Source organism: Penicillium argentinense (assembly GCF_028826775.1).
Source record: "Penicillium argentinense strain IBT 30761 chromosome Unknown utg000009l_segment0_segment0, whole genome shotgun sequence".
Lineage (NCBI taxonomy): Eukaryota > Fungi > Ascomycota > Eurotiomycetes > Eurotiales > Aspergillaceae > Penicillium > Penicillium argentinense.
In genome coordinates this window covers 2,563,428-3,588,518 of record NW_026622668.1, presented here as the reverse complement: position 1 = coordinate 3,588,518, position 1,025,091 = coordinate 2,563,428, and the positions used below count along the sequence as shown (strand labels likewise).

The following is a 1,025,091-nucleotide window of genomic DNA, read 5'->3' as shown; positions in this document are numbered from 1 at the left end:
AAACGTGCCAGCGGGAGCACCTGTGAGGGGGTGTTGCGCCATGCCTAGATGGGTTGAGGCTGTTATCGAGGGTGAATTCAGGCCTGGAATGTGCTTTCCCAAGGGTTATTGTTGTAAGGGAGTGTACAAATGTAGTCTGCATTTCTTATCTCCAGTTCTGCGGGCGGGTATCTCCGAGCCACTCACCCGCCCCTGACTAAATACACAGCATAAGAGAACATCTCCTTCAGCACCCTGTACATGGCTGGACTGGGCAACAGGATGCCCCAATCTGCATCCTGCCATGCCTGCGTCCATCGTGCAAAGTGGGGTTAATATCATATTATGCACCTAGCAGTGTGATCACTGTGGGTCAAGAAAGGAAGGAGGATAGGAGGCTCGGTCTGAGTCTGACATGTGCAATTCACTTCCCAGCAATAATAATGAGGGAACTAAGTAGGAACACGACTAGCACTTGGGTACTAGTGTCAGCCTAGTCGAGGCAGTTCGAAGCAATGCGACATTGTAACTTTCTTAAACCGGCTAACGCCGGTTCGCTAGCCGGTTGCTCACTAGTAGCGCATCCAACCCCGGCTAGCTTTATCCTTAGCGACGCAATCCTGGCCTTTCCTCCCAAGGGAATCTTCTGATTCACCTATGGTCGGAGGAAACAACCGCACGCAGGCCCGGGTGCTCGGAAATATCTGCGAAATTCATTAGGGGTTGGACTCAACACGAGTGCAGTGGACTATTGATGTTTGACTTAACACGAGTAAGGTTATCGATTGAGTTCGGCCAGTACGTAAATCTGGCTAAGTCTTAAAATCGCGAGTGTCTAGCAGAACCAATCTCCCCAAATTCCACGAGTTATCCGAGGCACAATTGGCCTCCACTCATGAATTGTCTCCACTCTTTTCGCAGGCAATATATTCGCCTGCAGCTAGCTTTAGTGCCTGCCTGTTTGGGCCATAGTGTCCTTTCAACTTGCCATCAACAATAAAGCGGTCAGGATCCAGCGCTGCGGGCAGAGCCGACTAAATACCTTCTGAGGCATTAGAGTCGGCGGTGGCTTATCTAGACAAATGGCTTGCTGAAGTCTGGGGTAATTCATAGCCCGAAGAAAGGCATCGCCACACACTGCCACGAAACCACTCACCACAAACTAGGTTCCGTCTCTAAGCTGAAATATCCCCAGTCTCAATCCACCCACCTACCTAAGTCAAGGCACCTACCCTGAACCTACTCGCAAAACACTGAATCTCTAACAACGGAATTGCGATCGACTAGGTCTTACATGCCAAGCCTAGAGGTGACGGCTTGAGTGATGTCAAGCAATGCCCTAGTGGTCTGATGTGACGCCCTAACATTCCTAGGGCATCCTATGGGCAAAAGCAGTACCTTAGGCGGACCCTTAGTAGCAACAGTACTCGTATCCGCAAGATTTGCACTACGCACCCTAAAATGGTGGACCAGACCCTGACCCCACACACTGTGGATATGCGCCAGACCGCTGTCAGTCCCTCGAAGCAGCTCACACCAGGATCATCCAGCTGGGATCGCGATCGTTGGCCCATTACAGGACGCCCACAGGGCGCCGAGCGCGCTTATGCAGGCCATCCTTTTAGAAACATCGTCAATGTAACAGCCAACCTTTTGAGCAGGCCAATCGGCCAATCCTCCACTCTAGACAAATCCCCGCTCCAATCACTCCGCTTTGAATGTGATACCTTCCGCCGGCCTAGCGTGGTTGGATGAGGTTATATGCAAGGCTAACCGATCATGGTTTTCCAGGGGTGTTCATTGGCGGATAAGATATCTCCTAGTCCCCTTTGTCTTCACATTATCACTTAGATGTGTCTCGATTCATCCCCGCGAGTCAGACTTATCCTATCCACCTGGTGGGTGTGTATGCAGTACCTCGTCCCCGCGAGGAGTAAATGCAGGGACTCGCCCCGCTCATGATGACACCAGACACTCTCGAACTTTAGATGATCTGACTCTCACGCCCGAGTAAGTCCGGTGATAGTTGCACGAACTGCGACCGTTATGCCTTCCCCAGATTACATCGAGATAAGAAATGCCGAGGACAAGCGGGCCAAGCCGTGTCTCAGAGATAAGGCCGGTATACCCTGATAGCGCTTTTGCTAAATTCATGTTCTCTGCTTGATATTTCTCCGGCGCACTCCGTCCATACAAGCCATAGCCACATTCTTCAAAAAAGAATTCTTCCGCTTTTCGGCGCTCTTTCCGAATCGAGCCGTTCGATCACGGCGATCTACAGGGCCACCATCCACGATCGACGCAGCCGAGGATGGGCATATCAACATCACGTACAGAAACTTTCTGCAAGCAACCATCCTCACGGATTTCCCGAACTGGCCATATCCACGTCGACACTTCCACTTCCCCTAATCCGACGGACTCGAACACCCTGAGCCAAGTCCTATGACGTGAAAAAGGCTCAGAAGACGCACGGGCGACGAATCATATAATGAAGTTACTGAACTGATCTGAAAACGACAATCTACATGATGCATACCCACACGACCTGCACACAATAGCATTCCTTGAAATACTGCGACTATGCTCTCGTGATCACTGGCATTCAACGGTTGTTTCAAGGGTGGAGGCTTCTAGAAACCTCGGTAGTCTAAATCAAACTTTATCCCGGACGTCGTGTAGATCGCCGTCAATCTATGCACTCGGAGAACGCGTGGCCTACAGGAAGCGATGTTCATTGCCTGCTACAGGTAGAGCTCGTGTACTTCAGATGATAATGAGTAGGAACGGGCCTAGCTTTCGTGGCGCTGCCCGGGCGTCTCGGGAACCCGAACGCCCGCGCCCGTGTTGCAGATTACGAGAAAATGGCTCATTGTGCTTTGCGCGGCTCATCTTGCTTGACAGTCGGTGGGGCAGATGACGGGCTCAGCACGAAGTTTTGCAATGGATTTCCGCATTCCTCGGTATGGGAGTACATTGCAGGAAAGAAGTTAAGGAAAAAGTGAAATGATGAAGTTCGAACCAAATGTAGTCTAATACTATTAGTATCCAGCTTCTAGCAGATCTATACATGCATCATGTTCTTCAGTCCAATCCATGCCATTCACATCTTAGCCTCCACATCCGCAGAAGATACCTTCGGCTTCGGCGGTTTTACACTCTTCCATCTCATACCCAAAGACAGAAAAAATGAGAGAGCCGCAACACTAGCAGCAACATAAAATGTCTTCGTCAGAGCATAGTTGAACGCATCCAAGACATCCGAAAGCTGGGCCTCCTGAACGACACTTCTCACCTCCGCAGAACCCGCACTAAGAATCTCCTCAATCTCCTTCTGCGAGAACATCGCAGCACTCAGCTGCGCAACAAGCTTATTTTCAAAAATCGATTCACCAGCCGCAAGCCAGACAGATGCTCCAAAGAACTGAAACGACTGCAACATAGCCGTGCCAACAGCAATATCCTCAGGTTTGAGCGCCGTCTGCGTCGCAACATATGGCATGGAGAGCGTCATGCCGACACCCAGACCCTGGAGAACCTGGAACGGGATCCATAGATTGTGATTCGTTGTCATGGTGAAGGTTGAGAATAGGCCGGTCGCGACACTCATTAGGACTGTTCCGAGGATCATGTACGGGTTCGGATAGCCGAGGTATTTCAGCGAGGCGCCCGTCAGTGTCGCGGAGAGGACGTCTGACAGTGCGAGTGGGAGGTACATCAGTCCTGACTTTGTGGGTGACGCTCCTTTAATTACCTGAAACCATTCGGGGAGGTAGTAGATCGAGATGAAGACGGCACCCATGGCGAAGAATTCGGTCGAGCAGGCGAAGAACATCGTCCGCTCGGTGACGAGGCGTGGTGGGATCATCGCACGATCACCACGGTAAACCTGCCAAAGCGCGAAGACAAGACCGAGTCCGATACCACCAACGAATAGCCCGATGACGGTCCCGCTTTTCCATGGGTAGGTGGTCCCTCCCCACTGCACGGCTAGCAGGATCATGATGATGGCAGGCGCGAAGAGGATGAGACCGAACATATCCAGTCCCTCCAGTCTTTCTAGGATTGGCGGACGACTTGTTGAGTCTTGAGTAGGCGGCTTGAAGAAGAAGACCAGGATGAAAATTGTCAGCGCGCCGATGGGGAGGTTAATCCAGAAACACCAGCGCCATGTCGCGTGCTCTGTAAAGACGCCGCCGAGAATGGGTCCGATGATGGCCGCGACGCCATAGGTCGACTGCAAGATGCCAATGTAGACGGGTCGTTTTTCGAGAGGCAGTGAGACGGCGACAATGCAAAATGCACCGGTAAGACAGCCCGCGGCGCCGGCGCCGGCAATCGCGCGCCCGATGATGAGCATGGGGCTGTTGATGGAGAGGGCGCAAAGTAGAGATCCGAGCTCAAAGACAGCGATGCAGGAAATGAATGTCCACTATGAGACATAATTAGAATGTCTGTCTAATCACAGAGGCGTGTTTATCTTCTCACCTTCAGATTAAAGCTCGCAAGCAACTTCCCCGAAGTAGGCTGCAAAGCACACATGGCAAATGAATAAGCACTTCCATACCACCCAATGTCACTTGTACTATTGAACTGCGACGTAATTCTCGGGATGGCGGTTGCGAGAATCGAAGAGTCGAGCGACATGTGGAAAATCGCGAGCGCAAGTCCGAAGATGACGATGAAAAGTTGCAGTCCGGTTAACTCAAAATCGGCCGCATTTTTGCCCGAGCTCTCGACCTCGCTTTCCGAGCTGTTCTTCTGCTCGAATATCTGCATTTCTTCAGTTGGCTTATTGTCAGCCATTGCTTTTGTCGTTTGAACTCGTGATTGCTGTGTTGAAAAACGAGGTATATATTCCAGAATATAAACAATGATGGGTCTGGTGGTGCTAGTCCCTTTCGGGACTAGCGTACGTGAATCAGCATGAGTCATTATTCTTCGAAAGCCATCATTATTTGTGGTTATTTGTGTTTATTACTGCTCAGTGTACTTCTGGCACAAAAATTAGTGTCCGCGATCTTAATCTAATCGGCTGCAGATGCTTCATTCCACGTCAGTTCTAGTCAACCGGGAGTAGGACCAGCTGCCTTCCAACTACAACCGTACCCAGACTGGTCTTGTAAATGAGGTCGTCAGTGTTGCTAGTAAATTGGCAACAAATCGCTGTCGGGGTGGGTAAAACGAACAACCAGATCGTTGACGGCAAGCGTAACTTTGATAGTAAGAGGTATCATTATGAACAAACGCTGGATAGTCTGCCTCGTACTCTTCGAAGAGCAAAGTGTAGCATATGAATCACCGCATAATGTACCAGTAGACACCACCCTTTTTCTCTTTCTCCGAGAAATTCTTCCACGTCCGCTTAGCCATTTTCGCTGGACTTATCTCCATCACCACATATTCAGCAAATCGAGGGATTTATGACACCCCTTCAGTATGAGGACCTGTCAAGCCCACATCAACAGGGCACACAACTTCAAATCGATCTTTTGCGCCAGGAAATCTGATACTATGGCCAGTAGTTGGGAATTCTTCGGAGGGCGTTTAGGGATGTTAACCTTTTGCGCTTGTCGGTTGGTTGATTGGGGTCAGGGAAGTTCCACGGGCCGGCTCGAACTGGCCAGTGGGCTTTTTGGGGGTTGGCATTGGGTGGCGTGGAGATAATAGTTCGGTCCATGTAGTGAAATTCCTTCGCCCGCCAGTGGAGTCACGGCACTGGTTCTCAGCAAAGCTAGTGATGATGGCCGCCTAGACAGCGACACGTGCAGAGCTCACACTTGTCAACAGCCATGCAGACCTAATACGTTCAAAATCGCTCTCGAAATCTGAACAAGAGTTCGGCCACCATAAACACTGGCAGGTTCTCTCGTGTCGATAGTTGCGGGAAAAAGATAGGTAAGGAACGTTGTCGAGGTACTATAGGCGCTGCACATATTCTCCCGGAACGGTTACCAGACTGCCTTTCTCTCCATTTCCGAAGAGCGGTCTTATTCCTATCCCGGTGCTATTGCTTTTTGGCCTCGGTGCGGTTTGCTCGGTGCGGTTTGCTCGATGCATCCTTTGTCTTCCCGGTTTAATGCGCCTATAGATTATCAGTATCACACTTTTCATCATGTTCAATGATCAGTCAGGGTAGAGTGCTACCCACATTTTCCAACCCTCCTATCTTCTATGGATTAATGCTTGAGAATTACTCTGACTCACTTTGGTCCTTTTCTGAGTGGTTCTCTGCCAACAAATCCTCCCGTTCTTTGAGCTTTTCTAACTCCTCGCGCACACTTTCGTGTCTGGTCAGCCATTGACAACAGCAATTGATGGTGAATGATCGCTCTCTTGACATAACAGGCTTTGACTGCTCTGCGTTAAAGTTCTTTGTCGACGGTGGAATGTCACTGCGTGGCAATCAACACGTGCCACACGACTATCCTGCTGGTGTGGCAGACCCAGTAATAGTTTACCCACCTCTTCTGCAGAATATGCACGTTCCCCGACAAGTCGATAGAATAGCTGATGAGGGAGGTTACGTACCCATCAATGTTTGCCGGCTGCGAGTAGCTACCAGAGGGAGACCAACTTGGAGAAGCTCCACAATCTTCCGCCATGGATGGTGAAGCATCACTTTCACATGAGCAATGTCCTCTGCTCGCTGTATTGGGTTATACAGCGTCCAATAGACTAGCACTCTACCTTACCCTCCGTGGAGCCTTGTCCACAGATAGTTAACTGACCCCAACCGACGCACATTGAGAAACCGTCGGAACTCGCGATGTTCTTTCCGAGCTCAGAAAAGTCGAAGCTCCGACTTTATCAAGACAAAGCAGAATCTTCTCGATACCTGTTTTGATGACAGGGATGACGAGCCTGAATAAGAAGCACAGGTATATTCATAGCAGATTATGTGCTCGGTCGTTGATAATATTTTCTTCTGCAGGGTGCCCAATATCCTGAGATGTGCTCCGTAAAGGTCGAATCCCCTGCGAATCGAGGGCAACATTATTGAAACCATCGAGTGTGCGCTGGCCGCATCGTCTGTATTCAAGCAGTTGACAGATGTTGATGCTCTCAACATCACGGTCATTCCGACATGCGAGCGGCGGTAGCTCAATGGCGATTTAAATTCCCGATAGAGCCGAGACGCTCAAACCTCTTCAATGAGCTCAAATCCATCACGTGGCTCTGAAGACTACCTTCTCTCGCACCAGCATAGCTTAGCAAAGCCTTTGTTTGAAAGAAATCAAGGACCAGGATATGGTTGCTCCTTTAGAATCGGTATGGTCTTTGATGCTTCTCGCCATTTCAGGCCCGCCTTCATGCCGCTTCCAATACCGCTTCCGTTTCGAGAATTTCCACATGAAGGCCCAATACGATCACAAACAGTGAAGGTATGGTATAAAGATTAAAATTTCTTCAGGAAAGTTCATCTGCGTTTCTTTTCGTGAACTGGAGTTGGGTCCGCTCCGGGAGCATAGTCACGACAGCTAGAAATGCTCGGAGCCAGGTATATTCCCGGAGAGAACCTTTCATGTGTTTATCTGACCGTAGAAGTCCTTTTCAGAGCGCTGAGGTCATCAGTTAGTGTACATACCCGACCTTTCCTCTATGCACCGAATAGCCGCCTCACGCAAGGGCACGCATTCCCCTGGTGAAGCTGCATTCATGATGTTCCCAATCCCGATTTTGAAACGCTATCCTGGCATTTCGCTGGACGAAGTCTAATATCGTCTCTCACCTGAGGCCGAGGCAGCACTGGCGGTCTGCTTCCGGGTATCCAAAATGTACTAGGAAGACTTCGCCGTAATCTCGAATGTGGCCGATGGTGACGGTGCTGGCGTGGCAGTCGAGGATGAGGGCTCCAGTTGGACTGGATTCCACTCATGTCCAATAAGCCCCATCGTATAATCAAAGGCTTGATCCTGAGCTCTTCCTAGTTGAGAGCTTCCTCAATAGCAAGGACAATGTCCTCGTGGCTTGGACGACCCTTATCGTCCTTTTCGCGGTCATAGTGTTCGTCGGTTTTGATATCGGTCGTTTTTGAGAGAACTGGGCATGAGCCTCACTGACCTTGGTATTGACCCATTGGCACATGGTTGTGACATGATCTTGAAGTCGCCCAATGATCGTGGGATAGTATAGGCTACCTCATCCACGATCTACCCAGACTCAGTCCATGCTAAACTGTGCAGCTCAATCTTTACCGCAAGTGTCAGAGCGTAGCCTTTCCTTTTTTTTTTTTTTTTTTGAAACATGTGTAGGACAATCTCAAGGTCATCCCAGTGATCGCGGGCGTTGCGTCCAGTCATGGCAGTCGACGATATTTGCTGGAATTCTTCTGGGCTTATACCCAAGAAGATGCCCACTCGTGACATGAAATGGCTTCGCTTGGTTCTGGAAGGTAGAAACGTCAGAGATGCGATTCAGTGGGAAGGTAGATGCAAAGCCGGGCTTTTAACGTGGAAGCGCTGCAGAGCTGCAGGTGAGACAAACTGGGCAAACAGCCCAGAGATATCCGCGGTGTATATACAAAGAAGCTCACAGCTCCCAGGGATGTGCAGGAAAATGGGAAAGGGGTGCCGGCGAGGGGAGGGCTGTGAAAAGTAGGTGCAATGTAGTTGGGAAACCCCACTGTATATACTCGCGGCAGTGGCTCATCACGGCTTTAGGCAGCGAAAGATGATATCGTGATGCGCCTGTGTTTACAAACGAAGAAACGGAATTATGCAGAAGCCACACCGGTGTTCCTTTATTTTGGCACATTTCACACATCCATCATTTTGATGTAATAAACAACCGGCGTTGTGATCCATGGACTAATGCCTAACCCGACACTATGCCTCCTGCCCAATCCTCCCCCGAATTTCATCCCTCTGATCTTTCCGCCAAACAAACCACCACGATGCGAGAATCCCCGAAATAGCCGCACAAAGGAAACAGAGACAAATGATGTAAGATACACGATATGTCGGCCCGAAAACAGTGCTGTAGACATGGGGTCCCGCAATCCCGCTGAACTGAGCCATTGCATTCGTCAATCCGATTCCAATACCCGCCGCGACGGTACCATCGAGGGCGCGAATTCGTTCCGGCCAGATGACGGGGTATGCGGATCCTGCGCAAGCTGTGGCGACGATCAGGGCGATGTATTTGACGGTGGAGTTAGGGACGGTAATTAAGATGATATAGCAGATGATGATTGTGCTTTCAACTGTTCAACCGTCAGTAACGAAAGGGATAATGAGAAAGGGGAATACTGACTGGCGACTGCGGTTGTCCAGGGTCGGATCCAGCCTTTGTGGAGGAGGTAGCCGAGAGCGTTGAGGAAGAAGAAGCAGGCGACATATGGAGGCTGAAGAAGTCTATCAGCAGATGCACCCTTTCTCGCTGGTAAGTAGTACTCACAATATTCATCAACTGTGACAGCGCCGTATCCGTAAACCCCAGCTCATAAATCACAGTAGGCAAAGCATAGTTGACTCCAAATCCGCCAATGCCATGCCCAATCCAATACACCGTAAACGTATAAAGTGTCGGACTGCGCAACAACATCGCAATATCCCCCCAATCCCAACTCTTATCCTCCCCCTTCGGCGCAGAAGCAGACAACCTCCCCTTCAGAAAAGTCCTCTCCTCCTCTGTCAGCATCTTCGCCGTCTCAGGATAATCCGGCAGCCCAAACAGCGCAACAACAGACAACAAAATAGCCGGCAAACCCTCAAGAATGAACAACCACCGCCACCCCGAGAGGCCACCCGCGCCATCCATGAAGCTGATCGCGTACGCTAGCAGTCCACTCAACGCCCCCGAAACCTGACCGAGAGAGTAAAATAGTGCTATGCGCCAGCGCAGCTCAGACGGCTTATACCAGAAGGCCATATGGTAGAGTACGGATGGGTAAAAGCCTGCTTCAGCGATGCCGATGGCAAAGCGCACACACATCATACCAGGGAAATCCTGCGCTGCACCGGCGGAGCAGGCGCAGACGCCCCAGGAGAGAATAAGAATGAACATCCATCGCGACGGCTTGATGCCTTTGAGTAGGATTGTGTTGGTTGGTTCGAAGAGGAGGTAGCTGTACGAAAAAATGGATTGGGTCCAGGCCCATTCGGAGGAGTTGAAGCCGAGTTCTTTTTTGATGCCGGTTCCGGCTTCGAGGTTGATGATCGCGGCGTTGGAGTAGTTATTTGAGTCAATGACGCGGAATATATATACGATAGAGTAGAAGGCGACGAGCCAGAAGTCGATTTTGCGCATTACCCTTTTTTCGAGCTCGGCATTGGTGCGGATTAATCCATTGGGGTTCTTGTTGTCGTCGACTGGTGATGGAGGTATGCTGGCCGTGGTGACCTCTTCGCCTTTGCCGGATCCCATCGTTGTTGACGAGTGAGTTAAGCGACCGAATTTTCGCAGACCTCAGGTCACGAATTAAAGAAGACCCTAATCTGTTCATTTTAAGTGTTGAACGCTGTGGCTTCGATGGGTCAGGGTTTGTTCCTGTCATGACAGTTTCGATCACGACATATTATCATCCGGCTACATATACCCAGCTGAGATCGATATTGACCAGCTCGCTCAGCATATTCGATATGTTGCTCATCCTCCCACGCTATTGCGGCATGCCCAGGAACCATAAATCCGGGGGTTATTAATCAATTGTACCTGAAGGCTAGAGGGAAGACGAGACTACTACGAAATTGGTATTGCGTATGCAGGATAGTGTTGGCAAGACCTGTATGAGTTCTGCAACACCCCGCAAAGTTGATTGGCATTCCATAGCAGCTAAACATGATAAATATATTGAATATATCTACTGACTACAATGTATACTCAACATCGGCATTGAAACCGAGCTGCATAACGCCATCCGGAGCAGAGATGATAACATCCGAGACCCCGCATCCCTCCAAGAAAACAGCAGATGAGGCAAAGATGATAGGCCCGGATAGTTTCTAACAGACCTTCTTTGCATCTGTCAGACAAGCTCAGTTGACTACCCTAAGGTACATTTAAAATATCGCCCTAGCCACTCATCGCCTAACCCGACCCGTACCAAAGTAAAGATGGCACCGTCCGCAATTGAAGAACCCCCGGCAACCGAAACAGTTTTGGTTAAGCCATGGAGCCGGCCAGAACCAACAAAAGAGGATTTAGACTGGGCGCCGCTAGTCGAGATCGATCTCTCTCAATTTGATCACCCGGGAGGAAAGGAGGAGCTTGCGAAGCAGCTGCACGATGCGGTGACGCGGGTGGGATTCTGGGTTGTCGTTGGACATGGGCTTGATGATAATCAGGTGCTGCGACAGTTCAGTCTGGGCAATGCATTTTTCAAAGAACCACTTGACGAAAAGCGGAGCTTCCCTTGCAATTTTGCGGAGGGGGAGTATTTCGGGTACCGCGAGAATGAACGGTGGATCGGTGACACCGGAGTCAAAGATAACGTCGAGATGGTATGCATCCCACCAGCATTTACCTTTACGGCTTGCCAGTGCGAGACTAACTCCCACAGCTAAACATCCCCAAAGCAATTCCCGAATGGTCCCACATCCCCAAACACCGCGTAATCCGCCAAAACTACGACGAAATCGCGACATTCCACCGCGACCTCTACGAAAAAGTCATTCGCAAGCTCTTCGTCCTAATGGCGATCATCCTCGAGCTCCCAGAAAATTATCTCGTCAACGCACACGCCTACGACCAGCTCTCCGACGACCACCTGCGCTACATGATCTACAACACGCGAACGCAAGAAGAATGGGACAAGGCGCAGGGCTACACGAAGGGCGGCCATACCGACTTTGGCAGCCTGACTCTGCTGTTTTCGCAGCATGTTGCTGGGTTGCAGATTCAGACGCCGGAGGCGGAGTGGAAGTATGTTAAGCCTGTTGAAGGGGGGATTACGTGTAATATTGCGGATACACTATCCTTCCTTACGAATGGTGTGTAGTTCTCCTCATTTTGGCCAGGTCTTTGCTAATATTGGTGTAGGATTCCTGAAATCCACCGTCCACCGCGTCGTGACGCCCCCGAAAGACCAGATCCATATTCCGCGCCTGGGGTTGCTGTATTTCTGTAGGCCGGGAGATCATACTATCATGCGGACTGTGCCGTCACCTTTACTAGAACGTCTGGGTTTGCTTAGCGAAGAAGATAAGGATACTAGCAAGCCTGCTGCGACAGGGACGGAGTACGTTCGCGCGCGAGTTAAAGATGTGCATCATCGGAAGGTGATTGATCGACGAGAGAATACTTCTTTTGAGTTCAAGGGGTTGAAGGTGCCGAATTATTATAAGTAGGAGCTTGTGGATCGCTTCAGACTGTATAAATTGAATTTTATTCATATCCTTCATTTGCGTCACATGTGCCTGCTACCCTGCTTGGAAGTCCCAGTCTCAGCGCCGTATTAATGTATATCTTCATGCTTTCGGCGAATATGTGAGAGTAAGTGGTTTTATGCTAAGTAGCTACAGCCACACTTGCAGTGTGCACTTTTACGAAGGCCGGCAACGGTCTTGCCAGAAAAAATCGTCAGCACACATAGCAAATTCTTCAAAATGACAGAGTCACGAGGAAGTCTCTCGTTGCAAAACCAGCATAAATACAAGAAACCCCGGATGTTGAACCACGAACAGCAATATGACAGCGTAAAATTCCACTCACTGACATCAAAGCCAAGCCAACAACCCCCACGAATTCACCATCCGCGGCGTCCTCGGAACCTGATATCATCTTTCATCTAATGTTCAGTTGTTTTTGTCCGACGCCACGTAGCCTCAACAAGCATAAGCAATTTGGTCTTTCATCGGCAACCACGATTATCAGCGCTCTTATTTCAAAGTTGGACGTCACATATCGGGGTCTCGACAGCTCGCCCGACCACTAGTCATGACAGCTTACATGCAGCCGGGGTTAAAAAATTCGCCTCGGGAATATGGCGGGACGAAGGTCTGAAATTAGAAATGCTTTTCTTTTTTCTTCATTTTCATTTTCTTCTGCTTGATTTTGGGGCTGATTCAACCCATGTGTTTATAGGTGTGACGGGGATGGACACATTGCTTTTTGGATTGCGACGTTTCATGCAGTCCATTTTGCTTTTGTCGTTGAAACATTGGACATGAGGGTGTGAGTTGTTGTTGCTCCACTATCTGCAGCGCTTTTTCGTCATTGTCCTTCAGGAGCATGCGACATGTCGCGGTCAATGTATATTAGCCGTGGATGAGTTGTCTGTCGCACAACAGACAAACAACCCAATTCTCGATCATTCGACAACCTCGATGCGAAGTTTGACGGACGTGGGGACATGGCGTATTGGGCCCAATGAGGTTGAGACTTGGACGAACTATATCGAGTGCTACTCTACAACAGTACAGGGCAGGGTACAGACCAGGATACACCGATTAGGCCGCCTCACATTAGGCGCAAAGCCACGGAGCAGCGATTGGTCACGAAGAGAAGTCGCAGTTCAAAAGTTGGTTGCTGTCCAGGTGCTCGGGACGAGACAAACATCGGCTGCAGCAGCCACGACCCAAATTTGAACTCTCATTAGGGCCGTCGAACCAAAAAAAAGAAGAGATCCCGAGCGCGATGCGGTCGCGACCACTCAATAATTGCTACTACCTTAGTGAAGGTAACCCAGTAAGAGGCTGGGCGATACGAGGGTGACTTCCGCGACAGCTCAGATCACGCCAAGCTGCGCGAGGAAAAGCATCTTCTACCCTGTTACAGTAGGAAGAAAAAGTGATTAGTACGCCCCTGACTCAGTTACCCCGGCACCCTCTGCACCCTCCAGGTGTGTACCGCCCCTACCTTAACTACCCTACCCTAAGGTACAGTAGTAGGTGTGACCCAAAACCAGGGGGCTGGGACAACTAACCGACTCTGACAGGCGACAGCCGACATCCTTGCATTTGACTGGATGCCCTGCGTGACGTCACATCCCTCACATTCCGTCGCGGCTGCAGTCAAGATGCGAATAAACCTTAGTGACCAAACTTCGAAGGGTCAAGCTTGGCAGGCGCACTGTTCGTGCACAAATTCGATCCAACCGTGCGAACTATCGATTGATCGAGCTGGTAGGGCCGCGACTAGCGAGAATAAGGTTGTACTCTGTTCATCTCACTGTACATCAGCACTTACAGTGTCAATCACAGTACTGCGGTGACGGTGCTCAGGCGCTAAAAACGATCGCCATCCCAAGAACCAGGAAAACTGGTTGCACGATGACAAATTTCTGCATGTGCCTGCTTCCCGCGGATTCGGAGTAATTCCTCCGGTGCATTCCCCGGGACTGAGCCGATCGTCTCCCCGTATGCTGTACTGTGCTGTGGTGACCTAGGGTAAGGTGACAAAGATCGATGATCTGCATCCCTGCTCCATGCACGATCTCGGATCTCGAGGTATGCGGACGGGTATGATCCGCGCGGATTCCAATTACGTGCCTGGCCATCCAGGGGTGTGTACCTCTGTACGGTAGGCAGGTAGAGTAGTCGGCAACCCCGAGTTTGTTGAGTCGAGTAATGTGATGCGAGATCACTCACGGGTTTCTCCACGAGGAGCGGGAATCAGGTCGCGACCAACCGAGGCCGACGAACTCGGCATGGTCACCAACAGTAGTTCGTCGAGCAAGGGGAACTATCCACCGATCGATCCCCTTGAATGACGGGCGAATCAGGGCAGATCCAGATCCAGCCTCGTGGGAATCCAGGAGCAGACTGAGCCACCTGTTATCTCAGCGTGTGGCGTCTGCCTAGACCTCCCTCAACTAAGATCCGGCTGGACTGCCCTGTTGAGCTGAGGCTTTGTGCTAGGCTTGGGTGACCAAAAATAAAGGCGTGCGGAGGGCGTCCGAACCCCGCCTTGTCTGTGTCACATTGACGGGCCTGCAGGGATCTTGTAACCGTGGCGAAACTCGTCGCATCTCATCGAGGCTGATACTCGACACTGTGACTCCCAACCCTGAGCACTGTTGTCAAGTCAAACCACGCCCTCTTCTATCGCCCACACTCACGCTCTCGCACCTCGCAATCGCGGCCTCAAGTGGGCGAGTGGAGAAGGCATTCGGCCGGGCGCATCTGAAAGGCGCCCCACCAGGAGGATCTCCGATGGCATTTTGGGGGAAGTCTGCGCTATTATTGCTGGTCCACTGCCCCGCCCGTCTGGATTTTGGCGTTGGCGAGGAAGGGCAAGCGACACAGCGAACAGCTGAGAGGGGAGTGTCGGGAGGAGGACGCGATACGCGAGCCGCAGACTAGTTTAGTGCGGATCGAGGCGGAAGAACTGCAGTGTCAGTGGCACCCTCTAAAGTGCTGTCACATCGACCAAATCCCGCGACTGGACTCGCCCCTCGCTGCAAAAGAAGATGAGATATCATATGCAATTGTCACCTGGCATGAAGTGCCGTACCACGATCTGGACGTCTACAGTATGTATGTATACCTACCCCTGTAAGTAGGATATGTAGGATAGACTCAATGTATGTACAAGTCAAAGTGCCAGACACCAAAAAATGGAAAAATCATGAAAATCCGAAATTGTCGAAAATCAAAAATAAAATCAAATCAAAGAAGGGGATTCTCCGTGATCTGACGTACGAGCATGGATCCGACGCCACACATCTCGAAGGAAGTGGGGATCACGAACCCCTAGGCGATCTGCCCAGCGCATCCCTGTCCATGGTCCCAGCCCCTCGCCTTCGTGTTCGTCGATCGATCGATCTGGTTCCTCTACTCTACCGATGGTTCATCCCCTACTCCATTTACCACGGGACATCTGAGGGTCGGGCCTAAGGAACTCTTCTTAAGGTAAATGCTTAACTATTTCTAGGGATTACAGGTAAAAAGAGTTTGGTAAAGGATAAGCTCGCACGAGTGACACCAGCTGTGCAGTGGAGCGGCGATCTTTCCTCTCGTCGGCCGATCCACCCGTCTGACTTTTACCATACTGTAACTGCGTCTGTACGTGACAGGATATTTGATTTTAATTAACATTGCCTGACTCGGGTATTGAGTACCGAGGGCGCTACAGTACTCTCTTACCAGGGTACTCTACATGTACACTCATACAGCATGTACTGGGTATGTACGCCCCTCGCTCCCGGCATGCGGCAAGGCCGAGGATTGTGACATTCTATATTCAAAGGAAATAAAATAGTTTAAAAAAAAATACAAAAATTTAACTCTGCTGTAGTAAGGAAGTTCCATTTCCTAACACAGAATGAAATTGGGCGTACCAGAAATTGGACGTACCAGACTTGCGATCGGATTTGGTTGCCGTCCTAATACCGAGACGCTGGTTCTGTACGGGAACTGCTCGGATTTGGGGTAGCCTACTCAGCCCGATGGGGCCATTTCTTTTTTCCCCATTTTACTCCCATTTTAGGAGGAACCTCTAGCCCGAGACGCAATTCAATTCCAAATTCAATCAATCCCCAAAAATGATCCAATAATGTGCTGGCTGCGGTGCCTGAGTTGCCAGCCTACAGTGCTAGTTGTCGTGTCTACTAGTGTCCACGACTAATCCTAATCCAAACCCACCACAACCGAGTCGTCTTTCAGCTCCTCCTGCGCACTGTAGTATTCTGTATTCCCTTCTAGTGGCATCTTGGCAATCTGTCAACCTAAACTCATGATGTGCACCCCTCTTCTCCGCTCTGCATGCCGTGAAGGACCATACCTGCTGGTAGTTTGTGGCTCCCCGGCTCCACCACGCCCACGATCGTCATTTTTCTGGGCCCCCCCCTGTTCTTGCTTTTCCATGGACATGTAACAGCTGGGTCTTGCGTCGGAACATGTCTCTTTTTTAAAATGTACAGGGCCCTGCATTATTTGGAGGCATTCCCCAACCTTGCATAATCTTGGCCATGTCAACCCGCTCCTTCCCGTGAGTCTTCCACCTACTCTCTTCTACTCTCTTCTATACCTCCTCCTGCTCTCTCTACACACTCGCTCCGACCCTTCATATCCGCATATCAACTACACTCCGGTCTCTCCCTAACCGACTCAGATCATCATAGATCATTTGCGACACCCAACTCCCATCTCTAATACGTCGATATACGTCTATACACCGTCTATGTCACATCCCCGTGAGGTAGACGAAGATTCCGACATGTCTCTATCCTACAGCAGAGCACCGGCCAGTCAGCAACAGCTCCCCTCATTCCGCGAGGTAAGTCTCCAGCATCTTCTACGCACTCCCAAAATCCACGCTCTAACGCCTGCCAGCTCCTCCCACCACACCTCCACGATGAAATCGACTCCTCGACATTCCGACAATCCCAGGACCGCCCCTCCTCTGGCCACGAAATGGCCGACCCACGCTCAATCCCCTACAACTCGCCATCCCAAATGCCCTACGCCGAGTACCCCCGCGAATACACAACCCGTGAACCACGACCGATGAGCGACCACCTCTCGGGCTCCCTGCGCGGGCCCAGCCCCATTCTCCCGCCCATCCGCGACCTAGGCTCCATGCCCGAACGCCAGGGTTACCCCGACAGCCGCATGGCGCCGCGATCCGACCCCTTCACAGAATATCGCGGCGCGCCCATGCCAGCGCCCATGCCAGAGCGGCGCGAGCACCACGCCCCTGTCATGGGCTACGGACAGGGTCCCCCAATGCCGTACCACGAGGAGCAGGTGATGATGAACCAATCCAGCGCGGCGAATTTTGGCATCATGGGCGATTCCGTGGATCCGCGGACGAGGCGTCGGAGGGGGAATTTACCCAAGCCGGTGACTGATATCTTGCGCGCGTGGTTCCATGAGCATTTGGATCATCCGTATCCGAGTGAAGAGGATAAGCAGATGTTTATGACGCGGACTGGGTTGTCCATCAGTCAAGTACGACCACCCCCGCACTGCGAGCCAGAGTTGAATATGCGACTAATTTCTTTATAGATCAGCAATTGGTTCATCAACGCACGCCGGCGCCAACTCCCCGCCCTCCGCAATCAAATGCGTAGCGGCGGCGACGAGAGACAGTCCCCTTTTAGCGACGTCGACGACCACCTCCCGTCTCCGCACCACTAGATTTATACGCATCGAGCAGCCTCTGATATTCAGGCGCTTCGCGATTCTTTTACGGCCTTTTCTGTCATGTTCCACGGCATCGACAACGTGAGCGTTTATTCGGATTACGACCGGGCTTCGACCCTTTTTTTTTTTTTGTCTTCATGAGTTACGGGGTTTTGGTACACGGATCAGGGGGATAGACTGGCATTCCTTTTTTTTCCTTCTATGCCTTATTGAGATTGTTTTTGGATTGTTATGAGTGCGTCAGTGCTGGGACTCTTTTGAGATATCATTTTGATACCCTTTTATTCATATTTGATTTGATTTACCCTGGGCTTGCAAGGGGTTGGCAACTCGCGTTATTTCTTTTTTTTTTCTTTTTTTCTTTTTTTCTTTTTTTGTTTATCTTTTTTTTTATCTTTTTTTCCCCTGATGTTGCACTGCATCACATCTGCTTCCAAACTGCATTTCCGGCGTTAGCTTCATCATTGCACGGATATACCGAACTTTCTGAATACACATCTTTCAATGTCACTTCTTAAATCTGCCCTACCATGGTTCCATTTCACTGAGCATTAGACGACGATCGCGTATTATTGCACACATGACAACGTGGATCATGAAGCGGCACGCGGTCCACCGCGTCGAGCCAATCCCGTCGATCACCCCTCAGCCGGTACCTCCCACCAACACCCTCACCCCAGCACCCAACACAAGTTTTCAGCTCCGATCCTGAATCGTATTGTCCGGCACCCTTAGGGGTTACTCCAGGGGGCGTCTAGTGTCTAGTGGTTACAGGGGCGGGGGCGGAAAATACTTGCATGCCGACGGCCACGCCGCAAAGAACCAGGATTGGCCTTGCCCCCTTCCGGAACAGAATCACGCAAGCCTGCCAATCCAAATCTACCCTAAGGAAGTGCTAGCCGTGGCAGCTGCCGGATCGACCTCAATATTGGGTCCGCAAAATTCAGCCCATGGGTCCGGCTCCCCAATCTCGTTTTCAATATTGGAGGGACCCACTGCTGTCTGCCATGAAATTCCTGTCAACGGATGACGTCGGCTGCCACTCACCCACTTACGCCCGAACAACCCTAGGAATGAATCCACCTAACCTTCTGGTGTGAGTGGGTGCGCTGAATGGAGTACTCTCGACGAGCCCCTTTTGACAGCGCTTAGGGAGGCTTAGGGATTCGTCGCGCTTAATGTGCCGATGGCGAGAGATCGGTGTCACCTCTCCGGTTTTTTCGTTTTCGTATTCTGTGAACACCGTCTACTTCGAACCATTCTATCCGAGGATACTTTGGCTGCAGTTGCTAGGAGTATCACCACTACTGGTGCGACACCCGGATTTCAGTGTCCAGGAGGGAAGTGGAGGGTATACTTTTTTTGACATCTGGAACTCCCAGAATTAAGTTCAGCCTGTCTTACCCTCCATCGGGTGTGACCTCCATTTTCCCATAGGGTACTGAATTAAATCTTTCACGATTTTTTTTAGGAAACTTGGACCCGCCCGAGACTGGTTTGACGGGATGGCCCAGGGATCGGTCCCAACCACGTGAATTCTCCGGATTGTAATCGGGAATCAGATGGAATCCGCTGTCGGGGAATCCTCGGTCGTTCCTTCCTTACAACTTGGTTGGCGTGTGGTGAGTTCGGGCAGCCAAACTCCTTCCAAACTCCCAGCCTCAGCACCTCACCTCAGTGGAGACGATCTAGAGCCTGATACGACGAACCGGAGTTTGTCGAGTCATTGACAGAGTTCTCCTGTTTTGTCCTGAGACTGAGACACCCCAGTACCCTGGGAGAAGGCAGGAGTCCCCGGTAGGAAGGCAAAGTGCCCTGCTAAAAAAAGAAAACAATACAAAACGAAAACGAAACGCCACGCCACGCAAAAACAAATAATCGTGCCCAGCTAAAGTAAGGCACTAACAGCCCTAATATGTCCGACGCATGACAGTCTCGCAGTCGGGAATAAGATGGTCATTCACACAGCACATGCGACAGTACAAAGCACAGCAGCACGCTCGAATCCCCGTCGGAGATTCGGTTGTCGTTTTAGGAAGGAGTCTCAAGCAGTTGTACGCATTCACCACCCGTAAGGACCTCCACGAAGGAAGGAAGGAAGAAAGAAAGGTAAAAGGGAGCACGACCTCCGCAAAGTACGATGCAGCAGACCCACAGTTGCCCGGCATCGGCCGCGGGTATGCAGCCTTTCCACTCTACAAGTACGAACTATTCGCGAGAACTACTGGGATGAACCAGGAACGCGCTCAGCCCCAACTACAGTAGCGCGATGCATCCCCGCCACAACCTATTAGGCACGCCGGAAATACTCCCCTGACACATCCGCACAATGACTGGAGGATGCAAGCTTCTGCATGCCCATATGCCCGACGCATCACATGGCGGTGAATTCGCACGACCTGACCTCACAGATGCTGGAGTCTAGGGCTGGGTGTGACAGCGCCACGGCATCGCGTGAATCTACCTCTGTCGTTGGGAGGGGACAAGGCGAGGCACATTGGAGCTGTCAGTTCTCCATGTGAGCTCTCTCATGTCAGACTGTGGCGCCGATGACGATCGTGCGGATCGATCAGGTGTTCGCGACGTGTCCAATACTCAAGTTTCTCAGGTGTGAGTGTGGCCAATGGGCATTGTCGAGCATGTCTTGCGTAATACGCTTCGCTTTTAGGAGGTACTAGCGCGTACATGAGTGCTTACTAACTTACAGAACGTGTCTGAATGGAATAGACAGCACATAAGGCCCACGAAATGACACGTCAAAATGCATACCAACATAGTACACTAAAGAGCAATCCGTCGATCTGGTAGATCCCCTCTTAATGTGTAAATGCCATCCCAAAACGAGGCACCCCCGGGATTGGCATACGCTAACGCGTGCAATCAACGGTTCTGTCAGAACTTTTAGACCAGACTATTGAAAGGAGTGGGACCACGTCTGCCCTTTTGTGATCGCCGCCCCACTGTTCGACATAGCGGTTCAATAGTGCCAAGTAGCCTTTCCAGAGTTGCATTCGCACGGAGATTTCCTCTAGTCTGCGCAGTTCACCGAAGGCAGGCCAGTGCTGTCATTCGAGAAGCTTTCATTAAGGTTTTGCTTGCTCCTCTTTTGTTTACGGACTAGTTGCGAGTTAATTTATATTCGGCTGTGACTATATTAGAGAGGGTTCGGTCGGAGGTTCCTGAATGTAGTTAGTCGATGGAGTAGCACTACCATGCTCCATATGTGTGTCTGGTGGTAAGGGTAAGTGGGTTAAAAGGTCGGTGGGACAGCGTGTAGCGCGACAACACAATGCACAATGTGTACGGAATATCCGAGGTGGGGCTCGGCAGGGTGTTTCTCTCATGTAACACTTCATCATTATGCAATGGTCTACGAAAGTTGTTTCTGTACACCGGGGATGCAGAGGTGAGGTGGTGAGGGTTGTCACCGGCTCTTTTTTTCCCAAGATTCATCAGGTTTGAAGCCGGTTTTTGTGTCAGTTTTCTGCAAGGAATGGTGGTAGACACTGCCAAGATTGAAGAATATCATATGCGCGGTGCTTGGCTATTGCTATTCATACTGCAGGGTGCTTGGCACGGTGGCAGGTGTGGCAGATGCCTTGGCAGGGCTGGGCGTACTTGACAGGAGGGACCACGACGTCGGTGGAGCACAGCTCAGACTTGCATCAACAGGTGCAGAGAGGTATGACACTGCGCCTTGCAGGTACTTCGATAGGCGTGGAATGGTAGCCGCAGTGACGTATGCTGTATGTTTTGTTGTTTTTCAACTTGAAAATGGGTTATCTTATTTTTTCTTTTCATCGGTATGAACACAGTCGCATTTGACCTGATCCCTTGGAAGTATGTGCATGTCTGAATATGATATCAATTCTAAGCCAACCTTGGAAGTCACATGTTGGTGTCACAGTAGAAGAACAGGAATAACAAGGCTGCCTGTGGGCGTCTGTGGCGGTTTCGTCTGTGGCGGTTTTGGTCTTGTCGAGGCTCTAGAAGGATTTTCGTATCAGCGCCAACTGCTGCAATGAGCCGATGTCTGGAGTCAAGCTTGTGTGGCGAGTATCCAACAGGAGGGACCACCACGTCTTCTACCTCACTTGAGCTTGGCTTCATAGTCAGCATAGCTTCGCTCTGAGCGAATCGCCGGTGGCTAAGGAACAGCGCTGGCTGAATTGCATTGGCTGGCGGCGGTTTTGAGATACTGTGGATGTACTGGGTTTCGACACCCGGTCCGCTGGTCTTAAAAAAATTGATTCAGGAATACCCGGCAGCGTGATATTTGACAATGACGGTTGATCCATTCTAGTGGATTCATCCACTTCACCTTTTATTCACCAGCTTTCTTGTCCAACGGCCTGTACGTCTTCTCGAAGGCCCCCATATTCTCCTTTTTGGTTTTCATTTTTTTTTTTTCTCTCTCTTTCGCAAAACCCGTAAAAAGCGCGCCAATTCTCTCTCAGTAGCTTGAATGGTCGCCATTTCTTGCAGCCATCTCGCACGATCGAGTGTGTTTCGGTGAACTCGGGCTTTGGAAATCTCATGAGTCTCCATAAATTGCACACGTTAGCTCCCAAAGATTGTTTGGGTCATAAAGGTCACCCAGTTACGAATAGGCCTGGGTTTGGATCGTTATTTCCTTGGCTTTGACCCTTTGATATTTGACCCACGGACATCAGGCGGAAATCGGCATGAGACTGGCGTATGTCCGAGCGATAACGTCCTGGCACGAGGATTAATGGAGAGATAGAACATTGCGACCAGGCTTTGGACCACGTTATTGTTCTTGAAAGCTGCTGTGCTGCCTCTAGGGGACGAAGCGCTGAACAGTTTCGGCAATAGTTTCACAAGCCCACGAACTGTTTGCGCATGCTCCGACCAGAGCATTAAGTCGGAGGAAATTATTTGGCTCGAAGTGAAGACAGCCTCGTAGCATCCGCTGAACGAGTTGCCATGGCCTCTGGTGCGGGATCGCTTCGGGCAGACGGGACATTTATTTGATTCACAATCCTTGACAATTCTTCAAATTCCTCATTTTGGCTTCCAGATATTATACCTGGAAACTTTGATGTGTGCACCGCCAGGTGCTATGCTGAGCGTCTGGTTTCCGCACAACCAGATACATTCATGGCACTTCTCCGTGTGCTCACATGAAACCGAAATATCAGGCACCTTGAGCAACCGCAATGTTTTCCCTGTTGTAGGTAGACCGGCGCAAGACCGTAGGAAATCTTAGTCGTTCTGGATGTACATGTTAACCTTCACACATGCGTTGGTCTTGGGCGGAGAGAGTCGAATCCTGTCATAACTTCATGAGCCGGTAACGCTCGAATTTTGGACACTTTTTTCCTAATGTGCAAGTTATGCTGAGAGCTTCTAGCACAGTGTAGAAGCCAGCGAGGCTCTGTGTCCTCGTTCCAGCAAACCTCAAGGCCATCAATGAGTAGCTGGTAGGGTAGAGATTGATTCTTCCTCGAACGTAGAAACATCGACCCACGTGCCGTGCATTTGCCTTGGGGTTGATATGGGCGGTGTGAGGTGCCTCTCATCCTTCAGTCTGGGTCCATTCACCATGGATTCACTGGCGTCCATGTTTGTGTCCTTCATTAGGTAACAAAGCATCCAACGCCCGGAAAGATGGGATCACACTATGTTTGGAGAGGTCACTGTCACGGAAGCATGGATGACCGGCCATGCGATCTGTATTCGTATCCATTTTAGGTACGATAAGCGTTATCGTATGGCACTGGCGAAGTCGGCTCTAGGTGCATTGGTGTTTGAATGTGGTGGGCATCGGGGGTGTTCGTTCACTGAACTACGCTTGCGATGAAGGCAATCATGCCGCATCATCAAAAGAAGGTGATTCTATGCAATTCTATGGGGCCATTACAGTATTATTACATTAGCCCAATAATCGTGGCATAGCTGTTACTGTACAGTTCTGCCGACATTATAAAGCAGTGATCAAAAAAAGATTAGTGCATTTCGGATCCTTTCTTCCGGGATTTAAGTCAAAAGAGTTCTTGGTAAAGCTGATTTCGAAAACTACTGTATGCGCGTATGCATTGTCTAATTCAACCTGGCGTTCTGGCTCATCCCCTCTAAAAGCCGTTGCCGCTACGCAGAAACGGAGCCGGGTCGTATGGGGAGGCAGTTTGGAGGACAAGGTTGTCCCTATACGTATTGTCGTGTTAACGAGGTGAGACTGAAAGATCTCGACGCTTCGAAGGAAGCAGGATTCGGAGCAATGGTCTTTCATGTCAACCCAACTCACGTACATGATGTATCAAAGCCGCCAGCTGCCAACGCCATTCAGCCAGTTGTGTTTCTCAGTCGGCGTCTTTCTGCAGCGGAACGAAACTATTGGCCTACAGAATTAGAATTCGCGTGCCTTGTATGGGTCCTACGCAAGATACGGCACATGGTGCAAGCCGCCCGGCCCACCTCCTAGTCGTGATCTACACCAACCATAGCAGCACAACAGCAATCGCACAAAGCGCTTCACTTCGTTCCGTCGCATCAGATCGGCTCAACTTACGATTAGTACGCGCAATTTTGTTTTGAAAAACAACTATTCGTGTTACATAAACATAGTTACTAAACGATCCAGGGTTAGTTATCCCAGTTTGCCAGCCAAGAGAATAACATCATCTTCTACCACGGGACTGATCCATTCAGTAACATATGGTAGCAGGTCCTTTTTCGATCACCAGGGTTTTCCGGGTCGAATTGTTACTGAATGGATCAGTCCCGTGGTAGAAGATGATGTTATTATCTTGGCTGGCGAACCGGGATAACGTAAACGGTAAGCGAGCGTCGCATGTAAACGAGCGCCGCACCCCAAAACACCATATTAAATGCGATAAAATTACCACTTGATATCCTGCCAACCACTCTTTATCGTATGGTGTTCCTATGATCTAATATTCTTTGTGATATATCTAGCCTGTTTTTTTAAGTCTCTAAGAATTTAGAAGGTGGTGGTTCAAAAATATATAACTGCAGTGTACATCGCTCCATATTCTTGTATTTTACTATATCAGGCTAAAATAATTATCTCATTTGCCCTATATTTTACCGTATGGTTTATTACATCCGTAATAATTAGTGAATCAAGAATAAAAGCGAGATCTCTTCTCGTTGTTGAGATATTCGACTTTAAAATATCGCATTCAATATGGCCCTTCTCGGCGTTTCACAAAGGTTGATACCCAATTAATTCCAACACAGTTGGTGGGGGTGTTTCCTTCGAAAGCAGTTTTACCACTACGCTTTCATATGCTTAATCCCAAACCCTAGTATCGGGTCATCTGATGCCCAGACAAGCTATAAACCCCTGGATCCCTGGTCTAGAACAAGCGTTAGGATTTTTGCAGTATGTACAGTTGTAATTGTACTGTAAACTCCCTGGAATACTTGCGAATCGCCTATGAAAACAGTCCAAACTAACAGGGTCCTGGCTGTCTCCCCTTTCCCGTGTGACAGTTGGATCTCCGATTACATCCTCTTCTTTTATTGTACAGCAGCCTGCACGTAATCTGCCTATATATCGGCTGGCATTCCACATGGTGGCGTGGTACTGAAAACACTGCCTTGGTAGGCAACGCTGCCATCCTTGTTCTGTGGCTTCCTTCCTTCTGCGATTTTTCATTCGTTACCAATGTTTAGCGGATGGGCGGGAGTACCAAGAAGCTGACATCTATTAGGGAATTTGCGTAGATATTAGTGAGGACATACATCACATTGATTACTTCTCCCAGCTCGATGAGTTCGAATTGCGGGAATACGACTCGCGTATGCTCCCACACGTGGGTGCTCTCGCAGCTCTAATGCCGCTCGGTCCACTTACAGCCCTTCCTCCTTGTGAGAGAATAGGTTTGAATCATCTGATCAGTCACAACCCCACGCCCTGCCATACCCTCAGGCGCCCGAGTGGGAAGAAGCAGGGTGTATAGTGTGGACCCGCCAGCATATATCCAGTACATCCACTACCTGATCGAGTGGCGCCGCCGATCACTATTAATCACCAAGTTGTAGCAAAAGACACTGAAGAGGACCTTGTTCTTGCCCAAAGCGCATTCTGGCAGCAGATGTTGGAGCAAAAAGCTAGAAAAAGTCATTCGTAGAAAACTTTCCCACAATCATCGGGCGTGTTGTTATTAATGACAGTGCGGTAATCTGGTAGATTCCTTGCCCATTCATGATCAAGAATAGATTTTCAGCTTCTATGTAGATCCGGGTGCCAGCTCCCCTGTGCTGGGTAGTGAACATTCACATCGCCATCAAGATTTGGTTGCCAAATGTAGCAGCCAAGGCGAGCATTATGATTTACTTAATTCCAGGACTCAGGCCACAGAGACATATGTGGCTGCACGATGGCCCTTACACTCGACAAATGACTTCCCCAAGGGCAGCTGGATGAGCACAGGCGCTGCGTAGGAGAATGCCCCATTTCGAGAAGTGTGATAGAGGTTGTGACAGATTGAGGTTCGTCCATTGCTAGCCGCAGTCGTCTCCGTTTGGCTTTCCCACAAGCTGGGTACGTGCAGCGGCTACACCGCTTTTCCAAGTTGGAAGACATCGGTCGTTCCTGCCATACAACATTTTCCGCCAGCTCATCTTACTTCTCCAACATCCTATCACCACCCACCCCCTTTGCAAAATGGCAACCCAAACCCAGCTCTGGTTACCAAGGGAGTTTTTTTTCAATCGAAATGACAAGACTGCACGCATAACGATAGTGTGTAAAGGCAAATACTTTTGCATACAACTAGCGCCAGCTAACTTACGTCGATCTCCGGCCTCTTTTGAAACGTACATGCGCTTGATGAATTCAATTTGCGACGACGAGGATTACGAGTTCGCGGATCAGGCTGAAGACGACCTCCATTGCTGGGCTCTGGGTCCCTTTAATCCGATTTTCGATCAAATTGAGCCAGCTTTTGTTAATCAGCAGCGCTATACACTTCAAGATTTTCTTTACCCAGAGACGTTTCACTACTCTGTCTACGCCATTGATGAAACACTACATCCATGCCTTAACTATGAGGTTCCAAGAAAACCACTACTCAACGGTGTGGGCCTAAATAATTTTTCTCTTTGTTCGACCTGGCGCATATTTCGGCCCACAGAGATAGAATCAGTCGTCTCTGAACAAAATGAAATGTTCTCAAAATCTCCGAGGAAGGTATTCGCTGATGGAAAATTGTGTTTCCTCAAATTCCTTGATCGCGACGACCAAAGAGCTGCCATTCGCGAAATGACTATCTACAAAAGTATTGAGATCTTGGGCTTGGATAAGAAAGTGAAATTGCCCCGCATGTATGGCGTCGTCGAAGATAAACTGAACGGTCGCATCGTTGGGCTTCTCTTATCCTGGATCAACTGTCGGAATAAGACGTTAGCGTGCGCTTTGGGCCCTGAGACGTCATCGACTTTACGTGCGAAATGGGACCTACAATTGACAACAACTTTGAACTGCTTGAACGAAGCTGGCATTGTCTGGGGAGATGTGAAGCCCGCGAATATCTTGATTGACGAGGATGAGGATGCGTGGATTATCGACTTTGGCGGTGGATACACTCAAGGATGGGTGGGAAAGGATCAGATGGAAACGACAGAAGGCGATAAAGCTGGTCTTTTGAAGATAAAGGAGCTCCTGAGACAGACTCCATATGAAGCCTAGCTCAGTGATGAGATCAAATATTGGAAAGGTCTGACGTTGAGTGGATTTACGAATGAGATAGTAGTTGTCAATCGATAGCACGATGACTTTAGATGTCGAAACTATATGTCATAGGAACCGCGGGTAGGTCTCAGGATATCCAAAGGGCACTTACTGGATTTTGCCACTGGAAGTCGTCATTTGATAGCTTCTCATCTGCAAGGTTTTAGGGATCCTGGAGAGTTCGAGGCTGAGCGAACGTCGCTACAAATGTTGTAGGCGGACATGGAGGGTGTGGGAGCAGTTTCGAAGGCACTCCGCGCTGAGCGTGGAAAGCGGGACCTCGGAAAATTCATTTGAAGACTTGATCAATAGCCCTTGAGGCTCTTCCTTTATGTACCGGACCCGTCTCTCGTAAACGAACACCTACGCATACATCTGCGTCACACATCTTGCTATATTCAGAAGTCTTTTTCATTAGACTTGTTTTGCGACAGAATTTCCTCTGTCTCTTTGGTTTTTTTTTTCGAACTAATCGAGGGGCTAGACTTAACAGCAGCCATTGTGAGCTGCAGCCTTGCTCTCTGGAGACAATTGAAATTGGAACGCAGCTGAGATAAAGGCCAAGGAGATGGGCGCTTTCTTATAAACTTATACAACAGATAGGGTTTATCGATAATGGAACACAAGGAAATATGAAATCCCGAATTACCTACCCAATATGGACTCCAAGTCGGCGGACTTATATCTTGGAATTGATCTGGGGACCACGACTGTAACGGCCGCCTGGAGGTGGTCCATCAACCAGCAAAAGCATCTCATAAAATTCAGCACCCCCTACTCGGAAAAAACCAACGACTAGCTCGACGCGACCATCGCGCGTTCGCACACAAGATGGTATTACGGGCTAGATGTTCGGTTCCTGTCCGAGGTCGTGGAGAGCTGAATACTACGGTAGAGCAAAGCTTTTATCGTCTGGGAATCGCGAATGGGTCACCGCAATTGAATGTATTGGCGCATCGGGATACGCTCTCCCACCATGCATTATCTTCAAAGCTAAAGGCTATACCGAAGGCTGGTTAGATAACTCTCTTCCAATCGGTTCGCGGATCGAAGTTAGCCAAAACGGCTGGACTACCGATGAAATAGGGCTTCGATGGCTTCAATCTCTATTCATCCCTGCGATAAATCACCGATCACAAGGTGCTTGGCGTCTTTTGATTCTTGACGGACATGGGAGTCATCTAACCCCGCAATTCGATCAGATCTGCGAGCAAAACAAGATTATACCTCTTTGTATGCCTGCTCATTCGTCACATCTTTTACAGCCTTTTGATATTGGTTGTTTTAGTGTCTTAAAGCGCGCATATAGTAAAGAGATTGAGACCGAGATCCGCGACGGGGTGAATTCAATATCTAAGCTTGGTTTCTTACAAGCTTACCCAATTGCGCGCGCTCAAAGCTATAAAGCAGAGACTATAAAAAAATAGCTTTGCACCAGCAGGTTTAGTGCCATTCAACGCCGAAACAGTGCTTCAAAACCTCAGTATCCAGCTCAAAACGCCAACGCCACCAGGGAGTAGGGGTAGTGATTTCTCACTAAAAACCCCCCAAAATCCAAGCCAATTGGATAAACAAGCTTCTTCGGTAAAAGTGCTACTACGTCAGCGCTCGCAGAGCCCTTCTAGCCCTACACAACGTGCGTTAGATCAGATTATTAAGGGGTGCGAAATTGCGATGCATAACAACACATTTCTAGCTGAGCAATGCAAGCTATTACGCGCCGCCAACGCAAAGCAGACGTCTAAACGCACCAAATCTACAAAGCGCCTAGCGTTTGAAAGCGGGGTTACTATTGGGGAGACGCCAGCGCCAATATCAACGCCAAACCAGGTGTCCAAAGGCCAATCGGACCAAGCGCATGAAGCTATTCAAAACGCTTCGGAGCCAATTCGACGCGCACCCCCGCGGTGCAGTGACTGTCGTGAATTAGGGCATAGAAGGTTACAGTGCCCTAAGCGCCCTCGTTAGATTTTTTTTGTATATAATTGGCGTTATGGTGTATATAAATTGGTTTAAATTTAATGGGGTTGGTAGGGTGTTCCGCTCGCTTACATGTTCCGCTCGCTTACCGATTACGTTAATATCAGTCTCTCCGATCGACACCTTCCTACCTACCTTCTTCAGCTACCAACCATGCCAACAAATCGCTCGCGATCCTCACAGGATTCGATACAGCAAGAGGGCAGAATCCTACTAGCCCTCCAGGATGTCAAAAATGGCCGACTCAAATCGATTCGCGCAGCTGCTAGGCTATGTTGTATCCTATGCAACCTTATCCCGGCGGGCGAAGGGGATAACCTCACGCGTCGACATACGCGCAAATTCGCATAAATTGACCCAATTAGAAGAAGATTCGCTTGGTGCTGGACTGAGGGTTGGCCTTTCTCACGCGCAATGACCGGTGACATCTATGTCATGGCATAACGATTTGCCCGTTCGGTAACTTTCATGTGCATCATCACGAGTGAGCTGCTCCGGGGTGGCAATTTTGACGGAGTTGAATATATGATTTGCATCGGTGCAAGACGGTCTTCCACGACAGAGGCAGCATACACATACATGTCAGCGTCAGTTCGCAACAATTGGAGATGCGTAGTCAGATATCATCGGTGTTCTGAAAGCACCTGTTCCCCGTGTCACTCTCCAGTTGACCAACTCATCGGGTGGCCGTGGAAAGCTTGGAGGACTTAAACTGCATTGTCCGCAGTGCCCGACGAGATGTATCGATCAACCTTCTCTTTCGCCAGCTGGGCCGGGGGAGTGGGTGGAAAGAATGAGATATTGGCCTTCACGGGAAATTTCATGAGCTGCGTCTCTGGTGATAAGCAAGAGCGGGTTCATCGCGACCGGGGTATCTGGATGCGTACTCACTCGAGTTCTGTGCTTCGTATTTGCGCTTGATATCGAGATGTAGATGATGTGGTCAATTGGAGTTCCTTGTGTTCCCGTCGATGCAAGAAAGTCTTTCTTCATTCGATACATCACTGGTCACCAAGAGCAGGCTGCCCGTTTGTCCTCTCTGGATTTCCCTGTAGTAGGGTGAGGAGCAGCATTGAAAGTTGAAAGTCCCCTCGCTGAGTATAAGTTCTCCGACTATTCCAGGGCCAGGGAATAACCATCCTCCTCTCGAGTTCCACTTCTTTCCAGACTTGATCGACATCTCTCAAGGGACCATCTGGCTTTCCCTGTGAGATGAAAGCAGCGGGAGAATCCCCAGACTTAAGGACAAGTTTGAACCTTTTCCTTTCGTAGTGGAAATGGCTTCTCGGATTTTCTCATATCCCAGTGCTAACCCACGTTTGCCCTTGACTTTCCATTTCTGGTCGATCAGTTCATTCTCAGGTTAATCTCAGCATCAAGCCAGACACGGGGCTGAAGACGATGTCTCATCGCGGCAGACGCAGCTCTTCGTATCGCCTTGATTGTGTAGACTTCGTTCGTGACACTCGCTGGTGTGATAACCGGCATCTCCGCATCGGATACAAATCTGATCATTATCCGAGCCATTTTGAGATAACTCTGAAAAGTGGGGATTGGGTTCCTGACTCGGATCCTGGCGTCCATCCTTGTTGGGTTTGGGAGAGTTCTTTGCACCGTCGCGGATCGTTCGTGATCTCCACGTTCTCGATTGGACTGTTGTCAAAGTTCTGAATCGCGACGGCTCTGGATCCGGAATTATCAACGATGTGTAGTATATTTGTTAGCGACGCATATGTCGGGAGGTCTACGTAGATTCGATTTGTGGACAGTGATCGTTGTGACGATGTCCTAACGCACCGCGGCATGACATTAGGTTGCAAGCACGCCTCGTTCGGCTCGCAACTCCGGGGTTTAGCCCCCATGGCTGGTTAGACGAGCTCTTGGGGGACTCGATGTGAGAAGGTTGAGTGGCCCGAGGTGAGAGTTCTGGCGCTGGGGAGGTGTAGGAGGGAAAATACAGAAAGGAAGGAGAGAGCTTTATAACAGTCAGACATCCAGCACCACGCCAGAGAGCTCTTAAAAATATCCAAGATGAGCAACAAAAATGCAAGAGGTATATTTTATCTAGCCACACCACCATCACCAACCTCTCATATCGAAACCACCTACTTAGCAAGCGTAGCCCCCAACTCCGCCGCCCGCTCAGTCGCAGCCTTAACAGCTTTATCAACAATCCCCTCAAAACCCTGCTGCTCAAAAGTCTGCAACGCAGCAAACGTAGTGCCGTTGGGACTAGTAACATTCTTCCTCAACTGACCCGGCTCCTCATCAGAAGTAGTCATCATCTTGCCGGCACCCAGGCAAGTCTGTGCCGCAAGACGCGTAGCCTGCTCCTTGCTCAGTCCCAATTTCGTAGCGCTCGCAACAAGATGTTCCACCATCGCAAAGAAATAAGCCGGTCCAGACCCTGCCCCCAAACAGTTCAAGTCAGATTATAGTTGTCCATGACGATATATTTCCTGGCATAAAAACCCGGTCCAAGGAAGCGGATAGGTCTAAAGGAACTCACCGGACAAGCCCGTAACAACATCCAGCAATTCCTCCTTGTCAACCCACTCGATACTTCGCGAGACGCTCGAGAGCAACTCATTCACAAGCTCCTTTTCAGCAGCTGTCACATCCGCCGAGGCAATAGCGCCACTCGCGCCCTCCGCAATGAGCGCAGGCGTATTCGGCATCACGCGGACGATATGCGGAGCGCGGCCATCGGGTGTCTCCAACCACTCCTGAAACGAGCCGAGTGTGATACCGGCCGCAATGGAAACGAGGACGGGCAGGTCTTTCCGGTCTCCCCAGCTCTTGCCCAGTTCCTCGCAGACGGTTTTAGCGACTTGCGGCTTGACGGCGATGATGATGAGGTCGGCGGCGGTCGCGGCGGCGACGTTGTCAGTTGTTGTGTTCACTCCAGTTGCGGCGAGCTTGTTGCGGTTTACGTCCCAGGGCTCGGAGACGGTGATGTTGGTCTTTGGGACGGAGTTTGAGAGCAGCCCGCCGATTATGGCGGAGGCCATGTTGCCGCCGCCGATGAAGGCGAGTTTGCTCTCTTGGATGGTGGGCATTTTGTTCGTTGGGATTCGGGTGGAGGGGGTGAGAGGCGTCGCGTTGAGGTCAAGGTGGGAGGTGGTGGTGGGAGGTTGATGCGAATCGATTCCCCCACTTTGCTTTCTTATCGGTGGGGCGGGTGATAGCTGCGCGATAATGCGGTTTCGCTGGTCGAGTCGCAGATGGGGGTTGATGGGATGGTTGAGAGCTGGAGAATGCTCAATCGATGGTTCTGGGTTATTTGTAAAGTATTGACTCTTGTGGTTGTCTTGAGGTCACCCTGTTTTGACTTGACTGACGCCTTTTACACAGCTCTACGTGACTCATGGCTAACATCGCACCGGGCCGGTCAACCGGTTGACCTCACTTTGCGGGGGACCAGGGAGAGCATCGAGGCGGATCTCTTGCTGGTGTGGGGTACAGATGGAGTAGCGAGGATTGAAATGCAGCTGCGCGTGATTGGACAGTCCAAAAATGCCGGGGTGACTCAACCTGTACCAGTAACCCCTACGACTCAGCTACACCAGTATGGTACCAAAGTCATGTAGTAGATGATTGCTATTGATCGGGCCTCTAAATCTATTTCAAGGAAATACCCAAGATCCTAATGAAAGAAAGAAACGCGTCACCAAAGACAGCAGTGAAACAATGAGCAACAAGACAAAAATGAAAAGACAAAAGCCGCCCCGCTAAAATACATCAAAAAAATTCAAAGATATCCAAGGATTTGTCAAGACCGTCTCAAATAAGTCTCTTTTCTGGACCGGCCACTGGCTCGGTTACCTTGAACAAGATCAATGCGAATGCAATGCGAATGGAAAATCAAATATGTACAGCTCAAGACGGCCACGGGCCGCAATTTCAGAAGGCATGTGAATGAAAGGATCGAGGCAGACTTTTGTAGACAAGGGACCATTTACCAAGTTTCCTATTTGCCGCGTTAGTAAATCTCTCTTGACTTCTGGCCAGAAAGTAACTTACAGCAATGTACTGTCCAGCCTCCTTCTTGCGCTGCCAGAAGAGGCTAGCTTCTTCCGAGTTGAGGTTACCCTTGGCCATGGCAACTTCGACCAGAGCAGCCTCCACACCCTCGCCCATGCCCTTGCCGCTTCCGCAGACAAAGACACGACCGTCGAGGGCATTGATGACATACCAGACCAGATCGGCCTGGTGACGCACCTCCTCCTGCACGTAACGGCTCTCGCCCTTGCGGCTCTGCACCACAGTACGAACCTTGTCTTCGTGTACGCCCCACTCGCCGCTGTACAGCTCGTCCAAGAGCGAGTCGCGCACACCCTGCAGCACCCAGACCTTGTTGGCACAGTTGGCAGACTGCAGACGTCGCTGCACGAAGCCGCGGAAGGGCGCGATACCGACACCGGCACCGATCAGGAGCATGGGTCCGTCCGAGGCAAATCGCTTGGCAAGCGGGTTAGCCATCAGACCGCGGAACATGGGGATGTGCACATCGAGCTTCTCGCCCCGGGCTTCGGCCTCAATGGCCCGGCGGGCCACTCGCTCCAGGTAGCCGGAACCAACACCGGTCCGCAAACCACCACGCCAGTCATCCGACTCGGCGACGGTGACAGCAACTTCGACCAGACGACGGCATTCGGTGCCCTTGAACTGGCAGGAGATCATGGGGTCTTGAGACAAAGAATAAAAGCGGGGCATCAACGTGTTCAGCACGGAGAGGAGGTGGTCAAGTGGGGGTTGGGCAGAGGGGAAAGCGTGGAGCAGTTGGGACAAACTGATGTGGGCGCTGGTGCGGAGTTCACAAAAGGCACCCTGGCCCTGGGCCGAGGAAAGATACTCCAGGATCTTCTTTTCGCTTTCTTCGTATGTGTACTCAGCCAGAGTCCGGAAGAGGGCCTTGGTGGGCGCATAACTCTGGATATCGGAGCACCAGCTCAGGACCTCGCGGCGGGAGGTGATGAGTTCGCGGGGCTTATCATCGCCCCAGATGGTGGGCCAGCGGCCGTTGGTGGTGCGCATGAGGACTTTCTTATCGCGCATGGACTTGGGCACGCCCAGCAGATTCAGGATGTCCTCGACTTCCTCTTCCTTGTTTTTCGGGCAGACGCCGATTGCCCCGCCCACGACGAAATCTACCATGCCGCTCTCGGCGGGGTAATCGGTGACATCAATGTCGAAGTGATAGGTGCGCTTCTCCGCGCCGTTCTTGGTCAGTTCCCGGGCATGGTGGAGAGGCGCCCGGTACACCTCATACGGCGGGTGCGGTTGCACAAAGCGCGGAGGGTGATCCGACGGGCCGAGGGGCACATTGGCCGTGTGTGCGGGGGGCGCGGAGAACGACACGGTCTTCTCTGGCAGCGGGGCGATATTGGAGAGATAGCTGTCGAGGGTCAGGAGGTCCACGTTGAGGCCCAACGACTCAAAGGCCTCGTTATCAGGTGCGGTGATGGAGTTGAAGCCGGAGATGGGACCGTCCAATGGCTGGAGGGGCCGGCCGCGGCAGCAACCCCCACCACAGCACATCGACTGGATTTTCTGGGTGCCTCCGGTGCCGACATTCTCCAGCACGCGGCGCATGTCCTCGGAGTTCTGCGAGATCAGGATGGTCGAGGCCCGACGGGGGCGACCGGTGGGCTTTGCGGCATCCTCGTCGGAATTTTGGGAGTCGGGCGGCGTGAGGGGGGTGGCGGGGGAGTTGGCGGCGCTCGACTGGGTCTCTTGGGAGGCGGGCGAGCCATTGAAGGTGAGGTCGGTGATGGAGAGGGCCTCGACACCGCGGGGCTCTTCGGGAATGGGGTTGTCGGGGTGGGAGGTGGACGAGACGGGGATGTCTTGAAAGGTGCCCTTCCGGGGACGGTTCCCGGTGGCGAGGGTAGCCGTGGGCATCGAGTCGACGGCGTGAACTAGAGAGTGTAAGAGCAATGCTCGTGGTAGAGGGGAATAATGTTCGGTCGAGAGAGGCGTAGAAGGCTGGAGTTTTCACGTACCCATGACGGTCGGGGGGAAAGAACCGAGGGCCGTCGGTGGAGTCGGGAATCGCCGCGTCAGTGCGAGCAGGCGAGGAAGCAATCGGATGGTCGAGGGCGATGCGATGGATTTGATGGTGACGGTGAGGATTGAGCTGGGGAGTATGGCGCAATGGTGAACTTGAGTGCAGAGGAAAGGGTTTTGAGTAGCGAAAAGAGCGGGCGTCGGCTGTGGGGAGCGGAAACGCACGCCAGATTTGGCCGAGAATTATCTGATTTTGCCACATTCCGGTTAACCTTACTCACTTTACCGCGCACGCCTGCTAAGAACACGCACGCCGTCCCTGCGCTCTCGGACTCTCACTAGTCTAGGAATCGGGAATCCGGAACTGAAATCGGGACTCACCTACTGGATGCGGTGGGGGTCTCCAGATCGACGGTGCATAACGCTGCTTACCCAGGCGAGGGAATCCGTTGGGTACCAGCAGAGTACCTTGTTGTCGTGATCGTAGTGAACAAATACATAGAAGGTATCTCCAAGTATTATTTGTTCTGCCGTGACTACTACATAGTATATCCTCTACCTCCTTGAAATGCATTACATAAATAAATTACAATACTCCTGGTATGTGACACTGCGATGTCTCAACCGACATCCGAGTGGGCCGACCGCTCCCGCGTTATCAATCGATCTGATAATGCCACAAAGGGAGTGCCGACCTCCACCTCGCCCACTTTCCGTCCTGCCGGTCTCTAGCCTCGTCCCTGTCGCTTGGCTCTCGGGACCCCCTGGCCCCATTGTCCTCAAGGGGCGGTGGGTCGGCTTTCGATCTAGAAAACAGCAAGACGCGAAAAAGGGGTACTTTTGCCGTGCCTGGATCTTCACGATCGTCGATGGACTGCAATGCAGGCGAGCTGAAGAGCTGACGAGCTCGGAGCACGGCGACAACTCCGTGGACGGCGTCCCAGGCTGAATACACTGGCAGTGCGGCTAGCTGAATACGACGCAAACGGGACGGGACATCCCTGGACTCGTCGAATCCCGAAGGGTTTGAGGGCCACCCTGTGAGACACCTTCCCGTCTCAGGAGGCCTCGGGGCATAACGGTTCCATCTGATAACTTAAATATTGTTGGGCGTTGGGCATGTGCCACCCGCTCCTCATTTCGTTTTCCCCTAGCCCCAGCCGGAAACATGCCCATACCCGAAGTCGTTCTATCGAATAATCTAGCGGCCGTGCTCTAGACGTCATGGCACAGGGATGGGAACACGCCAGGTCGGAAGATGGGAGCGTGCTCGGAAGTGCAAATCCGAGCTACCAGCTACTCTATCAAATCTTCTGTCTTCTCGGACACGCTCTATTATATACTCGACGTCACATCATCAACCTGACTAGGCCCGATACCCAATCCATACCCTTACAGCAGACTCGGTGTAATGGGTATTTGGTAATGGACGGGCCAGCCAAGCATCCAGGGATGGATAAAAATAAATACACACGGAAAAAAAAAAAAAAAAAAAAAGATCGTGTCACAGGCAACTCAAAGCATCCGAGCCGACCTCTGGATCACAGCAAATGTGAACGGTCACCCAGCCCATGCCAGACTATTGAGGACTTTCAAGTCGCCTCCTCTCGCTTGACTAACGCCACGGGCGGAATAAAATGACGCCGCCCCCTGGCCCAATAATACCCCGACGCCGATCCAATGACGCCAATGTACATGACGACACTCCAGTTCATCGTTTCACGAGTCACGGACGTCGACAGCGGGAAGAAGGCGAACACAAACAGCGGCAGCAGAAAGGCCAGCGCCCCCACGTTGACCGCCAGTCCGAACCGGCCCAGCGTCCAGCGGTGCTGCGGCAACGCCTCCCCCGAAGCCGCTTGAGGACTACACACCCGATCGAGATGATGTATGCTGACAGCAGCGAGGTGATAGTCAACGAAATGACCGCGTTCAGGGCGACCTGGGAGCCGATGTTGATGAGTGAGAGGAGGACCGTCACGGCCAGAGAGACCATCACGGAGTTGAGGGGGATGTTCCACCCTGGTGTAACCTGCGATAGGGGTCAGCGGGCTTATTCGAAAGTCGAAAGCGAGGTGTACTATGCCAGAGACAAGACTCACATAGGCGAAGAAAGAAGAGAAGGGGATTCCTTCGTCCCGGGCGAAAGACCACAGTTGACGCGAGGCCGTTGCCACTTCAGTGATTGTGCTGGCGGTTAGTGTGACGACCAGCACGGCTGTCATGGCGTTCGTCGCGGCCAGACTGCCCGTCGTGTTGTAGAAGATCTGGATAAATGGAAATCCGGTCGGGCTGTCGAGGACCGCGTTTACCTCTCCCAGCGTAAAGCAGAGCGTCACCAACATGATGAATCCCAGCACGCCATTGACCGCGACAGAGGACATCATTGCCTTGGGCAGCGTCTCCGATGCATCTTTGATTTCTTCCGCTGTTCCAGTATTGTTAGTCTGGTTTCCTTTTCGGGTACAGCTGTCAACCTACACATATGCACCGAGCAGTCGTAGCCCAACATGGACGTAATGGTCGTGGAGAGGCCGACCAGCGTCGCCGTCCCTGAATTATCCCAACCGCCCCCGTTATTGAAAGTCGTAAACACGGCATGGGCATTATTGCGGGGGGCAAGCACCCACAACGGAATGATAATAGCGAACAGCCCAATGACATGAATGATCAGAATGAGACCTTCTACAAAAGGCAAGTTTTTGGCAAGGAAGGTATTGAATAAAATGGAAAATGTCGAGATGGCAATGACCAGCATAGTCCCGTGCCATCGCTGGAAATAGTAGTCTGGTTGATTCAAGACGATCAACCCTTGGATGATCGTGCCGGCAAGGTATGCGATTGAGACGATGGCGCATTGCCATCCCATTGCCGAAAGCCATCCTAAACCACGATTAGAATTGATGCTTGTCATAGCTTTCTTCGTGACATACCTGTGATATAACTAAGGAATTTTTGTCCTCGTCTTGGTGCGAATTCAGATACCCAGTGGTATTGTCCGCCGGCAGTGGGGGCCCTTATCAATCAGCATCAGAAACAGATACCTCGCGGGTGTACTTACATCGAAGCCATCTCCGCAATGCTGGCATACACCAAGGTAAACCCGGCAGACACACCAACAAAACCCCAAATAAGGCCCGCCGTCCCGCCATCAGTCAACCCCGCGGAAAGTAATCTGTTTCGAATTAGCACTTAAGATCGCCACTCCAGCCAGCAGCCAGTGAAGGGGATGACGAACGTCAAGATAACCTCCCATGTACAGATGAGCGTACACCCGAACCCAACAATAGAAATGAATCGAAAATTTCTCTTCATCGCATCAGCCGCACATACTACCTGGGCAAGTTGCATCGAGTCACAATGACAATACTCACTCGAAGAACCTGCACTCGGCCCAGCGCACTCATATCCCGCTGATCAGCCAGCGTCCCCATATACCTGGGCGCAACGAGGCCTTTGGAGGGGTAATCCTCCAGATCTGTCAGGGTGTCTGTCATCTGCGACTCATTCCTTGATCTGTGAGTGGGAGGCATTGTGGAGACCCTCCAGTCTTGGAAAGGGAAGGGCAAGGATACGATCAAATGGACAAACAGCCAAGAATGAGAGACGACTAGCAGAAGAGAAGAGAGAAAAAGAGAAAGTCTGTCTCCCGACCTCTTGCAAGAGTAATAAACACGAAGGAAGAAAGAAATGGCTTCCAGCGCCGAACCCTTAGCTCTACCAACAGGTAGGATCGAAGTTCCCAGCAACCGTAACCAAAAACAGCAGGTCCCAGGAGAAGTCCTGAGCAGCGGTCATACCGGGTAAATCATGAAAGAATCGGAGCAGTCGATTCGATTCAGTAGAATGAAGCGTGGGAGCAAGGCGTGGCGAGGAAGAATTCTCGCGAGCCATGTGGGCATTGCCCCCAGCTTTTCGGCATTGGCACATCGGATGTTTGATTACATCAAAGAAAAAGGACGTTGCACTGAGCTTGGGCCGTGTGATTTGGCTTCCATTTCTTTCAGCCCCTTGAATGTCGGGGGTAGATTCAAGAATGGGCGAGAAGCTATCGGCGCCTTGCATGCCAAGGGGGGGGGGATTGCAGCTCCCTTCGCAGGCAACTAAACCCTCGAATTTGAGCGGGATAATGAACGATTTACAGTGTCTTTTTCTATCGACTCGAGTAATTGAGACTCTGCTAGATGCAACGGTGTGAAATCTCGGGCGTAAACACTTGAGCTGAAGTTGCTTCTGCTATACTCCGGGATTCTATAGTTAGTTGCCCTGCGCCCAACACCGCCTAACTCCTTCGAGCCGGGCGTCGGCACTGGCACCCGACTCCATCTGATGCATCACCCACGCTAATGTCGATCCCTGCGTCAATCCGATCCCACCCCTTGATGCTTAACCCTCACAACCCACCCAGCAAAGATGCGCCGGCTCAGTGCGCCCCTCGCATGTTTGTCCACGTCCGTCCTATCGGATACCTGCCTCCGTTCACCTCAGGGTATTCCGGAGATCCACGAGCCGAGCGCAGATTGACCGCTGCCTCATGCAAGAATGGCAGCGGGCCGCGAAAGACGATTGTTGGGTGGCACGCGATGTGAGGGGGTGGATCTAGTGGTTCCCACTGCTAATCGATCCCTTCGGCGCGGCCAAACTGGCAGGTGCACTTGATATCAGAGATGATGGAGGGGAGAGCGGCACAATTGATGGTTGGCGTGCATAATATTGGATATTTTGAGAGAAATCTAGGCAGCTGGTTCTTCTCATTCTCGTAGGCGAAGGGATGTCTTGATTATCCGCCACGCTGAGCTCGAGATGCACTGGTCACGTCCGTTTCCTTGATAGCTCGGTCCTGTCCTCACCATCTGATCGGGTCAGAAATCGGTTGATGTTGCCTATGCCAGCCGCAACTTGACTTCAAGTTGCTGCGCCGATTAGGATTGCCGCTGTATATACGTGGAGATTTCGACTCCGACTGCTCCGCGCCTGCACGCCCGCACATGGCCCTGTCTTCTCCACACCCACCCTCCTTTTCATAACCCAATCTACCCTAGGGTGCTCACACTCACCTCCTTCATGGTGCACAGCGAGCGCGCTCGACCGCGATTACAATTCCGTGATGGGCCCCTATGTGCCCCCGGGACAGTCGCCGCCTTTCGAGGTCATAGACGATTTCCACCACGGTGCGTACATAATCATCACAGCTGCGCTGGGACTGGTTGTTTCGCTCGTGTGCTTCTTGATCCGACTCTATGTTCGACTGATGCTCATTCCGCCCTTTGCGCGGGACGATTTCGTTCTACTCGGTGCTACAGTGAGTTGAACCAGAATACATTGAAGTTGGGAAGCACTGACAGCGTGTAGATTGTGGCTTGTCTACAGTCAGTACTGATGTTCTACGCCTGTTCGCGCGGATTCGGGACATCGATTAATCTGCTGGACGAAGGTCGATTGATTACCATCCAAGCAGTGAGTCTGCTCCAAATATGTGGATTTGACACCAACTGACCTGCCCGAGTTAATTGCAACAAGCGATATCTTCGCACTGCTTATTATTTATCTTTCGAAATGCTGTGTGCTGGCCATTTATCTCCGACTTACGCCTCAGAAGACGCACAACAGAGCAACCTGGGCCACATTGGCCATCTGCACTGCTTGGTTCATTCCAGCCGTTTTTATTCTCCTGGTAAACTGTGAACTAAACAAGCCATGGAGAATCCAAGGTGCACAATGTCGCAATTTAGTACGTCTCTCTACACCCGTTATCTAACCCTGCTAACAAACCTAGTACCAACGCTGGCAATTCATTGCCTCCGTTGACGTAATAACAGAACTCATAATCTTCCTCCTCGCCGTGACCCTCCTAAAAGGGCTCTTCATGAACCTAAAGCGCAAACTTTCCATCGGCTTCGCATTCATCTTTCGCTTCCCGTACGACTCGTTCTCCCCAACTGCTCAACAAAGCTAACCTCTACCTTCACAGTCTAATCGTCTTCACCCTCCTCCATATCTCAAAACTACGCTCCGCCCTCAACAACCCAGATGTAACCCTCTCAGCCATTGAACCCACCCTCTGGCTCCAAGTCGAAGTCCACTACGCCCTCGTCGCCTGCAGTGTCTTCTGCCTCCGTCCCTTCATGGCAGCCGTCAGCACAAACTACGGAACAGCGGGCGACTCGACGCTGGAAAGCAGTGCATCCCGATCGCGCGGAACAAAGGGGAGTTCGAAATCAGGTTCCAATTCCGGCTCTGGCTCGAGCTCGAATCCAACCTCTCGATCTCGATCTCTCTCGCGCGTCCAGAGAAAGCGGGCGGGTACAGCAGGTACAAATTCATGGCCGAAACTCACACCCGCGCCACGATCGCCTTCGACGGAGAAACTGTGTTGTCAAGACACTCCGCACGGCACAACCGACGGAGGAAAGAGAAAACCCTCACCTGGACGCCCAGCGTCCCGCGAACCCATCCGCCGCTCAATGTTCCCCCTCGGCGCACCGAGTATCCCGCCCGCACCAGCACCAAGGCTTAAAGGCAAAGAGGGCGGGAAGAAGAAACCGGGTCCATCACTTCTAGACGCCGACCCCAACGCGATCGAAATGATGCCGCCGCTACAGCGGCAATCTGCCCGACCGCAGAGCGAGCATTTCGATGCGGACCCGGAGAGAATGGTTATTCGGAAGGAGGTTGGGTACTCGATTCAGTATGAGTATGATGAGGCGCGGAGGAGGGGATTAGCGCCGTCGAAGAAAAATTCGAATGATGCGATGGCTTATGTGTAGTGTAGCTGGTATATTGCTGCTTGAACTTGGTATATATCTGATCTCTACATTAGTATAGAGAATATCTATCGTTCTTTATATATTGATTTGGTCATGGCTTAGACGTGGTTTTTTTGTGATGGTGGGTGAAACTGGATTGATGGGCGCGAGTAAGTTCTCATTGTGTGATTGGTCAAGCTGTGGACTGTGGCTACTCTGCCGTTCCAGTTCACCAAATCGTTCTTGCTGGTGTGTTAATATAGTGTGACACTGCCTAGGGATTGGTAGCTACTTGGATCGATACTTAAAATTTTAGCATCATCAATTTATAGACATTCGCTTTAGCGTTGCAATGAATCAATAGAAGGTAATTGAAGTTAAACATCGACGCATGCCGCAAGAATATATATTTTTTTCGGATCGAATTCAAACAATATTTCAGAATAATGAAAGAGAGCACGGCTTTCATCTCATCACATTTTCTAAATACTAGTTAAATCGTCCAAAAATACATTAGATAATTTCATCTCAAAACAAAATCTCAAGATGAAAAAACACCCCCACCCACATTCACCCACAGTAAACCCCCAAATCCGACAAACTCATATTTGAACCCAATCCACCCTATCTAAGAATTCGAAGGCTTTGCAGAGCGCAGCGAAACCGGAATAGCAGTATCATCATCACCAGCATCCCAAAGCAAAGAATAAACACCCTCACCGGCAGAGGAAGACCGAATATAGAAGCTCGAAGAGATATCACCCGCCTCATTCTTGACCATGACATATTGTCCGTAGAAAATGAAGCCGGTCGTCGTCTCATTGGCCTCCTCGCTGGGGATGAATCCCATTTCATCCGAAGAAGAGCATGAGCTGGGGATGTACAGCATCTCGTCGGACCAGCTGTCAGTTGTGGTTGTTGAATTTGGATTTGCGGTCCAGGGACTGGAGGAGGAGGCTGAATTGCGGGTGACTGGGCTTTATGTTAGAGAGGCTACAGAGTATTATTGAGGCTTTTATGTAGAGTGCTGGGAGGATTGCTCTTACAGGAGACGGGGAATGCGTCGGCGGATGTCGAGTTGGATGGGTCACCGACCATGGCTTTGCCTGGTCCTCGTCAGATAATATCTAAATCCAGGTAGAGGTAAATCTTCCGGACCTCCCGCATAAAAAAGTGAATGAACACCAACCGAGTCGCCGTCGGCATACAGACCGAAAGCCTCGTTGACTTGAGGTGCGTTGCGGGTAGCCAAAGCACCAGCCGAAGCAGAGCTTAGGAGGCCGAGGACGGCGCAGAATACAAAGCTGCGAAGCATTTTGATTAAAAACTGGTAAGAGTTTGTTCAATTCATTAATATCCAGTATATACTAGAAATCCCTCTATTCGGCAGAGTTGAGCGCATATTAAATATAGGCTGGACCAGTTGGCATATTCAGCAACAGCCCTACTATTGTAAATCCAGTTAAGACTTTTAGTCTGCGAACGGTCGCATTGGATGCGTTGGGGTGGTGTCTGCGGGCCGCGCGTTGGCTGACGTCTGTGCCGCCTCGTGGCGGGTACCTGAAGCCGTCCGGGTAGTCCGAGCAAAAAATGTGGGGTCGGGATAAGCTTAGCTTTATTTTCTCCTGGGCCTTTCTTCCTTTCTGGCTGGACGTCAGATTTTGGCTATTGTCTGATGTCTAAGCCTTCTCTCGTCTCGTCAAGTTACAGGTAGAACAACAGTAAGACTGAAACTATCGAGAGTTTATTCATTCCTGTCATGTCTAATTATACATCGCAGCTGTCAACGTTTCAAGACCTTCAAAGACTTACAGTACACTAATGCCGATGCCGCGCAATTGATCTCTTGTCTCGCTGGGGCGCGATGGAGACAATACTAGCCCACATCTACAGAAGATAGCCTGGATTGTAACCAAGATTCTGAGAGTTCCCATCCAAGTGAGCCGATGCAGCTTAAAATAGTATACCGATTGCAACTCTCCAATAAGGCTCGTCAATGCCAACGTCATGATGATTGCGCCCCAAAAATTTAGCTGGCGGTTCCTTTGCGTGTCGTAATCGATACAATCCAATAGGAGATGCACTATTCTGCATCCGATTGTGATCCTCATACCCTGATGCGATACGCAAGGACCTCGAGGCACTGCCCCCCACGATAGTCAGCCCTGTGGTTCGTTGCATACCCCGAGCTGCACGCGACAGGATAAATGTATGTCTTACTAGGAGGATGTATCACGTCTATTGCCAAATGCTAGATAAATTCTCAGTAAGACGTTGGAATACCACCTTACACCAGCCCTTCGCTTTTTTCTTTTCAACTCATTGGATTCAAATCACTCTTTAGTCCTATCCTTCAGGCTGCACCACTCGCTCGTGTGACTCGTGTCTGCCAAATAGGCAACCATGAAGAGCATTCATTTCTTTCTAACCCCCATTGGAGCAACCTCCGCCATTTCACTGGGTCATAAACAAAACAACCACCGCCACAAACCGTCTCTCCATCCCCAAAAACGCGATGTTTGCTCCGGAAACTCCGCCAGCGACAGACAGACCTGGTGCAACTACAGCCTAAGCACAAACTACTACGACGTCGTCCCAGACACAGGCGTGACGAAAGAATACTATTTCGACATCCAAGAAGTTACTGTCGCGCCAGACGGATACTCCCGAACAGCGATGGCAGTCAACGGCTCGATCCCAGGTCCCACGATCCAAGCCGACTGGGGCGACAATGTAGTTGTGCACGTCACCAACAGTCTTGCCTCCGCAAAGAATGGCTCTAGCGTCCACTTCCACGGTATTCGTCAAAACTACACGAACCCCAACGATGGCGTGATGTCCATTACGCAGTGTCCGACTGCACCGGGGAAGTCAACTACCTACAAGTGGCGGGCTACTCAGTACGGCTCGACTTGGTACCACTCACACATTGGACTGCAGGCTTGGGAGGGTGTTTTCGGCTGTATTGTGATTAATGGCCCAGCTTCTGAGAATTACGATGAGGGTAAGGGTCTTCTTTTCTTAAATGATTGAAGTCATCAGACTGTTGATAAGTTGTATAATTCTGCCCAGGCGAATAGTCCTCCGATGTTGGAGAATGGTCTTATTAATGGGACGAACGTTTATGGCAAGGATAAATCGACGAGTCAGACGGGGTACCGGTTCAATACGTCTTTTACGGCGGGTATATCTTACCGTTTCAGACTGGTGAATGCAGCAGTCGATACGCATTTCAAGTTCTCTATTGATAACCACACCCTCACTGTTATGGCTTGGACCTTGTTCCAATTGAGCCGTTCAACACCACTGTCCTGAGTATAGGAATGGGTACGTCACACCTCCAAAATCATTAATCAAATCATCAACTAATTACCAAGGCCAACGCTATGACATCGTCGTCAACGCAGACCAATCCACCACAAACGAAAGCTTCTGGCTCCGCGCGATCCCCCAATCCGCCTGTTCCGACAACGACAGCACAGACAACATCAAAGGAATAATCTACTACGGCAGCACGCCCACAACCCCAACAACAACAGGCTACACGTACACTGACAGCTGCGACGACATGGACACCTCCGACCTAGTTCCCTATCTCTCCCAAAGCGCCTCAGTTCCCTACTACAACTCCAGTGAGCCCATAACGCTCGGCTCGAACTTTGAGAGCCTCTTCCGCTGGAAGATGAACGGTACCTCTATGCAGGTCTACTGGGATAATCCCAGCCTGCTGCAAATTTGGAAGAACGATACAGCCTTCACCAATACCAGCGGCGTGGTCGAACTTACTCGTGCAAACGAGTGGTCGTACGTCGTTATCGAGACTAGCCTCACAGTGCCGCACCCGATTCACCTGCACGGCCATGATTTCTTTGTTCTGGCGCAGGGGATGGGTTCGTATAGCTCGTCCGATATTTCTACGTTGACGAATCTGCCTTGTCGGGATACGGCTATGTTGCCGAGCTCGGGGTATCTGGTTGTCGCTTTTAAGACTGATAATCCCGGGGCTTGGTTGATGCATTGTCATATTGGGTGGCATACGGAGGAGGGGTTTGCGATTCAGTTTTTGGAACGGTGGAAGGAGGCTCGGGAGCTGATTGATTATGAGACGCTTCATTCGACTTGTCAGGAGTGGGATGCGTATACGGAGAGCTCGGTTGAGCAGGAGGATGATGGGATTTGAAATGAGTGTTATTGTTCTTGAAAGGTGGTAGAAGGGAATATAGACAGATTAAAGATAGTGTCGCTCAATCGCTGGGTCTTAAAACGCCGTGTCTTGGTAATATGTACTGAAAGAATTCCGAGTATCGGTGTAATGCTTGTGGCCTTTAGTATTTGGTAGGTCTTTTGAAGGGGTGGGCCTCCGTGCTCCTGATTGTCCAGTTAGCTTTCGATTCAAGCTGATAAGCAGATTGAGACTTCACTTACAAAACATACTCATCCAAGCTGATGTGGTCTGGCTCGGAAAAGATGAGGTAGAGGTACTTGAGCGTCTCGGCAAGCCAGAAACTTTCCATCTTGTCACTCAGCTTGGGTTCAATGTCACGCACGTCGTCGATCGAAGAGTGGCCGAATTTAGTGCGTGTTGCCTTGTCGATGCGTTGAAACATGCGCCATGCGGCGTTCTGGAGAGACTTGTCGCCGGTAATTCTGTACATGATGAAGATAGACTCGAGCGCTTCGGGGCTACAATTTGGTTAGTGAGAATCATAATCAAATATCTTTGATGTTAAGCATACCGAAGTTTGTATGTCGAGTCCCGAACGACAGTCACGCCTGCAGGCAGACTTTCATGGTCGATGAGCTTTTCGACCTGCTGTTTTGCGCTGGCAGAGTTGACCGACTGGCCCAAAACTCCTTCATACCACTCATTCTGGTCGAACGGACAGTGAGTTTTACCCTTGCAGGCAACGACTTCCATCGACTCCGGCATAATACCCGTTGGCATCGTGTCATAAGCCCAGATACATCCATCTGTGAGCTGGCGTGCAACCGACATGTCCTCTGAGCGTTTGAAGATCTTCGCGGCGATCCCCACAGTGCCCCCGAGGAAGCATTTCAGGTGTTCCTGGACATATCTCTTGTGGTGGATTCTGCCACCTCGATTGACGACGAGGTTGGAAGTAAAGAGAATCTTCTGATGCTCATCCTTCAGCATAGGGCGGAACAGCATATGTTTCTTGATAGCCTCAATAGACTTCTCATACATGCTGCGGTATTGATCGGTCTGACCACCAAGAAGGATATGCTCCTTCGGCAGATATTCATACGCCGAGTCCGCACATCCTCCGAGACTGTATTCGGGTCCATCAAACGAGAGACGGTCGGCATCAATGACGTTCGGCCACAATCCGGGCAATCGAGTCTTGGTCTGGCTCTTTTCCAGCTCGTTTGTGATCCGCTGGACGGCGTCGAAGTATTTCGGATCGCCGGTCAATTGAGACAGACGGGTGAATTCAACAGTTAACGAACCCAGCTCTGCCAGGTTGGTGATATCCGACGGTATGATTTCCAAATTCTGCGCGGATCGAGACCATTCCCAGCGCATCTGGGGCATCCGGTTGTGCGTGTCAAACGCATTGTAGATCATCTCGCCTAGCTCCACTGCTTTCTTGAGTAGAATCGGGTGCTTGCCGTTGGTCAGGTCATGAGCTGCAATCATGCCTCCCATATAGCGGATGATAATTTCAAACACATTGACGCTGGAGCTGGGGGTTGTTGTGAAATCGACCTGTTCCAGAGCATCCAGAGCAACCTCAAGCTCATCATCAAGTCCCATGATGACCAGGGCGTCCAGGGAGTCGACTAAAGTAGCACCCCATCCACTGAACGAATCCTGATACCTGCCACTCGAAGGCGAGACTTCGTCCCGCATCCAGGCGTGATTTTTATATCCATTCCAAGCATGCAAAAAGGCTCGCTTGATGGTTTCCTGTTTCTTGAGTCTTGCCTTACGCTCACGCTTGGTTTCGGCGGGGAAGTCATATTGGATCCGGGGGAGTGGTCCCGGTGATGTTGGCAAAGGAAAATATGAGGTGACCGGGTACCTCTCTGTAGAGTTGTTCAAGTGAATGCTGTTCTGCGCATGTCCTGCGCCTTGGATGGGAGTCGGTCGGTGGTGTCCGTACAGTCGGTGCAGAGGTAACCAGACCAGAAAAAGGTATGCGACAAAAAGAAGAAAGACCGAGGTGGTGAGAGAGCGACCCTTGCGACTGGTGATCATAATGAAGGTGGGGTATTGCACGCGTGCAACAATAGATTTAAGATTTGAAGGAATGGCAATCACAGGTTGATTATAGAGAAAGTCGCAGAATATAAGGGCAAGCCATCAAACAGTTAGAAAAAAAAATTCACGCAGCACACCTAGAGACTGAATTATCGCATCGCACGGTGGAGCGAGAGGAAGACACAATATCTACCAACTCCAGAAATTCCCCAGATAAGGGATGGAGAAAGCAGAGGTGCAACCATGTGGTGAAATCACGTCAAGTGCCTGTCGAGGGGGATCGGAGGGAGCAAGACCTGCAATGCTCCATTGATCGACAGGGTTGTCTCTCCTTGCCTTTTGACACGCGTCCAGCGCCCCAGAGATTCAACGGGAGCCGTCATGATTGGCGAGATCGAGCATGCAAAGGGGCCGCAATGTGGCGCCCTTTCGAAGCAAGCAAGTGAGACACGATCGACCAGGCAAGGAGGACTTTTTTTTCAGCGTACAAGCTGCGGCGCGCAGTCTAGGCCGGCCTGTTCCTGTACCTGATACCTCGTCGGCGTGGGCGGTCTCCACCAAATTGCAGGTACACGCGACCTTGGTCCGTGGCCGGCTATCATCCGGCCCGCCAGACCCCTGGATTTGTACTCGATTGGGTTAAAAGTGGCCCTGATCGCTGATTGTCGGCGGATTTGTGGCGGAGTCAGCCCAGTGCGGGTCGGAGGTGACCTCGTCGATGCTGGCAGAAAGAAAGGCAGAGGCGGACATTTGATTCTTGCGATCCCGAGGTATACCAACTGTAAGGTGATTGCTGCACTATATTCATGTACAGAGCTCTACAGATGCAGCAACTTGACCAGAAATTCGACAAAACTGCCAGTGACTACATCATCTCTATCTTAGCGGGCCCACTTTGTGAGCTCACGGCCGTGTCTGATGTCGCAGATGATCGCCCATCTTCACCAAGCCCTAAAAAACATACATGTAGAGAAATGCGTTTTCAATCGATCAATCGTGCTTTCATTGTTGTGATCAAGGTGATCCAAGGCACATTATGCATTAGCGCTACCAGTCCAAGAATACTCCAACATCAAGGTGGACTGGTCACAATAATGGTCACAATAAACACACTTTCCAAACATGGTATCAGGGTATCTCCAGCCACTTCACCACATGACAGCACACAAACCCATAGCCAAAAAGACCCATTAGTACCGCTCAACCATAAAGGGAGAGGCTCCAGCAGTTCCTGGGGAGACCATAGGCAGCTATTAGACATTAGAATGAAGGGCAGTCCCAGAAAGAATTTGCACAGATCGGCTAAATGTTGTCAGAGCCAGCGCGATAGAGCGCGACGTTCAAAGCAGGGCGCGACCAGAGCGAGTACGTCTTTTGCACAGACCAATTGCGACACTCCTCGAGGAGGTCCAAGTCGAAGTGCCACAACAGCTTGGTCATGATCAAGCGCATCTCGGCATTGGCCAAGCTATTTGGTAAAAAGTTAGCGCATAACCTAAAGCGGTTCGGGGATGCGTTTATCAGGATACATACTGCTGTCCCAAGCAGTTCCGCGGACCATATGAGAATGGCTGGAATGCCTCCTTGTTGTCATCGATGAAGCGGGCAGACTCGGGCCCGGTCAGCCATCGCTCCGGAAAAAAGAGTCGGGCTCCAGGAAATTGGTCGAAGCTTTGAAGGCAGAGTATAGAGACACCGAAACGGACACCTAATGAGTCATTTTCAGTATCGGTCACATTTTTCATTTGTCTAGGTTAATTGCGTACTCCAGCGGGAACAAATTCGCCGTCAATGTAGGCACCGCCGTCGGGGACAATGCGCGGCAGCATCGACGGGATAGGAGGGTAGATGCGAAGAGTCTCGGTCAAGACAGCGTTGAGATACGGAAGTTCGGTGATAGCAGCCAGCTTGATATCGGAGGGTTTGTTAAAAGCGCCGCGGATCTCTTTCGCCAATCGGAGGTACTTATCACGGTATCGAAGGAGGTAATAGACGCAACCCGAAAGCAAAGCCGCGGTCGTCTCGCTGCCGGCCAAAACGAAAACCGCCGCGTTGGCATCGATCTCCTCGGGGGTAAGGCTGCGGCCGTCCTTGCTGTGCTTGATGATGTACGAGGTAAAGTCCGGGCGGGTCGTGCCACTCTTCAGTCGTCGGCGCATCTTCTCCACACTTAGTGCAAAACTGTCCTCGCGCTTCTGGAGGAGATGCTTCGGGACAAGCAGAGCAAGGAGCGGAAGGAGAATTGGGTAGAAAAAGAACACTTTCAGGTAAGCACTGGCTTTGACTGCATCCAAGATGATCATTACCCACCAGTGATACTGGTTGTTTGTGAGACAGTCGAAGGGCTCACCGAAAGCGAGGTCGCCAATCAAGTCGAAAGTGGTGAAGTTGAACCAACGGGTCATATCGACGACTGGAGCGCAGTGGTCGCCCATCAAGCCTGCCAATTTGTCAATGAGCATGTCAGCGTAGGCATGCAGGAGGCTTTCTTGCTCCAGAAGGGCCTTGTTCGAGAATGCGTGGGTCAGCAGTCGACGCATACGGGTATGGTCCTCTTCGTTGGCGGTAATAATGGCATTGACTCCATTGGGTGTGGGTGCGTACAGTGAAGGGTCCTTGAGGAAAACGGGCTGCCCTCGCTTGCGATGCCCGTAAATGTCTTTCCAGGCCGACGATGCGCGATAGCAGAGGGCATTCGGTGCGATGCGGACAACGTCGCCGTACTTGTCGTGAAGATCCTTCATAACTGCATGTTGCTTTCCTTGGATGTCCCACAGCAGGTGAACCAGAGGAGTGATTGCAGCGAGCTTGGGACCCGGGTAGACGCTGAGAGGGTGCAAGAACAATGTGTAGACAACCCAGCAAGGATAGTAGAGACATAGCTAGAAGACAGTTAGTGACTGGTTTCTGGGGGCATCTGGGTTCGGATTGGGGACTTACCGAGGCAAGGCAGGCAATGGCCATAGCCTGGAGGGTCGAAAAGATTGTGGACACCCATAAGGCTGAGTCGTCTTCGGCAGCCATTCTAGTCTGGCGCGATTACAAGAAATACGACAGGGATTGCAATACAAATCCAAGGCCGATCAAGGGAGCAACTCGAAGCAAAATGAGCGGACGTGAGAAGCGGAACTCACAAGGAGGAATGGAGAGGAGAGAGTTGGTGGAAAAAGAGAAGAAGTAGAATGGCGAGGAGAGCAAGAAGTAGGGGTTGGGGAAGAGAGAGCGAGCTTCTTTGGCCGCACTGTGCGGATTCGCACCTGACTTTGCTTAGATGGAGCAGGCGCTTTGCTTTATCGACTTGAAGTGAAAGACCGCTGGGCCCGGACCTGGTTCGGTCTCTCATTATGCCCTGGCGCACATCTTTCACTTGCGGCGGGTCAGAGAAAGACGCCGCCAACGTACCCACCGGCCTCACTGCGTTTCTAGGTACGCCTTGTGAGGATTTGATATGCTTGTTTGGATTGCGAATTCACTCAGATCGAAGATCAAGCAGAAATAAGTAAATGTATGATATGCCCGAAACAATATGCCTGAGGAAATAGTCGTAAATCATTACTTGTACCTGTATCAAACAGTCTATCTCGTGAGAATGCACCGCAGTGCGTCTAAGCCAAACATACCCATGCAATTAACTAGATACCACGAAGCTCAGTAAGCTACCGGCAGTCAAACCCCCAACAAGCATCATTCCCATAAACCCTCCGGCCGCATGGCGTTCGTCTGCCGAAACCCACTGGCTGGCACCCATCATACAACTGGAAGCCAAGTACCCGTTGGTTACACCAAACAGGAGCTGCACGAGGAACAGGTAAAAGAAATCACTGCTGACAGTCGCGCCCTGGCCGCTGACATTGCACAGCAGGTACAGCGGGATGAACGCAACCCGCGCGAAAGAGAAGACAAGCGCAAGCCACGGCCGGTGGGTGAGAGACAGACTCGGAATAGCCACCAGCATCCGTCCGCTAAGATCGCCGACATTCCAGAAGAGAAAGGCCAGCGGGATAAAGACCGTCGGGTCGTACATCCGCGACTTTTCGGGGTCGTTGACCGAGAGGATACGGGAGGTGTATACCGGGAATATCATCATGGTGATGGCGAAAACCATAAAGACCGCACACGCGAGGTATCGCAGCTTCAGGAACAAAGTCCACAAGCTCACGGTTTTGTCTTCGACGCCGTCGACCAGCGCTCTGTCCTCATCTTCATTCGAAGTTTTCGGTGGCGAGGTCGTTCGGTTCCTGAGGAGATAAAAGAAGACCAGGAGGGTGAAGATCGAGACGCCGGTCGCCGTAAGGAAATAGATGAACGCGGATTTCGGCGATGATCCCTGCGGCATGCCAGCGCCGCTCTGGTCATCATTGACCTTTCGTGGTACTGCCAAAACGGAGAAAATCTGGATAATGCAAGGCAAAACACCGGAAATTCCTTGGCCGCTCATAATTGCCTGCATATATTCTTCTCTCCCGAAGCCGGCGACATACGCAAAGACACCGTTCTGATTGAGCCCCGTGGCCAAGCTGGTGCCGAAGACCATGATCATGACAAAAACAAAATATCCGTGGACGGATACATCCGTCATAGCGACAGTCGAGAATGCTAGCAGCGTGAAAATGACACTATTGATAAGCAGTGAGAGGGTAATTCGCCACGGGTAGGAAACATTCTTCTGGATCCGTGCGAAAGTATACGAGGATGCGAGATTGGTGACAGTCGAGACGGAGAGGATCGACGACTGATAATGTGTTGCGGCCCATTCGTTCGACTCAAAGCGACTATGGAAGTATGGAGCGGCAGCTAAGAACATGTTCCTATAGCATCATCGGAGTTAGCACGCCGTTCAACAACCACGGGGTTCATGCTTGGGTACAACAAAATAGCCCAACACAAGCAAAAGCCACACTCACCATGCCCATAGCATCGCCACTCCCAGCAGGAAGAAGACGCTATACTCCAACCTTGAAAACCGAGCCCATGGCCGTACCGGTGTTTCTGCCGATCCGGCGCCATCTTCCTCGGGGGTCTCCTCCAGCGGCTCGTACGCCACAGGCTCGCTGAATAGTCTGCGCACCCGATCCATGGTGTGTATATAGTATGTGTTCCTGCCGTGCCGATAGGATCAATTTGTAGGCAGACCGTGACCCACGAGACCAGCACAGGTGTGCAGCTCAGGCCGCTTCGGAAGTCCGCAGCTTCGATGATTCAGCGGGGAATGCGGAGGTGATTACGTAATGCAGTTTGTTGCATGCAGGGCATGCTGGAACATCATAGACATTAAGGAGAGGATCAGGCTGAGTATCTTGGGTTTCAATGTATAAGAGTGTTTGTACACTGTTGCTGTTTGTTTGATATCTATCGCCGAAGTAAAGAAAATCCAAACCAATAAGGGGTGCATGAGAAGCGAGAGTATTCAAAAGAGCTGGGTGTCGACAGGAGAAGCCCTTTATTTATTATATATGAACATTAGGGCGGGGTGTGAAATCTATTCCTTTTTCTCAGACTTCAATTCTTCCACTTCATCATCTTCTTCGAAGTCTTGTTCCGGCTCCGTCTCCTTCTGGAGCTTGTACAACTCGTCCGGCTCAACGGACCGTGTTGGGGGGTTCTGCGCCTCGCCGCCGCTCATTTGCCACTCCATAAGCTTGGTGAAAGCTCCGTCGGGGCGAGAGCTGAGCTCTTCGTAGCTGCCTTGCTCGGCAACAGTGCCGTCGTTGCCCAAGACAATGATCGTGTCCGAGCGCTTGATCGTTGAGAGACGGTGGGCAATACTGATCGTCGTGTTGTTACCACGCAGAAGAGCCGCCAGCGCGCTGTTAACGAGGGTCTCAGATTCAGCATCGAGGGCGGAAGTGGCCTCGTCGAGAATCAAGATATCGGGTTCCTTGATGAGCGCACGCGCAATGGCGATTCGCTGCTTCTGTCCGCCAGACAGTTGAGCTCCACGAGCACCCACGTGGGTGTCAAGTCCATCGGGCTAAAATTGAATTAGTTACGTTTCAATGAGGTTCAGGAGGCAGACTTACGAAGTCACTTATGAACTGGCAGTTAGCCTTGCGAGCAGCAGCGATGATCTCAGAACGAGTGGCATGAGGCCGACCATAGGAGATGTTATCGGCAATGGTACCAGAAAAGAGAACGGGCTCCTGGGCAACGACACCGATCTTGCGACGAAGGGACTTGGCATTCATGCCACTGACATCCTTGCCGTTGATCAAGACACGGCCGGCAGTGGGGCTGTAGAAACGAAGCAGGATAGATGCGATGGTCGACTTGCCACCCCCAGAGGGACCAACAATAGCCACATTAGTTCCCTGAGGGATCTCAAAGTTCAAGTCTTTGAAGATTTTCACAGCGGGACGAGTCGGATAGCTGAAGGAAACATTCTCAAATCGGATCGGGCCGCGTGCGGACTCCACTTTGAGACCCTTTGTCGGGTGGATCGTGGGTTGGCGGTCTTGCAATTCGAAGAGGCGACTGGCGGCACCGACACCTTTCATTAGCTCAGAGTAGAAGCTGGAGAGACCAAACATGCTGGAGCCGGCATATGCGGTGTACATCAGGAAAGAGGTCAACTCTCCGATACTGATGGCACCAGATTGAACCATGCCACCTCCAACATAGAGCAGACTCAGGATCGTCATATTACCCATCAAACCGGTCTAAAAAAGCGATGAAAGTGTAAGCAAAGTGCGCTGGTACGAACGCTCCTGTCATAACATACCGAACTGAAGAATGTCGCACTAATCAAAGATTCCCGCTTGCCGAGGTTGAAGATCTTGCGGACTTGATTGTTGTACCGGTTGACTTCGAGAATTTCGCCCGCAAAAGACTGACTGGTCTTCACATTTCCCAGTCGTTCTTCGGCGATCTTTGTCAAGGAACCGAGGTTCTTCTGGATCTTGCGACTGAGGTTTCTGATCGCACGTCCATAGAACAGAGCACCCAATCCAATTGGGGGCAGCAAAAGTGCCAAGATACTGGACAGCTTCAAGCTCGTGTATGCCATCAAACCAAAGCCGGCAAAGCCGCTGACGCCGGCGCGAAGACCATCCGACAGGTTCTGAGTGATACTCTTACCCACGATGATCGTGTCCGAACTCAAGCGAGAAATCAAGTCACCGACTCGGTTGGCATCGAAGAACTCGGCATCTTGGATGAAAGTCTGGCGGAAAAGCTTGGAGCGCAGTCTAGCGACAATACGCTCACCAACGATTCGAAGAATGATGATACGACCGTAGTTGGCAGCAGCACCGACCATGAGAATTCCACCCAGAGCAGTGTAGAACATGGGCATGCTCAAGCCAAACAGTTGGCCACCACCCTCTTCAATGCTCTTGGTAGCTGTGTCCATGATTTTACCGATCGAGAAGGGAATTGACATCGTGATAGACGAGGAGACCAGCAGGAAGAAGAACGCAAAACTGAGAGCCTTAGTTTCCGGTCGAGCAATCTTGAACAATCGCCAGATTTCCGCAAAACCTGACTTCTTGCCCGAGGAGCCATCCTTCGCCAGCTTGGCCCGCAGGTTGACCTGCGCAGCTTGCGCGGCACGCTCCGAGAGTTCAAATCCTTCTTCTTCCTCCTTCTTCTCCGCTTCCGAGGTTACATTGTTGTTGGTCTTGGGCGTGTTCGAGGATTGAGACGGCGGTTGCGCTTGGAGAAGACGAGAGGCGGAGGATAGAAGTCTGGTTTGTGAAATTATACGAGACGCTGACGGGGTATATTGGAGGCCATTCCGGCGAAGCGAAAACGGAACCTCAGTTGACCGGAGAAAAGCACCGGGGGTGTCACGAATGATTCCGCAGGAATTTGAAAACAGTCGTTTGGCGCCATTGAAGTCGCTAGATTGGTTGACTGCTCGATTCGATTGTGGAAAGACCTGGCGCAGGACAGCGCTCTGTCGGACAGTCGGCCGAGGGCAGACACCCGGCGCCCAGGCCGGTAGCCGAACACCGCGCATCGTGAGAGGCGGGTCGGGTCGATGTGAGGGTATATGGCAGATAGAAAGTGTTCAGTTGAATCACCGAGAAACACGGGCGGCCATTATCTCAGAGGGGAGCTCTCGTAGTGTCATTCCAAGTTGCTCGTCCCCAGCATGTGGAGGTCCTAAGTCGGAGAACGGGGGTTCCGGCAAAACGAGCCACTAATCTGCCGCTGCTGACCGCCCATGGAAGCTGCCAGAGAGCTATCGATGCTCGCTGCTTAGCGCCGCTGTTGTTGCAGGCCAGCTTTTCCCTCGCGGCAATTTTCTGCTGATATTGTTCCCGCTCATTTGCCAAAGCTATCTTCTGTGAAATCCAGCAACTCAAGGAACACCCGTTCCCAACAACGCCTTTTTCTGACAGCCCGCCGCCGTACCCCGCTGCCCCTCATACTCCGAGCAAGATGGTGCTTGACTATAGCAAGTGGGATCAACTGGAGCTATCCGACGACTCGGACATCGAGGTTCACCCGAACGTCGACAAGCGCTCGTTCATCCGGGCCAAGCAGGCCCAGATTCACCAACAACGTGAGCAGCGCCGTCACGATATTAAGACCCTAAAGTACGAGCGCATTATCAACGATGGCCTTCTGTCGCGCATCGACAGGCTCCTTGAGTCCTTAAAGAAGCACGAGGATTCCTCTGCTTCGCCCGATGAGTTTATCTTCGGAACCATCATGGAATTCGCCAGCAACCCCTCCGAGGATCAAGCCCCGCCGCCGCCGGAAGGAGTCCATACACACGAGAAGGAACAACCAAAGTACTCGCAGATGATGGGATCGCTTGTAGACCAAGTGAAGAAGGAATTCGAAGACTCTAAGCCTGACAACCTCTTCAAGGCGTACATCCAAGGCGTGGAGGGACACAAGATCAAGGTGCAAGGACTGCAGAAGGAATTGTTGACCAAGCTTGCCCAGCTTGAGAAGGAAGAGGGCAGCAAGATTACCAGCGATGGGCTGCATGAGGGCTTTAACACCTCTCATGTTGCCAAGGTTGCCGAGCAGCAGAAGGCCTCCGGGTCAGGAAAACAAACGGATGTTGAGCTGCTGAACCCGAGCTCCTCAGGCCAGGCCTCCAGCAGCGCGGCCGAAAATGACGACGATGACGACCCTGCCAACGTGGAGATCAGCGCCCTGGCTAAGAAATTTGCGGCCCTGAAGCCGAACGATTACGGCTCTTATCTGCAGTTCATCTCCGAGAACCCTCAAATCGTTGCCGAGAAGGAGACAGACGGTCTTCTTGTTGAGGCATTCAATCGCCAGATGAAGGGCGATGAGGCTTATGCCCGCCAGTGTGTCCACCAGGGCCTGCTTTTGCAGTACTGCCGTTCTCTCGGTCCTGACGGCATCAAGCTCTTCTTCTCTCGGTATGTTAACCAAGTGCCCAATCGCAAAATTTCAACCTAACCATACCCCAACAGTATTACCACCAAAGATCACCGTGCAGCCACTCTGTTCACCAACGATGTCAATGAGACCTACGGTCGAATCAAGACCCGGTCAGCGGAACTCAGCAAAGAGTCCTCTAACGACCCCGCTGGCGTAGAGCAGATCCAACTGCACGCCACTGACCCGAACACCAAGATCACTATCAACACCCCAGCCGCCAACAGCCAGGATCCCGCAGAGATTGAGGCACGCAAGCTCTACGATGCTTTCCCTGCGGATCTCCAGAAGGCTTTGGCCAGTGAATCTCTGGACGAAGTAAACAAGGTTCTGGGCAGGATGTCTGTTGAGGAGGCAGAGGTTATTGTTGAGCAGCTGGGCAATGGTGGTATGTTGAGTTTGGAGGAAGGTATCATCGATGGTACTACCGAGGAAGGACAGAAGAGGCTGAAGGAGATTGAGGAGGAGAGTAAGCAAGAGATCGGTGAGCCTGGTGGTGATGTTACGGAGTTGGATTGAAAATAAAAGTGCTACAATTTTCCACCCTAGTAGTTTGTGATGAACAAATGCCATTGAATGTCTTCTCATGACCTCGTATATTTGTGAGACGTTTATTTAGGGTAAGTTAAGTATAGATATCAAATCTAAAATGAAAAAGGATAACGATTCGCAATATATTCTCTGAAAGCTTCACTACACTACATTAATCTGTAAACCGTATCTCAAATTTGTGGTTGTGACTTGAACAGTGATGCATACTGTAGCCCCTACGTCATTTAGCAGCCCGGCAGGTATAAATATAGAAGCAATATCCACATCTACAAGACAAGAATACACTAGCAACATCGAGTAGTGCATGCTCTGCCGCAAATCTAAATGGACTAGATATTGATTCGGCTATGCGATCATAAGACTTGGTATTAACGATGCCGCCAGTCTGAAATACTTAGATTACACATACCCCCGAAGACCTCGCTGCAAGGAGAGAAAGAGTTCAAATAAACAAACAAGACGGGGGAAAAGAAGAAATAAAGAAAGAACACCTCTAAATCCAGACTGACGCATACTGACAAGTTCGAAAAAGAGGCCGCAGGAGGCCACCAGACACATGGAAGAATTTCTCCAGGCCTAACTAACCTCTGCAAACCCCACGTCCCGCATTTCACGAACTCTCAGCCGTTTTGACGAAAAAGAAAGCATCTTAGATCCCAGTAGCACCGGGTGCCTCCTGGTCCTTCCGGAGGTCAAGAAGCAACTCCCGGAAGCGCTCCTTGCCAGAACCACTGCCGCCACCCACAGAACCCTTGCCAGATACATCGACCAACTTAGCAATGCGCTCCCAGCTGGTACCGCCGGCGGAGGTGTCCTCACGGTTGGCCAGGAATTGTTCAGCCTCGGTCTTCGTCTGGGCACGGTGCTTGTCGGCCTTGTTGTTGTAAGAAACGTAGAAATCATCAATGTCCTCCTGGGCTTTCTTCACGCTAGCCTCTTTCTTCTCATTTGAGATCTCTGCACGGCGGGCGATTTCGGCATCACGCTTCTCGCGCCATTGACTGTGCAAAATAATTGATTCATTAGTCGATCATGCATGGGGAAGGGGGGTCATGGAAGGCAGTAAACAAGTATGCGTCTTTCCACTGAGGAGGTGTATCGGACTTACCGGACTGCCTCGGGCTCCTCCTCAGGCTCTTGAAAGCTAGGGTATCCGGTGGGGGGGGAAAGGAGATCCGGTGCCAGTGATTGTACCGCCAGGGGCGACGCGCTGTACCAAATGACAGTCGTGTCAGCAAAGTCCGGACTTCCAGGGACGGTGTACTGAGTCCAAATCATACCTCATTCTGTGCCTGGGTTTCCATTGAGGGGAAGGAGGATTCAAACTGTCCGATTTCCTCAGCGGGGGTATCGTTGCTGCCGCCGCCGAGCAGATCGTCATCGCCGCCGGCAACGTTGTCTTGGGGGGTAGCGAATTGGTCGGCATCTTCTCCGAGAGCGGCGCGCTCGCGAGCCAAGAAGTCATCCTGGCCGACGCCAGTGTTGTCGATAACCTCAGTCTGACCTGAAGCAACAATGTGAGTTCATGACTTCTTAGATGGGGCGGGCCCTCGTGCAGGTGGGTAAATCGTACCCTCAGAGAAGTCCTCCAGGGAGGGGAAACGGTCGGCCATGTTGTAAGAGCTATGTGAATCTGGTCGTAACAAAATGGGTAGTAAGATCAAAAAGAAGATGGGTGTATGACGAGAGTTGGAGACTGAAGAGTGCTGAGAGCTGTTGGAGTTGACAGTTGTTTGCCGGCGAGACGCTCGGAGCCCCGTCGGCATCAAAGGCGGTGAGCAGCTTGGGTGTTAGCGATGAGCGACAGCTTCACCTTCTCAACTGAAAGCACCTGGCCTTTTCGGCAGTCGCTCGGCTCTGTGGTGCGTCCTCGCAATCAGCATCGGCAAAGCTGCATCTCCCCGGATTCTGCCTTTCGCGCTTGCCACCGGCAATTTGCCCTGTTGCCTTCCTCTTAAGCTGTCACCTGAGCCTCCTACCATTGTGCACCTTACACTCTCCGATCTCTCTTCCACCTTCTGTCACACTCTGGCTCCTTGATTCTCTCGGATCAAGATGGCGTACACGGACGATTCCGTCAAGGCAAAGCTGTCTGCTCTTAATGAAACGCAGGAAAGCATCGTCACTGTCGCGCAATGGGTGATGTTCCATCGGTACTACTCCCAACACGCCGAAGCTAGCTTCAGACGCGCTAACATGGATTGTTTTCCTACAGACGCCACGCCGAGCGCACTGCGCAAATCTGGCTACAGAAGGTCCGTGACTCGCCGGCTCCCAAGCGACTCAACCTGCTCTACCTCGCCAACGGTACGGACGATGACCGTTCTCCCCATCGAGTGCTATCCCGAAGACTAACCAGTGTATCCAGAGGTTGCCCAGCAGTCGAAGGCCCGCAACCGAGAGGAGTTCTTAATCGCATTCTCCCCCGTATGTTTCCCTGGTTGTTCTTGTGTAGCCAAGTGATGGCGTTGACAAGACTGTAGATCATTGCGGAGGCTACCGCTACCGCGTACAAAGGCGCGTCGGACGATATCCAGGGACGAATGCGCCGGGTGGTCGAAGTCTGGAGACAGCGTAATGTGTTCGAGGGCCCCATTCAGGAGGCCATCGAAGCTCGCGTGAACGGTTCGTTCTGTCTTGTCTATTTGGACCAACTTTTGATGAACCAACTTTTGACGAAATCGAATACAGAGATCGACAAGAATCGCTCTACGACCAAGAAACAGCCCCTCGGAGGCTCTTTCTTCAAGGATCATTCCACTGGATCTACTCCGTCCGAACTTCAACCGCTGGTTCCTCTCCAGGTCGCCGTCGCAAAGGCCGCAATCTCCTCCAAGACCACCACCACGACCTCCAACACCGAATACGACAAGCTGCAGGACCCCAAGGACCAGCCAGCTCCTCCCGTTCACGCCGCTCGCCTCAGCTCTCTGCTCAAGACCCTCGCTAATGCTGAGACTTCTGTCTCGGAGGTCATCAAATCGCGCCAGGCCCTTATCGCCGGATTGGAGAAGCTCCTTGAGACGAACCGAGCTGAACTTGCGAAGGAAGAATCTCTCGCTGCGCAGCTTGCCGACAGAAAGATTCAGACCGAGGGCAAGAGACGCGAGGTTGAAGACGCAATCGTCCGCGGTTTCAACGACAGCTCTGAGACTTTGATCGGAAGCGGCGATGGAGCCTCAGATATGCCCCGTCCTGCTGTCGAAGCCCTGACTCCTCCCCCAGTCGAAGCATTGACTCCAGTCGGATCGCCCAAGCCCGAGCCCGCGGAGAGTAGCCACGGCCCTTTCACGGAAGAGCCGTCCCAGCCTATCCCTGAAAGCCTCGTCATTTCCCAGCCTGACAACGGAATGTCACTCCCTGATTCGTCCAGCTTTTCTCCCGGGGGAGAAAATGACTTTGATTTCGGTTCGAACGGCGCTGCCAAAAGGCGCAAGGTCACGCATGATGAGGAGGATTATGCGAAGTTTGCCAAGGAGGATCTGGATGCGGATGTGGCAGAGCTCATTGCGCAGCAGGGCCAGCAGTGATTCAGTTGCTCCAACGCTTGTTTTCGACACCGGCTTGAATGGTTTTTCCCTCGTGGCCTGTACGCAGGCATTTTGCTTTTGATCTTCATGTATTTGTGCCGATGGGGCATGCTTCCAAGGTATTTTGTTTTTCGAAGGATACTAGAGTGTGTACTATTCTTCTCCGATGGCAATGGCCTCTGAGCGATGAATTGTGTATTCAAATACCAAATGAACCATCACGTCTGTTCACTGTTCTCTATTTCCTCGTAAGGCACTTTAGATTACAGTAATGTACAAACCACTGGGCCAAGGAAAGATACCGAGTAGAATAGTCTTCCGACTCATTTGTATTAACTAATTATAGTGTCATGATGCACCGACGACAAGGTCATCGGAATATATCCGGATCCATCCACCGATCTCTTGCAAATCGACTTGACGAAGGGTGCCGCCTCAACCGATCTACCGAAGCTACAACAGAGCGGATATTGTTCGAGCTTTCATCAGCCGGTGGTGGTGGCGGCGCACTGCTCTTCTTAGGCTTGATAACCAGGACGATAATCAGCCCCACAACGATGAGCGCCAGAAGTAGTATTGCTTTCCGCTTGGTCGTTCGCCGCTGATAATTCGTAGCCTAGGAACGAAAGTTAAGAATTTTGCAAGACATTCATGGGTCATTGGGCAAGACTCACCACTTTGAGTTCCGTATCTGCAGATTTGACGTCGGTGCCCATTCTCTCCACGTTGTAGTCGATGCGGTCGAGCATGGTTCCTTGGTCAATAATCATGGACTGGAGCTCGCGGAAAATGTCCGACAATTCGATGATACCCTTTGCGATGTCATTGATTTCCCGCTCCCGTTGTGCAATAGCGGCATCGTTTTGCCCTGTTAATCGTTGTTGGGTCTGCATCAACATCGTCTGCGAGAACGACTTGTCTGCATCCGATTCCATGAGGGAGGGGTCTGTATAGGGATTTTGAGCGGGTGTAGGCGTAGGCGCGCGGTCGAAGGGTGTTGAGATTCCATCCAGGTCTCGTAGTTCTATCAGTCGCGTGATGTGTTAACTGCCATTTTCCAATTCGACGTCGGGGGCAAAGGGACAATCATACTTCGCAAATATGTGCTTTGTTTCTTCCTGAACCTCGCACTGGATTCCTGAACCCTTTGCGCAAGCGAGATCTGGATATTCTTCGCCATAGTTTCCTCGCCACTACTGGCACTACCCTGTTCGCGGACTATCATCTCAATCCGCTGAATCGCCTTTTGGCAATCATGGAAACTGCGAGTTATCTCCTGCGTGAGCCGCTCGATCGCGCCTTCGTCCTTCCGACGGACGTCCTCGTCGCCGAAGCCCGGGAGTAGGTGTTTATGATGCAACTTGTCCAGTTCGGAGGATTTCTGCGCAATGTCGGCCAGGTACTCGGTGACTTCTTCTTGCACGTCGACCCAGCGCGGCGGGAGCAGGTCCATCTCAATGACCATGTCGCCATCTTCTTCGAAGCCGCCGGTCTCGGAGATCAGACGACGGCTTTCCTCCGGCTGGGATGATGTGTCGAAGCCATTGGAGGGGCCGCCAAAGCGTGGCTTCTTGGAGGGGTGGTGTGCGAAGGATTGACGGTAGGATATGTAGCTATTGAAAGGCAGAATCCATTAGTATCTCCTTTCTTTCAGGGATGCGAGTGTGGGCTGAGCTGTCGAGGGAATGCGTACAGGTTGGTGCGATCCCGCCACATCGTGGCTGATGGAGAGAGGGGGGGATGTGCGCGTGAGGTTTATTAAGGGGACGTTGTCGTATATGCGAAGCTCATGATCAGTCGGTGCAATGTTGGATGCGTTCCATGCGACGGTGGTGGTGGGTTGGAATGCGATGAGGTCGGTCTCGGCGGAGTTGAAGGTCCCGGGAAGCTGCCTCCTCTCCGCACCGCAACAGGGGCAGGCGCACGGCCGGTAATACGCCCGTCACGCCGCCCCGTCTCCACTTGTTTGGATGGTTTTGGGCCGTATGACGTTGGTATCCCCAACTCTCAGGAGATAGGCGTGGAACTAAATATTTAAGGGAATGGGCCGTGTTTGAGGGACTGTGTGGTAATGGCTCTATCTATTTCAGCCCCCAAGTTCAACCTGAAACGCTTACTAGGGATTTTCCTGAAGTCAACTGTCTCTCGTTCTGCTTAAGTCTCAGCTCAATAAGCATCAAATGATGTAATATATACAATCCTTGAGTGATAAATTCCGGCATTCTACCATATCGAATGGCTTCATGCGAAGTAACTAATGGCACTCTGATGGATGTTAAAAATGCAAAGGTAGCAAATAGCAAGAGATATGAAGTGGCTAGTACTATGTAAGAACCAAGTGATGCATACCACAACATAAGATAAGAAGCTCATACTAAGTCAAACACTTCTCTTTCCTGCCAAGTCCGAGCAGTGTATATGATCTCGCTGCTAAATAGTTTCGTGTCTGCCTCCGTGGACTCGTCTAGTATACGTGTATACACTCGCCCGCCAGTTATTCGCTTCCATGTTGTTGCACAGACTTGATGTTATACCGAGTACCCTGCTTCAGTATACCTAGGTAGGGTATACATCAAATCTTCACCATGCAAAATCCGTCCACTTCACACATAATATATGCAAATGCGGTCAATAAGAGAGCTAAGCAATCCTATTTGCCAGCCTACTTGCAAGTGAGTTAGCGGACGCGGGCTAATCTGCGTGAGGTCTATGTCACTACTCATGAAACGGGAGATGATGTGCGGATATCACGACTATGGCTGGCGTAGCTGAACCGCAACACTTAGACCTACAATCCTTGCACAATTACGCAAATAATTCGGCGTTGCCAGAGATTGAGCTGGTTTTCTCACCTATCTCCCAGAAGCTCTCGGTAGTTGACGTGAAGTGCGTATATCTGGGCCAGAGGGCGGAGGTCAGGAACTCTCAGCACCCAAACCCCCCTCTTCCAACACCCGTTGGCTTTGACCATCTATAATTGATATCCTACAGCATTGCATTGTACGGTCCCAGTCCTACTAGAAAATGTCCCTAATAGCAAACTTATCCCCTTTCCCGATCCTATAACCTATGGCGATGGAAAGAACCCGATATGCAGCGGTCGCTGAATAAAATAACAGACGAAAACTCTCGACCAGATGCCATGCTAATCTAGGAGGCACATAAAAATAACCCATGGAAACAAAAACTTCCATAGATTCGGCTGGAAGCGCCTGACAGTTGTACTCATCGTCGAAGCCATCGCACGGGTCTCTCAGCATTCCCGCCACATTTGCGACACTCAGCATGGTCGCAGGCGTGATATCTACAGCTTGAAGTGGCGTCATCGCAACCTACGCCAGCCATGTCGTCGGCGCGGTAAAGATCTTGAAGTATCCAGATGTTGAGCATTACGGAGATAACGGAAGGCTGATTCGAGGAGAATGTGGCTTCTGGATCATCACTGTGGCTCTTACCCTTAGTTTAATGCTGATCGTGGGATCACACTGTCTTACTGGGATCATAGCATTCGCTACCATTGCCAAGAGTGATATTTGCACTGTGATCTTTGGTCTGGTTTCTACGTTGATCCTTCTCGCCCTCGCAATCCCGCCCACCTTCGCCGATACCGCCATACTGGGCGACCGGTCGGCGTGGCCGAAAGGGGACACCGATTTCGCGAAGGCTATGGTCGCAATCAACAATGTTGACTTCGCATTTGCATTCGCGCCTTCTTTACCATCCTTCATGAACGAAATGCGGAATCCTAAAGACTACGTCAAGTCCATATACGTGCTGGGACTGATTGAAAATGTCATATACTACGCTGATCGGAGCCCTCATCTACTCTTTCGTCGGGCAAGACGTGCAATCGCCAGCTTTGCTCTCTGCTGGAACACTGATGTCGAGGATAGTATTCGGCATCGCTCTCCCCGTCATCTTTATTTCTTGGTTCATCAACACCAGTGTTTTCGCTCGGTACATCTACACAAACATCTGTGGCGGCTCCGTCATACGTTACTACTTGGATCGCGCTCGTCACTGTCTTGACATTTCTTTCCTGGGTTGTTGTCGAGGTCATCCCAGCGTTTCCTGACATCTTGTCCATATGCTCTTCGTTGTTCACGTCAGGACTTTGCTTTATATTCCACCCATTATGTGGCTGGTTCTTATCAAGAAGGGTGCTGGTTTTCGGCGCACAATATTAGAAGTGCGTTTTATAATGCGGTTGTTTTCCTCTTTGGAATGTTCGTTCTTGTTTGTGAGATATACGTCAACGTCGTCAACTTGATAAGCAGAATATTTGTTTGCGACCCACGGATTGTCTTTCTAACTATTGCCACTATCAGTTCCAAGAAAGCAGGGATGGCATTGTCGGAAGACCCTTTTCATGCACGACGACCTGATACACGCGATTGCTACAGATCTCGAGACAAATTTGGTCTAGGGGCACTATACCAACCCTTGTGAAGGGGCGTCATAGCGAATCTCTTTTGCGCGATAGTTCGTAATGTTTGTCTCAAAGGGATTCATCCCTACAGGTACGACAACGACACTGCCCCCTTTAGGCCCCTCTCCCTGGTGAGAACCGTCTGCAATCCGTCACGTTCAAGTTGGGTACGACGTTGGTATCATCGGGAGTGAGATCTCAAGTGTCATCCCGCCTGTCAACATGGGCGGAAGATCGTCCATCGCATCCAGCCCCAAAATGGCTGGTCGCGAACAAGATCAGGCGGAATGATTCTTATTATGTATCTTGAATGAAACCATTTGCGATAAAGCGTTGAATAGAATCCTGACTGCGAAAAAGATACATCCTATGATGACCCCAGATACAAGAACGGGTAAGACAAGATCCGGACAGGGACTCAAGGGCGTCAGAAAAAGGGCACCTGCCCGCGAAACGAAGCAGCTATGACCAGCAGTTCGTAACCCTTTCCGCGAAAAGAGGTCATTTGCCTTTCTGGCTCATGCCCAACAGAGATGAGGGAAGATAAGGTCGCGAGATAGTGATCTGGTGCCAGCACAGAAAATGACGTAGCCACCTGGACACTGGCCATTCCTGTGTAACACTGCCAATCTCAAACATGCACCCACGGGGCACTTGCCCAATCTAGGGAGAGATATTCGGCGAATTCTGCGGTGGAACTCAACGTCTTTGTTGCGTCGTGGGTTTACTAGCATCCAGGATTCATTTTTTCCCTCGTTGACGCTAGAACCCCACCTTGATATTGGAGTAAACAACTTGAACTAGCGCTCCAGAATAGGAAAATCCAGTTCAGTCCATAAATGACACCCACGTGTCGGCCCTCGCTCGGCCCCCCCCTAACGTGCAGAAGCAAAAATGCCCGTCATGCACAAGCCAGACCGCTATGTTAGTGGAACCTGGCATGCAGGGCTGCAGGTGAACACGTCGCGTGCATCTCAACGGCTGCCCTGAGCCCCAGATCTCGTTTCATCTTAGATCTTGCCTAAGCACCCCCGTCATTCCTTTATTAATAGATCTCCGATCGCAGATTTCCTTCTATGCACACTAACTTTTTTTCATTACACCGCACTATAGAATGGGTCTTGCCCGGTCGGACGAGGAGACTTGGCCTCTCCTCCAGAGCCGTTGTGGCCCGGAGTATGGCGACTCGGGCGGAACGGCCCATGAAACCAGGTCATTCTGGTCTCGATTTCGCCAACCATCGGTATTACTCTTTTATTCCTTCCTGAGACTCAGTTGTTGATTCCCAATGCCATATTAACCACAGCCAACATGGATTATCTCCATGTTCCTCATTTACATCCTCGTCTTCGGCGTCTTGACCGTCCCAGAGATGAATGCTATCTTCGCCCTGATCTGTCACCAACGATACTCCACGAGTCAACTAGACCATTCCAAATACAATGCTACGAATCTCTTCGAAGACCTAACCCAGTGCCTGGGTAACAAGCAAGCGCAATCTGATCTCTCGCGGTTCTTCATTTACGGCCAAACAACCGCCGGCCTTCTCGGTGCCGTTTCGACCCCCTTCCTCAGCTCACTGTCGGACCGCGTCGGTCGCAAACCTTTCCTGGCTTTAACCGCTATGGGACCATTGATTTATGAATCTCTCCTCCTCACCATCCTTCGATACCCGGATTATATCGATCTACATTGGCTCCTGGTGGGATACGCCATAGAGGGTCTCAGCGGCGCAGTCATTACAGCGACGGCCCTGTCCCAAGCATATGTTACCGACCTTGTGCCGCCGAACAAACGAGCACGACTCTTCAGTTATCTGCAGGCCGCCATCTCTTTTTCTTTGGCTCTGGGACCCATCATTTCTGGGGTCCTACTAGCGGCTTCGAATCCATTCCAGCTCATCTACAAGCTTGCCATCTGCACCCATATATGTCTCGCATTCGCTTTCCTCTTCCTCCTGCCAGAGTCACGCCGACCCAAGCCTGATGGTACAACCAGTCAAGATGACTTGACCCAGGAACTACCTCGGAAGGAAAACTGTGTCAGTCTCGTGTTCTCGTCACTAAAGGCAATACGTGCATCAAGCGCGGCGCGTCAGAAGAATATGGCTATCCTAGCAACTGTGGATTTCTGCATCTTCGGGATCCTTATGGGTATCTACTCTCTCCAGCTCGCATACACCGCATACTTGTTCCACTGGGAACCTAGCACCCAGAGCTTCGCCCTAGCTCTTTTCTCATCATGGAGCATCTTGATACTTGTCCTGCTATTCCCTGCAGCCATGATGCTAGTCCGCCGATGGGGCAGAAGAATGAGCCCCTCAAGCTTGTCTTCTGTGTTGAATTTCGGAGAGGTAGGCGCCATCAAAGTCTGTTTGGCGCTGCAATGCCTAGGCTATATCGGGATAGCCTTTTCTCGGTACCCGGGCTCTTTCATCATTTCTTCTCTACTTGTTGCATCGGCTGCGCCTGTGGCCCCTCTTCTAACATCCTGCCTGACATCTCATGTGCCCAGCGACCAATCCGGCCAACTTCTCGGGCTTTTGAGTTTCCTGCATTCTATCGCTCGAGTCGTCCTGCCCGCGATAATGAGTGCTACGTATAGCATGACGGTGGGATATTCCCCGGCGCCTTTATTTATACTACTAGCGTGCATTGCGTGCCTTTCACTTTTGGCGACCATGTGCATCAAGACAAACGTGTTATGAGTTATGATTTATGACTAGTTATAGAGATGGGCTGGTTTTATTCGCTCAATAGACGAGCATTGAATCATTACTTTGACTATACGGATGATTGGCAAACATTAAGACGTTCTATCTGAACTCAGATCACCTACAACTTGGCCGAGAATCGTACTCGCTTTCGTCTCGGCTTTTTCTCTATCGCTACCCTTTTCTGTGGGCTTCAAGGGTATCTGACAGGCAACATCTTATCAACAAGATCTGACTCGATATAGGTTGCTCACCCACGCAGGCGGGTTGCCACGTGGAGACTGCTACGAACGTCACGCGCCCTGAACCACATGCCCAATCCGGGCAATGCCGTACCCGCCCGAAAGTACTTGGAAAGGTCTACTGAACCTATCGATTAGAGCCGCACGAACTCCGTGATCAACACACTCGCTAATTTTATAGATTGCTCTTGCGCTATTGGGCTGGTCATACTGGCTTTTCCATATTCAGTTAGTTTCACCTCGGCGTACACTTCATCCCCCTCGTGGTCTTCCATCCCAGGGTATCCATGTTGCCTGCTTTTGGTTGAGTAGATCAACGTCATTCTGTGTCTTTTCCGTTTCACATAGAGTGCAGCTTTTCGTGGAGAAGGTGGATCTTGCTGTCCCGTGGGAACTGAGTATTTTTATCTGACTTCCTTATAGCAGGTGACTTCACTACCGTTTTCACCTGACGGAAGGTAAAAAGAAAGAAAATGGATATTCACATTCGACGTAACACTTTTTGAGATGATCATACCTCCTATAATTACATTTACTAGTAGTTCACTTTCGACGTCACACAAGTCGCCTAGGGAAGATGATGTCCGGTGGAGTGCGCGGGGTATATCTGGTGTAAGCGTCCAGCTCTACAGATCTCAAAGCCCTCGGTAAACAAGACAAAAACCTCGGGGCCCAACCGAGTACCCTACGTCTAGAGTGGCAGCATTATGCTTTCCGTGGGAAGTAGCCTGACGGAGTCAGCTGCGGGGTCGATAACACCACCGGCTCGAATACGCAGAAAGGTTGGCTGCAGTTATAGTCTTGGCCGATGCTAGCGGGACGGCTGAGGCCAAACACCAAGCTTTTGGTGATCCGCCTGGCGTCGTCAGCGCTGGATGTCACCTTATAGACACAGCATGGAGGGCAATAGAGCCACGGGGGATAGGTGCGATAACCGAGTCCGCCTGGGGGCCAAAAAAGACGCCCCTGTGCAGCTGTCAAGACCCGCCTTTCAGCTGAGTTGGGAAGATGCAGCAGGCGTGTCGCAGTCGGTAGTAAATCAACCCACGGCGAGTCCGTACAGGTCACGTTTTAGGTCTGACCGCCCGCGACCCTGGTGGCGGTGATTGGACGACAGCAGCCGCCCGGTGTTGTTCTGCCTGCCCGTAAGGCTGGTCTTCCCCTTAACTTCCTCCCCACCATAACTCCATTGACCCCTCTCCGTCCGTTTTTATCACCCTTTCACCACCTCCGACCACACCGATCACCATGGTATGTTCCAAGCTCAATCTGGAATCTGGATCTGGATGTATCGCCATCCATTCGACTGCTCTGAATCGAGTTGGTCGGACTCGGGCCTCCCCGCAACCCGGGACGCCCACTGTTGATCTGGACACTCGTGACTGACAGCGCCATCGTACCCGTCTAGGCCGATTCTCTTACCGAAGAGCAAGTTTCCGAGTACAAGGAGGCGTTCTCCCTGTTCGTGAGTGCTCCCATACGATGATTGGAGACGTGGATTTGGATCAATTTAGCTGACGGGTTATTTCGCGATCGCTAGGACAAAGATGGAGATGGTGAGTTTCACACCCTGGACGAAAACTCCGAGCACACGGAATGCCCTGTTGGCGAGGAAGTCCATGACGGGCAGAGTTCCTTGCTGGCAGGCAACTTCCGAAGATTAAAGCCCTCGATCGCAGTGAGAGCGTGGAGTCCTTGGATCTCCTGGACTACATCGATCTCCCTGACAATCAGGACGAACGTGTTCTTTGGAACGACTGCCACAATTTGCCTCATGACGAAGGAAACAGCTCGCTAAATCCTCCTTCTTATACAGGCCAAATCACCACCAAGGAGCTCGGCACCGTCATGCGCTCTCTTGGCCAGAACCCCTCCGAGTCCGAGCTGCAGGATATGATCAACGAGGTCGATGCTGACAACAACGGCACCATTGATTTCCCTGGTAAGAGCTCCACCGCCGCCGCTACGACTACGGTCGGGTGCGCACAAGCACGGACGGACACAACCACTGACACTGCGCGCAAAGAGTTCCTCACCATGATGGCCCGCAAGATGAAGGACACCGACTCCGAGGAGGAGATCCGCGAGGCGTTCAAGGTGTTTGACCGCGACAACAACGGTTTCATCTCTGCCGCTGAACTGCGCCACGTCATGACCTCCATCGGCGAAAAGCTGACCGACGACGAGGTGGACGAGATGATCCGCGAGGCCGACCAGGACGGCGACGGCCGTATCGACTGTACGACCCCCTCCCTCCCCACACCCCCACCTGAGCTCACTCAGATACTAATATTCCTGCAGACAACGAGTTCGTTCAGCTTATGATGCAAAAGTAAACCTCTCACGTCGCCATGTGTTTCCATCTTTAGCTGAAGTCGCGATTTTCCAAACGAGGTTATTTCTTCTTTCCTATTGTCTTCCATTTCAGTTCCCCGATACCGGTCTCTGTAGTCTATGCCTTTGAACGCGGCTCAACTGTGACTCTTCATGATCAAGCGTGCACTTTGGAAAGCAGGTAATGAGGAGATAAGGGTGAAAGAGTGGGATGCGGTTCATAGTACACCTATGAATGATATTCTACTGAAACGAGCAGTCCAAAACGCTGCACCGTACTTAAATTGCATCCGATCCCTTGCCAGTCGCTCCCTTTCTTTCTACCCTAGGGTAGTCGCAGAAAAATCACCGGTTAAACCGCAAAACCTCCATGTACTGCCTAGCAACGTCCACCCCAGCCTGCGGATCCGGATCTTGCTCGGTCGAATCGCTTAATCCCAGCTTCTTAAGGATAGCATCTCCCCTTTGAGCCCGTTTGTCAAAAACATGCTTCCCACTCTTGACCTTCGCCAACTGCTCCTTCACCTCACTCCCAACCCCAGGAACCAGAATAGCCTCCTTAGCCCCCTCAACCCCCAACCTCTGCCAAAACTCGCGAATAAGCAAAGCCGTAGCCGCATACTCCGCATCGACATCAGCATCCTCAAGCGCAGAGAAGGACACATCAACGCCAGAATCGGAATTCTCTCCATTACTCGCAACGGTCGCAGTAAAAGAATCAATCATCGACGGACCACGCCATTCAATCTCAACAAGCGTCCCACGTGCCCGAAGCGACGGAAAAGTCTGACGAACATCACCGACTCGCACGCGGAAGTCGCCCACATCGTAATAAACACCGTTCGGCACCGTGAGCGTCAACCGGTGAGCCCAGAAGGGCTGGCAAGCGTACGAAAAATGCTGGAACATGGTTTTGCAGGCTGAGTGCGACATCGTCGCCATGATCATGGGCAAAGTATCACCTGCGTTCGTCGCGGGCATTGCTGAAGGTACGGGCGAAGCTGCGTTAGGCGGGTGGAATGGTTTTTCCAGTGGCTCGGATGTGTAGATGAAACCGTGGTTTTTGTAGTGGCTTAATGAGAGGAATTGCATCCATCGTGGCTTTGGAGGTTTCTCATTGGGGTTTGTGTGTGGGAGCAGGCCCGGTGTGTCGCGCATGATCTTTTGTTCCATGACCCACCGGCCGATGGGGATGAGGTCTGCTTCTTTGAAAGTTGATTTTAGACGCTGTGTTATGTGCTCCATTGCACTTGGGGTGGTTGAAGTTGTAGCAGGGATGAAGTAGACTCTGTGCTAGTTAGTAATATGTTGGAAGACCATGGCGTGTCCATCTCACACTTACCCTGTGATCGGCATCTTGATGGTTGGCCTGCCTGTGGCAGAGCTTGATATGAAATTGAGTGCGAGTAGTCGTTGCAGTCTTTCGTAGTGCTCTGGAGCGCCTCTCCGCCCACTGGCTGGGCTGGGTGGCTTGGTGGTAAAGGCGCGATCTCAAATTCCGATTGAGCTAGATTTCAAGTGTAGCACTGCGTGCCTTCAATCATGCGCTTTGGTCAGGGACCGTCCTAGAATAGAGCACTGCTCTCTCAAAGACAGGCTGCTTTGATTTGACTGTTCGGGCTGATCACAAGTGGTGTGTACAGTCCGAGGCTTTGGGATCTATTGTGGACTTAGCATGGGGTACAGGAGGAGGAGAGCGGTAAATAATGCCTACCAGGCAGATTAGTGGAGTGCGTCTGTCGATGTTACTCACTTGAAGTGGTTGACCGAATCCAATCGGAGTGGTGAAGCCGCCGCGACTGATGCCGAGTGCAAACAGAGCAAACACATATGTCCTCGAAAGGCCGACAGTACAGCAGCAAGAGCAGAACTCAGCCCCAATTTTTGTCCCAAGGAAAAAGAAAATAGGATGTTTTCGCAAAGTGAGAAATATGTATCTTGGTTGAAAGTCATTCAGCGTGGATCAATGCTGTTCTACTATGCAAACTACTAGAGCTAAAGTGAACTTTCGTTGATGACACTCTTTCGGCCACTGCGAAGGAATTTGGAAGTGGGGTATTTTTATAACGAGTCTACACGAGGTCGACTTGTCCTAAGGAAAAGCTGTCCCACCATAAATTTGGGCCGTATTGCTGTACCCTGTTTCAAATGGTAATCAAGTATACGTCATGGAGGCAATAAGAAGTAAAAACATGTAAGAATTGATTTTTCAGTACATGATGCTCTGCATCAAACTTTCCTATCATTGACACTAACATCAGTAGTCACCTGAATTCCAGCATGTATAATATGCTCCTGTGACCCATTGGCACTGACTTGCACATCGCCATGGCCCTTGCCCATGATTGCTTTCAATTTATGGCTATTATTCGGCTCGATTGATAGAGTATTCCACGTCCGATGACTTGAAGTGCCATATGTATTCGACGGACCAGTGGTGTTGTCTTTGTTGCTAGGGAGACCCAGCATACGCTGCAGTCTCGGGAAGCGGTAGCTGATCAGGGTGTTGAATGAGGGAATGCATGCGATAAAAATGGCGACGGCAACTTCCACACAAGACCAATTCGTCGCATTGACCATCGACCCTAAAAAGAGGTTCCGCTAGTTAGACTCGACCCAAGTAGTGAAAGCATGTGGTTTGTCTTACAGGTATGGTCTACCTGGAAAGGATTCAGGTAACAGATTCGGATTATACTTGTCATGCATACACTAGTCGTCGGGTTAGTCAGATCCAATCATCTCATGAGGCAAAGCACTCACAGAAGACCCAGACTGAACATTATCACTAGTCCCACTCGCTTGCCCACCGGCATCCTTAACTGGACAAGCTTTGGAATCGGCATAGTGAACAAGGCCAGGTCACTGGCGAGTTTGACGGCGAAATTGGCGTAGTAGAATGTGTTCATGTCGACGCAGGTCCCTTTGACAAGACCTGTGGCATCCCAGGCCTTGTGAACAGGAGTGCATTGGAAAAGCACGACCAGGGCTTCGGCAATAGTCTGCGCCACGATAATGGCTAGAAGCCACCAGCAGGCGATCCGGAATTTTTTTCCTGGGAAGATGTGGAGATAAAGTAGGCAAAAGGACATTTTGATTGTCCCGAGAGCGAGGACGTAGGCGAGCATAGTCACGAAGTCAAGCTGTGTTGAATATGCTGAGTTAATGGGATGTAATATGGACTTAGTTCATTATCAGCTTCATCGTACCTTGAGGAACATGGCCCGGTCGCTGAAGCTTGATACTGTTCCGATGTGCTTGCCGAATCCATATTTGGTCACTTTGTAGGAGAGTCAGGCACCATCTGTGAGTATTTGCATCTGCAAGTAAACTTACTCAACATCACAGTGAAGCACAAAACAAAGGTGAAGACCTATAGAATGCATGAGTAGTCGATCAAGACGGAAAATGCAGATATAAGCGCACCCAACTAGCCATACAAATCACATCATCGATATTAATCCCGGTGAGATATCGCAGTCGAACAAAAAGCCGCACCAGCAACCCAACAGTCGCAAACACCAGCAACACAACATTGCAGGCAATAATTTCCGGAATCCGAGACTGCGCCAGATAAGCCTTGCGCTCCGCCGAAAGCTCTCTCGTCCAGATATTTTCCGCAGCTATCATGGCAAGAACCGACCAGCCGTCGAGGGTGCAAGCGAGATTCGAAAATGAAAAAGAAAAGCCGAGCCGGCAATCATGGTGTTTGTGAGGCACTGCCAGAGGGGGGTGGCCTCGGGATTTTTCTGTATGCAGTATCGACGCCGCTTGGGGCCTGTCAGCCGCGCGGGCTTGTTTCATCTCAGACCAGGGGAAGTTATTGGACAGATGAAATCGACGGCGCGAGGAACCTTGATCAGGCTGATACCTAGTCTCGGGAGTAGTTCGGGAGGTTAATCGCGAATGGTCCTTGAGTGGCTGGGGAGAACTGACACACCCCACATACGCACTCCACTCAGGGTCAGAGATAGATTGTTCTGCCTGTCGCATCCCGTGCCGCCAACCTTACCAGCACAGTGGGCTTTTTTTTACGCCTAAATAAGAATTGTTCAAGGTAGTGCCATTCTAAATTATTCTTCTAATATATTGTGGGAACTGTTAAAGAAAAGCGTTAATTTAACCTCATGGTCTTCACGTAAGCAGTGGAGATAGGAGACGGCGTGATGGTGGTGCTGATGTTGTAGGGTCTTCACGACCGGCTTGGGTGTGTAAAACCAAGTTGGAGCCTTGGAGACATTGTGATACTGTAGTACCCTGAAACAAGTCTATTCTCAGATCTAAACCTTAACACGACGGGCTCTGATGACAGTTGTAACAGCAAGTCAACACAACACCACAGTGCATTAGGAATGGAGATAACAGATTGAGCTTCAGTGTTCTCTCAGACTTCGAAATCTTTCTCGACCTACTGAATAGGTAGCATTGGTATCTTAAAATGCACGAAGAGACTGAAGGAATATCAAAATCGATACCGACGTTTTAATGCAAGCCAAATCTATGTTCAAAACTGCTATGCCATATCCAAACAATGCACCTGAAATGAATATCCCGAAATAAAAGAAATCATCACTCAAAAATCCAACCAGAACTCCATAGAAAATGCCCGTATAAAAATGCACAGTAAACACGAGATTCAACACCTACTCCTCATCAACAACCTCAAAGTCCTCAACAGTCAACCACTGCAAATGCATCGCATAAGCAACCAGGTCAGCAGCACAACACATGTCCTCGTCCCCATGTTCCATATCAAGAAGCTCCAGAACATTCAGCAATCTATCCTCAAGGGTCTGTTTAAGCTGAGCAATCTTAGAAGACAATCCCTTGTTCTGGCGCTCCTTCATCACGACGTCTGCATCACCGCTCGCCTTCGTCTTGGCACTGCCAAATTGATTGGTGGTCTTCCGGTTAGGCGAGCAGGGCGCAAGAGCCTGTCGTTGAGGCTGGGCTGGTTGCTTTGTAGGTTCTGGCTTGCGATTCTTGAGAAGGTTCTTCAGGAGGAAAAGGAGCCAGACGAGATTCGTGCGAGGCGCGTACTCGGCCCAGATACCCGGGATGTCGGGTGTTTTCTGGGTTTGTGAGGGTTCGCCTGTGTAGAGCGTGGCGCGCATACTGATTGGAAAGTTAGATCGATACATGCGACACAAGAGTACTGTAGGAGGGTACATACTATCTGTAGGTATCTCGAAGCAAAGCGTCATCCTCGTCCTGGCCAATCGCATCGAAGATCTTTTTCTTATCCAGATCTGATGAGGCGACCTCGCTCCAGCCCTCCGGATCACCGGGCAAATAGAGATCAGCGCGGGACAACGAGTAATCTATAATGGTAGTTTCGATGGAGCTAATACCGAATCCACTCGCGGAGGCCTGGCGGGCAATGACAAGCTCAGAAGGAGGCTCCATGGAGCCATCCGGTCTTGTAGAGCGGATGCAAACATTTCCCAGATGCAGATCGCGATGCTAGATTGTGTTAATCGGAGGCCCAGTTCACAATAGAACTTGGCAGGCTAACTCACCTCGAACATAGCATACTCCTCGGCACGAGTAAGCGCCATAGCCACACCCCAGAAAATATCATAAATCTGGAATATCGACGACCAGGTAAACTTCTCCAACTCACGCCCCGCATCGTCCATCTCCACAATCGCCCACAATTGTGAATCCGGATACGCCTTCTTACTGGCCGGGTTCGGATTCAAGCAATCATCCTTCGTCTTCTTATAGTAATCCCAGGCCTTTTGAAATGACTCCGGGAATCGACCCTGCACAACATGGATTTCTCGGAATCGAGCAAAGCCAGGAATCGGATCGAGGTACTTGAGCATCTTGGCCTCGGACACGATTTCCTCGATGGAAGTAAACTTCTTCGAGCCAGGTCCACTCTGCGCGCGCAGCGGAACGACCTTGAAGACGCCATCGCCGTAGGCCTTCAGCTTCGCCAGTTTGGATTTGGAGACCATTGGCCGGGCACCCTCTTCGTGCAGATGTAATTTGTAAACCTCTCCGTAGGAACCCTCCGCTAGCTTTACGACATGGAACATGTTTGCTGATCGAGAGGCCCATGTCTCGAATCGTTGAATGCTTTGCGACGCAATGGGGGATAGAGCTTCATCCAGTATAGGTCGCACGTAGTTGTTGGCTTTTGCGTCGTGGACGAATCCGGATGACCTGCGTCCGGTGGGTATCTTTTTTTGCGCGTGTCGTCCTTCTCGAGAAGAGGTTTCGCTTCGTGTCTGTTTCTTCATGTGTACTTTCCTTGGTGCCATAACCGGGACCCTAACTTCCACCATTTGCTCATAATATTTCGGTTTCGCGGGTTCTTCTTGTGAGGGCTCTTCGTCTGGGAGGTCTGTTGGCTGGGTCTCGGCGGTCGGCGCTGGCGATTCATCGAGGGATTCAGGCTCTGGTGTGCTGGCCTCTGGCTCCGACTCTGGCTCCTCCACGGCCTCTGTTTGTTCCGGCTCGGCCTCTGGTGTCGGAGTCGGCTCCTCGTTGATAGTCACGTCGGCCAACTTGGACTGAATAGCCTCGACGGCGGCATCGACTGAGCTGGATGCTTCGCGCGTCGGGCTCTTCTGGTCGAAAACAGCTTTGGCTGCATTGTTTCTTCGTTTCCCGTACACCTTCCGCTGGGCTACCGTCCTGGTGCTGGGTTTCTGGGACTGCATGGGTGTCGCGTGACCCACGCAGGGGGAGGGCGGCTTGGCCAGCATGGTCCCTGAGATTATGGGGAGGATTTGGATGCTGTATAGTGAGGCGGGACGGTTGATGAGTGGTGAAAGGATGAGGTTGAGCAAGGAGACTGAGACGGTCGTCGGTGCCAAAACGAGTAACGACCTTTATTGACTTTTGGCCTAAAGCGGTTTAGCGCTTTGTTGCCGCGGTGAGCTATTCCGCTCTCAGCCAATCACAGCCGTCTGTGCATAGTACTTTGCAGATCAGGATGTTTTTTGGAACAAAGTCAAGAAAGAAAGATACAGAGAGGATTAACAGCGACGACAAATCTGGGCAATTCATTTTATGTTCATGCGTGATGTTTTATTTCTTCTCGTCTTCAAGTCAGTGAACATTAATGTGGAGAGTTATACGATTATGATGGATCGGCAGGTGACACTTGCTTTGACATCGGCTTAATCTAATAGTGTGTGTCCGATGATCAAAAAATACTTTGGCCGGAGTCTCGAGGGCTGGAGGCTATTTCCAACATTGAACACTTTAATTTGGGATAGTCAAACTAAGTCTTTCAAGGCTGGATGCAGTGCGAGCACGTCATTATCTACTACACTATCGCCAAACACCCGTCAGCGAGATATATGCCTGGCCTGTCGACATGAGATGAACTCGACTCGGATGAAAACTGCTTCTTTCATCTAACCGGATCACTCATTAAAGATACAACGCAGCGGCCAACTTGTTGCTACGAGGCCCGCTGTTCAAAATCTGCGACGTCGCATTGTGATTGCCATTTTCGTCGATGGAGCTGAGATCATCCGTCTCCCGCGACGGCAAAACGAGAGCGTTTTTAAGACGTGCATTAGAGGACTCCACCTCCTCCAATAATCTGGAACAGTCCTCGACCGTCGCCTCTGCCACGATGAGACATGAATGAGGGCTGGACTCAGATGATCTGCAAGGACGCGGCCCTTTCTGGCCCGCGGTCGACCGCGTATCGTTTTAGTGCGTCGCAGGCCTCTCGATTTCGCGTCGAGCCCCTATCTTTTCCCCCGTAGACCTCGATCAGAGTGGACTGACCGTAGCGGACGCACTTATGCAGCAGCGCCGCCTCTGTAGGCAGAAGGTGGAACATGAATGGGCCGCGATCGCCCCAAGTGGGAATGTCCTCGGGGCTGGTCGGAAAGGGTGGAGTGTCGCCCTGCAAGAGCCGGAGGTGTGACGTACCAGCCCTTTCATACTGCAGCGCTGTCAGCGATGGGCAGAACAACGAAAAGAGAGTCAAAAGTAAAGTTAAACCGAGCAAAACAATGAAAGGAGATCAGTTGACGATGCGTTTGTTCGTAAATGCGTAGATTGCGCGAGAGGTTTGAAACGCAGAGTGTGGTCGGGGCACGCGAGGGCCTGTGACCTCGGGATTCCCTTTTTTTCACGTTCCTCTTTTCTCCTTTCGCCTTCGGCTTTGCCTCCCCCCCCCCCCTCGCTTCCATCCACGATCGCCTTTTTATTGTTGTTTTTTCCCTCGAGGCTTTCCGGTCGTGGTATTTCTCAATGCGCGGGCATGGCGTTCAACTTCAACTGGTCGCCGTTGATGGCGGACGCGAGTTTTTACTCGCGCGCCCAAGAACTGCTCACTGCCGCGCTTAATAAATCACCCAAACCACCCATCATCGTCGATGATATTATCGTCACCGAGCTCAACCTGGGCTCCATGCCCCCGAAACTCGAAATCTTGGAGATCGGCGATCTGGCCGAGGATCGCTTTCGCGGTATCTTCAAGATGTCCTATTCCGGCGACGCCTTCTTGACGCTCAAGACCCGAGTCCAAGCGAACCCGCTAAATACCTTCCTACTCACACGACCGGCTTTCGCATCACCACAACCATTAGCTGCTGCGTATGTATTTCCCCGGTTCGCGCACGATGGTGACACCAACCAACCGCGCAAGAATTTTCGTCGCCGGCGTGAACTGACCGTGTCGCATCTAGAACCCCACTCACCATTCCTCTCCAAATCACCCTCTCCGACTTCAAGCTCTCTGGTTTTGTGATCCTGGTCTTCTCGAAGCAAAAAGGAATTACAGTCGTATTCCGCAACGATCCGCTCGAATCCCTCAAGGTCTCCTCTACTTTCGATTCGATCCCCTTTGTGCGCGACTTCTTACAAAAAGAAATCGAAGCCCAACTACGAATTCTGTTTATGGACGAATTGCCAGCCATTATCCATCGCTTGTCGCTTCGGCTCTGGGTACCGGAATATCGCACGGGAGAAGAGAGCCAGAACCAAACAGACAATACAGAAGCTACATCAAGTGAGGGCCCTGGCCAAGACCCGTTGGCAAGCCCCCCGCAGGACCCCGTCGATTCACTTGGAAATGCGCTGAACGAATCTGAAATCGCGTCCCTATCACTGGACTCCTCTGTCGAGACACATTCCCTGTTTTCTCAAAAGAACCTTCTTCGCCTCGCCGCGCTTACCGACTCCCAACGGACCCTCTCGCTTTTCACCCCCTCCATCCAAGAGGTTGTATATCGAGCATGGACATCTCCCGCCGACCCCTGTGAATTTCCCGGCAGCGTCATTTCGCCTCTCAGCCCGGCACTTTCTCGAACTCATTCGCAGGTGGGCAGCCTGGCATCCTCCGTCCACGAGACCTCCAGCAATGTCTCCATCCAAAGCCGTCCTTCCCTGGGCAGCCACTCGCTCAGTAGCTATGGATTGAACGTAGGGGCTGGACGTCATTCAAAGGCCCATCAGCGAAAGCGCAAGAAGCGTGTTGTGGACCTGCGTCGTCCCAAGACGACCGATGATGCCATGAGCGTCAGCGATGACAGCTCGCTCAGAGAGTCAAGCAGCCCGCCATCCATCTACTCCGCGCCACTGCCCGTTGTCAACGAACAGAACGACGACCCAGTGACCCCCCCGCTTTCCCCCGAGACCGATTTGCACTTGCCATCGATTCCCGAGCGACACCGCATGAGCCTCTCGCGTCCGTCTCAACGCCGCACCGCCTCTGACCAGGGAGACCTCGGGTATTCCGTCGAAACAATTCGCCCCTCCAAGGGTGAGGATGTCGAAGCTACTCCCCGTGCTACCATGCGCGGTCACCAAGAGAAGGCCGAGGCCGGACCCTCGTCTGGCTCTGGCTCTGTCCAGCCACCACTTCCCGCCACCGTGCTTCCGCTCACCAAAGAAGAGACCGCGGCCGGCGACTCCGTCGATCCTTTGCTAGTCGAGCGACTGGCCGGCGAGATTGCTCGTCGCATGCGTGACGAGAAACTCATGGCGAACAACGCGTGCAGCAACTTTTGGAGTCGCGCGCACGACGATACACCACCACCGGCTTATGGCCACTAAGCGCAATGCGCATCTCCTGCCTTCCCTTCTCCTCTTCTCTACTCGAGCGAGCTCTCGAGACTTTCACGACCGTTACGACTTCTTTACTTATTTTTATATTCTTGGAAGCGGGCCTGTACAAAAATCGATTTTTGTGAAGTTTTTGGCGTCTCGTTTCATTGTGTTGAGGGTTTCATTTTCTTTTTTTCGTTGATACCACACTCATTCGAGTAATTTCGTGTATTATCTTGGGATCTGGGATGCATTGTGATATAGGAACGGATATGGACATTGATTTCGCTTTTTATTCTGTGCCTCTGTATTCTGTAATTGCAACTGTAGATGGTTCTAACTGTCAAAGTGGGATGGCAGTTCTGGCAAGTCGGGCCGATCGCAGGAAAACTGGAGAATTCGTGGGGGCGCTAGAGCCAAGCCCAGCTTAGCTCCGCACCTCGTTTCTCTCAACCTCCTTTCCTTTTCACCCATCATCGTGTCTTCATCCAACCATGGCGGGCGTGTTCAAGAACGTGTTCGGCTCCCAGAGCTCGGGAGCTGCCAGTGACGATGGTAAGTCGCCCATGTGCCAATGGCCCCGCGCTCCCATCTAACCATCCTCCTCCCAGACTTCGCCGATTTCGTCGAGGCCCCGAACCCGTCGCCTGCGTCTCTCGTCGCCGATACCACCACTGTCCCGGCCTACAGCACGTCCGGTGCCGTCCCCTACACAAAATGGTACCGGGTGTGGGAGCGCACCTCCCCCAAGGACTTCATGCAGGAGGCCATGATCATGCCCTTCATCCTGCTGATTGTGATTTTCCATGTCTGGGGTACGCGGAAGAACCGGCGCAAGGCGCGGGACTGGGCCAAAGCCCACATCCCCGCGCTGCAGAAGGAGTTTGCTGTCGTTGGCTTCGATGGCATTGCGCGCCCGGCGGAGGATGACTCCGTCTCCGTGGAGCTGGTCAACCCCGAGAGCCTGCTGAAGGAGCGGGCCGCGAACGAGTTCGCGGCGTACGCTACCGGACGCCAGAATGTCGCTTTCCTCGACATTGCGCTCAAGATGCCTAAGCGTTACAACCCGATCACCTACTTCATGGAATATATCTTCAGCTTCTTTTTTGAGAGCTGGGAGGCTCCTGCCCAGAAGTATGAGGCTCTGATGTACGCTTTCGATGGCAAGGAGAAGGATCTGATCCCCGTTCTGGGCAAGGATACCTCTACACTCAAGGTCAACCAGTCGACTTACGATGGCTTCATCTGGGCTGTTGTTCACAAGAGCCACATGCGCAAGTTCCGTACTGAGCGCTACGATGCGTCCATGACTTTCTCCAAGGACCACCCTAGGCTCCCGTCCTGGGTGACTGTGATGTCTGAAAGCGCCGAGATCACCGAGAACCTGCTCACCGCGGACCTGGCTCAAGCCATTGAGAAGGCTGGCCATGACTTTGAGTACCTCATTGTCACCGACCAGCCCATTGACAAGCCGACCAAGTAAGTAGTGTATGATGTCCAATGAATGGATAGCGACAACAAGCTCACAACTACTAGGATCGAGGAGACCACCCCGAAGAAGCGCATGCAGCTGTCGGTCAACCTTGCCTCCGATTACGCCTCGACCCTGCCCCTCTTCAACCAGTTCTTGCGCCTGACCGACCGACTCGTTCAAGTGGCCCACTGGCGCGGCGAGGTCATGCGCAAGGTCCGCAACACCCGCGAGGAGGAGATCAAGAAGCTGCGCCGGGTCGAGGAGGAAGAGAAGGCCGAGGAGCGCAAGCTGGCCGCCGAGAAGGTCAAGAAAGAGGAGCGTGAGCGTATCCTGCGCGGCATGACCGCCGAGGAGCAGCGCAAGTTCCTGGAGCGCGAGAGCCAGAAGGGCCAGCGCAAGTCGATGAAGAAGTACAGCCGCAAGGGCTAGATGACTTCATGCTGGAATGGTGCGTCGGGGGAAAATTTTCACCTTTCATTCCACTCTCATTACGTCTTGATCCGATTGACAATTAAAAGCCGGACTGGATGTGCCGAGAGGGGGGAAACTGTTTTACTGTATCCTTTTTTGATACCTTTGGTCCCCATATGTACTCATATCTGATTCCGTACCGCGATCTCGGAGGTGGCTTTTTGTCTTCCTGCTCAATGGATGCGATTATCTCTTCAATGTTAATTTTGGCCCCATCATACGTGCTTCCCGTTTCATGCTTCGTCGTGGCAGTCACGGCGCCGCTCCTTCCCTCGTATCCTTCTTTAGCCTTTCTCCGATGCTTGGCCTGCTCCTGCTTGCAAGTGTATAAAATCACTCCCTCTGATCAATTCGCCGACGACACAACATCGGGCTTATTTCTCTACCGACACCCATTCTGTCTCAAAACCACACTCACTCTTCACATATCGCCATGCATCCGCTCAGCATTCTGACCACAGTCCTTCCTTTCGCGGCCACCCTATCCACCGCCGCTCCAATGGACCCCCACGCAACCCGCGCAGAAGATGCACTGAAAACTCGCCAAGCAACAACCCAAGTCGCCGTCGGCAGTGTAATCGACCGCTGCACAGTGCCCGGCACAATCGCCCTAACCTTCGACGATGGACCATGGATCTACACGAGAAGCATGCTCAACACGCTCGCAGAGCACGGCGCCGTCGCCACATTCTTCCTGAACGGCGTCTACATCGACCAGTACCCAGAACTGGTCCAGCGAGCCGTGGCAGAGGGACATCAGATTGGCTCCCACACGTACGTATCTAGCCAAGCTAAGCCAAGCCAGCCAACAACATGCAGCCAGGATCTAACAAGTTCCAGATGGAGCCACCCATACCTCGAAACCCTGGACTACGCATCCATCGTCTCGCAAATGACTACCCTGGAAGAAGCCCTAACCCGAATCCTGGGGTACTTCCCGACCTACATGCGCATTCCTTACCTGATGTACAACGACCTCGTACTCTCCGCCATGTCTGAATTGCAGTACCACGTCGTCGGCACCAGCATCGATACGAAGGACTACGAGAACGATGACGCTGGATTGATCTGGCAGAGCTTTGAGAAGCTCCGGGCGGGGTTGGACGCTGGTGGCTCGATTGTCTTGGCGCATGATACCCATTATAATACTGTTGAGGTCTTGGCCGATAATATATTGAATGAGATTGCTGCGCGGGGATTGAGGAGTAAGTTTGCCTTCACCGTTTCTGGCTCGATCTGGACTCTGCTGATACTTTCTAGCTGTTACCGTTGGCGAGTGTCTTGGGGACCCGCAGGAGTTGTGGTATCGTACTTCGCGATGAGCGAGTTTACTGATGTCTTTGCATGAAGACGCAATTCTTACCTCCGGGCCAGCATAGTGCCTTTGGGTGACCTTAGGTTGTTGGAACCGTTGTGGTTCTCGTATATATGGTATCCTTAATGAACCAGTTTCTTTGAAAACTCGGTACCAGTTCCTCCAGAACGCCTTGTAGACACTCCCCTTTGCTACTTTTCCCTCTCAAAACATCCAGTGAAATTGACAAATGATGGATGAATTGACACTGGTGGTGTTTTCAATATGGTCGAGCAGCGTTACATGGAGCTTCATGAGCGCCAACAGAGTGTCGGGTCACTCCGAAGCTCAAGCCGATCTACTACCATACCTCAGCAAGAGCCTTGGTATGACGATGTGCTGTTGCCACTGGCGGGAAGAGATATTGCATGAAAGAGCCCGCGAGGATGGCTACACTACGGAAGAATGGCCTCCCATCGTCATGCGAACCATACCGCAAGTCCAACCTTGGTTGCGACCACCAACAGCCCATCTGCGGACGATGCACATGCACGAACAAACCAGAGAAATGCGTCTATAATCCTTCACCTTCACCAACAACAACAAGAAGAAGAAGAAGAAACGGAACTAGACCAGGAGTGGCATTGAACCCTGAAACACCGAACAACTCAGAATACAGACTGGAGCTGCCCGCACTATAATCGACCAAGGAGGAACATCCAGCCTCAGAACTAAGAAGACTTTCGCAATCTGAGTACCTCGGAATGACCGGCCACTTCTCCCTCTTCAAAGAATGCACCGACCACATCGACGTATCATCATCCATCCACGAAGAGCAAGAACCGAACGACAGCCAAATTTCCCTTCCAAATGTGATTCCCGTCGAACCGGCCGATATCCAACGCGGCGCACTTCCAATTCAGCTACTACAAGCCTTACCGGTCTACCGCCGAAGTGCAGATGTCTATCTGGCCGCTACGCAGGACTGCGAATTCCTGGGCCGACCCCTGGTCGAACGCACGTTCGAGTCTCTGCAGCAGTTAGCAAAACCACCGATGAGCGGTACACCGAACTTGGATTCGCGCTCGCGCGAGAAATTTCGACATTTTTCGAAGCCTGCACGGTTGCATTCTTCGTTGACTTTTACTGAGTTCATAACGGCTGTGTATATAGATGGGAGATTGTTGGCTTGGCTTTTTCATTTGTGGGGTATGGGACTGTTCTGCCTTGTAATTGGCACTCTATATTTCAAGTAGAGGGCAAGCCGGTTATTCCGAGGAAGGAGTTGGGATTTCTGGTATTGTCGGCAACGGAGACGTGTCTGAGGTTCTGTGACGAGGCTGGGGCACTGAATGATGCTGTTAGCTGGTTGGTATACCAGCAAACATTTCTCACCCCACTCATCCGTGGAGATCGAGGTAAATCCCAGCATCGAACTCGACCAAGTCAAGATACTGACAGATCTAGACTATCGATCCTGGAGAGCACTTGGCGACCTCTCGACGATTATGTTCACGCAGGGACTCAATCAACGTTCTTCCGAGGACAATATACCGCTCTGGCTCTCAAAAACATGCAACCGACTAATGAGCGGTGCATTCAGTGCCGACTAACAGCTGGCAACTTTCTGGGCAGACCGTCGCGGATAAGTTGGCGCTTTTTCAGTATTGCGTTGCCCCTTAATATCAGTTTTACCGAGGTCATCACCGAGCCAAGTTTACGGGACGCGGCTATTAGGAAACTAGACACCGATGGCTGGAACACAGTTAAAAATGACGTACAGGCCGTCTGGCTAAGATGCGTTTTACTTATGGGACCTGTCCGAGAGAGTATTTTGGAATTGTCCCTGAACAGGAAGGTGAAGGACCTCCCCCAGCGAATTGAGTGAGTTCTCCCAGTGCTGTATCTTTGCACTCGCTAATTTGATACGGTGAGCTATTGCAGCAATCAAGGGAGGTCTGGGAAAGTCTTCCTCCTTTCCTGCACCGGCGTCATGATCCCGATGAGTCGTCGGGAATTGCAAACGTCAAAGAAAGCGTCTACTTGCAGGCCCATCTCGATTACATCTACGATCAATTCCTTCTTTATCGGATTCTCTCAAAACGACTAAACATCTGGTCGCCAGACCTCATCAAGGCCTCCCATGACATCCTGAGCGAGATCCTTCTACTTGTCGACACTCGCATCCAGATGATGAGATTATCGCCCGAAATTACCTGGGTGGTAAGCACCCTAGCCCTCTCATTGCCTTGGACCTGTCCTTAACACCACGTGTGACATAAGAAGATGTGCGTCTTCGGCCTCCCAACAGCCGGCGTCCTATCCATCGAACTAGTCCACCGCTGGCCCTCCCTCTCAATGAACGCACCCATCTCCCCGCCTATCGCATCACCTCAATTCCCACGATCACTGGTAATTCAAAACCTCACTATCCTCGCATAATATCTCAGAACCATCATCCAGCCGCACGAAGGCAACTACGATATATGCCAACAAGCTCGAGCGACGATCCTCCGCGTTTTGGACTTGCTCTCTCGCCTGATCCTGTTCAGTCTAGTGCTATTGGAAGTACCACCGAGATGCAGTTCTCGACTGGCATCGATGCTGCAGCTGACATACTGGATTATAATTACTACATAACAAATCTGGATAACTGGCAGTTCGAACTGCAGAATGGATTGAATATGCTTTGAGTGAAGGATAATAGAGACATTGATAAATGAAAAATGAGAGAACCAAAATCAAGTCGTCATAAAACTCGTATTAATAATTCTTGGTTGTTTGGATTCGGAGTCGGGGTGAGGCTAGATAAAGTTCAGCTCGGACTCCTCGGCGAAGTGGGCTTGCTCAGCTACGCCTGATCGAGTCTCCGCCATCCCGAATTGATTACCACTTTCGGACCCCGTCCAGGCCGCAAGGCTATCGTAATATCGAGGCTAAGCTAATATTGGATGTACCAGGCAAATTCCTTGTCTGAGAGCTTACGACTGTAAGCTCGTAGCCTAAAAAGGCTTGACTCCACGCCACTATAGTCCAGACGGGCCCGTGAATCCTTCGGAGTCGGGGTAAGGCTGTGTAGGGGCTTTGCTTATGTCTCGGTGCGGTGATAGTAGGGGAAATGTTTTCTGTGACTCATGAGTGTATATAATCAGGCTTATGCCTTGCTGGGTTGGTATGTTGATCATCTCATCGAAGTGTCCGCAAATCATCATTGACGTCGCGTTTCTGCTACAGACGCGAAGAAAAACATCTAATCCCCAATCTTTACACTACTCTCAATCGTGCATCACATTCCTCAGACATGGTGTCTTCCTCCTCCCTCCAGCGCTCGCCAGAAGGAACACTACCTCGAACCGACGTGCAGCTCGCGAAGAACGCGTGGAAATACGTCAACCGCAAGATTAAGGAACATCGTCAGAATCGGGATAAGATGTCGGAGGGAGACTCGAATCTTCATAAGACGCAGTCGCAAGAGTCAGGGGCCAGTAAAGCGGATACGCTGGTTCCTACCGGGGATGCGACAGTGAAGAAAGGTCAAAAGTGATTTGATGGGTGACTATTGGCATCATGAGGGTATGTGGCTGTTCTGATGATTGGGACAGTCAGTTGTCTCATACACGAAGCTGAAGCTGACTTTCGTGATAGGAACAGGGAGCAGAAGAAGCGATCCAATACCATGGTGAAAACTTTTGCTGGAGTTTAGAGTTAGCGTCTTCAAGTTGTGTACTTGATATCATGGGAAAAGGACACTGCAAATTTAGGAAGTCAATGGATTGAAAATTCAAGAGCTTCGGACAGAGTCACCATCAGTAGCCCGTGAGCATCTAGAGAATCATATCAATCAGCATAGACTCCACAACCAAGAATATGGCCTGAGGATGAGTGATGCCATTGTTTTAAGCAGGTGGGTGAAGGGTGGGCTTTGAGACGTGGACTTGCAGGAGGCGAAGACTGGAACAGCTTGGTATGGACTGGAGGCGGGCTGATTTGTGGGAGTCAAGTGAGTTGGGGAGAGAAAAGGAAGGGAAAAAGGCGGCTGTGGAGAAGGTGGTGGTGATGGAAGAGATGGAAGAAGTAAGCAGTATTCTTTCACGTTTCTTATCAGACACAAATCACGCCCGAACTTGGTTCTATATTCCATGGGCACTTCCCCTTCGTACAACAGCTCATATTTCAAGACTGCTTCTGCTTAACCGATCGCCATTCAACCATGAGACTTCCTACAATCGTCATACAAGCCAGCGCGACGGTCAAATACCAGGTATGGGTCAAGCTCCGATCGATACCACCCAAAACTTCATCCCACCGCTGCCTAGGGACCACATTCTTTATATCACCAAGCCCGTGCTCTTCAATATACCGAGGCGTCAACCCTGGCACAATTTCTTCCAAGCTCGACGATAACTGATTCGTGAATATAACCTGCGCAATAGCGACAAAGATCGCCGGACCCATACTCTGCCCGAACAATACAACCCCGATCCCAAGGTTGACATCTGCAGCGTTCAAGGTTGTCTGTACAGCCACTTGGGATCCTTGAAAGCCGATTCCTGCACTAAAGCCCGCAAACCCGGAATATATAATTATTTTGGTGAGTGGAATGTGAAGGTCATATGTTGTCATCAAACCCGCGGCGATTGGCATGCATATGGAGGCGAAGATCATGAAGGGGGCGTAGTAGCCGAATGTCGTGGTGCCGATGCCTTGGAGGAAGAGCCCAAGCATCATTCCGACAAGGATGGGGATCATCATGTAGCCGCTCTCGCTCGGAGTCTAGCAAAGAATCTCGTTGTTGGCACAATTTCTCAAATACTGGATAAGTCAATGCATCTTACCTGGTCTCGAACGATTTGATAGTATGTTGGCAAGTACCATTCCAAGACGTTCGTCATCGAGTTGGTACACGAAGTGAAAATGAAGCCTGCAATTACATTTCGGTTCTTGGTGATGCGAAACGGAAGTACTGCTGATTCTCCGCGACGGTATTGATTGTAGACGAAAGCGGCAAGGAGCACAGCAAATACTATTAGCAGTCCAATGACCTTCCCATCCGACCAAGGATACTTCATTCCCGCCCAAGAGAGGGCGACGAAGAGAGCTGTCAGAGAGGGTATAAACAAGGAGTTGCTGACAAGGTCGAGCTCTTTGATCTTCTGAACCAGTGTCAAGTCATCTTCCTGGCGGCTTCTCGGGTCGGAAAAGAGGAAAAACATAGCCACCAGTGATAGAGCACCGATGGGAAGATTGATCCTATGTGAATTTTAGTATTATGAAGCCTCATCGGTGTTATTTAACGGTCAATGTATACCAAAAACACCACCTCCATCCTAAAGACTGAGTTAAGGCACCTCCTACCAAAGGCGCCGCAATGATAGCGAGCGATTCCACACAGGCCAACAAACCAGCAAACACCGGTCGTCTATTGAGAGGCACAATACAAACCAAGGCTGCAAAACATCCGGCTAACTGACCCGCAAAGCCCACTCCCGTCACTGCTCTCCCCACGATAAACATTGTTGATGTAGCGGCCGTGGCACAGAGTAAAGACCCGACAAGGAATATCGTATTGCTTATCAAAAAGATAGTCTTGATTGAGAAGAGCTTATACAGCTTCGCGAACCCGAATTGAAATGCACAGGTACAAAGTCGGAAGGCAGACGAATACCAGCCCACGTCGGCGACGGTGTGGAAGTGGTTGGTGATGCTGGGTACGGCTGTCGCGACGATGTTGGCATCCAATCCTCCCAGGATAAGAACCACGCACATTGCGGCTATCATGGACCAGAACTTCGTGCCCGTTGGATAGTTGTGCTCAGTGCTTGGTGATTCGATGTCGAGAGGCTCAATTGTTCGTCCCAAGGTTGCTGTGGTTGGTGGGTCATTTTGTCGTTGTTGCTGCAGGTCGGGCAAGACGGTCGAAGGTTGGTGGTCGAAAGGAACGATTTCTGTCGTGGCCGTGGCTGTGCTTGTCATTTTGGAAATGTCCGACAAAGTCGAGAATGAGAATGGAGGGAGAAGTACGAATTTTCAAACATAAAGAGACCATGCTGACTCGCGAAGTGCGGGGCCAATCACAAGCACCTGCGGGGAAGGGCGCGGGCATGTGACTGAGCTACAATTGCCATCTCATTTTGAAGGTAGTTTAGTAGTAGGCATGAAACCATGAAATACGGATCTTTTTAATCAATGCAGGAATAAAGTGCGTATATTCAAACAGCCTGGCTTGATGCCTTCAAGCGCGAACACGTACCAGTCAAATTGACTGGAGTGTTGGCTTCGGTGGATGCTGTCCGTGGAGCTCTTGGATGAGATCCACATAAGCTTCCTTTTAGTAGTTGAAGGCAATAGTTTGTTGATCACTGTTTTGATATGAGGCTAGCGCAGATCAGGAACAAACCCGCAATATCGGAAATAATCCCGGGTTGCCTATACGAAGAATCAAGTTGATTTGCAATCAACTTGGTCTTCTCGTATATATAGCCTCGTGTATCCCCCTCAAGAATAACACACACCAGTGAATTACAACAATCACGAATGGCCGATGACAGTCCGAGAGCAAGTACGACCCAGAAAACAAGCATTCCCTGTGCGATCTCCCAGCGCTTGCCAAGGTGCCAGACCACTAGCCACGTGCACTTCTCGTGATGCGGGAATTATGGTTGCGGCGGCCTAGTGCTTGACGGGCCGACTCCCAGGTTTTTGTCCAGCTCGGCTCTTCAATACCAAGCTTAGCATCCACGTCCACCAATTGAGAAAATTCAAAGACCTCCGGGTTCGCGGGCCTCAGGCGAGCCTATCAGTACATGCCTGAACGGCCAACGCTGGAGGGACCTTTCCACGATGAGATTCCCCTACAATCCTCAGCACCTCAGTTGCGGCAAAGTCAAACAGAGCAATTACCAGTGGAGGCACCGCCACCTTACTCGTCTTCTTTTCAATGAATTGAACAAATGTTATACCCACTCGGCCTGTCACTATACCATGATCTGATGTTTATTAATGAGTTCAGCTACCAGGCTGCTCTAGGTAGCTTTCAACTCTGACCGACGCTACTGTGACCAGCTTACTGATTTGGAGCCCGGCTGGGGATAGTCGGTCAGGATGCTATATCTACACCATTTTTATTACCATTTCTTATCATCAGTATGGACCAATTGGGAAATTCATGCGCGTTGTTCTCGAAGCTTGCAGGCAACACCTCAGCGAGGGATACTATTGTGACTATCTAATAGGGCTCCTGAAATCGACTGCCGAAACCCGAGGGGCCTATTTATGAGTCTCACCTCGAAGCGTGCACAGTCATTATGACTGTCTATTTGTTGCCTATGCAACGTGCTGGTCGCCTGCTTCAGCCAACAAGCACCGGCAATCCATCCTCCAGTGGACCATAAGCATTTCGAAGTGGTCGGCTTCGTAAGCTTGAGTGATCGCCTGATACATGCCATTGGTAATCTGCCAAAGCTAAGCCGAGCATCAGGACCTGGCACCGAATGATCTGGACCTTAAAATAGTCTCAGGAGATCGGTCACACCCGCAGGCCGATTAGGCGCACCAGGGGGCTTAGTGGCTTACGGCTTAGCCCCTCATCGCCCCACTGTCTTCAGAGATCGTGACCAGGGCATCCAGCACACCCCTGGTACACCCAACAGCACCTCCCAATGCCGTAAAATCAATCTCGATCCGGTCAACGGGCAACGAGGGTTGCGCCCAAAAAAAAAAAAAAAAAAAACCCTGCGTGGAGAAATCAATAATTTGGTACGAACTGTTCGACCCTTCATCCTAGATGCACTTGATTGGGCCACCCGCAGAAAGAAGGCCCACAAGGAGGTGCGAAACAGCGGCATTGGGCAGCTCACCGAGACATCCTGCCGATCATTTGAGACTTGGCGAATCACCCCAACTCGACCATGGTCAACGTGAAACTCAGAAACGTTGACTTGGGGGATATAAATACCCCGGAGTCTTCTGCAAATCTTCTCAGCCTTATCCAAATCATTCAATTGTACATTCGCATTCATACATATTTCATACATATTTCGCATCTTCATCTCTATTTCTTCACCGTTAATATGAAGTTCATCGCTTCTCTCGCTGCTCTCGCCAGTGTCGCTCTGGCTCAGAACGCCGGCATCGGATACCCCAAGGAGGCCCAGAAGCTGCACGCGGGTGACGATGTCGTTGTTCAGGTTCAGCGTCCTGTACGTCCGCAGCAGCCTCCAGATCTGTTTTTGACAAGTTCACTTACCCACGTCGCATTTAGAATTCTCTGACCGGATCGACCGAGCTTTCTGTTGCCATCGGAATCACCTCTTGCGTCTCCTCCCCCTGCCTCTCTCCCGAGGACACCATGGGCAACATTTTGTACCATGGCGACTTCAAGCCTTCGTACCACGAGTCCAGCGCGCCGCCCTATGAGAACTTCACCGTCAAGGTTCCCTCGTCCCTTAAGAACGGCAAGGCCCAAATTAATGTTGCCCACTTTGCTCTCGTTGGTGTGAGGATTCCCACTCCTTTCAATTTATATTGGACCAAACTAAGCCATGAGTCTAGGCAAGCAACTACCCATTCCTGGAGACGCTCAACCGTACCGTCACCATCGCTTAGATCGACCAGTCCATGCCCAAACCTGCCGGTCGCAGTGATGATATGAGTGATCGATGCCATTATAATTCTTGCACAGCTTTTGCATTTTCCATTCCGCATTGTATCTGTTTTGCGTGGGAAATAGTATCTTTATTACATAGCAATACACAAAGACGAAATTATACACTTCTTGTCATTATGCACCCTCGATATCAAGCCTTGGTTTTTTCCTAAAACTCCACTGCACCAGTATGGCGGCTTTATGCTGATTGGCTATTTTAGAAATCAAAATTCGAGAACAACTTCACAACTCAAGAATTCACTTTCAATCTGACGGGTTCACCAGAAATAGCGGACCATTGCCGCTAGACCTGTCAACTGCCGTAGATATACACACGAACGCCGGAGCAGTGGGGCGTTCTGGAATGTTTCAGTCCTCACGAGCCATCCACCACTTTTGATGATCTGCAGCGAACATGGAATTTCAACTGAGCTAAAGCCGGGCACAGCCACCCTTCTATTCATATAATGGAGTAAACAGTACTCTATGCCTGGAGTGGCAAGTCGACTGAGTCACTACCTGAGGGGGTGACCTAGTTAACGATTAACAATGTCCTGTTGAGACTCTATCCAGTCTCCCTGGGATCATATCAATCCAAATATCTATTTTGTCAAGTGTAGTCACTTGTTTTCCATCTGAAAAGCATGTAGATAATTAAGGTTGCCTGGCACGTGGAACCACCTCTATTTTCTCTGACCAGTCGACTACACATGGTACATGGACCACATGGTCACCAACAGATCGATGGGTTGACAAAAACTTGGGGTCATCTCAAAACAATGGAAAAAACTCTGAATCGTGACCGGGGCCGAACTTGGGGTCGTGGTCGATTATATCTGGTTAACTTGGGGCACCGGAACATTACTTCCCTTTTGGGAAGAATTGGCGCACGGTACCCTACCTCGGGATCAGATGTGTTGATCAAAAATCAACCCAAGATCCACCACGTCATAATATCCAGCACTGGAATGGGTAAATCGTATTTCCAGATGTGTCATTTCTCATGTGAAAATACAGCAGTCAGCGCAGGGGCGAAGACAGATAGTTCAAGAAGATGATATTATGTACTAGCACAGACCACGGGTGGCAGCAAGACGCCTCGAGAACCACCTAAAGGTCTGGAATTAGGCAGATGCTTCAGAACAAAGAAAAGAAGACCGATTGTGGGGTAAACAGGGGAACCGGTGATTTTCCCTTGAACCCCAACAATTATGCTGGGTACCCACACCTCGGCTTCAGGTGCTCAGATGTCTATAGATACAAGAGGTTGCCTGGACCCTCGTTGCCACTGTAGCTTTTTGTCCCGCAACTACACCATCTCTCAAAAATGGCTGTAGCAGTACGTAACCCTAAAGACTCAATGAAGTCCACCTGGCGAACCTGGGACCGTTCAGAGTGGTCATTCGGCCACTGGCTCCTGCACGTTCTGAACGTACACCACGTCGAACTCAACCAAGACGTCCCAGTCCACCAGAAGACAGAGAAAGTCCCCTATGCACCAGAAATGCAGTTCCACAGCTGGGTTTTAACCCACGCCGCGATACCACTCGCCCTCCACCAACTCTACATCAACTACATCGGCCAGCCCTCGACACTACTAGTCTTCGTCTTCTACAGCCTGGCTCTCGAATTAATTGCCGTCCACGAAGTCCAGGTCCTCCGACGTGTGGGGCACAAGATCGGCTTCTTCGATGGCGACAAGCATGCCCGTGACGGTGTGCCCGATGTGGGCGTCGGCAAGACCGTTCAGAGCCTCCTATCCGTCATTGCATTCCGGCCCATGTTCACAGTTTTCCTCGCCTACCGCGCCGACGAAGCACCCTCCTCCATCCGATGGGGCTGGCTCATCGTCGAAACGGGCATGTACGCTCTCGTCCTCGACTTCTGGTACTATACGTTCCACCGTTCCGCGCACGAGACGGATCATCTCTGGAAGTTCCACCGAACCCACCACTTGACCAAGCACCCCAATCCTCTCCTGACCGCATATGCGGACACGGTGCAAGAGTTCATCGACATCATCGGCACTCCTGTCCTCACTTACGGCACCATGAAGCTGATGGGTTTCCCAATGGGATTCTACGAGTGGTGGGTGTGTCAACAATACGTCGTCTTCACGGAGATCCTCGGTCACAGTGGACTGCGCATGATTGCGACAGCGGTCAACCCCTGGACTTGGCTCTTGAGACAGTGCGATATGGAGCTCGTGATTGAGGACCATGATTTGCACCATCGGAAGGGCTGGAAGAATAGTCATAACTATGGCAAGCAGACTCGGGTGTGGGATAGGCTGTTTAACACCGATATTCCTCGGATAGAGGGACACGTGGGGAATATTGACTACGTCAACACAGTTGAGATTCCCTTGTTATGATCTCCCAGTCATTTGTGGCGGCTATATGGTGACTTTTATGATCATGCTTTCATGTCCGGATAGACAATACCTTTGTTATGCTAAAGCACGGTGTTTAGCAGGAGGTAAATAGAAGAACGTCGATTCCATCAATTCCAGGACTCTTCCCTAGCTGAAAAGAAAAGAAATCCAAACTAAAAGCAACTCAAAGCAAACTTAAAAAGGCCGAGATTCTTAGTTCAATTCAATGCTTCCCGTGGTGAGGGTGCACTAGAAAGCACTAATAGTCCCGCACCCAGATAGCGCAGAAGAAGAAAGGAATGGTAGACGGTGACGAGACTGAGAGACGCATCATCGATCCCGGGAACGCAATCAAAACTCACTTGGCAAGGGGAGAGCGGGATTTTCTAGGGCCGCATTCTTTTTCCACACCTCGGCCTCAACGAGCACGTCCAGAGGGTTCGGCTCCATGTGCCAGTTTTCCTCACAAGGGGCAGCGCCCGCATGGCTGTCACAGCATCGGTAGTAGATGTCGACATGCGTATCTCGAGAGCTTGGGGGGACTACGAGCCCCGAAATCTTACGGCGTTCGCAGGAGAAACAAGCTAGGGTCGGGCCAGCTGCAAAAACGTTAGCTTGAATGCCCAAGTGCACAGGAAATAATGGAGAGTTGACTGCTCCTTGGCATACCGGGGTGGTACTTGCAGCTAGTGCTGGTGTTTCTAGTGACGTCAAAGTCTCGCTCGCAGTTCACACACAAGGCGAAGCGCGGACGAAGCTGGTCTCCATTGGTTTGTTTGGCGCTATCAGTTGTACCCACCTCTTTGTCGTTGTCTAGTCCACTCGCTTCGTCGCTGGCGGACACCAGTTCCCATGCGACATTGTTAATGGCAACTTCGCTCTCGGTCACCAGAAAATAAGACTTGATCAATGACCTGGCCGAAGGGTGGGTGACCCAGACCTTCTGGAGAGCTTGCTCCAGAATTTCTTTCGGCGCGCTGGGAAGGGCCTCGAAGACCAGAGCCCGAATGTTCGATTGGGGGGCTCAGGAGCGGTTCCGCGATCTGCCATCGGATCTCGAGTTGGGATTGGGTTTGATAGGGGTCCAGGATAATGTGGTGCTTACTGATGATCATATGCGAGCAAGTCGAATAGGTTCCTAGGAAGTAGGAAAGAGAAAAAGGGAGGGTCGGCGGTGCATACCTAAAACTAATTGATCTTCCAAGGCAACATTCTGCCCCAGGCGCCCTCAGGCGCCGCTAGGCAACGCGTCCCGACAGGGAGCAGTTGGCTATGCTCCCGACATCATTCAAACTCCCAGGAGAAATCGAATTACATTTTGATTCACCTAGGACTAGTGAAGCTACAGCTACATCTTGTATCAGGATTTTCATTGAAAGGGAATGCAACTCCTATTCAGCAATTACTGAAGTGAACGCCGAGTGCTGGCTTGGCGATAGCGACGGTGCTCGGGTTTCAGATACTTACCATACTTCAAATGCATACCTATGGATTATGTGACAGAGGCTATGACAGAACGTATCATTAAGTCAAAGGGGAAGCTAATCCAGCGAGGTTCGCAAGGTTCGCAAAAACAAAGAAAAAACAAAAAACAATACAGAGGTGACTTAGTAGTATGTAGCATGTACTAGTAAACTGAAGTTACCTCTATTGTTACCTGGCAGGTAGCCGTCATGTGTTCCCACGGCTGAAAGCAAACTTGAGGCCTCCGGTTAGTGTCCATCCTCAAAAAATGGTCCACTTGTATTGTGGATCACGAATTGGCGTGCCCCGGGGTGGGAAAGCTCGGCCACTTGATCGTCTCCTCCGGGTTAGGAGTGGGCTTCCCCTCACGGTGCCAGTCGTAGAAGCAAGGCTCCGGCTTGTCGCAGCATGGGTAGTCAAACCAGGTCGGGTGGAGGTCTTGGGAGCGGGGGTCATCTAGCTGAATGGCTCCACAATAGTGCAGCTCCAACTTGTATGACTCCCACATTTCTTCCCGCGGTCTAGGACGCTCTAGGAGTGTCGTTAGCTTTCATTTCCAGCCATAACGGGGACAGGCGGCAGGGTAAGCAGAGGCAACACATACTCTCGTGGCGGTGGCAGCTTTTGTCAGTGTTTGCAGTAACGTCGAACGCTTCCTCGCAGTTTTTGCAGATGGCGTATCGGTTTCGAAGTTTCTTGGGTCGGGCAGTATCACTCTATGATCCTGCAACCGCTTTACCCATTCCACTGGCTTCGCCAGTCGTGCTGTCTTCGAAACCCTCGCCGGGCTCACTTACCTTGTCGGCCTCATTGCCCTCGTCGACGTCGCTATCACTCATCTCACCAGGACTCTTGGGCCAGACTCCGGTCCTCTTGTATTCGATGTATTTGTTGTATTCTGGAGTGTCCTCCCAGTCAACCACTGTCTCATGGCCCTGAGAGTCGTGATCCTGAGACTCGGGGATAGGACTACAGTAGTCTCTAGAAGTGTCATCCGGATGAGGTGAGTAGCGAAGATAGTCGCGTCCGTCAGGCGGCTGAACAGCCTCATCATCGGGGACCAAAAGCTCCGCCTCGATGAGTCTTTGTCTGACTTCAGGAGGAACCCACCGGTAAATTTGGGAAATGATCTTTGACATTGCTTGCCGGGGTGCACTGGTAAGCGCATGCTTGAGGCGCTTCATTTCCTCAAGATCGGTCAGCGTGGGCTGCTCGAGGTACTCAGGGTTATCTGGAACATCACCCATCGTTGGTACTAGATTTATGAGATTTGAGATGCGGGTGAAATGTCGGGGACGATGAAGGTTGATGAGAGGAGGAGAGATGTGAGATGCAGGTGAGATGCAGGTGAGTGTTTTGATTACTACGTCTGTGTGGGGCTCCCGCGTATGTAGACGACCCAGGCAGCTCCGCTGCTGCCTCAGGCATAGTGAGTTTGGTAGTTAACTAGTTAGTTACTTGGCCTAATGTTTGATGTGTCTTCATTTGAAGGGAAGATTGGCTCCGCTTTGAAGCCGTTTCCGACCATAACCTTGAGTATTTGCGGTTTGCGCATTAATGTGAACTAGACTGAACGCCCTAATCAGAGAGAATTCAAAAGCCTGCCAATGTGAAGCGCAAATGCAAAGCTCTTCGAGACTGATTGCTTCCTGGCAATACGTATACCCCCTTTAAAGAGTTAAGTTCGACGGAACAGCCTTCCCAATCCCGCATCTTCGTCGCAGCTTCAACGCTAGCGACAGGAAGTCTCATTTGAATCTCTTCTCCAGGGGCCAGTTCAACATTCCTCACAGGTTGAGGAAATGGCAGATATTCTGACAAGATACTAAGCTGAACCAATACTGTGGCTTGGTACCATATGATGTGCTCATTATAGAGTCAATCCCCGCGTATATTGACGATGGCTGTGAATGGGATTTCGAGTTTGTGGCTGGTTGGAGGTACTCCAGGGGCACTTTGAAAGTCATTAGTGGTTATATCACAGGGGAATGGTGCAATGTGTAACTCACAGCGAGTCAATTTGTATACTGTGCGTCAATGTCAGATTGATTCATTCACGGCTCTCTATCAATGCCAACAATACGACTGACGAGATGCAACTGTGTGTGCGGTGGGTAGTTGAAGATAAAATAGCCCCCATAGAAATTGGAGAGATTATCGCAACCGATTCCCCCAGTCAGCTAATGCTGCGGGCTAGTCAATGTCTCAATAATGTATAGCGACTTATCTTATACTGTTGTAATGTGGCTGGCATATGGCTCTTGCACCATTGTGCTCATCGTATGCTCAACAGATCGAGTTCCAAACTTATGAACCGTGTGCTCATCCCAGATAGCCTTGGGAGCGAAGTACGGACCACTCATGCTTCTTCAAGAATGTTAGACTTCGAGTATGAGATATCACTTCCGTCGCGTAATCGAATGCGTCTGAGCCAGGCAGAACGAATGATGCATTTGACATGTTGGCCGTATACTTCTCCCGGCAAAAGCGAGTGGCCTCGATATTCATAGTAAGTTCTTCTGAGTTAGCAACGACACTTACCAACCAAACCAATGTTCTTTGGCGTGCAGGTCTTAAGTTTCTCGGGTTCCGCGACTGCTTTGGGTATGGGATCCCCACCAGAAATTGCAGATTCTCGAATTTCAAATGCAGTGCGTGCGAAAACTCTTATACTATGAACGAGTTGGAACTTGGAGAGACGCTGGTAAATTACTCGTTATTACCAATTAAATTTGTCTTCAGGGCTAAATAGAAACGATAATCCTCACATCTTGATTTTTATATGTCGGAATCGTGATAAGCCCAACCCTGCGTAAGATGTCACGAGATGCAAGCGAATCACAGCTGAGGCTATACTCATCAGGCGTCCTACACATCCTTGGTACCCGAAAATGTCTTGTCAGTGAGAAACTTACCTCAAAGGCCAAACGAAGCAAATGCAACGAAGTTGTGCTTACTGATTTACTTATCGCAAAGGAGGTGATTTCTTGAAGTAAAGTCTGATCCCAATTTGTGCTAAGAATGCAAAAAATAAACTATGCTATATCACAACAAATGCAAATGACAAGGTCATACAATGTGTACAGAAACATCCCCATAAGTTACACTTTTACAGCTCCTCCTCGACCTCTTCACCGTTCTGTCCGAGATCCAATTCCCAGGACTCGATCTCGGTGTTGAGGGTGTCCTCACTTCCCTGAGCCTTCCCGCCCCCAAACTTCTTCGGATCCCACTTGTCGACGCCCTCGACGCCCTCGACGCCCAGGAGGTCGGCACCGAACTCGAGGAAAACCTCATCGTTGAGGCGCTTGTACTCCTCGTAATCCTTGGGCCAGTCACCCAGACGCTGGACAGCCAACTTGAGCAGATTGAGGTGCTGGCGGACGTGCTCGCCCTCGGGGAGGGTGTTGCCGTTGGCCGAGTCGCTGATGTCGAGGTCGTATGCGGAGCCGTCCATGCTCAGGGAGCCGTCGAGACCAGCCTCGAACTCGGCGAATGAGGGATCAATCAGGATGCGGAGCAGGTTCTCGTGAACACCGGCGCTCTTCTTGTAGTACTTGTTGGCCATGTGCTGACCACCCTTCTCAGCCTGGTAGCGCTGGGCAATGCCAGTGTACAGCTGGGAAAGAAGAGTGGACATCTCCAGGGTGCTGGTGTGGCGAGCACCGTTAACACGGCGGCAGTTGTAGACGATATCCTCGGCGAGACGGGCAGCCTTGAGGGCATCGCCGACCAGGTAGCGAGCCAGGATGTAGCGGCGGGCAAGTCCCAGAGTGACGGTAGAAGACCAGTTCTGGACATTGCGGTTGGCCCAGAGGCCGGACAGCAGCCAGACAAGATTCTTGTATTCCTTCTGCTCGCCAAGCAGGCCGATCAGAATGTTGAGGTAGTCCAGGCTGATCTGGGCCAGGTTGATCTTCAGGTCGCTGATGACACGCAGGACCTCCTGGATGATGACAGCAGAGACACCGGCCAGCTTCTTCTGTGTGGCCTGGTCGGGTTGAGGGTGGCTGGTGCGACCAGTGATGAAGATACCCAGGGTGAAGACGAACTTGACGATGGCGGGAGTGCCGAAGCTCTTATCGGCCGAGATGTACTGGAAGGCAGCCAAAGCGAGGTTGGAGGCCTCGTCGTAGCGCTGAGCCTGTAGGAGCTCCAGAACGCGGGAGTTGCTGGCAATACCAACCGAGCGGACGAAGTTGGAGGAGGTGTAGGTGTGGAAGTGGTCCACAATGGTCAGCAGGAAAATCTTGACCTGGTTGGCATCGGTCAACTTTGTGCGCTTTCCCTCGGTGGAGATGAAGTAAGCGACGAAGTCATCGAAGACGCGGTTGGCAGCGGCAGAGCGGTTGCTGCGGATCAGGAACTGGTACAGACGCGAGGCCGAGATAGAGACAGAATGGAAAGAGCTGCTCTTGGAGGTGGTCAGGCTGCGGAACTCCTCGAAGTAGACGTACTCGGTGGTGAGTGAGGCCAGGATCTCCGTGATGGAGGAAGTGCTCTTACGCAGACTGTGCTCCAGCTGGGCCAGGAAGACGAGGCTCTGGCGACCCTGCTTGGAGACATCGAACTGCGAGCTCTTGGAGTTGGAGGTGTCCTTCATGACTACCTGGCGGTACAGCTCCTCAGACATCTCAGTAGCCTTGGAAACCTGGTTGGTCTCGATGTAGCTGGATGCGATGGCGATAGCAGCAGAGACCAGGCGAGTGGAAGACTTCTCCTGGGTCAGGATATTGACGGTAGATTCCTTCAGCTCCTTGCTGATGGCAGAGCTCTCGCTGTGCTTGGAGTGGAATGACACAATCTCCTTCAGCTTGGACAGAGACTCCTCGTGAGCCCAGCCGTGAGACTCACGGACGGTAGTGATACGCTTGCGCAGAATCTTGGAGGCACGCTCAACCTGGCTGGACGACACATTCTCCGACTTGTGGAGGAGAACGGCAGTCTGCTCCTCGTAGATGCCGTCAAGAGTGGCAGAGATATCCTCGCGGTCGATCTCGGTGGAGTTGATCTTGAGCAGCTCCTCATACAGGTTGATGGCATCAGTCTCATAGCGCTTGGACTCCTGGCAGACCTTGGCGAGGGTCAGGGTAGCTTGGATAGTGATGCTGGCAGTGGCACCGAAGACGGCCTTGACCTTGGTCTGGAAGTCCATGGTGACCTTGTGGATCACAGAGTACTCAGTGCGAACCGTACGCAGGACGTGAGTGTAGTGCTCGAAGATTTCCTGAACGAAGGTAGTGTCCTGGAAACGAGGAGACTTGGGCTGGTCCAGGAAGGTGGTGAACAGCAGAGTGAAGAAAGGCACAGCCTCGGAGTAGCGGCTCTGGATCCAGAGCTCGGAAGTCACGATAACAAGTGGCTCTAGAGCCTCGGGCTTGCAGACGGGGGCGTCCTTGTTGAGGGCCTTGATGATGCGCTGGTAGTACTCGACGAAGATGGGACGAGGACGAGTGAGCTCAGCAAGAGTCCGGAGGGTCTTGATGACAACGGGGTGCTCGGGACCGTAGTGCTTGACCTGGTCATCAAGGATCTCCTGGCGGATGTTGATCACGTTGTCAGGCTGCTTGGAGCGCTCGTAGAAGCGAATCAACTCAGTGGTGACACGCTCACGCAGCTTGTCATCAACAGGGCGGCCGCTGCGAACAGCACGGTAGACGCGGATGCGGATGTTCTCTTCACGAGGGAAGCGGCGGCGGAAGTGGTAGAACTGACTGAGGCGCTCAGCAAGGTCGACACACTTCTCAACATGCTTGGAAGGCAGTGTCACATCCTGGATAGAGGGAGCAAACAGAGAAGGCCACAGACCCTGGAGAACCTTCTTGGAAACGCGAGTAGCATCCTTCCAGCGGTGCTGGCTGACGAAGCGCTCAATCAGGGTGCTGGTGGCAGTGAAAGAGCTCTCGTCAATCTTAGAGATGGAAGAGGCTGCCTCGTAGACAATCTCCTCCAGAGTCTCCTCGGAGGTGACAGAAGAGGACGAGGAGCTAGCCTGCTTCATCACCTGGTGGGAGGTGGAGCTGATGCTCTGCTGAAGCTCAGAGTACGACGAGGACTGGGTGCTGTTGGTGCTCTGGTAGTAGTGGGAGCACTGCTTGAAGATAGACAGAGCAGCAGTGGTCAGGCCAACGGCAGACATCACCTTGGCAATCTGGTGGAAGTGCTTGGTGGTCGACTCGGACAGCGACAGGCTAGAGTGGCGGTACTCCTCCCAAACGCTGGACAGGATCGAGGAAGCCTCAGTCTCGCGCTTCTGAGTATGCAGGAACTGCGAGTACTCAGTGACGGCCTGCAGCTTGATCTCCTCCCATTGAGCAGAGTACTGTGCGCGGCACTCCTTGCTAGCACGCTGCCAGATCTCGACGTACACACGCTCAGCCTCGGCAACCTTGCCCTCGGCAGTGTACTTCTGGGCAAGCTGGATCAGGGCCTGGAAGTCGAAGGAGTCGGACTCGCGCTCGTCCTGCTCAGCATCCAGAACGAAGCGGATGCCGAAGTCGCTGTCCTGGCGCTTTTGGTGCTTCAGGTGAACGTGAAGATCACCGCGGGACTCGTTCTCGTAGCCAGTGTCAACAGTGGTGATGCCCTTGAGAGTGATAGTAAGCTCCTGAAGCTTCTTCTCTTCCTTGGTCAGGCGGTAGTGCTCGATCAGGGTGTTCATGGTGGTGACCACGCGCTCCGAAGTCTGACCGTAGTGGATCTTGTAGGTCTCAATCAGCAGCTGAAGGATCTCCTCGCGCCGGACCATGATATCAGTCTTGGAGGTGGTGACGCTCTCAGTGGTCAGCTCGATGAACAGGGAGGCGATCTTCATGGTGATCAGCGACTTGGTAGTCAGCAGAGTCTTGCTGACGGTGGTCAACTCATAGAACAAAGTGGTGGCCTCGGGGAAGCGGCCGATATCACGGTTGAAGAATGCCAGAGTAATGAGCGACTGCAGAGTCACCGGGCTGTTGGTGGTCAGAATGTGACGGCACAGGTTTGTGACAGTGGTGTAGTAGGTGAGCAGAGTCGGGGTCGAGATGTACTGCCACAGGGTGTTCTGGAGAAGAACAAGAGTGATGTTGGCAGGGAAGATCTTGCTGTACTCCTTGGCGGTGGGCGCATCACCACCGGTACTGTAGGTGGTGGTCTGGGTGAGATGGCGAGGCCAGTAGCGCACGGCAAAGTCCAAAAGAGGGTAGCGCTGCACCAAAAGGTGGGTGTCTTGGCGGTCCAGAGGAGTCAGAGTGGGCTCATGCTGCTCAGGGACAGTGCTCTTGATGTAAACCAGCAGACGGGTGACGAAATCAGCGTGACGGTCCTTGATGGTGGGGGTCAGCTTGCCCTTGGAGAAGACATCCAAGACAGCAGTGCGGATCAGACCGTGGCGCAGGTAGACCTGACCATCCTGAAGGAAGACCAGAGAGTTGAGGGGCTTCAAGGTTGGCAGGGGCTCAATCTTGCGGTCGGCCACGGTGAATTTCTCGGGCTGAACCTGGCTCAGAGCAGCAAGCTCGCGGACCTGCAGAGGACGGTCTGCAGTAGCGAGCCACAGCAGCATGTGCTTAGCATCCTCGCTGATATCCGGGTTGGACAGAGAGTGAAGGACGAAGTCACTGACGGAGATCTTGCTGCTGATGACGGTGTCCACGGCTTTGGTCAGGTTCTCCGGGGAAGACTCGTTGCGAGCACGCTTGGAGCAGAGCTTAGCCCAAAGGAAGGAGCCCTGGGAGGCCTCGGAGATCTTGTCAATGACGGTTTCCTGCTCCATCTCGGGCATCTGCTGGAAGACCTTGCTGTGCTCGAAGTTGGCACGGACGACAATGGAGATATCATCGGCAATGCGGTCCTCGGTGATGGGAACGTGGAGCAGGTTGTTGGTCCCGCTGGGCTTCTCGGAGCCAAGCGTGATCAGTTTGACCTTAGTGGCATTGGCAGTAGCGGTAGTCAGCTTCTTCAGCAGAGCAGACTCGCCGAACTGAGCCTCGTCAAGGCCATCGACAACGATGACCAGCTCCTTAGCATTGCGCAGAGCAGCACCAAGGGCGCGCTCGAGAGCAGTCCACAGTATGTTCTCGTAGTCCTCGTTGGTGGTGGCCTTGCGGCTACGCTCGTAAGCGTCACCCAGTATTTGCAGCAATCCAACGTTTCCAATGCGCTTCTCGAAGAGCTGGGAGAGGATAGTCTTCGCGATGGCGATCGGGTGAGTCTCAGCAGGGATGCGGGCGTCTAAAAGAGGAAATATGTTAGGATGACTAATTCCCGCACTGTACTTCTCGGAAAGCACTCACTGATGGGAACGAAGATAGTCTTGTAGGTAACACCACCAATGGGGTCCTGCAGACGGTCGACAATAACGGAAGCCAGGACGGTCTTACCAGATCCCGGCTTACCAGTGAACGACAGGGTAGACTTGTCGCTCTTCAGGAAGTGGGTCAGGTAGGGAGCCATCCACAGGCAGGTCATCTCCTCACGCTCATGGGCAAGATGGGAGGTGTTCTCAGCCAGGTGGCTCAGAACACGGTCCTCGGGGGCGAGCCAGGACTTGACGGACTTGACGACTAAGACTTTTGAGGTGCGCGTTAGCTTTTTGTTCTGGGGTATATAGAAGAGCGGGAACAATTTTACCCTTTTCAGCATCGACGCCCTCCTTGGTCAGCTGGTGGCGCCACATGGACTCGGCGATCTTCTCGCAGCGGTCCTTGAAAGAGTTGATCTGACCAGGGAAAGTGTTGTAGATGTCGACCGAGATCGAGCCGGAGGCCTGGTCGTTGATGACCTGGTGGAAGTGGGTGGAGACACTGGCAACCAGAGTAACCAGGTCAGACAGAGCCAGAATGAGCTGCTCCTTGATCTCCTGGGAGACATCGAAAAGCTCAGTGCGCTCCAGCAGGTTGACCAGGGTCAGGGAGGTGCTGTAGAAGAATCCGAAGGAAATCATCAGGGCGGCGGCGTTCTCCTTGCCAAGCTATGGAAATGAGGAGTTAGCGACATATCGACCTGGAGTTAATTGTGAGAAGAGCTTACCTGGAGAAGCATGTCGCAGTAGCCATAAGACAGCTGAGCAGCAAGGTAGCTGTCGCCAGCAAACTTCTGGATATTCACCTCGAAAGAGTGCAGGCGCTCAACGAAGAGCTGCGCCCAGCCGAGCACCTTGTCATAGCTGCTACCTTCGGGGGGAAGGTGGCTCATGCGCTGGTGACGGATCCATTCCAGGATCGACTGGTGGGTGCAGGTCAAGAGACGCGCAGAGGCACTGGTGCCGAGCTCATCACCGCTGCGGCGGTACAAAGACTGCACGACGCTGGTGATGTTGGAGTTGCCAAGCCCATTGAACTTGCGGGGCATGAAAAACTCGCGGCGCGAAGAGCGGCCGTTCTGCGAAATGCTGTCGCTCTCAAACATCACAGAGGCGCTGGAGACCTGGCGCGAACCGCCGAAGCCGTTGTAAAGCGGAGAGAGGGGAGTGCCCGGGACGGGAGAAATAATACCAGGGGCCATCTTGGTTGTGAAATCGGTGGCAGATGTAGCTTCTTCGGTAGAGATGTATAGTTTCTTTTTCCTTGTCAGAGCTTCGGGGATAGATGCTCTATCGGTGTATAGCTGGTGTTGGTTTCGTAACAGCGAGGATATTTCTCTTGGAGAGTGATTGGGATGGGAATTGGGATCAGACAATTCTCTGGTGCAGCAGCTCCGGAAACAACAAAGTAGCCGACACAAACCGGCGATCAGGCTCTTAAGCAATAAAAAAGGAAAAACTATGAAAGAAACAAGCACATGGGATGGGATCAGGGTAAAAAAAAGTTGGGACGAGGATCACACATCATAGGGATATGACGCGCCTTTTGTAGCAGCTCGGGGCGTGGACACCCTCAACACCTCCTATCCCTGTTCGAGCCCTGAAAATCCACACCTCTATTCTCAATTGCAAAACGGCTGGAGTGTGGAGGCGAAGCCACTAGGTTGGAAAGCTCCCAGCATCGGATTACGACTTTCGGTATCACTAGGTGGGTATGTAGAGAGCTTCAGCTGCATGGTGGGCGCAGGCTTTTTACCTCCACCTCACGAATAATGTCCGATCAGCAGCAAATCCCAAGCTCCCCGCTTTCTTTAACCGCGAGTGATCTAATGTGGCAACAGCTTCCCACCAAGCTGGTATCTCGCATGACTCTGGCTGTGTCTGGGACGGTCAAGGTTTCAACTTGCATGAGTTGGCGCCCGGCCCGAGGTGGTTCTGGGGCATGAGTAACTTAATGGCTAAAAATCCTCGTCCTGTGCATGACATTCCTACCATTCAATTGTGCCGTGTCCCCGCTCGGTGGGTAGGGACGTGGAGGCATGGTCATAGAGGACCTGCAGAATGATGTTAGTCCTGGGTGCCCTCCTCTCCACCAGGACCATAATTAGGGCATTTTCATTTAGCACCGTCGAGTCAGGGTCGCCACACTTGCCAGTCCACATGAGCTGTGCAGGAAAAAAAGTGAGATATAGACTAGGGGATCATAGATCTCAGCAATTTCGGAGACCAAATCTCGGAGTCACCGCTAGCCTCGACAAGAGCGGCTGTATGGAGTAATTGCCTTGCTAGTTTATGTACTTTTGCTGTCATGTCCGCGTGTAGCTCCCATAGTGTTCCCCGAGCACTTGTGATGCCTTGCTGGCAAAAACCGAAACAATTTTCCCTCCCTGACTGCATGGCGCAGAGACTCCAGTATGGGTCTGGCCCCCTGCAGTGGTAGCCAATTGAGCCTGGACGATGAACATAAAAGTGGATAGTTCAGAAAAACAGACGAACCGTCGATCGATTGGCATGGGAACAAGCCCGTGCAAATGGAAGACTCGGTCAAGTCGCCTTCTTCGCGCGGGGTTGAAGAGCCTGGGTCCTCTTCCTGTGTCCCGATCGGTGATGGGCCGCGAACCATGCAGGATCCGTGACGGAGGGATCCACCTTGACAGGGTGAACGTGCACCCGTGTACCCAAGAAAGACAGATCATCTTCCACGCTTTCTCCGGACACGAGCTGTCATGCAGCCAGCGGGAGGCCCGGCGGCATCGGGAAGACTATTGATAGATCATTGTCAGCCATGAGGGACGAGGATATTCCGCCCTTGTTCAGCTAGAAAGTATAGTCTCAATCGTATACTCCATCCGTCCTTGCACAGAATTCCAAATTCAAGTGTTTCATCCGGTCAAATCCGTGAAAGGGGGCTTGGCTGGGCCTCCGGGTTCTTGGGTATGCATGCTCTCGTTGAGGTGCATTAGCATGATGGGGCGTGTGGAGGGTAAAACGCGAGAGGCAGCAAGTCGAGGCGGAGATAGGGTGAGGCAGTGGCTCTGCTGGAGCTGAAGAGAGATCCGCATCGGCTGGATAATCAATCAGAGACGGCGATTGCGACCCGAAGCAATACGGAGCTGAATCGAGACCCACGCGGGCTCCACCAATTGCGCCGTCCCTGGGGGTTGGTTGCATCGTATCAGTCAAATACCAGATGTACCGTAATAATACCCCTCATCTCCAATACTAGCGCCGGCCTGCCGTAAATAAACCCTCGCCACCGGCTGTCAAAGCTCAGATCTCGGGAATTCCTGCAATCAGGGTTCCTTACTGCGATCCACTGTTCGTCCGGGCAACTTGGCCCTACCTGAGCCTAGCGCGATCGAACAAATCGGGGCCCGCGCGATGACGATGAGTTCTTGTTTTCGGTTTTGGTGTCACTTCACAAATTTGTGTTGTGGCATCTTCCGGTTAATGAAAATTCAATTCAGAGGCCCTAATTCATAGTTTCGGATCACACGTGGTATGTAGAAATCGCTATACTTCAGTCTGCGCTTCATATGCACGCGTGGAAAAATACCACGCCACCAAAAGACCAAAAAGCAATAAAAAGCAATAGGTGAAAAAAGCGGTAATCAGAAATAAAGTCGGAAGTGAAACACGGGTACAGAAGGGAAAAATTGAGGGGAAAAATGAAGTCCCCTGCCACCATACCAAATTGGTGGGTTTCTCCTCCCCGAGATCTCCACACGTCGTCAGCACCTTGTGGCAGGTGAGGAAAAATTATATGTACAAACTCCCAAAGAAAAGGAAAAGACTGCAATTTTACACGTCCCCACACTCATTGTTCCGCCATGACTCGCTTGAGTTGAATTTCCAGCCCTTGCGCCCCGGGCGGCAGATCGGCTCCATCGTCATTCTGGTCGAAATACAGCCGCCATACCTCTTCGCCGTCGACGATCCCCAGCTCGCGATCCGACTGATCCCGGGCATCGTCTTCCGACAATCGCACCGCCAACCACCCTTGCCACCCTTCTAGCGTCACGTATTGTTCATCTTTAGTCCAGTCGTACGGCCCACAGACGTGGCCCTGACTGTCGGGACGCCCGCCCCAGCGCATCTCGTGCGTCTCGGCATCGAGGAACACCCAGCGTAGCATGGGTGGCTCTTCTCCGCTGACGGTCACCAGGCCAGAGGTGTTGTCAGGGGGGGAAGTCAGGATGTTGAAAGAATCCGCCATTGTACGGGATCATGGAGGACCTAGGTTTCTTGGTAATATAGAGCTGGATATGTCGCAAACACGGGGTGGGAATTGTCAGCATCTTACAAATAGACGGCCGGGATGCCTCGTCTCCTCGCTCGTGCTTTCGAAACATTGAGCAACTGCATGACGGAAACTTACTTTGCCGTCCAGACCCACATAGACCTTTGCATTCTGGACCTGTTGTCGTAGTTCGGGAGTCCCCTGAGTATGAGAACAGGTGGCCACTAGATGACAGCGCTGTTTGCGCTCTGTGGTTCGTCGATTCTCCTCCTGATCGCGCGTCCCCTGAGTTGCCTCGTTCAGACCAATCATGGTTGGCAACATAGCCGCCATCATGACGACCCCCAACACCATGATGAAGCGAGCTGGTATGCGGGGTTGTGAGGGGTTTGGGAAGCTGCGGAATGCGGTCTTAGGGCTGTTTGGTGGTGGTGTGGTTCCCAACACCGGCCTGCAAAACAGCTAAATACGGGAAATAAATCTTTCAAAGCCCTCACAAGTGGAGTAGAAGGCAGATGGCATGAAGTGGGGTCGATCTAAGTGGGGACCTCATCCACTTCGCCTCCATAATTTACATCATCCTTTCTGCGGCTAAACAAGAGGAGCCAGATTCATGCCGGGCTAACTTTGATAGTCCTCAGATTGGGACCCAGCGCGATGTAGATCACCGAGGAACCTCGAGCTCAGCTTGGAACGCGGGCTGGACGAGGCACCAGAAGGAAAAACTTGAAATAGCTCATAGCGTAACTGCTGTCGATTAACCCTCGTCTCCTGCTGTTCCATTGGATTTATTTTCTCCTCTTCTCCCGTTCAATTCCAATTCCCTCCGAAGTCCCATATAGCCACCCACAATGGTCGACCCTACCAGGTAAATTACCCTTTCCCAGCTCCAATTCCTTCTTTCTTCCTACAACTCCCTCCAATCCCCCATCCACTCTGATGTCGAAGGGCAAAAAGCAAAAGATCAAGCCACGTCCGCCGCCTGCCCCGGGATCCAGACGTGCCATGCCGCTTGACGAGGAGCTAGACCTAGCTAACTTGCCTCCTCTACCACCCAGCCCCGCTCCTTCCACCGAAGTCCGTCCTCCGGGCAACCGCAAGGGCAACCAGGACCCGGCTAGCGGTGCCACCGAGCAGGCTGGCGATCTCCTCGACAACGCCGGTCTCCAGATTCCCGGCGTCACCAAGGGCGGCGAGGAGAAGGACGGCAGCCTGAAGATCAAGATTCACCTCAACCTGCACGCCAAGGTCCGTCTGGACCTCGATGCCAAGCTCTACGGTGATATCGTCATTGGCCTCTTGTAAGGACAGAATTGGTGCGTTGCCCCACGCCCACATCGACGGATTTCAATGGTCAGTATGCTAACATTTTGTCAAAGCTGAGCGCGTAGGTGTTATCGGTTTCTGGTTTGGGAGTCACGAATGTATATAAACGAGTTTTAAACATGTCCCAACTACAATAAACGTGGTCCGGTCCCTATCAGAGACCAGATCGATTGAAGATCAAACGATCCCTCTCGATTCCAATCTCTTACAAAAGTCCCTCCAAGGCCCATCCACTTCTGTCGTTTAACCCTCAACGCTCCTGCATACACAGCGGAGAATAACCTCTTCCCCGGGACGCACCAGAGCCAACAGCTTCTCGCCGATGAAACTGTTGAAATTGCTTCTTCTCCTGCACAGCGGCAATAGTCGAACCCACCCCATCGCCGTGTAATACTCAACGCTCTTGCATATACATATAGCTATATGCATAAAATGGGACGTTTCTCGGGGTTCTGTGTGGAGTTGCTTCTTCGCCACCTCCGGTAACATTTTGGTTCCGGGCCGGAGCTGAACCAAACTTTTATTTCGACCCCATCCCAACCCATGCTAATCCATTACGGAAACATATCTTGACGCCATATGACTCGCATTTATTTGGGTATACCAACCCAATGCCCTTATAGTGTAGGTACTGAAGCACAACCATGATTTGTTCGGATCTCGGCAGAAATTGCCCTTCTCTGCCACTCAGCCGTAACAGACACAACCCAGCGCCAGCCGGGGTTATCCCATACACATAAATACAGTCGCTGTCGTCCGTACCTAAAATCTAATACAATGCAAGCTGCATTGGTGTCATGCACGTAAGATGGAACGGTCCATGCATTGGGTACTCAGCAGACCGATGAGGCCGCGCAATCCAATCGGCTAGATCGCTTCATGGCGGCTTCGCCGTTGAGACTCATTTTTCGATTTTTTATTTTATTTTTATTTTATTTTATTTTATTTTGGATTCTGCGTTATTATACGTATTCGCATTCCTGCTTAATTTGGGTTGGTGTCGAGTCAGATTTCTTAATTAGGTGAGACATTTGATATCTCTCGTCGCTTCGCTGCAATGCTACACTACATAGTGCTCCCCCATCTGGGCATCTCAATGCCTAAATATATTATACACCTATCTCATTCTCAAGTTTATCATATTTAACTTACACTGTGATATCTTCAAGACACAAATTCAAGTCTGTATATTTGTGACTAGCAGTGCTATTGACACATTTATTCGAAATAGCAGTATCACATGACCTACTCCAGTTGTCACGTGTTCTAAAGTGCATTCATCTCGCGTACAGCATGAGCATGCACAGGTAGCTACTAGGAAAGGGTATCAGTACTTATACGAAATCGAACTACAACAATCGGCTTAAAAATCAAATAATAAAAAAGAATTAAATCAAACCAGCATGGTATACACTGCGATAAGCTATACACCTCAAAGGTAAAAAGACCAGACGACCACAGTCGGGGTATCACTAACAAACGCCTTTTAGCCCCTAGAGGGGACGATGAGGACGAGTCAAGGAAAGACGATAAGAAAGCCCGACCTCCATCCGAAACCGGAAGTCCAGGGGGAAATGATGAAAAGGTAAGGAAACGCTATGAGGGAACGACGCAGACCATGCAATCCAAATATTGAACACTCCAAACCACCCATATGCACATCATATACAATCGGGTCCAATAAAGATAAGTTTCAAGAAGGGTGAAAAGAAAAAAGGAAAAAAGGGACGAGAGAGGAATCACTTCAACTGTCCCTTCCGGATGGTTCCAAAGCCCTTGCTAAAGAGCTCGTGGATCTCGACCGAGCGGCGCGGTGCACAGGGACTTTCGGGGGCCGGTTGGTCGGGCGTTGAGCCTGTGACGTGTGCTGGCTGTGGCGGGGGGACAGTAGCAGAGGTATCGACTCCGATGGGATTAGCGGGATATTGAGGAGTATAGGCGACATCAACATGCCGGTCCGAAGACCCGTGCACGCTCCCGCTAAGTCGGGCACTACCCTCGGACCCAACCTCCAATTCCTGCGTCGCGGGTTTCTGCGACGGGGAATTCGTCATAACGCGTGGTCTAGCCAAGAGTTCACGAACATGACGCTCGCGCGCATCTATCTCCTCGTTCTCCCTCGCGATCTCGAAGGATGACTTCTTGCTTCCGCGGTCCCAGCCGAGCTGTAGCTCGCTGGCGGCGGCTTCTTCGAATCGTTTGCGAATATCTAAATCCTGCTCGTATTCTTGGAAGATGTCGACGTCTGTTGGGAAGAAGATAGCGCGGAGGGTGGAGACGGTGAGTTCGAAGAGGAGGACGGCTGTGACGGAAATGAGAAGGACGAGCCAGAAGAGGAGGTTGTTGCCGGCGTGGTGGAGGAAGTTGTCGGGGACGTCGTAGACGCCTTTTCCGGCGGAGAGCTGGTAGCGTTGGGAGAGAATTATGTTCCAGAGGAACCAGCCGCCGACGGAGATGATGACCACGATCAGGGAGAGGTAGGTTTTGTTGTGGACTTCCAGAAGTTGTAGTTTGAAGTTGATTACCACGACGCAGGCGGAGAAGGTTAGGAGGCCCAGGGCAAAGGTGTCTATATCTGCTGGGTTGACGTGGATCATGCCGTAGAGTCCGTACATGGTGAAGAAGACTATGATTGCCTCGCAGGTTGCCATGAAGGTCCACCCGAGCCAGAGACGGATATTAAAGCCGCCGTGTGTTTGGCCCTTGGTATAGAGTTCCGGTACAGCGAGAAGAGTTGAGGCCGCGAGATCTTTGGTGAAGATCCCCAGGAAGATGACGCAGAGAGAAGTGAAGAGAGTATTGAACATACTCAGACTCCAGGACTCATAGAGGCTGGTTCCCGTGTAGCCGTTCCAGCGTTGGTATAGAGCTTGCGTGAGGTAGAAGAGCATTTCTTTCCAGAATGTGCCGAGGGTATACTTGCATGCGCGCATGTAGTTCCAGCGACCGTGGACAAGAAGCAGCTTCAGAAGGAATCGGAATTGCGCGATCGAGTAGTCCGAGATACGTGCAGCTTGGAGTCCTTCTTTACCAGTGATTCCGATGCCAACATGTGCCTCCTGAATCATGGCAATGTCATTGGCACCGTCACCGATCGCGAGAGTAATGGAATCCTTGACCTGCAGACGAATAGACTTGACAAGGAACGCTTTCTGCTTGGGGCTCGCGCGGCAGCAGATAACCGAGTCGACTTTGATGGCAAGCTGGAAGAAGCGCTCACGCATATTCTCGTCCGCCTCGATAGTTGATAGAGTCTGTCCATCAACCACCACAACAGAGTGAGCAACCTTGCTGCGGGTGATGTCCTGGGTCAGACGAGAGATAGTCTCATCAACATCACCGTTCTCATGATCCAGGATGGTAAGAGTCGAGTAATCCTTGACCAGGCGGCAAGAATGTCCAACATTGATAGCAGTTTCACGCTTGTCACCCGTCAACATCCACATCTTGATATTGGCACGACGCAACTTTTCAATCGCCTCAGGGACGCCCTTCTGCAGCTTATCTTCGATGGCAGTAGCACCCGTCAGCTCCAGCTGTTGCTCAATCTGCTCGCCAACCTCTTCAATCTTCTGCTGACGATCCACAATGCTAGTACTAGCCTCGTGATAAGCAGTCTTCCAGGTTTTGTACGTCACCTCATCCAAGAATCGATGACCATAAAGCAACGTACGCAAACCATCAGTCGCGAAATCATTCAAATGCTGGAAGCATCGCTCGAAGATAACAGCCTCGTCAACAGCAAGAGCCTCTTCGACCAGATCCTCTTCTTCCTCGCCATTAGTCGAGCTTCCAGAGTCCGAAAACGCAGCCGAGTGTCTGCTCATCTGTGCCGAAGGACGGGGACTGTAATACTGAGCATCATCCCTATTGAGGATACCCCCCTCAGTCTCCCGATCCCGAAGCCAGACATCAATGCTCTGGCGCAGGGTAGAAGCATGATGACCCGAAACAGAGGAACGACGGCGCGCAAAGCTAGGTCGGCTAGCGAAACTGTTTCGCACCCCGCTATCCTTGCGACTCTGGTACTCGCTATTGCGGCGAATAACCTGATTGGCTTCCGCGGCCTTGCGCTTGCTCACCCGGCGCTCGATCTCAGCCGCCTTCTCCTGCGCCAAATCGGCTTTCTTGAACAGGCGCATGAGTGTGGTATCGGCTCCCTTACAGAAAACACAGATTCGTTGATCTGGCATGCGGACGACGACGGACATGCGCTTTCGTGCACTGGAAAATTCAATCACATCCATGATTTCGTAGACTTCGTCAACGGCAGGTTCATTGGAACCGTTGGGATGGATTCGAATCGTCAAGGTGCTTGTCTGGCGGTCCATAACCAGATATCCGAGCTCCTGCGCGGCAAGGACCAGCGCCAGTTCATCGGGTGAGGCAGCCTGGAAGGCGACGGAACCAGTGTCGTCTTCCTCGGGAATACAGGTGTGGCAAAGGGCGATAGACAGGAGGAACAACTTCGCCTTGCGAGCGAAGATGGTGTAGGGCTTGCGTTGGATGTACTCGAGCATCTCGACGGTGCGATAGTTGGCGGCCTGGCCATAGCGACGCAAGGCATCTGCACTAGCCGAGACATTGGAAGGTCGGGGCGCCATGCGAGCCTCAGAGACGTTTGACTTGCGATTGGCGGCCTTCTTACCCTTGAGATTGCGCTTCTTGTGAATGAGCTTGTGATGATCTCCTTCGCGGGCAGCTTCTTCTTGGAGGTCGAGGTCGTGCAACCAAGCGGTGCCAGCAACACTCATTTTACGGAAGCGCATGGAGTTGTTGGTCAAGGTACCAGTCTTGTCGGAGAAGATATAACTGACTTGGCCGAGCTCCTCGTTGATGGTGGACGTACGTGCTTCGAGAGGCGTGTCGGTTTCCGGGTCGTACATGTCGATGTCGTTCAGCAGTAGCATCTGCGCCACCTTGACAATCTCCATACTGACGTAGAGAGAGATGGGGATCATGGTGTTAAACATGATAAGGAAAGAAGTGAAGATGGGACCATAGTCGACCGAGGCATCACTGAGATACCAGGAGTTCTGCTCCACATCCTGGGACCAGTATTTATAGCAGACCGTACACACAACGGCAAGGATAACGACCAGAAGTACAATCAGCATGACAACACGGTTGACCTTGCCTTGCAGAGCAGGTTTCTTGATACGCGGGTTCTTGTTGGCATTCATGCGAATCTTGCACTCTTCACCTGTATAGATGACCATTCCGATGGCGCAATCAGTGTTCCGCAGAATGCTACCACGGTAGACAATCTCGTTGTTTGTCAGAGGCAGCTTTTCCTGGGCATTGACCGTGACGTGGCCGTCGAACTTGTAAAGATCAATATTCGGGTCCTCGACGACAAAGTGCAACGCATTACTAATGATATCGTCGACCGTGGAGCAGATCTTGGCCACCGGCTGGCAGGGGGATTTGTTCTTCAGGTTGGTTTCTCCATCCAGAGCCATCGTCTCGATATAGGCGACTCCGTTGGGACCGTTGGCGTGCAGGAGTGCGAAATCCGCAGGGACAGGCTGATCACGCTCAAGCTTGATCACATCACCAACTCGGATGTCCTTCCACTTAATCTCAACCCAGTCATGCGCACCACTAGCCATCGACGCGCCATCAGTGACAGGGGCCTGACCAGGTCGAAGAACCCAAGCATAGCGGTTATTCTCCTCTTTGTCAAGACGGTAACGTCGCCAATCATCAAATCCTTCTTTACCCATCGAGATACCAACGAAAATCAAAAGCGGAACAAGAGTCGTAAATGTTCCCGTCGTACTCAAACCAGGAATCATCTGCAGGATAGCCACAACCAAGAAGTAGAAGTTGGCCAACTTGGTAAACTGCGCAAACAGCTGGCGTGGGAAGAAGCTCCAGAAACTGTAGCGACTGGAGCGGATCCAATTGCCGATATACGGTTTGCCGGTACGCTCGTCGACCAAAGTATCGACCGTCGACGGGTTGAGATCGATCTGGCGACCATCCTTGGTAGGGGGAATGTCTTTGATGCGGAGGATGAACTTTTGCAGGACCGTCAGGAAGGCCTCGATGCGAGAAACGACCACGGCTCCGGCGGCCTTCTTCTTCTTCCATTTGCCCTGAGCGACGGACATGTACTCCTTCAACGGGCGCTCCGAAGGGTCTGACTCGATATAGGTGGCGACCTCTTCCTTCGTGGCGGGCTCAATTGGCACCGTGGGCGCACTCTGCAATTCATTCTTCTCTTCGATTGGGCTCGGTGCGTGCTGGACCGGGGGAATTTCCGTAATGTCAGCCGAAGCGCGAGGGCTCACTCCGGGGGAAACAGGCGAGTCCGTCGTGTCGGAGGGAGAAGTGATATTTTTATTGAAGATCGACCGACGCAAAGAGTATCCACGGTTCCGCGATCGTGACCGACCATTGGCATCCTGGCTCTGCGGTGAGGTCGGGGAGAGAGTCGCGGTAGGGGGAAGAGGATTGGTGTTCGGGGAAAGGGGAGAGGTAGGCGAGCGAACGGGTGAATGGACTGTAGGCGGCGCCTGCGCCGTGTCGATAGTCAGTCCGCGCGAACTGGGACGACGGTCGGTATTGGCGTCCGCGGCATTCGTCGCATTGGAATTTGAGGAGAAGTTGTCGACCGGGGGTCGTTCGAGATCGGTGGAAAAGCGCACATGGTGGTGTTGGGAGGCCCGCCGACCCAAGTCGGACATGGTGCGCGCGGAGACGAGCGAGGGTCGCCTCACAATTTCTGGCTGGTCCTCCGGACGATTTTCATCGTCGTGGTTGGTCATGGCGAAGATCGGGAATGCTGCGATCGTGCTGGCGCAGGACCGGGCCGATCAGTTTCACCGATCGTCTTGTCTCTTTCTCTCTGGGTTTCCGTCTCTTCTAGAATGAATCGAGGCGATCGATCTGATGCAGAGACAAGCGGAAATTCATCCTCTGCTTTACCACATGAGGGGTCGGGCGTTTCAAGTTGTTGAGGTTTCGCAGCTGGCTGGGTTCGCCGATGTGATCTCGCCTTTTTCGACTGTTGAGGGCGGCCGTAAACGAGGGGATAGCCAAGACAGGGGGATCGCAAAAAACGAGGGGCGACGTGCGATGGATATGAGGGTTCACAGAATTCGAAGTTGTGTTCCAAGACGAAAGGACAGGAAAGGAAAAAAGAAAAGAAAGGCGCTTTGGCGAGATACTTGGGAGGGGAGGCGAGGCAGGCCGGATGCGGGAAGACGCCCGAAGCGGTCGGCAGTTCACGTTTGATACAATCGTAATAACCTCCCGATAAACTCGCAACGGTCAAGCGAAAATACGCAACACGCAAAATTGTTTGGCTGGAGAAAACTGGAGATACGTGTTGGAATCCAGAGAGGCATCAGTGGTGGTTCGGTGGGAGTGGGGGCAACGCGCAAAATGGTTGCACTTGACAGCCACCGTCCACCGCAGCACCACCAAAGAGACCAGGCTTTAATTTTAGCAGCCACACATGGGCGCACTACTATCTGCGTGGTGCAGGGCTTCCTGGAACCAGGTCTTCTGCAACCATGGCGCGCGGCCTGTCCGACCCCAAGTCGCCCCCGGCCTCCACAATACGACGGCTGCGGATAGGCCCAACCAGCCCGCATTCCACCGCGGCGTGGCCAGCCTGCGTCCGGTGGAGCGAACAGCCTAAGAACGTTCGATCCTTCGATAGCCCCAAAATGCAGTGGTGGCAACCTAATTTGTCGTACCTGCAACACTGCAGCAGAAGGCTGTGCCCCGTACCAGCGCCCGGGTATCCATGTACATGCAGGGAATGATGTGGCTAGATGTTCAGAGTAAGGACGGAGGGTACCTCCTACCGTAGGCCATCCCTCGCTACACGTGGAACAGTCATTGGGGTCATCTGAGGCTCTTGGCGCCGATCGCTAATTACGCGATGCACAGACCGGTTCATACTACTAGTAGAGGGAATTGGCCTAGGTGCCTTAGGGCAAGGTTTACAGGAGGCTTCGACTAGATTGATCGTGGATATCCTACTCAAGTGACATTTGCATTTCCATTGCCGCAACTGCATCTCAAACTGTATCAAAAGTGTGGGGAAGGCAAAGACAAAAAGAACAAACAAACTTTGCACCGCGCCAAGGCTGCAAAAAGGCCCCTGACGTCACCCACATCTAGTAGCGACGCGGTGGCGGAGGGTAGCCGCCAGCAGGCGGATACCCTGCAGAGGGATGGGGCGACGACCCGCCATAGCCATACGGCTGTGGCTGTCCATATCCCGGTTCAGGGCCGCCGGTCGATGGCGGATAGGGCGATTGTGACGGCGGCTGTTGAGGGTAGCCAGGCTGCGGGCTCTGGCCTTGCGGAGGATAGCCAGGCGGAGGAGCACTGTATCCTCCAGGACCGGGGCCCGGTGGAGGCTGGTTATACCCACCGAAAGAGCCCTGCGGCGGTGGTGGTCCACCGGCGCGGCTTGACGCTTTCTCGTCCTTGGTATCGTAGGATGCGTCAATGGCGCCGAGCATGAGCTTAGCACACTGTAGAGAATATAATCAGTAAATGCTTCTAGAAGAGATAATAGAGAAGGGAGGAGTAACGCACCCAAAGTTCACGGGTCAAGTGCACAGGCGGGTTGGCGCGAGACATCTCGTCCTGCTCAACTTCAAAGTCTATGTTTGAAAAGTCGTTAGTCAACCATTTTGTTGTGCATCACAGCATATGTTTTTCCATCCCACTTACTCGAAGTGCAATCGATCAAGTGTCCAATCTGGGGATCCTCATCCAGGTCTCCCAGGAACTCGCGCGCTCGCTGGTCCGTACCAACCTGCGAGAACTGGAAGGACACCGCGCCACGGCCATAGCGAGTCCGCGAGGTCTCGTCAATCGCATGACGGATCGCATCACCCACGGCACCATGGGGTTCACCGGCCGGCTGTCCATCGGTAATGGTAATCACCAGCACAGGCTTGTCCAGACGGTTGGCGCGGGCCGGGCCCACGATCATTGGGTCGATGACCTTGCTTCGCAAGCTGGTGCCCAACGGCGTCAGTCCTGCGAAACGGACACGGCTCACGAGGTTGTTCACGTCGTCAGCGTTGCGGATACCATCGCCGGTCTCCATAGAATTCATGAACCGCACCGAGATGCCGTCCTGGTCAAAGGTCGAGGCGGCGGTGGCCACGAGGCCGAGGATTTGTCTCAACTGGTCCTTGCGAAGTCCCTTTTCTTCAAACTCAATTGAGCCACTGTCATCCACGTAGAGAATGACGTCGAAGAGAGAAAGCTTCATGACATCCGTTGCGACTTCCATCGGCACAGACCATTCGTGCGTCAGCTTGGCCAGTCGGGCTGGGGCGTCATTGGCAAGAGTCTGGACTAGTCGGTCCAGACGCTCAGGTGGGTAGAACGGCTGGAGGTTCTTCTCTTGGATGGTGCTTATCAGCAGCTGGCGATAAGCGCTGACCTGCTGCGGGGTGACTGGAGCAGCCTGGGGCGGAGGAGCGCCATACTGTCCTCCAGGAGGTCCCTGGGATGGTCCGGGACGGCCCTGACCACCGGGATAGCCTGCTGGGGCGCCCTGGGGCGGGTAGGAAGGAGGTCCCTGGCTCTGTGAAATTGGTCAGCATCTGCCACCTGTTCAGATTAACTTGACGCAAACTCCGTCGCTCAATCACGATGGCAAAGTACAACGCAGTGTCAGGATACAAGAGGGCTCAAATGTACATAAGGTGGCTGCTGTCCAGGATACGGGGATGGTGCTCCAGGATGCGGGGATTGCGGTCCAGTATGATATGGAGGTTGCTGTCCGGGATAGGGAGAATGCGGGCCTGGAGGGTATGGTGACTGCGGCGGCCCAGGGTATGGCGCTTGTTGGCCCGGATAGACAGGCTGCTGGCCAGGATACGGCGATCCCGATGATCCATAGGGCTGACCCTGGGGTGGCGGCGGTGGTGGACGTGCATAGCCCTGCTGAGCCTGCTGCGGTGCGGGGTAGGTGGGCTGTTGCGGAGGAGGTCTGTTGTAGGAACCGGCGGGGGGAGGGGCGTTGTAAGGCTGGTATGGTTGAGCAGGTGAGCCGCCGTACGGAGGATATCCCTGCTGGTTGTAGGGACCGGACATGGTGCCTGGTTGTTGAACCGGAGACAAAAGACCGAGGACAGTCGCGAAGTGGGGTGGATGCGAACCCGCGAACACAACAAACAAAAAAGCAGAGGAGAAAACACCACGGGGCCGATGAAGAAAAGTCAAGACGGGTGTTGCGAAAGGAAGCTTACCGATCCTGGGGCTGCACCTTGTGGCGGAGGAGTTCCGGGATAAGCCTGGTACTGCTGCGGCGGTTGCTGCTGCTGCTGCTGCTGTTGCTGCGTGTCAACACCTGTTTTCTGCCATGACGTCGAGTCTTGAACTGATCGACTTACGTATCCACCAGGCCGCAGTGCAGGCGGAGGACCGCCCGTGTACCCGGTAGGAGGAGCGCCTCCGTAGGTGTTGCCGCTCGACATGGTCTGGCTCGGCTGGTTTTGTTGGGCGGCGGCGATTTTCGAGGCGAACTGGGGCGGTGCTGCGATCAGTAAGGGTGTGGGATGGAGAAGGCAGATGTCAGGCAGATACATACACCCATATCTGTTAAGCCGAAGAGGACGAGAGAGGAAAAAGCGAGAAGAAGAAAAGATTTAGAAGATGATGACGCAGTCAGGCGCCACGCCCGATTTGGCAAGGCTGAAGTCGTAGGCTGTGCGGGTGGAGCACAAGAGCAGACTGAGACTGTACCACGAGGAGTCAGCACTAACAGGCAGGCAGCGAACTCGACTCGGCTATGGCTTAGTAACTCGTCACCAGCAAAGTGTATTGCTCTATGTAGTAATATCATATGATGTCTGCGCTAGTGTAGGAGGTCAATGTAAGTAGTTATCGTGACCTTAGTAGTAAGCAGTGCCATACATCGCTAGAGCCGATCGGCTGTGCAGCGTGCCTGGCCCACTGTGGATGCTCCACCGGCTTTTATTTTGGTTTAAGTATACTCCAAATGCCTCTGATAGGGTATTCATACTAGAAACACACCTAAGGTAAGTTAGAAAATCTTATCTAGATCTAAAGATTGAGGAATTGCATTCCCACGACCTTAAAGTGTGCTGCCCAGGTATACATCACATACTCGCATTATGTAGTAGTAACTCATAGGACAGCCTGTCACCCGCGCGACTAGTTGCACAGATCAAATCGACCGCCATTCGATCCACGGGAGCATTCCGGGGAAAGCTCTCACATCCAACCACGTCTGTCCCTGGCCCATCGTTGGGAAATGAGAGGCCGCTGATGTCACGGCAGCGCATGCCGTGCCTGGAATGACTTAGGAGTTGGCGGGCTCCGATTCACTTCCCCCTTCCCTTTCAGCATCCCTTTTTTCTTCGCCCATCCACGACTTGACCACGCTCGCACTTGCATCGTCTTTCACCGTCGCATCCTTCATCAAATCATCGTCTGCGGTCCCCTGACCGGTCTGAGATCAGATCAACGCCACTATGTCCCCGATCTTGCGGCTCGGTATTTTGGGCGCCACCGACACTGTGGAGTCCACCCACCTGCCAGCCCTACACGCCCTATCCACCCAGTTCGAGCTCACCATCCTCCACGATGCCTCAAGCGAGGCCCTGCAGCGCTGCCAGAAGCGCTTCAACATTAAAGAGACTACTACATCCGCCGCCGACGTCCTGAACCACCCGCAGGTCGACCTGGTCCTCAACCTGCTCCCGTTCGAATACCATGAACAACACACCATCGCAGCGCTGGAAGCTGGCAAACACGTCATGGTCGAGATCCCCCTTAGCCTGGGTATTGACGGACTCCGGCGCATCCGTGCAGCAACCAAAAAGGGAAGTGTTAATTCGACCGTCGAGGGGGGACCCAAGGTATTCGTCGGCTGTGCCCGCCGCTACGCTCCCTGCTTCACAGACATCTTCAAGAAGGAGGTTGCCTCTATCGACCGAATCTACTATGCCCGGTGTCGAAACATCGCCGGACCTCTCCAGCTCCCCGATCAGAAAGCCGCCAAAAAAGGAGACAGCAACGGTACGGGCTTCAATCTCAGCCTGAACGGAAATACCAACGGTAAGAACAATACCAATGGAAGTCTCACAGTCCCCAACACAATCATCAACACGACCAAATTCCACACTCTCCTCGCCGACATCTTCAACGTCGATGACCTCACAGCCGAACGCGTCGCCTTCTGCCGATTCCTCGGCACCCGCGGTGCCCACGACCTCTCCCTTATGCGCGAATTATTCGGCTTCCCTGACGCCGTCGCAAGCATCTCCATCACAGACCCCTTTTACAGCGGAATCTTCCACTACACCGACAACGCCGAGGACGGAAACACCTTCACAATGCTCTACGAAGCCGGCGTCGACGCCGTCCCGCGATGCGACTCCCATCTCACCGTCTACGGTTCCGGCAAGACAGTTAGTCTAGAATACAACTTCCCCTGCCCCGGGGCGACATGCGGCGAGGGCGTGATGTCGGTTGTGGTCGAAGAAGCGGAGAAGCCGGAAAATATCGAGGCCGCCGTCAATGGCAACACCAATGGACACAGTCTTGATGGCAATGTGAATGGTGATGGGGTCTGCAACAGTTTGTCCTGGCCCCGCGCGAAGCGAACAGTCTACACGAGTACCGCCGCAGATGCTTATGAGAAGCAATTCCGCGCGATGTATTCATACTTTGTCTCGGGCGATGCACCCGACGCAAAGACCACCACGGAGGATGCCCTGGACGATCTCAAACTCGTTCACATGATCTTTGAGCATTATGATCGGCAGTGTGGAACAATTCGAACGCCGCTGGGCTGATCACTTTCAAGCTCTTTTCTTTTCTTCATTGGGTCTTGAGTTTTATTCAAATGGGGTCATTTATCCAAATTGTGGTGCTGGGGCATGTGGGTCGAATTGAGGCTATTCATTCACAAGCAGGGCTCAAAATGGTTCTTCACTTCTTGTTTCTTCTTTCGCACAATAGGATTTTCTTCGGCGTCTCACGAGCAGAATTTGTCCCATCAGTATGGCGCAAAGCGAACGCATTTCTTTTTGAATTTGAATTATTCGGTGCAACTATGTTGTCATGGTATCCTGGCGCAAACCCCTTTAGCTAGGACTGAATGCGAGCTTTCTACACCGGTGAGTACATTCCTCAAATGTCCTTGTAGACTTTGAATGTAATGATATAACTAAATTAATTAAATTAATATGCTAAATCAGGCTTATCGCTGTTCGGAAAAGAGAAGAGGAAAAAGAGAAGGGGTGGCGGGTTCAGAGAGGAAGCACAAGGCAAAAAAGAACACAGAGGGGGGAAAAAAAGAAAGAGAAGAAGAAGAAAAGAAGAAAATGCTCGCGGTGCAATGAGCAGCGAGCCTGACTGACTGGACATAAGCAATAGCGAGTATTCCCCGCGAGTACCATTGGATACAGATGTATGTGGAAGCGTAGATGCGATGTCCAGCGACGTGCGAACCACTCGACCATAGTGCCGTACGTAGCACGAGATACCAGAACCGGGACTACTTACCATTCGACTATAGTCCCTTCGAACTTTTATTGGAATAAATATGAGGCTATCGTAGCCTCCTGTAAAAAGGAAGTTATCTTGACCACTTCTACATAATACTTTCTGCTATAAATTAGATCTACGATTATTTCAACTGTTCTCTATAGTATACATGACCTTTCAAAGGGTTCTAGGGGCTTTTGAGACTGTGGCACTGGCTTGAAGCTGGTATACAACAATGCAAATTGAGACTATCCTGGAGGCGGATGTATCTGCCACGACAAGGCAGCAATGTCGAGGTGCGCGTTATTTGCGGAAATACTTTTCTGCTCATGAGAATCCGCCGGTTTGATTCCGCCAGTATCTTCTACATTTTTTCTAATTACTTTTTCCTTGTTGAGGACAAGACTCCCTCCCCTTTCCCTCCCGTCCAACTACTTAAGACAATTAAATCTACTAGTGAGAGTAGCTTTTCAGTTCTGCAAACAGCTCTTAAAGCAGCTTTTATAGCGATTGCCAACTACGTTATTGTTGTTTCTGTGAGTGTTCACAGTTTCAACTCCGTGCTAAATGCCCGGAACCCAAGAACTGCTAATATAGTGATGTGACTCGGAGTTCCATTTCTACGACCAGTCACGACTAATATCAAATAAGCGTCGGCACTGTAACCATTCTATTGATCTTCACTGATTCAAATTTCATGTCAAAATCCTTCATATTGGTATTCATAGGCTCTAGAGCCTAGCATCATCTACCTCAGGGTATGCAATCATAACATCTAGTTCTCCATCCAACCCAGCAACAACAGCGCAGTCCATTACCGCTTGCCCTTCTTCTTCTTATTCTTGTTGCTAGATCCACCACCACCACCACCAGCAGCAGAAGCCTTCTGCTGAGAGCTATCCAGACTCTCATTGACAACACCACCCTGAGTCCGCTCCGCAGCACGTTGCTTGCCCTTCTTACCCTTGGGTCGGTAAGAGGAGCGGTCACGCAGAGGCAGCCATCGCTCAGGGTCAGGCTTCTTCGCCTCATCGTAGTTCTTCGGCATACGGGAATGACGCACGCGCTTGGTGGCGCCGCCTTCCTTGTCGGCTGCAGTGCGCTTGCGGGCCTTTGCAAAGGCAGCCGCGGCGAGTGAAGCCGAAGGCATGATACCGGCTGATTCCAGGACAGAGACGTCGACGTCGGCGGTAAGGTCACTGACCGATGGGAGGCGGTCGAGCTGCGATTCCACTTGCGAGTAGTCCAGCGTAGCTTGCGATGCAACGTAGCCTGCGATGGCGACCTGGTCTGCGGGGTCCTGTTGGTGAAGCGAGCGGAAGATGTCGCCTGCTTTGGCCAGGTCGGACTTGTCGTCGGAGTGAAGCAGGGAGGTTGCGGCGGCCTGCAGGAGAGAGGCCGGGGCCTCGGGCTTCTTCTGCCAGTATGAAGCGGCCGCTTTGAGGGTGGAACGGATCTGGAGCTTTCGACCCTCGAGCTGGTACAGCGAGATAAGAGCGCTGAGGAGGCCCGGGTTAAAGCGGGCATCCTGATCGGCTTCGGAAATGGACTCTTCCAGGCTGCGGAGCGAGCGCTCCATGACTGTGATGGCGGATGTTGTGTTGCCAGCGTTGACATGGAGCTGGACAACAGTCAAAAGAAGACCGATGTCCTTGGGTCGTCGCTCCAGCAAGGGAAGGATCTTCTTCAGTGCCTTTGCGCCATCTTGGCCCTGTGCGTGGCCAGCTGCGTTGTACACAGCTTGGAGATTTGTGCTGGCCTCGGTAGACGGGCAAGGGCTCTTGGAGAGAGCCTTCGCCGTTGACCGAATCATGCCATCATACTTCTGAACAAGAAGGTCTGCCGCGTGCGAGTTGCCCAGCAGAGCATTGGCCTGGAAATCGAACAAGCGGTCGTTGTTGGTGGGATCGGGTGTTGAGTTGAGAGACTTGTAGAGAATGAAGGGGTTGGTAGCAGTCTGACGGGCCAGTACGATATTGTTCTGTGCAATCTTCTTGGTAGAGAGTTCGGGAATGCTAAATTAAGGTCAGCATACAGGTCCCCCATAATAGGATGACGGTGAACTTACTTGTCCACGGAGATTTCCTTGAGAAGAGCCTCGGCCTCTTCGGTCTTGCCCAAACGAATCAAAACGTAGAGATTTTGTACCGTAATAGGAAGCAGCTCTGCAGCTCGTTCTTCGGGCGTGAGATCTTCCGACGTCTGGCAAATATCTAGACTTTTGTCAGCACAGGCTTTGAGCCTGTGATGGCGTTCAAATAACTTACTCTTCGCTCTGTTAAGCAGGACCTCGCCTTGCGGCAGGGCTCCCTTAGCAATGGTCAAACAAGCCGCGTTAAATGTAGTTTCGAACGATTCCAGATCCTCTCTCGAAGGCCGCTCGTGGCGCACATATTGCGACTCTCCTTTCCACTGGAGCTGGGCATCGGTGGCCCACGAGTTGATGCTCAGGTCATTTTCCTCGTGACGGTGCGCCTCCTTATCTTGGGACAGTTGTTCGTAAAGACCGGCGGCACGGCGGAACTGCTCAGCACGGTAGCTCTATACAAGAAACATTAGCGATTGCACAACATTCCACAGGCTCGGAAACTTATTATCATACCACTTGGGCTTCCAGGTGCTGCGCACCTCGGCCACCAGACGACTTCGTCAAAGTATCCAGTGCCTGGTCCAATTGTCCGACCTTGTACAGCGAATAAGCGTATTCCAAGCTGGCCCTCTTCTTCAGAGCGTCGCCACCATCCTCAATCACACGGAGAGCTTCCCCGTAGCGGTCAAGCTTCAGTAGCGCAATTGTCTTGATGTACTGGGCGTTCACGTCGGATCTGGAGTTGGCGAGGGCCGCTTCGCAGGAATGGAGCACCTCCTCATGATCGTCAATCGTCGACCGCTGCAAGAGCGAGCTCAGCGATTGCGCAACCATGGCTGGGTTGCGCAAAGAATGCGGGTATTGGGGTAATTCGGTGCGGGAAGGATCGTATTTCAGACGGTAGCTGTGGTGTTGATGTCGGGGAATGGGGGACAATTAAGAACCCCGGGTTGATATCCACCTCCGCAAGACCAGAGTGTGCGGAATCAATCCTTCCCCATCGGGCAATGCTGCGCACTAGGCCGAGTGCCCTGCCGTAGTATCACGTGTTTGATTATATAATCGTTTCCGTACATGTAGTTAACTAACTAGTTAACTAGTCGCCTGAGCATTCAGGGGTTGGTTTTAATTGAGATAATTAATAGCTTGCTTCTTTATTTTCTGTAGTATTGGGCGACATTCGCCTTCAATTCCGGAAAATCATCGCGCAAAAGGTAGAACGTGGGGGAAATGGAATTCGACTGATCGGTACTAACGTAACCCGTAAGCGAGTGGATCATGTAAGCGAGCGGATCACCCGCCCAATTTCCGACCGCGTTCTGCAACGCGTCCTATTCAACCACATACCATGCCACCAATTCGCACTCAATCTCAACAAAATTCGACTGAGCAGGAAGGCCGAATCCTACTTGCTATACAAGCTCTCAAAAATGACGAAATTACTTCTATTCGCGAAGCAGCGAAGCAATTCGACGTTCCATATACCACACTACAACGCCGTATGAAAGGAGGCGCGTTTCGCTCTACCACACGCGCCAACAACCACAAATTAACCCAATTGGAAGAGGAATCGCTTCAAAAATGGATAATTTCGCTGGATTCACGTGGTGTTGCGCCTAGGCAAGATATGGTGCGAGAAATGGCCAATATACTGCTCTTAAAACGTGGAGAACGCACGCCTCAGTCGGTTGGTAGTAAATGGGTATATAACTATATCCAACGCTGCCCTGAGCTCAAAACACGCTTTTCACGTCGATATGACTACAAACGCGCGTTATGTGAGGATCCGAAGATTATACAAGAGTGGTTTGATCGATTCCGACAGGTCATTATTCAATATGGTATTCATGAGAATGATATCTGGAATTTTGACGAAACTGGCTTCGCAATGGGCCTAGCAAGCACTTCACGTGTAGTCACACGTGCTGAATACTACGGCAAAAGGAAGCTTATGCAGCCAGGTAATCGAGAGTGGGTTACAGCGATCGAGTGTATTAACCGATCTAATGTTCTCCCGCCGACTATTATCTTTAAAGGCAAAAACTTCAACTCAGCGTGGTTTACTACTCCGCCAAGAGACTGGCGCTTTGAAGTTAGTGCAAATGGCTGGACTACGGATCAAATTGGTCTTGCTTGGCTTGAAAAACACTTTATTCCGCATACTACCAACTGTCGACATGGGGTATGGCGGCTATTAGTGATGGATGGCCACGGAAGCCATGTTACACCTCAATTCGACGATATTTGCCAGCAAAACCAGATTATTCCAATCTGTATGCCTCCGCACTCTTCTCATTTACTTCAACCTCTCGATATTGGCTGTTTTGCTGTTTTGAAACGGCTATACGGACAACACGTTCAGGCTAAGATGCGAAATGGCGTTAATCATATTGATAAGCTTGATTTTCTGGCCTCATATCCTCAGACGCGTACAGAGGTATATAAACCAGCTACGATATCAAATAGCTTCGCCGCTGCAGGACTTATACCATATCAGCCACAGCGAGTGCTTAATATTCTTGATATTCAGCTTCGAACACCAACCCCTCCAACCAGCCGTGGTAGTGATAGTAGCCGCGATTTCATACCTCACACGCCAATTCATCCAGTTGATATCCGACGGCAGGCTTCTTCAATCAAAACACTACTACGGCAACGCTCATATACGCCCCCAAGTCCTGCTAAGATTGCGTTACAGCAGCTAATCAAGGGCGCTGAACAAGCAATTCATCAGGTTGCTCTAGTAAGCAATGAGAATGAGCGGTTACGCGCTGAAAATGCCCACCAAAAGCGAAAAAGGGCATTACCAAATCGGCGAATAGCTAATAATGGTGGGATGACTGTTGGTGAGGCTCAGGAGCGTATTGAGAAGGAGGCAAATGGTGTTGAAGCAGAGATCATAGACAATACGGCGGCGGCTGCGGTAGCGAATTCGGCCAATCAGAGAGCGCCGCCGAGGTGTTCAAATTGTTGGAATATAGGGCATAAGAGAACTAGGTGCCCTAATTAGTGTGTGAACAGTGTTAATTGAATATATTGGTTGGTGGTTATTTTATATATATTTTCGTGGCTGGGTAGTTGGGTAAGTGATCCGCTGGCTTACATGATCCACTCGCTTACGGGTTACGTTACAATCGATATATATTTGGCCCGTGCTATGTAATGGTGCTTCTACGAGTTTTGGTTGAGTTTTACACAAATTTGCGGCCTATCTCCCCAGTTTAGTTTAAGTTCTGGTCCATCTCAATCAATTGATAGCAGAAATTGATATTTGGTTTGACTCATTTGAAGTATTCCTGCAAAATTTACCCCTAACGAATTACCCGCGACAGCCATGGCTTGTTCTAGACTCCCCTCAAAACAGACTATGCAACTCCGGCGTCGGCTAGTCCGACCTAGCGGGAACCCTTGAAAATGTGGCGCACACCGCGATCAAGATTTGCCAGGGTTTACGACCCGGTCTCTCTCTCTGAAACGGCACCGCGGGACCTGCAGCAGGGATCTGGTCTAAGAATAGCCGGACACCCAGATATACAGTTTAGTGTATATTACAGGATAATACTTGCCAGCTGGACCTTCTCTGTTTAAGCTGCCGCGGCGTCCATCATCTGCAAACACTTCCATAGTTAAAGGCAACCGAGTCTCGTAGATTAGTATCGGCAGGGGGCTTCGGATGAACGACCAGATGGACAGGTTATGTGATCCATGACTAATAGGCAATGATCAACTAACTAACTAACTAGTTACTTCTTGACTCTCTATCCTAGTGACCTGATGCACTGCGTCAGTTGAATTTGAATTTAGCTGTGACGGAATAACATACGGAAACAGAGCTGTAGAATCCACGAGCTGAATAACCTCGAAGAGAATGCAAGAAACTTCAACTTCCAGCCTACCATTCACGGCTATCCCCGCCGCAATAACAGCCAAGACACAGAGAGTGAAGAACTACGAGCCTATCAGCAAAGTGGACGATACTTTCAGACCCTAGAAACGTTCAAAAAAATTTGCTCAGAGCATGGAAGAACCAACATCATCAATCATCTGCAGTCACTGGACACAGACTCGCAATTCCGAGATTACGCTCAGTCTCTATACAGTGGCACTCTCGCACCGATGCAGTACAACCACCGCATCGCAACCCAGTCTCCAGAACCAAGCCACAAAACAAAAGACTCGCAAGTACTTGTCTAGAGCGGGACGGCGGCAGATGCGTCGCGGCTACTGGTACGGTCTACGATAGATACTTCTTCCCTGAAGGCTCCCAGGATCGATGAGATTACACCAGCTGCGTTCAGATAGTCCCTGCCTACCTTGCAAGCTAAAAAGACGAAGATGAAAACTACAGGAAAATTATCACGTGGACTCACCTGACCCACTGCTTCCCTTCCATCAATATTGACCAAGCCTCCATCAACGACCCTCGAAACGCTATGACCCTCTGTTCTATTCTCTACGATAGCTTTATCCAGTTCTGGTTTGCTCTTGAAGAGACTCAGACACCGAATACGTGCCTGGTTATTGATTATGAGCCTAGTATTCTCTATCACCCGGATCTACCCTCGCAAGTTACGTTTAGATGTCACAACAATTGTTCTGAACTCCCGAGCCCTGAACTGCTTAGGATACACGCCGCTATCGCTGATATTATCTGGAGTTTTAAAGACAACGTTTGCCCAAAGATCACAGTAGTGATGTTTCTGCTATGCTAGCATGTCAGCGACCACGCTCGGCGTGCTTGGTTCGCAACTTCGAAACGTTTCAAAGGATCAGCAAGAACGCTCGTGGGCTAGGCCGAGAGGTCAGAGCACTTCAAAGGATCGCAGTATGCCATAGTTGTAAGGCTTGGGGTTCCTGGAATCATAGCCTACGAAATGAATTGATTATTGCTCCTAGGTCGCTATTTGGCATTCCACTGTTATGTAAGTCGTCTCAGAGTAGTCAGTCAGCTCAGGCACGTGCCCACTTCTACCTAGCGATTGGAATGCAGCAAGCAGTGGGTGCTAGGTACGGACAGGGGAATCCAGGACCGCTCAGGCATTACTTCGAGGCAACCGACCGATGATAGTCGGTGAAGTTATTTTCAGGAAGCCTCGCAAGGCAATCTCAAATGCCCTGCTCTAGTGAATAGTTTGACCAAGGCGTCCGGCCCCAACTGTAATCCTCCAAACTACAAGATGGCCAAGCAGGCTTCCTCATTCTCCATGCTTCGTTCCTGTGGGGGCGGCCCCGGGGTGGTCACGAATAGATGTTTTGGGCCAAATTGATTCCCCCAGATCTCAAGAAATCTTGATCAAATCTGGAGTACGTACACTGTCCAAGTGTACTTCGTTCATGACGGTGGTGGTATGTTGGGATTGACTCCGGGAGCGGGTGCCGAGCCCCTCGGTTGGACCCTGAAAGTCTTGGACGATCAGCCCTGCGACTAAAACCAAGGGGGATTAGAATCTCTCGAGACCCAGTTGGGCTCGGTGAGCGGGCCATCGACAGGGGCAGATCTGCATTGGGATCGCCCGAATGAGATGGAACAAACGCCCAGAAATGCCAGATAGAATGAATGTCTTGCCGGGGAATCTGATCGCTGTATATCGCATGTTAAGCGGCAACTAGGATCTTGCGGGGATCTCAGCAGGGTACCAGCTTGGCTGGGCTCCGGTAGTATGGAGTGGATGCTCAGGGACTGCAACCGGGCAGGGCGACGCGCGGACGTGGAGCTGAGCGGCGGGCGGACGACGAGTGAGAAAAGCAAGCGTTGGCGGCCGGGCTTGGCATCGGCCGCGTTTGTGAGCAGCTTTCCTCAAGGTGCTGCATGAACAGCCACGCTGCGGCCGCTGGGCTGCGCTACCGGGCGTCGCAGGCTGCGTTACGAGCGACGGCGGAGCCAAACCAAGGCAAAAGAGCCCCGTCTCACCCACTCAACCAATGCCTCGGGGTCAAAACGGTGCCTTTCAGGGCCTCTCGTACAGGAGTAGCAATGCAACACGTGACCTCACGTCATGCCCCTGGACGCGGCCTTGCCTCTTTCGAGTCCCACGGAACCATGATCGGCCCTCGCTCTCCCGTCTCGCTTCTCCGTACAAATCTGCGTTTTTTCCTCCTCACCTTCCCCACGGTGTACATACCTTCCTCGCCGCGGTCCGTCCTCCCCACGTGGGCCTTTTGATTGTTCGAGTCCTACCGGCGCACGTCTGCGCAATGCGCATGCTCACCAGGTGACCTTGCGACGAGTACATAGGAACCGCCGGGCACGATAGACCTGCCCTCCCCCAAAAACCGAATATCTTTACTAGGAACTTGATAATGCTCTTCAATCGGGATGGGGCCATCCCGGCTTCATGGGCGTGGAAGAAGATGCTCCGCTTCGTTGTCGTCTTCATTGCCGTCGCTGGTTTCGCCGCCCTGCTCTGGCCGTCACCGAAGCACCACACGGCCCCGATGCGCGCCACCTCCAATATCACCATCTCGCCGCAAGTGCAATGTGACCCGGATGTCGACATGTTGCACCGCCTGAACATCAAGAAGTTGGCGGACTATACCCGCCGGGAAATTGTGGTGGACGTCAACCCGGAACCGCTCCCGCTGAAGCAGAAGGTCGAGGAGCCGCTGTGGGATGCAAAGTTGAAGGCCCCCGGGAACAGCGAGCAGGGAGCATTGCAGGATGGCTGCTCGGTCAGCAAGCCGCTCACGCTCCAGATTCCCCCGCGACCAAAGTCGACCGACGCATCGCATATCGACTTCGGCGTGGCGACGACGGTATCTCGGTTGAACGAGTCCCTGGATCAATTTGCACACTGGGCTGGGTACTCGCGGGCTCGTATCTTTGCGCTGATTGAGCCGGATGAGACCAAAGGAAAGTCGATCCAGCAGGTCAAGGTCAAGGCGGAGAATTTGGGGATCAACCTGTTCATCACGGAATCCGAGGACGACTACTTGCACCGGTACTTCGCTCTTATCCCGATCCTGGAGAGCAACATGCGCGAGCAGACCCGGTGGGGTTGCATCATCGACGACGACACCTTCTTCCTCTCCATGCCCGCGTTGGTCGACGCGTTGGGCCATTACGACGACACCAAACCCATGTATATCGGCGGTTTATCAGAGGGTATACCTCAGATCGCCGTATTCGGACTGATCGCGTTCGGAGGCGCTGGCGTCTTCATGTCGCGACCACTGTTATCCGATCTGGGCACCGTGTATGACGAGTGCGAGCAGATGACATTCACCGGTGACCGCCGAATCGCCAATTGCATCTACCAGTACACCACGACCCGCCTGACCGTGGACCACCGCCTCCACCAGCTGGATCTGATGAAGGACGCCTCGGGCTTCTTCGAGGCGGGCCGGGAACCGCCTCTGTCTGTGCACCACTGGAAGTCCTGGTTCACCGCCGACATGCCCAAACTGAGCGTGATATCCGAAGCCTTCGGCGAAGACGTCCTCCTGCGCCAGTGGCAGTTCAGCGATGAATGGATCCTGACCAACGGTTTCTCCGTCATCCAATATAGCCTACCCCTCGACCCGGGCGACATTACCATGGAAATGACCTGGGAACCGCACAACGGCGCAACCGACGAATCCTACCTCCACGAACTCGGGCCCCTCCGCCGCAAGGACGATGACAAGATTAGCTTCCAGCTAGAAGACGCCGTGATCGAGCCCAACGGCCGCGTTACACAGTGGTACATCCAGCGCGACAAAGCGGGTGACCAAGTCTTGGAACTGTCGTGGCGAAAGAGGTGATGATCTATTCTGCTGTCTTTCCTACTTTTTATATGGCTTTTTGCATTGGCTCCCCCGACTTCGGGGGTTCATATCGGGGTTTATATAAGAAGCAATGAGCTGCAATTGGTGCAGACTCTTTGACTATCGCCCTTCCCCCGCCTCATCCAATCCGGCGCTTGATCTTGGTACTTTGCATGGGATTCTTGTTTATAGATTGGTGATACACCTTTATAATGCCCTGGGGATGATGCACCCTAATGTGACATGGAATATACGCAGTTGCGTTGCAGTAGCTTCAGCATGTAATTTCCCGTTCTTCGTTTTCCTGTAGAGGATTGTGTTACCTGTTGTCACACGTTGATTCTGTCCGTGCGGATAGTCGGAGGTTGGGATAGCAGCGAGATCCTTGCTGATCCTGGAACATGACTGAACAATCCAAGACAGATGGCAAATTCAAACTCGAAAATCAGCCTCCTTCCCATCACGCGTTGGTCTTATTATCGGATGCAACGTTTAATGCAAGGCACACACTAACCACGCGAGAGACGTTCTTACACAGCGTTGGTAAACCGACTCTCACAGCCATGGGCGGTCAAACGTGGTCTAATATGCTTACCTGGGTTGGTAATGTGTGCGAGAAGCCCAGCCTCCAGCATAAAATGATTTGAGATTGGGATTATGATCAATGGCCATGAAGAATATAGTTTGGTACAAGCACGGGTGCTGGAATCGTGCAGTAGCCCAGGAAGTCATGATAGAACCTCAACGCTTCACATGTATTCTCCTATACTTAGCTACTGCACCGGTTTAATTTCACATTCTTCTGAACACATAGATACTGACTGCACTTTGAGGTGACGGGAGGCATTAGGTATGCACCAGGGAACTCCTAAGAGAACGAGCACGGTCACATAGTTTACTCGAGATCGAACTGGGACGCAACGGGCCAATTCAACCGAATGAAACGTTTTGCTGCGCACAGCATGTGATAATCTGTGGGTGTACATTGATGACACCCTCATTATATGATACATCAACACTTCGGCCACTGGATTGAACCTGCATCGGTATCAGTTTGTGCTTCGTAATTAGCCTAACAGCAGGATGTATGTTTGAGCACTTGGAGCACCCGTCATAGAGTCGGTATGGGGGTTAGGATGATGCCAGGTATTCCAACGTAGATCCCTCTGACGATCAAACTTGATCGATAAGACGTTAGTGTATGACATGATACCCAAAAGCCGGACGAATAGAAGCCCCCTCCTGATAGAATCGTTAGAAACGTCAAATCACCCCTGAAATAGTTGATTCCAAGATCTTCACTGGAATATACTTTGATCGGAAGATCATAATCGACGCGGAAACGACACCCAGGACACTTCGAACCAGTAACCTGAGACTATCAATTTGAGGACACCACGACCAAAAACGAGGCCATTCAAACTTCGCTTTCTACCTGTAGGTAGTGCAAGACAGAGACAAACTCAATCCCAAAACGGAGAAAGGCGCTCTATGCCGCTAGCGCTGGAAATCATCTAGATCTCGCACATTAAGCGATTTCGATCGAAAATTTAATTTCCGAACAATGGTCCCCGCAATGCGTGATCTCCCAAATCCGAGCATGCCCAAGCCCACTTGGTGCGATATGTGCCATTTGTCTCATTCCTCTTGATCCATACTCCCTATAGATTAGTGGTACGTACTGGCTGCGAGCAAGTGAATCATGATCCGATCCGCTCGATCCGCCAGGACATGCCGACTCCGATGATCGTCGGCAAAGAGCATCCCGACCCCCTGTCATAGTTCCCTGACCGGCAAGATGACACGGCAATTCCATGGTTGATAAGACAACGGTGCCGCATGTCCGTGTCACGGTGACAGCATGAAAAAAAGCAAGTATGATCAGATAAAACTCTGATTTTGTGATCAGACGCCACAGGCGACGGGAAATAGGTGGCTGAGATTATACGGTGGTATTTTGTCTCTGCGCAACGGCGCAACACTAAGAGTAGCCTTGTAGATTGCTTTTTTTCGTCTTGATGCAATCGCCTGATCCGCGCCGGACGCCGGACGCACTCCACGTACCTTTGCTCTGTCCCTGTTTTTCTGCGCGAGGACCTTGCATATTTTTTGCTTCTTATTTTATTTCTCCAAACTACCCGGACAAGCGAAATGAACAAGGGTTGATCGATGGGGGAATCGATTCGAACTATTAGATGCTGGATGGGTCCCATGATGAACCGCGTGGGCCAGTGCACGATTTCCCCAGTGACATCATGTTTTGGTCCAAGCGCGGCAACGGTCTGGCGGTCAGGGCGTAGCAACCAGGGCTGTATAGGATGAGGTTACGTCTTGCGAGCAGTCGACGCAATCACAAGCAACAGGACAAATCCCGAGCAGAGTGATTGCAGGGAATCGAACAAGGCCATTGTTGTGCCACGCATATCCAGGGGTAAATTTCCTGTTCTACTAATAGAAATATGGAGACTAGCGCGGAATTTGATGCACCAAGCCACGTCTCAGTCACAACCATGTGGGCATTGCCCCGTGCAGCATGGCCAATCGAGAGCCGCAGCGGGCAGACGAGTCACCTTAGGTCACCTTAGTGCCCGGCGAATTTCAGCGTCACTCAGTTGCTGGCTGGGCTTCTGGTGCTGCGCGACGCGGATTATATGCCATATTATTGTTTCGCCTGATTTTCGAGACCAGGTTTTTGTTCTTGTGTACGGAAGCTTTGATTCTGTGTCGGCAAGCGGGAGGCAACAAATCTCCGCATGCCTCCGCAAGACGGGGGAGAGGGAGGTCTGTAGCTGGCCAATCCCCTAGTGCCGGCGCAACGGTTGTCAGGGGGTGCATGGTGAGGGGGTGAAGTTGATCACGACAAAGAGTAGGAAGTGTCCAAGGAGGCTGGGCCAATAAACTGGAGTGGTTGTCCCGGTGCCCAACCAACGAGAACTTTCTCCTCCCCTCCTCCCCTTTTCCTTTACCCCCTTTTTGACGGCGCGTCAATCCGACCCGGATGGAGAGGTCGTGGAAGGCCCCGGATGTCCATGGTGATTCTGTATGGTCCGGAGGTCTCGACATATCCCGAGGGTGTCGGACTGGGATCCGCAACGATGTGCACCGTACTCCGTCGTAGGTAGGGCTCGGGCCCGCGCATCGCATCTGTGCAGGATGGGGCGACAAGCAAACGGCCTGCAAGGAGGGGCCTCCTTGCCCTTCCCTTCTCCTTCCATGGAGCTTCGAAATCCTTCTGGTGGCCTTCCAGAAGGTCAGTAAAAGGCTTGGCGGGACCAATCCAGAGTCATCCTTCAGCCCTCCGTCCCGTCTGTGTGGCAGTGAAGTGGATCTTTGGAGGCTGAACCGGCCGGCGCCCTCTAGCGTCGCTCCCCCGGAAAGGAAAAGGGGGATGGACGAGATGGGGTTTAATTACCGAGGGGGTTCCACTTGGGAAATGGATCGTCAGGAAATCTCACAGGGCTTGTTGGTCACGGACTGTCGCAAGACCAGAAGTCCATCTGGATGCACGTACGGTCTCGGAATGAGGAGAAGGGAAGGGGATGGGAGAGGGGGTTGCACGATGGTCCGGGAAGTTGAGAACGAGCATCACTGCGCCGTCCACCGCACATCCACGACGTTCGTTGCTTCCCGTTTCACGACGACGTGTCAGGAGCCACATTGTGTCCCGTGTAGATTTGCAGGGAAGACAAAGGGGGGCCCATCGAAACCTTCTAGAAGGAAATCATCTACTCCGTACGGAGTAGCACGTACGGGAAGGATGGATTTAGCCTTCCACCGTCGGTGTCGGCTAGCAATAGTGGGAGGGTGGGAAACAGACTATCGAGATGGTGAGGCAAATCTCTCTGTTCACAGGACTCCCGCATCTGAAGATCTGCCTGCTTCGCCGTCCAGTTGCATAATCGTTAGGGACGTCGTGTCGCACCATTAGCCAGGAGAGACATGCATGTCATCATGTCCACCGACTTGACCCGTTTTCGATCATCCCCCCTTTTCGCTCATTCGTGCGCACTGCCAAAAAGGAGGTTCCGGGGGTCCGGATACACGTTGCTTTTTGACAGAAGAGTCGGAGCCTGATACAGGCACTTTCCCCCTTTCATGCAGGTAGGTCTGCAGGCAGGCTTGGAGTGGTTGCTTTTTCCCATCGAGGGCTCCACCGCTGCCCGATCACCCATGCTCTGCAACTTGCGTCATTGCCTACTGGAGGGACGTGGTGCAGTGCCGTAGCCACTGGTAGTCGTTTCGCACTAGGGATCGAGGGACTGGAAGATGTGCTTGCTAGCCACCGTCGCCACGATTGGGGGAGAGCGGGGGGCGCAGGGCATCGGGGAGCATCTTCCGGAAAGCGTAACAGTAGAAAAGGACGAGAGAAAATGATTAAAATAAATTCTGATTCAGATCGGCGTCGCTATCTCGTATCCACATCTTTCGCGCGGCCGCAGGGACGGGGGAAAATGCACGTTGTGGAGCCGACTTGCTGACGGGGGGCTTCTGGCGCGGCCAGGTTTCCTTCTAGCGGCATTCGCTGGATCCGACTAGGGGAACTAGAACCAGTTGGACCTGCGCTGCAGGGATAGCAGCCTTGGGTGCTCGTAAAGGGGGAGAACAGGAGGTGGTGGATGGAGAATGCAGAGAGAGAGTCGAGAAGGTGAGATTGAGAGAGGCAGAAAAAGTACGGGGAGCAGCGCGTGTATATGACGCTGTTGAACAGCACCAAAAAAAGAAAAAAATAGATGCGCGCACATCTCAACCCCATAAAAAGAAGGGAAGCGATCGCAGAATTCAATTTCCAGAACAACTCCCTAAGTGGGGGCAGTAAATAATGATGTAGTCGAGCGAAAGTGGCACCTACCACACCTAAATAACCATCACTCCCTGCGGTTACTGCCGCGATTACTACACACCCTACTTTACTGCTAACATACACCATCACACTCCCACTTCGACCTTACACCGACCATCCCTCCCGACGCCTACTCCTACCCACTCCTGCTTCTACCTAACACCTGCCCTACCAACCTAACTACCTGACTCGGGCATCCACTCGGTTCCTACCGACTTTGTTTTCGCGATTTCCCTCCGACTCCGACTTCCGCCTCGACACAACTTTCGCGTCCTCTGAACCCAGCCAGGATTACTGCTGACATCTCTCGCTCGTCTGTGGCGCGTATAAGGTGCGTTTCTAACCCGTCCTCTGTGATCTACACCGCGCTTTTCCTCGTCACCGCGATGCCCTGCGTCCGACGTCTTTTTTTTTTTTGACGGGCCCCTTTCTTCCACCGAGCGCGCTTCGCTTGGATTCAGCATCAAGCCGGATGGACTGCGAGTCTCTCGACCTGCGCCTTTCGAGATTTTACTGTCCTCAGTGGTCATGCTGGAGCCTGGCGCGGCGGAAGCCCGGAAGGACTGCGCGGTCAAGAACCGAGACGAGCTAAGACAAGCGGCCTCGACATCCGGCGATAAACGCGCAAGCCTGATAAAACAAACGCATGCAGGATTCACAGCTGACACATCCCATTTCCAACAGAAACCCTACTGGTACTTCTCTCACTCGTCCTCTCCTCACGACAACCAAATCTCCAATCACACCCCTCTGCCCCTAGCCGGATCCTCCAGCTGCGAATTTCCTCGATCTGAGTTGCGCATCTCGAATCGAATTCGAGCGCAGACGTACGCAAATACGAGGCCTTCCCCCACGGTCTTTCATTCGGACCCCAACGTCAGCACGAGATTCCAGCCTTGAGGCGCCCCGAGCAGACTCAGACAAAGACAAAGGACACTGCGTAACCCGGCATTCCAGTGTATGGAATTGGACCACCGCCTCATTCTTCACCGCAACATCGAATAAGTAGGCGCAGCCCGTGTTGCCATCGTCAGAGGACAGGAAGCTTCCCGAGCTGTCCTCGGCCACGGTCTATACGCTGATCGCTGGATCGGGTCATGGACTTCACGACCATCTTGAACCGCAAGAACTCTGCCGCCGCAGCTGCCGCCGCAGAAGCACAATTACACCAACAATACCTGCAAAACTCACAGCTGAGCCAACCCGCCATGAAGACCGAGCCGGGTGCTGTGGACGACCCTGTCAACGCGTACCCACCTCACCCCCCACACGTCCAGATGGAACAGGGACTCGCTGAGCCCTTTTACTATGGCCAACCCCCCGGCACCACTCCTCGGAACATGGGCTATGTCCCTGGCGGATATGCCGGTGATCCGCAGATGCAGCAGGCACCGGTGCCTACAGGGAGATCAAGTGCGGATGCGCCGCCCAAGACCTTCCACTGCAAAACGTGCCAGAAAGGCTTCGCTCGCCGCAGTGACCTTGCGCGACACGGTACGTACATAGTAATGCTGCAGGATATCGATTAATTTTTCTAACGACCTCCGCTCACAGAGCGCATTCACACTGGAATTCGACCGCATGCCTGTGACTGGCCTGGCTGCGGGAAGCAATTCATTCAACGCTCAGCCTTGACGGTGCATTCGCGAGTTCACACGGGAGAGAAGCCTCACATGTGTGAGCGCTGCGGCAAGGTATGTTGTTGCGGAGTAAACCCTCTGCCTCAAAATTTCGTTGCTAATTTACCCATACAGCCCTTCAGTGACTCCTCATCACTCGCCAGACATCGTCGTATCCATTCCGGAAAGCGGCCTTACAAGTGTCCGTACGCCAACTGCCAAAAGACCTTCACACGCCGTACAACCTTGACTCGCCATCAAAACCACCACACTGGTACCATTGAGGAGGCCGCGGCAGAGACAGAGGCCAACTTGCGCCAGAATAAGGAACGGCGGGGGCCGGATGGCATGTTCCCTGATCAAGCTTCTATTCATTCGACTCCATCTCCTGCCCAACATGCTTCGATGTCGCCCGGCGGCGACCTCCCCCCGCTGACCATGCATCGCTCAGCTGGCGACTACTACATGGGTAGTGGGCCTATTCCCCCTCATGTCCGTGGAGACTTCTCCCAGGGTAGCCCTCGTGCTTCGCCGACTGCGACTTCCCCTTCGCTTTCGAGCTTTGGCAGCGCGCCCCACGGTCGTCCGCCAATGACCTCGCATCCTTATGCCCCTCCCCAGCCGCTCGAGCCGCCGGCCAACAATGACCATAGACCCAACAGTGTCAACGGTAGCCCGCACATGACCAGTCTGGGATGGGCTTCGCCTTCCCACGGCAGCATGCCCTCTCCGGGATCTGCCAATGACTTCACCTACCCGGAGCCGACTGGTCCAGCCTATCCGACCTCGATGCCGCCTCACATGTACTTCCCCAACTCGACCATCCGTCGACCTGGCAGCACCGAGCCGGACAACTACGAGACCAAGCCCCGAATGGGCGACCATGGCTGGTCTACACCGGTATGAAGCGAGTTCAAATCGAAGTTTCACGTCTCGGATAAGAAAATATCCAAACAACATCTCCTTTGTTTTTGAAATCGTTATCATTGCATCGTTTCCTGATTCCCATGGAAATAAAGCTATTTCCAAAGTTTTTCCACCGTTTCCCCCTTTGTGACGTTGCTCTATTTTATCATCGCATTTTCAATTTCCTTAACCTGTATCTATTAACGGAGTCGGGACTATCCGTGTTGCAAACTGGGAACCCTTTTTGAATTTTTTCCTTACATTTACTCATCACATCGGGAGTTGTCATCCTCCTTCCCCTCCAACCCCCAACTGCCTTCGCCCCTTTTCTTTTGTTGGACTGCTTGCGTGCGGATGACATGGCTTACCGAGACACGACCAGACGAGGAAACAGCATAGATAGAGCGCGGGACTGGGGATATTCATATGGGTCAACATTGTTATTGGATTTGGGAATAAGGGACTGGGATTTTTCTTCTTGGAGATCCTATGGTGCGGTGTCTGGTTGGTATCTGGGTTTGTTTCTGATCGTTTTCTGGATTTTCCTTGCTGTGCTTCTTTGTGCTTTGAGTTTCGCATACTGGCTCCTCCCCCTTTATTGTTTTATTTTTTTTCCTCATTTGTTACCCCTTTTTCTTTTTGTCTGTCTCATATATCTTACTCTAATATCTTGTTTGTATTGCTATCTGTCTTTTCAGACGTTTTTGATGTTATTGCTGAACCTCTTCGCATCGAATACCATTTTGTCTGAGGTCGATTTTTCGATCCTTTTCTGTACGATAAATGTGTTGATAGACGGTGCTGTCAATTGATCGGTCTATTTTACAATCATCTACCTATTTAAAGTCTTGAGCGCAAGCGAAGGAAAGATCATGAAAATTCTGTCCGAACGTGCTCGAGAATTGTATTTATTCTTGGGGGAGGCTATGTAGATCTGAAAAAGAACGGTTTCATGCCTAGCCAACTGGGCAAATTTGACGGCATCTCTAAGTCCAATAACACTATGAGAGGGATCCGAGTCTGTTGCTTCCTCTTGCCTTGGTAGATTTTCTCTCCCTCTGCTTTCTATGAAAGCATCTCTGGGCCCATCATCAACTTCTCGTCAATAATGAGATACTTGAAATTCTCATACTTTTCTTCAATGACTACCGTTTCGAAACAATGAGATAGTCACAGCATGCGGTCGACCATTCAACCAGATACTCGATGCCGTGCTTCTTTTAGTACGCAGGCATGTCCTGAAGGGTACAGGTAGAGCAAAGAGGCCATACAGGGTAGGCCTAGAAACACCTGAACAGCAAGTGCAGTAGCTGCATGATGGCGTATTGCTTACAGAGCAGGTTGCGTCACGCTAGCTCGCTGAATACACGAGACAACAACCGGGGACTTCTATTTCCTGGACCTGGTTTCATTGAACTCGAGGCTATGCCTCAAATGTCGACATGGTTTGCTTCTGGATAGAGTAAATAGACCGATTAGTTTGCATCGCGTGGGACGGTGAATCCAATTCCAACATAATCATCAATTCTCGGCACCGGCGGTTTCACACTGACCAGAAACTGTCAGGATCTGGCGTCCCTGTTTTGTGGGCCGTCTGGAAATGTGCGGCCAAGTTGCACTTTTGTAGTACATCCGCAACCTAGTATGTCCCATGGGCCCTACACTGACGGCTATCGTAATGCGCCCTCTGGTAGACGTCGTGGAGAACTGCCCTTTCAAGGGTCGATATCGTCATGTTCCAGATCATACCAGTATTGAATGCTCCGTGTCTTCTCTTTTGCATGTCTGTAATCAGGACTGACTAGTTCAAGCAAGCACGTCCTTGCCTGAGCTGGACATCATAGAAAAATGTCGCAAGAACCGGGAAAGATGCAAGGCTGTAAAAAGCCGGTAGTCCGTAAGGCATACGTAGGGGATGCCTAGGTACCATTCTGTCATACGACAGCTGTTTCCCGACATATCTGAGATTAATCCGGACTTGACTGTTTGCGAGGACACACCGTTGCATGTTGCCATTTTGTTGAAGTCGAGCGTTTTGCTTACAAGTCTTTCGGTTGTCCAGGGGTCGGCTTCTCAGGCCCGCATCGGCATCCCTATAAAGAATTTAAATGCTGTGTCAGGTTTTTCTGTCCGTGTCGCTTTGCGAGTTCCGTTTATACTCTGCGTGTACTCGAGGTGTGTGTTGTGAAGCAGGTTCCTGCTCCAGCGGCTTCATGATAACCTGGAGTAAGGGGTGGTCACTTTGTACTGGAGATAAGTTTCCACCAGAGCTGGTGTTCGGTGCTATTGGGAATACCGGGAGCGGAAGCGCTTGGATTTGGGCTCGCTTCGTTTGCATTATAATCAAATCCCGATGCTTGAAAGCGATCAAATCGGCTGATGCGCAACGGATCATGCCAGACTGAATAGTCTAGATGATCACAAAGCCAGACAGAACAAACCTCAGCAAGGCATGGAATTTCCCCTTTTCCGAGAAACTCTTGCATGATTGTTGGCCGGATGAACCCACCAAAGATCTGGTAGTTCCAGCGTACAATGGAATGTCCGATTTCATCATCCGCCACCCTGCTGGCGTACAACTGTATCCAGTTGAGTGGTGACTCTGGATACAATACATAAAGTTCGGAAAAAGAGCCACTCCAGCCCGGTCTGGGGAGTTTGTCGGTTGCATAGTGCCTTCTGACCCACAGGAAGTAGCTGGAAGGAAGAAGTCGCCAACAAGGACAATATTTTGGCCCCGAAAAGCTTTATGTACCAGCCGATGTCTGAAAATATCTCTCAACCATGGTAACCAGGCGCTGAATTCTTTGCCGGATTGTATGTGTGAATAGGGTCTGCTCAGGTGGTTTTCGCCCGCGATGTAAGGGCGACCTAGACTGGGCCTTTACTTTTGTAGGTGGTCTTGGTTGACTTGATTTCTGCGTATAAGCAGGTAGTAGGCGTCGCAACTGGCCTAGAACTCCGAGCCTTATGAATCTGACCGATGGAGTGAGAATGTTCTCCGATGCGAAGGCGAGGGTCGGTGCATAAGTGACCAGCTGCTGTTGTGACGGCGCGGTCGACGACTGAACCTCAAAATTTTCTGGATCCTTTATGAAATGAAAAATCTCTGGGCCCTCAAGTAAACTGATGATATCATCGAGGATATAGAGCTTGTGTGTCTGGAATGGAGAGCCTCAATGAGTCGGCTAGTTGTCCCAATTGACGACGTGCAGGTTCGGAGTCTGTTTTGGACGGCTCATGAGGGTTACCGCACTGGTTTTTAGTGACGGTTTTGATGTCAGCTTTCTCCTAAACTGCATCCGCTGCGTTGCCCTGATTTGGGTCGGTCAATACACGTTCATTAAACCCGGCAGGTAGCACCTGGAGGCAAGAGGGTTCGGAGCGGGTATCGTCTTTGAGCACTTGGGCGGAGTGCCCGTTGGCCGCGAGGTATGGGCCAGATAAGGAAAGATGTCGCCAGGGTGCCTCGAACATTCTTGATCTTCCAGGCTGAGCGAGTTCGGAAACATAACCGACGACCTTTCCGATAGCCGCCCCAGACTTTCAATGTCATACGCGATATTGCTTCAGGGCAAACTGCCTTCTGCGGAGCGGTCGAGATCGAAGCTGGTGTTTCTAGAATTATAAAGACTTAGGGACGAGGGATCCATGTATGCTGCCCTTGTCTCGACAGGAATTCGAGCCTTTTATATTTGTCTCCTGCTTGCAATCATATTTTTTATATCGTTGACAACCATGTATCAAGTGAATTTCGCATAAGGCTGTCCCACGGTAGTATGGAACCTTTTGCACTGTGTTCGAACCGTCCGGGTTCCGCTGATACAACAGGCCGTCCCGATAGTCATATGGTAGGACTGTCTTGATTGGATCCGTATCCTGCTGCACTTGTTGCACCGTTCGGATAACTGCGGACCATCTCCGATCTGAAGCATACTGGTCTCTTACTCGGTTTTTGAAGTCTTCAGAAAGGTGCATTGTACCGACAACGCTCGGTTTTGCTTCAGCACAAAACGAACGGCCAAAAGTGCATCGAGATCATCCGATTGCCCTGCTTCATGTTGCTTTGTCGGCAACCGAGACAGCGCATCTACTACTTGGTTCGTTGCGCCTGGTCTGTGAAACACTCTGAGTCGGTACTGCTGGATGTACTGAGAAGCGCGAACTAATCGTAAGTTGAGCCGATCTGATGCGACGGAACGAAGTGGAGAGCTTTGCGCGATTGGTGTTGTGCTGCTATGGTCGGTGTAGATCACGACTGGGAGGTGGGGCGGGGCGGCTTGCACCATGTGCCGTATCTTGCGTAGGACCCATACAAGGCACGCGACTTCTAATTCTGTGGGCCAATAGTTTCGTTCCGCTGCAGAAAGATCCCGACTGAGAAACAGAACTGGCTGAATGGCGTTGGCAGCTGGCGGCTTTGATATATCATGTACGTGAGTTGGGTTGACATGAAAGACCATTGCTCCGAATCCTGCTTCCTTCGAAGCGTCGAGATCTACATACAATTGTCGCTGCGAATCATGATGGGTCAACCAAGGGCTATCAGCAAATTCTGCCTGCAGCTCGTCGAAAGCGCGTCGTTCTGCAGCAGAGGGTTGTTCAGCCAGAGTGCGGACTGAGAAAGATCGGCGTGAATGACCTTTAACCGGGCTGTTCCGGAGCAACAATGTTTTAGGCTGTTGTAGCGGTTCGATTTTCGCGGCGTATCCCCGAATGTAATGGAGGACTGTGCCCGTCATGCCCAGGTACGTCTCTAAGTGCTTCAAAGTCTTCGGAAACTGAAGGTTTGTGATGGCTTTGATTCGCTCATCACGGGTGGTCATGCCGAATGCATCAACGCGCTGCCCCAGAAAATGGATAGAAGGAAAAGCGATGTAGGATTTGCGTGGCTCCAACTTGATTCCGAATTCTTCCAGCCTTGCCAGGAGCGTATGAAGATGGTTCAAATGATCGTCGCACGTGGGAGATGTGGTGAAAACACCATCGACGTAAGCTCGACACCATCCAGCGAAGTCGCGAAGAATCGAGACCATTTGCCTCTGGACGAATGCGACGCTATTACAATATCCCATGATCACGATTTGAAACACTTCCTGACGTCGAGGCGAGGTCACGGCCATATGTTGTCTATCGGCAAGATGAATCGGCCATTGGTAGAAACATTTAGCCGCATCCATTGTCGACATGTAACTATTTCCTCTGGAATTGTATGTCATCGTCGAATAAATGCACATGCTGGAAAGTTGGGATAGCCGAGCTCTGGTTGGGGTCGTGAAGCTGGGTTGAGCCTGATGTGGTACATCCGGTGATGGACTTCCGAAATCTTGCTGGAATTACAATCTCACTCTGTGAGTACCGTTGTTGAAGACGTGTAACTTGTGTAAGTTGCGGAAGAGGTTGATGATTAGGTTCGAAGTCGACTTCGTCTGTGTCGTAAAATCCCTCCAACCAGAACCAGAACCGTATCTTTGCAGAGTGTTCTGTTCAGAATTCGTCTTTGTTAAGGGAACTTGCCTTGCCACTTATGAGTGTGCTCAGCTGGCCTTCCGACAAATGTACATTTCTTTCGCGTTCCTGGACGAGAAGTTGAGTCATGAGATCGAATGGGAAGTTGATAAGTAAGATAATCCATATTCCACGGCAAGCTTTCAGGCGTAGAGTCTTCGGAGAATTCAAGTTATCGGTGGCTGATATTCGCGCCAAAAACGTGTGAGGACGTGATTGAACCTGGCCTAAATCAACGTCGCTTAGAAGAGCGCACATGCCTTCATGCTCACCTCGTGGACTTGAAGACCCCGAAGGCGCTTGTTGGGCGTTGGCTCGGCTCTCAAAGGTGCGATGTTACTCGCTAAGGTGAAAACATAATGCCGCGCAATTGGGTAAACGTCGCGCTATATTTTCCAGCAGCAATTGCACCGTTTATGGTGTATGCGTGCAAAAGCCAAGGTGACCATGGTTAAACCCATTTGGGACCCCACGTAATAAGCATTGTTGCAGTAGCCCATGATAGCAACTTAGCATCTTCCGTGAAAGACCCTGTCAAGCCATTCGACAAACCCCTTGAAGACGTTCCCTCCAACTCTCGAGTAGTTAACGTGGGGTCCTCGGAAAAAGAGTTCAGCTGCGCTGATTCGGTTTGCCGAAGATGCCTGTAATGCAAATCGCAATGGCCCCGGCTTTTGTAATCACATAGTGCTCTCATCCAGCTGCTCCCCAATATCAAACATCATGCTATAAATCTCTTTTTATAGCAGGTATCTTTCCACCAGAGCTTCCTCGTTAACAACCAATTGCATCTTTGTGACTGCAGCCCAGGGACCCATATTCAGTAGCCGGAAGGCCGCAGCAAGGTCGATTTCTTCCTTTTATTCTCTGTTGCGATGCCATATTACGCCTTCGGGGAGTTGGTGATGGGTATTGAGATGCCATCTTGATTCAAAAAATTAGTAGAGGGCAAGTGGTATCGCTGTAGAGGGGTGTTCTAGTTCGTGAACCCTCTGACATGACGTTTCCTTGGTCTCATCCGTAGCGAAAACAAACTTGTCGGCTAGGTCCCCGGCCGGTTCCGTATTCGCCGTGGCAATGTGCTTGTTATGTTCTCCGCACACGAGAGCAATGTTGCCGACGGCATAACAATGTCCGTGCTAGACTCACAAGTGGGCAAGTACTCTCGCCACAGAATTGGCGACAACGTGCGGTCCGTAGCATTTGGAGTGCCATGCCCTTTGTAAAGTCGACGCAAGTCAATTTTTAATGATAGTAGGCCTATGTGCTCGTCTCAAGGCTTTCAAAAGAGGAGGCCTTTGGGCCAGCAGGATTCCGCTTCGGTGGAACCATTTGTAGGGAAGAGAAGGCATGGGACTCTCTGGAAGATGCTGTCTCCCAAATCAAACTGACGTCCGTTGGAATTGACTTGGTACAGATGGGAGACATGGAGGAGTCAAAGTTTGACGAAGACTTGACGAGGAGGTGAGTGTCGGTTTTGTATTTATTTTCAAATATCTTCCAGGGTACCTAGGTAGGTCCTCTTGAGATTCTGCAGGACCACCGAAAGTCGATAAGTATGCAGCAGGCTCAGTCGCGCAATGGCAATGGCGTATGGACCTTTGTGGCCAGAGATAGTATATCTGTTCAAGCCTCTTCTTGCATAATCGGATTATCCGAGTTGTATTCCCTTGCCTAGCCCTTGAGATAGGCTCAGCTCAGCTATCTCAAGGTAGCCCCTGAACTTATTTTTGGTGTTGCAACCGCCGCAGAAGCGTTGCTATCCGTTGAGATTCCGTTCCAGGCTGTAGCTCAACGTTATCTCACATACCTCACTTGAGTAAAGAGAGGGTGATGAGAAGACTCATGAGATTTCCATGGAATTCGGCATCATTTCCTTCCTGGAGTCTCGTCTGGGTAGAAATTACCACACACGCCCACAATCGCCGAGTAACAGCCGGGTTGGAATTTCTTTAGGCAAGCTCCGGAGTTCTTCACGCCCATTCGTTAGACAAAGACCCAAAGACTGGTACTTCTTTCTCCCAGCCTTTTCATCAAAAAGTCTTCTCATTCATGAAGCTGGCGGCACGGTTAGAGTAAGTACCTCTTCCAGACAGGTTCTTTGCGATTCGGAATTGCTCCACCGTGTATATACAACATTTTAAGGCCCATGAGGCCTTGCACACAGGGCAACGATAGTATTATGCACCCAAAGAGCGACATGTCCTGTTGATCGGATATCTGGTCCTTCTGGTCCGGATCGAGCGTTGAAAGGTCGGTGGAGCGAGCTTGTTCCTGGTTGAATTGGAGTATCGGTCATGGTATCCAGAGAAGAGATTGTGGAATGATCATCGTATTAAATTGGTCCAGAGAAATGATGAAGCCGAACAAAATGGCTCTCTGGCCTGAACTCTTTGAAGTCACTTTGACCCGGACAGTGAGGAGCTTGAGAAGCTGATCTGGTCTCTGGGTCGGTGAGAGTTGAAGAGGAGAAGGTGAGAGTCGGGCTGGAGATCACATTTTATATGGGCGGTGAGGGAGTCTGGGTCTGAGGGGAGGGTTAATGACAAGTAGAGGATTGAACCAATGGGACAAGGAGAGGAATGGTGGTGAGGAGAGGGAGAGATCGCCTTACTTTATGTTGGTGGTCCTACAAAGAGGACAGATGGTCACGTGACGATGGACCTAATATGGCAGAGTCGGCTTGTCTTTGAGGGAGGAGGGAGAGCTTCTTCTGGATTCACTCTAGAGATGATCAGGGATAGAGGATGTATTTGCTGCTTTTGAGCAGTGGTAAACTGCGGAGTCAGACACGTGGGTTGTAACAAGGCAAGGTTAGATGTGCATTATGAGTTTGTTGTTTGCTGTCCCAGTGGGCAGTACCTTGAACTGTCACATCGTATTTGCACATGCACTATGATGTTAGGTTAAGCCTTGCAACTGCTACCACCCCATTACTAGTGGCTCGGCGCTGAGTATCGGCCTCATGCTAGCTTTAAATGCTGCGGGAGTCAGTTCCCGGAGACTTTCCCAATTTGGTCTCGATGTGGAATATTATTTTGTGCATCAGTGAAGAAAGAATTCCGTTTGAGAAATGGTTTCATTTTGGGCCAACAGGCCAAACAGGAGGTACAAAGTCGATACCAATCATATGCATGAAGAAAATAATTTTCCATACCCCAAAAGCACCATACACCAAACCAAAAGCATCCCGCCAACGACTAAAATTCGCGCAACATATACAAGTAATTTTCTGCAGGACAGAAGTCAAAGTCACATGATAAGGTATTAGTTAAAGACCCATAAGCCCACTGCTATAGTCATTCCCGCCCGTTGGCGCAATCGAGGGACATATACAACCAGGTGGAACATTAGCAGGGGGCCAGCCCGAAGAAGGCGACGGAAGAGAACGACCCATAGCGCGGGCGAAGATATTTGCAGAGGTAGCGCCTTGACGGGCATGAAGCAGACCGAAACGCAGGAAGACTTCGGAGAGCGTGACGAGGATAGAGATGACGATCAGGACGATGACGACCCATGTCTGGTAGGAGGTGCGGTTATCAGCGACGGAGTCTGAGAGGATCTCTGCGAGGTCCAGGAAGACGCGGCAGCGTTCATTGAGGACTTGAATGCGGGGTTTGATTTCGAGGTACTCGCGCACGGCGATGTAGAGTGGGTAGAGGGTTGGCTCGCTTTCCCAGAAAAAGTTGGGGACATCGAGCATATTTGAAGAGAGATTGACTTCGACGCGGGATTTGAAGAGGCGGCCGAGGATTCGGAAGACTTCTTCGCGTTTCATGCCTAACTGGCCTGTCATGGCGAGTCGGCGAGGGACGTCCTTTGCGTCCGCCATTTGGCGGGCCATGACTTCTTCGAAGAAGCAGAGTTTTGTGCTTTGGGAGATGCCGTGGCTAATAGCTAGTTTGATCATGTGGTCGCCGCTGCGGAGGGTGATCATGTCATTGTAGACGCGAGGTCGTGAGATTTCAGTCGAGTATTCGAAGTGGAATTCTTCTGTCTCGAAATCTTCTTCGTGAAGGGGCATTGTGGTTAGTGGGATGGGTGTTCCGGTTGCTGAAGAGGTAGCAAACGCCAGATCTGCCAGCAAATCCTTTTCTTGACGTTCGGTGAAGTTCCAGAAGACCACGACACCATAGCTGAAGACGAACATTTCGGCGACATTGTAGAGCGTTCGTGCGGGCCGTTCTGGCATTGCAGAAGATGATTTAGCCGGGGAAGCTGAACGGGCTTGTAGGAAGGCATGGCCATCGTCAGAACTGTATCGGCGACGACGGGGAGCAAGCTCAGGAGGCTGCTCGTCGCTAATCAGAGAGTGACCATTGTCCTCCGTAGCCATGGTTTGCTGCTCTTCGCGATGACGAGCATCCTCCTCGGACGAAGTCCGACTCAGGAGCTCCTCATGCTGTTCTCTAGAGCTATGATGATCATCCGAATCCTGTGGAGACGCTTCATGATGATGTTCCTCATCCGGCCGATTGTGTCCACCGACAGAATGTTCTTCAGCCTCGCCCATCCAATCATCATGATGATCACGAAGCTCATTCCGCTCAATCTCCTCATCCAAAAGCGACTTTCCACCAGGGAACTTCAGTACAGGACTGCTGCGCAATCGATACCCCTCATGACCAGGTAACAGCGGCAGATGATACGCCGTGTACAAGCAATCATCGTACAGCTTCGTCCGGGCCCCATGCCACTCCTTGACAAACGAAGCCACAGACCCCATCTTATACGCCTGCGCAGTACAATAAGCCGTAACACGAGCAAGCTTCTCCGTCCGCCTGGCCTTAGGCAACCGCTCCGCATAGCTCTTCGCGCGCTCCGGTGTAGTGCGTCTCTTGCGAAGAATTTCTTCCTCTGCCAAAAGCGGCGCAAGATCATTATCGACGCCAAAGTCACCTCCACCAAGTCGTTTCTGTGCAATCAAAGCCTCTCTCATGGCATCTGGATCAACATGCTTATCCCTCGCAAGACGAGCAACAAGCTCCTCATCCACCAGATCCGCGTCGTCGCGATTGTCTTCGTCCTCTCCCTCTTCACCTCCTTCTTCACCCACACCACCCGTATCCGGCAACAGCACCAATTTCTCGCTAACTTTCGTCGTCCGCGGCGGGAGGCGCGGCTGTGCTCGCAGTCGTCCATTCGCCACCGTAGACGAACTACCACCCGCACCAATCAACCCGCCCGTTGCGGAAGCCAGACGGCGGGATCGCGACATCTGCGGCGGACCTCGTTGCTGCATGGACGGAACATCAGAGGCATATTGCAAGACATTGTCGACGGTAATGAAGCGGGTAGCGGGTGATCTGCGACGTCGGGGCGTGGAAGCAGGCTGTTGATCTCGCGAGTCCGTAACCTAAAGCATTCCATCTTGCCGTTAGTAAGGGTTCCCTGCAAGCGCGGGATGATTGCTTCTGGGCGATCTTACCAGGACGGTCGGACTGCGTTGGCTGGTACCGCGTCCTCGAGCCGGGGGCGTCATTGTGTTTTTCCGATGCTCCTCATGCGGGTGGAAAGGAGATTCCCAATTGCGCGAGGGCGGGGGAAGGCGTCGTGACAACTTTGTGCAAGTTGGCTGGCACGCAAGCTGTTGTTTCCTGAGTGAGAATCGACTTTCCTGAGTTCAAGTTCCACTGGCGCTAGTCCTAGTCCGGCCTAGCTGGATCAACGGTGATGATGTAATTTAGATTACGACGTCGGTATTGGTGCAGTATTTTACGATGGATCCCGTGACCCAGCCACGTGTGCGCTGACCAACCACGGGTACAAACGCGCGCCACGGGCCCACTGGCAGCCCAGCGAACCAGCGATGCGCGAATCCGGGGTAGAATCCATGTGGATCATCGTTAGGAGCCAAGGACAAATACATCTACAAGGTAGATCGACAGAAGAGGCAGGAGAGAGTGAGATCCAATTGAATATTTTTTTTTTGGATGGCTATGTCTCTTAGAACTATGCTAAGGATACCAGATACACTGTCGATTTTGAGTCGCAGAATGCAATTCTATATGTCACAGATCATGGGAATGCGAAAAATGTGCTGATGGCAGATAATAATGAAGACATGCAAATATTGGAAGAGCATAGGATACCAGAGGGTAAAAATATAAAATCAAACCGTGAAAAGGCCGTTAAACCGTGAAACGCCGAGCTGTTCATCTGTCGAAATGGGTGTCTCGCCGTTTGGGTGACCATGTTGGTCGCCATGCAAAAAATGTAATCCTCAAAAATAAAGTGAAAATGAATAAAGAAATGATCGAAGATGGCAAAGAGAAATCAAGAGATGACGCCTTCCTCACGAAGACGTCGGTTCTCATCCCAGATCTCCTGCTTCATCTGCTGCAGCCGCTTGTGCTGCTTCTCCAACTTGTCCACGTCCTTGGCAGGAGGGTTGGCCTGACCGGCCAGAACCTGATGCAGAGCCGAGTATTTGGCGTAATACTCCTTGAACTTCTCCGACTTGTCCAGCAGTCGCTTGCGAAGAACCTCCTGAGTCATGGAAGGAGAAGCACTACCGGTACTACCGCTTGAGGTACTAACAGCACGACGTCGCTTGTGCTCCAGATTTCCAGTGATGATAGGGTGGCCATCGCGGTCAGACTCGGAGCCCACATCGGGCTCTGCCTTGCGCTTGCGGGGATTAGCGTTAGACAAGGCATTGTCGACGTTCTTGGCGGGCGTAGGGTCGGGCCGAGTGGGCTTGGGACGCGCAGCCGCAGAGGTTGAAGAAGTAGGTTTGGTGGAGGTAGGCTTGGCGGGGACGGGCTTGGAGGAAAGCTTCGCAGGTGCCGTTTTGACTGACGTCGTGGGCAGAGCTGAAGACTTGGTAGGAGCTGGCTTGCTGACGCCATTGGCCGGTGCAACGGGCTTTTGCGGGCGTGCGGCAGTACCGGTAGCCTTGTTGTTGCGAGCAAGTTGAGAGATCAGAGGCGAAGAAGAAGAGGAGCCGGATGACTGGTTCTGGCTGTCAGAGCGGCTGCGGCCCTGAGAACCACCGGAAGCAGCTGCGGGAGGAGAGTATCCGAGAGGAGAAGGCTTCTGGGGCGAGGTGGAGGTGCGAGAGGCCGGTCGCTTGGAAGCCGGAGTAGCATGAGAAGACTCGAGTTTGTGTGCGGGTGCCGGGGCCTTGGAGGCCTTGGAAGATGCAGGAGCCGTATTCTTTGCCGGTTGAGTTTTGGTCAGAGGTTGAGGTTTCTTGGTCGAAGCCAAAGTCGAAGTTGAAGCCGAAGCCGTAGCGGGCTTGTTTTCCTTGGGACGCGAGCTAGAGGTGGATTCGGGGAGAGGTGAAGGAGCATCGGGCATCTCATCATCATCCTCGTCTGAGGAGTGAACGAACTCGGCAGACTTGAACTTGGAATCGGTCTTGGGCGGGGCGGCCTTGCCGGTGGTCTTCTTGGTGATTCGGCCCGTCAGCGTGCTGTTGTCGGCACTCTTGCCCTTCACCTGCTTCTTCGTTCCATCCTTCTCGGTTCGCGGCTTCCGAGTCAGTCGAGAAGTCACACCCGATCCCTTGGCGCGATCGATTTCCTCCGCGCGATCCTCGGCCCCATCCACCTGGATGCGTGGGGTGGTACTCGTGCCGGTGGTCTTCTTGGTGGTAGGCATGGCGGGTGTGATGTGCAGGTTGAGGCGGGAGAGGCACTTTCCTTTTCCGCGTTCTTCCTTCGGGAGCAGTGACTGCCAGAGCTTGTCGGTGCGGGAGATTCGCATGCGGTCAAAGGCCGAGATGGCGTTCTGGATGGCGTTTTCCCGATCTTCCTCGGTCGGGTACGGGAACTTCCAGACGTCGAGGTCCTTGTAGGTCTTATCTTTTAGGTCGAACTTCTCTCGGTTGAGGCGGTTCTCCGTCCCGAACTTCTTGGCGAGGGTGTTGCACTCGTCTTGGGAGGTGTGCGTGAGACGGGCTAGATACTGGGAGGAGACGGCGCGGACGGCGAGCAAGTGAATGAACGGAGTTTTGAGGGCCTCGAGACGCCGGTCGGCTTTGGACTGGGAAGGCGCGGACGTTGGAGCGAGGGCGGGCGATTCGGGGGCACCTAGTTTGGGACTTGGGTGTAGGCTTCCATTTCCAATGTGAGTTACTCCGAGTCGGCGAGCTTTTAAATTTCGTTAGCATCCAGTGAATTTCGGTCAATGCAGTGAATGAAGTGAACCACAACTGAATACAATAGTGAATGGGAAGGGTTGTTACATTTGTCTCTCGGCCCTCCCGACCGAACTGACATTCGGTTGCCTTTGTTGACCTTGGCCAGCGCCTTCAGCTCGTCCGGGTTGGACACCAGGTACGATTGTTTGGCCTCCTTCTCCCGCTCATGGGCACTCAGTCCCGCCTGTAGCGTTTCCAAGGCCCGGTCGACATCTTCCGTATCCTCCTTGGCCTTTGCGATCTCCAAGCTGTGGCTGAGGACGCCTGCAAAATAAAGGGTCCGTTTATCGGACGAAGTCTCGTAGATCTCAGAGCGGTGTGTTTCGGGGTAGGCGTGGAAGGATTCGGTCTTGCCGTTGAACTGGAGCGAGGGATGTTTTCCCAGACGAACCTTGGCCGATTGGCCCTTCTGCATGCTACTGATGAGATCGTCCAGCGTGCTCTGGGCGAGGGCCAGCCGCATGAACTGGGCTCGCGTGGTCGCGGGCTCCCCCGGCTGGCCCTTGGACCGGAGAGCCAGCCCGTTGTCGGGGATGTCCAGCACAGTCATGATGAAGTCTGGAAGAACGGGGAGGGTTGGGAGGAGAGGATTCGAGACGGGCAGGGTCGGATGGCAGCGTGAGAGCTGCAGGTCAGGCGGCCAACTGCACGGGTCGAGGAAACACCATACGCCATAAGGGGGTGGACAGCAGGCAGGCCAAGAGAGGCAGAGAGTAATGCAACAGTAGAAATACACGGGGGATAATGGCCGGGCTGGTTCAGCGTGGGAGGTTCCTTGAGGAAGAGTGAAGAGGAAAGAGCGGAATGAGGAGAGGAGCAAGGCGAAGCGGAGAGTGGGGAGGAGCTGACGGGCGATTTCCCTGGCCAAAATTACAGGCGACGGTAATGGCTGACCCTACGGATCGGATAATTCTGTAATTTTAATCCTAAATCAATCTAACCCCCCCCCTCCTTCTCCGTGGCGACGATTACTCGTTATGATCTCCGTTCGGAAGCGCGATCCGTGTTTCACGATGCCCAGTGCCTTCGTTGCCAGTGCTTCGACCTGCGACCCGGTACGATCTATTCACAGATGAATGGAAGCCCAATGGATGATGCTATTCTTGATCTTCTTCTCTTGTTCTTCTTTGTCGGGGCTCGTTCCTGCAGTTTTCGCAGCTCTCCTAAGCGCAGCCGACCGGTGGAGCCTAGCACCAGTGCCATGCCCTCCAGATTAATATCTGAGAGTGTACCAGCCCTTCAGGTACCTGCCGTCCTGCTGTACTGGAGTACGGTATTACCGTACTGTACTCGTGAGGAGAACCTCCGAAAATGGGGCTTCCCGTCAGCGGAGAACGGGTGTGGCCGGCTGGTCTGGACTCGTTCGCTCGACACTGTGCCTACATGGACGAGAGAATGAACATGGCAAGCGTCCAAGGTCCAGGTGAGGAGGAGGCAAATGGCAACCAGTGCTGGACTGGCATGCTCACGGCCGATCACCCGAGGAATGCCCCTCGTTCATGCACGCAGGCACGGATCTCAGAGCACCCTGGAGTCGCTGGGAGGAAATTTCCCGAGCTTTCGGTCGTCGCAGCTTGTACGACGGAGATCCGTGGGTTGCGGGTTGCACTCGTACTACTACCTGGCATAACCCTCCTACTTTCCTTCTTTACTCTACTTTACTCCGCGATGTACGGAGTCTGGACTCGTCGCCCGGCACTGCGGGTACTTGAGTCACGATGCTCCGCTTCGCATTGCCTGGTCGAGTCACCGATTCCGCGGGGATGTAAGTTTCGTACGGAGTACTAGCAGAATGTACTACCTGCTGTAAAGCACTGAAGTAAGCAGGATGCCGTGGATCCCCTTGCTGCAGCGCACCCCGACTACCAACCATAGTGTGGCTATAGTCTGAGACAGGCACCGCGTCAAGCAAGTCCAGTACTTACATACATAAGCACATTAGGTAGTACCCTCCTAGAGTAAAGTCCTGCGTACTGGAGACCATATTCGTATGGAGCAACACTTGATTGGCAACTTCAACCGCAACAACCTCGTATTCGCCGACTCAAGATGCCCATTTACTCCATGGAGGGCGAGTCCTTTAAAGTCTCCATCGGGGAACACATTCACTCGACTACGCTCGACTACGCTCGACTACGCTCAACTACTAAACAACCAGAATGACAACCCTCAACGACCTCGCCAAAACCCTCCGCGCCCTCCACAATCCTTCCAACCCACTAGTCCTAACAAACGTCTACGACGCCCCAACCGCCAAAATCATCGCAGCCCTCCCCACCAGCCGGGCCGTCGCAACCGCCTCCTACGCGGTCGCTGCAACCCACAACACCCTAGACGACCACCTCACCAAGACCCAAAACCTCACCACCCTCGCCCTGGTCCTGTCCGCCGTGCACGACACCTGCGCCTCGCACGCGCAGCCCACCAAACCCGTCACGGTGGACCTGCAGGACGGCTACGGAGCCGATCTCCCCGAGCTAGCCGCCACAATCAAGGAGATCATCGCGCTCGGCGCCGTCGGTTGTAACCTCGAGGACTTGGATAATGCCTCAGGCAGACTCCGCCCGCTGCCCGAAGCTGTGGCGCGCGTCCGCACGGTCATGGCGGCCGCGGCGGAGGTTGGCGTGCCGGATTTTGTGCTGAATGCCCGGACGGATGTGCTAGGTGTGACGGGGCGGATTGAGGATGCGGTTGAGCGTGGGCGTGCGTTTCGTGAGGCGGGGGCTTGTACGGTGTTTGTTTGGGGTGGTGCTGGGGGGCGTGGGGTTTCGGATGAGGAGGTTAGGGTGTTGGTGAAGGAGTTGGAGGGCATGGTTAATGTTAAGATGAATTTGAGAGAAGGGTTTTTGGGGGTGCAGGAGATTAAGCGATTGGGGGTGGCGAGGATTAGTGTTGGGCCGGAATTGTGGAGGGTTGCCATGAAGGCGTATCAGGAGCAGGCGGAGTTGTTGCTGGCATGACCGACTACAGTACAGCTTACAGCAGTCGGGTGTAAATAGTTGCAATACTTCAAGTGTAGGCAGTATACTGGTCAATTGTACAAAATACAATTGCAGCTTCTCAATACACATATCACATCGACTATGTACGACTATTGCCTTGTAGATCCAACGACCATCATTTCTTCGGCCTCGTACAAAGCCCCTTCACACACTGATTCCCATAGCAACAATTGGCATCAACCAGACACGGCCCATTATCCTCCTTGCAGCCGGGCCAGTCCTGATCCGTGGATCGACACTTGCTGGCCGCGCAATAGCCCGAGCAGCAGTTGCCCAAGGTACCTCCGAAATCACATTGGGCTGGAAAGGTTAGATGGGAAGGCCATGACATCCATTCAGGCTCCGCAGCTCTTACCGTAGACGCCTAGGCAGGTGGCCGTGGGCACGCAGGTGGTCAGCACGGTGGAGGAGGGCGTGGTGAAGGTGGCCGTAGTGCAGAACTCCGTCCCCACACACGCATCGGCGTCGCCGCAGCCGCCAGTCGCCGGCGGGCAGGTATTCGCGCCTAGCCTCGTCACGAAGGCTTAGTGCTAGCTGTGACAGACGGGGCAATACCTACCAGTGAATCCGAGAAGGGAGACAAGAGCTAGAGATTGAGCGATGTGCATATTGTAATGTCAGAAGTAGAACACTTGAGATGGTTCAACCTTTGATGTTCGTATACAGCGGGTATACTGCCACCTTCTTCTCAAGCCAGCTTCCCCCTTTTTATATACACGTCCTGCCAAACCAAGCACATTCCTAGACAACAGGTGACCAAATACGAACCTCCGACATCACCATCGCCACTTCAGGACACTGCGTTAACAGAATCGCCGTTCGCAGTTTCGACACGCTCACCCGCGGTCGAAGCCACTCGCCACAGCGGACAATACGAGCCGCCAACACGAAAAGGCCAGAGGAGCACGATTCCAATTGGCATGTACGCGAACATCTAAGACATTCCGCAAGTTCCTCGTTCTCGGCGCCGTAATACATGACCTTCTACCTACAACTCCACCAAAGGCTGGCGGGTGGTCCCAGCACAGCACAACCAACTTGAGGGTCATTCGCATTGCACCTCACGAAACAGTGAAGCCGTTACTCGGTTAGCCAGTCCATAGATCATCGCCTCACAACAAGCGACGATCAAGCAGAAATAGTAACAAAACGCCTTTGTTCAGCGACGGGGGTCCGAATAGGGCTGGGGCTGAGTTTCGGGCGCCTGACATTGCTTGGGCAAGGCGTTTGTTTCTTCGAGAAGCAGGGTTCTTCACACGCTTACAAACACTTACAGAGTCCAGGTGTATTACACGCGGTAATGGTTTCACTCGTTCGCTGCCCTGCTCTCGCCTCGTGCTGCTTCTCGTGCCCCGACCGTGTGGCTTAGACCCGCCAGGATTCGCGCCTTACGGTACAGCCCCAGCAGACCTAACAACTAAAGCACACAGCCATAGCTATGGACAAGGTGTACGACGCTAGTCCCAGTGTCAGGGTATTTTCTGTACGTTTCAGCCCCATTGTTCATGCCATAAATAACTCTGCTCGGCGTTTCATGCCCGTCTTGGGCCCGCCAGGTCCCTCCCTCACAAAAGACAAGGTCCCCAGCCCCTTACACTACTAACGACTGGGCACTAAGCACCCTTACCCTCACCCGAATGCATTAACCAGGTGGTCCCAGGGTACTCGCGGTTATCGACGTCATGTATTGTCTAACGGGCTGCAGGGTAATATTACCACCACACAGGGGGTATGGCAAACATATCTTCTAGATTCTGCTGACCGTATATTCGCCAGGAGTTGGCGTGAGGAACTGGTTGTTTTGATCCGAGGCTAAGCTCTCCACTCTGAGCTCGGGTGGGCTGATGGTCCCACTCGGCCCGGTTGCCCCTGGCTGTCAGGTTTCCCGTTAGCTACGGGGATTCGGGCTCATTTGTTAACTACAAACTAATTGGAATCTACCTACAGTACGTATGTGTTCAGGTACATTAAACTATATTTGTGATAAGTTCTTGACCTATTATACCCGAAAATTATCTTAGGAACACTGCGTTCTATATTTTACACTGCTCAGGTGGGCACGGGGCCGAAGGGAGAATGGGTTGGAATAGCAAATTGTGATTGCACCGGGCCGGTACATTCAAGACGGGATCGGGGAGCTGAATCTTCGCGAAAAATGAAGCTAACGAGATCCTGGTCCAAAGACCTCGCTGTCGCCTTTCACAGCTCGTTCATCTAACTCGAAGTTTGATACCTTCGCATTCCTGTTCATGATCTTCAAGGACTCGGGGTTTGAAATTTAGGGGGCGAAGAGGACAGGATGATAGCGAGGGACTTTAGAAAAGCTCACATGTGACATCCTTAAATATGGTTGATAGGGTCTCAGCGGGCTCCGTCATGCGAAAGGTGCAGTTTCGTGTATTTTGACAGTATGCCCGTTTGCGAGCAGCGAACGCTTCGGGAGAGAGAACGCATACAGGAAATCAGGACCAAAATGTATATCGGAATTGAAAGATACACAGCGGTCTTCGAGACTGGCAATTATAAGAATTTTAGCATCATGGACGCAAGTTGCGGTGGTGTATAAACGGAGCCGTCGACAACGGGCGTGCCCATCTTAACCCGTAGTTACTTTGTAGATATTCGAGTTGAACGGCAGCTGCAGAAATTCGATTCTATTCCGAATGAACTCCGTTGGCCTCAGTCAGGTTTTGGGTGACCCAAGCATCGATTCTATCTTGAATGACAACCGGCATCAGAAGCAGCTCGAGTCTAAATTTTGGGATGGGATAAAAGACGGGGCCTACCAGCATTCGATTTATCCAGTGATCCGGTGACAACTGGTCGAAGAGAATATTAGAATCAAATGCAGTCGATTTCAAGGAACTCACACCGACAAGGGAAGTGGACTTTGCCTTCGATTTTGGGCACCATGCCCGCAATTTTGTTGATGTCCGTTTTCGAATCTGGCATTGTTGTGTTTTGATGTTAGAGGGAATCGGGGTATCTTTGTCAGGGCCAGTAATAGAGTGAAAGATAAAAAATAAAATGAGAAGTGAGCAAGACAATAAATGCACCGGAGGCAGCAAATTTTCATCGCTTGGCTCACCAAAAACCGTCGTGATTACCCAAAATTTTCCTAGTGCACCATAATATAAAAACCATATCATTCGTAGCCCCAATTGAGAGTCCGATACTCTCGATACACTGGGTGATATTCCCACTGCTCTTGCGGCACGTCTGGTCATTCTCTCATTTGGGTACCTGGCTTTGTTGTCCATACGCTTTCGTCATGGTGGTAGTAATCAGCTTGGTTCCCCATACTGCCAGTGTGTGATGAAGGGTTTAATGCCCCCGTCATAATCCTCATTTGAATCCACTTCATCAAGTAGCGGTATTCTGCGCTCTGCTCTTTGGGCCCGTAGTATGGAAGCAGCTCAGATCGACAAGGTCCCATACTTCCCCTAGACCAATTTTAGGCGTTCATCTCAGGGGTTAGGGTGACGTGGGCTGCCGAAATGACCATCACTCGATTTTCGATACAGATGAACTGCTCGATCCAATGATGGCCGGAATTCGACGGCGTTCTGGCGTTCAGCTGGAGTGGGTCGGGATGGAGTCGGGATGGAGCAGACATAGTTCTGCTACTGGATCTGGCTAGGCTCCGTGGATCTATAGCGCCGGTCACTCCACCAAACAGACCCTTCACGTCGTGCGAGCGAGAGCGTAAAGCCGATCGTTGCTGATCTATTCAAACTCAGAGTTTCGGTTCGTGCGGTCAGTTGCTAATCTTTCCGGCTCTTGAAGGCTTGTTCCCACTTTCAGCCCATCAATCCCACATGCAATTACCTTCTTCGTCACTTGTTGAGCGCCAGAGTCCATCGACTTCTGTGCTAGGGTCTACTCCGTTCTGCTAGTTTCACTAAACGCCGAGGCCGCTATTCATATATCAAAGAGACCCTTCTTCGCACTTCTCTGCAAACACTCGTTCTCAATAGCATACTATCCAAAATGCAGTTCACCTTCACCTCCGCCCTCCTCATGGCCGGCATGGCCACCGCTTCATCCTCCTCCTTCAAGCCCGAGACATCCTCCGTCTCCATCCCTCCCTCCTCGGCCCTCTCCAGCCGCCTGTCCGCCATCGAGTCCTCGTCGACCTTCACACCCCGAACCTCCTCGGTCTCCATCCCATCCATCTCCATTCCTCCTTCCGGCGTTCTCTCCAGCCGTCTGTCCGCCATCCCTACCGCTTCCTACTCCTCCATCTCGGTCGCCGCCTCCTCCGATGCTGCTAGCGTCGCCAACTCCGAGGACTACGACTGCGTTTACCACGGCTGGGGCTGCGACTGGGTTAAGTCCGAATACGGCTACGGTTCTGAGTTCTGCGGTTCTTCGCCATTCAAGTCTGGTCAGCAACTGTCTGACGGAAGCCAGATTATTGCTGTGTCTAAGGACGGCTCTGGTGACTGCAAGTCTAAGGCTGGTGCTCAGTGCTGCAAGGTCGTTGCTGAGGAGCCTTGCAAGCTTGGTGAGAAGTACCTTGAGTGCCACCGTCCTTAAATTGGACGTCAAAAATCCACGCCTTTTCACTTGAAAATTGAAGTTTTTGAGAGCTGATATACTCGACGAATTGTCGTCGGGAACCATTTTCGTTCGTACATAAACATTGTCGAAATATGCCTGTGTTTGGTATGAATAATCAGAGCAGAGATGCTAGTTATATACTCGAAAAGTTGATTTGATACTATATGTTATTTTCTCTATTGTGTAGCGCAACTATGTATCACACTGGTGCACTTGTAAGGTCCTGAATGCATCATTGAAAAGAGGTACCACACTAATCGCTATGGTATGAGACATGGAGTCTGGACTTGCTCGATCTGACCTTGGTTGTATGCGCTCAGTTCCGATCTCTCTACATACACGATCGAGACCATTGAGATAACAATATGCATACACGTGATAAGCTAGAAGCCTACAACTAAATTGTACACTGCTGTACTCTGAATATGAACCTCTACGAGTGCAAAAATGGGAACCAAATCCGAAATCTCCGTTGAGATGGACAAAGGCAACCAATGGGAAGCTATGCTAAACATAAAACACAGAGACATTAGATATCAGTACAAGGGCCGCAAAACCAAAAAGCCACCAAGACTCATGGTGCCCATTCCAATTCCTTTTAGGCTCTCTCTCGCAATCCATCCGTTATCCATTCAATTCAAGTTATATAACGTAACTTCTCGCGACTTTAACCAGTAACCTTGAAGATGGACTCAGCCAGGCGCTGGACATTGCCGGTGGTGATACCCGCAACGGAGATACGGCCGTCCTTGGTGGCATAGACGGAGTGCTCCTTGGCCAGAGCGTCCATCTGCTCGGGCTTCAGACCGGTGTAGGCGAACATGCCGATCTGGCTGGTGATGTGGGACCAGTCGTGCTTGCTGCCAAGCTTCTCGAGGTTGGTGCGGAGCAGGGAGCGCATCTCGATGATGCGGTCGGCCATGCCCTTGACCTCGCCGAGCCACTGCTGGTTCAGGGCGGGGTCGTTCATGATGGCGGAGGCGACGCGGGCACCGTGGATGGGGGGTTGGAGTAGAAGGGGCGGATGAGGATCTTGATTTGCGACTCGACGCGCTTCTTCTCCTCGGTGTTCTCGCAGACGAGGGAGAAGGCTCCGACACGCTCACCGTAGAGACCCTATTATAAATATATTAGTGGTTGCAATTTCTCCCGTCGTTAATCGAACGTACCATGTTCTTGGCGAAGCTCTGGCACAGAGCAATGTTGTGGCCTTCGGCGACAAAGTGGCGGGGCGCAAAGGCGTCCTTGTCAGCGTTACCGCTGGCAAAGCCCTGGTAAGCCATGTCGAAGAAAGCAAAGTGACCCTTCTGCTTCATGACATCGCTAATTTGGCGCCACTGGGCCTCAGTCGGGTCAACACCGGTGGGGTTGTGGGCACAGGCGTGGAGCAGGATGATGCTGCCCTCGGGAGCGGCCTTGATGTCCTCAATCAGACCCTCAAAGTCAAGACCAATGGTGTCTTTGTTGTAGTAGCGGTACTTCTCGACCTCCAGGCCGGAGTCCTTGAAGACGGCGTTATGGTTGGCCCAGCTGGGGTTGGGCAGGTAGACCTTCTTCGCGCCAGGGTAGAAGCGCTGGAGGAAAGCACCACCAATGCGGAGGGCACCGGTGCCGGAGATGGTCTGGGTGATGACGAGGCGGTCCTCCTTGATGGCGGAGGAGTCGGGGCCGTAGGCCAGCTCCGCGGCGGCGTTGGTGAAGGCAGGGATACCGGTGATGCCGGCGTACTCCTTGTCGCTACGCGAAGCGACGACCTTGTCCTCGGCGCTGCGGACAGAGGGCAGGACGTAGGGCTTGCCCTTGTCGTCACCTGGAAAAGGTTCATATTAGCGATGAACTCCTGGATCATTGGAGCTGCTCCATTCTGCGCGGACCAAAACATACGGTAAGCACCAACACCCAGGTTGATCTTCTCCTTGAAGGAGTCGGCCTTGAAGGCCTCGGTGATACCCAGGATGGCATCCTATTGAAGACAGCCCGTTAGCATTGACGATCGTAATGGCATTTTCGCTTCGTCGCAATTCCGAATGGAGGCTTACCGGAGGGCCCTGGGGCACCTTGGACCAGGCCGAGGCCTGTCTGGCACCGATCACCACGGTACGCATGTTAGCATCGCGGGCAGCAGCCGAGCGGCTGGCGACACGCAGAGTGGAGAGCATTGTGAAGGATGGGCAAGATGGAAAGGATGGAAGAGGAGCAATCCCAGGCAGGGGAAGGGGCAGGAGTCGGAGGTGAAAAGGTCGGAGATGCTGCGGTGCGAGCCGGGATTGACTCATGTGATGGCGGTACCGGGTACATTCTAGTTGTGTGTTCCCCACACGCGTCACCACGTACCGGGTACTTCTCTTCCACACATACACATGTACACACGCACAGCATTCCGGCATTGGCTGCGGCCTCCGCATGGGGGGATCGCTCCGAAGGAGCGTACACGCAGGGTGCTATGCTGATCATTGTGCTCTACCCTACTCATGTCCTATGCCATTGAGCTGCGCTGTTACAGGATTGCTCCCAATTATCGACTCATCTCAATTAACTCGACACCCACAACAAACAAATTCCCACCTTCGGTACCCCAAGATACTTCCTCAGGTATATTTTACCAAGCAATGTATCTCCTTCAGATCGCCATCAGCTCACCCGACATTGCGCGACATCGGGTCGTCCTGCCCCGGTGAGCTGATCTGGGCGACTGCTCCACCACCCCTTTCCCCTCACGCAGTTGGGGTAAGGGAAATCCCGGTGTGCGCTCATGCAACACTTTTTTACTGGCAAGTACAATTAGGGAAAACCGACCCTGCAATCCCAGCGGGATCCCTTTCCGACAGGAGCAAAGCCGAGCTCGGTTGAACTCTCGCGCAATAAGTCCGAAATATCTGTGTGCGAGGATTCGGTCGGAGCTACAAACGAAATTTACCCGCATCCCCACACGCGGAGACAACCTGGAGTGGCCTGGAGAAAGTATTACGTAGCAACGCGGAGATACCCTATGCTCGGGAGGACATGTCTGAAGCAGGCTAGCTCTCAATGGTATTTCTGGGGTTTGCATTGTCGTGAAGAAAACTGGTTTCCATTTGGGGGAATCTCGTAGCGCGAGAGCTAGTTGTGGTACTCTCGCGTCTCTATACAACTTGAAAACTTGAATGCAGGCGGGTCGGCATCGAACTTCTCTCACCCCAGGCGCACACCAGCCTGGCGCTTCTTGCGCGCCGTCTCCTCGCGCGCATTGTTCATGCCCGTGTGCTGACTGCTGTCCAGAGCCCCCATTGCCTCGCGCTTCTTCTCCTCTTCGATCTTCTTCAACCGCTTCTCCGTCTTCATCTTGCCGCTGCCCTTACCGTGGAACTGGTGACTCAGATGCTTGAATGCCTCCTTCTGGTTCATCGACCGTCCGTACTCGTCCGTATACTTGAGCTGCACATCCGGCTTGTACTCCTTGTTGAACACATCGGCCATACGGCGCGCTTCCTGCTGGTCACGCTGTCGGTTCTGCCACGACGCGTACTCTTCACGATCCCGCGCCGACATGCGGTCCAGCTTGCCGGAGTTACGGTCGCGCTCACGCTGCGCCCGAGCATGGCGTTCGGCCTCGGCTTCGCGGCGGTGCTTCTCTTGCAGGAAACGCTCCCGGTCACGCATCAATGCGTTCGCAGATCCGCCGTCGGTCTCCTTGACAAGACCACGCTGTCGTAACATAGACATTGTAGATCCCAGGCCTGAATCCAGTGTAGACTCTTCTTCCAATCCAGTTCCGGTGAGCTTCTGGGTTTGCTCGCCCTCGGCCTCTTTCTCGTTCTTAAGACGCTCTGCGAGATCTTCATCGTCTTCGATGTCGTTGTAAGAACGCTCCATATCGACGTCTCCGGTTTCGTCCTCTTCTTTCTTCACGGGCTCGGTAGCAGGCGCGGCAGGAGCAGCAGGGGTTGTGGCTCGTCGTTCCTCCTGCTCGGGCAAGACGGGTTTCTGGAGGTTGGAGACGAATTCGGTGGTCTCATCGAGGACAAGGCCAGGTTCCTCGGCGTCCTCTTCGCCATTTTCCACCTCCATGGGAGTTTGCGATTCTTCTTCACGAAGTTGTCGTGCGAGGTCTTCGGGGCGCATCTTCTTGCGCTTCTTGAACGCCGCACGCCGTGAGGCCGCCAGTGATGCCTGGAGGTCATCGTCATCGACAAAGGAAACATTCTGATCAATCGTCCTTCGCGGGGCCGGGGCAGCCGGTGTCCCATTTCCAGAGTCGATTTCCATAGATGAGGCCCCAGCTGGCGTACCTGTCGAGTCGGCTCCACCGAGCATATCCTCATCATCGATTACAGTTCGTTGTCTTGTAGCCTTGCTCTTCTTCTTTTTCGGCTTCTTGATCTTCACCTCACTGATGTCCATATAATCCGAGGTCGGGACTTCGGGCTCGATGTTCAGACTGATGGCGCCCCTCTTCAGTCCTTCAGAGACCTCCTGTCGCTTGGCGGCTCGTTCCTCCTCCGTCGAGCCCTTGGCATCTAGTGTGAATCGCTTCCGCTTTTTGCCTTCAATCTCCTCATCGTAATGTGAAAGGATGCCCTGGTTCTCGGCGGTAGGGTCGTAGATGGGCTTTTTCTTCTTCAGCTCCAGTCGCTCTTGGGTCTTTTCCTTGTCGACCAGGTTGGTATCCTGAAGTTCGTCGTCCTCGTCCTCGTCCACTGCAGTGTCCTTCAGGGTCAGGATGTGGTCCTCGCCATCTCCAAAATCGTTGATGGCGTGTCCGACCTTTACACCCGCAAGATCTGCAGCAGTGTACTGGGCGGCCGCCTCGCGCTCTCGCTCCGCAAGTTCCTCGGCGAGTTTGCGCGCACGTTCCTTTTCGATCTTCTTGGTGCGCTTCTTGGACTGCATCAGCCAGGCTTTGGTGTCGAGGCCGGCGCCATCTGCTTCTCCAAGGGTGGCGCCCTCCAGCTTCAGATTTCTCTGAGCCGCATCGCGTGCCTTTTTGATGGCAGAGTTCCTTTCCTCCCGTTTTTTCTTCGCTTCCGCCTCATCCTGGAGCTTCTTCCAGTTCTCGTATCCTTGCGCTTGGCGAGTTTCGACGGTGCTCGCGGGCTCTTCGTCGGATTCGGATCCAGATCCGCTGTCGTCTTCCTGGAAGGTCGGGCCGGCGGCGGCGCCAGTGACAGGCAGAGGCGGGAGCCCCAGGGATACTCGGATCTTGTTGTTCTGCTCGATCGAAACTGCGTCGGACATGGTGACTGTGGGCGAGATCAGAGCTGATCTGGCTGAGCTGGTTCGGGGAGAGCCTCGCGGGTCTGATAGCGCGCCCTATGTCATGTGACATTTACACTATTCCCGAACAGGACTAGTGGATCAAATTCTCAGCGGCGATAAATAGGACGATCCGCGCTCTCTTCTTCTTTCTTTTTCACCTCACGGATCTGTGTCCAGAGCTCCCGTTCACAGCTGTGTTTCGGTTGAGCGCTGGGCAGTTCGACGATCAATGGAGCCATACACTTCTTCTATGTATGGCACTTTACGGTGTCCTGTCGACAGGTCTCAGATTAATATTCTGCGCCGGGTACCACTCGGGTCTTGAGCTCCCTCTGGTGAGCTCGGCTTGAGAGCCTGGAACTGCGGATGGCGTCATATTCCTCCCCTCTTTGCCGATTGGCCGTTGGCTGGTGAGGCTAGGGACTAACCATGACTTGCCAACATTCCCATCATTATCGACAGTCTGTAGAATTTGTAGAGCGAGTTTCTGGAACTTGAGAAGGCTTCTACGCGAACCGGACAAGGTCTGCACGATATGCGACGCATGTGGAAAAGTTTTGAAAAGCTTTGCTATCAAGCGCAAATTTTCGCTCTGTTGATCGCGTTGCCAGGGCAAAATCCTTGCAGTACATGCTACGGTCTGATCCACTCAGCAGCATGCTGAGTTTAAGGTTGTCATCGACATCATGATCGTTATTGCCTATCCAAAAAGGGTATTTCGCAGGGTAGTTTACAGAAGCTTCAAGTGCCCAGTGACGCCGTCGACAACGCTCTTCGGACCCAGGACACCCAGCACCGTGCGACTGCCACTGGCAATCTGCGTACGGCCGGCGTCCTGAATAACGCGCGCGCAAAGCCCAAGGCTCATTGCCTGCGCCTGTAGCAGAAGCAGCTCGTCCTCCGATTTGATCTGCAGCGCGATCTTTGCCTGGCCGCCGCGCTCCCAGCGCGACAGGATCGGGGAGTCGGGTTGGTGGTTGACGAAATATTTGTAGCAAGCGAGGGTGGCATGAGAGGCTTGGGCAGCCATCTTGCCTAGGAAAAGAAGAAAATATTAGCTTCATGAAGTTCTTGCGACGAGATTTTCTGTAGCACAGTAAGGCGAGAGAGCATACCCTTCGTCATGCCCAGGTCCGTCCGAATGACCAACACCAGCTTCACCTCCTCGGCGTTATCCTGGAACTTGGCGAGCTCTTCGCCATTGCCTTCGTCCTCGCTCTCCTCGGATTCTTCGGCCTCCTCGTCAGAAGAGTCCCGGTGGACCTTGACGTCGTAGCTGTTGGGCCAGCTTTTCTTCTCGTGGAACAGGCCGAGCGATGCGCCTTGGCCGATGAAATATCCTGTGACGCCGGCGATGATGGCAGTCGCGATAACATAGGCGGTTGTGGTCGGAGGAATCCGATCCAGAGACATAGGGGCGGCCATGTTCTTCTGGTGTGAGGGGAGTTGGAGAGTTCAAAGTCGCCGCGGTGATGTTCGCCGAGTGTCGATAAATCGTAGGGCGGAGCTTCTCCGCCTGGCCGATTACACACCGCGCCTGCCAGCAAGCCGCTCCAGGTGGCAGCGGAGTCCCGAGTTCGGCTCCACATGCGATTGTTGTTCTCTTTTGACTTTGGGTCGTATCTCGTTCGATGTTTTGATTGTACGTCTTTGAGATTATCTAATGCTGCAAAATTCGATTATTATGACGTTAATGTTGAGGCGAAATATATTTCGGTTCCAACCTCAAGCATTCATTGGACGAATTCAATTGCTCCCGTCTAATATTTGCATCTATAGGATGATACATTGCATGACTACAGCTCCAAACTCTGGACTACACTTATTTGAATGTGAATTTGAGCTGCTCCAGTCATTTGAAAATTCCAACGTTTATTCAACATGACACTCCCAGCTTCATCACCCAGCCACAAATACCTCATCACCCTAAAAATATCAGGTCAAACTCTTAGCTGACGCAGAACCCGCCACAAAATCCAATTCTTCGTCTGCGTCTCTCGCTCCAATGCCTCGAGCTCCCCTTTGATAAGCTCAAAGAGCTCTTCCATGATCGCCAAAGTGTAATCAAAGCTTCCATTGGCCGTCAATCGCTCGAGAACCAACAGCTTCATTTCTTTTGTCAAGTGCCCAGAAATTTTACGCTGCTGAAGAATAGTCGGTATTATGTGATCGCCCTTCTGAAGCGAATGGATGAGGAGCAAAGAATATTTGCCTTCGTCAAGATCCTCGCAAAAGCCTTTGTTGTCGATGTACTGCAGACTTGATCTTAGTCTAAATTTTAGCAAAACGGATCGGCAAGCTCACCTCTAAAGATGTTAGGTTCTGGTAGTCGTCGCGGATTTGAAAGTATCTTCCGACCAATGTAAAGTGGCGTTCGAGTTCAAGATTTCTTTTGATCTGTTAACATCCTGGCTCCAAAGGGGGTGGGATTGGTGCTCACTTGTTCTTGGTTGCTTCGGCTCGACTCAGCCGGCTAGCAAGGCGAAATAAAGCCGAGGTTTCTGGTGGATAGCAATTTACCATGTCAGCCATATGTATGAGCAGTAGACGAATACATTTAGACTTACTAGCATCAATCATGCTTAGGTATTCTTTCTCTGTAGGACATATGCCATTATGCGTCCAGTAAAGATCATAGGCCTGTCCTCGATGCATTAAATCAAGCTCATCTAGGAAATTCAATTAGGAATGCAATGAAGACAGCGTTATAATACCGTGTCTCTTACCAAGGTATATTGTCGTTGCTGATGGCGAAAGTGTTTGGATTATCCTGAAAACATCAAGACACAAGAAAAAGCCCGAGCTAATGGTTTGGCCGACTCCGAATATTGCGTGAGCCGATGGCTTCCCACGACGGAGAGGGGAATTGTCCTGAACATCATCAAACCTGTACAGTAGGAGACCGTCGTATAAGCTACAGTTCAAGAATGCGGGTGACCCAAGGAGGGATAGACGTACATCAAAGAGGATGTGTGCACAAGTTTTACCACTTCTTTGATCTTGTCGAGAGAATCTCGTGGCACTTGATACCACAAATTCATAGCGTTCAAAACGGCCCAACGAACTCCCTTGCCTGGCATTGACAGGATGTAGTCGGATGGATATCTCAGGACCTATATGTTCGTTAGCACAGTTCAAAGCCAGGTAATGGGAGACCTAAAAACACACTTCATGACCAAGTGGTATCAACGAGAGATCTCTAAACACCGAAGGGGGTTGACTATCTAGAAGAAGGTCAATAAACCATTGTAAGCCATCCAGAATGAGAGAGTTACCATTTGACTCGGTCAAGCGAGCAACACCATTAGCCACTTCATGCTTGTGCGTACCATTGATCACCATCCGCTTCGTACCATTGGCAAGAGCATAAAGGTTTTCGCAGCTGAGCAACTCCTCCGAGACTGTACAGCTATCAAAAAATTGAAAGCCGTCTTTGGTCCGATTCTCGAGACATGTTTGGTAAATATTCTGGCTCGAACAATGATAGCGAGGACAAGTCATGCTCCACAGAAAAAGGCCTGCTGCAATGGCCTCAATCAAGTCGAATGCGCGATTGACGGTCTGCGAGGTGCCTCCACTTCCAATTTCCTGAAGGCATTTTGTCTTCCGAGTCAGATAATCTCCTTCGAGCTCAATTATCTTCGCCTTCACGGCTTCTTTAGCTTCAGATGCAGACAAAGAATCCCACTTCATGAAAAGAGCAACCGAGCTCACGACATGCGATTTCTGTTCTGACGACTCCTTTTCCCACGAGAAATAGTCATTTGTTAGGGCTATCGAGTCATACAATGGCTGAAGAATAGGCGATGTGATTGACTGCTCTGCAGCCGTGAGGGTCAGGTTCACACCGTAGTAGGATAGCGCAATCAAGTTCCTTTAAATAATGAGCTCAAAACATCAACACTTATGATGAGGTCTCTTACTTCAAGCCAAAATCTTCCCCCCGATGGGAGAGATACTGATCTAGGCTCTCGTACTCGACGTGTGCTGATTCAGCAGTTTGCGTGATACGCTTGAAAAGATTCCATTGGGACAAAAGTTTCTCTCCACGTTGGCCTTGGTTTGACAGCTGGACCATAATCTTTGCGACTGCCTGCTCCATTCGCTCACTGCTATTTTGCTCGAGGCTAGCAATTAGTTCGTGGGTCGATCGAGTCGCTTGTCCCTTCATGCTTTCTGCCAGGGTGTCCTATTTGGATACAAATTCAAGTCAGCAGTAATCACAGCATGAGGCGTATAGAAAATGGAGAAAATGGCCAAAAACAATAGACCACGAAAATGACCCGTACCGTAGACAAGTGAAGTTCTTCCAGATCTGCAATTCTTATTAAGGAAATTCTTTAACCTCGAGTATAATCAATTCAAACTGACCATCGTAAATAGCAGCAGCCTCGCTCATATATGCCGCGAGTGCAAGATCTTTCGGAGAGGTGAAGGGAAAAGTAAGAGCAGCACATCCTCCCGAAACTGGATTCAGACAACCTGCGAACGTGCCGATATGTTCCTTGCCCAAAAGGTCAATCTGACATTGGATAGAAGCGTCGTCTGCTATACGAGCATTTTTGTGAATCCTGGGCTTGAAATGCGAAAAGTATTCTGGGTTGTGAGCGTAAAGTCCAGGCGACACTGGCGCGGCGTAAGATAGGAAATCCTCCTTGTCTTCGAGATGCATCTTCGGCATCCGTTAGAGGAAGGCGCCGAGAATCAATCAAAGGTGCAATTTTAAGACTTGAATTTCAAAGTCATTATTGCTTTGCAGAGCTACCTAAATATGCGACCGAGCCTAACGGGCCTCTCAGTCCCCCCAAAAAATAATTTTTGACAGTTTGTTCAAGTCGTGGACGAATTGCTTATTATTTCCGCTAGTATAACGCTTCTATCACATGGTCGGATGCGGTGCAACCACGGAAGTCTGGCGGGAGCGAACCACGCCCTTGTCATAAACCTTGAGGAACGAGCTATCGACTATTTTGCTTTTTTGAACATCAGCTCGACAACAAAACAATCATCACCAAGCCAATATTCCTGCCAATCCCTGCGGAGAATTGTGTGGAGCCGCCGTCAGCCTACAGTGGACACGGCGATCCATAATCGCGAGCCGCTTATGCACGATCGTGACCAGCTCCACCCTGCATTTCCCGTGGTGGCGCCGGCGGCCGAAGCGCAATGAACGTGCCCCTGTTTGATTGGTTTGGAGTGCGCCCTGCGAGAGAGCACAAATTGCCAAGGTCGTCCATCCCCAGACGTTCCTGTTGAGCTTCGAAACCGGCCTGAGCCTATTCGTCAAGCAACATGTTTGACAGCTATCTTGGCAGCCTTCTCAACATATCCTCGGTCTCGATCATCAAAGCCATTGCGACGGCCTTGGTGGCTCATTTTGTGCTGATTTCGGCGTGGCGGTTATGGTTTCACCCCCTTGCGTCGGTTCCTGGGCCTCGCCTCGCGGCGGTTTCCAGCCTGTGGGAAGTATGGCAGGATGTTTTCCGGGATGGGAACATGGCGAGGGCTATCTCCAGGCTTCATGATGAGTACAGTATGTGAGAACAAGAAGTGTCTGGCGTGTCTTCGATTGCTAAGCGCGCAGATTCCGACGTTGTCCGTATATCGCCAAATCATGTCCACATCAACGATCCGGATTTTTATTTCCAGTGAGTCCGCGAAGATGTGCACTGGTGAAAAGCAACGACTAAGGCATGCTTAGAATGTTCAAAGTCACATCAGGCTTCGAAAAAGACCCGGCATTCTACAGCAAACTCGGGGTTCCTCATTCGATTCTGAGCGTGGACACAAAAACAGCTCGATTCATACGGACCAAAGCAAATGCAATCGTCGCGCCTCGAGATTGGGGTGTAATGGCGGAAAAAGCGTACAAAGTGACCAAGAGAGCGTCTGACCACCTTGCATCCCAATCTCGGAGAGGAGATGAAATTGACTTGTTCCAAATGCTGCGAAGCATATCGGTATGTGGCCTGCTCAGAAGCATTATGGCCGACGCGCGCTGATACATGATGTCGGAAAGACAGATATGATCTGTCATTTATGTTTCGGGTTCTCCGCGGGCTTTGTTGACAATCCGGAGGAGTCCTCCCAACTCTTCCGTGTTCTTGATATGTGTCTGGAAGGCCTCTGGTACAGTGAGTTTCGACCTGACTGCGATAACACCGCATCGAATCCGACTAAATCTCAATCTCCAGCGGTTCACATCCCATTCCTTGCAGAGTACATATTCGTACTGCCAAACTGGATTCTCAAGACATTGATCCCAGGATATATTTATTTCAGACGAGTAAGTTCAGCCGGGTCCTCAACAATGAACCGTCACTCAATCGAATTGTAGCAAGGTGGCCAATGGGTCGATCAAACATTGGAGCGAAGCAAGAATGCAAGCGAGGAAGAGAGAAAATTAACACTCATCGACGTCCTAAATCCCTCCTCCGGGCAAGATGCCAGTGAGAAGGACCGGTCCTGGCTCATTGACCAGGGCAACGTATTCGTGTTTGCCGGAGTCGATACGACCTCAACGATGTTAATGTATACTTTTCATAAAGTCTTGTCATCTCCTGATATCCTCAACCGCCTGCAGAAAGAGCTCCAAGACGCGAAGTTGTCGATCGATGAACAGTATGATTGGAAAAGGGTCCGGCAGTTGCCTTACCTGGTGAGCTTTTACCCTGTATTTGCTCATTAACTATCATAAAACTGACAATGAGACAGACTGCTGTAATCAAGGAAGGGTTGCGAATGAGTGTTGTTATCCCGGGACGACTCCCACGAGTTGTCCCTCCCGAAGGGGTGAAATACAAGGGCCTTTTTATTCCTGGAGGAGTTAGCCACCCCTTCGCGATTTTAGACACGCTTCAAAACTGACAATGACTGCAGACAAGCGTATCAAGTACGATATACTCGATGCACCACAATCCCGCAGTCTTTCCGGAGCCGTATTGGTTCAACCCAGATCGCTGGCTAGCAGAGGACAGCATCGAACTCGAGAAGTACAATGTCGCGTTCAGCAAAGGCACCAGATCGTGTATTGGAATGAAGTAAGTTGTCTTAAAACTGCCTAGACTGAATTGGTGGCTAATGCAGGCATTCTTTCAAAGCCTGGCGTATCTGGAGATCTATACAACACTGGCCCTGTTTTTCAGCAAATTCGAAATGCGGGTAGACTACCCAGGTGTTGGAGAGGAATTAGACTGGGGAGATAGTCTGGCTCGGAGATCCAAAGACTTTATCAAAGTGAGCATCCTTGCAGACAGATTTTCTGATGGGGTCTGAAGTGGAAGGTGCCATTTCTGTGGAAGACAGGCACCAGACACTTCGTCCGACTGCCATTCACTGGCTCATCTCGACCGTGCCTTTGCTTTATGCCTATCTCTGCCTGTGAATACAAGATAGCCTGCATTAAATTTATTCGTCAAATATCTCTTGCCTTCTCACCTGCAATCCCTCACCCAATCCTGCAGTTCGCCGACACCCCCTCGAAAACCACGATAAATGATCATAATTGCGGCCATAAAGGAGGCCGTCCTCTTGTCACTTCTCTTCTCCGTCCCCCCTACGGCCCTACGGACATCCTTCGACATATTCACCGCATCTTGCGGAGTGAGTGGGAAGGGTCGACGTGAGATAATGTGGAGGTGTGAGATGTGATATACTGACGCAAAAGGCGCGTAAATGACTAGTATTCTTATCTTTCTTTTTCAGACTAGTCATTTGCGTAGAATTTTCAAAAGAGGTAATATGCTAGGTGTTGTGATTTACCTTGCTCTCACATATCTCTTTGAAAAGTCCTCATTTGAAGCCAATAATGCAACGAGGGCATATTTATTTGGAGAATTGCTCACAGCCTGAACGTTAGAGTATGATCTGAGCATAAACAAGAGCTCCTGCTCACAAGCTCAAGTCGAATATTCCATCAATGGAGTCGTACTGTTGTTTGTCGCATCCACATTGTGATAGGTACTCTTCACTCAGATCAACATCTCCGCGGTAGCTATCAGAAATGTGTTCACGAACGGCAATAACAGCCTGTCTCATATGCACACTACATGGTAAGAACTCGTTCTGATTTCCACCATCTCCGTCTTCGGATCCAAAGATTCGATGAAATTTGGGTCCCCAAAAACGAGAAGCACCCCTTTCCCGCCAAGCCAGTGAATCCATATAAATGCAAGCCTTCGGAAATGCATCAGAGATAGCATAAGCACCATCTGGTAGCTTTTTCGGAAGGAAGACCCTCGGTGTGCGAGCAATGGCGTAAAGATCCGATTGAAGCTCCTGTATCCGCAGCCAAAACCTCTCATGGAAGTTTGATAGCCCTTCGACAGATCCTGTCGTTTCGAGATGGCCTATCTTTCCCAGCAAGCTTCTGAGATGGAACTAGCTGCTCCACGAGCGCCAGGTGTACCAGGCATGGTACATGTCGTTGAAAATAAGGCAAGAATCTGCGCCGGTCATGCCGGGCGGTGTGGAGAGCATGTATTCCTTTCGACAATAGGGGATAGAGTCTCTCGGCTCGAGGTTTTGCAAGCCAGTCACAGTCCGGTTCCTGCCAAATATGTTGAGTTCCAAGTGATCGTTTCTGAGTCTATCGATCTTGAAATTAGGGTGCCTGCTTGCGCCGAGCCCCTTGCGTATGTAGTGCATATCTTCATGCGCCGAATCGGGCAATTCGCCGCTGACCACCACCATGGGGTATGAAGAGCGTTGATCGGAGGGCATATCTCGTGAATGTTGTGCCCAATGGAGAGAAAGTTGAAGGTTTGCTGGGAATAGACGTATCGGGACGAGACATTGGGTTGCGAAACTTAAAACAGTTATTCTGATTATACGACTGATTTTGTGACTTCTGGATAAGAGTAGAAGTTAAGTAGTCCGCGAAAAGATCCAACAGAGGGGAGTCTTCGAGTCACTTTTGGCCCCAGACTCCGCTCGCCCGCCTGACGCAGGCTGCAGGATATCGCTTCCTGGACGGAGGAACGAATTGCATCATTGTAGTTAATTGCCGGTATCCTTGACAGACTCATTGTTAACTTCAAAGGTAATTCCATTGTTTGTATAACAGATTCCGTATACATGCCGGCCGCGGGTCTGCGTCGGTCGACATTCGCACATGCGGGGGAATATTCTCCGAGTGAGATCATGAACCTAGCGAATATTTACAGTACATAGATAAGAAGCCCGGTTGTCGTGTTGGGGTCAGGTAGTTTGAGCGGAAACTCCCCCATTTGACGCGCATCAACCGTGTCAACAGTGACATAGTCCTGTGATGATGTTGACATAGTTGACAAGTGGAGCCGATCCCCGCGTGCGAATTGGGCGACTGTGGTTGGCTCGGGCGCTCAGGCCAGCTGTCGCAGATGATTACAGGAAAGGCGGCCTGGCCACGACTTCCTCTCCTTATCCCTCGGGTGCCGCTGCATTATACTCCATCGTCCAAGGTATGTTCACCCCGTAGCACTCACATAGCGCTCATCACTGCTCTCCTCACTCTTCATTTCATCACTCGCGCTGGACGTGATTCTCTTTCTCCTTAGCTTCCCTCTGACACGCGTCCTAGCCATCAAGATGCGTTTCACTTCGCTTGTCGCCCTTCTTCCTGCCGTCGCTCTGGCTCAGGAGCAGGTTCCCCTGGCCGACCGTGTGCAAGGCTGGTTCAACAAGGCCAAGGCCTACGTGCCGACCGCCGTCCCGGCCGATCCTATCGAGAAGATGGCCGAGAAGGTCACCGAGAAGCGCGTCACCCCGGTGACCCTGCAGAACTGGGAGTCCATCCTGACCCCCGGTACCGTCGAGGAGGATTGGTTTATTTTCATCACCGGCGGAAACAAGACCTGCTTCGGCCGCTGTGACCGCGCTGAGAAGGCCTTCAATGTAAGCTCCCCTGCGACGCGCTGCTGCCTCCGATGATTATGCCATCATGCTGTTACTCCGTCTTGAGGACATCCGGAACGAAGCTCATACCTACCTAGGAATCCGTTCTCCTCTTCTCCGCCGACCCGACCTCCCCCAACCTCGGTCTGTTGGACTGCGAGTCCGAGCGCGTTCTCTGTTCCGCCTGGTCCTCCGGTGCTCCCTCTGTCTACTACTACCAAGTCCCCAAGGCCCAGCCCGCCGACCAGGAGCGCCTCCCCACTCCTCTCCATGTCGTCTACATGAACACCACCACCGTTACTCCCGAAGAGCTCTACCAGATCCACTCCAAGAAGAACTTCGAGAAGGTCCCCGCCTACGAGGGTGCTTTCCACCCTACCGACGGCTGGATCGCCAAGTACAACCTGACCCTCCCTCTGGGCTATGCCATCTACGGCATCGGTGCTATCCCTAGCTGGATGTTCATGATTGGTATATCCTTCTTCAGCCGTACCATCATGTGAGTTTTCCATTATACCCCACCGTCTTCAGTGAAGCGTTCTGCTAACATTCACTCCAGGGGCCGCCGTATGGGTAACGTGGGCACTGAACCCCGCCGTCCAGCTGCTGGTGCCGCCGGTGCCGCCGGAAGTGCAAACTAATACTTTCTTTCGAAACTTTTGGTTGTATATAGCGAGTGGCCGGGTTTTCTGATTGGGCGATTGCACCTGGGTTTGGCTTGCAGTGTCTTGGGGAAGAAAATACCTGGTGACACTGCAGGCTATATATCAATGGCGTTTTAAGCTCCTTTAGTTAATTTAATCGAACGGGTGAATTTTCATGGTCTGACCCTTCGGCCCTCCTGACAATCGTCCGACATCTTTGTGTAGTCTGTCGAGAATTAATTAAGACTGGTTTCAGGTATAGAGCGTTGGAGAGAGCAATTGGATCAGTCCTTGCTCTTTGCACTCAGCGAATCTACGCTTCGAGTTGCGACACCTGATCTATTACGCTATTGTTGACAAGGACTTTTGACAGCAATGCCACAAAGCCAATGGTGTACCGTACATTAATGTACTCAAGGTAAACAACGGGGTTCTCGTCTCACCACGACGGGAGCCTAACCTTAAAATCCGGACTAAGGCTGCATATCTTCCCCTTTATGCATATATTACCAATATCGATAAAAATTCCCACAGCCAAGATTCAATCGATTGATCGGCAGTCAAGCTAAACCATTTAGCGCATCAAAGTCTAGATTGGTTGCTTTGTCAGGTGGCAAATACGTGGGTTCAGCCGATTGCTTCGATGCAGTTTTCCATAGTCGCCCTCGAGGTCTAGCATGCAGATGCTTTCGAAATGTATGGCTTATGAAGACCTCAAAAATGGACCGTGGTGCCCCGCTCAAGATTTGTCGCAATTTTCGGACGTTTGCACAAGCTTCATGCGGTCGGTTATCAAGAGTATGACGTAAGTGATAATATACAGTAACGTAACCCACAAGCGAACCGCCCACATAAGCGAACCGCCCACCCATCTCAACCTATAATTTTGATTTGCATATAAAATAACCACAACGCCATTAAATTATTGATATCACTGCTTCGGACATCTATTTATCTTATGCCCTATCCCTCCACAACCACTGCATCTTGGTGGCGCCCGTTGTCGTGGTGTATTAGTCTCATTTGCGACCGGAGCTAGTTCTGGATGAACAGGATCCAGAGATTCAACGGCTTGGTTCGAACTGAATATTACGTCTCTTCCCTCCTGAATTGACATGCCTTCAGTACGGTCGATGCGTTTATTAGACCTCTTGCGTTTTTGTTTCCGAACCTCATTGGCAGCGCGCAAATCCCGGATTTCTTTCTCCAACATCGCTAGCCTTTGAAGCGTGACATGGAAGCCTTTAAGAGTCTGCTCTACCACATGCTTTGTAGGCGTTGGAGGGCTCACGGATCGATATTTGAGTAGAGCTTTGACTGAAGATTCTTGCCGATATAATTGTTTTGTGTTGAGTGGTGTTGTAGGGCTCCACTCACTTGATCGGCTTCCTGGTCGGCTTCCTGGGGGGTTGGTGTTCGAAGCTGAATATTAAGCTTCGATATAACCCGATCGGGATCAAAGGGTATTAAACCAGCAGATTCGAATGCGCTCTGAATTATATCCGAGTGATATGAGATCTCGCGAGCGTGCGGGTAGGCGGCAAGGAAATCAAGCTTGTCAATATGGTTGATATTGCATCGAGCTTTTCGCTCAACCAAGCCACCATATGCGCGCTTTAGGTTCGCAAAACACCCGACATCTAGTGGTTGTAGCAAATGAGATGAATGCGCTGGCATGCAAATTGGTATAATATCATGTTCAGCGCAAAGTCGGTCGAATTGAGGTGTCAAATGGCTACCATGACCATCAAGGACTAGAAGACGATATTTACCCTTTGTACGGCTCGCCGTACTCGGAATAAAGAGATCTTTCAGCCAGCGAAGGCCAATAGCATCAGTTGTCCATCCATTATCACTGATTTCGATCCTCCAGTCCGGTCCTACCCCTTTATCTTCGTACCAAGCCTGGTGATGTGTCTTGGATTTGAAGATAAGACAAGGTGGTAATTTGAAGCCCGACGCACCAATACACTCGATAGATGTGACCCATTCACGATTTCCAGGTTGTTTAAGAGATCTCCGACCGTAGTATTCAGCACGGGTGACGACTTTTGCAGTAGCAATAAGACCCATTGCGAAGCCAGTCTCATCAAAGTTATATATATCGTCAGGTTGGATGCCGTTCTCATTAATCGTGCGTTGAACCAAGTCGAACCACTCTCGTATGACCTTTGGATCCTCGCATTTTGCTCGTTGGTAGTTGTACTTTCGAGAGAACCGAGATTTAAGATCATCATGGCGATTAACAAAGTTGTAGACCCAGTTGACGCCAACAGTCTGCGTACAGCGTTCGGCTAATAGAAGATTGGCCATTTCTGCCACCATAGCAGGCCGAGGAGCTGATCCACGTGAATCCATAGAGAGCACCCATTGTAGAAGTGATCTCTCCTCGTCTTCTGTCAATTTATGGTTGTTGGCGCGTGTTTCTGAGCGACTTTGTTGACCGTTGACGCGATCGCGTAGAGTGGACCAGGGGACGTCGAATTGGCGTGCTGCTTTGCGAATAGAGGTAATTTGACCATTTTGAATGGCATGCAGGGCTAATGAGATTCTGCCCTGCCTATCCTGCGAAAATCGGGCAGAACTAGATCGATTTGGTGGCATGGTGGATGGTTATAAAAGAGAGGTTATAGTACTCAGATCAAAATTGATGGGGTGGGCGGTTCGCTTGTGTGGGCGGTTCGCTTGTGGGTTACGTTAACTATACTGTAGAAATACCTAGGCAGTGGTTGGACAGACCTAGTCCGCAATTCATACGGTTTGCCATGAACCCAAAACCTCCATGATCTTATCGCGGGAGCTTGGATGCACAGCATACTATGAAACTCTTAAGGCATGGCTATCGGCGTCCACCGGGAGCCAAATGATACTGCTGGAGGGCCTGACTCAGACCCCGCCAGGGCCGATGTCGGGTGCCCGCATCAGGGCATCCGGGCAGCAACAGCTTCAACTACCGAACCTACCCCAGGATCGTAGCCATACAGCACAGGAATGTACGCGTAGGAGAATTTCCGAGTAAGGCGGAGCGCGTTCCGCCAGCATTAGTTTGCAGGCGATCAATTGAGTCATTCCCTTCACAGGGGGAAGCCATGCACATGCCAGAGCCGTGAGCGAAGCCGGCGCCGGGCGGGCCCCCCACAGTGCGAGTTGTCCCAGGCGAAATTTTTCATTTTTGCCGCCGAGCGAGCGAGCGACGATTACTACGCACGCCAGCAAAACACACCGCCCGATGACTCTTCTTTCCTCCCCTCCTTGACTTCCTGAAACATAAATATCGTTGCGATTCGTGGTTCCTTGGATCCTCATAGTTCATTTTTGCCTCGCGCTGCTGCTGCCATCCTTCGTCCTTGAAAGCATATCTGCCACTTTCATACTTACCCTCCACACCCCACCATATCTACGCACAATGTGTCCCGGCGCCGACCATGAGTCAAATGGGCCTCCCGCCGTCGCGAACGGTGCCAATGGTACAGTACCTTTTGGAAGCACTCAGTTATGAGAATGCGGCGTCCTAATTGAGGTAGCTACAGGCGATCATCCCGGTTTCATTGGCATCGAGACCCGCCAGAACCCTCACCCCTCCGCCTCCCGCAACCCCTACGGCCACAACGTCGGCGTGACCGACTTCCTGAGCAATGTCTCCCGCTTCAAGATCATTGAGAGCACTCTCCGCGAGGGTGAGCAGTTCGCCAACGCCTTCTTCGACACCCAGAAGAAGATCGAGATCGCCAAGGCTCTCGATGAGTTCGGTGTTGACTACGTGAGTCATTGATCCTATAAAACATGGAATTATGGAGATCAGAAGGGAACAAGGAGACTGACTAGAATGCCTATCACAGATTGAGCTCACCTCTCCCTGCGCTTCCGAGCAGTCCCGTGCCGACTGCGAGGCTATCTGCAAGCTCGGTCTGAAGGCCAAGGTATGTTCTTACACTCCCCGCGGCAAAATGCGCCACGTTGGAGCTCAAGAAACGCAGTCTTTAACTCCGTATCTGTAGATTCTCACTCATATTCGCTGCCACATGGACGATGCCCGTGTTGCCGTTGAGACCGGTGTCGACGGAGTGTGAGTCATTGATTTTTCCCACAAAGAACAGTTTCAAAAGATAGTAATACTGACTCTATTCCAGAGATGTCGTCATTGGTACTTCCTCATACCTCCGTGAGCACTCCCACGGTAAGGATATGACCTACATCAAGAACGCCGCCATCGAAGTTATCGAATTCGTCAAGTCCAAGGGCATTGAGATCCGTTTCTCCTCCGAGGACTCCTTCCGCTCCGACCTCGTCGACTTGCTCTCCATCTACTCCGCCGTCGACAAGGTCGGTGTCCAGCGTGTCGGTATCGCCGATACCGTCGGCTGTGCTTCCCCCCGCCAGGTCTACGAGCTCGTCCGTGTGTTGCGCGGTGTTGTCGGCTGCGACATCGAGACCCACTTCCACAACGATACCGGCTGCGCCATCGCCAACGCCTATTGTGCCCTCGAGGCCGGTGCCACTCACATTGACACCTCCGTTTTGGGTATCGGTGAGCGCAACGGTATCACCCCTCTGGGTGGTCTGATGGCCCGCATGATGGTCGCCGATCCCGAGTACGTCAAGGGCAAGTACCGCCTGGACAAGCTCAAGGACATTGAAGACCTGGTTGCTGAGGCTGTCGAGGTCAACATTCCCTTCAACAACTACATCACCGGTTTCTGCGCCTTCACCCACAAGGCCGGTATCCACGCCAAGGCTATCCTCAACAACCCCAGCACCTACGAGATCATCAACCCCGCCGACTTCGGCATGACCCGCTACGTCCACTTCGCCTCGCGTCTGACCGGCTGGAACGCCATCAAGTCTCGTGCACAGCAGCTCAAGATCGAATTGACTGACGCCCAGTGCAAGGAATGCACTGCCAAGATCAAGGCTCTGGCCGATATCCGCCCAATTGCCGTCGACGATGCTGACAGCATTATCCGCGCTTACCACCGCAACCTCAAGTCCGGCGAGGACAAGCCCCTTCTGGACCTCTCGCCCGAAGAGCAGGCTCAGTTCGCCGTCAAGGAGAAGGAGCTGGCCCAGGCCCAGGCTGCCGGTCTTCCCGTAAATTAAAGACGAAGCCTGGTTGATCTGGCGTTCAATTTGCATTTTCTGTTTATCGGTTTTCTTTATATTTTGGGCATGCGAGACTGATATCCCCGGCAGTCGCGCGTGGGACTTGATGATTTGATGTGATTCATATGTTTGGGGCTTTTCTTTTTCCAGGTTTCTAAAAAAGTGTTCTTTTTGATTTTGGGACCCGAAAAAGAACCGTCTGGGGTGGTGTTCGGAGAGAGTCCTCTCTTATCTTGTATATAAGCGCAGCAGCCAATTCGGCAATTCATACGTTGATTCAAAACTATTTTCCCTGTCCTAAGTATGTTTCAATCCGTTAGTATAGTTGTTATGCTTATTTAGTGCTGCACATGTCAGTCTCGTTTCGGGTGATGATCACAAAGGCCCTCGCACGCTGGCCGTCATTACCCGTGAGTCAAGCCTTGTGTCGTCTCTAGTGCAGCTGGCAGTGACTAGGGCCCAGTCGTGTGGCTCTAGGTGTTTAAATATCCACCTAATATCCATCCATTCCACTAACAAAACACAGTTTCCCACTCTCAGCTGCCAACATGCATATCCCTGTAGAGGTCATCCGATTGATCCTTAACGAGATACTCAACAGCCTTCCAATCCAAGACATAGTAAAGCTGCGACTACTGAACGGTACATATGCCCCTGGGGCGTGATGTGAATAAAACAGTATCAGACAGAGTCACCATAGGGTCTAGCTGCTTGTTTGGGGGGTGAGCGGTTGGTGCATAGATTATTGAATGCCAGGTTAAAGCCTGCTTATCAGCATAAACGTAAGACCTTTAGTGTTTCTAGGGATGGCAGAGTTGTTGGAGATATTGGACGGTTGTTTGGAAAGTTGGGATGGGATGACGGTAAGAGAGGCGCAGATCGACTATTTCATTGAGGAGATACCATTGATTAGACAAAGCGCTTCAATTCTGTTCAATTCTGAGGTGTAAAATAGAGTTTCAATAAAGAGATACTAGTGTGTTTACCAAAATGTTCACTGGTCAAATTCGTCCAGTATATCCGTTAAGTCAGAAGACTGGACATATTGTGACAGAAAACCTTTTCTTGAGGTGGGAATGATTGTGAACGCACCACGAAGCATCCACAATCAATGTAACCTCGAGTACCATGTCAAAGATTACTCGACAGGTCTGTGGGACTAGTAACTAAGATAGAAGTACCCTGGCAGACGGTACTGTAATACAGTATTAGTGCTTCGGATAGACTGATGATATCATACCCGCCAACACGAAGAAAACAAAAAACCTAGCCTTTGAGATAATTTTTGCAAAGTATGTCATGAATTAATACAACTCCGACATACAAAATAAGTCTAGAGTAAATAAACCAGCGCGTCGAGCGAATGACGCCCTCCGGCAAGTGCATGTGGCGATAGAGCAGCCTCGGCAGGGCGCTAGACTCGACGCGGCCAGCGGCCCGCAGCACCGGACCTTACTTAACGTCCAGATCCGCTCCCACCTGCCCATCGTTATCCATATCCTTAGGGACCAAGGGACACAATGAGTTCCGCGCTTCCTGTCGCCTTGCAGAACAAGCTGCTGGGCTACGGCCGGGCCTCCAGCGCGCACTTGTCCGCCCTGAATCTGGACCTGTAAGTCACCGTTGCAGGCGCGCCTGCATTCTTCATTCCCCGCGGGACGATCGCCGCTGACCACGGCCACCGTGAAACCAACACAGGCTCCGCAATATCGTGTTCATCCTGTTCATCCTTCGGTATACGCGCAAGACCTTCTACTCGCTCCGTGGCTACGGTCTTTTCGGAAGTATCCGCAATGTCTACATCGCCGTCCGTCTGTTCTTCTACTCCGTCTTCCTCCGCACCCCCGGCGTGCGCGGCCAAGTCGACAAGCAGGTCTCTACTGCCATCGCAAACCTCGAATCGAAGCTCGTGCAGAGCGGACCTGATGTGAACCGTTACCTGACGATCCCATCAGAGGGGTGGTCGGCCGATAAGATCCGGGAAGAGCTCAACAAGCTTGCCGGGCTGGAGCATACCCGTTGGGAGGATGGCCGTGTCAGCGGTGCCGTGTATCATGGAGGCGAGGATCTGCTGAAGCTCCAAGCTGAGGCATTCGGCCAGTTTGGGGTTGCGAATCCGATCCATCCGGACGTCTTCCCTGGTGTTCGGAAGATGGAAGCCGAGGTCGTTGCGATGGTATGATATCTCCTCGGTGTTACCTCAGAGACGTGAGAAGGGCATGCTAATTACAACCATAGGTGCTAAACCTCTTCAATAGCCCTACAGATGGCGCTGGTGTCACTACTAGCGGTGGCACTGAGTCTATCATCATGGCCTGCTTGGGTGCTCGGCAAAAGGCATTCCTCGAGCGAGGGGTGACTGAGCCTGAGATGTAAGGATTCCTGCCATTCTTCTATAAACGGCTCAATCCACTAATTCTTTCCAGGATCATCCCCGATACTGCCCACGCGGCTTTCATCAAAGCTTGCAATTACTTCAAGATCAAGCTGCACCGTGTGCCCTGCCCCGAACCCGAGTTCAAGGTCAATGTCAACGCCGTCCGTCGTCTGATCAACCCCAACACTGTTCTTCTCGTGGGCTCGGCACCCAACTTCCCCCACGGCATTGTCGACGATATCCCCGCTCTGTCGCGTCTCGCTACCAAATACAAGATCCCCCTCCATGTCGACTGCTGCCTCGGATCTTTCGTCATTGCTCTTCTCAAGAAGGCCGGCTTCCCGTCTCCTTACGAGGAGGAGGGTGGCTTTGACTTCCGCCAGCCTGGTGTGACCAGCATCAGCGTCGACACTCACAAATACGGATTTGCGCCCAAGGGTAACTCTGTCCTCCTCTATCGCAGCAAGGCCTACCGCAGCTACCAGTACTTCATCTACCCTGACTGGTCCGGTGGTGTCTATGCCTCTCCTTCCATCGCTGGCTCCCGCCCCGGTGCTCTGATTGCTGGCTGCTGGGCCAGTCTGATGAACGTTGGTGAGACCGGTTATATCAACAGCTGCACCGAGATCGTCAACGCCGCTCGGAAGTTCGAGTCTGCTGTGCGTGGACACCCCGTGATCTCTCTTCATATGGAGGTCATTGGCAGCCCCATGGTCAGTGTCGTCGCATTCCGCAGCAAGAACGGTGCCATCGATACTTACGACATTGCCGATGACCTGTCCAGCAAGGGTTGGCACCTGAATGCCCTGCAATCTCCCGCCGCTCTGCACTGCGCTTTCACCATCCCCACCGCTAAGGCCGTGGATACCCTGATCACTGACCTTGTGGCCGTTATTGACAAGGAGCTGGAGAAGGCCGAGGATCGTCGCCAGCAAGGCAAGGCTTACATCCTCAAGCGCGGCGATACCTCCGCTTTGTACGGTGTGGCCGGCAGCATCCCCGACAAGAGTATTGTCAGCCGTCTGGCTGAGGGTTTCCTCGACACCTTGTACAAAGCTTAAGCGTCTCCAACTCTTGTCCAGTGTACAATCCCTAAATTGTGGTCTCGGCACTTTCTCTCTTTGACCCCCTAGGTTACTAGTCGCATTCTTCACTGCATTTGCCTCGTTGGGCACGATGGCGTTTGCGGTCTACTTAAGAGTGCTTTTACCGCGCATACGATAACGTCTGGCACTTTTATTACTTATCCATAATTCAAATTGCACATATTTTGTCTCTTCAGAGTATATTGAAATAGCGTCCGGTATAGTACAATCAGTGAGGTAGGTGGACGTAGAGTACATGACATGAAAGAAGCCCGCTCCATGCAAAAGTTCAAAAGTAAAAAAAGGATAGAAAAGAAAACACAGCGGTTTCTATAGCCCAAGTATTGAAACCATATCAACCAAGATAGACAATTTGCGATGAACCTCCAAAAGAAATCCTCGATCATGGACGTATTCTTTGTGGAAAGATTCGGTGCGAAAGGCCCTCTTACTGGGCATTAATCTCACTTCGTTCTTGCGCAGCACTCTTCTCAATGTAGTATCCGGGATCAGGCTTGCGCTCCAGACGCACCTCCTGCTTCGTCAGGCGGCGGTCGACTTCTTCGACAGAAACAAGCTCCTTCACTTTCATAATTTGACCGGCAACGGATGGGGTGACGGCGTGGAAGACAGTTCCCATACGCTTCTTCAGACCCAGGGCCTTGAGGACGTCTGTTGAGCGGCGCGGGAGACCGATTGCGGAGCGGAGGAGGGTGACGCGGAAGTAGCTCATTGTGAAGGCAATTGGGATTAAAAATCTGCCGTCGAAGTGATTGTTTCGTGAGGAGATCGAGTAGGAGTTTTGTTGAATATATGGATTGTCCGGAGGACTCTCGGAGATCGGTCGACTGATCGATCTCTTGTTTTCGGACAAGGCCGGGGTATTTTTCTGATGCCGGACAATCGAGGAGGGATAACTGACCGGTAGAGGAGTCGATTGCGCGGTACGAGGTCCCCGAAAGCAAAAGGCACTGCGAATGAGCTGGCCTAGACTGTCGCGCGAGCCGAAGATGCGCGGGCCGCAAAATCCAGGGCGGTGGGTCACGTGGGGTGTATTCTGCCATGCCGGGGTGGCAGCTCCGCAGCTTGCGAGACCGCGGGTGGGACGCAGTGCAGTACAGTGCATATTCGGGCCTGGCCATTTCCTACCATTGAACGCCGGCTTCCGGACGATACTCGTTCGAAATCGCAGTCTCATTTAAGTGCTGCGGTCCGACTGATTTGCAACGGCCCGAAGCCCCTTGAAAGACCAAATCGATCGTGAATACAACCACACCAGCCCGCCCTTTGCCGCTAAGGCCACCGTCGTCATGGCTCAAAACGCCAATGCCGATGGCACGGTCGCCATGCCCAAGCTCGAGGATCTCCTGCGTCACCCGGAGGATCTGGACAAAATCAACGGTCTCAAGGCCGAATATCAGCGCAAGAAGACCGCTGTGGATTCCCGGCTTCGTGAGGGCCTTCGCGACCAGCTTGAGGCCGTGCAGCGCAGTATTGGGATTTTGACCGAGGGCCAACGACAAGTATCCAAGACTAAGGATGAACTTCAAGGGATCGATAAACTATGTGCGGAATCACAGGATAGCGTGGAGGACTTTGCACAGATCGATAAGTTGGCGCGAATTCAACGGCATTTCGACGCTACATTGATGATGAAGAAGGGATTGGAGAACTTCAGCGCGGATATCCAGGAAGTAGAGGAGCTGCTGAGAGAAGACGACGATGATTTGGAGAACCAGCCAAATCTACTCAAGGCACACATGCATATCTCCCGTCTGCGAGACTTCCGCGATGAGGCCATGGATCAGATTCGCAAGGCGCAGGATGCCAGCAGTGAAGAGACATTGACCGAATACTTCCAAGGACTGGACTCGGTAATTGACTGGTTTGACGACCACCTGGGCACGGCTTGTATGAATCTCATTCCGCTAGTCCAGGAAGATAATAAGAGCATGGTTGTTCGTCTGGCTGTCGTCGTGCTTAATGAAGAGAAGAATGACGATACCGTGCGCGCCTTGCAAGAAGCTCAGAAGGACCACAAAGATCTGGCGAGCCGTTTCAAGTCGATGAACATCGGTCCTAAGACTGTCCGGGGCTACAAGGAGAAATTACTCCAGGCGGTTGAATTCTACGCACAAAACCAATTTGAAAACACGAAAGAGGAGTTCTTGGGTGATCCAGATCATTTGGAGAAGAGTTTCCGGTGGTACTTCAATGACCTCTTCACCGTCCGAGAAGGCATGCAAAGCCTGGTACCGAAGAAGTGGAAGATTTTCAAGACATACACCGATATCTATCACCGCATGATGCACGATTTCCTCGTGGGCATGATTGACGATCCCGAGTGCCCAGCGGACAATCTATTGAAGATGATTCACTGGAGTGATAAATACTACAAGAAGATGAAGAAGCTTGGCTGGGCCGCAACCGATCTCCAGCCCAACATCCTGGATGACCGCGAGCCAGAGCTGATCCGCCAATGGCAAAGTGTTATTATCAATGCCGTGGAAGAATGGATGGAACGCATCTTTGAGACCGAAAAGAGAGGTCTCATGGATCGCCAACCAGATGCGCTGGACACCAATGCGGATGGTTACTTCCGCACCAAGACCATCGGAGACATGTGGCGTATGCTGCATGAGCAAATTGTGGCGGCCAGTGCTTCTGAACGAGCCGACGTTGTTGAGGGTGTCATTGATGCCATGTTCCGGGCGCTCAAGGGCCGGCAGAGTGCATGGCAGGCACTGCTTGATGAAGAATGCACCAAGCACAAAGTACCTGGTGCGGACCAACCTGAAGGTATCCAACTGCTACAGGACTGGCTGGTTGGTGTTGCCAACGATCAGATCGCCTGTATCGACGACAATGAAGAGACGGGCCAAATGGGCTACTTGACAAGATTCAAGCGTGATTTCGAGCCGCTCGTGACACCAAAGTATCTGGCGACACGCGCCGCCCTCGAATTGGATGCTCTGCGCGATGGCTACGTCGACCTGAGCACACATTGCCTGACACAATTCGTGGACATTGTTTTCACTGTCGACCTTGTCACCGTTATCCCCGATCTGTTCACCGCGAAATGGTATGGCGAATATGCCATCAAGCGTATTACGTCCACATTCGAGGACTACATGGCCGACTATTCACCCGTCCTCCACCCCTCCCTCGTCGACATCTTGGTCGAAGAACTCTCAGACGAACTCCTGGTGCGGTACTTGTCATCAGTCCGCAACCGAGGCGTCAAGTTCCGCCGTTTCGTGGATCCGTTCACGGATAAATTCAAGGACGATGTCCTCACAGTCTTTGCATTCTTCCAGAAATACGAAGACTCTTTCGAGGCCACCATCAAGCAAAAGTGGCGTCTTGTGGACTGGCTGGTCCGTCTGCTCGAGAGCGAAAAGGGCCAGCCTGTTGTCAATGTCTACGAGTCTTTCAAGAACGAATATTGGGATCTGCAGCTGTCTTGGGTCGAGGCTGTGTTGCGTACTCGCGATGACTTTGAGCGCAGTATGCTCAGTGCTGTTAAGGCTAAGGCTGCTGAGTTGTCTGTTGAACGCGGGGTTGAGACTATCATGAGCCGTGTGAGGTGATCATGTCTCGCCTGTCCACGAATAGAACATCTGGTATGATACCTCACCCACCCCAACAACCTAGGGAGATTTTGCATGAGCTTCCATGCACCCTAAGGCATGTGGGCATTTGACTGGTCTTGAAGGGACGTGGCATCTCATATCTGCCAACAAGAAAGGCCCTTACGCTGAACTCGCCGGGAAACATAAAATACCCCTTCATCCATCCCAAGCTGGCTTGGGAAGGGACTCCCCATTATGTAGCAAGATATCTGCATGAATAATCGAAACGAATCAGCTTCAAAGAATGAAAGGGTATAATTTCTATGTAGAATCATCCACTTGTAGCTTAGTCAATGCAAACTGAAACCAGTATTCGGATCAAATAAGCTTGAAATCATTTGACCATCTGCTAAATCCGCCGCTCCGAAATGACTGTATACTTTTCACCCAAACGCGCATTCCAAGCCACGCTTGCAGGATCCGCCAACGCAGCATCGCCGAGATCAAGCTTCTTAGCACCCATCTCACATATACAGACCGAATCAATAGGGATATCTTTCGCCCATATGAAAGGGAATTGAACCTTGGAATTTTTAACTTCTTCACCCCCCTCAGAGGCTTGTTCGACAAGGTCGGAAGTTGTATGCTCGCGCGGCGTTGTTCGTGATTCGTCCTCATAATAATCACGGTACTTCGATAGTATACTCCGAGCGTCGAATTCGATACGTTTAGGCCCCTCAGGCTTTCGACCGCGGACGTAGATTGTGTTTACTAATGTTGCGTGTAGAACCAAAGGTCGAGGCTTGGGTTTGCGGGCCAGAGCCATGGCGTATGGGCTCATCTCTGATTGTTGAGATTGGTCTGCTGCTGCTGATGATGATGTGTTTTGAGTAGATGCTGCTTCTCGAGAGGACTTCCTAATAGCATTCTGGCCACTGGGAGGCTGGGTATCCCCCGGGTTTGTCGAGTCGGGTTTGCCTTCTTTGGCCTGCGACTTCTTGTCTTTGTCCTCAGCAAGAATAAATCCAGCTTCTATGAACTTATCCCGCAGCATCACGCAGAATGGGTGGAGACGACCAGTGGGATCAACGGGAGAGGCATGCAAAACGGTCGCTGACTTGGGACGTGGGAAGGCATGGAGAGATTCCAAAGATACATTGAGAATATCAGAATGCTCTGAGTCATGGGTAGAGTTGTCGAAAGATGCGGGGACTTTCGGCCTATGCTTTGAAGATGATTGCTTCTGGCGCAACTCAATAGCCACGCATCCAGCCTCACGCATCAGAGCACCCAGATCCAAAGACCGGAAGAACGCAAGAGCCTCATCCAATCGTTCTTTTGTTGAAAGGTTCATCACACCAATAGTTAGGTGCAAAGTTCCCAAGGGGCGAAAGGCGCCATCAGGAATGAGCGGGACCAGTGTCCCTGGAGGTGGCCTATCTGCCGATTTATCTCGGCTCTGCGGTATCCCCGCCACCGGGGTGGGCATGTGTGACTCATTGAATGAAGCAATTGACCTCTCTAGCTGCGGAAGAGATGTTGCATTGACCAAGGGCAGACAGAGAAAATGCGTTAGAGCAGGTCGTTTTTGGAGGGCTTTCTTCCCCGGTCGGGATTTCTGCGTCGGTCCGGGCGCATTGCGTTTAGCTCCAGTCATGGCCGGTACAGTAAGTGTTGAGTAAATTGCGCGTTTAGAATACAACAAGTTCGTAGCAGAGGATGGCCACAAGGGCCTGCCGGTACGCATTCGGAGAAATTCGAGAGATGGTTGAGCTGCAGCGGCGTGGTTCCAGCTAGTCTTGGTTGATAGACGCACGGACCCGCTAGCCCGTCATTGCCACTGTCAAATCGGCGGTCCATCCACTCGTGTCTAATGCAAGATGTAGACTTCGTGAAGGATTTTTTGTTCTATTGGTGCCTGTGGATTTGATCATCAAGTAATACAAAAACAACCTAATAAAAAATCGTAGTTGATGTGATCGGTGCTGTATGGCATGCTCTGGTCCTGCCTTATTAACCTGCTAACTCTATATTTTCCTCGCGCACTGAAATTATCATGTAGCTCGATGCTTACGTCTTCAAAAAGTTGGAGAAACCGCATATAACGATAAGTTAGAGTAGTGATCGAAAAATTATAGAAAATTACTTTGTTTCTGCTGCAAAAATTGGGCGATATTAAGTTGCTTTCTTTTGCAGTATTCTACCAAGCTGCGAGTAATGCTTGGAGTCATCACAGCGGCCGATAAGCCTGGCCACCCTTATCGCGCGCCAAGCCCGATCGGGCCTCTGCATCTCAAATTCAACGTCAACCAAACCAACGGTGCAGCATCACCAGCGAGCCGTGACAATGAACAACGAGCAGTTCCGCCGGCTGCTTGCCGACAACAAGACCTCATCGAAATCAGACGACAAGCCGGGCACCCCCTCACACAATGCGCCTGGCGGCGCAACCCCCGGCCCGCTCCTGGGTTCGCGAATGCGTTCCAGCATTCCTATGACTCCGTACGGTGGTCCACAGACCAGACTATCAGAAGAAAGAGCTAACTAAATGACCAGGCGCTCCGTAACCGGAGTCAACTTCGCCCGCCAACTCGCCGAGCAGCGACGCGAAAGCGAAGATCGACCAACGAAGCGATTCAAGTCATCCGCCGCGCCGAAAGGAAGCAAGCTACCGGAGGGATACCAAGATCGCGCGCAGCTGCGCAATGCCCAAGCGGAAGCTGAAGAGAAGAATAATCTAGAGAAGCGCGTCAAAGCGCTAGAGGAGATGAAGAAATTGGGCCAAATCGACCAGGAGGCGTTTGATAAGCTCTGCTCAGAGATAGGGGTGGGTGGTGATACCAGTAGCACGCACATGGTCAAGGGATTGGACTGGAAACTACTAAAGCGAGTGAAAGCTGGCGAAGACATTACAAAGACAGAGGAGCAGCCCGCCCCTGTACCCACAGAAGACGAGCCCCTCTCCGCAGAAATGGCGGAGGAGGAGTTCGAGCGCTTGATGGAGGAAAAGGCGCAGGAAGAGGTTACGGCTGCTCCGAAGGAACAGAGGGAGAAGAAGGGTACAATGGCACCGCCTCCACCTCCCAAGATGACTCGCGATGAGATTTTGAAGGAGCTTAGAGCCAGTCGAGCTGCCCCGCCTCCGCCACCCGAGTCAATCCTGGGCTCTGGATTCAAGAAATTGGGGGAGAAAAAGCCTGAAAAGAAGCGCTTTGTTGAGGTTGCGGAGAATGGTCGGCGGCGAGAGGTTCTTATCATTACCGACGCACAGGGCAACACGAAGCGCAAGGTGCGGTGGATCGACAAGCCGGGTGAGAAGACACCGGAATCTGAACTCCCTGGGCCTCTGAAAGATTCCAAGACCCTCGGCATGGAGGTCCCGGCCGAGATTGCTGCTAAGATTGCTGCTAAGGCGGCCGCGGAAGAGGAGGAGGAGGACGACAATATCTTCGCGGGCGTCGGAACAGACTATAACCCTCTTGCCGGTATTGAAGATGATGACGACTCCTCGTCCGACGAAGAAGGCGAAACAAAAGAAAAGAAAGAAAAGTATACTGCCGAGCAAGACAAGAAAGAGGGCAGGGAAGCGGAACAGAAACGCCCTGATGGCGAAGCACAGCCCGCGAGACCACGCAATTACTTTGGAACGAGCACTTCGTCCACCGCCGCAGAGCCAGAAGACCGATCCAACCCAATTGCGAAAGATCCCGCAATCCTCGCAGCCCTCAAGCGAGCCGCCGCGCTCCGACAAGCCTCGCCGTCAGCCGAAGACTCTGGCGAATCTGGCGAAGCTGCTCTTCGACACAAGAAGTTTTTGGAAGAAGCCCGGCGCCGAGATGCCATGGATGCCGCAGACATGGACATGGAATTCGGCGGAAGTCGGATTGAAGATGGCGATGAGGAGGATGATGGACCTCTGCTTGACTTCGATGATGATGGCGAGGGCCAGCAACGGGGTGGAGCGAAAAAGCGGAAGCGTGGACCCAAGAAGAAGAAGGGCGATAAGAATAGTGTTTCCGATGTGATGAATGTTCTTGAGGGACGGAAGAAGGATTAGGCGAGTCTGGAAACATGCGGCTCATGTTGGTTGAGCTGGATTCTTTTCAGATTGTCTTTTTGCGTTGAACACATAGCATCATTTTCATGGGCTCCATATACCCTTATTTCAACTCGCAATCAAAAAGCCCACCACGAAGGGAAACTGAAGCAACTACGGGCCTTGTGATGCTTCTTGATTATTTGCTTCAACTGCGTTGAAGACATCAAAATGTCTTCACTCACTGCCGCGCTTCACGCTTAGTCGGATAGTAGAACCTGCACATGCCAACACCACGAGTGTGTGGCACCTAGCTACATTATTTGACACAGTATCCATAACTCTCATACAAACCATCCAGCAACGTAACAATACTTAAGACGCGTAGTTTTCAAAAGGAGAGACCATGGTATTCATTATAGCGAAGCCGGACGATACAAATGCTGGCGAAAGCTTCAATATCACGAAAATACACCCAGACTGAAGAATTGTGCAGGTTCGAAAGAAAAGGGAAAAAAAGAAGCACGATACATATGTGACGGAAAAAACCCGGATTCGCCCAATAATATCAATTGAATTCTACCAAGGTCACGTTAAGAAAAAGGCCACAGTAAACCCGCTTTTATAGGAAAGGTCGTTAAATCGTTTCCCAACCACCGTTGTTGATCTCCGATTCCAGCTTCCGACTTATTGTAGCAGGAATACCATGGGACAGCCAAACGTCGCGAAGAAGCTTGTCGTATCGCTTTTGGTTGAGGATCAGTTGGCGGTTTCGGCGAAGACCGGGATCAACTTCACCGTGACGGTCCATGTAGGGGGCTGTGTGCCAGGAGCCGTTCTGGTTGTGGAGGTAGAGAACTGTACACTTGCGGATATTGATGAAAAGTCCGATGTTCTTGCCACACCTAGAATAGACAGGCTGTTAAATTTCATGAAGTATTAGATTTAGGGGTAAGAAAGACATACTTCTGGAGATGCTGGTTGCAGCCGCCCAGCTTATTGTGCATACAGCAAACTGCCTGTGAGCAAAATATGTCTCCGCAGAAAAGACAAATGCTTGGGTCGCTGAGTTCCTTCTTTGAGTTTGGACAGCGACGACGGTTCGCTTCCTCGATCAGGCTGTCGAAGTACTTTGGAAGACCGACCAGCTCGAAGATGGCCGGGTGTGGAAGGCTAGGCCAGAGGCGGTGGTCTTCGAAACGGATTCCAGAACGCGATGCGTTCCAGTGGAAGATCCAGCCCGAGATGATGGCATCGAACTCGTTGTTGCTGCTCCTCGCAGGGTTGACAGACATGAAGATCTCGTCCAGGGTAGGGAGGTGCAGGGCCTTCGTGAGTCGATCCAGCTCCGACGCACCCATATCACTGAAGCCGGTGTTGGGGAAGTCAACACCGTGCTGGACGTGGAGCAGGATGACAGACTTGCGCAAGAAAGTGAGTGCATAGCTAGAAACCAGGCGCCGCAGAGCGATGATAATGTTTGGAGGCGCGGGTTCCTCGCCAGCCTTCACGTAGCCACTCTCTGCCGGGAAAGATGATCCCTCGGCGCGTCCAACCGAGTTTGCCTTGAGCTCTGCCACGATGGAATCAAAGAAATGCCGTGTAGTAGCATAACATTCGTCCGAAATGTCAGAGCCAGGAGTTTCCTTGTCTCCTTGCTGTAGAACTTCTTCCTTCAACCCAAGAGGCCACAGGATAAAAGTGACTGCCACCTTGACGACCTCGGCCACATAGCACATCTGGATGAGATGGCGAACATCAATGCGGAGGACAGGAAGCAGAGAAAGCGAGCTTTCGGCCAGGAACACAAATGTATCCATGGCGAGCAGGGGTTCGATGTTCCTAACATCGTTCAAGAGAGGAGTACCGTTGAGAGACGGGTATCCAACAAGCAACTGGCAAATCTTCTGTCGGTGCATTTCCTGGAACTCATTGCTTGGGCGACTCTTTTGGGCATTGTTGGACGACACCCAGGCAACAGCAGCATATGTGACCGCGGTCTCGGCCAAAACACGCAAATGGGTCAACGTCAATGGGGGAATTTTCTCCAACAAGGTAGAACCGGGCTCTGATGGAACACCACGCTGGGCAATTTCAACCGCAGCAATGCTCAAACCGAAACTTCTGATCAGGGAATCTGTATGAGCCAACTCGTCTGTGTTGATGTTTTCGCTGGTGGTGTTGAATATTGAGTTGATTTGGTTCGTTTGTATGGTGCTCTTGAGACGCCGGAAGATTTTCATAAGCTCGAATATAGGACCATCGGCAGGACCTAAAGCCTGCTGGAGCGGGCTCGATGGCGCCATGTCTTCTGTACCAGGGAACAAGCCTGGCATAATGGCTCGGGTTGTCGAGGACAAGAAAGAGGGAACACCCCCGGGAAGAGACGAAGAAGCCACAAGCTGAGAGATCTTCGAGGAGAGAGGAGTGACCAGAGTTTTGGACAGGTAATCTTTAAAAAGTTCCGCATAAGGCTGTCGGTAAGCCTTGTCCTTCTCGATCATGATAACCGAGAGGTTCTCAGACTCATTCAAAGTTTGTTTCAGACCAGCCTTCATCCACTCTTCGAAGGATGTAGAAGAGTTGAGAGCACCTGGGTATGACTCTTCCTTGCCCTTCCAAACAATCGGCAGGAATGCGTTTCCGAGTGCCTTACACAACGGACAAACGAATTCCTTGAACTCAATCCTCTCAGGGTGCTGGCGGGCAATCTGCTGATTGTGCCGGCGCTGAGTGGCGCTGTTGTATGCATCGAAGCAAGAAAAGTGCATAATATGACCGCAACCGGTGGTTACAGGTCCGCGAAGCGTGCTCCGGGGGTTGAATCCCTTACTCAACCCGACCTTCTCGCTGATCACCTCCTTGCCAGCAGAATCCAGGCGCTTAATAGTAGTACGGTTTTCTCCAGCAACGCCAAATGGCCGAATTTCTTCGGCCGATCGGTCCAGACTTGATGGTGTCTTGAGGGCTTCACGGATCCGATCCGCATCCCGGATGTCGGTCTGTCGAAGAATAGTACTGTCTTGAATCATAGCGAAGGTACCGTAAAGACGCGAATCGGCAGTCTCCTCCTGACACCTTTCTTGACAGAGGATACATGTGCCGCTAGGGTACTTCCAGGTTTTGGTCTCGTGGGTAGCCTCATCCTCCTCGAGGTCGCTGAATTCATCCTCACCCCAGTCAATATCGCCCTGGCTGTTTAGGAAGTTCTGCTGCTGCTGCTGGAACTGTGCCATCACCTTGGCGTTTCTCTCCATAGCATTCTTCTTCTTCGCTTCTTTTTCGTTGTCAATGTCGATTGCGGGAGAGTTGGTGTCGATGCGATCGAATGGGAACTTGAGAGATGCAGTTGCGGCTGCGTAAGTACGTGGCCGCTTCTGCCAGAGCCGCTTGAGAATATGGCGAATTTTGGGGCCACAAGAGGAATACTCGCCTGTGACCGAGATCTTCTCTAGAAGACCAACAATGGTCAAGTTGCCAGCAGCGATCTCCCTGGCCTTGGAGAGAGCATGCAAGTTGAATGATTGGCCTTGCTCTATTTCTATGTTACTATCCTGGGAGTCATCCTCGAGCACAGAGGCTAGAATGAGATGCAGCAGGACTTGAAGGAAAGTTTCCACACGTGTTGGTGGGATCGAGGGCGTGCTTTGTTGAGAAATGAGAACGTATTCAAGACATTGGTGCACAATTTGCGCAAACAAGATAGTCCCAGTGAAGCGCGGAAGGTCGGAAAAGACACCAGAGGTGATGGGTCGGAGCTTGGGCTCAAATACAATGTCCGATGCATTCTTGCCTGTCTTCTTGGCCATCCACTCTCTGTAGATGGTCTCGGCTTCATCCCGCTGGTTCTTCGAGAAGTGTGTGCTGTAGGGATCCACAAGATCGAGATATTCCTCCTTGAGTTCAAACTTGCCGGAGTCGTTGAGACCCTCGGGCGGACGGAATTCAGTGACTTCCTCCAGAACGTCTTGAAACATGTCTGAGTCTTGCAACTTGTCGTTGAGGCGGGTGGAGAGGTCGGAGAAGGAAAGGGGTTTGAAGCACAATACATGCGCGATGTCACGACTGATCGTTTCCTTGGTCGTATGTGTACTATCGTCGATTGCCGACACTGACGTGCGATCAGTCAAAAGAATGACGAGCAAATGGACGAATTCCTCGGCGACATCAATGATCTGAGCATCTTCGTAGCCAGGTCGAGGCACGTAGTTACGCATCATCCAGTCAACCATGCCAAACCTATGGGCGATGGATGCGAGGACTCTGCTTGGATTGCAGGTAACCAGTGCGGTTTGCAACAGGAAGATATCTCGGTAATAGGCAAAGTTGCGGGAGGAAACGCCACGATACTGGGACATCTGGTGTCGAAGACTGAGACCATTACGAACCCACATACCGGCTTTCATCTGTGCAAGCCAGGCACAGACTCTGAGAGGGTAGTCAAACATTGTGAGGAGAAGGTCCTCAGTTCCGAGAGCCAAGATACTATCGTCAATATGCTCGCTGTTGGCAGCCTTGGCAGCGTGAAGCTGTTGTCTTGCAGTCTCGGCAGCTTCGAAGAGGGCGTTGCGCATAACCTCACTACTGATTCCGCGGCCGCACTCAATCAGCCACGACAGAGTGTAATGAAGCGCATGGTGGAAACTGATCGATCCCTTCTCAACGATGAACTCAACAACACGATGGCACGGGATCTGGCCAGAAGCACCAACTTCGAAATCGAAAGGCGGCAACGTCTTGAATCGAACCTCCTCTTTGATCTCTGCTTGGTCGAAGCGCTTGCGCTCCACACCTGCGGAATGAAGGACTGCAGTGACGGTGGTAGTCTTGATTGCACGCAGGAGATCCTGTCCATTGTCGGTTTCAGGGTTGCGGAAGGCTTCACAGAATTGTTGGCAGAGGCGGTTAATCTCCCGCATGAGAATAGAGGCGCTGATCCAGGCATCGGTCTCGTATTCGACATGCTCACCGACCGCACGCACATTGGGGCAGATGCCCTGTGAAAGTTTGACGAGATCAAGGAACTGTGGGAGATACTGCTCCTCAGTCCGAACTCGGTGCTGTACATATTCGGATTGGAGGAGATACCGGAGGTCGAGGAAGAAGTGATATAGACGCCTGTTCGTCACCGATCCAGCATCAAATGCCAAGGTTGCGTTGGGGTTGACGGCATGTGGCTCCTCAACCTGTCGGGTTGTCAAGAAAGTATAAAGAATGGACATAACCTTGGTGAGGAAATTTCCACGCATAACTATTTCCTCGGTAATAGATGGAGTGGTCAAAAGCTGGAGAGACAGATTGACAATAGAGTGATCAGGCTCCCGGTCTGCGATGAGGTACAATTGAGCAAGTGCTGTGTACAGTGCAGACAGGCGAAGACCCATGATGCGCTTGAATTGGGGAACATTGACGACAGTGCTGATATACAAGTCGCGAAGATCAGTACGAGTCTTCTTCCACAATCTCAGGTCATAGAGAACGAGCCAGTCAAGACGAGTACGCTGCCACAAGTCTTCATAAGGAGCAACCTTTTCGCCCGGCACCTGCATTGGAGGCCGGACTTGCCAGTGGCCCTGCGTGCCTCCAGGCTTGGGCCTGACCACATGTGCAGGGGTTCTTGGGATAGCGACATAGCTGTTGGGGTCGGTCTGCTGACTGCCTTGTTCACCAGAGGTTGCTTCATTTGATTGTTCCTGCTCGGCCGGGGCCGGTGTCGCTTCCCGTTCTTCCGAAACAGGTACAGGTGGTCGAGGGACTACACCAGTCATTTGGGCCAAAATTTGTTCGGCGAAGGCCAGGTCTGGATTGACGCCGTCCATATCCATATCTCCGTCCTCGTCCTCTGCATCTTGAAGGCGGGCAAGCTCCAGTTCCATATCGTCATCCTCGTCATCTGCATCATCATGAGCCTCGACATAGTCCTCGTCATCTTCGTCGGGGCCATTGTCATCATCGATATCCTCATCCACAGCCTCATTCACCTGGACCACAAATTGTCCGTGGTTTGGCAGGGAAAGAAGAACAGGCCGGCGTCGAGGATGTTCCGCAATCTCGTGGTCATCAATACCCTTCATACCAATATCTTCATTATAGCCACCACTTCCCTTCCTCCAGGGGCTAAGGAGCTCTTCACAGATAGCCTGGCGGAAGATTTCGTTGTCTTCGAGAATACTGCAGCCGGCAATATCCGCAAGCCACTCGACAATCGTGCCGCACATTTGCTCGCGGAATGTGTCGCGAGCGGAGCGCACAGTGACGGTGACCTTAATCTGTTCAATTACATTCGAAACACCCAGCAATTTTTGCAAGTCCTTTGAGTACTTGATGACACTGCGGCCGATATCGTTCGTTTCATGGGCTCGAGCTACGCCGAAGCTATCCCGCTCACGACACGCACGAGTGACCTGGTTCGAGACATCGCGGATGGTGTGTTTCTCGTCATTCCACAACAGAAGAGCGAACTCGGGTTCCTCCTCTTCCTGATCGCCAGCACCGTACCAAGAAGGACGGAGCCTCGATGCCTCTTCATCTGCCTTGATACCTTCGATAGTCTTTGGAAGACGCAATTGCTCGGGAGAGCACGAAATGACATCACAGAAATAATCCAGCACGCGAGAGATTGTTAGCCGAATCGTTGCCAGCAACTCAGATGGGAGTTCAATCTTTGCACGTTCTTTTTCCTTCTCATTGCCGCTGTCTGTATGGATCGCGCAGAAGAGCGGCAGGCGCCACGCCTCATCATCACCGCAGTCGCAGCAGCCGCAGTTACCAGACGAGAGCGAGATCTGATATTGGTGACCTGAGTGGTCGGACGAGTCGAAGCATCGGCTGCACAAAACGCACGTATCGTCGGAGGCGCACGTCAAGCAGCGGTAGGTGGCCTCGCCGGCTCGAAAGATGTGACCGCATCGCTTGCCCCGCGCTGCCTCGCTGTACTCTGCTCCTTCGCGGGCACCCTGCGACTCGGCCAGTTTCCATGCGCCCGTCGGTGCGCCGTCGGGGAACAAGTGGTGTATGAGCTCGTCGTTGTGTCCCACGAGCGACCGAAACAGAAGCTCTAGCAGGTCCCGCTCGGCCTGCGGTCCATATCGGTAGTTGTGCTGTTGTGGCAGTCGTAAAAGACCATCGCCGAGGATCCTCTCACATTCTGCGAGCATGTGCATGGCTTAAAGGCGAGCAGAGGTCGAGGAGGATGCGCCGCTCGGCTGACACAGGTGTAAAGGTCGGAGAGCCGTTGGCCCGGTAGACGGTAGTCTGAATCGAGCGTATTAAAATATCTGAGATGTGTGAAGTATCGTTCGCAAAGTATTTTCCACAGAACGGAGATCAGGAGAAAGTGATCGAACGGCTGCGCTGTGCTGCGCTGGAGTCGGTTTCGTCGGATGTTTCTTCGATCTTGCAGAGCGGACGATCGTAGTGGGGGAAGACAGGCGAGGTGTGGACCGATGAGGTCGACAGGCACGGGTCCAGCCTCTGAGCAATCACCTAGCTGGTTGCGAGAAACTGGAGGTGAATCTGGGCTTGGGGGAAAGTGGTTACAATTCGGGGGCGTGGAAGAGCGAGGAGATCGAACGAGCATTTTTGGCCATGACTATGACATCGACGGAGCGGTCTCCCCCAACGCCACAGCGGTCCACGCTACGGCCTAACAGCACACCCAACGCGGCTCGTCATGCAGAAAGCTACACAAGTAGTAATCAAATACAGATTTCCAATGTCTATCGCGTACAAGTCTGTAGCTGGAATAGGTAAAATCACAGGGTAGCAGCAAATCCCTTCCAAGTTTGCATTTCCGTCGCTTCCCCCTACGGTCTCTCGAGACCGCGGTAACCAGCACCATCGGTTTATATCACACTGAAAGTAGTTTACTCATCATCCTCCTCGGCGGCAGCAGCCAGGTACCGGGGCTTGATGTCCTTCCATTGGCGCTGTGTTGTGGGTTAGCCAGAGTTCTATGCGGAGTGGGCGATCTGCGTCGGGGCGATCAGGATGTGGGAGAAGGGCGAAAGTCACATACACCGGCGTTCCAGGAGTCCCAGACCTTGTTGGAGAAGGTGTCGAAGGAGCTGTTTGATTGTGATTCGGTCAGAATGTCGTTCTGCTTGAATGTGGAAGGGGGAAACCGAGGGTAACGCACATCTCAAAGGCGAAGGCACCGGCGAAGATGGTGGTCAGGAAGACCGCATTCTTGCGGATGATGGACCTGTAGATCGACAAATCGACGGTTAGAAGTGAACAAGGCAATTGCGACCATGCGGTCGGGGATGGTGGGAGACGTGCTGGTAGATAACGTTGGAGATCTGTCATGCGACGCCAGTTAGTTCCGAGTCAGAGCGTCGGGGGTCACTATCACAATTGGAGACGAGCGGGAGATCACTTACGCCGGCCATTGTGACGGAGAGGGCTGTGAGCACAGAAAAGTGGGAGAGCAACGGGGTGGTGAAGAGACGGAAGTTGCGAAGTTCGCGAGGACGAAAAGCTGCGGGAATTCCCGGCCCGCTGATTGGCCGCACCCTCCTCCGGGCATCCGTTTGCTCGAAGCCGCAATTGTTGTCTTTTCGCAATCTTCACCTTCGCCTGCGAAGCGACGAGTGACTGCCACCGCCCGGTACGACGCGCCAGTCGGACTCGACAATCGCACGGGGCCGCTCTCGTTCTGCGATATCCCTTCTACCTCGATAACTCCCATACCTTCTCGACTCTACTCCACTACACTGCCGACCGGAGTATACACCATGCCCACCAATTCCGGCATCACCACCGACGCCACAACCGGCCAGCGCTACATCCCCTCGTCAGTCCGCGCCGACGGCTCCACGCGCCGCGAGATCAAGGTCAAGCCTGGCTACAAACCCCCCGAGGACGTAGAGCTCTACAGGAACCGCGGTGCCGCTGCCTGGAAATCTCGTGGCCGTGGTGGGGTGCCGGGTGCGGAAACCGTGAGCAGCGGGGACGACAAGGAAAAGGCTGCTCAGAGTGCTACCAGCATCAAGAACGCCAAACGCCGTGAGGCCAAGCAGAAGGCCAAGGAGAACGAAGCGGCCGACAATGCCACTGAGAAGAAGGGCACCGACTCGGACAACTGGCGTGCGCAGGCGCCTGCCCCAACCCCGAAGAAGGATGAACAACCCGTCGAGGACCCCGTCGACGCCGAGGCCGAGAAAGAGAAGAAGGCTCGGAACTTGAAGAAGAAACTCCGCCAGGCACGCGACCTCAAAGAGAAGAAGACCCAGGGCGAGTCCCTGCTTCCCGAGCAGCTAGAGAAGGTCATCAAGATCCAGGAGCTTGTACGACAGCTCGATCTTCTCGGATTCGACTCCAATGGCGAGAAGAAAGAGAGTTCTGGTAAGGACATGGTCTGATCGGTCCGCTCTCACCATTTACGATGACCTCTGGGATCACGAACTACTCAGCATGCTACACTGGTGTTGCACATGACCAGCACCCCGGCAAACCTGCCACAGTGCGAGTGCCGCTTTCTGGCTAGCTTATGCTGCCGCTCTGCAGGTACCATTGGTATATGGGACACATGGCTCTCGACAAACTATCCCCGCTAACCTCGGACGATAGTTACAGTTTCGCAGCTTTTACTGTCTTTCGGTTTGTCCAGCACCTTGCTGCCGACCATGCCCCAACCCCATTTGCACGTGTCCAACCGTTGAAAGTGCAATTTCCCATGAGATGTTGCCTCAGTCTACCCGTGTACACAAACAAAGAAGCTTAGGAACCATCATGAAGCATGCTTGATTTCGTCGTCCCGACGAATGAAAGCCCGGGCGTTTTGAGGGTATTTTGCTTTTCTCTATCTCCAGCATTGAATGCGACTCTAGCCATTTCCGGGCCATAGGAATGCATATTCTTCTCACTATCTGTCTAATGTACACGCCCGTAGGGAAATTATCTGGCGAGAGATGGTTCGATTCATGATCTCATTTTCTGACCTGTGCTTCGAACATGCGCACCGGTGCCGTAGGAATACCACCTTGCAAGTCCCAGTCTTCCTGGTTAAAAGACGCCCATGGATTCGTCGGACTCTTCCAATTTTGTGGAGGGATCTTGTAGCCAATACCATATGTCGCGGCCATTATGCCCTGTCTCACACAGTCACCAACACCCACACCATTGTACCAATTACCGGCCAGAACAAGCCTCTGGTTGAAATCACGCTTGACGGCCTTGGAGAGCTCATACACGCGATCCAAGTGACCGACCTTGTATTGGGGAATGGCATTTTTCTGGAGGCGGCTTCGCGTAATAGCTGGAACATCAGTGATTCCAAGGTGTCGCTCGAGCATATTGCGTGCCATGCTGACAGCAGTGTCATGGTCGGGGTAGTCGCTTGGTTTAAAGTGGTCCCAGTAATGTCCGCCCATCATGACTGTCAGCTTGGTGCCGCGTACAGTATCCTGTGATACTTGCTTGGCCATTGTTGGGCAGGGCTTGTGCATAAAATCAGAAGCGTGTTCCATGGTTGCGTCTGCTTCGCCGAGTCCTTCGCTGGAATTGGAGGCGAAGATCACGCCGAGACCACATTCGGGATTCTGGTCGGCCGGGACTGATCGAGGGATGAGGTACCCGAAACCCTGCTCGGGAAGCAGGCTGGGATTCGAGTAGTAGAGATTGACTACCATGACAGTCGTTGCGTAGTCAAACGGCTTGAGCTGCTGGATGGTGTCGCTTGGGAGACGGTGGCTGGGGCTTTTTGCAGACACGGGGTGGTTAGTCGATGGAGGTGTCTCTTCAAGAACTTTTTTCAGAGCAGGGGCTGGAATCGCAGCAATGACATGATCATAAGATTTGCGATCGTTTGAAGTTGCGATCTGAGACTTGTGAGTTGGGATCAAGCAGATGAATGATCGCCGTGCATTAGCATAGGCGGGAAACTTACATCCATAGGTTTGTATTCATTCGGCTGGTATGATATTGTACGAATATCTACCCCCGTTCTGATTTCGACTTTATTTGATTTTTCCAAGGTGGAAGCGATTGCATCAGTGAGCTGCTGAGTTCCACATTTGAACGTGAAAGTGCTAGCTCCCCGAGTCAGAGGGACACTCCCCTTGAAGGGTCTCAGTCCCTCAACATCGTCGTTATCAACCATCTCCTGAATTCCCGCTGAGAAATTGGATGATTCCTGAGCCAGCATGTCGTCATGCAAAAGCGTGGCTCTGCGAGAGAATGCCTTCATGAACATTCCATACAGAACGCCGTTATACTCCAAGTCACGCATGGAGCCCAAGAGCATCTGTGCACTTAGTTGATCGATATCTCCCGCATAGATACCATGAAATACAGCTGAAACTAAATTATCTGCCACTTGGGAGTTAAAACGGCGCGAAATGAAGCTTGAAACGGACTCGTCTTTCTGCCACTCGTCTGGCACGCGCGTAGGTTTGGTGTGTTCAAAAAGCAGTGCTGGTAGTAACGGTTTCATTACTGGCTCTTTGAATGCTCGGAAGAAGTTGCGCAGGTTTTCCATGAGGCCAATGTCGGGTCGGGGTGAAGGTAGACGGACGAGGTGATCCGGATAGTAGATGTAACGGTTCAGCGCTGCGGGGCTGTTCTTTTGGGTAAAAATCATTTGATCGGCTATTCCTAGCAGCACGGCCTTGAAGTACAAGCGTTAGTTTCTAGCCATAGCATTCGCAGGTAAGGGACAGCTACCATTTCTAGCATGAAGCCTGATGTTGGAATTGACCATCGCAAAGTTCGCGGGCCATACTCGAATACCACATGGCCTCCATCCACTGGGATTTTCTCGGACTCCATCCAGCCACCAAGCCTTGTCGACTTTTCGTAGAGGGTAACTTGGGTGCATTTGGGGTCCCGCGCAAGCTTCCACGCAGCTGTCAAGCCGGTGATGCCACCTCCGACGACGGCGGCATGGTAAGCGCGTCGCTGACCACGAATGACGGTGGCCAGTGGTCTCTGCCCTAGTCGGAGCCCGTTAGGGATGCATGGCAATGGCATTTCGGCACTCAGGCCCAGCGGATCCCAGATTAGCCGGAATGGTGAAGTCTGGGGTAGATTCGGAGTCTCGAATATCGCAGGTCCGCATTCTTAATAAGCCGCGGCGGCGCCAGGTGGGTCCAACGCCGACAGGCAACTCCCCCAACTTCGGCAACTTCGGACTCCTGCATGGGCATGGACGATGGTCGCTTTTTGACATGACAGAGTCGTGTCCACTCAACTACTATACTGCACCCATCTGGAACAAAACCACCCAGCTTCAGGAGATGGGTCCTGGAAGTGGAACTGCATCTTTCGGACAGGTCCCAACAAGCAAATATAGCCAGCGCGAGCTATGATTGACTGAATACACTAGTCGTGTGGGGCCCTTGATAGGAAATATGTGATCCTGCAGCCGCACTCCGACCAATATCTCGAACCAATCTTGACACTCATTGAGCCCCCCTTGCTCCGGAATACGTGCAAACCCCAGTGTGTTTCTGGAGCAGATATGGGCGGCGTTCCCTTCAAGTCCAAGGGATGCAAAACATGTAAAAGACGCAAAATCAAGGTAAATCGGATCTGCGCCCCACGTCCGACATCCGTGCAGAATAGCTAAGCCCAGGGGGGGGGGTAGTGCGACCTCGGACGACCAGAATGTGGCCGGTGTATCAAGCGTGGTCTCGAGTGTGGGGGCTATGACAGAGAGAGAACTTTCATTCATTATGATACCGTTAACAACGTGGCGCCAGCTGAGCCGGAAAGCGCACATGTGCAATCCGATACCCGTGAACCAATTCAACATGTGGCTCTTCCAAAGCCTGTCGATACGCGTGCAGGCCATCGGACGCAATTATTCTCTTCATTCATGAGTGCCTATCTCCCTCTCAACACCGTGGGGTCTGAGGGCACGGATGTCTGGTACCATCTCATCACGAGGTTCGCTACTGTCCCCAGCAGAAGCGACACGACCTTGCTGGATAGAGCAATGTCTGCACTTACCTGTGTTGGCCTGGGACAAATAAAGCAAGACCAGCAGATGCTCTACCATGGAACTCAACTATACAACGCCGCAATACGACACATGTCGAGCCTGATACAACGCAATGTTCCCACTGAAGAACTCTTATATGCCACTGTGATTTTCCAAAGACTCGAGGTAATCTCCCTGCAACATCACTTGCATAGTAACGCTAACCATATAGCCATTTTTTTGCCATGCAGCCCTTATTTTCTCCCCTTGGTGTCGAGGCCTGGATTGCACATGCTGAAGGGACAAATGCTTTTTTGAGAAAATGCTACCGAGATGCACCAAACAACCCACTTGTTGCATCTATATACCAGCATCAACAAGTCCTTGGTGTGGTAAGTAACCCACTGCAGCATCTGTGAACAATATTTAACAATATCACCGCAGGCTGATCCTCTGGAATCCTCGCGAAGTCCCGGAAAGGGACCACAATCTCCCACATCAATCCGGGACAGACCCATCCGCGGAATCTTCGACATATTCACCGCATTCAAACCCATCCTTATCGCGTTCAAGCGGATCGACTCCTCTAGCTTCGAAGCATGTCAAACAATTCTCCAGGATTGCATCATCCACAAAGACAAGATCAACGCCTGGTGGACAACACAAAAACTCACCCTCGGCCCAGCACCAACCCCATACCCGAACTACAAATCAACATGTGCCAACATGCCCTCTACAGATAGCGTATTTGGTCCATCTTACGATTTCCCTTCACTCATGAGCGCACGCATACACGTGCTCTACTGGACCTCTCTATCTCTCATCTACCCGATGATCTACCAAGCCAAGAAACTCGCCATGGCACACACCCAACGCTCTATTTCGATCGACCCGCACACCGACCAAGACTACATGCTCTCATGGTTCTATGCAGACGAAGCCTGCCGGGGTATCCCCTACTGTCTCAATGACACGGAGAAAATATGGGGCGCGCAGAGTGTCATGTTTCCCATCGCTCAAGCGTCGCAGATCTATAGCAACATCCGATGGCGAGGGAAGTTCATGTGGTGTCAGGCTGCTTTCACTGCTATCGAGGGGCTTGGCTTTGGTCTCGCTGTTTGTCTCAGAGAGGCTGCTTTGAAACACTGGCTTCTCTCAAAAACTCCTGCCGGTGTCCCGGGTTGCACATTTCCTTTGTGCAATGAAATTCCTGTGCGAACAACACGCCCTGCGGGAACGACTGGCAGGGTAGTGCATTTAACTGGGCCCTGAAGTGGTCCTTCAGAGACCCCCATTGTTTTGATTATTTTGAGGTCATTGGGAACCCTGTACATTTACCCGATGATTTATAATGTATATAGTTAAGTTGAACGAATCCAAGCATCAGAGAACAGGTCACATACCGGTTAAAAGTATCAAGACGATCAAGCCTCTTGTGGTGGATACTTGGCTATCACGTAGAAGAATGATATCAACCCGGGTGAAAAAAAAAAAAAAAAAAAAAAAAAAAAAGGAAGGAAACCTGCCTTTCCCAAGACCAAAACTCGTGAGCTACCCACATCTCGGACTCTTTTTGGTTTCGGTGCTCAGTAGAATAGACGTGGTGCTGATGATAAAGTTTGACCACGAATAAATGTGTTCGGGGCTGTTCGACTTCTCGGGTTTCGGCATCGATCCGTTCGTAAAAAGAGGTTCTCACTGACGCTTGGCGTTCCTCCGATTCTTCCTCGTCTCACGCGCCTCTTCCAGTTGTTCCTTAGTAACCCAGTGGACTTGGCAAGTTTCCACCCTGTGTCCCTTCCCCCCGCAGTTCGTGCATGGCGGGAAACTGGCGCACTGGGTAGCAGAGTGACCGAACTGCTTGCAGTATCCGCAGGGACATTCGGGGCAGCTGCTCCCATTGAAGCCCACGATACCACAGGTGCCGCAGGTTCTCTTGTCTTCGTTAAAGACTGGCATGGCCTCGTATATGCTGGGCTGGGAGACGTCGAAGAGAGGAAAGAGTGATTCGGAGGTGAGATGAACCTTTGAGAGCGAGGATGTAGAAGGCCGATTTGAGTTGACTGGATGGCTTGCTTGTCGGTTGAAGATGAAGGGAGATTGGGATGTGAAGCGAAACTCGATAGCGGAGGCCTGAAAAAGAAGGCGGCAGCCATTGTAGGTTCTTGGAATCTTCGGGCTTTATCAGTCGGATTTCAGTCATCCACCATCTTTAGACAACACTAAACAATTCTACCAGGTGTGAATTTGGTGACTAACTTGACGCATGTTACTCTATTTCAAGTGTGTAAACATGATCGACATACTCTGGATGCAATCATGACTGCTGAGACTATTGTACGACTTTCTATTCTAAAAGGCCACATTGAAATCAATATAGCTATGAATTAATACTAGTTACTACCTAGGTAGAAGCCAGAGGCAAACTTCTAACAGATTCGTTATTATAAAATATACAATAATATCATGCTATTGCTCGGTATTTTTGTAGCGCCAACAGGGTCCTCGGGCATTACTGGATGTTGAGTACCTTGGTCAGCTACGAGTGGAACATTTTGATATAAATCTCATATTTAAATGAGATTGACGTGAAGGTCAAATTTCTCCTTTCGTCATCCAAAAAAAGGGCCCGTGGGATATCTATGTACAGGTGAAATCGGCGCAAGCAAATACATCAACGGGTAAACGCCCTTCCCCACCAGCCATTCATCATCACGATTTGAAATCTTTGAAATTGTGTACATGCATGATTCGGAGCGCTGTCTTGAGGTCTAGACAGGGCTCCTCAGTTCAGAAGTAGTCAAGCCGTCGTCTCCATGTTCTGAGTCTCAGTCGGAGCCTCGGTGGCGGGTTGGTCGGGCTTGATCAACTCCTCAGGAGCGCTCTCATCTTGAACAAACTTGCGCTCGCTGACGTGTGTGCCGGATTTCGGAGTCCACACCTTGTCGCCGATGTTACCGCGCTGGCCCTCTGCGTGCTTGTACGGGCAGATGCGGTTCATGCACGGGTTGAACTTGCAGGGGGTCTGAAGATGGGTGAATTTGCAGCCCTCGGTCTTGCAGTCGGCTCCGTTGTGGCAAAGTGGCATGCTGGGGTGCTTGAAGTGGCAGTGAGGGTTGGTGCAGTGAGGGAAGAATCGGCACATCTCTTCGGCTTGGTGGGCAGACTTGACTGCCGGTGACGGATGGCGCCCAGTGCACTTCCTGTTCTTACAGGCAGCGCCGAATGAGCAGTTATCAGTGATGTCAATGGAGGTGCCCGGCGGAGCGGCAGGTGACTGATGGGCTAGCTCACAGTCGGCGCGAGTGCATCGAAGGTTGAACCGGCAGACACCCTCATTTTCGCCTTGCTCACCACCACCCATTGTCGTATCCATGTCGACATCACCTCCCTCTCCGCCACGGTTGCGCTGGTTTTGTCCACGCTTACCACCACGACCACGCTGAGCACGGTCAAAGGGAGGGCGACCTTGCTGGCCGGGATTCTGGAAAGAGGGGTTGATGGCAGGTGGCGGAACGAAGCCAGGCATCATTTGAGACATCATCTGGGCATGGTCTGCCATCATCTGCATGAGCTGGTACTGGTTCTCGGGGGACATCATGTTGCCCTGCATGCCCATATGACCACTCATGTTGCGGCCACCGCGAGCCATATTGTTTCGATTACCCCTCATTCCGCCACGGCCATTGCCTCCAATGCGACCGGCGCCTTGCTGTCCCTGGACGCGGTGGAGAGCGGAATCGCCACGGTTCATGTGTTGGTTAATTTGGTTGAACATACGACCCCGGCCGCCGCGGCCGCCTCGGTCATTGCGCATAGCCTTTGGTCCAGATGGGGGGCTAAAAATGTAAGAGGGGATACTGTGAGTGGTTGGTTCCAAACTCCATCTTGGGGGTTCTACTAACATTGAATCGCCGGCATCGCCCATCTCGGCGTCGCCTCCAGCATCACCTCCAGGCATTTGGAAGCCTGTGGCCCCCGGGTTCAGAGCAGGTGCAGAAGCATTTTCTTGGCCTGTTTGGCCTCCGTTCGAGCCCGCAGAAGGTCCGTTGATCTGCTCATTGAGAATCTGGACCTGATCAAAGAGCCAATTTGAGAACTCGAGGGCTTGGGTGTCGCCTTCGTCAAGGCCAAGGAAATCGTTGGAAAGCTCGTTGGCGAGTTGCTCTCGTGACTTGCCGTTGATCAGCATGAGAACAATGTAATCGATCAAAGCAGACTCTTGGTTACCATCGACCTCCCAGCCCATCTCCACCACCTTGGGCTGGCAGGCATTCGCGATGGCAACCGCGAGGGGCGAGTGCTGAACGATCGTAGGAAGCATGTTGAAAGCGAGAAATGGGGGGTCGAGGAGGGGGTATTGGGTCGGAGGGTAGGTTAATGAACGACGATCGGTGCGATGCGCCACCAAGAGTCGAGGTGGGATTCCGACCGAGTCTGCGCGAGCGAAGAACGGGATTTGCGGGTGTTCTTGTCCAGTGCCTGTATTTTCTCGGAAGAATTGAAGCGAAAGTGGTGCTTGGTTCGGGGTGCGACTTAAAGCTTCGTCGTGCAAAGTGAATGCGATCAAGAAAGCTGCCGACATTTGGAGGACGAAAATGGTAAGGCGATCAGACGCGGTCACGTGAAACAGACAAACGGTGCAAACACAACACAGCTAAAAGCGGAATAGTAGCCTTGGCGGTCTGGCCTTGTCGCGGGCCCTTTCATCAACCTTGGAAATCCCTTTCATCGCGAAGGCCGCATTTGAAACAGTTTGGCGGTTAGAAATGAAAGGATTCTGATTCATTAAACAAGTATCTGGTCCGCATTGTTCGAGTGTATTTTTTGTGATTCTGACGAAAGTTCGCATTATATATCGTGCCATATTATATCAAATGATGCCATGCATTGAAGGACCACGAACATCATTATAGAAAGCTTCCAATACTACTATAATCGTATATTGTGAAATATAGGAGAAATAGTATCGAGAATAATTATGTAGATGCGAAGAACAAGTGCGAATTGGAAGGCAGCTCAAAGAGAATTATGTCCATTATCGTAGAGAATATTCAGATGCCGAAACATGGCTCTTCAACACAAAGCGAATGAAACTTGTGGCATCAACAGGCCATGGGCGCATTGAGACATCGAATTTTCCTTTCAGCCTACCTACATTGACCTTACAAACTTCCAGCTACTAGAAACTTGCTGTACACAAATCCGCTCTTTGCTTTACGGGAGAGAATTGAGGATCAATGCGAATGATCTGCGGCTGAACGTGGGCACTTGCTAGACCGCGGGATCACACTTAAGCTGGGGTGGGGGATTTGTGCTATGCATGATCGGTAGTTGCACACGAGCAACGACCCCCAGATATTCTGCAGACCGTAGAATCCTTGGCACCAAACTAAAATACCAACAGTATCTAGCTGAACTCCGCACGGGAGTCAGCACCATGTGAAACCGGGTAGCCGAGGTCACCCCCGGACACGGACATGGGCCCAGGCTCCAGGTTTCCCCGGATTCTCAACAGCCGTCTGGGGAAACCTTGAATATGCCTGTAGACAGAAAAGGGGGGCCTTACAGCCGGGAGAACCACTGCGCTGTGGAATTGATATGCGGTATGGTCCGGACGATCAAAATTATGCCGGAATGGATGTATCGAATGCGATGCGGCGGCCGACGGCGGCCGGGAATGAAGTCATTGGTGGGGCGAGGAAGCACCTCGCAAGGATGTCTCGAAGGAGCCACAAGGCTAGTACCGCCATAGGAGACCTGAGGCCGCTGTCATAGGGCCAGCCGGACTGGCAGAGCGTCCTAGCGTAGCTTTTCTGGGGAAATATCCCTGAAGTAAATGCGGACTCGGAGTCATTGTGCCCCGATTGATAAACGCGGCGCAACGAATGGGCCACTCCACCGTACCCACCCAACTTTACTTGACTTCACTCGGCCCTCGTGCATTTTAAATACTATCCACCCCCCCCGGTTCCCCTCCGCAGACTTGCCATGTGCAAGCCTTGTAGCGTGAAGCATCCTTGAAGACATCGTTCAATCGTTCAAAACGTGGCCCTTCCGACCCTGCCTCCCCTGACATCGTCGCGACTCGGGCCGAGTATTCGCAATGATTGAAGACCTCTTGGCGGGCATGACGCCGGCAAAGGCGTTACTGTGGACATTCGGCGTCTTTGTGGTCGTCTTGACTTTCCGCAAACTGCAAGCAGCAGCTCAGATCTCCCGTCTCGGAGCTCGTGCTCCCAAAATCTCCTTCCAGCTTCCCTACGGTACGTGTCATGTCAATGAACAATGGCAGCACCCAACCTGCTGCCCAAAAAGAGACAACAGGACTAACAACAGCCAACAGCTCTCGATTTCATCTACAAAGGTCACCAAGCCAACCTTGTGAACAAGGATGTTGAATTCTGGGCCCAATCCATCGCTACCGCCGGAGGAAGCCGCGATTGTAAGACGGCCGAGCTCGATGCCGGCATCTCCACTCGCATCGTTCTGACCAAGGACCCGGAGAATATCAAAGCCCTTCTGACCGGCCAATTCGCCGACTACGGCAAAGGTGAGCCCTTCCATAAGGAATGGAAGGAGTTCCTGGGCGACAGTATCTTCGCCACGGACGGGGAGCTGTGGTCTCGCTCCCGCCAGCTGATCCGGCCCATGTTCGCTCGCGAGCGAATTGTCGATACGGAGGTCTTTGAGAAGCACGTGCAGAAGCTCCTCCCGCTCCTCGGTGGTAGCAATTCGCCCAACGGTAGCCGTGTCGTCGATGTTGGCTCGCTCTTCTTTCGGTATACCCTCGATGCCGCGACGGACTACCTGCTGGGTCAAGGAACCGACAGTCTGGAGAATCCTGCGACACGATTTGCCGAAGCTTTCAGATATGTGCAACAGCGACAGGCCGAGCTTTTCCGTTTCGGGTAGGTGATCTCGATCTTGTGCGATGCTGCATAAATTCCGACCGGAGGATTCGCGGACTTGCAATTGGAGAAAGGAATTACTAACTCACACAATCAAAATAGGGTCTTCAGCGCCTTCATGTCCCGCACCGAATTCCGCCGCAATCTGAAAATTATGGACGAGTTCATCCAACCCTACATCGAAACCGTCCTCTCTCTATCCTCCGACGAGCTCGAACAAAAGCTCTCCAAGCGCGAAACCTTCCTCGACGCCCTCGCCCGATTCACCCGCGACAGACAAGTCCTCCGTGACCAACTAGTCGCCGTCCTCCTCGCAGGCCGAGACACAACCGCCGGAACGCTCTCCTTCTGCCTCTTCGAACTCTCCCGCCACCCCGAAGTCGTCGCGAAACTCCGCGAAGAAATCCGCTCCCGCCTCGGCGTCGGCGCCGACGGCCAAAAGCCCTCCTACCAAGACCTGAAAGAAATGAAATTCCTCAGCGCCGTAATCAACGAAACAATGCGAGTTTACCCCGTCGTCCCATTTAACGTCCGCTACTCCCTCCACGACACAACCCTCCCCCGAGGTGGCGGCCCAGACGGCCGCGAGCCCGTCGGTGTTCGCGCCAACTCACGGGTTATCTACTCGACGATGCTGATGCAGCGTGATCCTGACCTGTACGATGGACCGGATTCGAAGAACTATTTCGATCCCGGCAAGTGGATCCCCGAGCGCTGGGTTTCGGGCTGGCAGCCGCGCCCGTGGCAGTTCATTCCTTTCAATGGTGGCCCCCGCATCTGCATTGGACAACAATTCGCCACTATTGAGATGGGATACACTATCATTCGGATCCTGCAGGCGTATGAGCGCATTGTTGCGTTGCCGGTTAGTGGGAAGGAGAAGGTTGAGGACCCGATTTTGCGATTCGAGGTCACGCTGAGCCCTGGATCGGAGTTGAACTGCGTTTTCGTGAAGGAGGGTGAAGACTATGCGCGAAGTGCGTCGAGAGCGCAGGCTGCGTAATTCTTGGAATCGACTTGGATTGCGATATGAAACTTTTTTGACCATTTACGACCTTTGATTATGTCTTTTGCTACGTGTTTTGACTATGACTGAATATTTTGAAATTGAGACACTCATCTCTGGACATGGATATGGAAATCTATCAAGGAGAATATTACAATCGCTCGCCTCCCTGACCTCTCAGATATCTGCCAGTACTTCGGACTAAATTCCCCGACTGTTCGAGTCGAAAAGAGACTTCTTGCCTACACCTATCTATTTGCCTTGGGCCGTGGCGTATCAGTCCTCAGAAGTATGCCACTAGACAACTGATCACGTGGGTGACCAGGTAGATGACTGAGCAAGGAGCCTGTTTAAAGTGCTAAGTGTTAGATAGAATGCAGATTTCAGACCAGCAAGATCATGGCGAAGGCGGCATTTGCGTCAAAACTGACACTATGTTTGATCAAGGTTCCAATTTTGTATTTGAGCGAGTCATGATGGGGCGTGTTTACAGTTCTATCCTCCGGGAACATGACTTAGTGTTATGCAGATTGTGACCCGGTGGGTATCACATCTGAAAACAAAGAAATTCATCGGCAAATTCACACCCAACCCACGTGAGTAATACAACAACAATGCCGTTGACAACGGCTGTTTCAAGTAGGCGATCGCCGCAGTACACTTCCCGACTTCAGTATTTAGCGGGGTCTATATCCCATATAAACGAAATCTTAGGCACCGCAAGCCGCGCCATCGGCAGAAATGCCCTGAATCCAACAGCTGCGATCCAACAGACTGGACAAGCGGAGAACCACGCGGACATGACTGGGCGGCAACCCGTCCGTGTTATCAGCTCGCTGCAGGGCTATCAACGCCGTCAGCATGGTGGGACTGTACCTCGCTCTAGTGCGCGGACCTCGACTCGAATCGGGCTAGGGACTGAACGTGCGCCCCCTCCATCGCCTTCAATAGTTAACTTAATCGATCGGATTGACGCGGAGTCCGAGACTCCACTTTGGAGGAGTTCGAGTCTTCGCTTCGGTGTTTCCGGCCCCAATGCGCATTCTGAAACTTTCCCAGCTTCGCTACGAATCGCTATCATATCGACGGCGAATTTCCTGCGACCTCCGCTGCTAAGATGTTTCTTTCTGCTGGTGCAAAGTCTCATCGATGAACTCTGATATGCAGGCTTGAAGGTGCTCAGTTGTCAATTTTCTATCACAATATACGGAACGTCTCAAGGTCTTCGTGGATGATCGGGCCAAAGTCACGAGAGGCATCGGCGAAATGACGACAGCAATGCCTTTGGAAGGCCGCAGCTTGGCTATTCTCGTCGTGTCTGTCGCGATGATGAGTGGCTCTGTGGCGACTGTCGCCTTCAGAAGTTTTGTTCGAGTCTATGTTGTTCGGGCGTTTGGCTGGGACGACGCGCTTATGGTCACAGCAGTGGTAGGAAATCTTGGACAGAGGATCAATAACATCAATCTGACAATTTCTAGGCATTGTTCACCATGTTGACAGTATGCTGCGTTATCGGTTCGATAAATGGAATCGGTCACAAATATGAAGATTTTACCAGTCTGGTAACCTACAAAAAGGCACTGGTGGTATGTTGCCTTGTGGAAAGCCAGATCTCTTCAGAATCTTTTCCCTAACTATCTCAGTGGTGGTGGCTTGGTCAAATGCTGTACATCTGGGCTTCAGCGGTGGCAAAAGTATCCATCGCCGTCGCTCTCCTTCGTCTCGCAGTCAAAAAGGTCCACCGAGTGATACTCTGGGCAGTAATTGGGATTGTTATCGTGATCGGACTAATGTTCTGGCTCGTTCTACTCTTGGACTGTCATCCGATCTCTTATTTCTGGAATCGCGTGGATCCAACCATTAGCGGATCATGTCTGCCGTTGCACACCCTCCTCGAGATTGCATACCTGTACAGCACTATCACAATCCTGTGTGACCTGACTTTGGGCATTCTACCCCTCGCTCTAGTGTGGAAGCTACAGATGAATCAAAGGACGAAGATCGCAGTCGGAGGCATTCTCAGCTTGGGAGCAATGTGAGTTATACAATTTTACTGACGACCGGACAAATAAGGATATGATCAACTAACCAAATTCAGTGCCAGCGTCGCCGTCATCATCCGGATTCCATTTCTCCACTTCTACGCTGATGAAAATTTCCTTTGTGAGCCAATTGAACCTCAATCCCGTATAAAAGTTTCCGTGACTAACAGATCTACAGACTCCACTTACCAAATCGCCATCTGGTCAGTAGTCGAAACGGGACTCGGCATCATCGCTGGCAGCCTGATCACTCTTCGCCCTCTCTTCCGCTGGTTATTAGACGGCAGCACGGCCTACGGCCGATATGCACGCAGTCCCCCCAAGGGCTCTCGGAAATACCCCAATTCGGGCCCAAAGACCGAGAGATTGAATACCACGAGTGATCCAGGTTATTGGAGACCAGACATTGATCCCGACAAAGCGGTAGTGAATACAGTATCTTCGCCGAGATCAGCTACCTTTGAAGAGAGCAAAGGTAGCCAGAAGGCTTTGTATATTGAATTGAGCCCGGCCATATCTCGGAATCGGGTAACTATTCAGAAGACCTTTGTGCAAGTTGTTACTGAGAGGAAAACATGATCAATATTCGTTTGTCCTTTTTTCCACAGTTTAGAAAAATAGTTCGATTGATACACACTGTCACCTCTAGCAATGATCGGGTATTCGGGCTATCTAATTTCAACCAAGTATCCCCAGTCAGCGGGCCGAAAATAAGGATCAGCAAAGTAAACCAGCCTAGTAATAGCTCAACTTAAGCTTCCTCAACTTCTTCAGCTTCTGCAGAATCTCTACCTTCCTCAACTCCAGAAACAGATCCTCCTCATCTGCATCTTCAAGATCACCCGAGATACTGACCGTCGGGACCTTGGCAGGCTGGAAATCTAGGTCTCCGCTCGCTGTCCATGCCTTCACTTTGAATGTTGTGCCAGTATTGGACCCAGCAACAACATCCGAGATCAACGGCGATTGGCTTTGTTTGGGAAGTGGTTTTGGAGCGGACAAGTCTCGATTGTCTGCAGGATAGACAGAAGTCCCATTGGGCCATTTCTGAGCACCGTTTGGGACCGAGTCTTGGGCATTCTTCTCGGCCCCGATCCAGCCTCGACTCATTTGTACCGCCTTCTCCCATTCTCCGAACTTTTTTGCGGATTCCTCGCGTGTGATCCGCGGCTCAAAGACGACTCCGCCGACCCGGTTGATATCACGTAGCTCGGCGAAATTGCGCCACAAGCCCGCAGCAAGGCCAGCCGCGATTGCGGCGCCAAGGGCTGTTGTTTCGCGCATCTTGGGGCGGTAGACGGGGATGGATATGAGATCTGCTTGGGTCTATGCAGGAGTTAGCTCAATATTCAATTTTTGATTTCAGTTTGTACAAACCTGCATTGCCAAATCAGAGTTACTCATTCCTCCGTCAACGGCAAGCTCTGAGAGTGTCTTTCCGCTATCCTTCTCCATTGCATCTAAGATGGCCTTTGTCTGGAAACAGGTGGCTTCGAGAGTTGCACGTGCGATGTGACCTTTTTGGGTGTATTGAGTGATGCCAACTAAGAACGATATTTGTCAGTGTTTGTCCAGGGAGGGGAAGGGTTGCTAGACCCAGAAAAATTAACTCACAGATGGTTCCCTTAGCATCATCAATCCAGTACGGCGCAAACAGTCCACTGAAAGCAGTGACGAAGACACATCCACCGTTATCTTCTACCGATAACGCTAGGTCATTGACCTCCTTGGAGTCTTGGAAAAAGGCCAAATTGTTCTGCAAGAACTTGACCCCAGAGCCGGCGACTGCAATGCTTCCTTCCAGGGCATAGACAGCCTTTCCCCCAAAATTGTACGCGACTGTCGCCAGCAAACCATGTGTCGAAATGACAGGCTTCTCACCGACATTGTAGAGCAAGAAGCAGCCTGTCCCGTAAGTATTTTTGGCCATACCTGGTGAGAACCCCTTCTGCCCAACCAACGCAGAAGACTGATCGCCAAGACATCCCATGATAGGTACTCCCTCAAGCGCACCAGACACAATTGACCCATAAGCATGCGAATCAGACGATGGGACAATTCTAGGAAGATGGATCTTTCCCTTGATGCCGAAGAAATCCAACAGGGTATCATCGTATTGCAAAGAATGAAGACTCATGAACATGGTGCGGGACGCGTTTGTCGAATCCGAGACAAAAACGTTGGCGCGGACGCCGTTCAAACGGTATACGAGCCAGGAATCGACAGTACCAAACGCCAGAGTGCCGCGGTCGAACGCCTCTTTCACCTTGGGTACGTGCGCCAGCATCCAGAGCAACTTTGTGGATGATGAGTAGGTTGAGAGCGGGAGACCGCAGATGGCTTGTAATTTGGATGCGTCTGGTCTCTGCTTGAGCTCGGTGACGATGGCCTGGGACCGGGTATCTGTCCAGACAATCGCATTGTTTAGCGGCTCGCCGGACTCGTGGTCCCAGACAACAGTTGTTTCGCGCTGGTTGGTGATACCGACGCACTTGATATTGGAACGGGAGAAGCCCTTTTCTTCGAATTCGCGGACTGCGTGGTCGATGCAGGTTTCTACGGAATAGACAAGCTCGAGAGGGTCGTGTTCGTGCCAGCTGGAAGTATACCATTTAGTATGGACGCGCAAGATGAGATGGGATGGATACGGGATATGGGTTTCCCCCACTACTCTGTACTTACCCCGGGTTCGGATAGATCTGGCTGAATTCGACCTGGTGTGAGGCCACAGGCTCTCCATCTCGGTTGAAAATGAGGAATCTGGTGCTGGTCGTCCCCTGATCGATCGAGCCCACGAAGAATTCCGAGGGCTGCATTCTGGGCAGTCAAACTATCTGATCATCGATATCGTCCCAGAATAGGCGAATAGGTCTTCAAGTTCTCCGACGGGTCACTCCCACGGCGCAGCTCTCTCAGGGTAAATGACGAACGGGCATCTTAAATAACGGCCACGCCGGGTGCACAAATGGACTCGCGCGGAGTTGCTGGTGGGGGTCGGGACTTGCCTCAGAGATTGGTGGGAATAATCCGCTGGGTACGACCAGACCAGCAGGGAGTCAGCGTGCGGTTGAGCGTTCTGATAGGGTTTAATCCTAGGGGTTAGTGCGAATTTCGGTGCGACGCGAGGCGACGCAGACTCGAAAGCGGCCTGCATGGCTGTTCCTTCCTCGAGCCCGATACTGCCAGGGCCATCCGAACTAGCCTCGAGAACACTTCAACTTGTCTACTTTGCTTTATGTTGGACACAGCGATCACCATGTGCCTATTCCCGATAACCATACATGCCAACTCCACCGAGCGACAGCGACGATCCGGGGAAGAAGCCCACCGCGGGCCCCGAGCATCAATGGCCATTGTGCCACGGCGTCGCACTGGTCGCGATCGTCCCCACTAACAACACGCTCATTGCTCGAGGTCATGCGGGGCCCTGGCGACTCAGTTGCCTTGACGAGATTCCAGAATCGAGCACCTGCTGAAGTGGGGCCCGTGGCATCAGAATTGCTGCGTCTTTTACGTCGCCGCGCCTGTTGCCAGTCAAGTCGGCTACAGCAAAGCACGAGATGTGCCCAAGCCCATCTCTCTTAGCCAGCGCGGTCCGAATTCCAACACGCCAAGCTGGAATTCCAATCGACTCCCTGCACGCTGCACGCTGCACCACAACCGACAAGTCCCGTGGATCTGTCGGTGAGGATCTTTGGAGTCGTGGTCACTGCGGCAATATCCGGCCATGAAACCCTCACGGAGGACAAGCACCTTGTCCCCCTCTCACCATCGTTCCCTGCACGAACCGTCCACAAGCCTGGTCCACCCCAGCGCCGAGCGACACAGAGCATGGGTGAGCATGTCACACGGGCGTTGGACAGGGGTGGGTATCATCGACATCGCAACAACTTCCAGCCATCGAGCGCCAAATGCTACCGTCAGCAGCGCAGTAGGACTCTAAGCAGAGAAAGAAAGCGACAGACAGCGCGAGACAACGGACAGACCGCCAGATCGAGCAAAGAGCAGAGAGCGAACGCGGGCGGCATTGGCCCAAGAGCAGCTTTCCGGCGTGAAATTTGTTACCTCTTCTCCCGTCCCCTTTCCAACCGTCGCCATTGAGAACGCTTCTCGTTGGTGAAAGACTCATCCTTCTAGAAGTTGCAATTGGGCCCGCGTGGCCATTTCTTTCCTGAATCGGCGTCCGTGGGTAACAGAAGCAATAGAACCTTCTCTGTGCCTCCCTAATTTCCATGACATTGAACGATCCCCGGTAGCAAAAGACGCCAGGTACCCTTTCACTCATCCTAGCAGTGCGATGATGCTGCCAATTAGGCAGTGTTACCCAGGACCAGGCAACGCAAAAAATCAAAATTTATTTTTCGCGACCTGTAAAAAGTATAGACCACCGGAGTCGTCGAATATAGTCCCCGGAAACCAGAAACTGGCCGGCGTTTTCCGGCACCCAAACCAAACGGCAGCAGCTGCAAACGACGGACCCGTGGGCTTGGGCTTGGGCATTGGGTGAATATGTGCGCTGTCACAACGTGCTTCGTGTTGGAATATCGGTCTGGGGAAAATGAAAAGGCTCAAGATGGCCGGACTCAGTTGAGTGCCGTGGCTGGCGCAAACCATCTCATCGAAACACGGCTGCCCCGAGTCACCTTTCATTCTTTCTCTCCTAGACCAGCAAGCCCCCCTGCACGGCTCACACGGCCCTGAAATAGGCAAGACACGCCTGTCTTGTTTTCCTCGGACCCTGCATTATCCAATAGAGCCGATTTACGAGGTCTCCGGTCAAGATTTGAGTTGCAGACGTTACACGGCTATGTCTCCTCGGCGTTGGCTGATATATCGCTGGATGACCACGCCATTGTCGTGTCTCAGAGGGGGATCCATATACTCTGAGAACCATATTACATTACCCGAAACCTCTGAGTCCATGGGGCATTGGACGGAAACTTCCATTGATTCAATGTCGAATACACAAAAGGAAATTGGCGTGACGACAACTCAGGATAGCGGATCTACTTCTGTTTACCTGGGGAGTAAGCACGAGTCATCTATCCACGACCTCAGTCCAGACAATGGCACCTCTGCAGTAGAACCGCCATTGCTCTGGTCGAAATGGAGGACATACGGCCGTGAGGCTTTCTCTGAGTTCTTCGGCACTATGATTTTAATTCTCTTCGGAGACGGGGTAGTTGCCCAGGTTATGCTCAGTCATAACCAGAAGGGTGACTACCAGTCGATATCATGGGGATGGGGGTACGCATTCACTGCTGGATCTCTCTCCTTCCTCTCATCTAACCATCCACCAGTCTAGGTGTCATGCTAGGCGTATACGTTAGCGGAGCCTCAGGATCCCACATCAACCCAGCCGTGACACTTGCCAACTGTGTATTTCGGAAGTTCCCCTGGCGCAAGTTCCCTATCTATGCCATGGCACAACTTCTTGGTGCCATGTGCGGTGCAGCAATTGTCTACGGCAATTACAAATCCGCCATAGACGTCTTCGAAGGCGGCCGTGATATTAGGACGGTACCAGGATACTCGGACACCGCAACAGCGGGAATCTTCTGCACATATCCTGCAGACTTCATGACCAAGACAGGCCAATTCTTTTCTGAATTCCTCGCAAGTGCAATTCTGATGTTTATGATATTCGCGCTGAAAGACGATGGAAACCTGGGCGCAGGGCCACTGACTCCTCTCGCACTTTTCTTCGTCATATTCGGTATCGGAGCTTGCTTCGGCTGGGAAACTGGATATGCCGTCAATCTTGCCCGAGATTTTGGACCTCGACTAACGTCCTACATGCTGGGATACGGACATGAAGTATGGGCCGCTGGTAACTACTACTTCTGGGTATGTGATAGCAACTCCTCTCTGCCCCGCTGCATTTACTAACATAGTCCCAACAGGTCCCAATGGTCGCACCATTCCTCGGCTGTACCTTCGGAGGTTGGATCTACGATGTCTTCCTGTACACAGGACAAGATAGTCCGATCAACACACCGTGGATGGGACTCAAACGGCTCCTTGGACCCCTAAACAAAAAAGGCGTCATGTCTTCAAGTCCGGTCTAGCAATTTCGAACAACGGACAAGTGTTTGATCGGACAAGCCAATTTCAATACTGGCCACGCGCCAAAGAACGAGAAACGAACACGGAGGATATTAGATAAATCATGTCAAAACGATAGTGTACGCGTACAAGCATTCCGAAAAATTAAAATTCTTAACAAGCTACAGTGCAAGGTTCGTGGTTACCTGAATGACATCTGCAGAGGTACAAAAATTCAGACTGAGACTACACTGCATGTCTGCAGTGTGTTATCTCCCACGGTGACGGAATTCAGAGCCGACACCGACACCGACGCCAAGACCGAGACCGGATATCTCAGGCAAGGAGAGGAAGAGATCCTCCTTTAATTTGTCCGCAGAAAATGATATGAACCTGGCATTGTAGTATTTGGTTCTCGCATGCGTTGCACGTCATGCTGACTTTCTATTCGGGCTGCAGTTCTCGAGAACAGGTACGCGGCTGCAGATGGGCTATGTGGGCACATGACCGAAATCATGTTTGCTCAGATAGACAGTCTCTGCATTAGTGTAGAGACCGAAGCTTACGATATTGAGAAGAGTAGGAGTCAGGCTGATATAATTCGTATTCATTGTGCGCCAAGCCTTTTATAATTCGAGTTGTTCGTGATCATCTATGGACATAAGAATAAAAAAATAACGAGAATGGTTCCTCAAAAGGTTCCTAGTCAAAAGCGCCAATATGCTGTGGCCGGGTCATGATATCGACCGAATGTCGGGAAAAGAGTTATCAACGCCGTGTGGTGTGCATCGCATCGTGGGTAATAATACAGATGAAGAGTATCATCGTCAAAGGGGTTCACAGTACAAGGGGCATGACGGTACCACCGAAAAGGGCACCGCCGACAACAAAACCACCAAAAATCACACAAAAAGTGCCAAGGGCCGCTGGAGTATGGTACAGAGTGGCGCCAGAATTGGCCGACGGAGCATCATGAGAAGACATAGTTGTGGCGGGAGCTTGGTTCTCCGCAGTTGCTGTCGCAACATCGGTGGGTCGTCGGGTCCGATGCTTTTCTGTAGTCGTCTTGCTTGCATGCCGGGTCACATTCTTCGACGAGCTCCTAAGCCCAGAAGGGGAAAAGGCAACCGACGAAGAAACCGATGGCGCTGACGTAGAGAGGAAGGTAGACTGCGTGGATGAAAATTTCGTTTTAGTGATCGACTCCATGGACGAATTTCTGCGTGCGCGGGAGCGCTCACTCACTGATCCTCCACCAGGCGGCTGAATGTTGTTGGATCGGGATTCCCAGCCACTGGGAAGGCTGCCTGCGGCGGTGCCTGTGGGAGAGTCTGTTGCGACCCAAGGCCAGACATTGGGGGTCACCCAGCTCGAAGTTTCCTTGTGGGTTCCACTCCAGGGAATGGGAACACTGTCGACAGTAGCGGTGATGACCGGTGCGGATTCGGTGGAAGTAGGCTCGTCGCCGCTGTTGCCATTGACCTTGCCATTATTTGCGATGATGGACTCCCAAGAGCCGGACTTGTCACCATAGCTGTACGAGTTTCCGGTGGAATAGTCGGTCACGGTCATGGACTTCAGGTACATGCTGAACGGACCTTGATTATAGTCCGTCTCGCCGCCAGCCCAGTCTTCGCCAGAAGTTAGAATGTCGACCTTGAAAAACGTTGCTGGAAAGATGACTTACCAATAGTTCCCTGGGCGTTGCCCGGGTCACCACCTGCCCACACGCCAGCCTTGATCATCATCGGAGTTTGGGGATACTGATTGCTGTCGGCAGTATCTGGTGTAAGAACACGGACCGTTTTGCCATCAATCGCCCAAACGATTTGAGAGCTGGTCCAGTCAACAGAGTAAGTGTGAAAACTGTCATGGTTGCCGGAATTGTCATGATAAGCACCGCGGCTGTAGGTGCTGGTGTCGCCTTTGCCGAAGTAGTTGGTCTGTACCTGGGCATTGTTGCCTCCGAGCCATTCCCAATCAATCTCGTCCAGATCGTCGGACTGCAGGACAGCACTGCTGACAATTCCAGTTCCGGGAGCAGCCTTGATGGTGAACTCGACTCGACCAAACATGATGTACCAGTTGGACTGGATCAGTGGGCCGTCACCCTTCTGAGAAATCGTGAAGGTCGCGCCGTTGCTGTTATCGTACGAGACGCTGCCGGAGGCCGTGAACTCGGATGAAGAGCCTGATGTGAAGTCGAACTTTTGGTTGGACTTCCCCAAGGCCGGATCCGCGGGGCATGCTGGAACGATTTAGCAGACGATCTCGGTTGCTGTGGGGTCTTTCGACTTACATTTCTCGAGAGGGTTGCAGTTGGTGTATGTCTGGGCTGCAACCAGAGCAGAGGAATAGAGCACACTCAGTGCCACACCAAGAGCAAGCTTCATGGTGGGCAGATAGCTGCAGATTGTGCTAAACGATGTTCGTATGTATGGATGCCGCACTAACGGGTAAGCAGAAACGTGGCTGATGGAGAACAGAGCCTGCTGATGGGAGAGGACGAAGAGGAGGAAGAGAAGACGGGGAGGGAGGAGAGAAGAAGTGTCGCATCCACACAGCTGTGGCAGGCGCAACGTTGGGCACGAGGTCTTATATGGAAAGAGCTGGTGCCAGCCTCCTCTGTTTCGCAGCGTCCTGATTTGCAGATCCGTGGATCCCAGAGCCACCCATTGGTCGAACCACGGGATGTTGTGGAGCCTGCGCCACGTTGTGTGGGGATCTATACGGGATGGAAGACAGCAGAGATCTGGGCCGGGATGGCAGTCGAGAACTACAATCAGACATTGCTAACATCTTTTTTTCCAGCCATGCTGAATGCTACTCAGAAAACGCTCTTTTAGAGCAGATTCAGCAGTCCGATACGAAAGAAATTAAATTTGGTGGCCGGGGCACATATTGGGTGGAAGTGGGGCCCCAGCCTCCCATTTCTGTCACCGTCATCGCCACGGCGAATCGACATTGATCGATCAGATTTGCGAGCAGAAAACCTGACGCTGGCTGCCTCGCGCAAATGGGCTGTGTTGCAAATCAGGTAGATCATTTAATCTGGGCGAGACCAAGGCAGTGTAGGGCATCATGTCCGTCACTTTTTGTCAAGACTCTGAGTTTGCTGGGAGCTGGGAGCTGGGAGGTTCACAGCCTGATCAAGATCTTGCAGCCTGGACCGAAAACAATCCTCTGACTCGATCGTGTCACATTTAGGCTCGCTGCAACGTGGCCAGTCTAGTCTTTTAGTCGGGTTCCAAATGTCGATCTAACGCCAATGCAGTGGAGATCTGTGGCGCCACATGTCGACCGAGGACTACCAGTGAATCCCGGGAAACAATTGGAGAAAAATGCTTGTCGAAGTCTCTAGTGCCATCCAGTATATACTCATTAATTCTCATACAAATGCGCAGCGGCATGGTAACAGGTGGGCAATTCAAAATTGAACATTTTGTCGTATATTAGGAAGTTCAATCTGGGTGCTATAAACAAAAGTCGATATACTAAAGAAATTGTTGCTGGATAGAATATATCAATTTCACGCCCGAGAACATCAATTCCAAGCTTGGAAAACCTCCTCATGAGACATCTCCCGAAGATCGGAGTCAACAACAGCCGCATGACAATTGTCGTCTTTATGGCAGCTATCATCTACAGCCTTATCGGCCCGAGTGATGACAACAGAGCCACGAGGTTTCACCGGACTAGCAGGCCAGAAACCACCGCCGTCAAACCTGGCCGGAGCCAAAGGAGCCTCAACTGGCTTTTTCTTCAATATATTCGGCCTGGCGACGAACAGTCCGAACACCAGTTTTGAGCTGTGCATCCAGCTCATCGACATAGTCATAAGCTGCCTCGCTAGCAATAGCAAGACGCTCATAAGAGTCCAGTCCGCCCAGCTTCCATTCGGGCAAAGGTCGCTTCGAGGTGCCGATATTGTATTCATACCCCGGGTGTCCCTCGGAATCCACCACCTTGCGACGGAAGTACTGCATGGACTCGTCAATTGGCTTGTAGGTGGGATGAGAGCGGTCCTTCTCATTCATCTTCTGGAACTGCTCGACGCGAAAGTTGACGACGGGGTGAATGAACTCGAAACTGTTTCCGAGAGATTTTCCGTCTATTCCAAAAGAGTATTCACCTGGAGTTCGCTTTTTCGACCCATTCGCCCAGTACATTGGAGTGAAGCTGTCTTTCATATCGCCAACTCCCCACCCATAAACACGCAGCTTCTTATAGGCGGGCTCGTCGATGGGATTCAGTGGGTGCGTGATAACGGCCGCCGTAGCCTTAATCTGGCGCCAGGCCCAGTCGCTCCAGGATTCAGTCTTTTGAGCTTGGATCATAGCGTCCCATTTTGTGAAGGCTCGGTTAAGCGTGGCAAATACTTTTTCGCGCTCATTTTGTTCGTGAATAATGAATCGCTCGTCAATGGAGAGAAACTCGTCGATCTGGTCCAGCATCCAAGCGAAGACGATGTTGGACATTTCTTCCATGTCGCCCTCATTCTTGAGCGTGTCCTTGGAACCCCCACCGATGTTGACATGGTAACCTGGGAACCAGACCTGCTTCAATCTCGGGTGCAGCTCGAGCCGATTTTGGAACTCGACTCGTCTGCGTGAAGATTTATTCCAGGCCCGGGCGGCTTTGTTGACTTCGCGTGCGGCGTCGTTGACGTCCTGGTCCGTGGCTTTTCCTGAGAACTTGAGGTCCTTGGCTCGCTGCAAAGTCTGCCAGTATTTTCTTTCTGCCAGGGTCTCTTCCTGTCTTCTCGATTCGACCTCCTCTGGTGTGGCTGTCTTGTCCGATAGATACCACACAGCAGGAGAAAACGCATTGCGGTGTTCATCCAAAGCCAAGGCCTGGAAGGCATTTTTGATATCTGTGGATCAGGGTTAGCTGTGACATTAGTATAGGTGGCGTGCAGTCTTACTAGGCGAGAGCCCGACATTGTGCCAGCCGTTATTCGAAGAGATCAGCTTGAAACCCAGCACTTCTGGCATACCCAACGAGCCGACCGTATCATAGACGCCAACAACCTCCACCTCCCTCGAGCCCTCCTGCGCCCAATCACCCTGAGGCACCCTGTCATAAACAAACGGCCCCTTGGCTCCCTGGTGTTCGTCGGCCTTTCCCCAGAGCCACTCAAACCACTCGTCACTGCGGTGAAAACGTTTTCCGGGCTCGATCTTCTTATAGACAGCCCAGAGATCGGGGAACTTGTTCAAATCGCGTTTGTGACAGATTCCGATATCCGAGATCAAGCCGGAGATTGTGCGAGCGGTATACGCACCGCGCGAGAAGCCAAAGCAGTAAATCTTGTCGCCAGGGTTGTAATTGAGAACACAGAAATTGTACGCTTCAATAACGTTTCCTTCCAGTCCCTGTCCGACGGCACCTTCGATGGCATCTCCCAGGGGCAGCGCTGTTGTGCCGACCCCGGAGTCATACCAGACGACCTGTTGCCATTCATCGTCATTCTCATCTGTGCCGATGCTGTTCAGGGCGCGACACAGTCGAGTGACGTTGGAAGGAACATTCTTCTTGCCCGAGACAGCGGATTGCCATGTACCATCACAGCAAATGATGATGCGCTTTCGGATAGGAGCGCGCTTGGCATCCTCTCGCTGCCGGAGAATATAATCCTCCCCCAGGAGCTCACAAGAATGCGACGGATGAAGAGCCATGTGATGCTCTGATCAGCTGGTTAGAGTGAGGCAAAAAAGAATGGTGAGAGACAACGTGCGCGGCAAGACACACCTGGAGACAAACTCGTCCTAACTTATACGTTCGTATAGTCTGCGTCTCTTAGGCCCCTCAGGCCCCCATAATCGTGTAAGGATAAACCTGTCGCCTTGAGAAGACAGTTGGTGGTGTCTTGTGCATGAAGCTACTGAGGTCCAGCCCTCGATTTGCGGACGAACCGGAACGCCATCTCAGGCTATCTCCAAAGTTTAACCCCCTTCGGATGCTCAGCTCCCCGCCATTTTGGGTGTATTTCTTCAGCTGCGCAGATCGTGGCGGTGGTTTCTGGGGTCAGCTCGGCTCGAACATCCACCAAGCCAATCAGTGCCAATGACGCTTTCAATGTTGTAAGCTGTAAGACGCCCTGCAGGAATAACTAACCGATCGCGATCTATGACGTAAGCATTTCTATGAAGATGCCCAGATGCGGGTGGCAAATAGACTTTTCGATATATGGACATGAAAAGGGCAATTTTAACCTCCTCAATCAGTTCAAATTGGGTTCAATCGCCGAATTCTTGGTTTCGGAAATGCCATCGTCGATCTGACAGTCATATCATGATGTCCGGTCGGTCAACAAAGACAAACGAGTGCGGTAGCACCGGCGGTCACTCAGAACATGGACCTACCTTTTTTCGTAAAATGACATTTTGTGTATGAGCGGGTGGTGGCTAAAGGATGTCGCCCGTTGAGGCTGAGACACTGTCAAAGCAGAATAGTTGCTAGAACTATGATTAACCCAAAGAGTTCCATCAGTGTTGAAATAGCTTTAAGTACATCAGCTTGCTCAGATGGCAACCATGTTCAACCGAGCCCCGCGGAAATGACCGGCCACAATGCACTGTAAGCCGAAAACAAAACTGTTCAAAGGCTCGCGCACTTTCCGTTGGTACATATCAAGTCGCCCGAGCAGTCATCACCAGATGAGCAGGACGCACCTAGCGAAGCAGAATATCAGCCCTTGAATCATAGCTTCGATGTAATTGTTCTCTTACCTGCGCAATGGCCGACCCATGAGCATGATCCGCTGCTAGACCCAGAAGCACACTTTCCATTCGTGCAAACTAGATTGTCGGAGCAGTCATCGTTGGATGAACAGGACGCGCCTATGAGAACATGTTAGAAACCGAAAAAACACTAAATTAGACAAGGATCCCTCAATACCGGCACAGTGACCAACCCAGGAACACGACCCACTCGAACCACCTGATCCCCCTGAGACGAGGTTCAAATTCTTCGCAAGCGCTGTCATGAGCTTATCTCCCATTGAGCGCAAGGTACTGAAGTTGGTGATATAGTTCTTATTTAGAGCGGTGCTAGGGAGTACGGAATCACTGCCAGTGAACAGGATATCTTCCGGATATTAGTATAAGTTTCACTGTTGTTATGAAAAAGCCTCACAGGTAACATCAGCAGCGCCGTGGCCACTGTTCCCATTGAGATCATCGTTGGGGAAGCAAGTTCGAGCCATGAGCCATGAAGCCTCTCCAATGACCTCTGGGTCATCACCATCCGAGTCGCCGTAGATACCGTAGAACATGTTGCCGTTGCTATGCAAAGATGAGTATTCGACGTAGAGAAGAAAACGCATATTGCATACCAAATGACTGCTCCGACGTTGTTTCCTGGTAGGACACTCTGATAGGTCGTGCCGAAAGCATCTGGAATCACGATAAACGGAACTTCGTAAGCAGCAAGAGAACCAAAGTTAGTCTGTGATTGTCCATCTGGATTTCCCTGTCCCTCTCAGTCAGCGTAAGGCTCCAGTGACGGCGAGAAGATTCGCCGATGTTAGTCATGCTAACCTTGCACTTGTAGTCGATTCCATCACAGTCGACATCCATGTCGGCGATCCAGACAAATGCGGCACCCTGTCGTCCAATAAATTTAGTACTTATCCAGAAAGTCCGGAGGGAGAGGGACAACCGACTTCACTAAACTTAGACCAATCACTGTGAATCGTCACCCTCTTCGCACCGCTATCACTGTTGATGGGATAGGTTGCATCTTTTGCAGCTGTGCTTGCCTTAGCAGCAGCGCTTTGCAACGCGGCCACAGGGACAGTTGTTGCAGCAGCAAAGTAGCTCGCTGGGGGACCAGCTGTTGGATTATTGTATTGTGAGCCGTCCACGCTCTGGGCTAGAGCTGGACCGAGGAGCGACAAAGAGGCCACTAGAAAGATTTCTGATAACATCGTTAGCTTGATTGCAAAAGCACAGGACGAGTTGCTGATGTGCTGTTGATCAGTGTCTTTTATAATACTGCTCCGGTGTTCGGGGTCGAGTTACATCGCAAGACTACGAAATTGTTAGCTTCGAACGCCAGTTAGCATACGGAGCGATATGAGCCCACATGATCCTTCATATTTACACCAAAGGGTCTTCGGTTCTTTGCGGCTTGCAGGTCAAGGTGAGACTGGCTAGCCTGACACAGCAAGTCTTATAGTGCGATTTAAAGTGATATTTTGTTTTCAAGAAGTAAATCATGGTGGGTCTCGTTTCAGGTGCTGTGCCAGTTCCAATCTGGGAAAGGTTTATACCCGCTGCTCAAAATGGACATGAGTTGATCAACCATGGTCACACAATGACAGAATGAAGTTTTTGAGATATATATTAGCTCGATTTTGGAGAGTTCAAACTGTGCTGTTGATTTCAACGAGAGAAAGAGTTCACAGGGGAAGTTGAAAATAGAAGCCAGGGTCTGCCGTTACATCGTGCCGAAGACCCTGTTTCAGCCCCCGCAACACGCCCCCAAGTTTTATGTCAAGGGCGAAACGGCATCGTGATCCCGAGCAAAGAAGGGACATTGAAGTAGCGATGTGGAATGGAATCACCACTTAGCTAAGCGCTAGGGAGCTGGAGCTGCATCACATTGCATCGCCCTGCAGGGCACAACATGCTAAGCAATTAGCTGCCCAGTCGGAGGTACGTTTGCGACCGAGGGGCACGTCCGGCTCTCCAATTTGTCATTATCCGTGTTTTGCTGAGACTTCGCTGCAGCAAGATGTTGGTGATGGATATCAACAGTCTGGATCTTCTGTGATTCCGAAGCGTTTTGCAAGTCACATGGGGCGGCCAGTGTAATTGAGGACTGGTATGGTAGACTCAGTGCCTAAGATATGTAGGCATCGATCCGCAAACTCTAGCGCCCGGTACATGAAATGGTCGAGGTCAAATTGCTCAGCTAGGCTGTGATCCCGAAGCTTGCAAATGGTGGCTCTCGTCCAAGTAACGCTGTTCTCAGCAGGTAGAGCGTCCTTAATGGGAAGAGGAATCGCTTCTAAAAGACTGCAAACTTCGGCATGGGTGACCTTATTGGGTATTATTCCAATCATGACTCTTTCAACAAGATGACCGATTGATGCTGGGTCGATATTTTCTGCCTCTCGAAAGCGCCAGTTGCCCTTCGGGTCGACACTGACTCTGGTGTTTTTCATCAAAGTATATTGCATCGCTCACATCGAAGGCATAACAGTCAGGCCCTTTAAATTTTTGGGAGAGATGTGAATTCCCCAGTGGTAAGCCACATAACCTAGTCGCTCTCTGTTTTCGCCGAGAGATAGAGCTCAGCGATGGTGTAGCGAAACGAAGACACGGCGCTTGTTGCTCATGATTGGAGTTTCTGAGTTAGAAAGAACTTCAGTGGCAGGATGGATTGTATTATTTGGTTTCTCGGTAGGTGCGACGGTACAAAGTCACCAATGGGATCGAAAGGGGCCTCTCGCTCGGTATTTGATCTTGTACATTCGACCAAACCGTGGGCACTTAGACATGTGCTGTTGTCTGTCTTCCGCGCTAGATTCCGAAAAGTACGCCCCGTATATTGCGTGCGTTTCCCAGGTCCTGGACTTTTACTTTGGGTAAATGTTTCATTTTATGCATTTCATTCGCTTCGCTTGAGGAAGCTTCCCCTGCGTCGTCAGTCAAATGCACGGCGACTCTTCAGCCTGAGACATGCAACATGTGAGCGCGATAGATGAATGTCACGTGATATACGAGCGCCTTCACAATTGGGATGTGATGACTAGCCGCACGTGACCACCCACGATTTTGCCCGGCGCCGACCTCAAAGTCCCATCTCATCGAACAACAGCCCAAAGTCCTCCGGACGTCGACCACAATGGCCAAAAAAGGTACGTCTATCTCAAAATACCCCAGAGAACTCCCCAATTACCCCAATATCGGCGACAAGCTCGGCCTCCCGTGCCGCGGCGACGGCAGCGCAGTACTTCAAACCCCCCGGGTTCGATGATGACCACTAACACAATTCGTCTCTGCAGCGAAATCTCGCACCATTGCGGTCCGCCTGATCTCCATGGCCATGACCGGCTACTACCGCACAATGATCCGTCCGCGTGTGCACCGTCCCCTCTCCATGCTCAAGTACGACCCCGTCGTGAAGAAGAAGGTTCTCTTCTTGGAGGCGACCAAGGGCGGCAAAGCGAAATAAACTCGAATACTTTGCCTTTTTCCTTTCGATTCCCGATCCACCCGCTTTTCGTCGATGTCTCCGATGCTCTGCGTCAGTTTAGCGGCCTTGTCCTGACAGATGACGACGCAAGTCGACCTTCGAACCTGCACGATTATCGATACGAGCCTCGCATCATCTATCGGTCCCTCCGAATCGAGTGTTAGATTAAAATTTTTGAAGGAGCGAAGTCTTCGGCGAGACGGTGGTGGGGATGTGTAACCATTTTGTGTACATTATATCCTTGGAAGTTTGGTCAGGAGGATGATGGGGAGTTCTGTCCTGTCAGCTCCCGCTGCTCCACCTTGGCTTCCTTTGATGGAGCATTGTGTTTGGCGTTTCTGAGCATTACAGCTTTGGGTTTCAACTGAAGATAAAAAATCAATTCCACTACATACCCTCTCGATAAGTTGCATCGATAATTCCCTGAGAGAAACCGTACGACATGACCAAAAGACAAAATTTTCACGAGCGGGTACATACTTCGTCTTATAAATATTGACAATTAAGGTCTGCGTTCGAAGCCGGATATCGTCACCCGAAAAGTCGTGTGAATCAATCTCCTGCCAATGTTAATCAATAAGGCCCCGGGTCTGATCTGCTTCTTGTGATAAAGTTACTACTCCTGACTGAAGCGAGCATTGTAGCGCTCGCTTGCTAAGTTTCATGAGAACAAGGTTCGTTCAAATGGAACTTGGCTTCATTCTCGACCTACCTCGAGATCGCCGTTTTCCCCGGCCCCGACCAGCACCACGAGTAGGTGCTTTCTGGCCACTGTTAGCGGACACTAGTCCTTTCGGGCTCGTGCGTCGTTCGACAACAGACACATGAGAAGGCCCAGCGGACTGTTCGCGTTGAATATCAGGTCCTGTGCTGCGAATTCGGCTGTATGTCCACTTGTGGACATGCTTTGTCACTTTGCTAGGGCGGTCTTCAGGTTCATGTTCCACTTTCGTCAGGATTGACTTGGTACTCGATGTTTGCTCTGTGATGTCCGTCGGCAGTTTTTGAGACTTGAAGTTGACGGCTTTGCGCTTGGATCTGACAGGCGACTGATTCTTTGAAGAGGGTTCGACTATCTTCTCGGCAATATCAACTTGATGTTTTTGTGGTTCCTTGCCCTGCTGTGACGTCTTCTCCGGGCTGGCCACGGATTTCTTTGCACCCTCGACATTGTAAGGCGAGGAGGGACACATCTCGTCAGACATAAACAGCATTGCAAAATCAGCAGGCTCATAGCAAAGCGACGCGCCTCGCTGGGATGCGAGCTGGCGTTCAACCGCCGAAAAAGGGACGATATTTCCAACGAAAGGCTCCGTCATCGGAGGATCTGCTCTGACGGCTGTCGACTTTTGCTCCAATTCGTGAACTTTTTCATGAGCCAGTCTGAGTTGCTCTTGCAAATCATCCCTTTCTATGCACGATGCTGCTTCTGACTCTTGGAATCTTTTGATATCTTCCGTCTGAGCGCTCACTTGGGCCATGGACAAAGAATTTGAATCTGTCAACTGTCGAATTCGTTCCTCTGATTCGCGAACCTGAAAAATATCTTCAGCATCTGTCATGCCTTGCGCCGAGTGACCTACCAAAGAGACTCGCTCTCGCTTCTGGTCGTCGATCAATTTCTGGGCCTCAGCCTTCTTCTGTCAGCAGATGTCAAGGTGATGCTCTAAACTTCTACTTACCAACGATTTCTGTACGTCTTCAAGTTGACTCGCAAGCATTTCAGACGAAGTCTCGATCTTTCCTTTCTCTTGTCGAATGACCCGCAGTTGCTCTTCGTACTCATCCTGCATCCCAGTTCTGGATGAAGCAATCTCTTCATCAATCAATTTCCGTGCATCCTCCTTAGAAGACTCGACTTGGCGTTTCAGGCAAGTGTTTTCAGCCTCCACTTGCATTTTCTGGTGCTCAAGCGACTGGCATTTGGCACCTGATTCTGTGACCAACCTTTCCAATTTCTGATTCTCTGCCTCTCGCTCGTGCAATTTAACTCGTATGTTCTCAAGATCCGAACAGGTGTCGTGGAGTCGAATCTGAAGCTGGGTATTCTCGGAGAACTTGGCAGACAACTCCGTGGCAAGCTCCTGGTTGTTTGCATGCAATTGAATCTCGTCCAACCTCGTCCCAAAGTTTTTCAGCTCGTGTACGAGATGATTCCCGCCAGCGGCTAAAGTCTTCACCGACGTGTCAAGCTCGCTCAATGTTGGTGAGACTACCCCTAATGTGTTCATTAAGGCTTCGTGGGACTTGTTGCAAAGACCGAGCTGTTCGACGACCTTTGACGCAGGGCCGAGCTCGACTCCGATCAACCTCGTGTTCTCTTGGATACTGTGCGAAACATCAACATTCGCGTTGGTGACCGATTTCTCGTGATCAGACAGGCGAATCGCCATTGAGTCAAAACAAGATCGCATCTCGGACAGAACTGTATCTCTCGAGTTTTCAGAGCCTTCCGAAATACTGTCAAGGGCAGACATCAGTTTGTCCAACAGATGCGAGTGATCACTTCTGATCATCTTCAGCTGTCTCATATGGTTCCGAGAATAATTTTGAACGTATGACTCTAGCACGCCATTCCGCCTTTTTTCTTCAGCAAGGGCTGACTTTGCCTGGCCCTCCCGCTCCCGAGAGGCGAGTACCTCCCGCTGCAGGACAGCAATCTGTTTCTCACTGTCAGAAACTTTCGAGCGCTGTTCATCAGTCGACTCTTCTGCCCGAAGAATTTGGAGCTTGATGTTATTTATGGAATTGAGTATGTCGCTTCTGTCATTCTGGAGAGCAGTTGCCGTTGTCTTGAATCTTTCTGTATCGGCTCGGAGATTTTCATAATCTCTGCCCAGGTCGTTGACAATCTTTTTGAATCTGGACACTCTTTCTTTCCAGCCGTTGATCTGAGAACGGTAAGATCTGGATTCTGCATCCAGGATGCCAAGTCGCCCTTCGTATATTTCGTTTTTCTCTTGAAGCTCCCTGTTTTCCTCTTTCAAGCGAACGTTTTCGGTATGTAATCGCTGCTGCATGTCGGCAACTGCGGCCTCTCTTTCCTCCCGCGTTCTAATTTTTCCAATAAGGAGCTCAAACAGTTTCTCCTCGGTGAATTGATGCGGCTTGACCTCCCGGCGGCGTTTGGATATACCAGATCCCGACTCCGAGTGAGGGGCTGACCGGGATGGTACCCTCTTCCGAGCTACACGGCCATTTTCCTTGTCCTGCTTCGTGTTCTGAAGAATAGTCGTGAGCCTTGGCGCCTTTTCGATCGCAGGTAATACAACAACTGGAAGAGGTTCCACCGAATCGGAGGTGCGCTCTTCAGTTGGGTTGGTCTGGGGTTGGCATCGGCCTGCCTCGTGGCGTGGGCTGGTCGACCTGCAAGGTAGATTAGAGCATGTCATCAAGATGTTCCAGATCAGCCCAATTTACGCACCTGCCTTGAGGAGCCCCTGAGCTGCCGTCGTGACATGGAGACTGCCGAGCTTCAACCCTTGCGGTGCCGAACAGAGCTGAGGTGAGAGGTGCGTGCTTTGGCGGAGCTCGTAGCGAGAATGTCTTTTGATGGCAAGCCGGTTTAGCAAAGGAAAAAGTCGACAGGTCAATTCCAGAGCTTGGAGGGCGCTGCATGCGAATTGGTGGTCTTGTCTCGCTCATTTCGGTGGACGTCAGGTCGAATCTGGTTGGAGTCTGCGAGTCAGACGAAGGGCCATCGCTTGCCACTGGACCAGAAACCTCGTTCTGCATTTTGAATCGATCGATTTTTCCCAGAAGAAGTTGCGAGAGGTTAAACCTGGAATTTGTCGAGGGCGAAAGGAGGGGAGTGGTGAAGAGCAAGGGAAGTAAGAGACCGCCTTGGATGCTCCTGCCCTCTTGGACTTAACAGCGGGGGATGCCCCTCGGCTGTCCAGCATGCAGCAGGATTGCCTGAAAATTACTACCAGGTTCTAACGAAAATAGGTGTTCTATGATAGTACCCAAGCGGCTTCTGAATTTCAATTTGAACAATCCCCCGCTGGCTCTCCGTTCGACTCTGTCTTCAAGGCTTATTTCAAAAGTCGAGGATTCATGCTTCCTCGAGCCAAATGACATAGGCTTGCCACTTTCATTTTCTGTTCTGTTTGTTGACTCTATTCAACTGCATCCAAGAGACCGGGCTCGCCCAGGATCTTGATCGGAGTGAGCCCCAGCGATCCTGCTGCTCCCCCGAAGCCCGGTGCCGAAGGCGGACGTGATAACAAAGCTCAACTCGGCGCCATACTTGTCCCAGATTCGGACCATATATTCAAGAAAAGTAAGGGCCTCTGTCAGTGAAGCTCTCGAAGCCAGCTCAGCATCGCTCTGTAGTCAAACATTGATTTCCTGGGCGAGTCAGGATGACAGCTCTATCTTTGGGATGTTGCTCTGAATGTTGCACTTCTTTGAGGCCTCATGGTTGGTCCAGGATTCTGATCAATTTTTTTTTCTCTTTTTTTGATGTTCCTCAGCGGGTTATGATCTGATGTCCTTCTAGGCTTCTTTCTATTCATTTACTCTGACCTTAAACAAAGGGCCCGTCTTTCATTCTGCATGGCTTTTAGTGTCGTCTCTCATTTTAAAAGAGAGATCAAGTCCGCAAGGGACAACATTTCCACTTCTCTGGAAGTCAGGAAACATCGATTCAATCCTAAATTTTACTACCAACAAACCTATCCCGAATCAGGATGAACGAACAACATGAAGACTCGGTGAGCTTATCAGAAGGCGCTCAGGATGGAGACACGAGCTTTCTGGATGAAAGCGACAACTCAGAAGCGAGCTCGCCAGATTGCCCTAAGACCATGGGCCTGTGGAGGAAACTGGTTGTCCTGATTGGTACCACATAGAGAGATCGGATTATTTTAAGCAGGTTGATGAGGTGCACATTGAGCACGCTCGTTGTCTCCACCAGCTCTAAAATTCTCGAGCTGCTACCAGAAACGGAAGAAAACCGAACGATCACCCTTGATACCAGACTTGCAGCCAATGGGCTTTTCTTCTCCCGATTCATGCAAAGAGATATCCATGAAAAGGACAGTTCTAGACTTCTTCTTACATTCCAACCCAAGGTCCAGTATGATTTCGAGATGATGTTCAAGGATATGGTCTTTTGCGTCTGGCGGTGATTTTCGTGATTTTCCGGAGGCGTGTGCACAATTTTATTTAGTGATTTAGTAGATAGCAAAACAAGACTCGTCGCGTAAAAAGTCCTCTCTGCGTCGCAAGTACCTGCACCTAGTCCCCTTTAAGAGTGTACAAAAGCCCGAGCGTCAGCGCCGTCATGTAGTGGGGGCCGCAACGCCCCACCCATCAGAGTCCAGTTCGTATGGAGTTGTCTCGAGCAGCTAGGAAGGGACCATTTAGGCGAGAAGTCGCACATAACGGATATTGGGATCGACGGAGAGAGGTCCCCCTAGCTATAGTACGGAGTCAGATGCTGTCGCATTAGCATTCATCTAACCTCAATAGCCCTACGGGTGGAAGATCAGTGGGCCGGACGGGGGAGGAAAGAAGGGCCAGTGGCAAAGCCCTGGAGGACATGGGCTTCACACATTCATTTTTCTTGTCGTCTTTTGTTGCACAATGGATGCGAGTCTAGCCATCGGCTATGATGGCGTGCAGCCTGATGCCGGCCTCATCGATCTGAGCTGGATCTTGTGAGTTTTTTTCTCCATTCTATTTTATTTCATTTTCTTTGATCAGAATTAGGCTGAGAATTAGGCTGACTGGCTCAAGAGGCGCACCCAACACTGGCATCGGAAGCCCGGCCTCCTGAGTCGGAGGGTTCTCCAGGACCAAAAGGACCCGCTGAAGGTTGAAACGGCCAGGCATGCAGCGCGGGCCACCTTTTCTTTCTCAAGGCGCAGATGAAACGCCCCGTCGACCAGGATACTGCCTTTAGTCGTCCCTCGGTGGGCCAGACGTGGACGGCCTTATAACTTTAATGTGCATCTGCCAAGAGCCGGTTGATCGTCAGTATTTGCGCTGTTGCACAAGCGATTGACGCAGATTGAGCAGGTCATGTCGGGCGTCCGCGCGATCGATACAAGGAACCATCCCGTTGGAGGCCGCGTTGGAGCCCGCGTTGGAGAGGATCGACGCGGTGATGAGTGCGCCAGATGTACCTTGGACTTTCGGTGACATGCAGCAGCCATGATTGGCCGCGATGCACGCCCAAGACACGTCGAATGTTCTGCAGGGGTTCCACGACCGTTGCTGTACGACGAGAAACACTCCAGAAGGAGTGCATCCTTCTGTACAGAGAATAGGTGAGCATGTACTCTGACCTACAGGCAACACGTGGCGGCCACGAGAAATAGACTCGCGTGGCGAGGAACCGAAGGATCGATCATATGCGAGGCGCGGTGCAGTTGTCGATCTGGTTGGCTCGATCGCAGCAGGACGAGGGCGATTGCATCTCCGAGGCGCAGCGCTGAGTGACCAGCAAGGCCGGATGAGTACAAATGATCCACGGACCAGCCCGGGGCCCCCGCCGAGCAGAGCAACAAGACTGGCAGGCATCTGACAGGTCGAAATGGTACAAAGTTTCAGCGAGTTTCTGCAGTGCGGCCGCTTGGGGACAAAGGTCCGATCCGGCATTCTACATGAGTCGATATGCGCATCCTCCAGGAGGAGCAGGAGGTACGCATCTCGTATCGCTGACCACGGGCCAGGGTGATCGGATTCCGCATCGTTTGTTTCGTCTCCCAGTGCTTCCTCGGATGGTAGAGTCTAGGAATTCCCGTCAAAATATTATAGTTTACATTTTTCGCCTCCGTGGGTCTCCCAGTGGACTCCGATCGGGGCATGGTCATCGGGATAGAAGGAGTATCTCGAGAGTCAACCGCCAGCGCGCGCCGATTCGTAGTCCAAAAGTACCCAGGCAGCTGAAGACCCATTGGGCGTATTCGACGAGTATATTTTCGATTGCAGCAGCAAGGCACCGTTAGCCACCAGGGGTCGGCTAAGCTCGACGGGGGTGGAGGAGTGCCGATCCGCCGCTGCTCTAAACTCCCCCTTTCTCGTCCACCGCGTGATTGGCGTTCTGCCACGCTGACCGCTCGCCTCCCCTTTCTTTCACCTCAGGTTCGCAACATTCGAGCAGCCTTAACCACGCGAGTGCTTCCAATTCGACCCGTTTCACTCCTGCCTTGCTGGCTTCATTTGGTTGCGGCCTCCGATCTTCCCGTTAGCCCCAACGGCCGGCGCTCAGCCATTCGCTCTCGGACCTTCACCTTTTTCCTTGAGTATACTTATTCCGCCGTGCGCTCGCCAATCTCCTGCCTCGTATTTTCGCGGCCTGCTCGACATCATCCCGTCTCTACCTCTCTCAGGTTCTCGGCAGCGGTGACAGCTATCGCGTGGTCGTGCTCTGATCGAATTCGCATCTCCCGGCATTGAATCCCCCTCCCCCTCCCGCGCGGTGCGATCCTACCTCCGGAACACCATTTCCTCCCATGGAACTCGTGTCTCACGATCAATAGCCACCAACACTGTATATCGTGATTTCGTTGTCGTCTCAACGGAGCCCTTGTGAACCGAGTTATCCTTTCCCAAAGACTCTTGAGCGACTGTGATGTGGTCGGGAAGTTCCTGCTCCAAATAACCTCCGTCATTCCCCATCTGTCCCCGTCGCCATGGGAAATTCTCAGGGAAAGCCGGTGGCTTGCAACGATGCGGGTATGTCCAAGAGAAAATAACTCCCTAGACGCGTCGAGCATCAGCCACTCTCGTGAGAGATCGCACATGTACTGACTGCCATTATCAAGTCAACCTAAACCATTTCCGCCTCCTTCGTGTGGTCGGCAAAGGTGCATTCGGTAAAGTCCGCATTGTCGAGCGCAAAGATACCGGCCTCACGTTCGCGCTGAAGTATATTCGCAAGGAAGAGGGTACGTCAACTTCCCTGATAGTGCCCCGCGAATACCCGAGACATGGCTAATCGACCGTCCAGTCGTTCGTTCGGAGAGTGTACGGAATATAATTCGTGAACGAAGAATGCTTGAGCATCTGAATCACCCATTCCTTTGTAACTTGCGATACAGTTTCCAAGATATGGAGTACATGTGAGTTGCCGAGGTTATGAATTGCTGGGGGGGCGTGTCGCTGACTGCAAAATAGTTACATTGTGGTCGATCTGATGAATGGTGGTGATCTCCGCTTTCATATTTCACGGAAGTGCTTCACGGAGGAAGCAGTGCGGTTCTGGATGGCCGAACTGGGTTGCGCCCTGAAGTATATTCATTCGCAGGGTATTATTCATCGAGACCTTAAGCCCGACAATGTGCTGCTGGACTCGGAAGGCCATGTCCACTTGGCTGATTTTGTATGTCGCAACCCCCTTCCCTCCTCCATTCGCAGTGTCATACGCGGGAACGGCAACTTACTTCGTTCAACCTAGAATGTGGCATCCGATTTTCGACCGGGAAAGCCTCTCACGAGCAAGTCTGGAACGTTGGCGTACCTAGCTCCCGAAGTATACGAGGGCAGCGGTTACTATTTCGAGGTCGATTGGTGGTCGCTGGGTGTCACCTTCTACGAGTGCATCTACAACAAGGTATGTCGATTTTTGACGCAGCCAATTAGACCACATCCTCATTAAGCTAACTCGGTACAGCGACCATTCGAAGGCCGCAGTCAAGACACTCTGAGCGAAAACATCAAGAAAGCCCAACCGAAGTACTACGTCACAAACCCGGCCGTGTCAGTTCCTTGTCTGCGAGCCATGGGAGCATTGATGGAACGCGACCGAAGTCGCCGCATCGGTGCCATTGGATTCGAAAGCTTCACCTCGCACATCTTCTTCGCAGATCTGGACTTCGCTGCTCTCGAGCGCAAAGAGATTCCTCCTGTGTTCCGACCTTCCAGCGACAAGACGAACTTCGACGCGACGTACGATCTGGAGGAGCTGCTTCTGGAGGAAGCACCCTTAGAGGCTCGGGCCCGGCGACAGAAGCCTCGCGCCGAGCTGCGTGAGGATGCTACCGCCAAAGAAATTCGCGAGGATGAGCTGCACCGCTTGATAGAAACAATGTTCGAGCCTTTCGATTATACCACTGTCAGCTTTCAAGGCAATGCTGCGGAAGCCATTGCGGCTGCAACGTGAGTAAACCCCGACATCCATTTACCTCGGGGCACCTTAACTTACAATCTAGGCTCAGTAACCCCGAAGACATCCTTCCCATTGCGACTGCTACAACAACTAGTCACGCCCGCCACCCTTCCCACCCCGAATCCCACGCGCACGCCTCATCACCGCCGCGACATGAGGCTCCCCTGCCTCCAATTCCCCAACCGCAACATGAGAACAATCTGACTACGGTCAGTGAGAACCTCGATCCAAATGATCCGCATTCCCCTTACCCGCCTCCTTCTCCATCAACCCGCGCATCGGCGTCGCCTCCCCCTACCACCCCATCTTTCCATCGCCCACTGCCACCTACATCTCGCCCGCGTGGAGCTACACGGAAGATGAGCAAGGGAGGCGGCGTACAAATGGTTCTCGATGAAGCTGGAAGCTGGAGTGAACTCTCCAACCACAGCTCGACCCTCCCCGCTGAAGGCCTGGAGGGTTCCGAAGGCAAAGGTAAAGGTTCGAACAGCGGCATGCTCTCGTTCCTCAGTCGCAAAAAGGGCCGCGATCGCAGCCCCAAGCCTAGCGAGCCGGGTGTTCTCGGTAAGGAGGGCGCCAGACAGATCATCAGCAGCTGAGAGGTCTCACCGTGCAACCAACGTTGTTGCTGACCTCCGTGGATTATTATCGGTACATGGTTTTGATCAGCAAGCACTGGTCACAGCGGCTCAGTGTTGCTTCCAAAAGTCTTGATATAATCTCCACTCCGCCTGATCAGTGTGGCTGTGGCTCAAACTGCCATGCATCTTCTATTGCTGGCTAATACCAGCAGCGTCGTCTCGCTCGCGAGACCACTATTCGGTCAGGCTGGAAGCCCTGGGATGATTCGGGTTCTCCTTGCCACCAACTCTGGCTGGGCATTCCCGATTTCTGAAAAAAAAAATTATATGGGGTCTCCCCCATCTTACGTATTCTGCATTCGTGCAGCCAGGGTTGCCCGTGGCACCCATTTTCGTTCTTCTAGATTCCCCGGGCCCAGCGTCAATTTCATATTTATTTATTCGTGATGTTTCTTGTCTTCGTCTTTTCTGCGCCCAATTTGTACAGATGGACACCCTCTGTTGACCAGCCGGTAGGCCATCTGGCCGTCTGCATTGGCATATCTTCAACTGTTTTCATATTGTCTGGATTTCTGTTGGAGTTCTCATACCCAGGTTTATAATGAACACGGCAGTTTCCTTGTGTTGACTAGAGAGAGACTGGTGCTCGTTGCATTTGTGGGAGGTGCTTCTGTGTTTATATTGTCTGTTCAACGCGATCTCACCTATGAGATGCCTCATGTCCGTTTCATTGGGACGTATTATGTAGATAGAAATCAATATCCATCACAAATCCACTTTTCGTTCCTCGCAGTCTAATTCTCTTTGGTGGGTAGGAAACATGGTATTTTCTACCTAGATTATATACTATACACCATGACACTCTACCCAAGGCCTCCAGGACCCACCACGCTGATTCAGTTAGAACAGCAGTATATTTCACGGATCTTCTCTTCACGGCCCCTGTTCTGGCTAATCACTAACAACCGATGTGATAAAAATCAAACTTGTCCCATTTGATACCCCACGTGCTGGTACTATGGCAGTATCAGATATGCTTTTAGTTGCAAGTGGATGTACATCTCGCAATGAACATCAGGCTCTACTGTTTCGTTGCTCCGCAACAACGATGTGATGTCGCAGACTCCACCCCGATCAAAGACACCAAGGCACCAAGAATATAGTCACCTTGGCCTCACGATTTTTGGCCATTCAATGGTACCAAGTGCGCACAAGAGTCCTACGGATTGCGTGGCAAGCCTTAGGATCGAAGTGTCCCGCGGAGACTAAGGCGCATCGGGCAAAAGCAAAACAAAACTCCGAAGTTCACCCACAAGCGCATCACGTCGCACCGATCCAAAAACCAGTTCCCGACATCACCATTTCAGAAAGGAGAGCCAAGTTGCCACATCCCGTGAAATGGTCGCTCCTTTCTCCTGAATTCCAATTTCGACCGGATCGAATCTCCCTCCCACATTCCCCCGTCAGCTCCGTGCAGCCCAAGCCAAGAGCCAAGCTGTCGACGGCACGTTTCTCGGGGGAAACAAGAGACACGACATTCCCAGCGACATTCCTCGTTCCTTCGACACCCACACTCTCCTATCGATTCTGAACCAAGCACCAAAAACGGCAATCAATCATCGTCCCCCCTCCTCCGATCAGTCACATACCTCCCCCCCTCCCCCCCCCAGGGCGGATCGACATACCCGCAGAACATGCCTGGAGACTCCCGCAGCCGCGACCGCTACAACTCACGCGATCGCGCACGCGAGCACCGCCGCGACCGAGACCGGAACCACGAGTACATCCGCGATCGATACGAGGATGGGGGCGAGGTCTCCGGTCCCGGCGCGCGGGGCAAATACCGATTCCGCGGTGCGGAGTTCGGCTACGATTCTTACGATGCGGGATCTGGACGGGATGTGAGCGAGGATGAGGATGAGCGGAGAAGGGAGAAGAGGGAGCGGAGGGAGAGAAGGCGACAGCGTGAAGAAGAGCGGGCTTACAATGAGGCTGTTGAAGAGCGGAGGAGGGAGAGATCCAAGGCGAAAGAGTCGCCTGCTACGTCGCCTATTAAGAGGCGGGATCGAGAGCGAGATCGCGAGGGATACCGGAGGAGCCGTTATGAAGGGGATGATAGTCGGAGTCCCACTAAAGATGTGAGAGAGCGGAGGTATCGGGAGAGGAGTGAGGATGTGGAGCGAGATACTGAGGCTGAAGCTAGACGGCAGAGGAGAAAAGAGAGGCATCGAGAGCGAGAGCGAGAAAGAGAAAGAGAAAGAGAAAGAGAAAGGGCAAGGGAAAGGGAAAGAGAAAGAGAGAGAGAGAGGGGGGAGAGAGACGAGTATGGAAGCTGAGGTTGTTGCACCAGCTTCAAAGTCAAGGAAGCATCAGAGCTCAGAGTCGACGAGCAGCGCATCACATCTGCTGAGTGCAGATGCATTGGCGAAGTTGGCGTCTGAAAATAAACGTGCTGATCGAGCGGAACGATCTCGCGAGGAAGATGAGGCCAGGCGAGAGCGGCGAAGACAGAAGAAGAGAGCTGCATTGGCTGGAACTGCTGGTGCTGCCGGAGCAGCGGCCTTGGGCGACGAGATTGCCGAGGGCAGGTCGAGGCACAAGTCTGGTGCCCGAGTTGTGTCTGGTGCATACCTCGAGGAAGGACGCAGCCCCGAGATGAATATGCGTCGCCGAGGAGGTGGCGGTCCGGCCATGGACGATCAATGGAAGAAAGAGCAAAGCTATTATAGCTACGACGGAGATCAACCGTCTCGGTGGAAGTTCTGGGCCAACTGGTCAAGACAGAAGCGGATCATCCTTGGCTCTGTCGTGCTGGTGATCTTGTTGCTTGCCATTATCATCCCGGTTGCTGCGGTGGAGTCCCAGAACAAGAGCGACGACTCTAGCAGTGACAGTGGCTCCTCGGATGGTTCAAGCCCTTCAAATTCCAATCTAGACAGTATTAGCCGTGACAGCATTCCTGTCAGTCGACCTTCTGTTGACCCTTCATGAGAGATGAGTTACTAACAATCGTTTTAGTCTTATGCACAAGGAACTTTCCTTGACCCCTTCACCTGGTACGACACCGAAGGCTTCAATCTGACCTTCACTAACGCAACTGTCGGCGGCTTGCACCTTATGGGCCTGAACTCATCGTGGGATGATTCCACGAGAGCAAACGACAAGGTTCCTCCCCTCAACGAAAAGTTCCCTTATGGCTCTCAGCCCATCCGCGGTGTCAATATCGGTGGATGGCTCTCTCTCGAGCCTTTCATTGCGCCTTCTCTCTTCGAGGGCCACCGCGACCAAGTCATTGATGAATGGACACTGACTCAAAAGCTCGGTTCATCTGCATCGAACACTATTGAAAAGCACTACGCAGAGTTCATCACCGAGTCAGACATTTCCGAGATTCAACAGGCGGGACTGGACCACGTCCGCATCCCGTATTCCTACTGGGTCGTTACGACTTACGATGGCGATCCTTATGTTCCCAAGATTGGCTGGCGTTATCTCCTGCGAGCAATTGAATGGTGTCGCAAATATGGACTCCGCGTCAAACTCGATCTTCATGGATTGCCAGGGAGTCAGAATGGATGGAACCACAGTGGCCACCAGGGCAGCATTGGGTGGTTGAATGGCACTGATGGCGAGCTGAACCGACAGCGATCTCTGGATATCCATGATCAATTGTCTCAATTCTTTGCCCAGGATCGATACAAGAATATTGTGACTATCTACGGACTTGTCAATGAGCCCCTGCTCCTTTCGTTGTCCGTTGAAAAGGTCCTCGGCTGGACACAGGAGGCAACGGAACTTGTTCGCAAAAATGGTGTCGAAGCCACTGTTGTTCTGCATGACGGGTTCCTCAATCTCGACAAGTGGGACAATATGTTCAAGGACCGACCAAGCGATATGTACTTGGACACCCATCAATACACCACCTTCAACACTGGCGAGATCGTTCTCAACCACACTGCTAAAGTGGAAATTATCTGCAAAAACTGGTACGATATGATTCAAGAAATCAACAGCACAAGCAAAGGGTATGTCCACCATCCCATCCGCGAGAATACCGAATCGAGCTAACAAAGGATAAACAAACAGATGGGGCCCCACGATTTGCGGCGAGTGGTCTCAAGCAGACACCGACTGCGCCGAGTATGTCAACAATGTCGGCCGTGGCACGCGGTGGGAAGGAACATATGATATAAGTGACTCGACGGCATACTGTCCTACCGCCGATGACGGAAACTGCAGCTGCGACAAGGCAAATGCAGACCCATCCGAATACTCGGACGCCTACAAGAAGTGGCTTCAAACATACGCTGAGGCGCAGATGTCTGCTTTCGAAACTGCACAAGGCTGGTTCTACTGGACCTGGCGTACCGAATCTGCCGCGCAGTGGAGCTACCGCACCGCCTGGAAGAACGGCTATATGCCTGAGAAAGCATACTCACCATCCTTTAAATGCGGCGACGATATTCCCGATTTCTCGGGACTGGGCTTGCCGGAGTATTATTGATGTCAACGAATACGCCTTTTATCTGTATTATGTTTTACGTTTTCTTTCACATTTTGGCGCTTGGCATCTGCTGCCTTGCATTTTTGGACATGTTTTTGTATTTATTTTAGACCAACATACCCCCTGAAAGAACCTCATGTATTTACTAAGCTCTTTTACCAATCGATTTTCATGATCTGGCTTCTCATCTATCGCCACTCACTTCACTGGGTTCAAACCAGCCTCCCTGCTCCCACATCCCTGGCTGGTAGAGGCAGCCATTTCTAACGTCGGAACATGACACTCCACCCAGAAGTACATGCACACGGTGGAAGTCGATCGGCTTCATGATCCATCCATCAAAACCACTGTCAATGTAGGACTGCCGATCTCTCTCCACCAATGAGGCCGAGACAGCGAAAATAGGTATGCGATTCTGCTGGGTAGATAGTTCGGCCTCATGCTCGCGAATCATCTTTGTGGCGCTTGAGCCATCCACAATGGGCATCTTGTCTTTGATCAGCTCATGTACCAAAAAAAGCATTTTTCAAGGTACATCACTCACCTGAAGATCCATCAAAACCGCATTGAAGGAACCAAGATTCTCTCGAAAGACCCCAGCACACTCTTTGCCATTGCTTGTCATCCGTATGGAGTATCCGAACTTCTCAAGTCTTTTTCGCACGATAGTGCTATTTATCGGGTCATCCTCTGCGACGAGGATATTGAGCTCTGTATTTCTGTCTGCTTTGGACTCAGGATCGGGTCCTGACGTTGATTCTAGCGTAATTTGATCTGACGTCGACAGGGCGATACTTCGAGATTCTCCGCCCTCTAAAGAAACGTCAACATCAACGAAGGATCCATCTTGCCGCCCCAGTTCCTCGATATTTGAGGCGCCATCACCGCAGCGGTATGCTAGGGGATCTTTCGACTTAGCAGTCTCTTCCTGTTTTTGTTCAGATTTATCCTTTTCGCAGAAAGAAGGTTCTTTTTCTTGTCGTGTTTGACCATCTGGCATTGCTGGTGCACCATCCTGATTTGAAGGCAGAGGGAATCTGAGGCGAATTTTGAAACAGCTCCCACTACCTTCCTCCGACTTCAAGCTGAGCTGCCCATTCATGTTACTAACGATCCGCGCCACCAGTGCAAGCCCAAGGCCAAGTACGCTGTCCGTCTCCAAAGAAGCCGTATCGGAAGTCTTCCGGCACGATTTGAGATGCTGCATGTACCCCTTATTGGAAACCTGCTCAAGCTCACAGAAAAGCGTCTCCATAGTTTCCTGAGGCATGCCAGAACCGGTATCATGTATGGCGACTTCAATAGCAATGTGTCCAGGCTCACAAGATTCCGAAAGAATACAAGACTCAATCGTTACCGCACCAACAGACGTATGCTGAAGAGCGTTGCTGATCAAATTCGTAATAACCTGACGAACTCGGCGCTGGTCACCCAGAACCGGCGGCAATGCCGAATGCTGAACGACCTGCAAATCAACCTGTTTCTGTCTTGCCTCTTCCCAGAAAATGTTGGTTGCCTCGCAGAGTGTTTCAGAGAGACTGAAGACTTCATCTTTGATGAGTCTCTGTCCGTTTTCTGCATTTGTCAGATCGAGGAGATCGTTGATGATGTAAACGAGGGATTTGGATGCTGAGTGCGATCGGGAGATGTTCTCGCGCGTTTCTTGGTTGAGGTTTCCGTCTAGGGCAATTTCGAGATAATTAATAATCGCATTCAAGGGCGTGCGGAACTCGTGGGCTGAGTTGGCGAGTAGGAGTCGCAGTAGTTGATTGTTTTGCATTGCCGCCTCTTTCTCTTGCCAGATGTCGGTGAATGTTCGGTACATCAGAGATAGCATGGATGCTTTGCCAAGTTCTGATGCCGACCACTCATTAGATTGAGCCAAATCGATCGGAAGACATCCCATCTCGCTTTTGAAGAAGGTCATAAAGTCGTGGCCGTCTGTTGAAAGGGGTATGTAGAGTAGTCCGACCAGATGACGGAAGCCGGGTGCGTAGTCGAGATCGTCAAAATCAGAAAGAATGTCGGTTGACCAGAGAACAGTGTCGATATTCTTAGCCCGCAGATACTCGAGCAAGGCCAATACCTCTGATGAGTCCTGTGGTTTTCCCAGAATCTTGGTTTCGCCTAGGATTGATGCTGCGGCGTAATCTGCACCAAACAGACTAAGGATATCAGCGGAGAATTCATTCGGACTTCCTTGTGAACTATTGTCTGCCTCCGGGTAGATGTATTCCTGATTCTGGAATGGCAACGAGTAGGAGAGACGCTCAATGTTACTCGACAGTGTTTCGCTTATGAGCCATGATACTCTCTGGAGGAGTGGATGGAGCTTGAAGCTCTGGTCGTAAGACTGGCAGGACACCAAACCCCAGAGTTTTCCGAAAACATATATGCCAATAGACATGCAAGCAGTTATCTGAGAGCTCGAGATTTGCTGTGTGCTCGCTGGTGATGCTTGCAAATAGCAATGTGACAGATCGAGCCCAAGTTTGCTAATGGAAAATCTGTAAGTCAAGTCCGCGAGAGGAGCTTTCTTGCTGTAAGCTAATGAGACAGTGTTCCGAAGATATTCAGTTTTCAGTTGCTCGTTGAATGTAAACTCTGTGAAGTTCATGCCCCCCAGGGAGTCGATACCCAGGGCTGGATCAACAGAGTCAGCAACAACAGTTCCATTGCGATTGCCATCAAAATGGTACATAGTCACTCTATCAAACCGAGCAAGGCTTTGAAGACTTGAAATCGCATTCCAACCAAGCTCATCCATTGTCTGGGCACTCGATATTTGTTGAAAGATAGGAGGCAACATGTTCAGAATACCTGGCTCTAGGTCTTCCGTTTCTGGCTCCAGCTCGCAGATGAGATAATCCTTGTAAGCCTTGCTTGTATGCATGGTACACCAGAAGCGATTTGCATGACCATCTGAATTCTTCATGGAGAGACAGATCACTTCTGGTCCCGACAGCTCCACATCATGCCCATCGTCTAGAACCATCTCGGCATGGGAAATAAAGTCCTGTTGTTGAACCTTAGGCAAGATATCACAGATAGATGCCAGTTCAAAAAGCTCATCTGGCGAAATTCCGATAACCTCTTTTGAGTTGCTGCTAGCCGCTTGGACAATGTAGTTACCTTCAAGCCCAAACAGCACGATTAAGGCACCGAACCCTTGTATGGAAATATTCGAATCGTCGTCCTGCGAGTATAGCAATCCCTCTGGTGCTTTGCTGGTTGTCAGGATACCTCCGCACTCATGAACAAAATCATGCAGTTGAATGCTCTTGTCATGCGAGTCACCGCTGCTATGATGATTGATTTCGTTCGAAGAAAAAGACGTGTTTTCTGAAGGACGGTGCTTTCGTATCGGGAGAGTCGATAGCGGTGAAGGGTAGCCACTCAGCTCATGCTTTTGCTCTCGTAGCCGGGAAAGGTAGTTCGGTCTTCTCGATGCTCGCGTAGGCTCGTTGGGCTCTGCTGTTGGTGGCTGCGATGGCCGCGTTCTAGATTTCTCATCAAACAGTCCGTTCACACGAACTGCATCTGAAAACGGCGAGAGCGGACTTTCCAGCTTATCGAGCGGGGGTGTCTGGATGGCCGAGGAAGGAGTGGAATCAAAGGAAAGAACGGACCGTACTGGAAACACCTTCTCGATGCTGTCACTGCCGAGTTGGGGCAGCTTTAACTTTGGTGGATCCAGCTCCGTCACCGTGGGTATCTCGGGCTTCGTGTCGGACAGGATGCACATTGACTGTGGAATAGAAAGTGTGCGAGCGAGGGTTTGGCGGCTATCTGTGGCTCTGTCATCTTGCTCATCTTGGTCGTTGTTGACGGCTCTGCAATCGTCGTGGGTGCTAAGTTTCGGCGAGGAGGTCATTGCTGCCACGTGAAATTGTTTATCGGATTTTCTTCTGAGCGGTCGTCTAGCTCTGGCAAGAAAAATTGTCAATACTTGTACGACACATTCTGTCAAATATCTACAATAATTATGATCCGGAACAGCGGATGGGACTCACCTATAACCCTAGATGATATCCCACAGGGACAAAGTTCTAGCTGTGAGACACCATCGGTTAAAAGAATGAAGGTTTGGTGAATAAAAGGAAGGAGGAAAGAAGTTGCATGAAGAATAAGCTGAGAGACAAACCCACTCAATTAAAGAGAAAAGAATTCCCCAGTCCCCGGAAATATGCACTCAATTTTCGCCTCTGCGTACCGAACAATCCTCTCTCTTGCACTCTCCGTAGGCCGAGACCTATCGGCAAGCTACTTCATCAATGGAAACATCCAACAAAAGCCCATCTTTGGTTTCCTCGCCTGGTTTGCAGGGCATAATAAAGGATTATAATGATTCGCAATCCAGAATTCTTGAGCCATGGGCAAGCTTTAGTGGAGGTACCCGTTCGACAGCTCGTTGAATTGTCTCAGCACCAATCAAGGTCCACGTGCACCTCAGCCACTCTCCAAGCTCACGAGAGCTCTAGAAACAAAACTTTATGGGCTACATCGAGTGCCATTCCTTGTGCCAGCTTTTGTCAATCTCCCACTGCAATCCTGTGCAGGATGAATCGACTCTTTCTGGACAATATGTAGGGATCCCCACTTCCAAAATAGAGCAACGCCATTCTATTTTCGGTGATACCTAGCTGACCTTGGTTCCAGCAAGGTCTAGACAGCTATTTAGTTGCCTCAGCCCGTGGCGTTACATCCGAGTGTCCCTTTCGCGAGCTGAACTCCGTCTATACACTAGTTTAATTTAGTATTCTGTTCAAGGTACTACACTCTGCATACGTGAGCCTATAAGTTTCGATAGCTGCTTTTCAGTTCGTCGCTCAATTGCTCTCAATAATCATACACTTCAAATAATCACCTCAATGATAGCCCAACAATACTAGGAAGAAGCAAGCAAAACAAAACCCGCAGACAGCGAATCCCCAAGCGGCGACTCCGCAAAAGGCGAGGACCCAAAAATCCAGGGAAGTTAAACCCAGCTCCAGTGGCCCTCTCGGACCTCATGTCCGGGCTTGCGTGCAGATTGCCATGGCCATGGGTTGCCTCCTGGAATCTGACTCGCGGACATCTCCTCCGAATTCACGGGTCGCCCTGCGACGCCCATGCCACAGGCTTGGTTCAGCCGCGGTTCACATCTGGAATGGACAAAGTTGGCACTGATGCTGGTCGTAGTAGACCATTCTCCTAGGGAGTTCGAGTACGATAGTAATCGAAAGATGAAATGCAAGTGAAATAAAAAATCGTTACTCATGTACGCCCGTGGTCAGAATAATAACAAGAAGCCAAATCCCCGTTCACATACATCAAGGCAATAGACCAACTGTATCAATCCAGCTCTCCAAAAGTCCTTACATCACAACGCCTGGCAAATGATCGTCACACGTCCAATCCATCTATCACATCTCCAAAAATCTACCAACGCCGACCGTAAACCGAATCCTCAGGAGTTGACCGATTGGACTGCTGTTTTCGCACGCGATCGCGAGAATCCGATCGGCCAGCACTCTGTGAAGGAGGCGCGTATTCTTTGTCCTCGTCATTTCCACGGAGAACGCTGGGTTTCTTGAAATCCAGAGTACTCTGCTTATCTTCGAAACGGGACTCGGCATCCCGTCCGAAAAGGGCCATCATGTCGCGCATCGTCAACTTGCCGGCGGCAGACTTGCCTTCGATGGTCATGTTGGCAAGTTCGCGCTTACGGTCTTGGAGGTCGACGATTCGTTCTTCGACGGAGTTTTTGATGATGAGCTTGTAGATCTTGACGTCGATTGTCTGGTTGAGACGGTGGACTCGATCGATGGCTTGCTCTTCCACGAACTAGATATCTTTTTAGTAAGTTTTTATGAATGAAAGGTCGGGAGTGTGAACTTACAGGATTCCAGAATGGCTCCAAAATCACAACGCGGCTGGCAGCAGTCAAGTTGAGGCCCAGGGCACCAGCACGCAGACTGCAAAGCAGGACACGCGTGCCGCTGTGATTCCGAAGCTTGTTGAGACTAGCTTCACGGAGGTCATTTCTCATTCCACCATCATAGCGGGCAAAGCCGATATTGGCGCGCTTCAAGAAAGGCTCGATCTTGTCGAGCATGGAAGTGAAAACGGAGAAGACAATGAACTTGTATTCTGCAGACTCATTGTTGAGGATCTTCATCAAATGACGGATCTTGGTGGATGGTAGCTCTCCGTTGATTCCCTCGGGGTTTTCATAGATATCTTCGTCGGACTCAGACTCGGATTCAGATTCGTCTTCGGAATCACCCAGGTGGACAGGTCGACTCTTGTTGCCGGAGGGCGAGTCAATCTCATCCTCTGTGTCGGAGTCGTCAGAGCCGATCCAGTCTCCGCCGCCTTCGGCATCCTCATCATCGGATCCTCCAATCTTGCCAAGGTTTGGTATCTTGCGTTGGTCCTCTGGAACAATCCATTCAGCCTCCTCCTCTTCGTCATCACTGTCCATAATGACTCGTCGATTCTTGCGTGACCGGGCGGCCTGCGAGCTCAACTCAGCAGTAAGATCCTTGCGGTGCCGATGGGACTTCCTCTTTTTCTTCGATTTGTCCTTCGTGCCTTTCATGAAGTCGGTGTTGAGGTTAGCTTCGCACTCGTTGCAACGACTTGCGCCGCTCTTGGCTTCTGCGTGGCTGAGCTCAGTCTGGCAGACGTCGCATTTCTTAGCGACCACACTAAGGTCGCCGAAAAGATCAGCCACACTGTCCAAGTCGTCTTGCTTCTGGTCTTTCAACTGGCTACCACCGTTGCCATTTTGCAACAGAACGTCTTTATCGGCAGCCAAATCACTCTTGACCAGGTCAGGGTGGTTGCAAGATTGACGAAGACGCAACAGCAGAACTAAAGCACCGGCGTAATCGAGCTTGGTACCACCCATCATCTCATCCAGACTGTTTTCGGTACGCTTTTCGAGGCGTGTGTAGAAGTTCTGTTCTCCTTCCATGAAATCACCGTCCACCCTGATGACCTCACGCTTGACAATGTGGAATCCATTCGACTTCTTCTCTCCACCATCACCGCCAGACTTTTCACCTTGGTTGTTCTTCAGAACATCCTTGGTGCGGCGTTTCATGAAAGCCTTCAGGTAAATTTGCAGACGCTGAATAGCAAGAGCACCACGGCCGTTGTTCAGGGGTCGACTGATCTGGTCCCGCCAGGCAGCCAGTTCGTCATATGGCTTGATGCGAAGGAATCTAATCAGACTCTGAAGCTCATCGAGGTTGTTTTGCATTGGAGTTCCTGTCAAGCACCAGCGGAACTTTGCATCCAGTGCATAGGCAGCCTGAGTTGCCTTTGCGTTGCGGTTCTTGATGGTGTGAGCCTCATCGAGGATGATGCGGTACCAGTAGACTGAAAAAATGCCAGATTTCTTGGCTTTGTCGGCCGCAGCAGTTCCAGATTCCGAAGTAAGGGTTCCATATGTCGTGATGACGACGTCATATGTGTCGAGGAAAGTAGCAGTCTTCGCGCGGTTGGTGCCATGATACAGACAGACACTGAGTTTGTGTGTTTTCTCGACTTTGTCGAGAATCTCGGATTCCCATTGCTTGATCAGTGCCAGAGGCGCCACGACGAGGGTGCTCTTGCTCAGACGAGAGGCTGGGGGCTCATTCGAGTCCTTCTTTGCATCGGCTGATTCGAATTTATCGCTGTGTTCGTATTCGGATTTGTTGTTTCGGAGAAGAAGAGCAATCGCTTGCACGGTCTTTCCCAGACCCATGTCATCAGCAAGGATTCCGCCCTTGGGATAGATCCCCTTCGTTGTTTTTTGGCCAGTCTCCTTGTTGCACATCCACCTGACTCCATCGATTTGATGGGGAAGAAGAGAGACTTTCAAACCTTCAACGGTTCCATCATCGTCCTCGTCGTCCTCCTCTTCCTCTTCGTCCTCTTCTTCTTCAGCTTCTTCATCATCCGATGCCTCCGCATCCACATCTTTTTCATCCTCGTCGGTGACATGGCTCTTCTCAATTTCTTCTGCGTCTGAAACTGCCTCAGTTGTACCAGGTGCATTGACATGAAGTTCTTCGTCCTTTGATTTCTTGTCGTTGACTGTAACGCCCTCAAGCTGGGCAGCCAAATCATCAAGGTCGTCGCTGCTCTCCTTCTTCTCCGCTTTAGCTTCAGAAGCGTCCGCGGACTTGGCCTTTTCTGCAACCTTTGCCTTCTTCGACTGCTTCTTCTTACCCTTCTTCTTGGTCTTGGGCTTTGTAGGATTTTCCTCCTCTTCATCTTCAAAAGCACCCTCCAAAAGAGCCTTGATGTTCTCATTAGCCTTCTCAGAATCAACGTAGCCGCCCATATCCATGGCACCGAAGGTTGATCCAGTATTGACGCGCCGAGACTGAGACTGAGGCTGCGAACTAGCGTACGGGTCGTCCTTCGTCAAGTCGATAAAGGCCTGGAGGTGTTTGTTTGTATTCGCTGGCTTCGCGGGCCCGGCCTTGGACTGGAAGATCGGGCGAGGAGCACGAGGCGTCGTAAAGTTCACATTCTCAGGACGCTTGATTGGGGTGGCGCCTGTGTGATACGCGGATCGATGGTCATTGTATGCGGAAGGCCGAACTGGCATGAACGGATCGAAGGATTGCTTCGCAGATGGCGTTGCGGTCCTCGCCCCAGGTATGGAAGCAATGTGTGGTTGGTGACTTTGGTGCGCCCCATACGGGTGGTCAGGGTGCTGGGGCTGTGGCTGCGGACGAGGTGCGGGACGATGATGCTCGGGCCGTGCATGGTTCGACTTTGGGATATTGAACAAGTGGTTGGATGAAGCAGCAGGCCGCGGCTGGTGCTGAGGGTGAGGCTGGCGCTGAGGCTGGCCCATCGGCGAAGGTTTGCCAAACTCAGGAAGCTGAGGAACGGAGCCCTGGGGTCGCTCAATTGGCTTCCCCGGGGTCTTTGGCTCCACTGGAGCGGTGCTTTCTCTGGCCATGTTTACGAAGTGGCGACGAGTCTCCGAAGAAGCTTCGGAGGGGTAATGTTATCAAGTTTGTTGATGACTGCGCGGCAACGATCTCGGGAATGTGGCAATCCGGTCGAGGGAACCGGAGAGCGAGTGTCAAATTTGGTAGTTAGGCGTCGAGATATATAGTTAAAAGCTTCGACTGGTTAGCCTCTGAGCAATGTTTTGCTGAGTTATCGATGAGTCGATCTCAGCCCAGCATGGCGGGGTAGCTATTTCGCTCGGCGGTCCTCGTACACCACCGAGTTCTGAAGCCAAAATTCACGACTGATAGTCTTACCTGGAATCAAACATCTCTTCCGGGCCTTGTGAAGCCTTTGACGCGCGAGGTGGGGGAGGAATGGAAGCAGAATCGAAGTCGCGAAATGTCGACGTTATCGATAGGACTTTGTTTTCGGGACAGCCTTGGCGGATTCCCCAGCAACGGTTTGGGTGCCTGAGGCCACTTCGCCGATTTGCGTAAACAGCATACGGCGCAGCAAACAAAGATCCACTGGCAGCAGGCAACAAGCAGCAACTAACACCGGCTAAATGGATCGGCTAGGTACTTTCTAGTTAGTCTTGGTGGAAATGGCGGTTTTAATGAGACAACTGTTTCGCATGTCTGTTTATTTTTGAACCTATCAAGGCCGACCCACATCCTAGTTAACTATCGGAAGATATGCGGGACCGGGAAAATCATCTTGAGCAAACCCTTACCATAGGATGAATATGGTGGTCTTTACCTTACCAGCTTAGTGTCTGCTATTTACAGGGGTTTCGGGTGCATTTAAATCAGCAAGTGAGTTGTTGTCAGAGTAGATTGCGCCCAATTGAATTATGTGCAAGTTGCTTCACGCTATGAGTATAAAAGGGAAAAAACCAAAATATCAAGCCAATTTGAATCCTGATCTCATCATTCTGTATATCTCAAGACGTATCATATATCGCCAATGACGCTCTTCAAGATCTCTGGGACAACGACGCTCGCATCTCCTTGAAAGAACCAGTCGTTCTCGCCCAGCGTTTTGACGGATTGCTCCATATTAATCACAGCAATACGTGCACCGTGGGCACGAGCAATATCGGTGTAGCCTGCAGCCGGGTAGACGCTGGAGCTTGTGCCAATGACCAACATCAGATCAACAGGATCGGACTCGATCCACTCATCGACGGTTTTAAGGGTCTTTGAAGGCAGAGGTTCGCCAAACCAAACCACCCCCGGTCGAAGCAAACCGTTACATTCCGGGCATTGGGGTAGGTCTTTCACTGGGATGTCGGGAAGGTGGTGACCGATATCTGAGATGTCTATTTCTTCATCTGACTCCTCGATTTGCTTTGTTCCTGTTTCGCCTTGATCCTCATCGGTCTTGACGAGAGAGGACTTCTTAGGGATGGCTAAAGATGGAGCAATAGGATCGGTAAAATCGTCTTTGCGTGTGTATCTGCAGAAGAAAGAGGTGCATTTCACGTTGAAAAGAGAGCCATGGAGCAAGTGGAGTTGCTCGGAGGGGTGCAGCGCTCGCTGAGAAAGGCCTGAAAATCACGACGACACCATTAGGCCAAACTAATATCTATATAAAGAGATATTCATGTCATGTTAGAGTACTTACCATCCACATTCTGGGAAATGGTGATGAAGTCTTTGTTCCGTCGCGACAGCTCGGCGAGCGCATAGTGAGCCTTGTTCGGAGCCGCCTTTAAGGCCATGTGTCGCCGGAAACTGTAGAATTGCCAGACCAAAGCTGGATCGGCCTGGAAAGCTTCAGGGGTTGCCAGCTCGGTCGCATCGTGGGTACGCCACAATCCTCCAGCACCGCGGAAAGTTGGGAGGCCCGAGGATGCGGAGAGACCAGCTCCCAGAAGCGCCAAGATACGGCGGCATCCCTTGAGATATTCAGCAAAAGACTCAACATCGGCGGATGACACCCCTGCGTGGGCAGCTTTCTTCGCAGCTGATGCCATTTTTGGAAGTAGTGGGGAGGTGGAAGACGGACAGAGGGAGGATGGCAGTAGAAAGAGAGGAAGTATGAGGCTGGCCCCAATAATTTTGTTGGAGAAAGCTGGCGAATGACGTTGGGCGCCGATCTTCGCGGGGCGGCCTGCAACACTTTTGGCCCATTTGTCATTGCTGCATCTAACCCCCAAGCAAACACCATCAAAGAATGCATTACGTGCTTTTTCATATTTCTTTCGTTGTTATGCCGGTTTCCCCCAGATCCGGCATCATCAAGTATCTTACAGAGCTCCAGAGGTGAGCCCGTCGCCCGACCGAGAACATGAACTGGAAGTATACAGGAAGTCTACCAAGGAGGCGGAACTAGGAAACAAGCGACCTACTATGAGCACAGAATGCCGAAAATGCATATATGCCCTCTGGAGAAGGTAAACAGATCATATCCATCATATTGGTCATAACAACTATCTCAGTGCTGCTCTTCAGCAGGCAGGCTGACCTTCACAGCACTCTCAGCCAGAGCCCGATTCTGCTTATTCTTCTTCTCTATGTACGAAGTGATATGCTCCGGGACTTCGCCAAGCTTCCCATCGCCACTGGGAACAGGAGTTCCAAATGTCTGCCAAACAGGAACCACGCCCGTCCAGATACGGCCCGTAATGGCCTCGTCCGCATAGTCCTTGCGCTCATCCGACACGCCCCCATCCCGAATCTTCCCACTGCCATCCACAATCTTCACCTTCAAGATAACCGTCGACGACATCTCAGCCTTGTCAGGCGGAACGCGGGAGTTATCCCAGCGATCGGTGACAACGGAGTTGGTGATCATCTTCATGGCCCAGAGCTTCTCCTCTTCGTCTGTGACGAGATTGGCATAGCCGTGCAGAACAACCGAGCGATAATTATAGCTGTGTGAGTTGGGAGTCAGAGACAGAATAAGGCCATCGACCTGGCTGGTTGCCACGCAAATGGGCAGACCCTCGCCGCCGGAGCTGCGTGCGAGGTTCATGATGCGCGAACTGACGTAGCCGTGGAGGTAGCATTCCAGTGGCTCGTCGAGACTTGCGGAGGGGTACTCGAAGGAGCCCATTTGGCCGATCATGGGCAGGATTGTTGGGAAGGGGTCGTCTGGGCCCGGGTTGAAGGACACATGGAGCACTGGTGAAGCATTGACAATCTGGTGGATCGCACCCAGGTCGTACGTTGCTGGCGAAATCGTTAGTGAGTGATTTCTCAGTGTGTATTTCTTCTGGGGATGGCATACCCCGGTGCTTGTATCGGTTAACAGTGTTCGACGACCGTTTGGGGTAAGTGAGGGTTCTCCCCATGATGGATGTGTGAATAATAATAGATCCAGGCGTATACACAGTGTAATTATAAAATTGATCTAAACTTCAGAAGTTCAGAGTAAAGAAGTTGATACTTGGTGAACGCTCAACTTCAGAAGGGAACAAGCCCAGAAATATATATCTATCTGTGCCACACTATCGCCGTTCGTAGTATAAATTTGCAGCGAATACGACACGTTAGGACACCTAATTGAGTAGGTCCATCCGCGCCAGAAAAGGCACAGTGCAATTGGCTACGTGCCTAAACTGAACCAGGAAAGGGTTGCGCCAAAGCGTTCACCTTGAGATGAGCTCGGAATGAGGAATTCGCCCGATAGGTGGTCGCCCAGGAGTCGCTGGAGTCGGATGACGGAGATGACCAGAATTTCGAGGGGCTATGGATACCTTCGTAGATCTCCCTGAGTTTGCTAACTGTATTTCGTCGCATGTGCAGTTGTTGTTCAGCGGCTGAGATGCATGCGACTGCGTGAAGGGCCGAGTTGATTGCAACACTGCGACACTGATTGGCGCACACCGCCGACGGCCCCAGCTCGGAACCGCCAGCTGCCTTCAGCGATAACACCTACTGTTACTAGTCCAGGCTATACGACAGCCACAGATTCACAAGCATGGCCTGCAGGTCTCTCGCCCGACAATGCGCGCGCCTGCGCCCTTCGTCCCGTCCCTCAACCCTTCCGGTACAACGCCTAAGCTTGCTACGTGGTCCAGCTCCCCGCAGAAACTACGCGACCTCCGTCTTCGCCGCGGACCTCAAGTTCGGCCAACCATTGCACGAAACACATCCCCATCTTCTCGACCCCGGTGAACGTATGTATACAACATTGCACTCATTGATGACCTGTCGGCCGAATCGAACTGACGAGGTAAATCACCTTGCGCAGTCACCCCGGGAATAACTGCACTCGAATATGCCCAGCGTCGGTCACGCCTCGCCAACAAGCTCCCCAAAGGCGCTGTCGCTATTCTCGCCGCGAGTGAAGTGAAATACCGGGCCCCCGGAATCTTTCATGAATACCGACAAGAATCCAACTTCTTCTACCTGACAGGTGAATACACTCATTCTAGCGCAGGAGGACAATTCAGTTGACCATTGCTATTTTCCCGGGACGCAAAGGCTTCAACGAGCCGAACGCGCTTGCAGTTATTGCCAACGATGGATCTGGCGACAATCACATCTTCCACCTGTACGTTCGGGAAAAGGATGCGAGGGCAGAACTATGGGATGGTGCGCGGTCTGGCACCCAGGCCGCCGTCGATGTCTTCAATGCGGACGAGGTTGGTGAAAAGCGCAGATTGGAACGTGATGGCGATCAATGCGCTGACAGGAGACTTTCCAGACGGGAAACATCGAAAACATCGGAGACGTCTTGCCCAATATCGTGAGCGGCGCCACCGAAGTTTACTCCGACATCCCTGCATTCGACAGTTCCAGGTCATCTCTCCACCGGTATCTTTACGGACCTACAGTCGCATCAGAGAAGCTCAAGAAGACCGTTGATCACCGCAAGGTCAAGCCGCTGAAGCCTATTCTCAACGAGATGCGGGCGTTTAAGAGCGAGAACGAAGTGGTGCATATGCGCATGCTTGGTCAAGCCTCTGGTCGGTCCTTCACCGATTCGATGCGCGAGACTTTCGACCGGGAAAAAGCTTTGACATCCTTCCTCGAGTATCAATTCAAGGTCAACGGCTGCGACGGAAGCGCCTTCGTTCCTGTTGTAGCAGGCGGTCAGGTATGTAGTTCTAGATCTAAAAGCCCCCGACAGATATATGGTCTAATATTAACTGAAAAAGAATGCCTTGAGTATTCATTACACCAGAAACGACGATATCCTGCGGTATGTATAACATCAACAACTCATGGTGGATTCGTAGCTGATAGCGACCAGGGATGGAGAGTTGGTCCTCGTGGATGGTGGTGGTGTAAGTGACATTTGTATCCAGTTTCAAAGTCGCAATACTAACCCCTAGCGATCTAATAGGAGCTTGGAGGCTATATCTCCGACATCACAAGAACCTGGCCCGTAAACGGAAAGTTCACCGACCCCCAGCGGGAACTGTACAGTGCCGTGCTCAACGTGCACCGGACCTGTCTGGCTCTTTGCCGGGAGAGCGCGAACCTCTCTTTGGATCAGCTGCACAACATCGCCGAGAACGGTCTGAAGGAGCAGCTGAAGCAGCTCGGGTTTGACCTGCCTGGAAGCGTATGAAATAACCGTCGATTATCTTCGTGGAAACATAGCTAACGCAGACCAGGCCATCAACACTCTTTTCCCCCACCACCTGGGTCATTATGTCGGCCTTGATGTTCACGACTGCCCGGGGTACTCTAGAGGATATACCCTGAAGGCGGGCAACTGTATCACTATTGAACCGTTCGTCTCCACCCCTGACCAACTCCAGGGTAGTATAGAGCTAATTTCACGCAGTGGTATCTACGTGCCCCACGACGATCGATGGCCTGAGCATTTCCGTGGTATCGGCATTCGCATTGAAGATAGCGTTTGTGTGGGAGATGACCATCCTATCGTTCTGACCCCCGAGGCCGTCAAGGAGGTATGTTGTGATGACATCTCGAGCTGTTTGTTTCGTGCTAACTTCTAGTAGGTCGAGGATATTGAGGCCCTGCGTAGTTAAGAAGCATCAACCTTGTATACTAGTAGCCAGATACCCTCCCAAAACAATGTATAATACAAGATGCGTTCTCCAGCCCCCGCTCGACGTGGCGTGGGGGCTAATACGGTCCGTTCGTCAAAGTTTATGGTGGCTGGTCGGGGTGGTTGGCAATCGCCGTCGACTTCACAGTAGCAGCACGTTAGAAAAAGGCGAGACGAAAAAATAAAGGCAGAATGAATGTCGGAAATACTCGCAGAATAATTTAAAATTAAGTTAATCGAGCAGAAATGTCCGGCACGTCGCGCCCGTAGGAATGTAATGTTGATGTTCATGCTTCGCGCGACGCTGGTGGTTGTCCCGGCGCAGCCAAAACAAAGGGAGTGGGTCTCCACCACACGACTTTGCCCTTCGACCTTCTCTTCCCTCACCAATCTCTACTACACCCAACTTCTACTCTCACTTCTCCTCGACACTTCACTGGTGACCTCGACACACCATCAGCTCAATTCGAACTTCGGCTGTGCTACCATGTCCCTTCTCTAAACTCTGATTCGGGACCACCAAAAGACGTGTAGCACGTCGCGTGCTTGATCTCGAATACCCCTCCCAGACAGCTTGAACCCAGCTGGTCAATATTCAAGTTACCAACACGTTCAACCTCAGGACAGATACGGTGACCTCATGGCTGCTGTATTTGTGCCTCCCTCCCCCCGACCTAACCTCCAACCCACCCTCAACATGTCGACTCGCCGTCCTCTTGCCAACGTGCCGAATGCTACCAACTCTCCCCACAAGGCCGGGCTCCTGCCGGCCAAACGAGCTCGGTCCACCCAGATGGAAGTCCCATACGGCCAGCCTCCGCCCAAGAAGCAGGTGACGGACTCCTTCGAGCCAGAGTCCCGTTCGCCGTCCCGAGCCAAGTCTACCGTCCAGCAAAGTACCGAATCCCGACTTTTCGCGCGTCGTTCCAACAATGCCAACCCCAGCGCCTTCGAGAAGAAGCTTGTTGCAGCTAGAGATCGTGAACGCCACCCGGTAGTCAAGGGGGCAAAGGGCGAGAAGCCCTCGGCAGACACGTTGGATACCATTCGACAGTGGCAGAGACACTACCGTAAAGCGTTCCCTCAGTTTGTCTTCTACTTTGATAGTATCCCAGAGGATGTTCGACGAAAGTTTTCAAGTCAGGTTGTGGCACTTGGAGCTGTAAGTTTTCCCTTTCTACCTGAAAGCCCCAGCATGTTTCATCGTGCGGTGACGTTGCGTCCCATTGCAATCATGCAAGTGCGTCTCAATTAAGCAAGATCGTTCCTAACTTTCTTCTCTAGCGTGAGGAAAACTTTTTCTCTCGAACTGTCACTCACGTCGTCACTTCGCGTCCCATACCCGCCGAAACCGCGACCAGTCCCACCGACGAGTCTGCCCCTACCACGGAAGCCAACGGCGATGCGAATGTTCAAACCGTCAACCCTTCTTTGCTGGATAAGAATGCTGGCCGTCGGGATCAAGGAAACATGGACGTCCTTCAAAGAGCTCGCCAAATGGGCATGAAGATCTGGGCGCTGGAAAAGTTGCAACGAATGATCACGACAATCAACGACAATGATATCAGCGGCCACCATGATGCTGCATCACGGAGCAAGACTGCTGGGGGGCACACGGCCCATGGAAAGGGTGACAATGCTCTCTCACGCGTCCTTCGCCAAGAGCTCCTGAATGGTCCGTCTGATCGCGACCCCTTGTCGTCGATGGAGATGCAAGTGTTTAAGGGACCCTTCATCTATATTCACGACATGAATGAAAAAACCAAACCCGTTATGGTCCGAGAGTACCCACGCGTGGCTAAACGCCAGGACGGAGCTTGGCCCCAGTTCCGAAGCGCACCCCTGGGCAAGTGCCCGTTCATCGACGAACCTCCCAGCCGGAAGGAGATGGATCGTCAGCGTATGCGTCAAGCACAAAAGGAGAAGAAAGCAGCCCGGCAAAATGCAGAGGAGACCCGCTCACAGTCTAAATCTGTATCTGTCACCGCTAATGAAAAGAACGTTGATACCAAGTTGGTTACCGAGCTTTCGAAGCCGCAGAAGCCGTTTGAGGAGCAAACCAACACAGCTACCCACCCTGAAATCACCCGCAAGCCTTCCTTCGAGGAAGCCAAGGAACGGAAGAGTTCAGAAAGCTTTGCTCCTCCACCAATCCCTCGAACTGGTTCATTCTATACCGGTCGTGAACCAGCAGCATCTGGCGTACAGCCCTCCAACGTCACCTCCGCCATCCGATCACAAATGGTCTCATCTACTGCCGGTGTTCCTGGAGCCAAGGCAGGACTAAGCAAGGAAATGCACGGACTGAAGCGAAAGGTTCTTGAGAAGGAAACCGGAGGTATTGTGACTGGATCGATGGCCGCCCCTCAGCGTCCCATCAACGGTTCATCTCTGAATCCTTCTCGGGCTCAATCGGCCGAGTCCAACAACTCCGCAAAGCCTGAAAAGCGCCCCCGCGAAGACGATGGATACCAATCGGAGGGAGATCGCCCCAAGCGCCGACGGGAGGATGAGAAGAACCAGCACCAGCACAAGATTCCTCACAAGGTACAGCACAAGACACAGCACAGGGAACTGCCCAAGAAGCCCGAACAACGCCGACGAGACCCCAAGCCAGGTTACTGCGAGAACTGCCGGGAAAAGTTCGATGATTTCGAAGAACACACCCTCACACGAAAGCACCGCCGATTCGCCCAGAACTCTTCCAATTGGGCCGAGCTCGATAGTTTGCTCTTCGAGCTGCAACGGCCACTGAAGGAAGAAAGAATTTAATGAATAATTACGTCGATTGCGACTGCTCATGGTTCAAGATTGGAAATACGAACCCTACTTTCTCCCGACTCCTGGTGCACCTCGGTGCTGTCGGACCCTTTTTTCGCCTACTGTGGTTTCGACGACAGATTATCACTTATGGACATCCAGTCACCCACACCCAGTCAATGGAAAAGATACAGTTGGAGGAATCTTTTCATCATACCCGCGGCATGGACACATCTGCATCGCATAGTGTGGAGTTTTCATTTTCACCTCGCATCAGCATTACCACGACAGCACCCATACTTCTTTGATCAACTTGAGGTCGTCCGTTCGCTCGTTTCTTCCCCTTTGGTCATTTCACTTCTATACCATGTATTTTTTATTCACAACTTTTGCATGACTGCATCCTTTGGAGAATGCATTGACACAACAGCATTGCCGGATTATGATTCCCAATTTCTATTTTTCCCTTTGTCCGACGGTTGGAGGTGGATTTCCCGGGTCTGGCGACTTGGCTTTTGGCATCTAAGTGTTGACACGATTGTAAGGAGATATTGGACTCATTGCATTGCATCCGGTTGCATGATCTCACCTGTCGTTGGCGGCTGCGGGGTCTTAATGTTACTCCATATTATGTTCTCTTCTATGTTCTTCATTGGCGGAGTCTTGCTTTTGTGTCCTGCGGGTCTTATACCCGGCGCAAGTGGTGGTTTCAATTTCGTTTTTGCTCAATCGTAGTATGTACTAGTACCAATCCATTGAATCTACAATAACATCCTTTTGTCCGAGTATCATATGTAAAATTATCCTTGCCGAACACCTCGATCTCGTGTTGGCAAGCCAAGTCCCTCTTGTACACTGGCACATCTCAGCACTTCATACTCGCACGCCCCGCACTAACCCAAAACGGCAGTTACCTCGGCCACGAATCTGGGAGGCGGTGAGGGTTCGTCCATACATGCGATTACGCCGAGTACAGCCAGCTCTGATATTCTGAAGCTCGCAAATGATATAACGAACAAAAAACCATTATTGAAAGGCCTTGAAGAAAGGCGAATAAATTAAATACTATCCACGAAAGAATTCATTCTGCATAAGCATACCCCACTCCTATGCCCAGCCCCACAAGCAGATCACTGCCGACCGCAAGCAACCGAGCGGTAATTCGGTATCAACGGTACAAGTATACCGGCAGGTCGGCGAAGCTCACCTCAAGCCGCATCTTTTTTTAAGGAAATGCTCCCGTCTACGCCGCATAACCCAGCACTTCCCGGACAGAAGGAAGTACTCTTTTAATTTATAAAGAAAATACCCAGCCGACATTTCCACACGCAAAATACCCTCGCAAGCCTTCCTGCATCCTACATCGTGCTTGTGGCGCCGAAGTCGTCCCTCGGATCTTTGTGAGGTCATTGCCGCGACATTGGTGATTGACATCGATCACGCGAGCCCGGACCTGGCAAGCAAGTCCTACGCCCAACATAAATTCTATTGTGCAGAGGGGATTGCGAGACTGCCGTACGAGCTTCAGCTTGAGCTTGTATTAGGTTGTGCTACGTCCAGCGTTCCGCCGAGCTCCGTTTTGATCTCCGCGCCGCCATGGCCGTGTGCCAATCAGCCCTACGCCCGCTCTCGCGGGGCGTATTGGCCGGCTCCTCGCTGCTTAGCTCGAGCGGATTGCGCGCATCTACTACCCTCCTCCAAGAGAAAGTCATCGCCTCCCGACCGCCGTCTTCCCCCTTCGCTCCTACCTCGCCGCTTCGTTCTCAGACCCGATACAGCTCATATAACTCGCCCGACCCCACGCCTGGTGCTCCGACCCGGAAGAAGGTCACCATGCAGACGCTGAGCAATCTTTACAAGAAAGGCGAGCCGATCGCCATGTTGACGGCGCATGATTTTCCGTCGGCGCATGCGGCTGATGCGGCGGGTATCGACGTCGTTCTGGTTGGTGATAGCCTGGGGATGGTGGCGCTGGGATTGGACAACACGACGGAGGTGGTTATGGATGAGATGATATTGCATTGTCGGAGTGTATCTCGCGGAGCGAAGAGTGCGTTCATTGTAAGTTGTCCCGTATCGAAGCAATTCTTGATATGGTCTGATAATCCTAGGTTGGTGATTTGCCCATGGGCTCTTATGAGATTTGCCCAGAGCAAGCGGTGGAATCTTCTCTTCGCCTTGTGAAGGAGGGTCGAGTCCACGGAGTGAAAATCGAAGGTGGCGAGGAATTGGGCCCGACAATCAAGCGAATAACACAGGCTGGTATCCCAGTCGTTGGACATGTTGGACTCACTCCCCAACGACAGAATGCGCTGGGTGGGTTCCGTGTTCAGGGAAAGACTTGTACAAGTGCCATGAAGCTGCTACACGATGCAATGGTCATGCAAGAAGCCGGCGTATTCATGTTTGTTCTGGAGGCGATGCCGCCAGAAGTGGCCTCACTCATCACACAAAAGCTCAATGTCCCTACCATCGGCATTGGAGCCGGAAATGGCTGTTCGGGCCAGGTCTTGGTGCAAGTTGATATGACGGGCAACTTCCAACCGGGCCGATTCGTGCCGAAGTTCGTCAAGAAGTATGCGGATGTTTGGGGCGAGGCTACACGAGGAATCACTCAGTACCGCGATGAAGTCAAAAGTCGCGCGTTTCCCTCGCAAGAATTCACCTACCCTATTACGAAAGAAGAGCTGGAGAGGTTTGAGGAGACAGTGGACGAGCTTTATCGGAAGTAACGAATTCCTTGTGTCATGTACTTCTTTGGGAGGTATCATTTGCATGCTTTGGGTGTCAAGTTAGCATACTGTTGTACATAGTTCATTTCTTCATCGATTCGTGCTGGTGAGTGTCATCGTTTCTTGATGGCTCAGCCGAATGCCGGCGTCATTGAATAAGCGACAATTAATTGATCATCTGTCTTGAAACACTGCGGTACTTGAGTTAGCGATATGGGTAGGCAGAAGAGGGAGATGATCAACTTACTCGGAACAGGCCGCCGACACCCTCATCCAAGCCCGGTGCGAACACATGGTTGACGTAGCAAAAGACCGAGTCTGTGTCCTTGCAGTCCAACTTCTTGCGAAGGAACTTGACCACGGTCTCGAACTTCTGGGAAGCGCTAATCTTGAACACCTTGTTCTTTAGAATCGGCGCCGAGGGCAGCGGAATGAAGCGAATAGTGACTAGCTCGTGTGAGTCGAGCGAATCCTGGGGATCGAACGGAGGAATGTTTTCCTTACCTTTGCCAGTATCGATAGCTTCAACGTCGGCGAGTGCCTGATGAGCATCGGTGGGCAAACCAGTCAGTATCACCGAGGCCGTCATGTTCATCGGCAAATCGGCACCATGAGCATCATCCGGAATGGGGGTCTCCCGGCGTGGAGATCCCGGCTCAGACTGTCCAGGATGGACGGGGCTCGGACGATGGCTGAGGTTGGTGCTGCTGGGCGGGCTGGTGGGGGAGTCGCGAGCGGAGCGCTCCTCGCCAGCAGAGGACGGGTATGGATTCATGTTGACTATAAGTATGGCTGATTGAAAGCAAGAGCCCGCCGGAAACTGGAGCTGGAGCTGGAGCTTGAACTAGACGGAGTGGGGGAGTTGGAGAAGTTGGGCGGCGCGCGGACGCAGAACCGCGGGCGATCCCCGGTGAAGTCTAAATTCTAAGTAAGGCCGCCAGGTACGCGAATTTTTACCACGACTGCATGCAATATCCAATATCCATGTAAAATATTAACAGTATGTAACTACAAAGCAGAGCTATTAAATTCCGTTTATTTCCGCTGGTCCAGGAGGCAAAATGGATGGTCGAACCAGTAGCTGTCCGATCGCAAAAATGGTCAGATAGGGCCCCAAGGCTCCCAGGATGGGCCGTTAAATGCCAGGGGCCTGCATCGTATGGTACCAAGCAACGGTAAGGTATACAGGCCCAGTAACAAGGGCAGCCTCGCCCAACGCATTGAGCATCTTTTTCGGGCTAGTACAGTCACAGGACCGGATAAGGAACAGCGTCCCAAGTACAATGCAGACCTTGAAAGTTCATATACAGAGAATCCCAGCTGGCGAGGTCCGCCACTGTGTCGCCATGTCCTACTGGACTGCTCGGTAGATAAAGGATCCAAGGTCATCGCCAAAAACAGCACGAAACTCGCGATCCAATGCTAGCCAGGTAGAGTAGCGAAAGTCGACACCACGGCCCATCTTCCAGAGATCGGCGGCACGTTGGGCGAACTCGGCATCGGCGTCGTGCTGGTCCACGAGGAGCTGAGCCACGTAGGCGCGGACCTGCTCGGCGCTGAATTCGGGCAGCGGGAACAAAGCCATCACGAGCGATACGCTCTGTTTCGGCTGGAATCCAGGGAGGTGCCGGGCAGGTGAACTGAAATTGAGGGCAACTTCAGGTTGGTTGTAGTATAGGAGATACGGCCCGGCACCATTCGATTCGTACCATGGTTCCCGTGCTGACTCATCAGATCATCATGTAACGTAATCCACTAGCAAGTGAGACACACGGGCGCGTGAGACAGAAACCGCGGTCGCGCCCCAGCGCGTCAACCTCCTCATTTCAACTACCCACTATGCCCCCAATTCGCAGTCAAAATCCTCAAAATTCTATCAACCAAGAAGGTAGGATCCAGCTCGCAATACAAGCCTTTCGGAACAAAGAATTTCGATCAATTCGCGAAGCTGCGCGCCGATTTCAAGTACCTACCGCAACTCTCCATCGCCGATACAATGGCAAACTTCATCGATCGGAAACCCGCGCCAGCAATTATAAATTGACTCCAACTGAAGAGGAATCGCTCCTACGGTGGATACTCTCTATGGATACACGTGGATCAGCTCCCCGGCCTTGTATGGTAAGGGATATGGCCAATATTCTACTAGCAGAGCGTGGTAGTCAGACTGTTGGAGTCAATTGGGTTTACAGATATACAGAGCGCTATGATGAGCTCAAATCGCGGTATTCTCGTCGATATAATTATGAGAGGGCAAAATGCGAAGATCCGAGGGTTATTAAACCATGGTTCGACCTTGTACGACGCACGATCGATGAGAATGGTATCCAACCTGAGGATATCTACAATTTTGATGAAACTGGCTTCGCAATGGGGCTTATAGCCACTGCGAAAGTCATTACAAGAGCTGAATACTATGGTCGGAGGTCAGTTCTACAGCCAGGGAATCGCGAATGGGTCACATCGATTGAATGTGTGAATTCAACGGGCTTTATACTCCCACCATGCATTATCTTCAAATCGTCAAAGTACCAACAATATGCATGGTTTGATGACCTACCCGACAATTGGAGAATCGAAATCAGTGAGAATGGCTGGACTACAGACGAAATTGGGCTTCGATGGCTAGAAAAGCTATTTATCCCTGCGACTACTAGTCGTACTAGGGGTAAATATCGACTACTAGTTCTCGATGGCCATGGCAGTCATTTGACCCCCCGTTTTGATCGATTGTGCGAGCAAAATGATATTATTCCAATCTGCATGCCTCCGCATTCGTCTCATCTACTACAGCCTTTGGATATAGGCTGTTTTGCCCCCTAAGGCGCGCGTATGGGAGCTTGATTGAGCGCAAAGCACGGTTGGGGGTCAACCATATCGACAAGTGATTTCCTTGCAGCATTCCCACAAGCTCGCAAAGAGGCCTTTAAACCAGAGACTATTCAAAATGCATTCGTCGCAGCTGGTTTAGTACCATATGATCCCGATCAGGTCATTTCAAAGCTTGATGTTCAACTTCAGACACCTACCCCCTCAGGTAGTCGACCAGGGAGCCAATCGAGCGCGTGGAGCCCTAAAACGCCGGCAAATCTCAAACAATTGAATCGACAGGGCTCTTCAATCAAGGCACTGCTTAAGAAACGTTCGCAAAGCCCTCCGACGCCTACGAATAAAGCTATTGATCAGCTCCTCAAGGGCTATCAGCAATCGTTGCATTCTAATGCAATCCTTCTAAAGGAAGTCCGCGATTTACGGGCTGAAAACGAGACACAAAAGCGAAAACGCAACAGAACGACTAAGCGCGTAGCTCATACGGAGGGTTTTACGGGCCAAGAAGCCAGGGAGTCGATGAACCAGGCTCATGAAGCTCCTAATACTGCCCCGGCGGAACCAGCTGCGTCAGCTTCCCAGCCAATTACACGCGCACCCCCGCGATGCAGCGACTGTCATCAAATAGGGCATAAAAGAACGCAATGCCCTGATAGGTCTAATAGATAGAAATTTGAAATCAATGGCGTTGTTGGTTTAATAAATTGGTTTGAAATTATAGTAGCTGGTTTTCTGTCTCACGGGCCCGTGTGTCTCACTCGCTAGTGGATTACGTTAACTAACTAACGTTATCTGAGTTGGTTTCCGGTGCTTTCCCTCCTTCTCTTTCTCCCTCTTAAGTCGAATACTCTTCATTGTTCTGCCTACTACTCGCCTGACACACCCCCTTCTGTGACGTGACTCCTTGTGCGCTGTTCGTGCGCTGAGCCTCTGCCATCGTCACCCCGCCTTTCGCCTCCTCATCTCCGCTCTGCCGGGCTAACCTCTCGTCCGGTGACCTCATTCTCCCGCTATCACGCCGCCCACTGCCCGCAAACACGTCAACCCAGAGCCCCCAGAGCACCAGGCTCCCCGGAACCCCAACACAATCCTGTGGTCCTGCTTTCATTGCCACCATGAGCAGCCCAAAGAGAAGAATCGAGACGGATGTGAGTACAGACGAAAGCTACCACGGTCCCCGCATTTGCTAACCAACGTTACTTTTGGTGATCTAGGTCATGAAGTATGCTGCGAAAGCTGTTCCGAAAAATTTGAAGACCGCATGCTAACCGCTGACCTAGGATGTACGCCCATCGACCCCCTCCATACCCCACACCCGCTCCGCTGTTGATCGAACAAAACACCCTTCGGGCGAAAAAGTCATATCTAACTTTTGAGATAGGTTGATGAGTGACTATGAAGTTACTCTGGTGAATGACAACAGTATGGATTCCTCGCCCCGGATGATGTGCGTACTGAGCTAACCTGGGAACAGTGTATGTGCCCCCATGATCCATACCCTCGACCGTTCCGACCGACAGCGATTTACAAAAACCTAGGCAAGAGTTCTATGTTCGATTTAAGGGACCGGAAGAGAGTATGTCCATTAAAAAACCCCATTCTCGCTCATTGGATTATGCTAACTCGGATTAGCACCCTTTGCCGGTGGCCTCTGGAAGATCCATGTGGAATTGCCCGACCAATACCCATACAAGAGCCCCAGTATTGGGTTTGTCAACCGGATCTTCCACCCCAACATTGATGAGCTGTGAGATTCTACCTCGCCTTGTGTCTTGAATATTTTACTGATTCTCTACAAATGCAGTTCCGGGTCGGTCTGCCTGGACGTGATCAACCAGACCTGGTCGCCCATGTACGACATGATCAACATCTTCGAGGTCTTCCTTCCGCAGCTCCTCCGTTACCCCAACCCGTCAGACCCCCTGAATGGCGAGGCTGCTGCACTGATGATGCGTGAGCCGAAGGCCTACGAGGTGAAAGTGAAAGGTGGGCCTGAGGCAATATTTGATTCTCAAATAAAATGGCTAACGAATTGCAGAGTATGTTGCCAAGTATGCCAGCAAGGAAGCCGTCGATGAAGCAGGTGAAGACACCGAATCTGAAGACGAGCTCAGTTCAGCTGGCAGCTACGAGTCCGGCGGCGAAGAGCCTGCCGGCACTATGGACGACGTTTGATCGTCTCCCCAGCACTCTCCTCTCTCTCGCAGCACCTGTTCCGGCATGTTGTATTTCCTCGAACATATCGCATCTCAACCCTGATAACCCACTTCGTACTTCATCGGAAAAGACCAGCGGGCGTTTTGATTTTCCTGGAGTTCAGTCCTTTTTGTTTTCGTGAGTTTATGATTTATCTTTCGGGATTTGGTGCTGTTGAGTATTTCACCTATTTGTGGCTGTGGAGTCAGGGATGGTCTGATGCGGGATTTACCGCTGCCTCTGTTTCACAGCCAAGCTGAGGCTCACCCGATTTCCCGACTGCCACAACGTGTTTTTATGCACCTCGTGAGTGTTCTCTCTTCAATGTTAACCTTGTATGGTTTGAAACGGAATTTACTTGAAATGAAAATTTCAACCAAAGCTCGATGCATTCAGAGTAGAGAAAAGGGACGCGCTCATAAACCGAAACGACAAGCTATTGGATTCTGGAGCCAAATAGTGCTTGCAACGATCATATTTTCAGTAATACATCTTCTCAATAAATCTACCATCCTTCATATCACGAACACTTTTGAACTAGAGATTCATCCCGCAACCTGCAATACCAGCACAGAAACTTTTCCCTCTCCCCCGAGTTTGAGCCGCCACAGGCCCACTCAAACAAGCACCCTGCTCAATTCCAGCACCATACGTCCCACTAATACAGTCACCCACTGCCCCTGAAGTGGTAGACACACAAACTGGGTTGCAGGGATAACTCTCAGGGTGAATATTCGAGTCCCTCGTATAAGGCTTCCCAGTCATATCACCATCATTACCGGAATGACGTGACCTCTTCTGCGCCTTCTCCCAGTTTGATTTCAACTTTGCATTCTGAGCCTCGATCACCTTGGGATCGATCTGCGCTTGGATGCGAACTGCATTATGCGAAGAAATATGCGGCGTGTTGTTCCCGGCCTTCTCATGAAGAAGAGCCGCGTTGGCTTTTGCTTGACTTGCACTCGAAGACATCAGCCGAGAGAGTCCCTCGGTATGGGCCTCGCGTACTGCAGAACAGTACCAGCAGATGCATTCAGAGTAGACTTGGCCACCTGTAAGTTTCTGGTACTGTTTTGAGGTCCACGCGAATGCGTCGTTGAGTTTGTACTCGTCGACTTTGTCGTCGTGATTGATGAATATGCCTTCTGTTAGTGTCGTAGAGAATGAGTAGTAACGAGCCGGTGAAAGCTGATGTGTGTGCCATATCAGGTCGACGTCGAGGGTAGGGACAACTGCGTGTCCTTTGTTTTTGGATATGATTTGGAAAAAGACGCCATACTTCTTAATGAAGTGGTCCATAGTCGACCTCACGGTGGATAACCTGATCCAGCCGATCTGATCCATTTTCTCCAAAAATGTTCCCTGGCGAATCACGGCTCCAATCAGGTTGATAGCGAAGGGGGAAGGATTCTCCCAATATCGAGACAGCATGTTGCGAAGAGATATTCTTTCCGAATTATTCGAATTGCGCGGAACCAGCGTCGACTTGTTCACGCGGCGAATTAATGATCTATCCTTCAAATGGCCCTCAAGTCGGTCTCGGATGTTTTCGAGAATTGTACTTTCATGCTGAGTGAGATCCGTCGCCTGTAAAAGCTCGCTTCTGATTCCATCCTTGATCAGTCGATTCGGGAAGGAGACACCGTAATCTCTCTCGTCCTCATCACCGATTGCCGTCCCAGTTGCAGATAGAAGCGTGCCGGGCATAGGCGTATCATCCTTCAAGAGTTTCTGCAAGTCATTGCGGAACTTTTGGATGCAAAGGGTATCATGTGTCGTCCTGAATTTGCATGTTGGGCATGTATATCGCAGAGATTTGTCGGCGTATCCAGTGCAATGTGCGAATGCGACATCTGGATCACACCCTAATCCTCCTTCTGTCCAGATGATGGAGATTTCATGCTTGCAATTCGAGCACAGTAAAGATTTTGTCGGGCTGTCTGCAAGATTATTCCAGTGGAGACCGGTTTGAGTCTCGAAATTGATCTTTGATTCTTTGCCTGGGTAGAAGTCGAACGTCTCGTCATCGATGGAAGCATTTACAGCTTCCCAGGGCATCCCTGTGGCCCAGACGCTCATCTTTGACTGACGGAGACAATCTTCGAGAAAGGCTCGTGGGTTCAGCATGTACGCGTGCCAGACCATGAGGACATCTATCCTCTAGAATTAGCATTATTCCACACTGTTAGTGTTTTGGATTAGCTCACCAAGCGGAGGCATCATGCTTGCAGGCCATGCTATCTTAGCCTCCGACTTACTCAGCGACGAAATATTGCGAGTATCGAGATTCGGCAGACAAGTCTGCCACCAAACGGTAAATCGGTCGACGGCGCGAGCCACATAGACAGCCCATCGCTTTTCCTCGAGGCGAGTCACCGCTTGAGATTGTTTGCGGGGATCGGAAAAGTTCTTGGCTTCGCTGTCGTGTATTCCGAAGAGCCTGTCGGTTCCTTTGATGAACTTCCGGAGATTGGCAATCGTAGACAGAAGTTTTAGATGGATGATGCATTCATCCGCGGCAACTGTGTCCCCAGGTCGGATAGACCCATTGCGAGATGCACTGGTTGATATGTTTGCTTGATTGGCTGGTGTAGGGTCAGGCGGAGAGTACGGAGGTGGAATAGATTGCTTTTCTTCGGTTTGGCTGCTGGCGAGATTTGGATTCCCCATTTTGAAGAGCAGACACTATGAGTGTGGTTGAGTTGATGCGAGCAGTTGAAACTTTATGCAGACAGAAAGCTCTTCAAGAATCTGAAAGGTGCTGTATGAAAATCAACGGGACGCTTGGGTTTTCCGAGTATGCGATAAGAGTTTGAACGATCGTGTATGGGACTCGGGGTAAGGGTTTCTGCAGCGAAGATGTGCAGAAAGATTAAAAAAGCCATCAACCAGCCACAGCCTCATTCACGAACTGATCTGCACCGAGGATAATTGGTTCACGGCCCCCACCGACACAGCCTTGCAACGCTTCGGGCGTGCTAAAGATGGACTTGGAATGATGTAACCCCTCGGGGGCCTCTTCTTGGCGTTGTCTGTCGTTCATTACTTGATTAGGATGGATTTTCATAATTTTTGTATTGTTCTAGGTATTGCAGGTGCAAAGGAGCGTGATAGACAATGATACATGAATGTAAACCAATATCAAAACAAGGAGCCACGGAATATCTGGTCCAAGTGAGTGTTCGCGGAGGCAAAAAACTCTGTCAAGCGCAAATCAAAACGAAAAGAGAATCTGTTGACAAAGGGTTCTGCATCGTGGGTATTATCAGATGAAGGAAAAGACAAGTGAGTGGCTAAGTATGTGCGAAACAGTCGACCGGCGATTAATGCAACATCAAGCAGAAAAGTAAAACCCGAGACAAGCGGGCTTCGAACATACAGGCGCATACGCGGAGAACTTCCGCACAGGCTCTGAAAGGTCTCATTTAATGTAGAGGAGACCCACTGTTAATTTGAGCTTATGAGCCCATGACTTGTGGCCTTCCTTCGTATTCATCGTTGTTATCGTGTAATATGATGAAGTTCACTTCGAGAACGTATCGGAGCACCTCCGGTGGCCATTGCTGTAGGCTGAGTAGACAACTTAGTTAACCTTCAGCACACCGAAAACATCACGGTCCGCCTTGACATTGGCGTCGGTCTTGATATCCGAGCGGGACCGCTTGGGGTTCACGACGACTTCGCCCCAATGTTTCGGCACAGTACCGCGAGATGCGGGACGGCTTGATTGCGAAGCGTGGTCGGAAGTGACGGTGAGGTGCGACTCATTCGGGTTAGGCGAGGGCGATGCGGAGGCAGGCGCGTGGAGGGTTGCTTGGGGTTGGAGATGAGATTGTGGTTGGAGGGACCAGATGTCGATAACGGAGCTGGAGATAGAACGAGTTAGCAACAAACTTCCAAACAATTTAAGCAGAACCATGCGTTTGACAATTCAATTTCAAAATTGCAGGGCAGACTTACTCTGACGTTCGTTGACAGATAGCATCCAGCGCTTCCCTCTCGCGTCTCACGTATTCCGGATCCGGCTGGTTCGCCTGTTGGGTATAATTCAGGGCACCATAGCCATACCCCGCCTGGTAAGGGTCGTCGTCGAGCAGGCGCGAAGACTCTGGCTGGAATTCACTAATGTCAGTATGATGCTCTTTCAAAGCGTCTCAAGCATCGCGCAATAGACTGAGGCAACAAGAATTAAACATGTGCCCCGACATCCTGCGCTGCAGAGACCGAATACATTGTGACTTACCTCCGGAGAGTCATTGCGAGCCCCGCCAAGGCAGGAGGCGCAGACACCCATTTTGGTGACGCGGTTTCAAGATCGGATCGAAAAGGGCGCACGATACAATGCTGCACGAGACACTAAACAACCCCCAATTGTCGATGCAGCGGGCGGGTGGTTCTACCGTCCGCTCTCTTTCTGGGGGTTTGCCGATCGGGACGGCAGAGTAGGACGAGATTGGGTAAGGAGTGTAGACGACGCCCTGGGCAGTGTGAAAGAAAGGCAGGAAACGGCGTAGAGAGTAAAAAATACCTTAGTCGCGACAAATTGTGGACGAAGTTGCAGAGGGCAGAGTGAGGCTGGGAGTCCGTGCGATGTCATCGATAAGCGGTGCGTGGCCGCAGCGTGGCAGTTGCACCCCGAGCGCTTTCACCACCGCCGCCTTTTTTTTCCCTCCTTGACTGTTCGGATCGTTCAGCACTCCCCGCAACAATCACCATGTTTGACCTTCCCACAGCGAAGCGGTATGCATCAATTGCACTTTTCCCAATGTTGAAGCAATATCTAACTCATTCATAGGGTCCGCCGCGACGAGGTCCAATCGCCAGCCTCAAGTCGCTCCCCGTCACCCGCCGACGAGGCCGAGCTACAAGACGCCCACGACCGCCTAGGAAAGCTCCTCAACCTGGACAGTCTACTTGGAACAGGATATGCAGATACAGCGGGTCAAGAAACCGAACAACAACCGCAAGCTGGTGGCGACGAGGCGGACGAGCAGGAGTTCGAATTCCGCCTATTCAGTGCGCCTTCCAAACCCAAAGATACCGACTCAGCGCAACAGAAATCCAGCAAAAAGGAGAAAGGATCATCCGGAAACAAAAATACCGCCGATGAAGGGACACACAAACTGCGCATCCGAATGCGCTCTCCGACACCCATATCCACGAATCCCGAAGATGGAAGATTCGTGAAAGCTTTCCGAGGATGGCAGTATTATTTCACGAGTCCCTCACTATATGAATTGAATGATGAAAACTCGGACGAGGAAGCGCGGCAATTGGAAAAGAGGCGCCAATTTGAAGAAATCGCCGTGAGCAGTGAACAGTTGGCCTGGGCTAAGGCCATGCCATGGGTAGGTTTTCGTAAAGGGCATAGATCCCAAAGATTTTCTGCGAGCTAAGACTGACTGTCTATTCATAGCCTGGATGCGATCGACCTTGGCGCGTGATCCACCTCAAACGCCATCAGACGAAGTTACCCCGGACCGCAAAGGATGTCCCTGTCTACGTGGTTGAAGGAGCACAGACCAAATCGCCAAAGACAAAGAAGAAGCCCGGCAAGAAGAGACGCGTGCAGTTGCGCAAAAAGGTGAAAGCGGCAGAGGTGGCCAAGGAGAACGAGGCTGAAAAGCGCAATCGCAAGAACCGCGAGCGAAAGATCAAACGCCGGCAAAAGGCTCGTGAGGAGAAGGCTGCTAAAGCTGCTGCAGCTGGTGTTGCCATTGAAGATGTGACTATGGCAGATGGCGATGGATCGTCGGGAAGTGAGGAGTAGCTTGCTGCATTATCAGTGTATAGATCTACCCGGAGTCTAATGATACCCTACAATTAATGTTTCTGAACATCTGCTCATGGGAATTGACTGTGAAAATTTCATTGCAGAATGAGGTCAACGATGACCTCTACATTAAAGGGTATTGTGCGACTAATTAAACAACTTGAAAGCAGCGCATGATGGAATGTCCGAGAGCTTTTGTGTCACTGCCGGTATGTGCTGCAGGCCGCAAAAAAGGCGACCACGGCAGAAAATAGGAAAAGTAGGAAAGAAGAAACCGCAATCCATAACGGCACCGCTAGTCCGAAAACGATCAAATACGTACCGGAGCCTAGATACTATCCAGGTAGGGTCGGGGAGCGCGGTGCCGGGTTTACTTGGTTGTGTCTAGTGACAATCAGTACTTCGCTTTTCAAACCAGGATCCCGATGGTCTCCTGGACCTCGCTCACTGTTTTCGGGAATTGGATCCATTGTTCTGAAAGGGAGCATCATACCGGTGGTTGTAGCAGTGGTTGTAGCAGGGTTGTCGGCGGTGGGAGCAGCGGGGGCGGCTGAAGGGGATGGCGCGTCAGCGGGGAACCTCCGAGGGCCAGCTCAGGCGACGGTTCGTTTAATATAAAAGACCGTGGCGAGAAGGACCGTCTGTGGGTTTGAGAGATTCTTAACGTACCGGTAGAGCCATTGGTGCCGGTGGCCGTGGGCTGCTCGGTCTCCGCAGCAGGGGCAGAAGTAGTAGTCTCTGCAGGCTTGGCCTCGACAGCGGGAGCTTCGACGGGCTCAGCAGCACCAGTGGGGACAGCGGATTCAGCAGTGGAAGTAGCAGGCTGGGCAGCAGGCTGAGCAGGAGCAGGGGCGGCGTCGGGAGCATCGGTGGTGGAATCGTTGGCGGTGGCGCCGGTCGTGGCATCAGCAGGAGAGTTGGATTTATCTTCCTCTTGTTGGTTCTTCTTCGCCTTCTTGCGGCGGAAGAGGTTCTTGATGCCCTTCTTCATCTGGGCGAAGGCGTCGGGAGCTAATGTGGGGTTAGCTCGGGGAAATCGATCAACGAACACGACGCAGAGGATTGCAGTGATTATTCAGATCACTTACGAACGCCGGGCATGATGGTTATCGAGGAAAGAAATGAATCGAGATGCGTTGGAGTAGGATGGTTGCGGTGAGATGGTAGATATGGGGAACGCGTTGTGGTTGTGTTGGGGAGGAAGAAGAGTAAATGGAACTGGGTGGGAGCAGGCGAGGACGCACCTTCCCCTCGAAGGCATCAACGCGCAGAACCACGTGACATCATTCCGGACGGGAGTTGCGCTCTGCCGCGCTTGGCTTTTTTGACTCTACGCTATTGCCGGCGTAAACCTTTGCATGTCGAGGGTTCAGGGGCGTCGGGGAGCAGTCCAGTGCTGATAGTCCAGATGTCGCCCGCGCATAGAATGGCTACCATTGGCTGCGGTGGACCAAATCTGGGGCCCGACCCGCCCTGACAGCATACACTGGGTGGACTAGTGCTGTCTGCAGTGGCGGTGCTCCGGATATTCGAGGGTGAAACACCGCAATCTTGTATCAGATCCACCCCCCGGGCGCCTAGATTGCACGCCCATCTACGGCCTCGGGCTGATTGGAGTTTCATGAGACACTGATTTTACAATGTGGAGATTGCTTCACCCCGAAAATGACAGATGAAAGGACGCAACGTTAAAATAAGGAAAGGAGTATATCATATTGCTGAATCGAGGTAAGAACTCCGGTCATACATCAGGGGATGGTGTAAATGCAAATACAAGATAATCTAAAGAGTAAGAATGTAAGTCAGAAGTGAAGTGGGGGAAACCAAAAAGTGAAAGCCTATAGAAAGCAAAAACAGGAAAAACCCCTACAGGGGAAAAGAAAACCAAACCTTCACTGGCCGGAATGCCAGAAGAAACCGAAAAGCTGCAAAAAATTGGAAAAAGTCGCCTGGATGGTGTTACCTGTTGCCCAAATATTAGCCTGTGCTGTTTTTACTTGGTGGGATGATAGGGGCACATACCGAAGACCAGGGACAAAAGGAAAAGGCAAGCAATGATGGATACCATCGGGCTTTCGAACCATATCAAAATGGCGACGAGAACCCACAGGGTCCATACGGGGATACCCCCAGAATGTAATCCCTGGGCGTACTTGAGCCTCTCCGCCATATCGTTCATCGCCGTCTGCAAGTTCACAGCAGCGCTGGTCACCCGATCCATGGCGTCGGCTTGAGTCTGCTGCTTTTGTTGCAGCTCGTCGGCAAGAGCTACCGTGGTCTCTAGTTGCTACTGGAGTTAGCAAATGTCGTTCTTAGATCGATTACAGGTAAGAGTACGTACCTCGATCACCTGGACCTGGAGGGCGATGACACCCATGATTTGCCCACCAAGCCAGTCCTGGAAGGCCAGGATTAGCATAATTTTTTTTATCAAAAGCGGGCAAACGAACATACAACTCGTGACGCCTCCTCGCGGCCGGCCAAGGCATTCTCGTCGTGCATTTGACGCATTTCCGTCTTCTGAGAAACCGCCTCTGTTCGCAGTTCTCTCAGGGCCTTCCGAAGACCACTCAGCGAGTCGGAAGTACCCTGGATGCTCTGCATGGCTGTCAGATCTTCTCAAAAAAAATAAAAAAATTGGGGGTTGATATTAATTACCTTCTCCAGATTTCCGACTTCTCCACGAACCTGCACCATCGAAATGGTGAACTGGGTGCCGATCACTTTCAGCCCGTCTTGAACCTCGCGGAGCAGCTTTCCGAAGACGTTCTGGGTGTTTGCCACAGACTCTTGCAGCTTCGTGGCCAAGCTTTCTTGCATGACCTTCAACTCCTTGAGAAAGGCTTTGTGCTCGGATGAGCCCACAGCAGCATCGTGTAGAGCCTGTTTCTGTGCTTGGTACAGCTTCTGGTCGACTAGAGCCATCCGCCGATGAGCATGAAGTAGCTCCGCCTTTTCGATTTCGCCTCGGGAAGTCTGGCAGATGACCACTGCATTCTGTCTGTTGTTGCTGTATGAGGTCCAGCCTTGCGAGCCTGATTTTAGAGCCTTCAGGCACTTTTCCAGGTCGGTCTTTGAAACGACATCGAATGTATCGGTGGGTTCGGGAACAGGAGCCTTGTTCCAGAATGGCCAACGAGATCTTGCCGTCGGCGTTGCCGTAGTCACCGGAGTGCAGGCAGGAGGGACCGGTTCACCGGCGCCACCCAGCTCACAAATAGCCAGTCGAGCAGCATAAATTGATTTGGCGTGCTCTAATCTCTCGTATACATCGGAATTGACGACATCCCTTGCATCAATCTCGTTGCATGAGGTAATAAGATTGCTCGTGGCGATTCGAGTGCAAGACGGCAGTGTCTCAATCGAGTTGATTAGCTGCTGGGCCTCGGTGAAAACAGACAATGCGTCTTGTTGTTGATCTCTCGATCCAAATTTGGGTAGCAGACCCTTGTTGCCTCGACCCCGCGCTCTTTCAGAAAGGTCTTCCAGGTTTCCTAGCTCACTCATATTAGCATCGTGTTCTGAACAAAGTGCGCTCATTCTATGCGAGCATACCGAAGGTGTCCGCTGTATGTGTTGGGCCAGATGCGGCCAAGTTGAGTACGAAAGTGAGCAGCACGAGCAGGACTCGGCCGGGGTTGAGTCGTCTCATGGTGACCAGATCGCCGAGGCGTGAGCCGAGCTTGATTCTTACCTCTGCTGTAGATCTGCCTTTTGCAGTATGTTCGAAAGCATGGAAAGGTGGGCTCGGGAAGGATTCGGGAAAGATCAGGGGATAACGAGTAAATTGAGGAGTAATGATCACCGAGTCTGATATAGACGATAGGAGAGTTGACATGGGAAGGTTGGAGTTGGTGAGAAGCGGCAGATAAATTAAGTTCACATCCTGAGAAGACCCTCGAGATGTGGCATGTGATTGGGACTCGAAATCATTGATGAAGGTTTTGTACGCACGTGAAAAGTCTCGAGTGAAATTACTGGACATGGCCTCGAAATGAGGCAATAATGGGATTGATTCAATTCGCGGCAATGCATGCCGAACTATACAATTTGTCTCCAATGGTACGCCTATGAGACTTGTTAAGATGGCGATGATTGCCAGCATTGACATTAAGGGGATCAACGAAGCACCAAGAAGTGAAGGGTTGAAGATAATTTGCATATGATTTCACGGTTTTGATATCTTCACGATCGTGAAGGTTCGCGAAGATTGGATGTTGTTAATATGCCGGCGTGCCAGATGTTTTGAAGCACCACAATATTATTCCGAGAATCCCATGATGTAAAGAGAAAAGGAGCTGAATATCGCATGTGATGTAGTAAGAGACTTCGATTAGCATACTAGCAATAGAGGCTGGAGGGGGTCGGAGTTGCTTTCATACGTGCCTGGTACTGTTGGATGCAGTACTGTGAGGTGTCATGTGAAAGGAAAACAAACACGTAAAGTGATGTAAATGTATTCCCGGGTTCTGATGAACTTGAACTGCTTGGAATTAGTTGCTTAAGGGATTGCTGTCTAGAAGAGCTGCTGCACGGCTAATTAGTATGGCATTACCTCGAGCATGAAGTAGTACTATCACAGAACAGTAATCGGCATGCCAGACCCAATAAATCCGTGTTACTAGAGAAGAAATCCGGCCCATGGTATTCTACCTTTCTATAGATGAATAGTATTGTACAATGCGGCTAGTGCTCAGCCGTTGCTTCCACTACCACGGCCCACAGTCAAGCCCCCCCCCCCCCCCCCCCCAGCCGCCTGACTGGTCGATCTTCCTCTGCACAACTAATCACAAGGCGTAAGCTCCGTCCGGGTTGATTATGTCACTAAAATGGGCTGTGTGACACGCGGACAGGGTCCTGAGGCTGGAATGGCTCAAGGCACAGCAACCCCGGGAATAACAACCAATCGAAATTTTCAACCAGCCACAGCCATCGGCCAAAATATGATCCAAGAACGGAGGAGCGCCAGGTATTTCCAAAGTTCCAGGTCTCGACGTGTGCCCAGGAAACTACCTAGTAAGTTCGGATGTAAGGTAAACCCCGGATTTAAAAGTGGCTGATCGACACGGCTATCACTTACGTTGGATAGCGCAACGCTCGCTCTCCTCGCACACGTTAGCCTTCCACGAGGCCCCCAAATTTAGCCGCATTGGATTCCCTGGGCGAACCAAGTTGTATATCCATGGCCCTCGGGCCCAGGGAAATCGCACTCTCCTTCACAACCCTCTATGATGTCGCCCTCGGCCAGTTTAGGTAGTTCTGACGATTCACAAATTCGAACCGGCTACGCAATCCGTCGCTACGGCACCTGGTACGATAATGAGCATAAAAACGAGACATCTGACAACTACTTCGCGTGCTGTCCCATTCCCTTGAAGATGGATAAATGATGAGAGTGCAAATTGGCAATATGAGGACGAAAAACACAGAAACGTCCTGGTTTCAACTACTTGTGCCAACTCAAGTTAGACCTTGTGGCAGAACAATGGATACTTTTTTTGTGATTAGGGTCAAGTAGGCTACATCACAGAGAAGAGATCCCATGGAATCTATGGTTGTAATGATATGGGATGGATACGATCTCACAATTCCTCTTATGATGGAAGCCTGAGGCTTGCGACTCGTGTGACTTCCACCAGTAAGTGACAATACCGTTGATCCCTTTCTTGGCTCTTTTTTGGGTGTAGTGAAGCTCGATAAAGCTAACTGCCTTTCACCTGAAAGACAGCAAAGAATCCAACAAAGGCGCTATTACTGGCGTTGTGGTCGGAGGCGTTTGCGGTGTGCTCATCATCGCCGGGCTGATATGGTACTTTCTCCGTCTACGCCGTCGTTCGCAAATATCCTCAAATCCGGCCGAACTCGAAAGATCCATTGCTCCCACCTTGCCTACGCCGCATCATGAACTGGACGCCCAAGCACGAGAAGTCCGAATTAGAAAGAGAGACCAACGTGCGCTGCGAGCTAAGCGATGACTCTCCCGCTCGAGACGAACTCGAAGCCGATAATCGACTACGGCAAGAGCTTTCTGGCGAACTGCCCAGAAGAAGAAGTGAGAATTCGCCCTCCGAACTCCCTTGGCATTATGTTTCGGTTGATGGTGGATACATACCCTGACGAATGTGTCAGACGAATTAGGGTACAATATTGTGAAGTTGGTGCTATGGATTTTGTGTATATGATTATGGCCTTTACAAGGATTGTGCTTTTACTGGGGATGTGATTTCCAATCAATAATAATACCCCGTGGCTAGTTAATCCGACTTGTTCATCTAAATTTGAGAACTAAGGGAGATCGTATTTAGATGACAATTATGCAGACAGTGGCTCTCGTGCAAAAATGTTTTTCTGTGTAAAACGATGTTGAGCATCGAAATAATGATTAAAACTTGAAATCAAGAGTCTGCAGAATAACTTGAAAATCGAAGCAGTGTAACCAGGTAAAGCCGTCTCCGCCATCTCCGCCATACTTCTCAGGCAAAAATCGATCCCCAGATGGACATCACGTGCGAGCTAACCCAATCGAGTCGGGCCTATCCTCCGACAAAATCATCGAGTCCGCAGCGGAGCTCTGTCCAACACGCCAAACATCATGTCGTGTCTACCCCAGCGCTGCGCCCGGCAGCTCCTCAGAGAGCCTTTTCAGCACGGCTCATTACCCCTATTCCTCACCCCCGCATTTTCCCCGTCGCGCGCGCAATGCTTCTCGACCACCTCCCCAGCGCAATCCCGAGTCGGAGGCGCCGCCATCTCCGTTCCCCCCGAGGTGACCTTTTCCCTCGTTGATCTGCCCAAGGGTCTGAACCGGGGCCGTGGAAAGGATGTTCCTACGCATGCCGCTCATATCAAGGGTCCCAGGGGTATGTTGCCCGTACCAAAGACGATAATTGGAACCCGGGTTTGCTAACTGGCGCGAAATTGAAGGCGAGATGTCTCTCGATCTCCCATCTTTCCTGACTGTGAACCACGACACGGCTACCTCGAAGGCGACCTTGTCTATCCAGGATACTGAGATCCCGCACCAGCGTGCTATGTGGGGTACGTGTTTACTTTCTCTCCGCATTCTCTTGTCCAAAATCTCTAACAGATGGCTCAACTGCAGGAACAATCCGCGCGCTCCTCCAAAACCACGTTACCGGTGTCTCTGAAGGCCACATTTGTGTTCTGAGTCTTGTTGGTGTCGGATACAGGGCCACCATTGAGCCCAAGGCGACAACCGTTTCCCCAACTTACCCTGGACAACAATTCGTCTCGTTGAAGGTCGGCTTCTCCCACCCAATTGAGCTGGGCATTCCCGAAGGTGTCCAGGCCAGCACTCCGCAACCCACCCGTATTCTCCTAGAGAGCGTCGACAAGCGCAAGGTGACACAGTTTGCTGCTGAGATCCGCGAGTGGAGACGGCCGGAGCCGTACAAGGGCAAGGGTATCTTCGTCAACGGAGAGACCATCAAGCTCAAGGCAAAGAAGATCAAATAATCCGTGGGCTCGTGTGTTTTCTCTTTTGGAACATTGCATCTCTTTTTGGTTCCCTGTATTCTTATACTCTATCTCCATATATGTACTTTTTCATCCTCCACGTCTTTTTAGAACCCTTTCCTTCGATTGGTATCACAAATGTACTTTGTACGCATCAAGCGTGATCCTAGCCAATGGCCTCCAATCAGCTCAGTTCAATAGCTGGAAGGACACGGCAGCATAACAAGCTAGCAAATAGCAAATAATTACAGCTTCAGGACGACCTTGACGGCGTCAATGACTTGGCCCTGGAGAGCCTTGGGCGCGGCAACGACACCCTTGTTGGCAGCAAGAGTCCGCCCCTTGCTAAAGTCCAAACGGGCACCGTAGATATCGGTGACCTGGCCACCGGCCTCGCGGACGATGATGTCACCGGCAGCGTGATCCCAGATCTTCTCCTGGTAGTCCTTCTTCACGGGGAGACGAAGATAGATGTCACCGGAGCCACGGGCGATCGAGCAGTACTTGGCCTGCGAGTCCAGACGAACGCTAGGGGCAGTGATGCCGAGACGTTCAGCGACGGCAGCGTTGTCACCCTGGGCAGAGTGGGCAGCCTCAACACCCTCGCAGAAGACAGCCTGGGCGATGTCGGGGACGGGGCGCATAGAGATGGGCTTGCTGGGGGCAAGAGCGCCGTTGGACAGAGGGCGGCTGGTAGCACCCTCGCCCAGGATGGCGGAGAAGAGGACGCCATTATCATTGGTCTCACCCTGCTGGGCACCGGTGTTGGCGTCGATGGTGGCGGCATCAACGGGCAAGTTGGGGGTACCAATGGCACCGACCTTAACGTCGCCGTCAACGATCAGACCAAGGCAGACGGCGTACTGGCCGCCACGGAGGAAACCCTTGGTGCCGTCAATGGGGTCCAGAGCCCAGATACGGCCCTTGCCGCCACCAGCGCTCTTGCCCTCATCGATGATGTCCAGCATATTCTGCTCGCTGGCTAGGGGACCGCCGAGCAGGTTGTCGCTCTCCGCATCCTCGAGCTTGATGTCCTTGACCAGACGCCAGATCTCGGCGCTCAGGTCCTTGTCCTCGCGCAGGGAGCTAGCCTCCTCTTCGGCGACGATCTCGTCGTTGGGGAAGTTCTTGCGGATGGCCTGGATGATCAGGGCCTGGGCGCCGAAGTCGCCGATGGTGACGGGGGACTTGTCATCCTTGGAAACAGTACCCTTGGCCTTCTCGAAGAAGACCTTCTGGGTCAGCAGGGTGGCCCGCTGGACGGCGAGTTCGGCAATGTAGCGTTCTTGGGAGTAGGACATGGTGGCGGGGTGGTGGGATGAGAAGGAGGGGAAGAGGAGAGCGAAACGGGAGCGGGTCTTCAGGGCCACGCTGAGCGCCAGGATGAGGGTGGAGCAGACAACGAGGCGGGACAGCACACGTAGCAGGTTGGCTGAGGAACTCCTCATGTACGGGGCACTGCTGGAAACAGCTGCTGGGGGTCAATTGCGTTCGATTTCGTCCAATTGCTTCTGGCTCAGCTGTAGATGAGATGCCTCGTATCAATTACTGCATCCCACTTAGTGCGTCAGTTGTCTTAGTTTAGATAATGCTTAAGCTGCTACGCCCGCGTGGGTGACTGGAAATTGAGGCACCTCGCTCTAACTAACTAGTCCCGATCTGGCCGGAAGAGTCACGGGGATCTCTTCTGACTTTGGACGGCCGTCGTTTTGCGGCCAAACGGATTTTGAACACATTCTCATTGTGCGGGTTTTGTGGGCATCTCTGATCGTCTCGTCGTTTCCTCGTTTCACCTTCGCCCGGCCCGCTGGCGCCCCTCTTCGCACCGTTGATCGCCCAGCGGATCCTCCTGCGGCCTCCGACGTCACCGACACCACAATCACACCACTGCTCAACCCCGGGGACTTCCTGCAAATATCCCCGCAGATTCTCGACACTCCTCAGCAGAGCCAGCGACCAGGCGCGGTTGTCGCTATTGTCAAGGCAGCTCAATTCCCACGAGCCTCGTTTCATCCGAAAATCAGTTGCGACTGTGCGGGGTTTTGATACGGGGGGACGCCATTATCTTGACGCGGGGATCGTGGTTGACTGATCGAATTCGACCGCCTAAACAGCACCTTATTCCTCCGGCATACCGGTTGTTACATTTCTCACAACCTTCCCAGTCGCATTCCTGAGCTGCGCCATCATGTTTCAGTCATCGGTAAGCAGAGCCCGTCGCGCGATAAGCGATCCTGCGAGACCGTCTTTGATACTAACCCTTATCCTACGTCGGTCACAGAAACCCTACTCGGCGGTGACAGTGCAGATAGAAGTCCTGACAAGCGAACAATATGAAGTGGAAGACTCCAGCGGTATCGTCGACCTGGTGGAGGTCGTTCGCATCCAAGCCAGCGGTCCCACGGAAGCCAGTCGGGCACTGCGCAAGAAGCTGTATGTTCGCCTACCGATTTTCGAGTCGACTATACTGACAAGGTCAATAGGAAATATGGAAATCTCCACCGACAGCTGCGGGCGCTGACCATCCTCGATTTTCTCATCCAAAATGCCGGTGAACGTTTCCTTCGGGAATTCGCCGACGAGCCCCTCCTGGAACGCCTTCGCATCGCGGGAACAGACCCAGTCTCCGACCCCTTGGTCAAACAAAAATGCAAAGTGCTCTTCGGTCAGTGGGCCGTGACATACAAGGATACACCGGGGATGTCCAAGGTCACCGCGCTCTACAAGCAGCTACCGAAGCGGAAACAGCCCGCCACGCAGGCCAAAGCCAAGGTTCTTCGCGAAGGCGCTAACAACCCTAAAGAGGCACCAATGGGCCACACCGTCTCCGTCTCTGCGGGTAATGGACCGTCGACGACGCTCAGCAGCCCGAAGCAGAAGAAATCGAAGGACAAGAAAGAGAAGAAGCTGTCGATTGTCAGCAGAAGCTTCAACCTTGAGCGTGAACGGCCGGAGATTCTACAGACACTAGCTTCGGCATCCGTTGCAAGTACTAACCTGCTCAATGCGCTTAAGCTGGTAAACCGCGAGACGACCCGTGTAAGCGAGGATGCTGAATGCATTAGTCGATTCAATATCTGCAAGAAGCTCCGACACCAAATCTTGCGGTATATCCAGCACATCGAGAGCGAGGAGTTCCTGGGTGGTCTGATCCATGCCAATGAAGAACTGGTCACGGCATTAATGGCCTTTGAGGTGTTGGATAAGAGTGTCGATTATGACAGTGACAGTGACGACGATGTTCTCTCTGGTAACTGGAGGTCGAGAGCGGAAATCGAGGAGGAGATGGGACAAGGCTTTAACGGACTTAGCATCAATCCACCCAAGCCCCCACGGCCAAATCTCCCTCTCGCCTCGTCTTCTCAGCACACCCGACAGATATTCGACAGTGAGAGTGATGAGTCTTCGTCTGAGGAGGAAGACGACGAAGACAATCCATTTGGAAACCACAATGCCATCAAGACACCTGGTATTGAGAAGAGTGGTTACGCATGGTAAGTTCTACGCCCGGCTATATCTTTCCGTGTTCCCTCTGACCACATCACAGGAAGGAGGTATAATCCATGCTTCCGCATATAACCTCCGGGCTGTAGGCGTCATTTTAGCAGCTCACTATTTTGTATCTATTTATTCCTAGCACCATAACGCTATACCCAATGACACGACCGTGTTGGCGATGAGATAACAAACCTGAACTACCAAACCAGTAGCAAGACAAGATCAGATACGAGACCACCTGGAGGTGTTGTACCAGACGAATTTTGGAGATACCATACCTAAGAAGCTTCAATTATGATGCTCGCCGCTTCAGGAAAATGGAAACCAAAATGAAACAAGCAGCAAGGATCCACCGCCTCGTGAAGTTAAATCTCGGCCCCCGAAGTAGCGAAGAGCATTAATTGCGTAATTTCTAGATATAACATCACCCACTGTGCACCCTTATTTCACATCTGTCTCTGCTTACTGAAACAAAAAAAAAAAAAAAAAAAAAAAAAAAGGTCATACGAGAATCCAACAAGATGGGCGTCACCAAGCTCGCCTTTCTACACTTCAAAACCAAGACCCATCCACCAGTACAGAGACAACCTTAAAAGAGGTCCGAAATGCCCAATCAACATACTCAAGCTATCAAGTCCACTTCTTCCGCCAAGTGGAAGACCCAACCTACATCTACCTATTGAGCGGCTGGGACTCAAGTCGCAAAATACGACCAGTGGATCGCACCCGAACAAAACCAGAGCTATCTTGAACGACTCAAAAACTGATATCGATGTAGAGTGGATGGTTCATTTCGACCTGGAGGTACATTTTTACCCCTCGCCTAATGAACAATTCCTTACCATACATATGAATAAACTCTAGCCCTCAGAATCTACAATCCCCTCAACGCACCGGTCATCACATTAACGCGGTGCTTCATTGAGCCGAGCAAGAAGGACGAGCTCTACCAAGCCTTTGCTATAGGCCATCTAGGGCTGAAGTCGTATACGGCTCGCTTCGCGACTTCTGGCGCGTGGAGGGCTGATTTGGAGGATTGTGAAGACGGGGACTTCATGCTCTTCTCTGTATGGAATTCTGTGGAGGTCATTCTGGTTTTGCTAAGACTGAGGCGTGGGTGAATTTTAGTGATATTCGGGATGTGGTTAAGAGGGCGGATGTTAAGCATGTGGTTAAGGAGAGATTGGAGTGATTTGGGTCTAGAGCTTTGTATGGGCGGGTTACTTGCTACTTTACATGTATTTACGACTACTAGTAGTCAAAAGAAATTCAACTAGGCATTATGGGTCATCATCATAGTCATCAGCGTAAACAAGTATGGACAAGAAAGAAAGGCCAACTGTTGGAAGGCAATAAACACGGATATACATGCATAGTTATGTCCCATCACCCTCAACACCCCGGAATCCAAAAATGAAAATAAGAAGCTAGTGCATAATTCAGAGAACCTTAGGCTTCATCCACTCGCGTGTGCCGACGCCCAAGTTAAGACCATTGCATTCCCACCAGCTCCGAACACGACCATCAGCGCCAGAAACCGCATCCTCGAGCGCTTCCTCGATATCGCACGTCTTGAACTCAACGCGTAGACCACAATCTTTCCACCACTGCAAAACATGATCGTGGCCGTTCTTTGTTGGACCGACTAGTACTTGATTGTCGAAGATCATCTTGGGACCTTTCAGTCTGTACCAGAAGTCGAGAACGTGCACGTGGCCGTGGGTGCTCGCAATTCGAGCAACGTTTTCTGCGTGGCTGTATGGGATACCAGATGCGTCCCACCATGCTAGAGATGCGGTGCGGCCGGATTGTGCGGCGAGCAGGACGGATTTACCCACTTTTAGTGGGAGGGGTTTGTATGGGGATGCCTCTGCCGAGGCGGATTTCCACCAGTCGAGAACGGCGACGCGGCCTTCTGCACTGGCGGATTCCAGAGCGCGTTCGGTGTATCGTAATGGAAGACCAGAGTTGAGCCACCAGTCAAGGACATGGATGAAGCCGGCGCGGGAGGCCCCGTCCATCGCATCGGCCATGTATTCTTTGTTCGGAAGTGCAGGGGCATCACGCCACCAGGTCAAGACTGTCGGGTTACCGTAGATTGCGGATGCACGATAGGGGATGTTGGTGAGGCGAGAGGTGGTCCAGAGAAGGTCGAGGTGGTTTTCGGTAAGGTAGGAGAGAATATCGGTTCGGGAGAATTTGACGATAAGGTGGCAAGCGAGGTCGGAGAGAGGTTTCCATCTGGGTAACGCCTCGATGCGTTTCTTGATAGCGGCGGATGATCCGCGGAGGATGGTGTATTCGAGGGAAGCGGGTGTGGACATCTTCAGCAAGTGGCTCTGCCATTCTTGCGGGACGGGGATATTGGTTGGGATTCCGACTGCTTTGGCTATTTCCCAGTCGCCTAGTTGGTCCTCAAAGATATTGAGCCAGATCTCTAGAGGGAGTGATTGCACTTTTCCTTCAGGGTTGGGCCAGTGCGTTTGTAGATGGCGAAGAGCGGAGGCGGTTTTGAGACTGGTCACTTTGCTTGATGGGCCGATAGGTTTTGAGGTCGATGATGCTTGTGATTCATTTCCCGATGCTGCACTTCCTTTCGAGACGTCCCATGGTGACAAGCACAAGTATGTCTCCAGCGATCTGTGCAGATCGCTCAGCCCATCCCAAGCAAGTGGTGTGAGGTCTTCGGGTCCATTGGACTTCCATAGCACCGGCTTGACGATGCGAATCCACCGCCAGAATCGGTTGATCTCCTCCAGCTGCCGAGTACTCAAAGGATGGTCCCATTCTGATACCGTCATGCCTGGAATAAGGATCACCGGCTTCGAAGAAACCCAACCCCGCAGAAGCGCCAAGGTCAAAGTGTTGGTCAAACCCGCCAACATGGATCCCAGAGCGCCAGCGTCAATGGGAGCGACCAGGAGCATATCGGCCCACTCGCAGAGTTCAGCCGTCTTTGCCTTCAGCCATTTCCGTGCTCCTGTCTTCTTATCAAAGGTCTGGCTATCCACCGTGTCCATGTAATGCGGAATCTTGTTTGTGCCGGTCAAGAGAGCTGAAGGTTCGTCGGTAATCAGGCGAAGCTCGATGTATGGGTTTTGTATGAGCGATGGGAGCACGGCATCGGCGAACGCGCTGTCGGTCGACAGCAGGAGGCGCCGGCGTCTTTGGCGCAACGACGCTGCATCGCGATAGACTCGATAGCCTTCTTTGTTGCCGATCACCGTTTCTTCGCTATCGCCATCCACCTCCATGTCGCCAAGTGTCACAATCCTTGTGTACCCGATCTTCTATCCGGCTTTATCGTTGTCGTGACTGCCAGTGGTAAGGTACTCAGTCGCTGTTGCTGAATCGGACCGAAGGCTAGCTGCTATTCCGAAGCAACTACCTAGGCAACGATCGACGTAGGCGAAAGTGTAGATATGGTGAAAGTGGAGGCGTGATGGATGGAGATCCAGGGTCAAAGAATGAGGTCAGATCGGGGGGGAGAAGAGGAGCTCGAGAAAGTGAGTCGAGCGGATGTCAATTGGCGCGCCGAAAGTCAACGTTGGACAGGTGCAGCTTGGGGCGATGATCAGGCAATGGAAGCGGTGGGCGCAACTTTTATTTGGAGCATCCACAGGCCTTCACAGCACTTTACCTCGTGCAACCCGTACTTTTTCAGTCTTGCTTCCGAGCGGTGTAGATGTTCTGTGCTGGCTGCGGATGCGTCACCACGTCTCGCCACTCGGGGAGAAGCAGAGCTGCAGCTGGTTTGGGGCGAATCAGGAAACGCCGACCAATGCACCAGAAGCGGGCGACCTGCCAACCAGAAGAGACGCAAAGACAACCTGCACTAGCGTAGCGTAGAGTCGAGTAGTTGGCAACAAATGCAGGCGGTTAGCGGCGGGCAGACGTGCAGCGATGCACTCGCGGGATTGGGCAGCACCAGGCGGTCAACGGGTGACTAAGTCTATTTCGAGTAAGTAACTAACGTAATCCACTAGCAAGTGAGACACACGGGCGCGTGAGACAGAAACCGCGGTCGCGCCCCAGCGCGTCAACCTCCTCATTTCAACTACCCACTATGCCCCCAATTCGCAGTCAAATTCCTCAAAATTCTATCAACCAAGAAGGTAGGATCCAGCTCGCAATACAAGCCTTTCAGAACGAAGAATTTCGATCAATTCGCGAAGCTGCGCGCCGATTTCAAGTACCTACCGCAACTCTCCATCGCCGATACAATGGCAAACTTCATCGGTCGGAAACCCGCGCCAGCAATTATAAATTGACTCCAACTGAAGAGGAATCGCTCCTACGGTGGATACTCTCTATGGATACACGTGGATCAGCTCCCCGGCCTTGTATGGTAAGGGATATGGCCAATATTCTACTAGCAGAGCGTGGTAGTCAGACTGTTGGAGTCAATTGGGTTTACAGATATACAGAGCGCTATGATGAGCTCAAATCGCGGTATTCTCGTCGATATAATTATGAGAGGGCAAATGCGAAGATCCAAGGGTTATTAAACCATGGTTCGACCTTGTACGACGCACGATCGATGAGAATGGTATCCAACCTGAGGATATCTACAATTTTGATGAAACTGGCTTCGCAATGGGGCTTATAGCCACTGCGAAAGTCATTACAAGAGCTGAATACTATGGTCGGAGGTCAGTTCTACAGCCAGGGAATCGCGAATGGGTCACATCGATTGAATGTGTGAATTCAACGGGCTTTATACTCCCACCATGCATTATCTTCAAATCGTCAAAGTACCAACAATATGCATGGTTTGATGACCTACCCGACAATTGGAGAATCGAAATCAGTGAGAATGGCTGGACTACAGACGAAATTGGGCTTCGATGGCTAGAAAAGCTATTTATCCCTGCGACTACTAGTCGTACTAGGGGTAAATATCGACTACTAGTTCTCGATGGCCATGGCAGTCATTTGACCCCCCGTTTTGATCGATTGTGCGAGCAAAATGATATTATTCCAATCTGCATGCCTCCGCATTCGTCTCATCTACTACAGCCTTTGGATATAGGCTGTTTTGCCCCCCTAAGGCGCGCGTATGGGAGCTTGATTGAGCGCAAAGCACGGTTGGGGGTCAACCATATCGACAAGTGATTTCCTTGCAGCATTCCCACAAGCTCGCAAAGAGGCCTTTAAACCAGAGACTATTCAAAATGCATTCGTCGCAGCTGGTTTAGTACCATATGATCCCGATCAGGTCATTTCAAAGCTTGATGTTCAACTTCAGACACCTACCCCCTCAGGTAGTCGACCAGGGAGCCAATCGAGCGCGTGGAGCCCTAAAACGCCGGCAAATCTCAAACAATTGAATCGACAGGGCTCTTCAATCAAGGCACTGCTTAAGAAACGTTCGCAAAGCCCTCCGACGCCTACGAATAAAGCTATTGATCAGCTCCTCAAGGGCTATCAGCAATCGTTGCATTCTAATGCAATCCTTCTAAAGGAAGTCCGCGATTTACGGGCTGAAAACGAGACACAAAAGCGAAAACGCAACAGAACGACTAAGCGCGTAGCTCATACGGAGGGTTTTACGGGCCAAGAAGCCAGGGAGTCGATGAACCAGGCTCATGAAGCTCCTAATACTGCCCCGGCGGAACCAGCTGCGTCAGCTTCCCAGCCAATTACACGCGCACCCCCGCGATGCAGCGACTGTCATCAAATAGGGCATAAAAGAACGCAATGCCCTGATAGGTCTAATAGATAGAAATTTGAAATCAATGGCGTTGTTGGTTTAATAAATTGGGTTGAAATTATAGTAGCTGGTTTTCTGTCTCACGGGCCCGTGTGTCTCACTCGCTAGTGGATTACGTTAACTATAGAAGGGAGATCATTCAGTAGAACTAGTACTGGAACTGTATAGTACTATGAAATGCTAGGCTAAGCAGCGGTGTACTCTATATCTGCGAAGATTTTGATCCGAAAGGGGTATACACAGCTCATGTTATACTGGGGAATTGTTCAACGCCGGGACAGGTTGTTATGCAGCTTGTGCTCACGCATCGCGAGACTAGTCAATGCCCCCAACACCGTCACACCCAAGAGGGCCAGGAAAACCGCACGCAGAGAAATCATATATGCATCCAGGGTGCCAGGGATCCAATCCGGAGGGAGCTTGCGGATCTCGTCCAGGCTATCGCGGAGTCGGGCGATCAGCTCTGCAGCATGCTCCCGGCCGCCAAAGCGGGACCAGAGCCCAGTCTTGAGGGTGTTCTGGAACACCGCCGAGGCCACCGTGATGCCGATCGTACTTCCGGTGCTGCGGAAGGCGTACGAGGCGGAGGTCACCACCGCATGGTGCTCATGGTCCACGGCCGAGATCAGCGCCACCAGCGTGATGGTCAAGATGCTGCCATATGCTGCTCCCATGAGGAAGAAGTAGAGGAACGGGAGCCATGCAGGTGTGGTTAGTGTCAAGGTGCAGATCAACGCGCCCGCGGTCACCAGGAGGGTCATGGCGAGATGGCTCAGGATCATGTACCGTCCCTTGGCCCGCATGATAAACCCGCAGGCCAGCGATCCAATAGAAGTACCGATCGCCTGGGGGATCAAGCGCACCCCCGCCGCCGTAGCCGACATGCCTTGCACCTGGAAGTACAAGGGCAGGTAGAACAAAAGACCAAAGACCGTCATCGTCGTGAACCAATTCGTCAGGCAAGCCGATGCCACGGTCCGATCGAGCAGCAGCCTGACCGGGATGATGGGCTCGGTCGCGACCTTGGCCTCGATGTAGATGAACAGCCCGAGGAACGCTGCAGACAAGGGCAAGGAAGTGAGCACTATGGGGTGTGTCCAGGGCAGTTGATTACCACCAGTGTTCAGTCCCAGCAAAAGAGTCACCATCGTGACGACCAGGGTGATGGCACCGAGGAAGTCCACACGCTTAATCCGAGCCTTGTCCGTCTCCTTGACCGGGATGTTGACCTTCCACGCAACCAGGATGCCAGAAACGACTAGGAACGGGACCTGAATCAAAAAGGCCCAGCGCCAGCCCAGGGTATCATTGATCCAGCCGCCGAACACACCACCCAATCCACCACCGGCGCCATAGCAAATGTTTCCAACGCCCTGCCAGATTCCTCGCTTCCGAAGAGGAACCAGGTCGGACGTCACAAAGGTTGAGATCACCAAAAGGCCACCGCCCCCCATACCTGCGACGACACGGCCGAGAATGATGGCCCACTGGGTGTTTGCCAAACCGCAGATCAGGTTCCCGACCGCAAAGAAGACATTAGAGAGGACCAATCCCCAGCGACGCGAGTAGATATCGGTCAATCTTCCGCTTAGCGGCTGGCAGGCAGCGTTCGAGATGAGGTAAGAGGTAGCCAGCCACGAGAGCAGCGAAAAGGAATTGAAGGAGGAGGAGATGGGGCCCGACAGCGTCGCCACGATCGTGGTATCTGCAGGAGTTCGAGATTAGCAATCACTCAGGGGTTTTGTCGATAAATTGCATCTCGAGATGAGTCCATACCGAGTGCTGCGAGGAAGACACCCAGCCAGATACTGCACAGAATCACCAACAGTTCCTGCGTGCTGGGCTCCTCGGCCACCGGTTCCTGACCCTCGGGCGGGCCCGCATTGGCGGGGTCATCGCGCAGCAACGGAGTCTGCTCCGACGGGAGGATTCGCGACGTCTCGTCGGTTGACATGACCACAATTGGGAGTGATATATCCCTTTTGTCTTCACGTTGCAGGTGGTGGTGAATGGCGAGGGGAGTGCGAAGACGGAAGGGCCAGCCTTGTGCGGAGAAGCTGTGCGGAGACGGAGCTCCGACTCGGCGTTCGGAGCGATGCTTACCACTCGCACTCTATCACTCAGGTAGACCAAACAACACGAGCTTTTCGTCTAATGGGTTATCATATTAAAGCAACGGAAAGTTCAATCTCGAGTACAAATCAAAAATTGACAAGTCGGTTAGACCGGTGCAGCAAGCACCACGCAACATCACAACCATCACATGACCTCTCACTATATATATTTTTGAGACATTCATCCTATGCGCCGCAGCTTGAGATAGTGAGTGTTCCATCGAATGTAATGTCACAATGGTACAATTATTATCTTATGCTATTACCCTGTATCTGGATCATGTAATTTGATTAACTTATTAACTGTTTTCGATTATCCTAAATTGATTGATGAAAAAGGAATCACTATTCGTGACGTTGAAGGACGTGGCTGACTCGGTCGGACTATTTTTGTCAACGGCCGTCAGTATTTCTAATCATTAAACAAGCTCCGATAGGATTGCGCGGGGCGTAGAAACTGAAACCAAGCCTCTTCTTTCGTAATGTAAAGCTTTCTTTGAGTGATTTGGACAGGCTGTGGCGTTGCACTAGCAGGACGCATACCGGCTTGAACAATGGAAATGAAGAAACCCCGTTTCTGCCAAGCGGCGTCGGCGGGTCCCATCGAACTCTATCAGTCGATCACAAACATTGCCCTTGCACGAGCATTCCACCGAATCAACAACGTTCTGGTTAAAGAATCCGAGTCAGTGGGGAAGTAAGCCCCTGGACATGTGAAATTCTCTAGATAATCATCACCTCGCCGTGGAAATAAATCACGAACTCGAGAGACGCTAGCTGCATGACTTCGCAGGCAAGACTGCCTTGCTGATGTAGTAACGGAACTGCTAAAGTATATTACTAGTACCGTAACCTCGGGAAGGCGCTACCGAACCACCATCTAACAGAGAGTAGTATTCGTTCAGGATGCTGTCAGCCCACAGCCCTGTCGCTTTCGAGTTGCAAGGTCTGGTTTCGGGTCTGACGGATATCAGGGAATATGAGCAAACAAACGGTGGTGATGTGCTAGGTTGCTGACTGCTGAAAAAGGCCCCCATTGTTGCTCCTGAAAGCTGCCACCCCACCCCAGTCTCATTTTCACCCCTCCATCGCTCATTCCCATCACGATGGCCTCCCACGATCTCCCTGCAGAAACCGACTATATTATTGTCGGAGGCGGAACAGCAGGTCTAGTCGTCGCCTGCCGGCTCTCAGAAGACGCGAATGTCGCCGTCACAGTCCTGGAGGCTGGAGCGGACTGCACACAAGACCCCCGAGTCCGCGACCCGGGTGCCTGGCATGGCTTGTGTGGTTCAGAGTTGGACTGGAAGATGAAGATCACTCCTCAGGTTAGTTCTTTTGCTCCCAACAAGCATACATACTGCCGACTCCCGACATCGAGGACAGTGCTGACAAACATTATTCGCAGACCGGCCTGGGTGGACGCCCGCAAGATCACCCTGCAGGAAAATTACTGGGCGGCACCTCTGCGATCAACGGGTCGGGCTTTGTTCCTCCATCACCTGCGGGCATCGACGCCTGGGCGAAGCTCGGGAACGATAAATGGACCTGGGAGACCCTTCGCCCGTACCTGCAAAGATGCTACACGGTGACGGCACCAGAGGAGCTGCCTGATATCAACGAGAACCAGCGCGATCCAGCCCATGGGCCGATCCAAGTGAGCTATCCGGCTTTTGCAGACAAAGCGGGAATAGCACTTGTCAACGCCTGGAGCGATGCATTCAAAGCCAAAGGATACGGCTTCAATGACACAGATATTCTCGCAGAAGACAGTATCGTCGGCGCCCGTCCTTACTCTGCTGCCATTGATCCAAAGACTGGTCTCCGGAGTAGCGCCGACAGTCAGTACGGTGCGATCATAGCGTCGCGCTCGAATGTCAATATCGTTACGGAGACGACCGTCCACGAGATCTTGTTTAATTCGCAGTCGAATCTGGTAGCAACCGGTGTTCGCGTTGAGCAAGACGGAGGCGTGAAGATTGTCAAGGCACGAAAAGAAGTCATCTTGGCCGCGGGCGCGTTCCATACTCCCACTATCCTCGAATACTCCGGCATAGGCGATCCTGCAAGACTTGAGCGCTTGGGGGTTCCTGTTCGGATTGACCAACCGAACCTGGGCAATACCCTGCAGAACCACCTCATGAGCATTCTACCTGTCCACATCAAGTCTAACCCGAAGATTAAAGGAATGGCCCCTGGATTCAAGTGTCTGGGATTCACAAGGATCGATCCGAGCGAGCAAGAAGAGCTTCTCTCAGCCTACGCAGAATCCGACCGCCCATCCGAGAAAGTAATCCGGTCAATAATCCAGAGTCCAAAAGAGTCCTCAGCGACAGTTTTTCTCATCGCTAGATCCCCGGAGCTAGCTATCGCAGGAGTCATAAATAGTTTCCCTTTTTCCCGAGGAAGCTTACACGCCGCCGAAAAGGGCTTCAAAGTGACACCTGTTGCCGACGCAGGTTTCTTCAGCCATGAGCTCGACATTGAGATCCTGGCGCGAAACGTGCGCAACTTCTACCAGATGCTTTCCTCGTCGCCTTTGAACGAATTCCTGGAGTTGGGCGCTGTGCCGACCGATCTCGTTTCAATCAAGGCTGGTCTTAAGGCACATGCGCTATCCACGCATCATCTTTGCGGAACTGCTGCGATGCTGCCTCGCTCTGCTGATGGTGTGGTGAATCAGGATCTGAGAGTTTATGGGACGGAGAATTTGCGCGTCGTCGATGCCAGTATCATCCCGCTCATCTCGCATGCTAACCCTATGGCAACGGTGTATGCGGTCGCTGAGCGGGCGGCTGACTTAATTCGGGATGCTTAGAAGATTTTTCCGTGATTATGCGATGTCTCGAAATGCTGAAAGCATTTCTAATTCTCGTTAGGTAGTCACAAATTCAATGCTTGGTGAGAATGATGACCCAACAAACATTGCCTAATCAGGACAAACACGGCGACAGCCAGTGTTCGAGACCCAGCACGATCAAAATATCGCAGTCCTGCTTTATTGAATTCTTCCCTGTTGAAAAAAAATGAACCTAACCCATTTTGAGCAAAAGGAATGTGCAATTCACCCAGGCGCTGTTATGAAACTTGGCAGGTATGTAGGAGCAACCTGCAATAAAAAGACAGGAGAACCACGCGTCTCCAACACATAATTAAACTCACCGACAATCCCCCACAACACGGAGCCAGCGCCCGAGACGACATGGCACCGCTCAAAATGCTGCTCCTGGCGACGCTGGAGCTGGCTGCCTTGACACGCGCCGCGCATCTGAAATTCGAACTGGACCTTACCTGGAAGAAAGGCGCGCCCAATGGCGTGGAACGCGACATGATCTTTGTCAATGATGCCTTTCCTGGGCCGGCGTTGATCATGGATGAGGGTGATGAAGTCTCAGTGTGTATCGAGCGTTCTTCTATACGATGCTACTCCAAGGTACTAATTGGAGAAGATAGCCGTGACCAATCACCTCCCGTTCAACTCGTCAGTGCATTTCCATGGAATTGAGTAAGATAATCTCTTCCCTGTGATGGAAAACCGCGGCCTAACCTTTTCATCAAGACAAAAAGGAACGCCTTGGGCTGATGGCGTGTCTGGGTTATCACAATGGGCTATCCTGCCGGGCCAAACATACACTTACAAATGGACGGCGACGCAGCCGGGTACATATTGGTATCACTCACACGATAAGGATAGAATAATGGACGGGTTGTACGGTGCAATCCAAATCCGGTAAGTCTGCTCGAGGTTCACCCTCATCCGAGCATTCTCTAACACTAGCCAGACCGTCGAGTGATCGAGACTCACCATTCTCGATGATTTCTAACGATGAAGCCGATATTGAGGCCATGAAAGAGGCAGAGAAAAATGCCAATCTCGTCATGCTATCAGACTGGGACCATTTGACATCCGACGCATACATGCATGCCTTGATGGAGACGGGCTACGACATTTTGTGAGTTATCATGATGATCATGTCAAGAAAAAAATTAGCTAACATCGCCGTTATGGTAGTTGCTCCGATAGTATTCTGATCAACGGTGGAGGATCAGTCTATTGCAAAGACCCAGAAGAGCTTACAGCTCTACAGCCACCACAGATCAGGGCAGTCGTCACTGAACCGCTGACAGACAAAGGGTGGGTGAAGACTACCAATTCATTCAAAACTTGGCTAATAAGCATTTTTAGATGCGACCCTTTCATGGACGTATTGCAAGGCACCTGGCCACATCACCCCGAAAAGCTCCCGGGTGGCCTGAACTCGGGCTGCATCCCTAGCCAAGGCGCGAACGCCACTTTTCAAGTCAATCCCGACACAAAGTGGGCCAGTTTCAACTTCATCAGCGCAGCCAGCCTCAAGGCCCTCACAGTATCCATCGACGAGCATCCGATGTACGTATACGAAGTGGACGGCCACTACATCGAGCCACAGCTGGCCCACCAAGTTCCGATCTACAGCGGGGAACGATACTCGGTAATGGTCAAGCTCGACCGAGAGCCTGGTGTCTATACAATGCGGGTTGCCGGCAACGGAAACCAAGTTATTTCTGGCTTCGCCACGCTAAACTACGAAGGTGGCGAGAACAATCAACGCGAGTCAGTACCATACATTGACTACGGCGGTGTCAACACAACAGCATCCGTAATCCCGCTCAATACCACTCACCTCCCGCCTTATCCCGCAGTCTTGCCAGCAATGGAAGCCGACGACTTCCACCTCCTTCAGCTCGGACGCATCAATTCATCCTGGGAATGGACTCTGGACGGTACCGCTTTCCTGCCGGCAAACCTTGCTGCGATGGAGCCGGCATTGTTCGATCGGAAAGCACCTGGTCTCGAGTCGGCGCTGAAAATCGAGACAAAAAACAATACCTGGGTGGACATCGTTTTTCAGCTCGTCATCCCGGAGCCGACGAAGCTTCAGCCTCCACACCCGATACACAAGCATTCAAATAAGGCTTTCTTGATGGGCGCTGGCCAGGGCAAGTTCGCGTGGAATTCGCTGCAGGAGGCGGCGGCTGAGTCGCCAGAAAGCTTCCTTGAAACCCCTATCTATCGAGATACCTTTCTGACATCACCTGCTGGAGAGGCCTGGATTGCAATCCGGTACCATGTCGTGAATCCAGGTGCTTTCCTTCTGCACTGCCATATGGAGACGCATTTGTCTTCGGGGATGGGTCTTGTGCTGCTGGATGGTGTGGATGCTTGGCCGGAGGGTGCTGAGCATGTGGGAGAGTCCTTCTTTCACTCTTGAGACAACCGTGGATGAAGTCAAGTTATTGGTAATGATCGGATATAAGTAACTAGTTAATAGTGTGTTCTATATGTTGACACAATCTATGTAGCTGCTCAGGATCGGTATACGGTTCTAAATGTTGCAGTGTGAAATATCGAAAACGATATCCCTTGTTCTGTCCTAATCCTCAGATTTACACAAAATCCTACAATTGTATCAGCTACGAGGTCGTGCAGCGGTGGGAGTGTGAGGAGCGAGAGGAGCAACATAGTACTTACACCGGGACCCCTGGCCTCCGTAATGACAATTTGCACCCGCCACCACGTACTATTATTCCGACTGAGGCTACACCTATCCCAGAAAAACCCATATTTGTGAGCTCCTTCTATTTTACTACATATTAACCAAAACCCTCATACTAACAACAGAATTAGCAATCTACTACCCCAAAGCCATTCCACTTATGGCCAACTTGCAACTATTCCGATGGTTGGCCCTCAGCCAATTCGATCTCGTATGTGTAGGCTCTTGCTTTGTCTGGCCGAAATAGACTTTCTGATGAGGGATGAGGTCGATGCTGTAGAGAAGAGAGAAAAGTGTTGAAAAGGCGAAGGCGAAGTTTCTGATGAGATGTGGTCGATGCTGTACCGGAGTGAGAAAAAAGTCGAAAAGGTGAAGGCAAGGTAAAGGCGAAGGGAAGGCCAAGGATGAAGTGAAGGTAAAGTCAAAGAAACGTGAAAGTCAAGCTCGAACCTTGGGTTTGTAGTTGAAGATGAATGATGTGCAGAGAAGTGGTGATGTCTGGAGATGTTGGAAGAGTTGAAGATAAACCTTGGACTTGTATTTGGAGAAGAGCTTGGTTGCACTTGGATGAGGGGTAGGATCTGTAAAGAGGCGAGACGAAGTGAAGGTAAAGTGCAAATAAAGCTCAAACCTCGGATTCATAGTTATGATGAACGGATAAACACTCTATTTTTCCTGGCTCCTATTGCTCCTATGATTATCCACGAAAATCAAATTTGAGCTATCTAAAAAGCTTTAAAATGTCGCTGACGATGAAAACAACGCCAAGAATACCGCTATGGGTAAATTCTGAAAAGTGTTCGTTATAAATTTATTGCATCTTATAAGTCAAGCTAGTAGGGTCATTCAAACACATTGCCAGGCATTCTCATCAGTGTAGTTGCCCGGCCCCTTATAAACATTGCGCCGAGGGTAACGGCAGTGCTTGCGGTGATACTCGATCTTTGACCCAGGGCCGTTGGAGAACTTGGCGCCACGAACAGTATCAGGCGCCACACCCTTCTCAACCCACTGGACCATAGCCATGAGAACATTGTCCTGGGGGTCGCTACCGGCGTAAGTATCAGTGCCCTGACCAATACCATAGGCACCATCTCCACCGCCGCAGTGACCCATGCCACTGATAGCGAAGAAGCGGTAGAAGTCGTCGAGGTCGGAGGGTGCCATGTCCATCGTTTTCGAGACATGTGAGTAGTACCACTTTGAGTCGTCGGAGCTAATGAGCTGGTCCTGCATACCGTGGTAGTGAAGGACTTTTCCACCAGCCTTCTGGAAGGGGGAGATGTCGCCCTCGAATGTTTGGATGTTGTACGGGTTCTGGGCGAGGGCGGCGGCAGCATCCTTGATGGTCCAGCTCTTCCCATTCCATTTCGGATTGTTGTAGACGACGTACTTAAACCAGTCTGTGCTGTATGGGAATGGACTGCCGGAGTACATGATGGGAGCGGCGAGGTTCTCGGAGCCGGGTTGCATGCGCGGGTAGAGCATGGTGCCGTTGCTGCCGTACAGAGGGGAAAGAATTTGCTGGGCTGTATTCACCTGCTCCGGCGAGAGACAGCTTGACTTGTTCTTGGTACTCGAACTGCAGATCATAGTCTCGAGAATTGGGTGGCAGAGATCGGTATCTTCGATAATGCCATCCTTCGCGCCATCCATATCGTCGCATTGACGGATGATCTCGTCGTGAACGAGGGACCACTCCGCGGTGGTGAGGAATGTCTTTGATGAGGGTGAGCCCGTGATGGGGTAGAAATGCGCGCTCCATGAAAGAAGGCCGATGAAGTTGATTGCGGGAGCACCGGCCACCACGCCGTCGAAGTCATTGGGGTACTTCTGGACAGATTTCCATCCCTGGCGACCACCTGTGGAGCATCCAAGGTAGTAGCTCTTGTTGAATCCCTCGTCATAGAATTGCTTGGTGAGCTCTTTGCCAATGACGACACCGGTGTGAACGGAGCGATAGGCAAAGTCTTCGACGACTTCGGGGTGCTTGTAGAATGGCTTGCCCGAGGTGCCGTTGTGACCATTATTGGCACCGACAGTCGCGAAGCCCAGTTGCGAGGTATACGCCATATCGTAATATTGAATACCTGCCAGGAAGTTAGCACGGCCAGGCAAAGATATGTCGAACTGAATCACTCACATCCCGATAGGCCGCCGTTGCCGGTACTCAAGAACCGGCCCTTGTAGTCGCGAGGGAACCAAGCCTCCAATGTGATCTCGCTGCCATTGGAAGTCGCCACAGCCATCGCGATACGGCACACGTCCGCCGTCACAGATTGAGAAGACGCGCCACACGAAGGTGCATTGTCAGGCAGAGAAAGATTCGTGCCCCCTGACACATACTCGGCGAAGTTGACCTTCACATCGGGGATATCAATCTTGTCACCGAACTGCACACACTTGGTCCCAAAGGCATCCTGGTTAGCGAGAGCCAGCGAGCCCAGCGCCAAGAGTGAAAGAGCACTAAATCGAGTCATGTGGAAACAATTGACCGTCAGGCGCATAGGTATCAACAGGTACGCGAATCGATTATCGATGGGTGTGCCCGTACCTTAAGTACAGCTTGATCCACCTCGGTCCCCTCCCCCTGAGTGACCCCATCGTGGTGCGCGTTGTCCATCGGGAGGGCATCTTACCGAGAATCGGCAGTAACGGAGAGATCATCTCCCGCTGGTTTCAAGGGTCGATCGTCGCCCGAAACAGGGAATAGCCGAAGATATCCCGACGGGGGTGGAGCCTGGGAAGGGGCTCGACGAGGGCGAATTGGGCCTTGAGGGAGGCAGCGGGATGAATCGAGATGAAGAATTGGCCGGAGAATTACGCAGCATTTCTGATGGAGTCAAGTGGGGTGGAAGGAAGGCCCAAGGGGAAACCGCGATGGATCGCGGATATTGCGCGAGTAGTGCCCTTCAATGCGTTTGATGAATCCGGGGTCTCCACAAATGCGGGGGCGCTTTTTCAGCCACTCTTAAATGGCTGTTGAGCTCGGCATTTGGCTGTTATCACGGGCTGTCATTGGTTTCTGTCTACCTAGGTTAAATGAAAACAATCTGATACCTGTATTGACAGCAGTTCCCCTGCATGGGGGAGCCAGATTTGGTTTCACTGTTACCATCGGAGGTTGCGACACGTCATGGGGCGAGCACTTCCACGCACGATGCGGAGATTTTGATACTATTGGGTGCAGACAGCAGGCAACGGCTATCTGATTTGAGTTTTTACTTGAGGGATCTCATATAGTAGAAGCCGGAATATATGGAACTGATTAGGATTGCGTTGCCATTAATTACGTGGTGAGCTCGTCTTGACTATGTCCGTAATGGACTACTGAACCTCAGCACCACGGTAAGGTGCGAGCTCTTCGCTGGGGATAGATGGCAGTTAGATTGGAGATAGATTAGACCAAGGAAGAAAGGAAAGCTCAATTGACGATCCGCCGTATCCGTTAGTTTGTACCGCCGTTGTGTCGGATTCATGCACCAGGCGCTCCAAGTCCTCCATAGATTCCCTCTCGAGATCTGTCGGTCCTTTTGGAGACGGTGTAGCAGACCTGATTCCGGGCTACGGCAATTGCCTCCGGAGCATTCACTTCATCGATATCGACCTCATCATCGGCGAGGCGCTGAATGCACGCTCGTAAGCTCGCCTGGTGCCGAGCGTTCCTGGCGAACATGTTTTCGGCAGAGAGGCCTGATGCCAGATGACGACGCTGTTGGCAGAATGGCCGGTTAAGCGTGCGGCGATTCGAATGGCTTTGCAAACGTGGCCAGCATAGTCTTCGAGTCGTAGGAGTCGTACTTGTCGTGCTCTCTCCTCCAACCTGTCAAGAACGCCTTCAATCTCGACACCTCCGCGGCTATCAACCTTGGTCTGCAAGTCAGAACCGGGTTTTTTTTTTTTTTTTTTTTTTTAACGGCGCTGTCGAGCATGTCGAGAATTCGGTGAAGTCTATGAATCGGTGGCTCAACGGCTGCGGAACTAGATCCAGAGCTAGCAGCCCCGCGCCTCGATGGGATGAGGATTTCTCAGCTGATGACGAAACAGGACTAGTAGGAGAACAGGAATGGGAAGTGGTGCTGGTAGGGGTGGAGTCTGTTTCTGTTTCATGAATTTACGAGGGGTCGGAGTTATTCGCCATTGGGGGTGTGCTATCCCGGTCAACAAGCTGTACGGCTGCAATTGATTTGGTAAACTCACGGATTCATGTCGAATTTCAAATATCGGCGTCAAAAAATTGCGCAACAAGCGAGGAAGAAAAGGAAAAGGAAAACAGTCGCCTTGAGAAAGCGAAGAGTAAAAAACCCGGTGCTCGCTGAGGCAGGCGCGGATGCCATCTCCAATGAGCAACCGTCGACCGAGTACGGCGTTGTCAATACGGGTAAGTGCGAGGTTTCCATAATCGGTGAACGAGCGGCGGGCTGACCTCTATCTGGCAAGGACTGTTTTGGGAGACCGCAATTTGACATTTGGCCAGACAAGCCGCATAATACAAAAGTTCACGAAAAGTCGCTGACGGGGAGAAAGGTGTCTAGCTTTCAGAAGCCTAATAGATTATCAAGGAGATTGACGTTTCCATCCTTACCCTCCCCCTCCCGGGCGGTCGTGGCTTCGCTCAGAGACAATAGTGTGACAGAGCTAGAAACTTGATCAAACATGGTGCCAGACTTGACGGCGAATATCCCGTCGACTATGGTCTTGGTAACTGTCAGGTTTATTGCTCAGTCACCTATCTCTTGCCGGTCAGCTACCTAGTCATTTACCCGGTCACCTACATTAGTATACGTAATCAGCTGTGTAGATAACTATTCGAGAGTGTGATGCGCTATGTAAAATGAATGGGATCAGGATAGAATAATTCTCGCCCAGAGAGCAGAGGGTTCATTTGTAGACTCGAAGAGCTTGGACATTCAAGCCGAAGAGCTAGCAGATACTTGAACGGTCAGCGAGGGGTGGTGGTCTGATGACTTGACAGTTGACAATGTACCGAGTGGAAGTTGGAAAATAGAATTTTAAAAAATAACGGTGCTCGGATTCAATTTCGAAGTGCTGAAATGGGGAGTGGTCAAGTATCTACAAGCTCTTTGATGAAAATGTACTTCCAAGTACACTGCGTATAATTGGAAGAGAAAGTATTCACATTACACAAACTGAATGTATCGAGTGCCCACTGATAACAAGATCATGCAATGAGGTTTCTATTTCCCAAGCTCTGAAAGGGAATTCAAGTATCTGCAAACTCTCTGATACAAATGCATCGCGAATATAATGGGCATCACCAAAAAGACTAGACCTGACTCTTCGGATCAGACCTACTTCCACCCTCCCCCTCCCGAACAACAACTTCTCTCCTCATCTCAATTGCATTAGGCTGCATATTCCTGACAAGACCAACCGTATCCTCCCCTTCACTCTGCGACGAACTCACCCCCGTCTTCACATGCGCAGAGTAATAGCTCCTCCCCATCTCAATATCCGAATAGAGAGATTCTCCCGTCCTCTTGCGCGGCGGGTCACTCCCGATCGTATGTTCCGCTTCGTGCAATCGGCCCGCCCGCGGCTGTTTGTTGGCGTAAAGAGGCTCGATGTAGTGGCGGAAGAGTGGGGCGAGGGCCGGGAGACTGACGACGATCATGCTGAGCCAGAGTTCGAGGAGGCTGACGAGGCCGATTATGTAGAGGCCTTTTACGAAGTCGGCAGCTGTTGCCGGGTCGAGGGTTAGAATTAGGCGCCATACCATTACCGCGACGACGCTAGGTTCCATTATTAATAGGGGACAAATATGAAATAGTAGAGGAAGACAAGGAAGGGACTTACAAGAGGCCCATTCCGAACATAATTCCGATGGTGATTTTGTTCTGGATTGGCATGCGCAGTCGCCAGATTGCAGGGAGGGGTAGTAAGGCGATCATTGAATCCAAAACGATGTTCATAGAAATGGACGCAATTTCCTGAACCTCCAAATCTCGACAGGAGCCACCCGGCACCGGGTGCCACTGATACGAAATGGGATGGCACTGCGTAAGGAAGACCGGGACGAACGCGATAAAGTAGGCAGTCACCATTCCGCTCACCACCCAGACAAGAATGCGGATAGGGCGAAAAGTACGGAAGAGAGTCGTGTACAGGGCGAGAATGGACAGTTTACAGCACACCGTGCCGACTAGCCAGGTCATACTAACGCCGACGATCATCTGGGACGGATTATTATCAATCAGTGTCGACGTGGGGATGGATCGGCAGGTAGATTGACAATCATACCTTGAGTTGCACGTGGAGTTCACTTTCAGAGAGAGTCTTGGTATGCGCACCTAGCCCGTTGATAATCGCCCAGTAGTTGAGGCCGACCATGGCGACGGTGCTGATCTAGACTGGTTTAGTTCCGCAAGGGATAAGGGTCTGCTGGTTCTGGTTCAGGTACTGACATAGGCGACGATGACGAGGTAGTCGGCGAGATGGAGGCTCTTGCGTGTTAAATGGAGGGCCCAGACTCGCATGGCGATCACGCCGGTGGTAACGAGCGTAAACACGGCCATCCATATTGATAGCCGGACGCCTGCTGGACTGATGGCCATTTCCTCGAGTGCCCGTGGGATACCAGCATGGGAACAGGAGATGCTGGAGGTTCAAGTTGGATCTGGATCCAGGACGAGGGACATTCCGCATGCTTGAAATAAGCAGCAGGGCTGGCCGACTTGACCCTGGTCGCAGCGATCCGCGCTGACTAGTGTGACACCCTGCATTGCAGTTCGGGACATGCAACCGACCAGAACCCGGCGATTGGTACGTCGCTTGACAGGGAGTTCATGCTGGGAGGTTGACTGGCACGCCTGAGCTTCCAGTACTGGAGTGCGGTGCTTTTGGATAGGACGGAGGAGGAAACAAATGCGACGCGACGCGACTTTCTCCTCTTCCGCGGCTCTTCCCCACGCCCACTTTCCGTTGTTCCTTGAAGTCTATCCTCACCTTCACTTCTCCACTCCCGAGTACCTTCAACTACGGAATCACATCATGACTCGACCCCCGCTACCGTCGTTGACTCGCACCTGGCATAGCTCCTCGTACGCCTCGATCGATGTCTCGCGCCCAGAGCTGAGCTGTGCGGGCAAGAGAGTGGTCATTACTGGCGCCGTAAGTCGATCGTACCCATCCAACCCTAATTTCTTTCTTTGGTCCACGATATCGATCGATTCCTACTACACTGGTACTCCTAATCACCAACTAACTTCTCTCAGGGCAGTGGAATCGGCCGCGCCATCGCCCATGCCTTCGCACGGGCAGGCGCCAGCGAAATCATTTTGATCGGTCGCAACGAGGCTTCGCTACGAGAGACCCAAAGCCTGTTGAGCAGCCAGACGAGTACTTCTGTTCGCCCCGCCGATGTGACCGACGAGAAGGCCTTGGCAGAGATAGCGGCCGCAGTGGGGACGTGGGATGTGATGGTCCTCGCGGCTGGGTACATCGCAAAGCCCACTCCGGTGCGCGAGTCATCTGTTCAGGAGTGGTGGCAGTGTTTTGAGGTGAGTCTCGAATTTGGTTTATGTTTAGTGTTATCGCGAAAGCATAGGTTCATGTGCTAACGATGGGATAGACCAATGTCAAGGGCACCATGGTTTCCACCAATGTCTTCCTCCCTACTGCGAACCCGACTCACGCCGCCATCATCGGCATTACTGCTGCCGTGGTCCTCCCCGTGCAAACTACAAAGGGTATGTCGGCCTATATTAGCTCCAAACTATCACTGGTCAAGGTGATGGAATACATCGCGGCAGAGAATCCGAATGTCTTTGCCGCGGCCTTGCACCCGGGGATGGTCAATACGAAAATCCTCCGCGAGTCTGGGGCGGATCCGAACAAACTGCCTCTCGATTCGGGTAAGTGATCTACAACAGCTCTTCTTTATCAAGCTATGATCCGCAATTCCGTCGAGTATGTGAGCGGGCCGAACTAATTTTAGTGCATAGATGACCTCCCCGCCGACTTCACCGTTTGGCTCACCAGCCCCGAAGCCGCATTCTTGAACGGTCGCAATGTTTGGGCAAACTGGGATGTTGACGAGCTCAAAGCTAAGGCCAATGAGATTCAGTCGGGTCAACTCTTGCACGCGGGCGTGTATGGGTGGCCGTTTAGCCCCATCTAGAGTATTACCACAGTGGCCAATTTCGTATTCTTCGCTCCGATGGCAAGATTCCAGTGCCACGCGTATTCATCAAGTTTACTAGTCTGTAAGCAAACACTTTTGAATGGACATGTTTTTCCTCGACCGTGTTTTCTAAATCCTCACCCCCTTGCTCCCACTCGACAAAAGTCCACACCCTAGGCACATCCGACCCTCCACCTGAAGAATCATAAACAGGATAAGCTCCGACGTTGATCAACCCGCCACCATGCAGTCAGCTTTTGGTTCTGCTTTTCGCCCCATGCAGGCAAACTGGTGGAAGTGCAGGGTTACATCGCAGCGGTATCCCCTCATGAGGTCGTACAGAATCAGGTCTTTGCCTCATGCGAGTGTTGTGGTTTGCACGTTCGACTGCAATGTGGCTTTAGTGTATACGCTCGTGCCGAAAATAAACATCTTGAACCAACCTGAGCTATGTACTGAGTGAGTCACTCGACTCCAGAATATCTCGAGCTTATGCGGCCCCACAGCGCCCGTGGATCAGCCGAGTGTTATTTTTATTTTATTTCCATCTGGACTGACCGGCGTTTGCAGTGCTTCCCTGCCAACTTTCAAATTGGTCCGCAGCTCGGGTATTCTGCCGTTTGCCTGAGATGGCCAAGCTGCGACTGAATCATCTGAGATGAAGGGGTTTGAGAAGATGAAAGTGCTTATCCTGCACGCCCGCAGGACACAATAGCATTCCTATTCCTTGTACTAGCTACAAAGCCCATTGCTTGCTTACACTGTCACCACAGAGCAAACCAAACGAAGCCCTTCCCACCCCTGCACCTCGGACCCGTGAGGGGCAAGCCGGGTGGTACAATCCCGCACAGATTAATCTTACGCCTGTCGCCGTTCAAAAACCAACCGTAAACAACCGGGATTCGACGTAAACTGGTCCTTCAAGTCCTTCCAAACGGAATCGCCGTTCTCGCCGGCGGGAAAGGTGAAGGTGTATTTCTGGATTAGTCGGGCGGTGGTGAGCCGCATGTCGTTCATTGCTAGGGCTCGGCCGAGACAGCTGTGGTGGCCTGCAGACGTCATTGAGGACATTGTTTCCATTTTTTGCATGGCTAGGTGCTACGAGGGGGTTGCTATGCTTATGCTTACCTGTTCCGAAAGGGGCGAAGGCGGCCTTGTTCCACACCATCTCGGGGTGCTTGTACCATCGTTCCGGGATGAATTCGAGGGCTTTCTCGAAGCAGTCTTCGCCTGGAAACTCTTTAAGTATTTGTTCATGCCCCTATGTCGGTTGACTTACGACGGGAGATGCAGAATCTGGGAGCGACGATTGTCGTATCGGGTGGGATATATCTTCCGCCAATGACAACCCCGTTTTCCAGTGTTTTGCGGTTTCCTCCTGTGGGAAGGGCTGGGTATAGACGCAGGGCCTCGAGGATCACTGCTTCTAAGTGCGGGCATCTTTGCGCGAGGGCTCGAGAGTCGTGGATATCGATGCAGCTGATTTCGCGGAGAATCTCTTCTGCGTGTTCGGGGTGTTTGGCTAATTCATAGAATAAGCCGGTGAGAACGGCGGCTGTTGGTTCGCTTCCCGCAACAATTGCAAGGATGCCGTCGCCTGTGAGCCAAGGGAACTGTTGGTAGTCCTCCTTTACATCTTCAAGGAGGTAATGGGCGACATCTCGGGCTTTGCCGGTGTCCGCGTGCGTCTACGCGTGGTGGGTAAGTAAGGGGGTTGAAAGGTCTCAGAACGCAACACGAACCTTTAGTCGATTGACCATCTGCGATTCACACCAAGCTACCATCCGGAACCAGTCATTCAAAATCCATATTCGTGGAAGAAGCTTGAATGCAATGTGGATGAGCCAGGGCACAGGGCTCAGTGGGCCTAGTAGGGATAGAGCCCGTTGAAGGAGAAGAATAATGTGATGCCATTCCTGTCGAGAAAGCATATTAAAGGTTCGACTGAAGATAAAGTCGCCCATGCGATCAAATCCTAGCCAGAAGAAGAGGTTTCTTGCATTGCTTGGGCGACCAGCAGCAATGTCCGCCTCGATGCAGCCATCGAGCTCGTCGAGAAGAGGCAAGATGCGGTCTTGATATTGATCCAGCGCTAAAATATATGGCAAGGGTCAGCACTCCTCACCTGAGATATATGCGCGAGCGATGACTTACCTTGACTTGTGAATCCTCGATTCCATTGCCGACGACGTCCAGCATGAACCTCCTTTTTCCGCGCTGTCACGAGTGACTGTTTCGGATGCAGCAAATCATACCAGTCTGACTTGACACAATTCCCCTGGGGCCCATCAATAGCCATAAAAACATCAGGATGATAGACTGTGACCTCGCTCGGGCCTGAGACATATTAGAATTGATGTGAAATGGACAAGTTCCAGACTTACCGGTCCGGATGAAGTCTCCGTATGTTTCATGTAGCTTCCCCAATACGAGGTAGTTCTGCCGATGCCGGGCGTGCCAGGCGTGCCATAGCTTGGTGACACAAGCCAACTTTGGTCCTGGGAATTGCCTGAGGCGATGGAAGAAGACGCGGTAAACGATGATGCTGGAGAAGAGGGAGGCGATGTACCCCAGAATCATCGAGGGTGCAGACTCGAGCAGGGTTAGAAGAGATGCGAAGCACACAACGTGATATATGAGAAGATCAGGTGCCCGGATATGCCATTCTCCATGAATAAGCAATCCATGGTGAAGCGCCAGACCCAGGGCGACTCCCATCGCCGAGTAAGTAAAGGGGCCCATTGCTGCGTGCTGCATCCGAGTAGAAGTTTGAGAAGAGAGGGTGACGGCCCCTCTGCCTATACTTTGAGCCTCACGGGTGAAAGGAATAAATGGCTCCGAACCAGGTAGGGAGGGTGTACAAGCTACCTGATGGTACCTGAAGAAACCAAACCATTAGGTCAAGGTTATAACAGCAATATAAAAGGCCAGCTCCCGTTGTCGAGACATGTCTCTCGAACGTGCAAGCGCAAGCTCATTGCCTCCCCGTTTGGGTGTTGCTACCGCCCCAACACGCCTATTGACCGTACCTACCCGCGGATAGACTTACCACGCAGCCTCAGTGGAGATGGCGACCATTCCGGGAATCTGGCGGTGGATGAGAGTGCCGCGCCTCATTTGGCAGTTCACAGAGAGTAACGTGCCCACTTTTGTGCTTCCCAACTCGAGCTTCGGGATACTTGCAGCTCTCGCGGCCCCCCGTCTGACCGACCGTCCCGATGCGCTCAGCGTTGCAGAGCTACTTCTGCAGGCGCTGCCGCGGGTCATGCTGTTCAATTGGGCCAATGTGTTCGTGTTCGACCTCGCCAATCAACGGCTGCCTGAAGCTCGACGCGAGGATGAGACCAACAAACCTTGGCGGCCGCTGCCTTCGAAGCTCATCAGCGCGGAAGAAATGCGGCGTTGGATGCTGGTGGCCATCCCCGCAGCCGTGGCCATCAGCGCAGTCCTCGGCGTCGGTCATCAGAGTGCGCTGATCCTCCTCACTACCTGGGCCTACAACGATTTGCGCGGCGGCGACGAGATTATCCGTGACGTGATCATTGCCCTAGGATACTGGCTGTATCTCTCCAGCTCGCTGCTGATCGCCGTCGGACCTGGCCACCACCTCTCGGAACATGGATACCGCTGGCTGGGGATGATGAGCGGGATTATCCTGACGACGATGCAAGTGCAGGATCTCAAGGATCAGCCCGGTGACCGGACCCGTGGACGCCGGACGGTCCCACTGGTACTAGGGGAGACCTTTTCGCGATGGTGGATTGCGGGATGCGTGCTTGTCTGGAGCATCGCCTGTCCGCTGGTCTGGCGCTGCAGGCTGGCGGGGTATGTGCTGCCTATGGGCGGCGGGCTGTGGGTGGGCTTCCACGTGTTGCAGGGGACTAACGACGCCGCCGCGTGGAGATGGTGGTGCTTGTGGCAGGGGCTGGTCTATCTCACGCCGTGGATGGCTGGCCGGTGAAAAAGCGACGGGGGTATGCCGTTGTTCTTTGTTTCAGCGTCGCTCGGCGCTGCTGGCTGGCGGCCACGGGGCGAATCGCATCGTCTTCTAAGCGGACGTCGGATTCAGGAACAGCCCCGTTGCCAGTGCGATCGTATTGATGACTTTGTTCTTTCAGGAAGGCGAGGGGTGTGGAGGGACCCTCGACGGAGAGGGGTATATAGAGAGGCAAGAGCGCCCTGTACATAGCCGCTTCTCCTTCCGCCAACGTTCCGAGTCTTGCATTGCCTCCGCTGCATCGCTGCATTTTGCATCCTCCCTCCCTCTCTCTGCCATTATGCACCTCCAGGGTCTCCTTTTCCTCCCCCTGGCACTGCCAATCGTACACGCCGGCTTTAAGGCGACCCGCCCCTCCTGCCGATGCTTCCCCGGCGAGCCTTGCTGGCCCACCGTGCAGCAGTGGTCCGACTTCAACGCAACCCTCGGCGGCAAATTGATTTCCACAGTCCCAATTGGCAGCGTGTGTCATACCTCTGGTGCATTCGCGGCCTACGATGCGCAGGGCTGCGCCGACCTGCTCGACAACTGGGCGTATCCCACCACCCATTACGAGAGTAGCTCGTCGCCCATGGCCTCTTGGTTTGCCAATTTCTCCTGCGACCCGTTCCTTCCACATCGGTCCTGTGAAATTGGCTCGTTGCAGCCGTATGCTGTGAATGTGAGCGGTCCAGAAGATGTCCAAGCGACTCTGCGATTTACCCGCAAGCATAATATCCGCCTGGTCATCCGCAACACAGGCCATGATTATTTGGGCAAGTCGACGGCCCCCGGGGCTGTGGCGTTGTGGATGCATAACCTCAAAGATACACAGCATCTGCAGTACACGTCGCCTTCCTACAACGGCTCGGCTTTACGGTTAGGTGCGGGTATACAGGGATATGAGGCGATGGCTGCAGCGCATGCGCATAATAAAGTCGTTGTGTCTGGCAACTGCGAGAGCGTTGGAGTGGCCGGAGGCTACTCGCAGGCGGGGGGTCATGGCCAGCTAGCCTCGCAATTCGGCCTGGGAGCCGACCAGGTGCTGGAGTGGGAGGTGGTGACAGCAGATGGAAAGCTTCGCAGGGCATCGCCAACGGAGAATTCGGATTTGCACTGGGCAATCACGGGAGGTGGAGGTGGCACCTATGCTGTGGTCTTAAGCGCCACAGTCAAGGCTCATGCAGAACTGATCACCTCTTCGGCCAACTTGACCTTTAGCGGAACGGACGTGGACCCAGCGGTGTTCTGGGAGGTCGTGCAGACATTCATCGTTGACATTCAGCCGCTGGTGGATGCAGGTGCCGTTGCCATCTGGGCAGTCGCCGGGTCTAGTTTTATGCTTACCCCCATTGCCTTCCCCGGTGGCAGTCTGCAGCAGTTGCAGGCTGGGCTGGCCTCGACGTTGGCCCTTCTAGACCAGCACAATATCACGTATAGTACGTCGCTTCTGCACTTGCTATTTTCGTATAATGCATTTCGTCCTGCAGGGTTGCAAGCTAACTAACGCTCATGCAGCGTATCATATTGAACAATTTGATACGTTCTGGGATAGCTATGCAGCCATGAACCCACACAGCAACATTACCGAAGCCCAGATTGGTGGCCGATTGATGCCGCGCTCCGTCATCGACTCGAAAATTCCGGCTTTAATATCCGTTTTGCAGGGCATTGCAGATGAAGGAGTTGTCATATCGGGCGTATCGCTGAACGTCTCCCGCGCTGCGACGCCACGGAATGCAGTCAACCCTGTCTGGCGCGACGCTGCTATTTCATTCGTTCTGGGAACGTAGGTATCTCCGAGTTACTTGTCCCAGGTTTCCCGGAGTACGTTGATGCTAATTAAAGTAGAACATACAACTACACCAGCCGAGCAGTCGATATTCACGGGCAATCTCTCATGACCGACGTCCTCATCCCACAGTTAACTACGCTCAGTCCCGACAGCGGTGCGTATCTCAATGAAGCTGACTGGAAGCAGCCGAATTGGAAAAGTGCGTTTTACGGAGAAAATTATGCTGCGCTCGAGGCTGTGAAGAAGAAGTATGATCCGCATCACATCTTCTATGCTCGGACGGCGGTTGGGAGTGATAAGTGGACGGAAACGAATGATGGACATTTATGTATTTCGAGGTAAATATTCGCGACACGTGAGCATACGTTTATAATGTGATGCAGCTCAGTACATATTCCTCATCTATTTCTAGTCGCTGCTCCGCGACTGTCAAATGGGGGATTAGTGTGCGCCGGACCGTGACTCATCACCTGCAATCTCCAGGGTCGCATAAATAACCAGATAGGTAATTAATTTGATGACTGGATATATGACCAGGTAGATGACCAGATAGGTGAATGAAAAGAAAGCAGAGTTTTCAGTACCAGCCTAGTGGCAATTAGCGCAGGCCGTCACCCATCGTTGAGGGCCCCGCGCTATCACACAACGGGACCAGGATCCCCGGCCATCGAGGCATTTTGCGCACTCGGTTTCGGATATCGTCCTAATAACCTGTAGAGCAGCGAATTCGACAGTTTCGCGCTCACGGCCTAGCTGCTCATGCAGGTGAACGGGCGCATTACGACGGGATGCTCTTGGAAGCAGCTCCCGCATTGCGGATTGTGTCAGCAGGAACGAAAGAATATCTCACTTGATTCGGCGGTCTTGACGTGCCACGTGAATAGCAAACTAAGAACTTAGCTCGCCTATCGATCGGGGGCTCTCATCGTTTCCAGTGACAGCGACAGGGAAGGGGATCGTTATTGCTTCCCCGTGCTGTTGGTATTGCGGAAAGTTCAGGCGACTATTTCAGATATTATGTCTGGATCAGTTAAAAAGATCTTATTCTAGAACTCACAGGGCAGGATTGTTTAGCACTTCGCCGATCACTGCTGCCACGGGTCGCACAGGAGGTTTTTCGGGATTATCCGCCATGATGTTTGAGAAAATTGTGGGGAAAGTTGTCGACGCCCGTGGACTTGTGAGAGAGCAAGAGGTGAACCTGTAAGACAGAGAAGGCGTAAAGTTGTTGTGAAAGTGAAGAGGGGTGAGTGAAGAGTGAGCTCATGGAGGAGTGAAGAAGATGAAGTTAGATGGAAAGAAGATGAAATGACATGGAGATTGGAAGTATTTATAGGCAACATGCGTGGGTGGTAAAACGTGGCAGAATAAGTGAGCCTGCTAGGCACCATTATTTATCCCAAGAAAGTCTCTATCTGATAATTATTAGTATTTTTCGGTCGGTCCTATAAAAGCCAGCTATAATAAAACTGATCCGCAGTATAGGGACCATCCCAAGCGGGCCGAACTCCGCTCGCTCCACGATCATCTCTACTGGCACCCGTCTCCCATCTCAACCTCATTCCGATATCTTCCTATAAGGAGAGGCACTTCACAGCCCCTCAATGTTGTTACTATGATAATACTAGCCGCAGATCTCCTACATGCCCAGCCGGATAGTGCCATAACCCAGGGAGACGCCTTAATACGATGCTGCTGCTGTCACAGTATTTCTGGGATTAGGAAACAGGAATGATTTCGGGCCAGACGTTTCACTGCTTTCACTGCTATGGAGGCCAATTCATAATATCGAAAGCGCCTCAGGTTATTCGGGCTCCGTTTTTTTGTACTGATGTACCCGGTGGCCAAGGACGAGCTGCTCTTTTCCAAAATTTCGACACTGGCCTTCGGGTCTGGACTGATCGTCCGATGTTTGCTAATGCCAAGGGGGGATTTTTACTCCCTACTGAAATAAGCGACTCGGTCATCGTGGTCCGTGGCGCTCACCCGCAACCCTGATTCAACAGTGTGTTGGGATAGTTCAATTATAACATAATTTGTGCGACGAAAAATAGATTCAGAATAACGGAATTCTGTATGAACAAATCCGCAGATCCTTTATCGTCCATTATCTTTCCTCCGCTCGCTACCTTTGGGTAATCCCGCCCCTTCCTCGAGTCCTCCTCGGAGTTTGTGACAATAGGTGCATGAAGGCGGTAGGTCAAGCTGACTGACCTATCCAGTGGGCGTAAGTGTATTGCTTCTCACGATCAGTATAACTTTATAGCTACTTTGATGGGAAGGCGGTGTTGATCCATGGATGGCGGCAATTTACATCAACACTCATCCACCCTGTAGATTGTTGGTTAGTCGAGAATGTATGTGATTGGTGCTTATTTTTTAGTTTATGATCGCCCTCAAGAGCTGACGCATATGGTCCCACGGCATACAAAGCCACCCCCCCGGGCCGCAGGGCAGCCGGCGCTGTTTCTCTCTTTTCTTTCCACTCGCACCTATCAATAGCAAAGGAGGGCACTCGTCACGTGAAACAAACAAACTCAATGGATGAAGCACAACGAGACTCAGTCACTAAATCCAACAATCCTCGTCCGGAGCATCCAATCGAGTACTGGGAAGAGCGCTTGCTAGGGAAGAAGTTTTACTCCGATGATGTCGATATCCCACCGGAGGAACAAAATGTAATCGTTTTGCGCCTTTTTCCATAGCGCAATAATAATCGCAAAGGCTAATATTATTTTCATGTCAGACGGTCGTCAGGCAGATTGATATTCCCGTGCCTACACGAACGCTCCCGGGCGCTGTAACCCATAACCGTAGATACGCACGGTATTTTGTAATCTCGTCAGGAAAGTCATTTTGATACATTGTGTTAATTCGAATTCGATGCCTAGGCTGAATATATGCATAGATCTGGATCGGTTTATTCATACCCTGAATTACGACTAAAGGGAGTGGGGAATTATTTAGAAAGAAAATCGGATACGAAAGATTGCTTTAATTTGTATTTCCGTTCCATGCTAGTTCAGATAAAGTATTCACTCTGGGTTGAGGAGTAGGTACCGGTCGAGCCCAGTGTGACATCATTTTACTTCCATCTAGCAAGCGTAAAGAGTGGCTGGAAATCATTGTCGTTAGTCGAGATTTGGGAACAGAGAATGGATGTGAACATACAAGACCAAGTGATATACTTTCCGTAGGCCATAGCAACGTAGTATCCATTGGTTAGCTTTGCCCATCCACTAGATTCAAACTGGTCAGTATCTTGGCACGGTAATCGAGGGTAAATGATACATACGCGTCTCCGTTGACAGTGGTAGTATCCTTGCGAGTAAAGCACTTGATACTAATCTTTGTGCCCTTTGAATACTGGCCGACAGCAGAGCAAGAGGTCCTGGGGCAAGTCCGGTAGCGAAGACCATCAACGAGGACCTTTCCGGAGACAGCTCGCTTCTCCAGGTCGCGAGCCTCCACCGCAGGAACTTCGTAATCCACAACGGCGAAGTCGGGGTGGTCGGTGGCCTGCGGGTCGGCGGCTTCCAAAGGCTGGGCCAGGGCCGCGATGGGCAGAAGGGCAGCGACGGCGAGAGCGGAGAACTTCATTTTGAGGGATGATATTAATTATTGTTGAGAGTGAACTGGCAATTTCTGATTTCTGATTCCTTCCACCTGGGGATGCCCAGATATTTATACTTGCCGATTTTGATGTTTTGGTCTGATGTTTCTTTGCCTAGGCCTCATCTTCCCATGGTCTACGAGAAAGCCAGTCGCAGGTTGGACTTACGAGCAGGATCCGCAGGGCTGGATTTGTTTTCCTGTTGTCGAGTTGCTGCCAAGGGGACGCATACGAGATCTAATCTGATATTTTAGCGTATCTTGTCGCGGGGGAAGGTAGCCAAGAAGTAGACGTAGCATCAAGGCTGCTTTTTGAGGCTTTTGAGGATACGGGATCCTCCAGCAACGCCTATTTCAGGAACAACCCTATCCCTTCTTGGCTTCTCGCTTACGCATCCGTAGCCAATAAGATCTCGGATATCGTATTCTGGTGGGAGTTTCTCGTAAATAAGGTTGTTGACGAGGAGTTCGTATATGCTCGCTGACTACGACCCAAGCAATCAGCCACTGAATGGTGGAGGGTCTTGCGTGAATAATCGGTTCATCTTCGGCCATGTACCTGAATAGGGCTAAAAATGCAATGTCGGTTCGGTCACTCTTACCCGTGACCTAACATGTGCTAGATATCGGGACAAGGTGTTGTGGGGCTCGTGTCTCACAATCCTGGGGTGACTCCGTACTCAGCATCCACTCCGAGGCATCTATCGTACTGGAGCTGGAGTAAGATGTGAGCAGCGATGGGAATATGAAATAGACCACAGATCATCTCAAGTTTCTTGGGCGTCCGCGAGTATACCAACGCCAGCTCATAATTCCACCAGCCAGCCATTGGGCGGCGCTTGAAAGTTTTCAGTGTCGAGCCGGGGAACCTCTTGTTTACCATCATCTCCAGCAATTTGTCGTATTTCTGGCTAGTTGGTCCGATACGACTTGATGCGATGCAACTATTCTCTTGACTCGTATATGGATCTGGATGATTTGTGGAAATCGGCCCTAGCGTCAACTGCATCTTCTTCGTCCAACGACCAATCGCGTGTCTTGGCGATTGGTAGGACTTAGCAAGTAGCTTCTAGAATCCGATTTCTGGAAAGAGGCACCTTTTCAAGCAAACACCTTCCAAAAACGCATCCATGGTAGTTCAACGCGCAGCTTCATATTTAGCGCAAGAACTAGTCAAAATATGAATCGTCGCAACATGGTACCTGAGCCTCGGCAATTAGTGCGGGTATGTTTATCTGGCTGCGATGAACCCCGCATCGCCATCTCCTGCAACCCTCCGAGACCCTGACTTTAGCAATCTGTAAAAGGAACGATGACCGAACGAATTGGCCACCACCCAACCAACTTCTGGGCATACGATGCCGAGACAGGGCTTGTTGATTTGTCGCGGGGGGCGCAGGGCACTCAGCTCAGCATCCAAACAACAACGAATCCGATCCGACTCAACCCAGACACGAGTGTGATGGTCATTGTCGACATGCAGAATTTCTTCTTGTCGCCTGCTGTTCGGCCCAGGGCTTCAGAACAAAACCCGACACCTGCAGAGTCAGCTGCGCAAGCACTGCTTGGCGGTGGAATCCAAGCCGCGCGCAGGCATGGCATTCGTATTGTCTGGCTGAATTGGGGGCTAACGGAGGAGGACCTGAGGAATGCGCCGCCGGGAATGATGCGCACCTTTGGACCGTATGATTCGTCTCGGCATGATATGAGCCACGCAGTGCCTTCGCAGGATGGCATGATTCGTGTCAAGAATCGGGAGTTGTACAAAGGTCTCGGTGTGGAAATTGGGTCCGTGGATCTCGGAGGTGGTCAGAAAGTAGAAGGTGGCAGAGTGCTGATGCGATACTCGTGGAATACGGCGTTGTATGGGCCCCTGGAACAAGAATTTCGCGCGAATAACCCCGATCATTCGTCTTCAGCCTCCTCGAAGCCCGATATTCTCATCCACAAGAATCGCACGTCGGGCCTCTGTCTCCCAAATTCAGATTTGGAAAATTTTCTGAAGGGAAATGGAATCACAACTTTGCTCTTTGCGGGCGTGAATACTGACCAATGTGTGGGTAGTACTCTGATGGACGCTGCCAGCAAGGGATATGATTGCATCCTGCTTCGCGATGCATCTGCGACGACGACACCCTTCAGCGCAAGCGAGACTTGGGAATGGAATGTCGCGAATTGCTGGGGGTGGGTAACAACATGCGATGCTCTCAAGGATGGTAAATTCAACTAAGCAGACGTTGAGAGAAAGAACCCGATATACATAGCTGCAGAACAATGAACTCAAATATACACTGAGCACCATCAGCACAGCGCTCTAATTGAAATCCTTCACATTCTGCCAGTGCCATCCACCCCGTACCCTCTTCACATCCCAAATGTTCGCACTCAATCTCACTATCCTTCAGCGCAGTGGTCTCAACACAAAGACCAAGTTTGTCGGCCTTTATCGCTCTGTCAGGGTTATAAGCGTCCATGAACAGACTGCGCAACTCCACATGTCTCTTTTTAGTACGACCGATTTTCTCATGTGCCTCAAATCTTTGAAATAAAAGGGCTGGATCATCCCGTTGTAGTTCAGAGATTTCGGCGTGGAGTCCTTGAAGACACCAGCATTCAGGTACGCAGCACATTCGAGCGCTAAGAATGCCCGAATTGGGCCCAGCCGAGAAGATATCTTTCATCTACTGTGTGACATACGTATCGAAATTATTATGCCAGTGTGTATGTTTTTCCGTCGAGAGTGATAGCGGAGTGTTCATGACCTTCGTCGGCGAAACAGATGTTGTCAGGGAAGCAGCTCTTCAAGAGGTTGCTTCCGGAGAAGACAGATTGGGATTGTTGGGTAGATAATCTCGTTTGATAGGCGATGCAAGTCTGTCGCCTGGATGGGCTGCCATTCGATGATGATAGCATCCCCAATACCCCCATTTCTTTCCGACCGAGATTTCATCGCCAATATTGCCGAGACCCATGGGCCCCGATTTTGTTTGTAACATACTGCGTTCTTGTCAAGTTAGGAGTCATAACCTCTCTCCACATGGACTTCCGCAGAGCCCACGAAAGCCCACGGCCCAAAGTCTGCTAAACACTGCAAACAGCCCGGTGTCCCGTGACTGTATAATTTGTGCATTTTCCAGCTGTAATATTGAGTATTTCGCTTGTAACCATGCTAGACTCTTTTTCCTTAAAAATGGAGTTAACTTAGTTAGTTAATCCTAACGCACTAGTACAAGGATCTACATTCTCGAGGCAAGGATGCCTTCTCTCGGCAGAAATACAGTGTCACCCCATTTTCAATAGTGCAAAGTATATACTAACAGCTTTTTCTTATCAACTTCTGAGCAATTTCTTGAGTCAATGAGAGTATTTAAGCAGTGTGGATTTTTACCATACAAAGAATGAACCCTCACCGAAAGAAACGTGTAGCCAATTTGCTGAATAATAGAATTAGGCATTTGCAGGATTCGCTCCGTGGCCAAACCACAAAATCCACACGGGGGGCTTGGTGCCGCCTGACAGGCTTCATGCTTTTCAAGGATCGGTAATACTGTGCGCTCAAGAGTATCTACGTACTCAGAGTCCCTTAGGATGACTATAATCGACCGGAACAAGACTACGAGGGAGATCCCGAAGGTATGAGAGCTTGTCGCATGTATTTTCACAATTAAATTCAACCCGGACTGGACACACAGATATCGTTAGGCGGTAGATCTCTGGGTCAAATATTTGATCGCCCTTGACATTCCGAGATAGGTTTGGATGACAGAGATTGTTCCCCGCCTGACCATGGATGTCATCTTGTATATTAACTTTTGATTTACATTTCCTGCACGTCTGGGACTAATCGAATGACACTACAGACTTTGAGCGCCCGTCACCAGTCTCATTGCTCGTGGTACTGAGCAAGTCACATGCTCCATTCAGCACCTTTTTGTTTCTTCTCGGGTGGTTCTATTCCTCGTCGTTTCAGGGCATCAACATGCGAAGCGCGCGTCACGAGTGTTCTTGTCTGGGATGTCTGGGGGTCGCCCAGGTGTTAGGGTTTGCACGTGACACGGAGCTAATGTATAGCTCCTGGGAATGGTTGGCTCTCGGTGGCCGATCAGTAAGTTGCGGCAGTTGACTGTTGCACTGCAGGGTTCGTAACAATATACAAGTCAATTATTGAACTTAGTTCTCCACTGCCTACTACTCGAGGTAAGCAATTCGGAAAGGGCTCTAGGGAACTTATTAAGTAGTAGGTAGACTGTCTCTTATCGATTTTTCGATTACCATTTTATGCGCGAATATCGTGCAGTTGCCCAACTTTACTCCATACATGAAAAATTAAATTCTCTCATTGACTTCTCCCCCTCTATTTAAAGGGGTTAACAGCCCCTTCTTCTGCTCTCCTCATTGTCCATTTTACTCTCAACTTAAGAAATTCTGCCAAATTTGAACCTACAAGGTAAGTGGTATTTCTATTTCTATAACATGTTTCTTCTCCTAAACAAGCCTATCTGAATATAGTTCGTTAAGCACTTGCACGAATCATAAAAATGAAGATTCATTCACTGTGGCTTCCCATGGTTATCAATCTGGCCTTTGCGAGCCGGGTTTACGACAAAAAAACAGATTCCAGGAAATATATAGAGGCGCGTGGCGAGGCATATGACAAATGCATTACCGAATTTGCGAATTCAGCAACTGCAGACCTGAAGAGCCAATTACACGACAATCCTGAGAGGGAACAAGCGGAACAATGCCTTGATAAGTCTAGGGTCCATTTGTTGCAAGAATGCCTTCCCCAATACACCAACGAGGAACCAGCTTCACGCAGAGTGCACATGAAGGAATGTTATGAGAGCCTTGTAAGTATCTGTCGCCTGTCTGACCTTGGCAACAACGTGTCACTGATATATAAATCTACAGTTTCCAGAGTTGAACAAATGTTTGAGTGATGCCGGTATAGACGAAGTTGACAGAGGACTGATTAAATCCCGCTTAGACGCGGGTCGAAATCAGGCTCTATCTGACGATCCGGAAATCGGCTGCAGGGACGACAAATGAGGGGCCACATTCTCTTGGAAGTCAAGCCGGTTCAACCCCTAGCTTCCAAGGCTGTGATCAATATTACCTGATCAACTGGCCAGATCTCTCTAAAAAAAGGCTGTCAGATGAGTGCGTGTGCATCCGAGGGGCACTCCGCAGATGAATGAGATATATCAGAACTACTCGCTTTACACGGTTTGTTTGTTTACTGTTTACGTTACTTCTGTTTGTTGTGATTATATCCTTGTTTGTGTATTTATGACTGCTCCTGATCATAGCTAGATGGTCAGGCGAATTCTAGGTGAATATTACCTGCAGACTCGACCCCTCGAAGCAAAGCCTGTCCTCGAGCGATTAATTTATGATTCGTCTCAACCCACAACATCCTCGGTCCAGTACACGACTAATCCAGTCATAGACCCTCGATGCTGACACATTCTTATCATCTTGAAATAGTTTAGGCCTATAACTAACTAACTAGTGAAGAGGGGAGCGCTCGATGGCTGCACGCGCTGAGACGTGTGGGTCGATTCAGCAGAAAAACCACCACAAAACACACGCGTAGCAATCAGGAAACAGCGAGAAGCCCAGATGTAGGGGTCAGGTCGGGGAGGTGCAAGAAGGTGTATTCTAGAACTAGCTATCCGGCCACCGTATACTGCCGGCTATGTCACATATCATGGATGGCAACCATGTAGTAGGGGGAGGTCTCCCCACTACACTAGTTAGTGTGCGACAGGGTGAATTATTAGTCAGCCTTCGAGGGGTAACGTAATCCCTAAGCGAGTGAGTCACCCAAGCGAGTGAGTCAGAAATCGCGATCGTGCCCCACCGCGTCAACTTCCTCACTTCAACAACCTACCATGCCTCCAATTCGCAGTCAATATTCAAGAAATTCTGTTGAGCAAGAGGGTAGGATTCAGCTCGCGATAAAGGCTCATCAGAACAAAGAAATTCCATCGATTCGCGAAGCTGCGCGCCGATTTCAAGTACCTCATGCAACTCTTCAACGTCGATGCAATGGCCAACCCTTTCGCGTCGAAACGCGCGCCAACAATCATAAATTGACTGCAAATGAGGAGAAATCGCTCCTAGAGTGGATTCTCTCTATGGATGCGCGTGGATCAGCTCCCCGACCTAGCATGGTGAGGAATATGGCCAATATTCTCTTAGACCTGTTGCGCTTTGATGATCTCCACATTGTAGTCGAGTGCTACGACTGTGGCAACTAAGTGGTCCTGTCGACCAGACACTCCGAATAGAAGACAATGTCGGACGTTGAGCATACGATCTCGGCTGTTAAATCTGTGGCATCGGAATGGATAAATGATTGCTACGTGAGACTTCGTATAAAAATGACCACGCCGGTGAGGTTGTTATCACATAACTGAATACCGCCTGAATGTCACGGGCCAGTGCCCGATATTGGTCACGTGTGCCACGAGACCTTGGCATATTGACATAGCGAAAACGCGCGGGAAGATCTTCTTCTTCAAGCTTTTTGTACACAGTTCGTGGCCTAGCTAGATTGAATTTAAGTCTTGCTTCAGCCCTTCACATAGATGGCCCAAAGACATTAACATCATGCAACTATAGTTCCTGTTGACGCAAAAAGCTAGATTGGGCTATCAACTGCATAATGGTGATGTAATGAGAGCTTATCAGGCTCTCAGCTGCACAATAGTTGCCTAGGAGAAAGACGAGGCTATTGTTGTGGGACCTTCATACAAAGTCCTAAGTTGGTGCACGGTCTGAGGTCTCACAAACATTTCTGTAGAATTTCTCTATCGCCTCTCGTCCAAACTTTATCTTAAGCGTTCTATTTCGCCCGCTTCTGTGTGAAACCTGCCTCGCCTGTCCAAGGCGCCCAGCGGTTCTCCGAATCCGTACATCCATTCTGTGCAATTCCTGCCCAGGTATCTACGCCGCTGTCCAGATAGTAAGTTATATTAAATGCACGTGAATAATGACTCATCCTAGTCGAAATGATAAGTTGGGTCTTCGAACTTCAATTTGAACATGACCTCGGAGACGACCAATTTTCTCACGTTACACGATCCCTCAAGAAGTAATTGATTCCCAAAGATTTATTTTGAAAATCGACCTTGTTCGCAGGAATTATGGAGTGGCGCTGGAACGACCGAAGCCAAACCGAACTAGCCTTTGTCGCTCTAAGCTCTTCTGGGGGTTACTGTATTGTATTATTTTCCCTCGTTGCTAGCTACTACGCCTGAGCGTTGCCACAATCGCATCAACAAATTTACCGGCCGCTTGAATCGAATCTTACCTCCACCAAGTCTTGTTCGAATTTCCTCCCAAAATCGTAACAAGCGTCGTCGTCTCTTCAACATGCAATATCATTTTATTTTTCGCGCTGAAACCGTGTGCATTGGGGTCAGAGATGGTAACCCTTGCGGACGAGCAGCACAGGAGTATGGCCGCTCCCGAGCGCTTCTTGAACTTCTTGAACTTAAAAACCGCGGCGGGTTTCTGTCTGAGCGCTCGTACCAAACATTAACTAAATGCATAATGTGTGAAAGATGCAAGACCCAGACTGGCCGGGCCCGGCGGTGGCTGGATGAGCAAGCATCCCTAATGTTCAAAAGCGAAACGCTCTACAAATGTCATGCCCACGAAGAATGGGTTACCATGAGGTTCAATGAGGTTGTGCGAGGAAATGCAAGTTGAGCCTTCCCCAGGCATTGTGCTGTCAGGGATTATAATTGCTGAATAATCCAATTTATGCGAAGAAAGTTGATCATTATTTGATATTCGATTCATGCAAATTGGTTAATTTACCTCGGAGATCAGTAGAAAAATTACGTGCGGATTACCCAGGTTGAATGGTGCTCAGGATAGAACTAGAGGAATCGAGGAATGGCTTTGGGCTGAAGGGCAATGATTCATACTGTATACCTGCTACATTCACCTTTGTTGTCATATAAGGCTATTTCGGCTTGGGAACTAAGCGGCACCATCGGGGAGTATTCCCAAAGGGTTTAGGAAGCCAATTGTCTTCGCACTATACAGGAATTTTCATTGTGTTCATTTTGGAGAAACAATCCTATTAGTCCATCTGAGGTACAACAACCCCTAACGCAGAGAAATGAACAGTCACTCTATGGTAGTGCTGCTTGCTTATTAAGGGAGACGGATCCCAGTCAGACCACTCTAACCCAGTGAACTGATACCGTCTGGATGCCCAGCTCGGCCTTGTTTATCACTGTTACTGCTCGCTTCGCCATCAGGCCTAACTTCATGTGTTTCCACTTCTTTGAGAAGAATATTGAACATTGCTTCGAACGAGCTGCAGTCTGTGTCGTCCAAACGTTCCTGCTGTTTCAATAGGTAGTCGGTCACGGACCCCAGTTTCCGATTTAATTCGTAGAGAATTTCGGCCATCCTCACAGCTTCTTCCAGATCATTTTCCTTCTTCACTAGGGACTGCTGAACTCTAGCGAGCTCCTGCTCATACCTTGCGGCGGTACGTTCGGCTTGGATTGCTCGTGTGTTCAGCGACGCGATGGTTCGAAGGATCTCCTACCGTCAGTCAGCCGATGCTCTCAATGCAAGTCGAAGCCATACCGAGGTGTCCATAGTAACTTGTGTGTAGTAGTTGTGGGAATAGAAGTGATGTGCGAGCACCTGAAGAAGATCTCAACAAGATTGCTGTGCTCGATCGCGACCTCCAGAGGACCTCCTATATATATTTGATCCGACAGAGTCTCGATTCGGTGTTATTGATGAGCAGTTAGGCAAGTCGGGCGTTCGTCTATGTTAGGATAGTGAACAGCGCGGCCGTGCAGCTGTGCGGGGAAACCAACAGAAAGTACTGACTTGAGACAGGCTATGATAATTTGTGCAGAATTGTACCAATATGATAAGTGTTGTGATTGAGTTTTACCAAAGAGAGTAATTTACGAATGCACTCGAACCCCTCTTTGCGTGTATCAACAAGCCTAATGACTACAAATTGTTATCGAACAGGGCTCCTGATTTTAATGGATTGATATAACTTGGTCTTGACCGGGACGTGGGTATGGAGAAATCGCACATAACGATGATTATGCGGCAGTTTTAATTTTTATCTATGAGACTAAACGATCCACTCATTTTGTTACACATGTGACAGTTCCCTGTCCTAATGTTCGATAAATCCTTCTGCAAGCACCTAATAACCAAATATGAACCAGTAAGGCCTGGTTGCTGTATCTTTTGGTATTGGGAAAATGCTGTCTTATTCTCTCCCGTCTAATTGTATCTTTTTTACAATGGTAGCCACTGATTCCTCTGAAAAGTGAAATTACCGAATCTTTTACCCTGGCATGAATAGTTTGAGCGGGGCTAAATGCAAATTCGCTGAGCGCTTCTCTCTTCAATCTGATACGTCTTGTTCTTGTCTTTTTCCTCTGCGCATTGGGATTTGAATTGCCGAGCTTCGGTTGTTACAAGCTTAGAAACCTGGCAAGAGCGAGGCAAGAACTTGTACAGTAGAGATAAGCAAGAAACAGTTTCGTGCACGTTTTGCACAGGATTCAGTAATACTAGTTTAGGCAGTCTTCATTTCAATAAATCGCGCACGTCATTCGCATATGGTTGGGAATGTTTGATACATTCCATGATAAAGTGCTTTCTGAGGACGTAAAATTCTTGAACTAATCCAATCGTTCACTTTCCAGTGATACATTCGGACAGAGAAAGAAACAGAAACTCATATATCCAACCAACTGAGACATCAAAAATAAATAATTGATACGTTGGGGTGACCAGAAAAAAAGTCTTTATTCCGTTTATTTTTGTCTCATCACGCAACACTTTCTTCTGTAGGTATGCAAACCTCAGGCAAAGTCCCAGTTCCGGGCATCACTTGGATGGACCTAATTGTCCAAGTGAGGAGGGCTCACAGTTCTCCAAAATTGCCTTTCTGGCCTTTATTAGTTTGGTGATACAATTCCATTGGTCTATATAACCTGATATGTCCCTTCAATGGTCTCTATGATCTGATTTTATCCTCATGCCTCCATCATGGTGGCACTGAGTGACTATATGCCAGGCATATCACTGGCTGATATTTCTGCAGGAAGGCACCGAACACCAGATATCTGTCCAAGTGTGGCTTCATCGGAACTCAGGATTTCAAACCCGCGAAACATTATTAATGAGTACAATGGCATACCTGAACAAAATGACAAGCGACAACACGACGACACGTGCTGCGCAGTCATAAATGCTAAAGAAAACTGCTACGGCATGGAATCTCCATTCGGTGGCATAGCCCTACAAAATTTTAACACAAGTGTGTTTGCAATGCTTATCAATACCACCTTAAATGAGTGAGGCAATCTTACAGCCTTAATCCATTCGAAACTGATCGTTCTATAGTTTAGGCGCTCGTGCGAAGTAGGTTTTCATCGCGAGCCCAAGAATTACGAACCCTTCTTAATCAGCTTTTAGCGGCATAAGTGAACAGTTACTGAGGCAACAGGCTTGGAACAAAGAAATTGAACGGGGTATTGAAACTATTGTGGAAGGCTTGCCCAGGCTTCAGGTTTTAGGGGATACGGTCGCGGCGCTAGAAGCAAAGCTGGACGACCTGATCCAAAGTAGGGTCGCAGAAAAGTGGGACACAATGCATGGCAATGCAGAAATCTGAAAGAGTTACCTGGATCCGTAAAAAGCCTATAATGCAAGAATTCCCCCCTAGGTTAATTTAGAAGCGGAATCCCCTTTGACACAGTGCTGTAACCCATTCTGAGGTGCTAGATGTCCGAAAGAATTGAGAAGATGTACACCAGATTGACAGCAGTTGCTGAGTAGGAGGCTTATTCTCCTGTGCTTAATATCCTGTGGTCAGTGGCTTGGACATTCGTGGTGAAAAGGTACGCCACGATGGTGGTATTAGCCGGGTGAGATGATATTAGGATTATATATCGAATTGCTTTGACCCACTGCCCGAATCCTCATCTCAGCACCCGTGAAGATCTGCTGTGACTCGGGTAAGATTATGACAATTAAATGTAATTTTTCGGCATAATTTCTAATAGCATTGCGCTGGACAATTTCATGCCACTTTGAGTTTTTATAATCTTTGAAGTGAATGATTCACTGCTGTGAAGGAGGTCGAGGACCATGCCTGTCCTCGTAGACGACCCGTACCCTTCCCGGGAGCGTAGCCGATGCTAACCACTTTTGGAGGATTAGTCATGGGGCAGTTGTAACACATTTAACTACGGGAAAGCTTCTCAGTCTGTGTCACTGTATAATTACACTGTAATGAAGGTTGACTCATCTCCTCGATGAAGCCTTGTCTGAAACTTCACGTATAATTATTCAGCATACAATATTCATTCCAATTCTCATGAATAAATATGAGCGCGAGTCTATGGGTGTGTTAGAGCATGATAAGTGGTAAGATGATAAAGAGTTAGGGTAATATAGGTGCGGGTCAGTTTGATGTGTTCAGTTTGTTGGAGATGGGAGAGATAAGTAATGGCGACTGGTCGCAATATGCTGTAGGGTTCAAGCACTGAACAACATTCGCAGTGTTTTGTGTAGCATGTTCGACAAGTGGTATAGCCAGCGTTTTGAAGGGGTTGTAGCAGTCTTCCCGCAAACTCCATTTCATCGCTATTAGATCCATCCTAAATCTGATGGTTTTAATAAATGAGCGTCAAAAGGTTTCCATATTGGTCAATATTGCTACGTAATATAAATACCCCAGCCTAACCCCGCCAGCGCCATTTCAAAGTAATCAAGTGTTATTGAAAGGTGCTGATGGCTGTCTCCATCATCGAGCAAGATCAAACTGTTGGTGAAACCAGCCCTGGATCACCTAACCCAGCCGAATCCACTTCCAATGGTGTTGAGATCGAGAGATATGAATGCTTAGTAAGTGCTCTCAAAGCCTTTTCAGAGCACAAACTAAGTGATGAACGATAGGAATCTGAGAGAAGCACAGGTTTCGAGGCTCAATTGACTCCATCACAAACACAAGCGCGACAACTGCAATGCTCTCAGTACTTCAACCATGCATCATCCACTGAAATATTGGAACTATATTCGGTACTCTGGAACTGCTATACTATGGGCAAAACCGAGAATCACAATCTTCAGCAGGAGATCAAAATGCTCCGTTCTGTCAATTCTCGGCTATGCCTTAGGTTGCAGGTTGCGGAACAGGAAACGTGCAATCAAAAGGCTGTGCTAGCCTACTCCGAGCAACGATTCGCCAATCTTCAAGAAAATCTCAGAAACCTTCTCCACTTCGAGAATATTGATGGATCTGAGGTCAATTCCGAAACAGCCTTCCATCAAGGTGCTTTGTGAGGCTGAGACACTAGGCAGTAATGGCCTCGGTGATCTTTTCCTTGCCTTGACAACATGTATCTTGGATGACATACAACTCTTCCACTATTGTCCGATGCTAACTGTGATACGTACTTTATCTTTGAGACGGGAAGTAGTTTGTTTTAGGACAGACAGAAGTTTGTCAAAGCAGTATGAATATCAAGACGAAGGATTATTCAAGCAGCTACTATCGAGGCCTTATATCTGAGCTTCCTTTTTCTCATGCTGTCAAATCAAGAATGGTATTCAAAAATATTGCATCAACCCGGGAGTACATTTTGCACTAATGATTGAACTTCTCGATATGTACGAGACGCCTCTGTGGAATCACTGTTGCCTCTGTGGCAATTTTTGCAAAGTCTAGTATTTTCCAGCGACTATCATTGCTTGATATACGAGTATTGAATCTACTAGCAACGACAACTATGCTAATGTTATTTGTGTGTGTTGGTATCACCAGCTAGGTACTGTGTACACAGTTAAGTGGACAGTGTGTATGCTCCAAAGCAAAAGTCAATTGTGTTGATAGATGTAGATAGATGTTCAGTCTAGTTGGAAAAACACCCCTAGATCCCACACGCCGGCCTTCGGCGGTCACAACACCGAGGCCACAGCCCAGCGCAAGAATGTGTACACCAAGCAAGGGATGTTATCCATCGGTCGCTAGCAGTGGGTCACAGCCAGTTTGTTCCGACAGGAGAATATATCCCGACAGTGTGCATGGGTGTGGATTTAATTGTCAACGGGTCAAGTATATTAGTTATAAGTAGTACAATCGGCTGCGAAAGACCGCCAGTGAATCAGTTGAATCAGCGCGTTTATCTCCAAAATGCATTCGCACCCCTAAATCCTTCCCCATTATTCAACCACAATTCGCTCGTCTGGCCGGCGTACTGCTAGTAGATTTAGACTTGAACGCGGTGTATCACCTGTTGAACTAACAATAATTTCAACATTAACTGCAACGCCGTACCCTATACTAAACAGGGCTTCACCTTCGTCCTTTATATAGTATGTTCGGAGAGCTCAGCCTTACCGCTCGCCACTTACTTACCCATCTTTGCCGGCTGAATGCTGGGTAGAAAAACAGGATGAATCATGCACACAGGCATGGAAATTCGCACTGTTCCACTGCTGTACGAAACTCAAGAATATCAGACTTGAAAGTAGTCGTAGGAGGTGTGAAAAATACTGTACCCCTTCAATCAAAATTGACAAAACGAAGCCACAAAACAAAATTGAAAGATTTTATATGGATTCTCGATTGAAAGAACATTTTACCTTAGACAAAGAAGCGTATGGAAATTTTGTAGAAGAGGCTAAAGGGTACAGACTATCAGTTCCCAAGCCTCATGTGAATGGTAAATGCGCGGGAGGTGTGAGGTACATCCGTGGGCGTTCAGATCCGGTAGTTGTGGAAAGTGTACGTAATTTCTTTTTTTTTTTTTTTTTTTTTTTTTTTTTTTTGGGCCATATCTTAGTATCCGAAATTGGTTTTATACCAATAAATGATCATAAAATATCCGAGATGAGTTTCCATATCATAGGGTGGAGGTGATGGATTGGCCAGCGTCCTCACCTAACTTGGGCCTCATTTAACCAGTGCTGCGTACGCTTAATCGAAAACTGTCTGACATGCACCCTAAGCAATTAGACATAGGTCTCATTGAAGTGTCTGGCAGTAAACGTAAGACAGATCTAGGAGTGAAATTTTCATAAGTACATGATTATATACAATATTTTAGTGAATCTCTTGCAAATAAATCAAAGCTTACAGTAATATGTTTGTCGGGATATATTCTCCTGTCAGAACAAACTGGCTGTGACCCACTGCTAGCGACCGATGGATAACATCCCTTGCTTGGTGTACGCATTCTTGCGCTGGGCTGTGGCCCCGGTGTTGTGACCGCCGAAGGCCGGCGTGTGGGATCTAGGGGTGTTTTTCCAACTAGACTGAGCATCAACATCTATCTACATGAATCAATTGACTTTTGCTTTGGAAGCATACACACTGTCCACTTAACTGTGTACACAGTACCTAGCTGGTGATACCAACAATGTTCATATCGCACCGCGTACACAATGTTTCGGAGATTAATATTCTGCCATTTGTCGTATCAAGGCATGCGAGCACGCTTTTCTGATTATTGATTTTTCTCCAATCCTTCATTAAGTGCTTGCTAAATCAAGCTGAAGAAGCAACTGACCCTTCGATGAGCTAGATACAGCAGCAAAACAGCTCAATCAAGCAAGCCAACAAAGCCCCAAAGGTGAAAGAGACCCCAAGCCATGCTGCTGTAAATGTGCGCTCTCCGAAGCTTGCAACGATCCCGAGGTTTTGTAGAGTTGCTTTAATAGCGCCTGTCATAAGACCGTAAACAACTGTCGTGAGAATTGCCGCAGCAGTAACGAAAACAGTAGACAGCTACACTACAGTTAGAATTCCCAGTAATCTTCATGGAGGCATTAACGTACCAAATGGGTTATCACAAGAAATATCTTTCCACAGGACAGTGTTATGTTCGTGATTCCGAGGATTACCGATGCAAATGAGAATATAAGTCCGAGTATATTAGTGGAGATAGACCATCTAGCAAGAAACTTAGATCCGCTCAAGGCCTTGCTTCCAATGTCTGGGATGAGGCTAGAAATTTTAGGGGAAGCCTCTTGGAATATTCTTGTCATGTTAAAGAAGAATGAGGTACTGGGACGTGAGCAATAGGTGGCTTTATTACCATGTCCTTGACAATATCCCAGCAGACCTACGGAGTAGTATCCAGGAAGTTTAGATCTTAAATCGTCGGCTATCCCTTGTACAGTATCGCTGGCCTCACTCACTGCTGTGTGAGCGGCCGCAGAAGCTTGCGCAATCCCAGTCTCTGCAGAGCTCACAACGTTGCCCCCTGCACTCTGGAACTCCGATGTGACCGAGGCTGAGTCTAAGGTACCTGCTGAGATATCGCGGCGGAGATTGGTCGAATCTACAATCGAAAGGGAATGCAAGTTGACCTGCAATATTCTCAGTTACCTTGTCAAGTATGATGTGTGGTACATATGAACCTTCATGAAGTATAAGTCACCAGGAGAAGAGGTAGATGTGCATCCAGAAAACACAATCGCCAAACATATCAGAGACCCAATCGAAAAGGCCAAAGGAAGGAATTTGAAGATTTTCCCCAACATATTCAATTAACGAGACGTCAAGTTGGCTGCTTAGAGTTCCCGTGATTGAAATTCATCGAAAATTGGTCACCGGAAAGCTATGATTTGGGTTAAATAAGACAGATGGGATCATGGCACTCCAGCTTGACTTGACAAGGTCGCTTTCTAGTGGGCTCAACATATCCTACAGAGCATCTCAATTAGATGGGTTAATATCATTTCACCGGGGAAGGGAACGATGTCTCTAAGAGTAATATCACCAACCAAGCCACTTTGCCACGGTAAATTGGCAAAGCAGTTTTAGTCAAAAAGTGCAATTCTGTGATTTTTATTCGTGATTTGATCGCCTGAATAACTTGCTTCGGCCAATTTCGATGCAATTATCAGTCAAACCCGCTGTTTCACGAGTTGAATAAGTGATTTGGGCCATTGGGAATGTCGTTTTTAGTTCATAGATCCTGCTGGTACCTTTGCTGATACCGTTTTTAAATGATTGAATAACAAGACCAGTCTGTCTGGGACAGATGTGGTTAGTGCCCGGTTGCGGTGTTTGGTTTCTTGAATTACAGAAGCATCGAAATATTATACGTAATATCTACCCCTATCTCTCGAAAACACCGAGCGAAAAGTCAGCTGAGGTGGCAAACTTGAGGATACAGTGTTAGTCGATGGATAATGCAGTATGACCATATGCCTCGCAATGTAGAGGAAGATTATATGTGGAGATATATCCTACGTGTACTGTGTGCTTTCTGCCTGATCTAGCCAAAAGCTTTCCCTGCCCTTCAAAAACAAGCGTTCCTTCCTACCTGCTGTGAGAGATCTCATGGTAATAGAAATTGGAAACACAGCTAGCTGAACGAATATCTACTATTTTTAAATTTGCCAGGCTGAGCCAATGAATAACAACATGCATCGAGTAATCAGCTTGTTACAGTCGTAGTAGTAGTAGTAGTAGTATTCATTTACACTGACCCCTCGCCAAAGCGATATGCAGTATACAACAACTATATATCTGAGTGTGTATATTTAGAATGATCCACTTCCTGACATAAACTTAGAGCCTCGTCACGGCCTCCCGTGGCCCATTGCCGCTCTCATTGTTAGGCTGCCCTTATGGCGCACGACTGCGAAACCGCTGTGACGCCTCGGCGAAGTCCAGGACGGCCTGAACCATCTTGGACCTCGAGACGATGTCTGGTTTACCTTGCTCACCTTCGTTTGAGCCTCCCAGCAGGCTCGCTACGCTGTTCAGCGTATCCCCAGTTTTCCGCCTCAATTCTACCCTCAGCTCTCGAAGCCTCGGGCATTCCATCAGCACGTGGGCGACTGTCTCCTGCACACCACATTCACACAAATCATCCTCGCGAAAGCCGAATTTTTTCGCGTAGGTGGATAACCAGTTGTGACCCGTGCGTAGCTGCGTCAGCAGATAGGCGCGATTCCTAGGTAGATTCCCGTAGAGCGTTCTCGTATACCGCGCTGGTAGGCCGCCGTCTATCTTTCGTAGGTGAGCACCTTTGGTACTTGTCTTCCATTCTTGCTCCCATTGGGCATAAATTTTGCTGCGGACAAACGCGTTTTCCCTCGATAGTAGCGGTCGAAAGGGGTGGGTTTTACCCGGTTGTGCGGCCTCTTTGGCGAGTCGATCTGCAGTGTCGTTCCCTAGGTTTTCACAGTGCCCTGGCATCCATTGGAGGCGGAGTTCGACTTTCTCCCCCTGAACCTCGGCCGCAGCCTGGAGGATTGCATGGATTATGCGTTGTCCCGGTTTATTCGTCACGTTCTGGATCGCCTGCAGAGCCGATCTGCTGTCGCATAAGATTGTTGCTGTTACTGGAACTCCGTTTACTGTGTTTGAGCGTTGATGGACCAATTTGAACACCATATTGACCGCATAAAAGATGCCAATAAGTTCCGCTGCGTGAACCGACCAACGGTCCATCGGCCCCACTTGGACCTGTTTAGATTCAATCACTTCGTCGTTTTCGTTAAGCGTGACTATGGCAGCCCCGAGGTGGCCCTCACGCCCTGAAGCGTCTGAATAAACGACGAGGTCAGATGTGGCCCGTACGGCCTCGGCCCATTCTCTTGCTGTCTCCCGGTCCGACTTGACTTCAATCCCCGCGAACACCTCGGTGCGCCATGGTGGTAGAGGTCTCGGGTCGATGGTCTCTAGTGCTACCAGTCTGGATAGGTCCATGGTCTTGAGAGTTTCCGCGAGGGGAAACCGGTAGCGTGATCTCATATTGTCCCTGCGTCTCTGGGCTCGTGATAGTGCACTCCAAATAGGGTGGTCCCTAGGTAAAGTGTGCAGTCTTGCGATGGTGCGCTGCGCTCGGTGGCGGAGACGGAGGTGTGTGGGAAGTACGTAAGCTTCCACCTCTAGCGTTGTCGTCGCTACCGTCCTGAATGCCGATAGGATTCGGATCAGTGAGGTCCTCTGTATTGTGTTCAACTGTCGCAGGTGAGTCTTGTCCCGAAGTGGGTCATACCAGACTGTCGACGCATAGTCTACGATGGGCGTGACACATGCTTCGTAGAGCTGTCGCATTTGTTCTGGACGCAAATGTCGTAGCCCACTCAAGGCGATAGTCGTTTTGGTAGCGCGTTTGACGGTCTGTTGAACGTGTTCCTTCCAGCGGAGTTCCTGGTCAAACTTTACCCCCAGTAGTTTGGCTGTAGGTGATGGCGTGATGTCGGTTCCATTGAAGGTAACCTGTCCTTCTAGGTGTTCTCCCCTCTTCCTGGTGAGGTGGATAAGCTCAGTTTTCTCCGCTGCGAAGCTAGATCCGGTTCGCCGTGCCCATTTCTCGATACGAGGGATGTCTTCGGTCTGTATCGTGGCTAGGTTCTCCTCGGCTGAGCGGCCTACTCGCCATCGGAAGTAGTCGTCGATAAAGGCCGACGCGCCTCCGTGGGAGTCGACAGGTTGGTCAACCAGATCGGCGTTGAAGAATGCAAACAAGATAGGAGAGAGCGGAGACCCTGGCGCTAGCCCTGCATACGCAAGCGGCTCTGTCTCGGTACGGAAATCGTCGAATCCGATGTTGGCGTGGCGGTCACTCATAAAGCTTGCAATCCACTTCCTCGCTACCGTCGGAATCCCTCTCGCCTGCAATGAGGCGTCTAGGCTCACCCAGTTCACTCCGTTGAAGGCACCCTTGAGATCGAATGCAATCAAAGTCACCACCTTGTGTTTATACCACGCTTGGTCAATCGCATTGGACAGCACCAATAAGGCTTGCTCAGTGGTCCTGCCCGGGCGTCCGCCGAACTGGCTATTCGGCAGTAGGCCATGCTTTTCTGCCAGATAGGACAGCCGTCGTGCTATTACTGCCTCGAGGAGCTTGCCGAGCGTATTCAGCAGGGAGATTGGGCGGTAGGCTCCGGGGATTGAGTAGTCTGGCTTGCCTGGCTTCCGTAACACGATGATCTTCGCTCTACGCCATTGTTTTGGATGGTGTCCTAACTCCACACATGCCGTGAAAATGCTGACAATAATGGTCTTCAGATGGACCCATAGATTTTTCCAGACCAACATTGGTAGATTGTCCTCACCCGGCGCTGTCGTCCCGTTCGCTGTCTTTAGTGATCGCTCAATCTCAATTTCCGTGATTGGGTGCCATGAAAGCTCCGGGCGTGGTGACGCTGGTGGGCTGGGTTCGGGTGTGTTCATTGCGGGGAAGAACGCGTCGAGGAACGCTTTCGCTTTGTCTTCGTTCTGGACGAGCTCTTCTGGGCCAACTCGCAGTGCTGGAATACAGCCCCATGTTTCCCGAGGCTTCATGTAAGTCGCAGCTTTCCAGAGTTTCCCTTCGCCCGCCTCGTCTAAGAACTGTCTCCAGTGTGACGCTTTGGTCTTCTCGATAGTTCGGGTCCACGCTCGCCGCCTTTGTTGCATGGCCTGAAAGGCAGCCGTGGTGCTAGCATGGTCTCGTCCGAGCTCCGCGCAGTTCGCCTGCCACTTCCTGCGTAGTTGATTGACTTCCACTTGTTGCGCCTTGAGATCCGGGGTAAACCATCTCTTAGAGTATGGCGTTGGGCGCATGTCAGGCGTGAATCGGTCGACCGCCTGGGTTGTCGCTGATATGAGCTTCTCCACTACTCGGTCGAGTGTTGGCCGGGTCTTAATGTCCCTCCATGGAGACATCTGGCGAGCTACTTCCTCGCCGATTTTGGACCAGTCTGCCCGCTCGTACGCCTTCCTCGCTTTGGTTCTTGGCTTGTTCCGAGGCTGCAGATTCCATTCCGAGTAGGTAGCGCGGTGGTCAGATCCGTAGTTTTCGTGGTATAGATGGCATTTGATGAGTAGGTCCGGGCTGTCTGTCACTGTCTGGTCGATAGTTGAGTTTTGTCCTGGGTTGTTCAAGGCCCAGTAAGTTGCAGTGCCTCGGGGGAGGCAGCTGTGGAGGTTGTGAGTCTGGAAAAAGTCGATTAAGTCATTGGCGTCTTCGATAAACCTCGGCGCGATGTGATTGCCGCCCCACATCGGATGGTGTCGATTGAAGTCGCCGGAAGCAATGATACTGGTCGATCGCTGCTCGTTTTGTGTAGCAGCTGCGATGGAGCTTTGAATCGCAGTGAGGGCTGGCAACGCCGATGCATCATCGCCGCTGAAAAGTGGTACTGGCGGTATGTAGATAGAAAAGAGAAGTATTTGAGAGTTAGCTGTCCAGATCTTGATGGCTGCGATATCTGGGTGGTCACAGGGTATTTGACGGTGTGAGGAGGTAGAGATTCGTCTGTTGACGTAGATCAGGCTGCGAAACCGACCAGCATCGAGCTGTGCGGTAGGCCGATATAGTCTCCAGGCGCTGTGATTGACGTGTGTGCGGTACGTGGTGATGGAGGGCTCCTGGATCAGCAGAAGATCCAGATCTTGACTTTGAGGGTCATTGATCAGTGCCTCCATTCTTGGTCCAGATTTCATCATGTTCAACTGTAGGATGCGGAGGTTTCTCTCTAGCATCTGACTGGGTTGGAGGTCGCTGGTCCTGGACACTGTCGATCGCCAGTCGGGTGTTCGCCATTACAATCCAAGCACCGCGCTCTCACTCCCGGTGGGCATCGTTCACGCTTGTGCTGTCCTGCGCAGTGTCCGCATCGAGGCGTTTCCTTGCATGTCCATGCCAGGTGTCCGAACCGTTGGCACCGAAAACATCTCTTTTTCTTGATCTCACGTCGCTCAACGTGTGGAATAAAGTGCTTGCCGGCAAGGAAGCCGTTCCGTAACATATGTTCTGCTCCCTCTGCGGAGTCAAACCAGATTCCCAACGATGCGAACTTCCCCAAGGCCTTATCTTTCGCTTTCATCCAGGCCAGTTCATCGATGTGGAAACCGAGTTCCGCCAGGTCGTTATCGTTGATGATCTTTTCCGCTGCCTGGGTGGCCCCTGTTTCCAGGTCATATTCCTCAGTAGGGGTACGGTGGACTACAACTCCGAATCGTGGTTTGACCAGTTTCGTGTTGTTGCCTAATTTGTGTAGCCATCCAGTGTTATTGCGCGCTGCTTCAGCCGACTCCGTATTTCTGAATCGAATAAGATAACCGGTCTTGGTGGTGCCAACACCCGCTACTTGGGCGTCTTGCGTTGCATCGTCGCTCTGCAATGCAGTGCGAATGTGGGCGTTGACGGCGTCGGTGGGGAGATATCGTCCAAATGCGTTTCCATCATCGTTGTCTCTTGGGTCGACAAAGGTTCTCTGGGTGCTGATTCGGACGCAGTTTTGCTCTTTCTCGGGTTGTTGGTGGATCAGCGATGGCGTGGCATTGCCGCTATTGGCTGCAACTGCTGCCCAGGTCTTAGTCGCGGTCACTGCTGGAGCGCTTTCGAGCTGCACCCGTAGTGCTTTCACTTCCTCATGCAGTCTCTCGTTCTGTTCCTGGAGGACGTTCTGGTTGTGTTTAATCTCCTGGAGTTCGTTTTGGGTAGCTGCAATGGTCGTGGTCTGGTGGCGGATGACGTCCTTCAGCGTGCTGATCAATTTCCACACCTCCTTGGTGGTGATTCGGCCGGCTGGATCCGACGGGGCGAATATATCTCCACTTCGGGTTCGCTTCCGGTTTTCGACGGTAGTTCTGGCTTCGATGTCGTCCTCCGTGAAGCTGGTGATGGTTTCTTGCGTGTTTGCGGGTGGTGTCTCGGGCCCTCCCGCGGGTGGGTCCGCCATCGGTCAGGGGTTAGTTCCCGTTCGGCAACAACACAGCAGCTTTATATCGCAGTGATTCTCGAAATCGCCTATCTCTTGCCACCGGTCGAGGTTCTTCCTCCGTCCGTGATTACCGCGCACTGTACAGACACGCCCAGGTTCGCCTTCCATGTTGGAGACTACAGTGATGCTCTTTCCAACCCTAATTACATAATCCATGTTGCCAAATATGGTTACTCACGTACTTTGGATCATGTATCGGTTTTGAATGGTAAAATGTCAACTCTGAGAGAGGTAAAATACTGTGGATTCTCCACTGCTCTTGGTTATTCAGCATCCACCCACATTGCAATAGTAATTGTATGGTAATTCGGGTCATTCTCGGAAGAACTGTGATGTAATACGCAGTTTATAGCCCCTGGATCATTTTTCAACAGATCGGAACACACAGACACACTCTCGTTAATCCATCTCACGCATCAATTGGCCGTCCCTCGATACTAGATGATACACGTATCCGACATCCTGACATAAAATTCAAACGAACGAGAGCTGTAATGTTATGTATTAATACTGATCCAAAAATAACCACGCCAGCCATGTCATCCGGAAAGAAGCATCCCAACCTAAGCGACAATTAACCCCCCGAATCATTGCAAAATGGTGTGGAACCGCGATTCCTGGCAATTTATAAGGTGATTGTACAAAATGGTAAGCAGCAGGAACAGGCTCACTTTTATCGCAAATGGCCAAGCTGGCAAAGTTCAGTGAGCGTTTCGAGGGGACTATTACCAGTGGGGTTAAGAGGGATTGAGATGTCGTTTTAAACTGGAATGATTGTTGGTGGAGGGTATAGCTGGAATGGTCCACTGGTGGGTTTGATGAATCGGTTGGAGGCGAACCATCCCCCTACACATACATGCATCCTAAAAGCATTGTGCGACATCTAGATCATCAGGAAGCGGAATTTTCAGAAAATCTCTTATGAGTTTTTTGGTCTAACGTAAAGCGAGAGTAGATATTGTTGATGTACTAAGAAGTGTTGAGTGTTTTATTTCTAGTTGAACCCCCGGTCCTCCAACATCTGCACCACCTTTGGATTGCAACCTACTTGGGCGGCCATCATTGCATCTGGGAAAATCCTTCTGGGTGGTTGTCATGGGCACCTCGATCCAGCAGCATCCGCACCACCTTTTCATTGCCTATCACCGCTGCCGACCGGAGTGCGTTACCTTCTTTAGAATTTCCGGCATTAACATCGACACCTCGATCTAGCAGCATTTGCACCGCCCCTACGTGCCCGCAGGATGCCGCCCTTTGGAGCGCATTGCCAAGCACATTATGCACTTGACCTTCAGTGTTGAGCTCAGAAATTCGGTCCAGCAACATCTGCAACGCCTTTTCGTGCCCGCCAAATGACGCCGAGAGAAGCGCCCTGTTGATGAATTCACTTCGGGTGTTGTTATCGGTACCTTGGTCCACCAGCATTTGAACAAACTTCTCGCATATAGGCAGGGAACCCATCATGGCAGCTATCTCAAGAAGGTTATCATTGAAATCGTTCGTGCGGGAGATATCAATTGCCTCATTTTCCCACCAATCCCCCACAATAGTATCCAGCGAGAAACAACACATGGCGAAGATAGCGGCATCCGTGGGTTTGAGCGCATGGATTGCATTCCATGTCAAGTAATGCTTAGGGTAAGGGACACTGCATCTTTCATGGAGCTCAAGATCGTTGGGAGCCTTTGGATACCATCTCCGGTATTGCACGCTGCTCTGATTGGGTGATCCGAGGAATGTTTTCAGCAAAGAACCCAACTTGGCCATCTCGACGTCCTTTGCTCCGTTTACATGGTGAGGCCAACAGTGTCTCATATAGGCATGGAACGGGTGAAGAGTATGGAAGCCATCATCTGATTCCACTGGCTTCAGAGGACTATCAGTGTTACCTGGCGCCTTTGACTCGACCTTCAAGTCGGCCTCCAGCTTGGCGTCGAATCCCGAGTCATCATGCTCATACTTATTGGCCATGTAAGACAAACAAACACTGGCCGCGTGATAATGGGCGTGCGCAGTGGACCAGTCTTCTTTGCCCTCCAGGTATTCCCGAACCGACAGATGTGGGAACCGCCATACATCTAGCTGGGGGTCCACAACAAGGAAATTGTTACAGATAGAGAGCAATCCTTGCTCATCCACAGTATCAAGTTTCGGTAGCAGATCTCCCTCCGGCCCCACACGAAGCGCAGCTAGAAGTTCGACGCTACTCAGAGGTTTCGATGCAGACATTACCCAGCGAAGAGCACGCTTTATAAACAGTTGATCGTACTTTCCTTGGCTTTCAATCTGTCGCCAGACTTCATCATATGTCTTCTCAAGGCCTTCTGGGAGGTGTTCGAGGCGATCAAAGACGTCTGGGCGGGACTTGCACTTTGCAATCTGATGGATTTGCATATCAGCCCACTGGAACATCCCTTGGCAGCGTTCCAGCCACTTCGCAATGATGTCGGTTTTCAGGTCCTTCAATGATATGTTGATCTTTGCGAGCCTGTTCATTTTATCATGAAGGAACTTCTCGATATCGCCTTGATTATCGTCTGCTCGAATGCCAACATTGGGGCTGCTTTTCAGCAAATTTTCGATACTTGGATCAGGTCGGCTTGAGATGAATATTCTCACGACTCGCTTAGACTCCGCCATGAACAATTGTAATGCTTCAATGAGTTCATCGCGCGAGGCTGGATCACACTCGTCCAGAGCATCAATGACCAGCGTGGTTCTCTGATAGATATCTAGAGAGGCCAGGATCCGGTCTTTGCACTGCCCAAAGCGAAAGTTCGTGCCTTCCTCTCGGGCTTCCTTGCAAGACGCCTGGAGTTTGGCCTGCATGGACGCAGGATTGCTTCTAGTGGTCGAAAGCTGACGCACAAAGCTTTGGAGAATGGTCAGGGGCTGCGTATGCTTCTCGTCCCGGCCACAGTAGAAAAAGGCAAAGCCTTCGTCATTCCCTTTGCTGGGCTGGTCACGGACCCAGTCAATCACAGTGGATGTGAGATATGTCTTGCCAGTACCCGGGTTTCCTTGCAGCCAAAACAGAGTCGATGATCTCTTCGCTTTCCAATCACAAAAGTAATTATGTTTGAGTAGCCACTCACCCGTGCCAGGGGTTCTAGCCTCTTGCACAGTGTAGTGGTGCTTGCGGAACGGGACGGCTGAAATCCACTCCAACAGCTCGATGCGCTCTTTTTCATCCACATATTTGAGGAGACTGCTGACGCCCTCGTCCACCCGAGCGATTGGTGCCTCCAAAGTATGCAGTATTTCATGCGTGAGTTTGTCGGAATCCGAACTGCGCTCGCTCTCGCATGCATTGACGTCTTTGATAATTTCTTCTTCTTGTTCAATAAGAGCCGCAAGGCTACCCGTTGCCCTGCCCGGGTTCACAATCGCTTCAAGTATACGCCTGCCTGTGTTCGCAGCAAGAAGTTTCTGTGACTCGGCCAAAAGGTCTAGAGCACTTGCATACATTCCCACCAGAGCTGTGTCGAGGTTCGACTGTACAAGCGACAAGTTGGCATTTGGGTCCTTAGGTAAGTGAATCGTTTCATAGACTTGGCCACGGCTAATAATGCGAATAACTTTCTCTGCTGTAGCGAGCAAGGCGCCCATCTGATCACTCTCATTTACAGGAATCTACAACGTTCAATAAGCGTCCATCTCCAAACATTAATACTAATAAGAGTCAACTTGTCACCCACCTGCATCAAAGATTTGACAAGGTCCCATGGTAGACTCGCTTGGGGCGGCGCAAACTGCACAGCAATATCACCGGCCTTCGTCAACCAGCCAACAATGCTCGTGGTATATTCTCGGAGAACAATCTTCTCACCACCCACATTGACGTGCCAGAATTTTTCCTCGCACTCTTCCTGTTTCTTCTTTGCCTCACTGGCAAGACTATTGATGCTGGATTCCATGGATCCAGATTTTAAATTGTCAAATCCCATATCCTTCAGAATGGATTGCTTCTCAGAGGGAGAGGAAAAAGAAAAGAGAGAGGGGAAGGTGGCGAGGGGGTTTGTGTACTTGGACAGTCCTGACGAGGAAGGAACGACTCCGCCACATGACAAAGGTCAAATCAAACGGGAAGGCTCTAGTTCTCCATGTGAGAGGGAACAATGAAGTGGAGGAAGAAATTGATATGAAGGAATTCATCCAGTAAGTAAGCTCAGCGAGTCGCGACTCGGATCTCAGCAGAGCCCATGATGTCTACAATATACTTCTAACACAATACTTGATACTCTGGTTTGGAATCAGTTACTCTTGGTTGAATTGTCTTATTGTCGTGAAACAGAAGGGAATTTTATATGAGTAACGTGAGTTGAATGAGAAATGTGACCTTCCATACGAGGATGCTACGTGGCTCAATTCAATCAGATATAGCAAGTCTGGGTCATTAAACATGTTCATAGCAAGCGTGATAATGGTAGGGAATTCATTTAGAAACGCAAGTTTGGTCCTTGACCGAGTCCTTAAAAAGCAACAGAATGATAGAACAAACAAACCCCTTCCGACACAACAAAAGGTATTCTCCTCCGGGGGCCAATTTCCCCTAAGCTTAACCTTCTGATTGTCGCAGTACACAAGCGTCAAGAAACTTCTGCGGAAGCAATGCGAGTCGTGGGTCCTTCCCTGGCACTGACAGTACACTCGCTGCTGCGTCACGGTATGAGGAGCTGAGCGTGAACCAGAGGGACTTGCCAGGTTCAAGATCTTGTGATGGGCGAGGGTAATACGGGTCATTTTCAAAGAATGCTGCCACGAGATGAGCGATTAAGTCATCCGGCCTTTCAAGACCCATTTGTTCTTCCCATTTACTGCACAAATTGAAATCAAGGACCCAGACACGAGTGGTTCGGCGGCGAAAGTTGGTACGTATCCTTTTATCAAGGTCTGTGTGAGGAGGCATTGATGCAACCTGTTCCACGCTGAGCCCCGACGAACGACAGATTTCTTGGGTGTATGTTGTTTCGCCTTCACTACCAAGGACAAATTCAACGTCGTAACAATCCACGTTTGCTGACCAATGCATAATTGCCATAGCCTGGCCGATAGCTTTGGCATAATGTTGGATGGGTAGGTTGAGCTCGATCATCTGATCCAGACACAAGTTGAAATTCCTTAAAGTGAAGTTTGCAGGAGGCGGGTCATTCACACCTCGGCGACGGCCAAGATAGACTCGTGCCAAACAATCACGGTTAGTGTCGTGAGCCCTTACAGCAAGTTGCGATGGTGCAGGGCAGTAGGCATCTATTAGAGCTTGTCGAGCGAGTTTGGGTAGCGGAAGTATTCGTTTTGTGATCAACGCCATTGCCGGTAGAGGGAAGGACAGGTGGGATCCATGAAAAAGCTCAAAATGCGCGTCCCACCACTCATTGTTCGTCTTTGACACATATGAGCAGACTTTGGGAGTTCGTACTTCAACGGACTGCTGGTTTGTGAAGGCGTGGTACACTGACAAGTGGGCTTGAAGATCCGCCCAAAGGGCATCTTCGAATGATGGGCGGGCGATCTTGACCACATACGCGCGTCCTGGCCGCTCAAAGACAATCCCACATTGGCCAAACCCGACACTGCGAAACCCAACAGAACTCGCCTGCTGTGGCTTGTTGAAAAATGCGAAAGAGGAGGCTGTAGAAACAACGGAACTTGGCGATAGAACCCGGCTCAACACTTCATGGGGTTCTGCTGAGGGAAGGATTTGCAGTTCGGATGTCAGCTCTTCATTTCGTGCAGCATCAAGTAAGGCGGATAATCGGTTCGTAAGGTCAATATCTTTACGCAAGGTAGATGAGATGGCAGAACTGGGAGTGCCAGACTCGTCGCTGCTTTGATGGCGCCGCTGCATTATGGAGATGTGAGAGATGTAGTGGGGATAGGAGAGGATGAATACGTGAGAGACAAGTAACTGGGAACCTGAGAGTGGACTGGCTGAAAACCAAATCCATCTACGGAGCATGTCCAAGGTTCCTGCCTAACTCACCACTTTACTTTTAAAGATCCATGGATCCATGCGTCCAGCCATACGGCTAATCCTGTGCCTAAAATTGGACAAGGGTACCTACCTAGGTAGATATGAATGTGACAGGCAGATGAGTCCATCCAGGCAAGTCCTCAGTATTAGCCCTGGCCGCATAGCCAAGTCTCCCAATTCCCATTCAACTTGATTACAACGCGAAAGGTGAGAGATGCAGTGAGATGAATATCCATGCACTCAGGAAACTGGAAGAAGAGGGAGAGGTGTGATAAGCCGATAGTACCTACATCTAGGAGCTATCCAACCTAAACATAGCCATTATGGAATTTGGAATTTTGCTACGTTTCCAATGTTTATTGTTGCATTCAGTCACCAAATACATGAGCACTAGCAGACTTCAGGCCCTTTTGATGGAGTTCATCAACGATTCCCTCAAGGTAGGCAATGTCAGCCTGGTGCCCAGAGCCAGCTGACTTGTATACTTTGTAGGCTATCTGGAGTGGGAAGATGGTAGATGCCGGCCCAAAAAGTCTCATCTCCTCTTGTAGGAGGTAGACCATACTCAGAGATATACTTTTCGCAAATGCAATGAGCTGGGCTTGAATGTCATCGTAATTCATACGAAGCTGCCCGGTCCAGATCGGCTGCTCTTGGTCATGGCGCGAGAAATGCGTAATGAATCTCTTGAGTTCGTAGAGGCAGAGAATTCGGAAGGCCCATAGGTGGGTAAAAGCGTTGGCCATGGTGATGTTCGGGTACCAAAAAAGAGGTAGACTTGTATCGTCAGGGGTCCTTGACTCTACTGCTGGTGACACATAACCGCATCGCCAATAGCAAGGTTGGTCTCCTTTCTGCAACGCCGTTTCCCATTCGCCAAGGCGGATAAGTATGTTGGTGATTGAACCGGGTATTTTGTTGATATCGGACAAGTCGGCCTGGACCATGCTTCCTAGGACGCAGTCGCTTTGGTGGAGGAGGGCGGGAAGGATGACAACTTCGTTAAGGAGGTTTTGCATGAGTGATGGGCGGAAATGAGAGAACGGGGTGTCAATCCATGGTTGCGATGCTAAAAATGTAGGCTGGCGTCTTCGTAACGCCTGTATTATCTATATCCAAGCTCAACAGCCATACGGGCAGAAAGATCAGAGGGGCAGAGCACGAACCAGAAGAGGTCTAAAACCGACAAATAGCTTATGTAGTAATCCCAAACTACACATGTGCGGTCCGTGGGCATGTAGCAACATGCCTACAGCCTGGGTATGCGATGCTATAGCAGCGACGGAATCTGGATTCATAAGCTTTGACCAGTTAGCGAGCGCGTAGATAAATGTCGGACTGGGGAATAGTACCTCCACTAGCGTAAGACACATAATAGCTGGTATCTGTTCAGTGCTAAGGGAACGGGGATTCGAGCCAAAATTTTGTCGGAGTGTGTGGAGTGCCATGTCGTAGGTTTGGGAGCAGGTTATGTTGGATTCACTTTGCTGAGATAGTAGTGAAGCTCCCAATGCTGCGACTGCCCTCGGAAGAACCAGACCGGGGGTGTTCAGGGATGGAAGGCTCGACAGCACTTCAACCCAAGACCCGCAGATTCGAGGCTCCATATAGTCCGAGTCGCACGTTTGTATAATCCGTTCGTTTTGGGGAACATAACTTTTCGTTATTAACTCTGTGAAATTACATACGCTAAGGGGGTTCAGATAGACCTGAAGGGGTATAGGTCCGGTTGGCGAGTCTTGTTGATCGGCACGTAATAAGGTCTCTTGGCTCTCCTTTCGAACAAGCGCAGCTTGGTTGTGTTGCTGTGAAGTAGACGAGAGCATCGGAGTGTGTGATATAAATTTCCAATCTGTTCGATAGCCGTCGCACTTGTGACCCGAAAGAACACATTGGCTGCAGGCTGGAAGCTTCCCATCGCACTAAAATTATAAGAACGTCAGTGGTCCAATCCCAACGTGGCAAATGATGTGAGCACATACCCCTAGCTTCCGGGTTCTACAATTCTGACAAACAGATTTCTGCTTGACTTTCATTGTATTTGCGGAGATGAAATATTGAAAGTCCCCAAGCCGTGGAGGTCTAGAAGGACGCAGTGTTGTGACGTAAAAGTCTTGGCGGAATATGCAACCAAATCGGGGTTCGGCTCCACTTTTCCGTTTCGGACCTTTCCTTTTGGACCTATGGGTTTCAGGGTACAGTTGAAGAAATGACAACATTGGGATTTCTCAGTACTTTGAGTGCAGTACGTTAATTCTTTTAAATCTAACATTGACTGTCTAATAATAGAAAAATTCATGCGTGCTGATCTGCTTTCCGCTCTCGTCATATCTCCGAGGAATCACAAGTGAGACACCATCAACGCCCCGAGGCTCGTAATCCAGATTCCGAGCAGCATATGTAAGAATCTCTAGACCGAATTGCTCCTTGAGCCAACAGGCAACCATGTCCATTCCTGCAACAGCACCAGCTCCAGTCCAGATATTCCCGTCAACAACCCATTTCTTTTCCTTAGTCCAGTTGACGGCAGGATAATTCTCTTTCGCCCATTTATACCCAGCATGGTTGATAGTTGCGTTCTTTCCATCGAGAAGTCCTGTAGATGCAAGTACGGCTGAGCCAGTGCAAGTCGTGAAAAGCAACTTTCCTGCATTGATATGTTGACGGATGAGATCAACATATTTCGGGTGCAGCTTAAAGCCTTCGGGATTCGGACCCCCTAGCAAGATAATATCGAGCTCGGGACACTCATCCACCGTTGTAGTTGGGGTGAGGGTAATGGCACTGGTGAATAGGTGGAAGGGCTCTTTCGTGATGCCAACATGGTGAAAAACAGAGTCTGGCGCCTGAGAGATAGCATCGTCATTGATGGGGCCAAACATTTTGGACACTTCCAAGAACGCAGAATTGGCGGAGTGAAGGAGATCGATTGGGCCGACAACATCAATCGCCTGGTAGTCATAGACCAGAATACCAAGGTGAATAGGCGCCATTTCAAGCACAAACAGGATGCGAGTTCTAAGAGATCATAATATTCTTGCTCGTCTTCTATATATGTTAAAGCCATTGTTACACCCTTAATACTACGGAGTACTAGTAGTACACTTGGCAGGAAGCGTTGGATATCGAGGACGTTTAACGGCGTAGCGCAGATCTGGTTCAGTAAAAACGCTTGGCGGGGAATCTAGCCGTTCTAAGATAAAGTACCGCGCAAACAGCGCTAGAGCGGTTCCTCTTGTAAATCATTTCCCAAAAGAATCAGGGGTGCTAACGAAATGTCAACGGCATACCTTTAATCTTCAATCCTTTCAACTACACAAAATCATCTGCGTAGCTGAGTCGATACTAGATATATAGTGAGGACTGAGAGAGAGAGAGAGCTACTAGAACAGCGACCTTTCCAATTCTCTTTTCTGAGAGGGCTAGTATTGTAGTTTATTTGGAGATGAGAAGATGCCGTTAGTTTGACGATGACGGGACATCAATTAGTGCCTGATCGTTTTCCAGATTGCTGAAGCATAGAGCATAGGGGCTGAGCGGCACGTCTTGTCCAAAGATGAGTTTGAAGTGGGCTAGGCTCCATTCCCGATAATGCTCATCCTAGTAGTAGGTTCCATAAAGGACCTCGGGACCTCGGGAGCTTTCATTCTGTTTGGATGGAGTGAGCTAAACAGAGTGCAGCTTGCCGAACGTTGTATTCGTAGCTATCTGGCTAACTGAGGAAGAAGGAAAGGAAGAAGGTGTGTGTGACGGAGGTATGGTGTAGCCCGTCACCGCCCAGGTCTCGTGATTTCAAGTACATTCCTTGCCAGACTTTGTTCCCGAAATATCTCCATTTCGCCTATTTGTCTCCAGCGGTGGAAATGAATATTAGACTTGTAGTGGCCTTTGGTGGTGCTGTCATCGCAATGCTGGAGCAATAAGTCGCTGCCTATCGTATATTTGTCCGAACTTTCGCCAGCCTACGGAGTACGTGGGGCACATTTGTTGGAACGAGTGTAGATTAGAATAAAGGTAGTCTGCTTGAAACACCAGAATTGACTGAGTTCAAGACATAGCGAATGGTATCGAGTCATACGTGGGTAGTCGCCATCTTGCGGATTATTTATAGATAAAAGTTGTTACAGAAATTCTCCGTTTACGTCGTGATGGCCGGTGGGCATGCATATATAGAGACAGACAGTGTGCTCTGAAGATATAAGGACAATCTTGCATGGCTTGAACCTGTAAACAATGCCTAGCAATCCTCAATCCTTCTTTATATGTTTATTCTAAACATTACCTTCGAGATGAGCAAGCCAGTCGATGTGCACTTTGTTGATGGAATTGCCGATTTGGTAGTTTATTACCTCCATGTTTTGAGTGATATTACTCCATCTTTACTGTCTTTATTGTACCTGCTTTGCACAGGCTCTGTGTTTTTTGATGTTGTTCACCATATGCTCCACCGTTGCAACAAATCATCGCACCCTCTTTTTCGACGCCTAGCACGTGTCCACCACTACCACCACCTCTACTTCACACGGCATATGAATTTCGACGAAAGGTATCTTCAGCAGAATCGATTTCAAGCCTTGCCGCTTGAGCTAGCACTCCAAATCGTTGGAAGCACTCTAGGGTATCTCTTTGCCCGTTATATGACGCCTAACGGCCTCGTGTGGTGTACACGAAACCACCTTTTGTCTATAATTGGCTTTGAAACCCTAAGGTCTACTTTTGTCATCCTCACATGTGGCCGCGACTCAAACCATCTCATCTACAAAACCGCCCCGAAGGACACCAACTGGATACTTGTGGGCCCAGAGTTTCACGCACTACACCATGTTTACCCGGATCGTTATATGAGTTCGTTTATCAAAGTCTTCGACTGGATCTGCGGTACCGCCTACTCCTTCAGACGGAAGCGCTTTACGATCACTGAGGGAAGCGGAGCATTTACCCAAGGAATCATCAAAGATCTCGAGCGTGAAGAAGGGGTAGCCTGCATTCGCAAGTTGACGATTGGGACTGATTGGGATCATCATGACTTTGATAAAGTGATACCAACTCTTTCAAACACCGACGTTTTGATCCTAGCTCATGCCTACGACGGCGAGGACGCACTTGGCTCAAATTGCGATTCAGCTACCCGACTTATCAAATTATTCAAGCAGTGTAGAGCGACCAGGCCCGCCTGCCAGACGCTTCCAGAAGTATGGTACATTGGCATGGAGATTGATTTCCATCCATTCTGGAGAAATGCACGGCCGCAACGTGACTCTCAGTCCAAACGAAGGACATTCCTGTCGCACGCTCGTTCCTGTTTTGATGACCCTGATATAATTTACCGGCATATCGTCCTACCCTCCTTTCTCTCATCTGTGGGAAATGCTGTATTCTCTGCAGACTGGGCGGCCAGGAGTGCAATGTGGTGGATCCGACGAGGTGCTAGATATATTCCCGTCACATACACGGGAATTGCGTGGTTGGACTATTTCAAGTTTATGTATCGCATTCCTTATGCGACTGGTGCGGATCAAATGTAAATATAGCACGTGTATAGTTGGATGAAACCTGACAAACAAGGCAAACACTGGTAAACTGTCTCATTGTCTAAACTTTCTATTGAATATATACATGTATAGAACACCTACAAAACAGACACTGCCTCTCCTGGTTTCAGCCAACACACCTTATCCATAACGCCCTCACTCTCAAAATCTTCCGCCAGCTCCTTCCCGAACTGCGTGAAATGGCCCCACGACTCATAATGCATAGGGACCAGAACGTCTGCTTTGATTTCACGGAACAACCGGGCACCCGATTTGCCATCCATGGTAATCTGCATCAGTCCATCATTAGGGTCCTCAAGATTGGCAGGGGCATGTGCGTTGCCTAGGTTGAGGACGGCAGCGCAAATATGATACTCTTCCGCCATCTTCTTCAACTCGTCGATGTACACAGTGTCGCCTGAGAACCAGATTGCGTTGGGAAGACCGTCACGACCAGTTCCGAATCCTTCTCCTGTGATGATGAAGCCAGTGCATTCACCACCAGGCAAATGCTGTGTTGGAGTGCCAGTGATCTGGAGTTTCTGTCCGGCGATGACAGTGTCTTTTTTTTCCCAGGGCTTTAAGCCATGAACCGCGGGCCGGGGAGACAGGTTCTTGGCTCCATCAACGGTGGTGAAGACGCGGCGGCCATCCAGAAGGCGCCGGCCCAGCTCGTCCAGATTGTCGGGGTGATCTTCGTGGCTCAGAAGTACAGCATCAATGACAGGGAGTTGCTCTAGGCGGAGAGCAGGATCGTCTTCCACGGTAAGGGAAACTTTGTCGTTGATTGGCCACGTAGATCCAGCAGGTGAGAAGAATGGATCAGTGAGCATGTTGAATCCGTTGATTTCGAGAATGGCGGTGGCGGTGCCAATGTGGGTGATGTTCAATGTAGGAGACATTTTGAACTTGACTTCTGTTGTAAGATCAGAGCCGTGGGGTCTATTTTTTTGGTATGCTGTGATCTATTTCATTATACTTGATGGTTTATATAGGTTTAGAAAGGTAGTGAGAGCCAGGAATAATCATCCTGAAGAATCCATGGATTAATCATCCTGACAAATTAATCTGATGAATATGTATCTGATGAATAATTTATGATCCGCCACCAGTAACCGAAATTCCGTGGTTGACTTTCCTAATGGGGAAACATATCCCGCCAAGACATTTTCAACTTCTGCGTAGTTACCTACTGTGGGGGACTACAACATAGCCTTGACAAAGGGGGATTTCGAATGCTCTTCTAGATTCTGGAGAATTCACGACGAACGACCGCAGCTAACTCATCGTGGCGAATACTAATTTTCTTAGTAGATTGTCGCATCTGAAATATCATATTCTTTCGGTACGCTCCAAAATCCAAGATCTGCTTCTTGTTGTTTTAAACAGCTTTGGATTTTTATCTCAACATGTTACATACCGGTGCAGTGTGGACGGCGAGCCACCGACTGTTTCCATTTTTAACATAATACGACACGAATCAATGCCTTGCGGGCAAAGTTCAAGGCACTGATATATAAGCAAAGCGCTTGGCTATCGTTTCATGATGGCCTAATTCCTAGCATCATTCTAGGAAACAGGGTACAAGGAAATATGCATGGAGAAAATGTGCGCAGATATTGAATGTCCTATCAAATCGGATGAATGCAAGGTAAAATGTAGACACAGAGAGGCAGAGAGGCAGAGATATTTTGGTGGAAAGGCTACGCAAGGATGAGTTGAGGAAATGTAGTGATGCATTCCGAGAGAAGCCCTCACTGAGGGAGAGAAGAAGACAAAAAGGAATAGGGAGTGAGAGAAATAACTATCTGGTGCTGCCACCATGGTTGCCTGATCCCTCGAGCTAACTAACAACGTTAATCAAGAACAACATCCATCTTTTGATACAGCAGAAGTTCGACAGAAGCATGAAACCTTCACTGGAACGTCGGCGCATGCCAAAGCAATATCCAGTGCAGGTTGAATGAAAGCAGCTTCTTGGCTCTTTCCAAGGCGAGTGAAGCATTCGTATAAGCCATGCAACCCCCAAACATTATTGAGCTTTGCCTTACGCCGAGGATAGTCCAGAGCGAAACCAAGATCTTGCTTGAACAGCGTTTCTGCTTCTTCGACGCGCCCTTGTTCAAGGAGCAGACCACCGAGTGCATGGCGGACTGGCTGCATCCAGGCAGGCGGGTCAGTATACGCGAGTGCATCCTCACGTACAATGGCTTCCCGAAGGAAATGGAACGCCGTCTCGACATTTCCCTTCCGATATTCTAATTCACCGGCAAGCATAGCAGAGCCAACTGCGAGAACATCTTCCTCCGTGCATGGAATGCTGTTAAGTCGCGAGCTAGGAACTGCCTTGCGCGCCGTTTCGAACTCCTTTTGAGCGGCTTCGGCTTCTGCAATCCTTCCAAGTGCACTGAACGCAAGCCCGCGGGTGTAATGGATGGTGGCTGTAGTTACACAATATGTATCGCGATCGGTGGGAAGCTTGAGGTCAAGAATCTCTTCCCAGCGACCAAAGCGCACTAGCACGTGCGCCTTACTTCCTAGGAAGCTCTCGACGAAGTCTGCCATTGGGGGGCTTTTGACGGATAGCAGGTCCGCATCAATGATCTGTTCGAGCTTTTCAGCAGCGGACATTGCGTCCGTGAATCGGCCGGACATCATAGCAGAATACAATTTTGCACAAATGTAATGCACCCGGTAAGCCGCATACATAGTTGTACCCGTCTCTCGAGCAAAGTAGATGTCGTCGGCAAGTATCGCTTCATTGTTGGAGTCGATACCATGGCGATAGTCGCCAACGGCGGCATCAATATGCGTCGGCATGTGTAACATATGCGAAGCGTGCGGAACCATGCCACGTAGTCGATCCGCAGCCGGTAGAGCCAATTCTGGAAATGGCGACATCTCCATCATGTGTATGTGCAAGTGGCAGATTGCTGGATGACTGCGACCAGGATCTTGCTTCAGTCGCAGCTCAATCACTTCGCGAGCCTCGATTGTGTGATCCCCGGTCGGTTTACCGGTGTTCAGGTCCCATAGCCCGCGCGGAGTGATACACATCAGTGCTTCCGCGAATAGCGCAGCCACGTCCACATCATCGCTGAATTTATGATACACAGAGCGCATCGCGTCCGCATATGCGCGATCGAAAGGGCCCAGATCCTCGGGGATGTCATCAATTGGTGGGAAACGAGTGCCGATTGCCCCGATCAACGCTTGTTCGACTGGTGTAGCCTGGCTAGCTAGCTTGGACGCTCGGGCAAGGATATCGTTGACCTTCTTGATAGAAGCCTGACGATCTTCTGGGTCAAAATATCTCCACGCCTTGTTGTAGTTGGGCCCAGTCGCGTACGCAATTCCCCATAGCGCCATGGCGCAATTGGCGTCACTTTCGGCAGCCCGTTCAAAGCACCGAACCGCTTCGCCATGGTTGAAAGAATGAGCCCATATCAGTCCGCGATTGAACCACAATTGAGCTTCCGCCGACGAAGTGGTCACTGATCGACGATACGAACCAAGGTCGTAATACGCCTCTGCCACAGCTTTTGTGGAGGGACTGGATTCGTCTCTAATTGAGTGTTAGAGCACAGTTTGTATTACAAATCTCATGAAGAGACTCACCGCATATTGTAAATATCGAAGTTACCGGATTTAGTCGTAACTCTAGGGTCTTGAGATTAATGCAGTTATTCAGAAGATGGGGTGCATTTATTTATAAACCCAGCCTTGGAAGGATATTGGTCAATGATTTATCAGCCACATATGATACATCGACTGCAAAGAGGGAGAAGCCGGGGTACACGTGACTGCGCCACTTCGATCGGAGGACGGGCGGGATACCGACCAGTATCCATGGTTTCAATCGCCGATTGTCTGGGCTTTTCGACAGTTGCACAACCTTCAGGGACCCACCTGATGGGTTGCAGTGGCGCTTCCCGACCTCCACCCTGTCCCTGAATGGTTAGATTACCCGCCAAGATTCGATTGACGGACGCAACTAACCGTGGAACGTCCATGGATGATGCTTTGCTGCTTTGGTTTTGATTGACTCAATATCGATTTCAAAATTCTACATCGGAACAAAAATCATGTTTGTGTTTTACCGAAACGCCGGTAAAGTGAAGACGATTGCTAATTCTTTCTGTCGTTAGCTGGGCTCCCTTTTCTCTTCCAAATTTAGGACTGATAAGACCGCAGGGGCTCACCGCAACACTGGAATCCAGAATCAACTTTTCACCAGGATAATTTCCGGTCGATGATGCTTATCCATTGATTAATATGTATCTTCCGCAAGAGATAATTGACCTTGTATGATTTCTACCAGTTCAGCTCTGCGCCACTACTAAACAATCGTTTGGCAGATCACATTTTACGTCGAGATCGACACTTCGCAATATCTTTCAAGGACATCGACTGCTCGTGCATTCCGGATAACGAACGACAAGAACCGGAAGAATTTGGCTCAACTCCGGTTGGTCAACAAAAGCTTCTGTCACAGTGCCTCAACCCGTCTCTTTCGACACATTATAGCCATAGCCCATTCATCGTACGACACCACCCAGTTACCATCTTTAGGAAGGCTAGTGAACCTGTCCAAAATCCCATATGCCCAATATGTGCGTCAAGTCGACATTGGATACGGTTCCTTCCCATGTTCGATACGAGAGATTAGCTTATACACGGAAGACCTTGCCGCCTTGCTGTCTTCATGCTTGCGTCAATTTCACAATCTCAAAGCCCTCGACTTCCGTGGTCCGCCATTGGCACTCTTGCCCCATGATAAGATAAAAGCATCCATCGACTCGATACTCATGTCGTTATGCTACGTGCCTCTGCCCAACTTGACGGAACTTGAGATTCAGTTACCAATGACGAACGATTTTGCCCCCTTATTTGCCGAGAACATCAGCACATTGCGGATACCGATTGAGCAGACTCTTAGCTGCCTTCAGTATCTCGGATTGCACGTCTATGCGCAGACAAACCAGCAATCCTGTGCGGCTTACTTGTTAAGGATCGTGGAGCTTTCAACAAACCTGACTTCCCTCTCACTCAGTAGCACCAACTATCTGAGCATTGATAGTCTTGAACTCGGTTCAGAAGTTCACCTAAGGTTTTTGTCATTGCACAAAGTGAGAATTTCATCTCGAAATCTCGTCAATATTATTGAGCGATGTAACGAGTCGATGCGCTATATCCAGCTAAAGCATGTGAAGATCGAGTCTGGTACATGGGCAGAGATTCTATCTGCAATGGATAATTTACCCTATCTATATGACTTTGATATATCTGTTGGGGAAACCTTCATAGGAAGCGAGAGGCTTCATTCAGCTCCGACACTGGTCTTCACTGCAGAGAATGTACAAGACCGCGGGCCGTTTGGGCTGGACCATTTCGCATTTCAAAATCTCAAACGAAGGGTAAAATTGAAACGGGCCGTGGCTCGGCATTTCAAGTGTTGAATCAGGCCCTTGCTACTATGGCATTTCAAGATCGAACATGGAGAATGAAGGGAGATCTTGTCTCCTCGGTGAGAATTTTACTCTATCTATACGACTTTAACACATCTGTTGGTGGGTTTTTCACAAAAGGTGAAAGGTTCCATTCCGCACCAAAACCGTGGTTTTCAACTTGGAAACCCTGTCTAATACATAATTATTCTTCCTCATTAACGCTTGGCGGTCATTGAACCTTTGCTGCTGGTAAGGGCTGAAGCGCTTTTTCCATGGTTTTGCTTTCGTGCACTGTAGCCAATTTTTACACAAAGAACTGAACTCGGGGAGGCTGGGGCTACTCTATCGCCTGTGGCACTAATTCCGTCTGGCCTCCAGCCGCAAACTGTACGATTTGAGTGTACCAGGCTATTTTCGAGCGGGAGTCGATGTTCAATGGCAGTGATGGCCTGCGAGACCTCCAGCACTGTCTATTACCTAGGAGATCCGGCCATGACTCGATCAAGAAGTCTCCAAGACACCCAAACTTCCAAGCACTCTTTTAAATCCTATTTCTATAGAGTGGACTATTCTTCCATTTCACGGCGTGTCCCTTTTAACAAAATACAAATTGGACAAGTGAGTGTAAAATCCTGGCTTTTGAATTCACGAAGTTAATCTGAATCAACTATAGAATACAGAACAAAATAAAACATAAAGCACAAAGAGGAGGCCGTAGGGTCGCGATATCCAGAGATTCACAGTTAAAAAACAACCTTGGGAATGCCAGGAGCTGTCCAGCACACTTTGTCCAAAAATCCCTCCTGGGTGAAAACCTCCTCCAACTCCGCCCGGCCCTCCTTGAAATGTTCCCACGATTCAAAATGAATTGGGACCATGACATCGGCGCCGATATCGCGAGCAAGCTGAACGGCTTGTTTGCCGTCCATTGTAATCTGAACGGGGCCAGTCGGGAAATCAAAGGTGGCATTTCCCAAGTTGAAAATGGCTGCAGTAATATGCCATCTCTTTCCAATCTCTCGCAGCTCGTCAATATACACGGTATCCCCGGAGAAATAGATTGCATTAGGCTTGCCAGATGAATCAAGGCCGAACGAATCGGTCTCCAGGACGAAGCCCGTAACTTCTCCAATTGGGAAGTGTTTGCAAGGGGTACCAGTAATTCGGTACATTTTTCCTCCAATGCAAGAAGTCACAGTTTCCCAGGGTCGAAGGCCAACGACTCCCGGGCGTGGACGCAGGTTGGTGGCACCGTCGACGGTGGTAAACACCTTTCGACCATCTAGCAGCTTGCGGCCTTCTGGGTCCAAATTGTCAAGGTGATCCTCATGACTAAGAAGCACAGCATCGATAGGCGGCAGTTCGTTGAGCTGAAGCGCTGGACCTTGCTTGTTGATAAGGTGCGGTGGTGGCGGAATGCTTTCAAAACCGAACTGTTTCAGGTCCACTTGTTCCCAGACTGCGGTCGAATCATATTCTGTCCCTTCGATAGCTCCGAAGAAGGGATCTGTCAGGAAGTTAACTCCATCAATGTTGAGAATGGCAGTTGCAGTGGTGACGTGTGTGATTGTAAGGGTAGGTTTGGATGTTGCTGCCATGGCTGCGGTAAGAGTGAGAGTCAGGCAGAGAAATGTTTGACACAGTAGATCTGATTAATGGAATGGAATGTCAAGACACTCTGTTCGGGAGAAACTGAGGTTTAAATACATCGCCTTTCTGAAAACATTAGAAATTCTGTTTCATTCTACTGATGATGTAACTTCGGCTCATCCCACGTGGGCGTGGGCATGAAGTTTCATCTCGCCACAACATTCAGAAAAATTATATAATATCTCCCGGATATTTATCAGGCCAGTGATTATCAACCACACTGATTTCCAAGGTTATTTCTCCCTAACCAACTCATTAATCGATGAATTGCCACGCGCGCAAAAGGCTTGGCGGAGAAGCTAGCCTTTTCGGGTTAGCGCGATGGGATCTCGGGACAGTCCAAGATCACTAGGTGGGATGCCGAAAAATGTTCGCGAAGTGTGCATTTTGCAGCATTGAACTAGAAAGTTTGCTGTATATGTGATTTTCATATCTGCTATATGCCAATTTCTTAACCTTACTCCCACTGGATGTATCCTATTCTGAATACGAAAAGAAAAAGGTAACCTGCTCCAGACTATATACCAACTGTACCCCGGTCTTTAGTCAAGAAGACACCTTATCTTACAAGATTACCACGAGTCTAGGGGTTTAAGCGATAGATAAATATTGGATGTTGTTATAGAACGACTGACTCATCATAAGTATTAATTTTCGCTTTGCACAAAGGTAAAACACATATATATCTTGGCCGAAGGAGTTTTCTCAAGCTGCCTGCAATTTTTCGACCTCTTTGATAAAGGGACTCGCCTTCCGAATTCTATGTCCGTAAAAGTAGAAGACAACAGGTATCGAAATACATAATGCCTCCACAATTCCTAGAATTGTACTTGCCCAATTCAAGCCCAGAGCCTTATACATTGATGGACCTGCAAGCGGAAGGAATGCTCCCATGACACTCCGAGTGAACATATTTCCTGCAAGTGCAGAAGCGGCGTAAATGCCATAAGACCGAGCAATGTAATTTGAGGCATAAATGAAGACGCATGCGTTACCCACTCCAAAGGGAACACCAGATAGGATGGGGACGATCCAGTGAACGTTTGGAGTACACGTCCAGGAGAACCACAACTGGCCAATGGCTAAAAGAGTAGCACCAAAAAAGACGATGCTGACCATAGCCTCTGGTTGTACCATACCGGTTTCTGGGTCCTTGCGGTGAAGATTAATCACCCGACGAAACAGAGGTTCGCATGCAATGGCAATTAAGACACCAACACCTATACCGACGAACGAAAGTCCACCAATGCCTGGCGACCATCCGCGTTCTTGCTGGAAAGCGATTGGATATGCGACGAAGCATAGGTAAAGGACGCCATAAACAATCGCAACATAGCCGTCCCAAAACATACTGCGAGAATGTTAGTCTTGGCCTTCTAGAATGGCAGGGGAATAGCTTACCATATCGGCTCTTTTAGGAGCATCACAAAGGGTCTCTTGAGATTGATCCTCAGTGAAGATGCAAAACCGACACCATCATCATAGCGTGTCCACCACTTTGAGTTCTGTGTCTCTTTTCGTTTTCTCGCAGCGCGTCTTTTCAAGATCACAGGGGCGTATGTTTCCTTGACAGAAGCTATCAGGACCAATACCACACCCCCAATGATGAGAACAATCCAGTTTGTCCACCTCCAGCCAAGATATTGGAAAACAAAGCCTCCAATGATAGGCCCATATACAGGGCCGTTGGTGGGCCCAATAGACCAGAGGCCGAATGCTAAAGCCCGGTGCTTATCCGAGACGATGTCATTAACCGATGCGGGCGAGTTCGACATCAATGCACTTCCGAAGAATCCTCCGAAGAATCTGCTCACAAGGATGGATTCAATGTTTTGAGCTAAAGCACTCGGCAGCAATAGCAACAGAAATACTGTCATTGAGACAATATAGACTGGCCGCCGTCCCACAAGCTCGCTGAGTGGAGCAAAAATGATGCTGCCTATTCCCATTCCAAAAAGATAAGTCGTGACACCAAGGAGGGCCACAATCTTCGAAACGTGGAAATCCTCTTGTAGCCCTGGAATCCCTGATGTGTATAGTGTGCTGGAGAGACTGACAACTGTCGCGCCAAGACTCATTGCAGCGACAGTGAGGCCCTTGTACCAAAGTGGCCATAGGCGAGGATTCTCGGGATCTTCAGAGTCCCAGTAAACTTCGAATTCAGGAGGTGCATGTATGCTAGCCAATTTAGAGATTACTGGCTCAAGATGTGAACTGAAGTGGTCTTCGTGAGCTGCATCCAAGGTGCCGGCCAGGTCTGATTCGTTGCGCAAGGTTCCAGGATGATAGAGGTCGACCATCGTGGTGCACTCGAATTGATATTCACTGAACCGCCAAGAGATGAGGTAGTGAGATGAGGAGCTCCATTTCAGAACTTTCCTATTTATAGGGACGCGGCAGATATACTCATATGGATAAAGCGGCAAGTGGGATGTTCCGACTTGTCCCCAGACTTTATTCAGTTAGGGCTACTTATTCATCAAGTGGGATGCCCCGGTGGAATTGCATTGGTGGTCTTCCTCACTCGGGCCCCACCTGGAGCTTCCGTCATTACGATCTCTCCCCGAGGTCTCTATTTTCCCTTGTATTAACTTCGAACTCTTCACTCTGCAAACTCCTGAATTCATTAGTGTGGTTTGATGAAAAATTTGTGAAGTCCAAAGATTAGCAAAACGGTTCGCACAATGTCGCCACCTGCCGATATCGCCCCCTTGTGGTTCCAATGCGAGTATCCAGACTGCAACGCAAAATATCGGCGTAAAGAGCACCTTAATCGACACCGTAATCATCATAATGGGGAAATCAATCTTGCCTGTCCTTATTGTGAGAGTGTCCTGACTAGGAAGTGAGTGCTGGCTCAATCACATGGTAAAACTTACACTCACATAATGATCAGTGATCTATTGCGACGCCATATCCGGACTTATCACCCGCAGAGACATGCGCCGCCGTCTCGAAAATTTAGGGCATGCAGTGCATGTCATGCACGGAAAGTCCGCTGCGAAGGCGTACTACCATGCAATGCCTGTCAACATCGAGGCATCATCTGTGTACCTTCTGGAGGTGAAACCGCAGGTGAACAACAATTTTGCATTGATGATCTCCGCCCCTTGCCACCTGTTTCCACGATTAATGATTCCGTTTCCGAGGCTCCCCGGTGGATTGCTCATGACTATATCGATATTTATTTTAATTCTTTCCATCCAGAATGGCCTTTTCTCCATCGAGGTACATTTGACTTCGCCAAGGAGCCTTGTGTACTTGTTCAATCTGTTGTCGCAATTGGCCTGTGGGTGAAAGGGACCCCGGAAGCGCGAGACGCGTCAATACAGCTGCATGGTAGACTTTGTTCTGCATTTTACGCTCAAATGGTGAGAAGAAATGTTATCACGGTAACTACAATTAGACTTTGATGCTGATATTACATTTATGCCCTAGGACCAATGGTGCATCTCCAACTCGAGTCCACGACAACGCACAAGTACCCCGTGGCCTATAACAACATTCCAGAGTGTGCTCTTGAATATCATCCTTGCCCTTTTTATTGCAAGAGAAAATGTTAGTATGGATTTGAGCATGCGATGCCGATTGCGAGACGACAAATACGAGCTCTTGACTGCCCTTGTTCGAAGCTGTCGACAGTGCGGTATTTTCTCCTATCCTAACATGCTTCTGCAACACGAAGCCGATGCACCACTTGCGCTTGTATATGTGAGCGTTGAAGAGATCAAGAGATTTGGACTAGCACTCTATAAGGTGTGCCGATTGTCCACTTCCTTTCACTTAACCGGAGAAAGTGCCAATGGTGACAGAAACGCTCTGTTGACCCTGGCCGATTTGTCCTTTTGCATGCCAGACAGTGATGAGCTGTGGAATGCTCCATTGGGCGCGGAGTCCGAAGTGTTGAGCAAGGCTGATTCGTCAGCAGCTGGACGGGATAATGGAGATGCGAAAAACTGGATATCTCAAGCGTCTACTCTTGTACATGACGGAAGAGTTGGCTTCGACTGGATATAGCAGAAAGTATCATAGAAAATACAGATTATTAGCTACAGATCAAATAGAGTCTGTCGAAGCAGCCATGTCCGGTTGTGGTACTGGGCAGTGGTGGAGGGGAACAGAAAGGAAGAGAGAGCTGAGAGAGAGATATCCATGGATGCTACCTAGTTAACGTAATCGGTATGCGAGCCGCCACTGTAAGCGAGCCGCCACCCTACAACCATATGTAGTTTTTAAATGCATTTATCTCAACCAAAACGCCATTAAATTAAATAAACTAAATTCATCATCTATCTGGACATGTCTCTCTTCTATGTCCCGGCTTCCTACATATTCCACACCCTCGGGGGGCTTCGTACGCGGCTGTAAAGCCGATTCTCCAGGTATTCCGGGACCCAGGGGAGGTGCTTCAATTGCTTCCTCCGGCTGTATAACTAATGCAGATGCTTCTTAAACTAAGAGGCCTTCTTCGGCGGGGATATGCCTTTTAGATCTAGCTCGCTTTTGCTTCTGCTTCTCATTGGCAGCACGTAATTCCTTATTTTCTTCGGCGAGTAAGATAGCACCTTGCATTGTAAGACGGAAGCCTTTCACAAGCTGGTTTAATGCACGATCTGACGGGCTAGGCGGGCTCTGTGATCTTGTACGAAGTAAAGCTTTGATTGATGAAGCCTGTCGACGTAGTTCTTTCTCTGTAAAGGGGGTTTTTGGGGTGAAATTCCGGCTTGATTCACTACCCCGGCTGGCTGGGGGGTAGGGGTTCGAAGCCGAATATCAAGCTTCGAAATCACTCTCTCCGGTGAGAAAGGGAATAAGCCGGCTGCTCCGAAGCTATTTTTAATAGTCTCCGATTTGAAAGCTTTAATTCGTGCGAGGGGGTATACTTCGAGGAAATCAAGTTTATCAATATGATTTATCCCGACCCGCATTTTTGATTCAACCAGCCGACCATACGCACGTTTTAACACCGCAAAACAGCCTATATCCAGAGGCTGTAAAAGGTGAGAGGAGTGCGGAGGCATACAGATCGGTATAATCTTATTTTCCTCACAGATTTCATCGAACTTCGGGGTTAAATGACTTCCGTGGCCGTCGAGTATCAAAAGCCGATACCCCCCCTTCGTACGCGAAGAAGTAGTAGGAATAAAGAGCTTTTTAAGCCAGCGAAGTCCAATTTTATCAGAGGTCCATCTATTAGGACTAACCTTAAATCGCCAGTCCTCCGGGAGGCCGTTAAACTAGGATTCAATAAAGACTTTGCCTTTAAAAATCATACACGGCGGGAGGGCCTAGCCAGCAGCATTCGTACACTCAATAACAGTCACCTATTCTCGATTTCCAGGCTGTAAAAGTGCTCGCCGACCGTAGTATTCACTTCTCGTTATAACCTTCGCAGTTGCCGTTAAGCCTATAGTAAAACCGGTCTTATCAAAGTTATAAACGTCGTCCGGGTCGATCCCAAATTGTAGGATCATTTTTTGAACAAGATTAAACCACTCTATAATAATCTTCGGATCCTCTCATTTCGCACGCTCGTAGTTATACCGTTTCGAAAACTGGGAGGATAGAAGAGGATGCCGTTTAACATAGTTCGTCACCCAGTTTTCGCCGACCGAAAGAACCGGGGTAGTTCCGCGCTTTTCAAGAAGAAGGTTCGCCATTTCTCGTACAGTCGAGGGCCGGGGAGCTGATCCGCGAGAATCCATAGAGAGTATCCATTTTTGAAGAGATTCCTCCTCAGTTTCAGTCAATTTATGATTATTAGCGCGAGAAATCGCGCGGTTTTGAACACAACGGAGGCGGCGGCGGAGGGTGGCCTCAGGCGTATTAAAACGGCGCGCCGCTTCGCGAATTGAAGAGATTTCTTGGTTCTTAAAAGCCTGGATAGCTAATAAAATCCTACCCTCTTGTTCAGTTGAATTTCTAGAGGATTGAGAACGAATTGGTGGCATGGTGGGTGGTTAAAGAGAGAGGGTTTAAATTAATTGACGCGTTTTTGGTGGGGTGCGTCACTCGCTTGTGTGCGTCACTCGCTTGTGAAATACGTTATCAATTATAAAAGTTGTCAATTTTAGATAATAGAGTTATAGAAATATATGTTTATAACTATAGCTAGACCTAGAGTGTATACTTCTTATCTAAATACTAATTTTTAAGGGCGGGTTAAAGGTGGCCCGTATATTCCGAGGGCGGATTGAGGGCTAGATAAGGGCGGCCCTTAATTAGCCTAGTAAATCTAGCTAATTATAGAGATTATCTTAAGTTAAATGTAAAGGATAAAAGATCCTTTTAACTGTGAAACGGGGACAACTGATATAGGTATATCAGATATGCGGTGTGGCCGAAGCGAGCGGGGTTCGTTATATGATCGGCCCTATTTCGTGGCCCCACTATCTACTCTATAATCCTAGAGGCCCCTAGACCCCCCTAAATTCTGATAAGAATTAGTCTTAGTATATACTATATAGAGATAATATATTGATCCCCTCCTAGAGCTATTATATCTTACCCGGTTGATAGGCTATACACCTATAGACTATATATTCTTACAATTCTAATTCTTTATCTTTAACTGCCTAAGATATATTAGCTCCCCTAACTACACGTAGCAGCTCGCGAAACAATACCGAAGCGCCTAAATATCCTACCTAAATTAGTAGCGAATCGGAGACGCTCCTATAAATCGAAGAGTAAAGGGAGACCTAGACCTAAGGTGCTGGAGATCACGTGACTCCGGGTCCCAGGACTTCCAGTAGTCAGTCAGCTTAGCTTCCTCTCTCTCTCTTTTTCCCTCCAGAGTCAAATACATACAGTTTCTGTATCATCTTCATTCCTGCGTAGCCTTCTGTTTCGCTGACATAAGTAGACTTCGGCACAACCCATTCTAACCCGGACCCAACCCAACCCAACCCAACCCAAAGTGGGTTTTGGGTCCTGTTGATTTATAAGTGATGCTTCAGTGTTCATGTTGTTTAGGGGAGTTTATTGTGTAAGATACAGGTAGACTGGTGAACAGATATATAGGCATGCACGTGATCCCAGCCCAGCGTGCGATCATTGGACTGCAACATTTTACTTGAAACACTCAGTGTCTTGGCATCTGCACACAAGACGTAATCAACTTGGACTCTCTAGCAAACTGGACAGAGGGTTTATGGAAGACCACCATAACTAACCATCTCTACGTGATCATCACTAAGGAACCTGGACTAACCACCACAAAACACACGCGTAGCAATCAGGAAATAGCGAGGACCCCAAATGTAGGGGTCAGGTCGGGGAGGTGTAAGAAGGCGTATTGTAGAACTAGCTATCCGGCCACCGTATACTGCCGGCTATGTCACATAGCCGGCACCCATGTAGTAGAGGGGGAGGTTCTCCCCACTACACTATATAACGGGGTCCGAGACCCACAGATCCACATAAAATACAACCATCATATACACATGCTACAAGAATTCGTTATTGTCATGGATAACCTTAGTGTGAGTGTGCTACCTCACGTCGTCAATGCGCTTTTGATTACTTCTATCTTCTCAGCAGGCAACACATATGTTTATGCCTCCTCGCGAAGCCTGTATGGATTTACCGTTAACGGGAAAGCCTCAAGATTTCTCCGTAAATACACAAAAAGGGGGTACCGATATACTGCATCACCGTTCCTATAGCATTTTCGTTACTTTCATTTTTGCAGTTGTCTTACAGCTTTGGCTACCGTTCTGACCTGGCTTACGATGTGTTGAGCGGAGCCGCAGTTATCAACTTTGTCGTCATATCTGGCACCTATATTCGATTTTACAAAGCATGCTGACGATAGGGATTAGATCACTCCAGCCTCCCCTAAAAAGGCATGTTCCTATCTAGTCTGCGTACATCGCTTTTTTTTAGATGATCTGTATTGCGGTTTTCTATGGATACTCTAGTTTCACGCCATGGAGTATCACTGAATTCTTCACACATTGTTCTATGATCCTGCCGGACTGAATTTATTGCTCGAGAATCGAATTGTGATGAAGGTTTGGTAAGGCTAGTACAGTGTTTAGAAATAATTATCCGTATCCTACACCCTGTATTAATACACAAAATGAGTCCTTCCAGCAAGGATAAGGAATCAGCAAACGTAGCACAAAGTTCAGTGCCTCTGCGGTAGACTCAGTTCCGCTGGAGGCATGCAGTCTATCTTGGTCTTCATTTTGATTGAGCTGACAAGCTCGGTCATGTCCACCACCAAGCCTGAATAAGCGGACGCGCCGTCGATTGCCCAGATGCCGCCATAAAGAACCCCGCACACCTTTCCATCCACGTCAAGGACTAAAGACCCGGAGTCTCCCTCCAATACAAAGTCATCCTGTATAGCAGCCGATCCATCTGGGCGCACGCTTAAGATCACGAACTCTTGTGTATAGTTATCCGATAATGTGACCGGCGTGCTGTTGGGGTCATAACGGGTTTGAACTCCACTTGACCATCTGCAGCGAGCCAAAGCGCCGTTGCATTGGCCCATAGTCAGCCCAGTGGTACGGCCTAGCTTCAAATAGTATTTGCCCTTCTCCAATTTGCCGAACTCTCTCAATGGCTCCCCTTCAGGATATGGGAGAGCAAAATTGTGATCATCGAGATCGAGCGAAGACTGAGATTCACTGGGCAAAGCCGGCATTACGTTAGGACCGAAGAACTTATCTGCCGCTTCCTCTGTCAACTCCACAAATGCCCAGTCCATTATCCTTCGTCCGAGAACAGCTTTGCCAGAAGCTGCAACAACTTTCCCCATAACTTGAGGCATTCTCTCAAAGAGATCATGCTTGCTGTTAAGCTCGGAGATCAACTCTGCAGCCTGGCTCAACATCTGTTGCTGAGCTGGCAGGGGCTCTTTTCCAAGCATTTCGCGTTCAGCTAATCTATTGCTCAATGCTTCGACTCGCCCCTTCAGGGCCGCCACATGGCGCTCGATATTTTTCAGGCTTTCGTCTCGATCAATCCTTGCAACGCCGCTTACCTGGATATCTTCTGCCGGAGGGGTTTCGAAGGAACAGCCGGAACGATCCAAATCCGCGAGGAACGATGTATTCCCACCCGACGGTGAATCTGAAGGTCTGACAACATGGTAGGCAGTGAGGAAACCTTTGTGCACCTTGCCATTCTGCTCCAAGGTGAAATAGCCGCCCAGCGTACCCGCGTTTTGCTCAGTATGTATCCCGATAGAGTGGCCCATTGCCAGCCTTCCATTCGCATCAATCCTGTTAGCGAGAGAGACCCCTCTATTCTGGAGAAATGACAGGCGTCCAGGAAGAAACTCAACGTCAACGTCGTGATCCACCCCATATTGACTGATTGCAGATTTGATCTCTGAACCCAATCCCAGCCAGTTTGCTGAGGTGCAGGGGTCAACGTAGACAACGATTGTCGGACAAGCTTCTCGTCGAGAACGGCCAACATTGAAGGGGCAGAGTACTCTCCATTTCGACCGTAGGCCGCGATGTAGAATGGCGATGATCTGTTCCTCGGTGCTCACGAAGGCGGCGACGATCGGGTCATCTTCTGAGATAGTGAAGAGCGAGGGATTAAAGCATAAGTCAATATTGATGATCTCGACATGTACGTCGAAGATCTGCCTGTCGCGAAGTAATGTCCGAATAGCGTCCTTAGCAGGACCAAAGCTGATTGGTGTGTAGTCGTCTTGTGTTAGAATAACACGGAGCATATTGATAGGCACGTTGCCGCCTGGGTATTCTGGCTTACGGACAGTGCACACACGAAGCGGAAGATTCTCAGGGAAGCCGTGGGAGGAGAGAATTTGTTGGATCACATCACTCAAATCCAGGATTTGGTGTTCGATTTGCGGGGCGTGTTCCCCATCTAGCGGCAGTGGCCAAGGATTTGCTTGAGTGTTTGATCGATAAGGATCGGATCGAACAAGATACGCCTCTAGAGTCATCTCTCCCTCGTTATCCTCAGACTCTCGAAGAAGCCGACGCCTTTTGCGAGGAGAGTCCGGTGGTGAAGGAAGCACTGTGGGGAAGAGACCCGAAGACTGCATTTTCGCGGTTGGAAGCAGTAGTAGGGGAAGAAATGTGACGTAGAGCCACTCGTGAAGGCGTTCTGTAAGGCAAAGCAACCTTAAAATACAGGAAGGATGAAGACTTGACGAAACAACGATGAAATGTGATGAACCTGAGTCGGTGTTAACATGGTGTGTCGATGGAGATAGTAGGAATCCCGGGGCTACCTTCCCGGAGGCCAATACGGAAATACCTCAGATAGCGCTGGCCGCCTACCTTAGTCATCCACAATATGACCGTCATTTGCCGCGAAAGGACAACACTAACCCTAATGTAGACACAGCTAGCGCGGTCCGTCAAATACGCGAGCGGTTCTTCTCGACAAGGGATTGAGACGCCCCTCTATGCCGTTTCATTTCATCGCAACATGCGTACTATCATGACATCCCTGAGATATGGCGTCGATACCAATGCTTGCCCACCTTCTGCAGATGGTAATTCCCAAATGACAATGTATTAGACGATTAACCGTGTCGGGAACACGTAACCGCTTTCGCTATTACGTGTTCCAACCCCCAATGCAAATCCAGCCCCCAATGCAAATTCTTGATGCTATTCAGATATTTACTCAAAATCCTCAACGAAACTATTTACAAAAGTAGCATCATTCGAATCCTCAGCATCGCCTGTTTCTCCTGATACCCAGATATCTTGATTTCGCTGTTGGCTGGGCAGTGATTTCTCCATCTTTTTGGCCGCCCGGTCGGCCTTCCGGTCGGCAGCGAGCTTTTCTCGAGCCCTCCTATCCTGAATACTGCGTTTGGCTTCACGAGAACGTAGCATACCATTATCTGATAGCTGGCGTTTCGATCGAGGCTTTTCTCGATGCTTCTTGATAGCTGTAGCGAGAGCAAGGTCGTGTTGAAGTGCCTCCACAAGATTTGATGCTGTACTACATCGTTCGGCTAGCCGCTCAACCATACGCTGGAGATCTCCAGGAATTAGGTTTTCGGTAGCAAGGCGTTTTTTGAGCTTCTCTGTGCTTCGCTGAACTGTTCGAGGAGTTGTAGGTCCGTCAATTGGTGAGGAAATTGGTGGAGGAGTGGTCTTATCAAACCATCCGGTGTTGTCTCCAAGCACTTCAAGATCAGGGTATTGTGGCTCTTTAGCCTCGAGTTTATCGAGAATAACCCTTGGATTGAATGGCCAAATACCACAATTTCGAAATACCGATCGAATAATGCTTGGTGTAAAGGCTTCTTTGCGAGTTAATGCGATATTTCGAAAGAAATCGCGTTTATCCGAAGCATCACCACCATACCGCACAATGCTGTTGTTTAGCGCCTTATATTTTTGCTTATACGCAAGAAAAGGCTTGTTATCGAGCGGTTGCACTAAATGCGTTGAATGCGGTAGAAATGCGAATGGTATAATATGGTGATCCTCGCATCTCTGTAGAAATTCGAGGGTAAGATGCGCACCATGACCATCGAATATAAGATAGCGCTTTTCGCCACGCTTAAGACGATCTGCAGTAGCCGTGGCCTTGATAAAGCAGCTTAGCCAGGCTAGGGCTAGTTCATCAGAAATCCAGCCGTTTGGAGACATAGCCGTATTCGCAGGTAGGTCTTCGCTGCCGTAGTACCAGGCCTCCATGAAGTTTTTGCCGGAACCTTTGAATATAAAGAGCGGGTCCATAAGCCAACCATCAGCAGCAATACACTCGACCGCAGTGATATTTTCGCCTCTCTCTCCTTCTGGCAGGTCAGGGCAAGATGATTTAACCCCAATAACGTTTCGGGCGCGTCCTTGACCGGGTTGAAAACCACATTCATCGAAGTTGTATACTAGCCGGGCGGGGACGTCATGGAGCTGTTTTTCAAGCAGGTCGTACCAGTGCTGAAGAAGGCCTGCGTCCTCGGCTTGGATTCGCTTCAGTTCCTTGGTCTTCTGCTTCACTGGGGCTAGATTTAGGTGCTTTGGTAGACGTGCTTCGAAGCGATACGCCCACATCTTGCTAACCTGTCTATCGTGGCCCGCCCGCTGCAGTGCGCGATTTGCCCACGCTTGTATAAGCCCTGCAGTGGGAGGTAGGTTCCACGAATACATTTTTACTATCCAATTGGTCAAGGCCTTCTCCTGGTCTGGCTGTAAAGCATTCTTATGCGATTTGGTAGGGGTAATTGGCGATTTGGCCTTTTTGACGCGACTGGTAAGGGTGGTATAGGACACGCTGAATTCACGCGCAATCCTCGAGAGATTTGGTTTTTTTTCGGCCATGGCGGCTGCGAAGGCTTCGGCCATGCGGGATTCATCAAAATTAGGAGATTTAGGCATGTTGGGTGGCTTGGATAGGTGATTGAATAGGAGATTCGAAAATTTACGAAGAAACTGTTATTACGAAGAATGCGTGGCGCACCCAAAGCGGGTAGCGGTTTGGGTGGGCAGAAAGGCACGGATAATAGCGAAAATGCGGTTACGTGTTCCCGACACGGTTAGTGCTTATTTTTGTTGTGATTTGTCGTGTCGTAACGGAAATCAATTCCTAACCTCACGGAATTGCCAGATCCGTTTTAGCGTGCATTAGTGCAGGTTATTGTAATCTATGGTAATTAGTAACAGTGTTAAACAGCCAATTGTTCGTAGCAGCCGAGAATTTCCTTGGCAATTTGCATACCTGGGTATCTGCAATACAAAGCCACATTTGCGGTCTTAACCGCAGGGGATCCAATATACTGGCCAGACAGTGTACCACGATGCATCGTTTGGTCACATCAAAGGCTGCATTGCTGATCATGTCGTTTTCAAGCCTTCGCACCGTTTCAAAGGAAAGTCGCTGACGTGGCCCCCATTTCCCATTTTTTCGACGCAGCATCATAAAGTGGTTCTGCGAAATGCGCAAGGGATGGTATGTAATCTCGGAAACGTTTGACGTGTCCTAAAAACCTGCGCAGTTCCGTTTTGTTCCAAGGCTCGGGCCGTTCGGAGATCGTTTAGCGGGTGGCTCCATCCGTTTTCGTAGCGGTGACCACAATATTCAATCGCATCCTTCATAGAGACACATTTTCTTCGATTCGATTTCAAACCCGCATTGCGTCATAATTCCTCGATTCTTGTGGCTTTTTGTCGGTGCTCGTTGCAGTCTTCGTAAACAAGAGATATCGTTCAAGTGTACTGTTAATGTGTCTCCAAGTATGCCAAACAATACAGTTTCAATATACTCCGTACAGTGCCAAGAGGTAAGTTTCCTTAGCATTCCCCGCGACGCGACGCGACGCAGTTTTTGACTCTTTTCAACCACCGCGAGATCGAATTATTGCCCTGTATAGGGAAGTTTTCAAATTCGCGGAGATAGCGCGCAACTTCGAATTCCCGCGTCAACCGTTCAAATTACCGTCAAACAAGATCCCAACCGCCATAATGGGGAATGCAATAATTAGTAATTCATCCACTGCCCACCTCGCCGTCTAGGTGATCGCCTCGACTTTTTTATTTACAAGTGCGGTCGCGCTCGAAAGGGTGCTCATTAACAAGCTACGTAATACACTGCTTTTTGTATACAAAAAGTAAGCGGGCAATGACGACTAAGCACGTATGGATAATAGTTACCAAGTGCTACTTTTTTGTATACAAAAAGTAAGCATGTGATGGTCATCAAGCACTACTGAGCATTGCTTTTTTACAGACAAAAAGCGAGGGGATGGTGGTTACTGAGCAGTACCTTTTTGTGAACAAAAAGTGAGTAGGTAATAGTTACCGAGTACTACTTTTTTACATATAAAAAGTAAGTGGGTGATGGCTACTAACTTCTCAGTACTACCTTTTTGTATACAAAAAGTGAGTGGGTGATGGCCCTGGGGTTCCCTGCAGATCAGCATCTACCATTAGTCGAGATATCTAGTCTAGTACCAATCAGGTCTAATCTTGTTGCCTTCCGACCAATAATATGAAGTACCGGTCAAAAATTGAATTACAAAATTATTGCCAGCTGGCGGCTATGGACAGCCGTAGTACGGGTGGTTTATGTAAGGTAGTCGGGGAGCGGGACAACGGAGACTTTTGCCCAAGTACTGCAGACGGTGTTATTGCTCCAGAAATGGATTCTGACAAATCGACATCCAGACAGCATCAAAGGAGACCGCATTGCGCTTTTAGACAAAGAGCTTAGCGGCGCCCTCCTCTTTACCTCTTTAGTTCACTATCTTTATCTTCCATAAATTTAATTTTCTTTATTTTCTTCGCAAATCTCCTCTTCGCCGTCACTACAGTCAAGTAACATTCAATTCTATTCACAATGACCACCTCATCTCTAGAAGAGCAGGAAACTGCATTGCATGATTCCAAAATTCCACCATCGAGGCATGGTGATGGTAAGTAACTCTCAAAGTTTTCCTGCAAAAGCTGGAGGCCTTTTGAACGCATTGACTAACTCATACAGATCCAGGTATAGGTTCTACACAGACTGCGAAAGATGAATACGTCTACATTGCCGATGGCTACTCCTTAATTCGGCGGATCATCTTCATCATGACGGTGTGTTCATCCATGTTCACCAATCAGTTGGGCCTATGCAACAGCCTCACGACGCTCGAAATAATCGGAGATTCCTTTGGTGTCACCGACCCTGGTAAACTCTCGTGGACAATCTCTGGCTATGGCTTGACTCTAGGCACATTTGTCTTGATGGGAGGACGTTTGGGTGACGAGTTTGGCAATAAGGCAATCTTCATCATCGGTATGGGCTGGCTTGCTTTGACCAGCATGATGGCAGGAGTCTCTGTCTATTCCAGCTACCCAGTCTACATCCTTGCTCGTGTTCTGCAGGGCCTTGGTCCCGCCTTAACTGTGCCTAATGCTCTCGCCATCATGGGAAAATGCTTCTCCGGGGGCAATCGAAACATGGGGTTTGCATGGTTTGCTGCATCAGCCCCAGTCGGTGCGATGGCAGGTCTCCTCTTTGGGCCCCTCTTCGCCATGGCTTGGTGGCCATGGATCTACTGGAGTCAAGCTTTGGGGGTTGCCTTTCTCTTCGTTCTCTCTATCGTTGCAATTCCAAACATGCCTGTCGATGGTGAGCAAAAACAGCGACGAACGATTCGCGAAATTTTAGACCGCCTTGATCTTCTGGGAGGTGCAAACGGTGTGATAGCTCTGGTTCTATTCAACTTCGCCTGGAATCAGAGCCTGGTCACTACGTGGGACGAACCTTACGTCTACGTATGCCTGATCCTCAGTGTCTTGTTCCTAGCGGCGTTCTTTTACATCGAACTTCGCCTAGCTCGCTATCCAATCCTACCTGTCGCCGTCCTCACTTCCGACATCGCCTTCGTCTTTGGTTGTACAGCAGCGGGTTGGTCCACATTTGGCATCTGGGTACGTATTGATCTTTGCCCCAAAATTATGTCAAACTAACGATGTGTCTAGCTTTTCTACGTCATCCGAATAAGCCTCAATATCGGTGGCCAAACTCCCATTCAACTGGCTGCATGGCTTTCTCCTATCCTCATCACCGGCATAGGAACAGCATTGGTCGTTGGCAAAATAATCACTAAGGTTCCAGCCTCGTCCATCATGTTGTTTGCAATGCTTTGCTACTTCATCACTTCCCTTCTCATGGCCTTGCGACCCGTACACTCGACATACTGGACCTACTTCTTTTTCGCCACCATCATCGCCACCTTTGCAATGGATTCATCGTTGCCTGCTGCCACGATCATCTTCTCGAACGCAGTGCCTCGACAGTACCAGGGTATGGGATCCAGTGTGATCATGACGATTGTTGTCTACAGTATATCGCTAGGTCTTGGTTTCGCTGGTACCATTGAACTTAAGATCAACAATGGCGGACACACCGAGGCAGACTTGCTTCATGGTTACCGGAGTACTCTCTGGTTTTCTGTCGGGTTGACAGCCTTCGGCACTGTTCTCGCCCTTATCTTTCTACTCAAAGATCTTCGAAGACGAAAGTTGGCCAAGAAACACACGGAAGAGGAAAAGGATGGTTCAGCGGACGCTTGAATGGTTGAAGGGTTGATCACTCATCGATCATTTTTTGATGCCTGGCTCGCGAGAGGTTGGTGATTTTTGTTGCGAGATGTGTGCTTTAAATACCCAACATCATGCAGAATGGACATTCTATATCTTGTCATTTATGTGCCAATGATGGGGAAATGTAGATACGAGAGAAGTCTGCCTATGCCTGCACTTTTCTAGGGTGTTATTTTGGTATTCTAGAATTTCCCGCGTGCCATGGACGCAGGCGGCGAGTGGTCGAGCTCGCACCTTATGTCTTATGCGGTTGGCATACTGATGTCTTAGCCTGGGTCTCGTCATCGGTAGTGCAACATGCGGAATTTCAACTTCCGCGTTTACCACGCCCGGAATTTCAACTTCCGCGTCTACCACGCCCCATGACAAAACAATATCCATTCGAAAAAATGAGGATAGCTATCGTCGCCTGCCAACCCCGGATCGAGATACCCGGACGAGGTAATTGAATATCAGAATATCTCCACACAGGGGGATCGCTGCGGATGTGATAGTCCCACAGCTACCTCATGCTGACTCTATGCTAGAACACCAGGTATAGAGTTCGACCCCAGATGATGAGGTCTCTTCAGTATCGCCTCCTGCAGAAAGATAACATTCACTGATTAACCTCTCGGATGCGGACCAGTTCCGCGTGTTATCAATTTCGACTGCTGACAAAAGTACGCGGCGTTTCACGGGCGGGGTAAAAGTGGATAGTATAAAGAGACGACCATCATCATGCATGATAGGGTCATCATCGAAATTTTTCATCCGCAGTGCAGCGACTTAGTATTTCAAAGCTATGCCCGCTAGTAACGTCCGTGTCGCCGTCACCCAAGCTGAGCCGGCTTGGTTGGATCTTGAGACTGGCGTCACCAAGACATGCGAGTTGATTGAAGAGGCCGCGAAAAACAATGCAAAGCTGATAGCCTTCCCTGAGTGCTGGATTCCTGGGTATCCCTGCTGGATCTGGTGAGTTCTAGGCAGACGATAGAGGTACTAAGGTCAGGCCGGCGTTTTCTTTGCTAACACAAACTGGTATCTCGGACAGGACTCGGCACTTGGATGTTGAGCTGAACATTGCTTATGTAAAGAATTCTCTACGCTTAAACTCTCCGGAGATGAAGAAGATCCAGGCATGTGCCAAGGCGAATGCGATCGGAGTGTCTCTAGGATTCTCCGAGAATAGTAACGACTCCGTCTACATTGCTCAAATGGTGATTGGCACCGACGGAGAGATTAAGATTCATCGTCGCAAAATGAAACCGACTCACATGGAACGTACAATTTTCGGCGATGCATCGGGCGAATGTTTCTCGAGCGTTGCTGATCTGTCATTTGCGCGTGTTGGTTCTTTGTCTTGCTGGGAACATATCCAGCCCCTGCTTAAATACCACACTCTCTCACAACAAGAGGATATCCATGTCTCTGCCTGGCCTAATCTATTTCCTCACACCGGAGGACAGGATTTGTGGTCCATGTCGGCAGAAGGTTAGATGGGTCTCTCTGTCGGTACTTGTCAGCGGTGTTAACCTTCAATACAGGCTGCCAAGCGCTTTCTCAGACATATGCGATCGAGTCTCAGAGCTTTGTTCTGCACTGCACTGCAGTCCTTAGCCAGGACGGTGTCGATCTGATGAATACATCCGGCGGCGCACTCATGTCGTCGCCTGGTGGGGGCAACTCGACTGTCTTTGGCCCGGACGGAAGAAGATTGACCGACCCGGTAGAAAGCACAACGGAAAAGATCATCTATGCTGACCTGGATATGGATTTTATTGTGGCAACCAGGCTTTTTGCAGACGCAACCGGTCACTACAGTCGCCCAGACCTAATGTCTTTGAACGTCTGCAACCGTGTGAAGAAGATGATCCACGCGGAAGAGATAGTGGAGCCGGGAGAGACTGCTGTCGATAGAACTCTCTTGAATTCGGTATGAAGTATTGCTCGGAAATGTTCAGTGATACCTTTTCGTTCATGTATTATCAATAAACTGAGCCCATAAAGCCCCATGGTATTTCCACAGCATTTCGAAACTGTTTACTTGAAATCACGAGACCTGGGCGGTGACGGGCTACACCATACCTCCGTCACACACACCTTCTTCCTTTCCTTCTTCCTCAGTTAGCCAGATAGCTACGAATACAACGTTCAACAAGCTGCACTCTGTTTAGCTCACTCCATGCAAACACTGTTAAAAGCAGAAATTGTGATAGCCCAAACAAATCATCCTTGGGCCCAGGGATATTCACATCGTGATACCAAACTAGTGCATGTTGACTAGATCAAAGTGTTTAATATTGTAAACCCCGAAAGAGACACCGAACTGATCGTTTGGTTGCTGGTAGGTCGCGTTGGGTAATGACGGGCCTCTCATGACGGGCTCCAAGGTATGAGATTCCACATGTCTCGTCTCCTGAATCCTGAGCAACTTCAAAGCAAGTGACCTCTTGCAAAATGAATTCCACATTCTACCGACGAGCAAGAGCCTTGATCGTATCAATGCTCTTTACTGAGCGCGTGGACCAATATGTACCAGGCCCCTGCAACAAATTCAAGAAAGCTCTCACAGAATGAGTGCTTTTCCCGCGGAATGCCGAGGATGTGGTTGTCGTATAATCAAATGGATGATTGAGACACTCTGGATGCGGTGGATCAGAAGTGGGTTGGCATGCCTGAAGCCGTATAACCGCAATATTTCTGGACGAGCCGAATCATTGACGCGGCAGCCGATGTGATTGACTGCAAAACGAGTGACATAGCATCTGAAATTTTGTACCTTTCGATATCAACAGAGGTGAATAGCCTCCAGAATGGTTGCATAGTAATGAAAATGGTCATCTGCTAGGCCATGCGAAAGAGAAGAACTGGCTTCGGAGAAGTTTCGCGGGTGATCTCCACACTCTCGTCTCGCGATTTGAAGAAGTGGCTCATGACTTTATGTTTCGATATAAACATTGGGACCTGATCGGAGACACTATGCTTACCGAAGGTGGATGACAATCGGAATAAAGCAAAGTTAGCAAGAAATGCCTAATTGACATGGCGATCCGGGCTTACATTTGATTCATGTTCTGATCGTGCATGTACAACAGTTTACACTGCCATTCAAATGATAGGCCAGGTCCTCATTTCCATCGTTGAAGAAGGGTTTAATTGGCAGTACGTTGACCTGACGCCTGGGCAGGATGCACCTCCTCCCAAAATTGAAATCGCTGTGCGACCTGTCATGTAGAACGTCCAAAATGTTTGGACGGTTTCCGGTTACGGTCTGGCCGACTTCGCAAGTGGACCGACATCCCAGTCGCTATGGACAAAAAGGTCTACCCAAGATCGGCTCCAGCCGAAAAGATATCCTTCATCCACTGTGCGACATGCCTATCGAAATTATTATACCAGTGTATATGTTTTTGAGTCGGGAGTGATAGCAGAGTGAGCTTGACCTTCGACGGCGAAACAGACAGATGTTGTCAGGGAAGCAGTTCATCAACACTCGGCGTGGTCGAGGGGTTGCTGCCGGAGAAGATAGATTGGGTTTCTTGAGTAGATAATCTCGTTTGATAGGCGATGCAAATCTGTAACCCACTTTGGACTCGAAGGTTCTCCGAATGGACTATGTTCCATATAATGTTTCATTTTGGTCCTTGAGGGTTCCTCAAAACCAGTCTTGCCACAATTGGACTTGTTACGTTCTTGCTTACCCGGCTAACAGGACTTCTGCTCTGCAAGTAGATCTATCTTAACGTATAGTTTATAACATTCTCCTTCGACTGGCCTAGGAAGGTTATTACGTGCCGCTAGTAGTATAAGCTTGAAGATAGACCTATTAGCGCCGTCTAAGCTTACGGATACGTTTGAGCGTGATATTTGCTAATACCCGGAACTCCAAGAACTAAAACAAGAGAAGACAGAGCTTATAGCGGAGATACAATCTCTGGCCGGTGCAATGAAGACAGCCTAAATGCCCTTCATACACCTTTATTAAAGGCACGAACCTAATAGTTAAAAAATGACTAAACTTCGTAAAACTTTGGTACCCGATACTCGAGTGACGGCTAGAAAGGACTATCTCCGTAACGTAACTAATACTCAAAGTCTCGATAGACAAGATTAAATGGCTACTTAGAGAGCCTCATGTACAAATATACGGTGCTCTACCGATGAGGACTGGGAGTAACCTACCCCGAACTCGAATACGTTTTCCCTGAACGGCACACCATATCAAACAATTCAACCATAGTAGAAATGCTTCTAGTCTCTTCTATGGAGTTCTCTGTTTTCTTTTCCTGGCTTTCGGAGCAGAAATAATATCGCCATGATTAAAGAAGAGCTTCCATCCATTCTGGAACGAGCGCGAACATTCAAATTTATTGAGACTCTTTCTCTTTCCTAGCACGCCTAGGGGTGGGCATCTTGGAAGAGCAACTAAATCGTGCAATGTGATTGCTAGGTCCTGAATATCTAAGCAGATATGGGAGCAAAAATGTATGGACTAAGCGAGAGTTGACCGTCAACGCCAGCACACCAACGATCTATAGCCCAAACACTGTGTTCATATTACCCACAGACTAAACCTATACCAAAGCTTTGCTTTTATAAGCGTCCAAACAAGTTTCCTGTCAACCAGAACAACACAATCCAAATCAGTACTTAATTCTGGTACAGTACACAGCCAGCGACCGCTGTTCTCATATCATGGTATAGTCCAGGTGTATTCTCACATGATAGAATCCTGCCCCTCCTCAAACCTCGCCACATTCTTCAGCGTCCCCAGTCCCGAAATCTCAACCTCGATCTGGTCCCCATCTTTCAGTAGCTGCCGCGGCTTCTGAAATACCCCTACCCCCGCTGGGGTTCCTGTCATGACTACCGTATACGCCGGGATGGTCGTGCCTGGATGCGTGTCAGAGATATGTTACAGGATGCCAAAGGAAGAATGAGGAGAGTGAACATACTCTGACTCATCCAACTGAGAACCCTCTCCGGCGGAAAGATCATATCCTTTTCAATCACCGTGTCCTGCATCACTTTTCCATTGATCCGGGTAACAAGGCTAGCCGATGACCTCTCCTTGGCAAAAACACTAGGGCTCACAAGGACCGGCCCGATCGGGGCGAACTTGTCAAACGCCTTCGCGTAGAAAAACTGGCCGCCGGACTGCTCAGGGAGCTGGAAGAAGCGGCACGAAAGGTCATTTCCAATTGTGTAACCGAGGATATACTTGGAGGCTTCCTCGGGTGTGACGTTGCGACACTTGCGCGAGGTGACGAAGACGAGCTCGCCCTGGCCTCTGTTAACGACGGCTCCGTTAGGTGGTTGGTGCGGACAGGCTCACCTCCCAGTCTGGAAGATTCGAGGCGCAGAAGCGACTGATGGGAATGGTTTCGTTTGGCGACGCTAGAGCCGCTGGTGGCTTAGTCCATACGGGTGGGTTGGCGGGGACATTGAGCTGCTAGCCGTTAGACGTAATGTTTCTACCTACTCATCGCGGTAAGTTGCTCACATTTGCTTCTTTCGCGTGGCTCCTGTAATTGAGCCCGACGCAATAAATTGTGGTATTTGTTTGCGGTAGAGGTGAGAGAAGCTATGCATTGTTCAGTCAGCCGTGCAGTTTACACGTCATTGAACTGAAAGCCTACCTTGGCTATCGTGGCCGTGGTCGCATTTTGGCCCTGCTCCAAGTCCTCGTACGTTGGATATGCGTCCACCAACGCTCCGATGACAGGCATAGTCGAGGCGCACTTCGCGAAGAACTTATCGCCATTTTCCGTCTGGAAATGACAGAGGTATTGAAATGGACTCATTGTTCTGGGTGCGAATAAGGAATAGCGACTGGTGAAGTATCGTCTTCCGAAGAGGACAGCACTTACAAGCTGAGTATGATAGATTTTTTATTCAACTTGATCAGGTAATGAAGGCTCCATATCATGCAATGCCGTCGCTTTATGTGAACCAATTAGTGTTGTAGTTCTTCTGGCTCGTGGCTCAAAAGTTCCTCCGAGGAGTATCTTTGCTGATGTGGGTCCGAACAATCGCCACACCACCGCAGATTTGTATTCGAAGGGGCATGATTAGCGCTATCGGTCAACTTGTACCCGGTCTTGGGACGTTTATGCCACCAGAAGGTGGGCCATTATGTATCCCTCCGCGGCGGCACTTCAGATCCACCATAACCCTACAAGCCATGGAGCTACAGTCGTCGCAAGATGAAGCGGTTTTTTAGGATAACGCCCCGTATAAAAGATCATATGGAGAAGGGAGATGCTGTGCTGTCACCGCGTACTTTATTTCTCCTTATCCCATACAGACTGGTTTAGTCACTCGCACGCACACACTCATATCCCCCTGGGAAAAAGAAACGCAAGAGAATGTCACTCTGGCTCCTCGATGTAATCGCCCTCCTTCCCTCAAAATGGCAAACTTGGATCCTCCCACCCTCCAGTATCCCCATCGTCGAGAACTCCCCCGCAAAAGTTCAATTAAGCCGCATCGCCCACGTCTACTTCGAGCATTCCGATCTCGAAGCCTTCACCAAGTTCGCCACAGACTTCGGCTTCGTCGAGGCCGCGCGGAAGGGGAAGACAATTTACTATCGTGGGTATGGAAGGGACCCCTACGTCTACGTCGCGTCTCAAAGCGCAACGCGGAGATCCCAGTTCCTAGGCGCAGCCTTTATTGCGAAGGACGAGGAGAACTTCACCAAAGCTGCCGCGATGCCGGGGGCAGTTCACAAGACACTAGATGATGCACCGGGGGGCGGGGATATGGTTACGTTTGAACGGCCGAATGGGACGTCCTTCCATATTGTGTACGGGCAGACAGAGCAAGACGTCGAGGCGAAGACGGCCCCGACAGCGACACATGATTCCCAGGGTCCCTTTAATACACCGTTTGATAAACCGCGGAAAGGACAATTCCAGCGGTATCATGATGGACCGGCGCTGGTGCATAAGCTCGGCCATTACGGGTACGTGTGCAAGGAGTTTGAGGCGGAGCTGGAGTTCTACACCAGTAACTTCAACTTTGTGCACTCGGATATCCTGTATCTCCCGCAGTTCCCACAAATGGATGTCATGACCTTCATGCACCTTGATCTTGGCGAGGTGTATACAGACCACCACACCCTCTTCATACAGCGGGCTCCACCGACCGTGGGTAAGACATACGTCCACCATACCTCGTTTGAGGTAGCAGATTTCGATACGCAGTTGATGGGTCATCATTACTTGGCTAAGAAGGGATGGAAGAGCGTTTGGGGTGTTGGGAGACATATCCTAGGGAGTCAGATTTTCGATTACTGGTATGATAGTTCAAAGTTCAAGATCGAACACTACGCAGATGGAGATATGGTGAATCGCGATAATGTGACACGCAGGGGGCCTGTTGGACCGTTATCTGTTTGGGGTCCTGAGTTGCCCAGGGATTTTGGGGATAACAAGGCGAAGTAGTTTTGCTTAGTATATTGTGGTTAAAGAATCGGAAGATATAGTTACGTAAACACTATGTGAATTTATGAGCACTATGTAATTAAATCAACACTGAAACACTATCCAGGAGTATCACCGCATCTGGCCTCGCAAGAACTTCGGTGCCTCGTGAGTCAAAAAGGTCTTTCCCCTTGAAAAACCAAACAAGACATCCAAAGAGCGTCCATCCCCCCAGGTGTCCTGTCCCAGTTGATTGTCCCACCGGAACGACCATCATCTTCTTTTGTACTTCTACCGAATACGTAGCAACCCGGGCCCTTCGCTCAATGGCTGTCGCTATATTTGATGCCACGGTCTCTCCCTGAAGAGAGACTCTCGAGAGCAGTCGATATGGATGACAGGTAATGTCACCGACAGCATAAGTTTCCGTGCGGCTAACGCTGTCTTCCACGACTCTGAGCCGTTCATCGACGTTTACCCAACCCTGGGGATTCAGACAGCTCTTAGGGATAAACTGATTATTTGGAATGGTACCCGTGGTCGCGATATATGCATCAGCAGTGCATATCTGCCCAGTAGACAGCTTGACTTTCCAGGTTTGGTTTGGGCTTCGTACACCGCGTCTTCAACTGTTGTCTCTGTCAAGACGTTGACATCCTTCCGCCGTAGAGGCGATAGAGCTGTTCCCTGAACAGGCTCGGGGGCCCCCTCCAGCAGCACACTTGACCGAGACACCAACGTAATCTTCTTCGGTCCTGCAGCTTCCGCCAGTTCCCGGCAAGTTCGACTCCCAGAGGCCCTGCGCCACCAATAACGATCCTCTTAGCGGTCTTCAGCGTTTCATGCCCCCGGTATATTGCCTTCCTCGTATCTTCAAACGCAGTCGCCTTGAACGGGAGCCTCACACCTGCCTGTCCAAGCGTCGCAGGTGTCGTACTGCCAGACGCAATAACAAGGTAATCGAAAACAAACGAAGCAGCAATAGTGGAGATCGAGTCTGCAGACAAAAAAACTGAGACCGACTTAGTCAATTAATCAATCTTGGTCGCCAGTCCCTTGACAAAGGTGAAAGCGCCCGCTGGATATTCGCGGAACGCCTCTGGGATGGGGTAGAGATATTTGCTTGGTGGCAGGCTTTCGGGCTTGACGAGGAACCTGGGAGCGGCATTGTTGAAGTAGTATTCATCCGAAGGATTGATGAGGGTTATCGCCGCTCTGGGGGTCTGTCGGACCAGTTTTTGGCTTATTGCAGGGCCTGCGTGGGAGCCGCCGATGACTATAACAGAGACGCGTTCGGACATGGTGATATGGTTTGATTGTTCTTACTCGTTGGTTATGCAAGGAAGGGCCTTCGTTGGACTTATCAACCAAGGGTGAAATCTGTCCCTTTTGCGAGACAAGTAATAGGTGCATATTCTCGACATTCTTGGGGATCCTTCTGCGGAGTGATATGAAGGTGGGGCGCGAATCTCGGAACAACTTCTTCGGGGGATCTTCAATAGGTCCCCCTGAGAACCAGTACCTATTTGCCGCACTAGCGTCAAGATAAATCGCTAACCATATTGATTACCATCATTTCAATGGCAGTTTCGAAATGGCCTTGATTATCTCTCAGCTCGCGCACCCTGTGATCCCTCGGCCCAAGGACTATCATATGACTACCTCTTTGCAAATGCAAATTACTAAAGTACATCCTGCCTAGTAACTAGTTAGTTAGCTCGGAGGTGGATTATCTAAATTGCTGATTGTTTTGTATTAGTCAGCTTGCCCTATAAATTGCCGGATAGTTCGTTATTACTCGGAGGAACTTTGGATCCACTTTAGTAATGACGTAGCCTTGTTCCCTTGGCCCCCTGTTATGCCGAGTAATTATACTCGCAAACTCAGATGGAAGCCTTGCTTCCGCCATGAGCTTCTCATCGTCTTTCCTCCTAGTGCTAGCTGCACTGCAAAACTTCTACACGGAGCATCCTAGATTGCCCGCCATAGTCCGGAGACCAGAGTTATGCCATTGAGGGTCTGTGATAGGTGCATCCGGTAACCCACCGCCCCCTGTTACTCTATCATGTGCTTTCACTAAACTTCTGCGCAGAAAGAAGGTCAAGTGTACGCCTAGTGCTGCTATTCCCGAGACCAAATCGCCTACTAAAACTTCGCAGGCAACCTGGCACGACCGACGTGCTCTCGTTGCTTTGAGCTTGGAGAGACATGTAACTATACATTAGTGAAACGCAGGCCAGGTCCTCCTCGTGGTGCACATTATACAACTCGCCAATCGAAATCATGCACAACTTCTGGTATCTTCCCGTTTTCCTCAAATGGATGCTGAGTACTAATGCATATTGTCAAGCACCACCCGAAGATAGCGCCACACTTCAAGAGCCCGAAATCGGCAGATCTTCGATAGACTCTTTCCCCACACGCACAGATCATGCCTCGCATGACCTGTCTATCTGTGCAGATTCTCCACAGGACGCTAGCACTAGCCCTTCCTGTGCGAGCTACCTGCATTTCTCCTTACTCCAGGAGGAATACCTGTAGGTATCCTTTCCCATTACCCGAGAGCTAAGCTAAGCACCGGTACTGGTGCAGTATTTCAAGCTTCTTCGATATTGTCCAGGATGCGAATCCTATCTTCTCGAAAGAACGGTTTCTCCGTCGCTATCACAGCTCGCTATGCAGCCAAGATCTCATCTTGACGATGGCCATCATTACTGCAAAACTGACCCAATTTGCGGGGTATGATGACGGAAAACATTTAGATGCCGGGCTGGACTCTCTCCTTAGCTCAAGCTTGCTAGACGATGACCTGATCGGAGACGCCCCGTCACTTGATCAGTTCCGTAAAGCCTATCTACTAGCCTTCTACGAGTTCCATCAATTCCCGGGACACCACTCATGGCTGCGTATCGGTAGGGTGACGCGCATGGCCTACCGTATTGGCCTGGACCGACTTGACTATATCCGCGTACTCTACTCCGACTGGAGCACGGTTAGCGATGAAGATATTCACGAATGGCGAGCGCTATGGTGGCGTATCTACCGACTCGACACATACTCCAATCTCGCCTCCGGAACACCGTATCTAATTGACGACGTGGTCATCAATACCTCCTTTACCCTCAGACGGACGGAGGATGATCTCTCGCAAGAAATCTTCCTACCTTTTAACTCGGACGGTCTATCTGAAATCCTTCCCTCCATCACATCAGACACAGAGACCTTACTAAACAACATCCACACCGTCACGATCGCCACCATGCGCAAGGCCGGTCTAGTCATCCGCATGCACCTGCTGCGATGGCAGGATGGGATAGTGGCACAAGTCGCCAATGTCGAGCGACAGCTAGCTACGCTTCGTCTTGCCCTTCCACTGGGCTGGCTCAACCTCCGACGCAACGCGTTCGCTAACGAGAAACCCGTCGACCACCATGCAAGGCTAATCACTGTCTTCCATCTGCGGATGGCACAATTGCTCCTTTCAGTTGTGGAATGCGGCCAACGACGAGCAGATGACTGGCTGTCAAGTTGGCAGCGCATTCTTGAAGCGTGTCAGGACATTGCTTCCTTGGCAGGTCAATGGGACAGTGCCTTCTGCCTCACAGTGGATCCGGCAATCACGTTTACCATTTTCACGGCGCTTATCTTCCTCCATCTTCAAAGGAAGTCGAACACGATTTCAGATGAAAGTGTCCGTTCTAGTATCAACCATGACATCACCGTTCTTCATTTACAGCTCAAGCATTTTGGCAGCATCTGGACGCAGGCGAGGCTGCTTACTCGTAAGTTGCCGTAGTCTGCCCTAGCTTAACTTGGCAGAGCTACATGCTAACGGATGGGGGACAGTGTCGTTCGAAAGCTTCAGTGAATCCGTGTCTGGGCCGCTTGCCTACAGTCATATTAACCTGATCCTGTCGCGCTTCGAGGCGCCGCTGCATCCGAGATGGTTGCAGTTTCTTTCGTCGGCTCGGTCTGCTCTTGAGGATCTTCAATGATATAGCCCTACATAAATCGTTCACTATTATATTTTCAGCTACGATGCCAAATCCACATGCTATCGAGTCTAACTCTCACTGATTCAAGCAAGCATCCAAGGCCGTTATATCAGTTGATTGTGGGTATCTTTTTAAACTCTTTGATTATCGAACGGTGAAGATTTTTTGAATCAAGTTATGTGAGCATTGTTTTCCACTACTGTTTGTGGCCCCTACATAGTATTGGTATTTAGCAAAATGAATCAGTTGTACCCAGGCAAAATAGTTAATAGCTAAGGGGTTAAGCTCGTTTAGGGCACCACTCGCCTGTGGCAGATATGTGCTTGCGGTAAACTAACCTCATGTAGCAGTCAATTGACAATTTCCCGTAAAACTGCATCCATAAAGCAATAGGGGTGCCGTCTTCTAAAAACCAAAAACGCCTACCTCGCTCAATCATAGAATGGATCTCGCATGGCGTTAGTGCCAAAGCTAGCCACAAGCATTTTTGACAAGATTACGATCGGCAATGAGCATTTAGAAGGCACACCATGCACCTGGGAGGGTGCAACGGAAAGAAGATTCAACTTCCTCAACGGCTTTGCTTGAAGCCACACTGGTCTCGTCTTGTCCACAGCCACCACCGTCATTTCGAGCACGTTGTTGTTGATCACTGCTTAGGCTGTGGGTTTTGACTTCATTAGTGACGCAACTTGACTGACATGGTATGCGTCATCCATGAATTCGGATCATACTTTCCGAAGTTGAGGCCATTGTTGCTCTTCTCTCCCCTGTGTGGTGACATAATCCGCAGATGTAACTTAACTATTAAACAGGGGAACGCTCGATGGCAGCACGCGCTGAGACGTGCGGGTCGATTCAGCAGAAAAACCACCACAAAACACACGCGTAGCAATCAGGAAACAGCGAGAACCCCAAATGTAGGGGTCAGGTCGGGGAGGTGTAAGAAGGTGTATTCTAGAACTAGCTATCCGGCCACTGTATACTGCCGGCTATGTCACATAGTCTGGATGGCACCCATTTAGTAGGGGGAGGGAGTCTCCCCACTACAGTATCTAGCGCAAGAATTGCGGTATCTTGACTGGGAGTCAGTCATTTGTACAAGGTCGACGTCAGGGGCACCAGTTACCGGGAAAGGCGAACCGGTAATCTTCGACAGGATGCGACCTATTAAGGAAGGGTTCACGATTCGGTATCGAGAGGTCATGGTATGCCCGATCGAAGTATAAAAGGTAATTTGGAACAGACAGCGCACACTTCGATTCAGAATACGGCGCACTCTTTCATATTGATATCCCTAACACCACGGCACGATGGTCGCTACTCTGCGCTATCTATTTCTGGCTCACGCTGTTCAGCCACCAGCCCAGTTCCACTCCCAGTGGGCCCTCCTGGTCGTACATAACGAGATGCCCCGCATCTTCGATCAAGATGACATCCCGAGCATTCAGGGCTTCTTTCAGCCGCAACGCTGTCTCCACTGGAATCCACTGATCTTCCGTCCCCCAAATTATTCGCACAGGCATCCCTTTTCCTACGTCGGGATATCGGAATTCCACTTCCTCGGTGCTGCGACTGTTGGCCTGCACCATTTGCCTGACAAAGCCCCTTCGTCCCTCCTCGTTGCAGAGCCATGGATACTTCAACGCTTGCATGATTTCTTTGGGGAGAGTATGATGAGCCGCGCCCCGAATGTATGATTCAACCACTCCTTCAAACACTGGACCAGTCAACACGGAAAAAACATCCTCATGCTCCGCGATAAGCTTGAACAGGGGCTGGCCAAATGGACCGATGGCCACAACGTCTATCAAGCATAGACTCGCATATTCACATTGATGAAGTAAGTGAGCCCTTAGACTCATGAGGCCGCCGTGGTCGTGTGCGATTACATGCGGCTTTTGGCTCCAATCTTTCGTCAAGAAGCCATACAAGGCAGCGAAAACTTCCGACTGCTGTGCGAGATCTGCATCCAGAGCGACCTTTTTGCTGACTGTGTTTCGTGACTCTGGACGAGGCGTTCCAAGCGGACTTTCACCAAAACCCGGATTGTCAAAGAGGTAGACACGGAAGTATTTGGAAAAGGACTTGGCATATTTGATCCAGACTTGAGATGACCATGGAGTACCGTGAACAAAAATGAGTGGTTGTAAATCAGATTCACCAAGGGATGTCCATCGGATTTGATAGTCATGAGTGCTGGTGGAACAATGGAAAGTTTCTGTGAGCTCAACGGAAGGAGGCGAGGAGGCCATATTTCTCAACACAACCGAATCTGGCAGTTGCAATTTTGGATGAATGAATTTGCGAGAGGAGTGCGTTTTAATGTTATCTTTCGAGAGATTTTACTGCGAGAAATGGCGATCGCACCTGTTTGTAATCGAGTTCGTCCGTGCGCGAGCGTTGATTGGATAATTCGTTCGCAAGATGACAGCAACACATACAGCTCCCACCAAGAAACCAGGACCAATGAACACATGTACTCTGATGTCATCAAACAGATCGCTTACATTGGCCCTGTGTTCCTCCAACTTCGCGAGGGCAATTTCGTCCCGTTATCGAGCGTATCGAACATGTTCAGCAGAGTAAAAGCTTTCTATATGAGAGCGCTGCTTCTTAAACAGAATGTGATACCTTTGTAGACTCTGATACATGAGAACTTATATAATTGTGGCTCAATAATAGGGAAGGCCTTTTTTTTCCAGCAACCCATCGTTGGCTATAAGGAATTGCTTCCCAGCTCGATGGAATATCACGTGATACGTGAGCGGGGCAGTCTCTACGGAAGGTATGACGGCCAAGGCCCACTTTCCGATTTCAGTAGAACTTGGTGCCTGAATTATAGATGTTCGTACATCAATCTGACCATCCTGCATACGAACAGCCGCCCAAGCAGTCTTCTGAACAGTCAGCTGAACAGTCATTTAATATCACCAATTGAAAAGAAACAAGCATGAAAGAAGGTGGAGTAGAAACAGGAAAACTAATGTCAGAAATACTTTTCTAGGCACTTGCCCTTTTCACGTAGAGGATGTTTTTCCGGTCGGAGATCCGGAGTAGTGATCTCGAATATCCCCAGGCATCAGCGATTTCCCAATTGTAACCCCAACAATTCGACCCACAACCATTAACGACCCCTGGACAAAAGAATGAGTAAATTATCTCACATACCCCAATTATCTCGGCTTGTATGTGTTTTCAGTAGACTTCTGATGAAATTAGCGAATTCTTCGAATGCGTTGGCTTTTTTATGCACTGTCAACTTCGCAAGAACATGCTTTTGGTTGGTGATTTGCGGGGTTTGGAACCTGGGATGGGCTAAGATATTATCGGTGTGATATTTGGCACAGAATACGCGGTATGGTCTGGTACTGACAACCCTGGTTAGGTCAGTCAGTACAGTGTGGAACAGGCTTACTAAGTTCCATTCGGAATACTGAATCTCCGATTCAGTACGCTAGTGTATATAAGACCGTATGCCCCAGATAGTTTTCAGAACCAGACAATCCCTTCTGTTGAGTTATCACATCTGGTAGCATGTCCTACTAGGCCTGCCTCCTACGGCAGGCCCAGTGGTGTGTTGGCCGGCGGGCAACTGCTCGTTCTGATGAGCTTCGGCCAAAGCTCTTCGGAATATGCGAGCTTTGTTTACTCGCCATCAACTTCGGTCTACGTGCCCAAGTTCGATCAAGGGCCTGAACAGGAGACTGAGGGTGCCAGATAAGGAGCAGGAATGAGAATACTCTTCCACAGTTGGACTACCATGAGATGTGGGAGCACCATTTACCCCGGAATAAGGACAGTCAACTCCTCCCGTGACGCTCGGTACACATCGAGGACGTCATGAAATCTTATTTCGAGCGGGGAAACGCCTCAGGAAGCCGCTAGGAGCGAGCAAGGCTAGTGGAAGCGTGTGTTTTGTCCCTCATTCTGAAGCCTATGACGACCTCTTGTGGAAAGAACGGCAAGTCGACACTGTTCTTGAACGCCCATTGGTAGGCGTTGGCTACTGAGATGCGGACTCAGTGAATACGAGAGGACCCCCTCAGTTGAAATCTCCTTGTCAACATGAAGTGGAAGTGCTATTTCGAGGGCATAAATAGTGCCTCGGAATCGGCTGAGAAAGAGTGTCTATGAGAACAACTCATAGTGACCATCCAGTCGGAAAGAACCATCCTATACTGAATTTTATCTTATGTCTTCAATTTTGTTCTGCGTTTCTTTGATACTGCTTCTTCAATCTTTTATTCTGTTGATCGTTCTTATACAATCCCTATGTCCAATCAAGGAGACCTTATGGAATCGGGCGAAACCACGGGTCCTACCCAGGGGACGATACCGGAGACCATTGGTACCCCAGGGGCCGTTCCGAACCCCCAATTGTCACGAGCCATATCACCTGGGACAATGCAAGCTCTGCATGCACTCCCAGCAGACATGGCGGAAGCCCAGTACGTTCAGTGGCTATCCGCTACAAACCCGACAGCCCAGGCCCAAACCATCAAGGCCTTGGCGTGGGGGATCCAGGAAGGTCAGCGCCGACAGGAGGAACAACAAAGAGCTACCGAAGCGGCAGCCAACGTTCCGAGTAACTCCTCAGGATCAGCCATCCGTGGAACAGCTAGCACAGCTGGACTCCTTCCTGGGAGAGCAGATTGGGAGACTCGGAAGGCACTCCTCAAGGACCTAGTGGGAATCCCTGAGTACTTTGGGCAATTCAAGGACGATGCGGCGCGCAAATGGATACTCGCGTGTGAGCGCCACTTCCAGGATGTGGAAGGGCTTACCGAAGTCGAGATCTCAGATACTCAGAAAATTATTGCAGCCAAATCGAATCTCCGGAAAGCTGCCGAAGACCGATGGCGGGTCATGTACGGAAGAAAATCAATTCAAGGCATGCAATGGGAAGAGTTCAAAACTTGGGTTGAAGAGCAATTCAGTGAATACCTCAGTCCGGAAAAGAGGTATGCCAAATACCGAAGGATGACCCAGGGGAACCAAACTCCTTTTCATAAGTATGCAGCCGACCTACGCCAAGCGGCAGACGATTTGGAATTCAGAAATATGTCCGAAGACCTGATGATAGCGGATCTGATTCATGGTGCCAAGGCAGATCTCCAGGTCCGGTGGCATGCTCTACCAAAGCATCCTACCGAATGGAACGCCGTTGTGAAAGCCTTTGTGGGCCTGGAAGAGGGAGCTACTAGAGGACATGCTGTATCAATAACAGGTGACCCTATGGACCTCTCATACATGCAAGGTGCACCGCTAGGATCCACTCCAGGGAGGAAGAAAGAATTCAAACAGACATCAGAGAAGAAGGGTGAGCAGTCAAAGCCCAGGATTCCAAGAGGCCGTTGTTTCAATTGCGGCCTGTCTGGACATTACAAAAGAGACTGCCAAACCTCAAGGAGGAAAACGCAGAACACAATGACATCGCCGTCGGGAAAAGTGAGTGGTCGGTAAATGTGGAGGCATTGATCGACCAAATGGACAAAGCCTCTAGACAGAAGCCTCTGGAAGTACAGGACCTTCTGGATCCTGAGTACTCATCAGATTCAGAAACTGCAATTTCGGATTCTGATTCAGAGACTGTAGTGTCGGAACGAGAGCTTTTGGACGCGAGCCTCAACGTTATAGGAGACTCGCTGATCTATTTCGCAGGGACGGTAAGACAGGGAACAGCTAGACCAAGCGCTGTTAAGATACTCCTTGATTCAGGAGCCTCCCACACCTTTGTGTCACAAAGGTTAGTGCGGAGAATGAGGGGAGAGATTCAGTATCAGAAAGGTGGGAGATCGCTTTCGGTACGATTACCGGACGGCGGACAGATCCCCACCCATGGATCCTTTACAGTCCTTGTAAGGATTGGAGGATGGTTCGGAAGGATCAATGTCTGGGTTCTTGATATCCCAGAACATGATATGATCCTAGGCAGAGACTTCCTTCGGAAATACGACCCGCGGCTAAGTTGGCGTACTTCGCAAATGCGGATTCGAGATGACCAAGGAAGGGAACATACGGTGCTGCCGCTGCAGGGCAGCCCGGTTGTCACGAAGGGCATAGCTTCGTTCGACCTGCTTACAGGAAAGCAAGTGAGACGCGCTCTGAGGAAGCGCATTACTCAGGCCTATCTTTTTCTTGTGCAGCCTACACAAGATGAGGCTGAGGGTTCGGAATTCAAGCTGGTCGTTCCGCACCATGACGACTCGAGAGTTAGGGAGATTCTTCTGAAGCATCAGAAGGTCTTTCCGGAAGAATTGCCGAAGGAGCTACCGCCAGAACGTGACCACGCGCATGAGGTGGATACAGGGGACGCCAACCCTGTGAATATTAATGCATATCCGCTTTCCGTGGAGAAATTGGATGAGTTGGGCCGCCAAATTGAGGATCTGATTCAGAAGGGCCTGATCCAACCGTCCGCAAGTCCATGGGGGTTCCCAGTCGTTTTTGTTCGGAAACCGGACAATAAATGGAGGATGTGTATTGATTACCGAGCACTGAACGAGGTCACTTTGAAGAATGGTTATCCCTTACCGAGGGTTCAAGAACTCCTTGATATCATCGGTAAGGCTAAATTCTTGTCAAAGATTGACCTGGCGTCGGGATATTGGCAGGTTCGTATGGAAGAATCCGCCATTCCGAAGACAGCTTTCAACACAGTCTGGGGGAAATTCGAATGGCTCGCCATGCCATTCGGGCTGTGCAATGCACCCGCCACATTCCAGACTTTGATGAATCAAACCTTACAGCCACTTCTCGGAAAGTGTGTGGTTGTGTATCTGGACGACATCCTAATCTTTTCTGAATCAATGAATGACCATTACCGACATCTTGACCAGGTCCTACAGCTATTGGAACAGCAACAATTATATGCACGACCGCAAAAGTGCATATTTGCTACCCAGCAACTAGAGTTCTGTGGTCATATCGTCGGAAATGGAACAGTTCGTACCCAACCAGAAAAGATCAAAGTCATCCAGGAATGGCCACGGCCAAGGAATGTGCACGAAGTTCGACAGTTCCTTGGTCTCGCCACATATTATCGACGGTTTATCCGAAGCTTCGCACGAATTGCAGCACCGCTACATGAGCTTCTAAAAGAAGCTGATGCTCAGCTTCGGGTAAAAAGATTTCGTCCTGTCAGATGGAACACCGCAGCAGGATTGGCTTTTCGGAATCTTAAGGAAGCCATGGTTACTGCACCGGTTCTGATGCAGCCAGACCGACTCAAACCCTTCATTATCGAGACCGATGCATCAGAATGGGCTATCGGTTTCGTACTGTATCAAGAAGGCGAGGATCAAAAGTTGCATCCAGTAGCATTTGACGGTCGAAAATTGAGTACCGCAGAACTGAATTATCCGGTCCATGAAAAGGAGCTGCTTGCAATCAAGGAAGCACTCCGACTGTGGGATCGATACATCGAGAACGGAACCACCACAAGAATCATCACAGACCATGCCAGCCTGCAATACCTCCAGACAACTAAAACATATAGCAAGCGACTGGCTAGATGGGTGGATGAATTTCAGCAGTATGACCTTAAGATTCAGTACCGAAAGGGGTCAGAAGCTGTGGTTCCAGATGCAATCAGTCGGCGGCCGGATTTCGTCGAAGACACACCAGCCAATATAGCTCAAGATCGCCCTGACTGGGTGGCTCAGTTAAACACTCTTACAGTAGGGGATTTTTCAGAACAAGACTGGCTCAAAGCCACTGAGGAATTCTTGCGTTCTGGACACCTCCCTACCAACAAGAAGCTGAGCCGATACGTCAGAAAATTTGCACCACACCTCGGCTACAGAACAGTGAAATTACCGATGAGAGCTGATGCAGACACTAACCGTCAACTGGTTTTCACACATGCTGACGGGGTGGTGGCACCATATCTTGAAATGCCCCTCCGAGAGGATTTCGTGCGCAGAATGCACGAGGAATTTGGACACTTGGGATATCCTGGTCTTCAGGGAGTAACACGGCCCCGCGCCTGGTGGCCGACAATACGAACTGACATCCAGGAAACTGTTAAGAGATGTCCAAACTGTCAGGTTGCCCAGGGATTAAACGAATCCCTGGAAAGAGAGACTGCACAGCACCTTGTGAAGGAAGGAATCCGTCCGTTTGAAAGGTGGGGGATCGATCTTGTGGGTCGCTTACCGAAGACTCCGAACGGTAACCAATGGATCATCACCGCCATTGATTACGCTACTGGTTGGACTGTGGCTCGTGCTGTACCGGATGCCACGGAAGAAACCATTGGCCAGTTCTTACACGAGGATATCTTCATTCAATACGGTGCACCACGGGAAATAATTACCGACAATGGCCGGAACCTGATTGCTAAAGCAGTGGAATATTACATCAAACTTTTGAAAGCCAAGCACCGGACCACCACCCCGTATCACCCCAGAACGAACGGGAAAGTTGAAAACTTCAACGGGATACTGGGCCGGATGCTGACAAAATACCTAATGGGTAAACCAACCCGACTGTGGGATGAATACCTACCGCAAGCTCTTTTTGCCGCAAGGGTTCATGAACATAGTGTGCTCGGTGTGAGCCCGTACTATCTGGTGTACGGAGAACATCCAAGGATTCCGAGTGACGAGAATTCGGAATGGGACGACTCAGTAGGACCTTTCCAAGATTGGGAAGATCGAGTCCGTCTGATAAATCATGCGCGGTCTAAAGCAAATGAGCTTCTGTTAAATCGAGCTATCAAAACCCAGAGAATTAGGGATGAAGCTGTGACCAAAACGAGTTTCAAACCAGGACAATGGGTATTGCTTCGGAATGAGTATCGACAGAAGCTGGATTGCCGCTGGTACGGCCCCTACCAGATCTTGAAGGCGCATCCATTGGGCACATATGCGCTGGCCGAACCAGGAGGAAGGGTCTTGAGGAATTTGATCAACGGAGCGAGGCTTATCGAAGCGCAAGTTGATAATCCAGATAGGCTGTGGACATCGTCACTAGCAAAGCGGGCTATTCAAAAAGCGGGCTACACGCTACACAAACCACAGGAAATTCGCAAGATCCTAGACAGCGAGGAGCCTACACCCCCCTCATACTCAGAACTCTCCACCATCACCAGAGCTGAGTGGGAAGCACGTGAACGTTCAGGGGAACATTCAGTTTCAGTGGGGGAGGATGAGGCTATCACGGAACGTGTCATTTCGAAGAAACGAATGAAGCAGCAACGTACCGTGAGGGCTGTCAAATCTTCCGCAGCAAAAGGCCCTGCTGCAAGTAAAGAAGATACAGAAGGAGCGGAAACTCGTAAAACTAGGGCTGCTAGAAAGGTTACCGAACGACAATTGAATACTGAATTGGATTCATTTCAATACAGTACATCTGGCCGACGCCAGGAGGGCAGGAGCGCTCTGAAGATACTGAAACCCATCCGGAAATCCACGCGCCAAAGGAAGCTAACCAAAGACCGAAACCCTGACTTGATCCAGTATTAAGAAGAGACAGATTCAACCATGTCCACTACGACTCTTAGTTCTGCTCTCTCTCTGATCCCGAAAGACCACTACCTTGCCATGAGCTCTGAGTAGGTGGCTTCTGGGTTAGAAGTTGGATCCGACGTCCAATTCGGTATGCAGCCCATGTCGCTCGTTGGCGAACTGAAGTGCGCGGATGCTCCTGAATATTGGAACGGACTCGAACACGACGAGAACCCCTAGTTAAGCCATGGGAATGGCCTCCCGGAGTGGAACTAGCTCCATATCCTCGGAAAACACCAGAACGGGATTGACCATTGTGGCCTTGAGTAACAGGGGCAGTAGGCTGTTCCAAATGCCGGATCACTGTGCCAGAACGAGGTGGAGCGGTCTTGGCCAAAGCTTTGGTACGACCTCGTCGCTGAACCGTTGAAGGAGCAGAGCCTGTAGCTGCAAGGGATTCAGAATTCTCGTACGCCCTTATCCAGAGAGGACGCATGGTACGGAAGCTGCATTTGGCTCCTCCATCCAGAAAGGCACAACACAGACAACTACCCTGGAACATCAGAGTGTTGCTGTCATCTATCGCCACACGGCAGCTCTCAAAGGAACCTTTTCCAGAGGAACAGTAGCTACACTCCTCACCCAGAGGTGCAAGCTGTCCGAAACGCTGCGCCATTGCTGCTCGGCGCTGTTGAGAGCGGTTGCAGTTTTTGAACTGTGGAATACCATCCACCACCCTCCAATCCACGTTCCGAGGTTGCTCAGGCAGCTTCCTAATTACCGCTCGGTCTGCATCGGTAGTGAATGATGAAAGAAGGGGATTTCCTCTTATATCAATGCACCACTCTGCTAGTTTGGTTGTTGGAAGACCGGAATATTGGAAAAACGGAACCTGGCTTTGAAAACGCAGACGCCAACGAGGAACTGGAGAAGATGTTTCAATATTCTCCTCCTCAGGAACCGTCCGTTCTTCTTCTTCTTCTTCTTCCTCGTCTTCTTCCTCTTCCTCCTCTTCCTCTGCTTCTTCCTGGTGAGAGGGCAGCGTTCAGTCACGTAGGGAGCGAGGATCCCCAGAAACCGAATCTCCGCTCTGAGAACCGGCCATGATGGCGGGTTCTGGCGACCACAAGCATTCCAGTCGCTCACGGGCCGCTGACACAGCAGCTTCCTCCAGGCTGTCCGAAGCCGCTCGGGCAGCTGAGGGACTGACGATGGTGATGAGTGGTTGAATGTTTACAGACGGAGACAGAAGAGCCTTTTCACTCCTTATAAGGCTAACGTCCCTTACCCACTGATTTTCCATAACACATTCCTTGATACCGTCTTTGATTCGGTGACCAAACGTTCTTTGATCTCTTTGAATCACTACTGAAAGGATTATCCTTCAATAGGTGGATATGGAGATGATACTGGTACCGAACAAGGACGTGGAGTACCGAATCCCTGCTCTTCCCTGAACTAATTTCGGTACTCTTTGTTTGACATGCTTACTCCGGTTCTGATTACTACCCAATTGCTATCTGAGTTCCTCCCGTCTTTGATCTCGAGGGCGAGCTCGAATCTAGTGGGGGAGGATGTGATATTTGGCACAGAATACGCGGTATGGTCTGGTACTGACAACCCTGGTTAGGTCAGTCAGTACAGTGTGGAACAGGCTTACTAAGTTCCATTCGGAATACTGAATCTCCGATTCAGTACGCTAGTGTATATAAGACCGTATGCCCCAGATAGTTTTCAGAACCAGACAATCCCTTCTGTTGAGTTATCACATCGGCTTTATTCTTAACATTGTCTTCCGCATTTGTACTATCAGTTCTCCAATATAGATAGTCAGTTTATGGTCAACTTATGATTAACACATAGTTCGCCCACGGTCAACTCATGAACTAATAGTCAGCTCATAGTCCATTCGTGGTCAACCCGTGGTCACTGGGTCTTAGACCAAAATAACTTCTGAAAAAAGATAGAAAAGGTGCTATTCTCACTCTATAATTCTCATTTCCTATTAAACACTATTTAAGCGTAAGCAGTGCAGGGACCCCCACTTTACAGGCATCGCGGTTCGAATAGATTGCACTCAGACTAATGGCGGGTGTCCCCGGAAAGTCAAAGGGCTGTCATGTCTGTCGGAAAAGGGAGATTAAGGTAAGTACTCCCTCGAAGACGGTAGCAAACGCAGTCTCCTCTCGACTGAGAGCCTTGGTAAGCGATAATTTTCCGAATTCGACGGCGACTGCATCGTGACTGACTTCTCGTTTTGCCTAGGTTCTTCAAGCAACCGCCGTCGCAACCCCTTCCGTCCTTGTTCGAATCTCTTATCTGTCCTTGTCCGTCTTCCACTCCGATGGTGGTAAGTGGAATACTCTTACGGGCGACATTGGCCCCTTTGTGGTAATATTTATTGTGATGGAATATGTTGTTGGTCTGCTATATGTTAGCACGGGTGATAGACTTCCAGAAACAAGACGAATCAAGACCGATCCGGCAGAATATGGAGAACTTCGAACACGGGCTTCAAGCCCATAGAATAGCGGTGTACGTCCCTAGTTCAATCAATTATGGATTTATGAAGTATCGAATCTTCAGCTGGAAATAAGAATATAACAATTTGAAAATTTACATATGAAAAGCGATCTAATTTACATATCTCAGTCATCTACGCAACCTTCCACTCATAGTGATGCGGCCCCTTCATAACCGGTCCAGGGTCCTCACCCGGAATACCCGGCTTGTTATAGCAATGAGCACCAAAGTAGTCCATCTGGGCCTCCATAAACTTCGTCGGCAATTCCAAGCCACCCTCATACTTAAGGTACTCCAAAGTGGAAGACAACGCCGGCATATACTGATCAGCCTGAGTGCCCTCAATGATGATAGTCTTGAGATCGTCGAAGTTCCGATGCAGTTCCCGCGATACCTCGTCGACAAACTTCATATTTTTGACGGACTCCTTCGTCAGCACAGGTTGCAGCAGATCTGCGATATACTCTGACTGGATGATACAGCCTGCTCGCCAGATCTGCAGACAATCGCCCATATTGATGTTCCAACCTTCGTCCTCGGATGCACGGGCGATGAGCTCCAGGCCCTGGACGAAGGAGGCGAGGAAGGAGCAGTAGACTGCACGGCGAAGTTGCTCAATCACGGTACTGCGATCGCGCTTGTGCTCGATTGGTCGAGGTGAGGGCATGTGCAGTTTCTTCGAGGCGCGAGCTCGCTCGGCACGGTTTCCACTGGCAATCCGCATATAATGCGCAGCTCCCAGGGTCGGACAAGAGATATGTCGAGCAGCAGACTCCATAACGCACCAAAAAGGCGTTCCCTCAGTGTTGTCGTCGTCCTGGACAACCTTGTCGAGGACATCGTCAAGAACGTACCCACCATCTTTGCTAGCGCCCTCGCCATTTTGATCACCCTGAGGTGTCCTTTTGGTCCGGAGAATATCCGCCCCGATTCCCAGCAGGAAGTTCTGGCGTAATTCACCGGATTCGTTCCATTTCGCGAATACGTCGCCGATCTCCTCATACTTCATGCCAAGTCCGAAGGTCATATATGCCCACGCTTCTGCAAGAGAAGACAGCATGCCACCCTCAATACCGTTATGAACCATCTTGACGAAATGACCAGATCCACCGGGTCCAATGCGAGTCACGCAAGGTGTCTTCGTCTTGGGATCCTTGGCGGCGTACCGTTCCAACAAGGGCATGACGAGCTCCAGGGCCTTGGGGTCACCACCGGGAGACAGACTAGGTCCACGTCGGGCAGACTGGTAACCGCCAGAAACACCCATACCGATCCAGCTGACACCAATCGCCTCGTATTCCTTCTGACGACGCTCTGTCTTGCGGTAGTTTTCGTTTCCGCCATCGAGGACGATATCGCCTTTTTTCAGATCGGGCTTTATCTTGCTCAAGACCCAGTCTGCCGGTTCGCCGTGGGTAATTGAGAACATGAAGAGCTTTCTTTCGCCCTTCTCTCCCAGACTCCTGGTGAACTCATCGATATTGTAGTATCCTTTGATGATGCCTTTTGCATTTTTGTAATTATTTGCCCAGTTGGTCACTTTATCGACATTTTGCTTGTCAACATCCCACACTGAGACATCGAGGCCAAGATCGCAAAAGGCGAAGGTCATCATCGAGCCCATGCTACCGGCTCCGACGATACCGATGTGCTTGAATTGTTGGACTGGGTTTGACGACATGGTCGCGGTTGCTGAGTCGAACCCACTAACAAGAGTCTATATTTAAAAAGAAGGGACAAAAAGAAGGAAGTTGAATATTAACTACGGGGAACAGACTAACTAGCGATTTTATTCTACGTCAACTCCCACTTGTGGCAACCGGATTGGAGCCCCGAGATTGTGTCAAGATGTGGTCAATACCCACCACGGCGGCGATCCACAGCGTCCTCTTGCCGCCTCGATTTTTGCCAACTCATGTGGTCTGAGGCAAAGGTACAATGTCTTGTTGATTATTTTATTCTAGATAGCAGATATAACTCGTCAAACCTAAAATCCTAGTTCGAACGATGCGTTCCTGACGACACAGCGGACAAAATAAGCGCCAGAGACATTACATCATAATAAACGCAAGGCTTACAACAACTTCAAGTTCAGGCAAAAGATACTCCCAAGCAAGTTTTGACACTTGCAACAAAACAATTCCAATGCAAGCCCTACGATCAAAAATTTCACAAAACCTCCAAAAGCTATCCGGCCAAAAACCACAACCAACAATGGCCGCGATAACGCTTCAATCCCTCCAAAAATCCCACTCTCCTACGCCTCCTGCTCCATCGGCTGCAATCCAAGCGATACACTTCCTCGCAGACTCGAAGCAATCAGCAAAGCGGGTTTTATCTCGATTGAATTGTCTTTTCCCGATATTCTGGACTATGGCGCGCATTTACTCGGTCACCCAATTGCACCGAATGACTATCCTAAAATTCTCGCGATCTCAGCCGAGGTTCGCAAATTGTGCGATGCCAATTCGCTCACTATCATGATGTTGCAGCCCTTTGCTAATTTTGAGGGTTGGCCGAAGGGTTCGGCTGAGAGGGAGGAGGCGTTTTCGAGGGCGAAGGGGTGGATTGAGGTTATGAGGACTGTTGGGACGGATTTGTTGCAGGTATTATCCACCCTCAAGCTGTCACGATATGCAACGTTTGTAATGAAGTGTCTAACAATGCTGTTCAGGTTGGAGCAACCGATACACCATCCCACAAAATCTCCACCAGCCGATCAGACATCGTCTCCGACCTCCGCGAACTAGCCAGCATGCTAGAAGCAGAGAACTTCCGCATGGCCTTCGAAAACTGGTGCTGGTCCACCCACGCCCTAGGCTGGAAAAGCGCCTGGGAAATCGTGCGAGACGTCGACCGACCAAACGTCGGCCTCTGCCTCGACACATTCCAAACGGCCGGAAGTGAATACGGCGATCCAACTGTCGAATCCGGGCTAATCGAAAGCGTCTCCCCGGAAAAGCTACGCGAAAACTTCGACGCAAGTATGGATGAACTTGCGTCCACGGTCCCCCCGGACAAGATCTATGTACTCCAGATCTCGGATGCGTATAAGGTTTCCCCGCCTTTGGAGGATAAAGTTGTTAGATATTTGAGGCCGCGGGGAAGGTGGAGTCATGATTATCGGCCTATGCCGTATGATGGGGGGTATTTACCTATTGAGGATGTTGCGAAGGCGGTGCTGAAGACGGGTTTCCGGGGTTGGTTTTCTATGGAGATTTTTGATGGGGGTCCGGATGGGAAGGGGAGGACGTATGAGATGGGTGCTTTTGCTAGGCAGGCGATGGCTAATATGCAGAAGCTTTTGAAAAATTGTGCAAATTCTTAGATATCTGAATGGATAATGGATTACCGAGGATTTACTATTCCGTTTACGTGAGAGACTAGCAGTGAAGAGTGCAAATTTTTAATTCTGTAGATATACAAATCTTTCGACAGGAAAGCCCAAACAAAGTCAAGGGTTGACTTCGGTATATAAAAACGCCAGGAGTAATGCAAGTCGACGCCGTGATATCATGAGGCATGCAGTGTTAACCAAAGCAGAAGAGACTGTCTGCTTTAGTTGGCGTTGCTGGGATACTCAACGGTGTACGTGGGAACAAACTCCTCCTTCACCGAGCGCAGGCTGACGAAACGAGAGAGCAGGTTGGCACTTCCGGCCTTGTCGTTGGTACCGCTAGCACGGGCACCACCGAACGGCTGCTGGCCAACAACGGCACCAGTGCTCTTGCAGTTGATGTAGAAGTTGCCGGCAGCGTTACGGAGGGCATCATCAGCAACCTGGATGGCCTCACGGTCCTGGGCGAAGATGGAACCGGTCAGACCGTAGGTGCCGGTGCTATCGATCTTGTCGCAGATCTTGACAAAGTCGGCCTCGGTGGCATCGTTGTAGGAGTGGATGACGATGATGGGGCCGAACAGCTCGCGGGAGAGGAGAGGGTGATCGGGGTTGGAGGTGCGGTAGACAGTGGGCTGGATGTACCATCCCTTGGAAGAATCGTAAGTGCCACCAGCAACCAGCTCCAGCTCGGGATCGTTCTTAGCCTCGTCAATGACACCAGCCAGCTTGTTGAAGGAAGCCTCGTGGACGACGGGACCGCAGAAGTTGGTGAACTCTGAAGGCTCGCCGATCTTCAGCTTCTTGACCTCAGCGGCGACACCCTCGACGAACTTGTCGGCAATGGAGGAAGCGACGTAGGCGCGGGAGGTGGCGCTGCACTTCTGTCCCTGGAACTCAAAGGCACCACGGACGGTCTGGACCACGGCGTTACGCACATCGGCGGACTTATGAATCAGGTGGAAGTTCTTGCCACCGGTCTCGCCCACGATGCGTGGGTAGCTGCGGTACTTGCCATCCGCCACACCCTGGGAGATCTTGCCATACAGCATGCGGAAGACATCAGTGCTGCCAGTGAAGTGGAGGGCGGCGAATTCCTTGTGGTTGAGAACGGTGCTGGTGACCTCCTCAGCCTCACCAGGGACGAATTGGATGACATCCTTGGGCAGACCGGCCTCAAGAAGGATCTGGTGAACGAGCCAGTTGGAGGCAATGGCAGAGGGCGAAGGCTTCCACAAGACAACGTTACCCATTAGAGCGGGAGCACCAGCCAGGTTACCACCGATGGCGGTGAAGTTGAAGGGGCTGATGGCGTAGACGAAGCCCTCGAGAGGACGGTACTCGAGACGGTTCCACACGCCAGGGGCATGGTGGACAGGCTGCTGGGCGTAGAGCTCCTCGGCATACTTGACACCGAAGCGGAAGAAATCGCACAGCTCAGCGGCCGAGTCAATCTCCGCCTGCCAGGCGTTCTTGCCTTGGCCGTGCATAGTCAGAGCCATGATATCGTAGCGGTACTTGGAGGCGATCAGGTCAGCGGCCTTGAGGAAGATGCTGGCACGCTCCGCGAAGGGGGTCGCAGCCCAAGACTTGCGGGCATTGAGGGCGGAGTCAATGGCAGCTTGGACATCGGCCTTGGAGGCATTGGAGTAGGTCGCGAGCGGCGCGTGGGTGGCCGGGTTGCTCTGGGTGAAAGTCTGGGAGCTGCTGATCTCCTTACCAGCCACGACCAGAGGCACGTTCAGCGGAGCGTTCTGCTTGTATGAAGCAAGAGCGTCCTCGAGGCCCTTGCGATCCGCAGTACCGGGGATGTAGTGTTTCTATTACAAGCGAGTTAGCTATAGCTGCATCGCATCATTGCGAAAATTCCAGAGACTCACGTTAGGCTCGTTGTTAATCTGCGGCACCTTGAAGGTCGCGTAGGTACCCAGGGTACGCGACTGGATGCGGCATGCCCGCGACAAGGGCACTCTGGCGCGCAAGATGGACTGCATGGTGAAGAACTTCGAAACTAGAGAGACAAAGATCAAAGCTAACTTCCAGCAAGTCGAAAGTTGGAGATGTGTTCAAGAAAAGTCTTGAGGAGTGCTGAGGGGAAAAAGTAGAACGCGGGGAAGACATGATGAAATGACCGGCTACCGCCGGTGCAGCTGTGCAGCGCAGCCAATTGCCCCAGCATTCCAGCATTACCCTGCACTTGGAGGCGGTCGCAAATCAGCAGCGGCCGGCAAACCTCCCGGGTGGGGCTACCGGCCCGGCGGGCGCACTGGTTGGCCGTCAGGAATGGTGGGGCCTCAAAGCCTCATCCATTGTTGGAGAAGCAATTCGAGGTACAGCATTGAGAAGATGCAACTCTACGTCGGTGATTTAAACAATTTCAAGTTGACTTGGGTCGCAAGCAATCAGATCAAGTACTTCATAGACATCCCAAGTCCGACTCCATTGTAGATATTGGACATCTACTATGCACGTCTCAGCGCTGAGTGTACTTGAGCTCAATCATGGAAATATATATTGGCTGTTTTCTAGTCAACACCTGCAGAGCGATACTCAGTTCTTCTAGCAACACTGGAGACCATGCACAGGGGAAAGGGTTTATCCAGAAAGCCAACAACAGGACATGGGACGATGCAACGGCCCAAGTACGTCGATTCGTACAGTCGCGGCATCTTGCATCGCCATCGTCACATAGATTTGATAAACCCTGTATAGAATGACGCGCTAAGCGGGGAGTTCGCATCTGCCAAGAGATAAATGGCCTCCGTATTTCGCACCAGGGTATTCTGGTGCTCCAGGCTTAAGAGTTGTCATGTCTATTCAATTGGATCTAAATTGCAGGCGGATATGGCAGCTTGCATAGACCCCTTACCAGTTGTTTGGGCAGGAATAGAGGCGAGTGTATTACTAAGATCTATAACCATTGCAAATAGGAGCAATCATGGCAAATGGTCGGTTAGTCCCGTGCAGGTCTACTGCAAGCCTCAAGGTGTAGGAGTTGCCAAGCTTGGCGGGTCGGATGGACATGATTGGCGCAGAAGATGCGCTTTGACAGTTTCTTAATTCAGGGGAGCCAAGCCCAAAAGGATTCACGCGGACGCTGGAGTCAGGTACAATGATATGGAGATGTCTAAGATGTCAGAAGTCGAGTAATTTGATCACGTAAGTACAGCCCAGCTGGCGAGATTCCCAGATTCCTCAAACTAGCCACAAGACCGCCGGTAGCCGGTCGCACGCGACCTCATCACCTGACCGGCTGGGTCTGCGCAGGGCGGCTGTGGTGCCTGAGGCTCGCAATCACCGGCCCGGTTGGCGTTGAACCTGGTCCGTGCAGGGGCGCACTTGACAGACTAAGCCAAAGAGAGGGGGTTGTCAACCGGGCCGTGGTTATCGGCTCTCAGCCTGAGGTATCTGCGAGCGCTCGCGAACGAGGATTTTCCCAAGGAATCGCATGCCGGCAGGCGCGTGATACGGCCGGAAGCGACAGCATTGGTGCTTTCAGCAGTCGGATGGCTGCCCCGAGCGTATTTAGCGACGCGATTCGAAGGATTCTAAGTATGTTAGGGGCAGGACGTGCCGATGAAGATCGGGTTGTGGGGTATATAGTCCGGAATGGTACAGGATGTCCTGCAGCCAGTCTTTAATTCTATGAATAATAATATTGGGGTCCTCGACCGACCCGGTGACCCGTTGCAAAAGACGTGCCCCATAACAGCACACAACCCAAGAAATTTCCAGTCTTGTCGCGTCTCCAATCTAGGGGTTGCCGGCAGCGAGTCGCGCTCACCGTACCGGTCTCAGGCGCTTGCCACCGGGCCTTGACAGGTTCCCCATGAACCCTACATAGTATTAAGGCCCTGAAAAAGGCTACCCTAATCAAATCTTCCCTTTCTTTATCTGCTACCAACCAGAGCTCTTTATCTGTGTCTTCAAGACCTTCCTTTGCTCTTTCCCTCGTTACCCCTCTACCTACTCAAGAGTCTCAACCTACCACCACCACCACCACCACCACCACACAAAACAAATGAAGACTGCACGCGCGGTGCGGGCGGGCACCACCCGTGCCAACGCTCGCCTCGTCAGCAACACTAGCAACACTCGATCCTCCGTCGCTACTAGCAACGTCTTGCAGCATTTCTCGCAATCCCCTCCCCCACCACGCAAATCGCTCGCAGCTCCCCTCGCCAAGCTACCCTTCTCCTCGGTCCTGCGCTCTTTGCTGGTGCTTTCTGTCTCTTCTTCTCCTATCCTCCTCAGGCCTTGCATTTATACCCTGTCGCACCTGGCACACCCCCGCTCGGCGTTCTGGGATGTCTCGAAGAACCCGATTTTGAACTTCCTGGTCAAGCACACCATCTACAAGCAGTTCAACGCGGGTGAGAACAAGCTCGAGGTCCAGGAGTCTATTCGCAACATCAAGGCTCTCGGATGCCGCGGTGTTCTTCTTGGCTATGCTCGCGAGGTTCTCGTTGGAGAGAACCAGGATGCCGCGCTCGATGAGAAGGCCGCTCAGGCCGAGATCAAGATGTGGCTCGACGGTACCCTGCAGACCGTTGATATGGCCCAGCAGGGCGACTTTGTTGCTCTGAAGTAAGTTCCCCCAAATATGCAGCCCAGGATATCCATCATGTTGCTAACAAAACTGCTCCAGGTTCACTGGTATGGGTACTGAGGCTCTCCGTCTCCTCCAGAAGGAGGCCGCTCCCACCGAATATATGGATGCTTCTATTCGGAAGGTCTGCGACTTGGCTGTTTCCCGCGGCGTTCGTCTCCTCGTCGATGCTGAGGAGCAAGCTGTCCAGCCCGGCATTGAGGCCTGGATCATGAAGTACCAGAAGTACTGCAACTCGCAAACCCCCGGCCGTGCCATCTTCTACGGCACCTACCAAGGGTACCTCCGCTCGACTCCCGCTACTCTCGCCCGCCACCTGGAAATTGCCCGCCGTGAGGGATACACTCTCGGTGTCAAGCTTGTTCGCGGCGCCTACCTGAAGACTGAACCCCGCCACCTGATCTGGGCCGAGAAAGAAGAGACCGACAAGTGCTACGACGAAGTCGTCGAGGCTCTCCTGACCCGCAAATACAACTCCATGCTCCAAGCCCCTACCAAGGATATCCCTGCCGAGCTGCCCTCCGTGGATGTCATCATTGCCACCCACAACCGGGAATCTGTTCGCAAGGCCCACGCTCTCCGCATGCAGCAGGCTGTCCGCGGCGAGAACTATGACGTCGACCTCAGCTACGCTCAGCTCCAGGGTATGGCCGACGAGGTCAGCTGCGAGCTTCTGCAGGGATTCGAGAACGCCGAGGCCAGCGTCGGTGCCTCTCCTGTTGCTGCTCCCAACGTCTTCAAGCTTTTGACCTGGGGCTCCGTTCAGGAATGCATGGGTTTCCTGCTCCGCCGTGCTATCGAGAACACCGAGGCTGTTGGCCGTACCAAGGACTCTCAGGTCGCCATGTTCGCTGAACTCAAGCGCCGCTGCCGGAACGTCTTCGGCGGCAGCAACTAAACTCGTACACTTGCTTCCAAATGATTTTTTTTTCCGCCGTTTGCTTTCTCCCGTTGACCTGTTTGGATCCATTTGGGAGCTTTCTTTGCATTGCGCATACCCCCCAAGACTGGGACGCATCTATAGAGGGCGTTTACATTTTATGAGTCACGTTTGCTATTCATACCGAGAAATTCAATCAAAAGATTAGAACACAATGTCCGCTCAGATAAGCAAATTGTAGCCAATCGGCTTTGAATCTACTAGTAGCAATAGCCGGAACTCATTGCCCTCCCCAAGGGTTCCGTGGGGATGGCCGGAGCGCCCTGCCGGTTTGGCGCCCCCGCGTGGTGGAGCTGCCCCTCGCCAGTGTAACTGCCGTCGGCTGGGTCTACCGACCCTCCCTTCTCACTTGCTGTCAACAACAGATCCGTACTATTTTATACGTATTCCAGTTTCTGACACAGCAAAACAAAACCCAACGATTCAATTCTAGGCGCCTGAATCATCCCAATTCAAAGACTACAGCCCAGCCAACCAACATGCACGTCCTCTCCGAGCCCGATGTGTCGCGAGTGTTCCGCAGCTTGACACAATCCCAATGTCATGACTTCGTCAACGAACTAGGCAAAGCCCTCGTATCCATCTCCGCCGAGTCCAAACCATCAGTACCAGCCACAGACAAGCTGATCCACCAACCGCTGCGAACAGTCTTCGCCACAAAAGCAGACAACACATGCATCTTCATGCCCGTCTCCAACACTGAGACAACAGGCATCAAATGCGTGACCGTTGCGCCGGGCGGGATCCAGGGGGTCATTAACCTCTTCTCACCAGACGGGCGACTCCAAGGCCTTCTCGCGGCCGCCGAGATTACCGCATTCCGCACCGCGCTCGCATCCATGACTCTATTCGTGCGCAGCGCTGCCATCAAGAAGGAGAATATTCTCATCTTTGGATCGGGTCGTCAGGCGGAGTGGCATGCTCGTCTCGCTTTGCTTTTGTATCCAGAGCAAATTCGTCGTATTACCTTCGTGAATCGTGGACGGACTCGATTGGAGCAGATGAAAGATGTCTTCTCTGATCTTTGCAAGAATTATCCCCACTTGACTATCACACCCATTGCGAAGGAAGACACTGAGGGTTATGAAGAGGTTCTGCTCCACGAACTGCAGGTTTGCGATGTCATTTTCTCGTGCACGCCTTCTCTCCAGCCGAATTTCTCTTATTCCGCTTTACGATCTGCCCCGAAGCAGCGATTTATTTCGTTGATTGGCTCTTATAAGCCACCCATGCATGAGATTGATACAGAGACACTTCTTTCCGGCGGGGGCAAGATCTACGTTGATTCCAAGACAGCTTGTTTGGAGGAATCTGGGGAGCTGATTACAGCGCAAGTTAAAGAGGACCAGTTGACTGAGATGGGCGATCTGTTGGCTTCTCTTGGTCCGAATGATCCTATTGGAGTTCCAGCTGGTGCTAATGTGATTTATAAGTGTGTGGGAATGGGATTGATGGATTTGGTGGTTGGGAAGAAGGTCCTTGACCTTGGAGCGAGCCAAGGGTTGGGAACCCATGTCGATGGATTCTAGAACTGGAATAGACTGTGTAGCGGATATCGCAAAGCTATAATGGGTTAGGTCGTTTTTCATCTCCTGCAGCTGCAAGGTTGGGGCTCAAGCTTCTGATTATCAGCGTTTTCTCCAGTTTGCTCTCATACTGCAGAGTTCAGATGAATCAAACTCTAGATGAATAAATCTCAAATTGCGATGAAAGGCTATCAGCATGGGATCGCCTTATGAAAATTGACTGACCAATTATGACAACTTGGGGCGAGAAATCGGCTTATCTGGGTAGTTTGGTCTCCGATTTGAACGCCTTAATGCCTTAGTGCACCGGCTACTATGCCGGGGCAGGGACAACCATGCATATGAATTCAACTGCCTTCGGGGTCAATTTTTATGTCGTTTTAGATATTAGAAACAGAATATATCGCCGCAGAAATAACTGCCAGCTGGATTTCCCCTTAACAATTTTCTCGGGAATTTTGAGTAAAAGAAAGTTCGGCTCACATCCGGTCGCGACGGGTTTGGGGCAAGAGTCTGCCAGGATGCGGGGCCGCCAGCCGGGGCTCCTTTGCGCTTTATCGACCCGATAACTGCGGTCTCTCCTCTCCAACTTTCTTCCACCTCAGAGCACCTCAAATCCAACCCTCACTACCGTCCCAGCGATCCCCTTGGCCCCTTGAACCCGCGGGCACCGTCTCCGCGCCCTTTCCGCCACCTCCGCAGACGATGCCCGTTCGACCTCGCCCACGTTGACACCGCCCGTCATGGACGACCCGACCTCGACTCCCTCCCAGCAGCAGAAACGCCCTCGCGTGGCCGAGGAAAATCGCAAGCGAGCAGTCCGAGCGTGCGCAGATTCCCCACAAATGCGGAGTTGAAGCCTAAAGAACGCTAGTCCGCTAACTTGACTGGTCTCGTGCAGATGTGACGGTTGTCGCAGAGTGAAAGAGAAGTGCGAAGGTGGTGTACCGTGTCGCCGGTGTCTTCGCTATCGCCGACAGTGTAATTTCACTCATATCGATCCGACGGAAAAGACTCGCTCAACGTCTGTCTCGTAAGTTCTGGCGCTGTGAAGCCTGCGTCCCTTTCCCGGATTTTGGAGTGTCGGTTCTAATTTGCGGTCATAGATTATTGGATCGGGCAGCTTCGCTGAGTCGACATGAGATCGCAGAGGCGGAACGCGTGCGCTGCATGGAGCGTCTTCTTTCCTATTATGTACCCAATCTTACATTCGATATCCAGTCGTTGCGCCAGGCGGCCGACGATCTGAAGACCAAACACCGCGATTCGGAGTCCGATGCGGTTTCCACCAAGGTGGACGCCAATGAGCTGGAAGACTTGGCCATTGACGAAGAAGATTTTACTATCAAGGCTCTTCCAGACAACACAACCCGTGAGTTGTGGCCGCTAAAGATCAGACCGGAGCGCGGACTAACGAGACCTGATAACAGAATATTCCGGAGAGTTCTCATATCTGAACTTCTCGGAGAAGATCCGAAAGAAAATCGATGAGTGGATGAAGACAGCTGCTCCGGATGTGAGCGATGACCTCCTTGCCGCAATCATGCATTTACTAATGAATATTGTAGGCCAGCACCGAAGTCGAGCCATTCGAAGAGCGATGGCGAGCCACACAACTTCAGTCCGGGTCACCTTTAGTATCGGCATCGATTACATGCCTTCCTCCACGATATGTAGCCGACTTTCTCGTTCAGATCTTCTTCAAGTACGCGCAGACAAACAACTTCTATGTGGAAGAAGATTGGCTATGTGAAAAACTAAATTTCTGCTATACGAACCCATCCGAGCTATCTTCCGATGATGCAGGCGCAGTCTGTGCCATTCTGATGGTACTCGCCGTTGGCACTCAATTTGCGCATATGGAATCGGCAACACCAGTGAATATTCCCACAGATGCTGCGCAGGACCATCATTTCTCAGAGGATGAGGTCGGTCTGACTTTCTATCAATTTGCATCGAAGCTCTTGCCAGACATTATTGCTACTGCATCTGTACGAAGTGTGCAGGCCTGTTTATTGATTGGAACATATCTTCTTCCTCTAGATACATCAGGACTGTGTTATACCTACTTCGGTCTGGCTCTCAAGCTTGCTATCCAGAATGGCATGCACCGGAGGTATCATGGCGAGGGACTGTCAGCGCGAATGATTGAGGTCCGAAACCGTGTCTTCTGGACATCATACACTATTGAAAAGTAAGTCTACTATGACCATGTCTTTGGGATTGGTACTAACAAGACTACAGACGTATCAGTATTCTTCACGGCAGACCGGCGTCACTTGCTGATGCCGATGTTGATGCTCCATTCCCTATCGATTTTCCTGGTCTGATGCCGGCCTCGCAACCTTCCAATCATACAAATATGATAGCCTTGATAACGCTAACTTTGAAACTGGGTCAAGTCTCCAACGAGATGTAAGTTCACAGCGACTATCTACTCGAGACCTTTCGAGTTGTGTTAACAGTGTTGCAGTACCTCTCTGCGGACATGCCCGAAAGGTCAGCAGCAGGATTGTCTCGAAAGGTTATTGAACATTCGCAAACACCTTCTTGAGTGGTGGTCGACTTTGCCAGAAGAGTCGAGTTGCCGTGATCTCAACCCTGGAGGAGTCTTGTTCCGATCCAACGTCCACCTCAAACTCGACTATTGTCTTACCCGGATTTTCATCGGCCGTCCATTTCTCTTCAGCAACATCAAGGCCCTATCTCAAACACCTCTTGCCTTCAAGGGTCCATCTGGAATATCGAAGAACCGCGCAACTCTTGTTACAGACTGCGTTGAAGCTGCTCTCGAAATTATTGACCTGTGTCGTCTTCTTCGCGATGAGACCGGGCTTGCCCGTGCCTCTTTCACTGAATTCAGCTCTTGTCGTGCGGCACTCCTTGTTATCTTAGCACAGGGATTAACAAAGCGCACCGAGCGTCTGGGTGCGGCTCTTGAGCAAGGCATTTCTCTAATCAAGATCATGTCAATGGGCGTTGGGTCTGCTCGCTCAGCCGTCAGCGTCATCGAAGCCCTTGAACGAGCCATTCGCCGACTCGAAATGTGGAGCGAGTCCCAACAGACCCAGAGTAACGGAAACAGCATGGAATCCGCATACGACCGGTTCAAGAACTGGGAGATGCTCTGGAAGACCGGACCTGTTTCACCATCCACCATGGCATGGAAACAACAAGAAGCTCTCGCCAACGATTCCGCTATACAGCAAGGTGTGAACCCACACTCAACTCCCGGGCCATCTGCTGCTGGTGCCGTTGGCTCGGCCATGTCCATCACATCACCCAGTATCCCTCTACCTCCTGGAGCGAGCGGCTCTGACTCCGGCATTGGTGGGCCCGAGCAGGATATACTGGAAGGCGACATACCCAGTGGAGGTCTGCCTGGCTCCGACAACTTTTCGCTCTCGCACCAGTCCCTTTCTCACATGCCTCATTTCGGCTTCGATCATTTCGTCTCCAATTTCCCGCAAGAACTGGGCGAATTCACTGCTATTCCATGCTTTGAGCCAGACAATCAAGGGAACCCCTCTGGTCTTGTGAATCCCGAGCTTAAGACTCCTTCGGGGAGTGCCGACTCGCATTGGCTGCAGTTCATGAATGAGTGACAGGGGTGACGTGGTGTGTCGTTTTTATTTAGCCAGCGAATTTCTACTTTCTATTTCGAGCCTGTCTTGCTTTTGTTCCGTTGATACACCATAATGCGGGTCGTTCTTATTGGCAGGCCCTTCTTTTCGGTCTGCGGTAGTATAGTTACGTATATTTAGGGCGTTCTCCTTCCAAGGCAGAAACTACTGGTTTGTTACTTTTGCTTCTTCAACATGGAATGTGTGTCAATTCATTGTGGATAAAAAATATGCATGAATTTTCCGCTGAAACAACAGTCGAGGTATTGAACAATGACATCGTTAATCGAAGACAACCTTCTTTCCCTGGAAGGCGGCCGTAGTCTGCTCCTTTTGCTTCCGCTTCGCCTCCCATGAAGGATGCAAAGGACCCTCATCCTTCGGCGGGCCAGGAGGCTTGCCGCCTTGGCCACCTCCATGTCCAGAGTGATGTCCACCACGGTCTTCAGATCGTCCACCGAATCCGCCTCGTCCACCACGGCCTCCGCGGCCACCGCCCGTTGCTCCACGCTTCATGTCCCATCCACTATCACGATTCCGCTTCTGCTCCTTTTGCTCCTTCTTGATGTGGTTTGCGCCGGCGCCGTACTTCTTTTCCCAAAGAGCGCGACGAGCCTGTTGACCCATGCGGTTCTTGCGCTTCGGTGGGCCTGCCGCCTCGTCATCACTTGCTTCTTCCGAGCCAGACCAGTAGCCGCCCATCATTAGAGATGGCAGGAAAGTTGTATCCTTGACCGGGCCAGGAGCAACTTTGTTTGCCTTGACCTTCTTGGGTGGTGGTGACTCCTCGGCTGAGAAGTCGGGAGAGGGCGAGCGAGAAACAGAATCGGAAATATCGTCACGTCCAAGGCCCTCACTCTTCTCATCGTCTCCAGAATCGGACTCTTCTTCGTCACCAGAACCTGGGGCCAGTCGTGAATCGAACTGAGCCAACTCATCGCTATCGAATACTTCGCCTTCGGGTCCATTGACATCTTCCTCAAACTCCGAGTCCTGCTCGGCATGCTTCGAGGCCATCTTCTCGGCCCTTTTCTGCGGCACTTGATATTCAGACTCGGATTCAGATTCCTCGACCCGAGACGCCTTCTCCTTCTTAGGCGCTTCCTTCTTGGCATTGTCCTTCTTCGCAGCGTTCCCAGCAGGCGCGTTGTCCACTCCCAACAATTTCCGAATATCGGCCAGCAACCCAGGCATCACATTCTGCACCGGATTCGACTTGAACAATCGCGCAAGGATATTTGCCTCGGCAGTGCTCTTGGGTCCCTCGGTGGAGACATTCTTAGCCTCTTGAAATTCCTGAAATGTCGGCAACTCCGCAATCCGCTTGGTCTTGAACAGTTGTTTGTAGAGGTATCGCTCGGCGGTAATGTGGTAGTCAAGCCCCTAGAAAGGAGGAAACGAGTTAGCACGGACAGATATCCAGACTACATATTCTCTTCTAAATCGAGCAAACTGCGCGACATTTGCAGAATCCATACCTTCAACGCCTCAATCTCTTCTCCCAGCTTGATCAGTGCCAGTCTGTTGTTGTCGCTTCTTGCGGTCTTCTCTCGGCGGCTGAGTTTTTGTCGCTCGAAACCCCGCGCGGTCTTCAGGCCCTTCGAGATGATTTGTACGCCTTGCTCGAACTTGCTGGTCAGTCGGATCGCTCTCATCGACATCTTGCGCGCTTTGCCCTCGTCTAACCGCGCGGAGCCGTTCAGCTCGCCTAATTTGCGCTTCGGCATGTTGTCGGCGGTATCGATCGGATTTCTGGTGTTTCGTAGATCGTGTAAAGACACAGGGGCGAAAAGAATAGAAGTATACCCGGTATTTTTTGTTCGATCGTGGCTCGGAAAGGTTGAAGATGCGGAGCTTTTTTTTTCGCTGGCGGATCATCTGCCAAGATTCTCCGCCTCGCCAATGCGACAGCCCCCGCCCACGCGGTGATTTGGGTCTCCGTCTACCCAAGCGCAATAGCACCGGCCGCTTTGCTGTGGCCGTCACTTACCGAGTTTCATATGAATTTACAATAATCCCCAAGCACTGAATCTGATATCTACAAATGCAAATCACTCAATTCTGGTTTCCGTGACACAGAATTTCACACTAAATTTAGGCTATTGCGGCAAAGCTTACAACAGGATATATATCTTATAATTTTATAGCTCAAATAGCAAGAAAAAAATTCAAGGGCAAAAGCACCTTGAGATTAACGATATGTACATACAGACATTGCAAAGAAAATGATACGCGTACAAATCTCTATTTCTTTTCTTCAGGCTTCTCCTCGGGCTTGGGAGTAGCAATCTTGAACTGTATTGAGATAGGTTAGCAGTTGTTGCAAGACATTTAAATGGACCAGGGCCACTTACAGAATCGGGGGTTCGATTCTCGCCAGGACCAACGGGCTCCCAGGCGGTGGAACCGCTCTCGAAGTTGCGGAAAGCTTGGGTAAGCTCGAGGGGCTCAATGACAATGCGCTTCTTCTCCTCGTCGTAACGGAGCTCGGTATAACCGGTCAAGGGGAAGTCCTTGCGCAGGGGGTGTCCGTCGAAACCGTAGTCAGTCATGATACGGCGCAGATCGGGGTGGCCGGAGAAGAAGACACCGAACATGTCGTACACCTCACGCTCGTACCACAGGGCACCCTCGAATAGGCCAGTCACACTGGGGACGGGAGTAGCTTCGTCACAGTAGGTCTTGACGCGAATGCGGGAGTTGAAGCGGACACTGAGAAGGTTGTAGACGACCTCAAAACGCTGGTCACGGGTGGGGAAATCGACACCGGTGATATCGGAGATCTGGGTGAACTCGGCGGCCGTGTGGTTCTTCAGGAAGCTCATGAGGGGAATGATACCGGAGGGGGCAGTGTAAACTGTGAGCTCGTCCTTCCACACGGTGAACTGCTGGACGTATTTCGGCAGGCACGACATGATGTACTGTCCGTACTTGTGCAGACCGTCGGCCTTGTCCTGGTACTTGTCGGCAGGGTTGATGACCGGAGCACGGAGGGGACCGGAGGCTAAACAGCGAAAATCGAGTTAGTCAATTTGCAATTGTTTCAATTGATCGTAAAAATTTCACTTACGAGGCCGTTGCGCCTGGCGCATGTTCTCGGGCTCCGGCGAGCCTGGTTGTGTTGAAGCCTTCGTGGCGTACTGAAGGGAGGTGGAGGAAAAGGCGCGGTTAGCCATGGACCTCGAGGCCGAAGCCACCGAGCGGCCAGAGCCCAGGCGCATCAAGGAGCGTGCGGATGCCATTGTGGGAGAAGGGGGAGCAATGGCTGCGGCAGGAGGGGACGAAGGCACGTAATTGGGATTGTGAGGATGGAGGTTGGTCGAACCTGCCCGGAGTCACGTGGGATTCGGGCTAAACCGGATCAGGCAATGCCAGCAAAATGAATCCTTTCCTCAAAGCCGCCTTCGCCGTTCCCCATCATCCCACCCCTCTCCCTCCTCGTCGCCGTCTTTTCTCCTTCTCGTTCCTCATTTCCATTTTTCCGGACCCGGAGTAGCGTCTTCTTCTCTTTCTTCGATTTTGCACCCCCTTCCTCGATTGGGTGCCGGCGTTCAATTTCCCCGGTCGTCTACCCCCGATCCCACACTTTCCACCGCGACCATGTCCAGTCGCCAACAGATCGATTCCGTCATCGACGACGATGATGAGTTCTGGTGAGTGTCATTTTTGGATGGTCACGCGACATGAAGGCTAACTAGCTCTTCTGTAGTCCGCTCTGCATCGAAGAGTTCGACCTGTCCGACAAGAACTTCAAACCGTGTCCTTGCGGTTATCAAGTACGCCCTCCCTGGCCTGATCCATGTGCGCCGACATGGTCTGCGCGTCCCTTGCATTTCTGATCTTGCTGACATGCGACTCTCCTTTAGATTTGCCAGTTCTGCTACAACAATATCAAAACCCACAGCGAAGAGGGTCGATGCCCGAATTGCCGTCGTCCGTACGATGACAGCACGATTCAATACAAGATCCCCGACGCCGAAGAGTTCGTGAATCCCCGCCCTTCACCAAACAATATCTCCCGTTCGAGAACATGGCTGACTCGATTTGATGTTATAGATTCAAGGCAGACCTGGCATTGAAGCACCGCAAAGCAGCTGCAGCAAAGAAAAAGGAAGCCGAGAAGCGTGAAATTGAGGCCTCCAGTCGAAAGAACCTGGCAGGTGTTCGTGTGGTGCAGAAGAACTTGGTCTATGTTATTGGGTTGAACCCCACGATCCGTGATGAGAACCAGCTACTTCAGACACTTCGCGGAAGGGAGTATTTCGGCCAATATGGTGATATTGAAAAGATTGTGGTCAGCAAGGCCAAGCCTGGCGGTAACCCCCATCAAGGGATTGGTGTCTATGTCACATTTTCGCGCAAAGGTGATGCTGCGACTTGCATCAACGCCGTGGATGGATCGGCGAATGGTGACCGCGTGTTGCGCGCGCAATACGGAACGACCAAGTATTGCTCGTCCTTCCTACGCAACGAGCAATGCAACAACCGCAACTGCACGTTCTTGCACGAAACCGGCGAAGATAGTGAAAGTTACACTCGATCCGACCTCTCTTCCATGAATACGTTGTCCAGCCAGCGCCAGAACCAAGCGCCGCATGCCTCTCACCCCCGTCCCAATCAACCGATCTCCCACCAGATGCGCCGGCAGCCTAGCAAAGACGACTCAATCAGCGGACGTCAGCCCATTCCCGATGGCCCTGCTCTCCCTTCCTCCGCCAGCTGGGCAAACAAAGATGCTACCATCAGAACCAGGCGGACAAGCTTGACCGGAAGTCAGGCATCGCAAAGCCCTCGGCCGGCTAGTGTGAATGTCGCAACGGCTACCGAGGAGTACAAGCGCCCTGAAAAGCCGTCCCCCGTTGCGCAGGAAGCTCAGCGGGCATCCACATCAGAGGCACGATCTTCTGCTCACCCCCGCCCCCGTGACACGAAAACTCCCTCCGAAGTCGCATGGGAGAATGTTATCAAAGATTTCTTGTCACCCGACTTCCGATTTGTTTTCTCATCTGTCGACATCCCTGAAGACGAACTCAACTTTATCCAAAACTATCCCTCTTTTATCGATCCGTATGGTGGCGTTAAGCGCCGAGCGATGCGAGAGAAAGCCGAGCAAGAACGCATAAAACAACAACAAGAGCTTCTCCAGTCTACTGCTACGGAAGAGGATAGCCGTGAAGCTGGAAGCCTTCAGCTGGGAGGTGAGCCTGAAGATGCGAACCCCCCGCGCGGTCGACAGACCCGTGAATCCCACGGCGCGATTCAACCACCTTCTCAGCAAGGCACGGCTGACAACTCAACTGTTGGCTCCCCTGTCTCTGCTACCAGCCACCAGTTCCAAGGTTTGAATTTGGCTGGCCGAAGTTTGACCCCGCTCCAACAGCAGCAATTGATGCTTCTCAAATCTGCTGGAAATCAACAAGCCGGTTTATCTGATCCCCTGGGCTCCGCCGATCTCGATCAAGCCGCACAGGTGCGCCAGGGTCTTCTGCACAACCAAATGGCACAGATCAACGCCCTGCAGGCCCAGAACCGCCAATCCTCGCGCTTTGGCTTTAACGAGGCTGGATCCAAGAATATCAGCAATGCCCGCATGCTGAGCCAGATGCAGTCCGGGACGCCAAACCCATTGTCTGCGCCAAGCCCCCAGCACACCCTTGCTAGCGGCTTCTATGGCAGTGGTGTCCAGGGCCCACCTCCTGGCTTGAAGACCGCAGGAACTCCTCCAATCAGTGGAGGCGGTATGTTTGCGCAGGGGCATGGATTCACCGCCAATGCTAACCTGGGCGGACTTGGCGGAAACATGGGAAAGCAAGATGCAACCCCCGAACTGATGCGTGAATTGCTGCGTGGCCGAAGCAGCGCAAGCGGTGTTGGAGTACAAGGCCAGGAGGCCGCAAAGCGTGAGTTCATGTTCCCTTTTCTTCAACAGCACCAAACCCCACCTCCCCTGACTCCCGTCAACGGCCTTCTCAGCTCTTTCTATGGGTCCCAGGCAGGCGCAACACCTGAAGCGGGTGGCCCACAGAAGCAGAAGAAGAAGGGGAAGAAGCACAGACACGCTAACACTTCCTCCGGTGGAGGCGGTGTAGTAGATCTTGCGGACCCGAGCATTTTGCAGGCGAGAATGCAACAAGTTAACGGCAATGCTACTGCTGGGCAGGCGTTGTACGGGAGCCAGGGCCAAGGTGGGTATAACCCCTCGATGATGTATGGAGCCGGTGGCTTTACCCGGTGGTGAGCGGACGTCCAACACCCCCATCCCCCATTCCTTTTGCTTTTTGCATAATTTTTCTATGATTGATATTTCATTCCCTGTTGCTCCTGATCATGATTTTTCTTTTTAATGTTTTGATGGGCCTGCACCCTTGATGACATGATTGCTCTTTCATTTTTGCCTGTTTGCCTGTTTGCTTTTTTTTGTCTTTTTTGCCATAATTTGCCGGGTTTGCATTCTGCTTCAATGGAGCCGGCGGCTCTGAACACCAATACGACTGGCCGGCGTGCCTCTCGGTGTATTGTGATGGGCCTTGAAATTTTTCTTTTCCGTGCATGTCTTATTCCGGCCTTTATCACGTCCCCGGTCCATGGCGTTTTTGCATCATTTATTTGGACATACCTTTTTGCATGTCTCCTGGGTCTTTTTTTGTATTCGGCGGTTACTGTATGGGGGACTTTCGGCCATTCGGAACCCTCTTCGGGTCTCTGCACCATCTTTAAGACCGTCGGGGTTCTTCGATTAATGTACGTTAAGACCTTCCCTACCCTGCTATCATCACTCGGAACAGGGTCTTATTCGAAACCAGTTGTCTCACTGCCGTTGCCGCTGCCACCCACCTAGACCCATGCTCTATTATGTGCCTGGCTTTTTGAAGCCAGTACCCATCATGTAATTATTCGTTTGGCCGATGTGCATGCTGCATTTCTCTTTGATCAGCTGTTGCCCTCGGTTTTTGCGTTTTTTGCCCGTTCTCCCCTTGCGACGTCCGTTCACCTACCTCCTACATCATTGCTGTCCTGCCTATGGTCATACAAATTGCTAACAATTGTTTTACAGTTAATGAGGATTTCCCGCCTCTAGGGAGCTCCTTGCAAGAAAACAAATCGGTCGACACGTTTGGATTTCTCAAGTCTCAGCGTCCAAATGACTCTGCTGGTCGGGTTGGCACGCCGACTCTCCCCCCGGGACTCCCACTGCCGCAGGGCCATACTTCGTCCTCGATTTTTCAGGAGCAATTGAGTTCCCCTAAAGCATCATCGCCTGCTCCGATGCTGCCCCCGGGTCTGGAAACCGGCTTTTCACGTGCAGGTTCTCCAACGCAAAAGAACAACTCCGGATCTGAGACAACCTCACGCCGTGGATCCCTATCGACGCGCCCCAGAGACGCTTCTCAGATCTCCTTTGGCTCCCCTGTTGCCAAATCAGCTACTAGGGCTCGCAGCAACAAACTAAAGCTGTCAGATACCACTGCTGAGGAAAAGCTAGCCAAACCAAGCCCGATCACACTCAACACGTCCTTGGCCGCCCAGGACAATGTCCCCGTCAAATCCGAGCGCGCTCTTTCTGGTACTTTTGCCTCTGTTACCGGTTCAGGCTCTGCTGTTGGCTCGCGGCCCAACACCCCTCTTACATCCGCTTCCCGCGCTTCCGACTCACCCGCTCCTCGCCAACCGCGTATTCTTCGCGTGGTAGAGACCCCCAAGCCCGAAGCCCCCTCCCCTATCAGTACTACAGCATCGGTGCACCCTTCCACTGCTGGCGCCGAAAAGTCTCGGCCTCGACGACATAGTGTGTCTTCCAACAGCCGTTCGGACACTGACTTCGATGCTTCAACCACTGCCACTGCCTCTCGTGCAACTTCTCCTCACACCTCTTCCCGCATCGGCTCTGCGCCTGTTCGCTCGGTGACAAAGAGCCAGGCCAAAAAGGACCGACGCCAGAAGGCGAAGGAGGCCGAGGCTAAGAAGGCTGCCGCACCCGTTGAGGAGCCTGTTCAAGCCCCGATCCTGGGAAGAAAGCGCAAGACCAAGAAGGCGCCTGCTGCTTCTTCCGAAGTGGCAGAGCCCGCCACGAACACTCCTGTCGAAACCCCTAGTCCTGTCAAAGCGGCTGCTCCCTCGCCCAAAAAGCCTGAGCTCAAGGTTGAACCGCCCAATTTAAAGGAGAAGGAGCGAACTCCTGAGATCAAACCCACCCCCATCGAAGAGCCTCCTCGCTCGGAGAAGCCTGTCCCGGAGGAACCGTGGCGCTCCAACAATACTTTGTCCCAGCTGATCAAGGATGCCGAGGAGAGCGGACGCTCTGTCAAAGAACTTTTCGCGGAACGGACTATGACGCTTCATGAGTTGCTCGCCCAGATGCACAAAGCCTGCATCCTCGACCTGAAGAAGAGTTCGCTGTTCAATCCCGCCAATATCAGCCAGCGAACTGACATGAAGTGCAACGCTCGTGATTATGATCTTCTCAAGCAACCTATTGAGCTTACCGAAGAGCACCGCAAGACTCTGTTGCGTGGTCAGCCCATTCGCCTCGGTGATGGTGAGCTGAAGAGCCGCGTTTTGATCACTCCTCGTGGTTGTGTTCTTCGTCACCTGGAACCAGAGGAGGAAGAACGCTATCTTCTGCTGGAAAAGCGTCGCAATGGAGCTGTGGACCCCTCCGTCGTGGGCGATGACTCCAGCAACATTAACGGCGGCCTGGACGCGCTGTTCGCAACTCCTGAGAAGTACAACGTCTGCTGGGTGGATGATAACCTGGCCAACATGTCGACGTCTGCGACCAGCACTCTCGACGCATCCGAGTCCGTCATTCCCCCCAACGTTATGTCCGCCATGGAAGCCGACAGCACTCGTAGCCATGACTGGGCTGTCGCTCACTCTGCCGAGCTCCTGCAGACCACCACCGCTGCCGTCCGCAACTTCGCCGCTGCTACCGCTAAGCAAATGCTGGGCACTGCTGCCCTGCCCGGTAGCAACCCGAGCCTCGACGATGTTGCCGCTATGACCAACGAGGAGCTTCGTGAGCTCGCCGGCAAGTCGCAGAAAGATCTCGAGACTACCCGTAAGGAACTCGAATCCCACGACAAGAAATTTGCGGCTCTTCTTCGACGCAACAAGAAGGTTCAGCAGCAGGCTCTCGCCATGGCGGAGAATGCCGATGATCAAGCCAAGTCCAAGTCCGCCGAAGATCGCTCTGACGTCTAAGCTGTCTTTCAAGCCGACTGTCCATCATTTAACCATTGTGAACACAACACTGCGACCGAACTGCACCGATGGCACTGTACTTTTACTTTCACCCCCTGTAAGATAGCCAGCCAACCTGTATGAATAGCATGATCGCAAATTATCGCTGGTGCATGAAGTCTTCTCGTTTCTGTGTAGAAATACTAGTAGCTACTGTCAAATCATAACGAGGTGAGCCTCAACATCACATACCTCCCGATCCTACTCTTACAAAACTACACCCCTAACGCCTCACCGATCAATCGTTCTCAACGAAATGGGCCAAGCTCCTTCATGAACAGGGGCAGCAGATCTGAAACCGAAAATAAATTAGGGAAGGTCCGGCCTTGCATGCGGCATCACAACCGGGCGCTTGGGGGCCACCATTTCACCGGCAAAACGAGACGAGACGCAACGGTCTTTCGATGTGATCGAGACAGGTACCCAGCCCTAGGGGAGATGCATATGCGCCGCCAAGCAGTTTGACACTCGCTGCAGGCGCCACTCGGCAAATTCTACTCCAATTGTTGTGCGCGACATTTTGCACCTGCGTTTACCGGAATGAAGGGCGCTTGCGCATTCTTTGATGCTGGCCTAGAATGAGATGACTTATGAAGGAACTCCTTCGGGTTGCATGGATGTGAATTTTGAGGCTTTTCGAACCGATTCGGGGCTCCTCGGTCCCTGACGTATGGTGTTAGCAGCAGTATACTAATCTCACCCTTGCCGTGTTTGGGATAGCGGCGATCCTGACTCGTTCGTTAACACGATTTCCTGCAAACTGGATTTCCTCAAACGCGTGGCTGACAGAACTGGGAAAATGAGTTTGTGATGGCCTCGATGGGTCTCGGCGCGGACTGGCAGGGTTGAGGAGTATATAACCGGTCGACCATCGGTCCCAATAAGTTTGTTCATCAGTCCTGTGGATTGTCTCGTCGCTCCTTTTTCTTCAATTCTCTAGCAACCCAGTTCGTGCGCCCTGGTGGTGAGGTTCTATTTCATTCTTTTGCACTTACATGCCTTCATTGAACAACGATCACGATGTTTGGACCTCTTGTTCTTGCGTCATTTCTTGCTTTTGCTTCCGTGGTTTCATCTACGGGCATTTTGTTGCCTCTTTATGTGTGGCCAGAAGATGATTCTACCTGGGCCCCGGTCTATAACGCCGTTTCTTCGCACCCGGACATTCTGTTCCAGATCATTGTCAATCCCGATAGCGGCCCTGGCGATTCCGGTACGATTATGAGTCTCTGGCACAAAAACTCCAGCAGTTTATTCTAGTAGTTGACTATCTATAGCCTACCCCGACGAAAATATCATCGCGGGCGTCGCCAAGTTAAACAGCTACGACAACGTCCAAGTTCTCGGCTACATCCCAACCAACTACGCCGAGCGCGATATCTCCGAAGTCATCGACGACATCTCCATTTACAGCAAATGGTCCTCAAACAAGTCAAAGAACATCACCGTCTCCGGAATTTTCTTCGACGAAGCGCCCAACACGAACGACGCGGACAAAATCTCCTATATGCAATCCGTCTCCAAGTCAGCCAAGTCCGGCTGTCTTTCCACTGTGGTGTTCAACCCAGGCGCTACGCTCGAAGACGGCTCCGCGGATGGATACTTTGAAGCAGCGGACCTGATTGTTGAATTTGAGAACTCCTACTCTGCATGGACAACCAATATCCCGGCGAATAAGTTTTCTTCCAGCAAAAATTATTCTAAAGATGCGATTATTCTGTACAGTGCGCCTATGACGCTTGATTATGAGGCTGTTGTGCAGGAGGCGCAGAGTATGGGTCTTGGAGCTGCGTACTTGACCAACACTGACAACTACATGTCGGTTGAGACGGTGCAGAAGGTCGCTGCTTCTTTTGTCCAGTAGAGCATCATTATACACTTACCACTCATTCCGAGGTTAAATACCTGGTATTTCTAAGTTATCAGCGGTGCCTGCAATATTTTTCGGTTCCTTTCGGGTTCCAGTGGTAGAATTGATTGGTGGACCCATTTGCTAAATTGGCTGGTACACTAATTTACCAAATAAAAAGCTAAGAGGTTCTAAATACCTTGGCTGAGACAAACCGTGACCAAGGGTGTACATAACTAAACTAGTTAACTAGGTTAACTAAAAGTGGTTCTGAGAGAGGGAAAGTGATGAACGAACGTGAGAATTAGGATAGTATTGACTAGACTGCTGCTATCTAAGAGTCTAAGAGAAGGAGAGAAGAAGGAAGAAGGAAGAACGAGAGAAAGTGAGATGAATGAGACCACAGGTCACGTGATAACCATGCAAACGCTCAGGTTCAGTTGCAGCCAACCCACGAACCTGACCCCAATTCTGCGAGTTTCCAATTTCTATTTAATTTCACTTTTCTAACAAATTTTAGCACTTCGAGTCTACACCTCGCGTTCCAAGGTTTCTTTCTTTGCACTCATCCTCTTTTTCAAAAGCCTTCCCCCTTCAACAGTTTCTTAAAATGGATTTCACAGCACCACCCGGAAACTCTGGGTTCCTCTATGATGCTCTTGCTGGTAGATATCAAGGACGCTGGGGATATGTCATCTATCACACCACCTACTCCGCCCAGTCCGATACAGCATTTCAAAACGCCGTCACATATATCGAGGCTTGTATGAAAATGGGGCTTCGTAACGAATTCGCTTCAGCTACTGAATTCGGAGAACACGAAGTCGACCCTGCTATCCTTCCAACGCTCTGCGATATATTGAGTTCAATTATCATATAAGACGCAGGACAGTTCAATAGGGCATCTATTGACTCAATTCGATCACCTTTCGAAGAATGGGTCAAAGAATATGGGGCACGTGATACAGGGACCGATTATGCAATGTGTATGATTATCGACGAAGAGTCTCTGCAGACATTCTCAGATATCCGTGGAAGCCAAGAATGACCCAGAGCAATTCAATCGAGATTTAGAAAAAAAGATATGTGAATGTTGGTGAGGCCTGGCCTGACGATGACATTGTCTTTCCGGGGTGGATGAAATGTGCCCAGTTGGCACTTTGGCGTCTCTGGGATGAAATGGGCTCTGACTCAATGCTCGGGTTTTATGAAAGCGAGACGACTGATCCGATGTTCGTATATACTGGATAAAACAATCTCCCCATAATTTCTAGTGGAGATGGATCGGGGCTCTTTCGGCAGAATGATCCAAGACCAAACAAGATAGCAGGAGTATGAAGTCTGAACTGGATAGGCTAGGTTTACGTCAAATAAGGCAAACGGTGGTCTGTTGAAGATGCCCAAATACCGGTGACGTGAAAAGAAGAAAAACCTGTTTTGTTTTTCTTTTTTTGGTCAGATGTGGCGATTGAATACCCTGGGTTAAAGGCAGGAGTCTCGGTTAGACTACAGCAGAAAGCTCATTAATCACTAGTACTCTCTAGCGGCAAATATCTAACTGACTTTCCCAGTTACAGATTTCTCTAAATATCTGTATTTAGTCGATTCATATCGTAATCCATTAAACTTTTCGGCTTTTAGCGAGTCAAGCTAATCCCTCTTACCTCACATCGAGTGTTTTTACGATGAATGATCTGCATCAAGAATAGCTTCAGTTGACTCTAGAAACAAAATTATATTTACTTCGCGTACAGGGGAACTTGAACCAGAGTACCTACTAGTAGGTATGAGTCCGCATTCAGGGGAAGTTTGCTGTGTGTTAGTCCCTTGGTGAGGAACAACTTTCTTGGGCTGACTCATTGCGTGATTATTTGGTGATAGCGTCCTTGTAGGATTGTCTCATCAGTATACATTCGCTTTGGGTGATAGAGATCAGAAGGACTAGGCTGAAGCTCACTGTAGCTACATGAAAATAATAGCTCCTAACTCTAAATGGCATTTAAATTATTGGATTGGGCTACAAAACTACCAGGAATACCTAGCTTGCGTCAAATACCAAATGTACATGGCACTCCAGCTCAGCTCAGCTCAGCCTCCTGCTTATGTAGTGCGTTTCACGGTTTACTAGTTTTACGAGGTGAGCAGCCAAAGACAGAGGTGTCAGATCGAGCGGCATCTCCGGCGAAATGAGAGGGGCAGTGCGTCGGGCTGAAGACCAAAGCGCAGTTTTCGGTGGGGTCAAGGAGCAATACAGGGGGCGGCGATGAGTGCAAGATAGACAGGACGGAGAGACGGGAGAAAAGCAAAAGACGTGGGAAGGGCAAGGTCGGGTCTTTTATGTCAAGGCGGCCAAGGGGAGTTACAGAACGTCGTATTGGGGCACTAAACTATGAACGGAAAAGCTAACCGCACTCCGCAATTCACAGATCCGCCGTTTACATAAACTACAATAAAATCAGTATTACACGATTTAATCAAAGAGTTGGCAGATGCAATATTCATGACGCGGCCGGAGAGTGACCTTGCAGAGTGTATTCCTCTATATGTTCTTCATTCGTTAAAGAGGACCCATCAACGTGAGGCCTCAATTCTAATCCAAGCCCTTTGCCCCATCCTTGTACGGCCTCAGATCATACTCATCAGGATAAGTCTCCAGAATGCGCTTAAGCTCATTCATCTGCTCCCTCGCCTCCTCAGTGATATCCTCATAAACGTCCGCAAAGGCCTCCCGAAGCGGGGGCTTCTTCTCGCGCTCCGCCTCGCCAAACTCCTTTAGAACAGCCTTGCGCAGCGAATCCCGCATTTCCTTATCCTGATCCTCACTCCAGAGTCCCTTATTTTCGAGCCACTTCCGGAGTCGAATGATCGGATTATCACGACGCTTCCAGTCTTCCACCTCCACACGCGCTCGGTACGCGAAACTATCGTCGCTGGTACTGTGGTGCGAGACGCGGTAGCTCATCGCCTCGATCAGGACCGGTCGTCCGCCGTCACTAAGTGCCCGTCGACGGGCCTCTTGCATGGCTTCGTAGACGGCGAAGACGTCGTTTCCGTCGACTCGGATGGTGTCGATTCCATATCCGACACCACGGCTGGCGATTCCATCGCCGCGGTATTGTTCCAAAGTTGGTGTGGAAATAGCGTAACCATTGTTTCGACAGATGAAGACAATCGGACATGAGCGAGTTGCGGCGATGTTCAATGCGGCGTGGAAATCACCTTCGCTGGCGGCGCCTTCGCCGAAGTAGCAAGCGACTACCCGGGGCGAGCGATCGGGATTCTGTGAATCCTGTAATTTGAGGGCATAGGCTGCACCGGACGCTTGTGGGATTTGGGTGGCTAAGGGGGAGGAAATGGTGTGCTAGGTTAATTCGCGTTAGATGTTTTGTTGAATATATATGTACGTGCAAGATCACTTACCATGCGGGGATAATTCTGCCCATAGTGAACAGGCATGTTTCGACCCTTTCCGGTATCATTGACGTTGGCGAAAAGCTGACCCATGAAGTCTTTGAGAGTAAATCCGCGCTGTTGGAAAACTCCTGCCTCGCGGTACTGAGCGAACACCACGTCGTCGGGAGTCAACGCTGCGGCAGAGCCAACGGCAATACCTTCTTCACCAGCAGAGACCTGCGAGATTGTGTCAGCCTTCTTTTAATTAGAGCAGTAGGACCAATAGCGTACCATGTAAAAGCTCAGACGGCCCTGCCTCTGTGCCTCAAACATAACGACATCCATCACGCTCACTATACATGGTCAATAACATGATCCTTTCGTTTGTCTCGGATAGGAGCATTCCACACACCTGTCAGCATATTCTTGTACCATGTCAAGACCTCCTCGTCTGAAACATCTGGGTGCCCACGTGATTTATCCACCAATTCACCATCCGAGTCCATTACTCGATATGTAGGAATCGCAGGTAGATCGGAGGCTTTAAGGAAAGACATGTTGGTAGTGAACTTGCTGTCGACGGCACCGGGAAAATGAACCCTGTAGCAATCATTATTAGTTACACTCCATTCAAATTGAGAACCCAATTCATTATGAAGTGTCTTCATACCTATCCGACCCTGGCCGTTGTGAAATAGAGCTTCCCCATCGTCGTGCGTACGGAGTAGGGCATGTAGCGACGCGTCTGGGCACGCCCACCGTCCGCCATGGCAGTCGAATAATAATTCTAGACGCCATTCTGTGAGAATTGTGTAGCTGTGAGGAAAAGGAAATCAAAGACATCCCACCTAGAAGATGAAGGTCTCCGCGTCCGGGGCAAATGCGGAGGGCTCGGTTGCCGTCGGCGGCTGGCGTCACCGGCCCCGCTTATAACCGCAAGTCCCGTGATGGCCGTCGTCCCGTGATGCACGCTAATCTGACCGCCCGGCATCGCGGGTATAAGTATCCTGGTTCCCCCCCCCGACCTTGCTCGTTTTTTCTTTCTTCTTCATACTTACCTTGTTTGGGTGGCCGCGATCACGAAGGCGGTCCACCACAGTTGGGTCCCTGCATTGCACAGCGCGGAGGACCTGTCTGTCCAAGGGCCTTCTGGGTCCTTGGGAGGCATATTCTTTGGCACCTTCCACTCTGTGGATTCTCTTTTCATCATGCCTTGAGTCATCGACTCGAGTATGGAGAAGAGTAATATAGTTGAGCGCGTTAATACGTGAACTAATGTCAGATCAGATAAATACTAGATTACTAGAAGCACAATACAGTAGCCTGCAAAATCGCCTTGCGTTTTCACATCCACTCTTTCTTTCCGGACACCGAATGCCAAGATTACTCTAACCGTATATAGTTAGCCTTTGCGATACCTCTTACCTTCATATCCCACCTAGTATTGTAATAACACGTAACAATGTTCATTTCGGTTCGCTAGTGATTAGTAGTTAAATAGCTAATTTTCGTTTTCCTTTGAATGTCCGATCATTTTTTAAGAAATGACTGTTTCGTAAAACCATATACAGTGTGCTAGGAAATGAGGGAAGGTGATGATGATGATCGTAGATGATGGAGATATTGATTGAGGAACTATCTAGGCTACTTAGTGTGAGATGTGGGGGTCAAACGGGCGGTGCAGTCACCTGACTGCGAACACAGTGGAATTTGTGAACACACAGTAGCTAGATCAAGTACCCATGTCAAGGTGAATGCATTGGTACATGTTCTCTATAACCTCAACCGCCATTGACTGCTTCATGTCTTCAAGTGCTTTCTGAGACGCCAGTCGATCGGGATGTTCTTCATCAAGTGTTCTTCCTTCTACCGTAACCACATGCTTAAGTAGCTCCACGGCCTGCTTGGTCTGCCCGTTGGATTTATATGCCCCTGCGAGCTCGTGCTGAGATGCCAGTCGATCGGGATGTTCTTCATCAAGTGTTCTCTCATGCACTGTGACCACATGCTCAAGTAGCTCCACGGCCTGCTTGGTCTGCCCGTTGGATTTATATGCCCCTGCGAGCTCGTGCTGAGATGCCAGTCGATCGGGATGTTCTTCATCAAGTGTTCTCTCACGCACTGTGACCACATGCTCAAGTAGCTCCACGGCCTGCTTGATTTTCCCGTTGGATTTATATGCCCATGCGAGTGTGTGTTGAGACGCCAGTCGATCGGGATGTTCTTCATCAAGTGTTCTCTCACCCACGGTGACCACATGCTCAAGTAGCTCCACGGCCCGCTCGATTTTCCTGTTGGATTGATACGCTCGTGCGAGTTCGTGCTGAGATGCCAGTCGATCGGGATGTTCTTCATCAAGTGTTCTTCCTTCTACCGTAACCACATGCTCAAGTAGCTCCACGGCCTGCTTGATTTGCCCGTTGGATTCATACGCCCGTGCGAGTATGTGTTGAGACGCCAGTCGATTGGGGTGTTCTTCATCAAGTGTTCTCTCATGCACTGTGACCACATGCTCAAGTAGCTCCACGGCCTGCTTGATTTGCCCGTTGGATTCATATGCTCGTGCGAGTTCGTGCTGAGACGCCAGTCGGGAGGGATGTCCTTCATGAAGGGTTCTGTTGCGTACCGCGACCACATCCTGAAAAAGCGACACAGCTTCTTTCGCTCGGCCGTCTGCTAGAACGCAATTTCCAACCTTTGAAAGTAGGATATACCTCTCACTCAAATCTTTAACTTCGTCTCTTTGAAGAATTCCAACAGCATGTGGTAGGTACTCTCTCCATATCGCACGATTCGTATATTGACTTGATGGGAAAGTCTCATTCATATGTTGTATGACAGTCGTAATGGTCTGTTCTGTCTTCCGTGACTCTGTAATCCATGCTCGTGTTGATAGCTGCACAAGGCTATGCATATCAAACATATCCCCAGTTTCCCTTCTAGTTAAGAACCCATAGCAACACAGTGTGCCAATTGCGAACTCTATCTCTTCTTCCGAATCAAGAGCAGGAAGAAGAGATCGCGGGATCGCCTTTGGCTCCAGGTAAGCTAGAAATCCTAACAAATCGGCAGCCGAAGGATCTGAGCTCTTGATCTGGTTGAATGAGATAAACCATGTGGTAGTCACAGCATTTCGCATTTGACGGTAGCGAGTGCTATCGCGGAAGTTCCAGCTCGCTAGACGAACCCGGTCCTTTTCGGTTTTATGCATAAGCTCGAGGTACCGTGTGATCGTGCTATCTTGTCGAGAGATATAGTAAGCCGCCTGCGTAATGGCTAGAGGTAGGAAGTCAAGTTCCTCTAGTAATTGTATAGTAGATTCTCGGTTGCAAAGCGAGCCCTCTCCCACAATCTTGGTGAGAAACACAATCCCTTCCTCTATTGTCATCTTTGGGAGCTCGAGTATGTCTCTCTCTGCGAAAGATACTGCTACCTCGCGGGAACGAGTAGTGAGCAAAGTCACGCCTTGCTTATTAGATGGAAAATACTGATCAAGCTCATCAGAAAGCAATTCTATGTCGTCAGCATTATCGACAATAAAAAGCCACTTTCCGGATTTATCAGAGCTTAGCTGTCGGTGCACTATCTCCATCGCACTTTCACCGCCTGGACTCCAATGAAGTTGGAGCTCTTTCGCGATCTGCGAACAAGCCTGCTCAAAACTCTCAAAACTAAGAGCAGGAGCCCAGAAAATAGAGCAGTCTGGTACATGCGCTTTCACCCAGCGGGCAAGCTAAAGCGCAATTTGGGTTTTTCCGATACCACCTAGTCCGAACAAGGCTAATTTCTCAGTATTGGCTTGGAGAAAAAGCTTCTGTTTGAGCTCCTCTAGCGTGGATTCACGGCCAGTAAAGTGACGATTTTCCAAGGAAGGGATTATATAGTGGGTTTGAGACTGATTCCCTGGAAATGAATCTGTGAGTCTAACGGCTGGTTTTGGGTTTTCTGTTGGCTTACAAGGCCTGGTGTTTGTCTCATTTATCCCCTCAACGGGCGTGTGGAAGTGGTAAGTGACTGAGCCGTGGTTCACACCTATCTGGGCTCCCGAATTTGAATGCCCAAACGATGCTGACGACGCCATGTTCGCCATGAGTAATGGCTTCTTCCCTCAATAGACGTGGGAAAACAACTGTCTAGCAGAAGGTGCCACTGCTGTGGCCGATATGGCAAGGATAATGGTGCAGAAATATCAATTTATCGCTAATTGTAAGAGTAGTTAAAGGTCGAGAACTCAGCCTTTCATCAGTAATCGGGAGAGGGTGATGAGGAGGGATTGAGAAACGCCTTCCTGTCAGCCTAAGGCACTAAGGTGAAAAAGGCTAACTACTTCCTAAGCGCCCGCCCCCATCAGCGAACAAGGCGTTTTGACCAGTCATTGCATATAATGATGTCGAACTGCATGAGGGATCCCGTACTATTGGCGACTGGGTTGTGATTATGCAGCAGCAGAACCAACCAGTAGCCTGCAATGTGGGGCTCGAGTCGCCAGATTTTCAAACTTCCCGTCTCAACAACCATCAGGCGGCGTCCTAGGTGAATCTAAATATTCTCATTCTGCCAGCAGATGTATATTCCACCCGACTGAACGCTTGTTATCATTTTGAGGGGAAAGAGAGTCAGAACAAATAAGCAAGAATAGAGGGAAAAATCTACTGGTACTGTCAGAGCAAAATATCAGCCGCAAAAATATATGGAAATATATATGTATGTTAGTTCCATATGTCTAAATAGGTCAATCAACGGTATTCAATTGTCAGACCTGCATGGCGAAAATGGCCTTCAGCGCTTCCTTCTCTTGCGCCAACCACATCGACACACCACTCCAGAAATTCCTGGAAATCTCTATGCGCATCATCTTCAAACAACTGCCAGTTCCGTTTGATGAAAGCTTTTAGCTCTGCAAAAAACTCTTCGATGGGATTCAGATCAGGAGAATACGGTGGAAGATACACCAGCTTAACTCCTGCTTCCATACACATGCATTTTATCCGCTCAGAGTGGTGGAATGATGCATTATCCATCACCAATACCGATTTAGGCTCCGGCCATCTGCCACAATGATGAAGAAGCTGTTCAATAAAGTCTTCGAATACCAGAGCATCAGTTGAACCACGAAAGATGCGGGAAAGAAGAACATCGTCCTGGCAATATGCCGGCAAGATCTGGTATCGCTGACCACGATGGAACTTGGCCACCTGGACCGGGGTGACTTCGAGCGGGGCCCAACCTGTTCGCCGATACCCTATCCGGTTGTCACATCCAGATTCGTCTATGTAGACCAGATGATAAGACTCAAATTCCGATAGATTATGAAGGTAGCAGTCTCGTAAATCCGCGTTTCGCTCCTTCGCTTGATTCCGGGTTGTCTTCTTGGACCAGCCTTTCGCTGCCAGAGCCCGACTGATAGTGGAGTTAGCCACGCAGACATCAAATTCCTCCCGAAGGAAAACTGCCATCTCGTCGAGATACAATCCAGGGGTTTCGGAAAGGTGTCCACGGAGAGCCTTAACAATAAGTGGTGTGATACTCTTGGGTCGGCCGGGGAGGATTGGGGGTGCCTTGGGACTGCCGAACATCCGCAGGTTGGAACGAATATATCTAACAGACTATTTACTGCATTCTGCTGTATTAGCGATAACAGTGGTTTTTAGGTTGCTCTCGATCATATCACAAATCAGCTGCCGCTTCGATGGGGATAAGTTCGGAGCCATTTTTGCATGTTAAAACGATGGGTGTTGAGGAGTGGAAAGACGTTGAACAACAGAAGCAGCAGAAAATGAGGGGTACCTAGGGTTGCACATGTGTTGTCATCCTCTCGTTCCTTACCATACCATTCAAATGGTTCTAGTCAAGGATTGTTTTTAGTCTGACCAACTCAGGTTAACGTGATCTTGGCATCTAGACTTCAGAAAGAAAGAGTGTGTGTAAAAGCGCAAGGCGATTTTGCAAGCTACTGTAACTTTGCGAGCGTTAACTTATACGAGCATTCACACTTAACAAGTTGCACTATGCTCTCTCGGTTCTGAGTCATGCCAGGTCCAAGTTACTAGTGGGTGGCGGGTTCGGCGGGTGGTGAACCCCTTGCGAAAAGGAGTAGTTGGCCGGCCAGTTCCAGGGGATAAAGCCAACTTTTTAATTTTTGAAAAATATATTCTACTTAATCCTGATCGTTGTAATCAAGAGGAATACGGACGAAATAGACTTGGAAGCTCGTAGGTGGCGTCGCCTCTACAGTTCCCTCCACATGCACCTCCGACGGTGTTGCTTTCGACCTCCGTCGGAGGAAGATAACAAGGCCTTGGAGGTCTACTCACAAGAGATGTTTTAAAATGAAGCTTCTGCGACCGTCAGCGTCGCTCGATAGATCAATGAAACGCAGTATTATTTCAGACAAGGTCCCACGGAGTAGTAGTACTCTGCCTGCTTACACTATCTAGACATGGCTCAGCTGACGCTCTTGCTCTCACCGTGGGCGGTAGCCGTTGGCATTCCACTATGGCTGGCACTCTACTACATACTTCCCTACCTCACCACCTACCGGCATCTATCCAAGGTCCCAGGTCCACCTAGTGCAAAATTCAGCAACATATGGATAGGACTCAGTGCTCGAAGCGGCCAGAAATACGCCGCAATCGACTGGGCTCATCGCAAATATGGCAAAGTCGTCCGCATCGGCTTCAACCATGTATCCATTGCTGATGAGAGGGGATTAAATGTCGTCTATGGACATGGTAATGGCTTTCTTAAAGAGTATGATCTCATTCCATCCCGGCTTCTTACAAGTAAAGTGGCTGGCTCATAACATGGTGCTGACAACGAACTAGTCAGTACTACGAAGCCTTTGTGGCTCGCACACCCGGCATGTTCAACGTCCGCGACCGCGCCGAGCACACGCGAAAGCGCAAAATCATCTCGCATGCCTTTTCGCCTCGGGCGGTTGCCGCCTTTGAGCCGCATATGGCCGCCAACCTACAGCGATGGGTAAAGCAGCTTGACCGAATCGCGACCTCTGGGCTCCAGAGCGAGAAGAACAATTCCCAATATGCCCGGTACAATGCAATGCCATGGTTCAGCTACCTCGCCTTCGATATAATCGGCGACTTAGCATTCGGTGCTCCCTTCGGAATGGTGGAAAAGGGCAAAGACGAAACCGAAGTACAGTTCACGCAGGGTGGACCGATCTCATATTGCCCGGCAGTCGAAGTCCTGAATCGACGAGGCGAGGTCTCTTCAACTCTAGGCCTCCTTCCTACACTACGCCCGATTGCCAGGTACCTGCCTGATCCATTCTTCATGAAGGGAGTCGCGGCCGTCGAGAATCTTACCGGGATTGCGGTTGCTGCGGTCGCGTCGCGACTGGATGCTGCGGAGAAGGGCATCGTCGATACGCGAAACGATATCCTCTCACGTCTCTTGCAAGCGAAGGATGCAAATGGCCAACCTATGGGACGAACGGAATTGACTGCCGAGGCGTTGACACAGCTGATTGCAGGATCGGATACCATTTCCAATACCGCCTGTGCTGTTTTCTACTGGATCCTGCATGGGGAGCGAAGCGCTCCTGGTACAATAGTTCCTCGTCTCCAGGAAGAGCTTGACAAAGCTATAGGTTCAGGTCTGGATATTGCATCATACAGCCAGGTGCGGGACTTGCCATTTCTGCGTCGATGCATCGACGAAGGCATGCGACTACACTCTACATCAGCCATTGGTCTACCGCGCATTGTCGCTGATAATGGGGGCGGTGTCAAGTTTGATGAGTACTATTTTCCGCCTGGAACTGTTCTATCAGTGCCTTCATACACTATTCACCACATGCAAGAGATTTGGGGTGACGACGTCGAGGAATTTAAGCCCGATCGCTGGCTGAATTTGACGGCGCGGCAGAAGATGGGGTTCAACCCCTTTTCGTATGGGCCTCGCGCATGTGTTGGGCAGAATGTGGCTATTATGGAGCTTCAGCTTATTATCGGGACGCTGTTTCATCGATATACTTTTACGCTCTATCAGCCGTTCATGGAGTCGCATGAGGGCTTTTCGAAAAAGCCGAAGGAATGCTACGCGGGGATCTGTATGAGGCTATGATACTTAAGCGTGGGTCTTTTTTTTCAGGATGGTATTTGGTCAACGAAGTCGAACAATTGATCATGATTTCACTGATGCTCTCATTTCTGCTCACATGTCACAATACCCCACCAAAGAAAACCTCTTCCAGCGAAGGAAACTCTTGCTCAATGCTCCAGTTAACATCTTCCCATGATCTCAAAATATCGCCAGCTGCAACATTCATGCCATATATAGGGTCTGAATCCTCAGAGATCACTGCTTCCTCATCGTTGCCACCGAGTATATGCTGTTTCATAATACTTAGCGACCATCGACTCACAGGCTCGGCCTTCCCACCACGCTGTATGTGCGAGACAGCCTGCTCCATCAAAGTGGTAGTCTCGAAAATATTGGTAACATGGTCGGCCAGCTCAGCTAGAGTTACCATGGCGAAAGAACATAAGAGATTTTCGTAAGCTGGGTGAATATAGGTTGTGAGATCTGACATCGACAGGAAAAGGTTCAAGACCTGGTGTGAGTGGCCAACTGCGAATTGTATGAACTCCTGCTTTTGAGTCTCTCCGTTCAATGGCCGTGACCTGCCCTTCTCCACTGCGTGGGATTCATTGATATGCCTCAAGGTCCGACGCGTTAGAATGAGATATGTACAGGAGTACGCGAAGCGAAGGGGTTCGGACGAATCAAGATCTGCAAATACTCAATTAGTAAGTCCGACTACTTCTCATAAGTATCGACGTACGGTATATGTGCTCGTGCCTTCTCCGAAGCCTCTCAATTTCCGGCCAAGCCACGCTATCCGTGCGAATTTCATTTGAACTGATCAATTCCCACAAAGTCCGGTATAGCTCCACTCCAGCCACGACAAGCTCATCTCGCGCGTTGTACGACTCGTAGTTAAGAATTTTTGCACATTCCTCGAAGTACTGTCTAGAGATCACGGGTGGACGACCAGAGCCAATCGAAAACCTATCCTCTCGTTAGTTTGCCTCAAGCTATTCTCGACTTTGGGCAATAAAGAGCCGGGACGAACTGTAGATGACAAAGACAGATCAAATTCCACGTGCGCAGAAGCTCACGCGACCTCGAAACTTCCTGTCCATCACTCGCCTGGAACAAATTCTCAAACCGGGTGATCATCATAACCTTCATAGCAGCGAGACCACTTAGTAACCACGAATTACCATGATCATGATCCCGCGTCGGTCTGAGATCCCACATGGAGAAAATCAACAATGCCTGGATTGTATCGAGTGAAGTACCAGAAACGAGCTGCGACTGCGCCAACATGTCGTAGACATGCTTGTAGAGCTTTTGGTGGGTTTCAGATCCGTACAACGCCGGGGTGATGTGGATGCCGGCGAGTATACACGTTCCAAAGAGGAGCGATGACTTGGAACGGAGGTCGATGGGGTCTGTGCTCATGAAAAGCCAACGACTTGATAGTTTCGAGAAGCTGCAAGTGAGGGCCACTGTCTTAGCGCATCAACCCTATCGGCTTTCGCGGAAACGATGCTTACCCTTCCAGCAATATCCACGCGACATCTTCGGATACGATCCCATTGGCGATAACATCTTGGGAGGCGACTCGAAGTGGAGATGTCTGCGTTGGTAAAGACATATTTTCTTTGATTTCTTGTATGAGGCTCATCGGCGCGTCACGGGCGGTCCTCTCTGCGGATGATGGGGATGTTTCGGGGGTGGGAATCGTCGGACTTAGTGAGTTCTTCGACGTTAGAAGATCGCCTTCCAATTGTAATTGGGTATTATTGGGAGACCTAGATGACAATGTCGCTTTGATATCCGACAAGGCCATTTCGACCGCAGATAGTCTATTAGCCATCGGTTAGCAATGGTCGACCGAAATCTGAGGGATGCAGACCCACCGAGTTTGCAGGTCACGATGATGCTCTTCTTCCGACTTGCTCTCCATTTGACTTTGCGACTCTGGACTGCGAACGACACCAGGGAATTTGCATTCGACTCTAAGACATATCAGTGCTGGTACAATGGGCCTCTTAAGAAGTTCGCGTACTGGAGAATATCGCATCTGTGACACCGGTCCGTGCTGGGGTAGACCTCGCATCTTGTCTTCAGTCGGCGACATGCCTCGCATGACCGTGCTTTGCTGGATCTGGATCTGAGAGACTTCTTTGCGGCCTGACCGGAGCGCTTTCGTTTTTCGATATGTCTCGCACACTCGGCCATTGTGATCAAGGATCGGATATTTTGAAAATGTTGCAGATGGGGTGTCCGAAGAGATTAGGAACCGTGAAACGTCTATTGCTCGAGATTCCCATCCCCACTTTTGACGACGCAATATGCATGCAGAAAGTACAATGTCGCACTGCAAATAGATTTCGCGCTTAAACGAACAAGGATGCACGTAAGAACATTCACTACAGGCATCTTGCAGCAATCATAAATCTCTTGATCGGAACCCAACCTTCTCCGACGACGATTGGGTGCCTTCAGCAAAAAGGCCCGGGGACCCCCACCTTTGGACGTTGACATACCCCGGCCAGATCGACAAGACTCGATTCATATCTTCCTTACTACCGGTGCTAGTCCCTAGACTAGTTTAGATCCGGGGATACCCTATATAGGTCAACAAAGTCGCATTTCGATCAGAATTGAACCCGTATGCCATTTTGGGAAAAGCAGATGATAAGGTACCTAAACGATTACGGTGTGAGACCTCCCGTTTCGTCATGGGGCAGAGTAAGTCTACAAGTAAGGATCATGATGGATAGGTGAACGACTTGAAGCGAAACGAATGAGTATTCAAGTAGAACTCGCAATGTGAAGTCGTTTCTGCTCTACTAGTCGTTGGAATGGAAACAAGGCAAAATATCAGTTTCTATGCAAAGGATGTAGTGCTTCAAGTATGTGTTGTATTTGATAATTTCTTAAGAGATCGACATGACTGGGGAGTGTTCTAGGCCATTCTTCCTCGATCATCACATGGCACATGTTAGAGCTGGGGGCTGAACCATACACCCGCATCATGATAATCCAGTAGCGATGCCACCGCGATTACGAACTTGGCCTCGACTGATGGTCTACAAATAATCATTTCTATTGATGTTATCCCTTAAAAATAAACTGTGACATGCTCAATCAAAAATGTTTAGAGCGATCTCAGCAAAAATCTGAGCTTAGCTAAGTCGGGGGAGGCCGATGACATCAAATCTGCGACGTGCCTGGGCGTCATCGCTCCGCGTACCTTTTTCGCGGTGGAACCCACCCACCGTCATCCTTTCCTTCCAGGGAAGTGCACAATGGAGACGATGACATCGCCCCTGAGGCACCAGGAGCGTGTGGGTACCTGAGAATTGTTCAATAAAGGTTCGATCGAAGCCGATTATTCTTTTGACCTGCTCGAATTTGAAACCAATTCAGGCACATCCGCATTCCCCTGCCACCATGATCAATACCGACAACCTGCGCGAGGTGCTAGACACCGACATCACGACTCCGATCCCGGAGGCCACCGTCGCCAAGATCATCTCGCTGCCGCCCTTCATCACAGTCCCCGGCGTGTCGAATTTTCGCGATCTTGGCCATAATAATACCCTCCGGGCGGGCTATGTCTACCGCTCCGGGAATATGTCTGACATCACAGAGACCGGCAAGATCATCTTGACAAATAAATTGGGCATCACGACGATATTTGATTTGCGGAATCAAGGCGAGAGAGAACGGGCGCCGAGTCCCGAGATCGATGGAGTCGAAACCATATGGATGCCTTACGGCGCGCGACCGGCGTCATTGAATCTTCGCGATTTCGCCGGCGAGGAAAATTGCGCGGCCGGTTTTGTTAAGATGTATATGGGGATCCTCGAGGCGGCGACACCTGCCTTTGGCCAGGTGTTCCGTCATATCCGAGATCAGCTTGATGATCCGTTTATCTTCCACTGTTCAGGTGAGTTCCTGCACGGTACACCAAGCTGTTGGCTACATTTATTAATGCCCTCAATCTTGTAGCCGGCAAAGACCGCACTGGAGTCCTCGCCGCATTGATATTGCTCTTGGTTGGACGATCCCATGGAGATGTAATTAATGACTATATCCTCACGCGCATTGGATTGGAGAGCGTGCGGGAGAACCTGACACAGGCACTAGCATTGAATATGGGCACTGAACACCTCACTCCCGAAGCGATCGGCATGCTGAAACTCAGTGGCGTGCGGGCACACGCCATGGCCGCTTTTCTGAAGATGTTCGAGAACACCTACCAAGGGGGCGTCGAGGAATATCTGACGACTAAACTTGGATTCTCGACTGAGGATGTGCAGCAGATGCGCCAGAATCTGACGGAATGATCATGTACGCTTAAATAGATAGAATATTACCCGTGCTTGTATGGAGAATAGATAGGAAAGGCGATGACCGCATCTACAGTGTATCCTGATCAAGTATGTACTAGTCGCTCGGATCCAGGGGTTCATTCCGGCACTTTGGCCAGCCATGCGGCAAAGTGGTTGGGCCTTTACATTTCCACCTGAGTTTTAGAAAAAATATTGAAATTTTCCAGGAGATGCAACTCAATTCCATATACTACTTTCTGCATCGAGCTCACTCTGCACTACATAATGTAGTGTTTGACTCGCGTGTCCTTAGAGCCCTCAGCTGCCGGCGGGGCGCCCCCTCTCGCCTCCGCGCGCTCCGCAGTCAAGCAATGCAGATCGTCGCCTTTTCCCGCCACGCAGGCCCAAATTTGGGGATTGATTGCTTCATTCCCCGAGAAATGCCCCCTGCCCGCTACTCGACGCTGCTACCGTTGCGTCCTCCCCCGCTCGAGGCCCCGTCTCCTAGCCTGGCCAGATTAATCCCATCCATCTCCGACACCCACGCCCGCAACGAATGGCAAGGTCCATGCCTAGCGCCATTTAATTGATAACAGCCGAGCAGCAGAAGCACCCTCGCCTCCACTTGGCGGCCGGTATTCATCCGGAGTGGTAGCCAAGCTGTTGTGCAGCACACGTCGGGTTGGTTGGACCCGAACTCGATATAACAGCGAGCCCGTTCCCGTCTAGGCACGGCCTCCTGCTCGCTATCGGTGTCACCATGCATTCGTGGAAGAAGTTTGCGCTAGCTTTGCTGCCCACGACGGCGCCAGCTGTGCTAGGACAGCATGTCGTGGACCTCAGCGGCGATGGCTGGACTGTCTCGAGTAAGGCGCTGAATATTTCGGTGCCGGGGCGACTACCCTCACAGGCTCATTTGGATCTCTATGCGGCAAAGGCCATCGGTGAGTTCCCTGCAGGCCCCAAGGCAATGAGGCTGGAAGCTAACAGTTCCATGAGATGACCCGTCAGTACGATACAGCCACTTCGAAAGAATAGCACACTGACCGAAAACAGATACTACGGCCTGAACGACTTCAATCTCCGTTGGATTGTAAACAACAACTGGACATACACCAGCGACCCTATCCAAGGGCTGTCAGTCATCCCCACCACCCTCTTACCTTCTGGATATCAATTGACTCTAGACAGATCTTTGAGTTCAAAGACATCTTTCCTCGTCTTCAATGGACTCGACACTTTCACGACCATTGAGGTTTGCGGGCAGGTCGTCGGAACAACAGATAACCAGTTCCGCCAGTATACCTTTGATATTTCCAACGCCCTCGGCAACTGCAAAGGGGATCCCTACCTCGCCTTGCACTTTGGCAGCGCCCCTGAGATCGTCAATAAAATTGCCGAAGATCCCAATTCTCAAAGTACGTTTGACCAAATACGACATCGAAAGTGTTTCTGACACACCGTTAGCATGGCCCTATGGCCCACAGCAGATCTACGAATTCCCGAATCGCTGGTTCATGCGCAAAGAGCAGTCCGATTTCGGATGGGATTGGGGCCCAGCCTTCGCGCCGGTCGGACCATGGCAGAAGGCCTACCTCGTACAGTTTGACGATGAAGAGAGCGTCTACGTGCTAAACACCGATCTGGATATCTTCCGCAAGGGCCAAATCAACCACCTGGCTCCCGACCAAAGCCAGCCCTGGGTCGTCAATGCAAGCATTGACTTCCTCGGATCTCTTCCGGATCAGTCATCTATGGCCATTGAGATCAAGGACGTCGAATCAGGCAAGATACTCAAGTCCGGTCCGCTCGAGAATGGGTCTGTCTCCGGACAGACCATCACTGGGTCTATCACGGTTGACGCCGACGCGCCGAAACTCTGGTGGCCGAACGGCCTGGGCAAGCAGAACTTGTACACTGCCTCTATCAAAATCCAGAGCAAGGACGAGAAGAGTCTCGCAAGTGTGACCAAGCGCACTGGCTTCCGTACAATCTTCCTTAATAGGCTCAATATCACCGAGGAGCAACTGGCGCAGGGTATTGCACCGGGCGCAAACTGGCACTTCGAAGTCAACGGCCAGGAATTCTATGCCAAGGGCTCGAACTTCATTCCTCCCGATGCTTTCTGGCCCCGAGTCACCGAGGACAAGATGGAGCGGCTATTCAATGCCGTCGTAGCTGGAAACCAGAACATGCTTCGTGTCTGGGCCTCTGGCGCGTATCTTCCTGACTTCATCTATGACATTGCAGACGAGCGTGGTGTTCTTCTCTGGAGCGAGTTCCAGTTCAGCGATGCAATGTACCCAACGGACCAGCCCTTCCTGGACAATGTCGCACAGGAAGTCATCTACAATGTGCGACGCGTGAACCATCACCCATCGTTAGCTTTGTGGGCTGGCGGAAACGAAATCGAGAGTCTCGAGCTGCCCCTTATTAAGCAAGCGGATCCCAAGCATTATTCCCACTGGGTGGGTGAGTACGAGAAGCTCTACATCAGCCTGATCCTGCCGCTGGTGTATGAGAACTCGCGCTCAATTTCCTACATGCCCAGCAGCACCAACAACGGCTTCCTTTGGGTCAACATGTCTGCGCCCGTCCCCATGGCTGAGCGTTACGACAACACCACCAGCGGATCCTACTACTCGGATACCGACCACTACAACTACGACAGCAGAGTGGCCTTCGACTACAGAAGCTACCCGGTTGGTCGTTTCGCAAACGAATTTGGCTACCACAGTATGCCCAGCCTGCAAACCTGGAAGCAAGCAGTCGACGACGACGAGCTCCAATTCAACAGCAGCACGGTTGTTCTCCGAAACCACCACTATCCACCAGGCAATACAGACACACACAACTTCCGGAACGCGTCAATGGGCATGGGCGAGATGACCATGGCAGTCGAGCGCTACTACCCAATCCCGAACAAGCACGACTCCATCGCCAACTTCAGCGCCTGGTGCGACGCAACCCAGATGTTCCAGGCCGACATGTACAAGGCGCAGATTCAATTCTACCGTCGTGGTAGCGGTATGCCCGAGCGCCAGCTCGGCTCTCTGTACTGGCAGCTCGAGGATATCTGGCAAGCGCCCACCTGGGCTGGAATCGAGTATGATGGCCGCTGGAAGAAGCTTCACTACATGGCTCGTGATATCTACAAGCCTGTCATCATTTCGCCGTTCTGGAACTCTACCACCGGTGACCTCTCTGTGTATGTCACGTCGGATCTGTGGGATACTGCTCGCGGCACGGTCAACCTTACTTGGGTGGATCTATCTGGCAAGCCTATTGCTGGTAATGCCGGCACGCCCCAGACTCATCGCTTCACTGTCGGTGGATTGAATACCACTCATATTTATTCGACAAAGTTGTCTGCTCTGTCACTGACTGACAAGTCAGATGCCGTTTTGGTGCTGTCTATGAATGCCCGCGGTCGTCTGCCTAACTCTGACAGTTCGTCGGTCTATACCTTCACTCACCGCAACCAATTCACCCCTGTCTTTCCCAACAAGCTTTCTCTTAAGGATCCGAAGGTCGAGATCTCGCTTAATGAGAAGAATAGTACTTTTACGGTGGAGGCTAAGAATGGTGTCTCGCTTTATACCTGGCTGGATTACCCAGCTGGTGTCGTTGGGTACTTTGATGAGAACTCTTTCACCCTTCTCCCTGGTGAGAAGAAGACTGTTGGATTCACTTTGCAGAAAGATGAGACTGGTGGAAAGTGGTCCCAGGGTGTTACTGTTCGCAGTCTGTGGGATCTTACCACGGATTGAGCTTGAAAACTCTCCAAATGGTTTCAATTGAATTTTCCTCGCCCTCTCTCGGGATATTGTTTCTCTCCAAGCAGGGATATCTGTACATACTACAGTCCATTCTTTGTTAAACATTAAGATCCCGTTGTATTCACATAAAATATTCTGTCAGACCGGCGCCTCTAAGCTCATCAACCTCTATCCCCCTATATCGCTCCTTGCTTCCACTTTTCAGTCCATCACAATCACATGGTGATGCGGCATGCTTCTACCATACTCAATCCCTAGTAAGCTTCGCCCGAAGCTTAAGACCATAAAAGTAAAAGCCGAAAGGAATAAAAACCATCCCCACACCAATGAAAGCAAGCAACCACGAAGCCCACTGCAAACCCAGACGATCATACATCTGCGTAATGAAAAGCGGGAACGCAGCACCACCACCCGATCTCAAAAAAACCTTAGCCGCCAGTGCCGACGCCGCATATTTCTGATACGCATCGATCAGGTAGTTATTCACAGCATAGTAGCAGAGCACCATGCCGAATCCGAACGCAATTCCAGACGAAGCAGGCCCCACCCAGATTATGTGCGTGTAGGAGGTCGCGCCGAGCAGGAAGAAGGCGATGGGAATAAAAGGCGCACCAAATAGCGATGCGAGGAGTCGGTCTTCGGGCGTTGGGGCTCGCGATTGACAGACTTTTACGAACTGTTTCTCGATGGCTGGAGTCACGAGTAGTGAAATGCCCGCGCCAATTAGAATCGGAATGAACATCAGTCCGATCTGGCCGTCGTTGTAGTTGTAGAGTCTTCCGAAGATAACGGGGTATGCGAAGAAGAAGGCGTAGAGCATCGAGTAGATGAGGATGATGTACATGCACATCAGGTCGAGGACGGGCTCGGTCATGATCATTGTGACGGGGCGGATCAGCATTGTGCGAGCAATATCGCTCAGCGAAGGCTTGTGCTGCTCTTGCTCTGTGACGATGTACGGGTTTCCGGTTTCCTTGCGCAGCTTCGCGGCGCGCCTCTTAAGAATCACTGGGGCATATGTCTCGGGGATGGCGCCGACCATGATCATGATGACGCCTGCGAAGGCCATATTTGTCCAGAAGAAAAGGTCCAGTCGACCGGTGCCGACATTTATCCATCCGGTCACAATTGGTCCGATGACAGGGCCGCAATAGGGTGCAGCGGCGAAATAAGCAATAGCCATTCCACGCTCCTCGATGCTCCAGATATCTGCGATAGTGCCACCAGCGAGAGAAAGGCCTGAACTGGAGAATACGCCGCAGAGGAACCGGCAGACGAGAAGGCCGCCGATATTAGGCGAAAGGGCGCATGGAATATTGAAGATCACATAAAGACTAATCGAGATGATGTATACCGGTCTTCGTCCGATGATTTCAGAGAGCGGAGACCAGAGTAGAGGCCCGACTGCAAAGCCACAGACCATAATTGAACATGTAAGAATCGCCACCTCGAGAGAGACGTTGTATTGCTCTTCGATTAAACCCAGACCACCCGTAACAATCGATGAGCCGTAAGCAACGCAGACGACGAGTGCAGACGCGACCAGGGTGATGTACCATCGATAACCACGCGACCAATTATACGGGTGCTCGGGATCATCGATGGTGAATGTCACAAATTCCGCAGGCTCCTTGGGCCCTTTCTCCAAGTCGGTGTTGTTGTCTCGGGGTGCCTGGGTCGTCGGTGTCGAGCAGTGCGATCGCATCTGCTCCAGGGTCTTTTGTGGAACGAGGCCGGTTTGAGTTTCGACGACATATTCTTCTGGGAACATCGGGTCTCCTTTCTGTCCTACTTCGGGGTAGTTGTATAGTGTGGCTGGTGCATTCTCTGTGATTCCCGCCTGGCGGAGGCTTTCGCGGGTTTCATCCCCAACCAAGTGATGTGCTGGTTCAAGGGCTTCTGGTTCAGGTGATATTGCTTTGGCCATTTTGAGGATTGTGGATTAGGTGTAACTAGAGAAATTATGGAATTCAGGTCCAAGCCATGATTGTACCGCGCAGGTATTTATAACTTCAGTAAGCGCAACAACATCTATAGTAAAGTGCATATCCTGCGTCTCCGCCGAACCATCACCGAGATATATCCCGGTTTGCTAGATATCTCAACTCCTGGATAGATATACGGACTACATCTGATAGGCTAGAAGACTTGTTACACGGCTATCAGATTGAGGCAGGGTTACTTTTAAAAATACTGTCCGGTGAGCCCTGTGCCGCTTTCCAGGAGGCGATGCCCGGCAAACACTCGGTACCGAGCGATCGCCGATATTTTTTCACGATTTTTGATAGGGACGTCAGCTTCGATCGGATTTATAAAATACCCTGACAGGATGAGTCATTTTATTTTATTTCAAATTTGACAAAATTCAAAATTTGTATATATGTTTATTATATACCTAGGTACCAAGATCCTACTATTTCCAGACGAAGATCTATCATTTCTGTGCAACCATCTGAAGACTCGACACATAACTGACACCCCCCTCCCAACGTTATTTCTCACGAGCTTCCGGAATGAATGTACCCGTAGCGTCTATTTTGAGCTCGCCTTGCGGTTCCAGTGGAGCGATGGGGCTATTTAGTGTCTTCGGACCAGAGCCGTCAAGCTAGCTCTGATAGGCAAGCAGTGAACCCACATTATCCTCGACCCTGAAGTAGGGATGAGCAGTAATATGATCTATTGGCCTTGGGTATTTAGCCGGTATTGGTTTCATTCATCAGTAGGTGCATTCTCTGTACAGCCTGACAGAAAGCGTAAATTATATTCGTGTATCATCGCATTGCGAACAGACTGGTGAAATCATAATGCCGAAGAAAAATGCACGCCCAAGCATTGAATGCTGAAATCAATAACGCTGGTCTTCCACCTCCGCCCTTTCACCATTTGTTGTCGAACACCTTGCCATCGATATAATTCACCAGCTCTTTGACAGGGGCCAAATGATCACGGCCCGCACCGAACAGCATGCCATGGCGCAGGACCTTGCGATAATTCTTCCCAGGCGACACTTTTCCCAGGACATATTCCTGACGCGTTTCGACGCGAGTTGGAACTGGGATTGAGCGACCGACGATCGCCTCCATCCCTTGCCAGGCAAAGGTAATAGCCTCCTTTGCACCACTGGGGATTCCAGCATCATCAAGCATAAAGATCTTCGTGTTGAGATAGTTCTTCTGGATGAACGCTGCAATATTGGGGTTATACGCTCCTCCGCCGCACATGAAGATCTCCGCAATTTCGAGTCCCTCGGGCGCATAGCGACGGTAGTGATCGACAATGGCCTGTGAAGTGACGCGAGTAATAGTGGCGACAACATCATCAGGTTTCAAGCCCTTAGCCTCTGCCTTATTGATAAATTCATGCGCGAGCGTGTCTCGGAAGACTTCACGACCGGTTGTTTTTGGAGGGTCCAGCGCGAAGTACGGGTGACGCAGGAACTCATCCACCAGCTCTTGTTTGACTATCCCACGAGCACCCATTTCACCATCCTTGTCATACTCGCGTTCGCCATTCGTATAGTGCCGTACAACCGCATCAATAAAAACATTACCAGGACCAGTGTCGAAGTCGTAGCAAGCGTTAACACCGCCATGTGTGTCGGGTGGAATGAAGCAGACGTTGGCAATGCCACCGATATTCTGGCATGCGCGTAGCTTTGTGGGGTGGTGTAGTACAAGGGCATCGAAGAACGCGATCAAAGGCGCACCCTGTCGGCCAGCGGCTTGGTCGCTGACGCGAAAGTCGGTCACAGATGTGATACCGGTTCGAGAAGCCAGAAAAGAGCCCTCGGCCATGGTTAGTGCGCTACGCGTTTCGTCGGGTTCTGGCATGGACAGGAGCCATATTGTCTGTCCGTGAGAGCCCAGGGCGTCGATCGTGTTGATGTCGACCTGGAAGTCTTTGCAGAACTGATGTACGGCGGATGCAAAGGTCTCGCCCAGAATGACATTCACTTCTGATAGTTCCGAAGGCGATGTATGATTGTGGAGGATGATGTTCATGACTCTTTTCTTGATCGTTTGCTCCAGCGGGATTTCGCCATACTGAAGTCACCGGTTAGTCGGGAGTTCCGAAGTGAGATGCAAATCGATGTGTTACTTACTTTGAGGAGTTCAAAGTGCATGGGCGACTCTGGTGTTTCCTGGCGAAATCGACAGAGGGCACAGTCGATCCCATCCTAGACCAGTCTTAATCGCGTCTGTTCCCATGCTGCCTTTCCAATGCAAAAATCGCTCACCATCGACGTCCCGCTATTCAAACCAAGGACAGTCAAATCCAACGGCGCACCCGACAGGGCCTCTGAGGGGTACACTGAGCCCATGGTTTCTAGGCTCGAGTAACGAACTACGTCGTAATGTCACTGGGGAACAAAGGAAGGGAAAAGCCTCAACCCCTGAAGGCAGGATGGCAGTTTATAAAAAGGCGACCAGCGACTGGGATGTCCATCCTGCTGCCCACATCCACAACCAAAATTTGCGGTCGAACCAACATCGCAGCTGCAAGAACCAGCATTCGTGCATCGTGGAGGGTTGGACTGCCCGGCAGATGGCCAGACCGCCTGAAGGCATAACCTGCAAAACGGCTAATGGGCGAGACTAATGCAACAGAATCTGCCGGTGCTAAATGGTTACACGCTCCAAGAGTGGTCCCCCCGGCGAAGTTCCAGAAGATCCGTTGCGGCTGGCGCTCCCAAATGATCTTGGCCCCATCTCGTCACACCTAGAGCTGGAATTGGACCCATACGTTGGATCGTCCGGCGCGACGAGCTGCAGGGGCACGCACTGATGCTGAGCTGGCCATGGGATACACCACGCTATGGAAGCGGCTTTCGCCGCGGCAGCTGAGCGTTGCCATCCATGTCTTCTCGCTCATCTCCATCTTCTTCGAGGGCTATGACCAGGGCGTCATGGGAGGCGTCAATTCGGCCCCGAACTACCTGACCTTGGTCGGCATTGGCAAGGCCAGTGGGAAGGTCACCAACACCACCCATCAAGGGGGCATCGTGAGCGTCTACTACTTGGGGGCGATCTTTGGCTGCTTTGCCGGAGGATGGCTCGCAGATCGAGTGGGACGCATCAATGGGTTACTCGCAGGGTCATTGTTCGCGTTGGTTGGAGGGGCCCTGCAATCTGCCATCTCAAACTCAAATTTCATGATCTGCGCCAGAGTGGTGACAGGTATTGGCACTGGTGGTGAGTACCCCTGCTAGTGCGCTTTAGCGAGACCCATCCCAGGAGCTTGATTAACTCGTGGGGGGCCTCTAGCTCTGACGGGCATCACGCCTGTGTTGGTCTCGGAGACCTCAACGGCGAACCACCGAGGGGGATTCCTAGGTTACGTCTTTATAGCCAACTGTACGTGCCCGCCCTAACAACTCCCGCCGGTGCCTTGCGAGCTCCATACTAACAATAGACTAATACTCAGACCTCGGAATTTCTGTCGCCTATTGGATCTCCTTCGGCCTGTCCTTTATCAACCATGGGTATTCTGACGTCCGATGGCGGTTCCTCCTCGCCTTCCAGTGTTTCCCCGCCCTCCTACTTGCATTGTTCATCAAGATGCTGCCTGATAGCCCTCGATTTTTAGCCTCGGTGGGAAGAACAGATGAAGCGCGTGATCTTTTGATTCGATTGCGCAAGGACAGGGCTACAGAGGAAGAGATAGATCGGGAATACTGCGAAATCGTGGCCACAGCAAAGCACAGCAAGCCCAGCTCTCCATTGCAGTTTGCCAAGATTCTGTGTGGAAAAGGCGGAGACAAAGGTACAAATTTGGGTCGACGTGCATGGCTGTGTATATGGCTTCAAATAATGGCATCCTGGACTGGAATCTCGGTAAGTTGGACATCCGTTGGTGTGTTGATGAACCCCGGTCGCTGACTCGAATTGCCGCCTAGGCTGTCACTGCATATGCCCCAACTCTCCTCGAGCAGGCTGAATACGGCGAAATACAAATCAGTGGTCTTTCCGGGGGTGTCAACACAATTGGCATTGTTGGCACTATCATTAGTGCTCAGATTATAGATCGCCTTGGTCGCAGACCCTGCCTGATGGGCGGAGCTGCTGTCCTGTTCGCGGTCAACCTGATTGCCGGCGCGCTATATGAAGCATCCTGGTACCACCCTGAAAAGGTCAAGCAATACGCCCCTCCCGCCATTACGATGCTTTTCTTGTTCAATCTTGGGTACGTTGGAATTTGACACCCCGCAGTTCCATATGGAGACTAATTCTGGATAGCTATGCCGCCACCTGGGGTACCGTGGCCTTTTTAATACCCACCGAGATCTTCCCGAGTGACCTGCGGGCCCAGGGCAATGGGTTTGGAATCACAGGCTGGGCCATTGGCGTGGGCATGACCACACTGGTCAATCCCATTTTGTTTGGTAACCTTCATGTCAGTTACTTTTAAACCTACTTGCAACTTCCACTTGCTGACTTGGACCTAGAGCCGTGCCTATTTCCTTCTTGCTGGGCTGAACTTGATCTGGATACCGATTGTCTTTCTATGTGAGATTTATCCTCCTGTCCGAGAGGCCTCCTTCCATGTCTAATCCTTGTGACAGTCTACCCTGAAACTCGAAACCGCTCCCTCGAGTCCATTGAGGCTCTTTTCTCCACCAGCAGCCCCTTCCACTGGCAAATGGAACGGGCTTACAAACTCCATGGCGATGTTTTGGCGACGCATGGAGTCACAAAAACCCAAACCTACCATGCACCGAAGTCGGAATCAATAGTGTCGGTGCACGACGAACCATAATGCTCCACTGCTTCCACTGCTTAGAATTCGCCATCATCATCATCACCAACCATTTCACAAATTTGACCTGTACTACCACCTCCACCTATACTGGCCTAAGTGCTACAACATCAGCGATAGAGATATAATGTCTGCAATGCATTTCTTTCGGTCTGCCACACCAATTCTGCATCCTGTCACCTACCAGTATATTATGAGTCCTACAACTTGACGCTACGTGCTAGCAACTTGAACGATAGTGTAAACCGCGCGACGCGATTCGCTGGGGGCCAGAAGACGATGGCACCGTGCTGACTCAGCGGGGCGGGTCGCTGTCGGCCATCTGGACTCGATGGTTTGACCTCAGGTATCTTCAATGGCCATTGAGACAATTGGCACCATTGAACCATCGCCCGATCAGCCCCAGATCCCATTTCCCCTTTCTTCACTCTTGGCCCCGTAGTACGACGCCGCCAGCCACCACCAGCCCGAAGTACTCCACAGAGGCGCGTCCCCCAGACGCCGTGCTCCGCGCTCCCGTTCTCCCCGGAACCGAATTCTCCAGCCGAGAACCCCCCCCCGTACCGCCGAGCCCATCTAATCTAGTTCGTGTGGTGGCATGGTTTGAAATAACTTGAATGTCGCAAAAACCGCGAAAGCTCCAGCGCGTCTCCAAAGCCTGTAAGAATCCTCCCCCCGCGTTCCAACGCGCAGCTCAGTTCTCCACTTCCCTCGTGCTGCGCGGATAAACGGGAGAATGTGAAATTGACACCCCTTTAGGCGACTTCTGCAATCGGCGCAGCATCAAATGCAGCCGAAGCGATGATCAGCTAGGCCGGTGCCAGAATTGCGCCGATTTCGATGTCGCATGTACCTTTGATCGCCCGGCCAAGCGCCGCGGCGTCAAGGCTGGCACCAGGGTGAATGCGCGGGAGTCATCATCAGCGAGAGCCATGTCAGGGAATGTCCCCACCGCTACTCAAGTACTAGCTCCTGAAAGAGCCTCAGGGTCGTCGGCTTCGAGAAGCTCGGCTTACCCAGATTCGGGCCCGCGCCCGTCATTGACTGGGGACCCCTGGTCCTCTTTCAACACGGGATGGTCAACGGCGGAGGGGTACGATGATGACGGCGCGTTGCGAAACTCGTGGAAGGCATTTGCTATTGCCAGTGATAGGTCGATTCGAAACCTCGTCCAGGTCTATTTCGAGATTGTCTATCCCATGTAAGATTAATCTGTCTCCGACGTGCTATTAATGCACGGGCATATCAACTAACTCCGTTTTTAGCTTCCCATTGTTCCACAAGCAGTCGTTCATCGAGAGCATCAACAATAAGGAACATCTCACAAATCAGGGACTTTTTGCATCAACGATGGCTGTCTGTTCATTAGTATCAGGCCGCGCGCGCGATGGTGCCTTATACAGCAATAGATGGCACCGAGAAGAGCTGCTGGAGCCGCCTTCTGAAGCATTCTATGCGGCAGCTAAAGACGCTTTGCCTCGTGACCTCGCAGCCGCGAAGGGCATGAACTATATGCGAGCATGTGCCATTCTGGCTATTGCTAGTATTCAAAATGGCCATATCAAAAACATGCAAAAATATTCTGGCATGTACCATACACTCACCACCATGGAGGGGCTTCACGACGAGAAGCTTTGGCCTAAGGACATAAGCCCCGTTGAGGTCGAAGAACGTCGGAGACTGGTATGTGCTTTTGGTTGAATGTCCTTGATCCTAGCTAACAAGATTACAGTTCTGGTCTATATACACCTTGGACATATACTCGACCATTGTATGGGGCGGTGTCATTCGATACCGTGAAGCACATTCTCTCGTTCGATACCCCATTGAACTGAATGACGAGTTCATCACACATCGAGGCTACAGCATACCACCTGTATCCCCGGCATCGAGTACGCCGAGTCATGTCGACGCGACAGGCGTCGCACGAGCTCCTGTATCATGGCTCCATGGCTGGAACTTCACCACTGATCTATACCGAATTCTTGAGCACGTTGTCGATGGTACTCGGCGTCGTTTCTCATCGGCCAACGGAACTCAAGAGGTGTGGTCTCTCTTCAGTCCCGCGTCCATGTCCGAACCAGCCGTCATGGAACGAGTTCTCTCAATGTACTCGGCCCTGCCTCCTCAGTTCCGCGAGACACCACCAACCACTGGTGATATCGGTAAAGATCTTTTGGTTTCCAATCCGCCAATATCCAAGCCACGCTGCAGCTTCTTCGCATGGTGCTCTTGTCAGCCGAGGAAATTGGTTTGGACCGGAAATGCGATGTGGCTGGTGAACTTCTCAGGGTCTTTTCGAATGTTCCTGTCGAGTATTTGAAAGCTATCAGCTCACCTCTGGTAAGACCCCCATCACCAACACGCGGCTATCCACGTACTAACAACTCCTCAGCTCCACCATCTTGGAGGCATCGGCTATATTCTCGGTTCGGTCATGGAGGGGAGCCTATCAGACGCCTCTTACCAGCGAGTTCGCACCTTACTGTAAGACCTGCTTTTCTATGCCTCACCTGTGCCTCACAACAACCATGCTAACTCTTTTACTGAAGCCTTGAAATGGCCGATTTGCTACATCGTCTTGAAACTGGTCTCCATCGCGCAGCAGGTGCCAGTGAACGTCTTCGGTCACAGGTTGATCGCATTGATGGATACATGCGCAACTCCCGTCTTGTCAATCTTCCAGTTGCCCCTCCGCCACCCAACGGCAGCGCCAGTTTGATGGGTATCAAGCCGGAGCCGACAAGTCTTCCTGCTCCATATGCTCCCAGTGGTACTGCTCCTCCCGTGGGAGCAACCTCAGGTATTGGAGACCAGATGCTACAGTTTCAACTACCGCCCGAACTTCTGTCCGATTGGCCGTGGCCCTTGGATAATTCCCACTCGGAGGGCTTCTTGCCGTTGGCCTTTGAATGATGCATTCTGTTGTCTATAACTTTATATATTTTTTCTGACGTTCTTGGTGCATTGTGTATAGATAAAATTCCTCTTAATGATATGCTCAATGGATGGTGATTACGATTTCAACATTGATTGGCCGTGGTCAGAGCATGGGCTCTTTGTTGCTTCAAACTATTCCTTCAGATACTCATCGAACCAAGCAGCAGCCTGGTTGAAAACCTGTTCTTCGTGAACTTCTGACGAGGCTTCGACAAGTCGCAACGAACCGAGAATATGTGCCCCACATCAGAAAGCAAATTAGTCCGGTAGGGCACATCCATTTGATCCAAAATATCCTCACTCTCGCGACGTTTCTCAGTCGTGAAGACAAAGTCCCGAACTTTAGAAACCGGTCAGCAACGCACGCTCAACGATAAGTACTTGGGACACTGGAACCACTCATCTGCAGCGTCAATGCTCAATGGCCCCACGATACCCTTCAACTCATCTGCCTCAACCATAGTCGGATGCGCAATAAAGCCAGCATCCAATTGGCGACCTTTGAGATACCGACAAACATACTTGCCACCAAAGCAATAGCCAACCCCTCCGATTCTCTTGCGGCCCATATTCTCGCGCATCTCTTTGAGTACCGCGTCGATGATAGGCTGTGTTTGGGGTGGAAGGTGATTCTTTACCCACTCCATGATTTGGAAACCTTCTGGTCGGTTGATACCGACAGTGTCGCCGTTGAATAGGTCCGGCATGACCACTAAGTATCCTTTCGAGGTGAATTGATCGGCTATCAGCTGAGCATTGATGAGGCGATGCCCTATCACATCTGTAAGGATGAGAATCGCTTTCTCGTTGGATCGATTGGTCGGGTATGCGAAGTACGTTGAAACTAGATGGCTGATCAGTATGGTCACTATACTCAGATGGGTACTTTGAAAGACGGACAATCGCCAATGTCCTTTATCTCGCCCTTGGCTTCGCCTTCGTGAAGGGAGCCAATAGTGCAGCAGCGAGACAATTCATTCGATGTCATATTTGCAGTATTGTTCCGGCTGAGATAGAGCCTAACAGGAAGCTCAATAATCTGATATTTTGAAGATCAAATGGGATGATTCAAAGTTATTGGCATGAAACCTCAATTTATATATCCGGCACTTATGAGGCTGTCAGCAAACAAGCTCGGAGATAGGACAGTAATTTTCCAACACCTCTACGCCCGCTAATTCCACCCAGCACCTGACTCAGTTCTTGACAATCATTGTATTCCTGCTGAAGCCCATCTACTGCAAGGTTGAACACCACTGGACACCTCGCAAACTCCGCGCTGTGATTGGCTGACCCGGTCAGGAGCCACGGGAGAAAAAAGTGGATCTTGGCATCCGAAAAGTTGGCGGCAGGTCATTCCTCGCGACTCGGAGCCTCGAGATCGGACCATTGGACTTCTCTGCTTCAATTCCTTTCAAACTCCACCATGTCTTCTCGCTCCGCCTGGCGAGCGCTGCACTACAGTGCGAAGCGCCGTGCCTTCCAGCCCACCACCCCCTACCGCTGCTTTTCCTGCACCCGTCGGGCCCATGACCCAAAGTCGGACCATGAGCGCATGACACACTTCGGGTTCACCAATGTGCCTGAATCGGAGAAGGAGTCGCGAGGTACGTTATGATCTTGGGGGGTTGTAGTCTAATTGAGTGCATAGAACTAACAAAACACTCGCAGTTGGCGCTGTCTTCAGCTCCGTCGCCTCCTCCTACGACACAATGAACGACCTGATGTCCCTGGGCATCCACCGAATCTGGAAAGACCACTTCGTCCGTTCGTTGAACCCGGGATGCCCCGTCGCAAACCGCGATGTGGATGGCAAGACCAAGGGCTGGAACATTCTCGACATCGCCGGCGGGACCGGCGACATTGCCTTCCGCATGCTCGACCACGCAACGAACATCAACCACGACCTGGAAACACGGGTGACGATCAGCGACATCAACGCCGATATGCTGGCCGAAGGCCAGAAGCGATCTATCGAAACACCCTACTACAATACCTCGCGCTTGTCCTTCGTCGAAGCCAATGCTGAAAGCATGCCGCATATCCCCGACGCCTCGGTCGACCTCTACACCGTTGTTTTTGGAATCAGGAATTTCACGGATAAGCAGGCTGCTCTCAATGAGGCCTTCCGCGTTCTGAAGCCCGGTGGTGTTTTTGCTTGTATGGAATTCAGCAAGGTGGATAATCCGCTTTTTGATGCCGTGTACAAGCGCTGGAACTTCAGTGCTATTCCCCTTATTGGTCAGGTTGTTGCGGGTGACCGTGATAGCTATCAGTATCTGGTGGAGAGCATTGAGCGCTTCCCGAGCCAGGAGGAGTTCCGGGGTATGATCCAGAAGGCTGGGTTTATGATTCCGGGCCGTGGGTATGAGAACTTGACTGGTGGTATTGCTGCTATTCACAAGGGTATCAAGCCGGTCATCAAGTCATGAGGGCATATCCGAACGTTTTTACTTGCATGAGTTAAGGCACCGGAGTAAGTGGGGGATTCCCGACATTGGAAAGTGGTGGGGATCGGAATGTGTATTATACAATTTTCGCATAGTGCTTCTGTATCAACTACCATCAAAATTTAATCTTCGAGTGAGATACTTCACCAGATGAATAATGTTGTAATGCTCAAAAGCAGGCCCTCATGAATTTCGTGGGCCATATAAATGCGAATCATCATAATACTATATCAATCTCACCCAATGCAAGTAAAGACAGGCGTAACATCGTCAACCGCATGAGATAGTGCGGATGGTATGTGCAATTTTAAACAAAAGGTATGGGCAAGAAGAAGACAAAGACGCTCAAGATGAATGGGGACTTCATGGCTCCCAAAGATCCTCCGCCTCCATGACCCCTATGCAACTGGCCGGACATGTCACATCTTTCATCACCGCAATAACTGAGATTGGATCTGTTTCAACTCGGGATGTGGACACTAGATGCCGCAGCTCCGAAAGGGAGGTTGATTCCGGGACAAGGAACCAGTTGGCTCGGGGCACGGCGAGAGGACGCCCGGAATCTTTAGCCACGGCATCGGAAACGCGTAGATCGACATCTTTTTGGCGGGACAGGAGGGCACGAATGCGTCGTGGTGGGACAATCGTAGAAGGTGACAGGAAGACCCATGATTTGGCATCGGGATGCTGAATAGCTGTGAGGAGGATATCAAGAAGTCGGACATCGGCAGGTGAATTTGATGCAGACGCCGATGCAGTGGGAATCTGATCAAGGGAAACAAGCACCTCCGACGGAATGCGGCGATGCTGAGGTGGAGGCTGGAGAGTGAAAGGAGGGATAGATGAATTGCCATTGAGATCCTCCCACGGGAGAGAAATGGACGAGGATGGCGAGTCAAATGTAATTGTCGAAACACAACTCGATGGTGTAGTCAGTGGTGTATTTCCAGCAGCAGAAGCAGCAGCAGCAGCAGCAGCAGCACCGATAGCACCACCGGGATGGAAGCTACGAAAGACCTCTGCCGGTCCTCGTCCAGGAGCAGTATGCAATTTCCGAGCTGCGGCAATGGCTAATGCATCTCCCAAACACAAAGCCACGGTCGTAGACGATGTCGGGGCACTGACTCCAAGGGACGCTTCTTCATTCTCATGAATTGGTGCCGGCAGAAGAACACCCATGCCAGACGGGCCATGCAGAGAAAGTAATGGACATGCTGACGGGTCCGTATGTGAAGTCAACGCGATGACCGGGACTGTAGCGGGAAGATGCGGGAGCAAAGAAAGCAGCTCGGGGGAGCGACCCGAGAAGGAAATGAGGAGAATCGTATCGTTCTGCACGGGATCAAGTCAGTTTAAAATCCAGCGCAAGATTCGCTGGCCCTCGCAAAGAAGCGTAGAGATAGGCTAGTCGAAAATGTGTCCATGCAGGACAAATGCATATGCAGACGCAGGTAATGCTTACCAAACGAACCAATCCCAAGTCCCCATGCAACGCCTCCGTCGGATGCAAGAAAGCACTGTATATACCAAGACTGTTCATCGTCGCTTCGATCTTGCGTCCGATCTTCCCACTCTTGCCCACCCCGCAAACGACCAATTTGCCCGCCTCACGCACACTCCGCGTAATGAGGTCCACCGCGCGCGCGAGATCCTGCTGCGCTCGCGAATCGTTCTGGTAGAGGCGCTCGAGGTGTGCGAGCGCCGCTCGCTCGGTCGACATCACATGGATTGCCGTGACGACGGAGGTAACATCTTTTGTTGTCGTTGGTGGGGGTTCGGACGGGTCGGGAGGAGTGAGCGGCCATGGTGGCAGGGTGACGGGGTCGGACGCCATGGCGAGGGAGGGAGAGGTGTCAAAGGCTTTGTAGACCATCGCAACGATGTGGAGGAAGAATCGCCCTGAGGAAGACCGTAAGTTCGCGCCCGGAAGACGCCAGGCGCCAGATGGGAAAATGTGGAGGGCCGAGAAGAGATCAGCTCAGTCGATAACGGAAGATAACAGGTGCATCGAGCGATCGCCTCGGCCGCGTTGTGATTCGCGGGGTCAACGCGGTTGAGGTGGAATGCAATTGCAATGTGTAATTGAAGCTTGTTATTCCGTGCAATACTCCTTTATGTGCTACAGTGTATTATTGCTGCTCAATTGAGAACTACCTGTCATTGCCGAATGGTGTCATCTATTTCCGCAATGGTGTGCATCGGGGCCGCTTGACTCAATTCCGGCCTTCGGAGATACCACGATACTACCGAACAGGCGTACTAGTTGCGTAGTGGCAGCTGCAGAGAAATTGCTAGAACTGAGTGAGTCAACCCCAAGGTGCTTAGTATTTTATGGAGATTGACGCTTCCACACACCACCTCTGTTTGCTACCAACCGATAAACCCTTCTGTGGCTTTTCAGGTATCCGCCTCAGATTTAGTGCTAAGTTGACTCCTGCTCGGAGCTTATATCAGCTGCCTCTCCTCAATTTTTTCTCTCGTAACATGGAAAAGTTACCGAGGTAGACCTCGTGAACGGATTGATGACTGGGTAGAGGACCAAGTAGGTAGGTGATTGTGTATCTACTTTCTATACAATGCCGGCTACAGAATAGAACTATTAGATAGGTCATCTTCCTGTTATAGAGAAAAGATTACAGGTCAAATCTCAAAGCAGAGGTCTATTAGAGCGTCATATGTACAGACCAGGGAAAGAGAATAGCGTTATGTACAAAGACTGCTATGAAGAATATGAAGAATAAAATTCCGACCAGGTCGAAAACGCCTTTGAACACCAGAAATCATTAATCGTCTTGTCCTCGTACAGCGCCAAAACCTGACTGTCTACCCAGCCCAGGTCAAGCGAGCGGGCATCTGCGCAACCCCAACCGATATGGCGGGTCGCCAGCCCATCGGACACCCATTTTTGCGGAGTCCGATCTCACGACCGCCGGCAAGAGGAGGACGAAAATGGGGGTATCGTATCAGAGTCATGTTTCGCTCATTTTTCGTCAGATAGGGTGGCTCGCATATGATCACCCCGACTTGCCGTCCTGTTGACGCTCCTTGCCCTTCTCATTCGTGGTGCCGTCATCCTCGTAGAGATGATGTTGCTCAATGTAGTGGATGACCGGCACAGGGATGAGGTAGCGCACACTCATCTCGCGGCGTAGGAAGAGTCGAATCTTGGTGCTGCTCACGTCGTTCTGAATGAGTTGCTGGATCACATGGATGTTGTCCTTCCAGGGCATCAAACTGGCCAGGGCCTCGTCAATGTCGGTGCCGCTGCGCTCCACGATGAAAGACTGAAATAGAATTAGCAAGTTGTGATAGATGAACCTCGCGGGCCGAGAACGATCACATACGCCGTATTTGCCAAGAATGTGGTCCAAATCCTTCTCACTCCAAACGCCGGGTGTGGACATGGTATGAATCAGATCAGCGCCGGCCAGCAGAGCGATGCGGACGGGCTTGCGGGTCCCATTTCCGACATCGACACCCCCGCGGACAATGTTGATTTCGTGGTCGAAATGGTCCAGCACGACGGCGGTCGGCTGGTACTCCTTTTGCATGGGCTCCCAGGTATCCACCATCAACCAATTCGAGGTTTGGTCAACCGCCAGTTGGCACATCGCCACCCTGTCGCGAATTGTAAGCAAGGGGGTTCCGGGACGCCATGGCTCATTTCCCGTATATTCCGAGAGGTGCGGTTCTTACCGATGATCCGCGCTGGCCAAACCGGCCTTGCGATAGGCGTCTGACACGGGCGACAGGTAGCCACCAAGGAGTTCGAACTCGGTGCTGAACTTGACGTAGTCTGCAGCCATCTCAAACATGCGCAGGTGAAGGTAGGTGATCGGGGAGAACGAGCCGCAAGCGACCAGCAGCAGCGGGGTTTTCTCGGGATCGTTCATCGTGCGCTTGAGGCGAAGCTCGGGGAAGACGTAATCGTTCATGGGGGCGGAACGCACGTCGGTGGGAGGCAGGTGAACATCGTCACTCTGGCCTCCAATCATTTCGGTCGTCATGGTCGGCGTGGACAGTGGAGGAGTTGGGAATCGGCAGGGTTGGGGAAGTGGAGAGGGGAAGAGAAAAGTCTCGCGCCGAAGCGGGGGGCAAACGGGGAGGCGGAAGGGACTACGCCGGCTCACAGTCGCCCTAGGCAGACAGACAGCCAAATACAGCAGATGCGAGCCAAAGGCACCAAATTCCTTCAAAAAAATACTCCCGTGACGGTGACCGGTGATTATTAAGAAGCTCGGTGAGTCAATCGAGGCTGCCAACGATGGGGTCCGGAATGAGGGAGACAAGTGGAGAGCGATAGTGCTGGTATACTATTTCTGGTTAGAGTAGTATAGGCCTCGCCTCTGCCGGGAAACAATCCCCGCCAAGTATTTAGTAGTCCGGGGTCTGGAGGATATTTCCAAGTTGGTATGGTATCACCACGGCCTAATATTAAAAATGGCGAACGGAATTAAGTCATTTCGATGTTCCCACACAAGGTCCCCTGCGTGTTGAAAATAGACGCCTGGTTTGTCCGGTGGCCATTAGGTCATCGTCCGGCATTTTCCACCACGACCGTGGGTGCCAGCCAACTCCAAAAAAAAAAGAGAAAAGAAAAAGAAAATCGAAAAGGAGAAGCGAACGTGCTCGAGTAAAAAGAAAAAAATTCATCGTGCGTGCCCAACGGGCGAAATGCGAATGCGCGGACCAGTGGGAGTCTGCAGGGTGTCTTATATCATCACTGGCAGTTTCGAATGTTGCACCTCCGCCGCCTAACACCGAATCCATCAAGCTACCCTCTCTCCTCACCTCCATCTTTCTCCATCTTCCTCCATCCACGATCTTCTTCTTCCTTCTCACGCAACCTTCGAATTCAGTTCTGCGGTTCTGATCCCCTTTCTGCGACCGCCTATCACCAGCCTTCCCCTCCAGCTCGCTCCATTCCCCCGTTCAACGTCTCCATTCTCGACCTGGTGTGCGCATGGCGGGTTGTGACGGTGTTTCCCCCACAGCCTAATCGAATCTCTCCGATCCGGTAACTTATGGCCAGGCAAAGGCCCTCCACTAGTCGCCAGGACCCCCTCGAGGATTATTCCGTCTCCCCCGCTGGAGCTTCTGCCGCCTCTTCGGCTTTGAGGTATTACCCGCCCGTTCCTTCGCCCGAGCTTCCATATCCATACCCTGCCCTCCTGCTCTGCATTTGCTCTCGACTGCAGACTACCTCACGTGAACGCCTCGCGGACCTCGTGGACAATCATTTTTCATTTCATAACCCTCAGTTGTTCACCGCGGAACGTGGGGTGCCTGTTATCCTCGAAGCATCAGAGCTCACCCTTCCCTCTCAGCCAACCGCTGCTACCCCGATCATTCACCTCGCTCTCTGGTGAAGTCTCAGTGACACAGAGAGGAAAAGCAAAAAACCAAACACACACAGACCCAAGTGACTATCAAAACAAATACTCATGTCCCGCAGAATCACTCGCTCCTCCGCGAGACTTGCTACAGACCCTCCTCCCCCCCGCTGACGCCGGTGCTACTTCAACTCCCGCCGCTGGTTCGGCCACCCGGAAACGCAAGGCCTCCGCCCGTCAAGACCAGCCATCGGCCGCTCCGAGTCAGCCAACGGCTCCTTCGCCTCCTCGACGATCGAAGAAACAGCGAACCACAGCTCCAAGCACAGCTTCGTCCGCCGGTTCTGCTGCAGGTTCTCGCCGGACTCCCCGAAGTCGCCCAACCATGTCACAACCAGGGTATGTTCATACCCACAATCATACGTGTCTTTCAAACGGATTGCTAACGGATCCTTTTTTTTTTTTCACCACAGACCATCTTCTCGACCGTCTGAGGAATTGAAGTCAACCACATCCCCGCCCCCTTCCCGGCGGAGATCTAGCCGAAACGGTGAGTCCTCGTCGACCGAGATGGCCCTTCCACCCCCTGACGGAAAGCAAACCACTAAATCCGGTCAACCATCAGATCGGCTTGCGGCAACACAATCTCCACCCCCACGGCGACACCAGAAGAAAAGATCTGCCAAGACAAACCCTGATGTCACAGAGCGGGATGCGGAGGAGGATCTGGAAGAGCATGAAGAAAATCACGAGACAGCAGAATCCCCGACCGGCGATAGCAATGATGGCACAAACCACTCCGCTTTCGACGATGAAGATCTGGACCCGTTCCATAGCAGTCTTTTCGGAGGCCGAGGTGCCATGGGCCTGCAGAGTACCCTTCGTGCCCTGAGCGGCATGATGTCCGGCATGTCTTCACGACTACGGGATATTCTCAGCAACCTAAGATCGAAGGAAAACCCTTCCCTTCAGTTGATCGCCCTACAGGAGCTGTCGGATCTGTTACTTGTCTCCAATGAGGACAACCTGTCTGGCCAATTCTCTCCCGACCCTTACGTCAAGGAACTGGTGTCTTTGATGCAGCCGAACCAGTTTGGTGAAGAAAACCCTGAAATCATGCTGCTTGCTTGCCGCTGCCTTGCCAACCTGATGGAAGCCCTTCGTGGCTCAGTGGCCAACGTGGTCTATGGCGGTGCCGTGCCAATACTGTGCCAGAAGCTCTTGGACATCCAGTTTATCGATCTTGCTGAACAGGCTCTCAGCGTAAGTACACCCCGCAAACTTCATGAGATTTCAGACATCATACTAACCAATTTTCTTGCAGACCCTAGCCAAGATTTCAGTCGACTTCCCTGCTTCGATCGTGCGGGAGGGCGGCCTGACGGCTTGCTTGACATATCTCGAGTTCTTCCCAACAAGTACCCAGCGAACTGCCGTGACCACTGCGGCTAACTGCTGCCGCAATCTTCCACACGACTCGTTCCCCGTAGTGCGGGATGTGATGCCTACGCTACTGAACGTGCTGTCAAGCAATGATCCTAAAGTCGTTGAGCAAGGATGCCTTTGTGTTTCCCGTATCGTGGAGAGCTTCAAATTTCGGTCCGAGAATTTGGAAGAGCTGATCGAACCCCCTATGCTGAAGGCTGTTCTAAGACTACTGCTTCCTGGCACCACCAATTTGATTGGCCCACATATTCACACGCAATTCCTTCGCGTACTTGCCATCACAGCAAAGGCTAGCCCGCGTTTGTCAATCGAGTTGCTGAAGATGGATGTGGTGGACACCCTTTATCAGATTCTAACGGGCGTCTCGCCACCCGAAGATACTGATAGCACCGCCGTCAAGATGGACAGCGTTCTGGTCATGCAGGCGTTGATTCATAGACCTCGCGAACAGGTCTTCGAGACGTTGAATGTCATTTGCGAACTTCTACCAGGCGTTCCCAGCCGTGAGGCATCGAAAACAGACAGCGTGCTCAGCTCCTACTTTGACAACAACATGTCCATCGGCCTGAAATCTTCCAAATCCAAGGATACCAGTGAGGAGAGACTTGCGTTATTCGAGGAAAGCAAGCCAGAGCTTAAGCGGTTCGCCACCATTCTGTTCCCAACATTGACCGATGCCTACTCGAGCACTGTCAATCTCCATGTCCGTCAGAAGGTTCTTATTGCCCAGCTGAAAATGCTGCATATCCTTGAGCCTGCCATCATCGAAGATGCGCTGCGCACGGTTCCCTATGCTTCGTTCCTGGCATCTATCCTCTCCCAGAAGGACCATGCCTCCCTTGTTTCCCTTGCTCTCCGTTGCTCCGAATTGCTATTCCAACGACTGGAGCACGTCTACCAGCACCAATTCCATCGCGAGGGAGTTATCTCGGAGATTGTCAAGCTTTCAGAAGCACCTCTCTCTGCCGACGGCGAAAAGGCCGAAGAAGCCAAGAAAAAATCAGCCAACGACTCGAATGATGTCGAAATGGTGGATGCTGGTAACGCTAGTAGCAGCAAGAACGACGAGGACTCCGAAGATGATGGCGATGATTTTGACGAGGATGAAGACAACGAGGACGATTCGGACTCCGAGGATTCCTCTGTGTCTGGACGCCATTCGCTGGCTAAGATGGACAATGCCCTCAACGATCTCGTCATTCGCGATGCCCAGGCTTTTCTTAAGGTCTACGAAGCGGGTCATGGTGCGACAGCGCGCATCGAGGCCCTTCGAATTCTTACGGAGCTCCAAAACCTGGCTGGTAGAATCCGTGAATGCTACACCAGCCAAGACGAAGACGGCCTCGCGTTGTTCAAGAGTTTGGCCTCGTACTTCGATGGAGATGCTTTGGAGAGTATCACCAGCTCGGAGCTGCTTAACTCTGGCATAATAGAGGTCCTTCTCGAGGTCCTCGGCGATTCTCAAGGTAAGAAGTCCTCGGCGCAGTGTCTTCCCGGCCTGGCTTCTGATAATTATGCAGCTCCCAACATTCGCGTTGCGCGGTCCGCTTTTTTGCAGGCCTTTATGGGCGCTACGATTTCCGAAAAGGCTCAAAGTCAGAGCACTGCTGTTACACCTTTCAGTGTTTTGATTAGGAAGTTGCAGGATTTGCTTAGCCGAACTGAACATTTCGAGGTCCTTACTGTCAGTCACAACTCTCTGGAAAACACTCGCAGCAATGCCACACACATGCTGGGCAAACAGCTACGCCTAAAGCTGGTCGCGGAAGATGGAACTGAGGTTCCTCGACCTTACCGCAACATCATGGTGGCCATCCACGCCATCGCTACTTTCAAGGCGCTAGACGATTTCCTCCAGCCAAGAATTGCTATGTCAGAGCGCCCTCGCTCGTCGCGGCAAACCCGTGATTCAATCCTATCGCAAATTTCCGAGGCAGCTCGCCTTCGCGACCAGCTCGCTGGTTCTCACTCGTCACTGGGGTCTTCTGGCCGGAACCCAGGTGGCCGGACCGGGGGTCGAAGCCAGGCCAATCAATCTGCCGATGAGGAACAGGGTCGAACAGCTTCTGGCCACCGTCATCACCGCCGGCTTCATCTCCAGCAAGAGGAGGATGACCATGATGACGAGCCACTCGAGTGTGCCGATGAGAGGCAACTCAGCGAAGAAGAGGAAGATATCGACGACGGCGATGAAGATGAAGAACTCAACACTATAGTGGATGATCTCGAGGACGATCTCGAGGAGGATCCGGTTCACGACCCAACCGCAGTGAACATGGAGGTCGCATCGTCTGGAAAAGTCACTGCCCGCAAGGAAGATGGAACCCGGATTGGCACCCCATCTCAATCGGCGCCAGCATCCAAGCCTTCGTCTTCGACACCGAGCACCGCGTCATCCAACCCACTGCGCAACCCTTCACTGGCAACTGCTGGACGTCCATTTCAATCGTACGCTGCGGCGATGGCATCTATCCCTCAAGACTGGCACATTGAGTTCTCCGTAGACGGAAAGCCCGTCTCCAGTGATACTACAGTTTACCGCGCTGTTCATCACAACCGTGACAACATCGAAGAGACCCAAGCCAAGAATGTTTGGACTGCCATTCACACGGTCACATTCCGCCGCGTCCCTGGACCCCCTCCGCCCGAGCCATCCACTCTTGCCAACAGTGGACAGGAGGATTCTTGCTCTGGCGATAGCCTTGAAATTCCTTCGTCTCTCAGCAAAGATGCTACAACCGCCTCAATTCTTCGCCTACTCCGTGTGCTGCACGAGATGAATGCTACGATCGATGATATTTTGACAGAGAATAGGGATCCTGTCAACATAACACCCGAACCATTGGCTCAGTTCATCAACACTAAGCTCACAGCTAAGGTGAATCGCCAATTGGAAGAGCCTTTAATCGTCGCCAGCAGCTGCCTTCCCAATTGGAGCGAAGATCTTGCAAGGTTGTTCTCATTCTTGTTCCCCTTCGAGACAAGACATCTTTTCCTACAGTCGACTGCATTCGGATATTCTCGCGCCATGATGAGGTGGCACAACTCTCAAAGCACCGAAGACAGTCGTCGGGATATGCGTCGTGATGACCGTCCGTTCCTAGGTCGACTACAGCGACAAAAAGTGCGAATCTCGAGAGCTCGGATCCTGGACTCGGCTATGAAGGTCATGGAGCTATACGGATCTTCGCCAAGTGTCCTCGAAGTTGAGTACTTTGAGGAAGTCGGTACTGGTTTGGGACCGACTCTCGAGTTCTACTCCACCGTTTCCAAGGAATTCTCCAAGAAAAAGCACAAGATCTGGAGGGAAACAGATGATGTCTCCGCTGCGCCCGAGTATGCTTTCGGCAAGCGGGGTCTTTTCCCAGCTCCCATGAGTGATGAACAGGCCTCGAACGAATCTGGCAAAAAGCAGTTGAACCTTTTCAAAATTCTTGGAAAGTTTGTTGCGCGTTCAATGCTTGATTCTCGTATCATCGACATCTCCTTCAACCCGGCTTTTTTCCGCATTGCCGATACCTTGTCCTCTGTTGCCCCTTCCCTGGGTACAGTCAAAGCAGTGGATGAGGATCTCGCCAAGTCTTTGATCATGCTGAAACAATTTGTTAAGGCGAAGAAAAATATCAACAAGAACAAATCGTTGTCAGACAAGCAGAAGGCCGAGGCAATCCAGAACATTGAGGTCGATGGTGTCCGCGTGGACGACTTGAGCTTGGATTTCACCTTGCCAGGATACCCACATATCGAGCTTGTTCCAAACGGCTCCGATATTTTCCTCAACATCGACAACGTCGATCAATACATCGAACGGGTTATCGACATGACCCTGGGCGTCGGTGTCCGCCGCCAAGTGGATGCCTTCCGAACTGGATTCTCGCAAGTGTTCCCGTTCTCCTCTCTCCGGGCATTCACTCCCAGTGAGCTCGTCATGCTGTTTGGCCAGGCCGAGGAGGACTGGACCATCGAAACTTTGATGGACTCCATCAAGGCCGATCACGGATTCAACATGGACAGCAGAAGCGTGCGCAACTTGCTCCAGACCATGAGCGAGCTGGATAAACAACAACGTCGCGATTTCCTTCAGTTTGTTACGGGTAGCCCGAAGCTTCCCATTGGTGGTAAGTGCCTATTTCTCTTACCCTTTTTATAACTGTGTTTGTTCCAGAGCTAACTCTATCGCTATAGGTTTCAAGAGCCTCACTCCCATCTTTACGGTGGTGTGCCGCCCCAGTGAACCTCCATACACTCCGGACGACTATCTTCCTAGCGTCATGACCTGTGTGAACTATCTCAAGCTGCCGGACTACAGCAGCCTGGACTTCCTCAAGGCCCGACTTTCTGTCGCTATCAAGGAAGGACAGGGAGCATTCCACCTGTCCTAGATGGTCGATTCACGCACAAACGGCCCAAAATGACAAAAATGTCTTTAAGCCTGGCTGGTCCAACAATTTCACTCCGTCTGCTGGCGGAACGCCTTTTATGACTCAATGACGTGACTCAAATTTTGCACTGAAACTCCCCATTTTCAAGTTTTCGGCTGGGCTGCGCCTTTAATTCTCTCGTTAGTACTTTTTTTTCACCTGGGATATGGGGCGTTAGGTGGGGGCTCTTCTTTCTCTCGATAATCCTAGATAGCAATGGCTACCCTTCTATCGCAGTTTCGTTCAGACTATTTTGTAGTTGCTAGTGGGGTCAGATGTCTCAGAGCTGACACGACAAGGTGATGAGGAAATCGTAGCGAGTCATTATGATTAGATGTCTATTTGTCTATTTTGTCTATAGGTATCGTTTGTGCAATGGCAATAAGTCATAATATCAAGTCCGATAAACTGAAACCATGGACTGGGAACCGTTAGCAACTGATATCCTCGAACAGATTTCCTCACCTGGGGAGAGATACTTACATCCGCGAACTTAGGCTCAACAAACAAAGCCTTAGCCTCAGCAACCATAACCGCCCCTTCAGCATCCTCTCTCAGGAGACTCTGATCGGGGCTAACCTTCTTCGCATCAAGTGGAACGGGCAAATGAACAGGGAAATAAGTCATGCAACCCTGGACCCAAGCCTTCCGTCCATCGACCTTCACAGTCTCCGCCTGGAGAACATACATATGATCCGGCAGCGCGGGCTTCCGGAAATCCACATTGAGATTAGCCGTCATTCCAAGGCCACTGGGGAATGCAGCGGAAACACAACGAGCAAAGACCTCATCAAAAAGGACAGACAGAAGACCGCCATGTACGAAGCCTGGGTGACCGCATAGATCACGACCAATATGGAAAACCGAAACAACACTGCTAGTTTTCGCTTTTCCTTTCGATTCGGCCTTCTGGGAAGATGTCCACATATAGGGTGTCAATGCTAGCTTTCCGGGCCCAGCAAGACTTCCACCAACGAAGTGGTGCTGGCGGATTGCCGGAGAGATGGCGAGGTGAGGACGGGATTCTTTGTAAGAGTTGTGGGAGGCGCGGAGAGTTTGGACGAGTGGGATTTGCGAGATTATGGAATCGAGTTTGATCATATCATTGTTTGCGTGGGCCGAGTCTGGCTGAGGTTGAGCCTGTAAAAGAAATGACGGCGTTTCCACTGTTGTCTGGCTTTGCGGGATAGCTTGTTCGTGGACAACGGCGGAGCGAGAGGGTCCTTGTTGGTGTAGTTGGGCGATTGATCCAATAGGTGCGAATGTAGCTCTGCTGCTGGATCTCATAGACTGGCGCAATAGCCGTCTAGTAGCTCGCTGGAGACCATACATTGTCGATGTATAATTCGTAAGTGCAAAATTTGAACGAGCACCAGAGATCGACGGCGATGGTCTGCACGATGCGCGGTGCCACGAGGTTTTAATTGCCGAAAGCTAGTGCAGAGTAAATTTGCCGGCAGATCGAATTTCCCGCCTCAACATATGCCGATATTAAGATATCTGGTCCTTATAGAGCAACGAGTCAAGCGTGATAGTGCCGAGAGGAGGTGATTTGGAAAATAAAGACGACTTTCAAACGGAGAACTATCGAGAGAAGCACGCTAATGAGGTCATCCGGCAATCCTGATCGGAGCCGTCTCTTTATTTGTTCTTCGAATTTTTTTTTTGTTGGACCCAACAGGTGGGGCACGAGGGGCCGACTTTCGGCGGCATTTCGGATAGCAGCCGAATCGGAGATCAAATCTCGGCATGCCGAGGCCGGATAAGATATATTCTCTGATGTCAGTCATGGGCCTTCAGGTTTAGACCAACGACCTGTTTTGATCTGGATTCAGAACGGAACCACAATGAGCAGCTGAGTGCAGTACTCTAGTAATAGATGATTAAGTTAATCATGTAAGTCCATTATTGGTATCGGGCTACGTGACTATAAGAAAGTACAGATTCTGGAATATCCAGTTTGGAAGAGGATAAAATAAAGATACACCAGACAGTGAATACCGTGTCCTAGTGCGTCAGTCCTGGCGAAAGATCTTAGAAGTTCAGAGGATCAAGGTGTCCCAGGAACGCATTGTTGCCCTCGCCACGGAGGAGGGCCTCAATGTCGACTCTTCCGGCTGTCAGGTAGCGCTCGCTGACACCGATGTTGACACGCTGAGAAAGGAGTTGCTTCAGCTCAGCACGAAGGCCGGCCAATTCACCTTTGGTGATGCTGCTATTCTGCTTGTCACGCTGATGACGACCACCTCCGCGACCACGGCCCTTGCCCTTCGACTCGTCAAATTCGTCGGAATCATAATCAACACCAAGATCGTCTGCGGCAGCACGAAGCCAGTTGTCCTCTGCAGAAATCTTCTCCTTCGCAATCGTAGAGTCGGTGATCTTCTGAGCGATGTTCATGCGGGGGCGAACACGAGAGACGACACGGCGATCGATCTCGAGAGATTCCAAGGGAAGCTTCTTGACGGGCGTATTGCCGGACCTTTGAGCATGCACCTTGGCGGCCAGGCGGGCCACACTGACAACTTCTTCAGGAGCACAGATAATGATGCTCTTACCCGATGCACCAGCACGAGCGGTACGTCCAGATCGGTGGACGTAGGTATCAGCAGTACGCGGGGCATGGTAATGGACGACACAATCAATACCTTTGATATCGAGGCCACGCGCCGCGACATCGGTAGCCACAAGAATGGAGCTAGGATCTGACTTCGGCGAAGAGAAGCGCTCCACTGAACGGAGTCGGGCCTTTTGTGCCATGGAAGAGTGGAGAGCGAGTGCAGGAAGCTGGAGGTTTTGCAGCAATTGCGTTAGGCGGCGAACAGCGGAGATGGAGTTGGTGAAGACAAGAGTACGATGCTTGGGGTGGTAGAGCAGAAGCGAGTAGAGGTAGAGATCCTTTTGGGGTTGTGGTCAGTACCCATGCTGGAAGTCGTGTTCTGGAATTTCTTACTTTCTCCATGGCAGGGCATTCCACAATTCCTTCCTTAAGACCCTCCGCCATCTGTTGTACGGGATTGACATCGATAAACTTGGGCTTCTCTTCGCGAAACTTGAGCTTCTTGAGAAGATATTCCATCGATTCTTTCTTGTCCATCAGATCGCCACCAGTCCAGCGGCCCTTTCCAGCCAACTTCTGCTGCAGGTCACGGTGGAAAGTGGCCGAGAAAACCAATGTCTGTTGGGAGGCAGGCTCCTCTTCACTTTCGGCTTCTTCAACCATACCGGGGAAGTCGCCTTGCTCCTGGCGTTCCAAGGCTCCGATAATCTCCTCGACCTCCTTGAAGTGGCCCTCGCTGAGCAGTCTATCAGCTTCATCGACAACCAAGAATTGGATTTTTTGCATCTTGCGAATCAATCCAGAACCAGTGCTGAGGATCTCCCAGACTCGGCCAGGGGTACCGACGACTATATCGGCGTTGGCGAGTTGACGCTGTTGCTTCTGAATCGAAAGACCACCCGTAAGCAGAGCAATGCGTGCATCGGTATCGGGCGAATTTGTCGTCAAATCTCCGATGTGCTTGGCCAGTTGGTGGGCCAGCTCTCGAGTGGGCGACAGAATCAGTGCAATTGGGTTGGATTTGGTCTTTTCGTCGCCCTTTTCCTTCTTTCCTCGCTTCTCCAGGTAATGCTCAAGGATAGGAATGCCAAAAGCCAGTGTCTTTCCGGAACCAGTTGATGCCTTCCCGACAACGTCATGGCCCTCAAGGATTGCCGGAATACAGGCCTTTTGAACGGTGGTAGGAGTAGCGAAGTTCATCTTGGATAGACCGGTAAGAAGCTCGGGCGATAGACCGAGAATATCCCATTCTGAAACATCCACTCCATCGTCATCGTCGGCATCATCAAGTGTCGCAAATGAAAGATTCGTCTTCAGGTTTGGCTCTTTAGACGTAGTCTTCTTGGTCTCGGACTCCTTCGCCTTGTTGACCTTGGCATCCTTGACCTTGTTCTCCTTCTTGTTCGATTCTTTTAGCTCCTTCTTCTTTCCGTCCTTGGTGCCATCCTTCTTATTCGTTGATTTCTTGTCCTTGGATTCTTCAATATCGTCGGCGGCCGGAGTGACAAGCTTCTCAGAGTCCCCGTCGCTGAAACCACCCCACTCCTCGCCATCATCATCAGATGATGGTGGCTTCAAGATCGACTTCTTTGGCTTTCCTGACTTTGCCTAAATCCGACGCGCGGCCTAAATGAGCAAGTGTGTTTGAGAAAATAAACAATTTTGGTAGTAGCTCACCTTGAATTGGACACCTACGGATCCCTCTGTCTTGATCACATCAACTCCATCAATCTCTTCGAGGCCGAAAAAGCCACCAGCATCCTCCATTCGATCGGGAAGAGCCACTTCCTTCCAGTTAAGGTCATCGATGCCGGCAACGCCATCCCAGGAACCATCGTCCGAAGCGGGGGCGGCCTTGCGAGCCTTCTTGCGCTTCTTGGGTTGCAAAGTCTGGCCCTTCGGATCGCGTCCTCGTTTTTGACCCATGATGACCTGTGAAAACCTGCTCTGAGCTGGGCAAGATAGTAGACGCGGAGGGAAAAAAAGCTGGTCGGCGCAGAGAAAAAAAGCGGCAGAAAAAGTCCGCCCGGGAAATCTTATCGCAACGGCTCCCCGCCTCCAAATTGCAAATCCCACCTTGACGAGCAGAAAGAGATTGTCAATTGGACTTTTTTTTGCAGGTTCACGGCCTGCGCTGAAAATGGGAAAGTCTTCCAAAGATAAGCGCGATGCATACTATCGTCTAGCAAAAGAACAAAATTGGCGCGCCCGTTCCGCCTTCAAATTGATCCAAATCGATGAACAATTCGATCTCTTCGAGCACGAGAACCCAGACAATGTCACGCGAGTCGTGGATCTTTGCGCAGCACCGGGAAGCTGGAGTCAGGTGCTCAGCCGAGTCCTGATTAAGGGCGAGAGCTTTGGACGGAGGGCGTGGCTTGAAAAGAAACGCCGTGAAATACAAGCACTTGAGGAAGACGCTGATGCGACGAAAAAAAACGATAATGACGATGAGCCTCGATTCGGAGAGAGCAACCCAAACGCAGAACTCCAACCACGCAAGAACGTCAAAATTGTCTCCATCGACTTGCAACCTATGGCACCGCTCGAAGGCATCACAACTCTCAAAGCCGATATCACCCACCCCTCTACGATTCCTCTTCTGTTGCGCGCACTAGACCCCGAAGCCTACGAATCTTCTTCGACTGCTTCGGACTCCCAATCAAATGCCCCGACTGCTATCAGACAACCTCACCCTGTTGATCTCGTGATCTCCGACGGCGCGCCAGATGTAACAGGTCTTCATGACCTGGACATCTACATTCAGTCTCAATTGCTTTACGCAGCTCTCAACCTGGCCATGGGTGTCCTTCGCCCTGGCGGTAAATTTGTTGCCAAAATTTTTCGTGCCCGAGATGTCGATCTTCTCTATGCGCAATTGCGAACTGTATTCCAGCGCGTCAGTGTCTCCAAGCCTCGGAGTAGTCGTGCAAGCAGTTTGGAAGCTTTTATTGTCTGCGAGGGATTCATTCCTCCTGCTACCAACGAAGGTCTTGCCGGAATGGCCGCACTGAAGAACCCTCTCTTCGGTGGTGCTGCGACACCTAAGCCGGTATCGGACGATGGAAATGTAGGTCTCGAGGTTCGAGACGAAGTGGACGAAGATACCCGAACTCGGCCAGTTTTGGCAGAGCCAAATACTCCCACCAATACCTCAACACACTCTACAGAGTCTCGCCATCTCCAATATGAATCTATAACAACAGATCAGCCCTCGGGACAGAAGCTCACCAACAAGTTTGCTGCGGAGAATCGCTGGATTCCCTCATTCATTGCTTGTGGCGACCTCTCGGCCTGGGACTCGGATGCATCTTATACGCTCCCGCCTGACTATGTTAGTTTGGCTCCGGTCCAGCCACCCACTGCTCCACCGTACCGGAAGGCTTTGGAATTGCGGAAAGCCCAAAGTGGCGCGTATGGAAAGACGAAGATTGGACCGCTGGGACGAGCATGAATGCAACGTGTTATGTGAATAGAAGATGAAGTACCCATTATTAGATTTACTCAAACTCCATACGACATGATTGAGATTTCCTCGTTCAACCAAAGTCGGATTTCGGCAAGCCTTTAGGTCGACCTCAAAACTCATGAGAAAGACATAAACAATGCGCATAATGCTGGACATGGGTAAGGGGAGATTGCCGCCGGGGTCTACTGTCAAGTCCATATTGAGCACGCTGTGATATTCATAAAGGGTGAAGTTCCTTGTGCTGTGACTATTTTTCGCATCTTGAAACGTCCAAACGTCCATCTCTCGGGCAGAGAAGCGCAAATACTTTCGAAAAGAGCTTCCCAAATGCCAGACGTGCCATAATTTTGGAACAGCTCAATAATAGTCGCTTGTCGTATCATCAATTTCAGACAAACTGGTAACAAGCTAGATCAGAACCGTATCCACGAAAGTTATCCTTCCTGTCTTCTTGTCTTCGAATTTCTTGACATCACGTAGGCGCATGATGACACAGGTTCCAGGAGGAACTTCATTACAAGAGATTCGGCCCGGGGCTCAGTCAGCAGCCTGTTATACATGGATCAAAGATGTATTCTTGAAATATTGACGCGCTGCACTGTAGAGCAAACCACTGAAATGTTCACTGAAAAGTTTTGCATTTTGACGGATAAAAGCTCTTCGTGACCGATTCCGGAATTCCACTTGACGAGCCATAGGGTGACTGGCGTGGGTTTGGGGCAAATGCTCATTTTTCATGATAGCATGCGTCTGTTATATATATATATATATATTTGCACCTATCTATCCAGCATGATGGTGCCTCGGCGTTTCAAGGTGAGGGAAGGGATCATTCATCCCACTAATTCAGTTTGGATGATAGGAAAATATTTTCTTCTGATTCTTGATGGCCATGGAAGCCATCTTACACCTCAATTCGATCATATCAGTGTAGAAAACTCAATTACGCCACTCTACATACCAGCGCCTTTATTTCATCTTCTTCAACCTCTTGATGTTAGATTTTTGCTGTTATGAAAGGCTCATATGGCCGTCTGATTTCAAATCAAGCATGCCAAGGATTTAACCACATTGATAAACTAGATTGGGGATAATACATTTAAAACCGAGACTACTCAACAACTCGCAGCAGCATGTCTGGCCCAGCTAGACTCTAAGCATGTGCTTTCTAAGTTGAATATCTCTCTACGAACACCTACACCCTCATTAACACGACCTACTAGCCGATCAAGCCTATATAGCCCAGAAACACCAAAACCAGTAGTACAACTACAAAGACACGCATCGTCACTCAAAGGCATTACTAAAAAAGGCTCAAAATCCCTCCTACACCATCTAAGATCACCCTAGATCAGATGATTAAGGATAGCTATCTATCAATGTATACTGCTACATTACTAGCACAGGAACATGCTGATCTAGGGGCCGCACATGAGAAGAAACGTCAAAAACGAGCATGAACGTATCGGCTGGTTCGATGTGAACAGAGCGCTACTTTTGGAGAGGGCCTTCAGCCATCAGTGCAGCCAGTGCAGCCAGTTAAAACACGTTGGTCAGCCTCCGCCCGCACCGGTTAGATCATCTAATTTGCCACCTCCGCCAGCCAAGCGCGCACCACCAACCTGTAACAATTGCCAGAAGATTGGCCATATAATGGCATATTGCCCTAATACATAGCTTTTAGAATTCAACGGCGTTTTGGTGGTTTAATCTTGTCATAAAATTTTAGTAGCAGGTCAAGTGGGCGGCTCGCCCGTTGATTACGTTGGCTATTGCTGCCCACTTTGACCAAGGACAACACATTCTACCAGCATCTAACCCTACTACAGGTAGTAAGTGGGTGAATTTTCCCTATGAATAGTGCAATGTTTGATCACATGTCCCAATGATCAGACAGTCCGTGTATTAAAGACTCAATCTTAAAATTTGTTTCATAGTCGGCCAAGGCGGACTTGCGCCCAGTGTGTAAACCACATTTGACCTCAAGGATTCGATTGTCATCAGGGTTAGCCTCTAGAATCTAGTCGAAAATTTGCATCAAGCCGAGGGAAAGCTAGCCGATCGATGATTCGATATCTATTTAAATCACTTCAGAACTCACTGTGACAGTATTTATTTCATTTCAATGCGAATTTGCCAAATATGCTTTTTGGGGATCTATAGCTAAAAATCGGTCTCTGCATATGTGCGCTAGGCAAAAATGAAATCTAAAACGGGAGAATCGAGAAAACGAAATATATGCGAATCGTTCAGATCGTATCAGACCACATCCATCTAGTACACCTCCAGCACGTAGCGCTCGTCATCCTTGAGCTTCTCGATCTCCTTGCGAGTCTCAACCTTCTTGCCGTTGTTCTTGGCTTCGGTGGCGATGGCTTCCTCCAGGACGGCGGTGACGTCGGGGACGGGCCAGGTAGGACCGCAGAGGTAGAAGGCACCTTCCTCGCGAATATAGGCCTGGATGATCTCGGGGAGGGACTGGCGCATGCGGTCCTGGATGTAGATCTTCTCGGGCTGATCACGAGAGAAGGCGGCGCCAAGAAGGGTGATGACACCAGCCTCCTGGTAGGCCTCCCATTCCTCTCCGTAGCAGTACTCCTCACGCTGGTGACGAGAGCCCATGTACAGAAGAACGGAACCGATCTCCTTGCCCTGGGCCTTCTCGAGAGCACGGTGCTGCACGAAAGCCCGGAAGGGAGCCAGACCGGTACCAAGACCAGCCATGATAAGAGGCTGGGTGGACTTAGGTGGTAGCTTCATCACACTGGACTTGACGCTCACGGTGATGGGGGAGCCGGGTTGCAGGCGGCTCAGGTAGCGAGTGGCCAAACCGAAGCGGTCGCGTCCGCTGGGGTCGGTCCAGTTGACGGCAACAATCATGAGAGCGACAGAGGTGGGAGTCACCTTCTGGCATGAGGCGATAGAGTACTCACGGCGCTTCAGAGGTCCGACAATACGGACGATCTCGTGGAAGTCAGGGTGAGCAGACGGGTACTCGAGCAGGATGTCGGCGAAAGTAACGGTGTCAACCTCGGAGCGACGCTTGAACTCAACGGCACCGTCAGGGCCACCCAGGGTGCGGAGGTCGGTCTTCTCCTTCTCGTCGGTAGCAAACTCAGCCAGAGCCTCGTAGAAGCGCTTGGGCGGGCGTCCGAAGATGTCGACGTTCTGGATAAGAGCTTGGTAGACGGTTCGGTTCTCGAGAACAGCAGGGCTCTCGCGGCTGGGAACCTCGACAATCGCATCGGGGTCCAGACCGTAGAACTCGATGAACTTCATGATGTCCACGGGGTCGTTCTCGGCGTGGATACCCAAGGCCTCACCGATGTCGTACTTAAGGCCAGAGTCACCAAGATCGAACTCGATGTGGAAGATGTTACGGTCATAGGTGACGGGAGTGAGACGGCGGTTCTCCTTGACGTGGACGGTGAAAGTCTTGGTAGCCAGGTCGGGCCGGAGGGTGTTCTGAGTGCCAAAGGCCTCCTTGAAAGCAAGACCACGGGCGGCGGTCTCCCAGTCCTTGAGAAGGGTCGGGGTCTCGGTCTCTTCCTTGTCGAAGGAAACGAAGCTGTTGGCGGAGATGTCCTTGGGAAGTTGGGGAGCCTCGCTAGCACCCTCGGGCTCCTTCCATGCCTCGGGAACCTCGATCTGGCGGAGCACCTTCTCAAGATCCTTGAACACGTTCTCCAGAGCCTCGCTGTTGCCAGAGATGGACGACAGCTTCTTGGTAGCAACACTCTCCTGGGAGGGCAGAGCAACGCGGACAAATGAGGCCTGGACAATCAGAGCCTCAAGAGAGGAGTCCTCAACGGCAGTCGGGTCAACAACGAAGAGAGAAATTCCGCGCTGGGCAACGGCCTGTCTGAAACCGGCCGGGAGCTTCTTCTCCAGGTCCTCATCCTTGACGCCAGGGGCGCTGACAATGACCTTGGAGTTGTCCTTGACGGAGGCAAGAACATCAACATCCTTGAGCAGGGCGAGGCTTCCGACATAGGACACATCGGCAGCGGTGACAGAGTAAGGAGCATCCAGGATCTTGGCGCTCTTGCGGATGTCCACACGAATGGAGCCACCCTGTACAAGGTTGTCGTGAACTTTGCTGGTGGTGACATTGCTAGCAGAGTCCACGGCCAGGGCCTCACTCAAAACACGGGAAGCATCCTCGGAAACAGAGTTGTCGACATCCCAGAAAGTGTATTCCTGAACAGTAGCAGGGTCAAGCAGTTGCAGAGGCGCAGCCTCGTTGGTGGCGTTGTTGATGGGCAGAATGGGCTTATCGAAGATGCGCTGATATGCAGCAGCAGTGGTGATGAGGTCCCAGCGCTGAGAGCGAGGGTACTTAATATCAACAAGAGAGGTGCTCTGCTCACGGTCGGTGGCGAAGGTCATGGCAGCAAGCACGTCCTCAAAGAGAGTAGAGTGAACAGCTTCCTCCTGAACAGCCAGTTCGTTGGCAACCTGGCCGAGAACGCCGACGGTCTTAACGGACTTGGGAAGCACGCGCAGGAACTCCTCCTCGACGAAGGGGCGGTAGACACGGACGTTGACAACACCAATGTGAACGCCGTCCTTAGCAAGAGAGCGTGCAACCTGGGCGGCAAGAGTAGCCTCAACAGTACCAAATACAACCAGGACGGAAGTGGGCTCGGCATGGCCGTGGTACTCAAAGGCACCATAGTCGGTACCAAGCTCGCCGTTCAGGGTCTTGAGCAGGTCCAGCACCTTGCCCTGGGCATCGAGGTGGCGGTTGCGAGAGTCCTCGAGAGTCTTACGGACAGTCTCGTAGGTACGGTTCAGGCCATCCTTATCCAGCACATCAATGACACGGGTGGTCTCGTGGCCAACGCGAACGCCGTCATAGATATGGACGGAAGGCAGAATGGAGGCGAGCAAAGTGGTGAAAAGAGCCATGTGCTGAGACTCGTGGGCCGAACCGCTGGAGACGAGACCCAATCCAAGATCCTCGGCCAGAGAGAGGGCGGAGGCGTAGTCAGAGACAAGGCCCTCCTCGCCGGCATAGTCGACGGCCGCAACGTGAGCGGCAACGGGGCTCGCAACGGAGTAGAGCAGAGAGAGTTGCTCCAGAGCCGAACGCATGTAAGGCAGGGTGGCGGAAGAAGCAACAATACCCTGGGGAACATGGCGCTTCTTCAGGTCAAAGTCCTGAGAGAAGAGGTAACCCAGGGCAATGTTTCCGGCACCCTGGCGGGTTTCCATAGTCTTGACAACAGGAGACTCGCCATTGGCGTTGGTCTCTTGAGCCGCAGACCATTCGCGGAGAGCAGCATCAAGATCGAAAGACTCCGGCGAGTAGGAGAAGATCTTATCACTGAGGAGATACGCGACCTGTTGAATCAGGGTCTGCGCTGTGACATATGTCGGGCCCGAGAGGGCTGACAAGGCCGGATTCGTAGCACCCATGGCGATAGTTGTTCTTGTCTAGATATCGCGCGCACTGCACCGATATCAAAGGTGAAAAGACAAGAAATTGAATCACCTACAGGATACAAGGAGAATATTGTGGAGAGAAGAGGGGAATTGCTTGGAAATCCGCCGCGTATAGAAAATTCCCCAGGTCATTTTGCCTCATCGGGGTTAGTCCGGATCACGCAATCACGCAATTTCTTATCGATAGCCACATCGTTGCCTTATTATGGCCTGAGGCATCACAGTGAGTGCTTCAAAATCACCGGTATCGGCCGAGCAGTCACTCGTGGTCTTGGTTCCACCGCCTTCAGTATAAATGACTCAGCAGTGCACAAACCCGGGGCTTGGCACATTTATGTGTCTGCCTGAGGCTGCACACGCATGTGTGGACGCCACGGCAGAATCCAAGCAGCACCGAGCCTCGGTCAAGTAATGCGGAGTACAGCTGTGCTTCCCCAGCTCCAACATGCGTACATAATCCATCCCACCTCCAGATTTACCTCGGGGCTGGGTCGAAATTTCAATCCTACAGTTCACAACCACCACCATGGCCGAAAACTCACTCAACCCTATTCCTTTCTCCGAACCTCCATACCTGCGCGGGCTTCCGTCCCCGTATATCACACCCGCCCACAGGCGCTTCCAGCAAGCATGCCGTAAATTTGCCTGGGAGAACCTCATCCAACATGCGATGGAATGGGAGAAGGCGGGAACTGTTCCCGAGCATGTCTTCCAGACGTTTTGCAAGCACAACATGCTTCTGCCCAATATGCCCGCGCCGCTACCCGTCGAATGGTGCAAGCGCGTAGGGATCCATGATATCCTGGGTGTCAAGGTCGAAGATTGGGATTATATCTACACCGGAATATATTGCGACGAGGTGAGGAATCTTCGCGATCTGGCGTACAACATAAAGCTGACTTTAATGATAGCTGGCGCGGTCCGGTCTGAGCGGCCCTGGTGGATCGCTCAACGCCGGCTTTGCCTTTGGCATTCCTCCTATTGTCAAGTTCGGTGGCAAGGATTTGCAGGAACGCTTCCTTCCAGATCTTCTTACCGGCAAGAAGCGTGCCTGCATTGCCATCACCGAGCCCGAGGCTGGCAGTGATGTTGCAAACATCGTGACAACGGCCACCAAGAGCGCCGATGGCAAGCACTACATCATTAGCGGATCTAAGAAATGGTGCGGCCTTCTTTTTCATGTCTCCCGAGTGACATAATTACTAACTATTTTCAGGATCACTAACGGTATCTGGTCCGACTATGCGACCATGGCTGTACGCACTGGCGGCCCTGGCGCCAAGGGCCTTTCTGTCGTCGTTGTGCCCCTGAAGAACCAGCCCGGTGTCTCGATGCGCCGACTCCAGGTTGCTGGTCAGAAGACCGGTGGAACCACCTACATTGAGCTTGACGATGTCAAGGTCCCTGTTTCCAACCTTGTTGGTCGGGAAGGCGATGGTATGCGTATCATCATGACCAACTTCAACCATGAACGACTCGTCATCTCCGTTGGCGTCACTCGCCAAGCTCGCGTGGCTCTATCCGCTGCATTCTCCTACTGTATGAAGCGCGAGGCTTTCGGAAAGACGCTTATGGATCAGCCCGTTGTTCGTCATCGTCTTGCGAAGGCTGGTGCCGAACTCGAGACGATGTGGGCGTGGGTTGAACAGATCCTCTACCAATTGACCCACATGAGCAAGGAGGAAGGTGATCGCCAACTTGGTGGACTAACGGCTCTGGCTAAGGCAAAGTCGGCTATGGTTCTGAATGAGTGCGCCCAGTGCGCAGTCCTCCTCTTTGGCGGTAATGGTTTCACCCAGACTGGCCAGGGTGAGCTTGTTGAAGGTATGTTCTTCCCAAACTTGCAATTGATTGACTCAGGCTAATTTCCTCTCGTGCATTAAGCAATCCTCCGTGACGTTCCTGGTGCTCGTATCCCTGGTGGATCCGAGGATGTCCTGCTCGATTTGTCTGTGCGTCAATTGGTCAAGATTTATCAGGCACAAGAGAAGCAGCTTGCTCAGAGCTCGAAGATTTGATTTTGCGCGATACCTAGTGAAAAATACTTTGAAATATCCATAATAAAGCTGCGACGATAGTCGATAGTTCCCACCAGCAGGTAGAAGCTCCAAATTCTTGAGAAATGCTGAAGATTACACTGTATACTTCCTGCGGGCAACGACATTGGGTCAAGCTAGATTCAGACCGAGGCTGTTAGCTAATACCGACCGATGTCTTTTTCTTCAATTGAGTACACTTCCTTGCCTATGGCGCCTGAGAAGGCAACTTGAAAGCAAAGCATAGCCTATCAGACAATGCGAACACGACCATCGTTGTGCTTTGTGCATGGGTTACCGCATTTAGCCTAGCTCGAGGACATGACGAAAGAGCAGTTGCCGCAGTCGCCTTGCCTCCTCCCCCTCCCACTTTCAAACAACAGTTGCTAAGACGCAAAGTCCTGCGAAATAATGGCGAACGTTGCTCTCATTGGAGGCACCGGCATGGTGGTAAGTCTTCTGGGCCTTTAGTCCCACCCGCCATCACGACGCGACACCCCCGTCAGCAAAGCCAAGCTCCGCACTAACCAATTAACCCTCCAAACAGGGCTCCCACATCCTCACCTGCCTGCTTTCCAACCCTGCCATTAGTCGCGTCGACACCATCTCCCGCCGTACGCCCAACGCAGCTGCCGAAGCGCCGCAGAGCAAGCTCACCACCTTTGTCTCCGGCGACACCGCCACATGGGCCTCCCAGCTCCAGGCCCTGACCCCCACACCCGGAATCTTCATCTCCGCATTCGCAACCACTCGTGGCGCCGCTGGTGGCTTCGATAACCAGTACAAGATCGAGCATGGGCTGAACGTTGAGCTGGCGCGTACCGCGCAACAGGCTGGCACCAAGGTTTACGTGCTGATCTCGTCAGCCAATGCGAACAAGGCTTCTAACATTGCCTACTCGCGCATGAAGGGCGAGATTGAAGAAGACGTGAAGGCGCTCGGCTTTGAGCGGACTGTTATTCTTCGCCCCGGTCTGATTTCTGGTACCCGGGAGGAGAGTCGTCCCCTGGAAGCTGGAATTCGGTTCATTGCTGGTTGGGCTGGCAAGGTGCACTCCGGCTTGAAAGACGGCTGGGCCCAGGATGCCGATGCTATCGCCAAGGCGGCGGTCAACGCTAGCTTGAAGGCGTTGGAAGGTGATGTCCCTGAAGGCAAGGATAAGGTGTGGATTATCGAAGGTCGGGAAATTCTTCAGCTCTCAAAGGAGTAGAGTGGAGAGTATGATGACCGATTTCGTACTTACGTACTGTACGCCCGGATAATTTTTTTACGATATAACATTTGCCTCATACATAGGCTCACGCAGTTCTGTTTATACAATCACAACAGACATTTTGGTATTCTTCCCAAGGTTTAGATCAAAAAAAAAGAAAAAAAAAAATGGAGATCAACTACTTAATATCCGACTAGCATTAAGAACTGCAAGAGGCGAGTGTACCCAACTCATTCGGTTGTCCAACAAATTTAGAATATCACAAGGAAGGGCCATCATGCATCTGACAGGCCAACCATTTCCAATGTATCCTTTTACAGTCTGGATTCATCCTGGGAATTGTACGTGTGAGGCACGGCTTTCCCACTCACCAGATTACCGTCTTGCTCACTCATCTCAGCCTCAGCACAGTCATTAAGATATAATCCACCTCGTCTCTCAAGATCTTGAAAGATTGCCGCCCAGACTGTAGTCGCTGCTCCTTGTTCCATGGACTTTCGCGTTTTGATCATCATTCCATTTCGCAACATGTCCGCAAGCTCTTCCTGGCTCAGCGAGCCCACAATTCCTGGATGCAGGCTGCTGGCATGTACACCTTGACGGCCGTAGCGACGTTCGATCTCGTTGGTCATGTAAATATTCTCCAGCTTCAACTGGGCATAGGCACTCCAGGGGTGATAGCCGCCTTTTTGGATGTTGTAGTTGTCTGATATGTTCAAACCGGTTAGAAGGTGCGCAGAAGCAGAGACCATAACGACACGAAAGTGGATGTCAGGCGATGAGCCGGCCAGCAGAGCAAGCTTCAACATATTGAAAAATAAAAAATGAGACAGGTTGTTTGTTGCGAATTGCAATTCATGACCATCGCCTGTCAGTTTGGGTTTCGAAATGGCCATGATATTCAGCATTGGCGACGAGAATGCTGATCTTAGAGAGGATAGTATTTGCAGCGGTGTGTACACTCTCAAGCGAGGCTTGGCCTATATGAACGAGTCATTATATTTTGGTCGAAGATGTCGCTGAGTGCTTCGTTCGCTTTTCCAAATTCCTCGTGGTGATATAAAAGGTTGCACATGTAGCTGCCAGAGCGCGAATGGTTTCGATAGCAATGCCAGGGAGGCACCAGTGACGACACAATTTTCCAGAGAGTCTGCCTTCAAACTTTTCATCTTTGAGAATTTGAAGGGCCGTGGGACGAGCATCGTTGATGCCTTGAGGGTCAGCATGGGCATCGTCGTAGCGAAGCATGGTATAGAAGAGGAAATAAGAAATGTTTGAAAAAAGCTGTTGTTGTATTGCTGTATTACAAGCAAAGCAAGAGCCGAAATTTACCCCTTTATATACTCTACATGCTTTTTTGGGGGTTTCTATTCTATTCCATCTATCCCTATAGTTCTGGATGACAGGTTTTCCTCGTTAGAGACGGTCGGTCCAGTAGTCCCCACCGCGTGGATCCCGGAGATCTGCAATCCAAAATGGCCGCCGAAGCTGTTCCAGTCTGGGATGACCACGGCTGATGCATCTTCCCAATGAAGTTAGGCCAAGGCTGAGTATTCGTTGAGCTGCCAGTGTTCACGTCTACTTTCCACTTCCCTGCACCATGAACTGACTTTAGATGCTACCCGCGATATCATCCTTCAGTTGCGCTGTGTGCGATCGATTATGGAGCCGGCGATTCAGTCAAAATCGAGGATCGGCAAATACAGAGGATGCAGAACCGTCTCAACCAGCGGGCCCGACATGAGTGACCAACGCCGCATCTGTCTTTTGCTCGGTATACATCAATAATAAGTTGTATTCGCCTCCAGGGTGGTAAAGTACGTGGTCAAGCGAAGCATACTCCGTTCCACATCCATCGATGGGAACCCGATGATCTCGAAGACCCTGATCAGGCCCACATTGACACGAGGCTCAATCGCAAGCATGAAGACGATGACTCTCCTATATCTCGCCGACTCAGCCTAACTAAGCCCGACTCCAACCAGCCGTCGGGCTCGGGAACTGCATTGACCCCGAGCAAGGCTTCGATTTATACAAATCGCTTAGTCAGTCTAATACAATGGAATGTACTCCGAGGCCTCCCCAAAACAAAGCCATTCTCAGATCCTCAGTCATGGCCTGGACTCCCGATGGGAAGCCTAAAGTATTCGGCGCAAACTTTCCGAATTTCTCGAATGTACTAAATGGTGGCAAGCGTATTCCTGAATACCTAGTCCCCACCGACAGGCAAATGAGCTCCGTGCACGCGATCTGGATCATGATGCCCTTTCCGAACATGCGGGATAATATGATCCGCTGTGAAAACGCATTCGACCATGCTGAGTTTGTAAATTATATTATCAGCACAGTGCTGGATCACCAGGCTTTCCCCAATCCAACTCAAGTAAATCATACTGAATTTCCAGGAAATTCAAGATGCTAGTTTCGAGTCGGGAAGAAGATGATTTCATGCTTTGACTTCCTTGCCTGGGGTTAAGACTGTAATGTACTAACTACGTGTGATACATCACATATATCCAGCTCCTTGACTTGACATAAGATTTGATGCTTCTTCAACATTAGGATTCATGTTCATATTGTTCTTTCGTACAAGTCACGTCAAAATCCGAGCCCTCGATAATCCATTGTATCGCAGAACATGTATGTGTAGAGTCGAAAATATACACTACCGATATGCAACATGAGTACCATCCTCCTTGACATGGATTGTCCGTCGTTTGTTCGGGGATCCGCGAGCGCTCGACGCCCCTCGTTCAACATTTCTATCTGGTCCACCCTCAGTCGGTCCCCTCCATGCGTTGACATCCTTGTTTGCAGGACTCATGTTAAGTGTGCCTTTCTTGCCGCTCTTGCTCTCCTTCTCTGTCGCAGCAAGCTCGCTTTCGGGCGCAGTGTTCGACGGGTCAAACGCAGAGTCATGATGGGCAATTTCGTCGTCTGTCCCGGACTTAGAGACCTCTGATCGTTGGGGATTCAGGGCTTCGCGATCAATGTCGGTGGGTTGGCTATCTTTTTGAAGCGAAGGAATTGTGCTGAAGGTTCGGTTGCCCATTGAGGTAGAGGTTGAGCACAGTCCTGTCGAAACATGGTGGCGACTTGCGTGAGTGGCTTTCTGGCCGTTTGAAATGAGGCTCTTCCACATGATTGTTCGGAGGGGAAGATATAGAGTATGTGGCTTCGATCTGGATGACGGTAGATGCAGATTTTCAATCGTTGGTTTGACTGTGTGGGAAGGTGTGAAGAGACGGCTAGCTCGAGGAAAAAGTTTACGAGATCAAGAACATCAGTGATTACGAGAAATGGCACCTGCGAGTGCCAGGTTCTGGCGATCGGTAAACCCGGGTACGCAAGTTATCATCTTGACGTCACGTCAGGCTAACCGCATCCGGTAATGAGTTTACTCCATTTCCCCATCGGGAAGTATTAGAGTAACTTCAACAGTGCAGCAAGTGCAGCAACGACCTCTCGACCTTGAGATCATTGAAACATGCATCATTCAGAATGTGATATGATGCCTTGGCATGATTTAGGGCTTGAGTCTACCTAGAGTAATTAGTGAGCGACAGCAGTGAGGCCTGCCACGTCAACGAGACCGGCATGGCGTCTTCCCATCTCAATAATGAGTCGCATCATGGCAGCTTGTAGCTCAATTAGTTCACAAATGGATGTTGTTCAACCGCTAGTGTCTTGGGGTCACGGGAAGCTACAACGGTTCGTGGCCGCGCCAAAGCAACGGTACTGTGTCCGCGTCTAGTACAACGGAGTGGCTTGCGTCGACGTCAATACCTGATGGTCCTGTGAAAATTCATAAATTCGGAGGGATCAGCAGATCAAACATGGAAAATCGAAGCAGAGAATTTCGCTTCCGTGCAGGTTCACATATATGCACAAAAGGAGATCAAAGCCCACGCAGTTGTGGAGCTGGCACCTGGCTGTATGCAGATGCGAGGGCCCGCATCGCGAGTCTCCCTAATCAGCCAATGAGCCTCGTGGCTAGGCCTGACTCGGCGTGAGCGCTGGTGATATGCAGCAGTCACCCTCGTACATAATGGCACATCAGAGGCGGGGAACTGGCTTGCTAGCTGCATACGACCGACATCCCAGTCCGGGGTTGTTATTGGCGGTTGCACTCGGCTGTGAGGGAGGTTTTCTCGCGCCGCCGGCCAATCTGAGCACGCTGACCCGGCCTGGAGGCGGCAGTCCTCCGGCTTTGGAATCTCAAAGCTCGAGCAGCCTACCACGATTTGTCGCTGGCGGCCGAGGTATGCGTGTGGAGGGTGCGGGAGCCTCCGTTTACTTTAAGATCACGGGATCAGAGGAGCCCGGGGCTGTGGGAGCGTGTATGCGCGTCTTAGAATCCAATTTCAACGTTGTAGCATGGGTGGCCGAAGTCCATTTTATTGGAAATAAGCCAAAGATGGCACTGAGCACGGAACCAGGGACATTTGGACTCTCTCGGATCCTCTGCCGACTTCGCTTGTTGGGCAGAAATAACATCCACTCTTTCCCATGATTTTTGACTATGATCCCTGCCGGACGGAGGTCAGGGTCCCCCAGAACAGATGCGGCCATTTCGGTAGTGAGACGGGGAGAGGAAACAAGGCAGGGGGCTTAGAAAGCTGATTCGAGAGTTTCGGGGTCAATGCAACCAGTTCTCGCTCGAAATGGATCAATCGTCTCCGAAATTACACCCATTGAGGCAGTTCGCAGCCGTTCAGGGATGCCTGGGTGCCAACTCAACATCTCGCCATGGATCAGCTCCCCGTCTTCTAGGCATCAAGCGTGGTGAGTGCGGCAGCCTCCGATGGTTTTGCGTCGCATCGATGGATTCTCACCAGGTGGATCGGAAAATCACCCCAGCTGGATGAGTAGAGCCACTTTCTAATTCAAGCGCAAGACGAACAGAAAAAAAAAAAAAAAAAACAAATTGACCATCCTGCACGGTTCTCAATGACGGGGATGAAAGCCTGGGTCGTTCCTGTGGAGCTTTGGCAGAATCCATAGACATTGGTCTTTTCGACCCACGGTCTCCCAGCCAGCCTTCGCTACCGGGAATTGAGAAGCCCACGAGCCAGAAGAAAAGTGCCACGTCAGAGTCTCCGAGCTTTGGTGCAGGTGCATGTGGTAGAGCAATATGTGGAAGGTGTCACGGTTCGTGTCTGCGACGGCCGCGCCGCACGGCACTGAGACCCTATCAATTCGCCCCAAACGGGCAAATGGGTGGAAGTGAAACGTACACATGAGCGGGGACAGATGCAGGATCCCTCCTCTGCAGGCATGAAAGATCAGCTGAACGAAGAAGAATGTATCCCGTCTAAACCCCGAGGGGTTAATAGGAGACAAGCCAGACAAACCCATTTCCGTGGCCCGTGTCCCTGAGTGCAGGAAGTACCAATAGTCAAGCCTCAGTGACGCGACTTGTTGCCACCTGGGTGAGGGGACTATTGGCTGAGAGGCACGGAGCGGAAAGATGCGGCGGCGTGGGACGAAATCAGGTCGCAATTATCATCCTTGCAAGTAAGGCTCGGCAAGGGAAAGCATGGAATGGTACTAGCACGGGTTGCAGCACACACTCTAAGACCAATTCCATTCTGAATTATTGCCCAATGCAGAAAATGAGATGGCGAGGGAAGGACCGGATGGAATGGCATTATGCGGGCGTGCATGCGTATGCAATCACACAGACGGCGACGTGAAGAGGGATCCTCCCGCGGACCAGAGAAAGGGTTCTGGGTCTGACGGCTGAATGCAAGTCCCAGATAATTGGTATATCGAGGCCAATCCTGAGTGGCAACGCCGGGCGAAAAAGAAAAGTGGAATGTAGAAACATCCCATTTGGGGCGGAGTCACAGGGGACGTGCAGCACTGTCACATCCGGAAACAACAGCAACTTCTTCTTTTTGCTCGTAAATCGTATAGTTCCAAGCTAGAGGCGTCTGTTAATTGCACCAAGGTGACAGCTGGCAGAGGCCGAGAGCAACTCAATCATGCAGGATCAACGATGCACAACGCAACACGGTCACAGGAGTATGACTCCATGCGAACAGCATGCACATGGAGGCGGGGAAATACAATTTTTCGACGGCAGAGTTGCAGCAGTCGAGACCGAGAATTGGAGGATAACAGCCATGAACTGAGGGATTTTCCACCTGGCGTACATCATCATGGGGACGGAGAATCGCCACAGGCAAGAAGTTGCATGCATGCTTGAAGCAACGGTTCCTTCTTGGTGGCTCCATCCGAGAAATACCTTGGGCATCTTACCGTCTCCACAACACGGAGAACTGCTGACAGCCAACCGGATCGACCTCAACCAGGTTGCGAGGTGAAATCCGAGGATTGGGAAACACGGACGATAAGCCGTCCCGCACCGATGAATGTCGATCAGCAGGACGACGACACGAGCTGGGAGTTGCTGGCGGTGACATGTAAATATCGACCGAAACATAAATAGAGCTTTCGGATCCCCTTGACAGGTCGTTAGGTTCGAATTCATCCCCACGAGTTTCAAGTTCAAAGCCTCAAGAGAGCAATCGAGGTCCATAGATATTCCTCACAAAAGCCTTTGGTGTTTTGCCAGGAATACTTTCGTCTCTTTTGAACCACTTAAAAGTCTTCGACCAGAATTTTGTCGAAGACCAGCCTATCGAACTTGTCAGATACGCTTAGGATTGGTCAGGCAAAGCCAATTGTGTACCATCAACCTACCTGAGACAAGACCCCAGGCCCAAGAGCAAGTGAGTTTGATCGCACTCCGGATCGGACGGCACTAACGCATCTGATAGGCATGTGCTTTTACAATCAGAAGCGATTTTCGTGCGGGGACTGGAGCTGGACTAGCTTCGCCCACCGGTGCAATTACGAGTATCGCACCGGCGAAACGTGCGGCATGAAACTCGTCAACATGACCGAAAACGAGAACAGCAAGTGCCGCCTCTGCGAAAAGATTGATACCAAGTTCCGCCGGCGAAGCGCCGAGGTCGAGCGCCTTGAACGGTGGAAACGTGAGGGGGCCACTTTGGTAGCCTCGATGGACCGGTCCCAGAAACTCATCATGGATCTGGACAAGGAAATCTACACCTTGCAGCGAGAGCGCGAGGATCGACGCAACACCCTTGTGCGATAAGATGTGACCGAGATCGACAAAAATTGGCGGTATTTCCTTGAGCGAACGAGTGGCTGTATTGATTTGGTCCTCGTTTTCGTGGTTTCATATTTACTTTTTTTTTAATTATTTTCAGTTTGGGAGACTGGTTCTTTTGCTTTCGTTTTCCTTCGAACACTTGAATCCATCGGCTGGAGGAATGTTAAGGGAGATTCATGTATCACACAAGCACATAGTCTGACATCAGGTCCGAATCGAATTTCTGCAATGTGACGGGTAGCACCGCCCCATAGCGTCTGAAAATCTCTGAAGGGATTATTGGCGGTCCGGAGTTCTTCTGTCGATTCTATAGGCTGTCGAGGTCCAATGGGTCAATGGGTAAATGGATGGAGCCTAGTCTTGTCATAAGCGCCCTGGTCTCGGGGTGAGCGGTTCGCTGAGACGGTCCGGGTCTCGTCAGGGGCAAAAGTAGGGGGTTATGCTGCGGATTCCCGAGCAAGAAGCCACCTGGGTCTGGTGAACTTTGAATATTAGCCATTCATCCCGTGAGAGGACCAGGCCAGCTCTCAATGGATTCAAGACGAAGGAATGTTTCCAGGTGGGCAGTGAAACCCCTCATCCTCTCCGTGTCACGTGAAGGTATACTGCTTATGTCAGTGCTTGGTGTTCAGGCCCTGGGGTGAAATGGCTGATAGTAGCGGTCTGCCTTGCCTTGTATGGTCCGGAGGATAGTGGCTGATTCAATATGATCTGCAAATGTCATGGCGATACTTGGATTTTCTTTGCGAGAAATCGCCGGCTCACAAATGAAGATATGAGGGTGGAGAGCAACCCTGGAGGTGTGCCGCAATGTGTCCGATATATCTCCAAGTACATGCATGATTCCCTCCCTGATATTTTCCATTTCGACCAAAAGCATTGTGTCGGTGCTAGCTGTAATCTTCAATTCTATCGGAAAAAATTAGTATGTTCTCAGTGCACTCTTCGTGGTGTATTAGCTGCTTGGCCCCAGCTTACTTCTAGCGCGAGAGCACCTGTAGATATCGCGATCGCTTAGATGACTGGGAACATTGTCGATGATTGGTCGATGGCACATCCGGGATGAAAGTGCTGAGCAGTAACGCTGTCTGGTATAAATTGAAATGGTCAGAGGAAGAAGAACACACAACAGAATGACGAGGCACTTGACCAACAGGAATATCAAAATATGCGATGACATCACATCCATGGATAGTATCGACATCGCAGCACCTTACTTCCTGCTCAATCTGACCCAAACACAAGTTGCAGCATTGGAAGCGCCGAATTCAAAACTTGGATTATGCGAAAGTCCAGGTGGAGCACTATCAATGAGTGAGAAAAGCACCGGCAACTGCGCGGCCTGCGATTCTATCAGTGGCAAAAAGTCCGGGGATGGATTGGCAACGGGAGTTATATACCCTGCGATCTTCATCGGAGAATTTACGGTTGGGCCCAACATGTGAGCCAACTGCCTAAACCTTCCAGAGTTGTCAGACTACGTGTACAAATTTGTTTGATGCCGTTACAACACATCTCGTCAGCTTAGAAACAGCGAAAGAGCAAGTGCTAAGACCCGGCCGGTAGGTATCTGCCACGTCACTTGACACCGGCACGCGATGCAGACACCAACGCAAACTATCTGCTGCCGTACGGGGATTGATACTGGGAGCACAGAAGTAGCGATAGACCGAAGCTCTTGATTTGCAAGTATTCAGAACACAGGCGAAGGTATTGATCTATTTTATTTGATGTCACCCGCCTCAGGCTCATCGTCAACCTTGGCCAGCCCTTGTTCCCGCAGGAGGGCATCAATCTCATCTGCGCTCCAAAGATGGTGGTAGATCTTGCCGTCCTTGGTCTTACCCACTGTTGCGAACTCAACTGCGTAGTGTGAAATAGCTGGTTAGTATCGTCACAAATAAACGAGATTGCCCAATCCGATCCGCAGATCAGGAGCGGGTTATATTGAAGCCAGAACTAAGGAGCCACTTACTCTTCTCACTGCTCAGCTTTGTCGAGTCCATCGTCTTGCTCAGAACTTTGACGGCCATGGCGCAAGCCTCTTGCAAAGTTTGGTCCTCCTTGTAATCTTGCTTAAGCAGACTCTGCGCGCTGGCGTTGTTGGCACCAACGCTTGTAGCCTTCCAGCCACCGTAGTTTCCACTCGGGTTACTCTGGTAGAGCTGGAACTGACGAAGGTGGTCCCATCCGGCGTAGATGAAAGAAACACCAAACGGACGGAGACCACCGTGCTGGGTATATCCTTGCTTCAAATCACACAGTCGGCGGACGAGTTGTTCGCAGGGAATATCTTCGTTGTAGGTGAGGAGGTAGCGTTGGGCATTTTGACGGGCGTAATTGATGAGGATGTTGGCGTCGGCGTTCATACCAGCAACGGCGCAGATCATGTTACTGCGGATGGTTAGCTTGGACGTCATAAAGGCAAGACTGGAACACGAAGGCCGAGTCGCAGATGAAAGGACTGTTCACGCACTCGTTGATTGTGTAAAGCTTCTCGGCGGACGTATCCTGCTCGAGTAGCTTGCTGGTCACCTTCCTCTCGGCAGCAAGGACAATTCCATCTTTGGCTAGAATACCAAGGGCGGTTCCGGCGTGGGAAATTGCCTCAAGGGCATATTCGACCTGGTACAGACGGCCCTCAGGGGAGAAAATGGTGGTCTACCGAGCATCGTCATAGGTTAGCTGGAGCTGTTGCGACCGAATGGCGGGGATCGACCAACCCGTGAATCGTAACGTCGAGACATGATGTAGAGAACACAGACGTAGCAAGTAAAAAAACCAAGAACAGGAGCCGAGTTGAACGAGGTCGTGGAGGAAGAGCGGAATGGGGGAGGTGGTTGACGGTGAGCTCCAGGAAGTTCCAGGCAACTCGCCCTGGCGCGTCCTCTGTCATCCGCCAAGCTCGGACCACCTCACCACACCAAAGCTTCCAGCCGCGGCTTTGGTTTTGCGCTTCTGCGGTCCAGCATCGCGCCACAAGAACAGCCTTAGCCAAGGAACTTTGAGCTGGTTTTCCTGTCAATATGCTAAGGTCAACATACACTCCGCCGCCACCGCTGCCCCCAGGGTGGACAGAACACCGAGCGCCTACTGGTAGGTCTACACCTTGAATTAGCATTAACGTCTCTGGCTACTCACAGCCCCGACATAGGCCATTTGTACTATTACAATTCCGCTACGAAACAGTCAACATATACGAGACCCCAGGCATCTGTTCCTGAACCTGCGCCGGCAGCCCCGGCGCCTTCCCAAACACTTCCATATTACGCCCCAGAAACTTTACCAGCATTTTCCTCCACACCGTATGGCCCCGCGAGCTTTCAACCAGGCGGCGCACAGCATGAGACCCCACAAAATACTCACGGTCGAGGAGGTTTTCGCGGAGGGAAGGGACATGATCGTGGCCGACGAGAACCTCATGATAGACCGAAGTCGAAACATTCCATCCCGGATTGCGCACCCTGGGTGCTTGTGAAAACCAAGCTCGGACGGCGCTTTGTTCATAATCTAGAAACCAATGAGAGTTTCTGGAAATTCCCCCAGGAGGTTCTGAAAGGTGTGGTCGAGTACGACCGCCTAGAACGGGAGAAGAAAGAGAGAAAAGAGCAAGGAGAGGAGACGGAGGAGCCACAGACTGCGACTGCCCCAGAAAAGACCACGCCAGGGCCTGGGAAGCCCAGTGAGGTGCCTGCACAAAATTCGACAGCGCCCGAGCCCGTGGAAGCTGCCGAAGACCACGATGAGTACGAAGAGGTCGAAGTCACAGACAGTGAAGATGAAGAAGAGGGACAGCCAGTCAAGCGTGCTCGAACCGAGAGCAAGGCCCCCGAAAACGAACCGGTCGAATTCACGGAAGAGGACATGGCATATCAGCTCGAGGCAATGGGTGAAGAATATGGCCTTGACCCGGAGGAGTACGGTGAACCCGGGGACGACTGGGATGAGGGCGCCCAGGGCCTTGAACTGACAGATGCTGATGCCGAAGCGCTCTTCCGCGACCTCCTTGACGACTACAACATAAACCCATTTGCCACATGGGAGAATATCATCGAAGAAGGTCGGATCATCGAGGATTCCCGATACACAGCACCCGGGAACATGAAAAGCCGACGAGAAATTTTCTCAAGATGGAGCAGTGATCGTATCAAAGACGTTCGAGAACAAAAGGCGAAGCAAGAAAGACAAGATCCGCGGATCAAGTATTTGTCTTTCCTTCAAGAGCGTGCGACCCCCAAACTTTATTGGCCTGAATTCAAGCGCAAATATCGGAAAGAAACAGAGATGAAAGATTCACAGCTGTCCGATAAAGAGCGAGAGAAATTTTACCGCGACTATATTTCCCGCCTCAAGCTTCCTGAGAGTACTCGGAAGTCGGATCTTTCTGCTCTTCTCAAATCCGCGCCTCTTCATGCTCTCAATCGCTCGTCAAGTATTCAGGCTCTTCCGACTTTGATCATTACTGATATTCGATATATCGGGCTCCCCGCCAAAACACGCGATCCACTGATCGAGGCATTTATTTCTACTTTACCTCCGCCACCCGAGAAACAAATGACCGCGGAGGAGCAAGAGGAATATGATCGAAAGCAAAGGGAACGAGAGAAACGTGAAAAGGCTCTGGCGGAAAGAGAAAAACAGGTGGAGGAAGACAAGCGAAGAAATCGTGGAGATCTTCTTCGCGGCAAGCATCTTCTACGAGAAGGTGAGGCTGAAATAGCTGAGGCTATGCAGATTCGCAGAGATGGACTGCGCAGCTATATGGAAGTCGACGAGGCGACTGGAGAACAAGAGGAGCCCAGTCGATAATGATGACTGTCAATAATTTAGAAAAAAAAATAATTCATCATTCATATGGCTTAGTAGTTCATCGAATTGCTTGCTTCCAGCTTGTGCGCCGGGGTGTTGAGGAATCGCCCAGGTCATAGTAGCCTGCTTCTTTGTCTGGTATTGCAACATTCCGTTCCAATTTTCCAAGGGTATCATTGTAGATTAAAGGAGGCCTGATCTCCCATTGTGTGTCAACCATCATTCTTCGCCCATGAAATCATTTGAATCGCCAATCATCCCATTCCTCATCCTCATCCTCATCACTATCACTTTCCTCTGCCTCTTGTTGTTCGTCTAGGACCATCAGTTGATCCCGCGACTCGTCTTGGGCGCGTTTATGCCGGAGCTCTTCCCGCATCTGCTTCAGCTTTCGTACCCGCTGCTCCAGCTGCTCCATCTCGTCAAACTCGTCTTCCATGAATCGCGCAGCATCTTCGCGTTCGCCCTCCAATTCAGCCTCTCGTGCGCGAACCGTTGATGCTGTCTGTCTTTGTCCCAGTGCTGCAAGCTCCTCATTCGTTAACGGAGCCGCAGAGACGGTCGCATTAGCCGCGAGGGCTGCAGGTACCTGCGGGGCCCGTGATGGTTCGGCAACTTCACGCTCGAACGCGGCCCACTCGTCCTCGTCCACTGTATTCGAAGCTTGCATAGCTGGGGCGGATGGTGTCGGTTGTCCAAGTGGCAAAGTGGTTTGCTGGTGGATTTGAAGGGGTGGCTCCGGTCCAGCGGTATTCTGCTCTTCCCTATCATTCAAGACCTCATCGGAAGCTGCACCCTCGGCACTGGGCGACTCGACATCCTGTGCGTTGGCAGCAGCCTGTACAGTCTCCAAGTCGGTCGACCGTAGCTTCTTTCGCATTACGCCATCGCCGTTGTCGACCTTGCGCTTTTTGCTGATCCGATTCCCAGCAGTGTTTGGCGAAGAACCCTTGCGCGAAGCTAGTTCATTCCGCAGTAGCGACCGGACATCTGACATGACTGGCGCGATATAGAAATAGGATCGATCGGAGGAAAGTTGGACACGAGCGCGAAGTATGGTGGATCGGTGAAAAAGTCGAGTTGAAATTCCAACCAGTTTCAGGTTGATTCCAAAGTGGATTTTGCCTCGGTGGGGAATCTGGAGAAGCTCATCGTAGCAGCATCGCCAGCCTGCCGCACATCACATGACAGGATGACCTAAGCGGCCGCGGCAAGCCACTTATTCGTCCTTCGCTCCTTTCTGTTCTTCATCCTTCTTTCACCATCCCCGACTCACTTCACCTCTGAGAATCCGCTGGAGCGGCCCTCTCAGAATTATCAATCGACAACGAGCGATCACTCAATATCCCCAACACTGAACGATTTTCACGTCCGAAACCTCACGCGACCCCGCTTTTCGCCAGGCGCGAAGTGACGCGCAGCAAGGGATCGCAAATCCTGTCAAAACACGACCAAGGCGCATACCTTGCCACCACACGCTTGTGCAAAGGAGCCTTTCGCACAGAGCTTGGGGGCAGTTCTGGTGATCAAGTAATACTGTGGACTAGGCACCAGGCGTCTTCACTTGTGTATCGCGTTCTTTTTCTGCTTCATCTAGCCCCTCTGAGCCCGTAGAGACCATTGTGACCACTGGGTCAGGCGCATATCTTCGCTCTTGAGCAATCGCACACCCTATCTATCCTTGCGCTGTAGCACACTTCGGTGTTCATATCTCCTCATGGCTGGTACGCTTTCGTACACCTCCTTGGCTAGCCGCCGTTTCCAGGCTACGCAGCAATGGCAAGCCATGGTCCCGGTTGACAGCCGCGCACTGAACAACACCATGCTGACCAGGAATGCAGATGAACCACGACGCTCAGGCCGAGCCACGAAAGGCCAGCACAAAAACCTCGAACTCCCGGCCGACGCCCCCGCGAAAAAAGGCAAGGGCAAGGGCAAGACCGACAAGTCCAGCAAAGCATCCGCCGAACCGACTCCCGGACCCAGCGAAGATGGCGAAGAAGAAGAGATCATACGCTGTATCTGTGGTGAATACGAGGAGGAGGAAGACGTGGAGCGAGATATGATCTGCTGCGATCAGTGTTCTGCATGGCAACACAACGACTGTATGGGCCTCACATTTGCCAAGGGCGAAGAGCCTGATCAATATTACTGCGAACAATGTCGACCGGAGAACCACCGAGCGCTGCTTGACAAGATCGCCAAGGGCGAGAAGCCTTGGGAGGAAGTTGCGGCCAAGCGTCGCCAGGAGGCTGAGGAGAAGAAAGCAAAGCGCAAGAAGGGCAAGAAGGGCAGCCGAAAGAGCCAAGGCAAGGCAGACTCCGGTACTCCAGCTCGCGCTGGGACTTCAGCAACCCCCGGCCCTGGAGTGTCACCTGCCACAGGTGCTTCTGCTTCTGCGGAGCCCGAGAAGAATGGCCATGCCACAGACTCAAGGAGGTCAAGCACAAACAAGCGCAAACTCGAAGACAACACCGAGGCGGATATGGTGAGTGTTTGCGCCCCTATGTCTACCATGACCATCACAATGCTAACGAATGATTTTTCCAGGAACCTCAAGTGAAACAGCAACGCATCTCTCCACAGTCTACAGCGGGAGGAGCATCAAAGCTCAAATCAGAACCCACGCCAGATACCCCAGCATCCTTCGGTTCCGTGGAGGACCTGACTATTCCCGCTCGAAAGAGCGCGGCGGTAGCTCTTATCAAGCTTTTTGTAGAACCCGGTGCTTCTTCCCAGAAAAAGGCAACCTCGCAACCTGCAGAACAGCCAACTCAAGATGCTACACGACAACTTGGTCTCGCTATCGAAGATGCCATGTATCGGAATCTTTGCGGACAGACAGGGGAGCCCAACGAGGCGTATAAAGCTCAATTACGAACGATCATGTTCAACGTAAAGAAGAACCATTCTCTACGGGATCGTTTGCTCGTAGGTAGTCTCTCGCCCGATTCCTTGTCCAGGATGAAGCCAGAGGAGATGGCCAGCGAAGAGTTGCAGCAGAAGGATGCAGAGATCAAGCGGGAATCCGAGCGACAGCATATCATTATTCAGGAGCAGGGACCCCGTATTCGACGCACACACAAGGGAGAAGAGCTCATCGAAGACGAGACTCATGCCGCAACGGAGCCGGTCTTCTCTGCAGCGCCTCGTCGACTTACCGAGGCCGGGGAAAGCCCTGCCAGCCACAGCCCGATCACCTCCCGAGCACAACATACGACAAAGGCCGATGGATCTGGGCGAGGCCCGTCACCCACTGGCGAACACCATGATCATGTGTTCCCTGAGGTCGAGACAAACATTCGCGAACCTGTGCCTCATGGCAGAATCCAGGCCGATGCCGAGATCGACAATCTTCTCCGTGACGACGAACCCGATTCGCCTCCCTATTCCCCGAAGGACTACAACGACGATGGTGTCATCTGGCAAGGAAAGGTGACCATGGCCTCTCTTGCCGAATTCTCGTCTTCCGCAAAACACGTTGGAGGTGCAGATTTGAGTGGTCGTATTCCATGGAGCCAGCTTGCGCCATCGACACTGCTGGTTGATGGGCGTATCGAAATCCAGCTCGCCAGCAACTATCTCTGTGGACTGCGCTTCAGTTCCTCCACCGACGTGTCCGTCATTGCTGTGAGAAGCCCCAATCCGCCTAACGAGAGAGCGGCCTTCGACAGGCTCTTCGAATACTTCCAGGGCCGCAAGCGCTACGGTGTTATCGGAAAGCACCCACTTCCGGCTGTCAAGGATACCTATGTTGTTCCTCTCGAGGCTGGTGCTACAACCGGGCCCGAATTTATCGAACTTCTTGAGAACAACTCCCTCGAGAGCCCTATTCATGAACGACTGCTACTTGTGGTCTTCGTTGTCAAGACGGGCGAGTCCAACCCTCCATCCGTCCAGCCTTCTTCGCATCAACCCAGCCTGGAGCCGGCATCGACTGCCAGCCCTTTGACTGCCGTGGGTGGTACGCCACAGCAACCTCCTTTCGGTGTCCCTCAGGCTTCTCAAACCCCTCCAAACACACTCTCCGGCGCCAACCCAAATCCTGCTGCATATGGCCAGCAAGCCCAACCGCAGCCAGGTCAATCTGCTGCCCCGCAACAATCCACCGTCACTGGTATGGCGGCCGCTATCCAAGTGCTGGGCGCACAGGTGAATGAGCCCGCCATCCAGCAGCTCCTTAAAACTGCACCCAACGTGGAAGTGGCGCAGTTGAACGTCGTTCGCGACATCCTGGCCCGACAGCCAGCCGCCGCAGCCAACTATGATGTGCTCATGACTGCGTTGTTCGAGACCCAGGCAAACGGCCACGTTCCGCAGGCAAACACCTGATTTTCCTATTCTTACGACCATTTGCTCTTCATTCGTGTACTGTACAGATCTAGTTCTTTTAGTTACCAATGGGGGATTGGGGCTGCACTATGGCAGTCCAGGAGTTCTGGATATCGAGTCTTCAGGGTCTGGTTTCTATGGAATATTTACTTAAGTGAACTTTCCACGGCTGGCGGGCGTCACCCGCCTGTCGATTTGCCCGCAAAAACGGATCTGACTACTTTGTTTGTCTTGTATTCCTTTGGTTGATCGGAGCCGTGCATTTGTTCTGTCATGTGCACGTTCATTAAACAATTTGAATTAGCCAATTTTGGATCTGGTTTGTTTCCTGCAATCCAATAATGTACACATATTCCGGCCTCGCCCATTGGGAAATGGTTTGCCAATCGCTGTTGGGGCAATCAATTGGATGAACATACATCATCGTATCATTCTGGTATACGATGCCCATGTTTAATGGGATGAAGTGGTAGATAGAACTACACTGCGTACTACAATACCAGTCGGCGGTATGACCCGCCAAGGGTGCTAGTCAGAACGATTAAAAATGTCGAAAAATCAGAAAAGAGCTCCAATTTGTGTAGTAGTAAGCTTGAAGAATCAGAAGAGAGCTTCAAGTCTAGTACATGAGTACCAGGTATGAGAACCTGTTATACTTGGAAACAGATTGCTCTGCAAAATGGCACGTTTCCAGTGCCCAAACGCCATACCCCCGATTCCCATTTAAGGGAACGAAACGAAACCCCGACCGGCGCTATGCAAAAATTCCGAGTTTGAAAACGAGTGAAAAAGTAAGAACGAGGCATGGTAGCATTGGCAGCTTTGCCACTACCATCTTCCGCGGCCCCGGCGGCGGTTACCACCAGCACCAGCGTAGGATTGACCACCGCGACGGGAGCCCCCACCGTAGGCGTTGTAGCGTGCTTCGTCATACTGGCGCTGAGGGGGAACCCGGTCCTTGAGCTGCTCCTCGAGTTCCTTGCATTCCTTACGCATGTCACGGTAGCCCACATGAAGCTTGCCAAGGAAGTGATCGGCCAGACGTCGGTCGTTGTCAAGTCGGCTGAGGTATGCACCGCAAACGTCGCAAACTGTCAGTTTCTGATGGCCGGAGGGGCCGGAGGTCTCCTGGAGTTCCTTCAATTCCTGCTCAAGTTTGCCCTTCTCAACTCTGAAGGCATCAAGCGAACAGTACAGTGTCAAGGCCTGAGGCACGTTGTTCTTCGAAATAAAGACCTTAACCTCTTCGACGCCGTAATCGATCTGTTTGGTGAGCTCGCCGATTTGAGCATGCTTTTTGCTAGTCAGCATATGAATTCTAATTCCTCCAGGCAGTCCCCGCATGGATTGCGCCGGCACTTGACGACCTGCCGGCACTTCTCGCATGAAAGAGTGCGAGAACAAGTTTTGGACTTGGAACTTACCAGTTCCTTCGTTTTGCGGATCTCGTCGGGGGTTTTTTCGAGGCGGCGCTGATGGGAATCGATACGGTTATCACAGTCAGCGAGCAGACCGCGCATCTTGTTCAAGTAGTCGAATTCGAAGCCCCATGTTTCCTTCTCAGCAGTGGATGCCTCCTGATACTGCTTCTTAAGGCTCGAGATGTGTCGCTCGCGGCAGTGTCCAAGGTCGCTCTTGGTATTGGTGAAGCGGTCTTGAGGGCAAGTACCGACGAGGTAGGCGCGACAGACAATGGGGTCAGTAATGGAGACCTGGGGCTCGCTACTGGCTCCGGTACTGAAATTCTCTGTACAGAAAGTTGCGGTTAGCACAAGTCTGGAGACCGAAGCCAACCACAGCTACGAGTGTTGGAGCTAGCGGATAATGCGATAGCACACACCTCCCATGAGCTGCTCGAGCAGCCTTCTCTGTTCATAGCGCGCCATGACGAATTCCTGCACTCCGTGGAAGGGAGGCGAGACACGAACGAAAAAGTTGGCAAGGCGTGTCTCGAAGTCGTGACCGGCGGAGGAAGAAAGTGAGAGTTCGTGGGGGCGCGCTAGCAAACAGCTTCTCCAAGGCGGTGAGGGAAGGCGGGCACGACCATCAACCTGACTGGCCGTAGTTTGACCCCGACGCACCCGCAGCTTGCGCGATTGTCGATGTTTAGAGTCCTTGAATATTTCCGAGGCTTTTTGCGGTGACGAAAATTGTCCACGGCTTCCTTGTCCCCAATTTCCCGCCATTGGAGCTTTCCTCCACCAACATCGCATGGATTAGGAGCGGCGACGACCGAGCTCCGGCATGAAGTGATGACGGCCTTATTCCTCTGTTCTCTTTTGCTGGCACTTGCTGTCACGCCATGGAGCTCAACTGCTTTTGCGTCACCAGACTATCATGAACAGCTTTTCCTCCAACCGCTCCCCCAATCCTCCCTCCTAGCTTCATTCAACTTTCGGAGCAACACCTCCCAGCAGTCATTTGACAACCAACACTTTCGATATTTCCCCCGAGCGCTCGGCCAAATTCTACAACACGCTCATACAAAGGAACTACATCTGAGATTCACTACTGGACGATGGGATGCCGAAAGCTGGGGTTCGCGGCCATGGCGTGGCAGCAAAGAAGGAGGGACTGGTGTTGAGCTCTGGGCATGGATTGATGCTCCAGGCGATGAAGAGTATGTTACTGTACCACCCTAGTCGAGAATGCTGCCTATGATATTAGGTCTAACAGTTGCAGGGCATTTGCGAAGTGGATCACATTAACACAATCCCTGTCGGGTCTTTTCTGCGCCTCCTTGAATTTCGTGGACTCGACCCGAACTACGCGTCCCGTTGTTTCATTTGAACCAGCTGGTAACCACCAAGGTGCAGATGGGCTGCACCTCCTTCATGGAACACTCCCAGGTGAAGTTGTATGCACAGAAAACTTGACGCCGTTCTTGAAGCTCCTCCCCTGCAAGGGCAAGGCTGGGATCTCTACATTGTTTGATGGTCACAAGCTGTTTGATGCGGCATGGCAGAGCATGTCAGTGGATGTGCAACCCATCTGTACTGCCGAGGGAGAGTGTACCGTCCAAATCGAACAGACAGTGGATATGGTTCTTGATATCGAGCGATCCAAGCGGCCTCGAGCTAATCCCATTCCTCGCCCTCTACCCAATGACCAGCTAGCCTGCGATACCTCGAAGCCTTATAACTCCGAAGACACCTGCTACCCTCTTGAGAGGATAACTGACAATGCTTGGAGTCTGTCTGAAGTTTTCGGGCGGAACCTGGACGGCGTCTGCCCTCTTACTGGTTCTGATGGTACCAGCGAGCAATCAGTTTGCCTTCGAGTACCACACGAGAAGCAGGTATTTATCACGCAAGAGGCTTCTGAGATCAAGAAGGACGATGGTTTCACACGCTGCTTCAGTCTGTCGCCCTCTCAGGCCTTCGACATCTCAGTCCCGGAACAGACTGTGACCACCCCTGTTCCAATTGAAGAGCCCATCTTGAATGCGGAGCGAACTATTGTTGGTCATGGCCAGGAGCGTGGTGGCATGCGCATCATCTTCGGCAATCCGTCTAACACCACGGCTGTCGACTTCATCTTGTTTGAATCTTTGCCATGGTTCCTGCGGCCTTATATCCACACTCTGCAGGCGACGATTACTGGCCAAGATGGCATTAGAAGAGAGATCCCGACCAAGGACCTCGTCTCCTCGACGTATTATCGACCAGCCATTGACCGTGAACGTGGTACACAACTGGAATTGGCGCTATCTGTCCCGGCGGCTTCAACTGTGACCCTGACCTATGATTTTGAGAAGGCAATCTTGCGCTACACAGAGTATCCGCCTGACGCCAACCGCGGGTTCAATGTCGCTCCAGCCGTCATCCGCATCCTCAACACACCAGATAGCGCACCGTTCTATATCCGATCTACCAGCCTCCTGCTCCCCTTGCCAACACCCGACTTCAGTATGCCCTACAACGTGATTATTCTCACTAGCACTGTGATTGCCCTTGCGTTCGGCACTGTGTTTAATATACTGGTGCGACGGGTAGTCTCAGTCGATGAAGCGACCGCACTTGTTGCCCAAACAGTGAAGGGCCGCCTTCTTGGCAAGCTGATAGCTCTTCGAGACCGGATACGCCCCAAGCAGACCAAGGTCGAATAGGCGGAGTATTTTCGTGTTTTACTATTGGACACAATGCAGTAATTTAATCAAGTTCATCAATTCATAGCGTATCATAAATAATATCCATCACTATACAAACATTCTTATCAATATCAACTAGAGCGACAAGTTCAACTCGAATGGCCACCCATACTGGTGAAAAGGTCAGCCAGATATGGAAGCTCCCAGCCTTGTCACCCGAATCTCACCTTCCAAAGACGTTCTTCATAGTCCCCCAGCCAGGCATAGTCTCTGAGCCACCAGGCTTGTGGGACATGAAGGAGTGGTCCTCGGTCGCGCAGGTCGGCTCGCCGCTGTCAGTCATCGGCTTCATGCCATCCGAAGCCAAATCTACACGCTCAAGATACTTGTTCTCGGCACGAGTCTTCTGGTCACGGAGACCAAGGAAGCTTCCCATCGTTTCGTTTGCGGCCTTGGGCTATGGAACACAAGTGAACGTCAGCCTTGCTTTTTTCACGTCATGTGATATTTGTAGGACCCGTGGCCAGACATACAGGGACATGGCCAGTTCCTTGATTCAAGACATCGTCTTGTCCACCTTTGCGGAAGATACGATCGCCCCAGCCGCCGTCATCGCCACCGCCGACATTGTTGGCTGGGGTAGGCTGAGTGCCGGTGCCGCCGGCTACGGCGGTGGCGGATTGGCTGTGGGTGGGTGATGTAGGCATGTCTGGTATGAACTAGAACTTGCGATCTGTTAGCCCAAGCTTATCGTTCGAGGCTATAAAGTGGAAAGCCGGGGTAGTATAGTGAGGCGCAGGCTCAACAACTCACATTCTCTAGCAAGACTGTTGATGTCGGTCTTTGGGGCTTTTCTTGACAAAGCGAGTTACACACTCGATAATTGATAGGAAGATGGACACCATTGTGAGAAGGGACACTTTATATCGGTTTAAACTATGGGCGATACATGGGTTGACCTAATGAATTTAGAATGAGGTCACTATGAGCTCGGGCTTGGCATGATTATTGTCAGCCTGAGGCATGAATATTAGTCACCCGTCCTACATCAGGTTTCTGGGGTAAGTCGAGGCTTGCGATCGATGCATGAATTAAACGACCCAGTCAAAGAGTTACGGTCGTCTTTATATTGCATTATCATATGTTCCATGTGCGAGCCAAGCCCAAAAGAACAAATGTAATAGATTTACCGAAACTGCCGAAAATGGCAGATCGCGCTTGAAGTTCGTCTTTATTAGTATCTTTAATTGGCTTTCGACTTATGAATTTTGATTCGGGACTGCGAAGCAGTTGAAAAGGGAACTTCTATTAATTATGTACATGAACACCTGTATTTACCGAGGATTATTTCGATCGTAGCTGAATACTTGCACAGCAGGCCACGATTGCAACAGTACCGCACCAACCATAACACAACCAGCAAAAACCTGGGCGCGTAAGAACGAAGCATTCTCCAGATCGACTAATGCTCCTGCGATTGGCGTACCCGCCAAAGCGCCAAAGGACGAGATACCCCACATCATGCCCAGCCGAGTACCCATCCAGTTGGGACTGGAGCAGAAGACAGGATGCGCAACAATAGAGGTAGGCGCTGTGACCAGTACACCACTGAGAATACCCCAATAGCAAGCCCAGACAATGAAACCTGCAACTTCACTGACGGCAATCCAGGTAAACATCGCAATTGCCGAAGCCGTGACGCAGAATATCAAGATGGCGATGGGCTTGACGTATGCGACGAGAAGATAAGGGACAACACGGCCGAAGACTGACGAGCCGTTTACAATGGCCACCATGTAGAATGACAGGCTGGTCGTGGTATGCACAACGACGCGACCGTATGATGCGACGTAGAAGATGGGAACGTAATAGGCGAGCATGACGCAGGTCAGTGAGACGGAGAAGAGCATGTAGGAAGGCTCGCGGAAAGCTGTCCAGTCAATAAGGCTCCGGGCGCGCGATTTTTGACCGGGTCGTCGACATAGAATAATGCACGCGACGATCCCCATGAGCAGGCTGACAAAGGCGATGCAGCGAACTGCCCACGGGAAGCCGATTTTGGGCTGGAGCTGTCGGAACATGACGGGGAATATGACGGCTCCAACACTGGACCCAATTGATGCGATGCCAATTGCGATTGGGCGTTTTGTGGTGAAGCTGGTTGAAACGACTGTCAATGCTGGAATGTAGGCAATGCCACCACCCAGTCCAACGCAGAAGCCTTGGGCTAGAAGGACCTATATCATTGTCAGAGGACATGGATGAGGATATATTGAGGAAAACAAGACGAACCTGATAGTACTCCGTGGCAAGACTAGTCATCATCATTCCAAAAACCGTCAAGAAACTCCCGACGACAGTCAGCGCTCGAATGTATCCCGAATCAACCAACGGGCCAGACACGATACCGACCATCGGGATCAACGTCGCCTGGATACTTCCAACCCACGAAATGGCGGACGGCGATTGATCAGCCAAAAGCTCAGTCTGATAGTATTCTTGGAAAGCTCCAAAAGTGGTCAATATACCCCTACAGATATCAAGATTAGCTCTAAGCTCCAGTATGTATGAACAGAAACCTTACCAAGAATTGACAAAAACACAGAACAGCGCAAGCACCGTCAACCAAGCCTGCAGACCCCCATTAATCTTGGGTTTCAAGAGCGTATCATCTGGCTGTAGGACACCGGTGCCCGCAACCGCAGGCTGAGTGCCATTGTGGTCATGCTCCGTTTCGGGGTGAGTCGTTTTCTCACTCATATCAAGTCACCAGTCGAAACCCTGAGAACCCTCTCATAGCGACGGCACGAGCCCTGTGGCCCCTTGGAGTAGTTATAAGTTGTTCCCCGACTTTGGGCTGTGGGGAAGCTGCCCATGGGGGCGATGAGGTTTCCATTAGTCACGCGAATGAGGTGCTCGTCTCGGCTCTCCCGGCAGTTTGTAGCCGAGCTCTACCGATTTGCACTTGAAGCTCCGTCCAGCTTGCGATCTTGCGCGGTGATCTCCGATAGTTTTAGCGTGGATGTCATATGCTTAGTCCCCACATTTTGTTGCTCAACGGCTTGATTTTGGGTTCCATGCCGACTCGGGCATTTTGTATCATCGCAAAATTGGTCGGGCGACGGTTGAGATGGGCTGACGGCCATTGACGGAAAATCCCCGGGCGCATGTTTCCTTTTTTTTTCTGCTTGCATTTGCACTTGCAGATTTCCCCCCGCTGACACCTCCGACTCGTGTTCTATAGACCGCCGTTTCGCCATATCGTAGTTGTGGATTATTCATCTGCGACATCCAAGCGGTTTTTTCACCAACGTGACATGATGATCACAGGCCGGAAAATGCAACTGCCAAGACAAGCTTGAGCGGGATCTCGTGCGATTCGATTCAATTGCACCAACTTCCAAATGTCAAGAGAAGGCGCAATGGACGCCAAGTCCTTGTAGATGCCGAGTTCCGTGAATTCAAGCTTAGGCCTCAAGCTGGCATACGAGCGAAAAGGATTCCAGCTACAGCCGTGATGACTAGAAAAGTGAGTAGTTACAACCTTTTGTTAAGTACTTTCTCTAACTACTCTACGGTACTAGTACTTTATGTAGTTGGTAACCAGCCTATCGGAGTATTGGAGCATTGGAGCAAGCGCTGGATGGAAGTTCCGTTGTGGGCCTGGGAATTCAGGCGACAGCGGGATTTCCGCTTTTCCGCACTGTTTTTGATCCGGCCCCAACTACACTCAGTACTTGGCATAGCCAACAGTTCGTAATTGAGATGGTTTATTTGGGCAAGGTTTTTTAATGTGCAGTCTGTCTGATGCAGACTCCCACCTGACACCTCTGCAATACAAACGGCGACAATGTGACAGATTCTCAACGGGCGTCCTCGTCCAACCAGTCGCGAACAGCCTCGACCTAAAGGGAAGATTGTGTGCCCTCGCATTGCGCAAGGCCACGCGTGCTGTGGCCGAATGTCGACGCTGAATAGCCACAGCCCGCCACAGCGGTGATCTCAAAACGGTTCCTGCTCCCCACATGTAAGGTGATGACGCCGCGGTCTGGACCACCACGCGGGACCCACACATAAAGAACCAGCCGATCTGTCGATATTATTCGACACCATCGCCAGCCCTGTGGAGTGCTGGATCATCTTCGTGATGTGTTCCTGGCATTAGGCCTTCAAACAGCACCTGGAGGTAGACCATGCCCCGTTGAAGCCCTAGCCCACCTACCCGCCTAGGGTATACCAAGGGCTACCAGGCTCAGGTCCAGGCATTGCATTGGTTCTCGGATGCTTCCAGACCTTCGATTGCTCCATTTACTGGCGTCGTAGCCTATCCTTATGCTAGTCTTGTGTTTCAGAATTGCTGGCTCGCCCTGAACAGGGACTCCACCATGTGTATAAGAATGAAGGGTTTCTCCCTTCTCGTCCCCTTTGACTCTTTCCTTTCTTGAATATCTTCAATCTTACAGCTCTCTTTATTCAGCCACTTTTCTTTCTTCGAGGCTGTGCCTCAATTTATTTCCAATCCGTTCGATCAACTTCAATTCTCGTCTGTAGACCAGACACGCCCTCATTTCAACTTCAACAAAAAAAAACAAAAGCATATCGCTTGGCATTCCTTCCAAAGCAATCCAATCCAACAATGTCTTTATTCAGGAACCTGAGCCTCACCGCCTTCGCCGCGACGGTCTCTGCCCTCCCCCAGGGCTTCAGAAGCACCCCAGCAGCCACCTCCACCGCCAGCGCAACTACCTCGGGCTCAGCCTCAGCCTCCGCAACCGCAACCAGCGGCAGCGGCATCAACATCGTCAACAACCTTTCCCAAACCGTCTACCTCTGGTCGACATCCGACACAACCAATAACATGCAAACCATCACCCCGGGCGGCGGCATCTACACCGAGAAGTGGCGCACCAACTCCGACGGCGGCGGCATCTCGATCAAGATGGCCACCTCCGACTCGGAGGAAAGCGTCCTGCAATTCGAGTACACCAAGAGCGCCGACACGCTCTGGTGGGATCTTTCTTGCATCAACCTGGACTCGGACTCGCTGTTCATTTCGTCCGGGTTTGACGTTACGACCGATGACTCTAGCTGCTCGTCTGCCACTTGTGCGGTGGGTGATACTGATTGTGCGAATGCGTATCAGCAGTCGGATGATGTGGATACTTTTAGCTGTTCGACTTCCGCGGCTTTCACGCTTAACCTTGGTTAAGGTGGAGTTATATGTCGGGGGTTGAGTCTGTATCTCGTGTTGAGTCGTTTCGAATCTCCTCAGAATAGAGTGTTATGATCATGAACCAAGAAGTGTTAGACCAAAATAAATGCTATTGACAGCTAAAATATTTTTCTGATAGAAAGGAAATAGAAAGGGAGTATCGAAATAAAATCCGCAAGTGAAGAATGAACAAGTTAAAAAAAGACTTGAATCGTTTACTTCAATTACACTGTAGAATGTACATAGAGTAAAAGGGTCTGACTCGACGCAGAAGAAAAAACTGCATCGATCAGCACCATAATCCTCTTAGTCGCAGCGTACATCTAGTACACAGGGACCTTGAAAGCAGGGAACTCGTAAGTCCAGCTCTCGATTGACTTCTTGTCGTTGACACAGTCGAAGGTGGTGTTACTGCGCCAGAGAGGGCGAGACGGCCACTGGCAAAGCATCTGGGTCTCACCCTCATAGTCACCGGAGGAAACAGTGGCGTTGAGGCGAGAAGGCTTGACACCGTTCTCGACCCAGTTGATCATGATCTCCATGTTGACCTCGGGGTAGGGACCGGGCTGCAGGGAGTTGGTACCGCAGTGAGCCGCACCAGGTACCAGGTAGAACTGGTACCAGTCCTGGAGCTTGGCCTGGGCCTGCTTCTGCGAGAGACCGGGGTACATGATGTCGCGGACAGCCTGCCAGTAGTGGACGGAGGAGGCGGCGGGGATGGAGGGGTCAGATTCACCATGGTAGTGAAGCAGCTTCCCACCAGCGGCCTGGAACTTGGTCAGGTCGGGGACGGTGGTCTGGAGGCTGTCGAAGTAGCGGAACATGGCGGTCTCCATCCACTCGACCAGGGTGTCATAGGTGACGCCGTCGAGGTCGGAAAGGTTGTCGAGGTCCAGAAGTTGGACGAACTTGGTGACGAACTCGCCGCCGGTGGAGGGAATGTCGAGCTCCCACTTCTTGGTGTTGTTGTTCCATTGGGTCTCGGCGTCGGACAGTTCAGAACCTATTTGCCAGGACAGGTAGGCACGCTCGCCCTTGCTGTTGTGCAGACCGTCATAGATGGCCTGGGCAACGGCGACACCCTCAGCAGAGACGGTGCCGCTCTGGGCGGGCTGGTAGCTAGTCGAGCTGCCGGCGGCCTGACGCTTGCTGAAGCCGAAACCCAGAGAGGTGCTAGTCTCGGCGGCGCAGTAGTACTTCTCGCCGATGATGGAGGTCAGATTGAAGTTGAGCTTGCACAGGTCGGTACGGGAGATAACACCGTCGGTACGGCCGTCAAGGGGGTCACAGGCGGCAATTGTGGCGTTGACGATCTTGGACAGCTCGCACGGGGGAGGGTAGTAGTCAATGGTCTTCTCGACCTCGGAGGGGAAAACGTGGTGGACCTGCTGCTGGCCGTAGCGGAAGGCAGGGGCACCGGTGATAACACCGTCGTACTCGTCACCCCAGCGCTGGACCTGGCTCATACCCTCACGACCACCGTCGGAGCATCCCTCGTAGTAGGTGTAGACCTTGGAGCTGGAGCCAATGCCGTAGAAGCCCTTGGTGAAGTATTTTCCGAGCTGGGTCATCTCGCCCAGGGCCTGGTAGCCGAACATGTAGGTAGCATCCCAGTTGATAGAGCCGTTGCCGTACAGAACAACATCGTCGTAGGAAACGCTGTTCAGGGCATCGTAGCCAGCCGAAGTGGCGCCACCAGCAGCGCCGTACTCCAGACCACCAGTGGCGTCCGAGGACAGGGAGTAACCACCACCTCCAGCAACGTAGAAACGCTTCTTGAAGTCAGAGGGCTCAGGCAGAGCGTACTTGACGACGACGGTATCGCCCTTGCCGGGGTGTGTGTAGGTCAGGGTGACATTGCAGTAGTTGTAGGTCTCGCTGGTGGTCGAAGAAGTGCTCATACCGCCGCCAACGGTAGCATTGTAGACAACGCTGGCGGTGGAAGCGGACGGTTCCAGGTTGATTCCGAGTAGAGTACCGTTGGCAGGCAGAGCGGACTTGACGTTGGACAAGGTGCAGACATCAGAGAGGGATTTGGCACTGGCGGTTGCTGCAAAGGCAGCCACGGAGGCGCCAGTTTGGAGACGCATCGTCGTGAATCGGGGGTCGAAAGAGCGTACGAAGCGAAAGGGAGAGAGTGACTAGAGGTTTGAACGAACAACGATTGGAAAACCCTCGTGGGTAGGATGGACCTGGACAACCAAGGCTTTATTTATGCCGCTTGATAGCAGACCGGTATGACGGTGATTTTTCCTGTTCGAGCAGAGGGCACCCTCGATCATACGCTGATCTCCCGAACGGAAGGAGGTCTATCCATGAAACTAACATGGCGAATGGGGCTCAGAGCCCTGTGAGGACTCCCAAACCATCTACGGCGTCGTCATCTCGTTGCCAAACACGGCCCAGGCAGCAGACTAGGCGTTTTGAATAGAGAAAAGGGCCCTAAGCTGAATCGGATAGTCGAGTGGAATGAAGCTGCTGCTGGGACTGCCGCGCCATTGTTCCTTATGAAAATAAGGTGCTGCATGGTAAAACAGGTTGGTTTTGGGTCCGTTCAGGAGAGCATCGATCCAATAAAAGGCTCGTTAGGTCCGAGGTGGAACCTTGGCGAGCGTTCATGAATTTGGTGGTTAAGTCCGATTTCGCAGGCCCTTTGCCCGGAATAGCGATGGCGGTTAAAGTCAAGTCCGGCCAGGCTGAAGATCTGCAGAGGCTGAAGGCGCGCAGGGTGCCAAATTTGGGGGAGACCGCGTCAGTCTCTGGGCTTAAGCATGGCCCAAGTGGAGCGATGGCCCCTGGCGACTGCGCCCGTCGTCGCGTCTGCTGTCCCTGCTGTCTCTTTTGAGCAGTCCAGAGGCTCACCGAGTTTGCCATAGCCCCAAGTTGGCCCTGTAGACCCGAGCTGCGATCGTTTATCAATCTAGCTCGCCCGAGGTGCGCCCCACCGTGGACCTGCCAGCAATAGTTAAAGCGATATTTCTCCGACAGGGCTCGAGATTCGCAAGCCGGGGCTCCAGTGGCTCTGCCCCGGCGTAGTTTGGTGCGAGCGCTGGGCGATGTGAAGGGTGCAAGAAATAGACTCGCCTGGAGAGGAGTCCATTTGTCTGCACTCAAGGTTGCCCTGCGCGCCCTAGCGGATCTGACCTTATCCGAACCGCACTCGAAGCGATGAAGGCTGGCGTCACCTTCTGCACCAGCGTGAGCTAAAACAAGCGTAAACGATGTTGTACAGCCATCTGGCCTGTTTCGTTGCGAAACTCGAAATAAATCCGTCTCGACAGGTTTCGCGTGGTGGAGATTGTAGCCGGCCCATTCGATCCGGCGGACGTCTTGACTTGCGACACCTACAATGGAATCGGAAGAAGAGGAAATCCTGCAGTCAAGCGGCTGGAGATAGAAGGATTGCCGCGTACGCAAATTCTACGTAGGGGCATGGAATATTTGTTACTAACAGCAGAGCAAGGCGGACTTGTCCTGCATCGGAGTGTTGTCGAGAGTCATGAGTAGTTTCTAACGAGTTCACGAGGTCAGGCAGCTACGAATACACTAATGTAGCCGTCCGGTAATCCTCTATGCGCAATGGATCCAACGAACAAGGACAATCTTAAATACACTCGAGGAAGCTTATATTAACTCCACTTAACTATTCATTTTTTTTCCAGTGTCATATACACCAAACACATGGGGGATATCAAATTGTAGAGGGCGTAATCAAAGTCTTTCGTATCGTAAGCAATGCAAAACAAAAGGAGAGTCGTAAGGTTCAAAAGAGCCAAAGGAAAAATAAGTAGGAAACGCGGCCTGTCTGTGTATGAGGATCACTCGTCAACCTGGTCGGCCCAGCTGCCTGTGACTGGGGACATGGTAGCCTCCAGCTTCTCCATCGAGGGTTTTTCCAGAGAGCTGGTCGCCACCGCAGGCTTGGGAGAATCTTCGGGTTTCTTGCCAGCAGGAAGAGCAGGGAACTCCGACTCATTGCCAACAGCAGGCTTTCCCGTCGGCTCCTTCGATGAAGCACGCTCGCCCTTGGGTCCGCGCGACGGTCCTCGGCCTCGACCTCCACGGCCACCGCGTCCACGTCCACGGCCGGGGCTCAGCAGGTCAGCAGCGCCATCCTCAGGCGAAGCGGCTTCGAAGTCCCGTCGAGTGTAGCCAGAGACGCCACCGTGCATACCACGCCGATTTTGGCTGCCAGCTCCTCGGGGGTTGTAGTCCTCTTCGAGCTTCTGGGAATCCCATTCACGGCCGGTTTGTGCCTTGAGCTTGCGTTGTCGGTTTTGTTCGCGCTCGTTGTCCATAACGCGACGGGCTGCAAGCTCCTCGCGCCGTTTCTTAGCTGCAGCTTGCTCTCGCTCCATGAATGAGGCTTGATCGGCCTGTGCCCGAGCATGGGCGGCCGCCTTCTTAGCGGCATGCTCTTTCGCCGCGGCCATGCGCTTAGTGAGTTCTTCCTCGGTGAGTTTGGGCTGGAGTGCGTCAATGTGGATGGTCATCCGAAATTGCTGTAGGGTTGTGTCTTACCTTCCTGACGCCGCCGGTGGCACTTCGGTCTCCCCGGACGGCTGGAACGCGTGCTGGTTCTGTATCATCTGCAAGCGCATCGGCCTTCTCCCCGTCGTCTTGAACAGGCTGTTCCTTCTCTGGCTCCTGAGGCTTCTCAGGTGTCTCTTCCTGTGACGCCCACCGGCTAGTCTCGAGTCCTTTCTTCGCAGTCCCGTTCTTCTGTGGCACGCTCTCGGTTCGTTTCTGCTCAGTCGGTTGCGACTCGCGTCCGCCGCGTCCACCTCTGCCCCGGCCACGTCCACGTCCTCGCCCACGTTCTCCCCCACGTCCTCGTTGTGCGGGCTCACCACGCGGTGAAGCCGGCTTCTCGGGCTGAGGCTTCTCTTCCGAGGGTGCTCGCTCTACCTCCGGAACCACCTCCGTCTCGATCTGCTGTTCCTCCGCCGAGACAGGAATAATCTCATCGTCAAAGAGATCGTCGGCGCCACGAGTCTGCGCAAACTCGTCCATTCCGGCATCCGCCATTGTCGATCAATACGCTATGTTTAGGCGACAAATTGGACGAGATAATCAGGGGACTCGCTGGTGCGACGGCGAGACTCGACACAAATTCACCTCGAGGGGTAGCTTCGTTTGGGGGCGAGAAAGGGTGATCCGTGCGGAGGCTAGAGAGGCTAAACCGGGGGCGCCTGGCCTAGCGCTTGTGGGGCGTAAATGTGGGGAGCAGGTAAGAGTGAAGAAAACAGGCATGCAAAACTTCAAGTGCAATTGAGCTGGCTGGCTCGAGACCGACCGTCACCCGCGTCCGCAGACACTTACCAGCCTCTCCGGCGGTGAAGAGTTCCTTGCGGAGGTCGGCATTTTTTGCCGGCGTGCCCCGCCTGTTTCTGCCAAGCCGTTGACGTTTATGTGGGTTGGTTGGTGATTAGATGGACTCAAAACATACTGGAATATCAAGACTGGAATAGACATAGAACTTTAAATTGTATGATTCAGATGTGACACCATCTCACAGTGTAATTGGAATTCCTACAGATCAGTTTCGTTTGTGTTGTCTTTAAGCAATACAAAGACTGGCAGGATGTGTTCTTAATGATATATATTGGATCTAACTAACTAGTTAAACCGATTCAAACTTCATGTGATGATCACAGCATCATACTAGTGTAGCCCGAAAATTTCGATACATCATATGATTTTCTTTCACACAATGGTGCAGTGTTTAACATCATGGTACTTGGAACAGGTGCATTGACTTGGAAAATGAATGTGAGCTAATTAGCGTTAGACGACATTTGCAACCGCCACTTCTTTCTCTCCTTCCTGCACTGTAAATTCACATTTATCACTCCTTGCAGGCTTTGAAACGCCATACAAAACTTCCTCATGAGCAAAAGCTGCTTCCTCCCCGAGTCCTGTGGGAGGGAAAAAGTGGCACAATACCCAAAATACAAAAAAGCTCATAGCAAGTCCGACAAGAAAGGTCAAGTTATACAAGCGTATCCAGCCTGTCCACTGAGCACCAGAATAGGAATTGACCGTGGCAACCATCCCAGCTGTTATGGATTAGTACCGAAACTATTGCATTCGCTGAAAGGGATACTCACGCAAGAGTGGCCACATGCCTGAGAGGAAGGCAATGAAAGCCCTCCAGTTGACTCCATCGGCAAACCAATATATAGAGGAGCTGTCGCCAAGGTACAGATCGCCGAGTTTGAGCTTGTATCTTCGAACAATATGATAATCTGCGAGCATTATTCCGCTGTAGCCGAAGTTAGCGAGGTCATTTGTTTGATTTGGTGTCTTATTGACTCACGTTGCTGGGGCCATGAAGACACCGAAACCGCTTAATACTGAAAGGAACTTCTCTGCAGTGGAAAGAAGTTGCCATGGCCTGAAGATGTTAATTCCAGAGGCTATAAGAAGTGTAAGGAGGGAAAACCGTACTGAACTGCTATGCCGATGCATGCCATGATATATCCGCCTCTTCGAATGTTGATGTACTTCGGCCATAGACCTGCCAAGTCCATACCGCACGATACCGAGTTCAAAACAACCGAGATCTGAGAGCCTAAGTTAGTCACCATGGATATCCAACCCGGAGAGTAGCTCCACACACCGAAAACTGAGAAAAGACCATTCCAATACTAGCGAAAAACACACCAGCACGAACCCCCGGGCTCGAACCATAGAAATCTTGAATGTCAGCCAGCAGGTAAATGGGATTCCACTCAATTTCACCACCCATGATATCACGCGAGGCACTAGTAACAATGATTCCAATGGTAGCTGTTGCGGCAATAGTCAATGGAGAAGCAATCAGTTGAGACAGAGTCGGAGCGAATCTTCGCTTGGCATATCGAGTCCAGTCCGACTGGCCGAGGGTTCCTGATCCCCAGGACCCGAGGATCGCGGTAATTCCGAACATGAATGCCCAACCGACATTCGGCGCTGAAGCTGGCTTTTGAAACATGCTTCCTGGCCCGTGGGCCTGGGAGACGCTCCTTTTTCATGTGTCAGTCCAAGTTTCGAGTCGAGGCCAGGGATGGATTCACCAGATCAGTAAACCAAAACACGAGCCACAGAAAAATGTGAAGCAAATCACAAAAGGCAATTGCAACTTCTCGGGCCGAATAAGCAATCCGGGAATGAATGCACACATCCAGATGACAAGCCCAATGAAGTCCTTGGTTTGTAGGTGGGAGCTGGCAGCAAAATAATTTGGCATATGAGCAAAGCCTTCAACATGTATGTCAGAAAAGGGACGTCCATCTGAATCAAGAACGATGGCCTTACCAGGTATGACAGCGCCTATCATGACACGAGTTGCCTGCCCACCCCAAAATGCTTGCATGCCAAACCACATGCAAGAGACGAAGCTGCGCAAGATAACAGGAACTTATACTACGATGTCAGTATTGAGAACAAGAGACGAATCATATGATACGAACAATATGACCCTCTCATTCCCCACGAGAATCTGCTTGAAACCGTGAATCCGATATAGTGGTTTTCTCCCATCCAGCCGCATGCAACGGCAAGGAGGCCAGCTAGAATTCCACCAACGACCTAACCAGGTCAACAAAATGATTTCAGTGCTTGTATTGCGGGTGCTGGGTGCTCACCACAACCGCTATCGCCTGCTGTGGACTGAGCCCAAAAGCGAGCAAGGTGCTACCGGTCGACCATGCAGAGATGCAGGATCCCGACACGGTCCAGTATCCTGGGTTAAACTGTTAGCAAGTGGGTCTTCTCCAGACATCCATCCCCATACCAAAATAGGACCAGACTCCATATGTTCGACGATCTGGCGGAATAGGAATCAAATCGCGGTTACACCAGGTGGTGTTTTCGTAATTTGCATCTTCATCCTTTGGACTGCACGGCTGTTAGCACAGGGGCGTTGAGAACATCAGACGACACTCACCATTGAAGCCTCTCCTTGAGGCACGGCCACGACCAGCCCATGTTGTCGCTCGAGTGTCCACGGTTTTCTGCTCCGACAGGAAGAATTATGGGGCACAGGGGACTGCAGGCCGCACCGTCGGCATCTTACATATTTTCGCGGCTTATCATTGCACACTTGACCGGGGCGGGGGATCATTGGTACTTGCATCCCCTCACGTCGTGTTACACCTCGGATCCTCGCCATTTTTGAGTTGACCGATCTCACTTGGCCGATCAATCCCACTGCCGCTAGCGCTGTCTCTGATAGCAGTTCTCCAAATGGAGAGGGATGCCTGCGGGGCTCGAGTATCGCATTCTTGACAGAAGATGACCCTCGGGTAGAGACTCTGCTGGGGAATTCCGCGTCTCCGCATGACTACGAGGAGATCGGCGGATCAAGCTTCGGCGAAGCAAACGAGGCCTGCTTTCAATTTGCCGACACCGATCTCTGCCTTGGTGGACTATTGAAATACCCCTCCTTATCTGCCATTGCAGAAGATCTGGTTTATTGCTTCTCATTGGCACTACAGTACAGCTTGGCCTGGGATGTCAGACCACAAGTTCACCACTCATACATTTCACCTGAACAATGGCTGCGCCATCCCCGCCATTGGGCTTGGTACGTGGCAGTCGAAGGAAAATGCTACTCGTGAAGCAGTGAAGTACGCTCTGCAGAATGGATATCGACACGTCGACACAGCTTTGAACTATGGCAATGAGCAAGAGGTTGGCGAGGGCATCCGCGCATCAGGTGTCCCGCGGGAACAGATCTGGGTCACATCCAAGCTGGATAACCACTGGCATCACCGCGTGCGAGAGGGGCTTGAAAAATCACTGGAAAATCTCGGCCTTGAGTATATCGATCTGTTTTTGATACACTTCCCATGCTCGACGGATCCAGAAGACAGATCAAAGCATCTTCCAGACTGGAACTTCGTTGACACATGGCGCGAGATGCAGAAGCTCTTGGATACGGGGAAAGTCCGGACCATCGGTGTCTCGAACTTCCAGATGTCTCACTTAGAGACGCTTCTCAACGATCCATCCTGCAAGGTTGTTCCTGCCGTCAACCAGATTGAGGTAAGTGACCCATCTATGTCTATGTCAGGTTAGACGGGAAATTTTCTAACAAAGCTGTTCCTGTTAGCTGCATCCCCATAATCCATCGTGAGTTTCGAGAGGCGTGGTTCCACTGGTAGTCTATTAATAATCGCAGGCCGAAACTACTAGAATACTGCAAGTCCAAAGGGATACATTGCACCGCGTACTCATGTCTCGGTGGAAACACCGCATCACCTATCAACGCGCATACGGACCTGATTGATGACCCCACGGTGTTGAAGATATCGAAAGCGAAAGCCAAGGCACCGGCTCAGATTCTGTGAGTAAACGTCTTTCCAGAACAATCAGGAAAAGAGACTGGCTGAGAATTTCAGTGTGATGTGGGGGCTTCAGCGTGGGACCAGTATGATTCCAAAGAGCGTGACGCCGGATCGAATCAGTTCTAACTTTCTGATGGATGGTTGGTGTCTCTCCAATGGGGATATCCTGGCGCTAGATGGGATTCAGACTCGGGCGAAAGTGGTTGGCGACGCATGGATGCCAATTCGCGTCTTTCTGGGCGATGATATATAGCCCGACCTAACATCAAGTGCAGCAAGGTGGCACGCTTCCAGTTGTACAGATGTCGTCATAGGGCCCAGTGTCTGCCGTGCAGAACCCTGGAGTAATCAAATTCATAAGTCGCTGGATGGAGGCCAATTTGTCATTCAGATTGATCATCCGGACTTTACGCGCAATGCGTCGAGGCTGTAGAGATGTCCAGGACTCCGAGTGCCCGGCTTTAAGCACGGACTTAGCCTCGCGTCGGGGCATCGGCAGCCCGAAGCTCCGTCATAGCTCCCCCTTCCAACTTGAACTTGCACTTGAACATTTCCGACTCCATTGGGTATAAAGGAATACCTCGCCAGCTTTTCTTTAGAGTTTATCAATCGCAAGCTCACCCACAATGCCTGCCTACAACAACGTGATCGTCTTCGGCGCCACAGGCGCAGTTGGCTCCGCCGCCGCCCTTCGAGCCCACAAAGACGGCGCAAAAGTATCGCTAGCCGTACGCGACCCCTCCAAGCCGACCCCCCAACTCGATGGAATCCCCGCCGAAAAGGTCCAAGCCGACCTCACCCAGCCCGAGACCGTCAAGGTAGCCGTTCACCAAACAGGCGCCAAGGCTGCCTTTATCTATGCGGTCTGGGGCGCCCCTGACCACATGAGGCCCGCTCTGCGAGCTCTCAAGGAGGCGGGCATTGAATTCGTCGTTTTCCTGAGCAGCTTCTCCATCGAAACTGATATTCGCGCCGTGCCCTCGGACGACTTCATCCCGCTGCACCACGCCGAGGTGGAGATTGCGCTGGAAGAGGTCTTTGGTAATGACTTCGTCGCTATTCGGCCTGCGTACTTCGCCAGCAATATCTTCCAGCAGAAGCATGCTATCGCACAAGGGGAAGTGAAGCTGCCAAACCCTGATGCTCCCTTCGATTGGATCTCGCCCGACGATATCGGTGATGTTTCAGGCGCGATCTTGGTTAGCGGTCAACGTGTTCGGTCGGTTGGACTTCTGGGGCCGGAGAAGTTGAGCTTGAAGGATGCTGTTGGTGTCGTGGCGAGTGTGCTGGGCAAGAAGATTGATGTCACCAAAATTTCTGAGGAAGAGGCTTCCGCTCAGCTTGTGCAGAATGGTCTGCCTCCTCCTCTCGTCAACTGGCTCATTCGCAACGTTGTGGATCGTCCTGGTTCATTCTTTTCGCACCATGATGCATCCAATGCGGTTGGAAACATTCAAAAGTATTCACAGCATGCCCCGCAGAGATTCCAGGAGTGGGTGGAGGCCAACAAGGACAAGTTCTAGGCTAGGGAGGCTGGAACAGAGCGATCAGCACGCGATACGATACCAACTGTACCAAAGTCATAAATATATGATTTCTTTGAGAAGCCCTCTCTCATATCCTGGATATCATTTTCAATTTGAAGACGATAATCAAGTTGAATGTTACGCGATTATGATAATCCAAAGAATAAGAAAACGATTTCCAGAGTATACAAATTGGACCAAACACATCGCGATCTTCGCTGCCTAGTACGTCGCATTCATCCGCATCGAGATATACTCTCGACTAGTAATAGGCTCATACTTTTTCGGCCTTCCAGGCCCAAAACACCCGGGAAGACAGTCAATAACCCGGTCCCGATCGGGACTAACAAAATAGGGAATCGAATATCTCGGACGAGTCATGCGACCACTCAATCCAGAATCATCAACAAGTGGCGGAGCCCTCACACGATGGAGCGTCGATTTGAGCTCATCATTACTCCAACGCATAAGCAGATCCCCAATGTTTACAACCGCCGTGCCAGGTATAAACGGCGCAGGATTAAACTTGCCCTTCTCATGAATATCCTCCACCTCCAACCCGCCAACCGGATCCTGGAAGAGGATAGTCATAGTCCCGAAATCCGAGTGTGCGGCAATTCTCTCAGCCTTCCCCAGCCTAAGAAGTTCCTCTTCCACGGGCGGGTAATGCAGAAGCCTGCACTGATTGGTTTTATTCTGATGGTAATTCAGGAAAAAGTCTTCTTGAAGGCCCATTCCAATGGCGATAGTTTTCAGCATTAGCTGTTCGACGCCGTAGCATACTTCGAAGAATTTGGTGAAGAAAGCGCGGAAGCCGGGGAGGACTTCCTCGGGAACCCAGATATTTGGCATGCGCTCGTCGGTTTCGTTGCCGAGCTCGAAGGACTCTTTTACGTCGGGTGTTTTTCGCTTTTCTGCTATTCCTTCCTTGTCGAAGACCATCTGAACTACCTTTTCTCGGCCGATGCCTGAGTAGCCGCGGTGGTACCAGCCTTCCGGGGGATGGGGAGCTTTGTCTTTGGCAGATTGGGGGGAGTGCGAAGAACCTTTGGCTCTGTTGTATTCATTAGCGATGAGCTTCACTTCTATGATGGCAATAGAACGCAAACATGCCCACTCGAAAGCCTCGTCTATAAGCTCCTGCGGAACCCCATGGTTCTTGATATAAGCAAAACCGACATGCTTAAAGGCCTGATAGACATCTTTCGCGACGCGAGCAGTATCCTCCGAAGACCCAGAGCGCGCAGGATCAAGATCGATAATTGGAATGCTCAGCGTGTCGGTAGCCGGTGCAACCATCATGCAGTAGATCAATTGCTTCAACTTAGATTGTTCAACAACAGATTGAAGCGAGTCTGTCTTATCATAGCGGTTCGAGCCGAGTCTTTTATGCGCATAACGGCGGAGCAGCGGAATCGGAATAATCCCCGCAGCGAAAGAGAGTCTGGAAAGGTCGTCGGCCAGATATGCGTTGAGGGCGCTCACACCTTCTCGAAGCGGATAGGCGTTATCACGATCGGGCAACTGCGTGATTATCGGGGAACTAAAACCCCGCAATCGCGCGAGGGGTTTCGTCGAGCTGTCAAACAAATCGAGGAGGGGTAGGGGCGATCGCTCATAAAGTCTCCAGGAATTGACCTCGGCATTCTAGAAAATTGTACAGATCACTGGTTGAGGCAGTAGTCATGGGCACCGTCATGGATCAGGCGTATCGCATCGGGGTCGATGTTGGGGGTGAGTTTCTCGACGATGCAACATGAAGAAACAGTATATCTGACTCTATATAAACAGGAACAAACACGGACGCAGTCCTCATTTCCCTGAACCCCGTCTCCATTATCGCCTCTCACAAGAGCCCAACCACCCCGGACGTGACGACCGGCATCACCAACGCCGTCCAAGCAGTAATCAAAACCTCAAATATCTCTCTATCCTCAATCGGCTGCGTCATCGTCGGAACAACACACTTCGTCAATGCCGTCGTGCAGCGCTCACCTGCCCTGCGCCGCGTCGCGGTTATCCGACTTTGTGGAGGATCCGAAGAAGGCTTCGGGCGAGGGATCCCTCCGTTCATCGACTTCCCCGCCGATCTGCGCGCTTGTATCGAGTCGCCGAAGGTGTACTTTTGCAATGGAGGATATCAGATTTCTGGAACGGAGATCAGTCCTCTGGACGTGAAAGAGATTGAGTCTGTGGCGGAGGAGCTTGTCGTGAATAATATTTCCAATGTCGTCATATCGGGCATGTATGCGCCATTGAATCATCGACAGGAGGAGAAAGCGAAGTCCATTCTGCTACAATGGATGAGAAAGCATGGCCATCCGAGATTCAAGCCGAGAATAACATTGTCGCACGAAGTCTCTGGGTTGGGCTTCCTCGCGCGCGAGAACGCTGCTATACTAAACGCTACACTGCGCCCCTTGGCTGAGCGAACTATCTTCGGGTTTCAGCAGAGCATGACGCAAATATTTCAAGAGAACCCATATACACTATACCTCTCCCAGAACGACGGCAGTGTCTTCAGTGCATCGGAGGCCGTGGAACTACCCATTCGAACATTCAACTCGGGACCAACGAACTCCATTCGAGGCGGAGAGCTACTTTGGCAAGCGGCTGCTGAGGCGGATGGTGAGCAGTACGGTGAACGGACTGAGCCGCTGGTGGTAATTGATATCGGTGGTACAACGTCTGATAGTGGACTGTTGCTTCCTAATGGGCTCCCGCGGATGAGCTCTGTGATGAGTGTTGTTGGGGGCGTGCGTACCAACTTTGCTCTTCCTGCTGTTGAAAGTATTGGTTTGGGTGGCGGCTCTATTGTCCGCGTTGCGGAGGATGGTGCAGTTTCTGTCGGACCGGATAGTGTCGCTCTCGAACTTCTTGAGAAGGCGAGGCTGTTTGGAGGAGAATATCTCACTTCAACGGATATAGTCGCTGCGTCCGAGATGCATTCTCCAACAGGCCGTAATCCATTTGCAAGAATGGGTCAGGTCGAGAGGCTGTCAGACGTGACAAAAGATACGATTCAAAAGGCACAGCTCGTGATGAGAGAGAAAATCGAAGAACTTGTCGATCGAACAAAGATTCAGAAAGGCGATGTGGACGTCCTCATAGTTGGTGGCGGAACACCTCTCATTCGAACCGACAAGCCTCTGTCAGGCGTGCGTCTCGTACGAACAGTCAAGGGTGGAGAAGTCGCTAATGCCGTTGGCGCTGCCGTGTCGCGAGTCTCGGGGGTGATTGATACTGTTGTCGATACCTCCAATCGGACGGTGAAAGAAGCTCAGGAGGAAGTCTGTCGACTTGCAATTGAGAAAGCCATTGAAAATGGAGCCAAGTCTGGGACTGTGCAGATCGCTGAGGTAACAATGCTTCCGATTCAGTATGTGGAGGCAAAAGCGCGAATCTTAATCAGGGCTATTGGGCAGCTGGATGTGGTGTTGCAGCATTCGGCCCAGAACCCGATTGAAGAGTTCGGGCAAGAAGAAGAGCCGGAAACCGCCAAAAGAAATTCTGATGCGGGATTCAATATCAAGGAAAACGTGGACGTCCAAAAGTATCGCCCCGAGATCAAAGACAAGCAATGGATTATTTCCCCAACTGATCTTGCCTTCATTGCACATGGATGCAAGGTCCTTGGATGCGGCGGCGGCGGAGATCCATACCAAGAATACCTCAAGGCCAAAGCAACCCTCCAACAAAACCCAGGCAAATTGAAGGTCGTATCACCCGACTACCTACCAGACGATTCCCTGGTAGGCTGGACAGGATGCATGGGCAGTCCAGAAGTGAGCATGGAGCGACTCGAGAACAACGAATGTCTCAAAGCGCACGACGAGCTGATGCGAGTCATGCAAAGCCCACCCGTTTCCGGCTTCCTGTCACTCGAAATCGGCGGCGGGAACGGCGTGCTCAACCTGAGCGTCTCCGCAAACTACGGAGTCCCCTGCGTCGATGCGGATTATATGGGACGCGCATACCCGACGACCTGGCAGGTCACGCCGAACGCGTATGGCTCGTCGAATGGCGATGCGCTGGTTCCGAATACCATTGCGAGTGGAGATGGGTCGTTTATCACGATGACTCGGTCGAGGACGGACCGGTTGGTGGATAAGGCTCTTCGAGCTGCGTGCGTGGAGATGGGATGTCGGGCTGGGAGTGCTGGGCCACCTAAGAAAGCCAAGACGGTGAGGAAACAGGCGGTGGCTAATACCGTTTCTCTGGCGTGGTGGATTGGACGGGCTGTGGCCTTGGAGAAGACGATTGCAGATAAGACACAGCGCATTATTGACGAAGTCGGTGGTCCAGAGAGCGCGGCGATTCTTGGACAGGGGAAAATCACCAGTGTCGAGCGGGTTCTGAAGACGGGTCATACGTATGGTGTTCTTGAAGTGGAAGGCACCACGAGCGATGGAGCGAAGGTGTTGATCAAGGTTCTATTCAAGAATGAGAATGCCTTCGTTGAAGCGGTGGTCGACGGCGAGTCGAAGATCTTGGCTTCTGTGCCGGACTTGATTGCTGTTATTGATGCAGAGACTGGGGCCGGTCTCGGGACCCCGGAGTATAAGTTTGGGCTCAAGGTTGTCATCATTGCCATCGCCGCATCGCCGCACTGGACTGATAGCGAGAGAGGAATGGAGCTGGGAGGACCGGGCTCGATGGGATTCGATGAGGTTGAGTACGTTCCGATTGGAAAGTACAGCAAGCCTCGGAGCGTCATTGATGTTTTTGGTTGATTGGGCCTAGCCCCTACATGATTGATAGATGTGATACTACTCACTTCATCAGTCGTAGATCATGAGTTCATAGCAATATTTACAACCAACTACGAAGCCACAAGATCCGACCCAACACGCACGCGCGACTCCATCCCCGTCCTCATAATCCTGGCAGCCTGAATAAAGAAAGAATCAATCCTCAACGCAACAGGTCGAACAAGCGCCAACGACGCATCATCATCCGCCCACCCCCTCAGTCTCTGCAGCGACTCATGAAAGCTCTCCAGAAGGCCAAAAGCAGCATGTACCTGAGACGGCGTCGACGCAAGCAGAAAAAGATAGATCAAAAAGTTGCCGCACAGGGTTAACTGTGATCGAGCATCTAGGAGGCCGCCAAGAATCAAGGTCAGCTTTGTGTGTCTGGCGGGAATGTGACTGCAAATCATCGAGGCGGATTACGTACGGCCACCCCAATATGCTTTGAGACATGGTTGCGTAATGCCTGACATGAATTGCGTGAATTTTTGGAAGGAGGTGATTGCGTGTGGGAAGTGTCGGCGGAGGGAGGAGGTTGGTTCGGATTTGGCGGACATTTTGGCGGGGCTCATTAAAGCCCTGTAGAGGAGGGCTTGTACGGCGAAGAAGGAGAGGTTTAGTGGTGCTGGAGGGTAAGTTGAGAATGTGTGGCCCGGATAAGGTTTCATGCTTGCCATACCGTTATTATTGTATGAGGGTGATTGCTGAGAGAATGCCATCGTTGTACACTGTGGCATCATGGAAGCCCATTCTTCCAGCTTAGTGTGTATATCCAGCAGGTCCTCTTCTCTCCTCAAAGGCTGTGCCATAGAAGCTGCATGACAAGCGTCGGAACTAGTAGGATGTGAGTATGATGCAAGACAATAAGCAACCCCGAAATTCTCACTAGTACGAGTCAATCAGCCTATGCAGTATCCGATCAAGTTTAATCATCTGCTCAAAACGAGCCCCGGTGGAAACATCAACTCCCTTGCTAGAGTTATCAACTAAATGATGGAACTCCACAGGGAGATCCTCATCAAAGACGAGACATTCACCATCTAATTCTGTAGTTGTGAATGAACCCGGATAGATTAGCGGTGGGTTACCATGGCAGACTGATGACCAAATATCCGCATTGTAGGTCGCCCACCACAATCTCTTTCGAAGTTTCTTCTCCCAAGGTGCAATATTCCAGTCTGTTGAGTCTCGATGTAAGCCAATCATCTGAGCACACGCCACAGTATGAGCAGAGAGAATCCACGTGCGCGGTGTTTCGATCGTGGCATTGTCCGCGGGCCGCTCGTAGAGCAACAAGAGACAAGCCTGAAGTTTCCACAGATTGGGCGCATGGAATTCCCTCTGTAGCGAAGAGTGAGCTTCCTCAAACAGATCATGCAGATCAAACTGCAACGTTCCTTTTTCTTCTCCACTGGCCTGTTTGGGCAAATGCTGCCAAAACATAGACCCTATTCCATAAATGGCACCACGCAGCGACGCGGGAATCTGGAACCTATCTGCAGCATAGAGCTGAAGAAACCTGTTTTTGGAAACGATGTGGTAAACGGGGTGAACATGCTGGAAAAACAAACACACAAGGGCTGGGCCATGCGGATCCACCATGGTCTCGATCGTCTCTGATGCGCGCGCCTTTGCACGATCATCCGCGGGCTGGAACTCATCATGCAGGAGATTAAAGTGGACAGGTGGGATACTCCTTTTAGGATCTCCGACGCCGATCTGGATTATATCGGCGCTTACGCCGTCTTGTTCGTTCATGATTACTGAGCGGAATGACTCGAGGAGATCTGTATCCTGCTCTGCGCAAAGACCCATGTTATGCGCTGTGCGGTTCTTGTTGTCTTCTAATGTGTAGATCAGAGGGTTGTTTGTAGTCACTGCGTATGCAGGCGAGTCTAAGGAGATCGTTGCAGGAGACGTCTCTGACCGAGTCCATGGTCCTTCTTCAGGGATACACTGGGCCGGTGGTAACAGTATATCTGCAGCTCCTGCACCTGTACCCGCACCTGCAAGATGAGTCGACCTAGCCCGAGCAGGCGAAGATGAGCCCGGAAGCGACATCGGCTGCATCGCGGTGGAAGAAGCTGTCGATTGTTCCATGGCCTCGGTCAGGCTCGAAGCCGACTGCGTTGAGCGTCCGGTTTCGGGCTCAAATGGTTGGGGTGGGTCATCATCTGCAGATCGACAACACAGGCCTCGCGAGCGGCAGAATTTGCCTGTGGAGTCGGGTAATTAGTTACTGTAGTCCCTGAACAGTGAGGACCTTTGCCTCAACGTGATCTTACAGGGAGGTTCTGATTCGATGATGCAGACCGTTTTTCTCCGGCGACAGGTATCGCACGGGCGATTCTTCCGACTGCGCCATTTCCTCGCGCTGCCGAACTTGGTCCGGATCTTGAAGGATCGTCTTTTAGGTCGGTCCATACCTAGGTAGCGACGTTCAACTGGCAAGAGATGACAAGCGCGATTCCCGAGATAAGAGCGAGAGGGGATCTCCGCTCGTCGCGAGCGCTACGTGCCGCCGCTCTGCACTACGCTGCATACACTAAACCACTTTTGCACAATTGTTCCGATCTAACTAGATAAAAGAGAAAAAAAAAAATTATAAGCTTCTCTGTGTCTAACTAAGTTGAAAAAAATTGGTACACAATACAATGGCTGGTTTCGCGGAGTCTGTGGTGGGTGCATGGGGTCAGCAGCATTATTCTTGTCTACTGAAAATAAAAATAAAAATCATAGTAACATTACCCAAGTATAATGAATCCACAGCTCTACAAAAAGCGACCCAAGGGGAGAATCTGAGCGTGATGACCCTCGGATTTTTAGTCTTTAGTTTCCGATAAAATTCACCACTGAAACGCTTAAATCAATACACTAGTTTACAGTGAAGAAATTGGTGGAAATCACCAAGTTCGTGTACATGGAATGCTCGTAAATCGCAACTCAGGCCCAACCAAGATTACCTGGTAACGTTAACTTTGGATGGCATCAATAATTGAATATACTACGAGTACGCAGATATTGTAAAAGGGAAGAAATGATGATAATGCCAAATACAAACGCGCTTTTGTATTTTAAAGTCCGTGGGCGACGTCGTTAACACTAAACAAAGTCCGGTCGCGGCCCAACAGCAGGCTCGCTATTAGCTAAATACAAAGAAAACAAGATCTAAACATCAACAGGTATAAGGTCTGTAAATCAAATGCTGAAAGAACATAGGAAACTTTTCACAAATTGCACCGCACCCGCCGCTTATGCGACAGCCTGGGGTGTCGGGAGGGGAACATGCAAGTCCAGGGAGTTGTTGACTGGCGAGTCAGGCAGGGCCCGAGTGGGTGCCTTGTCCGAAGGGCCACCCAGAGCCATGAGGATCTGCTCGGAGGTTGCCTCGCTCAGGCCCGCAGACTGGAGGGTACGGCCATGCTCGAAGTAGTCGAAGCCGCTGACGACGGAGGCCATCTCGATCAGGGAGCGGATGGTGGGCGAAGGCAGACCGGCTTTCACACCCAGCTCGTACCAGGGGACCATACCGAAGAGAATGTCCTCCAGGAGGTAGCGGTGCTTCATGCTGGTGGGTGCACTCTTGGTCTTGTTGTGAATGACAGAGCCGACGGCGAACTCGTGGTAGTTGGCGAAGGGCTCACACTCGTGGCTGTAGTTCTGATTCATGTAGGTGGTGATGGGGATGATTTCCAGACCGTAAGCACGACCGATGGCCAGGCGCTCCTGGTCGACCTTCTCGGTCACGCGCGAGACGGCGGGGGACATGCCCTGGGCGTAGAAGAAGAAGTCGCCCTTGGTGGCCTCGATCCAGCCGGCGTTCATGAGAGCTGCGGGACAGTGCACGACGGGGTTGACGTTGTTCAGGCCGACCTCGAGCAGGTTCTTGCACCAGACCAGGTTCTGGGAGAAGATGGACTCGACCTGGCGGCGGAGGTTGGCTTCGGCGCCGGCGTCCAGACGCTCGACTTGGGTGGTGGGCGGCTCGGCCCAGATGGCGAGGCTCTTCTTCACGCCCTTGATGAAGACCTTGCCGCCAGTGATACGCACGGCATAGGGGGAGATGTCGGTTTCGAGGATGGCGTGGGCGTTGACCTTTTGGCGGGCGGCCAGGTAGAAGAAGTTGCCAACATTGATGATGAGGGTGTGGTTGCGCAGGTCGAACTGGCTGAGGGTGCGGAGGATGGTGTCCTGGCCGTAGGAGGGGACGGTGGTGACGATGAAGGGCGAGTGACGGATGGCCAGGTAGAGATCACTGGTGGTCTTGATCTGGTACTTGCCCTCGAACGCACCGTCAGCCTCGAGCCAGCCGCCGTTCTCCTCGATCATGGGGATGGCGCCGCGGTGGTCGGGGTGGCCGTAGAGCATGACGGACTTGCCGCGGCTGGACAGGTCGGCGGCGAAAGCACAACCACAGGGGCCGGCGCCGATGACAGTGACAGTTGATACCGAGTCGAACGTTGGGGCAGTCATAGTGAAAGGTGCAAAGTGTGATGGGATTGAATCAATATTTCCGATGACAGTTCACTTGTGGAGTGAAGAGCATTAAAAAAAGAAAAAGAGATAACAAGATGCAGATGTAGATGTGATTGAACTGAATTGGCTAGATTCTTCCGGGGAGCAGCGCCTCTTTATATGTTGCTTTTCAGGGTGAATGGATGGATCCCTCGATCACTGTCGTTTCCAGAAAGGCAAGATTGGCCTCCTGTACCTGACCCTTAATGGGCCTCCGTATAGCGCCAGATGATCGGCCAGGTTGAGAATTTCCTGAGTTTGCGTCATGTCAATCGCCTTGGCGAGTTCCATATGTACGTACGCTAACCTTGGAAGAGAATACAGGGACCTGGAGGCAGACGCATTCCGCGGGCGTGGAATATTTTGGGAATCTGGGATAGCAATGGCGTGATCGGTGAGCTTGCGTGGTGCTGGCCAATCGAAGGGGGTGGAGTATCACGACGCAGATGGAGTGCTCTGAGTGCTTTCTGTTGCATTTTCATCCCAACATCCTCCGAGAGGACCTGTGGTTGTTGGAGCTGGGAGCTCTGGCCAATATACGAGTCAGACTGGGTGGATTCTATTACACAATGCTTCCGGATGGGGCGATGGATGATCGACACGTGAGGGACGAGCAGCCTCTTGATTGAGTATCCAAGCATCGAAGATCATGCTAGCGTGTTTGAAGGATGACCGGCAGCTTCGCAGAGTGTTCTATTCCCGGGTCGACCGTTCACGTGCTCCACTCTGCTGTTCGGTGGTGCTCTCCGCTGCCTTGCCAAATGCAGTAGGACATAAGTACACTTCATAGTGGGCGGAAGGGTGGATCAGGGGTTCTCCTGGGCCTCCTGGTCCTCCCTGGGGAAACTGAGTTCATCCCCTGTTCCTGTCATTGCGCGTACTCTTGCCATCTACTATATGAGTAGGGCTAGTATAAACTGCGAATATGCACATAGTCGGGGTATATGCACCACGTAAGTTGAAACAAGGCAAGCGCGCATGCAGATGACGTACTCCATTATAAATGCATCTGATAATTGTTATAAAGTGGGTTGCGACCAGAACGATGGATCCCCGGGTAGATCACGGCGATCCTCAGCCAGAGTGGACTGCCTAACGCGCACTAACCCTGTAGCACCACCGTCCAGACCCTTCTTCCCTCCACTCTCTTGTCGACCGACCACTCACGCTTGCCAGTCCCTGACGCTTTAATGCTTGCCTCACAGGGTCCCTGCAGAATCCCAGCCGCAAGGTGCCAGGGGCATCAACTCACCCGACTCCCGACGCCTCCCGATGCCCCGATGCCCCGATGCATCGGCCACCCGCGTCTGCATCCATCCCGTGAGGAATTTCCTCGCAGCCTCCGAATCCCGACCAACGCGCCCGGGGCGATGTTGCCGCTGAAGGCAAGCATCTCATCCCTGCCTGAGCCGGTTGGGTAGACGTTTTGGGTGAAGATTGTCTCAGCCCTGATCTGATCATTTTTGTGGTCTTGGTCGATCGGCCTGGCACTGCCCTCCGTCACCTCATTTTCACAAGCTTTGGTGGACCCGCCGCGTCAACCCGCGCAGTCTAGGGGCGTTCTAGGGGATTTGCTGCCCATCCAACATTTTCTCCGGATGCAAGTCAACTGGCACTATGTCTGCCTGACGCACGTACGCTCGACAAAGTCAAAAAGGAGACAGGGGCGACTTGTGTCGGAGAAAATTGCAAACGTCCACTTCCACTTCCAATTCTCCTTCCTATTCCATTCGCATCCAGCCCCTCTCCCACGGTTCTACTCTCCTTCATGTTCAACCGCCTTCTACTATGAATTCAGAGACTACCCTCGCGGAGCCCGTGCCTCCGTATAGCTCCTTCAGCAATGGCATGAAAAGATACATCGTCTTTACGGCCGCGGGTGCGGGCTTCTTCTCCTCCCTCTCAGCCCAGATCTACTTCCCGGCCTTGAATACGCTGGCCGAGGATCTGAATGTGTCGGCCTCCCTCATTAACTTGACCGTCACAAGTTACATGGTATGTGTCTGACATAATCTGCCCAACGGAGGATCGACGTATTCAAACTTCGCGATGTTTGGGTTGGCTCACGTGAAACGACTGCATTTTCTAGATTTTCCAAGGCATTGCTCCTATGTTCCTCGGCAGTTTTGCTGACCAGACTGGCCGTCGCCCCGCTTATATCATTTGTTTCATCATCTACATCGCCTCCAACATCGGCCTGGCCCTGCAAAACAACTATGCCGCCCTGATTGTGCTGCGATGTTTGCAGAGCTCCGGTATTAGCAGCAGTGTCGCGCTTTCGGCCGCGACGGTCGCCGATGTCAGTACCAAACAAGAGCGAGGCTCCATGATGGGTATCGTCATGGCCGGTAACTTTATGGGACCGGCCATCGGTCCCATCATTGGCGGTCTCTTGGCGCAGTATCTCGGCTGGCGCTCCATCTTCTGGTTCCTGACCATTGTCTCCGGCGTGTACTTGGTTCCGCTACTGTTTTTCCTCCCCGAGACGGCGAGAAATGTAGTCGGCGATGGAACGCTGCCGGCGCAGTCATGGAACCGACCCTTCACGCAATACATCTTCGATCGCCAAGGTGTCGCAAAGAGTCTTTCTTGCGCAAGCTCGCAGCGGCCCTCGACCAGCGACTCTATCGAAAAGCCCAAGCACAAGCTCTCATTCCCCAACCCACTGCGCCCGCTGGCCGTCGTGTGGCACCCCAACTCGATCATCGTCCTCATCGTGACGGGTATTATCATGGGTGGAAACATGACCGTCCTCTCGTCCATCACCGAAATCTACACGAACCAGTACCACCTCAGCATCCTCCAAATTGGGCTGTGCTACATCACCTTGGGCACCGGGTCCATCGTGGCATCTGTCACGACCGGACGGATGCTCGACTGGAACTATCGACGCATGGGCGCGAAAGTGGGTAAAGACGCCTCGGGAGCCCAAGCATCCGAAGATGCCATCCCCGTCGAGAAAGCGCGCAGCATGATCACCATCCCGCTAGTCATTTTGGGCAGTGTGACCGTCCTGGCCTTTGGCTGGGTGCTCAACTACGGGGCGCCTCTGGCCGCTCCAGAGGTCCTCTTGTTCTTCGTCGGGGTGGGTCAGACGGGTGGCTTCATTTCCACCTCCACTCTGCTTGTTGATCTACACACTTCCCAACCGGCCGCCGCGACCGCCGCCAACAACATGGTGCGATCGTTCTTTTCGGCCGGCGCCTCGGCTGCCATCGACCCGATGCTCTCGGCGATGGGTCGGGGTTGGTCGTTTACTCTAGTTGCGTTCATCTTGCTGGGTACGATCCCGTTTCTCCTTTTGTTGTGTGGAGTCTGGAGCCAGAAGGAGACACCCAAGGAAGAAACGTCTCAGGCTTGAGTTTGGGTGTTGTCGTCGTTTTCACCCCAGGCACACCGGGCTCCACGAAAACATTCATTCATTCTGTCTGTATCGATTTTTTCATTTTGATTAGGTATATAAAAGCTTATTTTTTTTCTTCGATCGAACCTGGCCGGACGATTGTGCAGAAGAAGTTTAGTGTGTGCAGCCTTCGCTTGATTGGTCGTACACTAATGCAGTGTGGCGGGACGAAGCGCTGGCTACGAGTGAAGCTCGCTCTCTTTCGTATTCCGGGAATCTCCCTCCATAGCTAGTACGACAGCATAGTAAACACTAAACAAAAGATCTAGTGGACACGGGCTAGAAATGATCTTTCCTGTTTATCTCTCTGTCCCGATACCGGACGCATTTCAGTTTGGGAAAGGGAGGTAGATTCAGAGTCACTGAGATCCTTTTTCAAGCGAAGTTCCACTTGAGGGAAGGCAATCAGGAATCCTAAAGTTGATGGATCTCGAATCTGAACCACGACGGAAGCGAGCCACTGGCTAACTGGCGATGAACAATCGACCATTAATTCAGTGCGTTATGAAGAAGAGGTAAAGGACCGCGAAGAAAAATTGTATTGGGGATCCGCGATCGCAGACTGTATCTGTTCGTTTAGACCCACGCGAGTTATCGCTTCTGCTAGATCCCCGCATGTTAGGAACCTCTCGGTTCAAAAGGCCATAATCCGCCCACGGGCGTAATCTAGAAAATCGTCGGAGCAGCCTTCGGGGTCAGGACGCGAGGTGTAGCGCTGAGAGATATCTGTGACCGCGGCAGTGGACGGATCAAATCCAAGGTACTCTAGTACTGTTGCGCTCTCCTCTTCGGTCGAAATTTCTGTATTTAGGATGTCTGGGTTGGAATTCAACATTCGGAGGGACGCTGAGGGCGGCGGCGGCGATGACGACGACGAGGTGCAGGGCCTGTTCGATGACGAGCATACTAATGATGAACACCTTCCGCTTCCCCCGCGCGTTGGAAGCTGTCGACAAGGGGACGAATTTCCGTCTTTTTCAAGACATAGAATTTCTTCTTGCGTGAACACGGCGCCGCCGCACGGTGGATCAGATTGTAACATATTGGTGGTTGCCGATGAACTAAATGTGTCGAAGTTGTAGATGATGGGCAGTCAGAAGTAGCAGGTTCGTAAACCAGCACTAGGACACGGTGAGTCACTTGGCCAGCACGGAAGTTCCTTTTAGGAAAAAGGAATGACTGTAGTGGCCAAATATCACTTTCCCATTTCAGTAGGCCTCGATGCCTGAATCATTGAAACTTATACCTCAGATCACCACGCTCTACATACTACCTAGGTAACAGCCATGGAACAGTTGCTGAAACCGTCTTCTAATCGGTCAATTGAATAGTCAAATGAACAGTCACCTACACTGGAATATCACTATTCCTAATTACTCTCCGTACGGAAGGCTTGCCGAATCATGACCGCCGCCAAATATATTCTAGTATACTAGTAGTAAGTTTGTGACGATCTGAATGAGGCCAAGTATATGTCACGGCCGTATCCGTATCCACTTGTCAAATTTGGGCGACAGCTTGCCACCCGTCAGATCCACTTTTGCATCTCGATAAGCTCATTTTGCTTTCATCACATTTCACTGTCAAAGCTCCGTCTCTACTCTCGACTACTTCGCCCAGTTAAGCACTCAGCGAGAAGCCTACCTTGACTAGCCTACACAAAGCTTTGCTTCTGTCGTCGACAGAGTCATGGAAACTTCGACAATACCAAAGCGTTCACAGTCAAGTGGAAAACCAAAGCCACGTTCCACTATAAATACCAGAAAGTTTTCAGAGAAAATATAGTAAAGCTATTCCTCGCCGAGTACGACTTACGCAACCTTGTCCAGCGAGAAGAAAGGCTACAAATACGAATTGCAAGGTTACAAAAAGCAGCATACCTTGAACCCAAAAATCCTGAACATGAGGAGACCAATAAAGAACTAAAAGAATACCAATCGGAGTACTTTCAAAAGCAATACGTACTGTATCAAGTAAAATCACTACTCATCGCCCCCCATGAGAATGGACCACGATAACCTGAGATGCGATTCGGCATGGCTCATGCGCGAGGAGTCAGTTCAAGACTGCTCGGATCGGGATGGGTGCTGCAGCCGAGGTTGCTGATGTTGCATGGAGAGAGCCTCTTCGTGAAAATTGAAACGAAGGGGACATTGTACGGTTGAATGCCATTGTTGTGCAGACTTTTGAGACTTTCGGCTTTTTGAGAATACAGAGAGGCGGATTAGACAGGATCTGGTGAAATGTCTTGAGCGTCCGAATTATGTGGCCTATTTCCGATTACTTGCAAGCTGCTATTTTTATCTGATCATTCCCAGTCACAGCAGACACATTTACCTGAAACACCCACGCAGATCAGTTTAAGCTCCCACTCCCGAGTCGCCTTGGTGGCAGCGGATACTCCGACGGCACCGACCCGAGAAGAGCTGAAGTACCTGAATTTGCTTGTTTTGCTTGGCTACAGATATATGCCTTCAATTGCTGAATATTTCTTCTGGGTGACTCGTCTGTACAATTTACAGCTAGCACATTACCGATTGCATCGTGAGACCAAAAGGATTCAATCCAATTCCATGTTATAAACAGTTCATGAGTTAAAGCCAAATGTGTCCCTCCAAAAGACCAGATGAGTACCTTCCAGTACTAGATCGTAAGCCTAAGAGCAACTGCTACTCCCTGCAACAAACGTGCCATCCGAATTCTCGCACCCACACTCTCCAGTATTCGGATCCTTAATACAAGTAGTGCCATACCCACTGCTTTCACCCTCATCACTCCAGTAAAAGATCCAGTAATCTGAGTCCGTCTCCAGTTCATTGCTGGACGGCGGATCACAGGTGTAGGCGCTGCAGGTGCCGTAGGGGGCACCGTGGTTCGAGTCGTACTGGTGATCTGTTTCGAAGACGGCGAAGGTTTGCGTTGAAGAGGTGCGGGTGTTGTGCGAGCATTCCGCGGCCTGGATTGCTGTGGAGACCTTCGCGGCTGTACCAGTTGATGAGGATTGTTAGATGGTGTGGTGCGAGATTTGTTGTGCATGTGGTGGGAGCTTACCGCTACAGTTTAGGCTGCTGGGCTTCTTGCCCTTTGTGTTGGAGGAGGCCGGATCCAAGGTGGCCAGCACCATGGCAGGGGCGGCCAAGAGGGTAGCGAGGGTGGTGAAGTGCATTTTGGAAGCAGTATTGAAATGTTTTGGTTTCAAATTGCTGTGATGAAGCTGACATTCATACCCGGAGATGATATTTATATATCTTTCGATCTCGGCGCCAGCATCCGAGACGTAGGATTAGCATGCGGGATAGATCCGTCTACTTGACACAACGCCATTCCCGAGAATGAAACAAAAAGAGTCTAGAGCGAGGCAATTCAATTACACTTTCGGCACAAGAGAATGAATTTGATGAAGTGTGTCCAGGGGGTTCCCCACTTCGGCCCGGCCAAGGCCTTGCAATACGTCTCAGGTTTGGCCTGGATGATCTTCCAAGGTTGAGCGCGGATCATCCGGCCTCCACAAGCGAAGTTTTTAAAATATCAATAGAGGCGAGCTCGGGTCTTCTAGTGTTCACCCAAAGTTCCATGCGAGCCATATGGCAAGCTTGGCCGCCCGCGAAAGGATCGAAATACTCCTTAAGTAGTGTTGGTACCCACTTATGATCTTTGGTTGATCAGGGGCCAAGATATCACTGGCATTTCCCCCTGAAGCCGCCGTCAGCAGTTTCAGTAATTTGATTTGTTTTGGGAGTGTCGGTTCCGGGTCGAAGGCATCAGCCCGGAGCTGGGCGTAAGGGAGCCCATTGGAGGAATTTAGGCCTTGAGACAATATTAACAGGCGCCACATGCCGGTTTCTCCGGTGACTATGTTGAGGTTGTCTGGCTGAAGCTTATAACCCAATCTGTTGCTTGTTTGGATTCAGGCGGGTTATCTGATTCGCCTGTCAGGGAGTATTCGTGGACATGGAGATTGCCCGACAATCCAGGCCGTATGGTCATTACTGTAGCACGAGAACACTATGCAAATGCGCCCAGATAGAATATGCAACAATGATCAGTTACGAATTAAGGTATATATCAGCATCCCAGGTGCTGTAGCGCTCACGCCAATTGCCCAAAAGCTTCACCAAATTTTCTTCGCAACCATCTCATACCGCTGCACATGATCAATCTTCATCTCCTTATCCTTGTTTTTATCCCGATCCTCCTTCTCCTTAACCCGCTTCAATCCCTCCGGATCATCGGCATAGATCCACCTCCGCTTCTCATCTCCGACCTCCACCATGCCCCATCCACCCGCACGACGGCTCCCTTCGACATTGAACTCGTCTTTACGTGGGACAGGCGTTTCAGCCGCAGACGGTGGGTGTGAGGCGCTGTGAGAGGCTTTGCGGGATTCCGTCTCGTCGGCTTTGAGTTTCTTGTAGCGGGAGCGGGCGAAAGCGAGGAGGAGCATCCCCAGAAGGAGTTTGAGGATGAGCAATACGATGAATCCTGTGATGAGGAGGATAACGGTGAAGATCTGGACTGATTGTGCCGGCGAAGGAATGGCGTTTTCGAGGAGAGTACGGAAGAGCGAGTTGATGTGGGCCGCTGAAGCGGGAAAGAAGTTTTGGAATGTCAAAGGGGGCGTTGAGGGGATTGGTGCGGGGGCGTAGTGGTCGTGAATTGAGGAGAGAGATGTTGATTCCATCGCTGTGGACGAGGGGTGTTGTGGGAGGAGTGAGGCCAGGAACATTTGGTATGTTTGGACTGACACCCGGAAGAAGAGGCAGGAGAGTGGGATGACGGGGAGACCCAGGCGACGAGTGAGATTTTGGTCGCCAAAGGCATTGGTGTAATAGTCTTTCGCAAGAACATCCAAGTATCGACCATAGAGTGCCGGACGGTAGTTATTGAACTTGTTGATGTAGGCGTGTTTGAGCCAGTCGACGAACATCTCCGACCCCAACACTACCAAGAAAGGACCTAGGACTTGGGCAAATGTTGGTAGAAATGAATTGACGCTGCTGACCGAAGACAGGATGGACGAGGGGAAGAATGTAAAAGATTGAGGCAGAATCGACGACGCTGTGCGAGGAGGCGTGGATAACGGCGTGCTGTTGGTACTCGTCGACTGACTCGAAAACCCGGATCCCAGACCAAGGTCCCCAATGAAGCTGAAAGCACCCGTCTCCACAATGTTGCGAGAAGCAATGATCGTGAGCATCAGCCAAAGCTGAAACCGCTCCACGACATCAGCGCAAGTGAGTTGAAAAAGATTTTCCTTCTCAAATTTGCGGAAGACGGTAGACTTGATCTCAACGAACTGGTTCGACAGGAGGAGTGTGATGAGAGCATTGGAGTAGGAGTTGACAGCAACATTGAGGGTCATGACCTGGTAGAACAACGACGTAGAATGTGCGACGGTGTATACCAGGGCGAGTAGGAATAGCCAGAATGGTCGGAAGATCTTGCTTCGGCCATCGGGACGACGCTCCAGAGCCTCCCGCGAGAAGAGACATTCGAGAACATCTTGCCCAAGAGCAGCCAACAGTCTGTCGCTGACTTCCAAGACGTTGTAGATCACATACAACTTAATGGCAGCCTGTCCACGGATCCAATGGTACATCCGACTGGCGTCAAAGTACATCAAGGCGCAACAGGTAGAAACCATCAGCAATCCGGTAAGAATATCCGCCTTGTCGTCGGGAAGCAAAGCCGATGGCATAGATTTCTTTCGGCGGTGGTGCCTCCGAGACTCTGAGCCATGATGTCTTCGTTTCGACGGGTCACCATTGCGATACCGATGTTCTCGATCCGATGCAGCAAGGTCCTGCGCAGAGGAGCCAGTCGCCAACCGAGGCGTTGCATCAGGCTCACTCTCGCGCCTCTCACCATGACTATCCACTTGCGGTTGGTTTCGTCGTCGCCAAACTCGTCCAACTCCGTTGACGACAAACTTCCAAACGAACCGGGCTTCTGCTTCGATATTCATCACCCAGGACTCGCACAGTATGTACAAAGCTTTCACGAAGCGGAGTGGGAGGATGGTAAACGAGTAGAGCCAAGAGTCAAGACAAGCCATTGTTCCAAAACAGAGCACTTGTTCAAGTGCCGGTGGGAGAATCAAAAAGTTGAGCAATCTCTCTATCTTCGCACTAGACGATTCGTATGGGAAATCGCTCTTCGAAGCGCGGTGAATATACAGAGGTGAAGGTCGACCAGAGGCAAGCTCAAGCTGCAGATATGTGGGTATCGAAACAGGAGGGAGTGGAATCGATGGTGGCATGGGGGATGTCGGCGGCGACTCCAATATCTGAGGAGATGCAGCAAGATAGGCTTTCAAGTCGCGATCTGCACCTTGCCGATCCTGCTTCGATCGTGAGGCCCAGGTCTGTGCCAGCCGTTCGTTACTAGGGGCTGCGAAATTCGGACGGCGCGAGAGGCCAGGTGTAGAGAACGTGCGGGATGCATGTGGTCGATTTCGAACCGGTCCATTTGCGGTAAGCCGGGAGCCTGCCGGGCTAGCTGGTAGAGACGACTCGTCCAAGGTGAAGTCCCTCGGAGGTCGAGTCTTCAAAGAGCCATCATCTGTGGAGGAAGTTGCCTCGCTAAGTGACTGCAAGATAGAATCTCGTATCTCGGGTCGATTAGCGGCGGTTGAATGGACACTCTCCGAGACACTTCTCCTCCCAGTCGTGCCAGAGAAATCAGGCGCAACAGCCCGGTACGGGATAGACTGAGGCGACGAGGTGAGTTCCTGAATCTTCTCCGGAGACAGCTTCAGGACCTTCTCCTTCTCCTCAGCGGACCGCTCCTCGGTAAGTTCGGCCAGCGCGGCTTTTGTGTTCTGTCCGTCCAAAACATTCATCACAGAAAGCCGACTATTTCTCTCGTGCTCCTTAGGCGAGCTTTCCACCAGGATCCCGAGTCCCCGCTCTGAAGATCCAGGAAAGCGCCCATTCGTATGAACCCCATTTGCATCCTCGGCTGTTACGACAGGCCCTTCTTCGACAACAGCGGTCTCGCTAGCGTCCGTTTCGGAGGGCGTCAAGATTCCGGTTCCATTTTGATCTTCAGACTGCGGCGATTGTGATGGGTCATTCACCGTAGACTTCACGGTCCCATTGCCGTTTGTTTTGGGGTCTCTTTCTTCTGCCATAGGAGCCATCCGGACGGCTACTTGGATCACTGGGCAACCAGAAACAAGAACACTGATTTCCTAGCCCTGAGCGCAAAGTTCCCTTCCGAATCAACAAAGTGACGTTGCTGGTATGGGCATTATCCACGGTCGGCTTCACATCCGACAAGGGCGATCAAGCTATCGATCGGTTCGTGGCGGTCGGCTTGAGGGCAAGGGGACGATCGGTGATCGGTCTGAAGAGTAGGAGACGACAAGTGCAAGCTGTTCATATGATTAACCTGGTCGCATTTTTCGGCAGACGCGTGTAAAGGTCGAGGTGCAGCAGTCATGCAGGATGACTTTCCACGCATTTGAACCGGGGAAAGATAAGGCGGCCGGGGTTTAGCTGTCAAATCCGCCGTTGTTGGAGCCTCAGGCGAAAAGTGCACATCACATGATGTGTTCCTTTACAAACAACCCGCAGCAATTTCAAAGATATTCTACAGTAGTATCACGATAAATGCAAGTTTATATTTGAATATTTCATTTTGATCTATTCTTGCAAGGAAATTCCTAGGGCGCGGATAGCCACAGATAAAAAAGAGGGGTATGTACAACATTTCGAGGCTTGCTCGTCTGATCATGAACGGTATGAACACAAATTCCGGTCATCAAGTACAGAGAGAGCCAGCTGCTCTGCGTTCTGTCATAACATAAATTCGCAAACGTATCCCAAAAAAGGCGCTTTAAAACTGATCAGTATTGGCGCGGTTGAAAGAATAACCCGCCGGCGGACCATCGCGATTCATCGATGGTGAGGCGGTATTGGCGCGGGTGAAAGGCCGATAGCCCGTGGGAACAGGTGCTGGCTGCCCCTGAGGCTGAGTTTGTGGTGCTGGAGTTGGAGCAGACCCAGCGCGGTTGAAGGCGGTGTAGCCACTGCTTTGGGTAGAATTGCCGGGACTTATGGGAGCATAAGTCTGTGGAGGAGGTCGCACGGCGCTTTGGCTGTTTTGTGGAGCGGGTGTACCGTGATACGTGGCCGGTGTGTATGATCTGCCCTGGTAAAGGTCCTGGTCACCCGTTCGTGAAGTGGGTGTGGCAACGGTGCTCCCAGGCGTGTATGATCTGGCTTGGTACGGATCACGAACACCGCCTTGAGGATGGGGTGTAGCACCAGTGCTTGCGGGGGTATAAGACCTGTATGGGTCCTGAGGCACATATCCCTGCGAGCGGGGAGGAGCCCTCTGGCTATATGGGGTAGATGATCCGCCATAGTAATCATAATCCTCATCTTGGCCATAGTTGCCATAGGCGGACTCATTTCCGCCGTAGTAATCATGAGCGGGCGCATGGGAGCGACCAAAATAGTCAGTCGGTGCGGCTGATGTAGGTGTAGTGGTTGCATATAGCTGTGTAGCCGAATCCGTCAAGTTGCGTCGTGGAGGAGTTGGGCCATTGCGGTTGAAACTAGTGTTCAAGGGTGGACCACGGGGTGTTGGTTGCGATTGTGTGGAGCCAGTCCTGGCTGGAATAATGGTCGCAGGCAGAGGTGGAACAGGGGGCAGTGGGGAGTTTCCACGGTCCAAAGGACTGTATCCCATGTCGGCCGCATTCGCTGTGAAAGAAGTGGAATCCGAAATGCCGGAAGACTGAGTGGTCGTTCGAGTCAACGATGGCTTCACATCGATACCGAGATTGGGTAATGTCGGCTTCCTCTCAGTGGCAGTGGAGTTCGACCGCGTATACGGGGGAAGAGTGGTCATCGTAGTCTCGGTGGTGCTGCGAGACAGAGTCGTCACAATCGGGTCCTTGTCCATATCGGGCAGGGTTGGCTTCGAATCGGCGCTCGCCAGGCTAGGTTGCGTCGCCGTGCGATTCTGTAGCTGGAAGCCCTTGGCCAGGGCCTTGTCAACCTTGCGTCGGACAATACGCTTCAGTCGGTTGCTAATTTTGCGTCGACAGTAGGCTCGAAGGGTTCCATCTTCCTGCGGGATATGGTGGAACAGGAAGACCAGGTACAGCACCATGGCAGAGATCAACTTCAACACCGACAGGACCCAGATGATCAATGTGAAAAGCATACCAAACAAGACCACTGCCTGAAGATTGTTGTCTTCGGCGAGGATCTTCACGTTGTTAAAAAATTGAAGAATTGGCGAGGAACCATCGTCTTTGTTTGCATTTTCTCCGCCCGGAACGAGATCGGCTTTCATGACCGACCACAAGGTGATGGCGTTGATAACTTGTCGAGGCCCGTCCGCGAAAACTGTGTTCATCCAGAACTGAAAAGAGAAGTAGGTATATAGCGCAACATACTCGGCGCCTTTCTTACTCTTGGTCAGTTCAGCAAACACCAGGAATCGTTTCCAGCCTTGACCTTTGGATCCGAATACGCGGACACTCTGCACACGGACGGCGAGGGGGTCGAGATAGCTCTTGGTGATACTGCCCGAGCGAATTGCACGGATGGCGAGGATCCATCGATAGATCAGCAGAGCGAATGAAACAAGAATGCAGACGGCGAAGATCCAACGCGAGATCTTGAACGGAATGGCGGGCTCGACTCGGCCGGCCCAGCGAGAGAAGGCCAGCAAGTTGACGGCTGTGAAGGTGTCGACACCATAGACAGCAAGCGAGACGATGAGGAATACCCAAAGGAAGAAGTATGAGAAAGGCGTCCAGCAGGACTCGGGCTTGAAATCGTTCAGATTCTATAGGTCGGTCGGTCAGTAAGGGTATGATCCTTGTCTGTTGTTTGGTTAGTGTGGTATATCACGTACCACATAGTCCCATTTCTCCTCCATGGGCACATTGCCCTTCTCGCGATCGCCTCCGCATCCCATTATGCGCGAGGGTCTGGACCTGCCAGCGAGAAAGTGAGGGTTAAATTGAAACGAAGGCCGCGCGACGAGTAGCGAGCGAGTTGACTTCCACGGGCCAGCCGGGAGAAGTCACGATCGGAATGGCGATGCCGGTGTCAGATCGAAAAGAGAGGACGACACTGGGTCAAGAGCGACGAGGCTGGAGTTTAATTGCGGGCAGTGCGCATTGCTGCCGGTGGGATGCTAGGGGGCTGGTGAAGGAGGGAAGTCGCCCCTGGTGGGTGATTGTGAAAGGTCGGCGCTCTTTGTTTCAGAGAGGCATTCACTGGCGCTGTCCACGAAAAGAAATGCCAGAATGCGGATCGATCGGCGCAACGAGGATCGCCTTGTTGTCTGAGCGCCAAGAAAGGGGTGGATTCGATGATAGCTGGTGGAGCTTCCAACGACGGAATGCGCGATGCAGTAATGCAGTAATGGAGGCTGGATCGAACGAGCGTGCGACAAAGAATGAATGTGGTGAATGAATGACTTTAACAGAGGTGAATGGGAGTTGCAGAGGTGAAAGGGGGTGGGGGAAGCTGAAACGAGCAGACAGCGAGGGACGGTTTGGTGGAGTCCCGTGGCCACGAACTCTTTTAGGGCTGAACCGACGGCCTTTCTTTGGTCAATGGCACGCCCTAGTACAATTGTTTGTGTATAGTAGTAATAGCCCTGGTTGGCTTTGTCAATTGCTATTCTGGTCATCTGAAACTGAAACGCGTCCTGCAGAATCCCGGCGGCTACGAGGGTGGGCGCGAACAGCTTGTCCACGAACCGAGCATGCAACAATAGAATGGAAATGTGCCTGGGGGCGGGCGGGATGGGCTCCACCGTCCCACTCGCGGTCTGCGCTCTGAAACATCACGATGGGGCAACGCTCGGTCGCATCACATCATGCAGCCGGTATCGAGGCTCGGTCGCCCTGCCGAGTCCCTGGTTTTAAGCGCCGCTTCCATGCAGAGCCGTCGTGCTGGCCCTGTAAATGTTGACAACACGCGCTGACACGCCAAGGAAAGTCTGGACTCCTATAGTCATCGTATGCTCGTACGCGATGGGCTTAGCGTGGGACTGGCCGGATAATAGCGTGCAGTCAGTCCAAACACAGAATGGCAGCAAAAAACTCGACTTGCGCGACAAGAGTGGGAGACACCTCGGGGTACAAGGGAGAGTGGGGGTCGAAGGATTGTGGCGGCCCCATCTGCCAACACGCGATCCATGGAAGTAGATCGAGTACTTCATTTAATTTTGATTTGATGAGAATCGCATCGTCCCCGGTTATCTTATAGCTACAGGCTATAATATTGAAGGTCATCATCCGGTGCATTGCTACCGAGGTACCACGACCCTCGGTACTACACTAACTCGCGCAAAAAATACTGAGAGTACCTCGGGCTTCTCCAATTACCCTACTAATAAACCGAGTTAACTAAGCCAGCTGCACCCCCATCTACAGCAACACCGTGCATCTCCAATTTATCCGACCCTCTCACCATCAGCCCAAACCTTTCATGGTGACGTCGACCAGTCGCAAACCGGAAAGCCAACAGGTTCGCATTTCTAAGCTGGCACATTTATAAGCCGGTGGAGCTCCGAGGTACAACAGCTTAGCAAAAGTGGCATGTTCACCACAGCCCTGCGAGTCCTTAAATTGGCCAACCCTCCCGCTTGCAGACTCTGGTTGAACTAAATTCGCGTTTCGTCCAACATGGCCCAGCCAAACCATCCCGACATCGCGAACAAGCCCGCCCAGGGCATCTCCTACTTCACCCCGGCCCAGGTGCCCCCCGCAGGATCCGCGGCGATCCCCCAATCCGATGGATCGCAGCCTCCCAAGCTCTTCACGTCGTTCCAGGTTCGAGGTCTGACTTTCCACAATCGCATTGGCGTATGTGCATCGCCCAATATTGATTCTTTGTGTGAATACAAGCTAACACGGTTATTCTAGCTCTCCCCGCTATGTCAATACAGCGCCGACGACGGACACATGACCGACTGGCACATGGCGCATCTGGGCGGCATCGCTCAGCGCGGTCCTGGATTCTTGATGGTCGAGGCAACAGCCGTGCAAGCCAATGGTCGCATCACTCCACAAGACCACGGACTCTGGAAAGACTCCCAAATCGAACCGCTTCGCCGCGTGATCGAATTCGTCCACAGCCAAAACCAAATCATCGGCGTCCAAATGGCGCACGCAGGCCGCAAAGCCAGCACCGTGGCGCCCTGGCTCAGCATGGCCGACATGGCTACCGAAGCAGTGGGCGGATGGCCCGAGAATGTCAAGGGACCCAGCAACATCCCCTTCCACGACAAATTCCCCACTCCGCAGGCCCTGACCAAGGCCGAAATCGAGCAGTTCAAAAAAGACTGGGTCGATGCGCTCAAGCGGGCCGTCAAGGCCGGCGCCGACTTTGTTGAGATCCACAACGCCCACGGCTACCTGCTGATGAGCTTCTTGTCGCCGGCCACCAACAAGCGGGCAGACGAGTACGGCGGCAGTTTCGAAAACCGCACCCGGCTGACGATGGAGGTCGCCAAGTTAACCCGCGAAACCGTTCCGAAGGATATGCCCGTGTTCCTGCGTGTCTCAGCCACCGACTGGCTCGAGGAATCCATGCCCGATGAGCCCAGCTGGCGCGTCGAGGATACGGTCCGCTTAGCCAAGGCGCTGGCGGATAGTGGCAACGTCGATGTGCTGGATATTAGTAGTGGGGGGAACCACCAGAAGCAGCATATCCATGCCAAGGCCGCCTTCCAGGCGCCTTTCGCGATCGAGGTTAAGAAGGCTGTGGGCGATAAGCTGAAGGTCGGCACGGTCGGAATGATCGACTCGGCCAAGTTGGCTGATTCGCTGGTGGATAACAATGATCTGGACTTTGTTCTGGTTGGACGAGGCTTCCAGAAGAACCCTGGCCTGGTGTGGACGTGGGCGGAGGAGCTCGATGTCGAGATCTCCATGGCCAACCAAATTCGCTGGGGCTTCTCCAGCCGCGGTGGTGGCGTCTACTTGAAGAAGCGGACTGGGAAGATGTAGACAGCTTTATGATTGATGACTTGATGATGTAGGCATGAATGGAAAACGATCGATTCAATCCCAGCAGAGCGTATGTACACATTAGCAAATATAGGAAGGAATGGCATCACAGACAAAATGATATCAAGTATCTTTAGAATCAAAGCTATCCTAATGTTAAGTCCCAACACTGCAGTGTGTGCTTCGAGATGACGCCGAGATCTTATATGCAGCCGCTCAGACTGCTAAAAATATACTGACAGGACCCGAAGGTACAAGCAGAAGTCTCGACTTCAATAACATCTTGCAGAAAGTAAGCCGGACAAATGTGAATGTATAAAATTGCGATCTCGTCGAAACCGTTTCACAATGGTCATAGTTATTGCACACTTGATGAATACTTAGTCATGATCATTTGAGATCGGGTTGAGATATCCCGAATTCCCTCCATAGTCTTACTTCGAAGGTAGCGAACTCAGGTCCGAACCCCGCCATTCCCATTTGATGCGTGGAGGAATGTGGTGACGTGAAAATACGCGTGCTATGTGCCATTCCGCGGGGTGCCCGAATACATACCAAGGCAATCCTGTCCAAATTGGAATGGGTACTCCAACCGACTTCGTTTCTCAGGACTCATTGATATACACGATTGAGGCAATAGCATGGCTAAGCGTCGCATAAATACCAGCAAGCGCCTTCATGCTGGTGAGTTTCGCAACCTAAGCGCAAACCCGACAGATTGCGACCAACACGCGATACTCAGCACATTCTGAGAATCTTCGCGGCCGGACTCGCGAGAAGCACCGATGCAACTGAATTCCGGGAACGTAAACTCTCTATTCTCATTCGCGATTTCATTCGCAGCAAGACATGTGTGTATGGTCAGAGAGCCGGATCGGTGACAGCTCCATACCGAGCGGACTCGGAGTCGGGATCGGAGATGTGGCTGGTGTCTCACAATCGTCAAGCCTGCACAGCCCAACTTGTGTCATTGAGATGGCTCACAAATGAGGCCGAGTCCGAGGCTGTGGAAATACGCGAGATCCAATGACCAACGTTGCGAGGCGATCCTCGTGGAGGCATGTCATCAACTGCCAGCGCGCTCCGAAATGGCAACCCCGTGATTCGTGCCCGCCAAAAAGGCTTGGCCCGATGGAGAAACCTTTGCGAGGGCCCATCCGCTCGGTCGGTTTCGCGTCCGCCCCGACGGATTAAACGTCGATGCCTACTCCGTGACGACGTCTTAATAGGTGCTTCTTAACCTCCTGCTTTGATCCTCTGGCACTCGCGGCTGTTATATCCATCTCCAAGTTCAGGCACCGTATTGTGATCCTGCACACTAAGTGCTGCCACAGTCAGAAGCGCTGCGCCTCGTCTATTTCTAGGCCCATGGTCTGATTATGAGCCGACATTCTTGAAAAGGTATATTTCCAGCGCGAAAATCCGTGGATCGAATCAATCATATCTCGCGCTTCCTAGCCTAGTTGAGCGCAGATCGGAATCGACTTGGAAGCTGCAGCCTTGCCAGGATAGAACACGCCTCAACTTACTCCACTGCGGTTCATATTTCCAAAAAAAAAAAAAAAAAGGCTATCCTGCATCATCACCGTCCACGACCGCCCAACGAGGTCTCGCTGTTCGTGTGGGCTGTTCCTAAATCTTTTGCCTGCCCGCAACCGGGCAAGCTCTAACCGCCACCATGGGTCTTCTCAATGATGGCTTCCGCATGCTCTATGTCGGCGTGGCTGCCGCAATCTATTTCTGGCCAGAATATGCCATCTACGACTCAAAACCGCTGACAATTGTGATTCTATTTTCCATTCTCACCACCTCCAAGCTCGTCTACCGGCTGTTCCTATACCCGGCATTCTTCACTCCACTCAAATACATTCAGACTCCTGGGGTAAGTGTTTGCAGAAATTTGAATGTGGAATCATTCTGAAACTAACATATGACAGAACCGTAATTGGCTCAAAGGCAATGCAGGCACGATATTCCTCGAAACGCCGCTTGTGCGTCTAAAGGAATGGGTTAAGACCATGCCAAACGATGGCCTGCTTCGGTATTATATCGTTGGCAATATGGAGAGAGTAATCCTGACCAGCCCCAAAGCATTGAGTGAGCTGCTGGTTACCAAGGCCTACGATTTTGAAAAGCCCGAGACTCTTCGGCAAAGCTTGCGCCGTATCGTTGGAGACGGAGTTCTGCTCACCGAAGGCGATGAGCACAAGGTATGGACTGAGCCAACATGACAAACAGAATCTGCAGCTGCTAACGTCGATTTATAGATCCAACGAAAGAACCTGATGCCGGCTTTCGCCTACCGCCACATCAAAGACCTCTACCCTGTCTTTTGGGCCAAGAGCGTGGAGATGGTCAAATTGATCGAAAAAGAACTGCCGGCCCGCAAAGACAACATAGTTCAAGTGTCAGACTGGTCAAGCAGGGCAACTCTGGACATCATCGGTGTCGCTGGCATGGATCACGACTTCAACTCCCTCGAACTGCCATTTAACAAGCTCACCATGTCCTACAAGAGCATCTTCAAGTCTCCATCCGTCTTCACCAAGTTCCTCTTCGCCCTCGCAATGATCACCGGTCAACTGACCCTCCTCCAAAGCCTCCCCACGCAGCGCAACAAGGACATCAACGCCGGAGGAGAAGCCATCCGAGACGTCGCGCGCCAAATGATCAAGGAGAAAAAGGAGAAGATGAAGAACAACCCCGACACCCAGGCCGGAGTCGACATCATCTCAGTGGCCATGGCCAACGGCACCTTCGACGACGAAAATCTAGTGGATCAACTAATGACCTTCCTGGGCGCCGGTCACGAAACCACATCCTCCGCCATGCAATGGGCCGTCTACGCGCTGAGCAAGCATCCAGAGGTGCAAGCCCGTCTCCGCGAAGAAATCCGCGCCAATCTCCCCTCAATCTCCGACCCCAACGCAGAGGCAATCGACGCAGCCAAGATCGACAGTCTCCCCTACCTACATGCCGTATGCAACGAGGTCCTCCGTTTCCACCCCTCCGTCCCAAGCACAGTCCGCATCGCCGTCAAAGATACGACCCTACTCGGAAAGCCAATTCCCAAGGGTACATTCTTCGTCATCGCGCCTGAGGTAGTGAACCACATGGAGGAACTGTGGGGACCAGACGCGAACGAATTCAACCCAGATCGATTCATGGGCCCTGGGAAGGCGAATACAGGCGGAGCGAATAGTAATTACTCCTTCTTGACGTTCTTACATGGTCCGCGCAGCTGTATTGGGCAGGGATTCGCCAAGGCTGAGCTTGCTTGTTTGCTTGCTGCGACGGTCGGTCGGTTCACGTTTGAGCTTAAGGATCCGGATGCGAAGTTGGAGCTGAGGGAGGGAGCGACTGTTTCGCCGAGGGATGGTGTTTTGGCTAAATTTACTGCTCTTGAGGGGTGGTAAGGACAATATTACCAAGTCATAGATGAATATCACATACTTTTCTTTGATGCTGTGACGGAGTTTGCCCATGTCAAGCCTCGCTCGTCCTTTTACCAGCAACAGTGCCTAGCATTTCCCCAGCTCAACCTCTACTGGTGGCAATCGTGCAGCCTGGACAATTATACAGGTCAGAAGGATTTACATGTTTTTAGATACCCCAATTTACTACTCCTGATATGTGATTTACGACAAGACAGGCACTAACGTCTGTAAGGATTGTTATGATAATATAATTACTGTAACTCTTCAAACAGAACCAACTACCTGTCTTCTATTCCTCATCCATCAATTCTTTCCCAGCATATGCGGCATGTCCGCATTCGCCTCTCTTTCGTATAATACCTTGACTCATACCACGTATCCTATTGTCTGAATATAATGGTCTGATGAAAACTGGCCCTTTGCACACAATACAATACCCACCAAGCCCCTGGCGATAAATTTTGGGCTCTCTTGCATGTATACGTGCAACGACCCTCTCGACATCACTGTGGCTGGGTCGGGACTCCTTACGATAATTAAATTGCCCAATTTGCGTTCGGGCTCATGTTGAAATGGTCTTATGGCACTCAGATAGAAGAGGCCCAGGCCATGCAAGTCGCAAGAAGAACCGGCTTTCCTGCCCACGAGTGATTTGCTATGGAGAGCATCCCGGTACACAACATGCACCAGTTTTGATTCTCACGACTCGAGTTCCTGGCCAGGAACTAGGCCAGGTTTACGAGACATTGAGTCCTCAGGAAAAAGAATCGATTATTCACAAGCTTAAAGTCTTCTTAGAGGTGATGCGCAGATGATTGAAGCCATGGGTTGGGAATCGAATTCGTTCTTTGCTACGAACCGCCATCAAAAGCATTCGAGCATTCGTGTCCGAACCCAACGTGTCGGCCCGTTCGAATCTGAGCAGAAACTCAACGAATACTTAATACAGACTTCTTGGCCGGGCGGGTTTGAAACTGATTTGGCATATCGTCAAACTCTCGACGTCACAACAGGTATACAGAACATTTTGCACTGTATTGTTTTCGCCCACGACGATCTAAAATCTCACAATAATATGGTAAGCCATGGCCGGATTACAGGGTTTCTTGACTGGAAGTCGGAGGGCTGAATACGAACATCACGCCGAACCGCGCGACATCATCCCGGCAGGAATGTCCAAGCCATCGCAGTTATTTAGATGAATCTTTGCCATGGCGTTCAGGACTCGAAGATCACCTTCTTTCGCACAAATAAAGATACGCACGTTGCTGCCCCAAACGCGCGATCGCAATGCCTCAACCCTGACAATGACGTGCCAGACCTCACCGGCAAAACGATCTTCATTACAGGAGGTAACTCGACCGCAACAACAGCAATTTACGCCAATGATCACTAACCTCCAAAATCTAGGAACAAACGGACTGGGTGCCGAATCAGTCATCCTCTTCGCCAAACACAAACCAGCCCACATCTATATCAGCGGGCGCAACGCCAAGACCGCCGAAAAGACCATTCAAAGAGTTCGCGACGCCGGCTCCAGCACTGAAGTCACCTTTGTAGAATGCAACCTCGCCTCTTTAGTCTCAGTCAAGCAAGCCGGGAAATTATTTGCCGCGTTCACAACCCGTCTCGATATCCTCATTTGCAGCGCCGGAATCATGGCGCAAACCCCAGGCCTCACAACAGATGGCTACGAAATCCAATTCGGAGCAAACCACCTCGGTCATGCCCTACTAATCAAGAAACTTCTCCCCTTGCTCGAGAACCGACAAGGTGAGGACGGAGACCGCCGAATCGTAATTCTCACGTCTCAAGGAGCGAGGATACACCCAAGTGGGGGAATTCTCTTCGACAATCTCCGCACTGTCCAAAATGACTTCTTTGTTGGAGGTCCGTAGTTTCGATACGGACAAAGCAAGCTCGCGAATTTGATTTACGCACGTGAGCTGGCGCGCTGATACCCCAGTATCATCACCATTTCGATCCACCCGGGCGTTGTCTCGACGGGGTTGGTTGATAATCTGGGATTTCTGGATCGAGCTTTGATTTACAGCACCAGTGTGGGGAGAATGTTGAAGCCCGAGCAGGGCGCGTATAATCAGGTTTGGGCGGCGACGGCACCAAGAGAGGAAATTCAGAATTGGTTGTATTATGAGCCTGTTGGGGAGTTGGCGCAGTCTCGATTGAAGAAGTTGGAGACGGATGATGGGTTGGCCGGGAGATTGTGGGATTGGACTGAGGAGGCGTTAGAGGGTTTTTGATTTAGATACCATGTCTTTTCTTTTTCGGAGGAGAAAATCAATTTACGAAAGTAAGGTATCGATGCTGGCAGTACTTTGATACACCAGTCTAGATTACCCAGGGTAGATTGCATGGCAATTATCAAAGGAGCGGAATCTTCCACCAGCGTGAATATTTTTGTTAATTCGAAAGTGCTCGAAGGTCTGCTCTTTGTTCAACCACCTACATTCCATTTTCGCCCATGAAGCTCAACCATCTTCCCTCAAAAACAGGAACATCTCTTTGTCGTCAACGCATAGCATCCATGCACCTGAGCGGTTTTAAGCTCACCGATGCCCTTCGGTGCTGCACCCTCGATGCTGAGTCAGTTGACGACACCTTGGAACCTGAATTGTCTTATCCTGGATCTGACAATATGCCTGACGACAAGCCGCTTAACATAAAGCAACCTCCAGACTGGCCGGCATCACCGGAGGCGAATCTTTCGCCCGTCCAGTCAAGTCAGACCAGCGGCCAGAAGAGAAAAGCCTAAGAAGATGATCAGGCGCTCGCGACCAGTATGAAGCGTGCACAGCTTGTGCCACTCGATGTAGACACATCCAGAGCTGGTACGCCTGCTCCTGGGAGTTCAATTGGCTCTCCAGCGACGGCGAATGCTGGAGCTGCCGCAGGCGGTGCCACAACTGCTACTCCAGCCCCGGGCAACACATATGGGACTAGCACGCCGGAGGTTCCGCCTGGTTTGAATAAGGACGGGTATAGCCCGATGCAGAGGTTGATGGACAAACTCAAGAAGAAGAGAAAAGCGTCTCCATCACAAAGCACACGAAAATTGGGACCATTTAAGCCCAAGCTAGCCTCGGACCCACTCAAGCGCAAATATCTGAACTATGAGGATCTAGACCTTGACAAATCCTACGTTGATGAGGCTCCGAAGCAGCCAAGGAAGGCGAAGAAGCGCGTCAGGCCGAGAAAGAATTGGAATCATACGGGCGCTGAGCCCATCACCGAGATTGATGATATTCCCAAGGGCTGGGATCATATTGAATACGATTTGGCTGAGGAGTGAGTGAAGTAGCGATAAAAATGAATAATAGAACGCGATCTAACTAAGCCGTCCCAGTGACATTGATGCTTAAATTGAAAGATGCCATGAGCGCATCGCCGAGCGAATCATGCCCGACGTCTTCAAGACACGATTGGAAAGGTTTGAGGAACTAAAGAAGGAGAGATAGAGTAAGATCCGCCTTTGCCCCTTTCAATCATTGCGTCCTCTTCTATTCTGTTCAATGCTAATCTTATATTTGTTTTAAAAGGAACTGTGGCCGAACGGGAGCCTCAAGGCTTCGACAGCAACGTCTACTTGAGATTGCAATCACTCAAATTTATGAAGGAAACGCTCGAGAATGATGGTGACAAAACCAAACAACTCGACAATATAAACTCTCTCATCGAGGCTTACAGAGATGGTTCCCTGGGCTGCCATCCAGGACTCATCACATACTAGTCCAAGGGAAAAAGCTTTCCAAGCCAAGACCATTCGATTAGAACAAATTTGAGACAATCAACCGCAATCACGGTGATCACAAGGAATTTCACGTTTAGGGGGTACGGAATTCTTCCTTTTAAACTACTAAACAGAGCAAAAAATAACAAAAAACCTCTCAGATGCACGAACACGAGTTGAACACCCATATAGCCATCATACCATTCGGCCCGGGCTATCTCCATCCCTCGGGAAACATTTCTCGGTCCTGAATCTTCCTGTCAATGGAATCAAACCACTCGAGAATGGATTTCTAACTCCAAGCGATGTATGACATCTGCCTCCGCATCCCCGAATACGACTGGTGAGATGAACTGGGGTTCATACGACACCGGCGCCTCAGTCATGTCCATTATGGAAAGAGATCTGCTACCACTTGCCGGGCCCTGCCGTCCACTGATCTATCCATTGATTCCAACTGTTGGGCACAACATAATCCACCTGCCAGACGGATCGCGTACAGTGTACCCATTCGTCGAGCTCGAATGCTGCTTACTGGATCCAGTCTCCAGAGCCCGTATCTGCCCCTGGACTCGGGTCCAAGTTACTCTCCGGCTTCTTACTCCCGACCGCATCGAGTACAGGCGCGAGACATCCACTACATTTATATGCATATTTAAGACTCGACATGTGTGATGAGATATTACGCATTCGTGACTTCCGTCTACATACAAAAGGTGTGACCTTGAATTTTCTGTCCTGAAGTAATATTGCATGGCTTCTTGAAATCTGTATCGTATCCAGCAGAAGTAGCTCGAATTCACAATGTTCCCATCCACTAAGTATGACTGGTAAAACTCCCTGGGTTTGGAAAAAAAAAAAAAAAGCCATGTAAAAATAAAAAAAGTAATAAGAAAGAACAAAAACGAGAAATAACGAGAAAGAATAAAAAAGAATAAAAAATCCCTGGGGCGTGAGTTCGTGGTAGTTCTCAGTACAGTGCAAGACACCCCTAGCCTGTAACAGGACTCTGTTGGGGAGGAACTTTGTACACCCCTCTATACGACCGTAATGTATTCGGAGACACTGAGGCAGTATACCACTCGACCATACCCTTTATGCGGGTGATAGTACATAATTTTAATGGAATATATATGAAGCCATTGTGACCCTTTGCGAAAGAGTGGCGATTCGACCCATTTTTTCTTCCGATTTTCTGCTGCAAACTGAGGATATAAAAATTTTAACCACGGTTCTATAGATAGCGAGTTTCTCGAATAAAACGAACACTATCAAAATCCGTAGTATCATGTTGAAACCAAGAGGTCGCAAAAGAAATGAGGGCATTTTTCAGGTCGACGTACCCGACATCCAGGCAACAATACAGCGTCCTTGATTTAAATTACAAGGCACGTACTGTTTGCGAAAGGCCACGGTTTCGATTCCGCCTCTAATCAACTTTTATTTTATTTCTTTACCCCCAAAGCAATATTCCACTCTCTTATAGAGGAAGCGGAAGCTCTACGTGTTGATGCTGATAAACTCTTGGATGCCAAGCTCGAGTATGAGGCCCACTGTACTCCCAGCATCGTCCAATCGAGGTCGACATTCCCAAGCATAAGCCACTGGCACTGTCATCTTTATATACTCCAACGCCCCTAGTTAGATGCCAGCCAGTTTATATTGAAATTAGAATCGTGTCAGCGCCCTAGCCCGACTGCTTGTTGTCCAGCGCTGCTATGTCTGTTCTGAGATCGTATTGATGCCTCAGGCAGCCTGGCAGCCGCTGTTGTTATCCCGGTCGGGGAGATCAACACTTCTATTCTACTTCATCATTCATCGCCCACATTCGTTCATTTCCTCCACCGTTGAAACTGCATTCCCCCGGTGCCTGGCAGCAACTCCGGTCGCCATTGAAAGGGGCGCCAAGTGCCAACACGGCCTGCGATGGCTGGTGGCTGCTCGGCTGCGACTCTAAGTGGTTCTCTTCTGCATCGAATACGAGGATCTGCGCGAAATGGAACCCCATTTGGAGATCTGGGGACCCGAGGTCGACCTCAGCTGGCGGAATGCGCTGGGATCAATTTGGTTATAAGCGAAGCCGCGCTCACCAGGGTCGCATTTCTCTGCATTTCGCAATTGTTCGCTGTCGCACCAAAACTGCACCATTCCTCGAGTTCGCTGCCATACCAAAATGAAGTGGTCAACCATTCTCCCTTTGGCAATTACTACAATTGCCCTGGCCCCATCCGTAGGAGCCTGGGAGGTGACATGGCACGACTCCGACAACAAAAAACATTCGCAATCCGGCCACGGCCCCAGCGACTGCATTGAGATCGATAACCCTAAGGGCCGCGTTTTCAAGGTCGACGCCCAGGGCGAGAAGGGGATCAACATGCTTCTGTTTACGAACGATGATTGCGACGGTGATGCTTCAGGAAGGGCGACCGTGGAGTTCACGAAGGCGTCTTCGCAGGACTTGCTCGGCTTCAAGGTCGTGAGCATTTCTTCGAGCTCTTCCGAAACCGCGACAGCAAACAACTCGACCAGCTCCAGTGCGACTGAATCGCCCACTGGCTCCTCTCACCATGCTTCCTCGACGGGTGACAGTGTAAGCGGTGGGTCATCGACCAGCCACTCATCAGCTGAGACAACTGAAACATCGGCCTCGACCTCGAGCGCTTCCAAGAGCGTCTCTGCGACGCCTACGACCTCGACTCCAGCGAGTGCAACTACATCGAACTCCGCTGCTAAGCTGAACATGTCAAAGGAAATGATTGCGAAGAGCTTCCTGGGCAGCATCTTTGGACTGACGGTGGCACATATTATTCACTCCTAGAGAGTGAAATGGCGTATGGCACAACATGTGATTCAAGACGCGTTCGTGTGGCAAAGCCTCAAACTCTCATATCACACTTTCTACCTACTCTTTAATAATGGATTTTCCTGTCCCACGTGAGATCTTTAGCCTAGCCTCATTCAATACATAATTAACAATATCGTTTTTGACAACTCCACTCCGAGCAAATACCATCATATAGCAGCAGTTACCAGGAGTCAAACCGGGTTTCCCGAGATGGGGCACGCCTCAAATGTTGGAACTACGTGAAGTGCATGATTTCAACTACCACTGCCCCTTACACTAACCTCGGACAAAGTCAGGTGAATGTGTAGGTTCATTGTGGCGGCGATAGACCCTCTCTCTTCGAGTGACCGATCAGTAAATCCTGAAGTCCAGAATGGCTGGGTGACGAACTGTGGACCCCGGGTGGAACTTAACGGTGTTGTGTAACATGCCTTAGCTACTACTTATCGTTTTCCCAGCAGCATTGACCAAGTAGCCATGCACGATGAAGCAACAAGGAGCTCTACAAGGAGCCCTAGACCTGCTCAAATTTTCTCTAGGCTCAGGTGGACTGCCATCACGTTGCGAGCCTCAAGTATTGCGATTCATTTAACTTTCGGCCGCGGCTTACGGGCCGATCTCGGACTAAGTTTGTTGTTGTTCTGGGGTCAATGTCTCATTTCCTTGCAGCCTACAGCTAGCCCCAGCACCTCAAAAACCGGAAATGGCTTTGTGTCCAAGCTCCCGATCGACCGGAAATATACTCCGAATCCACGATCTCACGCCGCCACGGCCGATATCCGTACCACGTCCCCACATCGTCGATCTACACGTAAGGAGCCAATGGAACAAGCCGAGTCTTTGCAGGAGATAGCATAATGGCAAGCTTGATCAGAGCATTATCAGCCAGCCTTATCATCGCCTAATACCTCCAATATCGCTTTTCTACATGATTATCTTCTTATTGAACCATCGCGACTGGAAAACAAAACCATACCTTCGGTGGGGCTCCTCTTCTGAATAGTTACATTCCAAGTCCCACTGCCTTGTAAGACCAACAAATATCGATCGAAGTGGCGCTGCACAGAGAGCCGAGAGACCCAATTATGACGAAGATCAAGAGATTCATGAAGCTGAGCAGGTTCGTTACAGTGAGCCTGAGGTTTTGTTTCAAATGAACATAAATAGGGCCGTCCGAGCCAGGGACCATGGATATTCAGAATCAGGAAACATTTCTGATTATCTTCTAGCTTCTCCTGTGAGCCGATTCGAACTCCCCCAATCTCAAAATGAAGGGTACAATCCTGGCTTTTCTTGCCCTTTTGTCGGTGTCGGCTCCCGGAACTCGGATGGTGACCTCTACAAAGGGTTTTGTCGGCCTCCTGGGCATGAAAAGACCTTCGAGGATGGCTACGAGGTCGCCTACTCTTGTGATGTCGCAGGAAACTACGACAATCTGATCGATATTTCCGAAACCACTACCCCTGACGACTGTGCCAAGCTCTGTCAGTCAACTAGCGGGTGTCAAGCAAGCGACTGGTTCTACTGAAGCCGCATGTGCAATCTCTACCCTCCGACGCTTTGGGAGATGAAGTAATTGGCTCGGTATTCATGCGCCGAGACACCGCAGACGACGACAAGGATGATGGCAAGGATGAGACCGATGGCGACTTCGCGGCCGAGAAGGCGATAGAAGGCGAAATGTGACAAAGACCCCACTACCTACACGGCCCTCAATGACGATCTACAAGACAAGCTGGACGAATGCCACAAGAAAGGCTCTGCAGAAAAGGTGTCCTGCGAGGAGAAGCTGAAGAACCTTGAATATGACATTCCAAGTGGAGAGCGACCTCTCGGAATCCAAGAAGGAAGAATGTGTGGTGGATTTTGTTTGGGAGCAATGCAAGGAAGCCATTAAGATTTGTGGCTATGGTGGACGCAAGTCAATCAAGGCTGGCAGCCACACCTAGAAGCGTCATTGCCAGCGACAGGTTGTGTACGGCAAATCCTACAAGCAGCTTTCCGTTGGTCTGGACGAGTGTCTGGTTTGGATGAGTGTCTTGCCGAGAGCTCTAAGGACCCCAAGTGCAAGTATGTCCACTATTGATCATGAACGATGCTCATTGCAAGCTCATGCCTGTTGGAGACACCAAACCCAAGGAAGTCGTTGATGAAGGCAGCTGCCCGCGCAGCCCGATGATCGGATTCATCCCCACGCCAGCGAAATAAAATCCCATAGTGGCTTGCAGTCCGCTTTCTATACCTTATTTTCAAAGGGACTCGGAGTGGCTGTTTCGAACTTGCGGAGTATCAAAGGCTAGTATTGAAGTATGGAGTGTTTCCCTTTACCAAAAAAGGAGGTTTAATCTCGGCCTATCTAGCTCTTCAAATGACCACGGAATATCAAGTTCAATGAGAAATTGTTTTGCCCTCGAACCTACCGGGGCTTCAAAAGTATCGTCCCTCAAACACGTATATCTCCTGCGCACCAATACTGTTCGAACTCCAGATAGCTTATTGATGGACATGAATTACAAATAGGTACGTGAGATGAACGGAGATCTAAGCATGGAATTCTTCGGTGCCAGGTGCTTTTCTTGCTTTATTTGTGCTCTGACCTGCACTGAAAACAAGAAATTCTCTTTCACCCGAGACTTTGATAAACTGAAAGAAGATCAGTCCCCACTTTCTTTGTAGCCCAAATTTCTTTGCGAGTCGAGAGCAGTGACCTTGAATGTTGACTTATTCGGAGCAATTCCCCCCGAGTGACGCATCTTCCTTCATCACTTTCTGGAGAGCTTCTCTTAGTCGAAATCTATTACACATTCACCTAGCGCAGTGATCGAAATGGCCAAAAGAAAGGCTAGGCGATCGGAACCTGGATCGTCAAAACGCTGCAAGACCGAACCCAAGACCACGAAGGAGTGGGACCTTAAAATGTCCTATGTCGGTCTATTGAAATTGGATGTGCCAGAGCGCCCAGTCCGAACTTATCGACACAGACAAACTGGAGATCCTATTACTCTTCGAGCGGATATTCCTCCTGAATGGGAATGGACAGACGAGGAGCCCGATCTTGATCCCGAGTAAGTAATTCTACTGTCTCCTATTTCTTCAGGACAACGAATAATTACTGGCGTGGTCGCATTACGATTGCTTGTGAATGACTAGTGACATCGACGCACTAATCGAGCGATGCAAAGAGCGAATTTCAGACGGCATTATACCCCATTTCTTCGAATACAGGCTGAAGGAGCTTGAGAAACAGCAACTTTATAGAAAGTAAATACCCCCCTTTGGCTTTCCCGAAATAAACACTAAAAAAGTCATTACAAGTGATTTGATGGCTCTTTTTCCTGGTAAAGGCTGGGAGGTGGTTCAGCGTCTTGATACGCTCGGGGATATTGGATCATCCTTACGAACAAACGGAGATGACTACAACCAGGAAATAAATGTCAACGCGATCATAAGGGCCTATCAATCGGGCAACTTGAACTGGAACCCAGGTTTGGTCACGTACTAGTCGAAAGGAAAACAAATTTGCCAGCCGAGACCCTTTGATTGGGATGAGTTCTTTCGGGTAAACAAAGAGCACGATGGACATGAAAGTTTTTGGGTCGAAGGGGTAGGTTTATAAAGGAAAACTGATGGAGTCCTCCTGTGACATATCGTTAACATCCTATCCAGATGGGTAATTCTGGGCCTAGCAATCAATGTCTTGCTACAAGGATAATTCCAGGAGGTTTCCGTTTCGGTATGTGACCGATGTCTGTCATCCCCTATCCTGAACTACGACTAATCCACGTGGCAACTGATTGTGTTACTTGTTGTTAAGATTAAGGTCGCGGTACGGATTCCCGGTTCAACTGATACATACGAAGAATTTGATTTCGTGGACGATACCGGAGCTAGCATGTCGGTGTTGTTCTATGAGGATATACACTACCTGCAGGAATTGGTTCGGATTAAAACTCATTTTCGTCCCCCGATCCAGATCATGGGCATAGCCAGCCTGTCACTTGCGGATGTTCAGCAGGTCTTTCCAGAGATTGTTGTTTTAGAAGTCAACGTGTTGTGACCAGAATGGGCGGGAGATGTTACCGTACTGGGAACCCATCCAAATGGTGCTCCATCCTCGCTACAATCCCATTGGAAGAACCAACTCTCGTCTCAGCGGTCCATGGCTCAGAACTAAGCTGTACACAGGAACGTCTCCGACTGGAAGGAAAGAGCTTCTTTGTGCAGACACCAAATCTGCTCTAACGCGGGAACTCCCATTTGCTCCTTTGGACCCTACCCAGCGCCATCCTCAGCCACCAGCACCGATGGCACCTGTCGTACCAGGCACGAAATTTATTATTTGAATGAGCGGAGGTCCATATGACACGTAGGTGTAGTGATTAGTGAAGGATACCGAGCGGAGGCTTTGGTCGGTTGGAAAGGAGGGACATCTGTGGGAGTCAGACGCTCGAATAAGCTTCATCGAATGGTCATGTGATACATAGCCTATTCTTTTGATTATGTACTTGTGCGTCGTTTTAATTTATTATGCCCGTTTGTACTAGCGATTAGCTCGAAGTCTAGAAAGTCTACTTTTTCAACTCGTGTTGAAAGAGTAGGAATGGCCTGGGGTACTAGTAGATGCATTACCCAAAAACACAACTGGGAAGCTGGTGGTAGGAGACAAGGACTTTCATTGTGAGCTCAATCGACGCCTCTGGCACCGAATAATAGGTATCTGATATGATGGCGCGGTGGAAGAGCATAATGCCCGATACCCTAATCTACATTAGATATTCATGGTCATCACGGAAAACCATAATCTTCTCAATTTCATTTCCATCAGCATCCTCTTCAATATACGCACGCCACATCCCACCGCAATTGAAATCGAAAACAACCCGGCCACGATGTAGCGATCCGATGCAAGCCCCAGCAGAAAGTTGAGCTTCAATGCCGATAATCCCTCCTTCGCCTTCGCCAGTAACTCCCCAGCGTGATCCGGCCGAGCGTTGAAGCTCCCCATCCGGCCCAGCAACCGCAGTGACAACATTGGTGAGTGAACCTGAGAAATGACCTGGCGCCGAAAATCGGAGCATTGCAGCTGTGGTGCGTGCGGCTGCTACGCGCAAGAAAGAGTCACCATTTCCAGTGCCTGAAACAGCAATGGCACGCTTTATCGTTCCAGGTCCTGATGACATTCGGTTGAGCAGACTCTGCTTCTCAGAGACACAGCCGGATTCATTGTGGCTGGGCCTAGCTCTGACAGTTGTGTATCCTGCGGTGCCGGACTTCCGCAGGAAAGATGAGATACAATCAGTCAGCCAGCCTCTTGCCTCTTCAACCAGACCACCAAGTGAGGAAGCGGACGGCACTGTATCAGGAGCCGTATGGTGCATCGGCTCATGCTGAACCGGCTCATCCCAAGACTCCGCCCAAAACCCGGCACCTAAGGTAGGCGTGTCCCCAATCCGACCAGGCAGCTTATTCGTTAAGCCACCCGTACTCGTCGCGACAGCCAAGTTCCCCCATTGATCCAAACAAACACACCCAACAGTTCCCTGGCTCAGGCTAAGAGGCTCTTCCAGTCCTTCCAACCCACGCCGATGCTCGTCCCATCGCCGCTGAGTCCAGAACCACTCATCAGGCTTGAACTCCAGCCCCCAATCGCGAGCGAGTGCCTCGACATGAGGCCCCGCAAGCTGTGAGTGCATACTGCCTCCGTCACGGACGGGTCGACCATCAGCACTATGTCCTGTCCTTAAGAGCGACTCGCGTGCAAGGCAGATAGGATGTCGAACATTTCTGATTCCCATTACTCCGGCTCCGCGTTTAATGGAACCTTCACTGTGATCATCGTCCCGAACGGAGGTCACCATTACCGAGGCTTCCATTTCGATCGTACCTGCTGTCGTAAAGACACTTCCTCGGCCACAGTTGAATAGCTCATCATCCTCCATGAGCGAGACGGCATGGACGGCTGCGTCTAATGCGCTGGCACCATTTTTGAGAAGTGCATTTGTCGACCGCAGGTAAGACTGTAGCGAAACGTGGTAGGAGTTGTACAGCTCTGGAGGTAGCTTGGAGCGTAGGTAGTCGCCTGCACCTCCGTGTAGAATCAGAGCGGGCTTGAAGTTTGCTGGTGGCTCTGACATTGTAAGCTCTTCGCGGATGTCTGAGCGGGGCATGTTGGGAAGAGAAAGAGTGAGGTGGAATTTGAGGATGCGGGGAAGGTGAGGACGGAGGCCGAGAACCAGCAAGGAGAAACAGCCCTCGCATCCCAACTTTTCGTAATGAATGCGATAAAATCTTTCACTGTATCGAATATTGTATCTTTAGAGAAGAGTTCCGTGGAGTAAATGCCAGGAGTATATGCCAGATAATATGCTTATTATGCCCTTAGTCAGCAAAGATGATAATATACAAGAATCCGCCTCGTCCCCTTCCGATCGCTTTTTTGCAGGATGAGCAGAAGAAATTCTTTTGATGAGGTCGATCGGACCCCGAACAAGAAGAAACATGCGCCGGTCTCATGAACCAGCCATACGAGCCCGCGCCCACAAAAATACAATGCTCCGAAAAAACAGACCGGCGGAATAAAGCAAGCGCGGAAGCAAGGAAACAAGAACCTCTATGCCATGTCGTTTTAAGAAGAATGACCCAGACCAAACACCTGAGAAGAGAGACTCAATATGGGGATGTGATGTGTGTTGTTGTGGTATGAGAACAAGGAGAAAGTGGGTATGTCGGCCACCAAGGTATTCAATCGATCGCGTATGCGTCGTCGTAGGAGTGGTGTTTTGTTTAGGCAAGAGCCTTCTGCTCGGAGGGAGGAGGGGGAGGGAGCTAAATTCGCGGCTGTATTAGTCGCCAGTTCTCGGTTTCTTCGGGTAGCCAAAAGTTCTTACCTCGAGCTTTGTGTTGTCGGCCATCATTCGCTGGAAACCAATGCCAACACCCTCGATGACGGCGAGGAAGACGGCGCACATGATTGCGGAGTTACGGGCAGCCTTGACACCACCACGAACAGCCAGAGAGCCACCAGTGAAGAAACCGGCGATAATAGCGTTCCAAGGATCTTCCTTCTTGCGCAGACCCTTGATAGCGCAGTCGTAAGCTATGCCGCGGATGATTAGCACTTTTGAAATAACAGCGAATAATAAAAGGGTGAGCATACTGGAGAAAAGACCACCCCAAACACCAAAGTTACCACCAAGGACGGGAGCGCGGGCCTTGATAGCGGTAAGGGCACCTATCCGGCGCTCACCATAGGGGCTGTTGCGGAAACCTTTAACACCGTGCCAAACAGCACCACCGATAGCCTAGATCGAAAACAAGTCAGTCGAACTGTCATATGCAAAGGCGGTATTCAATCAACGAGCAGCCAGTATCGAATGTGATGGCGGCCGATCGGGGACGGTCAGGGTTGAACGTACACCCATGCAGAAAGCACCGCCAAAGTCGCTCAGCGCAACCCAGGGGCAGGGGTCTCTGGTGTGATCCATTGTGTGTGATGAGGATCGGACGAAGCGAGGGAAGGGTCGCGGATGGACGGCTGGATAAAACGGGCGAGAGCTTCGAAGGTGGTTCTTCAGGTTGAATGGGTCGGTGACGATAAGGACGACTTTTTCGGGCGCCCGTGACCCCGGGTCACGTGCGTGCACGCCACCCGGCGAGATTGCCCGGTCAGTGATGAGTCAGCAGGCCGGGCAGCCTCTCGGAGCGACGAGCGGCACGCAGTGGCCTCCGCCGACAAGGATTCGACTGCCACATCCGGCACCGCATGGGATTTCCCGGGATTACATCGTTCCTGCGTGGCAGTGCCACCAGAGATTTTTTCAAACTTTTTTTGCTAGGATGCTATTTTTGTTAGGATGCTATTCCGGCCACTTGCAGTGGGAAAGCGGCGGCGGCACGGCCCTACAGAGCTTGATGCAGACTGTGCTAGATAGATCATATGATCCGAGATCAGCCCGACTCAGGATTTCACTGGAGGGTTCCTGCGCTTTGTCTAGAGCCTACGCACTTGGCAGGGCGAGTCGTGAACGCCTTAAATCAGATAAGAACGGTACTTTAGAGACTTACCAGTGGGTTCTCGGGTACTTGATTCCTATTTATGTTGACAGGATGCGCCCGTGCTTTGGCGGGGCCTGCCTCCACTATCTACTTCCCCAGCTTTTGCCCCCATACCTCTCACGATGGGAGGTTCCATATGAAATCCAAAGCCCCACCTTCACACATGGGAAATTGCGCCCCGGTACTCATACTAAATGGCGCCATGGACGGGTCGAATGGCAGAGACAGCCAGTCGTCCATTTCGTTGATCGAGGGGATGAAGTTCAAATCCGACGAAGCCAGATCCTGGGATACTGGTGTATTCATAGTGTTTGGACGATCTCCATTGTCCGGCCAGGGCGGAGGTCCCATCGATGACCGGCGCGTGGCCCCTCGACTATGCTTCCCGTTTTTGGAAGACGCCAGCAGGTTGCGCCGTAGTCGTGAGACATGCAAATCCAGCAGTGTGGCGTAGCGAGTGCTGAGGTGGACGTCGTCCAGCGCGTTTGATTTCAATGCGCTGATGCTTTTTCCAGCACCTCGAGCGATTCCTCGAGTACTGCTTGTCTGGTACCCAGGCTGAGTGCCTTCATGAGGAAGATGGATGCACTGGTAATGCGGAGCACGATGCGAACTGGCGAGAATCGCAGTGCGCCCACTTCCGCGAGGTGACAGACTTTCTGCAAAATCTGACAACAGCCGTCGATCACTTCTTGTATATAGTCATAGTCTGTTGGGTCGATGGTCATCGGTCGTACTTCGTCGAAGTTATGTGAGTCGGCATCTGCCACCACCCGCTCGACCACAGCCTGCATTCCCACTGAATGAGTATACACTCTGACAAAATGATACTCGATGAAGAGGTCGTTGTAAAAGGCCTTGTCAAGCACATCTGGCTGCAGGTACTTGTCTTTCCATTGATTGAGCAGTGGGCGGAAATGCTCGAGAAGACCAACATAGCGGCCGCTGTGCAGTTGTTGGCGCGCGAACTTGGCAGACGGAAAGAACATGTCCGTCACAGATTGTGCGAGCTTGGTCAGTTCGATCCAGGAATCCATGAAGATAAGCCAGGTGCTCCCGGGTTGGCTTAGGCCTCGAGGCTTTCGGCCGCCCAGGACAGCGTGATTCAGCGATTGCGGGATCGGTGACATACATCCAATGCGCCAGGCCAATTGATTGATATATACGTACAAAAGACGCTGTACTCGTTGTCGTCGTAAGGTCATTTGCTCCTTCCACTCCTGCTCCTCGTCTGGCGAATTGGTTTCTTCCGTCTCGAATATCCCTAGTTCATGGGCAAGAGAAAGTGCACATCCAAGGAGCATCCAAGACATCTGATCTGATCGTCTGGAAGGCTCGATCATATCCTCCAACCAGCGATTAGCCGAGTTTGGATTCGAATCTGTATTTTCAGAGGGCTTTGAAGGCGACAGGATGAGGTCATCATCCCACCCGTCCATTTCAGGTGGGAAATGTAGAGATCGAGGGTGCCATTCTGCCATCAGCAGGAGCGCTTCCACAGTGCCCAAACTTCTGATTTTAGACTTGGTAGACTTTTCTTGACCAAAGATCAGCCGCATTGTCAATTGCTGGCAGTGCTGCCATAGCCGATGATGAATGAAGAAATTCCTTGAATCTCCACCAGCTCCAGGGAGAATGTGATAGCGAGACGAGACCATGAGAATCGTGCAGCAAAGGACGGGTTCTCTTGAGATGAGCCAATAGTGGTGTCGATGATTGGAGTAGAAGAATGTCAATATCGGGGACAAGCAGCACATATTTTTGAAGAACCTGTCAACGCATATTAGAAGAAAATCCCAAGCAAAAGTGTGACCCTGGGGAATGAACACACAAGTCAACAAATGTGACTGCTTCCCTGGCAGTAAACCAGCCCATCCTGACGAATCGACAAGCCTCCCACACCTGCAATGTCTCAGGATCCACATCAGATATGCTGACCGGATGCTGAGCTCTAGGAGCCGACTCAAATGTAGTCGGGCTTTCAAAATTCCTCGGGGTAGATCGCTCTCTGCCATTCGGTGCGCCCGACTTTGAGCCAACCCTATGGGGAGTATCTGTCTCATTCGACGTATTGTCTTCCTGGTCTTGAGCAGTCGCCGCCTCGAAAAGAATATTCAGCGCATCATTTCCACTCGCAACAACCGTCCGCATCATCGAGCTGGCCAGAGTAGAGCTCGACCGGTGTCGATGGTCATGATACGATTGCGACGGGGATGGATTAGTTTGCATGTTCACATCCGCTGCCTGAACAGGACTGATCCCAATCTGGGAGCAATGTCCATTCTGCGGCGACTGCTGATGCCCAAACGACCAGCCCTGCTGAAACGGGCTCGTAGTATCCGGATACTGCGACTGATGAGCCTGAGTAAAGTGCCTCTTCACAGCCTCCGGCGAAGAGCCCGCAGCCTCGCCAACCGGCGACACCTGCTCATTATCATCGACAGAGCGCCCTGCAATAACCGATTAGCCAGCGGGACCAGCACAAGGAAACGTTGCATGAAACTTACCGCGTTTACGCGATCTCTCCCAAGCGCGCTTCTCAGGAAAGACGCACTCGCGCATCTCCCTGCGACATCGCGCACACGGTGGGCCGATCGGTAAGCCGTCTGGACCCGTTCCCAGATCGCATTTGGCCTTGCGTGCCCGGCAAGGGATGCATGCTTTGTAGGTGCGCTGATATGGTCGGTCCGGGCGGGATGGCCTGGCCCCGTCCATTGTCAACTGGGCCGGTCGGGACGGATGAATCGGGAGGTCGTGATTAGCAATGGGAGTCTCGTGTGGGTATTCCGGTGTCAACTGTGGATTTGTTCAAAGGGGATATTGGGGGTGCTGGTCGGGCGAAGGTGGTTAGCCTTGGTTATCCGACGCTTTCCGCCCACCCCGCGGCTCTGCCTGGCCTTATTTAGTGCGGATGGACCAGCCGGTGCATTTTTCATGCATGACAGCGACCTTGTTTTTACTTGAGAAAAAGCTCCAAGAGCCTGGCATAGTTACTGGTGTTTCACTGATCCACTCTAATAATTGCAAACAATTAGATCAGGAATTGAGGTCCCATTGGAAATATCCGGGCATGTTATAAACACCACCCGCAGTACATGTACATCCAACATTTCACCAATCCAGCCCCTGCCAAGGCAAATCCCTCTATTTCAGATTCTCCGCATGCGTCAACGTCTCATACGCCACGAATAACCCACTACTACCAGCCGGCCCCTTCTTCTTAGTCCACTTCTCCGTATACGTCAGATTCGAATACCCAAGCCTTGTCGCCAAAGCATTGAACCCGACCTCGGTCGTTCCAAGAAGTGTCAAATCAAGAAACCCATTGCAAAGCGAAGGCGGGACGTCGACACCTATATAGACAGGATAATGTCTGTCAGGTGGGGCTTTCCTGTCTCGGCTGCGGCCGCATTTATGAGGGCGCTCTGGCTCAGTGATCAGAACAGTGGAGTCATGTGAGGAATGACTAACGTAATCCACGGGCGAGCCGCGCACCCGACCCACCACTACATTTTCAAGTCCAGATATGACTACCGAAAAAACATGATATTTAATAACTACTTATTAGGGCAACGGGTGATTCTATGGCCCACGCGGTTACAGCTGCTGCACGTAGGGGGTGCACTTTGGGCTGGTTGAGGTGGTAAAATAGGCTGTTCGGATGCTATAGGTGGAGGCCGTTCAATAGGTTCAACAAGCGGCGCTGGCAGCCTTGGTGGCGGGAGGCCCTCGCCGACCGTAACACCCTGTTCAGAGCGAACTAGGCGATTCGTACGTGCCTGTTTTGCCTTTGTTTTCTCATTCGCAGGCCGTAAATCAGCAATTTCCTGAGCTTGTAGCACGTTGGTATGCATTGAGAGACAGTAGCCCTTGATAATCTGATCTAGGACAAGCTTTGATGGGGAAGGAGGGCTTCTTGATCGTTTTTTAAGTAGATTTTTGAGTGAAGAGAACCGTTTTTGTAGTTCTTTGGCTGTTTTCGGTGCTTTTGGACTGAATTTGCTAGATCGGTTGCTTGGGCGGCTGGGTGGTGGTGTTGGTGTTCGGAGTGAAATATTGAGCTTTGGGAGCACACACTTTGGGTCTAGTGGAACTAGGCCTGCAGCAGCAAAACTAGACTGGATAGTCTGTGTTTTGAAGGTCTCTTCTCGTGCCTGAGGATATTCTGCTAGAAAAAGGATATTCTGCTAGATAATCTAGCTTGTCGATATGGTTGTATCCTAGCCGTGTCTGATTGGTAATCAGCTTACTGTAGGCACGTTTGAGAATAGCAAAACAGCCAATGTCCAAGGGTTGAAGAAGATCAGATGAATGTGCTGGCATGCAAAGTGGGATGATTGAGTTTTCAACACATAGTCGATCGAATTGGGGCGTTAGATGGCTGCCATGGCTGTCAAGAATCAAAAGACAATTTTTCCCTTCTTCCGAACTTGTGTAGATGGGATAAATTGGTATTCCAACCATTTGATTCCTATTTCATCTGATGTCCAGCCATTAGGTGAAACTTCAATTCGCCAGTTATTAGGCAGCCCAACCAGCCAACTAGAGTTGTGATTTTTCGCTTCGAATATAATAGTTGGCGGTAATGCGAAACCTGCCGCACTAATACATTCAATCACAGTCACCCACTCGCGATTTCCAGGTTGTAAAATTACTCGGCGGCCACGTAGATCGGCCGTGTAACAACCTTCTGAGTTGAGATCAGGCCCATTGCAAAATCTGTCTCATCAAAGTTGTATATATCATCAGATTGGATGCCGTTCTCATCAATTGTTTTTTCAACTTGTCGGACCAGTCACGTAGGACTTTAGGGTCTTCATTTTTTGCCCGTTGATAGTCATATCGCTTTGAGTAACGTGACTGTAGTTCTTCTCGGCGTTTGATAAACGATGATGACCAGTTAATCCCCACATTTAATAGGGAGTCGTTTCCACGATCGGCTAGTGGAACATTGGTCATTTCTCTCACATAAGCAGGTGTAGTCGCTGCACCACGAGAGTCCATAGGGAGAATCCATTGTACTAGTGTATCTTCTTTAAAACAAGTCAATTTTTGACAGAGAGGGCGTGTATCACCACGAGATAAGTTCCCCGTATGTCTTCGGCGTAGTGTAGTTTCCGATACACTATATATACGAACGGCAGCGCGTTTAATGAGTGATTTGTCATTTTTTTGAAGAGCTTTGAGGGCTAACAGGATCCTGCCCTCACTATTTTCTCGTATAATGACGATAGTTTTCATGGAGCAGTCTATGCCGGCAAATATTCCTGGTCACGCAGAGTGCGTCAAATCTGACTATTGAATGGGAAAAAGCAATGAACATAATAAAATACAGTCTCGAATGGAGGGGGACTGGTTACACTTTATTGAATGGATGAGATTATGTAATAGTATATAACTAGACAGTTATAACTAGTGCTATAATGCGGGAGCGAAAGGTGCGCTGCAAGCTGATTGGATTGACCAGCGCCATAAGAACAGAGAATGAAGAATAAAAGCATTGACAGTAAATATGTGCGCCCAAGCAGCTGCATCTTCAGCCACTAGTGTGTTTCTTATAGGTAGCCCACGAATGCTGTGTTCTGATACACAATGCGAGGCAGCAATGCCGACTTATAGCTCCACTTAAGCAATAATGTCGCACCGAGGAGATCATGGAGGTGATCTTTTGACAATTCAACACGGCAAGGAATATGCATGCAGCTTCTGTAGTACGTATGGGGATCCCTAGTCCAGGCAACAACTAAAACCCGCGCATCTACAAATATGGCTAAAGTGGTATGCAAGTATCCTAGGTCAAGGCCCTTGACTCAAGGGGATTTTACGAAACAAATTTCGAACGACTTGGAATGCCGCACTTACGGCTGTGCTTGAAAGTATGAGCCGTGCAATATTTTGCCATGAAACTTCGCCCGCCTAACCTGCCTCTAGCACTGCATTGGGTCATTCACTGCTATCGTCTTGCTATTTGCCACTTCCTTTTCCTTCTTGCATTCGCAACTGGCCTTCGATTACTTCCCTGTTCGGTTTAAAGTTTGCCGGTCATGGGCGAGGCTTCTACACTGCATTCGTGGTCCTTGATTTTACTTCGATCCGTCAGCTACTATGTATTATCCTCTTACCATTCGCCTATACAGTAGCCTTAACTCTTCTTGGACGTGCCTTTTGCTGTTCACGCTTCCATACCAACTAACTTCATTTCCATGCCCCTGTGTTTTTGCTTCCCGCCATCAAACCGATGCGATAGCTCCTCGACCTATCTCCGTTACTTCCGTTTCCTTCGGTATAACTACTTAGTAGGCACTTACACGTGCACTGTAGGCCAGATTCGCTCTTCAATAAGGAATATTATAATGTCGAATAACATGATGACTTTCCGCATTTAGTAACGCTGTTATCCGGCCGTTTTCTAATTTATATCTACCGAAATTTGATAGAAAGCGGGCAGGATCGTTGGCTTTGCCGCGATATTTGATTCCGTACTTTGAAGACTACACAGAAAAGTATTACTTCCAATTCGCTACATACTTCCGCTCAAAACGAAAGAAACAAACATTGGTCTCTTGAATATGCAAATACACCTAAATTCGAAATTGCCTTCCGAGTTTTACACAGAGAAATTATCCGGGACGCTAACGCTAGGACAATAACGGATCAGGTTATAGTGCTTTGAGCGATGATAATGATCATAACCCCGGACTCTCTAGCCGAAATCGAAATGGCATGTCTTGACTAAGGGTTCTAGAACAAATTTCTATGTGGAAATCGTGGAAGGCAATTTCGAATTTACCTGTAAATTTTTGTTGAGTTGGAAAATGTGATTTCAATATAATGAGTACTCCAAAAAAATAACATACATACAAAGAATGCGAGTGCGCTCTGAGAAATTAAAGTAAAGATTGACAGCCAACTGGTAATAATGCAGTAATATTATGTTATCCATGACGAAAGCTGGCAAAATTGTTACGTCGAACTAACACCCGATGAATCTATAAGGAAACTGGATAATCCAAGACTGATACTTATACAACGTATATAGTTCACAGTGGCTGTTCCAAGGTAGCGAATCATATTAGAAGCGAACTCACGATTTTCGAGTACCCGATAGTGTAATGTTATAAAGGTAAGTTTGCCCCTTGCCCAAAGGATCGCATGTACGTGGAGTATCCTTCGACCATTGATTTTCATAATACCGTCATGGTTTGAAAGATCCCTAAGGACGCCGATGTGGCCTGCGACTGTGGCAAGGAACTTGTGTGGGCCTGCTTGGCAGACACAATGAGCCCATCCATGTTCTCGGGTGTTACGAGTTGCTATCTGGTCACAGTGAGTGGTCAAGCGTTGCTCCAACAACTTACCTGTTGTTAATCGGTACAATAACGATATGTGCCGGCATAGCCAGAAACGGCCCTATGAGCACCACTCGGTAATCCTTAACACAAAACTTACTCGAGGACTTCTAAGTAGAAACTATAGTGATATCAAATTTTGGAACTTCTCACTCCCGGAAACAAAAATATCATTTGTCACTCTGTATGTCATTTCAGCACCCTATCTCAAACCATCATCCCCCTCTCACGGTTGAAACAATTTATTTAGCGCAGAGTACTAATCATTCCAAGACTGTTACCACACGCAACTCTTTCACTACATTGTCTCGAAAATTCTCGATTTGAAGGAGTATCGATCATCCCAGGACCCATGCCCTCTCATGTTCCTTGTTCCACCGTCCGGGTCATGACCAAAGTACTTGATCGTCATTATTTGCAGCCATAATACGGCAAACAACACTTCACGGCTGAGTTTTCATCGAAGACCGGATATGTACCTGCTCCCGTGCATGCAAGCTTGCCGTTCGTAACGATTGTGGGATCAATTGTGTAACTAAGACGAGAAACTGTCAACTTCTCATAGATCTGTGACCAAAATCACTCAAAGCTTACGAGGTTGTAGTAGTGGTAGTGGTTGTAGTTATGGTAGTCGTTGTCGGTGGTGGGCCTATCGAGGAGTATTGTTGTTAGCAACCTCCAAAGCAGTGAACTATAATGGAGTCCTCCGAGCTTACTGCCACCACCACCACCCTTTAGGTTCGGCGCCGGGCAGTTTGAACCAAACGTTGCACCACTCCCGAAAAACACTGAACCCAGCGTGGTAAAGCAAGTTGGGAAAGAAAAAAATGCCTGCGAAGGGACAACAAAAGTCGCGAAAGCCACCACAAGCTTAGGGATAATCATTATGATTCTGTGTTGGCGTATGGTTTGTGGCTGAGTGTAAATGTAATAATATTGAAATAAGCCGATTTTGAAAGCGATGACACCGGGTATGTCGCGCTCCTTTAAATCGTTGGATTCGAGAGCATGCTAGGCTACTCTAATGTCTTGCAATGAACACTCAGGTAGGATGTATAGGATGTATGCTGTTCATTTGCCTCACCGCTAGACCTTATCGGCTTTGAGCATGTATGGGCTGCCATTAGGGTGACACAGATCGACATGTTTCACTAAATTCTCCATACTCAGGCAGGAGACTCAAAAAAGGAAAAGAGCTTTTTACTTGGGACCTGTTGAGTAACATCGTTTTTGTGGCGGAAAATCAAATAGGCGCACGATCTGCAAGTCGATTCCCGCAAGGTTGCAAATGTGTGGGGTATTACACTGCATGAAACTATGACCAGGGAAAATGCATCCTAACCCCTGCATCCTATACGTACAACGGTACTTCTCAGTAATCAAAGCTACGGCACGGACTACTTGCTGACTTCCTAGACCCAATTTCAAAATGATACTCAGAATCTGGTCGAGATTTAACAACAGAGGAGATGACTAGGATTCCTTTCCTTGGGACTATGTGTATGATGTAGTGATTCAACAACCATGGCAAGTTCAGCTAGCCCTGGTTAAGGGACGCCACACAACCTTAACCAAAACTGCGGGGAATGAGGCTGATTCGACCTGCAGCACCATGATGTCAGGTATTGGGTGATATAGAATGATCAGCATACGGAAAAGCAGAGAAAGTAGGACGAGAAAAGCCACGCCTGTATATCTACTGCAATAGATATTACCAGATTCAATCTACTTACTTGCTACACCGACCTTTCATACATAGCTTTGGGGGCCCGGGGCAGCGCAAATTTAGGTCTCAAATTGGGAGTCACACACCAGGCCTCGCAGCCTTCTCTGGATATGTAGATTGCTTCCTGCATAGGCATCCCTTGCAGTGACCTAAATGTACACATGATTAATATCTGCCTACTTTTCCACCAGTCAAGTGTGTGACACCGTTAATCACGGGATAAAATGTCGCGTATTAGCCAAAAAGATAAAATTGATAGCTGACGCAGCCAACGCCTATTCATAAAAGTCGTCAAGAGGCTATGCAGAGCTCTACTTACTGCAGATCATCTTCTGTACAACAATCATGGATCGATTTGTCCACTTTCTATTAGCGTTATCGATGCTTTCAGCAGTGCAGTATTCGCGTAACGTTGACGCTGCGTTGTGACTGCATAACATGAGTCGAAAAGATACCTCCACGATGATCCATTACCCCGTGCCAATCTGATTTCCGTTACTCACCGCTAGCCGCTATGAATACTGAAATGGGAGACTTGATAGTATCTACGTCTGGAAATATGTGCATGTGTGGAACCAACACTTGAAAATTATTACCAGCGAGGGGAAAAAGCACTCACCCGGACAGGCCTTGCTTGTCTTACTGTCCACGTAAAGGTTGGATGTACTACTTATGACGTTGTTCTTTCCATGTTACAGTTTTACACTTCGTATTCAAGCCACCTCATCGGTCCTTTTAATCGAACATAAATCAAGCCCATGGCCCATGACTTCTTGTTGAACAACACCGATTCACTATTGAAGAAGAACGCGATCATTCTTTATACAAGCTTCACCTGAATAGCCCTTCCATTGTATACAACCATGTATCTTCCTACGGTCCTTAGACCTCTGTCAACGTCTTCCTTGCTCGTTCTTGCTCTTTCTCTCATTTCGGTCGTGGACGCCCAAGGCGGACCTCCCGGCGGTGGCCCTCCCGGCGGCGGTGGCCCTCCCGGCGGTGGTGGCCCTCCTGGCGGTGGCAGTGGTGGCGGTCCTCCTGGCGGTGGGTCTGGGGGTGGTGGCCCTCCTGGCAGCAGCGTTGTCGGCGGTGGTTCGCCTGGCGGTAGCTCTGGGGGTGGCAGTACCGGCGGTGGTATCCGCTCACATTCTTGCCCGAAACCTCACTTGCTCACTCCCAAAGCCGATCCTATAGTCGTGACAAACCCAACTTGCCCTCAAGGTGAAATGTCGTTCTTGGCTTCTGTTCTCGATGTACTAACGACTGGACCCAGATGATGGTAACTTGTTCACTACTCCCGATGGCGCCCACTGGACCTTACAATGCTGTGCCCATGGTGAAGGAGGCACAAAAATTGGTGCCGACTCTGTTGAGGCAGACTTTGAAGCATGTTCAGCGAAATGTGCCTCAACTCCTGGATGCAAGAGGTACTGTCGTATCTGTCCTTCTATATGCTAGAACATGAAGTTGCTAATATCGTGTATAGCTTTGTATTTTCTGCCGTGGCACAGAGTAAGGGCCACGCACTCGGAAATTGCCAGATCTTTGATGCTGGTGGCTTCTCTACCAAAGAATGCGGAGATGACACCCACGACTACGCGTTTATTTCTCCGGCGCCCGCACAAGAGTCACCCGAGTTCCTAACAATCGCATGCTCGACCGAATGCCCCTTCGCGAATGGACAGCAATATACAGCTTCTAAAGGAGAAGTATGATACTCTTGAATAATCGGCCGGGTAAGAAACTTTATGCTAAGTCAGAAACAGGTTTTTCATATGGACTGTGAAAAGCGTCATGGAACAAAGGTGCTTTACATGGATGATCAGGACACCTTCAAAGACTGCATGGATGCTTGTTCCGCCATGACTGCCTGCCACAGTGTCGACTATCATACCAACAGTAAGACATGCTACTACGGCAATCACCATGGCGAGCCGAGCTTCGACGCAGTGGGTTTCCAAAGTGCTCACTCTCTAGGATGCTCTGGGGCCTGTACCAAGAATAGCTGTAGTGCCCCCGCGGTTCCGGCTCCAGCTCCAGCTCCAGCTCCGGCTCCGGCTCCAGTTTCGGCTCCAGCTCCGGCTCCAGCTCCGGCTCCGTCACCACTGACCCCTGGTGCTTGTCCCCCTGACGACGGAGGAGAGCGTGTGGTTGATGGAATTACGTACAAAGTCAGATGCAAGAAGGCCATCACAACTGGCAAATTTTCGACAAAGCCAAGCATGACCGAGGAATCTTGTGTGAAGGCTTGCTCTGCAGACATTACTTGCCAAGGAGCAAACTTCAATACTGATAACAAAAATTGCGAACTGCACACCAAATGGGTAGACCAGCCGCTTTTTACCGGGGACACGACATACTGGATTGCATATCTCGCTAAGAGCCAGCGTTAATTGAAGGTGGTTCTGCTTGCCTTTATTGATACGCTCAAGATAATATGAGAATCTTATCTCGGAAATATGGATAGAGGGAGTGTAGTTGATATCTCAGTGGGGAGGCGGGGGGGCTGTTGCTGAGTCATTCTTTATGAAACTACATCGTTTTCGGGGCCTTTCCTCAGCGAATAGAATTTCGCCTGCTTACTTATTCTTATCCGAAGTAGACCAAACCAGTAGCTCCGACTGATCCTCACTCCGTCCCGAGGCGGATTTATGTCGGCTGGTACGGGTTGATAAAGAGATCTCCATATAAAATGGTTAATATCTTCTTTACATTGTTATCTCCAGGCCCCAGCTGCACCACTGAACCCTAGGAGTGTTGAACTCGACCTAACTCTTATACCACAGGAGTTATGCTTGGTGGTGGGCTGGGAGGGGATCTCAGGAGAACTGTGACTGCGGAACAACTGCACGTTCTTGCGTATTTTTACCCACATGAATCGCGGTGGATTCAATCTGTGATGGGAAAAGGCCGCCTAATATTCGTAGGGCGGCTAATTTCCATAAGGTGCTGGTGTGCCACTGGGAGATAGAAGGAGAAGGTAAATATGATTTCAAATATTGTTGTAATGGGGGTGATTAGTTAGTAGATCTAAGAAAAGCGCATACAAGACGCTGTAATTATTAGACTATCGTAATATAATACGACATCTCATCAAAGATAACTACTGTATAGCGGTTGACGGAACTATAGCATAATTTGGAAGAATGGCCTAGAGTGGGGCACAGATAAACAACGAGAGACAGCATCGAGGTACGGTCGGTTGGTTAGTTGGTTGGTGCCATTTATCCCGACCCCTCGCAACGAAAATTTGAAGCCCTGGATTGAGGTATATGTGTTTGTTTTTGTGTGATCTTGCCAATGTCCCTGTGATCAGAACGATGCAATCAGATTGCTTCAACAACCGCCCCCATACTCATGCAGGCTCGTCAACACAGCCTGTTCCTTTGGCCCTCCTACATTCCTTTTCTCTCGCACTCTGTTTGCTCGCTTTGACCATTTTGCTTTTGCTCTGTTCTCTCAAGAAAATACCACAATTGGGCCGTTAAGGCAGCCTAACGACTCAAACGACAACGAGGCCACGACAGGTCCTACCGGGTGAGGCTCAAATTTCACCGTTCAGGAAGTTTGGAACAAGCTTAGTCGATTGATTATCATATATTTGGAAATTAGTTGTATCCTGCATGTCGCTTTTTTGTGAGGGTTCAGGGGAAATGAAACCTATCCACCCATCCAACGTCTGTACTATAAGTAAACAAAAAGAATTTTAGGTTTATCCTCTCACTCCTACTGGAAGCTCTTTTTGCAGCCGAGGATAAGTGCGCTACTTATCGAAAGTATACACGCGGAAAATTAGGTGTCGTATCCGTCACTCGGCAAAACGGCGTCAATCTGCGATTTGATAAAACGGATATCGAGTATTCCTTTATAGAGAAACAGCTTTTTAACGGGAGAGGCTTTTTTCTTGCTCGCAAGAAGTTGTGATTTGGTATATTTAGCATTTATATCGAAAATCCCCATAAATGGCAGCAGCTACATGAGATGTTTCAATCCGAGGCGGTGCCGTAAGATAATTTGGACAGAGCCAAAATAGTTGTAAACGATTGTATAGTTACGTGATAACTAAAAAACTTCCAATCAGTGACGAAGATATAGCAGCTGCGTGTTGAACCGAAATTGTAGACGCGCATGAGTACCTCACGGAGACGTGTGATTTCCAAAGATATGATAGTTTGTTCATTACGCAGTAAAAAACCACTGTCGCAGCGATTTAGGATCTTTGTTTACCGCACTCTAGTAGTCATAATGTCTCGAGAAGCGAGTACGAAGCTCCTCGCGCCATTGAATAAAGGTTGAAAGCCAATTCTTACCTACTGTAGCCGGAGCGTTATTACCGCGCGTAGCTAGTAGGATATTGGCCATATCTCGCACAGTAGCTGGCCTAGGCGCTACCCCACCCGTATCTATAGATATAATCCACTCACTAGCGAATCTTCTTCGTACTGGGTCAATTTGCTACCGGATAGGTGTTTCTCAGCGCGTGAGGTTTGGCTGTGGGCACGCGTATGGAGTGTTAAGAGCGGTATTTCGTATAGCTTCGCTGCTGCACGGAGAGATTTGATACGGCCATTTTTAATATCATTAAGGGCCAATAAGATCTTGCCCTCTTGATTGGCCGATTTTTGCCGAGATTCAGAGCGAATTGGTGGCATGGTAGGTGGTTGAAGTACGTAGGTAGGCTGAAAAACGCGTTTTTGGATGGGGTGTCCAGGACGGCCGGGTGTCCAGATCGGCCGGGAATTACGTTAAGTATAAACCACAGCGCTACACTAGGGACGTGTGTTGCACCACTAGGGTAGTATTGAGTACGAGGACTGAATCGGCTTCATACAATGTTTGCATAGGCCTTTAGACAAGTTTCGGTTTTCCCAATGAAGCTTCACCAGGACATTTATGATATATGTACATAAATCGATCTGAAGCACTCTTTGTGAGGAATGATATTGCAAAATATACTATAATTCTTTTGGTATGTTTGTGCAGACTTCAGGAAGAATGGCGGAAGCCGAGCATGACGTCATTACAGGACCTGAATTCTGCGATGGTGTTGAGGCTCAAGCAACGAGCTGTCTCGTCCAATATCTTAGGCCAAGCGCTGGCCTACAATAACGAGCTTTCAGATGAGCTATCGAAACGGCTGTTGCACTCTACGGACAACAGCTTTAGCTCATGACCAAAAGCTTGTCGACCACCCGTTCCGCGTTTTCGCTCGGAGTATCCCCTGGTTCATTCCCCCGCATGAACGGGATTGTTCCCTAAGACTCGAACCCGGATGAGAGTAGGCGGCTGCTGTATAACGCACCGTCGACCTATTCGACGTAACTTGAATGCCGAATACTAACAATGGGTATAGATTCATGCTCTAATGGGGTATCAAGAATAGCTATGTGCTCATCCTCACGACAATTCATCCTCCGTCTGCATATTCACAACTTCTCTGCATCTTTTTCCTTTTATTATAAGAGATTCGAGATCAGCAGTGTTGCCATGAGCTCTCGGCGGCGACACTGCCCATTATAAATGTTCCCAGCCAGATTCCGCCCAGGACAGAGAGAAAGTATCCAACGTTCATTGTCATGATTGCAAGCATCCTAAAGAGAGTAAGTCGGTATTCGATCTGGATGTATAGGAATGCATATCTGCAGGAAGATACGTACAGCAGATAGGCCACACCAGCAACGACGACTTCGTAGGTCGCACGGCCAGCGGCAGGGTTGATCTTCCACCTTCCCCAGCGGGACCCAATCTCTTGGATACTCAAAACTAGACCAGACGGGGTTTTCGCTGTAGCCACGTCGTCGCTGTGGATGTGATGATCCAACATGGAGTGGTGGGCGCTATCGGTGAAGAGGCGACCTTCCAGGATGGGTCTAATGGCGAGAAGAACGCGCAGGATAACGGCCAGCACGATCAAGAAGATACAAGTGCCGGCGTACTGGCCCTTGGTGGTCGGCGTCCAGCTTTCGGAGAAGAGAGGCGTCTGAAAAGAGGTGAAGAAGGTCATGATCATGTCGGACATGGACATTGTCATGGAGGAGCCCATGTCCATGTCCATTCCCGACATGGAGGTCGACGTCGCCATGGACATGCCGGATGTGGAGGTGGCCATCGACATGGTCGAGGTCATGCTGTCCATGTGCATGTCCATCATTGTGGCGGCCGTGTCGGAATGCATGCTTCACACTCAACAGAGCAGTGCCACGGACGTGGTCGAATATTTAAGATGCGAATTGCACTGCGTGAAGCTGGCAGGTGTAGCCGACACGATGGGTCGATGAGTTGATTTGAGAAGATGTCGTGTTGCCGGTACGTAAGGGCAGCCCCAGAATATATTCCCAGCGCCGTACCCGCCTAGCCCGACAGCCGTGGCCCCGGCCAGCTGTGGTTGCGGTGGAGCAACGACAATTGTTACGAGGCGAAGGAAGGAAGCGGCTGCAGACGCACGGGCGGTCGGTGCAGGGCGATCGCGCAATTCGGCTCGTTTGGGGCAACTCCCCCAGCCGCCAAATGTGCCAACACGCGCAATTCTGCTCATCTCGAGTCACAATTCCACACCCACGCGACGTCTCCGCTATCACAACGTGGCTTTTCTTTTTACCAAAGACATTCTCCAGGCCGCATTCGCGCCTGGAGGGGTCCCTGTGAATTGGCGATCGGGTGCTGCCGAAGATGAGGGATCCACTTAGGAGCCATTTTCGACGTAAATGCACGCAAATGTGCTCACTGTCAAGCCGGGGTCGTTGCTCAAACGGCTTCGACAGTTCTTACTTCACACAAAAGGCGCTTCTGCACGTTGCCGTCGACCGGAGAGAAGTCGCTATTCAGCCGGACTGATCAAAACGAATATTGAGGAAGGTATTGCAGAAAAAAAGGAGAAAATGCAGGATAAGTCGATATGGTGATGGACAATGATGGGACAAGGATCACGTTAGGCCAAGCCTTGCTAAGGGCTAGCGTGAGCACATTAAGCATGAACCGGGGAGTCCAATGGGGCCATGGATACAGCAAATCCAGGTGGGCCCGTGATGATACCAGGTCAAGGCAATCGATCCGAGAGCCAGATCCAGCTCATGGACGCCATGTGGGAGTCACGCCCAATGGTGGTATTAATAATTGTCAATGCCTATCATTTTTCTGATCGTTCTGCACCGTCAACCTCGTCGATATCATCCATCATTCTTTTTGTTTAGCGTCGAGCAGTCAGTCGTCTCGACCGAGTCGCCGCAAAGATGGATTCCATGGGGTCAATGATCCCATTTCTCGACCAACCGGTCATGTTGCACTCTTCTCGCGATCCGGGAGAGTGCACACTGACCCCGGAGCAATGTGCCTATAAATCACAATATTGGGTGAACTGGTACCAGGCGGACCATCGCTATGCTTTGCCGACGGTTGCGTTCTTCCTGACGGCCATTGTGATCTTTGCAATTAGCCATGTGGTCTCTGCGATCGCTCCGCAGAGTGTGAAGAAGAGTGTCTTTTGGTCTCGTTCAGTATCTTTCCTCCGATTCTTGTCCTACAAGAGCTGGAGAATTGCAGGGTGGAACACGCAATCCCTGGGCATGTTCTTGCTGGGGGGAGCAGGTCTGGTCTTCTTCTTGGGTAAGTCGGCCACAGTGTTGCTCTTTCTTATACTACGCACAGCATTTAATACTGATATTGACTGTCATAGCAATGACACTCGGTCCCCTTCCGTATTACTGGCCAAACACCAAAGAGGTCAGCTATGGTGGATCGCCCCCTATTGCCACCCGAACAGGGTTCATGGCTCTGGCATGCATGCCATTCCTAATGTATGCCATCCTTATCCATGTCTTGAAGACACTGAGCTCCACATCGCTAACACAAAAAAGTATCCTCGGCGCCAAAGCAAACCCAATCACAGCCCTGACAGGTATCTCCCACGAGAAGCTCAACATCTGGCACAACTGGGTCGCCTGGGCCATGTTTGTCCTTGCTTTGATCCACACATTTCCCTTCATCATCGTTCATGTTAAGGAGGGCGATCTTGTCATGACCTGGAACACCGGCGGTGTCTGGGTAACGGGAGTGGTGGCACTCATTGCCCAAGCATGGCTCACCTTCATGTCCATTCCGTGGATTCGGTACGTCGTCACCCTCGCCCTCCCACCCGTCAAGCGACACAACTGATAAGCTTTGATTATAGTAACCGCTACTACGAATTCTTCAAATCCACCCACTTCTTCATGGCGATGGTCTTTATCATATTCTTCTTCCTCCACTGCGACTTCCGCATGTCCTCTTGGGACTACTTCATCGCCACAGCAGTCCTATACACCCTCTCCTGGCTCTACTCCCAGTGCCGAACCTATTTCGAACACGGCTTCAAGCACAAGGCCCGCCTGGCTGCGGAGACTGAAAATACCTTAAGGATCACCATTGACACCACCATGGAGTGGGGTCCGGGTCAGCATGTCTTCCTGCGATTCCTCACCTGTGGCGTGCACGCTTTCACCGCTCACCCATTCACTATCTGTTCTGTTCCCCAGAAGGGAAAGAAGAACCAGTTGGTTTTCTTCGTGAAACGCCGAGGTGGTGTGACCGGTCATCTGATGAGCCTTGCACTCAAGAACCCTGATTCTCAGGTCCCGGTTCTACTGGATGGCCCTTATGGCGGTATTCCCGAGGGCCGTCTGGTTGATTTTGAGAAGAACCTCATCATTGGTGGAGGTGCTGGTGCTGGATTGACCCTGTCCATGGTCGAGGACTTCGTCCAACTCAACCATCTCCGACCGAAGGATGAGATGAAGGTCATCGTCGCGACTCGGGATCCGGGTATGCGCTTCTGGTATATTCAGACATTGGAGGAAATCGCCGCCCGGCATTCCAAGCACGATGTCATCCCCAGACTCTCCATCCAGATCCACGAGACCTTCGCTGAGCAGGCCGGCCGGGACCCTGGTGCTGAAGATCTCAAGTTGGAAGATGGGTCGCGAGTTTCAAAGGTGCATTCGAAGGAATGTAGCCAGTTGACGACTGAGATGTTCGGCGTGCATTTCTTCAGCGGCCGCCCTGACTTGCCAGCTATCATGCACCAGATGGCGAACCAGGAGGGAACTTCTCTGGGTGTTGTGGTGTGCGGACCTTCGTCGATGCATTATGATGTTTGCGAGACTGCTTCGGCGGAGCAGAGCAGGATCATGGCGAAGAAACCAGGCTCTGCGAGGGAGCTGTGGCTTCACACTGAGAACTTCTCGTAAGTATTCTGAGTAGATCTTTTTATACTTTCATCTACTAACATTTTGCTTTCAGATACTAAAAGGGCATTGTCTGTCTATAGCCATCAGCATCGCGTACATATGGCTTATCTTCTGGGCTACGGTCCGGGTTGTACACACTAACATATATTTATACCCCGTTTGATTATATTGCAATATCAACCTTATTTAAGAAATTGATGATTGATGTCCCACGCGTAGGTAGATGGTAGACAGCTGGGTATTGTGATAAATTACATGATCAGTTATACTACTCTAGTGTAAAGAGCCGAGTATTTCCATGCACGAGTGGTTGAATCTCAGCACATCGACTACACTAATGCGTGGCGTAGTAGCATTCTTCTCCCGCAATGACGTCGTTCTCGGCTTTCTCATTCTTCCAGAAGTCTGCAGGTACTACATAGTAACATAGCCGGAGGGCTCTGTAGAGGCTTTTTGTGTCTCTTGCAAAAGATTCTTCTAAAGTACTGCTTGATGTATTACAAAATGAATGTCAGGTGAGTTTTATTGTAAACACTGTGAACTGAAACTTGTGCGAACACTGATATATTTAAGCGCACCCAGTGCACATAAAGCCAATTCAGTCGAAATATACTTGAGGTACAGAAAGACAATAAATGCATACTTTACATAGTAGCTATTGCTGCAAGAGATAGCTCTCAATATTAACCATTCAGGTCACATACGCTGTGTTGTGAATTCATCGAATTCATTATGCCCAGCTCGAATACGCAATCGCGGATATTGACACCGGCTAACACCGGGGCCCCGCACCCCCGGAATGCATTCCGCGCCGATCTATTGCAACAATGGGACCGTGCGACTCGCGGCCATACGGTAGCTTGTGCTCTACAAAACAATATGGCAAGGTAGCCTATACAAAGAGTGGTCTCGTAAATAATTAAACTTTTTCAGCCTTCTATACTTCTCTTCCTAATCACCCACACAACCAGCACCACCAAACTATCCCAAACCATCCCAACTTCACCCAGGACCACCACCATGTCCGACACAGTCACCCTCTATACATATTTCCGCTCCTCCTGCTCGGCCCGACTACGAATCGCCCTACACCTCAAAGAAATCCCCTTCCACCCTATTTTCGTCAATCTCCTCCGCGACGAACAATCCTCGGAATCCCACCGCGCAATCAACCCATCCGGCACCGTCCCAGCCCTAGTCGTCCAACAAGGCTCCAAGGCCCCAGTCACAATTACTCAATCCCTCGCGGCCCTAGAATACCTCGACGAAGCATTCCCGGACAAAGGACCTTCCCTCCTTCCATCGGATCCCGAAACACGCGCCCTGGTCCGCACCCTCGCCCAGATCATCGGCTGTGACATCCAGCCTGTGACGAACCTGCGCATTCTGAAGCGCGTGGCGCCCCTCGGTGCAGACCGCGCTGTGTGGTCGAAGGATCTAATTGAAGACGGATTGCGTGCCTACGAGGCTATTGTTTCTCGCTCCGCTGGCAAGTTCAGCGTCGGTGATCAGATTACGCTTGCGGATATTTGTTTGATTCCTGCGGCTTGGGGGGCTGAGCGGGTTGGTGTGGATCTGAATGGGTTTCCGGTGACGAATGGAATTGTGCAGCGACTTGAAGAGGAACAGTCGGTTCGGTTGGGGCATTGGAGGACGCAGCCTGATACCCCCGAGGAATTTCGGGTGAAGCAGGAGTAAGGCTCAACTACCCGACGTGTGTCGAAGTAGTTGCCAGTACACTATTATGGGACGAGGTCGAAATACCAGTAGCTAGTTCATATGTTTACGGAAAGCTTGAAAAGCTTCAGTCAATCCGGATTCAAAGCCGGATCATATCATTGCGGGATTTCTAAACTATGGGACGTGCAGAAATACCAATTCCATCAATCCATCTTATCAAGTTCTTTTTAAATGTTCCATTTACAGCTGAACAGCAGGCAAGATGGTTCCGACACAGTCACCGAAACCAACGTAGTTGCCCTCTGTACCAGCAGAGCCCCGAAGAATAACCCGATCACCATCCTCCAAGAAGAAGCGCTCACTACCGTCGGCCAGCACCAACGGGGTCTTGCCATTGGTCTGCTCCAGCAAACTACCCTGGGTCTTGGGCTCGCTGCCGGAGATGGTACCCGAGCCCAAGAGATCACCAGTTCTCAAATTGCAGCCAGTGATAGTGTGGTGGGCGACCATCTGGGGGAAGGAGTAAAGCAGGTTGTGGGCATTGCTGTTGGCGATGATGGTAGGCTTGCCGCCCTTGTTGGTGACTTCGACCTGAAGCGGGATCTCGTAGGCATTCTCGGCCTTCTTCTCGCGCAGGTAAGGAAGCAGATTATCGCGATTGCCGGGCTCAAGACCGGTAGTACGGAAAGGCTCGAGAGCATCAATGAGAACAACCCAAGGGGTGATGGTAGTGCCGAAGTTCTTTGCATTAAAAGGACCCAGAGGAACGTACTCCCAGGCCTGGATATCACGAGCAGACCAGTCGTTCATCAGCACCAAACCGAAAATATGATCCTCGGCCTCATCGATGGAAACGGGCTTGCCAAGGTCATTGGGCTTGCTGATGAAACAGGCCAGCTCGAGCTCGATATCGAGCTTCTTGCAAGGAGAGAAGGTTGGGAGCTTCGGGTCGGCAGCGGGGTTGGCCAGGATTTGACCCTGAGGACGGTGCAGGTCGGTGCCTGATGGGACAACTGATGAAGCACGTCCGTGGTAGGCGACCGGGAGGTGCTTGTAGTTGGGCTGCAGAGCATTGTCCTTGCCGCGGAAGAGCACTCCAATGTTGTATGCATGGTTCAGACCGGCGTAGAAATCGGTGTAATCACCGATCTGCATGGGGACATGGTTGACAACCTCCGAGAGGGGCACCAGCGCCGATTTTTGGAGAGCAGCGTTGTCCTTCAAGATCTGAGGGAATTGGGTATCGGCACGGAAGACATTCTGCAAGTACTCGCGAACCTGGCGGTGCACGGGACGGCCCAGCGCAGCGAAATCGTTCAGAGTCGGTTGGTTGAACACATTCAGATGGGACTGAATGGCGGGCAGTTGTGAGAAACCCCCGGACGAGGCAAAGGCGTTCAAATTCAACGCATAGTCACCAATTGCGATAGCTGGTACGCGCGAGGAGGCTGCTGAGATGATACCAAACGGGATGTTGGCTAGTGAGAAGGGCGAGTTTTTGGGGATCTGAAGCCACGAAGCCATAATGCTGCCTGTGATCAAAAACTTGAACAGGGATAAAGATGAGGAGCAGAAAAGGCTTGAGAACCTTTTGCGTACTTTAACTGTTGACAGCGCAAGTGCCCCCCGCGGACAGCTCTTTCCGCGCGGAATTGGGCCGCCCCCCGCAGTTAAGCGGCGTACGCGGGTGCGGAAGCAACGCCGGGAAACCGTCGGATGTTGCAATACCGCGGTGTTTGTTGCGTTGCGGCAGTCGCACTTTCCCAAGCTGCGTCTGTCTCGATTAAAGACTGCCGGGGCTGCTCTGCCGCTTCATCCTTCGTCTCCCCGTCGCCATCCCAACTACCGCCATCATGCCCGTCACTAACTTCTCTCACCCCGATCCATACAAGTACCAGACGGGCTTCGACTCGTACCACGAGTAAGTATATCTGACGAAAAGACCGAGAGACAAAGACCGGACTAACAAAATTTCAGGACCGAAGCCATTGAAGGAGCTCTGCCGGTCGGCCACAACTCACCACAAAAGTGCCCCTATGGTCTCTACGCAGAGAAGCTGTCGGGCACTGCCTTCACCGCACCTCGCCATGAGAATAAGCAGACCTGGGTCTACCGCATTATCCCAGCGGCCGCCCATGAGAACTTCAAAGCCGAGGACGCCGACTCTTATCACACTCGCATGACCACCGAGACTCACAAGCTGCACCATATTCCCAACCAGCTGCGATGGAACCCCTTTGACCTGGACGAGAAGGTGGATTGGGTCCATGGCCTGCATCTTGTTGCCGGATCAGGTGATCCCACACTGAAGCAAGGTCTGGGCATTCTGCTCTATGCGGCCGGCAAGGATATGGGCAAGGAAGCCTTCTACTCGGCCGACGGAGACTTCCTGATCGTGCCTCAGCACGGTGTCCTGGATATTCAAACCGAGCTAGGCCGAATCATCTTGCGACCCAACGAGATTGCTGTCATCCCCCGTGGTGTTCGATACCGTGTCACTCTCCCCTCTGGTCCTGTACGAGGCTACATCTGTGAGCTGTACCAGGGCCATTACCAGCTCCCTGAGCTGGGTCCCATTGGCTCCAATTGCTTGGCAAACGCTCGCGACTTCCAGGCTCCCGTTGCCTATTTCGATGACGAAGAGGAGGAGACGGAGTACAAGCTGTATAGCAAGTTCAACAACACCCTCTTCTCCGCTCGTCAGAACCACACTCCCTTCGATGTTGTCGCTTGGCATGGCAATTACTACCCTTTCAAATACGACCTCGGTCGCTTCAACACTGTGGGGTCTGTCTCGTTTGATCACCCTGATCCATCCATCTATACCGTTCTTACCGGTCCATCCGACCATGTCGGTACGGCCATTGCCGATTTCGTCATTTTCCCGCCCCGCTGGCTAGTCGCAGAGAATACATTTCGGCCCCCATGGTATCACCGCAACACCATGTCCGAGTTCATGGGCTTGATCGCCGGCAACTACGATGCAAAGACAGGCGGTGGCTTCCAACCTGCCGGTGCCAGTCTGCATAATGTCATGAGTGCACACGGTCCGGACTCGTCCGCTTTCGAGGGAGCCAGCAATGCTGACCTCAAGCCTGCCAAGGTGGGGGACGGCAGCATGGCATTCATGTTCGAAAGGTATGTTCTGTCCTTGATATGCAAACTTGGTTTAACTATACTAACCTTTTGATACCAGCTCTTTGATGGTTGGTGTCTCGGAATGGGGTCTGAAGACGTGCCAGAAGGTACAGGAAGAGTACAACGACCACAGCTGGACTCCTCTGAAGCGCCACTTCAAGAACCCTAACAAAAAGTAAAAGAATATTCTACATGACATGTATCTGTAAATAGCTTGAGTATGAATTGACGATATCAGAGACGGACTTGGCTCAGGGGCCCTACATAAGAATGCAATAAATGCATATTTTTCTCATTTTCTAACTAATTCCATCAATATATTCCGTACAAATGAAACTTACTCGTACCCCGGGCTTTCCAAAGCCGAAGTATATGCAAATAATTCATATTATGTAAACATCATGAAACCCCATAAATTCCTTACTCTACTTATCCCCCTCCACCTCCTTCCTCATCGCCTCCTTCACAATCGCCCCACACATCTTCGCATAAGGATTCGTCTGCACAGCAAGCTGCTGCGCAATCTTATTTCCAAACCGGCCGCCCAAAAAGAAATCCCGACTAGCCATTTCCTCCAACTCATCCGCACTCAATCCACGTAGCCGCTCAGGCCCCACTTCTTCCATCGGTGGAAGAACAGTATTCTTCTTAACCCGCGCTGCCTTCAACAGCAAATACCCACGATGAGTGTGCGCGTCCGCCAAAAGCCGTGCCTGTACTGTCGACAATGCATCCGCCGGTGAAGATGGGGTCGCGAGAGTAATAGCCTGTCCCAAATCGGCAAAGATGCGAGAAGAAAAATCTGCCGCTTCAGGTGTAAATAAAGCGTCGTCGGATGAGTCTGTGTTTTCGGGGTGGCTTTGTTTGTATTGCGTATCGACCAGGAGGCGTATAGTTTGAGCGCGGTTTGTGTAGGCGGGTGGGTAGGTGGGATATTTGCTTATGAGAGCGTCGAGCGCATCTAGAGCCGATTGAATTGTCTTTTGACTCGGATTCTCGCTGTCTTGAAGTTTGCGGATAATCTCCGCTTCGCGATTGTTTAGCGTGGCGAGGTCTTGTTGTGAGATGTTCACGATTGCGGACCAGGATGGCAAATTTGAGTCGATGGTTATTCCGGAGGATGGAGAGGACTCTGCATCGAACAGAGCTTGGAGAACGGCGGAGTCATTTGACGTTAGGCATGGTTGAGATGGTGTGATCGTTGTCATGTTGGTGGTAATGGAGGTGATCTTGGACTTTGAGCCGATGTGAACAGGGTCGCCGGTCTGCAAAATTGAAATTCTCGACTATCTCAAGATCCTTTTGGAAAATTGAGGAAGCTTCAAATGTAGGAGAAAAAGAACAACAGAGATGTTGCAATATCGCGACGTCGTAGTAGACCAGCTCCGCTTCGCATCAGCCGCGGCCCGGCTGTTGCCGGCTATTCCAGGAAAGCGCAGGGCGCCCCCCAACGCCGCCCGGCTATTTCACAAGGACAAACAGCAGGAATGGCACGCAGTGGATTTGGCAGAGATATCCGAATGGGCGACGCTTACTCGAGGTGTTTGATGATTATAAAACTATTTCTAGTGGCGGACCATCTCACACAAGCTTCCACCCAAGGACTCGAATCTCATACTTCTTCCTCATCTTGAACATCGAAATATTTTGATTTCGGATATCAAGCTTTTCAAAGCAGACGGTTCTACACAGACAAATACTACACATATTCAAAATGGCCCCTTCGGCTATCTCGACCAGCCCGCCTCCCTCAACCAACGGCGCCTCATCACTCGCCAGCTACCGCGGCTACGACTCCGTCCATTGGTACGTCGGCAACGCCAAGCAGGCCGCCAGCTACTATGTCACTCGCATGGGCTTTAAGCGAGTCGCCTACCGCGGCCTCGAGACCGGCTGTCGCCACGCCTGCTCGCACGTCGTCCGCAACGGCGACATTACCTTCATCCTGACCTCGCCTCTGCGCTCGCAAAATCAGCTGGACCGCTTCACGCCCGAAGAGCAAGAAGAGCTGCGTGACATCCACGCTCATCTGGAGCAGCACGGTGATGCCGTCAAGGACGTTGCATTTGAAGTTGATGATGTCGACGCAGTCTTCTCCGCTGCCATCCGGAACGGAGCGAAGATTGTGTCTCCGCCAAAGATCCTCGAGGATAAGCTTGGTCGGGTTAAGCTTGCTACTATTCAGACTTATGGCCAGACGACGCATACGCTTATTGAGCGGAATGAGTACCGTGGTGCTTTCTTGCCTGGGTATCGTTCTGAGGATGGGGCTGAGGATCCGGTTGCGAAGTTCCTGCCTGGTGTGCATTTGAAGCGGATTGATCACTGCGTTGGGAATCAGGATTGGGATGAGATGGACAAGATTTGCGAATAGTACGATCATCCCTTCATCAGCCAAATATGGTTTTTACTGACAGCTTTGCAGCTATGAAAAGGCATTGGGATTCCACCGCTTCTGGTCCGTGGACGACAGCCAGATCTGCACGTAAGTTGATCGGAGATCTAGGTCTACACATCACGCAATATACTAACAGTCATTACAGTGAATTCTCTGCCCTGAAGAGTATCGTTATGGCCTCTCCCAACGAAATCGTCAAAATGCCCATCAACGAGCCCGCCAAGGGCAAGAAGCAGTCCCAAATCGAGGAGTATGTCGACTTTTACAACGGAGCCGGCGTACAACACATTGCCCTCATGACCGACGATATCATTCGGGACATTACAAACCTGAAGGCCCGAGGCGTCGAGTTCATCAAAGTTCCGGAGACATACTACACCGACATGAAGGCACGCCTAGCCAAGTCTAGCCTGGTACTGAAAGAGGACTTTGAGACTATCAAGAGCTTGGATATTCTGATTGACTTTGATGAGGGTGGTTATCTGCTTCAGCTATTCACCAAGGTATGTGAATACTTTTGCCTCAATTCTAAGGGTCCACTACTAATGCCTGATTTATAGCATCTTATGGACCGTCCGACTGTTTTCATCGAGATTATCCAGCGACACAACTTTGAGGGTTTCGGAGCCGGGAATTTCAAGTCGCTCTTTGAAGCTATTGAGCGCGAGCAGGAGCTTCGTGGTAACCTCATCTGATGGGTGACTTTGAATCCACAGTTTCATGACAACGAGGTCTTGATTATGACTAGATGCATTTGAAATGATTAGGCCGTGTACATATTAACTATTTCATTTCTTACCGCCTCTAGCGGCAGTGTTTGTTCCAATATTTTCAGCATCCAGTTGAGTAGAGTAAATGTCACAACTCAAGCATTGAACCCAAGGTCTTCATCAGAGGCTTCAATGGAATCAGGGTCTATCGTCGAATTGTTCCAACCTCGCTCACGATGATACAAATATTTCCAATAAATTTAGTCAGACTTCAACTCCTATTTCATCTCTCATACACCATGATGCAAATCCCAATGCAATGCAAGACCTCACATGCAACTATGAACTTCGCTACAATGCAATCCGCCCAATGCATGAGACTCTATTTCTTCTTCGAACTCGATCCCCCCGGAACCGTCCCACCCCTCCGCTTATACTTCCTCGGATCCTTCCGACTCATAAGTGCCCGATTTCGCGTTCCCTTCCCACCTTCCCAGAACCCACTACCCGCCTTACCGACGAGCGTAGCTTTGCAAATGCCGCAATTCTCCGGTCTATAGATTTGCTCTCGCGAGCAGAAGCCACTAGTAATTTGTTAGCATTTTCTGAAAATTGGGTGGTAGAGCACAATGCAGTGGCTTACCAGATCATACGATTTGCGTGCTCATTTGGATGGTCTGTTTCTGCGTCATGACACCTTTTTCAATTAGCATTCGCTTGGTCAGCCGGGGGTGTGTGGTGGTGTTTACTTGTCACAGGGGAAGACCTTTGAGCAGCAGCTGAATCTGTTTGAATGTTAGCTATTTTGAATATGCTGATCTGGAGTGCTGTGGTTACTTACCGGAACCAGCGATAGCTCTTTCCGTAATGCGAGCAACGACCTCGTCGAGGTAGTTCCTGCCCTGCAACGATTCCGAGAGCTTCCTTTGGCTGGGGATGATTAAAATGAATGTGTCTGATATCGACTAAGAGGTCTACTTACCTTCTTCTTTAGAGCAAGACCGGAGCGTAAAGAACCTATGTCTTGTTAGTAACTATCTAAGCACGTAATGACCTCCGTGATGCGTACCTGCAGCGGTTCCAACGAGGAGGAACTTGACCTCAGGAATCTTAAAGACCATCTTGCGGTGGCAGTGGCGGCAGATAGCCATGGCACTCTCGGCCCGAACGGCAGATACTCCAGGGACATGATACTCCGTGGAACACTCCGCGCAAGTTGGCAGGAAATTACTAGCCCAAATTAGCATATCACCTTGGAAGAAAATACATCTAAGACAAACCTTGGCAGAAGATCCACAATGGTACAACCCTCCAGATCCAAATATCCTGCTCGATTAGCATGCGAGTGCATCAACTGTCTCCGGAAGCCTAGGTACACATCATAAGTCAGCGATTCACAAGGGTGACGTGGGTTGTGCAACATACCGATAGTCATAGAATTGGCGCACTTCTTGCAAGACTCGGTTTTTGGTACGTCCTTCGCGTTTTTAAGCTGCGGAACATTCTTGATATCCATTGGCTCCTTGCACCGCTCGCATTTAATCGTAACAGCAAGGTGGATAACTTCCAACAACTCAATACCATAGAGCTCTAGGAACGGGAATGAAAGCGCAACGCCCCGGCCTGGTGTATCAACAACAGCCGGAATGGGAGCGCCGCCATCTTCTTCCTCTTCAGTCTCTTCCCCGGAGTCCTCGTCATAGCTTGACTCGTCGGTAACGTCGCTTCCACTATGAGTGTCCGGTACAGACCACTCGGGTGGGCGCGGAATGACATGTAGATGGGGCCGATCTCCATCTGCTTCGGTGAAAGGTTTATTTTCCACTTTCTGCGAAGACGATTCTGTCTCTCCATGGGTGTGTTCAAGCTGCATTTGCTCGGCGACTTCAGGTAGAGGCGTCTTGGCAAAATTGTGCATGTTGCTCGCCAGATAGTTGATCTGCGAGATCAAGTTCATCTGGGAGTTTTTCTCGAGCCATTGGGCGAAGCCGGCTTCCACGGATTTTGCCTCTGGGCTGTCGGCTCCTTGGATTTCAATTGAGCTGTGCTCCAGGGGATACAGGTGGGGAACCAGGAGCTTCACGGTTTTCACCGATTGAAGCGACCTAGGCAGACGGTCTGCCTTGTTGGGCTGGATTGGGATGGTGAAGAAATTCTCTGTCCGTTTTTGGAACAGTGGAAGCCTTCCCAAGCGAACTTCAAGCTGCTTTGTCTCTGTTGACCTCCGCTTTTCAGCTTTATCTCTTTGCTCCGTTGTGTATGTTGGTTTTGCGGGCGGTGCTTTGGCAATGGGAGCCTCAACTTTATCTTCGGGTGCCTTAGTCGCAGTAGGAGCCCCCTTCACGACCGTCTCTGGGTTCGCAGCAGGGTCACCCACATTCGCTACAAACTTCAGCTTCGGACCTCTCTCCAAGGTAGTGAGCAGACGCTCCAGTTGCCTATCTAGAGTGTTCATCCAGTTGAGCAACGTTCCCCGGCCATTGGTCCGCATTGTGAAATCCACAATATCATCAAATCCTCTCGCGACGTTCATCTGATACGCCGATTCCATTTCCGGGTTGGTGACGGTCAGCGTGGGCCGTCCCGTACCGGGAAAGGAGTGTGGAACGTGCAATACACATTGTAAACTATCCAACTCGAATGGGAAGTCCGGGTCAGAAGGCACCAAGCCAAAGGCCAATGTGTGTTCGTTATCATCAGACTTCTCATCTGGACGATAGCGCCGCCTCAACTGATTGAGTTGAAACTCTCTCGGGTCATTCTTCTCAACCTTGGAGACGGGCCGTTGAGGCTGGGCGGCATGTGAAGGAGCCGAGTCTTGTTTCGACTGGCCTGGACCGATGCTCAGATTCTGCACCCCGGTAGCTACGCCAGAGTTCAGACTGAGAGAGCTGTCAGTCAATGCCTGTGGCTCAGATGACTGACCCAATTGAGCGGTGTTTTGCTTCAATTTGGAAGCATCGTGAATGAATGGACATTCTGCGCCAGCACGACAACCTAGACCACTGTTAGCCTCAATGTTGAAAAGCTAGCGTTTCATGTTTTGCCGAGGAGCCGCCATTAAAATCAATCGGATCAAAGGGTAGTATACAATGCAACTACCCTCTTCGTCGATACCATGAGCCCTAGGTACACTATCAACCTCCAAGGGAAGCCATCATGCAACTTCACATGCAGACATCGCTAGGGACTCTCCATCTGTAATAATAGTATACAGATGACAACAATCCCAGAGAGGAACAACAATCCTCAAAACACACCACTCTAAAACAACAGAAACCTTACGCAAGAAAGACGTACCATTTTTCGTCGCAAAATAGCGACACTTGACCCGTTTCCGGGCGGATGATTGGTGCGACAAACTTGACGGAGCTGTGGCTGCAACGCCATGCACCAAAGCCGGGGCTGCCAACTCATCAGTCGAGGGCAGCTGTTCAGATCCTGGAAAGTATCAGCATGAGCGTGTGATCAAAAAGGTTGCGGGCCGTTGTGCTGCCCGCTCAGCCCGCGGTCTAGAAGACCCAAGTTGGCGACTAGGGCCTTTCCCAAGAAACCTGTCCGCAGCATGCAGGCCCCGAGCACCACCAAAAGCACCTGCAGGGGTGGCGGTCATGACAGGTCTGTGGCGGGTGCTGCGTTGCGTGTTTACAGGCTGGATAATGTCCACCCGCAAAGCTCAAAATACGAATGGACGGGCCGGGACCACGAATCAGAGCTTGTACTAGATATTGATCGGGGTCCCGCCACTGGACATGGGAATTTGATGCAAACGAGGGAGGACGCGACTTACGGATCTGAGGATCTGGACCCGCCTGGCTGTGGCTGTCAACTGACCCGTTCTTCATGTCGATAGGCCCAACTGGGGCCGGCTGAATGGGGGGTCGCTTGGAAATGGCTGGAGTAGGAGAGCGCGAGGGCGAGGACGAATACTCTGGGCGACGTTTGAGTTGCCAACACAGAGATCGGGTGACCTTGCCCGGGATCGACAGGACAGATCTGCAGTGCGCTGGCCGCGGTGGGCGAGAAAAATCCCGGTTGGACTGGCTGGCTGGATGTGATAGTCTCGGCGATCTAGTGATGTGTTCTGGTTGAATTTCTGCGGAACCGGGGACTTTAATGTTGCAACAGGTCAAATTGAGATAGTGTGCAGAATCAAAAGAGATATAGAGGTTGGCGTGTGCCAAGACAGCGGGGTGGATGCGGCGGTGATTCAATCTGACTCACCCGCCCGCAATTGCTGTCATTGCGACCACAACAAATCGCGGGTACGAAGTGACTCATGCTGCTTTTGTCATCTTCTCCATAGAGGCGGACCGAGGGAAAATTCTACATGTTCTAGTTTGACGTTCGAATGTCAAGTGTCGCGCCACGAGATCGGAGTTATTATGCCAACAAGGTTCAATAACTCCACGTCGGTACCTGTGTACAGTGCACTACTAGTATATAGTAGAGTGGGATGCGAACTGGACTCATGGATGGCACATCGCTGGGAATGGAAACCCAAACACGCTTTAAACTCGCGCCTCATTTCCCACTATGAATAACACCATTGCAGTGATCGCCAGCGGGATTTTCATCCATGCGGCGGTCAAGACAGCATCGATGAGGGGTTCGTGACTAAACGGGGGAAGTGCAGTACAATTACTGGAATGGTCAAGCCCCACGATGCACCTCCCACATACCTGCATGGAAAGCTCTTCTGGCCACGGGATCGACGCTCGATTTGAGAGAATTCTGTGCTTCTCGCAGCGGCTACATATTGGCTTTCAACGATATATATTAGACTAGTGTTCCTGCAGTGCCGAAGATGCCAAGCGAGGAAGTATGTATAATCCAGACGAGATATCTATATTCGGCATTTATATACCCTAAGGTAAAATAGTAAGCACTCTCCTTAGACTAGTGTATATATCGTCGCACGTAGCATCCCCTGTCCAGATATATTTATTTGTAGACTCATCGCCGATACCTCCGCATCCTGAACGCGGTTAAAGTTCACAGGCGTTCATTCCTTCGACAGGGTTGTGCGCCCGAGAATGGTTGCAAAGAGAGTTCTCGCGCTTCACAACCACATGGCGGTCACACCCCCGTCGATACCTTGTCGAAACCCTGTCCGGTGGCTTCGATAGACTCTGCTAGGTGCAAATGGTCGGGATGACCCAGGGCAAAAGCGCTTTCCCCTACGGCCGCAGGGTGTACTACATTTCACATTCCGTATGGAGAGCGGTGACACGACGGGAAGATTGCAACACTCGAGGGAACGTGTGCAGCACAACCGTTCTACAATGTGAATCGAATTCTCCAAATGCCTTCTCCACAGTCTCCAAGCAAGTACCTGTACTCAGCCTTCGGGGAGTTCTCCGTACTGCGAGTATTGACTTGAGTAACAGACTCCACCGCGTAATACGAAATCGTCGTTAGCGGTACTGTACGGAAAGATATTGCCCGATCGTGGTCCGCTCTAATCCTAAAGGGGATAGCGTTTGTTGGGTAGCCAACCGGATCGCCCTTCCAGAACAATGTGAAAGCTTCTGGGAGACACGCGATGAAAGATCCCGGGTTGCGCTGGTCGCCGCCCATGGCTGCCGGTGCGGAATTGCGCTGAACGCAGCCGCTCGGCAGTTGGTCGGCAGTCTTCACTTTCCGTTCGTTTCGAGTGATGTAGATATACATGCATGACAGAGATCAAATACCTCTTTAAGGTGCATTCTGACATCCTGATGGAGACAGCTCCATCGGTACGGTGCAAGTGTGATTCGTCGGAGGACAGAGCTCCTGGACTGTGCATTCACGTGAGCGCGACCCATGCCGACCGAGGCCAGTCGAGCCCAATCACGCGTCGCGCAATTGCCACTCGTGGGCACGCGCGATTTCCAACAGACTTACAGAGGCACTGACACAAAATCCCACGCAGGACTCCGTGGGATATTGATATGGACGGCGTTGCCCCCCCACACGATCTCATGGGGGTCAAGCCTTGGGCAGCCGGGTTTGGCGGCCCAAGACTCGGCATCCCACGCGACTGGCTTCGGGATCAGTGCAGCAGACGACCTGCAAAAATGTACACTTGTACCTAGTACAAGATACATCAAATCAAGATTCCGTCCATATCTTGTTTCCATCGAAGTTGGCAGGAGTGGGTGAGAACAAGTTTGGAGAAAGCTCGGAAATACCTGGGAAGTGCCGCTGACAATGTCACCGGTGAACGCGATATCCAGACCAATGATGGAACCTCTGGAAAACATCGAGCTCCCTGACTTTTGACACACCAGTTCCCAGTTTCATCTTTTACATGGGCTGGAAACCGCGACGCCCAAAGCTCCGTTCTAGAGCGTAATCCATCAGAAGGAGTAAGGACGCCAGTGTTTGGGCGTCGATCCGCAGTGGAGGAGTTTTGCTATCGGGAACACGGGGCTTGACTCGGATCAAATTTCGCAGCAACGCGTGGATAAGACAGATGACGCGTAGAATAGAGTGCTGAGTCGCGTCCGACGTGAGGCTATTTAAATCTAATCTGTGTAGTCGGGATCTGAATGTGAAATACTTTATACGGAGGGCGATCAGTGGTATACTTTGAAGTACCGGCAGCAACTCCTGCAGCATCGGCATCCCGAGTCGTGCTCTCAGACTAACCAATGTGCTGCCTAAACCGGCACAAGGTTCGAGCCCACCAAGTGCATCCCGGCTGTCACCTGCCTCGAATCCTCACCGTTAGCCTTATTTCGTGGGGGTTCTGGATTCCACCACGGTGGTTTCGGAATCCACTGACCTTGATCATCAAGCACTAATACCACAGAGCATGTACTTGGAGTATGTACTTGGCACAGCGTGTATATATTAGTCAAACTCCAGGACGGGATTCTTCAAAGGGCAACGACGGTTCCGAAAACAACGTCAGTGTAAAACCACATTGGCCGTACTGTACCGGTGAACAAGACCCCTCCGCAGAACGGCGGAAAGGCGCGAATCACGGCGCTCTCCAAGGCCGCGGGTTGATCCACCGATCTCCACCGGGCGCTTGACCAGAGCTGAGATTGAGCTTTTCAAGGCAAGTCTCGCGGTGGGGACGTATGAAAGGAGTTGGACCTTTGCCTGAAGAGGACTAGAAGATTGGAGGTATTGGTACTGGACTCTGGAGGTGGCTTGCTAAGGCAGATAAAAGTAGTCTATCGCCGGCGGTGCTGCACCGCCTCACAACATCCTACCAGGCTACTACTCACTCCTGGTGGTATACACCGGTAACCTCAAATTAACTGGAACACCATGAAGCTTCAGCCCATGGAACACCTGTCAAAACCTATAATTGCGGCTCTTCGGTGAGGAGTGTAATTCCAGGGATGATGCCTCTGACTGGCTCGCGCCCTGGAATCAATTCACTAGACATGAAGGATTTTTCGTGCTGCCCCACGAGCAATTGGGGCCGGCCGGCGCAGCGGCCAGTGAGCGCGCGCGCTGCGAGTAGGGGATGGCCAGCGTCGGGCGTTTTAGGAAAGCGAAATGTGGGGTTAACATTGAAAGGGATTCCACTTTCGGATACCATAAAGTAACCGGCGGCTCCACTCTGGCCCTGGATGCAACCTCTGGCGTCGCCCAAACGGGTTACTCTCAGAGGCTACGGTTACGTCATTGGGAGATGGCCCTGGGGAGAAAGTATACGCAAATTACTCGATTGGGACGGGCGTCAACCACAACCACAAAATAGCAGAATCATATATTGCTGGGGTTGGAGGAAGAAACGAAAAGAACGGAAAGCGTGGCGAGAGGGCGAATTGCATACAGTTCCCCGGAGTCATGTGTTCCCTCGTGATCCACTCCGGGCCACATGACCGTCGCGGGATGACATCAAGCGTACTCGTCCCCAGTATCAGTACACAACTACATCGGTGGTGGTAAAGCGGTTGACGAGAACCCAGATGGCCTATTCGAAACAATACAGATCATGATGCACTACTGTGAGTAGTACTACAGGCAGACAGAAGGTGCCTGAAATCTCCCGCGCTCAGGTGACACCGTTCTGATGAAAGCCATGCATCATAAGTCCCCCATGCACTGTCATGGTGAGGCTACCGAGAGACTCTCCGGGGAACTTGCCCTGCACACCCGCAAAGTCTAGAACGCGCAGCATCCAACCCGATCGCGCCGCTCCCCTCCAGCACAAGAGCACCTTACGCTGTCGTCGTGCCTGCCATGTACCTACGATAAGAATAGAATAAACGCCATCGCCAGACCACCGACAGGGCTCTGCTGGTATCGCGATCCGGGAATGGCACGACCAGGGACTGAGCGCTTAACTGGTCGAGTCGTGGCGAAGCACCACCACCATCTCACCGTGCCGATGGCAGGTCTGGCGCGGAGCTACTGCGTGCAGATGTCATGCTTTCCGCATGTGAAGCGAACAGTGCGGCCATCCACTGCTGGCAAAGATCTGGATCTCATCGACTCCTCATCTCGGTACTTTTGTCCAGATCAGCTCTGCAAATATGGACAGTTCGAGCTCTCGGGCCTGCCAATATCCTGCTCCATCTCATCCGTACCTCTGACTGTGCCTGAGGTGGGACAGTTTGATACATGTACGTCTCGCAAGCACCTAATCGAGAGAAATAGGCAAATGGAAAATTAGTGCATTCGGCCCCGTTCTCCTGGTCAACGGACCACCTGACACCCCCTCGGCGCCTTGCGATCTTCCCCATTCCCCTTGTGTCGGGACCGGGAGCGCGCTGCTCGATACTCACCTAGGCAGGTAGTACTGCTTCCTAACTGCTAGGATTCCGGGGGGTTGGGAGGGACGATAGAGTATCTCGCCACAGAGTACACCATCCCCACACAGAAAACATATCCCGTTGCATAATCAGCCTTACCTCAGTCCTATGCCCCTTCGACTACCACTCCAGTGTCCAGTGAAAGGAAGGACTGCCCCTCTCGCCTCCACCCCTGTCCACCTCATGTAACCATGAATCAATCATGACAACCAAAACCCCCCTTACACCCCCTCCTCTCTTACGTGTCAGCGCCACCAAAAGCCTCTTGCAAAACCGCCCGGATTTCCCACATGATACTTATCTGGCGTCGCTGTGGACCAGGATGTGCATTTCGGCAAACCTTTTGCAGACCTCGCGCGAAGGTGGGGACTGGTTGATGCTAGACACTGGATCCCAATGTCCAACATCCTCCATGAACTGTAGTCTAATCAAACCAATGGACCTATCTAGCCTCTTAGATAAGGATTGGATTTACCCTACACGAGTCTAGTTCGCTAAATACCATCTGTAGAGCATCAAGCCATAGCAGGGATGTAAACCTGAAATGATCCAGACCGCCAATTGCACCTCCACTTGTGAATGCATGGCGCCAGCCTCTGGCTGTCGCTAACATCCATAGATAGCACAGTCTACAATATCTACTCACGGGAGATACGAGGTGCACAGCGGTGTTTTAACATTTGTAACTGGGTTCATTCATTCCAGTTTTTTTGGCAATGCGCTCGGGGAAGGCATGTGTAGCGTAGCGTACAGGACAAGTGGCTCGGGCTTGCATTGCATGAAGGCCCGAGACAATACAGAGAGAAGCAAAGCAGGGAAAAAACGTGTGGTATCTGGTATCGAAAAAGTGGGAAACATGCACGGGGGAAAATACTCGAGAAGATAATCCCAGCAAAAGTAGAAAGAAAAATAAATGCTCGCACATTTTCTGCAGCCCCCGAAGGAAGTGGAAATGGGCAATGCAGTGCAAGATCGCTGTCGCTGATAGAACGAATTTTTTTTTTGGTGAAACTTTCCGGTCATGAAGACAAAACCAGTGGGAGACGATTTGATAATATCTCAAGGGAGAGATTAGAGGGAATTAAGGCACGAAAAAAAGTCCGTGGTTCATCATCCATTCGAGGGAATGCCCGAAAGTACCGCAAGTAAAAATGGGACGTGGCATATGAGCTGTACATGAATATTAAGTTCGTAGGGGACAGAAACCCCCTTCGGTCGTAGGTGGTAAAAATCCAGCCAGGGACGAACGCCCGTTGAATGCTGTATCAGAACAACCCCAAACCCCGGAAGCCGATGAGACCCAGATCCAGAAGCAACAATCCGTAAGTGCGCCGAGATGCAATGCATGTTCATAATCGTGTCGGTTGAAAATGACTCGCGGGTGTGGCGAGAAACAGTATGAGGAGTTGGTATGTGACAGATAATAATTCAAAGTCCGAAAAACTCATTGAAGAGCTTCGGGATGTTCGGTTGCGATAGGCCTACCAGCCCTTGACATGGTATTCCCAAGGGCCAAAGTCCGTCGCGTAGTTGGTCCATGATCCGTTCTTAGCAAGATCTTTAGACGTTTCAAATTGGTTGGAGGCGTTTCCATCGACGGTGCCGGAAGGACCCACGCCCGGGGCCTGGTGAGGTCCCTTAGAGCCAGCATCCTTGGGACCAGGGTACTCCTGCAAATTCTTCATATCATGGGTAGTGTGGCGGCGCTTGAAGGCATTGGCGGTCGCGCTCTTCTGTTGACGCTCCCAGAGCAGGTGTCGGCGAAGTGATTCGGTCAATTCGGTCGCAAGCATGTTGCGGCGGGTGGTACGAGGGGAGTGAGCGACCGACTGGGGCCCAGGCGTCTTCATGCCGATGGGCTTGGATCGAGGCACATCGGGACCACGCATGGTGAGGTTTTCCTCGTCCTTTTCAGGAGGCGAAGTCGGGATCGAGGGACCGTTGGGTGATGTCAGGCGAGCTCGCTGCAGCGCGGGACTGGACCGGAATGCGTTTCCATTAGGCATGTTCATTTTGGTAGGTTGGTGCATCATCATTGTAAGAAGCGACCGGCGGGACACAAGATTAGGTCGCGAATCCACTCGCTGGAACATCTCGGGTCGCTCGTCCACGCTGGCGGTACCGCTCTCTGTGATAGAGTCCTCCCAATCGGAATCCTCGTCATCCTCAATGGCACTTTCCGAGACCTCGTCGTCAGACTCAATGGCGTCCTCGTCGGCGCTCAGCGGGCTCTTCAAAGGGCGAATGGTGCGGGTTGCAACCTCGTCGCTGAAAGAGGCGACCTTCTTGGAGGGGCTCGGGTTGCTCGTAGTAGGCTTCAATGATGAACCGTGACTAGGTCGGTTCGAGCCAGGGACAGGGCGGAGCCGATCTTCGAACGAGCTCTCGTCGTCGTCTGCAGAAGAACCACCCAGAGTGAACATGCCTCCCTTTTTCTTGAGAGGGGATGGCTTGGCCTGGGAGGCGTCGCGAGGGCTGGCGTCCACCGACAATTTGTGCTGCGACCGGTAGGAAGAAGATATGTTGGAAGGAGAAAAGCCGCGAACAACACTGGGAGACTTGATCAGACTCGGGCGGGCGGGGAGAACACCAGAGGACGAGACGCTGGTATCGGATGCGTTGACATGGGCGGCATCGCTGTCGTTGCCCTCGGGGGCAGTAGTCGAGCAAGACTCAGTCGATTCACGGGGCAACGGGGAAGGACGGGGGAATGGAGCAACCTGACGGGCCGTAGTAACGGAGGGAGGAGTGGGAGTAGGAGTAGAAGGTCGGGGAGTGATGTCGACGACGGGCGCAGCAGGCTCCATCGCCGGTGTCAGCGGCTCGAGGCTCTTCCGCTCCTTGATGTTGAGGACCATGCGCTCCAGATCCAGCGAGGTGATGTGCTTCTCCTTACCGCGGCCCAGGCTAGCCATGGAGTCCTCACGGACGACGGCAGGACGGTAGTCAGAGAATTGAGGGCGCTTGATGTGAGCTTCGATACGTTCGGCTTGGTCGGACGCGGCCGATTCGACACTGGCGGAGAGCTCCGGGAGATCACCGGCCTCGGAGCGAAGTTTCGGAAGGACGGAAGCCTCGTTGGACTTCTCGGGTTCAACGCAGAAGGTCTCCCGGGTCCACAGGCGCCAGCTCAGGTTCTCGAGCCGACGGCCCTGATCCATGTAGTCGGCGCATTTCGAGAAGACTGCGGAAAAGATATTAGTTCCGTCCCTCGGTCTCCAATAAAGAATTCGCAGAATCCCAGCCAGGAATCACTTACCCATCCACATTCCATGAAGGCTCTGAGCATTAGCAGTGTCCACCTTGTGAATATTATCGGCGTCCACCGTCAGAACCGGAGTTGTTAAAGGCATAGTAGTGTCGCCACAGTTACCGATTGCGGATACTGTGCTTCGAGAGGAGGTGAATTGGTGTTCCGGGGTCGCCGTCTTCCCCGAGAGTGATCGTACGGCGGTTGGAAACCGAGAGTGAAGGTTCTGAAGAATCTGCGGTCGAGTGGAAGGAACTTAGGAGTCGAGTTCTAGGCTCTGCACGGATACAGAAGAAGGTTGGGAGGCGGAGAGTTTGGATTGGCGAGTGCAATCGAAAGCTTCGTCCGGTCAGAATCCGCTACTCGTGGTCGTTGAGTGAATGATCGACGGAAGAATCGGATTTTGCGGGCGGGCCGAGAGTTGTGGTCGATATTGCCAGGCGCGAGAGAGATGCGGTGCGGAGTAGTGAATCCGGGGCGGATTCGGGGCAGAGCACGCGTCGAAAGAGAGATTGGCGCGTTTCGTGCCTGAGTGAAGATGGTCGCGAGTGTGGGGAGGGTGTGTGGGAGGGAAAGGTGAAGAAGGGGAGAAGGAGAGGACGGAACGATAATAAGAATGACGGGGGCGGCAGTGGAGTGGAGTGGAAGAGAGAGGGGAAAATCCAAAAAAAAAGGAAAATTCGGAAATTCGAAAAACGAAAATACGAAACGGGAAAATCGAAAAATGCAAAATCCGAAAAATAGGTACGGTCACCCAGTTACGATACAAGGGGGAGGGCACTTCCGCCCAAACGACGGTGAGGAAAATTCAGTCGCATCACGGGGCCACCCCATTACGCCCGCGGTACTTGCCTTTCGCCGCGTGTAATCGGCCGTACCCCGGTATCCCACATGTACTCCTGCCGCCATTGTCCTGCCTGCTCCACTCTGGGGTCTTGTCTCTTCCGAGGTGCCCCCGATTTGGCCGAAAGTGTATCCACCGTACGGCGGTGTATCTGCTGTGTATTGCGGTCGTGACGGCTCTTCTCGTACCGGTCTGTTTCCGGTCGTCCTTTTGCCTTGCCCTTCTCCCGGATCTGCGATAGATCGAAGGCAAATCCACCTTGGGGTAGGGGACCAAGGGAGGGGGGAAGGTTAGGCCAGAAAGAAGAAACGAAAGGGAAGGCAAAAAAGTCTTTCAGAACCTGTGACCTTCTCGGGGCGAAAAAAACTTATGGATACGGGTTCAATGTACGTACTTTTTGATGGACGCAGGTGTGTACCTTTGACGGTAGGGGTCGATGGCCATCACGGTCAATTCCCTCCTCCAAAGATCTCCCTCAGGTACACCCTAAGGTACAGGCGAAGTACCTTCCTCCGAACACCGGCCGATCAAGTGTAGGACGCTCCTTCTGGTGCGTGTATGCCACAAGTACTTGCCGATGTTCAGCAACGTCTTCACGCCACTCGGTCGTTTGGACACTCGCCACTGGCACTTTATCAATTTACTCAGTATCGACTGACCGATGAACTGTCGCATCGCCGACCATTGGTCGCCTAAGGACCTCCAGGTCCGGCTGACTCGCCTACTGATAGGGCCGGTTAAACTATTCTCGTCACGGATACTCCCTTGGTGGAGGGCGATGGGGGCCGCAATTCGAGGAGATCATTCCCGAGATCTGAAGCCACGTTGGTGGTCACGGATGAAGCCCGCGAGACGTGAGGGAGAGAGAGTATCAGAATCTCCGCGTAATGGGGCGCTCGGGGGCGACGAGAGGCTTAGGAAGGGCTTGTTCTGGTGAGGACTTGGCGGGCCAGCCCCAGATTCTACGGCGTGTAGCCAGCCGACACTATGTACACTAGTGTTATCGAATGTCCCGGCGGGCCTAGGGCCGTGGCTATATTCGCCAAATCCGCTGATTTGATCTGAATCACTGGTTTTGAACTACTTACCGCCTACTGCAGTGTATACATTCTACATATCAGTAGTAACCAGTCGACTGGCGTTGTACTCCGTACATACCGGGAGGAAATGACCCGCTCGCAGCGATTATCATCAGAGGCGGATGGGGGTTGAATCCCAGCCCGCATACCGGGGAACCAGTGGTCTACATCCGGTCGCCCTGCGCGCCTGGCGATTGCAAATTAGAACTAATTTCTAGCAATTTCTGATTTTTCCGCTGGGATATTGCGAACTCTATGCGGCTGTCATTTTGGGCTGTCACCCTCGCTGGAACCCATCAGGTGCGATGGCGCAGGCCCTTTACCGCCCCTTTGCCCTTATGTTCCGAGATGGCACATCCCCGTCTGCCTTTATCCAACAGAACACGGCAGTGTGTCACAGCCCGTAGTCACGAGTCTGCCAGCTGGCAAAAGAGCTTTGTGATATGTATTTTATTTCGATTCGATTTCATTGTTTCGGCACCTGCCACTCGGAAATCCTGATGTATGTTTGGTTTGCTACGGTCGAAAGGAAAGCGGATCAGCGCCCGACAAGCGAGGCAGGCCAATACTGGCAGAAGTCCTGGGGCTGTTTTCCGTGGTGTTCACGGGGCCGTTGCATCGCCCTTGCGAGTGGCCCGGACTGGCGGAATGACCCTTTACCTCCTAAGTAACAGTGTAGGGCTAGTATGTGCCACCAGGAGGTCTGGGTAACTTCCTACAATACCTAGCAGAGTAAGGTAGTAAGGTACTCTGAGAAGTGTGGGTAAGCCGGGGGTAAGCTTTTTGCTTCCCGGGGGATTGGGCAACTCGATCGCCTAACCACATAGCACGTTTCATCCATCATGTGACGCTGGGTAGAAAGAGAAAATGTGGAATATCATCTGCGTCCTGGTCCCTGTCCGCTCCCTGGTCCTGGTCCTTTGATCATCTGGGGTTCTCTGCGGAGGCAAATTGCGGGGGACGCGAACAGTCGGTCTGCAACTGGCACACTTGGGACTCCACCGTTGGGTCCCGACACGCTGGGCTTTCCACGTTGGATATCGGCATCCCCGTGTCTGGTTTTCAAATGGGGACGCGGGTACGGCTCGCCTCAATTCTGAGACGAAGTTCCAGGGCAAAGAGTGGAGTGCCCCGGTATTTGGATGGGGATACATGGTATTGCATCCGCAGCTGGAGGTATATTCTGCGACCAGATACCCGACCAGGTCCTCTGATTTGCCTGAAAACAGTTCGCTCTGGTAACCGACAATTCCCTGCGGGCGATGTTGGACACAGCTCGATCGATCATCTACAGTATGCAAAGCATTCCCTCGCTCATGCAGGCCCCGGGAAAACCGCTGACATGCCGGAAATTGCACAGCGCAACAGACAGCTGCGAGTCCATCATCTTTCGAGGTCATCTCCCATCCCTTGATGCTGTGATGACCTCAGAGTGCATTCACTGAGTCAATACCTGCCTTCCGCCATCGACTCAGCAATGAGATCAAGGACGCGCCGTCTTACGATCTTGTTGGTCGGGTGGTACCAAAGGTGGCATCAAATCGTCGCTGCCGCATCAGACTCGATCGACGTGGGCCCCCGACGGGACCCACTCGCCAGTCAGTGACTTGCTGGTCTGCATTCGGTGCCATTTGCTGAACCGCCACTGAATGTCCCTGGTCCTGTCCACTGGCCGGTTCGCCCTGACAAGGATGAGCCCAGGTCTCGCTTCCTCTGTGTCCACTGTCCAGGCGTGGAATCATACAATCTGCCCGAAAAGGTCACACCCCCGTCCACTACGGAGACCCGTCACGGAAATCCCATGCCGAGGTTCTATGCTACTGGTGGGAGAACAGAATGCCGAGGCGAGGCAGAAGGATCGGGTCATTCGTAGGCGCACATCAATATACCTGTCGTTAGTGTGCAGAGCCGCCACCACTGCCGAGATTAAGCCATGCACTGAGGCGCGTGGAATTAGGATCAGGAGACGGGGGGGGCACACCCTGTACCGACGTGTACATGAGCACTATTGGAAAACAGCAAGCAGCTGACTGCGAGCGTGCTGGGAAATGCAGTCGCAGGTATTGTGTACGTCCGAGACGGGCGGCGTGGGCAGCGCTGCGGATGTCGCCGTGACAATCCGGTGGCGAACCCAGGTCACGCCGTCACATGACGCCAGGAACGCCCTCGGCAGGGGCTGCTGCTGACGTACTTTTGTCTCTTTCCAGACGTGATTAGATCTGCCCTTTGACAAAACACTAGCACCGGCGCTGACAGGCACAGGCGAGGCGGTTTTGCAGATTGGAGCTGGGATGACAGTTGCTGGGTCCAATGATGCGCGCCAGGGGACCCGCCCTGCTTAGTGGACCAATTTGATATTCCCCAGAATCCAAGAGTCCAGGGGAGGGCGCAGTTCGCAGTTCGTCCCATGGCGCGGGCTGATGGGATACCCCGATCGATCACCTGCAGCCGATCCAGCTCACGCAACTATATTTCGGTTGCCCTTTTGGCGGACGTGCAGGGAGTTCCTCATTTCCTATTTGATAGGACGGAAGACCTGGGGTATCTCATCACCAAATATGTGGCTGGCGCAGCCTTAATGCGTTCCTACCAACCATAGACTCAGCGACAGGGGTCGCTCGACAGGGTCGACCAAACAACAACTAGGGGTTAGCTTATAGTCAGAATATAATATACAACCGGGGCATGGCAGCTGATTCATTTGGCGGTGCGGCTCGCCTAGTAAACCAACCGTTCGAAACTAGCACCTGTCAAATGTGATCTACCGCGACGGAATGGGATTTTAACAACGCAGCAAGAAGCTTCCATACAAACAAAACGATACCACAAAGTCCGTGTGATGCCAACGGCAGCGCAGCAAGCTCGAGTGGCAGCCCTGTAGGCGCCGTGTGTTTATTTTGAGTTTCCACCCACCCCGGTGCTAAACGCTTTAAAAAATCAGACTGAGGCAAACACCCACAACAGAAATGATCCACAACCACTCAATATCTTTCTTTGTATCACCGCCAAAGCCTCCACGGTGTTGTGGGCAAATCACATTCCACGCCGTAGCCGCCCTATTCCCGGGCCGCCTCCCCGGCCTTTTGAGCAACCATGTGCTCGCCGCTTTCGATAGAACGGGAGGTTACAAAACAAGGGGACAAGGAGGGACGGTATTTTTGAAGCCCAGAAGGACTGGCCCCTTGAAGGGGAGTTGACAGAGAACTGGCGGATGGTTTGTCCCAATCGCTGAATTGTTTACGCAAGGGATGTTTGGGTCCGGGGAAGGGCGGGTGTGGAATCCGGACATAGTTTCTAGACTCATGGGGTCATGGGGTCACCTGAGAGCCACTGCTCATCAAAGTCAATCTGCATTCATGCCGAATATCTATATCGAGCGATTCTGAGATTGCGTTCGTCATTTGTCCTGCGGGAGCGCCCGTTCGAACCTATACGAAATGTGGTGATTATCCGTGTTCCGTCATGATTATCCTCAACCTGAGTACATGTGACACAGTGAACGTTATAGGAGGGAAGAGGCTACGAAATGGCCATCAACTGCAGTACATAATCTCGAATTATGCGAAATCCAGATCCCTCTGGCGGGGTTTGTCCTGTGGGACTGGGTGAAACAGAGATGGGGTTTCCCGGGCCTGCAGACCAGCCGGAAGCAGGACTTGCATATCCGTCGACGATCATTTGCATTTTGACTTTCTGGGGTCCTGGACCTTGCAATGCATCTGCTGGGAAGAACCAGACTGAGGCTGGTGGTCGACCTCGTCTGCGTATCTGTTTCTGTAATTCTGAGGATTAGTATCTGTGAATATGTCACACACGGCGGCGCCTTTTCCTCGCCCGAAAATTTCATAAATGACAGATTACATGAAGGGAGAACTGGCGGTCAGCCCGATGGCACCTTCGTGTCAGTAAGCATGGAACTTGAAGATACAACATGCCGATCTAGAACCCAAATATTGTTCCAGTCAACCCTGACACAACCCCGTTGCTCACCCAACGACAATATCAAGTCTCAATCCATGCATACCTATAAAAGGCCTGCCCTGAGGGAAGGATCGATCCGTGACCTCCTCCCCCTTGATTCGGATGTAGGCAGATATGTGAGCTAATCGACCGTGCCCCTTCCCGTTGCAGATCACGTATCCGAGTATTTGGAAACCCTGGCATGCCTCTGAACCATTCTCCGACAGAGTGGATCCACGTTCTGGGCTAGACCTAAGCCTTTTTCGCAGTACTCTGGGCTGGGATCCTATACTCTCATGTCGATGCTTCCCCCGCCGCCGCGTCATTGACAATGCTTTTTTGTTGACGACGCGAGGGCAGCCATCTTTACTATCTGGGAGACCATCGTATTCTGCCATACGCTCGCTTGAGGTTGGCATTCTCTGCGAATTTTTCATTATTACTCTTCTTTAAAATACAGCCACCAGTATTTGCTAGGGTGTTTCGCAGATCCGTCTTGATTTATGAGGTTGACACTTTATTCGACGCCGTCGAGACAATGAATGGCTTGACATGAAACCAAATATCAAATTGTAGTGCATGTGACCTTATCCCTTATCCTTCACGACTGGATATCGAACAGTCTCGACAAATTACAAAAATACGATATCTAGGCTGACGCCATGGCTCAGTGACCAGTCAACCTCAGGGGTTTGACGATATTGCTTTTTCTTTGCTCATCGACTTTTCTTTCTTCGCAACCAACAACTTAACTAATCCACGCTCATGATTGAGAAACCCCTCTTCGCAGATCAAAATAAGCCCCCCCCCCCCCCCCCCCCAAAAAAAGGCAGCCAGTGTCACCGCCCAACAAAAAGGCAATACACCTGCGTTAGTAAAGGCCATGTGCAGCCCTCCTCTACGCCAGTAGTTGGGGGCGGTTACCTTCTGACAGGTCGCGTTGCTTTTTCCCATCGTATTGGACGGCTGCAGCGGCTCCATCCTTCAAAGACCCTTCGAATGGCGCACCATCCGGCGCATCTCGGTGTGATCGTGGCTGGGTTGGCGTGCCGCATCTATGTGATGGCCCCCTCCACTCCTTTGTTTGCTGATCGCCCCAGGCCCGCATCGAGACTGTTGAGAAGGTCATGAGGTACCTGGTTGCGATCTAGACCCGCCTCTCTCTGACGAGAGAACCAGGGGCCCCTGGAGCAGTCGAGCAATGTAGGGCGACAAGGACTAGATTGAAAGGCGCCAAAAACGCCTTGTTGCAGCCTCTTGCCGTTCCCGATGGAGTTGTTTGCAGACGCGCCATGCCCAGCCTCGGCTTTTCAAATGGCTTTGGATCGTGGGCGCGGGGCGTATCCACGTGGAGTGCTTGACGGCTGATCTCTACGGATGGCTTCGAGAGGTTTCGGCTTCTGCGTAATTGCACCCCTGCTGGCCGGACTGTTTATCTTCCGCCAACCATAGCTGATGGTCGGTCTCCGGGGTCGGTCGGCTTGCTCGGTGGCTGATCAGTGGTTGGAAGTGAGGATCGCTTCGATTTGCGAGTGTGCCAGGAACCCTGGTTTGGTCTTGCTAGCGGGCTACAAGGGGAATTGCATTGGTAGTTCAATCTCGAATTCCCATTTCGATTACGGACGATGATCGACATAATGCTAACACTTAACACCAACACCATTAAGAAGCCATAAAAGAACGCCCCGTCAACAAAAATCCTAAACCTTTTCGATGAAAGAGACTGATATGCTTTTCGGCGCGGTACATGCCCCGCCATGCCCGAAATGGATGGAGTATGGGGAACAGAGCATACCCCAGACAGCAAAGAGCCAGATAGCCCCGGCGCCTGGGCTCCAACACAACACCGTAACCCAAGACCAAGGGGTCGGCCGCCTCTCTGCTCAAAGGAAAGATAGCAGTCTACCCGTATGGTGAAATAGCTAGTCACCAGGAAGACGCAAGAAAAGGAAAGAGCACCAAAAGGGGAATTTGGGTATTGCCATTCTGAGAAATACGATTACATACTCCCAACAGTAAGGTACCGAGTGTCGGGTAAAGTAAAGTCGATGGCAAAGGCAACCGGCGAGCCCGAGATGGCCATCAGGCTCCCACCAGCATTCTGACAGCGAAGGGATCACTCGGGCGGCGATGTGTCTGCGGTTGACAGGGCTGTCGTCGTGTGACGCAGGCATCAGAGAGGCGAAAAGCGGTCAATGGAGGGTGACCTCGGCAGGAACATCAGTACTCCTACCAACTACATACTACATGCTATTTACGACATACTAGCATCACGTTGGCATCAGCGAAATCGAGCATCACGAGCAGCACAGCAAAGGCCGACTTGGCCACTGCGAACTGTGGGCGGCCACGTCAATAGGCCCTAGTCCATGTGAGCAGGTGGCAGCAATGGGGCTGATGGCCGGGAAAGGGGCGGTTTGAGGCGAGAATATCAATTCTGCCCAGCAGATGAACCATTCCGCTCGTTTCTCATCCTCCTTTGCCGCGGAGACAGTCTGGCCCCTCTTCTCCCGCCCTGTCTCACCTAAAGCTGGACCGGGTTAACACGGCATGGGGTCATCTGAACCGCGGCTTGTGTTTCCAGAGGGACGATCCTCTTCAGCCCAACGCGGCTAAGCTAGTGTCCCCCCGGGAAATGCACACTATGAATAGTAATCCGACTCTTGTCTCCACGATCGCCCTATTTGAAATGCAAACTGCAGAGAAAGACTCCCGCCGACGTGCATCGCTCCAAGAGTCTGCTGGGCCTTGGCCTTGGGGAGAAGGGTTGTGCCCGCAGACCGCCGGGAAGAGCCAGGTCTCACGGATTCCAATCTTGACCCTGGCAACGGAAAACGAGGTCTCCAGATCAGATTTGCTCGTACCTGTCTGTCTTGTCACACCGCAGTGGATGCTTTACATCTCGACCGACGCCGGAGCTCGAACCTAACCTATTCTTAATGCACAGGCTCAAGCTGACACTTTGTCTTTAGCCGTGGCGCCGCCAATAGGCTGCATCCATGCAGAACGTGCCAAATCTGACCTCCCACAGAGCATCTGTAACTTTCTCCAGACCCGCTGTTGCCGACAGTAATTTCCCAAACATGCTGTCCATCGACAGCACATGCGGCACCGATGTCGCTTTGCCCGCATGGCCGCTCCGCCGGAATGACGGATCTAGATCATGATGAAACTCATTGATCGTGGCTTGTCTCATCGCCGTACCGAAAGATACTAGTCCACATGTCCTCGCCGCATCTCCTTTTGTCGATATCTGTTATACGAGGGGAGAGATTATCACATTGTCAAGTCTTCCTGTAAACTGATGCAACTGGACTGGTGGACTACACAAAACCGAGCCAACAGCCCTGGGCCTAGACTGCTCGAAATGAACCTCCCAGGCAAATTTCAGAAATCTCAAAATGCGAGTCGTTTTAGGCTATACTCCCTACAATTTCGATATCAACTCCTACAACAGATCTACCCGTCACACAGAATAGCCCGTCCTTCACATGTCACGAAAAGACAGCGAACCAAGCATCGCAAGCAGAAAAATGCAAAAAGGCAAAAATGCAAAAACTGCAGTCTACGAGCCGCAGTGGATCGCAGGGTTTCCAACTGTGTGAACCACGTTGCGCGGAACTGGGGTCACGATTCCACGCGTTGTGCAACATGCGCGGACAGGATTAAACCCTGGAGTAAGTGCGGCACTGTGGGGTTCTCGACTGATCCACCCTGCGGAAGGAATAACACAGGATAAAATGCGTCAAGACACTTTTGAAGCGACTATGATAGAGACATTATTACACGCCGATGACATGGAAAATTACGGCGTTCTGGTGAGCTTGAATGCTTCTTGTGGTATTGCGATTTGGGCGAAATGGTCAACAGACAATTTATGGTTATACCGTCTCATGTCATTCCATGGTTTCCCATAGGGTGGGAGTCATGGCTTTATGTACGTCCGTTGAGATTGTGGGAGATGGTCGATCACCTGAGACCTTATCGAAGATTGTTGCTGTAGCAGCTTCTCTAAGTGTCATTATACCGAAGAGTTAAAGAAATAAACTGTTATTTGTCCCCTCCAGGTATAATCCTCCGTGACTTTTTAGGTATCTAATCTGCATTTTGGATTAAGAAAATCGCAAAAGCGCATTTCCCGCTCTGAATATACGCTGTCTGACGGGACATGCCAATCACGTCTTTGCCTTAGGCCCCGAAATTCCAAATAAATATATGTCTTGTACGTAATAGTTGACCAGGGATTTGATCAGAGAGAGAGTGTGTGGGGGGGGGGGGTAAAGACAAAGAGGCGTGTGTGTAGCAATCCCCATACGAGAAATCAAGCGTGCAGGTCACTTCCCTGTCCGAGGACCATTTAAGTTAAACCGTGGTACATATTACCTCATACCACTTCTTCACAGGCGACGGATCTTTTCGTCCTTCGAACACGAGAAGCAGGTACCCCTTCGCAGCCTTCAACATCCTTCATGCGAATGACCCACAATATCGGACCCAGGGATGACGGGCCGACAGCATGTGAAGCTAAACGACGGTCAAACCTAGATTATATACAGATTCATCGAGGATATCATGATCCTCGATTAGCATCCCGAAGAAAATACCGCAGGTACATTAGTGCGCAACAGTCTCGTATTCGAGTGACACGGCAGCACGAGCATATCGATAAGATCACCAGATGATCACCTTCAGCCTGCGATGATCAGCACCTCTGAATGTCACTACTACTCACAAGTAGAGTCCGGACCGAGGCCATGGGTCGTCAGATATGGTGGGCAGGGTTTTGCATCGGCTGTTCCTCGGCATCTTGAGTGACCCTTGTGAACAGCATGGATGCACCCAGGTCACTGGCACGGACTCTTCGGGATGGTGTCTGCCAGGAAATGGATGTTCGAGTAGATGTCGCGTGCAAGTTACCGCGTTGGAAGGGGGGTTCAGCGTCCAAGCTTCTCAATCTGTAGATTTGTATGAGTTACGGTACTTTTTCTGTGAACTGTCTTTGTCCTAACGGGGTAGAAAAACATCGGGCTAGAATACTCCGATTCGCAACCTGTGAAAAGAGATATTCTGGTTCTCATCGGCGGTATTTCAATCAAAAGCCATTTATGAGAATATCATGAATATGACCGCAATCGCATCCTTGACAAGAGCTTAACAGGAAGCACGGAAGGTGAAGAGCAAGCGTGTAAAGCAACAACCGACGATGAGAGATCATAAATCCTTTTCTCATTGCAACTTAGAGTTTTCTATGTAAGGGGCCATGTTTTACATAGGAGTCCAACCACAATCATCATTTTTTTGGAGACGATGCTCCGAAGGAATATTCCAGTGCCATCTATCGGGCATTAAGACTATGTGCGTTCGTCACCTAAAATTCGGACTCATCATCACCAGCGATGATCACGTTATTGATCTAGAGTTTTGTTAGAGCCTTGTACAGTTTTTTTTGGGGGGGGGGGGGGGGGGGGAATATGAGGTGAAGCATACCTTGAGAACCATGCGGCACAGCTGGGTAGCGAGCAGAAGCTGCTGCTTCTTGCCGATGAGGGGATCGATAGCAAAGTGCTCACGCATGTCTGTAGAAATGATGTTAGCTGGAATAGGCTGAGGACATAGTGATTCCCTAGTCTTACCGTTGCTACCGGTGTTCATGCAGTCAACACCAAGACGGGTGTTCTTCTCCTTGACCTGGCGCGACTTGATGGAAGCAAGAGTCTCGATGGGGCTGAAGCCAGAGTTCTCAGACAGTGCGAGGGGAACGGCGTCCAGGGCATCGGCGAAGGCGCGCATAGCGTACTGCTCAATGCCGGGGCTCTGAAAATCAATCGCATTAGTTTGTTTCAAATCATATTCGAAAACGGGAGATACTGACCTTGACAGCGGCGTCCTCGACGGCCAGGGAGCAGGCAATCTCGGCGGCACCACCACCGTAAACAACACGGTTGTCACGAACCAGGTTGCGGACCACACACAACGCATCGTGTAGTGACCGCTTGGCCTCATCAATGATCTGCATGCCCAGTTAGTGAGGCTCGTGGCTGATAATACTATGCCTAAACTCACCATCTTGTTACTTCCGCGAATAAAGACGGTAACCGCCCGGCTGTTCGCACACTCCTCAATGACCAGCATCTTCTCTCTTGTGGTACCGAAGGTCATCTCGCGAACACGGCCGGCGGTGCCCAGCTTATCAGCGGACAAGTCCTCGAAGCGCGGCACGATACGGCCGTTGGTAGCGATGGCAATCAGCTCAATCTCGGGACCACCAACCCACCGAACGGCGGGCAGCTTGTTCTGGAGCAGCAGGTGGTTGGCCTCATCGTCGAAACCCCACTGGCAAATGACGAGGTTGGCACCGGAGTCCTTCAACTTCTCAATCATCTCGGTGAACTTCTCCTTCTCGTATTCCTGGAGCTTCTTGAACTCCTCAACCGAGGTGATATCCAGCTTGTGCTTGGTCTTGGGCTTGGGGGGCTCGAACGGGCAGGTCAGGATGGCCAGCTTGGCGTCTGTGACCTCGTCGGGCATCTGAGGGTGAGAGAAGTCCTTGTCGACAATAACACCGTTGACAAGCAGAGAGTCCTCAAGGGCACCTCCCACCTTGCCATCCACCTTGATCAACTCGAAGTCAACATCCTTGCGTTGGAGATCGGCAACCGAAAGCACAGCATCCACGGCAATCTTAGCAAACTGGTCGTGGGACTTGGAGACACTATTGAGAGAATTAGCGAGAGCGTACTAATAAACGAGAAGGGAACGGTCCGTACATCTTGCTACCCAAACTGGTCTTAGCAACCTTAAGCAGGTTGCTAGTGTCTTCGCGAGAGAAGGGAATTTCGTCACTGATCTTATCAAGCTCTGCGACGGCAATCTCGCAGGCCTGGTCGTAGCCGTCGGCTATCCGAATGGGGTGGATGCCCTTGTCAATCAACTCCGAGGCCTGCTCCAACATGGCAGCAGCCAGCACCACGACACCTGTTGTGCCATCACCAATCTCCTCATCCTGCGACTTCGAGAGCTCGACGAGCAACTTGGCGACGTTGTTTGTAATTTCCATCTAAAAAGCAAACCGGGTATATTAGAATCTGCCGGACTGTGGGGTGGTCTCGATAAGGGGTCGATATCGAACCTGGCCGAGAATGGTGGCACCATCGTTGGTGACGGTGATATCGCCGTCCGGAGAAATCAGAATCTTGTCGAGGCCACGGGGTCCCTGAGATTATGCATTAATTCCTGTCTGGAGTATTCCTGGCGGTGGGTCCTACCAGAGAAGTCTTAACAATGCTGGCCACAGTCTTGGCGGCGACAATGTGCGACTTCACGGCCTCGGTGCCATGTTGTCTCTTCTTCTTTCCTTGACTGCACAGTAGTTTCTGGTCAGCGAAATCCAGTCTATGTCGCCTCTGAGGGTCCAGTGGTTTGCGGCGATGCGAATAGGAGGATCTGTCGGTGAACGTACTCGCGAACGACAATAAACGGGCGACCATTCTCATCCTTCAGCATTTGGGCTATCTCGGGGCGTCAGCGAAAGGGTTGCATGCGTCGACCAGGCGGATAGTCGAAGAGTAATCACCTTGAGAAAGATCAAGCTCTGTGAGGGTCTTCAAGTCAGCGAAAGAACCGGGGGGTATGAGGGGCACCCGGGGGGCAGACGCAACGTACGCATCGCCATCTTGATGGTGGACTGCCACCTGGCAGAATTTCAACGTCTCGAGAAAAAGAAAACGAAAGAGAGAACGAAAGGATAGCGAGTAGTCGACGGGTTCCTTTCTCCGAGCGATGCGGAGGGGTGAAGCTCTCCCACGCAAATTAAATTCTGGGCCACCCAAAGCGGTATAGTGCTTCCCTTCCGCCTTCGCAGCTTTTCCAGGCGCGCTCCGCTTCTCCAACCTGCCAGTGCGAGCGTGTTGGACCTCCGATCGCGTCCCGATCGCATCCCGATCGCCGACGCTCGTTACGACTGCTCGAGCCGGCAAGCTGTTTTCTAGACTTCTCTCATTTGCGACTTCGCCTGTTCGAAGAAACATGCTTCGTGAGTTAGTTCCAATTGTTTACCTTGCGCGCGATCACCAAGCTGACTCTTTGCATAGCTCTCGTGGAGGATTGGTCGGACGAGGAGTCGGGCGACATCCCATTCAACGATGCGCCTGAGCAGCAATACGATGACAATAACACGGCTGAGGCCTCCGGCGACGACGACGATGAGGGAGATGAGGATGACGAAGTGTAAGCGAAGCGCGACTAGTAATTGGAGAACCTTCTAATTGTTGTGGACCAGCTTTGTCGTCGATGAAATCAAGGATCACCGCTTCGATGCAGTTGATGTATGCTCATTCCCTCATGCCTGATCTCGATGCCCCATTTCCAAGTCGTACTGATCACCGATCTAACAGGGTACTCTGTGGTTCCATGTGAAATGGAAGGGCTACCCGAAGCTTGAAGACCATACTTGGGAACCTGAACCGAACTTAGAGTGCGCATACCGGAACATCATACTATCTCGAACCCAGAACGCGCAATTGCTAACGCCTATCCTAGGGATGTCCCCGATATACTGAAAACTTATTTTGACAAGAGTGGTGGGCGACCTGAGAAGCCACCCGCCAAGGGCCCTGGTAGAGGTGCCCCCGGTAGAAAGCGCAAGTCAATGGGGGAGAAGAAGGAAGCTTCGCCCGCTGGATCCACGGACTCGAAGAGGCGGCGTCGATCCGCCCCCAAAACCCAGACGAAATCGAAGGCCGACCCTACCCCCAAGACCGAACCCAAAAATGTGGATAGTACACCCGCAGAAACCGACGAGGAAGAGCCATCCGATTGGGTTCCCAAGGGCAAAAGCTGGGAGAAGGATATCCAGTCGGTAGATACAATCATCAGGGATGCGGATGACAATGGGCTGTACGCCCTTCTACACTGGACCAACGGCAAACGCTCACGGGTGCCAACTGCAAGCTGTTACGAAAAGTGCCCGCGGGCCATGTTGCAGTTCTATGAAACCCACCTGCAAGTCCAACCTCCATCGTTCGTTGAGACAAGTGCTAATTCTGTGTATTTTTAGGGTTTTCAGGAACGCTTGAACACAGGGCTTTCTCGGTGCTCAACTCAAATACCAGGCAGCGATCTGCCTCTGACGATCTATCGCAGATGCTTCAGCGACAGTAATCTGTGAATTTGTGGTTTTTGATTTTGTTTTGATTCCCCCAGGCGCTACTAGGAGTCGGAACTATCTTTCAAATGTGTCAATTGGGGTTCTGTACGATAAGAGGCGCAAATGGCTTGTGGGTATTTTCGGTGGATCGCATTATGCTCCTCAAAGCTTTGTCATTCCAAGTGTTGCTGTAATCTCATGTCTTCAATTCATTATGCCCATGATTTATGTCCGTTTTTGGACATGTATAAATGATCACGCCGTTATTCTTTTTCTCATTTCCACTAAACCATGCCTCTCTCCCTCGCCATGCTGAGGTACTTCCATCTTTGTTGGCATTTGGCGTCTCCATGCTTTTCGTAGACCTGTTTGATCTCGCGTTCATTTGCGCCTTCCAGATTCTTGTCATCCTCAGCAGTCCATACCCCGCGAATGTTATCGGGAATTCCATGCCCAGAAGCCAGTAGGTTCAAGACCTTTTCGGCCAACTTGCAGTTCAAGCTTGTGCAGCACAACGCATCATCAATCAGGGCATCGTCCATGCCTCGCGACACTTGTGTCTCTATCCACTCCATCATTTCTTCCTCTTCGCTCTCGCTTTGGCTGTTCTCATCATAATTATCATCTTCGAGTGACCCGCTGTCTGAAGCCGGAGATGAAAGCAGAAAAGGGAGATCCTGAAGCAGCTCCTGACGCAATTTATCATCTTCTGTTGGGGAATGCGCTGGCGAGGGGGGAAAGGGAGATTCCGAAGTAACTCTAGCTGCCATTTATCATCTGCGGACAAAGTGTTTTCATTCCGTGATGTTTGCTCTTCTCTTCGATCAGTAGCCGGAGTGGAAACGGAACCAGGTGATGGTGGAATGGACCGAGGATTCCGCCGAGGAGTAATACCATGCGGATCAGATCGTTGAGGGACTGGTGATTCTTCAACGTGCCGAGAAACCTGTGTCGGTGTTGCTGTCTTGAGCGGTGGTGGAATGGGCCGAAGTGGCTGTTCAGGCACATCATGCGGAGCAGGTGTTGGAGAGACTTGGACTGCCCTCCTCTTTGAACGAGAAGCCTGGGGCTCAGGCGACGATCGCGGAGGTGAATCACGCTTCCTTTTTGACATCCATCGGTACTCGAGTAGTGGTGCCCTTTCAGGGCTGGCTTTGATGACGGCTACTTGTGGAGTTGGTGGCGTATGAAGTTCTTTCGGTGGTTGAAGTTGTGGTTTTGCTGGCGTCTTGCTTTGAGGCTTGCTTGGGAGGCTGTCTTGTGGCCTGTCTTGCGAGTCATTCCGGAGCTTTTTTTGGGACCTTTCTTGGGGCCTATTATTGGGCCTGTCCTGGGGCTTCTCTTGGGGCTGAGGTTGCAATACATCTGGCCTAGGTACTCCTCCTCCTGGGCGGGGATTCCCGCGTAGCCTTTTGAGATAGCGAGCTCGGGTTGACTGCCAGGTATGTCCAAGCCTCGGAAACTGCGTATGTAATGTTAGCACCTAGTCGAGTAAAGAGGAGGGATGGGCAAGTAATACTCTTGTTTCAAATAGTTGATAAATTTTGTTGCCTTGGACGCGGCCATTTTCTTGCTGCTCGAATGGCTGGAGGAAGTCGTAAAGAAGCTGATCTTGTTCTAGCGTCCAGCTTGTTCTGGTATTCTTCCTCGGAATATTGGATGCGCCCATTGGCCGAGGATTAGATGGGCCAGCCCTGTGCTCCTCGAGATTTTCCAGTCGACCATGGCGGATGGATTTTTCCACATATTGATAGGAGTAGCTGATGTGAGTTAGCATACGGCGGTTAAGACCTTTTGCTGCGCGCTGGGGGAATGGAACTTTACCAGTCAGCAGGGAGGTTTTTTTTTGTATGATCGACCAGTTTGACGTTGGCATCCTTCTCCATCCAGACAACGACACCACCATGTTGCTAGATTAATGTCAGTCTCTTGACGCTCAAGGGTATCAACAGTAGAGAATTACGTACAACAATAAGATCTTTGAACCGAGACCGCTGAGGAATTTCGTGAGAGAGCCAGAAACGTGCGCCCTGGAAGAGGCCACCAGGCGCGGAGCCTGCTGCCATCGTGCCCTGGATTTGAAGACGACTTGCAAGGGTGTTTCTTCGAATCCTTGAACGAAAGTGTGAGAGACGCTTTCCTCTGTTCTTTGTGACGCGCTATCACGTGTCAACGTGTCGCGGGATGCATTTGACCTGGGCAGCAACAGGGATTTTAGGGGCACAATCTGAGAGCGTAGAAACCAGAGAGACCTTATGGTAAGTTCTGCGTGATTTGTGATTAAAAAGTCGATAAATCAAGTACTAGACGCCAGTCGGCGGGCCTCTCGCAGGGGTTGTAGATGTCGCGTCTAGGCGGAGTGGAAGTGGCGCACGTGACCGCCGCGTGCCATGAGCGGCCCGTGATGCATGCTGACGAGTCAACATCCTCGGCCTTCCCAGCGACAAGGGAGGATGGCTATGGAGGACTGACAGGCAGCTAATCCGTCACCCTTGAAGTTCACTTGTGGTTTTTGAGCCCTGCCCTAGTCTACCGAAGAGTCTCCCCACGTGTCTGCCAATGATGGGGTCCCTTCGTACTATTGCTCTGGCTATTCTGGCTATCTCAGCCTTTACTTTCATCGCCCTTTTTGGCCGCCTTCCTGCCTTCAGGTTTGTGCTCTTTAAATTCATAAAAACAGGCATGACACTGACGTGGTGCCAGGAAAACACCTATCGCGTTGTTGCATCGTGCAGTGTGGATATATTTTCCTAACGGCGTTGCCTATCTTGACTCTCGCTTGCTTGGCGGGCGACTTGTCAGAACCTGGAACCGCTCAGGTAGCTATATTCTCCACGAGAACCATCCACTGGTTCTAGTAAGTTTTTGAGCCACCCTGCTAATGTCCTCAATCTAACATGCTGGCAAGATTTTTTTCGTTGGCTTGCTTGCAATTGGTGAATGGGTATTTTTACCGGTAGCATGGCCTCGGATGTCATCCGTTCATCATCCCTGGGTCCCCCCGGTGGTTATTATCCCATACATCCTTCTTTACAAGTGTGTCATGACCAATTCTCATGTCACGCCAGAGAACCACAACGAGGAGATGAAACGTTATCCGTTCGATCAAGTCTTGTTTCATCCAGGCTACCGCTGCAGTACATGCAATCTCATCAAGCCGGCGCGCAGTAAGCACTGCAAGTTCTGTCGGACTTGTGTCTCTCGCCAGGACCACCATTGTGTCTGGCTGATGAACTGTGTTGGGGCTAACAATTACATGTACTTCATGTCGTTGCTGCTCTCTCTATCGGTCTTGCTCGCCTATGGTACTTGTCTTGGCTACTCATTACTCCGCCAATCACTACAGGAAATGATCCCCGCTCATTTGCAAGCAGCCATGGAGTCATGGATTATGTATTTCAACATCTGGGCGATCGTCATACAATCTGATCCCAGGATTGGTACTATCACGCTGTTGATGCTCATGACCGCTCCCTTGGCCATGGCATTCCTGGCATACCATACCTACCTTATCTGGGCCGGCATGACTACCAACGAAAGCTCCAAGTGGTCAGATTGGAAAGAAGACGTCGAGGACGGTTACGTTTTCAAAGCACATAGAAAGGATATTCCGGATGCACACCCATTCACGGATTTCAATGAGCATCCTTGGCCGGTCACGAGTGATCAATTGCTGGTCACAGACGACGAGCCTCCATTGGAGGGATACATTTTGGTCCCAGGTACCAATCGGATTGACTACCGCAGCGATGAGGATGCACCGATTGATTCGCGGTGGGTCCCAGTCCATAGCATGAAGGACATTGACAACATCTACGATCTGGGATTTTGGAACAATCTTCGAGATTCTGCAGGGCTTTCCGTGCGTCGCATGGGCCGTAAATAGGTGCAAAAATAGAAACTCGCAAAAATGATGCTCTGATATATGTTTATTTGTCTTGATTTGTCGTCGATTCCGCATTTGCGACGAAATTCTTGTCGTTAATGCACTTTAAATGTCCGCCGCGTCCCGCTCCCGCTTTTTTGCCAACCCGCGGGCTAGCCGCTCCCGTCTTTTTCCCCCACTTCGAGAAAAATTACGGGTCACCTTCGAACCTCCCTTTTTTCATCTCTCAATAATTTGCTTCGCATACGCTTAATCCTGCAGCAGCTCTCTATCCAAAATGGGCGTCGAGAGGAAGATAATTACTCGTGGTACTGGCCCCTCGCCTGCTTCAGGCGATAAGGTCTCGATCCACTACACAGGCTGGCTCTACGACGCTAAGAAGTCCAACAAGGGTTTCCAGGGCAAGCAGTAAGTGGCTGACTCTATCCAACAACAAGTTTTGGTACTACATTACCGGACTTGACGTCATTCTCGATCTAATCTATGTGACAGATTCGATAGCTCCAGGTCCCCAGGCCGTGGCCCTTTGAATGTTCAGATCGGTGTTGGAAAGGTCATCAAAGGTAAAAAAAAAATATCATTTATCTCATGCATACATACACTTTGCCGCTACACCGGGGAAGCAAACTGACAGATTGTCGTTTCCTGTCTTTTTTGTCCATGTCTAACTTGCTTTTAGGTTGGGATGAAGGTGTCTTGCAGATGAGCCTTGGCGAGAAGTCCACCCTCGTCATTAGCCCGTGAGTCAAATATCTATTGAGTGACTAACGTGGCCTTTGAATGCTAATTGATTTGCTTAGTGACTATGGATATGGCGACAAGTAAGTGATTCCGTCGACAAATAGCCGACATTCTACACATGCCAAGACACCGGCAAATTATGACCTTTCTAACGACGATCTTTGCACAGGGCTGCCGGCAAGATTCCTGCGGGCTCCACTCTCATTTTGTAAGCCTTAGCGGCCCTTCTATATTTGTCGAAAGTATTCACAAGCTAATCATCTCGCAGTGAGGTTGAGCTTCTCAAGATCAACTAAGATTACGCAATGTATGCCCGAGTAAACGCTCGAATTAAGTCTACGATCAAGATATCATACGCAATGTGCCTTCATAGAACAAATTTCCTCACAACGTATAACTACCCACACGAGGACGCTTAATATGTGAAGGATTTCCTTCAAACTGCCATGTTGTCTACATACTCGAATCACTTGGGGTGCTATACCCCATCGGGGAGAAGGGCGGTGGGATGGGCGGTGAATTAAAATTCCCCGGCGCCCTCATTTTTGCCCGCCGCCAGTTCTAATTTCATCCCACCAGCCCGAGGAGACCTTTTCGTCCCATTTTGTCCTCGCAATTTCACCTGCAGGATGGCTGATCAAAAGCCGCTATGTACCCCACCTGAGCTGATGCTCAAGGTTGTCCTGGCCGGAACCCTGAGTCATTATGAGACGCGGGGCATGATCGACGAAAAACGCCTCGAGCACATGCTCGCCGCCGGAAAGCAGATCTTGTATAAGACTCACCAAGAAAGCGAAGTCCGGTATGTAGTGAAAGGGATTTGCATATATTTATGATCATATTACCAACTATTTCTTCCATAGAAACAACCTTGGCATGTCGCCGGACATCTGGCAAGGCCTCACAGATGTCCTTACAAAGGCGATTCCCGTTCTCGAATCTCAGTCGTTTGCCTGGAAAAGCCCGGCCGCCAGTTACGAGCACTCTTCGTCCAATCTCATTGCCTTCAACTATTTTTCTCTGGTCAAGGATATCGAACGTCTGAATGATTTGTGTACCATCGCCCGGAACTTATTGGCAACAACCAAAAAAGCGCAGAACCTTGCTGCGGAGAAAGGATTCGACCAGAGGATTCTTGCACTGATCGATACCTGTGTACGTGTGACGGCGCGCGGCTTCGACGGCGAAACAAATGCTCGAAATGAAGAACGCTGGCAGAAAGTAGTCAACCTTTACAAACGCTTGTTGATCACCTGCCTGCAATATCTTCACAACTTTATCATGCACAACGAGCAGCGAAAGATGGTTCTCTGGCTTGATCTATTCGGATACCACTCCACGGCTGACACGAATATCATCAAGCCGAAGGAAGCTCTGGATCCCACTGCCCGTATCGAGGGTGTTGCACCTATTGTTCGAGTTGGCGAGCGTGTCATCAACCCGCCTATCCGGGCACTCTATGATCAAACTGCGGAAGACCTCCTGCTGGAGACTATAGCGAAGTTTCCACGAGAGCCTTCTACGATCAAGGAAGAGGCTGCCATGTTGCTCCTTGCTAACATCAAAGACCACATGGAAAAGATCCTCGGCCGGGACCTCTCTGATATTCAAGAGATGGGTAGAGACCCCGAGCAGGTCAAGTACATCCGTGCTGCACTGACTTCCATCTTGGGAGCTAAGGTTGATGGGTGGTCTGATCTTCAAGACCGGGCCCGTGAACTGCCTCCTGCTCTTCCGGAAGAGGAAGACCAGGAGCCCACCAAGAAGAAGAACATTCTCACCATCGATCGCAGCTTGACTGCTGGCTTCCCACGGCTGTGCTGGGCGGACTTGCCTGAAGTGAATGACTACTCCGTCGATGCGTCCGTGAGCGAAGAGGACACCAGCATGCCTCGGTCCGCTCAATCGGCGGCCGAGACTCTGCAAGATGCTAAGGACGAATTGATGGCCCGACTCCAAGAGTCATCCCAAATGGGTGACGCCGATGGCGATTATGATGCTGCCGACTCCGGGACGGTGGAAGGCGATGATGCCCACAGCCTGGAAGGCCATGCTGATGGAAGCATCGAGGGAGATGAAGAGGACGATGGCGATGATGTGGACGGAGCCGATGATTCTGCGGATGTGGATGACGAGGAAGACGATGATGACTACCATGGCCGTCCTGGTGATCAACAGCGTGGCCTACTGACCGATATTCCCCTTGTCCTGGGTCCGGCAGAAATTGAGGCTCTTCCCATGATTGTCCAAGCCGGAATTGTCGACAGCTTCGGGCTCAAGGGTGGAGAGCGCAACGGTTCGCGGAACATGCAAGCTCTCCGGTGCCACATCCTGCTCACACAGGAAACTGGTCGTAACCTGCTGCGCGAACTTCTGATTTTCATTGCAGCATGGGATCTTCCCGATGATGAGCTTTATTTCAAGATGATGGTCCAAATCATGGAGGCGGTGCTTCGTAATGGGCTGATGTCCCACGCATACTCTGATTTCGGTCAACAGAAGGATATCATCTCCCCAGCACAGGCTGTGGTCATCAAGATCCTCACGCACATCTTCCGAGCCAAGTACTCGCCTGCTTCTGTGACCGGCTCAACTCAGAACAGCGTCCCTCGCAACCCGTCGCCTCTCAGCCGCGTGGATATTCTCACTGTTCGATACATCTTCACCATCTTCCGTGGCAACATCATCCCTGAGACCTGTGCATTGATCTACCTGCAAGGCCAGATCCGCGCCGAGCGTGCCCTACCGGAAGACTTCCCGCTGAACCTTTGGGATATGGAGCGTGTATACGAGGGTGTTTACCAATTCCTCGAGTTCTTCGCCGTTCTTACCGAAAACAACGACTGGAAGAACCTGCTCGTGCAATGGGAGATTGTCTACGACCTGGTGACCCTCATCAAGGAATTGGAGGCCAGCATCCCCAAGGGCCAGCTCAACAACCTGCCGTTCGGCCCTGTTCCGCCACCTCCCCCGCCGCCTGCCACCTCTTCCCCTGATATTCGATCGGCCTCTCCGGCACCTGTGGCCGTTGAGCGTCCCTACGATCCGACCGATCCCGACCCAATTGACGACGCTGGCAGTGTCGACTCTCGCCCGGAATCCCCGCCGATCACCGAAGACCCATCCGAGTTCGAATGGCGCAATCTGAAGAAGCTTGTTGTTCTCGTCCTTTCCTCGTTGGTCTGGAAATGCCCTGAAGTCCAGGAGCAGATTCGTCGCAATGGTGGTGTTGAGGCTATTCTCTGCTGCACAGCCTTCGATGCCCACAACCCTTATATTAAAGAGCACGCGGTAATGTGCTTGAAATTCTTGCTTGAAGGCAACCGCGAGAATCAACGACTCGTTGAGGAGCTCGAGGCTCGCGAGGTTGTCAAGGATGATGGTGGTGTTCTGGAGCGCAGTGGCTACGAGGCCATGATTGATCAAGCTGGCAAGCTTTCCATCAAGCCGAAGGATGAAAGCTAGTTGGTGCCAATTTACGATACGATGGGATACCCCTTGAAGCATCTAGCGACTACTCATTTCTGAACCAGCGAAATAAAAATTTGGTGTTCAAGTATCAGGATGGCAATGTTGTGATTCGTAGCTCCGTAGAAATGATCCTACGGGAGAAATACTACAACCTGCCATGCCCACCATCATTTCATGTGATCTAAGAAGATCTCATGCATGGAATGGGGCTATCAACAAAGCAAATCGCTTGGAGGGTAAAAAAAGGTATTCGCATCGAGCATGCATAAATCCCGTCATCATTATTCGAAATTGTCGTAACCTCATGAACCCTGCCACGCTCAGAATCCCCATCGTCCCCGTAAATGCATCAACCTCAACGCCTGTGCACCTTCAACACCGGGAGGTTGAATGCAGAAGCCATTCAACCGTACATACCATCCCACTCCTCCTCGTCATCCTCGGCCACAAGCTGCTCGCGTACCTGGGCCCGGTCACGGTGCTGCTGGGCGAAATCGAAGCGGTCAAGAGGGCAAGTACCGCGCAGTCGCAACCATGGACGGACGCACTCGAGATCGAAGATGTGATCTGGGTGGCAGGGCAGTCGAACGACAAGAGGGTACTCGTCATCAAGGAAAGGGTTGTTGCAAATTGGGCAAATCTGATCAGGCTTGAGAGCAGACTTGGGAACCCGATCCAGCACTAAAGGGATGATGCGTCTGGTTAATTGCAACACTACAACGGGGGGACCCGAATGATACTCACTATCGCAGAATTCGTCGCTCACGCCCTCAACCTCACGCGGTGGCATTTCGCCGCCATTGACCAGGTTTTCGATCATGCTTTCGAGAAGATCATGAGCCATGCCACTGTCGGTCTCGTCTTGCTCGTCCAACTCATCCGCGTGGCGGCGCATCTCTCTGAAAACCTGGGCGAGCTGGAAAAAGGCGGTGCTGACATCGGTAGGAGTGGGGACAGCATGGGGACGGTTACGCTGGTCGGAGCCGGCACTGATCTCGTCGAGGGTAGAGAAGAAGGACGAAGTGTCGGGTCGGCGAGAACGAGGGGGAGAGGTGTTCGCAGCAGGATCCTCAGTCCCGTGCTCAACTGGTGGATGGAGTAGTTTAGGACGCGCTCTCACATTCCGCATCCTATCGTGGGAAGAGGAACTCTTACCTTCGTAGGTGGACATGGTCGCGGTTGGTAGGTTGGAGAATAAGAGGGGAAGCGAGTCGTGCGGGGAGATCCCCGTTAGCTTGTCGTGACACGGGCTGGTGTCCTTGTTGCACGCGAGATAAAAGAGGATGGGAGGGCGAGATTCGAAGAAATTGAGGGTTGAAGGAAGGGGAGTTGGAGATGTCGAACTGAATGGGAGGATTAAGAAGTGAAAACAATTCGACCCGAGGCAGCAGCGCGATAACGCGGCGCGGAGACGTTATCACCCGTGACCGCAGGCTCCACTCCAATTGTCCAAGGAGAAGGTGCGACCTTGTGCACGTGACCTGCTAGGTCTTTTGCACGGCCACGAGCTGAAGAGCCAGCAATTTATTCCGAAAATTGGGATATTTTGGCGAAAAGTTTACGATTTTTAGACAAGCAGATGGTAACCAGGTACAACCGAATAAATATTGACGTTTTTCTGAGCTTAGCATCACCCCTAACCATCGGATAGCTTCAGGGGCTGTTGTTGACCAACAATCACTCGAAATGCTTCAATTCTGAAAATTTGAAAGTTCAAGAGAGAATCGCTTCGTGTTTTGCTTCGAGCATCGAGGTGGAAAATAGAGGGCTGGACTCTGGCTTTTTATATTCGAATGATTGATGCTACGGCTACTCGGCTTTCCAAAATATATTTAGATGCAGGATAGTGTGACGTGAGGTCTGGAAGCAATATAAACGATGCTCAGATCACAATAGCATCGAACGAAACTGCCGGAAACAACCATATGTGCGTCACATGTGATCATTGATCCATGCCCCCCTCCCCCTTCTTTTTCTTTCCCACAGCCTTGAGCGAAGCCAATTGATCATGATCCTGCAAGCAGGACGTGACAGCGCATTGTCACATAAGGCGTTTTCAATCAATTTGAGTGGAGTGGTTGGAATTGATGGAATACTGGCAAGATGCTGCATGCCATTTGGCAAAGATATCTAGATACACACGTCCAGAGTCATGGTTGCCGTCTTCTCACTTGCTTTCAACCTTTCCCAGGGCTGGAAGTCCACTCAGAGCAGTGCTTGCTACCAACCAAGCCGGGTCATCAGGATAAAACTGACTCCAAAGATAAGCCCAGGTAAGTCGCTGCGTGACACCCAACCGCTCAGGCGACTCATCATCGGTGGCCTCAGCAGTATCATAACCAGACACTCCACCAAGGCCATGATATCCACCTGCAAGCGTGAGCAGCGACTTCGCGCCCTTGCTGCTGTGATACGCGTCCGCATGATAAGCAGCACCACGAGTCGTTAGGAAAGGCGATCCATCGTTCTCGCCAATAACTACTAGAGCAGGAGTGCTCATTTCCGCGTGAGTGTGCTCCGTGAGGAACGTCCAATTTTCCTTGACGCGATCGCTCATCCCGTCGCCTCCCCGCCCATCACCCGGTGCAGCCAATAAAACACCAGTCTTGATGCGTGGTTCGATGAGATCGACCAGAGGAGCATCCGGCGAATCCCTCGTACGAGCCCCCATGAGCATGCTTGCCGTGTGCCCGCCCATCGAATGCCCAGCAACTGCGACCCGGCTGTGGTCTAGACGTCCTTGGATCTGAGGGAAAGCCGACTCAATATTATCGAGTTGATCGAAAATGAGCTTCATATCTTGGGCACGGGACCGCCAGAACATGGGACCATCGCCAGGGACTGCATCATTGTCGAGACTGAGGGACATGGAGCTGAGATGGGTAGGCTGTATGACGACGAAGCCGTGTGCAGCCCAGAAATTGGCGATTGGGCCATAACCGTTCAGGGAAGAGAGGTGGTTTGATTTACCCTGTCCATGGGAGAAGAGAATAATCGGCAGATTTGTGCCAGTTGTTGGGGCTGAGACTCGGAGGTGCAAATCGATGATGCGATCCGGGGCTTCCAAGACAATGGGGCTTATGGAGATTACGGGAGTCGGGTCATTAACGGGGATCTTCGCGGCATCACCTATGAAGGTATGATCTTTCATGTTGGATAGACGAGAGGAGGAACTCTGAGTGGCAGTCATTGCGATAAATCTGCTTTCGGAAGTTGCTGCTTGATTTGGAGGCGTGTTTGGCCGGCCTGATAGTTGACGATCTCAATGATGGTAATGATACAACGGGCCTCCTGAGCGCCCTTCGAATGTATTATATTAAACTATTGCAACAGTCATCGGAATCAAACAGAAAAAGGATATATTGCTACTTGTTCTGATTTCAAAGCGACGTGGAGATAATCTTTAACAGCGGAACGTGAGAATCGGCCCATGCGGGATTAGCGTGGCTCCAAAACCCGACCAACGATATCAGGCTCCGACACGGGCTTACTTCGTCTTATACTAGAGCGATTAAAAGCTAGCAATGGAGCTAAGGTAGCTTAAGCGTTGTGAACAATCTGACAGCTTCGTCATTACTTGAACGGTCCTCGGCTTTAAGCGATCTGTTCGGATCCGGAGACACAATCTCCAGCCTCAGCAGGATCGGGCCATTTTGATTATGAGCTAACTGAATCTCAATATTACATATAGAAATTGATTCCAAAACAAATGTGCACGCTCATTCCAAGCTTCTGCAGATTGAGCTCCATCAAAGAACTTGAAGGTTGATAAAAGGAACATCCGTGAATCCTTCCAGCATGGTGTATGTGATGTTGTAGAAGATAAATTCGTTAACTTCTTGGTCCGTATTGTAGTAAATGGTGTAGTTCGGTGAGGCATTTGTCGTAACCTTCAGATCCAATCCCGGAAGGTCTTCCAATCCTGTAACATTAAGCCCGTGGCTGATTCCAATTCCACTGAAGATGAAGTTAAAAGAAATCGGCCCATTTGCAGCCGTGGCATTAGGATAGGATATGTGGAGGGACTTCTTGGAGGCAACGGCATCTATCGATGATTCTGTGACCCAGTGTGTAACACAGCCAACTTGGTAGTCGTCGATAGCCCATTGGATAAGAGCAGGACTGAAGGCACTGCTGCTCTTCGCAGGTCCTCCGATAACATGCTCTGCGACCGTTTCCGCACCGATGGTCAAGTTTTCAGATACCCAAGTTGTAATATTCCGAGAGTAGGTGTCAAAAGGCGGAGAGTATACCTTGGCTGTAAAGAAATGATCACCGGGGAATTTGATCAAACTCGCCTTCGACTGCGGGGACAGGTACTTGAGCATCTCAGGCATGGCGAGAGCAAAAAGAGGATAAAAGGCAAAGTCTTCTTGGTGATACATTCCCGTAATCTGTCGAGGGAATGGGGCATGCTCCCTTCCAACGGCACCCCAGATAACTGCAGCCACGAGAGATGCGTAAGATTTCATGTTGTAGCCGTACGTACGGTCCCATGGACCAGCCACATTCTTGAGATTCGCATTATAGAGCTGAGCGAGCTCGTTCCAGCTGGCTGTGAGGATTTCTGGTGCATATTTTCTGAGCAAACTCCCCTCGCTTCCATACTGGCCCCATAAGGCCAAGGCCCACATCGCAACGCCAGCGTAGGTGGGTGAATTGAATTCCGACAGCGTGTGATGCATACTCCAAAGATCGTACAGCTCCTGAGCAAAATGTTCGCCAGCCTGAGTCAGGTTCTTGTCGCCAAGTCGATGACCGACCCAATCCTGGAGAATTGTTCGCATGATCCAAGGGTTGGAATAGCATGGGTACAGATTATCGCCATCGATACCACCGACACGGTAAAGATCGCCCTTAGCTGCAATGTGAAGCGAACGCTCTATCTTCGATACTGTTTTCTCGGGAAGGAGATGCTCGTAGTCGTTCAGGGCGATGATCCAGGCACAGCCGACAAAATCGCGGATATTTGGGTCCCACTAGTATCAGCTCGTTAGCCAGGTACAATACGCTTTCGTCGTTGAGATGTTACCGAGCTGTACGGGCCCTCATTTGGATACTCAGAGGTACCTGGCTGGGGCTCGGACGGTGACTGCTGGTAGTCACCATACCATTGCTTCGACGGGTCAAGGTACTGGCCCGCAACGACATTATCGAAGATGCGAATGGCCCTAGAAACGTCCCCTGGCCCATTTCGTGCTAGTAGTTGAGTCGCATACCAGGCGCTGTGTCGTGAATCATAACGGCCGGCTCCGCTTGAAGATGCGATCAGATAACCAGCTTCATCGTCCCAATAAGCATCATTCCATTCAATCGCTGTCGTGAACATATCATTAGCGTAGGTCGAGTTGGACGCAGCTCGTGACGTGTGGGTTGGCACAGCCGAGGTTCTGCCGGTGAGGTGGACAATGCTGATTCCAAGTAAAGTAAAGGAGAGCTTCATGTTTGCGGAGCTGTTTCGAGGCGGCCCGCGACAGTGCTCTCTCCATGTGCGCCTGAGAAGAGCGGCCGCCTGACGACTATATACAAATTGTTTCTCCGCATTATTCCCGGCTCACGAGGCCTAATCTCTCAGACAGGAGGGGCATATCCAAGTAATGTTCTCCCATCGACGCGATAGGACCTCTTTCACTGCCGAAGATTGGCCGCGACAATAGATAGCCTGCTCGGCCATTTCGCCGCTTTTTCCGGACCGGATAGCGATTTACCCTCGCAACTGGCACCCCCTACTTCCAGAGGGGTTCTCCACAAATCAAAACACTAGAAAGCCTGAAGATTGCTTCATTAGCTTATCTAATAGCCTTGGCACTAACACAGATGCAGAAGGGAGACTATCTGCGATCGCCGTATTTCGCCGGGTTTGCCGGTTCTCTGCTCCCCCATTTCAACTAGCGAACGAGACTATCTTCAAGAGGATGTTTGCCGACGGTAGCTCGACAAAGTTATGCCATAATTGCAGATCGCCGATAAATTCCACCTATGGAAGGGAGGTATACTCTGCTGTACCCCGCGTTCCATCGGCCTAGTATTGTGGGGAAGAGTGATCATAGCTTCACCGATGTAGATAAACGTCTTCGGACCGACACTAGTGGGAATGACCGGGTAGATGACCGAAAATATGGCTATCACTGAGATAGAAAAGCCCAAGTAAGTAGAAAGCGGATGAAAGAAAAGGCAGGTAGTGATTCGTGTGACTGCGTCAAGCACGCCACCAAAATGAATTAATAATACCGTCGAAACCTTGCTGACGAGAGCTCCTTCCCATCTTCCCGTCAACCTTGCCAATGTCAGTTCACAACTACGAGAAGCTAGCATTCAGCTATGCCTTCCATTTTCATAGGTAGTGTTCCGTGGCATGATGGCGAAGAGAAAGTGCATCAGCTACTTCGGGTTCCTCTTCCGGATAACCCGACAGTGCCGGGCTTGAGTCCCAACGGCGCCAACTTCCTACGAACAGCTCCTCTTATGGCAGTGGGCACAATTGATTCGCAAGGCCGACCGTGGACGACGCTCTGGGGCGGAAAATCTGGCTTCGCAGAGCCAGTAGGCCAGTCAATGATCAGACTTCGGACACAGGTCGACAACACCTATGATCCAGTGGCCAAGATGCTCTTCAAGGACCAGCCAGATGAAGACGATGGCGGAATCTTCAACGAAACACAGAAAATGATTTCTGGACTCGCTATTGATCTCGAGCAACGACGGAGATGGAAGCTCTTCGGGCGGATGGTGGCGGGGACCCTCACTGTCGACAGGCCAGGACAAGCGGACGTGGTCGTCAAGATCGAGGAGAGCCTGGGAAACTGTCCAAAATACCTGAACAAAAGACATATTGTGCCCGCCGAGTCCAAGCCAAAGCTAGTTTCCGACTCGCCACAACTGACACCTGCAGCGATCAAGCTTATATCTCGTGCCAACACAATCTTCGTCTCCTCGCGGCACGATGCTATCAATATGGACACGAATATCCGTGGGGGACCTCCAGGGTTCGTGCGAGTCGAGTCCAACACTACAAAGGGTGCCGTGCTGCTTTACCCAGAATATTCGGGGAATCGACTCTACCAAACGCTTGGCAATCTGCAGACGACGCCTCTGGCGGGCTATGTGATTCCCGACTTCGACTCTGGTGACGTCCTCTACGTGACGGGGCATACTGAGATCCTCGCCGGCAAAGACGCTGCCGCTGTTCTACCGCGATCAAACCTAGCTGTCCGTCTGACGCTGACAGTCGCGATCTTCGTGGAGAATGGACTGGCTTTTCGCGGTGAAACCGGGGAGCCATCTCCATATAACCCGGCAGTGCGATATCTCCCAACTGAAAGAAGCCCTATTAGTGCCGAGAATTCGAGTAGAACAGACATGTCTGCGACTTTGATCAAGAAGGAAGTTCTCACGCCGAACATCAACCGGTTTCGGTTCCGCGTCTCCAGCTCCAAACCACTCACATGGACCCCAGGGCAGTACGCGACAATGTCCTTCAAAGACGAGCTAGATATGGGATATAGTCACATGCGAGACGATGACCCCACCAGCCTGAACGACGACTACGTACGAACATTCACCGTCTCGTCGTACCCCGGCCGCGAGCTTCCAGCCAACGAGTTCGAACTGATGATTCGCCGACACGGCAATGTTACGGACCACCTCTTTCGCACAAACGAGCGCGCCGGACTAGAAGCGCCACTAAAAGGCTTTGGAGGCAGCTTCCGTCTGTCCACCGACGATGGATCGATCGTACCGTTCGTGGCGGGAGGCATTGGGATTACGCCGTTCCTGGCGCAGCTTCCCGACCTCGAGTTTTCGCTCGTCCGCCTTTTCTGGTCCGTGTCAAGTGAGGATCTTGGGTTGGTCTATGATACATTTCAGCGCTGGCCGCGACTTTTTGCATCCACAACGTTGTTCATCACGGGGGGTAGTGCGCCGTCGGATGCGAACCGGCCGATGTGGGATGCGATCGCGGGATCGGACGCGCAGGTGCACCGGCGCAGGATGGGAGCGGCTGATCTAGAAGAGGCAAAACAGGTGGCCCAGCGGTGGTACCTGTGTGCCGGCATTAAACTGAAACAGAGCGTGTTAGGGTGGCTGGTGGGGAAGGACGTGGTGTATGAGGACTTTGATTATTAGGCTAGGGCCTAGACCCCAAGCCTTGCTTGTGACATTATAGCAGACTGACAGCGACCATCGTAGTTCCAGTGATAGTATGCAATTCCATGGTCAACTTTCAGGATGCATTGATTGCCATTTCAATTCAATTCAAATTATCTGAGTTCTGATCTTCCACCCAGCAACACCGCCTAGCAACACAGCCTGGATATTAATAGCCGCCATGACGCACGCCCCCAACGTGTCAAGTGGAGCGCCGATCATGTTTACTCGTACAAATACTTCTCCGCAAGGGCTGCCACTTCCTCTCCATCATCCACCATGCGGTCCACCTCCGTCAAGCCCTCCGCATACCCTGCGCTGCCCTTCCATATCATTCGGGCAGTCGGGTTCCTCTCGTCCGTCGTCGTCGGCATCATCCTCGCCGTGTTCATCTACCACCTCCACGCCGACGGGTACAAACTACCCTTCGCCTTTCTGATCGTAAGGCCCCCCACAACGAACCAGCACCAGAAAGCCACCTGGACGAACCCAAGAAGACGAAAACTAACACTTTAAATGACCAGTGTCTCGTAACCGCCCTCTTCACCATCCTCAATGTCACCTTCACAGGAGTCATCAACTGCAGCTGCGGCCTCTCGCCCAAACTCTCCATCATCCTCAACATGCTCCTCCTGATCCTCTGGCTACTCTCCCTCGCCCTGCTGAGCTACAGCATGTCCAGCACAATCCTCACAAAATGCGGAACCGAATATTGGGGCAACTCAACCGGCATCTCCGTATGCCGCAGCTACAAGGCCCTCTTCGTCTTCACCATCCTCGGAACGGCCTCCTACATTGCCTCCATCGCACTGGACTTCACCGTGCGCCGTCGCCAGAACCGTCTCGGTGAATACAACCCCATGGGCAGCCATCTCATGCCAGGCGAGGACCCCTTTGATGTTAAACTGGCCGATCGTAATAGCGAAACCCTTTCCTACGACCACGTTCCACCCCCAATGACCGGCGCCCAGCACGCTACGCCGTATGCGCATTCCTTCGAGCGCGGACATGCGGATGAGTCGGAGATGTTCTACGATACTGCGCCGGCGAGAAGTGGACAGGCGGGTCCGCGGGTGCGATTTAGCGCGTATGATCAGGGTGGATATCGGCATCCCGCTGAGCAGACCGGTTACGACCCTGCGGCGTACCGCTAAAGGCTCAATTTGAACCTTCTAAACGATGGAACGATGGATGATGACTTTGTTGATATCTTTTCATTGGGATCTTTTTGGGCCAGCGGGTTTTGGTATATCTTTCATTTTTGACATCTCATGCTGGATTTTATGGCTTTGGGCTTGTTTATTTTTGTTGTCTCGGACGGTTGATGCTCGTTCAAGTCTACTGCATGGGCACGGCGTTACGAGGATGGCAAAATTGCTCTCTGACGATAGGTATGAACACTCGAGATCTTGATTCAGAGTTGGTAGATAGATCGATTATTTCTAGGATCACTCGCCGGGCAGCTGGCGCTATAACAATCACAGTCACAATTTCAACCATATAATGATCAAACAGAGCCGTAATTTCAAATGTAGTCACCGATTGCTTGCGTCTAATTTCAGTCCGAGTCATTTATTCGGCGAGCAACTGCCTCTAGCAGAGAAAACAAATGGCCACACAGAAAGGAAAGAAAAACTATTATGACGCTTCATATTGACAAGATGTGGGTGGTATTTTGACGCAGAAACGAAAGACCAAATTCGTAGGCAAGAGAAAGCGTGTTACATAATGACCTCGTTGGCGACATCCTAGATAGAAAGTTAGTAAAAACAGGGACCAAGGGCTAGATGTGGGGAGGGGGAACACATACTCGCTTGAGCTCCTTGTAGGGAAGGCAGACGCAGTTCTGCACACGGACCTCATCGCCGACACTGCACTCCTTACCAAGGATAGTGATACTCTGGACCTTGACGCCCTGCTTCACGATGCTGGTGGAGTGGCTGCCAATGGGGATGGGAGTTCCCTCCACACGAGCCCAGGCACCGACACGGCCGCTCCAGCCAATGATCGAGTGCATCACGCAGGCATCGTGGCGGATCTCTGCATCCTCCAAAACGATAGAGTCCTTAACACGAGCGCCAGCGCCAATGACAGCACGGGGTCCAATGGACACGTTCGGGCCAAGCTTAGCGGTGGGGTCGACCTCAGCAGTAGGGTGGATGAAGACGGGGGGCACAATGGTGGCAGAGGGTGGGGTGAGCTCCTCGGACTGGGCCTGGAAGGCCTTCTGGAGGTAAAGGGCGTTGGCAGGGACGGCCGAACCTGCGGTCTTGATTTGACGCCAGAAATCCTTAGTTTCGTGGACAAAGAAGCGGTTGCTGTCGGCCAAGTCGGAGAGAATATCTTGCTCGAGGCGGAGGACTTCGCTCTTCTCGGCATCTTCGTCGTCTCCCGCGGCGGCGACAAAGGATGACTCGAGGTTATCGGAGGAGGGGTAGGAGAAGATGCGCGGCCGGGTAGTGCGACGCTTAATCGCACTGCGAATGGCCGGGAAGATGCACTCGGTGGCGAACAGGTAGACACCGCAGTTGATGAGGTTAGAAATGTGGGATTCGGGTTTCTCGACATAGTGAAGAACACGCTTGGTGTGCGAGTCCGAAACAATGCAACCGAAGTTGCTGGCGGCGTCGTTGCTAACTCGTGTACCAAGAATCACAGCCTCCGCATCCTTCTCCTCGAACAGGCGCAGCATCTCCCCCAGAGGGAATGAGCAGCAGACATCGGCATTGAGGACAAGCAGGCGCTCAGGCTTGCCCTTCAGAATCGCATCGCGGAAGTGGTACAGTCCACCTGCAGTTCCTAGCGCGGTGTACTCCCGCAGGTACTGCATGCGGAACTGGGGAAACTCCTTCGCGGAATCCTTCAGGAAGTCACGGAAGACCGACTCGTCATAATATCCGACCAGGATAACCTCACGAACATCGGGGACCTTGGCGATCGCCTTCAGGCAGTGGTGGATGATTGGGTGGCCGGCGACTTCGAACAGGGGCTAGGATCGGGGGGTTTTGGTCAGATTTCTTCCGGCGCAACGCAACAAATGGGTAGTAATCTGGGAAAAGTACATACTTTGGGAACATCGAGGGACAATGGGCGAAATCGAGTGCCTCGCGAGGGGCCTCCGACCTGTTGACTTGTCAGTTGTGTCGTGGCGGGGGGAGCATTGCGTCACTTACCAGAATCACGGCCTTGGTGGAGGCCTGGCTGGACTGATCCCGAATTGGTACTTGGAGCATGGTGACCGAGCGAGAGGAGATATATCGAGGAGAGCTGAGGAGAGAAAAGCAACGCTGGCCTCTGGGAAGCTTGAAGTGGCCGGATTGGTCGCCCACCAGCGGCGAGCGCCAAGCCGGCGGTGGGGCCGGATGCCACCTGACTGTAAACAAGAACTAGAACTACTGCTAGTGACAAAGAGAACCATACTGTACAGTAATATTCGAAACTAGATTTACCACTACACTCTTTGACATTAACTCCCGTACCCTAACCTAAACACGCTAATCAAGTTAGAGTATAGCCGTCGATCCCCTAGATCCATGAATAGATCTTGTATCTTACGCAACGCAGTGGAGCGGTGCTGGTTGTAATATACGTGAAATTGCTATGCACGTATGCTCTTCTCTGGCTTTTTCCCAGCAAGAGCCTTGTCTCTTCCTCATGATTTTTTGAGTGACACCTAATGTGAAACTCACAATATGGTTCCGAGACTTCCCCCTCAAAGTTGCATCTCATCCGTGATATGATCGAGAGCCAGTCATTAACCACATCTCAAATGGCGGAAGAAGTCGAGTGCAGCAAAGTCACGATAATAAATATTCGCAAGAACTTGCGGCAATTCGGAAGCGTCCACGCACCCAAACTCGAATAGGCCGGAGACCGACAGAAACCCCACTAATAATCGAAGCGCTTTGTGATCACTTATCTGCGAAGCCAGGTCTGTACCTCGATGAGATAGCCGTTGTCCTATAGGATGAGTTCCACGCTATGGTTATAACCTCAATTATCAGAAGGGCCCTGATAGCCAAAAGTTGATCTAAAAAGACGGCCCGGCAGCATGCTAGAGAGCGAAACGCCGATTTGCGAGAACTATATCTACACAACTTATCAGAGTTCCAGTAATATCACCTAGTCTAGGTTGATGAGTCTGGATGCGATAAGAGAGTTAGGTTCAGGTGGACGGGCTAGACACTGCTTAGTATAGTATCGTCGTAGGTATCGCAGTTTCGTCGTGACCAGCGATACTAGATACTACTGGCGTACACCTAGGACGGTGTCCTACTTTCGCGTGTTTTCTGCGGTGCAATAGATGCCGTTACATTTGCAGACATTTTATATTAGCTAATTTAACATTGCGGAAGATGGTCGGACCCTAAATCTGTTGTGGTCATGGATAATGCCTAATTTTATCACTCGGAAGGTGTCTCGCAGATGCGCGAGGACACGCGAGTGAAACTAGTCTATCTACCACCCTGTTCGCCGGAATTGAATCCGATGGAGGAATTCTTTGCTGAGCTAAAAGCCTTAATTAAACGTAATTAGAGTTACTTTGAAGCGGATCACGATCAAGGATTTGATGTCTTTCTCACATGATGTATTGACGTTGTCGGTGCAAGGCAAGGAAGTGCGAAAGGCCAATTTCGACAATTTCGACATGCAGGCTTAAAGATCAAAGAACTCCCAGGATTCTAGATATGGTCTCGGTTGAGGAGCTTTCCAATGCACGCTCCTTACATGACAAATGAAGATTCGCAAACTATTTACTCTTTAAACCAAGGGTCATCAAGAACTTGTCTCGCGGACGCTCTTGCAGATGGTTCAAAATTCAGTAGCTTTGCAATGATTTCTAGATCATCAGTTTATTCCTGCCCCCTATATCAGGAATATTGTGAAGCATATACATCCGCGAAATGAAAGAAGTACTTCTTGCGCAGGGCGTCGTCGCTGTTGTAGATCTTTAGCAGGTGGTTTACGTAGTAGATCGCTCGATCGGTCGCCTGTTTTCGAGTTCGAGACGGTTGATTTGGTCTAGTGTGTAGATATCCGTGTGCTCGTCTAGGGGAGGCTGCTGACTGGGGACTGTGATGAAGGTTGGGACCAGGAGGGCGTCGTCGAGGGAGGGAGTGGGCGATTGTAGTTGTGTTTGACACTGGGGATATCATGTTGGGAGTTACGGGGATAGTTTAATTAAATTTTATAGTTTGTTGGGGTTTTAGGGATTTTACATGTCGGTATGGTCCAGGGCGATGTTTCATACGAGGATGTGTAGCCAGTGGTGGATCATATTCATGGATAAGTGCTGCATTGCGCCCTATACTTGAAGATTACCACAACTGAATCCCAGCTTTTGTATGTTCTCTAATCACCTTCCGTTTTTGCTCGTTCTGCTTGTAGCTACCCGGGACACATGGAAGACTATTATGCTGCTGATTACTAGTCCAAGGAATGTAAAATGATGCTTGTACCCTGTTATTGGCTTTCAAGAGATAACATAACCGGGGTCAGTGGCCAGGCAAATTATATCCAGTCAAAGTTAACATGAGCATCGTACAGTTGCCCCGACGTCCGTGAAATCCAATTATCCGAATCTCGGTTATCCCTGCCTGTCTCCTGTAACGCAGTAATTCTGATAAATTCCGGTTCAGTACCAGGTGGAGTGTTCCAAACCTCATCGCTATCCGGCATACAGAAGTCGAGGTCTACTAGAGTCAGAAGCTCTCTTCTCAATCCAGTGCCAGTAACACTGTCTCCTTCAACTGCCTCAGTCGGCTCACAAGGTTGAGAGCAAAGGCGGCATAATTTATATAACGCTAAGCCGAAACGCTTCACCTCCTCTACACTCACCCATACGAGCGCGATTGGCGCAGAGGAGGCGTGTTGTGCGAGCATATTCGGATAGTGGAACAGGCCAAGTCGCCGGCAGGTTTGCACAAGCGAGGCGAGTAGTTCGTATTTTGGAGTTGGAAGTTGGAAACGAAAATCCAGACCAAAGGTATTCTCTTTTTTGCCGACCAGGAGAGCGAATATTAACTGCAGAAGGATACTCTGATAGGTTGCAATCGGCCAAGGTATGTAATTGTTGTTGCATGCCGTCGATTCCGATATATACCATTGAGACTATGTATCATGAACGACATCAGCAGTAAACCTTTATTTCTCCCTTTTGGAAACAGTTCAGGGGGCAGTCCGTACCCTTTGAGCTTGAATCGCAGAAAGCAATTTCCGATGGAAAGTCATCGCTCTGTCCTGGGCCACTTGGTCGCCTTTAATCCACAACCCAATCATGACCATTGATTGGAGGAGGATGCACGGTTCCTTTGGGGGCTTAAAGGTCCCCCAGTGCAATATTGGCCAAATCTGATGGAACTTTTCAAAGTAAATATCTAAAAGTCCTGACCGACCCACCGGGTCGTCTCAAGTACGGAAGTCGAATTCAAGTCCGTGTTGGGGAGAGTAAGTTGCTCATTAGGAGCGGCCATGTCCTGCGGAATAACACGTGAACAGGTAACTTTTCGTCGCTGACATCGATTGCAGGGGTATTCGCCGTCACAGCGTTCCTTTCGAGCATGGCAGACTTTACAAGCCCTTTGTGCGCGGGATGGCGGCGGATCTTTCTGTGGATGGTAGGTTCGGATATGACGACGTAAGAGATCGCTGGATGCTAGTTAGCCTTCGGGAAAACCGGCAGAGAATCTGGTTAATTTATATTCCTTCTAGCTAGGGTGCTGTCACAGTAGGGGCAAGACCAGCGCTGCCGTTGATCATGATGCGTCATGTGTCGGGTTAAGTGTTCCTTGCGTTGATAGACTGCATTGCAGCCCGGATGTTTGCATTTGAAAGAAGCCAAACGTGGAGTCATTGTATCCCATTCAATCTGCGATATGAGATGTGAGAGTTTGCTGAGAGGGAGGCCGGTAGCAAGCCGAACGATTGTGGTTTCCGAAAACTTTACTAAGCTCCGGCATCCCGCTCGGTCCCTCCCGCTTGGGAAACTAACTAGGGAGTAAATAATTTTCTAGTCTTATTTTTGATTTTTAGATTCTGGTCATATTTAGCTCGCGTCTGTTTGACAGAGTGTGTCTTAAACCTTGGTCGATAAAGCATAGCGGCAACAGATTCCTTCCACCATCTCGACTCATCAAGCATGTCCGCCAAAGAGCCAGTGTTGACCCGAAGTTATACGGCAGATGCAGAAGGCTACACTGCGCGGACAAATGAGCGAACAGTCACAAGGTTGCCGACTTTGGGCGATCATCCAGAATATGAGGACTTCTGGGAACCTGATGACCCCGAAAACCCTCAATGCTGGCCGTTATGGAGTAAGGGTGTCAGCGTCGTAACCATGAGCCTTGGAGCGACACGCCCGCCTCAATGAACGATATCGTCTCCGATCAGCATCGCGCTCTTGCATTTGGTATCTGGCCTATCGGACCTACAAATGGTCCCGTGTATGGCCCGATTATTGACGGCTTCGTCTTCGAGTACCTGAGCTGGAAGTGGACAAACTGGATTGTCTTGATTGTTGGCGGTGCGGTTCTTGGCTTAATGTGCTTCATTAAAGAAACGTATGCTCCGGTGATCCTCAGAAGGAGAGCTGCGAGGTTACGGAAACAGACGAGGGATCTCAGGTGGTGGACACGCTATGATGGGGGCGATTCTTGCTCTAAACGGCTTAAAGACGGTCTTAGTCGGCCGTTCGCTATGCTTGTGACTGAGCCGATCTGGTAAGTAACCTATCCCTCATTTAAGCGTCTATCTCATAGTATTAAACTAATTGTGATAATACAGCCTGTTTCGGGACGGCTATGTCGCGCTTGTTTATGGTGGTCTCTATTTGTGTTTTATCGCCTACCCCATCGCTTTCCAGACAGAGCGTGGCTGGTCCCCGGGAATCAGTGGTCCCCGCAAGGGGAAGACAAGCGCCCATAACACTGTGAAAGAACATATTCCCCGCAAGCGCGGACGCAGTGTAGATCCCGTACGACCGCGCCATATAATTGCTGGAATAAAATAAATAAATACACACGCATTACCCGCCCCAAATGGAATGCCGGACAAAATGGGCACAATCCAGTGAAAGTTCGGCGTGCAGGTCCAGGCGAACCATAACTGGCCAAAGGCGATTAAAATTGCACCGAGAATAACAACGCTGACCATCGCTTCTGGAGGGACCTCTCTAGTTTCAGGATCCTTGTGATGGGAATCAATGGCGCGGCGGAACAGAGGCTCGCATGCGATTGCTATCAACAACCCAGTTCCGATGCCGATGAAGGAGAGCCGGCGATGTATGCGACGCTGGGCCTGAACTTGGCCGGTACCTTGCTGGGTCTTGTGGAGTCGGTATGCATCTCAATTCCGGTTGTTCTCTATTTGTACGGGGAGAGGATTCGCAAGGAGAGTCCGATGATACAGGCAATGGAGAGAATGCAGGCGGCTTTATGAATGGTCTGCCCCAAGCTCCCCTATATTTTGGTGATCATCGGGGAGGCAGGAGTTTACCATAGGAACGTCAATTCTAAGCTGACTACTTGAAGCAGTACCTGTGAGAGTGTCTACTAGTTCGGTAGGAAGTAGTAATATACTTTTGACGTTCCAATCGGGCAGCGGGGTAAACCCCACCAGAGAGCCCTAAGCCCTAATATCCGGATTGGGAACCGCAGTGATGGATGGTGATGGGGGACAAAACATCGCCAGAAGTTTAGTAATTTCGGCAAGTGAGTAATTTATTCAGCCGATTATGTACGATCTTTCCAACTGGAATTATGCTGTAAATCCCATTATTTTTGATCTGCAAATGACTCATAGAGGGCGGCCTTTGTAGTTGCGCCCGACCCAATCAGACGCCCCCCGCCGTTGACGGCCGCCCAAAATTTCGCGCGCCCCTCCGTTCCATTCTCCCACCATCCACTCTCCGATCTCCTCGCAATCATCCATTATGACGGATTCCACCCCTGTGCAGGAGGCTGAGGCCTCCATGGCCAAGCTTCTGCTCGACGAGGTCACCGGCGAGAAGGTCTCCAAGACCGAATTGAAGAGGCGCCAGAAGTTGCGCGAGAAGGAAGCCAAGAAGAAGGAAAAGGAAGCTGCTGCTCCTCCCAAGCCCCAGGCTGCCAAGAAGTCCTCCGCTGAGGAGGAGGAGGCCAACCTGACCCCCAACGTGAGTAGTAGATGGTCCGATGAACACAATTCGTTGGCTAACTGGTCATGCGCTTCCCTCTAGCAATACTTCGAGATCCGCAGCAAGAGAATCGATAAGCTCCGCCAGACTCAGAGCCCCAACCCATACCCCCACAAGTTCCAGGTCAACACCGATCTGCGCGAATTCCTCAAGGACTACCAGGGTCTTGCCAAGGGCGAGCAGAAGCCTGATGTCGCCATTCAGCTTGCCGGCCGTATCTATACCAAGCGTTCGTCCGGTACCAAGCTTATCTTCTATGATCTCCGCGCCGAGGGCGTCAAGGTCCAGATCATGTGCCAGGCCCAGAACGCCACTGGCAGCGTGCCTTTCGAGGACCAGCACGAGCACATTCGCCGTGGTGATATCGTCGGTATTGTCGGTTTCCCCGGTCGTACCTCGCCCAAGAACCGCGACGATGGTGAGCTGTCCATCTTCGCCAAGGAGGTTATTCTGCTTTCCCCTTGCCTGCACGCCATTCCTTCCGAACACTACGGTTTCCAGGACAAGGAGCAGCGCTTCCGCCAGCGTTATCTCGATCTGATCATGAACGACCGTTCCCGCGACATCTTCCGCACCCGTGCCAAGATCGTCAGTTATATCCGTAACTTCCTTGATTCCCGCGACTTTATCGAGACCGAGACTCCTCAACTTAACCAGATTGCCGGGGGTGCCACCGCTAAGCCTTTCATCACCTACCACAACGATCTTCAGGAGGAACAGTACCTCCGTATCGCCCCTGAGCTTTACCTGAAGATGCTTATTGTTGGTGGTCTTGAGCGTGTGTATGAGCTTGGCCGTCAATTCCGTAACGAGGGTATTGATCTTACTCACAACCCTGAATTCACCACTTGCGAGTTCTACTGGGCCTACGCCGATATGTTCGACGTCATGAACCTGACCGAGGAGCTTGTCTCCGGCCTCGTTAAGCACATCACCGGTGGATATGAGACCACCTTCCACACTCAAACCGGAGAGACCTACAATGTGAACTGGAAGGCACCATGGCGCCGGGTGGAAATGATCCCCGCTCTGGAAGAGGCTACGGGCGAGAAGTTCCCCTCGGGTGACCAACTCCACACCAAGGAGACCAACGAGTTCCTCCAGAGGGTCTGCAAGAAGATGAACGTGGAGTGCACGCCCCCTCTCACCAACGCCCGTTTGCTCGACACTCTGGTTGGTGAGTTCATTGAGGAGACCTGCATCAACCCAACCTTCATCACCGGCCACCCCGAGATGATGTCGCCGCTTGCCAAGTACTCCCGTGATAAGCCCGGTCTCTGCGAGCGTTTCGAGGCCTTCGTCTGCAAGAAAGAGATTTGCAGTAAGTTTTTTTTTCTTTTTTTTTTTTTTCTATAACTTTCTCCTCCCATATTCCCTGCATACTCGGGAGATTGTTGTGCCACAGCTAACCCTTCAAAGATGCCTACACCGAGTTGAACGACCCCTTCACCCAAAGAGAGCGCTTCGAGGAGCAGGCCCGCCAGAAGGACCAGGGTGACGATGAGGCCCAACTTATCGACGAGAACTTCTGTACCTCTTTGGAATACGGTCTGCCCCCAACTGGTGGCTGGGGTATGGGTATTGACCGTCTGGTCATGTTCCTTACCGATAACTACAGCATCAAGGAGGTGCTCACATTCCCCATGATGAAGAATGACAAGACTGCTGCCACCGGCAAGTCTGTCCTTGAAGCCGCCGGCACCCAGCCCCAGCCTGAGGATGGCAACCGTATGTTACTAGTTTCTTGCAACTTCCATGAACCGATTTCACTAACGCTGAATCTCCAGCCCAATAACTGAACATGAAAATTGACGAATAAGGGGGGCCGTTGGCCTAGTTCCAATGTGTGACGATTGCTATGCATGCAACATATAAACAATGAAATTTCCATACGAGATGCATTAGCAAAAAATAGATATATATTTATTGCCTCGTCCTACTAACCGTAGCAGTCGCTGAGCGATACTTTATAGTGGTCGTAGCATACACTTCTAGGAGTACAAAAGATGAAGAGTAGAGCAACTGGATTGTGTCCGGAACGACCTCGAAAAGTTTATAGCCGCAGTGCAAAGACACCGGAACAGTGTATATGGTGAGTCTCCAAGTCGTAGGCAGAGTCTTAAGGGACAGGAGCTTATACTCCATGCATCTAGTTTAGCAGCACCGTCCTCATGATAACCGTCGTCCTCTCCTATTTCCTCTACACCTTAGAATTTACACTAATTTAATGTCTCTGAGCTTTATTTTTGACCGAGCACCGGAAAATTCGGGGGATGTGAGTGGAGAGCAGAGAGTATGGTTTGTGCCATGTCTGCTTCATTTGATATTTCGGGAAGGAACCCAAGGTTGAAATGCAACACCAAGCAACACATCTGCTACCACAACTTTAAACTGTCCTGTTCTAACATATCAAGGTCCAAAGTCATGGTATGCAACACTCTTTCAAGAGCAAGATGGAATGGTCTGGGAATAACCGATACGTATGTGCCTCACGTCTTTTCTAGGGATAGATAACGCCTTGAAGTTTGCTCAGAGTGAATGATCGGTAGGATGGGAGATTACACCTACGCGGCGGGGGCCTATCAGGCAGAAACGCGCCATCCCAAAGTGAGATGGAATCCTCCATGTCCTTGGGTTTCCCTAGAAATATAAGTAATTCATTTCTCCCACACTTACCTTTCTTCCTCTCCCCTACTACTTCACCTTCCGCCACGGCGGCATCCATCAACTTCTTTATTTTACATCCACCTTCGCACTATTTTTACTCTTTATTCTTCCATCATGGATCAAACACCCAAGTCCGGTAAGCCAACTCTTCCTGGAATGCAGGCGCTGGAAAATCTTGGGACCCTCTCTTACTCAAGCCCGCAAAATGGAGTTCGAACTCCAGTTCTGGATTCTCTTGATAACCCTCTCCGGACCCCGGATTCGCGTGGACCAGTCCTGCCGCCGCTCCATCTCGGCCCTATTGAGATGGAAGTTTCTCCTCGCGGACCGCCCAAGACCGTTCGTCAACCTTTCTCGCTGCCTCACTCTACTAAAGCTGACCGGACATCTAGTTTGCTGAGCTACCCCCCTCCTCCTCTGATTGACTATGTGAGTGTTCGATACCTAGCCTGACCACAGGGATTCAACGCTGACTCTTGTTTATTTCCCTAGGGAAACGAGAAAAGCGCATCACTTCCGCCGACTCCCATCACGGAGGGACGGTTCCGTCATCATGGCCATGCCACCCCGAGACAAGGAGGTAAGCTGAATATGCCAATATGGTTTACTATCATCACAGGCCTCATTTTCAAAGAGAAGACTAATGTTGCTCTCACAGGATACTGGGTACACAGACTAATCCAGAGCCCTATGCCGGCGCGCCAAAGCGAATCGATGCCACCCCCAGAGCCTGCCACGCCTCGCCCGACCAGCACCAAGAGAATTGCGTTCAAGACCCCCGAGCGAGCTGGAAGATGTGGCCCTGAGAGCCTTCGTACCCAATACCCTATCACGCCGAACCAGAGCCCATCAGTCACTAGCCCTCCCAACCCACCTCCCCTTCGGACCCTGCCCAAGCAGGTCATGCACTTTGACGAAGTCTCGGCGCACACGGCCAAGTGCGATACCTGCAACCTCCGCAATAACCAGGGAATGACTCGTTGCGGTGGATGCGGTTGGCAGCTTTGCCACAATTGCCGTCAGAAGCGTGGAGGTAACCTGAGCCACATGACATTCTCTGCTGAGCACACCGATGGGCAGAGAGGCCCGGCTGGCTCGCCGCTGCGACACGAGTACACACCTACAACACCCCAGGTAAGTATTCGCAACCTCCGACCTGCTTTTCTGCAGGCACGTGCGGCTGAAGCTCTGGTCGAGATGCAATCTTCTCCCGACTTGCAGGAGAGTCCGGCCTCGCCGTCCATGCCAATCGGCTCGGACATAGATACACCGACCCCGACCCCGGCAGCTCGCACCACCGGCCGAACTCGAAGCCGCTCCCACGACAGCGACGAGACTCTGTCCATGCCTGCGGCCGAGAATAACAAAGATGAGCTCGAGAACGAGAGTCTGCGCCTCTTCGAGGCTACTCGTCGCAATCCCCCTCGACGTGCTCGCTTGCAGCCTCGTTGCACTCAAAAGCTACGCCGCCTCGACCATTGAATGTATGGGACCATCTTGATCTACGCTGATGGTAAGTTAGGTACGAGGCTGATCTTAAGGAGCGCACGTAAGTTATGATGAGAATGAACAGGATTGCTTTTCAATGAAACATGGAGGGAGTTGTAGCGTTTGGTTCAATGGTACGTACCTGGGTAGGATCCTCTTGATACCCAGATCGAGCTTTACTTCACGTATCGAATGCAATGCCAACTTGGTTTCATTTTTACAAATTTGGATTCAATGAGTAATACTTATACATTGTGACCTGTTGGATCAATGGGATACTAGAAAGGTGAATGGAGATGGTATCAGAATAGCAGGACCGGATGTTGCAATCCCCCTGAAGTAACGTATTCGTACACTCGGAAACCGTTCTTTACAATCGCTTCGCTGCACCCGCAGTGGCAGACGAGAGCTGTTGGCCACGGGCCTTGGCAGCCATCTGAAGAAGCCTGGCGGTACGAGAGGGATGCCAGACACGGCTTCCCAGAATGATGACCCAAGTGAGCAGGAACAAGCTACCGGCCTGGTGGGCCGAGGCGAGCGGAGTGGGAACGAGATAAAGCAGAGTAGAGATACCCAGGCCGACTTGCATACAAGCGAAGCCAAGGACACCGTGCATGCCCCTACGAGCGGCAGGGGGCAGCATGCGCTTCATAGTAGGAGACCGGCGGGTGTAAGCGAACAAGGCCACAATAGAGGTAAAGGTCGTCATGGCGAGAATGCGGTGGTCAAGCTGGACGAGGGAAGGGTTCTCCAGCATGTTGCGCCACCAGAGATCGGAGCGATCTTCATGGCGGGAGTAATGAGCGTCCCACAGCTCAGAGCTGGGCGGCGCAAGGCCATTGCCCATATACGGAAATTCGTTGTAGATGAGACCAGCGTCCAGACCAGCAACAAGGCCACCAGACATGACAGTAGTGAAAACTAGAAGGGCCAGACCGGCAACAGAGCGACGGAAGAATGCCAATCGCGGGTCGCGGAGGGCCTCGAGTTGTTTCACGCCAGAGGCAGGATCAGCCATCAAGCGGTGGGATCGGAGAATAGCCAGTCCATTCCAGAGCATAGCAACGTAGCAGGTGAAAGCAGCGCCCAGGTGAGCAGTTAGACGGTACTGACTCACGCGCGGGTGGCTGCCCGGCGCAAACAGATCATCCTTGAGACCCGACTTGACCATCCACCAGCCCAAGAAACCTTGGAAACCGATGAGACCAGCAATACCGAGCAGGCGCCAGGCCATAGGCGTCGAGACCTTCTTCCGGGCAACGAAGTATACTGCGGGGATGACGAACGACATGCCGACGAATCGGCCCCAAAGACGGTGGATCCATTCCATATAGTAAATCGACTTAAAGTCGTCCAGGTTCATGTGAGAGTTCAGTTGCTTGAATTCGGGAGATGCGCGGTACTTCGCAAATTCGGCTTCCCAGTCTTCGTCGTTCATGGGCGGCATAGAACCAGTAACAGGCCGCCATTCCGTGATGCTCAATCTGCAGTTTCAAAGATAACTCCGTCAGCATCCGAACGTTCAAATTTTCACGCTTGCGTTATGGCAACCACTAACCCTGATTCTGTCAAACGCGTCAATCCACCGAAAACCACAATTCCAAAAACACTCGCTGCGCTGGCAAGAAGGAAGTAGGCAACCGATTTATCGCTGATTCTGGGGAAGGTGGTTTTGGTTTTGGCTGCCGTTTCCTCGACGGCCCCAGCCACCGCAGGGGCAGCTGCGGATCGTCTCAAACTTGACGTGAAGAATTGACGGCTCTTATCTGAGAACAAGGGCGAGCGGATTTTCGTGGGTTGAGGGGAGGGCATTGCGCCGAAACGACGAGCGGATTTGGCGGCATAACTCTGGTTGCGCAGGCATTGCCGGCAGGTAAGCAGTTCTTTCGATAGACGAGGCGCAAGGCTCCGCCAGAGCGGCAGCGAAGTCCCCAGGACAGCCATGGCTCGGACGTTGGGCAACTTGCGGAGGAAAGAAAGAATCCCTCGAATTTCGGAGACGCGGCGATCGTAAGATGCGCGGCCGAGCGCCAATCAGCGCGCAGCAATTTGTGGGCTTGCAATGGCATCAGCGACTGCTGCCTCAGGCTGCCATTAAATTCTCGATAGGATGATCAGTGAATAAAAGAAACTAAAATATATTTAGTGATAGAAATATCTTACTCAAAGACCTACCTTTCGTTTTTAGATTCAACCCCTAGTTATCATCTGAGCTCAGAAGTATTGGTGCCTAAGGCATAAACACCTTACCGCTCGCTGGATAGTTCTCACGCCCTGTTGATCTGCACCACCTCAGCTACTCTCTCGCCGGACATCGCAATGTCCTACGCCATTGAATCAAAGAAGCGAAAGTTTCACCGGGCCTTGGAATCCATTTCCAAGCCCGCCACTCCTGCGAATGCCCCGAAGCCTGCGACTGCGACGCATGCGACAGCCAAAGACCGTCTGCCGGCCAACCTCTCCATCAAAAAGGTCCGATTGAGCAGTAACGACTACTCAGACCTTCCTTCTGTCCGCAACTCGATGTCGAATATCTCGGGCGCCGCAGTCCGGTCAACATCTGCCTCCTCGAATAAGCGCCCGACCTTTGCCCCATGGGATCGTGATATCTTCCTCGAGCGACTCGAGACCTTCCGTCGCGTGGACCGATGGGACTCCAAGCCGACTCCGATCAATGAAGTACAATGGGCAAAGCGCGGTTGGATATGCACGGATTCTGTGCGAGTGAGCTGCGTCAGTGGCTGTGGTGGCTCCGTGGTCGTCAAGCTACCAGATGAAATCGATGAGCTCGACGGATATGATGCGGAAAAGGTTCAGGAACGAAAGGAAGTTCGTAAGTATATGTATGGACCTATGCGTTTTCTCTTTCATCTCATTCTCAATGTACTAATCGAAGTACTACACAGGGGAGAGACTTGTCGAGGAATACGCTAAGATGTTGAAGGACGGCCATGAGGAGAAATGCCCATGGCGGAACAAGGCGTGTGACGGTATGCGCATTCGAATTCGGAATCCATTCCAGAAAAATTTGCTAATGTTGCTCCGCCGTAGATACTATCCAGCATCTCCCGCTGAACAGCCTTGGGAGGGCGCTATCTGGCCTTCATGGTCGATACTTCAACCTGTTGAAGATGAAGGATAAGTTACCGACTGTTGATAAGATCGAAACTCCCAAAAGCCTTGATCTGGATGCTACTGCACGGATACTGCCTGAGGAATGGTTCAAGGATTCGGACCCAGTGGCAAACGGATCAAATGAAGAAACTGGCGCCGATGCCGGCAGCTCCCAAGACACCCCAGAGTCTACCTCCGCACCGTCAACAGACACGCTGCAACTTGTCAATCAAACCGCACTTGCACTGGCGCTCTTTGGCTGGGATTCTGTTGCTGATGGAGCAGCGGGTATAGTATCATGCAGGGCTTGTTTCCGTCGGCTGGGTCTCTGGATGTACAAGCCGAAGGAAAATGGAGAGGTTACTGTCTACAGCTCTCTGGATGTATCAAATGAGCATATGGAATACTGCCCCTGGATCGACCGAGTGGCTCAGAGCGGCACAGGAAGGCCAAATGAGAAGGCGGATACTCTGCGCAGCGGCTGGGAGGTCGTCGCAGATGCTGTCAAAGTGAAGAATCGCCGGCGCCTCCGCTCTGGTGCTTCATTGGAAAACATTCGCAGCGAGGCCAGCACTCCTGTGCCAGAAACTGTGCCAGACGACATCAATGACGACGGTGATGAGGAGACGAAGAAAAAGGCGGATCGCGAATGGTGGGCCAGAATTCGACGCATTCGACAATCATTGAAAACGAAGTCGCCGCACAAGTCTGTTGCTCAGAAATGATGATCTTTTTTGGCAACTTCTGGAATCTATCGTATTTATTCTCTTGTTTCATTGCATTTTCTAGGCGCGGCGTTCCGGATGATGCAGTGTGTTCGTGCACCTGATACATACATACATACTACGACTATGTTTTACTCTCGAATCATATAGCCCTGCCTAATTTATTTCCGTTCATGCTGAAGATACGTAACTCGCGTATGCACTAAGGTGTTGATTATGGTTTTCAAGAGGCTCTGCCAAGTTACTAGGATTTCTTTTTCGAAATTGTATGTGATCGACTGCCAGTTCACATATATCTTACAATGTATTTACTTCCTTCCCTTGCCCAATACGATAGATCGTGTGAATCTGCCAGGGCCTCACAGGACTCATACACTCCATTCAAATATTATGAGTATTCACATTGCGCAAATGCAGGATCTATAAAATGTCTTCCTTTCTCTTTCTGTCTTGGATCTAGTGAGCTCGGAATACGCTGCATATTGGAAATTCCGCCAGCAATGGATTCCAGCACCACAGCCCCCAATGCCAGCAGCGTTATTTCTCGGCCCCGCACATTTGGAGAAGAGAAAGGCCGAGAAGAGAAACGCTCGCCCTCGCCCTCCATACCCTTTAGCAGACGTCGTGCCTTCTGCCCAAACCTACCGAGGACCCGTGACGAAAAGTGCGGATAGAACACTGGAGAGGAAGCGGGTTGATAATGAGGAAGAAAGAGCCAAAGCTCCGAGGCGTGGCCGGCGTGCCCCACGCCCAAGTCCCCTGTTCGTCCCTGCTGATAGTGCCTATGGCAAGAGAATGGAGACTCAGCTCCATCCCGATCCCCTAGACCCGTCCTCACCGACAATTCCCGGTTCCCTATGAGGCTATCTACGGGTACAACCCTCTCTCCCCTCTCCTACGACCCTGATACGGACCGGAAGACCAACGACCCCGAACACCGGCGGCCGCTACCATACCTCCCGGACCGGTCATAAGACTCGTTCCCATTGAAGAGCCCGAGAGAGAATCTCGCTCCTGTCATGTGTGGGGAGCTCTGGAGCTTGCTCCAGAGGCTCGACTGGGGAGTTCTGAAGGTGCTCGACGCAACTCAGGTCCTGGATCTGACACAATGGATCGAGGAGCAGTGTCTCCGTGCACAAGAGACACTCATGCTGCTTTGCTCGAGCGTTGTCATGCCCAAGAAGTACAGGGAGGGGCTAAATGATCTACAGGTCTCCCTTGGCTGGGTTTCTCGGGACTGCGCCTTGGTCCTAGAACAGGCCAAGGGAGACCTGTAGAGAGTGGCGGTCCCAGAGGGCATAGGGGGTGATTTTTTCCTCTCTCTAAAGGAAAACTTGTTGTTCATTGAACTAAGCACCTGAAGGCTGGCACACAGCAACGTAAAAAAGCAATTTTGGAACGTCCACAGTGTAGGTCCTTTATTATTCATGTGTGCCTATGGCAGCGAGAGCGAAGGCTTGCGCTTGGCACAATTACCAAAAAAACATCTGACTTTACCTACTAATTGAACCTCCTTGATTTCCTATGGGGCTACCGTCATATGGTGCCCGCACACTATTCTCACTCTAATTCCTCAAAATTCTATATTTTATCCACTAACTTGGCCATCTACTTCCGACTCCGCATAAGAATACATCTTATAGGGCATGGTGCCTTGACTTTCCACTCCAACCCGAAGAATGACATGTGAACGGAATGATGGCACTGTTAGTGTATAGAACAAAAAATACATCGCAGGCATGAGTCTAGAGGAAATGGTAAAGAGACATTGGGAAGTAGACTCGTATGCCACAACAGATTCGAAATATGAGCGATGTGGCGAAAGCCATCAAAACAGCCCGCACACGATACCTGTCATAGACGCCAGATGAGTTGCATGTTTTTGACGCCAGCCTACTCAAGGTTGGAAACTTGGACGTATTATGCCAGACTAGACGAATACGACTCCCATGGCAGAAATGCGCGGCGCAGAAGCTCGGTCTGATTCGCCCGTGTCAGCTGCGGGACCCACCCGGAGCTCCCTGTGCACCGCCGTTCTTCTTCGCTCCAACAAGCCAAACCTCGACACCAGACCTACTGTCGAGTCGACTTTATTGCTTGCCTCTTCGAACCCAGGTACTATACCTGCCCCATTCAGTCAAAGCGCGCTCGTAGTCAATCTTTGAACGCCACCTCAATTTCCTTCGAGTCCCCACGCGAATTTCAAACATGACATCCCCGGCCGCAAGGCCGCCTACAGCCGACGATGGCGATAAGAATGGCGCATCCGCTTCCCCCGTGCCCTCTAAGCAGTTCGGTTCTTCAGGTGACAAGTCCAAGATGAACGAAGACAGCGCAGCAACCGATCAATCCAACGCATCTGGTCCAAGGCGCAAGCGGGTCCAAGAGAGACACCAAGCTCGCAAGCGCGGCCCTGCACAACCCTCGGTTTTCTCCCGACGCGATCGATCTCGCAGCCCCAAAAATGCCGCGGGCGATGACTCGCGCCAGCGCTCTCGGTCCCCTCTGCGCCGTCGCTCACCAGCCCCCGAAGAACAGCCGAGGCAGCGCAAACGGCCCGGTGGTGGATCTCGGATGGGAATCGTGAACCCGGAGGTGATGCGGCGGAGACAAGAGGAGCAGGAACAACGTGAGCGGGCCCGGGAGGAGGAAGAGATGCGGTCGTTCCGAGAGCGAGGCGTCTCGGACGTCGTCAGACAACACTACAATGCCGTTCCTGAGCGTGGTCGTGAGTGGCGGAAGACGGAGAGCAAAATCAAGGGACTGCGCAGCTTCAACAATTGGGTGAAAAGTACGTTGATTCAGAAGTTTTCACCCGACGAGGAATTCGCTCTGCGCTTCAATGATACCAAGGATTGGGCGAATGACAGTGGAGGCCCGCCTCCGATGGAAGACAAGCGGCTGCTGGTCCTCGATTTGGGCTGTGGAAAGGGTGGTGATCTTGGCAAGTGGCAGCTTGCGCCGCAAATCGTCGATCTCTACGTCGGCCTTGACCCGGCTAACATCTCGATTGAGCAAGCTCGGGATCGATACGTTTCTATGCGCTCTGGTCGAGGTCAGCGAGGACGTCGTCCGCCTCCTTCATTATTCCATGCCGAATTTTACCCGAAGGACTGCTTTGGTGAGTGGTTGGGCGACATTAAGATCATCCAGGATGTAGGTATCGATGCCAATGCTGGGCCTGGTGGCTCGCTCATGGCTTCACGATGGGGAGGTGGTGGTTTTGACGTTGTCACGTCAATGTTCGCCATCCACTACGCCTTTGAGAGTGAGGAGAAGACCCGACAAATGCTCAGCAATGTTGCCGGCTGTTTGAAGAAGGGCGGTCGCTTCATCGGCGTCTGTCCAAATTCCGACATGATCACCGCTCGCGTGAGTGCATTCCACAAGAAACGCAAGGAACGAGAAGCCGCGAAGCCTGCCACGACCGAGGCTCCCGAAGACGGCGAAGTCCAAGAAGATGATGTTTGTGAATGGGGCAACGACATTTACCGTGTCCGTTTCCCCGGTGCCACCCCGGAGGATGGTGTCTTCCGCCCACCATTTGGCTGGCGGTATACCTACTTCATGCGAGAAGCTGTCGAAGAAGTTCCGGAATATGTTGTCCCCTGGGAAGCCTTCCGAGCGTGAGTACATACCCCGATGTATACAGAGGACATCGCTAACCATTCCTAGGTTGACCGAGGATTACAACCTGGAGCTTCAATACCGCAAGCCTTTCCTGGATATCTGGGAGGATGAGAAGAATGACCGTGAATTGGGCCCATTGAGTGAGCGAATGGGTGTTCGCAACCGCACTACCGGCGAACTGAACATGACCGAGGAGGAGAAGGACGCAGTTAGTGAGTGTTCCCCTACCCCATAATGGCTTACACGGCTGACCCCTTTGCAGGCTTCTACCACGCATTCTGCTTCTACAAGGTTTAGGTGGTTTCTCGAACAAGCACAAAGTATTTCGAGTTCAAAAAAAGAAAAACAATACTTGTGGGATTACCTGAATAATCCATTGTTTACGAGTAGACAGATTTGGAAGGCATCTTAGTATAGGCTTAACTTTTAGAAGCCCATATTCGAATATTGTTTTTGTTGTAGACCAACAATAGGCAAGGGATTTCCGTGGCTGGCGGGGGTCGTCAGCGATAAGCTTATCGTGGCACTGTAACCCAAATGGGACTAGCGCTTTCGCGACGCGTGGGAGCCCTTGGGAATTGGATTCGGCATCGATGCATGCTTTGTCCTGCGACTTCGAACTGCTGCCCACCAGATATTTGCGCAGTATTCGGCTCCACACCATCCAGGCCGACATCTGCCATATTTTAACAGGAAGTCACTTCCTTAATACCCCCGAATGCTGTCAACATCCACGCGACAGCGATCATCGCTGTCCCAGTCCCGGCCGCCCGCCAGCGCGCGTGGACGAAGCGCTCCACGAGGCAGCACAGCCGTCGAACTACCCCCATACCAGCCTCCAGAGGCACCTCTTACGATTGAAAGCCGACAGAGACTTGCACTACTCCTCCAATCCCATGAATTCAAGGGCGTGAAGCAACACCTCGCAGACGCCGTGTCCGAACTCACCGCAACTGCGGGCGATATCAACTCGCGAATGGTCTTCGCCCGACAACAATACGAAAAGCAAAAGATTTCACGGAATAATGATGACGATGAAGAAAACCGGAGCGAAGGCGATGGCGAGGATGGAGGGTTGCAACGACTGGCTGAGTTTGAAACAAAGGTTGACGAGATGACGGGACATATGGAAGAGCGCATGCGCAAGACGATTGACTCCGGCAAGCGCTTGCAAGACATTTTCGACACTATGAAGCATATTGACAAAGAAGAAGAGGAAGCACAGACTGCTGCGCTGGGGACACGCCAGACGCGTGCACAGCGACGGCGGCAACAGCAAACGGACGGAGAGGAGAACGAAGGCGATGATGAAGACGACGAGGATTACGAGGGAACTCCTGAGCGTCAGACTCGGGAGCAGAACGCACAGAACCCGCCCAGTCAAAGGCTGGCTGATTCGTTGAAAAACGAGGCGCAGGAGTGGGATGGTCTGTCCCTGACCGAACGGTAAGTTCGGGGCTTCAACCGTTGTCTCGCTCTTCCATGGCTTTGCAGAAAATCTAATTAGGATTTTCATTGCAGGTACACCGAGCACAACGACTATATCGGGTTCTATCGCGTTGTCTTCGAATCCAAGTTTCCCCCCAGTCAGGCACTCCCGCCACTACCGCACTCTTCTACGTGGTTTTCGCACCTTGAAGATACCTCTGCCTCACGCAGGACCTCGGCCGCCCGCACGCGAAATCAACAGCGCGAATCTACGGCCGACTCGGATGATATTGCCATTGAGCGCGAGAGAATATCCCTCAAATGTCCACTCACCTTGCAGTACTTCCAAGACCCTGTCACCAGCTCGAAATGTCGGCACAGTTTCGAGCGTGAAGCCATTATGGGCATGATGGCGCGCGCACCCTATGTTGCCGACCCTGAGCGGCGCGGTCGTCGCATCCGGGCGTTGAAGTGCCCAGTGTGCTCAGTTCTCTTGTCGGCAGAGGACCTACGTACCGACGCGGCATTGCTCCGCAACGTGCGACGTGCGGAAGAGGCGCGGGCACGCGAGGACGAGGAGATGGACGAGCAGGGCAGCCGAGCGAACGAGGTGACATTGGGGAGCGATATGATTAACGAGGACGAAATGGACGTGGATGATGCTGACTCAGACTCGGACCGTCAGATCAAATCTGAGCCCGGGTTGAAGATCAAGCGAGAAAAAAGTCTTATTCCGAACGCGAGTCAGGACGTGCAGACGCTGGTGTCGAGTGAGCCCGGGGAAGACAGCGATGTCGAGACTGCGAGTGATAGCGAGTAGATCGCCCTATAGGAATCGAAGCTAGGATACCAATTGCAGTTCTACCATTATGATAAGATATATTGTTGTTGTTGCTATCAGTGGTCCAGCAATCCAATAAGCAGGGGGTGTTAGAGCGGGCCGATCAGCACATGGACGTGGAGCGGTGGAGCGGAGCATGTGGATGCGCCTGTCTTTATTTTCCATGGAGTATACCGAGTCTCCCCAGGTGTTAAAACTCGAGGGTTCGACTTGCGCATTGTAACTGCGTACTCCGAATGCACCCCTGTGGCTTCCTAAATTTGACCAGTTCCTATTGAAACAGGTCGCCTGTGTTTCGCCCCCCTAAAAGAAAACCAGCACCTGTCGACGCCCGCTAGTCCCGAAGTCGTCTAAGCGACGCCTCCGAACCCGACCATCTCCACCACCGTCTTCGGCTGGCTGGGTGATTCGTCCCGTGGGTGCCCCTGATGCTTCGCTGGCGACAGGGTGCAACCCGGCCGGCCAGATCCAATACCACGGCGCCCTCGCTCGGATCACGCGACAGACGGTACCAGCGGAGTCGTAGTACTTGGCACTGAATTCAGCTATAGTATGGTTCTTGTGGAGAGTGCGAGGGTACATCCGCCGTAGGGTACGAGGAGTAAGTAATGGTAAGTAGGGTTAGGTGTAACTCTGCTATCAAAGCGGGGGCCATCCCCGCAAAGTCAGCAAGCTGAGGCCGGGGACGCTTGATGCTACCTTGCCTCGTGGTGGTGTTCCATCGTGGAAGCTGCAGCTCAAAAAGATGTCGCGAGCTTCCATTTTTCACATTGTGCCTTCCCTTTCTGCCCTCACCTGCCATCCATCCTTCCTTCTCTCTCGCTTTCCTTCCCCGTCTTCTTCCCCATAACATCTCTCTTCCCTCCCCTATCTTCTCTCCACATCCCCATCGTCTCCTCCCGCGAACCTTTTATTGCACCTCTATTACCAAACCTTCTCTCAACGTTTACTGGACTCTCCCCTGCGACATGGCAGAATCCAAGTCTGCCCATGTCGGCACAGAGTCGACTTATCATGACACTGATGGCGAAATCACCCGCCCCCGCGGTTGGATGTACAAGAGCATCGGCCTCGGCAAGTTCAATGTCGGTTGGTACGCCTCGCCCAAGTTCCAGCTGGGTATGGTCGCCTTCGTCTGCTTTATGTGCCCTGGCATGTTCAACGCGCTGAGTGGCCTTGGCGGTGGTGGAAAGAGCACCCCCGAATTGGCTGATGACATGGTATGCGACATCCCACATCCCTGCTGCTCACCTGTCAAATCCCGATCTTCCATTTGCGCCGACTAATATTGCTTTTTTAGAACACTGCGCTGTACTCCACCTTCGCCGTTGTAGGCTTCTTCGCCGGTACCTTTGTTAACCGTATGGGTGTGCGCCTGGCTCTTTCGTTTGGTGGTATTGGCTACACTATCTACTCGATTAGTCTTTTGGTCTCCGAGCATGCCACGGTTCCCGGATTTAACATTTTCGCCGGTGCCCTGCTGGGTGTTTGCGCCGGTTTGCTGTGGGGCGCGCAGGGTACCATCATGATGTCCTATCCCGGTGAACAGCGCAAGGGTCGATACTTCGCTTGGTTCTGGGCCATTTTCAACGTCGGCGCCTGCATTGGCAGTTTGATCCCGCTTGGCCAGAACATTAACGTCAAGACCAACAAGACTGTCGGTGACGGCACTTACATTGCTTTCATCGTCCTCATGTTCTTCGGCGCCTGTCTTGCTCTGTTCCTCTGTGACGCCGACAAGGTTGTTCGCCCCGATGGATCCCGTGTCATTCTCATGAAGAACCCCAGCTGGTGGACTGAGATCAAGGGGTTGTGGCAAACTCTGTTCGCCGAGCCCTGGATTGTCCTGCTGTTCCCCATGTTCTGGTCCTCCAATTGGTTCTATATCTACCAGCAGAACGGCATCAACGGAGCTCACTTCGACACCCGCACCAAGGCCCTGAACGGCTTCCTCTACTGGTTTGCCCAGATCGTCGCCGCTGTCATTGTCGGCCCCCTGCTGGATATCGAACGCTTCCGCCGCACTGTCCGTGCTCGTGCTGCCCTGATCGGCCTGTTCGTCCTGACCGTCATCATCTGGGGCTCCGGCTATGCTTGGCAGAGGAAGTACACCCGTGAATCGACCTCCGAGGCTGCAGTCAAGGCCGGCACCTTCACCCCCACCGACTGGACCACCCCTGGATACGTCGGTCCTATGTTCCTTTACTTCTTCTACGGCATGTACGATGCGATTTGGCAAGGCATTGTCTACTGGTACGCCTGGCATTTACCCTTTTTCTCCCTTTTACCTTTTTCACTCACTAATATCGCTAACTATCAATAGGTTCATGGGCGCCCTCGGTAACTCCGGTCGTAAGCTCGCCAACTTGGCTGGCTTCTACAAGGGCCTCCAGTCTGCCGGTTCGGCCGTCATGTGGTCGCTCGACAAGAACAAGATGTCCTACATGAACGAGTATGCCTCCAACTTCGGTCTCCTCTGCGGCTCGCTGCTCTTCGCCGCCCCGGTTGTCTTCATGAAGATCAAGGATACCATTTCCGTTGAGGAGGAACTGGAGGGCACCGGCGAGACTCTGGAGGACGTCCTTCCCCCCAGTGCCATCGAGCAGAAGCGCATGGGTGAGCACAATCTTTGAAGGACACGAGCTATTGAGCATCTCGCTACGGCACGGATGGTTGTTTGCAATTTTGGGGTTGTTACGTTCAGTTCCAGATCCAGGTTTAGGATCTCGGGGTGCAAGGGTTTGTTTTCTCTACTAGTGGCCCCATATGGCTCATTTCGGGGATTGCGCTTAGCTCCTTAAGGCATCCTTTTAATTTTGTGCATTTCAGTGTGCATACTTTGTCTACGCTTTACGAATACCAATGCCTGGCATGAAGGCGTAATCTGTTTGATTGTTAGTCTTCTTCTGATCTCTCGATGCAGTTTTCCGTCGGCTGGCGTAATTTTACTGGTGATGATTTGTCCCCTTTATACCGTGCAACCTTGCTCCCTAAGGGCTAGTTTGCAGTAGCACATGGCAGTGTAAGGTTACACATGGCTTAATACTCCGATGTTTCTGGATATTCTTAGATAGGGCTACTATTTCTAATAGTGAGAAACACCACGAGTACACAGGTATCCTCCAATCGGGCCCTGCCATCTTTAAATGTCTCTATTAGATCATGTCCACGTGTTCATAATTCCAGAATGAACGCCGCATGCAAAATGCAACGTGGTGAAGGGTTGGGCGTAGTAGTTCCTGGAAGAAAAAGAAGATGCAAAAACATGACTCTTGTGCATGCTTACGGTCTATCATTGCACTGTAGCCATCTCAAATGCGTCCTAATTGTGACCCCATATACCTGCGTCGGGTCTTAAGGGGTGTCTTAAGATCTTTTTGTGAGGCTATCCCTTTGCCTTCCACTACAACACTACCTAGCCAGGAAGATATCCCCGACAATATGTGATGTAACGCTATATAGTGCGCTCCATGTACTTACCGACTACTACGAGACAAGTTTGACCAGATCAATTTAATAAATTGAATTCAATTTCGAGGCATGGCCAGCGAGCAAAAGCCCACCGAACCCGGACCGTCAGCACTCGAGCGACGAGACAAGACAAGGTGTGGGGTATTCGCTTGTCAGTAGGAAAATTAAGAAATGGCAGTAATGTAACCGAGAAAAAAAAAACCATAACGGACATGAGCAAAGAAATACAAAAAAAGACGGGGTGGGCGAGGACCAGTCAGCTTTCCGCGGAGAACCCGGGTGGCATCCATGGGATCCGACCGCCGACACAAACCGAGGTCATCGCTGGATCCGCCGGAGCTCGATTTGGCTCATTCGGAAAAAGCAGATCAGGACCAGAAAATTTGCCAGGGGGGGTTATAAAATTTCCCGCTGCGGTGAGTCGCGTTGGGACACCGGGGGTAAGCGACGGGCTTTTGGGAGGGTTGGGATGCCAATGGCCGAGTGGGAAGTTCCGAATGTAAAAGCTGAGTACAGGAGCTTGAGTACAGTAAAGCGCAGATGGACCCGGTGAATGAATGCATATTAGAGATAGCGATAGAGGAATTGGTTCATGCAGGCCAATAGGACGGTGTCGGAACAAAGAGAGGTTCTTCCGGTCGTCGGTGCGGGCGTTCAGTCAGGACAGGCAGATTGGAAATGGCGAGAAAACGCAGTCGCAGGATGTATCTTTATCGATCTATTTGGTGATTATGTTGAGATAATCGGCCACGATGAGGGTTACCATCCTGCAGATCAACAAGTTAGTATTGGCATTCGGTAGTGGGCGTTGGCCGTGTGGGGCGATAAGCAAAGCCAAGAGAAAAAGCAACGGGCGACCCGCCGCGATCAAAAGGTGGGGGAGACTAACGCGTGAGGTGCGATCCGCACGTAGTACGTGCCAAAGCCACGGTAGAAGCGCAACCATCCCTCCTCTGCGACGACCTTGCGCGCGCAATCCAGGACACCCCGGTACGGCAGTTGACCGGTCTTCGGATCCTTCTGCTGCTTCTGGAGACGAGTCTTGATGAAGTCGAAGGGCAGAGAAAGGAAAGAGGCGAAGAAACCGGCAATCGCGGAGGCGGCGAAGGTCTGGTTCTGGGTCGAAAGATTGGTGTGCTGCTTCAGCTGGGCCTTGGATTCCGCAAAGAAGGTAAGTTGACCCATGTTGAGCGCCATGGCTCGGATAACGGTGGGGAGGGCGCCGGCCCAGAGAGCAGCGACGCCTTCGGAGCGAGGGATTCGGATAAGAGCGTCGAAGACGGAGCGGTAGTTAGCGCGGGCCTCGGGGGGCTTCAGGCCGTCAGATTGCATGCGCACGAGGGCAAGGTCGGCGGGGTTTCCGATCATGGCGGCGATACCGCCGGCGCTGAGGCCTGCGGCGGCGCGCTCAGCGAAGGTGACTTTACGCTCCGCGGCATCGGCGCGGGCGTTCAGCTTCTTGATGAATGTGTCGAAGAAACCCAGGCGTGCGGTTGTGTACACTGCTTGGCGAAGGAGACCGGCGGAGAGACCCGTGTATAGATCGAGGACTTTGCCGGATGCGACGATATCCTTGGTGATGCCCAGGGCGGATGGGCGTGGTCCAGTGCGAGCGCCTTCGCCGGCGAGCTGCAGACGCACTTTGACCATGTCGACGGGCTGGATAACGACGGTGGCAGTCATGCCGGCGAGACCGCCGTTGATGAACGGGAGAGCAGCACGAATGTATGGGTGGTGCAAGAAGTTCTGAGTGGTTTGCGTGGGATTCTCAATCGCGGACTGCGAGGCCTCTTTGGCAGAGACGGTAGCGCTGCTGGCAGCGTCTTTGACGGAATTGGATGCCATGGCGGGGTATCACGCGTGGTTGAAAGATCTAGGATGTGTTAGCTGGTGTATAGATGTAGGACTGTCGCTGGGTGAGACCGAGTGTTGGGTGCAGGAGCCTTTGACTGACCAGAAGAGTCGGAGGGTTTCTGAAACGAAGGCGCCCGTTGCGACTCTTTGGCGGATTACACAGCCGATGGACGAGTACTCACCGATGACGTAGAAGCAGTCGACGTAGTGGCAGTTGCGGTAGGCGTAGCAGAGGCAACAGCGACCGTGAACAACGAAGATGAGAAGACAGCAGATGCGGAGTCGAAATGATTCTGGAGGGAGGAAGGAGAACAGGGCGATGCGGGGATGAGTTGTACCTCTCGTGGTCAAAGTATGTCTTGCGGTCGATGGCAGGTACCTTCAGTGTTCTGGTACCGCCTTGCGGGGGACCGCCCTCTGTATATACGACGAGCTGGAGCCCGTGCTTCTACCTTCCTCTCCCCCACTACGCGCTACGATGATACCTCTACTCGACTCCCACCAGACAACCGAAGGCGATTTCCGAAGACTTAACCGGCCAGGCCCTTCGCCCGACAGCCGCGAGGCCTCCGGATAACTGTGGGGATGCTCGTCACAGCACGCTGGGTACCTTCAAGTACCCCGATCATCGCAGTGGGCCAATGGCGTCAATTCCAAAGCCGGCTTAGCCAACTGTGCCCCGTAATTTGCGGATTGGCAGATGTACCTCGACCCTAGCACTCAATGGGAGGTACTTCAAATCGCGGAGAGAATGTGAAATGCGGGGTGACGACAGGCTGTCACGCGCTGCATTCCCGGTTCTTCTTCTTGTCCTCCGTTCGGTTTTGGTCTTTCTTCTTCCTTGCCGGCATTTCGCAGGCCAACTCCAGCACGGCGACAGCGACAAGAGGGACCTCTCCTTGCATGCCATCTGCACGATCCCCACGTCATGGGCCCAGCGTGGATCCAGCGTGGGCCCGGTCAGCCACGAGCTAAAGCCGGAAGCCCCCACTTCGCGGATCGCTGGGGGACGAGAACTGCTCGGGAACCTGGACCTGCGGCAGTCCGAGGGAAACCGTTGAGCTTCGCGACCGCGACATTCTCACCAAGATGGACTATTCAAGCGGGAGATATACAATCCATCGACAACCAGCAATACGCAACCCTTGATATTGCACATCGCATCTCTTCCATCGCTCGGTACGACGGATTCGGCTATTCCTCAATAATATTCTCCCGCTCCCGCTCTCCGGGCCTTCATCCGAGGATATCTAGAACTACAGACCATCGTCCCAACCAATCGGCGTGCCCCACTACAATTACCGATACGCAGCGCACATCCATCAGCATCCTCATCACCGCTGTCCCGTCTGGCCAATAACGCCCGCGGGAATACCAATGCCCGTTCTTGGGAATCCCCAGCCCCGGGATTTGTTGAGGCACCAGGGCGCCTCCGTGCCTGGAATCCTCCGATCTGCCCTTCGGCCTTGTAGCTTTTCGCCGATGACCGGCACTTCGACCCTTTCTCAGCTTGCTGTGCTTTCATCCATGGCCCGGATTGGTCGGCTCTACGCTCGGGCTGGGGAGGATAACCGATGCCGTGCCTATTTACTCCCGCTGTTGTCTTGATGCGGGATGTTGTCTGTTGCGGAAAAAGACCGGGCTTTTGAAGCCCGTCTCGGATACAGAATTATCCAGGCGCCTCTGCTCAGCTAAGCCCTTTGGCGGGAGATGAGAGAACATGGCAACATGCAGAGGAATCTGTTGAGCGAATGCGCTCGGAGCTTCAGAACGTGTGGTTACTTGAGATACCCCGTTCTGGTGCTACGGTGTATACACAGTCCTGGACCCTGGAGTACCGAGTACATCGCGTACTCTTTCCCGACCTCCTCTCCGGCTCAACTATATAGCAGTATATTTGCGGACGTCTCCGATGTCCACAGCCGCATCTAACCATGAGCATCCGAGCGCATCCCAACAACACTCGCCAACAAAGCACACCATAGATTCTGTAAAACCATCCAAACAGTCCCATCCCTGCCAAGTCCCAATCCACTTCAATCCCTGGCTAACCGCCCACTATCACTAACAAGTCCCACTTACCCTCAGACACCCCAAACAAATGCTGAACTAAACCTCAACAGCCCAATAAATGCCAATGCGGAATCCACTCATCAGCCTCTATGATAGCTCCGCGGAAAGACGTTCGGCACTCGGGGCCTGGTGCTGAAGGGTCAGACGGCATGGAGAGTCGGGAGCGGAGGGTACTCCGACGGCAAAGCGGGATGGCAGTCGGGGCGGAGCGCGGCTCTCCTGCGGGTTTGGTGGGGAACTTCGGCAGTCACCCCGGTGGAATGGTCTAATGATCTATACTCTGGATTCAAGAAATATTTCTTTGTTTAGGATCCCTCCATTTCTCATCTAGCTCCGAGCGGGATATTAGTATCAACACCACTATGTCCATCATTTACTATGATCTTGCCTCGCTCTTTGTCATCACTGGCCTTTGTTACCCTCCAGTAACGACATCAATTCCCCCTTGTTCACGATTGTGTTTCGCTCGGCCATTTGAACCAAATTGCTCGTGACCGGGATTTGGTGGCGCTCCAAAAAGGGTTTGATGGTTGCGTACTTGCACCTTTCCAAAACAATCTCTTCTGCGCGCTCAGTCACAGGCGTCTCAGGAAGCTCATTCTCTGAGCAGGGGAACCAATTTATCAAATTTGCAATTCTCCTTTTCCTCCCGGTCAAATGGGTAGTCCTTGAGCATGGCATCGGTAAGCTTTGTGCCTGTCCGTTTAAGAAACACAAGAAGAACAGGGCCTGGCTTCGGGATCCAAATCGGCATCTTGCCAAGTCCCTCTTCTGCCAGAACTCCATATCAGAATACTCACGCTGTTGCTGGAAAAGCAAATCCAGTACATCCTCGCCTGAACTATTTGCGACAGCCGCTCGAAGGGCCCTTTACATTATAGAGATCGATCCTTGGCGATGCTTGATAGATTCAAACAGTTCATAGCTTCACTCATCGTTTTGAATGGGATATTTTCGCCCATTATGCCAACTCCGAAGCCTATTTTTGTCGCGGCTACCAAGACATCCTCTGTTATAGGCAAAGCGTTCCTCTGGAGATTTATCGCCACACGCATTGAGCTAGGATCCCATGTAGCAAAATGAAAGGGCTTTCTCTGTGATAGGAACGTCTGGTTTCCAGCACAGCAAAACTTCCAAGGTATGAGAATTGACGGCCAGATTTCCAAACAGGGATTTCTTAGCTTCCACGAGGTGTCGGTCAAGCAGAGTTTGAAGCACATCTGTTCACATTCATCTGTTGCTGGTGATTTGCCAAGTCATCTTTTCAATTGGCAGATCATTCTGTTCATTGTCCAAAAGAACCATCATGGCTTCATCATTTTGACATGTCGCCTCGAAGACTTCATCTGGAAAAGAAGTACCGGAAGCATTGCTCAAAAGGATTTTCAGCACCTAGCTCCCTGTTTCCTCGTATTTCTAGGCTGCAAGGAGTGCGTCTTCGTGAATGAAAGTGGACCCTGGCGAAGTTGCTCCAGATACTTGATCACAGAAGGGCCTGGCTTCTTATTCGCGGATGTTGAGCAGACTTATCCCGCTGTGACGGTGACATGGAGACATTTGTCATTGACGAGAAAATTCAGCATCTTCAACGAGTCAACATGGCAGCAAATAATCTGAAGCAGTTCGATCTTTAACCGAAGAGTCGAAGATGTGTGATCTCCTAGGCTGCGTAGTCCCCGCTTTCGTTGGTTTAGTTTTCCTTCTTCGCGTTCAAGCTTTCTGGGGGGTTGGGACAGCTAGCGTCCATCAAGCCTCACGGGAGGGTGTCCGCATCTCCATGTTTTGAAACGGAAGAGTGTTTTTCGCACCCCGGAGTTTGGAAATGGCTTCGTTGTCACCAGGTCTGGATGGAGAATTGACCTAAAACATCATGTACGAGGGCGAATGGTTTTCCGTACTCCTCAAAATCGATACCGGCAGCTTAGAACAGCCCCATCTCTGCTTGCACACAACTGGAAGCAGCATCCAGACTCCACATCTCAACACCATCGGTCCCATTGAGAACTCTACGTCGGGTAAAATTGGTGAAACACAAAAGACGGGAAATATCCCAAGAGATCCGCAGTTGGATCTTTAATGAAATGTGGCCTTCCAGCTTGCTCACACTGCACAATGGAGACTGCCCCTTGAATCATCATGCACACGCACGTGCCTCTGTATGCTAGCACCGTGACAAACAGTACAAACACCAGGGTCTTCAAGATTGGCGTTTGTATACCTCTGAAACTCCTAGCAATAACCAGGTCTTTGAAAAAACGCCATATATATGCTTTTACAGAGCACCTGCCGGATTATTAAAGGGTCAGATAGTAGCCTCCGTCTCGCAGACTTTCTCGACGATTCATCATGCAACCACTCACCATACATCTGTACGTTCCGAAGACGCTAAACGGGCAACGAAATTGGCGCGAGGTTGCTGCCTTAGCAGTGTGAGCCACCTGTAGCTAATGAAGGAGCATAATTACAGGCTCATGAATTTAAAATCTGGCCTCCCAAGGCGTACTTATCTGTTTTCGTGGGATATAGAGATGCTAAGGAAGACGTGTGAGTTGGGGTTTGTTTTCTATTTGTTCATTGGGGAAAGTGCCTCATCTTGTCATTTCACTGTTTTTGAGCTATTTCCGGCTTGTAAATTTCTCATAAATATTAACATGTTATTCTTGAAATTTGTCCGTTCCACGCTGTAGAGTACCCGGTTTGTGTCTTTTGTCGAATTCACCCAGAGCGGAGATCAAACTCCCCAACAACATTGCCTCGCCGCATCCACAGGGGCGTGGATGCGGCGAGTCTTACTAACAATACCCCATTCAAACAAGGTAGCAACTATGAAGAAATTAGAAGGCGGAGAATGTGGTCAGAATTGTTCCTCGAGATAGTGAATGTAGTTGTGAGGAAACAAGGTGACAACAGGCTCCATCTGCTGCTTCACTTCGTCCATCTCCCACTTCTTCCCTTTCCCAATTCTTTCTTGTTCCACCCCACCACTCCTTCGCCCTCTACAATTTTCCATTCCAGTTCTTATCCTTCCCTCCCTGATCAACACTTCTGCCATCGTTCGCCATCAACAAACTCGTCCCCACCAGCACACGCCATGCAGAACGAGAACCCCGTGGGACAAGGCCAAGGCCATGGCCCCACGGAGGTAAGTCTTCAGTAGCAACTTCATGGTATCCTGTTTACTGATTCTGAATTTCTCTGCGGTCGCAGAATGACTCCAGCCAGCACTCAACCCTCTATCTTGACCCTCGTATCTGGCTCGCTCTGGTACGTTTTGTCTCCGTCGCCCAGGCACACCATGCCCTCTAATGCTTGCCCTGTATAGTCTTGCCCAGCAACCCCAATCCCCCGTCCTTGGAACTCGAATGAAACGGTCTTTATTCCCTGCCTCCAGTGCCTCTTCTGGATGGTAATTTGCCCGACCTATGAAGTGCACGAAGTTCTGGATGCTTGCGAGGCTTCGGCCACTCGTGCACGTGGACCCTGCGCCTTCTGTACCCAGGCCGGAATTTCGTGCCTCCACGCCTTTATTGAGCGACCTGCTCTCTCATTCATTCTCTCTCTTCGTCGCTTCAATGAAGGAGATCGTTACCGAGTTCGACGAATCCTCCGGGGGAACCTGTACGCCCTTTGCGTGCAGCGCGAGTATCCTCGTCGCACTGCCTACGCCTTCATCGAGGACTTTGCCGATTCTGTTCGTATGGCTCGACGACAGGTGGCCCATGAGGCCTGGCTTGATGAAATCTATGAGCTCGAGCAACTCGTGGAGAACCAGCGCAACCGGTCCGCCTGATGCGTTTCTCGTTTTTCGGCGGCTTCAAGCCCGTTAGAATGCTACGCAATGAATGATGGAGGATTTGTTCTGATCTTTTGCACTCCTTTGATTGACAACTGCGACGATACCGTTTGATTTGTGGGCAGTTCTCGGGTTTTTTGGGGGGGGGGGGGGAGGCTTTTCTCGAGTTTGCGGTAAGCCCCGACATGGCTCTGCATCTCGTTTAGTTGCAGGGCGAAGCCCATCACACCAGAATTTGCAATTTAAGTTGACCAATCAGGTCCTTCCTTCTTTTTTCTCTCTCTTACTAGGACCTTAGGGTAAGGAGCAGCTATGCTCACTCATATCGCACCCATTCTGTGTGCGTGTCTCGTCGCCTTTTCTCTAGTCCCCGAAAAGTTAGAAACTTCATTCTTTTAGCACCTTTCAGAACAATTCAAGGACTCCACTGCCCCCTTCGATCGGATGCGCACCGATACGCTACTCTATCCAGCTTTCCTGCTCTCTAGACTTTTTCACAGCATGTCTCGGTTACACGTTATCTCGTTCTGTTTGCCATCATCTACAACTTCCTCTGGCTCTCTATGCTATCCTTTATACCAATACCTGGACCTTTACTGCATATTGTACATACCTCGGGTATCTCCAAGATCGACACTTTTGGACTGTTTCGGTGGAGCAGACCGGCTCTCGCGGATCCAGAACTTGGGTGGACAAACAGCTTCGGGCGCACCATGCCGATCGCTATTGTTTGAGTCCCCACTTGTCTCTGGCAGATCTTCATTTTGAGTAAACGGTCTAGCCATCGAGCTACTAGCCGTAGATTGGGATATCACAAGCTTCGAGTCAGTGTCCTAATTAGTGTAATAGGTACGGACCAATGTGCGCGAGCCATGGATACTAGCAGCAAGCCACTAAATCCCAATAGCTCACCTTTGGCTCACAAATGAATGGAAAGACCATTCAACGATCGCAGGGATACGCTATACATGTCTGTAGTTGGACTCTTTCCTTACTCCAAGATACACATTGTCATATTGCTGATGTTGATACCCGGGCGTGTCTGCGAAGCTGCCAGACCCCGGCAGTAGCAGACCGCACCAAAGCCGCCGGGGAGGGCTCGAGCACGCCTACAATGCTTAACGCTCGGGCACGGCCTGCTCTGCTTCACCCACGGTGGACCCCCTGAGCAGTGCGACCCACCGCCGCGGAGATGGAACCTTGTCCGGACGGGCTGAATACGCCGATGCTCTGCACAAGGCTTATTTCGTCCGCATTCACCGGTAACTCCGCGCACTAACCCAACAACATCACCAGCACGGAAGTCCGATGGGGCTGCCCAAAGCTTTTACATCCCTTCCTGGCATCCTGGGCGAATGATGTCCTTCCAGAAGCCCCAGTGTACCCGTATCTGCGGCTAAAATCAAAGGTATGGGCCCAGGAACGTGTCGCTGTCATCGGCCTCGGTACAATCCCTGGTGACCCTAACGTCTCGTTCCACTTTCCCTTGGAGATTCTAATGGGGTTTTTCATTATCAGCCCCTTGAGGCGCGGTCCGTTGATGGCATTTGCAGGTCCTCATTATACGGAAAAGAAAAGAGAAAAAGGAAAAAAGAAAGCGAGTAAGTGCGCAATTGAACCGAGTATGGCAATCTCGTGCCCGGGTTGTTTACCCCACGTTCTCCTCCCTCCAAGACCACATCTTAACTCTATCCAGGGGTAAACCCAGCCGCCAAGCACTATGGAACCTTCCCCCCCGATGTCGAACCATTTTTCCAACCGCCAGCATATCAGTCGGCTCAATTGGAGTCCAACTCCACACACATGATAGCCGACCGGGTGGTTATTGCCACCACGGCACGCTAGCCTTGCACTAGGCCGGGGAGCACGGCTAGTTGATTATCAAGCTTTTTAGAGCTTGAGGAACTCTGGGCTGTTGCACTGCTAGACCACCACTTGGGGCCCTTGTAATTTTGCAATGGCGCACCAGGCCGCCGGTACCCTACGGTCGAAGATCCCCGCCACGGGGCCTATGCAGATCAGGAGGTCCTTTTCTTTCTTAAAGGTCCCTCCCCTGTCCAATGCTATCCATTTCTCTGTTTCGGGACTCTTCCTTGCATTACTTTGTCACGTAGCCCGCTTGTTCCTGATTGACTGTTGTTCCTGATTGACTGTTGTTCCTGATTGACTGTTGTTCCTGATTGACTGTTGTTCCTGATTGACTGCGGTGCCTGCCGCCACCATGTCACTCTCCCCGAGCCAGAACAGAGCCATCCAGATCACGGAGCGAGTGACTTCGTCATTTTCGGTATTTGGTGCTCTTTTCGTCATTGGCACTTATACTGCGTCGTCGAGGTTCCATAAACCTATCAACCGCATGGTATTCTATGCGTCATGGGGCAATATTCTCGCCAATGTCTCCACCCTCATCTCATTGTCGGGTATTCAAGCTGGGCAGGAGTCTTCTATGTGTCAGACACAGGCATTTTTGATTCAGATGTGGGTGGGACTACAGTCCATTCTTTCATTCTACGGTTACTAACGTTGGTAATACTTTCAGGTTCATGCCTGCTGATGCGTTATGGACACTGGCAATGGCTTTGAATGTATACCTTACATTCCGCCATAGGTTTTCATCCAGTCAGTTGAGGAACCTGGAGACCAAGTATCTACTCTTATGCTATGGGCTTCCGTTTGTCCCGGCTATCATTTATGCTTTCCTTCGCACAGAAGCAAAAGGAAGGGTTTATGGTGATGCAACAGTCAGTTCTCAAGTTCCCATAATCTTTATCACTCAACTGACTGATTTACTCGACAAACAGCTTTGGTGTTGGATTGACGTCGATTGGGACGCACTTCGAATTGCCACCTTCTACGGGCCTGTTTGGTTAGTACCAATCATCTCACTTTTTTACACCAGTCAGAGAATTCTAAAGCTAACTCCACAGCCCAGGCTCATCTTCGTCATCACCGGAATTATATACATCTCGATCGGTACCGAAATCTACCAGAAGCGAAAACAACTCCGAAACATGACATCGCAAAGCATGCCGACTACACTGAGCGTCAAAACCACCGAAGTACACGTCATCAGCGAGACAATGGACAAATCTGGAGAAGTGCGGCAGACCCAACCGGAGAAGGAAGACTTTGGACACAATCGAAGCCGATTCGAAACAAACATTTCCAGCGCCAAGATGTCCAGCTCTGACGCCGCTGCTTGGGCCTATACGAAATGCGCGATGCTGTTTTTCGCGGCGCTGATCATTACCTGGGTAGGCCACCCAGAGCGGTATATAGTCAACCAGACCACTGTGCTAATGATTTTCTTCTCTTTTCATTTAGGTTCCCTCCACCATCAATCGAGTATACACTCTCGTTGCCGAGGGCGAAGTCAGCTTCGCGCTTTGCTACTTTGAAGCGCTTGTGCTTCCACTACAAGGATTCTGGAACTGCATCATCTACATTACCACATCCCTCGGCGCATGCCGATCTTTGTGGAATACCATCTTCGGTTCTAACTCTTCCTCTGACGAAATTCAGTTATCGTACACAAGGGGTAGTCGGAGAAGGCCTTTCAGCCGGATTGACGAAGCATCTGAAAGTACGACCGAGCTGGCTGAAGATACACAAGCAACCAGAAGCTTATGATCTTTTTCTTTTTCTTACGTTTAATGCCTTAATGCCTTCAATTACGCGGTCCGGCTCTCTGGATTGGATTTACTACCACACCGGGAAGCAAAATTTGAGACTGAAAATTTACAAATCAAAAACAAACAAGAACTATGTACATATCATTCAATACCTACGAGTTTCGATAAGGCTAGTCATCCTCCAAACTTGGCGAGCAATTCTTGCAATATCTTCCTTCGTCATGACCAAACCATTTTCTTTTCCTCTTGTGCATCTCGATGGAATAGGCTTTCAAAAGAGACCTCAAAGTCTATCAATGATAGAATCTGAGTTGTCATCTCCCGGCTTCTCAATAGATTTTCTTGTGCTTTTCCGGCGACGAACGAGCAGTTAGTGACCCTGTAGGTCTGATCACCAACTTCCATTGTTCAATGGATACGGTACAATTCTTTCATTTAATGAAGACTGCGATGGCAACCTTAATTTGGTCCTCTGACGCCAAAGTCACGTGAGATCGTCCCTCGCAATCTGCGCTCTCGTCTGGGACAGCTGTTTCGATCATTACCACAGGTCATTCCATGGTCCGAAGAGGATGGACAGCGTGCAGATATATCGCCTAGTCGGCTCGTTTTCTGTCGATTGCAATGATGTTATTCTCATCAGTAACTAGATCTCCGTCATTGTCGTTGTGTGTAACGTTGTAGTTGGCTGTACTCGCGAGGATGATTTGATCGTGCAGACCTCATCTCCGTAACCTTACGATCAATCCAGCGAGTAAGTGCGACCGTAGCTGCACTATTATATGAAGTTTCCATTTTTAAGGAGAAGCATTTCTTCAGCGGGATCATAGACAAAGGTACTTCCGAGCGTTTGCGGTCCGATTTTTGAATAGCATGGAATGCTCGCTCATCGACGGTGAAAAGGAACCAAGGTCCGTTTCCTCTCAATTCGTCCACTAAGCTAGTCGCTATCGAAGCTAGGTCTTTGAATTATTCCTCCATGTCGGTAAATTCATAGTGCAGCCCATTAGTAGACTGCCTATCTAGCAGGAATCTGCCTTGATAGATGCAATTGGCTGGCGGAGTTGCGCAATACATCTTTTGTGACGCCAGCCAGACAGACAGCCCAAATGGTGGAACGCACGTTTTCCGTGAAATTTCGTCTGAAGAAGCTCTAGGGAGGGAATGAGAGAGAAAGGGAGACTTGTCATCTACCAGGTCACCTACCTGGTTCCCACGTGATCCGCTGTCTGGTTAGTTACTCTGGAAAATGAGGCACTCTATGGCATGACATGTATATGACCGTGGCCATTCAGAATACCACTAATCATAGAGTACCAAATCCAGAAGAATAGTAGTAATTATGTCAGCAAAAGTAAGCATTTTCGTACTTCACATTGCACTGTCATCTTGGCAACAATATGCCACTAATCGGAGAGCGGTAAGCACCTTCTCGGAGTCCGAGATTCCCTCAATGACCTCGGTCAATTGTCAAAAGCGGGTTCCGAAGTGCAAAAGCGACATCCATGACCTCAGTCAGGCGAGATGGCCGGCGAGGCTGTGACCGTTGCGGCTGAGTGAGCTGACTGCGATTATTTAAATAGCGGGGTTTGGGGCGTGGGGGCTCAGACACCAGACTTCAAGTTTCAATTCCTAGCAAGTTCGCATCACCACTTCAAATCCAGCTATAATTCACGCCTTGACCATCTCTAAAAATGGCATCTCTTTCTAGTCCATTGCGAGTGGTTTTGTGCGGACGGACAACCGCCATCGGAAAGCCCGTTGCTGAGGCTCTCCTGCCCGACTACGAGGGTATGTTTCGACAACGCCACGATCTCCAATCCCGCAATGATCTACAGATTCAAGAACTAATGATCATGAATCAGTCATTCACTTCATCCAAACCAACGAGGCCGTCCTGGCCGAGCTTCCCCACCTCCTCGCAGGCCGCGATCCCCAAGCCGCCAATGCCAATGACGTCGGCTCGCACGACTACAGCCATCCCGCCCGCGCCGTGATCTTCGGTCGTGGATATGAGCTGGAAGACATTGAGAAATTCCGCAAAGCTGCGGCTGGTAGTGCTGCTGATCCTGTTGCTTGGATCGTGGGTGACCCGGCCAAGAAGATTGACATGAGTGGCCCGCCTCCTGGACCTGGATATGCCAGGGTTGCGGCGGACCTCGCCAGGACGAAGCTGGAGGAGTGGAAGGCAAGTGGTGCTGAGAAGGATGAGGTTTACATGTACTGAGGTCATGTGAGCGATGAGAGCAGTAGGACTGTTCATTGCTATATATGCTGATTAGGTAATGCAAAGCATTGACTTAAATTCGAATCATTAACTGGTTTGTCTGGGTCTGATCAAAGGAAAAGACATGCCGCATTTGACTGACTCGTAAAGAGCCTATCAGCTTCGAAATGTCTTGATAGTGTGGGACTTGGTCTAGACTCAGATCCTTTTGAGACTTTCAAGATGAAACTTGAGCATCGGGTCCAATGAGCGCAAATCCCGCCATTCAGAGTATCAAAGATAACAGAAGTGACATGTCAAAAGAACGAGTTTCCCTGCGGATTATTATCTCACCGCTAGTCATTCATGAAAGCCGGCACGGTCCCCGAGTACCTTTCTCGTTGCTGATTTCTGATGAGGCGAAACGACGCTGCACGCTTTGAACTCAGAAAGGCAGTTATTAATGATCTACACGTAATGTAGAAAAATGACGGAATGGTATTCTTGGAAGCCGGCATGCCTAGTGAATTTACACTGCGAAAAGCGATCGCACAGACAGTCTGCTCCGACTAGCGGAATGCAACAGCACATCTACGGTTACCCACGGCAGACCGGGAAGGTTGCCGGTACACACGACCCAGGAGATTGGTCACCATAACCGAGGGAAGGGCAGTCACGATGTCACGCAGGGCTGTGCTACGTGTGGAGGAACGCCTACTACCGCGCTATACCCCGCATCCGCAAGGACCACGCGACAGCTTCCCCAGAGCCAAGACGCCAAAGGGGGTGCAGAAAAGTGGCCTGACTGGGTGGTATCTGTCCGAGCAGCATGTACAGGGAGGGCACGGTGCGTCGGGGTATCTATCAGCGAGGGCCGGAAAGGAGACAACCCGGAAAGGAGACAACAACAACTACAAATTGGACAATCAGGAACCAAAGCCGGAGCCCGGCGTCCAGTTCATTGGAACGGGTGTGATACGCAGCATGACGTGAGGTCGCCGGGGGGCCGCTTCGGGGAAAATAGGAGGCGATTTCGATCGTCCCTTATTCCGCAGTTCGGCCCAGTCCGTTTGGAAACGCGTGCTGGTTGGACCGTGGCCGGGTGATAGGTCGAGACATGAACGTGAAAACCAGAATCTCTATCACGGGTGAAATAGGAAGCCGAAATCGCCGTGTTTCGCAACCGGTACCCAGGGATAGGGCCACGGCCGGAAACCCCCAAGTTGATGAATGTTGACCCCGTAGTTAGAAGATAAGGCTGGCGAAGATCCCGATGTGGAGGGGGAGAGGAAAGCCGTGGTCAAAGAAAGTCATGTGCGCCTGTTCTTTGATGTTTAGAGTGTAGATAGGTACTAAGTATAGAGTGTCGGTTGAAGAAACCCCCCTGGAGGGGCTCTCCCCTCCAGGCGCAGGAGTATTTTGTGGAGGGAGGGACAGGGGCGAACCCCATCCCCACCAAGCCTTGCTCGATTTGGCCGGGAGGCTACCCGGCATAGTTCCAGACTCGTCAGAACCCATCGGCAACGAGTCACGCGCCTTGCAGAAAGAGAGAGCCCCAGGTATTCAAAGCGTTGTACTGATCAGATGCATGCCTGTAATTAGAAGCTGGTACGTAAGCCATTGAAAGAAATCGCGCAAGCCAGGGTGAATTGTTTCAGGCGACATGGAATTTAGGCCGCGACACAAGGGAGGCTCTCGTCTTCCCGAGGCCGCAGCCGGGTCGGGATCCGCCGCTAACCACCGGGAGAGAGGATCTGGGGTTTGGAACGCGAAACAGGCAGATTTCATCTTCACAGCGTCCGGGAAAGGGCCGAAAATTCCAATCCCGATCGCCCCGAAAATGCCCAGCGGGACGTAAGCACAATCCCGGGAGGGAAAAACGTTGACCGCCGTGAGAAGGGCTGCGTGGATCTCGAAATGCCTCATGGGCCTGGGGCCGAGACCAAGTCATCTTCGACGTAATTAGCACGGCGGCACAGCCAGTCAGAGAGCGTGGGGTCAGAGACCAGAGGGCACGAAACCAGAAAACGAGGGCGAGATTATCGTGCCGTCAGCGAAAACAGGGACGCAAAAAGGCCGGGAATATCTTCAGCCCACCCGAACGTCCTTGGGAGGTGGAAATGTGCGGGCTATGATTGGCCGAGACCGCCGCGATCAGTGTTCCCAGTGCATCATCCTCGGCTGGGTTAAACGCCGTTATTGGAGTGTGCGGCGCTGGGGAGGAGCCCAGCTGGAGCAGGTTCCGATGGACGCCCCGAGACTTGTCGTCATCGGGTGCATCTGTCAAAACTTTTCGTGATTCCCACGGGCAACGCCCGAAAAACAGTTCTGCGAAATGCACGATCGGGTCGAGGGAAGCCGATGGCAACGAAGAAAGACAGCAGCAGACGAGGCCAGATGCAGGCCGACCGGGTCCACCGCTGACATAATCCCCCGCGATCGACTCGGACTACATGTTTAGTACGATGTTTACCATTGTATACCGGCGTACCGTATGCCTGACCGTACTACAGGAAAGTGGGCTTTGTATGCGTTTCGTTTAGATACAGCAAGCTTGAAGTACTATATTCTTTGTTACAGTTCTTGTGGTGAGATCATTGCGCGTCATTCCAGTCGTCCGGGAAAGTTAGAGATGCCTCCACAAGACGAACGCGGGGAACCTAGGCAGTTCAGCTTGCCCTTTGCATCCAGCAACAAAATTCAGTCGTCGATTAAATCGTCGCAACTCCCTCTACACCAGACGACAGAGTGCGCCTTTTTCCTGGTATATATCGTATTACCGTCCGAACGTGCGTTCCCCGGCTGCAATTCGTGTCCACCACCGCTCGGGTCAACTCGGACTGCGTCTCGCCGTCGCAACCCACGGCAACGCTGCCTCCATCACCAACCGCAGCTCGGCCCTCAGCCCCGACATCACCCGTGGAACTGTGGAGAAGTGCAGGGGCAAAGTGACGAGAACTCCCCTTCATACCAAGACCATGGCCCCTGCTGGAAAGAATTATATACCTTCCGAACGCCCGGCCTCTCCAGGTCCTCTGGCTTCTGATTTCTTCCAACAGCAAGTCGCGAAGCAACGCAACAATAACTATCACTCTACTTCACTCCGCAATATGGTTGCCACATCTGTGAATCGCACTGCTCTGCACCCTGGTGGTGTCCAGTATGTTCCCGCCCTGTCTTGTCTTTATCATCATATCACCTCGTCGTCGCTAACCATCATCATCGTCCAGGCCTGGCAAGGGTCACACCGAGCTGGAGGAGGAGCTGCACGAGACTGCGCACATTGACTATGACCGAGTCGCAATTGTAAGAAGCCTTTCCTCTCCTTGCGCTTGAGACTCGACATGGTCGTTGGCGACAAGCTCTCATTATCGCATATACTAACCTAATCCTAATGATATAGATTGCCAACCCCGCTGTCCCTGCTCTCTATGAAGATGCCCTCGTCTACGAGACTGGCACTGCCATCACTTCTTCCGGCGCTCTGAGCGCTTACTCAGGTGCTAAGACTGGTCGTTCCCCCTCCGACAAGCGTATTGTCAAGGAGGAGTCCTCTGAGAACCAGGTCTGGTGGGGACCCGTCAACAAGCCCATGACCCCTGACGTGAGTTGCTCCCTTTGCTCTTTTTTTTTTTTTTTTTTTTTTGCCTGCCTTCTTCCACTATGAGTGATTTTCGGTTGCATTTCTGTCTGGTTTGAACGAGGGTTGCCCTTGCAGATGGCCCGATGCGAGATCCACCGAGGATCCCTTGCATATGCAATCTCGGGCACCAAGCTTTTCTGGCAGTCCGCAATGTGCAAACCTCGCGTGTTTTCTCAGCCCTGCTGTAAAAATGCCTCAAGTGTTGGCATTTTCCTTCATTCCCTCTTCTCCACAATCCTCTCCACAATTTTCCAGTCTTCCGTTTTCCGTTTGCCCGCCAACGGATTACCATTCGACACTTCCCCGCGGTGCCGAGGCTTTCACGTGTATGACGTCATTACTAACCAACCCGCCCACAGGTCTGGCGCATCAACCGTGAGCGTGCTGTCGACTACCTGAACACCCGCAACCGCATCTATGTCATCGATGGTTTCGCCGGCTGGGACCAGCGCTACCGCATCAGCGTCCGTGTCGTCTGCGCCCGTGCCTACCATGCTCTGTTCATGCGCAACATGCTTATCCGCCCTTCCAAGGAGGAGTTGGAACACTTCCACCCAGACTATGTCATCTACAACGCTGGTTCGTTCCCCGCCAACCGCTTCACTGAGGGTATGACCTCCGCCACCTCGGTTGCCATCAACTTCGCCGACAAGGAGATGGTCATTCTTGGTACCGAGTACGCTGGTGAGATGAAGAAGGGTGTCTTCACTGTCCTCTTCTACGAGATGCCCGTCAAGCACAACGTCCTGACCCTGCACTCCTCCGCCAACGAGGGCCAGAACGGCGATGTCACCGTCTTCTTCGGTCTGTCCGGTACTGGCAAGACCACCCTGTCTGCCGACCCCAAGCGCAAGCTGATCGGTGACGACGAGCACTGCTGGACTGACACTGGCGTGTTCAACATCGAGGGTGGCTGCTACGCCAAGTGCATTGGTCTCTCTGCCGAGAAAGAGCCCGATATCTTCAACGCCATCCAGTTCGGTTCCGTCCTTGAGAACGTTGTCTTCGACCCCATCAGCCGTGTTGTCGACTACGACGACTCCACCCTTACTGAGAACACCCGTTGCGCCTACCCCATCGAGTACATTGAAAACGCCAAGATTCCTTGCGTCAGCGAGAACCACCCCACCAACATCATCCTGCTCACCTGTGATGCCCGCGGTGTTCTGCCCCCCATCTCGAAGCTCACCCCCGAGCAGACCATGTTCCACTTCATCTCCGGTTACACCTCCAAGATGGCCGGTACCGAGGACGGTGTCACCGAGCCCCAGGCTACCTTCTCCTCCTGCTTCGCTCAGCCCTTCCTGGCTCTGCACCCCATGCGCTACGCCACCATGCTTGCCGAAAAGATCCAACAGCACAAGGCCAACGCCTGGTTGCTCAACACCGGTTGGGTCGGTGCCGGTGCCACCACCGGCGGCAAGCGCTGCCCCCTCAAGTACACCCGTGCCATCCTCGACGCCATCCACAGCGGCGAGCTCGCCAACGCCGAGTACGAGGTCTACGATGTCTTCAACCTGCCCGTCCCCAAGGCCTGCCCCGGCGTCCCCAACGAGCTGCTCAACCCCAAGAACAGCTGGACCGCCACCACCTCCTTCAAGGACGAGGTCAACAAGCTCGGCAACCTCTTCAACGAGAACTTCAAGAAGTACTCCGACGAGGCCACCCCCGAGGTCCTCGCTGCCGCTCCCCAGACCCAGTAAATTCCCCCTGGGCCGAGCGTGCGCATGCGCTCGACAAAATTGGCATTTTGGTTTGAGTTTTTGAAACATTTGCATGGCGTGCTGCGTTTTTCCCTTCGTCGGAACGATCTAGTATTTCCCCAGATCTTGACGTACGTGCTTGGATCGGGACAAGCGCGTGGATCGTGTGTTTTGCTTTTTTCCATTTCCTTTGTTTCCCGATATGGGTTTTCCTTGTGATGTTTGATATGCCCTGATCCATCTATGTGGACATGTTACGACCGGATCAATCGGAGTTCTGCTTCGACTACCTTTTGGTAGTAATGAAATTAGATTGCTCAAAATATTTTCACCTCGTAAGACATAAATCAACACACTGGTATTTGTCATGCCCATTAAAGTAGCATTCTAGGAATATGATGCAGCTGTGAGCGTCTACTTGTAATATCTAGATCAGCCTCAAGGAGCCTAAAGATACTTTTCGCTGGTACTGCCCCTCGAGATGGTAATACGCTAGTGAGTCATCGCTTTGCTTTTTTAATGAAATATTCTCGGTATATTTGAAAGAGTATTGAAAGTATATTGGTTCTTTCGTCGAATATTTGATGATGTTCATGAGAGTAGTGGTTGGCTGTCCGAGAAATATTTCCCGGTAGACTTACTTTCGAGCAGACATAGCAAACCATCACGTTGTGAATGCGTGGTAGTGTGAAGTGACACCAGTGCTATCACATAGACCAAAAAGAAATTAGGAGTCTGTTCTCTCTCTCGCGCGCGATTATTATTGACATGAAAAATAAAGAATGTAGAAATTTGTTGCAAATTTTTCGGTCGTCAATGCCAAAAGGCTGTGCTTGCACAGGGCAGTGCCGCCGGAACCACTCTCGCAACTCTGACGTCGTTGCGCGCTCCCCACAAACAATAAATGTGGATCAACAACGATCCATCGCATCGCCAAACAACCTAAAATCTACTCCTCATTGTTCCCCAACAATAAGCACGCGAGACCTCGAAATATCGCCCTCCCACACCCAGTTTGATCGTCGCCAGACGCCGAAATTTCCAAGGAAGCTCAGGCAAGGGATCTTCTTCTTGGCTCCTACGTCATTGGCCGTCCGAGCCCTGTCGAGGATGTTCCGACAAATATCATTCTCCAGCGAGCGTCCAGCACCAGCACACCCCCTGAATTCCAGCAATGGAATCGAACATCCCTCCCGCACTTTCGCCGTCGCGGACGGAGCTCGCAAAGCGTGCCGGCAGGTATCGCATGCTGGCGTCGCTCATGTCCTTCCTGGACCGGTACCTGTCGTTCCCATTCCCTCCGCGCGCCTGCCTAAACATCTCCATTCCGTCAACGCTCAGCAAGACGCCCGGCTCCATCCAGCTCTATTTTTACACGGCCCCGGGAAAAGGACTCTCCCCCGAACGAACCGAACCCCAAGCTCCCAAACGACCTGTTCTCATCAACTTCCACGGCGGCGGCTTCACGATCGGTCACGCGGTGGATGACGCACGCTGGTTCAGAGATGTCCTGCAGGCATACCCAGATGCCGTGGTCGTGAGCGTCGGATATCGACTCGCGCCCGAATATCCGTTCCCTACCGCGATCGAAGATGGCGTCGACGCCGTACTGTGGTTGTGTGACCACGCCGAACAACATGATCTCGACCCCACACGCTTCGTGATCAGCGGCGATAGTGCTGGAGGGAATTTGGCCATGACGGTGCCGCTGATGCTATACAATCATCGAGTGAAACAAGCTCAAAGCTCCGGCCAACACCCGCAGACCAGATTGGCCGGGATTATTGGTTTTTATCCTCCGACGGATTGGACCCGGACCCGCGAACAGCGAAACGCGACGAACCCAATCGCCGCCCAGAAATCCATGATCAAGCCGGATGTCTACAAACTCTTCGACGACTCTTATTTACTCCCGGAAAGTATACCTAGGCAGCATGGGACGGAAGATGTCGACATGTCCCATCCTTATCTCTCACCAGGTCTTACCCCAACGTCACTCCTGCTGGCTGCGTATCCGCCAGCCGTGGCGATCTATACCTGTGGCTGGGACCCGCTGCTGGTGGAAGGTAATACATTCCGTGAGCGACTGCGTCAGCTAGCGGTCGAGGGACAGATGGCGCATGTGGGTGGGATGGTGGTTGAAGATGTCATCCATGGTTTTGATAAAAAGCCTTCCTTTATAATGGGTAATAAGATCCGCGATCGCATGTACGGTGATGCAGTTAGGCAGTTGGGAATCATGTGGGATGGGATGGCATCGGATGACTGATTCATTTGTTCCTCTGTTTCCTTTCTTAATTCTTTCCCTTAATTTTGAATTATCCTAGCGTTCCAAGCATACCATCCACCACGCATTTTTGTTTCAGACAGCAGATACAGAAAAATATCGGTTCAAACAAATTCATTCAAGTATGGAACTCGTCGAAGAACAAGAAAATAGAAATCAAACATTAACCATCAAAATATCAAGTTATCAGAGCATCCAAACACTCAACCTCAAATAAACACACCTTTCCTTAACCTATAGCTCAATAGAGCCTCCAAAAAAGCATTTGCTCTTCTCGTGTGAGTCCAAGGACCAGCCTTACTGCCCACCCTGAGTGACATCCGTATCCAAACTCGTGTGATCAATCCCCTTCCTCACACCCTCAATTGCGGTTTTCATCGCCGGTGTTTCAGGCTGAATTGGACTGATCCATTGCCAGTCCTGCGAGGCTGCAATTTTCTGCTGCCTCTCGATCTCCTACACCACCATCTTCTGTGTCCTCTGCCTCGGAAAGTGTCGAGCCCGTACTCCTTGGTTGACTAGCGCTCGTCGCAGGATTCGTATCATGAATCTCTGGCTCCCAATGCTGAGTCTCCCCAAAGCTTTTCTGTCTCCGTCATTCTTCCTCCCTTTTACGGACTGTCTCTTTAGCTCTGGCTATGCGCTCTCCTGCGATTTCGCGGACTTGGCGCCTTTGTTTGGCGCGCGTTGCTCGTCGGCTCTGCGTTGCTCTTCAGGAGTGGGACGTCGACCTGGACGTTCTGATAGCTTGAAAGAAACCTCTGGTGTAGGACTCTGCGATCCTTTGGCTGGCATCTTCGGCGGACTCCCCGACCGAAAACTCGCCCAAAAGGCTCTGAGCCTGCGCGCTTGAGCCCGTTGCTCCACCTTCTTTTGGCCCGGCTATTTGTTGGTCCTTCGTCTTCATATATGCTTCTCTTAATCTTTCTAAGGCTTTCATCTCTATTTGTGGCGTCTTTTTTGTTTGTTCCTCCGCGTGTGGGTTGCGGTTGAGTAGTACCCTTTGGCTGTGCAGTTGAAACCGTTCCAGAACCCTTCGGTTGTGTACCTGACGACTTGCCCCCAGGTCCCGTGGAGGTCTTCCCTGTCGGGGATGTAGATTTCTCAGTCTCGCACGATACATCCGTCAATGGCCAGTCTTTGGCATTTCCCTCTCTTTTTAGGACTGACTTCAGGAAGTTTAAGTATTGTCCCTGTGTGAGCTCTGCCTGTTCCTTTGGCACTGGTATGCTGCTCATGAATTGGTGAGAGTAACATTAAGCCAGCCATCTCAAATCCAATTGGCTCATCAGTTGTCAGCTGGATCTGCGTTTGCGTAGAAATTGCACCACTGGTTTTGGCTGTCCCTGCATCTTCCGGAATTGTGCCTGTCACTTCGAGAGTGGCATTTTAGCCAGTCAATGGTGCGGGTGGCGCTGGGCCGGTCAACTCAAGTTCCATTTGTTCTGTAGCTCCCTCGTTTGCAACTTCGGCTTATTTGAGTGTGCTAACAGCGGTCCGTGTTGGCCGTGATACCGGAGGAAGCTGAGACGCTAGGGGTTTAGGTACTGCGAATGTAAACCCTTGAGTTTGGGGTGTCAGTTGTCCAGTTGCCGGTGTCCAGGAGACAGCAGGTGTATTTACTGGACCCTGCGTCACTAGAGGCTGTGATCCTGTAAATGTAAACACTGGAGCTTGAGATACCGGTGGTTGAGATACTGCAGCCTGTGTCACTGGTGTTCGAAATATTGGAAGCCTGAGATACCGCCGGCTGAGACGTTGCTGGATGTGACGCTGGCGTCTGAAGCAATGGAGTTCCAGATAATTTTTTTTGCGGGACTTTGGGTAAGCCGCCGGCGGTCATATCAGTTCCCGTGTCTCTCGAACCTTCAGAATCCCCGACTTCCTCCAGAAGGATCTCTTTCCCTTCATATATCATGCGGGGCCTTCTTCGTCGTGGTCCACGCTCATTGTCCTCTTCTACAGGGGATACGGCTTCTCTGCGTTCTCCGACGGTGGCTTGTTCTGGGGTAGGCCCTTGCTCCTGCTGTTTAGGCTGGTTTGATGGAAGAGCGATATGATCTTTGGGCCTTTGTCATTCTTCTAGCATTCCAGTAGGCGCCCATAAGCCCTTTTGGCCTCTTTGCCCTACCTGGATCTTTCCACAAGTGCACTGAACTTCTGAATGTTTGACCTGTGGTTGGTTGCATCCATTCATGGGCGGCGTCCTCGCGAAAGTCTAAGGAAGCTGCGATCCAGGGTCCCGCGCGAGTAATTCTCAATGAAACGGCGGGTTCATCATCTTTGTTTCTTTCCTTTTGTCGATCCCTTCTGGATGCCGATCTGGATCTCGAGCGAGGGTGGGCCAAGGGTGTCGGTTGTAAAGACCCTGATCCACTGCCTGTGGGGAATATTTGTTAGCATATTTGCATATGCAGACGCCGCATACAACTATACACCAGTCGCATCCGGAGATCGAACAATTACAGTAAAATCCGGTCCCGTCAGCGACGGTTGCTCTTCACCAGAGCCCAAGGAATTTGGGAGATACTAAGACAGGATGGATCGTGGAGACTGATTCCACGTTTGGAGACTTGATATCACGTTAATTCCGATCAGTCGAGCCTCCCCCTCTCCTGCTTGGTGCATGCTAAATGTCGAAGTATCAATACTCGACAGACTTAACCACAAAGTGTCACGGTCAGACTCGGTCAGTCCGTAGTCTCTTAGCGGCCTTGAAAATCTGTCAAATCTAAAAGCCGCTGCATTGACCCAGTCGCCATTCTGACTGCGGTCTTCCGGACCGTTTGGGTCTGCTATCAAATCACTCAAGCGTAGTGCTACCGGATATTGAGATCCGCTGGCGCGGATGATGTGAATATCAGCATTGGGATGATAGAAGGCCTAGTAAAATCAAAGGCCTCTTTTTGTGATTGTGAAGGATATGGTGGTGATTGTGGTGCGTTCCGCCCGCCTCCTGGATCCCGACTTGATTCCCGTCTGAGTTCCTGTCTGGGCTTCTGTCTGGGTGCCTGTCTGGATTCCCCTTTACTGTTGCGCTTGCCTCTGGTCGGCTTGCTTCCTCTGGCCCTGCCTGATTGGATTTGGCAGAGTCCCTAACCGTGCTTGAATTTCCTCTTTTATTGCGTCACGTTGAATGCTGAATCGGAGATTAGAGGGCTAATCAGTATTGTAAGCAGATCGGGCTACGTTGGTCAAGGCATTCTGATCGGGCAAGCTTTTTGCAACACCAAGCGTATTAAAGACCTCGTGTTTGCCTTCGTCCGCGCGTTTCTGCCGCTGGGCAGACATTCTGTCCATGTTGGGCGCTGACTCTGCTTGGAAGTCTCGTGCTGTGATGTGAGTAGTTGCAGTAAGCCTAGACTTGATAAAGGACTTCACTGATGCCAAAGTCTCGCCAACAACTACAACTCGACTAGATGAATTTATTTTCATCATTCTCTGAAGAGTGAGCATGACGGGGGTGTTGAAAGAAAAAGTCGAGATGGACTGCCACTTGCACTTTTTTTTTTTTTTTTTTTTGGGCGAGAATGGGAAAACGAAGTAAAGAAGACTGAGAAGTTGAGTCGATTGTACATGGTAGTTCATGGTTGATCCAATCGCTGCTATGGGAGAGTCTTTCTATGCGTATCATGGTAGCGCAGTCCACTTTTTTATACATCCCGAGCATGGACCGACAATGTCGCACAGTTGGTCCTTTCTTCCTCCCTCAGCTGTAAGCAGCAGGACAGGGTCGAATTTGTTCCTCAGTTCAGCCTGGGCGGTGTGCCGTAAACAATCCTCAGCAGCGAACTGGCTCCGAGGCTCCATTCTGCATCTGCTCGGACGCTAGTAGCGCCAGGATCGCGCTAGCACAAAGCCAGAGGGGAAAATAAACCCAAAGAGGCATACCAGACCACATCATGGGCACTTGATTTTCAATTTCGAAGTATCCAGCCAGGGATTGCCTTTTCGTCGAGTCTCCACGGGGCCAATCTCTGTTCGCGCGACTAGTGACCAAAGGTACGAAAATCAATCGGAGGCGTCAGGAGTGCTGCGTCTGCGGCCGAAATCAACCTGGGAGCCCAAAGGCACCGTCTATGGCAGCACGAGGAAACATGCAGTAGAAACCACGGCTGGCGGACTCGCCGATAGAAACAAGCACTTCACATGAAAACTCGCGGCAGTCCGGGGTCGGGGGGTTGCTCTCCACAAGTTCCGGGCAGCAGCCGAGGTTGGCCGCCCGCGGCTCCAGACACCGGTCAATTACCGGCTCCTTCGCGTCATTACCCTTCCACCTCCGACTTGACATCTTCATCCTCCGACCACCCCCCGACCCTTTCCCTTGTTCACCTCTTTTTCGTTCGTGACCGGGAAACAAAGGCATCATGGTTGCCGACGCTCTCGTCTACCACCCTGCCCTCGCGCACTGGCTGCGCTTTGTTGCGACAACCAGTATGTATTCCCCCTGCACCCGATCGAGGACCGGCTTTCATGGCATCACCATCGCCTGTGGGACCTCATGTTCCCCAGAGATGCGAGAAGAGATGTCCATGATCCCTTGCTTCAACCATCCAAGCCACTCCCCACCACCGAGCAATCACTCGGATCCCTATATCCGAGGCCTCAGCTAACCTTCTACCTCCAGTCGGCCGAGATAAGCTCCTCCGAACCCTGCAATACTTCTCCCGCTTCTACGCCTGGTACCTGTACCGCACCAACCGCCCCCAGTCGGCTATCGACCCCTACAATGCGGTGAAGAAGCAGTTTGGCACCACCCGCAAGATCCTGCGTATTGGCAAGTTCGCCGAGCACCTCAAGGCCGCCTCCGTCGCTCTCGACAACAAGAGCCCCGTTGACCCCGTCCTGCGTTACTTGGCCGTCGGTCGTCAGCTCGGTTACGCCGGCTACCTGTCTCTCGACACCATCACCGTCGTCGACGCCGTCGGCTACCGCAAGCTTGCCTCCGTCAAGAAGCTGCAGGAGCACGCCTACCGTGCCTGGGGTGCTGGTCTGCTGTGCAGTGCCGTCGCCGGTATCTACACTCTCTTCCGCCTGCAGGAGAAGGAGAAGACCATCAACCGCAAGGAGGGTGAGGGTGTCGTGGAGGCTAAGAAGATCGAGAAGGAGCGTGCTGCTGCCCGGATACAGCTCATCTCTGATCTGTGCGATCTGACTGTCCCCGCTACCGCCGTAGGCTTCGCCAACTTCGACGATGGCATCGTCGGTCTCGCCGGTACCGTCAGCAGTTTGATCGGTGTGTGGTCCCAGTGGCGCAAGACTGCGTAAATGGGATGACGGTGGTTTGTAAGGTTTAGTTGAGGTGAACTAGCTTGCAGAGGGAACTGGTCTGGTCTGTACTGGTACAGAAGGCCGAAGCCTCCTCTCGGGTTGGTCAATGTGTTTTATTGATCTAAGGCGCGGAAGACAAGCGGTAGCTTCGTCGGCCTAGACACCCTCCCGCGTTTATATCCTTGTGTTCGTGGACAAACTTGTACCCTTGTTTTTTCTACCTGTTTCCGCTTGGAATATGTCTAGATGCCCCTTTCGTTTGTTTACGTATATACCATAGGTAGAAATCCTACGGGGTCTACAAAGAAAGTTTTCATATCTGTAGCATTCTCATGCATGAGTAGCTTCTATCAGTAGGGCCTTGTGGTCACCAAGGAATAGCTGTCATACTGAATGTCCTCGGCAGCTCGCCTGAAACCACTAACCACCAACCCATAATCTACAGCACATGCCCCTCAACACCACATCCGAATCGTAATCTCGTAGACCGCGTCACTCATCACCATTCATAATACACCCCTGGGTCCTCAAACCGGGATTAGCCCTGCATCCTGTAGGATAGCTGGACTTAGACGGGGCAGGTCTTGAAAGCGTTAGTTGCACGTCCATCAACAGGTCAAGAGATTCTTCAACTCACAGCACCGCAAGAGCCACAGCTCTTACCGGCACCGGTGAGGGCGGTACCGCACTTGGGGCAGCTAGCGTGGCCAGACATGATTTTTGTAGTGGTGGTTGATCGGTTGATCTGCGTGGAGTCAGAACAAAAGCTGATGACGCTGTCTGGATATGTGTTGATGGCACGGGCGACGCAACAACAACCCTCAGAAGCATATCATACCTGGATAATTGAAGTATTTGGGAATAGTGGAAAGCGTGTAGACGAGTGAAAGTGAGTAGAAAGGTCAGCAGCTGGTCGTGGGAAAAAAAAAAAAAAGGACGCAACTGATTTACCCCGCCTCGGCGCCCCGCTCTTAGACGCGGTCTGTGATACTTTCCGATCTATACCGGTATCAATGAGATCGAGTCAGAGATGGGCAAGTGATTATGGCAATTTTTTGGAAAGTAACGTTCCAGCACGGAGATTATTGTAACCACAACCTCGCCATGACATGTCTTAGATACTTAGATTCTTCTACGCAGGAGAAAACGGTAATAAGGATTGATTGATTGCATGGGATCATGGTATCCATTTCTCATAAGAATAAGTTACTAAATAAAGCATACACTGGTCCGCTCTGTCGACATTCAGGCAGACTATCATACAAGCAAGGATAAATCATCGAAACGCACTCCCGAATCAGACCACCCATAGATCAGCACGGAAATTACTCGACATCCTTTTGATTTGAGTTTTCTTTCACAATATGTCGCTAGGGCATTCCTTGAATAAATCATGTCGCTAGGGCTCATCAAATATCATCGGGTCTGTCGCAAGCGGAAATAATAGCCGTGTGTTGTCGCATAGGGGTCGGATTTGTTCGAGGCGCATGGGTCAGAATAATTTGATTCATCGAAGATACGTGTCGGGCTGTGTGGGCGTTGGATATGATATGCGCTTCGGGAAGGTGTTGTGAGTAAATCGCCTTACTCTTCGTCGATGCGAGCGCCGTGACCAGGGGTACCCATGGTCGAAACGTCGTAGCCGTTCTGAGCAAGGAATTCGCGGAACCGAGCGTCTTCGTCGGTGATGGTGTCCTGGAAACAAAGTGTCAGTAGAGGTCTGGAAATAGGCTGTATAGACCAACCTGGTTAATCTGCGGCAGAAGGAACACGGCGAGCGCGGCACTGAATATGCACAGCGAGCTGGAAACGAAGAAAGGATCCTGGCCGGACCGAATGCTGTTGGGGGCATTCTTCTGCACGATGGGGAGGACGTAGGTTCCGACAAAGGCTCCGATCTTGCCGATGGCTGCTGCGTATGAGTAGTATTGGCCACGGATGGCAGTTGCACTGGTCTTGGCCGCACAGAGGCCGATGTTGTCGCCGGGGCCAAATTCTCCAAGGGCAAGGAAAATTCTACTACAGTTAGACAGGCGATCAAGGCAAAGGCTGTAAGCTGCGATTACTTACCCATACACCACGACGAAAGCAGCCACGTTCTCCGAGGTTGCCAGCCACTTATAGCAACCGGACATGATAAAGCCGACCACACCTTGGAGGAAAACTCCGAGGGCAAGCGTATTCTTGGGTCCGATCCAGTCACTCGAAAAGGCACCGAGAGCGGAGCCAGGAATGTAGAAAAGATAGGTGAGGGTAGTCCAGCCGAAGGTCTTCCACATGGGTGCGTTGCCGCCTTCGATGATGGAGAGCCACTTCGAAGAATACAATCCGAAAGAGTACGACGAGAAATCGTAAATGAACCAGATCAGACAGACTGCGGCCTGTACGTTTGTTAATTGAATAATTTTTTGGAGATTGAGCAAAACTCAGCATACCAGACGCTTCCAGTAGAACCTTTGATGGGTTGTCATGTCAGTCAAGGCGCATACAGGGCGCAGTGAGATAAAACTTACTTGACGATCAACCGGATTGGGAACGTGTGCATGCGCTCGCGATCGAACTCCTCGGGTTCGTTCAGCTTGTACCGCAGGTAGACCAAGCTGAGAGGCGGAATCACTCCCAAGCCGAGGGCGACACGCCAGGCAGCACGAAGGTGGTCTTCCGTGAAGATCAGGCAGAGAACCATGGGGACGAAAGCCGAGACAACAAAACCGAAGTCGATTTGGAAGTTGGTGAACATGATGAACCAGCGGTTACGGTGGCCACTCTTGAGCTCTCCCGTGTTCTCGGCGCACGCAACAGATCCAGCAGGATACTCGCCGCCGATGCCAATGCCGATGAAAAATCGGTAAGCAGTGAGAGCGGCAAACAGGCCATACTGGCTGTCATGCGCACCGTAGGAACCAGCCGAGAGGGCGGCGAAGACGAAGAGAATAATGGTCGAGATCATCAGAGACCACTTGCGCGAGTACACATCGCTGGTGTATCCGAAGACCAGCATGCCAACGACAGTGCCTGCGAAGGCGATCGCAGACACATTCTGACTGGCGGGGGAGTTCTTGTACGTATCCGGATATATGGTGCTGAGCATGGTGTTGACCTGACCGATCACCTACAGCAACGTGTCAGCCATGGATGGCATGCTGCAGATCGCGGGGGTACGTGGGACGACGGGTGTGCCAGGCGGCTTGCCAACATTGCCGGGAAGTGAATTGGGGGGGGATTTCGAGTAACTTACGCCATTGAGATAGCCATCCGAGAAAAGACCAGCACCGCAGGCGATGGTGGGCCAGCTGCGTTCCCAACGACCTTTGGCGGCGTCGTCCAGCGGAGGGACATCTGCAATGGGGCCAGCTTCGACCGAGGTTTTTTCCTGGAGTCCCTTGGGCTCCGAATAGCCCTCTTCGGCTTGCGAACTCATCGTGAGGTACTTTTGACAAGGGTCACGAGTAGCAGTCTCGCGTTGCAGATGAGCTTGGAGATATGAGTAGAGGGGGTAGAGAAGCGGGAGCGTGTGTTATCGCGTACTACAAATGCGAACCGTCACGGAACTTCCCGCTGCGGACGGGAGCCTGCTCGTCGAGGATGCCGAACCTGTCGAAGATGAGCGAAAAGAGAAGAAACTAAGAATAAATAACTAGGTAGGGCTGGGAAGCTACCATGAAAAAAAAAAGTTAAGAGGATGGGCTCTAGCCTAGATAAGCAAGTGGTGGCCAGCCTAAGGCGTACTAGGAAACTCTAGCGCTCGAGAACAAGGACAGTGCCATCTCCAGTGTACCCTCCGACCTGCTCCCCTCCGATAACCAGCCCTCATTAGCTGTGCTACGCTACTAGTAGTGTACTAGGCACTACCCCAGCGGAATGTGGGGCTGCCTAGCGATGCGAGCTCGGGCTAAGCATCAACAGTCGGTCCAGGAGGGCCAATGAAAACTTTGGTCTCATATCACACGCCCACGCCCACGCCGCTCGGCGAGCCCGCGCTGCCATTACAAGCTATTCGAGGTTGTGTGCACGCGGCCTCGCATCATCGACCACGATCTGATAAACCATTGCAATTGGCCGCCCTGCCGTCAACGTCCCTGAGGGTATTCTTCAATAATCGACATCCTATTCGGTGCACGTGCGAACCGTTGGATCGGGGCCGAGCCTACCCTGGTGCACCGGTGGAGACCGGCTGTGCCTCGGGTTCCAGCTAGCCTGGTTAGCAGAGGCTAAAAATGGCTAGGGGTGGACAAAGGGCGGCAGAGAAAAGCAGCAAGCCGAAAGAGGACTGACGAAAGCTGGGCGATAGAAAGTAGGCCACAGAGCATCAGACCAAATGTGCCCAGATGGAGTGTGACTACGATGTGAAATGACATGCACACGGGGATACCGAGATTCCGGTTTGCTGGCAGATGGGATAACATTTCCACTATTCTAGCGTACAGATTCCGGCATATTATTTCTCACAGGGCCTCGGTGTTGGTAGATGCATCACATGATTTCAGGTGTGCTACATTGTAAAAATGTACACTGCTGTAGGAATAGGGATCAAAAATTACTATGAATCCTGGGGATCTTTGCCTGCAGTGTGTAATTGTATGGAAGTCATTGAAAGAGCACCACGATCCCTTCACAACGCCACGACTGGACTGCACACTGCCATGGCAGTGTGGACGCCAGTACCTGCCTACTTGAGCATTAGCCGCGTCCAAGTCATGGTGTCTACAGGGTACATTGTATCGTCAGGATTTACATAGTCTAAGTAGCTGTGAGGTAGTATTTTTGAGTTCAAATCCTTTGTAAGTGTTATGGAGTCCCAGTGGGTTCCTACAGCCCCCGGGGAGAGATTGTTGCTGATACCACACGGCAGACATCATACTGCGGGCAACTTCATTACCAAATATATTTTCTGCTTCAAAGTGTTAGTTGTACACTTGCATGAGAACAATGACTGTAAAGTCGAGATGGACGCACGCGACCGGCAGCAAGAAAGACAGCACTAGCGCTAATTAATGTTTTCTTTAATTGCTGGGCTTGGATAAGAGGTTCTCGCAGGGATACGAGATCCTGCAAAAAAAGGTCAAAGTACTGATCCAAGGCATCCGCAGTGTGATGCCTTGTGGCCTGGGGAAAATGGCACTAAATTGGGTCGGCCCGGAGAAACATTCCGCCAGCTGAGCTTGGGTCCCAGCTACCGTGATGCATCCCGAATCCCATCGAAACACACCTCTCAACACCCTTCCTTCCATTCCGCTTCCTTTTCTCGTCATCGTCAGTTTTACCGGCCCCTCGCAATCATGGGGTCCGATCCGCAGTACATCAAGTACCCCGACCTCCTCCTCGCCCAACATGTTTTCAACCTTTCCAACCCTGCATGCTCCGCGTCCATCCAGCAGACCTCATTGTCGAAGCTGCAAGATGTCATCAAGGAGCGCAAGATGGCTCCTTTCTACCGCCACCTGGCCCACCCGACCGAGGGCATCTTGAACACCACCGGCGAAGGTGTGACGCAACACCCGCACGGTGCGGGCTCCTCCAAGCCTCTGATCATCTCCGACATGCTCGCATCGCGCAAGTCTCCACAAAAGATCGACTTCCCATGGGATGAGAAGCTGTATCAATCTCTGGTGGAGGACAACAAGCAGGAGCTGGAGACCTTCCAGAAGGAGGAGGATGAGGCAGAGGAAGCCGCCGGCGAGACCGAAGTACAGGCCGCGCGAGGGAAACGGGCCGAGTTCTGGGCTCGGGTAGGAGACAAGGTAGGTTCTGCTTAATTGCTGAGTCCATTCCGTATAGGTGTGTTAATATTCAATTCTCTTGACAGGACAAAGCCATCGAGTCGCACGAAGCCCTTCTGGAGAAGATCGGATTCCTCGGTACCAAGATCGACCTCGTTCTCGCCATGATTCGCATTGGACTGTTCTTTGGAGATCGCGCATTTGTGAAGAAGACGATCGAGCGTGCCGAGACCTTGGTGGAGAGCGGTGGTGACTGGGACCGGAGGAATCGCCTCAAGGCATACAAGGGCATGCACCTGCTCACCATCCGTTCCTACAGCCTAGCGGCGCCCCTTCTTCTCGACAGCCTGTCTACATTCACGAGCTACGAACTTTGCAGCTACTCCGCCTTGGTGATCTACTCCGTGCTTGCTGGATCGTTGTCCCTCAAGCGTGTGGACTTCAAGGCGAAGGTGGTCGATGCGCCTGAGATCAAGGCTCTTCTTGGTGCTGGCGAAGACCAGCTGGCCGCTCTGTCCGGCGAGACCTCCGCTGGCCCCGGTGCTCGGGAGGAAGAGATGAAGGATGCTACCGTGTCATCATCAACCCCAACTGGTGGAAAGGGTGTTCAGACTGCGATTAACCTGACAACCTTGGCCACCGGTTCCGGCTCGCAGACCGAGTCTGAAACCCCCGTGGACTTTTCTCCTCTGGCCAATCTGGTCAACAGTCTCTATAATGGAAACTACCGGTCGTTCTTTGTGGCCCTTGCGGCCGTGGAGGACCACTTCCTGACTCAGGACCGATACCTGCACGAGCACCGGGCGTGGTTTGTTCGGGAGATGCGGCTACGTGCCTACCAGCAGCTGCTGCAAAGCTACCGGGTGGTGGGCCTGAACAGCATGGCCAATGACTTTGGTGTGACCGTGGACTATCTGGACCGGTATGTATCGCCCAAGAGTCTCGGTTTTTTTTCTCCCTGCGATTTGATTCATGTGACTGACTCTGTTTCTAGCGACCTGGCCAAGTTCATCTCGAGCGACCGCATTGCCTGCACCATTGACCGCGTCAACGGCATCATCGAGACCAACCGTCCCGACGACAAGAACAAACAGTACTCTGATGTGGTGAAGCACGGTGATGCTCTGATCACCAAGCTGCAGAAGTACGGACAGGCTGTTCGGCTTCGGGGCAGTGAGCGCAGCTAGATTAGACGATGGATATGGGATGACAGAGTGATATAACTACGTATTACCAACACCAAATGACCAAGATATTTCTCGCATACGCACTTCTTCTAGAACCGATCTACTGGATCCTCTTTACTGAAATACACCAACCCCCGCATGTCGGGCGGCTCCGGGGTGGCAACGGAGCCCACTCGTCGGGCAACGGCCTTCCCGAGGAAAGGCCCGAGGAGAAGATCGTCCCTGCGCCCGAACCATTGGTGCCCTGTGCTTGTTGCTGGCCCTGAATAGTGGCATCTGTCTGTCACCCTGTGCCTTTCACCCCGTAGAATTGCTTTATAGAACCTCAGATCGCCCTCTTTTTCTCGTCCGATAGACGCCTCCGCACTGCATTGTCCGGTTTATGTGGGGAAACCATGCTGACTCACAGTCTCACCGCCCAATCGGGCCTTGTGGATGTTATTTTTTTTTCCGTTTTCCTCATCCCGCCTGATCGAGATCTAAGCCTGAAGTAAACCCCTACCGAATTTTTCAACCGAGATGTCCTGGCAATTTCGACTCGGTTCGCGCGCCCGGGCAGCCCCGTTGCGGGCGTCGGTGACCCGGCCGAATGGTCTCCTACTTCGCCCGACCGCGCTTGCTGCGGGGGATTCTCCGCTAGGTCAGGTACGTGGTTGACCTACTATGCGCTATTATTATATGTATCGCCGACGATAGCCTTCGTCGTATGACACCATTGCTGCTCGCTCCACTCTACTTTTCTTGATTGTCCTCCCCCACGCTGCGTCACTCACCTCAAACCACTCCGTCTCTGTCGTTTTGACCGTCAACTAACATTCACCCCCGGGTCAATTAACAGCACCCACCATGACTCAAACCACCGTTTCCTACGGCACCCGGACTCTCTCAGTCAAGTCTGGCAAATGCCTTAACCTCGACAACATTAATCCTCACATCCGGGAGGCCAAGTACGCCGTGCGTGGTGAATTGGCCGTCAAGGCGGAGTCATACCGGTCTCGCCTGGCCGAAGGCGACAAGTCCCTCCCGTTCGAGAGCGTCATCTTCGCCAACATCGGAAACCCACAGCAACTCGACCAGAAGCCCATCACCTTCTTCCGACAGGTCCTCAGTCTCGTCGAGAACCCCCTGTTGCTGGAGAACCCCGAAGCCCTCAAGACGTCCTTCGGATACAAGCAAGACGTCATTGACCGCGCCCAGACCTTGCTGGCCAATGTGCAGAGCGTCGGTGCCTACAGTCACAGTCAGGGTGCACCGGGCATCCGCAACAGTGTCGCCCAGTTCATTGAGGACCGTGATGGCTTCCCCGCCAACCCTCAGGACCTCTTCCTAACTGCCGGTGCCTCGTCTGGTGTCAGCACTCTGTTGAACGTTATTTGCGATAAGCCCAGCGCCGGTGTTCTAGTTCCCATTCCCCAGTACCCTCTTTATACCGCCACTCTGTCCCTCCTGAATGCGCGATGCGTTCCCTACCTCCTGGACGAGCAGAACGCCTGGGGCACTGATATCAATGTGATTGAAAAGTCCATCGCGGACGCCAAGGCTGCCGGCACTGACGTGCGCTCCGTTGTCGTGATTAACCCCGGTAACCCCACCGGTGCCTCGTTGAGCCCCGAGGACATCAAGAAGGTCATTGATATTGCCGCCACCGAGAAGCTGGTCATTATTGCCGACGAGGTCTACCAGACCAACGTCTTCACCGGCGAGTTCACCTCGTTCAAGAAGCGCCTCCGTCAGCTCCAGCAGGAGCAGCCTGGCAAGTACGATGACGTCGAGTTGGTTTCCCTGCACAGTACCTCCAAGGGTATGGTTGGCGAGTGCGGTCACCGTGGTGGTTACTTCGAGCTGGTCGGCTTCGACCCTAAGGTCCAGGAGCAGATCTACAAGCTCGTCAGTATCGGCCTGTGCCCGCCGGTCGTGGCGCAGTGCCTGCTCGAGACTATGGTCAACCCTCCCCGCCAGGGCGAGCCTAGCTACGAGCTTTACCAGAAGGAGTACAACGGTATCCGTGACGGTCTGCACAAGCGTGCCCTCGCTCTGTTCAATGCCTTCCAGCGCATGGAGGGTGTCGAGTGCCAGGAGCCCCAGGTAAGATCCTCTTCACAATCAAAACATACCGACAACTTATGCTAACTTCAACACCCAGGGTGCCATGTACCTCTTCCCCACCATCAACCTCCCCGCTAAGGCCGTCGATGCCGCGAAGGCTGAGGGCCGCGCCGCCGATGAGTTCTACGCCCTCGCCATGCTCGACGCCACTGGTGTCTGCGTTGTTCCTGGCTCCGGTTTCGGTCAGAAGGAGAACACCCTGCACTTCCGCACCACCTTCCTCGCTCCCGGTACCGACTGGGTTGAGCGCATCGTGAAGTTCCACTCCGAGTTCATGAACAAGTACCGCTAAGATCCTCACGTAACAAACAAGAGCATCTATACATTCAGGTAGATACCGGATGCTCTGATTTGTTTGTTTCCTTTTACACGTTATCATGTGAGACGATTTTCCGCCTCGAACTTTCTTCTGCAGCCACCCGCTTCTGTGCACGGGCTTTGTTTTTTCGATTGATACGATACCATATAGACCACATATTGGGAATCTGTGGTGCTGGCTTGAAAAGTGGTGTTGGTCAGTATCCTGGAGCATATGCATTCGGTCTGGAATAGGCTGAGATTGACTCTTTTCCTCATTTCCTTGTGTATGGACTTGCATCTCAATGGTGCTGGAATAGAACAATTTATGCTCCAAAGCATCTTTGAAAACCTTGCCTTTTTCTGTATCCATTTACTCATACCGTAGGCAACATCGGTTGATGTGATAAATCTTCCTCTTGAAACCTAGAAGACAATCTCTATTTATACCCAATTCTGGGGTCAATGCGGGGGTATAGTTCCATACCCCACGCAATCCAGACCCACCTTCCCACTCAAGGCATTGAATCCAATCTAACGCTAGTACTAGCTGCCAGGTACGTGTCAAATGTAAAAAAAATGGACTATCACCCCTGAGACCTCCTTCCGCAATAGGAAACCGCAGATAGAACACCCGAGGTTGAAGTTAGTACCCCCGCTTCACAGCAAAACAAAGAGCCCGACTTAGGACACCCCCAAATCCAACGCCTCCAATCTCCTCCTTTCCATCTTCTCAAAATCGACCTGCGGGCCCGTAAACGCACCCCTCTTACTAACAAACCAAAGCCCACAATAAACCCCACAAGACCGACAAAGACAACGGGAATATAGTTCATATTTTGCGGGTTCACGGGTCGCGATGTTGGGAAACAATAGACGATATTCAGGAATAGAACTCGGGACACGGTGATGATGTTAATACGGTATCCGTATCATCCGTGGGAGAAGACCCGGGGTGGGAGGACGGTTTCGCGACCTCGGTACAGGATGATTGCTTGCGGGATTATGCAGGAGGTTTGAAGGAACATTATGTTTACGCCGACCATTGCTGAGAAGGCAGCTGTTGAGCCGAGGAAGATGAAGCCGTAGAGCTGATTTGTCGGGTTGAGATTGTCTAGAGCGATGGTGTGTAAGATGAACTTACTGTGACTACTGTGGATGAAAGTATCATAGCGTTGGCAGGCATTTGATAGCGTCGGCTAACTCGATACCAAACCTTTGAAAATGGCAAGCCACCATCTCTGGATATTGCCCACAGTTTTCTGGAATTTGTCGTTCCTTCATGATATTAGTATGTCCTCATCTGCATTCGGATTTGAATCCAGGCAACTTACCATTAGTGACAGCACATCCGAAGAAATAGAATGCAAATAGAGACATGAGGGTCGTGGCCGCTGCTTTGGATTCGGTGCCTTGATAGTAAATCTCCAACAAGGGGAGATCATTAGACGAGTTCAAGACGGAATCTAGATCTTAGATAGCAGCCATGCATGAGATAGCATAGGGGGTAGCCTTAGATATTCCCATCAAAATTGGGTATAGCATGACCTAGGAACATTTCGACCAGGATTCGGGATATCTTTACAGAGATGCGCTGCTGCGTCAGTTCCAAGGAATGCGTAGACAGCGTTCCTAACCGTAAGTATAAACGCGATACCGTCATTGGGCCAGCCCCTGCGATTATCGGCGTTGGAGAATATGTGTTCTGCTGGAGGATAGTTGTTGCGAGAAACAGGCCAATAGAGTAATTTCAGTGGAGGATAACGAGAGAATTGCTAGTGTCACTGAAAAAAAAAATCAGAGTGCGAGATGAGAAAATAATGGCTAGATTACACGAACAAATTACTTGGTTGAACGCGGAATCAATTGTGAGAAAAAAATATTGATACCGGCTACCACCTACATCAACGCACTATACACCAGCCATTGACGCCGAGCAACTTACTGGTCCAGATGCTTGCCATGGTCAAGATCATCGAGGCAACGAAGTTGCACACCAGAGGCAGCACCAAGCCACCAACCGAAAACACTGACCCACCCATTCCTGCGAAGCATATTAGCGGGCTGAAGGAATTGAGCAAGTGGTCGAATGATCCCTACAAGTACGCCGCAAAGGCTCGGTACTTTTCACTCGAGACCATGAAAGACCAGTAATACTGCCTGGCAACTGGATACGCAGACACAATTTCCGCCAGTTCCAGAGACACAATACCAGTCATAAACCCGGCGAGACTTATTCCAATGGACGACCCGACACCGGACCAGGTGCATGTCCAAGCGAAGCAGAGAGATATCATGCTGAAGACTGTGAATTGGCGTAGCACTTCGGCTGTGTAGCCGTTTGCTGCGAGCTCTTGGTCGTTGATGTCCATTTTTATGTCGATGTTTGCGTCGGCATAGGGGAGAGGGGCTATCGTCTGCCTCTCGGGCTGGAGGGAAGGATCCCACATGCTGATAGGTGTTTCCTCGGCAATGTCAGGGGTCGGATGTGGCCGCTTTGCTCCAATGGGAGAGAGTGTGAAGAGGATTGGGATTTCTCATTAGGCTGGCAATAGACATCAGGAGACCCTGGTACAAGTTCCTTTCAGCAATGCTTCGCTTCACCTCTCGTACATTCCCAATTAGGAAATCCGGGGAAGTAAGCATTGTGGGGAGTCTTGTTTCAGAAAGGCATTCGCGTGGGAGTGACATGGAGAGGTGGTTCTTGGTATATATGGCATAAGATGTCTCTCTCAAATCCGTAGCTGCTATAAGAGATGGGACCAGCCTGTCAGCCCTAATCGTGTTAGTCACAAAGCTTAACACTCCTGTAGAAAATAGCAAGTCAGCCAAACCGGGTGCCTATTTAGAAAATCCTGGGCAGAACTGAAAGAGTAGTAAAGATTCAAAGCTTGTGTTTATAAAAGGCTTAAGGAGAGACGGGATAATCGACGAGCGTGTTGTTGACATCGACCGTGGTGGCCTGATGGCTCAGGCCGAAATTTCGCCAGATCCAGCAGCTTACTCGCTGGAACTTCCCTTGTTCTTCACAGTAGTAGTTTCAACCAAATATCTGCTCCACTGCACGATAGTATCTTTTGATCTCTTGCGTTTCCCGGGAGCCAGGGATGGAGCCCCAAGACTGACTATTTGTGCACAACTTCTCATGTTCTATCCAGGAAACTTGCGTTGGATCCTGAATTGATATGTATACATTTAGGGTAAATAGTATTCGCATGAGGCCCATAATTAAGAGGCCTAATACCTTACCCATGACAATAGTCAGGCCTAGCGTAACAGTGACCTTGGGTTTTACGGTTACAACTTACCGATGAGTATCATCTAGGTACTCATACTGGCGGACAAGACCAAACCCTAGCAGTACATGACACACAGGATATACATGAGATGCCGACTCATCCGAGCCGGAATGCGACAATATCTCCCTAGAGATTGGCATAATTGACAGCGGTGCCCTATAGGATTCTCGGAGCTTGTAAGCGGGATATCGGGAGATATATTACGCCTCCCTTGCTTCAGCCACGAATCTCGGCGGTTGACATCGTAAGTTCTGAGACGTTCGGCGATTCCAATTGCCGGATAATACCGAAAAAGACACTTTTAGTCTGAAGAAATCAGAATGTGTATTATATTAGCCGCCTTCTGGAAATAACCGCCGCTTTTTAGGAGCTTTAACCCAGCAAATAAGCAGCATATTTCCGGGGTCTAAACCCCATCCTTACCAGTACCCCAGCCCGCAATTTTTGCCCTAGACAAGGTTCCCATGCCCGAATAGCCCGTGCAGAGCTAAGCATTAGCCAAGCCCATGTACCCAAGGCTTGTACCACGAGAAAGCGGATCAACCGGCTGCAGCGTACGTGTGGCATGCTGGAGACACGCACGAGAGCTGTACGAGGACGATCAGGCAAGGTCTTGACTAAAAAGAAAAGACTTGGTATGTAGGCTGTACGCCGCGTCGCGCTGGCATGTACATTGAACACGTACCCGCCTCTTCGGAATGGACTCGCGATCTCGAATTAATTGGGGGGGGGGGGGGGGGGTGGGTAATGGATGGTTTTCGATCTCAACAGGAATCATGGGTCCAGATGATGATTTAAGGTTGTTTCAATGGCTGAATGGTGGCTGCTTGGTTCGGTTTGCTCACCGCTACTTTGAGTTTCGTGTAGGTGTATAGCGTGGAGTACCCGCTTGCTCTATGTTATGCCAGTATTTCGAGTATCGATTATCTGTGCGTGATCAATTATGATTGCCGGATGTAGAGCTCAAATGGGATAGATGTATGCCTTTTTGACTATTGGTAAGTACCAGTAGTACTTGAAGTTTAGGCGAGATACTGCTGAGATTGTCAATATACATTCGAGTTGTGATATATCCTTGATGTATAGTCATCGGAACGACCAAAACAGGCAAAAAGCAAATAAAAATCAAATCAACTCAGTGACAAGGGAGAAATCCAGAAAAAAAGGTAAGAACCACCCCAAATCGTCACCGATTTCCCATGACGCCCTGCAGCCCCCGATCGCAGCTGTATAGCCTTTTCGCTGCACGATGAGAAAACCTGCTTTGCTGAGGTGAGACACCCCAGCCCGAGTGGGTCTCGGCGTGTACTCACCGCAACATGCGTTTGGTGAAACGGTGACCCGATCGCATTTGAGTTCGTCCACAGCACATCCGTGCTGCGCTTCTGGTTCGGATGTTTCCACCGAGAGCGCTCGTGCCCCTGGAGGCTAGGTAGGCGCTTGCGCCTTGGGACGCGGTTGGAGACCTGAGTTGGGGTCTGCCAAGCGCCTGGCGGTCCGATCGATTCGCATGGGTATTGCGAATCAGGGCTGGCTGATGACATCGTGCCCGGGGTGAGGTGCAGATTTGCATCAGGTGCATGTTGCGTACCGAGTGGGATGCTTCTATAAGCAGGATATGCAGTGGGACTGGTCAGAATTGCCATGTCAGATGTGTGATATTCTGGTTTGGGCTAAGGATTGTACACATTGGTCTATACATTTGAACAGCGACAAGCAAAACAAAGAGCAGCAAAGCACGAGTGTGGTCCCGCCGGATCATGTACAAGTGGCGTTGTATATCCCAAAACACAGAACCCCTCTAGATTGATGCTATCATGGAAGAGATCTAGGCTGGCTAGTCAAACAAAAAATATCAGGCATTTATCATCATCTCTCATCAAGGTCATGAAGACGGTGTGGAGGTGGTGGTAAGGTGCCGCTAGGCAGCGGAGACCCCAGGAAGAGAAAGGTAGAGAATTAGGAGAGAAAGAAGCTAAAACAACATGGCACTCCTTCGCGGCTACTGCGCCCAGGACTGGCGGAAATAACCATCATCCACGGGCGGGGTGGACTCGTCGAAGAGGCTGGTTGGCCAAACAGGGACAGGATCCTGTGACTGGGGCAGGGTATAGATGTCCTGCGCAGGGATCGGCTTGGATTCGATTCCCATGCTGGCTTGCAGCCGATGCTCGAGCGCGGCGGTCGACTCGTTAGCCGACTTGAGGAAATCATCAATGTTGATCGACTCGAGGTCATTTGACGAGAGGAGCTGCGTTTGAGGCAGACCGACCAATGAGGAGGCAGAGCTGATGCGGAGATGGTCCATGTCCGATGCTTCACTGACGCTGTGCAGATCGTGCACGTCATTGCTGCCAGTGTGCCCGAGACCCGGGAGAGGTCCGAACTCATCCACCTCGGAAATGTCACCAGAGGAAGAGGGTGGTGGCAGACCTGAGGGGTAGGAATTGTAGTCGAAGCTTGCGTAGGACGGTGTCTGCGTGCTTGTTGAAGCAGGCACATCCGAGTAGAGCGGGAAGCTCGACCAGTCGACCGATGGCGCACCCATGCCGTTGGATCCCTGGGGCATCTCCGAATCCGGAGATGTAAAGTAGGGTTCTTGGTAGGGATCCTGGAATGCCATGCACGTAATTGGCGAATTCGAAGTCGTGGTCGGGAAGTTGGCAAAGGATGAGACATCGAGAGGCGGAGGAACGGTGGTAATGATCTGATCCAAGGGATATTTGTCCATGTGGGCTGGGGCAGACGTCGGGGTGGAGCCATTCTCCGCAGGCTTGTTCTCTATTCCAGCGGTGGGTAGGGCAGGGGCGGCGAATTTGTCCAGGTACGATGCGTCGAGCGGAGGGTGGTTCGCCGTATCGTCGGGGCCGGCGGCAGGCGCGCTGTTTGGGGAGCCACTCTGCGATGTCTGCTGCGATTGTGGTCGGGGGTCCATTGACAAGCTGAGAGGCTCCTGGACAAATGACGACTGGTGGGAGGTCAAGGGGAGGTGGTCCACGGATCGGCGGGGCATATCCGACGGGTGGTGAATCGTATGTGACCGTGGGATTGTGTACGGCAATCCGCACTTGTGAGCCATGTCATTATGCTTATGAGCGGGTTTGTGGTGACCGTCGCGGAAAATGGTCAACGTCGACTCGGACTTGGTCGACGTGAGCAGAGGCTTCCGCGGAAGCTCAGCAGGAACCGACGGATGGGGGACCGGCAAGCCAGTTTCCGGCACCGGGTCGAGATGAGGTTCCTTTTTCAGCGCACAAGTGCAGCGCTGGCCGTGACTGCAGCCACAGCGGTGAAGAGAGTCCTCTGTAAATTCAAGATCAGAAAAGGGGGAACTGATAAGCCAGCGCCGTCGTCATGCTCACGCTTGAGATCTCGCTTCTCGCCATGACCGTCTGGCGAGTCGGCTTTCTTCTTCTTGTCGCCGCACTCGCATTTGACGTGGGTTGTCCGAGACTTGCGTAGGCCGCGACAGTGGGTACATTGAGAGACTGGGCGGCCTTTTTTGTTGATGTGGGTCAAAGGGCGGTCTATCATTGACGATTGACGGGTTAGTACGGCGCAGAATCGGGTGGTCGAAGGGCATGAGTCAAGCGCTCGTAAGATGGGATCGACGTACCACTGTGGTGACAGCTGCTGACCCGGTGACCCCGGACGCAAGCTTCACAAGCCCACTTCTCACCATCAATGAGCATCGCGGTGGTTACTGCGAGGCACACATGCGATGAATCGCGAGATCGTATAAATAGGGGGTAGATTGAATGTTCAAAAGTCGAAAGGCTGGTCGCAAGGCGGACCGCAGAGCCGTCAAGGCGAGATTCAATTTGGGGTGGGAGGTTCAGCCGCTTCGAGGGCCGAATTGGGAACAGAAACGAAGCAAAAGGGTATCTGAGGCAAAGGGGGCCCAATGCGCGGAAGTTCACAGAACGCCGTTTCGAGAGTGTACAGGGTGTCGCAACTGAGGTATCTCGCACGGGTCGCCAAGGGTCGAAAAAAGAAGAAAAGTCAAAGGGTATCAAGAGTGGCGGCTTGGAGGGGAGAGGAGAGACGAGGAGGAAGGGGGGACCAAGCCTACGCACCGTTTGGCGCCGGCCGTGAGACAGGACACCAAGTACCGGTAGTGGCGGCCAAGATAAAAGCGATCGATATAGAGAGTCGAGGAACACCCTATGCAGCGAAGAAAAGATGAGGGAGGGAGGCGAGGGTTAATAACGGTATGGGATTTTCACTGCGCGGATGGTCGCTGCGGTTCGCCGGATCGAGGTACAAGGCACGCTGCGATCGTTACGGGACTGTTCGGTACGGTACGACCAGTATGATGCATGTACAGCGTAATCGACCTAATCGACCGGGCCATGCTCGAATACATTGTCGAGGAGAGCATTGTTCGAGCGATAGAAAAAGGGGTGATGGAGGTGATTCTCCAGCGCAACTACGTAGTACTAGTATGCGCACAGGAATCCCTTCTTGCGCTTTTTGCGGCCTGGATAGCAAACCCCCTTTCGCTGCCGTATCCACTGTAGTCGAAGCCTCGGACGTGGCAGTCCCACCAGGAACCGGGCCTCGTCGTACGGCCCTGGTTAGGGTTTCCCCCCATTGTGCGAAAGTGCATAGCCTACGACCTACAAAGAGCACAGATCCATTTTTTGGTGCCCTTGTTTCGAGTCTTCTCCCCGGGGGGCCGGCTCTAGTGCGACATTCCTGCCGTAAGAAGACGTAGAGAATCATCTTCGGGGTCGACGCCGGCTCAAATCATCGAGCCGCCTTGCGTGGCGGCACCGCACGAGTCCCCCATTTGCCCCGATGGTCGCCTTGCAGCCGCCCACGAGGGACTAGGAGTTGGTCGATCGGAGCAGGAGCTCGAGCAATGGCAGCCAAACGACCGTGTGCACGACTTGCCGATGCCAGACGCGACCAGACGCGACCACACCGCCAGGGAGCAAAGCCCTCTTCACGCAGCGAACCTGTGAACGTTGGGGGGAGCTCAATCGAGCGGAGTCACCGAGCACGGCCGTCGCATGAACTCGAACCCCACCAGGATGGATCTCGCTAGTCAAATCTGGGGCCGCACATCCTAGCCTTGACACTTGGCCCCTTTCGAGGCCCTGGTTTTTTTGGTCTTCCTGGTCGACCATGGACTGCGCGAGGATGATTGGATATGCCGTGCTGGTTGTGACAGGGGATACCGATGGCGCTAAAATCAGGATTTCAGGTACCGGCCTCGCTCGTTCGAAGAAGTTTCCACGATCCATGCAAGGCACACCGAGGTTGATCATTGGTAACGCAACCGCTGCGTCGCTTGGCGCCGTGGTGGCCGGGAGATCAGAGGAGAGGATGACGGTTCTCGAGCGCTGGCCGTTGGCAGTAGTAAGTACAGTAGTAAGTAGTAGGCAATACTGTGGTGTACATGTATACATGTACTTCTTGTAACAAGTGGTTGGAGCGTACCGCGGCGATACCGTACTGCATGTCATAGCGTGGTTCAAGGCGGTCGAATGGCGTCACTGTTCCTGCTTCGGGCGGGCTGCAGAGCGTGTTGGCGGCCAGCGGGTGGGCCCTGATCTGCACATGCACCTGTGGCCGCCAGCCCCCAATCACCGCCCCCGGGTGAATTTCGGTGACAGAACAGTACCGTATCGTTCCCTTGTGTTTGAAAGGGAGCCTGAGGCAGGGCCTTGGGAGCTGAGGAGAGGCAAGACATTCCGGCCGTGCGAGAGCGACTACTGTGACTATGCCTCGGGGTGCCGTGGCTGCGGAGTCTTAGCATATGATATTACCTCACTAGGTGCCCTTGGGAGAGCACTCTCTAGGTACCTGATGCACGCATGAGGGTGTACGTGAATGTATGAGAGGGTATGGACGCCGTACAAGATCAAATTCCAAATTAAGGCGTCGGGGTGAACCTGACAGAATGCGTTAGTCTCCAGGTGGGTTGGAGTTAATTTCGAGGAGATCCTGCAATATGCGAGAGTGGAATGTTTTCTTCCCGCCCACCAGCTAATGAATGCTACGAATAGGAAGCGTGTTACTTACTATTAGTGCTGTGCTCTACAAGGTCATGGTAGGAATGGAATGAGAGACCAATGGCGGGCGTACAATTCACTACATTACTAGTACAAGCAGTTAAAGGTAGACATCAACTCGGAGACCAAAGTACTCTGAAAACGTGACCATAGGGTACGGTTTGGACACACGAAAGAACCTACCGGGAACATCGACGAAAAGCTTCTCCTGTGTCAGCTGCTTAGCTTCCATCACCCTGTTCCTCGGGTTCTTCGCTGAAGGGACGTCTTCTTTCGACATAGACGCGTCGATGGCGATCAACCCGGTCCTGAATATCCCACATATCTAACCCCATGAAGGCCTTGTAATAGTTTTGGATCGTGTACCGAGTCTGGACAAGATCAAGAAACTCAGCGACCAACTCATCGAATTCCCACTGTTCGACCTCATGCCTCTCGGTGTTGAGGCGGTTCTTCAACTCTTCCAGTTCCTCAAGCATGTTGGCATCGTTCCGGGCACACTCATATCCTAAGCAGCAGGGGCACGCCTGATCGATCTCGGTGACGAAAAGTTCCGGATAGGGCTGATCATAGTTGAGGTCGGGATACCAGACATCATTGTGGCAAAGCGGGCAGACACCGCGGAAGTAGCTGTGAAGCACACTTCTATCCTCCCAAAGTAAGCAGCTCGTTTCCGAATAACCCACATTCCAGGGCCTGTGGTTGGCCATCCGCTTACCTTCCGATGGGATTGATGTCATAAGAAAACCCGGTGTAAATGGTCTCATTATCACCAAAAGAAGGAATCTGAAATGGCTCAAAAACCTCCTTGAGTGTCATGAGTTCTTCATCCTTTGGATGCATCGTGTCGTCGTCATATGGCACGTACTCCACGGAAGGGCCATCTAGATACCAGAAACCCTCTCTGGGAGTTCTCGAAAAGCGGCCATAGCTCACGATGACTTCGTCAGTCCGAGGGTAACGTGTCTCCGGAGGGGAATATTCAACGACATAAAGGACTGGAGCATCGATGCCGATTGCGGCAGGGAAGACCATGATCAGGTCACCTTCCTCCACGGAGCATTTGAGTCTGTCGATCATCATGGCTGCAACATGTGGTTTGCACGGGGTTAATGATAATTTGGAGGCAATCTCCTGGATTAGTGTTGATTAAATCGCGATTGATGCGGACGAGGGTGTGAGGGTGGGATGGTTGGAGTTGGAAAGCGAGAGTAGAGAAGTAAACAACGTTGCTAGGCGTGAGACGGGGAAGGCGCGGCAGGTGTTACCCTTCCGGCGACAGCACGTCCTCCAACTGGCGTTCACCAGATTGCCTATGACACCTGCGGGATCTGCCATGGCAGCTACTACTTCACATCCCAGTCTGAGGGTACCCTACATTCAGTACCATAGGGTAGTCGTGCTGGAAGTACTATGCACTATGTACTAGTACCACCAGTAGTGGCCAGATGTGAGGGCTGGGCGGATCGACGGACAAACCTCCGGCCGGTCGGAGGACTGGGAAATAGTATTAATCCGCTGAACGCAGAAACAAAAGGCCGTTCTCCGCGATCATCCCGAAGGAACTATGAACTATCCATTTGTAGATTCTACTGAGGATCGTTGCTTCATGGCAAAATGTTGGTGTTGCTCGATGCGGCGGCGCTAGCCCCTGCAAAATCAACCCCCGCGAAATTTTAGTCTGTAAAGGAAAAAAAAAACCTTGCCTCTGGCACTTCGCGTCTCCAACCTCCAACCCATCCTTCCATCCCCCGGAAGCCCGCTTTCCCCCAACCCATCATTTCTCGTGTATTTTCGAGTTCGTTCTCGCGAAATGAACTCTCGCGAGCAGTCTGACATGCCTCCGACGCCTTCTTACCCGTCTCCTAATGGCGCGCAGATGGCCCAGGGCGCCATGCCGTCGTACTACGGCAACCGCCAGCTGACGACCGAGGAGCTTCTGTCGGGCGAGCTGTCGCGCGAGGCATCGGGCCCTGGTCTAGGAGACGGTTCGAGCAACGGCGTGCATCACGGCCAGTCGATGGTTTTGGGCTCCTCGAATGCCGGCGACATGGGTCGCCCCTCGTCGGAGGATCAACACGCGCACTTCCAATTCACTCCGAGCCAGCAGGTGGGCGTGGACCCAAATCACGATCTGAGTTATGGTGAGCAAAGCGCGCGCAAGCGATCCAAGATCTCAAGGGCTTGCGACGAATGTCGGCGAAAGAAGGTACGTTGCGACACTCTCGCAGTCAGACGCGCGTGAGTTTGTCCAGCTGCTAACGGTGCGATTTTCTCATTAGGTACGATGCGACGCGACCTCGGAAAACGGTCTCGAGACATGTTCGAATTGTCGCCGTCTTGGTGTTGTGTGCCAGTTCAGTCGCGTGCCGATGAAGCGCGGTCCAAGCAAAGGGTATGATGTGGAACACCCGCTCGATCAATTATTGCCTCGACTCACACACAATATTGCAGTTATATCAAGGAACTCGCCGAACGCCTTCACACTCTCGAGAGCCAGATGCAGCCTGGAATGGTCCAGCCCGATGTCCCATATCAAGGCATGAGCGAGGTGTCTCTCGGTAGAGGCTACCAGGACTTTACATCGCCTGTGGACTCAGGTTCGGCCAATCGCAAGAGAACATACTCCGTTTTCGAAGGACTCCCCAGCTCCTCGTTTGCCCAGCCTTCGTTCAATACCCGTGGATCTCAGAATACCTTCGACGGACCGGACGCAACGGCAGATCCATACAACCCCACCGTTGCCAGCGGTGCTGCCCCGAAGCCTGGCAATCTGTTCTGGAATCCGACCGAAGGGGATTCTGATCTGCCCACGGGCCTGGAAATGACCGAGCTGCCCCGCCACGAAGGGGATGATGATATGACACCAGTCAGCCTCGACGAGGGCGCCCTCGAGGCCTATTACCAGAAGGTTCACACGCTTTTGCCAATCCTCCCTCATACACGGGAACGCACACTGGAACTCCTTCACCAGTGCCATCGGGAAGCCCAGGAGATCTTTTGCTATGCGTTGTATGCAGTTACACGCACAGATCTATCCCGCGTTGCGAGCAACTTTGAGAGAGTTACATCGTTTGGACATGCACAGGATTTGCTTCTGTTCCACACCCGTCAACCATTGCTGGTTCACACTATGCCCGTCAACACAATCTGGCTTCAGAGTCTGATCTTAATGATCATTGATTGTGACGCACGTGGCCCGGATAACCTAGTGGGCAATGACAGTGCGCCAAAGCACACTTTGGTATCGGCGGCTAGCAAGCTGGGGTACGATCTGGCGAAGATCCAAGGCCAGCTAAAGAACAATCGATCTTCAGACCCCGATGTGGATTCGGAAGCCAACCTTGTCCGACGCATCTACGTTTCGCTGACCATCCTTACTCGGTGGTATGCGATTAGTGTGGCCGATGCGACTGTGCTTGGCGGACAGGAAATCGGTGGTCGTGAAGATGAGAAGGTTGTCGGACAGATCACAACAGGAATTGCCTGTAAGTGGAACACACCCCCTCACACAATTATTTACAGAGACACTGATTTTTTTTGTAGCCTATTCAACCTTTCTATCGGAAATGGTCACCTTGGCCACCGTCGAGCCCAACGTCTGCCAGACCAACACCGGGCTGGGACGCATGGTCGGTGCTAATCTAGTTGCTTCCCTCGAGCGCCTGGCGGACATGGAGGACATCTTCAAGATCCACGAGCTTCCCGAAAACACCACAACTCGCCCTCTTTTCGAGAGCCTCCAAGCCCAACTGTACTGGACCCTTCGCCTTCTAATAAAACGCCATGTCTATGTCTACAGCCCATACGAGATCATCTACTGTGCACAAGAGGTCATCAACGAGCTTCACAAGGCGAACATTCAAAGCCGACTCCCCACCCCCTTTGACCTGCACAGCTTGGCGCTTGCCTCCATGACCCTTCTCGAGGCGACTGTTCTCCCAGAGCACGAAAATGAATGCTGGAGTTCATTGCAGAAAGTTGAAGAAATCCTCGACCGGCGCGAGAAGCGAACAGCCAAGGCCACAGAGTTCGACAACATCTTCGGTACTCCGGGCTGGGACGCAAAGATCCGAGTCTTCCTCGAATGGCGCCGTATCAAGTCCCAAGAGAGCCAGCTCCAGGAGTCGATCGGCGTTTTGCCAAAGTCTAGCTCAGGGCCGGGGTCCGGTTCCCAGCCGCCGATGGGCCCCAACGAGCAACGTTCGCTACAGCACCTTGCCGACCTTGCTGTCGGCGCCGAGGGTTCTGTGAGCCAGAATGCGCCTACAACTCCCCCACCTGGTCTGTCTGCTGATCAAGGCGAGACATCGCCTAATCTTGCTCCGCAACTGGCTCAGTCTCAGGGTGGCAATGGCACAGGTCGTGTTGTCGTTGATTTCACGATGCTAACCCGGGAAGGCTACCTCAATGTTTTCTCGGGGTTGATTTACCGTCGAAACCGTTAAGAGGCCATGGAGAGGACGTTCAACGTTTTCTCTGCCCATGTTCAAATTGGCCAGTGGTTTATTCTTCAATTTCTTGTTTCATGTCGTACGCGGAGTTTGGCCCATTCCAAGGTTGTAGGTAAGTATTTGTCGGATTCCCAGTGTCCTATTACATGCGTCTTCTAGTTTCAAAATATCCATTTCTACGTTTCTTAATACTACTTTTGCTCGCCCTGGCAGTTTGGGATCTGCCAAAAGATCAATGTGCTCGTCATATTTTGATATTATGTTTTCTCGCAGAAGGACTCAATGTCTAGCAACCTTTTTTTTTTTAACATGTGATATAGTCGCTACTCCATTCCAAATCGGAAAAAGAATCTCAATAAATTACTGTCATATGAAATATTTGGTAGCTCTATTCAACTAGAATAACACTATTGGAATCCAAGTTGTAAGATGTGCACTCTAATATAGGTCATCAGCACGATAAACTGATACACTGGCACGATGTGATATCAATCAACCGCACATAACTCTAATGACAAGTAAATATCGCCTGTGAGCCTTTCCGACTTTCGTAGAACCAATGGGTCCAAGTCGTTAGGATGAGTAGTAGTTGAAATAGTAGTTGATAAGCACCAAATGACGCACTATCTCTTGATCCCGAAAGCAAATCGTCTCCAAGTTGAGTCAACATCCTCACACAGAGCCATGAACTTGTCGTCCTCGATGAGTTCGCACATCCAGTTTTCGAGGAACGCAATACGCTCGTTGCTTGGAGCAGAGAGATACGCAGCGAGCTGATCTTCACAAGAGGGTGCACTTCTTTGTTCTGGCGATGGCGACCGTGGTACTTGAACATCATTTACGGTTTCGGAGCCACTTACCGCCGCCATTGTTGCATCTAGATGTTGAGGAGGTCGTTGATTTTCGTTGTTTTCCCGTTGAGACCAGATCTGCGTGCTCTCAGGCTCTTGTGACATATTAGGGATCTGATTTGATTCTGGGTAGGGTTGTGTCTGTGTGAGTGAGTGAGACGTCGCGTTCGACACGATAGAATCCTGGCGTTCGAGTACACCACGACTTGTTTGGTTTCCACGTCGAACATTTCTGGAGGGTTCGGATGTGGTACGTTGTCGTGCGGACTTTCCATTGGCGGAGGCCGTTCGTTGTCTTTTAGCCCCGGGCTTAGGGAATGGTAGGGATCTCTTTGGGGGCAACGCCTGGTCGAGCTCTTGGATATCATGGTATGCTGGAGTTGCAGCAGGTCTTAATTCTGGAGTCTCCGTTGTGATGCCCTTTTCAGGAACAACTGGGTTCGGCAATGTGGGTGGAGGTTGGACTTCTGGGATTCGAGATACGCACTGTGGTCGCGCTGGTGTCCGGCAAATATCCGAGGTAGCATTGGTAATCGTGCCGGTCGCTGGGTATGCAGATTGAGGTGCTATTTCTGTCAGCACGATGAACCACAAAAGTAGGTAGTAATCATTAAAGACGACACATACTGGTCATACCGCCCGACCAGTGTCTGGTCATTGGGTAGAAGGGAAATGCGGCATTGCTCTCAGGAGTCATCGCAGTGATTCCCTCATTCAAAAGTACAGTCGGCGCCTGTGATGACGATGCCCAAGATGAGGACGAGGGCGCTCTGCGTGGTGGCTGCATCGAAGATGTATTGCCTTCGGTTAGTGGGCAGTTGATCTCGCTCAGTACGGAAAGGGCCGTGTAATAGTCCCGCTCCATTAGGAATTTGACCTGAAATCGGCGGGTCTAGACGGGAAATAGAATTAACAGTTAGTGCATATATACGGCCGATTGACCTTCTCCCATTGGTATGCGTACCGATCCATTGAGCGGATATTTTACTGCGAGACAGGGTGACTTGACCACAACTGCAAAGGGCGGCTTCGGAAGTGATCCAGGCTGCGTCGATCCGGACTGAGGCTGAGAACGAACAAATCGTGCAACGTCAATTTGCTCCTGTAGATTGGCAGCAATAAGTATTGATCCGACATGGTTAACTGGTAATGAGTAGATTGAAACGTACCAGGATGGTGGAATCATTCTGAATAACTTTCATTATCAGAATGTAGGCTCTGTCGCCGCTGGAGAATTGTTCGAATACACAAGCAAGATCACCACAGCCATTGATGTGGCACCAGGCCAAGGGGCCGAGATGGGCTGCAGGCGTCGTGGTGTATGAGAACTTCGCCAGAGGGAGATGAGTCCCCACGGGGTGGGATTGTCGAAATGTAGACTGCGGCATGGATTCACGAGTACTGTTTCAAAATCCAATCGCAGTTATTGCTCCCGTCCTGGTGGTTTGATCGGTCCAACACAATGTCAACTTTCGAGGGCAGATCGGATGGTGGAAAATCGCCGGCCGGTCACGACCACTGCTTGGGTTCGCCATGACCCGTGACTTTCCATCTCCTCGCCGCGTGATTCATATATCAGCTTTACAGAAACCTCGAAAATCCCGTCCGGTGACAAGTATATAATTCTGAGAACTTTGTCACCAAACAAACAATTCTCCTAGTAGTATCGACAATTGCCGATGGTTGCTAACAAGCAATGAAGCATTACTTACTACTTGGAGCTATTGCCAGCGACTTCACAGCCGCCCCTCCCCCCCCACCACTGGTAGGGTGTGCTTGTATTAAAACACACGGCAGCTGCGAGGCCCTTGAATATAGACATCGAAGCTTTTTAACTACCCTATCCCTGGGTAGGTGCCTTGAAAAAAATTCATTGCAGTTGATATGTACATAGACAAAATGGATCCTGAGGTGTCAATCCAAAAATGGAATGGCGTGTCGGCCCTTCGGCCACGGAACAATAAATTCCCGGAAACGCGCCCTGGAGAAAGCGCGGACTTTTGGCTGATCAGCTCCGTTGATCGCAAAGCCCAGCTCCTCCAGCCCTCCAGGGCCCGCATACAAGGCATTGACGATTGTCCACCCCATCGCGTCCGTCGCTCCAAGCCATCCGGTCGTCAGGTCTGTCAACCTCTTTTTGATCTCGACCCTTCGCTCTCTCTCGCAGCCACTGCGCATCCTCAAAACCCTGGGCCTCGAACGCGCCCGAGCACTGCGCCTCGACTCGTGCGGACAAGGCTCCTAGGCTTGACGGGCAGAGCCTTTCGCTCTGGATTGCGCACAGCCTCCTACCAGCCGATTTTCAGAAAGTCGGTTTTCGCGAAGTTGCCCCTGCGATTTATCTTTGAACTGGCTCGAATCAACGGCCAACCTCAAGGAAGTGATTGCAGTGCAGTCTCGAACTGCAACTCTGACCAAGAGACGTGAAAAGTAGTCGCATTCTCACAGATTCAAAATGTCCGGTTCCACGCCCCAGCGTACATCCCTACGACGTAAGTTGAAAACCCCCTCCTCGTTCGCGATGCGGCTCCGCTCACACGCCCGAAAAGAGGGCTTGCGCCAGGCCCCAAAGGTCAACCAGCCATTCGTCCCTGACACAGGCCCATCTCGTCGCTCGCATCACCAAAACATTACATCGCCGCAACCCCAAGCATCCCCGCATATGCCCCTCAACCCCGCGGCCAATCCCCAAAGCGCGCATTTCTCAGTCGAGAGCTGGGAAGGAAAGGGCCAGGCACAGCTTCCCATGTCCGTGCGGGAGGTTGCGACTCCTGGGAACCGGCCTGGTCATTTTGCCAGCATGCGGAACAAGGGAACAAAGGCCGCCGATTTTTATGACCCGTACTTTCCTCTCCGGTACCTTGAAGTCCCACGAAGTGAGATTGCCCCTCCTAATTCTCCATTTGAGTGTTGTTATAAACTGACCATCTCTTAGCCGATCATATCTACAAGCGCGCGCACTATGGTCTCCAGTCTGGCATCTCGGATGAAGTGGATTTCGCATTGTATCATCTGGTCCAAATTTCTAACCAAAGGTGGGATAAGTTCAAGTTCGAGGGATTCCCACTGTTGGCCGAAACCCTCATGCAGAAGGCACTGGAGGTTACGCATCTCTGCACTGGTGTCAATTGGGAATTTGAATACGATCCGCAGAAACTATCCGATCGAGTCAATGTCTTGAACTCGTTGCATGGAACTCGAAACATCCTCGAAAAGATTCGACAGATCCCCACTATCTTGCCGACTGATACACTGGAAACATCGGAGTTCAATCACCGTCTCCGGAATGTCAAGGAGGCCACTTTGGTTTTGCGCAATATGGTACTGCTTGCAGAGAACGCGTTCTATGTTTCTCGGTATGCCAGTGGTCTGCTGCGCGACTTCTTGGTTGTTCTTCTGAACCTGCCCAACCAGCCTCGGTTCAATGAAATCAAGAACGACGCGCTGGATATTGCCGAAGAAGTGACAAAGTTCTTGAGGACCAATTCTCAGGATCCTCTGTGGACTTCATTGGTCAGTTTTCTGGATTCGCCAGATCGTGCCCACATTATTCGATCTCTCTGGGCCTTGACTCACTTCTCCACCGAAGTGGAAGATGGCGATGTCAGCCGAGCTATTGACAGCATGTCCAAACCCGTGCTGCAACAAATGTATTACCACACTCTTCTGGATCTCGATCGGGATATCTTGAGCGGTGCACTGGATTTCTGGTACCAGTATACCCTCAGCCCTGATAACATTGAAACCTTAATGGACGTCATCAACTTCCCGATCGTCTTCATTCCGCGCATGATTGCCCTTCTCACATACGAGGCTAGGGCTTCCAAGTTGGAGACCGTCTTGCAAGAAGAGAAGGTTGCACCACCACCTTCGGACATTCCCCGAGTTCCCCACGAGCTTCTGGAGAAATTGATGGAGCTTCCCGAGCCCAAGCGAAGCTCACAATGGCTTTGCTGCTGCTTTGTCGAAGACCCGGAGTGTGAAATTACCCAGATTGCTCTGTGGCAGGCATACCAGAGCCGGTTCGCCAACCCTCAGATGCCTGGCAGCGGTGTTCTTCCCGCAGCCGATTTCATCAAGAACGTTAGTCAAACCTTCACAAATGCCCAAGCACAGGTCATCAATGGCCCCGGTAGTGCCACCAAATTCATCATCAAGGGAATTCGGCCGTTAGAGACCGCCTACACCTTTGATGGCTTCCCTTACCTGTACTGCAAGTGGGCAGATAACTCGCAGCCCTCCCAGATGTGCCAGCGTGCGTTCGTCTCTCCCACTGATCTCCGAAGCCACATTTTCGCCGATCACATGAAGCTCGAGCCTACCGACACACCGGGCAAGTTCAACACTGAGCCTGCCGAGAATCCTATCCATGCATGCCAATGGGACACCTGCACGCGATTCCGCGTGTCTGGGCCAAGCGCCAACACCGCTCTCGTTGCCGGCCACATCATTTCTCACCTGCCTGAGGAACGACCTGCCGATGCAGCACCCCCGAGCACCAAGCGCCCTGTTCTGCAAGAACGAATTGTCCGCAAGTGGTTCTACATGGATACTCCCGTCAACGAGAAGGGTGAGCCCATCGGCGTGGCTTACAAAGCGGCCCTGGTCCTGCGCAATATCGCCCGCGGCCTCCCCAAACGCGAAGCCACCAAGTATGGCAACATGTCTTGGAAGAAGGCCTGCTTCGTGAGCCAGCGCGCCAAGATTATGGAGGTCTGGGACCGCAACCGCGCTCTGCGCACGCAACTGACCGAGTTGATCATGATCATGGAAAAAGAAGTCGACTACTAGAAGTAACGATTTCCACTCATGCCTCATCCCCTTTTTTCTTGACGTTTTGTTTCGCTTCCAGCACAGTTTTGCGTCTTTGTACCACTAATACCCGACTTTTCCCAATTGCTCCTGTCAGGGGCCATGTCACCGGACCTACAAAGTGTCCCGGTGATAAATTTTATGTCTTTCACCGATTGTCAATGGCCGAAATGATAGGCCAAGGATAGTTTCTACGCAAAAAGTCTAGGAGTTATTCCCACGGGGTCTGGGGGCCGGCGATCTTCCATTTTAATTTCTGTCTTCTGGCGTCTGGTTTGAGGAAGATAGAAATCTGACCCCTCCCCCCACCATCTTTTTCTGCATTTGATCCTTTGCCTCGTGCTGGATATGCTTCTCGGTGTTTGGTTTTCCTTCTGATTTATGCCTCAACGATGATGTGTACCATAGGGATGGAGTAGGGGGCAGAGATACTGGTTCCATAGAGACCCGGCAAATTAGTTCGATTTATTTCATTAACTCGTATCGAACACTATAGTCGTAAATGTACAATCTTGCATTATGGTAATGCTTCACTTCCACTGGAACTTCATTTCGAAAAGTCCCGCAAAGCAGACATGGCATCCTCAGCTCGGTCTGCAGGGACATAAATATGATCATGGAAGTACCCACTCACAACATTCGTACTGATTTTGAAACTCTTGAGGTGATTCGTAATGGCAGCGATCAGCCCGACGGCCTCAAGGCTGGAATGGATCCTCAGCGAGATCTTCTTGCAGGGGAAGGTGACTTCTTCGAAGCCGTGCGATTTTGCCAATGGCTCTGCCGTCACGATGGTGAGGCCCTCTTCTTCCTGGGCGATGAATTGCGGCTGGAGTCTGTCCAGGGGTAGGGATGTGAGAGGTTGCTTGGTGGTGATGAAGACGTAGACCGTTGGGTCCAGAGTGGGCTCCATGCTTGCCAGGAGACGGTTGAGGTCTGTTTCGCCGGTTGTCATTGTGGATTCTTGCTGGGCTGATTTTTGCTAGGGAAGTTGATGAATGATAGACTAGGATTTTGTAGGTGAAGGAGGTCGTAGGGTATGATTCCGAAATGCGTCGGGTGGTGGGGCGTCGGGAACACGCCGATGTCAAACCAAGGGCGCACTAAGATCCTTCGAGGACTCGCGGTGGAGCATGATTTCCGCTCTAAACGACTAGTCTCTACTGTATGAAACTCGTGCGAGTGTCGAGAGCAACGAAGCAGGCTAGATTCCGACAGCGATAAGCGAATTACGTTTTTCGATTTTGAAATTCCACGGTAAACGCTAGAAGCATGGAACAAGCATCGCGAGACATCTAGTAATCACCAGTAGGCAGACCCTGAATAGGAACATGCTGTCCATGAAAACCAAATCCAATTGCCCCATTTACGTGCGCCCGACCCAGTTCTTTCAAATTCCGAGCATCGAGGCAGAGTAGATAACTTGTTCCTCGCATGCCATCAAGGACCACGCTCAGAAGAACACCGTCGTCTTCACTCGTGCCATCCGGGTTAGCGACGAAGATCGGCTCACCGGGTGAATGGCCATGGCATGCCCACAGTTGAGACTCTTGTTTGTCACAGTCGAATTTCATGATGCCGTCTGTCAGCGTCGCTTCTCCGCGGAAGGTAGTCGAGTAGATATATCGATGTCTCTTGGTGCCCAAGTTGGGGTTCATTGTCGGCAATTCAGGAGATAGCTCTTTGCACGCGGACCACTCCACGCTTGCTTTCTGAATCTCAGAAGTTGGTGTTGGTGGCAAGGCTGGGAGACGGAAGCGTGTGATGGTGGAGAGGAGGTGGTCTTTCCTGTTTGCAATGGATTCTTTGGCACTTGGAAGTGACGATTTCATGTACTCGTAGTAGAGGAGATCGATGAAGTCTGAGGTATCCATTCTCACGAGATCGGCCACAATGTCGATTTTTGACGGTTCCTCGGGGGATGGCTCTTGCCAGGCATTGATCGTGTGGAAGCAGAAGAAGGCCGGCCCTTCATACGTGGCGACTAGTCCTTGACCATGCTTGCGGTCAATCACATACCATGTTGCTGGCTTTGAGGGATCGGTCGGAAGAATCGACTCCCTGAAAAATCCATCGGCAAGCTTCAGCGGGTTAATGTGAGAGTTCCAAACACAAAGCAGAACATAGTCCTCGGTAATCAGCAGAGAGTGCAAATAGGCCGGGTTTCCTGAGAAGGTAGCGAGGATGCTCGTTTTGCCGGTGGTGGCAGAGACCGTATAGACACGATATGTCGAAGCCGCTCCAACCTCGAGGTTGAAATTAAATACATCGCCCGTCACCGGATCAGAGCGCGGATGAGAAGCCGTCAATGGTCCCACCAACTCCGGATGAAGCTGCGTCTGCGTCGCCAAACCAATCGGCTCCAGAGTCTCTGGGTCCAACCTCTTAAACTCATTGTAATCGGTCTTCGCATACAAATTTCGAATCCCCTTGGACCCGGTCCATCGATCCGCAGACTCTTCGGCTCGGTGATCAAAGCCCGGCATATTGACTGAGAGCGTCACGCCGACATTGGTAGTGGATGGTCCCTTGGAAGGCACGAATTCGCTCTGTGCCTTGTTGAACAAGGCCTTGCATGGGTCGCGTCTCTGGCCGAAAGACATCATGTTCAGGGATCCGGTCTTCCGGATATACTCTATGCGCTTGTCTGTTGAGAAGCGAGAGTTGTAGAGAATTCGAAGAGGTGAGTCGAAAGCGTCTGGTGCTATGATTTGAAAGCGGTGCGTCTGGCTGAAGCCATCGAACCAGTGGGACAGCTTGAAGACGTGACCCTGTTCCGTTTCCACTTGGCTTTTGCCCGGGCCCGTCCGATATAATGTGCCAGCTGCATAGTTTGGGATGTGGCCAGTCATCTCCAGCTCGATAGGATTTGGTTGCTCGTACTCCGGGTCGAACTACATATTTCGTCCGCGATTAGAGGTCGTTCGTTGATGCTGCGAGTGAAAACGTACGCCTTTTTCGTTGGGCCAGTTATTCCAGTGTTCGATGGCATCTTTTGAGCCACTTGCCATGGCGGTCATTGATTCTGTCACTGTGGTAGCCATGTTGGGGATCTCTTCAGGCTATGTGATTGATGTGCTGATAATCCCAGTTCGCAGCCAAACAGAAGGTAATTTTTATAATGAATTGAAGCTGCATCTTGAAAATAACGGAGATGTGTTCCGTTTATATAGATGGGGCAGCCTGGCTGGTCGTCATGTGTTGGGCCAGTGTTGTTACGGGCGTAGCGAGGCCTCGTTTGTCGGCGGCGCTGTTTGGTCGAGCGGGGGAATGGCGACGGACCCGAGCGGATCGTCGACTCCACTCTGCATCTCGCGGTACTTCTTCAGGCCAACTGGATTCCCCAACCAAGCGCAGCTCGTCTCTTGACGCGCAGGCCGCTGATTACGAGGCCACCCGGTTCCCAAGCGCGAGGCTCGTGGGAGGTACCCCCGTCGCGAAAACCCCGTTCGCAAAAGCTGCTCGCCTTAGCCTTAGACGATCCGATCCTCGATTCTGGGCGAATCACCGGGCTGGGATTTGGGCTGGGATTTGCAATCACGGACCTCGCAAACTGTCGGCTCGCCTGTCTTTTCTCGATACGGATTAGGAGGCCGGAATGAACGTTTCACCGCACGAGGAGCCCGGGGAGAAACAGTGGCAGTGCGACCATTGTCCGGCGGTCTTTGGGCGGCTGGATCATCTGAAACGCCATGCCTTGACTCGTAGGTGGATGCATGATCGCTGTGCATACTCTGCGAAGAGGCTAAATTGAAATTCACCATCTAGACACGGCGGAGCGAAGCCACGTCTGTCATTTTTGTGGCGCTTTGTTTAGTCGCGGGTATGATCAACAGACAGCTTGACTGATCACGATAACCACCCCGTTCAATTCTGCACATTCCTAACAATTTTCCCTCAAGAGACGTGCTCCGACGACACTGGAAATCGTGCAAGGTCCGCCAAGAGACCGACGAGATGATTCCCGAAGGCCAGCGTGGCGGCAGACACAAACGCGCCTGTGATAGCTGTGCAATTATCAGAAAGGCCTGCAACGGCGAACTTCCCTGTGTGGAGTGTAGTCATCGCGGGCGACCATGCACTTATCAACGGCTTCATGGTGATAATACCCTTGTTTCGAGTGGCCAAGCTGACACTTTCAAGAATCAGAAAACTGAGGGAAACTGCGAACCTGAATATACTGCCGGCGAGGACTCTTCAGATCCTGGACCAGTCTGGGACCTGGGCCTTCAGAACTTCTACCCAACAAGAGAAGCGTCGAGGATAGTATATTCTCGGAATCGATACGGGACTTGAGCGTATTTACCTGCTTTGACAAGTCACGGTATTGGAGAATAATGCTCACCGTACGCAAGAACCTTATTCCTTGCCCAGCCATCTACACTATCGCATTTCGAGGAATTTTTTCTTGGGAGTTGATACAGCAATACCCTTTCTGCCTCAGAACACACCCCCACCCTGACCTTTCAGGTATCTGCTAGTTCTTCAGTTTGGGTGTCCTCGCTATGCGAGTCGAAAAATGAAATTTCTGCTATATGGGGAGTATTATGCCCGATCTCATTCGTTTTGCATAGCGCATTGCTTTATAGAATAGCTATCCACACAACTGATCACGTTGGTGACCAGGTAGGTAACCAGATAGGTGACTGAGCAATGAACCTAGCGGTTATCAAGACCATACTCGAGGGGGCATACGACGTCGAAATTGGCACCATATTTGATCAAGGTTCTAGTTCTGTATTATCTGAGCGAAGGCATGACGGGGTGGTGGTCTGAGACAAAGGGGGCGTGGAAGCACTAATCTCCGATTTCTTGAAATGTCTATTGTTTTATATTTTTCTATCATGATTTGGTCTAATAGAACAGGAATACCATGATCGTCACTCGTAAGTGTCGATTTGTGTAGCCATGTTCATACGCTTCATGCCCAAAAATTACGGGCCGCTCATCATACATCCAACACGCTTGAAAATAGAATCACAAAGCGATCTAGTCTTAAATCATTTACTCCGGAGAGCCGCAGGTGAAAACGCCATGCACGGTGCCAGCAGCGTACTTGTTGATCTGGAAGAGACATAATTAGCGACATCCAAAAGGCCAGCCAGCAAGGCAGGTGAATACATACAATATCATCGATACTGGAGTAGGTTCCTCCAACCAAGATGACAATACCAATCAGGAACACCATCAGGTTGACTACACCCAGGAAAATGTTCTTGGGCTCGAGCCAGCTGCCCTGTTTCAAGAGCAGAGCCCACATCATCGGAGGGAAGTAGAAGGTGAACCCAGAGATGAACAGCGAGGACGAGATGGAAAGCAGATCGTTGAAGAAGGGAATCACTTCGGCAATGATGAATGCAATGATGGTACCGGCGGTGATAACAGCCAACCAGGTCAACCAGCCGGTCTTGGTGTTGATGAACCGGATGGGCGAGTTGGCAAATATGCGACCGTGAACAAGACGGCCAAACACAACAGTGTTGATAGAACCGCTAATGAAGATAACGGGCAATGCAATACCGAATGCAACACGGCTGAGCAGGCTGCCAGCCGACAGAAGAGCAGGACTATCCACATCCGAGCCAACAAAGGCGTAGATCAGGGCACCAGTCAGGGTGTAAATGACGATTTCAATAATACCCAGAGCCCAAATGGACTTGACGTAGTCGCGAGGCGTGTGCATTTCATCCATGAAGGAAAATTGGCACAGGGCGAAACTGTACGCAAAAACAATGTTGGTCACAGAAACGAAAGCCTCAGAGAATGTCAGATCGGCCTTGGGCCAGGCGGACCAGTCCACGGCCGCAAGCCCGCCAGGGGCTTTGGTCGAATCCACACCAGTAGCAATAATGGTGATACCGATAGCCAAAATAATCGAGGCGAAATCGATATAGCCCAGGACTGCCATCTCGGTGAAACTAGGCGGCACGGCGAGCAAAAGCAGAATAATCGCCGAGACAACACCGAAAATCACAGAGCAGATCTCGCTGCCAGTGATATTGCGGAAGGCAATAGTTCCAGTCAAGCAGTGCGATCCTGTCAGGAACAGCAATTGAATGCCCAGCATGACATTCACCAGCTCAAACCCGAACCGCGGGCATCCCAGACGCGCTCCCATCAATCGACCTGCATCCGAATAGTGGGCTACCTCGGGAAACGCCAGCTTGACCTTGCCAATAATGTAACTGGTGTAGATGGCAATCAAACCAAGACCAATGGTCAAAATCACACCTGCCACCATACCGAGGGTGGCAAAGGTGGAGGGAATCGACAAACTTCCCAGCGCAATGGCCTCGACAATGAGGACGACCGTGAGACGCTTCCATCCCAGACGGCTGAACTTCTGGATACCACTCTCGTAGATGTGGCGGTCCGCCTCGTTCATATACCCGACCTTGATATCGCGCTCACCAAAGTCCTCGTTAGGCTGCATCTTCTCCTCATCGTGGGTGTTGTCTTCGTTCGGGGCCGGCGTGAGGTTCTCGACCGGGGCCCGGTGGCCGTGCGAGATCTCATCGTAGTCCATGATGGCGAGGCAAGAGGAGAGAGGAAGGGAGGTAGGAAACGTGAGGGCCAAGCTCCGTGAGCAGAAAGTTTTGACGCAGGCACGCAACGGTTATAAACGGGCACCTCGGAGGTTCTCCGCCCAGAAAAATTTCTATACGGTGATTGAACCCTATTTGGAATCCACCCGCGACGATCGTATGACAACTCGACGAGATATATGGGAATCGTGTCTGGGGGAAGCCGATCTCGTGCAAACCGCAGGCGGGGGAGATGCAGGTCAAGTAGTGCCTTGGGTATGGGGAACACGAGGCTAATTGAACCATGCGAAATCCCCGGGGTTTTTATGTAAAAGAAATTGCCGCTGCGATCAGAAAAGTGGGCGATGACCGCATCGGGCAGTTGAAATCTCGAAGCCCTAAATTCGGGCCCCCGTCGGCTCCACCGGGTTAGTAAGGAGGCTGCCCCGAGTGATCAGTCGGCGAAACGTAATCCTCCCGCTTGCCACGTCCAACCGCTCTCGGCCCGTTCGTGCCACACTGGGCCAGATGCCTTGCGCTTTGCGGAGTCCCCTCTTGCCACTTGGGGAGTCTGTGGGGTTGGGCGATCGCCTCCCCCATCCCTTGATTCGTTATTCCGACCGAAATTTCCTTGGGGTACGACCTGGACAGTGCAGGCGTGCAGCCCATACTTCCTGCATGCTTCGAACATACTTCGTTCGGCCCGAGGGTGGCCGCGAGGCTTAACCGGGACCTCGACAGAAGGTATATGAGAGGTCAACACACTCGACAGCCAACCTGGAGACGACCCATCTGGAGATGCGATTCCGGAGTTTCTTCGCACCATCGTCCTTTCTCGTGACTAAGAAGGATCCGTTGGGCGCCAACCACCCGCATTGGACCTCCCCCGCGAGTTTTGAAGGGGTAATAGAAACACAATTGACTTCCCATTATGGAGCCCACCTCCATACTGACCCTCCGGAACCTCCTCCAGAGGCCGCCAGCCCCCCTTTTCTTTTATTACAAGTTTCCCCGCGTGAAGCCATCCAATGTCGGGGTAGCTTACTTCCATTAGGTGGTTGACCGATTATGTGAAAGTGATAGACTGGTCTGGGAATAAAGTTTGAACTTGAAGTTAAAGTGCGCTTCTAGAAACGATGCCGCTCGGGATTCAAGCACTCGGCACTACACTCGACCTACATCCACTGGTGAATGTCTCTACCACAGCCGGGCACTGGGGAAATGGTCTGGATTCGGTAAAGATGGTCTGGATTCATTCCCACCTAAATACTAAAATACTCCATACCGTAGATATAGATCTTCATTTGCCAGTATCGCCGTTCCCTCCTCCGACCCCAACCTAATGTGAGGAGACATGGGGAAGCGCGATTTTCTCTCTCCAGATCTCCCCCACTCTGGAGTATCCTGGTCGTGGTCGGTTCTGCCAAGACGAAAACATTGCATCAAGATGACAAACCAGTGCGAACTAATTGCTCAAGCCGCCGCCGTAGGCGTGGTCTTCTCCAATTTCTCCGAGTATCGGTAGAGATCAACAAACGATGTCAGCCACTTTTCTTCCTTTTCGTCACAAGGCTCGAGGGCACGAGTGTCCGTTTGTCGCATGAATGCAAAAGATGGCGCGACTCTATGAACGGCGAAATACGGAGTATCGGTTGGATCGTCGCCTCCCTCAGACCAAGGTGTGTTTTTCGTTCGGAATACGTCACCCTTGTCGTTGGTCACTGGTGGCCTGACTGTTCTCGTCTTGTTGGTAGGAAAAGTAGCATAGTCCGTGAGATAATGGGGCAGTCCTTCGATCACTATGTCGACCTGGTGCTTGATGGACGGTGGGTGCGAGGTCTCTTGACTTTGCTCGTCGTTGCCAGCCATTCGGCTCTCCGTGCTCGGGGTGAGCCCATGTTTCTCCAGATTGCGAAGCAGTTCTGCCAATGCCGCATCAAATGGAATCACGGGGAAGAAGTCGTAGCGAAAGTGCTCATTCGGTGTGAAAGCCTGGTAATCACTATTCTTGATCTTATCGGCTGTCACTCGCATTCGAGACACAACGTGTGCAATGTTCGCCCTTCGTTTCTGCTCCGGGTCCAACGTGCGCTTCAGGATATCCGGGTTCTCCTCTAACAAAGACGCGGCAAAATGAAGCTGGTCGGAGGATTGCTGGAACATTCTGTTCTTCGCATGTTGAATGATCGCGATACATCGCTCCAGCTCTTCCACCGATTGACACTCGTGGGGTTTAGGCACGCCATCTGGGTAAACCGAACGGTCGACATAGCGATCCAGTGGAGTCGTCATGAGCTGCCGGAACAGAAACGCCTTCATTGGGCTTTTCAAATCTCTGAACATGTCATCGGCTCTCCAATGAACTATGGCATCAAATGACATCGACCGGGCGTTGACCGCTAGAGGACCTCCATTGGGTCGGAAGCGGGTTCCACGAGACCAAAAGAGCTCTCCACTGGATCGAGCGAAGAAGCCTGACTGCGCGTACAAACTGAGCCAGGATGTGACGAGATTTTTCGTCTGTAAGAATGTATTATCGTCTTCTCCCAACATGACCCGGTATTGGGGATGCGACCTCACGGCCGCAACGACGCGGGGGTCGTCGTGCCAGAGCAGCTTGAGGACATCGTAGACGATCAGATCACTGATGATTTCATGCGCCAGCTCGACCGGCAGCTGCCCCAAGCTCGTGACGATTTTGTGAAACGTAGGCATCGCTCCCTCTAAGCCACCTACAACACTCCAGGCGAGAAAGCAGATTCGACCTTCAAGTTGCATGCGGGCGGCAGAGCCTCAAATACTAACCAGTCGCCCCGCCCCCACTTGTTTGAGGCGACCGCTGCTTTGAGTCACTTCCGATGCAAATAAGAGCGCTAGTGCGAAGGTAGCCCTTCGCTGAGGCGATATCGAAATTGGTTGTTGACCTCTGCCAGGATATCGACAGTGTCGTTTCTTCTTCCCGAATTTCTCCCAGCCACCATTATGGAGGAACTTCCTGCGTTTCTTCCGAATGCGCAGTTTGAGATCAAGCATGCAGCAGCTCTCGCCGACCAGCTCAAATTAGATCAAACCAGATGCAGAGAAAATCTCGTGCCTAGCCGACTGGTGCTGGTTTTACCAAAACGAAAATCCGCCTCGTCGCTGTTTGATGCCATCGCCTGGCATGTCACACCGCACGAAGAGGTTCCTCGGGCACTGCGACAGGCAAGATGTGAAGGAATTATCGAAAGCATCACATCTTACTGGACTGGGCTGGATATCCGGTCTGGAGCTGATTGCGATGATAGCAGACTTCCCCTGGGGGCAGCCCATGTACCGAAGACCCACGAGCTGGAAGCGACTCTCAAAGTGCTGCGGTATCTTGAGGCGAGGGCGTCGGTGTCCAGTATTACGCAGGGCAGCTCTTTCAGTGACGTGGTCGGTGCAGTGGAATCGCACCTGCAGATGGACAACATCATGCGCAATACTTTCCACGAAGAAGCCGAAGCGCGCAGGAAACTGAGCACTGGCAGAAAGCCGTCCAAACCCCGATGCTACATGTGCCGTCGGCTGCTCTCCAGCACAGGCACTCATAATCTGTATTCTTCGCTGTGCGTTGATTGTGGAGACTTCAACCTGAGCTCATCCAATATGTCGCAGCCATCTAATCTGTGCCTCAATGGCAAAATCGCGCTCGTCACCGGTGGCCGAATCAATCTGGGGTATCAAACAGCTTTGAGATTGCTTCGATGTGGAGCACATGTTATTGTCTCTTCGCGCTACCCGGCCGATGCAGCGAGTCGGTATGCACTGGAACGCGATTTCACAAAATGGGATTCAAGGCTCAAAATCGTCGGCGCCGATTTTCGGACGGCCAAAGACGCATTTCGCCTCGTTCGTGTCGTCAAGGAACTCGTACGCTTTTGGTGTAAAGAGATGGGCCCAGGGAGACAGGAATCCCTGGATATCTTGATCAACAATGCTGCGCAGACCTTGACAGATCCCGTGAGAGCGGAGGCCGCGGCGATATCTCGCGAGGAGCTGCTGAAAGACCACCCCCGTACGAAAGCGCTGATAGCCGGGCAGCTGGAAAACAGATACCTGCCCATGATACGAGGAGGAATGCATGCATCCTGGATCCCAAGCATCGAAAATAGTTCCAACAACCTACAGGTCGAGAATGGCACCAACAAGCCAGAAAACAAAGCTATAACCCGAAAGGGCTTCCATACGGACAATGATAACGACTCGAGGAAATCTTCCTGGGTCCAGACCCTCAACCAAATCCCTTACGAAGACCTCATCAGCGCACACTCTGTCAACGCATTCGTCCCTCTGATATTATGTCGGGAGCTGCTACCCTGCATGGGTTCATATAGCCCGCCTTTATTAAGAGAACGACCACGGGGCTACATTGTCAACGTCTCATCGCGGGAGGGCATCTTCGAGGACGTCTCTGATTCGCGCAGTAAGGCCGGCCACCATGTACATACAAATATGTCAAAGGCTGCCATCAACATGATTACCGAGACCGAGGCGGGCGTCGCGTGGGAGTCGCGCCATGTTGCGATGAACTCCGTCGACCCCGGATACATGAGTGCGGCCCCGGAATGTCAGCCTCAGGGTGGATGTCCTATTGGATTCGAGGATGGGGCTGCTCGATTGTTATGGCCCATTGTTGTGGGAGAGAAGGAGGGCCGAGTCATTTCGGGCAGGTTCCTCAAGCACTTTGAGGAGGGTGCTGCAATCATCCGTCGATGATTCTCCATCATGGTGGGGATTATTTGGTGTTTTCCCCCCCCGGGTTTATAAAAATATAGATTCATCGCCTCGTCCAACATCGTTTCATTAGCGCACATTACCATTAAATACATCTTAGATCATGTGATAAAGAAGGCAGCATCTTTGATGTTTAAAAGTATTCGATTTCTCGTGAGATCGCCGGGTTTGATCGATTCTCGCCAAACCTTTAGATGGAGTTGATGGTGTCTCTCACACCGGCCTGTGGAAAACATGAGCTATTGCTTGTTATCAATCTTGGATCCGCCACCTACAGTGAGGCAATAGGTTTGGCAATTGACATCGTCACCACATTTCTTGAAGCAGTGTTCCATCTTCTCCACGCTATGCCCAGTATCTTCGAAGAGCGCGATGACGCAGGTCGCGCTCAGGAGCGTGAGGATCGCAGTGAAACGCATTTCGATTCCGGGTAGATGGCTAATTTGAGGAGAGTGAGAGCAATTGCAAAATGCAAAATGCAACTAATTAGGTCCGTGAGGTTGTAGATGGCAATGGGTGTGGAGACGTCGACACGGATGGCAAAGCCGTGGAAGGTGGAAGCAGGCTTCCGGCCGTGTCATATAGACGCGCTGGACAAGGAGCTGTTTATCGCTATGTCGGTCCATTCCCGATTCAGTACCTCCCTTGACACATTCTGCTCGCTTGGAATGCTCCAGCAAGTACATTGAACAGCCGTCTGCCTCTGTCATAGACAAACACGGCACGATATGCACAGAGAAGAGATACTCTACTCGCATTGTATACTAAGTAAATTCAGCGGAGGCTTAGCTTGAATCTGAAACAAACAATATGAGCGGCTGCGGTGGTTCACTTGTTTAGGCGGCCGTCGCTCTCATTCCTTCTTGATCCCCCTTGCTGACCAGCCGGAACTCCAGTCCCAATACCATCCTCACGGTATCCAGCAGCCCCATTACTCCCTCAAAGGGTGCGACATTGCGCCATCCTTCGCCGGTGCGATAAATCACCAAGGCTGCTAGAAGTCTGCCGGGCACTGAAGCGATCATCATCGGGATGTTATCCTGATAGGATGTGATCGTGTAGAACGACGCTAAGGACAGGGATGTAAGGCTAGTTGGGAGTGAGCATCGGTTCTTCAGCAGTAGTTCTGCTTCCATACATACATGGTCGCCTGAATAGTCACATTGCTGATTCCCGGAAGTCCCAACGAATAGTAACCGTACGGCCCTGCTGAAAGAGCGCGGCCTTCTGTACGTCTCGCAAATTGCCGTCCGTCACCCCGAAAGCCCACTGGAACCGCTTTTCCGCGCGCTATGGATCGAGAAGCCCTCCTTCAATATCAAATCGGTCAACGTCGTTAGCGATCGGGACAACATTCGCAAACTCCTTGCATTTCTCGACCCCAAGATGAAGATGTTCAACAGACTCACCTTGTCGGAAGCTGCTCGCGTTCACCATCGATGTGGAGGTTGTTGGTCAGACTTCGCTTCTCAGCGGCGTGGAGGAGCATAACGCCGTGGTATCGGTGCCAGGTGCGCCAGATCAGGCCGCAGACTATGGAAACGAGTCCAAGAAGACCGCCACCACCCAGAAAATCAAAGATAGTACTGGCCACCGACGCATTGTGTCGTACCGGCCTGGCGACCTGAACATCTTTGTCCGCAACGTCTATGATGATTATGTGGAGGATTCCGATACTGATGGCCACACGAGCACTATGGGATCTCTGTCTCTTGGTCCGGATACCAAAACCATTGGCCAGACCGTTCCATCCAAGTTGGCCATCAAGAAAGAAGGCAACGTCGTCCCCTCGAAGAAATCATGGAATCAAGTCCTGCTCGGTCTGAGTCAAGGGAGGTCTTAGACTTCCATACATCGGGCCTTTCCTCGGGATTTCGCCGATACCTAACCTCGTGCGTGCCTTTCATGACCACAGGAGGTTCGAACAGCCTGCGTGGAGGCCGGTTCCTCGATGATCACGGAATGGGAGCGCACCCACCAACCTGACATCAAGCGATTGATCACGCGCCTCAAGATAAGTATGAGCATGACCAAGGATCAAGGTGGTACCTCGACCCTGACATCTGATCGTGACGAGGGCAGCCTGGTGATCACCAAGGCCACTGGAAAAAAAATTGCTTCTAGACGATCTCTACTCGAAGTGGGATGTGCCGGCCCTGCTCGTGCTGCAGGGAAGGACCCTGAGGAAGGTGAGAGCAAAGCATTGCTCAAAAGAAGACTATTTCACTGTTTGATACTAACTACCAATAGCCTAAGTCCATGTCGGGGCTTATCCTACCTCGAGTGGGGAGGATACTCGGGTCAATCTGAAATTCGATAGCACTCAAGACGAGATTCAAGTTTTTCACGGTATTTCTTGCATGTCGTTGTAATACAACACAAATATAGTGTAGAAGGTGATTTCGTCGGGGAAGCAAGAACCAAGCAGAAAGTGAACAAATTGTGAGCAATGAATGGGGAGCATCTCTCATTACTATCATTACAAGGGTCCCACCATAATCCCATGGAAGCACGATCACGAATGCATAGCCACCTCTCAGTTTCCATCCAAGAGGGAAGAAATCTAGCATCAAGATCACCGCGACAAAAACATAGTATCAACGCTATCATATACATCTCCAATGAAATTCTCATAATTCGTCCAAGCAAGATTATCCCCGGAACCCTGCAGCCCGGTCCCAGTCAAATCCATCGAATCCCATACATTCGGCCAAGGCTCAAGCATCACATTTGGCGGCATGCTTGCTCCCGCATCTAGCTGGCCAGTAACAAGAGATGGTTCTAACCCTAGCGGATAAGACGCAGCAGGAGGAGTGGGCATTTCTTCGGGAACCGATCGGAGAGGTGGAGGCGGCATGACGCGCAGGGGTATTTGACGGATTGCTGCTTCGTTAGGTGAGGTGCTGCCGAGCATTTCGCGTTTATGGGCTCGGGCTTGAGTCATGAGCTTCTCTAGTGGCTTCCAGAGCATCCCGTGTTGGGAGTCGGCGATTGTGAGGCTGGAGCGATGGTAGACTTGCTCGATGACAGGCCAATGTTTTGCCATTGCTTGAGGGTCTTTACAGACACACAGCTCGGCTAATGCGACTGCTAACCCGTGCCAGGGAACCCATAAGGACCCGAACCACATCCATTGTGCGGTGTTTGGGTCGCTATAGGATTCTTGGACCTTGGCGAGGTTATCCACTGCTAGACTGAGGAGGACGTCGCCTTGTACTGTTGGTGGGGTGAAGTTGCGGCTTCGGGAGATTGGTCGAAGACAACCCAATTGGAGCCAGCCATATATGGTTGCTGCCGTTCGCTTGGTGTAGAGTTGGAATGCTGACATTTCAGGTCGGCACCCGCTCAGCAGTTTGGTGACGTTGCGCTGGAAGTCGAGGAGGACTTGTTGACGCAAGCTCATTTCCTTGACAGCCAACTCGATGAAATCCGCGTAGGCGATCATTCTTGCTACAGATTGCGCGGCGGCAACGATCAAAGTAAGGGTGAGGTCGGTGAATGTGCCCTCGGGAGGCTCTTGTATCGGAACCTGCATGTCGAACCAAATATCCTCGTCATTGATATTAGACGGCGGGTGCGAGTCTAGCCAGGCAGACTGCATCATTGGTTCCGAGGCTCGATCCAGCGAGGCCGAGAAATCTAAAAGTCCAATGCACTGCCAACAACGCCGACGCATTTCCTGTTCGAACGGGTTGACTTCGAATGGGGGATCGCGCATATGCAAACAAAGCGCCTGGCCGACACGAAGAGCCATCGCTGACATGGTCCAGACACGCCGGCTCTGGTCTTGGCAGCGGGCCGCAAGAAGTGACAATACATACGCTTGCAGTACTGTCAACTCGTTGGTAGTAACAAAATCTGCCTTCTGCAGGGCGGCTTCTGTTTCGGCTTGGAGACTAGTTGACGCTGTCTTCTTATCCAAGCCAAACAACAATTGACATTGCGCGTCGTCGATCGTTACTACAGCCGCATAGTAGACGGCGTAGGATAAGGTAACAGGAGCCTGGTGATCTGGCTCATAGTCCAGATACCGCTGATCATCTCGTAGATATGCCCTTAACGAGGGGCGGTGCAGGAGTTTGAAGACAGGATCCACATTACGGAGATAAATCTCACATAAGCTTCGGCGGGCTTGAGGGGTAATGCTGATGCCCCTGTATGACTGGGGTGAATTGGAGGCGCTTTCGGAGCTTTCGGAGCCAATGATGGATGTTCCAAAGTCAGACGGGCGTCTAATTTCATCTTCGATCTCCAGACGATCATCCAGCACATTTCGAAGCTCTGATGTCTATGCAAAGCGTTAGTAGGAGTGCAAGGAATTGTTGCGGCTCTCAATGCGGACACAAAAGGAAGCATGGCTAAAATATACATACCTGTTGCATGATGTCTTCCCAGAAAGAGCTACCCAAATAAGAAGCTGATGGCCGAGGCCGATGCGAGAGCGCCATCGTTGGACCGGTATTAGCTTGAGAGTTTTGATCACGCCATTTCTCGACATCAGCCATCCTGGTCTCGAAGGTGTGCTCGGTTTTGAGCTCGGCTTCCATTCCAGCGCCTAGACTCGGCCCTGCGGACGGCGCCGCCTCCACAGCTGCGCCTGCATCGCGCTCGGCGGCCACGCGTCGGAGAAGCTGTTCGAGCTTGGCTACTCGGTCCGCCAGTTCTTTATCGGAGCTGGCAGCGCGCTCGGGCGGCTTTCTTGTCCGACCCCGCGGGAGACGAGCTCTTTCCACGGGGACACACACGAAGCCAAGCCGAACGCAGCTGGTACAGGGGCTGAGCTTGTCGCATTTCACCTTGCGCTGGCGACAGGCTTCGCAGCTCAGCCGGACTCGTGGAGCAGAGGATCGAGAGTGGGATGTTGTGCGTTCACGCCGGACCGTGGGGTCTGCCTGGTCCTCCATCCTGGCATATTCACTGGAGGATAGTGGGAGTCGGAATGGTGCTGGCGATCATACACTGGTGCAGAGGGAGACCAAGAAGCGACGATGCAATGCGCGTACGAGTCAGGGTGAGCTGTTCCACTGTTCGCGACGAGAAGAATTGGAGAGCTTTGGACTCCGCAGGCGCGTTTCTTGGCGGGGGCCCCACGAGCCTATTGGGTCCGTCCGCACGGTTCAGCTTAGTACATTAGTACCTACTACATACTAAATACTCAAATGTTTGCTGATAGCTAGTACTCTGAATATCTTGTACTTAGCATGATTACGATAGAGAGTCATAATGACTAGAAGTGATTGCATTGATGAAGAATAATGGCTCAAGTAGTTAGTAGATTCAGGAGCTCACAGCGCAAGACTTAAGCCTTCACGACAAAGCCATAGATCGTGTTCGACGCATTAATATCCCCCACCCCCATCACGGTGCGATACACCTGGGTGCATCGGCCCTGGACATTGAAGAACTGGACGGTGCTGGCCCCGCGGGATCCGCGCCAACTGATCTGCGTACCTCGCGGGATGAGCACGGCCTTACAGCCTTGTGGGGTCGACCCGGTCCACGTCTGGGACCCGGCCTCGAGCTGCCACGCCGAGGTCGTGCTCAGAAGTGCGGCCGCGAGAGTCCAGGCAGACAGCTTCATGATCGCAGGTCGGAGCTGGTAGATCGTGGTCTAAAGGCGACATGTTTTAAATGAGGAACAAAGGGAGAAAGAGCATGGGATCAGAGAGCCACTTACTGTTGTACAATTGCAGGGTTGCGAGACTGGGGACTGTACCAGGATTTCCCGCGGAATCCTCCACAATCTATTGTCTTATACCATAAGGTCGTTCGCGACACTCGGGGCTTCATTGATGTCACCATTAGGGAGGAGATCGCGGGCACCACGGTCGCGGTGACTCGAAGAGAACGGTCGGCTGGTGCTGAGCGATCTCAATTCTACGCCACCACGGTTGGCACGGATTGGCTGAACCAAGCGGTTCCAGACCGATCGATAGACCGGCACCAACGGTCTTCGACATTCGTACTGCCTAGGAGTTTACTCGAAAGGACAACGATTGAATAGTGGTATCAGGTTTCATTGGTAAAAAGGCAGTACACGTAACTGCCCTGAGGAACTACTAGTAGTAACTTGAAGTGAACACCCATTCCCTCCGGGGCGTCAACTGATTGTGATGTAACATGTCAAACGAGCATGGGGCAAATGCTCAACCTAGATATTTTTGGCCGTGTTAAAATCGGGATAGAAGTCACGGAAACGTCAAAGTCGATCCTTACCTAGAATTTTCATGCCACCCTTGGTCTTGCTGGGCTTCTTCACTCCGTCCTGCTTGACTTTTCCGCTGCCGGGCTGCTTTTCTCCGCCGGATTTCTTCTGGTTCTTCTGATTCCTCTGGTTCTGCTTGTTCGAGACCGGCTTCACCTCGGTTGTAGCCCGTCGGATTAGAACCGGGTGAGAGCCAATGTACTTGCCTTGCATCTCGCGTCCCGCCTTGAAGTAGTCATCGCCATCGCTGAAACTAACAAATCCGTATCCCTTGCTCTTTTGGGTGCGAGTCTCCCGGACCACGCGCGCCTTCTGAACGGACGTGTAGCGGCCAAATGCCTTGAGGAGTGAGTCGTCAGTCACTTCACCTGCAAGGTTACCCACGAAGAGTCGGAAATGGGCAGGGTCCCACTCCAAGAGAGTAGAATCGGTCCAGGTTTGACCGCCGCCCGAGCGAACCACTGTCAGCTTGGACTCGGGCTTTGGGAGAGGAGTTCCGGTTGCAGTGGTAGGCGTCCCGGCTGCTGTGTTGGTCTCGCTCCCAGTACGCTTGCCGGCGGTTGTTTCGTCACCTGGGTTCGAGTATGCGCTCTGCCACTGGGCGATTTGAGCCTCGGTCTCGGCATCCACCCCACCAGGGCCACGCTGGGGACCGTAAGAGTAATTGGGGGCAGGTCCATAGGTGTTCGCGGACGCGCCGTAAGGCTGTTCATTGTACCCGGCAGCATAGTAAGGTGCACTCTGATAAGAAAGTTGAGCGGGCTGCTGGTAGTGGGCTCCGTAGGTAGGTGCAGGCGTGGCATACCCGGCGGCGGGAACTGGCGGCGCCGAGACAACCGGAGTGCTGGTGCGGTGTGCCTTGCTGGAGGCTACGGAACGCGGCGCGAAGGCCGTGAAGGCCATTGGACGGTCATTGCCTCCGGGCTTTGCGGTATTGGCGGATGGAGGAGGTCGAGCGGGAAGAGAGGAGGGGGTCTGGCTACCCGGAGGAGCACGATTCCACATGACGAAAGGGTAGTTGATGGAAAAGAAATTGAAGGAACGATTGAGCTGCGTGCAAAGAAGCAAGCGTAACGTACCTTCAAGGCCTGACTGAACCTCCAGTCAATCTGCCCGACGTCACACCTGCCAGTGAAGCTTCGGCACTGTGCGGAAGGGGGATGAGAAGATATTGTGGTGTTGTATGAAGGATGGACCACACACAGGTGGCTACCAGCAAGCGTCTGAGGGGAATGGGATAAGTGGGCGAGGCGTGAGTGTTGAACGTCGAGATCTCAAAAGAGTATCGCGTGGAAGTGGCAGTATTCGATGCGACTTGACCGCCCAGGAAACTTGGCGCGCACAGCTGGTTTGTTTCGTATGCCGTAGTCTATGCCCGATCTTCAAGGCTAGGCTCTCATGGTGTCAGGCCGTCGGCATCAGGCACCAAGGCAGCCAGGCCGGTCGAGCCGAATCCGCGCATTTCATCATGCTGACTGAGCGGACACCCCCACCCTAAGCCTAATGCGGCCTTAGGGTCAGCCGGCAACCGCAAAAGTCAACGGTCTACGCCAAAATAATTCACCGATGCGTGGATGCGTGGATGGGATGCGCGGAAATGGTCTTGCTTTTTCCTGCGGTGACCTGGAGCAGAGAAAATAACCCGCACCGGGCATTTGCAGTCCGAGACTGGGAGACCAAATTATCCCGCACGACGAAGAGAATATCCGCACTACCCCTCCATGCCCCGCGTTGCTTGCAGACCCCAAGGTAGCTTCCATGATAGCATTGCATATGGAGTGCCACGCCAATTAGGCATCCTGGTCGCAGTAGTACTAGTACATACTTAGGATAGGAGTAGTAGGCCGAGGGCCGGAAGTAGTAGGGTATTGGAAATCGGGTCGGATAATGATCGCTGTGCCCCCCAAACCGAGAGCAGAAGCCGAGTGGGATGACCCTCACCGGACGACTCTGCTCCTGTACCGGATACTTGGCGCTACACCGGAGACAGTAAAGACCCCAGGGTACCTGGTACGCCCACTCACCACTGGTCCCCCGCCGGGCATGTCCCACCATATGACGGAAGACTTGCTCCGTCAGCAGGTTGGGTTCAACTTCTCTTCTTTCCCCTCCATTCTTCTATCCTCCTTCCAACTCCAGATACCCCTTCCTCCTTCACCACTCTTCAATTCCTATCGTCCATCATGGCTGAGCAGGCTGTGTAAGTCAACCTTCTTTACTTCTATGCCCTTTACTGCATCCCTCCGACATCGTCTAGCCTTTTGCATTCCCCTCCCCTCCCCTCCCCACCATCTACAACGTCTAAACCCAAAACCACCGATTTCCAATCCTTGAGACTCCCGGACAAAGAGCCCGCGAGATATTGAGGCTCATGACATGCCTGACAATTGCTGTTCACGGCGACTGCGATTGATCCCCGCACATCATCGGCCTCAGGAAGCTCAGCGGTCCTCGGAATCACTCGGGTTCCCCCACCACCCTCCCTTCCGTGCTTCGTTCGCGTTTTCGCGGCTGTTGACAAGAAATATGTCGCTGACAATAGCGCCCGTCTCGCCGGCATCAATGTCGGCGCTCCGGCGCATGTTCCCAGTGCTGATTTCGGCCTCATCGGTCTGGCCGTCATGGGCCAGAACCTGATTCTGAACGCTGCCGACCACGGCTTCACCGTCTGCGCCTTCAACCGTACCACTGCCAAGGTTGACCGCTTCCTCGACAACGAGGCCAAGGGTAAGCATTCCCGCATGAAACGAGGAAAAAAAATGTCCAGGCACGAGATATGGTGCCATAGGTTATGCTCGCCGTGCTAACTTTGCTCCAGGCAAGCCTATCGTTGGTGCCCACTCCATCCAGGAGTTCTGCTCCAAGCTCAAGCGCCCTCGTCGCATTATGCTCCTCGTCATGGCCGGCAAGCCCGTCGATGACTTCATCGAGTCCCTCCTTCCCTTCCTCGAGAAGGGCGATATCATCATTGACGGTGGTAACTCCCACTTCCCCGACAGCAACCGCCGTACCCAGTACCTCAGCGGCAAGGGCATCAGCTTCGTCGGCAGCGGTGTCTCAGGTGGTGAGGAGGGTGCCCGCTACGGTCCCTCTCTCATGCCCGGTGGTAACGAGGCCGCCTGGCCCCACATTAAGGACATCTTCCAGAGCATCGCCGCCAAGAGCGACGGCGAGGCCTGCTGTGACTGGGTCGGTGACGAGGGTGCCGGTCACTACGTCAAGATGGTCCACAACGGTATTGAGTACGGTGACATGCAGCTGATCTGTGAGGTACGTTTCTCCACTTTGGCCGCTTCCCTGCAGCCCAAGCAGCTGTGCTAATATGCTTTATGCAGGCCTACGATATTATGAAGCGTGGCCTCGGCATGTCCTGCAAGGAGATTGGTGATGTCTTCGCCAAGTGGAACACTGGTGTTCTGGACTCCTTCCTCATCGAGATCACCCGCGATGTTCTCTACTACAACGACAACGACGGCACTCCCCTCGTTGAGAAGATTCTCGACAAGGCCGGCCAGAAGGGTACCGGCAAGTGGACCGCCATTAACGCCCTGGACCTCGGCATGCCTGTCACTCTGATCGGCGAGGCTGTCTTCTCCCGCTGCTTGTCTGCCCTCAAGGACGAGCGTGGCCGTGCTGCCAACATCCTCGGCGGCCCCACCCCCAAGTTCGAGGGTGACCGCGCTGCCTTCATTGATGACCTTGAGCAGGCTCTGTACGCCTCCAAGATTATTTCCTACGCCCAGGGCTTCATGCTCATCCAGGACGTAAGAGCACCTCTCAAATTCACTCTGTCAACGAAGGAAATTAAAGGCCCTTTCTAACACATATTCATATAGGCTGCCAAGGAGTACGGCTGGAAGCTCAACAAGCCCTCCATTGCCCTCATGTGGCGTGGTGGCTGCATTATCCGCTCTGTCTTCCTGAAGGACATCACCAACGCCTACCGCAACAACCCCGACCTCGAGAACCTGCTGTTTGACGACTTCTTCACCAAGGCTATCAACACTGCCCAGAATGGTTGGAGAAACGTTGTCAGCAAGTCTGCTCTGTGGGGTATTCCTCTGCCCGCCTTCTCCACTGCCCTCAGCTTCTACGACGGATATCGCACCAAGGACCTGCCCGCCAACCTGCTGCAGGCCCAGCGTGATTACTTCGGTGCCCACACTTTCCGCATCAAGCCCGAGCACGCCAGCGAGACCTTCCCCGAGGGCAAGGACATTCACGTCAACTGGACCGGCCGTGGCGGTGATGTGTCTGCCTCGACCTACGTGGCATAAGTGCCATGTCGGCGCTAGAAGGGTAAAAAACTGGGTTCAATGTATTTAGAGATGTCACATGAATGGAACGTAACGAACTATTTTGCCTTCAGTCTTGTAGAAGTATAGTATGATTTTGCAGGCGCCCAAGAGTTGCAAGCAGTGCCCTTGTAATCCTCTTGGACAGTCCATACCCTGGGAATCATCATGATGTGTGGTTGTATTTGTAGTCCGTCGAAGGCTTTGACGCCTAGGCCATGAGGTAATCCGCGGCGCTAAGCCTGATCGGGTAGCCCAGAGCAACGACTGGATCGCTCCTGCCATCTTATCGCGCCTCCCCTCTCCCTTCCGTCACGTTTCGAGCTGTTGTCTTCGTTTTTTCCTTTCCTTTCTCGTTCTTCTCTCCTCCCACTCTCCCTCCTTTCTTCTCTCCGCGCGTCACGTCTCCACAGCCTTCGAGGGAATTGAGGCCCGTCTTTCCAATCCCGACAGCGACCTCACTACTCCGGTTTCCTTCATACCACAGTACCACGCCGAGTGGAATACGTCTTCCTGCGGGTCCAATTGACTCGTCCAAGTCCGATGATCTGAGGCTGTCTTCGATACTTGGCAATCTCAAGCAAACAAAGAGGCCTTCCTTTCAGTGGATATTCTGACGCAGTGTGTGCCTTACACCGCCCGCACAGCCCGTCGTCACAGTCCGCATGGCAGAGAATAAGCGCCAGAGCTCCGGTGCTAAAGGATCTCGAGGATCATCGGGCAACGCAACTGGGCCCAACATGGCGACCGATATGGCGTCCTTGGAGACTGCCTTGAGTGGCGCAATGGGTGCTCGGTGAGTTGTCCTTTCTCCCCACACGCCAGAATGGCCGATCCATCGTCGCCCTGATCCCTTTTGAGCTAACGTCGATTGCATGATAGCATTCGGGTCACCGTTGGTCCTCCAATCTCGACTACTTACGAGGGCATGCTCGTCGCCGCGGACCCCATCTCCAGTATCGTTATCATTAACACCCGTCCCCCTCCCTCGACCGCAGACTCCAAGGAGGCATGGAACGGAGATCACCAAATGTTTCCTATGTCGAAGGTCCAGTCCTTCCAGCTTCTCTCCCTTCACCCGTCGGCCTCGAACCCGACCGACACCCCCTTCACCGGTGCCTGGCCCCCGATCTTCCCGCTCGACATTCGTGCGCTGAAGGCGCGCGAGGCCAAAGCTGTTGCTGAAGCACAGGAGCGCGAAGCCCGTCGGGGTAAAGGTGTTACTCGTGAGGCACAGGAACTTTTTGACGCATTCGGCCGGACCATGCCTACCCGGTGGAGTGGTTCTAACATCATTGTTGCGGATGCTGTGACCATTGCTCCGCCCTATCGTGTTGATGATTGCCGCCCTTTGGTTGAGAATGACACTGCTGCTCTTGCCCGAGTGCGTAAGGTGGTAAGTCTACTGACCCCAAACTCTGACAGCGAAACTGTCGTGCCAGACTCCTCTAGCGAGGAAGATTCTGACCAGGAAGATTCTTTCCTTCACGAGTTGCTTTTGTTCGACAATGCTGATTTTTTGTTTCAAGCTTGAGATGGAGCGAAAGAAGATCGAGCTCCGGAACGCCAGTGCCACCATTGGATCTACCAGCACCTTCGCCCGCAACTCCGGCGACCAGCGCAAGGGTGGCTAAACGAGTCCATTCTCTGCTATTGTTTGTTTTATCGGTATCAGGCATGGATGACATTTGCGTGTTATCTATTTCTGATTTACACTTTATGGAAATACCCCGGATGATGAGGCGTGCGGGTCCTTGCGGTAAAGCCTTTCACGGTGCTAGCTGATCCGTTGAATGAAATCATGTGTGCGATCAGAATGGTCGGCTCTCCACCAGTTGACAGTAGTGTTCAAAACTGCGTAAATTGGTTATATTACTGTCAGAAAGAGTCGATGTGTTGCCCTTGGGTCTGCTCACTACGAGAAACTTCTGCAGCTCTCTCGGATGGAAACCTTAGCAGGAGGGCGCGGGCTGTTCGAACTGACTTTTGGAAGAATCCTTGATTTTCAGCTACTTCCTCTATGAACTCTGGGGAGGCGCTATACCATGATACACTAACTGTATACATAAAACAACTGCTCTCCGGCGCCATCTACATTCTCAGAATTATTAAATCTACCTCTCATGTCGTACCTTGCTATGTGTAAATACGTACTTGACAAGTGTCACGTCGAAGATGCCGTGTAACTCGATATGAACGTTCATGGAATCTTTCGCTTTGTTCATACTACGTAGACAGTCCTCGTAAGGATCTAATACACATAATGCAAGCGCTCACAGTGACAAATAAGATGGAGAAAAATTCAGAATAGCAGGTTCATATCCATCTTCAAGGCTCTAGTTGCCACCAGGTGCCTTGACAACATCACAAACAGTGCCGACAAACCCTTCCAATCCCGACATGGGAACAACCCCAGTCCCAGAGCCAGGGCCTGTTGTCGCAACGCCAGACGAAGGTCCCATGGACACACCAGGCATCACCAGAACTCTAGACCCAAGCTCAATCCATTCAACAGAAGTAACAAAGGCAAAGGTAATCTTCACATCCTCACTAAAAGCCTTTAGGTTTGACGCGGCATTGCCAGCACCATTCATCGAGACGGAATTCGAAACGACTTTACTGATATCAGTCGTCGATTGTCGTCGTCTGTCTCCACCTTTACTCTGGTCACCGCCATTCCTCTTCTCTGGTCCCAACGACGGCGAGCTGTCCCCATCAAACGAGAAAAATTCCGGCTCAGATGGCGAAGGCGGCGAAGAGGCTGGCTCTTCGTTGGGACCTGCGAGCGCCATACAAACAACTCTCACAGTTGTCCTTATACTGGCGATGTAGGCAATTGCATTGCCACCCAGCAACAATGGCGGCGATTTCGGAGCCGAGAATGCGAACGCTGGGAATATCGCTGTGAATCCGGTGTGGAAAGGGAGTGGCAGTGTCGACGGAAGCGGGGAGGGAGGAGGGAATTCATGGGTGCATTGAAATTCGTCAAGATCATTCCTTTCCGTATACGACTGATGCGGGGTAGACGGCCTTCTTCAGATGATGGAGTGATAAGTTCGATGCCAACAGTTCCAACTTGGTCTTGTTTCAGTCTATGGACAGGGAGTCGGAGATCGCGGACGCTGACGACTCGGACGCGTTGCCACTTCGCTTGGGCGTTGGTCAGAACGTTGGCTGCGAACGAGGCCGGGAATTCGGCGGAGGGACCAGGTGCGCTGCTGCGTGAGAGGCTTAATGGCGTTGGATCTTTCTCGCTGTCGGTAGTTGTGTCGACTAATATCGGGCCAAGAGTCATTTCGTCGCCAATGGCAATACTTCCCTGCCGGACCAGGCCGCAGAGCACCATTCCCCGGCTTGCATTGTCGTTTTTTCCCAGGGCTATTGAGTAAACTTTGGACGGCGGAATAGCAAACACCTCATCAACGTCGAAGATATTTGTTGCTTTTTGTTCTGGCGCTGTTGGTTTGGGAAGACGGGGTATCTGTTGTGATGGTCGTTGAGGAACGGGCAGGTAGCGCATGAAAGCGTGGAGCTTCCCAATCCCTGTGCCGTCAACAGCACTCGAAAGTACAATTGGGATAGTGCGACACCAGTTGCCATTTGCAGAATCGATGACCTTTTGGACCTCATTACGGTCTGCAGTGCTGACCTGTTGCAAATCCAGAGCTTTATCGCCCGAGGGAGATCCCGGGAGTATTGCAGGTTTGCATCCAGCTGACTTTACTGCTGACAGAACTTTTGCGACATTCTCCCGTAGTTTTATGTGGGCTGCCACGTCTAGTTTAGTGATCACAACAAGCACAGGTACCTCGAGTTTTAAGCAAAGCTCAAGATAGGCCAAACAGAGGTCGAGCTCCCCAACCTGTTCAGCGCCAGCCTCGGCCTCTGGCGTCTCAGCGCCACAGTTTGCTGGAATACAGAGCAAGACATAATGTGGTGCCCAGCTGACAAGACCTCTCAATGTGGATTTCATGTATCGGACCGAACCCGGGAGGTCAGAAACGAAGGCCAACCGGCCATTGCGAGAGGCAGCATGTATATCATCCCATGCAGCCACATTACCAGAGGCATAATTGACTACTGAAGGGTGCTCATCCTCCCCATACCCGATAAGCTCTTGCGCAACCGAGCTGGTGATTCCCGATGAAATTTCGTGGCGATGTTTCAAAAGGCTGAGCCGGCTCGAACCCCTTCCATTGTCAAGAGCTGAAGACGTTAGAGTACCAAGCAAAGACGACTTCCCTGCGGCGCTAGGACCTGCAAGAGATATCCGAATCTGCTCAGTCCGAGAATAGTTCTCTTCGGAGTCAGGGTTGACATCGCTCTCGGGTTTCGAGGTGTCGTCGGTATTGCACCTTGTCAGGGCCGGCGAAAGATTATAGAAATCAAGATCTGGGCTGACAAGCGCCTCTGCGACCCAAAGGCTTTCTTTCTTGCTTTTGATCGGTTTTGGAGGTGCATTCAATGACTCGGGCGGTGCAGTCGGTTGCTCTGCTTGCACAGGAGGGCAACCCTCCGCCCACTCGCAATTGCCAACGATGACTCGGCGAAGAATCTCAACTTTGCAGCCGAGACTTGCGGCCATGGCCTGGAGATTGGTCACACTCTCGTTGAGTTCATCTAGAGTGAGACCCACGAAGGTACCGTCATCAGCAACTCCGATCTCGTATAGAGCTCCCTGACTTTCTTCCAGGCCAGGTAGCAAACGAGCGGGCTTCGAGGGTACCCCCAATTGAGGCGTGGCCTCTGGGCGCACCGGAATTACAAGGTTTGCCGTCGTCGTTGAGTGAAACGGCGACGACTGCTGCAGCCGCCATAAAAGTTGGGTCGTAAGACCTGTTAACCGTGACTGACGGCTCTGGCTCGACTTCGCCTGCATGGGTCGCGGTGTGGTTGCATCCTGAGCTGGGGATGGCACCTGAGCGGGTGTAAACTGGCTTAAGCGGGAGTGATAGGATCCGACGACTACATTGCCGGTAGACATGGCAAGATAGGGCCGACGGGGACGTAGTAGCAGATGCAACTTGTACTCCGTGGGGCCCTCCTGGGGCTCTGGTTCCAACTTGGAGATTCCATAGTCGGACAGAATATCAGCGCCGGCCCGGTCCAGGCTTGCGCTAGATCGCGTTCGTCTTGAAACGCCTCGCCCGCTGGCTGCAGCGAGTTGGGGGGTCGACGATCCTGACGTCGACCACGGGGACGAAACCCGGGGCGGGTCGGGGTCGTAGGTGAATATTGATGCCATGATGCTTGACCAGTTAAGTGTGCAATATTTTTTTTAGTTTACTTACGGTAATATGGGCTGTATGGATATCCCTTGCCAGGAAGAGAAATGCCGAGGAGGTAAGTGAGCAGCAACGAAAGACATTCTTGCGCGAGATTGGGATGGTTGACAACGCTGCGTCGGCGGGCCCCAGTTGACTCACCTGGCTGCCTGAGGCATCACGTGGCAGCTCCGGGGAGTCACGCTGGGGCTGGTTATGACAGTGTCAATCGGCACTAGGCAATTTCCACGTGGATATCATGGGTATATTCCATGCTTGATATTTCACGATGGAATATTTTTTGGCGAGGAACTATCTATTATGTCCAAAGTAAAAGGAAAGTGGCAATATACAAGCTCTAATCGGGTCACTCCCCCGATGATTCTCCCCCCGCGCCTTTACATTTACCCTGTGCAACATGGATATTGCGCGCTGTCGTGCGTGTGAATACGGCACCGCAAACGGGACATTCTGCTTTGGCTACCACTCCTGACTTTTCGCGTTGGTGTCGTAGTAGGTTGCTGAATGTGGAGAACTCTCGACCGTTACAGCCATGGTCCCAGCATTGAGGGCGTGGGCGCGAGCTCATCACGTGGAGCTCTTGTGCTGTATCTGGCTGGGCCGTAGCTGGCTCGGATGCCGAATATATGGAATCGTGCATCATGGAGGAGGTCTGCGAGCTTATAGAAGAATTGTGAGAGGAACTATGGAGTAAATTAGTAAGGGACTCGAAGAAGCTAGCATTTGGGCTCACTCACGGGATGGGTTGCGCTTCGGGGAGATAGTATTGCTGTTGGCTCATGATGTAAGGAGGTGAACTTTACGTAGAGTAGTAAGTAACTTGATACTAAGTCACAATGGTTGAAGCGAATGCTGTTCAGGGGTTGTCCTGTTCCAGCAACAGTTAATCTCAGGACTCACGAGGGCATTAATGGTGGATCAGGCATAGTAGCCGCAGAATGAGAAGGGAATGAACGGGGGATCGGTGGACTAGAAACCTAGTTAGTCGATATTCCTGGAAACAACTTCACTTCCTACTCCTGTCTTCCAGATTTTTGCGTACCTGCGTGATGGATTTTGTCGTTGGGCGCTACCAGGCGCGACTGGGAGATATGAGGAGGGTGTTGGAAGCTCTTGCTGATAGCTAGGGAGAGCTCCGCTAGGCTGACTGCTGTAACCAACGGGATACCCCGTCGTAGCATAGGGTTGTGAAGGCGGGTACTGCTGGTTCATATTCCCCGGCGGCGATTGAAGGGGCTGGAAGGGGCGATTGGCCCACATATAGTCTTTTTCGTTGTCAGTAAATTACTTGGTGTCGACCTACGATCTTTCATGCTCTCCGAGTGAGGGTAAACTCGACTTACGTTGGGAATTTGGCTGCATTGGGCCAGCAAAGTATGACTCTGATGCTACTGACATAGGTAATGATGTGATCTCAAGGCCACTGGAAGATTTTTCGGTTTCGTTAGTGGATTGCTCAATGTCGTAGAAAGGGAAAGACAAGTCAAGTAAAGAGAAAGATTTAGGTCATACTGTGTTTGGTAGTCAGTTAACTGCTCTTTTTGATCGACGCCGTCAAAAGAAGGCTGACCACTCTGTCCAGAGAGCGGCGTGTCGGAATCCAGAGCGGATGACGGAAGACTGGAGCTGGATTTTAAAGAAGTAGATGAGCCCTGGGGGTCCAGAGAAGTAGAAAACACTTCGATTGGTCGCGAGTGGCTTTCCAAGGCTGGGCCGTGGCTATTAAATGGCCAGGCCGACGACTGGATGGAGAACGCGCCTTGTTGGAAGCCCGGCGCCTGCACTGACTCAATCGGAGTCGAGGGGAAGCCGATGTCTGACTGCGAGGCTGGGACTTTTGGCTGATCGTCGGGGTCCCTGCGATCAAATGAAAACTGTTGTGAGCGAGAATCGCCGAAGGACATGGGGACTTCATAGGGTCATGGACCACTTCGGTTTACACTCGAGCACAATGGGGCCAGAGGGGCCAGAAATCATTGGGGCAAAGTGTGTGTGATGTCGCAGTAGCAGGAAGGGGGGGAGGAGGCGACAATTCAGGAAGCAACATACGATGCACGCGAGCCGGCCAGACATCCGGCGAACCTGAGGGTTTTTGTTCCTGGGAAGATGACAACCGGGCTACGTACGAGCGCGCCGGGGAGGTTTAAAATAAATCTTCAAACAAGACGGGCAGGGCGTTACAAAAAAGTCCCCGCAATCAATGGATCGAGAGTCCAGTTGGGTACGTTTTTCACATCGGTTCCACCCAGAGCCAACACCATCGCAGGGCTTCTAGAACTTCTGTACCAATGGGAGAGTTCGTGGGCAAAGATGTGGGCGCGAGGCACTTGAAACGCACTCGGGTTGGCGTAGGTTCCGACTCATTAACCCTTTAGAGTGGTTTCCACGCAGGTATGCTGTAATTTGCTGTAATCATTGCCTATCTTATATAGCGCGGGAGCCAAAGGGTACCGTGAGATCCTATGATCTTCAAGCAGTGGGCCGGTACTGGTGAGAAGGAAAGGATAAAAAAAGAAAAAAAAAAAAAAAAAAAAAAAAAAAAAAAAAAAAAAAAAGGGTCATTCTACTTGAAAAGTGATATTCTTTTCCTTTTTTTTTCCAAGCCCCCACAGGTGACACCGGGACCTCCGTTGTTAGAACAAAGCCTATATTGGAGAGAAGCTCGGGAGGAATTGGGTCTGGGGCCAGGACAGGGCGTATTGATCCTTGAGCGGCATAGGGGAAAGCTTTGGGTCTGGGTAAAGTGAATTTTTAGCCCCATCAAGCAAATGGAGGCCCCCAAGGCAGTTTGGGGGCCATGACGCCGGCCCTCGTGTGGGTGGCTGGCATTTCTGAGTTGAAAAGTTAGTCGAGCTCGAGTCAGGCCGCCATTCGATGCGCCGCGAAAATTAGATAAAAACGGAAAGGTTAAAAAGGGGGAAAAAAAAAATAAAAATAAAAAAGGTATGAAAATTACGATAAACCCAATCGAGGAAATTGAAAAAAGGAAAAATCCAAATTAAACAAATCATCAAATCTTTCGGGTAAAAGATCTGGGTCCTTCATTTCAAACTCTTTGGCCCCCTAACCCCACGAACGCGCCGTTAGAGAGATTCAAACAAACAGGTATGATGAAAAGCCATGTCCTAGCCTTTGAGCAACGCTCGGGACGGACACTAAAACGTCGCAGAGAGTCGATCCGGCCCTACCTGAGGGTAGGTCTTGACGCCGAAATAAGGAACAAGGAAACTCTCGGGTTGCGGAGGGTGAGATTCCGAAGGTCAAATGACGGTGAGGCAACGAACCCAGGTACGAGGCACGCATGTAAGTGTACCACGTTGAACGGCTGCAACCTTGCCTGACTTTGGATCGCGAGAGAATCGCGATAGCCAACTCCGCGAACATCCCCTCATTAGCCCAAGGGTGAAGCCACAGCCCTTTTCTCTTGTTCTGTCGTGCCTAGACAATAAGCCATGTCTTTCTTGCGTCAAACGGTGTACGTACAGAACGCCCAGCGAGTGGAGCCAAGTCAGAGACTCCCGGAGCCCTGGTAGCGAGTCAAGGGCCGAAAAGAAGGCCATTATAGCCAAGTTCGATGTGGCGGGCAAGATGACGCTGCCCTTAGCGTCAGGGAGATTTGTCATGGACAAAGCGTTCGGGATTCCGGGGGTGTGGCTCCAGGATGGGCTCCGAGACTCGCGATCGACCGCGGATGCTCTCCACATTCAGGGATCCTCTGGTCAGCGCCATGTGTCGTTTGGTCGTTCCCTGCATGGCAAATCCCAGTCCTCGTGTCCCTCCTGGTTGGATCATTTGTACGGTTCTTCCCGGTCTGCAGAGTCAATCGAACTAGTTGAGACGCGATGTCGGCCTTATCCTGATGATGACTCGGTTGTCCGATCCTTGTCTGGCAAGCTTGATCTGCACAAACAGGTTGACGCATTGGCGCACTGGACAACTATCTTGCTTGTTATTGCTCTCTTTCACGGCACTCCGCAGCCTTACTCGAAGTGACACATCGGTGGGCGCTTTGGATCTGCCCGTCTTCCCGCGTAGCCCTCGGCCTTGGCTCCGCCGAACCTATAAAAGTGGAACCGCCCAAATAAGCTGGACTAAACGAGGGTCACGTACGCTTGGAGCTGCGCTCGCTCAACGTCCGTTACCCACTGAGATTCCGGTCCACAGGCACTTGGTCGACTCGGAGACATGTTCCATGGGATTGGGCGTTGACAAATACCTAGCCTACAAATCGATAGTGCGAATCAAACCGGTGCTGGTTTTGCCATGAATTCGATCAGATTCAGGGTAGGGACTGGTTTCCGATGTTGACTATACGAGGATATGTGGTCGACCGTTCATGCAACACGGTCTCGTAGAACGGTTGTAAACCACGGCGATCAATAACCCGAGTTCATGGCTGCCAGCCCAAAGCGGTTCCCTGCGAAGACAGTCGAGGCATAGGAGTCCCTTTGGATTCTGGTTACTGGGCTGTTGGTCAATTGTTGTTGTTTTCAGGAGTTAAAGAAAGTTCAGGGATTGAGTTCATCTTGAAAGCTCCAGTAAGTCGAGCAAAGCGACGAGGGGACTTGCGAGGAGAGTAAAGTCGTCTGTTGATTTGCGCCCAGTGAACTTTTTGTCACGTGATATATTGAACGTTCACTGAAGCTCTTGTCACGTGCCATTTGACTCTGCATCTGCCGACAACATCGACATCCGTGTCTGCCTCAAAGGATATCACCCACCACCTCTCCTCACCAACCTCCCGACGTGCTGCGTCTCACCCTCCTTATCTCAAAATCTTCGTGCGCATAAATCGCCGCCATGAAGCTCGTCCGGTGAGTAAAAATGGCCCCTCGCGGCCTACTCAAAACACACTCAGACGCACGCTCGAATCTCCCCACGTCTCCCCGTCGCGGCAGTCCGCTGAACCCATCCCTAGTTTTTTGCAGAAGTGCCAGAATGAACAGGTGACGTTCGAGCTCAAGAATGGTATGTGTGGTCCCTCAATGCCTTTTGGCGTACAGCCAGCACAAACACAACGGCTGCGCTCTCAATCAACGCCAAGCTTCAAGAAGCTTCATATTTTAACATAGGAATTTTTTATAGGCTCGATCGTTCACGGTACGATCATTTCCGTCTCTCCGGCTATGAACGCCCAGCTTCACCAAGTGAAGGTCACCCCTAAGAAATCCGAGGCGACCACCTCGCTCGAAACCCTCAGCGTTCGCGGCGCCAGCATCCGCTACTGCATCCTCCCCGATAACCTGCCCCTCGAGACGCTCCTCGTTGACGACTCGGTCAAGGCCAAGCAGAAGGCACGCAAGGAGCACGACCGTGGTCGTGGCCGCGGCCGCGGCCGTGGCGGTCCCCGGGGCCGTGGTCGCGGCCGTGGTGGTCACCGTGGCTTCTAAGCCTTTTGGCCTTCTTTTTTCTTGTTTTGTTTTCTCTGAAAATACTGGGCCGGCGTTTGCTCCCTTCGAAATACCTGGATTCCTTTCACAATGCTTGGTCATGGGTTGATATCCCCTACCCGGGGATTTTTTTTTTCAATATGGAATGGTGAAATGACATACAATTTTCCAATCTCAAAAGACGGACTTCTATTCGAAACCCGTTTCCCGAAGACTTTCTTGCTAGATCTTACATGTACGTTTTCATTCATGAGACACCCGGAAGATCTGCTAAGATGCAGCCTTGAAGTATGCTCTTAGAACGAGCCTCTATGTGATGGACCAGATAAATGCCGGCGTCTTCATTCTATCATTTGATTGGGTCTGAGATGCGGGTCGTAAATCTTCACCTCGGGAGCGTTCTAGTTGTCATTGGAAGAACCACCAGTTCTTGAGGCATTTATGTCCCACAGGATTTAGCCATATCGGTCCTGCCTTTCGTAGTATTCTAGTGTATATTCCTTGAGAGGATGGATAATCTCTTTACGTCTATAAATACTAAAGTATTCTGTAGGCACAGGTCCATCTGTTGCTGACAGAAGCCCCCCACGTGATGGGAGATGCACCTTGTCCGAGTCTGCCCATCTACATTCGTTACTTTCGAGATACGTGTCTAGTGCTGGCTTGGGGTAAAGATCGACCCTCGAATTCAATGCAATCCAGTGCACCAAGCATAACAGCCCAATTCCGACTCCCTGGCGTATACTCTCTTAAGGATGTGCGCCGCTGGCCAAGAAAGAGTATCTGTCCTCGATCGGCTGGCACATAACGACCAACGACCAAGCCCTATTTGAGTATGTAGGGCGAAGGCATCGACGGATCTCGGCCGTTGCGGATTCGTACCTTCTTGTGGGCCCTCGTGAGGTTATAGCTGCCTACCAACTCGTCCCCATTACTCCAGCCTTTCCTAAGGCCAAGCCCGGCTCGAAATCTCATGTTGGTTTCTCGCACCCCGCACCCCGGGTCCACCTATTTTGGGCCAGATTAAATTAGATGCGAGACGCTAGGAGTATCCTAAGGTACGATATCCGTGTCTTGATGCTGACGATTTGCAATTGACTTGATGCACTGGTTGGAGACGCAGGCATCTTCATCGAATCACGAGATCGTCGGGTATGTATAGGTACACCATCGATTGTCGGCCTTTGTACGAGTGCTCCCCGGCGCTTCTTAGTCTCTCATGCTCGAATTCCTGATTGGCATGCCTGCATGAACGTGGCGAAGGGTCCGGCGGTTGTCCAGACCAACCTCCAGCCACGGAAAACACATCGCTGCTACTAACCCGTTTGAGTCTGGCTGGTGATAAGGATTCTGGATATAGCAACCGCAGATCATCTGCATTATGCTTTGCAATTCTTTTTCATCTGTCGATCTCGTCTAGGTTGCTGTTTGTGTTCACTATTGATCCCATCCTTTCGTGTCATGCTGGTCTGTCTTCCTCTGGGGTTTTCATATTTCCAGGACAAGAAAAAAGGTACGGGAGAGGTCAGGCCATGACTAGATCAGTTCCGTAAGTCGATGGCTTGCGCCAAAGGGGCCAAAACCTGGGGGCGAAATTTGAGAAGCGGGACTCGGATTGTGTCGATCAGCACAGCTTGACCAGATCTATGTCCTTTCTCTGTGCCGTCGACTCTCCACACTCCACTCCCGCGCGGCCTTTTACCTCTTTCAACGGGATTGTGGAGCGAACGATGGCGAGTTCTGGAGATTGGCGTTTGCTTGGGCCAGGGCTTAACACGATCTGGTCAATGACCTCCGCAAGTCTTGTTGTGGTCTTGCTGGCCGCGGAGTCCACAAACGTCCACGCGTGTTGGCTGGCGCGAGTCGTCTCGAGTGCCAAGGCCGCAAGTCGCAATTCCGGCTGCTGACCAACCCCGGTCCGCGACTCGGAGCTACAAACTTACCCCACTGCGCCCCAAGACCTGTCATGAGACAACATCTGATGGGGAAGGCGAGTGGGACTGAGTTCATCTCAGTGGTGGGACGACTAACGACTAACCCGGTCACAGGCAGCTAGATATTTAGAGTATCAACAAACCGTTGCCCCTGATACCAACATCCTAGTCTCGCGCTCGAAACGGGTAAACGCCTATTGCGCTGAACTGACTCAAACACTATTTGCGCGGTCATCGGCGGTTCTATGGGGGAAGGCTGGCGTATGAGAACCCGTTCCAGAGCTCGGCCTGGCCTTGTGCAAGAAACTGGATCAAATAACTTCGCCCGTTGCTTGAACAGGTAAAACGGCATCAGCCTTATTGATCCACGAGTCAAGCGTGGTGGAGAGACGTTTGTTTTGGGACAATGGGGCTGCCTTCGTTTGATTTTGAATCTCCGAAAGCCTCTCGTCTTATTCGTGGTCCACAGCCGAACGGACCTACCACCAAACGACGACCACTTTCCGGCTGACGTGTGCATATATTGTTTAGAGTAAGTTGTATTTGTTTGTACGGCCGGCCATCATGATCTCATATACATACACGACCAGGGTGTTCACCTCGACTGACTTGGCCCCGTCGAATTCACATGTTTTGCCGCTTGTGGGTGCTCCAGTTCGGCTTTTTTTTACGGCCCCAGGTTCATCCAAAGAACACTCGAACAGAGGACAGAGAACAGACCGTCACTTCCCCAGATCACCAGAAAGAGTATATTTGCGCTGCCTTCTATCCAGCGCACGTCATTGCATTGGCCGTTTCGGCTCCGACTTAGGCCCAGCCTGGCCTGTGCATCGCCCAGTCTTCGACCCTGGATCGAATACGGAGTAAACGATGCAATCTAACGCCACCGCTGATCAACAAGGCCCCAGGGCTATCAATACCTGCCAGGGCATTTCTAAAACACACCATTTCCCTGGTCCAACTTTGTGAACCATAACGGTGGGTTGGGGTTACCCCTGGAATCCACGTCAACCGAGCAAAAAGAGACAATGGTCGATTAAGAAGCCGAAGTTAAGCTTGACACCGGTTCCAATCTCGCTAGCAGACGATTGGCGTAATCTATTAGACTTTGCAGGGCCTTTTTGGTGGTTTGACCATTCGCCGGTACAATCGTCTATAGTGCTTACACAGGAGTGTAGATCTCGGAAACAACCCGGTCCCTCCGGAGACGATGTCATTTCTTCCCGTCCGTTGGTCGCATCAACCAATGCTCGGGCTGAACCGGTTGGATATATTCTCCTAGGAGCTTTCACCGGGGGCCGGGGCCGGATAGACGGCGGGTCGGAGAAATACATGCGATGGGATGCCATAGAATCGGGGCCACCGAACTCGATGGGGCGCCATGGCGTGAAGAGCAGAGTAAGCCGCGTGGGTCGAGCCGTTTTCCTGAACCGAACTATATTTGCGTGTCGCGTATTCCATTTTCGTGGATTTTCACGTAAGAGCTGGGCATTGGGACTATACTTGGCGTGTGAGGCAGGAGAAGCCCGACGAGGCAAATCAAACTCGGAGTCATGGCTATCGCCCACCTATCTGAATGCTTTGACTATGCTCAAGCCTGTACAAGCGATGGAATCTCGTTCAGATCTTTCAAATTGCTCGAAATCTCAGCGTTCTGGACAATATGACAATGGTGGCATTCGGCTCCATCAACTCATTGACTAGCGCGGCTCGCGACTGTGGCCAATGCAAATGCAAATTCATGACTCGTTATGTTCCAAGAAGCTATAATCCATACCAAAATCGCAGCATGTGCAGTCTCCCTTGCTCATATATCCCATGCCATTCCCTGTTGAACACTTCTAGCTCCTCCAAATCCGGACAATGACAAGCTTTTCCCAGCCAGCTTGCATACCACTCGAACCAACTGTCTCCGCATTCCATCCTACCCAATTGCGAATTTGCTCTTTCACATCTTCAGGCTTATTCTGCTTGCAAAGCAGCACATAGGCCACCCCGCGGTCTGACAGGACACCCGGGATAGCGTCCAACAATCTATTCGTCGTTTCCATCCCGTCTGCTCCCCCCGCATAGGTCAACGAAAGGAAATATGTGTCTTGGTCAAACTTCGCAGAGCGAGACATGCTCTCCGATACAGCGGGGTCGTTCTCTGCTGCAGTTGGCAGGCGCGGAAGCTCTTCTGTCGGGACATAGGGCGGATTGAAAAGGAGCACGTCGACGCTTCCAGGTCGCAGAGGTGAGCAGAGATCACCGGTTACAGATGAAATATGCACTGTTTTGAGCGTAGAGGGCTCCGGAGATTTCTGCTCTGTCGCGATGGCTGTTGACACGGTTTCTCGCGTGGCTTTACAGGCATTGCGGTTGACGTCCGTTCCCAGAGTGAGGACGTCTTGTCGTCCGAAGATCTTTTGCGATTGCGCTGCTACAAATCCCAGCACGACTCCAGAACCTGTGCCTGCTTCCACGACGAGGGGCACGGCGTTAGATGCTGAGTCTGGTGATGTGCCTTTTTGGAAACGTTCGGATAGCCATTGAGACTCTGACAGCGATGCAAGGGTATCCAAGAAGAGATATGAGTCCTCCGATGGCTCATAAATGGTGTCAAATGAGACATGCGAGGTATCTGGTGTCGGAAGCATCTTGTGAATGCCTTTTGAAGATTATCGTCGTTCTCTGTATTCTGCTGCTTGTTCACGCCGATGAAATCGATAGGCGAAATAGCACACAACTTGGATGATGTATAGTTTTCTGTGCTCAATATACCAATAAAGTAGAAGCGAACGACTAGTCATCAATCCCACCAGTCCGAGATAGAACGTTGTCAAAAATGTTGTAAAAATTGCAACGCGATTGGCGCAGAGGGGAAAACCGCGGTAATTCGGCGGTCGCTCGCCGCCTTCGCAAAACGACCTCCGCACGACAATTATGTCATGCGCTTTCGCATTCGCGACGACCAAAAGTCGGATTTTCTACTATGCGTCTCGCCCACCGTCTCCTTATGGCCACGCCGGCCTCGATCATTTCCAAGTCCAGCCTCAGCGAGGCCCTCGCCCTTCTCCCGCCGCTGCAGCTGTACCGCCGCCTCTTGCGCGTCCACCGCAAACTTGACCCGGAAATGCGTGTGCTGGGTGATTCCTACGTCAAGAAGGAGTTTCGGGCGCACCGGAATGCGGAGAATCCGCTGCATATTGTACGTTGTCACCTTGTTTTGGATTTTGGGATGCGTTGTGAAGGATTGGATCGGAGGTCGATTGGAGATAACCTCGACTGACAATGGGAATGGTAGATCGGATTTTTGACCGAGTGGCAGCTCTATGCGCAGAAGCTGGAGGGTGATAACTGGGCTGGGGAGAAGTTGGACAAGTCGAAGCTGGACAAGCTGAGTGGTGAGGACTATCTATCATAACGAGCCGAAACAGTCAGTTGCTGATGTCTGTTCGTCATTACAGATCAACAATTAGGGCAGCTTTTCGAGCTGATGCAGGCAATTCGGAACCCGGAAAACAATGGTGAAGGCGAGGGTCAATAAACAATTCTTCCTTTGGGCGACCCTCGGTGCTGGCAAATGTCCAAGGGAGCTGGGAAATGCGGGTATCTCTTGATGTCTGCGCAAGCATCTGTACATATATCCCTGGTTAAAGCAAAGCGTATTCTATCAGTCAAATACTGAATGTTTCCGTTCTCTCTCTTGCGATTGGACGAAATGATCTCCGACTTGGTGAAGTTCCCGTAAGCACGTTGAGCTATATCTTCCTCATTTACTGATTTGAGTTTCCGCTGCACGCTAGTCGGTTTATGCCGCAGAATGAAACGACTCATCCTATAGTGGTTTTCGTCCCTTTATATGGCTCTGGATGATATCCCACATATATGCAAACGGCAAATTATCGACATGACTCGGCCAAGGTCCGGCGTTCCAATTCTAGCAACTTCTTGTCAACCACAGGGCGGAAGCCACTTACATAAGGCCCCGCATCCCGAGGTCGGAATTGAAAACCCATAATTTGATACTGTACATCTTCTCAGATATATCTTGAAGCTCAATTCCAATTGATCCACAGTACTGCTTAAGTCCGACGCAATTGAGTATCCCGAAACTTTTTGAACAGTCTCAAACTCCAGTCAAAATGCCTGCTCTCATGGAAGATCCTTCCACCCGCCTCCCCGCACCCCAGACACACACCGCGGCTGCACCCACCTTGACCCCGCGACAGACTACTCTGCCCAAAGCAGGAGATGCAGGCGTAACCCTGTACCCCATCACAAAGGGACCGAGCAGTCTTCCCCAGGACCTCACTGCCTTCCTGCATTCTGAGTTCAGCGCGGAGATCGAGCGCGGCGCGACATATCCAATGGAACAGCCCATGGCTCTGGATCAATTCCGGGATTATTGGTTCGGGACTTTTGCTGTTGTCGCTGTCTTGGATGAGGAGGGTACTGCTCCTGGTGAGGGCTTGAGAGAGGGCCGAAAATGGGAGGATGTTTGCTTAGGAACTTTTTATATCAAGCCGAACTATCCCGGTGAGCTTTTCCCTTCTACTCCATGTTGAGAATATACGGTATACTCTATCGAATATGCTGACCTCTCATGTACAGGCCGCTGCTCGCACATCTGCAACGCAGGTTTTATGACTACTAATGCCGCACGAGGGAAGGGTGTTGGGCAAGTCATGGGCGAGGCATATCTTGAGTTTGCGCCGAGATTGGTATGTCCTCCCTTCAAGAAAGAAAACGAAACGCCAGATCTCTAATAAAGTCTCCAGGGATACAAGTACTCCGTTTTCAACCTGGTCTTCGCCAACAACCCAGCCTCCATTCGCATCTGGGAGAAGCTCGGATTCAGCGTCATTGGACGCGTCCCCAAGGCAGCACGGCTGGCGAACAGCGAGGAGCTGGTTGACGCTTTGATTTTCGGACGCGAGCTTGGGAATTGAATTACCAAAACACCAATAATCGGCCAGAACCCTACAGGCTGGGAAAAAATAGATGGGCATAGAGGCGCGACATTGTATATAGACGTGAGGCATCTACGAAATGATTTAACGTAAATCTAAGATGACATTTGAAAGGTGTTCCATTAACGAATACAGACCGGGATAAACTACAAGAGGTAATATTCACATCGAGGGAAGAGAAGGGGAATCGAGAAAGAATCGCAAAATCAAAAGAGACCCGGAAACAAATCTATACCCAACGCTCAGACCATACCATGCAACATTGGGATATCACGCAAAACCTAACCCTCAAGACTTATATGTCGCACCATCAGGCCCCCATCAGTCTAGCCTCGGAGGAGACAAGCGAGAAGAGCCGTTGGTGGAATGCACAGGGTAAAACAACCAAAAGACAATGATAAATATAGGTGAATAAGGAGGACTTCTTGGATAAAGGGGGACATTCGGAGAGGGTGGTAGTGATGAATATGTTTCGAGGGCTGGCGGATAAATCATGCCCTCCATGGCGGCCGGGCGTCGAGTTTCTTCTGCGCAGCGGTGCGGTCCTTCTCGGTCCGCGGCCGTGGCAGGGGAAGTAGACTCATTCGCTTGTTTCCGGAGTGGCCCAAGGCAGTGCCAGGTCGCGTGGACTTGCTTGGACTTTCACTGAATTCTTGATTTGTTGATACACTGCGACTGAAAGAGCCAACACCAGCGAAGCTTTGTCGGCTGCGTGGGGTGCTTGACATTCCAGACGCGTTTGAGACGCCAGAGGGTCTGCGAAGGCGGCTGTAAGGTGGTGGGTCGAGAAGTGAGGATCGAGCGAAGGTAGGGGAGGAAATATTTCGCACGGGACTGCGAGAAGCTGAGGCCAAGCGACTGGACAGTCGACTGATCGAGCGCCCACCAGGTCCAGCACCGGGAGCTGGAGAAGCATTCATGTCTCGCCGGAATGCCATCGTCGATGATGGTCTGGGTGTTCGCGTTGGGGCAGACGATTTCCGGTAGTTACTGGGAGTCGTAGCACTCAAGGGTTTGAAGTTGTGACCAGTATCCACATCATTCGCGTTGGTGGTAGCATTCCATCGCGGCCGATTAGGAATGGTTGATGGCGGCTGCGGAGTGCGAGACATTCTGCGACTGGCAGGAGTTGGTGTAGTGGCATAGCTCGTCTTGGAGGATGGCGGAGATCCCATCCCAGAGGGAACGGGAATGGAAGACTTGCGTCCAGTCAAGGTAGTTGTCGGCTGCGGCAGGCCCGAGAATCGCCGCACATTCGACATTGTTGAACGGGCTGTGGTGCTGCCGGCGGAGCTTTCACGGCGACTCGAGCCACCCATCGGTGTCTTATATCCACTCCCTCCAAGCACAACTGATGATGCTGGTGAACTTCCAGGAGTCTCGATGGCACTGCCTGTCGCAGGGCTATCCATCGTTATAATGCTGGAGATCGAATCACGCAGCTGCTGACCTCGAATGATTTGAACATCTTCCAAAGAAGCATCCATCACCCTCAGACTGGCTTTGAGGGCATCTGTTCGGGACTTCATATCAGACAACAGCCGGAGTACCTCACCATTAACCGTAAGGCGATCATTGATGCCCTTCTGGATGATGGTGATCACACGCTCAATCGCAGGGAGATAATGCGTTTTCTTCGTCTCGTACGTCTCAACGCGCTTGGTGAAAGCTCCGGGGTTGTTGACTTGTGCGTTGCTCTCCAAACCTTCCTGAAGCTTAGAGATGCTGCGCTCAACCGAGTCGAACATTTTCTGTGCCTGAGATCCCGCATTGCGGAACACCATGATCCACTTGTCCTCACCCAATTCCTTCTGGAGTGCCTCGGAATCTGTTTGGAGCACTTTGAAACTCTTCTCAAGGCGAGATCGACGGTCATCAAGCTCCTCGCACGCGCTCGGAAAAATTGCCTCGGCTCGCGATTGGAACATGGAGAGTCGCATGGGCAGGAAATCCAGAGATGCTCGAAGAGGCTGCATGCGGGCAAAGAGAGCCATGAGATTGGCCGTAGAATCGTCCTGGGGAGTCTTGATGATGGGCGTGTTCGATGCGCTCGCCATGATCGCGCCTAGACTCATCCGACCGTGACCGTGTGACCGGCCTTTAGACGGGGATTCTTCCACGATCGTCTCGAGCTCATTGATATCAACGCCGCCACTCGTCTCGGGCCCGTTGTCCAAGAGCGCCTGGTGTCGCTTTTCTTCCATCTCGAAGATCATTCCGCTCAAGTTATCGATTTCCATGCCCACATCGCCCAGCACATTCGACCATAATTCCTCCCACTCCATCGCCAGTTCCACTTGCTCCTTCACACCTTTCAGCTTAGTCTTGATTTGGGTCCAGTGCTGCAAAATACTGTCCATCTGGCCAACGATCGTCTTCAAATTCTCGGAATCCACAGTAGCAATGTCGTCTCGCAGTTGCACTTTTTCAATAGCGCTCACGTAAACATTGACCAACGACTCAAAGCGAGTGATGGCTTTGTCGACTCCATCAAGACCCTCGCGGCCGCCAGCCGCCGCCCACTCGACGTCATCTTCGGCATCTAGTCCACTGAGCACGTCCGATGCCTTCCTGATCCATATTTGAATTTGCTCTGCGTGGCCGTTGAGTGCGCGAACTGCCGCAAGGGCCGTCTGGATGTTCGTTATACTGGTCTCAAGTGCGGCGGGCTGGGGAAGCGGTATCGACGTGAGTTGTGAAAGCTGGTTGCTGAAGGAGGCACGGGAGAACGAGTAGATGGATTCGGCGCGTGAAGATGCCGCGTAGTTGAAGTAGGATTGCGGGTTCGAAGAAGAGGAGAAGGTATAGTTGTGGCCGGGAGGGGAATCTTTCGGCGGGGGAGGTGGTGCTGCTGATTCTGATCGCTCCTCGTTCCGTTTGGTGTCGTCAACATATTTCTCGAAGTCTGTACGTGTATCCTGTGCGGCATCATGGGAAAACGATTTCGGTACCGGGTCAGCCCCCAGCTGAGCGGCTACAGGTTCCGCTACAGGCATGGGTGTCGGCGAAGAACTGCTTGGTGTGTCTGGAACAGTCCCCGCCGGGGGTGAGCGGCAGCTAGAACAGGAGGTTCCGGGCTGTCGACGACCACGTCAGCGTGTTCTTGTCCTTGCGATCGCGCCTCAGAGACTTCGTGGAGGAAATCGAAACTGGGAAGCTCGAGCCTATTCGACGCTGTCCGTTTTTGGAGATGTGTTTGGCTCGGGGAGGTGTGCGTCACGCCGGCCCACGCCTGGCCTTTCTTCTCAACTTTAATGGAGAGGTCCTGGTGCAAGTTGTCGAGTTCCTTGAGGTGTTCCTCGGGGATCCGACCGACTGCGCTGGCGTTCTTGTTGTTGTTGTTGCCCTTGTTGCTGCCGTCGAGCAGCTTCACCCGAGCCGCGAGGGCGGGCGATAAGCGGCGGAAGATGTTCGGTTTAGCGTTCTTCTCGGCGCTGGTAGGCTCTGGGAAAGCTTCGTCGTCGTGATTGCTGCTGCCGACACTCCACAGGGAAGATTTGGATTTGAGACGGCGAAGAGGGGAAGGGCCGTTATCATTGGGGGAGCCGGAGACCGCGGGGGGAGGAGACACGGACAAAACGGACGCGCTGGGGGACGCGATGTCGGTCGCCGAGGAAGTTGGACCGTCGACTGTGGCATGCATGAGGACAGGCCCCGGGGGCGGTTGGACAGTCAGTAGCCTGGGGGGTTCGGCGATTTCAGGCAGGGATGGACGGGAATGTTTCGTCTCGTTCTCGCCCGGTAAAGCGTAAAAGGGTCGGAAGCCCCCTGCTGTCTTTCTCGCTTTTTTATTGTCGGCGGTAGGAAGAAGAAACAAAGGCTACATGGCTAGCAGTGTCGACAATGACGCGCAGAATTGGGCAGCAAGTGGTAAGCCGCTTGAGACAAGAAACGAGGGATGAAGTGGCCAGAGTACCGTTGACTCTGCAGGCGAGGGTACCTCCGGCTCCGCCCATGGACTATGGGGCGCCAGGTACCGCACCGCCCCTCGGTATGCAATGCCAGGGATCGGCGCGGCGATCAGATGGAAATGAAATCACTCGTGCTGTTCGAACGGATGGTGCCGTTTCCACTAGAATCTGTCATTGGATCCGAGCTCATCGATTCGTACAACATTGGTAGTTAAAGGTACCCCAGGTGCTCTAAGCATTGTATACTGCGGCAAGGACCAGTGTCTCAGCCTCATTGTTGAAATTTGTTGAAGTATGGGAGACACAGAATACAGGCGAAACATACAACAGGAAAGGAGAACTGGTTATCTGGTGGTGTGAAAAAGCACAAGAAGCCAGTGGCCGCCCCAAAAATAATTACTCGTAACCTCTGTTGCTCCTCTGCCCTTTTTTACAGTAGACTCGGCCTGCTACTATGGTGGAGCCTCAGTTTGGCCTACCATTCAACCTGGAACAGTCGCACGGCTGCCGGCGTGTATATATCTCAGGGCACCCGCAGGTAATGAATTTGCTCTGTACCCGAAGGCACCTTCGGGTACTGAGTACCTAGGTAGGGGATAAGTTGCACCTGCCAGGGCCAGGTTCATTTCAAGGGGCGCGGATCTGCACCCATGTGCTCTAGCGTCAGGGCGAGTTCGGATCTAACGGTGCCCCGTGAGGCCTAATTTCTCCATGGGTTCGAGCACGTCCGCAAGTCGGCAGAATCGGAAGAATCAGCAATGTTGGTATCATAATTAGGCGCAGTCTCGTCTGTGAAGAACAAAGGTACAAAGACCGGAGAAAACAGTATATAGTATATAGTAAGTATGCAATGCAATTTCCGAACAGAGCCAAACAGTGGGCGAAAGAACAAAGTAAAACAGTATACCAACACCAGATGCGGAGACGGGCAGAACAGTCAGGGACGGTTCAGGGGGTATCTAGCCAAGTGCCCATGATTATAAACAACGAAATAAGAATGGGAATCAATCAACCGAAATGCACATGGGCGTCCTTCAAATCAGACCAGCACTGGGCGGCCGTCCCGGGTTGGCCGCTATCCAATCTCGCACCAGCTCCTCGCGAACCGTCTTGCACCAGGCGAGCAGCGCCGCATCAAATTGCTTCCAGGCAGTGACGGTGCTGCTCTGAACCACTCCCATCACATCCACCACCAGCCGCAATTCCCACCGCAACTCGGCCGCTTTCACCCAAAAGCGCAGATTCTCCGCTTGCCGATAGGGCTTGGCGATGTCCTGGTGGAAGGCTTTAATTTCACCAAAGGGACGCTTTGATTTTTTGACGGCGATATTGTGCAACTGCACCAGGATCCGCCCGTCACGGAAGCATTCGAGGAATGCAGTTGGGGCCGGTTCGGTGCCTTCGGCTTCGGCGACCGGGGTCCATTCCGGCAAGGTGTGCCCACCAGGCATCAAGCTGCGAAGAAAGGATTCCTCGCGGGACCTCTCTCGTCCGGCCCAGTCGCCACGGGCCCAATCCCAATTCTCCCGCTCTTGCGCTTCCAGATCTTCGAGAGCCCTCTCGCGGACGAGCATGGTGCGCACACCGGAGATCCATCCTTTGATTACATCGCGTTCCTCATCACGGAGCCCGCTAGCGAAATGCCGTGCGGCCCAGCGTTTGAGTACATCGAGCACATGGAACAGTTCCTTCCGGATTTCGCGCTCTGTTTTGATTGAGGCCAGACGTTCGGGGTGCTCATGTGTCGTATAGTAAATCTTTGCGGCGCGGATAGCGTTGGTCACATCATCCAGGATGCACATTCCTTGCGCTTCCTCTTTCGTTTGTGGGGTTGGAACCTGGTTCGATGCATCGTCTTCCAGGGGTTCGGGGATATCGCTCGGGGAAAGACTGGACCGTAATGAATCTCTGGATTGAGGCTCCGCCCCGTTCTCAATGGCCTCCATATTGGCATCTGCTTTATCCAACGCTTTTTGTAAATCCCGACGCAGGGACAGGAGATCTGGCGGAGGCGGTATATGGTGCGTCTTGATGCTGTACGTGCTGACTGTGGGGGGTAGCATCACCTCGCCGTCCTCGTCTTCCATGCTGGGATCAAAGCCCGGCGACTCGGCCATCTCTGTCGGGCTGGCCGTCAGATCGTCCATGTGCCGTTCGTTTGGGGTGATCAGCACCCGGGGCACATTCTTCGCATTCTTCTTGTCGAATTCCTTGCCTCGACCGGTCTTTCCATCTAGCAGACCTGTCCGGGCAAAGTAATATTGTAGATGGGCAATACTCCCCAGACTCATCACACTGTCCCGGTGACGAGCCGATTCGGAGAACTCGGCTCCAAACGCACGAATGTATCCATGGCGGCGGGATGATGTTGAGACAGTCGATCGGGCATCAGCCGAGGTCGCAGAGGAGGCGGAGTGGGAGGAGACGGAGGAGAACGTACGCTCTGGAGAGGAGTATGAGGAGATGGCCGGCGTTGCTGGAACGGAGGGTGAAGGCGAGGATTCCCGGACTGGGGGTGAGTTCACTTCGTCGAAGGTCTGCGGCTCTTCCATGGTGTGGTGTCGCGGAATGTGCTGAAACTGTTGTCGCACCAGAATCCTGTGTCCACACAACCTTGGTGTGCAGTTCGGAGATCGCGTGGGCTGTGACGACTAGGAAAGTTCGGCTCCGGAATTCTTCGACAATGATCGAATGGCAGCGAGGAATTGGAGTAAGGATCGCAGCGAGTCCTGGCGTGGTCGCACGGCCAACGCCAACTCGGAGGTTTAATGAAAGGTGGAAGATCGCCGGCCGAGAATCTTCTTTGGGCCAAAAGGGGTGTGTCTGGCTAACGGGGGGACACTAAAAGGGGGAAAGCGGGTCGCCGCTTCACAGTTTGATTAAATTTATCTATGATCCGTGGGCAAAAGTAGTCAATATCGGGAGTCCGGGGGATTGTGATTATTTTTGAATCGTTTCACCCGGTTAACCGGGGAGACCAATAAAGACAGTACGCTATATTACTAGTTGGGGTATACATGTTGCCTTCCAGCAGCGAAGAACTGGTGGGTGCCCAGGCGGGTTTAGCCGGTGCCCCGCGTTCCGGTTCCGCGTCGCGTCCCAAACCACCGTCAGCGTTGGTCTGCGCGGCTGTTTCGAAGTGGAGAGCTTCATCTCATTTTTGCTGGCTTCTCAGTAAGAGGCCATTGTGTCCCGCCAACGCCCGTGTGATTCCCCGCAAGTCTCAAAAAATGTCTTTTCGCTCCCATCCTTCGCCCTTCAGGTTTTCCATCCCCTTGCTGGGGTGTTCCTTGGTTGGGTCCTGGTACTGGGTCTGGTAGGGGTTGGGATCGGTTGCCTGGACCAGGTTGCCGAGGGTATGGTTGACCTCACGATGCTTGGCCTCGTCGGCGCGGATGTACATTAGCAAGTCCTTCATCGTGCGCTTGTCCTCTGGCATCTGCCAGTACTGGACGGCAATTTCAGGGGCCTCGAGAGTATTCCACTCGGGAAGCTTGCCGTCCTCCAGCTCTTGGATGGCGCGGGTGTAGGTGATGACCGCCTCCTCTTCCAGATACCCAACGAATCGGTGGCAGATACGGGGAGAGATCAAGTAGGATAGGAAGAAGCCGTTGAAAAACACGCCTTGCGCTCCGAGGACCATAAAACGCATGAACCAACCGGGCTCGGCGAGCTTCAGGAAGGTCAAGAGATGCATGCGTTCATTGAATGCCTCCTCCAGCAGCGTTTCAATCCTAAAAGAGACGAACCAGTTGAGCATATTGATTGCTTGTTGTTCCTTCTCGGGGTTGTACATACCATCCATTGTCACGCTTCATTCGTCGAAGACTGCGCAGGTGTCGCAGCATTCCACCGACCATGCCGGGTACACCCGCCACACTCTCCAGGAAGATGAACCGAGCCAGCCATTTCTTCTCGGTCATCTTAAACTTGGCGTCTAGCTCCTGGCCGGGCTCGGGATGCTTGTACCCTGTCACAAAGTCCATGCCCCACCGGAAGATACGGACGGTGCCCAAGGCCACCCAGTCGGACCAATTTGTTGCATCCCGATGAGCGATCTGAATGGTTCGCATCTGTGACTCGGTGTACCTAATCCTCGTATTAGCCGAATGTCATCAACGGACGGAAGCGGGGCACGGCTGCTTACACTGGATGTACCCATGCCGATTGCACTTCTTTCACGCCTGGTGTCTGCGGCGGTGGGAAGTATTCTTTTATTTGGTTTTGGGGAGTCGACGAGATAAGTCTTTTCGAGCTGTAGGCGACCGGTGAGGAGCGTCTGTTCACTCGGAATGAGCCATAGAAGGTGGTGGGGGTAACGCCCGAGTAGGAGCGTGCGGCCAAGCAGAAAAGGGACTGAGGTCGCGCTGCTACCCGTAAGGGCGTCGTTGACGAGATTGTTAACGAATTCATCAGTGGTGAATCTGGTGAATGGTTGTATGAAAGTGCGGAGAAAGTGTGAGAAAAGAGTCTCTTGGTGAATAGTTGGTGGTATGTCTGAGCCTTCTCAGCCAGCGTCACCGAGCGGAGAGGGTTTTATATGTCTTGCTTCAGGGTTTTCCCAGGACAGGTCAAAGGCCGATCGAGTGGAATCCCGATTACGAACGAGCAACTCCTGGCCAAACCAAGAATGGAGTGCGGCTGTGCCTGGAATCCCTACAGAACCAGGATTACATTCCCTGTGGCTCATTGGCCCTGCGAGCCCTGTCGCCCTATACTTCTTAGCGTCGTACGCGCCCCCACTTTGCGATCTCCCGCCCTGCGGCTCCGATGCCATTGCATCGGACCCGATGGACAACTGTCTCTGCCTTGCTTGGATACCCTCGAACAAGAAGCAAGATCAACCGCCTTCCCATTATCCCTAGGCCAAACACTCGGTGTTGCCGTGTCCTGGCGTTTGTCACCCGATTACCGTCACGGTCAGCCTGACAAAGCAGGTGACCTCGGGAAGAGTCGGGCGGTGTCTGACAGCCGCCCTCCCGCTTGAGCAGATTTGAGTCACGGCCTCCCGAGAAAATATCGGCTTCAGATGCCGGGTGCAACCCGGGACTTGTTTTGAAGATTTCACCGGTGGCAGATTGGGTATTTTTGGGGGGTAACGAGGATGTGTGAATTTTCTTCCCCGGCGCTTGCCGAGAGTAGTTTATGCCCCTGTGATTGCGAGTATCTATTCGTGGATCGTTGGCCAAAATTGCTTTATTTTTATGACAAGAAGGGTGCTTATGAGCGTACTTCTTCCAATGCATATTTCGTAATATATATAACAGACGAGTGATCCAACACCATTTCTAAAGACTGTAGGATGCTGATGGTCCAAAGCACTGGGTCTGGTCTCAACTACTACTACTGTGTAGCTGTCTGACCAGCCAGAGAGGGCGCGTGGCCTGCGGCAAAATGCAAAACAATAGGGATGTAATTACGGCAATATCCCTATCTGATCTACTCAAAAGTCGAGGCCTCCTTGGAATTCTGAATCTATTCAAGACTTATCTACGATATTTCGCAAAGATTCTGGCTGTGGACTTAAAGGAGATCGGTATTTTCGCTAACTTGGTAATTGCATGAAAGAACCATTTGGAGTCAGGTTCAAAAGTCACTCAAGAGTGAAATCGAGATTCCATAGTTCGCATGACAGCAAAATGATCCTCACCCTCCTTCAGCTCGAGCTCCTTCTTTTCGAGCTTCACAACGTGAGCCATGCGAGGTCCCTTATTAAGCTGTTGGAAAAGTTTTTTGATGGTCTCTTCATCACCTTGGACTTCACCTTCGACCTGTATAGTTGAGGTTCCAATTAGAAACAGTGTTCAGGAATAAAAGCGGCTGGTGGGAAGAAAGGAACACTCACTCGTCCGCATGTAGTGTTTCGGCACCAGCCCTTCAAGTCGTGACTTGTGGCGGCCTTTTGAGTGAAGTCTCTGTGGTCAAGTCAGCCGCCAATACTTTGCTGTATTCAACATGATGTCATAGCCGAAGCTGCCTGAAGTACTACAGGAGTACTCCAGAGAACGACGGGTCTTACCGGTACCCAACACCTGAAGATCAATGTCAGCTGTGTTCAGATTCTCATACAGACTTGTGAATTTTTTTGGGGACAAAAATATGGAGTCTGAGGTGCAGGTGGGCCGGGCCTATTTACCTTGGACGGTGCCGTGAACGAGGAATGCAATCTAAGATGGAAATGTCAGCTCAGTTGTGGTGGACCTGGGGATCGAGTGTTCCCCTCGAGGATTGGCATGAGAATTCCGAAGAGCATACCCGTTTGGTCGACATGGTGGGGGAAAGTAACCCGGCCGATGGTGATGTGAGAGCGGAGGGCGGCCAGATGTGTAGAGCGTGCATCTTGTTGGTGGGCGCTGCTGATCTAATCCTGTCAACACGCCTGGTAGGGTGTAGTAATTGAAGGCTAACTACTGAGTACTTTTAGTAGAAAAGTGGCATGTTCCACGGACCTTTGCCTAATTTAGTACCGTCTTAAATTATTTCCGTTTCGTTAACCTTTTTCGTAGTTTACTACACTAGTGTCGATTCAATAACACGTTGGTCGAAATGCTTCGGTGTTAATAGTCGACTCTAATATAGCAGCCCCCACCCAAAAAAAGCAGAATACCTACTTCCGGGACAATGCAGCGGATCTGCAGTATCCCATATGACTGCAGACTGTAATTCGAGGTGAATCAAATGAATGCACTCTTGTATACCCTCAGACATTCGTGATAATCGGCGGGTCCTGATTGGGAATCGCCAGTCGGTGCCTCGGCCCCTGACTCCGACTCCGACCTTTCGGACTCCACAACTCACCCTCGAGTAAACAGATCTCCCCTCCGCTCGCGCCATGCCACTGCGATAAAATGCCTTCCCTTTTCGCTTGGCTCCGGCGGCTCTACTCGCTCGATACTCTCGACACTCGCTTCACGGCCACCGCCATTCCCCCTGCCAACGCGGCCGACACGCGACCCTCCAAAGATGCCCGCGCGAACGCCATTGCCCAAAATGCCCGGGAACCCCTCTGGCGCACGCCCGAGTTCTTCATATACTATCTCTTCTTCATTACACTCGTTCCTTTGATGTTCAAGACAGTCATTGACGCCTCAAAGGGTGAGTTCTGTCCACCACGAGGCGAGGCTTGTCACTGACCACGGATCTTCAAAAATCTATAGACAGCCACCCTGTCTACGCCACATACTCTGATCTCCTATCCCCGGGCTGGATTCCAGGTCGTCTAGTCGTGAGTAGCTCTCTTCAATGTTTGCTTCCAGGGCTACAGGTTCGGAACTCGAGCTAACTCAAGCTGTTTCCCTACCCAGGACAATTCCGATGCGCAATATGCAAGCGTCCGCGATAATATCCCATACCTCTTTCTTCTCCTGATTGCGCATCCATTGGCTCGCAAAGTGTATCAATCATTCGCCAATCGCCCCAATGTGGAAGCAAAGTCCTCGGTAGCGGCGGCCGGAGAGGTGCAACTCGAACAACGCATGCGGTTCGATTTTGGATTCGGATTGGTATTTATTGCGGCACTTCATGGCATTTCATCCTTGAAGATCTTTTTGATTTTGTTTATAAACTACCGAATCGGCAAGGGCCTTCCTCGGGCCTATGTGCCCGCAGCAACATGGACCTTCAATATCTGCATTTTATTTGCCAACGAGCTGTGCGGTGGATATCAGCTGGAGCATATTGCATCTTTCTTGTCTCAAGGTTCTGGAACACCGGGAGAGAAAGAAATATTGCTGGTTCAGTGGGCCCGGGCTTTGGATGATATTGGAGGTATCATGCCGCGATGGGAAGTTCTGTTCAAAGTGACCGTGTTGCGTTTGATCAGTTTCAACATGGACTACTATTGGAGTGTGGATTACCCTGCAGCAAGTCCAATTGAAGTAAGTTCCTACTTTGTGTTCGATATGGTCCCTGTTTATCTGTGTTACCGAACGTCAACTGACCGAGTTCTACAAGAAGAAACAACTCGACCCTGCAACCCTTTCTGATCGAGACCGAGTCAAGATTCCTGCTGATCCAGCCGCTTTCAATCCTCGTAACTACGTCGCTTACGTCCTTTACTCGCCATTGTACCTGGCAGGTCCCATCTTGACCTTTAACGACTATGCGTCCCAGCAACGATACACCGCGCCTTCGCTGACTCGCGCCCGCACTGCGCTTTATGGCATCCGCTTCTTCCTCACCTTCCTCTGCATGGAGCTTATGCTTCACTACATCTATGCAGTGGCTATCTCAAAAGCATCGCCGAATTGGTCACTCTTCACTTCCGGTCAGCTCAGCATGCTGGCGTTCTTCAATCTCCACATCATTTGGCTGAAGCTGCTTATTCCCTGGCGCTTCTTCCGCCTCTGGGCGCTGGCTGACGGCATTGATCCTCCAGAGAACATGGTTCGCTGCATGTCTAACAACTACTCTGCCTTTGCATTCTGGCGTGGGTGGCATCGCTCATTTAACCGCTGGATCGTTCGATACATCTATATCCCTCTTGGAGGAGGCGGCGGTGGACAACGACCGGCCGGAGCAAAACCTGCCTCGTCACCACCCCCTTCCGGAATTATGTCCAAGTTCCTCCAAATTCGCAACTTTCTGTTGGTGTTTACCTTTGTCGCCCTTTGGCACGATATCAACCTTCGTCTTTTGATGTGGGGCTGGCTCGTCACGCTTTTCGTTCTTCCTGAAGCTCTGGCTGGAATGGTGTTCCCTGCTAAGCGCTGGCGCTCGCATCCGACTACATACCGCGTGCTTAGCGGTATTGGGTCCGTTGCCAATGTTCTCATGATGATGATCGCCAACCTTGTTGGGTTTGCACTTGGCTTGGACGGGTTGAAGGACTTGCTTTCAAGTCTGACAGGATCCTACTCTGGCATCGCGTATATGATTTTATGCTGCGTTGTGCTATTTGTTGGTGTACAGGTCATGTTCGAGATTCGTGAGGATGAATTACGCATGGGAATCAATCTGAAGTGCTGATCCAATCCCGCCCTGGCTCAATTTTTTCTACCATTCTTTATTCTGCTGTATAACAAGAGTTAAATGAAATGACACAATGCAGACATCCTTAACGCTCAAATTACGCTATTATACAGTTCCCATTATTCATTTAGTCATTAAAAAAGGTAGGGGAATGAGTATTCTCCACCCAGTATGTAGTGTACAATCCAGATTTCGTCCTTGGTCCTAATAGAAAGCACCACATCTCGAATCCTCATGCAGACGATAGCAATCTAGTCCACAGGTTCGAACATGGCAGTTCTTGCACCGAATCTTGCCCCAATATCCACAGATGCAGCAGAAACCTCTTGGAGGCTGCGATGCGAGTGGTGGCGCTGCCCGCGACGCATTATATGATAGTGGCGGTTCGGCGAGAAGCCGCTGCATGATACGGTCTGAAGGCATATTCGGGGCGTAGGATCGCAAGAGAGGATCGTTATCGTGTTCGGTCTTTAGTAGCCTCGGTCTCGATTCCTCCGCCTGGGTTTGCGTCTCCCCATCTGCAGCCTCAGTCTGCGAGGACTCAGCAGCCGATTGAGAAGCCGAATTTGCCTCAGCCAAAATGCGTTTGCGACCCGTAGCTTTTTTTGCAGGGCCCGTTGCAGGGGTGGAACTTCGTCGCGCAGCAGCCGTTGCCGCCGCTTTACCAGCTCCCTTGGCGGTGACATTCGCGTTGCCTCCTCCTTGGAATGCACTCAAGCCACCTCCGCCCTGAGCAATGGCGGCCTCTTCGTCATCAAGGTAGTTGTTGAATGTCTTCTGGGACTGTAGGATCCGACGAACGTTGGACGTGGTCTTCTCGCGCGTTTTGCGTACGCCGGCCTCCTTAGCTTGTTTCACAGGTACGGCGATTTGTACGTCACGGTGATTCTCCTTGTTGAGTTCGGCGATATGTCGGGCGATCGCGTTCGCGCGCTGTGAGGAGATGTCGCCGCCTTTACCGGCGTCGCGGATGCCGCGTTTGCGGGATAGAGTCGGGGCTGTAGCGGCTTGGGATGGACCCAATCCGCGATCGGTAACGTAGGTATAGCCCGGTTGGGCTTGGGAAGAGCCACCGGGGAGCACTTCGACTCGAAACATGGCCTTCTGTGTTGAGGTGAGGATGTTTGAGGAAGGACAATATGTATCAAGCCGGCGGCGAAGGTCTTCGCGATAAGCCGCAGTTTGCTCTGTTTGCACCCGTACGGCTGTTGACAGGCTTGGTCTCATACAATCAAAATTCGAGATACCCAGGCATAGTGAATTTTGAGAAGCCTATAAGAGCTTTTACTAAGTATATTAAAGTAATTGAAGCTGACTTCTAGGCGAATAATAGAGATTTCAGTTGAATGTTTGCTCGAAGACAGTTGGCTGTCAAAAATATCCTGAATCCAGCTTTGCAATGAAACTCCTTAGATACAGTGGGATGGTGTCGCTTCATACATTGCGAAAAGTCAAGGGTATCAAAATTTCATTGTATCTTTCAGCAGTATATTGGCATGGGAAGCACAAGAAATGTTGGTGGGGTGCAAAAGTTACAAGATCCAACTTGAATGGCGCAAATTCGACGCGGAGACACACCCAACACCCGTAAACCAGTAAGTACAATCGGAAATCAGCGGTAGATATCGCAACTCCTATTTCTTCTTCAGCTGGTCAACCTTTGCCTCCAGCTCGGAGATGTACGACTGGAGATTCATGGTGGCAGTTTGGAGGGCCTGTTGATGTAAAATCCCCCAATCTCCCCAGAAAAGTCCGGGGAGAAAAGACGGCGCAGTTAGTGGCGATGAGCAAAGGAACCAAGTGACAAGGAAGAGAGCTTTACCGAAATGTCTTGGTTCAGCATTTCGTTGGAGATGCGGTAGTCTCCAAGCACATAGTAATAAACGGACGCGCCGGCCGCGACAGCGCCGCAGAGGAAGCCGAAGACTCTGCACATGAATTAGTACGCGCAAGGCCATGGAGAAGCCACGACAGGATTGAGGTCAGAACATACCCTCCACGGAAAGCTCCAACGGGCTTCTTCGCGGGCAGCGGCACAGCCTCCCAGCGAGGACGGGAGACCGAGAAAGGCCGGGTGACGACGCGTGCGCGCAGTGGCAAGAAGACCTTTGACCGGACAGTCATTGTGGAGAGAAGGCTGTAATCATCAGCAACTATTTTTTTCCCAGTAGTATGAGTCAACTGGTCGTACAAGAAGCAGAGATTCGGTGGCGAGGAGTCGTGGACAAAGGAGGTGACGTTGACGCGGAGGTCACGGGCACCCGCGGAAGCGCGAGTATACATTTGCGCTGTTTTGGCCACCCCTGCAGAAGAGCCCAGGGACATGTAGAGCCCCATAGATGTCCTCCAGGTGCCTGGTAAGATTGAATCTGCTTTCAAATGTACATATAAAATTGGAGACCACGATTCTGAGGGAGTAAAGCTAGCCGATACATAAACAGTCACAGCGTCGGTTGTCCAGCCGTGATTACTACCGAATGCAAGATCTCGGACGAAACAGCGAAGCCAGCTTGCGACAGATGAAATAGGTATACTGGGTTGTAGAACTACAAAATGCTTCGACAGAAATGCCGCTACAGAAAACATGACCAAGCTATGCAAGCAGAGGGCGCCATCGAACTCAGTTCGCCATGGTGCTCTCGTTGAACAAGTCCGCCAATAGGTCATCTAGACACACCCCCATGTCCACACTTTCCATGCCGTACGTGCTCTCGAAGACGTAGATACTAAGTCTGTCAAAGAACGGACGCAGGACTCTTCCGACGATCTCATCTTTGGCTGTCTCCCGAATTTGGTCTGAGACAAGCCAGGGCCGTTTGTGGCCACTGCGAGCCACAGGCTCTGCGGACTCGCCGGACACAGTTGGGGAGAACAACTCACGCGGACCAAAGCTTTGTGAAACCTCATCAGCCAAGGAAACAGGCTCCCAGCGGTCAGGCGGGTAAACTGCGTCGATGGTATCTGTGACGAAGAGCCATTCCAGAAGCTGGAAATCATCAGGAGCAATAACCAAGAGTACATCCAGAAGCTTGCAGGCTTGCAAAAGGGAATAAGTATTATAGAGCTCTGATTGCAATCCTCGGGGAACGGCAGAGATGGCTTCTTGCAACTCGGCGTTGATCAGCGGCCAGAATTGCGCCATGGTCGATGGGGAGTTTTTGAGCGCCAGAGCGCGTAGGACCATAAAGATTTCTGCCCGCGTCGCAGACGATGGCGACGAGGAGCTTGTGGCAGCTAGAAGATCTTCCAGCTTTTGAAGTAAACTTGGGAATTCACCGACAAAGTAATCCGTGTTAGCAGACAGGATCAGAAGTGCAATGCGTCGGAGATTGAGTTGGGCTTTGCGATCAGCTTCCAGTCGCGCCGCGGATGCTCCGACGCCGAACATAATTCCGGCCGCGCTGGGAGGTGGAAGTCGGCTCAATATCTCAGATAGGCGATCTTTATCGACGAGAGTCCATTGTCGCAAGAGATCCATCCACGTGCTCTTTGTCAAGTCCACGTGCAACCCAAAGAAACGTGAATCGTTGAATGCATCAGCGATGTCTTTCTTCCACAGTTTTGCTGCGGCTGGCACCTTCGCCATTTGTTGCAAAAGAACCATGACATTACGGTTGAGGTTATTTGGGAAAAGCCGCGAACGAATGAGTGGCCCGACCACGTTTGTAGACACGCCGCTAATGGCAGTGTTAATACGATCCGAGTCCCCAAGCGTAGTGATAAATGATGGCATGGACACCGCGAGAATACTCAACATGTCATCAGGCCCAGTGTGAGAAACTGCTGTGCGGTCATAGTCGAGCGAGGAACGCGCCATCAGACCACTATCCTGGTTGAGACCCAAGGGTTTGCTTGTAAAGACAGCTGTGAGAAGCCGCAGAAGGACATCCTACAGATATAACAGTTAGCAAAATACCAAAAATGCGTCTAAGAAAATAGAAACATACCCCGAGTTCTTTGCGCATGCGGCGGTCTTCTCCAAATGTCGTGTTCTCCAATTTCGCCCCAAGGATAGCGGCAAATTCAATCAAACGCGGAAGAATCTGGCGATGGGGGAATGGGTTGCTGAGCACATCACGCAAGAACGTCGTGCAATCTGCCCAAATTTCGTCGAGGACATCATCATCAAGAGAACGTGCATATGCAACCAAGAAACTGGCGAGTTCGGACTCAGAGAGATTCGAAGTCAAAGAGGACTTGCGGCTTGGATCCAGAGCAGCCGGGTTGGTGCGTGTATAGATCGCATTGAAGACGGCTGGAATGGAGATCTTTGGGCGAGAGCCCTCTAGGGTGTGCAAGAGGCTGAAGATGAGAGTGGCAGTTTCGGTGTCAGACTTGGTCCACATTTCAACCAGTGTCTCAAGACATTCCAATGCTTCAGCAGTGAAGAAGTGCTCCAGAATTCGCCGTGATCGATTGCGCATACGCAAAGACGTGTACTGAAAGGATGCCATGGATTCGGAGTCTGGTGGCGCGCCAGTCTTGTCCCCCGCACCCCATGCCCAGATAGAGAAGCAGAGACGAGTGGCGTCTTGGAAACAGAGAAGAACAGTCAATCGATCATTAGCAGCGTTGGAGCGGCCCTGGCTTCCTTCGGAGTTGAAAACTCCTGACACCATGTTGCCAAAAAAGCCTTGGGGCTGGTCCGGACTTTTTGCTGATGGAACATTTGCTTCTTCTACAATAAGACGCTCATGTGCATGGGCTATGCAGGTTTCTAGGCCTGTAAGCAGGGCATTCGTAACATGCTCAGATCGGTCCTGTGGCCAATCTTCTGTTTTCTGGAACGCAAGCTGAAGTCTTCCAAAAGAAGCCTTAATTTCTCTGCAAAAGCATTCCACAAGCATGAGAAGAATATGGTAGATCGAGCCCGAATAAAGGGGGAGAACCTCACAGAGCAATCCGATCCACTTGTCCACGATCTCTCGTGACTTGACAGAACTGATTCCTTTAAGGAGACAGTCAAGAAGTTTTTCGGGAGGCCGCGGGAAGTGAGAAAGTGAAGGTGCTCTTTCTGCTTTGTCGCTCGTGAAGGACAATATGGAAGGACTGGTCAAGCGCTCACGAGAGCCTGCTCGTTGCTGCCTTGGCCGGGGTGGAGGTGCAGGTACATAGGCCTGCGCGAACCGTACTTTGAGCGCTGCAAGAAGAGCGTCAATGATGGCCCCCTGGACTGCGATACTGCCGCCTTCATCTGACGCAGCAATGAGACGATCTACCAGGAAATCATCAATTCCAGACTCAACCAGATCTTCAGCCCCAGGTCCCAGGAGAAGTTGGCGCATGAGATAAAGGGTATCTTTCTGCAATCTTTCTCCTTCGGTGGTGACAGGGGTGTGGCTCGACGTTTGATCACTTATGATCTTTAAAGTGGCCTCGAATATGGTGGCATGGAGACTTTTAGCATCCGCATGGTCTACATCAATATATTAGTCTCGCTCTTGCTTCATATAATGGCCAGGAACTTACCCTCAGACTTGGACGCGTCCGTGCGCTTTTCCATTTGACCCAATGAATGCGTCAGAAGTGCAATCCATCCGTTCTGAGAAAGAGAAGAAATGATGTTTGACGTTGTTCGCAACAAATAATTACACTCCTTGTAGTCATCCGGAGCAATAGATTTGCTGTCTTGATCGGTCTCGCTGGGAATATCACGCTCAAACAATTCTTCGAGCTTCAGCACCACAACATGGAAGATCCTATAAGTTGTTAGTCTAAGTCTCAAACCTAGCTAGTTGACACCCTTACCTATTGATAGAGGGCAGATCCTGCAGCCATTGCTGGACACTCTGAGAAATGTCACCGGGCTCCTGAGACAAGAGATCGAGTACAATGAACAATGGCCGTTCAAGCATTGAGCACTGGTAGGAGAAAAGGTTGCCCCCGACATCCAGAACTTGCTTGGGCGGCTGTTGCTCGTGCGTACCATGGTGACTATGGTTCCATAGAACATAAAACTTCTCGGCCTGGTCCTCAGATGAGAGGTGATAGGATCCAGGGACCTTGGAGTTCATCATCAGTGATGTGATGGAAGCTTCAACCAGGTGATCTACCCAGGAGATTGAGTGCAACAGCCAAAGACAGCGCACAGCTTCAACATGGAACTTAGGGCTCAAGGGGGAGAGATACAGCCATAGATGTTCAACCAGGCTGGGAATAAGATCACTTGCATCCTCATAACTGACGTAAAACCCGGGAGTATGAATGAAGAACAGGTTCGTCACTGCAGAGACAATGGTAGATATGACCGCAAAAGCAGCTGTGGTGGGGTTGTCATTCTTCGTGGCCAGCCTTTGAGAGATGGCTTCGAACAGTCTTCTGTCTCGAAGAAGACGTGATTTCGGAAGCTTCTGGAGTAGTGTCACCAGGACATTGAGCTTTTCGTGGAGAGAAGAGGTATTATCATCGTTTCGTAGAGCCTCAATGGAGAGCTCAAGAGCTTCTCGAATGATCATTTCGCCAACATGCTTCGGGGCAAAGGGAAGAGACGGAAGTTCAAGACTGCTTTTGCTGGTCTCATAAAAGTGATGGATCTTCTTCAGGATGTCTGAACTTCTGGTTTTCATGTCGTGGCCAGACCTGTCATGGCCAGATTTCCTGGAGAATGCCCTCTCTATAAGCAGTGGGATCAGTGAATTCAGCACATCATTCAATGAATCTGACGCGGCCTTTTTGCTGCTATGGAGACCCGGTTGAGACGTGTGCAAGGCTGAGAGTTCGCTCATCTTCACAAGAACCGATAGCGTCAAAAGAGGAACATGGTTTTGGACCATGTCCTCTTCCCGAACATTGAAGTTCTCGAGTATGAACTGGGCAAGCCTCAGGTTGTGGAGGACTTGATCATGATTACTGTTCACGTCACTCACGAGAAAGTCAATCAGACCCAGAAGCTCCGAGAAAATGACGCTACTTTCAACCCCATCGAAAAAAGCACTTGCACTCCGAAAAACCTCTTCGAAATGGCTTCTAGGTGTGTCCTTCTCAAATGATTGAACACTGGAAATTGTCGGCAGGAACACCGCAGGTACAATATGGCCACCGATTTCCCAACGATCCATCAAGGAAAGAGCAATACGGAACGGCTTAGTCCTCTCCGACGGAGTTCGCGGGGCGTGCTTGATCATATTGAGGAGACCAGTAACCAACGGTTTCAGGCCAACACGACTGAAGTACTGAGATTGTGAAAGCTCCTTGGCATCGCCAGGAGATGATCGAGTGGTTTCGGATGAGAATTTCCGACCCTCGATAGAAGATCGATCATTGGCAGGCTCCGGCCCAAGAAACCATGCCCACAGGCGTCGATTCAAGCTCATGTCTCGCCGGGTAACCACCCCCACTGCCGCAATGATCAACGTTTGCAGATCTGCGTCCGGAACCTTGGATTGTAGGATGGGGGAGTTGAGAGGCAGGTGCGTGACAAGCAAGTCCAGGAAATTTCGTTGTACCAGAAGCTGCTCGTCAGATAGTCCTGATGCGAAGCACCTGATAAGCAGTCCTGGCTCAGGCAAAATAACCGAGTCTGCTGCTGCCAGCATTTCTTGTGGAATCTCATTCGCATCATTCGTGTCCGTTGCGCTCTTCCGGCGATCGGCGATGCCAAGCTTTGGGAGATAGCGGTTTAAGTATGCGAGCACGCCAAGTCGTCGGCTCGAATTGGTAATGGAGGCGAGAAAGAGGCATTGCCAGAAGTATTGCCCTGAGGCTCCAGCCTCGGATGTTCGTTGGGTTTCCAGATGGCCAGCAGCGTCGCGGAGTTTGTTGATTATGCGCAGCGTTGGTTCAAAATCATCAGTCTCTTCTTCCAGGCCAGGCAGAAGGGCCAAGAGAATCGCCTTTAGAGCTGGGCGTATAGCCCATGGCTCCAGATCCACAATATATCCCTCCACCAGCGATAGAAAAAGGGGGCGAACGGTGAGTGAGGCAAAGGTCAGAGTCGGCGCGAGTCCTGGAAGATATAAGGGTAGATCGTGCGACAATCCCTCGAGCTAAAAGAATGGGCCAGTCAGTCAGTAAACAGATCCATGGTTCAACAGCTGCCGCGCATTACCTTGATCAATCCGAAAATGTACGTGTACACCTCGAGGGCTTTCTGATGGACGCCCGAGGGCAAGGACGGGTTCAAACATTGGGCAAGCCGCTTGGAAACTATCACTTTATGAGGGACAACTGGCTGATCTGGCGGATGGGTTTGGAGAGCCTAGTTCAGACGTCAGCAGCACTTCAAATTGCAAGGATGCTCATGCGCAATCTCACCTTCAGAAGGCGACTGAGGAAGGAGATGTAATCGGCCCATTCTTGTAGAGCGTTGTCGAACAGCGACAACGCTCGCTCGACACTGGACGCATATCTGCGGTAGTTTTTGTCTTTCTTCAAGGATCCTAAATAGAAGAACCGCTGTCAGACATGATAGCCGCACGATGCGGGCGCTTGTGCAAGGTCGCATACCTTCTTTTCCTTGTAGGCGCGAGCGCGTCAAGGAGCTGTCGGAGCTTGCGGGGGAGTTCGACCTGGGAAAGGCACTGGGATCAAGGCTCATGGTGCCAATTTAAAGCTTCAAATGGATGCGAAAGCGGCAGACTGTCCTCCGTCATATTTAGGTCATCGAGAACAACCCTGGTGGGAGGGGACGGCGAGAGTTGACGATGTTCGAAAGGGCCACGCAGGCGGCCACGATGTTTTGTCCGCCCTTGGGAGCTTCGGCCGACGTCAGTCGCCGCCAGCCCGACTCCCCCACGGCGACACGCGGGCTCTCACTCTCTGCTCTCCCACCTCCGGATCTCCTGTATGTATCGATAACGCATGATTTGTGCCCCGCTTCTAGCGACTGTCTCCAGAAACGCACGCCTACCGCGGGGATGAGTACACCGCAGGCAGACCTTCAAAGCGACAACTGCGATAACCCCAATGGGCCCACCAACGAGACATCGGCAGCACCCTCCGACTCCAGCCCGTCCCATACCGAGCGCGTGGATCGTACATCTAGCCCTGAGGGCCTGCGACCGCCATTACCGCCGCGACCGAACACACTAAGCTTGTTGAATGATGAAGCCGCAGCGCGGGCACCAACACTACAAGCGGAGGCCACAACGGCCGTATCTCGAACAGAGATCGGTACCCAGTCACCAGAAACTACAGGACAATATTCAAACCCGATCGTTCGAGGGCTATCGCGGGGTCTTAAGGCGCGGGCGAGCCTAAGCCAACTAGCCAGCCCGAAGGATAGCGATGCAGGGGACTCGGCAAGCATCCGCAGTTCTATACAGAATGGCGATCTTGGGGAGGTAGAGGCTTTGTTCACAGATTTCGTGAATACAGTACCAGCGGGTTCAGCGGACGCGTCGAGCTTGCTTCACTATCCCGAATTCCCTGCTGATAACGTGAACGATGAGGAATTTCTGAATGAGTTTGACACGATTGGAGAACTAGACGAGAATGCTGGGAACGAAGGTGTGTGTCCCTAGGGATACAATTCAAGGCCTGGATTGTGAATTGAATCTTACCGATTTCTAGATTTGCTGCTTCAACAGTGGAAAGCCAAGCAAAAACATTACATGATTCTATCGGCTGCTGGTAAGCCAATTTGGACTCGCCATGGTGACAGTGGATTGGTATCAACATATGTGGGCGTCATCCAGACCATAATATCATTCTATGAAGATTCAAATGATCGGCTCCACGGCTTTTCGACTGAGGATACTAGGTTCGTGATCTTGACTCGTGGTTCACTACATTTGGTCGCGATCAGCCGCTTGATGGAAAGCGATACTCAACTACGGCTTCAGTTAGAGGCTCTGTATATGCAGATTCTCTCTACACTGACACTTCCATCCCTCACGCATCTATTCTCTGTTCGTCCATCCACAGATTTGAAGCGACCGCTGCAAGGATCGGAGACACTTTTGTCTTCACTAGCGGATAGCTTCACGCGTGGATCACCATCTACTTTGCTGTCGGCATTGGAATGTCTCAAGATTCGCAAAATCCATCGCCAGGCAATCAATACTGCGCTTCTCAAGACAAAGGCCAATAACCTCCTTTACGGCTTGGTTGTGGCTGGGGGGCGTCTTGTGAGCGTCATCCGGCCCAAGAAACACTCTCTACATCCGGGTGACCTTCAACTTCTCTTCAACATGGTTTTTGAGGCTGATGGTGTTAAAGCTGGTGGCGGTGAGAGCTGGATTCCCGTCTGTCTGCCTGGCTTCAACAGTAGCGGCTATCTATATATGTATGTCAGCTTCCTCGATCTTCGTAATGATATCGAGGACGATGATATCTCGAAAGACGAATCAGTCGCGATTGTCCTGATCAGCCCAGAAAAAGAAAGCTTTTTTGACATGCAAGCAATGCGTGACTCTCTGGTTGAGGTATGTGATGTCCTATACTAGCGTTTGTCGCCCTTTCTAACCCTAAACTAGCAAATGCAAAAGAATGGTAGCCTGGAAGCCATCAAGTCTGCCGTTGACCAAGGTCGACCAACAACCACGGACATCGTCCCTGGGACAGTGCTACATCACTTCCTATACAAGTCGCGCGCTAACGTCCAGTTCACTATGTCATCATATGACCCCGAATTCACTTCGATATCTCGACGCCGAAGGTGTGTCCGTGATTTACAAGGTCTCTGAGATAGCTCATGATTTAATGCTGTAGCTAGACTAATGTCGACATACAACAATCTCCACGCAAGCATTCACGCCAAGAACACCCATGTCAAGGTACATCACTGTGTTTCGCGATCAGCAACCTCGTTCGCATGGGTAACTCCGGTCTTTGAGCTTTATTGTATTGCTGAGCCAAACGCAAATCGAAATGCTTTGGTTCAGAGCGCTAGCAAAGTTGCTCAATGGGTTCAACAAGAAGAGGAACGGCTATTTATAATAGGTGGTGCGGTATGTACAAACATATGAAAATCAGCAAGACGGTCATTGACAGAGCTGACGATTTGGTAGGTCTTCTAACCAGTCTTGTCAGCATCGTGGCAGGCCTACGTATGACAACACTAGATACGTTGTTGTAATTGATGCTTGAATATTATGTGATATACCCAATAGCAAAGTTTGACAGGATTCATACCTAAGTACTGTGATAAGTTCTATGTTTCTGCGCATTGGGGCCCAACCCGCCCCTTCTCTACCTCACATATACTACACTAGAGTAGCACTTGTGAGGTATGCACCAGAGTAACTTGCATATTCTCATGTAGTGGTATGATGATATAAAGCTTTAGTCAATGGAGTCGTCCCGTAGATTGAAGAGCTGGCGCATGACCTCGCCTGACTTGCTGCGCAGGGCGTCATGGTACATGGTGTTAGTGATGAATTGCTTGGTGCCCTTGATCTTAACGGCAGCGCTAGACGCTAGATCAAAGTGCACATACATATCATCGATGTATGTCGCTGCATATACGGGAACCTCGTTCTTAGCGAGTTGTGCTTCATCGTACAGTGCAGGCCAATCACTGGTAGTAGCGAGAATCTCCGCAACTTCCTGAATTTGCTTCAACTCGGTGTACGATTCGAACATGTCTTTGAAAACCTGATGTCAAATGAATATCAGCACTTTTGTCCTTGGGCAGAATATAGATGGAAGGGGCGTCGTACCATTTCTCCAGTGAAGTAGATTTCAGGCTGCGAGTCGGAAATCTGGAACTGCGGGTTTGCTGCACGTTGCCTGTCCGCAGCCCAAAGCGAGGGCTTTCTGTTTTATTGTCTCGTTAGAACAGAAACCGGGGGCTCCGAGTCACTTTGCCACTCACCCTTGGCAGTAAATTGCTTCGTGTAGAACGGCATAGATAATATTCTTGTCCATCCCACCATTGCTATCAATCGTAGCAAGGGTCGGGAGGGTAAGGGAGCCTAAAGTCTCAAGTTCATTCCAAGCCCGCAAGACAATTTCTAATGATAGCAGTAGTCAGCAAGTATCGTTTGAGATGTCGATGACAGAGACAGATTTTACCGTGCAGAGAGTCAAGGCCGCCTGTATGAAGTTAGCATAGACTATATATTAGCCATAGGTAGACCAGGGTTCTTACCATGGAATCCGAACATAATTCCAAGCTGTTGAAATCTAGCCGGAGTCAACCATCCCGACGGCAAGGCAACCTGGTTGTTCGTCAAGTATTGCATGATTTTCTTGACCCGTTGAACATCCCCGGGGAATTTGGTATAGTATGCTTGGTTTCTCTCTGCCACTTTTTCTGCATGAAGGTCATTATTTTGTCTCGGGCAGGGCTTCTGGCAGGTAGACCAACCGTAGGTTCGGGAGTAGACAGGATCCGGTTCACTAACAAGTGGGGGTAGCCCACCACAGAGAAAGGCCTCATTCAAACTCCCGGGGCTTCATTGTAAGAAAGGATCAGTTAGCAATGTTCCCCAAGCATTAGCTGTGGAAAATTTCAGAATTTGGGTCTCACAATCTTGAAAGATAAGTCGTCGCACAGAAACCGCCAAAGCTCTGGCCGATGATGCTCCATTTCCGCTGGTCCTCAGGATAGTCATCAGTCAGACAACGGCGAATTGCTTCACAGTCGTTGACGATGTTATCAGCCCGGAAGCATTTGAGATACTCAGCCTGTTTGATGGCATCCCCTTGGCGCGCAAGAGTCCCCGCCGTGATAGTCGAGCTGAGTCCGGTGCCTCGCTGATCCAGAAAGAGAACCTTTTCACCTAGTAAGCCATAACAAGACTTGAATGCAATACAGGTGCGGAAACAATTTCCGGGGCCGCTCGGCTTACCTGGTACCCCTTACTGAGAGCAGGCTCGACCCAGCCGTAGCTCTGCGGGGCACCGCATCCAAAACCCGGTCCACCTTGAAGATACACGAGCCAGGGCAGCTTAGTGTCTTCTTTAGTAGGCTCGACCGGCTTGTTGAATCGAGACACGCTGCGGGCGAACAGCCTCAGAGTGCCCCTGCTGGGTTTGCTGTAGTCGACGGGGACATCGAAGAACAGCTCTGCCACGCGAAGCTTCCCTAAAATTCGCTCAGTGCCTGTCCTTTGTGCCCCTGGGAGATGAGCGACGCACCTGGAACGTTATAGAATTGTCGCTCAATTAATTTGGCGGCCATTGCGATTCGTGAGTACGTGAGTAGTGTTATCCGAGAGTCCGAGAGCTCGGGGCGGAGTGGAAAACACACAGTGGATCGATCGATTGCGGAGAAGCGGCTCAGCGTAGCACCCAGCCTTGTGCTTGTTCCTGACTCGACTCGCCGACACAGCAAATCACTCGGCCGGCTCTCGGCATTTTCAAATCATCGTCAGCAGTAAGCCCATTACTCTCACGTTCGTTCTAGCGTTTTGGGAAGGTCCAGCCGAATATTTGATTTGAGTCTGAACAGATCCCGAATACAGGCTAGATCCCGAACCACGACACAGGAGTAAATCGCTGCAGCTCGTCTCACATTGCTGCTCTCCTAGCCACATCCAACACCGATATGAAATCTCCAATGAACGAGGAAATACTGCAAGATCTGTGGAGAGTTGCCCAAAGGCCGTGGAAGTCTGGTGTTCTTCCAAGCAGCGAGGACTTAGCCCGAGCCCGGGCATCAATTCCTTCTACGCTTCCCAATACAGGAGCAAGCCTCGAGTCTGTACAGAGACACGTTTTGGACGATATTGTGCCTGCCTTCAACGGAGGGAGCATTAGTCCCAATTATTATGGTTTCATCACAGGAGGAGTAACACCCGCGGCGCTGTTCGCCGACAACGTGGTGTCCGCCTACGATCAGAATGTGCAGGTGCATCTTCCCAATCATTCCATCGTCACGGATGTTGAATTTCACGTGTTGGGCCTCCTTGCAGATCTATTACGACTGGATCGATCTACATGGCAAAACGGAACTTTTACCACGGGAGCCACGGCGAGCAATATCCTAGGCCTAGCTTGTGGTCGGGAATTTGCTCTCCGAAAAGCAGCCCGGAGGAAGGGATCTTCAGTGACAAGCGTCGGGGAGAATGGCTTGTATGAAGTCTTGCAAGACGCAGGTCTCTCTGGTGTTCAGGTTCTATCCACGATGCCTCATTCCTCCTTGGTGAAAGCCGCCGGTGTTTTGGGAATTGGTAGAGCCAATGTTCTCAACGTTTGTTCTGCGGATAATGTTCTCCAATTCGACATGGAGAAGTTGGAGAAGAACCTCGCTAGAACAGACAAGGCCTCGATCGTCGCTATCTCCTGCGGAGAAGTCAACACAGGGCGGTTTGCTACATCCGGAATGGAGCAACTGCAAATTATCCGCCAACTTTGCGACAAATACGAAGCATGGATCCATGTTGATGGTGCCTTCGGGGTCTTTGGTAGAATCCTGGATAACAATCCCGAGTTTGCAACTATCAAGAAGGGGTCCGAGGGAATACATCTGGCGGACTCGATTACTGGTGATGGCCATAAGTTACTCAATGTTCCCTATGACTGTGGCTTTTTCTTCTGTCGACACCCTGAGCTGGCCGTCAATGTCTTTCAAAATGCGAATGCAGCCTATCTGACTGCAGGAGCGTCTGATGGCCCATCAATCCCCTCTCCCCTTAATATTGGCATTGAGAATTCTCGCCGGTTCAGGGCTCTACCAGTGTATGCATCCCTACTGTCCTACGGCAGGGACGGGTATATGGATATGCTACAACGTCAAATTCGACTTGCCCGAACCATTTATGACTGGATTTTCGATTGCGCGGAATTTATTGCCTTGCCAGAGGTAATCTCGAAGACTGATCTTTTAGATCAGACCTTTATGACTGTACTGTTCCGGGCCAAAGACGATCGGTTGAATTGTGATCTTGCGAAAAAGATCAATGAGACTTCGCGCATGTTCGTCTCAGGAACGAGCTGGCAGGGTGCTCCCGCCTGTAGAATCGCTATCTCCAACTGGAGGGTGAACGTGGAAAGGGATGCCGCGTTAGTAATTGATGTCCTGACCCAGGTGGCTCGACAATGGTTACTGTCTACATGTGATATTCCGATTCGATAAGCGATATACAAAGTGCTTAATTCATTGGATGTTTGTGATACAGCGTGGACAACGTGAGATAATAAAAGCATGTTAGCCGGAATTTTCTTTTACTGTCATTTTCAAGACGAATCACGTTAAAAATTTTCCCAAAAATCCGAAAGCTCTTTGTATGTTCATATCATCGCCGACGACCAGCACCTCCCACATTTTCAGCTCTGTCGGCGATGCTGACCACCTCACCAATACCAGCTGCTTCTTGCTCGTCCTCCAGAGCCATGATCTCCTCTCGGCTATCCCACCATTTCTCCTCTGCCATATCAAACGCAGCCTTCCGAAGCTCCTTAATGGTCTTTCCTTCGACCTGACCTTTCATTGTCAGAGCCTCAATTCCAATCCTTTGCCATTCCTCAGCGGTTCGACTGAAAAATTCACGCAGACTCTCGAACGGGCGAGGGAGTGGTCGGCTATCGTCGACAGTCGGCTCTTGTTCTTCGACCTCAAGCTGTTCCATCTCTTGTGTAACCGACGGCACAGTCACTTCAGTTGGTGCAGTTGAAGAAGCATCAACAGACATCGCATCTACATCCTCATATTCCATCTCATCGTCCTCATCCTCATCATCCATGTCCTCGTCGCTGTCCTCTTCATCCAAGAGATTCCAGTTCTCAGGCTCTCGGTAGAAGATCTCTTTGACTCCATCCATCTTGCCCAGATCAATCGAGTACATGTCGTCAAAGGTGAATTCCCGATCGCCCTTCTCGAACGTGCCACCATAGATGAAGAGAGTATCATCTTGTACGGCAAGTTGAGCATTGAATCGCCGGTGTGGCATTTCAAAACGAACCACAGCCGGTTTAGCAGGCTCCTCAGGTTCGTTGGTCTTGGGCGTATTCGATTCCATGAGTTCATCGTCACTATCGTCATTTCGAATTCCCTTCTTGGCCTCCAATGCCCTCAGATTATTCAATAGCTCTTCTTCATCTGCCTTGCTTCTGTCCCGAGATTTGATAGCCTGATTCGCCTGCTGCTTCTTGCCCGGGGCTCGGGGACGACGCAAACCCAGAGGAAAGAAACGGTTTCGGTCCGTGTTCCAGGCGAATAGCGCATCAAAGAACTCGCTGTCAATGCCTTCTTCGGTCAATTCAACATCGTGGACACCGCCGAACATAATTCCTCGTCCCTTGTGGTACGCCATCGTCGTTCCCGCACGCGGTGGATTGGGGGTATTAGCGGGCTTCTTCCTTCGCTCCCAGCGAATTGCAGGGGGGCAGACGAGGGCGCTTCAGAGCCAGGAGGCGTCAGTCTCAGGAACCATGTATCTTGATGGACCATAGGCCGCATTGCCATTTTCTGGGGACTGCCCTTGGTTGGCTTGCCACCCGCACTACTGGTAGTCTTGACTCGCGAGTAGCCACCATAAATCACAGCCCCAGACTCATGAGGCAAAAAGGAGAACGAAGATCGCGGGTCCGGCTTCTGAGCTGCGGCGTTGAGAACTGGGTTGTGCCAGGTATATTCGTTGCAATCGTAAATCCACAGATCCTGTAGGTATTTTGTCTGCTGAGCAGTATCTTGGAACCCCCGAAAAGAATGATATAATTCTAAATAAGTTGTTAGCAAATAGTATAATGGACATATTCCATTTCGCGAAAACAAACCTTGTAGTAGGTCATACGATGGCCGCTTCTGGCAGGGGGCCCTTTGCCCTTGGTCTCGATGCGAGTCCACTCCCTTGTAGCAGGGTCGAGGTGCCAGAAATCATTGTAATGGTAGAACGTGCCCTGCTTAGGCGACGAGAACTCTCCTGGTTATTTGTGAGCCGTGGTTCGCACATCAGATATCGACCGGGGGCCTCTCACCTCCAAACAAGTAAACGCCTCCTGTATTACCTCCACGGCACCAGGCATGGCCACTCCGAGGGAGCGGGCTGTTTGGGCTTGTGACTTCTCTCCACTCGTTGCGATCGATCAGGTGAACAAAAAGGTTGTTGAAGAAAGTTGCATGGGTTCCATCGTAGTACTCGCCGCCAAAGAGCAGGATTTCGTTGCGGTTGGATGGCGATGCAAGTACTGTCGCGGAAGACCGTGGTGCAGGAGGGTCCGAGACCACTTCTGTCACCTTCAAGTGCCTCGCCTGCTCCTCAGCATATTGAGCTAGGATGGCATCCAGATCTGCGTCCTCAGCATCGCTGTCCACATCCTTGCCCTTGGCTTTGGACTTTTTCTCAGTCTTGGCGGACTTTTTAGACTGCTTTGCCGCAACGCGAGCTTTGTGCTCGGCTGACTTCTTGTCTTTTTTGCCCATGGTGGAATTGCGACCTTGCACAATTTTTTTCCAGCTTCACACTTTGGGCCGCGGGGCATAAAAAAAGACGTTCCCCACATTTGATAGATAGAGCCCCCGCGCCCTAAGTAATAAGTGTTGTTCACTGACTAAGTGATTTCCCAACACATACCACATGTAAACTTTTGCTTAGATGAAATTTCCAGAATGAATTGATCCAGGGAATTCCATTTTAATCTCATCTTTTTCGAACCACACTCCATAGTTGCTGTGGTGAAGTTGGACAATCTGTGCCCTATCGGGGTTGACCGCTCACGTGCGCGACGCGTCTGAGCCGGAATTCGCGCCGCGATGGGCGTCCATTGCTTCGGATGACGACAAACGACCAAGGCCATGGTCGCAACACGCCCCCATGACGAAGAACAACTTGGCCAAGCATCTTAAATGGCTGCTGAAGCAAGGCCCGTCACTCTACCCTTCACTGATCTCCGAGACCCCTGTTGAACAATCGACTCGTGTACCTCAACAGCCCACACCACCCGACGAAACTCCCGAGATACCGGACGAGATTCTGGAGGACGTTGATGATGCTACAGACAAGACTATGGCGCGCTTGATGCTCTGCCCCTCTTCGGAGAGTAAGCCGCGAATGCTCAGCCAGTCTAGCAGAGACCCCAAACTTGATACTACGCCCTCGGCCTCGAAAAAGACGTCTTCCTCGAGGGACATAGCTTCAGGTAAGTAAACAGGCTCGGTAAACGACTCTTATTGGAACAAAAGAAAGGAATATTGACAGGCTGCATCTTGGTCAGGGTCAAACCTGGAGCCACCGCTAGCGTCGACTCTTAGGAGTACTCGGCCAAAGTCTACCCCCCTCAAGCCAGAATGCAAGCCAAATACGTCGCCATTCGATGCTATCGAGTCTATCGATCTGACCGGCGAAACCAATCGCTTTCTACCGTCCTCTTCGACAACAGACATTGGAGAACCGCGTCGACTATGGAACGAGGGGACTGCGTCGCGCGAACGCTCCCAGGAGAAGCGAGGGAAGAAACGAAAGAGCGAAGAATATACCTCCGACCTCCTTTCGCCATCCAAGCACTCGACAAAGATCCGAACTCTGTCCAAGGCCAACAGACCACCAATTTCAGGCAATACAGTTGCAGAACTGTCTGCGGCCTCGAATTGTGTTGCACAGTCCCAGCGAGTCATCGCAGACTCCGATGAAGATGACGACGATCCTTTCGATAGTTGGATCGGAGTCGAGGACGTTGAAAATATGATTCTGGATACTGGCCCGGGGTTGTATCCAAAGCTTCCTCAAATAAGCCCCAAGGAGAACGAGAGAGAGGAGCTCCCAGCGACAATGAGCTCAATTTCACTGCCACTCTCGAAAACCGCCGCGCCGTCACTCACTCGAGTCGAAAGGAAGAGCAATATTGCAGAGTCGCAGAACCCTGAACCGTCACCTACACCGAGCATGTCCAGTTCTCAACCAAAGGATCAAAATGTCTTGAAGTTCCTGGCCCTTCCCTGGGAGTCCATAGCGAAATCAATATCCACTCTGAAAGAAAAACTTCAACGGAATGCAGAAATTGTCTATGAGCAAGCGATGGAGGGCCGACCAGCGCCAGATCTCATTGCCGCGAACAAGGATCTAGTCTGTCAAATACAGGCCATTGAAACCTTGCAAACAAGCCAAAAGTCCCACGCAGATTGTGTTACCCGGAAGGAAGACCTGAAGAAAAGCCTCCTGCGCGTTATTTCCCAAGGCCTCGATCCGACCACATTGCCGGAATTGGCTCGAAGCCGGGCTGTTGAAGCTGAGCTGGAGAAAATCGAGAGCAAGATTAGCGAACTTCTGCCTCAATCCAATATCCTGAATATGGTACCAACGTCCAAATTGGATGTGTGTGACCCTCCCGAGTCTACTTCACGCTCAAGACCGACTCGTACATCCCCCGGGAAGAATTCGATGATACCGTTTTCAACGCGGATTCTCCGCTTGCTTCTCCCCAACAGACACACCGAAGGGAGACAACGCACATGGACCGGTCCTCCTTCACAAACAGCCGAGAGCCGCAAGAGCATTCTGCTTCGCGATCAACCGATCAATATCGTTACAAGGAAGACATTTTTGTGTCTCGAAACATGGGCTCCCCGTCGCTTGCACCAGATATGGAATTTGACGAATTCGACTGGAACGCTAGCGATGATGAGATGCTAGAAGTAGCCGGGAGTTTTGACCAAGGGCGAGTTCCCGACAAAGAACAACCGCCCCAGAGCCGCAAGGTGTTTGCAGAAACATCGGGCAACACATATCGCATGCCTGCACTCCCATCCAAGAAGTCTCCTGAACGCACTAACTTCTGGTCCAACCACCCATGGTCTCAAGAAGTCAAGACTATTCTGAAGGATCGTTTCCAACTTCGCGGATTCCGCCCAAACCAGCTCGAAGCCATTGATGCAACTCTTGGCGGTAAAGATACTTTTATTCTAATGCCCACGGGAGGAGGGAAGTCATTGTGTTATCAGCTGCCGTCTGTTGTTATGGGCGGAAAGACTCACGGGGTGACCATCGTGGTGTCGCCATTACTAAGTTTGATGCAGGATCAAGTGGAACACTTGCGGAAACTCAATATAAATGCATTTCTGATGAATGGCGAGTCTGACAAGTCAGAGAGATCATGGATCCTTGACCAGTTGTCAAATGCCGGCGGTGAAGACTTGGAACTACTGTATATCACCCCTGAAATGATCAACAAGAACCAGACTTTGGTCCGAGCTCTCGAGAAACTTCATCGCCGAAACAAGCTCGCACGCCTGGTAATCGACGAGGCGCACTGTGTTAGTCAGTGGGGACATGATTTCCGACCAGACTATAAGGAGCTCGGCGAAGTTCGCAGTAGGCTCCCTGGCGTCCCGGTCATGGCCTTGACTGCCACTGCCACAGAAAATGTCAAAGTGGATGTCATCCACAATCTCAAGATGAACGGATGTGAGACGTTCCTGCAGAGCTTCAACCGCCCAAACTTGACTTATGAGGTTCGTCCCAAAGGCAAGAACGACGAAGTCTTGGCTGGCATCGCGGAGACAATTACCGGCTCCTACCGCAACCAATGTGGAATTGTCTATTGCCTGTCGCGCATTACTTGTCAGAAGGTTGCTGAGAACCTCCGGAAGAAGTACCGGATTAAGGCTGAGTATTATCATGCAGGCATGGACTCGGCCAGCAAGGCCAAGGTGCAGGGTCTGTGGCAAATGGGAAGATGCCATGTGATTGTCGCCACAATTGCTTTTGGCATGGGCATTGACAAGCCTGATGTACGCTTTGTTATTCATCACAGCATCCCAAAGAGTCTTGAAGGATACTATCAAGAAACTGGCCGTGCAGGTAGAGACGGCAAGCGCTCCGGCTGCTATCTCTACTATGGATACAAGGATGCCGCGACATTAAGACGAATGATTGACGCCGGCGAGGGCAGTTTGGAGCAAAAGGCTCGGCAGAAGCACATGGTTCGGAATGTGGTTCAATTTTGTGAGAATCGCAGTGATTGTCGACGAGTACAAGTCCTCGCCTACTTCAATGAGCACTTCCGCCGCGAGGATTGCGGTAGTTCTTGCGATAATTGCAAATCGGATTTGGTGTTTGAGTCGCACGACTTCTCTCAGCACGCGTCTTGGGCTATCCAGATTGTCCGTCATTTCCAAAATGTCTTGAAAGAAAAGGTGACTGTGCTGTACTGCGTGGATTTACTCCGGGGTGATTTGAAAAGGGCCAAATCTCCCTCCCACAAGCAGATTCCCTGGTATGGCAAAGGAGGTGACCTCGACCGAGGCGAAGCAGAGCGGCTATTCTATCGCTTACTGGGTGAAGATGCTCTGTCAGAAAACAATGAGATCAACGGAAAAGACTTTGCTGTCCAGTATATTGAACTTGGTCGGCGTGCCACTGAATATGAGACGGGAAAACGACAAATGATGCTGCAAGTGCGCGTTTCTCCCATCGGAAAAGCACGGCCGTCCAAACCAGCTCAAAAGGGGAAATCTGGCAGCCAGCATCATCCTCAGTCCACCATGGTGTCGTCTCCCATCCAGTCCGCGAACAATCGACGACAAGCTCGCACTCAAAATAGAACCTTACCTGTGGAAGAATTTTCAGCCGACGATGAGAGCGACGGTTTCGAACCGGTTCGTGTCGCTGGCAGGACAGGGAAACGGAACAATCGTGAAATGGGGCCCCCCATCACGAGTGACCAAAGAATGGATCGACTCGACCACCTGCATCGTGCAGTGGTAGAGGACTTTGAGGTGACGGCCAAGAGATATCTGCAAGAGGTAAGCGATGCACAATGCAATATGGACATGACGTCAGTTGCTAAATTCTGAATAGGTTGTTGTTGAAAAGGGCCTGCGTTCTCAACCATTCTCAGATCAAATGCTACGGGATATGGCCATTTCGTTCCCAAAGAGTACGTTTAGTCTGAATCCGAGGCAATGGAAGCGTTGCTGATATCAATCTTTCCATAGGTCTCGGGGAGCTTTCGACCATACCAAACATTGACCACGACAAAGTCACTCGATATGGTCGCCAGATCTTAAAACTCGTTGACCAGGCTAGACGGCGATACCAAGAGCTGAAGACAGATGCAGAAACAAACGGCGTTGTTCCAGACCCCAACCATCACAATGTTATCAATCTCAGCAGCAGTGATGAGTATAGTGATGATGATCTGTTTGTTGATCAGGCCTCTAATTTCGACCTTGACTATCCCGTGGAAGACACTAGTACGCAGAACGTCACTAGTCGATATTTTCCACCGCCGCCGTCACCCGGTTACGATCCTGGTGACGAATTCGAATCGGGCCCGGCAGCTTCCAGTTCCAGAGGCCGCGGTAAACGGCCATACAGCAAACGGCCACCTCGCCGCAAAAATGGTGACTCCTCAGGCAGCTTCAAGGGCAAAGGTGCCAGGTCCAAGGCCAAGACTGGCAGTGGCCGTGCTCCAAGCCGGGCGCCCTCTACAAGCCGGAAAGTTTCCAAAGCCAAGACGCCTAAATCCGCAATCGGAATGATGCCCATTTGACTTCGAGTTTTTCTTTTTGTTTGTTACGGGATGATCATGATTGGGGTTTGCGAGCATCTACAGGCAGCGTTTTACCAAGTACCCCAAGGGCGTTTTGGCCCTTTGGCGCACCTCGTTGAAAGCGTGGATTGTAGTTTCATTTCTTCATGAATCATGGTTGAATTAGAATATTAGTAGACATAATGCCATCTCCACCTTCGCCTTTTGGGCAACCACGAAGGTCTTGCTCCTACTCTTAACTTCCCAATGAACGGCCAAAGTCGATTAAACGCAAACGTCGCGCATCTCGCGGGTGAAACTGAGCCACTTTAGCCTTGATGAGGAAACGAGATGCCGCTGAATCGCGCACCAGGTCAATATAGGAGAAATCCGCCTCTAGGAGGGCATTCAGTAGCTCATGCATTTCTTTTGCGGCGACCTGTCGCTTGTTTGTAGAGTTGGAATGATTCGTGTTGCGCTGAAGAAACTGGTCAATCCGTTGCTGATTGCTTTGTTCAGGCTCTTCCGGCAGCTTTGATTTCTTCGGTTTTCCGTGGGCCGTATATCCAGCATTCAATGTCGTATCCGACACTTCTGGTGCATCGCCCACCGTGGGCCCACCTAGGTCTTCAGCCGCAAGCATCGGTGCCAGTGTTTCGTCGATAAAGTTTTCTAAGGCCTCTCTGAGGTCGTTTGATGCGCGATCTTTATCTTTATTCTTCTTTTTCTGTTCGGCAACCACTTCTTGGGCCACTTGCGCTGGCGTTTGCTCCCGCTTGCGCGCATTGGCATCGCGAATTCTCTGTATTCTTTCACGGAGGCCACTAGCAATAGCGCGTGAGTCCCGCAAATTTGCCTCTTCAATCCGTAGACGCTCACGGTCCGCAGATAACTTCTCTGCGGTCACTGAAACAGAAAACTTGCCCTCCTTTATGAGCTGTCCGGTTTCTTCAACAGCTAATAAGGAAGGCAAGACGGACTCAGTGGTTGGCAGCCGAACTTCAGCCTGAAGCAAGGACTCGTACGCTTTCTTGGCCCGACGTGCTTGTTGCACACGCGCCCAGCGGTCATCTCCGCCGTCTGACAGGCCATGAGTGCGAACCTCGCGAAGCTATAGTAGATACCACTGTGAGTTCTTAATTGTTTCAACTTCAAGAGCACAAGCCACGGAAAGATATCACCTACTTTTTTCAGATCCTCTTCCTGTCGTCGAACCTGATCCTGAAGCTGCTGCAATGTTCCATCTAACCGTCGCGCATAGGCATGCAGCTCCGTTGCGCTAAGAGGCTGGTTGATGGACTCTATCTCCGCGGCGTGACGATTCTGGTCAAATTTCTGGATATTTTGGACTGCAGTCTCTGGTATCTCCATGATTATTGTTCCAAGATGGCGCATGTAAAAAGGCTGACTCGACTTCGTGGGGCGCGTAGTACTTGGGCGCTTATGTGTCTTCCTTGGAGGGTTGTCCACAACACCCGCGTCGCGTTGCACGTGATGTCATGCCTTACCTCAGCACCCCGTTTCACCTTCACCTTCACCTACCTTCCTCGCATCTCGTCTCTCCATCTCCCCTCTCCCTCATCTCTCCCTGTCGTCAAATTTCCGCACCTCCATCCAAGATTCGTATCGGAAGCCCACGTGTGGACTTTCGAAGCTGCGTCTAAGCCTGGACCAGATCGTGCGCGCATTTCCCTTGCCCGATTTCCTCACCCCGAGACCTCCTTCCTACCCAGTCGCATCGTCGGCTCTTCACCACCGCCCACCGCCCTCAACGCACTCTCACCCTCGCCTCCCCAGACCATACTTGCTCGAATCAGCTTTGCTACATCGAGATCCTGTCATCCACCGTCCGATCTGCCTTCTCCTATCGGCACACTTCCAAGATCATCATCGCTTTCTCCCCAGCATCAGATTCCCCTCGGCCGCCAAGCACCAGCACCTTCTCGTGGGAGCCTCTGGTGTACATAGCCGATCATAAAAAGCAAAACACAGATTTTACTCTTCACACCAATCTTTCACGTAAGTGAAAACAAGCAGCTGCACAGGATGTCGGCTTCTCCGTCCAACCTCCAGTCGGCCAAGCGTCCTCTCGAGGACCCTTCTTCCCCCACGGGCCCCAACGACCAGCCCGATGCCAAGCGCCCCGCTCTCGACAAAGTCGTGAAGAATGATACCGAGGTCCAGGCCGACGTCTCGAGCAACGAGGTTCCCGGTGTCGAGAGTGCCCAGGATACACAGGGTGATACCGTCGTTCCCGATGCCCCCAATGGCAAGCAGACCGAAACCCAGCCGATCCAGTCGACTGCCTCCCACGGCGATCACGCCAGCTCCCAGTCTGATCAACAGGCCCCGCAGGATGAAACTAACTGGATTCATATTCGCGCCGTGATCTCCAGCTCGGAGGCCGCGACAGTGATCGGAAAAGGAGGCGAGAATGTTTCCCAGATTCGCCGTTCGTCGCATGCCAAGTGCACAGTTAGCGACTACACTCGAGGTGCCGTCGAGCGGATTTTGACTGTCAGCGGCCTCCAGGATGCCGTGGCCAAGGTAAGCTTACCCATTTTTTGGTGATGAAATTAAGGTTACCGCATAACAAATGCTAACGAGGAACAGGCTTTCGGACTTATCATTCGCACTCTGAACAATGAACCCATTGATACCCCCTCTACTGCCCAGTCCAAGACGTACCCTTTGCGTCTGCTAATCCCGCACATTCTCATCGGCTCAATCATCGGCAAGGGCGGCAGCCGGATCCGCGAGATCCAGGATGCTTCTGGCGCCCGGCTCAATGCGTCGGACTCCTGCCTTCCGTTGTCCACCGAGCGCTCTCTTGTTATTCTCGGAGTCGCAGATGCGGTGCACATTGCGACCTACTATGTCGCAGTGACCCTGGTGGAGCAACTGACGGAACGATTCAACGGCCCCGCGGCTTCCGCATATGCCACTCGCAGTGGTGGCCCTGCTGGTGCTGTCTCTGGTGGGATGCAAGTTGTCCCCTATGTCCCGCAGCCTGCTGGTGGCCAGTATGGTCACCCTGATAACTTCAAGCGTCACCACCCGCACCCCAACCGTGCCCAGGGCGGTGCCTACGGTATGCCCTATGTGCAAGGCCTGCCCACCCCCCACCCCCGTCGGTCAACCGGTCATGCCCTATGGCGCTGCTACCCCTCACACCCCCTACGCCGGTGCCACTCCCCATCAGCCCACTCCATACGTCGGCGGCCCGCAGCCCACTGCTGGTCGTGGAGCCCCCACCCCAGCTGCTCCCACAGGCGCCGCAATGCCTGGCCAGCCTTTGACTCAACAGATTTTCATCCCCAACGACATGGTTGGTGCCATCATCGGAAAGGGTGGCGCCAAAATCAACGAGATTCGCCATTTGAGTGGTAGCGTTATCAAGATCAACGAGCCCCAGGAGAGCAGCAATGAGCGTCTGGTCACAATCACGGGTACCCAAGAGTGCAACCAGATGGCTCTGTACATGCTTTATTCGAGACTCGGTATGTTCCCCGAGCTCGCAGAGCGAGCGCCCTTTCCCCAATTATTGGAGTCGGTACCGCTACAGAGTTGAACTAACACTTTTCACAGAAAGCGAGAAGCATCGCGTCTAGGCCTCAACGTTTTGTTGAGAGCCTTTCCGGCATCACGCCCCCAAAAAAACGGTGGTTTATGATGATTTCATTTTTATATTTGTTCTGACACGAGTGTTCGTTGCTCTTCTCTCCTCCCATTCGTACCTCCCATTCTTACCTCCTTTTCTCCTTCCGTTGTATCTTATTTGCTTCTGCCTTCCTTAATATCCAATCCCACTTTTTTGCACCCGTTTGCACACCCCTTCCCAGTAGCACTGGCCCGGTCTCCGCTCATCTCGTTCTCCCTCCCGACCGCTCTCCACCCCTGTCCCAAGATTAAACAACGCGCAACACCCATCACGAGACAAGACTTCCGTCTAACACTCCGTCATAAAATAATATGAAGAACTGGGACTCCTTGAGAATGTTAAATTTTCTGGAAACTGACATGCTTCATCTCCAGACCAGGAACAGGGGGTAGCATTTTCTCCCGAATAGGCGCCACGCTCTGCTGGAATTGCTCCGTCTCCTTCGCTTGCTTATGCGCCTCGACTGTTTCCCAGCCAACAGCTAACAAATGCACCACGGCATGTCCACTCGGACTCTTTGCGTGCTGCACCATGTTCGGACGATCGATGTGACCCATCGCCCAGGATCGCGGACCGTCCTCTTGCGGCAAATGCTCCACCAGTGCCGTGCGGAAGTTGATTAGTTCTGCATTCAATTGCTTGGTCTCTTGCACGGTGAGGGAGCTTGGGAAGGGCAGAGCACAGATTTCCGTCACCGGGTTCGCGGTTAGCGTATCTGTGCTGGAAATTGGCGGGCTGAGAGTTGTGTAGAGGGCTGTTGGAGGTTGAGCCGTCGGCGCGAGGAATGGTTCCAGATTGATGGCGGTTGTTGAGCCGCGGGCATCAGTCCAATCTGTTTGATCTTAGCGGTTGAACATACCACATGATATTTGAAATCGTAGGCTTATGTATCGCCGCATAGACCGCAAGGCGTCGTAGTTACAGGAAGGCAAGGCCTAGGGCGGAACATTCGAAAACAAAAAATAAAGTCCGAGCATTCGAGGCAACTTACCTACAACCCATACAATCACATCCTCGTCTTCAACCGTACGACCCCAAGCGGAATTTTGGTGACCGCTTTGCTGTTTTGTGGAGCGGAAGATGTTCAGCAACGCCTCACCCTCTTCGCTGTGAGGATCTTCGGGCCGAACCTCGGGCCTCACTTTGAAAAAGATGAATTCGCTGATACTTTGCGGCATACTTCGTGGGTTTATGAGGTGGGCTGAGAAGTGATCGGATTTACTTTTTAAAAACAGTTGAGAACACCGAACTTATGAGGAATCGAGTTAGACTGATGTCACACCGCAAGATGATGTCAGACCGGCCGCTCGTCATTACACCATGTCGATAGAGCTAATAAAACAGAAAAGAAAAGAGACCCATTTACATCTCGAAAAGAGATTTTTCGCCTCCAATTGTAGTGTATCACGCCGGGACTTGTAGCAAAAAAAGAAAATTCGTCCGAATGCTAATCGCTCCTCCCTTCCCCAAGCGCAAAAACCATAGATCAAATGTCCTTAGGGTTTGTCCACAACCACCCAGTCATCATCAACAGGGCGCACCTTGTCCTTTTTCTTCTCAAATGCAGCCTTCAAATTACCGATCAGTTGCTGGCGGCGAGAGTTCTTTGTTTTCCACCGGGCGCTCTCCTCCTGGATGACCGGGCCCACACCTTCGACACTGCGGAGACGACTGTGTCTTGCCGAGCCGTTGATGCTACCCCGGAAGTTGATGCCGCGCGAAGCAGAATCGGGCGTGTGATAGGCACTGCCGTCAATTGATCCGCGCGAGCCCGGAGTAGCAGGGAAACGGCCAGCATTCTTCCGTGGGGTAGTGAAAGGAGATTCCTCGTGGCTTGGTGCGGCGCTGGAGATGTCGAGACCCATTTTCCGCATTTGCGACTCAAGAACGTCAATGTCACTGCTCTTACTTTCGGCCATAGCCATCATCGTAGAAATGGTAGAGGCAACAGCCTCAACAGTAGGTCGCTTGCGGGATGAAGTAGTTGACCCATCGGGACGAGGGATATCTGCCATTTTGGCTCGCAATAGCGAGACGCCCTGCTCAAGATCGGCCATCTTGGTCTGGAAATCAGCGAACGTAGATCGAAGATCTTGCTGAAGAGTAGCCTGTTCGGCCGACAGAGGCGCCGCAAGGATGGAACCGGTATCAGTGTGTGCATCCAGGGTCTTGCGAATGGTGGAAAACTGGGATCGCATATTCACGACCTCCTTTGCGAGGATTTCGCGGCATCGCTCCAATTTCTCCTCAACATTCTGAATGCGCGCGTAATGAAGAGTTTCGTTGAGAGCAACGACGAGTTCCTCAAAGTTGTTGATATCCAGTAAATACAGTTTTTTGTCAAGAATATTGGCAGGCTGATCACCCTTTAAGATCTCTGCCAATTCGGAAGGCTCCGATGTCTTGGAAGACTGCTGATACAGCATGTACGAGTCCAAGGATCGTGCATTTATTCCCAGTGTGTCGATCATTGAGTTGATATCGCGATATAGGCGTTCAACCATACCCGAGATACCTGGCTTAGCAGTCTCGCCAGTGTAGCTTTGGTGAGGAAGAAAAGGATCAAGAGTAGCAACAGGTTCGAGTGGGCGAGCAAGATCTTCGCGAAGTCTCTCATCTTCGTCATCATCTGATAAAAAGAGAACGTCCTCTTCTTGGCTCTGAGCGGTCTGTTTAGCCCGAGCCTCCTCTTCTTGGGAGGCAAGGCTCTCTTTTCTCAGCAGTCCATCTCGCTGAGCCATTTGCGTCAAAGAAGCCTTGCGGGTAGCTAGAGCACTTCCAGCTTCTTTACGCACCTCAGGCTTCTGCGAGAGCAAAGTACTCTTCTTCGAGCCCACCCGGGTAGGGCTGGGTGACCGGTACGGCTCGCGGTTGTTCTGCGCCACAGGCCCAGGCGGCGGAAGAAGGGGCTGCTTGGGGATTTCACCAAACAGCTGGCGGGGAAGCTGTTGGCCATGCTTGGGAGCAACAGATTTCGATAGACCACTGAACAGACCACCTGTAGCACTCTTCTCAGAAATAGCACTGAATGAGCTTTCGGCGGAGTCCTTAGGACTCGGGATCTTAGTCTCGTCATGGGTGATTTCTTCGCCACTATCTGAGAAGTCGGATCCATCGCCTTCCGAGTCTGCATCAGAGGCATCTGGAACTGGAACAGCTTCTTCGGCTGGCTCAGGTTTATCCTTTGAGGCGACGAAGTCAGGGGGTAGAGGCGCTTCTTCAGCGGAGATTGGGGGACTTTCAGCCTTCTTAGGCTTGGGCATTATGAAGTCTGGCGGTAAGGGCGCCTCGTCGTCTTTTGGTACGGGCTTCTTCACGGTGAAGTCTGGAGGCAGGGGCGCATCGTCAATCTTCGGTGATGGCTTCTTGGCTGCAATGAAATCCGGAGGGAGTGGCGCATCATTCACTTGCGGCGACTTCTTGGCGCCGGTGAAGTCTGGGGGCAGCGGCGCATCTTCAATGGAGCTCTTAGATACATTGGATGATGCGGATGTGTCTCCAGGGGCATAGCTATCCCTGCTTGTAGGATCCGGAGGCAGTGGTGTGTCATACGAAGAACCGAAAGTAGGCGTAGAAACAGATCCTTCCCGCTTCGGTGTAGCCGTTTTATCGGACGGGGCTGAAAGAGGGCTAGTGACCTGATTTTGAGCGGCGGAAGCAGCATCGTTGGAAGCACCACCAAAAATAGAAAAGTTTGACTTGCTGGTCTCGACAGTAGACTCAGACTTGGCATTCAGCGGGGTTAGGTTGCCAGACAGACAAGTCGTCCGAGAGGAGGGCTTGCCAAAGACAGAAGTCGATTCGTTCTTGACTGGCGGGACGAAGCCAGTTCCATCCTCACCGCTGTCCATAGGCTCCGAGACCGGCGGGCTAGGGCTTGCCTTTCCTGGAGAAGAAACCATCTCGTCAAACGAGCCACCGAATGAGAAAGCCCCAGAAGAGGGCTTGTCGGGCTTCGGACCATCGTTGGCGGCTGTGCCATCGGGCTTGAAAGACGACCCTAAAACGAAGCCACCGGTGTTTTGGCCAAACGGATTCTTCGTTTCTGTAGAGGTTGGCTGTGGGAAGGAAGTCGTAGTAGAGGGATTGCCGAATGGGTTCTTGGTCTCATTGCCATTGCCATTGGTGCTCGCAGGCGCAAAGGAAGCGTCGTTTTGTGGCTTTCCGAATGGCGAGGGCAGAGATGGCTTTCCAAATCCACTTTCACTAGCAGGCTTCGCGAATGGCGACTCTCCTGGCTTAGCTGCGGCGAATCCAGCAAATCCGCCACCTCCAGAGAAGGAGCTGAAGCCACCTCCGGCAGTGCCACTCCCTGTCCCAAGCAGACTCTTGCCCGAAGTACTAGGCTGTCCAAAGCTAGAGCCCGCAGTGGCGAAGCCAGACTGGCCGAATGCCGGTTGCCCAGGAGTGCCCGCAGTGCCAAACGCAGAACCAGGCTGGGAGGGAGTTCCAAAAGTAGCTCCTGGAGCTGATGGCTTACCGAAGGCCGAAGCTGAACCACCACCCATTGGCGACGGACTGCCAAACGATGGCCCAGATGGCTTACCAAATGCAGTTGCACCCATGGTGGATGTTGTCCCGAAAGAGGTACCACCGGTTGACTTGTTAAAACCGGAAGTGCCAAACGGAGATGCGCCGCCAAAGGAAGTTTGCCCGAAAGCAGGCTGTTGTGGCGCGGGAGAGGCTTGTCCAAACCCGGATTTTTGAGGAGCTGGGGAAGCAGCGGAGGCAGTTGAAGTGGCAGGCTGGTCGTGAGTAACTATTCCAAGGCCGGCGTACACAACCTTTTCACGAATCGCCTGGTTGTATATGAACCACCACGAGGAAAGAATGCCGTCGTTATTCAGCAGAAGCAATCCCGGCAAGGGAGATGAGCTCTCTGGAATATCTTCCTCCTGACCTTGAATGGGGGCATAAACGTTCTCAGTGCAGGTGAGGTCAGCAGCCAAGCCAATCACAGAGGTGTCATCCGTGGAGTCCTTCAGCGGGACCGCAGCCTTATGACTGTCACTGTTGATTTCAGTAGCCACGAATTGGCCAACAAGACTCTTCGAAGCGTCATCGTCCGCAAATGGTTGGTCCGGGCGAGTAACAAGACTGACATCAGCAGATGCAGTAGATGAGACTATCAACACGTCCTTCATGTGGGGTTTGTAGTCTCGTAGCCGGGTGATAAACTGATATGCCGGTGTCCGTTTCATGCTAAAACCGAGAGTCGAGCAAATTTCGGGCAGTTTTTGGATCAAGAAAGGCGCCCCCTTACGCCTGTTGATGATATAGTAGGATGATGGCGGGATTCCGCCTTCGTCTTCAAGAGCATTGGGGGTAAAGACCATGAAGAAGACATCATTCTCAAGCCAAGCGACGGATGATACTTTAAAAAAATTAGCAGCTGCATTTAGTGCGAATCCGGCCAAGTAGACCTGCAGGCAGCACTCACCATGATACTCTCCCTCCAAATCGGTAGGCCGGGGGATTTGGTCTTTTTTGGTTCCATCTGCAGTCATTTGGTCCGCAGTCCCATCGGCCAAACCAGCCACAAGCTGCTTACCCTTATTACTCCACGCAACGCAACTGACGCCGTTCCGGAGGACTTGGCCGTTGGCTCCTGAGACCAGACTTCCTGCTTTTAGGTCGGCAACAAGAAGCTCGCCATTGACCGTGACGAGAGCAACAAGGTTGGATGTGGGATCTGGGTTCGGAACCAGAGAGCGAATCGATGCCCCTGTGGTCGAAACAGATAGCGCAGGCTGGGCAGTTTCATTTACCAGACTGGATGTTTGAAAGACCGAAATTTGGGAGCCATTCTCTGTAGCAAGGATCAACGCGTCGTCGCTCGCGTTGAAAGCGATGTGGGTTGGCCGAGCGGGGAGTGGGATCGTAGCGAGTGGCTCGAAGGGCTTCGTTTTCAGCTTCTCTTGACCAGTAGGGGCCTGGATAGCTTGGCGAATTGATTCGGTTGTTGCGACAACAAGAACATCGGGCCCGGCGGCAACTGCGAGTCCTTTGGTTTGCGCGACGGCGAGCAGAGAAGATGTTGGAGCGGGGAGGGCGTCGTCAGGCCAAGGGGTGGGAAGGAAGCGAATATTGGCGTCGCCGGAGACGCCTTTGAAACCGATTTCCTAGATCGCAAGTTAGCCACAAGTCATTTGAAGTTCATCCAGCTCGACGGCGCGACATACATCAGTGAACGCATCCGAGAGCTCTGGGCCAAGCTCAGCCTGCGCGCTCCCCCCAGCAGGGGCTGAATTCCCGGAGTTAAAGGCCATCCTTAGACGATCGTATTCGCCAGAGGTTGAACGAGAATGACCGCCTAGAGGTGAGCCGGTCTTAGAAGCATTGAGCGATGGCGAGCTCGGCGGCGTTGGAGAGAAGGAGCGACGTTGGAGTGTCTGGGGACTCCGGTTGAAGAGGTGCAAGGTGCGCGTAAAAATCTTGGAGCTGCCCCTCTCCGATCAAGAGTAGGCGGGATAAGAAGAAGGAAAATCCCTAGCAGGACCGATGTGAGAAACGAAGAAGCCGGAGTGAGGTTTGGGTAGGTCGAAAATGTCGCGGGCAAAAACACCTGTAGTGAGTGAATGCCTGACGGGTCAGGCGGCGAGCAGGCTGCGGAGCTTCGTCACTCCAAACAGCTCCCGACCTCACTCCTCTTCCTCATCAGCTCGCGCCTCTCTCTCTCACCTTCTTGATCTCCGCCATCTCGTGCTTAGCCTTCCTACATCTGGTACGGATCTCGGCTTTTTTTAATTCTTGATATTCGATTCGGCCGTGCTCCCCCTGCGTTGCCACGATGCCGGGCTTCGACTTCTCCAACTTCAACCGCAACGCGGCTCTTCACGCCAGGGGTGTTCCCCTTCCCAAAGCGACCAGTACTGGTACAACAATTGTCGGATGTATTTACGATAATGGCGTTGTGGTATGTGGTTGACAATGACCCCGACACATTCGTGTGCGCCCGTCATCCAGGAAGCTCACAAGTACGTGATCGCAGATTGCAGCAGATACCCGAGCCACCAGTGGCCCTATAGTGGCAGACAAGGTACGAACACTCATCGACGGACTTCGGTCACTATGAAAACACGTTGCATGCTGTTTTCGCTTTACTCAATCAACTGCTAATCAATACTGGTGAACAGAACTGCGAGAAGCTTCACTACATCGCCCCGAAGATCTGGTGTGCCGGTGCCGGTACCGCCGCCGATACCGAATTCACCACCGCCCTCATCAGCTCCAATGTCGAACTCCACTCGTTATCGACAGGCCGCGACCCCCGTGTGATCACCTGCATGACAATGCTCAAGCAGCACCTCTTCCGATACCAGGGCCACATCGGAGCGTACCTGGTGGTTGCAGGTGTGGACCCGACTGGCGTTGGTCTTTACACTGTGCACGCACACGGTTCTACGGATAAGCTCCCCTACGTGACGATGGGATCTGGTTCTTTGGCCGCCATGTCCGTGTTCGAGTCCACTTGGCAGCCGGACCTGGACAAAGAGGGCGCCATCGCTCTCTGTTCCGAGGCTATCAAGGCCGGTATCTTCAACGACTTGGGATCCGGTAGCAACGTTGACGTGTGCGTCATTGAGAAGGACAAGCCGACTCAGTTGTTGCGAAACTATGAGAAGCCCAATGAGCGTGGACAGAAGGAACGCAACTACCGCTTTCCGCGTGGCACCACTGCTTGGTTGAACCAGAAGATCATCAGCAAGGAGGACATGAAGAAATATGTCACGGTCGAGACCTTGTCCGGAGACGACAGTCTGGCTGAGAAGATGGAGGTGGATTCTTAGATTTGGTGGTTGGCTCAACTAGGGATGCATGTAGACCGGTGGTCTTCTTTGAGGAAGTTTAATCTCCACTGGCTTTTGTATCTGACTATACTGTACCACTTTATTTATGACATGAAGGGCAATAGGCCTACTTTTGGAGTTTCAGTAAATGGAATTGTCAACTTCGTCACGAAATTGACCATCTTAGGTATTTCTATGCTTGGCATATTTGCAACCATCCAGGCCTCCGAAAGCCGAGGATGCGGGTATCTCTAATCTACATAGTTTGCGGTATTTCGTGATTGCTAAGACGGGCAGTAGCCTCAATCCCACTAGGAGTAATCTTCCTGCTGGATGGGTCTGCCTCGGGCGATCGTTGGTTCCGAGGTAAGCTCCCTCACGACATCGGGTCCCTCGAATTTCCTCGCGATCCAGAGAATGTACTCATATTGAGTTGGCGAGACCCGGCGGCCTTCACGACGATATCGCACAACACCGGCATGGTACATAGCCCGAACCAAGGGTGGGTGTACGGGACCACCATGTCGGCGCAGATAGCCGTAGAGCCAGTGAATAAGGTGAAATGACCGAGAGGGAGTAAGTTGGTTGCAGCAAGAGAACACAACGGCCAGTTGGTGGACGAAATCGACAGCGGCATATGGGTCAGGACACTGGCTGTCTCGAGGCCCTGGGTGATAGCGAACCAGCGCTTTCTCGTCGGAATGAGGAATGGGTTCCCAGGCCTTGTGAAGACAAAGCTGAAAGGGGATATGGTTGCTGAGAAGTCGTAGGACAGACCACACATGCTTCGAGTCTCCTGTTCTGGCAAGATGAAGACATTCTTGAACAGAATCGGGACTAGTCAGGTCCATTTTTCGAAACATTTGTTCGAATGTACCATGGAAAAGGCCTCGAACCCCTCGATAGGTAGAATGGTCTGTCCAGATGTCTGCCAAGGACGTCTGGCCAGTCTCCAGTCGCTGAAGAGTTTGCCGAGTGGTCTTGGAAGTCAACTTCCTCAGCTTGAGGTCAACAGCCAACAAAAGAAGACTGTTGTATGGAAGGTCTAGGCGCTGAACCCCGGCCATAAAATCTGACAGAAAAGACCCATCAGTCTTCTTTGCACTTGTTTCGTAGAGATTTAGCAGGAAGCAAATCGGCAGGTCCGTTGCTCTGATAGCTTGGTTGTACATCGGACCCAGGGTCCTGCTCAACGTTCTCAGGGCCCAAAGGCGCAAGACGATCTGGGACTGAACTGATAGACTCGAAAGAGAGATTTCAGTTTGCTCCTCTGAACTATGCATGTACGCCAAAGGCATATCAACCCATGTCTGTGAGTTTGAGATGGCAACAATGTTCGAGACCTGTGACAAGCACTCTCTCCATCGCTCAAGCGATCGCTGTCGAATGGCCGTGTTTGATGAGGCTGAGGACAAATATTCGGTCACATCAACTATACACTTGGCCGCCAAGTCCGCATCAATTCGGTCCAGAAACACGCTGGCGTATGAGATAGATTCCGCGGCGTCAGATTTGTCCGTGCGATTAAGATGCTCCGTAACCAGTACCGAAGGCCATGCAGTATCAGAGCTTGCATCGTGCGTCGCTATGACAATTTCCTCGGCGAAACGGACACAACCAATGCGCATGACTTCTTCAAGCCAACAGTCTGTGATTTTCATATCCAAATCACGATAACCGAGGATGTTGCATCTTCCAACCGCTTTCCACAGGGACCGATAGTGTTTGAGTAATGTTTTCTGATCCCATTCACCCAAGGCTTTGTTGCGCTCAACGAGTATTTTCGGGAGAGTTTGAACAATCAAACATAACTCGTCAGTAGGTACCAAGCCTAGTTCCAGACCGCGGGCTACCGCGTTTAGAATTGCGGTTCGACTCGCTCGTTTCGCTTTGTGACGCACGAAGTACTCCACGGCAGCAAGGTAATTCCCAGAACCCCATGTGTTCAAAAACGGATCCTCAAGAAACTTAATGGGTTGTGACAAGTCTCTTGGCGAACGTTCAAGCAAATGGTCGAAGATCTGTCTGCTGAATTCAGGCTCTCGCTGAAGATCGATTTCCAATTGGCGTACAAAATCTCGAGCATCTTCAATCACACAGTCATCCCGTTCCAGAAGTATTTGCAAGGCTCGAGTACGATTTGTAGAGTTCATCTTGGGGGTCGGCGGGTTGTCGTGCGAAACCAATGGTTCGAGAGGTTCAGGGTTGTGATCATAAAAGGGCAAGGGAATCTCGGAATACCCGCGGGCGTAACTATTGGAACCTTTTCCGGAAGTTAGGCTCCTGATATGCACGCTTGCACTCTCGCTGTTGACATACCTAGGTTGTCAGGTTGTGTTCGCTGCCACTGATGATCCGTCCATTTCATGTGCTCGCGGCCATTGCGCCCAAATAAACACGCAATGTCTTCCACCGGACCACCTCCTATACCAGCAAGTGCTGTATTTCTCCTTTTCGCAAGGCGTCTTCGTGCTTCTAGCGGCCCAGGGACGCAGCTGCCATTGCGTCTTTGCCCGTTTGCGAAGCGACGGAACGTTGTCGTAAGTAGGTCATCGCTGATCCAGAGATGATCGAGACTCGGGGTCGAGGGTGGTTTTAGCGCATGCCGACAGGCATGCCTACCGAAAGACATGAGTCGAACAATGGCGCATGCGAGCCCAAGTCGTGGTTACGAGGTCGGGGAACACCACAGCGTCGACTTTTGGCAGCTTCGCGGGTCGGCGGGTCTTGGCATAAGCTGACTCATCAGATGTACTGTGCCAAATGGCTGGTCACGAATTAGCCGCGTAAGGACTCGGACAAATCTGAGTACATGCAGCACTATCTCAGGTACTTAATTCGAGGCGGAGGAATTCAGTATAAAATGAAAATCTTGTTGAGGAGAAACAATTGTACTTTGTGGATATCTTTCTATTGTGAAATATTTTCATAATGCATCAAACATATACAGCGTTATCCACCGTCCACATTACTTGAAGGCAGTATTCATCCCATTCTCCCCGTCAGGATCTGTTGATGTTGTGGTCATTGAAATAAGAAATAGCTTTCCAATCCCGAATTTAAAAGGAAGAATAATCCAGAAAGGAGAAAAAGAAAAAGAAATTCAAGTGCAACCATGCGCCAAAAATGCCATGCATGCAGAATGCTGTTCTCCCGCCAATGGTATCTCATGCTTATCATCACAGAGCAGACATCGGACGATATTTAAGAAAAAAGTGTCGAGTGTCGCAAGGTGAATGAAGTTGATCATTTCATTCGTTGGTGTCGTTCAAGCTTTCTCCTCTCCGGGATGAGGTTTCCTCCCAGTCACAACGTAAAAGTCCATGTACGCATGCACATTTCGATCCTGGATACTCTTCCGCACATTCACGAGAAAGACTTCGATCTCCGCTTTCGACCATCCAAGCGCAAGAAACGGCTTATATGACCAGCCGGACAATGCTTCAAGCCAATTGCTCTCGCTCCATTTTCCGACTTCACTCAGATGATCGTCTGTCGGCCAGGTATTCACCGGAACCTTGAAAACTCGTTGCTGAACATCGACAAAGCCTACCTCCTTCATCCATCGTTCAATTCGCGGGGCGATCCGAAATTGCCTCGCTGGCTCAACCTCCTGGCTGGAGCGCATGTTCAGATCGAACCAGTCATGTAAGGCATAGGCGCTGTAGCCATCGGGGTTTTCGGGTGGCATGGTCCCATCGTCGCACTTTGGCTTCGGGTCCAATTCATGACATTCGACATATGCGCCCGGTTTCAGGTGTTTAAAAGTTTTCCTTAATAGTCGCTTAAATGAAGGCATGGCGCCAATCATATGGCCAATGTGGACGAAATCAAAATGGTCCGATTCCCATAGCCATTCATCTTCTGTGGCGTCATCGACTAAGAAATGAACATTCTCCGGGACTTCCGTGGGCTGTACTGGAGATAGGTCTGTTCCAGTAATTGCGGTCTTGGGGAACAAAAGAGCTGCAGAATGGCAAGGGACAAGAAATGAGTTTTCACGCACGTAACACAGGACCTGTTTGCTGGGAGTAAAAGATCATACCCATCTCAATTGGCCATATACCCGATCCAGTACCTATGTCGAGGATCTGCTTCGGCTCCTTCAGAGGAACATGGTATATTTTGCCTTCCATGACCAGTTTGAACATGTGGTGTTGCATGTCGAGGCGATCAAGCTCTTGCTCGTCATTGGGATAAGGATAGGCTTTTACCATGTGTGAGACGAGCTGGACGAGTCACGGGAGAGAATGTAGCCACCTACCTCCCTCATGGTACCTGTGATACCTTCGTCCATTCTCCATTGGGTAGTCCGTTACACTGTCGGTCAGCGACTGCGTATCACTGTTGCCGTTCTTGGTCAGTTTCCAAATTGGGAATATGAGCAGCGACAAGAGCACTCGGCGTGGAAGCGAGTGCTGTCGCGAAAAAAGAGACGAGTGGAAGGGGTTGTAAAATACCATTCGCTTTTTGTCTCCTGCATGCGCTCCGTCAGCATCTGAAGGTACCTGGTGTGATACATTGGTCGGAAATCCGCGTTCTCGGTCTGGGAGGAACACAATATGGTGGACATGACGCGGAAGGGTTGGGAGAATGGAAGAATGCAAAGGGCAGCTTACGGAGGATTTGGGGCCCATCCTGATCGCCTCATGTCTAAATTCGGAGGGATCGACCGAGGTGAGTGGGAATTGGACAGCCAACCCTAACGAGGGTGGGACAGAGAGAGCAACCGACGCCAGAATGGGCCGCTTGAGTCAACGAGACGCCTATCGTGCGTAACTGCGGTAGTCATATAACATCCAGGGCTCGGCGCTCCAATCACTGGTAACGAGCTGCCGGAATGGTGCACGTCGGCGTGGAGCTAGTCTTTAGTGAATGCGCAGGTTGGCCGGCGAATATGAATATGGTAATCGTCTATTTCATGTCCCACACTGGATCGACAGTCGCGGTGTGTGCACTGGCCACAAAGAATTTTGCAGGTCGAAGGAAAAAAGAGAAGACTGAATTGGGACAACGAACGCAAACGGAGTGGATTGGAAGGGGGTTATAACGGTGGTACTTCAATTCCATGTGCCTCCGGAGCCCGACAGCTTGGGTTAAGTTGTAATCTGGCAGGGCGGGAGGACGATCCGGACAACTATAAATCAGTCGCTGGCCGGCCGGGGATCGACATTGAAAAAGTCGTGGAAACCAAGGCCCGCAGGGGGTGGAAGAGTGGAGTCTCCGTGCATGGATGGGGTACAAAGTTGAGCAGACTATGAGCAGTGGGCATCCATGGACGTCAGAAGCATTGGCGGGGAGGAAAGACACTCGGGCGGGCCTGAAATGACGGGGGGAGAACCACCGGGCCTCGGACTGCAAAACGAAACAGAGGACAGAACTTGGAAGAACAAGAAAATACTCCTCGTAACCTTCGACCGAGCACTGTTGCTGTCTCGCTACCTAGATGGGACTTTTTGGGCCCATATACTTTTTTTTTTGGGAGGGGGAGGGTGTGATCATTGGCATTGATCTTCACGGAGCCGAAATACACGATACACGGTATAAAACACCCATCCCATCCTTACCCCGTTGGGGTTCGAGCGCGATCCCCGGCTTAGCGAAGTTCGAAGTGGAATCGACCCTCCCCTACTTGGCCGGTAACTAGACCGACGCGGGCGTTCCAGGACACCGGAGTCGGGCTCCGCGCTCATTTGGAATCCTCGTGGGTTTTCGGTGGCAGAGGGGCCGCGGACCCTGAGACTACATTGGATCGACCATGCATTTGGGCCGTGCCAGAATTTTATTTGCGTTTTTGGATTTGATTTTCTGGGTTTCGATTTTTCATCTAAAGACCCCGAATAATAGTGAGTAATGGCAGGAGTTTTGCAGAGGAGAGATCGACCAATGGCGGTTGGTGCCAGCAGGCTGGGAATTGGCAACCAGACCAGCCACTGCACGGCACCCTCTGCGTTGGATGTCGGGATTTGCACTCCAGAATCCGCCTTTCTCAAACAAGTGCACCGTCCCCTGCAGGCCCATCCCGGTCATCAATTACAATGAAAACACCCAGTCCAATCAGGATGAATAATGCTCGTGCCCAACTGGTTGGGTCTCCGGCAGGGTGGTGACCTGCCTAAAAAGGGTGGTGGGCGAAATAGCCTCCACTGGCAGCTGCCTTAAGACTGCAATCGATATGTGCCAAAATCTGTGCGCTAAATATCGCAGAGACTAAATACTCAAATGGGCTGGAGAGCGAGTGCGCGAGAGAAGAAAAAAGAGCCCGCTGCTACTAAACTAGATCGAGAGCCGAATGAGCAAGGCGATAACAAATCCCTGATCCGCCACTCAAACCGTGCCTCGCGGTGGAGCTGTCACGATGAGCACAAGCTGCGGTTTGCAAATCACAAAGAATCCTGACCGTGTCGCGATGCAGCGTCGAGTCGCGCCAAGGTTCCCTCTTTTGCCCCGTTCGGTCGTGGTGGAGGTCTTTTGATGGGACCCGAGCTGCAGGTGAGGACAAATCGAGTGGCCTGGCACCGACTGCCATGATGACGGGGTGGAGGGAAGTTCCGAAGAAGGTCTCCTTACACCTCGCTGGGGTTAGCTCTTCGCGTCTCCTGCCACATCGAAGCTAGCGGTGGGCGAGTTGATATGTCCAAATTCACGGGTGGACACCGAGCGCCTGGGCGTCGTCCCTCGGTCGCAATGCCACGCATCGTGCGTTAAACTTTTCCATCATTTGCACATTTACACATTTGCAGGTGGGCAGCAGTGGGCAATGTGCAAAGTATAAGCACACAAGTTGCAGCTTGAGTGGTTAATGCCGTCTTCCGTTATTTCGTACATACCCCGAGGCGTATACAAACAGTACCGCGACATGACACCAGAAAATGTCCCGTCATAGCTAGGGTATGTGTATAGGGCCGAGGAGGGGTTCCATGCTCTGTGTTCCCAGATCCCCCGTCGCCCGGGATCTGGAACGGCGGAAAATACACCCACCACCCATCGCAGGGGGTCTTCTTCACCAGTCCAGATCGAATGACTCGGTGCGTGCTGCAGGATGACGGTCGTCATGGTTCCCATCGACGATCCCTGTATATTAAACGATCCGTATCTGTTTTCTCTCAGGGTTTCCCGTGCTCCAGCAGAAATCCGGAGTCGCGCACCCAGATCTCTGACGAACGAGTTGTGCGATGGACATGCCGATCCGAACTCCAAGGGTACCCAGCCTTCTTTCGCGGTGTGGAAGTTGGACAAGCGAGCAAACACACCTGAAGGTGCCCCTCGTACGTGGCCCCGCGTTCGGGTAATTAATTGCCATTGTGTATGTGTATGTGTATTGCTATGATATTCGCGTCATCTGGGTTTTCATTACGAAGGCCGCATGACCCCTGTTTGGGAGAACAAGCGAAACAGGAGACGTCCTCGAGTCGGCGTTCGCCGGGGTGCATTGGCCCGGAGACAAGGACGGCACAACCTGAAAAAAGCAAAGCCGTGCAGCCGAGTCGACGCAAACAAAGCCAGGCCCAAGGAGCAAGGCTGCCATGGTGCTGGGATCCCATCCACAGGGCACCCGGGGTTTTTATTCACAATCGGACGAGTCAAAACCAGTCGCCCCGACCCGACTGCTGGGAAAGTGTACGGGTCCCATGCTGTCGGGACCGCCGGCGCAGGAGCCAATTTTCACAGAACGGGGCATGTGGACGATCAGGTACTTCTGGTCTGAATGTTTTATCATGTTGGGGACGTTTTCTGTCACCAGGAGTTGCGATCGCAGGATGCGTCGGTTTGTTGCGTGCATCGGAACCAGGACTCGTAGGCGAAGAGTCTCGGCGGTGGAGACCGTCATGTTTGGTACTGGAGGGCCTCGCATGGGGAAGCTGGTCAAAACACTGGGCTGGGAGCGTAGCGCCAGAGGGGAAACCTGGTTCACTTGCGCGGTGGGGCCGAGCTTCGGCTCCTCTGCGGTTAAAAAATCACAGCGCCATAAGAGGTTCGGCGGTCAACATGGCCTGGCGCTGTCTATCCCGGCTCGTCGCGGTTCCCTGGCCCCAGGGCCTGGTGGAAGCTGGGAATCAAACACGAGGTTGCACTGGCGGGGCCCTGGCGATCAGATGGTCCCCAGCTGGTATCGCGGCTGATGGAAGAGCTTAACCCGGGTGCCGGGGTCTGTCCGGAGGCAGTGTCATTTCTGTGGCTCATTCGTGGAAGGAGATCGAGCGAGATCTTGCCTTGGGTTGCATCAGAGGGGCCTAGGCTCTCCTGTCAGAGACCCATGCAATTGATGAGATGTACAAAATCTACCTGAAGGTATCTACTCGCCGGGTCATTTTGCCTGGTCCCCCGCTCTGTACTCCTGCAGCAGCCACAGGCGTTCCGAGAAGTTTCGTCCCTCCGCCGAAACGTGTCTCTATTCCGTATTATACAGTAGTTCGTTGCCTAATGATGTCTATACCAATACCCTACCGTAGGGTATGGTACTAAGTACGCGACTCGTTCATGCCGTCCTTCTAGACTAGCACCGCCAACCATGCTACGTGTCTCGACGTCCAAGGGCCCTAAATCCGGTAGCAGGATATTAGTTAGACCGCTTCAATGATAAATGCCGTAAGTGATTAGCGCATTCCCCACAGAACAGTCGAACATTATCATTAGAGAAGCGTAGGCGTATTCGAGTACTAGAGTTTGCTCGCGTACAGATGGTAATACTGTCGATGAAAGACATAGAACGAAACGGACTCACGTAGGCAGAGCGCGAACAATAGCGAAAACCCACACCCTGGATTCAGCCAGAAGCGTTCTTGCTTCATTATTGGGTCGTAGCCGGGCCTGCGCCCTGCGGGGAGGGCACAATGATGATCGCTGGCCCACCACGGGAACATCGAGGCTACACGCACGTTCCAACTGGAGAGACCTGGATGGGGCATTGTCGAATACTAGACTCGTATTGAACACGAAGAGGGCCATGGGAGGTGGTATTTGGAATTGCGGATGTGCGAAACTCTCCATCTGCTTTGCCCAAGTGGAGTCGCCGGCCAATCGGCTCGGCGTATAGACGGCATTGCATTAATGACACGGCTCGGTCGCTGTCAGCTGCAAGAACAAAGAAAAAAAATTCACGTAGATCAATAAGTGTCCTGCGACGGTATCGAACTCGCTGGCCCGCCAATGAAGTCGCCTCCTGCCGCTTTTCCAGATCGCCCAAGAACTGCTCCGAAGAAGCTCCACTGGAAGGGTCGGAGGAGCTCGAGGCGGCTCTACAAAATTACCCAAGCACCAAATAATGGCATTTGACACTGAAAGTGATTTGTCATTCTTCTGAGTCGATATCCCATTCAAATTGTGGTTCTGGAGCAACTCAAATCGCTATACCGGAGGGCAGGTCCATCACTGAGCACTACACAATACCACCACACAGTATGAGCAAGACCTCACCGGACAATCATGGACCACGAGTGACACCAACAAGTAACCAATCTTTTCTCTAATGAGTAACAGGAGTTCGCTCCTTGGAGGCGAAGATGCCCTCCATCGGCTGGATTTGGTCGGTTCTGTCGGATTTACAGGTAAGATGGGGCTCGGGATTGGATCTCGAGGACAAAAACAGGGGAAACAGCACATGCCTACCTGGTCGAGATTTGAATATCTGTATGGACCCTGGCTATCCCTTACTGATGAGTCAAGGTATGTGCAAATCCAATCAGCTGAGCAACCTTGTCCCACGGCCCATCTATCGTCCTTGATAATTAGCGCTCTGTCGGTGGTCTCTTGGCAACATGACTCGTTTCAGACCTGGAGGGAATATCCATGACATAACCGACACAGTTAGGATCTTGGAGTCGAGCTTCTCAAAATCGTGTTGCGAAGCATCTATAAATAGTTGTTCTTGTTGCATGCATCTGATATTTCAAGCCGAATCCTTGAATCGAGCGCTGGACTTCAGCAATTTCCTGGGCATATGAAGGACCCTGAGACCCAATCTGATCAACGCGAAGCGCCCGCCCCCCCCCCCCCAACATCAACATCAATATCGTAGCCCGTATTGTCTTTGGGATATCATCCTTTGTGGGGATGAGAGAAGCCGACCGTACATCGCAAAGATGCTGCCAGTGCTGGAGGAGTGTCATTATGATGAGATAGTTCTATCCGATTTCTTTCAAAAGTTGACAATAAATCGTAATATATGTGAAGCCTCCAATTGTCTTCCTTTTGACCCGAAGTGCTTTTATGGTATTTGCTTTTACACTGTACTAACAACTGGTCACTGTGACATTGGGTGAGATATGGGGTTGCAATGAGAAGATTGTTGAGTTTCTGGACAGTATGTGGATTTGAGACTCAAGGATCGGGACATCTAGCAGAGTTATCACCCCATAAAGTCTTGGCAGTTCTCAGGGAAAGGGCATGCTGACTTGGTCTTCTTTGGCTGGGTACCGCCGTTCCTTCTAAATGCAGTGTCGCTCGGTCTACATAATGAAATCAGAACGAGAGATTAGATTCTATAGATTCAGAGACACTGCACTAATGTACCTATTTCAACTTCCTTTCTCCGAATTAAGCGATCCTTATGTCGACGTGGTAGGAGTTTGGAGTTGAGCTAGATGACCTTTTTGTTGTTCCAAGGTTGTGTTTCGAAAGGTAAATTTATGGCAACAAGAGAGCGCCGCTGGCCAAAGACGCATATTTTATACTCCCAATGTTATGATTTAATCAAATATTAACCATTTGAGTCTTGCACTAGTGTACCTAGTGTACCTAAAGTAGACTACACTAGTGTTTCACGGAACACAAGACTGGCTAATAAGGGCACAGTGGCGCTTCATACCTGGTAATTATATGTGGTGGTGCGTGTTGGAGCGAATGTATATATTGTTAGGTGGGCCGGCTAGTAACCAAGCTATTAGCACTACACTATCCAGTGAAACTCACTTCAAACTCACACATAGTAGCTCTATAAAAATAATTCAGCCTTGCGACTTTCTCTCGTTCCTCCTTCCAACGTTCCTAACCTACTAGTATACACTTCCCTAAGGTGGTGTTGCGCGTCAAATTGTCTGCCTGGCAACGGAACCCCGGAGAAACCCAATTCCCGCTGGTTATGACGCATATCCGCCCCACCAATCAACAGAGTAAATGAATCTTACCAATGTCTCGCGTCTCGAATTCAGTACATTTCTCTGTTCCATCCACTTAAAGATTCTGTTCCACCATCGGCATCGTTGAGATCCTGGGACCCTTCACATTTGCGCTAGTTAGCGCGCGTGGAGCCCAGAGCAACACGCGACGCTATCGTTGATGCGCGGAGGAGTCTTGAGGAATGGAGCGCTATTCACTGGACCACTCTGTGAGGAAGGGCGCATCTCGCCGCCGCCGCAGGTCGAATTCAAAGGCGACAGAAGATGACCAGATTCCGGAGGTGTACAGACAGATGCTCGAGGAAGCCGAAGCTCGAGACCCTGGACAGTTCAATGCGGACAGGCCGATCAAGCGACGACGAGTGAGTCACTCAGATGATCCTCATCTTGCGTCGTCGCCCCTGAAGAGTGCCTCAGGAGGCCCTGAAAAAGATGCTGGACGAAAGATTCAGACTGTTTATGATTCGGCCGACTCAGACGAATCCGATGTTGAATGGGAAGACGTGGACATTTCCCACCCCACCCCGGGGCCTTCCAACGTCATGCTGGAAACCGCTTTACCTGAGAATCTTGAAATCACACTGCACGCACCAGAACTACGGAAGAAAACTGTTCAAAAGAGACAACCCGTTACTGCCGCCGAAAGAAGAATCCGTCTAGATATTCATAAAGCCCATCTCTTATGTCTTCTGGGACATATACACATCCGGAACCGATGGTGTAATGATGAAGAGGTTCAGGTGCGATTTGGATTGCTTGTGGGTATGCTTATTACAGCCCGCTGACACTTGTGTAGGAATTTCTGAAGCAGATACTCCCGAAACAAATCAAGACATTGCTGCACCCGGACGAAAGCAAGCCACAATTCATCAGATCTACAACCTTTGTCGACGGCCTCAATCAAGCAGGAGAGAGATTCAACCAGATATTTACAGTCACCAAGCCAGGTTTGAAACGTGCTCACTGGGCTGAGACCCCGTCGCAGCTCAAGAAGAAATTGGTACGTACCTCACTCGTGAACATCGCCCATACTTGATCTGAGCTAATGAGGGAATAGGAATCTATCATGTCGGGGGCCGAGGTATTCCTGTCAAAGGAGGATTTTCGATCGCAAGCCAAGACGATGCAAGGCTCTCAAGACTTCGGAGCACAATTATTCTGCGCCTTGTTGCGATCGGTCGCCGTAGAAGCGAGGCTTGTCTGCTCACTTCAGGTGCTCCCATTCTCAGGCACGTTTCAGGACACGACCCCATCTAAGAAAAGCCCGGAGTACACTGTGATATCATCCGACAGCCATGAAACCTCTACCGACGAACGCAAAGGAAGTGGCTCGCCATCCCTCCCGAGATCCCGACGTCTCGGACGACCCGAATTTAAACCGCGTCCCGCTCAATCGAAGATGCGTAAAGGTAAGTTGCTTGAACTGGTTTACGAGATCAAAGGTTAATTTTCAAAGATCCCGGTCCATTTATCCGAGAATCATCTTATCCGATTTTCTGGGTCGAAGCATTTAATGAGGCTATGCAGAGATGGGTTTCAATCGATCCCATGGTCACAAAGACAATCGGAAAGCCAAACAAACTCGAACCTCCTGCGAGCGATTTGTTCAATATAATGAACTATGTAGTCGGCTTTGACGGCGATTCCACGGCCAAAGACATCACTCAACGCTACGCAAAGGCGTTCAATGCCAAAACAAGAAAGCTTCGGGTCGAATCGACACCAGGTGGAGAAAGGTGGTGGAAGAACGCACTGGAACACTATGCGAAGCCTCTTCCCGAAGATAGAGATGCACTGGAAACCAGTGAACTGACAGCTCAGACGGCGAGGGAACCGATACCTCGCAATATCCAGGATTTCAAAGATCATCCCATTTATGCCCTAGAGCGCCATTTGCGCCACAGGGAGGTCATTTTCCCGAAACGTGTTATCGGTCATGTCGGGCTGAGCAAAACCACCCCGAACAGCCACAAATCGGATCCCATCTATCGCCGAACAGATGTACATACCGTGAGAAGTGCTGGGAAATGGTACATGTTGGGAAAAAATGTCAAAACGGGCGAACAACCTCTGAAGCACATAGTTGCCAAAAGACCCAAGAGTGCCATTGCCTTCGATAGTGACGATGAGGCAACTGCTGCTCAGGACACTGCGCTATACGCGGAGTTTCAAACCGAAACTTACCGGCCACCCCCGGTAGTTGACGGCAGGCTTACAAAGAATCCCTTTGGAAATGTGGATGTTTACGTCCCGAGTATGGTGCCTCCTGGAGCAGTTCATATCAAGGAACCAGATGCTGCTCGAGCGGCACGTATTTTGGGAGTGGACTATGCCGACGCTGTCACAAGATTTGACTTCAAAGGGCGTCAAGGAACGGCTGTAACGAAGGGCATTGTGATTGCTATTGAGTACCAAGAAGCCCTTGAAGAGGTACTGAGGGGTCTTGCCGATGACAGACAGCAGGCCGCCTTCGAAGCAAGAAGTGCAGAGGCCATCCGACTCTGGCGGTTGTTCCTAGTCAAACTCCGTATCGCTGAGAGAGTCAAAGAATATGCAGGCGAGGATGAGCGTGCAGATTCGCAGCTCGCTTCAGACACGGGCATGGGCGAGGATGAAGCTGGTGGAGGTTTCTTCCTTGAACCCCATCAATTTAAGCTCAGCCCACCGTCATCATTTAACAGGAACAATAAATACGAGTCAACCATGGTCACCAATGACCATGAGGATGAAGCCCCAGGAGGAGGCTTTGTTCCCGACGAAGACGCTCTGGAAGACGGACAGGCCGGACTTGCAGATTTATCTGCTCAAGACAATGACGACAGAGAAGGTGGCTTTATCTCGGACGAAGCTCGACAAGATGACCGAGCTGCGATATCTCTATCGACTACGAACGCGCCTTCAAGCCCGGAGAGCGCCAGGAAGACTAGGCCCTCTAAAGCTTCTCGGTATGAGCTGATAGTGGTCCCCAAAAAGCCTGTCCCAGAACCTGTAGGGTCAGTGATGCAAAGTTCGAAATCCCGAGATCTCGAGGGCACGTCCGCACAAGATCCTATTTCCGTCGACTCGTCGACGAACGCCGATTCAAAGTCTGTCAGTTTGGAACTCGTTTCGCGGCCGCCTTCTGCAGGACCGCAAGTACCTAACTCCCCAGCACCCGAAGACTCGGATAGCGTGATCTCTAAAGGTTCTCGAATGACTGAGGATCCTGACGATGAGGATGCTATCCCGCTTTGGCTCATGTCTGACGAGGAATAAATGGTGGAGTGTAAGATATGGATGGCGAATTCGAAGCAGACCTTAGCCAAGCTGGATCAATCAATACGAATTTATGAACATCTTAGGGTAGTTTAATAACAATATTAACAACTATCCTAGCCGTAGGATATTTTCCAGCCTCCATTGTAGCTTACCGTGGATACAAACCTTAGGGTAGAACTGAGTTTGCTGCCTTGATGCCTGATACAGAAACCACTTGACGCGTCGGCGCGGTCGGCCTTACCGATCAGGCAACAACGGAGTCAAATGTCATTTCTTCCGCCTTTATCAAGCTGTTCATGTCCAAGCCCTCGTGTTTCTGCAAGCAGGATTGCGATGACACAACAAAAAGGGTCAGATCAAAACCCAGACAAATCCAAAGACCTGTTTCGTACCCCGAAAAGACCCAATTCCCTGGCGACATCCCGAACGTCAAAGAGCACGAATGCGAAACGAACAGCGTCACCAGGCGTATCGACACCCGTGCAAGCGTCTAGAAGAGGCTCAGCACCACCGACACGGGCTCAATCAACCCTTACACAAATAGACTTTGTTCCGAGACCGACACACCCAGACGATGGCGAGCTCAAATATGTCGAGGCAGCTGAACCCCGCGGGTCAACGCACGAAGGACACGAGTCAGAGCAGCTAGACAACGGATCCGAAAGCGATACCGATTATCGACCACCCGTGCGGACTCGGGCAGGCTTCACAAGATTTGAAATGAATGACGACCATCCCAAAAGACGAAGAAAGGGTGACGCGGTGGGAAATCGGATAGTCGGACGAGGCCACAGTGTTCGAAGGAGTCAGACGCCCAAGGCAAGCGCGTCCGGCAAAGGCAAGCGAAAGTCTGTGGGGCCTTCTGCTACGAAGCGTGACAAGACCCTCACGCAGATGGATTTTGTGAGACGTTACATCACGATAGATGATTCCGATGATAATGATGTGAACTTGGGATATCTACAGCCACCTTCCCACGACACCGACAGTGCCGCCAACGCTATCACCAAGAAAGAAGAACAATCACTCACTGTCGATAGCAAGACAACAAAATCAGAGCCAACCCCTGCGAAACGAAATCGAAGGGTTTTTGAACAAGATTTGGACCTTTCTACCGGGGAGCCCATCACATCAGGCGACACCCAGAATACGAGTATACAAGACGGCCAGCCGAGTCATCTAGCCCCCGAGAGACTAGTCCTCACACCTCAAAAAGCACGGAAATTCGAGATCCCCTCCTCACAGTCTCCAGAAAGCCCTGGCTTGGCAATTATTACCTCATCCCAATTCCGTGGTGCCACGCATTCGCATACAAAACGAAAGCCCTTGTTCTTGGCACCACAAGTCGGTGCAATCAAGGAGGAAAGCCCAGATCCTCGACGAGTGGTTGAAGATTCACAGGATTTGGAAGATACGTCACAGCGAAAAACTCCAACACGGCCCCCATCAAAGATAACCAAGCCATCTCGACGAGAATCGCCCATGTCCACGAATGCAGCAGAACTGGCCTCCCCAACACAGCATTCCGCGTCCGCAGAAATACTGGCAGATGCCCAGGAATCAAAAATCCGGCGGAGCCAAAAAGAGAGAACTGTGATATACGAAACCGATGCGGAGTCAAATTCAAGCGAAGATGACGAGATCGAAGATGGACCAAAGTCCCCGATTCTGGCATCAAAATCACGGAAATTTGTTTCAGATCTTGTGGAACAAAGTCCGAGTTTACCAAGTGATGACTCTCAGGAGCTGCCGCTGCCGGACACCCAACCGCCGGCCGATATGGGCTTTGATCCACCCTCCGAGCTCCCCATGTCAGATGCCTCGGCGTATTACCAAAGGATGCAGCCAGCCACCCAGTTCCCGCTTGAGCCTGTCCCAGCTCTGAACACGCAAAAGCTTTCCGAGCTATTCCCCAATGAGGGAAACACTCAATATCTTCAGCCAAAACCCACGCACTCTTCTCAGAATTTACCGGGCCCATTTTTGCAGTCACAGTTGCAGGGCCAAGACCTGGACCAGACTGAGATGGTACCTGAATCCTCTCCTGCTCGCGAACAAGAGAAGAGCGTGGACAAGCCTGACGATGGTTTTCAACGGCCTCGTGCCCCGGGATCTGTGGTTCAAGTCGAATCATCCCAGCCTGTGCGCCGCGTGGACCATGGATCTGGCAATATTCTATCACGTAGTCAACTCCTGACGTCGAGTGTGATGGAGAGCGTGGCTCTTCCTTATTTTTGTACGGGAAGTCAGGACAGTGTAGGGGAACCTTACAGTCTGCCTGACCATTGAGATCATTAGATGCATTACGAAATATACCCTCATATGAAGCATTCAATACAATTACCATTTGCCAAAGCAAATTTTGCCAAGCCTTCTCCATTCGTATCACTTGAAGCTCAAAAGTCGTTGATTTAATTATGCAGATCTATGCGGGTTGTTGAGGGTAGTTGCGTCTGCCAAGACGAGCGGGGCGGTCGGGCCGTCGACGAACGCGGAGTTGCGACTTCAATTGTTGTTTCGGGGAGATCTTTCCTCCGACAACACACCATGGATATCGCATACGACCACATCCAGGAGGAGATCCTTACTTCTCAGCAGGAAGAGGGCTCCTCCTCCTCGAACACGAACAGCGACAACAAAAACAAAAACATCGACCTGAATTCCGAGCTGCAAGAGACCTTCCGCGCCTTCTCCGCCAGTCCGTGGGGCACCCGAATCGGCGGCCTTTGGGACAACGTGCGCAAGCAGGGCGAGAGCTACTATGAGGGTGCCCGCCAGGAATATTCTGCGGTCAGTGAGGAGGCAGTGAAGGGCTTTTCAACCCTGAGGGACAGCATCGTCGACCAAACAAAGGGGCTCTCGCTCAGCACCGCAGCCATGGCGACTAGCGGTGAGGGATGCAATGATGAAGCGGCTACACCAACGGCTACGAAAGGAGGAGAGGCAGCTGGGCCCAGCGGGGAAGGGTTCATTTCGCGGTTCAAAGCTGAGGCCGCTCGGCGACTGAAGGAGATTGAGAAGGCCGAGGAAGCCGCAGATGAGGCCATAATGCGGTTCGGAATGAACATTAGCCAGAGGCTGCGCGAAGCTGTCAGCATTGTGCCACCTGAGACGGACGAATCGGGGAAACTTCTTTTCGAGAGCAAGGACGCCGATGGCAAACGTGTTATACATGCAACCCGGTTCGAGGCACAGCTGCACGTCATCCATTCAAACCTCGAGAGTTTCACCAAGGAGCCTGCTAGCGACAAATTCCCGGAGTTCAAGAAGGAGTTCAATGTTGAGAGCAAGACAGACGAAATTGCTGCCGACCTTGAGACATACCCCGAGTTGCGAGCGGCCATGGAGAAGGTCGTCCCAGAGACTGTCGAATATGCCGAATTTTGGACCCGTTACTACTTTCTGCGCCTGGTCATCGAGACCGAGGAGAAGAAGCGCAAGGAACTATTGAATGGTTTGTCATTCAAACCGTGAGTCTCATGTTTTATGTTCATGCTAATGTTTACTGGTGTCAAAAGGAGCCAATGCCGAAGAAGAGGAAGAGATCGGCTGGGACGATGACTCTGACTCTGAGTCCCAGTCACCCTCTACCCCCCAAGTCCAACCCGACTCTAAGAAACTCGCTCCTCGCAACGATTCCCCGAAGGCTGAGTCCCGAAATTCAAATGATCTCCAGTCACAGGCAGACAGCGAGTCGAGTTACGATGTTGTGAGCGGTGCCACCAGCCGGAACCCTGGTAGCCCGAAGGAAAAATACCCGAATACGGATTCAAAGGCGGATGATAGCGACGAGGACTGGGAGTAATTGGTTTTTGAACCAGAGCCCACAACAAGGACCTCGCTATAGTCATTATTGAAGTCTGTTTAAGCGTGGACCTCCTGCTTCCGGGTTTGAAAAGAACTCGTTTGCCTGTTCACTGATTCTCTTTGCTGGTTGTGCGGGAGTTTGGTTCTGACTGTTTTTGGTTCATGAGCGTTATATGGACTCCTGTTTAGTACTTATTCCCGGTCTCGTTTCTCCCTACCTAGACCTCAGCGATTCATTTCCTGTGTATCTTCTTTTGATTGTTCAAACCACCAAATGTGCACATTGATTGCTTTGTTTACATATCCCTAGGCATAAAGCTGCGAAATGCAGCTTCGGTGCTTCTCTTCATTATCCATCATTTAGGTTATCGGTATTAAATGTAATGTTGATCGAGCGCTGAGTGTGGATGAGATGCTGTTTCATTTTGCTAAGTGAATCATGGCAAGACCGCTGGGAATAGCACGACAGCAAAGTAATCCATCAGAAACATCTTGTTACTTTGCAGATCATAATCATACAAATTCCTGGAAAAGACAAACCCACGCCTATTCGGCCGTGCCAGTTCCAGCGTCTTCATACTTTGCAGGAGCAGTTTTCTTTGCCAAGGGCGAGCCGTGTCTCGAATGACCACCATCAGAATACGCAGGGGTCATGCCACGCAAACCGCTAGGATTCCGAACACCAGGCGATCCTCTCCGTGGCGGAGTCTCGGGGGTGTTCTCTCTGGACCGAAACTGGAAGCCCCTTGGCGTATCACCTCCAGGCGAGTAAAGCTGATCACCTTCCCGTGGGTAGGCGGAAGGACTATCAGGGCCCCAGGTGTACTGGTAGTCCTCGCCGCGTCGTTTGACAGGGCTCTCGTCATACGGATCCCATCCAACACGGCGGCGTGCCTCGGAGCGGAGGCGTTGACGGTGCTGTTCGTCACCACCAGCACCGGTGGTAGAAGATTCCTCAAGGAAGAAATTGAGTAATTCGTCACTAATAGCAAGATGGGGTTGTTGCTGGAATTGTTGGAGGGATGTCAGGCGGAGGAGGATTTCGAGGAGGGAAAGATTCGTTTGGACTTTCTGGGCAATTGGGTTGAGCGTGGCCCCTGCAGGTTGAGATGACGATTCCGCGCGGGAGATAGACGAAGATGGATTGTCCTTCTCGTCGTTCAATGATAATTTCTCCATTTTGTTTGGGTCAATGGGCGACTCTCGTGCTGGGGTATTGGATGTGTCAGGTTCGGATTCGGTGTCTGAAGTTTCCTCGTCGTGGTAGACCTCAAATGCAATCCATTCTGGGTCCAGGCCTGAGGGGAGTCGCCGCTCCTCAGGAATAGAGTCTTCGTGGAGGTAACCGAAGCTCGAATTCTCCGGATCGCCGCCCCCACCACCTAGCTGTGAGTCCAGTTGCGCTTGCTCCTCATCGACAGGTTCCGCACCAGATTCATCCGGGGCATATTCATCTTCGACATCCTCGCGTTCCATCATTCGGCGTGGTGGTAATGCATTGAGATCTCTCTTCAGAAGCAAAACCGGGTTATTTGTTTCCCCATCGCTACTGATGTTGAGGATTCTGCTCGTGTCTGCATAGAAAATTTTGGATATTTGGTGAATCGGCAGAATCTCTCGGCAACCAGCACTCTCAACCCCTTCATATTCGTGAGGCTGTGGTTCATTATCCTCGAATGTATGGACTCTTCCGTCATCCAAGTCTTCAACGAGCAGGAGTTGGTAAGCATACTCGTCTGCACGAACCGGGGCTTCGAACTGCGAGGATTTGGATCCTTCGTTCGCGTAGTAAAGCTCCATAGGAACCCGTCGGAGTTTAATTTGTGCTTTGTGTATGACCTCTTTCCATGTTGCCTCGCGAACAGATTCTTCATCATGTGGTCGCATGTGTCCAGCGAAGAGCATGTACATAGACAGTGTAAACGTTGGTCCTATTTGCACTGCCTGCGATTGTAACATGGAGTATTGAGTATCGCCAGCATTCAGAAAAAAGCTTGATTGCAGAAGCCGTGATGGTGAGACAGTTGACGGAAGATTGGTAGACAGCTTCGCACCCGAAGTCGTTATGGCCAAGTTTAAGAGCGGTACTGCATCCTCGATTCTGGCGAGGAGCGTTTTGGTATCTCTGATGACTAGCTTGATTTCCGCGGAATTGTGAGTGGAATCCTTGGAGTACCTTGAAGCCTTGCGCTTGGCTTCTGAAGACGAGGCCGCTCTTGCCAATCGTTGTCCAAGAGCTTGAATATCCCACCGAAGGGACTTGGTAAGAGCAACAGACGATTCGAGCGAGGTGTTTCCACGGGCAGCACTATTGAAAAGTTTAGCAAAGTGAAAGAATACGGTCAATAGAATAACTTATGAGCTCACATCAACTCAATCATGTCAATGGCTGGTGAGATGACCTTCGAATCGAATTAGTCGCTGTCGCCCTGGCGCCAACTTCTCGGCTTCCGCATACCTGGATCTTGCTGTTCAAACGTTGCTGTAAAGATTTCAACTCCTCACGTTCTTCACCATCTAGATTCTGGATAGAATGCATTCTTAGCATTTCGACCTGCAGCTAAGTGATTAGGCTTGGCGTACTTTTAGCAAACGCGCAGACTGGCGCATAGCATATGTCGTCGTTATCGCAATACCGGAGCTTTATAAAGCGTTAGTACAAAATTGCTTGACCAGAAGTGGAAGATTTTCAGCATACCGCATGGCATAGTTCATTGCCTGCTGGGTCAGCTGTCCGTGAGACGTTGATTAGAAGATCCGCCAAATGATGCAATGGGATTGGTAAATAATAGACGCACGCGAGTCAGAAACACGTCCATTTTGACTGTGAGTCGCGTGAAAGAGAGGAGATCTCAGAAAAATTCAAGAATATTGGGCCGGGGGGCAGCTCTGATCACCCCCTGAAGCAACGACTCGGAGCTTTCAGACGGCTCAGAGTGGTTTGGGTCAAATCGAATGGAGGGGAGCTTATCGATAGATCTGCCCGACGGTGCCCCAAATTTAATTTGGCGTTGGGAGACGAACGTCGCCACGAGGGCACGCCCAATTGGGTGAGTCACACGCCTGGGTTAAAGAACGGGACAAATTCCGCGACTCGGCTCAGGTTTGGTAGAGTCCAATAAAGCTCAGGGACAATCGTCGAAAGAATTACCTGCACCATACAGGTCACCTGACCGACAGCGGGGAGCCGAGCTGACTCAGCAATCTTGCGCATTTGATTTTGCACCCCTCAATCATTGTTAGACCATCCACCTTCGACTTCCGTGTCGTCTTCCCCGTGTCCTTGATTGCGTCCCGGACCCTCACTTCCACGATGTCGAACCAAACCCCCGAGTCTTGGGAGGATGAGCTCTCGCGGCAGACCGAGGGTGTCAACCTGAACGCACAATCGCGCCCTCAGGCGCAAGCGCCAACATTTACTCCTGGAGCCGCTTCCTTCACTCCTGGAGCTGCTTCCTTCACGCCAGGAGCCAATGCCTTCGTTCCAGGACAGCAATATCAGCAATATGGTGGCGGTTACCCCTATGCCCAGTATGGCCAGCAGAACTACGGCTATCCCCAGCAGCAGGCCTACGGCCAATACGGCGCATATGGCCAGCAACCCGGTGGCTACAACCAGTACTATAACCAGCAGCCTGGTGGTTTCCAGCAGCAGCCTCGCCAGAATGCCCCTGCTGCTGCGCCTCAGGAGCCCGCCCAGCAGGCAGCCCCTACCCAGTCCGCCCCCAAGCCCGCCGCTTCTGCCGCTCCCCCTAAGGCCAAGGTCCTGTCCATCGGCGCCACCACCTCCACTACCGCCCCTAAGACCAAGGTTCTCTCCATTGGAACTCCTACCGCAGCCGCGAAGACAGACTCCACCTCAAAAGGTGACTCGAAGGGACCTGCAGCTGCTGAGGCTGGCGCCAAGGTCGCCGCCGCAAAGGCAGTTGAGAAGACTGATAAGAAGGCCGACCCCAAGGCTGCCGCGAGCGGCAAGTCTTCGCCCACTCCTTCCACAGGCCGCTCTAGCCCGGGTCGTTCAAGCCCGGCTCGCGGTGCCGAAGCTGCGAAGGCCACCCGTGACGCCAATGCTGTTGCTAAGCAGCAGGCGGCCGATGTCGACGAGGCCACTCTGAAGGAAATCTACGGTGAGAAGCGAGAGCACGTCAACGTCGTCTTCATTGGTCACGTTGATGCTGGCAAGTCCACTCTGGGTGGTTCTTTGCTGTACTGCACCGGCATGGTGGACGAGCGAACAATGGACAAGTACAAACGCGAAGCCAAGGAGGCGGGTCGTGAGACATGGTATTTGTCATGGGCGCTGGATCTGACCAACGAGGAGCGCTCCAAGGGCAAGGTAAGCTGAATTACCCAGCACCTCTGATTCTTCGCGTGTTCAAAGCTCACATACAATTAGACTGTGGAAGTCGGACGTGCATTTTTCCGAGTCACAATCCCCGATCCCGATGGTCCCATCACCCGCGAATTCTCCATTCTTGATGCTCCCGGTCACAAGTCATATGTCCCACATATGATTGGTGGTGCCTCCCAAGCCGATATCGGTGTGCTCGTCATCTCTGCCCGTAAGGGTGAGTACGAGACTGGTTTCGAGAAGGGTGGCCAGACCCGTGAGCACGCTCTGCTTGCTCGTAACACCGGTGTCGCGAAGCTTGTGCTTGTTGTGAACAGTAAGTTTCCCTTGGCGTTCTATTCTCTTAATATTCAAGAAATTTCGAGTCTTGCTAACATGCTTTCAGAAATGGATGACCCTACTGTCGAATGGTCTAAGGACCGCTTCGATGAGTGTACCGTCAAGGTTATCAAGTTCTTGGAAGCCCTTGGCTACAAGAAGACCGATATCTTCTGCATGCCCATCTCTGCTCAGCGTACCGTTGGTATTAAGGACCGTGTTTCGAAGGAGCTGTGCCCGTGGTACGATGGACCATCTCTGTTGGAATACTTGACCGACTTCAAGCTTCCCGAGCGTAAGATCAACGCTCCTTTCATGATGCCGATCAGCGCCAAGTACCGTGATATGGGCACTATGTGCGAAGGCCGCATCGAATCTGGTGTAGTCAAGAAAAACAGTACTTACATCATGATGCCCAACCGCAGTGAAGTCCAGGTTGCCGCCCTTTATGGTGAGACCGAAGATGAGATCCCGAATGCTACCTGCGGTGACCAGGTTCGCATGCGTCTACGTGGAGTGGAAGAAGAAGATTTCTATCCCGGCTTCGTGTTGTGTTCCCCTAAGCGCCCTGTTCACTGTGTGTCTGCCTTCGAGGCTAAGATTCGTATCTTGGATCTCAAGAACATTCTCACTGCCGGTTTCAACTGCGTCCTCCACGTCCACTCTGCCGTCGAAGAAGTCACTATTGCCGCCTTGCTCCACAAGCTTGAGCCTGGCACTGGCCGCAAGAGCAAGCGCCCTCCTCCCTTCGCCAATAAGGGCCAAACTATCATTGCTCGCATCGAGGTCACCAGCACTGCCGGTGCCGTCTGTGTCGAAAACTTCGCCGACTACCAGCAGCTCGGACGTTTCACCCTTCGTGACCAGGTATGTTTTTTTATTTTCTTTCTTTCTTTCTAGTCTTCCAAGGAGCCTATACTAAATTGTTTTATTACAGGGTCAAACAATTGCTATTGGTATGATCACCAAGCTCATCTTGCCCGACGGCGAGGCATAAATGATTCCTTAAAAAACAGTTCCGGCTGTTCATATATCCCCCCGATATAAAAAAAGCAGCAATCAAAAAAGGTATCACGAGTCGAGGTTGCTTTTGGGACCTTGACACAAGACCACTGAGCTTGAGAAGCCTCTGAACAGGGAGGTATGGGTGGGCAGAGGTCGTACGATGATACTCGACAAAAGTCTCGTTTTCTTGAGACTAACGATGATGAAATTTAACGCCTTCCGCATAGAATATAGCTTTTCATTTGCAATCAAAGGAAGCATTTGTTGAGTATATGATTTCCTTTTCCAATTATTTCCTAGCCCTCCACCAGTTGTAGAATTTGGGACTTAAATCAAAAGTTGTCTCAACATCACGACTGAAAGTATCACGTATTCATGCCATTGCTACCTGGGTATATACCTGGGTATGTCTTAGCCCACGGCGGAGCCTATCAAACAACACATAACATCGTACAAAAGGCATCACATAGGCGCAAGTTTACCTCTTCTTCTTAACCATAGTGAAACCATCTTCATCAATCTCCGGTTCGGCCTTCTCTCTCGGAGCTTGCACCAGCGCAGGAGCATCGTCCATGTCAACATCGCCCACATCGTCGTCACTCTCATCAGTCTCCTGGTCCTCATCCCGAGTTTCGACCTGCTTGAACATGGCCGCTGAAGCAGACTTCTGCTGGCTCTTTTTCTGCCACGTCTCCCACAGCTCCTGAATAACGGCGAAGTTCCCACGCTCAGCTTGCGCCTTCATTTCCATAATCTCATCGGCAACATTGCCGGCGCTTTCGTCGTCCACCACGACATCGAACTCGTCGTTCATCACCTGAATCAAAACGTCCTCGATATCCTCGGCGTCTGTTTCCGGACGTTCGGTCAGCATTTCGGAGATAGCACCGCAGAGCCAGTCGCGCTTGTCGTCGGACTTGGGACCTCCCCAGTTCGATTGCACAGCCAGTGTGAGAGCAGGCCAATTGTTTAGAGCGAGAGTGATGCCAAGATCAAGGTAAGAGGCGGCGTCGGTGGCCGGAGGGCCGTTCGATGATTGTGCGTCCATTTTCAAGTGATTGTGTCTTGCTTCGTTTGTGAAAGTCCGAAAGGTCTTGATGCCCCGCAGAGTCGGTGCGGGAGAGGAACAAAAGATCTCGAGGAGGGCAGACTGCGGCGAAGAGCGTAATATCTGTGGAAAACAATAACGAGGGTCCTTTTATTCTTTATCGTCCGAAAGTGGACTGCAGGGAAGAGAGTGAATGCAGAATTATCCAGTGCACTTTGTGTTCGTGATGCGCCGACCGTCCCAAAATTTCGAAATTTGAGCCGCGATTAGATATGATAAGAATGATCACGTGCCCAGATACATCACTTCCACCAGCTGCCGCCCGACGAATCTCGAGTGCTTCAGTTGCTTTTTCCACCGTGCCCAATCGTTACGTTTCTGAGTTGTCAAATGATAATTGTTACTGAGCTCGAAAGGAAAGAACTGTATCACAAATGCCAGGTTCTGAGTCCCAAATATTGGACAACGCTGTCAGATCTCAAACATGTAAGAATGGGTACGGCCAGGGAATTTAGTTTGACGTACAAGTAGAATACCTGAAAGGCGAGGGGTATGGCCTGATGCACATTTATATGACTATAGCAGCCCGCGAGAAAAATACTAGTAACCGGCCCCACGTAATTTTTACCTTGTTGGCTACGTTGCATCAAATATCTGGAAGGTCTGGTTCCCTCATCTAGGCATGGTGCATGAGGTTAGAGACGTTGTATTCACCATCTTATGTAATGCAGGATGTTAGGCAGACGTTGCCGTGGGCTGTCCCTGAGTATAGTGAGGAAGACGAGTACTCAGGGGCTCCACCATCCAGCAATGCACAAACACAACCCGAGGAGAACAATTCGAGTCTTCAACAGAACAATTCCACTGCTGAACAGAATGCTTCCAGAACTATTGCGGAAGAGTTGCGTCCTACCAGCGAAACCGTTCCAGAAGACTTCCGTTCTGCACAGAAGGATATTAGTGACAGTTCTCGATATGTTCCAACTCCATCTCCCACTCCTTCACAAGACCCAACACAAAGCACCATACAACAACAACAACAACAACAACAACAACAACAACAACAACAACAACAACAACAACAACAACAACAACAACAACAACAACAACATGAAATTTATTCATGGAACCCGCGTCAGAGGTAAGAAAATCTTCTTTACTGCGGCAGCGAACGACCATCCGATTGAGGACCAAGATGAGTCCAATGTTGGCGTAGTAAAGAAGATTTTCTTACCTCTAACGCGGGTTCCATGAATGATGTTTCCTTCCGAAAGATTAGCGCTGATATCTCTAGGAGCCTTTTCACCGTATGCGCGGTAACCTGGCGGTGGCTCGTTTGATTCAGCAGAAATTGTTGTTGCCCCTGCAACTCGTATTGAAGCTGGTCCTCAGGCCAATTACCTATCCCCACCCCCTCAGGTTCAAGACGGTTGGAGGATTCAGGAGCAGTATCAATTGGAAAAGAGCCAGGGAAAATTTCATGTTGTTGTTGTTGTTGTATGGTGCTTTGTGTTGGGTCTTGTGAAGGAGTAGGAGATGGAGTTGGAGCATATCGAGAACTGTCACTAATATCCTTCTGTGCAGAACGGAAGTCTTCTGGAACGGTTTCGCTGGTAGGACGCAGCTCTTCCGCAATAGTTCTGGAAGCATTCTGTTCAGCAGTGGAATTGTTCTGTTGAAGACTCGAATTGTTCTCCTCGGGTTGTGTTTGTGCATTGCTGGATGGTGGAGCCCCTGAGTACTCGTCTTCTCACTATACTCAGGGACAGCCCACGGCAACATCTGCCTAACATCCTGCATTAATAAGATGGTGATTCGATATCATTAGGCCTATATTGCCTAGTCTCATCGAATACAACGTCTCTAACCTCACGCACTGTGCCTAGATGAGGGAACCAGACCTTCCAGATATTTGATGCAACGTAGCCAACAAGATAACCAATCTCTGCTCTTGGAGCCATCTTATCTAACCGTGGGATATTCTGAATGCGTACGTATGCCCTGCATCCATATAATCTCAGGTTCGATAGATTTGGGCGGAGATCTTCTCCTGGAGCACTCGCGGTCATTGCTTCAACCCATGGAATAATGGTCGTACCATCTGGCAGCATTGTAGGCGTCCGATTGATGATATAAACGGATGCCCTAAAGGCTTCTGGCCATAGGTTTTTAGGCAAATTGGCATCAGAGATGAGCTTTCGAGCGACAGTGATAAGGATACCTCCTGCTCTCTCGATGAACCATTCTGTTCTGGTGTGGCGGCCACAGTCTGTTGAAAAATGATTCCTTCTTGGTCACAGTATTCGCGGATTACCTGACCCAAGCTCCTCTCTCTATCACTCATGAATGCGCGGATATCCATCTTCAACTGATTCCGGCAGAAGCCAATGAACTGTATGATAGCATTCACGCACCCATTCTTCCTCTCGTGAGTCTGTAGGAGATGGAATCTGATACCCTCAATATACAGATGGGTCACCCAGTTATCCCCATTATAAGCCTCATCGAGCTGCACCATGTCGAAGTGTATTCGACCAAAGCGGCCAAAAACGCGCGAACGATTCGCGGGCCGTCTTGAGATTTTGCGCTTCGCATCATTAAGTTGGCAGGTTTCGCAGATTTGGGGTATTTCCTCAAGGGTCCGCCCTTTGATATCCACTCCGTCAACCATCTTCGCGAGCGTCTCAATGCGCCGGGCATACATGTGACCAAGTCTTCTGTGCCAAATCTCCGGCGAAGCAGAAGAGATCACTGGTTTCCCCGACGTCTTCATAGACGCGAGAGCTGCAGGATGGGACAGCAACGAAAGTCTCTCATCGCTACCACTCTTCAAAAGATATAATCCATACATCTCCTGACAGATAGCTATCGGGCCTGTTGCCGTCACAATTCCCGGTAACTCGCTAGTGAAGAAGAACCCATTCTTCTTAATCTCTGATACAGAGATGATATTTGTTGCAAAGTCTGGCGCATACCATACATCGGTGAGGGTGGCCCATTGAGTCTTGCCACTCTGAGGATTTCTCACGATAATACGAGCAGTCCCACGCCCTTGCACTGTAGAGTGACCGTTACCAAGGGTAATCTCTGCTAAATCCTTCCTCAAATTTAGGAATCTCTCCTTCTGGTTGCAGATGTGTACATTCGCTTCTGAGTCAACAACCCAGTTGTTTTTGAGGGAATAGGTTATTGCTGCATGATAGACCTCCGGTGAGATAGTAGCAGTGAAAAATGCAATCGTCTCAGTAGGCAGATCATCACTAGCAGTTATTGCTAACTGAGCGGTTTTGCCCTTCTTCGAAGGATCTGACTGCAGCATCTGCATAATCTCCTGTTGCACTTGGGGCGGCTCCCGTTTGAGATTCTCTTCAGTCTTCTTCCGAGCCTCCTTATTCGATTTGAAATCGGTAGGCCTGAGAGTCCAATTAATCTCATAACACCTCTTCCAGGGATGCCCAGAGCGGCCGCAGACGCATATCTTCTTCTGAAGGTTTTGCTGATTCCTACCAGCGGGGGGTTGCCCATTCAGAGTAGCCGTAAATGCGAGGCGGCCAGAACCCCCAGCCAAAGGTGCTTGGTTCTGAACTTGGCGATGGTCGCGATAGTCAGATAGAACACCATGGAATGTAGGAGCAAAGCCATCTACTTTCACTAGGGCTATAGAGGACTCTGAGGTAGCTCTCTGGGAGTTTCGTCTTTCCTCATACTCCGTTAGCCGCTGCCTCCATTGGTTTGCGAAGTAGGTATCTTGCAACTGGATAGCTTGTAGCAGATCTCTGATAGCCATTGAATCCGGGGGATATTCATTATCGGTATAACACACATCAGGCACTTTAGCTGCCTTAGCCTCGTCGTAAAGATTTGACCAATTCAACAGCCAACGGTCCAATGACGTTTTACCAATTGGTGAATCCACCATCTTCCGCCAATCATTGCGAAGATCCTGCACCCTGGTGTTTTTCCTAGGGGCAAATTGCTGCTTCAGTCTAACCAGTTGTTCGTAGGGAGTAACGCGATCCGCAAGGATACCATGCCATTCAGGAGCAACGCAAGATTTGATTTGGGCATGAAGACGAGCAATTGCTTTTGTGACTGAGTGCTAGAAGGAGCGTTCCTCTTTAAAGAGATACACCATATCCTTATACATTGCATACTCTGTAGAAGATAAATCGCTAATACTTTGAGCCTCTGGATTGACCTCAGTGGGAGTAGGACAAGTCATACTGCCCATCGTAGGAGCCTTCAGCACGGCAGATTTGCTTAAATCAGGATTCATGTAATCCCAAACCTCCTCTCCCGTGGCCGCTGAGTGGATATGGGATATCCAAACGCGCCATTGGGAGGAGTCCCTCAGCAGGATTCCGAGGTTTTGGTCGCCGTCGGAAGACCCTTGGTTCTTCTCAGATTTGCCCATCTTCGCATACAATCCAGCGCAGGGTAACGCCTATAATAATAGGGGTATCTTCCTGCAGTAAATCGGTTGAGGGGCTATCCGGATTACCCTCAGGGGCCAATTGAATTGACAGGATTGAATAGAAGATGAAGACTCTCGTTGGTAAGATGCAAATTAGAACCAACGTGCAACCGGGCTCATAACTGTCGCAGCTAGCTGATACAGTATGGCATTGTATGCAAGAATGGGGCTAATCTACCAAGGGGAACCAATCCAAAAAGATAGGATGAATTAATTGAAGAAAAGGAGAAAAGAGCGCATGCTGCGAGGACACGTTAGGGTGTCCTTGCTTACATGAGTAGGGTGAGGGGTTGAACCTCCCGATCTCGGAGTGTCGAGAATCCCCTAGTACAAATGAAGATATCACGACACAAACGGAACTAAACTATTTCGGGTGCTACCCCACTATCCTCGACAGGTCCCTATTGTGTCCGGAATTTGATCTTGGATCGTGAAATGCCGGTATGACCAAAGGAATAGACCACATTATGAAAAAAAAAAAGAAGATAAGTACGCATATCTGATGTCAACAAGAGAAAGATATGGTCTACTAGATAGTGGCTTGCATACCAGACTTAAATCGAACTAGTTAGCTATTGATAATTTCATTTCGCTTTCCAAACCATCCTCGGTCATTTTAAAGCTATTTGCATGAGTGTATTGCTACCATGGAGACTAGTCCTCCGACAACAAGCAACAGCATTCTGAACAAACAGAATAGCAAACACGCCTCTATTGCAGGCCCCAGCTTTTAGATAAGCAAATCACCAAAATACTCACAGTAGTGTCGAGTCACTTGCTTGGCCCACAGAAGATGCCTCGAGAACGACCAGGAAATACCATGTCGTGAACATACTCCGTAGACCTCCATTGTTTCGATAAAACTTTAGTTCTTCCTGAGTGCAGTCGTTCAATGACATTCGAATGTCGTACACAAAAATTCTTTGCTCTATGGCCTCCATCAATTTGCTAAACTTTCGCCTCGAAGGCTCCATAAGTAAAGGCGAAACCATCGCCTGCTGTAATTGTCAAGGTCCAATTGTCTACTGTGCAAGTATGAGTAGATTTCTTCCAGGTGAGAAATTTCACTTTCATAGGCCATCAGGGCCTCCAGAACGGCTTGGAAAGCAAATATATGTAGGCCTTCAGAAAGCTTGAGGGAAGCAATACCCTGATTCCACTTTTGCTTATTTGGGGCGAAGCGGTAAAAGAGAAAGTCACGTCTGGGGACTGATGTAAGGCCTGCGCCTAACTGAAGCGCTCTGAGTCGATCTGGATGATAACGTGCTTCTTCGTGGTCAATCTCGTAGAGGCCTAGCCACACCCTCCTCCAGACTTCCACAATGCGTTGCTGTAGCTCGTTACGGGAAATAATAGGGCTGATAATATGATGATGATGATGATGATGATGATGATGATGATGATGATGAATTCATTTGCCCGATGTAGCTCGCTCTGAAATAGGGCTGATAAGTTGAAACCCATCCGGAGTTGAATCGCGTGAACTTGCGGCAACGTCGGCTTCTTTCTTGGATTGACGATGGTAATGGGAGGAGATGAAGCTACTCCAAGCTCTAGAGGCCCCTATGCTGGTGTTATACGGCTCGAGGTTGTAAATTTGAAACACGAGGCCAAGAAGGTCGGATGTGAGTATTGATGTTGCTTGTTGAAAGAATGACGAAAGGTATGATTCGGCTATGAAGTTTTCGTAACGCAGTTCAGTCCCGTTCTGGAATAGTACTGTTGGCTTTTCTATTGTTTATGAGCCGCTGCCATATTGAGGTGCGCAAATGCGGATCCATGGAAGACCTCGCGGAGCTAAACCAAGTCAGCACCAAGTAATCAAATCAGGCAGGAAATTTAAAAATTCCCATCAGGATATCCTCTGAATCAGATCTTTGATCTGGAGCTTTAGGACATGTGCCGTGATAAATCGCAAAAATTTGCGGAAAAGTGCCAGCTAGAAAATACGAACTGTGAACGGAAATTGACGGGAGTAGTCGTTGGAACCTAATAGCAACTGTTAATTATTGGGAGTCCAATGTATCGTGAATAACTGATTCGCGGATACATAAATGCAATCAGCTAACCGAAAATAAAAAGTCCTGTTTTGGAGAGAAGCGAAGGTCGAGTATGCCCAAGGGCGTAGGAAGACCGCGGAGGCGGATGACATCATGATCGACCATCTGGCAGGATCCACCGGGGGCAAGCCTCGAAATCTGGGGACGTCACCCACGCAATCCACATGGTCGCACGGTCCGTATCGGGACATGCAGCTCACATAATCGGACGTTTCTCACTATGTACCCCCGGCCATTCAAGATGGTCGCCATCTCGTGCCCCGGGGATTATCGGATTTAGGGTGCTGAACGGGTTGTTGAGGCTCCGAGACCGAGTACCATAGAACCTGCTGCGTAATGAGATTTGACGTAATAACTGCACATTCGCGGCTTATTTTTGATGATTTCTTTCTTTTCCCGTTGCTGTTGATCAGAATTCTATCAAGGCGTTTTTCTGATGGAAGCATTTCTTGATCACCACTAAGACAGACACTGGTGTAACATTGAACTATTCTACTCCGAGCGTCCGCCCTTTCCTACCCAACAGCCTGCGAGTGCGGCAAGTTACAGAGGTTTTCCTTCTCTCGCTTCCAACTGCATTATTCGACATGGAGCATGATCGCTCGGCGACCAGTAGCACTTCACTGGGAAAAGGTGCAGGAGTACGGTCTTCCAGCGAGTCTCCGTCCGGGAGCACCAGTGCGTCCACCAAATCAGATCAGACAGGAAGTTTGGCCCCGATTCGAAGCGCAGGTCCAGAAAGTCGACCTGAAACAGTCCAAGAAAACGACTCGGTCGATGAAGAGCTTGCCCGCTCGCTGTCTCGTCGACGTACCTGGGCCTCTGGTCACGAAGGTGATGAGTGGACCCAGATTGAGAAGTTGATTTCGCGGATGTTCGGGCGTGAACGCAAGGCCAACTCCGAGGAAGAGAAAACGCGACACGTCGGGGTCATATGGAAAGATCTTACTGTGAAGGGACTAGGCTTGGGAGCAGCACTGCAGCCAACCACCGGCGACATAATTCTCGGCATACCCAGGCTGATAAAGGGCATATTACGCAAAGGAATGACTCGCACTGATGCCGGAAAGATGGAGACCAGAACAATCCTCGATGATTTTACGGTGAGCGGGGTTGCCACTGTGTACCTGATGCGATTTCTAATTATTTACCCAGGGCTGTGTTCGACCCGGAGAGATGTTGCTGGTCCTTGGTCGCCCCGGATCTGGCTGCTCAACATTCTTGAAAGTAATCGGCAATCAGAGATCCGGATACGAGAGTATCGTGGGTGACGTGCGATACGGAGGAACTGATTCTACTACAATGGCAAAGAAGTATCGCTCAGAAGGTACTGGTTCCGTGGCGGATTTTTCATGATAACCAATCTGACTCGGGCAGTTTCGTACAATCCCGAGGACGATCTCCATTATGCGACACTGACAGTGCGCGATACCCTGATTTTCGCATTGAAAACCAGAACACCCGACAAACAATCCCGAATCCCTGGAGAGAGCCGAAATAATTACCAACAAACATTCTTGTCAGCAATTGCCAAGCTGTTCTGGATTGAACACGCGCTGGGTACTCGAGTTGGAAATGAGCTCATCCGCGGAATATCTGGAGGGTCAGTTAATACATACACTCTGTCTCGAAAATGCGCTAAAACATATGCTGATGAAATACAGAGAGAAGAAGCGTGTCTCTATAGGAGAGGCCATGGTCACAAAGGCTAGCACCCAGTGCTGGGATAATTCAACTAGAGGCTTGGATGCGAGCACGGCACTCGAATATGTTCAAAGCTTGAGGAGCCTGACAAATACTGCGCACGTCTCGACTCTCGTGGCTCTGTACCAGGCATCAGAAAACTTGTTCAATTTATTTGACAAGGTGATACTCATTGAAAATGGAAAATGTGCTTTTTTCGGCCGCTCAGAAGATGCAAAGGCCTACTTTGAAAAGCTAGGATTTGAGTGCCCACCACGATGGACGACTCCCGATTTTCTGACCTCTGTCAGTGACCCGAATGCAAGACGTGTTAAGGAAGGATGGGAGAACAGGATTCCCCGTACGGCAGAAGAATTTCGAATCGCGTTTCGTCAAAGTGATGCTTTCAAAGCAGTACACGCCGACATCGAAGATTTTGAGGCAGAATTGCAAGCGACAGAGGCCGAAAGGGAAACGGCTAGGGCGCAGATCACCACCAAGAATTACACTGTTCCATTTTGGAAACAGGTTATGATCCTCACCCATCGACAATTTCTAGTAATGTTCGGCGATCGAGCTGCACTGGCAGGAAAATGGGGAGTTATCATCTTTCAAGCTCTCATCGTCGGGAGTTTGTTCTTCGATCTTCCCAGCTCTAGGTTGGTCCTATATTCATGACCCCGAATACTGTGAGACGGATTCTAATTTATGATAGCTCCGGTGTCTTCACACGAGGAGGTGTTATGTTCTTCATTTTGCTGTTCAATTCTCTTCTTGCCTTGGCCGAGCTTACTGCTGCATTTGAGAGCCGACCTATTTTGATGAAGCACAAGAGTTTGTGAGTGAAAGAAAGCAAATAAAGTAGTATACAAGCTAACCATATCAGCTCCTTCTATCGTCCGGCGGCATATGCTTTGGCGCAGGTTGTCGTGGACATACCCTTGGTGTTTATTCAAGTGGTTCTCTTTGACTTGATTGTATACTTGTGAGTCTATCAAAATCAATAGACATGAGACCAAGCTAATCAAGAATTTTTTAGCATGGCAAATCTCGCACGAACGGCATCTCAATTTTTCATCAACCTCTTGATAATATTCACTTTAACAATGACGATGTATTCTTTCTTTCGTGCCCTCGGGGCTTTGTGCGCATCGCTTGATGTTGGTGAGTGGACCGAATAATGACTCGAACCTTCTTTAACTAACATACTTCAAGCCACTCGTCTCACAGGAGTTGCGATTCAGGCACTTATCGTATATACAGGTATGTGGAGTTTGGACTATACTACAAGGAATATCAGCAGGTATTCTGTGGCTAATACTCGCTTGCAGGATATCTAATCCCACCTTGGAAAATGCACCCCTGGCTAAAATGGCTTATCTGGATCAATCCAGTGCAGTACGCTTTTGAAGCACTGATGGCAAATGAATTTTACAATCTGGATATCAAATGCGAGCCACCATACGTTGTTCCCGATGGACCAAATCTCTCACCCACCCATCAGAGTTGTGCTATTCAAGGAAGCATACCTGGAAGCTTGATTGTCCAGGGATCGCGCTACATTGAGACAGCCTATACGTATTCCCGCGCTCATCTCTGGCGAAATTTCGGCATCATAATCGCCTGGTTCCTGTTCTTCGTTTTTCTGACGATTCTTGGGATGGAAATTCAAAAGCCTAACAAGGGAGGAAGCTCTGTAACCGTTTTCAAAAGAGGCGAGGTTCCAAAGGCTGTTGAGGATGCAATCGAGCATAACAGGCCACCCGCAGATGAAGAATCAGCCCAGAAGAACAATTCTGCTGGGATGGGAGACAATGAAACTGAAAAGGAGGCCCGAGATATTGCTAAAAACACTTCGATCTTTACCTGGCAGAATGTGAGCTACACCATCCCATACAAAGGAGGACAGCGAAAACTCCTGCAAGACGTCCATGGCTATGTCAAACCGGGAAAACTTACTGCGCTCATGGGGGCCTCTGGTGCTGGGTATGTATATCACACAATTCTGGAGTTTCCCGCTGCTCACCAGTACATATTAGGAAAACGACCCTCCTTAACGCCTTGGCTCAGCGTATCAATTTTGGAGTCGTCTCTGGAGACTTCTTGGTCGACGGGAAGTAAGCAAAATCGAGTTATTGAGGAGTCAACAGCTACTGACATCAACAGACCTCTCCCTAAGAGCTTCCAAAGGGCAACCGGGTTTGCTGAACAAATGGACATCCACGAGCCAACAGCGACCGTTCGCGAGTCATTGCGATTTTCGGCCCTCCTGCGACAGCCCAAAGAGGTGCCACTCAAGGAGAAATATGACTACTGTGAAAGGATCATTGACTTGCTGGAAATGCGATCCATCGCTGGAGCTACAATCGGATCTACTGGCTCCGGTCTCAATCAGGAGCAACGAAAGAGGCTCACAATTGCGGTCGAGCTTGCAAGCAAGCCTGAGTTGTTGCTCTTTTTGGATGAACCGACATCAGGACTAGACTCCTTAGCGGCTTTCAACATTGTCCGGTTTCTCCGCAGACTCGCAGATGCAGGCCAAGCCGTTCTCTGCACGATCCATCAACCATCAGCTGTTTTGTTTGAACAGTTTGATGAGCTCCTCTTGCTTCAGAGTGGTGGGCGAGTCGTTTACAATGGTACTCTGGGGCCCGACTCGAAAACGCTCATTGAATACTTTGAACGCAATGGGACAAAGAAATGCTCGCCTTTTGCAAACCCTGCAGAGGTATGTACCCAAAAACTGCTGGTTAATGTATTTGTCTAAATGTCTTTTGTTAGTACATGCTCGAGGTCATTGGTGCCGGAAATCCGGATTACAAAGGTCAGGACTGGGGTGATGTATGGGCCAGGTCGCTGGAATCCACACAGCTCTCCCAAGAGCTGGAAGGTATTATCAGTTCTCGCCGTGGCATACAAAATGATGGGACAATTCAGGATGACCGAGAATACGCCATGCCTCTATACACTCAGATAGTGGCAGTAACCAAAAGAGCTTTCGTGGCGTACTGGAGGCTCCCCGATTACATTCTGGTATGCTATCTTCTTCCTTTTTTCGAAGACAATGAAGTGATACTCATGCTGACTATTCTATTCATCAGGGAAAATTTATGCTTCACATATTCACAGGGCTTTTCAACACATTTACCTTTTGGCATCTGGGAAACAGCTACATCGACATGCAATCGAGACTCTTCTCCATTTTCATGACCTTAACAATTTGTCCCCCACTTGTGCAGCAATTACAGCCGCGGTATCTACATTTACGGGGTCTTTACGAGTCGCGAGAATCGAACTCCAAAATATATTCTTGGATTGCCTTTGTTGTCAGCACAATTTTACCCGAACTGCCATATTCGATTGTGGCGGGTTCTATCTACTTCAACTGTTGGTGAGTAGAACTTGACTTATGTGGCGAGTGCTTGGCCAGAATGCTAACATGACATGGATCAAGGTATTGGGGAGTCTGGTTCCCGCGTGACTCTTTCAGTTCTGGGTATACCTGGATGCTTCTGATGGTGTTTGAATGCTATTATGTTGGCTTCGGACAGTTCATCGCAGCGTTTGCACCCAATGAACTCTTCGCCTCCCTCCTTGTCCCGTCATTTTTCACTTTCGTCGTTTCATTTTGTGGTGTTATTGTCCCCTACGTTGCTCTGCCTCATTTCTGGCAGTCATGGATGTACTGGCTTACCCCATTCCACTATCTCCTTGAGGGATTTTTGGGGGTCGCAACTCACAAAATACCCATCCGCTGCGTCGAACGCGAAGAGGCTCGATTCAGTCCCCCACCAGGCCAGACTTGCGAGCAGTACGCTGGTGCCTATGCGCAAGAATCGGGCGGATACGTCCGTGATGCTGGCAGTGGACTGTGTGCCTTTTGCCAGTATTCCTCGGGTGATCGATTTGTAAGTAAAGGTCTTTACATGTTGAGATGTACCTTGCTGACGTATTTGGATTAGGCTGCGAGTTTCAATGTCTTCTATACACACAAATGGAGAAACTACGTAAGTTCCCACTCGATGCACAATGAAGCCTGAATTTCCGGGAGCACTAAATTAACATCAATCGTCCAAAGGGAATATTTTGGGCATTTGTGATTTTTAATTTCGCGCTTGTTTTTCTGTTTTCGTGGCTATACCTCCACGGTATTCGGGATTTGAAGCGGTGGCTGAGTGCGCGCAAGACTAGAAAGGGACGAAATGCCGCAACTTGATATAGACAGGATCTCATGGTTGCACATTACAAGCAGATGTTATCTCTGAAGTATTTTGCCACCTTTCCATCCCTTTGTAAGCACAGAGTCCAGTGTGGGTCTGTCGCGGTCTCGCGGTGAGGTTGCATCGTATACAACGCCTTAGCCCTCGTGGGGGCGCTTCACCTCTCCGCGCCGAAAGCTTGGCAGCTCCTCGGATGTTCTCTTCACCAACTCCCAACCGGTTTCTCTCAAGCGCAAGGTGGCCGTGCTCGCAAGCATCCCTGGACATGCTCGCTTGATCTGAAGTTATCTAGTTTCGTGCCCCTCAGAACTCGCCCTCCCTCCCACCTCCGACCGCCTCACCAACAATGAAGGAAGAAGACACCAGAGAGACGCCAGAAGAGTCGCGTACGGAAGAGCACCCTAACTCGAGTTCCAAGTCGGCCAATCATGCGGTGAAAGATCGGAAATGCCAATATTGTGGTCAGGCATTCACGTCCTCGTCGCTGGGCCGCCATCTGGACCAGTTTCTCTTCAAGAAGAAGCCCGACGGAGTTCATGACGTTGAGGAGATCCGGCGCATTCGCAGTGGAATCACTCGTCGCCAGGCCCGCACTGCCTCGGGCAAGCGTGATGGTAGCCCCGACTCTGCCCAGCGAAAAGGCCCCTCCGACAGCTATACGGTCGGGGATCCGAGCAGCAAGCCGCGCGACGCACCAGTGCGCATGATGTTCAACACACCGACCTGGCACGCAACAGGCGTCATTAATGACATACCGAACCCGAGTCGTACATTGGAAGGTCCTCGTGTTGCACCATCACAATCACGGTCGGGATCTCTGCAGCTGCCCGATTACGCGAGCAGAGGTGCCACGGCCAACAATCCAGACACCCTGAAAGCTGTGGAGTTGGCACTCCACGAAGTGCTTGACAATATCAAGGCAGCTACGTAAGTTTTGCACCCAGGCGCCCCATATTATCTTGAATGGCATTCTAAGGCTGCTCCAAGTTCTCGATACCGCCCTCGACCAACCCCGTTCGACTTCGATCTCGAGGCCCAGACCTTCCCTTCTCTCTGCCTACAGCTCCTGCCTCCTCCTCCGACCATCTTCGCTTCCCACCCATTCCCGACCCTGACATCCTTCCCACTACAACCGCCCGGCCATGAATATCTTGATATTGTCCGACAAGCCATTCTTTCCAAGATCTCACAATGGCAGTCTGAACGCATCGCGGCGCATTCGACTAGCGACCGAAGCCATTCGGATCGAATGTTCGATAATGGCAGAGTATATCGGGATGGACAACAACATGAAGAAGCAAGTATGAGACATCTCGAGTTGGCCTTCGGCCACTGGAACGCGCTACCTTATGAAGCACGTCGCGAAGCTTGGCAGCTTGAAACGACACGCGCATTTGTGAGAGAATCGGAGAAGCGTCGGTTGATTGATGAGCAGCTTGCTCGAGTACAACAAGAAGCAAACCAGTTACGTGCTCAAGTCGATCGACTTGGATCGTGCCAGTGGCCACGCGAGTTTGCGCTGTTCCCACCTGATACGCTTCCTCTCTCGCGCGATGTGACGCGAGAGCTGGATACTGCTAAGAGTCAGATAAGTCCAGCGTCCTCCAGGTGGGACTATGACAAGGTGGTTGCCAAATGGAAACGGGTTGTTATGCATGACAGGAGCATGGGCCGAATCGGAGTGGGCTACAATCCAACTACCGGTGGACTGGCCGAACCGGAAAGCAGCCAACTACGACATAGTCCCGATGTCCGCCCTCCTCGCCCAGGCGAAGATACCTCTTCTCACCCGAACCGCTTGCGCCCCCTGCAATCTGCTGTTGCGCTGAGTCCCGATACGGGAGCTGTGTCCACACCGGCTTCCTCGACTCAGTATAATTCTCCATATTCTCATGCCGACCCCCGTAGTCCTCCGAGCGCCAATGTCAAGCGTCCGAGACTGATGAATGGATCCGAGGGCCCACAAGTGCAAGAGCCGGCACCGAATAACAAGCCTCCTGGACCCGGTCCTTGGCCCTCTTCTACTCCTATCCTCTCGAATCTTGCAGCGCCTTCCGGACAAACACCTCCTTCACGCCAGTGATCCTCTTGTTTGCTCATCTTGCCTCACTACGAATTCTCAGTGGCAAGCCGGGAAAACATTACCTTAACACTTCAGTGTAGTCTACACGAAAACTCATGTCCATACTCTTGGGGATTTTTCAGCCCGAGATACACGTTGTACAAACAAGCGATGATTAAAAAAACAAGCCGTAGAATTGCTGTGAACTTGGCTCTTTCTCGAACCCTTGCTTGCTAGTAGACACTTAATTTCGAACAAACTCTGAATACGCTTGAGGAAACGGATACAGTATATAATGCTTCAGTATTACTATTACCCTACTACTGAAATATAGTGTATACTTCAGTCAGTATGATATAATTATGCTAGTTCCGTGTCCCGAGCAATCGCTGCCCCGATGTACTCCGCCAGGGTCAATATCTTTTCCTCTTGAAGTCGTCGACCCACAAACTGAGTTCCCACAGGAGCTCCGTGGTATGTCTCGGCATCATCTGCTTCGTTGTCAGAGTGATCAATGGTCTCAATCTCCAAGTCGAACTTACAGTCCCAGTCGATATATGCTTCTGCCTCAGTCGCGGATATTTCGGCGGGAAGTACATCCACAAACTTGTTTGCGAAAGTCACAGGAATGGACACGCTGGTATAGTCGAGCACATTAACGAAGGTAGTGTAGCCAGTTTGCTCATATTGCGTCGGAATTACTGCAGCATGTGGTGCCAGTGGACAGAAAAATCCGTCTACCGGGCGTCCGGTACCGGTCAGTTTCGCAGTGCTATTCCAGTAGTCCATGTATTTCTTTTGATACTCCCGCTTGGCAACGTTGAGGGCAGCAATTTCCGACGCAATCATCTCAGTTCCACCCTCCTTAACTATGATCTGGGGTGGGGGTGCCTCTCCGGATAGACCGAATTGGAGTTTCAAGTCTGTACCGCCGTCCAGCTGGTATGCTTTGCCCTGGGTTAGGTCAGTTGTTTGTATCATGGTATAGGCCTAAAATCCACTCGGATCAATACTTACGGCTAGCTCATGAGCTTCAACGTGAGATGGAGGGCACCAGTCGATGACTTTATGACCGAGCCTTTTCAGAGTCTGCTCGACCAGCTCCAACCCCCGTGCAATTGGAGGGTGGATACGAGCTACACCGTCAAACGGCATCATACCGAAAGCGAGCGCTGACTTGCCTGTTTCTGCTTGTTTGACCAGATCCAGTGTTTCTTGGACGATAGAATCTCTCCATGGCAGCTCCAGCGCAAGCGGGTCATGATACCACGGCTCCTGGCTCAGAACGCTTTTGAACAGTAGAGTCAACGTGCGAGCCGTAGGAGCCAAGGGTCCAATCACCGACAAAATCACGTTCTGCCCATCCATCGAGTTGGCAGCGCCTTGATAAGGCATTCTACCTGTCGAAGGTCGCAGGCCATAAAGACTGTTGAACCCGGCCGGAATTCGTATACTGCCACCGATGTCACTCCCAAACCCACCAGGTGACCCACGCAGCGCAATGAGAGCACCCTCGCCACCAGAGCTGCCACCACTGGAGAGCAATCGATTCTTGGGGTTCCACGTGTAGCCGATGATATTATTGATCGTTTCTCCGGACATCAAGGTGGTCGGCACGCTGGTTTTGCAGTATAGCACCGCGCCAAGGTTACGCAATTCCCGCACAAGCTCGCTTTCCACTGCCCCGCAGCGTGAATCAGTTGGTTTCCCTTGAAAGGTCCCAATCCAGCCAACGTAGCCCATGGTAGTTTCGACATCTTTGATGTGGAATTGGTCTTTCAAGCTGACAGGAAGACCGTGTAGCGGCCCAAGGGGTGCTTTGTGTTCGGCAAAGTAGGCATCGAGCACTTTCGCGTGCTCGATTGCTGCGTCGAAGAATACTTCATGTAAGCAGCTCACCTGCGAGCATGTTAGGTAATCATTAGAGGTTTAGGCGTGACCCTGCAACGAACGAATTGATGTGCCAGTGCAGCACGATGGCAAAAGGCCTCTGTGACTTCGACAGCGGTCCAACGCCCGGAGGTTGTCTGTGCGACGATATCCACGGCATCCGACTCTGTGATCTTGATCTCGCGCTCATTTAAAAACTGTCGGATATAGTCTCCGGTGACGTCGGGCTGTGCTGCGGCTGATGGTATGACGGTCTCAAGTCGCCATTTTGAGGGAATCGCGTCCAGGATCGATTGTCGCTTGGCCTCACCCTGGGCGCGCCATGTAGGAGCTGCGGTCATATCTAGTCGTCGGGGTTGATGAGTACTGATGTGTGGAGGAATGATTTTAAAAGATAGAACAGTTCATTTATGGTTGATTGTTCTTCTGGAGTTAAGCGGGGTTGGTGGGGTCGTTTGGAGACGGGTCAAATGCTCTTCGCGGAGAATACTTGCGTTCCGCTAACCTCGGGGCTACTGCAACAGCTCACTCGTATTCGGTCTATCTACTGCCGTCATCGGGTGGCCATCATGATGCCGGTGGAGGCGAGGCGGGTTGTCCCGTGGAGTTCTGGCCGACCCAACAGTGAACGTGGGGTACTCCAGGTTTTCCACTAGGAACAATTGCGTCTATTCCAACGAGACAACTATCTCGTCAAGGTGAGAGCAGATGATCGCAGCCAGAAAGGGACATTGTATCCCGCGAACCAACGGATTTCCGCGGGTAGCGCGAGACCCTGGAGGCCTCGGCCAGCATGGAGATTCCTTTTCATGAGACAGACACAAAATGGGCAGCGAGTTGAGACTTGGTAAGATTCAAGCACTCAAACTAAACCCGAGTTTCATGAATTTGGGTGAGCGGTCATTTGCCGCACGTTCAAATTGATTCGCTTGCCGGACATCCAGCCTCTCCACATCGAATAAGGACCTGGCGGAGAGCCTGGGATATCCTCTTCGAGAGATGGCCAATTTGCTAGCCAAGCAGGACAAGTGGACGGCAGGATCTTGGGAACGCCATGCCAGGCAAAACGAGAGGTACCATTCATGTAAACAGCATCTCCTGATCGAAGGCGAATGATCTCGCAGCCATTCCCGTTATCATGGCTTATGAGGAACAGTCCATCACACCCGAAGCTCACACTGATCAATCCGACATCGCAATCCTCACTCACGTCTCGATGGGCGCTCAAAGTGTCCCCCGCAGAATATAAATTCAAGATCGCTGCCTGGGCCTCAGTTTCGGGAAATGCAGCCCGCAGTAGCTTCGAAATATCTTGTGGGAAAGGCGGCGGAGCTTCTTCTGGGTAGACCTTGGCAGTCCAATCGTATTGGCCTCCCAAGGTGACCCAGCGGAGTTTCTTGTCCAGTACACTCTGGATAGTCAAGGGTTTGTGAATCTGCGGTTCTTTGGGTTGTAGCTCGCGCATTGTGTCATCTGCAAAAAACGACGTCCTGGTCTCGTCGGTGTTCGATCCTTCCGGGTAGGTGACCTCATAATGCAAATGCAGATTGGTCTTGTGTTCGGGATTGGGCAGGTCTCGGTGGAATAGGCGGGACAGCAACTCGGTTTGGATAGTGGGTGGGAACAGAGCAGGGATCATCAGAAGACCTGCGAACAAGTCAGTACCCTGTTGCGGTTAGTTTGTTGGAGCCGCATGGCAAGTCTGTGCTGACCGGAAATGTCATTGTGGGTGTAAACCGGAATATTCTCGACCAAAGGAGCTTCCTCGACCTGGGGTGGATGCGCTCCTCGAACGAAATCGTCAAATGCAACTCGAAGGTCCTGACTCGACTTGTATTGTGAGACCGTGAGGCTTGTGGGCAAGTTCTCGGGATCTACTTTCTGCAGATCCAGAATGCCCAAGTCATTGTCGACTTCGGACAAGGGGAGCTTGGAGTACTTCTTGTAGCATTGTCGAATGGCCTCTGGAGGGCGATCGTGGGCGTCGAGTCCTTTGATTTGGGCCATCATCCAATATTCATGAATTGGACGAGGGTTGATTCAAGAGGTCTGCCACAGCAAAGCGCGATCGGCGGCAAGAACGACGCCGCCCAACGCGCCGAACTGACCGCCTTCCGGCGGCGCGGGGGTTGTGTTTGTTTTTGTGGCCTCCCCACCATGACTTTGCCTGCGACTTTCTTTTAGACGACAACCTCGACAACCTGGTGTGGAGACCTGGGAAGAAGCAACTCCTCCAGCCGTCTCAAAGATCAACTTTCGTTCCAAAGGTTCATCTTCCGCCCAATCGCCCACTGGACTCTCCCGCCTTCCTCCTTGCATATCCATTCCTCCGGTTCCCACAACCTGCGTCACTCTCACTCTCTCGACCCCTGTCACATTTCTAACTGCGTCAAGGTCAGAATAGGACCAGGAGTTGTCATCACCATGGAGAACTACCAGAAGATCGAGAAGATTGGTGAAGGTGAGTACTCGAATCCGATTGTTTACATCCAGTCCCCCAGATGAAAAACTGACACGTTTGAACAACCTCAGGTACTTACGGTGTCGTCTACAAGGCCCGTGAGCTCAACCACCCCAACCGCATCGTTGCCCTCAAGAAGATTCGACTGGAAGCCGAAGATGAGGGTGTTCCCAGCACCGCCATTCGCGAGATTTCGCTTCTCAAGGAAATGCAGGACCCCAACATCGTCCAGCTGCTGAACATTGTCCACGCCGACGGTCACAAGCTTTATCTGGTCTTCGAGTTTCTCGACCTTGATCTGAAGAAGTACATGGAGGCTCTGCCGGTCAGTGAAGGTGGCCGCGGCAAGGCTCTTCCCGATGGCACCATGATGGGTGCTAACCTGGGCCTGGGCGAGGCCATGGTCAAGAAGTTCATGGCCCAACTCGTGGAGGGTGTCCGCTACTGCCACAGTCACCGTATCCTCCATCGCGATCTCAAGCCACAGAACCTGCTTATCGACGTCGAGGGCAACTTGAAATTGGCTGATTTCGGTCTGGCCCGCGCATTCGGTGTTCCCCTCCGCACCTACACTCATGAGGTAAGCCGCCAGGCGTTGGGACCGCAATGGATGAAACCAGCATGCTAATTCTGTCTCCAGGTTGTTACGCTGTGGTACCGGTCCCCCGAGATCCTGCTGGGCGGTCGTCAATACTCTACCGGTGTCGACATGTGGTCCGTGGGCGCCATCTTCGCCGAAATGTGCACGCGCAAGCCACTGTTCCCTGGCGACTCGGAGATCGACGAGATCTTTAAAATATTCCGGTCAGTATTCTAATCATTGTTTCCAGACCCCTCCCATATCACTAATCCTCTGCCCGCCACAGCGTCCTCGGCACTCCCGACGAAGAGGCATGGCCCGGTGTCACCTCATTCCCTGACTACAAGGCCACCTTCCCTAAGTGGAAGCGCCCCAGTGGAGCTCTGGTTCCCGGCCTGGAAGAAGCTGGTTGCGAGCTTCTTGAATCGCTTCTCGAGTATGACCCTGCCCATCGCCTGTCCGCCAAGCAGGCTTGTCAGCACCCTTACTTCCGCCAGGGCAGCTCGCACTACTCCGGCCGTACCACTCGCAACGGTTATCACTGAACACGCGGGACACTGAACCCCCGTTACGATTTCAATTCGGATTTTCTCATGTACCCATAGGTTACTCGCGTTGGAGAGGTCGCACCATGCTGGATCCACACGCATGCTTATTTTCTTTTTTGTCTGGCGTCGGAGAGATCGCATTATGCTGGATCCCCACGCATGGACATTTCCTCTTCTTTGTATCTGGCGTTTACCGGAGAGTGACTAGGATTTGAGGGTGGGTCTACTTTGATTCAAGCAAATGCTTTTTTAGTCAATGCAAGGCGTACATACCCGGTGGCCATCTATTCATCTATCAGATATCCAACCCTATTTTTGAGGCATGATCTCCCTCTCATCTTCCCCCTCCGATTGTAAACTCGTCTCATCATGTCTCGTTTTTGCGATTGCGATGACTACCCTCAGGTACAGGGTACAATTACTTCTCGCATCCGATTATCTTGATCTGGCTCCCGCGCTTCTGCTCCTATCTCAGTCGTGCCCGCCTCGACTTGGTCAAAATGACCCAAAAGCGAGCCGGGTTACACCGGCAACTCGGACACGAAGCCAAGATGACCATCAGCCACCCTCGCTCTGCCAATCGCGCGGCCCCAAGACCTCGACTTTCGTGTCCGAGCTGAGAAGTGGGCGCCCCACAGCGCAAAAATGGGGGATACCCGCGGCTTTGAGTCTGCCATTTGTTTATTCTTGGAAACGCGGACCCTGCGATGGCCCAGCGTGCATCTGCTGGTCCCAGCCATGCCAGATTTCTGCAGTAACCTGCCTCAGGGACCCAGTGAGCATCGCATGGGGGCCGTTGACGAGGGAAACGGCTGAAGGGGCCACGAGTTGGGGGCCAACCTGCTCTCCTCAGCAGCCGGCTCATTCGCGGCCCACTGCGAGTCTAACGCACGCCCCTGCAGCCTTACGAACGCCTGAAAGCGGACGGGAGACCCGGACTGGTGGAGGCTGCTGATGGGCGAAATTGCTCCCTTCGGCGTGGCCGTGGAGATGGAAAATGCCCGCTTGTACTTTAGATGCTGCGCCGCGCCTTTCGGTTCCTTGATCGTCGCTCATGCTTGTGGTCAGTGCCATACATCGCAGCAAAGAGAAAAAGCAACGTCTTCCCTGCTCGCTGTCGTGCGTTCTGCATGCTTGGAGCTTGATATTCTTAAGCCAGATCAACTAAAATTTCGTGAAGATGGCACACATGGACTCGGAAGAGGAGATGATGATGATGTGCGGGTCATCGATGCCCCCTGCCTCGTCACGATCGAACAGCCGAGGACCAGGCCATCGTGCGCGCTGTCAACCGCCGCAGGAGTCTGTGCGACAGTTTTGGGAACAGTTCACCACAAAGTACCCCGGCAAGGTGTACACCATCCTGCCGGATAACCCTTATGCGCGGACTAGAGCGAAGCGGGTTCCCAACGGGGTTATCCAGGGCCACGAGGCTGTCAAGTCCTATGAGCAGGCGCGACGTGAATGCCGGAAGTCTGTCGAGCGCATTGTTAAGGAATGCGAGCGCGTGAATCAGAAGTATACCGATCCGCACTTCGATATTGAGTTGGATCTCAAGTCCGGTTTGCGGCATTACCTGGATGGCCTTGACAAGGTCAACGAGGAAATGAGGCCGCGCGGCGTCAAACGAGTGACGGTTCGTCCAGATCCCCCCAATTTTATTGAGAGTCGCACCCTAATCAAACACAGGAAATCTTCGAGAATCCCCAGTTCTTTGTCAATGGACCAACGGCGTCGGACGTGCGCCAGGGCTACGATGGCGACTGCTGGCTGATGGCGGCCCTCTGCACTATGGGGAACAAGGAAGGTCTGATTGAAAAGATCTGCGTCGCCCGGAACGAAAAGATTGGCATTTATGGCTTTGTTTTTTATCGCGGTGAGTTGTGTCCTTTTTCAAGATTGGGTGAGGACCAAGCGCTGATCATATCTCAAGACGGTGAATGGCAACAATGCATTGTGGACGACAAGCTGTATCTGCGTGCCGCCGACTATGACGAATCGATTGATGAGCGCCCACTTTGGGACGACATCAACCGGACCGATACTGAAGAAGAATATCGTCGAGTCTGGCAGACAGGATCGCGAGCACTGTACTTTGCACAATGCGTCGATCCAAATGAGACCTGGCTGCCCTTGCTGGAGAAGGCATTTGCCAAGGCACATGGTGATTACTCTGCTATCGAAGGTGGCTTTGTTGGCGAAGGCATCGAGGATCTGACTGGAGGCGTCACATCCGAAGTTTTGTCTAACAACATTCTGGACAAAGATCGCTTTTGGAATGAGGAACTCATGAAAGTTAACAAGGAGTTCCTCTTTGGATGTGGGACTGGTCTTTTCTCCAACTGGTTGGATCCGAAGTATAATGGGCCGCCGCGAGATCGCAAAGGTATATCGGAAAACCATTCTTACTCTATCATGGAAGCCCGGGAGATCAGAGGGTATCGCCTTCTGCGACTTCGGTAAGTGCCTCTTAAATCTGGCCAAATAAACACTGCTAACCAGTCGAAGCAACCCTTGGGGTAAGAAGGAATGGCACGGTGCCTGGGGCGACGGCTCAGAGCAGTGGACAGCAGAGTGGATGGAGCTTCTTGGACATAAATTCGGAAATGATGGGGTAAGTCAACTTCGCTTTTTCGCTTTAGATTTTGCGGTGGATACTGAAACATACGAAGTTTTTCTGGATTTCGTACAATGATCTCTTGAAGAAATACCAACACTTTGATCGGACTCGACTGTTTGGGCCGGAATGGACAATCACCCAACAATGGACGACGTTGAATGTGCCATGGTCTGCGGACTACCACAGCTCCAAGTTCATTCTAAATGTGACACGGAGCGGTCCTGTTGTCATTGTCCTTTCACAACTCGATACCCGCTACTTCAAAGGACTTGCGGGCGAGTATAACTTTGTGCTGAAGTTCCGACTCCAAAAAGAGGGCGAGGAAGATTATATGGTGCGAAGCCACAACAGCCATTTCATGGCCCGCTCTGTGAACGCGGAGATCAATCTCGATCCTGGCCGCTACCATGTTCTGATGAAGATCATCGCCTTCCGACACGAAGATGTCGAGTCAACCGAAGAGATAGTGCGTCGCCTCGCTTCTACGAGACGCGAGAAGCTTGTACAGGTCGGCCTGTCGTACGACCTGGCTCATGCCAAGGGCTTGGTGGCCGAGACAGATCAGGAGCGCTATGAAAGAGAACGTCGCAAAGCTGCCGAACGTAAGAAGCTCCGCGAGGAGACAAAAAGAAAACTGCAGAAAGACTACATCCGAGAGCGCAAGATGGCTGCCCGACAACAGCGAATGCAAGCACGTCGGTCTGATCGAACTTCAAACGGGGCATCCCTTGAGCGAAGTCCTGAGCGCGGCCCTATCCCAGGACAAATTCTTCCTGAAACACAGACCCAATCACCAATCGATGTCGCAAGCATCTCCAGCGATGGTAGCGAGCAAAGGCCAACGACAAATGGCTCGGTTCCCACAATCCAGTTCAACGGCTTGCACGCTAGACATGCTAGTGGCTCTCACCGTCGACGAACCGAGTCACCGCGGCCGAGTCTCAATACCCGGTTGGCCATGGACAATTTGGATGGTAGTGATGTGGAGCTGCTGGATGGGTTTGAATTTGATAGCGACTTGGATATGCCAGCGGAGGAGAATGACCAAAAGCCCGCAGCTCTTTTGCAAGATACTGATGGCCCTGTGACTGATCCATGGAACGCGGTTTGCGTCGTTGGATTGCGTGTTTACTCTAAGGACTCGAAGTTGAGTCTGGAGGTGGTTCGTCCCGTTCCTGAGGACGATACTGAGGCCCCCCTTGACCGTGACGACCCGGCGGCTTCGGCCACAATTGAGAAAGCTTTCTGGGGCATGAGCATTGCGCCTTGATGAACAGCATGTGTTTCTTTGGGTTTCAAACTGCGTAGCATGCGCGCATAGATGGAATAGCGATCCATGTAAGATAAATTGACAGACTGCTTCATATTCAGCGCCTCAATCTCTTTAACAAGTGCCTTGTATCATTGAATATTCCTATTTTCGATTATCGAAATTGCTTTTCAAACATGAAGCTATACTACAACTCGATTTCATCGAAACTATTCATCGAGGAAAAATGACTGGTGTCAAATCCTGGACCGCTAGCATCAACCCAGCAAAAATCACTAAGTCCTCCAAAATTCTCCGAACCAAGAAGTTGCTCCTCGGGGGAGCTTGGCTCAACCTTCATGTCCAATCGTCTGGATAAGCCTCGGCCCACGACAGACGCCAAATCCGATTTTCTCCCGAGACACTGTAGTGCACGAATGCTGATCTCACAGCCTTGGCGGAAATAATCCTGTGACCTGGCAGGGCTGCAATAGACCGGATCAGATGAGACGACAAGATTATCCAACATGATATATCCAGACTTGGCGAAGGAATGTACGAGAAGGAGAGTAAAGGGTTCCGTTAGGAATGCAGTATGACTGAGCGAATCGTGGAACCGATGTTTCGCTGAGATCTTTTCACGCAATGAGCATTGAGCAAGTGTCGCGACCGCGGATGCATTGTCTCTTCTCATTGTCTGGACGAGATCGATTGCTTGTCGTGAGTCTCGTTGGGATTCCTGACTGAATTGTGACTGGTCGATACTTTCTATCACATCTGCCAGGATCATTGCGCCCAGATGCCAATGTGCAGCAAGCACAACATACCACGACTGAATGCGTGGGGGAAGCTTTGCATGGCTTGAGACACAACTGAGGATGAACTCGTTGTATGTGGTGTTCCAGTGTCGATATACCAGAAGCGCTTTATGAATCCCTTCTTCGATGGCCTCGGGCTCCGCTTCTCGATATGTAAGTGTCTGGAGCTGAGTGACACGGCGCCAGAGCAGGACCTTGACGGGTGCTCCATCTGAAAGGATTTCTGCTGCTTGTTCGTGAGAGCATGGCCATGTGGGCACGGGCGAATTCTTTTTTTGGTGTTCAGATGGTCTGTGAAGTAGAAAATCACCCCACAGGTCCTGTGATTTTCCACGCGGTCTCGGCGCGAAGAGATTAAATCCATCGAGATCAAGGACGTTTCCTGCATGAAGGAGAGCTGACGTTCTCGGACGAGGACCGATCGTCTTTTGGCTATCTTCGTCAGATACGACCGGGGGCCGTTGATGCATGGCGGCGATTTGGGTATCAAACATCACACCTAGCCAGAAGAGGAGGTCAAATGTATCGCGGTTTTCGATACTAGAGAAGTCATCGGTATCGGAGATGCCTGATGCTTCTTGGCTATTTCCGAAGACAGCACCGCTTCGCCTCGCAGCAGGTCGGGTCTGGGCAAATTTGTATCGGAAGCTGAACATCTGTCGGACAGCACTCTCGAGAAATGTATGGGCACAGTCATTTTCCAGAAGCTCATCCAGTCCGATGTCCTCATCATCTTTACAGGGTCGCTGGGTCAAAGAAAATAGAATGTTGGCAAAGACAACACGGAATGACGGCACCCCGGCCGATGTCTCTAGAGCATGCCTAGCATCACTCCAAAGTCTTTCCTGAAAGGACCTTTCATCTGCAGCAAGAGAAGAGAAGGGGATGTCACTACTTTTCGGGAAATTTTGCGACCATTGCGAAGCGAATGCCATTATTGACAAATGTAGGACGCGAGCTGCTGCCTTGTCCTCTGCCGCACTTAGGGAACGGCCTCTGATAGACGTCGCGGCATTGTCAAGCCGACAAACTCGAACACATATCCTATTTGACCAGGTCGGGCCCCATTCTGCTCTGTCTGGCCTTCCCTGGCTGTAGGGGCAATTTCGTTCAGTCAGCCAACATGAGAGTGCATTCTCCATGCTGTCGTGGTAAATGCGAACGAGGTTCTGGGTCACGGTCGAGCGAAGATGTTCGTTTGCGGTTTGGTCTGATAAGTTTGCAAGGAGAGCATGCTGGTATGTTGATTGGTATGTCCGTGTTTTCGAGAGTTCGGAATGCCTAGAGAGAAGACATGTATTCGAGATGCTATTCGGTTCGGGTCGTCGGAGGGGATGCGTAGCGTCATTCAAAGAGGGACTATTGATGAAGTCCAGGGTATCTGTTGGTTCCAAAGGTGTTTGCAAAATCTGAGTTGGCACAGACATTGAGTCTTCACCTGTAGAACCAACTTGGTCCTCAATGCTGGTCGAAGGCTCGGTGGTCTGGAGCAATAATTCATCTTGTCGAGATGACCTAAGACACGATTCAGCACCAGTGCTAGGATCGAGGGGGTTGTCGATCTCGTTTAGATGGTGCCTATCCGATGAAGACGTGCCCTCGTACAGAGAAGTACCATGACCGGTGATGGGAGTTTCGGGAAATGTGTTCGTGGTACATGTTCGTCTCCGATGCTGCAGCCGCTTGGCTTTCCTCGACGAAAGCCAATCAAATGTACAGCTCTTCTTGTACCGTTTGCAGTTGGAACACGAGTCGGGACGCGTATCATGTAGTGTCTTGATGAGATCAGGTCAGGGACTGTCTGCTGTATAATCCTTTTCATAATTCGATCGGAGTTCACCCACCGGTGCATCGCACCTCCTTTTGCCTTTCCTGCATTGGTCACAGCTATGATCGGACCGCCGACTGGGGGTCTCCATAGAAAGGGAAGCACTTAGGAGTGCAGTATTCAGCGGCAAAGGGAGATTCCGGAGTACATCAGACTAGAGCCCGGCTGGAGAACTTGCGGGGTGGAAGTGATGTGAAGCGAGCGGAGCCCCTCACGACTCTGTGGCAAGCACGAACTAATCACAGCTGGGCCACACATTGCGAGTGGAGAAATGGTCGATTACCCCATGGGGTTCAATGGGAGGGGCCCTTTCAGCCAACCGTGCGCAACTAAAACAGCCTACTACTATTATTCTATGTGAGCTACGTGAGCTACCAGTAATCACTAAACTTTTGGGTCTTCCAAGGCACTCGCTCTGCTGTCAAGCCTTGGAATTGTCTCGTCTATAGCTATCAGATCGCACGTACATGGGATGAAGTATCCAGGCGTCAATATTCATTTCAACTCCGGGACATGAATCAAACGTCCTGTGAAGTTTGCTCTTTTTTTGGGTTCGATGCCCATGTGCATCATTTGGAACCAGCCGCTTTATATCATATGTATCCACAACAGTCATTGTTTTTGATCCAGGTGAGATTTGCCAGAATATCGACGTCAGGTTTCCCACCGCATCCTAGTATGACATGGAACATGAATCATGATCGGTGGACGCTGATAGTGGTTCATCCGAGTCTGCGGAGATGCTCGAGGCTCGCATGTGGATCCGCAGACCGGATCCGTTAAGAGGAACCTCACCAACAAACATCACCGACAGCGCCAATCACATCCTGGACGCCTGTTCGATGGGCGGGGGATACAGACGGGTTTTGCGCGGGCGGGGCTGCGGTGCAACCTGCTGGGCTCTCGATCTATCCTTCTCAAGGCGAAAATAATCGTACTCATGCAGTTCGGTCACCCTGTATGGGCGGGGTCATCCTTGCGGATGCTGCGTTCCAGGTGATCAATCGTGCAGGGAAGTGGTTGAGATGGAAATACTATTTAAGCCCCCGTTTTCAAGATTTCGAAGGTGAGTGGTGTCTCATGCCTTATCCCCGTGTCTTTATGCTAATCTCCTCGATTCTCTCTAGATCACCTTATCATGCCTCCCAGAACCGAACTCAGAGAAAATGCATTTCGCCAAGAAATAAACGGGGATCTACGCCGACGACCTCCATGTCGATGCCTTGATTGTCGGTGCCGGGTTTGGAGAAATATTCTGTCTCCACAAGCTGCGAAAACTGGGTCTCAAAACGGTGATCTTCGAAGCAGGGTCGGATATCGGCGGTACCTGGAGATGGAAATGTTACCCCGGCGCGGGCGTGGACTCAGAGGTGCCCGAGTATATGTTGTCCATCCCAGAAACATGGAAGGATTGGACCTGGTTGACCAACTACCCCTCCTACGGAGAATTGCACCAGTATTTCGATCATGTGGACAATGTGCTTCAAATCAAGAAAGACACGGCTTTCAGTAGCGTGGTATTCTATGCCAAATTCGACACCAGCAGAGGTCGGTGGCACATCCGAACAGCAGATGGCAGGTCTGCCCAAGCCAGATATTTTATCGTCGCAACTGGATTTTCTGCAAAGCGATACATCCCGGAATGGCCTGGAATGGATCGGTTCAAGGGTATCGTGCACCACTCCTCATTCTGGCCGGATGAGCACATCGATGTGGGCGGCAAGCGCTGTGCGGTGATTGGGACCGGTGCATCGGGTGTGCAAGTCACGCAGGCTTGGGGTCCCCAGGCTGCCTCTCTCAGAGTCTTCCAGCGAACTCCAAATCTCGCTCTGCCCATAAGAAATGTGACCTTACCGTGAAAGTGCATGAAGGAACCAAAAAAAGCCTATCCCGAATTATTTTCACTCCGCGAAAAGCTTCGGAGGGTTTCTCTATACATTCCACGAAAGGGACACATTCGATGACAACGAAGAAGAAAGGCAAACCTTCTTTGTAAGGCTCTGGGAGGAAGGAGGCTTCCGATTCTGGCTTGCCAATTACAAGGACTACCTATTCAACGCCAAGGCCAACCGTCGTGTCTACGAATTTTTGGTGCAAGAAGACCCGAGAACGAATTGGAGATCCTAAACAGCGAGATATCTTAGCTCCCCTCGAACTGCCCCATTATTTTGGCGTCAAGAGTCCTGCCCTACAATCCACGTCCTATGAACAATTCAATCGACCGAATGTCGAGGCCATTGACATTAAACCCAACGGCATTTCCAGGTTTACAGAAAATGGAATCCAGTTGCAGGATGGAACTGTTTACGAGCTCGATATCATTTGCATCGCTACCGGCTTCGACATAGCGACTGGGGGTATGACGAACGTGGGATTGAAGAGTATCTATGGCACTGAGCTGGAAAAGGAGTGGAAGTCGGGGCCTATACATACCTCGGCACCACGGTGCGTGGGTATCCCAACATGTTCCATCTGTACGGACCACATGGTCCGACCCTTTTCAGCAATGTGCCTACGACGGTCGAGATCTAGGGACGGTGGATTGCCCATGCAATCAAGCAGATGGAACGCAAGGACATCAAGTACATCAACCCTACACATGAGGCTGTGGAAAAATGGAAGAAGCGGATCAATCGCCTCTCAGAAATCACGCTGTTCCCCACTGTCAAGTCCACCTATCTGGGCGGCAATGTACCAGGAAAGGCTTTCGAGCAGGTGAATTATGCTGGTGGGGAGCCTGCGTATGTGAACGAGATTCGAGCGGTCCTTCCTAGTTTTGATGGGTTTGAGGTGGTGAAGGGCACTCGGGAGGCGAGTCAACTGTCAAAGATTTGAAGGTGGTGTGGGTTTGATATAGTATGCATATGAGGAATGCTGATGCTCATGATTTTTATTGCTTGCTTGTTTTGAATCCACTGCGGTTCTTCGTATTCGTGATAGAGTGATCTGAGTTTAGTGTACAGATGGTCTGTTGTGTATTGTTACTGTTTATTAGAGATGAGTCGGTGAGTGGCCAGCAAAGTTCTCCAGATAAGCGTCTCTGAGACAGAATGACATCTGGACTGTTCTATTGAATACGTGATGATAAAAGTTGACGGCCGGGCTGACATCATTGTACATCTAATTTCTTTTCCTTCAGTAAGATTATTGGGCCACGCGGCAGATGAGGACGACAGAGGCATTATGGGCGCTCTGGCACACGTGGGATCAGACTGCAGGGCTGAGCACTGCTAAATGGAGCTGGATAACGATGCTGGGCGTCGAAATGACACATTGTGATTGGCGTGCGCGGCGGCCCCCACTGAGGCGATCGGCAGGGTTTGGGTTGGTCCCCACGCGGCGCCGAGTGGCTGCGCCAGAGCGCCAGATCGCGCCAAATTGGGTAGGTAGTGCTGCTGCTGAAGCCTGGGCGAGATGATCATCATTGCAGAAAACGAAGCATTTAAGTTGTCCCAGGGTCCATGGGAAAATGATTGTTTTCAACTTCAAATCAATACAAGTACAATCGTACTACCACTCAACAATCCTTCCACCCATTCATCTTTTTTTCTCGTTCCAAAAGACATCAATGCTTCCCATCACAATGGACGCCCCGCCTACATATCTAAATATGCCCGCCCACGTCGAGTCCTCCCAATCACAAGCTTTACTCGTCGACATGCAATGGAAGAAACTGCAATTCCTCGTCAAAGACGCCAACAATCCCGATGCAACCCCCCTCTACAGCGTCCGCCTGCAAACGGTCTTCGCGCCACACCTAAAATTCAAAGCCATCGAAGGCACTGAAGAACGCGAAGTCGGCTCGGGAACAATTCACACCTTCGGCATCAGCCCCGATTATGAGCTGCACGGCCGCCAAAGCACACTCAAGGCGCAGAAGCGCTTTCGAACCCACTACACGCACATGTCGCACGTCTTCGCCGACACAAAAGAGCCCGTGCAGATGACATGGACCAGCAACACGGATTTCAAGGGCTGGGACTTTATATGCGTGGATGATAAGCAGATGCCCGTCGCGAAGTTCTCGGCCAATCTATGGGCTGTGAGGAAATTTGGCAAGATCGAGCTTCTGGGCCCCAAAGCTTTTGATCCGGCTGCGAGGGATGAGATCGTTGTTCTTGCTGTGACACTGTTCTACTGTATGTATATACGCGTGAACAACCCGTTCAACCTTCTTGGATCTGCTTTCCTGTCGAAGGAGAAGACCGACCAAGCCCAGCCCCAAGAGGAACTTGCCGGTAGCAGTGATATCGGTGAAAAGCAAGACGTCATTGAGAAGCAGCATATCAAGGCAAAACATGAGATTTATTAATGAAGGGGTCGAACTCCGGGCGACTGTTTATTAGGATTTTGGCTGAGGATTGTTTATTAGCATGTTTTGAATCTGGGATATGGAGCATTTTGTTTTTAAAATTTTGATAACTCTGAGAACATTTTTTGAGTCATTTAAAAAACACGGTCTTCTATTCCTCCTTCACCAATCCTCGGAATATATCATTAAACCACTTCCCAGCGTCAAGTCCAAGGTTGGTATTCCCTTGTGACAATGTAACTCTCCGTTCGGCGAATCCGTTCTCGCGACCGAAAAAGCACGCTCGTCGCATCGCAGAAACCATTTCCTCGCTCTGACGAGACAGCACAGTGCATTCAGCCCCTGTCATTCCGTCTTTCGCGGCCAAGCCATCCATTTGGGAAAAGATTCGCACCCATGGCAATGCAACTTGTAGACGATGAACTCCGTGCCCAGGCTGAGACCAGGTATTCCCACTGCTCCCATAGTCTAGTCCATATGGGGGCCAGCGAGACATGGCCTTCCGGCGGCGCGTCTTAGTTAGGTTCTGACCGACATCATCTTCATAATACGTAGGGTATGCATCTGTCTCAAATGGGCCCCCATAAGCAACTTGCTGTTCCGCTGAGGTCGTGTTCTTCTTATCTTTGAGGACCGGGACCGGATATTCAGGGCCAGTGAGATACTCTGGGAATTCTCTCGGGACGTCTCGACCGGCAGATCGAAGGAATAATATGGGCGAGGCAAATGAATCGAAGCAGCGTTCAAATGGAGAGAAAAATCTCTTCCGTGCCTCGAGGAGTGGTACTAGGTCTGGCGGCGCCACTGATTTGGATGTTTTCTTCTTCGGTCTCTTTTTGGTTCGCTCTAACATTGCTGCGTCATGAGTCGTGCAGTAGTCATCTAGGCCTGGCCAGTCACAGATAGGAACCGACGCAGCAACTGCATTCACTGATTGTGCTTCGGTGAGCGCTAGCATCAATGCTAGAGATCCACCGATATGTGAGCCGAAAATTCCCAGCTGCTTCGGCTTTAGATGAGTTTGGATCCAATCAAAGCCCGCCAGCGTGTCGTGGACAGGGGTGGGGTACTGGTATAAGATCGAATCGGTCTTTCGCGGGGGCGATGATTCATTTGATGGCGAGTGGGACTCTTGCGAGCTCAGAAGAGTCTCTTTAGCGGAAGCATTGTCCCCGCCTACTTGGCCAAGGCGGTACTCGACAGTCACCACTGTAGCAGCTGTCGCAGAGGCTAGGGCATGTTGGAGCGAAGGAACAGTGGCATTTCTATCATAAGCAATCACATCTCCCTGTGATTCAACAGCTTTATCTGAGCCTACAGCCTTGTTATGAAACAATGGCCCTGGTGGGAGATACAGGATCAAATTGTGTTTTGTCGCCTTGGGTTGAGAATGTGTATCCTCATCTGGCACAGTTGATCGCGTAATGCTGAGTGTATATTAGAGCTGATATGTACAATGGCGTCAAAAGATGCAGTTTTCTTACCGTAGTGACACGAGTCCATTGTTCCCAACTGGGGTCGCGACTGTCTCATCCTTGAAAGTGGGCGAGGCGGTCGAAAGCTGCGCCTTTCCAGAATAAATGATAGATTCACATGGCTTCCGACTCGACCGAAGGACCAAGCGAAACGAGCCAGTTGTCAGCGCTCGCATGGCGCCATGAGTAGTGAAAGGGCAACGAGGTGAGCATTTGGAATATCTGTGGTCGCGCCGCGCAGGACCCACCCAAGCTAGAAAGGCTTGGCGCGTTCGCACCTTGTTGACTGCATATCACCAAAGCACTTAATAAAAGCATTGTGTAGAAAATAACTGTATCACTATTCCCGAAATACAAAGGGAGAAGAAAACAATAATTTATGATATTGACCTAATTGAACCTTGGGCCAAATTGGCGCATCAACGGCCGGTATTCCCATCAAGAAACTGGGGTTACGTATTATGCATTTTCATTCCTGTACAGTAAGGACCGAGTCCGATGTACTAGTATCTGACGTATAATGACACATCTTTGGCGTTAGGCTGCATTTACCAGTTGGAGGTGCGCTTGATTCGCTCGTTCTGGATGACCTCAATCCAGTATCCATCGGGGTCGAGGACGAAGGCGAGGTTCTTCATCATGCCATCAGTCAGACGCTTCTTAAAGTTCACGTTAAGGCTCTCGAAGCGGTCACATGCGGCTTGAAGGTCGTCGACGGAGATACCTTCGGGGAATAGACTGTTAGCAAGGGATAGGAAGGAAACCATTGGTCATCGGCAGTACTCACAGATGTGGCCGAATCCCTGAGGCTGGGCATTGCCATTATGGTAAACAGGACCCTCCTGATTCTCAGTTCCGTAGTTCCAGGTCAGCTCAAGAAGACCCTCGGTGTTTCCGTGGGCGCCGTCTTGGATGTTTTCCTTGCCGGCGGGATAAGCCAGGAAGTAAAGGTTAAAGCCGTTGTCCGGGTTCTCGACAGTGCGGACCAGGGCCATGCCCATAGACTCCTGATAGAACTTGAGACTGGCCTCGGCGTCCTTGACACGGAGCATAGTGTGGTTCATTCGGTAGGAAGAGGGATCCGTAGTGGCGGACAGGTTTTGCTCCGCGCGGCGGATAATCTCGACCCAGTAGCCATCGGGATCCTTCGCAAAGGCAATGTGTCGCATGCGGCCGTCAGTCAGTTTCTTCTGGAAGGGGTAGCCAGCATCCTCAATGCGCTTGCAAGCAGCTTCGATGTTGTCGACCGCGATGGCAATGTGGCCGAAGCCGCGATACGGCTCGGTGTTGCCGTTGACGACGCTGTAGTTGGGGTCGCTCTCTGTTCCCCAGTTGTGGCAGAGCTCAATGGTGCCCTGGAGGTCAGTGAAGTGCTTGTCGCCATTGATGGATTGCGGCCCCGTATAGGCCATGAAGTAGTTGGTGAACTTTCCCTCGGGAACGTCCATCTTGATTACCAAGTTCAGGCCGAGGAACTTGTAGAACTCCAACGATCGCTGAGGGTCCTTGACCCGCATCATCGTGTCTAAATGCCATTGTTATCAGTCTTGAGGACGGGAGGAGGGCATATTCGGCAGAAGTATGCGACACGGGGCGACAAACGGTTAAGCTTGTAGGTGGAGGGATCGGATGCCATGGTGAAGGATCGAGCTGCAGGATCAGTGATTGGTTCTGGTTGCGGGTCACTGGGGTGCATACCTGAAGCGCGGGGGACGGTTGACTGCGAAACGCGGAATGAAGTGAGGACCCTTGAAGACAGCCGGGCGAAGGTGAGCATTGTGGCAGAGGGCAAGTTGTGGGAGGGGATTTTGTCAGCGTGAGGAGACGGTGGGGCATGACGGCATCCCATTGTGAGGACCGATGCTAGCAGGAGCTCCAGCTAACCTAAGATACTACTACCTACATAGTAGATCCAGGGCAATTCTTTTGTTTTCTCTGTGCGAGATCAACCAATATACCCTGACCAGATTTGACCGCGACAGGTCGCCAATAAGCGACATCCACATCAAAATCGGGGGTTACTCGCCCAACCGTCGCAGCTCCCCCGCGGAACAATCTCGAAAGTGGACTCCGATCGCTCGACGGGCAACTCTCCATTCTCAACTCCCCCAACACCAACACGGCCGCAGCCCACACTCGCCTCACGCAGTCGGCGTCTTCGCTCAGACCGAGAGGTAAGCCCTGGATCTCGTTTTCTCTCCTGGATTTTACTTTGCACTCGCCTCTGCTGCACTCCACTGCCTGCGCCCTGTTCCCCCGCACCCGTTGATCGCCGGCTTGTGACTGGCCTCCAGCCCTTCCCCAGCTTCGTGTCGCCCTCTGGAACGGTCCGCAACGCTCCTGGGCCTTCTCTTTTCTTTTTCTCTCCTTCCTTTGTCCCGCGCTTAGCACTCGTGCAGGCCATCGTCTCGCATGGTCTGCCTTTTGCCGGCGACCTCCCCCAATCATTGGCCCCAGTGCTCTCACGTTGCCCCCAAATCTGCACGATGGTCGTGGCGCCGCTGCCGCGGAGCCTCGCACATCGCATGACCCGGCAGTCCTACCCTGACATGCTATAAATGCTGCTCCTTCCTCCGAGCTGCCTCTGTGCCACTCGGACACGGTGATATTCACGGTGACTTGTCATCTGGGCCGGCTCCTGCATTCCCTCGACGCGAGCTCAAAAGTCCCCCATCCTCGCAAGAGCCCGCTATGATCATCCTGCCCTCGTGTCCCTTGTCCGTTGAACTTTGTGGGAAGGCCAAAGCCGCCACTGCCCCCCGCATCCCTCATTCGAGCTATGGGTCTGAAGATGGCTGAATTCGAACCCTTTGCAGTCTCCAGCTTCTCCAAGACCGATCCCTCAACCCCGATCGATCCGCCGTTTCTCCCGTATTGGGCCCGGTGCCAGACTCAGTGCGCACAGAACCTGTTAGACTATTCTGACGAACCAATCGAGTACGACCACGACGACGAGGACTATAGCGATAACTGCTTCTTCTTCCCCGAAGACTGCTCGTGGACCCCGCCGAAAGACTGGGTTGTGGAGGCGCATTGTCAAATTCAGAAACAAATACACAACACCCAATTAGAATCACATTCTCCGTGCTTTCTAGACGCTACCGGCAACATGATTCCCGGACTTCCTGATATCAAAATGTTGGACTCGGAGGCGCTTGGCGATCTCCTCGAGGACAACCTCTCTCCGCCGGAGATCACCACAATCCTGTAAGAACCCTGCGTCATTCTGCCGCGGCTGCTCTGGAAGATCTTACTGATGATCTGTTCTTGCAAAGTGTGTTTGGAACCAATGGCGCCGTGTTCGCCTACGGCTCTTCCCTCTCCTCCCGTCAGTTACGAAACCTCAGCGCGACCTACGGTGCCGCGTACACATGCTATGCGAAGACTGCCTCCAGTGGAAATCTCACTGGTGTGAATCCGGCCAGCCACCCGTCATCCTACGTGACGGCAAAGTCCATGTCGCTAGGTGACGTGGGTTCGATTGTGTTCGAACTGGATGGCTCGGTAGCAGTCGTGACGCGCATTGCCGATAAGGTCCTCTTGGCTGCAGTGGGGCCTTCGAAGTCATCTACAGGCCCGGTAAATGGAGTTGATACTGAGCATCACGGGGTAGATGAGACAGGTTCAGGCGACCCGAGCAACGGATCTACTTCGGATGGCACTCTATGGGATGGCCAGCGCACTCCCACCACCGCAACATCCCCCAATCTCTCTACGCCTAATGGAAGCCTCAATGGGCGAGTCGAGATCGACCGAAGCACGGATCTCGCCCGGCTGGCCAGCTTGAATTTATCTGCCTCGCCGGCTGTTCTCCTTGCGCTAGAGTCGAAGTGTGCAGCCCTGGGAAGATTCCTTGGGCAGAAGCTCCACGACCTGGACAGCCCCGAGGACTTTTAAATGGGGTATACTGTGATGACATGACATGATATGACATGACATGACCCGGTCGAAGATTTCCGTTTGATATCCATGGCACGTAATTTCAGCGAGGCATGTTTTTCGAATCGTTAGCGAATGTATTAACTAAAATATGATGACAATTTGAGACATATTTTTCACAATGGTGCATTCGTTGATCCGGGTAAAATACAATTCTCAAAAGAGTGCTCATCCACAATATAGTCGCTTCGTACCTCTTGCAAGTCTTCCAGAGGACGGTATTCTCAGCCGCGAGGATGAGTCTATCTTGTGGGGTGCTGGCGCTGACTTGCACAGTATCCTGACATCCCCTTCATCTTGTCAGTTTTCCAGTGTCGATATTACTTCCCCTGTGTTAAAGTTGACGTCCTTGTCTACTTTTCCGAGCCTGGTTGAATCAGTCTTCCGGCTTATTCTGATCGCCATCAAGATGGGCGGTCCACACAAGATCACAACTGAACCTATCTATATCGGAATCGTTGGTATGTCAATGTCAAAATCTGTGGACCCAGATCCTTACCAGTTCATTTTTCTACTCTAGGTGTCGGGGTTGTTGGAAATTCCTTCTTGCGCGAGCTAGCGGTGCGGATGCCAAAGCCACCAAGGCTGATTCTTCTCGCCCGCTCATCGCAGGCTCTTCTTGCTTCAACACCAGCATACTCGCCATGCATTCCGATCTCTAACTGGGAGAATGCATTTTCAGATCCGTCATTGACTCGACTGGAGAAGGGTCTCTCACCACGTGAAATAGCCGACTATCTCGCCTCTGCACCAGGCCGTGTTATTCTCGTCGATAATACATCTGATCTCAGCTTAGCTCAGGCGTATCCTACATTCCCGAAGCAAGGCATATCAGTAGTTACCCCGAACAAGAAGGCTTTCTCGCAAGATCTCTCTCTTTGGAGTGATATTTTTGCATCTGCTACGCAAGGAAATTCTCTAGTGCACCACCAATGCACGGTTGGTGGGACACTACCGGTACTATCAACGCTCAGAGACCTGATCACCGCTGGTGATGAGATCTTACATGTTGAAGGTGTTCTTTCTGGGACACTTTCCTTGTTATTTGGCACCTACATGCCTGACCCCGAGACCTCAGATGCGAAATGGAGTTCACTGGTCGCACATGCGAGGGAGGCAGGCGAGACAGAGCCGGATCCACGAGGTGACCTTAACGGTCTCGACTTTGCCCGAAAATTGACCATAATCGCACGTGTGATTGGATTGGATGTCGCTAATGCAGAGTCCTTCCCAGTTGAATCTCTGATCCCGGAAGAATTGAGGTCATTGCCCTCTTCTGCAAAGGGCGTGGAGCAGTTTATGAGTGAGCAGCCACGATTTGATGCCCAGATGGAAGAAGCCAAGGACAAGGCACATGTCCTCGGTAAAGTTCTGCGCTATATTGGGTCTATTGATGTTCCCACGAAGACAATCAAGGTTCGGCTGCAGCAGGTTGACAAGGGGACTCCAATCGCGGGTCTACAGGGAAGTCAGTTTGTGAGCATCTATACAAAACGACGCGGAGAGGCTCCGTTGATCTTTCAAAGGGGCGGAGGGGGTGGTGATATAACAGCCCATGGTTTAGCAACGAATCTACTCAAGATGATAGAGAAGTTTCATAAGTAGCCGTGCTGTATTATTTGACTTCGAAATCAATTTATCTTCCATGTCTGCTCTGATATGAGCTTGTTCCTATTTATTATTACCCCCTACATTACCAAATCAAATGAAAGATAAGAAAAAGACATTCCTGTCAACACCAGATCTCAAGTGTGCAGTGAGGTATTCAAAAAAAATGAATGAGTACTGAAAACAAAATCTATGACACTATAGAATATTGAATACATAAGGATCATGATCCATGAATAGAAAGAAAAATGTCTATCAGAATATACGCCCCTGAATCCCAATTCTACAGGTTCGGTCCTCCCAAGCCAGCCGAATTACCACCGCTGGGGGACCACCAGCCTTCGAGATCCCCGAGGCCTGGAAGCATGCCGGGATCATTTGAAAACTGCGGCGCAGTCAAATCATTCATCGTATCCATGTCGCCATTTACCCCGTGGGTTTCTCCGAGTAGGTTGAGATCAGAGTTGCGAATCCAATCAAGTTCGTTCGAAGATGGCACAGTAAATGACTGTTGTTGCGGATCATAGGAAGACGAGTCTTCCTGGGACGGAAATTGTTGTGAGGGTTGGAATGTTGGATTTACAGCAGAAGGTGGAGCAGCCGTCGAATGATGTTTAGCCTGAGAATTCTCGACCTGAGAAAGACGAAACTTCTTGCGCAAAGGGTCTGATGCTTGGCTAGCGTGATTATACTTGTGAGAGGAAGCTTGCTGGGATGCAATAGATGACAGATTTGCGCTGCTAATCTGTCGCTTAGAAGCCGGTCCGGACCGGCGCATGTGTGCTTGCCAGCGTCGTTGCAGGGCCACGAGAAAATCGCGAGTGCGCTTAGCATTCTCGAACGATTGACCCAGCTCATCGAGTGCTCGGAAGCAGAGGTTCAGATACGCAACCATTTCCGCATTACGCGGGTGCGGCTGGCTGATTTCGCCGGGCTTGCTTGGCATGAGCGGAGAGCTGGATACTGTGACGAAAAGCAACATCAGCGCTGCACTGAAGATCATCGCCACTACTTGATTGTTCATCCGTCGGAATGAGTAGTGCTTCTCGTAGATGTGAAGAAGTCTTGCAATTGCCGTTGCAGACTCAACACACATTCTGCGAGCATGATGATATCCGGGTCCTTGGCGGGGACTGCGCGGTTGGATATAATTCTTGGATACCCAAGGGCGGTGGAAGAAGATGACGATTTGATGGTATTGCATACTGTGAGATGAGTTAGAATGGTCCTGTGCATTGCGTTTGGGTTCTTCGCTTACTGGAGTATCAACAAATGAGGGGTCTTCGGGGTATTTTCATCATCGAGATCAAGCTCCAAAGTCGAAGGCAGATTAGCCTTCCATGAGAAAAGGTCCTCCGTGACTTGAAATGTGATTCTTTGTAGATCGTGCCGCGATATATCCGAGCATCCGTATCTTTATTATTTGTCAGTGCATGAAATCAGTCTTTTTGGGAGAAGGTAACTCACAAAATATGACCAACAGGTGAGATCATCTCCCAAAGTACGACGAATTGGCGACAAATCAACTCAGTGGAGTCTTTCAGGCCATTCTCAAGAGAATGTGGGGTATTAGGAATCCCGTATGGACGCCAAATCGCATCTTTATCAGCGCCAATGGTAGAAGCGGGTTTGGGGACAGTGATATCCCCAGCATTCATACGGAAGGGCCTGCCCAAATAGAATCCCCAAAAGCTGTAAATGTAAGTATATTGGAGTGTCTGACAGGATGCATCGTTGAAACTTACTGATCCGCAACATAGCTCCCCCAGAAGGCCGTCCTTCGCACATCGGCTTCATGAGAGCTCATGTCACCATTGCTGACATAGGAAGTCATATCTAAGTGCAGTCCAAGGTCGAATGCAAGTCGCATCGACATTCCTATTAAGAAAGGTGAGTGGCTAGTTTCAGAAGGAGAAGCGCCTTTAGCCACCTACCACTATAAAGCCAGCCACGTGCATCACGATTCGATGCACCTTCATGGCAACTCAAAAGAACGAGTGCCTGAACGGTCGCAACACAAGGTGTGTCCAGTTCAATCTCCAAAAGGGCTTTGGCTCTATCTGCAAAAAATTCTGCCAGAGATTTAGGGAAAGTAATGAATGTAGGGTGATATCGTGCTTCAAAAGCACTTCCGATTGCGCACCTGCCGTGAAGTCAGTATTTGTTCAATAAAACCGGGGGATTTGATGGCACGTACATAGCATTTGTGAGGACTTCTGAATAGAATGGTGTGTCGTCGTACTCGTTACGCCATTTCAGTCGTGCAGTCATGTACATCGCCTTATCCACCACGCAGATACTAGGATTCTGCCAAGTGAAAAATAGTTCGACCAGATGGTCTTCCAGTGCCTGATCAACAGGCTGCCCAACACGGAGATGGTTGAGAATATCTTGCCCATCGTGACGGACGGTTCGTGCATCGGGTCGCTGCCGCTGTTGCGTTGCAGAAACATCCACCAAGTTGAGATTGGACGTAGCACCGTAAAATCGAAGATGGCCATCCCCGGCGATCTTCAAAGTCCCGATTCGGTTTGACAGCTGTTCGATCACGTCACTTTCAGCTGGGTTCTCCTCATCGCTGTCGGAATCGTGATCTTGGTTGTAATTCGATACCTGGCCGAGTAAAACTCCAGGCTGCTGAGCCATGTCCATGCCGATTTGAAAGGTGTCCGGGCTTAGCCCTGTATTGGGCATCGCCCCGGCTCCTCCGTTCAGATTGGCATAAATCGTATCCAAGCTTTCTGCCGTGGGAAGTGTGAAACCCCAATGGACAAAGTTTTGGTTGTCAGGCGCACCGCGAACCATTCCGTATGGATTCCAAGGATCTGCGGAGGGTGGCATTCCATTTTGCTGGCTTCCAGTAACACCACCCTGCGAAGGGGTTGTGCTCGCAGGGGCTCCTTCGACCGATCCTTGAGCTTGGCCAGGTGGGGTGATGATTGGTGGACTCTGGACAGGCGACGGCCCCGTGTCTGCTGGGGTAGCAGTTTTCTTTGTCATGTTTTGATCGCCCATAGACAGGCTAGTCATTCTGGCAGCTCCACGTGGGATTTGTAGGGTATCCAATACCCTATTGATACCTGCCTCGTCCTCGGGGTCCATGGCTGGGGGCAATAATCCTTGGTCATATATAAATTGACAAAGCTGATCAATCCTGGCGGAAAAGAGCTCTGTAGAAGCTCGAAGAGATACCCTATCCAGATCATTAGCTTCGAGCACTTATTGACATGACTCGAAATGACATCTCCCGGCTGTGACACATATCTGGCCGGGTAGCTACCCTGTATGATATCTTTCGCGCCATTGGGAATCTTGGATGAAACACGATGCATAGAGAACATTTCAAAAGAACAACTTACTTTCGCTTATCATCGCCATGATGGTATTTACAGTCTTTGCCCTTGCGCTGGCAATTCTGGCAATGTGGCATCGACCCGTCGCACTGGACGAAGAAGTTAGACGCGGCTATCGCTGCGCGGGCTTGAAGCACTGGTACATACTCGGATCTTGCTCTCCCGGCAGGGTGCACATGCAGTGGTGACATGCTTCCGAGGAGCCTTCTTGCTCTTTTCCGGTTCTGGCGACATGGCCAAGAGTGCCTACTGCGATTTTTGCGGAGAGATAGATTGACCGTGGTGGTGGCGGTTTTGCGTTAGGGAGATGCGGTCGTGAGTCAAGCTGCCCAACGTCTTAGCTCATCCCATGCCGGCCGACGACGTGACGTGGATCATCTTCAAGTGTCCGATCTGGAACTGAGATTGTCAGCAGGGATTGTGAAGTTCGGAGGAAATGTTCGTCTTGGGGGCGGGGAAAGGTCCACTTGGGCGCCCGCCTATGAGAGGCTCGGGGATAAGCCAAAGTCTCGCCCCCGCCTGGGGCAGTCCACCTGATCACCTCCTAGTTAGACGACTAGTAATACTAGCAGGCAATATTAGGGCAGAGGCTGAAAATGGCATGTACCTTGTCACCGTATAATGAATTTCAAAACTCATATGTGATTAGTGTTCGATCGTCGCAATAATATCTACTGAACCATCATCATATTAAATCTTGGTATAATCTCGGCAGGAGCTCCAAGAATTAGCATCATAGAAGTCATGCCCATTCTTATCGCAAGGTCGAACCCGCCATGGTCAATATTATCAACTTGATTATGCAAGGCAATGTGAGTGCAAGCATCTTATGTTCCTTAAAGATCAAGTCTGAAATTTCAACAAACAGCTTGTCCACGATACCTTGGCCTTGTGTATGTGGAAGAGGAATAGAAGCGTGGACAAACTTCGCTTCCGCATTGATCAATCTAATTACAGTAATAGCTCCAGGGAATTCAAACCGATTATCTTCTCTCGTCTCCCTCGGGTGTGAATGCCTTGGCGTGATGCCAATTTAGGGTGCAATACCGTGTAGATCACGGCCTGTCACATGACCTGTCACGGAGTCGGCACCGTTAACCCCGGCCGAGCCACTACCTGCTTCCTTCTCCATTCTCGCCCAACAGCCACGCAAACCTCTCAGACTGCCCGAGAAGAGGCTTTCAAAATTTTCCCAGTCCATCAAAATGAGTGACGCATATGAACGCGAGCAGTACGTGCCCCTTTCTCCCCACAGGGCTGTCGGGGTTGTCTCTTCAGCTACCAAGGCAACCCGAATCGCCCGCCCCCAGGCATTGCCATCCTACCTGAGCTCTTGTCGCTAACTTTCGTCCAGACAAAACAACGCGCTCCTCAACTCTCTCTCTACAAAAGTCTCCGCTCTCCGATCGGTGACAATCGATATTCACGACAATGCGCGGGACCAAGAAACCATTGACCACTCGGTATGCCTCAACAGACCACAACCCAAACCCCGAACCTTGCACTTGGGACACCAGGATGTGATGCACAGAAACAAAGAATGACTGACGTATGGCTTTATCCCTAGAACGAAGTTTTTTCCTCCTTCTCGACGAACCTGAAAGGTAGTGCCTCCCGACTGACCAGGATGGCGAAACAAGGAGACACCGTTGCTGTGCTCAAGATCGCCGGCATGTGCATCGCAGCAGGAATCGCCATTTACATTATCCTGGGTTGGATCTTCTAGATGTGGCGCTATGCGATCCATGACCGCTAGCTTCTTCCTCTACCCCTATCTTCACGGCGCGATCGGCTGGACATCTCGCTGGACCGAGGTGCACTCCGACAATTCGATACAATACCCAGAGTATGCGCTACCTGTCTACATACTCTCGATCATAATAACTTCGCTTCCTGGAGCGTCGTAGTCGGTACGATCTACAACACGCGAGACGGACATACGAGCGGCTATCTCATTACTTCTATTGATGCTATGATGACCCGTGCCAAAAATACCAGCGAATTCATCATCCTGTAAAGTGCAAATTGCTCTTTATATTTGCATCTTTTAAGGAGAGCAGTCTGTTTTCCTGGTATGTTCTATATTGCTACTGCAATTATCCTCATCGCTAGAGTGAACATAATTTTCCCCATATCGTGGGCTTTCTTAACGACTTTCGATATCAAATTATTATGCACTAATACCTTCATACCTCGCATCTAGTAGTGTGGCTTCGTATCGTGATAGTGTGATGCCGTGTTGGCCATCAAGTGTATGAGTTTGCCGGCGGTGTTCGCGAATTCGGGCTATGCCAAGAACGTCACCCTCTCGAAAGATGACAAGCTAAAATGCAGAAACAAAAAATCTGACTGCTTTAAGGTTTGCTTTTCTCGAAATTTGCAACGGCTGTGAAGTCTAAAAAGTGCAGAAAGTCTCCCCACCCCCAGATTTGCCGTTTCCGGTAACCGTGCCCACTGGAATGTTGGCCCGTATTCATCGCCAAAAGCCCTCGACTACCAGCCTACGATGTTCCATCGATCCTATTGCGGCGAAATTTTGACAGCGATTGTTTGTTACGAGTAGCAATGGCATTCCATGATTGACAGGATGGATGCGGCAATTAGTCCGTCTCGCTTGCCTTTTGATGGTTTTCCTCTGTCGCCTGGTTCTCCCCCCCTATTTTTCTTAGGAATCACGGCGACATCGTTGAGGCCAATTCCATCCACCTTCTTTCACTAGTGGGCCCTGGGGTCTTACTGGTGTCTCACCTCGTACTGCACCGCTGCAATGAGATCCAGGCAGTATCAGGTAATACTGGCCGCAGCCATCGTTGCTTTTGGGCTGTGGTTCCTGATGGTGCGGCTACACCCAATTGATAGCAACTGGCTGCATAATGGCAAGGTGACTATTCTGGATGGTAATTTCTAGCCCACCCATGAATACAATTTGATACAGGCTAATCAATCTGGCCATAACAGGGACCAAGAGCCCAGAATCGAATCAACAACCAGCACCGGTGGCCGAGAAACCAGATGAAAAACCAATTGCGGTACCTGCGGGAGAGTGGGATGCTTCGTGGAAGAACAAAGAAGCTTGGTTCAAGTGGTTGAAGTCATCCCCCACGCTGACAGATGAATCGACACTACCGACAACTCACATTTCGCATGAGGACGTCAGCAAATATGTGAATTCGATTCTCGACTTTGAGGACAACGCAACATTCGAGCGCTTGGAGTGTCCATCGAAAATCCCATCCCGATACAATCCAATGCGGGCTGCTGCCGGAAGCAGTGACCAGGTGAAATATTTCTTCGCCTTGGATTTGTATCAATCAGCCGCGATTATTCCGCGCTTGATGAGCAGTATCATCGAAGCGATACGTTTTCTGGGGCCAGAACACTGTGCCATTTCGGTTGTTGAAGGCCGATCTGAGGACGGTACTTACGAAATCCTGGCTACTTTAAAATCACGGGTCGAAGCCATGGGCGGCCGCTTCTTCCTTTCGACAAGCGATATCAATCCCCTGGGAGGGGATTATGACCGTATTGAAGCTCTCGCAACGTTACGGAACATGGCTCTTCATCCGCTGAAAGCACGAGGCCCTTCGAATTGGAATGATAAGATCGAGGGAATATACTCGTCGGACGCAATCATTATCTTCATCAACGATATCGCGCTATGTCCTGAGGACATTCTGGAGTTAGTCTTCCAGCATGTTGGTCAGGACGCACATATGACCTGCAGCTTTGATTGGATCTACAACGGCTCTTTGTTCTATGATGTGTGGGTATCACGTTCGCTGGTCGGTGATACGTTCTTTGAGATTCCACATGACGCCTCGTGGGCTTATAGCAAGGATATGTTCTGGAACGATCCAATCGGCAAGCAGCGATATGAAGCATATCAGCCATTCCAGGTATATTCGTGCTGGGGAGGCATGGTCACGCTGGATGCAGCTCCATTTGCTGAAGACAAGGTCAAGTTCCGCGCTTCAAAACCTGGGGAGTGCTACATGGGCGAGCCCACACTTCTGGCAAAGGATATGTACCGCCATGGCCTTGGAAAGGTTCTCGCTGTGCCTGCCGTCAATGTCGCTTACTCCGACAAGGAGGCCGTTGGCACGAAATTGACCCGTGGCTATGTCGGAGACCATGTTGACCAGTCTAAATCATCTCTGGGCCAGGACGAGCTCGTCTCGTGGAAGTCTGCACCGCCTGGGATGGTGAAGTGTCTTCCCAACTTTGATCAGCCGAGCTGGGTTGATCCCGTGTGATTAGTATGCCTTTTACCGTCAGTTTTCCACATCATGTTCACCTTGGCGGCGTTTAGTTCCTGTTTTGTATAGATATCCTGGAAGGTATCAATATTTTTGGCGCGAAACCATGCATCACTGAGCTGGCACAAAATATTTCGATCGTCAATTCGAATTTTGAAATCAAACAAGATCATCCCATGTCAGCAATGATAACAACACCACCACGAAAACCATGTGGCGCGACGGCATGAGAAAACTCGGACCGCAAAAAGTCTTATCCCGCAGGGCTTGGCAGGGTTACGTCGATCACCATAGCTTGAAGAGTTTGAAGGCGTCTAGAAAACTTCAGCGATCATCGTCGCACCGTAGCAAGGGCCGAAAAAACCAATTTTCCGCTCTCGGCATCCAATCTACCGAACACGCAAATTCTGACTGAGCATTGTCTGGCCACCCGATGCAGGGTTTCAGGGGTCCGCGCTTCCTCCGATATTCAATTTCCTCAAGGCGCCGATACTCGCCTTCCGATTGTCGTACCAGCCCGCCAAACCCTGCTAGCAAGCCCGCAGTGGGCCGCGATCTCAGAGCATGCCGCAGTCCTGGTCGGCAATTGGCAAGAAAAGTATCCTGGCGGTCCCACAGCTTCCGGTCTTGGATGGCGTATTATCACTATCTTGGATTCGGAAGACGTCAACCGAGCTGATAAGGCTGGCTAACCCTTGGTCTAGATGGCAGTTCGTGTGCTTTGCCGTCTTGCCCGAGTAGCGTTTCTCCGATTCGTGGTTGGCATTGCCGTGCGGGTCTTTGCATGCTCAGCAGATAACATCACGCCAGATTGGGAGGCAACAAGATAGCGGGCATGGTCATCCGCTGTGTGTTGACAAGATCCCTTTGATATAGCTGTGTACCCTTCATCTATTTTTGTACCGAAGAACGAAAGGTGTCACGAGCTGATCAGATCCACATTATTGGCTTTGACGACACCAGTGATGCGATGGTACCCGCTCAGATGGAAACAGGATCTGATTCTGGAACTTGGTCACACCGGTTACTGGATCCAGACGTTCTCAGAATGGGCCTGCAGGAGTACACAACTCCGAGTGAAAAGTTCACCGTCGATGATCTACTGGTTAGGGTGGGTCCGGGAGTAAAACCCTGGTGAGGACCTTACGACTGGCGTCGGAGTATCTTTGTGGATTCTGAGAGGATAGTAATTCCCAATCGATCCATCGCTCTGGGATGATTACCGGCATTGATTTCGTGCCAGATAGGCGTCATGGCACGGCACTGGGTACAGGGAACATACCCTGCACGTATCGTATCAATTCATATTCACTGGTACAACAAAGTGAAATCTTCTCGCCATCACATTCATCACTGTACTTTTGTCGCGGCGACCGGAAATCATGAAACATACTAGCATCTTCAGATCGTCAGGAGAAAATCGACATTGCAATTTGAACGCGCAATGGGATCGGGCAGAGAAACCGGGTCGCAGTCGGGATTCCGGTGAAGCGGGAAAGCCCGAAACCTTCCAAGAAGGCATCCCGACCGGCTTGAAAGTCGGCAAGCCAGGCCAAGACCATAGCCTCAGACAGCAGTGCAACCACCGCCGGGCATCCAATCTCGTCGTCGGGTTTGCTCAGCGGCGCAAACCACCGCGTTCCCTTGGGACGTGGAAGCACCCTGGAAACGCGCCATCGTCGCGGTGCCTCCTCCATCATCCATCTGAAATGGATCCATACGGTGCTCGAGACCTTATCTTCCTCGGACACCATGAGGCACGACCCGGCCATGGTTCTAAGACGACCACCCACGTCAAGCCTGGCAAATCGTCGTCATTTGCCAGGAACTAAAGACTGGATTGGGAGCGGCCGGTGAGCAGTTTGACACCTGCGTAGTGGAGCCTTGGCGGATCGCCTGCCGCAAGTGCACTTCCCGCTGCTCCCGCGACGGTCTTCAGGGACTTGTGAAGGAGACGGATAGTTCCGAAGGGGGTATCTGAAGGGTGTGCTCAAAAATATCAAGAAAAAAGGGATTAGAATCATAATAAACTCTGCTGTGAGTGGTGAGTTGCTACACAGCCATCGACATACCGGAGAACCCTGCTGCATTCAGAGATGCACGGATCCAATGGCGGACTAGCGTAGTTGCATGGCATTCCCACATGGTTATCAGGCACATTCCGCTTTGTCTTTGCGGACATGTTGCGATTGTGTAATCCGTAGCCGAGCGTCTTTGTTTTAGCATTCCTCGTAGCCTTCTCGTGGACCAGCAATTGCGCAGCCCTGAAACTAACGACGCAGATCATGCAGCATCATGGCAACCCTGTCGCGTACCACGACGCAGTGCGGCGATCAGCATGGGTCTGGGCCCGAGCCCCGGTGCTGTGTATCGGGGTGCCCGGTTCTGGTCCCTGGGGGGGTTTGTCCGACACCCGATTGCGATAGGACGCTCAGGCGCGAAGCTTGAGTACGTAGCCTTTCGATACCAGTTTCCTGCAAGAGAGCTACAGATGCTGGAGTGGGGTACAGCAGGCAACGCAAAATTGATAGCGCGGTGTAACCCGTATGTTCTGCAGCTCAGGCATGATCATCATTGAACGGGATCGATCGAGCAAACTGCGGGAAGGGCGATCCCGAGGTATGGCGTGATGGACGCAAAAATGGATAAACGAAGTCCTTCCCCCTCCCCGGTGGGCTGATAGATGTTTCATAAAGCACCTCCAGGAGGGTCCGCGAGGATTTCTAGAAGACGTCAATCTGCAAAGGTACCATTGTAGCCCGTATCTTGCGATTTGCCCGCTATGATACCATCGATACCCTTAGACGTATCCCATGTACGTGTGAAGTAGGGCTTGCTCTGTTGGTAAATGGTAAAAGGAGCATGTCAACACACAAAAATGGACGGTCGAATGGACCGCCTTCAGCTGATCGCATCGCTGACGTAAAAGCAAGATCAACGTCAACGGCCCCTCCATCATTTTGACTCATAAATTCCCCTGCTCCCCGAAAGATCGAATTTGATTCTTCTTTCTATTTACGGTCCTCGCCTTATCGCCAGCTTAGTCACCTCCTAGAGGCTCGCATCATCTCCGTCGCTATCGCCACCCACAAGCTCTGCCGGAAACGGCACACTCCACTACGCAGTGGGACCCGCTTGGTCGGACCGGATTGCGATTCTGGACATGGTCCGGTAGATCAGCGATCACTGAAAAACCGCAAAAAGCCGTCTGTGTCATACCCGGCTCTAGTTTTTTCTGTTCCGCATTGACATTCTGCCCCTCCCGATTCTCTCCCGGGCACTCACTCAACCCTCTCTATTGTCCTCACCTCTCGTGACTATCGGCAGCCCGATCGCGGCGCCGGGCAAAAACTTCATCATGGCTCTCAGCTTCTTTAGTGGCGGCGGGAGCGCAAGCAACGCCAAGTACTTCGATATTCGGTGAGTGGGACTCAAGTCGCGTGCGATCGCGAAACGGCCGTGCTTACGCTTCCCAGATTGAATGACGACTACATCGTCTTCCGCGGCAGCGAACATGAGGCTGCCAGCGCCCACCTGAAGGGGACCCTGGTGCTGTGCTTATCGGAGCCCCTCGCCATCAAGCATATCCGACTACAGCTCACCGGCATGTCGCGAGTCTGGTACGTACCAACCCAATGGCCTTCGTGAAGACAAAGACAAAGGCGGAAGGCAATGATCAAAGGAAAATAAACTGACTGAGATGCTTTCCAGCTGGCACTTGCCATCCAGTTCCACCGCCGGTGGCCGCAAATCATGGCGCGAACGAGTCTTTTACGACAAGACCTGGCGATTCCGAGACCCAGGCAAAGGCAAGACCGAGATCTTGGCCGCAGGCAACTACGAATACCCGTTCGACGTCGTCCTTGAGGGTTCCATGCCAGAGAGCGTGGAAGGTCTGTCGGAGACGTGGGTCATGTACCGATTCAAGGCTGAGATCGGGCGCAAGTACGCCAAAGACATTGTGGCGCGCAAGCCGCTGAGAATTATCCGAACACTGGACCCTAGTGCACTGGAACTGTCACATGCAATGGTAAGCAGGAACAGCCCACGTCCAAAAATATACGCCTCGTCCCCATGACGCCATTGGATGCTAACCCCCTGCTCCCTTCTACTAGTCGGTCGACAACATCTGGCCCAACAAGATCGAATACTCCATCAGCACGCCAACTAAAGCGGTCATCTTCGGAACCTCCATTCGCGTTGATTTTAAACTCATCCCTCTCCTGAAGGGCCTACGCATCGGCCAGATTACGTCACAGCTGATCGAGAGCCACGACCTAACCCTTAATCCGGAAGATCCCGACTCCATCCGCAACACTTACAAAATCACCCGAACCATCCTCACCGATGAACATGAGTTGATGGATGATAGCCTCGAGATCATCGACGAAGCGGCGGAGGGATACCAATTTACCCGGTATCTGGACATGCCGCAAACGCTTACCCGGTGTCTGCAGGACACGGATACCAAGGGATTAAAATTCGGCACAAGCTGAAGTTCCGCATTCAACTCCACAATCCCGACGGACACATTAGCGAGGTGGGTTTGGAAATAAGTGTCTATCCATTGGTTTCACCAGTGCTAACCGTCTCGCAGCTGCGTGCGACCCTCCCGGTCTCGATCTTTATTTCCCCGCACATCGCCATCGATGAGAACAACAACATCCGCGATGCCACCCCGCAGGCAACCCGGCGAGCGGCCGACGATCTAGCCCAGCAGGCTCCCCCTCTGTACGGAGATCACCAGTTCGATCAGCTTTACAGCGAGCTGGACCCCAATGGATACCGTACACCAGGACCAGGCAGTGGCGGACCAGGAACACCTTTTGGCCCGCTCAGCCGCAACATCTCTGCAGAAAATCTGGCGTCTATGAATGCGTTGACCAACACCGACATTTCCGCCTCCGCACTACATACTCGCCTGACAAACCTCAACTCGAACAGCGTCAACCACTCCCCCAACGAGCCCGCTCACGAGTCTCCCACGGAGAGCCATCCCAATTCTCGCCAGCTTAATGTTCACTTTGGGGATTACTTCGGTCCCGCTTCTGGTTCGACCTCTCACAGTCCCGGTAGCCCCGAGCTTTCACGGCGGCCGTCGGACGAGGTGGACCATGATCCGATCCCGTCCGGCATGGCCACCCCATTTCACCCTCAATATGCTGAGGTCGAGACGTTGAGCCGAGTCCCCAGCTACTCGACAGCGGTGCGCGCTGCGGTTGGTCCCTGTGACTCCCAGCTTCCCGGTTACGAGGCAGTCATGGCTAGCAGTCTGCCCACGACTCCGGTCTTGCAATCGCCTCAACAGGCCTACCTGCGAAGTGGCCGGACTAGTGGTCGAGCCAGTGGCTTCACTACTCCGCCCACTCCGTTAGAGGTGAATCGACCCGGCTACCTCCACTTTCAGGGCACCAATGCTGATGATGTGGACCGCAGGCTCCGTTTAGTACAAGCGCGCGCTAGAGCATGACCCATCCGGTTTCTTCAAGCACTGTCGCGCTTTCCATCATCTTAATCTCCATCTCCATTTTCCAGCCCTTCAAAAGTCTCTCGTGGAGCCAGTGCTGGCCGCTGGCTCTGGTTACCCCTTGCATCTCTCTTCTCTCGACACAGCGTCTGCGGGCCTGATCTCTGGTTTTTGCATTTCTTTCTCCGGCAGAGATCCTGCCTTCTCGTCGGCGTTCCGGAACCATAGATAGGATGGGATATTTCTTTAGACGGACATGACTACTTGCTTTCACGGAATATGACTTATGAGCCAGCCGGCTGAGAGAGCCAGGCTCTCACGGCATAAGTCACGCACGAATACCTTTTATCTAGACGCATGGTGATTATTCTTGCGTTAAATAATTCGAGTTCTTATAGCTCCAGACCTCATGATCTACTATTTACCTTACTCTAGTATACCAATGATGAACTAGATTTACTCATGACTTCCCATGTTTTTTATTCGTATACACATTGTACATTTTCGTCCGTTGTACCAGACTGATCAATGCTATTGTCCAAGTGGAGCGCCATCTTCCGCGTGCGCAATGTAACCTCCCAAGTTGCCCAGCGTGTCGCGATGCCGCTTTCGATCTTTAGGCGCACAGGGCTCCACTCTTTGTTGTGGTGCCCACCCAAATGCGTAGTACGTGGTGCTGCTAGCAGTCAGTGCGTCGAGCTCCAAAGTGGCTGAGCATCGACACAATTCTAGGAGTCCCTGTCAGGTTCTGCATTTGCCGATGGTGGGATTTGCTGAGGATTATTGTGGGTGTTGGGCAGAAATGTTGGATCGAAGCGTCACCAGAGCAGCGGTGACCTCATAGGCTTTCCAGCGCCGATCACCCTAGGATTCTCAAGCATGCGAAAACAATCCCACCTCGCGATATCCTTTTGTGCCCACCACGCTCAAATTGACCGACCCACCCCCCCCCTCGACTAGTCCGCCTGAAGACTAGCGCTTTCATGGCGATCCGGATTTTAACCACCGCCACAGCTATCATAGACTAATTCCCCATCCGCCCGCACTCGACCTGAACCTCGGAGTCGACAACCCCAGACAACCCCAGACACTCGAACTACCGATAGCTTCTGCGTCTCGATCTTTTGTGACACCAACTCCGATCCTCTTTCCCCGTCTCCTCCCCTGCCATCCGCCATGTCGACCCCGACAAGTCCCGTGGAGCACCAGCTCCCGCAGCGGTCGGCGACGCTGTCCAGCAGCATGACCCGCCGCACGTCGATGAGTGACGATGAGGCTATCCCCGATACCGATAGCAGCCAGGTGTGTCTTCAAATTGGGATTGGATGTTGGAACCGCAGCCCGTGGAAGACCGGTGTGCAGGTCCCCCTCGTGGGTAACAATGCACTAACATCTGCTTGTCCCTCTAGACTACCACCCTTCTTATTGAACGTCTGCGGGCATGGAAGCACACTTGTGGAACCTTGGAAGACTACATGACTGCTACTTCCAAGGTGTCCAAGTCCCAGTCGAAGGACCATGAGAAGATCCTGAAGGTGGGTGAACATATCGATCTGTATACTTGACATGCCCTGTGGCTAATGGAAGGCCGTTGAAAGACCGTCAGTGATCCGTTGAAGGAGAGCCACCATTTTAGCTCCAGTGCCGGAGGTGTGGCAGGTCTAGTTGAGAATATGCGCAACAATTCTCAGGTAGGGACTCTGTCGGACTGAACCACCTTGTACATTCACTAAGTTGCCTGAAGGGTATGGTCAACATGTACCTTGATACCGAAAAGAACCTGAAGGGCAGCGTGCTCCCGACTCTGGAACGCCTCCACAAAGAGATCAAGAACAAGTCCAAGGAGCTGAAGTCTGGAGCTGCCAAGGGAGCCAAGGCCGTGGAGAAGGCTCGCCAGCTGACCCAGAAGCACATCGAGCTCCTCGGCCAGAACTCCGCCTCTTACGATGCCGCTGCGGGCAACAAGATCGAAACCGCTCATGACCCCTACATCCTGAAGCGTGGTATCAACCACCGTTTGAACAAGCAGGTCACTGAGGAGAACAACCACCGAAATGATATCCTCGCCGTGCAGAACTCGTTCCAGCAGTTCGAAGCGCACGTTTTGCAGACCCTGCAGAGTGCTCTGGAGCAATTCTTCCAGCTGATGGGTGGCCAACTCGACCGCCAGCGTGCTATGTATGGCGATATCCTGGCTACTGCTCAGCGTATCCCGCCTGATTTTGAGTGGGTGAACTTTGTGGTTCGAAACGACGCAACCCTCGTGAACCCCGATTCGCCGCCGCGCTCATTTGAGAGCATTACCTTCCCCAATATGGACCACCGATCCACGCAGCCTCTGATTGAGGGCTCTTTGGAGCGCCGCTCGCGCGCTGTTATCAAGGGCTACAGCACGGGCTACTACGTCGTTACCCCTGCCCGCTACCTGCACGAATTCAAGGACAACGACGACTTCCGCCGCGATCCCACCCCGGAGCTGTCGCTGTATCTGCCCGACTGCATTGTGGGTGCCATTGACGGCGTCAAATTTAACGTCAAGGGCAAGGATGTCTCGAGTGGCAAGGTCGGTAACGCTTTCCACACCACGACAGAGCTCAGCTTCAAGGCCCACACTGCTAGCGATGCCGAGAAGTGGTGGACCGTTATCAAGGACGCCACTCGCGGTCCCACCCCGGCTCCGACCCTTTCTATGCCCACTGCCACCTCCCCCACGGGCTCGGCTGTCCCTACCAGCCCTGCCGGTAGCACTACTCAGAACAACCCTCCTGTCTACTCCGAGAAGGAGAAGGAAGCCACCGCTACTAGCCCTGTAGAGGCAACGGCTGCTTCTCCGGCTACCGATACAAAGGAGAAAGCACCAAGCCCTGGCATCAGCCGTACTGCTAGCACTGCTAGCCACTTCCACACCTCTCCCGGTGGATCGGCTGTCCAGGAGACCTCCGAGAAGCCCGCTGAGAAGTCCGAGAAGTCCTAAATAAAATATACATCCCCCTTTCGGTCTACACGTCTTTTAGTCTCCTGTCTATGCTGTTTGAGTCTCCGACACATATGCATCGGATTCTCTCCTTGATGCACAGCCAGCTTCATTTCCATTCTTCTCTCGTTCTCAAACTGTCTAGCTCATCAATATATTTGAGCGCGTCTTCTGTGATCTGAGCTATCAGCTCAGCTAGTTTTTGAATGCATGTCGCCTTCATACATATTGCCTAATTACCGCAAACACCATTTAATTCATGATCTTCAAACTTAGTTGCGATTCTTCTCGTCCTTCGTATTTACAGCTTCGACTTTTCCAGATCACTGAGCTTTCTCAGAGGAGGGCCGGCACGGCTACCGTCACCCGCCATGTTGTACTCCTTAGAGTCACCAGGAGACGGAAGCAATCTCCACTTCTCACGAAGATCCTTGGACGCCTTGCCCTCGAAGCAGTCTGCGATATAATTGCCGAGGACAGGAAGGAATTTGAATCCACTGTTTTTGATTAGCATTTCTAACTTTCCTGCAAGGAAATTATAGTGCTTACTGTCCAGCTCCACCGGTAGCCACAAACAGACCCTTCAGGCTCGGGTGGTCATCGATAATAAAGTCACCCTTGGGGGTATCGGTGTACCAGCACAGACGACGGTTCGACCAAGGCCGATTTGCAAATTTTGGGAAGAAGCGACGCAGGCCGTCACGCAGACCATCATCGGCGTCGTCGGGGATGTATCCAGTCTGTGCATTGCTGCTTTGCAGTTTGGGCGAAGAAATTGTTCTGTTACCATCGTTGGAGGTTGTCGTCTCATTGGCATAGCCGTATCCATGGCGGGCAAGCTTGAGAATGTTCGATCCAGGGGTGGGCGGGAAGCAGAAGATACCAGTGCTCATGTTGATCATGACGGGCGTATTTTCCAGGGCCCGAGCTTCTTCTTGGGTCAACTGGATGAATCCAACCGGCTGACCGGAAGACGAAGCAGCGTGTGCAACATTCAGGAGTCTATTCGTCCAAGCACCGGTGCTGAGAATGACCTGGGACGCGCGAATGGTTCCACCACTAAGCACGTTGACGCCGACAACACGAGAGCCTTCCTGTAGCAAGGAGAGGACGGTGCCGCGGGGTCCAGTAATTATTGAAATGCCCTCCACGCTGCATCGAGAAGCCAGCTTCTGGATACTGCCCGCAGCATCGGCCCAGCCGCCTCGCCGATTGAGGTACCCGTTCAGACCAGAGAGGTTGGACTGGATGTTCGGATATGACTTGAGGAGCTGGGTCGCATCAGGCAGATCCTCTACTGTGCCTCCATTTGCCTTGACAGTCGCGGCAGACTTTGCAATCCAGTCATTGTTGGCGTCCTCTGATAGAAGAGCGAAACCGGACTCGTAGTAATGGTCGGCGTACTCAGTCTTCCACCCTTGGTAAGCCTCGGCGGCCATTTTGCAATACAACGGATCCGCATAGTCAATTCGAATAATGCGGGAAATATCCACGCTGCTTCCATCGACTGCAGGAGGTGTGTAGCGGTCCAATACTGTGATGTCGCTGTATCCGCGCTGCTTGAGCTCTAGCGCCGTGGACAGACCGAAGACGCCAGCGCCCACGATGATGATTGACTCGCTTTTTGATGTGGGCATTTGCGTCTTGGTATATTTGAGATGTGGATTTGAGGATTAGAATTGTCGGATGATGCGATTATCGAAATGATAGAGGGTGGAGGGTTTTGTCAGGAAAACCCGGTTCGAACCCGGCTCAGAACCGGCCCTTGGCACCCGGGGAAGACGGAAACGGGCCGGGTGCCGGGTGAGGTATAGAAACCCATTTGATCGAGATTGAAACTGATATTGACGCTAATGAAGGTGTGGTTACTATGCTTACCCTGGATTTACACTTAGCCAATCCTCAAAGGCCCTCCCGTAATCTTGAAGTTGCAAGAACAATGTGTCTCCACCATTCAAATCCATGACAGGGTCTTCCGGGAGTCCCGGCATGTCCATTGCTGAAGACATTTGGCCCAGTGATTCTTGTCCCTGTGTAGAATGCTCGGCTTGTTCGGGGGGAATGTCACACATTCAGACGCCACAGTCTTGTGGCCCGAGAGACCGGCGGATCCAATAAGGGCGAAGTCGGGCTCACCAATCCCTCCAGCAGATGACAGGCCTGAGCTCCTAGCACTATCATTAGCCAGTAAGGGTCCGAGAATATCTTTTGTATGGTCAATCGATTTACTGGCGTGGGGATAAATCAAGATTTTCCATAGTAGCTGGACGTTTATTGACCATTTGGGGCGACCGCTAGAGTCACCTGCTGCTGAGCCGGGCTCAGTCATTAACCCTCCGGGGGAGATACTGCCTCGAAGCTGTTCCAGATGTTGGGCCTGGTCAAATCGAAGCTGTTAGCAAATTCCGAGAAGATAGCTGGAGTATCAAGATAGCTGAAGTATCAATATACCTGCCGACGAATATGCGGCCATCTATGACCCATGGCTCTCAAAAATCGAAGACACTTCTCGAAGCCTGTTTGTGCCTTTTTACTAAACGCTTCGTCTTCAGTGAAGCTGTGTTGAAGGTATATAGTAGCCACTATAGACACACAGTGGCCTAACGTCGGGTCGGATATTTCGAATGCTTTGTTTTCCACAAGATCGAGGAAATGCACTATCCAGCCCGAATGGAGAGTGAGCTGTTCGAACGAGTTTCGAAGGAATGACTGCGGCATTATCCTTCGGAAATTTCTCAATCGCATAGACAGAAGAAATGGATGGTTCAAAATGCATGGAACAGCATGCCAGGCTAGCTGGAAAAATAACCAAGGGCCCCAGTAGTCGCGATGTGCGTGTAGATCCTCCGAGGAATGATCTTGGAACCGGCTTGCGTGTAACCGAAACTGCAGCGGCATGCAGCTCTCATGCTCGGTGTGTCGATATGTTATCATTGTATAATCAGATTGCGGATGCCATGGAGGGTGTGCGTCGATGCGATGGTCTGTTGCGTATTTGCACGCCAGAGCCCATAGCTCACTGGTGTGCATGTTGGCCGTATTGATTCCAAAGTCGAGCCTCAAGCCGCCGCCCCCTTTCCGAAAGTCCTTTCGCGAAATCATTGTTTCAAATACTGGCGAGGCGAGGCCATCGGCGCTGGTCTTCTCATTGTCTCTGGGTGGAAAAGTGCATATATTGCCTTGTAGATTCTGGAGCATTATCACACTTGCGTGGCATAATTTGCGTTCATCCTGCTCCTTGTCCAAGCGATTGATAAACCTCAGTTCGCCTATTTGGGTGGCACCAATGAAATAGTCAGCCATTCGGGAATGGAATCCAGACCGTATCAAATTGCCAGCTAGAGATTTCTGTTAGTTTATATTGCGAACATTCTGACTGCATTGGGACCCATTACCTGTATATTCCAGCATGCTGAGAAGGCAAAGAGTCTGAATCGTAGACAGCTCCACTGTTCCGTCGGTCAGACGTGCCATAACTATTTGGCAAGCCTTTTGCGTCTGGCTTTGAATTTTCGCCTCTAATTGGCTTTCTGCGGTGCCACTTCCTTGAAATCGAAGGCCTAAAGCCTCCATGGCAAGGACAAGTTCCGGATCTCGTCTTCCAAAAGAGTTCGAATTGATGTTCTTGGGGAATAAAAGTATTGGCTGTGCATTGCAAAAAGTGAAATAAAGATCAATTGCAGACCGCGGGGGTTCATGTAAAGGGAAAGTTCTGTGATCTGTCAGCACACGAATCAATGTGTAAAACGGCAATATTCCAACTTACCTTGTCATGGCAATCTCTGGAGAAGCCTCTGAGCTTGCATACCGAGACTCCTGTATCCTATCCATCGTCTGGAATGGAAGTCTGTCTGCCTGCGATCCTTGGTTGCTGAACCCAAATCAGACAAGTTCAAAGAGCACTGGTGAGTACTTACGCAACAATTTCGACGAGCTGTTCGAGCTTCGACTCGATTCGCGAAACACGATCTTCCTAAAGGGGACTATGAGACCTGGTAGGCTCAAGCAAGCTGGAGATACGTACTATATTCTTTGCAAAATCCGACCCTTCTTCAACAGCTTCTGATCCCGTGTACACGCACTTCTGGCCCAGCCGCTCACAGAAGGAGCAAATGGGTTTTTCGCCGGGGCATCTTGTCTTCTTGCGTCTACATTGTTGTCAGTATGGGGCCGTAGATCAGGCATGGACTAGTGGAGCTGCGCGTACCGACATGGTTCGCAGGCTTGCCGGGCGCGTTTGGCCGGGCGCCCGTCCTCGGAGGGGGCCCTTCTTGAGGGGGATGTTGCCATGAAAGCCGAGTCCAACTCAGCTTACTCAACAAGATGGCCTGGAGTCCGAAGGATCCTGGACTAGGCGGTTGGCTTGAAAGAAGGATCCAGTCGTAAGTGAAGAGTAGACCGGATGCGGCCCGGCCAGAAAAGGCGCCGGGGCGGAAGCGGGTATTTTCAAGTTGGCCCAGGTGCGGCTGTCGAAGAGCCGCGCCTCCCCTTCGCCCTTGACCACTCATGCACCAGCCAAATCAGCCCAGGGGGCCTGCGATAGCCAGATTCGGGTCCAACAAAGCAACTCTCATCACAACTGTCATCAAGGACCGGGAGGTTACCGAACTCGGGGGCAATCGCCAGGCATGGTTGAATGATTTATTCTAGCAAGAGCACGATAGATAGCACATATTGTTGCATGAAAAACAACCTGACTCAAACAGAAGCTCGCTAGAACGCACAACAAATTCACATAAACACAACATCATAGATATATCCAAACCAAGTTAAATGGAAGAGATCACTAAAAACACTCTCCCTACACTTCATTCGCCAGCAGCACATCCTCCTTGCTATACCCTCGATTCTTCACATTCGAGGCGGTCCCCTCGGCAAAGCTGCCCTGGCAAGCAGGCCACCTCTCCGGATTTTCCCAGTACTTCTCATGCGAAGCCTGGCCCTTGAACAGGCCCTCCAGATCGAGCGGATCGATAAAAGTCTCCCATCGATCCCGGCGATCCCTCCAGCCAGGTCCGATCCGCTCAATTCGAGCATCGGTCCCCAGATAACGATTCTTCTCCCTCGGAATATACCGACCGGGATGAAGTAGATTGAGCCAATAGGTAAATATGAGCATGGGGCCCAGCTCGAACGCATAGAGATACCACTCATTGCTGAGAATGGGTCCGCAATTCTCGGTGCAGCCGAGTTTATCGAACATCTCGAAAGATTCGATGGCACGGAAGATACAGCGGAGGACGACAAATGCCGATGTCCCGTATAGGCTGAAGCAGACGATCTGCACGTTGCGGCTCACTTTGCGGGCCTTCGCGGCTCGACGATGCACAGTGGCGACGATCATTATGACCAGCATTTCTACTACCGCTTGCAGGATGAGACCGGCCGCGATCAGCTGGCCACCCTTCTTATATTCATCCAACTCGTCTCCGGCAGCTGCGTTTTTGGCTGCTCCGGCTGCAGTCATGCCTTCGACCGCCGCACCGAGGTAGACGAAGAAAACAAGCACGCGGTTCGGGTTGAGGACTGCGTGCATGGGGAGATAGTTCATCAGTCGGCCCACGATGTTGTATGCGGCGGCGGAGTAGACTGGTGGAGCCAGGTATATGAACACTGCCTGGGCGATGTAGAGGCCCAGGTGATCTGGGTAGTAGCTCGAGATGCAGCGGAGGATCCATCCAATAGTGAAAATGATTCCTCCCCAGGAGATGAAGAAGGTGATGCGCCAGAATCGATAGCGGCTGTTATTGCGATGTCAGTATTTGCATCTCTCGGCAATTTAGCAAGAGAAACGAACATGTTCTGCAGGGTGTGGAGAATCAAAGAGATGGCCACGAGGGCAGCAAAGACCGCCGGCAGAATATGGCTGGGCTCGTATAGATAGTAGCCATGCGGCTTTTCTTTCCCATCGATAGCCATGGTGAGCGAGTGTGAAGAACAGGAAACTTGAGCGGATGAGCTTCCATCGGAATTCTATCCCCTTTAAAGTACATTTCGACTGCCCTGATCGACTATGTGGAACGGGATGAATATTCTGGTGAAGCGCTACATCCTACCAAGATGGGCAGTGATCGCCCGGAGGCGCAGAAGGACTGCCAGGCTAGCATCGTCCCCAATCGGGCCCTTGGTAAGTAGTTGCCCTAAATACGACAAGTGACTACCTTAAGTAGAACTACCAAAAGAAGGTGAACAACCCTAAAACGGGCGGCATGGTATATTCTCCGGGCCCAATCAGAGCTCCACAGCCCGCCTGGCAGCGGCACATGCGACCCAACACGGTTAGCAGCGCCGCCAAGAGAAGCTCCCAAGATGACAAGATGGCGCAGCTTCAGCCCCAACTTCTCGAATTACTCCCCTCCATCCCTTTTAGCGCGCCGGCGGACGCAATTTCAAACCGAGAACAGGGCATTTGAGAAGCTCGGGACTCGGAAAATAGCTTCGTGACATCAACTCGCGTGCAACCAGTGATCCACTGCAGCAGGGTCTACAGATCAGATCAGATAGGGATCCACCATGCCTGGCGTGCCGACAGGGCGGGCCTGCGATGCCTGTCGCAAGCAGAAGAAAAAGGTCCGCTGCAATTTTCCTAATTGGTATACACCCGGCGACGATTCAGGGACTGATTGTGGCAACAGTGTGATGAAAAGCAACCATCCTGTGCACGCTGTCTACGCCTGAAGATTCCCTGTGTGGGATCGGGCCAGCTGCGGTTCAAATTTCAGGAGGAGAAGTATTACTCCACGCGGGCGAAGAAGCAACAAGCTCTGGTGTGGTCAACAAGTGGATCGGACTCGTCTTTATCACAGGCTTCCTCGCCGCCGTCAACGGTTACGCCTCCAGCAAAGCAAAGAAAAGCTCCAGTAGCAAGATACAACGCTCGTGGACCACCAGAGTCCCCGCAGCCAGTCCCAGGCAATGAGCTCTCCTCGATGGCGAGTGCATTCATTGCTACGATTAAACGCACGACCGACCTGCGGTATAACCTATGGTGGTCATTCGGACTGTGGCTTGAAGATGTACCCCGACGACTCGGCACGAACGAGGCGCTGGACCGTGCGGTGGATGCACTGACTACCGCGCATGCCGGGTTCTCCTGCAATCAAGCTGTCTCGATGGAGACGCTATCAAAATACTCCCAAGCGCTCCGCACGCTCAGTGTGTACCTGGATGACCGGGTCCATGCGCAAGCATCCAGTACACTAGGTGCGGTCATGATCCTATTAATGTGTCAGATGTTCATGGGTCCCTCCAGTCGAATGTTCTCGGGACATGCAGAAGGTGCAGCGCAGATCCTCAAAGCGCGGAAAGACTTTGGACCGCGTGATCTGTTCGAGGCGAAACTGTTCTTGTCCCTCCGTGGTAGTGTTGTAAGTTGCACTTTTCCCCCTTCTCGTAGTACATGATGGATTTCTACCTTCTATATAAAACTCCTCCTATACTGATGATTTAACTAGCTATTCGAGGGCATTTTCAATGAACGAATTGATCTCACTCCAGAGGAATGGGATACCCTTGTGAGAAGCGACTACGATAGCTCAACACCAGACGGCCAAATATTAGCTTGCTTGGCCAAAGCCCCTAGCCTGATGCGGCGCGGCCGTAAAGCTCTCTGCACCGGCGCCGACACAGTTGATGTCCGCGACGAAGTCTGGACAGTATACCAAGAATGCAAAATGAACCTCAGCGTCCTCAAACACCGATCTGTCGAAAACGACTTTTCGGAAATGTACAATGCCGCCAGTCCCAGCGGGCGGAAATTCATCATCGAGTTCGGCTTTGCCCATTTCCAGCGCTCGTATGGCATTGGTCTGGCCTGTACGCTGGTCTTCAATTGCATCCTGACCGCACTGGATGCTCATGATGGCGCGACCAAGTTTGACGCCGATTACCTCTCCGAGGAAATTCTTGACCTGGCCAAACGCTCCGTGATCTGGAGACCCATTGGTGCGGGCTATCTCATGATTTGCGTGTCGGCTGCTTGGGCTGCAACTTCAGATGAGTCGTTGCAGAGGAGATTGCTGGTTCATGCAAAGGAATTCAACAACGACTTCAGGATACGCGACTCTTTAGTTCTTGAGAAAGAGATGCAATGGACGAAAGAGCATTTGTGCCTTGGAAGGTCATTTGCGCATTCTGGGCTGTTAGAGTATCAGTGAAGCGGAAGATGGACATCACCATGGGCCATGAATTTACGAGTACGAATACCCACTGCATCATAGTAACTATCTACCAAAGTTAGAGCATTTACGAGAGCGAGTCTTTTTACGTGCCTGCATGTATCTACAAGTTCAAGAACTGGATCAACCGCCAAATTGCTGTCATAACCATAGGCTAAATCCCACCATACTGGGCTCTGCTCAGGTCATAGAATGAAGAGGGTAAGAGTTTAAGGGAATACAAAAATGCTCCGGTCTGTATGGACTCAAAGTAGACCACGACAAACAGAGCGGCAAAAGGAAAACGCAAAGAAACAAACCCCAGACGCTATGCGAAGAGACAAATCAGACCATGTGTGCGAACAAACTATATGGCAATGCAGTGACAGGCCAGGCCCTCGAGAGCCAGAAACCCCAGCCCCGAAAGGCCAGGACTGGGGAAAGCCACACGAAACACGAGGCCGAAAAGTATGTGTAACAGGATGCCCTGATGTGATACTGCTTTGGACAAATCCTGGAATGCCGGCATGTGCGGGAAAGTAAAAGATACGAACCCATGGCGGGGTTGGTCCGATAGTCAGAAATTGGGGGGGGGGGGGGAGGGGGGGAGGATAAAGGAAAGGGTGTGAAAGAAGCCATAATGATTGGATGAACAAGGCTTGTGTACAAGGTCTAGGTCAACCAAGACTGATAAACGTGTGGGTATTTCCTTGAGTGCAGAACAAGAAAGCAGATTGGCAGGCAAAAGAATGAGTGAAGACGCCGGTCATGATTCACCACATATCATCGTCATCGTCGTCATCCAGCTGGGCATCATGACCGAAGGAAGAGTGCCCATACTGGTAATGTCCCGAGTCGTAGGCATGGCCGTTCTCATAGCCGTGTTTACCATTCCTTCCGTGGGACTGGTACCGATCGTGCGGGTCGTCGTCGTAGTCATACATGGATGGGTCATCATATGCACTATCCCCGTATTGTTGTTGCTCTTGTGCCTGTTCAAAGAAGAAAAAATCTCGGTTAGCCACTCCTGAAACTCGATGACGTTCGTGTCGACGGAATTTTCTTTTTCTTCTTCAACAGACTTCTCGACAGTCGTTTCTTCTGGGCTATCTTCAAGTTCGGTACTCACCTCTTGATATCGCTGGTATTGGAGGTACTCATCTGGCTGGTCCCTTGACTTTGAGGACCGCTGGGATCCAGAGGATGCAACCATCATGTGAGGGTGCATCTGCTGCACCTTCTCCAGATATGAGTACATGAAGTTGCTCAACAATACCTGAGAGTAGAGAGCACGTCGGGGATTGGCAAGCTTGATGTGGGCCATCCGGTAGATTGCTCGTTCTTCCAAAATGGAAAATCGAGTCCAAGGATAGTCGATGTCCGCACGCAATTCCCGCATGGGGGGATCAGGGGATAGGTTGCGGGAAGAGTTCTTCCGGTGGTGGCCCTCTCCACTGTGCTTCTTTCGACCACCACCAAAGATTGATGAGAAGATCCCGTCTTTCTCTTTCTTTGATTCTCCCGAGGCTCTCCGAACGCCATCCTTCCGTCGCTCTTCCTCCAATTTCGGGTCGAGACGATCCAGAATGAGGCTTTCCCTGCCTCGTGAGCTATTGTCCATGGAAGTCGGCGGTGGCGCCTCTGATTTCGCATTGGTATGGATCTTGTCAGAAAACTTCGACTTCGACTTTTTGGAGTCGCCATCTTTATCCTTCTTTTTATCTTTCTCTTCGCTGCCCAGGAGCCAATGCCAGCTGGACTTGCGGCCGCCTTCCGATTCTTTCTTCGATTTCTTGCCCTCGGATTTGCGCTCCTCGGACTTGCGCTGTTCCTCGGGCATGGTCGGGATAAATGAGAGACTATCCGTCCGGGTATTATTGCCAGGTATCATCTGAGGATTATTGGTGAAATCGTTAAGGGTCGTTGTGGTCGTATCCTTGCGTTGTCCGCTCATCAAAGACCGCTTGTTGGGAGCTGAATCATGGGTTGACGAAGTCTTTGCTGAATATGACGAGGGTACATCGCGTTCGGTAGTTCGACTCGTGGGGGACTGTTGGCTTGGTTGTCCGCGATTAGAATCCGCAGGTGGGGTTTCGACGATTTCCGGGACAGTCTGTTCGGATTGCGGGGTGTTTGCCGTGGATCGCCCATTCGAACTGATGCGAGAATGCCATTGTCGGGCATAGGGCGCAGCGTTCGCCTTTTCCGCAGAATCCAGCCGGTCAGAAGCAAAATCTGGGTGTGTCGCAGCAGCCTTGGCCTCCTCCTTCTCGGCCTCGGGGTTGTCCAATATCGAATCAAATGTCGAACCGATGGTACTGCCAGAGGCATAGGCCGCACTACGGGAGGAATTCGAGAGAGCGCGGGATGGTCGAGAGGCAGAGGAAGAAGACGAATCGGTGGACACGCGCGTAGATCCAAGAATTGGCTGGTCGTCGGACAGCGGTTTGGCTGGAGCTGCCGATCCGGCCGACTCGGACAAGCCCCTCCCCACTCGCTTCGAGTAAGGAGGCTTTTCACCTTTTTTCAAGCTTCCTTTCTTGTATTGTGTCCGGGTCGATCTTCGCAGGCTGTGGCCAGGCGGAGCCGGAGGCAAAATCGGTTTGTCTTCGCTTGCAGTGATGCTGGCATTTTGCATTTCCCGCACCAGGGAATCCTGGGATGCTGGTTTCGAGTCGTCCACCAAGGTTTCCAGCTCCTGCAGATTGGGGCTCAGCATGCCATCCCGCCGACTCGAATGCGATCGTTGACGCTCTAGCCGTTCCGCACCGTCCGTGTAGCCCGACGAGTTGTCGATTTGTCGAGAGAGCATCGACCGTTTGCGACGGAGCCCGCTTCCTGATCCCTGCCGCTCCGGCCCAAGAGCCGAGAAATCGCCCGATTTCCGTTTAATGAGGTCGGCTTTGCTTTCGAGAAATGACTTGAACTCCTTCGGTGCCAGTTCGGGGTGCAGGCTTGCCGGGACCCAGAACAACCGCGAGGCATCGTTTTCGTCGGCCGATGGGGAGGGAGGTAGGGACGGGATTGGGAGGTTATTGCTGCCGTAGGATGGAAGATCAGGGTCGCCCGTCGCTGCGACATCCATGGACATGCGTCGGATGGCAGCGAGGTTGTTTAACTCCTGGACCACCGCGGCTGGATCGGACTCATAATCGATATCGTTCAGAGGGAAGGAGGCGGTTGCGGTTTCCGACGGTGATCGCGTGGAGTCTGGCGATCCGGGTTCACTATCACGGTCGTAAGACCGATGTCCCACGGGCGGCGGCCGAAGGTGTCCATTTGTGTGCTTGGGCTGTCCCTCGACCGGCGAGTTCTGGGGTGGTGTGGATGTCAAGTTGGCGGGGGAAGACTCGGACGCTGCGGAGGCTCGCGGAATCGTAGTTATTGACTCGCCGAGGGGGGATGCGATATAGCTGAGGCGTCTGGGATCATTGCGATCGTAGTCATCGTCGTACATGTGCCCGATGGCTTCCGTCACATGGTGGCTTGGATCGCTGATCGAGAGATGGGGTGAGTGGCCTCTCCGCGTCGTGTGTCCTCCGCCAGCCTCAGGGGCACTCGTGGAAGCCTGTGTGGGGCGAGGGAGGTCAGTCTCATTGTCCCCAGTATCGTCCGGGACCCGATGGGCAGTCAATGCGGCCGATCCAACAGCGGCAGAGACTCGCTGATCGCCAGGACGAGGAGGGGGGTCGGCCGTAAAGGCGAGGCCAGCATCAGGCACTGGGCCTGAATGGCTGTCCCTCCTCGGCGATGAGGAAGAGACCAGGGGGATGAGGGAGAGAGGGAGACTTGAGGAACGCACCTGCATGGGAACCAGCTCTACAGGAACCAAAGCCGAAAAACCCTTAAGACCGGAGGGTAGCCAGGAGGAGGGGAGGGAGGGGGAGGGGGAGGAGGCAGGTCAAGGTACCACCTGAAGACGAGCGATCATCGAAGCGGGGGAAACGGAAAGAAAAGGCCAGTCAGGCAGTCGGCATGGGGACACAGCAGCGTGGGAAGGAAGAGGGAGGGAGTTGGTGAGGCCGAGTTCGTGGAGGCTCCACCCCAAAAGAAACGGGCTGGGCCATGGGCGATCTGGGGAGGGGAGTTGATCGGCGGCGGATGGCCTCGCCTCACCACGTTGCCTGGGATCGCCCGAGTCCGCGCTCCGTGGTTCGATTGCTAACGCCGGAATGGGGCTATGTCGTCAAGTACGACCGTCGCGCGACACGCTGGTGGCCTGCTGGCGGTTCGACGGCGCTGTAAATCGCGGGATCGCGAGATCGGAATGCACCAACTACATTCGTGTACTTTACTGTAGGGTATGAAGCCTTTCTATTCTTCCGTGTTCTTTCTTCTTTTTCAGTCTTTGTGCTCTATCCTTCCATTTCGACGTCTCCCTCTTCCCGCCTCTTGTCATGGAGACTTGTTCCACTGGTTCCTACACTCGCACGGGATGTGGTCTCACGATGAAATCACGCTGAAACCACGCGGACCGGCCTCGCCATACCAGGTCAGCCAGGTCAGGGGAACAATTCCACCCTCAGTACGATATTGCTCTTTCACTATGGTGTCACTCGCGCACTCTACTGGCTACGACAGGATGGGAAATAGTGCGTGGAAGTGGTTGGCGCCAGATCCCATCTTTGGACCTGTGAGGATGGCCGATCCTGAGCGCCGGTCCACTCTGGCGCAGGCTGCATGGGACGGCGCAGGCTGCATGGGACGAGCGTCTAGGCTGAAGCTGAGGCTGAAGCTGACACTTGGAGGAAATGTTATTTGCACTTGCGATCATCAGAGAAACAACATCAAAGAGATCCACGGAAAATCAAGCCCTCGGACCGAATACTCTAGGAACGTGCAAAGCTGACGGGAGACCCTCGCGCGAAACCCATATGCCCGAAGCAGCAAGGAACCATAGTAACAGAAAGAGAAACTCCAGCGCTCGAGGTAAGAAGCGATATCCAAGGGAAGACGGGAATCCAGATGCGCCGAAACATATTTATCATATCCATGTCCACCATGCCTCGTGATCCTTATGTCCATCGGAGATAGAACGGGGCACGGAGTCGAGAGAGAAGGAAGCAAACAAAAAAAAAAGAAAAAGAAAAAGAAAAAAGAAAAAAGCAAAGAACATCAGAAATCATCAAATTCCAAAGTTTAGGAGGCGTCGACGTAGTTGCTACATTCATGTCAGCAAATCCAGCTAAATTTGAAGAGTCGAGAGGGTGAATGCTTACCTGGGGAAAATTCCCACCCGGTCACCGATACGACCAGTCCACCAGTCCTCCGCCTTGTCAGTCCGCTTCAAGATCGTGATAATCTCGCCCTTCTTAAACCCAAGGTCGCCGTCCTGGTCAGCGTCAAAGGTATATAGTGCAACGGCTTGGTCCGCACGTAGCCCCGCGGCCTGGCCCGTTCGTTGCCCAAAGACCGGCTTGGGCGCAGTAGGGCGAGTAGGTCTACGGTCTGAGTAGACGTAATCATCATCGTACGGCGCGGTGTTGCTGCGGTTGCGTCCGTATGTGTCGAAAACATCGCTCGGCGCAGCTCGCGTGGTCGAAGAACGGCCCAGGCCACCAGCTGGCCGGTCATACACATCGTCAGCCCAGGTGTTGGCCCGGCGTGGCCTATCACGATAGTCATAATCGTCTTGTGTACTGGCCCGACTCCGTCGCGAGCCTTGGCCGTACGCCTCACCCCGGCGCCCTTCCCAGACCACGTCGTCATGACTATCATCATAAACGGGCATGTCATTGTACATCGAATCTCCGTAGGGGCCACCGGGACCGCCGCGACCGCCGTGGAAGGCGCGAGAGTTGAGGACACGCATCAGCGCGTCAGTTGAGGGCGGCGGTCGAATGTTACCGGTGAGCAGCTGGTTGGCAGAGACACGGCTCTGATACATCTTCTCGTTGGCATCCTTACGCTCGATCAGCATGCTACCCTCCAAACTGACGCCGGCGAAAAGTCCCTTGGTCTTCGAGTATGAGAAGATGGCTGCGACACCCTTCGTGCTGGCTGCACCGGCGGCTTCTGCATTTCGGCCGACCGGGCCCGCCGCCAGAGAGACATTTCCACCAAGTGTGAGTGTTCCAACTTGAGAGAAAGTGCGGACGGCGGAGGCATCGTTGAGAATGAAGACGAAATCGGTCAGTTCAAAGCCAATCTGACCACCCACACCAGCACCGCCGGTCGCGATCGCGGAAGGGGCTGACCAGGAGCCATCGGCAAGACGGGCGACAACGATACCGGAGCCGAATCGACCAGATCCAATGAAACCGGCTTTGAGGACTGTGAGGATAGCCAGGCCCTGGTAATCGTTAGCATTTGACGTGGTTTGAGCCGCAGGTTCTCTACCCCGCGATAAGCGATATTCGCACCTTTGCGCCAGCCAGAATCTCCGGCGGAATCACCTTATCCGGACCAAAGGCCTGCTTCGGATCCACGAAGGAAGTGAGAATCTTAGCCGCCTTCTTGCATTCGCCTATTGACCACAGGAGTTGTTAGCCGGAGATGCCGCGATTGCGATTGCGGGGAAATCGTTCAGACAGGGAGCGAAGGGGGCAGAACGTACTGCTCAAAGAGGACGGCAGAGGGTTATGGATCCCAAGAGGCATCTTGGTGGTGAGGTATCCAAGGAGAGAATGAACAGAGACTTGGGGAGGAGTCGAAGGCTGGAAAAGGCTGCTGATCGGACTTGGAGGCCAGGTTAGTCAGGACGATGGGGCGGGTCGTGTGGGCCTGATGACGGGTGACGCGGGACACCGGTTCGTTGCTGACCTGCAGGGGGGCCCAATGGTTCCCGGGGTACTGGAAACCGTTTTGGTCTCTGTTCCTGTATAGGTTGAGGGTATGATTCTGCTCAATTTCGGGGTCCCTGGCCCGTCGAGGGAATATCACATCCAGAGTGTGGCGCAGCAGGAACGCCTCCACGCGGGGTTGAGAACGTGCCGAACTTGGAGAGGGCCGTGCGGATTTATCGACAACCCCAAGAACTGTATCGAACATTAGTATGTTCGACAGCGCATGATTATTTTGTATATGTCAGACTCACAGTGCCTCAACAACTGGTACCATTACTACTAATTCAAATTCGGTTGTTTCATTTTAAGAGGTAATAGGTTCACTCGTCTGTCGCGTGATACCAATCTCATCAGCCAGTATTAACCTAGGCTAGTAGGCACCTTATCGTACCCGACGAGGCTCAACCAGGTGACCAAGAAAGCCTCAAAGTACCCAAGCCTTGGTAATCCCTCTCTTACTCTCATATTTTACTGACACCGGAACCTTGGAAGTCTCCTTGCCATCACTCGTTCCTGCACATCGCTTAAAGGCTCATCACAGATGCTGTTGTGGCGGTGCAGAATTATGCGAATTTCTACTACCTAAGTACACGACACGACCCCGCGTAACTAATATATACCCACATAACATCCTTAGGATCTTCGTTCGTCTAGATCGCACTAGAGCTATGAAAGTAGCCATTGAGACTACCCCAGGTTATAGTGGTACAACATCTATGGATCAAACATCATGGAGAAATCATTATTCACAGTAACATACCCCGATCAAATTAAGCAACTTCTGCGGATTGACTCACAAGTAGTTTGTCGTACTCACACACTTATACAAAGATCATGACCACGAGAAGTTCTATCATACGATACACTACACTGTTGTTACAATGTATGCTCTCTGCTCGGCCCGATCACGGCGTGAGAAGCTCCAACTAAGATCATGTGACATGGATCACATGATCTAATCATATTTCAAATTTCTAATTTCATTCATGAGAATGGCCCATTTCACTGGATACAATAACAGATACACTGTAAAATTCCTGCGTTGGACAGTTGGTTTGTTAATTCTTGACGATATATATATATATGGAACCCGGAAAGTTCCGTTGTTAGGCCTGAAATGAATGGCAATGCTAATGAATGGCAATGCTAATGAATGGCAATGCTTAGATAATTATTCGTCCTTACCGCAGATGCCTCAAGCAAGAAAACAGAGTAATCAGTGAGCTAAGACACGGCCAAAACTGAAATGCCTCACGCACCACTGCCTGCAGTAGATGCCATTGTCGGTAGCTCACCTACTGTTGCTGTGCTTGCCGAGGTGCTCCACTCCTGGGCTTGGCATCGGACCTGCAACGGCAATACAATTGGAGTCCACCCTTATCGCAGCTCCGAGCGCATCCTCCTAAACCCCATTCCCCAGTTTTCGAGTCACGGTCATGGTCACTTGCTAGCCGACCTGAAATCGCTCTTGCAGATGGCCACAGGTGGGGACCCGCAATGGATCTAACACACCCGCGCTCCGCTAACACAGGGCCAGTCCGGATCTGCGTCTGCGGTGACGAAGGCACCGGCAAGTCCAGCCTCATCACCTCGCTGGTCAAGGGTGTCTTCGTCACGAACAAGATCCAGCCCGTTCTCCCACAGATCACTATTCCTCCTACCATCGGAACCCCCGAAAATGTCACCACCACCACCGTCGTCGACACGTCCGCCCTTCCACAGGAACGAACCAACCTCGCGCGCGAGATTCGAAAGTCCAACGTGATTCTCTTGGTGTACTCCGACCATTATAGCTACGAACGCGTCGCATTGTTCTGGCTACCATACTTTCGCTCGCTGGGTGTCAATGTCCCGGTTGTGTTGTGCGCCAACAAGTCGGACCTCGCCGCAGGTCACAGCGAGGCACAGGTGGTTGAAGAGGAAATGCTTCCTCTAATGTCGGAATTCAAGGAAATCGATTCTTGCATTCGCACGAGTGCTCGTGAACACAGGAATGTCAACGAGGCCTTTTTCGTCTGCCAAAAAGCCGTTACTCACCCTATCGCCCCGTTGTTCGATTCCAAGGAGGCTTCCCTCAAGCCTGCCGCCATCGCTGCACTGCAGCGCATCTTTTACCTCAGTGACAAAGACCGCGATGGCTATTTGTCGGACAAGGAAATCGAAGATTTCCAAACACGGTGCTTTGGAAAATCCCTCAGCACAGAGGACTTGGCACATATCAAGGAAACCATCCAACGGAACTTTCCGGAATCGGTCAATGAGTCTGGCATCGACTGTCAAGGATTTATCCACTTGAACAAGCTTTATGCGGAAAAAGGACGCCACGAGACCGTATGGATCATCTTGCGAGCTTTCCAGTACACGGATAACCTCTCGCTACAAGAGAACTTCCTGCATCCCCGGTTCGAAGTACCCCCTTACGCATCAGCGGAGTTATCCCCCGAGGGATACCGCTTTTTCGTGAATCTCTTTCTGTTGTCGGACAAGGATAATGACGGAGGTCTGAATGATGCCGAGTTGACCTCCCTGTTTGCCCCAACCCCCGGATTACCTGCATCCTGGGCCGACGGATCCTTTCCTTCATCGACAGTTCGGAATGAAGCAGGACATGTCACACTTCAGGGATGGCTGGCCCAATGGAGTATGACGACCTTCATGTCCCCAAAGACAACGCTCGAGTATCTGGCTTATCTCGGCTTCGAGTCCTCCGATCGAGGCAACCCTTCTATCACTGCGGCATTGAAGGTAACGCGGCCGCGAAAGAGAAGGAGACGCCCCGGGCGTGTCGGGCGAAATGTTGTCCAGTGCCATGTTTTGGGAGCACCCGGATCTGGTAAATCTGCTCTACTCGACGCCCTTTTATCACGAGGATTTAGCACCACATACCATCCAACTATTCAGCCTCGCACAGGAGTCAATACGGTTGAATTACCCGGCGGAAAACAGTGCTACCTTATCATGGATGAGCTTGGAGAACTGGAGCCTGCAATTCTCGAGAACCAAGCGAAGTTGCTGGATCAGTGCGATGTGATCGCCTACACATATGACTCGTCCGACCCCGACTCATTTGCCTACATCCCGGCGCTACGGGCGAAATATCCCCACCTGGAGGAGCTGCCCAGTGTATTCATTGCCCTCAAGGCTGATCTAGACCGGACTACTCAGCGAGCGGAACATCAGCCCCACGAGTATACTGCCATGTTGAACATGCCCAGTCCTCCTCTTCATGTTAGCGTGACCTGGAATTCCATCCAGGAAGTCTTTGTGCATATCGCGGAGGCTGCGATGGAGCCAAGCACCGCATTCCCGCGAAGCGAAGAAGATGTGGAAGGGGAATGGATGTCGTGGGGCATCGCTCTCGGGGCGGTAGTCTGCGCGGGGGCTGCTGCGGTAATGATCTGGCGCCGCGTCGGCAGTGGCGGCGGACCATAGGCAGCTAGTAGAGTGTAGTGATTGAAGAATAATACCCTTTTGTGATCTTAGTTTATCAAGATACCAATGAGTTTCATTTCAAACCGTGTAGAGTATTGCATCTTGTTAAGTATATCCGGGGCCGTGCCAAGCCCGGCCGGAGTTAACCCGTCAGGCACGAGACTTGTCTTCTCCGCTCGCCTTTACCCCGGACCGCTGATCTCTGCACTTCCACTCTTCAGCCCTCCTTCGAATTGCATTCGGGCTTGCATACTCCCGGTCTTGCATGTTCTTCGTCACATCGATCTCTGTCGCATCTGTCACAATAGACCCATTTGGTCGCTTTGAAAGCACATAGACGCATGATTCGCCCCGCCTGAGGCTGTCTCTGTCTCTTTCCCCTCATCCTCTTCGACCCCCCGGGAGTAGCCACATTGAGGCTCTTTTGATAATTATCCTGGGAAGTATCAAGGTTGTGAAGCTGCGAGGCTGGGACGAATTGCATTCCCGCCGAAGTATCAGCCCCTGACCGTAGTGCTGCTGGGTTGCGTCCGGTGTGACGACATAGGACTGTCTCAGTCGAAATTGGGACTTCCACAACCATGTTGTAAGACGACCCTCCTCTCCTTGTCTACTCCTTCGGCGCTCCCTCTTCATCGCAGCGACAATCTTTTACTTGTCTTTGAACTACTCCTGCTAGTAGTTATGATGTGACGTTCCACGTCGAGGTCACTTTCCCGATCCTTGATCCTTGGGCCGATCGCGATACAGCCACAGTCCTACACCTGCTGACCGAACTCTCTCATTCTGCCAGTGTCCTTCCACCTCCACCACCTCGCTACACCATCCCTGTCGCTTACGCGGCGGGGGCGGCGAACGGCATGGCGGTCCCTGTGGTCGAAACGAATAACACCATTTCCCACCCGGAGGGTGGATGTCCATTACAAGTCGGAGAAGGTATGGAGATGGCAGTTCCCCCGATGCTTCCATATCCGACAAGCAGCACCTTCTTCTGGGTCGCAAATAATGTACAGTACTAATGGATGGCTCTACGATAGGAACCTATACGCTCAAAGATGACCTTCTCCTGGCAACACCACCTCCTCACCCCTCCGAAGCACCCATCGTCAACCCCAATCCTCTCGCTACTGTTCCAACACCACCCACGGCTGGTGTGAAGCTTTCCCTTGTCAGCCTTGACCCTCGCAAGAAGCCGCCGACCTTCCTGAAGACGGCTGTTACGGCACCGCCATTTGGTGATGGAAACCCCGCACTTGCGGCACCGGCACCACCGGCGAAGGATGCGCTCAAACGACGGAAGCCGAAGAACAATATCATCAAGAGTAGTTCCTCGTTCGTTTCAAGAGTGATCACACACGAAACCTCAGCAAAGCGCTTGAGCGACCGGGACCCGAATGGAATCTTTGCATTTGCGAACATCAATAGAGCATTCCAATGGCTTGATCTGAACTCAGCGCAGAAGGAGGAACATCTTACCAAAGTACTCTTTACCAAAGCGCACATGCTTTGCCACGACATCAACGACCTGACGAAAACCTCTTCTCATCTGGACATTGTGATGGGATCGTCGGCGGGTGACATCATTTGGTACGAGCCGATGTCGCAGAAATACGCTCGCATCAATAAGAACGGCGTGATCAACAACTCTCCTGTTACAAGTATCAAATGGCTTCCTGGATCCGAGAATCTGTTCCTCGCATCGCACGCAAATGGGGTCTTGGTGGTATACGACAAGGAAAAGGAGGATGCGCTGTTCACCCCCGAAGTCACTCACCAGCCTGATCATGACGCCAGCCGGTATCCTCTGGAGGTGCTCAAGTCGGTTCAGTCAAAGAACCAAAAGACCAATCCAGTCTCTTACTGGAAGTTGGCAAACCAGAAGATTTCGCACTTCTCCTTTTCCCCGGACCAGAGACATTTGGCTATTGTCTTGGAGGACGGTTCTCTTCGTCTGATGGATTATTTGAAAGAGGAGTATGGAAATCTTTGCAACCCACTTATAGAAATTGTGCTAACTGGCTACAGGGTACTTGATATCTTCCGCAGCTACTACGGCGGTTTGATCTGTGTTTGCTGGTCTCCCGACGGGAAGTACATTGTTACTGGTGGCCAAGACGACCTTGTCACGATCTGGTCTTTTCCAGAGCGCAAGATTATTGCTCGTTGCCAGGGTCACAATTCCTGGGTTTCCGCGGTCGCTTTCGATCCGTGGCGTTGCGATCAGAAAACCTATCGATTCGGCAGTGTTGGCGACGACTGCAGGCTTCTCCTGTGGGATTTCAGTGTCGGCATGCTTCATCGACCCCGGACAGTGAGTAGTTCGGTTTATTTATATTTGAACAAAGCTCCTAACCTAGCAAAGCATCAAACCACTGCTCGTCACCGGACCAGCCTTGTTATGCCAAGCACGCAGACCTCGAATCGCCACCGAGCTGACAGTGGCGGTAACCGCGTGCGATCAGACTCGGAAAGAACTGAGAAGTTGGATGGAGACCTTGACCCAATGGCGAGTCATCCTGTTGAGCCTCGAGCGCGGACTGCTTTACTGCCCCCTATTATGGTGAGATTCTTCACGTAACATCAGGCCCATCACAACTCATACTAACTGTTCTGCAGTCCAAAATTGTCGGCGAAGACCCAATCTGCTGGCTCGGGTTCCAGAAGGACTGCATTTTGACATCCTCGCTCGAAGGTACGTGCCCCTTCGCATCCATTCAGACCACCGCTCATATAACAATAGGTCACATTCGCACCTGGGATCGACCAAACGACAGCGTTGTTAGCCATGATCCTCGCCTTTAAACCGACACTTGATTCCAACCTTGACTGTAGATACGTTGGTGGGTTTTTATTTTAGCGATTAGTTGCAACATCCTTCATTCTTTATTTCCAGATACCCAGTTTACAGACAGAAACAGAAATTAGTATAGTAGTTGCTTTCGAATGAGTAATATTGATCTGGTATCTGGTACAGTTATAGAATTCACATAGAATAGTCGTGTAAGTCATAAGAGTACGGCCTCACAGCTTCGAATATACCAAACCCTCAACATCCAGCTCAGTAGTACACAAAAGGAACGTATCACGAAGTGCCTGGCCTGTTAGTATAGCCCTCGGACGCGATCAAAACGAGACGAAGGAAGAAGGAAAGAGCAAATGGTCTTACCGAAAGGCGATACTTTTCATTGATCGCTTGGTAATCCTCGCCCGCGAGCATATCGCAAAAATGTCGAATAGAGGGGTAATGCACAATGGAAATCTCATTCCACCAGTCCTGCTCCGGCCTTCCCGGCGACCCCCGAGAATCGCTGCGCGGTGATTGCAGTGGCACCACATTGCCAACCAGCTTGGCATTTCCGCCGCGTTTGCCTGCGACAGGGATGAATGCCTGTCCATATTGGTAGTAGCTCTGTTTGCCGTTGGGGTATTGAAAATGCAGCAGATTGAGCATGGTTACGGGGCCCGGGTGTGTTTTTGTGAGCTCGGCCATAAATGCGAGTAGGCTAGGGGAGACCTCGAGGTTTTGCGACGTGGACTTGCCTCCGTCCTTGAGATAATTTTCGAGGGAATCTGTCAACGGATACTTGCTGGATTGCTTTTGCAGGGTTGCGTTGCGAGATGGGTAGCTGGAAACGAGTTTGGACGGGATGCCTGTTGTTATTTTGTATTCGTCCGTGATGGAGCTGCGTAGTGCGGCGGGAATCGGATCTGGATTGTCGGCGGTTGCTTGGAGAAGGACCATGAGATCCCACCTTTTGGTCGCGAGTGGGTCGTTGTCCAGTTCAGTTGGATGGATCACGACATGTCGAGGTCTTGAGGTGACGATGACCTTGGTCGGGGTTTCTTTCAGTCGTTGAACGAAGAACCGGGGGTCGGTAGATTCATCGAGAGCCAGAAGATGAAGCGTGCAGACAGGCATGACCGATTGCAGGTGCTCCAGGAGCTGAAATCTTGAGGTTGTAAAAGAAACACTTTCACGATTTGTTTATCTGATCAGGAGGGGTCGCTATGATTTCACTGCGGAGAAGCGGGTCGGCACACTGGTGCCGAGGTCAATTGCACCCAATTGATTAGTCTGTAGAGAAGCATTCAACGAGTTACGACAACTATTAGCGGACATAAAAATCAAAGTAGGAATTAAATAAACCATTCATCCCAAAAAGCCTTGAAATATACTACCCATGTCCGAAATTGCGATTAAGCTTCAGTCCACTTTGAGGACTTATCCCCAGCGAGCTCTCCCCTTTCACAGATGCGACAGGGAGGTAGTATTATATAGGAGAATAGCAGCGCCAATTATTGCAGAATTTATTAATGATTATGCTCAGTATGACAAAAAATAAAACCGAATCAACTATATCATCCTTCGCAACATCCAAAAATCATGCTAAAAGAAATATCGTGAACACGTCAACATTCTCCGATCGTGGAGTGTAACCCCATATTTGCGTAACTGCCGTAACCCATCAAAGTGCGAGGGCAACAAGACCCAAGAGCAGACTGCCAGCGTGATTCGTGGGCATGAGCATGCCACCCGCGTTCGAAGTTGTAGTAGCCTCCTCGGTTGCAGTGGAAGTCATAGTCCTGGTGTGACGAGTCGTGGTCGACGTTGAAGTCTCTGTGGAAGTAGAAGAGTGAGTCTTCATGGACGTCGACGTGGAAGTGGTGGTTTCTGCGAAATCATCGTCAGTCAAGAGCTATCAACGCGGCGAGTGGCTCGGATTTCGCAGAGCAGGTGAAAAATGGGGAACCAAGAGTGGCACCATTCACTGACCAGTGGTGCGTGTAGTATGGGTATGAGTGGTAGCAGATGTTGGGGATGTGGTAGTAGTCAAAGTGTTGGTGCTGGTTTTTGTGTGTGTAGAAATAGTAGGAGATGACGTAGAAATAGAAGTAGAGGTAGATAGAGAAGTAGAGCTTGCTGAGGTGGTTAAACTCGTCTTAGTGGAACTGTGCGACGTAGAGGAAGATAGGGTCATTGAAGTCGTAGTGGAGGTTGTGGTGAATATAGTGCTCGGGGAAGTTGGGGAAGAAGGTGTAGACGTCGTGAGTGACGACAATGAAGAAGTGTGTGTGGTAGGTGTAGGAGTGGTAGATATTAACGACGAAGAGGAGGAGAAGGAGGAAGAGATTGACGCACTGGTAGTAGAGGTCGTCATAGAAGATGAAGTATGGGTAGAAGTAGTAGGTGAAGCAGTAGATGAAGAAGTGGTTTGGGTAGACGCACTGGTGGAGGTGTGAGTAATGGTCGGAGTGGTAGAGGAAGCAGTCGACAAGGAAGTAAAAGACTCAGTCGAAGTTGTAGCAATTGTCGAGTCTGATATAGAGGTAGAAATCATAGAAGTCGAGGCAGAGACAGAGGTGGATTCAGAAGCAGAAGTGGAATCAGTAGCAGTACTGGTTTCCTTACCAGAGCTGGACGTGAAATCACTGTGATCGGCCACTTTGAATTGCCCAGACTGCGCGAGAATAGCCTGGTTGTCCGTGTCGGAGACAAAGTTGACCTGATAACCATGTCTACAAATGTGGTTAGAAAGCCTTTGCTGGTAGCTTCTGCATTCAATGATGATGTGCCCTACCCGGTATCAACGCCGTCCATACTTTTAGCATTGATAGTGTAGGATCCCTTGTCCTTAGGAACATCCGAAGCAACAAGCTCTTGCGTGGGCGGGTAGACATTTTGGTTGACTAGATAGATGGAGAATGTCTCGGGGTCGGTTCTATGGCTTGAATTAATCACATTGTCGACATCCAAATGCAAACCCCTGGAAGGGGAGCACCGACTCTACAGCATGCCACTTCACCGTCACCGACTTCGAGTTGTCGACATTCTGGTTCACTATGGGCGCCGTGATTTGAAGACCTAGAGGAATTTTTAGTAGGCTCCTACTTCTCTCAGTTGCCGATTGTCGTACCTGCAACCGCGGCGGCAAACAAGACCAAGGGCGACACGATGTTAGCTCGCATTGTGATTGATTAGCCCAGTCCCTTAACAAAAAGGTCACAAAGGAAAGTTTGCAATGTCGAATCTGTACTTATTAGACCCGAGGAAGGAGGTAGTCGAATTAGGAGAAGAAATAGGAACAAAGTTGGGAATCAGACAGACTAATAACATTTTATAGGCATTCTACCGACAGTAGGTTGTGTCATGCATCCCAGGGTCTTCGCCCGATTCCATTCTGAGCTTGACTTCTGGTCCAGGGTATTCGTGATGCTTCAATGCGCAGTGTCTCATGCTTCCAGCTAAGGGGAGTACAGAAAGCAACCAGCAAGGGCCGTACTCCTCCAATACCGGTCTAAATCTATAGTTTATCAGGGCCGGTATCTGCGAGCTCAGATATTGTGGGCGGCGTAGCTATAGAGCACTCATCTCGGCCGGGATTTGAATCTTCAACTGACGTATTTGTGCTGCACAGTCGATGCCATTACGACCGGACGCGCGTCATAGTTCCTGTGCAGTACCTGTCTGTATTGCAAACGGAGGCCCTAGACTTCCAAGGCTGTGGCATTTTTGAGCTCGCCCGTCTAACCTATCGGCTCGGCCTTTTGGCCTCTACCTAGGCAGGGTCACCGCTGCAGCCTATTTAAGGTGAGTACCCGCAACCGAGACCTTGATTGGTTGCCATAGCAGTGTGCCACAGTACGATTGAAGCATTCGTCAATAAATTTGCACTCCTGCACACTGCATCTTGGGTGCTCGTACCTTTTTCTGGTCACGAAAAATTATGGCATATATTTTCACGGATACTCCCACGAAATCTAGGTCAACAACATGTGTGCCTAGGTATTTTTGTAAATATGTGCTATCGAATGTACACTATAACGATTAGGTTTCAAATGTTGGACAGTTCGTTTGGTGGCCAAAGCCCTTCGGAACGGATGGATTCCCTGTGGCTGGTCTCGGATGGCAGCCGTGGATCTATGTAGGACAAAGCCAAGGGCCGAGCCCAACAATGTTTTCAACCTGACTTCTGGCCTCACGCAACACGGTAATGTCATCCTGAGAGCATCACTTTCTTCGCACAATAGAAAAAAAATTCGATGTTGTAGCTCTACCTGTTTTGGATATTTTTACGCATGACGAAAACAGGGTTGCCTTGGATATGTTTTCGGTCCTGTATACCAGCACTCGTACAGCATGGGCCCATCTTCGGAACTCTATTAATTGGGTTCTAACCAGGAGCGATTAAAATAAATACACCGATGTTCCGTGTTTCCTTTCGGATTCCTGATATTCGTTGGGCCCCATGTCTCCATATTCGGCTTCTGACGCGTATTTGTGCGCTCCGACAACTCCATCGTCATCGGACCGACCTAAGGAACCCTAAGATCTCTAATCCGGTATCCCCAGGGCTTTTCTGAGGAAACCGCGTTGAAGGCTGGGATCATTTCAATGCAATTGGTGCCCTATTAGCACCAATAATCGCGATAGTGCATTACGACATAGTACGTACAATGGCCAATTCCTCCCCCTCTCCATGCCATTCCGCTAGGGCCCTAAAACGTGTCGCTGCACTGGCTGCCCATTTGAACTGGCAAAAAGTTCAGCAAGATCTACGCAGTGGCATTAAAGCCCCAGACTCCAACGTGGAAAATGACTGAAACCAGTAATCGCCAAACACCCCCCACCCAAACAGAGCCTGTGTCACAATTAGAAGCATGTGACACACCATGTACTGGCGCCTGCTTCGGGAAGTTCCTTGCCTTAGTGATTCTCTAATCCTTGAAAAATTATTCGAAGTGGGTAATCGATGCGGCTAGTCGCAATACGATCCATGCCAACATTCTGGCAATACTTGTTGGGTTCAGCTCTTGGTAGATCTCGTTGAACTCCTTATCAAGACCACAATCCTTCTTTTCCATCCACCAGCATATGTGAGATAACACTGAAAACATTTTGGATTCTGCAGGGGCCTTGGAACCAGTCGCAACCAATATTCATTGCCCGGATCAAGTTCCCGCTATGAGACGCTTAGAAACAAACGCTTTTTCTGAGCTGGCAAAAGTCGGTCCAATTCCTAGCCCCTAGCCATCAAGAGAATTTCCATGGTATTTGGAGCGATGCTTCATAGGCCAATACCGCAAATGACTCCAGATCGGAAGGACAATACGAATCCGCGAGAACCTTTGAGAGGATACAGTGGGATGCACGTGGGGATCCACTGCGACTGGGGACTATTCTTCAATTGGAAAAGAGGGGTCATATCATGTGACCAGTTCAGACAGCTCAAACTTGACCGCCCAGGCGGTATAGACTAACGGGGCAGAAAAGACTACTGGCCACCCCACGCATGTTATCCCTCCGCTCTTTTGTGTAATCGACATGTTATCGGTGTCAAAGAGCAACTTGAACCAAAGAGCAACTTGAACCAAACATATCCCTCCACACAACAAAAGGGATGAACCAGGTGATGAGGAACCAACTACGCAGCGTGTCATAGTCACATATTGCGGTTTCTGCGGCTCTCATGCTCGGAAATCTGAAGACGCGTTGAACGCGCCTGGAGTTGTTTCTTCACCTGATAGTTTTTTGGTATTTAAACAAGTCATGACATTTGTATCTGACCGGAAACCCCATCTCGTCGGCAATTTTCACCATGGCTGATGCCGATGATATTTTGAGAAGTGTCAGACCCTCTGAGTCTTGAAATCTTGTGCCAATTATCTGACATACCTACAGGAACTCGAACAGGAGTATTGTCCTCCATTGGACTCTGCTCTTTTTGCTGCACTTATCTCTGATTTTACCCTCGGAAAACCCGAGGATGTCAATGCATTACGCGCAACTCTGGATTGCTTGAAGGAATCAGCTCAACTCCAAGAGAATGACCCGTTTGATCCGTCTGGGACAGCAAACGAACATACGATTGATGGGGTCAACTTGGGAGGAGTGTTTTCTGACTCGGGAACGTCGGTTCTAGGCGGTGGCACCTTGCACACCTCCACAGATGCGACTACGACTAGCTTGAGATCGCAGTTAAGTCCAGGCGAGGATGAAGCGAATCCGAATATCGCATACACTGTCAGGGCCGACGGGCGTCTAGAGTTGACGAGCACCACGATCGATGACAGTGTCTCGTTGCTAGCTGCAATGTTCCCGAGTGTATCCCGTCTCGAAATTTTGCAATGCCTGAAGAAAAGCAACAACGATATTGACAGGTCCATGGACGTACTTTTGAACCTCACTTTCTTCAATGAGTCGCAGGCCGCTGGGGAAGATTCCCAGATCTTTGTACCTAAGGGCATTGATGGCTTTCAAGCAGACAACACGGACATTGGTCGTCAAAAAGGGCGCAAACAAAAGCGCAACAAAAAGCAGAAAGCAGTTCTCTCCGCGACATCGTCACCTGAAGGCGTGTCCACTCCCAACAAATGGGAGACTGGGAAGGCGGACATCGAGTTTCTTTGTTCGTGCATTCCTGATATTACAAGAGAGAAGATAGCATCGACCTATCACGCCAAGGGGGCATCTCTGCGCGCAACAGTAAAGGCCTTGGCCCTTGCTGATCTTCCCGAAATCGTTGAAGTCGACAAAGATCCCGCCATGATGGAGCATGTCACCGAACTTCTTTCTGTTTACCCAACCATCCCCAAATCTACACTTGTTGGGTTACTTCGCTTAACTGGCAACATGGTAACGCCCGCTAATGAACTAGCAGCGGTACTGCTTCGTCAGCCCACGCAGGCCGAAGTAAGCGAACTGATCAAGTTCACAGCTGCGCCGCTGAACTTAGAGAATGATAATGAGAATAGCTACTCGAGGCCATCCCATCAATACAAAGAGAGCTCTTTCAGGAACCACGAATATGAGGATATGCGAGCCTCAGCCAACGCATATTTCGCTGCAAGTTCAGCCGCTCATATGCAGGCCGCCCAAGCTGCACGTCGTTCAAAGTCAAATCACTTGTATGGCGGGGCATCGGCATATTATCGGCAGGTTGGGCAAGAGCAGCGTGAACGTGCCATGAACCAGCTTGCCGCGGCGTCCGATCGGCTCGTTGATAGGCAATCTTCTGCCTGTGACTTGGATCTCCATGGAGTTACCGTTGAAAATGCTAAGCGGATTGTCCGAGAACGGGTCGCGGCTTGGTGGGATTCTCTCGGCGACACTAAATACATCCGAGGAGGTGGCATTGATGTCCATGGCGGCTACAAAATTATCACCGGTATCGGCCGCCACAGCCAGGACGGTACCTCAAGATTGGGACCCGCCGTCGGCAAAATGCTCATCAGTGAAGGATGGCGTGTTCGCATAACACCGGGATCCTTAATAGTCCTTGGCGCTGCCCGACGTTGAGGTACCCCGACTCAAGGAGCATCTTTTGGAGCAGATCCAATCACTCAGTCAACTTCAACAAACAAAGACACCACTTCTCATAACCGACTTACTTCACAAAATCCAGTCATCATTTCGCACTCGACGACCACGTGGCGCTTCGCGATTGTTGATTCTTGGATACCCCAACTTGCTAGCAGACTACCGGGGCTTGGATGTCCTCATTTGTTAGGCATACGTTCGTCACAACAGCCCTCGGCAAGTGCGATAAACAAGCATGCATCATAGAAAGCAACTATTCGGATGAAACAAACTCACCAGCTCGACCTACATGTTGGAAAGATCTTGCAATGTCTCTTGGTTGCGGAACAAGGCCCACAACGATGTATCTCAATGATTTTGTTATTCATCTGATTCCCACATCCTCATGTATTCCATAACTTCCGTCCAATATCAATGGCCTCGGTTACTTTATCTTCCCACCAATAGCCAGTTCGCTGGCTTGTTCGACATATGATAGCCATCAACGTCGATTGCAACAACCATCGATAGAATGGATGTTTTGAATGAACAGCTGGAAAAGAATGTGGCCATCGATCTCCTAGAGCTTTTCTAGACAGTCTCCCAATAGCATCAGAAGAAGCCTGTAATTCATCGGAGGCTGCTAGCTTAATGCATGTAACCTGCTCCAAGACGGTTTCATAACATGATGACGTAAATGGTTTAGCCGATCCACCGACGCCTGCATCGCCCCCCGCACGCGCTTGATTGCAGCATCAACTGCTTATTCTATTCTCTATGCGACCTCAAACATTCCAAATCTTGAAATCACCTCTCAGGCAACTTGCCCTCAGTCAAACATCCACGCCTATTCGGACTCACTCGACCCACACGCGCACAGCATTTGGCGTAAACACTCGAGGAAAAGCCCTGCGCGCAACCCCGACTATTCCCTTCCAGGGTGCTTTCTTTGGCTCGATCAGTAAGCAGACAGACGCGAACAACATGTCGTACCCGGATAAGCGCAGCGAGGATCAGTGGAGGGCAGTCCTGAACCCTGGTTAGTCCTTCACCTTGTAGGATGACTCGTCATACACATCCTTGCTAACATGCACGCGCGAAAGAGCAATTCCGCATCCTCCGCGAGAAGGGCACTGAGCGCGCTGGTACCGGCGAATATGACTCGCACTACCCGTCGCAAGGCGTTTACAACTGCGCTGGCTGCGACGCGCCTCTGTACAAGGCCGACCACAAATTCAAGTCCGGATGTGGCTGGCCCGCGTACTTCGACTCGATCCCTGGGGCCGTCAAGAGACATGTGGATAACACCTTTGGAATGAAGCGGACTGAGATCGTCTGCAGCAACTGTGGGGGACACCTTGGGCACGTTTTCGAGGGCGAAGGGTACCCAACACCTACGGATGAGCGCCACTGTGTGAACAGCATCAGCCTGCGCTTTTCCGAGGATGCTGGGGCCGATCCTAAGGCGAAGGCATAACCGGATATGTAGTTTATTAAATGGAAATAAGGTGTTCCAGAAAATCAATTGCGGGGTGCTGTTTTGAGTACCTCGGGGGTGTGAATAGTAACTATGGGATTGGGTAAAGTGGGCCATTGTAAATTCATGTGATTGGCATTCCATTGCAAATAATACTCGTTTGTTTATTTGATTTTCCGAGTTTCGTTGCCTAAAAAGACAAACGAAGCCTACAACATGTGTTTTTGCTTTGTTTGCCTTGCGCCGAGTCCCAGTGATACCAAGTGTGACGTTTAGCGGCAAGGTAAATTGATACACTACGGGTAAACAACAGTCCGGATGCACTGCGGGAAGAGTGATTTTATATGTGATATTTCAGATTATATATGTCGAGGTTCAACGTAGAAAATCCAGAATCTCAATTTGAAAATAAAAGGTCCTGCCACTTGAAACGTAGGCCAAACAATATACTTGGAACTGCCTAGTTACCGCCTGCCCGCCATTATTGTGCTGACTAATAGATATACCGTTGTTCTCCCGATGGTCGGGCTGCCATCTCCTTTCTCAACCACCCCGAATTGCCACCAATGTCTGCCCGGAGACCTACCCCTGGACAGGCCGCGCAGAACTCGCAGACGATCAAGAGTCTGTTGAAACTCGAGGCCAACAAAGTTTGCGCAGATTGCAAGAGAAATAAGCGTGCGTCACACCCCCCGCCCATGCGGTAGACGACTCGACTTTAGGACAATGTATGCTGATATTCGATCGATCAGATCCACGATGGGCGTCCTGGAACCTGGGTATCTTTATCTGCATTCGCTGCTCGGGTATTCACCGAGGCATGGGTACTCACATTAGTCGGGTCAAGTCGGTCGATCTGGACGCCTGGACCGACGAACAACTCCAGAGTGTGATTAAATGGGGCAATGCAAGGGCCAACAGGTGCGTTATGAACAATTGGGATGATTGGATATGCGCTAATGTCATACAGGTACTGGGAAGCCAAATTGGCGCCCGGCCACGTTCCGTCCGATGCGTGAGTGATGGTATTTATAACAGCCACTGGGATCATTTGCTGATGAGATATTCTGACAGGAAAATTGAGAACTTCATTCGCACAAAGTACGAGTCGAAGCGCTGGGTCATGGATGGCGGCATGCCTGATCCATCTACCCTGGACGAGGGAGACGATGATGTGGTAAGCATCGATGCCTAGCAGTGTTTGGCGAACTCGAACAACAATCGCTGACAGAATAGCCTCTTGCGGTTGTACAGGAAAAGGCGAAGATCGAACGCTCTGCCTCTCAACGAGTCGCACCTCCACCTCAACCCGCCCGCCAGCAAGCCTCCATTGACCTGTTCGGTGATGATGAGATGTTTTCCGCTCCGCCTCGACCGAACACGACCGAACCGGCTTCTCGCGCACCACCGCCACCGAGACAGGCCCAACCTGCGCAACAGAAAACTCATAAACCAGCTGATTCTCTACTCGGCCTAGACTTCTTTGGCAGTACTCAACCGTCTACTGGCAGCCGGCCCAGCAGCACCGCATCAACCCCCGCTGCGCCAAGCGGTGTATCTCGCCCGGACCTGAAGCAGTCCATCTTGTCTCTCTATGCGAAGCCGCAGCCGCAGCCGCAGCCGGCACCGGTTCAACATGAGCGCACCAACTCCTTTGGCGATATGGCTTCTCCACAGGCCCCCTCTTCGTCCTCGAACATGGGCGCGTTGACCGACGCTTTTAGTGGATTGAGCTTCCCATCCACCACCTCTCCTCCTCCTGCCAAGCCAGCCGAAAAGCCTTCTCCATTTGCCAATCTTACAAACTTCGGCAGCGCTAAGTCGACTCCCGCGGCTCCCAAGGTCACATCCCCTGCCGGATTCGCCAGCGGCGATCTGTTCGCAAGCCTGACCTCTCCAACCATGTCTGCGCCGAAGTCTCAGTCCCGGAACACCTCGATTTCCTCGAGCTCGCAAGACCTCGGATTCGGCGGGTTTGCCTCGCCGCCTCCCCAGCCGAAGCCCAATCCTCCGTCTTCATCACTCTCTAACGACCTATTCGGTCTCTCCTCGCCGCCGCCTTCGGCACCCGCCGCGCCTCCCAAGCCTACCGTGAACTCACCGCAACAAGAAATGAGCTCGGCCTTCAATATTTCAAGCCCTCCTGTGCGGTCTACCCCTCTTCCCAAGCCTGAGGTTCCCGCTGCGACGGCCGCCGCCGCAGGCATGATAGATCCATGGGGAGGCAATGCCTGGAGCACTCCCGACCCGGTTCCGGCTCCTGCTCCTGCTCCCGCCCCGTCCGCGGCATCTATGATGAAGGTCCCGGACACTTTAACCGCCAACGACATTGGCAGCGGCTGGGGCGCACCCGCACCCAAGCCCACTCCCACCGTGGCCGCGGACGAAGACTTCGGTGGTTGGACCAGCGCAGCTCCCATCACCTCTTCCACGACTACGACGACCAACACTACCTCTACCAAGCCGGCTGGCGGGTTTGGCGGGGCAGACGACCTCTTCTCCAACGTCTGGGAGTAATGGGGCTCGAGGATTTCGTTTAGTAAATGGACAATTTCAATGATAATGCCCCTTTCCCTTTATTCACGTCTTGCATTAGTGGTAGCACTGCGCATTGGCTACTGCATGGTGTCCGGTGGCCCGAGTTCTTACTTTATGCCCCTTGTTCATTTTGTGGCCCAACCTTCTACCTTGTTGTTAGTCTGTCTGTCCTGTATAATTCATGAACAACGCGGATTTTAGAATGTAACGTTCCAGAGTCCGGTCAGCATATTCGTTTCATAATACAAGTTTGCTTTCTAAATTATTTTGACCGATTATTGGCTGTTGAGGCAGTAAGCGCTAAATTGAGATCCAATGGCTATTGGACGGATGAAACAGATGAATACCTGAAGATCGGTCCGCATACAAGATAGGACTACAACAATACCTTATGGATGTTCGCTGCGATATCGCAGGTGGTGTGATTCGTAAATTACTATGCCTAATGTTAAAGTCATCGTAGTCATCGTAGAGTTCATTATTGGTGCTCGTGCTGCGGTTGAAATGGAGTACTCGAAAGTCCACGAGAGCGTTGAGTAAAAGAAATGGAGATATCAATCTCATCGAGCCATAATCGCAAGCCATGCATGGCGTTGCTCTACAGAGTCACGGCACAAGCACTCAGAACGCCGCCTTCCTTGACCAAATCCGAAGTAACGCTATGAGAAACGCCGCGATCAACGCCCAGAATCATCAAAGCCTCTTTCGATGCAGGATCGGCACTCGCGGGGCCGTCTTTGGTAGCTTTGATATCCTCAATGTTGCCTCCGACAGCGAGTTTAGGAGACACCGGGGCCACAGTCATGAAATTGATGTTCACGCCTTCGCGCCCGAGAATGCTTCCAACCACACCGATCTTGCCGGGAGAGTCATAGTTCTCACAGATAAGAAGTGTTCCTTGCGGCTCAAAGGAGGCTTCAAACCGGCCGAGGCGGGTGATCAATGGCTGATCACCGGAGCATGTGCCCGAAATGATGCGTTGGTGCTGTACCTGGGGAGCACCGCCAGTGTCTGTTGCAGCAGGGGCTCTGGAAGAAGCGCGAGACGGCGGTCGTGCCACGAGGGTCACAAGCGATGAGTAGGAGGAGTGTTCAGAAGGATCACGGGAGTGCTGTTCCGAAATAAAGATCCCACGCTCGCGGGCTACCAGTTCGGCATTCACGATATTGATGTTGATGCCCTCGGTACTACTGATGGGTGACAATAGGCCTTTGACCAGAGCGGCAAACAGGGGTTTTGTGTTGTTGATGCTCGCAACTTCGCCTTGATAGATGAGGTCAAAGGTGTTTCGAGTCATCGAGCCACCAGGCGCAGTCGCATAATGCTGTGTATACAGACTGCCGATCTTCTCAACCAAGCGCACAAAGGGCTGTAGCTTCTGATACTCCTCGGGTAGAATGATGGGGGCGTTGACCGCACTTCGGGGTAACAAGCCTTTCAGAATTTCAAGCACTTGCTCACAGACATCCACTGACACATTCTCCTGGGCTTCGACCGTCGAGGCCCCCAGATGCGGTGTGACCACTGCTCGTGGATGGGCAATCAACTTGGCTGCCGTGGACTCTGGTACTGGAGGCTCTGAGGTGAACACATCCACGGCTGCCCCTCCTAGGTGACCGGATTCCAGTGCCGCCAACAGGGCCACTTCGTCGATTGTTCCGCCCCGAGCCACATTGAGGATGCGGGCGCCGGGCTTCATCTGGGCCAGTTCGGCTTCGGCTATCATACCGCGGGTGGAGGCAATCAAGGGCGTATGGATGGTCAGGAAGTCGGCCGACGCAAGGAGCTCCGCGAGGGACGAGACGAGAGTGACCGACGCCGACGCCGCGACGGCGGGCGATGCATACGGATCCAGCGCGTTGACAGTCATGCCCAGGCCTTTGGCCAGCCGAGCAACGGTCAGTCCGACTGTGCCAGGCCAAGCAGGTTAGCCCTAGTCGACCCTGAGAGGTGTAGATGCTGAGAATTGGAAGAGCTTACCCTTCCCCAGGCCGATAATCCCCAAGATCTTGCCCTTGACTTCGACGCCAACGAATTTGCTTCGCTCCCACTTGCCCTCTTTCAGACTGGCACACCCCTCCGGGATCTTTCTTGCCATCGACATCATCAAGGCGATCGTGTGCTCGGCGGCGGCGCCAATGTTGCCTGAAGGCGAATTGACCACCACGATACCGAGCTTTGTGGCTTCCTCGACGTCTGGTATCAATCATGGTCAGCACGATATCCTGTAGTATTTCTGCAATGGGTGCAGCACACATACCAACATTGTCAACGCCAACTCCCGCACGTGCAACGACCTTGAGGTTCCGAGCCGCCCGCAAGACCGGCGCGGTGACTTTCGTCTCAGAGCGGACCAACAGAGCTTCATAGGTCGGGATGATCTCCAGCAATTCCTCCGGACTGAGGCCCTTTCGCTCTTCCACATCGAGTGAGCTGCGTAACAGGGCCAGGCCATCCGGGGACAGCTTCTCCGGCACGAGGACCTTGGGAGGGGCTTCTTTGAAGAGCGGCATCTTTGAGGAGTGAGAGTGAGAGAGGTCAATTGTTGAGATTAAGTAGAAAGAGGCCGACTTTATAGTCACGGCGGTCTTTTCTCGAGGGTGCAGCACGATCAAAAGAGTGCGCGGCAGGCGCGCCCGACCTCGCCTTTCTTGCCAAAGTCCCCCAGGGGCCTCGATCGACGATGCTGCTGGCAGATTGAGGGCCAGACCCAATCATCGCCAACTACAGAATGTCACATCCCGTTTATTTGCCAGAGCAACGCGGGGTAATCTGCTCACGGCTGCACTCGGCGTGATTGGCGGTTCGGTGCGATGTCGGTGGTTACTCCTGTTATTATCCATGGTACCTGCTATATACCACCCTAATGTATGTGGTATGCTTGGCAGTTAAGACAGTCTTGAGGTAAGCAGAGAAGCTGAGATCGACTCGTGAAGAAACAGCCAGGGCACAGATCCAGCTGCCATCAGGCGCTACCCAATCATTGATACCATTAGCACTTGGTACCGTCCTGGCATCACGATCTGCAGCCCTAACACCCACCGCGATCCCGTCGCGACTATTTTCTGTGCAGAAACACGGCCGATCGGCTCGTGTTCGCGATTAAAATAGAAGACGGCCCCTTTTATACGACCCCCGTATCCTCGATGGTTCCGGAGGCTCAACGGCTGAATGGCCCGCTTGCCAAGCGGCGCGGCGCGAGTTGCTCGTCAACTCCACCACGCCCTGTCGGCTCTTCTCCGGCATTCAGCCTCTCTCTTATTTTCCCTCCCTCAGCGTTCATCGTCTGCGAGGACTCGAATTGCCAGCACGTTCTTTGTGGGGGCCAACTCCCCCTTGGCAGGTCGATTTCTCCGAACTGTTCAAACAGCGAGCAAACATACCCTCTCTCGCGCGCGCACCCCTGTCAGCTAGTGCATACTTAAGGAGCCCCCGAGGGACTGTCTGCATCAGCGCCATGAGTTGGGACTGAATATTCTGTCGCTGACCATGGTCGGCGTCCCTCACAGTACCGGTTGTGCTCTCTGCAAGGAACGCCATATCAAAGTGAGTCCGTTCATCTATAATGATGCGCCCTCCAACGGCTTTGCTGACAGCAGCTTGGCGACGGAATCCAGTGCGATGAAGCAATCCCCGAGTGCACCCAATGTCAGCGATATGGCCGCACCTGCCCCGGATATCGTCGAACATTCCGATTCCAAGACGAAGGGCCGAGTTTGGCCCGTCGACATCGTGCCCCTCGACGACGAGGGCGGGGTGCCTCCACGGGGCCCGCCACGCCAAGTACAACGGCCTCGTCGACGCACATGGAGCCCCTCGAGCCCGTCGACTCCCCCGGCGGCGATGGCGCCGGGGCCGCAGCGGTGGTACGGGAGAATGCGATCGCCCTGATGCGTCGACACTCGTCGACGATTTCGCTGGACGAGAGCGTCTCGCCGTCGTTGGTGCGCAAAACATTCCAGGCGGCACAACCGCAGCTATTTTTGGACTTCATTAGTGCCTCGTTCCCCACTCTGTATTTTCACAACCACTTCCGTGCTGGCACTGAGCCCGGCTTTGCCGAGTTCATTGTCATGAATTTCGGCCAGGATGCCTTCATGGATTCGGCCATCTGCTGCTTGAGCTCGGTGTATCTGGCCCATCTTACCCAAGATCCGGGTCTACTCAGAACAAGTCGACGCATGTATGGCCTCTCATTGCAGGAAGTCGTCCGAGCCCTCAACAACCCGCGCCAGGCAATGTCCGACAATATGGTTTGTACAGCCATGATGTTAAGCGTGTTCGAAATGTATGCGCAAACGAGTCCCGGGGCCTGGGTGATTCATTCAGATGCGGTAAAACGACTAATGATGAGTCGTGGCCCTGCACAGCATGAATCGGGCTTTGGACGCTCGTGCTGGATTGCCTTTCGAGGCTTCCATGTGGCAACAGCTGTCTACGAGGGTCAACCCTGCTTCCTTGACCAGGAGGAGTGGCAGCGGTACTCCCTAAAGATCATGGCGGAAGATGCTCAAAAACCAGGAGAATGGTCCGCCTACGCAGTCACCTCTGACAAGGTCTTTATGGAGATAGCAAAATGCCCACGGTACATTAGTGAGGCACGGGATCTTCTCTCCGGCCAAGCTAGCTCGGATCAAACCTCCACCGAGGCCCTGATGCAGCGTATCCAAGAAACATCCTGTCAATTACGCGCACTGAATATTGAACTCGGAGCTTGTATCAGCGCTCACGGCCAACGCCAACAAGGCATTGTCCGACGACCCGAGACTTTCGTCGGTCCCGTCCCCGAAGTCTTCCCAGAGACCGGTCCCTCCCTCCTCCTTCGCGGGTCAGAAAGTATCCTGGAAACTCTTCGTCAACTCAGTGACCGTCTTGACGATCAATTACGTTGCACTGTCGTTGAGGACCTCTCCCCAGACACAGTGGTCGAGACGCCGCCGAGCGATGGAAGTTTCGACACCCCTTCGCCGCCGACTACGGGCAGTCCTAGAACATTTACCCTCCCATTCCGTGTATACTCCGAGCTCGGCCGTGGCCCATCTCAAACATCGGATCGCAATGACCCGCGTGCCGTCATATGGCTAGACCGTGTGGCCTCGTCGATGGGCATGCTTGGTACGAAGCTCCTACCAGGTGATGAATCTGTTGGTTGCGTTGAAGAAGACACTTGATCCACAGCCATGTCAACCTTCACGTATTATGACCCCTTCATGATTCACGTTTTTAGATTTGATTATCATACTTCACATGACCAAAAGACCTAGCAGGACCTAGGATTTACACTTCATATTGTTCTGCGCAGTGCAGGCGTTGCAATTTAGCGTGGTGATATCCAATTCTTCCGTTCGCAACATTGATGATATATATACAACATTCACCCATCACTCCGAAAATGAATTCTTCGTAGCAGCATAAACTCCGTCCAAAGTGATTTTAAAAATCAACCTAGTATTCCAAAGACTCCTCCAGGAGACGCCTCAACTCTCCCTTCTCCGCCTGAAGCTCCTCACTCAAGTTCGGCGCAAGCATAAGCACCCGCCTCTGTGGAAGCGTCCCCTCAACCAAACCCTCCACATCCGAAGCCTTGAATCCCAAATCCTTCAGACCACGCGGCTGATTACCTAACTTGACCAAGAATTCCGCGATCGCAGCGCCCAAAACCTCACCCGCGCTCTCGCGTTTGACATTCGAGATATCGACACCGAACGCCTCTGCAGCAGCAAGATGACGGTCCGGGTTCGAGGCCCCGGTGAATTTGAAGACAGCCGGTGCGGTGACTGCTACCGAAACACCGTGTGGAATGATCGGGTGATCGACCTCATAACCCGCGTGCTTGTAGCCGGGGTTTTGGCTGGAGATGGGGTAACTCATTCCGTGGCACAGATGCACACCTGCGTTTCCGAAGCCCACACCTGCCAATGTCGCGGCGAGAAGCATCTGTGACTGAGCTTCGTGGTCATCGGGATCCCGGACCGCGCGGGGGAGGTACTTCACCGTGCTGCGGAGGGCCTGCAGGGAGAAGATATCGGAAATGGGATTGGCACCTTGATAAGCGGGGCGGTTAATTGGGTTGGTAGGACGAGGTGTGCGCTCGTTGTATGGAATCGCAGTCCAAGATTCGAGAGAGTGGCAGAGCACGTCTAAACCCGATGCGGCGTGGACGGCGGACGGCATGGTGCGAGTGTTGATCGGATCGCAGATTCCCAGTGTCGGTTTCAGATTGCGGTGGGCGATGCCTGTCTTTGCCTTTTTTGAGACGAGGTCGAAGATGGCGGTGCCGGTAGTTTCCGAGCCTGTGCCTGCTGTCGTTGGGACGGCGACTAGTGGAAGGAGTTTCCTCTCGACTGGAAGGCCTTTGCCCAGCGGAGCGTTGACGAAGTCGAGGAAGTCTGCTTCGGGGTAGACGGTGTAGAGGTTCATGAGCTTTGCGGTGTCGATGACGGAGCCGCCACCTATCTGGGTTGTTATTATGTTTTTTTCTTATTTTTTGGGGGAAGGGGGGGTGGGATTTTTTTACGTACCGACTGCCAGGAAGGCATCTGGATTATAGGGCTTGGAAAAATTGATAGCTTCCTTGACACTGGGTGATTATTAGCCACGCATTCCTCATTTTCACGGGGCTCTGTCGCAACATACGAGCTGTCCTTGGGTTCAATCCGGGTCTTGTCGAAAATGGTGAATTCAATTCCCTCGCGACTCAGACCCTCGACAGCCTGCTTCATAGCATCAAGCTTGGCGACATTTGAATCGGTCACAATGCACACGCGCCTGGCGCCCATATTCTTAAAATCCATGCCAACCTCCTTGGTGGAGCCGGGACCGAAGCGGATACTCGACGCCGCCATTTCGAATGCATACTCCTTCTCGCGCGAGGGATCTACGGGGGTAGCCAGGTGCCGACGGGCATTGTTAATCATGGACGGGGTCTTGTGGTGATGGTGGTGGTTGGGATTGGAGTGGCAGGGGCAGTTGGGAGGGTGAGTGTATTGCACTGTGCGCAGCAGATTCAAGGCACGGTTGGCAGCCGAGGGGGCCACCCGGATTGCTGGTGCGACCATTGTGGTGGATGTGAGATAACACTAGAAAGGAGAGAAGAGGAGGGAAAGAGGACAGGACGAGCCCGAGGTTAAGAGGAAGGTGTAACGTGCGGAAGGAGAATGTGGGAGGTACAAGTTGGAGAAATGGGGAAAATGCGGGGAGTGGGTTGCGCGGATTCGGTCTTCTGGCCGAGGTCGCTGACTACCAGTCCTACGCATTGTACAGAACTCGTAGTTGGAGACAGGGATCCAATTTCCAGGCAGTCGATCGATTTCTCCAATTTCCTTTATGTCTAATCAGATCTATTTCTTCGCTAGTCGGTGTCTAGAGCGATGTTCTGATTCGGCCGTGAACTTTCACACCTGCAGCCGAGGTTCTTCGGCAATGACATCAGCATACACAAACCTTGCCCAAATCGGAGAAACGGACACTTCGGAGAGTAAAGCAGTGGATTGGAATAGTGTAGAATAACCGAAGTATTATATTTGCTTTTCATTAAAACTAAATCACCTAGTTCCTAATATAGCAGGGCAATCGTATACTATGTCCCATTCGGTACCTGAGGGTACTTTTCATCCTATCAATACATCAAATTCCCCGAAAACATCCTTCATTTGTGAGCTCAACACAATGTGAGAGTCAAGTCCTGCGACGAATCCTGTACTCTCACTTGGCTGCCATGTGGCGGAATGCCATTGCTCCACGAAATTGGCGGGCTCGACGGCAGCAATGAGACCGAGCGTCCCCGGAACGGGTCACCAAACACATCAGACAAGTCATACCACACCTTATTCCCGTTGAGGTTATACGCAAAAATTGTCTGTGGCGCACTTTTGTATAATCCACCTTTCACAGTACTGATTTTCAGCGCAATGCCGCCGGTCTCGAGGTCACGGCGGAAGGTTTCGGTGAAGCGACCTCCGGGTAGAACAGTCGTCTCGGGCCGAACGATCGAGCCGACCGACCAGATATAAACTGGTTTGGGACAGCGATTGAGTACTATCGCTCGACCGATTCGGGTGCTGTTGTAGTTGGGGTTTCCAGGCGTTGTGGCTGGGGTGATGGAGGATGAGGCAGAGGATGGAAAAGCGCCGTAGGGGATGGGATCATTGTGGTTGTTGACATCCTGGACTGTAGGACGAGAGAAAGCCAACGTAGCGAGCGAAAGGATAGAAACGAACAGGGGGAATCTCATGATGTTGAATTCTTGGCTTTGAAATAGTGAGCTTGTTCGCCTTGCAAGGATTTCAGATCCGGCGATTGACAGGCCTTTATATACATGAATTGGAGCCCTTGATTCTATCGATAGAAAGCGCTATTCAAAAAGAATGAATAATTCAGAGAGTAAATGAGCAATCCCTATCAATTGCGCCCGGTATGCGACATCCTGGCAGCACATAACCCAGTTTCAGAGCATCTGCTCGTCGGCTGGTTTGGGGCCGCCACGAAAGAGTGCCCAGAGAGTGTACAATGAAGGGATGCCACAGGTTTAATGTTACGAACAGAGATCAAGGTCCAATAATCCGAGTTCAAGTCTCGGCAGAATGTTACACCTTTCCACTTTGCGAGACTGTGCTCAATCAGGCGTGCAACATGATGGAGGGATTGCCGGGATTCCGATTCGTTTATAGATCTCAGAGAATGTGAGGTGCTACTGGCTCTAGTCTAAGGATCCAAGTTTAATTATGGGATCGTATGTATTCCACAGACTTCATCTCATCAAGGCATGTGGCTTGCCTGGGAAATACTCCGAAAACTTGGCCAGGCTCTTTTGACCGGTAGCCCGACAATAGTTTGAAATGTGCCACATTTCTCGCAATAGCAAATTTCCCAGTCTCACGCTTCAGAGACCCTTCCAAGGCACGTTTTTACCTTCAAAGTATTTAACAGCTATTGACTCCAACCTAGCGACGATGAAACGGTGGCCTGATGGGTCTCTGGCTTGCAATAGCGGATAAATAATAGATTATTCAAAGGATCTAATCGTACAGCGCTTGGACCAAACAAAACGTGGCTTGTTTTCTGGGGCAACCCGATTCCCGTACCTTGCGTCACTGGAATGCAGGCTCTGGACCACTAGTACTTTGCGCTTGTCCTGCATTTGATCGATCCCATAGAATCAGAAGAATCAAATTAATCCAGTAATTACTGCCACAAATCCAAGTCCAAGCGACCATGCTCAGAGTCACCATGCTCAGTGTCAAATTTTTTTTTATCTCCGACAGACTACAGGGATGGTTCGGCAGTGGGAGTTATAGTTCCCGACCTGCCGTGTGGGGCAAGGCGCCATGTTCCAGATGCTGTCTGGACGAAACGCCCATTGACATCATACTTGAAAGGACCTCAAAGAAAATAACATATGCACAGAATTCAAACTGTTAAAAATATTTACATGAAAAGTCATGAGTAAAGACAAAACAAATCAATCGATGTACATCGAAGCGGAAATGAAAACTCAAAGCACCCAAAATTCCGAGATGCAAGGTCAAGCTGGACGGATAGAGTCACGCCGCTTAGAAAGGGATGACTTGAGAGGTACCAAGAACCTTGTTACCCTCAAGAGCAGCCACCTGAAGATAGTTGGTGGGCGGGTTGGTGAGAGTAACGGAAGTCTCGAAGCCAGTACGGTTAGCCGTGCTGATCTGCTGGTTGTTGGTCGAGTTCTCTGAAGTAGCCGAGTAGACAACCCAGTTGTCATAGTCCGTGGCACCGTTCCAGCTCATATACACAGTCGCACCGGTAGAAGTGCGGGAAACGTTCACAGAGGGCTTCCAGAAGGGAACAGCGCTCCACTGGCAGCGGTAACCACGGTAGGAAGCAACGGAATTGTCCTCGCCGAACTGAGCGCTCAGCACGACGTTGCCGTCACCGTCGAACTCCTTGACCTTCGAGATGGAACCGTAGTCCATGAAGACGTGGCTGTCAGTCTCGTTCAGGAGCTGGTAGCTGCCCTGGCTGACGGAGTGGATGGGGTCGTTCGGGTCAGTGAGGGAGCGGAGGCCGGTCACGGTTTTCTTGGCCAGGTCGATGGCCAGGCTGACACCGGTGGTGGGGGTTTCGCTATCGGTGGGGGTGTTGGCGTTGTTGAACAGGTTCAGAATGAGGCCCTCGTCTGTCTCGTTGAAGACGCGCATGTCGTGTTGCCACGAGAAGTTGGCGTTGCCAATCTGCTTGAAGTCGCCGCCGTCTTCGCCGCTAACGCGCCAGATGATACTGCCGTTGTTGTGGAGGTAGTAGCCGGACCACATGTGGCGGAGAGAGACCAGGTAGCCGTTGTTGGTGGGGGTGATGGCATTGATGTGATAAGCATCATAGGGGGCATCCTGAGTACCGACGTCCTTTCCGACCTTCTGGTGAGAAGTAGTCAGAGGAATATCCGCTTCTTGCTCGAGGGCACTCCAAGAGTTGAGGATCTTGTTGGTAACAATGTCAATCTCGTAGAAATGGCTGTCGAGCATCCAGTCGGAGGAGTTACCGCCGATGGAGGTCAGATCATGCTGGGTGAGGTTGTACGCGGTGACCAGCAGGGTGTTACGCGGGGTGATGTGACTCTCGTGCAAGTCAATGTAGGAGTCCCTGGGCGAGTTGTCGGGAGTGACAAAGTCACCGGTCAGAGTGACAGTGTGGATTTCCTGGTAGGTGTTGTCGAGGATGTGGACACTTCCGTAGCCGTATCCCAGGTCCATCATATCTCCCGCCCAGAAGGTGATCACATCAGAACCATTAAGCTGCTGAACCATAAAGTTGGCAGTGACCTCTTCGGGGCCCTCGTACACCAAATTGCCTTCGTCATCGTAGATCAACGCAGCCTGACCGGCAGGCCGGACGTCTCCACGGGGGCCAAGGAAGAGAAAGCCAGGCTCAGTGGTGCCGGTCTTGTTCACGACAAGCTTAGGAGGCTGGAAGTCGATCGAGTTGTAAGTCGAGTAGTCCCAAGCCGCGGCGCCGAGCGAGAGGAGCAGCGTACTGCCAGCAGTGTACCACCAGGGAACCATATTGGAGAACCGAGTGGAGCCGAAGTAGAATATCGAGCGGAGTATACAGCGGTATGCCCGTTAATGAGAGAAGGACTTGGAGGCTCAAATAAAAGAATGGCGACAGTTGAAACTGCGAAGACGTGCAAGGTCAAAATGACAGTTTCCGGAGGCAAACCGATTCTTAAAGAGAATCGTCTGTCTCAACGTTCCTCCACCTCCCGCAGAACCTGACGATCGTTGCCGCAGTCCGACGGAGTGGTAGGCTATGATCTCGTCATAGGCCAACCACGGTGGCCACTGAAGCGACGCCTCGCGAATCTCCATCCCCACAGTACACCATGTCCACCATGTCCACCGTAACCCGGAGAACTGGGGAGTGAAATCTCTTGGCCTTGTCATCGTAGACCTAAGCCTTCATTTCCGCCGGCAACATACATAGAAAATGAGAATCGCAATAGCATTGTCCCGTAAAAGGCCTGTTCATCCTTCGGCGTCCCCTGAAGCGCACTTTCTCCAGTAGTTTGACTGGAAAGCTTATCGATGGGCAGCACGGTCCAACCGCCTTGCACTATTGCGCACCACAAGAGGGCTAAGTCGAGTGATCGGCGAGCCGATCCCCTTGGCGGGCTGCTCTGTATGGCGACATCCAAATTCAGCCGGAGTTTCGTGTGGCAGCACAACGCCTCTTTTGTCGGGGATGCACGCCTTGTGCCGTTTTGCCATGAGTTGCGCGGTGGTGGAGTTGATTCAAAGCAGCGCGAATGGCGGTCCCAGACCGTGAACACCCGTGGAAATCGGAGAGGCGAAACGCCCCTGACGAGCCACTCGGTAACGATCGGCTCCGACTAGGCCGAATCCAGTAGGCATTCGTGGACCCTGACTCGCAAACAGGGAAGATGGAACATGGACGACGAGCGAGGTGGAAGAGCGGGAGAAGATTCTCTCGCCGGCGTTGACCGACGGCGATCGTCGCAGGTGAAACCGCTGGAGTTCAGCGAGATGGCGCTGCAAAGCTTATCTACAATTTACAGACACTAAACATACTTACAATGGCGACAAGGCGATTTTCCAGATAGATCTGCGTATCTGTAATTTTGAATTAACGTCGACTTTCCAGGTGAACAGTACTATTTTGCTTCAATAATTTGCTTCTTGCCAATACAGCATCCCAACAGTCGATTGAGAGATTTGAAGTTTTCCAAAGGCTTGGAATTTCCGACATTTCGACGATTCTTGCGAGGAACCTCGGCTACTTCCTAGTAGCTTTACTACCATTTTGGCCTCGAATGCTCAAGTAATGTGAAGGATGATGTACTAGGCACATAGTACATGCTGTAGTTGTTATCCATGCTAACTAAAGAAGCAATAGATCCACTCGAGCTAAATGTCGTTCTAGACCCTTTGCTGAAGCAAACCTGAAGAGATACCTGGTCACAAAAGGTAATTAACTTGATCACTTGGACTTATTGGGAGGCTCGGATGTATCGCCCATCTTGATACTCGCTGGTCGGGCCAGTCACGGGACAACCGGATGTTCTACGGTCGCATTTAACCCGAACACCGAACTCACGATTCGAGGAATGCTCTGCTGAAGATTTCGATTTAGCAAGACGAAATCTCCAGAAGCGCATCTAAACTCCCTGCGAACTGAATGAAACAGTGAGAGAAACTGAGGTATTCTCGACTGCGATGGCGGGCCGAACAGAAGATTGCGGAATGCTGTCAATGCAACTGCGGCCGATGGAAGCGAGGGCGCATCCCAGCACATACCAGGTTCGACCATCGCAGGGCCTTAATCACACCACCTGCATGATCGATAATTTCCAGGCCCAGACTCAGGCGCCCCGGCCATCGAGGGGGCCTGTTACTAGCGGTAACCCAACGTGCAATTGTCCTCCCGGCGGTACAGAGTGGCTACCCCGGGTTTTCCCCGCAAAGACAACAAAGAACATCCGTTGTCTCAACTCAAATCTCACCAGCACATCATGACGCCAAGAATGATCCATTCGCCAGGATCTGAGCACGCCACTCCACTCGATCGGCTCCATCTTGCGGTATCCCAGAACTCAGCCTGGTATCTATCGCAAATATCCAGCAGTCAACCGCAGGGATGCCCGTCACAGACCACCTTTCGCCCGCTCCCCGATCCCCCTGCAAGCAAATCAGCGTCGTCCAAGCCTCTGCCCAGAGCTCCACGCTAGCTTAGCTATTGCCTGAACCACCAATCAAGGGCGCGCATGCCCATCCTCGTACTCGGCTGCAAGCCGGTCGGCTCTCGCGTGGCCCTCGGATGGCTTACCACCTTGGTAAGTGTGAGGTCTGTAAGTATGTAAGAGATCTGTACGAACAGCATGGGCTGGGATGATCGCCCATAAATCTACTGAGGGGCCCGCCGTTTGTCCTCCGCATGCCACTGATCTGAGGTGAAGTGACAGTTGACAAGGCTACCCTACCTGCTCTTTATAGGTGAACAGCTCTTTGGATGCGCTGAGTGGGAGTGAGGTCTTTGAAGACATTTCCTCAAACCCTTGAACAGTCCCTACTTTATACAAACACGCATCATGGGTCGCAAACTCGGCCTCTTCCGGGCCATCTACCTAGTCTCGGCCAGCTGCATGGGCTCCTTTGCATTCGCCTTTGACACAGGCATCATCAGTACGTTTACCAAAGCCCCTGAATTCATCGCTCGATAGCATATACTGACTATCCTGTGTTTTGGCACATATAGGTGGTGTCCTCGCCTTGAATTCCTTCCAGGAAGACTTCAAGTACACCCACTACACGAAAGCCCAGAAGACCACCGTCAACTCCAACGCCGTCTCCATCTTGCAGGGTGGTGCCTTTTTTGGATGCTTCCTGATCTCACCCGTCGCCTCATACCTTGGTCGCCGCACCGGTCTCATCGTCAGCTCCCTCATCTTTACCGTCGGTACAATCTTGCAGGTTATCAACTCGGGAACCCTCGGCACCTTCTATGCAGGCCGCGTGGTGGCGGGATTTGGCATCGGCTCTGCGACTGTCTTGATCCCAATGTACTCGGCGGAAATGTCACCAAAGGAGTTTCGAGGCAGATTGGGTGCTTGCTTCCAGCTCTTTTTCGCACTGGGTGTCATGATCGCATACTGGACTACATACGCCGTGTCTAAAGACCAACCAGAGGGAACCAATCAGTGGCAGACCGCGTTGGGTCTGCAGCTCCTCGGCTCAACCTTGTTGCTTATCGGCATGTGTACGGTCAAAGAGAGTGCTCGTTGGCTAGCATCCAAGGGAAAAATCGACAAGGCTCGCGAATCACTCAAGTGGATTCGCGGCGGCGAAGAGACTCCAGAACTGCAGGCAGAATTCGATGAGATCTTAGCTGGTATTGAAGAAGAAGCCCGCGTGAAAGAGAATCTGACGATCCGCGAGCTGTTCCTCCCGGCCAACCGCTACCGAATTTTTATTGCGATCACGATTCAGCTCTGCGCCCAGCTCACTGGAAATACCTCGCTCGCATACTACGCCACCCAGATCTTCAGCGCTGTTGGCGCCGGCAGCTCAGCCAAGCTCGTCACGGGGTTCTTCGGTGTAGTCAAGGTGTGTGGTGTCTTGATTTTCCAGACATTCGTGCTAGATCGCATTGGCCGACGCGTGCCATTTATGGCAGGCGCTTTTGCCATGGGCTCGTTTATGTTGATCATTGCCTGCATTTTGGCGACACACCCAGTCAATGCAAGCGCCACAGGGGCCAGTTCCGCCGGCATTGCCTGTATTATCATGACCTATGCAGAGGCGTTTAGCTACAACATGTCGTGGGGTCCTCTACCGTGGCTATATATGGGCGAAATCTTCTCTAGCCGAACTCGGGAGGCTGGTGTCGCTATCGGTGCCGCATCGCAATGGCTGTTCAATTTTATGATGTCCCAGGTCACTCCGCACGCGATCGAGAATATCGGATGGCGCATGTTTTTGATGTTTGCCATTTTCAACTACGCTATCATCGGATACTCGTGGCTGGTCTTGAAAGAGGTATGTCTATCTTCTTTGGCAGAGCAAAATCTTTTGACTAACACAAACGTCAGACCTCGCAACACTCGCTGGAGGAAATGCAGGAAGTCTTTGGGGGACCGAAGCATCAGCAAAAGCATGTGGAAGCTGCGGTGCACGAAGAGAACACGCAGTCTGACGCCAAAGAAGCCGCTGATCCCGTCAAACAGTAGATTGCGATTCCATCGAGCTAGAGTACATATGTTCCATACTCCATACTCTTAGTATCAGATAACCAAGCATTCATAGTCCCGCAGCAAAATATCAGACTTTGCCGCGAAATTCTGGCCCATTCTCTGCTCCACCTCATACGAATCGTAACCTCACTCCACTCAATAAGTTTCGCATCGTCCGTCTCTTCTACTGCGATCTCTCTTTCCCCTCGTGATTGGTGCTCCCCGGCTTTCGGCCCCGCAGCGGCCAAATTGCGGAGACGGCGTGGCTTGGCGTTGCATCGTCTCTTTTAGTCTTTGCCCTCGCCCTTTGACCGTCGCGATGTTCCATCTGTCCACATTTGAAGTTCCAGCATCGATGGATCCTCGCGCTCGCAACTTGAGTAGCATTTTTCTGACTTGTCCTAGAGAAAGCTTGTCCAGCATCGCCATCCCGTGGGGCATCACTTTAGGGATTCGCACACCGCACCGAAGCTACTAGCAACAAAGTACTTCGACGATGCGACGCCACCAACCCCTGCGCTAAACACCGATCCTCGTATCCTGCTTGTTGTATGCTCGGAGTCCCCTCTGTCAAAGCGACCTTGTCATCAGCACGGAGCACACGACGCATCGGGCTCCTAACCTTCCTCTCGCGCGGCTCCTCGACGTCCAGCCAGAAGCCTAGCTCGACGCCACCTGTGTTGGCCCCCTGAAGTGCCCGCCGTGACAAGCTGGGGCCACGATGCAAGTCCAGTCTCTTTGTTCGAGCACTGCTCGCCAGGCCCAGGCACAAAGAAGGCCATTCTTCAAATGCCTCTACAGTCACCTCGAGTTACCCGGCAAGCTTCCATGTAACGCAGTTCAAATTAGAGACCCACCGAAATAGACCAACATCACTGCTCGATTCTTTCAGGCAGGCATGCAGCTTAAGACGGGGCCACTTGGTGGATCGGAGCGCCTCTCTTTGTGTAAGCGAGTCGTCAACTTAAGGCGACCTTCCTTGGGGAAGCAGTTCTGCTTGGAATGTCTCTTTCTTCTGCAGCATCACGACTTCCGAGGGAGGTCGCCTTCATCATCGCACTGACCAAGCCACGCCCTGCTAGCAACAGCCCTAAGACAGCGCCTACTAGGTTCGACTAGAATTACGCCTCCGGATTTTCGCTTCCTAGGAACGAACCTTTTAAACCGCGTTGTGTGTGACGCCCTCGAGGAACAGTCGGCTCTTTTCCACGTTCTAGCACTCCATCGCCTCTCCCCTTTCCTCACTCGCACTGCAGAATCCACTTCTCAGACTCGCGTCGCTCTAGCATCGTTTTCTGCATCCGTGTAATCTGGTCATGAATTGATTTGCCATGGCCGACCGAGTTGTTCGGCCCACCGATCCTGACGGGCTGGTCCTCGAAGCCTGGGGCCAGGGTTTGATGGTCGGGAGTCTACTAATCATGGCTGCCATTACTGTCGCCAATATGAAGAAACACATTCTTCTTCACAAATTGATCTTCGCTGAGGTGAGCCGATCCCCTAATTTCCCGAAAACCCCCGGGGTCTATGCCACCCCAGAAAATCCGAGACATACAACCGCGCAATCTACTCCAAGTAATCGCCTAACCAGCACGAGAGCAGTTGATTCTTGCGATGGCACATGGCACGTTTATGTTCGCTCATGAGCCGGCATATGGTTGGTACCTCTCTGTCACCGCGATCGGGCTAAATGTTTCCTGGGCCTTGCACAACGTGATTGCGTGGATGAAGAATCGGCCTTTTCTGTCGCGGAATGTTTCGATGTTCTATATCATCACCGTCATTCTCTGCTGGCCCTACTGGGTGCTCGAGATCTATGCAAACTTCACCTATTTCAACAACATCAACAAGATCTTCCTCAAGACGCGACCGCTTGAACCGCTTTTCCGGTATGAAGCTCCCCTTGGGCATCTCCCTCATCAAAGATAAATGTCCCAGGCACAATTCAGTATTTTATATTTGATCCAGCCGAATTACTAAGTCCTCTAGTGACCCCTGGTGGGTTTTCACAACCATCTCGCTCTTTTGGACCATCAAGCGCGAGTACAATTTCAAACTTTGGGAGTTGATTTTAGTCAGCCCTCGGTTCGGAGTTATGCTTATGGCGATGTGTCTTTCGATTGCATTTATAGTCGTGGATACATGCAGTGTCCTTAACGTCTTTAGGGAGTCAAAGCTGCCTACTGGCGTTGAGCCGTTTTGGGAAAGTATGACCTCCAACCTTTGATTGCACTTGTCGCAGATTCTCTTGGCCTTCATCCACGTTTACGACAAATTGAGCTTAAGTAGATATGCTAACTGTAACATCGTTTTTCCAGTTATCTTTCATTCTCAAATGCCTCTGCGACACCGTCATCCTCGACGATTTCAAAACAGCCCTTGATCGACTCCGGGCGCATTGGCTGCGCAAGCAAGCGAATGGCGAGCTACTATTCACCAGTCCACGAACCTGTCGGTCGGCACGGCCTCGGGTTTCGGGGCAAAGCGACGATGTCGAGGTGGGCCGAGAGCGAAATGCCAAATATGCTTCTATGCCGCGGGCCATGCATCGGGAGAGACTTACATAGAATTCTCAATGAGCCTTTCCCTTCGGTTTGATCACGAATTTGTATATAAGGGTGGCACTCTTTTTGAGAGGCTCTAGGTAGAGTATTCATATGGCGACTGGGATGTACATACTAGCGTGGCTGGTGTCGGGAGTGAAATGGATTATGAATTCATGATGTTGGGTGGGAATTACATTAACCACGCTCCCTCCTCGGATCTTCTAGTATCTGATGTAATTTCGGACTCCTTATTCTACAAGAATGAGTATCTCGCTCTAACTCTAGGGTTCTTTCTTAGCCTTTGGACGCTGAGAAATCTGAGACATTAGAGTACAGAAGGTGATCAGATGGCTGGTCATTGGGTTGTGGGTAGATGGCCGAGTAGGCGATTGGCCAGGTATGAAATGGAACTATTCTTGGGCTATCACATAAACCATGATAGAATGAGTGGAGTATGTAGGGACCGGATTTTTTCTTCAGGGGTGCCATATAGTTAACTACTTCGCGATGCTGTGTCAGCGGGTCAGCGTATTTCTCCGAACCAATTCTCCGGAGGGGTGGACTGCAACCAATTATGACAGGTTCGTGCGCTCGACAAGATGCTTTACGTGCAGAGAGCTGCATTAACAGTAACCAAAATCCCTTCTTTCGCATTATTAAGCTGGCAAGTACATCTTGGAGAATTATCATATTTCTCCGAATCGGGTACCCACCCCATCGCAAAGCTATGCGCATGGGCCTCGAGAGCTGCATGCACCCCCACACGGAGAGGGAGAACTATAGCCTAGCAAGCAGACTGCGATACTCGGCTTGGTCGAGACGCGAAGCGGAAATGACTTGGAAGCCAGTTACTCGCTGAATGAAAGATCATCCCACGCTCTGACTGGGACTGTTGTCCACATGATGCATCCCTCTTCCATCGGATTTAGTAACGAACCGTGGAACACGGAAAACGATCGAGATGGTATATTATGGGTACGAGAATGACGGACATAAATAGGTCCTTGAATCCAGTCTCGATGTCTGTTCCATATAGCAGTTCTCTTCTCTCGACATTTCCCAAACGCACTCCCCCCATAATGGGCTCTATTGATCTCCCCCAAACCCAAACAGTCGCCCTGGTTCGCGACCTTGGCGGTGCAGTCGAGTTCAAAACAGATTACCCAGTTCCAACACCAGGACGCAACGAAGTCCTCGCAAAAGTCTTGTACACGGGTGTCTGCCAGAGTGGTAAGCACAGAAACTCGGTCAAGAAAAGACCAGCACTTACCCGATTCCAGACCTACACACCAAATCTGGCACGGCAGCCGGTCCAGACGGAAATCCCATCACGAAAATCAAACTTCCCCACATCGGCGGTCACGAAGGAATTGGTCGGATCATCTCGCTAGGCCCGGACATCACACATGGCAACGGTCTGAAGGTTGGTGGGCTTGTTGGGATCCGATTCTCGAGTCGGATTTGTCGACGATGCGAGTTTTGTCTTGCTGGTACCGAGCAGTATTGTGTGCAGAGTACCAATCACTTGCACCATGAGGATGGTAGTTTTCAGGAATATATTGCTCTCGACGCGGATTACCTGACTGTGTTGCCGGGTGATGTGGACCCGGTGGTTATGGGACCGGTTCTGTGTGCTGGGTTGACGACTTATAAGGTATGTAACCGGGTACTTGAGGGTAAAACTTTCCAGCTAACCTGACCAAGGCGGTACTGAATGCGAATGTCAAGCCCGGTCAATGGGTGGTGGTTGTTGGTGCTGGCGGAGGACTCGGACATTTGGCGGGTATGTACCTCTCTCTGATATACTTGAACGCGATGGTCGCTGAGCTCTTCAAGTTCAATACGCAAGGGCCCAGGGTGCTCTGGTTATTGGTGTGGACACCGGGCCTGGTAAAGGGGATTTCGTTCTCGGGATTGGGGCACAGGAGTTCATCGACTTCGCCAAGGAAGACCCCATCAAGAGGGTACAAGAAATCACCGGACTCGGCGCCCACGCTGCGGTCGTCACGGCCGGCAACGCGAAGGCATTTGCGCATGCATGCGAAATGTTGCGGGTCGGAGGAAGCTTGAGTTGTGTGGGCATTCCGCCCGGGCGTCCTTGTCTGGAGACGCCTATTTGTACGATTGTGATTAAGGGTTTGAGAATCACGGGTAACTTGGTTGGCTCCTTGAAGGAGTGTATGGAGGCGGTTGATCTTGTGCGACGGGGTGTGGTGAAGCCTGTTATCAAGGTGCGGCAATTCAGGGAATTGCCTCAGGTATATGAAGAGATGGAGAAGGGAGACATTGCTGGGCGAGTTGTCCTTCAAATTGCGCAGTGAGACAATGAGGAATGTCAATTAGATCTGCATCGCCGAGCATTGGTTTTCGCTGCTATCTGAAGTCACTGAGATGCCTGGAATAACCATTTGCAGATAGCATCAATTGAGGGCTACCGCTTCCAACTATCGGATTTGAATGGTCATCTTCATCAGGTGTATCGCTATATGGCACATATTCGATGGTGCCTTGGCCAATACGGCCATTGATATGAACTCCGCCAGGCTCCAATGTCAGTAGGCGGGCGGGTGCCATTACAAGTACCTCGGCTGTTTTGGTTCGAAGAATGGAGTTCAATATGGGATCTTGTTCAAGGAATGGAGAAAGCTTTTGGTAAAGGGCGTGCAAAAAGTCTTGTGGTGCATGCTGGAAACTCGAGTGATGGCTAGAAGCTGTGAGGAGGACGGTATCAGCGAGGGAATTCGCGACTTCGAAGCATTTTAACAGCTGAGTGAGATGTTAGCATCTTTGCCACGGCCTGAGTTCGGGAGCAATACTCACCTGGTCTCGTCCAAGAGGCAGCAAGTCGGTCTCGGAGAAAAATCGTAAAGCATGAAGCAGGTCACGACTGACTTGTGCAGGGAAGCCGAAGGTCATGATATCTGTCGAAGTGGCCGAGGATAATAGACCCATAGACAACGCCTCCTGCCATAGGATTGTCCTCATCCACTCTCGTGTGATGTGACAATCTGCTGTTCTAGTCGAGACATGACCCGCAATGTTCAGGCGCAATGAGGACAGCTTGTTCTCAGTATCTGTAAGATGCGTCGCGGAAGTGATTTCGTTCTGGGACTTCCCACGAACAGAGATTTGATCGAAGGCGATGAACAGCATGACTAGATCCAGTAATCCCTGAACATGAAGATCGGTAGGGGAATCTTTGAGGTCCGTGAGTGGTGGCGGATCGATGCAGGACGGAGTTCGACCGAGATGCATTGCATAGCCTCTGAATAATTGTCAGCTAAAGAAAACGAGGCGAGGATGCACGACGAATCTGACCTACCTCTCCGAAACCCACAATAAGGGGAAAATCAGTGCTTTGTTCGTGATAAAATCGTCATAAAGTCCCTTTATTTTATCTGTTCTCCTTGACGCATTATCCAGGCGAATCATTTTGGCCGCCGCAATGGCTTCCTGGATATACATCATGGCGACAGAGCGCTGGTTCACTTTGGCATGGTAAACATGCAGAAAGAAGGAGGTCAAGATCCCCCAGAAATCAAAGTATTCCCTATCGCTTCCATTGCAGTGACGTCTCATGCGAAGACAAGTTTGAGCCATCACTGAACTATCCACCTCCGTGGAGCCATCTTGCATCGGGGCAAGTTGCAATTGAGCCATCGTCGCTGCGCAGAGAGCCGTGATAAGACAAGCCAGATTCCCCGCATCGTGTTCTGTGGTCTGTGGATTGATATCCTCTATCTTGTCCAACAGTCTGTCGACGTTGATGACCGGCCAAACGCTGTACGAATACTGTTGGTAGAGGCGGACAACGGGAGCCAGCACCATCTTGGATATAGTAGCAGGCGCCCCATCGTCGGAAGCAACCCTCTGTGGTACATTCAAGCCTTGCGGACCCGGTTGAACCGATTCTTCATTCCTTTGTGCACCCGGAGGAATGGGGATTTGATCCACGTCCTGGTCCTGTCGAGCTACTCGCCTCACCTTCGGGCCTCTCTTGCGCGGCGGCTTGAGATAGGTGCAGGGGACGCGGGTGAGAGCTTCACGACAGGTGTCACAGGGCCAGGAGCCGCTGCACTTGACTTTGCGTGAGATGCAGATATCACAAGCTCGTTTGGGGGACATGAGGTCGGTGGTGAAGACTCATAATATCTACCCCCGCGGGATATGAAGGATGCGGAGACGAGGGGGAGGTGGAAGGTCGATCGGAGTAACTCCTGGTGACTACGTGAGCGCCGCATACTACGAAGTGATACATGCTACTATGAAATACAGGATGCTGTATGTTTTTTGTACATTCTACGAATATATTGCATCTTCTGATATACACCACAGTAGTAATGCTGCTCGAGTGTGCCTGACTCCACCCCAAAAGAGGGAAGGTCCACCCTGATGGACGACGTCACCCGCGCGCTCCACTTGCATCTATTCATCTCATCTCGCTTCGCCCTTTTCTCCTCGACCTTTTGCGATTTCTCCCCCGAGACTATCTCAACTCCTTCAATTGCTTCAGTCTAAGCAGACTTTCCGCCACAATGGCCCTCTCCGCCCCCAGCTTGGACGTAGGTCCCTCCTCATCGCCCCTCAATTGAGCAACGAGTTGATAACATTTACCCCAACAGCCCCAGGTCCTGATCGCCCAAGAAAACAGCCAGGAGTACATCTTCAATACCTTCACCAATAGCACTGCCTGGATACTCGGCACCGCTCTGCGCGAGCGCATCCTCTCCCTGCCCGAAGGCACCCGCAAGCCCGCCCTCATCTCCATCGCCCTCGCTACCGCGACCTCCGGGGGGGTCCCGCTGCACGTCGTCTTCCAGAACGCAACGGAGAGCGGGACCATTCCGGATAATGAGAACTGGGTGCGACGCAAGCGGAACACGGTCCTGCGCTGGGGCGTGTCGAGCTGGGCTATGAGACAGAAGACCGTCTCTGGGTTGACAGCTGGCGCTACAGCGAATGAGATCGAGAGTGCGTTTGTGAAGAAGTATGCTCTGGCCAGTGCCAATGGTGGCGCCGTGGCTGATGAGTATGCTATCCACGGTGGTGGATACCCTATTCGTGTGCGCGGTGTTGAGGGTATAGTTGCGGTGGTGGTTGTCAGTGGGTTGAAGCAGGAGGATGACCACCAGGTGGTGGCCGAGACTGTCAAGGAGGTGATTGCCCGTGGCAATTAGTTGTCTCGAATAAGTGTATACCATGGAAGCAAGAAAAGAGATATTGAATGTAATAGAATTTGGTCATTCCAGTCTACACCAAATAACAATGAGTATCGAAGCAAAATCTATCGTACAACTTGACGAGATCTTCGTTCTGTCCTGTTCCAATCTGACTCCTCGAAAAATTCGATTATGTTATTGTTTTAGCGAATTTCCATTATTTGATCTGAATCAGCGACCCACAGAGCATGATGATACCTTCCAGAACGGTGGCCCTCGATCCAGGAATCAACATGTACCAGGTTTACAACACAGCTACAACGACGTAAAAGGACATTGAAAGATGCAAAGGTATCATGGTATTTAGAGTCGGTTTAAGAGCCAGACTCAAAGCGACAGGCTCTTGGGCCCGCACGGATTCTGTAGAAACACAAAACAAATAAAGAAAACTCCATGGATAATGCCTCAAAAGATAATTTTACAGTTCGTCGTGCTCCATAGGCTCATCGTCATCGGCGGGGGCGCCAGAGCCGTAGAGCTTGCTGGTGATCGGGTACGCGACACCAGAGAGCTGCTCCTTCTGCTCCTCGAAGTCCTCGGCGGTAGCAGTAGCGGCGTTATCCTCGAGCCAGTCGATGGCCTCCTTGACGGCGTCAAGGATGGTCTGCTTGTCGTCCTCGTCGATCTGACCACCCAGGCCCTCCTCGTCGTTGACCTGATTCTTCAGGCTGAAGGCGTAGTTCTCCAAACCATTACGGGCCTCAATCTTGCCCTTCATGGCCTTGTCCTCCTCGGCGTACTCCTCGGCCTCCTGAACCATACGCTCGATCTCCTCAGGAGTGAGACGGCCCTTGTCGTTGGTGATGGTAATAGACTCGGCCTTGCCAGTGCCCTTGTCGCTGGCGCTGACCTTCAGGATGCCGTTGGCATCAAGGTCGAAAGCGACCTCGATCTGAGGAACACCGCGGGGAGCGGGGGGAATGCCAGTGAGCTCGAACTTGCCAAGCTGGTTGTTGTCCTTGGTCTGTTGTTTCTCCAGTCAGATGTGTGGTAAGGAAGATGGGAATGACGGAAACTTACCATAGAGCGTTCACCCTCAAAGACCTGAATCAACACAGTGGGCTGGTTATCAGCCGCAGTCGAGAAGATCTGCGACTTGCGGGTGGGGATGACAGTGTTGCGGGGGATGAGCTTGGTCATGACACCGCCAGTGGTCTCAATACCCAGGGTGAGAGGGTTGACATCCATGAGAACAAGCTCCTCAGTGTTCTTCTCACCGGAAAGAATACCGGCCTGAACGGCGGCACCGAAAGCGACGGCCTCATCGGGGTTGATACCCTTGCTGGCCTTCTTGCCACCAAAGAACTCCTCAATCAGAGACTGAACCTTGGGGATACGAGTGGAACCACCGACAAGGACAATGTCGTCAATGTCAGCCTTCTTAACCTTGGCGTCCTTCAGAACCTGCTCAACAGGCTTGAGGGTCTTCTTCAGGAGATCGGCGATCAGTTCTTCGAACTTAGCGCGAGTGAGAGTCTCGGAGAAGTCGTTGCCGTTGTGGAAGGCCTCGATTTCGATGCGGGTGGACATCTGGGAAGACAGAGTGCGCTTGGCCTTCTCGACCTCACGCTTGAGTTTACCCATAGTCTTCAGATCCTTAGTGATGTCAACGTTGTTCTTCTTGTTATACATCTTGGTGAAGTGTTCAATGACACGCTGGTCGAAGTCCTCACCACCCAGGTGGGTGTCTCCAGCACTGCAGACAATGTTAGAGTCCTGAATATAACTGTTTCACAGCTCAAGGGCATAACTTACGTGCTCAGCACCTCGAAGACTCCAGAGTCAATAGAAAGAAGAGAGACATCGAAGGTACCACCACCCAGATCGTAGACAATGATCTGGCGCTCATCACCAGTCTGGTCCAGACCGTAGGCGATAGCTGCGGCCGTAGGCTCGTTGACGACACGGAGGACGTTAAGACCGGCGATAGTACCGGCATCCTTGGTAGCCTGACGCTGAGCGTCGTTGAAGTAAGCCGGTACAGTAACCACGGCGTTCTTGACGGTCTCGCCGAGGTAGCTCTCGGCAACCTCCTTCATCTTTCCGAGAACCATGGCGGAAACTTCCTCAGGGGTGAAAACCTTGGCGGCCTTGTTGACCTCAACCTTAACGTTGGGCTTGCCGTCCTTGTTCACAACCTTGAAAGGGAAGTGCTTCATGTCCTTCTGGGTGTCCTTGTCATCGTACTTGCGACCAATCAATCGCTTGATGTCGAAGATGGTACGAGTAGGGTTGGCGGCATATTGGTTCTTGGCTGCATCACCGACAAGGCGCTCCTCATCGGTGAAAGCGACGTACGAAGGAGTGATACGGTTACCCTGGTCGTTGGCGATAATCTCAACCTTGCCTTGCTGCATGACACCAACGCAACTGTAACTGGTTAGTCTCCTCGGCTAAACAGGATTCCGGAGCGTGGATATCAACATACGAGTAAGTGGTTCCCAAATCAATACCAATAACCTTTCCGTAGTTCTCAGTAGCGTTCTCCTCGGCCTGGGCCGTGGTGCCAAAGAGTGCCATGGGCGCAATCAGGACCACCAGGAGGTAGAAGACGGTGGTCCAAGTAAAAGACTTGGACGCGCCGGCGCTGGCGCTGCTCCGCGAGAGGCGCGCCATTGTGGATGAAAAAATATGTGAATCGACAAAAGCACACCTGATGTGTCCTCACAGTTGTCGAATAAGGCGGGGGGAGTTGACCCGAAAGGAGATGGGGAGAAGAAAAGTGGAAAGCGAGCGCGGAGGGCCTACTTGTATGAAGGGCCGACTTGCGCGCAGCGGCCAGCATGGCCTTTTCCGCAGAGGTCACTCCTCGCGTCATGATTGGCTGGGGAATTATTCGCCAGTCGATGACTCAGCCACGCGCGAACCCGCGGTTTCTAGTGCCCCACCGCCTTCCCTATTTAGATAAGCTTATACCGTACTGGCTAGCCCGAGCGGGTCTATCTAGCCAGTTCCTTGCGTCTTGTCCAATAGGCATCCGCCACCCTGTCGAATTTGCTAGAAGCAGCTAAGCGTTTGCTCCCAATTTTGGAATTGCGGATTTCGATTCCAGGGTTTCATGGGTTACTCGTACGCCATCTCATAACACGTCGCGCCGATCGAAGCCAGGTGGCATGTACAACATCGTCAGTGTAAATGACACCGTGTGCTATGGTGGACCAATTTGCCCCTATCCAGAGCCTTGAGGATCGACAGTACATTCCGATCCTCTGGGCAGGGAAGCATGGGGCCTAGAACAAGGCCAGGGATCGACGTAGCCTCAGGGACGCCCTGCAAAACTCGGTTCTGAGTAACCAAACCTCGGGTATGGCGTAGGGGCAGTTCGTGTATACATTCGCCCCCGAACGGTGGGAACTTCAAATCCATGATCTACTTGCACCAAAAAAAGCTACAGATCATAAAAATCCCATAACTACTAGCGCGGTTTACAGCAAAGGGTCCTTCTCGGAGGCATTTTATTTAATTTACATCGTCTATAACTTTTCGGTATTTGTAATTTTTTTTTTCTTTTTCACAAAGCCAAAGCGGCATATAGAACGAGGACACGTCTCGCTCCTCAAGACATGCATTGATGACCTATTCTAGCAGGCCAGCCGCCACAGTAGTACCGCCACTGCGGAGAACGATTCTGGTGGGTGCCTCCAGTGGCACTGCCTGGTCCATCTCAACCCCAATGCGAGCCACAGTGCCCGGAGACACGATTTTCGGCCGCTTCTTGATGGGTGCTCCAGAGGCCTTGTCTAGAGAAGCTACCAGCTTGGCAATACGACCGGGTACGTGAAGTCGACCACGGTGTACGTCGACCATCATGGGCATAAGGTGCTCGAAGGCCAGAACCTTGGCCGTGAAGGTAGTGATGGTTGGAATTGGAGAAGATGAGCGGCAAACGACATCTCCAGATCGTAGATGAACGGGATCAATGTTCGCCAAATTCAGTACCACGTTCTGACCCGCCACTGCCCAGTCGCTAGGCTCGCTGTCCACCTCGATACTACGGATCAAAGCCGTTTCTCCGCTGGGCATCGTAAGGACCTGGTCGCCAATCTGCAAGCTGCCAGCATCCAGACGGCCAGAGATTGAGATCGGGTTCTGTACGCCACCTCGGAAAACGTCGCCAATTGTCATTCGTAAAGGTTTGTCGAGGGCATGGGTGCAGGGCTCTGAGGTCTCCAACTCTTCGATCAAAGTCCGGCCGGCGAACCACGAGGCCTTGGCGTCTTCACTGCGGCGAGTTATGTTGTCACCGAGGACCCCTGAGCAAGGAATAAAGGAAATATTCTTTTCTTGGAAACCAGCAGTGGTCAAGAAGGCCGAAATTTGCTGCTCGATTTCCTCAAAGCGTCCCTTGTCCCATTGCACAGCATCCATCTTGTTGACAGCCACAATGATCTTCTGTACACCCATACTGCGTACGAGCAATGCGTGCTCCTTGGTCTGACCCTTCAGACCCGATTCGAATTTTCCCACGCTGGAGTCGATCACCAGCACAGCGAAGTCAGCCTGACTGGCACCAGCAATCATATTCGGCACAAAATCGCGATGGCCCGGTGAGTCAACAATTGTGAATGCGGTGTTGTCGGTTTCGAACTTGTTCGTCGCAATATCAATCGTCACGCCTCGTGCGCGTTCTTCCGAGCCTTGATCCAACACCCACGCCAGGGCAAAAGAGCCCTTCCCGATCTTCTCGGCCTCTTTTCGGTACTTGTCCAAAGTTCGTTGGTCGATAGCGCCTTGGTCCGCCAGCAACCGCCCCATCAGAGTACTCTTTCCAGCATCAACGTGACCTGCAATAAAGATAAATCAGGATTTGACCTCTACAATTCGACACGATGGAAGAAAACTCACCAATCACAACGAAGTTGGCAGACTTCTTCCGCTTGGACTTATTGTATTCGTCAAGAACATTCAAGTTCTTGCTCTTCACGGTAACTTTCTCTTGCACGGAAAGATCGTTCATGCCATTTGCCATATCATCTTGGGCCTTCTTGTCACCCGACTTGGATGCGGCGGATTTGGATTTCAATCCTAGATAATATTAGGCGAGTAAATTCATACCTTCTTGCGAATGGCCAAACCTTTTGCTGTATTTTGAGCATTGAGCACCACGTCGTCGGGGCTGGGGCCTGCAAAGTCAAAAAATTGTTCAGCAAAACGATCCAGGCCATAAATCTTTAGCACATCGAGGTCGCTCGGTTGTAGTTGACTGGGCTGAGTCAAGGTCTGCCCTGCGGAGGTCCCGCCAATGACACGAGCGAATTCAGATGGTTCGGTGCGGAGTGAAGATACTCGCGGCTGGAGCTCTGGGCTCTTGCTTGTCTCCGATCGTTGTTCCATTGTAGGGACCTGTGCGGGGACAGATTTGCTAGGCTCGGGTACAGCGTCACGAGGCTCGGATGAGCAAGGCTTGTTCGCATGCGAGGTGGATGCAGATGGGCTCGGTTTGCTTGGTCGTCGTAGACCTGCAAGGCCAGAACTGAGTTCAGACGACTTCGTCGCCTTACTCTTGGCCAGTCTCTCACTCAGTGATAGCGGAGCCGCTCGTGGATCTGGTGAAAGTACCCCTTCACTTCCTGGCTGTTTTGTGGACGCGGTCTCTGGTGGTGACGTAGCGCTTTGAGCCTCTTTCTTCTTCCGCGCAGCGGCAAGCATAGCAAGCTTGGAGGGCTTGCCTCCACCTTCGGGGGCACCTCCCAACAGGCCCAATCTAGGGTACAAGGGCTCAACCAAGATATCTGCCTTCCGGTGCGAAGGAACATGGAGCCACGGGCAATCGCGAAAGAAGTCGGCCGCGGAAAAATGCGCGCTGGGGGGACTAGGCGTTGGGAATTCTGACCCTGGTTGACCTGTTAGAACATAGTCCAATCTTCCATGCCACGTCAGTTCCAAACTCTCGAATCAAAGGGGCAATAAAATTCAAGCTACCAGGGGCCTCGATACGTACCTCTGGTGTGCGAATGCGACTACAATTGTTATGCCCAGCAAAGCGCACATAGCCTCACTTTGAACCCAGCCATAACACTTCGAGGACTTAATGCAACAAAAGAAAATCAAAAAAGCACTTACAAGATTGGCTCTTTAACTTTTGTGCCGCAGCAGAAGCCTGCTGCTTTTTTAATTCCTTCTCCTTCTTGCCTGTGCAGATCCGGTTAGCCCAGTCGGCCTCCTGACAAGCATTTAATAGCCGCAATTCATCCAACGTACCCTTCAGATAATTCACGGACTTTTCCACGTCGTAATAGTAGTAATAGAGCGTTTCCTGGACCTCATCCTTGGTCACAGTCACTGACGGCAGCCCCGCGCCAAGCTTCTGAAGAACCTCGGCGGTGGTCCGTTGCAGAAGCTCCTGCTCCTCGGGGTCAGGCGAATCATATCCGTCGTCATCATAGTATTCATCGTCGTCGTAGCCGACAGCTTTCACACGATGTCTCGACATCGTGCGTGGTGGGGTATCGGGTATGGAAGGAAAGGTGACCGGTCGCAAAGTTGGTGGGGGAGGCCGAAAGGAGGGGCAAGATTTGTGAATCGAATAGAAGAGAGCGAAGGTATACGGGAATATATTGGTGGGGTTTCAGAGAGAACGAAGAAGGTATCCGAGAGAAAGAGGATCGGTCGAAGAGGTGGAGGAGAGCAAGTACTGTGGAAGCGAGGGAGACGTCGTCGGGCGGTCCACGTCATTCCCCCCCGCCGTAGCTGCCGTCGTCTTGGTTCACAAGTTGTATTTAACCCAAGGCAGCTAGCCCCCCCCCCCCCAAACCATGTGACAACATTCGTGAGAACATTGCTCACCTTCCCAATTGGTAGTAGAGAATTCGTGTACTTTAAAGGTTACTGCATTCGTGAAGTAGCCAGACTGCATTTCTGTGCGGCCAAGGATCATGACATGACCTATGAAGACGATATCACTAGCTAGGGCTACCCTTATCTATGAAACCAGGCCAATTCCAGATGTACCAAGAAGAGAAAAGTAAAATATCCTATCGCAACGGGCTCTCGCTAAAGAAATCGCCCGTACCTGGTCCAGAGAAGCTGCCATTGCTAGGAGTCAAAGCGATCGATCGTCGGAACGTTTGGCGGGGAGTAGAAGGGGCACTAGAAGGTGCAGCGTTTGCGGCTGCTGTAGCGGCGGCCACGTTTGTGGCAGCAGCGGTAGCAGCACTAGCGTCAGGTGCGCTGGGGGTATTTCGGCCGCTGTCGTTCTGCATGGTGATCGCAGTACCAGGACGGGATAGGACAGCAGCAGTGCCATTCCTGGGAGGGGGTCGAAAGCCCAGCTTCTGACCTTCACGGAATATCTCCTCAAGCATCTGGTTGGCAATCCCCGCATCCTCGTACTCCTGGAACTTTTTCCAAAGACGCATGGCCATACGCGCATCCTCTATGGAGTCGTGGCCTTGGATTGTGTCCGAGGTAGGCTCCTCCTGGATGTATTCTTTGAAGACAGCCCATGCAAGATAACGGAGGCTGAGGCGGCGGTTCTTGCCCGGGTGGAAGAAGAGGTATTGTGTGTCAACGGTTTGAGACTTGGGCACTTGGATGTTGATCTTGCGGAAATCCGAGGCTAAGCCGTGGCCCACAAAGGTACAGCCAAGGTTCAAGAGCAGCCATAATTTCTTGTAGGCCACCTTCAAGGGCACCAAATTGTGCTTGCTGGTTCGCGGGTCCAAGTCGCCAGGCTTGATCCCAGAATACTGAGTGACATAGTCCACTATTGGTTCGCGGATCGTTATATAGTCATCAATAAAGGGAACGCCCTCGTTGACGCCCGAGCCGCGCAGCACAGAAACCCTCGCAAGACCGCTTTTATTTGGTCGCACAATCTCCTGCGACCCGTCGGCTTTGACATCGATCTCGGCCTTTTCTAGGTCCACGAACTCGGTGTCGAGGGCCAAGGGTGTTCCAGGCTGCGGCTTCTCTTCTTCAGTGAGGGTACAGCATGATTCAACCTGCTCACCGCCGTTCAAAGACCACTCGCGGAACAACAGAGTCGTGTCAAGAGAGTTCATCCATGAATCATCGACAGAATGCCGTGCATCGCGAACTTGGAAAGCCAGCACGCAAGGCTGCTTCCAAGGCTGGGTGAAGCGTAGGGCTTCGTCACGGTCCACCTCGGTGACTAAGAAGTCGTTGAACAAGTGCCATCTGCTTCGTTCTTGTTGCTTGCGCTCAGACACAGAGACATTGATGAAAGAGACCAAATGCGGCTTTTGGTGCTCAGGGATGTCGATCTCGGATACCAAACCAACCAAATCGTACACAACAAGGTCCGGTGTGTTGCTCTGGATTCTCATTCGAAGATCATCGCCTTCGTAACACATGACTTGTCCGTTATCAAGAATGACACCGACTGCATCAGGAAGCCATCCAGGCACAGCCCATAATCGACGGCAGAGGGGATTAGTTAAAGCTGCATTGAGGACGAGCACTAACGGCATCCGGTGAACAGTTTTCCTGATCATTACTTGTTGATATCGCCGACAGTAATTGCACCATCCGCGATTTTGTGTTTCGCGCTCGATGCTAGCACGCAAGATGCTAGAAAATCGGTATGCTGGATTCCGCCTGGCATGCTTTGGGTCCATATTGGGATAAAGAAGCTCGTTGGCGAGCGAGTTGCCAGGTCTAACAGTCTCATTCTGGCAGAACATACAGCGTATTGATTCTGACGCAATTGTTGCAAGGCGCTGATCCAGATCTTCTGAGCTGGGCTGGATCATACGGAAATCATGTGCGATCTGAGTCAGGAAAAAGCGATTCACAGCCTGAATCGCGGTTGATAGAGACTTGTTGGTAAGGTTCTCTTCCAGAAGGCCCAAATTCGACGCTTCGCGGAAACTGCTGAATGTTTTTAACAAATTTGTTGCTTGGCAGTTCTGCCCATCTGCTTTCTCTAGCATGTCAAACAAGTAGCCCAGCTCGCAGAGTAGACATTGCTCAAAAATGCAAGAGCCTGCGGCATGGTTAAGGGCCAGGTTCCGGAAAAGCGGAATGAATTTGAAAAGTTGGAGAAGGGAATTTGTGAAGGAGTTGGCGATGTGGGTTTCAAGTCCGGAGAACTTTGTTTGATTGTAAAATCTAAGAATGACATTAGTTCGGACAGCAAGTACTCATGGGGTAGTATAAAACGTACCTGAAATCAAAATCATCAACGCCGAAGCGGCTGTACTTGATCTCAACATTGCTGTACTTGAGCAGAGGATCATCGTCACTCTCGCCGTTGATTTTGGCCCCGACAAGAGCCTCAGCGGCGTCAATAACAGAGCTCTCCAACTTTGATTTACTTTGATCCCGAGCCTTTTCGCTGAGGAATTTGGGGGCGATCAATGCCGGCTCCGCAGTGGCTAACGCACGCGTGTTCTCCACTTGATTTCTCCGGCATTTCCTTGGGTTTGGAGCGTGGTGTCCAACTTCAGCCGGGCGCAAATATGGAAGTATGGATTGGTCCAGTGGAGCAGGCGGACTGCCGAGTTCAAACACAAGATGACTAGGCCATGCTGAGTGCAGGCGGTCATGGTAGTAGGGCATCCCTATCATGTTCAAAGGTGTATCGGGTGACCAGTCTACTGGCGGTGGTCGGGTAGGAACATCTGCAAACTCCATCTCCTTGCTCAATTCATTGAAATGTATCTTGGTCGGCGAGCCCCACAGGTGTATGGATCCTTCAGCATCATTTATTGCTAAAGCTTCTCCTGAGGGGGACAAGTCAAGTCCAAGCATCAGAGAGACATTGGCCTGTCGCAGATTGATCGCATTGGGGTTCATGAGATCCACCACTTGCAGCTGGCCGGTCTGCGAAGCCACAAAGCTTGTCGTATGAAGTTTGGGATGCATTCGGACATATGCAGCCCCAGCATGGAAAGGTATCGGCGGTAAGGGTTGTAGAGTCTTGAGATCGTAGACGTTGGCTAGAGGATCAACGATCGGAGAACCGAGGTGGCGAACGGAAAAGCCGCAGGTGACCAGCAAGTCATTTCGCGCATCCATGTCATTCACAGCTGTTCCATGAGCCTTCCATGTCTTGACAACACTGAAGTCAGAAAGGCTGAGAGCATTTACCGCGCCTGTATCAGTTGCCGCGCAGAGATATCGACTCTTCTTCATGATAGTATAATGATACTCGGTCGGCAGTTTGTCCACAATCGTTCCCTTGTCGATGTCCACAGTGAACATCACATTTTGGCAACCAGCCACAAGAATTCGGTTCGTCTGAGCCGTAAAACTCATGCATCGGAGATCTACCATTTCGTCGTGGTTCAAATGCCATTGTGTCAGGCCACGTCGAGTGATCATATGCACACTCTTGGAGGATATCGAAATCACACCTCGATCGTGGAATAGAATCTGTCGTACCGGGCCCTCGGCGGCTGGATGTGCTCGTGCGGAAGTATATCGTTGGAGTTCAGGTCCGCAAAAGGAGGAGATTCGACCCTTCAAAGACATAATGTAAATTCATTGCCGTCGCAACTTTATTTTTTGAGGCAAATTAGTACTCACGTATTCATTTCCGGTCCAGAGAAGTTCCATAACATCATCAAACGCGACCGCTGTCGCAATCGTTGGCATAGCATGTGTGGTGGGTGGCGGCATTGGGATGCGCGCCAGCTCATCCCAGTCAGCCTCCATGGTTGCGGCAAGATTTCTGTGCAAGTACTCGGCTATAGCGTAGCTCTGTTGGAGGCTGAATTGTGGTGCACGAGCAGCTCTTGAGGCCTGAAGCGCTTCACCTTCAACGCCTCATACGGCGCCGATCATCGTCTGCGAGGACGCGATTGCGGGGAAGCTATCAGGAGAGTTGCAAGGTTGAAAGACGATTGATGGTATGCAAAGCGGTATATAAATGAAGAATCCGTATATATATAGGCCGTGGTGGTCACGATATTCCGACCGCGCTGGCGGATTCGCAGGGGAAGCGGGCGCCAATTCGCAGATGCTTGTTGTCACTGACTCGGCTTAGGCACCGCCGCCGCGATCGAGGGTACGATATAAGTCACGTGATCCGACCCGATCACTGCAACTGGGAACCTCGAATCTGCAACCGTGCTAAGCCATTTTTGACCTCAAGTCCTAATTTGATATAAACTTAAACTGTTCGTCTCGACTCCAGGCATCAATGCAAATACCACGTGGCTTCTGAGGAGCCATATTTACTTTATTAATATTCTAAAAGATTTACTCAGTCCAAGGTTCTGTTGACCGCCAATTTTCAATCTACCCATTCCAATGAAATAGATCGAGTTCACATTTTCTGATAATCAATGGATATGAGATCTCAAATATAGGAATTCTATCCCTTTCTATCTCTTCACCCGAGCTCTGCAATAACACTTGTGGATAAATGTAAACAGAATTCCCGACCGAGATGGCCACGGAAGGTAGTACAGACACTTGGAGCAAAATCCTAGATGCTACTTTATTTGAAATATCACGGGACAATCACATTTGCGAAAATCCGAGGTGTGAAGGAAGAGTACTACTAATCATATGTACTGACATACAATATTCGGCCGGCAGTCGGCGATTGGCTAGTTACACGGCAGGAGAAGCCCAGCAAAGCGCCTAAGAAACATAAATGGAAAACATTCAGAACTCATTCTACGACTTCGATCACTACTACGACCCAGCCATTGCTTATCTGTAGAAGGACGCGGGGTTCGATGCAGAAGCGCCGCCCTGCGGCGGTTGGTATGCCTGGTACTCACCACCCGCCGCATGACCCGAAGGTCCCGGGTTGAATGCAGTGTATTGGGCCGAGGGCGCTCCTGCTCCAGGAACCGGAGGCGGAAGGTGGGACGGTGGTGGTTGGTGAACAGTGGGCGAGTTTGGGTAGGGAGCCTGAGCTAGTGGCTGCTGCGAATATTGGTGAGGAGACTGCTGAGGCATGCCTGGGGCCGATGGCAGACCCGAGTCATCACCAGTGTAATTCGAAGGGGAGTAGTCCTGTTGCTGTTGGAACTGCTGATGAGAGCCGGGGGGCACTTGGCCGCTAGGCGGGTAAGAAGGGCGTTGACCAGCACCAGTATGGTCAACAGGCGAGTCATAGACAGATGTGCCTAGTTCTTGAGGGTGGTCATAAGTTGAATGAGGGCGGTGGTGTATCGATTGTTGGTATGGGTCAGAAGCAGCCGGCTGTTGCGGAGCCTGCTGTGGTTGCAGGGGCTGTCCACCAGTAAACTGGGAGCGAGGATCAGGGGAATGAGATGCGGGTCGATACGGCATAGTCTGCTCAGCCCCGTAGAAAGGGGTTGCCTGTGGTTGCGGAGTTTCTGGGTATTGAAATGAGTTCGTGTCTAAGGAGAAACACATATTGATTTGATTCGATCTTACCTTGGGGTCGAGGACTGAAGTATCGCTGATCGGGCTGAGGTCCTTGTGGATATCCACCAGGAGCAGCACCAGGGTACCCATACGAAGGCTGTGGGCCGGGTCTACCGTATTGAGGTTGTGTGGGGTGAGCCATGGAGGCTTCCAGCAAAGACTCATAATCACGACGAGCTTTGATGAATTTCTCATTCAGCTGGGTGAACTCATCTGCAGAATGGTCAGAAATCGATATTTTCCTTGACATGTATATAAACACAGTATATACCTTTCTTCTGGGAGTATTTCCCAATCAGCTCGATGAGTTTGGGTCGAATAGCAAGGGTGGAATGATAGAGCGTGGTGATTTCCTCATTCTCCCGCACATTGAGATCGGAGCTGCGTGTGCTCAGCAGCGTCAGGAGCTTCTCAACATTCTTGATCTGGCCAAAGACATCACCCTCCATCTGTGCCTCTCGCTGCAGTTCTTCAACTGTCGGGTCGGCCAGCTTCTCGACATAATTTAGAGGGAAAATGCCGGTCTGGCCTCTCAGCGAGCCCTTCCACCAGTCCTTGTAAACAGATTCCAGGACGGCAATGATATCCCCTTTGCGAAATTGCAGCTCGCCAGGTTCAGAAGGCTGGAAGTCAAACAAAGCTCTCACTCGCGAGACAGTGGCTGCGGATGTGCCGGGAGGAACAGCATGGGATAGAGCTGGCTCATCTTGGGCCGCGGCGGCGGCAGGTGTAGAGGCAGAGACGGATGCAGATGCGGCGGCAGCAGCCGAAGATGAGGCCTGGGAAGGGACAGGTTTCCTTTCCTTGACTGAAAGCGCCAATGCCATCTGCAGTTCCTCCTCTTCCTTCTGTCTATCAATGTCGGTAATCTGCTGCTTCACGGGCTTGGATGGGGGCTGGAGATTCGGGTCTAGCAAGAACAACAAGATGAGTTAGTTTTGCACAAGCGCTTTTTGTTGGAATACACTTACTTTGAGTCTTCAACTTCATGTATGCCTGCTCCATGATTCCAAAATCCGGGTTTGATGAGAACATTTCAGTCCATTCTTCCATTCGCTCGAGGATCTTCGATTTCACTTGCTGATGCGTATTTCGCTCAGCGGCCAGACGAAGCAGGGCATCAGTAAAGCTTCTCGACGCCAGCTCTCGATGGATCTTCGGTCCACAGTTCTGGGCTAGCGAATTACCAAGCTAAAAAAAATTCCTGTCAGCACAATCTTTCGGTATCTTCCACGCGCATCAATTCGCGCAAATTGAAAAACGGACCTCCAAAGTGTACAGCTGCACATTGGCGTTTCTGTGGGCCAATCTCTTGATCATGGCAGCAACCGCCTCCTTCGCGCTATAGGACCACCATATAGTCAATATTCATGCTCGTGGTCACTCGACACATATCGGTGAATTGTAAGCACATACCCAGATTCTTCGGCGGCCACCTTATCACAGACATCCTACACCGCAAAAGTCATGTCAGCCTCCTGTGTCTCCATTACCTTTACCACAATTTCTCAGCCAGTCGTTCGGAAACACGTACCAGGATGTACTCCCAGTTCTCGGAAGTCAGATTCTCGTCTGTCGCCTTGGCTATAGAGGGAGCAATCCATGTCAGCGACTGTTGTAGTAAATGGTACAGGTCGATTTCGCGCGCATCGACCACGACCTTGCAGATCGGCGACGCGATGCGGCGTGCGAGCTCCTTAGGACAGTCTTGCAATCGAATTCCTGGATAACTTACCGACGGCATCGTCGAAAGCGTTCTGTTGCGCGCGAAACATTGCCACCGGATTGCTTCCAATGAACTACGGGAGTCACGGTGTGGTAGTTGATCGGGGAAGTCGGGCACCGCCTCCTCGGCCTTAACGCAAGCAACTAGCTCGTTCAGCCTCCAGTAGAAGAGATGATCTCAGCGTCTGCGGTTCACTCAGTCGGCTCGTTTCGTCTTACTCGGGTTTTAAATGCCGAAAAAGGAGTGCTTAACGCTTTTCCAGCGACGGTGATCGAAATGCGGGGAGTGGACTGAGGACCACGGCGCGGGCGGAGCTGAGAGGGTCAGGGGACACCGCCGGGAAAGGGTGATTCGGTCAGCGGCGGATGAGTGATTGCAACTCTGAAGGGAGTGAAAAGGCTGGGTATCGTGCTGGTCCTGCTGGTTCTGTTGGTCAAACAAGGCGATGGTCAAGAAAATGTGCATCCAGGTGTGTCCGGGCGGAAACCTGAGTCAGCACGCGATGACGACGGTGGGCGCGGAGCTCGTGAGCTCGGATATTCTTAGCTCGCGACCCGTCTGCGATCATGTCTGCCTTGAGCTGTCGTCCTTATTTCTATATTCGGCATGAGGAAAAATTTCGTTCATCAGAAATTTAGGCTTCTACATTTTGGACTCTTGCAAATTCCATTGCATCTTTCGCCAGTATTGGATACTTCTTTTAGGGATACACTGCCATAGTCTCGCTCGCACCGAGTCGTGCTGCCCCGAAGTACTAACAGCTCGAGATATATACCTCGATGCATCCACACAACCTCACATGCCATCAACACACACCACTGTGATACTGCACTGCTGCGTATTATTCGCTCGGGCTTACATCTAAGTTTTGTATAAACGGTGCTCCATTTCATATTGGCACATTGCAAGTACTCACACCTGGCCATCCAATACGTTTGGGCGCAATGCATGAGTATTCCATGTGTTAGTTGAGAGTCATTCCCCACGTTGGGGTCTCCTTCAATAATCAAGATGTTACGAAGAAAGCATCGAGATGCATTTGATGATTTGAATTGTAGTATCACATATCTTGCATGGCCAAAGACTTCGTATTGTAATCCCAAACGCCGAATGGGGAGGACGTCGCATTCTAAAACCCGCGAAGACGAGGAGACGAAAGAATGCAGAGTAGTCGAAGGCTTTTAATCCCACCTAAACACCATTTGGGACCACATTGAACCATGCTAGGAGGTTTTGAAAGTAGGACTACAGAACGCTACACAACACTAACGCTCCAGTAGAAAAAAAGTATTGGATAAGCATGGGGTAGGGTAACAGAACAGGGCCACAATAGGCTCGTGAAATCAGATCATTTTCATCACAGAAGGATGTTCATCAGGAAATAAAGTGGTTAAAAAAAGATAATTGGACACTGAAACTGGACTCCGACGACATGATGCGAAGGTGAGCATGTCGGGATCTAGAAGAAACATCCGGAGTGATGGGGGTATCTGAAACGAGATGGGAAGAGGGATGGACAAATGAAAGAGAAGAAATGAGAACCGAAACAAATAAGACGATCGGAAACCAAGAGACTGTCGTTTAGGCTCCGCCCTTCTGCGCCTTTTCTTGGGCACGGCTGATCCGAGCAGCCTTGACGAGGGGTGCAAGGTGGGTAAGTGGTGAGCAGAGAGACATAAAGGGGTGCTGTTAAATTTGTTAGCGATGAGCGTAATATGGCAGAATCAGAGCGTGTACATACCTTCAGCAGATCATGAGCGGAAGCTCGCTTCTCTGGGTCGACCTTGAGGGCTAGTTGCAGGAAATCACGGAAGATGTGTGAGAGGTTATGCTCATCCTTGATCGTAGGGGTGCCGTTCGTGGCAATCAGATACAGAGCCCGCAGCGGCGACTCGGTGAGATACGGCGGCTCGCCCTCGATCATCTCGATGGCCATGATACCCAAACTCCAAATGTCGACCTTGCGTCCATAATCCTTCCGAGTAACCACTTCGGGTGCCATCCAGTACGGCGTCCCAACCATGGTGTTCCGCTTGTTGTGCGAATCATTGATTTGCGCACAGAAACCAAAGTCGGCTAGAGTCAATTAGTCTCAAGCATGAGCGGGGATACTAAAGCAGCCAAAAAAAAAAAAAAAAACACTAAAAAAAATAAAAAAACTTACTCAGCTTGATGTTGCCTTCCATCGAGAGAAGAATGTTGTCGGACTTGATATCTCGGTGAATAACACCCTTCGAGTGGAGATGTTGCAAGCCGTTGAGAGTCTGGACCAGTGGTGTTAGGGAATACCCCAGTGTGGGATTGGTATGAGATTGGAACTTACCTCCCGACAAACGGCGGCAATTTGGCCTTCGCTCATGATGTTGAAAGTGACCACATCTGTAAGACTACCGCCTTCCATATACTCCATTACAACCCAAAGATCGATTCCATGAAGGTAGCTCTCCAAGAAATTGACGATATTCTTGTGCTTGCTGTCCTTCATGACAAGGATCTCGTTGATAATCAGGTCCTTTTTAGGCTGAAGGTCCAGATTCATTTGCTTGATGGCGACACAGTTGTTTGTTCCGGCCTCATACGCCGTGAAAACGCCACCAGAAGCGCCTTGGCCGATTTTGTTGAGGTTGTAGTAGATCTGGGTAGGGTCACCAGGATGGCAAATGGACAACAAACGGGTACGAACATCTGTGATGTTGCTTTGGCGTTGGCGCTGCCGGGGTCGCGCTGCCGGAGGAGCGCGTGTCGATGGCGATGCACCAGCCGAAAGCGGATCCGCAGTCGACGGGCTGACATTTGTTGCCAACGGTGGGGGTTGGCGCTGGCTGGTGCCCCGATCCAATTGCTTGGAGGCGATCGCTTGCTGCGCAGCCGCCATGACTTGTTCCTGCTGTTGCTGGTATTGAGTGGGGTTGGAAATGATGCCGGGCGCCTTGGGCACAGATGCGCCATTGCGAGAGCTGGAGCGACTGAGCTGGGGAGACGAAGAGGGCAGAGGTTCGGATTCGGGGATGGGCGGGGTACCGTAGGGATGGCTATAAGGGTCCTGCACTGGCCTCTGCGGAGCACCACCATACTGTTGAGACATGGGCGCTTGCGGCGGCGGACGGGCTGGGGTCATGCTCGTCGGCGGCTTCGGGGGAGCGCGGTGTGGCACCAGACCACCCAACGGCGGGGACATGGCGGGCACCTGAGGAGCTGGTGCTACCGCAGGCGCACCTCGCGGGATGGGCGGCGGCGATCGGGGATTCTCAAAACTGCCCTCGTGATTCTGAGGGAACCGTGGGCTGCCGGGAGGCGAGGTGCTGCGACCGTTGTTGTTGCTGGTGTTTCCACTGTAGGCGTTATCGAATTTATGCCAGACCTCGTCGTCATCGCCACGGGTGTTCTTTTCGTAGAATCGCATGATGTCCATCATGGTCTGCGGGTGCTCCTCCTGTTCCTTCTTCGAGATTCCGTTCTCCTGGAGCAGGCGCTGCCACTCCTTGGGCAAACCGGTAAACTGCCCGGTCTGGTTGTCGTAGCCAACATGGGTGACATGGACCGGGTTCTCCGGGGCGGAAATCTTGACGTTGCGAGGGGAGCCGAGCATGCTGTTGACGAAACTCGAGAAACTGGCTTTCTTGCTCTGCCGTTTGGTTTGCGTCGGAGTTGGGCCCTTGTTGACATTGCCCTCGTCGGAGTACCGCTTGGCGTGGGGAGGCCGTTCGGTCTCGCGATGCGCAAAGGGATCCATCCTGTTAGGGAGCGCCGTGAAGCTGGCGGATTGGCGTAGCGTTTGGCGACCACGCGGGTCGGGGCTGGTGTGGTGCGAGCGCAAGGCCGGGGCTTCTTGCGGCTGGAGGTCGTTCTCGGCGCTGTTCTCATCCAGCGCGCTGAGCATGCCCCGCGTCTCGAAGGGGGCGTTTAATTCATCCGAGCTGTGTTGGTCGTAGGAGAATCGATTGGAGCGAGTACGGGAGCGCGAGGAGCTGTAGCCGGAGAAGAAAGACCCCTCGTCCTGCACGGGGGACGGACCGCCACTGTGATCGAGGGAGGAAGATGAGGAGCCAAAGGCGGCGGAGGCGTTGGAGCGCGAGCGGACGTGCTCGCGACTGCCGCTGGGCGAGGAGCGCGGGTAGACGGGGGCGGAGGGATGACGTTTGAGCGAGGTGGTGCTTTGATGACCTCGAAGAATGCGCGAGCTGAAGCTAGGGGCCTCCTTGTGCAGTTTGCTGGACGGACGGCGGAATTTCAACGAAAATCCTTCCTGGCTCATGGCGGGCAGGAATCTGTCTCTACACGAGACAGATTAGAATTGGGCCGAGGAGGGGTCAGGAGAAATTTCCAACCAGCTAATTTAAGGGCTGCGACCGGGTTTGCCGCGCGGTCAGCAGCAGACGCACAACACGATGTTCCAGGAAGAGCGAGCCGATGGGAAGGGGGATGATGGTCGTGACAGGAGGTGCCGTCAAGAGGTTCGAATCGGTGAAATCGAAGCTGTCCAATTAGCACGTGGAGAGCGGAGCGAAAAAGGAGTTGGTGGCTGGGGGGAGGCGATGACGCGGGGACCCGACGGCCGTGACGGGTTGGAGGGAGTCGAGAGAGGAGCGGAGTGCTTCGGACGATAGAGCAGGATACTATTATGATGGCGCAGGCAACGGCCAGAAACAGGCCTCTCTCGCGGATCGATGATGGCGAAAAGGGGGCTGCTACTGAAGCACCTGATTGGGATTCTAGATTTTCGACCCCGAAGTGGATAACTGGCGATGACTACACACGGGATAAGAATAGAAGCGGGCCTGCACCTGTCATGTCGACCGTTGGAAGTCTATGGACCCTCGCAGGATGGCTATGTACAATAGGTGAGACTATCAAGGTATACTTGAGGGTACTATACAAGTTGGAGAGGGCATTGTTCGGATTTGCACGCTTTGGATGAATCACCGCACAAAACGGGCCTTGTGGCCGCACGTGCCGCCCCCAACGGGAAAGAGACTCTCCTTCCTCGCCATCCCAACTACTGGACCCTTCGTCATGGCTGTCGAGGCCATCAAGGACACGTCGAGCACAGGGTCCATGGTACGGCGACGAGCCAGTACGCCCAAAGATCGTTTTGGCTGCATCACCTGCAAGTGAATGCCCCTGACATACACTCCCGATCTATACCTTAATACCCTAGGCGAAAAGTACATCCCGCTCATAGATCACGACAGGGCCCGTCGCGTCAAATGCGGCGAGGAAAAACCAACGTGTACTCGGTAAGGACTTTCGTCGTGCTCTCGTGACCTCTGCCCTTTAGCGACCACCCTGTCCTTATCAAGGAATCTGGTGGGAACCCGAGGCAGATTGGATATCTGTTCTTCGGCTGATCCACGTCGAGATGCACCTGCACAGGGCGATTATGCGAGGGCTACGTCCCGCCTAAATCCTCCCGCGCGCTGGTACCCCGACTGCTGGCCCCCGACCCCAGCAGTCGATTTGCCCATCGAACCACATGCCTTGGGATTCTTTCACCAATCGGCTCCACAGCTTGCAGGTTATTTTGAGCACTCTCTCTTCCAGGGCAGTGCCTTACAGCTCAGCCTCGCGGAGGCCACCGTACGCCAAGCAATTTCCGCCCTCGGCCTTCTACACAAACAAGCCGCCTTGGACCAATTGCAATCTCCCCGCAGAGGCACTCGACCGCCAGAGCTTCCTATGAAGCTGTATAACCGCGCCATTCGGGCCATCATCAAGGTCACCGCGGATCCTCATAATCTGCCCTTCATCGCCATGATCAACATCCTATTCACCTGCTTTGAATACTTCCAAGGTAATCTAGATGCGGCCGCCTCGCATATTCGTGGCGGTGTGAGTTTATTGAAGGACTGGCGCCGGAAGAATTGGAAAGATACTGGCCAGGCTTGGGGTCGAGAGAATGCTCCATCCGAAGCTGAGTTCATGGAGAACGAAATTGCGCCATTGCTCTCCATCTTCAACATCAGTGCCATGAAGTGGGGAGTCGGGATGCGTGACAATCTTCTCCTCAGCCCATTGGATAACCAAGGCAAACCTGCCATTCCAGATGATTTGAATCCCTTGGTAAGGCGAGAGCCGCACTCCTGGACCTGATCACCTTCGGGGCATAGCAATTTGAACAATACGAATCGGACCTGGACCAAGGATGTCCGCCCGATGTCAACTTCCCATTGATTTGTGACAGTGTCAAAAGTAATCTAGCCCGATGGAAGACAGGATTTGAAAACTTGGTTCGTCGGCAGGAGCATCTATGGGAGGACAAAACCAAACGAGTCGCTGATGCCATCTCCGTGATGCGGCACAATGCCGAATTCGGTGTCCACTTATACCAGGCACAAGGTGCATGTGACTGGAATAAATATCGTGCTCAATACGAAGAGGCTGCAGTGCTGCACAAGGCACTGGTCTCCGACGCCGAGCGTTTCCCTGATGAGGTGTCGAGGATAAGATTTTGGCATGATCTTTCCTCTTCAATCGGTGGTCTGTAGGTGTCGATGGCCACATATTCATCGCAAAGGGCACGATCTACGGGACCGTATTCTCAATCAATTCTGGATGCCGGAGAAGAAGCATTACCGCTCGGTCTCCTCGCGAATCACGGAGATTGAAGCCGCCAATCTAGAGGAGTCTTCGAGAGGGCCGGTGAAGACCAGTCGCTTCAAGAGCGACTGAAGATCAGAGATTACAGCGTAGCAATATCGAAGGAGCAGCAAGGCCAGCCACCTGTGTTTGCTGTGACATTCTGGAGTAAACCAGATGGCCTGAACGGGCCGTGGTATGACTTCACAGAAAATATGCACTTAGGGTCGGGCAGGGCCTACCAGGCTGCCGGCCAAAGAACTCAAGTCACTGGAAAAGCCTGGAACATGCCAAATATTCTAAGCAGCACGATTGAAAAAAGTGTTCTCGTTCCGTCGTCTCCTTCAAACACAATGGAGCTGCGACCAAAAAATCTAAACCAAAACAGCCTCGGCGAAGCTGAACCATCTTGATATGAAAAGTGAACATATGGCCAAAGATTCTCAAACACAAAAAAAAAAAAAAAATAAAAAATAAAAAGAAAGGCCGACCCGGAAACATCTCTGATTCCACTCCTGCAGTAATTGAGAGGTCAGATGTCCGTTTGTCACTGGTGTGCATTTGATCGCAAGCACTGGAGCAATCTGCCCCTATTCCCAGGAGGTGTTTATCCCAGACCGCGGATTCGGGTTTGGTTGCCCATGCAGTCAGTTGGCTAGACGATCATTTGATACTGCAATCACGCCTCTTTCCCCCTCAATCCAGGCCATGCGGTCTGTCGATGCAGGTATCACGAATGCCATTTAGCTTTCTTTTTTCTTCGTACGTTTGTACAGGTATCTCGGGTCCCGACAGCTGCCTCTGCCGGCTGGTTTCGAACTGCCCTGCAAGGTCGTCGCATGGTCGTCGCATGGAAATTAGAAATGCTTTCTCGTGGAATTCGGTCTGGATTGCGAACGATCATGGACATTGAATGGAATGTAAACACCCTTTCATGCTTGGACCTCCTCGCCCATCAAAAAGGAGCTGGCAAAATCTCGGGAAATTTCGAATGGTGCAGCTTGGCTCATGCCGATCCGAACTGCTCCTGGCCCGGCGCCGGAAAACTATAGCAATCCCCACCACGATTGGCTTTGCAAGAAAGTGGATGGACTGACATAATGTAAGCAAAACCGCATACCAAGCTTTTCTCATCTTAAAGGGTTCCATTTTCCCCTGAAAAATATTGGAGAGACCTCCTTCGGCACGAGCACGATTCCCGAGCTTCAATGGCATCCCTCACCCAGTCCGCAGTCCCGGCGAATGCCACGTATATCCCCTCGGCATTCAGCGTGTACAACAATGACTTTCTGAACATCCTCGGCTCGGCCCCGAAACTGGAGGTCCTCCTCGAGAACAATGATTACCCGTTCGCCCACGAGGCGAGCGTGTACATCCCGTCTTCCGGGTCGCTCTTCATGTCCAGCAACATCTTCACCGACCCCGTAACCAAGGAGAAGACCATCAAGGTGACCAAGGTGAGCGTCGATGCGCACCCCGTCACTTCCGAGATCATCAACTCCACCATCCCCATGGCGAATGGAGGCACCAACCATAACGGCGGGGTCCTCTGGGCGGCCCAAGGTACCTTCAACCAGACCAGCGGCCTCTTCCAGATGTCCGCGCAGCCTCCCTACAAGTCCGAGCTTGTCGTAGGCGACTTCTATGGACGTCAATTCAACTCTCCTAATGATGTCGTCGTAGCCAAGGACGGGTCGTTCTGGTTCACCGACCCCATCTATGCCTGGAAGCAGGGTATCCGCCCTAAGCCTAAGCTGCCGAACCAGGCCTATCGCTATGACCCGGCAACCAAGGACGTGCGCGTCATCGCCGATGGTTTTGGGCGACCCAACGGTATCACTTTCTCCCCGGATGAGAAGACCGTGTATATCACCGATACCGCCGAAACCATTGGCGACGGATCGGAGGATGTGACGCAACCCGCTACGATGTATGTTGCACATCTCCCCGCTGTCAAATGATACCTCCCCTAAGGTACCCCCTTGGGGTATTGAGGCAGAGTAAGCAAAATGCTAATGTGTTTTCCTAGTTATGCCTTCGATGTGACGACCACCCACGGTCAGCCTTTCCTGACGAACCGTCGTGTCTTCGCCATGGCCGGCGATGGCATCCCTGATGGAATCAAGGTTGACCAGGATGGCAACGTATACGCTGGCTGCGGTGACGGTGTCAACGTCTGGTCTGCCGGAGGTGTTCTCCTGGGCAAGATTCTCATTAAGGACGGCACCTCTAACTTCACCTTTGGCCGCAACGGCCAGATGTTTATCCTCAACGAGAACAAGCTGTACCGTGCGCAGCTCAACCGCAAGGTACAGGGCACTCTCATGAAGAACTAGAGCCGACCCTCTGGGAAGCACGGGATAAACGACCTGTTCGATGCAGTACCGTGTGCATATGTGTAAGTTATTGTGGATAGCCCCTTTCACGTTTACATGTTGGATCCTTATCGCGACGAATGTCCCGCGGTAACGCTCCCCTTAAATATATACATAGATAACATATACAATGTAGATCCCATTCGGCAGCGATTTTCAACCCGACGTATTTGCCGCATTGCTGACGCGTCAATCTCCTTGTTCCTGACAGGACGGGGATTTGCAGGGAGCATGACGCGTCAGCTCTGTTGATCTGGTAATAAGGAATATGAGGTGTTACGCCTTCGATTGGCTCGGGGGGTGATCAAGCTTCAGTGTACGGCGCCTCTCCCGCGTCATCGAGGAACACAAAGACAAATCTAAATCAAGCTTAAACGGGGATATCATATCAACGTGGAAGAATGCAGTTAAATTGGGATACATATGGCATATATGCCGTCGACTGAAGAGATGAAAGTGCCAGCTGGAGGCGAGAAAGAGAGGCGGCGATCAAACCAGACAAACTGCGGCGGTGAGCTTACTACATCAAATATTCGACCAATATAGAATCAAGCTACGGCTGCTCTTGGCCTCCACTGCATCAAATGTTCAACGCCGAGACAACAGCGTGATCAAATGAGGTCCGTCCACGTCCGCAAGGCCTCCATCTCCACGATTGTGTCTCTTGCGGTCGGGCTGTCCCGCGGGTCAGCTTCGAGGGTCACTTGCTTCGGTTGAGCCCCGTTCGCGGAGATCAGAGGGGCCGTCCTGCAGAGCCTGGGAAATTGCCTTGCCTAGGTAGGCAGGGAGGGTATAAAGAAGTCGTAGCTAAAGAGGGGTATCTGGGGATATGGGGATACGAGGGGTGTCTGGCTGGGTCAGTGGACCGAGTCCATATGTCGCGATGACGATGGACGCACGATGCATGTACCAACACCCAGTCGGGTTCTACTGCGCATGTACGACGAAGGTATCCCGCCTCGGACTTCCTGGACGAGGTGCATTTAGGGCTGAGGGGCAGCACAGCCTCGCATGACAAACACCGACAAGTCATGGCACGGGCGGCGGCCCAGTGGCATCGATCGATGAGCAATCGCGATGTTGAATGACGAGAGCCAAGGTCGGCTGGATCGCCTATCAAGGACATCTTTGTTCTGGCAACCTCAAGGAAACCTCGTCGGCTGCCGGCTAAGATGACATCCATAGATAGCGGACGGCCGAGTCGGTGTGCCATCGTGGCCTCGATCCACCACTCTTCTTCTCCTCCCGGTCGGAGGGGACAAATGCAAGCACGCCATCGTGCAGTCGGCGCTGACTCCTTTCCTCTCCGTGAGGTGGTCTCACTCCTTTCGACATCTCCCTTTGTCTGGGAGCACATCTTCCCGGCCGTTCAGCCCCAGTTTCATCCCCGCCTGGGCCGTGGCCGTCCTTGGGTAGGATGGGGATAACTGCCGTCCAACATGGGGGGAGGGATGACTTAGGTTGAGCGATCCTTGATCCCGCTTTGCCTATTGCAGGCTGCCCCCACACCGTCCAAGACTTGATGAGCAAGCCCTAACTGGTCGATCCGGGGTGGGCACCGGCCCTTCGCGCCCGAGCACTGTTCAGCTGGAGATCTCATACGGCACCAGAGCCAGGCTTACCCAGTTCTGCTCAGTTCGACCCCGTCCTATTGGGCTCTGGCGAGTCCCGGTTGGGGGGAGGACTCCACATGGACGCCGATGCAGGCCGATCGTCGAGCCTCCCCAGACGGAAGCCAGCTCCAAAGATTGGACGCAAGACTGAAAAATGCCCGTCCACACATGACCGCCACAGGGGGGCCACAGCCGTTGCTTCTGGTTTGCTGGCACGGCAACTGAAGAAAAGCCGATCTTCGACAAAAGAAAAAAAAATCAGAGCGTGAGCTCGCTCACCGAAAGAAAAAGCAGAAAATCAAATCAATAGTGTGTCAGCAGCCCGGAGATCCCCTTGCCTGCGACTGCCAGGCCCTAATCTGTGCAGGGAATGTGGGCCCAAGCACTTCCTTATTGCGAATCATGCACAACGCATCCCTGTCGGCCGCAGCATGTCGAGCCCAAGAATCTCGATCTCAAGTTGGACATGGTGGATGCTGAGGTGGGGTCGTCGCTCGGCTGCATTACAGATGCGAGACATCACATAAGGGATAGCCCGGCAGGCGGTCCATGATCTTACGGCGAGCGGGTCTCTGTTTGGGAATTACCCAGTGCGGCGATGCTCCCGCGCTCTTCCAACAATCCTTCTCCTCGACAGCATGCTTCTTGGGCGTGCTATCCCTTTTGTGGCGCCGAGCCACAGCTCGGTCGGTCTAACTACTGACATGTGCCTTACATTCATAGGATGGGTCCGCATGGGGAATGAACCTGTGATTGGTGTTGTTGGGTCCCAAGACCTTTTGATCAAAACGAAAGATGTCCCCTCTAAGGCGACATGCTGCATGACCCTCCGAAAGGTCCCAGGAGACGGCCCGAGTCAATATAAATTCCGCTCCATTCCCCAGCTATATCAGTTAGGATCACTCACGACTCGACAACCCGCCAACCCTGGACCTTCCCCCTCCACCTTGGGCCGCCTCCCGTCACCATGCTTGCCTTTTTCTTCTCTTTCATCATTGCCTTGGCCGCGGCCTACCCCAACCGGGGTGCCTGCACTGGTAACTGCTGGACCAAAGATCCCGCAGTCATAAAGCGTGCCAGCGATGGCAAGTACTTCCGTTTCGGGACGGGTACTGGTGTCCCAATTATCACGTCCGATTCTATCAAGGGTCCATGGTCGGAGGTCGGCAAGGCCCTGCCGAACGGGTCCAAGATCAATGTGAATGGCGTCGACAGTACAAACATCTGGGTATGTTTCAACCAATCACATTACCTGTTTATATTTTAGTGTGGCACCGGCTAATTAGAAATCAGGCCCCCGATGTTCACCTTTCTGGTGACACCTACTACATGTACTATGTGCTCTCGAAGCTGGGCACCCAGAATTCCGAGATTGGTGTAGCTACCTCCAAGACTCTGGCTCCCGGCTCCTGGACCGACCACGGCAGTGTCGGCATTCCCGCCAACAGCAACTACAACCGCATCGACCCGAACTGGATCCAGATCGATGGCAAGCAGTACCTCAACTTCGGCTCCTTCTGGGGCGACATCTACCAGGTGCAGCTGGATGGCCCGCTCAAGGTCGGCTCCAACACTCCCCACCAGATCGCCTACAACGAGACCCTCAACCACCGCGAGGAAGGCGCTTTTATGTACCAGCACGGCAACTTCTACTACCTCTTCTTCAGCTCCGGCATTGCTGGTGGCTACACCAAGACCTACCCTCCCACTGGTGCTGAGTACCACATCAGCGTGTGCCGTTCCTCCGGTGGCTCTGGCGGCTTCGTCGACAAGGAGGGCAAGGATTGCCTCAAGACTGGCGGCACTGTCGTTCTCGCTAGCCACGGACAAGTCTTCGGGCCCGGCGGACAGTAAGTTGCAGGATCGTCCCGAAGAATTGCCGATCACACGCTAACCGAATTTCCACAGGGGTGTCTTGACTGACAAGGATCTCGGTCCCGTGCTCTACTACCACTACTACCCTCTGGCCACCAAGCAAGCGGGTGGCTCAGCTGATGGCGTGAACTCGAACTACAAGTTCTCCTGGAACCAGCTTACCTTCAAGGACGGGTGGCCCGTGGTCTCTGCCTAAAGGGGTTGTTTATTTTACGCTTGCGACTATGCATATACCAGGCCAGGTCCCACGACCGACGCCCTTCATTTCTCTTCTTTCTGTCAATGATTGCGGTCATACTTCTTTTTAAGTACTGCACTCGTTTTGTTCGATACCCATGCCGCCTCCTTTGGGACGGCGAGCTCTCGTGTCCTGGCAGAGTATTATTTTACTAATACTAATTTGTGGTCCAGCATTAGCCTGGACTAATGCACATTTCCATCGTATACAAATGAAACCAATCGTTATAGAGCTATTCATTCCAATCATTCCTGTGTCCTTAATTACATTCACGGCCTGTTCATATTTTGGCCCGCCGTTGTACGTTGTATCCTGTGTCTGGCATGTGGCCCGCCATGGCGATTGACAACTTTATCGTCCCACATACCGCAGCTCCAAAATACGCAGGGGCACATACGACACTGTTGTGAAGACTAGCGCCAGCTCGTTGGCGATGTCACCGCCGTCGGCCCCAATCATCGCTGCCAACACGCCGACATAGTATGTCTCCACCATGCCCACAATCCATCCGGCCGCTCCACATAAGAACGCTGTCAACCCGGCGTAGCCGACAGGCATCCTCGAAGGGGTGTTCCAGGCATCGAGGTCGTAATTGGCCAGACTACCCTTTCGGAAATAGTAGTGCTCGATGAATAGAATGGCGAAGAACGAGGTATTCCAGTAACCCAAAAGGGAAAGGAAGTTCTCCAACACCTCCAGCAGGTGGTTCCGGCCGACTATACCCAGCAGCAGAATGCAGACGAAGATCAGGAATGACCAAATCACACGGGGTACTTTCGCACACGGTGGTGCGAAGAGCTGAGCGGACAACGCGCCGGCATAGATCGCAATGCAATTAACACCAACTAAAACAAGACGTTAGTTTTGAGGTCTCAACACAACCGTCCGGGATGCGCAGTCGAATCATACTTCCAGACAACACCAACAAAACCAATAAGAACTTGGCAAATCCGTCGGGGTAGATGATCGTCTTCAAGATCTCACCAATGCCGACCTCGTACGCCACGGCCCACTCAGGGTTGTCGTCCAGAGCGGAGGCGATGCAGGCACCCAGTAGCATGCCGATGCACGTGGGGATCGTGATGCCCAGTGTGGTGTACAAGAACACCTTGATCTTGGGCGTGTTCACGGGGTAATGCACATAGAAATCCGACACGATCGAGCTCCACGATGCGCTGGACCCGTAAATTACACTGATCAGACTCAGCACATTACCGGAGCGAGTCATGCCGGTCACGGTCGGGGCCTCGCCCAGATTCGCGCGGTGCGCCGCTTCGCCGTAGATGATCATGAAGATGATGAAGAAGAGCATCCACGCGTATTTCTCGTAGAGCAGGACGCCTCGTAGTCCGACGAAACTAAACAAGAGACTGATGCACGCGACAATAACCACTCCAACAGCGATGCTGACATGTCCGTTGGAGACTGCGCTGAGCGCCAATCCGCCCGTGATGCAGTTGACAGATGCCCAGCCCAACTGCTCGATCACGTTCAGCAGGGCGATAATCGACGAAGGGTAAAAGCCGAGCGAATATCGCGAGATAGCAACCTGGCGAAGGCCAGTTCCAGGTCCCATTGTCGCACACCAGCCCTACTCGAGATAGATGTAAGTATTTGATGTGGTCATTCATCTCCCACATTAACCCCAGACATGAAAGGGATATATAATAGCATGCCAAGAGGGAATGCGTACCGTCACCATCGCACCCAACAAAGTCGCAAAGATCACAATCGGAATCGTCTGCCCCAGCGAGAGCCCAAAACTCTTCCCCATAAATCCGGTACTGAAACAGCTGATATTCATCGTCGCCGATGCCCACATAAAGGCCATCACCACGGGGCTCGGCGACTGGCGATCCTCGGGGTGCACGCGATCCAAACTATGCGACTCGATGCCCATCTTCCGATCCAGAAACTCCTCATAGTATCGGATCTTTGCGAAAAATCCCTGCGGTTTGACGGGCTCCGCTTCGTCGATGGGTCGTACCTCCACCGGCTGCAGCTTCTCCATATCGAGATCTTGGTCTTGCGCGATGGCCGACATGGTGCCAGTGCCTCTGCCAGTGCCGGGCCTGATCGGAGGAGGGGAAGTCGCTGAAGAAAGAGTTTCTCACTCCGCACGCGAGCAGAGCCGAATCTGGGACTAACGGCTTAAGTCGCGCTTTTTGTCGGAGAATCTTCCTGCTCGGGGTCGCCCCTATCTCCATGTGGGCCGTCCCGCGGCTTATCGCCAGTAGTTTTTCTTTTCTCTTCTTTTTCTTTTATCTATTTTGGTCAAGTGTATCAATTCTCTTCTTTGCGTCATATATACAGTATGGACAATAACATGGCCGCACCTTCCCATGTTCGTCGCTGACATGGCGGGTGTAGATTTGGCTTGGCAGGAACCCAGTCAAACTGTGTTAAGCTTTGGGGCGGACCGCGAGGGAAAAACTCTTCTTATCAGGTGGGGTCGGATGTCGCCGAGCTGGGATCTGCTGTGCCCATCGCGGATCGTCTTATTGGCCTCGCATCGTGGCCTGAGCCAGACGGTGGTTATCGGTTCTATTTGCGTGCAACTGCGTCGGTTTTGCCACGGCTTACATTGAAGAAGGGGTCAATGGATCTCACCGGTTAAGTGGTCAATGTCAAAACTATCCTAGAGTAGTACCTTAGGGTAACGAGGCATGTGAGAGACAGGTAAGCCAGCAGGGCAGTCTGACCTGTGAGAAGACGTCTGGATTGTTTGCCTGGCTCTTCCTCTTGGTAACTAGGTGTACAAAATAGATGACGGGGCAGCTGATCACGTGGGCGACTGGATAGGTGATGCCTTGAATGACCAGGCAAGGACTCGAACCCAGGCAGTAGGAAGGATGCAGCGTTCAAAATAGCAAAACAACATGGCAGGGGTGTGGTCTGAGGCAAAGGGAATATGGTGATAGTAAGCTCCCTGCCTGTTCAGTTTGACGGGTTAGTCTCGACATTTCAAGGCTGCCCTTGAGTGGAATCTTGCTCGTCTTTATAGCGAAAATTCCTCTAGTTGGATCAATTAGTACTCTGAATCTGTAAAGATCATTATTGGCCCTTTATACATGCCATTGCCGCCTTGCTGGGGTTCCAATTAGCTACTTCTTCCTCAGGAGAATTACATCCATCGGGTATTGAGGATCCCCATTTTCACCAAGACAGGTAGCGACCTAGGTAGTTGACCGCTGAAGTGTCCTGAGTTGTGCGCGAATACTAATAAACAGTGAGTTCCAGATAAATCCACATGGGTGCACTCACATCAGCAGCATTATTTGCTCATACTATAGGTACCTAAAATAGAAAGGCAAAGGTGGGGGAGGAGGCAAGAGAAAAAGAAAGCGAAAGGGAACATTGGTCAGAATCAAAGGAGCATCCGGATTTCACAGAGAAGGCATGAGAGATATTTGAGCAAAGGCATCCAGATGACCCAAGCATTGCTTTGCAATGACGCGCGTTGTATTTTGTCGGCCCGTCTTGTCATATGGAGGAGGTTGCGGGACTGGGTAGCGCCTGCTCGGAGGCGGAGAAAAAACCCCCGGAGCCTCGAGCTGGCCTTTTCGGTCACTCTTGTGTACTTTCTGGGGATCTTAACTTCACCTCTCCACCTCCCCCTCTCAAACCGCAACCCCCTTTTCTCCTCCCCCGCCACTACCCTCCTCTTCGGGGTCCCGGGCTCCGTGTACATTTCTCGTTGGCTCGGTTCACCTGGAATCTGTTGCACTTTGCTATCGCTCTGCCCTCAGTTCCCCCGGGAATTGCCTCTGAACGACCAGGGCAAGTGTCGCTGATTTGCATCAACTTGCCTGGGTAGCACTCAGCCAATCCGTCAGTCCCCTCTCTCACACCCTCTGACCCTCACTTTCCCTCTTTCACTTTCGACTTCCCACCCCATTCTCAATCTCCACCACCCGCTCTCATACTCATCAGGTTCCGTTCTCATTGCAGGCTACGTTTGCATAGCCCCATCCTTACCCAACAATCTCCGGTTCCTCCTCGAGATTACTGGACATATCCTAATTCACCATGGCTGCTGAAGCGTCTTCTACCACCAATGGCTCCAAGTCTCTCGCTGCCATGCTTGAGGCGCAACACGACGAGGCCCATAAGGCGACGGTCGAGGACGTTGTGGATGAGGAGGATCTCAAGCACCCCCCCTCCCTCGTCTCTCGTGAACGAACAGCAGCCGGCCTCAGCTGCACCCCCTATCCTGGAAGCCGTCACCCCCGCCGAGTCATCCTCCCCATCTCCAGTACCGAAACCCGCCATGAAGAAGACACCCGCATTCGACGTACAATCCGAAGAACTTTTCCCCGCGCTGGGAAGCGGGCCGAAACCTGCTGCCCCTGCTGCGGCTACATGGGGCGCAAAGAAACCCTCAGCGGCTGCGGCTGTTGCGAACGGTCTCCCGGCCCAGCCAATGGGTGAGTCAATCAACAGAAAGATCCCGAAAAATTTAGCTCTCATTACTGAGATCAAACCAACAGATGTTCCCCGGGTCATGTCGCTTCCGGGAAAGCACATGGAGCAGCTTCGCTTGGCTCCGTCCCAGATGCTCCCGCGCGGTCAACTCAAGAAACCCTTGCGGGATATCCTTCGTGATATTTCTCGCGGATCTAAGGCTACTGTGGACATGCGTGGTGGCAACAATGGCCAAATTATCTTTGAAGGAAAAGGTTCTGTTGATGCCGTTCGACAGGCCTTGAAAGAGGTCGCGCAACAGGTTGGATCCAAGGTAAGCTTTCATTGGACTGGACGACCGTGTTCAAAAACTAAAATACCACTCAAAATAGCAATCAGTTCGCGTCCCGATCCCGACCTCCGCTCGTCCTCACATCATTGGCCGCCAGGGTGCGGTGGTTCAAGATATCCAAAGCCGCACTGGTGCTCGTGTCCAGGTCCCTCGCGCCGATGATAACGCTGCCCCCGCCGACGATGACGACAGCGATACCATTGACGTGTTGATTGAGGGTGATGCAGTGGCTGCAGAAATGGCGCGCCGCGAGATCGAGGCTATCGTGAAGGAGCGTGGCTCTAACATGAGCCTGCGCTTGAAGACCATTCCCCCGGAGTTTTTCCCCTTCATCGCTGGTGCTCACGACGCTACTCTGCGTGAAATCGAAGAGCGTACCAAGGCGCAGGTTCATGTCCCACGTTACGACACCTGGTCTAGCCAGCCGCCTCCTCAGGAAGCCCAACCTGGCCAGGTGCAATTTGTGCCCTGTGCCGACAAGCACATTCTCATTTCCGGTGAGCGGGCTGCCGCCCAAGAAGCCCGCGCAGAGATCGAGAGTATGGCAGCTGAGCTGCAGCGCAAGTTGACTCTGCGCCAATTGGCAATAAACCGCGGCCAGCATCAGTTCATTCTCGGAAACGAAGCCGATGCCCTGCACAAATTCCTCGCTCAGACCGGATGCGCCATTGTCCTTCCTCCGGCTTCCGATGACAGCGAATTCCTTACCATCACTGGCCCTCTGAACCAGATCGAGTCCGGTATTAACTATGCTATGGATCTCGCTACTAGTATGCAGATGGCCAGCATTGACTTGTCCCGCCAACACCCCGGTGCTCCCGCCGGTCCTCATGCCCACGCTCGCGCCTTGACGCAGTATCTCCGCCGCCGTCAGATCATCAAGCAACTCGAGTCTGCGTACGATGCCCACATTGCGCTTCCCCCGAGCGCCGACGGACCTGTCACCTGGGAGGTTTACTCTCGCGACGGCAAGAACACCATTCGTGCTCGCTCCGACATCATGAACCTTGTCCAGGCTCACCCGCCCTCCCGCCTGCGCCATGTCCCGATTGACCCATATTTCCACTCTTACCTGCGTTCGCGCAGTGCCAACAAGCTCCAAAGTGACTACGGTGTCCACCTGCTTGTTCCCGATGACGTGAACAGCCCCGAAGTTGTCCTTGTGTACGAGGGTCCTTCTGCTACTGCCTCTAACTTCGAGGTCTCTCGTCAACGCCCGTCCCCGGCCGAGGTCTCGGCCTTCGAGAAGTCGCTGAAGGAGGCCCAAGAGTACTTGCTGGGCATTCTCGGAAACCAGAGCGATATTGTTGCCAAAGTCGTCTCGGTCCCTGCCAAATACCAGGAGAAGGCGCGCAAGTTCATCATCCGCGAGCAGGATGCCAAGGGCGACGAGAACATTCCTGTGCGCGCTATTGTCGGTGATGCCAAGGGATCCAAGTGCGAGATTGCTCTCCGCGGACCTTCCGCCCTGGTGGATGAGCTTTCTGCCAAGATTAATGCTTTCGTTACTCAACAGGAGCAGGATGACCTTGAGCGTGGCTACACTACCACCTTTGACTTCCCCCAGAAGTTCGCCAACTTCCTTATTGGCAAGCGCGGCGAGAACATCAACAAGCTCCGCGAGGAGTTCGATGTCGATATCAAGGTGGAGAATGGCAAGGTCGAAGTTAAGGGACCCAAGGCCAAGGCTGATGCCGCTCGCATGCGCATCATCAACCTTGGCAAGAAACTGGAGGATGAGACTACTCACATCCTAAAAATTCCCGCTCAATACCATCGTGAGCTGATTGGACAGCGTGGAAACCAGGTCAACCGTCTTCAGGATCGTTACTCCGTCCGGGTCCAGTTCCCCCGTGCAACTGTCGTGGATGATGCGGCCACGGATGCTGGTAGCGACGCCGGTGGTGCTCGCGCCGGTCGTCCCCAGCAGGCTGCGGATGAAGTGTTGGTCAAGGGCCCCAGCAAGGGTGCCGACTCTGCTCGGGATGAACTCCTTAGTTTGTGGCAATACGTCGTTGAGACCTCCCACATTGCCAATGTTTCCGTTGCCCAAAGTCAGGTCGCCTCGCTGATTGGCCAGCGCGGTCGTGAAATGGACAAGCTCCGTGCGGACACCGGTGCCCAGATCGATGTTCCAAGTGCCAGCGATGCTCCTGATGCGTCGGGACGTGTTCAAATTCGCATCAAGGGTACCAAGCAACAGGTTGCGGAAGCCAGGAAGATCCTGACCCAGCGGGCCAGCGAGTTCGATGCTACCGTCACCAAGTCGATTGACGTGGATAAGAAGCATCACAAGGCCCTGATTGGTGGAGGTGGTAAGTTTCCCCTAAACTTCCAATGACATATTGAATATATTACCTAACAGACAATAGGTGCCAACATTCGCAAGATCGTGGTTGACGCTGGTGGCCCCAACGACGGTAGTGCTGCTCGCATGGTCCGTTTCCCGCGTCCCGATAGCACCGAATCAACCATCCGCCTTGAGGGCAATGGCAAGATCGTCGATAGCATTATTGCTGCCATCGAGGCCTTCGTTAAAGAGCGTGAGGATCAGGTCACCGAGATTCTCGAGGTTCCTACTGCTCAGCACCGCCTGTTGATTGGTCGTGGTGGTGATACTCGCCGTGGCATTGAGTCCAAGTTCAATGTGACCCTTGACATCCCCAAGCAGGGATCCGGCCGCACTGATGTCAAGCTCAAGGGCCCCAGTAACGCTGTTGCCGAGGCCAAGGAGCACGTTCAGGGTATGCTGAAGGAGCAGCACGCCGAGACTGCTGAGGTCCCTACCTACCTGCACCATGTCGTTGCCGACAATGGCGCCTTCTTCCGTCGTCTTCGCAACGAATACCAGGTCACTGTCGACCACGCTGGTAAATCCGTTCCCGCCGTACGAGCTGCGGATGAGACCCGATCTGCTGCCAATGGCACTTCGCTTCCCCTCATCACTGATGACGCTGAGGCGGCTGTTGACGCTCACTCTTGGAACGTGGTCGACAATGCTAAGTCTGCAGATGCCGATGTCAGCCCCTTCCCCTGGGTTCTGACTGGCTCCCCCGACAATGTTGCCAAGGCCCGTGTCGCCATCACCAAGGCCATTGACTCTGCGCAGAAGCAGTCTGCTACCGGATATCTGATCCTGCCAGACCCCAAGACCTATCGTTTCGTGGTTGGTCAAGGTGGTAGCCAAATTAACGCCATCCGCAAAAAGACTGGTTGCCGAATCAACGTCCCCAAGGACCAGGCTCACGGCGAGGCGATTGAGATCCGTGGCAGCTCCACTGGTTTGGAGGAGGCCAAGGACATGATTCTCGAGGCTGTTCAGAACGGGCTGAACGGCTCTACCCGGTGATTGATCTCCTTCGATGGAGATTGGGGTGAGGGATGACGACAGAACATTTGCATCCAGATATATACACCCCAGGAAATTCTTGTTTCTATTTTATCTTCCCCATTGTTTTCTTACATCTACAACGGTATCTACGTATTTAAACCTTCTGGCTTCTAAAAGAATGGCCTCATCTCTCCTCATTGCGTTTCTTGTCACCACCAGCACTAGTGATCGAGTGACCTTTTTTTGGTGGCCTTGTTCGATCTACTTCACTTCTTGTGTTTTCATTGCATATGCATTGCTTTCAGGTATCAAAACTAGGATATCTCACTGAACAAAACACTATAAAGATAAACTCGACCAGGCCGGTCCTTACAAATATTGTACTGGTCCAAGTCTATGACTTAGCCATAGCATACCGCGCCAGGCCCCATGCTTCCCTTCATAACCCACTTCGAGTCTTCGCCATTGAACTCACGGGATAGCTGGCGCTCGCGAGCGCGTTGTCGCCGACTATCCTCCCGGGCGTGTTTTCTCCTGGCTTTTTTGCTGCTAGAGCCTGACACCGGTTGTTCAGTCGAGGAGATCTTAGACTCCGATTCAGCCTCTGAGGTACCGTAGACTAGACGCTTCAGCCAACCGAACATTATCGGTACACTGGGGATGACCCGACACTATCGCGAAGTCGAGAAAAGTAGTGTCTGTGTTCCGTGAGTCTAGTTGCGGAAGGAGCTAAGTCTGGGAGATTCACCATGTAGCCAGCAACCAAGCGACGATGCCAGTTTACAGCAGAAAGCAGAGGATTTGGCTGGTTTGTGGTGAGTCGTCGCTTTGAACTCTTGATCAGGGAGACATTAGTCATGGTGGGGGCCGGATCTGCTATTTTCTATTCATCTGTGTATCGATATTGGACAAATAATATATTATGTGGAGTGTGTGTAACATGGAGCTGAATAACCTGCTGGATGGCAAATGCTGAAGAAATGACTGGTAATATGAGTATATCTCTTAGTTTCCCTCGTGATCGCTATCATCCTCATCACTTTCCTCAGCGCTATCATCATCGTCTTCATCGTCATCATCATTGTCGTCGGAACCGGAATCAGGGCCATCAGATTGATGAAAAGCCCATCCATGAGAAAAATCAAAGCAATGTACTTTCAAATCTGCACACTGCAGACAAATGTCGAAGTTTGTACAGACTTCACAGGTAAGATAGATGTCGTTTTGCATAGGCCGAAGGCACACATCACAAAACGTGCAACCATTTTCAAATCAAACACAAGGCACGATTCTACCTCCGAGTAGTTAGTTTTCTGGTCTTGAATGCCCAGTTTCTGAGTGAGCTGAAGGACAAGATCGCTCATTCGTAGTTTGTCCTGTTCCCGCCGCCCACCAAAGCAAGGTTCGATCAAGGCCATCCTCAAAGTCGACCTGCCGCTTTATTAAGGACACTAATTGCTTGAAAATCTCCTCGTGGCCGTTTATGTCCGCAGCAAAAATTGGCGTGGCACCGTAGCGATCTTTCAGGTGTATCGATGAATGAGGTAGAATGACTTCGACCACATCAGCAGAACCTCTTGCAGCAGCATAGAACAGCGGCGTTCGATCAAACTTATCCCGAAGGTCGAGACTAGTCTGCGAGGCTTGGTGACCTGGGGGAACTTGACAGAAGCAGCTTCATAATTTTCAGATTTCCCACCTCAGACACCAAGTGAAATGGTGTAAACCCATCCATATCTGAGACCGCGAGATCTGCTCCGCTTCTCAGAAGAAACTCAGCGATTGCAGGTCATCATCTTTACTCTGACAGGCACGGAAAAGGGTTGTTTGTCCGTCGCTGTCAGGAATTGTAAGATCAGCGCCCTTCTCGACCAGATCCACAATTTTCAGATGACTGTCGGAGGAGGCAGCGGCCAATGGCGTCCATCCACCGAGGCCTCGGGCATCTACAGCTGCGCCCTTGTCGAGATACAGTTTAACCATATCCATATGGCCTTCGCTTGCCGCCCACTTGAGTGGCATGTCGCCATCCTGATCCTTTAAGTTCAAATTGTCACCAACCTCGAAGAGAAACTTAGCTACCTCAAGATGTCCATGCTCAGAGGCATATGCCAGGGCGGCCGAGCCATCCACATTTGCTCGGTTTGGACCAGTTCCAGCTTTAAGAAGAATTCTGGTCGTCTCGTAGCTTGCTTTCTCCACAGCATTTAACAGGGCTGTTCCACTGGTGTTATCTGCATGGTTTACGTCTGCCCCATGTTCGATGCAGAGTTTGACGATATCAACATGCCCTTCCCTCGCTGCTAGGATCAAAGCTGTCTATCCATCCACATCTGCATAGTTTGCATTCGCCTCGGATTCAAGAACGAGCTTCGCAACGTCGTGGTAACCTTCCAACGAGGCAGTTAACAATGGGGTCCATCCGTAATTGGTGGGATAATCAATCTTTGCTCCGTGGTCAAGTAGCATGAGTACAATTTTCTGGTCGTCCTTGAGCGAGGCAGAATGTAGAGCTGTCCACTGGTTGTCACTTGGAATGTTGGCATCAGCGCTTTTTTCCAGGAGCATTTCCACAATTTCCGGGAAACCTTCATCGGAAGCAGCATTCACCGATACCCACGGTATTGCTTGGGAAGTTGACTTCTGCCCCTTTGCTTAGCAATATGCGGACAATTTCCGAGTGGCCCTGGTTTGAGGCACTATAAGGAGGTGTCATTCCGTCGTCGTCAGTAGTCTCAAAGTCGGCATCCATGTCCAAGAGTAACCGAGCCATCTCGAGATTCTCCTCGAAAGTCACAATTCCCACTAGAGTTACCATTCCGCCTTGATCTCTGGCATTGTAATCCCCTCAGCTCAAGAATGAGTTCAGCGACTTTGTTATGACGTGATTTCAGAGCACAATGAAGCGGAGTGCCTGCGGTGATGCTTGCGCTCTTTTCGAGGGGAAACTCGACCACTTCGTAATCTTCCCAACAATGCCGCATGAAGAGGTGTGTGATCGTAATCATTTGCAATTTCCATATTGGCTCCTTTGTCAATCAGCATCTTGACAATATCCTTATGTTCGCGTCGGCAGGCAGCAGCGAAGGAAGTTTATCCACATTTGCCTTGTTCATCGATTGAATACCTGGCTTCCAACAGGAGCTCTGTTGTCTCTACAAGGCCGAGCCAAGAGGTGTAGTATAGAGGGTTCGTGGAAGTGTTTCGCTCGGGTGATTTTTCGGGATCGGTGAATGTGATCGAAGATCTGGCATTTGACGAATCCGATTGAGCATCTGAACCATCACTATCCTCTGATTCATCGGAGCTGACTGGGCTGTCTAATTCGCCTTCGTCGTCGTCTGAATCGTCCGAATCGCTGGGTATTCCATCGTCTTCGTCATTCAAATCAAACCAATCTTTTCATTGAACCTAGTTCTTATTCTCGACATTGACAAGGTGGTTGATCATGCCCACTAGACTCGGATCATGAATATCGCCTGCAGCCGCATGTTCATGCCATGATCCAGCAGCGTCGTCAGGATAGGCACTGAGAATAGCACCCGCTTCCTCCCCCTCCCCTTCCCCCTCCCCTTCCTGCTCTTCTTATTCGTCCTCAGGGACCTCCGGCCACACGTCTTCGCAATCCACATAACAAAGACACATCTTGGCAAGTTGAGTATTTTCCATAGCTTCGCTGGAAGGCTTCAAGCTGGCATTGACTTGGAAGAGTCTGCACTGCCCGGTAAGGGTACACATCAGGTACTGCTTCACAGAAAAATGAGCCAAGTGTACTGTCCTCAACCCAGGCTCACATCCTGCGTGAGAGCTTCGGACCTCAACGAGTGACCCGCAGAGGTCGAGGATTTCGGTGTTGATATCGTCCTCGTCAATACAGCCAGGGAGCTCGTCAAGTTGGATTTCATCACAGTCTCGGCTGCTCGACAAGGCCCTGGTGATCTCGCAGACTGAGAGAGGTCGAAGTGCAAATGCAGCCTATCGGAGAGAGATTGTCCGATCGCGATCGTCCTTGGGGAGGTTCGAGATTCTCGCCCAGTTCCGGTCGTAGGTATGTTCGAGCCCAGGAGGAGTGGAGTACATTGCCTGTTCGAGTTTCTTCTGGCTCTTGCCACTGCGGAGATGGTCTTCTTAGGAGTTTCACCCAGAGAAACTACTCGTTACACCGCTCGGCCAGCGAATGGGCAATATCCTCTCGAGCCGCCGTCGGCCTGGACGATAAGCTTCTTGTCGACGACACTAGGTGAGAAAACTTCCACATTCGACTGGACATCTTCTGGCCTGATCTTGTATTGGTTTACTGAGACGTTTTCGGCGTCAGGTTGGCCTGAAAGAGCACTTCGGATCTCTGGCTCATCGCAACTGACTATCAATATTTGGGAAGAAGTAGCAGAAACAGCTCGTCTCAATTCCTCCAGGAAGCAAGCAACCAGTTTATCACTGGCAACACTTGAGCTAACGCCAGTCCAGCCACACTCGTCGAGGCCATCCAATATGAATGTGTACTGCGGGATAGCTGTGACAACTTCTCGGAAAAGTTTGAGTACGTCGCCCCGAGTCGCCTTTTGCTCAGGGCGGCCTGACCATCTATCACGAAACAGTTCAAACACCACTGGGTATGGGACAAGCTGAGAGAGCCACAATCTGATTGCGAAAAATGGATCTTTCCGGCCTTCGAAATCAGACGAAAAGAAGAAATAGGCAACCGGGTCTTCCTCGAGCTTTAAGGACATGTCCTCAATAACCCCTGCGCAGATGATGGACCTTCCAAAACCGGCGGGTCCATTGATCCAAAGGATTTTAGCACGTCCGTCTGGGAAGTCGGGTCCAGTCCAATGGTGAAACCATGACTGGTTCAAAACCCAATCGCAGGTGCCTTCGATCCGCTTCCCGACGAATATGTCATATAACTCATTCGTGGAGACAGCGCCGAGAGGCCACGCATGAATATCGCGTCGTATCTCATCTACCATTATCAACAATCGGACTGTGAGATTCAGACAAAACGAATGATACGAACCTTCCATCTGCATTTCGATACCCTGCAGAATTTCTCGGATCTCTTCTTTCCAAGCTCTGCTCTCCAAGACCTCATCTGGACGGAAAGGATATTATCATCAGTCTCGCAAGCCTTGTGCGACACTACTGATCCCGAGTTGACTTCCTCCCCCAGCCCTTCTTGGCCTCCTCGATTGAAATCAAAAAGTAGAGGCTTTCCACCTGCGCCGAAAACTGTTCCACCCGGCCGGCCCTTTTGGCTTTCGTCCCGAGCACCCACTTCAGCTTCTGCCGCTTCGAATCCCGGGGTGCATGGCGCTGAAACAATTGGTCCTTGAAATTCTGCTTCTCTTTTCCAATGGCAGCCAACGGAAAGGACTTTTCTTCGTCGCGGCAAACATTATTGATGGCTAACAGTGAGTCTTTGACCGTGGCACTGACTGGTCTTTGGATCATCTAGGAGCTCATGGTGCTCGTATGAGAGCTCGTCATCTTCCAGCCCAACTGACATGCCTCATCTCGCGAGTCGAAGCTTCTGGGCATTGTACTGAGCGGCTAGGGCATTTATAGTCGGCGTCGTAGTCATTCCACAACCCGATCAGTTCGGCGGCATCCGGGCAGGTGCTGGAAAGGCCAGCCAAACCCAAAATTCCAACCGCGAAGTTTGTGTGACAAGGCTCCATCAACCCGACACAATCGCCGCAAGGCAGTTGTATAGACTAGTAGTATAGCCGGGTAGATGCGATAGGGGCACAGGGGAACCGTGGAACAATTGGAGAGTCCTTTCGGTTAGGTGTGGGGCTGAGAGGTAAAGTGAACATTGGCCTTGTCGCTGCGGCGTGGATGTCATTGAGTAATGCGCTGTCAGCAAGGCTGTGCCGTAGTGAGATTGTGGCGCCCGCTATACTAGCGGAAAATTAAACATTGTCGAGGGACCGGTATGGCTGGTGAGATAATTTACCCTGCAGTTTTTCGAAACAGGAACTCGCTAGGAAGTGATTAACGCGAAAGAGATTCACAAAACTCATCAAAATTCTTTTTCGTCGCTTTTTCTGTCGATTTGAAACCCGCTATTCTGATTGTCCGAGGCCTTGTGGCATTAGATCTGATAAAAACCACCCCGCTGGATCGGGCACATGTAATTCCGAGTCGCTACGGAAGGGACTTGGATCGAATACCTTGCTACACTAAACAATATTCAAAAGTATGTATGGGATGAAGTGGCAAGTCCTGTTCAAAGAAAAACCTCGCACCTATCACACTCGCCATCTACTCTATGATGAGCATGTATCACGAACACATCCCCGTGCAGCCACAGGCACCATGGCCCACGTAAACAATGACATCATAGGGAGAGGGTCAATATAAATCATCTCAACACTTTTTTGATCTCTCCCACACCGAAGACAAAAGAATCCACATTCCGCTCCGAGATCCCTCCCCCCGCGAAATTCCATTTGGGCTGAACCAAATATACGATCTCCGGACCTCTCCATCTCAAACCAACCAACAAACCAACCAACAACCACCATAAAAATGGGCTCACAAGACCAAGGCGCAACCGGCGCTGCCAAGTGGGTGACATCCACCCTGGGAAACACAGTCGGAGGTGTTACTCGCACGGTCGGCGGTGTGACAGGCGCCGCGACTCGGGGCCTCGGCGATACTATCAACAGTGCTACGGGTAGCGCTGGGCGACCCGTTGGAGATGCGATCGGAAATGCTGGGACTGGTCTCGAGGACGGGACCAAGTCTGTCGCGAAAGGTGTGGAGAATGCCGGGCAATGGAAAGGACAGTGGAGGTAATTTAATGCGAATCATTACTTAATTGGAGGTTCCCACTGTTCGTGATGTTGCAAGACGGCGAGTTCATTCATTGTGTACGTTATTGTCTTTGCAGTGACCATATGATGCCCCGACCCTGCCTTCTATCAAATCCTCAGTATCTCAATACTGACGGTCAATCAATCCCCCTTATATCTCTATATCTAAATACATGTACAAAATCTAAAAAGCAACGCCAGACCGAATCAAAAATAACAGCCCGATCACTGATCCGGCGAGGGATGCTTCAGCTGCATCTGCAATCCCAAAGTCATAAACGCCCCAAAGCTCCCACAGGTCATAAAAACCGGTCCCCAAAAGGCAGGAACAAATTGTCCTACAAGCAGATACCGACGCATCGACCAGTAACGAAAGAACCCATAACCCAAGCACCAAACACCAAGTAACTGGCAAATCTTAGAAGCAGAGATACCATCCTGGAACACCGTCTTCTTCGGAGCCAGAGCCGTTTCAAGTTCGGAGCCAGCCTCATTGTTGGCCTGTCCCTTCCGCTGGCGGGCAACCGTCAACCCAAGACCAAGTTGCTTGTGAAGAAGACGATCAATTGCGTCGAGACGGTCCAGGGCCAACGCCATAGCCGCGAAGCCGAGGCCTGCTCTGGTCCATGATAGGAATGTGCGCTCGTTGGCGTGGTGGTCGCGTTGCTGGGAGCCGGTGTTGGCGACCCGAGCGGGAACAAGGCGTCGTAGGAAGGCTGCCATGGTATGGAGGATGATGGAGGGATTAAGAAGACCTGGATATAGGAGTATAGATTGAGTTGATTTGAACGCCACGAAATCGCGATTTCCCGGGTTGCGCAACGCGGGTCCCACGTGGAACCTGCGCGAGGTGCCCCGGTTACTGCTCGTACACCAACTCTGCCCTATACACACTCCCCCGGGTGTGGATATTCTCCCTTGATAAATACCTTCTTCAACAAGTGAATTTCGGTCACTTTAACAGGGTTATATGCCACTTTTTCCGTTCGGTCTAGAGCCCCAAACGGGGTCTGCACGGCGGAACTTGATCCGCCATGACGTTTCAGTGTGCCAAAGCACCAGCGGCAGGCCGGTCGCCGATTGGCCGCGGGCGACCCACCGAGCAGCGACTATGCCTTAGGTTACCCCGGACTCTTCGCGCGTGATGGGGGCTGGATATTGCTCATCTGAGCCTAATAAAAGATCCTCCCTTGGTCTCCTGTCTTTCCCTGTCTGTATATCGATCTTTGATACTCGCCGGAAGGCCCTGGTGAACGCAGAGATATCCATTCGGACGAGAGAAAGCTCATTCGGGCGAGAAATGGCCTCTCGGACGAGAAAGGATTGCACCATCGCCGACTATACTGTATCGTTACTGCTGACGATAAGGCAATAATACGCCAGAGGGAGCAAGTATAGACTCAATTGGGATGGATAAAGTCATTCTATTGATACATAAGCTCGTACATTGAGGAGTAAATTCGCGCCGAGAACTGTTCACCATGCCAGGGTCTTGCTCGCGGGAGCAATCTAGCAATCTTGAATTTGGGTGGTACTACCACTCCAGCCCATTCAACTTTAAAGGTAAATGAAGCATGCGTTGTCCAGACTCAGTTGGAGCAGGAAGTCGCCCGCCCCGAACATTGACCTGTAGTGATTGGTGTAGCAGCCTGGGCTCCTTCAAGCTGGCATCGCGCTCAGTCCGCATCTTCACGAATTGTTCTTCGGAGATTGAATCCTTGATGTGGCGATTCAAACGCCGATGCTCTCCAACGGTCAGAAATGGAACAGGCTCTCGGTCAGGTGGTGGGTAGTCATGTCCTGGCCAGATCTTGACATGCTCATCGAGATCCAGGAGCCTGCGGCCAGACTTGAACAGATTCTTTGCGTCACCCCCGGGAAAATCACAGCGCGCGGTGCCAATGTCGGCGTGAAACAGAGAGTCACCACAGATTACATTATCTGATACACATGCGTTAGTGGTTTGAATCTTTGGATTGACCGACGAAAGATACATACCTCCAATCTTGTAACCAAGGTGATCTGGGGTATGTCCCGGGAGATGAAGAGCGGTAGCCGTCAACTCGCCCACGGCAAAGCTTTCATCATCTTCGAATAGATTATCAAAAACCTGCTCGTATTCCTCTTTCCCGATCTGGTACCGTCGACCGAACAAATTTTGGACCTGCGTAATGCGCTTGCCAATGCCGATTGGTGGCTTGAATCCCTGGGTTTGACTCAATCGATGCTGTAGATACGAAGATGAAGTGAGATGATCTGCATGGACATGTGTCTCAAGGATTCTCTCGATTTTGTAGCCCTTTTCTTTCACATAGGCTAGCAAAGCATCGGCGGCGGTTGTAGTAATGACTTGGGTAGCTGGTTCATAATCCAAAACTGGATCGATAATGACCGCAGAGAGGGTAGATGGATCTGCGACGATGAACTGCCATGTTCCCGTGACGGGTTCGAATAAATTGTGAATGGTCGGCATCGTGGATGATGTAGCGCTAGTGCTGTATGCGCCTCGGGCTTGACGCCGGCCCCGGACTGTGCTGGGTGGAGAAGTGTGGGTGCGATTTCTATGGGGCCCTAGAGGTCTGTTTGGAAATGGTCGCTGGGAATATGCCTTAGTAGCGAACAGTGCCTTGGTGTCTCGTAGATTGCTTTGGGGACGACAGTTCGCCACGGAAGGAATAGCTGCTGGTCTGATATATTGCACTCGTCCGATCGATGACCACTCATAGGCCATAGGAGAGCGAAAGGCTTTCATGCTGAGATTATGCTTTCTGTAAATGCGACAGTTCGAAAAAAGTTTCGGGAGTTGGTCGACGGTGATTTTTGGACTGATACTAAGCACGTTGGTGTCTTGGTCGGTTGCGGCTTAAATGGCCTGACACTCGGGGATCCCTTGATCGCCGAATGCTGGGTCGGCGACTGTGAATAATTCCAGTGTATCAAGAAGTCTCCGCTCGGAGACTTCTGACTTGATTTGCAGCTTGGACGGGCAACTGGCAGGAGACCGGATATGCCAGAGGAACAAAGTGGAGCCCGTACAGACAGCGTAATCGGTAAAACGAACTAAAGTTCCGGTCGATCACCGGCCGAGACGAATGCGTCTCGCGTCATTCCATTTTATTTCTTGACTTCCATCCTCCACCCCCCTTTTACTCCAGGTCCGACTTTGGTTCATCAATCTCGACTTAGCCTCGGGAACCTAACAGAAAAAGAAAGCCATAATGTTCATTGCTCGCGCTGCGGCTGGCGCGCCAGTGCCAAGCATCCGCACCTTCGCAACTGCCTCACCCGTCAGTGCCGCCCGCAACCACAAGGTCGTCGTGGTCGGCGGCGGTACAGCCGGCCTGGCCGTCAGTCACCAGCTGCTGCAATCAGGCAAGTTCAAGCAGGATGACATTGCTGTGGTCGACCCGGCTGAGTTCCACCACTACCAGCCCGGCTGGACCCTCGTCGGCGGCGGTCTCAAGACGAAGGAAGAGCTGCGCCGACCCATGAAGAGTCTCATCGACCCCAAGCTCAAGCACTATAATGACAGCGTGGCCACTTTCGCACCGGAGAAGAACATCGTTACTCTCGGCAATGGCGACAGCGTCAACTACGAGCAATTGATCGTTGCGCCCGGCCTTGCCCTCAACTGGGGTGCTATCAAGGGCCTTCCCGAGGCGCTGGCCGATGCCTCTGCACCCGTCTCTTCGATCTACGGCTATGACAGCGTCAGCAAGGTCTTCGGAACCATCCAGAAGCTGGAGAAGGGTAATGCCTTCTTCACCCAACCCGCTGGCGCCATCAAGTGCGCCGGTGCCCCTCAGAAGATCATGTGGTTGGCGCTGGATCACTGGAAGCGCGCGGGTCGGTATGATCCGTCCAGTCCGTCATCGTCGGCTATTCAGATCAACTTTGCTACCGGCATGCCGGTCATGTTCGGTGTGCCGAAGTACAACCAGGTCCTGACGGCCATGCAGCAGGAGCGCGGCGTCAACGCTCTCTTCCAGCACGATCTGGTCGCCATTGACGGTAACACCGCGACATTTGCCCGGCCAGATGGTCAGGAACAGGTCTCGAAGAAATTCGATCTGCTGCACGTTGTGCCCAAGATGGGTGCGCCCGCTTTCATCAAGAACAGCGCTCTCGCGAACGAGGGCGGCTTCGTCGATGTTGACGATGGAACTACCCAACACAAGAAGTTCACCAATGTCTGGTCGGCTGGTGATGCTTCCAGCTTGCCTACTTCCAAAACCGCGGCTGCGGTCACTTCGCAGGCGCCCATCCTCGTGCGGAACCTGCTCCAGACGATGGAGGGCAAGAAGGCCGATGCGATCTACGATGGCTACACTTCGTGCCCACTGCTGACCGAGTACGGCAAGGTTCTGCTGGCCGAGTTCAAGTACGGCGGAGTGCCCAAGGAGACCTTTGGTGACTGGTTCGGTGTTGACCAGGCTGTCCCGCGTCGGTCGTTCTACCACCTGAAAAAGGACTTCTTCCCTTGGGTGTACTACAACTCGATGGTCAAGGGCGACTGGGCTGGACCGAAAGGATGGATCAATTAAAATATATACCGCCCGAGCATGTAGGATAGATCTGAGTCGTTTGCACTTATTTGGAGTTCTGGGCCATAGAACAGCTTATTTTGGAGGAAACCCTCATGGAATCAAAATGGAATACCCAAGCTGCCCGGATCAGGTACAAAAATAATCCACAATACTTCAAGTCCAAACTGATCTGATTTTGACCTCTCCCATGGCATTAATAATGTAGTTTTAGCCAGTGGGTTCCTAGAATGGATCTCTTGGGAAGGACCCTCTGCGGAGAAGGTTACCTTTCCCGTCAGTCGGGTGGACTGCTACGAACAGGGTGGGCCGGGCAAAGGATCTGGATGCTGGTCTGGGAGGGACGATCCTGATATCGGTCTATTAATATATGCGTAGAAACAAAAAGGCCTCTATCTCCCCACGCGAGGGGGTCTTGCCCGCACTGCAGAGTTGGCCCCCACCTTTCCAGCTGGCAGGCGGCAACGCTCGCCGAAAGGAGAAAAGAGTTCCGCGCTGCGCTCGCCGAAGTCTGCCCGGTTCGTCGCCGCCCGCAAAGTCAATGCGGAACACCGAATTGCCCGGGTAGGTTCAAGAATAACAACAGGCTCCCAGTCGAAAAAGCGATATCCATGGAAAAAAAGTGTAAAAAAGATGAACATCAGACATCAGACAATCAGGATGCCAACAAAACATAATTATAAGCGAAACCCCAAAATACCCGAAGAAATGATATCGCTGCTTTGCTCCCCGCAGTCTTGCTCTTTTAGTCTTCCCCTCAGATGATTCCGGCACCAAATGTGTGGGCGCGCCAGCAATTCCTCTTTATGCACCCTTCTCCTCACACCCCCACTTTCTAGCACGTTCCAACAGTGCTTTCCTCATAAGCGTGCCCAATTCACAGCTGCTGCTGGGCCTCGAGGTAGTTGTAGGCACCGTAGGCAATGGCACCACCGATCAGGATGATGGCGTAGAGACCGACGCCGAAGCCAGTAGAGCCAGAGCTAGAAGACGACGAGGTGGCAGTGGAGGCCTGGGGCTTGGGCTCGGGGTCACCGGGCTTGGTAGAGTTAGCGATGGTCATGACTGAAGATCCCATCTCCGCATAGGCAGAGAGTAAAACAAAGGGAAAATGAGAGAACCGGGAGGAGCACATACCATGCGCTTCACGCTACCGACAAGGAGGCCGTCGAGAATCTCACGCGCCTCATCGGAGTGGCCGACATCCTCAAAAGCCTCGGAGCCGTCCTGGCCACCAACATCGAGGAGGACTTCCTCACCACCACTATTCAAACAAAGTCAGCCTTTTTATTCTCATAACTTTCTTGTGCTAAGTGTGCGCAGTCTGTGTGACTCGACTGAGTCAAAGGGAGAAGGGGATGGAGCCATCGGGGATTTGCGACAAGGGCATGGCCCGGGTGACGGGGTTGGCTTGGCCCCGGGATCAAAGGAAGAGGGGTAGGATGAGGTGTATGGGAGGAAAGTGGTCACGTACGGGTGCTCATCGACGAAGCTGGTGCAGTCGTAGACCTTGTCGTGAATGACCATGTAAAGGTCCTTCTTGGTGTTGTGGCCGGCGACCTCCTGGAGGGTGAATTCCTTGGACTCAGACATGGTGAAGTGGGAAAGACTATTGCGGCGAGAACCGAGAAAGTGTTAGTTGGGAGGACAGATTGAGGAGTCAACGAAGCGGAGGGTGGAAGGTGGAGAGAAAGAGGAGGTCGGAATTTCTGCACCGTCCAGATCGGAGAGAGCAAAAAGACCGAGTTGGACTCAGGGGAAGCAGCGGAACGCGGACGAGGGCAGCACTCACGGGGCAGAAACTGGACAAGAAAGCAGGCGATATGTGCAGGGAACGTGAAGAGGAGAGAAAGGCTGAGGAGGAAGAAGAAGGCCGAGTTGACACTGGGGTCGTGCGCCAAGGGCGGTCTCTCCACGCGGGTCTTCTGGACCTGCCGTGGCTGCCACCCGGTGAGTGCGAGGTATGTATTACCAACAGTATTCTGTTTACTGGGTCTACGGCTCTCCAGTTACTACTCTCGAAGAGACTTGACGATATAGTCTCAACTGCTCGTATGCGCTGCGTCCAGTCTCCCGCACGCCCCCGTGCAATTCGAGACGATCGGTCTCTTCACTGACGGACGAATCAGCAGCTGCTTATTCGGGCCTCGGCGCATATGAAGTTGTGTCCCCAGCGGAAGACGGCGAGGTTGTATATCCATCCTCCGCGTAGTAAACATCGGCCCTGAGCCCAATGCACCACACTACCCGACCCTCTACCCCGTAATTGATGTAATTGATGTACCTCTGGGGTAATGGGAATACCCAGGAAGATCGGGTTCAGATTGAATGCGCCTATGAGAGCGGTGGCAATCGTCAGACCCGCATAGCCGGTCCCTCGGGTATTGCCCTGCCCGGGTAGTGCGATCGGCCTGTTGACAGCGCGGAATGCATGGAATTGGGCCCGTCGACCAACCGCAATGATTTGGCCTGCTGTGATCATCCGAGAGACCACCCGTAGGACTAGCAGAGAAGTAACTACTAGGCAGAAGAAAGCCAAAGTCGTCATGGTAATGGTATAATTGGTGTATATACCCGGACCGGTGCTAGATGGGGTCTCGCAGGTCGCAGTTTCTATCCAAATCGTGGCTATCGTGACATGCATAAAAGTAACGAAAGCATCAGGAAAAAGCGAAAAAAAACTCGAAAAGCAGAGAAAATCACGCTCATTTCGCTGGGACTCGCTCATAAAAAACAATGTATGCCTGCTCGTTCTGAAGCCGGTCGCGCGCCCGCAGATCGCGCGGGTTGAAGTCAGTCGCCCGCTCGTCGTCGAATCGTCGCCAACACTGCCGCTCCGCGTCACGCACCAACGAGATGTAATGACCACTGCCCATGGACGACCCAATGTGTCGTAGCACGGCAAATGAATCATAGGTGAACGGAGGGACCGTCGGATCCATAGAGGGAGCCGCCGCGGGGTCTGGCACCTGTGCCGGGTTGCGGATCAGGAACTCATCCATCCGTAAGCCGTGGAGAGGAAACTCGATCGGAGTGTGAATCTTGCGCGCACTCTGTGTCTTGGAGGCTGAAAAGCGTTTGAAGTGGACGACCAGAATCTGCGGGGCCCGTGTGATAAAGATCTGCTTCGTCGCCATGCGCTTGCATTTGCAATGTGGGCATTTCCAAACCTCATCGCCGCTCAGCATTTCTTCCTTGCAATAGCTCCGGAGACACTGATAGATATCTGCACTACCCGTTGGTGGAATCTCAACGCTGATACTGTAGAAGGCCTCGTAGGTGGTTGACGTCTGGTGGCAAGTCGTGCAGCGGAGCCGACTGGCATGCTGCCCAGCAAAGAGGGACGATATGAATGACTCCTCTCGATGGCAGTACCGATCCCATTCAATACGGGATACTTTTTGCACAGGCATGCGCTCGCGCTGCATCTCCTCGGCAATCGTCAGGGGTCGCAGTGGGTTCCGTTGCCAGTTCACATTCAGATCTTCGTGAAGACAGTCTACCACAAAATCAAAGAATTCCTTGGCGTCTTGTTGACGATCGATGGCCCATTCTCGGTTCAACCGTCCACAGAGGTTCCGGAAAGAACTCGGCATGATAACTTCCACATCATTCTTCCATAGAGACCGGATGAGATTGGCATAGAATCCGGGCATCACACCCTGTGACCCTTTCCAATTCTTTTGCACATAGTATCGGAACCGGTTGTCAATGAAGAACTTGCTCATCATTACAGTTGCACTCAGACACTGAAGCGTAGAGTTCATGTAACAGGTAACACCAAAATTTGTCAGCCCCGTTCTCGGAAGTTTAAGACGACTGAGAAGCGAGTTCGATGTATACAAAGCGGTGCGGGTCGCGGAGTTCTGTCGCTCCAGATGGGGCTGAATCTGTCGACCATCCGATACACCACTGTAGCTGGGGCGAGGAACTGCCGGGGGTGGTCGTGACGGAGCTGTGGGCACAGGAGAAGGGAAACTTGGCATTCGCATTGGAAGAGGAGCTGGCTTGGACTCGGGTCGTGTCATTGACTGCTGGACATGGTGTGGTTCAGGGAAACGACGAAGGAAGTCCTCGTAGTTGTGAACAAATGGTGTCAAAGGTTCTGCAACACCCGGCTCCTCTAGGGGCTCTTCCGTCGGCGGCTCCTCTTCGAGATAGTGACTGGTGTCAATCTCTTCGTTTTTGGACCTTTCCATCCATGCCGACAATTCTTCCGAGTTGAGCGGAGTGAACTCGCGAAGTCTTCTCTTGCGAACCTCCAAGCTTGAATTGGCACTAGCCATAGTTGGCACGCGGCCCAAAGGTCTACCAGGCTTGGCAACAGGCCGCTTGCTCTGGAGCGATCCCATTACAGTAGCAGTGGATGATGTGGCCAGCGATTGCTGTCCAATAAGGTCAATCCATGCGTCCAGTCCTCCAATCAGGAGCGCTGGAGGACGCCCACTCCTTAGCGGTTTATACTCATTAAATTCATAAAGGGTGTCGTAAAGAGCTCGCAGATGTGGTGCTGTGGTCCCGGCGGGCGAGCCTACCAGATAACTGACCGACTCCGTATTTTGATCATAATAAACGACCAAATCAAACTCATTCCGTCGCTCGAACAAACCCTGCTCATGTTCTGGCGACACAACGAGCCGTTCTTCGAGCTCTTCCGCGGATACATTCTCTTTCAGAACCACTGGCTCGATACAAATGATGGACTTAGCGTATATGTGGCCATTGTCGTACTGGTCTCGAGACCGGACGTCGACCAGTAATACATTGAATCTTCGAAGATATTCCAAGAGATCTTGGGCCGAGATAGCAGGGGAATGGGGTAAATCGGGCGAGTTGCTTCGCGTTTCGCGCGCTGAGTGGACGCCATTCGGCGTTCGTGATCTATACGGGCTTTGGTCGGACCCGCGACTCGGGCTACCGCGAGGAGAGTTTGTGAATTGCGAGTAGCGTTGGTTGAACGATCTCGTGCCTTCAGTAGAAGTTCGTGGAGGGTTTGGTGGAGGCTGTGACGGAACAGTGTAGAGCGGGCTGTAGGTGGGGTCGGGTGCACGTGGAAGGGATGTCGTCGTGAGAGGAAGCTTGGGTGGAACAGCCGGGACATGAGTTGAGGACCCCATGCTTCGTGGACCAAGAGGGCGACGAGGTGGAGATCCATAGTTAGCCGGAGGAGCGTTGGAGGTAGATGCGGAAACCTGACCTGCAGGCACCGAGGGAGCAGAGGTGGGGTGCACGTTGTCGCCATGCTCATTGTCGCGCGTCTGAGAAGTCTTGAGCCTCGCAAACCGCTGGGCCAGCATATCTTCTGCAGGGCTCGAGAATCTCTTCGGCTGTGCCTGGGAATCGGGGGTTCGCTGAAATTGTGTCGGGCTGGGCATTCTCACAGAGTCCGCGTCAGAATTGCGATTCTCACGGCCCCGTGGAGTGGTCGGTGTCTGTGTGTTGAAGGGGGGTGCTGTATAAGACCCAGTTGGTTGTACATTGCTCCGAAGATTGTCCTCGATAATTTCTTGCTTGATCGCGTCCATCGTGCCCTGTTTGGTGCGCACCGCCTATCCGGAAAGCGCTTCGTCAGCGATTGTGGGCATAAGGATTGGGTAAAGAACGTCGATGGGCGACAGGGATAGTACCCTGGACCTATGCGACGTCAAGGCGATTGGTAGACAATAGAGAACTTACCATCATCAGACCCGCGAATTCCTTATGCCATCCAGGATGTGGGATAGTAGCGGTCCGATAGTTGGGGTGGTGCGGGATGGTATTGACGGTGATTTCCGAGGCACGGAGGTATTGCACGTAAGCCTTGTCGGGCTCACTGTCTGCGAGTTCCTTAGCCCGGACGATTGCTTCGGAGGCGGTTTCAAGGAGGACTTCGAGCTGTGGATCAGGTGAGCGAGTGTCCCCGCCGGCTGCGGAGGTTCCCCATAGGTACTTACTGGCGTGTTCTCGTTCACATTCAACCAAGCAGCCTGGTCTTGCAGGTCTTTGATATTGGGGAATCTCGGTCGGGGGCTTGGAAGAGTGCTATTCTGATAAGAGCTCGGTCTGGTGACCTGGCCGTTGGAATGCATGTTGCCCCCACCGCGTAAGGACGCCTTTCGTCCTTCCACGGTGGTATGTCCGGTGGAGAGGGGAGAGCCGCCGCATCGGTGGGCATGGTCAAGGCGGCAAAGATGTGAAGTCTCAGCGCATGTTTCAAGCGGAACAAGAGACGGCGTCCTAGGCAACAGAGAAAACGAACGACAAACAGGACAGGTAGAAGGATATCCAGGAACCGGCGCGGGTCTGGGGTAAGGCAATGACAATACGCCACTCACCGCCCCCGCCGATGACGCTGCCCGGTGGAGCTTAGTCACGGCGGGCTGCCTGGAGCAACTTGAGCTCCTCATCCTTGTCTCAAAGTTGCTTGACAAGTCCCAGCACGCGTCTTGTCATCGCTTTACTTCTTTATCCAAAGCTGCGCGCATACTCCGCGTGTTCCTGCCTCCAACCATGGCAGGCTGGTTCTCCTCAGCATCGCCCCTCGATGAGCAGATCGAGCGGGCGACGTCGTCCTCTCTGTACGTGGTCATCGAGACTTGCCATTCCTTCTGCCTCAGGGATCGGAGCCCTTGCTATGGATTCGGTTTGTCTTGAAGCTCAGGTGACTGACTAATATGCAGGGAAGATATTGCCCTCAACCTCGAGATCTCCGATATGGTGCGGTCCAAGAGTGTCCAACCCAAGGATGCCATGAGATCGCTCAAACGCCGATTGGAAAACCGTAATCCCAATATTCAGCTGGCAACATTGAAGGTTAGTTGTTTCTATGATAGCTAGGAATGTTCGTTCAAACTCAAATATTGATCAACCTCTTGGCTTTCAGCTCACAGATACGTGTGTCAAAAACGGCGGCACTCACTTTCTGGCCGAGATAGCCTCCCGCGAATTTATGGACAACTTGGTCTCATTGATGAAGGCAGAAGGAGCTCCTCTCAACCCAGATGTTCAGCGAAAAGCTCTGGAGCTCATACAGGACTGGGCTATGGCGGCTCAGGGCCGGATGGACTTGATGTATCTGGGGGAAACATATCGCAAGCTGCAGAATGAGGGGTTCCACTTCCCCCCGAAGACAGAGTTGAGTGGAAGTATGCTGGAAAGCAATGCTGTACGTTTGCTTTGTCCCCAAGCTGCCGACGCAGGTCCGTGTGAGATACTAACGCCCCGGGTCAGCCACCAGAATGGATCGACTCGGATGTCTGCATGCGATGCCGTACGGCCTTCAGCTTTATGAACAGAAAACACCATTGCCGCAATTGTGGAAACGTATTCGATGCCCAATGCTCCAGCAAAGTCATCCCGCTACCCCACCTTGGAATCTTGCAGCCTGTCCGAGTCGACGATGGGTGCTATACCAAGCTTACTTCGAAGGCATTCACACCGGCGGGTCTATCGGATCGATCGGCATTCAAGAATAACTCCATTACTAAGTCCAGCGCCATGGAACCCCGCGGCGCAAAGGCAGACACTAGCTTTGACGATGACCTCCGTCGGGCTTTGCAGATGAGTCTCGATGAGGCGGAAGGGCGAGGTCCATCAGGATACGTAACTCAGACAGGGAATGTCCCAGAGTCAGCCCAGGCAGGCCAGGGGCCTGCGAACGTGGAGGAGGAAGATGCAGATCTCAAGGCCGCGATTGAAGCATCACTGCGAGACATGGAGGAGCACAAGCAAAAACATGCGGCTGCATTGAAAAGCAACACACAGTCCGATTATTCCCTGCGCGATTCTTCGAGCACCCCGACCCCGGCCTCCAAGAACCCCTATGAGCTCAGCGCTGTCGAAGCGGAAAACATCCACCTCTTTTCAACCCTGGTCGATAGACTGCAACACCAGCCACCAGGAACAATCCTGAGAGAGCCTCAAATCCAAGAGCTTTACGAGAGTATTGGGACGCTTCGCCCCAAACTTGCTCGCAGTTATGGAGAAACCATGAGCAAACATGATACCCTGCTTGATCTTCATTCCAAATTGTCTACTGTCGTCCGCTATTATGACCGAATGCTTGAAGAACGACTCTCAAGTGCCTACTCTCAACAAACCCTTGGTTATGGTGCTGTTCCTGGAGCGGCTCAGTATCCCAACATAACCGGCTTTCCCTCTCAAGGCCCCGAGGTGAAGTCTGGGGCAGAGAACTTTTATTATGGAAATCCACCTGATGCATCCCGTCCGCCGCCTACGGCGTATGTGGCGCCACCTGCCAATGTTAGTGGGTATGAAGCCGGCCCTCCAGGTGCGACTAGCCCTTCGTACCCGCCGCAATCGCAACGCGGGCCGCCTGGAGTTGATACTCCAACCAACGCATGGGGTCAGAACCCTTATCCATCATTGGCATCGCCTCCACCCACCACCCATGAAGTCGCTCCTTCGGGTTTCGGTGGCCCTGCACATTACTATGCTCCCCGGCCAGAACAAGAACACCAGTTCTCCGAGCCTCCATATCAACCGTCGCCTGTCATGCGGCGAGATTCACAATATCTCCCCAACGCACCAGCGCCGCAATCTCCTGAAAACGTGCACTCGCCGACATACTCTACAGTGCCACCAAGTGCGCCGGCGGCTGTGCCTTCCCAGCAGCCGAGCGGGCCTCCGTCTCAATCCTACTATTATCAGCCGCAGCAGTCAAGCACTGTGCCATCTGCCTACCCGCAGGTCCCGACTGGCCAACCGGGACAATACCCGGAGGCTGGTCAGGCGCAACAACCCGCCCGACCAGTGGAAGAGAGCTTGATCGAGCTGTAGCGTACATGCATTGTTCTCCCAGGCGTTCTATCACTTGCTTGAGATCTCTAGTTTTTTTCTCACTCGTATGTACTCAATGATACCTGAACGCTTTCCGCCCTTTTATTATTTTGCCAGCAAATTGTACGTAATGTATGGAATCGTAAGGTAGCTCGAACGCGGGTTGTTGATCGCGTCCCCACCTTGAGGATAGGCCGTCCGACTGGACCACCGTTCGGGGGAATATTACCCGTGGGACCCCCCATCCGGCTACGGCGAGATCGCCTTCGAACTCGACTTTCAACCACCACCGACGTCGACCTCCATCGCCATCCCCCTTCGGCTCTCTTTTGCACCGTTGCACAACCCCGATGGATTCGATCGGGGCGGTGTAAGTCCCTGCCTACATTTAAACTATTGAGGCTTCGTTGCTTTTTCACCTGCACCCCCATCTGCGGTGATACCTCCTCGCTGCCTCGGCCAATCCGCTTCGATACCCCCGTGAGCTTTTGCCGCCATGCCTAACAACACCTCTTCCCCCGTCAAGCGCCCCGGTCTTGGCCGTCGAGCGGTCTCCTCGCATGCGGTGGTCACGCGAACCAGTTCCGGCAACGAGCTGTCCGAGTCGCACACCAACAAAGCCCCAGTGCACAATAAACCACATCGCGCCCATGTCGTGGGGGGTCACCGCAATCACCACCACCATCACCACCGCAACCCCTCGTTCGGGAAGAATCTAAGCAAATTCAAGCTATTCCAACTCGCCCCCGAAACCACCGGTCGGAATCACCACCGCAAGAAATCCGCCCCCGCAACTCCCGTGGGCAGCCCCGGCAAAAGTTCTGGGCATGTGCGCTGGGACGGTGCGCTGGAGGATCACCCGAAGAACCACTCGATGAAGAGGAATAACTCCACCCCCGTACTGCGACGGAACGCCTCTGCTGTGGGAAAGAGAGCTCTTATTACGACTGAGCGACCGCATTCGAGCGCCGGAAAGAAGAAGACGGTTGGATTTGAGCTGGGTGATGATGAGAACGACGACGCCGATTGGGAAGATACAACGCAATCCCCTGAAAGTACGAGGCGCAACTCTGTCGCGCCCTCCAACCCCAGTCTTGACAACACCACTCAGGTCCTGGTTGACCCTCTCACCTTTGTGAAGCGCCCATACCCGCAAATACCTCGTGCTACGAGTCTACCAGACTCCATCACCAACAAGTTCGTTCGCGACAACCCCGATCCCGAAGAGTACGAAGACGAGGAAGACCAGGACAATAAGCAGGAGCTTGACCAGTCGACAGACCAGGGCGACATCGCCAACCGGTTGTTGAGTCCCTCCCACTCCGCAAGAGCTCCTCCTGCCATGTCTTCCATTTCTGCGATGGCCAAGCCGTCGGCCGCAGATGTCTCGTCGCGCAGTGCCTCTGTAAACCTAGCTGGTCAGGAGTGTACCCGGCGGACCTTCTCCACATCCAACCTTGGGTTGGCCAATATACCTGGAAGTCAACCCCAGGCCACTTCCTCTTCGATGGAAGGCGGCGTCTCCAGATTCATCGTTAGCAACAAGAACGCCAACCAAGCATCATTCTCCCGCACCGACTCCGATCCCAATACCCCGTCGTCATTTCTACCCCACTACCATCCGCAAACACCTCCGTCTCCGAACCGAGGCGCAGGAAAGGCAGCAGCTTCTCCGGCACGACCTCTGGGTTCTGATCTGCCTTCACGAACCCAGCAGAAGCTTTGGCTTCAGCGTACAGCCACTCTCAACGATTCGCCGCCTGACAATCATGGCGTACCAAAATCTGCAACATCCTCCACCATGGATCCCGCATTCAATGCGGTGTCCCAGGCGCGCCCTGGAACAGTTACATTCGATACCAGCAGAAACATGAATGGCGGTGTCCGAACCGGAGCTTCTGGTCACGACACCGAATCACGACACACTCGCAAGGCGTATGAGAAGGTCTCCTTGGAACTGACCGTGGTGCGGCGGTTCCAATCACCCACGGGAGATAGCTTCAACCGACTCCGTGCCCTCGCCCGTGCATCCAAGGCTCGCGTGATCAGTGAAGAACCGGCCTCTGCAATGGGTAAGCCCGTCAAGTCGGCCCCTTCGCTGCCCCTTCTCCAGCACGGCAAACACCCCAGCCGGCTAGGATCTAGCTCCGAGTCGAAATCGCAGGTGCCTGACCAACATTCCTCCACCTCGGAGGATCTGGCCACCCAAAGCGAATCTACGGACGCCATCCAGGCAGCCAAGTCTTCTCACCCCTCCCACCGCATCCTCTCGACCTCCGATGATGCTACGCATGGGCTGACGGGGGACCAAGATCCAGAGGACTATCCACCGGTGAACCAGACTGATATGATGATCCGCCGCATGTGGGAGAGTCGAGAGGTGGCCACTTCAGGTTGATGAGCAGCCATAAGCATTCTACTTATTATGTTGATGACAATTCGCGAATTGCAATTCCCGGGGCACTGGCATTTTGATATTCATATTCTGGGCGTTCTGCACATCTTTCACGGACATAGCTGTTTACTACGTGTTTAATTGTAATTGCAACCTTCCGCATTCCTACAGTACCCTACTAGTAGGGTATACTAGTAGGGTATACTCCTGCTGTTTCCTGCTTGGCACTCGGCAGGCTCGCCTTCCGGGGGATCTGCCGTGGCGTGACCAACCAACCCGCAGATGAGTAATGCCGATTATCCTCCCACTGATTTGATCCCCACCAACTAAGTATATCTGCCCATTTTATCTACTGCAAGGCCTCTGTTGCTTCGTTGTCTTGTTCTGAAAAAGCGTCATGGAGGTCCTTCGTCCGCTCATCGTCGGCCAGATCGCTTGCATTACTTGCTATGTCCTCCTCATCGGCTTTGTTTCTGTTGTGCTAAACGTCCTTCACCAGCTTCTCTTGTACAATCGCAATGAGCCTCCTGTCGTCTTTCATTGGTTTCCTATACTGGGAAGTACCATAACATACGGCATGGACCCTTACAATTTCTTCTTCGAGTGTCGAGAGAAGGTATATATATCGGATGATTACCCGGGAATCGAACGAAAGACCTGACAGTTGACGACTGAACAGTACGGAGACATTTTCACATTCATCCTGCTGGGCAAGAAGACTACTGTCTATCTGGGCACCGAAGGCAATGAATTCATTCTCAACGGGAAGCTCAAGGATGTCAATGCCGAAGAAGTCTACGGCAAACTCACCACACCTGTCTTTGGGTCTGATGTGGTTTATGATTGTCCCAACTCCAAACTGATGGAACAAAAGAAGGTATGCATCACTACGTGACACTTGTGTTTGTGAATATATTTGACACTAACCCGGTCATGTTTACTAGTTCATCAAGTTCGGCCTCAGCCAGACAGCCCTAGAATCCTACGTCCCCCTTATCACAGAAGAAGTCAACCAATACATCAAGCTCTCTGGCAAATTCAAGGGCAAAACAGGCATCATCGATCTATCTGTCGCCATGGCGGAAATTACCATCTTCACAGCCGGTCGTACATTGCAAGGCGATGAAGTGCGTGGAAAGCTCACCTCGGAGTTCGCCAGCCTCTACCACGACCTGGATCTGGGATTCCGCCCCATCAACTTCATGCTGCCCTGGGCACCTCTCCCACACAATCGCCGACGGGATAATGCCCACGCTCGTATGCGAGAAATTTACCTCGATATTATCCAAACCCGTCGGAAGTCAACAAAATCCGAAGCCGACCAAACACAAGACATGATCTGGAACCTGATGCACTGCGTCTACCGTGATGGAACTCCGATTCCAGACAAGGAAATTGCGCATATGATGATTACCCTCCTCATGGCAGGGCAGCATCAATCGTCTTCGATCAGCTGCTGGATCTTCCTCCGTCTCGCCTCGCAGCCTGAAATGACAGAGAAACTCTACCAAGAGCAGCTGTCTGCTTTCGGCACTGAGCTTCCGCCGTTGACATACAAAGATCTAGACAAACTCCCTCTTCATCAGAACGTTATTAAAGAAACCCTGCGAATCCACAACTCCATCCACACTCTCATGCGCAAGGTCAAGAACCCTCTTCTAGTTCCGGGTACCCGATACGTGATTCCGACCAGCCACACCCTCCTTGCCTCGCCGGGCGTGACAACTCGCGACGACAAACACTTCCGCAGCGCGATGACCTGGGACCCGCATCGATGGGAGACGCGCGTCGAAGTCGAGGATGATGGCGAGACTATTGACTACGGCTATGGCGTCGTCTCGAAGGGAACAAAGAGTCCCTATCTTCCCTTCGGAGCTGGTCGTCATCGGTGCATCGGAGAGAAATTCGCGTATTTGAACCTGACTGTTATTGTTGCGACGCTCGTGCGGAACTTTCGATTTTTCAATCCCGAAGACAGAGAAGGGGTTCCTGAGACGGATTATTCGGTATGTTGTCGTCGACGTCGTTGATTGGGTTTATGTTATGGTCCTTTACTAATTCGTTTATTTAGTCGCTCTTTTCTCGTCCCATGAAGCCTGCGACTGTTCGGTGGGAGCGACGCGGGGAGTGAGGTCCTACTTTTTGAGATAAAACTCTTGAGATGTAGAAGGCAAATTGGATTGTTGGAGTCTATTAAGGTGATCATTTATGGATTGTTCGGGTTCTGGCTTTCTAAAAGTATTTTACTCGTGGCATTTTCATCGTTGGTATCTTATCAACGCCATTAGTGCTCGCTCGTAATATATACAGTAAACGGGATCGATTGGATTCTTTAATGCTGGAGCCTGGAATGCACTTGATTCTCATCAAATATTACTCGAGCAATACAAGCATGAACTGCTTGTCTTGTGCAAAAGCTCCTGGACAAGAGAGGTTATATGGCCTGAGAAAACATCCTGAAAATAGGCGACAAGCAGATCTACACTTTGTAGAAGATCAGATATCAGCAAATCGCGCACTGCATGGGTCAGAAGGTCATGCCATATAATATTGGATTGGATATGCATAGTTTGATTACCCAAATGCCGTAGTTGATTATCCCAGACGTGTCACGTTATCGACCGTAATGATATGAGTTTGGTATCCAAAAAGCATTAAAACGAAAACGTATAGACAGTTACTACAAAAGTCTATCCTCCCACTACCACCCTCTCCCCACCAAAAAAAGAAAAAGAAAAAGAAATGTACTCTACTTCTTCGTCAAGCGGAGTTCCCAATATGAGCTACTACTGATTTCCCCGATCACGTCCTCGGCCGCGCTGATGTCCACCACGACGAGAATTCTTAACCCCGGCATGATTCCCAGCCTGGGTTTCTTGAGCCTGTGAAGACCCATGGCCATTCACGTTCCTTTTCGGGGTAGCTTGCGGTTGAGGCTGCTTTTGGCCCTCGGAATTGGCCTCTGGTGTGGTACTCTTATTACCCCGACGCTTGCGTGAACTGTTATAAGTACCTGACTCCTTTCCGCCACGTCCAGCTCTGCTGCCACCACGCTGCCTTTGCTTTTTTTGAGACTGTTCAGGATCAAGAAGGCCCTGCACACGTTTACTCTCTTGATCCCACCATGCCTGGAACTCCTGCTCGGCTTGGATTTCTTGCAAATTGTGCTTGGCCATGGCTGCTTCTCGGATCTCGTCTTTCTCTATTTGTTGCTGGTGCAAGATACTGGCCAGAGAGAAGGAGTTTCCGGATGGAGAGCGGGATGCTGAGTGTGGATCGGAGCGTGGAATGTGCCGGATTGACTGAATGGGAGGTTGTGGGGAGAGCTTTGGGAGGGAATCCTGTGAGGAGAACGAGTTTTTGGAGAGTGAAGATTGTATGTTCCCAGAAATACTGTGATTTTGTGATTGCACTGGTGTGGCAACTGGCTTTGAGCGAGGGATAGGTGTCCCAGCTACGGTCTGGCGCATGGTCATCGCGGGCTTTTGAACAGATTTTGACCCAGAAGCTGGAGTGGACGGTGCACTTTGACCAGGAAGCGGATCTTTGCCAGGAGTTGACGGTGTAGCTGGTGGTGGCAACTGCCATGGATTTCGCGATGCCTCCTTGGCCTTTTCCTCGGCAGCAAGCTTCTCCTGAATTTGCTGTTGCTGTTGTTGCTTCTTTCGCTCCTTTTGGGAAATCTTCTGCGTAAAGTTGCCAATACTCTCGCGCCGTCCAGCAGCCATGCCCAATGTCAAATTGGACACTCGAGATTGAGAAGTTTCGCCCATGATATCTTTGAGGTCCTTCTTACTGCTCGGAATTACAGGTGAGCCCCATGGTGCTGAAGATTCGGGAGGTGATCCAAGGGAGGGCTTTTGATGAAGTGCAATGGCCCGAGACTCGGTTGGAGACTCAGACAAGATGGCATCGCGTGTGGAGGACATTTGGGCGTCCAGGAAACTCTTCTCCTCAATCGACTGGGGTATGCTTGCCCCCAGCGCGGGAGAGTCGGGGTATGAACTTTCCCCTGGTCTCATACTCCGCATTGCAGCTTTACCCTTGATGAAATCACCAGGTGACAAGGCTGCCTCCTCATCCATTTGGAACATGAGGTCGCCGGTAGACTGCCTTGGCTTCAGCATAGGGCTAGCAGCCGAGCTATGAAGCTCCCGAGGCGTACTGGCCTTTGTCTTTCGAGAAGATACAGGTGTCTTGTCGTTTGCACCTTGTCGTGGCCGCACATCGTATGATTCCACCTGGCCGAGACGGGTTTGAAGTGCCATGGCATCGATGCGTCGTCTCTTGTCCCTATCAAGAGAGCTGACGATCTCCGGATATTTCTCAAAGACAAAGTCGTCGGAGTTACGCCCTCGGGAGATCGGATAGCAGGCCAGTTGATTTTCGTGACAGACCAGGTCAAGCTTCCGAAGCAGATCATCATCAAGGTCCAAATACTTATTTGCAAGCATAGTTTCGAGGTCGAGACAAATGTATTCCAGAGATGCCTCCTTGAGCTCGGACACGTAGATGGGAGCAACCGAATTGAGAAGGTAGGAAATATTGCGAGTGTTGACAAAACGACCAATCATCTTTTGACATATTTGTGACAGTCGATCGATCATCAATTCGTTGGCCACGTACGCGACATCCAGAAGCAAGTCGATGAAATCGTCAATTGTATTTACCCGAACTTGGTCAAACAATTGCTCGTCTGTGTCGGCATAGACATAGCGCAAGACAAAATCGAAAGTCGGGCGCTCGATATGTTGAAGGTCAACGTGTATCATTTCAGACGACCGACGAGAAGCGAGCCACCTGCCACCAGATAGGCCATGGAACAAGGTATCAAAAAATGGGCATCTTTGGCAGATCACCTGACTGTGTACTTTGACAGCATCTCCCTTCAGATCAACAACAACATCTGCATCGTCAAAGAACGTGTCGGATTTGATAGCATGAGCCATATCCGTTTTCAAGCTCCGTTGCGGCTCGACCATTAGTCTGGCTGCACGCTCCAGAGTTGGCAAGCCAAGATGTGTTGCAACCCGCATTACTTCGTTGCGAACCTGTCGGTAACGAGCCGCATTTGCAGGGGAGGTCTTCGCCAGATGCCAAACATCGAGTATGTCATCCGTGTACAGGAAGAACACGAGATTCATCGCAGTCAGGAAATCGGCTCCATGTAGTTTGATCTGAGTCTGTCCGTCCTTGCCGTATTCGATATCGAGAATTTCGGGTACAGTCGAATAATACGACTCTTGGAAATCATGAAGGGCCTTTCGAAGGACGGGGCTGCGACCCGTGAGAAGGAATTTGTGCACAGGAATGCGTGATTCAGAAGTAGACGTTGTGACCCAGACCATTCCAGCAGATTGCAGAGGCAGAAATTGGCTCTCCATATCCGATGAGAGTATAATAGCTCTTTTGATGACCGTTGCGGCGGAGAGCGGGACCGGATCATCTGTTGTATCCTGTGCTAGCATCGAATCGACATCTTCCAGGCCGGGAGTGATGAATGGTGAAAGAGGTAGCAGATCATCCCAAAGAGTACTCCGGCCGATGTGTACTTGTTCGCGAGTCACGTCGTAATCGCGCTGCGCCACAGCGTATGCTCCAAAGGCGTTGCTGCGGACAGCCACGGCCCGTGACAATCCTGGGATACGGGCAAACTTGTAATCCTTCGAGGATCCATCTTTGCGCTTCGTTCGCTTTTCTTTCCTCCATGCCGTTCCAGACGTGGTGCAAATGATGATGGACCCATCTTGGCCGACATCAACATCACTGGCAGCCATATGTGACCTTTTCACAGACCAAGCTCTCACGGGGGAGTCAATGAGTTGCGAATCTTCGCTGGGTTGGTGGTAGATGTTGAGGTAGAAGAGTTCTCTGGCTTGCTGACCTCAACAGTGAAAATCTCACCAGAACTCGACAAGGCACAGATCGTATTGCCTCCACTCGCGATCTTGACGACATGGTTAGTTGAATGATCATATCTTGTCGCCATGAAGCTGTCTCGGATGAAGCTCGAGCTGGCTTCCAACGGAAACGAGATCTTGGAGTATCCGTACTGCGAGAAAACCCAAACTTCATGACTTTGCAGTAGGATAGCGGTCGCACGATCGATAGCGGAAACCGCCTTGATGGGGCACTGGAATAAGGAAGCGCCGACACGACGAGGCGTTGTTTGAACTTCGAGTGACCTCGCGTCCGAGTCGACGAGTCCTAACTGGCCCTCGTTCTTGCCAAACGTATAAAGGCCCGAGTCACTGAAGACCACTGAGTGGATCGCCGAGGCTGCGGCGCCCATTATCTTTTCTCTTTTGAAGGTATTGAAGATCTGCCGAGGGGTAGTTTGGATAGGGACATCATTTCGGTTGCTTGTCCGAGGCAGACTGTAGCCCAGCTGACCGAATGTGTTGCTTCCCCAGCTGAAGATCTCACCCGTATCGGTGATGGCAAGACTGTGGTCTTGGCCGAGAGCGACTGACACAACAGCTTTGCCAGCCAAACCACCTGTCTCGATACAAACGAAGCCAAACCTGGTAGACTCGTCTCCAGTTCCCAGGCGGCCACCGGGCCCGAAACCACACATAAACAGGTTTGCTTCCGGGTCGTTCGTGATGATGGCGGTATGCAGCTTCGACATGACCACGTTTCGGTACTTCATCGGCTTGTTCTTAATGAGGGTCGGCAGTTCATCTGAAGAATCTTGATCGATCAGGTCTTGGAGACCGAAGCGTTCCATGCGTTCTTCATACTCGTGATAGAAGCGGTTCAATAGATGACCGGGTCGCTCGAGAGTGATCCGTTCCGGGAATTGTCGGTCGTCTTGGTCTCCCAGCCCAAGATTCAAGTTCTTGTTGCTGCCGAGTGTAAAGATCTCGTCCGCAGAGAAATCCGCGCCAATGTTCTTCGCGGAGCCGTCCCCAAGTGATCCATCTTCATCCTCATCCTCATTGTTCGATGCCGCGTTGGATGCCGTGTCGTCGACGTCGTCGGGGAGCCTGGAGCCAGGCCAGCGTGCCGAAGACCTGGAGAGGATCTGCTTAATGTCTCGGGAAGTGATGGTCGCACCATAGACGTCGAATGGCGAATATCCCTCGCGGTCTTTGATCTTGATCAGACTTCCGGTCTGACCGTGGCCAGATTTGCTGTTTCCCAGTCGTGTGAAATCCGTCTCGTTGTCGCGGATCATCAACGCTCTCGCGATTGAGGCATTCCCGGCGTATAATGCTCGGTGCAAAGCAGTCCACCCGCTTTCCCAGTCCTGCGCGTAGATGTCGATCAACGGATAGGCGTTGAGGAGTGTGTGTGCGAAGGTTGTGGCGGTAGGTTTCGGCGACGAAGCAACATGGTGTAGCAGCGTCCTACCGTGGTGATCGCGGGCATTCACATCCGGTCGCGGCCCTTTCGGGTCCGGCGTTGCGAGGAGCCGCTGGAAGCTCTCGACATCATCTTGGATGAAATACTCCCAAAGCTTGCTCATGTGTGCCCGGAAGCCGCGCGTGGCGATGACCGGGGACGAAAGGTGTCCCGAGTGGACGGGGGATTCGGGTGGTCGATGGCCGGGGGTGGCGTGCGAGTTATCGAGGCGGTTATGAGGAAGATGAACCGTTGCAAATGCCGTTAGAGAGGACTATGGACGAGAATGATGAACGGACGCGATCGCGGGGGATTTGAGGGTCAGCGCGGCTTTTCTTATCAGCCTCCGTCATGTTCCTGTGGAACCGAAAACCCACCAATCACACCCGGCAGGTCCGTCCATGCGCCGATGAAAGGCGATCGACTGGACTGCCTTTTTTGGTCCTTTTCGCTATGTCGAACAGGTCCCGCGTCTTTCCCCGTCAGATGCTAACGTCACATCCTCGCCCCGGTCAGAGTGCCCGGCAAACTCGGGATCCATGACGATGGACCCTCGAAATACATCAGTGTGGGCAATAATTTCATAATCGAAGATTCCTAGCTCGTATTTCGCCAGCGAGTGAACTCGGAGTGATGATTGCAAACATGTTTGGTATAAACAAAATTCAAAGTTGGCGCGCCACTTCTCGGCGGTCCATGATGCACGTGGTAGAGAGAATGCATTCCTCAGGATGGTCAAAATACGGGAGGTAATTAGCTAATTAACTAACTGAGGGACCCAGTGCAAGGTAAGCTAGCAGAAGTGCGGGGAAGGTGCTACTGCATGCACGTGCATACCAGAAGTATACGGCCAATGATACTGGGCAGAATAGATGAACTATATGTTCCGTTCCTGTACGTTGAGAAGCTATTACTGTTACCAGATTACTCTCCTTCCTTGGGTATAGTTTTCGAAGCGGATTCACCAGCTTTGGAATCTGCTCCATCACCAATAATGATTGTCTCCCCGTCCTCGTCGCTGTGTTCCTGGCTATCACGGGCTGAGCGCTTTCGTTGGTCTCTTTGTCGAGTATTAGCGGTGATCGGCAAGAGTAAGATTGCTATTCTTATAAAGTCGCAACATACCGTCGGTGGATCAGAATGGCCGAGATAAAACCGGCCCAAAGGAGGAAATAGAACACAAAGGTGACAGGCCACCCTTTTCTCCACCGTGGTGCACCGTCTGGTCCGGCAGTTGGGAAAAGCAGGAGTGGAACCCAGATTTGAAAAGAATAGCCAAAGGTCATCATCGAGCCCTGTTTAATGATGAAGTCAGTCTTCCAGTCATCATTGAGTGCACAGCTACTGGTATTCCAGATGTTGTCTCAGGTCAAATCGAATGGGATCAATGCCACGTGGCAGGGCTTAGTCTGAAGTATAAAGCCAGGATGAGAGACATACCATAATGAGGGCCCGCTCCTCAGAATCACCTCGGACAATCGTGTTCACCGTCGAATACAGAATGGGACTTAAGCAGCTTGAAATTCCGAAAAGATACCACGCGAAAAATCTGGAAAATATGATTAGTGTTTGAACATGAGAAAGGCAAAAGGTACATAAGATCACTTTTGATGGGTAACTTACTTCAATGCGGGCGGAATATTCCAAATAATCATGCAAAGCGTCGAGAAAAGAACGCAGATAGACGCCAGAGTGTAGATGAGCCATGCTGGGTATATAGCTGCAATTGTCGACCCAAGCCAAGAAGCAACGATCTGGATGGCATAGATCACAGTTGGAAGTTGGTTAATCTTGGTGACCGAATATCCTTCTGCTTTCAACCACAGGTTCATGTATGACGAAGGGTAGGAGGAAATGATCATGCACCTGTAGAAACAAGATGTCAAATTTTATTTCCTGCAGCAGTCTTGAGTTGGTGTTCACTCACGCATAACATAGAACGAAAACCCAAATATGCCACCGCTTCAAAGATCGCCCGAGCACATCGAGATCAAGCTTGCCTGGTCGCCGAATCTTCGCTCTGGCAGCCCTCTCCTTCGCTAGCGAAATATCACTCTCGGACAAATAAAACGGACGGGGCGACTCTGCGATGCCAGGGAAAATCAAAAATCCAATAAGGGCCACGGGGATTGTGAATATGCCGTCAATGATGAACAGCCATCGCCAACCGGGCATCCCGCCGACACCAGACAGGTTAGTGTATGCCGCTGCCTGGAGATACCCGCTGACCATGCTTCCCAATGGATTGCAAATAAACCAAGCACCGGCTCGCTTGAACAGCTCAGGTCCAGAATACCAGGAACCTTCAGAAAATACCAGTCAGTATGCTTAATGGCGGGTATGAGCGTAAGTCCATCCAGATGTATTTACCCAGGATAAAATGGGTCCCCGCAAAGACAGGAGCTTCGAGCATTCCCACTAAGAATCGGAGAGCGTAGATCTGGTTGACATTTGTGACGCGGCTTTGGGCAAAGGTACAAATACCCCAGAGTATCTCTAGTGTCGGAAGTAGCCAGCGAGCTCTGCGGCCCAGGTCAGTCTCAAGTACTGCCACGAGAGAAAATGGCCCCGTCTATACTCACAGCTTTGGACGCGACATCAACAAAAGTCCGGGTACCTGAAACACCACATATGCCGTGAAATAGCAGACATTGAAGTAGTTGAGTTCGTTTCCGTAAAGACCGAAGTCTTCTTTCAGACCACTAACGTAGGCATTGCTAATATTGGTCTGATCTGTATAGACACAATCAACTGGTGAATTTGAAAGACTCCACTCGCTGAATTCTTACCCAAATATTTAACGAAGACTGCGACGGTCAGTAAATTTCTCTGGTTTCTTGGGGGATTGGAAAGGTACTCACAGCATAAGCAAGCGAAAATCAGAATTGACAAATCAAGCTTGAAAAGTAATCTGCAAATGTCAGCACTGTGCCTTCAATTGTCGATTGTACCGGCATTTCGCTGACTTTCGTTCCTCAGATGGATATTCCGACGGATACCAATTGACGATCTCCTTCAACCCCCGGGGCAGGGACGGTCCACCCGATTTGGGCTTTACCTCAGCCATGCCCCTTCTGATGAGTAAAAATATTCAGAGATTTGTTTTCGGAGAATATCTTAACCGGGGGGTGCAAGGGTTAGTGTCTGCAGCTGCATTTGTTTTAAATGTTCCGCATCCTGAGATCAGAGAAGAATTCAAAGACCCAGGCCCGTCGGTAGCTCTTTGTAAGTCCTCCAAACCCTGTCGCCATCGGAATCTGTCCGAGTAGTAGTAGCATCATTGTCCTTCGTCTCGAGGAGAAAGGCGCTGTGGCGGGAGAGCTAGGGATCTCACTGGCAGACGGATAGAATCATTTCTTCCAAGTTGTTGACTGCGACATGTCAACAGAGTATGGCGTGCCCGGCTCCTGCCTTAAGGCGGATGGTTTTTGCATCCGATGATTAGCCGGTATTGCACCTCTCATTCGATAAGAGATGACGTGCTTCAAGTACGTATGCTTTTGTTTGGTCTAGAAGTGCGGGGTTGGCATCGCTGCTGAATGGTGGTCTGGTCCTTATATGTGGTGCACATGCTGCCAGTGGAGTTGCCTGATTACTGGCGTATTGCTCACCACCACTTTGAAAATTTACTTGGCAATTTTAAGATACAGATACCGAAATCATGCCCGCAAGAATTATGGACAGCTATGATCATGTCCCAGTAACGAAAGAAGATTGTAAGATAGTCCCAAATCGCGACCAGTTCCTTTCATCCCATCGTCCTAACCAAAAAAGTGGACTGGGCCGAGCTCGTCACTCTCGACCTGAGCGAATATGAGCAACCCGGTGGTGAAAAGGCTTTAGTCGAGAAGCTCGAGCATGCTGTACGACATGTCGGTGAGTATTCTACCTCATCTTTTGCTTCGTTCCTTTTGCCCGATCACTATTAATCGCATTGGCGCCAAGGCTTTTTCTATGTCAGATCACTATTAATCGCATTGGCGCCAAGGCTTTTTCTATGTCAAGAACTTCAACATCAGCCAAGAAGAGGTTGACCGTCAATTTGCTCTGGGCCGAGAGTTCTATGCGTTGCCACTTGAGGAGAAGCTCAAGTATCACAACGCAGATGACCTCGTCCGAGGCGAGTATAACGGATACCGGCCGGCTGGGCATCGCATGTAGGTTCTCGAACAACGCGTTATTGGCCAATCAACGGTCAGCTAAAGATGGAACTATAGCCTTGGAAATGGCATCAAAGATAATGTACAGGTGTACAATATTCCCAAGTTTGATGGTCACCATCAGCGACAGCAACCCCCAATTCTCTCCGATCACATTGCCGAAATTGAGGCTTTCAGCCGCGTATGCGCCTAGCTTCTTGAATATTCAATTCTGTGTCAATTCACTAACTGTGTATTCCAGAAATGCCACACTGAAGTAGTGGAAAAGCTTCTCCACCTATTCGCCATTCTTCTTGAGCTCCCGGACCAGGACCAGCTGGTTCGCGATCATCAGTACGATGTTCGCGGAGAGGATCACTTGCGCTACATGCATTACGCCGCGCGCAGCGCCGAAGAGAACAAGAAAGTTGGGAGCCTGTATAGTCCAGGACATACCGACCTCGGCACTGTCACCCTTCTTTTCCGACAGCCCGTGGCCGCTCTGCAAATTCTCAGCTCCGAAGGCAACTGGAAGTGGGTGCGTCCTCAGGACGGGACCATCACCATCAATACCTGCGATGCCCTGACAGCACTGACGGGCGGTCTGATCAAATCGAGCATTCACCGTGTACATGCACCCCCCGTAGACCAAGCCCATGTCGATCGATTGGGCGTTCTATATTTTGCTCGGTGAGTCATAATGAAAACTGCTCCATCTTTGTGGCGCCAAAAAGCCATAGGTCATAGCTGATTTTTGAAATAGACCCAATAACCATGTTGTCCTGGACCCGATCCAGAATAGCCCACTGCTCAGCCGACTTGGATTGACGCAGAATGTTTTTACCGAGCTTGGTCAACACCTGACAACTGAGCAGTGGGTCAAGGTCCGACAGACTCAGCAGCAACGACGGAACCGGGATGTCAAGGTTTCGGATGACGGGAAGTATACTTACGGGGAAAAAGATCTCGAGATTCTCCCTGGCCTACAGGCTAAGATCTACAACTGAGCAGCGAAATATCTCATGGTAGAGACAATCTATGCGCGCTATCGCCCTTCGTCTCAACTGTTGCCATCCAAAATTTAAATAGACTTATGTAGCTGAAATTGGAAACTGTATAAGTTCACAACCGTATGATTTCGGAGCCTAACCCTGCACATTTCGGAGATGAGGATTGTTTGCATAAACTTTGACGTCTACCCATGGTTCCAAATAAATATAGTTCTTCCGACGAACATAATCTAGGCTCTCGGAGGCCATGTCTGCGAAGCGTGGGTTACTGAACAGGATTATTTTAACTTTGAAATGTGCAGCGAGGACCCTGTTGTCAATCAGGGGACCATCGGGACTATCATGCACAATATATTTATGCTGGGACGAACAGGTGATGCGGGGGCTGCCTCATACTGCGTATATTGGGTGAGCTATTAATCGCCATGTCAAATTTGCATAGGGCGACTGGATACCTCGAGTGGGCTTGTTTCTGAAAGAGTGGGGGTTCAACCGTTCTTCAAGGACGACCTCCAAATTAAAGCTTCGACTTCCTGTTCCTGAAACACAGCCCAGCGTGGAAGGTGTGCTCAATCTTGAGTGGTCCCAAAACGGTTAGCCTAAGCCCTAGCCAGCTAATCGATCAGCAAGGGATGGGAACTCACCATGGAATCAGAAAAAGCAAGCCAAGAAATACCGCATTCGCGCATCTGACAATATCACCTGTACCATCACTACAGCCTCATCGCAAATGACTCTGACTCCGACGGCCGTCTTCGGTCGCAGTCATCAAAAGCCCTAATGTCGATCTCTCGAAGGAGTAAACAAGGCGACAGCCTGGGGGTGCGGGGTCAGCGCCGATCGCCCAGGTTTTCGCCCAGGTTTTCCCCCGGCTCTTCCCCAGAACGCACGTAGACGAAGACAACCCAGGCACACAACCACCCGAGTGCTGTGAAACATGCCCCGGAGAAGCATTGTGCGCAGGGGCCTAAGATCATCATGGCCTGCATTGTCGAATCAGGCCCGCGCCCGCCGACGTATAGGGTCGTATAGAACGCCGTCAGGATGCAGGAACATCTCAGGGGGATGATGATCAACACTCGAAATTGGGCTGCCTCGGTAGAGTGTGGGGGATCACATTCACAGGAATCGCAGTGCGGTGGATATTTATCCTGATACCATCCGACTTTTTCTCACGGTGGGAATCATCCGCAGCCCTGACCATCTTCCTATACGCCTCAGCATGGTCTACTCCGCCGGCCCTTCGGTGCGCCGCATCATGTTAGCCCTCGGGGCCTTCATGCTGGCCATTGCTTCTGCCCGGCCTACCGTTGCCCGGACTAGCCCTCGACTTGCAACTCGGGCGCCAAAAGCCCCTAGTGATGATCCGTTCTATCAACCTCCTGTTGGGTTTGAGAACGAGGTCCCTGGGACCATCCTGCGACAGCGCAATGTCAGCGTGGCCTTCTTAGGACTAATCCCGGACCCGGTCGAGGCCTTCCAGCTCCTCTATCGGACGACTGCCATCAATGGATCGGCCATTGCGACAGTGACCACGATCTTCAAGCCGTCGTCGCCCAAGAAGGATCGATTCGTCTCCTTCCACACGGCCTATGACAGCTCCGCGACGATCTGCAACCCCAGTTACAACTACCAGCTCGGAGCGGCACAGACGGATATCATTTCCTCGGCAGAGCAATTGATCATCCAGGCGTACCTCTTGCTAGGCTATATTGTCGCGTCGCCTGACTATGAGGGGCCCGATGCGGCCTTCGGTCCGGGTCATCTGGAAGGCATGGGTGTGTTGGATAATATGCGTGCCGTAAGCAATTTCGGAGACCACCTTGATCTGACGAGCGACAACCCGATGATTGTCGGCACTGGTTACTCCGGCGGTGCCATTGCCACCGGTTGGGCTGCCTCCCTCCAGCCAAGTTATGCCCCTGAGTTGCACATCAAGGGCTGGGTGCAGGGCGGTACCCCCTCAAACCTGACGGGCACCCTGGTCTTCATCGACAACACGCTTTTCAGCGGATTTATTCCGGCGGCCGTCGTGGGTCTGGCGATGCCCAGTGCCTACGGAGCCGAATTGACGCCTGTCATCAACAAGGTGCTGACCTCCCATGGGCGGGAAGTGCTGCAGTCTGCGAAGAAGAACTGCGCCGTGGGCGATATCCTTCAATTCTCAGAACAGTCTCTGTTCTCGAAGGACGTTCAGACAATGGGTTATGGGCTGCTCGAGGAGCCAACCATCAAATCCGTGTTGAGCAAGAATATTCTGGGCGCGAATAAGAAGGAGACCCCGACAGCGCCCGTGTTTGTGTACCACGCCACGCAAGACGAGGTCATCCCCTACTCGAACGCATCGACCATGGTCAACTCGTGGTGCAACAACGGGGCCGACGTCAAGTTCACGACTTACGGCAATGGAGGGCACGCGACCACAGAAGTGATCGCCTTGCCCGAGGCGATTCAGTTCATCGAGGCTGCCTTTGCGGGCACGACGGAGAACGGGTGCTCGCACAACACGGAGCTGGCGAGTATTCTCAACCCGCTGGCGCTGGGAGTCGAGCTCGAGCCGATCCTCACCAAGCTGATTGATGTGCTTGCTGCGCTGGGGCGACGCGACTCGGCTGTCAAGCAGGACCCGAATGTTCTGAAGGACGTGGTGACCTGGTAGACTGTTGCGTTGTGAGTGCGTGGTGGTGGAGTGTGTTGGGATAGTGCATCGGTGCCTGTAGTCCCGGGAAAGGTGGGGGGGTAGTAGTGCTTGGGACGGGACCATAAGACTAAACACTATGCTACCTAGGCAAGGTACCCAGGGTAAGGTACCTTGTGTGTGTCACTTGGCGGAACCAGGCCCGACCAGGTATATATTGTGGATAATACGGAATATACTGATGGATCTAATGTCGATGAAATTCTCATGATAATCTCGATATCCAGTGTATATACTATTCAATAGAACATTCCATGTGTCCAACCCTAGGGTAGGAAGTGTATGTTGATGACTCGCAATTAAACTTCTCTCCCTGGCGTGCTCGTTTGCGTCATTTCTCCGCGGCTCTGCTGCCGGGCGCTGCTGCAGCCCGCTGCAGACTCGAGATATGATCGGTCACGCAGAAACAAGGCAGCCATTCGGAGGGCCGCGAGCACGGGGCACCCAACCCCTATCAGAACACATATGACACTGCGACCTTACTGTATACTGCCAGATGGGGTGGGCCAGACCCAGACAATGCCAGTAGAAGAGTCGAGTGGAGGCCGTCGATCCTCGTCAGCTGCCCACCGGGTTATCTCGAGCGGTGAGCGGAGATCGCAGGATTGCCCTTACCTAGGTGTACCTTGGGAAGGGAGAAGCAGCTTAGAAACAGCGCGCAGAGAGACCCTAAAAAAGCCAAAAAAGCAACGAGAGACCGTAGATTAAAAAAAGAAAACAACAAAAGGAAAAACGCGGAGATGCGTATAAGAAGGCCGTTTGCACCGATCACCTGGGGTGGCGTTCCAGGCTGACTGGGCCTGGCACATTCGCCAGTCACCGGGTGTGCGTCACAGCAGCACTCCCTTCCTACACATCTCCCCGTTTATATAGACCCAGGTCGCCATGGCTCCCTCGTTTTCTGACATCTCATAGGTGCTGCCGCCGACCAACCTTGGAAGACTGCACCAGTGCGAGTAACCACGAGTCGTAGTTCTGCCTCTCCCGTTCTGCCTCTGGTCGATGCGGAGAAGCTCCCCAGGCTCCGAAGGTCCCATCCCAGTCCGCCTTGGTCTAGATCTTCTTCTTTCGACCATGTCCGCTGCTGCCTCCATTGCTGCAGTCCGTTGATTCACTTTCGCTGGAACATCCCGTCGGCACATCTCAAGCAAATCCGCTTTTTTTGTTTCTGTTAGCATGGCCGTCGGCGCCGGCCCCACCGTCTCGTTGCCCTTCTGATAACACAATCGCGCGCCGGAAGCTCCTCTTCTCCTCCGGCACCCGTTTGTCGGGGTAAGCACTGCGGCGTCGTTTCTGATCTTTGTGGTCGTATCACTGACCGTCTCCGCGGATTAGACGTTTCGTCCACCATGCATCAGCACCCCCGATCCCCGGCCGTCCCTTCGCCGGCGCCCAAGCCGCCCGCCAGAGCGCCGGCCGCGGCTCGGGACGACGTCAAAGACAACGACTCCATCCCGCCTTCCCCCACCGTTGACATCAGAACAAATTCGACCAAAGGCTTGGGTATCGATGCCGGAGCAGACGCCTCAGAACCCAAGATGGCGGCTCCGAGTAAGGAAAGCATGGCCAAACTGAACCAGATCGTCTCGGTAAGTCAATCGCCCTCCTTCCGCTCCCATCGCTTATCGCCAGAGCGGCGGTGCGCAAGAACCACAGACTGATCATTCCTTGCGCTGTTTGACAGAATTACCATACTAAATCGGCTTTGATCATCCTTCATTCGCGCGTGGACCTTCCTCCTGCCTACCTCAAAGACTCCGACAAACCTAGGATCAACCGATGGGTAAGTACCGCTTTCGCTCTCAAGACATAAAACAGGGCTTTCCTAACCCCATGACCACTACAGTTTAATGTCGAACTAAACGATAGTGATGCCATCCGTGAGCAGCTCTGGGTCTGGCGAACCTGTGATGCGACGGACAACCGACCTCCCCCTCTTATCATCGAGACATACTTGGATACGAAGAGTCTGACGAACAATCAAAGTTTGGTGATCTTGGACGAGAACGGAAAACGTTGGGATGTGCAAGAGTCGCTCGATGCTTTACGGGACGAGGCCCGTGACCCGTATCAGTCGGATGCGGATGAGATCATCTTGGAGCGATGGACCATCGAGCTGGGTGAGGCCGTGAGCGATCCTCCGGCCGATCTGGGCTCCATCTTGCCAACGGTGTACAAGAAAAGCATTGTTCTTTTCCGATCTTTGTTCACCTATTCAAAGTTCTTGCCGGCATGGAAGTTCTCGAAGCGTAACACAAAGTTACGCCAGAGCCCGACCTTGAAAGTCAAGTATCGCATCATCGATGGCAACAGCTCTCGATTTGTTCTATCTCCAGATACATTGACAACCCCACTGTATGAAGGAAATGGGAAAGTCGTGGATACCTACAACTTCGGGGTCACCGAATCCCCCGCAGGGCCCTTCTCCGTCAAGGTCGCCTACCGCACAAACTGTGACTTCCGTGTGGATGATTCGGAAGCGCTACTGAGCTCTCGGTTCATGGGAGCTGATGACGATATCTTTCGTCCATCTCTACCCTCGGATGACTCCAAGCCGAATCCTGAAATCGGATCAGTGCCGGTCGAGACGCGCACTGTCGAGAACCCGGACTGCTCACGGGCATATGGGAGCTTGTCAACATTTCACCAGGTCGGTCCGCCTCATGGCACAAGTCCTATCTCCGCGTTGCGTGCAGCGAGGGATGCTGCTGGATCCTCTTCCCCGTCCGGTTCGCCATCGAAGAAGCTGTTACCTGCTGCGAAAATTGCGCCGACTGGTCGAGCTGCCAAGCTTGCCAGTGAAGGTGGTGGTTCGAACTTTGGCCGTCGTCCCTCTGTCTCCTTCCAGCCCTTCAAGGCTCCGCCTCTTTCTGCTTCTCCGGCATTGGTAGATACGCCATTGGGCGTGTCACCTCGGACCGTATCCGCTCGCATTCCCACGGGCACATCTGCCGACTCTCGAGTCATGCCGCCCCCGTCTGTAGCGGCCTCTGCACGAAAGCCCGCTGCAATTGCGTCTGAACAAGCCTTTCTATCGCCCACCTCAGCATCTCCTAAACCTGCTCCGATCACCCGATACAGTAGCTCCTTCAGTCATAGACGAGGCCGACCTTCTTCTGGTGGTATGAGCAAGCCAGATGACGACCATTCCAGCGGCAAGGCGAGCGCGGCTTCTTCAAACGTGCAACCCGGCTCTGGTCTGCTTGCAGAAGCCACCGGTACGAGCGCAGAATCAATCCACGCGGACGATGAGAATATTTCTGAATTCTTGAAGATGCTCGATCTGAAGAAAGATTTAATGAATACATCTAGCTCTATTTCCCAAGAAACTGGTCCGCGCAAGCCAACGGCCACCTCGGCTGCCCTCGCTCGTTTTCAACGCATGCGTGATTCAAACGCTGCTTTGTCCGACTCGATGTCGGCCTCCATGCATCTTCGACAATCGTCGAATTCCTCTAGCAAGCAGCTCTCGGGAGTGCCGCAGATGGTTGCTGGCACATCTATTTCCACGGCTTCTTCTCCTGGAAAACCCATCTCCCCCCATACTCCCCACACCCCCGCCATCAGATCTCGACTAAGCTCTAATAGCGTGGTCGACGAGATTGCCACGGAGCACGATCGTCGGGTCCCTCATATCGAACACAACTCGCCTCTTGAGGAGAACCCTGGCATGGAGTCGACGCAACGGGATCCATCGACGGCTGCTGCCATAGACATTCCAATGTCTCCGCGGGTGTATCCTCCAGCCTACCGGCGTTCAAGCTCTGCGGCCCAACGGATCCGGCCCATCGTGGCTGATGATGATGAAATATTTCCGTTCGGCATGCGGAGCGTGAGTCTCGGAAATGAAGAGGCTGCACATCCCGTTCCTAACACCCTCCAGCGGCGAATGAACGAAGATGAGAACCAGGACCCCAATTTAGCAGGCCGGCCCTCCACAGAGGATGCCAACGCCCCTGCAACTAGTGCCACCGGTGCTTCGCGCCGGTCCGCAACATCATCGGTCTCCAACGCCCATCTATACCAACCGCGATTCGCAAGCTCGCGAGGCAGAGGGTACTCAGGTGGCCAGTCACTCAGCTCTGCCTCGAGCAGTCTCGCCCGTGGCTCAGCCATCCCCCCACACCTGGCAGAGCGTGATGCGGACCGCGATGGAAATGCCAGCGGTAGCACTAGCGGCAACTCCACAATGGAGCTTCGCCGCGGTTCGGGTCAACGACCCAGCGCCAGCCGTGCTCCTCCTTCACTGGAGGATGACGAGCCACTGCTTTTTGCGATGAGTGATTTCGGCGCCTCCCGACGTAGCCTCGAAGAAAACCGAGGGAATCACGGGGGCGCCGACTCGAATAGTGGTTCCCGACGTGGTAGTGGGCGGCGGGGAGCTGGTCTCCCCAATTTTCATGTTTGGTAGAGCTAGATGCTCTTACGATCTAATACCGCGATTATCTACCGCACATTGCCATTTTTTGCTTTTCATCTTAGGCCCAGGCTAGAGTATGCCTCAGCCGTATCTCTCCAATACCCAATTTTTCATTAGCTTAACCTCGTTACCTCTCATTTCTCGCCACCTTGAATTCCCTTTTCTCTTGATCTATTCTTTAAAATCTTCCGCATTTGATTAACCTGGTTTTTATAGACTGAATTCTTTCTTCTCTTCGATTGGCCTCATGACTGATACTTGTGCATAGAAATTGGGTTTCAGTTGCCATTAGTTTTACGCGTTTTCATATTCTTTCTCGTTTCAGAGACGTTTCAGTTTTGATTTCAAAGCTTCGTCACCTGATCCTTACATCATAGGTTACCTTGCTCTTCTGTGTTTGGCGCTGTACTTGCTTCCGCGGTTCTTTGTATCATGAAGAGATGAACTACGTCTCGGTATCGTAGGGTATAAAGCCTTGACCGAACCTGAGAAAACTTATGAAATGATAAAACCTTGGCGTGCATGGATGTGGAATGTGTACCTTGATTCTATTATAAGGAACACCTAATGTAAGTTCTCGAATACTCGAAGTCCTCTTGTGGAGACTGGCTGTACAATACAGTGCAGTGTGTAATAGAGCGTGCTGCCGCTACTCAGATACGTTCAAGTTGGGTCCCATGATCAGAATTTGGAAACTTTTATTCTTTCAAATAAGCTCTATAAAACCAGGCTCCAGATGCTGAAAAATAATTCCGTCATGCAACACATATGAATACATTGCCAGTCCAGACGCCGGTGCAGGTAAATATCCAGACTTTTCTCCAATATCAACAAGAGGTAAGAAGGGGTCCACGGAGAGGTGAGACCGTCTTTGGTATTTCACGGGTATCATGAGTAACTTTTGTGAACCAAGCAAACACGTCCAACACATTACATCTTACGGAATGTGTTACCGGAGGCACTGCGGCGTTCCTTCGCCTTGAACTCGGTTTTGTCATAGCGGACCTCGGGTTTGCTGTTCTTAGTCTTGCTGGCGGGCATGAAGCTGACCTCTCGCTCGCCGGTAACACCGGTCTGCCGCGCGGGCCTTTGCTTCGCCTTCATGTTCTGAGCCCGAGAGCCGAATGACCTGTCACGGGCGGAGTTGGTGCGCGTGGAAGAGGAGACCTGCATGCGGGGAGGGGCGCGCTTCGTCCGCTTGTAGTCGGCAGAAGAGATCTTATTGGAGCGCTCAGCCTTCGCGGGACGTTCGGCCTCGCTGTCTGAGTCGGAGTCGGTGTCGGAGCTAGATCCAGGGACGTCGTCCACGGCTTCTTGTTCGACCGCAGTAAGACCACGTTCCTTGCGACCAGCAGGAATAGGAACAGTGCTGGGGTTGATGAGGCGGAATTCATGAGAGTTCTCATCAACGGCGAAGTCTTCATCCTCGAACAGGGCGTTGAAACGGCTGTCGGCCAGGACACCCTTGTTCTTTGACTCCTCATCCTCCTTGGCAGGAGCATCAACCATCTCCTCGTCGCCACCACGCTCGAGAACACGCTTGGCATCCCGACGCTCCTTTTTCTCCTCGGCGTTCATCAACCGCTCGGCCAACCTCTTGTTCACCTTGACGGCCGCCTTCTTCTTGCCACGAATGCGGCTCTCACGCTCCTTGTCGATCTTCTCCTTCACGCGCTTGGCGCGTTCTTCCTCCCAAATATACGGGTTGGTGATCAACCTAGCCTCCTCGTAGAGACGCTGAGCAACGAAGTAGCCGTGCATGTATGGGCGCATGAGGTTGGTGCGTCCAATAAGATGCTCCAGATTGAGGCTGCGAAGCTGGGGAACAGTCAAGAACTTGTAGTTGTCGTACACAGAGCCAGCGGCGGAGCTGGCGAAGGCGTTCGGATCGTTGGGATCCTCAGCCATCTCCTCAACCAGGTTATCAAGGAACGAGCACCACTTCGGTGCAGGTCCAAGCTGGGGAATGAAGAATGAGTGCTGTTGCCGACCTTCGTTCGCCGTCAAGAGCATTCCACTGTCCTTGCACCAAGCGACAGAATTGATATCCACTGCCGGTTCGACAGAGGTCCAAGGGCTGCCATCACGGGGATCCCAGATTTTGATAATACGCTTATCGGCTGACATCATCTTAGGCTCCAGTGTCGCCTCCCGGGTAGCCGTTGATGGTTGAAGGAACTTGAGGGTATGAATGGGGAAACCATATCCTTGGTCCTTCTTCAGCAGGGGAACTGGGGATCGAAGATCGTAGAGGTGAATCAGACCGTTAGAGGAACCGGTTCCCAGAGTTAGACCCGAGCGATGGAATTCAAGCGCAGTGATTTCATTCCGGGGCTCGTCCGGTCCAGGCTGTGAGGGTGGCAGAAGCACACCCGCTCGGCCCTTGGCTCTGGGGTCCCACAGCTCGACGGTGCCGACGGTCGTACCAAAAGCAAGCAGACCGTGACTCTCCTCTGCAATAGCACCAGTATTCACCGCACCAGTATGAATTCCACCTTGAAGTGTACCGCCGCCTGCCGATGTGAAATCATCACCGCCAACGTCAACCTCGAAACTTCTCATGTATCGGCCCATTTCCAGATTGAGGCGGAAGACCTCTCCCATTCCATCCTGGTTGACACCAACCGAGGGAATAAGTGCTTCGGTCGAATTTCGGTCATATAAAAGGTCGCGGCCGTATCGCGGGAGGCGGGTGGTGTAATGGCATCCTTGCGGGGTGTGAAATTCGAGAGATCGGTCGGACTGAAGGTGGAGGGACTTGGAATAGTCGGAGGACAAGAGAAGGAAAGTAGTATTGAGAGCGACCGTGTGCCTGGCCCATGAAAGAGACAGTTGCGGAAGGTAGTGGGTGTGAATTTGAGGCTTGTAGGTTCCTAGGAACAGTTTCAGTTGATTTGCACTTTGCAATTAACACTCGAAGAATAATCGCATACCTGTGCTCATAACCCATTCGCCATCTTCACTGACACGAATACATTGACTGGCCTCCTCGAACTCAAAGTCCTGCAGCAACTCCACGCGATTCGCATATTCGGGGTCGTCCTTCAAGCTGCGCTTGCGGCGTCTGGCGAGCCACTCGGGGAGTGGACGGGCTGTGTTGGAACCCGAGATGGTGTACACGGGCACCTCAGACTGGTTGGACAGCTTCATGGCGTCAGTCGATCAAATCGCCACAAAAACCGACGTCGTAAAAGCACCCTGCTGCGCGGTGAAGCCGAGAGAGAAAAAGATTGTTGCGATAAAAAACCCGCAGATAAGATAGCACGTGATCCATGCGCATCCCAGGCTGGTCCGAGCGTCGGCGAACTTCCCCGGAATTGCGCTCGACTGTTGATGCCGCCGCGTTCTCCGCGTTGCCTCGCCTCTGCGATGTCTTTACCCACCTGATGGGCTTCAGCACTGAGCTCAGTCGTGTGCGCATTTTCTTTACAGCGGAATCCCTCCACCGCTGGAAATGAATCCTCGAATAGATCCCATCATCCCTCTATCTGCGAATGCTCCCGGGGCTGTCCGCGACCGTTGAATCATGGACTTTCCTGGAAGCGCAACCACCAATATACATGTTATAGTAAGTAAACCGAATTTCCTGTCAGTCGCGCAACTGACCAAGATCCTCCAGGATGGCTTCTCCACGATATACTGGAGAATATACACGGGAGAGCAACTCGTTGCCAATCATCCCCAGGACGGTCCGGCCAGTGGCTACACCATCCTCAAACATTTGGCTCATCTGAAGGACCTGGAGGCTCGATTAAGAATCTTAAATTGTTTAGCTTCCTGTCCCAGGCGCCTCGGACTATGGGTGTTCTCACCAACCCCCGGGTTCGAGAGCCTAAACTCGTTGTATGTCAAAGAAGGCGAAACAGAAACCTCAAAAATTCTTGTGGATGCGACGACTCTCAAAGGTATGCCACAGTTCAACGAAATATTCGTCCTCTGTGACACCCCAAGTGCTAATCCACAGCATAGTCTCGGCATCGGGCAGTGTTACCTCCCAGGAATTGATCAAAAGTCTTTCTGCTGAGTCTCAAAATCCCACTGGGGCTCAGTCATTTACGCAGCAGCGGTCACAGCCAGCTCAAAATCCGACCCGACGACCAGAAGGCTATAGCAGCTCTGCCGCCATCTACGCTTCTTTTGTGTCGGCCGTTACCGGCGCCATTAGCCTTCACTTGATCCGAGTCCATGGTGCATTACCGCTCGGTTCACGTACGCTGTTCACTGCGGTGAACAGGCCGGGATACGAAAGCCCTCGAATCGACAATGAAAGCGTGCTTTCCCAATCATGCCTTACCTCGCTGAATGTCCAGTTGAATGCCTCTGGAACATTGACGATATCACCACTAACCATCTCCCAGCCTGGGATCACAAGGCTGTGTAGCCCCCTGGATGACATTTCCAATATTTTTCGGGTACAACCAGGATCTGATCTTTGGCTTTCTCCGAACGGTGCTATTGCAAGGCTTGTGACCGCGAATATTGAATCCCCTTCTATTCCGTCACCAGGTACTTCAGCTTCTGGAAACAACGTTGCAAGGCGACGGCAGTGGAAACTTGACGTGGTACAGTGGTTGGCCAACTTCGGTCTTCTTATCGACTCAATTGACGAGGAACCCTGGGTGGAGGTAGAGGTCTGGGAGCCCTTTTTTGCGAAATTAGCAGGAGAGGCATGGCGCCAAACTGATGAGGCTCAGTCGGGGATTCCTCTGAAACGTATGCTGTGGCCCGCGCGGTTCTGCTTCAAGAGGACCGGTCGATCAATACGATCATCCTGGCCGTCTAAGACGTCCGATGATCCATTGGAGTTTGCAGAGCGGTGGTTTGCGGATGCTAGTTCCCTCAAACTCAGTCAAGATCTTGAGAATATCCCCACCTTGGAAACGCCACAAGCCAAAGACCACGACATGACATCTCCCACAATCGACCATATGGAGAACACGGAGAGCCTTGCCCGGATAGCGCAATACCCGGATTTGCAGGCTACCAATCTGGTTTATCCAACTCCACCCGACGGCGCTGTCAATGTGGGTATAAATATTGCGAATGCGTCTGAGGCTTCTCCCGGGGATACCGGCTTCAATCTATCACCAACTGCGGCACAAGAAGCGAAAAACTCGTCTAATGTTGAATTTTCGCCAAATGTCGAGGTTGGTACCGGCCGGTACGACGCAAGTGACGATGAAGATCTCTTTGGTGACATGAACGACAAGGATTTCGAAACCAAAGGAATTACCGATGCCGATTTCAGCTTCTTTGATGACCCAGCCTTCGATGATATGGACGAGGGTGCTCCGAATGACGAAATGGCTGCAGAGATGCCATCAGACATGAAAGACTCGGAGGGAAACGAGAGGAATGGAGATGTTCACCAACAACCACCTGTCGATGATGACCTCGATGCTCCTCAACCCGCCAAAACCACCGAAAATGATGTGGAACCACCCAAAATTGAACAAATAGGCCCGGTTGATGAGGCAACGGGCTCAGACCAACCCATGTCATCTCCTCAAGAGCCCAAGTCTCAAACAATCAGCCCTCCTTTGAGTCCTGTGGAAATCAAGAAAATCTTGTTTTCTGGGTCACAAGAAGAAGAATCTAAGCAATCCAACGATACCCGCTCCCAGCAAGGCCACTATCAACCTGTTGCCTTCGAAAAAAAAATTGGGGACTGGGATCAGAAGTATGGAGCAGCAGGAAAGTTTTGGTTCTCTACCGGAATCTCCCTGAATACGATAGATCGCGGCTCGAACACTATCCCCACTGTCGGTATTCCTCACCGTGGAAGAGGCGGAGGGCTTCAAACCAAGCCAGCAGCTCAAAGCACGCTCTCATCTTTGGAGAACCACTCTCGATCGTCCTCCGTCTCTAGCAGCACAAGCAGTGACTTCAGCGATGAGGCACCAATAACAAACGCTCCGACGCCAGTCGCAACGGTCATTCCATCCCTTAAAAGGAAACGTATTCCCTCAGAGTCTGATGTTCAATCCGTTGCATCGCCAGCCAAATCTTCTGGTGCGCCTGAGGGTACAATAGGTTCGAAAGCTGAGAACACTACCTTTCTCGGTAATTTTCTGGCCAATTTCTCTGATTGGGTTTTCATTGGCTATTTTTCTGCGATACAAATCCAACAATCGCCAGTTCTCCTGCGACGTGAAGATCAGATTCCGATCGCTCAACTACTTGTTGACCAAATTACACAGTCGTCGTTAGACTATGTACTAGGAGACAGGGTTGGTTTATGTGATCTTGAAAGTGAGAATCTTACATTGCGAGCATGCCTCGAAGATGCCAACTTCTTGGGCGACATCGCAAAGCTCGATCTCAAAGGATATACTTCATTGCAAGAGAATTTATCTGCTGCAACTGGGCTGCAATCTTCCAAGGACTCTGGTAAGAGCTCAATCTCAAAGTCGGTCGCCCCTCACGTCCGTATTCGTCGGGGCAAAGACTATCTTGAGGCGCTTCCAACATCGATTGCCTTCTGGGAGACATTCGACCTTCAGCCGGCCTGTGGTTCAAAGGATATCTCGGCATACTGCATCCATCCGACTGCTGCAGCAAAGGCAGCAGATGAGTTCATGAATCGCTTTGGTCTTCTTTACCAAAGTTGCAACTTTGGGAGTCATGTTCGAGGCAATCAATCCACAGCATTCGTGGATGGCCTGAGAACTTGGGACTCGGAAAACTCGAACTACAACTATATGATGCAATCCCTTAAGGTTCTATGTCAAGACTTAGGTACGTGTCCTCCCATTTTTCATGGATTATTCTGACATACGATAGGAACTGAGCTTGCACAAGCACCGCCGAGCGGCGATAATTGTGTGGTCTATATTGTCAATCCTTTCCCGCATGCAGCAGCCCTTGTTGATATCTGCACGGCATTCTGGTACCTCTTCCAACAATTGGCTGCAGACGCCGACCGAGGACAAGCCCAGCCAATCAATGATGTTGTTTTGCAGATCATTCCTTTGGAGTTCATTCTGTCAGAGGACTCCATAGTTGTGCCAAAGCAGACTGATTACTTGAGTCTGGCATTTGAGGTATACAGTCGCTGTCGTCCCAAAGATGCCGATTCCGCTTTTCAGTGTGCTCCTCCTGTTATCCTTGCACACTCTCTCCCAAAGAGCATTAGCTTTCGACTTGTGCCTGAGAGAGCATCACCATTGCAAGATGGCAGAAGACTGCATCTAGCCCTCTCCAAAAGTTTAGACCAGAGATGGGTGTCAGCTGCGTGGTCTGATGGAACTGGTACCTTACAGATGGTCGTGTCATATTGCCTCAAATATCGCGGCAAGTGTGTGCCCAGGTCATCTGCCGAGGTCCGCAATGAAATCTGGAATACGACAAAGAGCATCATGGAGAAGGCTCAAGCCCGTTGGAAGCTCATCCTGGCCAATACGGAACCAATGGAACCAGATGATGTAGAAGGTATGATTTTCATTATCGCGCAAAGATGTCTCTCAGCCTGCTAACAACTTCCAACAGGATGGACCAGCCTAGCCGAGCAACAGAACAAGGCCCGTTCTGGTTCTTTAGAGCTCACTATTGTGACGGTTAGCACCATGTCAGATTTGGCACTTGAACCTACCGTCTCGCCCATGACGACCAGCGTCCTCAACCACCATTTTACATCGACTCCCGTCTCCACCCCCAATCCGAGCGTTAGCATCGCATCTCCTGAACAATCAGGCAACGCACCTACTCCGGGTGCAACCTACAATGCCCCAACCCCAACCGAGCCTTCCCTGGAACCGGATTCCGACGTCGTTCTCTCAGACATGTCCGATGAGTCCTGGACCGTCATCTTATCTCACCGTCTCAACAACTCACCCCACGTCACCGACTTCCGCCCCGCACTGGTCAGCGGGTATCTTTTGCGCCGCAAGGGCACCATCGATGGGGACGGCGTTTACGCAATGACAGTCAACCTAGTCTACACGCCACGGGCACCGCCCTCCCACGAATCCATCCTACGAGACATTCTCGGAATGTACCGGGATCTATCTACGCTTGCCCGAGTAAGAGGTCTGCGCAGTGTACAAAGCAACACCCTCCCATGGCATGTTGCCACCGCTCTGCGAGCACAGGAGCTGCTGAGCTATGTTTTGTAAGAACGGGTCATGTGTCATTAGCTTCATATCTGGCAACGGCGTTTTGGTTTTGGATTAGATGTACGAGAACGATCGGGTGCATTGCATGTTGATTATCAAGGTTAGGCAGAGATACCATTGGCGGCATGGATTTGATTATCATGAAAGCGATTCGTATCAATTTTCTGCACTCCTACTTCCACACTTTACTATCACTACTGTCAAATACACCTTTCACACTGCAGGTTACAGAAAATACACTGAGGGTCGAAATTCCCTTTATCCATGTGGATGCATAACGAATCCACCTGGGCTGAGCTTGTCGAGATCAACACACTTTCTACGTCACATCACGTGGTTGAGCTTGCACTATGTGTACATGATAATTTAGTGTCCTTGCTTTGGGAATGCATGTGAGGGAGCTACACGTGGGTACATGAGTGTAGGATTCCATTTGGATGCTCACTTCCATGTGGTCCGGATCAAATGGGTGCATGAGCGAGGGAAAAAAACAATAGTTGTTCAAGTGTTCACAATCGCATTATCTTAATGGCTAGTCGAAAGTGGCACCGGTCTGTGCTGTTATATATCTGTGCTGCAATCGGTAGTGTCACGCATGATTAGCCCACTCGTTGGTTGACAGCGTGCTGCCCCTTTTAGAAGCGCGATTTGATACTACCAATAGCTCAACAATGAGCTGAAGTACTGAAATTATAATGTGGAGAAAACATTTGCGGATCTGAATCCGTATCCATAATAATATTCATGTATCATATACTTCAATAAACAGACCATGTTTATCGGAAAATCATAGTCAAAAAAGTACAACCAAGAAAGGAAAGTAAAGCGCACGCATATCCCGATCAACTCCAGGAAAGCAAAATCAGCATCAAATAAGATGTGTGCAAAATTTAGGCCGCTAGGGTCAAGGTTATACAAAAAATGAGGGCGCCGCAGCAGCGTCGCCAAGTTCATATCGAGGTCAGATTCGTTATCGTGGTGGCTGGGCATCAGGAGGGAAGAAGGGTATCATGTCTCTTTTGTGCGAGTTTGTCGAGAAGAATATATCGTAGTCGTAGATGGGGAAATTCGAAGATAGGGGGCTGGTAACTAGGTGTGAACAGGGGGTGGATGTCCCGACCTAATCCTCACTTTTCATCACCCTCCATCTGCACTCTCTTCATCCGGCTGCTGCTTCTTGGAGAAGAAAGACACGTGGTTTTGTACGGCCCAGATAGCGAAGCCCGCGATAGCGAGAAGGAGGAAGAGGACGATGATGATAATCGCGATGGCGATGTTGCGCTTAACCATGATGGCTGGCAGCGATCCAACTGGATCGTTGTGAAGGAGACGGAGAGAAGTCGATTAAAACAAGGATCAAGAATGCGGTGATATCGGCGTCAGATCAATTTCATGAGATCGTTAAGGCGTAGAATTGAAAATTGCAAGCGGGGCGTCAGAAGATAGCCGCAGCGATGCGGGGAAGCTGTATACTTCCGAGTGTAGAGTATACACCGTGAAGTTCGGCGCGTCGTTCGAAATCGCGCGGTCGGAGCCCCCTATTGAGAATGAGTGAAAGGCAATGAAGAGCCTTTCGGGGACATGAGATGATAGAAGGAGAAAATATTGCGTCGGTCGGAATGTGAATGGGAGGTTTTAAAGGAGGGATTTCCCAGCCACCGAAAAAGCACATGGCTGGGGCCGCGTGGGGCGCATGGCGGAACACAAGGCCTGGAGCTCGACACCACGACACTTCAGAGATCGAAACAAATTGAACCGAAAAAAAGATAACACAAATGGATCAATGAGTTGTAGTTTACGAGCTGTGTTTATCGAATAAAGCGAAATATTCATAGGAGCTGGATAGCAGTGGTGTGCTATTAATCATCGCTGGGATCGCCCAAGCTGCCCGACCGGAACGTCTGTCAGATTTGCCGCCTCAGCCTTTCCTGCCACTCGTTTCATCTACTTGGCGATGCCCATTGATCCTCTGGTGCCTGATTTTCTCTGAGCTTCTCATTTGCTCAGGGGAATTTGTTGGACCTGTCCCTATACCCCGTCCTACTCGTATCTTCCACACCCCATAATCTGGAGGAGTTTTAGTTCTGCGGCTCAAAGGCCCGGTCCTGTTTGCCAAGCTTGGTGCGTTCTGTAGCTCAAGTCGATGGTATAGTAGTAGATTCGCCTGATGAGCCAACGTCGTCCATGGAGTTTGCGAATGCAAGCTCAACGGCTTTAATAGGGAATTACTGGGGATTAAAGTGATTGGTTTATAGCTCAAACAAACTGGCAATTATTGGAGACGCATTCCTCGACTTTCTACAGTAGATTAAGGATCAGACGTGGATCACGTGATTTATGGTGCTGTGGTGCTGTTAGATGCCATTTCACTAAGGCAGGCAGCGAATGCAACTGCCTCCCCGATAGCATCGATTTACAAACACTCAATGCGTATCCTTTCGACCAATATCCATCCTGCATATTTCAGATCTGTGCCCCTATCCCGAGTGGGTCGACTCGGTCGCGCGCATCTCCCCTGAGGTACTCTCGGCTTCATTCACAACATGCGATGCCTCGAAGGATCCATGCCCCTTGACTCGAAATCGCAACAAGCGGGATCACCGATTTATCTCCGCAAGAAGCAAATATCGAGAACAAGGGTATGCACCTCATACCTGATCGTCCTTCGAGCGATCCATCGCCGATCCATCGGAGCATGATTTTGAGAATGATCCGGGTCGAGACTCAAGATTCGCCCTCGTACATACTTCGTACTCGTGAATCAAGGAACTTGAGGGCTTAATTGTTGTTGTGAGCTGTGAATCTCTCCATTGCGGCCTATCCCAGCAAACCAGGAAAGCGGCCAGCTCCCAGATTTGAGCTCTGCAAGCCCATCCTTTGCAACTGGAAAATCTCACCCGACTCCTCCTTTTCACTGTCTTGTATCCTTGGCCTATCGCGACTAGCAGTGAGAATGACCATCTGGTGACGAGATCGCCTTTTCCTTGGCGTCGATTCAGACGAGGCACGGCGTGCGAGACGCTGAAAAGACATCCGACAGAATCTCACTGTAAGCGCAAACCACCAACGAGGTGGAGTTCGGAGGGTTCGTTCTTCCGCACCCAAATTATGGAGCGATCCTGATCTCAAAGCCTACTCATCTGATGTCCTTTTGAGAAACTGCACCAGCAATTGTGTAGAACGGGATTGTGTTGACCGGTCATATGGGAAGCGCGACACAGAGGATGGCTATCGTCGTATTTCGGATTGATCGCTGCAGGCAGAACGATTGACCTCTTGCTCATCCGGAACCAGTCGATCGAATCGGAGAATTTATGAGACATCGACGTAAGCCATCGCGACCTCTCCCAACAAGGGCTTGCCCGTGGTGGCCGCCGACATCATCGTTCGATCGATTCTCGCGCCGTGCGTATTTCTCCTGGCGGGATGCGAGTAGATCACTTTTCTTAATTTCCCTCAGCGACGACTATCCCTATCGCGAAGGGTAGTTCGACCGAGGCGGAGCCGGCAGTGGAGCCCGAGATCCATGAAGATCGTCATTCGTGTTGACACGACTCCTCTGGATCGGCCCTTGATTGAGGAACCGCCAGTCGAGATGCCCTGATGATCCCACGCTAATCCAAATACCTTCGGTTCGACATGCCCCGTGCACAATGGCAGCACCGGGCTGCGCGGAATCCTATGTCGCCTGCGTGGATCTCGGCTTGGGCGCCTGCGACCGAATGTGAGGATGCAAGAAGCCGGGGAGGAGCGTAGTGCATCCGCGATGCAGTGCACAGTGCAGTATTAGCGCAGGTGGACTAAATTTTGCATCATGCTTGGTTTCAGGAGAGCGTTGCGATGTCGCCGGGTGAGATTGACACGCACGAACATGGCGGACCTGACATCCCTGACAGTCGCGCGGCGTGCGTGTCTGATGTCTGATTTCCTTTGGGCCGGACGCCGCCACCGAGACGGCA

The 1,025,091-nt window shown here is 51.5% G+C and overlaps 383 protein-coding genes across 383 annotated transcripts, besides 1 other annotated feature; 183 read left to right on the top strand and 200 right to left on the bottom strand.

The window, feature by feature from the left end:
• Positions 1-3,082: 3,082 nt before the first annotated feature.
• N7532_008920 (MDR family MFS transporter) lies at positions 3,083-4,785 on the bottom strand (the record flags this gene model as incomplete). The annotated part of the gene is made up of 2 exons (XM_056621411.1): positions 3,083-4,411; positions 4,468-4,785. 2 exons carry the CDS (start codon positions 4,783-4,785, stop codon positions 3,083-3,085), a joined length of 1,647 nt encoding a protein of 548 aa, XP_056472217.1.
• Positions 4,786-8,807: 4,022 nt separating this feature from the next.
• N7532_008919 (Major facilitator superfamily domain general substrate transporter) lies at positions 8,808-10,347 on the bottom strand (the record flags this gene model as incomplete). The annotated part of the gene is made up of 3 exons (XM_056621410.1): positions 8,808-9,184; positions 9,235-9,325; positions 9,379-10,347. 3 exons carry the CDS (start codon positions 10,345-10,347, stop codon positions 8,808-8,810), a joined length of 1,437 nt encoding a protein of 478 aa, XP_056472216.1.
• A 689-nt stretch (positions 10,348-11,036) lies between these two features.
• N7532_008918 (uncharacterized protein) lies at positions 11,037-12,269 on the top strand (the record flags this gene model as incomplete). The annotated part of the gene is made up of 3 exons (XM_056621409.1): positions 11,037-11,423; positions 11,483-11,912; positions 11,962-12,269. 3 exons carry the CDS (start codon positions 11,037-11,039, stop codon positions 12,267-12,269), a joined length of 1,125 nt encoding a protein of 374 aa, XP_056472215.1.
• Positions 12,270-17,043: 4,774 nt separating this feature from the next.
• Positions 17,044-18,002, top strand: N7532_008917 (homeobox domain-containing protein; the record flags this gene model as incomplete). Its single annotated transcript, XM_056621408.1, has 3 exons — positions 17,044-17,139; positions 17,196-17,813; positions 17,871-18,002. 3 exons carry the CDS (start codon positions 17,044-17,046, stop codon positions 18,000-18,002), a joined length of 846 nt encoding a protein of 281 aa, XP_056472214.1.
• A 1,977-nt stretch (positions 18,003-19,979) lies between these two features.
• N7532_008916 (uncharacterized protein) lies at positions 19,980-20,325 on the top strand (the record flags this gene model as incomplete). Its single annotated transcript, XM_056621407.1, has 2 exons — positions 19,980-20,185; positions 20,247-20,325. 2 exons carry the CDS (start codon positions 19,980-19,982, stop codon positions 20,323-20,325), a joined length of 285 nt encoding a protein of 94 aa, XP_056472213.1.
• Positions 20,326-26,820: 6,495 nt separating this feature from the next.
• N7532_008915 (uncharacterized protein) lies at positions 26,821-27,687 on the top strand (the record flags this gene model as incomplete). The annotated part of the gene is made up of 1 exon (XM_056621406.1): positions 26,821-27,687. The coding sequence occupies one exon, from the start codon at positions 26,821-26,823 to the stop codon at positions 27,685-27,687; it is 867 nt and encodes a 288-aa protein (XP_056472212.1).
• Positions 27,688-31,814: 4,127 nt separating this feature from the next.
• On the bottom strand, positions 31,815-32,768 carry N7532_008914 (pyrroline-5-carboxylate reductase family protein; the record flags this gene model as incomplete). The annotated part of the gene is made up of 2 exons (XM_056621405.1): positions 31,815-32,116; positions 32,219-32,768. 2 exons carry the CDS (start codon positions 32,766-32,768, stop codon positions 31,815-31,817), a joined length of 852 nt encoding a protein of 283 aa, XP_056472211.1.
• Positions 32,769-33,667: 899 nt separating this feature from the next.
• Positions 33,668-35,718, bottom strand: N7532_008913 (FAD binding domain protein; the record flags this gene model as incomplete). Its single annotated transcript, XM_056621404.1, has 3 exons — positions 33,668-33,679; positions 33,733-35,630; positions 35,715-35,718. The coding sequence occupies 3 exons, from the start codon at positions 35,716-35,718 to the stop codon at positions 33,668-33,670; spliced, it is 1,914 nt and encodes a 637-aa protein (XP_056472210.1).
• A 1,592-nt stretch (positions 35,719-37,310) lies between these two features.
• On the bottom strand, positions 37,311-39,251 carry N7532_008912 (putative GABA permease; the record flags this gene model as incomplete). Its single annotated transcript, XM_056621403.1, has 6 exons — positions 37,311-38,146; positions 38,200-38,601; positions 38,652-38,734; positions 38,780-38,893; positions 38,957-39,027; positions 39,093-39,251. 6 exons carry the CDS (start codon positions 39,249-39,251, stop codon positions 37,311-37,313), a joined length of 1,665 nt encoding a protein of 554 aa, XP_056472209.1.
• Positions 39,252-40,100: 849 nt separating this feature from the next.
• N7532_008911 (uncharacterized protein) lies at positions 40,101-42,485 on the top strand (the record flags this gene model as incomplete). Its single annotated transcript, XM_056621402.1, has 6 exons — positions 40,101-40,303; positions 40,645-41,020; positions 41,071-41,175; positions 41,225-41,449; positions 41,495-41,637; positions 41,690-42,485. 6 exons carry the CDS (start codon positions 40,101-40,103, stop codon positions 42,483-42,485), a joined length of 1,848 nt encoding a protein of 615 aa, XP_056472208.1.
• Positions 42,486-43,092: 607 nt separating this feature from the next.
• On the bottom strand, positions 43,093-43,779 carry N7532_008910 (uncharacterized protein; the record flags this gene model as incomplete). The annotated part of the gene is made up of 3 exons (XM_056621401.1): positions 43,093-43,436; positions 43,511-43,570; positions 43,623-43,779. 3 exons carry the CDS (start codon positions 43,777-43,779, stop codon positions 43,093-43,095), a joined length of 561 nt encoding a protein of 186 aa, XP_056472207.1.
• A 1,088-nt stretch (positions 43,780-44,867) lies between these two features.
• Positions 44,868-46,644, top strand: N7532_008909 (uncharacterized protein; the record flags this gene model as incomplete). Its single annotated transcript, XM_056621400.1, has 3 exons — positions 44,868-45,468; positions 45,786-45,791; positions 45,842-46,644. 3 exons carry the CDS (start codon positions 44,868-44,870, stop codon positions 46,642-46,644), a joined length of 1,410 nt encoding a protein of 469 aa, XP_056472206.1.
• A 145-nt stretch (positions 46,645-46,789) lies between these two features.
• N7532_008908 (glycoside hydrolase family 47 protein) lies at positions 46,790-48,684 on the bottom strand (the record flags this gene model as incomplete). Its single annotated transcript, XM_056621399.1, has 3 exons — positions 46,790-46,832; positions 46,890-47,147; positions 47,201-48,684. 3 exons carry the CDS (start codon positions 48,682-48,684, stop codon positions 46,790-46,792), a joined length of 1,785 nt encoding a protein of 594 aa, XP_056472205.1.
• Positions 48,685-49,989: 1,305 nt separating this feature from the next.
• Positions 49,990-51,711, bottom strand: N7532_008907 (cytochrome P450; the record flags this gene model as incomplete). The annotated part of the gene is made up of 4 exons (XM_056621398.1): positions 49,990-50,155; positions 50,221-50,297; positions 50,454-51,569; positions 51,628-51,711. 4 exons carry the CDS (start codon positions 51,709-51,711, stop codon positions 49,990-49,992), a joined length of 1,443 nt encoding a protein of 480 aa, XP_056472204.1.
• Positions 51,712-52,315: 604 nt separating this feature from the next.
• Positions 52,316-53,764, bottom strand: N7532_008906 (nucleoside transmembrane transporter FUN26; the record flags this gene model as incomplete). Its single annotated transcript, XM_056621397.1, has 2 exons — positions 52,316-53,495; positions 53,592-53,764. 2 exons carry the CDS (start codon positions 53,762-53,764, stop codon positions 52,316-52,318), a joined length of 1,353 nt encoding a protein of 450 aa, XP_056472203.1.
• A 402-nt stretch (positions 53,765-54,166) lies between these two features.
• Positions 54,167-56,644, bottom strand: mdr2 (ATP-binding cassette permease mdr2; the record flags this gene model as incomplete). Its single annotated transcript, XM_056621396.1, has 3 exons — positions 54,167-54,658; positions 54,708-55,343; positions 55,406-56,644. 3 exons carry the CDS (start codon positions 56,642-56,644, stop codon positions 54,167-54,169), a joined length of 2,367 nt encoding a protein of 788 aa, XP_056472202.1.
• Positions 56,645-57,069: 425 nt separating this feature from the next.
• Positions 57,070-58,569, top strand: N7532_008904 (Hsp90 co-chaperone CDC37; the record flags this gene model as incomplete). The annotated part of the gene is made up of 2 exons (XM_056621395.1): positions 57,070-58,031; positions 58,086-58,569. The coding sequence occupies 2 exons, from the start codon at positions 57,070-57,072 to the stop codon at positions 58,567-58,569; spliced, it is 1,446 nt and encodes a 481-aa protein (XP_056472201.1).
• Positions 58,570-59,251: 682 nt separating this feature from the next.
• Positions 59,252-60,215, bottom strand: N7532_008903 (clathrin light chain CLC1; the record flags this gene model as incomplete). The annotated part of the gene is made up of 5 exons (XM_056621394.1): positions 59,252-59,603; positions 59,711-59,738; positions 59,797-59,812; positions 59,883-60,106; positions 60,176-60,215. 5 exons carry the CDS (start codon positions 60,213-60,215, stop codon positions 59,252-59,254), a joined length of 660 nt encoding a protein of 219 aa, XP_056472200.1.
• A 442-nt stretch (positions 60,216-60,657) lies between these two features.
• N7532_008902 (CTD-interacting domain-containing protein) lies at positions 60,658-62,132 on the top strand (the record flags this gene model as incomplete). Its single annotated transcript, XM_056621393.1, has 4 exons — positions 60,658-60,755; positions 60,818-60,909; positions 60,971-61,029; positions 61,086-62,132. 4 exons carry the CDS (start codon positions 60,658-60,660, stop codon positions 62,130-62,132), a joined length of 1,296 nt encoding a protein of 431 aa, XP_056472199.1.
• A 370-nt stretch (positions 62,133-62,502) lies between these two features.
• On the bottom strand, positions 62,503-63,848 carry N7532_008901 (t-SNARE syntaxin TLG2; the record flags this gene model as incomplete). The annotated part of the gene is made up of 4 exons (XM_056621392.1): positions 62,503-62,748; positions 62,807-63,156; positions 63,225-63,745; positions 63,826-63,848. 4 exons carry the CDS (start codon positions 63,846-63,848, stop codon positions 62,503-62,505), a joined length of 1,140 nt encoding a protein of 379 aa, XP_056472198.1.
• A 4,037-nt stretch (positions 63,849-67,885) lies between these two features.
• Positions 67,886-69,268, top strand: N7532_008900 (uncharacterized protein; the record flags this gene model as incomplete). The annotated part of the gene is made up of 1 exon (XM_056621391.1): positions 67,886-69,268. One exon carries the CDS (start codon positions 67,886-67,888, stop codon positions 69,266-69,268), a length of 1,383 nt encoding a protein of 460 aa, XP_056472197.1.
• A 1,496-nt stretch (positions 69,269-70,764) lies between these two features.
• On the top strand, positions 70,765-71,841 carry N7532_008899 (calmodulin; the record flags this gene model as incomplete). The annotated part of the gene is made up of 3 exons (XM_056621390.1): positions 70,765-70,767; positions 70,925-70,981; positions 71,251-71,841. The coding sequence occupies 3 exons, from the start codon at positions 70,765-70,767 to the stop codon at positions 71,839-71,841; spliced, it is 651 nt and encodes a 216-aa protein (XP_056472196.1).
• Positions 71,842-72,195: 354 nt separating this feature from the next.
• N7532_008898 (uncharacterized protein) lies at positions 72,196-73,206 on the bottom strand (the record flags this gene model as incomplete). The annotated part of the gene is made up of 2 exons (XM_056621389.1): positions 72,196-73,138; positions 73,193-73,206. The coding sequence occupies 2 exons, from the start codon at positions 73,204-73,206 to the stop codon at positions 72,196-72,198; spliced, it is 957 nt and encodes a 318-aa protein (XP_056472195.1).
• An 873-nt stretch (positions 73,207-74,079) lies between these two features.
• N7532_008897 (uncharacterized protein) lies at positions 74,080-75,477 on the bottom strand (the record flags this gene model as incomplete). The annotated part of the gene is made up of 6 exons (XM_056621388.1): positions 74,080-74,435; positions 74,498-74,559; positions 74,611-74,990; positions 75,057-75,127; positions 75,184-75,220; positions 75,274-75,477. 6 exons carry the CDS (start codon positions 75,475-75,477, stop codon positions 74,080-74,082), a joined length of 1,110 nt encoding a protein of 369 aa, XP_056472194.1.
• Positions 75,478-76,490: 1,013 nt separating this feature from the next.
• Positions 76,491-78,563, bottom strand: N7532_008896 (uncharacterized protein; the record flags this gene model as incomplete). The annotated part of the gene is made up of 3 exons (XM_056621387.1): positions 76,491-76,962; positions 77,021-77,310; positions 77,367-78,563. The coding sequence occupies 3 exons, from the start codon at positions 78,561-78,563 to the stop codon at positions 76,491-76,493; spliced, it is 1,959 nt and encodes a 652-aa protein (XP_056472193.1).
• A 1,520-nt stretch (positions 78,564-80,083) lies between these two features.
• Positions 80,084-81,879, top strand: N7532_008895 (MDM34 family protein; the record flags this gene model as incomplete). Its single annotated transcript, XM_056621386.1, has 2 exons — positions 80,084-80,418; positions 80,511-81,879. The coding sequence occupies 2 exons, from the start codon at positions 80,084-80,086 to the stop codon at positions 81,877-81,879; spliced, it is 1,704 nt and encodes a 567-aa protein (XP_056472192.1).
• A 485-nt stretch (positions 81,880-82,364) lies between these two features.
• On the top strand, positions 82,365-83,773 carry N7532_008894 (CCDC47 family protein; the record flags this gene model as incomplete). Its single annotated transcript, XM_056621385.1, has 3 exons — positions 82,365-82,425; positions 82,482-83,349; positions 83,407-83,773. 3 exons carry the CDS (start codon positions 82,365-82,367, stop codon positions 83,771-83,773), a joined length of 1,296 nt encoding a protein of 431 aa, XP_056472191.1.
• Positions 83,774-84,248: 475 nt separating this feature from the next.
• Positions 84,249-85,137, top strand: N7532_008893 (chitin deacetylase; the record flags this gene model as incomplete). Its single annotated transcript, XM_056621384.1, has 3 exons — positions 84,249-84,589; positions 84,656-85,020; positions 85,076-85,137. The coding sequence occupies 3 exons, from the start codon at positions 84,249-84,251 to the stop codon at positions 85,135-85,137; spliced, it is 768 nt and encodes a 255-aa protein (XP_056472190.1).
• A 736-nt stretch (positions 85,138-85,873) lies between these two features.
• Positions 85,874-87,551, top strand: N7532_008892 (fungal specific transcription factor domain-containing protein; the record flags this gene model as incomplete). Its single annotated transcript, XM_056621383.1, has 5 exons — positions 85,874-86,232; positions 86,283-86,318; positions 86,577-86,993; positions 87,062-87,332; positions 87,393-87,551. The coding sequence occupies 5 exons, from the start codon at positions 85,874-85,876 to the stop codon at positions 87,549-87,551; spliced, it is 1,242 nt and encodes a 413-aa protein (XP_056472189.1).
• Positions 87,552-88,410: 859 nt separating this feature from the next.
• N7532_008891 (uncharacterized protein) lies at positions 88,411-88,653 on the top strand (the record flags this gene model as incomplete). Its single annotated transcript, XM_056621382.1, has 1 exon — positions 88,411-88,653. One exon carries the CDS (start codon positions 88,411-88,413, stop codon positions 88,651-88,653), a length of 243 nt encoding a protein of 80 aa, XP_056472188.1.
• Positions 88,654-89,282: 629 nt separating this feature from the next.
• Positions 89,283-91,082, bottom strand: N7532_008890 (uncharacterized protein; the record flags this gene model as incomplete). The annotated part of the gene is made up of 3 exons (XM_056621381.1): positions 89,283-89,882; positions 89,945-90,359; positions 90,718-91,082. 3 exons carry the CDS (start codon positions 91,080-91,082, stop codon positions 89,283-89,285), a joined length of 1,380 nt encoding a protein of 459 aa, XP_056472187.1.
• A 2,096-nt stretch (positions 91,083-93,178) lies between these two features.
• On the top strand, positions 93,179-93,713 carry N7532_008889 (uncharacterized protein; the record flags this gene model as incomplete). The annotated part of the gene is made up of 3 exons (XM_056621380.1): positions 93,179-93,307; positions 93,370-93,603; positions 93,660-93,713. The coding sequence occupies 3 exons, from the start codon at positions 93,179-93,181 to the stop codon at positions 93,711-93,713; spliced, it is 417 nt and encodes a 138-aa protein (XP_056472186.1).
• A 1,367-nt stretch (positions 93,714-95,080) lies between these two features.
• N7532_008888 (sterol desaturase family protein) lies at positions 95,081-96,127 on the top strand (the record flags this gene model as incomplete). The annotated part of the gene is made up of 1 exon (XM_056621379.1): positions 95,081-96,127. The coding sequence occupies one exon, from the start codon at positions 95,081-95,083 to the stop codon at positions 96,125-96,127; it is 1,047 nt and encodes a 348-aa protein (XP_056472185.1).
• A 259-nt stretch (positions 96,128-96,386) lies between these two features.
• N7532_008887 (uncharacterized protein) lies at positions 96,387-97,242 on the bottom strand (the record flags this gene model as incomplete). The annotated part of the gene is made up of 4 exons (XM_056621378.1): positions 96,387-96,445; positions 96,490-96,726; positions 96,797-97,150; positions 97,233-97,242. 4 exons carry the CDS (start codon positions 97,240-97,242, stop codon positions 96,387-96,389), a joined length of 660 nt encoding a protein of 219 aa, XP_056472184.1.
• A 638-nt stretch (positions 97,243-97,880) lies between these two features.
• Positions 97,881-98,838, bottom strand: N7532_008886 (uncharacterized protein; the record flags this gene model as incomplete). The annotated part of the gene is made up of 3 exons (XM_056621377.1): positions 97,881-98,122; positions 98,196-98,307; positions 98,389-98,838. 3 exons carry the CDS (start codon positions 98,836-98,838, stop codon positions 97,881-97,883), a joined length of 804 nt encoding a protein of 267 aa, XP_056472183.1.
• Positions 98,839-99,378: 540 nt separating this feature from the next.
• Positions 99,379-99,731, bottom strand: N7532_008885 (uncharacterized protein; the record flags this gene model as incomplete). Its single annotated transcript, XM_056621376.1, has 2 exons — positions 99,379-99,545; positions 99,650-99,731. The coding sequence occupies 2 exons, from the start codon at positions 99,729-99,731 to the stop codon at positions 99,379-99,381; spliced, it is 249 nt and encodes an 82-aa protein (XP_056472182.1).
• An 88-nt stretch (positions 99,732-99,819) lies between these two features.
• Positions 99,820-100,051, bottom strand: N7532_008884 (uncharacterized protein; the record flags this gene model as incomplete). The annotated part of the gene is given in 2 exon segments (XM_056621375.1): positions 99,820-99,927; positions 99,944-100,051. 2 exon segments carry the CDS (start codon positions 100,049-100,051, stop codon positions 99,820-99,822), a joined length of 216 nt encoding a protein of 71 aa, XP_056472181.1.
• A 649-nt stretch (positions 100,052-100,700) lies between these two features.
• On the bottom strand, positions 100,701-107,074 carry N7532_008883 (NACHT domain protein; the record flags this gene model as incomplete). Its single annotated transcript, XM_056621374.1, has 4 exons — positions 100,701-105,802; positions 105,865-106,140; positions 106,202-106,541; positions 106,601-107,074. 4 exons carry the CDS (start codon positions 107,072-107,074, stop codon positions 100,701-100,703), a joined length of 6,192 nt encoding a protein of 2,063 aa, XP_056472180.1.
• Positions 107,075-109,689: 2,615 nt separating this feature from the next.
• On the bottom strand, positions 109,690-110,088 carry N7532_008882 (uncharacterized protein; the record flags this gene model as incomplete). Its single annotated transcript, XM_056621373.1, has 1 exon — positions 109,690-110,088. The coding sequence occupies one exon, from the start codon at positions 110,086-110,088 to the stop codon at positions 109,690-109,692; it is 399 nt and encodes a 132-aa protein (XP_056472179.1).
• Positions 110,089-110,171: 83 nt separating this feature from the next.
• N7532_008881 (uncharacterized protein) lies at positions 110,172-110,445 on the bottom strand (the record flags this gene model as incomplete). Its single annotated transcript, XM_056621372.1, is given in 2 exon segments — positions 110,172-110,231; positions 110,251-110,445. 2 exon segments carry the CDS (start codon positions 110,443-110,445, stop codon positions 110,172-110,174), a joined length of 255 nt encoding a protein of 84 aa, XP_056472178.1.
• Positions 110,446-111,051: 606 nt separating this feature from the next.
• N7532_008880 (uncharacterized protein) lies at positions 111,052-111,417 on the top strand (the record flags this gene model as incomplete). The annotated part of the gene is made up of 1 exon (XM_056621371.1): positions 111,052-111,417. The coding sequence occupies one exon, from the start codon at positions 111,052-111,054 to the stop codon at positions 111,415-111,417; it is 366 nt and encodes a 121-aa protein (XP_056472177.1).
• A 1,760-nt stretch (positions 111,418-113,177) lies between these two features.
• N7532_008879 (aminophospholipid-translocating P4-type ATPase DNF3) lies at positions 113,178-118,211 on the bottom strand (the record flags this gene model as incomplete). The annotated part of the gene is made up of 1 exon (XM_056621370.1): positions 113,178-118,211. The coding sequence occupies one exon, from the start codon at positions 118,209-118,211 to the stop codon at positions 113,178-113,180; it is 5,034 nt and encodes a 1,677-aa protein (XP_056472176.1).
• A 1,362-nt stretch (positions 118,212-119,573) lies between these two features.
• Positions 119,574-121,518, bottom strand: N7532_008878 (uncharacterized protein; the record flags this gene model as incomplete). The annotated part of the gene is made up of 4 exons (XM_056621369.1): positions 119,574-119,936; positions 120,001-120,068; positions 120,139-121,006; positions 121,123-121,518. 4 exons carry the CDS (start codon positions 121,516-121,518, stop codon positions 119,574-119,576), a joined length of 1,695 nt encoding a protein of 564 aa, XP_056472175.1.
• Positions 121,519-121,643: 125 nt separating this feature from the next.
• Positions 121,644-121,901, bottom strand: N7532_008877 (uncharacterized protein; the record flags this gene model as incomplete). Its single annotated transcript, XM_056621368.1, has 1 exon — positions 121,644-121,901. One exon carries the CDS (start codon positions 121,899-121,901, stop codon positions 121,644-121,646), a length of 258 nt encoding a protein of 85 aa, XP_056472174.1.
• Positions 121,902-122,921: 1,020 nt separating this feature from the next.
• N7532_008876 (Gfo/Idh/MocA family protein) lies at positions 122,922-124,247 on the top strand (the record flags this gene model as incomplete). Its single annotated transcript, XM_056621367.1, has 1 exon — positions 122,922-124,247. One exon carries the CDS (start codon positions 122,922-122,924, stop codon positions 124,245-124,247), a length of 1,326 nt encoding a protein of 441 aa, XP_056472173.1.
• Positions 124,248-125,755: 1,508 nt separating this feature from the next.
• N7532_008875 (signal recognition particle subunit SRP72) lies at positions 125,756-127,864 on the bottom strand (the record flags this gene model as incomplete). Its single annotated transcript, XM_056621366.1, has 4 exons — positions 125,756-126,956; positions 127,010-127,154; positions 127,209-127,482; positions 127,544-127,864. 4 exons carry the CDS (start codon positions 127,862-127,864, stop codon positions 125,756-125,758), a joined length of 1,941 nt encoding a protein of 646 aa, XP_056472172.1.
• Positions 127,865-130,804: 2,940 nt separating this feature from the next.
• N7532_008874 (uncharacterized protein) lies at positions 130,805-131,224 on the top strand (the record flags this gene model as incomplete). The annotated part of the gene is made up of 2 exons (XM_056621365.1): positions 130,805-130,813; positions 130,862-131,224. The coding sequence occupies 2 exons, from the start codon at positions 130,805-130,807 to the stop codon at positions 131,222-131,224; spliced, it is 372 nt and encodes a 123-aa protein (XP_056472171.1).
• A 2,106-nt stretch (positions 131,225-133,330) lies between these two features.
• Positions 133,331-134,770, top strand: N7532_008873 (glycosyltransferase family 31 protein; the record flags this gene model as incomplete). The annotated part of the gene is made up of 1 exon (XM_056621364.1): positions 133,331-134,770. One exon carries the CDS (start codon positions 133,331-133,333, stop codon positions 134,768-134,770), a length of 1,440 nt encoding a protein of 479 aa, XP_056472170.1.
• Positions 134,771-138,224: 3,454 nt separating this feature from the next.
• On the bottom strand, positions 138,225-138,431 carry N7532_008872 (uncharacterized protein; the record flags this gene model as incomplete). Its single annotated transcript, XM_056621363.1, has 1 exon — positions 138,225-138,431. One exon carries the CDS (start codon positions 138,429-138,431, stop codon positions 138,225-138,227), a length of 207 nt encoding a protein of 68 aa, XP_056472169.1.
• A 2,279-nt stretch (positions 138,432-140,710) lies between these two features.
• On the top strand, positions 140,711-142,138 carry N7532_008871 (putative C2H2 finger domain protein; the record flags this gene model as incomplete). Its single annotated transcript, XM_056621362.1, has 3 exons — positions 140,711-141,107; positions 141,168-141,307; positions 141,368-142,138. The coding sequence occupies 3 exons, from the start codon at positions 140,711-140,713 to the stop codon at positions 142,136-142,138; spliced, it is 1,308 nt and encodes a 435-aa protein (XP_056472168.1).
• Positions 142,139-146,082: 3,944 nt separating this feature from the next.
• Positions 146,083-147,318, bottom strand: N7532_008870 (reverse transcriptase/ribonuclease H family protein; the record flags this gene model as incomplete). Its single annotated transcript, XM_056621361.1, has 1 exon — positions 146,083-147,318. The coding sequence occupies one exon, from the start codon at positions 147,316-147,318 to the stop codon at positions 146,083-146,085; it is 1,236 nt and encodes a 411-aa protein (XP_056472167.1).
• Positions 147,319-150,917: 3,599 nt separating this feature from the next.
• Positions 150,918-153,128, bottom strand: N7532_008869 (RMD1 family protein; the record flags this gene model as incomplete). Its single annotated transcript, XM_056621360.1, has 2 exons — positions 150,918-153,002; positions 153,075-153,128. The coding sequence occupies 2 exons, from the start codon at positions 153,126-153,128 to the stop codon at positions 150,918-150,920; spliced, it is 2,139 nt and encodes a 712-aa protein (XP_056472166.1).
• A 794-nt stretch (positions 153,129-153,922) lies between these two features.
• On the bottom strand, positions 153,923-156,342 carry N7532_008868 (uncharacterized protein; the record flags this gene model as incomplete). The annotated part of the gene is made up of 2 exons (XM_056621359.1): positions 153,923-155,742; positions 155,838-156,342. 2 exons carry the CDS (start codon positions 156,340-156,342, stop codon positions 153,923-153,925), a joined length of 2,325 nt encoding a protein of 774 aa, XP_056472165.1.
• Positions 156,343-157,951: 1,609 nt separating this feature from the next.
• Positions 157,952-158,752, top strand: N7532_008867 (isocitrate lyase/PEP mutase family protein; the record flags this gene model as incomplete). Its single annotated transcript, XM_056621358.1, has 1 exon — positions 157,952-158,752. One exon carries the CDS (start codon positions 157,952-157,954, stop codon positions 158,750-158,752), a length of 801 nt encoding a protein of 266 aa, XP_056472164.1.
• Positions 158,753-159,188: 436 nt separating this feature from the next.
• Positions 159,189-159,254: a sequence feature (Short protein (N7532_008866, KAJ5090182.1) was converted to a misc_feature.).
• Positions 159,255-162,248: 2,994 nt separating this feature from the next.
• On the bottom strand, positions 162,249-162,975 carry N7532_008865 (uncharacterized protein; the record flags this gene model as incomplete). Its single annotated transcript, XM_056621357.1, has 2 exons — positions 162,249-162,520; positions 162,777-162,975. The coding sequence occupies 2 exons, from the start codon at positions 162,973-162,975 to the stop codon at positions 162,249-162,251; spliced, it is 471 nt and encodes a 156-aa protein (XP_056472163.1).
• A 1,049-nt stretch (positions 162,976-164,024) lies between these two features.
• Positions 164,025-165,516, bottom strand: N7532_008864 (pyridoxal phosphate-dependent transferase; the record flags this gene model as incomplete). The annotated part of the gene is made up of 5 exons (XM_056621356.1): positions 164,025-164,303; positions 164,351-164,473; positions 164,527-165,167; positions 165,242-165,320; positions 165,397-165,516. 5 exons carry the CDS (start codon positions 165,514-165,516, stop codon positions 164,025-164,027), a joined length of 1,242 nt encoding a protein of 413 aa, XP_056472162.1.
• A 1,012-nt stretch (positions 165,517-166,528) lies between these two features.
• N7532_008863 (U4/U6-U5 snRNP complex subunit SNU66) lies at positions 166,529-168,571 on the bottom strand (the record flags this gene model as incomplete). Its single annotated transcript, XM_056621355.1, has 1 exon — positions 166,529-168,571. The coding sequence occupies one exon, from the start codon at positions 168,569-168,571 to the stop codon at positions 166,529-166,531; it is 2,043 nt and encodes a 680-aa protein (XP_056472161.1).
• Positions 168,572-169,322: 751 nt separating this feature from the next.
• On the bottom strand, positions 169,323-170,017 carry N7532_008862 (aminoacyl-tRNA hydrolase PTH2; the record flags this gene model as incomplete). The annotated part of the gene is made up of 2 exons (XM_056621354.1): positions 169,323-169,627; positions 169,708-170,017. The coding sequence occupies 2 exons, from the start codon at positions 170,015-170,017 to the stop codon at positions 169,323-169,325; spliced, it is 615 nt and encodes a 204-aa protein (XP_056472160.1).
• Positions 170,018-170,532: 515 nt separating this feature from the next.
• Positions 170,533-173,264, bottom strand: N7532_008861 (bifunctional terpene synthase/polyprenyl synthetase family protein; the record flags this gene model as incomplete). Its single annotated transcript, XM_056621353.1, has 9 exons — positions 170,533-170,844; positions 170,897-170,981; positions 171,033-171,261; positions 171,319-171,479; positions 171,551-171,705; positions 171,761-172,466; positions 172,516-172,781; positions 172,882-172,907; positions 172,964-173,264. The coding sequence occupies 9 exons, from the start codon at positions 173,262-173,264 to the stop codon at positions 170,533-170,535; spliced, it is 2,241 nt and encodes a 746-aa protein (XP_056472159.1).
• Positions 173,265-173,884: 620 nt separating this feature from the next.
• On the top strand, positions 173,885-175,867 carry N7532_008860 (cytochrome P450; the record flags this gene model as incomplete). Its single annotated transcript, XM_056621352.1, has 9 exons — positions 173,885-174,125; positions 174,177-174,240; positions 174,294-174,552; positions 174,612-174,726; positions 174,787-174,878; positions 174,930-175,250; positions 175,307-175,417; positions 175,472-175,632; positions 175,693-175,867. The coding sequence occupies 9 exons, from the start codon at positions 173,885-173,887 to the stop codon at positions 175,865-175,867; spliced, it is 1,539 nt and encodes a 512-aa protein (XP_056472158.1).
• Positions 175,868-178,159: 2,292 nt separating this feature from the next.
• On the top strand, positions 178,160-179,106 carry N7532_008859 (uncharacterized protein; the record flags this gene model as incomplete). Its single annotated transcript, XM_056621351.1, has 3 exons — positions 178,160-178,465; positions 178,564-178,964; positions 179,025-179,106. The coding sequence occupies 3 exons, from the start codon at positions 178,160-178,162 to the stop codon at positions 179,104-179,106; spliced, it is 789 nt and encodes a 262-aa protein (XP_056472157.1).
• A 3,409-nt stretch (positions 179,107-182,515) lies between these two features.
• hcsA (homocitrate synthase) lies at positions 182,516-184,206 on the top strand (the record flags this gene model as incomplete). The annotated part of the gene is made up of 5 exons (XM_056621350.1): positions 182,516-182,576; positions 182,634-182,869; positions 182,949-183,029; positions 183,108-183,175; positions 183,240-184,206. 5 exons carry the CDS (start codon positions 182,516-182,518, stop codon positions 184,204-184,206), a joined length of 1,413 nt encoding a protein of 470 aa, XP_056472156.1.
• A 1,523-nt stretch (positions 184,207-185,729) lies between these two features.
• Positions 185,730-187,647, top strand: N7532_008857 (sphinganine-1-phosphate aldolase DPL1; the record flags this gene model as incomplete). The annotated part of the gene is made up of 4 exons (XM_056621349.1): positions 185,730-185,821; positions 185,908-186,385; positions 186,448-186,581; positions 186,636-187,647. The coding sequence occupies 4 exons, from the start codon at positions 185,730-185,732 to the stop codon at positions 187,645-187,647; spliced, it is 1,716 nt and encodes a 571-aa protein (XP_056472155.1).
• A 472-nt stretch (positions 187,648-188,119) lies between these two features.
• On the bottom strand, positions 188,120-188,404 carry N7532_008856 (mitochondrial 54S ribosomal protein uL30m; the record flags this gene model as incomplete). Its single annotated transcript, XM_056621348.1, has 1 exon — positions 188,120-188,404. The coding sequence occupies one exon, from the start codon at positions 188,402-188,404 to the stop codon at positions 188,120-188,122; it is 285 nt and encodes a 94-aa protein (XP_056472154.1).
• A 577-nt stretch (positions 188,405-188,981) lies between these two features.
• Positions 188,982-191,261, top strand: N7532_008855 (SNARE-binding exocyst subunit SEC6; the record flags this gene model as incomplete). Its single annotated transcript, XM_056621347.1, has 1 exon — positions 188,982-191,261. The coding sequence occupies one exon, from the start codon at positions 188,982-188,984 to the stop codon at positions 191,259-191,261; it is 2,280 nt and encodes a 759-aa protein (XP_056472153.1).
• A 391-nt stretch (positions 191,262-191,652) lies between these two features.
• N7532_008854 (uncharacterized protein) lies at positions 191,653-192,900 on the bottom strand (the record flags this gene model as incomplete). The annotated part of the gene is made up of 1 exon (XM_056621346.1): positions 191,653-192,900. One exon carries the CDS (start codon positions 192,898-192,900, stop codon positions 191,653-191,655), a length of 1,248 nt encoding a protein of 415 aa, XP_056472152.1.
• Positions 192,901-193,590: 690 nt separating this feature from the next.
• N7532_008853 (uncharacterized protein) lies at positions 193,591-195,300 on the top strand (the record flags this gene model as incomplete). Its single annotated transcript, XM_056621345.1, has 2 exons — positions 193,591-193,745; positions 193,800-195,300. 2 exons carry the CDS (start codon positions 193,591-193,593, stop codon positions 195,298-195,300), a joined length of 1,656 nt encoding a protein of 551 aa, XP_056472151.1.
• Positions 195,301-195,916: 616 nt separating this feature from the next.
• On the bottom strand, positions 195,917-202,442 carry N7532_008852 (putative ubiquitin-protein ligase E3 component (UBR1); the record flags this gene model as incomplete). Its single annotated transcript, XM_056621344.1, has 2 exons — positions 195,917-196,184; positions 196,246-202,442. 2 exons carry the CDS (start codon positions 202,440-202,442, stop codon positions 195,917-195,919), a joined length of 6,465 nt encoding a protein of 2,154 aa, XP_056472150.1.
• Positions 202,443-203,144: 702 nt separating this feature from the next.
• N7532_008851 (cytochrome b-c1 complex subunit 9) lies at positions 203,145-203,669 on the bottom strand (the record flags this gene model as incomplete). The annotated part of the gene is made up of 5 exons (XM_056621343.1): positions 203,145-203,207; positions 203,297-203,345; positions 203,417-203,482; positions 203,560-203,579; positions 203,661-203,669. The coding sequence occupies 5 exons, from the start codon at positions 203,667-203,669 to the stop codon at positions 203,145-203,147; spliced, it is 207 nt and encodes a 68-aa protein (XP_056472149.1).
• Positions 203,670-204,014: 345 nt separating this feature from the next.
• On the top strand, positions 204,015-204,641 carry N7532_008850 (putative RNA binding protein Pym; the record flags this gene model as incomplete). The annotated part of the gene is made up of 1 exon (XM_056621342.1): positions 204,015-204,641. One exon carries the CDS (start codon positions 204,015-204,017, stop codon positions 204,639-204,641), a length of 627 nt encoding a protein of 208 aa, XP_056472148.1.
• Positions 204,642-205,208: 567 nt separating this feature from the next.
• Positions 205,209-207,249, bottom strand: hem14 (oxygen-dependent protoporphyrinogen oxidase; the record flags this gene model as incomplete). Its single annotated transcript, XM_056621341.1, has 3 exons — positions 205,209-206,099; positions 206,168-206,887; positions 206,944-207,249. The coding sequence occupies 3 exons, from the start codon at positions 207,247-207,249 to the stop codon at positions 205,209-205,211; spliced, it is 1,917 nt and encodes a 638-aa protein (XP_056472147.1).
• Positions 207,250-208,096: 847 nt separating this feature from the next.
• Positions 208,097-209,473, top strand: N7532_008848 (uncharacterized protein; the record flags this gene model as incomplete). The annotated part of the gene is made up of 3 exons (XM_056621340.1): positions 208,097-208,387; positions 208,453-208,593; positions 208,646-209,473. 3 exons carry the CDS (start codon positions 208,097-208,099, stop codon positions 209,471-209,473), a joined length of 1,260 nt encoding a protein of 419 aa, XP_056472146.1.
• A 1,528-nt stretch (positions 209,474-211,001) lies between these two features.
• On the bottom strand, positions 211,002-212,786 carry N7532_008847 (mRNA-binding protein NAB2; the record flags this gene model as incomplete). The annotated part of the gene is made up of 1 exon (XM_056621339.1): positions 211,002-212,786. One exon carries the CDS (start codon positions 212,784-212,786, stop codon positions 211,002-211,004), a length of 1,785 nt encoding a protein of 594 aa, XP_056472145.1.
• Positions 212,787-214,307: 1,521 nt separating this feature from the next.
• On the top strand, positions 214,308-216,115 carry N7532_008846 (cytochrome P450; the record flags this gene model as incomplete). The annotated part of the gene is made up of 3 exons (XM_056621338.1): positions 214,308-214,467; positions 214,548-215,112; positions 215,215-216,115. The coding sequence occupies 3 exons, from the start codon at positions 214,308-214,310 to the stop codon at positions 216,113-216,115; spliced, it is 1,626 nt and encodes a 541-aa protein (XP_056472144.1).
• Positions 216,116-218,895: 2,780 nt separating this feature from the next.
• On the bottom strand, positions 218,896-220,976 carry N7532_008845 (glycerol kinase; the record flags this gene model as incomplete). Its single annotated transcript, XM_056621337.1, has 4 exons — positions 218,896-219,486; positions 219,538-219,704; positions 219,775-220,757; positions 220,843-220,976. The coding sequence occupies 4 exons, from the start codon at positions 220,974-220,976 to the stop codon at positions 218,896-218,898; spliced, it is 1,875 nt and encodes a 624-aa protein (XP_056472143.1).
• A 2,105-nt stretch (positions 220,977-223,081) lies between these two features.
• N7532_008844 (MIP/aquaporin family protein) lies at positions 223,082-224,228 on the top strand (the record flags this gene model as incomplete). Its single annotated transcript, XM_056621336.1, has 3 exons — positions 223,082-223,407; positions 223,461-224,007; positions 224,064-224,228. The coding sequence occupies 3 exons, from the start codon at positions 223,082-223,084 to the stop codon at positions 224,226-224,228; spliced, it is 1,038 nt and encodes a 345-aa protein (XP_056472142.1).
• Positions 224,229-225,042: 814 nt separating this feature from the next.
• N7532_008843 (glycoside hydrolase family 16 protein) lies at positions 225,043-226,598 on the bottom strand (the record flags this gene model as incomplete). Its single annotated transcript, XM_056621335.1, has 3 exons — positions 225,043-225,836; positions 225,893-226,453; positions 226,505-226,598. 3 exons carry the CDS (start codon positions 226,596-226,598, stop codon positions 225,043-225,045), a joined length of 1,449 nt encoding a protein of 482 aa, XP_056472141.1.
• A 32-nt stretch (positions 226,599-226,630) lies between these two features.
• Positions 226,631-227,051, top strand: N7532_008842 (uncharacterized protein; the record flags this gene model as incomplete). The annotated part of the gene is made up of 2 exons (XM_056621334.1): positions 226,631-226,636; positions 226,692-227,051. 2 exons carry the CDS (start codon positions 226,631-226,633, stop codon positions 227,049-227,051), a joined length of 366 nt encoding a protein of 121 aa, XP_056472140.1.
• A 900-nt stretch (positions 227,052-227,951) lies between these two features.
• On the bottom strand, positions 227,952-229,883 carry N7532_008841 (T6SS phospholipase effector Tle1-like catalytic domain-containing protein; the record flags this gene model as incomplete). Its single annotated transcript, XM_056621333.1, has 2 exons — positions 227,952-229,078; positions 229,130-229,883. The coding sequence occupies 2 exons, from the start codon at positions 229,881-229,883 to the stop codon at positions 227,952-227,954; spliced, it is 1,881 nt and encodes a 626-aa protein (XP_056472139.1).
• Positions 229,884-230,805: 922 nt separating this feature from the next.
• N7532_008840 (glycoside hydrolase family 75 protein) lies at positions 230,806-232,177 on the bottom strand (the record flags this gene model as incomplete). Its single annotated transcript, XM_056621332.1, has 7 exons — positions 230,806-230,879; positions 230,937-231,047; positions 231,139-231,294; positions 231,343-231,491; positions 231,542-231,678; positions 231,747-231,812; positions 231,872-232,177. Coding segments are annotated over 7 exons (999 nt in total), but the record flags the coding sequence as incomplete, so codon positions are not given.
• Positions 232,178-234,060: 1,883 nt separating this feature from the next.
• N7532_008839 (mitochondrial 54S ribosomal protein bL33m) lies at positions 234,061-234,390 on the top strand (the record flags this gene model as incomplete). The annotated part of the gene is made up of 2 exons (XM_056621331.1): positions 234,061-234,073; positions 234,221-234,390. 2 exons carry the CDS (start codon positions 234,061-234,063, stop codon positions 234,388-234,390), a joined length of 183 nt encoding a protein of 60 aa, XP_056472137.1.
• A 701-nt stretch (positions 234,391-235,091) lies between these two features.
• N7532_008838 (uncharacterized protein) lies at positions 235,092-237,803 on the bottom strand (the record flags this gene model as incomplete). Its single annotated transcript, XM_056621330.1, has 2 exons — positions 235,092-236,051; positions 236,094-237,803. 2 exons carry the CDS (start codon positions 237,801-237,803, stop codon positions 235,092-235,094), a joined length of 2,670 nt encoding a protein of 889 aa, XP_056472136.1.
• Positions 237,804-242,054: 4,251 nt separating this feature from the next.
• Positions 242,055-244,128, top strand: N7532_008837 (serine/threonine-protein kinase; the record flags this gene model as incomplete). The annotated part of the gene is made up of 7 exons (XM_056621329.1): positions 242,055-242,097; positions 242,187-242,309; positions 242,372-242,483; positions 242,539-242,743; positions 242,819-242,974; positions 243,035-243,519; positions 243,573-244,128. 7 exons carry the CDS (start codon positions 242,055-242,057, stop codon positions 244,126-244,128), a joined length of 1,680 nt encoding a protein of 559 aa, XP_056472135.1.
• Positions 244,129-245,804: 1,676 nt separating this feature from the next.
• exg2 (putative exo-beta-1,3-glucanase) lies at positions 245,805-248,614 on the top strand (the record flags this gene model as incomplete). The annotated part of the gene is made up of 4 exons (XM_056621328.1): positions 245,805-246,248; positions 246,469-247,071; positions 247,129-248,135; positions 248,197-248,614. 4 exons carry the CDS (start codon positions 245,805-245,807, stop codon positions 248,612-248,614), a joined length of 2,472 nt encoding a protein of 823 aa, XP_056472134.1.
• Positions 248,615-248,798: 184 nt separating this feature from the next.
• Positions 248,799-252,488, bottom strand: N7532_008835 (hybrid sensor histidine kinase/response regulator; the record flags this gene model as incomplete). The annotated part of the gene is made up of 2 exons (XM_056621327.1): positions 248,799-249,101; positions 249,159-252,488. 2 exons carry the CDS (start codon positions 252,486-252,488, stop codon positions 248,799-248,801), a joined length of 3,633 nt encoding a protein of 1,210 aa, XP_056472133.1.
• Positions 252,489-254,035: 1,547 nt separating this feature from the next.
• Positions 254,036-257,564, bottom strand: N7532_008834 (putative SNF2 family helicase/ATPase; the record flags this gene model as incomplete). Its single annotated transcript, XM_056621326.1, has 2 exons — positions 254,036-254,440; positions 254,496-257,564. The coding sequence occupies 2 exons, from the start codon at positions 257,562-257,564 to the stop codon at positions 254,036-254,038; spliced, it is 3,474 nt and encodes a 1,157-aa protein (XP_056472132.1).
• A 949-nt stretch (positions 257,565-258,513) lies between these two features.
• On the bottom strand, positions 258,514-259,538 carry N7532_008833 (SIR2 family NAD-dependent protein deacylase; the record flags this gene model as incomplete). Its single annotated transcript, XM_056621325.1, has 2 exons — positions 258,514-259,109; positions 259,187-259,538. 2 exons carry the CDS (start codon positions 259,536-259,538, stop codon positions 258,514-258,516), a joined length of 948 nt encoding a protein of 315 aa, XP_056472131.1.
• Positions 259,539-259,999: 461 nt separating this feature from the next.
• N7532_008832 (pyridoxamine 5'-phosphate oxidase family protein) lies at positions 260,000-260,858 on the bottom strand (the record flags this gene model as incomplete). The annotated part of the gene is made up of 2 exons (XM_056621324.1): positions 260,000-260,736; positions 260,795-260,858. The coding sequence occupies 2 exons, from the start codon at positions 260,856-260,858 to the stop codon at positions 260,000-260,002; spliced, it is 801 nt and encodes a 266-aa protein (XP_056472130.1).
• Positions 260,859-261,487: 629 nt separating this feature from the next.
• Positions 261,488-263,513, top strand: N7532_008831 (aminopeptidase P family protein; the record flags this gene model as incomplete). Its single annotated transcript, XM_056621323.1, has 9 exons — positions 261,488-261,686; positions 261,761-261,925; positions 261,994-262,154; positions 262,205-262,609; positions 262,671-262,714; positions 262,766-262,799; positions 262,859-263,080; positions 263,133-263,432; positions 263,484-263,513. The coding sequence occupies 9 exons, from the start codon at positions 261,488-261,490 to the stop codon at positions 263,511-263,513; spliced, it is 1,560 nt and encodes a 519-aa protein (XP_056472129.1).
• A 717-nt stretch (positions 263,514-264,230) lies between these two features.
• Positions 264,231-266,305, top strand: N7532_008830 (protein serine/threonine kinase activating protein nimO; the record flags this gene model as incomplete). The annotated part of the gene is made up of 2 exons (XM_056621322.1): positions 264,231-264,695; positions 264,818-266,305. 2 exons carry the CDS (start codon positions 264,231-264,233, stop codon positions 266,303-266,305), a joined length of 1,953 nt encoding a protein of 650 aa, XP_056472128.1.
• A 1,584-nt stretch (positions 266,306-267,889) lies between these two features.
• Positions 267,890-269,025, top strand: N7532_008829 (3-methyl-2-oxobutanoate hydroxymethyltransferase ECM31; the record flags this gene model as incomplete). Its single annotated transcript, XM_056621321.1, has 2 exons — positions 267,890-268,354; positions 268,405-269,025. The coding sequence occupies 2 exons, from the start codon at positions 267,890-267,892 to the stop codon at positions 269,023-269,025; spliced, it is 1,086 nt and encodes a 361-aa protein (XP_056472127.1).
• A 131-nt stretch (positions 269,026-269,156) lies between these two features.
• Positions 269,157-269,800, bottom strand: N7532_008828 (ubiquitin-like protein ATG12; the record flags this gene model as incomplete). Its single annotated transcript, XM_056621320.1, has 2 exons — positions 269,157-269,216; positions 269,273-269,800. The coding sequence occupies 2 exons, from the start codon at positions 269,798-269,800 to the stop codon at positions 269,157-269,159; spliced, it is 588 nt and encodes a 195-aa protein (XP_056472126.1).
• Positions 269,801-270,376: 576 nt separating this feature from the next.
• On the bottom strand, positions 270,377-270,610 carry N7532_008827 (uncharacterized protein; the record flags this gene model as incomplete). Its single annotated transcript, XM_056621319.1, has 1 exon — positions 270,377-270,610. The coding sequence occupies one exon, from the start codon at positions 270,608-270,610 to the stop codon at positions 270,377-270,379; it is 234 nt and encodes a 77-aa protein (XP_056472125.1).
• A 2,359-nt stretch (positions 270,611-272,969) lies between these two features.
• N7532_008826 (E2 ubiquitin-conjugating protein UBC8) lies at positions 272,970-274,029 on the top strand (the record flags this gene model as incomplete). Its single annotated transcript, XM_056621318.1, has 8 exons — positions 272,970-273,002; positions 273,069-273,076; positions 273,135-273,137; positions 273,236-273,301; positions 273,393-273,430; positions 273,487-273,601; positions 273,659-273,840; positions 273,893-274,029. The coding sequence occupies 8 exons, from the start codon at positions 272,970-272,972 to the stop codon at positions 274,027-274,029; spliced, it is 582 nt and encodes a 193-aa protein (XP_056472124.1).
• A 558-nt stretch (positions 274,030-274,587) lies between these two features.
• On the bottom strand, positions 274,588-276,720 carry N7532_008825 (uncharacterized protein; the record flags this gene model as incomplete). Its single annotated transcript, XM_056621317.1, has 2 exons — positions 274,588-276,203; positions 276,258-276,720. The coding sequence occupies 2 exons, from the start codon at positions 276,718-276,720 to the stop codon at positions 274,588-274,590; spliced, it is 2,079 nt and encodes a 692-aa protein (XP_056472123.1).
• A 913-nt stretch (positions 276,721-277,633) lies between these two features.
• N7532_008824 (LAMTOR1/MEH1 family protein) lies at positions 277,634-278,344 on the bottom strand (the record flags this gene model as incomplete). Its single annotated transcript, XM_056621316.1, has 3 exons — positions 277,634-277,916; positions 278,011-278,162; positions 278,294-278,344. 3 exons carry the CDS (start codon positions 278,342-278,344, stop codon positions 277,634-277,636), a joined length of 486 nt encoding a protein of 161 aa, XP_056472122.1.
• A 420-nt stretch (positions 278,345-278,764) lies between these two features.
• N7532_008823 (DUF2011 domain-containing protein) lies at positions 278,765-279,820 on the top strand (the record flags this gene model as incomplete). The annotated part of the gene is made up of 3 exons (XM_056621315.1): positions 278,765-278,790; positions 278,846-279,398; positions 279,467-279,820. The coding sequence occupies 3 exons, from the start codon at positions 278,765-278,767 to the stop codon at positions 279,818-279,820; spliced, it is 933 nt and encodes a 310-aa protein (XP_056472121.1).
• Positions 279,821-280,310: 490 nt separating this feature from the next.
• On the bottom strand, positions 280,311-280,814 carry N7532_008822 (uncharacterized protein; the record flags this gene model as incomplete). Its single annotated transcript, XM_056621314.1, has 1 exon — positions 280,311-280,814. One exon carries the CDS (start codon positions 280,812-280,814, stop codon positions 280,311-280,313), a length of 504 nt encoding a protein of 167 aa, XP_056472120.1.
• Positions 280,815-281,715: 901 nt separating this feature from the next.
• On the bottom strand, positions 281,716-283,475 carry N7532_008821 (uncharacterized protein; the record flags this gene model as incomplete). Its single annotated transcript, XM_056621313.1, has 6 exons — positions 281,716-281,786; positions 281,846-282,110; positions 282,165-282,221; positions 282,278-282,421; positions 282,482-283,317; positions 283,379-283,475. 6 exons carry the CDS (start codon positions 283,473-283,475, stop codon positions 281,716-281,718), a joined length of 1,470 nt encoding a protein of 489 aa, XP_056472119.1.
• Positions 283,476-286,415: 2,940 nt separating this feature from the next.
• On the top strand, positions 286,416-287,299 carry N7532_008820 (mitochondrial 54S ribosomal protein uL6m; the record flags this gene model as incomplete). The annotated part of the gene is made up of 3 exons (XM_056621312.1): positions 286,416-286,683; positions 286,748-286,861; positions 286,926-287,299. 3 exons carry the CDS (start codon positions 286,416-286,418, stop codon positions 287,297-287,299), a joined length of 756 nt encoding a protein of 251 aa, XP_056472118.1.
• A 245-nt stretch (positions 287,300-287,544) lies between these two features.
• N7532_008819 (3'(2'),5'-bisphosphate nucleotidase) lies at positions 287,545-288,747 on the bottom strand (the record flags this gene model as incomplete). The annotated part of the gene is made up of 1 exon (XM_056621311.1): positions 287,545-288,747. One exon carries the CDS (start codon positions 288,745-288,747, stop codon positions 287,545-287,547), a length of 1,203 nt encoding a protein of 400 aa, XP_056472117.1.
• Positions 288,748-289,487: 740 nt separating this feature from the next.
• Positions 289,488-290,797, top strand: N7532_008818 (LSB5 family protein; the record flags this gene model as incomplete). The annotated part of the gene is made up of 3 exons (XM_056621310.1): positions 289,488-289,502; positions 289,581-289,732; positions 289,783-290,797. The coding sequence occupies 3 exons, from the start codon at positions 289,488-289,490 to the stop codon at positions 290,795-290,797; spliced, it is 1,182 nt and encodes a 393-aa protein (XP_056472116.1).
• Positions 290,798-291,298: 501 nt separating this feature from the next.
• Positions 291,299-291,918, top strand: N7532_008817 (uncharacterized protein; the record flags this gene model as incomplete). Its single annotated transcript, XM_056621309.1, has 2 exons — positions 291,299-291,576; positions 291,669-291,918. Coding segments are annotated over 2 exons (528 nt in total), but the record flags the coding sequence as incomplete, so codon positions are not given.
• Positions 291,919-292,236: 318 nt separating this feature from the next.
• On the bottom strand, positions 292,237-294,051 carry N7532_008816 (uncharacterized protein; the record flags this gene model as incomplete). The annotated part of the gene is made up of 1 exon (XM_056621308.1): positions 292,237-294,051. One exon carries the CDS (start codon positions 294,049-294,051, stop codon positions 292,237-292,239), a length of 1,815 nt encoding a protein of 604 aa, XP_056472114.1.
• Positions 294,052-296,776: 2,725 nt separating this feature from the next.
• N7532_008815 (uncharacterized protein) lies at positions 296,777-298,464 on the bottom strand (the record flags this gene model as incomplete). Its single annotated transcript, XM_056621307.1, has 2 exons — positions 296,777-298,215; positions 298,287-298,464. 2 exons carry the CDS (start codon positions 298,462-298,464, stop codon positions 296,777-296,779), a joined length of 1,617 nt encoding a protein of 538 aa, XP_056472113.1.
• Positions 298,465-299,730: 1,266 nt separating this feature from the next.
• Positions 299,731-301,442, top strand: N7532_008814 (GMC family oxidoreductase; the record flags this gene model as incomplete). Its single annotated transcript, XM_056621306.1, has 2 exons — positions 299,731-299,952; positions 300,033-301,442. The coding sequence occupies 2 exons, from the start codon at positions 299,731-299,733 to the stop codon at positions 301,440-301,442; spliced, it is 1,632 nt and encodes a 543-aa protein (XP_056472112.1).
• A 384-nt stretch (positions 301,443-301,826) lies between these two features.
• On the top strand, positions 301,827-303,876 carry abr2 (laccase abr2; the record flags this gene model as incomplete). The annotated part of the gene is made up of 6 exons (XM_056621305.1): positions 301,827-302,018; positions 302,074-302,129; positions 302,184-302,354; positions 302,407-302,577; positions 302,637-302,759; positions 302,811-303,876. The coding sequence occupies 6 exons, from the start codon at positions 301,827-301,829 to the stop codon at positions 303,874-303,876; spliced, it is 1,779 nt and encodes a 592-aa protein (XP_056472111.1).
• Positions 303,877-305,007: 1,131 nt separating this feature from the next.
• On the bottom strand, positions 305,008-306,641 carry faeB-2 (putative feruloyl esterase; the record flags this gene model as incomplete). Its single annotated transcript, XM_056621304.1, has 2 exons — positions 305,008-306,251; positions 306,305-306,641. The coding sequence occupies 2 exons, from the start codon at positions 306,639-306,641 to the stop codon at positions 305,008-305,010; spliced, it is 1,581 nt and encodes a 526-aa protein (XP_056472110.1).
• Positions 306,642-307,636: 995 nt separating this feature from the next.
• Positions 307,637-307,837, bottom strand: N7532_008811 (uncharacterized protein; the record flags this gene model as incomplete). Its single annotated transcript, XM_056621303.1, has 1 exon — positions 307,637-307,837. One exon carries the CDS (start codon positions 307,835-307,837, stop codon positions 307,637-307,639), a length of 201 nt encoding a protein of 66 aa, XP_056472109.1.
• Positions 307,838-309,448: 1,611 nt separating this feature from the next.
• Positions 309,449-310,736, bottom strand: N7532_008810 (uncharacterized protein; the record flags this gene model as incomplete). The annotated part of the gene is made up of 4 exons (XM_056621302.1): positions 309,449-309,914; positions 309,979-310,355; positions 310,423-310,527; positions 310,587-310,736. The coding sequence occupies 4 exons, from the start codon at positions 310,734-310,736 to the stop codon at positions 309,449-309,451; spliced, it is 1,098 nt and encodes a 365-aa protein (XP_056472108.1).
• Positions 310,737-311,172: 436 nt separating this feature from the next.
• On the top strand, positions 311,173-312,301 carry N7532_008809 (SDR family oxidoreductase; the record flags this gene model as incomplete). The annotated part of the gene is made up of 4 exons (XM_056621301.1): positions 311,173-311,292; positions 311,397-311,681; positions 311,753-312,035; positions 312,126-312,301. The coding sequence occupies 4 exons, from the start codon at positions 311,173-311,175 to the stop codon at positions 312,299-312,301; spliced, it is 864 nt and encodes a 287-aa protein (XP_056472107.1).
• An 861-nt stretch (positions 312,302-313,162) lies between these two features.
• Positions 313,163-315,046, bottom strand: N7532_008808 (cytochrome P450; the record flags this gene model as incomplete). The annotated part of the gene is made up of 6 exons (XM_056621300.1): positions 313,163-313,353; positions 313,433-313,534; positions 313,584-313,992; positions 314,047-314,396; positions 314,459-314,641; positions 314,689-315,046. The coding sequence occupies 6 exons, from the start codon at positions 315,044-315,046 to the stop codon at positions 313,163-313,165; spliced, it is 1,593 nt and encodes a 530-aa protein (XP_056472106.1).
• A 325-nt stretch (positions 315,047-315,371) lies between these two features.
• On the top strand, positions 315,372-316,265 carry N7532_008807 (UbiA family prenyltransferase; the record flags this gene model as incomplete). The annotated part of the gene is made up of 1 exon (XM_056621299.1): positions 315,372-316,265. One exon carries the CDS (start codon positions 315,372-315,374, stop codon positions 316,263-316,265), a length of 894 nt encoding a protein of 297 aa, XP_056472105.1.
• Positions 316,266-316,581: 316 nt separating this feature from the next.
• Positions 316,582-318,073, top strand: N7532_008806 (FAD-binding oxidoreductase; the record flags this gene model as incomplete). The annotated part of the gene is made up of 2 exons (XM_056621298.1): positions 316,582-317,719; positions 317,799-318,073. The coding sequence occupies 2 exons, from the start codon at positions 316,582-316,584 to the stop codon at positions 318,071-318,073; spliced, it is 1,413 nt and encodes a 470-aa protein (XP_056472104.1).
• A 3,097-nt stretch (positions 318,074-321,170) lies between these two features.
• On the bottom strand, positions 321,171-321,675 carry N7532_008805 (uncharacterized protein; the record flags this gene model as incomplete). Its single annotated transcript, XM_056621297.1, has 3 exons — positions 321,171-321,190; positions 321,247-321,314; positions 321,371-321,675. The coding sequence occupies 3 exons, from the start codon at positions 321,673-321,675 to the stop codon at positions 321,171-321,173; spliced, it is 393 nt and encodes a 130-aa protein (XP_056472103.1).
• A 1,324-nt stretch (positions 321,676-322,999) lies between these two features.
• On the top strand, positions 323,000-323,917 carry N7532_008804 (cysteine hydrolase family protein; the record flags this gene model as incomplete). Its single annotated transcript, XM_056621296.1, has 1 exon — positions 323,000-323,917. One exon carries the CDS (start codon positions 323,000-323,002, stop codon positions 323,915-323,917), a length of 918 nt encoding a protein of 305 aa, XP_056472102.1.
• Positions 323,918-329,889: 5,972 nt separating this feature from the next.
• On the bottom strand, positions 329,890-330,315 carry N7532_008803 (uncharacterized protein; the record flags this gene model as incomplete). The annotated part of the gene is made up of 2 exons (XM_056621295.1): positions 329,890-330,258; positions 330,304-330,315. The coding sequence occupies 2 exons, from the start codon at positions 330,313-330,315 to the stop codon at positions 329,890-329,892; spliced, it is 381 nt and encodes a 126-aa protein (XP_056472101.1).
• A 3,177-nt stretch (positions 330,316-333,492) lies between these two features.
• On the top strand, positions 333,493-334,044 carry N7532_008802 (uncharacterized protein; the record flags this gene model as incomplete). The annotated part of the gene is made up of 2 exons (XM_056621294.1): positions 333,493-333,606; positions 333,658-334,044. 2 exons carry the CDS (start codon positions 333,493-333,495, stop codon positions 334,042-334,044), a joined length of 501 nt encoding a protein of 166 aa, XP_056472100.1.
• Positions 334,045-344,502: 10,458 nt separating this feature from the next.
• Positions 344,503-347,360, bottom strand: N7532_008801 (NACHT nucleoside triphosphatase; the record flags this gene model as incomplete). The annotated part of the gene is made up of 2 exons (XM_056621293.1): positions 344,503-347,076; positions 347,142-347,360. 2 exons carry the CDS (start codon positions 347,358-347,360, stop codon positions 344,503-344,505), a joined length of 2,793 nt encoding a protein of 930 aa, XP_056472099.1.
• Positions 347,361-348,001: 641 nt separating this feature from the next.
• On the bottom strand, positions 348,002-349,291 carry N7532_008800 (zinc finger protein; the record flags this gene model as incomplete). Its single annotated transcript, XM_056621292.1, has 1 exon — positions 348,002-349,291. One exon carries the CDS (start codon positions 349,289-349,291, stop codon positions 348,002-348,004), a length of 1,290 nt encoding a protein of 429 aa, XP_056472098.1.
• Positions 349,292-349,785: 494 nt separating this feature from the next.
• N7532_008799 (uncharacterized protein) lies at positions 349,786-350,163 on the bottom strand (the record flags this gene model as incomplete). Its single annotated transcript, XM_056621291.1, has 1 exon — positions 349,786-350,163. One exon carries the CDS (start codon positions 350,161-350,163, stop codon positions 349,786-349,788), a length of 378 nt encoding a protein of 125 aa, XP_056472097.1.
• A 1,533-nt stretch (positions 350,164-351,696) lies between these two features.
• On the bottom strand, positions 351,697-352,410 carry N7532_008798 (DJ-1/PfpI family protein; the record flags this gene model as incomplete). The annotated part of the gene is made up of 1 exon (XM_056621290.1): positions 351,697-352,410. One exon carries the CDS (start codon positions 352,408-352,410, stop codon positions 351,697-351,699), a length of 714 nt encoding a protein of 237 aa, XP_056472096.1.
• Positions 352,411-353,706: 1,296 nt separating this feature from the next.
• On the top strand, positions 353,707-354,942 carry N7532_008797 (uncharacterized protein; the record flags this gene model as incomplete). The annotated part of the gene is made up of 1 exon (XM_056621289.1): positions 353,707-354,942. The coding sequence occupies one exon, from the start codon at positions 353,707-353,709 to the stop codon at positions 354,940-354,942; it is 1,236 nt and encodes a 411-aa protein (XP_056472095.1).
• A 104-nt stretch (positions 354,943-355,046) lies between these two features.
• N7532_008796 (MBL fold metallo-hydrolase) lies at positions 355,047-355,850 on the bottom strand (the record flags this gene model as incomplete). The annotated part of the gene is made up of 1 exon (XM_056621288.1): positions 355,047-355,850. The coding sequence occupies one exon, from the start codon at positions 355,848-355,850 to the stop codon at positions 355,047-355,049; it is 804 nt and encodes a 267-aa protein (XP_056472094.1).
• A 792-nt stretch (positions 355,851-356,642) lies between these two features.
• N7532_008795 (uncharacterized protein) lies at positions 356,643-358,616 on the bottom strand. The gene is made up of 2 exons (XM_056621287.1): positions 358,567-358,616; positions 356,643-358,513 (listed from the first exon to the last, which is right to left on the bottom strand). Exons 1-2 carry the CDS (start codon positions 358,569-358,571, stop codon positions 356,809-356,811), a joined length of 1,710 nt encoding a protein of 569 aa, XP_056472093.1. The 5' UTR covers positions 358,572-358,616; the 3' UTR covers positions 356,643-356,808.
• A 607-nt stretch (positions 358,617-359,223) lies between these two features.
• On the top strand, positions 359,224-360,170 carry N7532_008794 (uncharacterized protein; the record flags this gene model as incomplete). The annotated part of the gene is made up of 2 exons (XM_056621286.1): positions 359,224-359,253; positions 359,307-360,170. Coding segments are annotated over 2 exons (894 nt in total), but the record flags the coding sequence as incomplete, so codon positions are not given.
• A 971-nt stretch (positions 360,171-361,141) lies between these two features.
• On the bottom strand, positions 361,142-361,996 carry N7532_008793 (MBL fold metallo-hydrolase; the record flags this gene model as incomplete). The annotated part of the gene is made up of 1 exon (XM_056621285.1): positions 361,142-361,996. The coding sequence occupies one exon, from the start codon at positions 361,994-361,996 to the stop codon at positions 361,142-361,144; it is 855 nt and encodes a 284-aa protein (XP_056472091.1).
• A 757-nt stretch (positions 361,997-362,753) lies between these two features.
• On the bottom strand, positions 362,754-364,348 carry N7532_008792 (MFS transporter; the record flags this gene model as incomplete). The annotated part of the gene is made up of 2 exons (XM_056621284.1): positions 362,754-363,399; positions 363,450-364,348. The coding sequence occupies 2 exons, from the start codon at positions 364,346-364,348 to the stop codon at positions 362,754-362,756; spliced, it is 1,545 nt and encodes a 514-aa protein (XP_056472090.1).
• Positions 364,349-364,732: 384 nt separating this feature from the next.
• Positions 364,733-366,065, top strand: N7532_008791 (Zn(II)2Cys6 transcription factor domain-containing protein; the record flags this gene model as incomplete). The annotated part of the gene is made up of 3 exons (XM_056621283.1): positions 364,733-364,893; positions 364,945-365,419; positions 365,487-366,065. 3 exons carry the CDS (start codon positions 364,733-364,735, stop codon positions 366,063-366,065), a joined length of 1,215 nt encoding a protein of 404 aa, XP_056472089.1.
• A 4,114-nt stretch (positions 366,066-370,179) lies between these two features.
• Positions 370,180-372,084, bottom strand: N7532_008790 (uncharacterized protein; the record flags this gene model as incomplete). Its single annotated transcript, XM_056621282.1, has 1 exon — positions 370,180-372,084. One exon carries the CDS (start codon positions 372,082-372,084, stop codon positions 370,180-370,182), a length of 1,905 nt encoding a protein of 634 aa, XP_056472088.1.
• A 586-nt stretch (positions 372,085-372,670) lies between these two features.
• On the bottom strand, positions 372,671-374,383 carry N7532_008789 (transposase; the record flags this gene model as incomplete). The annotated part of the gene is made up of 1 exon (XM_056621281.1): positions 372,671-374,383. The coding sequence occupies one exon, from the start codon at positions 374,381-374,383 to the stop codon at positions 372,671-372,673; it is 1,713 nt and encodes a 570-aa protein (XP_056472087.1).
• A 2,190-nt stretch (positions 374,384-376,573) lies between these two features.
• Positions 376,574-378,064, top strand: N7532_008788 (MFS transporter; the record flags this gene model as incomplete). The annotated part of the gene is made up of 2 exons (XM_056621280.1): positions 376,574-377,419; positions 377,471-378,064. 2 exons carry the CDS (start codon positions 376,574-376,576, stop codon positions 378,062-378,064), a joined length of 1,440 nt encoding a protein of 479 aa, XP_056472086.1.
• Positions 378,065-378,878: 814 nt separating this feature from the next.
• N7532_008787 (carbon-nitrogen hydrolase family protein) lies at positions 378,879-380,009 on the top strand (the record flags this gene model as incomplete). The annotated part of the gene is made up of 3 exons (XM_056621279.1): positions 378,879-379,048; positions 379,128-379,567; positions 379,621-380,009. Coding segments are annotated over 3 exons (999 nt in total), but the record flags the coding sequence as incomplete, so codon positions are not given.
• Positions 380,010-382,793: 2,784 nt separating this feature from the next.
• Positions 382,794-383,805, bottom strand: N7532_008786 (fumarylacetoacetate hydrolase family protein; the record flags this gene model as incomplete). Its single annotated transcript, XM_056621278.1, has 5 exons — positions 382,794-382,969; positions 383,032-383,359; positions 383,412-383,525; positions 383,580-383,660; positions 383,716-383,805. 5 exons carry the CDS (start codon positions 383,803-383,805, stop codon positions 382,794-382,796), a joined length of 789 nt encoding a protein of 262 aa, XP_056472084.1.
• Positions 383,806-384,444: 639 nt separating this feature from the next.
• On the top strand, positions 384,445-385,524 carry N7532_008785 (2,4,5-trihydroxytoluene oxygenase; the record flags this gene model as incomplete). Its single annotated transcript, XM_056621277.1, has 1 exon — positions 384,445-385,524. The coding sequence occupies one exon, from the start codon at positions 384,445-384,447 to the stop codon at positions 385,522-385,524; it is 1,080 nt and encodes a 359-aa protein (XP_056472083.1).
• A 79-nt stretch (positions 385,525-385,603) lies between these two features.
• On the bottom strand, positions 385,604-386,804 carry N7532_008784 (uncharacterized protein; the record flags this gene model as incomplete). Its single annotated transcript, XM_056621276.1, has 3 exons — positions 385,604-386,126; positions 386,158-386,525; positions 386,565-386,804. 3 exons carry the CDS (start codon positions 386,802-386,804, stop codon positions 385,604-385,606), a joined length of 1,131 nt encoding a protein of 376 aa, XP_056472082.1.
• A 982-nt stretch (positions 386,805-387,786) lies between these two features.
• Positions 387,787-389,498, top strand: N7532_008783 (fungal specific transcription factor domain-containing protein; the record flags this gene model as incomplete). Its single annotated transcript, XM_056621275.1, has 3 exons — positions 387,787-388,040; positions 388,096-389,285; positions 389,350-389,498. The coding sequence occupies 3 exons, from the start codon at positions 387,787-387,789 to the stop codon at positions 389,496-389,498; spliced, it is 1,593 nt and encodes a 530-aa protein (XP_056472081.1).
• Positions 389,499-390,832: 1,334 nt separating this feature from the next.
• Positions 390,833-391,753, bottom strand: N7532_008782 (alpha/beta fold hydrolase; the record flags this gene model as incomplete). The annotated part of the gene is made up of 1 exon (XM_056621274.1): positions 390,833-391,753. The coding sequence occupies one exon, from the start codon at positions 391,751-391,753 to the stop codon at positions 390,833-390,835; it is 921 nt and encodes a 306-aa protein (XP_056472080.1).
• Positions 391,754-393,794: 2,041 nt separating this feature from the next.
• On the top strand, positions 393,795-394,964 carry N7532_008781 (C2HC-type zinc finger protein; the record flags this gene model as incomplete). Its single annotated transcript, XM_056621273.1, has 1 exon — positions 393,795-394,964. The coding sequence occupies one exon, from the start codon at positions 393,795-393,797 to the stop codon at positions 394,962-394,964; it is 1,170 nt and encodes a 389-aa protein (XP_056472079.1).
• A 4,038-nt stretch (positions 394,965-399,002) lies between these two features.
• Positions 399,003-400,253, bottom strand: N7532_008780 (DUF3716 domain-containing protein; the record flags this gene model as incomplete). The annotated part of the gene is made up of 2 exons (XM_056621272.1): positions 399,003-399,977; positions 400,239-400,253. 2 exons carry the CDS (start codon positions 400,251-400,253, stop codon positions 399,003-399,005), a joined length of 990 nt encoding a protein of 329 aa, XP_056472078.1.
• A 782-nt stretch (positions 400,254-401,035) lies between these two features.
• N7532_008779 (uncharacterized protein) lies at positions 401,036-401,476 on the top strand (the record flags this gene model as incomplete). The annotated part of the gene is made up of 2 exons (XM_056621271.1): positions 401,036-401,095; positions 401,216-401,476. The coding sequence occupies 2 exons, from the start codon at positions 401,036-401,038 to the stop codon at positions 401,474-401,476; spliced, it is 321 nt and encodes a 106-aa protein (XP_056472077.1).
• Positions 401,477-401,606: 130 nt separating this feature from the next.
• N7532_008778 (6-phosphogluconate dehydrogenase, decarboxylating) lies at positions 401,607-403,154 on the bottom strand (the record flags this gene model as incomplete). The annotated part of the gene is made up of 1 exon (XM_056621270.1): positions 401,607-403,154. One exon carries the CDS (start codon positions 403,152-403,154, stop codon positions 401,607-401,609), a length of 1,548 nt encoding a protein of 515 aa, XP_056472076.1.
• An 802-nt stretch (positions 403,155-403,956) lies between these two features.
• Positions 403,957-404,801, top strand: N7532_008777 (sugar phosphate isomerase/epimerase family protein; the record flags this gene model as incomplete). The annotated part of the gene is made up of 2 exons (XM_056621269.1): positions 403,957-404,079; positions 404,148-404,801. The coding sequence occupies 2 exons, from the start codon at positions 403,957-403,959 to the stop codon at positions 404,799-404,801; spliced, it is 777 nt and encodes a 258-aa protein (XP_056472075.1).
• A 230-nt stretch (positions 404,802-405,031) lies between these two features.
• Positions 405,032-406,804, bottom strand: prnC (delta-1-pyrroline-5-carboxylate dehydrogenase prnC; the record flags this gene model as incomplete). The annotated part of the gene is made up of 2 exons (XM_056621268.1): positions 405,032-406,630; positions 406,691-406,804. The coding sequence occupies 2 exons, from the start codon at positions 406,802-406,804 to the stop codon at positions 405,032-405,034; spliced, it is 1,713 nt and encodes a 570-aa protein (XP_056472074.1).
• A 2,027-nt stretch (positions 406,805-408,831) lies between these two features.
• Positions 408,832-410,317, top strand: N7532_008775 (proline dehydrogenase family protein; the record flags this gene model as incomplete). The annotated part of the gene is made up of 2 exons (XM_056621267.1): positions 408,832-409,397; positions 409,459-410,317. 2 exons carry the CDS (start codon positions 408,832-408,834, stop codon positions 410,315-410,317), a joined length of 1,425 nt encoding a protein of 474 aa, XP_056472073.1.
• Positions 410,318-410,838: 521 nt separating this feature from the next.
• N7532_008774 (putative proline utilization protein PrnX) lies at positions 410,839-411,888 on the top strand (the record flags this gene model as incomplete). The annotated part of the gene is made up of 1 exon (XM_056621266.1): positions 410,839-411,888. One exon carries the CDS (start codon positions 410,839-410,841, stop codon positions 411,886-411,888), a length of 1,050 nt encoding a protein of 349 aa, XP_056472072.1.
• Positions 411,889-412,628: 740 nt separating this feature from the next.
• On the top strand, positions 412,629-415,490 carry N7532_008773 (Zn(II)2Cys6 transcription factor; the record flags this gene model as incomplete). The annotated part of the gene is made up of 7 exons (XM_056621265.1): positions 412,629-412,711; positions 412,787-412,918; positions 412,992-413,257; positions 413,316-413,401; positions 413,454-414,079; positions 414,130-414,300; positions 414,359-415,490. 7 exons carry the CDS (start codon positions 412,629-412,631, stop codon positions 415,488-415,490), a joined length of 2,496 nt encoding a protein of 831 aa, XP_056472071.1.
• A 300-nt stretch (positions 415,491-415,790) lies between these two features.
• On the bottom strand, positions 415,791-417,235 carry N7532_008772 (BUD22 family protein; the record flags this gene model as incomplete). Its single annotated transcript, XM_056621264.1, has 2 exons — positions 415,791-416,891; positions 416,987-417,235. The coding sequence occupies 2 exons, from the start codon at positions 417,233-417,235 to the stop codon at positions 415,791-415,793; spliced, it is 1,350 nt and encodes a 449-aa protein (XP_056472070.1).
• Positions 417,236-417,752: 517 nt separating this feature from the next.
• On the bottom strand, positions 417,753-418,750 carry N7532_008771 (complex I 30 kDa subunit family protein; the record flags this gene model as incomplete). Its single annotated transcript, XM_056621263.1, has 3 exons — positions 417,753-417,803; positions 417,863-418,512; positions 418,579-418,750. 3 exons carry the CDS (start codon positions 418,748-418,750, stop codon positions 417,753-417,755), a joined length of 873 nt encoding a protein of 290 aa, XP_056472069.1.
• Positions 418,751-419,108: 358 nt separating this feature from the next.
• Positions 419,109-424,709, top strand: N7532_008770 (CCR4-NOT core ubiquitin-protein ligase subunit MOT2; the record flags this gene model as incomplete). Its single annotated transcript, XM_056621262.1, has 5 exons — positions 419,109-419,161; positions 419,218-419,284; positions 419,375-419,490; positions 419,565-421,693; positions 422,563-424,709. 5 exons carry the CDS (start codon positions 419,109-419,111, stop codon positions 424,707-424,709), a joined length of 4,512 nt encoding a protein of 1,503 aa, XP_056472068.1.
• A 1,059-nt stretch (positions 424,710-425,768) lies between these two features.
• Positions 425,769-426,612, top strand: N7532_008769 (spherulation-specific family 4 protein; the record flags this gene model as incomplete). Its single annotated transcript, XM_056621261.1, has 2 exons — positions 425,769-425,961; positions 426,026-426,612. The coding sequence occupies 2 exons, from the start codon at positions 425,769-425,771 to the stop codon at positions 426,610-426,612; spliced, it is 780 nt and encodes a 259-aa protein (XP_056472067.1).
• Positions 426,613-429,187: 2,575 nt separating this feature from the next.
• N7532_008768 (thiamine pyrophosphate-dependent dehydrogenase E1 component subunit alpha) lies at positions 429,188-430,788 on the bottom strand (the record flags this gene model as incomplete). The annotated part of the gene is made up of 5 exons (XM_056621260.1): positions 429,188-429,958; positions 430,018-430,227; positions 430,282-430,343; positions 430,403-430,590; positions 430,661-430,788. 5 exons carry the CDS (start codon positions 430,786-430,788, stop codon positions 429,188-429,190), a joined length of 1,359 nt encoding a protein of 452 aa, XP_056472066.1.
• A 934-nt stretch (positions 430,789-431,722) lies between these two features.
• Positions 431,723-433,378, bottom strand: N7532_008767 (uncharacterized protein; the record flags this gene model as incomplete). The annotated part of the gene is made up of 1 exon (XM_056621259.1): positions 431,723-433,378. One exon carries the CDS (start codon positions 433,376-433,378, stop codon positions 431,723-431,725), a length of 1,656 nt encoding a protein of 551 aa, XP_056472065.1.
• A 3,051-nt stretch (positions 433,379-436,429) lies between these two features.
• N7532_008766 (cytochrome P450) lies at positions 436,430-438,075 on the top strand (the record flags this gene model as incomplete). Its single annotated transcript, XM_056621258.1, has 2 exons — positions 436,430-436,740; positions 436,815-438,075. 2 exons carry the CDS (start codon positions 436,430-436,432, stop codon positions 438,073-438,075), a joined length of 1,572 nt encoding a protein of 523 aa, XP_056472064.1.
• A 97-nt stretch (positions 438,076-438,172) lies between these two features.
• Positions 438,173-439,870, bottom strand: N7532_008765 (fungal specific transcription factor domain-containing protein; the record flags this gene model as incomplete). Its single annotated transcript, XM_056621257.1, has 4 exons — positions 438,173-438,744; positions 438,797-439,023; positions 439,088-439,510; positions 439,593-439,870. 4 exons carry the CDS (start codon positions 439,868-439,870, stop codon positions 438,173-438,175), a joined length of 1,500 nt encoding a protein of 499 aa, XP_056472063.1.
• Positions 439,871-441,480: 1,610 nt separating this feature from the next.
• On the top strand, positions 441,481-442,379 carry N7532_008764 (tyrosine-protein phosphatase; the record flags this gene model as incomplete). Its single annotated transcript, XM_056621256.1, has 2 exons — positions 441,481-441,979; positions 442,042-442,379. The coding sequence occupies 2 exons, from the start codon at positions 441,481-441,483 to the stop codon at positions 442,377-442,379; spliced, it is 837 nt and encodes a 278-aa protein (XP_056472062.1).
• Positions 442,380-442,735: 356 nt separating this feature from the next.
• N7532_008763 (uncharacterized protein) lies at positions 442,736-446,134 on the top strand (the record flags this gene model as incomplete). Its single annotated transcript, XM_056621255.1, has 5 exons — positions 442,736-442,928; positions 443,075-443,308; positions 443,364-443,370; positions 443,421-443,782; positions 443,832-446,134. 5 exons carry the CDS (start codon positions 442,736-442,738, stop codon positions 446,132-446,134), a joined length of 3,099 nt encoding a protein of 1,032 aa, XP_056472061.1.
• Positions 446,135-446,390: 256 nt separating this feature from the next.
• Positions 446,391-448,070, bottom strand: N7532_008762 (MFS transporter; the record flags this gene model as incomplete). The annotated part of the gene is made up of 1 exon (XM_056621254.1): positions 446,391-448,070. One exon carries the CDS (start codon positions 448,068-448,070, stop codon positions 446,391-446,393), a length of 1,680 nt encoding a protein of 559 aa, XP_056472060.1.
• A 949-nt stretch (positions 448,071-449,019) lies between these two features.
• On the bottom strand, positions 449,020-450,464 carry N7532_008761 (UPF0075 domain protein; the record flags this gene model as incomplete). Its single annotated transcript, XM_056621253.1, has 3 exons — positions 449,020-450,186; positions 450,246-450,320; positions 450,381-450,464. 3 exons carry the CDS (start codon positions 450,462-450,464, stop codon positions 449,020-449,022), a joined length of 1,326 nt encoding a protein of 441 aa, XP_056472059.1.
• A 477-nt stretch (positions 450,465-450,941) lies between these two features.
• On the top strand, positions 450,942-452,899 carry N7532_008760 (putative MFS sugar transporter; the record flags this gene model as incomplete). Its single annotated transcript, XM_056621252.1, has 7 exons — positions 450,942-451,335; positions 451,408-451,497; positions 451,568-451,977; positions 452,040-452,326; positions 452,380-452,536; positions 452,589-452,649; positions 452,706-452,899. The coding sequence occupies 7 exons, from the start codon at positions 450,942-450,944 to the stop codon at positions 452,897-452,899; spliced, it is 1,593 nt and encodes a 530-aa protein (XP_056472058.1).
• A 617-nt stretch (positions 452,900-453,516) lies between these two features.
• N7532_008759 (putative C6 transcription factor) lies at positions 453,517-455,815 on the top strand (the record flags this gene model as incomplete). The annotated part of the gene is made up of 7 exons (XM_056621251.1): positions 453,517-453,559; positions 453,659-454,100; positions 454,165-454,582; positions 454,632-455,064; positions 455,103-455,242; positions 455,295-455,386; positions 455,452-455,815. 7 exons carry the CDS (start codon positions 453,517-453,519, stop codon positions 455,813-455,815), a joined length of 1,932 nt encoding a protein of 643 aa, XP_056472057.1.
• A 156-nt stretch (positions 455,816-455,971) lies between these two features.
• On the bottom strand, positions 455,972-456,827 carry N7532_008758 (uncharacterized protein; the record flags this gene model as incomplete). The annotated part of the gene is made up of 4 exons (XM_056621250.1): positions 455,972-456,019; positions 456,067-456,179; positions 456,276-456,683; positions 456,740-456,827. 4 exons carry the CDS (start codon positions 456,825-456,827, stop codon positions 455,972-455,974), a joined length of 657 nt encoding a protein of 218 aa, XP_056472056.1.
• Positions 456,828-457,265: 438 nt separating this feature from the next.
• Positions 457,266-458,271, top strand: N7532_008757 (class I SAM-dependent methyltransferase; the record flags this gene model as incomplete). The annotated part of the gene is made up of 2 exons (XM_056621249.1): positions 457,266-457,446; positions 457,511-458,271. The coding sequence occupies 2 exons, from the start codon at positions 457,266-457,268 to the stop codon at positions 458,269-458,271; spliced, it is 942 nt and encodes a 313-aa protein (XP_056472055.1).
• Positions 458,272-458,652: 381 nt separating this feature from the next.
• On the bottom strand, positions 458,653-460,123 carry N7532_008756 (SIS domain-containing protein; the record flags this gene model as incomplete). The annotated part of the gene is made up of 2 exons (XM_056621248.1): positions 458,653-459,621; positions 459,752-460,123. 2 exons carry the CDS (start codon positions 460,121-460,123, stop codon positions 458,653-458,655), a joined length of 1,341 nt encoding a protein of 446 aa, XP_056472054.1.
• A 1,180-nt stretch (positions 460,124-461,303) lies between these two features.
• On the bottom strand, positions 461,304-462,296 carry N7532_008755 (nicotinamide/nicotinic acid mononucleotide adenylyltransferase; the record flags this gene model as incomplete). Its single annotated transcript, XM_056621247.1, has 3 exons — positions 461,304-461,573; positions 461,634-461,907; positions 461,986-462,296. 3 exons carry the CDS (start codon positions 462,294-462,296, stop codon positions 461,304-461,306), a joined length of 855 nt encoding a protein of 284 aa, XP_056472053.1.
• A 729-nt stretch (positions 462,297-463,025) lies between these two features.
• N7532_008754 (HECT-type E3 ubiquitin transferase UFD4) lies at positions 463,026-469,450 on the top strand (the record flags this gene model as incomplete). The annotated part of the gene is made up of 6 exons (XM_056621246.1): positions 463,026-463,246; positions 463,322-463,654; positions 463,713-464,021; positions 464,096-464,885; positions 464,947-469,186; positions 469,254-469,450. 6 exons carry the CDS (start codon positions 463,026-463,028, stop codon positions 469,448-469,450), a joined length of 6,090 nt encoding a protein of 2,029 aa, XP_056472052.1.
• Positions 469,451-469,883: 433 nt separating this feature from the next.
• On the bottom strand, positions 469,884-470,821 carry N7532_008753 (PaaI family thioesterase; the record flags this gene model as incomplete). The annotated part of the gene is made up of 2 exons (XM_056621245.1): positions 469,884-469,910; positions 469,973-470,821. 2 exons carry the CDS (start codon positions 470,819-470,821, stop codon positions 469,884-469,886), a joined length of 876 nt encoding a protein of 291 aa, XP_056472051.1.
• Positions 470,822-471,523: 702 nt separating this feature from the next.
• On the bottom strand, positions 471,524-473,975 carry mak5 (ATP-dependent RNA helicase MAK5; the record flags this gene model as incomplete). The annotated part of the gene is made up of 3 exons (XM_056621244.1): positions 471,524-472,387; positions 472,443-473,657; positions 473,727-473,975. The coding sequence occupies 3 exons, from the start codon at positions 473,973-473,975 to the stop codon at positions 471,524-471,526; spliced, it is 2,328 nt and encodes a 775-aa protein (XP_056472050.1).
• Positions 473,976-474,189: 214 nt separating this feature from the next.
• Positions 474,190-475,503, top strand: N7532_008751 (tRNA methyltransferase TRM7; the record flags this gene model as incomplete). The annotated part of the gene is made up of 1 exon (XM_056621243.1): positions 474,190-475,503. One exon carries the CDS (start codon positions 474,190-474,192, stop codon positions 475,501-475,503), a length of 1,314 nt encoding a protein of 437 aa, XP_056472049.1.
• A 2,289-nt stretch (positions 475,504-477,792) lies between these two features.
• N7532_008750 (sulfite reductase subunit alpha) lies at positions 477,793-480,939 on the bottom strand (the record flags this gene model as incomplete). Its single annotated transcript, XM_056621242.1, has 1 exon — positions 477,793-480,939. One exon carries the CDS (start codon positions 480,937-480,939, stop codon positions 477,793-477,795), a length of 3,147 nt encoding a protein of 1,048 aa, XP_056472048.1.
• Positions 480,940-481,492: 553 nt separating this feature from the next.
• Positions 481,493-482,984, top strand: N7532_008749 (acyl-CoA dehydrogenase family protein; the record flags this gene model as incomplete). The annotated part of the gene is made up of 4 exons (XM_056621241.1): positions 481,493-481,825; positions 481,878-482,128; positions 482,183-482,790; positions 482,851-482,984. The coding sequence occupies 4 exons, from the start codon at positions 481,493-481,495 to the stop codon at positions 482,982-482,984; spliced, it is 1,326 nt and encodes a 441-aa protein (XP_056472047.1).
• Positions 482,985-483,413: 429 nt separating this feature from the next.
• On the top strand, positions 483,414-484,212 carry N7532_008748 (uncharacterized protein; the record flags this gene model as incomplete). The annotated part of the gene is made up of 2 exons (XM_056621240.1): positions 483,414-483,452; positions 483,550-484,212. The coding sequence occupies 2 exons, from the start codon at positions 483,414-483,416 to the stop codon at positions 484,210-484,212; spliced, it is 702 nt and encodes a 233-aa protein (XP_056472046.1).
• A 317-nt stretch (positions 484,213-484,529) lies between these two features.
• N7532_008747 (NAD(P)-binding protein) lies at positions 484,530-485,123 on the bottom strand (the record flags this gene model as incomplete). Its single annotated transcript, XM_056621239.1, has 1 exon — positions 484,530-485,123. One exon carries the CDS (start codon positions 485,121-485,123, stop codon positions 484,530-484,532), a length of 594 nt encoding a protein of 197 aa, XP_056472045.1.
• Positions 485,124-486,880: 1,757 nt separating this feature from the next.
• N7532_008746 (uncharacterized protein) lies at positions 486,881-487,357 on the bottom strand (the record flags this gene model as incomplete). Its single annotated transcript, XM_056621238.1, has 1 exon — positions 486,881-487,357. One exon carries the CDS (start codon positions 487,355-487,357, stop codon positions 486,881-486,883), a length of 477 nt encoding a protein of 158 aa, XP_056472044.1.
• A 3,231-nt stretch (positions 487,358-490,588) lies between these two features.
• On the top strand, positions 490,589-491,341 carry N7532_008745 (uncharacterized protein; the record flags this gene model as incomplete). The annotated part of the gene is made up of 2 exons (XM_056621237.1): positions 490,589-490,643; positions 491,001-491,341. The coding sequence occupies 2 exons, from the start codon at positions 490,589-490,591 to the stop codon at positions 491,339-491,341; spliced, it is 396 nt and encodes a 131-aa protein (XP_056472043.1).
• A 1,741-nt stretch (positions 491,342-493,082) lies between these two features.
• pre9 (proteasome core particle subunit alpha 3) lies at positions 493,083-494,106 on the bottom strand (the record flags this gene model as incomplete). The annotated part of the gene is made up of 4 exons (XM_056621236.1): positions 493,083-493,222; positions 493,335-493,753; positions 493,836-494,020; positions 494,083-494,106. The coding sequence occupies 4 exons, from the start codon at positions 494,104-494,106 to the stop codon at positions 493,083-493,085; spliced, it is 768 nt and encodes a 255-aa protein (XP_056472042.1).
• Positions 494,107-494,186: 80 nt separating this feature from the next.
• Positions 494,187-496,168, top strand: N7532_008743 (uncharacterized protein; the record flags this gene model as incomplete). Its single annotated transcript, XM_056621235.1, has 2 exons — positions 494,187-494,455; positions 494,503-496,168. 2 exons carry the CDS (start codon positions 494,187-494,189, stop codon positions 496,166-496,168), a joined length of 1,935 nt encoding a protein of 644 aa, XP_056472041.1.
• Positions 496,169-496,406: 238 nt separating this feature from the next.
• N7532_008742 (uncharacterized protein) lies at positions 496,407-497,165 on the bottom strand (the record flags this gene model as incomplete). Its single annotated transcript, XM_056621234.1, has 1 exon — positions 496,407-497,165. One exon carries the CDS (start codon positions 497,163-497,165, stop codon positions 496,407-496,409), a length of 759 nt encoding a protein of 252 aa, XP_056472040.1.
• A 720-nt stretch (positions 497,166-497,885) lies between these two features.
• Positions 497,886-500,500, top strand: N7532_008741 (uncharacterized protein; the record flags this gene model as incomplete). The annotated part of the gene is made up of 2 exons (XM_056621233.1): positions 497,886-498,656; positions 498,719-500,500. The coding sequence occupies 2 exons, from the start codon at positions 497,886-497,888 to the stop codon at positions 500,498-500,500; spliced, it is 2,553 nt and encodes an 850-aa protein (XP_056472039.1).
• Positions 500,501-501,328: 828 nt separating this feature from the next.
• Positions 501,329-502,386, bottom strand: N7532_008740 (LUC7 domain-containing protein; the record flags this gene model as incomplete). The annotated part of the gene is made up of 3 exons (XM_056621232.1): positions 501,329-501,793; positions 501,925-502,247; positions 502,341-502,386. 3 exons carry the CDS (start codon positions 502,384-502,386, stop codon positions 501,329-501,331), a joined length of 834 nt encoding a protein of 277 aa, XP_056472038.1.
• A 366-nt stretch (positions 502,387-502,752) lies between these two features.
• gpi16 (GPI-anchored transamidase subunit GPI16) lies at positions 502,753-504,608 on the top strand (the record flags this gene model as incomplete). Its single annotated transcript, XM_056621231.1, has 2 exons — positions 502,753-503,120; positions 503,183-504,608. The coding sequence occupies 2 exons, from the start codon at positions 502,753-502,755 to the stop codon at positions 504,606-504,608; spliced, it is 1,794 nt and encodes a 597-aa protein (XP_056472037.1).
• Positions 504,609-504,813: 205 nt separating this feature from the next.
• N7532_008738 (uncharacterized protein) lies at positions 504,814-505,297 on the bottom strand (the record flags this gene model as incomplete). Its single annotated transcript, XM_056621230.1, has 2 exons — positions 504,814-505,047; positions 505,124-505,297. 2 exons carry the CDS (start codon positions 505,295-505,297, stop codon positions 504,814-504,816), a joined length of 408 nt encoding a protein of 135 aa, XP_056472036.1.
• Positions 505,298-505,924: 627 nt separating this feature from the next.
• On the bottom strand, positions 505,925-507,350 carry N7532_008737 (putative MFS monocarboxylate transporter; the record flags this gene model as incomplete). Its single annotated transcript, XM_056621229.1, has 3 exons — positions 505,925-506,827; positions 506,883-507,120; positions 507,175-507,350. The coding sequence occupies 3 exons, from the start codon at positions 507,348-507,350 to the stop codon at positions 505,925-505,927; spliced, it is 1,317 nt and encodes a 438-aa protein (XP_056472035.1).
• A 1,876-nt stretch (positions 507,351-509,226) lies between these two features.
• Positions 509,227-509,799, top strand: N7532_008736 (Secreted thaumatin-like protein calA; the record flags this gene model as incomplete). Its single annotated transcript, XM_056621228.1, has 1 exon — positions 509,227-509,799. One exon carries the CDS (start codon positions 509,227-509,229, stop codon positions 509,797-509,799), a length of 573 nt encoding a protein of 190 aa, XP_056472034.1.
• Positions 509,800-510,125: 326 nt separating this feature from the next.
• Positions 510,126-511,892, bottom strand: N7532_008735 (putative tannase; the record flags this gene model as incomplete). The annotated part of the gene is made up of 1 exon (XM_056621227.1): positions 510,126-511,892. One exon carries the CDS (start codon positions 511,890-511,892, stop codon positions 510,126-510,128), a length of 1,767 nt encoding a protein of 588 aa, XP_056472033.1.
• A 1,728-nt stretch (positions 511,893-513,620) lies between these two features.
• N7532_008734 (uncharacterized protein) lies at positions 513,621-514,830 on the bottom strand (the record flags this gene model as incomplete). The annotated part of the gene is made up of 2 exons (XM_056621226.1): positions 513,621-514,268; positions 514,324-514,830. The coding sequence occupies 2 exons, from the start codon at positions 514,828-514,830 to the stop codon at positions 513,621-513,623; spliced, it is 1,155 nt and encodes a 384-aa protein (XP_056472032.1).
• Positions 514,831-515,589: 759 nt separating this feature from the next.
• On the bottom strand, positions 515,590-517,773 carry N7532_008733 (nucleobase cation symporter-1 family protein; the record flags this gene model as incomplete). The annotated part of the gene is made up of 10 exons (XM_056621225.1): positions 515,590-515,861; positions 515,913-516,067; positions 516,122-516,199; positions 516,253-516,368; positions 516,425-516,809; positions 516,861-517,203; positions 517,257-517,374; positions 517,431-517,528; positions 517,580-517,683; positions 517,733-517,773. The coding sequence occupies 10 exons, from the start codon at positions 517,771-517,773 to the stop codon at positions 515,590-515,592; spliced, it is 1,710 nt and encodes a 569-aa protein (XP_056472031.1).
• Positions 517,774-518,298: 525 nt separating this feature from the next.
• N7532_008732 (uncharacterized protein) lies at positions 518,299-519,387 on the top strand (the record flags this gene model as incomplete). Its single annotated transcript, XM_056621224.1, has 4 exons — positions 518,299-518,832; positions 518,900-518,919; positions 518,969-519,133; positions 519,189-519,387. 4 exons carry the CDS (start codon positions 518,299-518,301, stop codon positions 519,385-519,387), a joined length of 918 nt encoding a protein of 305 aa, XP_056472030.1.
• A 373-nt stretch (positions 519,388-519,760) lies between these two features.
• Positions 519,761-520,657, top strand: N7532_008731 (uncharacterized protein; the record flags this gene model as incomplete). The annotated part of the gene is made up of 1 exon (XM_056621223.1): positions 519,761-520,657. One exon carries the CDS (start codon positions 519,761-519,763, stop codon positions 520,655-520,657), a length of 897 nt encoding a protein of 298 aa, XP_056472029.1.
• A 225-nt stretch (positions 520,658-520,882) lies between these two features.
• On the bottom strand, positions 520,883-521,959 carry N7532_008730 (isopenicillin N synthase family dioxygenase; the record flags this gene model as incomplete). Its single annotated transcript, XM_056621222.1, has 1 exon — positions 520,883-521,959. One exon carries the CDS (start codon positions 521,957-521,959, stop codon positions 520,883-520,885), a length of 1,077 nt encoding a protein of 358 aa, XP_056472028.1.
• Positions 521,960-522,357: 398 nt separating this feature from the next.
• N7532_008729 (hydantoinase/oxoprolinase family protein) lies at positions 522,358-525,393 on the top strand (the record flags this gene model as incomplete). Its single annotated transcript, XM_056621221.1, has 2 exons — positions 522,358-522,394; positions 522,452-525,393. 2 exons carry the CDS (start codon positions 522,358-522,360, stop codon positions 525,391-525,393), a joined length of 2,979 nt encoding a protein of 992 aa, XP_056472027.1.
• An 89-nt stretch (positions 525,394-525,482) lies between these two features.
• Positions 525,483-527,776, bottom strand: N7532_008728 (fungal specific transcription factor domain-containing protein; the record flags this gene model as incomplete). The annotated part of the gene is made up of 4 exons (XM_056621220.1): positions 525,483-525,757; positions 525,839-526,245; positions 526,298-527,627; positions 527,725-527,776. The coding sequence occupies 4 exons, from the start codon at positions 527,774-527,776 to the stop codon at positions 525,483-525,485; spliced, it is 2,064 nt and encodes a 687-aa protein (XP_056472026.1).
• Positions 527,777-528,663: 887 nt separating this feature from the next.
• N7532_008727 (NAD/NADP octopine/nopaline dehydrogenase family protein) lies at positions 528,664-529,884 on the bottom strand (the record flags this gene model as incomplete). Its single annotated transcript, XM_056621219.1, has 1 exon — positions 528,664-529,884. The coding sequence occupies one exon, from the start codon at positions 529,882-529,884 to the stop codon at positions 528,664-528,666; it is 1,221 nt and encodes a 406-aa protein (XP_056472025.1).
• A 1,830-nt stretch (positions 529,885-531,714) lies between these two features.
• N7532_008726 (uncharacterized protein) lies at positions 531,715-533,287 on the top strand (the record flags this gene model as incomplete). Its single annotated transcript, XM_056621218.1, has 2 exons — positions 531,715-531,921; positions 532,016-533,287. 2 exons carry the CDS (start codon positions 531,715-531,717, stop codon positions 533,285-533,287), a joined length of 1,479 nt encoding a protein of 492 aa, XP_056472024.1.
• A 2,698-nt stretch (positions 533,288-535,985) lies between these two features.
• Positions 535,986-536,495, bottom strand: N7532_008725 (uncharacterized protein; the record flags this gene model as incomplete). The annotated part of the gene is made up of 2 exons (XM_056621217.1): positions 535,986-536,311; positions 536,381-536,495. 2 exons carry the CDS (start codon positions 536,493-536,495, stop codon positions 535,986-535,988), a joined length of 441 nt encoding a protein of 146 aa, XP_056472023.1.
• A 945-nt stretch (positions 536,496-537,440) lies between these two features.
• Positions 537,441-540,470, bottom strand: N7532_008724 (TAPT1 family protein; the record flags this gene model as incomplete). The annotated part of the gene is made up of 1 exon (XM_056621216.1): positions 537,441-540,470. One exon carries the CDS (start codon positions 540,468-540,470, stop codon positions 537,441-537,443), a length of 3,030 nt encoding a protein of 1,009 aa, XP_056472022.1.
• A 698-nt stretch (positions 540,471-541,168) lies between these two features.
• Positions 541,169-543,268, bottom strand: N7532_008723 (uncharacterized protein; the record flags this gene model as incomplete). The annotated part of the gene is made up of 2 exons (XM_056621215.1): positions 541,169-543,136; positions 543,206-543,268. 2 exons carry the CDS (start codon positions 543,266-543,268, stop codon positions 541,169-541,171), a joined length of 2,031 nt encoding a protein of 676 aa, XP_056472021.1.
• Positions 543,269-544,991: 1,723 nt separating this feature from the next.
• On the top strand, positions 544,992-546,317 carry N7532_008722 (NADH:flavin oxidoreductase/NADH oxidase; the record flags this gene model as incomplete). The annotated part of the gene is made up of 2 exons (XM_056621214.1): positions 544,992-545,171; positions 545,232-546,317. The coding sequence occupies 2 exons, from the start codon at positions 544,992-544,994 to the stop codon at positions 546,315-546,317; spliced, it is 1,266 nt and encodes a 421-aa protein (XP_056472020.1).
• A 1,678-nt stretch (positions 546,318-547,995) lies between these two features.
• N7532_008721 (cytochrome P450) lies at positions 547,996-549,733 on the top strand (the record flags this gene model as incomplete). The annotated part of the gene is made up of 3 exons (XM_056621213.1): positions 547,996-548,199; positions 548,255-548,527; positions 548,585-549,733. The coding sequence occupies 3 exons, from the start codon at positions 547,996-547,998 to the stop codon at positions 549,731-549,733; spliced, it is 1,626 nt and encodes a 541-aa protein (XP_056472019.1).
• Positions 549,734-550,952: 1,219 nt separating this feature from the next.
• Positions 550,953-552,015, top strand: N7532_008720 (uncharacterized protein; the record flags this gene model as incomplete). The annotated part of the gene is made up of 3 exons (XM_056621212.1): positions 550,953-551,106; positions 551,165-551,648; positions 551,721-552,015. The coding sequence occupies 3 exons, from the start codon at positions 550,953-550,955 to the stop codon at positions 552,013-552,015; spliced, it is 933 nt and encodes a 310-aa protein (XP_056472018.1).
• A 284-nt stretch (positions 552,016-552,299) lies between these two features.
• On the top strand, positions 552,300-552,527 carry N7532_008719 (uncharacterized protein; the record flags this gene model as incomplete). The annotated part of the gene is made up of 1 exon (XM_056621211.1): positions 552,300-552,527. One exon carries the CDS (start codon positions 552,300-552,302, stop codon positions 552,525-552,527), a length of 228 nt encoding a protein of 75 aa, XP_056472017.1.
• A 27-nt stretch (positions 552,528-552,554) lies between these two features.
• On the top strand, positions 552,555-553,230 carry N7532_008718 (uncharacterized protein; the record flags this gene model as incomplete). Its single annotated transcript, XM_056621210.1, has 2 exons — positions 552,555-553,060; positions 553,143-553,230. 2 exons carry the CDS (start codon positions 552,555-552,557, stop codon positions 553,228-553,230), a joined length of 594 nt encoding a protein of 197 aa, XP_056472016.1.
• A 2,445-nt stretch (positions 553,231-555,675) lies between these two features.
• Positions 555,676-556,320, top strand: N7532_008717 (uncharacterized protein; the record flags this gene model as incomplete). The annotated part of the gene is made up of 1 exon (XM_056621209.1): positions 555,676-556,320. One exon carries the CDS (start codon positions 555,676-555,678, stop codon positions 556,318-556,320), a length of 645 nt encoding a protein of 214 aa, XP_056472015.1.
• Positions 556,321-557,432: 1,112 nt separating this feature from the next.
• On the top strand, positions 557,433-558,033 carry N7532_008716 (uncharacterized protein; the record flags this gene model as incomplete). Its single annotated transcript, XM_056621208.1, has 3 exons — positions 557,433-557,467; positions 557,515-557,831; positions 557,921-558,033. The coding sequence occupies 3 exons, from the start codon at positions 557,433-557,435 to the stop codon at positions 558,031-558,033; spliced, it is 465 nt and encodes a 154-aa protein (XP_056472014.1).
• Positions 558,034-559,173: 1,140 nt separating this feature from the next.
• On the top strand, positions 559,174-560,404 carry N7532_008715 (uncharacterized protein; the record flags this gene model as incomplete). The annotated part of the gene is given in 5 exon segments (XM_056621207.1): positions 559,174-559,412; positions 559,498-559,608; positions 559,663-559,837; positions 559,850-559,951; positions 560,162-560,404. The coding sequence occupies 5 exon segments, from the start codon at positions 559,174-559,176 to the stop codon at positions 560,402-560,404; spliced, it is 870 nt and encodes a 289-aa protein (XP_056472013.1).
• A 706-nt stretch (positions 560,405-561,110) lies between these two features.
• N7532_008714 (isoaspartyl peptidase/L-asparaginase) lies at positions 561,111-562,514 on the bottom strand (the record flags this gene model as incomplete). Its single annotated transcript, XM_056621206.1, has 1 exon — positions 561,111-562,514. One exon carries the CDS (start codon positions 562,512-562,514, stop codon positions 561,111-561,113), a length of 1,404 nt encoding a protein of 467 aa, XP_056472012.1.
• A 616-nt stretch (positions 562,515-563,130) lies between these two features.
• N7532_008713 (protein transporter TIM17) lies at positions 563,131-563,831 on the bottom strand (the record flags this gene model as incomplete). Its single annotated transcript, XM_056621205.1, has 4 exons — positions 563,131-563,172; positions 563,235-563,443; positions 563,504-563,648; positions 563,763-563,831. 4 exons carry the CDS (start codon positions 563,829-563,831, stop codon positions 563,131-563,133), a joined length of 465 nt encoding a protein of 154 aa, XP_056472011.1.
• Positions 563,832-564,519: 688 nt separating this feature from the next.
• N7532_008712 (uncharacterized protein) lies at positions 564,520-567,117 on the bottom strand (the record flags this gene model as incomplete). The annotated part of the gene is made up of 4 exons (XM_056621204.1): positions 564,520-564,990; positions 565,059-566,172; positions 566,234-566,852; positions 566,910-567,117. 4 exons carry the CDS (start codon positions 567,115-567,117, stop codon positions 564,520-564,522), a joined length of 2,412 nt encoding a protein of 803 aa, XP_056472010.1.
• A 7,223-nt stretch (positions 567,118-574,340) lies between these two features.
• N7532_008711 (uncharacterized protein) lies at positions 574,341-575,870 on the top strand (the record flags this gene model as incomplete). Its single annotated transcript, XM_056621203.1, has 5 exons — positions 574,341-574,698; positions 574,751-574,904; positions 574,964-575,186; positions 575,244-575,376; positions 575,566-575,870. The coding sequence occupies 5 exons, from the start codon at positions 574,341-574,343 to the stop codon at positions 575,868-575,870; spliced, it is 1,173 nt and encodes a 390-aa protein (XP_056472009.1).
• A 3,080-nt stretch (positions 575,871-578,950) lies between these two features.
• Positions 578,951-579,628, bottom strand: N7532_008710 (copper transporter family protein; the record flags this gene model as incomplete). The annotated part of the gene is made up of 1 exon (XM_056621202.1): positions 578,951-579,628. One exon carries the CDS (start codon positions 579,626-579,628, stop codon positions 578,951-578,953), a length of 678 nt encoding a protein of 225 aa, XP_056472008.1.
• A 1,078-nt stretch (positions 579,629-580,706) lies between these two features.
• On the top strand, positions 580,707-582,757 carry N7532_008709 (uncharacterized protein; the record flags this gene model as incomplete). The annotated part of the gene is made up of 5 exons (XM_056621201.1): positions 580,707-581,079; positions 581,150-581,270; positions 581,331-581,582; positions 581,645-582,694; positions 582,751-582,757. The coding sequence occupies 5 exons, from the start codon at positions 580,707-580,709 to the stop codon at positions 582,755-582,757; spliced, it is 1,803 nt and encodes a 600-aa protein (XP_056472007.1).
• A 961-nt stretch (positions 582,758-583,718) lies between these two features.
• On the top strand, positions 583,719-584,396 carry maiA (maleylacetoacetate isomerase MaiA; the record flags this gene model as incomplete). The annotated part of the gene is made up of 1 exon (XM_056621200.1): positions 583,719-584,396. One exon carries the CDS (start codon positions 583,719-583,721, stop codon positions 584,394-584,396), a length of 678 nt encoding a protein of 225 aa, XP_056472006.1.
• Positions 584,397-584,618: 222 nt separating this feature from the next.
• On the bottom strand, positions 584,619-585,902 carry fahA (fumarylacetoacetate hydrolase FahA; the record flags this gene model as incomplete). Its single annotated transcript, XM_056621199.1, has 1 exon — positions 584,619-585,902. The coding sequence occupies one exon, from the start codon at positions 585,900-585,902 to the stop codon at positions 584,619-584,621; it is 1,284 nt and encodes a 427-aa protein (XP_056472005.1).
• Positions 585,903-586,231: 329 nt separating this feature from the next.
• hmgA (putative homogentisate 1,2-dioxygenase (HmgA)) lies at positions 586,232-587,695 on the top strand (the record flags this gene model as incomplete). Its single annotated transcript, XM_056621198.1, has 3 exons — positions 586,232-586,299; positions 586,356-587,516; positions 587,575-587,695. The coding sequence occupies 3 exons, from the start codon at positions 586,232-586,234 to the stop codon at positions 587,693-587,695; spliced, it is 1,350 nt and encodes a 449-aa protein (XP_056472004.1).
• A 246-nt stretch (positions 587,696-587,941) lies between these two features.
• On the bottom strand, positions 587,942-588,724 carry hmgX (the record flags this gene model as incomplete). Its single annotated transcript, XM_056621197.1, has 1 exon — positions 587,942-588,724. The coding sequence occupies one exon, from the start codon at positions 588,722-588,724 to the stop codon at positions 587,942-587,944; it is 783 nt and encodes a 260-aa protein (XP_056472003.1).
• A 506-nt stretch (positions 588,725-589,230) lies between these two features.
• Positions 589,231-590,609, top strand: N7532_008704 (4-hydroxyphenylpyruvate dioxygenase family protein; the record flags this gene model as incomplete). The annotated part of the gene is made up of 4 exons (XM_056621196.1): positions 589,231-589,889; positions 589,942-590,001; positions 590,060-590,417; positions 590,475-590,609. 4 exons carry the CDS (start codon positions 589,231-589,233, stop codon positions 590,607-590,609), a joined length of 1,212 nt encoding a protein of 403 aa, XP_056472002.1.
• Positions 590,610-591,006: 397 nt separating this feature from the next.
• On the bottom strand, positions 591,007-594,469 carry N7532_008703 (uncharacterized protein; the record flags this gene model as incomplete). The annotated part of the gene is made up of 10 exons (XM_056621195.1): positions 591,007-591,208; positions 591,268-591,321; positions 591,374-591,409; positions 591,466-591,554; positions 591,607-591,641; positions 591,694-591,854; positions 591,905-591,992; positions 592,050-593,621; positions 593,925-594,065; positions 594,415-594,469. 10 exons carry the CDS (start codon positions 594,467-594,469, stop codon positions 591,007-591,009), a joined length of 2,433 nt encoding a protein of 810 aa, XP_056472001.1.
• A 6,395-nt stretch (positions 594,470-600,864) lies between these two features.
• On the bottom strand, positions 600,865-602,736 carry N7532_008702 (uncharacterized protein; the record flags this gene model as incomplete). The annotated part of the gene is made up of 2 exons (XM_056621194.1): positions 600,865-602,567; positions 602,643-602,736. The coding sequence occupies 2 exons, from the start codon at positions 602,734-602,736 to the stop codon at positions 600,865-600,867; spliced, it is 1,797 nt and encodes a 598-aa protein (XP_056472000.1).
• A 730-nt stretch (positions 602,737-603,466) lies between these two features.
• On the bottom strand, positions 603,467-603,921 carry N7532_008701 (uncharacterized protein; the record flags this gene model as incomplete). The annotated part of the gene is made up of 2 exons (XM_056621193.1): positions 603,467-603,824; positions 603,872-603,921. The coding sequence occupies 2 exons, from the start codon at positions 603,919-603,921 to the stop codon at positions 603,467-603,469; spliced, it is 408 nt and encodes a 135-aa protein (XP_056471999.1).
• A 9,963-nt stretch (positions 603,922-613,884) lies between these two features.
• Positions 613,885-616,028, bottom strand: N7532_008700 (chaperonin-containing T-complex subunit CCT5; the record flags this gene model as incomplete). Its single annotated transcript, XM_056621192.1, has 9 exons — positions 613,885-613,929; positions 614,004-614,092; positions 614,150-614,330; positions 614,389-614,526; positions 614,580-615,228; positions 615,284-615,573; positions 615,646-615,729; positions 615,782-615,875; positions 615,976-616,028. Coding segments are annotated over 9 exons (1,623 nt in total), but the record flags the coding sequence as incomplete, so codon positions are not given.
• A 513-nt stretch (positions 616,029-616,541) lies between these two features.
• Positions 616,542-617,559, top strand: N7532_008699 (chromo domain-containing protein; the record flags this gene model as incomplete). Its single annotated transcript, XM_056621191.1, has 5 exons — positions 616,542-616,548; positions 616,607-616,742; positions 616,795-616,840; positions 616,910-616,989; positions 617,055-617,559. Coding segments are annotated over 5 exons (774 nt in total), but the record flags the coding sequence as incomplete, so codon positions are not given.
• Positions 617,560-617,945: 386 nt separating this feature from the next.
• Positions 617,946-619,727, bottom strand: N7532_008698 (putative transcription factor Rap1; the record flags this gene model as incomplete). The annotated part of the gene is made up of 5 exons (XM_056621190.1): positions 617,946-618,424; positions 618,556-619,123; positions 619,181-619,421; positions 619,486-619,571; positions 619,629-619,727. The coding sequence occupies 5 exons, from the start codon at positions 619,725-619,727 to the stop codon at positions 617,946-617,948; spliced, it is 1,473 nt and encodes a 490-aa protein (XP_056471996.1).
• A 493-nt stretch (positions 619,728-620,220) lies between these two features.
• N7532_008697 (DHHC family palmitoyltransferase) lies at positions 620,221-621,547 on the top strand (the record flags this gene model as incomplete). The annotated part of the gene is made up of 3 exons (XM_056621189.1): positions 620,221-620,312; positions 620,365-620,518; positions 620,570-621,547. 3 exons carry the CDS (start codon positions 620,221-620,223, stop codon positions 621,545-621,547), a joined length of 1,224 nt encoding a protein of 407 aa, XP_056471995.1.
• A 277-nt stretch (positions 621,548-621,824) lies between these two features.
• Positions 621,825-622,584, top strand: N7532_008696 (FKBP-type peptidyl-prolyl cis-trans isomerase; the record flags this gene model as incomplete). The annotated part of the gene is made up of 6 exons (XM_056621188.1): positions 621,825-621,955; positions 622,040-622,110; positions 622,227-622,287; positions 622,348-622,368; positions 622,458-622,496; positions 622,557-622,584. 6 exons carry the CDS (start codon positions 621,825-621,827, stop codon positions 622,582-622,584), a joined length of 351 nt encoding a protein of 116 aa, XP_056471994.1.
• Positions 622,585-622,917: 333 nt separating this feature from the next.
• On the top strand, positions 622,918-625,753 carry N7532_008695 (Ataxin-10 homo-association domain-containing protein; the record flags this gene model as incomplete). The annotated part of the gene is made up of 2 exons (XM_056621187.1): positions 622,918-623,090; positions 623,152-625,753. 2 exons carry the CDS (start codon positions 622,918-622,920, stop codon positions 625,751-625,753), a joined length of 2,775 nt encoding a protein of 924 aa, XP_056471993.1.
• A 409-nt stretch (positions 625,754-626,162) lies between these two features.
• Positions 626,163-626,930, bottom strand: N7532_008694 (uncharacterized protein; the record flags this gene model as incomplete). The annotated part of the gene is made up of 1 exon (XM_056621186.1): positions 626,163-626,930. The coding sequence occupies one exon, from the start codon at positions 626,928-626,930 to the stop codon at positions 626,163-626,165; it is 768 nt and encodes a 255-aa protein (XP_056471992.1).
• Positions 626,931-627,926: 996 nt separating this feature from the next.
• N7532_008693 (alpha/beta hydrolase family protein) lies at positions 627,927-628,949 on the bottom strand (the record flags this gene model as incomplete). Its single annotated transcript, XM_056621185.1, has 1 exon — positions 627,927-628,949. One exon carries the CDS (start codon positions 628,947-628,949, stop codon positions 627,927-627,929), a length of 1,023 nt encoding a protein of 340 aa, XP_056471991.1.
• Positions 628,950-629,508: 559 nt separating this feature from the next.
• Positions 629,509-631,202, bottom strand: N7532_008692 (uncharacterized protein; the record flags this gene model as incomplete). Its single annotated transcript, XM_056621184.1, has 2 exons — positions 629,509-630,738; positions 630,792-631,202. The coding sequence occupies 2 exons, from the start codon at positions 631,200-631,202 to the stop codon at positions 629,509-629,511; spliced, it is 1,641 nt and encodes a 546-aa protein (XP_056471990.1).
• Positions 631,203-632,080: 878 nt separating this feature from the next.
• N7532_008691 (putative oxidoreductase, FAD-binding) lies at positions 632,081-633,883 on the top strand (the record flags this gene model as incomplete). The annotated part of the gene is made up of 1 exon (XM_056621183.1): positions 632,081-633,883. The coding sequence occupies one exon, from the start codon at positions 632,081-632,083 to the stop codon at positions 633,881-633,883; it is 1,803 nt and encodes a 600-aa protein (XP_056471989.1).
• A 300-nt stretch (positions 633,884-634,183) lies between these two features.
• On the top strand, positions 634,184-635,058 carry N7532_008690 (uncharacterized protein; the record flags this gene model as incomplete). Its single annotated transcript, XM_056621182.1, has 2 exons — positions 634,184-634,345; positions 634,429-635,058. 2 exons carry the CDS (start codon positions 634,184-634,186, stop codon positions 635,056-635,058), a joined length of 792 nt encoding a protein of 263 aa, XP_056471988.1.
• Positions 635,059-635,625: 567 nt separating this feature from the next.
• On the bottom strand, positions 635,626-637,137 carry N7532_008689 (mannose-1-phosphate guanylyltransferase; the record flags this gene model as incomplete). The annotated part of the gene is made up of 4 exons (XM_056621181.1): positions 635,626-635,652; positions 635,715-636,893; positions 636,971-637,027; positions 637,078-637,137. The coding sequence occupies 4 exons, from the start codon at positions 637,135-637,137 to the stop codon at positions 635,626-635,628; spliced, it is 1,323 nt and encodes a 440-aa protein (XP_056471987.1).
• Positions 637,138-639,415: 2,278 nt separating this feature from the next.
• Positions 639,416-640,757, bottom strand: N7532_008688 (Zn(II)2Cys6 transcription factor domain-containing protein; the record flags this gene model as incomplete). The annotated part of the gene is made up of 4 exons (XM_056621180.1): positions 639,416-640,015; positions 640,091-640,255; positions 640,300-640,559; positions 640,631-640,757. 4 exons carry the CDS (start codon positions 640,755-640,757, stop codon positions 639,416-639,418), a joined length of 1,152 nt encoding a protein of 383 aa, XP_056471986.1.
• A 512-nt stretch (positions 640,758-641,269) lies between these two features.
• N7532_008687 (MFS multidrug transporter) lies at positions 641,270-642,444 on the top strand (the record flags this gene model as incomplete). Its single annotated transcript, XM_056621179.1, has 4 exons — positions 641,270-641,622; positions 641,687-641,876; positions 642,038-642,238; positions 642,436-642,444. The coding sequence occupies 4 exons, from the start codon at positions 641,270-641,272 to the stop codon at positions 642,442-642,444; spliced, it is 753 nt and encodes a 250-aa protein (XP_056471985.1).
• Positions 642,445-642,833: 389 nt separating this feature from the next.
• On the top strand, positions 642,834-644,871 carry N7532_008686 (lysine--tRNA ligase KRS1; the record flags this gene model as incomplete). The annotated part of the gene is made up of 4 exons (XM_056621178.1): positions 642,834-643,055; positions 643,119-644,397; positions 644,496-644,804; positions 644,864-644,871. The coding sequence occupies 4 exons, from the start codon at positions 642,834-642,836 to the stop codon at positions 644,869-644,871; spliced, it is 1,818 nt and encodes a 605-aa protein (XP_056471984.1).
• A 986-nt stretch (positions 644,872-645,857) lies between these two features.
• N7532_008685 (uncharacterized protein) lies at positions 645,858-647,225 on the top strand (the record flags this gene model as incomplete). Its single annotated transcript, XM_056621177.1, has 2 exons — positions 645,858-646,172; positions 646,236-647,225. The coding sequence occupies 2 exons, from the start codon at positions 645,858-645,860 to the stop codon at positions 647,223-647,225; spliced, it is 1,305 nt and encodes a 434-aa protein (XP_056471983.1).
• A 376-nt stretch (positions 647,226-647,601) lies between these two features.
• On the bottom strand, positions 647,602-649,175 carry cox15 (cytochrome c oxidase assembly protein cox15; the record flags this gene model as incomplete). The annotated part of the gene is made up of 2 exons (XM_056621176.1): positions 647,602-648,715; positions 648,790-649,175. The coding sequence occupies 2 exons, from the start codon at positions 649,173-649,175 to the stop codon at positions 647,602-647,604; spliced, it is 1,500 nt and encodes a 499-aa protein (XP_056471982.1).
• A 375-nt stretch (positions 649,176-649,550) lies between these two features.
• N7532_008683 (uncharacterized protein) lies at positions 649,551-651,070 on the top strand (the record flags this gene model as incomplete). The annotated part of the gene is made up of 3 exons (XM_056621175.1): positions 649,551-650,064; positions 650,138-650,221; positions 650,283-651,070. 3 exons carry the CDS (start codon positions 649,551-649,553, stop codon positions 651,068-651,070), a joined length of 1,386 nt encoding a protein of 461 aa, XP_056471981.1.
• A 1,019-nt stretch (positions 651,071-652,089) lies between these two features.
• Positions 652,090-652,347, top strand: N7532_008682 (uncharacterized protein; the record flags this gene model as incomplete). The annotated part of the gene is made up of 1 exon (XM_056621174.1): positions 652,090-652,347. One exon carries the CDS (start codon positions 652,090-652,092, stop codon positions 652,345-652,347), a length of 258 nt encoding a protein of 85 aa, XP_056471980.1.
• Positions 652,348-653,278: 931 nt separating this feature from the next.
• Positions 653,279-654,997, top strand: abd1 (mRNA (guanine-N7)-methyltransferase; the record flags this gene model as incomplete). The annotated part of the gene is made up of 3 exons (XM_056621173.1): positions 653,279-654,696; positions 654,746-654,912; positions 654,963-654,997. 3 exons carry the CDS (start codon positions 653,279-653,281, stop codon positions 654,995-654,997), a joined length of 1,620 nt encoding a protein of 539 aa, XP_056471979.1.
• Positions 654,998-655,418: 421 nt separating this feature from the next.
• Positions 655,419-656,948, top strand: N7532_008680 (SUMO ligase MMS21; the record flags this gene model as incomplete). The annotated part of the gene is made up of 2 exons (XM_056621172.1): positions 655,419-656,146; positions 656,222-656,948. 2 exons carry the CDS (start codon positions 655,419-655,421, stop codon positions 656,946-656,948), a joined length of 1,455 nt encoding a protein of 484 aa, XP_056471978.1.
• A 989-nt stretch (positions 656,949-657,937) lies between these two features.
• On the top strand, positions 657,938-659,602 carry N7532_008679 (uncharacterized protein; the record flags this gene model as incomplete). The annotated part of the gene is made up of 3 exons (XM_056621171.1): positions 657,938-658,189; positions 658,270-659,222; positions 659,293-659,602. The coding sequence occupies 3 exons, from the start codon at positions 657,938-657,940 to the stop codon at positions 659,600-659,602; spliced, it is 1,515 nt and encodes a 504-aa protein (XP_056471977.1).
• Positions 659,603-661,158: 1,556 nt separating this feature from the next.
• Positions 661,159-662,285, bottom strand: N7532_008678 (putative mitochondrial dicarboxylate carrier protein; the record flags this gene model as incomplete). The annotated part of the gene is made up of 2 exons (XM_056621170.1): positions 661,159-661,207; positions 661,330-662,285. 2 exons carry the CDS (start codon positions 662,283-662,285, stop codon positions 661,159-661,161), a joined length of 1,005 nt encoding a protein of 334 aa, XP_056471976.1.
• Positions 662,286-666,237: 3,952 nt separating this feature from the next.
• N7532_008677 (uncharacterized protein) lies at positions 666,238-666,444 on the top strand (the record flags this gene model as incomplete). The annotated part of the gene is made up of 1 exon (XM_056621169.1): positions 666,238-666,444. The coding sequence occupies one exon, from the start codon at positions 666,238-666,240 to the stop codon at positions 666,442-666,444; it is 207 nt and encodes a 68-aa protein (XP_056471975.1).
• Positions 666,445-667,770: 1,326 nt separating this feature from the next.
• N7532_008676 (uncharacterized protein) lies at positions 667,771-668,157 on the top strand (the record flags this gene model as incomplete). The annotated part of the gene is made up of 1 exon (XM_056621168.1): positions 667,771-668,157. The coding sequence occupies one exon, from the start codon at positions 667,771-667,773 to the stop codon at positions 668,155-668,157; it is 387 nt and encodes a 128-aa protein (XP_056471974.1).
• Positions 668,158-670,381: 2,224 nt separating this feature from the next.
• On the top strand, positions 670,382-671,790 carry N7532_008675 (uncharacterized protein; the record flags this gene model as incomplete). The annotated part of the gene is made up of 4 exons (XM_056621167.1): positions 670,382-670,638; positions 670,700-671,026; positions 671,093-671,414; positions 671,485-671,790. The coding sequence occupies 4 exons, from the start codon at positions 670,382-670,384 to the stop codon at positions 671,788-671,790; spliced, it is 1,212 nt and encodes a 403-aa protein (XP_056471973.1).
• Positions 671,791-673,486: 1,696 nt separating this feature from the next.
• On the top strand, positions 673,487-674,019 carry N7532_008674 (uncharacterized protein; the record flags this gene model as incomplete). The annotated part of the gene is made up of 2 exons (XM_056621166.1): positions 673,487-673,583; positions 673,658-674,019. 2 exons carry the CDS (start codon positions 673,487-673,489, stop codon positions 674,017-674,019), a joined length of 459 nt encoding a protein of 152 aa, XP_056471972.1.
• Positions 674,020-674,676: 657 nt separating this feature from the next.
• N7532_008673 (uncharacterized protein) lies at positions 674,677-674,991 on the top strand (the record flags this gene model as incomplete). The annotated part of the gene is made up of 1 exon (XM_056621165.1): positions 674,677-674,991. The coding sequence occupies one exon, from the start codon at positions 674,677-674,679 to the stop codon at positions 674,989-674,991; it is 315 nt and encodes a 104-aa protein (XP_056471971.1).
• A 1,985-nt stretch (positions 674,992-676,976) lies between these two features.
• Positions 676,977-679,344, top strand: acuF (phosphoenolpyruvate carboxykinase PCK1; the record flags this gene model as incomplete). Its single annotated transcript, XM_056621164.1, has 4 exons — positions 676,977-677,158; positions 677,229-677,304; positions 677,402-677,602; positions 678,001-679,344. 4 exons carry the CDS (start codon positions 676,977-676,979, stop codon positions 679,342-679,344), a joined length of 1,803 nt encoding a protein of 600 aa, XP_056471970.1.
• Positions 679,345-680,518: 1,174 nt separating this feature from the next.
• On the top strand, positions 680,519-681,613 carry N7532_008671 (alpha/beta hydrolase; the record flags this gene model as incomplete). The annotated part of the gene is made up of 1 exon (XM_056621163.1): positions 680,519-681,613. One exon carries the CDS (start codon positions 680,519-680,521, stop codon positions 681,611-681,613), a length of 1,095 nt encoding a protein of 364 aa, XP_056471969.1.
• A 4,385-nt stretch (positions 681,614-685,998) lies between these two features.
• N7532_008670 (PEX11 family protein) lies at positions 685,999-686,899 on the top strand (the record flags this gene model as incomplete). The annotated part of the gene is made up of 2 exons (XM_056621162.1): positions 685,999-686,065; positions 686,259-686,899. 2 exons carry the CDS (start codon positions 685,999-686,001, stop codon positions 686,897-686,899), a joined length of 708 nt encoding a protein of 235 aa, XP_056471968.1.
• Positions 686,900-688,486: 1,587 nt separating this feature from the next.
• N7532_008669 (putative MFS phospholipid transporter (Git1)) lies at positions 688,487-690,323 on the bottom strand (the record flags this gene model as incomplete). The annotated part of the gene is made up of 6 exons (XM_056621161.1): positions 688,487-688,597; positions 688,648-688,918; positions 688,973-689,283; positions 689,338-689,356; positions 689,416-690,014; positions 690,141-690,323. 6 exons carry the CDS (start codon positions 690,321-690,323, stop codon positions 688,487-688,489), a joined length of 1,494 nt encoding a protein of 497 aa, XP_056471967.1.
• Positions 690,324-692,181: 1,858 nt separating this feature from the next.
• Positions 692,182-693,809, top strand: N7532_008668 (proteasome regulatory particle lid subunit RPN7; the record flags this gene model as incomplete). The annotated part of the gene is made up of 3 exons (XM_056621160.1): positions 692,182-692,643; positions 692,709-693,544; positions 693,617-693,809. The coding sequence occupies 3 exons, from the start codon at positions 692,182-692,184 to the stop codon at positions 693,807-693,809; spliced, it is 1,491 nt and encodes a 496-aa protein (XP_056471966.1).
• Positions 693,810-694,328: 519 nt separating this feature from the next.
• N7532_008667 (putative alanine aminotransferase) lies at positions 694,329-696,207 on the top strand (the record flags this gene model as incomplete). Its single annotated transcript, XM_056621159.1, has 3 exons — positions 694,329-694,401; positions 694,648-695,894; positions 695,953-696,207. 3 exons carry the CDS (start codon positions 694,329-694,331, stop codon positions 696,205-696,207), a joined length of 1,575 nt encoding a protein of 524 aa, XP_056471965.1.
• Positions 696,208-697,144: 937 nt separating this feature from the next.
• N7532_008666 (amino acid transporter) lies at positions 697,145-697,592 on the bottom strand (the record flags this gene model as incomplete). The annotated part of the gene is made up of 3 exons (XM_056621158.1): positions 697,145-697,303; positions 697,357-697,490; positions 697,547-697,592. 3 exons carry the CDS (start codon positions 697,590-697,592, stop codon positions 697,145-697,147), a joined length of 339 nt encoding a protein of 112 aa, XP_056471964.1.
• Positions 697,593-698,165: 573 nt separating this feature from the next.
• N7532_008665 (uncharacterized protein) lies at positions 698,166-698,549 on the top strand (the record flags this gene model as incomplete). Its single annotated transcript, XM_056621157.1, has 2 exons — positions 698,166-698,362; positions 698,414-698,549. 2 exons carry the CDS (start codon positions 698,166-698,168, stop codon positions 698,547-698,549), a joined length of 333 nt encoding a protein of 110 aa, XP_056471963.1.
• Positions 698,550-701,513: 2,964 nt separating this feature from the next.
• On the bottom strand, positions 701,514-704,105 carry N7532_008664 (copper fist DNA-binding domain-containing protein; the record flags this gene model as incomplete). The annotated part of the gene is made up of 4 exons (XM_056621156.1): positions 701,514-702,814; positions 702,874-703,038; positions 703,128-703,214; positions 704,081-704,105. The coding sequence occupies 4 exons, from the start codon at positions 704,103-704,105 to the stop codon at positions 701,514-701,516; spliced, it is 1,578 nt and encodes a 525-aa protein (XP_056471962.1).
• Positions 704,106-705,752: 1,647 nt separating this feature from the next.
• On the bottom strand, positions 705,753-706,614 carry N7532_008663 (uncharacterized protein; the record flags this gene model as incomplete). Its single annotated transcript, XM_056621155.1, has 2 exons — positions 705,753-706,176; positions 706,250-706,614. 2 exons carry the CDS (start codon positions 706,612-706,614, stop codon positions 705,753-705,755), a joined length of 789 nt encoding a protein of 262 aa, XP_056471961.1.
• A 730-nt stretch (positions 706,615-707,344) lies between these two features.
• Positions 707,345-709,979, top strand: N7532_008662 (putative C6 finger domain protein; the record flags this gene model as incomplete). The annotated part of the gene is made up of 4 exons (XM_056621154.1): positions 707,345-707,740; positions 707,814-707,926; positions 707,986-709,019; positions 709,078-709,979. 4 exons carry the CDS (start codon positions 707,345-707,347, stop codon positions 709,977-709,979), a joined length of 2,445 nt encoding a protein of 814 aa, XP_056471960.1.
• Positions 709,980-710,608: 629 nt separating this feature from the next.
• On the bottom strand, positions 710,609-712,224 carry N7532_008661 (uncharacterized protein; the record flags this gene model as incomplete). The annotated part of the gene is made up of 4 exons (XM_056621153.1): positions 710,609-711,402; positions 711,464-711,728; positions 711,801-711,938; positions 712,006-712,224. The coding sequence occupies 4 exons, from the start codon at positions 712,222-712,224 to the stop codon at positions 710,609-710,611; spliced, it is 1,416 nt and encodes a 471-aa protein (XP_056471959.1).
• A 511-nt stretch (positions 712,225-712,735) lies between these two features.
• On the top strand, positions 712,736-713,263 carry N7532_008660 (uncharacterized protein; the record flags this gene model as incomplete). Its single annotated transcript, XM_056621152.1, has 1 exon — positions 712,736-713,263. One exon carries the CDS (start codon positions 712,736-712,738, stop codon positions 713,261-713,263), a length of 528 nt encoding a protein of 175 aa, XP_056471958.1.
• A 28-nt stretch (positions 713,264-713,291) lies between these two features.
• Positions 713,292-715,627, top strand: N7532_008659 (putative chromatin remodeling complex subunit (Rsc9); the record flags this gene model as incomplete). The annotated part of the gene is made up of 2 exons (XM_056621151.1): positions 713,292-713,712; positions 713,772-715,627. The coding sequence occupies 2 exons, from the start codon at positions 713,292-713,294 to the stop codon at positions 715,625-715,627; spliced, it is 2,277 nt and encodes a 758-aa protein (XP_056471957.1).
• A 568-nt stretch (positions 715,628-716,195) lies between these two features.
• On the bottom strand, positions 716,196-716,603 carry N7532_008658 (ACT domain-containing protein; the record flags this gene model as incomplete). Its single annotated transcript, XM_056621150.1, has 1 exon — positions 716,196-716,603. The coding sequence occupies one exon, from the start codon at positions 716,601-716,603 to the stop codon at positions 716,196-716,198; it is 408 nt and encodes a 135-aa protein (XP_056471956.1).
• A 340-nt stretch (positions 716,604-716,943) lies between these two features.
• Positions 716,944-718,668, bottom strand: N7532_008657 (carotenoid oxygenase family protein; the record flags this gene model as incomplete). The annotated part of the gene is made up of 2 exons (XM_056621149.1): positions 716,944-718,542; positions 718,600-718,668. The coding sequence occupies 2 exons, from the start codon at positions 718,666-718,668 to the stop codon at positions 716,944-716,946; spliced, it is 1,668 nt and encodes a 555-aa protein (XP_056471955.1).
• Positions 718,669-718,863: 195 nt separating this feature from the next.
• On the bottom strand, positions 718,864-719,379 carry N7532_008656 (uncharacterized protein; the record flags this gene model as incomplete). The annotated part of the gene is made up of 2 exons (XM_056621148.1): positions 718,864-719,106; positions 719,194-719,379. The coding sequence occupies 2 exons, from the start codon at positions 719,377-719,379 to the stop codon at positions 718,864-718,866; spliced, it is 429 nt and encodes a 142-aa protein (XP_056471954.1).
• Positions 719,380-720,652: 1,273 nt separating this feature from the next.
• Positions 720,653-722,174, bottom strand: N7532_008655 (uncharacterized protein; the record flags this gene model as incomplete). The annotated part of the gene is made up of 2 exons (XM_056621147.1): positions 720,653-720,712; positions 720,774-722,174. The coding sequence occupies 2 exons, from the start codon at positions 722,172-722,174 to the stop codon at positions 720,653-720,655; spliced, it is 1,461 nt and encodes a 486-aa protein (XP_056471953.1).
• Positions 722,175-723,645: 1,471 nt separating this feature from the next.
• Positions 723,646-724,887, bottom strand: N7532_008654 (uncharacterized protein; the record flags this gene model as incomplete). Its single annotated transcript, XM_056621146.1, has 1 exon — positions 723,646-724,887. The coding sequence occupies one exon, from the start codon at positions 724,885-724,887 to the stop codon at positions 723,646-723,648; it is 1,242 nt and encodes a 413-aa protein (XP_056471952.1).
• A 267-nt stretch (positions 724,888-725,154) lies between these two features.
• N7532_008653 (uncharacterized protein) lies at positions 725,155-726,912 on the top strand (the record flags this gene model as incomplete). The annotated part of the gene is made up of 1 exon (XM_056621145.1): positions 725,155-726,912. The coding sequence occupies one exon, from the start codon at positions 725,155-725,157 to the stop codon at positions 726,910-726,912; it is 1,758 nt and encodes a 585-aa protein (XP_056471951.1).
• Positions 726,913-727,124: 212 nt separating this feature from the next.
• Positions 727,125-729,185, top strand: N7532_008652 (geranylgeranyl pyrophosphate synthetase; the record flags this gene model as incomplete). Its single annotated transcript, XM_056621144.1, has 6 exons — positions 727,125-727,326; positions 727,771-727,902; positions 728,111-728,265; positions 728,351-728,750; positions 728,859-729,119; positions 729,181-729,185. The coding sequence occupies 6 exons, from the start codon at positions 727,125-727,127 to the stop codon at positions 729,183-729,185; spliced, it is 1,155 nt and encodes a 384-aa protein (XP_056471950.1).
• Positions 729,186-729,505: 320 nt separating this feature from the next.
• On the bottom strand, positions 729,506-731,834 carry N7532_008651 (putative C6 transcription factor; the record flags this gene model as incomplete). Its single annotated transcript, XM_056621143.1, has 2 exons — positions 729,506-731,218; positions 731,304-731,834. The coding sequence occupies 2 exons, from the start codon at positions 731,832-731,834 to the stop codon at positions 729,506-729,508; spliced, it is 2,244 nt and encodes a 747-aa protein (XP_056471949.1).
• Positions 731,835-732,229: 395 nt separating this feature from the next.
• N7532_008650 (uncharacterized protein) lies at positions 732,230-732,511 on the bottom strand (the record flags this gene model as incomplete). The annotated part of the gene is made up of 1 exon (XM_056621142.1): positions 732,230-732,511. One exon carries the CDS (start codon positions 732,509-732,511, stop codon positions 732,230-732,232), a length of 282 nt encoding a protein of 93 aa, XP_056471948.1.
• Positions 732,512-733,129: 618 nt separating this feature from the next.
• On the bottom strand, positions 733,130-734,140 carry N7532_008649 (RNP domain protein; the record flags this gene model as incomplete). The annotated part of the gene is made up of 1 exon (XM_056621141.1): positions 733,130-734,140. The coding sequence occupies one exon, from the start codon at positions 734,138-734,140 to the stop codon at positions 733,130-733,132; it is 1,011 nt and encodes a 336-aa protein (XP_056471947.1).
• Positions 734,141-735,318: 1,178 nt separating this feature from the next.
• On the top strand, positions 735,319-737,412 carry N7532_008648 (NADP(+)-dependent, decarboxylating phosphogluconate dehydrogenase; the record flags this gene model as incomplete). Its single annotated transcript, XM_056621140.1, has 5 exons — positions 735,319-735,335; positions 735,678-735,862; positions 735,954-736,405; positions 736,471-736,899; positions 736,972-737,412. The coding sequence occupies 5 exons, from the start codon at positions 735,319-735,321 to the stop codon at positions 737,410-737,412; spliced, it is 1,524 nt and encodes a 507-aa protein (XP_056471946.1).
• Positions 737,413-738,095: 683 nt separating this feature from the next.
• On the top strand, positions 738,096-739,064 carry N7532_008647 (anticodon-binding domain-containing protein; the record flags this gene model as incomplete). The annotated part of the gene is made up of 3 exons (XM_056621139.1): positions 738,096-738,226; positions 738,313-738,826; positions 738,960-739,064. 3 exons carry the CDS (start codon positions 738,096-738,098, stop codon positions 739,062-739,064), a joined length of 750 nt encoding a protein of 249 aa, XP_056471945.1.
• A 702-nt stretch (positions 739,065-739,766) lies between these two features.
• On the bottom strand, positions 739,767-742,675 carry N7532_008646 (uncharacterized protein; the record flags this gene model as incomplete). The annotated part of the gene is made up of 2 exons (XM_056621138.1): positions 739,767-740,320; positions 740,371-742,675. 2 exons carry the CDS (start codon positions 742,673-742,675, stop codon positions 739,767-739,769), a joined length of 2,859 nt encoding a protein of 952 aa, XP_056471944.1.
• Positions 742,676-743,061: 386 nt separating this feature from the next.
• On the bottom strand, positions 743,062-744,619 carry N7532_008645 (uncharacterized protein; the record flags this gene model as incomplete). The annotated part of the gene is made up of 6 exons (XM_056621137.1): positions 743,062-743,398; positions 743,453-743,512; positions 743,616-743,684; positions 743,758-743,980; positions 744,059-744,138; positions 744,228-744,619. The coding sequence occupies 6 exons, from the start codon at positions 744,617-744,619 to the stop codon at positions 743,062-743,064; spliced, it is 1,161 nt and encodes a 386-aa protein (XP_056471943.1).
• Positions 744,620-746,167: 1,548 nt separating this feature from the next.
• On the top strand, positions 746,168-746,708 carry N7532_008644 (uncharacterized protein; the record flags this gene model as incomplete). Its single annotated transcript, XM_056621136.1, is given in 2 exon segments — positions 746,168-746,190; positions 746,201-746,708. 2 exon segments carry the CDS (start codon positions 746,168-746,170, stop codon positions 746,706-746,708), a joined length of 531 nt encoding a protein of 176 aa, XP_056471942.1.
• Positions 746,709-747,515: 807 nt separating this feature from the next.
• N7532_008643 (mRNA splicing protein SMD1) lies at positions 747,516-748,105 on the top strand (the record flags this gene model as incomplete). Its single annotated transcript, XM_056621135.1, has 3 exons — positions 747,516-747,529; positions 747,574-747,683; positions 747,801-748,105. 3 exons carry the CDS (start codon positions 747,516-747,518, stop codon positions 748,103-748,105), a joined length of 429 nt encoding a protein of 142 aa, XP_056471941.1.
• A 3,775-nt stretch (positions 748,106-751,880) lies between these two features.
• N7532_008642 (S-adenosylmethionine-dependent methyltransferase) lies at positions 751,881-752,678 on the bottom strand (the record flags this gene model as incomplete). Its single annotated transcript, XM_056621134.1, has 1 exon — positions 751,881-752,678. The coding sequence occupies one exon, from the start codon at positions 752,676-752,678 to the stop codon at positions 751,881-751,883; it is 798 nt and encodes a 265-aa protein (XP_056471940.1).
• Positions 752,679-753,013: 335 nt separating this feature from the next.
• On the top strand, positions 753,014-753,568 carry N7532_008641 (succinate dehydrogenase assembly factor 3; the record flags this gene model as incomplete). Its single annotated transcript, XM_056621133.1, has 3 exons — positions 753,014-753,229; positions 753,326-753,425; positions 753,489-753,568. The coding sequence occupies 3 exons, from the start codon at positions 753,014-753,016 to the stop codon at positions 753,566-753,568; spliced, it is 396 nt and encodes a 131-aa protein (XP_056471939.1).
• A 598-nt stretch (positions 753,569-754,166) lies between these two features.
• Positions 754,167-754,973, top strand: N7532_008640 (GNAT family N-acetyltransferase; the record flags this gene model as incomplete). The annotated part of the gene is made up of 3 exons (XM_056621132.1): positions 754,167-754,560; positions 754,636-754,745; positions 754,803-754,973. The coding sequence occupies 3 exons, from the start codon at positions 754,167-754,169 to the stop codon at positions 754,971-754,973; spliced, it is 675 nt and encodes a 224-aa protein (XP_056471938.1).
• A 512-nt stretch (positions 754,974-755,485) lies between these two features.
• On the bottom strand, positions 755,486-758,637 carry N7532_008639 (KAR9 family protein; the record flags this gene model as incomplete). The annotated part of the gene is made up of 2 exons (XM_056621131.1): positions 755,486-757,960; positions 758,008-758,637. The coding sequence occupies 2 exons, from the start codon at positions 758,635-758,637 to the stop codon at positions 755,486-755,488; spliced, it is 3,105 nt and encodes a 1,034-aa protein (XP_056471937.1).
• Positions 758,638-759,939: 1,302 nt separating this feature from the next.
• On the bottom strand, positions 759,940-761,457 carry N7532_008638 (uncharacterized protein; the record flags this gene model as incomplete). The annotated part of the gene is made up of 1 exon (XM_056621130.1): positions 759,940-761,457. The coding sequence occupies one exon, from the start codon at positions 761,455-761,457 to the stop codon at positions 759,940-759,942; it is 1,518 nt and encodes a 505-aa protein (XP_056471936.1).
• A 671-nt stretch (positions 761,458-762,128) lies between these two features.
• Positions 762,129-763,318, bottom strand: N7532_008637 (alternative oxidase; the record flags this gene model as incomplete). The annotated part of the gene is made up of 3 exons (XM_056621129.1): positions 762,129-762,639; positions 762,704-762,994; positions 763,053-763,318. The coding sequence occupies 3 exons, from the start codon at positions 763,316-763,318 to the stop codon at positions 762,129-762,131; spliced, it is 1,068 nt and encodes a 355-aa protein (XP_056471935.1).
• A 1,184-nt stretch (positions 763,319-764,502) lies between these two features.
• On the bottom strand, positions 764,503-765,175 carry N7532_008636 (acylphosphatase; the record flags this gene model as incomplete). Its single annotated transcript, XM_056621128.1, has 5 exons — positions 764,503-764,676; positions 764,751-764,820; positions 764,925-764,937; positions 765,042-765,072; positions 765,161-765,175. The coding sequence occupies 5 exons, from the start codon at positions 765,173-765,175 to the stop codon at positions 764,503-764,505; spliced, it is 303 nt and encodes a 100-aa protein (XP_056471934.1).
• A 578-nt stretch (positions 765,176-765,753) lies between these two features.
• Positions 765,754-767,872, top strand: N7532_008635 (putative glycerol:H+ symporter (Gup1); the record flags this gene model as incomplete). Its single annotated transcript, XM_056621127.1, has 4 exons — positions 765,754-766,000; positions 766,063-766,130; positions 766,210-766,782; positions 766,859-767,872. The coding sequence occupies 4 exons, from the start codon at positions 765,754-765,756 to the stop codon at positions 767,870-767,872; spliced, it is 1,902 nt and encodes a 633-aa protein (XP_056471933.1).
• A 207-nt stretch (positions 767,873-768,079) lies between these two features.
• Positions 768,080-768,973, bottom strand: N7532_008634 (putative HIT finger domain protein; the record flags this gene model as incomplete). The annotated part of the gene is made up of 1 exon (XM_056621126.1): positions 768,080-768,973. The coding sequence occupies one exon, from the start codon at positions 768,971-768,973 to the stop codon at positions 768,080-768,082; it is 894 nt and encodes a 297-aa protein (XP_056471932.1).
• Positions 768,974-769,509: 536 nt separating this feature from the next.
• On the bottom strand, positions 769,510-769,999 carry N7532_008633 (uncharacterized protein; the record flags this gene model as incomplete). The annotated part of the gene is made up of 3 exons (XM_056621125.1): positions 769,510-769,590; positions 769,698-769,803; positions 769,869-769,999. The coding sequence occupies 3 exons, from the start codon at positions 769,997-769,999 to the stop codon at positions 769,510-769,512; spliced, it is 318 nt and encodes a 105-aa protein (XP_056471931.1).
• Positions 770,000-770,495: 496 nt separating this feature from the next.
• N7532_008632 (dopey family protein) lies at positions 770,496-776,411 on the bottom strand (the record flags this gene model as incomplete). The annotated part of the gene is made up of 7 exons (XM_056621124.1): positions 770,496-771,764; positions 771,823-773,291; positions 773,345-773,574; positions 773,624-775,860; positions 775,923-776,072; positions 776,129-776,253; positions 776,321-776,411. 7 exons carry the CDS (start codon positions 776,409-776,411, stop codon positions 770,496-770,498), a joined length of 5,571 nt encoding a protein of 1,856 aa, XP_056471930.1.
• A 136-nt stretch (positions 776,412-776,547) lies between these two features.
• Positions 776,548-778,833, top strand: N7532_008631 (guanine nucleotide exchange factor MON1; the record flags this gene model as incomplete). Its single annotated transcript, XM_056621123.1, has 5 exons — positions 776,548-777,322; positions 777,386-778,239; positions 778,291-778,472; positions 778,530-778,764; positions 778,825-778,833. The coding sequence occupies 5 exons, from the start codon at positions 776,548-776,550 to the stop codon at positions 778,831-778,833; spliced, it is 2,055 nt and encodes a 684-aa protein (XP_056471929.1).
• A 265-nt stretch (positions 778,834-779,098) lies between these two features.
• Positions 779,099-780,941, bottom strand: N7532_008630 (proline iminopeptidase; the record flags this gene model as incomplete). The annotated part of the gene is made up of 9 exons (XM_056621122.1): positions 779,099-779,410; positions 779,476-779,572; positions 779,631-779,769; positions 779,831-779,851; positions 779,907-780,071; positions 780,126-780,211; positions 780,288-780,532; positions 780,610-780,845; positions 780,899-780,941. 9 exons carry the CDS (start codon positions 780,939-780,941, stop codon positions 779,099-779,101), a joined length of 1,344 nt encoding a protein of 447 aa, XP_056471928.1.
• A 366-nt stretch (positions 780,942-781,307) lies between these two features.
• N7532_008629 (pyridoxal phosphate-dependent decarboxylase family protein) lies at positions 781,308-782,837 on the top strand (the record flags this gene model as incomplete). The annotated part of the gene is made up of 1 exon (XM_056621121.1): positions 781,308-782,837. One exon carries the CDS (start codon positions 781,308-781,310, stop codon positions 782,835-782,837), a length of 1,530 nt encoding a protein of 509 aa, XP_056471927.1.
• A 160-nt stretch (positions 782,838-782,997) lies between these two features.
• Positions 782,998-785,123, bottom strand: N7532_008628 (putative Kelch repeats protein; the record flags this gene model as incomplete). Its single annotated transcript, XM_056621120.1, has 4 exons — positions 782,998-784,060; positions 784,093-784,376; positions 784,478-784,623; positions 784,679-785,123. 4 exons carry the CDS (start codon positions 785,121-785,123, stop codon positions 782,998-783,000), a joined length of 1,938 nt encoding a protein of 645 aa, XP_056471926.1.
• A 391-nt stretch (positions 785,124-785,514) lies between these two features.
• N7532_008627 (uncharacterized protein) lies at positions 785,515-790,189 on the top strand (the record flags this gene model as incomplete). The annotated part of the gene is made up of 5 exons (XM_056621119.1): positions 785,515-785,839; positions 785,915-786,990; positions 787,047-789,440; positions 789,496-789,574; positions 789,633-790,189. The coding sequence occupies 5 exons, from the start codon at positions 785,515-785,517 to the stop codon at positions 790,187-790,189; spliced, it is 4,431 nt and encodes a 1,476-aa protein (XP_056471925.1).
• A 235-nt stretch (positions 790,190-790,424) lies between these two features.
• Positions 790,425-791,539, bottom strand: N7532_008626 (uncharacterized protein; the record flags this gene model as incomplete). Its single annotated transcript, XM_056621118.1, has 2 exons — positions 790,425-791,279; positions 791,354-791,539. 2 exons carry the CDS (start codon positions 791,537-791,539, stop codon positions 790,425-790,427), a joined length of 1,041 nt encoding a protein of 346 aa, XP_056471924.1.
• A 675-nt stretch (positions 791,540-792,214) lies between these two features.
• N7532_008625 (telomere maintenance protein PBP2) lies at positions 792,215-793,779 on the top strand (the record flags this gene model as incomplete). Its single annotated transcript, XM_056621117.1, has 4 exons — positions 792,215-792,715; positions 792,782-793,191; positions 793,247-793,668; positions 793,757-793,779. 4 exons carry the CDS (start codon positions 792,215-792,217, stop codon positions 793,777-793,779), a joined length of 1,356 nt encoding a protein of 451 aa, XP_056471923.1.
• Positions 793,780-794,167: 388 nt separating this feature from the next.
• Positions 794,168-795,007, bottom strand: N7532_008624 (uncharacterized protein; the record flags this gene model as incomplete). The annotated part of the gene is made up of 2 exons (XM_056621116.1): positions 794,168-794,661; positions 794,821-795,007. 2 exons carry the CDS (start codon positions 795,005-795,007, stop codon positions 794,168-794,170), a joined length of 681 nt encoding a protein of 226 aa, XP_056471922.1.
• A 318-nt stretch (positions 795,008-795,325) lies between these two features.
• Positions 795,326-800,098, bottom strand: N7532_008623 (FG-nucleoporin NUP159; the record flags this gene model as incomplete). Its single annotated transcript, XM_056621115.1, has 3 exons — positions 795,326-799,203; positions 799,270-799,951; positions 800,012-800,098. The coding sequence occupies 3 exons, from the start codon at positions 800,096-800,098 to the stop codon at positions 795,326-795,328; spliced, it is 4,647 nt and encodes a 1,548-aa protein (XP_056471921.1).
• A 521-nt stretch (positions 800,099-800,619) lies between these two features.
• Positions 800,620-801,619, top strand: pup1 (proteasome core particle subunit beta 2; the record flags this gene model as incomplete). The annotated part of the gene is made up of 3 exons (XM_056621114.1): positions 800,620-800,745; positions 800,821-800,868; positions 800,966-801,619. 3 exons carry the CDS (start codon positions 800,620-800,622, stop codon positions 801,617-801,619), a joined length of 828 nt encoding a protein of 275 aa, XP_056471920.1.
• Positions 801,620-801,930: 311 nt separating this feature from the next.
• Positions 801,931-805,836, bottom strand: N7532_008621 (class I SAM-dependent methyltransferase; the record flags this gene model as incomplete). Its single annotated transcript, XM_056621113.1, has 4 exons — positions 801,931-803,882; positions 803,939-804,237; positions 804,949-805,585; positions 805,665-805,836. 4 exons carry the CDS (start codon positions 805,834-805,836, stop codon positions 801,931-801,933), a joined length of 3,060 nt encoding a protein of 1,019 aa, XP_056471919.1.
• Positions 805,837-809,183: 3,347 nt separating this feature from the next.
• On the bottom strand, positions 809,184-809,803 carry N7532_008620 (uncharacterized protein; the record flags this gene model as incomplete). Its single annotated transcript, XM_056621112.1, has 2 exons — positions 809,683-809,803; positions 809,184-809,563 (listed from the first exon to the last, which is right to left on the bottom strand). The coding sequence occupies exon 2, from the start codon at positions 809,472-809,474 to the stop codon at positions 809,184-809,186; it is 291 nt and encodes a 96-aa protein (XP_056471918.1). The 5' UTR covers positions 809,475-809,563; positions 809,683-809,803.
• A 3,115-nt stretch (positions 809,804-812,918) lies between these two features.
• Positions 812,919-815,991, top strand: N7532_008619 (uncharacterized protein; the record flags this gene model as incomplete). Its single annotated transcript, XM_056621111.1, has 4 exons — positions 812,919-813,476; positions 813,533-813,736; positions 813,794-814,145; positions 814,193-815,991. 4 exons carry the CDS (start codon positions 812,919-812,921, stop codon positions 815,989-815,991), a joined length of 2,913 nt encoding a protein of 970 aa, XP_056471917.1.
• Positions 815,992-816,327: 336 nt separating this feature from the next.
• N7532_008618 (uncharacterized protein) lies at positions 816,328-818,283 on the top strand (the record flags this gene model as incomplete). Its single annotated transcript, XM_056621110.1, has 1 exon — positions 816,328-818,283. The coding sequence occupies one exon, from the start codon at positions 816,328-816,330 to the stop codon at positions 818,281-818,283; it is 1,956 nt and encodes a 651-aa protein (XP_056471916.1).
• Positions 818,284-818,541: 258 nt separating this feature from the next.
• On the top strand, positions 818,542-819,799 carry N7532_008617 (BSD domain-containing protein; the record flags this gene model as incomplete). The annotated part of the gene is made up of 2 exons (XM_056621109.1): positions 818,542-819,448; positions 819,513-819,799. 2 exons carry the CDS (start codon positions 818,542-818,544, stop codon positions 819,797-819,799), a joined length of 1,194 nt encoding a protein of 397 aa, XP_056471915.1.
• Positions 819,800-820,347: 548 nt separating this feature from the next.
• On the bottom strand, positions 820,348-822,620 carry N7532_008616 (RanGTP-binding protein; the record flags this gene model as incomplete). The annotated part of the gene is made up of 6 exons (XM_056621108.1): positions 820,348-822,109; positions 822,169-822,203; positions 822,260-822,325; positions 822,385-822,442; positions 822,500-822,531; positions 822,600-822,620. The coding sequence occupies 6 exons, from the start codon at positions 822,618-822,620 to the stop codon at positions 820,348-820,350; spliced, it is 1,974 nt and encodes a 657-aa protein (XP_056471914.1).
• A 494-nt stretch (positions 822,621-823,114) lies between these two features.
• On the top strand, positions 823,115-825,467 carry N7532_008615 (translation termination factor GTPase eRF3; the record flags this gene model as incomplete). Its single annotated transcript, XM_056621107.1, has 4 exons — positions 823,115-824,137; positions 824,198-824,468; positions 824,538-825,337; positions 825,408-825,467. The coding sequence occupies 4 exons, from the start codon at positions 823,115-823,117 to the stop codon at positions 825,465-825,467; spliced, it is 2,154 nt and encodes a 717-aa protein (XP_056471913.1).
• Positions 825,468-825,953: 486 nt separating this feature from the next.
• On the bottom strand, positions 825,954-826,523 carry N7532_008614 (pre-rRNA-processing TSR2 family protein; the record flags this gene model as incomplete). The annotated part of the gene is made up of 1 exon (XM_056621106.1): positions 825,954-826,523. The coding sequence occupies one exon, from the start codon at positions 826,521-826,523 to the stop codon at positions 825,954-825,956; it is 570 nt and encodes a 189-aa protein (XP_056471912.1).
• A 975-nt stretch (positions 826,524-827,498) lies between these two features.
• Positions 827,499-827,777, top strand: N7532_008613 (uncharacterized protein; the record flags this gene model as incomplete). The annotated part of the gene is made up of 2 exons (XM_056621105.1): positions 827,499-827,664; positions 827,692-827,777. The coding sequence occupies 2 exons, from the start codon at positions 827,499-827,501 to the stop codon at positions 827,775-827,777; spliced, it is 252 nt and encodes an 83-aa protein (XP_056471911.1).
• Positions 827,778-829,388: 1,611 nt separating this feature from the next.
• Positions 829,389-830,310, bottom strand: N7532_008612 (uncharacterized protein; the record flags this gene model as incomplete). Its single annotated transcript, XM_056621104.1, has 2 exons — positions 829,389-829,397; positions 829,465-830,310. 2 exons carry the CDS (start codon positions 830,308-830,310, stop codon positions 829,389-829,391), a joined length of 855 nt encoding a protein of 284 aa, XP_056471910.1.
• Positions 830,311-833,644: 3,334 nt separating this feature from the next.
• Positions 833,645-841,043, top strand: N7532_008611 (putative ABC transporter; the record flags this gene model as incomplete). The annotated part of the gene is made up of 18 exons (XM_056621103.1): positions 833,645-834,160; positions 834,213-834,384; positions 834,435-834,660; positions 834,722-835,399; positions 835,456-835,578; positions 835,627-835,725; positions 835,780-835,904; positions 835,956-836,003; positions 836,072-836,726; positions 836,780-836,857; positions 836,907-837,468; positions 837,522-837,773; positions 837,842-838,131; positions 838,195-838,648; positions 838,703-838,747; positions 839,102-839,203; positions 839,253-839,887; positions 839,948-841,043. The coding sequence occupies 18 exons, from the start codon at positions 833,645-833,647 to the stop codon at positions 841,041-841,043; spliced, it is 6,156 nt and encodes a 2,051-aa protein (XP_056471909.1).
• Positions 841,044-841,382: 339 nt separating this feature from the next.
• Positions 841,383-843,253, bottom strand: gmdA (putative general amidase GmdA; the record flags this gene model as incomplete). The annotated part of the gene is made up of 3 exons (XM_056621102.1): positions 841,383-841,976; positions 842,040-842,921; positions 842,975-843,253. The coding sequence occupies 3 exons, from the start codon at positions 843,251-843,253 to the stop codon at positions 841,383-841,385; spliced, it is 1,755 nt and encodes a 584-aa protein (XP_056471908.1).
• A 539-nt stretch (positions 843,254-843,792) lies between these two features.
• alkB (oxidoreductase, 2OG-Fe(II) oxygenase family) lies at positions 843,793-844,919 on the bottom strand (the record flags this gene model as incomplete). Its single annotated transcript, XM_056621101.1, has 2 exons — positions 843,793-844,559; positions 844,625-844,919. 2 exons carry the CDS (start codon positions 844,917-844,919, stop codon positions 843,793-843,795), a joined length of 1,062 nt encoding a protein of 353 aa, XP_056471907.1.
• Positions 844,920-845,336: 417 nt separating this feature from the next.
• Positions 845,337-846,498, top strand: nimX (cyclin-dependent serine/threonine-protein kinase CDC28; the record flags this gene model as incomplete). The annotated part of the gene is made up of 4 exons (XM_056621100.1): positions 845,337-845,373; positions 845,445-845,953; positions 846,014-846,177; positions 846,240-846,498. 4 exons carry the CDS (start codon positions 845,337-845,339, stop codon positions 846,496-846,498), a joined length of 969 nt encoding a protein of 322 aa, XP_056471906.1.
• A 1,192-nt stretch (positions 846,499-847,690) lies between these two features.
• Positions 847,691-850,391, top strand: N7532_008607 (uncharacterized protein; the record flags this gene model as incomplete). The annotated part of the gene is made up of 5 exons (XM_056621099.1): positions 847,691-848,137; positions 848,191-848,377; positions 848,435-848,960; positions 849,010-849,115; positions 849,174-850,391. The coding sequence occupies 5 exons, from the start codon at positions 847,691-847,693 to the stop codon at positions 850,389-850,391; spliced, it is 2,484 nt and encodes an 827-aa protein (XP_056471905.1).
• A 187-nt stretch (positions 850,392-850,578) lies between these two features.
• On the bottom strand, positions 850,579-853,066 carry N7532_008606 (uncharacterized protein; the record flags this gene model as incomplete). The annotated part of the gene is made up of 2 exons (XM_056621098.1): positions 850,579-852,963; positions 853,046-853,066. 2 exons carry the CDS (start codon positions 853,064-853,066, stop codon positions 850,579-850,581), a joined length of 2,406 nt encoding a protein of 801 aa, XP_056471904.1.
• A 910-nt stretch (positions 853,067-853,976) lies between these two features.
• N7532_008605 (flavin-containing monooxygenase) lies at positions 853,977-855,851 on the top strand (the record flags this gene model as incomplete). Its single annotated transcript, XM_056621097.1, is given in 6 exon segments — positions 853,977-854,082; positions 854,144-854,256; positions 854,285-854,871; positions 854,888-855,107; positions 855,118-855,504; positions 855,549-855,851. The coding sequence occupies 6 exon segments, from the start codon at positions 853,977-853,979 to the stop codon at positions 855,849-855,851; spliced, it is 1,716 nt and encodes a 571-aa protein (XP_056471903.1).
• Positions 855,852-856,599: 748 nt separating this feature from the next.
• On the top strand, positions 856,600-857,328 carry N7532_008604 (uncharacterized protein; the record flags this gene model as incomplete). The annotated part of the gene is made up of 1 exon (XM_056621096.1): positions 856,600-857,328. One exon carries the CDS (start codon positions 856,600-856,602, stop codon positions 857,326-857,328), a length of 729 nt encoding a protein of 242 aa, XP_056471902.1.
• Positions 857,329-857,479: 151 nt separating this feature from the next.
• N7532_008603 (uncharacterized protein) lies at positions 857,480-858,979 on the bottom strand (the record flags this gene model as incomplete). The annotated part of the gene is made up of 2 exons (XM_056621095.1): positions 857,480-858,755; positions 858,813-858,979. The coding sequence occupies 2 exons, from the start codon at positions 858,977-858,979 to the stop codon at positions 857,480-857,482; spliced, it is 1,443 nt and encodes a 480-aa protein (XP_056471901.1).
• Positions 858,980-859,351: 372 nt separating this feature from the next.
• On the bottom strand, positions 859,352-860,323 carry N7532_008602 (lactoylglutathione lyase GLO1; the record flags this gene model as incomplete). The annotated part of the gene is made up of 2 exons (XM_056621094.1): positions 859,352-859,527; positions 859,591-860,323. 2 exons carry the CDS (start codon positions 860,321-860,323, stop codon positions 859,352-859,354), a joined length of 909 nt encoding a protein of 302 aa, XP_056471900.1.
• A 5-nt stretch (positions 860,324-860,328) lies between these two features.
• On the bottom strand, positions 860,329-860,580 carry N7532_008601 (uncharacterized protein; the record flags this gene model as incomplete). Its single annotated transcript, XM_056621093.1, has 2 exons — positions 860,329-860,453; positions 860,502-860,580. The coding sequence occupies 2 exons, from the start codon at positions 860,578-860,580 to the stop codon at positions 860,329-860,331; spliced, it is 204 nt and encodes a 67-aa protein (XP_056471899.1).
• A 1,002-nt stretch (positions 860,581-861,582) lies between these two features.
• On the top strand, positions 861,583-862,700 carry N7532_008600 (uncharacterized protein; the record flags this gene model as incomplete). Its single annotated transcript, XM_056621092.1, has 2 exons — positions 861,583-862,010; positions 862,079-862,700. The coding sequence occupies 2 exons, from the start codon at positions 861,583-861,585 to the stop codon at positions 862,698-862,700; spliced, it is 1,050 nt and encodes a 349-aa protein (XP_056471898.1).
• Positions 862,701-863,151: 451 nt separating this feature from the next.
• On the top strand, positions 863,152-864,347 carry N7532_008599 (Homoserine dehydrogenase; the record flags this gene model as incomplete). Its single annotated transcript, XM_056621091.1, has 2 exons — positions 863,152-863,203; positions 863,263-864,347. 2 exons carry the CDS (start codon positions 863,152-863,154, stop codon positions 864,345-864,347), a joined length of 1,137 nt encoding a protein of 378 aa, XP_056471897.1.
• A 286-nt stretch (positions 864,348-864,633) lies between these two features.
• N7532_008598 (transcription factor domain-containing protein) lies at positions 864,634-867,937 on the bottom strand (the record flags this gene model as incomplete). Its single annotated transcript, XM_056621090.1, has 8 exons — positions 864,634-865,555; positions 865,609-865,764; positions 865,818-866,042; positions 866,096-866,228; positions 866,285-866,493; positions 866,548-867,543; positions 867,710-867,792; positions 867,851-867,937. The coding sequence occupies 8 exons, from the start codon at positions 867,935-867,937 to the stop codon at positions 864,634-864,636; spliced, it is 2,811 nt and encodes a 936-aa protein (XP_056471896.1).
• Positions 867,938-868,908: 971 nt separating this feature from the next.
• N7532_008597 (SNARE domain- containing protein) lies at positions 868,909-869,429 on the top strand (the record flags this gene model as incomplete). Its single annotated transcript, XM_056621089.1, has 3 exons — positions 868,909-868,934; positions 869,058-869,166; positions 869,271-869,429. The coding sequence occupies 3 exons, from the start codon at positions 868,909-868,911 to the stop codon at positions 869,427-869,429; spliced, it is 294 nt and encodes a 97-aa protein (XP_056471895.1).
• Positions 869,430-870,470: 1,041 nt separating this feature from the next.
• N7532_008596 (glycosyltransferase family 69 protein) lies at positions 870,471-871,956 on the top strand (the record flags this gene model as incomplete). Its single annotated transcript, XM_056621088.1, has 2 exons — positions 870,471-870,600; positions 870,662-871,956. The coding sequence occupies 2 exons, from the start codon at positions 870,471-870,473 to the stop codon at positions 871,954-871,956; spliced, it is 1,425 nt and encodes a 474-aa protein (XP_056471894.1).
• Positions 871,957-873,341: 1,385 nt separating this feature from the next.
• N7532_008595 (uncharacterized protein) lies at positions 873,342-873,791 on the top strand (the record flags this gene model as incomplete). Its single annotated transcript, XM_056621087.1, has 1 exon — positions 873,342-873,791. The coding sequence occupies one exon, from the start codon at positions 873,342-873,344 to the stop codon at positions 873,789-873,791; it is 450 nt and encodes a 149-aa protein (XP_056471893.1).
• A 1,526-nt stretch (positions 873,792-875,317) lies between these two features.
• N7532_008594 (arrestin family protein) lies at positions 875,318-877,429 on the top strand (the record flags this gene model as incomplete). The annotated part of the gene is made up of 6 exons (XM_056621086.1): positions 875,318-875,379; positions 875,436-875,579; positions 875,671-875,989; positions 876,075-876,408; positions 876,432-876,499; positions 876,557-877,429. The coding sequence occupies 6 exons, from the start codon at positions 875,318-875,320 to the stop codon at positions 877,427-877,429; spliced, it is 1,800 nt and encodes a 599-aa protein (XP_056471892.1).
• Positions 877,430-878,602: 1,173 nt separating this feature from the next.
• On the top strand, positions 878,603-880,400 carry N7532_008593 (PH domain protein; the record flags this gene model as incomplete). Its single annotated transcript, XM_056621085.1, has 4 exons — positions 878,603-878,728; positions 878,836-878,961; positions 879,025-879,117; positions 879,171-880,400. 4 exons carry the CDS (start codon positions 878,603-878,605, stop codon positions 880,398-880,400), a joined length of 1,575 nt encoding a protein of 524 aa, XP_056471891.1.
• A 301-nt stretch (positions 880,401-880,701) lies between these two features.
• N7532_008592 (NAD(P)/FAD-dependent oxidoreductase) lies at positions 880,702-882,037 on the bottom strand (the record flags this gene model as incomplete). The annotated part of the gene is made up of 2 exons (XM_056621084.1): positions 880,702-880,897; positions 880,950-882,037. The coding sequence occupies 2 exons, from the start codon at positions 882,035-882,037 to the stop codon at positions 880,702-880,704; spliced, it is 1,284 nt and encodes a 427-aa protein (XP_056471890.1).
• A 317-nt stretch (positions 882,038-882,354) lies between these two features.
• N7532_008591 (Zn(II)2Cys6 transcription factor) lies at positions 882,355-884,690 on the bottom strand (the record flags this gene model as incomplete). Its single annotated transcript, XM_056621083.1, has 7 exons — positions 882,355-882,777; positions 882,852-883,738; positions 883,796-884,112; positions 884,167-884,223; positions 884,318-884,373; positions 884,425-884,548; positions 884,608-884,690. 7 exons carry the CDS (start codon positions 884,688-884,690, stop codon positions 882,355-882,357), a joined length of 1,947 nt encoding a protein of 648 aa, XP_056471889.1.
• A 511-nt stretch (positions 884,691-885,201) lies between these two features.
• N7532_008590 (uncharacterized protein) lies at positions 885,202-886,319 on the bottom strand (the record flags this gene model as incomplete). Its single annotated transcript, XM_056621082.1, has 2 exons — positions 885,202-886,141; positions 886,198-886,319. The coding sequence occupies 2 exons, from the start codon at positions 886,317-886,319 to the stop codon at positions 885,202-885,204; spliced, it is 1,062 nt and encodes a 353-aa protein (XP_056471888.1).
• Positions 886,320-886,913: 594 nt separating this feature from the next.
• N7532_008589 (Zn(II)2Cys6 transcription factor domain-containing protein) lies at positions 886,914-888,556 on the top strand (the record flags this gene model as incomplete). The annotated part of the gene is made up of 3 exons (XM_056621081.1): positions 886,914-886,970; positions 887,036-887,767; positions 887,855-888,556. 3 exons carry the CDS (start codon positions 886,914-886,916, stop codon positions 888,554-888,556), a joined length of 1,491 nt encoding a protein of 496 aa, XP_056471887.1.
• A 773-nt stretch (positions 888,557-889,329) lies between these two features.
• N7532_008588 (putative telomere silencing protein Zds1) lies at positions 889,330-892,364 on the bottom strand (the record flags this gene model as incomplete). The annotated part of the gene is made up of 2 exons (XM_056621080.1): positions 889,330-889,548; positions 889,635-892,364. 2 exons carry the CDS (start codon positions 892,362-892,364, stop codon positions 889,330-889,332), a joined length of 2,949 nt encoding a protein of 982 aa, XP_056471886.1.
• A 1,407-nt stretch (positions 892,365-893,771) lies between these two features.
• Positions 893,772-895,155, bottom strand: N7532_008587 (SYLF and SH3 domain-containing protein; the record flags this gene model as incomplete). Its single annotated transcript, XM_056621079.1, has 3 exons — positions 893,772-894,848; positions 894,919-895,022; positions 895,113-895,155. The coding sequence occupies 3 exons, from the start codon at positions 895,153-895,155 to the stop codon at positions 893,772-893,774; spliced, it is 1,224 nt and encodes a 407-aa protein (XP_056471885.1).
• A 1,683-nt stretch (positions 895,156-896,838) lies between these two features.
• gem1 (ERMES complex Ca(2+)-binding regulatory GTPase GEM1) lies at positions 896,839-898,773 on the top strand (the record flags this gene model as incomplete). Its single annotated transcript, XM_056621078.1, has 1 exon — positions 896,839-898,773. One exon carries the CDS (start codon positions 896,839-896,841, stop codon positions 898,771-898,773), a length of 1,935 nt encoding a protein of 644 aa, XP_056471884.1.
• Positions 898,774-899,354: 581 nt separating this feature from the next.
• N7532_008585 (WD40 repeat domain-containing protein) lies at positions 899,355-901,575 on the top strand (the record flags this gene model as incomplete). Its single annotated transcript, XM_056621077.1, has 7 exons — positions 899,355-899,359; positions 899,456-899,709; positions 899,811-900,747; positions 900,799-901,084; positions 901,136-901,333; positions 901,390-901,465; positions 901,514-901,575. 7 exons carry the CDS (start codon positions 899,355-899,357, stop codon positions 901,573-901,575), a joined length of 1,818 nt encoding a protein of 605 aa, XP_056471883.1.
• Positions 901,576-901,794: 219 nt separating this feature from the next.
• On the bottom strand, positions 901,795-902,692 carry N7532_008584 (uncharacterized protein; the record flags this gene model as incomplete). The annotated part of the gene is made up of 2 exons (XM_056621076.1): positions 901,795-901,866; positions 901,940-902,692. The coding sequence occupies 2 exons, from the start codon at positions 902,690-902,692 to the stop codon at positions 901,795-901,797; spliced, it is 825 nt and encodes a 274-aa protein (XP_056471882.1).
• Positions 902,693-903,714: 1,022 nt separating this feature from the next.
• Positions 903,715-904,740, bottom strand: N7532_008583 (GPI anchored serine-threonine rich family protein; the record flags this gene model as incomplete). The annotated part of the gene is made up of 5 exons (XM_056621075.1): positions 903,715-904,061; positions 904,184-904,290; positions 904,353-904,493; positions 904,537-904,636; positions 904,689-904,740. The coding sequence occupies 5 exons, from the start codon at positions 904,738-904,740 to the stop codon at positions 903,715-903,717; spliced, it is 747 nt and encodes a 248-aa protein (XP_056471881.1).
• Positions 904,741-907,370: 2,630 nt separating this feature from the next.
• N7532_008582 (uncharacterized protein) lies at positions 907,371-909,070 on the top strand (the record flags this gene model as incomplete). Its single annotated transcript, XM_056621074.1, has 2 exons — positions 907,371-907,400; positions 907,454-909,070. 2 exons carry the CDS (start codon positions 907,371-907,373, stop codon positions 909,068-909,070), a joined length of 1,647 nt encoding a protein of 548 aa, XP_056471880.1.
• Positions 909,071-909,847: 777 nt separating this feature from the next.
• Positions 909,848-910,547, top strand: N7532_008581 (peptide-methionine (R)-S-oxide reductase; the record flags this gene model as incomplete). The annotated part of the gene is made up of 2 exons (XM_056621073.1): positions 909,848-910,109; positions 910,174-910,547. The coding sequence occupies 2 exons, from the start codon at positions 909,848-909,850 to the stop codon at positions 910,545-910,547; spliced, it is 636 nt and encodes a 211-aa protein (XP_056471879.1).
• A 566-nt stretch (positions 910,548-911,113) lies between these two features.
• On the top strand, positions 911,114-913,064 carry N7532_008580 (uncharacterized protein; the record flags this gene model as incomplete). Its single annotated transcript, XM_056621072.1, has 5 exons — positions 911,114-911,225; positions 911,300-911,468; positions 911,518-911,562; positions 911,622-911,724; positions 911,784-913,064. 5 exons carry the CDS (start codon positions 911,114-911,116, stop codon positions 913,062-913,064), a joined length of 1,710 nt encoding a protein of 569 aa, XP_056471878.1.
• A 619-nt stretch (positions 913,065-913,683) lies between these two features.
• Positions 913,684-915,598, bottom strand: N7532_008579 (uncharacterized protein; the record flags this gene model as incomplete). Its single annotated transcript, XM_056621071.1, has 3 exons — positions 913,684-914,993; positions 915,066-915,281; positions 915,346-915,598. 3 exons carry the CDS (start codon positions 915,596-915,598, stop codon positions 913,684-913,686), a joined length of 1,779 nt encoding a protein of 592 aa, XP_056471877.1.
• A 976-nt stretch (positions 915,599-916,574) lies between these two features.
• Positions 916,575-918,256, top strand: N7532_008578 (Zn(II)2Cys6 transcription factor domain-containing protein; the record flags this gene model as incomplete). Its single annotated transcript, XM_056621070.1, has 2 exons — positions 916,575-916,631; positions 916,682-918,256. 2 exons carry the CDS (start codon positions 916,575-916,577, stop codon positions 918,254-918,256), a joined length of 1,632 nt encoding a protein of 543 aa, XP_056471876.1.
• Positions 918,257-918,530: 274 nt separating this feature from the next.
• Positions 918,531-920,143, bottom strand: N7532_008577 (hydroxyacid-oxoacid transhydrogenase; the record flags this gene model as incomplete). The annotated part of the gene is made up of 3 exons (XM_056621069.1): positions 918,531-919,537; positions 919,607-919,665; positions 919,722-920,143. The coding sequence occupies 3 exons, from the start codon at positions 920,141-920,143 to the stop codon at positions 918,531-918,533; spliced, it is 1,488 nt and encodes a 495-aa protein (XP_056471875.1).
• Positions 920,144-920,745: 602 nt separating this feature from the next.
• N7532_008576 (Bys1 family protein) lies at positions 920,746-921,318 on the bottom strand (the record flags this gene model as incomplete). Its single annotated transcript, XM_056621068.1, has 1 exon — positions 920,746-921,318. The coding sequence occupies one exon, from the start codon at positions 921,316-921,318 to the stop codon at positions 920,746-920,748; it is 573 nt and encodes a 190-aa protein (XP_056471874.1).
• A 1,318-nt stretch (positions 921,319-922,636) lies between these two features.
• Positions 922,637-924,118, bottom strand: N7532_008575 (arylsulfotransferase family protein; the record flags this gene model as incomplete). Its single annotated transcript, XM_056621067.1, has 1 exon — positions 922,637-924,118. The coding sequence occupies one exon, from the start codon at positions 924,116-924,118 to the stop codon at positions 922,637-922,639; it is 1,482 nt and encodes a 493-aa protein (XP_056471873.1).
• Positions 924,119-926,661: 2,543 nt separating this feature from the next.
• N7532_008574 (uncharacterized protein) lies at positions 926,662-928,299 on the top strand (the record flags this gene model as incomplete). Its single annotated transcript, XM_056621066.1, has 3 exons — positions 926,662-926,755; positions 926,829-928,108; positions 928,162-928,299. The coding sequence occupies 3 exons, from the start codon at positions 926,662-926,664 to the stop codon at positions 928,297-928,299; spliced, it is 1,512 nt and encodes a 503-aa protein (XP_056471872.1).
• A 1,334-nt stretch (positions 928,300-929,633) lies between these two features.
• On the top strand, positions 929,634-930,869 carry N7532_008573 (uncharacterized protein; the record flags this gene model as incomplete). Its single annotated transcript, XM_056621065.1, has 4 exons — positions 929,634-929,789; positions 929,905-930,191; positions 930,292-930,509; positions 930,592-930,869. The coding sequence occupies 4 exons, from the start codon at positions 929,634-929,636 to the stop codon at positions 930,867-930,869; spliced, it is 939 nt and encodes a 312-aa protein (XP_056471871.1).
• A 1,058-nt stretch (positions 930,870-931,927) lies between these two features.
• Positions 931,928-933,169, top strand: N7532_008572 (zinc-dependent alcohol dehydrogenase; the record flags this gene model as incomplete). Its single annotated transcript, XM_056621064.1, has 4 exons — positions 931,928-932,078; positions 932,129-932,502; positions 932,553-932,631; positions 932,685-933,169. 4 exons carry the CDS (start codon positions 931,928-931,930, stop codon positions 933,167-933,169), a joined length of 1,089 nt encoding a protein of 362 aa, XP_056471870.1.
• A 52-nt stretch (positions 933,170-933,221) lies between these two features.
• Positions 933,222-934,973, bottom strand: N7532_008571 (putative C6 transcription factor; the record flags this gene model as incomplete). Its single annotated transcript, XM_056621063.1, has 3 exons — positions 933,222-933,614; positions 933,669-934,113; positions 934,171-934,973. The coding sequence occupies 3 exons, from the start codon at positions 934,971-934,973 to the stop codon at positions 933,222-933,224; spliced, it is 1,641 nt and encodes a 546-aa protein (XP_056471869.1).
• Positions 934,974-935,383: 410 nt separating this feature from the next.
• N7532_008570 (DUF967 domain protein) lies at positions 935,384-936,025 on the top strand (the record flags this gene model as incomplete). The annotated part of the gene is made up of 2 exons (XM_056621062.1): positions 935,384-935,410; positions 935,471-936,025. 2 exons carry the CDS (start codon positions 935,384-935,386, stop codon positions 936,023-936,025), a joined length of 582 nt encoding a protein of 193 aa, XP_056471868.1.
• A 460-nt stretch (positions 936,026-936,485) lies between these two features.
• Positions 936,486-938,683, bottom strand: bipA (Hsp70 family ATPase KAR2; the record flags this gene model as incomplete). The annotated part of the gene is made up of 4 exons (XM_056621061.1): positions 936,486-937,031; positions 937,088-937,763; positions 937,823-938,437; positions 938,496-938,683. 4 exons carry the CDS (start codon positions 938,681-938,683, stop codon positions 936,486-936,488), a joined length of 2,025 nt encoding a protein of 674 aa, XP_056471867.1.
• Positions 938,684-939,643: 960 nt separating this feature from the next.
• Positions 939,644-942,500, bottom strand: N7532_008568 (putative translation elongation factor EF-1 subunit; the record flags this gene model as incomplete). Its single annotated transcript, XM_056621060.1, has 6 exons — positions 939,644-940,851; positions 940,913-941,092; positions 941,143-941,930; positions 942,009-942,027; positions 942,131-942,199; positions 942,269-942,500. 6 exons carry the CDS (start codon positions 942,498-942,500, stop codon positions 939,644-939,646), a joined length of 2,496 nt encoding a protein of 831 aa, XP_056471866.1.
• A 541-nt stretch (positions 942,501-943,041) lies between these two features.
• pan2n2 (poly(A)-specific ribonuclease) lies at positions 943,042-946,687 on the bottom strand (the record flags this gene model as incomplete). Its single annotated transcript, XM_056621059.1, has 3 exons — positions 943,042-945,139; positions 945,195-946,492; positions 946,559-946,687. 3 exons carry the CDS (start codon positions 946,685-946,687, stop codon positions 943,042-943,044), a joined length of 3,525 nt encoding a protein of 1,174 aa, XP_056471865.1.
• Positions 946,688-947,692: 1,005 nt separating this feature from the next.
• On the bottom strand, positions 947,693-950,123 carry N7532_008566 (ESCRT-0 subunit protein HSE1; the record flags this gene model as incomplete). Its single annotated transcript, XM_056621058.1, has 7 exons — positions 947,693-948,327; positions 948,389-948,592; positions 948,651-949,289; positions 949,351-949,570; positions 949,646-949,721; positions 949,796-949,830; positions 949,914-950,123. The coding sequence occupies 7 exons, from the start codon at positions 950,121-950,123 to the stop codon at positions 947,693-947,695; spliced, it is 2,019 nt and encodes a 672-aa protein (XP_056471864.1).
• A 1,563-nt stretch (positions 950,124-951,686) lies between these two features.
• Positions 951,687-954,360, bottom strand: pakA (mitogen-activated protein kinase kinase kinase kinase STE20; the record flags this gene model as incomplete). Its single annotated transcript, XM_056621057.1, has 4 exons — positions 951,687-951,791; positions 951,847-952,181; positions 952,270-952,369; positions 952,429-954,360. The coding sequence occupies 4 exons, from the start codon at positions 954,358-954,360 to the stop codon at positions 951,687-951,689; spliced, it is 2,472 nt and encodes an 823-aa protein (XP_056471863.1).
• Positions 954,361-955,118: 758 nt separating this feature from the next.
• Positions 955,119-956,195, top strand: N7532_008564 (uncharacterized protein; the record flags this gene model as incomplete). Its single annotated transcript, XM_056621056.1, has 2 exons — positions 955,119-955,163; positions 955,479-956,195. The coding sequence occupies 2 exons, from the start codon at positions 955,119-955,121 to the stop codon at positions 956,193-956,195; spliced, it is 762 nt and encodes a 253-aa protein (XP_056471862.1).
• Positions 956,196-957,889: 1,694 nt separating this feature from the next.
• Positions 957,890-959,017, top strand: N7532_008563 (SMP-30/gluconolactonase/LRE family protein; the record flags this gene model as incomplete). Its single annotated transcript, XM_056621055.1, has 2 exons — positions 957,890-958,611; positions 958,711-959,017. The coding sequence occupies 2 exons, from the start codon at positions 957,890-957,892 to the stop codon at positions 959,015-959,017; spliced, it is 1,029 nt and encodes a 342-aa protein (XP_056471861.1).
• Positions 959,018-961,636: 2,619 nt separating this feature from the next.
• On the top strand, positions 961,637-962,740 carry N7532_008562 (CAZyme family GH43; the record flags this gene model as incomplete). The annotated part of the gene is made up of 3 exons (XM_056621054.1): positions 961,637-961,897; positions 961,963-962,519; positions 962,578-962,740. 3 exons carry the CDS (start codon positions 961,637-961,639, stop codon positions 962,738-962,740), a joined length of 981 nt encoding a protein of 326 aa, XP_056471860.1.
• Positions 962,741-963,133: 393 nt separating this feature from the next.
• Positions 963,134-964,826, bottom strand: N7532_008561 (putative nucleoside transporter; the record flags this gene model as incomplete). Its single annotated transcript, XM_056621053.1, has 3 exons — positions 963,134-963,627; positions 963,692-964,373; positions 964,476-964,826. The coding sequence occupies 3 exons, from the start codon at positions 964,824-964,826 to the stop codon at positions 963,134-963,136; spliced, it is 1,527 nt and encodes a 508-aa protein (XP_056471859.1).
• Positions 964,827-966,811: 1,985 nt separating this feature from the next.
• On the top strand, positions 966,812-970,887 carry N7532_008560 (putative RNA binding effector protein Scp160; the record flags this gene model as incomplete). Its single annotated transcript, XM_056621052.1, has 4 exons — positions 966,812-966,956; positions 967,003-967,520; positions 967,579-969,853; positions 969,911-970,887. The coding sequence occupies 4 exons, from the start codon at positions 966,812-966,814 to the stop codon at positions 970,885-970,887; spliced, it is 3,915 nt and encodes a 1,304-aa protein (XP_056471858.1).
• Positions 970,888-971,270: 383 nt separating this feature from the next.
• Positions 971,271-971,513, bottom strand: N7532_008559 (uncharacterized protein; the record flags this gene model as incomplete). Its single annotated transcript, XM_056621051.1, has 1 exon — positions 971,271-971,513. The coding sequence occupies one exon, from the start codon at positions 971,511-971,513 to the stop codon at positions 971,271-971,273; it is 243 nt and encodes an 80-aa protein (XP_056471857.1).
• Positions 971,514-972,174: 661 nt separating this feature from the next.
• N7532_008558 (ankyrin repeat domain-containing protein) lies at positions 972,175-972,604 on the bottom strand (the record flags this gene model as incomplete). The annotated part of the gene is given in 2 exon segments (XM_056621050.1): positions 972,175-972,521; positions 972,532-972,604. 2 exon segments carry the CDS (start codon positions 972,602-972,604, stop codon positions 972,175-972,177), a joined length of 420 nt encoding a protein of 139 aa, XP_056471856.1.
• Positions 972,605-972,633: 29 nt separating this feature from the next.
• N7532_008557 (ankyrin repeat domain-containing protein) lies at positions 972,634-972,891 on the bottom strand (the record flags this gene model as incomplete). Its single annotated transcript, XM_056621049.1, has 1 exon — positions 972,634-972,891. One exon carries the CDS (start codon positions 972,889-972,891, stop codon positions 972,634-972,636), a length of 258 nt encoding a protein of 85 aa, XP_056471855.1.
• Positions 972,892-973,188: 297 nt separating this feature from the next.
• Positions 973,189-973,437, bottom strand: N7532_008556 (ankyrin repeat domain-containing protein; the record flags this gene model as incomplete). The annotated part of the gene is made up of 1 exon (XM_056621048.1): positions 973,189-973,437. One exon carries the CDS (start codon positions 973,435-973,437, stop codon positions 973,189-973,191), a length of 249 nt encoding a protein of 82 aa, XP_056471854.1.
• Positions 973,438-975,026: 1,589 nt separating this feature from the next.
• On the bottom strand, positions 975,027-975,839 carry N7532_008555 (uncharacterized protein; the record flags this gene model as incomplete). Its single annotated transcript, XM_056621047.1, has 1 exon — positions 975,027-975,839. One exon carries the CDS (start codon positions 975,837-975,839, stop codon positions 975,027-975,029), a length of 813 nt encoding a protein of 270 aa, XP_056471853.1.
• A 1,561-nt stretch (positions 975,840-977,400) lies between these two features.
• N7532_008554 (uncharacterized protein) lies at positions 977,401-977,670 on the top strand (the record flags this gene model as incomplete). Its single annotated transcript, XM_056621046.1, has 1 exon — positions 977,401-977,670. One exon carries the CDS (start codon positions 977,401-977,403, stop codon positions 977,668-977,670), a length of 270 nt encoding a protein of 89 aa, XP_056471852.1.
• Positions 977,671-977,912: 242 nt separating this feature from the next.
• On the bottom strand, positions 977,913-978,410 carry N7532_008553 (uncharacterized protein; the record flags this gene model as incomplete). The annotated part of the gene is made up of 1 exon (XM_056621045.1): positions 977,913-978,410. The coding sequence occupies one exon, from the start codon at positions 978,408-978,410 to the stop codon at positions 977,913-977,915; it is 498 nt and encodes a 165-aa protein (XP_056471851.1).
• Positions 978,411-979,221: 811 nt separating this feature from the next.
• N7532_008552 (MBL fold metallo-hydrolase) lies at positions 979,222-980,160 on the bottom strand (the record flags this gene model as incomplete). Its single annotated transcript, XM_056621044.1, has 1 exon — positions 979,222-980,160. One exon carries the CDS (start codon positions 980,158-980,160, stop codon positions 979,222-979,224), a length of 939 nt encoding a protein of 312 aa, XP_056471850.1.
• Positions 980,161-980,905: 745 nt separating this feature from the next.
• On the top strand, positions 980,906-982,231 carry N7532_008551 (NAD(P)/FAD-dependent oxidoreductase; the record flags this gene model as incomplete). Its single annotated transcript, XM_056621043.1, has 1 exon — positions 980,906-982,231. One exon carries the CDS (start codon positions 980,906-980,908, stop codon positions 982,229-982,231), a length of 1,326 nt encoding a protein of 441 aa, XP_056471849.1.
• An 877-nt stretch (positions 982,232-983,108) lies between these two features.
• Positions 983,109-983,824, bottom strand: N7532_008550 (cytochrome b5-like heme/steroid binding domain-containing protein; the record flags this gene model as incomplete). Its single annotated transcript, XM_056621042.1, has 3 exons — positions 983,109-983,270; positions 983,369-983,495; positions 983,706-983,824. The coding sequence occupies 3 exons, from the start codon at positions 983,822-983,824 to the stop codon at positions 983,109-983,111; spliced, it is 408 nt and encodes a 135-aa protein (XP_056471848.1).
• Positions 983,825-984,054: 230 nt separating this feature from the next.
• On the top strand, positions 984,055-984,263 carry N7532_008549 (uncharacterized protein; the record flags this gene model as incomplete). Its single annotated transcript, XM_056621041.1, is given in 2 exon segments — positions 984,055-984,192; positions 984,210-984,263. 2 exon segments carry the CDS (start codon positions 984,055-984,057, stop codon positions 984,261-984,263), a joined length of 192 nt encoding a protein of 63 aa, XP_056471847.1.
• A 673-nt stretch (positions 984,264-984,936) lies between these two features.
• N7532_008548 (putative ubiquitin C-terminal hydrolase) lies at positions 984,937-988,385 on the bottom strand (the record flags this gene model as incomplete). The annotated part of the gene is made up of 4 exons (XM_056621040.1): positions 984,937-987,780; positions 987,908-988,105; positions 988,165-988,257; positions 988,311-988,385. The coding sequence occupies 4 exons, from the start codon at positions 988,383-988,385 to the stop codon at positions 984,937-984,939; spliced, it is 3,210 nt and encodes a 1,069-aa protein (XP_056471846.1).
• Positions 988,386-988,720: 335 nt separating this feature from the next.
• Positions 988,721-991,009, top strand: vps27 (ESCRT-0 subunit protein VPS27; the record flags this gene model as incomplete). Its single annotated transcript, XM_056621039.1, has 4 exons — positions 988,721-988,788; positions 988,891-989,023; positions 989,094-989,375; positions 989,441-991,009. The coding sequence occupies 4 exons, from the start codon at positions 988,721-988,723 to the stop codon at positions 991,007-991,009; spliced, it is 2,052 nt and encodes a 683-aa protein (XP_056471845.1).
• A 496-nt stretch (positions 991,010-991,505) lies between these two features.
• On the top strand, positions 991,506-993,407 carry N7532_008546 (uncharacterized protein; the record flags this gene model as incomplete). The annotated part of the gene is made up of 1 exon (XM_056621038.1): positions 991,506-993,407. One exon carries the CDS (start codon positions 991,506-991,508, stop codon positions 993,405-993,407), a length of 1,902 nt encoding a protein of 633 aa, XP_056471844.1.
• A 394-nt stretch (positions 993,408-993,801) lies between these two features.
• Positions 993,802-995,535, top strand: N7532_008545 (cytochrome P450; the record flags this gene model as incomplete). Its single annotated transcript, XM_056621037.1, has 4 exons — positions 993,802-994,020; positions 994,084-994,281; positions 994,349-995,410; positions 995,476-995,535. 4 exons carry the CDS (start codon positions 993,802-993,804, stop codon positions 995,533-995,535), a joined length of 1,539 nt encoding a protein of 512 aa, XP_056471843.1.
• A 655-nt stretch (positions 995,536-996,190) lies between these two features.
• N7532_008544 (BTB domain and ankyrin repeat protein) lies at positions 996,191-999,181 on the bottom strand (the record flags this gene model as incomplete). Its single annotated transcript, XM_056621036.1, has 1 exon — positions 996,191-999,181. One exon carries the CDS (start codon positions 999,179-999,181, stop codon positions 996,191-996,193), a length of 2,991 nt encoding a protein of 996 aa, XP_056471842.1.
• Positions 999,182-999,207: 26 nt separating this feature from the next.
• Positions 999,208-1,000,875, bottom strand: N7532_008543 (uncharacterized protein; the record flags this gene model as incomplete). The annotated part of the gene is made up of 1 exon (XM_056621035.1): positions 999,208-1,000,875. The coding sequence occupies one exon, from the start codon at positions 1,000,873-1,000,875 to the stop codon at positions 999,208-999,210; it is 1,668 nt and encodes a 555-aa protein (XP_056471841.1).
• An 800-nt stretch (positions 1,000,876-1,001,675) lies between these two features.
• N7532_008542 (MFS general substrate transporter) lies at positions 1,001,676-1,003,818 on the bottom strand (the record flags this gene model as incomplete). The annotated part of the gene is made up of 10 exons (XM_056621034.1): positions 1,001,676-1,001,811; positions 1,001,877-1,002,046; positions 1,002,192-1,002,300; positions 1,002,375-1,002,617; positions 1,002,679-1,003,054; positions 1,003,122-1,003,273; positions 1,003,334-1,003,484; positions 1,003,541-1,003,558; positions 1,003,613-1,003,662; positions 1,003,703-1,003,818. 10 exons carry the CDS (start codon positions 1,003,816-1,003,818, stop codon positions 1,001,676-1,001,678), a joined length of 1,521 nt encoding a protein of 506 aa, XP_056471840.1.
• Positions 1,003,819-1,004,412: 594 nt separating this feature from the next.
• On the top strand, positions 1,004,413-1,005,897 carry N7532_008541 (Clavaminate synthase-like protein; the record flags this gene model as incomplete). The annotated part of the gene is made up of 6 exons (XM_056621033.1): positions 1,004,413-1,004,467; positions 1,004,526-1,004,627; positions 1,004,740-1,004,908; positions 1,004,969-1,005,092; positions 1,005,153-1,005,580; positions 1,005,654-1,005,897. 6 exons carry the CDS (start codon positions 1,004,413-1,004,415, stop codon positions 1,005,895-1,005,897), a joined length of 1,122 nt encoding a protein of 373 aa, XP_056471839.1.
• Positions 1,005,898-1,007,122: 1,225 nt separating this feature from the next.
• On the top strand, positions 1,007,123-1,008,559 carry N7532_008540 (uncharacterized protein; the record flags this gene model as incomplete). Its single annotated transcript, XM_056621032.1, has 1 exon — positions 1,007,123-1,008,559. The coding sequence occupies one exon, from the start codon at positions 1,007,123-1,007,125 to the stop codon at positions 1,008,557-1,008,559; it is 1,437 nt and encodes a 478-aa protein (XP_056471838.1).
• Positions 1,008,560-1,009,947: 1,388 nt separating this feature from the next.
• N7532_008539 (uncharacterized protein) lies at positions 1,009,948-1,013,009 on the top strand (the record flags this gene model as incomplete). The annotated part of the gene is made up of 3 exons (XM_056621031.1): positions 1,009,948-1,010,187; positions 1,010,283-1,010,381; positions 1,010,445-1,013,009. 3 exons carry the CDS (start codon positions 1,009,948-1,009,950, stop codon positions 1,013,007-1,013,009), a joined length of 2,904 nt encoding a protein of 967 aa, XP_056471837.1.
• A 939-nt stretch (positions 1,013,010-1,013,948) lies between these two features.
• N7532_008538 (WD repeat NOL10/ENP2 family protein) lies at positions 1,013,949-1,016,168 on the bottom strand (the record flags this gene model as incomplete). Its single annotated transcript, XM_056621030.1, has 2 exons — positions 1,013,949-1,015,891; positions 1,015,952-1,016,168. 2 exons carry the CDS (start codon positions 1,016,166-1,016,168, stop codon positions 1,013,949-1,013,951), a joined length of 2,160 nt encoding a protein of 719 aa, XP_056471836.1.
• Positions 1,016,169-1,016,544: 376 nt separating this feature from the next.
• Positions 1,016,545-1,021,132, top strand: N7532_008537 (uncharacterized protein; the record flags this gene model as incomplete). The annotated part of the gene is made up of 5 exons (XM_056621029.1): positions 1,016,545-1,016,586; positions 1,016,638-1,016,923; positions 1,016,988-1,019,756; positions 1,019,802-1,020,449; positions 1,020,507-1,021,132. 5 exons carry the CDS (start codon positions 1,016,545-1,016,547, stop codon positions 1,021,130-1,021,132), a joined length of 4,371 nt encoding a protein of 1,456 aa, XP_056471835.1.
• Between the last annotated feature and the right edge of the window lie 3,959 nt (positions 1,021,133-1,025,091).